This window comes from Pinus tabuliformis, chromosome 8 (assembly GCF_031772625.1).
Source record: "Pinus tabuliformis cultivar Carrire ecotype Pingquan chromosome 8, CPIR1, whole genome shotgun sequence".
NCBI classification, from domain to species: Eukaryota; Viridiplantae; Streptophyta; class Pinopsida; order Pinales; family Pinaceae; genus Pinus; species Pinus tabuliformis.
Window position 1 is genome coordinate 327,228,544 of NC_142294.1, and position 1,153,433 is coordinate 328,381,976.

Consider the following 1,153,433-nt stretch of genomic DNA (forward strand, 5'->3'; position numbering starts at 1 on the left):
TAATATGCAAATTATAAATGTTTATTGATATATTTGTAAAATTAATCAAATTTATAATTATTTTATATATAGTCTCTATATAATGTTGGCGATTTTTAAGGTAAAATAATTTTATATTCTAAAATTTGGGCGAATCGTCTTTTATAAAATTGGAAATTGGCGAGTCTTTTTTGTGGAAAAATCATGGAAAATTAGCCCACTGGGCGAACATTAGCCCCTAAAATTTTCCATGACCACAATCCATATCCCAATGTTCCTCTGAGATAACGCAATACATGCTTGCCTGCCTTCTAGAAGAGCTTGGTTGGCTTAACCATAGCTTGTGAAAGTTGGTTAACAGCATATCATATATCGAATCGTGTATTGACCAGATACATAAGCAACCCCACCAACTGTCGATAAACAGTGGCATCCACCACTTCCGCCGAAGTAGCATCCTCCTTCCTCCAACCTCCAGGAAGAGGAGTATCAATAGGCTTGTAGCCATGCATGTTGAACTTCTCCAGTATCTCCCCAACATACTTACCCTGAGAAACAAATAGTCCATCACTGCACTGCCAAATTTCCAATCCCAGGAAATAATGAAGGAGGCCCAAGTCCTTCATCTAAAACTCCTTAGCAAGATCATCCTTTCATGAAAGTATCAATAGCTCATCACCTGTTAGAAACAAATAATCCACATAAAGTACAATGATAAGGACCTTACCCTCCACCACAATTTGGTATAGGTTAGGATCTGCCTCACTCTTGGAGAATCCAAGTCTGGTGAAATAACTGTCTATCTGTGTGTACCAAGCACGTGGTGCTTGTTTCAATCCATATAGCGCTCTCTTGAGCCTGCACACATGCGAATCGCTGCTAAAGATCTCAAAACCTTCGAGTTGTTCTATGTACACCTCCTCCTCAATGAATCCGTTGAGGAATGCAATCTTCACATCCATCTGATGAATGTGCCATCCAATCTGTGCTAAGAGAGCAAGAATCATCCGTATGGAAGAATACCTTGCGACAGGTGCAAAGGTCTCCTCATAATCGATACCCTCTATCTGTGAAAAGCCTTGGACAAGAAATCTTGCCTTGTACTTCTCCACACTCCCGTCAGCTGCCTGCTTAACTTTGTAGATCCATCTCGAACCCACCACTGATTTCCCTTCCAGTCGTGGGACAATCTCCCATGCACTGTTTCTGATGATCGAATCATACTCTTCCACCATGGCATCTACCCATGCGGGATCCTCCACAACTTCCTTGAAAGAGGATGGCTTAGTCACAATACATTTGCTCACAAGAGCCATCTATCCAGTGTACCGATTGGATGACTGTCTCTGTCTACGTTGAGCTGTAGGTGGTCCTACAACCTTCTCTGCATCTTGAGCCAGTCGCTCAGCTTCTGTTAAGCGCTTTCGCCCTATGATCGTTGGCTCTGCATGAGTGGTCTCTTCCACTTCATGAACTTTGTCCTATGGCTGATCCACATCCTGAAGCTCATCCTTAGGAACTAATAGCTCCTCATCTGCATGCAAGTGTGGCTCCCTCTCAAGCGAACACTTCATGGCTTTCTCCTCCTGAAATTTTATATCTCGTCGCACAATAGTCTTGCCACTGTCTGGAAAATACACACGATAGTTGTGGGGCGTATCAGTGTACCCCACAAATATCCCAACCTCTGTGGTCGGCTCCAGCTTCTTCTTGGCATCCTTCGTCACATGCATGTAAACGTTAGCACCAAAAATCCTCAAATGAGAAAGATCAGGCTTCTTACCAGAATAAGCCTCCTCGGGTGTACTCATGCCAAGTATCCTGTGAGGACAACGATTCTGCACGTATACTGTAGTATTGCATGCTTCTGCCCACAAGTGAAGGGATAGGCCCTGATCATGCAACATTGCCCGTGCAGCACCCACGACCGTTCTGTTCTTCCGCTCAGCAACCACATTCTGCTGTGGGTTATGGGTAGCTATGAGCTCTCTTCGAATCCCTTCTGCATTGCATAAATACTTGAACTTGCCAGAGATGTATTCATCACCATTGTCGCTCCTAAGAGCCTTCACCTTCTTCCTTGACTCCTTCTCGACCAGTGCTTTGAACTCACAGGACTTAGAGTATGTCTCGCTCTTCTTCTGCATGAAGAAGATCCAGCACTTTCAAGAGAAATCATCAACAAAGATCACATAATACTTGTGTTTTGCTGTCGAAGGTACTGAGAAAGGTCCACACACGTCTGTGTGAATTCTCTCAAGGATCGTCGTGGCACAACTATCCTTCTCGTGAAAGTTGGCTTTCACAAACTTTCCCAAAGTACACCCCTTGCACTGATCTGACTATGCAAGAGTGCCTTTAGGAAGCCCAGTAGTGATCTGCTGCAGTATCTTCAAGGCTCCATGGTGAAGGTGAGCCAATCTCCTATGCCACAGCTCGCCATCATCCTGGCTCACCAATCCTTCTGCCTTGCATGCCATTGCTACACAGCCATCTACATGCAACTGATAAAGGTTCCTTACTGGAACCCCTATCTTCTGGGTTTCTCCAGTTGTCTTACTGCGCATGAAAGCCTTTCCCTCGCTGAAAACAACATCATATCCCTTGTCTTCTAACATCGCCACAGAGATAAGATTCTTCTTCAATCCTGGAACATGCATCACTTCCTTCAATACGAAGGGTTTACCAGACTCCCTCTCAAAGGAAATGGTACCGATATCGGTCGCACTGTATCTACCATCATCGCCCATCTCGATGTGCACTCCAAGATCTTTCTCCTTTAGATCAGAAAACAAATCTTGATCTCTTGTCATGTGAAAAGATGCACCACTGTCCAAGAACCACACCGATCCCATCACACTTGAAACCAAGCATGCGATCAATGAAAAATCAAGTTCAAACTGCGAGGCTAAGGCCTCTCTCGCTGTAGATCCAGCAACTTGCTTGTTCTTCTTCTTCTACGAAAAATTTGTGGCATAGTGTCTGCGCTGGTGACAGTGGAAGCACTTCACCTTGGACATGTCTTGCTTCTTTCCTTTTGCACCGAAATGAGAAGCTTTCTTGTTCTTCCCCTTCTTTTCTTTGGCAGCAAAAGTGCAATTTTCTTCATCAGGTCCCTTTGATGAAGATCCATCCCTGTGATTTTCTGCCGGATCTCCTCCTGCACAAGATCTGACCAAAGTCTCTCCCATCCTGGCAATTTTTCCCGACCATTGACAAAGTCCTGATAGGAATGCCAACTCTTCGGAAGACCAAGGAGAGCTAAGCTCACCAAGTCCTCATGTTATAGACATTTTTGGGCACTGCAAACCCAATCATAAATGTCCATAAACCAAGGACTCTTAAGTCCCTAAAAGTGTTGTTCCAACCTCTAAAAGAACAAGGTAAATTGATTACATCTTCTCCCAGAAGTTCTCCATGAAAAACTACTCAGAACTGGTCAAAACTGGACCATCTCACCTGCTCCATGGTCAAAGTGCACTGCATCCCATCTAAATACACACGGGAGGTGCGATGCATACTAAAAAGCCCTTCTATGGGGTGCGATGGGCGAGAGTGGACAAATGGCAGGGTCAATCTGCAAGGTGGAGGATCATGGAATCTTCCAGAAACTTCTCCTGTGACACTTGCCTCTCTGCATTCGCCCAGGAATGAGTAAGAGATCATCAATCTCCAAGTGGAATCAAGAAATATCCGAGAGAGGACACTAATCAAATCTCAAAAGCTGACTCACCCCCCTTGCAAACATCTATATATGGATCCCTCATCCTAGAGATCTAGAGGCTGGAATTTTGTATCTTGTAAGGAAGTGCTGCTGGTTTCTTGGTGTAACATCATAGTGTTGGGTGATCTAAGCTTTTCATGAGGTGAAGAAGGGCTTTCTTGCTGAGAGGATGATGATGGGTCAGAACAATTGGTTGTAATCCTCTTTGCTATTCTTGATTATTATAAGGCTATTCAAGTTTTCCTCCACATTCTCGTATGATTGATGATATATGAATTTGTGTGGTCAATATATATCTGGTCCTATATTGTTTATGATAGTAGATCTATGTTCTTGGATAGTGTTATTCTACTTTTATTCTACAGATGCTCTTTGAAGTTGGGTAGACAAGGAAGCGAGTGGAAAAGATCTATCAGAAGGGAGAGGAATCAAGCAAGGAACCAAGCGCAAGACAGAGGTTGGTCTCCTTCTTTCCCCTCTTATCTACTTCTCATAAAGGAAAACGAAAGTGGTTTTAGTTTGTTTGTTTCTAAGGTAGCTACCAGCCTTAGTGGGACTAGCAGCTCTGCATAGACACTAGATTTCCCGATAACAAAATGGCAACTCCGATGGGGAGCGAATAGATTGTTCGTTTGTCTATATTTTTTTACTTTATAAACTTACAGATGGAGCCTGAAGTCAAGCCAGCTAGCCTTCGAACTTCATTTCCTATGCAAGTGCAAAGTAGATCAATGTTGCTTCAGTCTATCTTCGGGTTTTGTTTATGAACTAAACAATCGATTTACAAGCTCTCTAATTTCCCTTGTGGCGGCTCTAGTAACCTCCTTAGATCTACCCCTGTGATTTATTTACTGATTACCACTTGCTTGGCCTAAATCCTTGAACTGAGCTGCAAATTGTGACTTGGAACCCAGTTGAAGTCTCGTCCCTGGACCATCGCACTGTCTCTTCTTTGGAATCTAGATGCATCACACTTCCCGTGTGTAGTAGGTGCGCTGCATCTCACTTTCCCTGTGTTACAGGTGCACTGATCAGACAAGGCCTCTTCTGCTATTAGATTTTGGTTTCTGTGTTCACTATTTTCAGCTCTATTCAGGAGTTTTGATGTCTGTAGTTAGTATACCTCTGTTGAAACCCCCTTCCTTGCCATTATTCCACTTCTATTGTGCAATGAACTGTAATTTTTTTTATGTATTGTGATCCATTTTCAGTTCTCTTTACAAATAAGTAACGTAATTGAACTATAGTTTCTTGATTTGAAAGTGTCGCAAGTGTCATTTTCAGCCATAGAAGAGAATTCGATTTTTCTTGATAGTCGATTACACTGTTACTCATGTATTTGATTTGAATTAGTAGTTTTTCAAGTGTCGAAAGCAAGTTTTCAATTCCAAATCGCAAAAGTGTCGTCATTGTCTTCATTTTGTCTTGAAAAGAAACTTGTTAGTAATGTCGCTTTGAAAAATAATTCAGATTTGCGCTTAGCTTTATTTTTATCATTCACACATTAAGAAGGCTGAAAACAAATACATGCATTTGCATTTGTATTTAGACTGTTTGTTGGTTTGATTTAGGATAGTGCATATAGTGTGTGCTCTCTGCTCTATGTTGAAAGAATATCGTCTCTCTTTCCTTGGTAGCTAGGATTTTCATTGCAAAAAAGAAGATTAAACGATTGTTTATCATCTTAGATTGCATTTTAGGAATTGTATATCTACGTCATGCGGTGAACCTGCAAGGCAAATTTCTTAAGCAAGATCAATTGTAAAATAAATTTAATGAATCTAAAAGTGCTTTGGAACCTAACCCACAACATTTAGAAGTCTAGGCTGGAGACGTATTCCAGCATTGTAAAGCCTGGTAACTGTTGTTTTCATTGCTCGTTGGGTGATTCCTCCACTTTGAGACAATAAGTGCCAGTACGGACTTGTGCTCCCACGTACCGTCGAGTATATATTGGGAGACCACAATAGGCTTTATCCTTTATCCATAGGAAGTCGTGTCTGCCACCCTATCGATTGCAATGCACTGAACACAACATTCGGGAAGATTGACTGTCGTATCGTAAAAAGTATTCTGTAGTTTTGCGATTGGTTTGGTAATCCCTCTGTCTAGATTTCCAGAGCAGTGTCTTTCGTTCCTTTTCAGACTCCTTAAAGGAAAAGGTCCATCTGAGCACTTGTCATTTCAGGCTCATTAAAAATCGAAGGCGACCAGAGTCATCTTTTGTTTTTTCTCAACTCTTAAAAATTGAAAAAACAAGTTGTGTTAAAGCGTCTAAAATTTATTTTAATCAGAATAAACATCACCTTTCCTACGTTGGTCTTAGGTTGAGAAAAATGGAGTCCACCAACCAAGGATTTCCCCTTGGAGGAAATCCTAGTCCTTTCTCCTCTTGGGAAGATGTTGGAGCACCCCACATGGCCACATTTTCGCTTCCAGGATTGAAAATCGGCTTGCCCGTATGGCTCTTCTCGACCTCCGTCGTTTAGAACACCGTGATTCCTGAACAATCAAGTCAACAAATAAACGATGCCAAAGTTACCCCCCAAACTTCTACTTCGTCCAGTTCTCCCTCTCCTCCTTCCTCTTCACTTAATAAAGCTAGTAAAGCCAAAAATCAAGTAACTGAGAAGAAGAAGGAGAAGAAGAAGAAAGAGAAGAAGAAGAAAGAGAAGAAGAAGAAGGAGCCAAAGGCGAAAAGTGGTGACTAGGCATTGTCTAGTGAAAATCCACACACTGCACCGTCCAGGCCTAAATCGCCATGTGTCATTTGCAAACGAGACCACTATCATCGAGATTGTCCTTGCATCCCTCGGATCTTAAGGGACTGGTCTACTCGTTTGCACAATCCAGTGTCATCAACCTCTGATGATCATGTTGAAAATACACTGTCAACTAGTGAAAGTGAAGTACCTGGAAAAAAAGGAAAATGTAAATGTCCTTGTAAACTGTGTGAAGACGATCACGCCGTCCACCGTTGTCCCTTCTTAGACGAGGCTAAAAGTGTTTTGGATGACCGTCCTGTTTCACCATTACGACTTCCTCCTGGATATAAGAAACTCTTGCCGAGTCCGTCACTAGTTGAAAATTCGGTTGACACGCCATTGTGGTCGGCCGAAGCGTCTATCATTGAAGATAAACCATATGAATCCACACCAGATGAAATTCAAAAGGTCGTGGCGGCAGTTGACCCAGTCTTGCCTTCAGAGGATCCATCTTCAGATGATATAGTCACCGGAGAGAACAAGAATGACACCGTCCAAATTCTCTTCGTAAGCACAGACTCCGATGAACATGGGGGCAGTCTACCCATTCCTTTACCACAGGAAGGATGTTAGTTAGAGTCATATCCAGCCGTCTATTCGGTCCCACCTCCAAGAAACCTAGTTGTTTCCTTCGATTGGAATCTACTAGGCAGACCCCGCTTACCGGCTAGTGTACCATTTTGAATCATTGCTCAAATATATAGAATGGTCATGGCCGGTACCATCACAGATGAAGGGGATTCTATGAGTATCCTTTCCTCAATGGCTTGGAAAGTGCTTGGTTCGCCATCGCTTTTGCCTGAAATGAGAAATCTAACAGGCTTTGACAAAGGAACCAGTCGACCGTTAGGGATCCTTCCCAGTGTGCCAATAACATTGAGAAAGAAAACCGTTCACATGAACGTAATGGTAGTCCAAGGACCCCTGGATTATAATCTACTCCTTGGGCGTGACTATATTTATTGCATGGGAGTCATTGTCTCCTCACTCTTTAGAGTAATGTGTTTTCCGCATGAAGGAAGAGTGGTCAAGCTCGTAGACCAGCTTTCATTCCCCAGTTGACACATCGCAAATAGTCAAATACCATCCCTGAATGGTCTTTTCATGCAAGGAATGTCTCATCAATCCCTAGTCTGTCCTCTTGATGAGCGCGAGTGATTCATGAGGACATGACTGAAACCAAGGGGGCATGCACCCTGGTCAGTTTCGGCAGGAAAACCTTGGGCATAGAGTAGGTTTCCACGAAGGATATATGACTGGTTGACACACCCGTCCATTTGGGAAATGGGGTTAGACCGGAATAATATACCTCTACTAAAAGGTAGGCCTTTCCCGATAAAACAAATGTTTTTTCTACAAATTGAGGGGTAACCTAGAAACTCTACTTCACTATACCTGGGGGCATGCAAACCTTTTGGCATGCAAGTGAAGAGCGACCATTTTTTTTTTAAATTTGTAGGTTATCTAACCCTTTAAACTCGTAGGATTGGTCATTTCCTAACTTCCATAACTAAAGGATGCGGGGCAAAGCTTTAAAACAATGCCATTTTTAAATGAGACATCCTTATCATACGACTGGATCGAGCGGTTTTAACGCAGAATTCAAGCTCGTTAAAAAATAAACATAAGCAATGAGCAAATGTTCCCCCAAAGTTTAAGCTCATTAAAAAATGAACCATTTTCCGGTAAATAACCATCGTGAATGTATTATCATCAGCCTTTGAAGGCTTGGTCATGTTCTCATCATCACCTCCACTCTGTATTGGCCAATCATTCACCTCCATTTGATTGTTGACCCTTTTTGAGGAACAGCTGCAAAGAGTGATCCTGTTAGCCATCCTTGTGACACTGCCATGATTGGAAAATTCCAAACCTTACCTGGAATCAGTTACTACCCGAATTTATCACTCGTTCCTCGAAAAACAAGCCTCCTTTAAGCTATTTTCATCTGACTCGTAAAATATGAAAATATTGCCGAGCAATTGGCCTCTCCAGCTTGTTAAAGTGACCGGAAGTGTTATCCCTCCTTTAGATTTTAATCTTTTTGGACTTGAGGGATTATTACACAAAAATATCAAGCACTTGTTTTGTTCGGCTCGTTAAAAGTACCAAAAATTCATCCCTTTTGTATTGTCTTATACTTTTTCGGACTCAAGGGATTATATGACGAAAAAGGATTATTGGAGTTTTCTTTACGTCCCTTTTTCGGACTCTCTAAAATTTAAAAGTACCAAGTTATCTTTGTCGTTAAAATCGTTAAAACTCAATAGCGTCAAACTTGTCCATACAGACAAGAACAAGTTTCAATATCGCTAGGCTCATTAAAACATAGCGATGGGTTTGCCCGAAGGGAAAATTATAGAACAAGCATATGTTATCCTCCTCAAGCTTGAAAAAAATAAAGAGGTACTGCTTAGCAAAGACTGGGGAAAAATTGGGAAGAAAACTTTAAGAAACTTTATTGGTAGCAAGTCACTCTTGAACATGACACTTTCACTCCGCATCCGAGTCGGGTTGGGTTGTTCCGTTCACTGGTTATATCACCATGGGTCCATCACACCATCCATATTTGGGGTTAATTCTACCAATCCATCATGTCAGTGTCGCTGATATGTTCAAGAGAAGTCGCTCAGAGATTTCACCTGTGTCTCATCCACTGCAATACATTTACAATCCATCCTTTCATGACCGCCACGCTGAACGTTATATCATCAGATCGTTTTCACCTCCATTAAAATCATTTGCTCCGTTCCGTGTCATTGATGTGGGGTTCACTAAGGCTCTCCTATGATGGATCGCTTCTTGTCAACATCAGCTCATTATCCAGGAAGTCGATCTAGGAACAACCCTTTCAGTACTTTGAAGCTTGCATGCCTCAATGGCAAGTTTATCACTTCCGGAAACAGGTTTACATCAATGGCCTTCGACCGAAAGATTTTGCATGGTGTTCGAAACCAAGTCCCTTATTCACACCATGTGAATAGTGCTATAGTACCTTCAGGGTCATCATCATCATCGATGATTCCTCTTGCGCCTGTTAAGAGCTTACATCATTGGCTGGTAATCAGGCGATGTCTTTCCATGTTCGACTCCAGAACATCTCTCACATGGATCGACTTGTACTTCGAGTGAAGATCAAACGAGATTGAAGACCCCGGATCTAGTTTCATCCATCCGGGCTACGATATATATTCAGGAAAATAAAGACATCAAATGTACATCATTACTGCACAGATAATCATCCAATCCAAAGGATGATGGCTCTACTAGAATCATCAGTCTGCACTTAGACGATTGTCTGTCTTATGTACATGAAAATGAATTTATAAAGCTGAGCATGGGAATGCCGGCCTCAGCTAGATCATGAAAATACTATGAAGATAATGTATTGTATTGTATCTTATTACAGATCACCTTCCAGCTCGAAAAAACTTCAGATCCTCATGATAAAGCATGTCACCCGATCAACAGATTAATGACCTCATGCTTTAGGGGGCAATTGTTATAGACATTTTTGGGTACTGCAACCCAAATCATAAATGTCCATAAACCAAGGAATCTTAAGTCCCTAAAAGTGTTGTTCCAACCTCTAAAAGAACAAGGTCAACTGATTACATCTTCTCCCAGAAGTTCTCCATGAAAAACTAGTCAGAACTGGTCAAAACTGGACCATCTCACCTGCCCCATGGTAAAAGTGCGCTGCATCCCACCTAAATACACACAGGAGGTGCGATGCATGCTGAAAAGCCCTTCTATGTGGTGTGATGGGTGAGAGTGGACAAATGGCAGGGTCAATCTGCAAGGTGGAGGATCATGGAATCTTCCAGAAACTTCTCCTGTGACACTTGCCTCTCTGCATTCGCCCAGGGATGAGTAAGAGATCATCAATCTGCAAGTGGAATCAAGAACTATCAAAGAGAGGACACTAATAAATTCTCAAAATCTGACTCACCCCCCTTGCAAACATCTATATATGGATCCCTCATCCTAGAGATCCGGAGGCTGGAATTTTGTATCTCGTAAGGAAGTGCTGCTGGTTTCTTGGTGTAACATCATAGTGTTGGGTGATCTAAGCTTTTCATGAGGTAAAGAAGGGCTTTCTTGCTGAGAGGACAATGCTGGGTCAGAACAAATGGTTGTAATCCTCTTTGCTATTCTTGATTATTAATAAATCTATTCAATTTTTCTTCCACATTTTTGTATGATTGATGATATATGCATTTGTGTGGTCAATATATATCTGGTCCTATATTGTTTATGATAGTAGATCTATGTTCTTGGATAGTGTTATGCTGCTTTGATTCTACAGGTGCTCTTTGAAGCTGGGTAGACAAGGAAGTGAGTGGAAAAGATCTATTAGAAGGGAGAGGAATCAAGCAAGGAACCAAGCGCAAGACAGAGGTTGGTCTCCTTCTTTCCCCTCTTATCTACTTCTCATAAAGGAAAACAAAAGTGGTTTTAGTTTGTTTGTTTCTAAGGTAGCTACCAGCCTTAGTGGGACTAGCACCTCTGCATAGACACTAGATTTCCCGATAACACCTCATCACGATAGTTACCCCCACACTTCCTAGCTCATCCCTACACTGAGTGAACTTCGTGAGATACTTGGGCATACTGTCTCCCTTCTCGCACTTAATGTTTCTGAGTTTATCTTTGTCTGCCAACTTCCTCTGATCGCTCTTGCTTTGGAATAGATCTGTCAATGTTTTCCACATCAAGTATGGAGAAGCCTTTCCATGCAAGCTGGAGACAATGTGATCCTTCACGCCCTCCAACAGAATCCTTCGACACTTTGTTGTCTTCTTTTGCCAAGCATCAACTTGCGTAGTATCAGTAGGCTTTGGGACCTCAACCTCTATGAAATCCTTCAGCCCATTATCATCTAACACCGCCTCCATCCTGTCCTTCCATGCAATATAGTTTGAGCTACCCTTAAGAGCATACTCCAATCGCAATCCGTTGAAAGACATTGCCACATTGATACCAATAAAACACTGCTGCAAATTCGAATTCCACCAGCTCAAAATTCAACCGCCTCTGATCTAAAATTCGTGAGAACAAATTATTTCTTGTATAGAGATTGACTGTATGGGCTTTTACCGGATATCTCACCTTCCAAAGGAAGGATGAATCCAGAGGCTACCTGGCCCGATTACAGATTCTGCCTGAAGAAATAAAATGTAAACACTTTCTAAATAGTAGATATGATGATCAACAACTCTGATACCATGTAGAAGTTTTGAATAATTAATCACTTATTCACAAATATTATCCCGATTATACACTATTGCGGAATACATGCACAATACATAATCTCCTCTACGTTGATCATCAATTTAGCAGCATTAAAATCAATGAAACATCAATCGCATGCACACATTAACACAGTATGTAACCTGGGGAAAGAATACAGCTGAAAACCCCACACTATCTATATATTATAATGATAGAGAACATGTAACAATACATATTACAATACTCCTCACAAGTACTCAGTACTATCTCCACCTGGTACACACAAACTAGCTCAGATCTGAAGCCTCAAATATCCTCCATTGTTTGCCTACCTCCACTGCGCAATCCTGCAAGAGAATCAATCACTCTGTGAAATCGAATTCCTTTGGTTATACTACGCAAGGCTCATGGGAAATCTCCATCCATGCATGTGCAAATCTCATGCACAACTATAGTCACAACTGATAGCAATCTCAACCTCTAACACCTGTCTCCACTGAACTGTACATGCATTGAGTTAACTGATGTATTCTTTAGTTGCTTTATGAGTTAATAATTAGTGAATTAATTAATAATTAATTCACACAACTCATCACTAGAGTATTCTTTAGTTAGACTAAAATACAACTAGTTCAACCAAGTCAAACTGAACACAACTCCATCAACTCCATAATCAACTCCACCAAACTCAACCACATGAGTTCTAATTGAAGTCCTGCATGCAATAGCTCAACTGACCCATAAGAAAAGCATATTTCCTTCTGACAGCTGCATGTGCCACATATGTAGCTCAAACTGAAGTGCTCCAAGAGGATAAGATAATGTTTATAGTCCAAATATTATTATGAGACAATAATATTCGACTGTTCTATTTTTAACTTGGCAGTCTAAAAATAGAAACCGCCCATATGTCTAAAGATAGAAGTCCATCTATTTTTAACAACATGACCAATCATCCACAAATAGCTTCCTGCAACTCATAGGCCATGATCCATATGTCTAAAAGTAGACATAGTCTAAAAATAGACTTTGCGCCAAAAATAGCCTGCGAGCCCACTTAGTGAAGGCGACTTCTTTCCACTAAGCTACATCATCTTGTTGCATTCTCAACAAATGGAATTCCTATTCCTGAGTCTCTAGAAGGCAAGTATGGTTAGATATTTTAAGGCACTTGTGTCCTCTATAATGGTTCCCAAAACTTAACACTTCAGAATGTCTTAGAACATACTAGTGATGAAAGTAGTACTTGAACAAGAATGAAAATATGTTGCTATTTAAAACAAGTAAATAATGTGTTGTTATCTAAAACCAGTAAGTAATGAACTACTGATCATGAAACTATCATCTCTGTTGCTGTCTAAATACAGAAAAATGATTTAAGCTACTGCACTCAAAGAAATTAAAAATTGCAAGGAAAGTAAAACTAAAATCAAATTACACATTCATAATTCGATCCCTCGCCAGTAGTCCAGCTATGGATTTCGGAGGTAATCATCAATGTCATGAGCAATCTGATATCTAATTGCAGAAAAGTAAAACTAAAATCAAATTACACGTTCATAATTTGATCTCTCGCCAGTAGTCTAGCTATGGCTTTTGGAGGTAATCGACAATGATATGAGCAATTTAATATCTAATTGTAGAAAAGTAAAACTAAAATCAAATTACACTCTCAGAATTTGATCCCTCGCCAGTAGTCCAGCTATGGCTTTCAAAGGTATCCGACAATGATATGAGCAATTTAATATCTAATTGCAGAAAAGTAAAACTAAAATCAAATTACACATTCAGAATTCGATCCCTCGCCTGTAGTCAAAATATGGCTTTCGAAGGTAACCGACAATGATATGAGCAATTTAATATCTAAGCTAACTAATCAAGCAAGGAAGCAAAACTGAAATAAAAAAAAACAGAACTGGAATTAAAAACTAGGAAAAGCAAAGTGAGCAGAGAATTAATCCCATGTCATTAGTCATTGTGACAATTATATGCAGATGCCCAGGCTGCCTACTTTATCCTAAAACATACATGCACTGATCAATGTGTTACACAAAAATATCATCACCATGATTATTTGCAGTCAGTATGGGTCTATCATCACTTGTACTATCCTCCTAAGAAACTCTCAAACCTCAGCTCTTCAAGTCAAGCTTTGGAAATGAGAGAAAGACATTAAAAATCAATGTAACTTTGGTTTTGCACTTTCTCTCACTCTCACCCGCGGTCCCGCACCTTCTGTTTACAAAAACTACGGACCTGCCCGCTCTGTCCCTAACGGTGTAGGTGCGTACCCCTGTGAAAGTCAAAAGGCGCAATTTTTATCTTAAAAAACTCACTTTGGGTTAATTCTAGAGGTTTCTAGAAGGAATTTTGACGTGGATTGTTTGCTCTGAGGTGGTTCATGCATCCCAAAAGAGGAGCTAATCCCTTGATGAGAGGAGCTATCCCTTTGAAGGAGGACCTAGTAACCTCCCTTCATTGCATTATAAATACAGGCATTGGGCTAGTTGCTAGGGAGGTTAGAAGCTGAACATTTTTAAGGGTAAATGCTGGTGAAATCAAGACTTCCTAGTTGAGCTTAAGAGGAGAGATCACATACCTTTTTGGCTTCATTGGGGAGTGAGTGAAACTTGTAAAAGTAGAGGAGACTTCTTGCTGGACCCTGGGAGGAGCTTGTACAGCATCAAGGCAAAGGTTGTAAAGTTCTTCTTCTTTTGAATTAATACAATCAAACTCATTTTTCTCAACAAGTATCTCATGTTATTTGTTTCATGGACTCCTTGACTTTCATGTTAAATATGTTTTATGCAATTGGCTTTTCAGGTGCTATTTAATTTGTTTGTTTGCCTTGTTTGTGTTTGCAGATTCGCGACAAAGGAGCTCATTTGGATCGAAGGAGCGAGGGCATCCACAAGCTTGCATTGGACCTAAGGTAGGCCCTAAAAGCACTTGTTTGCCATTGTTTACTAAAGCATATTTAGAGAAAGATAGTGTCTGGTTGGTTTGGTTGTCATTAGGTCTTCTTTAGATTCTAGGAAGGTCTATCTTGTCCAGAAGATCAACTTATTCCGTGTGACACAATGGCGACCATGCTGGGGAGCTTGATTGTTTTCCTTGTTTTTACTTTGACCTGAGAAACTGTGTTATTGTTTCTGTTTTTGGCTTGTTGTGTGTAAAATTGGGTAGAGTTTGTAGATCCAGGGTTATTTTTTGTTTTTCATAGCTTTGGGAGAGGACCGCACCCTAGCCGTTTGACACAGTGTGTACCTACCCACAGCTTGGCTTTTAGCACAGAGCGGGACCGCACCTATGTCAACTGTGGGCCTGCGGACCCTGTCAAAATTTTGAAAAACCTAAGATTTCCTCTGTTAGTCAGCTTAGTTTTTGTTTATAAATTGTTATCCACTGCCCAGACCTGCATATAACTTGTCAGAAGCTTTCCTTAGGTTGATTTCGTTAGTGTTAGGGTTTTAGGTGAAATTCCTAGAAGTTTTGCTTGTTGGGTTTGTTTTTCATTTTGGTTGTGTAGTGGCTCTGAGCTTAGAAGCTATAGGGACTTCAGATCACCTTAGTGTCTACTAGCCTTCTTATGAGTCTGACCATTTATGAAATCTCCCCTTGTTGAGGAATCCGCTTCGAGTTTTCTCTTTACAAAACTTCGAAAATCTTGTGTTTGAAAGTTTGGATTTTCATTTTAAAAAAGAAAACAAAATTGGTTGTTCTTGACTGATTTGTGATTCTGCATAAATTAGTCCTTAGCTTACATATAGCTAAGTAAAACATCCTTAAAAAAGACTTTTAGTAGGCTTTGACTTCAAATAGGTTTTTATAATTTATAGATCTCAAAGTGTCCTCAGTATTCTCAACCAGTTATGAGTCAGTACCCTCAACCCGGTTATGGTCCTCAGTATTCTCAACCAGTTATGCGTTAGTACCCCGGAATGAATATATTGTGGGATCCATTGAAAACTCAACAGATGTTGCAGCCAAATGTATAGTTGTCATCTCAAACTGGACAACCCTTAGTTTCTGGTACACCCCAGCAACCAGTCCAGTCTAACATTCAAACTTTTGTACCTTTGGTAGTTTCTCAGCCTGGGCCTAGTACGCCTCGTACTCCGCCCCAAACGACTGCTACAACTGCCACAACATCCATTCAATCTACCCCACCTACTTCTGGAGTATAGATAGCTCCGATTTCTACTGTTCCTGTATCTACTCCTCAGACATCTTTACCACCGTCTGGATCTATAATTCAAACTTCGGTTCAGATGCCTGTAGGGCAACTTAGTTTAAGTACGGTTTTCACAAGTCAACCACAATTTACTTATCAACCGTACCAGGGACAGTACCAATTCGGTCCTGCTGTGCAGCAACCAGTCTATCAGTATCAACCATATCCTGGGTACACTTACCAACAACCTCAACAACCCCAGTACAGTCCAGTTAATCCTGGTTTTCCGGGAGGATACAATATCCTGAACGCAATTCCTATTCCTAGTTATCCTAGATATCCTCCTCCTGGGGCTGGTCTCATGACCTAGAGTTTTAGGGATCCTAATCGGCAGTTACCGTTTATCGCAACTTTGGACTTACCTGACTTGTCACGCCTAATGAACGATCCCATTAATTATCTTCCGTTTTGGCCGCCAATGCCGAATAAGTTGCCCAGTGACATTCCCAAGTTCGAAGGTAAATCAAGAGAAGACCCATCGAACCATGTGATGACTTACCACCTCTGGTGTGCGTCTAACTCCATTTCAGATGATTCAATCCGTCTTAGACTTTTCCTGCGCACTCTAATTGGTCTCGCAGCCAAGTGGTACATTGAGTTACTGTGAGGCACTTTTTATAATTTTAGTCAGTTAGCTACCTCGTTTTTAACTCATTTTCAGTTGCCAGTCCGATATGACAATGGCACGGAATTGTTAACTTCATTAAAACAATCGACGTCTACTTATATTTCAGATCATATTCATGAGTGGAGACGTCGACGACGTTTAGTGAAGGTATTTATTCCGGATCAGACCTTGGCTGAGTGGTTTGTAAAATATTTGTTCCCAAAGATCACTGAAGATGTAGCTAAAGCTGGAGTTGTTACGAGGAACAAGTAATTGCTCAGGCACAGTACCTTGACTTGGTCTATACTTAGTCAGGTATGTTACACGAAAAAATACCCGATCTTCCCAAGCAAAATCAAATCGCTGCAGCTCCTTCAGGATCTCATGCCGCCGATGGTATGATTGGTACGGTTAACACTAAAAGTAAGAAGAAATCTTCCAAGAATTCTTCTCCTATCATAACCTTGCTTGATTCCCCAACAGGAGATTCTTCTGCAGAGATATCCGCCGATATTCATGTTGTAGAGTCATCTATAGCCAAATCAAAATCTGTTGGGAAGAAGAAAGGAAAGAAGAAGAATAAAACGGACAAAAATTCAAAGGAGAAACCTGAAAAATCAAAATGCAATGATGAAAAGTGCAAACCTCGTTATCCTTGTCTCATTTGTGACGATGAACATTTTATAAGAGACTTCCCTCATCATGCAGAGGTTGCGAAGATTGTCAAGGGTTCCCAAACTCCTGCTGTTTTGAAGGATCCTTTTCCGGCTCAAGACAGTAAGATGATAGGTTCGTCCTCGAGTGCAAATGAAGAACCCATACTGATGATGTCCCATGTTAGGATTGCGACTCGATCGCAAGATTATGGTAGTAAAAGTCCTGTTGATGGTAAAGAAGCAGAATCTTCTCATTCTAATCCATCAACCTCAGCTCCCGGTTTCGATCCACTACAGATCGAGAAACCTAATCCAGACTTGGTAATCAAACCGCCCGCCAAGGGTATACTTTGAAAGTCCGCTTTCAATCCACATGCGAGAGTGGCTCAGAATTATAACATTGTTGAGGATTTAGCTGTTTCACCCTCAGCAATGTCGGCTTTGGAAGTGCTGCAATCATGTCCAGCACAACGTAAATTACTTTTGTCGGCTATAGGAGCTGTTGATGTTTAGGACTCAAACCTAATAATTTTCAATCTAGAAAATAGTACACCGCATTTGCCTCATCAAATGGCTTTCCAGATTCCAGTGATAGTAAAAAACAGGCCTATTCATCGGACTGTAATTGATGAGGGAGCCTCAACATGTATTACGTCGATACAGTGTTGGAGATCGCTTGGTTCTCCTTCACTAAATCAATCCCCGACGATTCTAAAGGCCTTTGATGGCCGTGTGTTTCATCCTTTTGGCATTCTGCAGGATTTTCCTATAGGGGTTGAAGGAAAAACCGTTAGTTTAAATGTGGAGGTGGTTGATGCCCCTCTAGATTACAACCTTCTCTTGGGTCGAAGTTGGTCTTACGCTATGACAGCGGTCGTTTCATCGATATTTCGAGTAATAAAGTTCCCACATAATGGAAAGATCGTAACAATAGACCAGCTGGCTTACTTTTCATCTGACCCAGCCTCTTATGAGAGTATTCAGCATGTCGGTAAAACGACTATCCCATATAAGGACATTGGAGTAGGACTAGTTAAAGATGTCGGTTTACTAGGAAATTTTCCTTTTCCTCTGATCAACGCATCGTCTTCATTTGCAACCATTCATATTATTACATCAGACACCATTGTTTATGATGATCCTTGGATCGTTCCTTCTGAATCTGAGATAGACTCATTTGGTAATGCCATGCCTTTGAGTCCATATGAAATTGCTTATGAAGTCGTGCAGTCATTTTCCGACCCATCTTCAACCAAAAATGACTTCATGAATGTGGTCCGTGAGGAATCACTTTTCACATCAAACTCGGATTTAATCATGTTTTCTGAACTTTTTCACTCTGACGAGAAAATTCGTGAAATCCTATGTGTAGATGATTTACCATGGGAAGATCTCCATCACAGATCTTTGTTTTTACCTGAGAATGATTGTTTTGAAAATGGTTTCTCATCAATTTTTACAACTGAATATGTCAAGGAACCTCAGAATCCAATGAAACATCCCGATTCAGAGTTAAATTTGGGAAACATCTCTCGAACTATTCCTATTGACATTTCGGTTAAGCCGGAATTGTTGAGAACATTCATATAGGTGCCTCGTGTACAGATGACGAAATTCAACTATATAAGGCCCTATTTCAAGAATTCCATGACGTGTTTGCCTGGTCCTATGAGGAAATGCCAGGAATTGATCCCGCAATTGTTGTTCATGAGATCAAGACTTACCTGGATGCTAAACCCGTCCGGCAGCGTTTGCGTCAGATTCACCCACGAAAAGTTGCTGCAATTAAAGCAGAAGTTGAAAAATTATTGAAAGCAGGTTTCATTTATCCGATCCCGTTAACAGATTGGGTATCGAATATTGTTCTGGTTAACAAAAAGCAGGGAACAATAAGAATATGCATCGATTATAGGGACATTAATCGAGCCTGTCCAAAGGACAATTACCCAACTCCCTATATTGATCAAATTATTGATGATTGTGCCAGCAGCGAAATATTCTCCTTTATGGACGGTTTTTCCGGATACAATCAAATCAATATTCTACCTGCCGATCAACTAAAAACGGCTTTCATTTGTCCATGGGGGACATTTGCTTATTGCAAATTACCTTTTGGGCTCAAGAATGCCGGAGCAACTTTTCAAAGGGCGATGTCTTATGCGTTTCATGACATCAAGCACATTGTGCAACCGTATCTCGATGACTTGCCCACTCATTCATTACATCGAGCTGATCACCTCGTCCATTTACGAGCAATCTTTATGAGGTGTAGGCATTATCGATTCGGTTGAACCCACACAAATGTGTCTTCTATATAGAAAGGGGTTGATTGCTGGGGTTTGTAGTTTCGAAAGCCGGCATTCGTGTCGATCCCTTGAAGGTCGAAGCTATCATCAAATTGCCTCCTCCTTCGAGTCTTCGCCAACTCCAAAGTTTGCAAGGGAAAGCAAACTTTTTACGACGATTCATTCCTAACTATGCCGAGGTTACAAAGGGTTTTACCCAGTTTTTGAAGCAAAATACTCCATTCTATTGGGATGAGATAGCTCAGAAATCTTTTGATGCACTCAAACACACATTGACCCATGCACCGTTGTTGCATCCTCCCAACTACAACCAGGATTACTTCTTGTATCTCGCTGCCTCTCATTCCACCATTGGAATGGTCTTAGTTCAGGAAGATGAATTTGGAACTGAACATGTGATATATTACCTTAGTCGAACTTTAAATCCAACTGAGCTAAAATACTCACATGTGGAGAAATTGGCATTGGCAGCTGTTCAAGCTGTCCAACGTTTTCATCACTACATTTTACTACGTAAAACTACAGTAATTTCAGATTGCAACCCGATGATCTATATTTTGACCAAGAAATTTCTAGGGGGCAAGTACTCTAAATGGATTGTTATCTTGCAGGAGTTCGACTTGGAATTCGAGAAATCCAAGTCTAGGAAATCTTTAGTTTTTGCGGAGTTAATGTGTGACTTCCCGCGTGCTGACATGGAAACTATGGCGAAGGAGCCCATTGTAGACGAATCCTTGTTTCTAATCAGCACTTTAGATCCGTGGTATGGGGATATCATCGTTTATCTCCAGACCCAATCCTTTCGGCCAGAAATTTCAAGGTCAGAACGTCGAAAAATTCGATTCCAGTCCCAACAATTTAGGATTATTGGAGATACTCTTTATCGCCGTGGGGCGGACTCTATTTTTCGACGTTGCTTAACTCACGAGGAAGCTGAAAGGGTTCTAAATGACTATCACTTTGGAGCGTGTGGTGGTCATATGTTTGGGTTTGCCACAGCCCAAAAGATATTGTGTGCTGGCTACTTCTGGCCGTCTTTATTTAAAGATTGTATTACGGCGGTCCGAAAATGCCACAACTGCCAAATTTTTGATCGAAAGATGCACGCTCCACCTGCTCCTCTCCACCCTATAATTGCCGTTGGTCCTTTTGCCAAATGGGGTATCGATTTTATTACATGTAACCCTCACTTGGCCGAGGGGAATGCGTATATCATCCTTGCGGTAGATTATTTTACTAAGTGGGCCGAGGTGATGCCTACATTTGAGGCAGACGACAAGACAGCTACAATTTTCATGTTCAATCATATAATTGCTAGGTTTGGTGTCCCACACGTGATAATCACTGATCATGGGCGTCATTTTCGAAACTTTATGATGACCGAACTTACAGGCCAGCTTGGTTTACGTCACGATAGTTCAACCCCTTATTATCCACAAGCAAGTGGTCTGGTTGAATCCATCAACAAAGTTTTAGTTATCATGATCCGACGAATCATTGGGATTCATCGGTCGAATTGGCACAACATGTTATTTTCAGCGCTTTAGGCGTACTGAACTTCAGTAGAAACATCAACAGGGTTCACTCCTTTCCAACTAGTCTATGGTTTGGAAGCTGTGTTACCCATTGAATGCGAAATCCCGTCACTGCAAATGGCCATCGAGTTAGTTCCAGCCACTTCTGAAGAGGAAAAGTGTTTGTTATACTTGGATCAATTAGATGAGAATTGACGCGATGCTGCATTGGCGATCAAGACTCACGCAAAACACATGAAAGCTCAGTATGATCGAAATGTGACCCCTTGAAATTTTTCGGAAGGAGATCTAGTCTTAGTTTATGATCAAGCTAATGATAAATTAGGCGCTGGAAAATTCGTTCCTATGTGGCATGGTCCCTATGTTGTCAAGCGAAAGCTAGCCAAAGGGGCCTATGAATTGGTAGACTTTGACGGGGACTCTTTGGGTAAACCCAGAAATGGTCTTTGCTTGAAGAGGTATTATGCTTAAAGAATGGGTATGGAGATTTTTTAGTTAGGATAGTTTTTCTTTCTAGCTGGTGTGTTTTAGTTTAAACAGTGTGCTTAGCTTAGAGAGTGTTTTTTCGTCGTTATTCCTGCTTATCTTGGTTTTACTCTTGATATTGTAGATGTCGATGCCTCTCCAAACATACATTGGTTTCGCTGATGGTGCTTGTCGTAATACATGGAACATCTCTTCCGCAGCTTGGGTTATCTATTCACCCTCTGACGAGTTAGTATCTATGCATGGGGTAAGCCTTGGTCAAACAACAAACAACATTGCCGAGTATAGTGCAATGATTGAGTTATTATCTGAATCTATTTCATTTGGGATTCGGAGTTTGATAGTGAGGTTAGATTCTGAACTCGTTGTATTACAGCAATAGAGTGTATGCCATTAGAAATCCAGTGTTATTAAGATTATTTTTGTGAGTGCATCTCTTGGAACGTGAATTTGATTATATTGAATACAACATATTCCAAGATTTTTAAATACATTAGCAGATGCAATTGCTTCTCAAATGTTAAATAGACAATTTCACTAATCATACATGTAAATTTAAAACCATTTCAAAACATGATTTACAAGATAAGCCGGTAATAGTGATATATATATATATATATATATATATATATATATATATATATATAGGAGTGTGTCAAAAAATACATCGTCCTCGATCATAGGTTGAAAAACACCTTGTGATCGGCAAAAATGATAAGTACAAAAAACAAAAATGTCACATGTGCCCACAATAGGCGATCATCCTATCACTGGTGATGATCTCTATAAGAAACCACTGCACGGGCCACCTTGCAAAGGAACCTCCTAAAAGGTCCCAAGACCCCAATCACATAGCGCTGAAGTCGACGAGGAATGTCATCTATAGTGGTCTCGGGAATATCTCCTATCAAGCGCTCGAGATGACCCTCCACCTCGGCCAAAACCTCTACTGATTCATCCTATGGGGCTGCCGCGGGGGCAACTGGTTGCTTCCTCTTGTAAGGCCCGAGAGCGGCTGGTCGCTGTGGACCCACATCTGCATTTCAAAATTTTGCTATCAGTTTTGATACGATGGAAAAATAACAAAAAAAATTAAAATAGGAAAAATGTTGAAAAGGATTTTACCTAACTCATCCCACTGCTCTCTTGGTGGAAGATCCATGTCTGGGTCACCACGAAAATCTATCCCAGCGTAAGGGAAGTCCTGAATAGAAAAGACCTAGTTTTCCAGCCATTGGAAATACTCAGGTTTGAATCGAGCAACCTTTGTCCTCTCGTCCGGGTGACGGGCCATAACTGCGACCCATCGCATCAGTTTGGGCTCTTGAGGAAGCCAAACTCCAACAGTAAGGTGCTGCGGGATCAACATAGGAACCCTCTCCAAGCCAAAACTCACAACCAAAGCCCCATAACCAAAGGTCTTTAGTCGTCCGCTCTTGGCCCTGGTCAGTTGGCCTTTCACATTGGCCAACACAGCATCACACCAGTTGAAGATGGTGCCTCAAAAGCAATCAACTGCCATACGCATCTGGGATCCGGTGGCAATATGTAATGTGGCAGCTCCGCAAAGTCTGGTGATAGTAAATGCAATCACCATGAGTTCAAGACAGGATATGGTCTTTATGTCTATCCCTTTGTCTCTAGCCTGGCTGTTGCAATACTCTAGCCGGAGGCTATTGACAGACTGGCCACCTGCCCTAGCCCCAAAAGGAGTCAAGTCTTCGCCTCTCTTAGCCAAACCAGTCAAGAAATATATGTCCGCCAGCTCAATTTCGAGCTGGTGGCCGCCAATGAAGAAGCACTGGTCCTGTATGCTCCATCTGTCAACCATCCACTGTAAGAAATCCACTTGAGCCCTCATGCCAGGAATGGCCCAGAATTTGTACAAGCTGCATGCCCTCAAAGCATAAAGTGAAAGCTGATGATTCCATGCGGCGGCATCCACGTCCTCATGCTCTCGTTTATGCCAATCTAGCATGATGTACTCTCTGCATCAAGTATAAGGATAAATTAAATTGCTAGAAATTATTTTGATTGGTCCATTTTTGAGAATTTTTGGGTTAAAAACCCTTGCGACGGGGACCGCACCCTCCGGGTTAGACACAGTGTGTGGGACCGCACTTTGTCTACATGGAAGGTGCGGACCCCGAGCTTTTTCCCAATGGAGAAAAAGTCGGTGTCTGCAAGCCAGCAGTGGTAAACCTGCGGGCCCCCGCGCGCGGGTTTTATGCCTAAAAACCCTCCCAAAAAATGAAATAAATGACTAAAACAAAAAATGAAACGGTTAAAAATGAAGAGTAGGATGATGTGGATTACCTGGAGAAGACGGTGTTCGATTCCGACGGTTGGATTTTCTGCAATCTTCACGGGAAGTTTTCTGAGCAAAAGCACTATTTTCTCACCCAAACTCAAACGGTAAAAATGAATTGACAAAGGCCCTTTTTATAAGTTTTTTGAGTAAATAAATTGCAAATTTTTTTATGTTTCACTTTGAAAAGGTATTTTTGCGACATTTTTATCTATTTCAAACAGGTATGAGTAATGTTTATGTTTTTGTGCAGAATAACGGATTATTCAGGAAAAATCTATCATTTTCGACGAAAAACATTTAGAGTTACCTTTAAGCTCTTTTTTGACTCCTAAAAACATGAAAAGGTCGCCGAGTGTTTCTTTTAAACTCGTTAAAATGGAATTAAAAGACGGTCCACTTACAGCTCTTTTCCGACCGTAAAAACATGAAAAGATTGCCGGATTTTTGTCGTTTTAAATTTGATATCGGTTATAAAACAATGTGTCGTTGGTCGCTCTTTTACTTTTTCGGATCAAGGGCACTAATGACGAAAAGTACTCCTTGGTCGTAAAAGATCAAGCGGTTCTCTCAAGTGTTATTTTATACTTTTTCGGGCTTGGGAGACACAAATTTACGAAAAAGGTCAACCCTGGATTCTTCTTAAGTTTTTTCAGACTCTCTAAAATTGAAAAACACCGAGTTTCTCCTATACTGGACTCGTTAAAATTTCACAGTAAAGGACCTATTCAATTACAAACAGGAACGAACCACTCCTTCTTAGGGTTCGAATTTAAACTAAGTTGGACTCATCCGAAGGATGAGCTTATAATCAAGCAAATGTTATCCTCCTCAAGCTTGTCAAAAATAAAGAGGTACTTGCCAGAAATGGTGGGGGAAAGAGAGAGAAATGAGTCTGTTTGTCATACTTTGTAACCACTCTTGAACACGACACTTTTATTCACCTGGGTTGGGAAATCCTTTGCCTAACAGTTGATCAAACCACATTGAAAGTCTTCAGCCGGTTTCTGGGTATTAACTTTGGGTCAATTGTCACCAAACCATCTATTGTGTCGTTATGTGTTCAAGAGGTCACTGCCAATAAGCCATTCATCTGCAAAATATCTATCATCCATCTTGACCATCCCTGAGTCAGTCCTTGCAACTAAATTTCTTCAACTTGATCTATGATTTCATGTTGTGGGCTTGCCTATGACGGATCGCTTTGTATCGACATCAGCTCATTATCTAGAAATATGATCTAGAAATCGTCAGTACCTTACGATCTGCATGCCTCAATGGCAGGTTTCTTGCCTTTGACGACAGTTTACATCATTGACTTTCGATTAAAGGATTCCGTGACATGTTCGACATCAACACATTTATTCGCATCTCATGGATTGTACTGGGTACTTTGAGAGCCATTGACATCACTAGTGGTTTCTCTCACACTTGTTACAGTTTACATCATTGACTGGTAATCAAGTGGTTTCTACCATGTTCTACATCAACACATTCATTCGCATGGATAGAATCATACTATTTTGGGAAGTAGAAATGAAGACCCTGGATCTAGTTTCCACAATCCAGGTTTCGAGGAATTTTGTATTCATTATATAATGGACTATTCATTATAGAATGGACTATTCATAAACAGATGGTTGCGTCCATACTGTGTCCACCTGGGTCTATACTTGTGATTTTTTACAAGATCATTCCTATATCAGAGCAATAGTTATTTTTTCTAGTCAGTTTTGATCTGATTATGCGAATGCCTACCTCAGCGATGATATGATCTCATATATATATCTTGCATTGAATGTTTTTACAGGTTCCAACCAGGCTCTCCACAAGATGATCCTCGAAATGATAAAGTACTTCACTCTTCCTAAATGATCAATGAAATCCTCATCTACTACAGACTTCGCACTTTAGGGGCGATCTGTTACACAAAAATATCGTCACCATGATTATTTGTAGTTAGTATGGGTCTATCATCACTTGTACTATCCTCCTAAGAAAGTCTCAGACCTCAGCTCTTCAAGTCAAGCTTTGGAAATGAGAGAAAGACATTAAAAATCAATGTAACTCTGGTTCCACACTTTCTCTCACTCTCACCTGCGGTCCCACACCTTCTGTTTACAAAAATTGTGGACCTGCCCGCTCTGTCCCTAACAATGTAGGTGCAGACCCCTGTGAAAGTCAAAAGGCGCAAGTTTTATCTTAAAAAACTCACTTTGGGTTAATTCTAGAGGTTTCTAGAAGGAATTTTGACGTGGATTGTTCGCTCTGAGGTGGTTCATGCATCCCAAAAGAGAAGGAGCTAATCCCTTGATGAGAAGAGCTATCCCTTTGAAGGAGGGATTTATCCCTTTGAAGGAGGACCTAGTAACCTCCCTCCATTGCATTACAAATACAGGCATTGGGCTGGTTGCTATGGAGGTTAGAAGTTGAACATTTTTAAGGGTAAATGCTGGTGAAATCAAGACTTCCTAGTTGAGCTTAAGAGGAGAGATCACATACCTTTTTGGCTTCATTGGGGAGTGAGTGAAACTTGTCAAAGTAGAGGAGACTTCTTGCTGGACCCTGGGAGGAGCTTGTACAGCGTCAAGGCAAAGGTTGTAAAGTTCTTCTTCTTTTGAATTAATACAATCAAACTCATTTTTCTCAAAAAGTATCTCATGTTATTTGTTTCATGGACTCCTTGACTTTCATGTTAAATATGTTTTATGCAATTGGATTTTCAGGTTCTATTTAATTTGTTTGTCTTGTTTGTGTTTGCAGATTCACGACAAAGGAGCTCATTTGGATCGAAGGAGCGAGGGCATCCACAAGTTTGTGTTGGACCTAAGGTAGGCCCTAAAAACACTTGTTTTCCATTGTTTATTAAAGCATATTTAGAGAAAGATAGTGTCTGGTTGGTTTGGTCGTCATTAGGTCTTCTTTAGATTCTAGGAAGGTCTATCTTGTCTGCAAGATCGACTTATTCCGTGTGACGCAATGTTATACAAAGTTGTAAAATCATGAACAGAAGTGGAATGTTAATACCATGACAATTGAAATATACATAGGTGGAATACAAGGATAATTTTAGGGGCGAATGTTCACCCTTTGGCGGAATTAAGGGGTTCTAAATTTTTAGTGGGCGAATATTTTGTATCATAGTACATTTTTACAAATCACCTCAAATAGCCCACCTTATTTTAAGGGAGAGGGTAAAAACGGTAAATTTAGCCCTTGAAATTAGGACTTACAACCTTCCATTCGCCCATTTTCAAGAATAGGTTTTATTTAAGTGAATCCATTCGCCCATTTTCAAGAATAGGTTTTATTTAAGTGAATCCTATGGGCCAAATACCATATTTATAAAAGAGGTATGGTAAATTAATAAAAACATAAATAAATGAGAGGTATGGTAAATAAATAAAACATTTTTTATATTTACTCCATTAGTCACCTTATATACATGTAAGGGTGTAAACAAATAAAAATATAAGTAAAGTGGAGGTATGGTAAATAAATAAAACGTCTTTTTATACTTACTCAGAAGGTATGGTAAATCAATAAAAATATAAATAAACTAGACGTATCGTAAATAAATAAAACCTATTTTTATATTTAGTCCATAACCCTCGTTCTATTTATGAAGGCTCAAGAAGGAGGTTTTATTTAAGTGAATCCTATGGGCCAAATACCATATTTGTAAAAGAGGTATGGTAAATTAATAAAAGTACAAATAAACGAGAGGTATGGTAAACAAATAAAACATTTTTTTATATTTACTCCATAAGTCACCTTATATTTATGAACACTCAAAAAATGGGTTATATTTAGGTGAAACCTATGGCCAAAATACTATGGGACAAATACCATGGACTAGATTGTTATTAATACCATGCAAAAAACCATTATTAACCCTAATATTAGAATTAATAAAAATAAAAATGGCACATGGTATTGACCCATGGTATTCACCAGAATGGCACATGGTATTGACCCATGGTATTCACCTGGAATGTAGCCTATTTAAATGGGGGAATTAAACTAACATGTAGCCTATGCTAAGATTCACTAGGACTTTACAAAGTTTTATTATTTAGTGAAAGACTCGCCAAGATCTTACAAGATTTTATAATTGAGTAAAATATTCGCCATGCCTGGTGAGAGATTCGCCAAAAAATTATATATACATATTATATTATTGATCAAATCGCCTTCCATTTTTCCTATATACCATGGAGATTAGCCCATTTATTATATTTATAAATTTAGGGGGGTTAAAATTTTCCCTGGTGGAATATATGCAAATGGAAATAAGAAAACAATGCAGGAAACTTTACAACAACAAGAGAAACAAAACCTCAGCGTATAGGGGCCCTCTGCGCAGCCTCGATCAACAGACTATCAATCCAAGATTATGTTCATGTGCTCATATCGAAACATAGTCTTCTCATATATTTCATAACACGGTTACAACAATAAAACTAGTGTCACGACACAGTGGGCTTGAACAACAAAAATTACATTCACAAAGACTAAGCCTATGCGTTATATAAACGCATTATTTATAACAAAGTTTACATAACTGTTTTCTTGTAGAACTACGTGAACAGGGGACACGTAAAAGACAGTGTCCACGGATTTAGCATACTAGTTGTTGAAAATATTAAATCTATTAACTTGTGGCTACTAGATTCTCGTCATGGGTCAGTCTACAGGTGACAAAAGACCCCACAGAGTTAGGAATGGCCACGCATCCTTTAGAATCCTTCACGTGCTGGAAAACAGAGTCTGGCTACCATAGGACTCTTACGTAGGACCACCGTTTGACCATCGTTGACCACAACTTCCCTTGTTGAATTCGGCCGAACCAATACGACCTAATCCATGTCTAGGTTATTTCTAACTTGCCCATGTGGCTTGTTTTGCCTGGTGACACCTACAACATAGAGTTTAACAAAAACAACTGCGGAAAGTTGAATCAGTTGTGGAAAGTGACCGGATTCCGCAGCGAATGAGAAAAATCTAGTTCAAACACCAAACACAAAACATAGTTATAAAACCATGTTAAATGCTCTTTTAGAATCAATATGCAATGATTTTGATAGCTTAGGAGGTCCAGGTGAGTGGAAAAAGTTCTAGGAAAGTGTGTAGGAGAGGTGTAATTTCAAAGCTCTACATACCCCCACTGTGAAGGTGTTGCATGTCCCCATGCAACCAAAACTTTGATCATCCTCCTTCAGTTCATGTGTTCTGAGACCTCTGCCAATACATCCAGTCTTCTTTTCTTCTTCCTTGGGACCACTACCATCCTTGGTTTCCTCATTAGACACGTAAACTTGAGGTTGATGAGAGCCCTGTTCAACCTTTTTCTCTTTAATTTTATATTTTTATTTTTGTTGGGTATACAACCAAAGTCCCATATTGACTATAAGTGGGGAGGGTCATGGGTATATAAGGATGGAAAAATATCTCCATTAGTATGAGGCCTTTTGGGGTAAAGCCCAAAAACAAATCCATGAGGGCTTAGGCCCAAAGTGGACAATATCATACCATTGTGGAGATATGTGGTGTCTAGAGAATCCTTACAAGTGGTATCGGAGCCAAGTTCTAAGTTAGCCAAGTGGATGAATCCTCGGAATGCCGAACGAAGGTGGTGGGCCCCGGTAATACAGGCGGTGTGCTCCGGATTCTTCATGGACGTGTCCTGGTCCCAACACGGTGAAGAGGAGTTGACCTGGGATAAAGCAAGCTCTCGAGGAAGGTGGTGCTTCCATGTAAGGCGTGTGCTTCCAATGCATTGGAGCAGAGAATCCTGGTTGGTAGAGAGTGGACGGATGGATAATCATTCGAGGGGAGGATTGTTGGGTATACGACCAAAGTCCCACATTGACTATAAGTGGGGAGGATCATGGGTATATAAGGATGGAAAAATATCTCCATTAGTATGAGGCCTTTTGGGGTAAAGCCCAAAAACAAATCCATGAGGGCTTAGGCCCAAAGTGGACAATATCATACCATTGTGGAGATATGTGGTGTCCAGATAATCCTTACAATTTTTCCATAGCCTAAGATGCAACACGGTGTTGTCATGAATGATCTTATCTAGCCTGCTTTGTTCCTTCAATGTTTCATTTTCATTTTTAATGTGTCTATTTAAGACCTCTAGCTCAAAAAATTCTTGTTTCAGTGATTGGATTTGAGCTTCTTGAGCTATACTAGGCTGGGCAGATGAAGTGCCTAGATCTCTGGCTGTTTTCCCCAAGGACTCTATGTAATCATACATTTCTTGCTGGTTCGGGTCTAACTCAGGTGTGGTCTTTCTTGGGCTGACCCCAAAATCCTGTTGAGAAGGGCTGATTTCAAAACCTGGCCAAGAAGGACTCATGTCAAAATCTGGCTAAGAGATAGGAGTATGACGGGGACCAAGGCCAGGAGGGATTGCTGAAGGCTGCTCTGGTGTTTCCCCTCCTAAATCAATAAAGTGGGGTCCTTTAGTTTGTATTTTTCTCAACTTCCCCTTAGGTCTAGAACTTCTCCTTAAGTTTTGTGGGCTGGTGTCCTCTTTCTTCCCACTCTATTTTTCTTTTCGTTTTTTCTTTGCTACAGCTGACTGTTCCTGAAGGTAAACTAGTCTTTTAGACAATACTTGATGGTCTTCCTTTGAGGAATTTTTTGGGGATTGATGCACAACCTCAATACTTATTTTCCCTTTTGATTTTCTTGGCTTCTTACCCTCAGGCATTTCCTTCCTTCTTTCAGATAGTCTTTTCTCTCTACTAGTTTCTTCAACTATGTTAGTAGGAGTACCTTGAATTTTATCACTTGTTCTCTTTCTTCTGATTCTCCTTGATGTGCTACTTTCAGGGGTTTCTTGTGGATCTTTAAATAAATTTCTGACCAAAAACTGCTCCCATGTGTCCTTCTTTTCTTTTAATTGTTTTTCTATCAAGATTTTCACAAGGCTGTGGTGATACAAGTGGGGTTCTACGTCCCCCAGATTCTTTTGGGCTTTGGTAGACATTTTCTTCAGGCTATTTAGCAAGAAATGGGGAAAATTAAGAGTTTGGTTCTCTACAAAATTCATCAGCAACTGGGTGTGATACATGTACATTGACCTGAATCGTCCCTCACAGGTAATGAATTTCTGGATTATTAATAGTAAACTATCCCATTTTTCTTGTAAAGTAGAGACAAGGATTCCTTTATTAAAGATTCTTACATCCATACCTCGATTTCGTAGGATAACCCTCCATGCTCTTTCATCAAAGCTCTTATTTTTGAACCACCATTCTCCCTCCTATGGAAGTTCAGTTGCAGCTACTATGGATGCCTCCGTGACTGTAAATTTAAGGTCTCCAATCTCTGCTTCTATGCCATCAAAGGACCTTGCAAAAGTATTCGTAACTTCCTTGTTGTAGCCTTTGAATTTTTGAATAAATTGTAACCATCAGGCCTTTCTTAGTATGCATTTTACTTGCGGATACCCTTCCATAAATTTGGGCCCTTCCGGTTCTACTCTCAACAAAGGAGCCATTCTTTTCTCCTGTCTTAAACACGTCTACGTGGGTATTGGATGAACGGAAGTGAGACGGCTGGGTTAGCGTGAAATGTACATGATTTATGGAGAAAAACCAGTGACTATAGATGGAAAACAGAGAACAGGTAGCGGGAGTGAGTTTATGCAATGGAGTAGAGGCTTATGTGAACAGGGTAGGAATACAAACGCGACTTGAATAGGATAGTAGGGGAGTAAAATGAGCCCAGTGGAGTTTTAAACTGAAGTAGACGTAAACATGCTCAAGAAATGGCTACGGAATTTGTGCAGCGGAGAAAAGCCGTATCAAATCAACCACGTCCCATAATTACAGGTGGAGTGTCAAAGTATAGACGAACATGAGTTAAAACTGGAGGCTTGATCATGAGGCCGTTTAAAAATAAATGCAAGAATTGTGGAGGAATCATATAGAGTTCAAGGAACAGTTATGGAGCTATCAACACCAATCATTGCATATAATGGAGCCGTGGTTTCAAAACTACGTAAAATGTGCTTTTAAATGTTATTTGAAATAAATCTTACCCATACCTTGGAATTTTTGCCACTTTTCGTCCATTAACCTTTGATCAGCTACTCCTTGTTGATGCTTTTAGGTGCCTCATATCTTCAAAATAGGTCCTTGGTCATACCTGCATTTGATTTTTATGATCATTTAACTAACATCTGAACTGTCAGTTTTGAAAAACAGAGTGATGGTTGCGGAAACTGCTTCTGGCTGCGGAAACTGGGTTCAGATGCGGAAACTGACACAACAATCATATGACTAAATGGAGATGGATAAATGATGACTGGCTGAATGAAAATGGACATGAAAAAAAAAAAACTTTTATTGGTGGAATGAAATGAAATGGATGAAATGGAGTGGAATGAAATGAAGTGGAGTGTCACAAAACTGTGAAATGAGAGAGAATTTTTTTTTGGAAAATATAGGGCGTCAGGAGTTCCTGATTTTCGCCCTGTATTTTTTGTATAAGACTGCCAATCAATGATTGGTTTTCAGGCTTATACATTTTTTTTTTCTTTTTTATAGAAACAAGAAGGAACAAAGGCTAGGCTGGTGGAGAAGAAGGACTCTCCTTCACCAGCCTTATTGCAAAATTATCCTGAAAGATTTTGACAAATTCCTCTTTTGAGAGTGGCTTATGATAGATCTTTAATCTATGGCCATTCACAATAATAGGAGTTTGATGTTCATCAATAGTTTTGATTCTTACCACTCCATTGCTAAAGATTTTGTCAATCTCATATGGCCCAAGCCAATGAGTCTGAAATTTTCCTTTAAAATCTTTAAACATGGAATCAAATAGCAATGCCCAATCTCCTTCTTGAAACTTTTTCTCCTTGATGTATTTGTCATGCCACTTAGCTCTTTGATATTGAACTAGATTAGTTCTTAGGATTGTCTCTTGTCTGATCTCATCTGGCTCATTCAACTGCTCCATTCTGTGCTTTTGGGATTTTGCTAGATCCATTCCCAACTGAACTGCCATCTTAAAAGTTTTGACTTGGAACTCAATGGGGAGCAGACTTCTTTCCCATAAACAAGTTCATAGGGAGAATTCCCTGTTGTATTCCTCCAAGTAGTTCTGTAGGCCCACAAAGCTTCAGGAAGCCTTTCTGTCCAATCTCTTCTGTGTAGATGAACAGTTTTGGTGATGATGGCTTCAATAACTTTATTTGTAGACTCCACTTGGCCATTTGCTTATGGATGGTAAGGAGTAGATTTTTTGTGCTTAATTTTGTATTCTTCCATCAGCTTCTCCACCATGTTGGATGTGAATTGACTTCCCTGATCTATCACAATTTCTCTTGGAACAGCAAAGTGAGTAAAAATATCCTCATAAAGAAAACTAACAACTGAATTTTCAGTAGTAGAAACTAATGCTTTGGCTTCTACCCATTTAGTGACATAATCAATACACACCAATATATAATTTCTTTGTTTAGATGGTGGATTAATAGGTCCAATGAAATCTAAAGCCCATTTTTCAAAGGGTTCAATGAGTACCTGTGGCTGCAATGGCATTTCATTTGAAAGGGTAGGTTTCCCTACTCTTTGGCAGCTGACACACCTTTTTACATATTGTTTTGCATCTTTGAAGAGGGATGGCCAAAAATATCCTAAAGAGAGGATTTTATAGGCTGTCCTTTTGTCAGCAAAGTTTCCACCACATGGTTCATCATGACATTCTTTGAGCATATCAGGCATTTAATCTTCCCTAACACATCTTCTGACCACAAGATTTGGCCCTGTTTTAAACAATTCGTTAGAAATCCATGAATATTTTGAACTCTCCTGAATAATATTTATTCTTTCACTAGGAAATAAATGTGGAGGTAGTTTCCCTGTAACCAAATAGTTAGCTATATCTGCATACCAAGGAGTCTTAGTAGTTACTGCAAATAAATATTCATCAGGAAACTTATCCTCTACAGGAGAATCCTCTTTAGTATTCTGAATCCTAGACAAGAAATCAGCTACTGTATTTTGTTTCCCTGGTCTATCCAACATAGTACTATTGAATTCCTGTAAAAGTAGCAACCATCTTGTAACTCTACCATTAGTAACAGGTTTTTTCATTAGATATCTAATCGCAGAATGATTAGTATGAATAAAAGTTTCATAACTTGTTATATAGTGTATAAACTTATTGATTGCATGAACAATAGCTAAGAACTCTTTTTCAGTTATAGTATAGTTCAACTCAGTGGGAGTCAAATTTTTACTAGTATAGTAAATGGCATGAGGAACTAAATCTTTTTGGCCCAACACATCTCCTAGAGTTGTATCTGAAGCATCTGTAGAAATATGGAAAGGGAGTTTCCAATTTGGTCCTCTCAAGATAGGCGCTTCAAATATTCTTGTTTTCAAAGTTTCAAATGCTGATTGAAAATCAGGATCCCATTTGAATTCATAGTATTTTGTAAGCAGTTTGAAGAGTGGAGATGCTATTTTAGTGAAGTTTTCTATAAATCTTCTATAGTATCCAGTAAATCCTAGAAAACTTCTAACATCTTTTTGACAATTTGGAATAGGCAATTTGGAGATGACTTCAACTTTAATCCCATCCCCTGAAATATGATGTCCTAAAAAAATACCTTCAGTAAACATCGTAAAGCATTTTTCATAGCTTAATGAAAGGTTTGTCTCTTTACATATTATAAGGACTTTTTCCAAATTTTCTAATTCCTCTTCAAACGAATTACCATAAACTGTAAAATCATCCATATAAACCTCTACACAATCATGGATTAGATCAGAAAAGATTCCTAGTACTGATCTTTGGAATGTTGCAGGTGCATTACATAATCCAAAAGGAAGCACTCGATAAGCAAAAGTTCCCCATGGACAGGTAAATGTGGTCTTGTCCTGATCCTCAGGTGCTACGTGAATTTGATTATAACCACTAAAACCATCCAGAAATGAAAAGTACCTTTTGCCTGCTAATGTATCTAATACTTGATTGATAAAGGGAAAAGGAAAGTGATCCTTCAAGGTTGCTTTGTTCAATTCGCTGTAATCAATGCATACCCTCCATTTACCATTATTTTTGGGTACTATAACTAAAGGAGAAACCCATCGGCTATCCAAAATTAGATAAATGAAGTTTACATTGAGTAGTTTTTGGAGCTCTTCTTTCACTATCTCCCTAAGATTTGGATTCATCCTTCTCTGAGGTTGTCTGATTGGTCTACTATTTTCCTCAATATAGATATGATGGATGCAAGTCTTAGGGTCAATACCTCTCATATCAGTATACTCCCATGAAAATGCAGTAGAATGTTTTTGCAAGATTTTGGTTAGCTCTCCCTGTTGTGAATTTTCCAAGTTTTTTTTGATATTCAATACTTGGAAAAATCTCAATGGTAGAGCTACCAAACTCTTCCATAGAGTAAAGAGACATTTGTCTTGATGATAAATACTTAATGTCAGAATCTAACTGAAATTATGTGTGGCCATATTCTGAAGATGTTTCAAAATTTTCTAATGCGTTCAGAGTTTGACTATCTTCACTCATTTCAGAAATGTTAAAGACAAGTTGTATAGTGTCCTCATCATCGACCCATTCATTGTCTCCTACTTCTGTAATCACTTTTGCTGGAGGATAAAAATTGAATTTCTTTGTCGAACTACCATCAGAAATGTACATATCCCCAGATCTACAACTAACGAAAGCATCAGTTGTGGCTAGCCAAGGTCTTCCTAAGATGAGTGGATGCCCTCCTAAATTACTCTTGGGAGTCAAAATCATGAAGTCTACTGGATATTCCCAAGAATCTAAGGAGACTGAAATATCTTCTAATACACCATCTGGTTTGATTATTGATCTATCTGCAAGTTGCAGTAAGGTAGGTGTAAAAAGAAGATTAGGAAGTTTCAGCTGTTCCATAGTCTGTCTACTCATAATGTTGATAGCAGTGCCTAATTCAATCAAAGTATTTGGAATTTCTATCCCATTTATATGTGTCTTGACAATTGGACTACCTGGATCTACATATTTCTACATGGTAATTTTTCCCATCATGATATCTGCAATTTTTCCTACCAGGTGATTCGTCTTGTATCTCTTTGTTTCCTTCCTGGTCTTTTGAGACTCAACTCCTTTATTGTTTTTGCTAGAATAGGAATCTCTCTAATGGCTTGTAGCAAGGAAATCTTGATAAATATATTCTTTAATTCATCTAGAAAATCATAGTCAGGCAACAAGATTTGTTTTTCCACTCCTTTGTCAATTTGTAATCTTTCAGGGAAAGGAGGTGTGGATGAAGATGTAGGTTGCTAACCTACAGGATTTGTGGGGGTTGAATCTTTTTCTTTTTCCTTTTGAATGGTTGGGTTTTGAAGAGATGCTTCTTCAGAACCTTTATTGGCTTTAAGAGAATCCTCCTTAGAGGTATCTTGCTCTTGAACATCTATAGAAGGTTTTTCTAAAACCCTACTAGACCTGAGTTGTACATCGTTGAGAGGAACAATCATATGGGTAGGAAATTGTTGTCCTTCTACCATGTAAGCATTATGAGGATTTTTGTTATTGGGGTTTGGCAATGGCTGGGCTGGTAGTTGATTTGTCTTTTGTTGAAATGGAAGCAAGAGTTGAGAATTTGGATTTTGTTGAGAAGGTTGTTGTTGTGGAAATGGTAATGAAAGTTGTGGGTTTTGATTTGGAATTTGTGGATTTTGTTGATTTTGAAAAGATGGAGGATATTGATAAAATTGAGCAAATCTCCCATAAGGATTTTGCATCCCTTGTGCCCATGATTGTTATGGATTTTGAGATTGGGGCCAAGGTTGTTGCCAAGAATTCCAATTTGATGGGAGCTGAAAATTCATAGGATTGTTAAATCCTTGATTTTGTGGCCCCTGCCATGGTCTTCTTGAAACAAAACAAAGGGATTCTATTGAATTTGGATCTTCCTGAAAGACATCTTTGAGCCCAGGAATTGAAGGACAATCCTTGGTCTCATGGATTTCTGAGAAAATCACACATGTCTCTACAACTTTTGCATCCAAGGGACATTCCCTTAAAGCATGTTTCTTTCTACATTTTGGACAAAAGATGGCTTCGGCTTCGGCTTCTGCTTTCTTCTTGTTTTGTATTTTAAGGGTGTCTAGTTGTTCACTAAGGCTCCCTAGAATATCAGTTTTGAATTCGTCAAGCATATTGTCAATCTCTACCCTACTTACTGATCCAGTTGCAGATTTGTTTGCTCTAATAAGAGAAGGATCTCTAGGCCCTTTTCTAGTTTTAGATTTTCCCCTTGAGAGATGGACACATAGTTTTGCTATGTCATGAAGTGGAAGTTGAGAAATATCTCCCTTCCCCATCATGTTTAAAATATCTATCCATTCATCTCTAATGGCTTTCAATAGAAGGGATTTCAAGGTTTCCTCATCTAAATTGCTCATTTTTTCTCTCTTTAAGTTGTATTGAAACCTTTCAAGTAAATCCTCCAAGTTTTCATCTTCTTTTTGCATCATCTTGAATACCTCATCCTTATGATTGGTGGGCGTACAATAATCCAAGTGTCTATCCAAAAATGTTTGTTTCATATCATTCAAATTCTAATAGATTGAGTGACTAATCCCATGAACCATTTCAAAGCTGCTCCTTCCAATGTTGAAGGAAACAATTTGAGTTTTTGAGAGTCTTCCATATAGTCATAGGTTTGGCACAAGACTTCAAACTCAAATAGAAATGTTTCAGGATCCTCACTTTGCAACCCATAAAAGTTTGGGAGGACAGATGGTGAAATATTTTTCATTGTTGTATGGGTCTCCTCATCGGCTATAGGAAATCCAAATGAGTTATCTCCATCCCCATTTCCCCCATTGTTACCTCTACCTCCTCCATTATTTCCTCCTCCTCTACCTCTACCTCTACCTCCTCCTCCAAATCCGTTTACTACTTCCTCTATCATGATAGTTTCCTCAGAGTTCTCAGAGTCCTTTGGTTCTTCTATTAATGGCGAACGAGGAGGAATTTCTCCCTCTTCTTCTTCAGGTGATTCTACTTCTTTGATTACAATATGTTCCCCTGTAGAAGTGAAAAAAGGTTCTTTCCCTAGGTCAAATTTGATGGATAGTATGGGAGCGTCTCCTAATTCAGTTGCTGCCCCTTGAATTCCAGGAATCCTAAGGCTGGGAGTGTGAGTTGGAGATGACATAGGTGTATCTTGTCTATGCCTTGAAGTAGTTGGAGTTGTAAAAATCGAACTTTTGGCCCTAGCTATAAACCTTCCCCTAGAATCTCTTGCTCTATGCATGTCATTTTTTTTTATCAAAGTCGGGCTAATAATTCTCTTTCTGATCTTCTAGGTCACACTAGGTGCAAGAATAGAGCATAATCAAGAAATTATTAAACTAAAAACTCTCTTTTCTAATCCTCCAGATCACATTAGGTGCAAGAAGAGAGCATACTTCAAGAAGTTATCAATTTTCCCCCTTTTTTTAAGAGATTGGCTACCTAGTTACACTTCCCCACCAACGATGCCAAAATGTTTTGTCAATTTAGTGTGTCCTAAATTTCTACATTAATTATCAATCCGGTAGTCATAGACTGATGAAGTGTGGTGCACTATATGTGCAAGATAGCCTCTTTCTTATGTTTTTGCCATTTTTTAGTTTTTATTTTGTTCTGGGGGTTTTTATAATGTGAATGGAATTCCTATTCTTGAGTCTCTAGAAGGCAAGTATGGTTATAGATTTTAAGGCGTTTGTTTCCTCTATAATGGTTCCCAAAACTCAACACTTCAGAATGTCTTAGAACATACTAGTGATGAAAGTAGTACTTGAACAAGAATGAAAATGTGCTGCTATTTAAAACAAGTAAATAATGTGTTATCTAAAACAAGTAAATAATGAAATACTGATCATGAAACTATCATCTCTGTTGCTGTCTAAATACAGAAAAATGATTTAAGCTACTGCACTCAAAGAAATTAAAAATTGCAAGGAAAGTAAAACTAAAATCAAATTACACATTCATAATTCGATCCCTCGCCAGTAGTCTAGCTATGGCTTTCGGAGGTAATCATCAATGTCATGAGAAATCTGATATCTATTTGCAGAAAAGTAAAACTAAAATAAAATTACACATTCATAATTCAATCCGTCTCCAATAGTCCAGCTACGGCTTTTAGAGGTAAACGACAATGATATGAGAAATTTAATATCTAATTGCAGAAGAGTAAAACTAAAATCAAATTACACACTCAAAATTCGATCCCTTGCCAGTAGTCTAGCTATGGCTTTCGAAGGTAACCGACAATGATATGAGCAATTTAATATCTAATTGCAGAAAAGTAAAACTAAAATAAAATTACACATTCAGAATTCGATCCCTCGCTAGTAGTCCAGCTATGGCTTTCGGAGGTAACCGACAATGATATGAGCAATTTAATATCTAAGCTAACTAATCAAGCAAGGAAGCAAAACTGAAATCAACAAAACATAACTCGAATTAAAAACTAGGAAAAGCAAAGTGAACAGAGAATTAATCCCATGTCATTAGTCATTGTGACAATTATATGTAGATTCCCGGGCTACCTACTCTATCCTGAAACATACATGCACTGATCAGTGTTATACACAGCTGTAAAATCATGAACAAAAGTGGAATGTTTTTTTTTTCTAAGTTAAGACTAAGCTAAGTACCCACGGGGGATTTGAACCGGTGACCTATCGCAAGGAGTGCTTTAACAATGCACCCATTCACCGTCAATCCAAAGCCCCGTGGGCATAACAAAAGTGGAATGTTAATACCATGACAATTGAAATATACATAGGTGGAATATATGCAAATGGAAATAAGAAAACAATGCAGGAAACTTTACAGCAATAATAGAAACAAAACCTCAGCGTACAGGGGCCCTTTGCACAGCCTCGGTCAACAGACTATCAATCCAAGATTATGTTCATGTACTCATATAGAAACAGAGTCTTCTCATATATTTCATAACACAGCTACAGCAATAAAACTAATGTCACGGCACAGTGGGCTTGAACAGCAAAAATTACATTCACAAAGACTAAGCCTATCCGTTATAGAAACGTGTTATTTATAACAAAGTTTACATAATTGTTTTCTTGTAGAACTACGTGAACAGGGGACACGTAAAAGATAATGTCCACAGATTTAGCGTACTGGTTGTCGAAAATATTAAATCTATCAACTTGTGGCTGTTAGATTCTTGTCATGGGTCAGTCTACAGGTGGCAACAGACCCCAGAATGTAAGGAACAGCCACGCATCCTTCAGAATCCTTCACGTGCTGGAAAACAGAGGCTGGCTACCGTAGGACTCTTACATAGGACCACCGTTTGACCACCATTGACCACAACTTCCCTTGATGAATTCAGCTGAACCAATAGGACCTGATCCATGTCCAGGTTATTTCTAACTTGCCCATGTGGCTTGTTTTGCCTGGTGACACCTGTAACATAGAGTTTAACAAAAACAACTGCGGAAAGTTGAATCAGCTGTGGAAAGTGACTAGATTTCACAGCTAATGAGAAAAATCTGGTTCAAACAACAAACACAAAACATAGTTAGAAAACCACGTTAAATGCTCTTTTAGAATCAATATGAAATGATTTTGATAGCTTAGGAGGTCCAGGTGAGTGGAAAAACTTCTAGGAAAGTGTGTAGAAGAGGTGTAGTTTCAAGGCTCTACAATCGTGACATGTGTATTTTTTATGTTGTACTCTATGTACTTATATTTGTTGTGTTTTACACTAGGTATACAAGTATGTGTTGTGTTATACACCGGGTGTAGGTGTATCTGTTGTGTTGTACACCAGGTGTAGGTGTATGTGTTGTGTTGTACACTGGGTATAGGTGTATGTGTTGTGTTGTATACCGAGTTAAAGTGTATGTATTGTGTGGTCCACCATGTGTGGACGTATACATGCGATATACACTATGTGTTTGTGCATGTGTTTGAAGAAAAGGCATTGGGTGCTTGTTGGCTGTGGAAATTGATCTGGTGTGCGTACAAAAAGGAAAATGAACAAAGGTAGAAGAAAATAACCATTTAAAGGATAAGCATAAGTATTTTATTTCATTTTTTAATTATGCATGTGATTTATGACTCTTATGTATCATGGTTACATGTGATTTATGATTATGATTTATGATGGTTGTGTTTTCAGCTAACCGGACGTGATATGTTTATACATGATGACTTGATCAAGAGCTAATTTGATTTTCAAGTGAAAAGAGTAAATAGAATTGCAAGTATACCTTATTGACGAGCTACCAATGAGGTATGATTTGAGTTCATTTCAATTTATTTTGAATCTAATGGAAATTACATGCTTGGTACATGGAAGCATGGAAAATTCCTAGTTTGGGTGGTTGGAATTGGCTTCCAAAGAAGTAGTGGCAATGGAAAAAGTATTTGGAATAGGCAATAGTGTGTCAGTAAAGAACTTCAAGAGCAGGGCCATTGTGGAACACTAGTACCCAATAATGTCCATTGATTTCCATGAGCATGCTATGACTGGTATGATGGTTATAAGGCAGGAATATGCCTTGGTTTTTGTACCTTTCGATGTGAGGAAACCTTGCCAAGGGATGGATCGCTTGGGAAAGGGGATGATGGGTAACTTGGAAGGTGAGTGAATACACAGAAGGGGGTGACCAGATTCTTTGAGGGATTGTGTAGTAAATAAGGGAAGGTCGGGGAATGAATTCATTTTAGTCATTACCATTGCCAGATGGAATAAGAAGCACATTGGGAATGTGCCTTGAAACAATGAGCTGGTAATTGTTCACTGAGGACATAGGTAATGCAAGGATCAAAACATTGGACATTGGATGTAGGTTTGACTTTGGAATTGGATTATACACTTCTTGGGAAGGAGGTGAATATTGGTACTACTTTTGAGGGTGGAGGTGTGACCCTCTGGATTCACTTGTTGACTGATGTGGGCATCGTATCCTTTTATTTGTTGATTAGAGAAAATACATATACATATATACATATACATATATACATATATACATATATACATACATATATATATATATATATATATATATATATATATATATATATATATATATATATATATATATATATATATATATATATATATATATATAGAGAGAGAGAGAGAGAGAGAGAGAGAGAGAGAGAGAGAGAGAGAGATACATATTTACATCTATATGTATATATGTATATTTGTATATGTATATTTGTATATGTATATATGTTATATATGTATATATTATTGTAGATATTGTATCGAGATGGATTTATAAATATCCAAAGACAGTACGATTATTTGTTGGTTGAAGCAAATGTGCATATTTTTATGAGGTTTTTATTGTAAATACCGCAATGAGTTGTGTTATAAAGCTTTAGTAAAAGGTATGATTGTCATGTTTGCAGCAAGATGTCATTGTAAATACTGCAATGAGCTGGGTTATAAAGCTCCATGGGAAATATGTTTTTATTTTTCAATAGTTTGTTGGTCATAGGTGTCATAGAACACTGAGGACGGTGTTCCACTAAGGGGGAGGGGTTTGTAACAACCTCAAGTTAAAATTTCATGTAATAAAGTTAATAAAGGAAAAATAAGACCAAGGTCATGGGACACATATTCCAAGCTAAATGTTGGTCAAAAAATCCTAGTGGGTGTTAATTTTGGTTTATTATGGTTAAGAAAATTAGAAAAGGCATTGGAAAAGGAAAAAATGAATTTATTTATGAAAATAAAAGAAAATAGGAGAAAATGAAGGTGAAAGGTCACAAAATTGCATCAGAGTAAAATTGAAGGAAAATGAAGAAAATAGAGGCATCAATGATAAAAAGGCTTCTGAGAATTAGTTCACAGGCTTTTGTCTGTTGAGATTTTTTATTTTTGGGTTAGAGATCTCTCTCTATTCTCTTTCTCACATATTCTTGCACACTTAATAGATTCTTGGAGCACTCTAGCATTGGAGAAAAGAAGACAAAGGAAAGAAAAGAAAGCAAAGGAAAGCAAAGATCAAGCAAGGAAGAGTTGGATCAAGCGACTACAATGGTATTACTTGCAGATATCAAGTTTCATGTGTGATCTCCTTGCTTGTTTTGGCATGCATGGTACATTCATGTGTGTATTTGGTTCTCTTGTTTTCATTGGCATGCATGGTACATTCATGTGTGTATTTGGTTCTCTTGATATCATTGGCATGGGATTTACCAGGTGTGATAATGGTTTCATCTTTTCCATGCCATTTCCAGATAGCCAAGGTGTGATGGGGTTCTTTTATTTGGTTTAGATTTGGATTTATGGATGATTTTGCAACCGAGTGAGGTGCTCTTAGGAAAACTCCCAAGGGCATAGGAATCCCCTGATCGGTAATGGTGGGAATATGGTAAAGCCTTAGGGTGGATATGGAAAAATTCCTCAAGGTATTGGTGAATAGATCCAGAGGTATCTAAGCATGTTTAGGGCCTAGTGGTCCCTTGACTGGTTTTGGAGGGAATGCAGTAAAGCCTGGTAGTGTATGTTTTTTGTTTGGGCCTAGTAATCCCTTGAAGGGTAATGGTAGAATTGTAGTAAAGTATGGCTATGTAGGTGTTTGTTTCGAGCCTAAGAGTCCTTTGATTAGTAATGGAATGATTGTGATAAAGCCTGAGGAAGCCTAGTTTTTTTATTGTGAGTCCCACATTCATGCCTGGAATATGGCACATGGGTGATTGGCTAAAAGAAATATGTGGTTCAGCCCAATCTATGGTCGATTGGTACATGGAAGTCCCTAACTTGGTTGGATTTTTCATATGTTAATAAGGTCTCTTTTCCTCTTGTATTTCATGAGTACTTGTACTTGTTATTATGTGGCTTTCATGGCTATTCTATTATGGTCTTTATTATGGTTATATGCTAGTTATAAGCATGGTTCCATAACAGGTTCTAGATATGGGTCTTGATATGTTCTGATTAGTTGATGAATGGTTAACGAATGCATTAGATAACAAATTTTATTGCAGCTATTGTGAGAGGGAATTAGACCTTCTTGATGATTCTCAGATAAGTATCAGAAATCTATGTTCAAATATGCATTCATGACCTATAGATTACATGTTCGTTATGTGTTTGACGAAATGATTGTAATGCTTAGTCCTAGTTAGGTCAAGTCCTTGATTAAATTTTGTGTTAAAGGATTTCTCCTAGTGTCATTTATTGTTTTGGAAAGTCTCATCAAGTTATGGGAAGTTATCTAGAGTCTAGCCCTAAAAATGAGCCGCAAATATCATGGTTGCAGTCTCAAAACCATGAAATTGGGACTGCGGTCACTACCTTGCAGGCTTATGCATGTGACTGGAGGCCGATAGTTGCATGGATGTAGGCTTATGCATGTGATTGGCATCCTAGGTCAGTGAAAAAGTACTCTAGCTCAGAGTTTGGGCACCTGGAGTGGTTAGCTCCTAGGGCCTTGTAGCTCCTAAGGAAGGTCAATAATTTTTTTTGTCTGTTGATTCCACTTCCTTAACTGTACTTAGGAGGTTGAGTCATTTCATAGTAGCCCTCAGATAATGTTGCCTTGATAGGTCGATGAAAGTGGGTAAACGTGGGAGGGGTGGTTACAATTTGTCTTTGTATGCTCGTGAATGTGTGTAGGTGACAAGGTTCAGGTGACATAGTAGGATATTTGGGTGAGGAGTTAGGTCTTCAACTACCAAATCAAGTTTGCAATATGAACTAACTTGCAAGGATAGCTAGATTCGTTCCCCACTTTTTCTCTTCTCTTCATGAAAGGAATTGTATAAAATTAAATCTTAGGGACAATAGTCTCTTTTCCATAGAGTGAAATCTAGGTAAAAAAAGAGAGTTAGAGAGAAGGAGAAAGGGATGGGGATAGAGAGAAGGATGGAGGGGCATAGAGAGGGAAGAAGAGAAAGACATAAAGAAATGGCGGGGGGGGAGAGAGAGAGAGAAGGGGAAGGATAGAGATGGGGTTTGGAAGGAGGAGCTAGAGGGGGAGAGAGTGAGGTGGAGATAGAGAGTGAAAGAGAAGAAGAGAGGGAGGGAGGGATGGAGAGAGGGGGAAGAGAGAGGAAGACTAATAGGGGAAGGTGAAGAAGATTGAGAGAGAGGAGGAGAAGTTAGAAAGAAAGATAGAGAATGATGAAAATAGGAAGAGAGGAAATAGATAAGGAGATAATGACAGAGAAGGGGGTGAAGGGAATAGATGGAGTGAGAGAGAGAGGAAGAGGGAGGGAGAGAGACACAAGTAGATATGGAGAGAGAGAGGGGGGGGAATATAGAGGGAAGAAGATAGAGTAATAGAGAGAGAAAGGGAAATAGACAGTGAGGGAGTGAGGGAGATAGATATAGAGATGGAGGGGATATAGTGTGAGAAAGTAGGAAGAAGAGAGAGATAGAGAGAGTGAGGAAGAGAGAAAGTGAAAATGAGAGAGGGAGGGAGATAGATATGGAGATAAAAGGTGGAGAGAGAGAGAGAGAGAGAATTATTGGGGGAAGAGAGAGAGGTAGAGAGACACACAAAGGGAGAGAGATAGAGATAGAGATGATGGTGGGAAAGAGAGTGGGAAGGAGTGATGATAGAGAAGGGGTAATTGTAATTTCATAAATGCATGCATACATTACATAACATGTTTGCAGTATTGCCATGGTTTATCAAATGTGAAGAGGTGAGATAGGAGGGTTGGTAGGGAATTTAAGGCTTTAGACATTGGTTTAAATAATATGAGTGTGTTCTTGAGAAAAAATGCACACTCTTGGGAACACTTGTGCATTCAAGAGAACATGTGTGAAGTTTACCTACTAGTATTCTTCCCCACATGTATGTCAGTCAGCTAGCATCTAATAGAAATATAGTGAAAAAGGACAAAATAATAATGATTATGCTAAGACTTAGTATGCATTTTTGTATGTTTTTTCACTTGTGTTATTGGAAATAAAGTTTCTGTCTTATTATGTAGCTAGAAGACAAATTTTATGTAACTAGAAAGGAATTTTTGTGATTTGAGGGAAAATATTTTCTTATTGAGGAATTAGAATTTTTCTTTTGTCTTGTAATGTAATTTGAAGGATTTTTTTTAACTTGTTGTGATATTGGAAGACAATTATTGTCCTTTTTGTAATATTGGAAGACAATCTTTGTCTTCTTGTGTAATTGGAGGAATTTTTTTGTATTAGAAGACAATTTAAATCTTTGTTTATGATTGGAATACAACTTTTTTCTCCCTATCATTACAATCCATTTAAACATATGATCCAAATGTAAAAATGAATGCAAAAACTTACATATATAATCATAAACACATAGATGCAATAGAAAAGCACTTCATTTCATTAATTGAAAAATAATTAACTATGCTTACAAACAAAATGGAAATAAGATAGCTTTGGTGATGGTAGCTTGTCTCAGAGAAGAGATGTGGTGGCTACATTCCTCTGAACTGAGTTACAATGAGGCTCAAGGGCATTTTTATTATTGAAAAATAAGGGAAAACCCTAAAAAAGCAAAATCCTAACCCGAGGAGATGTAACACTAAGAATTTATGGGCTCTGTTGTGGTTAGTTGGGCAATCGACTTCCTAGGGTCATAACTTGGTCACATTATCTCTATTTTACACGTACGATACCTTGTTAGAAAGATCTCTATGAGAAATACAGTTTCCGATGTGATTTCCATAGAATTCATGAGAGTAATTTTTCCAAAAAAAAGCGTCCTTTAGGGCCTCAAAACAACTTCAGAAGTTCAGCACCCAAAAAATTGCAAAAAATAGTAAATTGTGCTACAATTAAGGAAACATATGAAACTGACTGGGGGGTCTAGGTGTAATAGGCGGGTGGCCACCAATATCCACTTGGATCATTCCTCCCCCTTTAGGAAGTAATAGTCCCCATTGCATGCAGAGATTGCATGAGGTGAGGAAATTTTTGTTGAACCTAGTCCCCAGTGAACCACTTTCCCTAGTGACGGAGTTAGCCTACTTTGACAACTTGATATAGTTGTATCCTCTATTTTCGAGTGTTCCTGATCTGTGTGTCCATAATTTGATCAGTTATGGCCTATTCCATGCAGTCCAGGTTGAGCTCTATTGGTGTGAGTTGTTCTGCAATGTCAGATGTGTCCAACAATGGTGCAAAGTATGGCCAAAGGTGATCTACATTGAACATTGGGTGAAAACCAAGGAACGGTAGGATTTTTTGCTCGAAGGCATTGTCACCAACAACCTTGCTGATAGTGTATGGCCCATATCAAAGTGGGTGAATCTTGCGGAGGGGTCCAGCAAGGCCCTCTTTCTGCAAATGAAGCCAAACTTTGTCGCCCACCTGGAACTTATCCGACACTCGATGTTGATCATGGCGTTGCTTGTAATTATCATTGTACCTATCCAATATATCATGGACCTATTGGCGGATGTGTTGAATGCGTTCAATGAAGCTTTTAGCCCTTTCAGCTTCAGACTGCATGTTAGCCAAATCTACCTGAGTGGCTACTAATGGTATGGCCACATCAATGGGTCATAATGGATGAAATCCCAACCCTACCTGAAAGGGGATGTGGGATTTTGAGTTGTGGATATCTCTTTTGTAGTTGTGTTGGACATAGGGGAGGCTTTCATCCCATCTGCGTGGATGCTTCAAGTTGTACATGCATAGAATGTGTACGATAATCCTCTTTACAAGCTTTGTTTGTCCATCATTTTGGGGATGGAAATTCAGGGACTTAGTGAGTTTTCTATCCATCGTTGACTAGAGACTTGACCAAAATGCACTCATGAATCTGTTGTCCCAATCTGAGATAATGAGCTATGGGATCCAAAAGTGTACCCAAACTCGCTCAAAGAAGAGCTTAGAAGTGGACTCTGCTATGATACTCTTCTTGCAGGCCACCATGATGTCCATCTTATAGAATCTGTCGACGACAACAAAAATGAAATCATTTCCGTGATTAGTAGAAGGAAGGCCTGACATATAATCCATGGAGATAGATTCCTAAGGCTGACTAGGAGTAGGTAGAGGAGTATACAAGCCTTACTTATTGATGGTTGGTTTGGCAATTTCTTAGGCGATGCAAGGTCTAATATGCTTCCCAACATCTTGAAGAATTTTCGGCCAATTAAAATACTTCTTCAATACCACCACTGTTTTCTCTACTCTGAAATGTACATCGACCCCACTGTAGTGTGCCTACCAAATCATATTGGCACACTCACTTGAAGGAAGACATATGTGTCCTAAGTGGCATAATAATGCATCTTGAAGGTGAAAATTTGGATCTTTCTTCCCTTCCAGGAGTGTCTGGTATATGTTGTCGAATTCTAGATCACTCTTGTTAAGATATGGCCACCCTTATGTCTCGTGCGCACAGGAGTCGATCAAAGTGATTATCGCCATGACCGATGGTCGGATGAGGCAATAAACAACATTATTGGTGCTACCCATCTTATACTTAATTCTCAAATGGAACTCTTGCAGATAGGTGGACCATTTCTGATGGCGATCATTCTGCAACTTCTCTTGTGTCTGTATGAACTATAAAGGTTGGTGTTCTATGTGGATGACCGTTTCCTTCCCCAAAATGTAATGCTCCCATTGCTGAAAAAATTGCACATTGGAATACATTTCTTTTTCGTAAGTAGGGTACTTCTGGTCTATGTCTAAAAGTGTCTCACTATGGTAAGCCACTTGATGCCCATGTTGAGTAAGAACTGTACTAATAGCATAGTCAGAGGCATCTGTCTCAATATCAAATGGTTGTCGAAGGTTTGGTAATGTGAGCACTGCTATAGAATAAAGGCAATTCTTCAACTTGAAGAATGCTCGTTTTCGGGTTTCCGACCAAAATAAATTTGCTTTCACTCCAACCTTGGTGACCTGACATAAAGGAAAAGTGATATTAGATAACCCCAACACGAACCTACAGTAGAAATTGGAAGGACCCAAAAAGTTACGGAGCTCTGTTAAAGTGGTTGGGGCTGGCCAATCCCGACTTGGATCATGGATGGGTCCACATGTACACCCCGCTCATCAATGATGTACCACAGATATTTTGAACCTGGATCAGGCCAAAGGTGCATTTCTCCAAGTTAGCACATAGCTTGTGTTGTCGAAGGGTTTAAAGGACCTGTCAAATATGGTGGAGGTGCTCTTCCCAAATTTGGCTAAAGATCAAGATGTGATCTAAATACACCACCATGAATGCATTGGTGATGGAATGCAAGATGTCTTCCATCAGTCTCATGAAGGTTGCAAGGGCGTTCGTTAATCCGAATGGCATGACCAACCATTTGAAAAGGCCTTCCTTGGATTTGAAGGTAGTCTTCCACACATCAGAGGGTTCGATAGGCACCTAGTGATAACCTGACTTCAAGTCAATCTTGTTAAAATATTTATCCTCATTGAGTTGGTCTAGAAGGTCATTAATCCGCGGGATTGGGTACCTATTCTAGATAATGATCTTGTTCAGCCTCCATATCCCATCCTTCTTCTATACCAATACAATCGGGATCCCACATGGTGATGAGCTTGAACTGATGTGTCTTTTCTACAATAGTTCTTGAATCTACCTCTTTATCTCATCATTCTCCAGAACAAAGCGTTGATAGACAGTCAATTGGGTTGCGGAATGCCTGGGGTTATATCGATGGAGTTCTTGACCTGATAGTGTAGAGGTACCCCTGTGGGTGAGGAAAAACGGTCCCTGTACTCCTCCACGACCTTGTCCATATTGTGCTACTGTGCAGAGGAGCCCTGCATGGAAGGCATGGCCACAACCTTCTTCTTTCCTTGGGGGTGAATCATAAGGAAAAATAATTTCCTCGTTTGGGAAATGATCTTACTGCATTGCTTTGTAGTGAACAAAGAGATGGTGGTAGGAGGGGCTACCTTTGGTATCCTGTATAACTTATTAGCAAAAGTAATAATTACAGAGTGAGGTCTAGACACATGTACAACATATCGCTTCCACACGTATGGTTGTCCTAACCATTTTCCTGTGTCCTTCTTCATCTTCGTGGTGTTTTTCTATGCTTGCGGCTTTTCTGGCTTGTCCTGGGTAGCCCCACCTTGGCTTGGTCCCTTATTCTGTGGTTTAGGGGTGCCTTTTCCTCTATTTGGATTCGTAGATCCAAAGTCCTGCTTCTTCTATTCAAAATTCTGCTCAATCTTTACAGCGTACTGATATGTCGTTCCAAGCGAGGAAATGTCCAGGAACTCCATCTCATCCTAGATCTACCTTTGTAGATAGTCGCGGTACTTGAGCACCAAATTCCGCTCAGTATCCTTGATACCCAGCTTCGTGCGAAGGGTATGGAAAGTATTTGTGAACTCCGGCACATCTTGCTCCCTTCAGTGTCGTAGCATGGTCCATTTTATGTGTTTATATTCATAGCTCTTGATAGGGTAATAATGTTCCTTGATGGCATCTCAAAAATAATTCCAAGTGGGTGTAGCTGAAAAAAACGAGGGTTCACTATTGTCCTTTTGTTCACAGTAGGTTTCCCACTAGTCCTTGATGTGTGGGGTGGCTTTGAGAAGTGCAAACGTAATCTTTTCCTGATTGGAAAGTTCATGAGTTGAAATATATCCTTTCAATATATTTAACCATTTATCTACAACGTCTACATCTATCAAGCCTTTGAATATGGGAATATTGAAATTAACTTGTACCTTAAAAGGAGTGGCGCCTCCAGAGTGGATGTTGGATGAAGATGCATCGCCTGTGGGTAGTCATCGAAGGAGCTGGGCAAAGTTATCCATCACCCCGTCCCTCTGTCGCTCAAGGGCTTCCTCGAGCAACATTTTGAAAGGATCTCCTACCCCCTCATATTTATTTTCTTCCTCCATGGGAGGTCATTGGGTTTTGTGAGGCTTATCCTACAATGGCTCAACCATATCAAGCCCTAGGTCCTTATACCCTGATCTCATTGGGGACATGCAAAGGAAAACATAGAAAGAGAAGACCACTATGATACCACTGATACGAACTTAAAAATGAATGCAACAACTTACAAATATAATCATAAACACATAGATGCAACAAAAAAACACTTCATTTCATTAATAGAAAAATATTGAACTATGCTTACAAACAGAATGGAAATAAGACAACTCGAACGATGGTAACTTATCTCTTATAAGAGATGTGGCAGCTACATGCCTATGAACTGAGTCACAATGAGGCTCAATGGCCTTTTTGTTATTGAACAATAAGGTAAAACCCTAAACAACCAAAACTCTAACCTGAGGAGATGTAGCACCAAGAGTTTATGGGCCTCGTTGGGGTTAGTTGGGCAGCCAACTTCCTGGAGTCGTAACTTGGTCATATTATCTCTACTTGATGCCTATGATACCTCATTGGAAATATATCTCTGAGCACTACAACTAATTATGAAATTTCTATGGCAATATCTAGAGAAATTTTGCCAAAAAAATTGTTGTTTAGGGCCTCAAAACAGATCCGGAAGTTCAAGACCCGAAAAATTGCCAAAAATAGTAAACTGTGCTACAATTAAGGAAACATATGAAACTGACTGGTGGGTCTAGGTGGAATAGGCAGTTGACCACTAATATCCACCTAGAGCAACATGGGAGCCATTTTAGTTAGAAAAAAAGTCATCAAGTAAAAAAAACCCCTTGGAAAGATCATTAAAGTAAGGGGAAATGTTAGGGTAGGTATAGAAAAATGTAGACTTTTAGAAAAGGAAAATCCGACTTATAGCACAATAGATGGAGCTCTAATGAATATTCCATTTGAATGAATTATTGTAGATACTTAGATGATGATGGATTTTCTTGGAGCTAACTACAGTGTGGATGAAATTAGAGAGGTCATTGCTGCACAACTTCTTAATGAATAAGTTCCTATGGTGCAACCTCATGTTCAAAATTACTGCACATCTTAGAAACTACCCCTGATCATGTTTAGCCCTCTTCAAAGAATGTAAGTAAACAATAGAGAGGTGAATATTTTTAGAATATAGGTCCATCACCCATACCTAGTTTAGACACTATGTGATGAAGAACTCCAAAATTCCTTTAGGTGGATGAAATTGGTTTATTATAACTTGAAGGTAAGAACCTAACCTCACCATTCACTACCAGTCTTATAAAACTATCAAATAATACTTTGAATCAAAGTCTAATGTACCCAAATGAAAATTAAATTTGTCTTTGTTAAAATATAGATTTTAACTTTTCTTTTTCTATGTGGGTCATGGTCCCTAAAGATCAGTGACTACTATGTCCATAGAATATTTGTACCAGGAATATCCACCCAAAGGGATCACTTCCTGACAACTCAATGATGGAGCCTACCCACAAGAGTGTTGATAGAATTGAATTGGTTACATCTCAATAACAAATGTACTATAACAATGGGGACTAGACCAATTGAACTAATCCTCATGATATAGGAGTTTAACTATTGTTAGAAGAATTATATGCATTAAAACATTGAAAAATATAGGAAAAAGTAATCATATTGTTAAAAACATTGTGGATGATTTTAAAAAAATTGGCAAGATAATTCTATCAATGATCATAGTGTACCATGTCGTGTCTTGTCACAATAAATTATTAACAAGATCACAAGAAAGCATTGTTTTCTAAAACAAGCATACCATATCATTCAAAGCAATTTCAAAACCCTTTGAAAGTATTCTATTAGAAAATATAACAATAACACAGGTGGCCAAACATATTTTTAGGCATTTACTAGTAGGTTACCTCATTTTGATATGACATTAATTAAAGCAATTAAGGGACTAGTGCAAAATTTGTTGAATGAGAACACTAGACCTTCTTTTAACAAAAACATACGTAAAAAAAATTAAGAATGGTTTCTAGGGATTGTGAATTCCACATTAAAGATTTCCATGAATGACATAGAAGAATTTTATTAGAGATTCAGGAAGGAAAATTATACTATTAACTTGAGCTAATGATAATTCGAGAAATACAATCCTTGGTATGTTAAACACAACTTGTAGCACATGTTGTTGTTGAACCACATTGAATACTCTTAGTATTATGAAACATATATAGATATATATATATATATATATATATATATATCATAACACCCTTATCTGTGAATGCTCGTTTAATTATAGATGACATTATATAGATACTAAACTACAAAACCAACTAGAAACCCTAGAGGTAGAAAAGAAATAACTTGGCCTCTATGGAATCTATGCTCAATTTTAGGGAACATTCCCCTCTATACATAATGCTTTTCTATGAGAAGTATCCATGGTTTCAATTTAGGGATTTTTTTAGAGGAAACCACATAAGATGACCTCTCCATCAAGTTTTCTGGAAAACTACTATGAGTGCAACATTGAGGATAAAAACATGTCGTGTGAGTTGTATGACCACAATATACTATTGCACCATGATCATGAGTAAAAACCCAACCATTTTTTGGGTGATGTTCAATTTAGAGCTTTTACCTTTTCTTCTTAATAATAATTTTGAATGGAAAAATTCCCTACTTTTCACTTAGAAGAATTAAGATTGTAGCCCCAAGGTCAAAGGTGAATTTCATTAGCTAAGAGTTATCCTCCAATATAATTATCAATCAACCAAATATCCTTGATGTGGAAAATTCACAACCTTTACAAGATGGGAAGCCATTGACCAATGCACTACAAAAATAGAATTTTTGAAGATAGAAGCCTTCGAAGGAGACTTCAATGATGGGAGCGAGATATAAAAGATATGAGGAGAAGGGATGCAAATAATATTATGAACATCCAAATATCCCTCTAGAGGGTCAATAGGTATGTTCAATGTGTAAGGAGATGTGGGAATAAGTGGATGAGACTTAGGTTCCATTTTCCCTTGATTTGGCTTCCTTCACCATAGTACCAAAGTGATTATAGTATAGAAGCTAGAAGGGGGGCTATTTGGCAGCAAGGGATTCGGTCCAAAATAGCGTTATAAATGACATATGACCATGGTTAAGATGGTTGAAATATGATTAACCTCCATGTGTAGCACCCATATTGAGATTCATATTTCGATTGATTTCTTGATTGCATGAGGACATGCAACAATTTAATCTAGGGGGAGATCGTCGATGCCTAAATTGCTATGTTTTCCACCCTTTTGACAAATTTACTTGATCGTCATATTATCATAAATCCTACATTTATATATAGTGACATAATTTTCCCCAAGGTATGTTTTCCCATGAATTATGTCACTTTAAGTAACTATACTAGTAAGTTTTGGAATAACTAGACTTTTTGTGCTTGCTAATGAAAGGATTTGTGTGATTCTGCTCTAGATAAGCTACTATAGGTATTATTTCAGGTGTTGATATTTCTACAAGATCCATAAAATGTGTTTTCATAGTTTCTATAACACCCTTAGTGGTACGTCATTTTAACACACACTAGAGAATTGTTGTAACACATCCTAACATGCTACAATCAATGCAACACCTCTTAGCATTTGCAGCAACATCTATGTTATAGTCATTGTAACACTTGTTAGTACAACACCCATTTCTATAACATCTATTCCTATTATTCTAACACATCTCTCTAATGCTATAACACCTACAACTACTACTATTTTTACATTGTTGTTGCATATTTGTCATCATTGATTTTCTATACTATTACACCACATATATGTTACATTTGGAATTGATGACCTATCAATTGGATGATGATTGGTTTGGAAAATGCCAATACCATTAAGATGGGATAGCTCAATTACAACATTAACCAAGACCACTCCACCACTATTTTCTCAGCCTTTTGACTAGCCTGTGCATACGAAGTTATCCATTGTCATTATTGTCTATCTTTGATTAGTTATTGTAGTAAGAATAATGAAACCAAAGAATAATATATTCTCATGGCTATCCTCAACTCCCTATGCTAAGATAGGACATTGAAGGAATTGCATAAAGAATTCACTCAATTCAAGCAAAGACGGGAATATTATCAATATAATTTTAATACTCTATTTATGATTAATAAATAAGGCTCTACTTTTGTTCATGTGCACTTTGTTCCCATGAATGAATGTTGATTTAATTTTGATTTGCTACTATAAATTTCACTAAGCACATTGCCTAAGGATGTAGGGTCGCTTACTTAGCCATGCACTACTGTAGTATAGCTTAGATTATTATATTTTTTTATTTCAACTAAGTTTCCAATGTGTATGTGTGGATATTCAATTATTCATTTCTTTTTGCAATCATGTAATTATCTATTTGTTACAACAATTCAATTCATGATCTTAATTCCAGTTTATGGTATGTTTTGATTGCATTTATATTTATTGGTGTGATTCTCTAAGTTTACAATAGCTTGAATGCAATTAATGATCATTTGTATGTAGAATTGAAATTCATTCATAGGGTTGAGGGTAGGAATATGTTTGTGAATCAAATCACCAATTAGTTTTTAGTTTCATGCAGTTTCCATTTGTAGTAGCAATTTAGTTTCTACAAACTAGTTAGTCTTTACAGTTCGTGTTTTACCAACTAGTGGTTACAATAGAGAGGCTTATTATGCCAACTAGGTTAGATTATATTTTTTTTTTCCTTTTTAAATACAGTTGGGGGTTACAACAAAGCGGTTTCTTATGAAAACTATATCAGATTAGTTTTTCTTTCCTATGATTCCTATTTTTTCCAACTGGGGGTTACAAGAAAGAGGCTTCTTATGCTAGTTAGACGAGTTTATCTATCATAGTTAGAATAGTTTAGTGTTGTGGCTTTATGAAAAGGATATTAAAACCCCTACATTGTAGTTAATCTCTCCTACTAAAAATTCCTCACTGGAATAATAGTGAATATATTTCCTTGGCATATATAATGCATGATAGTACACAAGTTCCACATCATATCTAGTTGAAAATTAAATGAATGGTCTTCTACCACAGGGGATTCATTGGGGGAGAAATACCATACTGTGTGCATTCATATTGGGGGATATATATTGAGGAAAAAATGACATAATATATTACACATATAATACGGGGTAAAGGGTTTTTATATTGAAAGGTATAAAAAATGGAGCTCAAAGTTAATGAAAAAATATAAAGGGGTATAAAAAATGTTAATGAAAAAATGGATATCTAGTGAAAGTAGGGGTTTTCTAAAATTGGAAGGTGCATTGGGTTCATATTGGTAGAGGGTTAAATAATGTGATTTTTAGAAGTATTTTCCAATATGTAGCCAAATTAAGGGTATTGTTTAGTATGCCATGAACACACGTGATATGTTAGAGGTTCATTGAGTGAAACCCCTACGTCTTCTAGTTATCTTTTTGATCAATTGTAAAGGTAATTAAATGACTTGTCATTTTTTTTTCTTCCATATCCAGATATTGCTATAATATAGCTTAAATTAGTATTTGTATTTCAGATAAATTTCCTTTTTGTATATGTGGACATTTCATTATTCATTTCATTTTACATTTGCTTAATTAACTTCTTATTACAATAATTTTGATTCATGATCTTATTTCTTGTTTATGGTTTAGTTTGATTACATTTATATTTATTGAAATAATTATGTTATTTTCTAAGTTTATAACATTTGATTAATGATTAAGCATATGTAGAGTTCCAATTTTTCACAAGGTTAAGGTTTGGAATACACTTGTGAATAGAATCACCAAATACCTTTCTCAATTTGGGTAGAGGGGAGAAATTGTGAATGTAACTTTAATATTATACTTTTGATTAATATAGAAGGCCCAGAAGACCCTATTTCTATTCCTGTGTAGTTTGTTTCCATGAATGAATGACTGTTAATTTAATTTGAATCTACCATTGTAACTTTTACCATGTACTTTTCCTAAGTAGGGCTACCTCTTTAGCCAAGTACTATTGTAGTATATATTAGATTAGTATCTATTCATTTGAATTAAGTTTCCTATTTGTATGTATGGATATTTCGTTATTCATTTCTTTCTTCAATAGTGTAATTAACTTCTTGTTATGGGAATTTCGATTCATGCTCTTATTTCCGGTATATGGCATGATTGGATTACATGTATATTTATTGGCACAATGTGTTAGTCTTATTTTACAACTACGCTAATGTGATTAGGTTATTTGTATACAAATTATCAATTTATTCATAGGATGGAGGATTGGACTATACTTATGAATACAATCATAATTGGCTTATACTTTTATGCAAATTCCATTTCCAACAACAATGCGTGTTAGTTATTTTCTGCAAACTAATTATTCTTTATATTTCTTATTTAAGCAATTGGGGTTAAAATAGAAAGACTTCCTGTGCCAACTACGTTAGATTATATTTCTTTTTCGTATTTCATCTAGTTCATCGTTCTTTTTCCTATTTCATCTAGTTCATGGTTGCAACAAAGTTGTTTCCTATTTCAACTAGATTAAATTAGTTTTCCTTTCTTTCATTTCTTGCTGTGTCTAACTAGGGTTTATAAAAAGGAGGCTTCCTAGGCTAGTTAGAATATTTAGAATAATTTAGTGCGTTAAATCTACGAAAAGTATCCTAAAATCCTCGCCTTATACTAAATCTCTTTTCCTACAACTTCATCACTAGAACCATAGTTAATACATTTCACTAGCATATATAATATATGGAAATTTACAAATATGGAAATTTACAAATTCCACATAAGCCCCTTGTTGTCAATTAAATTAATGGTATTTTAGTTGTATTTCTAAGCAATTGGAAAGGTAATTAAAGGACCCATAATTTTTGGACCTCTTTTTAGATAGGTATTGTTGTGGTATTATTTAGATTTATTTTTTTTATATTTAAGCTAAGTTCCTTATGTGTATGTGTGCATATTTCATTATTCATTTCTTTCTGTAATAGTTTAATTAATTTCTGATTACAAAAAATTTGATGCATGCTCTTATTTTTTATTTATTGTATAATTTGATTACATCAATATTTACTAGAACTATTTTGTTATTCTCTGAGTTTACAATATCTTGAATGTGATTAATGATTAACCATATGTAAAGTTGTGATTTATTCAAAGAGTTGAGGTTTGGAATACACTTGTGAATAGAATCACCAATTATCGTTTACTTTCATTGAATTTCCATTCCCAATAGTTGTGTGTGTTATTTCTTTCTTGCAAACTAGTTAGTTGTTACATTTCCTATTTTCCTAGCTAGGGGTTACAACAAAGATGCTTCCTATGCTAGGTGGGTTACATTAGATTTTTTTCCATTTTTATTATCTATTTTGGGGTTACAACAAAGATGCTTCTTGTTCCAATTTGATTAGATTAGTTTCTCTTTCTTGCAATTCCTTCTTTGTCCAACCTGGGTTACAACAAAGAAGATTCCTCTGCTGGATGGACTAGTTAGTTTATCATAGTTAGAATAGTCTAGTGTGGTGAATCTTCCAAAAGTGTTTTAGAACCCATGTCTATATTCAATCTCTCTCACTACAACTTCATCACTAGAACAATAGTCAATAGATTTCCTTGGCATAGATAGTGCATGATAATTTTCAAGTTCCACATGAACCCTTGGTAAACAATTAAATGCACAATATTCTAGTTTTTTTTAAGCATTTGGAAATGCAATTAAATGATCCATAAGTAACCATGAGATATTTTATAGTGTACACAAATATATTTAATTGTATTGCAATATTAATGTCCATGGTATTGTGGATACTCTTTGAATTTACTGACATTATGATTTCTTTTCCTTTTAGGCTTCCTTTCACCCTTTAGTTATTTGGTTTCCTTTTTATTTTATGTAATTCCCATATTTTTGTGGATGTTACCTGTATTCCTTAAATGAGATGGAGTATATTATACTATAGGTAGTTAGACATATTCTCTATGAAATAATTTCCTTTGTTTGATCTGCTTCACAAGTTTGATTTTGTAAGTGCTTAAGGCCAATGACACCTTTGGTGAGTTTTCATCTTCATTAGTGTATGTCATGTCTTCTTCAGTAGAAACCTCCACTTCCTTACCATCTATAATTTTGTAGTGATATTTATGTTTGATTGCACATTTATAGCTATTGGCCCACTTTTTACTGCATCTATAGCAATTAATTTCTCTCCTTTTCATTTCCTCTTTGGAGTTGTTATTAGATGAGTCAAATTCTTTTTTAGCTTGATATCTATAAGATTTTTGGGCCATACATTTCTGTCCAAGTGTCCATTTGCCTCTATATAATCTATAATAATTTTCTTTTTATTGTGATGAGACATAAGTAAAAATGATATTTAAATCTTTTCTCTATAGTTATTGTTCTTCATATTGCATCTTCTATAGTTGTAATATCATGTAGTTGTAGTTCATTCTTGGTGTGGAGTTTAAATCTTCTGATTTAAGATTTAACTAAACATCTTGATGAACATCTAGATACTCTTGTAGGTAGTTCTTCCCATTCACATATAAAATCATACACATTTTCCTTTTGTTTCAGCTAGGTGAATTTTGTGAAAAGTTTTTTTTCTTTGATACTTTGAAATCATTAAAAAATTTCATCTTTGAATTTATTCCAATTTATGAATATCATTAATTTTTCCACCACATGCCATAGTTATATACATGTCCCTATATCCCTCCACGTGCTTAGGAAGCTTAATAAAGCCTAAAATCCCCATTTGAAGAGTCATGATACTTCTTAGTCATGAACTTTTGATATTATTATTTATGTGCATTTAGTTTTATTGTTATTAATTTTATTAATTATTTTTTACATAATATTATTCTTTACATAATTGTTTTGTTTCAAATAGAAACCCATATACATTACCATTGCATTTATCTCTAAATAATCAAATGGAAGATATATAAAAACAAATAAATAAAGTTATGATTGGACTTAAATGGATAAATAGTATATTTAATCTCACTGAATTCCATTCCCATAGCATTTTTATAAAAAAGGAGAATACCCCAATAGGAACTAATCTTCCTATTTGAATTAAAACAAAAACGGAAAAGCTCTTTTATGAATAGAAGATGGGTGAATTTCTCCCGTTTGCTAATTGTTATACATTATGCAATTCTCTTCCTTTGAGCATAATCCAAAGCATTGCTAATACCTTTTTCCACGAGAAAGAAAGGGTAGAGGGAGAGAGGACAACATTGTCTCAACTCTTTAGAAGAATTAAAAAATCTAAAGATAACAATATTAATTGAAAATGAAATGGAGATATAAGTTATACATGCCATATTTTATTAGAACGTAGGGAGAAAAAATCAATACGAATTAATGGTAGTTTTAGACCTATCAAGTTTTGATAATAATGGTCGGTTATATCATTTCTAATATTGATAGAATAAATTCATTCTTGTGTTGTTCCAATTGCTTCATCGATTTACTTGCTTCTTAAGAATTCAAATTATTCTCATGAAATGCAACGGAAGAACAATGACTTGACTCTTACTTTCAATAGCTTAGAGATGATCTTGTAGAGATAATTACACAAAGAAATGTACCTAAATCCTTTAAAGATATCATGTTAATACAACTTGGGGATCAACAAAATAAATGTTGTATTATCGTTAATAGGGACCTTCCCCGACCTTTGAATTCTTCAACCACATGAAGTAAATTCTCTCCCAACTAGTCAAATAAATCAAGATAGAATTTGTTTATCCACTTGGACCTATACTATTATGCTTTTTAAAACTGGACAACAAATATAATCATCCTTCCTTCATGAGAAACATACACTACCACATGTAGGGGGGTTTTAAGACAATATTTAAGACAATATTTGAGTCAATTGTCTTAACTTAAGACAAAAAGAAACTCAAATATTTTCTTAAATATTGTCTCTAAGCGGGTGTCTCAAAATATAATGTCTCAAAAATTTGTCTCTATAAAGACAATATAGAACACATATTATTATTGTCTGTATAAAGACAATTTGATTTGTCTCTCTAGAGACAATTTCATTTGTGTCTCTTTAGAGACAATTACATTTTTGTCTTTTTAGAGACAATTCCATAATTCAAACTATTGTCTCTCTAGAGACAATATAAAAAATTATTTAAAAAAAATAAATGTCCATAATTCAAACTATTGTCTCTCTAGAGACAATATAAAAAATTATTTAAAAATAAATAAATGTCCATAATTCAAACTATTGTCTCTCTAGAGACAATATAAAAAATTATTTAAAAAAAATAAATAAAATCATTTTGAATGTCTGCTGGCCCGTATCGTTCTCACCTGGAACAGATTCGTAAGATAATAAGCAGGAATCTTCCACACAATACATCCATTGGGACCATATGACCTGCATCATGAACCTGGTGCAGCAAAATAGAAGATTCTGTAAGGAAGAAATTATCTACTTGTACAATGAAATCAAAGATGACCATCGAGTGCCTTTTACGTTGAGAAAACTGAGTGGTCCATAATTGGTTATTAAACCTGCTTCCTTATCATCTACAAGGAAGGATTTTGTAGGTGCCTTCCTGAAATTCTCACTTCCAGACCAATCCATGGAATTCACCCATGTTGAATTGCCTGAAAAACACATAATTTGAACAATTAACTTTTTAATTTTGAAGATTAGACTGACAAGCCTGAAAAACAGAACTAAAAATAAGTTAATAACAAACTTAACACCTAAATCATAAAGTCATTGTCCAAAACAAAAACAATATGTTATATGTATACAGTATCATTACCTAACCAATTGCAAATGAGATCATATTCTCCTGCATAAACTAGCAACTTAACAACATCCTCCAAGAGTGTTGGAATGCCAACTTCCATATTCCACATCCAGTCAGTAAGCATAGCTTCATAAACGAAGGGGCTACAGGAGACAAATTTTTGGCTTCCAACCCCCAGGGCGTCCCTAACAGAACCCTGGTTTAAGTAATTCTCCATATTTGAAAAATCATAGCACAGGCCACCATTACACTCCTTCCAAACATCATAGTACTGCAAAATATTATAAAACAAAATAATGAAAACTAATATCGTAAGATATATAAAACAACGATGACAAACTACATTTTAAGATACAAAATGCTCATAAAATAAACATAATGTATGGCTATCCAGTATTTAGAATTTAAGTTTTACATTGATATTCCCAGCTAATGCCATAATGGAATTGAAAATTGAGGTGCACACCAACTATGATGCAAAGCATGTGACAGTCCCTTTGGTACCTGGCAAGTTATCACACCGGCTATAATCAGAACCTACATTAAGAACCTTCGATAAAGGATCCAGCATAAGATCAGCCGTAACCAGTTACTTAAAACACTTCACAAATGGTAACTAAGGATCATAAAGAAAACAACATTTAGCTATCAAGCTTCTCGCAATTTAAAACATAGTAACAAGATTTCAATATGAACACATACAAATCTAGTTCAGAAACAAAGTATACATCTCATAAATATGAAAATATGCATTTTGTTCCAAATTTTAATAGGATTTCAGCCCCATGAAAAATATTCCTTGAAATTTGATGACTAGTTTATATTTATAGGTGTATTTTTCTGAGATTTTGGGCTGTTTTTTATGGATTAAAGGTCTACAAGTATCAAATACATGAGATATATTATCAAAAACGATAAAAAGTGGACCATACTGCAAAATGTTTGTAAAAACACACAATAAACAAGAATGAACTAACTAGAGGAGGGAAAAGCATCACCTATGCACAATATTTTGAGATCCACACAAGCCTTCACTACTGTTATCGAAAACGCTTGAACAAACAACTTAAAAAATACATTGAATATTTCAAAAACCACATCAAAAAACAAGCCTTCCATAGCAGATAAGTGTTCAAAGCCCTTAACACAAATTTTATGGATTGTACTTTGTCATTATGTATTGAAGGAAACACAGCTCAACCAAGAAGAATGCTAGATTTTCCATTTGAATAATAGATAGTACGACTTGTCAGTACAACACGGTATTATTAGGAATACAATAAAGAAAAGTAATTTAAAACATGAATGCTAGATTTTATGAGGCATTTTCGAAAGTAGATTTGATCAATGCCACACAGGCTACTTTCAACAATATAAAAAGTGGTGCCATTCAAAACTTTACCACTTTGTTGGAATCAGCTGCCTTTAGAAACCTGAGGAGGAATACGTATGGCCGAGTGGGAACTGTAAGCTTGAAGTTCAGTTGCTTTAATATCGTAGACTCCTGCGAAGAGTTATTATCAATTGATCAGTTAATATGAATGTTTGGAGACTATGTTGCAATCAATGACAAAGAATTATCAGTTAGAGCTAATTACCATGGCCACTATCTGTTCTGACGTGCATTCATTTGGGAAGATGTGGATGAAGTCATTGACCTGTGGCCAAGTATAAACCAACTCTTATCAATATTGTGTTACCTATTATAATATAATTTTTGTGTTGATTCCAGCATAAAGCGTAATCTTCTGTAGGAGTAGATATTGCTGGTGTATGTACTTTTATACAGCCAAGAAAGTGTTCTTTTAATTAGATATATACACATCCTTTCTTACATATGTCAGCAAGTCATCCTACCTGTGGAGGACAGACTTCTTCATATTTGCTAGCTATAAAAATTGCAGCGATAGCAAGTAATGGCAAACCCTTCCTTGCAATACGCTGAATAGAAAGGTATCTGCCAATGATGTTCACAGTGAGATACAACGTCTCTGCCATTAATTACAATTCCAGATGCACCTGAAAATTTTAATATTTTGATGTCGGGCCTAAGAGATAGACCATATAAATCTCTTTTAGATCTAAGTTTGACAGTAAATGGAAGTTGGAACTAGCATAGGAACAAAGTTGTACCTCCACCAACCAATCAATCACGACTGCCCTCATCTTTGCGTTGATTTTACCCTAGTTTCTCATATAATTTGGAGGTACACAACTCACGTCCTGGGCATACATGAATGCCAAATTTTAGTTAAGGAAAATAAAACTTTACCTTCATCCTAACAAGAAACTGCAATCATTGACAGAGAAACATACCTCAATTGTCTTGTAGAATTTGTATATATCTTCAACGTATTCAACAACTGCCAATTGGTTTTCAATGTTTCAATCATCAATGCTAGGAAGCACCTGATGGGAATCCCTGAATGCATCCAGAAATACATTCATCAAGATTATTAATAATTTTCAGCCGACTTACATCATAAATAAACACAACACTAACTTGAGGCTATCAAGATAACTAATCATTTTCATCCAACTTACAACATGACTAAAGACAAAGCTATCTTAAGGCTATAAAACTTGCTAGTAATTTGGAGTGGACATGGATACACTTTGGTTTGTGTATATTTGTTGAACACGAACAAGAAAAGTATAGGAGAGTGACACAGACCTCACTTTGAGATGTTAGCATTGCAGTCTTTGGTTTGTGTATATTTGTTGAACAAGAACAAGAAAAGTTTGAGTGACACAGACCTCACTTTGAGATGTTAGCATTGCAGTCAATGATGGTGCAGTGTGTTTCCTGGCTTTCAGTTGGCTAGGTCTTTCTAATCCCCCTTCTTGTGCACTTGATTCGATGTTATCACTAATACAAATGACAACGTCATTGCTGGTGGTGCAACTGTCACCATTGGGTAAGTTGGAAAGGCATAAAAAAGCAACATAGCCATGACATGGATCTGAATACTTCTCATGAACATATCTCAGCTCATTTCTTACTGCACTTAAGTGGAAGTCAACCATGAAGTTTGCACATTCCCTAGAACAAGTAAATCAAATGTTATTCCTTAACAACATACAGGGTTAACTAAATGTGCACACATCCCAGACAGTTTGATGTGCACATTTGTCAATCTTTCCCATATGTAGAATTAGATACAATTTTAGACAGGTTTCCAGTAAATTAGTGCTGTAGTAGGTCCACTAGGTTTTGGATATATAATCTACAGATTGCGTAATTCATGGAAATTCCTAAGATATTTAGGAGTAAGTACCCTTTGGAAGGTTAAACTCATTAAAATCATGGTGCCTTGAGAACTAGAAGACTTACTTGAGATCTTCTTTTGAGTAGCCTGTGTGAAGAGCAAGTGTTTTACTCCAACATGGATCCTTCTTCAAAGTGCATTGAGCAGTGTAGGCAACAGCAACAGTAAGGATTGATGGACTTTATTTGATCATTTTGTAATGAAGCAAACACAACTCAACCAAGTAAAATGCTAGATTTTCTATCTGAGCCATGCGATAATACATTTAATTTTTAACATTAAAGGAGAGGATTATTAGGAAATACAATGAAGAAAAGACATTTAAACCAAAACCTCAATTTTCCAGAAGCATTTTGAAAGTCAATTTGATCAATACATCAGAATATTATTCTGACAATACAAAAGAAATAGTGGAGTTCATCACTTTACCACTTTGTTAGGACCATCTGCCTTGAGAAACCTAACAAGGAATACATATGGAGTGGGAACGGTAAGATTGAATTCCAATCGATTTAATATTGTATGCTCATGCAAAGTATCATTATCAATGTATCACTCACACTGAATCTTTAAAATCTATTGTAATTAAATGAAACAGAAAGATATCACCTAGAGATAATTACCATGGCTACTATCATTTTGGATGTGTATTGGTATCCCGAGATGCAGATCAATTCATTGACCTGTAACCAAATATGAATTGATTTTTCTTATGTCAATATTCAACAGCCAACCAGGTATTCTATCAATTAGATATATGCAAAAGGTTTCCTTACAGTCACGCTTATGGATGTCAGTAAGTCATCCTACCTGAGGAGTGCAGGCATCTTGAAATTTGCAAGCTATAAACATTGCAGGGATACCCACTAATTGTAATTCCCACTTCCTAGCAATATAAATAGAAAGGTATCTATCCATAATGTTTACAGTGAGATACAATGCTTCTGGCATTAGTTCACATTTTTGATGCACCTGCAAAATTTAATATTTCGAGGTAAAGCCTAGGAAATTGCCCACATAAAGTTCTTCTAGATCCAACATTGGAAGCAAACAAAGTTAGGATAGGAACTAATTTGTACCTGTATCAACCAATTAATCAGGGTTGCCCTCATTGTCTCATTGATTTCATCCTACCTTTTCATATAATCCAGAGGTACACGGCTCATGTTCTGGACATACGCGACAGCCAATGATAAAGATTTACCTTCACATTCACACAAATCTCCAATCATTGATAGAGAAACATACCTCAATCTTCTGATAGGACTTGTATATGTCTCCAACATATTCCGTAGCTTCCAATTGGTTTGCGAGGTCTCCATCATCAATGCTAGGGAGAACCCTTGAGCGTCCTGAAATACCCCCATCAAAATTATTAATCATTTTTATCCAAACTACATAATAGATAAACTGAAATCAATCTTACAGCTATAAAACCTCTTAGTAATTGGGTGTGGATGTGGGTACCTTTGGCTGATATATATTTGGATTTGAGCCAGTACATAAAACAAGAAAAGTATCAGAAAACTAATAAACTTAATCAATAAGGTAGACCTCACTTCGAGCTATTAGCACCGCAGTCTGTGACTGTGCTATGGGTTTCATTACTTTGAGTTGGCTAGATGTTTGTAATCCCCCATCTTGTGCACTTGAGTCTACGCTATCACCGATAGAAACTACATTATCCTTCTTTCTAGCAGTGTCATTCTCAGCCTTCCTTCTGACAATCCGCCTCTGTTTGTTTCCCCGGACTGCCTTTGCCTCTGCTTTGGCTCCTGCCTTAACAACAATATCATCTACTTGGAATTGCTGGAATCAAAATGGGAAAATTAAAGAGTGAGATTCCATGCTTGGGCTCACAAAAAATAGAGAACATAATGAGTCCTGTGAAATGAAAACAAAGAGCAACAAATTAAACATGCCCAGAAAAACAGAATACTAGGCAGGAAGATCGAAAAAGCAGGTGGCTGAACACAGAGGTTTTGCCTAGTTGCTAGTTCAATTCCCCAGGAGATTGTCCTTTATAAATGGTAGACCCAGTTCTTTACAAAAAAACAATAATTCAGCTTGCTTAATTGAATCTGATTAAACTTACCTGAGTGTTGGGATTGGCTCCCTTGTTGGCATTGACAACCAAGTTTACTCTAGACCTCCTGAAACAGTAGTCAATCCAATAGTGTAGGACTTGACATTAGAAGTAGAGGCCACCAAATAGAAAGAAACAAAAACCCAGCAGCATATTGATTCAATTTATACATCTAAAGGATAATAAATAACATAAAACAACATACTCCATCACCACATCTTTGTTGATATTGCATTTGGGGTTTCGAGCTCCCACCACATTGCTAATGTCTCCTAACACCTTCCTATTATTGTTGCCTTGCTGTGCTTTTTGATTGGGTGCAACCATTGCAAGGTCTGCCATTTTGCGCGCACATGATTTCATGGAAAAACAAACTAAAAAATCAGTTTAAAATGCAGTTTTTCTATGGTTCTTCAGAACATGGGCTTCAACCCTTCATATTCTCTGCATCTAGGCTTGGATTAGCCAGGCAGATATTTCCTATATCAATTACTGACAGCCAAAAACATTAGAAGCAGACCCATCCAACTCTCCGAGTCTCCACCACTTACAAGAGGACAAAATTTGGAGAAGGTGCTGCAGGAAAAAGAAGCGGACAAAAATAAAGCTAGGGGATCTCAATCTTTGCTAGCAAAATATGGCAACACCTTGGGTTCATAGGAAAATGCATAGGTATGTACTATGTTTTTCCAGTGTATTTTAATTTGCAAGCAATTTGTTAAGGAGTTCAAAAGCCTGTGCATTATTAAGCGCAGGAAATCAAGAATGAAAGCTAGTTGAACCCATCATCCCAACCCTAACCCAAGGATAGGATGAAGAGTGGAATACAAAAATGTTGTATTGGGTTGTACGAATATAGCCACAACACTCCCTCTTTTCTTTTAATACATTATTATAAAAAAAAATATTGTAATCAAATCTGCAATAAAATAGAACCATTGTTTATGGTTACAAACCTGGATCCTAAGAAAAGCTGCACTAGGATCGACCCAAAGTCAGATCCATAGGATTTCTACTTTATGTAAAGACATCTTAGCATGACAAACTGATAAAGATGTTGTTAACCTGCAATAGTAATCATCTAGAATTTGGAATTGGCAAAACCCTATTAGAAGATGCTTATAGGCAAGATTCATGAAATGTGCATCTATTCTGTTTCTGATTCTTTCCTTCACGTGATAGTATGATATTCTACTGTGTATTGACTTGATCACTGCTACTGTTTTCAGCGGAGTACTCTCAGCTGATTATATCAGTTATGAATGAGCTACTCATGGTCCCAAGATCTTTGTGATCATCAACTTATTATCATGTACAAAGCTAGGGATTGCCAGCAAATTCTACATCCTCATCAAAAAGGAAATGAATATGGATTAAGAGCTCATGTAGAAACTCCTTTATGCCAACAGACATTTTTCTCATTAATATATGTCAGCATCTTAGGCTGAAGAGGAAACTTCTCGTATACTTTTCATTTCTGATATGCTATTCCAAGTTCTAGTCAAAGTACTTTCATATTATAGTTTCCATATAATTTCAACACGAAAATGTCAATCTTCCAAAATGACCAACAACTTCTTGATTTTCAATTGTAGATCTTATTAGACACTTCGTGGATATATTTGAATCTAGTGTAGGAACAACCAGAAAATAATTTCAGGCAAACTAAGAGGGATACTCCAAAAAATCATCAGTCAAGCATGAGCTAGTCGTGAAGGAAAATAACAGACAAATATACAAAGACAAGGAAGAAACTTGCTTACATTATTTCCAACAAGAAAAAAATACACCACTAAACAAAAATTACTTTAATAATTGCATTCCCCATGTTGGTGAGAGCTGCAGAAAAATATTTAAATAAAGAGTACAACAGGAAGCGTAGTGTGAGATTTGCATACAAAAATTTTGCCAAAATATGAGATACCATTTTGTATTGATGTTTTATTAAACGAAGCACAACACTGTGAAAAGAATTATTTATCAATGCCATACATCCCAGATGAGGGCGTAACTATTTCTTTGTTTATTTTGGTTTATGTGCATTATTTCCCATGTCACATGATGACAGTAATCAGAAACATGTTATGCAACTACGCAACATGATGAATATTGATCCATTCAAAATATTTTTAAGGTCTACCAAGAAAAAATAATGAATTTCTGAAAACAAGGATAGAACCTTGTAAGAATCATCGCCTTTGGACAAAAGTTATATTTTAAATACATGGAATCTAACTAAAGTTCCACATCTGAAAATTGGAATTACAGATGGATATGCGGCAATGATAGCTTCTTTGTAAGGTAAGAAAAATGCAAGATGATTAGGGTGAAGAAGAGGATACTCACACACTGGCATCATCCCTACCAAGAAGTTTAACAGGGGTTCCTGATCTGGGAGACATCAAGTGAGTTGTAGATAGCTCCTCTACACCCAGAATCCTTCCAGGCCACCAACACCCATTTCTCCTTCTCACCCACACAATGGTACCAATGACTGTATCAATTTTGGGTGTGATAGTAGGTGCTGCTACACTTGATTCTCCCATGATTGTCTAAAAACCAGGAATCCAACCTAGCTTAGATGCCCAGTACCAACCGTCTCATTGCCATCTCCTTTTATCCCTCAACCCACCCGGTTAACCTGCAAATCAAACCTAGATATATCAACAATCACCTCACACCCATGAATTCAAATAAGCCCAAATCCCATGTCTATAAATAAGATTATGCAAAGAGTAATAAAGGGCTAGTAAGACACAACTAACACACTTTGAAATCCCAAAAAGGCCATGTCAGTAGAATGAAAATAGATATGCTGCAAGTCATCATTTGGGTGTGTACTTTATGCTTGAATGCTTCTGGAGACCGTTTTAGTAGAAGGATATGATGGGTTTGGGTGACAGGGGCTTCAAATAATTAGCTTTCTTAGTTGTTATTGTCCTGGAAACCTGCCCCCTTAAATACCCGCTTCACCACTTTCGGATCTGTGCTCATCTAGGTGGCCCAAAGAAAAATGAGTTTTGTTTTTTCTAGTAAAGGGGATTCAAGAAGAACCAAACTTGTAGACAGAATAAAAAAGAATAAATACTTAAGCTAGTAATAGGGACAAATAAATTACCTTTACACCTTAAGCTATTAAACCTTGCGCAAGTACAATAGATGTGGTAGTTCTAACACTTGCTAAATCATTTGTCTTTGCTGCAACCTATCTTACCAAATTGGCCCTAATATTTTCAATTGGGTCCTCTAATTCAACCTGTCAGAAGCAAGGCGCAACATTGAAAAGCATTAACTAGACTGGATTAACTAAACAAGAAATAAAAATTTTACTTGACTCATCAACATCTGGCACACGGTATTTTTTTCAACTGTTCAAAGTGTCATTCATTACTCTACTATGTCTACTGCACCAAACTTCCTCTTCTTTCCAATGTTACCCAATGAGGCAAAGTGGCAACTGTTGTCATACTACCTATAGCATATGCAATCTTCCCTTATTCAGAATAGAGAATTACAATATCTTCATATTAGCTATCTCACAAACATGAATTCCATCTAGATTTAATTCATATTAGCTATCCAATTGGCCATATAGATTTAATTCACCACTGTTGTGCATAAACAATACTTCATATGTGAGCACCATATATTGAAGGATCTGTTAGGACATACAAGTTTTTTCTTGAGCCCTCACTGATTTGATAGTTTTTCTAGAGTGAGCGTTGCCTTTTGATTTGGTAGTACCTTTAGTTTGGATACTTTGGGCATTCACATGGAAACTTAGGAGCCTAGGTTGTGTTCCTAGATGCCCCAACATGCTTCTTGAACCCTTTGAATTCACCCAGCTTCACGAAAAATGTTTAAGGCAAATCTGCCCAAATTGACAAAACTGTTTTTAATACTTTTTTCCATAAAAGACTAACTTTGGGAGCAATTTTGTTGGGTCCCTATAATACTAGTGATTACCCCATTACTATTGTAGTTATACCCCTTATTAATATTCTTGTGCCCCTATTGCCCCCATATTGTTATTATTGTGCCCCATAGAATCCCTCTATTGTTATTTTTGTGGCTTTATATTATTATTGTTAGGTCGAATGGATTATATTATGACTCCTTAGACTCCTATATAGAAAGGAGGTTTTGTCATTTGAATAATCCAAGAATTGTTCATTTATGTAATGTAAAGGAGGTTTCCCCCTCGAAGAGGCTTAATTCTAAGGCGTTGATCTATCTTTTCTATCTTCTCTTCAGTTGGTTTCATAACATTTGGAATCAGAGCTTTGGATTCTAGGGTTTCACTGCTCCAAACAGGTCATCATGGAATTTTTGCTATAACTTTTTTTCTGTGACGTTTTAGAAGTTGCAAAAAAAACCCATTTGAGAATAAATCATGTTGAACCGTGGCTCCAAATTTCAGAGCTCTTCGCATGATATTTGTGGAGATATGATCTGAGGAAGTTGGTCTTTTTGCAGACTCTTGAATTATATTCAAAACAGGTGACCTGGGGAAAATCGTCATAACTTTCTCTCGGGGGATCGGATTGAAATTTCATAAGAAGGTACAGAAAGAGGATGGATTTTAGTTTCTTATGTGCATGTTTCAGATCCAAAGGTCGAAACAGTGACACGTGGCACGTCGTACAAGTTTGCTCTACTGAACTAGTCTATAAGAAAGTCACTGTGGGAGATTTCACATAACGCTTCCTTGGAGAATCCAATTTGGGTCAGAATTGTGGAATTGGAAAGATGACATAGAGGGCTACTACAGCTCACAAATTTAGAACTAGATGATTGGAAAGTACAGAGATACATCAGAGGCAATATCGAGCTCCTACAAATTGAAAAAAGGTGTGTAGATTTTCTTAAATTTTTGCTTAAGCTTGGTTTGAAAATTTATTTTGAAGGAATTCAAAGGGAATAATAGAGCATTATTATTGGTAACTGATGCCTCGAGGAAATAAAATACAAACACCTAGTAAGGAACCTGAAAGCTCTAGCATGATTCATGAAGAAGAGGAAGAAATGCAACATGATATATCAAAATTACAAGACCAAGTGCAACAACTGTCCCTTGCACAAAAAGGAACAGAATCTAAGAAGGATGGTTTAAAGAAAGATGTAGAAGCTAAGATAGATGGTTTAAAGAAAGGTGTAGAAGCTAAGATGGACTGTTTAAAGAAAGGCGTAGAAGCTAAGATGATTGACGTGGAAGCTAAGATGGATGATTTGAAGATAGATTTGAAGACAGACATGGACGAATTGAAGATAAATATGAATAAGTTACTACAAGAAATGGTCCCTAAGGGTGAAAGGATACTAAAGGAAACTCATGATGAGAACAAAAGAAATGTTAATCATGATTCCATAGACGCTAATGTTGGATCGAAGACTCACCATATTCCAAAAATTGATATGAGGAAGTTTGATGGCAAGGATCCTGCCACATGGATATTACAGATGGAGCAATTCTTTGATCTCAATAATGTGCAAAACACACAAAAGGTACGTATGGCAACATTATATTTGGAACCAAATCAGTTTGTATGGTATCAATGGCTTTGCTCTCTTAAACCATTTATCACTTGGGCAATTTTTACGGAAGAATTGATAGCACATTATGAGGATAGAAAAAGCAACACTTTTTTTAGCCAATTGATAAGTCTCAAACAAAAGGGTTCAATAATGGAGCACATTGAGGAGTTCCAAAAATTGAACATAAGGGTAAAAGATATTCCAGAGGAGCATAGGATTGATGTGTCATAGGGTCTTTAAAGGATAATATCCAACATGATGTTCACCTTTGGGAACCTGATTCATTAGAGAAGGCATTCAGGTTAGCAAGAAAAATGGAAAGCAAAATTATGGCAACCAGGAAGCATACCACTCACAACTATAAAGACAGAAGTGTTGTTGTCCCTAGTCTTCCACAACCTATAAGGTTGACACCACAACAATTGGAAGAAAAAAGAGCAAAAGGGCTTTGTTACAGTTGTGATAGCAAATACACTAAAGGTCATAAGTGTGTTGAGAAGAAATTATTCTACATAGATTGTGAAGAGGAAGAAGAAAAGGAGCAAGAAAGGTCAAAAGAAGAGGATATACTCCAGGAACAAAGCCTAGATGAAGAACAAATAAATCCAACCATATCTTGTAATGCATTGGTGGGAATTACCACTCCTAAAACCATCAAGATAGAAGGACAAATCAAAAAGAAAAAGGTAATAGTGTTGATTGATTCAGGAAGCACCCACAATTTTATTCATTGTAAGGTAGCAAAAGAATTGAATTGCTTCCTATATCCAGCACCAGAGTGTCAAGTGATGATTGCAAATGGAGGAACAATAAATTGCTCTGGAAAGTGCCATAATATCAAGCTATCCATGGGAGAATATGTATTGACTAGCCCAATGCTTTCCATTCCAATGGGAGGTGATGATGTTGTACTAGGAGTCCAATGGCTACAATCCCTGGGTACAATAGCTTTTAATTTTCAAGAACTTTTCATCAAATTTTCTACGGAAGGAAAGGAAGTTGAATTAAGGGGTATTGTAGGGAAACTAAGAAAGATAATCAGCTCTAATAGTATGACAAAGCTTCTAAAAAAGGACCAAAGAGGTGTAATTGCACAATTATTCTCGCTAGATGTGTCCACATCGGAATCATCTATTTCTCCAGATCTCCAAAAAGTCCTGGACAATCATTCCAAGGTATTTGAGACTCCTAAAGGTCTCCCACCTATGCGTGATCATGATCATGCTATTCATCTGATTCCAGGAAGTGTTCCTCCAAACATCAGGCCGTACAGATATCCCTATGTCCAAAAGAGTGAAATTGAATGTATGGTTGCAGAAATGCTAGAGGCTGGTATAATTCAACCGAGTCAAAGTTCTTTCTCTGCTCCAGTAGTATTGGTGCACAAGAAGGATGGGTCATGGGACATGTGTCTGGATTATAGGGAGCTCAACAAGCTCACTATTAAAGATAAGTTCCCCATTCGTGTCATTGATGAATTACTGGATGAATTGCATGGATCAATTTACTTCACCAAGTTGGATCTTCATTCAGGATATCATCAAATCAGAATGAAGACTGAAGACATTCCAAAAACAGCATTTAGAACTCATGAGGGTCATTATGAATTTTTGGTCATGCCTTTTGGCCTTACCAATGCACCTTCAACATTTCAAGGTTTGATGAATTCAATTTTCAAACCATTCCTTAGAAAATTTGTGTTAGTATTTTTTGATGATATACTAATCTACAGAAAGTCTTGGAAGGATCATGTTGAACATGTTGACAAGGTGCTACAACTATTGGAGGAGAAACAATTATATGCAAAAAGATCCAAATGTTTCTTTGGAGTCCAGGAGGTGGAATAGTTGGGTCATATTGTATCTCATGAAGGAGTTAAGGTAGACCCTAGCAAAATTAAAGCCATTAAGGAATGGAAAATCCCCACATCCATAAAGCATCTGCGAGGATTTCTCGGGTTGACAGGGTATTATCGCAAGTTTGTTAAGAATTATGGGAGAATAGCAGCACCTCTAACAACATTATTGAAGAAAGATGCATTTTCATGGATTCTGGAAGCAACAAAGGCCTTTGAACATCTTAAAGAGGCAATGTGCCAAGCACCGGTCTTAGCTACACCGGACTTCACAAAAACCTTTATTGTGGAATGTGATGCTTCAGGAAATGGAATTGGTGTTGTTCTAATGCAAGATGAAAGACCCATTGCTTTTGAAAGTCGTCCAATCAAGGGAAAGTTTTTAAGCAAAGCTATTTATGAGAAGGAAATGTTGGCAATACTCCATGCACTTAAGAAATGGCGACCCTACCTAATGGGAAGACACTTCAAGGTAAAAACGGATCATGATAGCCTTAAATACTTTTTACAACAAAGATTATCCTCTGAAGAGCAACAAAAGTGGGTCAAAAAGATGTTGGGTTATGACTTTGAAATCATCTACAAAAAAGGGAAGCAAAATGTGGTGGCAGATGCACTCTCAAGAAAGGATGAGGATGTGGAAGCATTGTTGTGCGCCATTTCTATTATCCAACCAGATTGGATAAATGAAGCAAGTGAGGAATGGAAGAATGATGAAGAAGTGTGGGCACTTATTCGAAAGTTACAACAAGATTCCAGTATGTCTGGTACATTAACCGGCAAAATGATTTGTTATGGTACAAAGATCGCTTATACCTCTGTAAGAATTCCCAGCTAAAACAAAAGATTCTTATGGAATTGCACACTTCTCCCTTAGGAGGGCACTCAGGATTTTTAAAAACTTACCACAGGGTTAAGAAGGAATTTTTTTGGGATGGCCTTAAATCAGATATTCAAAAGTTTGTGGCTGAATGTTTGGTTTGCCAACAAAATAAAGTTGAAACAATTAAGACACCGGGTCTATTACAACCTTTATCCATTCCAAGCCAACGTTGGGAGGAGGTTTCAATGGATTTTATCACAGGTTTACCCAAGTCTGAGGGAAAGAGTGTCATCATGGTGGTAGTTGACAGACTTACCAAGTATGCACACTTTTGTGCATTATCACATCCATTTAAAGCCAGTACAGTTTCTACTGCATTTATGGAAACAATTCAAAAGCTACATGGAAACCCAAAGATTATTGTAAGTGACAGAGATCCCATTTTCACTGGAAATTTTTGGACATAATTATTTTCTTGTCTTGGTACTCAGTTAGCTCATAGCTCATCTTATCATCCTCAATCTAATGGGAAAACTGAGAATAGTAAACAAATGTTTGGAAGGATATCTTCGTTGCTTTGTATCTGATAAACAGACACAATGGGTCAAATGGTTGCCTCTAGCTGAATGGTGGTATAACACTTCCTTCCATACAACAAAAAAAATGACCCCATTTATGGCACTTTATGGGTATCAACCACCATCCATCACATCATATTTAAGAGAAAATTCTAAGGTTAAGGAAGTGGAACATCACATCAAACATCAACAACAAGTCCTCCAACTCTTAAAGGATAACCTCGTGTTGGCACATAATAGAATGAAACAACAGGAAGATCAACATCGCAGTGAAATAAGTTTTGATGTAGGTGATTGGGTATTCCTATGGCTACAACCATATAAGCAAATGTCCCTCAAGCAAGCTAAGAAGGATAATAAATTATCACCAAACTATTATGGTCCGTACAAGGTGTTGCAAAATATTGGTACTATGGCATACAAATTGGAGCTTCCTGTAGCTTCTCGATTGCACCCAGTTTTCCATGTTTCATGTTTAAAGAAGGTTATAGGCGACAAGCTCCCAGTTCAAACAATATTGCCAGAACTTGACGAGGAAGGAAAAATTATATTGGAACCGGAAGCAGTCACAAAAAAAAGAACTCGACAGCTATAAAATCATTCAATTTCAGAGTATCTTATCAAGTGGAAGAACTTATCCGCTGAAGATTCCACATGGGAGGATGCGAATTTTATGCAGAAGTATCCAGAACTACTCAAGCGTTGAGGACAACACTTTTTTGAAGGAGAGGGGCATGTTGGCTCCCTATAATACTAGTGATTACCCCATTACTATTGTAGTTATACCCCTTATTAATATTGTTGTGCCCCTATTGCCCCCATATTGTTATTAATGTGCCCCATAGAATCCCTCTATTGTTATATTTGTGGCTTTATATTATTATTGTTAGGTCGGATAGGATTATACTATGACTCCTTAGACTCCTATATATAGAAAGGAGGTTTTGTCATTTGAATCATCCAATAATTGTTCATTTATGTAATGTAAATGAGGTTTCCCCCTCGAAGAGGATGAATTCTAAGGCATTGATCTATCTTTTATATCTTCTCTTGAGCTGGTTTCATAACATTTGGAATCAGATCTTTGGATTCTATGGTTTTGCTGCTCCAAACAAGTCATTGTGGCATTTTCGCTATAATTTTTTCTATGACGTTTTAGAAGTCGCAAAAAAAACCCATTTGAGAAGAAATCGCACTGAACCTTGGGTCCGAATTTCAGAGCTTTTCGCTTGATATTTGCGGAGATATGATCTACGGAGGAATATAATCTCATTCCAGAAAAGTTTGCGGTTACTATTAATGATGAACGCCCATAAACATCTCGTAAGAATCATTATGAAAAATTACTCACCATCCTTGAGACTTATGTTCTATATGATTTGAACAGTGGAGACTACCAACAAATGAGTGATTTTTTGTCTCCTTTTGTTGCATTAATAGGTGATGACAATGAAGCATTTTTGTTCTCTATCTACTCTATACACATGGCATGTGATGATTTTAGATTGAATGAGGTGGCAGAGTATTCTAAGGCAGGGATCAACCAATTTGGGGCTACTGTAGATATTCAAGAAGTAAATTTGATTATTTCAGAGGTAAATGGAAAAGTAGTCAAATAATAAGAGATTAATAATAACTGGAAGAGGTTTTGAAAGAAAGGAAACAACAATTAAAAATCAGATCCAAATTTAGTGGCATCAATCTGGTTCTTTAAGGCATGAAATCAACAGTTCCTGATTTCAAGAGCATTTGAGATTGCATAAAGTCTAGTGGTTCCTACATACTATGGTAATCACACTAGTGGTGACTACTGTATACAACCATAATTGCACTAGCGGTGCCTATTGTATACTATTTTGTTTGAAGTTTGTATTTAGGTCAAAAAGCATTACAACTGGCCCAAAAATGTCAGGGACTGGGTGGGGTAAAAAAGACCCGTAGGTCAGTTAAACAACTGACCACGAACAAAAGTTCAATTACTTGACAACAAATGAATTCCATTTGGCTGACTTGCCGCACCAAGGGGTGCTCTTTCATCAAAATCAACCAAAATTTGCACATAATATTGGCCCTAACAACTAATTCGCACCTCCAAGAGAAGTGAATCCTCGGGGTAGCCTAGCATGGGAACATCATCATCCTTAAACCACAATCCCATTGGCATGTCTCAACTAGTGCTATCATGAGCACCTACATCATCCCTACCGATAAACAAATGAGATCAACAACAAAAAGAGGTTCCAGCAAAAATAAAATAAACCCTATTTTCTCTTTCTTCCTAGTTCCATATTTCCCTTCACTACCACTGAGCCTCCATTTCCTTGATTTCAATGTAAAAGCCAAATGCAACTGAATTATTGTTTCATGGTCTAAAATGCAACGAAAATGTGACCGAATTATTGTTTCATGGTCTACGTAGTTAATCTTTCCATCATATTTTTTGAATATATATATATATATATATATATATATATATATATATATATATATATATATATATATATATATATATATATTAAAACATCCCCATCCTTTGAAAAGAAAAACAAGAATGTGGACACTCAAAACCGAGAACAAATTGAAAGTTGATGTTACTGCAATTCAAGAGCATGTCCACAACATGGAATTATTAATAGTAAACTACTTGTGTTGAATTTAACCTAAATTCATTGAAGGTAATAATTTTGGAGTGTGATTTAAGTGGGAAGTCAAAAGGAGTAACCCATCTAGCTCAGTAGTTAAAGCCCAAGGTTCCTAATCTTGTAGTCGTGGGTTCGAACCCTACGTTTGGCATGTTGTGTTCATTTAATTCATATTTTGAAATGAAATATTTCTGTCTCTGGATTTCTTATTCTCTGAGCTCCTGTTTGTTAGAACCGTCGAGATTTATTATTCTCAAGCCCCTATTTTGGAAAAATACTAAACAACCATTGCTAAGTTTAACAGACAACAATCATCTCGCGTAGTGGGTTCAAACCCCACCCTAGGCGGGTGTTGTTGTCTATCAATCAATTTCCACTTTGGGAAAAATTCAAACAAAGCATCGTAGGGTGTGGATTCAAATCCCATGGTATGCGGGTGTTCATTGATCATTTAGATTTATCCTCATCCAAGATCCCTGATTCGAACCCTAGGTAGGCGGGTGTTGTTAACTATCAAGCTTCTGTTTTGGCAAAATACAAAACGAGCACAAAACAAACATCAGCTAAAGCCAAATCAAAGGCGTTCATAATGCTCTACAGGATATAAACATTATTCTCCAAAATTACCACCAAAACCATAAACCCTCACTAAAAAACCTAGAGCTTGTAAAATTACATTCACAATCAGCTGGACAAAATCATATCAATCGTGAAAAGAAATAACTTTCACAATACAAGCATAAATTCTTTAAAATTTCTTCTTTGAACAACTTCTAGCAACATTATTTTTTTTCAGAACGAAAAAGCATAATTGTATTATATTGAGGCAATATAAAGAGAAACAGATAGTACATCCAAGAGCTTTTGAAAGTTGTAGCAAAGACAGGGAAAAAACCTGGATACCCTATGCATATTGGGAAGCAGTAGGGACTAACACACCAAATACCAAATACAGGATTTACTTGAACAAAATGCCTAGGATATAAAACAGATTGGCAAAGAAGGTCACCGATTTATACACCAAACCTATACAGGGACATATATCAAAATGATAAAAAAAACAGAGCACACCTGTAAATTTTCAGAGCATTAAAACCCAGGGAAGGAGAAATAGAATCAAGCTCCAACAAGGAAGTGGAGGATAATTTTGATTCAAAGAATTCTTACCTTGAACTGAGGTAATGGGATTCGATCCCTCTGAAGTCTGCGCGCTATTGGAGTGTGGTAATGGGATTCGATCCCTTTGAAGTCTGCTCATTATTGGAGTGTGTGGAATGCTCCGGAAGAAAGAGATTTGTTCTTGAAACTGAAAAGGTAGGGTAGGATGGGAGGCGTAAGACCCCCTTGGCGGAATGTGGCTCTATCTAGAACCTACGCTAAGACTTACGCTAATGTAATTACGCAAGTCTTTAACCATAAAATTCATTGATATTAGGTTAAGTGTGTTCTCATCAGTATGAGTGTCTTTTACATTTATTGCTTCTTTACACCTTGAGTACTATTATTTCTGATATTTTTTTTGTTTGTTTTTCTGGTTGTTGGAGGAGTTTGGTAATACAAATTTTTTAATTTTAAGTTAATAAAAGTTTTATATTAATGAAAAAATGAGTTTATTATAAATATTTCATTTATAATGCTAGTAACATTATAAATTTAAAATATTTTTTCTCAAATTTCAAAGTGAATGGTAAAAATACATAGTCTTAAGGGTCAACCTAGTTAGTTGAGTTCCATTGTTAAAAAATATTTTCTATTTAAAGGTCACTTGTTTAATTATCTTGACGTTATTGGAGTAAGACTTCATGGTCGAGCTTATAGGTTGTGATCCTTTCAAGTAGATTTGCCTGGTACAAATCGATACATATTTTTTATGTTTTATAATGTTGATAATATAATTGTGTTGGAGTGGAAGAAAATGAATAATTTTCCATGTTCTCTTGATGGTTTCAGTGAACTCGTGGTTTTTCTACAAACGAAAAATGGATCATGGATTCAAATTCAGCTGCCACAGTTAACCCTGAGATTAGATCAGCTAAATCAATAAATCGAGTTGTCACAGCTAGCCATGAGACAAAGGATCGATACATCAACTCAATTAATCAAAGTATCAATTGCATTAGGGATTCAGGGCACTAAACTAGGATTTTTGATAATAGATCCTACCTTCTTTTACCAACTCGATACCGCTAGTGGTTTTTCCGACTCGAGAAGGAATTGAAAACTTAGATTTGGAGTAAATTTTATTAAATCTCAATACCATTTATGTGGGTAGTTTAGTATTGAGCATATTTTGTTTTGTTCAAAGCGAAATTCGACGATTTTTACAGATGAACGAGGGATTGTTCTTTTAGGGCTTCATCAAGGTTCATGCGTTATTTTCATTGAGGATATTTAATGAGTTGCCTCATCCCAAAATGGAAAACAAATCAATAGTAAATGTTAAAAATGGCAAGGAAATCTCATATTTTGTGGAAACAAATCATTTGGGCCAAGTCAAAATTGCCTTAGCAAACACAACAGGGAAGTGGATTTGGGTAACTGCAAAACAATACCAGGGCATTTTAAAGTGGAGACTTCCCACTTTAGATGGGAACAAGGAAGAAGAAAAAATTCCTAGAGAAACTAGTAGACATATAATAAAAGTAAACAAAATCTTTGAAATGCAAAATTCATCCATGGAACAATGCCTCCCTGAAGATAACATCAAACAACTTCGAAAAAGTAGAGGAATGATTTTGAAGAGAAATGTCTCCCATCCTCCATGATGGCACAAGTGTTGAAGATATAGTTGATGGTTTGATATTGAAGTCAAAATCCTTCCTGAACCCTTGAGCCAAAGAGGTCTCTCCTCTAGTATCTCTAAAAATATCCTATGAAGAGTCATAACATTGAGCTTAGAAAGTATGACCCACCATGATCATATTAATAAATTACAACCACTAAAATAATGTGATAATGTATTCAGAATTTCCTTGCAAAAAAAATTAACTTCTTGTTTGCCCCTTTTTTGTAGTGAAAGTAGATTTCTTGATTGTCTCCATCATATTATGCCCCAACACTAGCTAACCAACATGAAAACCCATTCACAATAAATTTCATCGACAATGATGTCAAAATGTGCAAATGAATTTTTTAGTTACCCCTTGTTGTGCATATCTCTTGCCAAAGAAGAGGAGTCTAATCTACTCTTCCTTGGCAAAGAACAATTGCCATTGTCCTTTCCGCCTGCCAGAATGAACCTCGCAACCTTTAGCATCTTCATGACATCCAAACATACAACTAAATCCACTTCCTATGATAACATTGCATTGGATAACTCGTCGTCATTCCACCATTTTGATCAACTATCAAAGCCTAGAGACCCTTGACCCTTGCAAAAAAACCTTTGCAAAGTCCTCTCCATTCACATATGATTTGGAACGTTGCAAAAAAGTACTACTAGTGTATAATCTTCTCCCTCATGTGGTTCATTGAACTCATAACATCCTTTCAAGTGGTGAGATAAACAACCATTAGTGTGTTCACGATTTAGAATACCCTTTTCTTTCTATTACTAAATAGTCAATACTGCTTCATGCCTAGTTTAGTATATATCCCCTAGTTTTACCAAATACTTATTTTAATACCTCCAAAACCTATAACCCTCTACCCAAAATCCCCACCCTTTACAACAACATTGCTTCATGAAAGGGATTTTACATTGCTTCATAATTTTTCCTTTGTATATGAGAAAGAAACTAAATGTTACTTCTCCCTTATCCAAGATAATGCTCTTGATTACAAATTGAACAATGTATCATGATATTTCCTTTCTCTCTTTGTGTGAACTTGCTCAATTAGCGTCTAAATACCTTGTGAGATAAAATCCAATGCATGTATTGTATTTGGTATTGTGTCAATTATTCATTTTTAATGTCTTAATAATGTGTTAATTGCCTTCCAATGCATGGTCAGTCTCGAATTAAAATTTTGACATGGAAAATCCCAATTTTGCAATTTTGGGAATGAAAGGCACATTGCAGGAACAATGTGTATCCATCTTGGTGGATAGTGGGGCAACCCAAAATTTTATTGATGCACAATTGGTGGAGTGTAGAGGCATTCATAGATTTATATATATCCTGAACAACATGGGCGATAGAGGATGCCCATGCTTCACCTTAGTTGTCTTCTTGATTGTTGGTTCAATATGTTGAGGATATGGTTGATGTCTTGATATTGAAGTCAAAATCCTTCCTTAACCCTTTAGCCAAAGAGGTGTCTCCTAAAGTATCTTCAATAATATCCTATGAAGAGTCATAAAATTTAACTTGGAATCATGGCCCACCATAATCATCTAATAATTAATTGAAATAGAACTAAACCCCAATTTAGGGATTGGGTGGACCATATGGTGGGACTATTCTAGTGGGAACCCTAAATAAATGACTTGAAAACCCCTTGAATTTCTACCTTGTTGTCATTCATGTCCCAAATTTCTTGTTGGCTACACAAGTCCTAGAAAACATGCCAAGGAAGATGAGAGGGAGTTGACAAGGACATTAGGTTGTCCTATAACATCATAAAGTGCATCCACATGGATGAACATGGAATGGGAATTAAGGTCATAAAGTAGACTAGGGTGTTAGAGAAATAGGGTGTATCAAAATATTTTTTGAGTGTCCCAAAGGGAAATATACAATTCTTATCTCCTCTAAAATACAATATACATTTATTGTGGTGATAGTAACCACAAGATTCTTAGAACTAGTGGTATAATGCTTGGTCATGAATGAATATGCAGAAAAGAAATCTAAAGCTTTCGACTCACTAGAATAAAATAGATCATGGGGCCAAATCAAAATTTCAAGGGACATGTCAAGGATCTCTAGTAAAATGGGGTTAGCGGCCAAAGACTACCTTCCAAATAATTTAAGGAGAGTAGGGAATATTTAGAGGAGGCCAACTCAAGAAACCATAAGCAAGAAAAGGGGGAAGCTATCTAACAAATATGGTTAGAGTAGGCATAAAAATCCCCATCCTTGAACGAAATGGTGGTTTACATAGGGCTCGTGAGAGAATATGGGATGGAGGGTAGATTGGCATGGTCAGAAAATGAGAGAAGGGTTTTATCTACTAAAGGAATATGGGATGGAGGTTATGTCTAAGTTCAGGGAGGCTTTTAGATTTTTTTACAAGGATGCAGGTGGATGTATCACAACAAAGGAGCTTGGGATAGCAATGCATTCTTTGGGTCGAAACCCCAATGTATATTGGAAGTTGTCCAATGTTTTATATTCAATATTCTAGTCCTTAATACAATAAACCATAAAAGAGTAGTTCTAATCTGCCTGTAAATGCAACATATTAAATACACCATTCCAAATTGATTTTACTAAGGAGAATCAAAGAAATAGATGAGTATGGTCATCCATCGCCCCCATACAGAGTAAAAAACAACCAGGCCCACTCTGTCCTTTACGACACAAATTGTCCCATGCCAAGATGAAGCCAGAAAGATATATTTACTGATATTCTTAGGCAGAGCAAAAATATGAAGCCAATATACAAAGATGCTCTGAAGGACTGCTCGAACTAGAGTCAACTTTCCTCCTAGGGAGAGCCACCTGTGTACCCATGATAAAAGTATACATTGGATTTTCTCTATAAGTCAGCTCCAATCCTTAATTCCATAAAAATTAGGTTGGAGTATAAATCTAACATATTTAAAATCTGCATCCAGTGCAATGGAGATAACACCAAAAATATGATAAATCTCCAGTATCAATGCACCATCTGGGTAAGAAGAAATCATATGAGATTTAATATTATTCATAAGGAGTCTAGAGACTGATCAAAAGAGGTCAATCTACCAAATAGTAACACATCATCGACAAAAATCAAAGGAGTAACTATGACTTGTCTACCTACACACTTGCAGCCAAAATTACATTTAATCCATCTACCCCCACACCTCCAACCAAGATTACCGCCCTTGTGAATTTTGTGACTAATTCTTCCAAAATCCAATCTTTTATCCTCAACGTCTTCTTCTTGTAAAAGTTGTCATAGATAATTTCCTTGCACCATCCTTGTAGAAATTATGGTGTAGAGTTGCAACTACTCATGAAGTTTTAATCAAAATCATAGGACACAAACCTACTCTAATGCTCTCTGGAAGCTAATTCACAATTTAGAACAAAAATTTCATACATGCAATAAGAAATAACACACATGCACACAAAATTTTTCCTAGGGAAAACAATATACTAAAGCCCCAATGTATGCTTGCATTAATATGATCAATAAAAATGTATTGCAATTTATTTGCTCAACTGAGCACAACCTACAAGTGAATGACCTGTCTCTCTGCTCACTGAGAAGCTCTAACCTACTTAGTAAATTTCTACCTCTGCTTGAGCCCATATTTCCTTGTGCAATTCCTTGAGAAATTAAGCCCCTGTTATTTAGGAATTTTTACAAAATGGATTGCGAAATTCCAAAGGTTGATCATCTAACTGCATGCAACACATGTACACTCAAGGCTAGTCTACAGTTGATGATACACTGCCTTGGAATCTCCACCATAGCTGGGGAACTAGAATTCTCCATGCATTAGATATTTTAGGTTGATTGATCAGTTAACTAGATGATCACTGAGTTTGACTGAAGTCCCACTGCACAATTGGCCTTCCACTAGTTCCTCAAGTAGTTGGAACTAGTTTAACTGAAAACAACTTGAGTATCTAACTTTAATTGCTACAAATTTGAAATCATACATGCTTAACTGAACTCTAACTCCTCCAACTCAAATTTACTGAGTAAACTAGGTGACACAAGCCATGTCACACAAGTTAACTGCATCCAAGCTGTCTGTTGATGTGGAAATTCAAATTTTCTCAATTTAATCAAGGAAAAATCAAATTGAGAATTTCTTGCTACATTTTTCAAGACTCCCTCTCTACAAGAAAGGGATTATCAACCACCCCTATCCTACACCTACGAAATTTGAACTTCCCTCTTGACAAATCTTTTTTCAAAATGTCAACATGTTACTCCTTTATTAGAATGGAGTGTAGCAACATCATCTACCTCTAGACACAGTCTCGTAAATGGTGATATTGGATATCTATATTCTTGGATCGATAGTGAAATATAGGATTCTCAGAGAGATTGATGCAACTCTGATTATCACAATTGGATCCATCATCTAATCAAATAGTCCAAAAAGTATCTTTCTCATCCATATCGCCTCACATGTTTCTTGACTTGCAGCCATGTATTATGTTTCTGTCTAGCTGAGCACCACAGATCTTTGCTTCCTATCGTATCAAGAAACAACTACGGACCCAACACTAAAAATTACACTTGACGTACTCTTTTTTTCTAATGGACTTTGTGTCCAATCTGCATCCGTGAAGCCACACAACTTCACTCCCTTTGCTCGTTTGTACCATAGTCCAAACTAGGTAGTGCCTGTGAGGTACTGTAAAACATGCTTAGTTCCCTTCCAAAATAGTTTGGTTTACCTAACCATAGCTTGGCTTAGCTCATTGACTGCACATCACATATCTGGTCATGTTTTCACAAGATACATGAGTGGACCCACTAGCTATCGATAAATGGTAGCATCCACTTCACCTGAAGTGGCATCCTCCTTCCTCTAGTTATTCATTAGAGGTGTTTCCATGGGTTTACAACTCTCCATGTAGAATCTTTGCAGTATCTCATTTTCATACTTGCCTTGAGAGACAAATAATTCCCTGTCAGCTTGTCATACTTCCAACCTGATAAATTAGTGCATGAGACCCGTGTCCTTCATTTCAAATTCCCTTGCAAGGTCCTCCTTGTAAGATATGGTTAATGGCTCATCACTAGTTAAAATAAAATTATCAACATATAAGACAATAATAAGAAATTTACCTTCTATCCATATGTGATGAGGTTTACATCTGCTTCACTTATGGTGAAGCCCAAACTAGTGAGATAACTATTGATCTTGGTGTACCAAGCACGAGGTGCTTGCTTGAGATCATACAGTGCTCACTTGAGTTTGCACACATGAGACTCTTGATAAAATGTCTCAAAACCTTTTTGTTACTCTATGTACACCTCCTCCTTAATAACCCCATTCAGAAATGTTGTTTTTACACCCATATGGTGGATATTCCACCCCATATACGTAGCCAGACCAAGAATTGATTTAATGGATGAGTACCTTACTACAAGAGAAAATGTCTCCTGATAGTCAATTCCCTCAACTTGAGAGTACCCCTTGGCCACAAATCTGGCCTTATACTTGTTGTGGGGAAAAATGCCTATGCAGGACGATCCTATCCACCTAAGGTGTGACAGCGCCTTAGCAACAAACGAATACAGCTATTATGATTTCTTCCTTTATGAAATGTGAAAGAGGAGAGATTGGCAGACTTGCCTTTGTCTTCCGGTTGTCCCTCGATCTAGATCCCCTTCTCTTTGTGTGTCCACAGCTACTTGTCTCCTCGCTTGCTCAAGAGAACCGCTACTTGAATCCCACGAGGTCACAAGAGAACAGCTACCTGTGACAAGAGAACAGCTACTTGCGACAAGAGAAGAACACAATGCAAAGGCAAATATATATATTCATAAATGATTCAGGATTAGAAGTAAATCAAATACACTAATGCAATCATACAAAATACACCAGCATATAGGAAAGAATCAAGATAGCTTTATTGATAAGTAACAGGGTTTAGGAAGAGATACAACCCATAGGGCTCCAATCCAGCATCTCCTTCCCAGCAGAATGGAATTCCTTCTTCAACTCCCTTCAAAGCATTAAGCACCCAATGTTTCCAGTCACAAACCAACAACAATTCTTTGCAATCAAAAAATTCCAGCCTCTAGATCCCATGGAGGAGAGATCCATATATAGATGTTTGGAGAGAGGATGAGTCAGCTTGAGATCTAACTAGTGTCCTCTCCCTCTCTCAGTTCTTGAGTCCACTTGGAGGTTCTTGCTTCCACATGGAGATTTGGAACCTCTTACTCATCACCAGTCGAATTCCTTGATGCAAGTGTCATTTTGGAAGCTTCCTGGGCATTGACACCTTGAGGAATGACTCTGCCACATGTCCAAACTCGCTCAGCGCAGGTAGCTAGTGTTGGAGTTGACATTCAATGCAGGTAGCTAGTGTAGCAGTTGACATTCAGCGCAGATGCTCAGTGGAGCAGTTGACATGATCCAGAATTGGCTTGTTTTTGAGTGTTTTCAGGTGGAGAACTTCTGTGAATTGCTGTGGTTAGTTGTCCTTGTTCCTCTAGGGGTAGGAACAACATGTTTAGGGACTTTGGATCCCTTAGATTATGGACATTTCATGCTCAATGCTGTAAGGCACAAAAATGTCTATAACAGTTGCCCCCTAAAGTATGAGGCCGTTTATCGGGTGAAATGCTTTATCCAGGAGGGTCCGAAGTTCATCCATCTGCCGGGAGGAGACCTGTAATAAAATACAATACAATACAATACATTATGATTCATACTGCTTTCATGATCTAGCTGAGGCAGGCATTCCCATGCTTAGCTTTATAAATTCATTTTTGTACATAGAACAGACGATCGTCTGGTGGTAGACTGATAATTTTGGCGAAATTATCATCCTTTGAGTAGGATGATCATCTGCTGCAATGATGTACATGTCAAATGTCTTTATTTTTCTTGAATATATATCGCAGCCCGGATGGATGAAACTAGATCCGGGGTCTTCAAACTCGTTCGATCTTCACTCTAAAGTACAAGTCGATCCATGTGAGAATTGTGCTGAAGTCGAACATGGAAAGACATCGGTTGATTACCGGTCAATGATGTAAACCGTTAACAAGCGCGAGAGGAATCCCCGATAATGATAATGACCCTCAAGGTACTGCAGTACAATTCACGTGGTGTGAATAAAGGACTTGGCGTCGAACACCACGCAAAATCTTCTGGTCGAAGGTCATTGATGTATACCTGTCGCCGGAAGTGAGAAACTTGCCATTGAGGCATGCAAGCTTCAAAGTACTGAAGGGGGTTGTTCCTAGATCAACTTCTTGGATAATGAGCTGATGTCGACAAGAAGTGATCCGTCACAGGAGGGCCTTAATGAATCCCACATCAGTGACACGGAACGGAGCTAATGATTTTAATGGAGGTGAAAACGATCTGTGACATATGATTCAGGGTGGCGGTCATGGATGTATGAAGGATAATGTATGGCAGTGGATGGGACCCAGTTGACTCTTTCTGAATGACTTCTCTTGAACATATGGCGACACTGATATGATGGATCGGTAGCATTACCCCAAATATGGATGGTATGGTGAGACCATGGTGATGTGACCAGTGAATGAAACAACCCAACCCGACTGTGGTATGGAGGAAAAGTGTCATGTTCAAGAGCGACCTGCTACCATCAAAGTTTTCTTGATTTTTCCCAGTCATTACTGACCAGTACCTCTTTATTTTTGTCAAGCTTGAGGAGGATAACATATGCTTGTTCTATAACCTGCCCTTCGGGCAAGCCCATCGCTATGTTTTAACGAGCCTAGCGATAGGGAAACTCGTTCTCGTCTAAAGAAAAGTTTGTCGCTATTTAACAATTTTAACGAGTCTAACGACAAGGATAACTCGGTCCTTTTCATTTTTAGAGAGTCTGAAAAGGTACATAAGGTTAACTCCAAAATTCCTTTTTCGTCATCTAATCCCTTAAGTCTGAAAAAGTATAAAACAATACAGAAGGGATGAGTTTTCGATATCTTTAACGAGCCGAAAAAAACAAGCGCTCGATCTTTTTGTGCAATAATCCCTCAGGTCCAAAAAGATTAAAATCTAGAGGAGGGATAGCACTTCCGGTCCTTTAACGAGCTGGAAGGCCAAGACTCGGCAATCTTTTCATATTTTACGAGTCAATTGAAAAGAGCTTAAAGAAGACTCGTCTTTTGAGGAACGAGTGATAAACAGGGGTAGCAACTGATTCCAGGTACAGGTTGGAATTTTCCAATCACGGCAGTGTCACAAGGATGGCTAGGTGAAATCACTCTTCACAGCTATTCCTCAAAATGGGTAAACAATCATATGGGGGTGAACGATCGGCCAAATGAAAAGTGGAGGTGGCAGGTGCAAACACGACCAAGGTTTTTATGGCTGATAAATTTACGATCACTGTGGTTATTTACCGGGATAGGTTCATTTTTTAGATAAAAATGAGCTTAAACACTGGAGGAAACTCTGCTCACTGCTTATATTTATTTTTTAACGAGCATGAAGACCGCGTTAAAACTGCTCGGATCTTGCGTTTATTTTTTAACGAGCATGAACTTTATGCTAAAACTGCTCAAATCTTGCGTTTATTTTTTAATGAGCATGAACTTTATGCTAAAACTGCTCGATAAGTTTGCATGCCCCCAGCATAATAACTCAAATCGAGGTGCATGCCCCCCAAGCTTCATTGCATTCAACTTTACCTTTGAGATTTGTAAAGGGGATTGTTTCATTTTTTATTGAGGTTGACACAGTAAAAGAACTATCCTCATGACTCCTTGTTTCATTTTTTAACGAGGTTGACATGAGATAAGAACCGTCCTCGGAATCTAAATCCATTAGATGTAGAAGGTTTCATATTTCACTATGGCCACTTCCGCCAGATTATTTGGAGGCGGTAGGGAAAAAGTACCCATTAAAGCAGGGTCTTTTAGGAGACCTACTCCGATATCTTGAAGCAAATGGTTGCTTCCATGGATCACGGGAATGCTTCCTGTAACTTTTGAACCATTAGGGAGGAAGTTCTGTTGGTCGATGACCGTAATCCCTCCTTCAAACGAGAATGCGATCTTCCTAAAATAATTCGACACAACAGCTGCCATGGCATAGATCCATGGTCTTCCCAGTAGGATGTTGTAGTCAAGATTCCCATCGATGACTTCAACATCTATTTCTACTGTTTTTCCTCCCAGTTCAACCTTCAAGTTATTAAGGATACCGTATGGGGTATAAGTCCTTCCGTCGAAAGCTTTTAATATTGTCGAAGATTGCGACAAGGTTGGAGATCCTAAAGTTTTCCAGCAACTCATCGACATAATACATGTAGATGCCCCCTCATCAATAATTGTTCGATGAACAGTTTTGTTGAGGGCTTTCACTTGAATAAGGAAAGCTAGTTGAGCTGGTAACTGAGGATCGTATCCTTTGTGATCAAAGGATACAAGATTGGAATCCTTAGGATCAACCCCACCAATAGCCGATAACAAACCCTGCCTTTGGGATGGGCAATTTTGTAGTACCTCAAGAGTCGACATAGCGGATGGCGATTGGGCCAAATCTTCCACTATGTTATAATGCTGCGTCGCCCTGGCACGAGGATTAAATGTCGACTTGTGTACTACTCCCTTTGGCGGTTTTATTGTTAATTCAGGAATGATGGGCGGTACAACTTCTGACGAAGTTGTTGTCGAACTACTTGGTTGATCTTTACCTTTGTCGTTCGACAGCTGCGGATTCCCGTAATCTTTGTTCCTTGTCGAAATCAAAGCATCATTCTGCTGTTTTGAAACCGACAACATAAGCACTTGTGACGGGGAAGCATTTCCACTATCAACCAGATTTTGACCTGGGTTGGGAAATGGATCAGTTAACACAGCTGAGGTTTGTGAACTTTTAATGAACCTCTTCAACTCAGCTTTGAATGGACAATTCTTTGTCCAGTGATCCTCTTCGTCACATATTTGACATGGATAATTTTGTTTCCCTTCTAATCCTGAATCATTTATGAATATGTATATTTGCCTTTACCTTTGTCTTCCGGTTGTCCCTCGATCTAGATCCCCTTCTCTTTGTGTGTCCACAGCTACTTGTCTCCTCGCTTGCTCAAGAGAACAGCTACTTGAATCCCACGAGGTCACAAGAGAATAGCTACCTGTGACAAGAGAACAGCTACTTGCGACAAGAGAAGAACACAATGCAAAGAAAAATATACATATTCATAAATGATTCAGGATTAGAAGTAAATCAAATACACTAATGCAATCATACAAAATACACCAGCATATAGGAAAGAATCAAGATAGCTTTATTGATAAGTAACAGGGTTTAGGAAGAGATACAACCCATAGGGCTCCAATCCAGCATCTCCTTCCCAACAGAATGGAATTCCTTCTTCAGCTCCCTTCAAAGCATTAAGCACCCAATGTTTCCAGTCACAAACCAACAACAATTCTTTGCAATCACAAAATTACAGCCTCTAGATCCCATGGAGGAGATATCCATATATAGATGTTTGGAGAGAGGATGAGTCAGCTTGAGATCTGACTAGTGTCCTCTCCCTCTCTCAGTTCTTGAGTCCACTTGGAGATTTGGAACCTCTTACTCATCACCAGTCGAATTCCTTGATGCAAGTGTCATTTTGGAAGCTTCCTGGGAATTGACACCTTGAGGAATGACTCTGCCACATGTCCAAACTCGCTCAGCGCAGGTAGCTAGTGTTGGATTTGACATGCAACGCAGGTAGCCAGTGTAGCAGTTGACATTCAGCGCATATGCTCAGTGGAGCAGTTGACATGATCTAGAATTGGCTTGTTTTTGAGTGTTTTCAGGTGGAGAACTTCTGTGAATTGTTGTGGTTAGTTGGCCTTGTTCCTCTAGGGGTAGGAACAACATGTTTAGGGACTTTGGATCCCTTAGATTATGGACATTTCATGCTCAATGTTGTAAGGCACAAAAATGTCTATAACAATACTTCCCTATGCTTCCGTTTGTTGTCTGCTTCACCTTGAAGATCCATATCAAACCCACTATTGATTTATATGATGTTCTTGGGACCTTTTCCCGAACACAGTTCTTTGCAATGGATTCATATTCCTCCAACATTTCATCAACCCATACAGGTTGCTCTATTTCTTCCTCAAAATAGGATTGCTCAATCTCTATAAGCTCAGTCATAAGAGCCATGTAGCCAGTGTACCTCTCAGGTGACCTCCTTTGCTTACGCAAATTTGAAGGATATCCCACATTCTCCCTCGCATCCTGCACAAGTATATCAACTTCCTTGGTTGTTTATCTACCTTCTCTGGAGATTTTGCTTTAGTGAATGTCTCCACTTCTGCTCCACAATTTGTGGTTGCTCTACAACTTCCTGAGGTTCCTCTTTTTGAGCTAAAATCTCATCTTTTGGTGTGTATTTAAATCTCCCTCTCAAGAGAGCACCACATAGATTTCTCCTCATCAAAATTTACATCCATTCACACAACTATCATTATGAGTGATAGAAAGTACACATGTTAGTTGTGGGGAGTTTTTGTGTAACCCACAAATACCCTGAATTATGCGGTCAACTAAATCTTATTCCTTGAGTCTTTGGATACATGACAGTAAGCAGAGCCTCCAAAAATCTTGAAGTGCGACATATCCAAATTTCTTCCTTAGAAAGCCTCCTCCGGTGTAATCATGCCAAGAATCTGATGAGAACTTCAGTTATACAAACACACTGTTGTATTGCATGCCTCAACCCACAAATGCAAAGGTAGGTTTTGGTTATGCAACATCGCCCTCGTTGCTCCAAAATGCTATGGATATTTCTTTCAACCACTCCATTTTGATGTGGGTTGTGGGGTGTTGTCAACTCTCGTCGAATGCCTTCTTTCACACATAAATTTTTAAATTCATTCAACACATACTCACCTCCATTATTGCTCCAAAGAGCCTTCACCTTCTTGTTGGTTTCTTTCTCAAACAGTGCCTTGAATTCTATGAACTTGGAGAATGTCCCATCTTTCTTCCGCATGAAGAGATCCAACACTTATGTGAGAAGTCATCAATAAAAAGGACAAAATATTTGTGTCAGGCAGTGGAGGCTATAAAGAAAGGTCCATAGACATCAAAGTGGATCCTTTCTTGGACTGCATGCGCTTTGTTGTCCCGATCATGAAATTCGGATTTTATGTACTTCCCCAAGGTACATCCTTTGCATACATCCTGTTGCTCAAGTGCTCCTTTAGGGAGGCTAGTGGATATTTGTTGTATACTATTCGAGGTGCCATGATGCAAATGGCCAAGGCTTATGTGCTAAAGTTCACCTACATCATGGCCCTACACTTTATCTTCCTTAGTTTTTAATGCAACATAATCTTCCACATCTAACTTATATAGATTCTTCACACAAACCTCGATCTTCTTCACCTGTCTCATGGCTATGTGTAATAGAAATGTTTTTCCTTTGTTGAAGATCACGTCATAACCACGGTCTTCTAAAACTGCAATAGAGATGAGATTTTTCTTTAGGCCTAGAAAAAACATGACATCCTTGAGCCTAAGAGGGGAGCCTGACTCCCTCTGAAAGGTGACTATACCAATACTGGTCATGATGTACCTTCCGTCATCCCTAGATTGATGTGCATCTTGAGATATTTCTCCTCCAAGTCACTGAAAATGTCTCTACACCCTGTCATGTGGAACAATGCACCTAAGTCCTAGTACCACACGCTCCCCATCACTATTTTGGACATGCATGCGATAAGGGTAAAGTCAAGGTCAAACTATAAATCCAAGAATTCACCCACTGCTCCTCCTAAGGTCTTCTTGATTGCCTTTTTCTGTGGGCACTTCGTGGCATAATACCCATATTCATGACAATGGAAGCATTTAATTTTTGACAAATCTTTCTTCTTTCTCCCTTGGTTGGATTTTGGTTTGGTTTGAGATTTATTCCCCTTTTCCCTTCTTTCCCTTTTCAACCAATGCAAAGTTTTCTTCATCCTTGCCCTTGGATGGGGTCCCATCTCCAGTATTCTGCCTTATTTCCTCTTGTACCAAATCATACCATAAGTGTTCCCAATTCGGTAGTTTCTCCCTCTCGTTCACTTAATCTTGATAGTTATGCCAAATCTTGGGAAGGCCCAGGAGGGATATTCTTACCAAGTCATCCTTTGAAAGAGTAACACCAAATCCTGCAAGCTCATCACGAACTTGTGTGAAACTCCTCAGATATTGCAGGATAAATCCATTCTTCTACATCTTGATATTTCAAAGTTTATCCTTGAGCACCAACTTTTTGTGGTCACTACCATTCTAGAATAGATTTGTGAGTGCCCACCACATTCCATAAGGATTTTCTTTCCCATGGAGATTGCTGACAATGTGGTCTCATACTCCCTCCAATATTATTATCCACACCTTGGCTACAACTTTCTTCCACTGAGCAAGGTTTTGGGCATAAGATTCTATTGGTTTTGTAACATCTCTCTTGATGTATTCTAGCAATCCATTTTCATCGAATACCTCCTCCATGTGATCCTTCCAGTCAATGAAATTAGAGTTGCCTTCCAAGGCATACTCTAGCCTTAGCCCATTGAAGGTCATATTTTTAGTTCTTAAGAGATCTTGCTACACTGAATTGTAAATTCGAACCTCCTGAGAAACAAATTCGAAATTCCTGCTCTAATGTGAATCCTGCTATGATACGATGTAGAAATTATGGTGTAGATTTGCAGCTAATTGCATCCAAGTTGTCTACTAATGTGGAAATTCAAATTTTCTCAATTTAATCAAGGAAAAATCAAATTGAGAATTTCTTGCTGCATTTTTTAACAATCCTTTAGGTGAATCTAATCCATGTTGCCAATCTAGCACAACAATGTGCTAATAACAACAACCAACTGATATAAGTAGCGTTCAAAATAAATAAAACAGTAAAAAAAAACATATTAAAACACAATCGATGGAGACCCCGAAAAGTACTCCAACTATGTTACCATCTATTAACGTTCTTTGAAAGTGCCTCCATCACTCCTCTCATGACACACACCTCTGTTTTCGGCCTCCATTGCCCTAAATATCATTATTTTTTGTCAACCTCCATCACTCTACTTCCCAAAGAAACCATCAATAGCGTAAAGATGAACCCCTAATCCTTTACCTTTTTTACTAATGCGACGTCATATTGAAAATTTTAAGACAAAAAGATTATTTTGTCTTAAAAAATTGTCTTAAAATTCCCCTCCATGTAGTAGTGCATCCATGTGAATCCAAATAATTTACACACAAATATATAATGTTTATCATTTTTATATTAAGTAGGAGTGCATATAACCAAAACAACACCAACTACATACACCTTTGAGCCATAATACATCAACAAAGGTTCTCTAAATGAACTAGTAGTGCATCCATGTGAATCCAAATAATTTACACACAAATATATAATGTTTATCATTTTTATATTAAGTAGGAGTGCATATAACCAAAACAACACCAACTACATACACCTTTGAGGACAACCCATTCTCATAAATATTTCCCCTTGAAGAAAAGCAAACCTCCCTTTGCATGACAAGCGATAACTCCCATGCCCAAAGATGACACATTCTATGTAAATATAAAAGCATGAACGACTCTTAAGATCGAAAAGGGGAGCTTGAGATCATAAACTTACCAATAAGTGACTAAGAAAAAACCGATCACAATATCCATAGTAGGTTTTGATATTTAAGTGCAGGCCAAAATTTGGAGGGTGTTGCAGTTGCTACAATAGAGCCTTCACCTTCTTGCTAGCTTCTTTTTTAACCAGTGCCTTGAATTATACGAACTTGGATAATGTGTCATCTTTCTTCCACATGAAGAAGATACAACACTTTCGTCAGAAGTTATCAATAAAAATGACAAAATATTTGTATATGGCAGTGGAGGTTGTCGAGAAAGGTCCATAGACATGATAGTGGATCCTTTCTAGGACTACATGTGCTTTTTTGTCAAGATCATGGAATGTGGATTTTATGTACTTTCGCAATGTACATCCTTTTCATACTGTTGGGTTGTGTTATATTCTTTCCACGACTAGCCCACGTAGTTAACCGGGGGGTTAGAGGGAGGGAGGAGCCCGCCTTCGTTGCACCGATTGTTTAGCGGGGGGGGGGGGGGCTCACAGGGGGTTTGAGGCGTACCTGTAACCCCACTTTATGGGGTCTAGGGTAGCGCCCCGAAAAATTTTGGTTTTGGACCCTATGTTAGGATGAGCGGACCCACCTATGGTTTTGTGCATGATTTTCGCACATGTTTTTGGACGTGATGGTTTTTGGTCCATGGTATTAGACGCGATGGTTTTCGGTCCATGGTATTGGATGCTTTGGCATGTAGAAATATGTATTATAACATTGAAAGGAACATAATGAAAAATCAAGCTGGTAGTCCCAGTTTCGAGATCCAGGGGAAAAGATCTGTGTGTATGTGTTTTATGTGTTATGCTCTCGCATTGTTTATTTTCTGTGTTTTAGAATTTGTATGCAGGTAATTTTTGTATGGGATTAAAACCTACACACACATCCTACTACTTAAGTGCTCCTTTAGGGAGGCTAGTGGTTATTTGTTGTATAATATTAGAGGTGCCATGATGCAAATGGCCAAGTATTTTGTGCCAAAGTTCATCGACATCGCGACCTGCACTTTCTCTGCCTTAGTGCTTAATGCAGCATAGTCTTCCACATCTAGATTATATAGGTTCTTCACACGAACCCTGATCTGCTTCACCTGTCCCGTGGCTATGTGTCTTAGGAATGCTTTTCCTTTGATTAATATCACTTCACAACCATGGTCTTCCAAAATTGCAACAAAGATGAGATTTTCCTTTAGGCGTAGAACAAATATGACATCCTTGAGCCTAATGCAGGAGCATTAGACACTCTTAATCAAACAAGGAATCCAAATCGGAGCAAGGAGGACGACGTGGACCATTGAAGTAAACATGGGACATTTCTACTAAAATAAATCTAGTTTGATAGAATGGATAAAGTCTCTAGAATACTTATTTAATGTAATTTTCCATATGTATGTATGCATGTAGAGAGAATTAGGGACAATTGAGTGATTCATGGAGAGGATTTGATTGAACCCTTTCAGTGATCCGATCTAATATGTTTATAAATGATGAACTTGCATGTTCAATGGGAAAGAGTGAGAACAAAGTACATTTGTGAGAACAAAGTGATCAAAATGCAGTTGAATGGGAATTTTCTCCCAAGGCTGAAATGCCTTAGATCTGTAATCATATCGTGTATAATATAAAGTGTGTTCAGTGTTGATATTGTGTGGATTTCAGTGTGTGTATATGTAATAATGCCTTTTCGTGTTATCTGCATATATATGCGATGATGGATTAATTCCTGTGTTACGAGATTGTTGATCGACCATCGATCACTATAAAGATCGATGGCGATCCATTGATTAACAAAAATATTGTTATATATGGTGTGTCGTGTGTAGACAGAGTCGGTGGCAGAACTGTGTTTTAAGCGCAAAATCCATCAAATGGAAAACGAATGAGAGAATGCACATGATCCATTGGATCTCAGAGATCAACGGTCCAGATCAAAATATAGAGGAACCTGAAGGAACCATCAGAACCGTCTGATGGAACAGATCGACGGTCATCACACGGTGGAAGAGCACATAAGTTATTTCGTGAAAAAAAGTGGTTTCGAAATAGTGGAAGTAGTATTTTGGGTGAGCGAAAGGTGGTAAGTGATATTGAAGAGTGAGAACCCGATTCCACTTAGTGATTGACACATAGTAGCAAGGAGGAGAGAGGAAACCGCTTTATTGGGCAGTTAATCCTCATGCTATTTGTCCACTTGAAATCGATGTGGACCTTCGGATCCACTAAGTGCATATCGACAATGGAGGATTGATGCGCCAGTTTGAATATTTAGAGTGAATGTTGACCATTGGATCTGGGAAAGTAATGGACGACAAAGATCGGTGAATGGAGAGCGCAGCGGGACGCCGATGGACCAGATGTGGGGACCCGACAATTTATGAACGCGGGTTCATTCTTTTTGAAGTTTGGCCATGCTTTCGACTGTGTGTTTTCCCGTGTATTCCTGTGTATTTCCAATAAAGTGTTGTGGTCCCGATTTATAAAGAAAAATCGACTAAGTCGTATGGTCCTGGTTTTTAAAGGCTAAGGCCACGAATAATTCTTCTGATAATTTTGTGGGCCAAAACCCACAGGTCTCAGGGTTGAATATTGATATGAAAGGGGTTGTTTCCTTACCCCAAAATCATTTTTCATCATTTGGAGACAGTTTTTGGAGACAGTGGGTTCCGGCTGAGGGAAGGACACTGGAGGAAACCACTACGCATTTTTGAATGGTAAGGGAGGTTGGGATTTTTGTGCATTGCACGGTTCGAACAAGCAACAGAAAAGCTTGAGGGTTACATATGTGAAGTATGTAGTTCAGGAAAGTTGGATGAGGCTAGGTTGCTAAGGAAACTCTGAAATTTAGCTAAGTGTGGGATCAGTGGAACTTATGCGAATAGTGATAAAACTTCACTACGATCACACACTTGAAAACTTATCGATACAACATAGACCATCCAAAACATATAACACATACTTCACTTAATGCAACAACCTTTGTGGCAGCTTACGGCAAGCCGATTATAGACTTCGGGAGGATAAAGGTGACACTTGTGTAAGAGTGTGTGAAATGAGTGTTAAACATGTATCATTCTCATAAATATTTCCCCTTGAAGCAAAACAAACCTCCCTTTGCATGAAAAGCGATTATCCCCATGCCCAAAGATGACACATTCTATGTAAAGATAAAAGCATAAACGACTCTTAAGATTCGAAAGGAGAGCTTGAGATCATCAACTTACCAATAAGTGACTAAGGAACGATTGATCACAATATCCATAGTAGGCTTTGAAATTTAAGTGCAAGCCAAAATTTTGGAGGGTGTTGCAGCCTCTACAACAGAGCCTTCACCTTCTTGCTAGCTTCGTTTTCAACTAGTGTCTTGAATTCTACGAACTCAGAGAATGTCTCATCTTTATTCCACGTGAAGAAGATCCAACACTTCCGTGAGAAGTCATCAATAAAAGTGACACAATATTTGTGTCTGACAGTGTAGGTTGTCAAGAAAGGTCCATAAACATCATAGTGGATCCTTTCTAGGACTGCATGTGCTTTGTTGTCCTGATCATGTAATGTGGACTTTATGTACTTTTGTAATGTACATCCTTTGCATATATCCTATTGCTTAAGTGCTCCTTTAGTGAGGCGAGTGGTTATTTGTTTTATAATATTCGAGGTACCATGATACAAATGACCAAGTATTTTGTGCCAAAGTTCATCGACATCGCGACCTTCACTTTCTCCACCTTAGTGCTTAATGTAGCACATTCTTCCACATCTAGCTTATACAGGTTATTCACATGAACCCCGATTTGCTTCACCTGCCCCGTGGCTATGTGTCTCAGGAATGCTTTTCCTTTGTTGAATATCACTTCACAACCATGGTAAACCAACCACTCAGTGAATGCTAGTAGACAGACCCCTAATCCTTTACCTTTTCCTTTTTTTAGTATCGCTTCATATTGAAATTTTGAAGACAAAATATTTCTTTTCTCTTAAAAAATTGTCTTAAAGTCCCCCTCCGTGTAGTAGTGCCAAATGCAACAATAGACAAGTTGTCTCTAATCTTATAAGCATATATGAAAGGGACAGAAGAGGAATTGATGTCCGAGAAATCTTGTCAGTAAAACTTGTTGCGTTCTTCTTAGTTGACTACCCCCACAAAACAAAGAGCCCAACAAATCGTTGTATTTATATAAGATAATGCGAATGGTAAGTAAAATAACAACCTTGGTATTGGCACAAGACAATAGCTGTCTACAAGCTGGTCGACTTAGGGCGCACTGTCACAATCAATTTTTCAGTTGTAATTAGATAATATCATCTTAAATTGATATGTTTGTGTCTTAATTGTTAATTGTATTAAACATAGGTTTTTTTTCTAAGTAGTACTGATCTATTAATATAATACAAAAAAAGTTACAGAGAAACCTGATCTCAGAGATGTTAAGCATCAGTCATCATCACAAAATGCAACTGTTGGTATTGGACTACCCCAACAGAGGGGAAACCAGTCCAAGAAGCTTTGAAGACTGCCCTTGTTATGGGGGAAACCAGCCATTGAACCAGAATAACTATTTCAAAGTAGACCTTGGTTTTCCAAAATGAACAAAGAGGAATGCAATCCTGAACCAAAAAGATAGGGACATAACCAAGTAACAGTATGCCATTTCCACCTAGCAGAGAGTCAACCAGAGAATTCAAGATACTTGGTGTGAAGACAGAACACATCCAGACCACAAAACCACGAATCATAGAAACATATCTGCCTGGAAGTCGGACACCTTTGCGAGAGACCAAAAACCAAAAAAAGTGAGACGAATCCACTTGGGAGCTGGAGACCTTTGCATGAGGCCACATGTTAGGCTGGTGGTTACTCCAGAGCTGGCTCTTCCTAAATCTGGTAGGCAAACTGATATCAATCGTCATCCTCTTCAGACGCGCTGCGACCTTGAACAGTTGGAGAATCTACAGTGCCTTTAGCATCCATCTGTCACTTACCAGCGTCCCCAGCTTTATCTTTGTCATGCAGAGCCTTACTGCTTTCACCTTGCTGCTTGTTGCTGATCCCATCACTACCTGTCTCTTCCCTGTTCTGCTTATTCCCATGACTGGACAGAGTAGCTTGCGTCGCAGACTCTTCCTTGAAAGAAATTGTGATGGTAGCAGTGATTGTAGGCCTATTTAGTGAATTGCAGAAATGAAATTGTGTGCTGTGAGGGCCAAAAAGAGGAGGGAGTGTGAGATCCACAGTGTGGACAACATTGTCCCTCCAACCTCTCCCACTTCTGGTATTCGAGTAGCTATGAGTGTGGTTAATGAGTGAGTTGGTAAATTCAGTAGTTGAGTCCGGGGAGTCAGAGGTGGAACTGGTAGAAGCTCACGAGCGGTTAAAACCTCCATGTGAACCTCCACGCCTACTGCGCATGCGGTGCTTGAGGCGAGCCATAACTAAATTGACAGCGGAAGAATTGGAATGAAGGCGACGATGAGTGGGAGCAGGGGTGGGCGAACCACAATCAAGAAGACAATGACAGGAATGCGAAAAATGAAAACCATTACCAAAATTTTGACAAGGGAGAATTAGGCAGCGACTGCCTGTAGTAGTTCTGAAACACGGTTCAACTGCTTGCGGAGGACAAACGCCATGGAGAAGGGGAGGAGTAACAAAACGGTTTGCAGGGGACATGGTGTTGAAGGAGGTGAGCTCGTCACAGCTTTCGGAGTCAATAAATGTCACCTGCAAGGTGTTTTTAATCCATCTACGGTGAGCTCTCAGGATGAAGCACTTAGCCAGATGGCTTCCCAACCCGCCAGCGATCCGTCTTGTCATTTAAATGCCGTTGTTGACACCCGCATCTGGGTGCGTTTCCTCTACATTTTCCCTTTCCTTTTTCACTAGATCATTGAAATCCTACAATTGATGAGTATTTGCTATAGTGCTAAGAGCTCCTATATGAAGAGTCTTACCACTTTCAACGCCAATGTTTGCTAGGAGGTCTGCTACTTTGTTACCATTTCAACGAGTGTTCCTAATGGTAACTGCTCTATGAATGAGTAGCCACTGTTCAATATGTTCCAGCCTTTACGCCAATCTCCAACTGCTACCCACTTTATGTGCTGGAGTTCCCTGTAAGATCTGGTTGATCATGTTAATTAAGATCTGAGAGTCCCCTTCAATTATGAGTGGGAAGACTCTATTGTTCTGAGCCAGAAGAAGTCCTTACCAAATTCCTTCTAATTCGGCTGAGTTGTTTGTATCCCAACCTATTGACCCCATGAATGTTTGGAGAACATTGCCCTTCTGATTTCTAAATATTCCCCCAAATCCTACTTTACCTGGATTTCCCTTTGATGCTCCATCAAAGTTGAGCAGTACCATGTGTTGTGGGTGTGGAGTCCATTTGTCAGGTGTATCTCTAGGGGGAGGGATTTTCCTTAGGTGTACCTGCTCATGGTTTCACTGAAGGTTTCAGTTCAGCCATATATTTTGGTCCTGTGGTGTGGATGGGAAATCATCATCAAGCCACGTTTGGAGCATCAAGGTTTCTCATATGTTTTGACATATATTGATCCATAGAACTTCTATGGGAGAGGAATGGTCTTTGAAGATGCGGCTATTTCTCTCTTTCCAGATTGTCCACATGAGGAAACCTGGTATTAGCTTCCATAAGGCGTTTAAGATTTTGCTTTTATAAGGGTGAGGTGCCCAAGAACGAATAGTGCTGGTTAAATCCTCCTTATTTCGTCCATCTCTTTGACATCTGAAGCTAACCTTCTCCCAAAGTCAGGTTGCTAACAGACATGAGTTTAGGAGATGTTCCTTAGTTTCTTCTGCCTGTTTACAATTTGGGCAGATGGAAGGTCTGTGAAAACTCTGTTTCCTTAGATTATCCCAAGTAAGGATTCTATTTTGGTACAACAACCAGAGAAAGGTGGAGATTTTTGGCCAAATTGGTGGTTCCCAAACTTTGTGCCAGAGGCTATCCTTGATAGTATGGTCCCTTAGTATTATATGATATGCTTCCCAGGAAGTGAAGGTACCTCTCGTTTCATAACCCCATCTGATGATGTCTTTCTTATCTGATTAGCGAATTTTCCTGTTTGAGAGTTCCGTATCCAAGCTATCTTTGATGGATTGTGTGAAGAATGAGGTTCTAGCATAAATACTACCTATAACCTTTGTTGTGAACTTCCTCCCAAAGTTGATTTACTTTGATCGTCGGTTGCTCTACCCAATCCTGAAGCTGGTGGGGCATGAGTAGGTCCTTCAATTTTGGTCTTTGCTGCCAGGAGTCCTCCCAAAACCTCGCATTATCTCCATTCCTGATTTCCCAAAAACTGTGTTGTTGGATTACATCTTTATGTTTTTTAGCAGCATTCCAAATTAGAGAGCTTGTGCCAACTTCTTTGAGCCAAATTAAATCAGCCACTGGCCTATTATGAGCATACTTAGCTGTCCAGAGGATTGCCTAAGGAGTATATGGTTTCGAGAGCCATCTCCACCAGATGCACGCTCCCATGACCTCGTTGTTGTGCTGAGGATCCTGTAATCCAGTGCCTCCAGAGGATTTTAGGTGACAAACTGTTTCCCACTTTACCAGAGCCCATTTTTTTTTTTGTTTCGTATTCCCCCATAAAAAATCCCATTGAAGATTTTTGATTGCTTTAAGAACCCATTTGGGTGCTGCCAGGACCGTGAAGAGGTAGAGTGGCATAGATTATAGCACTGCCTTGATTAGAACTAGGCGACCCACCATATTGAGAGTTGCGAAGGTCCATGAAGAGATATGGGCTTCCATTTTTTCTAGGAGAATTTTCTAGGATGAGTGCTTTAAGGAAGAGGCTGTCATTGGAGCTCCCAGGTATTTAGAGGGCAGAGATGCAATCGAGAAGCCCAAAATTCTGGCTATGGAGGCTTGAGTGATGGGAGGTGTGTGAAAGAAGAAGACTTGAGATTTTGATTTGTTAATGCAGGCACTAGAGGCATCTGAAAAGTCAGATAAAATTGATTTCAGCTTACGGGCTTCCTGGACTGAAGGATGACCAAATAACATATTTTCATCCACAAATTGCTGGTGGGTGAAAGGAGGGGTATTCTGGAAAGAAAGGCCACATAATTGTTGGTTTTGAAAGGCATCTTTGATGTAACGTCCAAGACCTTCTGCCATAATAACAAATAGAAAGGGTGACAGAGGGTCCCCTTATCGGATACCTCTGGACGGGTGGAAGGGGGTGGAGGGGGTCCTGTTGACAAGAATTGAGAAAAAGGTAGAAGTGATAGGACTCATAATCCATCTTACCCAAGGGGGGGTAAAGCCAAAGGCTAGCAGTATTTTTTGAATATATTTCCAGCTTAAAGTATCGAAAGCTTTTGAGAGGTTGATTTTAGGAGCATACCTGCCTTTTTGGTTTGCTTTAGGGAGTGAATGATTTCATGAGTGAGAATTATGCCATCGGTGATCTGCCTTCCTTCCATGTAACTTGATTGCTCCGGTGATATAAGAAGAGGAAGCAGGGGCTTGAGGCGTGTGGCGATCACTTTGGAGACAATTTTATACAATACATTGCATAGTGCAATAGGTCGGAATTTGTCCGGAGTCTGGCTGTTCTCCTCCTTAGGGATGAGGGCGATGAAGGTGGCATTCAAGGATGGAAGCATCCATTTGTTAACTCTGGACTCCTCGACTACTTGCCAAACTTCCTCCTTGATTAGATCCCAGAAGTTGTGAAAGAAGTCCGAAGTGACGCCGTTTGGTTTGGGTGCTTTCCCAACTTTGAGCTGTCGCATAGTTGTCTCCACTTCCTGTAAAGAAATAGGCCTGAGAAGTATTTGACTGTGTTCCTCAATTACGATCTTAGGAATAATCTTGAGGATCTTCTCTATAGCTGGCAGCCGATCAGTCTCTGTTTCCTGATGCAGCCTCTAAAAGTGGGTGAGGAGTTCCTGTTCTATATCTTCATGCTTCTCTAGATGTTCCCCTTGTCGATTTTGGAGGAGAGTAATGTTGTTATGCATTCTCCATTGGATAGTGGTATGGTGGAATAACTTTGTATTGCGTTCACCCTCTTTAAGCCATCGGATCCTCGATTTTTGTCTCCAAAGAATTTCTGCCTATCTTGCTCTTTCTGAGATCTGCATTTGTAGTTGACATTCCTATTCTGCTATGGTTTCAGATCTGCCTTCAGCTATGATTCTGTGCTGTAATTTTTGCATCTCTTGTTCAAGATCATTTTACGCCTGAAAGATATTGCCGAAGGTAAAGCGATTCCACTGTTTTATTTTTTCCTTGATATGTTTTAGCTTTTGTTGGAGCTTGTACATTTTTGCGCCTTCTGGTGGTGTGAAATTTCTCCATGTCTCTGTTATCAGGTTATGAAAATTGGGGTGATTCAGCCAAAAGGCTTCAAAGCGAAATGACCTGCGAACATTGTTTCCCGGTCTTTGCCAGTGAAGCATAATAGGCCAATGGTCCGAGCCACAGAGTGGCAATATAGAGGCCAAGAGATCCCCGCCAAGATGTATTGCATTATCAGAGATCAGGAATCTATCTAACCGAGATGCAATTTGGTGGGCATCTGCATGCTTGTTGTTCCAAGTATAAACGCCATTATTGAATTCCATATCTATAAGCCTGTTGTTATGAATGTAGTTTTTGAAGTGCGTGCTTTCACAATCTAGCTTGATCCGTCCTCCTCTTTTTTCCTCCAATCTTGTAATCATGTTGAAGTCTCCTCCTGTGATCCAAAGTGGGTGGGATCTTTCTGAGTTGATTTGAGTTAGGGTGTTCAATGTGTCTACTTTGTTTGTTGCCTCCTGGGGGAAGTAGACATTAGTTAAGTGTCCATGAACATTTGTCCCTGTTAAATGAAACGTGGCCTGAATAAAGTGCTTACTGTCATGTATGTTGGTAAGTGTTATAGCTCTATCATCCCAAACGATGGCTAGCCCTCCTAAGGCTCCCATGGCTTCCACCGCCACTTCTTTGCTTCCTGGCCATGCTTTGGCAAGGATCAGATCCAACATTGTGGAATTACACTTGGTCTCCTGCAAGAAGAGAATTTGAGGCTTTTCCTGTTGTAGCATGTTCCTTATTAATCATCCCTTCCCTGGGCTGTTGAGCCCTCTGATGTTCCATGAGATGAGCTTCATGATTCACTATTGGGAAGGGGATTGTCTATAATTCTTATTCTTAGAGTTTGATCCTACCTAACTTACATTGAGATATATCACCACCTTCCTGGAAAAAAATGCATATGCCATATCTAAATGTTGGTATTTTTGTATTCAAATGCTCCACCTTATTGTGATATCAGAGATACTATTTTATTTCTTCAAAGATTCACTTAGCTCTCTCGAGACACTCATAACTTATGAGTAACAAGTATACTTAACTACCTTCTTAGAGATTAACATACACCAAGTTGCTTGCCTCTTACATCCAATCCTCCAACACTACTAGGAAGAGGCCCCATGGCTAACTTCAAAGGTTACATAAACAAAATTTCAAAAGCTTAAATTACTCCCTTAACATCATGATCATTACACTTTTCTTTATGGCCTTAAATGTTAGAAATGCATCTCTTAAGAAACATAAATACCTATTTCTTTTCAAGCCTCATTATCATTACAAATATGTTACCTACTAATATACGCCTAATGATTTTTTCTTCATATTTCTTCTTTAAATTATTTTTTTCTTTATTTCTAGTGTATTTTAATATTCACATTCTCATCTCCATATATTCATTCTTAATAGTTTTTTTAATATTCACATTCTCATCTCTATATATTCATTCTTAATACTTTTTCAAACCAACAGTAGTTCTTATAAATATTAAATATAAAAGTGGTCGTTGTATTAAATATAAAGTTTTGTCTTAAAATATTTTTGTCTCAAAATGCTTTTGTTTTAAATATAAAGTTTTGTCTTAAAATAATTTTGTCTTAAACTGTTTTTGTCTTAAAATAATTTTGTCTTAAATATAAAGTTTTGTCTTTAAATTTTTGTCTCAAACTACTTTTGTCTTAAATATAAAGTTTTGTCTCAAAATATTTTCGTCTTAAATTATTTTTGTCTTAAATATAAAGTTTTGTCTTAAAATATTTTTGTCTCAAACTATTTTTGTCTTAAAATATTTTTGTCTTAAACTATTTTTGTCTTAAATATAACGTTTTGTCTTAAAATATTTTTGTCTCAACCTATTTTTGTCTTAAAGTTTATATTTAAGACAAATCAATTGATATTAATTTTTAATATAAAATAACTAAAATAAAAAAATGATTTTTTGAGACAAAAGATTTTTTTTGAGACAAGAGATTTTTTTTGTCTCAAAAGTGCCCTTAGTGTAGTAGTGATAAACATCCTCTCATTATCCTCTTCATTTAGTAGCCAAGAAAATAGTTTAATGACCCTCACTATATGGTCAATGTTTGCATTAGGTTCTTCCTCAAACATGCCTTTCAAATGTTGTATTCCTAGATTTGCCAACTCTCTAAAAACTGTCACTTTATTACTTATAGTGTTGGTCATCTCCCACATAACATCGTAGGGGCTTCACTAGGTGTTCATATAGGGGTATATATATTTAAGAAAAAATGGCATAACACATTGAGATTATAATAGGAGTAAATGGTTTTTATATTGGTAAGTATAAAAAATGGAGCTCAAAGTTAATGAAAAAATATAAAAGGGTATAAAGAATGTTAATGAAAAAATGGATACTTTTATGAAAGTAGATGTTTTTAAATTAGAAAGGTGTATTAGGGTTAAATAATGTGATTTTTAGAGGGATTTCCCTATATATAATGAAATTAAAGATATTATTTAATATACCACAAAACACAAAATATAAATGAAACCTAATATTTAACATTAATATTTTTATTATGAGTAAAAAAAATAAAAATAATCAACTCTTATTAATATTTTTATTATGAGTAAAAAAAATAAAAATAATCAACTCTTCATCAGCAAATTAATAATATCAAGTTTTACATCTGTATTTCAAAAATATCGCTAGGTTGCAAGTTTTAGTAAAATAAACCTATAATATTATATAATATATAAACCCTATTGGTTATTATTTAAAACCATTTAATTATTCATTACAACAATACTATATATTTTTTTATTATACACTGTATATAATATTATAATTAATTAATTTTTTTTAATCACTTATGTTACATCAAAATTAAGCCATCATTAAAAAGGTGAATTGGCTGTAGCGTAAAATTGGTATCTCTTATTTTTGGATGGTAGGTTCGGAAGTATGACTAGATTGTGCATTTTTGAAAATGAACCGCTAATTAATGATGTTTATGGAATTTTTCAAATAAAAGAATATGAATATAATATATTATATATTTATCTGAAAGGAGATAGGTGATTTATTTTAATATTATTAAAAAATATTAAATTTAGTAATTTTTTTTTAATTTAATTTTAATTCTATCAAAAATATAATTTTACTTTATTGATATAAAAGTTTTATTATGGAATTTTATTTAGCAAGTTTGTCAAGATATAGTGTGTTATGTTGCAGTTTGTCTTAAAAGTATTTTTATTTGGCTAAGAGCTAGTTTTTTTAGGTTTCGCTAAGGGCTCTTTTTAGTGGGACAAGGATATAGGATAAAGACCCAAAACCTATAGGCATCTTGTAGGAGTAAAAGATGACATCTTTTAAGAGTGAAATCTGGCCCCCTTAAAAACCACCAATAAATCATTCTAGGTGGTGTGGTTTTCCTTGATGTGAGTAAACAAGTCCCATGTTTAAATCTATGTGATTAAGACCACACTCTCCAGTTAAAAGTTATAGTGATGACTCTCAAAATTAACCTAGTGTCAAGATAACTTAAATAAATTCATTGTTATATAGATATAATACCAACCCATACCAATTTCTTTAAAAATAAAACAATAATAATAATAAAATGTTTAATTTATTTCTTAAATTAATTATCATTAAAACTTTAGCCACCACTTAACTATAAAAATGAAATATTATATTATAAAAAAAATCAGATTCAAAACCCTAACTTTATCAATAAATAGCATGCTCAAAGGCATATGCTTCATCTAGTAATTATAACTTTTAAATTATAAATACAACTTAAAATATTCACCAAAAACTTTGAAATTTAGCTTTCGAATCTAAGATAGTATCACTCTCATGTTACAAAGTCTCTATGATACAAACTATCATAATGATGAAAACTTCACAATAATATGGATATTGGGACCAGGTTACCATTTATAATTAAAGTACACCTTCATTTATCCCGTACAGATCATGGTGGTTGGTGTTTATATATGTTTGCCTCACGACACCAGGGATACCTTTTTGATAAATAATGCAATGGTTAAAATGTACTGAGGTGGGTACAACCACGTGATGTGAAAATGATCTGTGAGGTGTACCAATTGTAGCACCATTTTTTTGGCGAGCGTAGGATTCTTCTTTCTCCTTTATATATATCTCTGCAGTCTCTACTGATTGGATTCTTGGGGCCATAAAATATGTAAAACAGAGATAGTGCACTGTACTCATTTGATTCTTCCAGAATTAAAAAATTCAAACCAAAAAGGTTTACAGGATGAAATTCTTACACTGTCCAGTCATCCACATGGAAGAAAATCTAATCAGAAGACCAAAAAAATCTAGCCCTCAGATGGCAAATTTTTTATTAATCAGAAGACAAAACGTTGCTCCGGAATTTGAACAGGTGTGCTACACCCTGAGACGCTGAAAACAGTTGGTTTTAACTACTAAAGAGGTCATTTACCGTAGAGTTTAATGGTGGGTTAATTTTTTTGATTAGTTTTATTAGTACAATTACATTTAAAATATTAATGTAATTGATATAGCCAAAAGGTTTATAAATATAACAAAAAAATTATTGCAACAAAAAAAGATTGTAACAAAGAAAAATGGTTTATCAATGCACATTTCTCTAATTAACCATATATAGAATTACATATCTTATTGTAAAAGGGACCATTTTGCTAAATAAAATTTGTTTATATATAAATGAATGTTATAAATAATAATGAGAAACTTACAAAGGAGGAACTTATTAGAATTGGAATAATCTTAAATCCCTAAAAACTGGTGGGCATGAGGCATTTGGCACCAATTTAATTTTTTAAATATATTAACAGTAGTGGACCATTTTGCTAAATAAAATTCTTATATATAAATTAATGATATAAATAATAATGATAAACTTATCATGGAGGAACTTATTAGAATTGGAATAACCTCAAATACCTAATATAATTTTTCAAATTTATTAACATTCAAAGCAACCTAATAGTGGATCACACTATAGCCTTTGATAAACATTAAGACTAAGCATATGCTGATTTTTCAAATTTATTAACATTCAAAGCAACCTAACAAACAATGGATCACACTATAGCCTTTGATAAACATTAAGACTAAGCATATGCTGAGTATGTTTCTTTGAGAATCAATCTAGGCTGTGAATTAAAAAAATAAAATAAAAGTCAATAGATCTTCATGCACCTTAAGTTGAAATAAGAAGCCTTGGGTAAAAAATTAGATTAAGAATTGAGAAAATTATAATTAAAATTGTTTTTAAATTTTTATATTTAATTTTTTTTTATAAAGTGAAAAAACTGATCATAATTTAGTTATTAAATCATGGGTATAGTTCTAACCAGTGCTTTATATTAATGCAAGCTGACTCATCATATTTATTAAAAAAAAACCAACATAGTAAAATTACTTACTAACGGTAAATAAGAAGAAGATAGTGTTTGACTTCTTAAAACTATGAATAATAAAGTAGGGTTTCACTTATTAGGGATATCTTAGATGATTGTTGAATGATTCTTAGTGTCACTGATCAGAAATGCCTATAGATCACTCTTAACCCCACATAACATAAATAGTTTCAAGGCATACTTGTATCACATTCAAAACTATATATTGGTTCTTGAATAAAGTTGATAACCAGTGGACGTTTACGTCATCAGTATGTAAATGTTGCGCATAAAAGTGTATCGTGACATATGCGTTCCATTAAATTTAAGTTTTGTGCAGTGCAATTAAACAACGACTGAATGACCCACTTGCACGGAGAAAAGTTTCTCGTAGATTGTACTTCTAAAATGCGGAAGGGGACAACTCACAGGGCCCAAATGTTGGGCAGCATCTTAGTTTTCAAGACATAATGCCATGCATGTCTGATTGGTTTTCTGCCAGTACCAGAGTCGCCTTTTCAATTAAAAACATCAAGAATCAATATGGTCCATGCTGTCATGAATACTTTCTTGTCAACTATTCAATCGATTGCCTGGATAATGCGTTTCAGTTATTCAAAATCCCAATCAATACTCCACTGAATCCTATTGTGCCCATTTCATGCATAATCATGACTATATTCATGCTCATTCAGTAGTACAGTCCGTATTAATTACGGAAAGTATACAAAATAAATGACCTAATATTTTTTACTGATGGTAAAATATTTCCATTATAAATACTTCTGTTGAGGTGTGGGCGAGGTAGAGCTTGTTGCCTGGTCTTGACTGTTGAGCAGGCGTTGCCTATCAGGTGATCCAGTGGACGATTGCAGCTGAGAAAGGTATGAAGTAATTCAATAGCTTTGTTATCTTCTTACAATTTTGGTGATCAAAAACTCTTATATTACTGAATCAAGTTAGGTGTTTACATTAGTTTACTCGGACTTCTGTTACATTTTGCAATAGGTTACTTCGCATTTTGTTAAGGTACTTCTGGGGTATTTTGTTTAGATATTTCTTGGCATAAGTATAAGTTTACCTTATATTATTTTTGTAATAGATATAAATTTATTTAGCATTTTGTTAAAGCACTTCTTGCAATAGATCACAAATGCGCAAAGTTTACACTTTTGTTTCAATTGGATCCATTGATGTGAATCGTTGTGAATCGTTCAGAACTCTGAAGAGATGTTGTGAATCGTTTAGAACTCTGAAGAGATTTTGAGACTAGGAAATGTTTTGATCGTTACTGTTTAACACTGTAAATCAGATCCAAGCAGGAGATTCTCTGTCATGGCAGCGGAGCACTTAACTGGAGGTGGGGAAATCTTCTGCACGGTTAACATGGCAGCAGAAGGTCGAACCAAACCAGTTCCAACAATATTATCGTTTGCAATCCATGGTGAAAAAGATGAAATAGTAGGACCAAGTAAGATGTAGGTTTTGCATCTGCATCAAATGGTCAAGACTCAAGAGTTCCTCCAATTATCACTTCTTCTGCATGCCTGTAGACATGCTTTTCCTATGACTTAAGAGTTCCTCCCATTATCACTTCTTCTGCATGCCTGTAGACATGCTTTTCCTATTTTCAAACTTCGAATACCTAGAAAAGCAAAGCCCTGGAGATGTTGTTATTGAATAGATATACATCAATAACCGAAGAGGCCATGAGTCTCTTTTGGAAAATATATTAGATTTCATGAAGTTGTTGATATGCCATTACCCAGAAAGTGGCAGTGTTCAAATCATTTACAGAACCATAACCAAAAGCTTGGCAGTCTGCTCATTTCCAGTAACGGAATAGAGTGTTCAAATAATTTATATTTATAGTAACTTTTAATTTTAGTGAAATTGTTATTGAGTATATAATTTAGAAATTTTGTAAAAAATATAGTTTATATAAATTTCACATAAACAATTTTCTTTTTTTTCAAATTTCACACTAGATTTATCAAAATATATAAAATTAATTTATTTAAACTGCACTGTTACAAAAGTTGTTTTTTAATTTTATATTCATAATACAAATGATATCGATGAATAACTCCTAACAATCTGAACAAAGGCTCCTTCCTGAAACGTTCAATGGTGACAGATTATCTATGATTGTGCAGTTTGGAAGTTTCTCAGTAGATTTCAGTTATTGAGATTTTATTAAAAACTGCTATACAAACATTTTAACAATAAATTACCTTCAGCGAGGTACCTTTCAGTGAACAGCTTGTAGAGGAAAGGACTCTGTGAACAGCTTGTAGAGGAAAATCACTCTGCAAGTTCACCATCTGGACAAGTTTGTCCTCTGAAACTCTATGCCCATAAAATTTCCGAGGATAGAAAAACTATTTACGATCTTTATGTTTCAAATAATCAAGCCCTTGGCTTTAAGGTGAACAAACTTAAACATACATTGCTTTTTATAAATTTTTCCAATTACTTATCATACTAAAAATGGTCTTGCAAAGCTGAATGAAAGTTTACCATACCATACCATAACATATAAATATTTAAATTTAAGATGCAGTCGGTGTGGATCTCTTAATGTGGATGAACACAATTTTTGGGGGCACTAGTTATGCTGGAAGAGATATAAATTTGTGGTTTAAATAACATTATGCAAGTTTTAATAGGAAGGGAATTAATATGTATTTATTTATTTAAATCAACTTTTAAGAAAATAAAAAATGGAAATAATGGATTTTAAGAGTAAAATAAAAAATGAAAATAATGGATTTTGAAAATGACCAACATTATGTAGTGAATATTTCTTTACATAAAAAGATATGAACAAAGAAGTGAATCACATGGAAAATGAAAGGGCAATCTTTCTTGAAGGTGTATTCTTTTTAAAATATATTAGGGAACACATATATCTCTTTTCCATTTTTAAAATAAGCATTTGATTGCACATGTCAACTCCCATCCATGTAGAGTGCATTCTAGTTATTTGATATTTCACAAAGGGAAGAGAGAAATCTTAGATAATATTGCAATTGCTAGTGTATTCATTTTTCAACTTGGTCATTCATGGGCCTAAAAGGAAAAAATCATATCCAATGGTTGTAAGTGTTGCTATCTATGAGGTGAAATGGGCAATTTAAAGAAATGTTTTTATTAGTGTGATAATGATATAGAGGTAAGTATTATCTTGACCACCTCATTAATTATGGAAATGGAAAAAATGGAAAATAACCATATCTTAGAGAAATTAGGAGGAAAATAAAGTTAAAGACTATAATACAATGGAGATAAGGATACCCCTCCTTGAGCTATGTGTAACTTGTTACTTCTATGATGATGACTATTGTAATGTCTAGCTTCCTTGGATTCCCTCTTAGACCTAGTAAACTACATCTCTACACACATCAACCTCCCTCTGTTCTTGGCCTACCTAGATTGGTAAGATTCTATTATTGTTGCCTAGTCTTAAGACTCAACTAGCCCTCTTGAGGCAATAGAAGATATCCTATCAACCCAAGTAGATACTTTCCCATTCTCGACCATAGATTATGTTGTTAATCTATGATTTGATGTACTATTTTCTATTATTTTAGTTTATTAGAGTTTATAGCCACATATTTTTAAGCATGCTTATTTGGTTGGTTTATTTTAAGGCTTGAGGTGATGCTTTCCTATTGACAATGACAATTGATGGCCTAATTTTGAGATGCATGAATGTTGAACAAATATGTAGTGTCTCATTTGTGTTGACTAGTTTGACATATTGAATTTATTATTTGAAGGTATTTTGTTTTTAAAATGACCTAGTTTATTAAAATGTGTTATGATGATGAAACTCAAACTCTTTAACTATTGTGATTGCGTTTAATTGACATAATGGTAATTTTGAATAATCTTTTTTAAAGTATTTATGTGAATATGTTGACGGTGCTGGTATCCATCAACCAAGGGGATCTCCCTGATATGAAGTCCCAATCAGACCTCACACCATTTGGTGTAGGAGTCCCATTTGGTATAAAGGCCCAATTGCCAAATCTTCAAACATATGCTTTGGCTCTAGCTGTCAGCATAGGAGAGTGATGCAATGATATCTTCGAAAAATAAGGTGAGTGTGACTGGTGCAGCACAATTGTGTCTAAGTTCTCTTAATGCAAAAGGGGAGGAGAAAGTGAGCCTCTAAGTGAGAGGTAATAGTACCACCCAGAAAGAGACACACATGAACTAGAAAATGCCTGTCCAACATCCAGTAGAGTAGTCCACAATGAACACGACAATTGTTAAAACCAATGAACAAGAGAAGATCCATCTACCATCCAACGGAATAGTCCACAACAGATGTGATGGTCATTATAACCGATAAGAAAGGAAAGGTCTGTCTAGTATCCTATGGAATATTCCACAAGGATGAGACAATAGTGACAACCATTACAACACATTCCTAACAAGATAAGCACTAAAATAACCGAAATAGTTAAATTATCTTAGCACATGTGAAAGAAAACATGAAATACAAGTGTTCACAGAATAGTCTTACAAACATCCATAAGTAATGCATGAAAATGTGTTGGCTTCAAAGGCTTCTGTAATTAAGCAAAAGTTCCAAGACACATATTTACATTGTACATCAGTAGCCCTAGTAGTGGGACACTGGAGCCACTCCTTGTCCCCAAATAACTAACTGATCTCTATAATGCTTCATGGGAGGAGCCAAGGTGAAAACTTCATTTCTCATACAATGAGGGCGTATATATAACCAAGGGTGATGCTTTCCCTTGTGACTCTTTGACTACCCTCAATACTTTTCAACTCCCTATGACTTTTAAAATTACATGACTCTACATATTCTTGTGTGTCTATTGGACTTTCACTTTACAATACATTTGATAAATAATATACATGGCGCATAGTAGTGATGTGGCATATGAAAAATCATGAAACGACTTGACATGACCCTGCTAACATGGACTGGCTTGATGATGTTGTAATTTCAAGTCGTTGTTGTTGTTGAGAGATAGATGTGTTCTTGGATATGCTTTCCTTTCTCCTCCACATAGCTTGATAGTGTGGGGTCTTCAATGATCTTCGATCTTGGCAAGTGGTTGCACACTTGTGTTCCTTAGCTTTCTCTTCCTAGGTTCATTTGTTCATTTGGCTACAAGTGAGTCTCTAGGCATGCCTCCCTCTTTTTCGTCTTCTTCATCTCGCCATGGCTTGATGGTGTACTTGTTCCTGTAATTCACTCATGATTAGACGACATCAATCCGAAAACTCGCTAGTCTAATAAGATGCATTACTATCCATAAACTGTGTCTAGGACAAGTGACAAGTTAGGGCCTAGTAACTGTGCATTGTGCAGTTCCATGTGATAGGGAGAGGGTTTGATCATTGAGACTATGCAGAGTGTAGCTCAATCTTGACTGAGGAACTTTTCAGTATAGTCCCCACTAGGCAAAAAAATTGTGTAGTGGCCACTGGGAGTCAGAATTTCTCAGTTGAAGCCAGCAGTGGCTACTATGAGATGAGGCAATGACGGGTCAGTTCTGTGCAGTTTTCAAAGGAAAGGAGGATTAGGGAGTACAGAGGCCCGGAGGACAAATCTGCACAGTTCTTAAGGGCAATGAACTTCAGTTGAGGGAGGACACTGGGAGACACCTTGCGCAGTTATAGAGGTCAAGGAAGGATGGGTACTCTGCACATTTTGGGGTTCTAGTAGGCTAGGGGAAAAGCTTGAGGACTACATTGTGAAGTGTGTAGTCCAAATCAGGCTGGGAGGAAATGATGCGCAATTCTGGGGGTTAAGGAAGGATGTTGAACTCTAGGTTTGTGCTGTGAAATTTCCCTAGAGGATAGTGATTGCATATTGTGCAATTCTAGGAAGCAAGGTCACAACACTGAGGGTCTAGTGCAACTGAGTTGCCTGGTCAGGGAGACTTTTTGGAAAAATGGCTGTGTGTGGGAGGAAGATAGACTTGTGATGAACTTGAACATGTGATCACACACTTAGCATACTTTGATGAAATGACAACACAGACCACCAAAGCAACAAGAAAGAATTTACCTCTGTGTGGTTGTCTCATAACAAGAAGTGACAAGTGTGACACTTGTGATAGAATTCAGGATGCTTGTGACGAAACTTATGAGACAATGTTTGAGACTTTGTGCATGAGTGTGATGGATGTTTACATGGTTAGGACAACTCGTATACACAGATGTCAACCCTCGAAACCACTAGAAAAGACTCACAAACATGACATAACAACCGAACATGCCAAAATACGACAGTTGATCCAACAAGCGAAAGGGAGAAAAATACTTAGAGGAAACACATGGAATGACTTTGAGTGTTTGCAACCATACATGTCATTGAAGACATAATGATATGACAATGATAAGTTGTCTTTCATCCTACGCTAAGAGGTGCATTTAAACTTTATGAAAGATGAGATTTATTTTTCATACCTACCCTCCGAAGGGTTGTGAATCAGATGGAGTCAGCATATGGTCTCGATCTTCTATCATACCTTAGGTTCCCTGGTCTTCTTATATGATAATTATATTTTCTCCTCAGCTCCTTAGGTATCATCTAGCATGTCCTCCTTCTTCATCTCCTTCTTAATCATCTTTACATAACGTAGTAGAATTCATGTATCTGTAATCCACTCATGACAAGATGACATCAGTCTGATAAACCTATAGTCTAAGATGTTGCATGATAATCTACTATCTATGTTAGAACTGGTATAAGTTCAGGGGGGAGAAGGTTTAGTGACTAGATTGGATTGAGGGATAAGATTGTACACTACCCACTAAGGGAAAAAATTGTGCAGTGCCTATGGAGGGACATAATTGCGTAGTTCAAGAAGGAAATGGTTGCTGCAGGATGAGGCCTTAGAGGACAAATCTATGTAGTTTTCATAGGTAAGGGGGACTAGGAAGCAGAGAGTCCTGGGGGATAAATATGCACAGTTCTTGAGGGAAGTTAGTTTCGACTGAGGGAAGGTCACTAGAGGTAGCCTCTGCACAATTTTGGATGCTAAGGGATGTTGGGATTTTTGTGCATTGTGTAGTTCCAATAGTTAAGAAAAAATTTTGAGGGTTGCAGATGCAAAGTGCATAGTTTAGGAAGGTTGGATGAGGCTAGGTTGCTAGGAATCCTCCAGAATTTGGCTAAGTGTGGTATCAATGGAACTGATGTGAATGGCAATAGAAATTGACTATGACCACACACTTGGACACTTAGTGATACAACATAGATCATCCAAAACCTACGAAAAAATACTTCACTTAATGCAACCACCTTTGTGGCAGCTTACGACAAGTGCAACTTCGACGATAGGATTTGTGAGGATAATGACGACACTTGTGTAATAGTGTGTGAAACTTTGGAAATGAGTGCGAAACATGTATACATGATGATAACAAGTCATTTTCACATAGATTGCCTCCTGAAGAAAACAAAAACTTACCTTTGCCTGACAAGAGATAACTCCCATGCCTGAAGATGATACTTGCTATATAAAGATAAAAGCGTGAATGACTCTTGAGAGTGAAGAAGAGAGATTGAAATCATCAACTTACCAATAAGTGACTAAGGAATGAATGATCATAAGATCCAATGTAGGCTCCAAAATTTGTGTGTAGGCCAAAATTTTGGAGGGTGTTGCAATTGCTACAATACTAGGTGACACACTAGTAGAATCCAACTTCTCTATTTTGGTTAAATCCTTCCTTGTAGGGCCTTGGTTCATCAGGGAGTATTGATTCACTGTGTAGATTACCTTGGCCTTCTCATTTACCCCACGAAAATCCATGGTATCCTCTCTGTTTTCTCAGTCGAACACTACATAACATTCAACACAATCATAATGTTTCGAGTTGGGAAGGGTAGTGTAGCTCGCGAGCTTAAGATTTCGAGAGTATAAGTTTTCATCTCTAGTTTTTATCCACTATTAGCAGTCCTGGACAATACCCTAATGGAATCACATAGGAACACAAAGATTTATCTGCTCCTAGCGAGCATGGATAGTACCATGACGAAGTTGCTTGCTTCACCTCTCTACATAGGAAGCCTTTCTCTTCTTTTGCCTTTACTTAATTTTTAAAGAGAATTGTGCATTGGAACTTATTTATTTTGGGGCAGAAGAGGGATCCCTTCTTATTGAGAGAAAAGAGATTGTTCCTTCAAAGAAGCATATAAAGACCTTTGATTTAGGTTTCCTGATTTAGAATTTTCCCCTTCTTTGTTTATACTAGTTGGATAAGCTTTAGAATACCAAAGTAGAAAAACTAGTTAGAGGCATCAGGTTTCCATACTAGACATGGGTTCACGGTTGGACCAAAACTATCCTTATGGACAGATTGTATTTTCTGTCAGAACTTCTTCAACCAAAAGATGTAACCAACACAAGGAAGGTGAACAGATGGCTAGCCAAATGCTAAAGTGTCACAAGACTCTTTATAGTTCAGTCACACACACACTAAGAAGCCAAACAACTCTAGGCACAACACTTATTTGTATAATGAAAAAAAAAAAGGAAAAAATAAACAAGGAAGAAAGAAAGACAAAAAGAAAGAAAACACATAACCAGGAAACAAAACCAAAAGACAAGATAAAAAAATGGCTAAAGAAAACATGGTGTAGAACCAAAATAAGAAAACAAGGACAGACTACAAGGAATGAGTGCAAAATGGGTGCAAGAGAGGGAAAGCTAGGATGCAGCTAATCCTACTCCTAACCTAACAGCTAAAAGGGTCGAGTCACGTGTAATGAAATTTCTAGTGAAGCTAGCATAATTGTTCCTGACCTGCATCCACAAAGATACGAACAATTAAAATGGATATAAAGCACTGTGCAATGGAAAATATAAAAACTTGAATAACTTGCACAAGAAAAGGAAGGTCTTGCCTGTGGGAAGAAATGTGTGTCACAACCAATACTTTCATCCAATCCACATGCTTACATTTTTGATGAATACCATTTTTCAACAAACCTCAAAAGCCTCTTGCGGATGTGTCTTCATCTACACTGAGCTCCTGAGAAAGTGCGAGGAAAGATTGAAACTTGTTGTTTGCTACAGATCTTGCCAAGGAGTATTGTTCCAACCATTCAACAATTAGATCGTAATATTCATGATGGCCCCCTTGAAAACCCCGAAATCTTGAAAAAGGTGAATTTTTAAATAGAGAAATAGGATCACGATGGGAATCTTGTGAGGGAAAATAGATCTGATCATACTGAGTAGTCATGCCAAGAAAGTGAGGACCTACCATACTCATCAACGAAGGCTAAGGTGCCTCGCCTTTGTGACAAAAATATGAATAGATAATTGTTGAACAATGAAGATTAATCGGGTGTGAAAAAAACTGTCATTGGATGTGCTGATGGGAAAATGATAAGTTGAATGCCAATCATTAAGGACATAATAATGATCAGATGAGATAATTGAAGCATCAGATTCTTAGTTTGCGATCAACAATGAAAAATCAATTCGAATAGTCTTGCGAATGCTCTGAACAATTGAACCAAGTTCCCTACGAGCCAAATATGATAGACCATCTTCCTACAAGTGGTGACAAATTGTACAAGCATTGTAGTCATCAAAAGAGTTTAAAGAGGATTCTAGCACCGTGAATGCATTAGACCGGTTGGGAAATGGTGAATGAATAAGGACTTGATTTGTGTTATAGCTTGTGTGTTCATTATCACTAAAGATGATTTCTGGTGTGATAAGAGGACTAAGGAGTTAACTATTAAGGGATAAATTTGATAAGTATGATTCCTTCGGGAAAAAATAGTCCTTGAGATAATCAACTTCGCAATTCCATGACTCTATGAGAGATGCACATAACCAACCTAAGTTTGATGTGAGAGATTTTCTTGAAGACGAATGAACTGTAACAAATTCTTGAATTTGATAATAAGTAAAATCTTGAAAATTTGAAAGGTCACACCCGGAATACCAAACATATTTTACACGGGAATTCACATTGAGTGAAACCATGCAGATAGATGGATTTTGCAAGAGAAACCAAATCTGGTTTACTTTGGGGGGCTTACTAGAGTTGCGAGATGCTGACATAACCATCAATGGAAGTTGAAGTGCCTTGACTCCCTGGTAGGTCTTGAACTTCCCAAGATTGTAGAATCACATTTTGAAGCTTGAACCAGATCGTGCATGGCTTGAGGAGAACTTCTATTGCTAGTTTCAATAAGACCACTTCTCATTGGATAGAAGCCATTTATGTCAGAACTTTTACCATATTTTTCAATTTGAACACCTAGATTGCTCAATTAGAGAGGTTCTTCTGATCACAAATTCAAAGATAAATGAATTACTGAGATCTCATGAGCAAATTGATTTGAAGAGTTGTCTTCATGCAAGATAAGAGATGATGAGGGATGGGAAGGGTACTCTACGATTTGACCATTTTCAATTTCATCATGGACAACCTCACCACCTTGTGTCACGTGAGAGGATAACTCATCGGATGAAGAAATCAAAGAGCATGGAGTATCTCTGTTGCAAGAAAATACGTTGCAAATGGTAGGACACAAGGGATAGTGAGGTGAAGGGGAAGTTTTGATATGAATATCTACCTTGATCGAAACAAATTCTAGATGTAAATCAAAACCTTCATGAGAAGACGAAAGATCATAAGATGTTCTTGGGCATTCATCACGGCATACGGAAATATAGTTATCATCATTGGAATGATCACTGCCCAAGGCTAGGTGTTGATTGAAAGAATTTCTTGTATTGGATTTTCCACCGAGATTAGCAGATTGAGAATCATTCAAGAATGGAAACTCATTGTTTTGACATGGAAGATTCTAAAACAGAAAGGAAATATTGGAAGTATCTTCACCTTGTTGCACCTCTACTTGGGTATTGTGACTACTTTGTACCTGATCATAATTTGGGCCAACAACTTGAGGATCAAGAGAAAGTCAAGAACTAGCTGGTGAAGTAGATTGACCAAGCGAGTCATGGTAAAAAGAGTCGAGATATGTAGATGATAGAATACAACTGAAATCTCGATTAGCTTTGAGACCAGAGTTGTGAAAGGTGACATCATATTGCAGAATGGAGGAGTGAGTCTTCAACATAGGCTTCATGAGCCATTCTAGAATTTCCTCCATTGAAGCGAAAGAAGAATGAGAAGATGGACTAGAGAGTTGATTCACAAATTTCCCAATTTTACAATCACTGCAAGGAGGCACCCTCATCGAGACCAGAAAAGGAGGAGGACTATTGAGAAATGGCAACAAGAAATGCCAATTTAATTTGTCCTTGAATTAAACTATGAATTAAAATATAATTCTTTTCTCATAGCAATTTGAAAATAATTAATTAAGTTTAATTAAATTAATTAATTTAGGAAATTCGAATTGGAAGTCTTTTAGAAGACATGTATATGTTCTCCCTAACTTATAGAAATTCAGGATGAGTTATGAATGAGTTGTAATTAGTTAACTCAGTTTATTGAGTTAAGTCCAGTTAAATTAATTCCAATCAGTTTCAGGAACTAATAGTGAGTAAAAAGTCAGTTGGGACACTAGTGGCCTAATTAGTGCTACTCTAGTTAACTGAAGATTCCACCATCATAAACTCATGCACGTTGATTCTGAGAAAGACCCAGTTGAGACTGGAGTGCAGGTATGATGTACTATTTGTTTTAGATTTTCCCGAGTTGCATTGATAGTGCATGTAATCAGGAACTGATCCTGGAGGGATTGCGCTATTTTTAGAGGCTTTTTTTCCCTTTAAATAGAAGCTATTCTCCATAGGAATTAAACATTGGAATAGAGACTTGGAGAGCTTGTGAATTGGCTAAGATTTGGCCTTGAGCTTGCTTATGAGTTGGAGATTGAATTTGCTAAGTTTCGGGATTGTTCTAGAGAGAACAAGCATTGTAATTTCATCTTGATTTTTCAGGATTAATACAAAACAGATAATGGGGTTTTGAGCTGTGGATTTCCCTGGATATTTATTGTGTTATGTGCCTTTGAGTCTCTTCCTCTATTGATTATTGTTTGCTCGATGTTTATGGGCTTCCGTTGTAAAGAGTAGAAGTAGATTCTTGTCTCTTGTTTTAGTAGATTACATGAGATGTGAATCTACAGATGTTTCTACAAGGAAAAAGACAAAAAGGGGTGGTATGTCCCTCATCTAAAATTTGAGGTGTTTCATGATTCACAAGAGTTGGAGAAGAAGGAAAATCAGGAGGTTTAGGCTCACTGTATGAAGAGACATGAACCAAACATGCAAACTCTTACTTCAAGAAATACTAGTTCAAATGTTTTTCAAGAATTTCACAACAGAGGTGAAGGAACCAATTAGAAAAATCATCAACTAATTCATTAGACTACATTCTTAAATGATTCATTCTTCCACAAGCATCTCGGTAGTTATACTTATCAAAGGCTTTATGAAGTTTCCTGGAAATTTGATCAAACAAATGGACAGAAGCAATGGGTAATGTATGACACCATTGACTAACATGACCTTCAAATGTGAGGGTGAGTAATCTAGCCATGACATATTTGGAACATATTCTGTGATAAATATAAAGATGGAAAAATTGAAATAGATGTTCGTGAAAGATTGATCTGCCCTCACCATTGAACTTAAACATGGGTAGGTTATGAATAACTTATGCAAGGATGGTGAAATTAAACTCTTTATAAAAACATCCCAAGATTATGATTTGGGGAAGAGCCGTTTAAATAAGAGATTCAAACCAGACTCAACATGCATAGCCTATTTTCTGACCCTCCTTCTAGCGCCATTTTGTTGATAATGCCAAAATCTGTCAACCAAGGAGATCTCCCCGATCTGACGTCCCAATCAGACCTCACACCATTTGGTGTAAGAGTCCCATATAGTATAAAGGCCTAGTTTCCAAATCCTCAAAGATATGCCTTGGCTCTAGCTGTCAGCACAGGGGAGTGATGCAATGGTCTCTTTGAAAACAAAGGTGAGTGTGGAGCGCAATTGTGTGTAGGTTCTCTTACTACAAAAGGGGAGGAGAACAGTGAGCCTCTAAGTGAGAGGTAATAGTACCACCCAAGAAGAGACACACATGAACTGAAAATTCCTATCCAACATCCAATGGAATAGTCCACGACGGACGCGATAGTCATTAAAACCAATGAACAAGAGAAGATCCATCTATCATCCAGCGGAATAGTCCACAACGGATGTGATGGTCGTTATAACCGATAACAAAGGAAATGTTTGTCTAATATCCCGTTGGAATAGTCCACAGGGATCAGACAGCAGTGACAGCCATTACAGCGCATTCCCAACAAGAGAAGCACTAAAATAACCAAAATAGTTCAACTATTTTAGTACATGTGAAAGAAAACATGAAATACAAACGTTCGCAAAATAGTCTTAAGAACATCCTTAAGTCATGCATGAAAACGTGTTGGCCTGAAAATGCTTCTGTAATTAAGCAAAAGTTCCAAGACACATATTTACATTTTATATCACTAGCCCTAGTAGTGGGACATTGGAGCCACTCCTTGCTCCTCAAAGAACTAACTGATCTCTCTAATTCTTTACAGGAGGAGCCAAGGTGAAAAGTTTGTTTCTTATACAATGAGAGTGTATATATAACAAAGGGGTCCTTGTGACTCTTTTACCACCCTCATGATTGTTCGACATCTTATGACTCTTCAAATTACATGACTCTTCATATCCTTATGTGTCCATTGGACTTTCACTTTACAATACATTTGATTCAAAATATACATGGCAACCAGTAATGATGTGGCATATGAAAACTCATGACACGACTTGACATGGCTTTGTTGACATGGATTGGCTTAATGATGTGGCAATGTCAAGTCGTTGTTGTTGCTGAGTGATAGTTGTGTTCTTGGATATGATTTTTTTTCTCCTTCACATAACTTGATAGTGCAGGGTCTTCAATGATCTTCAGTATTGGGAATTGGTTGCACACTTGTGTTCCTTTGCTTTCTCTTGGTAGGTTCACTTGTCTGTTCGGCACAAGTGAGTCTCTAGGCATGCCTCCCTCTTGTTCTCCTTCTTCATCATCTCACCATGGCTTGATAGTTTACTTGTTCTTGTAATTCATTCATGATGGGACGACATCAATCCGAAAACTCCCTAGTATAAGATGATGCATTACTATCCATGAACTGAGCCCAGGACAAGTGATGGGCTGGGAGATAGGGACCAGTAATTGTGCATTGTGCAGTTCTAGGTGATATGGAGAGGGCTTGATCACTGAGACTCCACAAAGTGCAGCTCATGCTTGACTGAGGATATTTTCATCCCAGTCCCCACTGGGGAGAAAAGTTGCACAGTGGCCACTGGGAGTTAGAATTGCTAGTTCAAGCTAGTAGTGGCTGATGCGGAATGAGTCCATGAGGTCTTAGTTCTACGCCATTTTCAAAGGCAAGGAGGACTGGGTAGAAAAGAGGCCTGGAGGACAAACCTGCATAATTCTTGAGGGTAGTGAGACCTGGTTGAGGGAGGACACTGGGAGACACCTTTGCGCAGTTATGGAGGCCAAGGAAAGCTAGGTTCTCAATGTGTTTTAGGGTTCCAGTAGGAAAGGGGAAAATATTAAGGAATGACAGAGTGAAGTGTGTAGTTCAAGTCAGACTGGGAGGAACTGTTGCGCAATTTTGGGGGTCAAGGAAGGCTGTTGAGCTCTAGAATTGCACATTGCAACTTCCCTAGAGGACAGTGACTACACACAACATAGTTACAAGAAGCAAGGTCACAACACTGAGGGCTAAGACTGCGCAATGCGCAGTTTAGTCAGGGTCCAGTGCAACTAAGTTTCATAGTCGGGGAGAGTTTTTGGAAAAATGGCTAAGTTAGGGAGGAAGATAGATTCGTGATGAACTTGAACTTGTGATCACCCACTTAACATAATTCAACGACATGACAACATAGACCACCGGAGCAACAAGAAACTATTTACCTCTATGTGACTATCTCATAACAAGAAGCGACAAGTGTGACACTTGAGATATACTTTAGGATGACTATGATGACACTTGTGCGATAGTGTTCAAGACTTTGTTCATGAGTGTGACAAATGTTTACATGGTTAGGAAAACTCTTATACATATAGGTTGACCTTTGAAACCACTAGAAAAGACTTGCAAACATGACATAATAGTCAAACATGCCAAAGGATGACAGTTGATCCAACAAGCAAAAGGGAGCAAACCACTTGGGGGAAACACATGGAATGACTTTGAGTGTTTTCAACCGTACATGTCATTCAAGACATAATGATCTGCCAATGATAAGTTGTCATTCATCCTACGCTAAGAGGTGTATTTCAACTTCATGAAAGTTGTCCTTTGTTTTTCATACCTACCCTCTGAAGGGTTGTGAATCAGATGGAATCGTCATGCAGTCCCGATATTCTATCATACCTTGTGTTCCTTGGTCTTCTTATCTGATAATTGTCTTTTCTCCTCAGCTCCTTAAGTATCATCTAGCATGTCACACTCATGACATGATGACATTAGTCTAATAAACCCCTAGTCTAAGATGTTGCATGATAATCTACTGACTAAGCCAAAATTGGTATAAGGTTAGAGGGGAGAAGGCTCAATGACTGGGTTGGACTGAGGGATAAGTATGCATAGTTCCCACTGAGGGAAAAATATGCATAGTGCCTATTGAGGGAAAAAATTGTGTAGTTCAAGTAGGAGGTGGCTGCTGCGGAATGAGGCGCTGGAGGAAAAGTCTGTGAAGTTTTCAAAGGCAAGGGGGATTAGGCAACAAAGAGGCTGGGGGGAAAAATATGCGCAATTCTTGTGGGTAGTGAGCTTTGACTGAGAGAAGGTCACTGGAGGTAGCCTCTGTATAGTTTTGGATGCCCAGGGATGTTGGTATTTCTACGCATTGCACAGTTGTAGCAGGCAATGAAAAAGCTTGAGGGTTATAGATGCGAAGTGCACAGTTTAGGAAGGCTGGATGAGGCTAGGTTGCTAGGAATCCTCTAGAATTTGGATAAGTGTGGGATTAGTGGAACTGATGTGAATGGTGATAGAACATGACTGTGACCACACACTTGGACACTCAGTGATATAAAAAATATCATCCAGAACCTATGAAACATACTTCGCTTAATGCAACCACCTTTGTGGAAGCTTACAACAAGTGCAGCTTCGACGATACAATTTGTGAGGATAATGAAGACACTTGTGTAATAGTGTGTGAAACTTTGGAAATGAGTGCAAAACATGTATATATGATGAGAACAACTCATTTTCACAAATATTTCCCCTTGAAGCAAACAAAAACTTCCCTTTGCCTGACAAGCGATAGCTCCTATGACTAAAGATGACACTTTCTATATAAGGATAAAAGTGTGAATGACTCTTGAGATCAAAGAAGGGAGCTTGAAATCTTCAACTTACCAATAAGTGACTAAGGAAAGACTGATCCTAGGATCCATAGTAGGGTCCCAAATTTGAGTGTAGGCCAAAATTGTGGAGGGTATTGCAGCCGCTACAACACTTGGCGACACACTGGTAGAATCCAGCTTCTATGTTTTGGTTAAATCTTTCCGTACAGGGATTTGGTTCTTTAGGGAGTATTGATTCATCATGAAGATTACCTTGGCCTTCTCACTTATGCCACAAACAACCATGGTCTCCTCTATGTCTTCTTGGTTGAACACAACATAACATTCAACATAATCACAATTTTTCGAGTTGGGAAGGGTAGTGTGGCTCGTGAGCTTAATATTTTCAGAGTATAATTTTTCATCTCTGGTATTGCTCCACTACTCGTAGGACTAGATAGTACCTTGACGGAGTCACGCAAGAGCACAAACATTGTTCTGCTACCAGCGAGCCTCGACAATACCCCAATGGAGTTTCTTGTTTCACCTCTCTACGTAGGAAGCCTTTTTCTTCTTTCGCCTTTATTTTTTTTTTTAAGAGAACTGTGCATTGGCACTTATTTATTTTGGGATGGAAGAGGGATCCCAACCTATTGATAGAATGAGAGGTTTGTCCTTCAGAGAATCATATAAATACCTTTGATCTATGTTTGATCGTTTAGATTTTTCCCCTTCTCTGTTTCTACTAGTTGGATAAGCTTGAGAACACCAAAGCACAAAAACCGGGTATAGGCATGAGGTTTTCAGAATAGACATGGGTTCATGGTTTGACAAAAGCTCTCCTTATGGATGGATCGTATTTTCCATCGGAATCTCATTGGCCAAAAGATGTAACCAACACAAGAAAGGTAGACAGATGGCTAGCCAAATGTTGAAGTGTCACAAGAATCTTTATAGTTCGGCCACACACATACTAAGAAGCCAAACAGGTCTAGGCACAACACTTATTCACATAATGAAAACAAAAGGAAAAACTCAACAAGGAAGAAAGCAAGACAAAAGTAAAGAAAAAATAGAACGAGGAAACAAAACCAGAAGACAAGAGAACAAAATGTCTAAAAAAAACATGGTGTAGAACCAGAATAAGAAAACAAGGATAGACTATAAGAAACAAATTTAGAATGGGTGCAAGAGAAGGAAAGCTAGGATGTAGCTAATCCTACTCCTAACCTAATAGCTAAAAGGGTTGGGTCACGTGTAATGAAATTTCCACTGAAGCCATCATAATTGTTCCTAACCCCCATCGATAGAGATATGAACAATTACAATAGATATAAAGCATTGTGAAATGGAAAAGATAAAAACTTGAATAACTTGAACAATAAAAGGAAGGTCTTGCCTATGGGCAGAAATGTGTGTCACAACTAATACTTTTATCCAATCCAAATGCTTACCTATTCGATGAATAACATTTTTCAAAAAATATCGGAAGCCTCTTGCCGATGTGTTTTCATCTACACTGAGGTCCTAAGAAAGCACCAAGAAATATTGAAACTTTTTGTTTGATACATAGCTTGCCGAGGAAGATTGTTCCAACCATTCAGTGATTGGATCATAAAATTCATGATGGCCCCTTCGAAATCCCCGAAATCTTGAAAAAGGTGAATTTTTGAATAGAGAAATAGATGACAATGGGAATCTTGTGAGGGAAAATAGATATGATCGTACTCAACAGTCGTGCCAAGATAGTGAGGACCTACCATAATCATCAGTGAAGGCTAAAGTGCCTCGCCTGCTTAACCTAAATCTGAATAGAGAGTTGTTGAACAATGAAGATCATGGGGTGTGAAACAACTGTCATTGAATGTGTTGATGGGAAAATGATAAGTTGAATGACAATCTTCAAGGATAGAAAAACGATCACATGAGTTGATTGAAGCATTATATTCCCAGTTTGTGATCAATAGAGAAAAACCAATTCGAGTAGTCTCGTAAATTCTTTGAAAAATCAAACCAAGTTCCCTACGAGACAAATATGATAGACCACCTTCATGGAATTGGTGACAAATTGTACAAGCATCATAGTCATCAAAAGAATTTAAAAAGGATGCTAGCATCACTAATGCATGAGATCGGTTGGGACATGGTGAACAAATAAGGACTTCATTTGTGTGATAGCTTGTGCATTCATTATTGTTGAGCGATGGAAATGGTATGCATTTGCCATTTATTTCTTTATCTTTTCCTTTGGATCATAACTCATTTACATTCTAAAATGGTAATATGGTAAAGAATTATGATAGAATTAAGGAAATTTGTGATTAATACAAAATAACTAATTATTGTATTTTTCTATACAGAAAGTGAAGGGAATAGAAAATCACTATTCAGAAGGTAAAGACAAAAGCAAGGCAATTGCTGTTCCTCCATTAGGAAATTGTGTCCAAACAAGGAGAACGAGACTGGAGTGCGCAGCTCGGGAAATGATCCGGATCTTGGGAGGAGGCCCCCAAGATCTAAAAGATTGAAATTGGATCTTGGGGGGAGAGACCCCCAAGATCTGAAAACTTGAAATGGATCTTGGGGGAAAGGACCCCAAGATCTGAAAACTTGAAATGGATCTTGGGGGAAAGGCCCCAAGATCTAGAAGATTGAAATGGATCTTGGGAGGAGAGACCCCCAAGATCTAAAAACTTGCATTGCCAGAAGAAAAATAGGAGAATGCCCAATAAACAAAACCACAAAGAAACTTTTTTATTAAAACCGATAATAACTGTAAAGGCTACATTGTGGCGGACAATCTGTCCTTTTACAAAATGTGACTTGTTACTTATAGTATTTTTCAGTTACAATACCATGGGTTAATTCCATGGGTGAATGAATACCATGGGTGGATTTTACAATACCACGGGCAGATGCCATTTACAATACCATGGGTAAATTCCATGGGTGAATGAATACCATGGGTGGATTTTACAATACCATAGGTGGATGCCATTTACAATACCATGGGTAAATTCCATGGGTCGATGAATAGTATGGGTGGATGAGTACCATGGGTTGATGCCATTTTCCATTCGGATCATTCCTCCCTCCTTAAGAAGCAATGGTCCCCATTGCGTAAAGTTCCCTCCTACAAAGCCTTTGTTGAATATGAAGATCCACTGAAGATAAGGGTTTTACGTGGTTAACCCAAAACCCTTATGAAGATCCGAGGATAGAGATACCCTGTAATGCTTGTGACCAACTGTGATTCTGACAGTGTGTGGCCTAGCAAATGGACTTCGATGAACTGTGGGTTTGTGGATGACCCATAACCATGAAGAACGAAGATCCAAGGATAGAGATACCCTGTAATGCTTGTGACCAACTGTGATACTAACAGTGTACGGCCTAGCAAATGGACTTCGATGAAGTGTGGGTTTGTGGATGACCCACAACCGTGATGTTGGTTGCTGATGAAGTAGCAGGTGCCTACATAGCCTGGGGTGGGAGGGCACATCTCCAAATAACCCAAGTTGATTGCTGCTATGTTGAAGCTGATGAATGTGAAGCAGGTGCCTACTAAAGTGGGGTGGGAGGGCACGTCTCCAAATAACCCACTCCGAATGCTGCTCCAGAATTAAAACTGGCATAACTCAGTCGATATAACTCAGAATAATTATTATAACCTGTTTTTGGAAGCAGAAGGACCATTTTGCATCTTCCCATGTGATGGAAATCCTTATCTGGACACTCTGAGATCTCAGATTCGCGCTGCAACAGTTCCGCCGTCACAAAAATTCTGATAAAATAGCTGATTTTAAATCAGCGATATCTCTCACATCCGGACTCCGATTTGGCCCATTTTTTTTTTGAAATCAGGTGTTTTGTCACAAGGATTCCAGATCTACAATTAGATCTTACAGATCTGGCACCAGGATGTCCAGATCTGCGCCGAAAATTCGCTGGCCCTAAAAATTCTCTACAACCCCACTGATTTTTTGATCAGCGATATCTCCTTCATCCGGACTCCGATTCAACCGATTTTTTTTTTGAAATCGGCTATTTTTTCACAAGGAATACAGATCTGCAATTAGATTTTGCAGATCTTGAACCAAAACGTACATATCTGATCTGCAAATTCGCCGCCCAAAAAAATATTCCTGCAAAAAAATGAAAAAAGAAAATTTCTTCCTGCTTGACCCAAGAAAATGCTCTGTGGAGGTTGTAGCACATGCCTGAAGTTTGTTGAATATTGCTGCAAAATTTGAAACTGAAATATGCATCAAACCCTCATTCTCATGGAATCATAACCTGCTCTGATACCACTGATCCGGATCTTGGGAGGAGGCCCCCAAGATCTAAAAGATTGAAATTGGATCTTGGGGGGAGAGACCCCCAAGATCTGAAAACTTGAAATGGATCTTGGGGGAAAGGACCCCAAGATCTGAAAACTTGAAATGGATCTTGGGGGAAAGGCCCCAAGATCTAGAAGATTGAAATGGATCTTGGGAGGAGAGACCCCCAAGATCTAAAAACTTGCATTGCCAGAAGAAAAATAGGAGAATGCCCAATAAACAAAACCACAAAGAAACTTTTTTATTAAAACCGATAATAACTGTAAAGGCTACATTGTGGCGGACAATCTGTCCTTTTACAAAATGTGACTTGTTACTTATAGTATTTTTCAGTTACAATACCATGGGTTAATTCCATGGGTGAATGAATACCATGGGTGGATTTTACAATACCACGAGCAGATGCCATTTACAATACCATGGGTAAATTCCATGGGTGAATGAATACCATGGGTGGATTTTACAATACCATAGGTGGATGCCATTTACAATACCATGGGTAAATTCCATGGGTCGATGAATAATATGGGTGGATGAGTACCATGGGTTGATGCCATTTTCCATTCGGATCAGGAAAAGACAGAGAAAACAAAGTGTCTGCGCAAGAGGACAAGAAGACAACTGAAGATGGAAGATTAAAAGTTATCTATAAACTTGATGTATCCACCTGCCCATTATAAATGGGGCAGCGATTGTAAGACAAAAGGAGGACTGATTTTTCAAAATTACTATTGTAATTTCAACTTTGATCATCGACTCTCTTTGAGGAGCGATAGCTATAACTATGCCATATATGATTAATATATAACTCAGTTGTTGTTCCATTATCTGATCCTAGAGTAAACACAGTAGTGCTTCCCTGGTGGCTAAGGGCCCAGCCCTGGTGGATCCACTTGCTTCTTGTATCACTATTTTACAATTACAGTCGTGTGTGGTTTGATTTCCTTTGCATTTCCTTAATTTGCTTTATTCGGTAATCTTCTGTTTCTGAACATCTCGCTGAATTACTCTGTTACATCAAGATCGTAATTAGACTGCGTTGATAACACGATTGTTATTCATAACTCAATGTCGTGCTGTTCCTTTTGAAACAATATTGCGTTGTCTAGTCTAGATTCTGTTGTTCACTCACAACTGCAACTGTTGTTCATTTAATTGATGTTCAATTTTAATCACAATTGTCATTCCTTTATACCTACGATTAATGTTCACTCTGCCAGAATAAGATTACTGATTCTATTACTTTATAGTCGTTATGTGTTTACACTTAATGAGATTTGTTGTTCCTTTATTATCTGAAGATTGTTGTTTAGTTCATTTCAGTTAAAGATTGTTGTTCAGTTCATTTAGGTAAAGAGTGTTGTTCGATTCATTTATGTAGATTAAGATTTGTTGTTCAATCTTCTCAATAGACTTAGTTACTGTTCCTTTTCTGCAAGGATTTGCTTTCACCTTTTAATTGATAGTGCAGCAAGTGTGTTTTAGTAAGCATTTCCAATCGAATTGTTATTATTTGCTTTAGTGTGGATTGAAAGATCTACAACTGTAAAGAACATTGACTATCGTTGTCTAAGTTCTCAGATTGGAGGTCCTGTTTATGATTGATTTCATTTATATCAGTTGACAGAGGAAAGAGTTATCACTACTGCATCCTTGACTAATAAATTGCTATAGTTTTATGAATGAATGATTTAAGTTTCAGAGCATTAAGGTTTCTTTTAATTACAAGTAGATTCTATTTCCAGCATCCATTTACTCTTGTATTTAGCACTATACTACAAACTAGAAAACATTACTCTTGAATCAAGTGACTGCCTCAGACTGAGTACACTCTTGAGATAAAAAATCGTACCTGGATTGATAATTAATGTAGGGTAAATAGGGGTTAAAAAGACACCTTTTATCACTCAACATTTTGGCACCGTTGCCGGGGAGAGTGTAGCCATTTGTTTTAAGAAGAGTAGTGTGCATTTGATAAGTACATGCTAGGAGAGAATTGGGTATTAAAAATGAAAGGTAAGAACTGGCATACGAAGCATGTAACAGCTCTACTCCCCCGCCTTCTTTCTTGCAGATTTGTTGATTACATTGGGTAGAAATAAGTATTTGAGTTGTGTGCATGACTAAGTAGAAAAAGCTTGAAAAGAATCCAAAACCACTACCCAAACCTGATAAAGCTAAGGGACCGGTGACCCTTGGCCGATCAACCTTTATAGATGATATCATTAAAAAAACATAATCTCAGCCATCAGTAGGTCCTAGAAAGGTTGCTTCTAAACAACCTACTAACTCCCTTCGGGCCATAGAATCACCATCTATAGCCTTTGCTGAGGTGCACAGCCAAATAGAAGAGCAAGATTTTCAAGAAATTGAGAATTCTAGCTGAAAATATTTACAAGAAGTGAACCTTAGTAATATATGCGAAGGAGGAGGAGAAACAGGGGAAACAAAAGAACCAAGATCTCCTCTTGGAATAGTTCAGCCACTAAGCAGCCCAGATAAGGGAAGTGTTGTCAAAATCATCCAGAACAAAGTTGAAGAACCTGAAGAGCCAAGATCCCCCCAGATATTAGTTCAACAAGGAACTCTCATCATCCCAAACCAAGGAAGTGCTGTTAAGACCATTCCTACTCCTTCTAGTCAGCCTAGGAATAACTCCCTAGAAATCCCAGAAGGATATTGGCACATATTTGATCAAATGGCCTAGAATCAGCAAACACCTCAGACCTCCACACTGCAATATCCCATTGTGGACACTGCAGTAAATGCACCTATGAAAACCATATTGCTACAGCATATCCCTACATTCCATGGCCTAACATTGGAAGACCCAGATGCATTTTTGTTTGAATTCAATGTATTATGTCAAGGGTATGACTATACCACCGATCCCCAAAAGCTAAAACTATTTCCCTCCACATTAAAAGAATCAGCTTTACGATGGTTTATGGGATTAGGTGGAGGTGTTATAAATGACTAGGATCAGATGAAAGGTGCTTTTCTAAAGAAATATCAGGATTATTGTAGGTCTAGAGAATTACAGGACGAAATATTTCAGATGGTAGCCAGACCTAATGAGACACAAGAAGAGTATGTTGAACATTTTCAATATAATCTTCAAAGACCTCCTTATGCATCATTACCCTTACCTGACAATGTGTTAAAAAATACATTAATTAAAGGAATGAAGGAACAATGGGTTGAAACACGAAATATTATGGGAAAAGGTGACATCTATCAAGAAAATTTTGTTGACATTATTGATTTGTGTATTAGGAGTTAAAGAGGCAGTACAAGGCTAAAACCAGCGGAACGTGACATGCCCACAAGGGACAACAAGATCTCTGGTGGAGGAGTAACCCATGCAGAAATTGGTAATTTACTGGAGGATTTCAAAACTGATATATTGGGGACTCTGACAACGTAGCTCAATATTATGCAAGCTAAACAAAAACAAGTAGAAGTAGAGCAAAACCTAGCAATATTTTGCCCTAGATGCAGAAAGAAACATACCCATAAAGAGTGCCCACTGGATGCAGTTCAAGTCTGCGCTATTTGTACAAAAGATTACTCCAAAGAGAACTGCCCCTCACTCCCGGGTTTGAAAGTAGTTTACAAAGAAGCGGAAGAAGAATTAGAACCAGTGTACCTACTCAATCAGCATCGTCAATGGCAGCCACGACAACCAAGTATGCCCTCCGATCCATCTTCTTCTTTCCAACCTCTGCAATATCATGCTCAACAATATAATACAGTGTGGCAAAATCAGCCACCCTTCCCAAGCTGGTCACAACAACCATTTTCTTCATCACCATGGCCAAATCAAACAAGCCAAACTAATTGGCCAAACTTTCCCTACTCTCCACCATGTTGGCAAAACAATGCATATCCAACACAATGGTCCCCTTGCACTTTGCAGAGTCAAGCCTGGTAGTCAAACTGGCAAAGACTGATGAATCAGCCAGCTGGAACCATTGCCCTCCCTCAACCCACACTACCAGTGCCATATAAACTACAACAAAATCCCCAGTCCAGCTTAAGACCGCAACTTCCAGCCCAACCCAACCCGAACCCTAATAATAGACCGGTTCAATCTATTCAAATAATCGAAACACCAGAACTTGAAACCGATGTAAGGGAGTGCAACGACCTTCAATTAAGGTCTGGGCGTGTAATAGAAACTGAGGGAGATAAAAATGCACAAGTTGAAAATCCGTTACCTGTAGAACAACTACTACAAGAAAAGGATGTGGTTAGACAACAAGCTGACAACTAGGAAACCACATCTTCTCCCCCATTCCCAGAATGACTAATCATAGCACACCCAATAGAACATCCTGACTTCGATCTTCTGGGAGAACTAAGAAAATTCTGTATAAAGATTCCACTCCTCTAGGCTATCCAAGAAATCCCGATCTATGAAAAAACCATCAAAGAGCTATGTATAAAAAAGCCAAAGAGGAGAATAACATCTAATCCAACCATCCAAGTAGTCGACACCCTATCTGATCTACTATCAAGAAGAGAAGCACCTATCAAATATGAAGACCTAGGAAATCCTATAATGATGGTGAAAATTAATGGACAAACCTTTTCAAATGCCCTAGTTGATTTAGGGGCTGCAATTAATATTTTAACAACCACCACTTGTCAAAAACTTGACATTGCATTAGTAGAACCAACTACCACCCTATTGGAACTGGCTGACTGATCGGTAGTCAGGCCAAAAGGTACACTACACGATGTCATGGTATTTGTAGATTCCTGGGAATACCCTATCGACTTTTTGATAATCAACCCCAAAAACCGACTCTATGGACACCCTTTAATCTTAGGTAGACCTTGGCTAGCGACTGCTGATGTTTACATTGGTTGTCGGCAAGGCAGTATGACTATAACTAGAGGGAGTAATATCAAGAATCTAGCTCTATACCCTCCAGCACAGCCAAGTTTAACAATAATGAAAACTAACAAACAACCTGTATCATATCTCACAGAAAACATTAGGTCCCCATTAACCATAGAAGATGCCCTCGATTTTAAAGACCAAACAGAGGATGACATTATTAACAGCTTCATTAACCAATCCGAATCTAGATCCCATGTAGAATGTCACATGATAGAGGCAACATTTGACAATGAACTAGAAGAAGATCCCCTCAAAGACACTTAGGATCAATCAATACCCACTACCTCTGTTTAAAACAACAAAACTATAGAGATTGAGTGAGGAAAAACCTTGAACATTAACAAAAACCTAACTCTTGAACAAGAAGAAAAGTTGGTCCAACTACTGAGAAAATACAAGGAAGCTTTTTCCTGGGATTATCCAGACATGAAGGGAATTGATCCCCAGCTGTGTACGCACCACATTTATACAGAAAAGGATGCTAGACCTATTCGCCAACCCCAACGGAGACTTAACCCTCACCTGAAAGATATTGTGAAAGCTGAGTTACAAAAAATTTTAGATGTAAACTTTATTTATCCAATCTCCAATAGCAAGTGGGTCTCTCCACTAGTAGTGGTGCCAAAGAAGAATGGAAAATGGAGGATTTGTGTAGACTACAGAGAATTGAACAAAGCAACTCAAAAATATCACTTTCCCCTTCCGTTCATTAATTAGGTATTAAATTCATTAGCAGGAAAGAAATTATTTTCTTTCTTAGATGTCTTTTGTGGGTAAAATCAGATTCAAATTGCCCCTGAAGACCAGGATAAAACTACTTTTACCTGTCCTTAGGGAACATTTTCCTACAGAGTCCTACCCTTTGGCCTATGCAATGTGCCTGCCACATTTCAGAGGGCCATCCTCAACATCTTTTTAGATTTAATAAATAAAGGGCTCGAAGTTTATATGGATGATTTCACACCATATGGAGATGATTTTGAGCCAGCACTAGAAACATTGGAAAAGGTGCTGCAACGATGTATTGCCACTAGTCTCTACTTGAGCCATGAAAAGTGCCATATGATGATGACCGAGGGACTCATCCTCGGTCATTATATTTTAGCAGCCAGAATACAGGTAGATCTGGCAAAAATTCAAATAATTTTTTTAATACCTACTCCTACCACACAGACAGAGGTACGCATTTTTCTAGGATTTTCTGGTTATTATAAGAGATTCATAGAGCATTTTTCTCAAATAGCTTCACCTCTATACGCACTGACAGGGAATGTTGATTTTATTTGGATAGATAAATGCGACCATGCTTTTAAGGATCTGAAAAATCTTGTGTCAACGGCCCCAGTGCTCAGAGGCCCAAATTGGGATCTGCCATTTCAAATTTCATCTGATGCTTCAAACACAGCTATTGGAGTAGTCCTTGGACAGGAAGAAGATAAAAAGCCATATGCAATTTATTATATTAGCAAGAATTTATCTCCTGCTGAACTAAACTATACTGTAACTGAAAAAGAGTTTTTAGCTATAATACATGCTGTAAATAAATCTAGGCATTACATCACTGGATATCATGTTGTTTCATATACAGATCACTCTGCCATAAAATACTTAGCATATAAACCTGTTACAAATGGTAGAGTAATAATATGGTTGATTTTATTGCAGGAATTTGAAATCACAATAAAAGATCAACCTGGGAAAGAGAATCTTGTAGCTGATTTTCTCTCACGAATGCTGAAGCCAGTGGACGCAGTAGCAGTCAAAGATCAATTCCCAGATGAACATTTGTTTGTTGTTACTGTCAAGACACCCTGCTATGCTAATGCTGCAAATTATTTAGCCGTAGGTAAATTACCAAAGCATCTAACCCCCAATGAATGAAAACATATTGTGCAACGAAGTATCCAATTTTCTTGGATTGGGGGCTACTTATTTCATACAGGGGCAGATATGCACATCAGAAGATGTGTCCGCGAAGACAAAATATTTAACATTCTGAAAGCTTGTCATGATGGACCATGTGGCAGATATTTCGCAGATTGTAGGACTGGTGAAAAGGTTTTGCAAATAGGCTATTACTGGCCCACAATCTTTAAAGATGCTAAGAAATTTGTTCAAGCCTGTGACAGTTGCCAAAGAGCAGGATGCCCTGGACAGTCCGACGAAATGCCTTTAAACCCACAGTTAGTAATCGAACCATTTGAGCATTGGGTGCTCAATTTTTTTGGTCCGATCAACTCATCATCAAATCAGAAAACATATATTCTAGTAGCAACAGAGTATGTTACTAAATGGGTTGAAGCAGAGGCACTTCCAAGAGCTACAGAGGATTTTGCAAGACATTTCCTTTTCCAAATATTTCTGCAATATGGCTTCCCGAGGGACATAATCATGGATGGAGGACCACAGTTTGGAGGTAATAAATTTTTTATTAAAAAATTATCACATTTAGCACAAAATTACCACTTCGTATCACCCATAGGCAAATGGCCAAGTAGAGAGCACGAATAAGGTGATAGAGGCAATATTTACAAAAATAGTTGCATCACACAGAAGTGACTGGGCTTCAAGATTTCCCGAAGCCTTGTGGGCATACCAAACAACGTGGAGAAATACCATTGGCCATTCACCATATCAGCTAGTATTTGGAAAAGAACCCATCTTTCCAATATAGTTCGAAATACAAATATTAAGAACAACATAGGAGATCGGTCTAAATTTAAATGAGGCCCAGACTAACAGATTACAGCAAATTAATGAGCTAGATGAAATCAGGCTCTCGGATCTTCAACACAATGCATTAATTCAACAACAGAGAGAAAAATCTCACGATGCCCTGATCAAAACAAAAATCTTCCACGAAGGAGATTGGACACTCCTTTATGATTCTAGGTTTCAGGATTTTCTGGGAAAACCCCAAAATCGATGGCTTGGACCATATGAAATACAGAAAGTGCATGAAAATGGCACCATTACTTTAACTACTATTGATGGATCTGGACATGCCTTTAAAGCAAATGGTCACCGAGTGCGACCGTACCATAAACCGCTTACTCAAGAATCATTTTACCAATAGCTACAGGAAGATTCTGATATACAAATTCTTGCTGAGGAAAATAATCCTTCCTCGGCATTGGTTCACTAAATAATCCCATTGTTCTCAAACTTTGTACATAAGTTTTTCTTTTCTTCTTGTATAAACTACTTTCTATACAGACTTTTACATTTCTGCATTTTTTGTTTTTTGTTGTTCATTTCCAAAGGAACAACATTTCTGCATCTTTATTATTCCTTTATGAAGGAACAACACTTCCGCATTTTTGTTGTTCCTTTCCGAAGAAACAACGCTTTCACATTTTTGTTGTTCCTTTCCGAAGAAACAACGCTTTCACATTTTTGTTGTTCCTTTTCAAAGGAAGCACTTTCGCATTTTTGCTGTTCCTTTCCAAAGGAACAACATTTCTGCATTTCTGTTGTTCCTTTCTAAAGGAACAACACTCCTGCATTTCTGCTGTTCCTTTTTGAAGGAACAATACTTCCGCATTTTTGTTGTTCCTTTTCGAAGGAACAACACTTTCACATTTTTGCTATTCCTTTTCGAAGGAACAACATTTCCGCATTTCTGTTGTTCCTTTCCAAAGGAACAACACTCTTGCATTTTTGTTGTTCCTTTCCAAAGGAACAACACTTCCACATTTTTGTTGTTCCTTTCCGAAGGAACAACATTTCCACATTTTTGTTGTTCCTTTCCGAAGGAACAACATTTCCGCATTTTTGTTGTTCCTTTCTGAAGGAATAACACTTTCACATTTTTGTTGTTTCTTTCCGAAGGGACAACACTTTCGCATTTTGTTGTTCCTTTTCAAGGAACAACGTTTCCACTAGATTGCATTTTTGTTGTTCCTCTTAAAGGAACAACACTTCCGCCTGATTGTTTTGCTGTTTCTTTTAAAGGAACAACCCTCCTTTGCATTTTTCTTTCTGGTGTTCTTTCCGAAGGAACAACAGTTTCGATTTCGAAGGATCCGTATTTTATTTCGCGCTTGCTTTATTTTCTATTCCGTTTAAGGAATAGCTGCTGTCCCTCTTAAGGAACAATAGTTTCGAGTGTATTTTTTTTCTTTTGTTTGTTGTTCCTCTTAAAGGAACCACAGTTTTGTGTGCAGATATTTTTTTTTGTTGTCCCTCTTAAGGAACAACAGTTGTTCCATCTAAGGAACAACACTTTTTGAGTGCATTTTTTTTGTGTGTGTGTTTCTTAAAGAACATCATTTAGAGGATTTTTGTGAATGATGGTTCACTGTTCATGATCCCTTTAAGGCACAAGCATACATTCATGCAAGAACACAAAAACTAGAGGATACTGAAATCAGCAAACCAAAGAAAAATCATTATCTTTAGATAAATTGCTTTGTATCGATAAGAAAAAGAGGAAAGGACACAACTATTTATATCACTTTGCTGTCTTTATTTTCACTAAAACTAATTTGATTGATTATTTTTATCATGTTGGTTCTTCCTTAATCTTCATAATTCTCTTTGATCATTATTATTGAATAAGAATAAGGGCATATTTTTCCTCTATTGATATTTTCAGACTTCTTCCACCATCCCTACTCTTAAGGAGTGTTGAGCCATCCTCTGTATATAAATAGGAAAGTGCTATATAAAAGAAAAAAAAAAAAAAAAAGAGAAAAATATATATCTATATGATTACTAACATGATTTGTCAGATGAAGGATAGGGGGTCTCATCAAGAGCCAGCCTACCATGATCATAAGGAAGTAGTGAAGTGGCATTCCCACTATGGCCACCACACTAGGGATATGATCCAAGAAGCATATCAGAAAAATAAAAAAGTCCTTGGAACAGGAGGTCTCATCACAAGCCAGCCTTCCCACCTTTCACTTCTTCCTGGTGAATGGCATTGTGATTCATCTGGTTACCAAGCCAGCACAGTGGCCTCCATTCTGACATCACACAGCACTTTCCTAGGCATATATAAAGGATTATGGTTCCAAGGGTGAAACAAACAACTTTGTCAAGGTTATGAACACCTGTGGGCAACAGAGCTTTGCTGATGGTATTGAAGTCATACTTTTCATACACCAATAGTTATCATAAACCATTTTCTTATATCTTTATCTTGATTTCAAATGAGATTATGTTATATAACCCTTTCGAACATCTTACACATGAAATTTCAGTTATAAATCAATCATAATGGTTAAAGTGGATAATGACCGCATAAGCATTTTTACTTACGTCAGCTGTCCTCTCCCCTATTTTTTGCATCATTTCATAGCATTTCTATATCTATTTGCAATTTTCATCATAAGCCTCAATTTTAGTAATTCACTACTTTTGCAATCATGCCATGAATATATACATCGTTCCTTTTTTTCTGTACAGTTGTCATCCAGTAACCCGCTCATCCATTTGCCGATCGAGGATGACCTATAACATTTTAGGGGGGTGTGGGCGATCTCCAAAATACACTGGTAGACATGTCAATTCCTTATTTGGAGGTACTACGACTCCATCAGATCTCGGAAATAGCAATTTTAACGATCTTGACATTTTCCAAAATGCACAGCTTGCTATTCCATTGTCATTTCTGTGTTTGTTTTTTCTCTATAAAAATTAACAGTGTGCTAAGCTTGAACAAAATGGGAGGCAGAGAAATATGTAGTGAACCACAAGTGCTGATAATTTCTGACGTTGCACGAGAAATTCTGGAAAGAGCAGGATGGATCAATTACCTTACATGGCTACAACAGTCCCATGAAAATGTGGCCATTGAATTTCTACAAAATTTGTAGGAAGATTATTCCATGGTGAGGGGAAGGCGAATAACGGTAATAGAGGCGGTAATTTCCGAAATATCTAGACTACTAGCAGTCAGACCAGTATGGACCAAGAAAAAATTAAGACTTTGAGATGCCATAGCCATCTTTCGAGACGAAGGACAAAACCTTACCATCAAAGGAAAAGGAGTCCTGCCTACACCCCTGGGAGAACCATGGGCAGAATTAGCCAGAATAGTGCAAAACTACATCACATGCGATGGGAGAAAGGATGTGGTAAGACCACGCCTAAATTTATTAGCAATATTAAGACAGAAATGTGTTGTAAATTTGCCTGCATATTTAATTTCTTTATTGCATGATGCCATTTGGAGTGTAAGGAAATCACGTCATACAAAAATGGTAGTATGTCATCATGGTTTAATTCGATTAATAGTCAATCATAGTCTTACTAAGCAGTATTCTAGTTGGGAAGAAATGGTATTTTCAATAGATGGGGGATTGGCCTTACCAGCCTCGAAAAGAAAAAGAACCACCAGCACATCAACTAGACTGCAGAAACGCAGACAGTCCCTTAGATCGAGGAAAAGCAGGGGAATGTTTGGAAATCTCCAAGATAACAGTAGCCAACCCTTAGAAATACTGGACTCCAAGGATGAGCAACCCCCACAACTTGGAGGGGAAAATGTGGAAGAAGAATGGGAAGAAGAATTGGAAGAAGAATTGGAGGAAGAAATGGAGTGCTCTGGTGCAAGTCCACTACAAAGTCCATTGCAAGAAGATGAATTGGCCCAAATTTTGGCCAATATGGGTGAGTATATTCAACCACAGAGCCCGCTCAACCTCAATATTGAGGTAGCACAATCACAGGAACACTCTTCTCACAGTGAGAGTGCATCTGAGGAGATGAATGATGAGGAAGAAGAAGAAAGGCAATCACCGAAACAATCTGCTCACAGCAAGAGTGCATTTGAGGAGATGAATAATGAAGAAGAAGTAGAAGCAGAAGCCACCCGAGAAATAGCAGATCAAACTAGGGTTACCTCCCTTGAGAAACCTAATCAGGAGGACGAGAACACTGAAGAAGTGTTCCAAATAGAAAATATGGAAATAAGCCAGGGCAAGGGTACAATCCCTGAAGAACAAAGCCCAGGTCCAAGAAAAGTGTTCCTTCGAAGAAGAAGACGAATGAAATCAAGATGATGTGAAAGGAACAACAAAGGCTACTGAATGTAATAAAACAACTCAAATAGCAGATAAGGGCCCTAAAAATGGGGAAAATCTCAAAAAGAACCACAGCCACCCGAATGAAACCCCATAAAATAAAGGCCACGGGGACTCAAACGGAGCCCATATCCACTCAGGAGAGTAAGGAACATCATGCGGCTGTTACAGATGTAGTGGCCCAAACAGAAGATACACTAGTCTGTAATAAGGATGTCCAAACAGAGGCACTATCCTCTAGCATCACGACTGACCAGACAAAAGGGACACAGACTGTAGGAACCAGATGTCACAATAAGAAGATCCAGGTAGATCTTTAGCCCAAAAGTGTTTCGATGAACAATGATCCTAGGATAGTGAAACTCCAAGAGGATCTAGCACAGGCTCAGTAGACAATAGGAAAACTCACAGAAGAGACCGTTCCTTTGGAGAAATACCAAAAGTTACAGCAAAAATTTAAGAACATCAATGCATCAGAGAGTGAGGCCTTTGATAAATGTCAGAAGGCAGAGGAAAAAGTTGAAAAGGTAACAAATAAGCTAAACTCAGTCATAAGCTGAATGGATACCCTCTGTTCTCTATATACTGATGTTCTAGCCTATAGGGCACCTACCAAAAATTATGCTTTGTTTTTGTTAGAAAGGTATTTATAGTTAAAAATTAACGTTGTCAAGGCAGGGGTACCTATGGAGTTAAAAACTATTGATGATTTCATAAACTGCTGTAAACATTATGGAGTGAAATTCCAGTGATTGCTATGTGAATTTTATTTGCATAATTTTGTGTTGGAGGAGGAAATGGAAAAGAATCCCAATCCTTTTGTGGGTGATATCCAGTTTTAAGCATTCATTTCATTTGTTGTTAACCAGTTAAAATGGATCAAGGCCCATAACACCTTTCAGAGACAATAAAACGGGTTAGACCTTTGGGTAAGGGGTGAACCGGAAAACCCATTACAGCTGCGGGATAAGCATAGAAGCTTAATGAGAAAGAAGAGTGTGATCAAGACATTGAGACCCATTCATAAAGCAGTTGTCCAGCAAGGGGTAGAATACTTCCTATCCATCAAAGACCCTACCATAGCAGTAGCTAAACTCTGATGGAAGACTTCCAATCGAAATATCCAAGACAAAGAACCCTTCAATTATAAAAATTTTGAATTAGTTGTTGATCGCCTGGTTACCTATAGTAACCTCATCTTGAGAGAAGGTCCACTTTGGCTAGGTTGTATATTTTGTATATTCACACCACGTGAATTGTGCTGCAGTACCTTGAGGGTCATCATCATTATCGGTGATTCCTCTCGCGCTTGTTAACAGTTTACATTATTGACTGGTAATCAAGCGATGTCTTTCCATGTTCGACTTCAAGAAATTCTCACATGGATCGACTTGTACTAGAGTGAAGATTGGACAAGTTTGAAGACCCTGGATCTAGTTTCATCCATCCGGGCTGCGATATATATTCAGGAGATAAAAACATAGACATGTGCAGCAGATGATCATCCTACTGAAAGGATGATAATTGAAAGCAGAGAATTATCAGTCTATTATCAGATGATCGTCTGTTTATGTACAGCAAATGTATTTATAAAGCTGAGCATGGGAAATGCCCGCATTAGCTAGATCATGAAAAGAAAGTATGAAAAGATAATGTATTGTATTGTATTTTGTTACAGGTCACCTCCCGACGATTGAATGAACTTCGGATCCTCCTAATAAAGCATTTCACCCGATAAACGACCTCATACTTTAGGGGGCAACTGTTATAGACATTTTTGTGCCTTACAGCATAGAGCATGAAATGTCAATAATCTAAGGGATCCAAAGTCCCTAAACATGTTGTTCTTACCCTTAGAGGAACAAGGTCAGCAAACCACAACACTGCAAATCAGTTCTCCACTGAAAAACACTCAAAAACAGGTCAATTTTGGATCAAAGCAGCTGCTCCACTAGGCATCTGCGCTGCATAGCAGGTACAACAAAGGCTACCTGCGTTGCATAGCAAGTAGGACAAAGGCTACCTGCGCTGGGCGTACTTGGACATGTGGAGGAATCTTTTTCTCAAAGTGCCAGTGCCCAGGAAGCTTCCAAAAAGGCACTTGATCATAAGATTCGCCTAATGATGAGTTAAGAGCTTCTAAAACTCCAAGTGGAAGGCAGAAACTCTGAGTGAAGGACTGAAGAACAACTGGAGTTGAAGAGGACAACAAGTCACACATCAAGCTGACTTATCTTCACTCCAAAACTCTATATAAGGATCTCATCCCATGGGATCTGGAGGCCGGAATTTAGTGCAAAGAATTGCTGTTGGTTTACAGTTGTGAGTATTGGGTGATTGCTTGAGGGAGGTGAAGAAGAGATTTCTCTCCGTCGGGAAGGTGATGCTGGATTGGACCTCTCATGGTTGTATCACCGCCTGAACCTTACTTCCATATATTAATAAAGCATTTGAGGTTCTTCTATTCGCATGCGTTTCAATGATGTGTTGTCTTACTTGCGTATTTGATTTATGCTAATCCTTAAATCGATTATGAATGCATGCTGCTTGTAGTTTCCTTTCTTTGTCTTGTTTGCAGGATCTCGTGTAGCTGGGCCCGTGAAAAGACTTGGATCTGGGAGCAAGCGGCAAACAAAGGAGATTGGATCGACCATTTGCGCAAGACATTGGTAAGTGGATCTCTTCCTTCTATCTCTTGCATGTCATAAAGAAGAAACTTTAGATAGCTTTGCTTTCAGCTGTTGCTAAGGAACTGTCACCCTTAGAGTGGGTTAGGGTCATTCCGAGTTGGATACTTTCCCCCACAACAGACTGGCGACTCCGCTGGGGATCGTGTCTTGTTGGTAGCTTGTGTTTATTGCTATTCATTTCTTAAACAAAGGGAGTACCGAATCGAACTGCATTCGAGTCCTTCGAATGCAAAGTAGAGGGCAGCTACTCTAGCCCAGTGCTGGGCATGTTTATGATTTGAAGAGCTGATCCACAAGGACTCTTTTTAGCTCTTTGTGATAGTGTTCATCTTCCTTTAATCATCCTCTAGTGTATACTTGACTGACAGCCTCTGATTTGGCCAAAAACCATTGATTTTTGAGCAAACTGTGAGACGGAATATGAGAGAGACGAGAGTTGTCTCATCAGTGCAGCTGCAACAAAGGCTACCTGCACTGCAACGCAGGTCCCGAAGGGGCTACCTGCGCTGCATCTCAGATTGACAGTGCAGCACCTGCGCTAATCCAGTTTTTCCTTGTGCAGCTGGGATTTCCCACTGTCTGTTGCTCAGTTTTCAGTATTGTTTTTTGCAGCCTGTTGTCAACCTGTATACCCAACTGAAACCACTTCTCTTTGCCTTCATTCCGCCTCTGTTGTATGAAGAAACCGTGATTGTTCTTATTGTATTTCTTGCTGTCATTCACAGTTTCCCGTAGCGAAAGTGAACTAGTCTTGCTATGACCTCTTGGATCTAGACCTGTGAGAAAGTGTCGTTGTGATTCTAAGAGCTAGTTTATTGCTGTTCATAGCTACTTGAGCATTTGCTTTCGTTATATGGTTCGAATTTCAGTATTTCTTGTGTTGAAACGAGTGAATCTTAAGGCATTCTTTTGATTATTGGACAAACACTTGTTGCTTTCGCTTGAAATTGAATTCGAAATTATACAACAGCTTTCTTTTTGTAATACATCAACATTAAGGAAGAAGAAAAGAAATACTTGCATTGTGCATGTGCATTTTGACAGTTTGCATGTCGATTTAGGAAAAGTGCATCAGTGAGTGCTCTATGATCTGTTTGAAAAGATGATGTCTTTCTTTTCCTTCAGTAGTTAAGGTTTTCATAAGTTGAAAGAATTGAAAAAGCTTGCTTATCATTCTTAGACTGCATTTAGGAGTTGTATCATACATCACGTGGTGATCCGTAAAGGCAAACTGCTAAGCAAGATCAACCTAAAAAGAACTGAATTTATCTAACAACGCTTTGAAACATAACGAAACACAGTAGAGGTCTAGGTAGAGACGTGAACCGGCGTCGTTAAACATATTGACTGTTGATCTCTACGAAGGTGGGTGATTCCTCCTGAGGGACGATAGCACTACTATGGACTTGTGCCCCCACATACCGTCGCATATATTGGGGGACCCCTATAGGAACAAAGCCTTTATCCATAGGAAGCCGTGTCGGCCGCCCTACTGATCGCGATGCAGTGAACACAGCATTCACGAAGATCGACCACTCGTACCGTAAAACGTATTCTGTGGTTTCGCGAAAGGTTTGGCACACCCTTGCCTAGAACTCCAGAGTAGTTTCTTTTGGCCTTTTTCAAACTCTATAACTGAAAAAGTCCATCCGAGCATTTGTCACTTCGGGCTCATTAATACATCGAAGGAGACTAGAGTCATCTTTAGCTTTTTCTCGACTCTTAAAACATGAAAAAGCAAGTTGTGTCTTAAAAGCATCTAAAATTAATTCAATTCGAAAACACATTTTACCATGTGCGTTGTTGGTTGATCAAGTAATCCGCAATCGTGGAAGAAAGTCAATCGATGAACCGTCGTTCGCGGAGGAATACGAGACAAACGTCTTTGTCCCCGGAATAAAAAACAACCCGGGCAAAGCGACCTCGTTCAACTGGTTCCAAATCTCCTGTCAAAGTTAGAACAAGTGTTCCGACGACATCTGAGGTTCCGGTTACTCCAAACATTTCTGGAAACCCTGCCCCTATTAAAGAAGTTCAACAGCCCCAGAAGGACAGTAACACTGATCCTAGTCTGAGAGAAAATACTTGTGTTACTGAATCAGTTCCATCAATGGTCGGTTCAGAGAGTCTTGCTACTCAAACAACTGTCACTGTCGAAACAACCCCTTCTTCGGCACCAGAAATATTCTACGGACCTGACGGTCTTCCTCTTCCACCCGGTCTGATCGCAATAGAAGAAATTGTAGAAGATCCGCAAGCAACTACTCCAACACATTTTGGAGTAGGGATCACTCCACTTCCTACTGCATCGGAAGCTAGCCTATCACCCAGAGAAGTTCCTGAAGAATCACTAGGCAATCTTCTGGATAGACTAAAAATGTCTGAACAACCGTCGACATCTAGGACTGTGCCAAGTGACACAGCGACAGCAGAACTCCCTACAGTCATTCCCACAATGTTCGCCGGCATACCATCTGTCCCTAACTCTCAACAGCTGGAGGGGGTCCCTTCGGGGGCCATGACGACAGTATGGTCTGTTCCTGTTTGTTCTCCCAGAATAATACCCGGTAACTCCTATGTTGGAACTCAACAAATTGATCCTTTCGGGAATCAGTTTGGGCAATCCGGTCCTCGAGGTGTAATAAATCCTCTCGGTTCCGAACCACCACCGTATGGGGGGCAATATGCTTTTTCATTACCCCCTCCGGGAGGTTACCCATACGGGAGCTCACAACCATACTCAGGTTATACTGGAATAACTACAAGTGGTTGGATACCTATGCTACCCCAGCAACCAAGAGTTGTGTATTCTATGCAACAACAGATGCCTGTGACGAACATCCCGACGACACCAGCAATTGTGACTGTGTCGCAAGTTCAAACAATACCTGTTGCATGTCAACCTCAGTTTTCTCAGGTTGTAATGCAACAACCCTTTGACCCTGCAACTCAACCACAATCGCCAACTGGCGGGGCAACACAAGCACAAGCGGGTACCCTTACCCCTAATCTTGGCCCAGTGGTAAGCATAGCACAACAACCAATGGCGTCACAACCATGGTTAGTGCAGTATCAACAACCGCAGTTCCAGCAAGTGTACCAAGGTACCGAGCAGCAGATTTTTGCGAACAATGGACAACCATACTTACAGTACGATCAAAACCAACCACTATATAGTGGAGTAGTCCATCAACCATATCAATCATATCAGCAACAATTACATTATGCTGGTATGCAAAGGCCAACTGCTTAGGCAATTCCGTCATACCCTGGGTACGCTTCACCTAACTTGAGTCAGCAGCTGCCATTCGTGGCAACTCTGGAGTTACCCGATCTACATCGGTTGACAAACGATCCTATCGCCTACGCCCCTTGGTGGCCCATGATTCCTCACAAACTTCCATCGGACATTCCTAAATTCAATGGAAATCCAGGTGAAGACCCGTCGAATCACGTCATGACCTTTCATCTGTGGTGTTCATCGAACACCCTGAACGATGATTCGATAAGACTTCGCCTCTTCCAGAGGACATTGACAGGTCCAGCGGCTAAATGGTATATAGAATTGCCGAGAGCCTCTTTCGACAATTTTAGCTCCTTAGCCACGACTTTCTTAACCCATTTTCAATTACCAATCAGGTATGAAACAGGAGCCGAAATACTGACCAACTTCAAACAGACGACAGCTACTCACATATCTGATCATATACATGAGTGGCGTCGTCGACGTAGGATGGTGAAAACATACGTTCCTGATCAGCTATTAGCCGAATGGTTTATAAAGTCATTACTTCCAGCTATAACGGAAGATGTGGCCAAGGGGGGAGTCGTAACCGAGGAGCAAGTCATTGCTCGTGCTCAATATTTAGACTTAGTATATACTCAGTCTAGCACGCTCTACGACAAAATACCTGATGCCCCCAGACCTGAATTTTCAATTCCTCCCCCTCCTAAATCGAATATTGACTCTCATGCCGGAGATGGCGTGATTGGCACTGCAAGCGCGAAGTCGAAAAAGGCTTCACCTCAGAAAGCCCGTAAGACTTCAGATCGAAATGCCCATGAAGAGATTCTTGCTTCGGAAGTAAATTCCATATCAGCAGATAAAGGCAAAGAAACCAATCAACCAGGAAGCAAGAAGAAGCAAAACAAAGGGAAGAAGAAGCAACAGGATGATCCGTCACCTGAAAAAACTTCTTCGAACTCTCATGAGAAAGGGAAAAAGAAATGGTCCTGTTTGATATGTGACGAAGATCACAAGACAACAGAATGTCCATACAAAGCTGAGCTCAAGAGATTCTTTAAGAGTCCAAAGAACCCAGCTGTATTGACTGATCCTTTTCCCAAACCAGGTCAAAATATGGTTGATAGTGGAAATGCTTCCCCGTCACAAGTGCTAATGTTATCGATCTCCAAGCAGCAGAATGATGCTTTGATTTCGACAAGGAGCAAAGATTACGGGAATCCGCAACTGTCAAATGAAAAAGGTAAAGATCAACCTAGTAGTTCAACAACGACTTCGTCAGAAGTTGTCCCACCCATAATGCCAGAATTAACGATAAAACCACCTAAGGGTGTAGTACACAAGTCGACGTTTAATCCTCGTGCCAGAGCGGCGCAGCATTATAACATAGTAGAAGATTTGGCTCAATCGCCATCCGCTATGTCGACTCTAGAAGTACTACAAAATTGTCCATCCCAAAGGCAGGCATTGTTATCGGCAATAGGGGGGGTTGATCCTAAGGATTCCAATCTTGTGTCCTTTGATCACAAAGGGTATGACCCTTAGTTACCAGCTCAACTAGCTTTCCTTATTCAAGTGAAGGCCCTAAACAAAACTGTTCACAGAACAATTATTGATGAGGGGGCATCGACATGTATTATGTCAATGAGCTGCTGGAAAACGTTAGGGTCACCAACCTTGTCGAGATCTTCGACAACACTAAAGGCTTTCGACGGTAGGAAATATACCCCTTACGGTATCCTAAGTAACTTGAAAGTTGAACTAGGTGGAAAAGCAATAGAGATTGATGTTGAAGTCATAGATGGAAATCTAGATTACAACATCCTACTGGGAAGACCATGGATCTATGCCATGGCAGCTGTAGTGTCGACTTATTTTAGGAAGATCGCATTCCCATTTGAAGGAGGGATTACGGTCGTCGACCAACAGAACTTCCTCCTTAATGGTTCACAAGTTACGGGAAGCATTCCCATGATCCATGAAAGCGACCATTCAATTCAAGATATAGGAGTAGGCCTGTTGAAAGACCCCACAATGATGGGGACTTTCTCGCTACCAAATCATATGTACATAGGAAATGTACCATTGGTGGCCACCTGCAACATGATATCTTCCACGAAGGTCGCAAAAGACAAAGTCATCATGGATCGGGCAATGCTGTTACACCCGAGCCCAATCGAAATATTGTAGCAATCAATGTTTCAGGCATGGGAGGCGAGCCCAAATCAATGCTCGTCAAGCGTTTGGGTAGATAGGTCAGGAGAATGTGGTACCCCTTTGGATCCTTGGTCACGAGTGCATGCAAGTGACGAAGGAATCTTGCAATCAATGTGGATTGAGGGGGCACCATGGGATGATAACCACCATCGTTCCCTTCCAAAGGAAGATACTCAAGGCGACCTATATCACCCTTCAGTATTTGAATTCCTAACAAATACTGTAAATACGGTGGATTTCGAGAGAAACCTATCCAATATAGAAGAGACTATAGCCATAAATATCTTGACCAAAACAGACATTGTAGAGAATATTTATGTCGGCAAAGGTTGTTCCCCTTCAGAACAAGAAATATATAAAGCTCTTTTCCGCGAATTTAGAGATGTCTTTGCTTGGTCGTATGATGAAATGCCAGGCATTGACTCGAGTATCGTTGAACATGAAATTAAGATGTATCCTGATGTCAAACCAGTAAGACAACGGCTTCGGCAGGTACACCCCAAGAAGGCCGCTGCCATTAAAGCAGAAGTTGAGAAGCTTCTCCATGCTGGTTTCATCTACCCGGTTCCTCTAACCGATTGGGTATCGAATATTGTCCCTGTTATGAAAAAACAAGGAACAATACGAGTGTGCGTCGATTATAGGGATGTAAATCAAGCCTGTCCAAAGGACAACTACCCTACACCCTTCATCGACCAGATAATTGATGAATGCGCCGGATGTGAAATCTTTTCGTTTATGGACGGATTTTCCGGGTATAATCAAATTAATATCCGCCCACAGGACCAGTCAAAGACTGCATTTATTTGTCCGTGGGGCACATTCGCTTATCGAAAATTACCCTTTGGTTTAAAGAACGCAGGGGCGACGTTTCAGAGAGCAATGAATTATGCTTTCCACGACATCAAGAACATCGTTCAACCTTATCTCGACGATCTTCCGGCTCATTCGTAAAAGCGGACTGATCATCCGCATCATTTAAGAGCAATATTTCTACGTTGTCGACACTACAAGATAAGACTCAATCCACACAAATGTGTGTTTTGCGTCGGTTCTGGTCGTTTACTTGGCTTTATAGTCTCCAAGGATGGGATTCGTCTCGACCCTTGCAAGGTGCAGGCAATCATTAATTTTCCTCCACCTTCAAACTTGCTTCAGATTCAGAAACTCCAAGGGAAAGCAAACTTTCTGAGGAGGTTCATTCCAAATTACGCAGAACTTGCTAAAGGTTATACCCGTCTCCTGAAAAAGGATGTACCTTTCGTCTGGGACCAGGTTGCACAAGCTTCCTTTGATGCTTTGAAACAAGCGCTAGTCAAAGCATCATTAATGTACGCCCCAGACTATCTAAGGGATTTTAACCTGTATCTGGCTGCAACAGATATGACCATTGCAATGGTTTTAGTTCAAGAAGTCGACGGAATTGAACACCCTATATATTATTTAAGTAAAAACTTAAATGATACGGAAAGTAAATATTCTCATGTTGAAAAGCTGGCATTAGCAGCTGTTCAAGCGATTCAAAGATTTCGACATTATGTCCTCTTTAGGAAGACCACTGTATTGTCAGATTGCAACCCCATGACTTATATACTGTCGCGACAGTTGCTTGGGGGCAAATATTCAAAGTGGATAGCTATCCTTCAAGAGTTTGATCTGGAATTTTTGAAATCCAAATCAAAGAAAGCTTTAGTTTTCGCAGAATTATTATGCGATCTCCCATCATCATTCAACGATGAAACATCCAAAGAATCGATCGTGGACGAAAGTTTGTTTCTGATATCAGCAAGTGATGAGTGGTATGGAGATATAATAGTTTATCTCCAAACCCAAAAGTTTCGGCCAGACACCTCTCACTCAGAACAAAAACGCATTCGATACCAAGCAAAAGACTACATGATCGTCGGTGATACGCTTTACCGTCGCGGTGTCGATATGGTCCTGAGAAGGTGTCTAACCCATGAGGAGGCCGAAAAAGCCCTGAATGAATGTCATTCAGGCGCCTGTGGGGGGCATCAATCTAGATATGCTACAGCACAAAGAATCTTACGAGCAGGATACTTCTGGCCAACCATGTTCAAAGATTGCATAACCGCAGTTAGAAGTTGCCATGCATGTCAGATTTTTGATAGCAAAACAAGAAAACCCCCCGCTCCTTTACAGCCAATAATAGCTGTGGGGCCTTTCGCCAAGTGGGGCATCGATTTCATGCAATGTAACCCCACCTCGACCGGGGGGCATGGGTATATTATAGTCGCAGTTGACTATTTTACCAAATGGGCTGAGGCGATGCCTACATTGGATAACACTGGTGAAACAGCAACCCTATTCTTTTTTAATCATGTGGTCGCTAGATTCGGCGTGCCACAGGCCATAGTAACAGATCATGGATCGCATTTTCGCAATCACATGATGGTTGAGTTAACTGCCAAACTAGGATTGTCTCACGACAGCTCTACTCCATACTATCCGCAAGCTAACGGACAAGTTGAAGCGATCAACAAAGTCCTGAAGCGCATGTTGCAAAGGATGGTGGGGTTTCACAAAAGAAGATGGCATTTGATCCTGTACTCGGCCTTGTGGGCCTATCAAACATCGGTAAGGAATGCCACTGGGTTCACACCGTTTCAACTGGTGTATGGCCTGGAAGCAATCCTACCAATCCAGTTCGAAATTTCGTCCCTTAAACTCGCAATTGATCTCCTCCCCGGAACCTCAGAAGAAGAAGCTCATTTCTTGGAGTTAATCCAGTTGGATGAAACCCGTCGTGATGCTGCCTTGGCCAACGAAGCCCATAAGAAACAAGTCAAAGCGCAGTTCGACAAAAATGTCAAACCCCGTATCTTCTCGGAAGGTGATTTGGTCTTGCTTTATGACCAAGAATCCGATAAATTGGGAGCTGGGAAATTCAAGTCCTTATGGATGGGCCCTTATATTGTTAAAATGGTGTTAGCAAAAGGTGCCTACAAGTTGGTAGATTATGACGGAATTACACTGGCGCAACCCCGCAACGGGTTGTACCTTAAGCGTTACTATGCCTAATAGTAACCTGTATGCTTTTGTTACATTTTTGTTTTCGCTAAAGCGTTTGTTCCGGTTTAAGTAATCCGCTTTTTACACTTATTGCAGATGTCAAATCCATTGGAACCATGGGTTGGATATGCTGACGGAGCGAGTCGTAGTTCGAGGAACCTATCCTCAGCAGCATGGGCCATTTTTAACCCAAGCGGCGAGTTAATGAGTTTCAGGGGGGTATGTATTGGTCAATCAACAAATAATATCGCTGAGTATAGCGCGTTGATAGAGCTCCTCTCTGATGCCATCACACATGGCATACGCCGGCTAGTCGTCAGGCTAGACTCACAGCTCGTGGTACTACAGCTCAATGGTACCTACTCTGTCCGAAATCCAGCTATTTATCGCAAGTTCCTAAGAGTTAAAATCTTGGAAAGACAGTTTGATTTTATCCAATATCAACACATTTCCAGAAACTTAAACACATTGACCGACTCATTAGCAAACTATGTGTTAGATAGACATTTGCAAAATTGATAAAAAGAGAAGCATCATCGATGTTTCATACATGGATCACATAAAAACTGGAATAAACCCCGAAAATCAAAAATATATATGACTGTTTACGGTTTACATATAATGTTCTGTAACCAAGACAAAATCGGTCATACGACCCCAAAACTCAAAAATGGCTGGGGGGCACCCTAGCCTAGTGATGCTCATGATAACATGCCACGGCCTGTGCGATCATGCGCAGAAGACGAGACCATCGTCTAGGAACACCAGCAGTATGTCACTGCAATCGCAGAGGCAACTCGTCAATCCGTACATCCGGAATCCCAAGGGTAAGACCCTCGACCTGTTCCTGCACAGCAGCAAGAGTCTCGGCCAAGTCAAGGTCACGGAGAATAGCCCTCCCTGGAGCCTCCCCTGCTGGGGCAGCGGCCGGAACTCCCGGACGAACTGCTGGACGGACGGGACCAACATCTGCATGCACACATGAGTTTGATTAGAGTCTTGATAGAGTAAAGCACAAGGACATTATAAATAAATAAAAACAGTAAACAGTGATAAGGTCAAAATATTTACCAAGATCACCCCACTGCTCGCCATCCGGTAGTACCAAATCCGGATCACCTCGGAAATCCATGCCAATATATGGATACTCGGAAAAAGCCATATCCTGCCGCTCGAACCACCTAAAGAAGGCATCAGTAAAAGTAATCTTAGATTGACCTGCATGTCTAGCCATGTGGTCAACCCACCTCTGCATGCGTGGCTCAGTGGGAGATGGCAAGTCGAGGACAATGTACTGAGGTTGCATCAAGGGTATCTTCTCCAAAGCGAAGGCAGTCAAAACTGAACCAAAGCCAAAATTCTTCAGTCTCCTGTCCTTTACTTTGGTCAACTAGTTTTTCATCTGAACCAGTACTGCATCACACCAGTTAAAAACTTTCGGCTGAAGACACTCCAGGGCGTGCTGCACATATGACCTGTTGGCAACATGAGGGGATGCACTACCGGCCATCTGAAAAATCGTGTATGGAATAGACCTGAGAGACCTATCAGTAACATCACAGATGGAAATCTTGCCGTCTCTGCTCGGCTGGGATCCCTCCCTGCAATACTGACGGATATAATCTTTCACGGAATTACTCCCTCGGGCTGAACCGGACAAGGAAATGGGGGCACCCCGCCTTGACAACCCAGTCAAGAAGTAAATGTCCACTATGGTCAAAGGGATGGACTTGCCCCTAATCTGGAACACTTGGTTAACAGGATCCCAAGCATCAAGCAGGTACTGCAGTAAACGTATCTGTGCCCTCATGCTAGATATGCAGAAGAATTTTAGCAAGCCACAGTTCCGCAACGCACTCACGGTAACAGGATCATGGAGGGCAATCATGTCCTCCTCTTCATGCTCTCGTTCTCGCCACGTAAGAGTCATTCTGCTCCAATAAACTCTGCAAAACAAACAAGAGGAGGAGTAAGATCCCTGACTCAGTGAAGAAAATGGCAAAAATCTCATAAAAAATTGTGCAACCAAGATGTTTTCTGCGCCCAACGCAGGTAGGGAAGGGTCTCACCTGCGTTGGGAGACAAACTACCTTTGGAAATGAGCACCGCCAACGCAGGTTTCGATATAGGGTACCTGCGCTGATGGAAGAGCGCCCTAAGGAAACCCCAGGGGCTCATGGGGGCAGGAAAACAAGCATAAAACTGAGAAATAAGACCATGAAAAGATAGAGCTAGGGTTTAGCTCCTACCTGGTGGAAACGGCGCTGAAAATCGTCCACAGAATCTCCCGAAATCAGCTGGTGAAAAATCAAGAGGAAGAGGCACCTCCAAAGCTCCAACAAACCAAATGCACATGAAATGGTAAAATGAGAGGTAAAAACATCTTTTAAATTGCTTTTTACGTAATTCAAAGTAAAATATTAATATTTTTACTTCATGTTATCCATTTCTAACAAGTTTGTTGCAGCAAATTGATGAAAACAATACTATCTCTGGAAAAGAAAAACTAGTCATGGTAAAATATGAATTTGACCTTATCAAACGAGCAGTTTTGGCAAAGTTCATGCTCGTTAAAAAATAAACGCAAGATCCGAGCAGTTTTAATGCGGAAATTCATGCTCGTTAAAAAATAAACATAAGCTTGTGAGCAGGCTTCCCCCCAGAGTTCAAGCTCATTCAGAAAAATGAACCGGTAAATAACCATTTGAGACCGTAAATTCATCAGCCATAAAAGCCTTGGTCGTGTTTGTGCACCGTCACCTCCATTTTTCATTTGGCCGATCATTCACATCCACTTGATTGTTTACCTATTTTGAGGAACAGCTGCGAAGAGTGATCCCACTTAGCCATCCTTGTAATACTGCCGTGATTGGAAAATTCCAACCTGTACCTGGAATCTGCTGCTATCCCTGTTTATCACTCGTTCCTCAAAATACGAGTCTTCTTTGAGCTATTTTCACTGACTCGTAAAAAATGAAAAGTTTGCCGAGTTTTCGCCTTCCAGCTCGTTAAAAGGACCGGAAGAGCTATCCCTCCTCTAGATTTTAATCTTTTTGGACCTGAGGGATTATTGCACAAAAAGATCGAGCGCTTGTCTAGTTCGGCTCGATAAAGATATCGAACATTCATCCCTTCTATATTGTTTTATATTTTTTCAGACTTAAGGGATTAGATGACGAAAAAGGACCCCTGGAGTCTACTTTATGTACCCTTTTCAGACTCTCTAAAAATGAAAAGGACCGAGTTGTCTTTGTCGCTGGGCTCGTTAAAAATATTAGATAGCGACAAACTTGTCTTTAGACGAGAACGAGTTTCCCTATCGCTAGGCTCATTAAAACATAGCGATGGGCTTGCCCGAAGGGCAGGTTATAGAACAAGCATATGTTATCCTCCTCAAGCTTGACAAAAATAAAGAGGTATTGGTTAGAAATGACTGGGGAAAAATTGGGAAGAACCTCAAAGCTTAATGGTAGCAAGTCGCTCTTGAACATGACACTTTTGCCTCCGTAAATATCGGGTTGGGTTATTATCATTCACCGGTCCCTTCACCATGGTCTCGCCATACCATCCATACATGGGGTAATGCTACCGATCCATCACATCAGTGTCGTTATATGTTCAAGAGATGTCATTCAGAAAGTGTCAACCGGGTCCCATCCACTACCGTACATCATCTTTCATCCTTCCATGACCGCCACCCTGAATCATATTTCACAGATCGTTTTCACCATCATCACTAGCTCCGTTCCGTGTCACTGATGTGGGATTCATTAAGGCCCTCCTTTGACGGATCACTTCTTGTCGACATCAGCTCATTATCCAAGAAGTTGATCTAGGAACACCCCCTCAGTACTTTGAAGCTTGCATGCCTCAATGGCAAGTTTCTCACTCCCAGCGATATGTATACATTAATGACCTTTGACCAGGAGACTTTGCGTGGTGTTCGACGTCAGATCCTATATTCACACCACGTGAATTGTGCTGCAGTACCTTGAGGGTCATCATCATTATCAGTGATTCCTCTCGCGCTTGTTAACAGTTTACATTATTGACTGGTAATCAAGCGATGTCTTTCCATGTTCGACTTCAAGAAATTCTCACATGGATCGACTTGTACTAGAGTGAAGATCGGACAAGTTTGAAGACCCCGGATCTAGTTTCATCCATCCGGGCTGCGATATATATTCAGGAGATAAAAACATAGACATGTGCAGCAGATGATCATCCTACTGAAAGGATGATAATTGAAAGCAGAGAATTATCAGTCTATTATCAGACGATCGTCTGTTTATGTACAGCAAATGTATTTATAAAGCTGAGCATGGGAAATGCCCGCATCAGCTAGATCATGAAAAGAAAGTATGAAAAGATAATGTATTGTATTGTATTTTGTTACAGGTCACCTCCCGACGATTGAATGAACTTCGGATCCTCCTAATAAAGCATTTCACCCGATAAACGACCTCATACTTTAGGGGGCAACTGTTATAGACATTTTTGTGCCTTACAGCATAGAGCATGAAATGTCAATAATCTAAGGGATCCAAAGTCCCTAAACATGTTGTTCTTACCCTTAGAGGAACAAGGTCAGCAAACCACAGCACTGCAAATCAGTTCTCCACTGAAAAACACTCAAAAACAGGTCAATTTTGGATCAAAGCAGCTGCTCCACTAGGCATCTGCACTGCATAGCAGGTACAACAAAGGCTACCTGCGTTGCATAGCAAGTAGGACAAAGGCTACCTGCGCTGGGCGTACTTGGACATGTGGAGGAATCTTTTTCTCAAAGTGCCAGTGCCCAGGAAGCTTCCAAAAAGGCACTTGATCATAAGATTCGCCTAATGATGAGTTAAGAGCTTCTAAAACTCCAAATGGAAGGCAGAAACTCTGAGTGAAGGACTGAAGAACAACTAGAGTTGAAGAGGACAACAAGTCACACATCAAGCTGACTTATCTTCACTCCAAAACTCTATATAAGGATCTCATCCCATGAGATCTGGAGGCCGGAATTTAGTGCAAAGAATTGCTGTTGGTTTACAGTTGTGAGTATTGGGTGATTGCTTGAGGGAGGTGAAGAAGAGATTTCTCTCCGTCGGGAAGGTGATGCTGGATTGGACCTCTCATGGTTGTATCACCGCCTGAACCTTACTTCCATATATTAATAAAGCATTTGAGGTTCTTCTATTCGCATGCGTTTCAATGATGTGTTGTCTTACTTGCGTATTTGATTTATGCTAATCCTTAAATCGATTATGAATGCATGCTGCTTGTAGTTTCCTTTCTTTGTCTTGTTTGCAGGATCTCGTGTAGCTGGGCCCGTGAAAATACTTGGATCTGGGAGCAAGCGGCAAACAAAGGAGATTGGATCGACCATTTGCGCAAGACATCGGTAAGTGGATCTCTTCCTTCTATCTCTTGCATGTCATAAAGAAGAAACTTTAGATAGCTTTTCTTTCAGCTGTTGCTAAGGAACTGTCACCCTTAGAGTGGGTTAGGGTCATTCCGAGTTGGATACTTTCCCCCACAACACATATAGATAGATTTTTTGAGAGAAACTAGATCTGGTTTAGTTTGGAGGGATTACCAGAGTCGTGATATCTTGACATAACCTTTAATGGAAGTTGAATTTCCTCGACTCCCTAAAAATTCCCATAACTTCCTAGGATTGTAGAATCTCATTTTGAAGATCGAACCAGATCATGCATGGATTAAGGATAGCTACTATATTTTTATTCACTACGACCACTTCTCATTGGATAATGACCATCTCTGTCACAAATTTTACCATATTTTTCAATTTCGACGCCTAGATTGCTCAATTGGAGAGGCTCTTACGATCGAAAATTAAAATACAAATTAATTGATGAGATCTCATGACCAATCTAATTTGAAGGGTTGTCTTCATGAAGGATAAGAGATGACGAGGGATGGGAAGGGTACTCTATGATTTGATTGTTTTCAATTTCATCATGGACAACCTCACTAACTTGTGTCAATTGAGGGGATAACTCATCAAATGAAGAAACTGAAGAGAATGGAGTATCTATGTCACAAGAATATGTGTTGTAAATGGTAGGACACAAGGGATAGTGAGGTGAAGAGGAAGTTTCGATATGAACATCTTCTTTGACAGAACCAAATTCTAGATCTAAATCAAAATATTCATGAAAAATCGAAAGATCATATGATGTGCTTGGGAATTCGTCACGACATATGGAAATAGAGTTATAATCATTGGAATGATCACTTCCTAAGGCTGGGTGTTGATTGAAAGAATTGATTATGTTGTATTTTCCACCATGATTAGTAGATTGAGAATTATTCAAGAATGGAAACTCATTATTTTGACATGGAAGATTCTGAAATAGAGAGGAAATATTGGAAGCATTTTCACCTTGCTTCTCCTCTACCTGGGCACTGTGACTGCTTTGTACCTATTCGCAATCTAGGCCAGTAGATTGAGAATCAAGGGAATGTGAAGAACTAGCTGGTGAAGCAGTTTGATCAAGCGGGTCATGGTACAAAGAATAAGGATATGTAGATGATAGAATACAACAAAAATCTAGATTAGATTTGAGACAAGAGTTGTGAATGGTGACATCATCTTGCAGAATGGAGGAGTGAGTCTTCACCATAGGCTTCATGATCCATTTTGGAATTTCCTCCATTGAAGCGGAAGAAGAATGAGAAGATGGTCTAGATATTTGATATGCAGGTTTCCTAATTTTACAATCACCGCAAGGAGGCACCCTCATTGGGACTTGTAGGTGCCTCATGATTCATTAGTGTTGGAGAAGAAGGAAAATAAGGAGGTTCAGGCTCCTCATATGAAGAGAAAAGAACCAAACGTGCAAACTATTGCTTCAAGAAATACAATTTCAAATGATTTTAAAGAATTTCACAACAGAGGTGAATAAACTAATAAAAAAAAGCCTCAATGGATTCTTCCACAAAAATCTTGGTAGTTATAGTTATCGAAGGCTTTATGAAGCTTCTTGGCAAGGTGGTCGAATGAATGGATAGAAGCAATGGGTAATGTATGACACCATTGACTAACATGACATTCGAATGTGAGGATGAGTAATCTATCCATGACATATTTGGAACATATTATGTGAGAAATACAAAGATGGACAACTTGAAACAAATGTTCGTGATAAGTTGATTCACCCTCACCATCCAACTTAAACTCAGACATGTTATGAATTACTTCCACAGGGATGGTAAGACTAATCTTTTTAGAAAAACATCCTAGGATTATGATTTGTGGAAGGGCCATTTCAAATAAGACATTCAAACCAGACTTAACGGGCACATCCTGTCATCTTGCCCTCCTTTTAGTGCATTTTTTTTGACGGTGTTGGAATCCTTCAACCAAGGGGATCTCCCAGATATGAAGTCCCAATCAAACTTCACACCATTTGGTGTAGGAGTCCTATCCGTTATAAAGGCCCAATTTCCAAATCCTTAAATATCTGCCATGGATCTAGCTGTCAGCACAGGGAAGTGATGCAATGGTATCTTTGAAAATCAAGGTGATTATGCCTGGTGAGTGTGCAGTGCAACTGTGTGTGGGTTATCTTACTACAAAAGGGGACAAGAAAGTGAGCCTCTAAGTGAAAGGTAATAGTACAACCTAGGAATAGACACACATGAACCAAAAAATATTTGTCCAACATCTAGCACAATCATCCACAACAGACCCAACAGTTGTTTAAACCAATGAACAAGAGAAGATCTATATACCATATAGCGGAATAGTACACAATGGATGTGATGGTCATTATAACTGATAAGCAAGGAAAGGTCTATCTAGTATCCCGTGGAATATTCCACAAGGATGAGATAGTAGTGACAACCATTACAGCACATTAGAAACACGATAAGCATTAAAATAATCGAAATAGTAAAACTATATTATTACATCTGAAAGCAAGCATGAAATACAAACATTCACATAATAGTATTAGAAGAATCCATAAGTCATGCATGCAAACATGCTAGCCTAAGAGGCTTCTGTGATTAAGAAAAATTTCTAAGACACATATTTACATTGTACATCACTAGCCCTAGTACTGGGACATTAGAGCCACTTGCTCATCAAAGAACTAACTGATCTCTCTAATGCTTTATAGGAGTAGCCAAGGTGAAAATTATGTTGCTCATAGAATGAGAAGGTATATATAACCAAGGGTGATGCTTCCCTTATGACTCTTTGAATACCCTCATGACTGTTAAACTTCATATGACTTTTCAACTTACATGAATCTTCATATTCTTGTTTGTCCATTGGAATTTCACTTTACAATACATTTGATTCATAATATACATGGCCCACAGTAGTGATGTGGCATATGAAAACTCATGACATGACTTGACATGACCCTGCTGGCATGGAATAACTTGATAATGTGGCAATGTCAAACCACTATTGTTGTTGAGTGATAGATGTGTTCTTGGATATACTTTCTTTTCTCCTCCACATAGCATAATAATGTGGGGTGTTCAATGATCTTTGGTCTTGGAAAGTGGTTTCACACTTTGGTTCCTTCACTTTCTCTTGGTAGGTTCACTTGTTCGTTCGTCTACAAGTGCGTCTCTAGGCATGGCTCCCTCATTATTCTCTTTATTCATTATCTCATGATGGATTGACATTATACTGTTCCTATAATTCACCCATGACATGAAGACATTAATCTGAAAACACCCTAGTATAAGATGATGCATTACTATCCATGAACTGAGCCCAAGACAAGTGACGAGCTGGGAGAGAGGGCCCAGTAACTATGCATTGTGCAGTTCCAGGTGATAGGGATAGAGCTTGATCATTGAGACTGTGTAGAGCGTAGCTCAGGCTTGACTGAGGAAATTTTTAGCACAGTCCCCACTAGGGAGAAAATTTGCACATTGGCCATTGGGATTCAAAATTGTGTAGTTCAAGCCAACAATGACTGATGTGGGATGAGTCCATGAGGGGAAAGTTTTGTGTAGTTTTCAAAGGAAAGGAGGACCTGGTAGCAGAGATGTCTGGAAGAAAAATACCCAGAGTTCTTGAGGGAAGTGAGCTTCGACTGAGGGAGGAAACTAGGAGATTCCTCTGCACATTTCTGGAGGCTAAGGGAGGATGGGTTCTTTGTACATTATGAGGTTCCAATAGGCAAAGGGAAAATATTGAAGACTATAAGTGAAAAGTGTGTAGTTCAAGTCAGACTGGGAGGAACTGTTGATAATTTATGGGGGTCAAGGAAGGCTGCTGAGATATGGAATTGCGCAATGCAACTCCCCTAGAGGATAGTGACTACGCACTATGCAGTTCCAGGAAGCAAGGTAACAACACTAAGGGCTGAGACTGTACAATGTGCAGTTAAGTCATGGTTCGGTGCAACTGAGTTTCTCCGTCGGGGAGATTTTTTGGAAAAATGGCTAAGTGTGGGAGGAAGATAGACTTGTGATGAACTTGAACCTGTGATCACACACTTGGAATAATTTGACGACACGATAAAATAGACCACTGGAGCAACAAGAAAGAATTTCCCTCTATGTGACTATCTCATAACAAGAAGCGACAAGTCCAGCACTTGAGATAGACTTTAGGACAACCATGACGACTCTTGTACGACAGTGTTCAATACTTTGTGCATGAGTGCGATGGATGTTTACATGGTTAGGACAACTCATATGCATAAAGGTCAACCTTAGAAACCAACAGAAAATACTCGTAAACATGACATAACTGTCGAACATTCAAAAAAATGATACTTGATCCAACAAGCAAAAGGGAGCGAAATACTTAACGGAAACACATGGAATGAATTTGAGTGTTTTCAACCATACATGTCATTGAAGACATAATGATATGACAAGGATAAGTTGTCTTTCATCCTACTCTAAGAGGTGTATTTCAACTTCATGAAAGATGTAATTTGTTTTTCACACCTACCCACTGAAGGGTTTTGAATCAGATGGAGTCGTCATGCGGTCCCAGTATTCTATCATACCCTGGGTTCCTTGGTCTTCTTATCTAATAAATATCTTTTCTCCTCATCTCCTTAACTATCATATAGCATGTCCTCCTTCTTCATCTCCTTCTTAATCATCTTACATTAGCCTAGTAAAATTCATGTACCTGTAATCCACTAATGACAAGATGACATCAGTCTGATAAACCCCTAGTCTAATATGTTGGATGATAATCTATTGATTGAGGTAGAACTAGTATAAGGTCAGGGGGGAGAAGGCTCATTGACTAGATTGGACTGAGGGATAAGACTGTACAGTGCCCAATAAGGGAAAAATTTGTGTAGTGCTTACTGAGGGACATAATTGAGCAGTTCAAGTAGGTAGTGGCTATTGTGGGATGAGGCTCTAGAGGATAAGTTTTCCCAATTTTCAAAGGCAAGAGGGAATAGACAACAGAGAGGTCTGGGGGACAAATTTGTGCATTTCTTGAGGGTAGTGAGCTTTGGCTGAGGGAAGGTTACTAGAGGTATCCTCTACATAGCTTTTCATGTGAAGGTAAGGTGGTCTTTCCACGTATTGCACAGTTCCAACAGGCAAGGAAAAAGCTTGAGGGTTGCAGATGCGGAGTGTGCAGTTTAGGAAGGCAGGGTGCAGTTAGGTTGCTAGGAATCCTCCAGAATTTTGCTAAGTGTGGGATTAGTGGAAACAATGTTAACAATGATAGAAATTGACTGCGACCACAGACTTGGACACTTAGTGATATAACATAGATCATCTAGAACCTATGGAAACATACTTTGCTTAATGCAACAACCTTTGTGTTAGCTGACGACAAGTGCAACTCCAATGATAGGATTTCTGAGGATAATGATGAAACTTGTGTAATAGTGCATGAAAATTTGGAAATGAGTGCGAAACATGTCTATATGATGTGAACAACTCATTTTCGCAAATATTTCCCCTTGAAGCAAACCAAAAATTCCCTTTTCCTGACAAGCGATAACTCCCATGCTTGAAGATGACACTTGTTATATAAAGATAAAAGAGTGAACAAATATTAAGATCAAAGAAGGGAGCTTGAAATCATAAACTTACCAATAAGTGACTAAGGAACCACTGATGACAGGATCCAAAATAGGCTCCAAAATTTCAGTGTAGGCCAAAATTTTGGAGGGTGTTGCAACTAATGCAACACTTGGTGACACACTCGTAGAATCCAGGTTCTTTGCTTTTGTTAAATCCTTCCATTCAAGGCCTTGGTTCTTCATGGACACGTAGAATATTGAAAATATATATATACATGTAACCAATTATGTAACTTATGATTATTTGTTCCCCACACAGAACACATATATAACATTGTAAGTATAAAGAGAAAGGGGATTATATTCTAGAGTTTTGACAAAATAGATTCTAGAATTTGTGAAGTCTCTCAAGCCTTGATTTGAATTGGATAATTATATTTCTTATCATCCATTTCAATGCTTTCAAAGCCAAAAAATTTGAGGAATTATCTCATAGGATCATTTTTACTAGCAAGACCTAGTTTGGAAAATTTCATCTTGAAACCTTCTGGGAGCATTTTGTGGCATCAAATGATGATTGTTTGGGATACAAATTTACTTCTTTAGCATTGTACTTTTATTTTTTTACTATTTTACACATATAGAACTTTCCAACGGTGAAAGAATCACATCTTAGAGTCTACATGCAAAATCCATGCCACTTGGAATTTGACCTCTCTATTTTGGCCATGGTAATTCGAGAGGATGCCACATCAGTCCCCATTATTCATGGAAATGGGATAGCCATGTGATCATGATTAATAAGACTCTATAAGATTCCATTTTGTAACCCTATTTAATATTTTAGGGATTCAAACCTAAATACTAGTAGGATATCAGTTTGTATTATAATTAGGCCACCAGGAGAAAATGGGGTTCAATTTTTTCTTAGTGCATTTTTCTCCATAGATGAGTAGAGTAGTAGGGAGGGACAAGAAGTGAGCTCATAGAGAGGATTTGTTCATTGTAATATCCCACAAGCCGCAAGCCTCACTTCTTTGTATTTACATCCATTTTATATTCATAGAAAGAGAATAGAGCATCCTCACCTTCTAGTTGGGTTTTCTCCTAAATGGGTTTCCCAAGTTATATATTGTGTCAAGTCATGGTTTGAGAGTTCTTATTTCATTATTCTATATTTTCTACATAGTTATAATTTGCCTACATATGCAATAAAAATTAATTTATAAATCTAGAAATCTCAAGAGAAATAATCCATCATAATGTAAATTTTTATATTTTAAGTATAATTTATCATATTTGTTGTGACAAATTATCTAGTGGAATATCCATGACTCTTTATGGATCACATTGGTATTAGACCAGGTTCATTTGGGAATATTGTGGAGATTTGTGAGGAATATAGATTAGTTAAGCCAAAGTTCATAAAACCATAGTCATGACTAATGAATCCGTGAATAAACGTCTTAATCCTGCAGAAGAGAGGTGTTTGCCACTAGAAGCAAAATTTGCAGATATACGTTGTATTGTGAATCTCGTTATGGTGGCCCTGACTAATAAGCTTGGGATATTCCAAGAAGTTGGGGGTTCTAACGTAGAGGTACAATAAGAGGGGAGATTGGGAGATTAGGAAGAAACAAAGTATGAGTAAAAGAAAAGACCTAAAAAAGATCAACCTAGTTTGAGTGTTGTGAACCATTCATAGTCCCTATTCAAAATGGAAGTGAAGGTTGATATCAAGCTCTACTAAGGTGAAATTAAAACTCTCAAGCTAAATCAATAGTGATAGTAATTAGAATTTTATTTAAGTTTTCATCATCTAAAGGAAGAACGTAAGGTTTCATTTGCACAACTCAAATTAGAGGGCCATGCCATGGCCTGGGGGGAAGCCACACAAAGTCCTTGAGGTTGGAAGGATATTCTCCAGTGAATAAGTCGGAGGAATTTAAAATCATAAAGTCATAATTTTACCTTATCATGCATGTACTGGATCAGTGGATCTGATGGCACTACTTCATGCAGAAACATGGGCATACTATATAGGAGTATACAAAAGAGTTTAGAAAGACGGCCATAATACTGGGTATCTCCACAAAAAACCTAAATGTAATCCTTAAGTAAATGAGGATTCTACACAACCATATACAAAGGAAAGTGATGCTATTTACGACCATATTGGTGGATGAGGTTTGTGTACAAGTACAATACCATGAGAACATAGGCTATAAGAAGGGGAAATCATGTGGATTGAAGCAGAAGGAGCACCATGACACTTCTAAGGATGGGAAGTGTTATCGGGAAATCTAGTGTCTATGCAGAGCTGCTAGTCCCACTAAGGCTGGTAGCTACCTTAGAAACAACCAAACTAAAACCACTTTAGTTTTCCTTTATGAGAAATAGATAAGAGGGGAATAAAGGAGACCAACCTCTGTCTTGCGCTTCGTTCCTTGCTTGATTCCTCTCCCTTCTGATAGATCTTTGCCACTAGCTTCCTTGTCTACCCAACTTCAAAGAGCACCTGTAGAATCAAAGCATCATAACACTATCCAAGAACATAGATCTATTATCATAAACAATAGAGGACCAGATATATATTGACCACACAAATGCATATATCATCAATCATACAAGAATGTGGAGGAAAACTTGAATAGCTTTATTGATAATCAAGAATAGCAAAGAGGATTACAACCAATTGTTCTAACCCAGCATTATCCTCTGAGCAAGAAAGCCCTTCTTCACCTCATGAAAAGCTTAGATCACCCAACACTATGATGTTGCACCAAGAAACTAGCAGCACTTCCTTACAAGATACAAAATTCCAACCTCTGGATCTCTGGGATGAGGGATCCATATATAGATGTTTGCAAGGGGGGTGAGTCAGCTTTTGAAATTTGATTAGTGTCCTCTCTCTGATAGTTCTTGTTTCCACTTGGAGGTTGTTGATCTCTTACTCATCCCTGGGCGAATGCAGAGAGGCAAGTGTCACAGGAGAAGTTTCTGGAAGATTCCATGATCCTCCACCTTGTAGATTGACCCTGCCATTTGTCCACTCTCGCCCATCGCACCCCATAGAAGGGATTTTCAAGATGCATCACACCACCTGTGTGTATTTAGGTGGGATGCAGCACACTTTGACCATGGAGCAGGTGAGATGGTCCAGCTTTGACCACTTCTGAGAAATTTTTCATGGAGAACTTTTGGGAGAATATGTAATCAGTTGACCTTGTTCTTTTAGAGGTTGGAACAACACTTTTAGGGACTTAAGAGCCCTTGGTTTATGGACATTTATGATTGGGGTTGCAGTGCCCAAAAATGTCTATAACAGTTGCCCCATAAAGCATGAGGTCGTTAATCTGTTTTGATGTCGGGTGAAATGCTTTATCATGAGGATCTGAAGTTTTTTCGAGCTGGAAGGCGACCTGTAATAAGATACAATACAATACATTATCTTCATAATATTTTCATGATCTAGCTGAGGTGGGCATTCCCATGCTCAGCTTTATAAGTTCATTTTCATGTACATAAGATAGACAATCGTCTGAGTGTACACTGATGATTCTGGTAGAGCCATCATCCCTTAGGTTGGATGATTATCTGTGTAGTAATGATGTACATTTGATGTCTTTATTTTCCTTAATATATATCATAGCTCGGATGGATGAAACTAGATCCGGGGTCTTCAATCTCGTTCAATCTTCACTCGAAGTACAAGTCAATCCATGTGAGAGATGTTCTGGAGTCGAACATGGAAAGACATCGCCTGATTACCAGCGAATGATATAAGCTGTTAACAGGCACGAGAGGAATCACCGATAATGATGATGATCCTCAAGGTACTATAGTACAATTCACGTGGTGTGAATAAGGGATTTGGCATCGAACACCACGCAAAATCTTTCGGTCGAAGGCCATTGATGTAAACCTGTCGCCAGAAGTGAGAAACTTAACATTGAGGCATGCAAGCTTCAAAGTACTGAAAGGGTTGTTCCTAGATCGACCTCTTGGATAATGAGATGATGTCGACAAGAAGCGACCCGTCATAGGAGGGCCTTAGTGAATCCCACATCAATGACATGGAACGGAGCAAATGATTTTAATGGAGGTGAAAATGATCTGGTGATATAAGGTTCAGGGTGGCAGTCATGAAAGAATGGAGCGCAAATGTATTGGAGTGGGTGAGACACAAGTGAATTCTCTGAGCGACTTCTCTTGAACATATCGGTGACACTGACATGATGGATATGTAGCATTAACCCCAAATATGGATGGTGTGACAGAACCATGGTGATGTGACCAGTGAATGGAACAACCCAACCCGACTTGGATGCGGAGTGAAAGTGTCATGTTCAAGAGCGACTTGCTACCAGTAAAGTTTCTTCATGTTTTCTTCCCAATTTTTCCCCAGTAATTGCTGACCAGTACCTCTTTATTTTTGTCAAGCTTGAGGAGGATAACATATGCTTGTTCTATAATTTTCCCTTCAAGCAAACCCATCGCTATGTTTTAACGATCCTAGTGATAGTGAAACTCGTTCTTGTCTGTATGGAAAAGTTTGTCACTATTCGGTTTTAACGAGTTTAACGAAAAAGATAACTCGGTCCTTTTCAATTTTAGATATTCTGAAAAAGGGACGTAAAGAAAACTCCAATAATCCTTTTTTGTCATATAATCCCTTGAGTCCGAAAAGGTATAAAACAATACAAAAGGGATGAATTTTCGGTACTTTTAACGAGCCGAACAAAACAAGCGCTCGATCTTTTTGTGTAATGATCCCTCAAGTCCAAAAAGATTAAAATCTAAAGGAGGGATAGCGCTTTCAGTCCCTTTAAGGAGCTGGAGAGGCCAATGGCTCGGCAATCTTTTCATATTTTACAAGTCAGTTGAAAAGAGCTTAAATGAGACTCGTTTTTTTAGGAATGAGTGATAAATTCGGGTAGCAGCTGATTCTAGGTAAGGTTTGGAATTTTCCAATCACGGCAATGTCACAAGGATGGCTAACAGGATCACTCTTCGCAGCTGTTCCTCAAAAAGGGTAAACAATCAAATGGGGGTGAATGATCGGCCAATACAGAGTGGAGGTGATGATGAGAACACGACCAAGGCTTCAAAGGATGATTATAATACATTCACGATGGTTATTTACTAGGAATTGGTTCATTTTTTAATGAGCTTGAACTCTGGGGGAACATTTGCTCATTGCTTATGTTTATTTTTTAACGAGCTTGAATTCCACATTAAAACTGCTCGATATAATGGTCATTGATTGTCTTGATTTTACGATTGACAAATTTGTTCTTTCAAAGGTTGTACTGCCTGCTCAAATGCTTCATCAAACTAGTTAGAAACGAACAATATATGTTTGAAAAATGAGTTAAAACACTAATATTTTACTTGAATTACGTGAAAAGTAATTTAAAAGTGCTTTTTACCTCTCATTTTACCATTTCATTTGAACTTTGGTTTGTTGGAGCTTTGGAGGTGCTTTCCCCCTTGATTTTCACCAGCTGATTCTGGGAGATTCTATGGACAATTCTCGGTGCCGTATGGACTAGGTAGGAGCTAAACCTGAGCTCTTTAATTTCATCCTTTCCTTTTTGAATTCTGAGCATGTTTTCTAGTTTTTCTGAGCCTCTGGGGTTTGAAAAACTCGCCCTGGCTCCATCGCACCTCTTCTACATCGAAAGGTGCGATGCATGCTAGCTTGGCCATTGGCCAGTCAGCATGCATCCCACCTAGAACACTGTTGGGGGTGCGATGGGCACAAAGAGGGCAATTTATGCACAGTTTTTCATGGAAATTTTTGCCTGTTTTTCACCAAATCAGGATCTTGACTCTTCTCTTGTTTGTTTCAGAGATTCATTGGAGCAAAATTCCTGTTACATGGTGAGAACGTGAGCATGAAGAAGAGGACATGCTTGCTTTACATGATCCGATTACGGTAAATGCACTGCAGAACTGTGGCCTGTTCAAGTTTTTCCGCATCTCTTGCATGAGGCAACAAATCAACCTGTTGCAATATTTTCTCGATGCATGGGATCCTACCACCCAAGAGTTATAGATTAGGGGCAAGTCCATCCCCTTTACTGTCGTGGACATCTATTTTTTGACCAGCTTATCGAGGCAGGCTGCCCCTATCTCATTATTAGGTTCGGCCCGTGGGGGTGAATCTATGAGAGATTATATTCACAGGTATTGCAGAGAGGGATCTCAGTCGAGTAAGGACGAAAAGATAATTATCCGAGATGTCACTGACAGGTCCCTGAGGACCATTCTATTCACTTTTGCTAGACTGGCTGGTAGTGCGGCACTTCACGTGGCCAACAGGTCTTATATGCAGTATGCCTTGGAATGCCTTGAACCAAAGGTGTTCAACTGGTGTGATGCAGTACTCTCTATGATGAAAGAACAACTGACCAAGGTGAAAAATGGAAGATTGAAGAACTTTGGATATGGTTCTATCTTGACAGCTTTCGCCTTGGAAAAGATCCTGCTGATGCAGCCGCAGTATGTTTCACTTGGTTTACCTCCACCGACTGAGCCACAGATGCAGAGATGGGTCGACCTTATGGCTAGACATGCTGGTCAGTCACAGATTTCCTTTTCTGATACTTTTTTCGAGTGGTTCAACAGTTAGGAGATGGTTTTTTCTGAGTATCCATATGCTGGTATGGTTTTCTGGGGTGATCCAGATTTGGTACTGCCTACTGGCAAGCAGTGGGGTGTCATCGGAAAATTCTCTGACCATATCTCTGTTTATCGTTTCTTTTATAATGTTATTGTGCTTTCTTCTATTAGGACTAATCAAAACTCATGTTCTCATGTAGATTTTGGTCCAGTTCGGCCAGTAGTATGCCTGAGAGTGCCAGCTGCCGCCCCAGCAGGAGAGGCTATGGGAAGGACTATCGTTCGCGACCTTGATGTGGCCGAGACTCTTTCAGCATTGCAGGATCATGTCGAAGGCCTCACTCTTGGTATTCTGGATGTGAGGACTGACGAGCTGCCTCTAAGGTTGCATCGACATACTACTGGCATGCCGAGTCGATGGACTAGGCTTTTACGCATGATTGCACAGGCGGTGACTTGTTATCACCAGCATCATTAGACTAGGGTGACCCCTAGCGTTTTGAGTTTTGGGACATTTGACCAATTTTCTCTTGGTTACAAAACATTATGTGTAAAACATAAACAGTTATATATACTTTTGATTTTCAGAGTTTTATTTTGGTTAAGTTGCATGATCCTGATGCAAATACTGATGAAATGCTTCTTTTTATAAATGTTGCAAATGTCTATCTAGCACATAATTTTCCAATGAGTCTGTTAATGTGTTTAAGTTCTTGGAAATATGCTGATATTGAATAAAATCAGATTTGTTTCCAAAATCTTGACCCTTAGGAGCATGCGATAGATAGCTGGATTTCGAACGGAGTAGATACCAGTGAGTTGTAGTATGACGAGCTGTGAGTCTAGCCTGACAACAAGTCGGCTGATGCCATGTGTGATGGCATCAGAGAAAAGTTCTATCAACGTGTTATATTCAATGATGTTATTTGTTGACCAACCAATACATACCCCTCTGAAACTTACTAACTCACCGCTTGGATCAAAAATGGCCTAGGCCGCAGAAGATAGATTCCGCGAACTACGACTCGCTCCGTCGGCATATCCAAAAAAAGATTCCAATAGGTTCGACATATGCGACAAATGTAAAAAGTGGATTACTTGGCCAAAACAATTACTCTTAGCAAAAACAAAAATGTAATAAAAGCATATGGGTTACCACACTGAATCATGCGTAGTAACGCTTAAGGTACAACCCGTTACGGGGTTGCGCCAGTGGAATCCCGTCATAATGCATTAACTCGTAGGCTCCTTTTGCTAATACTCGCTTAACAATATAGGGGCCCATCCATAAAGACTTGAACTTACCTGCTCCCAATTTATCAGATTCCTGGTCATAAAGTAAGACCAAGTCACCTTCTAAGAAGACACGGGGTTTGACATTCTTGTCGAACTGCGCCTTGACTCGTTTCTTATGGGCTTCGTTAGCCAAAGCAACATCACAACGGGTTTCATCCAATTGGATTAGTTCCAAGAAACGAGCCTCCTCTTCTGAAGTTCCAGGGAGAAGGTCGACTGTGAGTTTGAGGGACGAGATTTCACACTGAACTGGTAAGATTGCTTCTAGGCCATACACCAGTTGAAAAGGTGTAAACCCAGTTGCATTTCTTACTGATGTTCGGTATGCCCACAAGGCTGAGTACAGGATCAGGTGCCAACGCCTTTTGTGGAATCAAATCATCCTTTGCAGCATTTGCTTTAGGACTTTGTTGATTGCTTCAACTTGTCCATTGGCCTGCGGGTAATATGGAGTAGAGCTATCATGGGACAACCCTAATTTGGCAGCCAATTCGACCATCATGTGATTGCGAAAATACGATCCATGATCTGTGACTATAGCCTGTGGAACGCCGAATCTGGTGACTACATGATTGAAAAAGAAAAGGGCAGTTGTTTCACCAGTGTTATCTAATGTAGGCATCGCCTCAGCCCATTTGGTAAAATAGTCTACAGTGACTATGATATACCCATGCCCCCTGGTCGAGGTGGGGTTACATGTCATGAAATCAATGCCCCATTTGGCGAATGGCCCAATAGCAAATATCGATTGCATAGGTGTGGGTGGTTTTCTGGTTTTGCTATCGAAAATTTGACATGCATGGGAACTTTTGACTGCGGTTATGCAATCTTTGAACATTGTTGGCCAGAAGTATCCTGCTCATAAAAAAATTTGCGCCGTAGCGTAACCAGATTGATCCCCCCCACACGTGCTTGAATGGCAGTCGTTCAGGGCTTTTCAGCCTCCTCATGGGTGAGACACTTCCTCAGAACTGTATCGGCACCACGACGGTAAAGTGTATCACCGATGATCATGTAGTCTTTTTATTGGTATCGAATACGTTTTTGTTCCGAGCGAGAGGTATTAGACCTATATTTTTGGGTTTGGAGATAGATGATTATATCTCCATACCACGGATTGCTTGAAGATATCAGAAATAAATATTCATCCACGAATTGCTTGAGATATTTATGGCTATAGTCTCTTCAATATTGGACAAGTTTCGCTCGGAATCCACCGTGTTTACAATATTTGATAGGAAATAAAAAACTGAAGGATGATGAAGGTCATCAGGAGTATCTTCTTGACAATCTGGAAGATGGGAACTATGGTGGTAATCTTCCCATGGCGCCCCTTCAATTATCATTGATTGAACAATTCCATCAGTGTGATGCACTTGCGACCAAGGGTCTAAAGGGGTGTCATATTCCTTAGACCTATCTATCCAAATGCTTGATGAGTGTTTATTTGGGTTTGCCTTCCATGCCAAAAACATTGATTGCTACAATATTTCTATTTGGCTTGGAGGTAATACCTGCAGATGATCCAAACTAATATCGTTTTTTGAGATCTTTTGAATAGAAGATATCATATTGCAGGCTCCTACCGTCGCCAACTTCGCCAAATTGATTGGAGGCGGGAGGGCAAAAGTTCCCATTAATATAGGGTCTTTTAGTAGGCCTACTCCGATATTTTTAAGTGAATGGGGGCTTCCATGGATCATTGGAATGCTTCCCGTAACTTGGGAACTATTGGGGAGAAATGTTTGTTGGTCGACGATTTTAATTCCTCCTTGAAAAGGAAATGCAATCTTCCTAAAGTAGGTCAACACAACCGTAGCCATAGCATATATCCATGGTCTTCCCAGTAGGATGTTGTAATCGAGGTTTCCGTTGATTACTTCGACATCTATTTCTACTGTTTTCCCCCCTAGTTCAACTTGCAAGTTACTTAGAATACCATATGGGGTATATGTTCGTCCGTCAAATGCTTTTAATGTCATTGAAGATCGTGACAAGGTTGGAGATCCTAAAGTTTTCCAGCAACTCATCGACATAATACATGTAGATGCCCCATCATCAATAATTGTTCGATGAACAGTTTTGTTGAGGACTTTCACCTGAATGAGGAAAGCTAGTTGAGTTGGTAACTGAGGATCATATCCTTTGTGATTAAAGGACACAAGATTAGAATCCTTTGGGTCTATCCCACCTATAGCTGATAATAAAGCCTGCTTTTGGGATGGGCAATTTTGCAGTACCTCAAGTGTCGCCATAGCAGATGGCTATTGGGCCAGATCTTCCACTATGTTATAATGCTATGCTGCTCTGGCACGAGGATTAATTGTCGACTTGTGTACTACTCCCTTTGGCAGTTTTATTGTTAGCTCTGGAATGATGGGCGGTGCAACTTCTGTGTTGTTCGATAGCTGTGGATTCCCGTAATCTTTATTCCTTGTCGATATCAAAGCATCATTTTGCTGTTTCGAAACCGACAACATCAGCACTTGGGATGGGGAAGCATTTTCATTGGCAACTAGATTTGTCCCTGGATTTGGAAACAGATCAGTCAATATCATCGAGGTTTTTGAATTCTTGAAGAATTTTCTAAGCTCAGCTTTATATGGAAAATCTCTTGTCCAATGATCCTCATCACATATTAAGCATGGACTTTTTGGTTTCCTATCTCCAGGAGGGTTTGCAGAAGAATTTCCAGGTGATGATTCCTCCTGTTTCTTCTTCTTCCCTTTGTTTTTCTTCTTGCCTCCTGGTTGCTTGGTTTCTTTGCGTTTATTAGTCGAGACGACATTTACTTCCAAGGCGAGAATTTCTTCTTTTGCATTTTGACTGGAAATCTTACGGGCCTTTTTAGATGTAGCCTTTGTCGATTTTGTGTCTGTCGTACCAATCATGCCATTGCCAGCATGAGAGTCATTGTTCGATTTAGGAGGAGGAGGGACGAAAAATTCCGGTCTGGGAGCATCAGGGATTTTATCGTAGAGCATGCCAAACTGAGTATAAATCAAGTCTAAATATTGCGCACGAGCAATAACTTGCTCTTCAGTGACGACTCCTCCTTTTGCCATATCTTCTGTAATGGAAGGTAATAATGACTTAATAAACCATTCAGCTAAAAGCTGATTAGGAACATATGTTTTTACCATTCTACGACGACGTCGCCATTCATGAATATGATCGGATATGTGAGTGGCCGTTGTTTGCTTGAAATTGGTAAGAAGTTCTGTTCCCGTTTCGTACCTTATCGGTAACTGAAAATGGGTTAAAAAGGTTGTGGCTAGGGCACTGAAGTTGTCAAACGAAGCTCTGGGTAACTCGATATACCACTTTGCTACCGGACTAGTTAACGTCCTCTGAAAAAGGCGAAGCCTAATCGAATCATCGTTTAGGGTGTTTGATGAACACCACAGATGAAATGTCATCACATGATTCAATAGGTCTTCACTTGGATTTCCATTAAATTTAGGAATATCTGACGGAAGTTTATGCGGAATTGCTGGCCACCAAGGGGTGTAAGCAATTGGATCGTTTGTTAGCCGATTTATATCTGGTAACTCTAAAGTTGCCACAAAGGGTAACTGTTGATTCAGGTTTGGTGAAGCATACCCAGGATAGGATGGAATGGCCTAAGCAGTTGGTCTTTGCATACCAGCACAATGCATTTGATGCTGGTAACTTTGGTAAGGTTGATGGGCATAACCATTGTAGAATGGTTGACTTTGACCGTTTTGAATATACGGCTGCCCATTATTTGCAAATATTTGTTTCTCAGATCCTTGGTATACTTGTTGGAATTGCGGTTGTTGGTATTGCACCAGCCATGGTTGCGAAGCCATGTTCTGTTGTCCAATACTGACCATTTGACCAAGATGAGGGTTAATTGTACCCATTTGGGCCTGTGTCATTCCAAGTTGGCGATTGTGGTTGAGTCGCAGGGACAAGAGGCTGTTGCATTACAACCTGAGAAACCTAAGGTTCGCATACAATAGGCAACGCTTGTACTTGCGACACCGTCACAATAGCTGGCGTAGTTGGTATATTTGACATAGGTAAACATTGTTGCATCGAATATACAACTCTTGGTTGTTGAGGTAGTATTGGTACCCAACCGCTAGATGTAATTCCTAAATTTTGTTGTGAACTCTCGTATGGTTGTCCTCCCAGAGGAGACAATGAAAGGGCATATTGCCCCCCATATGGTGGTAATCCGGTACTCAAAGGAATTATTTTTCCTTGAGAACCGGACTGCCCAAATTGACACCCTGAAGGATCAATTCACTGAGACCCAACATAAGAGTTCCAGGACACTATTCCGGATGAACAAACAGGAACGGACCGTATCATCGAAATAGACCCTGAGTGGGCCGCTTCTAGCGATTGAGAGCTAGTTGGGATAGATGGTATGCCGACGAACATTGTTGGAGTGACAGCAGGAAGTTTTGCCGTCACTGTGTCGGATGACACAGTCCTAGATGTCGACGATTGTTCAGACATTTCTAGTCTATCCGAAAGATTGCCTAGCGATTCTACAAGAGCTTCCGATGACGGTAGACTAATTTCTGATGAAGAAGGATATAGAGTGATCCCGACTCCAAATTGCGATGGAGTACTAGATGGAGGATCCTCCAAAATCTTTTCTATAGTAATCAGACCAGGTGGAAGAGGTAGACCATCAGGTCCGTAAAATATTTCTAGTGCTGAAGAAGGTATAGAATCTGCAGCAACAGATGTTTGGGGAATAACACCTTCTGAAGCAACTATAGATGGAGTTGGTTCAGTAGTACAAGTGTTTACCCTCACACTAGGATCAGTTCTACTATCCTTTGGTGGCTGCTGAACTTCTTCTGTAAAGGCAGGGATACCACAAATGTTTGGGGTAACCGGAGTCTCCAAAGGTGCTGGAACACTTGTTCTAACTTTACCAGGGGATTTGGAATTAGTTAAACGAGTTCGCTTTGTCCGTAACAGCTTCGATTTTGGAGACAAAGACGGTTGACTCATAAGCCTCTATGAACAACGGGGTTTCAATTGACTTTCTTCCACGATTGCGGATTACTTGATAAACTAAAAATCAAGGGGAAATATGTTTCCGAATTAAATAAATTTTAGACGCTTTGACACAACTTGTTTTTTCAATTTTTAAGAGTCGAGAAAAAACAAAAGATGACTCTAGTCGCCTTCAATTTTTAATGAGCCTGAAGTGACAAGTGCTCAGATGGACCTTTTCCTTTAAGGAGTCTGAAAAGGAACGAAAGAGACTGCTCTGAAAATCTAGACAGAGGGATTACCAAACCAATCGCAAAACTGCAGAATACTTTTTACGGTATGGCAGTCAATCTTCCCGAATGTTGTGTTTAGTGCATTGCGATCGATAGGGCGGCAGACACGGCTTCCTATGGATAAAGGATAAAGCCTATTGTGGTCTCCCAATATATACTCGACGGTACGTGGGAGCACAAGTCCGTACTGGCACTTATCATCTCAAAGTGGAGGAATCACCCAACCAACAATGAAAACAATAGTTACCAGGCTTTACGACGCCGGAATACGTCTCTAGCCTAGACTTCTAAATGTTGTGCGTTAGGTTCCAAAGTGTTTTTAGATTCATTAAATTTATTTTACAATTGATCTTGCTTAAGAAATTTGCCTTTTAGGTTCACCGCGTGATGTAGATGTACAATTCCTAAAATGCAATCTAAGATGATAAACAATCGTTTAATCTTCTTTTTGCAATGAAAATCCTAGCTACTAAGGAAAGAGAGATGTTATTCTTTCAACATAGAGCAGAGAGCACACACTATATGCACTGTCCTAAATCAAACCAACAAACAGTCTAAATGAAAATGCACATGCATGTATTTGTTTTCAGCCTTCTTAATGTGTGAATGATAAAAAGAAAGCTAAGCGCAAATCTAAATTATTTTTCAAAGCGACATTACTAGCATGTTTCTTTTCAAGACAAAATGAGGACAATGATGACACTTTGCGATTTCGAATTGAAAACTTGCTTTCGACAATTGAAAAACTACTAATTCAAATCAAATACAAGAGTAACAGTGTAATCGACTATCAAGAACAATCAGATTCTCTTCTATGACTAAAAATGACACGTGTGACACTTTCAAAACTAGAAATGACAGTACAATTATGCTACTTCTTTGTAAAAGAGAACTGAAAATGGCTCAAAATACATACAAAACATTTATAGTCCTTTGCACAATGGAGGTGGAATAATGGCAAGGAAGGGGGTTTCAACAGAGGTGTGCTGACTACAGGTAGCAAAACTCCTAAATAGAGCTGAAAAGAGTGAACACAGAAACCAAAATTTAAGAGAAGAAAAGGCCTTGTCTGATCAGCGCACCTATAACACAGGGAAAAAGAGATGCAACACATCTACTACACTCGGGAAGTGCGATGCATCCAGAATCCACAAAAGAGATAGTGCGATGAACTAGGGACGAGAGTTTAACTAGGTTCTGAGTCACAGTTTGCAGCTCAGTTCAGGGATTTAGGTCGAGCAAGTGGTAATCAGTAAATCAATCACAGGGGTAGATCTAAGGAGGTTACTAGAGCCACCACAAACGGTAATTAGAGAGCTTTTAAATCAATTGTTTAGTTCATAAACAAAACTCAGAGATAGACTAAAGCAGCATTGATCTGCTTTGCACTTGCATAGCAAATGCAGTTCGAAGGCTAGCTGGCTTGACTTCAGGCTCCGTCTGTAAGTTTATAAAGCAAAAAAATGTAGACAAACAAACAATCTATTCGTTCCCCAGTGGAGTCGCCATTTTGTTATTGGGAAATCTAGTGTCTATGCAGAGCTACTAGTCCCACTAAGGCTGGTAGCTACCTTAGAAACAAACAAACTAAAACCACTTTCATTTTCCTTTATGAGAAATAGATAAGAGGGGAATAAAGGAGACCAACCTCTGTCTTGCGCTTGGTTCCTTGCTTGATTCCTCTCCCTTCTGATAGATCTTTGCCACTAGCTTCCTTGTCTACCCAGCTTCAAAGAGCACCTGTAGAATCAAAGCAGCATAACACTATCCAAGAACATAGATCTATTATCATAAACAATACAGGACCAGATATATATTGACCACACAAATGCATATATCATCAATCATACAAGAATGTGGAGGAAAACTTAAATAGCTTTATTGATAATCAAGAATAGCAAAGAGGATTACAACCAATTGTTCTGAACCAGCATCATCCTCTCAGCAAGGAAGCCCTTCTTCACCTCATGAAAAGCTTAGATCACCCAACACTATGATGTTGCACCAAGAAACCAGCAGCACTTCCTTACAGGATACAAAATTCCAGCCTTTGGATCTATGGGATGAGGGATCCATATATAGATGTTTGTAAGGGGGGTGAGTCACCTTTTGAAATTTGATTAGTGTCCTCTCTCTGATAGTTCTTGTTTCCACTTGGAGATTGATGATCTCTTACTCATCCCTGGGTGAATGCAGAGAGGCAAGTGTCACAGGAGAAGTTTCTGGAAGATTCCATGATCCTCCACCTTGTAGATTGACCCTGCCATTTGTCCACTCTCGCCCATCGCACCCCATAGAAGGGCTTTTCAAGATGCATCGCACCTCCCGTGTGTATTTAGGTGGGATGCAGTGCACTTTGACCATGGTGCAGGTGAGATGGTCCAGCTTTGACTAGTTCTGAGCAGTTTTTCATGGAGAACTTCTGGGAGAAGATGTAATCAGTTGACCTTGTTCTTTTAGAGGTTGGAACAACACTTTTAGGGACTTAAGAGCCCTTGGTTTATGGACATTTATGATTGGGGTTGCAGTGCCATAAAATGTCTATAACAGGAAGAAGAAGTGCAAAGGAGGAAAGATAAAAATATCATAACCATAGCACACCATTGCAAGGATCCCAACCACCATTGCAACTAGTCTAATATTGATGGTCATATATAGGATAAGTGTTGGAAGTTTCATCTAGAGCTTAACCCAAAGAAGAAGAAGAAAGATAACAATAAGAAGAATCTTTTAATACACTAAAATAATTGACTTGAATCTACTCTACTCATCAACGGAAACAATTAAACGATCACAAAATCAAGAAGCATATAAGAGAAATAATTTAATCAACACATAACACAATGATTTCCTAGGGAAAGCCACAACTAAAAAGCCATGCTATTTGTATATTGTATTAGTCAGAAAATATGAGAAGATTATTGTTGGATTGAGGGGTCTTGACCCAGGTTCAGAGTTAGCTATTCCAACCAACAAAACCCTAACTTTTGGCCATTTCTGAAGCAACCCACATAACATAGGCTACAGTCTCATTCATAGTAGTATTGGGGGATGAAAGAACCAAGTTTCTACATCCAAAGGTCAGTGTGATGGGTTCCTGTGACTTCTAGGGCTTCTTTCAGTTTCCATGAACCCTAACCTTTAAAATATAAATAATTATAGTAACTTGTAGAAACATAATCTAAACCTTCACGGGCTACTTTAAACATTGATAAAAGTAAGTAAATAAGCATATATGCTACATTTTTGCATCGATTAAGCATTACTTCATATAAATTTAGAATAACAGAGTAAAAATAAAGAATTGCATAAGTAATTATAGATGCACAGGTACGGAATTATGACTCAAAATAGTCTTTATTAGATGTATTCTTCCTGTTACAGACTCTTATTTCTTGCTCACATAGCTGCAGGGCCCATGCACTCAGCTTGCAGACTTACCAAGGTCTTCGTGCACTCAACAACAAGAGCCTTCCCCTTCACTTAAGTATAGGAAACACACTTTCCTTCCTTAGATTACTTTCCCATACATTGATCTTCAATTCTTGACTGACCTCCTAGACTCACTATGACTCCTTTATATATCATTATCTTTTACAATACCATGGTCCACAGACCATGGATGGGTCACAAAAATCCCTATCTTCTGACAAACTAAGGGACTAAAGCCCCTTTTGACTCCTATGACCTTTGTGCTCTGCTACCTCAAAACACAGAGACTTTACAAGTATACAAAAATTATTTACAAAATTTACACCAGGGAACCCTGTCCCAACTAGCCCTCAACACAATTTGGTGACTCATCCTCGAGTCACTCTACTAGTGACACCTTGATCTTCTTCTGTAGCTCACTAAAATTGATCCTCAAAACCTATAGGTCTGTTGTTCCCTATGTGGTAGCTTGCTGCACTTCTTTGACCAACTTTTCAGTAGTTAGGCCTTTGACTACAAGGCCCATGGTCCTTTGAGTCTACTGAATGCCCTTGAGCTTGATCTACATTTACAGAGTCAACTGACTTGCCTCATCTGTCCATGATTGCATTCTTGAAGAAATTATCACTTGTGACGTTGCTTGTCAATCTCATTTTGGATCAGCCTACCTTCTTGTAGTCTAGCGAACCTTTTCACTGGTTCTAAGGTCCTTGCTGTTGATTTGATCTTGTCAAACTGGCATTATTTTTCCCTAATGTCTGCACTAATCTTTTATAGGGTTGGATCATCCTGCAGTGAGCTCCATAACTCCATGGCCACCTCAGACAACTCAGTGCAGCCCTTGACTGCATCTTCCAAGTTTGCCATGGCTACACTGATAGCAGCTCTTTGCTGCTCTCTAACTTCTGGAGGAGTCATGGGCAGAATTTTAAGCTGTAATTCTGATATCTATAGTTCCGGCTCAAACTAGACTCGGTCGATTAGGTTGGAGGCTTTGTTAATTTTGAAGACGTTTTGACTAGTTTTAACCAACCATAGGACGGGAAAGGAAAAATGGTAGCAATGGCTATGTGGTGGAACGAGCAGTTGCAGGTGAGTGATGGCAAAGTGGCAGCAGAAGGCAAAGGTAGCCGAGGAGACGGGAAGGTGCAGAAGCAGCCAAGGGAGTAAGCAGTTGAGCGAGAACTAGCAGTTCAGGCAGCTGAGAAGGATATAAAAAGGGGAAGAATAGAAATGAAGAGGTTGTTGTTGAACCTGCCAAATGCATGAGGACTTGGTTGTCGAGGAGATACGCAGATGCAAAGGCTGAAGTAGGAAGAACTGGGAGCCAAAGAACTAGGTTATGGAGCTGGTCTGACCCGAGCCACCAAGTCGAGTATTCTATATACTGTTTATGGCGAGATGCCGAGTTATGATGTACTCTATCTTGTTGATTTAATGTAATCAGAGTTGATGGTTGTCGAGACTTATAATGTATTGTGTATCATGTTCTGTGGGATTATTAAAATTTTAAATAGTCTACTTGGTGCATGAAGATGGTGATTACTATATTGATACTAGAATGTTGTTAGTTCTGTGTTATTCATGATGGATCCAAGTGTATGAGTTTAGGGTATTGATATCTCTGTTTCATGTATTATGGACGCATATGTGTATGATTGCCTATGCTCGATTGTTATTCTCTCGACCCCATGCTAAACCCTTCTCCTCTTTAGTCATGGCACGCTTCAGGTGAGACTCCTTTCCCTTCAGGGTGAGGTGAAAGTTCCAGTGTTGTCTTAGACTATAGCAAACCACTGTTGTCCTCTGTGCCTGAACCCGAGGTCTTTCCCCTGATGATTCTCCTGAGCCAACAAATGGTTCCATTGTCTGGACCTGAAGTTATGAGAATTGGTTCAAAATATGGTGTCGAGGGTGTTTAAAAGAGAGATCGGAAGCTGGTGGAACCACAAAGTACACCAATTTGTGGTAGAAAGAGATATCCACAAGAATCAACGAATCGGCAAGGTGTGTGCAGAGATTTTATACGTTGATAGCTCAAACGACCAATATGAAAATTTCTGGTTCAAATTCCGTGAATACCTGTACAATTGGCTGAGTGAACTGAAGAGGCAAAGTCCAGTGAGCAGATTGGTGACAACCCACCATAGTTGGACCTCGTTTAACACTGCATTACTACAACAGTTGGATAATGAGCAGATGAGAGCAGTTGATTTCTGGGTGAGGACTACGATGGAGGGATAGATGGTCGAGTTTTCTGCAGAAAGCTATCAGTCCTACTCAAAGGCAGAGGAGCTGTTCAACTCTAGGCTGAGGGGGGAATTGATAGGAGAAGTTCCAAAGTGGAATAAGATGTTTTTGGTAGAAGAGAGACTGCTATCTTTACCCACTGCTAGAATGGAAGCGTAAAACCCTAGTATAGGGGGAAGGAAGTAAAGGGGAAAATTCTGCCAAAAAGGGATAGGGATGCTGTGAGGGGATGAATGTAGAAGGATTGAAGAGAGCTAGGGATGTTAGATCATAGAAGAGGTCACTTCTAGAGGACAAGTGGCAGGCAAGAGCAGCTCAGGCCCTAGGAGAAGGAAGGAGAGAGTCCCGCCAAATAGGAGTGGTGAGGAGAAAACATCGGGTTGGGATGGAGGGAAAGGATGATGCTAGACAACCTAGACGCAAGAAAAAGGGATGTTGGAATCGAGAAGAGGAGGAAGGAAATTCCCTACAGGTTTTGAAAATACGATCGCAACAAGAAATAGGGGGAGGATCGCCTCAAAATGTTGCGGATTAGGAATTGCAACAAGGAGCAGATGGGGGATCCTCCCTGAAGGTTGTGAAAGAAGGGCCACAAAACTAGCACCCACGTTTCCATGAAGATGGTGACAATGTGGGCAATGGGATGGGGAGGTTATTCGATGAAGAATAAGCATCCACCAAGGTTCAGCAGCCCCAACCCCGAAATGTGAGTGGTGTTTTCCCTGACCTTCCCCTGGTACCTTATCATAAACCAGAAGAATTCATCCTTAACTTAGCCAAAGTGGTGCGAGTATACAATGCATGGGAGAAATAAAGAACCAGTCTCAAGATTGGAAGTAATACAAGAACTAGTTATAGCAGTAACTTGGGACTACAAGGATCCCTACAACCGAGAACCAAAGGTTTTGTGCTATTAGATAATACTCAGAGTAGTATGGCAGGATCATTTACTAGATACCCGAAGTTTGCAGGAAAGGGGAACGAGGATGTGGAGCAACACGGGTACCTTCGTGAAGCAATTTAGAGGGCCTGTCAAACTCCAGATAGTGTTCAAATGGTGGAATTCCAGACCACGCTAAGAGAACGGGCTCTATGCTGGTTCATAAAGTGGACAGAATAGAACTAGAACCCAACCATAGATGATATTAAGAGGGAATTTGTGTAGGAATTCAAGGTACCACAAATAGATCAGCAAGGGTTATCAGAGTTGTGGGAAATTAAGCAGAGGGAGGGTGAGACTGCTTGGGAGCTCATGCAAAGGTTTAAGGATGTCATTGCCAAGTTAAGTTACACCCTAGACCCGAAACACCAGTGGGATTGGTTCATCAAGGCACTCTTGCCCCTGACCAGGACATCGTTGACACAATAGAAGATAGGAACCATGCAAGATTCATTAGAGCAAGCATCCCAGATAGAAGCAATGGTAGGGTATCCCCATGAATACGGGGGAGGAATGAGTCTGCAAGATCCAGCAATCTTGGGCTTGCAAAGCTAGATCGTGAATCTTAATGAGAAGTTGAGAGACCTCTAGCCCATACGACCATCCAGGCCCAACGTTTGGTGCACCCATTGCCTGGTGGAAGGGCATGTTGCGACGGAGTGCCTGTGACTATGTGGTCTTAACCAAACGGGGGAGTGGTGGGATCCTCTAGAACCACTCCCACCACAGGAGTTGTGGCAATTAGAGTGCAATGACCCTTCCCAAGAAGGAATAACATATTTTTCTACGAGATCTGTAGGACATATGGACATCTGCCGCAGATGTGTCTAGTTCTGCAAAAGTACTCCAATGTCCCCAATAACAACTACTACGAGTCCTCCACATCGACCACTCGTCACACTGATCAGTGCCAAGCGCTGGATGCTCTGGCAGAAAGGCTGGATAGATCGACGTTTAGGGTTAATGAAGCGAGTCGAGGGGGGTGAGGAGGAACTGGACGCAGAGGAAGAATGGGGGGTAGGGGACTCTTAAGATGTTACGATTGCGATCAGGAAGGACATGTCACAAGGAAATTCCCACTCCTAAGAAGACCATGGTGTTCGCAATGTAGAGTTAACACCCATGCAATGGAGGACTACCCAGAGCTCATTGCAAAATGGGAAGAGAGAACCAGACATCGAGGGGCCAACCTGGTGAATGCTGAGCCTCAGACCGATGAGGGTTTCCCCACGACAAATATTAATATAGTCACCTAAGGAGGGAAGAAGACGGGGGAAGATCGATACGCCGAGGAACCCTCCATGATCGTTAAAGCGGCATCACCATGAAAGGCATATCAGCCTGAGCGCCAAAAGCAGTATTATCAAGAAGTAGCCAAATTGTTCGAGGGAATGATTGAAGATAGGGACACCCGAAGACCACAAGTCTATGGGCCCGTTCCTGCCTAGCCCATTGGGGAATGGTTTAAATTGTTCTTAAAAATTGTTGAAGATGAGGCCATGCTAAAGGAACTGCAAAAAAGCTTAAAGGTTGTGGTATCTGCAGAACGAGAGGACATGTGACAACCATGTCAAGCCTGGTCAGAGAAAGCCTCGAGGAGAGTAAAGAAAAACAAGAAAATAAGTGGGAAGGAGTTCTGAATCAATGTGCAGGTGGCAAGATTCCAGATAAGGGACACCATGCTAGATCTAGGGTTAGATGTAAACATCCTACCCTGGAATACCTGGGAGGCAATGGGGAAGCCGTAGCTAAAGCATTCACCAATTCAATTGAGAATGGAAAATTAGTATTGTATATTGCTTATCGAGAGATTGGAGAATGTACAGGTTGATGTGGCAGAAGTGAAAACGCACACGGAGTTCAAAGTAATAGACATTATGGGGGATAAAGACTTGTATCCAGCACTCTTGGGGATTGACTAGGCATATGAGAACTATGCTATCATAGATTTGAAGAAGGAACTAATGATCTTTGAAGCAGAAGGACTAAGGGTGATTCAACTGTTGGACCCTTACCAAGGACCCAGGTTTACAGAGCTAATGGAAGATAGGGAGGAACCAGGGATGTTAGATTAGTTGTATACACTCACGATAAGAAATAGAGAGGACTACATAAATCCCATAGCCAGAGGATTAGTTAGCTGAAGGAGCATCCAAAGTTCAAAAGCTGGTTTAGAAGCGGCATGGGATGCATGGCAGTAGGGCGGGTATGAATTGACAACCCAGTGATGTGCAATGATAGGTCAAGTAACCTGGGGAGACATAGGAAAGGGCAACAACTCGAAGTACTATGGCCTTGAACCGATAGATCGGTTCCTAGATAGGATGGACCAGGATGTACCGAAAAACCAGAGAATTCCCTTACTAGATATTGCACTCATGGAAGCATTGGTAAGGTGGTGGAAAGCACACTGCCAAGTACTAAAATACTTGAAGGATTCCAAACGAGAAATGAGGGAGAGGTTCAGTGAGAAAGAAGATCGGCCACTAGACGAAAAAGAATACATGGGCAAATCAAGTCCTAAGGAGCATATCAAAGAGTGCATGACCAATTTGGAAATTCGGGAGCTGCCAAAGGACCTATGGGTGCATGCTTTTATACACACCCTCAGCTCCATCCCCCAGGCTTGGTACATCCAGGAAGAACTACGATGAAAAATGACTTCATGGGATGCCTTGAAAGCATAGTTCATCGGCGATTTTTCATTCAAAAGTAGTGAAGCACAAATGACGGAAGAACTTCGAGCGGTGAAAGGGCTTTGTTCACCCAGAGATGCTAGTTGAAGGGGAGCGTGAAGAAAACCTTTTGCAATGCTTGTATGATATGGAATTTCCAGGATTTGTGACCTATGACAAAATCGATGTAGAACCAGAAGAAGATGGATTAGAAGGGCTTAAACACCTAGCCTTTGAAGAAACAGAGGGAGAAAGGGGGATTCAGGAGAATCCCTCGATGAAAGGTGCCCATCTCCTACCAGTGAAGCTAAGAAAATAGAATGTGGGGACGGAAGATAGGCCCAAGATAGCATCAACGGGATACTACTGGGATGAACATACCACTAAAGAAATCTTTGACTTATTACAGGAATACCAGGAAACAATGTAAACTTTGAAACGAGAACTATAAAATCAAAACGGGAACTTTGGCCAAAAAACCCTGAAAAAACATCAAAAATAGTGCTAAAAAAGAAAAGTATGTATACTAGAATGATGGTTTTTTTTTTAGGGTCAATTTTGAACATGTTTTAAAAATGGTAGTGAAAACGAAATTTTCGTGCAAAAAACACCGTAAAAACGAAAAGTGTTGATACTGGAATGATGGTTTTTTTTTAGGGTCAATTTTCAATAGTTTTAAAAAATGCTAGTAAAACTGAATTTTTATGTGCAAAAAAACAGTTATTTATGAGGAAAAAAACACACTAATGTTTTTGGTAGAATAACATTTTTCTTTCCTAAGTATAACTTCAACATGTTTCAGTAATGACCATAAAAATAAAATAATTGGATTTGAAATACATTAAAATTCTATTACCCCGAAATCACCCTGACACCCCCACAGGGCCATTGGGCCGTTGGTGTAATGCCCACGAGTTGCGGTTCATTTGGCGGTGGGCTCGCGACAGGTGAGCGGGTAACGAGCTGGGCCAACTGGTGAGTTGGGCATGCTTGGAATAGTGCGGCAAGTCAGAGGAAATGTGAAATCGACTAAGTGTTATGATGTGCAATGGTGGTGAGTTTATTTGGTAGGGCGGTCCTGGGTGTGGGCACCCCCACCATGGCTGAAACGCTTAAGTATGGGTTGGCTTAGCCATGGATGAATCCCCTACTTTGGGTGGCCATCGTATAAGTACACAAGGGGAAGTTGGAGAAAGGCACAATCAACGATCATGGAGTTCTAAGTATTCTAGGAGCAAAGGTGTGAGCTAGAAGTTTGGAGGTTGAAACGTAGGGCGAGGTGCAGGCGGCATCGTAGGCCGAAGCACTTAGCCTCAGAACTGGGTCAAGCTAAATGAGGTCGTACAATGGCATGTGAGGGCATTGGCGGGTGAGCTGAATGATGTCATATGAGGGCGTCGGTGGGCAAGTTAAACGAGTTGTCATGTGAAGTCATTCGGAGGGCAGATTGAATGGGTTATCGTTCAAGCAGTCAAGGTGATGAGTTGAACAAAGAGTCATTCGAGAAGTGAGCTGAACGAAGAGTCATTTGGGTGGCGAGCTGAATGAGGGTTTGAGTGGGCAAGCTGAATGGAGATTCATTCGGGCAGTCAGTTGAATGAGAGCATTTCGGCGGGCAGTCAAACGAAGGTGTGTTCGGGTGAGCGGTCGAACAAAGGTGCATTAGGGCAAAAGGTTGAATGAGGGAATTCGGGCGGTCGGTTGGATGAGACGAATGGGTGGTCACGGTGACTCGCATGGATGAGTTGGGCGCCCATGCAAACATGAATGGTGGAGGGCGAGTCGGTCGGGTAAGGTGACATGGGTTGGCAATGCGACAAGTTGAACAGTGGTTCATTCAACGAGTTGGAATGTCACGACGGTGGGTGCGTGTGGTGGGAATAATGAGCTAGGTTGCCGATGAAACGTGAACAACAGAGTCGTGCGGTGAATCGTGCGATGGGTGAAATGAAGGAGAGCGGATGAACGAAGCATCAGGTAGACGAGTTGTAGGTGTGTGCTGGGTGTGTGACATGACCTGGCAGGGCTGCACGACAGCTGAACAATGGGGTGCCGATTATGAACGAAGTGTTGGTGACGTTGCATGGTGGTGCAAGACAAACCGCAAAAATTTGCAGGTTGATGTAAATTTGTAAAAATTGAAAGATTGTCATTATTATTCGGGCATACTCTATTTGCAGGGAGTTGCCCCTCCTGATTTAATATCTATTGTGCACTCATGGTTAGTGGTAATGTGTATGTGCTTTAATGTGAAAATTTATGTTGTGTTAAAAGAAAGATTATGCTTGGCTTGTTGAAAAATAAACTAAGTATAGGAGTAGGCATATTCCATAACCACAAGTATTGTTAAAAAGAAAGTGGTTGGTGGTGCCGCACCCCCGATCGTGTGGTTGGAAGAGTACCGCCAGGGTAGGGCCGTGACAGGTGGTATCAGAGCTCTGTATTATGTGGGCTTTGGTGATTCATATTGAAGAAGTTGATCCCACTATCACTGCGTGGTAGGTGGTATCAAAGGCCTGATTCAGAGAACAAGTTGAAGCACAACTTCACTGCATGACAATTGATTCAGAGGTCGATACATGACGAAGAAGAACTTGATAGGTGATTCAGGTTTGCAGGTGATTTCAGTTGAAGATTAAGGTTGAAGGTCAATGACTGTTGAAGGTAAAGAAAGTAATGATACCTTCCGAATAGATGAATATGGTGGAAGAGGCATTTCAAAAGCTAAAGAATATGAGAGATTGCTGGAAAGAAGAAACACATAAATGTTATGAAGTTGTTGTACAAAGGTGGGAACCTTTGATGCATATTGGGAGCAACATAGCAGATTTGTGGGAAGACTTGAATGATCTTCATGTGGGAACTGATGAGCTCAAGGAACTTGATGAAGGGATCCAATAGGGTGAACTTAGACTCCAAGAACTCATGGATGAAAGAGTTCGGTTGAGTGAGAAAAGCACCATGGCAGAAGTAGAAGTCAAGCAGCTTGAGGATGGGATAAAAAGGGACTTTCTTGGTAGAAATATCGTTGTGATAGAGCAGGATGAGCATTATTACACTGGTAGACTTAGGGACTACCACCGAGACAATCAGACGGATGTCCAGAGGCTTAGTTCGCTACGAATGGAAGGAGTCAATGGGTACTTGATTGGTGCGCTGAAGCAAGAAACAATGGAGGATAAGCTTGAAGGTGTTCAGGCAGAACCAGGATCGGGTTGCTTAGAAGAGCCAAGCAAGGAGGTGAAATACCTTAAGAAGGAAGTCAGGTCAAAGCATAGTTCAATAGACTCTTATGAGGTTGAGTTGTTGAAGAAGGTTGCTAAAGTAAGACGCAAGATCAAGCCAAAAGAGGATGGTGATGCCTTGAAGTTGAGTTTTGTGCAGGTGACCGTATGTGGCAAGAGATTTGCAGCTTTGGTGGACATGCGAGCTACTCATAGTTTCCTGAGTAGGAAAGCAGCAAAGTCTTTTGGGAAGAAAGCTAAAATGGGGAGAGAGTGGAGTGCTTTCAAAGATAAAAAACTCTACCATGAAAGTTGTGACTGGTGTGATGGAGAACACTCAGGTGAGAGTGGGCTCTTGGTTTGGAAGGGTTGACTTGAGGATCGTGGACATGGATGATCATTCTATGGTGTCAGGGCAATATTTTCTGAAGCTTGCACAAGGCATACTAAAGATGGACCGGGATATTCTCTTGATCATAGCTAAAGGGAGAACCTTGTTGGTTCTGATGAATAGAAGAAGTTGCTTGGGGTATAGACCAAGGATGGCTTCTATGACGTTGTATCCCAAAGATCTGAATGTGAAGCATGTGGATGAGGAGTAGAGAGGACTTGGGAGTATGACTCAAACATCAAAGGAAGATAAGTTATTAGACTTCGTTGCAAGAGCACGAGGAACAGATGGAGGTGGAAAATAAATTTCACATATCTTGAAACACTTGGTAGGAGCATCTTCTACCAAATATCTTCACGATGGAGTTGCAGATGAAGGAAGTTCAAATAATTATTTAGTGGTAGTGATTGGGGAAGATTATGTAGGTAGAGATCTGGCTAGCATAGTGGAGTTTTGCAGATATGCCATGGGAATTTATGACTTTCCGTTGATGAAAGACAAGCTTGAGAAGCTTGGGTGTACATGTGAATAGGTTGAGGCTATGCATAGATACTTGAGAATGCAACATCAATCTGATACATGGGTGGATGAGAGTCAAGGAGGAAACTTCCTAGCCATCCTTTCTCTATAGACAACCTTGGAGAAAGGTTGGTCCAATGACCTTGGTTAGTAAGGACCGCACCACCTTGACAAGGGGCCTTGAAAAAGGCTTCTTTATATTGACAGGTGAATGATGCAGGAATGAATGTGACTCCGTAGTAGCACATTGGTATTACCATCATGGACAACATGTTGCAGATGGGATGGACATACCATGGACCTGAGCATGGCTTATATTGGGTAGATTTTGATCAAGTTTGAGATTGTGATAGAATGCTGAAGAAACAACCAATGGTGGCATGGATAAGGTACATTCTCATGGGTTGAGCATTACGGTTGGATTAGCTACCCAACTAGTTCGATGACATGGGGGCATGTAGTGCACTGGGTTTGTGTCAGATAGATGTCTTGGTTTCGACTGAGATGTTGTGTTGGCTGGAGTATTATGCAGAAGTTCACATGATGAAATGACACATGGTGGAGATGGTCGTATTACATATGTTGCAGGGATGTTTGCAATATATGGACTGATTGAAGTCATGGATTAAAACGGAGTTCCTGATTATGGAGACATAGACTGATGGTTTATGTGACAGTGGCTGTTTGAAAGTCTTAGGGAGAGATGGATGCTGGGATTGAGAATTGTCGAGGTCGACAATGACTTTGAGTGGGGGAGGATGTAACGCCCACTAGTTGCAGTTCATTTGGTGGTGGGTGATGAGCCCCAGAAATGGGTAACTATATGGGCTCATTTTGCCTATTATTTTGATTTAATCCACCATTCTCCATAGTTTTATGCATGCTTTTGAATATATTTATGTTAATTGAGTGAATGGGAATAGTCACTTTACCACAAAGTCTAATACGTGCTTATTGCATATTTTTGGACGTTTTTGGACCAAGATCAGGCATTTATGAGCAGATTGGCAGCCAAATTCGAAGAAACAAGGCTGAGGATTTCTAGGAGGGGTGCCTCCTATAGTAAATGAACCCTTCCTCGAGTTCTCCACCATCAGCTCGGAGTTCAACAACCCACCAAAGATGATTTCAAGGGGCAGCTGAGCAAGTCTAGTGAAGTGGCTGATTAACTGCAGTTTTGGGCAGCCAATCTCCTCAAGTTAAGGAGGACTGTTGGGAGTCCTTGTTTGTATAATTCGGAAGGCTTCAATCCTTAGTAGGTTAGCCATTTGATAGTCTATTTTCGCACTTTAATGCAGCCCTGTATCAACACATTTGTGAGCTTCTTCTTGCAGACAGTTTGTGATGTAACTATTATTTTTTTGATCAATGAAGATGAATCTAGCTTTGAACCAGCTCTAAGCTTTCTTAGGAGGCTATAGCTCTTGGGGTTGGGCCCAATCCAAGTGCCCAGTACCTCCTTTGTGTACTTTTATGTGTTTTTACTGCATTCATAGAATAATTTCTGTTATATAGGTTAAATCTTGCTTTGTTACTTAGGTTGTTTTTTATGATTAAGATAGTTTTTCTTGCTTCAGGTTGATTTGATAGTTCGATAATAGAAAAGGTCCAAAAAAAGGCTACCAAGCAATCCTTGATCTCTTTTCTCCCTCCTTGGGACCATGAATTGAGACCAAGGCACACTTGCTGCCACAAAACACTATTTTTGCCTTCCAATGCAATTGTTAGTGTTAGATTTTGAGTTGGAAAAGTTGATATCAGTTGTGTTTTCATGCTTAGATCTATTCTTACTTAGTTTCCATATCTTTCTTGCATGATTTCCTATCTATAAACTTCTGTTCATCATGTTTCTAGTTTCTAGGTCAGAATTAGGGCAAAATAGATAAATCTCTCTTTTTCTTTTAGTCTTTGCTTGGATAATTTTTGGAAAGAAATGTGCAGAACACCTGTAAGACACTCCAGCCTATCCTTTCTCCATCATATAACCTGCTCCAGTCCCTCGCTCAAGGTCTCCTTCACTCATTCGCCATACTTTCCCATCTTGCCCTAATTTCTACATTTTTGTGCAACATTGCTTTCTTCATCCTTGAACAAATCCAACCATCTTCATCACTCCTGAGCTTCATTTACCAGGTCTTAGACCCCTTAACATCCTTATCCATCCTTCATTTCCACTTTCCCACCATTTTTCCACCATCAACCCTCTAAAAACCACTTTCGGCCTGTTCCTGTAGAACTTCCTGTAGAATTTCCTGTAGATCCCCTGCAGCCTCCTGTAGAAGTTCACGCGAGCGATTTTTCGAGATCTAAGCATGGTGGAAATCTCCAGAAGGGTGCTAGGGACCCCTTAGGTCCTCTCCACACCTTCCCAACCTCCTGCAAATGCCCACTCCATTTCCTTTCACTAATAAACCTATGCACAGTAAAAAATAGTTAAAAAACATGCATAATAATTCTGCATAAAACTGCTCAAAAATACAAAAAGATGATTTTTCCAGATTTACCTTCAGAAGTAGCTAAAACACATGCATATTACCTTTTTAATAGTTAATGGCATCCATTTCAGTATCTTACATATCTTTTCTTGCACAAGTAGGGTTAATCGGTAAAACTAGGGTTTACTAGGGTTTGCATTTCCTTTCATCTTTCATCTTATTTCTGCAAGTAGACTAGCCTCTTTTGAGTTAGCTTTCATCCATCACAATTAAAAGCTTCTTGTAAGAACTCATATAAGTTTCCTTAAGCTCCTAGCAAACTTGTGCCCACTGATCAAGTGACAGCCTGTAGTAAGAGCTAGTACTTGTGCATATAGCACCGTCGCTTCCAAGTTTGTTACGAACTACCGGGTTGATAAAGGTAAAGTAGGGAGTCCCAGGAGTTGCAGTATCATTGCTGCAATACTGGAGCTCACCATATTTTTGGTAATGTTGCCAGGGAAGTGTCAGGGTATTTTGTGATTACTGCTTTTCTTTTATTTTCTACTGCAACCTTCCGCTAAGTAGTTTATTTCAGCAAGAGTAAAGTAGTTGTTTCATTTCAATTCTGCAATTTCAATTCTACAAAAGTAGATTAGACCATTTCTTGCTTTCATTTCAATTCCACAATTTCATTTCAGTAAGCATAGATTAACATTTCCATCTTTCATTTCAATTCTACAATTTCATTTCAGCAAGCGTAGATTAGCATCTCCTACTTTCATTTCAATTCCGCAATTTCATTTTAGCAAGCGTACATTAGCATTTCCTTCTTTCATTTCAATTCTGCAATTTCATTTTAGCAAAATAGATTAGTCCTTTCCTACTTTCATTTTAATTCTTCAATTTCATTTCAGCAAGATAGATTTCAGTTAGTTGCAATTTTTAATTCAATCTATTTCAGTTTTTGCAGGTACAAGCAGAAAAAAGAAACAAAAATCACCCAGAAAAGATATTTCCTTTCATGCCTCGTAGGAACAGAGACAATTCAGGAAAATTCCTACCCAACACCCCCACCACATCACTGAATCACCCTTCCCTCTTCTTTGGTGGCAATGATCCAGAAGAACCTATAGGTGAACCTCCAGAGATATATGAAGATCCTATAACAGAAGAAGAGAAAGAAACCATTCCTCTTGAGACCATGGCTAAAAACAAAAATGATATAGGAAATGGGGAGAGAGTAGAAGGTGCCTTTCCCATCCGAGAGACCAATGGGGACACAAAAATGAGAAACATAAGTCCCTCAGCCTTACCTCACTTCCATGGATTGACTACTGAAGACCCTGATACCTTCTTGTTTGAGTTTGTTGTCCTTTGTTGAACTTATGACTATGAAGAAGACGAGAAAAAGTTGAAACTCTTTCCTTCTACCCTCAACGATGCAACACTATGCTGGTTCATGGGGCTACCTGGAAACAGTATCACAACTTGGGCTCAGATGCAACAAGCCTTTAGCAATAAATACTAGGACTACTGTAGGTCAAAAGATACAAAGGAAGAAATCTTTCATATGACCATGGGGAGTGATGAATATTTAGAAGACTATGAAGAGAGGTTTCAACTCAGTTATAAAAGGGTCAGGTGCACACTTGACCTCAAATCTCTGAAGTTGGTTTTGCTAAGAGGAGTCCCTGAAGAACTTCTAGATACCCTCCATTTGCTAGCCGGGGGAGACATCTACCAGCTACTTTATGATGACATAAAGACTATGTTTAGAAACCATTCTAGGGTAGCTAGAAAGAGAGGTAGGGGAAGTCAACTCTTAGCCAGTACCCCCTTATCTAGTTCATTCCTTAAAAATGAGTTTGTAAATCAGATGGAAGATTTCAAAAGCGAGTTGAGACAGACTATTGCCATGCAAATGGATACCTTGTGAATCCAAAATAAGCAAGAGGAAGCTGAGAGGGCTTTGGCCATATTTTTTCCCAGGTGCACCAGGAAGCATCCTAGGAACGAATGTCCATTGCACTCTGTAGAAGTGTGTTTTGTCTATGAAGAAGACCATCCTACAAATCAGTGCCCTTCCTTGCCCGGATTTAAAGCTATGTACCAAGGGGCTGAAGGAGCCACTGAACCACTCTACTTCATGAACCAAAGGAGGCCACATGGACCCAGACTTTACCAGCAGGGAATGTAAGGGACATCCCAAACTTATTACAACCCTAATCAAGCCACTTCCATGCCTTCTTGGGGTCCCCCTGCTCATCCTTCCTGGTCCACACCCCTCCTTGGTTGTATCCTCCTCAATACCATACTCAACCAGCTACTCACTTGTTTCATTATCACGCTCAGCCACAACCTCAGTGGAATGCACCTCATGAGGGGTGGAGGCCCCAATACAACTCTCCTCCCACTCTTTTTCCTCCACCACCTACTCAACCATAACCATTACCTCCTGCTCCTCCAAGACAATCCCAGATACCTACTCAACCGAACCTGAATCCTAATAACAAATAGGCGCAGCAGGTATATATTGGAGAGACAACATGCCCTACCTATGCTGTGGAGATTTAGGAGATCAACCTACAATCTGGGAAGGTCCTACCAGATAGCCAACCTCCTCCTAAGGAGGATGAGGAAGAAAAATAGGAAAGTGAACCCAAAGCCATTCCACCCTTTCCTAAGAGACTAACTGGAACCATGCAACCAAACCCAGAAGAAACTAAACTTTTGGGATAACTTAAACAGTTGTGTGTGAAAAGACCACTTCTCCAGGCCATAAAATATATACCAATCTACAACAAGTTGATCAAAGATAGGTGTTTCAGGCACCTAGGCAGGCGCAAGAGAGATGCCCCAACTATCAATGTCATAGGACAACTGTCTGACCTGATGTTGGGACAGGTAATATGTCTAAAATATTTAGACCCTTGGAAGTCCTGTAGTCGATGTCCACATCAATGGCACCAAAATCCCCCACACTTTGATTGATCTAGGGGCTGTCATTAATGTAATGACCAAAGACACTATGCTCAAACTCAACCTTCAGAGTTCCCTAAGAAAGACCTCAACCATACTGCAGTTGGCAGACCGCTCCACTGTGACTCCTGAGGGGATTGTGGACGATGTCATGGTCTCCATTGATTCCTGGGAGTACCCTGTTGACTTCTTGGTCCTTCATCCAAAGGAAAAATTCAATGGTTATGCCCTCATCTTGGGAAGGCCTTGGTTAGCTACTGTAGATGCTTACATCAGTTGTCAAGCTGGGAGCATGACCATTAAGAATGGGCATATGTCCAAACAGCTAGTCCTATATCCTCCTGCCCAACCTCTACTAGAACATGACTCACCTCTATGGTTGGAGGAGGAAGATGAGGATGAAGTCTACTCCACACCATTGTGCACAGTGGAAGTCACCAGGGGAGATCCTCAACCGAGGATGATCTGATTGAAAAGTTGATTCAAAATCCACCCCCAGTGTGCTGCCATTAGAAGAGTTGGTGGAAGAAACCCAAGCTAGTGCTTTAGTTGATCTCTGTGTGGCTGATCCGACCTCCCTCCGAGTTAAGAATGTGGAATTTGGCCCTGAAAGAACCTTCAAGATCAAATCATCCCTATCCACCTCTCAAGAGAAAGAGCTATGTATCTTATTGAATATCCATTTAGATGCTTTTGCTTGGAGCTATAAGGAGATGAAAGGAGTCCACCCTTCAGTTTGTACCCATCACATTTACAGTAAAGAGGATTGTAAACTAGTCAGGCAACCTGAAAGGAGGATGAATCTAGCCCTTAAGGACATTATTAAAGAAGAACTACAAAAGTTGTTGGATGCAGGATTCATCTACACCATCTCTAAAAGTGAGTGGGTTTCTCCTTTGGTGCTTGTGCCCAAGAAAAATAGGAAGTGGAGAATTTTTGCAGATTATCAAGAACTAAACAAAGCCACCAAGAAGGACTATTTCCCTTTGCCTTTCATAGATGAAGTGTTAGATGGCCTGGCAGGGAAGAAGTTCTTTTCCTTCCTAGATGGGTTTAGCTTGTATAATCAACTCCAAATCAGCCCAGAAGACCAATATAAGACTACTTTCACTTGTCCATGGGGTACCTTTGCCTACTAGGTCCTTCCCTTTGCGTTGTGCAATGCTCCTGCTACTATCCAGAGAGCAGTATTGAGTATATTCGCTGAGCTGGTCCATGATTCAGTGGAGATCTATATGGATGACTTTACCCCTTATGGTTCTAACTTCCAAGAATCTCTGACTAACCTGAGGAATGTTTTAACCAAGTGTATTGAAATGAACCTATCCCTCAATCTTGATAAATGTGAATTCCTAATGACTGAAGGGACCATGCTAGGTCATACAATTTCTCAGCAAGGTTTACAGGTGGATCCCAACAAGATTGCTATCATCCAAAGGGTCCCGCCTCCTCAAAATGTAAGAGATGTTCAGAGTTTTCTAGGCTTATCAGGATATTATAGAAGATTCATTAAAGATTTCAGTAAGCTAGCCTCCCCATTGTTTGGTCTTTTTGGAAAAGATGTTGAGTTCATATGGACTGACAACTATCAAGAGGCTCTGGATGCTTTGAAAGGTAAGCTGATAACTGCCCCAATTTTGAGAGGTCTAAACTGAGCCCTACCTTTCCACATTCACACAGATGCCTCGAACAAAGCCATGGGATCAACCTTAGGGCAAGTTGAAGAGAAGCTACCATATGCCATACATTTTGTCAATAAAAACCTGTCCAAGGTAGAGTTAAACTATACTGTAACCGAGAAAGAGCTCCTGGCTGTAGTCCATTCCCTAAACAAGTTTAGACACTACATCACTGGCTATCAAACATTTGTGCATACTGATCATGCTGCAATTAGGTATTTGATGAATAAACCTGATGTAAATGCTCGTATCATTAGATGGTTACTTTTATTGCAGCAATTTGATTTGACCATTGTTGATAAGCTAGGTAAGGAAAATGTTGTTGTTGATTTTCTGTCTAGACTAGATTTTCCTGCAGGTGAAGAAGGGATGGTGGATGATAAAATGCCAGATGGACACCTGTTTGATATTTCGGTACTCTCTCCATGGTTTGCTGATATAGGAAATTATTTGGTTTCAGTAGAGTTTCTGCCATACCTGTCCTCAAAAGAGAAGAGCAAGATAGTGAGGAAAAATGCGCCATTCACTTGGATTGGGGGCAATCTTTTTAAACTTGGTCCAGATCAAATTTTGAGGTGGTGTGTCAAGGAAGAGGAAGGTTTTTACATCCTCCTAACCTGTCATGGTGGGCCTTGTGGGGACCACTTTGCAGCAAAGAGAACTACCTTGAATATTCTGTAGGTAGGGTACTATTGGCCCACTCTTCATCAAGATGTTAGAAGATACATCAACCAATGTGATAGATGTCAAAGTATGGGGAAACCTACTCCAAAGGATGAGATGTTCTTGCAGCCTCAGGTGACTTTTAAGCCATTTGTGAAGTGGGGCATGGAATTTGTGGGTCCTATCAACCCTCCTTCAAAATAGAAGTCCTACATCATAGTGTCCACAGATTACCTGACAAAGTGGGTGGAAACAAAGGTGATCAAAGTAGCAACAGAAGAAAAAGTAGCTGAGTTTTTGATGGAAAATATCTTCTAAAAGTTTGGCTACCCAAGAGAATTAGTCACAGATCAAGGAAGTCAGTTTACCTCTAACTTGATTGAAGACCTGCTCACTCATCACAAGATTAAGCACAGAACTTCCACCCCTTATCATCCACAAGCAAATGGACAAGTGGAAGTTACTAACAGAGCTTTGGAAGGGATTTTAACTAAGGTAGTGAGAAGAAGAAAAAAATATTGGGCAGATCGCTTGGTTGAGGCCACCTGGGCCTATAACACTACTTGGAAAACTACAACAGGTTTCACACCCTATGAACTGGTCTACGGGAAGAAGGTTTTGCTGTCCATAGAATTTGAATATAACACATTGAGGTTGGTAGCTCAGCTGGACGTAGATCTCATCCATGCACAACAGGAAAGATTACCTCAGTTGAATGGATTAGATGAACAGAGAATGCAGCCCCTTCTCCCCTCAGAGGTACTCTAACTTCAAAGAAATATATGGCATGACCGGCACCTCAAAGAAAAGCAATTTCAGCCAGGAGATTGGGCACTACTATATGATTCAATATACAAGGATTTCAAGGGCAAGCTAAGGACAAGATGACTGGGACCATATACAGTGGAAACATGCAATGAAAATGGTTCAATCCTTATTTGGACCATTGATGAAGAAGCCATCCCCATGCTTATCAATGGGCATAGATTGAAATTCTATAGGAAGCCCCTTTCCAAGCAGGAGTTCATTAAGACTCTTGGTAAATCAATATTGGTAGTGGAGCAAGTCCCTATCTCCACTCCACCTACACCATGAGCAAAAAAAAAAAAAATAGAAAAAACACAGAAAAAAAAGTAAAAAAATAAAAGATCCTTGGGTGAAAACCTTTTGGAGGTGCCCAGGGCAGACAGTGAGGATGAAAACCTCCTGGAGGTGCCCCAACTGTCTTAGACTAAAAAAAAAAAGAAAAAAGAAAAATAAAAAGAAGAAAAAAATAAACCTAATTTCTGTTGAATAAATTGCAGGCTGCAGGAAGGTCATTGCAGGTTTTAGGAGGATCACACAAGACAAAGATAGAGGATATGACCAGCCTGCATGCATCCCTCACAATCCATTCCTCCATTACCATTACCCTTTCCCAAGAACTGGTCTCATTTTGTCCAAAATTTCACATCCTATAGGAAGCTCTGTATCTTCTACAGGAGGATCCTGTAAAAAGTACAAGAAAGCCAAAATCGATCTCAGAAGATGGCCCGAGGGTTTGAAATCTGTATGAGAGGCCTATGAACCTCCCTGCCTCCATCCATCACCCTATGTCACTTTTTCCATCTCTGTACACCTTCATTACACTTGTTTTTAATTCCCTGCACAGTCACACAAAAATTCTGTTTCCTTCATACTTCAAACACAAACAAAAAATTTAATGACAAATCAAAGCAGTAACCTTTTTCACTCAACATACCTGATACCCTCCATCTATGAATCCTTGTCAACCGAGACCCTCATCAGCAATTGTAGCCCTACTCATTTTAGCTTGAATTTCAGAAGGATAAGAAGCTACAGGAAATCCTATAGGATTCCTGTAGCAGCTGATCCCTCTGAAACACATACTCCAGATACAGGGTGAGCAAAGTATGGCACATGAAACATGCATGGAGCTCTGTTTGAACATGTGAACATCAGCAAAAGCCAAGGTTGAGCATGCAGAGCACAAGCAACAACAACAATGAAGAAATGGGTTCCAAAATCCGAAATATGCATAACACGGCCGTGACTGAGCAGGTACGTGCCTAAACCTATTCCTTAATGACATGAATTATATTTCAAGGCTCTGTGACTATGGGAATGGTTTGGATTGAATGGAATTGGTGGCCAGTTAACTGGCCACCCTTGTTCAGTTACACATCCTCGTGGAATTCAAATGAGCCCCGTCAAATTCAAAACTGCTGATCAGATACGCAGCCAACACGTGTGGTATGTCCATTCAGGAAGAAATATTCGGGACTGGTAGTGGTGGCGGTGGATAACGGGAGTAAGGGAGGTGATGGTGGTCAGACAGCATGTAGAAAAATTATGACCATGACGTAGGATCAACGGTCCGGTCCGGCCACCTCATCTCCTCACCACGAATCATGCCAGCAGGTTAAAAGACAGCTCAGTTGAAACATTCACCACCCTTTGTTCATTTTGCATTCACGACATTCTCAACTAGAGTACGCACCTACCACTTCCAGAGTAGCTAACCAGTCGTCCTCCACCAGTTCTCTGCCTGTTTTTTAAAAATATCCCACCTATCGGGCTCTACAAGAGCACAGTTTCATTCTACAGGAGCCGGGTGATTTCTACAGGAAGGCTTCTACAGGAAAGGAAGAGAACAGCTCTGCAAAAAGAAAACCCAGGATTTTCATCGAAATTCAAGCTCATAACGAGGTAAGCTCAGGAAAACTTCTCTATGCATGATTTGTCTGAGTAAGGTGGTGAATTAAACATGGCATTAGATTGGAAAAAGAGAGTGAAACTCTGCCTGCACATTGAAAAAAGTGAAAGTTTTCCTGCATATTTCCCTAAGTCTACACAATTTCTTTTTCTCTCTGCATCCGAAATCTCCTCATCCTTGTTCAAATTCTCCTGTAAGAAAGATACATGCAGTAGTAAAGGCTAGCCTCTGTGTGTGTGAAAAAAACTGAATTTGAATATCTATCCACTTGCTGAGAAAAGAACCTGTGCCCTTATCCTCTGTTCTGTAGAAAAAAAAATTCTTTTCAAAAACAGAAAGTCATATTTAGGGTGATAGTAGTTTAAAATAGGGGAATTATTGACATTTGATGTTGTAAGGATCACACAGGAAATTCCTTCTTGGTTTAAAAAAAAAAACCGAATTCAACTATCCTCTGTTTCAGTGATTGACTATTTTTTTTTCACCTGAGCATTTTGTTTTTTGGTTAAAACACAAAAAGAAGCACTCAACACCATGCCAGGAGGATTAATAAGAAAAGAACCTTTAAACTCTAGCAAATTGTATGAGCACCCTGAGGTGGTTGACCTTTTCACCAGGGCAAACTCGATATCCTTCTTTGACATAATTCAGGGTTATGATGAGGAGGTAACTGAAGAGTTTTTGATGTCCCTAAGACCACATTCGAAGACACATGCCACAGTTAGTTTTAGGGGTTTGACCCTAGAACTTACACTTGATTCCATCAGTAGAATTACCAGTGTCCCATTGGGGCTTCCTTAGAGTAAAGAGGAGAAATCATTAGGACAAGTTCCTGAGAAGACATTTTTTCTGCCTGTTTAGTCAATTTAGTTGTTGTCTAAATTGCTATCATAAATTGTCAACCAGGGGCTCGTAAGCTGATGAAGTGAAGGTGTACTATATGTACTTAAGCAACCTCTTAGATATTTTTGTTGTTTGGGGGTGTTGTTTGTGGTCAATCTATCTTCCTAAGATGGAATGGAGGTTTTATAAACAGATGAGTGATAGTGTGTGTAAGGTGATTTCTAAATGAGTGAGTGTGTGTTGCTGGTGGTTTCTAACTACCTTCTAAGATTTGCAAAAAGAAAAGAGATTGAAAGAAATAACTTGAAATGAACTGAAAGCAAAGAACCACTTTCTAATGGCACTAGTCACTACTCATGCTGCTGCAAATAAAAAGGTAAGAAAAACCACTTTAAAGACCAATGATAATGTTCATCTCTTCCTAACACTCTGCTTCCAACATATAGTACTATGTAAAACACGATTAAGAAGTAGTTAGAGATAAGTCTAAAAAGTGATAAAGCTCTAAATCACAAATTATAACACCACTGTGCCTTTCTCCAGCATTCTGCGTCCAACATACATTGTTATGTGTAACAAGTGAAGAAAGAGTTAGTGATATAAGCCAAAACTACTCAAAGCAAGCTGTAAGTTATTAGTATTCTAATCTCTTAAAGATGAACAACTTATGATAAGGAGACCATCAATATGTTAGCATACAGCTTGAGAAACTAAACTAGAAATTAAGCTAGAAAAACAGAGTAAAGGCAGCAACTATGAATATGACAACTGAAAATACCATCAGAGATAAAGCAAATACAACAAAGACACACAATCCCGGGCTAATACCTGCAGAAAACAATCCTGATCAGTCAAAGTAAATGCTGGAAATGAAATGACAGCGAAAGTAAATCAAAACTGTACATGTTTTAAAGAAAAGGAAAATTGCTGAATTCGAAAGAAGGAAATGGCAAGAACATGAAGATAAAGTTACTGTACAAAGGCTGTTATGAATGGGGGCCCTCCATCCACAAAACCCAAGGAAAGATCAGCTACTTGAAGTCAAAACAGCACAGTCTTCTATTAACTCATATGCAGAAATTACAGTAAAAAGTGCTGAAACAGCAGCTTCAAAACAGAGTTTCTGGATACGCTAAAATTGCAGCAATTACATAAACAAAATAACTAAAGACTAATCCTTAAGCGTACGCAGACGCTGGATTTATAGGCGTATGAACAACTGCCTACTGCGTAAAACATGAAACGAGAAATTAACTAACAGTCATGCTGATTAAATGGTTCAGCAACACGTAAACAGGTCCGTGTGCGTTCTGGAGGGTACGGTCGTCATGGAGGTTGAATCCAAGGTTGGATCCTGTCTCCCATAACCTGCGTAGCGTGGAGGAATCGCCATCTGGAGTGACGTGAACTTTCAGCTTACGCAACACCGTTTGAGCTGGCTCTGTTGACCGAAGTTTGATCCACGTTGACCGGAGGTGTACGTGGCGTTGCTGACTGAACCAATAGCATAGGAACCTTTAACACCTTCATTCCCACGTGCCCATGTGATTCGTTTTGCAAAATGACACGTGGAACATAGAGATCAATGAAAAGGCTGCGGAATGACCAGATAGCTGCGGAATTGCTGAATGGCTGCGGAATTGCCAGACAGCTGCGGAATCTCTGTGCATATGTCAAAAATCTAGAAAAACAGTCAAACATTAGCAAAGTTAACCAATCATGCTTAAAGACATCAAATGTAATGATCTGGGTAGGTTTATGAGGAAAATAGGGAAAAAGAGAGGGATAAATGAGGAAAAGCTGTAGGTAATGATGGATAGTTAGGTGCAAGTTAGAGGCTCTACATACCCCCACTACGAGGGTGTTGCATGTCCTCATGCAACCAAAACATTGTTTAATCTACCTGCTGAGATGCCTCTGCTAAGACATCTAGTCTTCTCCTCTTCCTCTGTGTAGCCACATTGACTCTTGGTTTCCTCACCAAGCATCTGAATTTTAGATTGACCAAAGCTTCGCTTAGCTTCCTGCATTTCTTCTTTAACTTTCTATTTTTCCTTTGCCAAAGGCCTAGATGAAGCATGGTATTATCATGGATCATCTTGTCTACCTTAGCTTGCTCCTTCAATTTTTCATTCTCTTGTATGATGTGGCGATTTAAAACTTCAAGCTCAAAATTTTCCTGTTTGAGTGAGTGAATTTGCTGCTCAAGAGGTAGAACAGTGCTTGGACCAACAGCAGCTTGTTCTAACGTCTCCAGGTAATTATAAACCTTCTGCTGATCTGGGTCAATCTCTGGTGACTTCTTTGGACTAGGCTCATGCTCAAATTCAGGTTCATGCTCAACATGACTTTCCTCACGTGGAGGACTAGTCTCATCATGCTCAATATGTGGAGGAATTTTTTCAAAGTCAAGTCTTGTAGCAACCTTTTCAGGTGTGCTCAAGTCAATGATGAGTGACTTTTTATCCTTTGTGGCCCCCATTTTGCCTTGTAGCCTGCTGCTCCTTCTCACGGTGGTGATGCTCTGTTTTTCCTTTTGTTGCTTTTGCTTTTGTTTTTGCATCTTCTTGGAAAGGGCAGCCTCATGAAGTTGGGCCAATCTATGTGCTAATGGCTGAGTGTCCTCTTCAGTGGAATTTTCAGGAGTAAGGTAGGTTTCTTGGGCTATAGCTTTTCCTTTATCTTTCTTTTGTCTCTTCCTACTCTCCTTTTTCTTTTGAGCAGCCTCTTGGACAATTTCTTGCAGGGTTTCTGTAATGATTTCTTGGGCTGTTTGGTCAATGTCTACAATAGGCTCAGGGTCATTTTCTTCTTCAGAATGATGTGCAGCAATTTCTTCTTCAACAAGGTCTTGGACAACAGTTTCTGGGGTAATTTCCTCTGTTCTTTTCCTTCTACTCTTTTTAGGCACTTGAGGTGAACCACCAGAGGCTTCCCCTATCTCTTGGAAATGATTTCTTACAAGAAATCTTTCCCATGTGTCTCTTTTTGCTTTCAATTGTTCTTCAACTAGTATCTTGACAAGCCCATGATGGTACAAATGTGGCTCAATGTTTCTTGGGTTTCTTTGGACTATTGAGCACATTTTTCTAAGGCTTGAGAGTAAAACGTATGGAAGGTTAATGTCATGCTCTCCTAAGAAATGCATCATAACTTTGGCATGATATACATACAAAACTCCAAATCTTCCTTCACATGTAAAGAATTTCTGTATTAACAGAAGCAAAGTTGTCCATTCTTCTTTGACAAGACTAACAGGGATTCCCTTTGTAAAAATGCTAGTGTCCATACCTGGATTTTTCAGAATTTGCTTCCATTGCTGGTCTTGTACTGATCGGTTTTTGAACCATCTCTCCCCAGTTTGTGGTAGTGAAGTGGCCTGTGCCAAACTGCTTTCGGTGACTGTAAATTTCAGATCTCCTATCTCCACTTGGTTGTCTTTGTCTCTGAAAGAACGTGCAAAAGCCTTCGTGACCTCTCTATGATAACCCTTGAATTTTTGGATGCACTGGAGCCAATTTGCCTTCTGCAAAGCGTCTTTGACTTGGGGATATCCTTCCAGAAATTTAGAGCCCTCTGGCTCTGCCCTCAAAAGTTTACCCATCAGCTCTCTCACAGCTCTGTTTTAATTCTTTGGAAAAAGGGTTATACGGCTTCAATAGTGGCTTCAACACAATAGATTTACGGCTTCAACACAACAGCCGTAATGCACTCACAACAGTGGTCAAAGTTTAGCAGAGGGGAAAACAGAGTATGGTTACGGTGGCAGAGTAGTGAATAAGGCAGAGCAGTGGAAAACAAGGGAAATGCGGAAGTGAATCAACAGCGTGAATGAGATTATGCGTAGGAGGGTTATGAATAATGGGAAGAAACGGTTAAGTCCCTTAGACATCGGTCATGAGTGTACATTTGGCTGCGGAATCATAACGCAGAGAGCCGTAGTACAATTGTCTATGTCACTCAGGTACAGGAATTTAAATGGAAGAGCAGCCGTGCTTGAGTTTTAAAAATCGTGATGAATAGGGACTATCAAGGTTGAGGGATACGTGGATTTCCGGTCGAGTAATGGAAAGGACTGGTAATCATTACATTAAATGGCTGAAAACACAATCCGTAAACCATGCAAAATGTTATAACCGTAAGTTTAGAAATTAGCTCATACCTCATGTATCCGCGCTTTGATTCCTTTTGCTCATCTGTGCTAACCTTTCATTGCTTATTGCTGCTACATGACCTTTTTTTCAATTTTTGCTGATGACTTTTGGACTGCAGATTCCTTCCTAAACAGACTGTGTTTTTTTTTTTTTTTTACAGGTGCAGAAAGTGTATCGGCTGCGGAATTGTGATGTTGGCTGCGGAATTGCTCCTCAGCTGCGGAAACTGCAGTGATACCCTTCTATCTGCACAAAACAACTTTAGCTGTGTGAAATAAATCTGACAATGACTTTATTGGTGAGATGGAATGTAATGGATGGATGGATGGAAAGAAATGAGGTGGAGTGAGAATGATTGGATGAATGAAATGGTGAATGAAATGGATGAAATAATGAAATGAGATGGAACAAGGAAAAGAGGGATTTTTTTTCTTGGAAAATGTGAGGTGTCAGGTGTCCCTGATTTTCACCTCAGATTTTCTGCATAGGACTGCCAAACAGAGACTGGTTTTCAGGCTTATACTTTTTTTTTTTTTTTTTTTTTTTTTTTTGTCTTTTTTTTTTTTTTTCTTTCAAAAACCAAAGATTAGGCTGATGGAGGAGAAGAATCCTTCTCCACCAACCTGATTGCAGAATCTTCTTTAAACAGCTTGACAAATTCCTCTTTTGAGAGTGGCTTTTGGTAGATCTTCAAGCGATGGCCATTCACAATAAGAGGAGTATGAAATTCATCAATAGTTTTCACTCGAATTGCTCCATTACTAAAGACTTCATCAACCTCATATGGCCCAAGCCAATGAGTTTGAAATTTTCCTTTGAAGTCTTTAAACTTTGAATCAAACAATAGAGCCCAATCTCCTTTCTGAAACTTTCTTTCTTTGATGTGACGATCATGCCATTTAGTTCTTTGGTGCTGAACTAGATCGGTCCTTAGAATTGCATCTTGTCTTATTTCATCTAGCTCATTAAGCTGGTCCATTCTGTGTTTTTGGGCTTCCGAGAGGCTCATCCCCAATTGGACTGCCATCTTGAAGGTCTTGATTTGGAACTCAATGGGGAGCAGGACTTCCTTCCCATAAACAAGTTCATAGGGAGAATGTCCTGTTGTGTTCCTCCATGTAGTTCTATAGGCCCATAAGGCTTCAGGAAGCCTTTCCGCCCAATCTCTTCTATGAAGATGAACAGTCTTGGTGATAATGCCTTCAAGAAATTTATTGGTAGATTCCACTTAGCCATTTGATTGCGAATGGTATGGAGTAGATGTTCTGTGCTTGATCTTATATTCCTCCATCAGCTTCTCCATCAATTTATATGTAAATTGGCTTCCCTGATCTGTCACAATTTCCCTTGGGACACCAAAACGAGTGAAAATATCCTCAAAAAGAAATTGAACAACTGAATTTTCAGTGGCAGAAGGCAAAGCTTTGGCTTCTACCCACTTAGTAACATAATCAGTGCAAACCAGTATATACTTCTTTTGCTTTGATGGTGGATTAATTGGTCCAACGAAATCTAGAGCCCATTTCTCAAAGGGTTCGATGCATACATGAGGCTGTAGTGGCATTTCATTTGAAGGAGTTGGTCTCCCAACTCTTTGGCAGCTGTCACACCTTCTAACATACTGCTTTGCATCTTTAAAGAGAGAAGGCCAATAATATCCTAGAGAAAGGATTTTATAGGCTGTCCTCTTATCAGCAAAGTGCCCGCCGCATGGTTCATCATGACATGCCTTAAGGATGTCAGGCATTTCATCTTCCCGAACACATCTTCTGATTATACAATCTGGCCCTGTTTTGAACAATTCATTAGAAATCCAAGAATAATGTGAACTCTCCTGAATGATTTTCCTTTTCTCATTAGGAAATAAGTGTAGAGGTAGCTTCCCTGTAACTAGATAATTAGCCATATCCGCATACCAAGGAGTCTTGGTAGTTACTGCAAACAAGTATTCATCTGGAAACTTATCTTCTACTGGAGAATCTTCATTAGTGTTTTGGATTCTAGACAAGAAATCAGCTACTGTGTTTTGTTTTCCAGGTCTATCTAACACAGTAATGTTGAATTCTTGTAAAAGTAAAAGCCATCTTGTAACTCTGCCATTAGTAACAGGTTTGTTCATTAAATATCTTATGGCAGAGTGATCAGTGTGGACAAAGGTTTCATAGCCGGTTATGTAGTGTCTAAACTTGTTAATCGCATGTACTACAGCTAAGAACTCTTTTTCTGTAACAGTATAATTTAACTCAGTGGGAGTCAAATTTTTACTGGTGTAATAAATGGCATAAGGGATCAAATCCTTTTGTCCCAAAACAGCTCCTAGAGCTGTATCTGAAGCATCAGTAGAAATGTGGAAAGGGAGTTTCCAATTTGGCCCTCTTAAGATGGGTGCTTCAGATATTCTAGTCTTTAAAGCTTCAAAGGCAGACTGACACTCAGGATCCCATTTAAACTCATAGTCTTTGGTAAGCAATTTGAAAAGAGGAGATGCTATCTTAGTGAAGTTTTCAATAAACCTTCTGTAATATCCAGTAAACCCAAGAAAACTTCTAACATCTTTCTAGCAATTTGGAACAGGTAACTTAGAGATGACTTCAACTTTGGATCTATCAACCTTAATCCCATCTCCTGAAATATGATGTCCTAAAACAATCCCTTCAGTAAACATCATAAAACACTTTTCATGACTTAAAGAAAGATTTGTTTCCTTACATCTTATCAGTACTTTTTCCAAATTTTCCAAAGCTTCTTCAAATGTATTACCATAAACTGTGAAATCATCCATGTAGACCTCTACACAATCATGAATTAGATCTGAAAAGATTCCTAGTACAGCCCTTTGGAAAGTAGCAGGTGCATTGCATAATCCAAAAGGGAGTACTCGGTAGGCAAAAGTTCCCCATGGACAGGTGAATGTGGTCTTATCTTGATCTTTAGGTGCTACCTGAATTTGATTATACCCACTAAAACCATCCAAGAATGAGAAATACTTTTTACCTGCTAAAGTGTCTAGTACCTGATCAATAAAAGGTAGAGGGAAATGATCCTTTAAGGTTGCCTTATTCAATTCTCGATAATCAATGCAAACTCTCCATTTACCATTCTTTTTGGGTACTATAACCAAGGGAGAAACCCATTGGCTATCTGAAATGGGGTAAATGAAGTTTACCTTGAGTAATTTCTGGAGTTCTTCTTTCACGATTTCCCTAAGGTTTGGATTCATCCTTCTCTGTGGTTGCCTAATAGGTCTGCTGTTTTCTTCAATATAGATGTGATGAATACAAGTCTTAGGATCGATTCCTTTCATGTCAGTGTATTCCCATGCAAATGCAGTGGAATGTTTTTGCAAAAGTTTGGTTAATTCTTCTTGTTGTGGTCTTTCCAAGTTTCTGTTAATGTTCAATGTTTTTCTTGGAAGGATTTCAACTGTAGAACTACCAAACTCTTCCATTGAGAAGAGAGACATCTGTCTAGAGGAGAGATATTCAATGTCTACATCTAACTGAAACTGTGTAGAGTCATATTCTAAAGGTATTTCAAAATTTTCTAATGTATTTAGAATTTGACTGTCTTCACTGATCTCAGAGATGGTTAGAACAGGTTGTATAGTATCCTCATCATCGACCCACTCATCTTCTCCTATTTCTGTTATTGCCTTTGCTGGAGGATACAATTTGAATTTCTTGGTGGAATTACCATCTGATATATACATGTCCCCAGACCTACAACTGATAAAAGCATCAGTTGTTGCTAGCCAAGGTCTTCCTAAGATAAGAGGATGTCCTCCTAGATTGTTCTTGGGAGTTAAAATCATAAAATCAACTGGATATTCCCAAGACTCTAGGGAGACTGGAATGTCTTCCAATACACCATCAGGTTTAATGATTGATCGATCTGCAAGTTGCAGTAAAGTAGGTGTAAAGAGAAGGTTAGGAAGTTTTAACTAATCCATGGTCTGTCTACTCATGATGTTGATAGCGGCTCCTAAGTCAATCAAAGTATTTGGGATTTCAACCCCATTAATATGAGTTTTGACAATAGGGCTACCGGGATCCACATACTTCTGCATGGTAATCTTACCCATCATAATGTCTGCAATTTTTCCAACTAGATGTATCCTTTTGGTATCTCTGGTTCTCTTTCCTGTTTTCTTTAAACTCAACTCCTTTATTGTCTTTGCTAGAATGGGAATTTCCTTAATGGCTTGTAACAAGGGAATCTTGATACAGACATTCTTCAATTCATCTAGAAAACTATAGTCAGGCAGCCAAATTTGCTTTTCTACTCCTTTGTCAATTTGTAATCTTTCAGGAAAAGGAGGTGTAGCTAAAGATGTAGGTTGCTCAACTATGGGAGTTGTGGGGGTTGATTCTTTTTCTTTTTCTTTTTGGATATTTTGGTTTTGAAGTGATGCTTCAGAACCCTTATTGACTTTAAGAGATTCTTCCTCAGAAATGCTTGGTTGTTGAACACTTGTAGAAGGTTGATCTAGGATTCTACCTGATCTGAGTTGTACTTCATTGAGAGGAACAACCATATAGGTAGGGAATGGTTGACCTTCCATCATGTAAGCATTTTGAGGGTTCCTATTATTTGGATTTGGTAATGGCTGAGAGGGAAGTTGATTTGACTTCTGCTGGGATTGAAGCAAGAGTTGAGAATTTTGATTTTGTGGAGGAGGTTGTTGTTGTTGACGGTATGGCAATGATAGTTGTTGCCCTTGATTTGGAAGTTGTGGAGCTTGCTGATTCTGAAAAGATGGAGGATATTGATAGAATTGAGCAAGTCTCCCATAAGGATTTTGCATGCTTTGCATCCATGCTTGAAAAGAATTTTGAGGTTGAGGCCAAGGTTGTTGCCAAGGATTCCAATTTGGTTGGGATTGAAAATTCATAGAGTTGTTAAACCCTTGATTCTGTTGCCCTTGCCAAGGTCTCCTTGCAACAAAACAGAGAGATTCAAGTGTATTTGGATCCTCTTGAAAGACTGCTTTGAGGCCAGGAATTGAAGGACAATCCTTGGTCTCATGAGTTTCTGAGCAAATTACGCATGTTTCTACAACGTGTGCATCCAAGGGACATTCCCTTAAAGCATGTTTCTTTCTACATTTCGGGCAAAAAATGGCCAAAGCCTCAGCTTCTGCTTTTTGTTTATTGTGAATCTTAAGGGTATCTAATTGTTCACTAAGACTCCCTAAGATGTCAGTTTTGAATTCATCAAGCATATTGCCGATTTCAGCCCTACTTACTGATCCTGTTGCAGATTTATTTGCTCTAAGGAGAGAAGGATCTCTAGGCCCTTTTTGAGTTTTTGATTTGCCCCTTGAGAGATGGATACATAATTCTGCTATATCATTGAGTGAAAGTTGAGATATATCCCCTTTCCCCATCATATTCAAGATATCTATCCATTCATCCCTAATGGCTTTTAATAGGAGGGCTTTTAAGGTCTCTTCATCCAAGTTACTCATTTTTGCTCGTTTCAGGTTATATTGAAATCTTTCAAGTAAATCTTCTAAGCTTTCATCTTCTCTCTGTATCATTTTAAATACCTCGTCCTTGTGATTAGTAGGCATACAATAGTCCAAATACCTATCCAAAAATGTTTGTTTCATTTCATCCCAAGACCTAATGGATTGAGTGAGTAACCCCATGAACCATTTCAAAGCTTGATCTTTCAGTGTTGAAGGGAACAGTTTGAGTTTCTGAGAGTCATCCAGATAGTCATAAGTTTGACACACAACTTCAAACTCAAATAAAAATGTTTCAGGGTCCTCAGTTCTTAACCCATGGAAATTTGGGAGGACAGATGGCGATATGTTTTTCATAGTGGCTCGGGAAATCTCATTAGCAATGGGAAACCCAAATGAGTTATCCCCATCTCTATTTCCTCCTCCAAGGGGACCTCTACCTCCTCCATTATTGTTGTTGTTATTTCCTCCTCCTCCTCTACCTCTACCTCTACCACCTCCTTTTTCCTCTGCCATGATGGTTCCCCTAGGGATTTCAAAATCTTCTGGTTCCTCTACAAAGGGTAAATGAGAAGAGATTTCTCCTTCTTCTTCAGGTGATTCTACTTCCTCAATTACAATTGGTCTTTCTGTAGGAGAAAGAGAAGAGTCTCTTCCTGGTTCAAATTCAATAGAAGGTGTGGGAGAGTCAATTCTTGGCTCTTGAATTCCAGGAATTCTAGGACTAGGAGTGTTGGTTGGAGATAAGGGAGGTGTCTCTTGTCTATCCCTTGAAGCAGATGGACTTGTAAAAATTGAACTTCGAGCTCTAGCTAAAAACCTTCCCCTAGAATCTCTAGCTCTATGCATGTCATTTTTTTTTATTATTTTTCTTCAAGTCAGGTTAATAGTTCTTTTTCTGATCTTCCAGGTCACTCTAGGTGCAAGAAGAGAGCATACTCAAGAAACTACTAAATCAATAACTTTCTCTTTTCTGATCCTCCAGATCACTTTGAAGTGCAAGAGGAGAGCATACTTTGATAGGTTATCAACTTCTTTCCTTGAAATTTTATGTTTTTTTTTTTTAAGAATATGGCTACTTAATTTCACTTCCCCGGCAACGGCGCCAAAATGTTTAGTCAATTTAGTTGTTGTCTAAATTGCTATCATAAATTGTCAACCAGGGGCTCGTAAGCTGATGAAGTGAAGGTGTACTATATGTACTTAAGCAACCTCTTAGATCTTTTTGTCGTTTGGGGGTGTTGTTTGTGGTCAATCTATCTTCCTAAGATGGAATGGAGGTTTTATAAACAGATGAGTGATAGTGTGTGTAAGGTGATTTCTAAATGAGTGAGTGTGTGTTGCTGGTGGTTTCTAACTACCTTCTAAGCTTTGCAAAAAGAAAAGAGATTGAAAGAAATAACTTGAAATGAACCGAAAGCAAAGAACCACTTTCTAATGGCACTAGTCACTACTCATGCTGCTGCAAATAAAAAGGTAAGAAAAACCACTTTAAAGACCAATGATAATGTTCATCTCTTCCTAACACTCTGCTTCCAACATATAGTACTATGTAAAACACGATTAAAAAGTAGTTAGAGATAAGTCTAAAAAGTGATAAAGCTCTAAATCACAAATTATAACACCACTGTGCCTTTCTCCAGCATTCTGCGTCCAACATACATTGTTATGTGTAACAAGTGAAGAAAGAGTTAGTGATATAAGCCAAAACTACTCAAAGCAAGCTGTAATTTATTAGTATTCTGATCTCTTAAAGATGAACAACTTATGATAAGGAGACCATCAATATGTTAGCATACAACTTGAAAAACTAAACTAGAGATTAAGCTAGAAAAACAGAGTAAAGGCAGCAACTATGAATATGACAATTGAAAATACCATCAGAGATAAAGCAAATACAACAAAGACACACAATCCCGGGCTAATACCTGCAGAAAACAATCCTGATCAGTCAAAGTAAATGCTGGAAATGAAATGACAGCGAAAGTAAATCAAAACTGTACATGTTTTAAAGAAAAGGAAAATTGCTGAATTCGAAAGAAGGAAATGGCAAGAACATGAAGATAAAGTTACTGTACAAAGGCTGTTATGAATGGGGGCCCTCCATCCACAAAACCCAAGGAAAGATCAGCTACTTGAAGTCAAAACAGCACAGTCTTCTATTAACTCATATGCAGAAATTACAGTAAAAAGTGCTGAAACAGCAGCTTCAAAACAGAGTTTCTGGATACGCTAAAATTGCAGCAATTACATAAAAAAAATAACTAAAGACTAATCCTTAAGCGTACGCAGACGCTAGATTTATAGGCGTATGAAAAACTTCCTACTGCGTAAAACATGAAACGAGAAATTAACTAACAGTCATGCTGATTAAATGGTTCAGCAACACGTAAACAGGTCCGTGTGCGTTCTGGAGGGTACGGTCGTCATGGAGGTTGAATCCAAGGTTGGATCCTGTCTCCCATAACCTGCGTAGCGTGGAGGAATCACCATCTGGAGTGACGTGACCTTTCAGCTTACGCAACACCGTTTGAGCTGGCTCTGTTGACCGAAGTTTGATCCACGTTGACCGGAGGTGTACGTGGCATTGCTGACTGAACCAATAGCATAGGAACCTTTAACACCTTCATTCCCACGTGCCCATGTGATTCGTTTTGCAAAATGACACGTGGAACATAGAGATCAATGAAAAGGCTGCGGAATGACCAGATAGCTGCGGAATTGCTGAATGGCTGCGGAATTGCCAGACAGCTGCGGAATCTCTGTGCATATGTTAAAAATCTAGAAAAACAGTCAAACATTAGCAAAGTTAACCAATCATGCTTAAAGACATCAAATGTAATGATCTGGGTAGGTTTATGAGGAAAATAGGGCAAAAGAGAGGGATAAATGAGGAAAAGCTGTAGGTAATGATGGATAGTTAGGTGCAAGTTAGAGGCTCTACACTGCCTGAGGAGCATCCTGTAGAAGATAAAAATGAGGTCAGAAGGACAAGCTTGCCTTCTCTCTGGAGTGACGTCAATTACCAAATAATGAAGTATATCACATGCAAAGGGAGGTTTAGAATCATTTATGGATATCATTTCAGGTTATTACATGAATTGAGGTATCGGATGGACTTGCCTCCAGCTAGAAAACTGAGCATCCCATATTTCCTCCTTCTGTCTTTAATTGAATGTGGTACAAAGCTAAATGCAACGATCCTAGATTAGTTGGCCCACCATGGGCTCATCAAACTGTTGGTGGAATATGATTTACACACCTATACTATCCCCATAGCTTGGGAAATCTTCAAAAATATGTCCAAGGATGATAACATCAGAACTTTGGCTGAGAACATCAGCCCATCCAATAGTGATTAGGGGGAGAAAACTGGAGAAATTGAGAAGAACAATGATGAGGGAGCACAAGACATTCAAGTAGAGGGAAAAATAGAGGAAGAATAGAAGGAAAAAGAGGAATTTGACAAGACTGCTGAGCCTAAGACAGAAAAGGAGACAACAGAAAAAACACAGAAGGGAAAAGGGACAAAGATTGGAAAGAAAAAGGCCAAGAAAGCCCAAAATAAGATTGCCACAGCCAAGGCAGGCACGCAACAAGAGAAAGAAAAGACACACCCTGAGATATCAGTGACACAAGCAGAAATAGTAAGCATAGAGATTTCTACAGGAAGTGAAGGAAAAGAACAGCAGAAAGAAAAATCCCATGAAATGTTGGCAAGGGAAGTAGTAGTTGTGCTTCCTGCATTAAGCACACCTACAAAACAAAAAGAAAAAAGAAAAAGGAAAACCTCCATGTACTTTAAAGCTAGAAAAAGCACAAGGATCAAAGTGTGAAAACCCCAGCCACCATCAAAGGAACCAATTGTCATTGAGGACACACCCACTAAAACGAAGGAAGAGTATCCTTCCAGGATATCTATCACCTATGAAAGAGGAAGCCCAAAAACCTCCACATGGAAAGAGAGAATTAAGTTGATGGACTCAAAGGCAGTTCTACAGGAAGCTGAAACATCTCTACAGGAAACTCTAGCCAAGTTAAAAGAGACTGATAAATTGGGGGAGAAGGAAACCAAATAGTCATAGGGGGAGAGCAAGGCCAAAGAAATACGTAAACCAACCCCTCAGCCTAATTTGGGCTCATATTACAATCTGTTAGAAGGTGGGAAAATCATCCCATAGAAATTTGTTGTACCTTTATTCTTAAAATTAGAAAAAGAGAGGGTGAGAACCCACACATGGATGCAAATCGCCAAATCTAGAGGAGTTGAGGACAAGCTAAAGGAATTAAGAGGGGAGGTGGCCATGGTGAGGCATATAGAAAGTAGTAAAAGAGCCCAACTATAGGATGAGAATGAACTATTGAAAAAGTAGTTGCAGCTACAAGAAGTTCATAAGGGAGATCGGCTGTTCATTTTGGGAGGACAGTAGCAGCAAGAAGGTCCTCTAATAGACAAGGAAACAACCGAGAAACAACAAAAAGAGGGAGAGCTACATGATGATGTTGAGATACTAACAAAACTTCTACAAGAAAAGGAGTCTCAGGTAGCAAAAGAAATATAGGTTTTAAAACAGCAGTTGCAAGAAAAATAAGCCCAAATGGCCTGCATGGCCAGCTGGGCAATAGAGGCATTACAATGTAGGCAACCTACTAAATCCTATGCCTTATATCTTAAAGACCAATGGCTGCAATTTCAAATTAACACATTGGCCCAAAGGGGCACCATCCCATTCCAGAATTACAATCAATTTATACATTTGTGTGACAGTAGCTTAGCTGAAGACAAGGCCATTTAGCAGAATTCTATTTACACAACTTGACACTTCCTAACATGAATCTATGGGACCCAAACACTGTATTAGGAGATCTGCAACTCATGGCCATGGCTTCTTGGTTAAGCCATGAAGAAAAGAGGCCAGTAGAGATTCAGATGATTATGACCAGGGAACTAAGTGAGCCACTCATGATAAGGGAAGAACTAGAAGATCCTCAAACTCTTATATATTCCCATCGACACCTTGCAGATAACCCTCACATTGCACCTGAGTATGTTGAAAGGAAAGCTTAGGCCATTGCTCACTTTGAAGATATGGAAAGACTGTTTGGTGATAATTGCATTGATGCTTGCACAAGGAGATGGAACACATTGTCCCATAGTCTGAAAATAAGAGAGTACCACTCCCAAACCAAAATGAGGGAGGCTATGAGAAGAGTACCCCTATACAAAAAATCAATTCAAAACTTGAAAGCCAATTGGATTGGCCTTAAGTTCAGCCCTCCACTACTATTAGGGCTGTTAGAAGGGGAAAAGGAAGAAGAGGAGCAAAGACAATGGGAGGAAGTAGACAAAAAGGCAGGCTTTCATGACCAAGAAGAGGACATCACCTCAGAGGTCTGGGATGTCAGAGAGGCAGTCAAAGCAATCAAGGATGATGAACTAGATTAGTTGCTCAGAGGATGAGCAACACATTCAACAGGGGGATGATGATGAGCCCCAGAAATGGGTAACTATATGGGCTCATTTTGCCTATTATTCTCATTTAATCCACCATTCTCCATAGTTTTATGCATGCTTTTGAATATATTTATGTTAATTGAGTGAATGGGAATAGTCACTTTACCACAAAGTCTAATATGTGCTTATTGCAAATTTTTGGACATTTTTGGACCAAGATAAGGCATTTATGAGCAGATTGGTAGCCAAATTCAAAGAATCAAGGCTGAGGATTTATAGGAGGGGTGTCTCCTACAGTAAGTGACCCCTTCCTCGAGTTCTCCACCATCAGCTCGGAGTTCAACAACCCGCCAAAGATGATTTCAAGGGGCAGCCGAGTAGGTCTAGTGAAGTGGTTGATTAACTGCAGTTTTTTGTAGCCAAGCTCCTAAAGTTAAGGAGGACTGTTGGGAGTCCTCGTTTGCATAAGTAGGAAGGCTTCAAGACTTAGTAGGTTAGCCATTTGATAGTCTATTTTTGCACTTTAGTGCAACCCTATATCAGCACATTTTCGAGCTTCTTCTTGCAGACAGTTTGTGATTTAACTATTATTTTTTTAATCAATGAAGATGAATCTAGCTTTGAACCAGCTCTGAGCTTTCTTAGGAGGTTGTAGCTCTTGGGGTTGGGCCCAACCCAAGTGCCCAGTATCTCGTTTGTGTACTTTTATGTGCTTTTACTACATTCATAGAATAATTTCTGTTATATAGGTTAAATCTTGCTTTGTTACTTAGGTTGTTTTTGATGATTAAGATAGTTGTTCTTGCTTCAGGTTGATTTGATAGTTTGATAATAGAAAAGATCCACAAAAATGCTACCAAGAAATCCTTGATCTCCTTTCTCCCTCCTTGGGACCATGAATTGAGACCAAGGCACACTTATGTTAAAATTGGCAACCAAGGAAAAACTTCATGTGGGTCATCTTATTCATGGCTAATAATATTTTTATTAGATTCCTCTCATCGAGAGGTGTAGGATTGATATAAAGATCATCCAATTCCAATAAGTATTCATGGAGATATGAATTTATTTTGATTATAGAATTATTATCAAGCCGACCTACAACTCATGTAGGCTCAGAAGCCCAACAGTCGCATCTATTTGTGGAGCGATAAAAAGGTGTCTTTTGAACTCCTAATTACCTTCACATTAATTATCAACCCAGGGATGACTTTTTATTTCAAGAGTGTACTCAGTCTGAGGCGTCTATTTACTCAAGAGTAATGTGTTGCAGTATAGTGCTCAAAATCCAAAAGTAAATGAAAGCTGGAAATAAAATCTACTTACAGCAAAGCACTTTAAGACTTAAATCATGCATTCGGAAAAATAAGCAATGTATCAGTCAAGGGTCCAGTAACAATAAATCATCCCTTTGGAAACTGATGTAACCAAAAGTAATCAAGGAACAGATCATTAATCTGGGGACTAGACAGCAAATGCCAATGCCCACTATAGTTTCAGATCGTTCTTCACACCAAAGCAAAGATAATGCAAATAACAGGAAATGGAACGGCAGATAAGAAATGAAACAACAATTAAGAAATGGAATAGCAAGAAACTGAAATGTTCTTAAACTAAATCATTCACTCAAACAACCATCAATTGAGGATACAGTGGCAATAACTCATTCCTCTAGAGATTGATGCAATTGAAATCAAACTAGAACAAGACAATCAATCTGGGAACGAGGAAGCAATAACCAATGTTCTCTACAGTTGACAGTCCTTCTTTAAAGCAAATAAAAGGAAATAGAAAAAACTAAAGCTGCCATTGAAAGTAAACTAGGAAAACTCCTTAAACGCAAACTCTTGCAATTCATCAACCAAACTAAACAGCGAAGTAAATGGACAGCAAACTTATAATTAAAGGAATTAAACAACAAATCATATTTAATAAATCTGAACAACAAAATCTAATTAGTGGAATCGAATAAACAACAATCTGGAATGAACAGCGAAGATTTACATTTGAAACGAACAACATAACAATATAAGTTGAAAAGGATAATAATCTCTGTTATGATGGAAAAGAACAGCCACACGATTCAATCTCAACTTGTGCAATAAAATAATTCCATAAAATATTCTAACAGCACACTATAAAAACATGAAACTGTAAAATAATGCAATTCAAAAGAATAGGAAATAAATCAAATCATCACACAGCAGCAAAAGATATGATACACAGCAGCAACGTACTCCACCAGAGGCTAGGCCATTAGCTGCCAGCGGATGCTGCTGGGCTGCTTCAGATGAAAATAATGAACAACAACTCTCAAATCAGGTATTAATCATTAAATGGTAAAATCATTATAACAGCAGCAGCTTTGAGACTTACAGCCTGAAACAATCCTTTCTTCCTCCTATCCTATCATGAATTCTTAATTCTAAATCTCTAATTCTAAATCCTCAATTCCATCATTTTTCCATCATTCCAATCATCCCCCCGAAATCATCCCCATCTCTGATCTCATTTGATCAACAAGAACAAGGCGAATTTGGCTTTGCAGCTGAGATTTGGAGGACGGCCGCAACAATAAACCTGAGAAAATTGTGCTCAAAGAACCCTGCGTTTCTCTTAGTACAAGCCGAATTTGGGCAAACCATTCTTTGTTAAAATTAATTGGGTCCGTTCTGGACAAAACCCATGTTCCGGATTTTCCAGATTTGGCTTCATTTGCTGATAATCTCAATCGCAAAGCTGTCATTTCTTATTCCAGCGCATTTCTGAGTTGGCACTTTTAATGATCAAATCTTCAATCTGGAAATTATCTTGGAGGCTAAAAATGGTGAATAATGTTACAACTGATTTATTAAAACTATCATTGATAAAATCATGCATAATCATCAATTTATTAGAAATAAAGGAGAATAAATAATATTCATTCATAGAAGCATAAATCATCATAAAATGGATTTATATAATAAATTATAATAAATGACATGATGAAGAATAGTAGAAATGGGTGGAATAAGTGTTAAAAAGTGATAATAATAATGGCATATTACGGCCCAACATACCCCCACACTCAATATGTTGCACGTCCTCATGCAACGAAAACTAAATATATTGCATGTCCTCATGCAACCCAAAGACAAAAACCCATGTGTTAACCAAGCAATAAAAAAAATATGTTCATCTCAGCTCATGAAATGGATAGAACAAATGAATTCTTTCTTAATTAATGAATATTCACTTTTAGTAATCTTGATGAAGGCATAGCAATTTTTACATTGACATTCAACTATATGTATATATGAAGTTACAACAAAATATGATATAAGTAACAACAAACTTCATTAACCATTTTCTCAAAAACTACAAACTAGCTTTTGTTGAAATTTGGCAAGTAAATTTATAATATATGAATTCCTTTACGATCCAAAAAATCAGACTGTTTTGATGCACGGATCATGAGTTTTAAACAAAATGGCTATAGGTGAGAGTGCATGATTTCTGAAATTTTATGAACCAATTTATCTTGAAATTGTCTATGTTTTTATAAATGATACGTCTGTGTTTTCCAAAAATCACAAGAATTGAGTTCATAGCTTTAAAAATATTATGGAAATCAATTTCTACACTGAAATTGTATGCCTTAAATGAGAAAGAAAATAGAAAACATCCATCATGCGTAGCAATTCAAACATCCATCATGCGTAGCAATTCCTCCCCCTCTTTGAAAAAATAGCATGCCCTCATGCGATGCTAGAAAACAAATAGAGGTGGTTGCTACTATCTGTTGAAGTCTATGCTTGGTGTAAAACAACATGGAATAAGGGAGGTGTTGAGATTGAGTAAGAATAGCAATGGATGATAAAGAATATGAATGACATGGTTATAAGGAAGAAATGAATGAAAGCAACACTCCCCCAAACTGAAAGATGATATGTCGCTGAAAAATGGGAAGTGCTACAGATGTGGAATGAAGGATGATAAATAATGCTCAAAATGGATTTCATTAAATTCTCCTAAATTCGTAATAAATCAGAAAATTATGCGATTTTACCTCAAGTTTTACCTCCAAAAATGTGGAATGACATATATGGACTGACGTTTGTTGAAGCTGATGTAGGCAGAGTTGGTGCTGAAGGTGATGCAAAAGGTGGAATCCAGGTAAGCACATCATGTCTGAAGAATTGTTCACGTTCGCGAGCCTCTTCTGTTAAGTGCAATAGTGTGGTCATGCTATGAATAGAATTATGCCCATACTTGTTGTTTTCCTGTAAACAAAGCATTATTTTGCATACAATGTTCTTGAATCCATAGTGTTAGTTTTGAATAGAAATAGATAAGATGCATGAAAAAATGTTAATCAAAAAAACTTTTGTCAAATCAACAAGTTATGGCAGAGTGCAATAATCATATCACATGCTACCCATAATGCATACATTCCCCCCTCCAATTGAAAAATGGATTCCGTGACCATGAAGCCTATGAAAGGTGTTATGCTCACGGCAAGGCAAGGGAATGAACAATACAGCAGTAGAGTACACATATCAATGATAGGACGACAAGAGTTATGGTTATAATGAGAGCAGAGTGTGTAAAGATAGTTATGAATAAGAGATAGGACGCTTTGGATTGATGATAAGTTATGAAAAAGATAAAAAGAACAACAATATGCCAAAAAGATGCTTTACTGATAATATGCTAGCTGAAAATGATGCGATTGATCTAAAAACAATTTCTCATGCATAAAGGTTCAAAACAGGGAAAATTAAGGAAATAACTTCTCTGATAAAAAGAAAAAATAAGAAAATGGTATTATAGTAATAATTGACGATAAGATATAACTTCAATACCTTAAGCAGAGCCTCTGCTGCCAGTAGGCGTCCATAGCCTCGGCAGGGTTTCTTTTTAACCCATATGAGCCAGAATCCTCAATTTATAACTAGAGAGTTTCAGTGCTGTTCTACAGAAGAGATCAATGTGCTGGCATGGTAACCAGATAACCACACTGCCATTCACTAGGATGTAGCAAAAGTGATCAGGCTGGCTCGTGATGAGACCTCCTGTTCCATGGATAATTTGGCTATCCAATGGATCATAACCCTGGTGTGGTGGCCATAATGGGAATGTCACTTTGTTACAGCCTTATGAACATGGTAGGCTGGCTCATAATGAGACCCCCTATCCTCCATCTGTGAACACAATTTTGTTATTATTACACATTTTTATGATAAAAAGAGGGAGGCTCAGTACTCCTTAAGAGCAGGGATGGTGGAAGAAGTTGAACATGTCAATAGAAAAAAAAAATATACCCATAATCTCCTTTATTACAGACAGAGAAGATTATAACCAGGAAGGGTGGAACCAACATGGTATTAAAATGATCAATCAACATCATGTTCAATAGAAAACAATGCAGTAAAGTAGTATATAAATAATTGTGTCCCTTTGAAAATAATCTATCATCAAGAAGTTGTCCTGTTAAAGATCATAACGTGAATGATATTAACTCGGTTCAAAAGAATCCATAATTCTTGTCCTCATAAAAGTAGTGTACTTCATGCCATGAAAGGTGTTATAGACATTTTTGTGCCTTGCAGCTCCAAGCATGAAATGTCCATAAATCAAGGGCTCATAAGTCACTAAAAGTGTTGTTCCAACCCCTAAAGGAACAAGGTCAACAGATTACAGCTTCTCCCAGAAGTTCTCCACCAGAAACTGCTCAGAATAAGTCAAAACAGGATCATTTCAGCCGCTCCACTGGCTAGCTGCGTTGCATAGCACCTAAACACACTAGCTAGGTGCGTTGCAATGCACCTAAATGCACTATCAAGGTGCGTTGAGCGGGAAATGACAAATGGCAGTGTCATTCCGCGAGGTGGAGAGACAATGGAAGCTTCTAGAATCTTCTCCTATGACACTTGCCTCACTGAATTCGACCAAGGATGAGTAAGAGGCCTTCAGTCTCCAAGTGGAAGCAAGAACTGACAGAGAGAAGCCACTAATCAAATCACAAGCTGACTCATCCTCCTTGCATACATCTATATATGGATCCCTCATCCCAGAGATCCAGAGGCTGGAATTTTGCACATTGTAAGGAATTTTTGTTGGTTTTGAGATAGAGATCAGAGTATTGGGTGATTTATGCTTTGTTGGAGGTGAAGAGGGGCTTCTTTGCTGGGAGGTTGATGCTGGGTCAGGAATCATCGGTTGTAACTCCTCCTGGATCTTCTTGTTATATCAATAAAACTATTTGAGTTTTTCGTCCATTCTTGTGTATCATTGATGCTTGTTACATTTGTATGGTTAGCTTAAATTTGATCCTAAGCTGTTTATGAATATAGATCCATGTCTTTGTATAGTTTTCTTCTTCTGTGATCTTACAGGTACTTGGTGAAGCTGGGAAAGTAAGGGAGCAGGTAGCTGGAAGCTATCAAAGAAGAGAGGGATTGGATCAAAGGATTAGCGCAAGACACAGGTTGGTTCTTTCTATCCCCCTCTATCTTTAATTCATAAAGGAAATACAAAAGTAGTTTTCTCTGTTTGTTTCTAAGGCAGCTGTCACACATTAGTGGGATAGAGCAGTTCTAAATAGACACTTTTCCCAGTAACAAAATGGCGACTCCACTGGGGACGATTGTCTAATTAGTTTGTTTGTGTATCTTTTTGTTGTTTGTTTCATAAACTTATAAGTAGCATTCGAACTGCATTTGCCACAACAAATGCAAAGTAGACATTTGCTGCTTCAATCAATTCACTGGATCTGTGTATGATTTGAACAGCTGATTCACAAATGATCTGATTGCCCTTTGTGATAGCTCTTAGACCCTCCTTAGATCTACCCCCTGATTGTGCATTACTGATTGCTTTTACTCGGCCAAAAACCAAAGACTAAACTGTAAACTGTGACCCAGAACCTGGATAGAATTCTCGTTTCTGGCCTAGCGCAGGCACTGTGAAGAGATCCTGCATTTCAACGCACTTCCCGAAAGGGAAACCTGTGCTAAAATGCAGTTTCTCTGTGTAACAGGTGCGCTGATCAGCCTAGCCTTGTGCAGCTGAGGTTCTTGTGCTTCATTCTTTCCAGTTTTGTCTCTGATTTTTTGCAGCCTGTGATCAGTATATGACTGTTTCAAACCCATTTTCCTTACTGATATTCCGCCTCATTTGTACAAAAGAACTGTAGATGTTTTTGTGTGTTTGTTGAGTCATTTACAGTTTTCCATTGCAAAAGTATAATAATCGTACTGTCGTCCTTTGATTTAGATCTGTCGCAAGTGTTGATTTCGATCATAGGAGAAAGTTTATTTGTTGTTGATAGTCGGTTATGCTTTTACTATTGCCTTTGGTTTGAATTTGTGACTTTCTAGTGTCAAAACGAGTATTTATTTCAAAATCATAAAGTGTCGTAATCATCTCTACCTTTTGATTTCGAAAAGAAGCTTGTTTGTGTTTGTCGCTTGAAAGAAAATTCAGATTTATACATCAACTTTCTTTTTAGCATCAATACTAAGAAAGTGAAAAACAAATATATGCACATTTGCATTTGCATATTAACAGTCTGTTTGGCTTGATTTAGGAAAGTGCATTTACAGTGTGCTCTTTGCTCTTTGTGAAAAGATTGTGTCTTTCTTTTCCCCTAGTAGCTAGGATTTTCATTACTGAAAAGAGATAAAGGTTTGTTTATCATATTTAGATTGCATTTTAGGAATTACATCTACATCTCGTGGTGAACCCAAAAGGCAAACTTCATAAGAAAGATCAAATTAAAATAAATTCAATGAATCTAACAACGCTTTTGAACTTAACGCACAACATTTAAAGGTCTAGGCTAGAGACGTATTCCGGCGTCGTAAAGCCTGATAACTGTTGTCTTCACTGATGGTTGGGTGATTCCTCCACTTTGAGACAATAAGTGCCAGTATGGACTTGTGCTCCCACGTACCATGGAGTATATTTTGGGAGACCCCTATAGGCTTAAATCCTTTATCCATAGGAAGCCGTGTCGGCTGCCCTATCGATCGCAATGCACTGAACACAGCATTCAAGAAGATTGACTGCTGTACCGTAAAAAGTATTCTGCAGTTTTGCGAATGGTTTGGTACTCCCTCTACCTAGATCTCCAGAGCAGTCCCTTTCGTTCCTTTTCAGACTCTTTAACGGAAAAGGTCCATCTGAGCACCTGTCACTTCAGGCTCATTAAAAATCGAAGGAGACTAGAGTCATCTTTTGTTTTTTCTCGACTCTTAAAAACTGAAAAAACAAGTTGTGTCAAAGCGTCTAAAAATTTATTTTAAACGGAATATTCATTACCCCTTTCCTACGTTGATCTTGGGTTGAGAAAATGGAGTCTACCAACCAAGGAATTCCCCTTGGACGAAATCCTAGTCCCTTCTCCTCTTGGCGAGATGTTGGTGCACCCCATATGGCCACATTATCGCTTCCAGGACTGACAATTGGTTTTCCTGTATGGCTCTTCTCAACCTCTGTCGTTTAGAACACCACTATTCCTGAACAATCGAATCAGCAACTAACCGAGTCCAGAGTTGCCCACCAACCTTCTACTTCCTCTAATTCTTCCTCTCCTCCTTCATCTTCGCTTGATGGGGCTGGTAAAGCCAAAAGTCAAGTTCCTAAAGAGAAGAAGGAAAAGAAGAAGAAAGAGAAGAAGAAGAAGGAGCCAAAGGCGAATGGGGGAAAACGAGTGTCGTCTAACGAAAATCCACACACTGCACCGACCAGGCCTAAATCGCCATGTGTCATTTGCAAAGGAGACCACTTTCACAGAGATTGTCCTTGCATCCCTCGGATATTAAGGGACTGGTCTCCTAGATTGCACAACCCGGTGTCGTCAACCTCTGGTAATCATGTTGAAAGCACACCGTCGACTAGTGAAAGTGAAGTCCCAGGACAAAAAGGAAAATATAGATTTCCTTGTAAACTATGCGAAGGCGATCATGCCGTCCACCGTTGTCCCTTCTTAGACAAAGCTAAAAGAGTTTTGGATGATCGTCCGGTTTCACTGTTACGACTTCCTCCTGGATATAAAAAACTCTTGCCGAGTCCGTCAATAGTTGAAAATCTGGCTAGCCCGCTCAGGTGGTCAGCTGAAGCACCTATCATTGAAGATAAACCATCTGGATCCATACCAGACGAAAGTCAAAAGGTCGAGGCGGCAGTTGACCCGGTCTTGCCTTCAGAGGTTTCATCTTCAGATGATACACTCACTGAGGAGAACAAGGATGACACCGTCCAAATTCTCTTCATAAGCACAGACTCCAATGAACATGGGGGCAATTTACCCGTTCCTTTACCGCAGGAAGGAAGTTCGTCAGAGTCATACCCGGCCGTCTATTCGGTCCCACCTCCAAGCAACCTAGTTGTCTCCTTCGACTGGAATCAACTAGGCAGACCCCGTTTACCAGCAAGCATACCATTCCGAATTATCGTTCAAATTTATAGAATGGTTATGGCTGGTACCATCGTAGATGAGGGGGCTTCTGTGAGTATCCTTTCCTCAACTGCTTGGAAAGCACTTGGTTCGCCATCGCTTTTGCCTGAGATGAGAAATCTGACGGGCTTTGATAAAGGAACCAGTCGACCTTTAGGGATCCTTCCCGATGTGCCCATAACATTGAGAGGGAAAATCGTTCACCTTAACGTAATGGTAGTTCAAGGACCCCTAGATTACAATCTACTCCTTGGACGAGACTATATTTATTGCATGGGAGCCATTGTCTCCTCACTCTTTAGAGTAATGTGTTTTCCGCACGAAGGAAGAGTGGTCAAGCTCGTTGACCAGCTTTCATTTCCCGGATCATATAAATCAAATAGTCATATACCATCCTTGAATGGTCTTTTCACGCAAGAAATGTCTCAATCTCCAGTCCAACCTCCTGATGAGTGCGAGTAATTCGGAGGGATATGACTGAAACCCAGGGGGCATGCATCCTGGTCTGCGTCAGCAGGAAAACTTCGGATATAGAGTAGGTTTTCGCGGGAGAATATGCCTAGTCTGTACCCCCATCCATGAGTGGAAGAGGGGGTTATTCTAGTACAGGATTCTCTTGTCAAAGTTATGAGAGTTGACAAGCACCGCCACTCACCTTTGTTTATCTCGGTAGACATTGCCGAAGAAGTGTTTTGTTTGCGCCGTGAATAGAACAATCTTTGGGTAACCTGTAAGAGGTAGGCCTCTCTCGGTAAAACAAATGTTTTAGCGGAGTGAAGTAGAGGTAACCTTGAAAATCTACTTTATACCTGGGGGCATGCAAACCTTTTGGAGTGCAAGCGAAGAGCGACTATTTATTTTTAAATTTTTTAGGACTTATAACCCTTTAAACCCATAGGATTGGTCGTTTCCTAACTTGCATAAAGAAAGGATGTGGGGCAAAACTCTAAAAATTTTCATTTTATATGAGACATTCTTATCATACGACTGGATTAATTGAGCAGTGTTTACCGCGAGGTTCAAGCTCGTTAAAAAATAAACCTGGACCGAGCAAATGTTTCCACCCGCGTTTAAGCTCGTTAAAAAATGAACTATTCCTCGGTAAATAACCACCGTGAATGTAGTACTTCAGCCATTAAAGCCTTGGTCGTGTTTGCACCGTCACCTCCACTTTTACATTGGCCGGTCATTCACCTCCATTTGATTGTTTACCCATTTTGAGGAACAGCTGCGAAGAGTGATTTCACTAGCCATCCTCGTGACACTGCCGTGATTAGAAAATTCCAAACCTTACCTGGAATTAGCTGCTACCCTCAAAAGACGAGTCTCCTTTAAGCTCTTTTCAACTGACTCGTAAAATATGAAAAGGTTGCCGAGCCATTGGCCTCTCCAGCTCGTTAAAGGGACAGGAAGTGCTATCCCTCCTCTAGATTTTAATCTTTTTGGACCTGAGGGATTATTACACAAAAAGATCGAGCACTTGTTTTGTTCGGCTCGTTAAAACTATCGAAAATTCATCCCTTCTGTATTGTTTTATACTTTTTCGGACTTAAGGGATTAGATGATGAAAAAGGAATTTTGGAGTTACCTTTACGTACCTTTTCAAACTCTCTAAAAATGAAAAGGACCGAGTTATCTTTGTCGTTAAACTCGTTAAAAAGATTAATAGCGACAAACTTGTCTTTAGACGAGAACGAGTTTCACTATCGCTAGGCTCGTTAAAACATAGCGATGGGTTTGCCCGAAGGGAAAATTATAGAACAAGCATATGTTATCCTCCTCAAGCTTGACAAAAATAAAGAGGTACTGGTCAGCAATGACTGGGGAAAAATTGGGAAGAAAACTCAGAGAATCTTTATTGGTAGCAAGTCGCTCTTGAACATGACACTTCCACTCCATGTCCGAGTCGGGTTGGGTTGTTTCATTCACCGGTCACATCGCCATGGTCACGCCATACCATCCACATTTGGGGTTAATGCTACCAATCCATCACATAAGTGTCGCCGACATGTTCAAGAGAAGTCATCCAGAGAAGTCACCTGTGTCCCACCCACTACCATACATTATACTCCATACTTTCATGACTGCCACCCTAAACCGTATATCATCAGATCATTTTTACCTCCATCAAAATCATTTGCTCCATTCCGTATCATTGATGTGGGATTCATTAAGGCCCTCCTTTGACGGATCACTTCTTGTTGACATCAGCTCATCATCCAAGAAGTTGATCTAGGAACACCCCATTCAGTACTTTGAAGCTTGCATGCCTTAATGGCAAGTTTCTCACTTCCGGTGACAGGTTTACATCAATGGCCTTCGACCGAAAGATTTTGCGTGGTGTTCGATGCCAAGTCCTTTATTCACACCACGTGAATTGTACTGTAGTACCTTGAGGGTCATTATCATTATCGGTGATTCCTCTCGCGCTAGTTAACAGTTTACATCATTGACTGGTAATCAAGCGATGTCTTTCCATGTTCGACTTCAGAACATTTCTCACATGGATCGACTTGTACTTCGAGTGAAGATCAGACGAGATTGAAGACCCCGGATCTAGTTTCATCCATCCGGGCTGCGATATATATTCAGGGAAATAAAAACATTGAAATGTACAGCATTGCAGCACAGATAATCATCCTACCAAAAGGATGATGGCTCTATCAGAATCATTAGTCTACAGTCAGACGATTGTATGTCCTATGTACATGAAAATGAATTTATAAAGCTGAGCATGGGAATGCCCGCCTCAGCTAGATCATGAAAAACAGTATGAAGATAATGTATTGTATTGTATCTTATTACAGGTCTCCTCCCAGCATTGAAAGAACTTCGGATCCTCATAATAAAGCATTTCACCCGATTAACGGCCTCATACTTTAGGGGGCAACTGTTATAGACATTTTTGTGCCTTGCAACTCTAAGCATGAAATGTCCATAAACCAAGGGCTCCTAAGTCCCTAAAAGTGTTGTTCCAACCCCTAAAGGAACAAGGTCAACAGATTACAGCTTCTCCCAGAATTTCTCCACCAGAAACTGCTCAGAATAAGTCAAAACAGGATCATTTCAGTTGCTCCACTGGTTAGCTGCGTTGCATAGCACCTAAACACACTAGCTAGGTGCGTTGCAACGCACCTAAATGCACTATCAGGGTGCGTTGAGTGGGAAATGACAAATGGCAGTGTCATTCCGCGAGGTGGAGAGACAATGGAAGCTTCCAGAATCTTCTCCTATGACACTTGCCTCACTGAATTCGACCAAGGATGAGTAAGAGGCCTTCAGTCTCCAAGTGGAAGCAAGAACTGACAGAGAGAAGCCACTAATCAAATCACAAGCTGACTCATCCTCCTTGCATACATCTATATATGGATCCCTCATCCCAGAGATCCAGAGGCTGGAATTTTGCACATTGTAAGGAATTGTTGTTGGTTTTGAGATAGAGATCAGAGTATTGGGTGATTTATGCTTTGTTGGAGGTGAAGAGGGGCTTCTTTGCTGGGAGGTTGATGCTGGGTCAGGAATCATCGGTTGTAACTCCTCCTGGATCTTCTTGTTATATCAATAAAACTATTTGAGTTTTTCCTCCATTCTTGTGTATCATTGATGCTTGTTACATTTGTATGGTTAGCTTAAATCTGATCCTAAGCTGTTTATGAATATAGATCCATGTCTTTGTATAGTTTTCTTCTTCTGTGATCTTACAGGTACTTGGTGAAGCTGGGCAAGTAAGGGAGCAGGTAGCTGGAAGCTGTCAAAGAAGAGAGGAATTGGATCAAAGGATTAGCGTAAGACACAGGTCGGTTCTTTCTATCCCCCTCTATCTTTAATTCATAAAGGAAATACAAAAGTAGTTTTCTCTGTTTGTTTCTAAGGCCGCTGTCACACCTTAGTGGGATAGAGCAGTTCTAGATAGACACTTTTCCCGGTAACAAAAGGGAATCAATAAAATGTGGTTGAGATGAACTAATAATAATTCCACAAGAGGAAGGAAGGGTTGCTCTCGAAAATACTCCCAAAGTGTTGCTCTTTTGAAGGAACAGCAAAAACACTCAAAAAGTGGTGTTCCATGTAGGGAACAACAAAGGAAATGCAGACAAAAAAGAAAAAATACACACAAAAAAGTGTGAAAATGCAAATGTCATTCCTTTGGAAAAAGGAACAGCAAAAACACTCAAAAAAGTGTTGTTCCTTATAGGGACAACAAAGGAAATGCACACCAAAAAGCAAAAATACACACAAAAAAGTGTAAGAATGCAAATGTCGTTCCTTTGGAGAAAGGAACAGCAAAAACTAAAAGTGTCGTTCCTTTAGAAAAGTAATAGCAAAAACGCAAGTACCGTTCCTTTGGAAAAGGAACAGCAAAAATGAAAAGTGTCGTTTCTTTGGAAAAGGAACAACAAAAACGAAAAGTGTCGTTCCTTTGGAAAAGGAACAACAAAAACGCAAGTGCCATTCCTTTGGAAAAGGAACAGCAAAAACGCAAGTGCCGTTCCTTTGGGAAAGGAACAACAAAATGAAAAGTGCCGTTCCTTTGGAAAAGGAACAGCAAAAACGCAAGTGCTATTCCTTTGGAAAAGGAACAACAAAAATGAAAAGTGTCGTTCCTTTGGAAAAGGAACAGCAAAAACGCAAGTGCCATTCCTTTGGAAAAGGAACAGCAAAAATGAAAAGTGCAGAAGTGTTGTTCCATTCGAAAAGGAACAACAAAACGTGAAAGTGCAGAAGTGTTGTTCCATTCGGAAAGGAACAACAAAACATGAAAGTGCAGAAGTGTTGTTCCATTCGAAAAGGAACAACAAAACATGAAAGTGCGGAAGTGATGTTCCATTCAGAAAGGAACAGCAAAACATGAAAGTGCAGAAGTGTTGTTCCATTCAGAAAGGAACAACAAAATGGACAATCATAAGCAAACATGCAAAAGAACAAATTAGCTGTTCACGGCATTGATGCTGAGGATGAGTTACACTTTGAATGAAGCAATACCTAAAACAAAAAATATAAGAGAAATTAGAAAAGAAACAACATTTTATTTAAAAACAATATGTAAATTAAGTTACAATAGCTATGATATTATGTAAAAAAAAAATGATCTTTTTGAAAAATGTTTTGGCAGCAGTGACAAGACATGAATCTTCAAATAGAAATCAATTCTTCATTTCTTCTATTATGAATCCATTGGGTAATGACTTGGATGAAATTCCTTTGTTTTATTAAAATTTCTTTCAAAAATCATTCGTCCATAAATTGACCTTCTTTATTTTCCCATGACCTGCAAAAAATGAGTGTCTACCTGCAATAAAACATCAAATCATGGAGAAAGAGAGGTGATTGGGCTCCCCTAATCCAAGAATTATGCAAAAAACTAACAAGTAGTTACTCTATATAACAAATCCACAGAGAAAATAACAAAGTAAAATTTATTTGTCACCTGCGGGAGAGCAGTGGTCGACCATACTAACCAGCGGTGTTTTAATCACAACTTCTTTGTTTTTCGTCCAAATTGAGTGATTCCAAAGTGAAATGAGAGCTAATTCAAAGGCGTATCTCCAATAGAAATAGGTTTTAAAAATTCAATGATATGATATGTCAATTTTAGTTAGAACAACCTGCATAACAGAGTCATTTTCGATTACCCAGCTCAGACCAACAGTTAATGTTTTAAGCATAGGTTTTTTGTTTGATGTCGGATTCGAATGATTTAAATTGGAAATGAAAGTATATTCATTTATTTATCTCCAATAGAAACAGGTTTTGAAGACAAGAAGAATTGATAGGTCAAATACTTTAAGGAACAGCTGGAAAGACAAAGTTTTAAGAGTGCTGATTTACGATAGACAGTCAGTATTTTGATCATAACTTCCCCATACGATATCAAAAATGAGTGATTCTGATTGCATTGTAAACTAGATTCATAGGGGAATCTACCATAGTAACAGGTTTTAAAAATTCAAACATTTATGCCTCCAAAAACTGACTATCCCAACTCTGTTCCTGAGCTGCCCACTAGACACCCTGTCAATGTTTTGTTTCTAACTTTTTCGTTTCAAATCCAAATTGAGTGGTTCAAATTGGGTTAGAAAGTAGACATCAAGGGCTACCTAGGGTAGAAACATGTTTTAAAAATATTCCCTTTTGGTCCCTCAAAACATGACTGTCCCGACTGTTTTTGCAGAAATTCCATCAAGCCCACAAGCCAAAAAATATGATATTCAAGCATTTTTTCAAATTGATGATAAAAGTGAATATGAGTTTTTGTAGAGCTATTATTTCCATTATAATTATCACCAATGTTGATTTGCATAGCATGTTGCAACAAAAAACACTAGTTTTACATGGAAAAACAAAATGCATTTATTTATTCCCTTATTTATTTTATTTTCTACACTAACCTATTTTGATTTAAAAAATGAATATGACTACGTATATGAGTACTTCTAGTGGAGCCATTTTCAAAATAAAGCTTCATGTATACACACACCCAAATTTGAAAAATGCATATTAATGAAAATTAGGGTATGAGAAGCCAACTTCCCTTGAGAAAATGATATCAAAAATTGTTGAAGCATAGAGTGATGTTGCAAACAAATGATGGAGTGAAACCAATCTTCAATGTATCCATTACTTTCTTGATTTCTCATATCCATCAGATCATGAAGTTCTTGAGCTTTTGAAATAGCTTGTTGATACATACTATAAGAAACCTCATTTTCTTCCATAACTTCTACAATTTTTGAATTTGAAACATTCTGAATCTCATTATAAGTTTTCTCTAATGGCGCATGTGAGATAGAATGGGTGGGAAGGGTTGGTAAATTTGGCAGTTCAACTTTGTAAGCATGTTGTACTGGTTTATTATGGTGAGGGTGTGGAATTAGTTGAGCAGGAAAATGTGTAAGGAATGGAGCTTTGTGATGATGTGGTTGATTGGGTTGAGTGGATGAATTTGGTATGCAAGCAGGATGTTGTGGAAGAGCTGGTGAAAAATATGGAGAATATGTTTGTGCTACAAGATGAGGGAGAGTAGTCATGCCATCATAAGATGAACCATGCCCAACTTGTAAACAAGATTGGTGGTTATATTGAAATTGACATGGCTGCCCTAACACATTAGTATTCCATAATGGATTATGCAAGTAAGAGAATGAAGAGGAAGTGTTTTGAACCATACCTGTAGGCCATGATTTCCATGGTTTTGACTTTGTTGCATCTTCCTCATCTCTTTGATATGCTACTTCCATCCTAGATAAGGAAGAACAACTATCTATGGACTGCTCCTTTCGGTCATGAGTGGAAAACACTTCATCAAATTCTTGATTTTTCCGAACCTGCAAAGCATCCAATTTTGAACTTAGAGAGCTAATAAAATCAACTTTAAAATTTTCAAATAAAGTATTGATTTCAGCTCTTATGTCTCCTATTCTTGTAGCAGATTTGGAAAAGAAAGAAAAAACATCTCTAGAATTCTTACCAGCCTTGGAGATTCCTCTTGAATACCTTATGCACAATTCACAAACATCATCATATGATAACTCAAAAACATCACATTTTCCTATCAGATTTAAGAGTTCTAAAAATTTATCTTTGATTCCTTTAAGAAGAAGTGTTTTTAAGATCTCTTTTTCCAAATGCTTATGCTTTGATTTTTGAAGGTTATAATGAAATCGATCTACATAATCCTCCAAACTTTCATCTTCCCCTTGTATCATACCGAAAATATCTTCATTGGATTTGCAATAGTCTTGGTACTTCTTCAAGAATATGTTCTTCATGTCCTCCCATGTTTGGATGTAGTTCCCACCTAGGCTCATGAACCATTGGAGAGCTGCTCCTTTTAGAGTAAGAGGAAACACTTTCAATCTTTGATCATTAGTACAATAATCATATCCTCTACAAAGTATTTCGAACTCAAATAAGAATGTATTTGGATCTTCATTTGTCAAGCCATGAAAATTTGGTAGAGACAATGGGGGAATTATGTGCATTTGTGTCACTCTCCTAAATCTTTGATAGGAAATTCAAAAGTAAAAATGTGATCCATTTCTTACCATAATAGAAGATGTTCTTCATGTGTTTCTTCGAGCCCCCTTCTTCAAATGTTCCTGTCAATCGGTTAGTGAAATGGGTGGTGCTTACATCACCACTTGAGAGAAATCATGAGATTTGTTTTTCAAAATTTCTATTTTTTCTTTTAATTCATTCACACAAAAATTCAAACATCTATTTCTACCCAACAAAGCAACAGCTAATCTGTTAGGAAAGCGGATAGTGGAGCAGGGCTTTTACATGCTCCGCACGCAGGTTCTTACCTTCCATTTTTAAAATCCAACTCTTCCCTAGCAGGCACTCATCAGATTCACACTACTCTTTAGAAATGGCTACACTCTCCCCGGCAACGGCGCCAAAATGTGGAGCGATAAAAAGGTGTCTTTTGAACTCCTAATAACCTTCACATTAATTATCAACCCAGGGACGACTTTTTATTTCAAGAGTGTACTCAATCTGAGGCGGCTATTTACTCAAGAGTAATGTTTTGCAGTATAGTTCTCAAAATCCAAAAGTAAATGAAAGTTGGAAATAAAATCTACTTACAACAAAGCACTTTAAGACTTAAATCATGCATTCGGAAAAATAAGCAATGTATCAGTCAAGGGTCCAGTAATAATAACTCATCCTTTTGGAAACTGATGTAACCGAAAGTAATCAAGGAACAGATCATTAATCTGGGGACTAGACAGCAAATGCCAATGCCCACTACAGTTTCAGATTGTTCTTCACACCAAAGCAAAGATAATGCAAATAACAGGAAATGGAACGGCAGATAAGAAATGAAACAACAATTAAGAAATGGAATAGCAAGAAACTGAAATGTTCTTAAACTAAATCATTCACTCAAACAACCATCAATTGAGGATACAGTGGCAATAACTCATTCCTCTAGAGATTGATGCAATTGAAATCAAACTAGAAAAAGACAATCAATCTGGGAACGAGGAAGCAATAACCAATGTTCTCTACAGTTGACAGTCTTTCTTTAAAGCAAATAAAAGGAAATAGAAATTAAACTAAAGCTGCCATTGAAAGTAAACTAGGAAAACTCCTTAAAAGCAAACTCTTGCAATTAATCAACCAAACTAAACAACGAAGTAAATGGACAGCAAACTTATAATTAAAGGAATTAAACAACGAATCATATTTAATAAATCTGAACAGCAAACTCTAATTAGTGGAATCGAATAACCAACAATCTGGAATGAACAGCGAAGCTTTACATTTGAAATGAACAACATAACAATATAAGTTGAAAAGGATAATAATCTCTGTTATGATGGAAAAGAACAGCCACGCGATTAAATCTCAACTTGTGCAATAAAATAATTCCATAAAATATTCTAACAGCACACTATAAAAACATGAAACTGTAAAATAATGCAATTCAAAAGAATAGGAAATAAATCAAACCATCACACAGCAGCAAAAGATATGATACACAGCAGCAGCGTACTCCACCAGAGGCTGGGCCCTTAGCCGGCAGCGGATGCTGCTGGGCTACCTCAGATGAAAAGAATGAACAACAACTCCCAAATCAAGTATTAATCATTAAATGGTAAAATCATTACAACGGCAGCAGCTTTGAGACTTACAGCCTGAAACAATCCTTTCTTCCTCCTATCCTATCATGAATTCTTAATTCTAAATCTCTAATTCTAAATCCTCAATTCCATCATTTTTCCATCATTCCAATCATCCCCCCAAAATCATCCCCATCTCTGATCTCATTTGATCAACAAGAACAAGGCGAATTTGGCTTTGCCGTTGAGATTTGGAGGAAGATCGCAAAAACAAATCTGAGAAAATCGTGCTCAAAGAACCCTGTGTTTCTCTCAGTACAAGCCGAATTTTGGCAAACCGTTCTTTACCAAAGTTAATTGGGTCCGTTCTGAACAAAACCCATGTTCCATATTTTCCAGATTCGGCTTCATTTGCTCATAATCTCAACCGCAAAACTGTCACTTCTTATTCCAGCGCATTTCTAAGTTGGCACTTTTAATGATCAAATCTTCAATCTGGAAATTATCTTGGAGGCTAAAAATGGTGAATAATGTTACAACTAATTTATTAAAACTATCATTGATAAAATCATGGATAATCATCAGTTTATTAGAAATAAAAAAGAATAAATAATATTCATTCATAGAAGCATAAATCATCATAAAATGGATTTATATAATAAATTATAATAAATGACATGATGAAGAATAGTAGAAATGGGTGGAATAAGTGTTCAAAAGTGATAATAATAATGGCATATTAACGGCCCAACACTATTCACCCACCAACGTTGTGTATAAATATAAGAGGACTTTTCCTCATTTGGACTCACTCATCTCATCACATCTCTCTCTCTCTACTGCGCAGATATGAGTCTCTTCTCTACTCCGCTGAAATGGGTCTCTCTCTCTCACACATCTGAAGCCGGAAGCTATTGAATTTGAAGCTGCAACTGCAGAAGTAAATATTGACTTGTGTGGCCTAGAAGATCTCCTCTTTGGAACTGCACTGTAGGTTCATCTGAACCTCCTTTGAAAGCCGCAACTTTTGGTGGTGGAATGAAGTCAATCCGACGAACGGTTTGCAAGATATCAACTGCCCTAGTTTGAAGCTGGAAACTGCTGAAACTGAAGCTGCAACTGCAGAAGTAAAGATTGACTTGCGTGGCCTAGAATATCTCCTCTTTGGAACTACGCTGTAGGTTCATCTGAACCTCCTTTAAAAGCCACAACTTTTGGTGGTGGAATGAAGTCAATCCGACGAACGGTTTGCAAGATATCGACTGCCCTAGTTTGAAGCCGGAAACTACTGAAACTGAAGATGCAACTGCAGAAGTAAAGATTAACTTGCGTGGCCTAGAAGAGCTCCTCTTTCGAACTTTCCTGTAGGTTCATCTGAACCTCCTTTGAAAGCCGCAACTTTTGGTGGTGGAATGAAGTCAATCCGACGAACGATTTGCAAGATATCGACTACCCTAGTTTGAAGCCGGAAACTGCTGAAACTGAAGCTGCAACTGCAGAAGTAAAGATTGACTTGATTGGCCTAGAAGATCTCCTCATCTGAACTGTGCTGTAGGTTCATATGAACCTCCTCTGGAAGCCAAAACTTTTGGTGGTGGAATGAAGTCAATCCGACTATCGGTTTGTGAGATATGGTCTGCCCTAGTTTGATAATGAAGCCGCTAATGCTGATGCTACTGATCTAGGGTTTGCTACTGCTGATATGAATCAGATTTATTGTACTATTTCTCTCTGCTGAATTATTGAAGATAAAAGAAGATTTGATCAAAGGGTTTCCCCACACATTGTGGGGTTTGTCCCTGGCTAGCCGCCACATCTTGTGTCTCTTGTCTTGGCTTGTTTTCTGTCGATCGTTTAATGTTCTATCTGCACTTTACTTTATGTACATGTGATTGCTAATCAGTGGAATATAATAAGAAAAAGAAGTAAACTGTTATAAGCATAGAACATACCATAACTTAACATGGTATCGGAGCTGAGGTGAAGACAAAGCCCGAGCAAGAGCAATCATTGAAGAGAAGATTGGCAAGGCTATCCTAAAAGAACTATGGGGTCCTCAACACTCTTTCCTGCCGAAGACAAGCTCTGTGAGAAAGCTGACTATCACGGATGAAAGATGTCTATCGATCTAACCCTTGAAGATCAAGGAGTGCTGGACCATGTAAGAGGCAATATTGTTGAGCCTTCATCAAATGCATCTGTTGCTGCCTGGAACAAATGGAAAAATGGTGAAGTCAAAACAAAGAAGATCATCTGGGACTCTATCGACAAGCGCTTGGTGGCCTACATCTCTGATCTAGACACCTCCAAGGAAATCTTCGACAGACTGGTGAGTTTATTTAAAGTTAATGATGCAAATCAAGTTTTGTTTTTTAGAAATAAGCTGAGGGAAATCAAGAAGGGTAAAGATGAAAGTATGCAGGCATGCTTCTTAAGAATCACCGAGATCAAGAACGATCTCCTATCTATTGGGGAAACTATTACTGACAGAGAAATGGCACTCACAACTCTTGAAGGATTACCATCTGAATGGTATGTGTTCAGGACTACTCTTCTGAACTATAATGTAATTCCTAGTTTCAAGGAATTAATGGCTAGATGCATTCAAGAAGAAACAAGGGAAGAAGTGTAAGAAATGCCCATGCCTAAAGGTCCTCCTGCTGCCTTTTCTTTTCATGCAAAGAAGAGAAATAATTCCGGGACTAAATCAAAAGGAAAGGCTGGACCTAAGGCTAGAAGAAAATGACGATGTTACATTTGCAATAAAGCAAGTCATTATGCAAGGGAGTGCCCTGATAGAAAGGACTCACTCTAGGACGATGATCAAAATCCCTCTGATGGAATTCAAAGGAATGACAAATTCAATAGCAAAGGTAAGAGGAGAGCTGGGAATCAAGGAAGAGGACAAGCATTCAAGAAGGCCAGAAATTCCAGGATGTATTAAATACACCTCACCTCAAAAAGAACCTAGTGTCCATCTCGGGAACGGAAGACAAAGGATACAAGGTAACCTTCAGCGATGGCAAGGTATGTATATGGAAAAATAATGTTAAAGATGCCTTTACTCTTGGGTTTAGTGTTGATTCATTATATCAGGTCAATGGAAGTCTGCTAGGTGTCATGTCTTATGACACATCTCTTCAATCCGAACTTTGGCATCGGAGGTTTGCCCACCTTGATTATAAAGCTATACTCGGTGTAAGACAAATGGTGATAGGGATGCCCGAATTCTGAATAGAGAATGACGGTGTATGTCCAGGATGTGCTGAAGGAAAGCTCAAAAGGGGACCATTCCCCTCGAGCCAAAGCAAGACCTCTGATATATTACAATTGGTTCACTCAGGCATACCTGAGGTTGGCATTAAGAGGGAGACTACTACACCACATACTCCTGAGCAGAATGGTGTGGTGGGAAGGAAGAACCGCACGATGATGGAAGCCGTCTGGGCCATGCTACATGATCAAAGACTTTTGATGTTTCTATGGGCTGAAACTACAATCACCATCATATATGTACAAAATTGATGCCCTCATCAAGCATTGGGTTCCAAGACTCTTGAAGAAAAATTCACCGGTAAGAAACCTGATGTTTCTCATTTTAAAATTTTTGGAAGCCCTGTATACTTTCATGTGCCGAAAGAGAAAAGAAATAAATTGGGAGCATCTGGAAAGAAGGGAATTTTTGTGGGCTATGGTGAAAATACTAAAGGTTATAGAATCTATGTAGCTGGTCAAAGGGAAGTCATAATTAGTCATGATGTCACCTTTGACGAAGATATGGCTCTCAGCAAGGTGATCAATCTTCCGACTTTGAGGAGCTCTCAAGAAGCCGACACCAGGGAACCGAAAGAAAAGGATGATGAATCAATGCCTGATGCAGAAGAACCCATGGATCCAATTGATCCTCCTCCATATGAGCCTTCCTCTTCTAGGAAGAGGCCTTCATGGCTTAAGGGGTTACTTGATGATGCTGAAGGACATGCTGCACCCTGACAAACCTTCCGTCAAAGTAAGAAACTTAATAGGTATCAAGGATACCTGACCATCATGAGCATGATCATACAAAATGAGCCTTCGTCATTCTCAGATGCCGTCAAGCATCAAGTATGGAAGGATGCTATGACCAAAGAATATGAGTCTATCATAAAGAATGATGTTTGAGAAGTAGTTCCCAAACCCTAGGAAAAGACTGTTGTTACTTCCAAATGGCTTTACAAGATAAAGCATGCAGCAGATGGAAGCACAGAAAAGTATAAGGCTCGTTTTGTTGCTCGAGGTTTCTCCCAAAAGGAAGGTATAGACTATGATGAGATATTTGCACCTGTTGCCAGATATACGACCATCCGCTCGATGATAGCCCTTGCCGCTTCACAAGGATGGAACCTACATCAGATGGATGTCAAGACTTCGTTCTTGCATGGCTCGATCAAAGAAGAGGTCTACGTGGAGCAACCCGAAGGATTTGAGATTTATGATCGAAAATCTCATGTATGCAGGTTGAAGAAAGCTCTCTATGGGCTGAAGCAAGCACCCCGAGCATGGTATGAGAGTATCGATAGCTACTTGATGAAGCTGGGATTCACTAGGAGTGAAGCCGATCCTAACCTTTACTTTAAGGTTGAAGATGACAAGCCTCTCATACTAGTGTTGTATGTGGATGACCTCTTTCTAACAAGTGCAGACCCTCTCATTCACAAATGTAAGAGGGAGCTGGCCTCTGAATTTGAAATGAAAGACCTAGGACTGATGCACTACTTCCTAGGACTTGAAGTATGGCAGAAGCCAAGGGAAATTTTCCTATCTCAAGGGAAATATGTGGTAAAGATATTGGAAAGATTTGGTATGATGGACTGCAAGCCTGTGACTACCTCGAGGATCTTAACTTTTAGAAGTTATATGGTAGTGATGTCGGACCAGACTTGGGAAATTCCTCTGAGTTTCAAAAACTCATTCGCATTGATGTTCTTGGTGAACCTCCGTCCGAAAATATGTTTTGCAGTTAGCATTGTGAGCTCATATTTGGTTGAGCCTCACTGGATTGATGACAGGAATCTTCTGAGATGTCTTCAGGACACAATCTCTCATGGATTAAGATACACTGCCGGAGATGTTAGACTACTTGGATATACTGATGTTGATTGGGAAGGCAGTGTGGTGGACCGTAAGAGCACTTTCAGGTGCTGTTTCACCTTGGGATCTGCTTCGATGTCCTGGATGAGTAGGAAGCAGAAGTCGGTGGCTTTGAGCACTGCCGAAGCAGGATATATTATTGCTAGCATAACCTCGTGTGAGGTAGTCTGGTTGCGAAAGCTCTTCAGAGAGCTGTTTGGATTTACATTGGATACCACTGTGATTCTCTATAACAACCAGAGGTGGGATTCGATTATTGAGGAAGCCCGTATTCATCGATTGCTCCAGCAGATAGACATCATCTTGGATATGGTAAGTTGATGAGCAAGGAGGCTCCATCGCATTAAGATGATGTATAGGTTGATACACCTTGTCAAAACCCCGAGGAAAGATCTAATCTGTGATTTTCCCAAACGACTTGGAGTCGGTAAGAAACCCTTGTACAAGGGTCCTACATGTTGCATACATTGAGCTCTGGGAGCTCTGAGGGCTTGCGGTTATTACTGGAGCAACATACGACCACAGGGTGACTCACCCTCCCCTGGTGGTGCACTGGAACAAGATGATTCTCTCTCTTGTGGGACAAGATGATTCGCTCTCCTGTGGAACAGGATGATTCGCTCTCCTGTGTAGCAGGATGATTAGTTCTCCAGTGAGGCTTGGATTGATGTGTTCTCCATGGCAATTGTAGCAAGATTGATGTGTTCTCCTGTGAGGCCTGGATTGATGTGTTCTCCATGGCAATTGTAGCAGGATTGATGTGTTCTCCTGTGAGGCCTGGATTGATGTGTTCTCCATGGCAATTGTAGTAGGATTGATGTGTTCTCCTGTGAGGACAGGATTGATTAGTTCTCCTGTCGAGGCATCCTACCCATGCAGTCTGGGACTCATGGGAAGTACCTCTCATCTGATCAATGAGAAGGGAAATGAAGTTAGGGACCATAGTAGTACCGATGGATGCATCGTTGTAACTACCGTACTCCCTACGCTAGGATGACCTCCATTGATCTGGGATCAATGATATTGGTCTGGGACCAGTGGTAGGAGTTGTACCATACTATGACGCTGACTTTGGGTCGGTTGGGACTGGTCTGGGATCAGTGGTACATACTCTGAGACTGACTTTGAGTCAGTGGAGGATGATATTGGTCTGGGACCATTGGAGTTGTACTCACTATGACGCTGACTTTGGGTTGGTTGAGATTGGTCTGGGACCAGTGGTACATACTCTGAGACTGACTTTGAGTCATTATGATACATCCTCAATCATTTCTTCTTCTTCATAATTCAGACAAAAGCAGAGTAGAACAGAACAATGCAAGAGCAGAGCAGAACAAAACAAAACAGTACAGATCAGTGCAGGGCAGAACAAGACAAAGCAGAACAGGCAAAATAGAGCAAAGCAGGGCAAGGGTCAGGCTGTACAAGGCAGTGCATTTGATGGATGAATAGTAACAACCGATAGACAGATTGCAGATGAAGTTCTCCATGGTTGAGAGGGAGTGTTAAAATTGAAAACCAGGGCAAAACTTCATGTGGGTCATCTTATTCATGGCTAATAATATTTTTATTAGATTCCTCTCATCGAGAGGTGTAGGATTGATATAAAGATCAGCCAATTCCAATAAGTATTCATGGAGATATGAATTTATTTTGATTATGGAATTATTATCAAGCCAACCTACAACTCATGTAGGCTCAGAAGCCCAACAGTCGCATCTATTCACCCACCAACGTTGTGTATAAATATAAGAGTACTTTTCCTCATTTGGACTCACTCATCTCATCACATCTCTCTCTCTCTACTGCGTAGATATGAGTCTCTTCTCTACTGCGCTGAAATGGGTCTCTCTCTCTCACACATGTGAAGCCGGAAGCTATAGAATTTGAAGCTGCAACTGCAGAAGTAAAGATTGACTTGCGTGGCCTAGAAGATCTCCTCTTTGGAACTGCACTGTAGGTTCATCTGAACCTCCTTTGAAAGCCGCAACTTTTGGTGGTGGAATGAAGTCAATCCGACGAACGGTTTGCAAGATATCGATTGCCCTAGTTTGAAGCCGGAAACTGCTGAAACTGAAGCTGCAACTGCAGAAGTAAAGATTGAATTGCGTGGCCTAGAAGATATCCTCTTTGGAACTGTGCTATAGGTTCATCTGAACCTCCTTTTAAAGCTGCAACTTTTGGTGGTGGAATGAAGTCAATCTGACGAACAGTTTGCAAGATATCGACTGCCCTAGTTTGAAGCCGGAAACTGCTGAAACTGAAGCTGCAACTGCAGAAGTAAAGATTGACTTGCGTGGCCTAGAATATATCCTCTTTGGAACTGTGCTATAGGTTCATCTGAACCTCCTTTGAAAGCCGCAACTTTTGGTGGTGGAATGAAGTCAATCCGACGAACGGTTTGCAAGATATCGACTGCCCTAGTTTGAAGCCGGAAACTGCTGAAACTGAAGCTGCAACTACAGAAGTAAAGATTGACTTGCGTGGCCTAGAAGATCTCCTCATCTGAACTGTGTTGTAGGTTCATCTGAACCTCCTCTGGAAGCCGAAACTTTTGGTGATGGAATGAAGTCAATCCGACTGTCGGTTTGTGAGATATGGTCTACCCTAGTTTGATAATGAAGCCGCTAATGCTGATGCTACTGATCTAGGGTTTGCTACTGCTGATATGAATCAGATTTATTGTACTATTTCTCTCTGCTGAATTATTGAAGATAAAAGAAGATTTGATCAAAGGGTTTCCCCACACATTGTGGGGTTTGTCCCTGGCTAGCCGCCACATCTTGTGTCTCTTGTCTTCGCTTGTTTTCTGTCGATCGTTTAATGTTCTATCTGCACTTTACTTTATGTACATGTGATTGCTAATCGGTGGAATATAATAAGGAAAAGAAGTAAACTGTTATAAGCATAGAACATACCATAACTTAAACATGGTATCGGAGCTGAGGTGAAGACAAAGCCCGAGCAAGAGCAATCATTGAAGAGAAGATTGGCAAGGTTATCCCAAAAGAACTATGGGGTCCTCAACACTCTTTCACGCCGAAGACAAGCTCCATGAGAAAGATGACTATCACGGATGAAAGATGTCTATCAATCTAACCCTTGAAGATCAAGGAGTGCTGGAACATGTAAGAGGCAATATTGTTGAGCCTTCATCAAATGCATCTACTGCTGCCTGGAACAAATGGAAAAATGGAGAAGTCAAAACAAAGAAGATCATCCGGGACTCTATCGACAAGCGCTTGGTGGCCTACATCTCTGATCTAGACACCTCCAAGGAAATCTTCGACAGACTGGTGAGCTTATTTAAATTTAATGATGCAAATCAAGTTTTGTTTTTTAGAAATAAGCTGAGGGAAATCAAGAAGGGTAAAGATGAAAGTATGCAACCATGCTTCTTAAGTATCACCGACATCAAGAACGATCTCCTATCTATTGGGGAAACTATTACTGAAAGAGAAATGGCACTCACAACTCTTGAAGGATTACCATCTGAATGGTATGTGTTCAGGACTACTCTTCTGAACTATAATGTAATTCCTAGTTTCGAGGAATTAATGGCTAGATGCATTCAAGAAGAAACAAGGGAAGAAGTGTAAGAAATGCCCATGCCTAAAGGTCCTCCTGCTACCTTTTCTTTTCATGCAAAGAAAAGAAATAATTCCGGGACTAAATAAAAAGGAAAGGTTGGACCTAAGGCTAGAAGAAAATGACGATGTTACATTTGCGATAAAGCAAGTCACTATGCAAGGGAGTGCCCTGATAGAAAGGACTCACTCTAGGACGATGATCAAAATCCCTCTGATGGCAATCAAAGGAATGAAAAATTCAACAGCAAAGGTAAGAGGAGAGCTGGGAATCAAGGAAGAGGACAAGCATTCAAGAAGGCCAGAAATTCCAGGATGTATTAAATACACCTGACCTCAAAAAGAACCTAGTGTTCATCTCGGGAATGGAAGACAAAGGCTACAAGGTAACCTTCAGTGATGGCAAGGTATGTATATGGAAAAATAATGTTAAAGATGCCTTTACTCTTGGGTTTAGTGTTGATTCATTATATCAGGTCGATGGAAGTCTGCTAGGTGTCATGTCTTATGACACATCTCTTCAGTTCGAACTTTGGCATCGGAGGTTTGCCCACCTTCATTATAAAGCTATACTCGGTGTAAGACAAATGGTGATAGGGATGCCCGAATTCTGAATAGAGAATGAAGGTGTATGTCTAGGATGTGCTGAAGGAAAGCTCAAAAGGGGACCATTCCCCTCGAGCCAAAGCAAGACCTCTGATATATTACAATTGGTTCACTCAAGCATACTTGAGGTTGGCATTAAGAGGGAGACTACTACACCACATACTCCTGAGCAGAATGGTGTGGTGGGAAGGAAGAACTGCACGATTATGGAAGCTGTCTGGGCCATGCTACATGATCAAAGACTTCTGATGTTTCTATGGGCTGAAACTACAATCACCGTCGTATGTGTACAAAATTGATGCCCTCATCAAGCATTGGGTTCCAAGACTCCTGAAGAAAAATTCACCGGTAAGAAACCTGATGTTTCTCATTTTAAAATTTTTGGAAGCCCTGTATACTTTCATGTGCCAAAAGAGAAAAGAAATAAATTGGGAGCATCTGGAAAGAAGGGAATTTTCGTGGGCTATGGTGAAAATACTAAAGGTTATAGAATCGATGTAGCCGGTCAAAGGGAAGTCATAATTAGTCATGATGTCACCTTTGACGAAGATATGGCTCTCAGCAAGGTGATCAATCTTCCGACTTTGAGGAGCTCTCAAGAAGCTGACACCAGGGAACCGAAAGAAAAGGATGATGAATCAATGCCTGATGTAGAAGAACCCATGGATCCGATTGATCCTCCTCCATATGAGCCTTCCTCTTCTAGGAAGAGGCCTTCATGGCTTAAGGGGTTACTTGATGATGCTGAAGGACATGTTGCACCTTGAGGAACCTTCCGTCAAAGTAAGAAACTTAGTAGGTATCAAGGATACCTGACCATCATGAGCACGATCATACAAAATGAGCCTGCGTCATTCTCAGATGCTGTCAAGCATCAAGTATGGAAGGATGCTATGACCAAAGAATATGAGTCTATCATAAAGAATTATGTTTGAGAAGTAGTTCCCAAACCCTAGGACAAGACTGTTGTTACTTCCAAATGGCTTTACAAGATAAAGCATGCAGCAGATGGAAGCACGGAAAAGTATAAGGCTCGTTTTGTTGCTCGAGGTTTCTCGAAAAAGGAAGGTATAGACTATGATGAGATATTTGCACTTGTTGCCAGATATACGACCATCCGCTCAATGATAGCCCTTGCCACTTCAGAAGGATGGAACCTACATCAGATGGATGTCAAGACTTCGTTCTTGCATGGCTCGATCAAAGAAGAGGTCTACGTGGAGCAACCCGAAGGATTTGAGATTTATGATCGAAAATCTCATGTATGCAGGTTGAAGAAAGCTCTCTATGGGCTGAAGCAAGCACCCCGAGCATGGTATGAGAGGATCGATAGCTACTTGATGAAGTTGGGATTCACTAGGAGTGAAGCCGATCCTAACCTTTACTTTAAGGTTGAAGATGACAAGCCTATCATACTAGTGTTGTATGTGGATGACCTCTTTCTAACAGGTGTAGACCCTCTCATTCACAAATGTAAGAGGGAGCTGGCCTCTGAATTTGAAATGAAAGACCTAGGACTGATGCACTACTTCCTAGGACTTGAAGTATGGCAGAAGCCAAGGGAAATTTTCCTATCTCAAGGGAAATATGTGGTAAAGATATTGGAAAGATTTGGTATGATGGACTGCAAGCCTATGACTACCTCGAGGATCTTAACTTTTAGAAGTTATATGGTAGTGATGTCGGACCAGACTTGGGAAATGCCTCTGAGTTTCAAAAACTCATTCGCATTGATGTTCTTGGTGAACCTCCGTCCGAAGATATGTTTTGCAGTTAGCATTGTGAGCTCATATTTGGTTGAGCCTCACTGGATTGATGCCAGGAATCTTCTGAGATGTCTTCAGAATACAATCTCTCATGGATTAAGATACACTGCCGGAGATGTGAGACTACTTGGATATACTGATTGGGCAGGCAGTGTGGTGGACCGTAAGAGCACTTTCAGGTGCTGTTTCACCTTCGGATCTTCTTCGATATCCTGGATGAGCAGGAAGCAGAAGTCGGTGGCTTTGAGCACTGCCGAAGCAGGATATATCGTTGCTAGCATAACCTCGTGTGAGGTAGTCTGGTTGCGAAAGCTCTTCAGAGAGCTGTTTGGATTTACATTGGATACCACTGTGATTCTCTATAACAACCATAGGTGGGATTCGATTATTGAGGAATCCCGTATTCGTCGATTGCTCCAGCAGATAGACATCATCTTGGATATGGTAAGTTGATGAGCAAGGAGGCTCCATCGCATTAAGATGATGTACAGGTTGATACACCTTGTCAAAGCCCCGAGGAAAGATCTAATCTGTGATTTTCCCAAATGACTTGGAGTCGGTAAGAGACCCTTGTACAAGGGTCCTACATGTTGCATACATTGAGCTCTGGGAGCTCTGAGGGCTTGCGGTTATTACTGGAGCAACATACGACCACAGGGTGACTCACCCTCCCCTGGTGGTGCACTGGAACAAGATGATTCTCTCTCTTGTGGGACAAGATGATTCGCTCTCTTATGGAACAGGATGATTCACTCTCCTGTGTAGCAGGATGATTATTTCTCCTGTGAGGGCTGGATTGATGTGTTCTCCATGGCGATTGTAGCAGGATTGATGTGTTCTCCTGTGAGGCCTGGATTGATGTGTTCTCCATGGCGGCCTGGATTGATGTGTTCTCCATGGCAATTGTAGCAGGATTGATGAGTTCTCTTGTGAGGCCTGGATTGATGTGTTCTCCATGGAAATTGTAGCAGGATTGATGTGTTCTTCTGTGAGGACAGGATTGATTAGTTCTCCTGTCGAGGCATCCTACCCATGCAGTCTGGGACTCATGGGAAGTACCTAGAAGTACCTCTCATCTGATCAATGAGCAGGGAAATGAAGTTAGGGACCATAGTAGTACCGATGGACACATCGTTATAACTACCGTACTCCCTACGCTAGGATGACCTCCATTGATCTGGGATCAATGATATTGGTTTGGGACTAGTGGTAGGAGTTGTACCATACTATGACGCTGACTTCAGGTCGGTTGAGACTGGTCTGGGATCAGTGGTACATACTCTGAGACTGACTTTGAGTCAGTGGAGGATGATATTGGTCTGGGACCATTGGAGTTGTACTCACTATGACGCTGACTTTGGGTTGGTTGAGATTGGTCTGGGACCAATGGTACATACTCTGAGACTGACTTTGAGTCAGTATGATACATCCTCGATCATTTCTTCTTCTTCATAATTCAGACAAAAGCAGAGTAGAACAGAACAATGCAAGAGCAGAGCAGAACAAAACAAAACAGTACAGATCAGTGCAGGGCAGAACAAGACAAAGCAGAATAGGCAAAATAGAGCAGAGCAGGGCAAGGGTCACACTGTACAAGGTAGTGCATTTGATGGATGAATAGTAACGACCGATAGACAGATTGCAGATGAAGTTCTCCATGGTTGACAGGGAGGGTTAAAATTGGCAACCAGGGCAAAACTTCATGTGGGTCATATTATTCATGGCTAATAATATTTTTATTAGATTCCTCTCATCGAGAGGTGTAGGATTGATATAAAGATCATCCAATTCCGATAAGTATTCATGGAGATATGAATTTATTTTCATTATGGAATTATTATCAAGCCGACCTACAACTCATGTAGGCTCAGAAGCCCAACAGTTGCATCTATTCACCCACCAACGTTGTGTATAAATATAAGAGGACTTTTCCTCATTTGAACTCACTCATCTCATCACATCTCTCTCTCTCTACTGCGCAGATATGGGTCTCTTCTCTACTGCACTGAAAAGGGTCTCTCTCTCTCACACATGTGAAGCCGGAAGCTATTGAATTTGAAGCTGCAGCTGCAGAAGTAAAGATTGAATTACGTGGCCTAGAAGATCTCCTCTTTGTAACTGCACTATAGGTTCATCTGAAACTCCTTTGAAAGCCGCAACTTTTGGTGGTGGAATGAAGTCAATCCGATGAACGGTTTGCAAGATATCGACTGCCCTAGTTTGAAGCCGGAAACTGCTGAAACTGAAGCTGCAACTGCAGAAGTAAAGATTGACTTGCGTGGCCTAGAAGATCTCCTCTTTGGAACTGTGCTGTAGTTTCATCTGAACCTCCTTTGAAAGCCGCAACTTTTGGTGGTGGAATGAAGTCAATCTGACAAACGGTTTGCAAGATATCGACTGCCCTAGTTTGAAGCCGGAAACTGCTGAAACTGAAGCTGCAACTGCAGAAGTAAAGATTGACTTGTGTGGCCTAGAAGATATCCTCTTTGGAACTGTGTTGTAGGTTCATCTGAACCTCCTTTGAAAGCCGCAACTTTTGGTGTTGGAATGAAGTCAATCCGACGAACGGTTTGCAAGATATCGACTGCCCTAGTTTGAAGCCGGAAACTGCTGAAACTGAAGCTGCAACTGCAGAAGTAAAGATTTACTTGCGTGGCATAGATGATCTCCTCATCTGAACTACGCTGTAGGTTCATCTGAACCTCCTCTGGAAGCCAAAACTTTTGGTGGTGGAATGAAGTCAATCCGATTGTCGGTTTGTGAGATATGGTCTGCCCTAGTTTGATAATGAAGCCGCTAATGCTGATGCTACTGCTCTAGGGTTTGCTACTGCTGATATGAATCAGATTTATTGTACTATTTCTCTCTACTGAATTATTGAAGATAAAAGAAGATTTGATCAAAGGGTTTCCCCACACATTGTGGGGTTTGTCCCTGGCTAGCCGCCACATCTTATGTCTCTTGTCTTGGCTTGTTTTCTGTCGATCGTTTAATGTTCTATCTGCACTTTACTTTATGTACATGTGATTGCTAATCGGTGGAATATAATAAGAAAAAGAAGTAAATTGTTATAAGCATAGAACATACCATAACTTAACAACTTACTACCACAAAAACATTGTTTTTTCCTTCCAATGCAATTGCTAGTGTTAGATTTTGAGTTGGAAAAGTTGATATCAGTTGTGTTTTCATGCTTAGATCTATTCTTACTTAGTTTCCATAGCTTTCTTGCATGATTTCCTGTCTATAAACTTATGTTCATCATGTTTCTGGTTTCTAGGTCAGAATTAGGTCAAAATAGATAAATCTCTGTTTTTTTTAGTCTTTGCTTGGATGAATTTTGGAAAGAAATGTGCAGAACGCCTGTAAGACACTCTACCGTATCCTTCCTCCATCATACAACCTGCTCCAGTCCCTTGCTCAAGGTCTCCTTCACTCATTCGCATACTTTCCCATCTTGCCCTAATTTCTACATTTTTGTGCAACATTGTTTTCTTCATCCTTGAACAAATCCAACCATCTTCATCACTCTTGAGCTTCATTTACCAGGTCCTAGACCCCTTAACATCCTTATCCATCATTCATTTCCACTTTCCCACCATTTTTCCACCATCAACCCTCTAAAAACCACTTTCCTTCTGTTCCTCTAGAACTTCCTGTAGAATTTCTTGTAGATCCCCTGCAGCCTCCTGTAGAAGTTCACGCGAATGATTTTTCAAGATCTGAGTGCAGTGGAAATCTTCAGAATGGTGCTAGGGACCCCTTAGGTCCTCTCCACACATTCCCAACCTCCTGCAAATTCCCACTCCATTTCCTTTCACTAATAAACCTCTACACAGTAAAAAATAGTTAAAACGCATGCATAATAATTCTGCATAAAATTGCTCAAAAATACAAAAAGATGATTTTTCCAGATTTACCTTTAGAAGTAGCTTAAACACATGCATATTACCTTTTCAATAGTCAATGGCATCGATTTCAGTAGCTTACCTCTCTTTTCTTGCACAAGTAGGGTTAGTCGGTAAAACTAGGGTTTACTAGGGTTTATGTTTCCTTTTAGCTTTCATTTTCTTTCTGCAAGTAGACTAGCCTCTCTTGAGTTAGCTTTCGTCCATCACAATTAAAAGCTTCTTCTAAGAACTAATAGAAGTTGGCTTAAGCTGCTAGCAAACTTGTGCCAGCTAATCAAGTGACAGCCTACAGTAAGAGCTAGTACTTGTGCATAGAGCACCATTGCTTGCAATTTTGTTACAAACTACTGGGTTGATAAATGTAAAGTAGGGAGTCCCAGGAGTTGCAACATCATTGTTGCAATACTAGAGCTCACTAGTGGGTGTGTGATGGGCGAGCGGGTGATGAGTTGGGGCAACCAGTGAGTTGGGTGCACTTGGAGCGATGCGATGAGTCAGAGGAAATGCGAAATTGACTAAGTGTTATGATGTGCGATTGTGGTGAGTTTATATGGTGGGGCAGTCCCGGGTGTGGGTGCCCCCACCATGGCCGATGGTGAAACATGGCTGAAACGCTTAAGTATGGGTCAGCTTAGCCATGGGCGAAGCCTCTAACTTGGGTGGCCATCATATAAGTACAAGAGGGGAAGTTGGAGAAAGGCAAAATCAACGATCATGGAGTTCTAAGTATTCTAGGAGCAGAGGTGTGAGATAGAAGTTTGGAGTCTGAAACGTAGGGCGAGGTGCAGGTGGAATCATAGGCTGAAGCACTTAAACACAAAACTAGGTCAAGCTGAATGGAGTCATCCGAGTGCGTGCGAGGGCGTCAGTAGGTGAGCTGAACGATGTCGTGCAAGGGTGTCAGCTGGTAGGTTAAACGCGTTTTTGAGTGAAGTCGTTCAGAGGGCAGACTGAACGGGTTATCGTTTAGGTGGTCAGGGAAACGAGTTGAACGAAGAGTCATTTAGGTGGCAAGTTGAACAAAGAGTCATTTAGGTGGCAAGCTAAACAGAGGTTCGGTTGGGCAAGCTGAACAGAGATTCGTTTGGGCGGTCATTTGAACGAGAGAATTCGGGTGGGTGGTCAAACGAAGGTGCGTTCGAGTGAGCGGTCGAATGAAGGTGCGTTCAGGCGAGTGGTTGAATGAGGACGTACGGGAATTTGGTTGGACAATCATTCGGTGGATGAGACAAACAAGCGGTTGCGGTGACTCGGGTGGATGAGTCAGGCACCCATGCAAACGTGAATGGTGAAGGGTGATTTGGTCGAGCAAGGCGACATGGGTTGGTAGCGCGACAAGTTGAATGGTGGTTCATTCAACGAGTTGGAACGTCGTGATGGTGGGCACATGTGGTTGAATGGTGAGTTGGGGTGTTGATGAAACATGAATGACGGAGTTGTGCGGTGAATCGTACGATGGGTGAAATGAAGGAGTGCAGACGAACAAAGCATCGGGAAGATGAGCTGCGGGTGTGTGCCAGGTGGGCAACATGACCTGGCAGGGTTGCACGACAACTAAACAATGGGGTGCTGATTCTGAACGAAGTGTTGGTGAGGCTGCATGGTGGTGCAAGTCGAACTGTGAAAATTTGCAGGTTGATGTAAATTTGTAAAAATTGAAAGATTGTCATTATTATTCGAGCAGACTCTATTTGTAGGGAGTTGCCCCTCCCGAGTTAATATCCACTGTGAACTCATGGTTAATGATAATGTGTATGTGTTTTAATGTGTAAGTTTCCACTGTGTTAAAAGAAACATTATACTTGGCTCGTTGAAAAATAAACTAAGTATAGGAGTAGGAGTAGCCCACAATCACAAGTATTATTAAAACGAAAGTAGTTGGTGGCACTGCACCCCCGATCGTGCGATTGAATGAGTACCACTAGGGTCAGGGCGTTACAACCGAGGTGGGGAGGAGGCTGTCCATATCCCCCACCCCACCTTGGTGGCCCAGTGGCCCACGAGGGTGGCAGGGTGATTTCGAGAATTGCCCCTCCATCCCCGCGGGCCATTGGGCCGCCAGGGTGGGTTGATCGCCCCGCCACCCCCGTGGGCTATTGGCCCGCCAGGGTGGGGCAATCGCCTCGCCACCCCCGTAGTCCGTTGGGCCACCAGGGTGGGGCAGAGGGCTACCCGCAACCCTACGCCCCACCCCAGCGGCCCAACAGCCTGCGGTTTTGGCAGGTGGCGTGGTGATTCCTTGAATCACCTCACTAACCCCACGAGCCTTTGGGCTGCCAGGGTGGGACAGGGACTATTCGCAGTCCCCCACCCCACCTCGGCTGCCTAACGGCCCGTGTGGGTGGTGGGATGACTCGCGGAATCACCCTACCAACCCCGTAGGTCATTGGGCCACCGGGGTGGTGCTAGGTCTATCCACAGCCCTCCGCCCCACCCTAGCTGCCCAACTACCCGTGGGCGTGGCAGGGCTGTTGGGACATAGGGGTGGGGTGGTGGGCTATAGACAGCCTCTGCCCCACCCTTGCAGCCCAACGGCCCGCGGGGGTGGTGGGGTTGTTGGGTCGCCGAGGTGGGGCAGATGGTTGCAGATAACCTTCGCCCAACCCTGGCAGCCCAATGGCTTGTGAGGATGGGGCAGAGGACTATAGACAACCTCCGCCCCACCCTGGTGGCCCAACGGCCCGCAGGGTGCCGAGGCGATTCTGGGAATTACCTTGCCACCCCTGCGGGTTGTTGTTCCATCGAGGTGGGGCGGAGGGATGTGGACAACCTTTGCCCCACCCCTACGGCACAACGACCCATGGGGGTGGTGGGGTGATTCTGGGAATAACCCCACCACCTCTGCAGGCCTTTGGACTACTAGGATGGGGCAGAGGGCTGTGGAGAGCCTTCGCCCCACCCCGGTGGCCTAATGGCCCGCAAGGGTGGCGGGGCGATTCTGGGAATCAACGTACCACCCCCGAGGGCCATTGGTCCACTAGCGTGGGGCAGAGGGCTGCGGACAGCCTCCACCCAACCCAGGCAGCCCAACGCCCCAAGACGGTGCCGGGATGAATCCAAGAATCACCCCACCACCCCCACGTTGGGGTGGGGTAGAGGGATGAAAACAGCCTTCACCAATCCCCGATGGCCCAAAAGCCCATGGACGTGGTGGGGCATTTCTTGGAATCACCTCGCCATCGCCGCAGACCGTTGGGTCGCCGAGGTGGGGTGGAGGGGTGTGGACAGCCTCTGCTCCACACCTGTGGCCCAACAACCTAATAGGGTGGTGAGGTGATTCCTGGAATCACCCTGCCACCCCCGTGGGCTGTTCGGACATTACAGCCCTCCACCCCACCCCAGCGGCCCAACGGCCCACGGGAGTGGTGGTATGATTCTGAGAATCACCCCGCACCACGCTCGCAGGCTTTTGGGCCGCCGAGGTGGGGTGGAGGGCTGCAGACAACCTCCGCTCCACCCTAGCTGCCCAACTACCCGCGGGCGTGGCAGGGCTGTTGGGACATAGGGGTGGGGTGGTGGGCTATAGACAGCCTCTGCCCCACCCTTGCAGCCCAACGGCCTGCGGGGGTGGTGGGGCTGTTGGGTCACCGGGGTGGGGCAGATGGTTGCAGATAACCTTCGCCCAACCCTGGCAGCCCAATGGTTTGTGAGGATGGGGTGGAGGACTATAGACAACCTCCGCCCCACCCCGGTGGCCCAACGGCCCGCAGGGTGGCGAGGCGATTCTGGGAATTACCTTGCCACCCCTGCGGGTTGTTGTTCCATCGAGGTGGGGCGGAGGGATGTGGACAACCTTTGCCCCACCCCTACGGCACAACGACCCATGGGGGTGGTGGGGTGATTTTGGGAATAACCCCACCACCTCTGCAGGCCTTTGGACTACTAGGATGGGGCAGAGGGCTGTGGAGAGCCTTCGCCCCACCCCGGTGGCCTAATGGCCCGCAAGGGTGGCGGGGCGATTCTGGGAATCAACCTACCACCCCCGAGGGCCATTGGTCCACTAGCGTGGGGCAGAGGGCTACGGACACCCTCCACCCAACCCAGGCAGCCCAACGCCCCAAGACGGTGCCGGGATGAATCCAAGAATCACCCCACCACCCCCACATTGGGGTGGGGTAGAGGGATGAAAACAGCCTTCACCACACCCCGATGGCCCAAAAGCCCATGGATGTGGTGGGGCATTTCTTGGAATCACCTCGCCATCGCCACAGACCGTTGGGTCGCCGAGGTGGGGTGGAGGGATGTGGACAGCCTCTGCTCCACCCCTGTGGCCCAACAACCTAATAGGGTGGCGAGGTGATTCCTGGAATCACCCTGCCACCCCCGTGGGCTGTTCAGACATTACAGCCCTCCACCCCACCCCAGCGGCCCAACGGCCCACGGGAGTGGTGGTATGATTCTGAGAATCACCCCGCACCACCCTCGCAGGCTTTTGGGCCGCCGAGGTGGGGTGGAGGGCTATAGACAACCTCCGCCCCACCCTAGCTGCCCAACTACCCGCTGGCGTGGCAGGGCTGTTGGGACATAGGGGTGAGGTGGTGGGCTATAGACAGCCTCTGCCCCACCCTTGCAGCCCAACAGCCCGCGGGGGTGGTGGGGCTGTTGGGTCGCCGGGGTGGGGCAGATGGTTGCAGATAACCTTCGCCCAACCCTGGCAGCCCAATGGCTTGTGAGGATGGGGCGGAGGACTATAGACAACCTCCGCCCCACCCCGGTGGCCCAACGGCCCGCAGGGTGGCGAGGCGATTCCGAGAATTACCTTTCCACCCCTGCGGGTTGTTGTTCCATCGAGGTGGGGCGGAGGGATGTGGACAACCTTTGCCCCACCCCTACGGCACAACGACCCATGGGGGTGGTGGGGTGATTCTGGGAATAACCCCACCACCTCTGCAGGCCTTTGGACTACTAGGATGGGGCAGAGGGCTGTGGAGAGCCTTCGCCCCACCCCGGTGGCCTAATGGCCCGCAAGGGTGGTGGGGCGATTCTGGGAATCAACCTACCACCCCCGAGGGCCATTGGTCCACTAGCGTGGGGCAGAGGGCTGCGGACAGCCTCCACCCAACCCAGGCAGCCCAACGCCCCAAGACGGTGCCGGGATGAATCCAAGAATCACCCCACCACCCCCACGTTGGGGTGGGGTAGAGGGATGAAAACAGCCTTCACCACACCACGATGGCCCAAAAGCCCATGGACGTGGTGGGGCATTTCTTGGAATCACCTCGCCATCGCCGCAGATCGTTGGGTCACTGAGGTGGGGTGGAGGGATGTGGACAGCCTCTGCTCCACCCCTGTGGCCCAACAACCTAATAGGGTGGCGAGGTGATTCCTGGAATCACCCTACCACCCCCGTGGGCTGTTCGGACATTACAGCCCTCCACCCCACCCCAGCGGCCCAACGGCCCACGGGAGTGGTGGTATGATTCTGAGAATCACCCCGCACCACCCTCGCAGGCTTTTGGGCCGCCAAGGTGGGGTGGAGGGCTGCAGACAACCTCCGCCCCACCCTAGCTGCCCAACTACCCGCGGGCGTGGCAGGGCTGTTGGGACATAGGGGTGGGATGGTGGGCTATAGACAGCCTCTGCCCCACCCTTGCAGCCCAACGGCCCATGGGGGTGGTGGGGCTGTTGGGTCGCCGGGGTGGGGCAGATGGTTGCAGATAACCTTCGCCCAACCCTGGCAGCCCAATGGCTTGTGAGGATGGGGCGGAGGACTATAGACAACCTCCGCCCCACCCCGGTGGCCCAACGGCCCGCAGGGTGCTGAGGCGATTCCGGGAATTACCTTGCCACCCCTGCGGGTTGTTGTTCCATCGAGGTGGGGTGGAGGGATGTGGACAACCTTTGCCCCACCCCTACGGCACAACGACCCATGGGGGTGGTGGGGTGATTCTGGGAATAACCCCACCACCTCTGCAGGCCTTTGGACTACTAGGATGGGGCAGAGGGCTGTGGAGAGCCTTCGCCCCACCCCGGTGGCCTAATGGCCCGCAAGGGTGGCGGGGCGATTCTGGGAATCAACCTACCACCCCCGAGGGCCATTGGTCCACTAGCGTGGGGTGGAGGGCTGCGGACAGCCTCCACCCAACCCAGGCAGCCCAACGCCCCAAGACGGTGCCGGGATGAATCCAAGAATCACCCCACCACCCCCACGTTGGGGTGGGGTAGAGGGATGAAAACAGCCTTCACCACACCCCGATGGCCCAAAAGCCCATGGACGTGGTGGGGCATTTCTTGGAATCACCTCGCCATCGCCGCAGACTGTTGGGTCGCCGAGGTGGGGTGGAGGGATGTGGACAGCCTCTGCTCCACCCCTGTGGCCCAACAACCTAATAGGGTGGCGAGGTGATTCCTGGAATCACCCCGCCACCCCTATGGGCTGTTCGGACATTACAGCCCTCCACCCCACCCCAGCGGCCCAACGGCCCACGGGAGTGGTGGTATGATTCTGAGAATCACCCCGCACCACCCTCGCAGGCTTTTGGGCCGCCGAGGTGGGGTGGAGGGCTGCAGACAACCTCCGCCACACCCCGATAGCCCAACGGCCTGCGGGGGTGGCGGGGTAATTCCCAGGAATCACCCCGCCACCCTTGCAAGCCATTGTGTCGTCGAGGTGGGGCGGAGAGCTGCGAACAACCTCTTCCCTACCCCAGTGTCCCAATGGCCTGTGGGGGTGGTGGGGTGATTCTGGGAATCACCCCGTCACCCTCCTGAGCCATTGAGCCACTGGTGTGGAGCAGAGCACTGTCGACAACCTGTACCCCACAGCGACAGCCCAACGGCTTGCAGGGGTGGTGTGGCGATTCCAGGAATCACCCCGCCACCCACGCAGGCCGTCTGGCTGCTGGTGTGGGGTGGAGGGCTGTCCGCAGCCCTCCGCCCCACACCAGTAGCCCAACGGCCTATGGGGGTGCAGGGCGAGGTGTTTCCTGAAATCACCTCGCCACCCCCGCAAACTGTTGGGATGCCTAAGTGGGGCAGAGGATTTCTGCGGCCCTCCGCCCCACCTCGACGACCCAACGACTTGCGGGGTTGGTGGGGTGATTCCGGGAATCACCTCGCCCTCCGTCCCACCTTGGTGGCCGAACGGTCCGCAGTGGTGGTGGGGTGATTCCCTAGAATCACCCTGCCACCCCTGCGGGCCTTTGGGCCACTAGGGTGGGATGGAGGGCGAGCAATTCAGGGAATCAACCCGCCACCCCCATAAGCCATTGGGCCATCAGGGTGGGGTAGAGGGCAGCAGACAGTCTACGCCCCACCCGAGCAGCCTAACGGCTCGTGGGGGTGGCGGTGTGATTCCAGGAATCACCCCGCCACTCTCGCTGGCTGTTGGGCCGCCAAGGTGGGGTGGAGGGCGGGGTGAATCCTAGAATCATCATGCCACCCGCATAGGTTGGTGTGCCATCGGGTTAGGGCGGAGGATTTCCATAGCCCTTTGCCCCAGCCCGGTGGCCCAACGGCCAGCACGGGTGGCAGAGCGATTCCACAAATCACCTTGCCACCCCTGCTGGCCATTGGGCCACCGGGGTGGGGCGGAGGGATGTAGAACTCGGTGGCCCAACGACCTGCGGGGGTGGCGGGGTGATTCCTGGAATCATTCCGCCACCCCTCTGGGTCGTTGGGCTGTCAGGGTGGGGCGGAGGTCTAGGGATAGCCTCTGCCCCACCTTGGCGGCCCAACAGCCCGCGGGGGTGGCGAGACGATTAGGGGAATCAACCCATCACCCCCACAGGCCATTGTGCCACCGGGGTGGGGCAGAGGGCTACATAAAGTCTCCGCCCCACCCCGACGGCCCAACGACCCGCGGGGGTGGCGGGGTGATTTCGGGAGTCACCCCGCCACCCCCACTGGCCGTTGGGTCGCCAGGGTGGGGCAGAGGGATACGGATAGCCTTTGTCCCACCCTGATAGCCCAACACACCACGGGGGCGGCAGGACAACTCCAGATCATCCTGTCACCCCCAAGCACCATTGGGCTGGCGGGGTGGGGCGAAGGGCTGCAAATAGCCTCTGCCCCACCCTGATGGCCCAACGGCCCGCGGGGGTGGTTGGGTGATTCTTGTAGGCCTTCGTCCCACCCTGGTGGCCTAATGGCCTGCAGGGGTGGCGGTGTAATTCTGGGAATCACCCCGCCACATCCGCGGGCTGTTGGGCCACCAGGGTGTGGTGGAGGGCTGTCCACAGCCCTCCCCCAGCGTCCCAATGGCCCGTGGGGGTGGCAGGGTGATTCCCAAAATGACCATGCCACCCCCGTGGGCCAATTGGCCGCCCAGGCCCACAGGCCATTGGGCCTCCTAGGTGGGCCGGAGGTTGTTTGCAGCCCTCCATCGCACCCCAGCAGCCAAATGGCCCCCAAAGGTGGTGGGGTGATTCCCAAAATTACCCTGCCACCCCCACGGGCCTTGGGCCACCGGGGTTATCGTTATTGTCAAGCTTCAACGGGAAAACAAATTCAAGGATGCAACTTACATGGTAAGACGTTTAAAATTTATATTTGATTAATGTTAAAAAAATCATTTATGTACAAGTTAATTGAACTTTTACTATTTCATGTTACAGGCAAAAGTCAAATCTTCTTAACTGTGAAGATCAACTATTTATAAATGATTGTGAGTTCATCCATATTGATAGTTGGGCAAAAGATGATATCTATATGTCTATGATTTTTAGTCGGGTAGATGGAAAGAGTCATATCCAAATACTGACTTATGATACTATTGTGAGAAAACTAACATATGAAGACGAAGAAGCAAAAGGAGAGATAGTTAACATTTATCAAAAACCACAGTTATTGATTAACTATCTTATAGACATATGTTCAAATGAGGGAGATTGGGTTCTGGATTTATTTTCTGGCTCAGGTAAGTTTTGTTATATGGAATTGAATTTCAATATGTTATTTCTTAATTTATATGTCATTGTACTAATTTACTTCATTATTTCTTTTGTGCTTGATAATTAGGTACAACACTAACATGTTGCCTTCGAAAAGGAAGAAATTTCATTGCCATTGAAAAAGATCTAATACAATGCAATTTTATTCAGCAAAGAACTAATACTCTTGAATTTCTTCCAGATGCAATGCAAGAAATTGGGTTGAAGAAATGGGACCTTAGTGAATCACGTGTGGCAAAAAAGGCAAAGGAACCCCAACCACCATTACATGGAATGATTGGAAACGCATACATTGGGAGATTCAGAGACATCAAAGATCCATTAGAAGAGGAAAATGAGCAAAATGAAGTAGAAAATATTGTGGAAGAAGACAACGATGAATCTTTAGAGGATGAAGAGTTTGGATTGCGTGACATTGTTGATTAAATTTAAGTTATGCTTAGAAATCAAGCTCATTTTTTGTAACTATTAATTAGTTATACTTGTAATGTTTTGACTTTCAAATTTTATGAGAAGAATAAGCACTCAATTAACGTTGTTATGCATTAAATATTTGTATTATGTGATTTTCACATTAATTTTTATGATAATCATTATTTTTTGAAAACATTTGTGATTATTATTATTTTTTTGACATGAAATTCATAAAAAAAACTAATTTTAACCATTTTTAGTTCAAATTTTCCTTTAAAAATTGTGATTTTGACATGTCATTTCTAGCAAAAAATTACAAAAAATTATTAAAACGTGTAGTTTTTTAGTTATATTTATGTTAGAAATGGTTATTTTTATGTCAATTGTTAAAAATTATTGTTTTTTACAGACAATTATTTCATGTGGATTGAAAAATTAATTAACGATGTATAAATATTTAGAATATTGAAAATTCAAAACATCGACCTTCTTCTTTAAATATGCAAAACAATAAAAACCTCAGTACAAAAAGAAAAAAATAAAATAAAAACAAGAAAATATGAAGAAGAAGACCAATTCAAAAATTATTAAATTTAGAAAATAATTATTTACATTTCATACATTAGAAAATTTAAAGTCAAAAAAAGGTCTTTTAAAAAAAGGGTCTGATGTAGAATTACCACTTTTTTAAATCAGCATGAAAATCACTACCATTCTAAAACACAATGTACATAAAGAAATTTAAAGTGCCAAAAACTATGCTCTAAGAAAAACATGTGTGTTTTACATCACCCCTTTTTAGAATCGGGTCACTTTTTTGCTATCTCTATGAAACGGGTAACAGTATCAGTTCCCGTTTCAAAGTTTACATTGTTAGGACTTATTCCCAACTTTGGTAGAAAAACTCAAAGGGATAAAAGGTAACTCTGGAGAGATGAAACTTGTTCTGAAAATAGGTGTCAGACCAATAAAACACAGACCATACGGACTGAACCCAAGGGTCAAAGAGAAAGTTAAAATGGAGATTGAAAAAATGTTGGATGCATGAATCATATTTTTGGTCGATGAAGCTGATTGGATAAGCCTTATAGTTATTCAGAACAAGAAATATGCGACTGAGATTAGAGTATGCGTTTACTACAGAAGCCTAAACAATGCATGCATGCATGACCCATTTCCCATGCCTTTCAGTGACAAAGTCCTAGACAATGTTGCGAGGAATGAGGTATACTCGTTCACAGATGGCTTCTCAGGCTACCACTTGGTCCAAAAATATGAAGAATATGAAAAGAAAACAACTTTCATGATGGAGTGGGGTTCGTACACATACAATGTAATGCCATTCGGGTTAAAGAATGAGCTAACAATCTTTTCAAGGATTTTAATAACCGCATTCTGAGATTACATTCATAAGTTCTTAGAAGTCTACATGATTGACTGGATAGTATACAACCTACTGAGGAAGCATACCAGTCTATTGAGAGTAATGTTTGAAAGATGCAGACAGTTAAAGATCTCTTTAAATTTAAAAAAATGCATTTTCGTAGTTCCCTTTGGAATGCTGTTGGGCCATATTGTTTGCAAGGATGGAGTTTGCGTGGACCCTGCCAAAATATCAACAATCGTCCACATGGAACCACCCCACAACGTAAAGCAACTAAGAGCAACTCTAGGCCATACAGGGTACTACAAAAGGTTCATTAGAAACTACACAACCATAACAGCCCCAATGGAGAAACTGCTAAGGAAGATGGAGGAATTCATCTGGACAACTGATTGTCAAGTAGCACTAAACAAACTGAAGGAAAGGTTAGTAAGTGCCCCCATATTGGTGTACATTGACTGGACACAAATGTTCCATGTACATATCGACACGTCTGGAATAGCACTAGGAGTAGTCCTAGCACAACCAGGTGAGAAGATGGACCATCCAGTATACTATGCAAGTAGAAAGAACTTCATGGCAGAAATAAACTACACAACAATAGAACAAGAAGCTCTAGCAATGGTCTACTCTCTCCAAAAGTTCAGGCACTACTTGCTAGGTACGCCATTCAATTTTTTCACAGACCATTCTACACTGAAGTACCTAGTAAACAAGTCAGTACTAGAAGGAAGAATATGCAAGTGGCTGTTACTTTTTCAAGAATTCACATTTGAGGTGGTTGTTAAGTGAGGGAGATTGAATGTAGACCCAAATCACCTATCTCACCTGGAAACAGGGGAAAATGACGGGTCAATAGATGATTGGTTACCCAATGCCGATCTGTTCAGGATAGAAGCCATACCCAATTACCTAGAGGAAATTGCTACTCTACTAACAATAGGCAGTTTCTCATAGGATTACATAGCAACGCAGGAGAGGCACTTAGTGGTCAGAGCTGCCGATTACCAGCTCATAGTAGGACACCTTTACAAAATGGGCTTGGACCAAATACTCAGACAATGTGCCCTACATCACGAAAGAGAAGCTATCCTATAGGAGTGCCACACAGGGGTCACAGGAGGTCATATAGGGGGCAAGGCTACCACAAGGAATATACTACACACAGGATTGTGGTGGCCCACTATACATAAGGATTCGAAGACGTTTGCTGAGAATTGTGATGTCTGTCAAAGAATTTGTAAGCCATCCCAACATGATAAGCTACCACTACACCCGGTCCATATGGCGCAGATATTCGATAAGTGGGCAGTATATTTCATTGGACCAATCTCCCCACTAGCAAGAAACTCCTGAGCTCGATACATCATCACAACAACAGAATACCTAACAAGATGGGTAGAGGTTGCACTAGTAAAAGACTACATAGCAGAAACAATGGCAAGGTTCACTTTGAAAATATCATCTAAAAGTTTGGGTGCCTGAGGAGGCTCGCAAGTGACTAGGGCACACATTTTTTGAATGAAACAATTGAAGTTCTATTAAAAACCTTTATGGTACAACATCACAAGAGTAGTCCTTATCATCCACAGGAAAATGGTGCAGTAGAGGCATTTAACAAGATACTCAAAAGAGGGCTATCAAAAATCATATCGGCCAACCGCGATGACTGGGATGAAAGAGTTCCAGTAACTCTCTGGGCATATCAGAAACCCTCCACAAACAAACACCATTCTAGCTCATCTATGGCAAAGAGGTGGTGGTTCCAGCAGAGTTCATACTTCCCAGCATGTTGATTTTGCAAGCTACATGAATGACCGAGAGTAGTCTATATAGAACATACTGAGCCAGCTGATGGAACTCAATGAAACCTGGTTCCTGGTGGAGTTCCATCAATCTGTCAAGCAATGAAGATAGAAGGCTTGGCATGATAGACACATCAAGAAGAAATCATTTGAAGTCAGTGACTAAGTGCTCCTCTATGACAACAAGTTCCTCAAGTTCCCAAGAAAACTACAAATGCACTGGTTAGCACTATTCATCATTACACAAATAAAAGAATCAGGTGCAGTAAGACTTGTGCAACTGGATGGAGTTCTACTATAGGGATGGGTGAATGGCGCACGCTTAAAACCCTTCCACAAGTTAAAAAAAAGTGAGTTTTTTTCGAATAATAAGGTTGCGGCCAATTTGGGATACCGCAACCCATTTGTGGTCGTGGGGGGGTTAGTGTTAGTGGCCATAGAATGTCAGATCGTAGTGGTAGGCCTAGTCAGCAGGGATAGTAGCCATGTGTGTCAAACCCCATCAGCAAAATACACGTAGGTCCGCACCTTTTTCAGAATTGATGACCACACAAGTACCCATCCCATCCACTGTACCTGTAGGTAATTCCCAATTAGGTAATCAATAAGAAAACTATCAAGATAGGGTCACAAAATCTTTCCCTTTAAGCATAGAATTAGTTCATAAATAAGCCCATCATAGCAGAATAAATTTGCCATGCAACCCACTCTTTACCTTCCTAACCCACATGATAGTTGGCATGTAACAACTGGCCAATGATGGAAAAATATGGCTAGAATACATGGAAAGGTCACCGGAGTAATTAGTTGATTAGAGCCTCGTTAGTTAGGGGACACTATGTCAAAATTGGCTACATAAATCTCAGGAGAATGCAGAGACCTATACGGGAAGTATGACCTGTCAAATCTCATCGATAATGACTTCACAAATGGATTCCAATTTCCAACAATGAAGAGGGAAGTATACGTGGAGGATTTTCATAGGGAGAATGGCCCCAAGAACTCTAGAATTAGAGAGGACTTCAAAGGGATACAAAGGTCTATGCTGTTCAAACTGCAAATTCTGCCTATATTGAACACCTAATTGGCTGCCATGCAATGCACCAAGCTATTAGCGAGCAGGATGCATTGAGGTTTGCTATGGTTCGACAGAGAATACCCTATTCATGTCGAATATATCTATCAATTGATTGGGTTGGTAGAAATGAGGAATGCAGTCAGCACAACATTCTAGGTTGGGGCCAAGCAGGGGAAGAAATAAACAGAAGACAACATCTACACCCGTTACGGAATAGAGCGAGGGAGAAAGGGCGTGAAGCTGGACAAGATCAACAAAGATAACATCTGGTTCACCTGCTACCTTATTGTAGGCAAGAAAATGAGGCACTTCACGAGAAACAAGTGCACCCTAGACACTGTTTCAATAGCAAAACATTGTTGCCAGGGAGAGATACTCAACTGGTCAGCTTTCATGCTCAACGAACTTTTTGAAGCATGTGAGGATGTCTACTGGTGGAGCACTAGCTTTGTGTTTGGGTACTTGGTAATGGTGTTGGCAATGTGGAAGTGGAGACCACCACCAGAGAGGTAGATTGCAACCATTACTGAAGACCAGCCAGATGCGCTCAGGTACGAACTGTGGAAGGCATCGAGGGATCCCAACACAAAAGAGATCAACGAAAGAGCCTTCAAAAGCTGGTATGCACAGATGATGGACACCATTCAATCCACGGAGAGAATACCTAGGACTCTCCTAGATGAGTTCTTAGGCAAGCTCTGGTTCGGTGCTTCACACGCACACACTTATCTCAGACCACGGTGTGTCAACCCCACCACATTCAAATTAAGGCCATTGAGGTTTAGTCGGACAGAGGAGGACTTACGCAGAGAAGTGGAGTCTTGGATGGGAGTGGCCTGTGAAGTGAGAGAAGGGAAGCCTAGGTACTTGTTCAGAGCTCTGATGCCACAGAACCAAGAGGGATTGGGGGCAGAAAGCAGTAGGAAGAGGGTGGCAGATGAATTACTCCAACCGATGTTGCTCCAAATAGAAGAGAAAATGTTCGAAGTAAGAAGGACAATCACAAGTTTTGACCCAGGTGAGGGTGACTATCCCAAGCATTTTCAAGGTTCAACCATGTTGTTCCACATTGTAACGCCACCTCTCTCAATGGAACCTCCCGCGGGCATAGCCCAAGCTCCCTCCCCGATGTTGGTACCCAAGCCGAAAAAGAAGCGAGTTATCCGCACCCCCAAGTCAAAAAGTTAGCTACCAAAAGGCCGAAAGTTAACCCCCCAGCTCCAGTCGTCGACCTCACTGTTGAGGTCAAAAACCCAATTTCGGCAATGGCCATAGTCGAGGAGATCCCCACCACCACATCCACTACAATACATCTGTCATGGGAGTCATCCATGCAAACCGCTTCCACTTATGCAACTATGTTCGAGATCCTCCTGTTCAGCCACCAGCAGACTTCTGCAGAAGCAGAGGTTCAATCGACTAGTCGGAAAGAAGGTGCCACCTCGACCACAGGGATGCCACCCACCGAGAGTACAACACCGATGCTTGAATTGGACCCACCAACTGGGAGACGCTTGGATACCAGTTGGCAAGGAGAAAGGACTAACTTGTACATACTCGCTCTCCTTATAAATATCATAGTCCCCCCAAACCCTAGCATCACTCCAACCACATCATAGTCCACTCAGCCACCCCAGCAACTGTCCCAACAAGAACATTCACCCACCTCCCACTCTGATAAGTGCATTGCAAGAGACCTACCCATATAGCAACAATTCCCGGAACCAGACACAATGTAGCCTGATACACTCCATCATAGGTCATCAGCCCAGCTATTCTCTTTTATCCAACAAGCAACCCACAAAGCCGAGAGCCTTCATGAGGACTTTGCCAAGGAACATGAGCAACAGCAAATACAATTGCTCGCAGTGACGGAAGAACGAGATCGCCCACAGGAAGAAAGTACAGGATTGCAGGCCCAGGTGAATCAGCATACCCAACGGTTCCAATCCATATGGCCAACCATCACTGAAGCCAAAACAAAAGCACTTGAGGACATGTCCACCTGCACATTGATCAACTACTGCGATCATATATAGATGGCGTGCATGTGCCTAGCAGCCAAAAATGTAGAAATGAAGTGGAAGCTAGAGATTGTTAGGTCTGCATTGCCCAATCCTATAGAAATCTATGCGCGGTCAATTGAAAGCAAGGTCAGAGAGCTAGAGATGTAGAAAGAAGCCTTAGCCGAAGCCCTCACCGACGGATATGCCTTAATGGGCAAGGTCCATGATTGTTCAGGGAGTTTAGCTCTGAAAAATCACCAGGTCTACCCTTTAAGAGAATAAATTCAATCCCTATTTTCCATCACAAGGGTGTGCATAGACCTTTCTCAGCTCTAGCAAATAAGTGAACAAATCATTATACTCCAGGCTTAGGTTGATGCAATTGAGGTGGAATTGGTGAGGATGAAAAGAATAATCTAAGACCTACAACCCTCGGTCTAGATTCAGGTCCTGTTGTTGAAGGAGGCATGCGACTTAAGTATCAATAATGGGATGACCTGTAGAGCCAATGTCCGACAACCTTAACGTCACAATCAGCAGAGGCATTCACACAAAGCACCGATGCAATCCTCACCAACTGGGACCTAGAAATTTAGCGATACAATAGGTTCAGGCAGAAAACAACAACAACAGCCCCAAAGTTGGAGCCTTCATTTGGAACAAAGGAGCCACAAGGTCAAGAAAGGGCCACAGAAACAAATGCCACGCCACAAGCTAGGATTGAGGTGGAAGAGATGCCTACTCCACAAGAAAGTATCGCAGCAACAAAGGTGCTGGCACAACAGATAGTGGAGACAGTGCCGGTAGCAAAACAAAGACCACCCATAGAACACATGGAAGCAACAACAAAGCTGCCAAAGGTCAAAATGACTTGACTTGGGGACGAGTCAAGAAATTGTGGTCAGGGCCTATTGGAGCCTTCGCTAATTTTGAAGAAGTTTTGACCAGGTTTGACCAACCATAGGGCGGGAAAGGGCAAATGGAAACAATGGTTGGGTGGTGGAACGAGTAGTTGCAGGGGAGTGATGGCAAAGTGGTAGCAGAAGGCAAAGGCAACCGAGGAGACGGGAAGGCATAGAAGCAGCCAAGCGAGAACTGACAGTTCAGGTAGCCAGGAAGGATATAAAAATGGGAAGAACAGAAAGGAAGAGGTTGTTGTTGAACCCACCAGATGCAAGAGGACTTTACTGTCGAGGAAATACACAGATGCAGAGGCCGAAGTAGGAAGAGCTGGGAACCGACGAATTGGGTTGAAGATCCGGTCTGACCCGAGCCACCTGTTATCACTCAAATTTTCCTTGAAGTTGTTGGCAAGAGGAAAGGGGTCCAAGGTAACCACAAACCAACTTTTAGGTACAAAATCTAGCCAATCTGTACCCAGAGAGGGCTCTCTTTTTAAGTTTTAGCTTTTTTTGAAAGATATTAGGCTAGTTATGAAAGTTTAGGGGTTTTGATTGTGTTTGGTGGTGGAATTCAATAGCAGAGGGGTAGGACTAAGTAGTTTAGGCCATTGGGCTAATGGAGTCAAAGAAGATGGCTTAACTGGATTTGGTTTCTTAACAAGGGATGGTTTCACAGGGCAAGGTAGTTAAACAGGGAACAAATAGAGACTTAAAAAAGATGGAATGGATTCAAAAGAGATGAAGGGCAATTAAGAATCCTTCAACATATTTTAAAAGAGGGAACTTGGATGATTACCAATAAAGAGCAATTAAGAATTATTTACCAAATAATCAAAATGAATAAACTAGGAAACAGGAGCATTTAAGAATTCATTGTTTATGCTAGTTTAGAGGAAAACATTAAGAACAAAACGATTGAAAATAGATTGCACTCAAGCACTTTCTAAATTATTATTATTCATTTATCATTCAGATATGAAACACAGTTGATATAATAAACAAGAAAACTTTAAAACATGAGATATAGAATACTTATTGATCCGGTGTCTAACTCATGAATCCTGTGAAAAGTCCTTTGCATCAATTCTTCATCCAACTAGCCATACAAAAAATTTTCCAATAGCACTTTATTCCAAAATAATCAGTTTTACAGCAATGTCTAAGAATCCATCCTCAATATTCCAATTGATGGAGTATTTATAAAAAAACTTTACAAAAAAATCTCATAATAATGTGAGATATATTCTAGGATGACTATGAATAAGTTACAAGAAAAATAGAGATAGATGGTCTCGTAGATAGAAGAAAAGGAAAAATGATGTTGTGCTATTCCTATTCTTGTGAGTGTGCTGGAGGTAGGCCCTATGATTTGGCTTGTTTCTGTCTTCTTGGTAATTCTGTGCTGGCTGCCCTATTTTCACTGATACTCTCTAACCTGTTTGATCTCTGTTTATCCTTTTTACCATTACTTACTGTAGTAAATAATCAAAATTTACATTTTACCAAGGATAATTTACAAAATTTCTAACATTTCCTCCCACCATTGTGGTTCTAGTATTCTAGTTCTTTGAAGCTTTATCAGGGTCTCATAAGTTTCGGTGTACCTGAAAAAGGTAGGCTGAATTGGAAACAAGTCCTTTATCTCATGCTCGACATATAATAAGTTCTCTAGACTGTCATAGAGAACTCTTCCTGTAGGCAATGCTTTTGATGTTGGTGCACTTGTTGATGGCCCTGCTTGGTTGTTTGCATATTGATTCAATTTCTCCACATAGTCTATATGCCTCATTAGTTTATCATTAATAACTAAAGGACTAGGCAACCCCTTACTCCGCAAAATATCAAATTTCTTCATAAAAGCATTGATTTCTTCCTGCATGTCATGGCATCTTCTTTCTAAATTTTGCATTAGAGTCCTTTTAGTTAAAACCCTTTTGACTTCTAGAATTATCCCTGTTCTGTCTTGAATGCCTAGTTCTTCAAGCTGGTACTTATTCTTGGTATTCAAAAACTGTATGAGCCTGGTGGCTTCCTCAGGCATATTTCCTAACGCTGCCCTTGTCTTTTGAACCTCTTCTCAAGCTACCTTTACTAAATCAATTTGCTCAAAAATTATTTGGATTGATGGCCAAACATCATTTATTGACTGAGCGATATTGGCCCAAAGAATTTTCCTAATTTCTGTCAAAGGTTTTTCAAATGTGAGATTCTTTTCTAATGATTTCACTCTCTATTCTAATCCTTTAATTTCCCTTGTCCTTTCTACAACATTTATCTTTGAGAGATCATACCTTGCTCCAAGGTAGCATATTATTCTTTTACCTTTTGCAACTCTGTAACTTGGAGCTTCAATTCCTCCATTGATTTTACTAATTCATCTGGGCTAAGACCTATAATTCCTGCTTGTGTTGTACCTGCTGTTGTTGTTGCTGTTACTATCTTTGCTATGACTGCTGGAACCTTAGGTGCTAGAGCTATTCCAAGGGTGGAAGGGACTGCAGTGGAAACTACTGGAATCACATTAGGAGGCTGAGAGGTCGACTCTCCCTACTTATCCTTCAGTGATTTCTCCAATTCTTGTTCAGTTTCCTTTAGTTGCTCATTAAGTTTCAGGACTAAGTCCATCAGATCTTCTTCAGTTCTTTGTTGTATCACCTTAGCTATTTGTGGATGTCTTGAAGGTGGAAATTTCAGTTGCTTTCTCCAAGTAGCAATGTCTTCATCCTTCTTTTTGATTAAGGCTTCTGCAGCCTTCACATCTTTGGGATCATGACCCAACCCAATGATCAATTCTTCTAATGTTTTGATCCTATTGTCTTTAGCCTGTGAAGAGGCTTTCTCCAGCTATAGTTGGGCAGTTGTGTTATTCAAAGAATTTTCCAGCCTTTGGGCCATCATGGCCTTACCAGTCAAGGTGGAATAAATCATTTCTCATGTTTTTTTTGTGCAATTCAATTTGATCCAAAGGATGAATATCCTTTGCCATGACCTCAAAATTAGTTCTAAGATAGTTTGCTGCTGATTGAGGCTGTTGCACTTTAGGTTTGAAATAACTCATTATCATCTTACCTTCCTTGATGTCATAGGCTGACATCAATCTATTTTGATTAGTAGGAGCCATTTTCAAATTTTGATTATAAAATTGAATCCTCAATGGATCATTTCTGGCTTTTATTTCCATAAATGTCTTCTTGATATCTGAAGTGTCCTTTCCTGGTGGTCTGAAAGATGATACCTCTGCACTTTTCTGCCTTTCTAGCTCCTATCTCTATGAGCTAGTAGATGTTCCACCTACTGGGAATGTTTGATGACTATCTTTTCCTTCTTTCCTTTGACTATCAGTAGTCTCTTCAAGAAATTCTTCCTCTGAAAGAGGATTTAACCTTTGTCTTTTTGCACCAGGCTGCACTGAGGGTCCACTGGCAGGGGTAGCTAATTCCCTGTCTCTTTTCCTATTCCTTTCCTCATTCAGAGGAGTCTGCAAAATTGGAGGTTCTCCCACATTGCCCTGAGTTGGGGGAGTTTGCATTTGGGCTTGTTCCTTGGAAATTTCTAGCTGTTTTGACATTGTAGATTACTCAGTGGCCTATGTGCTAGTCTCTATTTCTTTTCTCTTGGAGGTCTCTATGGCTGGTGTATTAGTTTGTTGTGAGTGCATTTCTGAGGTTCCAGTTGCTGAGGAACTTATTCCTGATACTGATCTTTGAGAACTACCATGTACCTGCCCAAAAGAATCTAAGTCAAGAGTCTTTTCAAGATCTCTCATTACATTTTCAATATTAACCTATTCAGTGTCAGCAGCTACTAAGGTCCCCTCTCTCCGTTCATCCATATTGGAAAACTGTTCAATTTTTGGGATCCTATGATGCATATAAGCAGACAACCTATTCTTCATTATTCTATCACAGATAAAGCCTTGAGGGTCATATGGGGTCCAACCAAAACTATTTATATAATCTAAGGTAGTCTTCTAGAATTCTTTCTGCTGCTTCTCCTACTTCTCTATTGTTGCAGACAAAAGGGCCTATTTGATGTTTGATCCTTAGCTGTGCTTTCTTTTTGGCTTTAGTAAAATGGATCAAATCTGCATTACATATTTGCCTATAGTATTCCAATGCAAATAGTTGCATTGGAACATACTTTGGTAACTTGAAGGTGGCAAGCTCACAACCATATATTCTGAATTCTATGAAGTTCTGGTATAGATACCAGTCTCCCAATTTGTACTGCTTGGAAAATTGAAGGGTCTTTTTAATATCATCATTGATCCTAGGAGGGGAAACCCCTATCAACAAGGTGGTTGCTAGGTGAACAAATAGGTCAATGAATTCATTGTAGGAGTAAGGGGTTTCAAAGGAGTCATGGAATACTGCAGACCAGAAGATTATAGAACTTGGATTTCCTCTGGTGTCAAGTTTCAAGATAGGGAATGGGAAATTGTCTGACTGATAAAAGAGCATAAGATGGTATATAAAGGAGGAGTACTTGAAAACTTTTTCATTTTCCAGTCTCATGAACTGGTCATGAATCTTGTCAACAATGTAGGAGGCAAAGTCATATTTGATAGTAGGGGGTTGTCCAGGAGTAAAAATTGACAATAGTACTAGCGTTAACTCATCAACAAATTGACTAGTATTGAAACCAATTGTTGATGATATCATGTCAATTATGAGTTGTCCCATAGCTGTGAAGAAAGTTTGCATGTAAGGAGGTGGGCCATCAGGCTGATGCTTTGGTGACATGAAGATTTGACAGAGGTGAGTGAGTTCCTCTTGGGATAATTTAACTGATTTCTCAAGTAAATCTCCCATGGAAAGGGGAGTCAGGGCTTGACTGGGATGAAAATGTAACATTTCATTAATTGACTTAGCAGTGATTGGAAAAATGATTGTTTGGCTCAGGGACATGACTGCTCAACGATTAGGGTCATAAGTGGCATGACAATGATGAATTATTTCTGGGAAAATATGGACTGAGGGTAGAAAATACATAGGAAGGTTGGATTGCCACAGTCTTATGATATCAGAACCATTTAGGTAGTTATCTCTACTTTGGAAAAAGAATTTTAGGTGATTTTTGTCAGTGATGAGGTCATTTATCTAGAAGTCCTTATCTGCCAAAGGCAGATAGTCTAAATCTTTGTGGGGAGCATTTAAGGGTGTAACACTTAGGGCCATAGGGGTTTCCATGTCTGGTTCTTGTGTATTCAAATGGAAACTGTGATTTTCTATAACAATGGGCAAAACAGAGGTTCTGGGAACTTATATAATGAAGGCAAAGACTGAATTGCAATGAATTTGGGCTCTTTCTGTTGAATTATAGTAGAAAATGAGAACTTGAAGGGTTTTATTGGGAATTTGGATAAATACCTGTGTTCGGTGGATGAATAGTGAAATAACAGGTGCTGGTAGTGGCTAACAAGTTTTGGGCCGCATTGACTACAAGTTTTTTAGCAAGTTGGCGATTGAAAATCTCAGACAGTTGACCTCGACGTTCTTTGCATGGGAGCACAGGTTTACGGTAAAAAACAACGAAAATGACATTCGTTTGTTTTATTAACAAAGTCATAGGTTGGCGGGGGTTTTTGGTTTTCAAGCGGATGACGTCGGTAGGGAATGAAGTGATGTTTTGTCATATGTGGGAAGGCGGTAAGAGGTTTCATATCACACCACTTTTGGGTATGGGTAGTAACTAGCCAAGAGTGAGCGATTCCACAGGATGTGTGATGCGTGGCAGAGGTACGGGGAGAAAACTGCTTAGTGATCACGCGCTAATGCACGGTCACAAAGGGGTGCGTTATATTCTTTGAGGCTGTCAGATCTAGAGGACCTGATCGGACGGTCAATGGGGAGGTGATGTGGCGGAAGGTTAGAGGAGGGCGGGCCCAATATAAATTAAAGTATTTAATCGTATCGAGGGTCATGCGATTGGTTATTAGAGTTATTAATTTGTCCAAATGACATAATTAATCCTCATTAAATGGTGGTAGAGTTGGGCTCCTAATTAACTTAGATTATTTAATTAATCCCATTTTATTGTTTGATTTACGATTATATTTAACCATCAGGGCGGGATATGTAATTTTTCAGGATTTTGTATAATAATGTAATACGGGCGTGAGTAATTTTATAAGAGATTTATATAAAATAAGTTATAAATTAATATGGTAATGTAATGAAAAAGCGCTAAGTAAAAAACATTAGAATTGTGTATTTAACTTAGGCTTGAATGGAAAAAGGGTTTTTATGGGGTATTGTGTAATTTTCCTAAGTAAAATAGGATTTTACTTAGGAAAAGACTTATGAAAGTAAATGAATGATTTATGGATGGTTTTAAGTGCTTAGGATTTTAAATTATTGGGCCAAGGGTCTGGTCCCTCCAGAAGTCAGAGAAATGCTCTGAGCCCCTCTAATTTTAGCAAATGCCTTAGTACTTAGGGGGAATTAGTGAAAATTTAGGGAAAAATGAGAAGGGGAGTTAATTATTTGACCTTGCCTTGCTTGAAATGCTTCCAATGTAATGTCTGCCTTGCACTTGTGATGAAAGTAAAAATTAACACATTTAGAGTCATTATCCATCACATGTAATTCTGCAACATCATCTACCTACCCTACCTACTTTAACCTAACATTTTTTTCTTCTTTATTTGGGTGCACTTAAACTGGAAAACCCTTATCACACTTTCTTTTTTTTACATGTAGATATCTATTTATGTCTAACCTTATTACATCCAAGGGCTCACATTAAATTGTTGAGCTCCTTTTATTCACTCTACCTATCTACTTATCTTCCAAGTTTAAATAGTTTGGTCAAATTTTATTCTCTATCTCTAAAACATAAAATTCAAATATGAACTAGCCAAGCTTAAACTGTTTGACTGTTCATCAATTGTGGCTTAAATTAACAAGCTGCACATAATTGTTTATTGCATAAGAGTACAAAGTAGTGGCATTTAGACTTGCACACTTTCCTTGGTCTTTCTTTTGGTGGGGTTCATTTTCTTTCACTTTTTTGACCATCTTATTCTTTTCACCCTTTGATTTTTCTTTTAGGGTATACTCTCTTTACAATTTTTTTTTTTTGATTTTTTGAAAATATGGAAAACCTTTGCAACAAGGAAAGGTATGAACATATTCATAGCCCATCAAGTCAATCATGACATATGACACCTATTGGTATAGGATCATAACACCACCGGGCCAGGTATTCTATGTACTGTTTATGGCGAGATGTCGAGTTATGCTGTACTTTGTTCTACTGATTTAATGTAATCAGAGTTGATGGTTGTCGAGACTTATAATGTATTATGTATCATGTTCTGTGGGATTATTAAAATTTTAAATAGTCTACTTGGTGCATGAAGACGATGATTGTTAGATTGATACTAGAATGTTGTTAGTTCTGTGTTATTCATGATGGATCCAAGTGTATGAGTTTAGGGTATCGATATCTCTTTTTCATGTATTATGGACACATATGTGTATGATTGCCTGTGCCCGATTATTATTCTCTCAACCTCATGCTGAACCCTTCTACCCTTTGGTCGCAGCGCGCTTCAAGTGAGATTCCTTGCCCTTCAGGGTGAGGTGAAAATGACAGTGTTGTCCTAGACTACAATGGACCACTCTTGGTCTCCATGCCTGAACCCGAGGTCTTTTCCTTGATGATTCTCTAGAGCCAACAAATTTCATCCTTGGACTCCTTCACTACAACAGCCAATTTCTGAACCTTTTCCACTGAGGCCACTTTTGCTGGGATCTAGAGCTTTGGAAGCTCACTGTAGGCCTATGCAAGCGCGACTTCCAACTGTTGACTCCGTGCTATGATTTCCTCTTTTTATTTAAGCGTGTATGCTTTCTCCTAAAAAATATACTGATTGTTTGTCTTGACTTCATTGATTATCAGCAGTGCGCGTTGCTCCTGAACCCTCAATTCATGAGACACCCCTTGGTGTAGTTCATGCAAGGTTTGGATGAGGAGTGCTGTAAGATTTAAGCTTAGGTTCTTCATCTATATCAGTTGAGCCCTTTCTTCTTCTTTCCTGGTGTGCATAGATGATTCTGGTAGTAGAATGGTGCATATTTCTAAGGTCATATTTGTGTCCAGAACTGATCCACTCACTTGACTTAGGCTTTCTTGATTCCTGTTTGCCTTTCCCACGCTCACTTGTATCTTACCTATTTGGACCTGCAACTCATGCAACTTTTGTTGAAACTTTCTCAATGCCTTCTAGTATTGTTCTTCAGAGTGGCCCCAAAGATCTATTGTCATGTCACGGACCACATCTCCTATCTCATCTAAGTCCCCTTTAGTGAGGACCAAAGGAGTGTCATGTGCTAATCGGTCAGAATTTTATTTCTTGCATGGCCTAGTTAAGGTATGATTCTTCCTTGTCCTGACCATGAAGGGGGATTCTAACTTTGCACCCCCTTCATCTTGTTCCTTTGTTTCTTCCTCGTCCGGCGTCTTTTCTTTTTCTAATTCCTCAACGTCAATTGTGGTTTGTGACATTGTTTTCTCCTGTGCTACTTTGGCTGCCTCTCCTTTCTCTCATGCAACAACTTCCTTCTTCTGTGCAACTTTTTCCCGAGAAGAAGCCTTTTATGCTTCCTTTTTCTTCTCTACTTTCATCATCTGCGTAGTTGACCATTCAGCGGCCTTACTGGTACCTACACCAGCATCTAAAGGGGTGAACCAATCACTTGGCCACTTGCTGATGACCCATGTTATATCCTCCTAATCCACCAAGTAAGGCAACTTGTGCCATACCCTCATGGCATCCTTCTTTGTGTGAATATGTAGATTGTGGAAATATGCTTTAAAATCAGCTATGGTTTCATACTGCATGTGCAATGTGGGTGATAGCCTTGACCTTTGGCTGATCACCATCCTCAGTTCCATCTTAAAAAGAACCCAAAAATATATTTTCCTATGTGATGCGTGTGCGGTCCTCGGTGGCCTAGAGTGAAGCAAACTTCACTAACTCCAGGAGGTATAAGTCTTGTAGAGGAAACTTATTGTCCTTAGGTATCCTTTAAGCCACCATTGTTATCAGTAGCAACAACTGGGCATAATGGAATGCCTTTCCCTCATCCTGGGCCTACCTGCAATTCTCCAGAAATTCCTTGCATAAATATTGAGCCCAGTTATACTGGACTCCTTTAGTGCACTACGTAACCAAAGAGATCACTGGTGCTAGTACTTCATCTATGTGAGACTTATGCATTATCTTTCCTTCTAATATCTGCGTGGAAAAATGTATTGTGAGATCTATGATAGAGCAGATGGAGTATTCCCACGACTTCTTTACCAGACCGAACTCACTCTTCATTTGGACAGCGAGATTCTTTTCCTACATTTTTCCTCCAAACGCCTTTGTAGGGTCCACTCCTTCGAATGGCAACAGTGCAATCTGGTGGATCAACATATCAGTTATGGGGATTGGTTCTCCTAGCTAGAGACACCCATCATGGACTAGTGTGAGCAACTAGCACACATAAATGGTGTTTATGTTGGTACGACTGAAGTGCAGCACCCATAGGATATTGAGGAGAACCCGCGGCCCAACACCAACTACCCATTTCATCGGCTCCAACCGTATGACCTTTGATTCTTCATAATATACCTTGGACATGTATTTTGTCGGCACCAATTGAGGGAACTTCTCATGATCCCCTAAGTCCCAATCCTCCATATTTAGGGTCGGTATGGGGGCTAGCAACGCACCCTCAAACAAGAATTTCTCTGGAAATAGTGGCATGAACACCATGAACTTCGCGTTGTTCAAATATTTTGGTACTTTAGCCATGGCCTTTCGAGGCGGAATATATTTCGGCAATCGAGTCATCGGCTCACCCTCCTCAGCATCAATTTATTCTATGCCTCCACGGAGTTCTTCTTCATCCAAATCCATTGACTCTGTCGACTATTGTGACTGATCCATCTTCCCCTTCTGTTAGATTTTGTAGGGTTTTTCCTTGGAAATTATTGCACTGGCACTACTGAGGCTTCTTCTGCTTCGTAGACATGGATGGTTTAGGCCTAGGCGACCTAAGCACAGTAGTAGGAAATCCCGTAGATATAGATGTGGTTGGAATTGCTTCTAATACAGTTGGCTCCATATTTGGGTAGTTTGCAGTCATTCTATCTAGAAAAATCTTACATAAAAGTTCAAGCACATTGGTCAACCACAGTCGTGAAAAGTGTTCCTCCCAATTTAGATCAGACATACAATGTAGTTCTCTGTACAAATCTAGGTGAAAAATGTTAAGGCAAACTCTTAGGAAATAATGTTTTTGAATGTGGATCAACATTCTGTATTTATAGACGAATTTGAATTCAAATCCAACTATTCCCTCCAATTCTTGGTCATTAATTCATCTTTGGCGGCAGATTTCCAAATATATGCTCCATAAATGTGTTTTCCCTACTTCTTTCAACGGAAATTTCACCATCCAATCATCTACAGTGCTTCCAATGGTCACTTTTTGGCCACGATGTGTGGGGCCAACCCACCTAGTGCTCCTTCGGTGTAACTCTCTTCGACACCATCCTTCGATTTGTCACACAACCCCTCCACTTTTCCTATCTTAATTTTGGGAAGTGTAGTTTAAAGTCTCGTACCTCCTTGCAGCTTCCTGGAGTACTAAGACTATCCTGCAATCATATATTCATTACGCAAGGGTGGGATCACCCTTGTACAACTTCAAGTGACTTCCATTGACCTTTCCAAGAAATAATTCACCATTCAACTTCGCGAGCTAAACTACACCACCATCTGTAATTTCCTTAACAACATAGGGTCCTAGCTAATGCATTTGAAAATTTCCAAGGAATTTTGTAAACTTACTGACATATAGCAATACCAAATCTTCATTCTTGAAGGTGTGTTGTTTTATATGGTGATCATGCCATGCCTTTTCACGGTCCTTATACACCTACTGATGAAATCCTGCCAAGAAGCAGTCCTCTTCCAGTTCTATGATCTGCACGAGTCTCTCCTCCATATTATCGCGATTGGCAATGTCTGTAACTAATGCAATATGAAAACTAGGCACAATATATTCCATGGTAATTACAACCTCCTTCCCATACAACATTCTAAATGGGGTTTGTCCGATTAATTTCTTACAAGTAATCCTATATGCCCAAAGGACTGTTGTTATGCACACATCCTAGTCATTCTATTTTGTGTTGCAAATCTTTGTCAAGGTGCTCTCTAGAATTTTATTGAAGGCTTCCACCATGCCATTCGCTTGTGGGTGATAAGGCATACTCTTCTGATGATATACTTGGAATTCCTCAAGCAACACATCAATTGTTTCATTTAAGAAGTGTGTACCCCTATCACTCACTAAAATTTTAGGGCAGCAAAATCGAGACAAGATGTATTCAAAGATAAACTTTGCTACTGTAGCCATGCTACAGTCTTTCACAAGATGTTTCTCCACCCACTTGGTCAAGTATTCAGTCACGGTGATAATGTATCTAGCCCCTGTCTTCCTCCCTTGTGGTTGTATTGGACCCACAAAGTTTATTGCCCATTTGTCAAACACCTGCAACGTCACTTGCAGAATTAGGGGAAATTCATCTCTTCTCGAGGGTCTCCCTGTTCTTTAACAAACATTGCATGCCCTGTAATAGGTCTTAGAGTCCTTATGCATAATACACCACTAAAGTCCTGTGCGCAGGATTTTCTGTGCAGTCGCTCTCCATGCGTAGTGTCCTCCCGCTATTCCTCCATGTGCTTCTGCCAAAATTCTTGGTCGTTTATACTTCGAGACATATCTGCGCAATATTTAATTAGAGCCCATTTTGTATAAATCTTCGGTAACCACAGAAAAAACAATTGCCCACACTACTATTTATTTCTTCTGTTGCATTGAATATCTTTTTGGGGTTGTACCTGTAGACAAAAATTGAATTATATCTATGAAGTTATCATTTGCAAAGTGAACAATGAAGAGCTACGCATCACACAAACCTTCCTCTAAACTTGTAGGCTCATCACCAGTTTCAATCCACGAGAGGTGATCAAGACCAACATTCAGGCGTCCTGGCTTCACAATTACCTGAAAATCGTATTCCTGGAACAACAACAACCACTTGCTAACTTCGCCCCCAACATAGGATTGTTGACCAAATATTTCAACAAAAAATGGTCCGTATACATCTTGAAATGCACTCCTAATAGATAGTGCCAAAATTTATATAGCACGTATACCATCACTAGTCCTTCGCGCTCTATGGTCGAGTAGTTCTTTTCTAACTTTGACAACTTCCTACTTGCAAATGCTATAGGGTGGTCAATATCTCCTTCGCCTAGCTAGGTCTGTACCATACCTAGTGCAATACAAGACACATCTACATGAACATGAATCTCCTTCTTCAACTTCGGGAATACTAAAATGGGTGTGGTAACCATTTTCTCCTTCAAAACATCAAAACATTTCTGACAATCCTTGTCCCAACAAAATGTCACATCCTTTTTCAACAGTACTTCCATCAGCGTAGTTATTTACACATATGCCTTGATGAACTTCCTATAATATCCGTGTTATTGTGTTTTCTTCTCGAATGTGTACAAAAAGAAATCACTTTAGGATGTGGATGAAAAACAACCCTAACAATGAAAATGGTTGCTCAACATTGTAAATCTGCAACAAATGATAGAAACAAAACCTACTAAAGCCCTAATCTATGCCACAATCATAGTTAAACAACAAAATGAAATAGTAAAATAAGCGCAAGAAACTCCAATAATCCAGTGGAAACTAGATATATAAATAATATATTTTATTAAACAACACTCATGAAGGGAACAAATAATGTTACCAGTCCCCGTCTATGGGATGGGTTCTTGGCTATCGTGAAATGTCTTCAACTTTTGTAGAGTCTCTCTCCTCTATAATGTGTAAAACCCAACAAATAAAATGTTTGAACTTAATGAGAACTAAAATTAAAAATAAAATGGTGTGCGATAGTGATAATAATCAGAGCTGCAACAGTGAGTGCAATAATGAAAATGATCAAAAGTGAAGAATGAATAGAAAACCCTTCTATTTATAACAAAATATTAGGTTATCCTCGAATAATGAGAAATAATAAAATATTATTAACCCCATTCTAGAATTAACCATTTGGAATATTTTATTACATTTGTTTAGAGGGGAAAAGTATCTAAACTTTTATGTAGAAATAATAAATAAATAAATGATTTATTTATCATCTCAAGAAATATGGTCGAGGAATAATAAACAAATGATGATTTATTTAATTATTCCTAGACAAAAATAAGATAATTAATGATTTATCTATTTATTTCTCATAATTGGGTCAAATGTGACAAGAAATATTAATTAAACAATTGTTTAATTAATTATTCCCAGAAGATAATTAAATAAATAGTGATTTATTTAATTATTCTTCATGGGTTTAATTATAAATAACTTAACAAATGTGGTTTATTAAGTAATTTTTCATAGTGAAAGCAATTTTACTATGTAAAATTGGCCCTACATGGTGTACTTCAATCCATCTAGTACATTATGGCTAGATGATCAATTTTTTGTGATAACAATCTGGTATGGCCCAACGTTGCGTGCAGCTGCTTAGTGTTCTTTGGGGCTCCAAATTGACGATGACTGCAATCTTGGCAGGGTTTACCATCATTCGCCACTTGAAAACCACATGACCCAAGAGTATCCAATACGGTATAGAAAATATACACTTCTTCAGGTTAGGGGTGATCTGATGTGTCCAATAGGTATTGAGCATGAGGCGCATACTAGTAACATGTCACTTTACTAATCCGAACACTATCTAGTCATCAAAGTAGACCTCCAAAAATTTGTGGATAAATTCCTTGAAGGCCGAAATTACTACGCGCGAAATGATTGGGCACATTCTTGAGTCCAAAAGGTATTACTGTGTATTGAAAACAATCCCACTTAGTTGTGAAGGTGGTCTTTCTCTGATCCTCTGACATGATATTGATTTGATGGTACCCTGGGAATTCATCTATGAACGAGTAGGCTTCCTCCCCTCCAACATTCTCCAGTACCCGTTTGTAAATGACATAGGGAATGGATCATGGATGCATGCATCATTAAACTTACTCAAGTCTACGCATATCAGAAATTCATCATGCTGCTTCTTTTCCTGAACCACCAAGGGACTCACCCAGTATGACTCCTCCACAGGTTAAATGATCCCAACTTCCAACATCTTATCCAACTCCTTGTGCACCTTTTCTTTATATTTGGGATTTAATTGGTAGGGGTGCTACTTTACTGACTTCACATCTGGCTTTAAAGTAATCTTCATGATGCCCAGATCCCCTACTATCCCTTTTAGATTAGAGAACTTGGTGGGAAACAAGTCCTCATATTCACACAACAGCTTTGCGACTTTATCAACTGTATCTTCATCCCAATAGTTGTCTATCTTCGTAAAATTCGGTTGTTCTTTTGATCCAATATTCACTTGCTTGGTCTTTAAAGACTCTGATATATAGGGGATCTTCGCCTTAGGTCCCTTGACTTCGTACTATCCTTCAGACTCGGGGATGTTGATATTTCTGGGATCTTCTTCACCTTCCTTTGCAAACACATTATAACATTCGAGCACATGGTGCAACTTCGTACTCCAATCTAGCTATACCCACGCAACTGGTTCTTCAAGCATCTTGAATATCACAGTTTTGATCATCTACAGTGCTTCATATATACACTGAAACCCATCTTCAAAGCTGAAATTCAATAGAAAGATTTCCTTCAGGATATCCCATTTGGTCATCCCATGTCATAGCTCAGTTTCCAAATACCAGTTCATTGGGATGGTTTCCAAAGTATGACAAAATATGTGAACCCACTCTAGCTGTGGTTCTTCTCCCCAGGCCTTCATCCATCACGCCAAATGCTTGCGTGAATCATCCTTCCCTGTGTATTTCCCTACCAAGCAGGTATTGGTGTACCCAAACCTCAACTTCATCATTCTTCAGTACTCCTTCCAATCAGCAAAGTTGTCCTTATGCGTACCCCACCAACGTGCAGGCATAGCTTGCAGCACAATATCTAGAGCTTGGAACTAATGTTCCTTCGGTACATCCATTTCAAACTTATCCAAAAACAAGTTAAGATCTTATAAACCATCATTGTTGGAAAATACTGAGAAGGGGGGGTGAATCAGTATTCCTTAGCAATTAGCACTTTTAAATCTTTTCAGAGATTAATTAATCTTCAATTATCATTAATGTTTATGCAGTAACAATAGTGAATAAAAGAACACAGGAGGCACAAAAATTTTAGGTGGAAAACCCCTTACGGGTCAAAAACCACCGAATGATTTTCCAATAATTCTTTAATCTTCAACTACAATTGAAAATAAAGCTCCAACTTCCTAGAATCTAGAAAAACATTCTTCTCCAGCTCCCACTGGATGGACACTCCAATGCCCGAGATTCTTCAATAGTCAACTAAACGGATGCCCCAACAACCAATGAGCTGCAACTCACCCTAGCACCACCCTACCACCATAAATTTTTCACAGGCTTGAACCTATTGGTGACTTCATGCACTAGCCTAGCACTGCCCTACCACCCTATAAAAGAATAAAATAAGAATGGACTCCTGTACCAGGGAAAATGGTCCACTTTACAATGATATAGAATGATGTAGAAGAAGAAGATGCATTAGACCATAACCCCAACTATGACACAAACACCTAATGATGATCCTAGAGCTCTCAACATTGCCCCTTCAACTCTTGGTAGATAGACACTTGTATAACTTTTACAAATATGCTTTTACAATGACTCTGTACAATGATACTTTTACAATGTCTGTATGTAGTGCTTCCCACATGAAGACTTCACGTGGTGAACTTCTTGCTATTTTTTTGCACCTTGATTGCTGATCTTGTCATACTACCCTTTCTCATTCTTAAAAACATTAGATTATGCACTGAGTCTTCTCTTGATGAATATATAATACCTGCAAAAAAGTCTTCAAGGAAATACCCATGACATGATAATAGAAAAACTTACCTCATCCTACAGAGCATATGTTAGTGCTAAACAGAAACAACAAATTAGAATACAAAGAACCTAATGCAATTAAGATATGAACATGGATATATAGTAGATACTTACCTGTAGCTTACCTCTACTGCATCATTTTGCTGCACCTCATTCTTTGCTACCCTAGAAAGTCTCGTCCTTTGCACCCCATTGACAACACTTGGTCTAGTTTTTCTTGCCTTCTAGGAGCACGATATTTAATATGATGTATATCTACGATTTTAGATCCCCAACATGTGATCTTCAATCATGTATAAGAACTCTAATTCGTCTTTCCAATGCCACAGGTCTGATCCGATTTGGACTCTTCAAGGCAATGTTATGCCCAATCTCTCACAATGACCTAATTATGGACTAGTTCAGTAGGGTGAACTTGTACGATGTGCCACATGCCACTATTTCCTCCTTTGGCTCTGAAATTGATACACAGAAAGCTAAATTTGCATGATCAACCACTTTTACAGAATTCCAATCCTCTTCTGAGAGAGAGAGCTATGACAATTTTCCCAAGGTCACTTCTTTGAGAGGAAATTCGGCAACCTGCAAAAACCCTAACTTCCACAGATCATATCTCCGAAAATATAGTGAACCAAGATTTGTAATTTAGTCACAACGTTCATCAGGATTGTGAATCAAATGGGTTTTAATTTCAAAATCTAAGACTTCGCAGGAGTGAAGTTATAGCGAAAATTCGACGATCACTACATTTGGAGGATATATGAGATTTCTTTTTATAGAGTTGAGAGGGGCTTCTATAGAGAGTGTTAGAGGGAGTTTAGGAGCTTAAAAAATTATTAATTAATGACTATTAAATGACCAAAACCAATTATGAGTGCCTTGCCACAGCCCCATAGGGTTTTAGCCCACTAATTGGGGTTACTAACTTCAAACATGAATATCTCTAAAATCGTGATGAATTACTTGGCCTGCCATATATCAACAGAAACATCTCGACGAGTAGAATATATCTAGAAGATCCTTGACTCAAAATAGAGTAGGTTTTCAAGTCAAAATTCCCTTGAAAGATCAGGGTAGCCCCTGGCGCTGCTTGGGTTGACATCAATGACAACCTCATATCATCTTTAGATCAACAATATCCCCCTTTGGCATTGATGGCAACACAAGTAATACCCCTGCAATCAGGGCACCTCTTCCTACTACCTTCTCTCCCCCTTTGACATCAATGGGAAAGGGTAACTACCCCTGACACACAACCATCCTGTGGACCTGTACATACTTCCACTCCCCCTTTATTTTATGAATAAGAAAAATCTAATGAGAACTTGGGAGAATCCCAAGCTTCTGGCAAAGATATTCGAATGCTTCATGAGGTAAAGGTTTAGTGAATATATCAATGATCTATTCTTTTTTACCAACATATTCAAGTTTGATATTCTTTTCAGTGACTTGTTCTCTAATCAAATGATATTTTGTGCTTTTTTTTTTGAATGCATGATAGGATTCTTGGAGATGCAAATGGCACTGGTATTATCACAGAAGATGGGAATAGGATCACTGAATTGTACTTGAAGATCTCGCAAATTTTGTTTCATCCAAAGGACTTGAGTACAACAAGCTGTCACTGCAATGTATTCTGCTCCCACTATAGATAACGAGATTGAGGATTGCTTTTTTCTCAACCATGATATGAGACAAACACCTAGATAGAATGCTACTCCTACCCAATCTACATCTGTAAAGGCTTAAATAATGAGATTTTTGCCCTTGGAATACCACAAGCCATATTCTGTTGTGCCCTTTAGATATTGAAGAATTATTTTGATGGTAATAATATGTGATTCTTTTGGTGCTGATTGGAATCTTTATACTTGTCCAACTGCTTGCATAACATCTGGTTGAGAGGTTGTTACATATAGAAGACTTCCAATCATAGATATGTTCAACCTCTGATCCACATCCTTAAATGAGTCGTCTATGCTCAATTTGCAATCTGTTACCATCAGAGTAAGGATGGGTTTGCAATGTTCCATTCTGAATTTCTTGAGCATTTCCTTGATGTGCTTGGCATGACATGTAAATATTCCTTTCTCTTGCTGAGATATTTGAAGCCCTAAGAAGTACGTCAACTCACCAAGTAAAGACATCTCTAACTCACTTGGCATCCTTGTAGCAAAGTTCTTACTTAGTCAATCATCATTGCTACCAAAGATTATATCATCCACATATACCTCAACGATTTTTAAATTATCCTTATCTATTTGTATGTAAAGATTGCTATCAATAGTACCTTTCTTGAACCCTTGTTGACGTAGATATCCGTCAAGATGAGCATACCATGCTCTGGGAGCCTACTTGAGACCATACAAAGCCTTCTTTAACCTGAAAGCATAGTCTTCTTTTTCTGATAGTAGAAAACCTTCAGGTTTTTCGATGTAAACTTATTCTTCTAATTCTCCATTCAGAAATGCTGACTTAACATCCATTTGGCAGACTTTTTTTTTTCTTGAACATGTATAGGCGAGAAACATCCGGATGGCTTCCATTCTGGAAACTGGTGAAAATGTTTCGTCGAAATCAATTCCTTCCAATTGTTCATATCCTTTGCAGACTAATCTTGTCTTTTTCCTGGTCACCTGTAATACTTCAACTGTTTTGCTCCCCCTAAACCTTTAATGAAACTACCATCTTGTTCAAACTACCTTCATGTCAATCGTAGACTTGTGCCATATGCTGCTGCATAGACTCCTCTTGTACAAACATTAAGGAGTCAACAAGCCAAATTTTTCAAAATAGTGAGTCACCTAACGAGCCATCTTGACTTGAGTCATTATGTGAAGCAACTGCTAATTGCTCATGACCTTTTGCTTTTACAAATCCTGAAAGCATAACTACTGAAACCTGTTATTTGCTTTGTCTTCTTGTACATGTTTCCTTTTCTAGACCTTTTTATTCCTGCAATCTCGAGCCATGTGCCCATAGTTATGACACTTGAAGCATTCAATTTTGTCCATAGGTGATTCCATCTGATATCTACAACCACGAGCGTTATTTCCATAGTTATGGCATTTGAAACATTCAATATTTGGCCCATCTAGAACGTATTCTCTTCTGACAAAATGATCGTGAAACCTGTCTCGTGATCCTGCAAACTTGCTTCCAGGGTTTTGAAGATAATGATTGTACTTGTAAAAACTTCACAATCCCTAGCCATATGTCCATAGTTAGCACATAAAAAGAAATAACCATTAAATAAGCGAACATACCTGGAAGATTTTTTGTTCTTCTTTGGAGGCGGTGTTGTAGTTCCTTGTGGTCCTGTGTTCTTGATTGTTTTGGTCTTGCTCTTTGAAGTTGCAACATTCTTCTTTGGCTTTTCACTTTGATCAACTTCCTTCTTAGAATCATCCTACGAAGCTGTGGAGCTTGTACCTTCATCAACTGGAGCTTTACCCTCTTTAATTGCCTTCATTTTCACTTCTTTATCTGTCTTATCTTGTAAGTATTCTTTTTTCGATCCTTTGAGCTTGTTGATCCCATCATGAGTTGCATCAAGTTCTTCTTTCTTTTGAGAAAGATCTTCTTGAAACCATCTTTTCAAGATCTTCCTTCTTTTTTCTGCCTCCTCAACCTGTAGCTTGAGAAGAGTGGTCAGCTCTACTTCTTTGTTGAGAACGTGTATCTGTTCCTTCTGCTTCTCATTTTCAATCCTGACCCTACTTATTTCTATTGAAGATGTTTCTAATTCCTTTTTCTTTTGGTCAACGAAGGATATGTATTTTTGATCAGATTTCTTCCTTTCAATTTCTGCTTCCTGCATGTGTTGTGTGATCCTGCTAATCTCTACAAATGTTGTGTCGAGTTCTTGTTTCTTCTATTGTACTTCTCTCTTGAGGTCTCGCATCACTGTATTATTGATTTCTTCCAACTTCTTTTGAAGTGACTCTTCAATACATTTGTGTTCTTCAACTTGAATTTTGAGACCTTGAACTTGTTCTTCAAGAGTATTGGAACAGATCTTCTCAGCCTTGAGCTCTTTTATAAGCTTGATTGCCTCCTTAGAAAATTCTTCTATGGTCAACCCTTCTTCATCATACTCAAAAGGATCCGAGTTTTCAATAACATATTGACCTGATTTCTTTCTTGAATAGAGATTATGAAGCTTTTCCCAAAGAGCTTTAGCTGTTGAAAATTGACCAACTTTTCTTTTCATATAATTTGGCAAAACATTCAAAATTACATTCATGACATTTGAATTGTACATTTTAGCTTTGTCGGTAGATGTGTCTCCAGAAACAATTGATTCCCATACTCCATGTGTCTACAAAGATACTTCCATCCTGGATTCCCATATCCAGTAATTATCTACATGAAAGCCAGGGGTTAGTACACAATACTCACTTTCTTGAGATTTTGATGTACTTGTACCTTCCTTTGAAATCCTTGTAACCCGCTTCTTTAACATCCCCATCTCTATGCTCTAAAAACTGACTTCCAATGGTTAAGTTGTTACTGAAGGAACCAAGCTCTGATTCCAATTGTTGGAAAATACTTGGGGGTGGGTGAATCAGTATTCCTTAGCAATTAGCACTTTTAAATATTTTTAGAGCATTAGTTAATCTTCAATTATTATTAACACTTATGCAATAATAATAGTAAATAAAAGAACCCAGGAGGCATAAATGTTTTAGGTAGAAAACCCCCTCGAGGTAAAAAACCACCGAACTCTTTTCTAATAAATTTTATAATTTTCAGCCCCAACTGAAATGAAAACAACAACTTCCTAGAATTCTATAAAATCATTCTTCTCTAGCTCCCACTGGATGGACGCTCCAATGCCCTAGATTCTTTAGTAGTCAACTGAATGGATGCCTCAACACCCAATGAGCTACAACTCACCCTAGAACCACCCTACAACCCTACCACCCTGAAGTTTTCATAGGCTTGAACCTGTTGGTGACTTCATGCACCAGCCTAGCACCACCCTACCACCCTATAGAAGAATAAAAGAAGAATGGACTCCTATACCAGGGAAAATGGTCCACTTTACAATGATATAGAATGATGTAGAAGAAGAAGACACAGTAGACCATAACCCCAACTATGACACAACCACCTAATGATGATCCTAGACCTCCCAACATTGCCTCTTCAACTCTTGGTAGATAGATACTTGTACAACTTTTACAATGATGCTTTTACAATGACTCTGTACAATGATACTTTTACAATGATTGTATGCAGTGCTTCCCACTTGAAGACTTCATGTGGTGAACTTCTTGTTGTTGTTCTGTACCTTGATTGCTGCTCTTGTCATGCTACTCTTTCATATTCTTCAGAACATTAGACTATGCATTGAGTATTCTCTTGATGAATATATAATACCTGCAACAAGTCTTCAATGTTCATATTTGATAGATCTCCTGGAATTGTATTGGTTGCTAGGGTATGTGCAACATTCTACAACTTTATGACCAAATTTTCCACATGAAAAACAATAGCCATGAAAAATACGTTGGTACCTGGATGGAAATCTTTGTTGGGGAATTGTCTTCCAAGGAAGTTCTTGTGAATCTTGTTCACTGAAGTCTACATGCTTGTCAGATCTCATACGTTCATTGTATTTTGTTATAAAAGGTCCTACTTCTTCTTCTTTGTAACCAAGGCCCGTTTTGTCATTGTAAGATCATTGATTTTTGATGAGCTCTTCCAACGCCCTTGAGCTGTTGGCATAGTTTTGGATAGGTTTTCCCTTCTTCACTTCCTTACGAAGCGAGACTACTTTGGCTTCTAATGCTTCCCTTTCTCGATTTCTTTCTTCCAACTTATTTTGAAGTGACTATTCAATACATTTGTGTTCTTCAACTTCAATTTTGAGACCTTGACCTTGTTCTTCAAGAGTATTGGAATGGATCTTCTCAGCCTTGAGCTCTTTTATAAGCTTGAGTGCCTCAGAAAATTCTTCTATGCTTAACCCTTCTTCTTCATTGTTTGATACCTCTTGTTTCTTGTGCTTGGCCATACTGCATCTATAAAGGCTTGAATAATGAGATTGTTTCCCTTGGGATAACACAAGCCATATTCTCGTATGCCCTTTAGATATCGAAGAATTCTTTTAACGACAATAGTATGTGATTCTTTTGGTGCTGCTTGGAATATTGCTACTTATCCAATTGCTTGCATAACATCTGGTCGGGAGGCTGTTACATATAGAAGAATACCAATCATAGATCTGGACAACCTCTGATCAACATCCTTAGATGAGTCGTCTATGGTCAAATTGAAACATGTTACCATTAGACTAAGGATGAGCTTGCAATCTTCCATTATGAATTTCTTGAGCATTTCCTTGACGTACTTGGCTTGACATATAAATATTTCTTTCTCTCGCTGAGATATTTGAAGCCTAAGAAGTATGTCAACTCACCAAGTAAAGACATCTCGAACTCACTTTGCATATTTGTAGCAAAGTTCTTACTTAGTCGATCATCATTGCTACCAAAGATTATATCATCCACATATACCTCAACGATTGTTAAATTATCCTTATCTATTTGTACGTAAAGATTTCTATCAACAGTACCTTTCTTGAACCCTTGTTGACATAGATATCTCTCACAATGAGCATACCATGCTCTAGGAGCCTACTTGAGACCATACAGAGCCTTCTTTAACCGCAAACAAAGTATTCTTTTCTGATAGTAGAAAACCTTCAGGTTGTTCAATGTAAACTTATTCTTCTAATTCTCCATTTATAAATGATGACTTAACATCCATTTGGTAGACTTCTATTTTTCTTGAACATGCATAGGTGAGAAACATCCAGATCGCTTCCATTTTGGAAACTGGTGTGAATTTTTCATCAAAATCAATTCCTTCCAATTGTGCATAGCCTTTGCAAACCAATCTTGTTTTGTTTCTAGTAACTTGTCCATCTTCATTCAATTTGTTCCTTAACACCCATTTAGTTCCAATGACATTTTTATCGTTTGGTTGTGGAACTAATTCCCAGGTGTTATTCTTCTCGATTTGATCCAATTCTTCATTCATATTTGCTACCCAATGTTCATTCTAGCTGGCTTCCTCAAAACTACTAGGCTCAAAGGTTTCTAGAAAAACATTGTGAGCTTGTTGTGATGAATGAAGTTATCGACCTTTTCTTGTTCCAATTCCTTCATTTATGTCACCAATGATTTGATTTGATGGATGGTTCTTTTGAATCCATTCTTTTGTTCTCTTTGGAGGAGATTCTTCTTGTTGTTCCTGTATATCTTGATGACCATTATTTACTTCTTCCTGGTTGATAGTTGATTCTTGTTCTAGAATTTTCTCTGTACCTTTTTCAGCCTCTATCTCAAGTTTCAAAGATTCTAGATCCTCATCTTTATTCGTTAGAAGACTATCTTCATCAAAAGTAACATTTATGCTCTCCACTATCTGTTTTCATATTATATTATAGCATTTATAGGTCTTTATTTTGTGTGGGTAACCAACAAAGATACCTTCATTAACACGCGATTCAAACTTACCCAAATTTTGATCTTCTCTTTTGATATAACATTTTCTTCCGAAGATTTTGAAATATTTTACATTAGCCAGTTTTCCTTTCCATAATTCATATGGGTTCTTATTGCAATTATTTATGAGAAGACTTTTGTTGATAATGAAGATTGTCATATCAATTGCTTGAACCTAGAATTTTTCATCCAATTTTGAGTCCTTCAGCATTGTTCTACCCATTTCCTGTATGGTTCTGTTATTTGTTTCAACAACTCCATTTTGTTGAGGTGTTCATGCTATTGAAAATTGTATTTTTATTCCATTTTTGTCACAGTATTGCTGAAATAACTTGGAAGTGAATTCTCTGCCATTATCTGGTCTTAGACACTTTATTTTTAAATTAGTTTCATTTTAGATCAACTCCTTGTAGATCTTAAAGCACTCAAATGCTTCAGATTTTTTCTTTAGGAAATTGACAGCAGTCATCCTGGTATAGTCATCTATCATTAACATGAAATATAATTCTCCATGTAAGCCTTTTGTTCCCATAGGACTACATAGATCAGTATGTATCAATTCCAATGGATGTGATGCAAAGTGTTATTTTGTTTTAAATCCGCATTTTGTCTACTTGTCGTGTCGACAGGCCTCACATAGTGTGTTGGAAGGTTTGAGATTTTTGGCATTTCTCATACTTCTTCCTTTTTGCTTATCCTGGCAAGATTGTCAAAGTTTATGTGACCCATTCGTTTGTGCCATAACCATCTTTCATCTTATTTAGATAGTGGACATGCTTTAGTTGCTTCATCCAAAACATATATGTCATTTGGAGCTCGACTTGCTATAGCCATAATTTTACCATACCCACCTTTCTTGATTTCACATTTTTTGGAGTTGAATACAATTGTGTGTCCTTGATCACACATTTTCCCAACACTGAGGAGATTGTGATTCATGTTTTCAACCAATAGAACATTCTTGGCTAGAGAATCTTTGCTTCTGAGACTGACGATACCTGATCCTATAACATTTTAAGATCCATCATTTCCAAAGGACATGGTTCCATCCTTCTTCTCTTTCAAATATACAAATTTCTTTCTATATCCAGTCATATGCGTTGAGCAACTACTGTCAACATACCACACATCTTTGTTGTTTTGAGCCTTGAGAGCAAGAGCACAATTATCAGTGTTCTTCTTCTTCCATGTTCATTCATTCTGTGGCTTTCAAGATTCTTTTGGAGGATTTTCAAGTCTGCAGTCTCTGGCTATGTGTCTAAAGTTTCAACATTTGTAACATTCAATATTACTTCTTAAATGTTCAAATCTATTGATGTTTCGTTGAGCCCTAGGAGGTTCATATTTGACAGAAATCCTAGAATTGTATTGGTTCCTAGGGTACATGCGACATTCTACAACTTTATGACCAAATTTTCCAGATGAATAACAATAGCCATGAAAAATATGTTGGTACTTGGATGGAAATCTTCGTCGAGAAATTGTTTACCAAGGCTGTGCTTGCAAATCTTGTTCAATGAAGTCTACATGCCTATAAGATCTCATAGGTTCATTGTATTTTTTTGTAGAAGGTCCTTCTTCTTTGTAATCGAGGCCAGTTCTACCATTGTAAGATCGTTGATTGTTGATGAATTATTCCAACACCCTTGAGCTGTTGGCATAGTTTTGGACAGTTTTTCCCTTCTTCACTTCCTTACACAATGAGACTACTTCAACTTCTAATGCTTCCCTTCCTCGATTGATTCTTCCATCTTCTTTTGAAGTGACCCTTCAATACATTTGTGTTCTTCAACTTCAATTTTGAGACCTTGAACTTGTTCTTCAAGAGCATTGGAACGGATCTTCTCAGCCTTGAGCTCTTTTATAAGCTTTATTTCCTCCTTAGAAAGTTCTTCTATGGTCAACCATTCTTCTTCATTGTTTGATACCTCTTTTTTATTGTGCTTGGCCATAAACAATACTCTCTCATTTGCTTCTTCTTCACTGTCACTGTCTTCATCGGATGATAAGCTATCTTATTTAGAGAGAAAGTTCCTTTTGAATCCTTTCTTCTTGCCTTGCTTGTTGAATTCCTTAAAGCCTTTCTTTCCTTTTGAGTTTCCTTCACTTCTATTCGGAAATTTTTTTGTGAAATGCCCAACCTCACCACAGCTGAAAGATATCAATGGAAGTTTACCTTTGAATTTTCCCTTACTAATTTTTATTTTTCTAGTGAATTAGCATGTTATCCATCTAAAAAACCTTCTTCATCATCTTCCTTTTCTTCACAGTTGCAGGTGGAGGTGGAGGTCTTTTCCTTTGAAGGTTGTTTGTCCTTATTGGTTTTCTTAGATGAAGTGAACACAATTTCTAGATGTGAAGTACTCTCTTATTCATCAAGTGTCATTTCATATGCTATGAGAACTCCATATAATTCCTCCTTGCTGAGTTTGTCCAAATTTGCACAGTATTCTAAGACCGATACCTTTGGGTTGAATCTTCCTGGTAATGTTCTAAGAATCTTTCATATAATAGTCTTCTCATCAACAAGCTCTACCAATCCTTCTAGAGTGTTGGTTATTTCATCAACGTGTTGGAAGTATGCAGCAATGTTGTCATCTTCTTTCATTCTGAGTTGCTCAAATTTTGCTCTGTAGATTTGAAGCTTTTCTTCTTTGACATTTGAGTCACCTGCATATATATTCTCAAGCTTGTCCCATACATCTTTGGTGGTTTTACAACCCAACACCTTATGATAAGAAGATTCAATAAGTCCACTGATAATAATATTCTTTGCTTTTGCATCATTTACCAAATTCTTCTTATCTTGTTCATCCACGGTTGGTGTAAATCCATTTTGAACAGTGTCCCATACTTCGTAACCTTGTGCCAAGAGATATACCTCCATTCTTCCTTTCCAAAGTGCATAATTATTTTCATTGAATAGAGGTACACCATTCTTGGTATGCTCCATGATCTCCTTCCAGTTGTTAGACTACTATTGAAGGAACCAAACTCTGATACCAATTGTTGGAAAATACTGAGAGGGGGGGGGGTGAATTAATATTCCTTAGGAATTAGCACTTTTAAATCTTTTCAAAGAATTAGTTAATCTTCAATTATCATTAATGTTTATGCAGTAACAATAGTGAATAAAATAACATAGGAGGCACAAAAATTTTAGGTGAAAAACCCCCTCCGGGTCAAAAACCACTGAACGCTTTTCTAATAATTCTTTAATCTCCAACTCCAAATGAAAAGAAATCTCCAAATTCCTAGAATCTAGAAAAGAATTCTTCTCCAGCACCCACTGGATCGATGCTCCAACGTTGAGATTCTTCAATAGTCAACTAAATGGATGCCCCAACACCCAATGAGCTACAACTCACCCTAGCACCACCCTACCACCCTGAAGTTTTCACAGGCTTGAACCTGTGGGTGACTTCATGCACCAGCCTAGCACCAACCTACTGCCTTATAGAAGAATAGAAGAAGAATGGACTCCCGTACTAGGGAAAATGGTCCACTTTACAATGATGTAGAATGATGTAGAAGAAGAAGACACACTAGACCATAACCCCAACTATGACACAGCCAACTAATGATGATCCTAAACATCCCGACACTACCTCTTCAACTCTTGGAAAATAGACACTTGTACAAATTTTACAAAGATGCTTTTACAATGACTCTGTACAATGATACTTTTACAATGTTTGTATGCAGTGTTGCCCACTTGAAGACTTCATGTGGTGAAATTCTTGCATTTTTTCTGCACCTTGATTGCTGCTCTTGTCATGCTGCCCTTTCTTATTTTTCAGAAAATTAGATTATGCATTGTTTCTTCTCTTGAGGAATATATAATACCTGCAAAAAAGTCTTCAAGGAAATACCCATGATATGATAATAGCAAAACTTACCTCATCCTATAGAGCATATGTCAGTGCTAAACAAAAACAACAAATTAGAATACAAAGAACCTAATGCAATTAAGATATGAACATGCATATACAAAATATACGTACCTATATCTTACCTCTGCTGCATCATTTTGCTGCACCTTTCTCCTTGCTGCCCTAGAAAGTCTGGTCCTTTGCACCCCTTGACAAAACTTGATCTAGTTTTTCTTGCCTTATAGGAGCACGATATTTAATTTGATGTATATCTGTGATTTCAGATCCCCAACATGTGATATTAGGTCTTGTAGAATCCCTTTGATGCTTCTTTCCAATGCCACAGGTCTGACCCAATTTGGACTCTTCAAGACAATGTTATGCCCAATCTCTCACAATGACCTAATTATGGACTAGTTCATTAGAGCGAACTCGTACAACGTGCCACATGTCATTGTTTCCTCCTTCAGATCCAAAATTGATACAAATAAAACTAAAGTCCGTGCAATATCTTCCACTTTTTACATAATTCCAATCCTCTTCTCAAAGACAGAGTAATGACAATTTTCCCAAGGTCACTTCTTTGAGATGAAATTTGGAAGCTTGCGAAATCCCTAACTTCCACAGATCATATCTCCGAAAATATAGTGAACCAAGATCTAAAATTAAGTCACAACGTTCATCATTATTGTGGATCAAATGGGTTTTAATTTCACAATCTAAACCTTCGCAAAAATGAATTTATAGCGAAAATTCCACGATCACTACATTTGGAGGATATATGAGATTTCTTTTTTTAGAGTTGAGAGGGGCTTCTATAGAGAATGTTGGAAGGATTTTAGGAGCTTAAAAAATTATTAATTAATGACTCTTCAATGACCAAAACCAATTATGAGTGCCATGCCACAACCCCATGGGGTTTTAGCCCACTAAGTGGGGTTACTAACTTCAAACATGAATATCTCTAAAACCGTGAAGAATTACATGGCATGCCATATATCAACGTAAACATCTCGACGAGTATAATCTATCTAGAAGATCCTTGACTCAAAATAGAGTAAGTTTTCAAGTCAAAATTCCTTTCCAAGATCAGGGTAGCCTGTGGTGCTTCTTGGTTTGACATCAAAGACAACCTCAGATCATCTTTAGATAAAAAATCATAATAAGGTAAATTCCGTACCTCTGTGGATATGCATCGAAGTGAATTTGTAATCATGTTACAGCGCAGCGATGATACTTCATGTAGTCAGTTCTGCCAATGCTCAAGCTCCTCATCAGAATCTGACATGTAAGAACTATCCCTTTCTCACATGATTTGTCCATCCATAGTAGGGTTGATCTAATCTTCATCACGCGTAGTGATCTTATATATTTGATCTAGGTTGTCTTCTTCTTCATAATTGCAGACTGGTTCAGTATATGATGCACCCTCAGTTGGATCTAGTGGAACAATAACCCTGAGATCCTTACTTTCGAATGTCATTTTGTGCTTTTTGATATTGATGACCGTGTCCATGTCGAAGGCCCAATCAATGTCGAGTAGTGTAGGGTACGAGTTACTATCATCAACTATCCCAATTACTTCAAAATTAGCTAGGGCGATTTCTCCTTCAATATCTACTGTTACCCCATATAGGTGCCCCATAGGAATGATCTTTTGTTGATTTTCCATCCGTTACTAGATAGGAGACCACTGCAGTGTAGGTATCCCCATTCTCACCCAAGTTTGCATTGGAAAAACGTTCACATCAGATCCTAGATTAAGAATTACCTGATCCATTTCATACTCTCCAATTTGTGCAGTCAGTCTAATCTCGCAAGCGGTTCGCTTCTTGCTTTTGCTTACTTTGCATACTGCACGTTGTTCTGGCAGAGGTTTAATTTTACCCATACAATTATCAATTATTTCCTCTAGCCCTTCCATTGCCTTCCTATCCCTTAGAAGCTTCATACAAGTCTTCAAAAATGTTGCTCACAATGAAGGGTCTACGTCCTGTGCATTATTGTTTCCTCTGGATTTTACCTAACTTACGGATGTAGAGGCTTCCATGAAGCTATTCTTAGCCTCCTTAAAAGTTTCCTTTACTTTTCTTAGATCGAACCCCACTTCTTTTTCAATAGCCTTGCGTACCAAGCCATCAACTTCTGGTTGCTTTCCCTTGTCTTCTCAAGTGGCGATAACACTTCATGTAATGATATTAACACTAGGCTCATCCTCGCGAGGTTCTGACATCATCATTTGGATGGTTTTTGTAGGTTGTTGGGTCCGAGTCTTCATTTCTTGCATCTTTGCTATAAGTATCGGGAAATATTCTATGACATGGTCAAACCTCCTCTAATACTGATAGGAAGGGAATCTCATATTTTGGCAGTCACACATGAAATGACCTACTTCTCTACAATCGTAACAGATGATCTGACCACGACCCCTTCCAGCTCCTCCTCCTTGCCCTCTTCCCTGACCTTGAAATCCTCAACTCACCACAGTTGTGCTTTGATCTTGAGGCTGATTTTCTGCCTGCATTCTATATGTAGGGGTCCTTTCGATCATCAATTCGTGCTCCGACAGTTGTGCTCATCATGTTCTACTGATTTGCAGAATGTGAAAAACAACTGTTGCGGGGTCTGGAAATTTTTGTGCAGAAGATGACAGTTATCCATTGCCTGTTTCCCAGAAATTTGACAAATAACACACCATAATGCACTCCCTCACTCGGCCTAATAGTTTTTTCTGGCTTCAGGGGGAAAAGGCCTCCCTGTATAACATAATTTTGGTAGACCAGGAAATAGTCCTTATCATGACCATGGCCCTTGCATTTCAAGCACCAGACTTCTATGCACACCTCTGGATGGACTTCCTTTCCTTTCTTGAGAATTTGCAACTCCATGTGTAAGTTAGCCAACTGTGATTGAATTTTTTGCACCCCTAGATTTGTATCCTACTTTGGTGAATCCTCCAACCTCATGACATCTCCAGGGCTTTAACTTGCATTCTTATTTTTTGTTGAGACAGTGAGAATCTTAGATGAGGAAATAGTGAAGCAATGTACCAGTCTCTGTGTTTATCATCCTTGATCTTCATATTAGCCTGCTGAATCATACACTTCAATGTTTGATCAAAGTCCCGCACGGACTCATTTACCCTCTGCTAGATCTCTTTAAACTTAGTCACTAACTGGGCTTGTGATTTAGGCTTCTTAAACTCATTATTCAACGCTTTTTGTGTTCCTAGCATAGTCGCATTAGTTTTACCCAAACAAAATTTGATATACCAGCTCAGCGCTATGTCATGTAGTGCCGTAACCAACTGCACTTTCTTCATGTCATTGTTCGTAATTTTTTGCGCCTTCCATACAACATCTGCGACAAACCAAAATTGTTCAAGGTCTTTAATCCCTAGACCCTTAAACACATGAATCTTCATCACATTCTCCATGTTGAATGATGGAGGTGGAAGTCCCGGCAACGAAACCATTTTTTAGCTTGAGGGATCTTGACCCAGGTTTAGAGTTAGTTGCACCAACCAACAAAACCCTAACTGCTAGCCCTTTCGGAAACAACCCGCGTAGTGCAGGTTGCAGTCTCACCTGAAGCAGTATTGGGGGATGACAGAACTAGGTTTCTACATCCAGAGGTCAGTGCAATGGGTTCATGTGGCTTCTAGGGCTTCTTTCAGTCTTCGTGAACCCTAACCCTTAAAATATAAATAGTTGCAGTAACTCACAAAAACATAATTTAACATTCGTGCACTACTTTAAACATTCATAATAGTAAGTAAATAAGAATATCTGCTACTTTTTCACATAGATTAAGTATTACTTCATATAAATTCATAATAACAGAGCGAATATACAGAAATTGCATAAGTAATTATAAATGCACAGGTACACAATTATGGCTCAAAATAGTCTTTATTATATGTATTCTTTTGGCTACATACTCTTATTTTATACGCACACATCTATAGGGGCCCGTGCACTCAGCCTGCAGACTTACCAAGGTCTCCACGCACTCAGCAATAGGAGCCTTCCCCTACGCCTAAGTATAGGAAACAAATTTTCATGCCTTAGCTTACTTTCCCATACAATTATCTTCAATTCTTGACTGACCTCCTAGACTTGCTATGACTCCCTTATATATCGTTCTCTTTTAAAATACCATGGTCCACGGACCATGGGCGGATCACAAAAATCCCTATATTCTAAAAAACTAAGGGACTAAAGCCCCTTTTGACTCCTATGACCTTCATGCTCTGCTCCCTCAAAATGCAAAGACCTTACAAGTATACACAAATTAATTACAAAATTTACCCCAGGGGACCTTGTCCCAACAATTACAATGATTTTCTCAAGCGCGAGAAATGTCTGCACTATCTCTATCTATCTCACTACTTCCTAGACAAGCCTTGTATAATACATAACCAATTTTATGATTTATCAATTTCCTATTTCCTTGCGTTGTTCCTCAAGGAATTTTTCCCTTCCTATAGGCATTACTCCCTACTTAATTGGGAAATTCCCCAATTCTAAATTGCACAATCCTCATAGGCCTTCCTCTCACTGCATGCACAATCTGTATAATTCATATGATTATACATTGATAGTACATTGTCCCTGAACTCCAATCTCCACTTAGCCTTTCTCTAATCTGATATGCATAAGTTAATTATGAGTGAATCTTCAATTTATTGGTTGATCACTATAGGCATCACTACACTGCACTTCATACAACACCACATTGTACTTCAGGAAGGACCACATTGCACTTCAGGCAACACCACAATATACTTTAGGAAACACCACACTACACTTTAGGCAACACCACATTGTACTTTAGGCAACACCCCACTGGACTACAAATAGCACCACACTACTAGACCTCCCACTAGTTCCTCCATCAGTTGGAACTAGTTTAACTAACGTTAACTTAGTTAGACTGAATTAATTAATTACAACTCAAAATAAACTCAACCAGAGATCCTAATTATAGGAGACACTCTACATGACTCTAGTTAGACCCTCAACTCAAATTAACTGATCTAACTAAGTTAAATGATCTCAGTTAACTAATACAAGTTGTCATGAGATGTGGAATTACAATTTTATTCCTAATTTAATTCAATGACAAAATTAAATTCGGATATTATTGATGTTATTTTTAACATTTCTTGTTTCTATTTCAATACTCACTCCCAACAAGAAAAGGATTAACATCTATCCCAATCAAGTACTTTTGGAATGTTCTATATGCAACTTTTTTCATTATTGTTGTTGCTACTACAACATCAGAAACCAAAAAAGTAGCCAAACAAAATAAATTGTATCAACTGTGTCTACAATCTACTAGGAAAAAATGCGTTGCTGCTGACTCTACTACTGAGGCTCCTGCTTTACCGTCAACGCTTCTCTACACTCCTCAATATGTCACTGACACTAATCCTCTTTCTACTGAAAAACGTGGGCTCCCCATAGCAAGGTAATAATCCATGAGATAAAAAAACACCTCAATGGATCCTCCCCAAATTTTTTCACTCTTGGGATTATTGCTTCACATTGCCCCGCCTCTCACTTGGAGGTATGGCTACATGTGCTCCCTCTTCCCACTTGGCTCAAAAGTACCCCCTACTATAGGTCTCTACTTGAGTGTATTTCTCCACTTGACCTCCTCTCTACTTCTCCAATTGTGGCTGCTCAACAACTTGCTAAGACTACTTTTGAGGCTACATATTGAGAGGTATTTCATGCTCCCTCTCAACCTCTAAGTCTCTAATCTTTTCCTTTCTACTCAAGGCTTTGCATGCATCATGTAGCTCAAGTGGATACATGTTCTTAACTTGCATACCGATCTGTTTCACATGTCCTGTGGTGATGTGTCTAAGGAAAACCTTTCCTTTGCTAGATATCACATCATAGCCACATTCTTCCAATATCATGATGAAAACAAGATTCTTCTTTAGTATTGGAAAACATATAACATATGTGAGTCTGAGATGGGAGCCAAAATCTGTCTAAAAGATAATTGTCCCAATATCCGTCACGATATACCTCCCATCATCTCCAAACTCTATGTTCTGCTTGAGGTCTTTCTCTTCCAAGTCAGTGAAGAGATCTCTATTCTCCGTCATATGGAATGAGGCACCACTGTTGAGATACCACATGATTCCCATTACTACACTTGCCTTGCATGCAATGAGAGTAAAATCAATTTTGAATTTTGAATCTAGAGATTCATCTTCTGCTACTATTGCAGACTCCTTGTTACTTGCGTTCTTCTATGAACATTTCATGGCATAGTGTCCCAGCTTGTGACAGTGAAACAATTAATATTTGAAATGTACTTCTTCTTACCACCCTGACTGGAATCTAATTTGTAATGGGATGAATTACCCTTCCCTTTCCTTTCCTTTCTAGCTAAGGAATAATTCTCCTCCTCATCATGCTTGGATGAGGATCCATCTCTAGTGTTTCATCTAATTTCTTCTTGCACCAAGTCAGACTACAAATTCTCCCACTCTGGCAGCTTCTCCCTCCCATTAATTGAATCTTGATAGTTGTTCTAGCTCTTGGGAAGGTCTAGAAGTTCCAGGATTTCCATATCATCTTAACTGACTGTAGCATTGACACTTCCAATCTCATCTTGACATTGGGTGAACTTGGTCAAGTACTTCAGTATTGTGTCGCCCTTCTCCATCTTGATTTTTCTGAGCTTGTCTTTCAGTTCCATATTCATGTGGTCATTGTTGTTTTGAAACATGAATGTTAAGGCCTTCCACATTACATATGGAGTCTCCTTACCATGAAGGTTTGAGATAATATGATGTTTAACTCCTTCTAGGATAATCCTTCTCACCTTTTCCACACATTTCCCCACTCTACCAGAATAATCCTTATCACCTTTGCTGGAGTCTTAGGAATATCTTTGTCTATGAATTCCTTAAGCTGATTGTCTTCCTACACTGTGTCCATCATTTCCTTCCAACAAATATAGTTCGAAATACCCTCAAGGGAATATTCGAGCCTCAATACGTAGAATGACATCCTACTGGCTCTAAAGTATGATACTAAAAATTTGATTTCACCTGCAAAAGACAAACTCCTATTCTCCTCTTATATTATGATTTCATCTATCGTACCATGTAGAAATTCCTTTTAGATTCAAATTGCTAATTGTAATATGCTAAAACAATAGACTTGAATCTACTCTACTCATCAACAAAAACAATTAAATGATTGTGAAATCACGAAGCATATAAGAGAAAGAATTCAATCAACACATAACACAATGATTTCCTAGGGAAATCCACACCTAAAAGCCCCTTCTATCTGTATATTGCATTAGTCAGAAGATATGATAATATTACAATACTTTTCTCAATCCCAAGAAACCTCTGCACTATCTCTATCTATCTCACTACTTCCTAGACAAGATGACGAGCCTCTAAATTAGACAGAAATTAAGGTCCAAGCCTCTAAATTAAACATAAATTAAGACCCATCTAACCATCCTTCAGCATATTAGACCTCCCTTTTTTCATTAAATAATGTATTTTTTAACTTTAATATGTTCATTAGGAAGGTTTATGAATAATTTCATATTTGCGCCTAATGTTATTTATTTTTGTGGAATATTATGAGAATATTAGGAAGATTATGAAGATTTGGAGGAGGAGATAATTTAGGAACTTGCTCCCTACTGTAGCAGGATAAATATTAAACAATAAATCAACAAGATATTATGGAATTATGGCATAGATTGTGGAATTTCAATGGTTGAGAAAATATAGGAATGTGTTCCCTGCCATTTAATGCAGATTCCTAGTATTGGGAACCAAATCCACTAATCAAGGTATTTTGGTGCGGAAAGCTTCCTCCCTTCATGGGGAATGATTCCTAATCATTTTATATAACTACCAAGTATAATTTTCCTCTAGGGGTGGATTTTTATTAGTCTTCTTGTAGAGAGAACTCTTATTTTTGCAATTCCATTGCATTTTTCTTGCAAGGATGTAATTATATTGATGAGAATAATGAAGATTGGTGTCATGTTCAGCTTCTAAATCTTGTGGAATCTGAGTTTCCTTGGGATTGACCATCCCAGGAGCCTCAAGGACCTTTTGTATCATTTGTTTTTATTCTTTTCACTTCTTATCCACATGCATCTCTTGTTCTTGTTTCTTTCTATTTCTACATTTATCATTAATGATTTCTTGTTGTAGGATTGGGTTAAATGGTTAATGTAAGTTCTTTTGTAGGGTCACAAGCATCATTTCATCCTTATAAAAGATTTGGAATATCATAGTAATCATTGAGCTGCTTGGATTAATTTGCTTATGCCCAAATCTAGATTTCTGGAACTCCTTTGTGGAAAATAGCAGCAAATTTCTGCTATTTTGTAGAGCATGCTAACAAGCTTCAATCAAGTTGATTCCACTTGCATTAGATCAAAAAATAAATCTAGTTAGTAAAAAATTTTACCACATTTAATTTTCACTTAATTAGGTTAGACATTTGATATATTTACTAGATCACTAGTTCTCGAGTTTCTGGATTTTAGACTAGTAATTTTCCGTTATTTAATAAATCTTTCCCATGTATAGATGAATTTGTGGATAAATGCATACAATAATTTTTTGTGTTGCAGGAGCTTCTATATTGCAGGTAGATCTCATCTCTTTCATTTCATCCAAGGCTGATCCACCTATGATTGCCAAAAGTCATTGAGGCCTCAATTTGAATTCTTATTTTATAAGGAAAAATTGCCATTTCCATTGAGCAAATCCAACCATCTTAAAGATTTTTCTTGAGTTCTAAGTAGTTCCTACCACTTCCATGCCTTATTCCCTCCTTATTCACCTTTTCCAAGCTCCATTCCACCTTCTATACCACTTCCTAATCTTTTGGCCTGTTCCTATAGTAAAACAGGGGATCCTGTAGGAGAACTAGTACATCCTGTCGACATCTTGTAGGAACACCTGTAGTAGCCTATTTTGAGCACGAATTGAGAAAAATCATCATTTAGAATAGGATTAGGCCCCTACATGACCTCCAAGCCATCAAAACCATTGTACCCCTCTTCCTCCACACCCGTCTCCCATGCCAAAAAACAAGGAAAGATTAGCATTTACATTTATAAAATGAAAAGATAAAGAAAAATAGTTCTTTTTATTTCTTAATTAGCACATGCATGTAGTAGTTAATAATTCCCAGATCAGATTCCATGCTCAGTTAGTTTAAATCATCACATGTGATAAATAGGGTTGAGTTAGATTTCTTTTACGTTTAGTTCATGATCTTTATGCAATTAGAATATGTTTCTTTCCTTGTACTTTATTTCTTGCAATAGGTTAGGGTTTCTATTTCGAGTAGTTCATTTTCTGAAATTAGTTTAGGATTTGATTTTAGTACATGCACTCTATTACATCATGACAGCAAAGGAAGGACACATTGTATGCTGCACATATAGTTCTGATACCTCTTAATATTGTATGAACCCTGGGTTGATAACTAAATTCGGTAGCCTTGGGAGTTGCAACATTCTTGCTGCAATACCGAGGCTCATCACTTTTTGGCGCAGTTGTTGGGGAGGTGTCAAAGTATGCATTGTTTTCTTCCCTAGTTGATTCATTTCTTTTTACTTTTTCAAAAATAAAAATAAAAAATTCATTAGGCATATTTCATTTCAAAAAGAGAAAAGTGCATTGCATTAGTGTTTTCATTCAATCATAAAAACAAAAAAATCTCCAACACCAACCCACCCACCCATTTGATCACATGGTGCAGTGAGCGCAACATCACCATTCACTTTTGTAGGTAGAAGAAGAAGATGACAAAGAATGTAGAAGAAATGGATGGATATGATGATAATAAGGAAGATGCTCTCGGATTTCCCATTCAAGATACTGATGGTAGTGTGCACATGAAGAATATCCCTCCATTTTTTCTCCCAAAATTTCATGGTGTAAGGTCAAAGGATCCAGAAACCTTTCTTTTTGAATTATAAATTGTTTGTAGATCTTATGGTTACTTATTAGAAACTCAAAAAATGAGATTGTTTTTGGAAACATTGAAGGATAGAGCTCTTAAATGGTTCATGAGTTTAGGGACTAATTCAATAACAACATGGAATGACATGGAAAATATATTTCTATAAAAATATAAAGATCATGATCTTATAAAAGAAATATTTAGAATGAATCAAAGAGAAGATGAGAGTCTAGAGGATCTAATAGAGAGGTTCATGTATAATGTTAAGAGGGCAAAACTAAATCATTTAGGATCTGACACACTAAAAACCCTCTTACTTAGAACAATCAGGGATGAGCGGATTGATCTCCTTGATCTCATGAGTGGAGGTGTTGTATACCAACTATCATTTGAAGAAACTTGTGTAACATGCAAACACATGTCAAGAGGAAGGGCAAGAGTAAGTAAATCAACATTAAGATCAGTAAGTCAAGCTAAACCTGGAAATTGTATTGATAACTTTAAAACATAAATTCTTAGCAATCTAGGTGAACAAGTAGAAATGTTAAGAATTCAAAATGAGAAAAAATAAGATGTTGATATTTGCGTCATCCATGCAAAATCCCATGATGTTAAATATTTCCCCTCATTACCAAAGTTGAAGGAATTGTACAAAGAGGACAATGGAGCAAGTCAATTTCCAATGTAGCTATGTTATGTAGCTCCAAGAGGACCATAGCAGCCTATTCAACCTAGTATGATGAAAGAACCTAATTCATAATTTCAAGCTTATGCACATCAATCTCAAAGTAATTGGAACACACCCTTTCCTTGGTAACATTGTCCATATCAACCCCAAAACCAATCTTGGCAACAAGGTTGGCAAGGAACTTATCAGAGCCATCCATAATATCCTCAATATTTTCCTCAAAATCCTCCATACCCAACTCCATGTTATCCCTACCATTCACCTCCACCACAACCACAACCCTGACCACATCCATTTCAAATATCCATTCCCACTCAACTACCTATACTACCATTTCCAAACCCACACAATGAAGTAGCTCAGCCCACTTACAATGTTGAGGTACAACACTTCCAAATATCTCCTTTCGATCTCAATGGTATTCATCTCAGGTCAAGAAGAATATTAAAAAAAAGAGATTCTCTTGATGCCATTAAAGAACAACATGTAGAAAAAGAAGATTCAAAAGAGAAGATCAAATAATCATGGGTTGCACTTGATGAAGAGAAGACAAAAAAATCAGAGATTGAGAAAGCTCCCTCATGGTTACCATCAAATCCTCCATGTGTTCAAGAGAACAATCAACAAAAAGAGGAATATTTGAAGGTCATGGAAGAAGAAGACATCCAAGATGATCCAAATCAGCAAGTGGACCAAGGGCATCACAACTATATTGAAATATGGTTCTAGACAGTCATTAAGTTGCAACAACACTCTCTTCTTCAATTGTGCTTGATCCTTTCAAAGTCAAATCATTTGGTCTCTAAAATCTAGGTACATGTCAAATCATATATTGAAAGCCTACACATCAGTTTATCTGTCATATTGATGTGCACATGGCTCCATTGGAAGTATTCTTATACTTGAAAGTAATTTTTTTTTTCAAGTAGGGTAGGGCAGAAAAAAAAATAAAAAAAAAATTGAAAAATAAGAGAGAAAAAATAAAATATAAGGTGAAAACCTCCTTTGAGGTGCCTCATATTAGCTCATTAATTGAAAACCTCCATGAGGTGGTCAATGGGTTGGGAAAAAGATAAAAAAGTGAGAAAGAGAAAAGATCCTAGGTGAAAACCTCATTTGAGGCGCCTAGGTAGACCTAGTAGTTGAAAACCTCATTGAGGCGGCTAGTAGGCCTAGAAGAAAAAAAGAGAAAAAATTAAAAAATATGTGCTCCGTGTATCTCTTTGATGAATGTAGGTGCCCTCCAACATCTGCAAGAAACAAAATCAAGTTGGCACCAACAAAAGAAAAGAATAGGTCAAACCTAGTCAAAAGAAGTCAAATTTTGACTTTCTCCTCCTTTGCTCAAATGCTCCAACATGACCAAGGTCATGCAAATCCATCACCCTCATCTATTTCCCATCCACTCATTATTTCAAAGCTTCTACCACTCATTTTCCTTGCTATCCTAAAAAACTACAGGAATGCTTTATTTTACTACAGGAAAAAGAAATACATAGAGTAGAAAACTAATTTTACCATATCTTTCAAACCATGCATCCATTTTCCAATTTGTTTAAGGGGGAGATGCATATGGATGATGGTAACATGCTTAAGCAATTTCAACAAATTACAGTGCACAGGTTTTGAGAAATCAGCTTCCATCACCTACAATCACGTTTGAATTTTCTCGATATCTGTGCATCCTTCTAAAATATGTTTCATGGGGAGATGCATATGGATGATGGTAACATGCCCAAGAAATTTCAGAAAATTCCATTACAAGGTTTCCACAAAATCAGTCTCCATCACCTTCATCCATTCTTAGTTTTTCTCGAGATTCGTGCATCCATTGGCCAAGATTTTTTTATGGGGAGGTGCATAATGATGATGGAAACATGCTTAGAAAATTTTAGGTCAATCTATTCTACCATTTGGGAGATATAGACAAAATAAGTCTGCTACAAGAGGTTGTCCTGAATTACTACAGGATCTTTACATGAAGGCCGAGAAGAAGCTACAAGAGGCAATATGATGGAGAAATGGGCCAAAAGGCCAGGTATTCTTTAGGGAAGGTTGATATAGGTCCCCCAACACTTGCACATCAACAAGAACACAACCCATCAACAAAATGAGATCAACAAAAAATAAAAAGGCAATGAAGAAGATGTACTTAAGTCATTAGCAACACATCAACATCAACTCAACAGGAGCATGCATGTATCTCCAACAACCATCAGGTAGGTATAGGTATGCAATATTTTTGACCTCTTCTCTTGATCATATTATAGTTAGAAATTCATTGTCAATACATGAGAGATGAGGTTTTATAAGCTAAGGATGGGTCAGCAGTATTGGCCACCTTCAACTAGTTAATTTCAGCTCACTCATTCACTCATGCAATGTGGAAAAGTCAAATTATGAAGGGTGATGATTTCAAGGAATGGGGACAACAGTTAAAAGAATAAATTTTTTCAAAGACCAAGTCACCACAACACTCCAAGCCCTCCATACACTTGATATTCACTATCTATCCATCATTCATCCATCTCATTTCATAATTTCAAGAACAAACCCTACACTCCGTCTCACCCTAAAAATTTCTTGAAAAAAACAAACAGAGCATTCTCTCCTTTTTCACAAACCTACACTACTCCCTTTGAGTCGTAGTATCATCCTCCAAACCCTATAAATCATTTCTCATCACTCCCATACAGTTAAAAGACTCTGAAAGAGAAGGAATGGCTACTACAGGAAGACAGAATGTTGCTACAAGAAGGAAGAAAGGAACAAATGGTGCTAAAACCAAAAAAAAAAGGTAGTTCCTAAGAGATACCTAATCAAAATAGAAAAATCCAAGGCCATTAGGCAATCATCTAGGCCACAAAAGAAAATAAGAAGACAAGCTAATGGTCTCAAGAAACAATGATTTTTCTATGCACAAATATATGTTTGGGCTTGTCCGTGCAGAACTTATGCATTCCTAAAGGTGAGATTGTAGTTGATCATAGAGGCTCACACTTCCAAGCTTGTATGGCACTTTAGTGTAGTAAAGATAGTGGTCAACTTGTATAGGTATGTGTATTTTCCCAAGATGTAATAACACGTAAATAGGTTCATAAGATGATGCATGATTTGTTATACCAACAAGCCTAATAATTGGAAACACGGTCTATATCATCCCTTACCTATACCAATGCATTCCCAGGAAATCATTTCCATGGACTTTGTGGGGGGCTTACCAATAATTAGGAAGGGATATGACTACCTATTCATGGTAGTTGACATTTTTAGCAAGATGTGTGTTTTTATGTCATGTACAAAAACCATGAATGGGAAAGAAACAACAAAATTGTCTTTGGATAGCCCTAGGTGCACATTGGGATACCAAGGAGCATTGTTTCATATAGGTACATGATGTTTCTCAGTGCAATTTGAACTACATTGTGGGAAACGATGGGCATGAAGCTGGAGAGGTCTAAAAAATTCCATCTGCAGAGAGATGGGAAGACAAAAGTAGTCAACAAAAAATTGGTGCAACTTTTGAGGGGTTACAATGACAAGCATCTGAAGACTGGGGATGAAATTTGGTATATATACAATACTCTTATAACAAAGAAGTCCACATTTCTACTAGTAATTTCCCATTTGAAACTTGTTTTAGATAATTTCCACCTTCACCTTTGGATATTGCATAGGGGTGACAAGGAGTAGTAAGGGATGTTCCTACAGGGGATGCCTCAAGGGCTGAAAAATTTATTGAGAATATTAGGCAAATACATATACAAATATAAGATACATTGTAGAAGTCACTAAAAATATATAAGGTTAGGAATGATCAACAAAAAATAAAGAAGTCATCCAAGGTGGGAGCCAAAGGATAGTTGCAGTTGAACAAGCAGAGGCTACAAGGTCTTGGTAAGAAAATAAAGACTCTATCATACGGTCCCTTTGAGATATTTGAAATGGTGGGAGATAACATCCATAGACTCATTATACCCCGTTACACGTGCCTAATTACTTAGTGGTGGATGTGGAAAATTTGAAACTCTATGAGTCTTCCATGTTAGACCAAGAAGAGCAATAGGTCCTATCTTCTATGGAGGATTTAACATCATATGCTCATGTATATTTGACAAAAGATACAAATTTTTAGAAGAAATAAAAGACAAGTACAACATGACCTTTGGTAAATTGGGTTGAAAGGACAACTTCTAGGAAAGGCTAAATGGTAAATCAAAGTTAGGAAAAATTTCCTCACCTCATTTAGTAGAATATTTTGGCAGCCAAAATCCTCTCAAAATGGGGAGGTGTGATCTGTATTGGATCATTATATTATCTTTCATCCATCTTGATTCTTTTAGAGTGGAAAAAGTGGATGAATTAGCTCATAGGACCATTTTTACTAGTGGGGTGTAGTTTGGCAAACTAGGGTTTGAAACCTTCTTGGAGTATTTTTTTAAGGCATCAAATGATGATTTTTTGGGGGTAAAAATTTGTTTCTCTAGAAATATACTTTGTTTTCTATTCTACACATATAGATATTTCCAATGGTTCAAGAATCTCCTCAATCAAACTCTGTATGCAAAAGTTATGCCACTCATAAGTTGATCTTCCTATTTTGGCCACCATAATTCGAGAGGATGCCATGCCATCCCCCATTATTCTTGGAAATGGGGCTATCCATGTGATCATGATGAAGAAAAATCTATAATGATTTATTGTGTAACCTTGGTTAAGAGTTGAAGGATTCAAACATAACCACTAGTGTGCTTTTCCAAGTTCATTTTGTTCCATAAATGAGAAACGAACCCAAGAGGGATAGGGAGAGAGATCATAGAGAGGATTTGTGCATTACAGTAGCTCATGGGTCACATGACTTACTTATTTGTACTCAGAGCCATTTTATATTCAAATAAAGGGAGTAGAGCAGCCTCACCTTCTATCTTGTTTTTCTCCCAAAAGGGTTTCCCAGGTTATATCTTGTCTCAAATCATGGTTCATGAGTTTTTTATTTTGTTGTTCTCCATTTTATGCATAATTATAATTTACATGCATATGTGATAAACAATCATTTATAAATACAAAATCTAAAGAGAAATAAACTCTCATATTGTATATTTCATATTTTTAAGTATAATTTATCATATTTGTTGCAATGAATTATCTAGTGGAATATCCAGGATAGTTTACGATCAAGTATATAATAAACCAATATAACTAAAAGTGTTCTATTGTGTAAATACACTAGTATTATGACGAATTAACGAAATATCTCTAGATTTTTACAATTTTTTGTCTTATATGTGATGCTCTTAATGAATATTTTGGTGTATGAATAAATCATGAACACATTTCTTCCATGTCTATTTCTTCATATGTCATGCTTGACCTCATTCTAAAGGTTCCATAATTCATGTATGTGTCTCGAGTGAGTTATATTGTTGGGACTTTGAAGATTATGATGTTCATATGATGATGAGGTCATGACCATGGAAATCACCGAGGGAGGAGATTTAGGATTGAATTTTAGCAGAAGAAGATGAATTCACTGATTTGGAGTCTAAGAATTTAAATATTGACCTTAAAAAGTGGAAGTAAAAGTATATTTTCACTAACATTTACAAGATTTTATTTATATAATCCTCTTGTCTACTTCAATACTAGATAAAGTGGGAGGTTTCTCTTAATTTTTTGTGAAGGCTTCCATAATCGATATTAGGGAATCAAGAAATGGTTGTAAGGTTAAAGAACCTCAATAAAAAGTGGATTAGAGCCATATACTTTTGGTTTAGTAAAGTTAAAGAAGGTTAGCTTTTTCAAAATTTCTATGGATTGCAATGAATATTTCAATAGTGTTAAAAGGAAATTTGAATCTACTCTCTAAGTTAACTTATTGGTTAGCATTACAATTTATATTAAGATGTTGTTGAGGAAAATGGATTAATGAAGATAGAACTTGGAAAAATGGAATAGAAAACCTTGTGTAAATGGAAAAAAGGGGGAAATGATTAGGTAGGGTTAGTAGGAAATAGTAAAAATTGATCTAGAGGAGTAGTGATGGAGAAGGAAAGAGAGATTTGTGAGAAGTGATGAGATTATGGAGAATATTAGGAAAGAAAAGGGGGGGTGAATAATGATAGGAGGGAAATATATAATCAAGGCAAGAAATGAAAGTAGTAAAGTGAGGTGAGATAGACTATGAAAGCCATGATTGTAAGTAGCATAGGTGATGCCATGTAGGAAGTAGGTGTATAATAAATGGCACAATTAGAGGGGAAAGGTAATTTAAAAGACATATTGAAAGAAAGAGACCTTTAAACAAGAATAAGGGATGTATTATAAATGATGGAAACATAGGTGTGGAATCCCAATGGATGTTAAGAGAGTGGATTGAGTCTGATGAGGTGGAAGAAGAGGAAAGTGGAGAAGTACCAAAAGTAGAAAAGGAAAAGATCATAAGTTAGACTATGAGACCATGGTAATAGTTCGAAGGATTGCATAGTTAAGATTAAAAATCTCTTTTTGATTCAACGATACAAGATATCAAGGACAACAAAGTAACCCCTTCCTAGAAACAACTCCCTTGTGAATTTTAGAAACTTAAATTTTTTAGTAACTAGAATACAATAGAGTAGGAGTTTAAAATTTAGGTCAGTTAGAGGTTATAAGGTTTGAGGAGATAGGTTAGAGTTCCAGGAAAAAATATATTAACACATCAATACAAGTTGATATTCCAATGAAACCATGGGACAAGAAGGTTGCATTGGGGAAGAAAATAGTAACTAATGCATAACTATTTTTCCCCTCATTTATTCAAATGATCATCCCTATAACCCTAACATTAATATTAATTTTAATTATTTCATTTAAAACAATTATATTTCCCCTTTCTCATTAACACTAGAATTACGGTTAATATTAATAATTACATTACAATATTGAATATTAGTGTTGATGGTGTTCGAAAATGACAACATACAGGGGGTCTCCTAGATATGAAGTCCCAACTACCTCACATTGTTTGAAGTAGGAGCCCTATTTGAGAAATGTCAGGATATTCCGATACATAGGAAATAGTTAAGTATAACTTGGTCTAGTGTATAGTTAGGTAAAGTGTGTTTCTTTACTATGTACTTTTTGTAACTTACAATTCGATGGTCACGATATGTTTTAGATATGAAGTGATCTAATGGTTCATTCTCTCCTCAGTATTACTGACACTTGATCCTTGGCTTAACACCTGATTGGACCACGATCTCTATTTAAAGAGCATGGAGGGTCATTTGTAAGGTGACCATTCATGAGAGAATCTTATGTAAATTTTCCTTCTTTTAAATTAATAAATCGTTTGAAGTGGTTGCGATGACTTAGACCATGGATTGTTTCCCTCTTTGAGTGTTTTGACCACGTCAAGAATATTGGTGTACTAATTTGTGATCTTTTTGTGAGCAGTGTCCTTTGGTGTCTTATGATCTATCTTAAAGATTTTCCTTGGTTCCCATAAACAACATAAGAGAGTACACATATACTTTCGAGATAAGAAAGTAAGTTAGCCTTGTGAAGTACTCAATTTCAATGTGTATAAATGTTCTTTCATGGACAAAAAAGAGAAAGTGAGTCTTTAGAAGAAAATTAATAGTACTATCCTAATAAATACACACACATATATATAAAGGAATCATTAGTTATCTTTCAAAATAATTCACAAAGAAACAATGATTATGAAAACAAGAGACACACAATTCAAATTTATATACCAAACCAACGAAATAGTTCATTTTCCTTAGTATGTACAAACACAAACATAAACCAAAAAAAATGAAAGAAAAATCTTACAACACTCATGATATATCCATGAAAGTGCGTTGGCTCTAAGAGCTTCAAATCATTAAGTGAAAGTTCTAAGATACAAAATTAAAATGATACATCACTAGCTCCAATGGTGAAACACTAAGCCACTACTTTCTCCCCAAAAGGATTATATTCTCTCTTATGCATAGCTTGAGAAGCCAAGGTGAAAAGTCCTTTGATTGATCTATGAGGGTTTATTTATAAAAAATGAGGTGACTCTTCACCTCCCATGTGACTCTTAACCTCCATTATGACTCTTGAGCTCCCATGTGACTTTTTAGTTCTTACATGAAGCTTGGACTTCCTAGTGACTCTACACATTCCATTTGTGACCCTTGGGCTTCCACACATTTTACATTTTCCAATTTTAGAAATTACCTAATTAATTTCCATCAATAATTTGGAAAAAATACATGAGATAAGACAACACTCTCATATTGGCACTTTGAAGAGTTACAATTTGGTGACTGTGACAAGGAATTCATTATAGTGTATCGATTCCAAGCTATTTTTATTGCTATGACTTATTTTCCTTAACAATAGAACTTCCTTGTAATTCATCTTCTCCCTCTATAAGGGTTTGATTAGAGTCTTCCATGTATTTTCAGTCTTCATCCATCTATCATGATTCATAGTTCCTTTATCTCCTTGTTTGATGGTCCATTTTTGTCTCACCTCCACAAGTGTCATCTCGCAACTTCTCCTTGATGACCTTCTTGAGAATCATCTTTCCATGTTAGGATGATAGCACCTACACCTAAAGTTCACTCATGAAAAGACAATATCAGTCCCAAAATCACCTAGTCTACCTTTTTTTCCCATGAAAAATGTTAAATGTGATGGGAGAGTGCACAAGGGATGAAAGAGATGCCTTCTTAGGCACAATGTGTAGGATTAGGAGGTAAGGAGTGAAATAATAGGCACTATAAGTGTGCAATGCGTAGTCAAGGCAAGGGAGGAGGAGGCATGCTTGTGCACATTCCACATGTTCTATAGGTAGAGAAAGTATGATTTCTCATTATGACTATCCAGTGTAGTGCTTGAGGAGAAGGGTCTAGGTGTTGCATAGTTTAGCACTGCAAGTATTGAAATATGACCTTGCTACTCATTGAAAGTGCACAGTGCACAATGAAGGAAAGGATGGTCATGGAATTTTGTAGTGGGAAAGTGTAGGAGACAAGGGTGGAAAAATCGGGCACTATGACTGTGCAATTCATAGTGGATGAAAAAGAGGCTCAATGGATTACACAATTGAGCACTGAAAGGGTCCAAAAATGGCCCTCCCTTCCACTAAGAATGCACAATGTGCAATTCAAGATAGGGTTAGTCAAATCTTTCCTAGTGACAAAATGTAAGAAACAATTTTGAGTGATTATTCTCTCAAGTTGTCTAATGCATAGTGAAGGAGGTTATTCTCTAAATGGGAACAATGTGCAAGTCTAGGAGGTAATGGTCTCATCACTAAGGATTAGGAATTTGTAGTGTGCTCATCACTTGGCTAGAAGATGAATGTGCTCATGATTTTCAAAAGAGGTGAGGATAGAGAAGACATCCAAAATTGACTAAGTGTGTGATCAATGACACAAGAGATTAAGAGCGTACAACAAGTCTTAAACATGATCAAACACACATACACAACCATGCACATTGTAAGAAGATACATAATTCCCAAAACCAACAAGCATATAATGAAATTATAGTAAACAGACACTTATCTCTAAGTGTGACACCTAAGATATACCTTTACAATGCAAGTGTTGACTACAAACCAAAAGGTGCATTATGCCATGAGAAAAAGTCTATCACATTTTCTAATAGCAAATACGATCTGTTAGTGTCAGCCTTTGAAGCCTTCCATCAGTGATCAAATATGCTCTTACAAAGTGGTCTCATGGTGTCAAAGTCAAATTTTGTCGTTTCAATGTGTCTTCAAGTGAAATTTGGTCACTAGTTATTAGGTCTAGGTTTTGTTTTCACTCCTTTCAAAGTTTTCGAAGTGTCGTTCCATGTCACCATTCCACTAAGTGTACCATCATTTAGAGAGTTGTCATCATCAAATCAGGTTCCAATGGGTCATTTTACACCTTGTTCGTGCTTTAGTTGTACTTGGGTAAGGCCCACTTTCCTCTCCTAGGGTATTGAAGGTAATTTCTCTTGGATGGTCAAATGATCAACAACACTTGTAACCTGATGCTCATACACCTTCCCCTATCCTTAATGTACCTTCTTAAACACTTCCCATCACTGATATCCGTCAAATTCATCATTTTCCAACAAACCCTAGTTTATTGCTACAATTTGAAAATTTTCTAGGCTAGGCCTGTGTTTTGACCTTTTGGACCCCTTCCCCTCACTAAATATTTGAAATTCCACTTTTCCCTAATTCCAAACATCCATCCCTACTTCCCAAAATTTTCTCAAGAATTTAGAAGCCCCTCATCCCATTCATTTCCCTTCATTTCTACAAATCCCCTATTCCACATATCATGATAGGTTTTCTTAAAACTATGTTTTTGTCCATCATTGACCCAAGAAGAAAAACCTCTTTCAGTTTTTACACAGGTTTCATGGTTTGGGAGAAATGTCGAAAACATCATTGGCCTCAGGAGGATTGATGCACCTCTGGAGTGACCTTGGAAAAATCAATATTTCTCCTAGACTGGTTGGCCAAATGACTTGGTTGATGAGTAAAATGGTAGCTAGACACAAAGAAATTTCCAATGAGCTATCATGAGCTCAATTTGGAGTTGAGGAAGACATTCAAAAGTTGACTGCAGCAACACTCTACATTCAGGTAGCCTCATTCTGTAAATTTTGACCAGTCTTGGGAGATTTGACTTTTGATATGGCAAATGAACTCCAAATTGAAATATTCAAGATGTTCTAGAAAGTAGACTCAACTAGCTTTCCAAGAGCTATCACATGCCCAATTTTTACATCAAGAAGGTAGTCAAAACGCGCCTTGAAGTAGGCACTGCGCATAGGAACAGTGGCGCTGCGCATTAGGAGGTTGCTGCTATGCATCAGAGGAGCGCTACGCTTCAGGAAGTTTTCTCCGATGTAAATTTACATTGACGTTGCGCATCAGGAAGGCACTATGCATTGGCTAGTAATGCCTGAAAACCCTCAAACTTCACCTCTAATCACTCTCATTGCTGCATTTCTCCTCCAAGGCAAGTAAGTAACCTCTCCTTTGATCTCACATAGGTTTTTTATGCTTTGATGGTGGTTTTAGCATCCTAAAATTCAAAACCCTAGTTGCTTCTACTTGATTTCTCATCTTTTCAAGCTCCTGTCACTTGTCTTCATTTTCCCATAATTATTTGCCCTAAATTCACTTTTAAATCCCATCTCAGTTAACCCATATCCCCTTACCCTACTTCCCTATAAAATTTAATCCCTTCCCATCAAACCGTAGCTCCTTTTAAACCCACCTACCCTCTCATTTCATCTCACCACTGTTTTCCCTCTTATAAAATCTTTTCATACTCATCTTATCCTTATATTCCTTCTTATAAAATCTCTTTATACTCATCTTTTACATAACTGTCCATCATTCATTAAATCATCCCAAAAAGATAAAAATGGAGTGAGACAATGAGTTTGAATATGAAGAAGACACCCTAATGATCGAGAGATATGACTTTAAAGGGTAAATATCCATCTTGAGGGCCTTCTGAAGAAAGAAAATAAAGACAACAAGATGCTAAGGCATATAGCAAATCATTATTTGACCCGAAATCGAGTTTGCAACAAGAGGATCAAGCACCTTAAGGCAAGATTAAGAAGGGCCTTAAAAGGAAAAAAGAGGGATGAAAAGCTAAAAATTTTGGCTGATGTGACTTTAGCCTGACTAAGTAAACCATGATGCAGCTTTGAGCCTAAATTGCGAAAATTTTGAAATAATTTTGTCATTTTCCAATTTTTGAATTAGACAACACAGGGAATTTCGGCTGATGCACAGCACCGGTTTGAATTGGTGCTTCCTATTTACAAATGGCTTGTATATTTGGATTTAGCATCAAAAAATAAGAAAACCCAGAAAGTTTCATCAACTTTGGAGAAGTTCCTGGCCAGAAAAAGGGCAAAAAACACTCAAAAAATGCCCTCTCTATCACTTTTTGGACCCAAATGAAGCAGTCTTGGGAGAATTTATTTTTGAAGCGGAAAATCAACTCCAAATCATAGAATTCAAAGTGTTCCAAAAACTAGACAGGAAAATCTTTCCAAAAAGCTATCGTGGGCCTGATTTGGATGAGCAGAAGGACTCCAAAAGCAGCCTTGAAGTGGTGTTGAGCATCAGGCTCAAGGCGCTGTGCATCAGGCAAATTTTTGCCATTTTTGCATAAAAACTTAGATTTTCGCCCAGTTTGGCTAGCAGTTGAATTTTTCTCTTCTTCTTAGTAAATTTGTAATGGCTAATGATGAAATATGATGTGAATATGATGAAAAATGACTTGAGGGGGTAGATACACCAGTTAGAGGTGGTTTGAGGTTGAATGAATCAATTTCCATAGTTTTAGAGGCAAGCTGTTCCACTGCCTATTTTCTAGTTCCTAGTTTAGATGTTGTTGAAACAGCTTCTCGAATCATGGATTTGAACCCTGATGGATAGCTTAGATGGTTTTGAGGTCTATATGATGTGTTTTCTTAGTCATTTGTAAAGGTTGGACTCTTGTGGATGCATTGAGCTTTATTGTAAATCACTTCTGCAGTTTGGCAAGGAAATGAACCAGGGTTTTGCAGCATTTTGTGGGATTCTTGTGGTAATGTGTCTTGGCATTGTTTCTTCCTTTGTTATTTAGTTTCTCTTATGTGTATATGTGCCAGCATCTATTTCTTTCTTCATAACTAAATGAATCAAGATAAATAGGTGGAATCCATTGATATTCAGTGCTCTGCCTTGAGGATACATTTAGTTTTTAATGTTTTCTATTGTTTGAAGAGGACTCATGAAATTTTCATGCCCTCTCCAACTCCTCACTGGTCTTAGACTTACCATCACACCCAATTCACAGTGCCAAAATACCTACCTACCTCGCCCCGTAGAATCTCCTGCAAATCTGAGTTGATTTCTCAGACCCAAATCTGCCTTCTTCATTTGATCTAGCTACCAACCATAAAAATCAAACAAAATCCTCTGACCTAATATACCTAGCCTAAAATTAGCATTTCTTTTCAGTCATCTCAAGCCCTAGTTTCCATATTCTAATTGAGATCGACAAGGAGAAAGGCCTCTCCCAACTTCGTAGGGCTAGCTACCAGGTTAAGCATGGTTTGATGTTACCCTAGACCTGCCTTCCTTCAGCCTGAGGTAGATTTAGGCACTAACATAGTGGCGACCATACTGGGGAACGTAGTTTTGTGTTCCTCAGCAAAATGTAATCAAGTTCATATCTGATTGTTGATGGTGAACAACGATCAGACACAGTAAGGATGAAATCATTCACCTGGCAACTCTAAATTAGTTTCAAGATCAGATCCAAGGACTCCACTGGAGGATGAACCTGACCAGCAGAAACATGAAAGGACAATATGGAAAGATCAAGTATTCAAGTTGGAATTTCATCCAAGACATTTTGTTCTTTGTTATAAATTATTTCTTCTCTTTTCCTGAGAATGTCAAGAAGGCTTTGCAAAGTATATTGTATTTGAGAAAAGATCCTCAACCTGCATTTGATTCCTTCCCTTTGAAGATTGTGAATACCAAAGATTTGCATGCCTTTGAGCTTGATCAAGACCCTTTTTCTAAAGCTTGTGATGACCGTCTTCAAATTGATGAGCCTTAAGAGACCAAGACTGATTCTACACCTTTTGTACATACTCCTATACCATGTAAAATTCCATATCGATACAAGCCTTTGATTTTACCTCCTATATCCCATGATTTCCCTAAAAATCATGACCTATATCTACCAAGATTTGATGGTGATGTGACAACATCACTGCTGAGAGACTTGTATTGAATTTTGAGTCCTTTCTTGACCTTTTTGAAGTTGATGAAGAAGATGTTAGTATTAGGCTTTTTGCTCTTTCTTTGCAAGGCAAACTCAAGAGTTGGTTCAAAACCCTGCCTGATGCAAGCATCTCAGATTTCCAGCAGTTCATCAAAGATTTCGTCAATAGGTGGGTGGTCAGACAGAACCCTTTCTTGATTATAGAAGAGTATAACTAGTTGAAAAGATTGCCAGGGGAGAAAGTACAACAATTTTCTACCAAGTTTAACCAAGTCTATTTTTCGGTGCCAGTTAATATAAGACCTCCTCCTGGATCCGCTCTCTTTCACTACCCGGAAGCCTTTGATCTGGAAATTGATTTTCAGCTGAGGGAAAGGAATCTTGCAATACTTGAAGAGATGCAGAATAGTGTAGTAGATGTAGAGGCTAATCTACTAATCAGAAGGGCAAAGTTGAAGGAAGAAGAGTTGAAGAACATAGATCTAGAGGAATCGACATCTTTAGAGGTAAAGCTCGACATTTTGGTAAGTGCAGTGGAAGAGATGATTCAAAATATCACCACAAGGAATGAGTATAATGTTCAAGACAATGGCTCGCTGATTGAACAAGAACAAGAGGTTGATCCAAAACATTTTCTTTCTTATCCCAGCTGTCATAGATCTGATAGTGATTGTTTTATAGACCATCTTGGAGAAGAGATATCTGTTGATATGACATGTAAGCTTGATGATGTGTTTTATACTGATGATTTGCCTTAGTTTGATCAGTATGATGATGATTATGGACTCTTGTGGACGCATTGAGCTTTATTGTAAATCACTTCTGCAGTTTGGCAAGGAAATGAACCAGGCTTTTGCAGCATTTTGTGGGATTCTTGTGGTAATGTGTCTTGGCATTGTTTCTTCCTTTGTTATTTAGTTTCTCTTATGTGTATATGTGCCAGCATCTATTTTTTTCTTCATAACTAAAGGAATGAAGATAAATAGGTGGAATCCATTGATATTCAGTGCTCTGCCTTGAGGATACATTTAGTTTTTAATGTTTTCTGTTGTTTGAAGAGGACTCATGAAATTTTCATGCCCTCTCCAACTCCTCACTAGTCTTAGACTTACCATCAAACCCAATTCATAGTGCCAAAATACCTACCTACCTTGCCCCACAGAATCTCCTGCAAATCTGAGTTGATTTCCCAGACCCAAATCTACTTTCTTCATTTGATCTAGCTACCAACCATAAAAATCAAACAAAATCATCTAACCTAATATACCTAGCCTAAAATCAACATTTATTTTTAGTCATATCAAGCCCTAGTTTCCATATTCTAATTGAGATCGACAAGGAGAAAGCCCTCTCCCAACTTGGTAGGGCTAGCTAGTAGGTTAAGCATGGTTTGATGTTATCCTAGAACTGCCTTCCTTCAACCTGAGGTAGATTTAGGCACTAACATAGTGGCGACCATACTGGGGAATGTAGTTTTGTGTTCCTCAGTGAAATGTAATCAAGTTCAGATCTGATTGTTGATGGTAAACAATGATCAAACACAACAAGGTTGAAATCATTCACCTGGCGACTCTAAATTAGTTTTGAGATCAGATCCAATGACTCCACTGGAGGATGAACTTGACCAGTAGAAACATGAAAGGACAATATGGAAAGATCAGGTATTCAAGTTGGAATTTCATCCAAGACATTTTGTTCTTTATTATAAATTATTTCTTCTCTTTTCCTAAGAATGTCAAGAAGGCTTTGCAAAGTATATTGTATTTGAGAAAAGATCCTCAGCCTGCATTTGATTCCTTCCCTTTGAATATTGTGAATACCAAATATTTGCATGCCTTTGAGCTTGATCAAGACCCTTTTATAAAAGTAATGATTGTTTTATAGACCATCTTGGAGAAGAGAGATCTATTGATATGACATGTATGCTTGATGATGTGTTATATACTGATGATTTGCCCCAGTTTGATCAGTATGGTGATGATTATGTTCTCCAAATAGAAGCTAGTCTTGTAGACAAATCAACAGCTAGCTTGTGGAAGGAGGAATCTCACTTTCGGCAACTTGAGTACAGGGACCAACTGATGCATATCAGCTATGGAAGTGAGGAGCAAAGTGCAGCAAATTTTGAGGTAAGTGAAGGATCTTTGCCTTTTGTTTTGCTTCATTTCAGTTCATCAGAGACAACTTTCATGCAATCAGAAATCAACTGTCGACAAGTCTTGATCTGAACCATCTAGAGGGCAATGAAATCCTTGTTCAAGACTTTTCATATCCAGAGTTGCAGCCTCCAAATGCCTTTGATTGTCAAGTTGCAAATGAAGACTTGGAAGCTGGACCATATGATCAAATGATGATAGATGATTCCATACCATTCTATTTTAAATCATTTCAGTTTTGAAGGGAAATTTGCATAGTATATCTTCAAATGAGCAGCCTATAGAAAATCATGCCATCTCATTGGAACCAATCGAAAATGAGTTGCAACAGTGTTTTCAAGTTTTCCATGATTTAATAGGTGATGTGTTGGATGATGTCTGCAGTCAAAGTCCTTCTCCACTAGCTAACTACGAGATTGAAACAAGTATTCATACAAACTTGAATAGGAGTCTTGTCACAAAACTCAGATGAAAGTATGCATTCATGGTACGAGCAGAAGAAAAGTAATCCATTGGATGAGCTAAGTCTTAGTGCACATGAATTTCAAGATCCTTATGCAGTATTTTTGGAGTCAGATAGAGAATCCATATTATTCAATGGATCTGTTTACAATTTTTCATGCGAGTTTCCTTTCAGTAGTTCTCTCTTGTTGTTCATAAGAAAGTGCTTGTGGGGAATTCAAACAACAGCTAGAATGCTTACTTGGTTGCATTGGTTGTTTCATTTCACATGATCAGGTGATGAATGGAATAGTTAGAGTAGGTTTTATTGAATAAGCTCCATTTTGAGCATATTTTCTAGTTTTTCAGTTGTGTTTTAGTATTGAGTCAGTTTCAAGTCAGTTTGTGTCTTTGAGTTATCAGTTTTCAGTCATCCATTTCAGTTTGTGTTTTTGACTCCTTGCCCAATGGATAAGGCTACTTGGTCTACAGTGTTCTTGGCACCTCCAAGGAGCTACCATCCCCAATGGAGCCAATGTTAGTGTTAGCCTTTGAAGCCTTCCATCAGTGATCAAATATGCTCTTACAAAGTGGTCTTAGGGTGTCAAAGTCAAATTTTGTCGTTTCAGTGTCTTCAAGCAAAACTTGGTCACTAGCTATTAGGTCTAGGTTTTGTTTTCACTCCTTTTAAATTTTTCTAAGTGTCGGTCCATGTCACCATTCAACTGAGTTTACCATCATTCAGAGAGTTTTCATCATCAAGTGAGGTTCCAATGGGTCATTTTACACCTTGTTCGTGCTTCAATTGTACTTGGGTAAGGCCCATTTCCCTCTCCTAGGGTTTTGAAGGTAATTTCTCTTGGATGGTAAAATTTTCAACAAAACTTGTAACCTGATTCTCATACACCTTCCCCTATCCTTAATGTACCTTCTTAAACACTTCCCATCACTGACATCCCTCAAATTCATCATTTTCCCACAACCCTAATTTATTGCTACAATTTGACAATTTTCTAGGCTAGGCCCGTGTTTTGAACTTTTGGACCACTTACCCTCACTCAATCTTTGAAATTCCACTTTTCCCTGCTTCCTAACGTCCCTTCCTACTTCCCAAAATTTTCTCAAGAATTTAGAAGCCCCTCATCCCCTTCATTTCCCTTCATTTCTACAAATCCCCTGTTCCACATATCAGGATAGGTTTTCTTAAAAGTATGTTTCTGAGCAAGAAAAGATGAATTTGGCAAAAGTGACAGAGCTTTCTATCCAACATTGACCCAATATCAAAAACCTCTTTCAGTTTTTACACAGGTTTCATGGTTTAGGAGAAATGTCAAAAACATCATTGGCCTCAGGAGGATTGATGCACCTCTGGAGTGACCTTGGGAAAATCAAGATTTCTCCTAGCCTTGTTGGAAAAATGAGTTTTTGGATGAGTAAAATGGTAAGTAGACATAAAGAGCTTTCCAATGAGCTATCATGAGCTCAATTTGGAGTTGAGAAAGACCTTCAGAAGTTGACTGCAATAGCACTCTGCATTCAGGCAGCCTCATTATGCACATTTTGACGAGCCTTGGGAGATGTGACTTTTGATAGGGAAAATGAACTCCAAATTGAAAAATATTTTCTAGAAAGTATTATCGACAAGCTTTCCAATGAGATATCACACACCAAATTTTGACATTTGGAAGGTAGTGAAAACTCGCCTCGAAGTTGGCACTGTGCATAGGAATAGTTGCACTGCGCATCAAGAGGTTGGTGTTGCGCATCAGAGGAGCGCTACGCATCAGGCAGTTTTCTCCAGCGTAAATTTACACTAGTGCTGCGCATCAAGCAGGCATTTCACATTGGCCAGTAATGCCTCAAAACCCTCAAACTTCACCTCTAATCACTCTCATTGCTGCATTTCGCGTCCAAAGCAAGTAAGTAACCTCTCTTTTGATCTCACATAGGTTTTCTATGCTTTGATGGTGGTTTTAGCATCCTAAAATTCAAAACCCTAGTTGCTTTTACTTGATTTCTCATATTTTCAAGCTCTTGTCACTTGCCTTCATTTTCCCATAATTATTTTCCTTAAATTCACTTTTAAATACCATCTCAATAAACCCATATCCCTTCACCCTACTTCCCTATAAAAATTAATCCCTTCACCAAACCCTAAACCCCTTCCCATCAAACCCTAGCTCCTTGTAAACCCACCTACCCTCTCTTTTCATCTCACCACTATTTTCCCTCTTATAAAATCTTTTCATACTCATCTTGTCCTAACATTCCTTCTTATAAAAGTTCTTCATACTCATCTTTTACATAACTATCCATCATTCATTAAATCATCCCAAAATGACAAAAATGGAGCGAGACGGTGAGTTTGAATATGAAGAAGACACCCTAATGATCGAGAGATATGGCTTGAAAGGGTAAATATCCACCTTGAGGGCCTTATGAAGAAAAAAAATAAAGACAACAAGATGCTAAGGCATATGGCACATCATTATTTGACCCGGAATCGAGTTTGCAACAAGAGGATCAAGCACCTTAAGGCAAGACTAAGGAGAGCCTTAAAAGGAAAAAAGAAGGATGAAAAGCTAAAAATTTTGGCTGATGTGACTTTAGTCCAACTAAGTAACCCATGATTCATCTTTGAGCCAAAATTGGGCAAATTTTGAAATAATTTTGTCATTTTCCAATTTTTGAATTAGATAACACAGGAAATTCCAGCTGATGCATAGCACCATTGACGCTGCTCATTGAATTGGTGCATCCTCTTGACAAATGGCTTGTAGATTTGGATCCAACATCAAAAAATAATGAAACCAAAAAGTTTCATCAATTTTGGAGGAGATCTTGGCCATCAAAAGGGCAAAAAACACTCAAAAAATGCCCTCTCTGCCACTTTTTGGACCCACAGGAAGCAGTCTTGGGAGAATTGATTTTTGAAGTGGAAAATCAACTCCAAATTAGAAAATTAAAAGTGTTCCAGAAACTAGATAGGTAGAGATTTCTGAAAAGATATCTTGGGCCTGATTTGGATGAGTGGAAGGCCTCCAAAAGCAACCTTGAAGTGGCACTGCGCATATGGCAAATTTTTACCAATTTTGCATAAAAACTCAGAATTTCACCTAGTTTGACTAGCAGTTGACCTTTTCTCGTCTTCTTAGTAAATTTGAAATGGTTAATGATGTAATATGATGTAAATATGATGAAAAATGACTTGAGGGGGTAGATACATCAGTTAGAGGTGGTTTGAGGCTGAATGAATCAGTTTCCATAGTTTTAGAGGCAAGCTGTTCCACTGCCTATTTTCTAGTTCCTAGTTTAGATGTTGTTGAAACAGTTCCTTGACTCATGGATTCGACCCTTGATGGATAGCTCAGATGGTTTTGAGGTCTATATGATGTGTTTTCTTAGTCATTTGTAAAGGTTGGACTCTTGTGGATGCATTGAGCTTTATTGTAAATCACTTCTGCAGTTTGGCAAGGAAAAGAACCAGGGTTTTGCATCATTTTGTGGGATTCTTGTGGTAATGTGTCTTGGCATTATTTCTTCGTTCGTTATTTATTTTCTCTTATGTGTATATGTGCCAGCGTCTATCTCTTTCTTCATATCTAAATGAATGAAGATAAATAGGTGGAATCCATTGATATTCAGTGCTCTGCCTTAAGGATACATTTAGTTTTTAATGTTTTTTGTTGTTTGAAGAGGACTCATGAACTTTGCATGCCCTCTCCAACTCCTCACTGGTCTTAGACTTACCATCACACCCAATTCACAGTGCCAAAATACCTACCTACTTCGCCCCACAGAATCTCCTACAAATCTGAGTTGATTTCCCAGACCCAAAGACAGCTTCTTCATTTGATCCAACTACCAACCATAAAAATCAAACAAAATCCTCTGACCTAATATACCTAGCCTAAAATCAACATTTATTTTCAATCATCTCAAGCCCTAGTTTCCATATTCTAATTGAGATCGACAAGGAGAGAGACCTCTCCCAACTTGGTAGGGCTAGCTAGCAGGTTAAGCGTGGTTTGATGTTACCCTAGACCTTCCTTCCTTCAGCCTGAGGTAGATTTAGGCACTAACAGGATCAACTAATGCAAGAGAGTGCATTTGAGCTACCCCTTAAAACTGTGTTAGAACTATCTTTAAAAAAAATGACACCTCAAGATTCTTTAGAAGGGAAATTGAATGATTAGAAAAACTTAGAGAACAAGCATGGAACAACTTCAACACGATCAATGGGAGGCACCAAAATTTGAATGTAGGAAAAATTTGGAGGGTGTTGTAGTAGCAGCAAGACTTGGAAATTCGTTGGAGGAGCCCCAAATTCTTTGTTTAGGTATAGCTCTATGCACAAGGTCTATCCCTTTTGGAAGTATTGATTCACCATGTGGATTGCCTCAGCTTCACTACTTATCATGGTTCTAGATATATTATCCCCTATTCCCATTCTCAGCTTAGACACATTCACAAGGATTTCCATCTTTGAATTGTTTCGATTAGGGAGATCACGAGTTTAGGATTATCAAAGTTTTAGTTCCATGTTTGGTGTTTCCTTGTTGCCAGCAGGCTTGTTAAGTACCCCAGTAGTGTCACTTCAAGGAAAAAAAAAACATTGCTTCACTGCCATTGAGCTTGTTCAGTACCCAAAACAGTTACTTGATTTACCTCTCTACGTAGGAAGTCTTTCTCTTATTTCACCCATCATTTTGTTTTTGTTATCCTCACTGGATTTTTATCGGAATTTATATTGCAAGGGTTGAAGAGGGATAGCAAATTATTTTATAAAAAAGAGAGCTTATTCCTTGTTTGCAAAGACTCCTATATATAACTCTGAAATTGATGTGCTCCTTTTTAGTTTTCTCCTTTCCCTTCTCTACTCGATTATATTAACAAGAGAAAACACCATTTAATTAGAATGCCAAGTTATGGAATGAATATCCTAAAATAGATATGGGAATTGTAGTTTAAAACCTTTTGTTCAATATGAATCATATTTTCCATTCAAACATAACTGGCCTTATAGATATTATACTCAAGCAAAGAAGACAGACCAAAATTTATCCAAGAATTGTTGGATGTCAGAATGCCATTTAAAAATTTCACCACATTTATTAGAACCAAAGAAGACACTTCCACACAAGGTCTTGTTTATGTACACTAACTGGAAGAAAGCTAAGAAAGAAAAGACAAGATGTGACATAAAAGAAAGAAACAACAAAAAATAAAGAAGAAAATAAATACATAGATAGGTAGAAACATAGCCCAAGGCTACTATTAAAAGTAATGTATCTAATCTTGACCATTAATGGGAAGAGGGTCAATACTACCATCCAAGGATTGGAGATGGTAAGCATGATGGCCAATCTTTTCATGAAAGATGAGGGGTATGATCCACATGGATTGAAACTTGGTGTGTTTTCCTTTCTCGTCAGGGGCCATGCCCCATTCAAGGTTGTTGAAAAATGCAGCAAGAAATTCTCAATTTGACTTTTCCTTGATTAAATTGAGAAAATTTGAATTTCCACATCAACATTAAACTTGGATGATGTTAACTTGTGTGACATGGATTGTGTCACCCAGTTTACATAGTGAATTCGAGTTGGATGAGATAGAGTTCAATTCAGTAAGTGTGATTGATAATTTGTAGCAATCAAGGTTAGTTATCTCAGGTTGTTTTCAATTAAAGTAGTTCCAAATTTTGGAGGAACTAGTGGAAGGTCATCTAAGAAGTGGGACTTCAGTCAAACTCATTGATCATCTAGTTAACTGATAAATCAACCCAATATAGCTATTGCATGCATAGAATTTGAGTTACCCAGTTGAGGTGGAGATTCCAATGTAGTGTAACATCAGTTTTATATTAGTCTTGAGTTTATAGGTGTTACATGGAGTTAGAGGACAACCTAAAGGAATTGCACAATCAATTTGAGGAATTTCATAAATAATAGGGGTCTAATTTCTCAAGGAAAAATGCAAGGAAATAGGAGTTCAAGCAGAGGCAAAATTTGACCAACTCTAGGTTAGAGACTTTCAATGAACAAAGAGATAGGTTATGCACTTTCAAGGTGTGCTCAGTTGAGAAAAAAAATTGTAATACATATCTATTTTGCTGATTTAATGCAAGCATGCATTAGGGTTTTTAGCAGTTTTCTTTCCCCAGGAAAAATACTTGTTACATGTGTGATATTTCTTATTGCATGTCTAAATTTTTTGTTCTAGACTGTGAATTAATGTACACAGACCAACAGAGTAGGTTTGTGTCTTGTGATTTTGATTAAAACTTCATGAGAATTTGAAAATCTACATCGTAATTTATACATGGTATTAGAGGAGGATTCACACTAGATAAGAAATTTTGAAGTTGTTTCTTAGGAGGATTAAATTTGGAGTTCAATACAACATGGTATCTTTAGAACTAAGAAGATGGAATTCAATGGACTAAGGCTAGAGTGTGCCTTTGAAGGCACCTCTAATCTTGTTGTAGTATTGGATGAAAATGGATTGCTAGAATACATCAAGACAAGAATTGAAAAACCACAAGCATATGATGCCCAAAACCTTTCTTATTGGAAGAAATATGTAGCCAAGGCGAGAAGAACAATCTTGGAGGGAGTATGAGATCACATTGTCTCAAATCTTGATGGAAAATAAACTTTGTTCGTAATGTGGAAATAACTGACAATTTTTTTTGAGAATAATAGTGACCAAAGGAAGTTGGTGCTCAAGGATAAACTCCGAAGTATCAAGATGCAGAAGAATGAAACAATTCCCTAGTATCTGAGAAAGTTTACCCATTGTCGTTGTTGTAACATGCATTTTTGTTGCTTGTAGTATTCATTTTTCATACAAGAACTTGAAAATATTTCAAAAATAGATAAAAGTAAGAGGAAGGAGTAAAAATGGTATATCGGGTATGTTTTCTTTGTAAAGGAACAAGTAAAAATAAAAGAATCAGCCTCAGTATAGCCAAGGATTAAGCCAATGGTTATATGGATGTATACGTATATATGTATAGATATATATATATATATATATATATATATTTCGCAAAGCATAAATATATCAGATTTACAAAGGAAACAAGTGTTAAAGTTAAAGGCCCGGACCTGAAATATATATATTATGCTTTATAAAGTTCTCTGGGTCCACTGCACCGTAGAACTATGAATGTTGGGTACCGCCGATTGTGATTTGAAATAGGTGGACCCGAAACATATATATGTTATGTTTTATAAGCCCCGGCGGGTCCGAGATATCGCATAACACTTAATATATATGTATATGGCTATGCCGATTGAAATTTGAGATTGCGGGCCCAACCCGAAATATATATATTATATTTAAAAGCCCAACGGGTCAGCAGAGCAATGGGTGTTAGTTCAATCGCGATTGCGATTTGCGATAAAGTTTCTCGACCCGATAGTCTATACATTATGTTTCATAAGTCCGATGCGTCCGTTATATCGCAGTTTTTTTAAGGATTGCGTCAATACAACATTTGATAGCACCAATTTCGATTTATAATGGGAAGTTAATAGAGTGCTGAACAGGTGGATCTGGTATATTTATTAAATTGGGTTAATTCCTTTCAGTTCCGCTTTGCATGTTTTGTGTCGATTTTGTTGTGTAAACGAAAAAATCAGTGTTAAAGCCAAATTTGAAGAAAAAGGCAATTGGTCGAATTTCTTGGTGTTTTGGCCAATCAAAATGCCTAATACATACATAAGTCCAGATTTAAGCATGGCTAACACAGCTTATCATGACTAAAATGGACTAATCATTATATAAGCACATACAGAATAACCCAATAGCCGATTAACAAAGCAATCCAATAGTTAATGTCATCTTCGAAGTTCAATTATTTTCTTTTTATTTCATGTTCTTTGAGGTGTCTTTTAACCTCTGTAAATTCTATAATAGTTTTTAATTCAGATAGTTAGGGAAACAATTTAGTAGTTTGACAATTTCAGAGATCAACAATTGTTTCACAAATGTATAAAAGGAGGAAAATTTACAGAGAAATGGTTCGTTGTTCGAATTTTGGAGAACCCAAAGACTAGGCCATTGTATTCCTGATATCATTGTTAATTAATGAAAGAATTAGAAGTTTCCATGAATTGTTGGGTATAATTTTGTAACCTTCTCTGTCATGTGTCATGTTATGTTTTCTTCTTTCAAGCATAGTAATGAAGCTGCAGGTCTTTATTTTCTTATGTAGATAAAGTTAAACTTCCTTAAAAGAGTGCTCCTATCCTTGAAATTTCCACCTTATTTTCTAAGTTATAGATAATAATTTCTGTGAAAGACCAGCATATTATCTTTAACTTCTCCCAGAGTCATAGATAGTAGTTCTTATGTTAAGCAGCATATTGTCTATGATTCAGTTCTAATTTCCACAGTTCCTCTAAGTGATTAATAATAGTTGTTGTGAAAGATCAGCATATTATCTTTAACTTTTCCTTCAAGCTTTCTTCATTCATCATTTATATCTAGAAATGAATGGCATTCTGAGATGTTCTGGTCATACATGTAGTAAGGGTTAAAGCCAAGTGTCCAGGTCCTTCATTTAAAGACACAACATATATATCTAACTAAAAAATAAGTGATAGTAAATAATATTTATTAATGTCTTAAGCACAATTTCCCTACAACCAGGAAATTGGTTTCTTAAGGTACAACATTAATTGGCATCATTGCTGGGGAGAAGAAAAGAGCACTTTTCCTTGGGTTTTTAAGATTTTCCTCTGGTTTTTCAGTGAGGAGGAAATACTTGGCTGTTTTGAATAAAAGCAATAAAAGGCAACTCCATTGTAATAAAAACCACAGACTGCAAAGCAATAGAATAAGAACACTTTTTCTTAAATTCATTAAGTTTGAAGCTGATTCTTGAGAGTGACAAGTTTCAGTAGTTGGTTGTACATTCACACCTGTGATTTTCACTTACAATATTGATTGGCGACTCCACTGTACTTTGAAGTTTTCTTTTCTAGGTTTTAATGGCTCTCCCTGCATTCTTAGTCCATAAATTTGATCCATTTGATTTTACTGGGATCACTGGCTATCCTCATGATATGCCTGCATTTTATATCCAGAATGAGTATCTTCCAAAATTTAGTAGAAAGGAATATGAAGATCCAGCTCGGCATCTCCAAGAGTTTCATGAATGTATGGAGAAGCATGGCATCATTCATGAAGATGTGAAGATGAAGTTGTTTCTATTTTCTTTGGACCAAGAAGCTAGGGCTTGGTTCAGGTCTTTGCCTCATTTAAGCATTTCATCTTTGAAATATTTCCATGTAGTATTCAATTCTTCTTGTAGAGTTTATTATCCACACAAGTTTCTTTTTGAAAATTGTTGTGAATATTATGATTTTAAAGAAACTTTAAAAGCTCAAGATAATCCTGTTGAGGAAATTGATGATATTGTTGATAATATATCAAAAATTCAGAGAGATTATAGCCAGAATAACTATGAGCAAGTCTCTAAAAGCAAGGAACTATCATTTTCTCAAAATGACGCAGAGAAGTTTATAAAGCATTCTTCTTCAATAATCTCCCAAGCAAACAATTGGTTGACTATGTGTTATCAGGAAAACTAGTGTCCATTCAGAGCTGCTAGTCCCACTAAGATGGGTAGCTATCTTAGAAACAAAAAAGCTAAATTCCCTCGTGTTTTCCTTTATGAGAGATAGATGAGAGAGAAGCCGAGAGTACCAACCTCAGTCTTTCGCTAGTATCCTTGCTCGTTTCCTCTCTCCCTTGATAGAGCTTTCGACACTCCTTTCTCACTTGTCCCACTTCAAACAACACCTGTAGAGTCAAGGTAGAAAAATACCATCAAAGCACAGAGATCTATAACCATAAATAATGTAGGATCAGATGTACATTAACCATATAAATGCATATACAAATACAAGATTCAGAGATATACAAGCATATGGAGGAAAACTCAAATAGCTTTATTGATAGAAGTAGTAGAATAGAGGATTACAACTAGGCTATCTGATCCAGCATCATCCTTCCAGCATGAAAGCCCTCTTCAGCTCATACAAAGCAATATCACCCAACAATGTATTCCAAGAGAAACCAATAGCACTTCCTTGCAAATTACAAAATTCCAGCCTTTGGATCTTTAGGATGAGGGATCCATATATAGATGTTTACAGGAGAGTGAGTCAGCTTCTGGGATTTTGATTAGTGTCATTTCAATGATAGTTCTTGGTTCCACTTGGATATTTCAGATCTCTTACTCATCCCTGGGTGAATTCAGAGAGGCAAGTGTCATATGAGCAGTTTATAGAAGATTCTTTGGGTTTCCACCTAGAAAACCGCTTCTGCCATTTGTCTGCTCTCACTCATCGCACCCTACAGAAGGGAGTTCCAGTATGCCTCACACTCCCTGTGTGTAATAGGTGAGATGCATCACATCCTATGCATGGAGCAGTCTGTATGGTCCAGTTTTGACCAGTTATGAGTAGTTTTTCATGGAGAACTTCTGGGAGATGATGTAATCAGCTGACCTTGTTCCTTTAGGGTATGAAACAACACTTTTATGGGTTTAGAAGCCCTTGGTTTATGGACATATGTGATTGGGGTTGCAGTGCCCAAATATTTCTATAACAGTTGCCCCCTAAAGCATGAGGTCGTAAATATTTTGATGTTGGGTGAAATGCTTTATAATGAGGATCTGAGGTTTTTCGAATTGGAAGGTGATTTGTAATAAGATACTATACAATACATTATCTTCATAATAGTTTCTTGATCTAGTTGAGGTGGGCATTCCCATGCTCAGCTTTATAAATTCATTTTCATGTACATAAGACAAAGAATCGTCTGTGTGGCAGACTGATGATTCTGGTAGAGCCATCATCCTTTAGTTTGGATGATTATCTGTGCAGCTGTGATGTACATTTGATGTCTTTATTTTCTTAAATGTATCACAACCCGGATGGATGAAACTAGATCTGGGGTCTTCAAACTCGTTCAATATTCGCCTGAAGTACAAGTTGATCCATGTGAAAATATGTTCTGATGTTGAACATGGAAAGACATCGCCTGATTACCAGCCAATGATGTAAGTTGTTAACAGGTGCGAGAGGAATCACTGATAATGATGATGACGCTCAAGGTACTACAGTACAATTCACGTGGTTTGAATACATGAGTTCATGTCAAACACCATGTAAAATCTTTCGGTCGAAGGCCATTGATGTAAACCTATCACCGGAAGTGAGAAACTTGCCATTGAGGCCTGCAAGCTTCAAAGTACTGAAAGGGCTGTCCCTAAGTCAACTTCTTGGATAATGAGCTGATGTTGACAAGAAGTGACCCGTCATAGGAGGGCCTTAATGAATCCCACACCTACGACACGGAATGGAGCAAATTATTTTGTGGAGGTGAAAATGATCTGATGATATAAGGTTCAGGGTGGCAGTCATGAAAAATGGAGAGTGAAGGTATTGCGTGGATGAGACGTTAGCTAGGTTGGTGAATTTTCTTAGCGACTTCTCTTGAACATACCGGCAACATTGAAATGGATTGGTAGCATTAACACCAAGGTGGATGGTACGATGGACCAATGGTGATATGACCGGTGAATGGAATAACCCAACTCGACTCAATCATGGTGATGGAGTGAAAGTGTCATGTTCAAGAGTGACCTGCTACCAATGAAGCTATTCAAGTTTTCTTCCCTCTTTCCCCAGTAATTGCTGACCAGTACCTCTTTATTTTTGTCAAGCTTGAGGAGGATAACATATGCTTGTTCTATAATTTTCCCTTCAAGCAAACCTGTTGCTATGTTTTAACGAGCCTAGCGATAGTGAAACTCGCTCTTGTCTGCATGGACAAGTTTGTCACTATTGTTTTAACGAGTTTAACGACAAAGATAACTCAATCCTTTTCAATTTTAGAGAGTCTAAAAAGGGATGAAAAGGAAACTCCAGTGATCCTTTTTCGTAATGTAATCCCTTAAGTCCGAAAAAGTATAAAATAATATGAAATGGATGACTTTTCCGATAGTTTTAACGAGAAAAACAAGACAAGTGCTCGATATTTTTGTGTAATAATCCCTCTGGTCCAAAAAAGATTAAAATCTAGAGGAGGGATGGTGCTTCTGATTACTTTAATGAGCTAGAGAGGCCAATTGCTCAGCAATCTTTTCATATTTTATGAGTCAGATGAAAAGAGCTTAAAGGAGACTTGTTTTTTGAGGAACGAGTGATGTTTTTGGATAGAAACAAGTTCTAGGTAAGGTTTCGAACTTTTCAATCACGAAATTGTAAAGAAGGTGGCTAATAGAATCACTCGTCGCAGCTATTCCTCAAAAGGGTAAACAATCAAATGGAAGCGTATGATCGACTAAAAAAGAGTGGAGGTGATGGTAAGAACACGACCAAGGTTCAAAAGATGATAATTATGTGATCGCAAAGATTATTTACTGAAGGTGGGGTTCATTTTTTAATGAGCTTAAACTCTATGAGAACACTTTCTCATCGCTAGGTTTATTTTTTAACGAGCTTGAACTTCGCGTAAAACTGCTCATAGCTAGGTTTATTTTTTAACGAGATTGAACTTTGCTTAAAACTGCTCGTGCCAGTCGTATACTAAGGATGTGTCTCATTAAACGGTTCATTTTTTAGGGAGTTTGCCCCATTGAAACTTTGCTCCAGAGCCTTTTGTTATGCAAGCTAGGAAACCAACCTATGAGTTTAAAGGGTTAAGAGCCTACAAACTAAGAAAATAAATGGCCGCTTTTCACTTGCATGAAAAAAGGTTTGCATGCCCCCAGGTATAATGAAATAGAGCTTCCAAGTCACCATACGGAAGTTCTCGCATTAGTAAGATTGTTTCATCTGCATTTGCAGACAAAACACTTCCTTGGCTCTATCCATTGAAATGGACGAAGGTGATTCAAGTTCCAATAACCTAACCTTTGATGGGGGAATCCTTTTCCAGTCTAATCCATTTTTATAAATGGACAGGATAGTTAGACTAGTCATATTCTTACATGGAAACCTACCTTATATCTGGGGTTTTCCTACTGAAACAGACCAGGGCGCATGCCTCCTAGGTTTCAGTCAAAATCACCGAATCACTCATGATCATCAGGTGGATGGACTGGAGAGTGATGAGACATTCCTTATGCAAAAAGACCAATTAGGGATGGCATTTGACTAATAGTTTTGTTTGAACCAGGGAATGAAAGCTGGTCAACTAGGTGGACCACTCTACCTTCATGTGGAAAATACATCACTCAGAAGAGTGAGGAAACGATAGCTCCCATGCTATAAATGTAGTCATGCCCAAGGAGTAGATTGTAATCTAGAGGTCCTTGGACTACCATCACGTTTAGATGAACGGTTTTCCTTCTCAAAGTTATAGGCAAATTTGGAAGGATCCCTAACGATCGACTGGTTCCTTTGTTGAAGCCTGTCAGATTTCGAATCTCAGGCAGAAGCGATGGCGAACCAAGTGCTTTCCAAGCAGTTGAGGAAAGGATACTCACAGAAGCCCCTTCATCTATAATAGTACCAACCATGATCATTCTGTAAGCTTGTACTATGATTCAGAATGGTATATTAGATGGTAGGCTGGGTCTACCTAGTAGATTCCAATCGAAGGAAACGACTAGATTGCTTGTAGGTGGAATTGAATAAATAGCCAAATAAATATCTGATGAACTTCCTTCCTGCGGTAAAGGAATGGGTAGATTTCCCCCTCATCGGAGCCTGTGTTTACGAAGAGAATTTGAATGGTGTCATTCTCATTCTCTTTGGTGACAGTATCATCTAAAGGTTGACCCTCTGAAGACAAGATTGGGTTGCCTGCCATCTTGATCTGTTGACTTTGGTCCAGTGTGGAATCAGAGGGTTTATCTTCAATGATAGGTGCTTCGACCAACAACAACAGTGTGTTAGTCGGATTTTCAAATAACGATGGACTCGGCAAGAGTTTCTTGTATCCAGGAGGAAGTTGCTACGGTGATGCATGATGGTTATCCAAGACTCTTTTAGCTTTGTCTAGGAAGGGACAACGGTGGAGGGCATCATCGCCTTCACACAGTCTACAAGGAAATTTAGATCTTCCTTTTTTTCCATTAACCTCGTTTTCACTAGTTGACGGTGTGCTCTCAACATGATCGTCAGCGGTTGAAGACACCGGATTGTGCAAGTGAGGAGACCAGTCCCTCAAGATCCATGGGATGTAGGGAAAATCTCGATGATAGTGGTCTCCCTTGCAAATGACACATGGAGATTTAGGTTGGATGGTGCAGTGTGTGGATTTTTGCCAGATGATGCACGGTTTTCCCCTTTTGTTGTTGGATTCTTCTTCTTCTTCTCCTTCCATTTCTTCTTCTTCTCAGTTACTTGGTTTTTAGCGTTACTAGTTTCACCAAGCGAAGAGGAAGAAGGAGAGGGAGAAACAAATGAAGTAGAAGGTGGGGGAGTAACTTCATCTGGTTGTTGATTGGATTGTTGAGGAATCACAGTGTTTTGAATGACAGAGGTCGAGAAAAGCCATACTGGCAGGCCAATTGTGAGTCTTGGGAGGGACAATGTAGCCATGTGTGGAGCACCAACATCCCCCCAAGAGGAGAAGGGACTAGGATTCCCCCAAGGGGAAATCCTTGATTAGTAGACTCCATTTTCTCAACCTAAGACCAACGAGGGAACAATGACATTATTCCGATTAAAATAAATTTTATGATGCTTTGACACAACTTGCTTTTTCAATTTTTAAGAGTCGAGAAAAAGCTGAGGATGACTCTAGTCGCCTTCGATTTTTAATGAACCTGAAGTGACAAGTGCTCAAATGGACCTTTTCTTTTAGGGAGTCTGAAAAGGAACAAAAGTGACTACTCTGGAAATCTAGACAGAGGGATTACCAAACCAATCACAAAACTGCAGAATACTTTTTATGGTACGGCAGTCAATTTTCCCGAATGCTGTGTTCAGTGCATTGCAATCGATAGGGTAGAAGACACGAATTCCTAAGGATAAAGGATGTAGCCTATTGTGGTCTCCCAATATATACTCGATGGTACATGGGAGCACAAGTCCATATTGGCACTTTTCATCTCAAAGAGGAGGAATCACCCAACCTACGATGAAAGTGATAGTTACTAAGCTTTATGATGCCGGAATACGTCTCTAGCCTAGACTTCTAGATGTTATGAGTTAGGTTCCAAAGCGTTTTTATGTTCATTGAAGTTTATTTTACAGTTGATCTTTCTTAAGAAGTTTTCCTTTAAGGTTCATCACGTGATGTAGATATACAATTCCTAAATATGCAATCTAAGATGATAAACAGTCGTTTACTTTCTTTTTTCAATGAAAATCCTAGCCACTAAGGAAAGAGAAATGAAATTCTTTCAACATAGAGCAGAGAGCACACACTAGATGCACTTTTCCTAAATCAACTTCAGCATGCAATCTTAATGCAAATGCAAATGCACATGCATGTATTGTTTTTCAGTTTCCTTAATGTGAGAATGACAAAAAGAAAACTAAGTATAGATCTGAACTATCTTCTTTCAAAGCGACAGTACTAACAATTTTCTTTTCAAAAAACAAAAGTAAAGCCAAGATGACACTTTGCGATTTCGAATTTAAAATTTCTTTCAACACTTGAAATACTAATGATTCAAATCAAATACAATGGAAAAAGTGTAATCGACTATCTAAAAGAGGAATGCTTTGTGACACTCTTTTTCTTGACTGAAAATGACACTTGCGACACTTTCAAATCAAAGGACGACAGTTCGATTAAGCTATTATTTGTGAAGGAGAACTATAAATGATGAAAAATACATAAAAAAACATTCACAATTCCTTCTTATGGAGGGTGAATAATGCAAAGGAAGATGGTTTCAATAGAGATATACTGATCATAGACAACAAAAATACTAAATAAAGCTGAAGACAATGAAGAAAAAACCAAAATCTGGAAGCAGAAATAGTCTCATTCAATCATCACACCTGTAACACAGGGAAACAGGGATGCATCTCACCTGCAACACACGGGATGTGCGATGCATCCAGGCTACCAAGAAGAGACAGTGTGATGGTCTAGGGACGAGACTATGCTTGGTTTTCACTCACAGTTTGTAGCTAAGTTCAGGGATTTAGGCTGAGTTGATGATTTTCAGTAAACACAAAATATAGGGGCTAATCTAATGAGGTTATTTGAGCTACCACCAGGGCACTTAGGATGTTTGCAAGCTAGATGTTCAGTTCATAAACCAACTCAGAGATTGACTGAAGCAACATTGATCTACTTTGCAATTGCATAGCAAAATCAGTTCGAAGGCTAGCTCGCTTAACTTTAGGCTCCTCCTGTAGTTCATAAAGCAAACAACAGTAACAAAACAAACAAACTATTCGCTCCCCAGTAGAGTTTCCATTTTGTTATCAAGAAAACTAGTGTCCATTTAGAGCTACTAGTCCCACTAAGACGGGTGGTTATCTTAGAAACAAACAAACTAAAGTCACTCGTGTTTTCCTTTATGAGAGATAGATGAGAGAGAAGCAGAGAGTACCAACCTCAGTCTTTCGCTAGTCTCCTTTCTCATTTCCTCTCTCCCTTGATAGAGCTTTCGCTACTCCTTTCTCACTTGTCCTGCTTCAAAGAAAACCTGTAGAGTGAAGGCAGAAAAATACCATCAAAGCATAGAGATCTATAACCATAAATAATGTAGGATTAGATGTACATTAACCATATAAATGCATATACAAATACAAGATTCAGAGATATACAAGCATATGGAGGAAAACTCAAATAGCTTTATTGATAGAAGTAGTAGAAGAGAGTATTACAACCAAGCTGTCTGATCCAGCATCATCCTCCCAGCATGAAAGCCCTCTTCACCTCATACAAAGCAAGATCACCCAACAATGTCTTCAAAGAGAAACCAATAACACTTCCTTGCAAATTACCAAATTCCAACCTTTGGATCTCTAGGATGAGGGATCCATATATAGATGTTTACAGGAGAGTGAGTCAGCTTTTGGGATTTTGATTAGTGTCATTTCACTGATAATTCTTGGTTCCACTTGGAGATTTCAGATCTCTTACTCATCCTTAGGCGAATTCAGAGAGGCAAGTGTCATATGAGCAATTTATAGAAGATTCTCTGGGTTTCCACCTAGCAAACTGCTTCTACCATTTGTCTACTCTCGCTCATCACACCCTACAGAAGGGATTTCCAGTATGCATCGCACCCCCCATGTGTAATAGGTGAGATGCATCGCACCCTATGCATGGAGCAGTCTGTATGGTCTAGTTTTGACCAGTTTTGAGTAGTTTTTCATGGAGAACTTCTGGGAGATGATGTAATCAGCTGACCTTATTCCTTTAGGGTATGAAACAACACTTTTAGGGGTTTAGAAGCCCTTGGTTTATGGACATATGTGATTGGGGTTGCAGTGCCCAAATATGTCTATAACACTATGTTCCAAGCAGATCGAGCATCATTTTCTCAAAATGATATGGAGAAGTTTATAAAACATTTCTCTCCAATGATATCCTAAACAGAGAATTGGTTGAACCTGTTTCAAGCAAATCAAGAGAGTATTCAGATGGAGGAAAGTTCAAGCATGCATAAAGAATTTTTGCTCGGCAGTCAAGAAGAGGAAGAAATATAGAAGTTGCAAATAAATCCCTAGAGTTCCTATTTTGTTAAATTTGATGATCCTCCTATCTATAATGAAAGTGGTTTAAATGGGGAATAGGATGAAGCTCTTCAAGTTCATCAGTTAGTTGTTGAACCTATAGGAAGAAACTAGCAAGTGGAATATGTTGGACAACAATATATTGAGCCATCTATCATAGCAAAAGAGGCTATTTCATGTAAAAAGGAAGCTGATAAAGAGGTTGTAAACCATTGCATTGAAGAACACAATGATGCCCATGGATCAGAGGTAAACAATCTATTTGAAGTTGATCGTATGTCATATATTGATGTGAAAAAATTTCTTTTTCTTCCTAAGGCTATAATTACAAATTATGTTCAATCAAAGCTTAGAAATGAAAAGTGGAGATATGAAAGTGACATAGATCATTTTCTTAAAGATGTTGTTGATTGTTCTATTGAACATATTATCCCAACAGAAGGTTTAATCGAGCAGGAACCTTCATACATAGAGAATTTCTTTTTTGGAGCTGATTAGGATCATAATTTTTCTTATACTTTTGAAGATCCTATGGCAGATTACATGGAAGAATTTATCAACAGTCTACAAATATCATTTTGTGGATACGCTTCTAATTTTTGCTGTAAGCTGCCTTTATGCATAATTTATTTTTCATTCAGGATGAATTGTATTTTAAAAATTCACTAGCAGAATGGTTCAAGATTATGCACTCAAATGGTAATATGGTATCATTGGAAGATTGACTTCCCCTGATTAGGTCAGTCATGTACATATGTAGGGACTTGTACATAAATAAGCTCAGGTGTTGAGCATTTGGTTTCCAGTTGCAGTTATTCAGTTTAATCATTGGTTGATGAATAAGGGTGACTTTCCTAGTTGGAAACTGGTTTGCAGAGGTGTTAGACTTCAAGACTGTCAGGTTTCAATTGTCAGATTTTAGGGTTTTCACAGTTTTCGACTTCATGCCCAACTAAGGTTACTGATCTATGATTCTCAATATTTTGTTATCAAAGCACAAGCATCTTATCATTGTAGATATTGGTGTGGGTTAACTGTACAAATTTTCACACAGTTAAGCTTGGCAAAGCAATATATGACTACATGCCCAATGGATAAGCACTAATCTATGGTTCTTAGTGCTTCTGTGGCAAAATAACTATCCCCAGGTGGAGCCAGATGTTGTAACATGCATTTTTGTTGCTTGTAGTATTCATTTTTCATACAAGAACTTGAAAATATTTCAAAAATAGATAAAAGCAAGAGGAAGGAGTAATAATGGTATATTGGGTATGTTTTCTTTGTAAAGGAACAAGTAAAAATAAAAGAATCGGCCCCAGTATAGCCAAGGATTAAGCCAATGGTTATATGGATGTATAAGTCTATATATCTATATATATATATATATATATATATATATATATATATATATCTATATATATATATATATATATATATATATATATATATATATATATATATATATATATATATATATATATATATATATATATATATATATATATATCACAAAGTATAAATATATTGGATTTACAAAGGAAACAAGTGTTAAAGTTAAAGGCCCGGACCTGAAATATATATATTATGCTTTATAAAGTTTGCCGGGTCCGCTGCATTATAGAACTATGAACGTTGGGTACCACCAATTGCGATATGTGATGGCCAGACCCGAAACATATATATAACATTGCAAAGTTCTGGTAGGTCTGCAATATAACAGAGCACCTTATATATATACAGGTTGGATTCCGCCGATTGCGATTTGCGATTGGTGGACCCGAAACAAATATATGTTATGTTTTATAAGCCCTGATGGGTCCACGATATCGCATAACACTTACTATATATGTATATGGCTATGCCGATTACCATTTGAGATTGCGGGCTGGACCCGAAATATATATATTAGATTTAAAATCCCGACAAGTCTATGGAGCAATGGGTGTTAGTTCAATTGCCGATTGCGATTTGCGATAAAGTTTCCAGACGCGATAGTCTATACATTATGTTTTATAACTCTGGCACGTCCCTTATATCGTGGTTTTGTTAAGGATTGGGTCAACACAACGTTTTATAGTGCCGATTGCAATTTATAATGGGCAGTCAACGAAGTGTTGAACATGTGAATTCGATAGATTTATTAAATTGGGTTAATTCCTTTCAATTCCACTTTGCATGTTTTGCATCGATTTTGCTATGTAAATGAAAAAATCAGTGTTAAAGCCAAATTTGAAGAAAAAGGTAGTTGGTCGAATTTCTTAGTGTTTTGGCCAATCAAAACGCCTAATACATACATTAATCTATATTTAAGCATGGCTAACATATTTTATCATGAATAAAATGGATTAATCATTATTTAAGCATTTACAAAAGAACCCAGCGACCGATTAACAGAACAAGCCAGCAGTTAATTTCATTTTCAAAGTTCAGTTATTTTCGTATTATTTCATACTCTTTGAGGTGTCTTTTAACCTCTGTAAATTCTATAATAGTTTTTAATTCAGATAGTTAGGGAAACAATGTAGTAGGTTGACAGTTCTAGAGATCAACAACTATTTCACAAATGTATAAAAGGAGGACAATTTACAGAGAAATGGTTGGTTGTTCGAATTTTGGAGAACCCGGAGACTAGGCCACTGTATTCCTGATATCATCGTTGGTTAATTAAAGAATCAAAAGTTTCCATGAGTTGTTGGGTATAATTCTGTGACCTTCTCTGTCATGTGTCACATTATGTTTTCTTCTTTCAAGAATAGTAATGAAGCTGCGGGTCTTTATTTTATTATGTAGATAAAGTTAAACTTCCTTAAAAGAATGCTCCTATCCTTGAAATTTCCACCTTCTTTTCTGAGTTATAGATTATAGTTTCTATGAAAGACCAGCATATTATATTTAACTTCTCCTAGAGTCACATATAGTTGTTTCTATGTTAAGCAACATTGTGTCTATGATTCAGTTCTCATTTCCATAATTCCTCTAAGTGACAGATAATGTTTTATGTGAAAGATCAACATATTATCTTTAACTTTTCCTTCAAGCTTTATTCATTCATCATTTATATCTAGCAACAAATGCCATTCTGAGATGTTCTAGTCATACATGTACTAAGGGTTAAAGACCAAGTCTCCAGGTCCTTCATTTAAAGACACAACATATATATCTAAGTTACAAATAAGTGACAGTAAATAATATTTATTAATGTCTTAAGCACAATTTCCCTACAGCTAGGAAATTGGTTTCTTAAGGTACAACAGTCATGATGAGCTTGGCAGGGTCAGTGTTACTACCTCTGAAGAAGACTCGATAACCCTATCCCTTCTGGGTGTTCCCAAGAGATAGCATAAATATCAAGATTCGGTGAATGGCAGCGAGAAAATGACGAATTGGTAATTCTTATGGTCCGATTTGGTACAGGAGGAAATAAGGTGGAATACAAGAGATAAGAATTCATCTAAGGGCGAGGATGAAGAAAAAATTTATTTTGCTAGAATGGCAAAGAAGAGAAAAGGGAAGAAATCTCAATGCAAACCTGAATCCACTCAAGGGTGCAAGAAGAAAGATTTGTCCAAAATTAAATGCTTCCATTGTCATGAATTCGAGCACTATTTGATGAAGTTTTAACACAAGAAGGAAAGAAAGAAGACCTGAGGAGGAGTGGTAGGTGAAGCCTTGGCTTCACAGTTCGAGATTTACTTTACCCTCATCGCATGCAGGACCAACACTATGATGGGGAGCATCTGGTACTTGGGATCAGGTACATTGTTCCACATGACAGGGTGTAAATATTTTTTCAGTGACCTAGAAGAAAAATATTTATAGATGCACATTAAGGTGGGGGATGAAAAACGTTATAACACAACTGGGATTGGTACAGTCACCCTTCAGAGGGATTCAAGCTTCCCCATAGGCTTAAGGATGTCATGTTCGTTTTGGTCCTAAAGAAAAATCTCATCTTTGTTGCAGTTTTGGAAGGCCATGGTTATGATGTGATCTTTAGAAAAGGAAAGTCATTCCTAAGACACATATACATGGGACACATGAAGAATATTAAGGTTCTTGTGAATAACCTGTATAAGCTATGCTTGGAAGACTGTGTTGCATTCAGCACAAATGAGGAAGGTGCAGAGCCGCGATGTCTATGAACTTTGGCAAATAATACTTGACCATTTTCATCATGGGGCCTTAAATATCATGCAAGGGATAACCACAGGCCTCCCAAAATGAGCACTTGAATAATAAGATGCATGAAAAGGATGTACTTTTGGGAAGTACACAAAATCCACATTCCATGATTGGGACAACAAAGCGCATGTAATCCTTGAAAGGAACCATTCTGATGTCTATGGACCTTTCTCAACACCCTCCATTACCAGACACAAATATTTTGTTATTTTTAATGATGAATTCTCACAGAAGTGCTGGATCTTCTTCATTCGGAAGAAAGATGAGACATTCTCCAAGTTCGTAGAATTCAAGGAGTTGGTTGAAAAAGAAGCTGATAAGAAGGTGAAGGCTCTCATGAGTGATAATGGAGGTGAGTACATGTCGAATGGATTTAAAAAATAAATTGGAAAAGAAGGCATTCGATGCGAGTTGACAACACTCCACAAACCACAACAGAATGGGGTGGCTGAGAGAAAGAACCATAGCATTATGGGAGTAGCGAGGGTGATGTTTCATGACCAAGGACTACTTATGCATTTGTGAGCTGAAGCATGCAACACAATAGTTTATTTGCAGAACCAAATTCCTCATTGGATTCTTGGCATGATTACATTGGAGGAGGCATTATCTAGGAAGAAGTCGGATATGTCACACTTTAGGATTTTTGGAGACTTTATTTACTACCATGTCTCCAAAGAATCAAGGAAGAAGCTAGAGTCTACAACAAAATTGGGGGTATTTTTGGGTTACACAGAATATCCCCACAACTATCGTGTGTACTTTCCATCCCTAAGAATGATATTTGTGTGAAGGAATGTAAAATTTGATGAGGAGAAAGCCATGTTATTCTCTCTTGATAGGGATATTCAGATTCCACCAGAGGAGGAGCATTTAGCTCTAGAGGAAGAGCTTTTAGCTCCAAAGAAGGAACCTCAAGAAGTTGTGGATAAACCACAAATTGAGGATAAGAGAGTGAAGGAAGCCATTCAAGAAGAACCATCCAGAGAAGGTAGAAAGAGGACCAAGGAAGCTAAGAGACTTGTACAAGATGCGAGGGAGAATGTGGTGCTCCTTCAAATCAGTGCAAGTAGAGAAGGTTACCAGATCGATACACTGGCTACATGGATCTAATGACTAAGCTTGTAGAGACTAATCCATCCTCTTTTGAGAAATAAGTAGAGAAACCCTTATGGGTTGAGGTAATGGTAGAGGAATACGGATCCACTGTAAAGAAAAATGTTTGGGAAGTGGTCTTAAGAAAAAAAAAAAAATCAGTAGTGGGTTCATGTTGGATCTTCATGGTAAAGAAGGCAACAGGCAGAAGCATAGAGAAGTACAAGACCATATTTGTGGCCAAGTGGTACTCTCAAGTTGAAGGGATTGATTATGAGAAGACCTTCTCTCCTTTAGCAATGTACTCATTTGTTGGGAAAGGGGCCCCTACAATCAATTTTGGGGCAAAAGCCCAAGTTTTGGGGCAGAAAGCCCAAGTTCTTATTATGAAAAGTGTAAAGTCTTCGTCAGTTGCGGTTGCACAGTGCGTACATGGTAAAGTTCCATAAAGGGTTTTACCCTTCTATTATGTAAGTTGTGTTGACTTGTATGTATAAAAAGGAGAGTCTTAAATAATCTAAGGCATGGATAGATAGTAATGAAGAATGGAGATGTAATGGGTCATTAGAAGTAAGAGCGAAGAAGTCTTAGAGTAGAATAGAGGCTCTACAGCTGTGTGCACAGAAGCCTAGAGTAGAGTCTGCAGCTGAGTGCATGGACACCTTCAGCTGAGTGCACGGGGAAGTCTCAAGTCTATAAGAAGAATATAAGAATTAATAAAGATATTATTCTGGAAATATCTGTGTTTTGTCTATTTTCTCCTGTTATGAATGAATTCACTATTATGCTATGATGATTGATGGGTTTATGATTTAATACTCTATTGATGCGTGATTCTGCATGGTTTACATTATTATATGAACACAAGTACTAATATCTATTTACGCGAAGAATATCTTAATGCATGTTAAAGATATCATATACTTAGGTTGATTTGGGTAAATACAGAACTAAGGGTAATTACAGAGGCGTGTAAGTAGTTAATTCACTTTTTCAGGGTCCACAAAAGACGGCTGTGGACCTTTGCGAAGGTCTAGAATTTGATTAAAAGAAGTATATCGATAAGACCTTAAGGGCTTTTTGATTTGCGCGAAGGTAGAGTTAGGGCATAAAACAAAATTACACTAATCTCTGGGTGCAGAAACCTGGTTCAAGCATCCCCCCATACTGCTTTAGGTGAGACTTCAGTGTGCACTATGTGGGTTGATGCCAAAAAGGCCAGTGGTGTAGGGATTTGTTTGGCAAACTTAACTTTGAACCTGGGTCAGGACCCACTAAGCCAACAAATGGTTTTGTTGTTCGGACTAGGATATGCATAAAGATATGTGTGATGTCGCATAACTAGAATCCAACAAAGAAATAAATTGAGGAGTGGCTAGATAGAAAGATCCACGAATTCACGGCGTAAGAAAACCACAATCCACGATTGACGAAAGAACAGTCGTTGGACAGGTATCTGTACACAGAGATACACGAAATTTTCTTTTGTTCCTTCCTGACCGAGTTATACAAGTGGATCGCTAAATTAGTGAATGGATAGGGAAGGTGGAGGCTTGACAGTCCAATAGTGTAGACCCTAGAGTTAGTGTGGAGATTGAAAGCCTCTGAAGATAAGATCATGCATGCCGTCAATCATTGAATTGATCATGTCATCAGAGGGTTTATGAAAAAGTTCACGATCAATACATCGGTCAGCTACAACGAAGTAGATCGACACTTCTTCAAGGAACCGCGGGGTAAGTTTTTAAGATCTTTGAATACTTGGATTAAAATGCTCTTGTGTTAAAAGCGGGTTATGAAATTACCTTGATTTTTGGAGCTATGCAAAGTGGAAAGTTATTCAGGGATAGAGGGAGAATAGGCCTTGAATATAGCCCGCTGATTGAGCCTCGTCTACGTGATGAGGAAGGAGTAGCACATGCTTCACTGTAGAGCATTGTTGAGTTAATAAGGCAAGGTTCCTGCGAATACCCCATCTGCCCACACCACCTCCATCTTCACCTCCTCATCATACACATTTTCCCACACTGCCACCACCTCTGCCACTGTTCAATATGGTGAATGTAGTGAAGTTGGCTATTTTCAAGGGCTTGGGGGATGAGGACCCGAACTAGTTTTGGTTCATCATGAAGGCCATATCGATAGCCCAGAAAATTACAGATGATCAAATGAAGAAAGCAACATTGGTTACTGCCTTACAGGATCACGTGCTGATGTGGTACATTATGTATTGCACTGATAACCTAACAGTTGCATTGGCAGACATTCAGACTATGCTAAATAAGGAATTTAGTAGACCCAAGTATGAAGCGCAATCAATCGTTGGATTCAAGGAAATCATGATGAAGCTGGGTGAGACACCCTGGGGGCTGGATCAAAGACTGAAATGAAAGATCCACGAAGTTAACATGAATCTTATGAATGGGAAACACAGCGAATGGTTCATGGCTTCGCTCTTGCCTCATTTAAGGGTTGCTTTATCACAGCAAAAGATTGGGACCTAGGCGAAAGCCTTGGAGATTGTGATGAGACTGCATGATACACCAATTCAAGATGCTTCTTTGGGAGTTCAGTAGATTCATGCGGAGTTGCAGAATCTTTGCCTAGAATTCCAAAGTCTAAAGAAGGATAGAGAGGCTCGGCCAAAGGTGTGTGAAGAAGTTTGGTGTCTGAAATGTAAGATCCAGGGACATGATAAAGATCACTACCCTGTCTTCATGAATTATGTTGCAGGAGGAGGGCTGATGTCTCTGAGGCCGGAAGCTCAAGCAGGGCCAAGTACAGGGCTCGCGCTGTGGTGTGCTATATGTCAGGTAGCTGGAAAACATGTGACATATAATTGTCACTTGCTACAGAAATTTGTACAAACACCGCAACAACTCTTCTGTAACTTCTGTAAATCGGTGAGTCACAATGAGCACAACTATCGTAATTATGAGTTAATGATGGAGAGAATTCCCAAGTATCAGATGTAGATAGAGACTCAACCTCTGGATCAAGGCATTTGGGGAGTGTGAGGAGGATATTAGGGGCATGGACGAGGCCGAGGCAGAGGAGGACCTGCGAGAGGTCAGGGACAAGTTATTTGCTAAAATTTTGGAGGGCCATGACACTACGCATGGGAGTGTCTGAACCCAACATGCCTGACATGCCAATATTGGACTCATTTTGACCACATGAAAAAAGATTTCCCTATGTTAATAACTAAGATGCTGGAAAAAGGGATGCAACCTTGGCAGCCTACCTAGAACCTGCAGATGATGAGGTCTGAACCCCACGAAGAAGATCCTAATGCGAATATTGTGCTACGTAGTGGAATGATGACTAGAGAGGATAAGGGAAAGTAGCCTGAAGAAAGTGAATCGGTCTGCAAAGCTCCAGAAAAGGAGGTTGTCTTTGATTTAGAGCGCGTGAAGGAAACCTTCATGGGAGCAAAGAAAAACTTCGTTAAGGCTTCTACGTCAGGAAGTTAGGATAAGTAGTCTGAAGAAATGGCCCCATCCATGCTTACTACCTTTTTGGAGACCTGCATGAAGCTGCTACATGATAGCAAGGCCGTGAAAGGATTGTAGGAGTTGATAAATAAATGTGCTGGTAAAGAAAATGCTACTAAGGGACTGTGCGTGGTCAGGAAAATTGGTAAGCATAAGGCAAGAACAGGGCATGAGATGAGGCTCACCACGCAAATAGGCAAATATGAAATGGACCAAGTTATTTTGGATCTTGGGTTAGATGTGAATGTTTTTCCTAAACAAACATGGGAGAGAATGGGGAGACCTGCACTGCAGTGGTCTCTGATTCAATTGAGGATGATGAATCTACCAAAGATTATCCCCATGGGAAGATTGAAGGGAGTGACAATAGATATTGAAGGTGTGAGCACGTTGTCTAATTTCGAAGTGATAGAGATTGTCAATGACAACAATCCCTACCCTGCGCTCCTTGGGATCGACTGGGCTATTGACATAAAAGGGATGATCAATTTGAGGAAGCAGACAATGTCGTTCAAGAGGAAATCACTTCATGTAGTAGTACCTTTGGACCCTGCAGAAGGACTGCGTTATACTGAACCAGTCCGCGATTATGAAAGTGATGATGATTTGGACCATATTTACAAAATAACAGTGCAAGACAAAGATTGGGTGAATCTGAAAGTAGATGGATGCATTGCATGGTACCGTGAAAGTTCCTCCACATTGGATTCAGATGAAGAGTTGGAACACTGGTAGAATAGGTTGCACGAAGTACCTACGTTGCGCTGTAACATGATGACTAAATCACTGCATTGTGTATCGTTGGAGGTAAGGAGTTTACCTTATTATGATGGTCTAATTGACGTAGATAATTTTTTGGATGCATTTGAAAGGGAAGTGCCTGAGAAGCATCACTTCCAAGCACTAGATTTGGTGTTGTGCGCTACGCTTGTAAGATGGTGGGGTACGCATAAAGATAATTTTGATGGATGGCACAAATACAGAAGGATGATGAGGGTGTGGTTTGGTCGACTAAAAGTGTGAATAATAGAGAAATACGATGGGATGAGTGATCCATGTGATCACTTAGCAAAATGGACTGATTCTTATGGAACAGAGCCGTAACCGGAGTGGGTGCATTTGTTCTATCACACTTTGGACGTACTACCAATGAATTGATACTTGGAAACAAAGCTCTACGATGGCACGAATGAATGGGATATTTTAAGATAGGGATTCATGATGAGATTCAGCTTTAAGGATGGATTCGAGTGCATCAATGAAGCATTGTAGGAGGTCAAGGCATTGATCTTTAGAATCCCATAGGATCCCTTGGATTTGCTTCAACCAGATTGGACCACCCAGTTGCACCATGTGCTGGAGTGCTACAATGTGACTATTGAAGAAGAAGAGGAGGATCGAAGGAACATTAAAATCCTAGAGGCAAAAGGTCACAACGAAGTTGAGGGACCACAGATAGAAAATCCAAATATCACCGCACTGCTGAAAACTAGACAAGTGAACATTGGAACAGAGTCGGAGCCGAAGTTTACACAAATAGGGGAATAATGGGATGATGCTACGGTGGATAAGGTTGTTGATTGTCTCTGCGAGTACCAGGATTTGTTCCCTAAAATTTTTTCAGACTTGAAGGGGATAATAGGTGATTTAGGAGTGATGAAAATAATGTTGAAACCAGACGTGAAGCTTGATAAGCAGAGGCCATATCGCCTTAATCCTAAGTACAAGGAAAAGGTCCACTTGGAGTTGGACAAAATGTTGGCAATGGATATTATTGAACCAACGAAGGAGTTTAATTGGGTAAGTCCTGTGGTTAGGAAATGAAGCAGAAGGATGAGATAAGGATTTTCATAGATCTCAGGAAGCTCAACGATGCTTGTGTTCATGATCCTTTCCCAACTCCATTCACAGATGAAGTGTTGGATAATGCTGGCAGGTAGGAGACCTATTCATTCACTAATGGGTTCTCTGGATACCTTCAAATAAATATCATGTCGAAAGACAGGAGTAGGACTACCACAAGGTATCATGTGCATTAAATAGAGTTTGTATGCCAAAGTTATGACCCCAGGAAGTTGATGTAGCAATTTACCTCAACGGGGCCCATAGTTTTAGCGCTTCATCTCCTAGGGTTAGGTTTTTGGATGTTTAGGGTGTTCCATTGTTTCTCATTAATAAATAGGCCTTCAAGCCTCATTGTAACATAGTTCAAAGGCATGTAGCTAACACATCTCTTCTCAGAGATAAGCTACCATCACCTGAGCTAGTTTCTTTCCATTCTCTATGTAAGCATATTTCAGTTATTTGATATTAATGAAATCAAGTTTTATTTCTACTGCATCTTTGTGTTTTTTTCTATATATGTATTTTATTGTGTTCCTACATAAGTCTATATCAAAAATCCACTATCAATCTAGGAAAACCTCCATGCCAATGACAGATCGTGACCAATAAACTACATGCATATGCCATGCATGCCAAAACTAGTGAGCAGAACATACATGCAACTTTGTACTTGCAAGAAAAACCCACTATAGTTGTTGATCCCGATGTCCTCTTGCACTTTACTTGATCTGGATTTAAAAATGAATGCAACAAATTATAGAGATAACCATAAACACAGAGATGCAGCAAAAATAATACTTCATTTCATTAATGTAAAATACTAAAATATGCTTACAAACAGAAATGGAAATAAACCATATAGGGCAATGGTAACTTATCTATGAGAGGGATGTGGTGGCTACATGCCTCTGAACTGCCTTACAATGAGGCTCATGGGCCTTTTTATTATTGAACAATTAGAGCAAACCCTAAACAACCAAAACCCTAACCCGAGGAGATGTAACACCAAGAGTTTATGGGCCCCATTTGGGTGAGTTGGACAACCAATTTCCCGGGGTCGCGACTTGGTCATATTAGCTCCGTTGGACATGCATGATAACCTGCTGGAAAGATCTCTCTGAGGACTAAACTAAAAAAAGATGAATTTAAACAACAAATCGTCGGTGGTAGATTTCCAAAAAAACATTGTTTAGGGCCTCAAAATGGCTCCTGAAGTTTAGGACCCGAAAAAATGCTAAAAATAGTAAATTGTGCTACAATTAAGGAAACTGAAAAACTGAAAGAAGCAATGGTGGGGGTCCAAGTGGAATTGGTGGGTGGCCACCAATATCCACCTCGATCATTCCTCCTCCCTTAGGAAGTAATGGTCCCCATTGCGTTGAGTTCCTCCATGAGATGAGGAAACTTCTACTGAACCTGGTCCCTCGTGAGCCACTTGCCCTGGTTAAGGAGTTGGCATGCTTTGACAACTCGATACAGTTGGATATTCTACTGGCGAGTGTGCTTGATATGTGTGTCCATGATCCAATCAGTTGCATCTTGTTCCATGCAATCTGGATTTAACTCTGTGGGTGCGAGCTGTTCTGCAATGTCGGATGTGTCTAGTAATGGTGGAAAGTATGGCCCAAGGTAGTCCACATTGAACATTGGGTGTAGACCAAGGAATGGGGGAATACTAAGCTCAAATTCATTGTTTCCCACAACCTTGGTAATGGTTTAAGGACCATATCGAAGTGGTCTGAGTTTCCGATAGGCTCCGGTAAGGCATTCCTTTTGCAAATGCAACCAGACTTTGTCACCCACCTGAAACTTGTGTGGCACCCGATGTTGATCATGTCATTGCTTGTACTTGGCATTTGATTTCTCTAGAATGTCATGGACCTACTGGCGAATATGTTGGATGTGCTCAATGAAGCTATTTGCCTTATCTGTTTTGGATTGGACATGAGCCGAATCTACGCGAGTAGCTGCAAATGGCATGGCCACATCAATGGGACATAGTGGCTGGAATCCCAAGCCCACTTGAAAAGGGTTGTGACCATTCAAACTATGGAGAGCCCAGTTGTAGCTGTACTGAACATAGGGGAGGCTCTTGTCCCATGTGTGTGGATGCTTTGAGTTGTACATACACAGAATGTGTACGATCATCCTATTGACAACCTCTGTCTGGTCATCAGTTTGAGGATGGAAGGTTGTGGACTTAGTGAGTTTGGTGTCCAGCATTGACCAGAGACTGGAGCAAAATGTACTGAGGAACTTTTTGTCCCGATCTAAGATGATAGACTACAGGATCCCAAAGTGTACCCACACTCATTCAAATAAGAGTTTAGCAATGGCTTCCGCTATGATATTCTTCTTGCAGGCCACCATAATGGCCATCTTTGAGAACCTGTCGACGAACACAAAAAAATAGACGTTTCCATGCTTAGTGGAAGGAAGGCTTGATATGTAATCCATGGAGATGGATTCCCAGGGTCGACTAGGGGTAGGCAGCAGGGTATAGAGGCCTTGCTTCTTGATGGTTAGTTTGCAATGGCGTAGGCAGTGTATGATCTGATGTACTTCCCAACATCCTGTCGAAGATTCAGCCAATAGAAATACTTCTGCAACACTGCCACCATTTTATTGACCACAAAATTCCCAGCAGCTCGACTGTAGTGTGCTTCCCAAATCATCTTGGCATGCTTGATTGAAGGAACACAAAGGTAACCTAGGTGGCATAATAGGGCATATTGGAGGTGAAAATCTGGAGCATGCTAACCCTCCAAGAGTGTCTAGTATGTATGGCCAAATTATGGGTTGCTTTTGTAGAGAAGTGGCCAATCAGAAGTCTCGTGCTCACAAGAGTTGAGCACGGTGGTTAAAACCGTGATTACTGGTCGATTGAGGCAATATGCAACATTATTGGTGCTGCCCTTCTTATACTTGATATTCAAATGGAACTGTTGCAGGTATGTGGACCACTTTTGATGGCGATCATTTTGCAATTTCCCTTGGGTCTATATGAACTACAGGGGTCGATGGTCTGTGTGGATGACTGTTTCCTTCCCCAAAATGTAATGCTTCCATTGTCGGTAGACCTGCACAATGGAATACATGTCCTTGTCATAAGTGGGATACTTTCGGACTATGTCTGAAAGTGTCTCACTGTGATATGCCACTGGATGCCCATGTTGAGTAAGGACTGCCCCAATAGCATAGTCAGAGGCATCTGTCTTGACCTCAAATGGTTGTTGCAAGTCTGCTAATGCGAGCACTAGTGTCGAGTAGAGGTGATATTTCAACTCTTTGAATGCCTTCTATTGAGATTCATACCAAAAGAATTTTTCTATTACTCCTCCCTTGGTGACTTGACTTAAGGGCCAAGTGATATGAGAAAATCTCAACACAAACCTGCGGTAGAAGTTTAGCAAGACCCTGAAAGCTGTGAAGCTTTGTTAGAGTGGTTGGAGATGGCCAATCCCGAATGACTTGGATCTTGGATGGATCCACATGCACCCCCTCTTCATCAATAATGTATCCTAGATACTGAACCTGGGTCATGCCAAAAGTGCATTTCTCCAAATTGGCACATAACTTGTGTTTCCGTAGTGTTTGGAGAACTTGTCAGATGTGGGGGAGGTGCTCTTCCCAACTCTGGCTGAAGATAAGGATGTCATCCATGTATACCACTACAAATGAGTTGGTGAATGGCCGCAAGATGTCATCATTAGCCTCATGAAGGTTGCAGGAGCATTCGTCAATCTGAAAGACATAACCAACCATTCAAAAAGGCCCTCCTTGGCTTTGAAGGCAGTCCTCCATAGATCAAAGAGTTCAATTGGTAGTTGGTGATATCATGACTTCAAATCGATCATGCTGAAATATTTTTCCCCCTTCAGTTGGTCCAAGGGGTCATCAATCCATGGGATCAGGTACCTATTATGGACAGTGATCTTATTTAGTGCCCAATAGTCAATACATAGTCTCCAAGTCCCATCCCTCTTCTGTACTAACACGATCAGCCTCCCACAGGGTGATGAACTTGGACAGATGTGACCTTTCTGCAGCAGCTCCTGAATCTACCTCTTGATTTCATCGTTCTCCAGAACGAAGCATCGATAGATTGGTCCATTGGGCAGCGGTGCACATGGGGTTAGATTGATGGAGTGCTTGACCTGGCAATGTAGAGGAACCCCTATGGGGGAGGTGAAGATGTCCTCATACTCCTCCACTACCTTGTCCATCTGTAGATTTAGTGTGGAGCGGCCCTATCTGGAGGTCGGGGCCACTGTCTTCTTCTTTCCTTGAGGGTGTATCATCAGGAAAACAAATTTCCCAGTTTTGAAAATGAGCTTACTGCATTGTTTTGTAGTAACCAAAGAGATGGCAGTAGGCGGTGCTACCGTTGGTCTCCTGTACAACTTATTTCCAAAGTAACAATAACAGCATGGGGCCTTGATTCACACACAGCATGTCACTTCCACAAGTATGGTTGTCCTAATAATACATCACAAACTTCAAGGGGAGCAATGTCACACAATACCTCATCTGTGAAGGGCTTGATGTTGTATGGAAGGCGACACTGTTGGCTCACGCGAAGATCTTGTCCTTGGTGAAGCCACCCGATGGTGTACGATTGTGGATGTGCTGTGGTTGGTAATCCCAGCCGCTTCACGACCTCTATCGGAATGAGGTTCTTTTGGCTCCCGCTGTCGACAATGAACTGTAGTAGGGATCCCCTTACCCACATCTGGGAGTGGAAGAGACGCTCCTCCTTCTTTAGATCTTCGGGTTCCTCCTTCTGAATCTTCATGGTGGCAACAGTGGCATTGGGCACCACATCAATAATCTGCTTCTCTTTGTCATTCCCCTTGTTGGATTCTGACTCAGAGTCGGAACATGCATATGATTCTGAAACCTTTAGCTCAGTCACCAGTGACTTCTTGGCCTGACACTCACTTGTGTTGTGAGTGGAGCTCTTATGGAACTCACACCACTTTTCCATGTCCTTTTTCGGCTTCGCGACATTGTTCTTTGCTTACAGCTTTGGAGGGTTGTCTTGGGCTACCCCGCCTTGGCTTTGTCCTTTGTTCTACGGTTTGGGGGAACCTTTCCCTTGATTTAGATTCATAGATCCAAAGTCTCACTTCTTTTGTTTAAACTTTTTCTCGACCTTGATGGCATATCGGTATGCCATGCCAAGCGAGGAGATGTTAAGGAATTCTATTTCTTCTTGGATGTACTTTTGCAAGCAGCTGTAGTATTTGAGTACCAAATGATGCTCTGAATCCTTGATACCCAACTTTGTGCTAATGGTATGGAAAATATTGGTAAACTTCGGCACATCTTGGTCCCTTCCCTGCCACAACGTGGTCCACTTTATGTATTGATCCTCATAGCTTCCAACAGGGTAGTATTGCTCCTTGATTGCATCACAGAATGAATTCCAAGTGGGTGGAGTTGAAAATAGTGAGCATGTACTTTAATCCTTTTTCTCGCAATAGGTTTCCCACCAGTCCTTGACGGGGGGGGCTTCTTTAAGAAGAGCAAAAATAATCTTTTCCTGACTGGAAAAATCATGAACAGAAAAATAACCCTCTAGCAGATTTAACCATTTATCGACGACATCCGCATCTATCTCACCCTCGAATATGGGGATTTCAAAATTAACTTGTACCTTAAATGGTGTGGCATTTCTAGAGTAGTTGTTGGAAGCCGATATGTTGCCCTTGGGTAGTCGTTGAAGGAACTGGGAAAAGTTGTCCATCACTGCATTCCTTTGTCACTCGAGGGCTTCTTCGAGCAAGATTTTGATAAGATCTCCTACCCCCTCATCTTTCTTTTCATCCGCCATGGGAGGCTGTCGGGATTTGCAAGGCTGGTCTTACAAAGGTTCAAGCCCTAACTCCTTATATCCCAACCTCATTGGGGACATGCAAAGAAAAACAGAGAAGAAAAGTAGACCGCTCTGATACCACTGATCCAGATTTAAACAGGAGCACAACAAATTACAAAGATAACCATAAACACAGAGATGCAAAGGAAATAATACTTCATTTCATTAATGTAAAATACTAAAATATGCTTACAAACAGAAATGGAAATAAACCAGCTAGGGCGATGGTAGCTTATCTCTGAGATGAGATGTGGCAGCTACATGCCTCTGAACTACCATACAATGAGGCTCAAGGGCCTTTTTATTATTAAACAATAAGAGAAAACCATAAACAACCAAAACCCTAACCTGAGGAGATGTAACACCAAGAGTTTATGGGCCCCATTGGGGTGAGTTGGATAGCCAACTTCCCGGGGTCGCGACTTGGTAATATTATCTCCATTTGACATGCATGATAACCCACTGGAAAGATCTCTCCTTGGACTATGATGGAAAATATGATTTTAGATAAAAAATCGTTGGCGGTAGATATCCCAAAAAATGTTGTTTAGGGCCTCAAAATGGCTCTGGAAGTTTAGGACCCAAAAAACTGCTAAAAATAGTAAACTATGCTATAATTAGGGAAACTGTAAAATTAAAAGAAGCAATGGTGGGGTTCCAAGTGGAATTGGTGGGTGGCCACCAATATCCACTTGGACCATTACTGCTCTTCCTTTTCCTTCTTTCTCCAAAACTCCAAGTATGCCACACTCCTCCAAGAGTGCTCCAAGAAAACTCTAAGTGACCAAGAGTTTGCGAGAGAGAGAATAGAGAAAGAGCTCCAAAACTAAACTGACAAAAGTCTGTGAACTAATCCTCATAAGCCTTTTTATTAATGAGGCCTCTATTTAATCATTTTCCATTATTTACCTTCATTTTCCTCCTCACATGCAACCTGTGACCTTTCACCTCCCTTTTCTCCTAATTTCCATTATTTTCATAAATAAATCTTCCAAAATGCCATTTTTCCTTTCCAAAGCCTTCGCCATTGCCTTTGCTAATTTCCTTAGCCATTAATTAATCACAAGTGATCCCAATAAATATGTTTTTCTCAACATTCAGCTTGGTGTTGTATCTCTGAGATGATAATGGTCAGCTATCATGCTAGGGCATCTGCGATAATTGTTTTGGGGGTTTTGTTATAATTTGGAGGCCCAATGTAGGAGAAAGATTTAAAACAATGAGTCTTAAACTTTTGAATAATATTAATATCTAAATAGAGGGCTACTATTAAACTTCAAATAATCATTTTAGCTTATACGATGGTGGTGAGAAGAAATAGAGAAATGATATAATTATCACAGTCTTCGAATTGAAAATTAAATAATCATAAGTATGAAAACCTTTAAACTATGTTCAGAAGTTTTAACAGAATATGCTTAAACTTACAAAAGATGTTGATGATTTATTGATTTAGAGGGAATTAATTAAACAAGCAGTTCATTAATTCATTCTCTTTATAGATTATCACTTCATATGCTTATAGGAATAGATTGAAACCCAATTATTCCTACCTAGTTATCTCTGTAAGACATAAGAATATGAAGAAAAAAATAATAAATAATACTTGAAAAAATTACAGGAAACACAAAACTGTGTAAATCAAAATTTAGAATCCTTTTCTTTTATATTAATGATCCAAAAAATTCAAGTACATTTGAGGCTTGAAAATGCTTCTTCAAGGGTGCAACCCTTGATAACTCATGAAGATAGTTATTTATACAACAGTGGAATAGAGAAAATATCCTACACTGTTTTTACAAAAACAGATTATTACAAAATAAAAAATAAAAAATGTTAGTTGATCTGGAACTCTTTCGGTGCTGAGGTGTTAATGACTATCGCCGGAAAAATTGAAAACTGTTGAATCTAGCTGACTGTTCCTCCAAAAACTGAATGTTGTTAGATCACCCTTCAGTCAAGTAAATCTGTCAACTCTTCCCAGCATTTCTTTTCTGGGATAAATATCTTAATTACTCTTTTATAGATTTAATCCATATCTGTATATTTATTAAAGGTGGGTTTTATTAAAAAATGTGTTTGATTTCATTCGAAATAAAGAAAGTATCCCTGAGTGTATTTACTATAAGTGCTGGTGTTGTTGAACCTTTGATGTTTGAAACTGAAGTTGCATGTTTGCCCACCTCTATCATCTTCTGAACATAATCCTCAATTGGCATCAATTTGTCATTTATCACAAGCATAGAGGGTAAACCTTTGCTAGTCAAAGGTTCTATCCTGTTGAAAAACCTCTGAACTATGGTATTGACATTGCTGCACTTTCCCTGTAGCTTAAGGATGAGGTTTTTCTTGGTGATGATCTTCTTTACCTCCAATATAGTTGTTGTTATATCACTTATGCCTAATTCCTCAAGCTCATAGTTGTCTTTGGAATTTAGGAACTTGATTATATTAGAGGCAATTTCTGGCATATCCTCAAGTTGTTTGGTAATGGTTTCAACTGCTTCCTGGGCTTTCTCTAAGAGATCTTTCTGATCAAACACTATCTTGATATAGGGCCAAATATCCTTGATTGATTCTATAATTTCTTCCCACATAATTTCTTTTTCTAAACCCAATTTTTTTCCAATGAAAGATTCCTTGAGTTCCCTTTGTAGTACTTCAATTTGACCTTTGACTCTGTTCAACTTAGCTACATGTGAACTGTCTGCTACTGACTTCATAAGCCGTAACTCCTTGAGTTCATCCTTCAGTTTATTAATTTCTCTTGTATGGATAGACAGGTTCTGAACAGCTTCAACAAGCTATTCAGCTCCTTCTGTTGCACCTATAGTTGATGTTTTAGCTAAAGTGGAAACTTTGGTGGTGGAAATTGCTGTAAGGGGGACTATATCCATTGGAGTTTGAGCCTTGTTAACAACTTCCTCTTTTTCCTTGACCAGTTTCTCGATCATCTCCTCCATTTGTTTGATCTACAGATTGTGTTCTATGATGAGCTTCATCATGTCAAACTTATGAGTTTCTGTCTCCTCAATTTCTTTGGCCATTGGGTCCTCCAAAGCTGGAAATTTCAGCTGCTTCCTTAATGCTGTAACTTCAACATTTTTTTTCTTTATAAGCTCTTCTGTAGCGTTTATGTTTGAGGGATCATATCCCATCTTCAGCACTAGATTCTCCAAGGATTGAACCTTCGTATGCTTCGCTAATGAGGAGAATTTCTCCAACTTAAGTTGTGATTGACTGTTGGCCAAGGTAACCTGCATTTTTGGCAAACCATGGCAGTGTTTTTCAAGGTGGAAGAAATCATCTACCCAGTTTGTTTTTGCATCTCAATTTTATCAATTGGATGCACATCCTTCACATTGAACTCAAAAGAGGTATGATTTTGATATTGAGCAGCAGTCCTAGGTTGTGGAACCTAAGCCTGAAGATAAGACAACTGCATTTTACCCTTGTCAAAGTCAAAGATTGAAAGAAGTCTAGCTTGAGAACTGGAGGAATGTTTCCAGAACTATGTGTAGTTGTTCACTTCAACTCTTCATTCTTCTTTTTTATCTCACTGAAAACATGAAAGATGTATTCCTCCTTGTCCTTCTGAGTGCTCCCACTAGTCTGGGTTACCTCCTGTTCCTGAGAAGTAGTGGAATGAGTTGGGGACTGTGTAGACTATGCACCCGACTATGTATGGATCATAGTCTCTCCAAGTCCAACAAATGTGGTTTTCATAGACTCATGTGTTGCACCTACAATCACAAATATTCTAGGTATCTTCTTTCTATGCACAATCCTAAAACCCTGGCTTGATGCTTCAGTTGTAGGGGATGACTATTCTTCCCTCCCTCTCTTGGTTGTATTTTCTTGTGCAAGTGGATTTTACACATTTGATGTAGAAATTGCTTGCTCTACAACCTCTTTGAGAGTGTTCTCTGCCCATTCCAACTGATCTTAATATTGTTCTATCTCAGGCTTGGATGTGTGATGATATGCTATAAAATTTTTCTCCACCCCGAGCCTCGAAACTACTCCCATTGGGTCATAAGACCAAGTGAAGTTGAGACCAAACTTCATCTACTTTAGTAATTTGTTTGCTTCCTCTCCTGCTTCCCTGGTGTTAGATATGAATGGACCAACTTGGGCTTTCAACTTGAATTGTGATTTTTTCTTTACAGCCACAAAGTGCACTTCATCCATTTAACCTCTGCCTTATATATTCCAGTGCAAAGATTTTGATAGGCAAGTACTTGGGTAGTTTGTAGGGTGGAAGCTCACAACCATAAACCCTGATCTCTGTATAGTTTTGGTAGCAATACCAATCCCCTATTACAGATTGATCAACCAAACGAAATATTTTGACAATCTCCTCACTAATCCTTGGTACTGGAGTGCTGCTCATAAGACTAATAGATGGATGAATAAAAAGTTCTATGAACTATTTATATCTAAATTCTTCTTTGTCCTTCATCCCCATTGAAGCATAGAATATCATTGATTTTTGATTTCCTTCCTCATATAGCTTCTATAAAGAAAATGGGAATTTGTCTCCCTAAAAATATATAAAAAGGGAAAAAAGTATTGAAGCATACTTGAATACTTCTTCAGTATTAAACTTGAAAAATTGCTCATGTATTGCTTCAACTAGGAATTGACTGAAATCATAAATGAAAGTGGGTTTAGAATCAGCAGAAAATATAGACAAGAAACCAAGGATGGCTTCATTAACATTTTGATCAGAGTTGTAACCAAGCAAATAGGACAAAATAGAGGTGATTTTCTTGGTTCTATAAGGGAAAATGGATGAATCATAAGGAGGGTTTCTCTTAGGCAGAGGACTATCAATAGCTAGAAAGATTTCAAGGGTCTGGGATATTTTAGTAAAGTCTGTTTTTTTATAGGCTTCTATCAGGTTTTCATGGGAAAAAGGATGGGTTGGTGTAGTAGCAGGGGCCTACAACATTTTTTCAATGGAATCAGAATTGATTAAGCAAAGGATTTCTCTTGTGGGTGAAATAATTGCTTTCTGACTGGGATCATAAGATTCATGGAATTTCCTCACAAATTCAGGTTCTTTGTGTATATGAGGAAAAATGTAGTGAGGGAGTTAGGAGTCCCAGAGCCCTATCTCATATGTGTGGAGTACCAAAAAGGTATGCTTTTGATGATCATTTCAATAGCTTTTTAGTAGAATTTGTAAACCTTTTTGCATCATGAATCTGGAAAACAATAAAGAATTATAACAAAACATGTGAATTATATGCAAGACTTAATCACTGATAATTGTTATTCTTCTGTGCAGGAAAGGGTGAAAACGAAGAGTTTCCATTCCGAAGGAAAAGATAAAGACGAGATAACTGTTGTCCCTTTGAAGGGAAACCGAATGCAAACAAGGCTAAGCAGATCAGAGCAAATCGGCCCGGAAAAGGAGGAGAAGACACCAGCTCGGCGGAGAAGAAAAGAAAAGATTAAGGATTGATAGTTTGGCGAATCCCTCAGGATCTTTGATCCTGAGGGATCGCTGCTTTATTTATCTTGTTACTTAGACATCTCCGCCGTCACCTTTATATAAAGGGACAGCACTGTTAACTAAAAGGGAGAGATATATACTTTTATGTAATTTTCTGTAAAATATCAACTTTGATCATCGAGTCTCGTTAAGAACTGGTTCATTGTACTTTTGTCTTATGTGTTAATACAAACTTGGTGATTCCCGCATCTCTGCATCTGGATTAACTCAAAGTGGTGTACCCTTGAGGCTAAGGGCCTGACCCCGGAGGACACTTGCTTCTATACCACTACAATTTGATTTTTGCGTGGTTTGCTTACTGTTGTTATCTGGTAATTTGATATGCTTTATGAATCACCATTACATGCTCTGTTAAGATTAATCCATTAAGGTTTTTACAGATAGAATTGTGTATTGACTCTGCATTATATTACTGATCCTTTCAGAGTTGATTGAATGATTATTAGTCTTGGCCGAATATTATTACCGTCTCGTTACAGAGCTCTTGTACTGAACATTTACGTCATAGATTCATTCGAAGTTGTATTCAGAAATAATGCTGTTAAATTAAGATTGATCAGATTACTATTCCAGCGTGTTACATGTGTATGATCTATTGGTGCTGTTCCATAATTTATCAATAGTTAGTGTTGTTCCATTAGTGAGATCTGCTTGATTTGCCTTACGAGTGAGAGATTGATATTTGATTGTGAAGAGTGCATTTGGATTAATAGATTAAGTTTGGTTATGACTCACGAGACTTAGTTGTTCGATTGCTGTTCCATTTTATTATTGCTGTTCCATTCCAGATTTGCTGTTCAATTCCTTATTTGTTGTTCCATTTTGCTATTTGCCGTTCCATTTACTTGCATTTGTTATTTTGGTGTAAGAGACGATCCAAGGCTGTAGTGAGCCTCGGCATTCACTGCCATGCTCCCAGACCCATGATCCATGCTCTAATTTCCTTTCCATCAGTTTCCAAAGGGACGGGCTATTGCTGTCGAACCCTTGACTGGTAAGTTACCTGGTTTTCTGAATTTGTGATTTTCCTTGCTTTTATTTCCTTTCCGTCAGTTTCCAAAGGGATGAGTTATTGCCACCGAACCCTTGACTGATCAGTTGCCTAGTTTTAAGAGTGTGTGCTTTAGTCATTTGAAGTAACTTAGTTATAGGCAAGCATCTGTTTACTCTTGTGTTTTTGTAGAACGTTGTACTACTAGCATTACTCTGACAAATAGCCTCGGATTGAGTCACTCTTTGTAATAACCAAATGCTCCCAGATTGACATATTAATGTGAGATAATTAGAGGTGAAAGAGACCCTTTTTACAGCTCCACATTTTGGTGCTGTTGCCGGGGAAAGAGTGTAGCCATTTGTTTTTTTCAAAGTAGTGTACGAACCTGCTAGGGAAGAGTTGGATTTTAAAAACGGAAGGTAAGAACCTGTGTGCGGAGCATGTAAAAGCCCTTCTCCACTGTCCGCTTTCCTAACATATTTGTTTTTGCTTTGTTTGAATAGTAGTTTATTTGAGTGCATGACTAAGCAGAAAAAACCAGAAAAGAATATCAAACCTCCATCCAAACCCGAAAAAGCTAAGGGGCCGGTGACCCTTGGCCGAACGACCTTCATAGATGAAATCTATAAGAAAACAAAATCTCAGCCATCAGTAGGCCCTAGGAAAATCATTTCTAAACAGCCCACTAGTTCCCTTCAGGTCACAGGATCACCATCTGTAGCCTTTGTTGAGGTGCATAGTCAAACTGAAGAGCAGGACTTTCAAGAAATTGAAAATTCTACTCCAGAACTATTGCAGGAAGGGAATTTCAGCAACTTTTGTGAAGGAGAAGGAGAAACAGGGGAAACTGAGGAACCGAAATCTCCTATTGAAACAAATCAGCCATTAAATAGCCCAGATAAGGGGAGTGTTGCAAAAATCATCAATGGAGGAATCCAATCTCCTTAGACACCAGGTATTCTCATTATCCCAGATAAAGGAAGTGCTATTAAAACTACCCTTGTCAAAACCGTTCCTTCTCAACCTAGGAATACCCTCCTAGATATCCCAGAAGGTTATTGGCATATATTCAATCCTATGGCTCAGAATTAGCCAAATGCTCAAACCTCTACATTACAATATCCTATAGTGGATTCTGCAGCAAATGCGCCCATGAAAGCTATTCCTCTTCAGCATATCCCTACCTTTCACGGTCTCACATCAGAAGATCTGGATGCATTTTTATTCGAATTCGATGTGTTATGCAGGGGATATGATTACACCACCGATCCCCAGAAATTGAAACTATTTCCCTCTACATTAAAAGGGGCTGCTTTAAGATGGTTCATGGGACTAGGTGGTGGGGTTATCAACAATTGGGATCAAATGAAAGAATCCTTCCTAAAGAAATATCAGGATTATTGTAGGTCCAGAGAATTAAAAGACGAAATATTTCAAATGACAGCCAAACCGAATGAGACATTAGAGGAATATGTGGAACGCTTTCAGTACAATCTACAAAGATCCCCTTATGCATCACTACCTTTACCTGATAATGTATTAAAAACTGCATTGATAAGGGGTATGAAGGAACAATGGATAGAAACATTAAACATCATGGGAAAAGGGGATATTTATCAAGAGAATTTTGCTGACATCATTGACTTATGTATCAGGAGTTCGAGAGGCAGCACAAGAATAAAACCGGCAGAATATGATCGGTTTGCAAGAGATAACAAAGTATCAACAGAAGGAGTAACACGTGTAGAAATTGGAAATTTATTAGAAAATTTTAAAACTGATATTCTGGGGACACTAACTACACAACTTGATATTGTGCAGGCTAGACAGAAGCAGATGGAGGCAGAACAGAATTTGGCGATCTTCTGTCCCCGATGCAGGAAAAAACATAGCCACAAAGAATGTCCATTGGATACAGTTCAAACATGCGCCATCTGTACAAAAGATCACCTTACAGAGAGCTACCCCTCACTTCCTGGATTGAAAGTGGTATATAAGGAAGCAGAAGAAGAACCAGAATCGGTGTACTTGATCAACCAGTGTCGCCAGTGGCAGCCGAGACAATCTGGTACGTTTCCAGACCCAACCTCTTCTTTTTAGCCTCCACAGTATAATGCTCAACAATATGGTATGTGGAAAAATCAATCTCAACCCCCATTTTTTAACTGGTCACCACAATCGTTTCCTTCTTCAAACCCATGGCTGAATCAGACAAGCCAATCTGGTTGGCCGAATTTTCCTTACACTCCACCATATTGGCAAAATGGCCCATATCCTCCACAATGGACTCCCCCTACTTCATAAAGTTCACCCTGGCAAACAAACTGGCAAAGACCGATGCACCAGCCAGCAGGAACTATTCCGCTCCCTCAACCTACTATGCCAGCCTTACAACAAAATCCCCAGTCTAATCTAAGACCGCAACTCCCAGCTCAACCCAATCCCAATCCAAATAAAAGACCGGTCCAATTTCTCCAAATCACCGAATCACCAGAAATAGGACCCGACCTGAGGGAGTGCAATGATCTTCAGTTAAGATCTGGACGTATAATTGGAACTGAGGGAGATAAAACAGTTCATATTGAAGATCAGTTACCTAGAGAACAACAGTCACAACAAGAGGATGTAAACAAGCAGCAGACTTATAATCAAGCAACCACATCCTCTCCTCCATTCCCAGAACGATTAGTCATACCTCGACCCATACAATATCCCGACTTTGACATTCTGGGAGAATTACAAAATCTGTACATAAAAATCCCATTCCTCCAAGCCATTCAAGACATTCCTATATATGCAAAAAACTATCAAATAATTGTGCATGAAGAAACCGAGGAGGAATATAACAACTAATCCAAGGGTCCAAGTAGTCGGTACTTCATCTGATTTACTATCTGGGAAAGAAACACCTATTAAATATGAAGACCCAGGAAATCCAATTGTAACTGTTCAAATTTATGGTCAGACTCTGTCTAATGCCTTAGTTGATCTAGGAGCTGCAATTAATATTTTAACAACCGCTACTTGCCAAAATCTTGGCATTACATCTGTAGAACCCACTTCTACTCTGTTAGAATTAGCTGACCGATCTGTGGTGAGACTAGAGGGTACTCTACATGATGTCATGGTCTCTGTAGACTTCTGGGAATATCCAATTGATTTCCTGATAATCAATCCAAAAACCCAACTTGATGGACACCTGCTAATTCTAGGTAGACCTTGGCTCGCCACTGCCGATGCTTACATTGGCTGTCGGCAGGGAAATATGACTAACCAGATGACTGAATATCAAAAATTTAGTTTTATATCCTCCACCGCAGCCAAGTGTCACAGTAATAAAAAATAATAAACACCCTGTATCATACCTTAATGATAATATTAGATCTCCATTGACTATACAAGAGGCACTTGATTTTAAAGATCAAATAGAAGATGATGCCATTAATAATTTTATCATTCAAACTGAATCTAGATCCCACGCACAGTGTCACATGATAGAAGCAGCATTTGATAATGAATTAGAAGAAGATCCTCTGAAAGATACACATGACCAGACGATACCCGTTACCTCTGTTACAAATAGTAAAATTGTGGAAATTGAACCGGGAAAAACTTTAAACATTAATGCCAACCTCACACCTGAACAAGAAATGAAACTCATCCATCTGTTAACAAAATATCAAGAAGCATTTGCATGGGATTCCCTGATATGAAAGGAATTGATCCCCAATTATGTACACACCACATTTATATAGAAAAAGATGCCAGACCTGTTTGTCAGCCGCAAAGAAGACTTAATCCTCATCTAGAGGATGTGGTAAAAGCCGAACTTCAGAAACTTTTAGATGTCAATTTTATCTATCCTATTTCTGATAGTAAATGGGTCTCTCTGCTTGTGGTGGTACCAAAAAAGAATGGAAAATGGAGAATTTGTGTAGATTACAGGGAACTAAATAAAGCAACACAAAAAGATCATTTTCCTCTCCCATTCATAGACCAAGTATCAGATACTTTAGCAGGAAAGAAATTCTTTTCTTTCCTGGATGGCTTCAGTGGATACAATCAGATTCAGATTGCCCCTGAAGACCAGGACAAAACTACTTTTACTTGTCCTTGGGGAACATTTTCCTATCGAGTTCTACCCTTTGGCCTATGTAATGCTCCTGCCACATTCCAAAGGGCTATCCTTAGCATTTTTTCAGATTTAATAAATGATGGACTTGAAGTATATATGGATGATTTTACACCATATGGAGATGATTTTGATCCAGCACTAGACACCCTAGAAAAAGTCCTACAGCGCTGCATTGCTACCAGGCTTTGCTTAAGCCACGAAAAATGCTACATGATGATGACCGAAGGACTTATCCTAGGACACTATGTTTCAGCAGCTGGCATTTAGGTAGACCCGGCCAAAATTCAAATACTTTTGCTTATTCCCACTCCTACTACTCAAACAGAGGTACGCAACTTTCTTGGATTTTCTGGTTATTATAGACGATTTATAGAACATTATTCGCACATTGCTGCACCTTTATATGCACTAACTGGTAATGTTGATTTTCTTTGGACAGAAAAATGTGACCGTGCTTTCGAGGATCTAAAGAAGCTCGTATCTACAGCCCCAGTCCTTCGAGGACCAAACTGGGATTTACCATTCCAGATATCATCTGATGCCTCAGATACAGCCATTGGCGCAGTCCTTGGGCAGGAAGAGGATAAAAAACCATATGCCATCTATTACATCAGCAAAAATTTATCCCCTGCTGAATTAAATTACACTGTTACTGAAAAATAATTCCTAGCTGTGATACATGCTGTCAATAAGTTTAGACATTATATTACAGGCTATCCTGTTATTTTATATACAGATCATTCTGCCATCAAATATTTAGCAAATAAGCTTGTCACAAATGCTAGAGTAACTAGATGGTTGATTTTATTGCAGGAATTCGACATCACAATCAAGGACCGACCTGGAAAAGAAAACCCTGTAGCCGATTTTCTCTCAAGAATACCAAAGCCAATCGATGCAGTAGCAGTTGAAGATCAATTTCCAGATGAGCACCTGTTTGCTGTTGCTGTTCAAACACCCTGGTATGTTGATGTTTCCAATTACCTTGCAGTAGGTAAGCTACCAAAACACTTAACCCCTAATGAGCACAAGCAGATTGCTCAGAAGAGTACTCGATTTTCGTGGATTGGGGGCTACTTGTTTCACACAGGGGCAGACATGCATATTAGGAGATGTGTTCGAGAAGATGAAATCTTTGACATCCTAAAAGCCTGTCATGATGGACCGTGTGGTGGACACTTCGCTGAGCGTAGAACTGGACATAAAGTATTCCAGACAGGATACTACTGGCCCACGATCTTCAAAGATGCAAAGAAATTTGTCCAAGCCTGTGACAACTGCCAGCAAGCAGGATGACCTGGTCAAGCCAACGAGATGCCTCTGAAGCCACAATTAGTCGTTGAACCATTCGAGCAATGGGCTCTTGATTTCGTTGGCCCCATCAACCCATCATCAAATCAGAAAACATATATCTTGGTGGCAACAGAATATGTCACCAAATGGGTTGAGGTAGAAGCATTGCCAAGAGCCACAGAGGACTCTGTAATACAGTTCCTGTTCCATCTATTTGTACGTTATGGCCTTCCAAGGGAAATAATTACAGATGGAGGACCACAATTTGTTGGAAATAAATTAGCTGCAACACTCAACAATTATCACGTCCAACATAAAATTACTACTCCATATCACCCACAAGCGAATGGGCAGGTAGAAAGCAGCAATAAGATAATAGAATCAATCCTAACGAAAACCATTGCGTCACATAGGCGTGATTGGGCTGCTAGACTACCTGAGGCACTGTGGGCTTACAGAACAACATGGAGAAGCACCACTGGTTACTCACCTTATCAATTAGTGTTTGGAAAACAACCTATTTTTCCCATAGAATTTGAAATCCAAACCTTACGAACCGCACAGGAAGTTGGCCTAGATCTAACCGAGGCACAAATCAATCGACTACAACAGATCAATGAATTGGACGAAATTAGGCTCTCTGCACTACAAAATACAGCACTAATTCAACAGCAGCGGGCTAAATGGCATGATGCACTCATCAAAAACAAAGTCTTCCACGAGGGAGACTGGGCTCTGTTATACGACTCTCGATTTCAAGACTTCCCTGGGAAACTCCAGACTCGTTGGTTGGGACCATATGAAATCCAGAAGGTGCATGACAATGGGACCATCGCGTTAATCACCATTGACGGTTCTGGATACACCTTCAAAGTGAACGACCACCGAGTTTGTCTCTATCGCAAACCACTTACTCGGGAGTCCTTCTGCCAGCAGCTACGTCGAGACACTGATATGGAGATTTTAGGAGAGGAAGAGAAATCTTCCTCACCTGTAATTCATTAAGGAATTCATCCTTTTCTTTACAGTCTGTACATAAGCTTTTTTTTTCAAGACATTCTTGTATATATGTTTGTACTCAATGTTTTTTTTGCTTTCTCAAAATTTTAATTTTTTCCGTTCCGTCTCTAAAAGAACGACATTTGCGTGTTTTTTTGTTCCTTTTCAAAAGGAACAACATTCTGGATTTTCTGTTGTTCCTTTTCAAAAGGAGCAACATTCTTGATTTTCTTGAAATAAAAAAAATCAAGAATGTTGTTCCTTTTCAAAAGGAACAACACTTTCGATTTTTGCTGTTCCTTTTTCAAAGGAACAACATCTTTGATTTTCTGTTGTTTCGTTTCCAAAGGAACAACATCTTTGATTTTCTGCACTTTCGATTTTTGCTGTTCCTTTTTCAAAGGAACAACATCTTTGATTTTCTGTTGTTCCTTTTCCAAAGGAACAACATCTTTGATTTTCTGTTGTTCCTTTTCCAAAGGAACAGCATCTTTGATTTCTGCTGTTCCTTTTCAAAAGGAACAACACTTTCGATTTTTGTTGTTCCTTTTCCAAAGGAACAACATCTTTGATTTTCTGCTGTTCCTTTTCCAAAAGGAACGGCTTTGCTTGTTCTGCTGTTCCTTTTCTAAAGGAACAACATTTTGGATTTTTGCTGTTCCTTTTTCAAAAGGAACGGCGCTGCGGTGTGTTTGTTGTCCCTTTTCTAAAGGCACAACATATTTTGATTTCTGCTGTTCCTTTTCCAAAGGAACGGCATTTTTGCCTCTTTTGTTGTTCCTTTTCTAAAGGAACAACACTTTTGATTGCTGTTGTTCCTTTTTCAAAGGAACAACATTTTTGGTTGCTGCTGTTCCTTTTTCAAAGGAACGACATTTTGAGTGTTTTTCATAGCATTTTTTTTATTATTTTTGCTGTTCCTTTTTTAAAAAGGAACGACATTTGCATTTGCATTCTTCGTCTTTTTCCAAGAGGAACACCACTAGCATACTTTTGCTCTCCTTGTGAAACAGCTTACTCCTTTTGCTAATCTCAATAAGAGGATGCTTCTTGCCCATATTCTTTCAAGTCTTTAAAATACAACTATGCACTTATGCAATGAATATAAAATCACAACATACCGAAATCCGCAAATCATAAATCGCTATATTTATAAGGCTCTGCATTAGTAAGAGGACAAAAGGAAGGATATACTTATTTCTTATCTTTTGTTGTCATTGTTTTACTAATTTTTCTCTGATTGGTTATCTTTATCATGTTGATCCCTTTAACTCTCTTTGATTATTATTTAGGAATAAGAGCAAAGGGCTTATATCTTCCTATTGAGATGATAAGACTTCTTCCACCATTCCTACTCTTAAGGAGTGTTGAACCACCCTTTGTGTATAAATAAGGAAAAGACTCTATGAAAAAGAAAAATGTGCGTGAACATGATTTATGAGATGTCAAATGCAGGATAGGGGGTCTCATCAAGAGCCAGCCTACCATGATCATGAGGATGAAAGTGAAGTGGCATTCCCACTATGGCCACCACACCAGGGATATGGTCCAAAAGGTATATCAAAAAAATCGAACCTTGGAACAGGAGGTCTCATCACGAGCCGGCCTGCCCACGTTTCACTCCTTCCTCGTGAATGGCATTATGGTTAACTGGTCATCAAGCCAGCATAATGGTCTACATTTTGACATAACAACATTCCTAAGTATACACAAAGGATCATGGTTCCAGGGGTGAAAAAAACAACTCTGCCAAGGTTATGGACACCTGTCGGCAGCAGAGCACTGTTAATGGTATTGAAGTCACATTAGTTATTCCAATGGGTAAGATACTAATACTCTTTTGTTTCTTATATCCTAAGGAACTAATCATATATTATTTCCCGATTTATACATCGCATGAACATTTATTACCACCAAAAATGGCAAAGGAAGTGACAATGACCACTTGAGCTTTGGCAAGTATGACAGACGTCCTATTCCCCAGCCTCATATCATATCACAGCAGCCTCTTACGTAGTATGCGATCAACTCTCCACCTCGATTTCAATAATCCGTTGTCTTTCTAAACATGGCATAATTTCATACGTTGTTCCTTTATGACTTGGTTGCAGATCGGGTGTTGCTCCTTTATTTGACGGCTGGGACAGCCTATCACATTGCGGGGGGGAGGTTAACCTCATTATTCCCTGAACTACGTGTCAGCTCACTATTCGGGAAAGATAGCGTACGATGGTATGGCATGGCTTAACGGCATGACATTTCTATTTTTACGCAAGTTGTTGTTCATAATCCATTTTTGTTGCATACTCTGTGTTTTTTTCCAAAGCTTGCGATTAGCACCCTCTCTGTGTTTCAAACAGCACAAGCAGTTGCTGTTCCATTGAGGATCTATAGTGAAACCATGGGAGGAAGGGCAATTAGAAGCGAACATCAGAAGTTGACAGTCTCTGCTGTTGCCCGGGAGATCCTGGAAAGAGCAGGGTGGCTAAATTATCTCAGTCACCTGCAGGAGTCTAATGAAACAGTAGCGATGGAATTTTTGCAAAACCTGTAGGAGAACCACTCCACAGTAAGGGGGAGGCGGATAGCGGTCACCGATGATATAATTGCAGAAGTCTCGGGACTACCAGCCACCGGACCAGTATGGACACTAAAGAAGGAAAGATTACAGAAGATCATGGAAATTTTCCAGGACGAAGGCTAGAGCTTGACAATCAAGGGGAAGGGAGTTCTGCCAGCAACCCTTGGAGAACCTTGGATTGAATTAGCAAATACAGTTCAGAGTTACATTACTTGCGAGGGGAGGAAAGACGTGGTAAGGCTACCACATCTTAAACTCTTAGCTGTTTTAAAGCAAAAATGCTCTGTAAATCTACCTGCACTTCTGAATTCATTACTGCATGATGTTGCACGAAGCCTAAGAAAGGCACAGCATGTAGAGTCAGTCGTCAGTCACCATGGACTAATTCGATTAGTAGTTAGTCATAGTCTTACCCAGCAGCAAAGCAGCTGGGATGAACTGATTGCAATGATTGAGGGGGGAGTGACAGCACCATCCCCAAAACGTAAACATTCTATAAGCACACCAGAACATCCGGAAAAATGCAGAGAATTGGTAAAACAAAAACATGTTGCTAGTGCATCTAAACCACCAGAAATCGGCAAAGTGTAAGCATGCCACCGATACACCCGAACAGCCAGAAAGGCCCAGAAAATCATCCCGGTTAGCTCGAATAAGAGGAAGGCTAGAAAAGCTTCAGGAAAGCACCAGCCAGCCAGTGGTAATTGAGGACAAGTAACCCTCACAACTAGAAGTAGAGATAGAACAGTCTGAAAAGGAGGCTGAGCAATCTGAAGAGAGGGCCGAGCAATCTGAAGAAGAAAATGAGGAAGCAGCTGAGCATTCAGAAACAGAAACAGAAGTTGAGCATTCCGAGATAGAAGCTGAGCAATCTAAGCAGGAGGAGGAAATGGGACAGTAGGAAGGTAGCCCACCACAAGACCCAGTGGGAGAAGACGAATTGGCCGCAATTTTGGCCAATATGGGTGAGTATGGCCAACCTTCCAGCCCAACAGACCTCCACGACAAACCCCAAGAAGAAAATGCATCTGAAAAATCGCATGCAGTAGAGGCAGAAGAAGGAAAGCTACCTGTTCATGATGAAGCAGAGATAAGAGATACTGAACGGGAACAATCTGTTCCCAAGTCACCAGAGGAAATTCTAGAGGGAGTAGGAGCAGAAAAAGCAGTTGTCCAGGAAGAGACAGAACCAGCTAAGGTTCCTACCCCAGAACAGCCAGACAAGAAAAGCAAGGAAGCACCCCAGGAGAAAGATCTCAGACCGCAGTAGACAGCCTGCTGTCCCTTCTAATGAAACGATGGAAATTAAGAAATTGCGAAAGGAACGACAAAAATTATTGAATACATTAGCCCAGCTCCGACAGCAAATTAGAATTCTGAAAGCAAACCAGAAGGTAAGGAAGACCACAGGGAAGAAAAAGAGGGCCATTGCAATAAAATCCCGCAAGGCAAAAAGGCGAAGGACCAATGATCGCACTGCTGCTCCAAACCCTGCTGAAGAACAAACTGTTGTTCCAAATGATGTTGAGGAACAGACTGCTGTTCCATTTGAAAAGGAACAGCAGCAAGCTGATATTCATGTTAAAAAATAAAAGGAGAACAAGGAAATCCAGACAGAGGCACCACCCTCAGGGGTAATAAGGGTTCTGAACTCCAAACAGCGTAATAAGAAAGTTCAGCTAAAACTCTCGACCTCCACTGACCTATGGAAAAGAGATCCGAAGACAAGAACCTTGCATAAGATGATGAAGCAAGCCCAGCAAGAAGCTGAACAACTTAGAGAGCAAACGGTCCCCCATGAGAAATATGAAGAGTTACAATAGCAACTAAGGAACGTCAATCAATCCAAAAGCTAGGCCTTTGAAGGGTGGCGAAAGGAACAAGAGAAAGCTGCAAAGGTAACCCGTAGGCTAGATACTGTTATCAAGAAGATGGATACCTTGTGTTCTTTATACAATGACGTTTTAGCATGTAGGGCCCCTGCCAAAAACTATGCTTTGCTTTTACTAGAACGATATTTACAATTAAAAATAAAAGCTGTTAAAGCAGGCGCCCCTATACAAATCAACACTGTCAATGACTTTATAGACTGTTGTAAACATTATGGGGTGAAGGTCCAGAGATTGCTGTGTGAATTTTATTTGCATAACCTCGTGCTAGATCAGGAGACTGAATTAAACCCTGGTCCTTTTGTTGGGGACATTCAGTTGCAAGCATTCATCTCATTCAGGGTTAATCAGATTAAATGGCTCAAAGCCTATAACACTTTCCAGAGGCAGGAAAATGGCCTAGACTTATGGGTAAGGGCTGAACCTAGGGACCCAGTGCGGTTATGGAAAGCACATAGAAACCTTATGAGAACTCCGTGTATCATTGAAACGTTAGGACCTATGCATGAGGCACTCATTTGACAAAGTTTAGAGTATTTTCTTTCCATCAAAGACCTCGCCATTGATGCAGCCAAATTTCGGTACCGAATCTCTAATCCAAACATCCAGCTCAGGGAACTGTTTAAGTATGAGAATTTTGAATTAGCTGCCAACCGTTTGAACCTCTATGGCGAGAGCATTTTGAAAGCAGGGCCATCCTGGTTAGGATATAGATTTTTCAGTCCAATTATTTGGCACCCTGCACTTGGATATCAAGCCCTGTATGAGATGCCTGAGGGTCAAACAGGTCAGTTCTTTGACTATCTAGTCACTCATCATGGCTGTAGGCCTCCGCATGAGATTCCTTCTCTAGCCTATTCTCTCACTGCCTTGCATGTCAACTACAATGTTTTCATGAGGGCATGAAACAGGGTAAGCAGGGGGGTGTGTGGAGTACCAAAAAGGTATGCTTTTGATGATCATTTCAATACCTTTTCAGTAGAATTTGTAAACCTTTTTGCATCATGAATCTAGAAAATAATAAAGAATTAAAACAAAACATGTGAATTATATGCAAGACTTAATCACTGATAATTGTTATTCTTCTGTGCAGGAAAGGGTGAAAATGAAGAGTTGTCGTTCCGAAGGAAAAGATAAAGACGAGATAACTGTTTTCCCTTTGAAGGGAAACCGAATGCAAACAAGGCTAAGCAGATCAGAGCAAATTGGCCCGGAAAAGGAGGAGAAGACACCAGCTCAGCGAAGAAGAAAAGAAAAGATTAAGGATTGATAGTTTGGCGAATCCCTCGGGATCTTTGATCTTGAGGGATCGCTGCTTTATTTATCTTGTTACTTAGACATCTCCGTCGTCACCTTTATATAAAGGGAAAACACTGTTAACTAAAAGGGAGAGATATATACTTTTATGTAATTTTCTGTAAAAGATCAACTTTGATCATCGAGTCTCGTTAAGAACTGGTTCCTTGTACTTTTGTCTTATGTGTTAATACAAACTTGGTGATTCCCGCATCTCTGCATCTGGATTAACTCAAAGCGGTGTACCCTTGAGGCTAAGGGCCCGGCCCCGAAGGACACTTGCTTCTGTACCACTACAATTTGATTTCTGTGTGGTTTGCTTATTGTTGTTATTTGGTAATCTGATATGCTTTATGAATCGCCATTACATGCTCTGTTAAGATTAATCCATTAAGGTTTTTACAGATAGAATTGTGTATTGACTCTGCATTATATTACTGATCCTTTCAGAGTTGATTGAATGATTATTAGTCTTGGCTAAATATTATTACTGTCTCGTTACAGAGCTCTTGTACTGAACATTTACGTCATAGATTCATTCGAAGTTGTATTCAGAAATAATTCTGTTAAATTAAGATTGATCAGATTACTATTCCAGCATGTTACGTGTGTATGATCTATTGGTGCTGTTCCATAATTTATCAATAGTTAGTGTTGTTCGATTAGTGAGATCTGCTTGATTTGCCTTACGAGTGAGAGATTGATATTTGATTCTGAAGAGTGCATTTGGGTTAATAGATTAAGTTTGGTTATGACTCGCGAGACTTAGTTGTTCAATTGCTGTTCCATTTTATTATTGTTGTTCCATTCCAGATTTGTTGTTTAATTCCTTATTTGCTGTTCCATTTTGCTATTTTCCGTTCCATTTACTTGCATTTGTTATTTTGGTGTGAGAGGCGATCCAAGGCTGTAGTGAGCCTCGTCATTCACTGCCTCACTCCCAAACCCGTGATCCATGCTCTAATTTCCTTTCCATCAGTTTCCAAAGGGATGGGCGATTGCTGCCGAACCCTTGACTGGTAAGTTACCTGGTTTTCTGAATGTGTGATTTTCCTTGCTTTTATTTCCTTTTCGTCAATTTCCAAAGGGATGAGTTATTTCCACCGAAACCTTGACTGATCAGTTGCCTAGTTTTAAGAGTGTGTGCTTTAGTCATTTGAAGTAACTTAGTTATAGGCAAGCATCCGTTTACTCTTGTATTTTTGTAGAACGCTGTACTACTAGCATTACTCTGACAAATAGCCTCGAATTGAGTCACTCTTTGTAATAACCAAACGCTCCCGGATTGACATATTAATGTGAGATAATTAGAGGTGAAAGAGAGCCTTTTTACAGCTCCACAATATGTGTTGTCAATTAGTTGATCTTCCATCTAGCAATTGATTTCATATAAATAAAATTGAGAAGAAGTCTCAATGATTTTACAATCTCTGTCAACTAATGGGGTATGATGGAAGTCGACCTGTGGATGAATCAGAGGATTTGGGACTCCTGCAAGTTCTTTTCCCTTGGGGGAACTTTTTCAAACAAATTATAGACTGAAGATGACAAAAATAGGCCTGAAATATAGTGATTATAGTCAAAACAATATCACTATAAAATGAGCAAGAATAATTGCTTAATGTCGGACAGTGGTCGAACTGTGGCGAAGAAACCTACAATGATCATCTTTGGTTACATAAATGCATTGTGTAACCGTTTTCATGAATTAACAGGGTTTATAATGGATATATTAGAGTGGGGGTGGCAATGAATATTTGAATTTTGCATTAATAACCTAATGGGATTAATTAATGAGTCTTTGAATCGTAAATTCATGGGAGAGGCATTGAATGGATAACGGATAAGCAACAGTTGATTAGATGGTAGGCATGAGGTGGAGCATGGGATGGAGCGTGACTTGGAGCAGTGGTAAACGGTCACTTGATATACCACGTTTAGGGGTAAGGTGAGGTGGTAAGTAGTTTTGGGATTTTAAGTCCCAAAGCACTAAAAAGTAGAAAAGGTTGTTTATGTCGGTGGTATTGGAAACTGGCCATTTTGGACCCCCCCGACCGATAAAATTTAGACAGTGAATGAGGGCCAAGGAGGTGTAGGAATTTACAGGGTAACTTCCTCAGAAATAATACCAAAGGACACCGCTCACAACCAGATCACAGATCAATACACCAGTATTTTTGATGTGGTTAAAACCCTCAAAGTGCAAGGAGGGAAACAGTCCACGGCCTGTCCCAACGTGGGTACTACAGGCAATTTATTAATCAAAGAATGAAAATTTACATAAGCTTCTCTCATGCACGGATTACCCGAACAATGACCCTCCATGCGATTTAAATAGAACTCATGGACCAATCGGGTGTCAAGCCACGGATCAAGTGTCGGTAATACCAAGGTGAGAGTGAACCGTCGGATCACTACATATCGTGACCATCAGATTGTAAGTTACAAAATGTACAACGATAAAGAAACACACTTTACCTAACTCTGACCTAACTCTATACTAGACCAAGTTGAACTTAACTATATCCTATGTGTCGGAATATCCTAACATCCCCCCTTAAGAACAACTTGGGATAGGATTGAAGGATTTACAAATATGACACAATAGGAGAAGGAAGGAGGCACTAGAGCCTACCCCCCCTTAGTGACAACTTCCTGAACTCCAAGCATATATCGAAGTTTAGTGAACTTCGCCTCTATGAGAGCCTTTGTGAAGATGTCTGCAACCTGATCATCTGTTGGACAATATTGCACTTCAAGAACATGGTCATGAATGAGCTTTCTGATGAAGTGCATGTGTAGTTCAATGTGTTTGCTGCGCTGATGCTGGACTGGATCTTTGCATAGCTGAATGGCACTTTGATTATCACACCAAAGTGTGGTTGGATGCTGCTGCTCAAAGCCAAACTCTGATAGGATCTGACGAAGCCACAAGGCTTCCTTACTAGCTTCCACGACACCACGATACTCTGCTTCTGCTGACGAAAGAGAAATGGCAGCCTGTTTCTTACAAGCCCATGTAATAGGTCCTGAACCAAGAGTGAAGACATAACCGGTAGTAGACTTCCGATCATCAGGGTCACCAGCCCAATCAGAATCAGTGAAACCAACTAACAGAGGAGCTGCTTTGGCACTGTAATGAATCCCAAACTGTACTGTACCTCGAACATAACGAAGTATTCTTTTAGCTGCCTTCCAATGACTTTCACGGGGGTTTTGCATAAAACGAGCAACAAGGCCAACAACAAAGGAAAGATCAGGACGAGTATGGGTTAAATACAAGAGTTTTCCGACAAGTTGACGGTATAAGGTAGCATCAACTTTAGGAGAAGTACAAGAGACTGAAAGTTTGACTCCAGACTGAAAGGGAGAAGGGGCTGGCTTACAGTCTTCCATGTGAAAATGACGAAGAATATCAGAAGCATACTTGGACTGGGAAAGGAAAATACCCTCCTAGGATTGCAAGACTTGAAGACCGAGAAAATAGTGTAAGTGTCCTAAGTCTGTCATTTCAAATTTCTTTTTAAGGCTAGACTTCACATGGTTTATAAGGTTGGGATCACTACCAGTAAGAATAAGATCATCAACATAAAGAACAAGGATGATAAGAGAGTTGCCCACTTTCTTGGTGTAGACAGTATTGTCAGAATGACACCTAGAAAAGCCAGATTCTAAAAGAAAGCTATCCATTTTGGCATACCAAGCCCGAGGAGCTTTCTTGAGGCCATAAAGGGATTTCTTAAGTCGAAAAACAAGGCTGGAGTCTGTTTGTATGAAGCCAATGGGTTGTTCCATATAGATTTCTTCCTGCAAGTCCCCATGCAAGAAGGCAGATTTAACATCCATCTGATGGACTTCCCATTTTAAAGAGGCAGCAAGGGAAAGAACAAGGCGGATAGAGTTCATTTTGGCAACAGGGGAGAAGGTTTCAGTGTAGTCAATGCCTTCAACCTGTGAAAAACCCTTAGCAACGAGACGAGCTTTATGTTTATCAACTTTCCCATCTGGTCCATACTTGGTTCTGTAAACCCATTTACATCTAACACGTTCGCGTCCCTTTGGTAGAGGAACAAGATCCCATGTATCATTTGTCATCAATGAATGATATTCTTCATTCATAGCTGCTTCCCAATGTGGATGGCCTGAAGCTTCTGCAAAAGTGTCAGGATCATGATTTACTGGAGCTTGAGCCAGTAAAGAAGAGGCTCTTTCAAACTGAGAACGTGTACGTCGCTGATCTGTAGGATCACCGACAAGATCACTTGCTGCATCCCGAGTAGCATGGACCCATATTGGAAGTTGAGGATCCTGAGAAGGTGGGGGAGGAATATCATCCTCGCTTTCATCATCTGAAGAAGAAATGTTTTCAAAAGTAGAAGAGATAGGAAGAGGTGGCACATCCGCCGGACTAGGCTCGCAGGCCGATTTATTTTCATCAAATTTTACATCTCTTCTAATGATAACATTTTTGGACGTAAATGGAATAAGTCTATAACCTTTTACATCTTCAGAATATCCAACAAAAGTACATTTCTCACTCTTAGGTTCTAAAGCTTTATGCTTTTCATCTGGAATATGGGCCCATGCTTCACTTCCAAACACACGAAAGTGACTTACATCTGGTTTAATGGAACTCCAAGCTTCTTCTGGAGTGATGTTCTCTAGAACCTTAGTAGGAGTGCGATTGATTATATAATTTGCACAATTAATGGCTTCGGCCCAAAAATTAAGACTGAGTCCTTTAGATTGCAGCATACAATTAGCCATTTCCTTTAAGGTGCGATTTTTCCTTTCAGCTACACCATTTTGTTGTGGAGTGTATGGAACAGTATGTTGCATTTGAATTCCATTTTCGGTGCAAAAGTTGATGAATGTGTTTTTAACATATTCTCCACCATTATCAGTTCTTAGCTTAAGAATTTGATGTCCAGATTTTTTTTCAACAAAGGCTTTGAAGGCCAAAAAAGTGTTAAATACTTTGCTCTTGAGTTTTAATAAGTATACCCAAGTGCGTCTGGAGAAATCATCAATGAAAGTTAAGAAGTACTTGCAGCCAGAGAATGAAGCAACAGGAAGAGGACCACATAAATCACTGTGCACAAGTTGAAAAGGGGCTGAGGCGTGCCAAAAGGCACGTTTGTCAAAACTGTCCCGATGATGTTTTCCGAGTACACATCCGGAACAAACAACATCTCTGCAAGATACCATAGGAAGACCTGTCACAATATTTTCGTTACATAGATGCTGAAGGGAGCGATAGTTTAAGTGACCAAATCGCTCATGCCAAAGTTTGCTCACTTCATCATTATGAGCAACAAATACTGAGGGAAGATTTGATGACCCAAAGTTGTGAAACTTATACAACCTTTTGGAATCATCAGCAAGACCAGTAGCTAGAATCTGTTTAGGATCTTTTAGATCCTTGATTACAACATCATGAGGTGAAAATTCAACAATTTTACCTTCACCTGAATGAGTTATCTGATAGACAGATAGAAGGTTGCAGGATAAGGTTGGAACACATAATACATCATTAAACTGACCATTGTCTACATGAATAGTTCCAGTCCCTACAACATTAAGAGATTATCATCACCAATATATATATTTTTGGTGTTACAATCATTTAAAGAAGAAAACATGGCTTGGTTTTTGGCCATGTGATAAGAGGCTCCAGAATCAATGAGCCACTCATGAGAATGAGAAGAAGAAGAAGATACATTTAATGCATAACGAGACTGAGATGATTGACAACGACATGCAGAAAGTGCCATTCCGGAAGTTGAAGTTGAAGTAGGCTCCACATGGATGTTATGTTTCTTCATTGCGGCTTCCAAGGCTTCCATCTTCTTAAAGCATTTAGATTCTAAGTGGCCATCTCGATTACAAAAGTTACAATGTCTATCAGTCTTCTTCCATTTTTTTTTATTGGTCTTATCATTTTGCTGAAATGATCTTTCATTTTGAGGCTGAGATGGTTTAGGACCATTCTTTTGAGGATATGACTTCTTAGGATTCTTTGAATTTGGTTGCTGCTGGGCGGCTAACGCTTTCGCGGAAGAGTTTCCAAGATTAAGAAGACCAAGGTGTAAGAGTTTTTCTTGTTCTCTTATTAAGGAATCACAAAAGGAGTCAAAGGAAGGGGCCTTGTAGTCTTTTCCTTGACAAATGAAAGCTTCCCTTGTAGAATGGAAAGTGGAAACAAATACAAAGTAGGCTGGTCCCAACTTAGTAAGGATGGAATAAATAAGGTTACCATCTTCTTTCTTAACTTTAACACCTTCCAAGAGATATCTAAGGGTCTTAAATTTGGACAAGAAATCTTCAATGCAAGAAAAATTATTAGGATCCAAAGTAAGCAACTCATTTTCAAGTTGATGGGCTCTAATTTCATTTTTAATCCCAAAAACTTTAGCGATTTTTTCTAATGCTTCATGAGGAGTCTCAAGTTCTGCAATGTGGAATCTAAGATCAGGAGAAATAGACATCCCTATCAAACCACGTGCTTGATCTTGTCTATTTTCTCATTTTGCAGCCTTGTCTTCATCTTTTGGTTTCTTCTCTTGGTCTGTGGCTATTCTGAAGAGACCTTTACTTCTAAGTAAATCTTCCATGTAGGCTACCCATTGGAAGTAGTTAGTGCTGTCAAGAATGACTTGGCATGGACTTTCCATTTTAAAAAAACCTGAAGCTGAAGATGCTGAAAGTAAGTGTTCCAATGGATAGATCTCGAAAAAATAGGCGGTTTTAAAAAAAACGGCTCTGAAAAAGGCTTCCGGATGAAGAAGTTATGGCTTTTTGAAAAAAAATTGTTGACGTTGCCGGCAAAGTGCGCGAAAGTGCGAGAATGAAAAAAAATCTGCCCCCACAAAATGGGGACTTGAACCCAAGACCTCTACTCTCTTAAAATAGCTTTGAACCAATTGATCTATACAAAAAATTTGAGAGAGAGAGAGAGAGAGAGAGAGAGAGAGAGGGGGGGGGGCCTTGGTTTGCGTGCTTGCCTTGAGAAAGCTCTTTTTCCCTACAAAACACAAAACACAAAACCCAACACGAATATGCAAAGAAAAACGAACCTTGCGGCTCGAAGTTAGCTTTAGCAAAAAAACTAGAAATTAAAAAAAAAATCTCAAAGTTAGCTTTAGCCGAAAAACTAAATATTTTTCTCAATGTTTCTGATTTTCCGAGATCACACTAAGGTGCAGGGAAAAGAGCATACGCATGAGAAAAATCCTTCCTTTCTGTTTCTGATTTGCCCAGATTGCATAGAGTCGCGGGGGAAAGAGCATACACAGAAATGAAAGGTATAGATCTGGTTAAAAAAAGGGCTAAATAAACTGAGACCGAAATAAGCAGAGAGAAAATAACAGTAAACTGCAAAAAACACTGTATACCTCCCGATCTGAAAAATGACGCAGCTAGGGCTACCGGAAAACTTTTCGTGTGAAACGAAAGGGGTTCCTCACTGGAACAGATGCTCCGAATGCAACAGAGCAGTCCTCTCGGCCCGAAAGAAGTCAGAAACAACAGATCTAGGAAACGACAGCCGCATGCAGTTCTACCGGCTTCAGATTTGGATCACCAACGGACGCGGCCCTCAAATAGCTCTGATACCATGTAGGAATTTACAGGGTAAGTTCCTCAGAAAGAATACCAAAGGACACCGCTCACAACCAGATCACAGATCAATACACCAGTATTTTTGATGTGGTTAAAACCCTCAAAGTGCAAGGAGGGAAACAGTCCACGGCTGTTACACTAAAAAATGTCACCTTGACTACTTACAGTTAGTATGGCTCAAATCAACAGTCATGATACCCTCTTAGGCAAGTCTCATGCCTCTGTTATCCATCTCAAACTCAAAGAAGAGAGAAAGTCTTGTAAAAACTATGTTTATCTCTGGGGTCGCAGGTTCTCTCTAGCCTTACCTGCGGGGACGCTGACCATGTTCACAAAATCTGCGCCCATGGACGCTCTGTATGTTAAGGGACAGGTGCGTCCCTCTGTAAAAGGCAAAATGCGCGAGTTTTATCTTTAAAAAGTTACCTGTGGTTACTTCTAGAACATTCTAGAGGTCGGTTTGATGAAATGGATGCGCCTCTAGTTGGTTCATGTATCTCTATTAAGGGGGAACTTATCCCATCAATAAGGGAGCTATCCCACCCAAAGAGGGGGATGATCCCATTGATAGTGGACCTGAATAACCTCTTTACAGCACTATAAATAAAGACATTGAGCCAGAGGGAGAAAGAGGTTGGAGCTATACATTTTCTTTGGGTAAATGCTGCAGGATTTAGGTCTTCCATTAGAGCCTTTGTGAGGAGAGATTGTCTTTACTTGATTCTACTTGGAAGAGGGTGAGCTTTGTCAAAGTAGAGGAAAACCCTTGATGGACCCTGGGAGGAACTTGCACAACACCAAGGCCAGGTTGTAAGAGTTTCTTTGTTTTGTTATTTAATACAAACTGGTTTATTTTTCTCAATAGCTTGTGTTAATGAGTTATTTCATGTGTTCCTTGGTCTGCATGTTGAATATATGTTTTATTATATGAAATGCAAGTGCTTGGTAATTGTTTGATTGTTTGTGGTTGCAGGAATTGACTTGAAGGAGGAGCTCATCCGGATCGTCAAGAACGGACTTCAACAACAGCGTTTTGGAATAAGGTAAGCCTAAACACTTGTAGTTTTCATGTTGTAAAAGGTGTATTTAGAGAAAGATCACTCCATTTTGTCTTGTTTGTCGCTAGAGAGTTTAGACTCCTAGGGAGGTCAGCTGTGTCTGCACAAACGACTTTTTCCGCCATGACAAATTGGCGACTCCGCTGGGGAATCCATTAATGAGAAAGTCTTTTCCTTTGTGTGAACTTTGCTCTGAGAAAATCATTTTTATTTTCTGGTTTTTAACTGTGAGAATTAGTATTTGGGTGGCTTAGCTTTAGATTTAGTTAGATTTGGTTTTTCTTAACTTTTCCAGAAGGACGCACCCTCTGAGTACTGCACAGTGCGTCTTTGGACGCGCTGTTGCCATTTGCACAGAGCGGGCCCGCGCCTGTTCTAACGGGTTGCCTGCGTCTTCCTGTAAAAATTTAGGAAAACTCCATTTTTGCTTTAATTGCTTTTAGATTTTGTTTTTTCTTAGTGTTTTCTGCCCAGATCCTTTAGTACCCTGTCAAAAATTTTCACCTGAACTTGTTTCATTAGCATTCCTGCTTTTAGCTTTCATCAATTGGGTGTTTTGAGTCTCTTTTTTGAGAAATTCTTAATTTGATTTCCTTTGGTCATTACTTGGAGGTTTCTCTCAGTCTTTTCACAATTTTGCATCTTTTTGCTTTTGTTTTTGCAAAAAAATTTCCCCCTCATTCGCTGGGGGGGGCTAAATTGTGTATGAGTGTTAATCGCCTTTGAGTGTTTTTATGTTTTGGTCTTTGGAACTCTCACCCAATTTTCTCGACTTTCACTTGATTGGTTCTTAGATTACATTAGAATCATCTTGTGTTTGAGAATTCTCTTGCATAGATCACATTTGCATAATTAGAGTTCTCAGTTTCAGAATATGAATGAAAAATGTGCATAGATTACATTTGCATACTTTTCATGTGAATTGTGCATAGATTACAATTGCATAGTTTACATTCTGAAAAATCAATCGTAGATTTAGATCAGCTTTCTTTGATTTGAATTTACACAAAAATAAAAATAAAAATTGGTTTGGAATTGATTTGCATTAGTTTTTCGTGATGAAATTAGTGCATTAGAGAATTTGTTAAATTTTCTCTTAATGATCAATTTTTTGCATTGTTGGAAGTGAATGGAAACTCTCTCCTTACTCAAGTTAGGATTCATCGAATTGAAAGGATTGCATTATCATATTCGATTGCATTCAGTTGAGTCGGGTCATAACACCATTGGTTTCATCTCCATTTACCCATTTGAGTAATAACAGCCTTAATAACACAGCGCTTAATTAAAATTCATCTAGTAATTTTTACATTTCTAGGGCTCTGAAACACCAACATAGCTTAGGCTAGGGTCTTGGAGTAGGTGAGTACTTAACTCTCCAAGACTACAAAACCAAACAGATAGTTTATCTTGAGTAGAATAAATCCAATTGTTTCAATTGCACTCTGGGAAAGCTCCTCTTAAAGGAGAAGCACGAGCTCGTGTCCGAACCAGTGAGGGGATCATTCCCCCCTCGTTGGGAACGACGCCAGACAGTACGTATTACAAACGGTAAACCTCGGATTAACCATTGTCGAGGAGCCAGGGGTCACTTATCGGTAAACCTTGGATTGTTGTCAAGGAGCCGGTAAGGGGATTGAGCTTGCTACTCTGCCCTTGCGTGCTGTCGGAGTTTAGACTGTTCCCCCAGGTGTATTTGTTATTGTTGGTGACCTTAGTGACCATAATCTTTAGGGTTCTACCGAGGTGACGGTGGAGGGAAGGTCCCACTGTACCTGGAGCAGACGTCGGTTATACTCACTTGGATTTTCCGGGGGGTTCACTTCACTTCGAGACGGTTAAAGTGGAGGAACTTGTGCCGGTCTATTCATTAAGCAGGTTGCCGGGGTAACTGTTCCACCCGCCATTTCTGTACTGAATTCTGTGAGGTTGGGCTTCATCACCAACTAGTGTTTTCGGTCCGGAGAGCTTACTGTTTGTGTGTGGTTTGACTCCTAGATTTGATAGCGCGTGTTAATTTGTTTGTTTTTACTTTTAGAGACCATAGATGTGAATTGTGAATTTTAGTTGTTAAGTGTGAATTGTGAATTGTTAATTTTAGTTTTAAATTGGTTAATAAAATTCACTGAAGTTGAATATAATGGCAAATGTTCCGGAATTTATCAACCTAGGAACCCCTCCTAATGAGAATCCTAGTACTTTTCCTTACTTTGGAAATGTTGGTCCTCCTTATATGGCTACTTTTTCATTACCTGGATTTACAATAGGTTTACCGATATGGTTGTTTTCAACTTCGTTGGCCCAAAGTACTCCAATTGTTCCACCTCAACCGGATGCTTCACCTTCACAGATTTCACCATCTCAACATAACCAACTTTCTGTTGACCCTTTACCTTCTTCGCCTAATTTTTCTTCCTCCATTTCTTCCTCTTCGCCTGGTAAAAGTCTTGATGCTAGTAACCAGGAGGTTAAGAAGAAGAAGAAAGGGAAGAAGAAGAAGAAGAAGAAGAAGCAAGATAACAAAGAAGTCAACCAACCGACCATGGCTGTAAGTGTTAGTTGTGTTGAGGAAAATTCCGACATGCACCGTAAACCCAAATACCCTTGCAGGCTTTGTAAGGGTGACCACTTCCTTGTCAATTGTCCTGGTATTCCAAAGGTCTTGGAAGTATGGTCAGAAAAATCTCATCAACTTTCCATTGATCCATCAACCAGTGATAGTCAGGTTCCTGGGAAAAAGGGTAAAGTTAGGTTTCCTTGTAAGTTATGCAAAGGGAGTCATCAAACTCACATTTGCCCTCACATGGATGAAGCCTCAACATTGTTGGAAAACCTTACTGTTCCACAGTAAGAATTTCCAACTGATTACCGTAAACTTTCTCCCAACCTACCGTCAACTGACGGAGTGATTGATCTAAATTCAAGTACAGTCGATCACACTCTCCCATTGGAGAGTGAAACTCATGTCACTCAGGTTGATGATCCATTAGTTGATCAAGTGGTCGATTCAATTTCACATTCGGTCGATCACACTCTCCTTTTCGAGAGTAAATTTCATACCGCTGATGTTCTTCTTGTTACATCGGATTCTTCTATGTCGGGGGGCATTTCACCTGTTTCTACAGAACCCCCTCCAAACACTGAGGTCTTTTCCTTTGATTGGAATAAACTGACAGAACCTCGTCTTCCTTCCTCCATCCCTTTCCAAATCATTGTCAAGGCTGGTGGTAGGGACATACATCGTACTCAGGTAGATGAAGGTGCTTCTGTTAGTATTTTATCCTCAGCTGTTTGGAAAGCTTTGGGTTCCCCTCAGCTTGCGCCTATTACGCAGAATCTGAAAGCTTTTAACAGAACCATTAGTGAACCTTTAGGGATCCTTCCTAAGTTTTCTATTACCTTGGAAGGTAAAACTGTCTGTATTGATCTTATGGTAGTTCGAGGTCCCTTGGATTTCAATTTACTCCTTGGGCGGACTATGTTTATGCAATGAAAGCTGTCGTATCGACACTCTTTCGCGTGATGTCTTTCCCTCACGATGGCAGTATTGTGACTGTAGACCAGCTTTCGTTCCCTAGTCTTGTTTCAACTACCAATAATATGACACCCCTAAATGTTCCTGATTCTAAAGTGGTATCTACCCTGCCACGGGTTAATTATGTGGCAACTGGTCCCATGTTTTCAGTTACCAATGTAAGTGAGCCTCTCACTGTTGATTTAGATCCGGTAATTGACATGGAAAACTCTATGGGATTACTTGAACACGATGTTCTTATCCCTTTTGAGTCCCTTGACATGTGTTCCTTCCCAAGAAGTATTCTTCCTTCGGATGAAGACCTCTTGGAAGCCATGATCAAGGTGTGTCCATTGACATGTCTTTCCTCCAGTTGGAAGCCATGATCAATGGTACGAGGAAAGTTCCTTTTACTGTGTCGACCTCGTTAAAAAATGAATCAGTGAGTACGAGGATAGTTTGTTCCTCTCTCAACCTCGTTAAAAAATGAAATTGGATGTCATGAGGACAGTTCTTTTACTGAGTCAACCTCATTAAAAAATGAATCAGCTAGTTTTTAGGTCATATAGATAGTTAGAAATTAGGATGTAATGAGGAAAGTTCCTTTTACTGTGTCAACCTCGTTAAAAAATGAATCAGTGTGTACGAGGAAAGTTCCTTTTACTGACTCAACCTCGTTAAAAAATGAATTAGGTATGAGGATAGTTCCTGTTACTGAGTCAACCTCGTTAAAAAATGAATCAGGTGTGAGGATAGTTTTTTCCTGTATCAACCTCGTTAAAAAATGAAACAGGCTAGAGCGAGGATAGTTTCTTCTAGTCTCAACCTCATTAAAAAATGAAATAGGAGGGTATGAGGAAAGTTCCTTTTACTGTGTCAACCTCATTAAAAAATGAATCAGTGAGTGCGAGGATAGTTTCTTCTAGTATCAACCTCGTTAAAAAATGAAACTGGAAGTCATGAGCATAGTTCCTTGTCTTGTGTCAAGCTCATTAAAAAATGAAACAAGGAGTTACGAGGATAGTTTTTTCCTGTATCAACCTCGTTAAAAAATGAAATAGGCTAGCATGAGGACAGTTCTTTTACTGAGTCAACCTCATTAAAAAATGAATCAGGTAGATTTTAGGATATATAGGTAGATTGTAGTAAGTAGGGTTTTGAGGATAGTTCTTGTTACTGAGTCAACCTCGTTAAAAAATGAATCAGATATGAGGACAGTTCCTGTTACTGAGTCAACCTCGTTAAAAAATGAATCAGGTATGAGGATAGTTCTTTTCTTGTGTCAACCTCCTTAAAAATGAAACAACTCCCTTTTCAAGTTAAATATTGAAAGTAAACCTTCATTTCATCCAGCCGGTTGAATGCAATGAAGCCTGGGGGGCATGTACCTCGCTTTACATCATTATGCTGGGGGCATGCGAACTTTTTGAGCATAGTTCCTTGTCTTGTGTCAAGCTCGTTTAAAAATGAAACAAGGGTAGGTTAAGTAGGTAGATTGTAGAGTGTAGTCATGAGCATAGTTCCTTGTCTTGTGTCAAGCTCGTTAAAAAATGAATCAAGGTTTTTAGAGCATAGTTCCTTGTCTTGTGTCAAGCTCGTTAAAAAATGAATCAAGGTTTTTAGAGTAGAGTTTTTGTTAGGTAGATTGTAGAGTAGTTATGAGCATAGTTCCTTATCTTGTGTCAAGCTCGTTGAAAAAATGAAACAAGGGTTTTGAGGATAGTTCGTTTCCTGTGTCAACCTCACTAAAAAATGAAACAACTCCCACAAGTCTTTCCAAGATCTTGAAAGTAAAGCTTCATTCCATCCACCTCATTGAATGCAATGAAGCTTGGGGGGCATGCACCTTGATTTGCGTCATTATGCTGGGGGCATGTGAACTTATAACAAGCATAGTTTTTCGTTTCAAGCTTGCGTAAACATGAAACCGAATCCGAGCATAGTTCTTTTCCTGTGTCAAGCTCGTTAAAAAATGAAACAAATCCTCCTCTACTTGAGTCGAGAGATTGACTAGATCTCATAAATGTTGTATATTTAGGTTAGTTATTTCGGTTTTGCATAGTTTTCTTATAGTTTTAGGTCGAGTCTTTCAAATGATCTCATAACTCAACCTTCATTTCATCCAAATGAAGCTGGGGGGCATGCGCTCTAGCAGTTACGCTTAGGGGGCATCAAGCATAGTTTTTATCTGTTTCAAGCTTGTGAAAAAATGAAACTACTATGAAGCATAGTTTTACTCTGTTTCAAGCTTTTGTAAAAATGAAACCTAGTTCGAGTCAATTTCAGTTATTTTCAAGACTCGTTAAACTCATGAAAATCTCGAGATTATTTTTCCATCTTTCATTCTCGTAAAACAAATGAAAATGCCGAGTTCTTTCCGTCTTTTCCTGCTCGTAAATTAAATTGAAAGTCGGCCATATGAGTACATTTTTATCATTTTTTCGAACTCATTAAAACTTACGAAAAAGTGAAAACCATGAGTACATTTTTATCCCTTTTTCGAACTCATTAAAATTTACAAAAAAGTGAAACCTTGGAGTTCTCTTTTAAGCCCTTTTTAGACTCTCAAAATATGAAAAGATTGCTGAGCGTTTCTTTTACACTTGTTAAAACGGAATTAAAAGACAGTCCCCTTATAGCTCTTTTCTGACCGTAAAATCAGGAAAAGATTGCCGGGTTTTTGTCGTTTCAAACTCGATAAGGAAATAAAACGACGTGTCCTTGATCGCTTTTTACTTTTCAGGTCAGTGGCACTAATTATGAAAGTACTCCTTGGTCGCAAGATCAAGCGGTTCCCCCAGGTATTATTTTATACTTTTTCGGGCTTGAGGGACACAAATCTACGAAAAAGTTCAACTTGGAGTCTTCTTAAGTTTTTCAGACTCTCTAAAATTGAAAAACGCCGAGTTTCTCCTATACTGGGCTCGTTAAACTTTTACAGTAAAGGACCTGTTCAATTACAAACAGGAACGAACCACTCCTTCCTAGGGTTCGAATTTAAACTAGGTTGGACTTGTCCGAAGGATGAGCTTATAATCAAGCATATGTTATCCTCCTCAAGCTTGTTAAAAATAAAGAGGTACTTGCCAGAAATGGTGGGGGAAAAGAGAGAAGAATGAACCTGTTTGTTACCTTTTGTCTCAAAAGAAACTTTATTACCACTCTTGAACACAACACTTTTCATTCACCTGGGTTGGGAAATCTTTTACCTCACAGTTGACCAAACCACCTTGAAAGTCTTTAACTGGGTTCTGGGGATTAACTTTGAGTTATTCGTCACCAAGCCATCTGTTGTGTCGTTATGTGTTCAAGAGGTCTGCAAGAAAAACTTTCATCTGCAAAATACTTGTCATCCATTTGACCATCCCTGAGTCAGTCTTTACAGCAACATTTCTTCAACTTGAACAATGATTTCGTGTTGCGGGCTTGCCTGCAATGGGTCGCTTTCTATCGACATCGACACATTATCTAGAAAGATGACTCAGGAATCGACAGTACCTTGAAGTCTGCATGCATCAATGGCAGGTTTCTCGCCTTTGACGTCAGTTTACATCATTGACTTTCGATCAAAGGATTCCGTGAAGTGTTCGACATCAAAACATCTATTCACATTTCACGGGTTGTGCTTGGTACTTTGAGAACCATTGACATTACTGGTGGTCTCTCTCACGCTTGTTAACAGTTTACATCATCGACTGGTAATCAAGTGGTTTCTAACATGTTCGACATCAAATCATTTAATCACATGGCTAGAATCGTACCAATTCGGGAAGTAGAAGTGAAGACCCTGGATCTAGTTTCTACCATCCAGGCTGCGAGGAGTTTTGTATTCATTATCTATGTAGACTAATCATAAACAGATGGTTGCGTCCATACTGTGTCTACAAAAGTCTATAAAAATGATGTACTGCAAGATCATTCCTGTATCAGAGTAGTTAGTCCATTAGTTAAAGTTTTGAATCTGAGAATGGGAATGCCTACCTCAGTGATGATATAATCTTATACATGTATTTTGTGTTGAAAATTGCAGGTTCCAACCAGGTCATCCACAAGATAATCCTTGAAATGATAAAGCGCTTCACCCTTCCTAGAATTACAAAACCTTAATCTATTCCAGGCTTCGCACTTTAGGGGGCAATCTGTTACACTAAAAAATGTCACCTTGACTACTTACAGTTAGTATGGCTCAAATCAACAGTCATGCTACCCTCTTAGGCAAAGTCTTATGCCTCTGTTATCCATCTCAAACTCAAAGAAGAGAGAAAGTCTTGTCAAAAATATGTTTATCTCTGGGGTCGCAGGTTCTCTCTAGCCTTACCTGCGGGGACGCGGACCATGTTCACAAAAGGTGCGTCCTTGGACGCTCTGTATGTTAAGGGACAGGTGCGTCCTTCTGTAAAAGGCAAAATGTGCGAGTTTCATCTTAAAAAGTTACTTGTGGTTACTTCTAGAACTTTCTAGAGGTCGGTTTGATGATTTGGATGCGCCTCCAGTTGGTTCATGTATCTCTATTAAGGGGGAACTTATCCCATCAATAAGGGAGCTATCCCACCCAAAGAGGGGGATTATCCCATTGATGGTGGACCTAAATAACCTCTTTACAGCACTATAAATAAAGACATTGAGCCAGAGGGAGGAGAGGAGGTGGAAGCTATACATTTTCTTTGGGTAAATGCTGCAGGAATTAGGACTCCCATTTAGAACCTTGTGAGGAGAGATTGTCTTTGCTTGATTCTACTTGGAAGTGGGTGAGCTTTGTCAAAGTAGAGGAAAACCCTTGATGGAACCTGGGAGGAACTTGCACAACACCAAGGCCAGGTTGTAAGAGTTTCTTTGTTTCGTTATTAATACAAACTGGTTTATTTTTCTCAATAGCTTGTGTTAATGAGTTATTTCATGTGTTCCTTGGTCTGCATGTTGAATATATGTTTTATTATATGAAATGCAAGTGCTTGGTAATTGTTTGATTGTTTGTGGTTGCAGGAATTGACTTGAAGGAGGAGCTCATCCGGATCGGCAAGGACGGACTACAACAACCGCGTTTTGGAATAAGGTAAGCCTAAACACTTGTAGTTTTCATGTTTTAAAAGGTATATTTAGAGAAAGATCACTCCATTTTGTCTTGTTTGTCGCTAGAGAGTTTAGACTCCTAGGGAGGTCAGTTGTGTCCGCACAAACGACTTTTTCCGCTACGACAAATTGATCGCTTTTTACTTTTCAGGTCAGTGGCACTAATTATGAAAGTACTCCTTGGTCGCAAGATCAAGCGGTTCCCCCAGGTATTATTTTATACTTTTTCGGGCTTGAGGGACACAAATCTACGAAAAAGTTCAACTTGGAGTCTTCTTAAGTTTTTCAGACTCTCTAAAATTGAAAAACGCCGAGTTTCTCCTATACTGGGCTCGTTAAACTTTTACAGTAAAGGACCTGTTCAATTACAAACAGGAACGAACCACTCCTTCCTAGGGTTCGAATTTAAACTAGGTTGGACTTGTCCGAAGGATGAGCTTATAATCAAGCATATGTTATCCTCCTCATGCTTGTTAAAAATAAAGAGGTACTTGCCAGAAATGGTGGGGGAAAAGAGAGAAGAATGAACCTGTTTGTTACCTTTTGTCTCAAAAGAAACTTTATTACCACTCTTGAACACGACACTTTTCATTCACCTGGGTTGGGAAATCTTTTACCTCACAGTTGACCAAACCACTTTGAAAGTCTTTAACCGGGTTCCGGGGATTAACTTTGAGTTATTCGTCACCAAGCCTTCTGTTGTGTCGTTATGTGTTCAAGAGGTCTGCAAGAAAAACTTTCATCTGCAAAATACTTGTCATCCATTTGACCATCCCTGAGTCAGTCCTTACAGCAACATTTCTTCAACTTGAACAATGATTTCGTGTTGTGGGCTTGCCTGCAACGGGTCGCTTTCTATCGACATCGACACATTATCTAGAAAGATGACTTAGGAATCGACAGTACCTTGAAGTCTGCATGCATCAATGGCAGGTTTCTCGCCTTTGACGTCAGTTTACATCATTGACTTTCGATCAAAGGATTCCGTGAAGTGTTCGACATCAAAACATCTATTCACATTTCATGGGTTGTGCTTGGTACTTTGAGAACCATTGACATTACTGGTGGTCTCTCTCACGCTTGTTAACAGTTTACATCATCGACTGGTAATCAAGTGGTTTCTAACATGTTCGACATCAAATCATTTAATCACATGGCTAGAATCGTACCAATTCGGGAAGTAGAAGTGAAGACCCTGGATCTAGTTTCTACCATCCAGGCTGCGAGGAGTTTTGTATTCATTATCTATGTAGACTAATCATAAACAGATGGCTGCGTCCATACTGTGTCTACAAAAGTCTATAAAAATGATGTACTGCAAGATCATTCCTGTATCAGAATAGTTAGTCCATTAGTTAAAGTTTTGAATCTGAGTATGGGAATGCCTACCTCAGTGATGATATAATCTTATCCATGTATTTTGTGTTGAAAATTGCAGGTTCCAACCAGGCCATCCACAAGACAATCCTTGAAATGATAAAGCGCTTCACCCTTCCTAGAATTACAAAACCCTACTCTATTCCAGGCTTCGCACTTTAGGGGGCAATCTGTTACACTAAAAAATGTCACCTTGACTACTTACAGTTAGTATGGCTCAAATCAACAGTCATGCTACCCTCTTAGGCAAGTCTCATGCCTCTGTTATCCATCTCAAACTCAAAGAAGAGAGAAAGTCTTGTAAAAACTATGTTTATCTCTGGGGTCGCAGGTTCTCTCTAGCCTTACCTGCGGGGACGCTGACCATGTTCACAAAATCTGCGCCCATGGACGCTCTGTATGTTAAGGGATAGGTGCGTCCCTCTGTAAAAGGAAAAATGCGCGAGTTTTATCTTTAAAAAGTTACTTGTGGTTACTTCTAGAACATTCTAGAGGTCGGTTTGATGAAATGGATGCGCCTCCAGTTGGTTCGTGTATCTCTATTAAGGGGGAACTTATCCCATCAATAAGGGAGCTATCCCACCCAAAGAGGGGGATGATCCCATTGATAGTGGACCTGAATAACCTCTTTACAGCACTATAAATAAAGACATTGAGCCAGAGGGAGAAAGAGGTTGGAGCTATACATTTTCTTTGGGTAAATGCTGCAGGATTTAGGTCTTCCATTAGAGCCTTTGTGAGGAGAGATTGTCTTTACTTGATTCTACTTGGAAGAGGGTGAGCTTTGTCAAAGTAGAGGAAAACCCTTGATGGACCCTGGGAGGAACTTGCACAACACCAAGGCCAGGTTGTAAGAGTTTCTTTGTTTCGTTATTTAGTACAAACTGGTTTATTTTTCTCAATAGCTTGTGTTAATGAGTTATTTCATGTGTTCCTTGGTCTGCATGTTGAATATATGTTTTATTATATGAAATGCAAGTGCTTGGTAATTGTTTGATTGTTTGTGGTTGCAGGAATTGACTTGAAGGAGGAGCTCATCCGGATCGTCAAGAACGGACTTCAACAACAGCGTTTTGGAATAAGGTAAGCCTAAACACTTGTAGTTTTCATGTTGTAAAAGGTGTATTTAGAGAAAGATCACTCCATTTTGTCTTGTTTGTCGCTAGAGAGTTTAGACTCCTAGGGAGGTCAGCTGTGTCCGCACAAACGACTTTTTCTGCCATGACAACGGCCTGTCCCAACGTGGGTACTACAGGCAATTTATTAATCAAAGAATGAAAATTTACATAAGCTTCTCTCATGCACGGATTACCCGAACAATGACCCTCCATGCGCTTTAAAAAGAACTCATGGACCAATCGGGTGTCAAGCCACGGATCAAGTGTCGGTAATATCGAGGTGAGAGTGAACCGTCGGATCACTACATATTGTGACCGTCGGATTGTAAGTTACAAAATGTACAACGGTAAAGAAACACACTTTACCTAACTCTGACCTAACTCTATACTAGACCAAGTTGAACTTAACTATATCCTATGTGTCGGAATATCCTAACAGGAGGGATGTGGGCCATCATATCTTGGGTCATGAATTTGAGGGCGGATGTGACAACTGTGGGTTATAGTGAATAATTGGATGAATGGAAATATTTATGGAATAACATTACAACTTTAAAACTTTAGGTTAATTAAAACCCATCATTGAATGTATATTTTTCCAATGTTGCAGCTTAGGATAAAAACGTTTGATCCTCAAATTACATTTCACATGTCTACCTACCATTTTACTCTTAACATTTTTCATTTATCTGTCCGAGTGCATTTAAGCTAGCAACTCAATATTTCCTTTTTATGACTAATTTACCTCTATCCCTTATTTCCTCCATTGGCTCAGTTTAAACTGTTGGGCCAATTTTATTTGCTACCTATTAACAAAAACTTAATACAAATTCAATCATGATTAAATTGTATAACTGGATTGTATAAACTAGTGTGGCATTTAGACTTGCAACACTTTCAAAGTTTTTTTTGTTTTGTTTTTCTTTCTAACCTAATATTTTATTTTTCCCTTCATTTTTTAGAGCATCTATTCTAACATTTCATTTGATATGGACATATTTATCAAAATATTTCCTAACATTTTTTATTTAATATTCTTTTTGTCTATATCCTAGTTGAACATTTTTTGAAATAATCTTCATTTTTTGACTAATTGATTCTAAATTACCAAAACCAGAAAATGTTACAACATTGGCTCCAACTGGGGGCTGCTTTCTCCTATAAAATGCAGAGGACCTGTAGATGCATGTGCCTTCCTAATCTAGGTGGCTCCAGACACATGCAGAAGTCCAAGAGGACTCAGGAAGGGTAAAAAATCAAAGTGTTTGGATTGTGCTCAAATTAGGTTCATGTTGAAGATCTCGTTGTTGTGATCGTGATGGTGCCTCCTTAAGCTTTCCCAGTGACCCAAGTCAACCCTGAAATTTTACTGCTCCTAACTTTCGCATACGGACTCGGTGTGACGAACAGTTTGCACCAACCCTGCAAACTGTAAGATATATATATATATATATATATATATATATATATATATATATATATATATATATATATATATATATATATATATATCCTTGGGGTGGCGGGCCACCAACCCTGCCACCCCCCCAACAACCATATATATTTAAAAATTAACCCCTCCACACAATATATATATATATATATATATATATGCGTTAGTTATTACGGGGCCGGTGGGGATTGAACCCACCCGGCCCACGTGGGTTGGGCCCCAATGAGTGGTCCCATGTATCGACCTCCCAACTTAAATGTGTTGGTCAATACAACAACCAACCCAAAAAAAATTAACGCACATAATAAAGCAAAACACGCCATTTTTTATATAACTATTGTGTATTTTTGGAGGGGTCGAGATTTGATCCCCCGACCTCCCATGTCTGATTCTCCACCCTAACCATTGAGCCACGAGGGCCAACCTTGTTATCTCTGCCCAATGAATTTTATATAAACCTTCGTTCATTTGCATGGAGAGGATGGAGGCAGAATGTGGCACGTAAATCAAGACAATCTATTTTTAATTATTTTTTGCAGGTGGAACCATTATCCTAGAGAAACACATGCGGAACTATGATTGAGCCCAAAATCCTCAGGAGGGCGAAATTTTCCTAGTGTACAAATTGGACAAGCTTTATGTCTATCCTACACCTCTCAGCGACACAAACCTGATGGCGCATTTAGAATTTTGATCTGAGCAGCAGATCTTCAGATGACCTGGAGAAGGGAATCTTTGAGGAATATAGGGGGAATCTAAGAGATTCCTTAAGCCCTAGATTTTCACTTTTCCAGAATTCAGAAATTTGAAAGTCAATTTTACCCTATTCGATGCCACAAATCTGATGGTGCATTCAGATTTTCCATTTTCTCATTTCATTTTTGGCCACTTTTCAAAGTGGAGTGTAGGTGTTAGTATTCAACGTGCAAGTAGTCATTCCATAAGATTCGATGCCACGAGATTGATGGTATGGCCGTCTTTAGCAGTTTGACATCACTTTTTCTAGATGGCCCTAGGATGTGAGGTATATGTAGTGTGTTCATGTACTTCTTTTTGTTATGAGATGCATTGTGCTGCATAGATCCCTATTTGATGTTTGATGTGGGATCTTGTTTTCTTACTTGTTTCATGATTCCTGCTTGATGTGACGTGGAATCATCTATGGGATGTACTTGTTGTCATGATTCATCATGTTTTGTTTGAGATCCCTTTGTCATCATGTTGACAGGATACTCATGCGTCACCATGTATGTTTGCATTGAGATCCCTTTGATGCTATGTTGGCGGGATGCTCATCATGCATGAGTTTAGGTCATACTGATAGGAGTCCTTTTTGAATGAGAGTTCCTGTAGTGGAACATCTCTTGGAGCCACTCCTATGTGAGGGAATTTTCCTTGTATGATAGCGAAATCACCACCTATGTACATCATCACTATTGACAACACTTAATGCAGTGGCCTACACCATCTTGACACCGGGGCCCGGAGACGTAGTCCCTCCTGGACGAACTCCGTTATCAACGTCTTGTTATTTTATGTTGCTAATGATTGTCATGTTCCTTCTTCTTTACAACATGCATATGTATTCATTTATGCTCTTTTAAATGCAGTTCTAATCACATCATGAAGTAAAATATCTTGGTTAAATCCAGTAGTTGAGTCAACTCGGATCACTTCTCCTCGGGCTATGGAGTCTTTGCTGTAAAAAATCACACTGATAGCTTGAAAAGTAAAATAAACCATATTTTTACAATGGTAGTAATGAAATCTGTTGGATACCTATACCAATAGGTTTCATATTTCATGATGGGCAAGGGAAAGTCCAAATATGCTCTGCTTTGATATCACAAAGATCCCATATTTCCTAGAGAACAAGAGGTGTGTAAAGTGTTTCAAATGTTGATGACCTTATTTCAATTTTGATGGATGACCCAACAGTTTAACCTGGATCATGCCATGTTTCAATTTTGAGTTATAGAATAGAGAAAGAAGTCTGTGCAAACAGCTGAATCTTGGCAGACAACTAGTTTAGGTAGAGAAGAAAAGGCTCCCAACAGCCTAATCTGGGACCTTGGAAGAGATAAGGGTAGAAGTAGATAGAGAAAGCAAAAGAAAAAGCCAAAGAAAAGAAAAGGCAAGTAAGGGTCTGCAAGTCCAAGTGCACCCTCCAAGAAGAAATAAAAATGCTAGGTAAGTAGCTAGGTAGGTAGTTGGGGTTGCAGAAAGGTTATCCCCATCATTGCAAGAACGGTGATGGTGGGCATCAAAGCAAAAGATTACAGCAGGAAGCATGACTAATTTCCCTCACTCCCCTCCAATTTCATTTCTAACATTCCCCCATCAGCTTAGATTCATGGAAAAGACTAAGGTTTCATGGTGGTTCTTAATCTTTAAGAAGCCACATTTCTTGTCTAAAAGATCTTTTCATTTTGATCTACTCTTAAAACCAAGTTTGTTTCACATAAACTTAATGGTTTCCCCCTCCACTTACCCCCTACTCCATGCTAACACTAACCCTATTATATAAATCCCTTATATCACCTTTTTCCCTAATATTACTAACACCAAGGTGTATAAATCCCAAAATCTTATAAATACCCACCCCCTTGGCATTATAGCCAATAAAGTCTCGAGTCGGGGATCAAATGACACCAGGTCATGTTGATGAACCTATGCCAACTACCACTTCCCCTTCATGAGCTAATTCCTCCATTTTAACCCCTTTTGCACATAAAAAACCCCTAAAAAGCCTAAAGTCCCACCTTCACCCACTTCAAAGAGCAAAAATCATGAAAAACCCACTTTCTGCTATATAACGAAGGTTAGCGCATACAAATTGTTTTTTTGAAATACATTGGAAATTCGTGCAAAACATGTTTATATGCCTCCGCCCGATTCCGTATACACTGCCCATGTCACCTCCCCGATGACCGTTAGATCAGGCCCTCCAGATCCGACGGCCCTGAATGCGTCGGAGTCCTTCCGACGTCCGACAGTTATGTGTACTATCCCCCTGTCACGTCAGTCATCCGACCACCGTCTGATTAACCTCTGCAGATCTAACGGCCACCATGACGTCGGAGCTCATCCGTTGCCCGAAACTTATCTCCCGACGTCCGTATTTTGAGTACGTCACTCCGCTGCCACGCGCCCTCACCACAATGCGTCGGAGGTACAACTGCAAATACCGCCCCCGTACCGGAAGCGGTGCGATACGAAACCACTGCCGGTTTCCGGTTTCCTCATCCCGCTCGCTTACGTCCTCGCCGCGTCAGCAACATGTCAGCGCTCCGTCACCCAGGTACGCTGTCTCGTCATTCCCTTGCCCTGCCATTGGTCCACCTGTCCTGCCATCTCACTGCCCCTGTGGACCAACCAGACCCCGCCACGTCACCCGATGACGTCAGCATGACGTCATCCGACCTTGACCCCACCAATGACGTCATGCTGACGTCAGCACGGATTCGCGCCAAAAGCACCAAAAGGTCTATTTTAGCCAAAAATTCGTGTTTTTTTTGCCATTTTTGTGCGTTCGTCGTCGTTTTATTCTGCATGCAAAACTACGTCTAAACCTGCACCGGCCGCGGAAAAGTGTTTCCTGACCACCAGAACGTCCATTTCTTCAGCGCCAACAAGCTCTGACCGGTCCAAATTTACAGGTATTCCTCATTTGAGCTCTGAAACTCCATTTTCGCTGCATTTCGCATGTCAATGAGTAACAGACCTTAAGACTCCAAATTCATCGTTAAATGCCACCAAATTGACATTTAAACTGAACCAGAGCCATCACTAAGCTTCTGTTGAACCAATTGTCGGTAATTCGAAAGAAAAATTGTCACTGGTTCGCGCAATCGTGAACCCGTCACCGGCAGGAGATAAATACACCACAAAAGGGCATCCTCTGAACATTTCCGCCACCCACCTAATCACACAGAGGCAGTATTTCAACTGCTGCAGCCTTACTTCCACCTTTCACTTACAAAACCAACATTCTCTGCAAAGAAACCTTGTTGGTGTTACTCTGCATAGTAACTCAGTCCTTGAGCAAGCAGAAATCCTAAAGAAGAGCCATGGACCCCCCTGTAGCTCCTATAGCCCTCAATGTGGCTCCCCTGAATGTCCGTAATAGAACATTGGACACCAGAGCATTAGCAGACTTGGACTACAAGATATCAGAGGAGATGTTGAGCAGAAGCAGGTTCCATTTGCAAATCCTAAATGAAATAAAGATCAAACATGAGAGGGGGACAGACATCCTGGGAATTTGGGATTCATTCCTCCCAATATTCAAGCTTCCTCAGGTTAATCAATTCCCTGAGCTTGTACACTTAGTTGCTGACCACTATGATGCATCCCAGAGGGCAGTGCTGGACTCTTTAGGCTCAATTTTGTTCCTCATTACCCCTGAAGCCATCAGGGAGATGTTGCAGTTCCAGACAGATCAAAAGTTGGTCCCTCTGTCATTAGCTGATTTAATAGTACAGGGAGCCAGAACCACAGAGGCCCAAATTACTAAGATCAACCAGCTGTTCATCAAGGCTGACACTCTACAAATTCCTCCTATCAACTGTGTTTACCTCAACCAATTGGGCCTAGACCTGGTTGACATGATCAGTCCCATCCTGGGATATGATTCAATAGAACATGTGGATGAAACAGTTATACAAATGATGCTTATGTTTTCCCCAGGAAAGAAGCCAATCCACTATGATTATGCCACATACATATCAAATAAGATGCATGATCAATTGATGAATTTATCAAGAGAAAGGGTATTTAGATACACCTCGTACCTATATCATCTGCTCCTATACTTCCAGCATGATAAGTTCTCCTTCCCAAAGAAGAGAAAAGATGCACAGGGCAATCTAAGATCAGTAGTGTATTGGACATCCGTTTTTCACATAGTAAGCTGCTCTCCATACACCTACTGCGAGTTTATTGATCTTTTCATCCATCCAGCCTTGACTCTACTGTTGGGTTCACCTCCTCCTAGATTGACAGACGAAATGCAAAGACTCCTGCATTTATCAAAAGCATACAGTATTGGGGATTGGTATTTCTACCAACACCACACCGTTATCAGACTATATGGGTGTGAGTTGCCCCCATTTAAACTACCTAAATTTGTGCCTATGAGGCTACTTGCCTTGGAATACTTCAGGCAGTTTGGTTATGTGGATATGCTCCACTTTTCAGGAAAAGGTAAGAAGGCACAGTTAAAAGTCAGAAATCAACTTGGCCATTTCCTTCTCAATGAAAGGGATGAAGGGTGGAGAGAGGCAGATAGAATGCTTGCGGGCTTTGGTCTCAAATACAGCTTCATATGGAAACCCTATGACCCCAACAACTTCATTACAATGAGGAGGCTCAAATACAAATTATCTGCCTATGGTCATTATAGCCTTCCTCACTTAGAAAAATATGCCAACCAAAGCAAGTGGAGAAGAGGAACTTTAGAAGAAAATGTGACCCAAGAAGAGCTTAATCAAAGAGCTCTAAGAAACCTTAAGAAGTTGGCTGACCTTGAGTTTTATTCACAGGTCCCTTCACTGCCAGGCACACAAATTGGAGCAGCAGCGTCTTTTTCAACTGCCCAACATCAAGCTACAAGAACTGGTGAAAACATCTCAGAAAAGGGCAAAGGCAAAGAGATGGAGCAGGAACAGCAACAAAAACAACAGCAGCAAGCAGAAGGGCTGCAGCAAGGGCAGCAAGAAGAACCAGAACAGCAAGAGCAACAACATCAAGAAGAAAAAAGGCAGGAGCATTCTGCCCAGCAAAAGGAAACAGTGGAGACTCCTCAGACCACTGAAAAAACGGGGCCTACAAGACAAGACACTACTTTTGATGCCTCGGTCCTCCAAACCCCTCAAAAGGAGGATACATTTGTCTTTAGAAAAAGAGACAGAGAGACTCCCCTGACATCCTCTATAGACCAGGGAGAGAAAAGGCAGAGACTCAATGATTTTCCAGAGGAGGATATAGCAATAAGAGAGGCATTGGGCATGGGCCCACCCAGCAGAGAAACTTCAGCAAGTTCCTTCCAGCAGGAACAAGACAGGACCATGGGAGGGGAGGTCAGCTCCTCCAGCCAGCAGAAAGAGGGACAAGTAAGCATCAAGCAGCAGTTTATAGACATCAAGAGGAGGAGTGACCCTATCAAGGTACAATTTTACAATCACCTGCTAAACATGGCTCCTTCCAATCAGCAGAGACTTATGTCTGCTTTTGATGTAAGTGAAGGCAAATTGACAATGAGTCACTTTATGCCTATGGCACTCCAGCCACAATCCACTACTGACTACCTTAGGACCAACCTAGAGGTACTTGCCAAAGACATACACCCTATGGACAAAATTGAGCTGCATAAGCAAACTCGAGAAATGGTGTATGCTTCATTGGCCGACAAGACTTTGGATAATTACAAACTAACCAGCAGTCTGAATGCCACAGCTTCCCAGCTAGAACTGGAGAGGGCCTCTTCTCAGGCCAAAGACAACAGGATAAGAGCCCTAGAGGAAATCATTGTAGAAATTGGGCACAATCCCAATGACATCAAAGGGATACAAGAGATCCTGAAACTTAGAGATGCTGACATGGCTGCACTAAGAAAGAAGATCAAAATTCCAGCCACTATCCATCCACAGACTGATGAGGTAGCAAAGCAAAGGTATGAGCAGGATTCTACTGCCCTACTAGTTTCCATTTATAAAGAGCTTGTGAAGGCACAAGAAAAATTGGGGCAATATGAAGCTACACAAGCACCTCTACAAGCATCATCAAAACAAGCACAAGAAGGGCAGACATCTCAGCCCCCTCCTCAAGTCATCAATCTTGAGGAGACTGTTCCTACTACTGTGCCTCCAACTCAGCAGGCTGAACAAACAGCCACATCTACTTCAGCAGCACCCATCAGCACAGATCAGAGCCTAGATATGCAGAAGCTAAAGAATGAAATACAAATTTTGGAAGCCCAGATGACAGAGCTGAATGAAACTAAGGAAAAGCTGGCCAAGGTAAATGAAAGGCATGATAAGACAAAGAGAGAAGTGGGAGAAAAGGCCAAGGAAATCAAAGCTCTTAAAGACAGGATCAAGGAGCTTGAGAATGAGCTCAAGCTAGATAAAATCATATCTGAGATCAGAGCAATGATATGGTCCAATATTGGTAAATCCATCAACAACCAATGACCATATATCGAGACAATCCATGAGCAACTAGAGCTCATCCCAAAGGCACAGAAGGAAATCCGAACATCAAGGGCCTTATTGGGAAATATGCCTGAAGTAGCTACAAGAATGATCAATGTGCTCAATCACAAAACAAGTTCTCAGTTGGCCACCATGGGAATTGCAAATAGAACTGAGACTATTCAAATGATCAAGAGGGTTCTTACTCTTAGAAGTCTAGTGCAGACATTGGACAGGAGAACCCAGGATATGCAGACAGAGGTAAATAAGTTCATGGAGAAGTTTCAGGTGTTGCAGAGTAGAGGACTCCCTAGCTTACTGAACAGCGGAGGGAAATTATTCACCCATGAAAAGTATGCTAAAAGAGTAAATGTTTTTGCCTCAGCACAGGTCAATGAGAAGGCCAGCACTCCAGAAGACACAGGGCCTATTACAGGACAGATTTTCTATAGTAAGATAGAAAATCTACTTTTTATAATGAATGAAATTAATCACTTGTTTGATGTAGCCCCAACTTTTTTCAAATACACAGAAGCTGAAGAGACAATGGAGGCCATCCTCAGGCACCAGCTCCCTACACAGGAATGGTGGACAGATGCAATTCAGAGAATTTTGTAAACAGTAAGTCATTCACCAACTTCTGTTTTTTCTACAAATTATGATGAAAAGAACAGTCAACAAAGTCAGCAGGCATCATAAAATCAAAGCTGAGCCAACTCAGCGGATGTAGCGGCCAACAAAGCAGAAAAGGGAACCACAGCTGGCAAACCCGAGAATGCACTGCGCAGCCAAAAGTAAATGCGTATCTCCAGAATTAAAACAGAGTAATGCAACCGACTCAGTGACACTCAAAAGTCAAAACAATGCTCTGACAGACATAAAGGGCATTTACGCTGCATTTATGATTGTAATAACTCCTTGCCTACTTTCTGAACATTACTGAAGATATTTTTCTCTCTCAGATGACTCAATGCCTGAGATATTTTGTATACACCTTTCTATAAAATCCCCTTCGCATGAGATAGCAAGGGTTGTTGTGAATTTCTCCTGAAGAGTCTCTTATGTTGTAATTGTTTTCTGAAAGTCAATAAAGGAAAGCAATGGAATTTCATGGATGCTTGATGTGTTGAAGATGTTCTGTTCCTGTTCATGACTGCTGGATCCCTGCGTATCTTACCATGCAATAAGTCTCTGTAACTTTCTCCATGTTTAGTTTGTTTTGTTATAAATCCATATACGCTATCTGATTTCCGATATTAAGCAACAGAGAAAAAGAATAACTCCCAGGATTTGCTCACTGAGCACCCTGAGTTCAGTCTGTGTTGTTTATAAATGTTTTCTTCAGGTGTAATCTATATAAAGTGTGATTCTTAAGCTGCTGCACTTTCAGAATACATCTTTCATATTGGCCACTGACACAGGAATTCATACTTTGCTCCTGTGCTCTGCGTTCATTTTCATTTCACCAACATAACAGAAAATTCTTAACAGATTTCTGCTGGTTGACACATATCATCACTCAAGTTTAAATTTGTCTGTTAAATACACAACAGGCCTTGCAGTTAGAACAGTACTCAACATATAAGATCATCTCACAGCATCTAGACTCCATTGCCCAATGGAAACTCACCATCAAAGTATTACATCATAAGACCTGAAAGAGATCCCTCAACCAAAACATAAACAAAACCTAAGCATCATAGCTAGCCTAAAACACCATCATAACAGAGACAAATCATAAAGAGAGAGCCCTCTCTGGTTGCAGTTAGGCTAGGAACTGTAACCCAAAGATTGGTTAGTGGTTACCCCGGCCGTATTCCCTTGGGAGTCATAGGGAACAACCTGGGTGTTAACATAATTGGCGACTCCACTGGGGACTTCTTAGGATTTTTCAATTACTATCTGTTTTCCAAAGTTACCATCAAACCTGAAATCAGCCAAGAGGCCTTAGAACTGTTTCTGCATCACATTAACAACTTTAGGGAGGAGCTTGTTTGGGAAATCTTCGTCTTAGCTTTGAGAATATATAGCCATTCCAAAATCTTCATCCAGTCCTTGCAGATATAAAAACTTCCTACAAAATCCCAAAACAGGTTGGAAGCTGGCTCCTAAGAAAAATCCTCGGCATACTAGGGCAAATCCTGACCCTAAACCACCCATCATTGTTGATAATCCAAATACCATCCAAAGAAACACCCGGAGACAGCAAAAGCAGGAAGAGCCTGCTGATGCAAATATAAGTTCGGATCATCCCAGCCTCATTCCCACTCCTTGCAAAGTTCTTTTCCGGTCCACCCCTGGTTCCCCTAGTTCACCATCAACATCGCAAAGTCCTCCTCTCACATCTGCATCCACTGCACATACTCCTTTGACCAGTCTCCCACTAGCTACTCATCCCATTAACCCTGTTATACCACTGATCCCTGCTATCCCATTTGTTCCTATTAACCCTCTAAACCTCATAAATATGGCTAACAGGTATGCACCTCTGCAGATACCAGCTAATGCTGCGGCCTTACCTCAAGATTATCAAAGTAAAATCTCATATTTTGACTCAAATGGCTCTCTAACAGCTATCCAGCATGCCAAGAAGATGCAAGACCACTTTGAGACCTATGAAATAGATGATGACACTGTCAGAATGAGAATTTTTGTTCAAAGTTTAACTGGGGATGTTAGAACTTGGTTCAGATCCCTCAATGCAAACTCCATTACAACACCAGATCAGCTTTACGAAGCTTTTACTGAGAGATGGGAGAAGAAGAAAGATCCTCTCCACGTACTTGGTGAATATGACACTATTAAGAGAGGTCCCCAGGAGACAGTTTTGGAATATTGTGCTAGGTTTAACAATGTATATAATGCTATTCCACAGAACTTAAGGCCTCCTCCTGATTTAGCCCTGTATAAATTCCCTGATGGTTTTGACCCTGATATGGCCTATCAGTTGAAGGAAAGAGATCCTCCAACCCTTGAAGAAGCTCAAAGGGTTGCTGTCACAGTGGAAGCTAACCTAATTGCTAAAAGAAACAGGGCAAAATTGGAGAAAAGGACTGCCTTTAAAGAAGAACCTTCGGGCTTTGATCAAAAGCTGGATGCAATACTAAATAGCATGAAGAGATTGGGTGAAAGAGTGGAATCAGTTGAAAGAAAGTCATCATGGGAAGCACCACAAAACAACCCTCCTAGAAATCCGAATTTTAGGAGAACCCAAAACCAAAACATTGGTAGAACAAGTGCTGACCAAGACATTAGACCCCCTTTCCAAGAAAATTATGCAGAAACTTCAACATCAACTGAACCTAATGAAGACCCTGAGATTAATCTAATGGGTCTAGATGGTAAAAGCCAGGTTTTCTTAACACAAGAGGACCATGAGGATGATGAAATCAAAATATTCCAAACTAAATCAGGAGAATCCTTTGATTTTAAACAAGGATATGATAGTGCTGTCTATGAAGTTCACAAACAATACAAGCTAAGGAGTAGGACTGTAAATGTAAATCAGCCTGAAAAGATAAAAGATAAACAGCAGTCTAAAGGAACCATAGTCACAGAACCTAATGACAAAACAAACTTGCCTACAGAAGAAGTGGTGGTTGAAGAGGTCACCACACTTTTGTCACCACTACAACGGCCTATGGCAACCTCGTCCTCTCACCCTGACTTAGATATCACCCCTCCAGACATGAGCAAAAGGGGCAGGTCTCAAAGTCAAGATGAAAACCAACAAGAAGATGTAATGAGCAAAGAAAGGGCTGCTATCCATAACTCCAAAACCCAAGCTGATAAACCTTTTGACCTAGGCACAGAGATTGGCAAGCTAAAGATAGCAATTCCCCTCTCAGAGCTAGCCAAGCATGACATCTATAAGCAACAGATCAAGAAATCTCTTCAATTCACTAATAGCAAAGATGATGTAAATGTGCTAGATGACACTCCGGAATTACTGTTTGGCCCAGAGGTAGATGGAAAAACAATGGTCACAGGGATATTACCTTTTTATGTCAGCTTGCATGTTCATGATAAAATACTGCATAATGCAATGTTCGACTCAGGCGCCTCTCACAACCTTATGCCAAAAGCAGTCATGGAAAGATTGAACTTGGATATAACAAGACCATACAAAGACCTGTTTTCCTTTGATTCTAGCCAAGTCAAATGTTTAGGCCTAATAAAAGATTTATGTGTATCCCTGGTTCAATACCCTAATAAAACCATTCTAATGGATGTTGTAGTCGCTGATATCCCACCTAAATATGGGATGCTGTTATCAAGATCATGGGGAGCCAAACTCCAAGGCTCCCTGCAATTAGATATGTCATATGCCACCATCTCTGTCTTTGGACAACCAAAAAGACTTTACAGGGAGACACTCATGAAGTACATGGTCAGTAGTGAAGAAAAGCCTCAAAATTTTCCAATATATGCTGTCCATTCAGACATAGACTCCTTCATTCTCTTCAATGACAGTGCAAGCCTCTCAAACAATGATATTGGAACTAAGAAACTCTTGCAAGAACAAAACATTAATCAAGCAAGTAGCACCCATAAAACATCAATCAGTCCAACAATAGACATTATCCCTCCTCTAGTTGTCAAAGATTGTCAAACAAGTGATGAAACTGTCCTAGAAAACAAGCGGGAAAAGAAACCCCAACTCCTGCTTACATGGCCATCTCATGAACAGATTTTTAAACCTCCTTTTCAACAAGATATCCTGTGGGTCCTAGAATTTGATGGCTCAGTTAACAAGTTAGGGGCAGGAGCTGGAGTTTGGATACATAACAAAGGGAAAGACCATGCAGAAGGCAGGGCTTATAGATTAAATTTTAGATGCACTAATAACATGGCAGAATATGAAGCTCTGTTACTAGGTCTCAAACTAGCAAAGTCATTACAAGCTCCTAGGCTTTCCATCATGGGAGATTCTGATCTAGTAATTCAACAAGTGAAAGGAAGTTTTGTCACCAATGACAAAAGGTTGAGATCTTACAGGTCTGCTGTAATTGAAATATTGGAGACTTTCTCTGAGTTCTTTATCACAAAAATTTCAAGGGGCCACAATCTCCACGCACACAGTTTGGCAACATTTGCCAGCACCTTCAAATTCCCACTAGAACCCAGTAACTGCTTCACAGCCGAGGTCAGATACAGACCCTCTATTCCAAACAATATCAAAGAATGGCAAGTATTTGAGAATGATATGCAAATAAACAATTTTCTAACCTCACAACAAGAGTTTGCAGGATTAAATATTGACACTGAATCAGCAAATCAATCACAAATACTTGATGAAGCAAGTCAATCACAAATACAGTTCCAACAGATTGCTCAGCCAATATCACCTAGAACAGCAAAACAATTACTGAATCCAACCATTTTCAATAATCAAAACATTCAGCAAATTCACCAAATTGACTGTGAAGAGGTGAGCAACGCTGAAACTGAAATCATACAACTCAAAGACAACTTCCTTCCAGCAGGCCTTACCCCACTAGAGGACATTTTTTATTCAAATGACATCCCCAGGAAACCAAAGATGCAGCCATTAGATGCAGCAGTTGAAGAATGCAACATTGGTACTATTGACAAGCCTAAAATAATAAAGCTATCTGCTTCTTTGCCCCCTGATCAAAAACCCAAATACATTGACCTCTTTAAAGAGTTTCAAGATGTTTTTGCATGGGGTTATGAGGACCTAAAGTCCTATGATACCTCTGTCATCCAGCATACCATTCCCCTCAAGCCTAATCAAAAACCATTCAAACAGAAATTGAGAAGGATCAATCCTGTACTCCTTCCTTCCATTGAAAAGGAATTGCAAAAAATGTTCAAAGCTGGCATCATAGCACCAATCAGATTCTCTGAATGGATTTCCAACTTAGTCCCTACAAGGAAAAAGACTGGTGAGATTAGACTTTGTGTAGACTTAAGGAATCTGAATCAAGTATCACTCAAAGATAACTACCCTTTACCCAAAATGGATCACATTCTCCAAAGAGTGGTGGGGGCTTCAAGAATGTCATTGCTTGATGGATTCTCAGGCTTTAATCAAATCCTAGTACACCCTGATGATCAAGACAAAACTGCATTTACAACCCCATGGGGAACTTTCAAGTATGTAAAAATGCCCTTTGGATTGAAAAACGCAGGGGCAACTTTTCAAAGAGCAATGGACATTGCTTTTGCAAAAGAGATTCATGACTTCCTAGTCATTTACTTAGATGATCTTACACCCTTTTCAAAATCCGACCAAGAACATCTGAAACATTTGAGACAGATTTTCCTAACATGCAGGAAATATGGTATTTCTTTAAATCCCAAGAAATCATTATTTGGCTTGGAAGAAGGGAAACTCTTAGGGCACATTATTTCAAAAGATGGCATAAGAATTGATCCAGATAGGATACAAGCTATCCTACAAATGCCTCACCCAAGGAATGTCAAAGAGTTGCAAGGATTCTTAGGAAAAATTAACTTTTTAAGAAGGTTTATCCCGAATTTAGCAGAACTAATCAGATTATTGAACAACATGTTAAAAAAGGATTCGAAAGTAAAATGGACAGTTGAAGCCAAGCAAGCCTTTGAAGGTATAAAATTGGCCTTGACTCAAACCCCAGTGTTAACCAATCCTCAGTTTGACAGAGACTTTATCATTTTCTCTTTTGCCTCCCAGCATACTATTGCTGCTGTTTTATTACAGAAAGATGACCAAGGGAATGAGAAGCCTATTGCCTTCTTCAGCAGAACTCTTAGAGATGCCCCTCTAAAGTATCAAATTATGGAGAAACAAGCCTATGCTTTGGTCAAAGCTATCAAAGACTTTAGGATTTACATCCTTTACTCCCACGTTGTGGCTTATGTACCAAGTCCTATTGTCAAAGACATTCTCACCCAAGAAAACTTAGAGGGCAGAAGAGGAAAATGGATTGCCAACATACTAGAATTTGACATCGAAATAAAACCTACAAAGCTAATAAAAGGGCAAGGCTTGGCCAAATTAATGACAGAATCAAATTTCCAGGCCCTAGATATCAATCAGCTGGACAGTGAAACAGAGCTGGCGACTCCAAAGATCAATGTAGCCTTTGAACGATCTCCTTGGTACTCTGATATCTGTTATGTGTTACAAAACCTGTGTGCTCCCCCAGGACTGTCCAGAACTAAGTGTAGGTTCCTAAAAATGAAAACATCTAGATTTTGTGTGATGGACGGAAATTTACTTTGGAAAAACCATGAAGGGATATTGCTGCACTGTCTAATGGAGAATGAAACTAACAATATCATGCAAGACTTCCATGCAGGAGACTGTGGTGGACATTTGTACTAGAAGTCCACTGTGGACAAGATACTGAGGGCTGGTTATTACTGGCCCACCATGTTCTCTGATGTGAAGAAATTCACAGCCTCATGCCACAAATGCCAACTCTTTGAGGGAAAAAGACAGTTGCTGCCACTTCCCTTAAGACCCATTGCAACAGAGAGACCTTTCCAACAATGGGGCTTGGATTTCATTGGGGAAATTCATCCCTCATCTTCAGGCCAACACAGATGGATTTTAACAGCAACAGACTACTTCACCAAGTGGATTGAAGCTGCCCCATGCAGACAAGCAAATGACTCAGTAATCATTCAGTTTTTGGAAAACAATATACTGGCTAGATTTGGCTGTCCAGACAAGATAATAACAGACAATGCTGCTGCCTTCAGATCCAAGAAAATGGTAAACTTCTGCCATAAATTTCACATTACTTTGGGCCATTCTACTGCTTACTATCCTCAAGGAAATGGCCTTGCTGAATCATCAAACAAAAGTTTAATCAATATCATAAAGAAGGTGCTGGAAGAGAACAAAAAGAACTGGCACAAGAAATTAGTCAATGCTTTATGGGCAGACAGACTAACAACAAAAAGATCAATTGGGACCAGCCCATATGAGTTAGTCTATGGATTAGAAGCCAAATTTCCTTCATCACTAGGAGTGCCGGTTATGAAGCTTCTGCAAGAGAGTCAAGCAGAGCCCAATGATATGCAAAGGAGGATCAATCAGATAATCTGTTTACAGCAAACTAGAGAACAAGTTTTCAGCAGAGTGCAGATATTACAAGAAAAATTGAAAAAGGCCTTTGATAGAAGAACCAAAGCAGAAGATTTCAATGTGGGGGACAAAGTCTTAAAGTGGGATGCAAGAAGAGAAGAGAAAGGAAAACATGGAAAATTTGATTCTTTATGGAGAGGACCATTTACTGTCCAAGCAGTACAAGGTAACAACACTTACTTCCTTGAAAGTCTGACTGAAACTGACTTGGATGAAGGTCCTGTCAATGGCAGGATGCTAAAGCACTACTTTGACTATTCTTTATGAGTGGAATCTAAGGATTCCTTGTATATATGCAGATGTACATATTGTTTTCTGTTTAGATTGTAAAATACAGTTTTCTAAGTGATTCATCAACCAGCAAAAGGCAAATAGAATCAGAAGTCTTCCAAGAAAGAAGCACACAATTTTGACACATCAAAGCAGCAAATTTCAAGATTGATATGGGCAGTCAAAGAGCAAGGCAATCTGACCTGCTGTTCTTGGTCTTTCAAAGGAAAAACCATCCCCATGTGGAGCCACTGTTGGATACCTATACCAATAGGTTTCATATTTCATGATGGGCAAGGGAAAGTCCAAATATGCTCTGCTTTGATATCACAAAGATCCCATATTTCCTAGAGAACAAGAGGTGTGTAAAGTGTTTCAAATGTTGATGACCTTATTTCAATTTTGATGGATGACCCAACAGTTTAACCTGGATCATGCCATGTTTCAATTTTGAGTTATAGAATAGAGAAAGAAGTCTGTCCAAACAGCTGAATCTTGGCAGACAACTAGTTTAGGTAGAGAAGAAAAGGCTCCCAACAGCCTAATCTGGGACCTTGGAAGAGATAAGGGTAGAAGTAGATAGAGAAAGCAAAAGAAAAAGCCAAAGAAAAGAAAAGGCAAGTAAGGGTCTGCAAGTCCAAGTGCACCCTCCAAGAAGAAATAAAAATGCTAGGTAAGTAGCTGGGTAGGTAGTTGGGGTTGCAGAAAGGTTATCCCCATCATTGCGAGAACGGTGATGGTGGGCATCAAAGCAAAAGATTACAGCAGGAAGCATGACTAATTTCCCTCACTCCCCTCCAATTTCATTTCTAACATTCCCCCATCAGCTTAGATTCATGGAAAAGACTAAGGTTTCATGGTGGTTCTTAATCTTTAAGAAGCCACATTTCTTGTCTAAAAGATCTTTTCATTTTGATCTACTCTTAAAACCAAGTTTGTTTCACATAAACTTAATGGTTTCCCCCTCCACTTACCCCCTACTCCATGCTAACACTAACCCTATTATATAAATCCCTTATATCACCTTTTTCCCTAATATTACTAACACCAAGGTGTATAAATCCCAAAATCTTATAAATACCCACCCCCTTGGCATTATAGCCAATAAAGTCTCGAGTCAGGGATCAAATGACACCAGGTCATGTTGATGAACCTATGCCAACTACCCCTTCCCCTTCATGAGCTAATTCCTCTATTTTAACCCCTTTTGCACATAAAAAACCCCTAAAAAGCCTAAATTCCCACCTTCACCCGCTTCAAAGAGCAAAAATCATGAAAAACCCACTTTCTGCTATATAACGAAGGTTAGCGCATACAAATTGTTTTTTTGAAATACATTGGAAATTCGTGCAAAACATGTTTATATGCCTCCGCCCGATTCCGTATACACTGCCCATGTCACCTCCCCGATGACCGTTAGATCAGGCCCTCCAGATCCGACGGCCCTGAATGCGTCGGAGTCCTTCCGACGTCCGACAGTTATGTGTACTATCCCCCTGTCACGTCAGTCATCCGACCACCGTCTGATTAACCTCTGCAAATCTAACGGTCACCATGACGTCGGAGCTCATCCGTTGCCCGAAACTTATCTCCCGACGTCCGTATTTTGAGTACGTCACTCCGCTGCCACGCGCACTCACCACAATGCATCGGAGGTACAACTGCAAATACCGCCCCCGTACCGGAAGCGGTGCGATACGAAACCACTGCCGGTTTCCGGTTTCCTCATCCCGCTCGCTTACGTCCTCGCCGCGTCAGCAACATGTCAGCTCTCCGTCACCCAGGTACGCTGTCTCGTCATTCCCTTGCCCTGCCATTGGTCCACCTGTCCTGCCATCTCACTGCCCCTGTGGACCAACCAGACCCCGCCACGTCACCTGATGACGTCAGCATGACGTCATCCGACCTTGACCCCACCAATGACGTCATGCTGACGTCAGCACGGATTCGCGCCAAAAGCACCAAAAGGTTTATTTTAGCCAAAAATTCGTGTTTTTTTTACCATTTTTGTGCGTTCGTCGTCGTTTTATTCTGCATGCAAAACTACGTCTAAACCTGCACCGGCCGCGGAAAAGTGCTTCCTGACCACCAGAACGTCCATTTCTTCAGCGCCAACAAGCTCTGACCGGTCCAAATTTACAGGTATTCCTCATTTGAGCTCTGAAACTCCATTTTCGCTGCATTTCGCATGTCAATGAGTAACAGACCTTAAGACTCCAAATTCATCGTTAAATGCCACCAAATTGACATTTAAACTGAACCAGAGCCATCACTAAGCTTCTGTTGAACCAATTGTCGGTAATTCGAAAGAAAAATTGTCACTGGTTCGCGCAATCGTGAACCCGTCACCGGCAGGAGATAAATACACCACAAAAGGGCATCCTCTGAACATTTCCGCCACCCACCTAATCACACAGAGGTAGTATTTCAACTGCTGCAGCCTTACTTCCACCTTTCACTTACAAAACCAACATTCTCTGCAAAGAAACCTTGTTGGTGTTACTCTGCATAGTAACTCAGTCCTTGAGCAAGCAGAAATCCTAAAGAAGAGCCATGGACCCCCCTGTAGCTCCTATAGCCCTCAATGTGGCTCCCCTGAATGTCCCTAATAGAACATTGGACACCAGAGCATTAGCAGACTTGGACTACAAGATATCAGAGGAGATGTTGAGCAGAAGCAGGTTCCATTTGCAAATCCTAAATGAAATAAAGATCAAACATGAGAGGGGGACAGACATCCTGGGAATTTGGGATTCATTCCTCCCAATATTCAAGCTTCCTCAGGTTAATCAATTCCCTGAGCTTGTACACTTAGTTGCTGACCACTATGATGCATCCCAGAGGGCAGTGTTGGACTCTTCAGGCTCAATTCTGTTCCTCATTACCCCTGAAGCCATCAGGGAGATGTTGCAGTTCCAGACAGATCAAAAGTTGGTCCCTCTGTCATTAGCTGATTTAATAGTACAGGGAGCCAGAACCACAGAGGCCCAAATTACTAAGATCAACCAGCTGTTCATCAAGGCTGACACTCTACAAATTCCTCCTATCAACTGTGTTTACCTCAACCAATTGGGCCTAGACCTGGTTGACATGATCAGTCCCATCCTGGGATATGATTCAATAGAACATGTGGATGAAACAGTTATACAAATGATGCTTATGTTTTCCCCAGGAAAGAAGCCAATCCACTATGATTATGCCACATACATATCAAATAAGATGCATGATCAATTGATGAATTTATCAAGAGAAAGGGTATTTAGATACACCTCGTACCTATATCATCTGCTCCTATACTTCCAGCATGATAAGTTCTCCTTCCCAAAGAAGAGAAAAGATGCACAGGGCAATCTGAGATCAGTAGTGTATTGGACATCCGTTTTTCACATAGTAAGCTGCTCTCCATACACCTACTGCGAGTTTATTGATCTTTTCATCCATCCAGCCTTGACTCTACTGTTGGGTTCACCTCCTCCCAGATTGACAGACGAAATGCAAAGACTCCTGCATTTATCAAAAGCATACAGTATTGGGGATTGGTATTTCTACCAACACCACACCGTTATCAGACTATATGGGTGTGAGTTGCCCCCATTTAAACTACCTAAATTTGTGCCTATGAGGCTACTTGCCTTGGAATACTTCAGGCAGTTTGGTTATGTGGATATGCTCCACTTTTCAGGAAAAGGTAAGAAGGCACAGTTAAAAGTCAGAAATCAACTTGGCCATTTCCTTCTCAATGAAAGGGATGAAGGGTGGAGAGAGGCAGATAGAATGCTTGCGGGCTTTGGTCTCAAATACAGCTTCATATGGAAACCCTATGACCCCAACAACTTCATTACAATGAGGAGGCTCAAATACAAATTATCTGCCTATGGTCATTATAGCCTTCCTCACTTAGAAAAATATGCCAACCAAAGCAAGTGGAGAAGAGGAACTTTAGAAGAAAATGTGACCCAAGAAGAGCTTAATCAAAGAGCTCTAAGAAACCTTAAGAAGTTGGCTGACCTTGAGTTTTATTCACAGGTCCCTTCACTGCCAGGCACACAAATTGGAGCAGCAGCGTCTTCTTCAACTGCCCAACATCAAGCTACAAGAACTGGTGAAAACATCTCAGAAAAGGGCAAAGGCAAAGAGATGGAGCAGGAACAGCAACAAAAACAACAGCAGCAAGCAGAAGGGCTACAGCAAGGGCAGCAAGAAGAACCAGAACAGCAAGAGCAACAACATCAAGAAGAACAAAGGCAGGAGCAGTCTGCCCAGCAAAAGGAAACAGTGGAGACTCCTCAGACCACTGAAAAAACGGGGCCTACAAGACAAGACACTACCTTTGATGCCTCGGTCCTCCAAACCCCTCAAAAGGAGGATACATTTGTCTTTAGAAAAAGAGACAGAGAGACTCCCCTGACATCCTCTATAGACCAGGGAGAGAAAAGGCAGAGACTCAATGATTTTCCAGAGGAGGATATAGCAATAAGAGAGGCATTGGGCATGGGCCCACCCAGCAGAGAAACTTCAGCAAGTTCCTTCCAGCAGGAACAAGACAGGACCATGGGAGGGGAGGTCAGCTCCTCCAGCCAGTAGAAAGAGGGACAAGTAAGCATCAAGCAGCAGTTTATAGACATCAAGAGGAGGAGTGACCCTATCAAGGTACAATTGTACAATCACCTGCTAAACATGGCTCCTTCCAATCAGCAGAGACTTATGTCTGCTTTTGATGTAAGTGAAGGCAAATTGACAATGAGTCACTTTATGCCTACGGCACTCCAGCCACAATCCACTGCTGACTACCTTAGGACCAACCTAGAGGTACTTGCCAAAGACATACACCCTATGGACAAAATTGAGCTGCATAAGCAAACTGGAGAAATGGTGTATGCTTCATTGGCCGACAAGACTTTGGATAATTACAAACTAACCAGCAGTCTGAATGCCACAGCTTCCCAGCTAGAACTGGAGAGGGCCTCTTCTCAGGCCAAAGACAACAGGATAAGAGCCCTGGAGGAAATCATTGTAGAAATTGGGAACAATCCCAATGACATCAAAGGGATACAAGAGATCCTGAAACTTAGAGATGCTGACATGGCTGCACTAAGAAAGAAGATCAAAATTCCAGCCACTATCCATCCATAGACTGATGAGGTAGCAAAGCAAAGGTATGAGCAGGATTCTACTGCCCTACTAGTTTCCATTTATAAAGAGCTTGTGAAGGCACAAGAAAAATTGGGGCAATATGAAGCTACACAAGCACCTCTACAAGCATCATCAAAACAAGCACAAGAAGGGTAGACATCTCAGCCCCCTCCTCAAGTCATCAATCTTGAGGAGACTGTTCCTACTACTGTGCCTCCACCTCAGCAGGCTGAACAAACAGCCACATCTACTTCAGCAGCACCCATCAGCACAGATCAGAGCCTAGATATGCAGAAGCTAAAGAATGAAATACAAATTTTGGAAGCCCAGATGACAGAGCTGAATGAAACTAAGGAAAAGCTAGCCAAGGTAAATGAAAGGCATGATAAGACAAAGAGAGAAGTGGGAGAAAAGGCCAAGGAAATCAAAGCTCTTAAAGATAGGATCAAGGAGCTTGAGAATGAGCTCAAGCTAGATAAAATCATATCTGAGATCAGAGCAATGATATGGTCCAATATTGGTAAATCCATCAACAACCAATGGCCATATATCGAGACAATCCATGAGCAACTAGAGCTCATCCCAAAGGCACAGAAGGAAATCCGAACATCAAGGGCCTTATTGGGAAATATGCCTGAAGTAGCTACAAGAATGATCAATGTGCTCAATCACAAAACAAGTTCTCAGTTGGCCACCATGGGAATTGCAAATAGAACTGAGACTATTCAAATGATCAAGAGGGTTCTTACTCTTAGAAGTCTAGTGCAGACATTGGACAGGAGAACCCAGGATATGCAGACAGAGGTAAATAAGTTCATGGAGAAGTTTCAGGTGTTGCAGAGTAGAGGACTCCCTAGCTTACTGAACAGCGGAGGGAAATTATTCACCCATGAACAGTATGCTAAAAGAGTAAATGTTTTTTCCTCAGCACAGGTCAATGAGAAGGCCAGCACTCCAGAAGACACAGGGCCTATTACAGGACATATTTTCTATAGTAAGATAGAAAATCTACTTTTTATAATGAATGAAATTAATCACTTGTTTGATGTAGCCCCAACTTTTTTCAAATACACAGAAGCTGAAGAGACAATGGAGGCCATCCTCAGGCACCAGCTCCCTACATAGGAATGGTGGACAGATGCAATTCAGAGAATTTTGTAAACAGTAAGTCATTCACCAACTTCTGTTTTTTCTACAAATTATGATGAAAAGAACAGTCAACAAAGTCAGCAGGCATCATAAAATCAAAGCTGAGCCAACTCAGCAGATGTAGCGGCCAACAAAGCAGAAAAGGGAACCACAGCTGGCAAACCCGAGAATGCACTGCGCAACCAAAAGTAAATGCGTATCTCCAGAATTAAAACAGAGTAATGCAACCGACTCAGTGACACTCAAAAGTCAAAACAATGCTCTGACAGACATAAAGGGCATTTACGCTGCATTTATCATTGTAATAACTCCTTGCCTACTTTCTGAACATTACTAAAGATATTTTTCTCTCTCAGATGACTCAATGCCTGAGATATTTTGTATACACCTTTCTATAAAATCCCCTTCGCATGAGATAGCAAGGGTTGTTGTGAATTTCTCCTGAAGAGTCTCTTATGCTGTAAATTGTTTTCTGAAAGTCAATAAAGGAAAGCAATGGAATTTCATGGATGCTTGATGTGTTGAAGATGTTCTGTTCCTGTTCATGACTGCTGGATCCCTGCGTATCTTACCATGCAATAAGTCTCTGTAACTTTCTCCATGTTTAGTTTGTTTTGTTATAAATCCATATACGCTATCTGATTTCCGATATTAAGCAATAGAGAAAAAGAATAACTCCCAGGATTTGCTCACTGAGCACCCTGAGTTCAGTCTGTGTTGTTTATAAATGTTTTCTTCAGGTGTAATCTATATAAAGTGTGATTCTTAAGCTGCTGCACTTTCAGAATACATCTTTCATATTGGCCACTGACACAGGAATTCATACTTTGCTCCTGTGCTCTGCGTTCATTTTCATTTCACCAACATAACAGAAAATTCTTAACAGATTTCTGCTGGTTGACACATATCATCACTCAAGTTTAAATTTTTCTGTTAAATACACAACAGGCCTTGCAGTTAGAACAGTACTCAACATATAAGATTATCTCACAGCATCTAGACTCCATTGCCCAATGGAAACTCACCATCAAAGTATTACATCATAAGACCTGAAAGAGATCCCTCAACCAAAACATAAACAAAACCTAAGCATCATAGCTAGCCTAAAACACCATCATAACAGAGACAAATCATAAAGAGAGAGCCCTCTCTGGCTGCAGTTAGGCTAGGAACTGTAACCCAAAGATTGGTTAGTGGTTACCCCGGCCGTATTCCCTTGGGAGTCATAGGGAACAACCTGGGTGTTAACAAAATCTACTTCAACTTCTTAGTACTGAATGTAATGTTTGAGAAACCTTCCATTAATAGGGTAAGTGGAATACAACCCCTCAAGATTTTGTAGCACAAAAGTATTGTTTCCCTTCACTTCAGCAATTGCTAAAGGTCCAAACCATAGGTTGTCAAACTTTCTATGTTTTCCCTTATCTTCTCTTCTGGAATCCCATCTTAGAACTAGATCACCTTCCTTGAAGTCCCTTTCCTTGGCTCTTCTGTCAAACTGGCTCTTCATATTGCTCTGATATTTTTTCAATTTGTATTGAACTTCATCTCTGATTTCATTTAGTTCAATAATCTGATTTATTCCCCTTGAAAAGTCATCAGTTTCATCAGTTGAATCCTGCAAGAATTTTAGAGCATGGAAGGCTAAGTTGGTAGGGAATATTGCATCTTTCCCATAGACTAACTGAAAGGGAGATTTTCCAGTAGATCTTTTTGGAGTAATCCTGTTTTCCCACACTACATAAATTAGGTGAGAATCCCAACTCTTTTTATGATCTACTAAAGTATTTTTGATTACCTTCCACATACTTTTATTTTAGGATTCTGCAAGGCCATTACCTCGAGGGTAATATCGATTTGAATGATGTAGTAGAATTTGATATTTATGGAAAAACTCAATCATCTTGATACTAGAAAATGTTGTTGCATTATCAATAACAATTTGAGTTGGGAAACCAAATCTAGATAAGATGTTTTCTTCAATGAATTTTATTACTACTAAATCAATAGCATTTCTTACTAGGATTGCTTCGACCCATTTAGTGAAGTAGTCTATTGTAGTGAGGATCCATCTATGTTGATTACTTGAAGTAGGATGAATCTCTCCAATAAAATCTAATCCCCATTCAACAAAAGGTGTTGAAACTATAGTTGGGATCAGAGGAAGAGCTGCTAATTACTTCTTACTAGCAAACATTTGACAGGGAAAACAACTTTTGAAATTTTCTCCTACCTATAAGAATAGTGTGGGCCAATAAAATCCTACCCTTAAAATCTTATATGTTGTTTCTCTCCAAGGATAATTTCCTCCACAAAATCCTTTGTGAAACTGGTCAATGATTCCTTCAGTCTTTGATTCGGTTAAACACAATAGAAAAATATTAAGTGGGTCTTTCTAGTATATATTTGCATTTATGATACAATACTTGACTGCTTTTAATTTGAGAGTTTTACACTAACTTGTGGAGAATAATGCTAGACATTAAAAATGGATTAATAAATTTACAATGTCATGATATCAATTTGATAACATAAATTTATCATCAATTTGTATGGGGCTGATCTGATATGAAGGTAAAGGTTCTTGTGGATTATTTTCTTCAGGGTGAAGGGAAGGTTCTTATGGATTCTCCCCTTCTGCAAGAACAAAAGGTTCTTATGTATTCTTCTTATCTGAATTTTGAGAAGGTTCTTATGGATTCTTCTCATTCAAATTTTGGGAAGGTTCTTGTGGATTCTTCCTTTGTATATCCAAACCAGGATTGATTCTGAGCACTTTTGTTGGCTTGAGGGGGCCTGACCTAGGTTCAGAGTTGATCAGCCAAAAAAATCCCTAAACTACTAGCCCTTTCGACATCAACTCGCGGAGCGCGGACTGAAGTCTCACCCAAAGCAGTATGGGAGGATGCTAGAACCAAGTTTATACACCCTTGAGATGTCTAAGGTGCCGATTTAGTCCAACTATGTCTACCTTCGTGTAGGTCACTTCGTACACAATCCTTACCTTCAATAACTTTGCGATCTATTATAATCGCCTTTTGCGTAGCCCTAACTAGGGGCTGAGATGGTTTCACGCTACTATGGCAGCATCTTGCTCTATTTCCCCAAATTACACCGCGTATCTTACTTATCTTCTTAAAGATCTTAGTTAACTTTGTGTAAACAGATATTCTACCTTGCATTCACTTATTCAACACATTCATACATATTCGTGCATCATATAAGCCTTAAAAGTGCAATGTATATTCAATGTAACATATGCATAAAACAAGAAATAAATATGCATAATGGATATGAAACTTCTCTTTATTAATGATCCAACTGTTATAGGCTCGACTCGCCCTGCACACTCAGCTACAGGGGTCCGCGCACTCAGCTGTGGACTACTAGGCCTCTGTGCACTCAGCTGCAGAGCCTTCTCCTACTCAACGACCCAAAACTAGACTTTACACATCGTATATCACTCAACTCTTCATCCTTATCATTATTCTTCCATTTTCTCTTGATTACATAGAGCCTCATTCTATTTATATAATCCCATGGTCCACGGACCATGGGTAGATCTCTACAACCGACATTACATTACAAAATTGAGGGCGGACAACCCTATGACTCTTTTACAAACTACACACTCCACGCCCAAAAAATGTGGAGTATTTACATCGGGATTAGAACATTTGACCAAAATCTAGGCTCTAAGCTCCAAAACTCCCCTTGGGGAATCCCACACCCAACAGGCCCCCAACAGGCCCCCAACACAAACATCATGACTCGCCCTCGAGTCACTCTGTCGGTGCAGAGATCTTTGCACGAAGACATCCCAACTCTGCCTGGATCACTACAAGATCGGTAGCGCACTGAGCAGCTACCTGCTGCACTTCCTAGATGTGTTGTTCAGAGACCACTGTAGCTAAACTGATTTCCTAAACCTGCTCCCTTGTTCCTTGCATTTGTGAGAGCTTTGCTTCAATATAGGCGGTAATGATGTATGCCTCATCAATCCATGACTGTAAGCACGCCTTCAAAACTATTTCCTTATGTTGAGTAGCATCCACCTGCTCCTTGAGTGCTTTCACCTGCTGCATCTGCGTGAGTCTCTATGTAAGGGCAACCATCTACGCGGTCCCTTTTACTTCATCATATTTCTGCTATAGCCTGCGCGCCTCTATTTCTAGTCACTGTATGTTCGAGTCCTCCTGCAGAGTGGTGAGAACCTTGAACGACTCCTTGAACATATTTGTGCAGCCTTTCACTACATTGGTGACCTCTATTATTGTTGTTGTAATCATGCTGGCATGTTGTACCTTAACCTCTAACAGAGTTGAAGGCTGCGCCTTCAATTGTAGCTCGACTATTTGAAGGTTCAGCTCCAACTAAACCTTAGCCATCTCTTCCTTTGCCTCACGTACCCCTGCTGCTAGTTTTCAGATGCACACCTCTGCTTGTTCCTCTTCTTGGATGGCCAACTCCAGGACCATCTGGTAGGCTTCCTTGACCACCTACACTAGTTGTCAGTTCTGTGCCACTACCTCATCACACTACAGGCTCAACTGTTCAATGTTGATGCGTTTCTCACTCATGACCTATAGCGTGTGACCCTCCCTAGCTCGTAGTTCTGCAGTAACTCCATCCTGCAAAACGTAGAGCAGCTCCCAAGGGAGCACAACCATATTTGTCCCAATCCCCTTCAGCCCACTGACCATAGGCATGTCGGCCTCATTTTTTGTAATGAGTGCTCCTTCTGGCAGCACTATAGTGTTGGTCATTCTGGTGCGCAACATTTCCTCAGCTGCGGACATCTCTACTATGAGGCTAGTTGACAGAGTGCCATCCTGTGGAGTGCGCACCTGCAACTCCTATATCTATGCCCAGAGGGCCCCCAACACCATCTGGTTTTCCTCTGCAAACTACTGGAGGGCCTCCGCGGTGACGTCCCTCACCATCTCCCCAATGTCATGTAGATCCCCCTTAGTGACGGTGATTAGGTTGAAAGAAGTTTTCGAAGCCTTCGAATTCTGCAGTGGCCTTACCTACTCTCTTGGGCACTGTCGTTTCATCTGTGTGCATGCTGTCTATGGGTTCGCGCCACCTTGTTCTGTATATTTTTCTTGTTCAGGCGAAGGTGAATTCTAGCCTTTGCGCTCCTCCTCTGCTGCCTTTTGCTGTTGTTCTGCCACTTTCGCAGCATTACACGCCTCCTGGGCCTTGGCTACTATTGCTTCATTCCTTCGCCTCTTTACCAACTACACCACCCACAGTTTTGCCTCATCATTTTTCCTTTGCACGACAAACTTCTCTTCTTCCACCACGAAGCTGGTTGGAGCGTGCCACTCCGGTGGTCATGACTCAAGGACGGAAAATATGACATCATTCGTCGCTAGATAAGGGAGCTCGTGCCAAGTCTTCGCGGGGTCTTTCCTCACTATGGTGGAAATCTGCCTTAAACTCCGCGAAGCTCTGCAAATTGTTACAGACCGTCAGTGATAACTACAGCTTAGGATTAATCCCCATTCTAATATGAACACCCATAATATCTTACTGTCCCTGATTCTCTGCATATCTCTAGTTGCCCACAGTAAAGCGTACTTTTCTTCCTCCGGAAGGTCCTACACAATTGTCGGGAACTGGCCATCCTCAGGCAATTCCTAGCACGATGGACAACAACAACCATGCATAATGAAAAGTATTCCCATACTCCTATGCCTTATGGAAGTTCTCAAGGAACTCTCTGCACCATTAGTCTACCTAGTTAAAATGGACCCCTTCTACGCGTTGGGCAGAAAGTGTAACCACCGGTGTGGGCATCGCATGTGCGTGACACTTCCGCATAACCTTTCCAACCAATATTTGCATCACGACTTTGACCGCAACATTGTTGATGCTGGAAATTGCATATCCTCTCTTCTTCTTCTCCAACTTGAATTTCTTCTTCATGGCCTCCGTGATGCCCAAATCATGACTTTTACCCTCTAAGATGTTTGCTGGGTCCTCCCTTTTGCAAGGGATCTGGGTAATTCTGTAAATTAAGTGGTTCGTGATGGGGATGGGCTCCTCGAGCCACAAGAACCCATCATGCACCTGGCAGAGTAGCTACCTGATGACGACAATAGTCACTGGGGCATGATGGTAATGTGGAACCCAAAGCAGGTTTAATAGTCTAGCCTTTTCTACACCTCTCAGCCACTTACATGGCTCCAACTCTATAACTCCCATTAGCGTGTCTTTCTTCTGGTGCATGAGCTATGCAGTTGCCATATGTGGGACCTTCTCATGGTCTGCGAGATCCCAATCTTCAAATTTTAGCATAGGCACTCGTCCCAAGTGTGCTCCATAAAAAATTATGTTGTCAGGTAGCAGTGGAGTCTGTAGAGAGATTTTTCTCTCGTCAAGATCTTTGGGCACCCTTGATTTTCCCTTCCGCGAAGGAATATATGCAGGTAGCCTAGTCAGAGGGTCTGCACCCTGGGTTTCTACCTCCATCTCTATGTCCTCATCCTCCTCTACTAGGATTTCTTCAAAGTCTTCCTCCTCATAGACTTCCAAATTGATAGCCTTCCACTTTTCTTCCATGGTGAGCCTAGTCCTTAATGGATTCCTAGGGGACACATGCATTGGTACCATAGGCTGCTTGTCTTTCTTGGGTCTTGGTGTGCACAAAGATTAGGGATTTTTGTGACTATCTCGGCACTTTTTGGGGCTTCTTTTACCATCATGGCTTGCATGGCCTCTTTAGCGGTCATTACTCCGGTATCCATGGCTTCCTCAGGCATGGCCATAGTACTATTCCACAATTCTCTCAATGGTTCAGGTAAGTTCTCAAACAATGAATTCGCCTTCAAGAGATCGAACAAATCTAGGTTCATGAATGTCTAGGCGAGCAACAACTCAGTTCTCAAATTGGCAAGTGTTGTTTGCTGGGGAACCCCTTGTAATTTATAGCACCTTTTGAATTTGAATTCAACCATTCCCCCCACATTCGGTCCATTAAAGCTCACTTGGCGGTAGATTTTCAAGAATCTAGCCCATAAAGTTTGCCTTAAATGCTTGCCACCCGCTCCATTTGATCTCAAACCAAGCATCACATCATGAATAGTGACTGCAATGGTCACTTTCCAGCTAACCCGCGCAGCAGGGTAGCTACCCTCGTGTTGTCATGGACCCTGTGACACTTCGATACTATGCACAGACTTCACATCACGTAGCTCCTCGACAGAGTAATTTATAGTCCTGCACCTCCTTTTAGCTACCTGGAGCACTAAGACTGTGCTTCTGTCGGCTAGTCAGATGGTTGGGGCACCTCTGTACGCTTTCAAATGACTGCCATTGAATTTTCCTAGGAAGAGTTCTCCATTTAACTTTACCAACTGCACTGCGCCACCATCTGTGATCTCCTTAATAACATATTGTCCCAGCCAATGCATTCTGAGCTTCCCTGGGAATTTATTGAACTTACTATCATACAATAACACCAAATCCTTCGCCTTGAAGGTGTGCAACTTAATATGTCGATCGTGCTAAGCCTTTTAGCACTACTTTTGGACTTGCTGGTGAAATCCAGCCAAAAATCGTTCTTCTTTGAGCTCCTCCAACTGTGCGAGCCTCTCCTCCAGGGCTCCACAATCCGTCATACCTGTAAGCGCCGCTACGTGCAGACTAGACATGATGTATTCCATAGGCATTACAGCTTCCACTCCATAGACAAGTCTAAAAGGTGTCTGTCTCATCAGGTTCTTGCATGTCGTCCTATAAGCCCATAATACTGGAGGTACACGTAGGTCCCAATCACTTCACTACACATTTCATACCTTGTTTAGCGCGTTGCATACCTTGTTGATGCTTCTGCATGGATAACCTTTTGTGTGATTGTTCTCCCTACGTAATGTCTCCCTAACATTAAGAGCCATTTTATCATTCCCCCCCCCAGCACATGCTTATTGATCATACCTTTCAGCGCGGAGTTCATGTGCATCCACATAGGTTGTTTTACATATGCCTGCGTCCACCTAGCTAGACTTGCATGTGGATCATCCCATCCATTTTATTTTTTTGTCAATCACACCCTATGCTTCTCAAATCATGTGCACATCATTCTCCTACGTTCACGCCAGTCGTCAAAGCTACCTTTGTGCGTACCCCACCACATCGTTGGCTTAGCGCACAATACCCAATCCAAGGCCTAGAAGCGTTGCTTTTCTGACACCTCCCTTTCAAATTTATTCAAGAAGGTGTCTACCTTACTTAGACCATCATAAGTAGACAGGTCTCTTACTTCTGTCGATATGCCATGCAGTGACCTTGTCATCATATTACAATTCAGTGTAGTTACCTCATATAACTTATTCTACCATCGCTCCATTTCCTCATTCAAATCTGAAGTACAGGAGCTTTCACACTCCCACGCAATCTGCCCATCTGTGGTGGGGTTCACCTAGTCCTCATTTTGCGCTGTTATATTATAGATGCAGTCCAAATCATCATAACGTTCATAGTCACACACCGGCTCTGTATAACGCAATCCTTCAGCAAGGTCCAAGGGTATAATTACACGTAGTGACTTCTTTTCAAAAATCATTTTTCGCTTTTTTAGATTAATCACCCTGTTCATCTCAGTGGCCCAATCAATTCCTAAGAGTGCAGGGTAGGGATTGCTGTCATCACCAATCTCTATCACTTCAAATTCTTCTAGCTTGCTCGCTCCCTAAATGTCCACGGTTATTCCTTGCAATCACCCCATGGGTATTATTTTCTATTGGTTTTCCATTCGCAGTTGAATAGGAGACCATTACAGCGTAGGTCTCCCTAATCGCTCCCATGTCTGCTTCGACAGAACATTTGCATTTGATCCTAAATCTAGGATAACTTGATCCATCTCATATTCTTCGATCTGCACGGTTAGTCTCACTTCTCTTCTCGTTCTTCTCTTGTGTTTTCTGATCTTCCTGACTACACGCGGTTCTCCTGGCGCGGTCCTAGTGTATTTGTTAATGAGTTCCTGAAACCATTTTTCAGCTTTATTGTCGCTCACTAACTTCATACATGTTTCCAAGAAAGTTGTGAGAATGGATGGGTCCATCTCCAGCTTCAGTCTATCTTTGCTTCCTGAAGTGGAGGCATCAACGAAGCTCTTCTTAGCTTCCATGAAGGTTTCCCGAGTGTGCTCTGAATCAAACTCCGCTTCTTCCACTTAAGCTTTGTGAACCCAAGTACTATCTTCTGGTTGTTTTCCTTTATCATCTCCCATCGTGATTCCACTTTAGAGCACAATGCTTACATTCGGATCTTCCTCACGTGGCTCATATCTCATCATCTACAGGTTCTGAGTCAGGGGAGGCGGTAGCGCTCCTTTGTTGCATATCCTAGTTATCAGTGTAGGAAAATCCTCTATCTCATAATAAAACAAGTTGCAATACAAACATGATGGGTGTGTTGGACTTGTGCAATGACGGGCATAATGTCCTGGTCCTCTGCAATTATAGCATATCAACTGTCCGTGCCCTCTTCCAGGTCCTCGTCCACACCCCTGAAATCGAGTTCACGCCATTCCTGCATTCTAGTTAAGGGGCCACATTTTGGCCTGAACTCTGTAGGTGGGAGTTCTATCCATGATTAGCTCATAGCTTCTACAAGTGTGCTCATCGTGTCCCACTTACCTACAAAATTTGCAGAACAATTGTTGTGAATTTTTTTGTAACAAGTGACAATTGTCTATGGCATGTCTTCTAGTTATTTGACAAATTTCACAACACAAAGCAGGTGCCGTGCTAGGTCCTGCTTGTGCTTCCAGCCTTAATGACATCGGTCCTCCTCCCACAAGGTAATTTGCAAAAACTGGGCAGTGGTCCTTATCATGACCCTGACCCTTGCATTTTACACACCACACCTCTTCGCGCACATCTTGTTGAGCTGTCCTGTCCTGTTTTAGTCTCTACATCTCAAGGCATAAATTCTTTAGCTGTGCGTGGATCTATTGAACTCTTAAGTCAGGATCCTACTCATGCAGCCTCATCGTGATCTCTAAGGCCTCTTCCTGAGTCGTTAATTTCTACTACGATATCACACTTCTCAGATGTGGCGTTAGCAACGCTACAAATCATTCACGATGTTATCCACCCGTTAGATTCATATTAGCTTCACGAATTGTACATTTTAGCCTTTGATCCAACTCCCAATGAGCCTCACCTGGTAGCATCGTAATCTCTTTGAATCCAATGATCGACTGTGCTTTAGACTTTGGCCTGATAAATTCTTTGTTTAGCGCTTCTTGAGTATCTATGATTCCCACATTTGGATTATCATTAGAGTGCTTAATATACCAGGTCAGCACGTGGTCCTGCAGGGTGCTAACCAGTGTCACTTTCTTTATATTGTCATTTGTAACTCCTTGCGCTTCCCATACAGCCCTTACCACAAACCAAAATTGGTTCAGATTCTCATTTCCCAAACCCTTGAACACAGGCAACTTCATTGTGCTTGCCATATTGAATCGCAGTGGTGGCAGAGGTCGTACGGGTGAAGATGGAGGTGATGGTGGTGAAGCTAGTGGTGGTGTGGGTGGGGGTGGTATTTGTGGAATTCTTTTCCTTATCATATGGATTGCACTTCGCGGCGAGACCTTCACGAGCTCTTCCTTGTCCCCTTGCGGAGGTGAAATCAAGGGGCTAGTTTCGGGTCCCTTATTTCCTTTGTTATTGTAAGCTTTTCCACTTCGCGTAGCCCCGAACAGCAAGGTAATTGCATAATCCTCTTTTTTCACAATAGCATTTTAATCCAAGTATTCAAAGACTTTACGTACTTACCTCACGGTCCTTTGAGAAAGCATCGCTATGCCTCTCTATAGCTGATTGAGGTGTCGACCGCGAACTCAATAATGAATCCTCCTATAACCTGATCGAGCCAATGATCAACAATGTCTGCGATCTTATCCTCTGATGCTTCCAACCATTGCATTAACTCTAGGGTACACACAATAGGATTTTTGAGTTTCCACCTTCCTTGGTTATCTTCTAGCTTCATGATCCACTCGTACAGCTCAGTAGGGAAAGACGCAAAGACGATTTCATGGATCTCTATGTACAGGTAGTAGTCTAACCACACTTCTTTTGATAGTCGCGGGTTCCTATTCTCCTACGCCGCGAATTCGTGAATTCTTCTATCCAACCAGCCTTCAATTTCCTTCTTAGTTGGATTCTAATGATACGACATCAGACATATCTATGCAGATTCCGGTCCCAGAAACAGAACCATTTGTTGGGTTGAGGGGGCCTGACCCAGGTTCAGATTTAATTAGCCAAACAAATCCGTACACTACTTTCCCTTTCGGCATCAGCTTGCAGAGCACGGATTGAAGTCCCACCTAAAGCAGTATGGGGCGATGTTAGAACCAAGTTTCTACACCCTTGAGATGTCTGAGGTGCCAATTTAGTCAAACTATGCCTACCTTTGCGTAGGTCACTTCGCACACAGTCCTAACCTTCAATACCTTCACAATCTTTAGCGTAACCCTAACCAAGGGCTGAGATGCTTTCGCGCTACTATGGCAACGTCTTGTGCTATTTCCCGAACTTACACTGCGTATCTTACTTATCTTTTTAAAGATCTTAGTTAACTTTGTGTAAACAAATATTCTACCTTGCATTCACTTATTCAACACATTCATACATATTTGCGCATCATATAAGCCTTAAAAGTGCAATGTATAATCAATGTAACACATGCATAAAACAAGAAATAAATATGCATAATGGATATGAAACTTCTCTTTAATAATGATCCAACTATTATATACTTGACTTTCCCTACGCACTCAGCTGCAGGGGTCTACACACTCAGCTGTAGACTACTAGGCCTCTACGCACTTAGCTGCAGAGCCTTCTCCTACTCTACGACCCAAAACTAGACTTTACACTTCAGATATCACTCAACTCTTCATCCTTATCATTATTCTTTCATTTTCTCTTGATTACTTAGAGCCTCGCTCTATTTATACAATCCCATGGTCCGCGGACCATGGGTAGATCTCTATAGCCGACATTACATTACAAAATTGAGGGTGGACAACCCTATGACTCTTTTAAAAACTACGCACTCTGCACCCACAAAATGTGGAGTCTTTACATCGGGGTTACAACTTTTGACCAAAATCTGGGCTCTAAGCCCTAAAAATTCCCTTGGGGGATCCCATGCCCAACAACTTTACAGTTGGATTTAGCTAGAAGCTTAGCTAATCCTTGACCCTTTACTAGCTTTATGGTTTTTATAGTCAGATCAAACTCCAGAATTTGAGTGATCCATCTACCTCTCTTCCCATCCGATTCAGGTTAGGTTAAAACAATCTTCACAACACTGTTAGGAACATAAGCAGTAATGGGTGAATGTAGGACATACATTCTGAATTATTTCACAGCTTGAATAAGGGCATAAGCTTACTTCTCAATTATGTCATACTTAAGCTCGACATCTCTCATAACCTTATCGAAAAAGGCTATGGGTTGGTCATGGGAATCTTCATTCTTTTGTAATAAAACAACAACAAGAGTTGTTTCTGAGGCAAAGGAAAAGATACTGAATGGTTTGGTATAATCAAGGCTAGCCAAGGTTGGAGCTTCAGAGATAGCCTTCTTGATCTGATCAAATGCATATCTTGAAGAGACAGTCTATTTTACTTCATGTTCCTTTCGGATCATATCAGTTATGTCTTTTACAATTTCAACATAATTAGGGATGAATCTCCTTAAAAAATTAATCTTGCCTAGAAAAGCTTGAATCTCCTTCTTATTTCTAGGTAGAAACAGTGTTTTAATGGCATATACAAGTTTGGGATCAATCACCACTCCTTCCTTTGAGATTATGTGGCCCAACAATTTTCCTTATTTGATAGCAAACAAAGACTTTTTTGGATTCAGTGATATCCTGAATTTCCTACACCTGTCAAAAACCTTCCTCAAATGCTCAAGATGTTTCTAATCAAAATTAGAAAAATTAGTTTTGTCATCAAGATAAATGACTACAAATGTTTTTACCTGACCCACAAAATCTATTTCCATAGCTCTCTGAAATGTTGCTCTAGCATTAGATAAGCCAAAGGGCATTCTAGAGTACATAAATGTACCCCAGGGTGTAGTAAAGGTTGTCTTCTCTCTGTCTACTGGATCAACATTTACCTGATTATAACCTGAAAAACCATCAAGCATAGAAAGTCTTTGTGCTCCTGAAACCATTTGAAGTAACTGATCCATTTTGGGTAAAGGATAGTTATCTTTTAGTGATGCTTTGTTCAAATTTCTAAAATCCACACATAGTCTGATTTCTCCATTCTTCTTTCTAACAGGAACTAAATTAGCAACCCAATTAGAATACCTAAGAGGGAGAATGATCTGGGCATCTAGCATTTTCTTAATTTCCTTTTCTACAGTTGGTAGAAGAGCAGGATTAATCCTCCTAAGTTTCTATTGATAAGGTTTTGCTTCTGGTTTTAAAGGAATCTTATGTTGTATTAATGAAGTGTCATAAGTCTTTAGATCAACATAAGTCCATGCAAAAACATCTTTGTAATTTTTAAGTAACTTAAGGTATTGAGTTTTGATTTCAGGATCTAGAGATGCATAGATTTTGATGTTTTATCATTTTTTCCAATGTTAATTTCCTCTATGTCATATGGTGAAGAAATTGACTGTGGGTTTCTAAGGAAATCATTTTTATCAAACAACTTCTCTAAAGGAATTAGACCTTTAGGAATTGAAATTGTTATATAATTGAATGATATCATGTTCAACAAATTTTGAAGTAAAATTTGAATTATCATTTTCATTTATGTTCTCTTTTGCTTTTGTTCTATCTTCATCGATTTGTAGAACTGAAAATTCATCTATAACCTGCAGAAAAGATTTTATTTGTTCATCATCTTCAAATATCTGCCAGTATTTGAGATTGTCTGGGATGGGTGGTATATATTTGACTTGTATTTGATAGAGTACATTAGTCTGATCAGGAATATTAAATGAACTAGCAGAAACAGCTAAGGAATCTGCATGAATATTCCGATCTCTTGGAATATAAGTCAAATTAAAAGCATTAAGGAAATTATCAAATGAATCCCAAACTTCATTTCGGTAAGACCTAAGACTAGGATGTTTGGTCTGGAAAATATTTCTTACTTGTTTGACAATAAGTTCTGAGTCAGTGAAAACACTTAAGTTTTGAACCTTTAAGATTTTGGCTAATTGCATTCATAAAAGGAAAGCTTCATATTCAACCACATTATTTTTAACTTCAAAGTAGAGTTTGCATGATTGGGTAATATCTTCTTATTTCTTTTGTGAGATTAAAACTACCCTAGCTCCTGCTCCATCTTTTGTACAAGAACCATCAAAGAATAGTTTCCATACATCAGTTTGATTTGGTACAAGACTTTCAACTACATCTTCAATTTTTTACTTGAGTTGCATGTGTTTGGTTTGAAGAGAGTTCAAAACAACCAAAATCTTGATCAATTGCATAAATGGGATGGTTCCTTGTTTGGTTTGTTTTGCAAACAGTGTGCAAAAATCTCACCTCTCTATATAACCTTAGTTGCTCTCCCCCATTAACAGGAATAGTGGCATAAGACATGTCCATCTGAAGAGTTCCCCCTAATTTGGCACAACAAGACCTAGAAAGGAGAATTCCAAATTTTGGAGGGATATCTGTGTCAACTATATCAAGCACCACACTTTTCACTAGAATTTGGGCAAGGGTGACTTCTAAATCCTTAATCAATCCTAAGCAAGGCACCCTTTTGGAATCAAAAGTGTACAAATCATGATAGGATCTAGTTATGTCAAGTTTTAAATGGTCCATGATGGTTTTTGGCATGAGGTTATGTGATGCTCCAGAATCAAGCATACAATTGTATAACATGGAATCTTTTGTCTTAGGAGTTACATAGAATGGAGGCACTATTTCATCGATCATATCTGAACTAGGACCCAAGACAACTATTGGTTTTTCGTCTTGAAGACTAATGATGTCACTTTCAGCATCAACCGAGGTGTTTTGTATCCATTTGGAGACTTGCTTTTTATACCCAGGGTTTCTGGAAAGTTATGAAATTAGAATTGGGTTTTAACTCTTTCTAACTCCTTTTCAACATTAAATGTAGTCAAAACATTCTTTTCATTTTGATTAGTATCAGTTGATTCATTTAATGGTTGAACAATAGTTGTTTGAGTTTCAACAACTTTGGTACGGGGTTCAATTATTGGAGGTTCCTTAGGAGGTTTTCCAGGGCCAGGTCTAGGCCTAAGATGATATCTTTTGTTCAACTCTGCAATTAGGAATTCAGAGAAGGCATGGTATTTGGAAACCTGTGAGGATTCTTGATCTTCTTGAACCTGTTTTTGTTGTGAGAGGGGAATAATAGCAATTTGATCAGGAGAAGTTTCCACATTATTAATGTCTTCAGTGATATTCATAGTATTGTCATCAGGTTGCTGATCATCTATCAGTAAAGGAGTTGGAACCTATTGATCATTACTAGGTCTCTGAAGAATTTGTAATTGTGGATTTCTTTTATACTGACCTTGATTTTGATTTTGGGGCTTAGTATCCATTTGTTGCACTATCCTAGGTTGAGTCTCAATCTTCGAAATCCTATTGGACATATTTCTAAGAAGTGAAGTTATTTCATCTATCTTATAATCTTCATTTTTAGTTTTAGAGGAAGTAGAGGCCTCTTGACTAGTTTTAAGTTTTCTCTGTGTCTTTTCCTCTTTAGTCTTTAAAGTGGCTAAGAAAACTCTATTTGCTTCTACCTATATAGCATTAGTTTGTATATATTCAAGGGTTGTTGAAGTTATTTCTCTTAACATACCAGAAAAATCATCTTCAAAAGCTTTTGAAAATCTTGATTTGGCTGCTGCTACAGGGGGCTTACAATCAACAGGCATCTTATGGTAAAGTTTGTTGAACCTTTTGATAAAATCAGAGACAGGTTCACCATACTTTCTTTTAAGTTCATCAAACTCATTTAAAAAGTAAAGCGAATCTTTCTTCACTCGCCATTGATTCTTAAATATATTTTTTAGTTCTTCCCAGTTTCTAATGGAATTTGGATGTAACTTCCTAAACCAAGTTCTTACATTTCCTTCAAGAGACTAAACAAAAAACCTCATGTAAACATTCTCTTGTTCTATGTTCATGTTGTCCGCAAAGTCTAGGAATGCCCTAAGATGGTCTTCAGCTGAAGGACCAGTTTCTCCATTATACCTAGGGAGATGTTTCAAATATCCATTAGGGAAAGCATCAAGGACTTGTGGTAAAACTAAAGCTGCATATCTTTCCTATATGTTGTTGGGAAAAGTATCCAATACGGAATGACCCTATCCCACTCTAAGGGTGATAGTACCTTAGCAACAATCGAAGCAAAGCTATCTAAGATTTCTTCTTTATGAAAGTAAAATAGGGGAGAAAGAGATCCACTAACTGATGTCTTTCGCTAATGGTTGATCCAATCTTCTCTCCTTGCTGCTTGCTCCCAGCTCCTTGCTCTTTCACTGGCCCAGCTACACCAAGATCCTGCAAAATGGCAAGAGAGGGAAACTACAAGAAGCATACATTCATAATTGATTCAAGGATTAGAATAAATCAAATACACAAGTATAACAATACATCATTGAGACACATGCATATAGAAGAACCTCAAATGCTTTATTAATGGAAGAAGTAAAGTTCAGGAAGTGATACAACCATAAGAGGCCCAATCCAGCATCACCTTCCCAGCAGAAAGAAATCTCCTCTTCACCTCCTTCAAAGCAAATCACCCAATAGTTCTAAACTCAAACCAACAGCACTTCCTTACATTCACAAGATTCCAGCCTCCCTAGACCTCATGAGAGAGATCTATATATAGGAGTTTTGGAGAAAGGATGAGTCAGCTTGAGGCTGGCATGAAGCTGACTAGTGTCCTCTCTCACTTCAGTTATTCTTCAGTTCTTGAGTCCACTTGGAGGTTCCTGCTTCCACTTGGAGATCTAGAACCTCTTACTCATCACCAGTCGAATATCTTGATCCAAGTGTCATTTTGGAAGCTTCCTGGGCATTGACACCTTGAGGAATGACTGTGCCACATGGCCAAACTCGCCCAACGCAGGTAGCCTTCTTTGCAGTTGACATTCAACATAGGTAGATAGTGGAGCAGTTGACATTCAGCGCAGATGCTCAGTGGAGCAGTTGACATGATCCAGAATTGCCTTGTTTTTGAGTGTTTTCAGGTGGAGAACTTTTATTCAGTGCTGTGGTTTGCTGACCTTGTTCCTCTAGGGGTAGGAACAACATGTTTAGGGACTTTGGATCCCTTAGATTATGGACATTTCATGCTTCATGCTGTAAGGCACAAAAACGTCTATAATAGTTGCCCCCTAAAGTATGAGGTCGTTTATCGGGTGAAATGCTTTATCAGGAGGATCCAAAGTTCATTCAATCGCTGAGAGGTGACCTGTAATAAAATACAATACAATACATTATTTTTCATTCTGCTTTCATGATCTAGCTGAGGCGGGCATTCCCATGCTCAGCTTTATAAATTCATTTTGGTACATAGAATAGACGATTGTCTGATGATAGACTGATAATCCTCTGCTGAAATTATCATCCTTTGAGTAGGATGTTCATCTGCTGCAATGATGTACATGTCAAATGTCTTTATATTTCCTGAATATATATCGCAGCCCGGATGGATGAAACTAGATCCGGGGTCTTCAAACTCGTTCGATCTTCACTCTAAGTACAAGTCGATCCATGTGAGAATTGCGCTGAAGTCGAACATGGAAAGACATCGCTTGATTACCGGTCAATGATGTAAACCGTTAACAATCGCGAGAGGAATCATCGATAACGATAGTGACCCTCAAGGTACTGCAGTACAATTCACGTGGTGTGAATATAGGACTTGGCGTTGAACACCACGCAAAATCTCCTGGTCAAAGGTCATTGATGTATACCTGTCGCCGGAAGTGAGAAACTTGCCATTGAGGCATGCAAGCTTCAAAGTACTGAGGGGGTTGTTCCTAGATCAACTTCTTGGATAATGAGTTGAAGTCGACAAGAAGAGATCTGTCAAAGGAGGGCCTTAATGAATCCCACATCAGTGACACGGAATGGAGCTAATGATTTTAATGGAGGTGAAAACAATCTGTGACATATGATTCAGGGTGGCGGTCATGAATGGATGAAGGATAATGTATGGCAGTGGATGGGACACGGTTGACTCTTTCTGAACAACATCTCTTGAACATATAACGACACTGATGCGATGGATCGGTAGCATTACCCCAAATGTGGATGGTTTGGCGAGACCATGGTGATGAGACCGGTGAATGAAACAACCCAACCCGATGTGATACGGAGGAAAAGTGTCATGTTCAAGAGCGACTTGCTACCATTAAGGCTTTGAGGTTCTCCCAATTTTTCCCCAGTCATTTCTGACCAGTACCTCTTTATTTTTGTCAAGCTTGAGGAGGATAACATATGCTTGTTCTATAACCTGCCCTTCGGGCAAGCCCATCGCTATGTTTTAACGAGCCTAGCGATAGGGAAACTCGTTCTCGTCTAAAGACAAGCTTGTCGTTATTTAATCATTTTAACGAGTCTAACGACAAGGAAAACTCGGTCCTTTTCATTTTTAGAGAGTCTGAAAAGGTACAGAAAGTTAACTCCAAAATTCCTTTTTCGTCATCTAATCCCTTAAGTCCGAAAAAGTATAAAAAAATACAGAAGGGATGAGTTTTCGATAACTTTAACGAGCTGAATAAAACAAGCGCTCGACCCTTTTGTGCAATAATCCTTCAGGTCCAAAAAGATTAAAATCTAGAGGAGGGATAGCTCTTCCGGTCCTTTTAACGAGCTGGAAGGCCAAAACTCGGCAATCTTTTCATATTTTACGAGTCAGATGAAAAGAGCTTAAAGAAGACTCGTCTTTTGAGGAATGAGTGATAAACAGGGATAGCAACTGATTCCAGGTACAGGTTGGAATTTTCCAATCACGGCAGTGTCACAAGGATGGCTAGGTGAAATCACTCTTCGCAGTTGTTCCTCAAAATAGGTAAACAATCATATGGAGGTGAACGATCGGCCAAATGACGGTGGAGGTGGCAGGTGCAAACACGACCAAGGCTTTTATGGCTGATAAATTTATGATCACAGCGGTTATTTACCAGGATAGGTTCATTTTTTATTTAAAAATGAGCTTAAACTCCGGAGGAAACATTGCTCACTGCTTTTATTTATTTTTTAACGAGCATGAAGACCGCGTTAAAACTGCTCGGATCTTACGTTTATTTTTTAACGAGCATGAACTTTGTGCTAAAACTGCTCAATTACCAGTCATAAGATAAGAAATGTCCCCTATGAGATCTCTATTTTTTAAGGAGTTTCATCTCACTAAGCTTTACTCCATATCCTTTCTTTATGCAAGTTCGGAAACGACTAATCCAAAAAACAGATAAATAACCGCTCTTTGCTTGTACTCCAAAAGGTTTGCATGCCCCCAGGTATAAAGTACAATTTCAAGGCTGCCCCTACTTATCCATCAAAACATTTGTTTTAAAGGGTGAGGCTTACCTCTTTCAGGTTACCCAAAGATTGTTCTGTTAATCTTTCAAACTGAACACTTCCTCGGCAATGTCTACCGAAATAGACAAGGGTGAATGACCTTTGTCAAACATGTAACTTTGACAAAAGAATCCTATTCCAGAACAACCCCTCTTCCATCCACGGACGGGGTACGGACTAGTCATATTCTCCCGCGGAAATTCTACCTTATACCCAAGGTTTTCTTTGCCTGAAGCAGACCAGGATGCATGCCCCCTGGGTTCCAGTCCCATCTTTCCGAATCACTCGCACTCATCGGGAAGGAGGACTGGGGGTGGAGACATTTCTTGATTGAATAGACCATTCAGGGTTGGTATGTGACTATTTGCGATGCGTGATCCCAGAAATGAAAGTTGGTCTACGAGCTTGACCATTCTTCCTTCGTGTGGAAAACACATTACTCTAAAGAGTGAGGAGACTATTGCTCCCATGCAATATATATAGTCTCGTCCAAGGAGTAGGTTATAATCCAAGGGTCCTTGAATGACCATCACGTTCATTTGAACGGTCTTCCTTTTCAATGTAACAGGCACATTGGGGAGGATCCCTAATGGTCGACTGGTTCCTTTATCGAAACCCGAGAGATTTCTTATCTCAGGCAAAAGCACCGGGGAACCCAGTGCTTTCCAAGCAATAGAGGAAAGGATACTCACAGATGCCCCTTCATCAATGATAGTGCCAGCCATTACCATTCTGTATATTTGGACTATGATTCTGAATGGTATACTGGCTGGCAACCGGGGTCTGCCTAGTTGGTTCCAATCAAAGGACACAACCAGGTTGCTTGGTGGTGGGACCGAATACACGGCCGGATATGACCCTGACGATGTTCCTTCCTGCGATAAAGGAATGGGCACATTGCCCTGATGCTCGTCAGAGTCTGTGTTGATGAAAATAATTTGGATGGTGTCATCCTTATTCTCTTCAGTGAGGGTGTCATTTGAAGATGAATCTTCAGTGACGGTGTCATTTGACGATGAAACTTCTGAAGGAAGAACCGGGTCAACTGCCGTTTCGACCTTTGGACTTTCGTCCGGTCTGGATTCAGTAGGTTCATTTTCAATGACTGACGCTTCAGCTGACCACTTGAGTGGGCCAACTGTATTCTCAACCAACGAAGGACTTGGCACGAGTTTTTTGTATCCAGGAGGAAGTCTCAACGGTGAAACCGGACAATCTTCCAAAACTCTCTTCGCTTCGTCTAAGAAGGGACAACGGTGGATGGCGTGATCGCCTTCACACAGTCTACAGGGGGATCTTGCTCCCCCTCTTTGTCTTGAACCTTCACTTTTGCTGGTTGACGGTAAGCATTCAACATGGCTATCAGAGGTTGATGCTCCCGAATTGTGCAAACAAGGGGACCAGTCCCTTAGTATCCGGGGAATACAGGGACAATCTCTATGGAAGTGGTCTCCTCTACATATGACACATGGCGATTTAGGCCCGGTCTGTGCTGTGTGTGGATTTTTGTCAGATGTCTTTTGCTTGCCCCCAGTCGCCTTAGGCTCCTTCTTCTTCTTCTCTCTCTTCTTCTTCTCCTTCTTCTCCATGGGAGCTTGGCTTTTGCCGGCTCTACCTTGCGAAGATGAAGGATTGGATGAAGAGTTATAGGAAGTAGAAGGCTGGTGGGCAGCTCTAGACTGATCTAACTGTTGACTCGACTGTTCAGGAACCATGGTGTTCTGAACTACATTGGTTGAGAATAACCAAATTGGCAGGCCAATTGTCAGTCCTGGAAGCGACAATGTGGCCATGTGGGGCGCACCAACTTCTCCCCAAGAGGAGAAAGGACTAGGATTTCCATCATGGGGAATTCCTTGGTTGGGGCGTTCCATGTTCTCAACCAACAGATCAACGTAGGAATAGGAGGTGATTATGTTCCGTTTAAAATAAATTTTATAACGACGCTTTAGACACAACTTGCTTTTTCACTTTTTAAGAGTCGAGAAAAAGCTAAAGATGACTCTAGTCTCCTTTGATGTTTTAATGAGCCCGAAGTGACAAATGCTTGGATGGAATTTTTCAGTTATAGAGTTTGAAAAAGGCCAAAAGAAACTGCTCTGGAGATCTAGGCAGAGGGTGTGCCAAACTTTTCGCAAAACCACAGAATACGTTTTACGGTACGAGTGGTTGATCTTCGTGAATGCTGTGTTCACTGCATTGCAATCAGTAGGGCAGCCGACACGGTTTCCTATGGATAAAGGCTTTGTTCCTATAGGGGTCTCCTAATATATACGCGACGGTACGTGGGAGCACAAGTCCGTATTGATACTTATCGCTTCACCGTGGAGGAATCACCCAACCACTCAACGCTAAGATATCACGTTTAACGACGCCGGAACACGTCTCTAGCGTAGACCTCTATGTGTTTGCGTTATGTTTCAATGCGTTGTTATGTAAATTCAATTCATTTTAAGTTGATCTTGTTTAGCAGTTTGCCTTTATGGATCACCACGAGATGTATAATACAACTTCCTAAATGCAACCTAAGATGATAAGCAAGCTTTTCAATCTTTCAACTTTGAAAATCTTAACTACTGAGGGAAAAGAAAGACATCATCTTTTCACACAGATCATAGAGCACACACTAATGCACTTTTTCCTAAATCAACATGCAAACTTATCAAATGCAAAATGCACAATGCAGGTATTTATTTTCTCTTTCTTAATGTTGACGTACTACAAAAAGAAAGCTGTTGTATAACTTTGAATTCAATTTCAAGTGAAAGCAAACAAGCTTTTGTCCAAAACCAAAAGACACCTTAAGATTTACTTGTTTCAACACTAGAAATGCATAAATTCAAACCATATGACGAAAGCAAAAGCTCAACCAGCTATGAACAGCAAACAAACTAACTCTTAAGATCAGAACGACACTTGTCACAGGTCTAGATCTAAGAGGCCACTGCAAGACTAGTTCACTTTCGTTATGGGAAACTGCAAATGATGTAAGAAATACACAAAGAACAAATACAGTTCCTTTATACAACCGAGGCAGAATAGTGACAAGGAAAGGTAGTTTCAGATAGGTACATTGACTGATAACAGGCTGCAAAAACAAGGATGAAAACAGGGCAATAAACAGCAGGGAACCCCAGTTGCACAAGGCAAAACTGGTTCAGCGCAGGTAGTACACTGTCAGTTTGACATTCAGCACAGGTAGCCCCTTCGGGACCTACGATGAAATGCAGACTGCCTTCACAGTGCCTGCAATGAAGAGAGAAACTCTCGTTTCTCTTGGTTTCTGGGTTACAGATTGCTCAAAAATTCACAGTTTTTGGCCAAATCAAAGCTATCAATCAAGTACACACTAAAGGGTAATTAGGAGGATGAAAAGCTATCACTAAGAGCTATTCAGAGTCCTTGTGGATCAGCTCTTCAAATCATAAACATGCCCAGAAACTGAGCTAGAGTAGCTGCCCTCTACTTTGCATTTGAAAGATCCAAATGCAGTTCGATTCGGTACTCCCTGTGTTTAGGAAATGAATAGCAAAAACACAAACAACCAACAAGATACGATCCCCAGCGGAGTCACCAATTTGTTGTTGGGAAAAGTATCCAATACAGAATGACCCTATCCCACTCTAAGGGTGATAGTACCTCAGCAACAATCGAAGCAAAGCTATCTAAGATTTCTTCTTTATGAAAGTAAAATAGGGGAGAAAGAGATCCACTAACCGATGTCTTTCGCTAATGGTTGATCCAATCTTCTCTCCTTGCTGCTTGCTCCCAGCTCCTTGCTCTTTCACTGGCCCAGCTACACCAAGATCCTGCAAAATGGCAAGAGAGGGAAACTACAAGAAGCATACATTCATAATTGATTCAAGGATTAGAATAAATCAAATACACAAGTATAACAATACATCATTGAGACACATGCATATAGAAGAACCTCAAATGCTTTATTAATGGAAGAAGTAAAGTTCAAGAAGTGATACAACCATAAGAGGCCCAATCCAGCATCACCTTCCCAGCAGAAAGAAATCTCCTCTTCACCTCCTTCAAAGCAAATCACCCAATAGTTCTAAACTCAAACCAACAGCACTTCCTTACATTCACAAGATTCCAGCCTCCCTAAACCTCATGAGAGAGATCTATATATAGGAGTTTTGGAGAAAGGATGAGTCAACTTGAGGCTGTCATGAAGCTGACTAGTGTCCTCTCTCACTTCAGTTATTCTTCAGTTCTTGAGTCCACTTGGAGGTTCTTGCTTCCACTTGGAGATCTAGAACCTCTTACTCATCACCAGTCGAATTCCTTGATCCAAGTGTCATTTTGGAAGCTTCTTGGGCATTGACACCTTGAGGAATGACTGTGCCACATGTCCAAACTCGCCCAGTGCAGGTAGCCTTCTTTGCAGTTGACATTCAACGCAGGTAGACAGTGGAGCAGTTGACATTCAGCGCAGATGCTCAGTGGAGCAGTTGACATGATCCAGAATTGCCTTGTTTTTGAGTGTTTTCAGGTGGAGAACTTTTATTCAGTGTTGTGGTTTGCTGACCTTGTTCCTCTAGGGGTAGGAACAACATGTTTAGGGACTTTGGATCCCTTAGATTATGGACATTTCATGCTTCATGCTGTAAGGCACAAAAATGTCTATAACACTATACAATGGGTTGGAATGCCATAGTAGAAGATGATATATGAGATGTTTGCGAGGATGATGATAAAGAAGAGGAAGATGGTGAAAGAGGAGGTGAACTACTATGTGGGGGTGAATTGGGAGGAGATAAAGAAGGTGGAGACTTCCTGAATGATTTTAGTGGAGTTTTAATTACCAGCTTGTGGACCTGAGATTGAATATCCTCTTTTGTTTCAAAAAGTAGATTTGAATATATAGAAAAGGTACCTTTAGGTTGTCTAGAGGTAGAAGATTCAGCTTGTTTATAAGTGGAATGAAATGAATAAGTGGTGAGGGAAATGAAGTCTATAGGTGTGTATTCAGGTAAGTGAACACCCAGGCTAGACTTAGATTTTGGAGATCCTGGTGGAGGTGGGGGTTCTAGATGAGATTCAAGTGAATGAATAAGGAAAGTTGACTTGAAATCAATTCCCCTATCTAACAGTTCAACAACCCTAGGTGATAAATGAGTGTTATCTAGATCAGATGGAATGTTACTATAGGGATCAAAATGTACAGTATTGTCAAACTGAAATGCTGAAGTGGAAGAAGATGGTTGATGTCTTCTTTTAGAACTGGTCCTTTTCATAAATTTCTCTAGATATGACAGAGGATTAACTTTGTCAGACTTGGAATGGGATCTTTTGTGCTTAAAAGGTGCCAGTTTGGCATAGTGGAGTCGCCAGGTGAAGGATTTTGACCTATCTAAACCTTTGGTCACCTTAAAGGAATAGGATTAATATCGTTGTCCTAGGGAAAACTTAATTAAATTAGAGTCCCTGACAATGACGCCAGATTGATGTTGTATCTCTGAGATGATAATGGTCAGCTATCATGTCAGGGCATCTAAGATAATTGTTTTGGGGGTTTTGTTTTAATTTGGAGGACCAATGTAGGAGACATATTTAAAACAGTGAGCCTTAAACTTTTGAATAATATCAATATCTAAATAGAGGGTTGTTATTAAAATTCACACAGTGATTTTAGCTTATAAGGTGGTGGTGAGTAGAAATAGAGAAATGATATGATTATCATAGTCTTCAGATTGAGGATTAAATAGGCATAAGTATGAAAACCTTTAAACTATGTTTAGAAGGTTTAACAGAATATGCTTAAGGTTACAAAAGATGTTGATGATTTATTGATTAGAGGGAATTAATTAAACAAACAGTTCATTAATTCATTCTCTTTACAGATTATCACTTCAGAAGCTTATAGGAATAGATTGAAACTCAATTATTCCTACCTAGTTATCTCTATAAGACATAATAATATGAAGAAAAACATAATAAATAATTATGGAAAAACTTTCAGGAAACAAAAAACTGTGTAAATCAGAATTCAAAATCCCTTACTTTTATATTAATGATCCAAAAAAGTCAAGTACATTTGAGGCTTCAAAATGCTTCTTCAAGGGTGAAACCCTTGATAACTCATAAAGAGAGTTATTTATACAACAGTGGAACTGAGAAAATATCCTAAACTGTTTTTACAAAAATAGATTATTACAAAATCAAAAATAAAAAATGCTAGTTGATCTGGCACTATTTTGGTGTTGAGGTGTTGATGACTGTCACTGGAAAAATTGAAAACTATTGAAGCTAACTAACCATTCCTCCAAAAACTGAATGCTGTTAGATCACCCTTCAGTCAATTAAATCCGTCAACTCTTCCTAGAGTTTCTTTTCTCGGAAATATATCTTAATTACTCTTCTATAGATTTCATCCATCTCTGTATATTTAGTAAAAGTGGGTTTTACTAAAAATATGAGTCTGATTTCATTCAAAATAAAGAAAGTATCCCTGAGTGTATTTAGTATAAGTGTTGGTGTTGTTGAACCTCTGATGTTTGAAACTAGAGCTGCATGTTTTCCCACCTCTATCAGCTTCTGAACATAATCCTCAATTCGCATCAATTTGTCATTAATCACAAGCATAGAGGGTAAACCCTTGCTGGTCAAGGGTTCTATCCTACTAGAAAACCTCTGAACTATGGTATTGACATTGTTGTAATTTTCCAGTAGCTGAAGGATGAGGTTTTTCTTGGTGATTATCTTCTTTACCTCCAATATACTTTTTGTTCTATCACTTATGCCTAATTCCTGAAGCTCATAGTTGTCTTTGGAATTTAGGAACTTGATTATATCAGAGGCAATTACTAGCATATCCTCAAGTTGTTTGGTAATGGTTTCAACTGCTTCATGGGATTTCTCTAAGAGATATTTTTTATCAAACACTATATTGATATAGGCCCAAATATCCTTGATTGATTCTATAATATTTTCCCACAGAATTTCCTTTGCTAAACCCAATTTGTTTCCAATGAAAGATTCCTTGAGTTCCCTTTGTAGTACTTCAATCTAGCCTTTGATTCTGTTCAACTCAGCTGCATGTTAACTATCTGCTACTGACTTCATAAGACGTAACTCCTTGAGTTCAATATTCAGCTTATTAATTTCTCCTGTTTGGATCGATAGGTTCTAAATAGCTTCAGCAAGCTGTTCAGATCCTTCTGCTGCACCTGTAGTTGATGTTGTAGCTGAAGTGGAAACTTTGGTGGTGAGAATTGTTGTAAGGGGGACTATATCCATTGGATTTTGAGCCTTGTTAACAACTTCCTCTTCTTCCTTGACCATTTTCTGTATCTTCTCGTCCATTTGTTTGATTTGCAGATTTTTTTCTATGATGAGATTCATCATGTCAGACTTATGAGTTTCTATCTCCTCAATTTCTTTGGCCATTGGGTCCTTAGAAGTTGGCAATTTCCGCTATTTCTTTAATGCTGCAACTTCAACATTCTTTTTCTGAATAAGCTCTTCTGTAGTGTTTATGCTTGAGGGATCATATCCCATATTCAACACTAGATTCTTCAAGTATTGAATCTTAGTATCCTTTGCTAATGAGGAGACTTTCTCCAACTTAAGCTGTGACTGAGTGTTGGCCAAGGTAACCTACATTTTTGACAAAGTCATGGCAGTGTTTGTCAAGGTGGAAGCAATCATCTACCCAGTTTGTTTGTGCATCTCAATTTGGTCAATTGGATGCATATCATTCACATTGAACTCAAAAGCAGTATGCTTTTGATTTTGAGAAGCAACCCTAGGCTGTGGAACCTGAGCCTGCAGATAAGCAAACTGCATTTTACCCTTCTCAGAGTCAAAGACTGAAAGAAGTATAGCCTGAGAATAGGAGGAATGTTTCTAGAACTGTGTGTAGGTGTTCAAATTCAACTCTTCATTCTTCTTTTTGATCTCACTGAAAACATGAAAGATGTCTTCCTCCTTGTCCTTCTGAGTGCTCCAACTAGTCTGGGTTACCTGTTGTTCCTAAGAAGTAGTGGAATGAGTTGGGGACTGTGCACCCGACTATTTATGGAGCATAGTCTCTCCAAGTCCATCAAATGTGGTTTTAAGAGACTCATGTGTTGCACCTACAATCACAGAGATTCTAGGTCTCTTCTTTTTGTGCACAATCCTAAAACCCAAGCTTGATGCTTCAGTTGTAGGGGATGATTTTTCTTCCCTCCCTCGCTTGGTTGTCTTTTCTTGTGCAAGTGGAGTTTTCATGTTTGTTGTGGGGAAAAGTATCCGATGCGGATGACCCTATCCCTACTCTAAAGGTGACAGTCTTTAGCAACAACTGAAAGTAAAGCTTTGATATTTTCCTTTATGAAAGTACAGAGAGAAGGAAGAAGAGATTAACCAACCTGGTGTCTTTCGCTTAGTCGATCCTTATCCTCTCTCTTTGTCCCTTGTTCCCAGCTCCTTGCTCTCTTTGCCGGTCCAGCTACACACAGATCCTGCACAAACAAGAGAGGAAACTACAAGATACAAGTACTCATAACTGATGCATGGATTAGAGTGAATCAAATATACATGTAAATACAACACATCAATGCAATACAAGTATATAGGAGAACATGCAAAACTTTATCGATAGAAGTAACAGGGTTCTGAGAAGGTTACAACCAATGATGGCTCCAATCCAGCAGCACCTCCCCAGCAGCAAGAACTCTCCTCTTCACCTCTAGTAAAACAATCACCCAATAGCTCTAACTGTAAACCAACAGCACCTCCTTGCTTTACACAAAATTCTAGCCTCCTTAGACCTCATAGAAGAGCTCTATATATAGGAGAGAAGAAGAGAGGATGAGTCAGCTTGAGGCTGGCATAGAGCTGACTAGTGTCCTCTCCCTCTTCAGTTAATCTTCAGTTCTTGAGTCCACTTGGAGATCCTTGCTTACACATGGTGATCAAGTACCTCTTACTCATCACAGGGCGAATCTCATGAACCAAGTGTCAGTTTGGAAGCTTCCTGGGCAGTTGACACCTTGCAGAATGACTGTGCCACTTGGCCAATCTCGCCCAGCGCAGGTAGCCTTCATTAGATTTGACTTCCAGCGCAGGTACAAGGAGGAGCAGTTGCATTCCAGCGTAGATGCTCAGTGGAGCAGCTGACATGATCCAGAATTAGCCTGTTTTGAAGTGTTTTCAGGTGGAGAACTGATTGGAAGTGCTGTTGTTTGATGACCTTGTTCTTTTAGGGGTAAGAACAACATGTTTAGGGACTGAGGATCCCTGTAATTATTGACATTTCATGCTCCATGTCGCGAGGCACAAAAATGTCTATAACAGTTGCCCCCTAAAGTATGAGGCCGTTTATCGGGTGAAATGCTTTATCTAGAGGGTCCGAAGTTCATTCCAGTGCTGAGGAGGCGCCCTGTAATACAATACAATACAATACATTATTTTTCATTCTTTTTTCATGATCTAGCTGAGGCGGGCATTCCCATGCTCAGCTTTTATAAATACATTTTGGTACATATGACAGACGATCGTCTGAAGGTAGACTGATAATTTTCTGCTGAAATTATCATCCTTTGAATAGGATGATCATCTGTTGCAATGATGTACATGACAAATGCTTTTATATTTCCTGAATATATATCGCAGCCCGGATGGATGAAACTAGATCCGGGGTCTTCAAACTCGTTCGATCTTCACTCTAAGTACAAGTCGATCCATGTGAGAATTGCGCTGAAGTCGAACATGGAAAGACATCGCTTGATTACCGGTCAATAATGAAAACCGTTAACAAGCGCGAGAGGAATCACCAATAATGACGATGACCCTCAAGGTACTGCAGTACAATTCACGTGGCGTGAATAAAGGACTTGGCGTCGAACGCCACGCAAAATCTTCTGGTCGAAGGTCATTGATGTATACCTGTCGCCGGAAGTGAGAAACTTGCCATTGAGGCATGCAAGCTTCAAAGTACTGATGGGGGTTGTTCCTAGATCAACTTCTTGGATAATGAGCTGAAGTCGACAAGAAGCGATCCGTCAAAGGAGGGCCTTAATGAATCCCACATCAATGACACGGAACGGAGCTAATGATTTTAGTGGAGGTGAAAACAAACTGTGACATATGATTCAGGGTGGCGATCATGAATGGATGAAGGATAATGTATGGCAGTGGATGGGACACGGTTGACACTTTCAGAATGACCCCTCTTGAACATATAACGACACTGATGTGATGGATCGGTAGCATTACCCCAAATGTGGATGGTTTGGCGAGGACCATGGTGATGAGACCGGTGAATGAAACAACCCAACCAGATGTGGTATGGAGGAAAAGTGTCATGTTCAAGAGTGACTTGCTACCATTAAGCTTTGATGTTCTCCCAATTTTTCCCCAGTCATTTCTGACCAGTACCTCTTTATTTTTGTCAAGCTTGAGGAGGATAACATATGCTTGTTCTATAACCTGCCCTTCGGGCAAGCCCATCGCTATGATTTAACGAGCTTAGCGATAGGGAAACTCGTTCTCGTCTAAAGACAAGTTTGTCGCTATTTAATCATTTTAACGAGTCTAACGACAAGGAAAACTCGGTCCTTTTCATTTTTAGAGAGTCTGAAAAGATACAGAAAGTCAACTCCATGATTCCTTTTTCGTCAGCAAATCCCTTAAGTCCGAAAAAGTATAAAACAATACAGAAGGGATGGCTGTTCGGTACTTTTAACGAGCCGAACAAGACAAGCACTCGATCCTTTTGTGCAATAATCCCTCAGGTCCAAAAAGATTAAAATTTAGAGGAGGGATAGCGTTCTGGTCATTTAACGAGCTGGAATGCCAAAACTCGGCAAACTTTTAATATTTTACGAGTCAGTGAAAAGAGCTGAAAGAAGACTCGTCTTTTGAGGAACGAGTGATAAACAGGGATAGCTACAGATTCCAGGTACAGGTTGGAATTTTCCAATCACGGCAGTGTTACGAGGATGGCTAGGTGGAATCACTCTTCGCAGCTGTTTCTCAAAAGAGGTAAACACACAAATGGAAGTGAATGATCGGCCAAATGAACGGTGGAGGTGATGGATGACAACACGATCAAGGCTCCAATGGCTGATGAATTTGCGATCTCAAAAGGTTATTTACCGGTTCATTTTTTCATGAGCTTGAACTCTGGGGGAAACTTTTGCTCACACTTTTCTATTTTTTAACGAGCATAGATTCAGTCATAAAACTGCTCGAATTTTGCGTTTATTTTTTAACGAGCATGAACTATATGCTAAAACTGCTCGATTCTGCATGCCCCCAGCATCATAATAACGCATGTCAAAGGAGGGTGCCCCCCAAGCTTCATTGCATTCAACTTGGTGATTGGAATGAAGGTTTACCTTTGAATTTTGAAAAGGGGATTTGTTTCATTTTTTAATGAGGTTGACATAGTAAAAGAACTATCCTCATGGTTTTTCATTTTTTAACGAGGTTGACCTGAGATAGGAACTATCCTCGATCTTTCAGATCCGCTAGAAACAGAAGGTCTCATATTCCATTGTGGTCATTTCCGCCAAATTATTTGAAGGCGGCAATGCCGAAGTACCTATTAAAGTAGGGTCTTTTAGGAAAATGACTCCAATATTTTGGAGAGAGTGATTCCTTCCCTGGATCATAGGAATGCTTCCCGTAGTAAATGGTGGCACAACTTTTGTCGAAGTTGTCGTCGAACTGCTTGGTTGATCATTTCCTTTACTGTTCGACGACTGCGGATTCCTGCAGTTTTTGCACTTTGTCGAAATCAAAGCATCATTTTGCTGTTCAGAGGTCGACACCATTAGTACCTGGCACCGGGAAGTATCTCCACTATCAACCAGATTTTGACTTGGATTGGGAAACGGATCAGTCAATACAGCCGGGGTTTGTGAATTCTTTAAGAATCTTTTAAACTCGGCTTTATATGGACAATTTGCTGTCCAATGATCCTCATCGCATATATGACATGGACTCGTTGGTTTCCCTTTCCTAGGAGGGCTTGAAGAAGTTTTTTGAGGAGATGACTCACCCTGTTTCTTCTTCTTCCCTTCGTTTTGTTTCTTCTTGCTTCCTGGTTGATTGGAGTTTTTGCCTTTATCCGTAGATACAGCATTTACCTCCGAAGCAAGAATCTCTTGATTTGCTTTTTGATTCGAAGTCTTACGGGCTTTCTTATTTGAATCCCTTGTCGACTTAGCGTTTGCAGTTCCAATCACGCCATCGCCGGCATGAGAGTCACTATTCGATCCGGGAGGAGGAGGGATTGAAAATTCCGGTCTGGGGGCGTCAGGTATCTTATCATAGAGCGTGCCCGACTGAGTATATACTAAGTCCAAATATTGAGCACGAGCAATAACCTGCTCCTCTGTTACGATGCCTCCCTTGGCTACATCTTCTGTTATAGCAGGAAGAAGCGACTTTATAAACCACTCAGCTAATAGCTGATCTGGAACATAGGTCTTTACCATTCTGCGACGACGACGCCACTCATGTATATGATCTGATATATGTGTGGCCGTTGTCTGCTTGAAATTGGTCAAGATCTCTGTTCCAGTTTCGTACCTTATAGGTAACTGAAAGTGTGTTAAGAAAGTCGTGGCTAGGGAGCTAAAATTGTCGAAAGAGGCTCTAGGTAATTCAATATACCATTTAGCCGCCGAACCAATCAATGTCCTTTGGAAAAGGCGAAGCCTTATCGAATCATCATTCAAGGTATTCGACGAACACCACAGATGGAATGTCATCACATGATTCGACGGATCTTCGCCAGGATTTCCATTGAATTTAGGAATGTCCGAAGGAAGTTTGTGAGGAATCGCTGGCCACCAATGGGCATAGGCGATTGGATCGTTCGTCAATCGATGTAAGTCTGGTAATTCTAAGGTCGTCACGAATGGCAACTGCTGATTCAGGTTTGGCGAGGCGTACCCAGGATACGATGGAATTGCCTGAGCAGTAGGCCTTTGTACACCAGCATAATGCAACTGATGTTGATATGACTGATATGGTTGGTGGGCTTGGCCACTGTAAAGTGGTTGGTTTAACCCATTCTGAATATAGGGTTGCCCACTATTTGCAAAGATCTGTTGCTCAGATCCCTGGTACACCTGTTGAAACTGAGGTTGTTGGTATTGCACCATCCATGGTTGTGAAGCCATGTTTTGTTGTGCGACACTAACCGACGGACCAAGATGCGGGGTTATAGTTCCCGTTTGTATCTGTGTTGTCCCGGCAGTTGGCGATTGTGGTTGTGTTGCAGGGTCCATAGGCTGTTGCATTACAACTTGAGGTTGACATACAACAGGCATCGATTGAACTTGCGACACGGTTACAATTGCTGGCGTCGTCGGGATACTAGACATAGGTACACACTGTTGCATGGAATATACAACTCTTGGTTGTTGGGGTAACATAGGTACCCAACCACTCGTCGTTACTTCAGTCAAACCTGAATGTTGTTGAAAACTGCCGTATGGGTATCCCCCCGGAAGGGGAAGCGAAAGGGCATATTGCCCCCCATACGGTAACAATCCGGAGCTCAAGGGTATAGATGGCCTTTGAGGACTGGATGGCCCAAACTGATTCCCAAAGGGATCAATTTGTCTAGTTTCAACATAAGAATTACCGGGTATTATACCGGAAGAACAAACTGGAACAGACCAAGTTGTCATAATAGTCCCTGGGTGGACTCCTTCTAGCTTATGAGAGCTAGTCGGGACAGCTGGTATGCCGGCAAACATCGTTGGATTGGCAGCAGGAGCTTCTGTTGTCGCTGTGTCATTTGGCACAGTTCTAAATGTCGACGGTTGTTCAGACATTTTAAGTCTATCCAATAAACTGCCTATCGATTCTACAGGAACTTCCTGTGGCGATGGACAAACTTCTGATGCAGAAGGAAAAAGAGTGGTACCTACTCCAAAATGAGTTGGAGTATTTGCTTGCTGGTCCTCTACGATTTCCTCTATTGCAATCAGACCAGGAGGAAGAGGAAGACCGTCAGGTCCGTAAAAGATTTCTGGTGCCGAAGAAGGGGTTGCTTCGACAGCGACAGTTGTTTGACCAACAAGACTCTGTGGACCGGTTTCAGATGGAACTGGTTCAGTTATGCAAGTACTTGTCTTCAGACTAGGATCAGTACAACTGTCCCTCTGTTGCTGTTGAACTTCTTCAATAGAGGCAGGGATTCCAGAAATATTGGGAGTGACCAGAATCTCAGATGTTGTTGGAACTTCCGTTCTAACTTTAAAAGGAGATTTTGACCTGGTCCAGCGAGTTCGCTTTGTCCGTACTACTCTCGGTTCCGGAGACAAAGGTGGTTGACTCGCAAGCCTCCCTGAACGACGGGGTTTTAATTGACTTTCCTCCACGGTTGCGGATTACTTGATCAACTAAAATACAAAAAGGGGAATTATGTTTCCGTATTGAATGAATTTTATTAGACGCTTTTAGACACAACTTTGCTTTTTCATGTTTTAAGAGTCGAGAAAAAGCTAAAGATGACTCTAGTCGCCTTCGATGTATTAACGAGCCCGAAGTGACAAATGCTCGGTTGGACCTTTTCAGTTATAGAGTTTGAAAAGGGCCAAAAGAAACTGCTCTGGAGATCTAGGTAGAGGGTGTGCCAAACCTTTCGCAAAACCACAGAATACGTTTTACGGTACGGGTGGTCGATCTTCGTGAATGCTGTGTTCACTGCATCGCGATCAGTAGGGCAGCCGACACGGTTTCCTAAGGATAAAGGATAAAAGCCTATAGGGGTCTCCCAATATACGCGACGGTACGCGGGAGCTCAAGTCCGTGTTAGTGCCACCGACTCTCAGGAGGAATCACCCACCTTCGTAGAGATCGACAGTCACTACGTTTAACGACGTCGGAACACGTCTCTACCTAGACCTCTATTGTGAGCGTTATGTTACAATGCATTTTTAGATTCATTCAATATATTTTAAGTTGATCTTGTTTATCAGTTTGTCTTTCAGGATCACCACGAGATGTATTGGTACAAATTCCTAAATGCAGCTAAAATGATAAGCAAGCTTTCACAATCTTTTTAGCTTTGAAAATCCTAACTACTGAGGGGAGAGAAAAACAATATCTTTCCACACAGAGCACAAAGCACAAACTAATGCACTTTCTCCTAGATCAGACACACAAACTTATCAAAAATGCAAATGCAAGATGCATGTATTTCTTTTCTTTTCCTTTAATGTTGATGTAGACAAAAGGAAAACTGTTGTATGACTTTCGAATTCAATTTGAAGCGTAAACAAACAAGCTTTGTCTAAAATGAAAAGACACCTTACAGGTACTTGTTTCAACACTAAAAATATATGAATTCAAACCATAGTATGAAAAACAAACAAACTCAAATAGCCATGAACAGTAATAAAACTAGCTCTTAAGATCACAAAGACACTTTTACAGTTCAGGATCTAAGAGGCCACAGCTATACTGGTTCGCTTTTCACAATGGGAAACTGTAACTGAAGCAAGAAATACTGAAAGAACATTCACAGTTTCATCACACAACTGAGGCAGAATAATGTCAAGGAAAAGTGGTTTACAGCAAGTACAATGACCAGCAAGCAATCAGCAAAAAATCAGTGAAAACAGGGCCAAGACACAATGGGAAAACTGAGCAAGACAAAGGCTAACTGGACCAGCGCAGGCTCTGGTCTGTCAGTTTGACTCTCAGCGTAGTTCCTGAAGGGAGTACCTGCGCTGTAATGCAGACTGCCTATGGACAGCCTGCTCTGGGACACGAGAGTTACGTCTACAAAGTTTTCCGGGTCATAAAAAGCTCAAAAATGCACTGTTTTTGCTGAAATAAAAAGCTATAGGTCAAGTACAGGCTAAGGGATGATCAAGAGGATGAAGATCTATCACAAAGAGTAAAGATTCTTTTGTAGATTAGCTCTTTAAATCTTGAATTTGCTCAGCAAATGAGCAAGAGTAACAGTCCCTCTACTTCGCTTTTGATATAGTCAAAAGCTTTTCGATTTGGTACTCTTTTCTTCAAGAAATGAATAGCAAAATACTACAAACACCAACAAGATACTAGGCTCCCCAGCGGAGTCGCCAGTTTGTTGTGGGGAAAAGTATCCGACGCGGATGACCCTATCCCTACTCTAAAGGTGACAGTCTTTAGCAACAACTGAAAGTAAAGCTTTGATATTTTCCTTTATGAAAGTACAGAGAGAAGGAAGAAGAGATTAACCAACCTGGTGTCTTTCGCTTAGTCGATCCTTATCCTCTCTCTTTGTCCCTTGTTCCCAGCTCCTTGCTCTCTTTGCCGGTCCAGCTACACACAGATCCTGCACAAACAAGAGAGGAAACTACAAGATACAAGTACTCATAACTGATGCATGGATTAGAGTGAATCAAATATACATGTAAATACAACACATCAATGCAATACAAGTATATAGGAGAACATGCAAAACTTTATTGATAGAAGTAACAGAGTTCTGAGAAGGTTACAACCAATGATGGCTCCAATCCAGCAGCACCTCCCCAGCAGCAAGAACTCTCCTCTTCACCTCTAGTAAAACAATCACCCAATAGCTCTAACTGTAAACCAACAGCACCTCCTTGCTTTACACAAAATTCCAGCCTCCTTAGACCTCATAGAAGAGCTCTATATATAGGAGAGAAGAAGAGAGGATGAGTCAGCTTGAGGCTGGCATAGAGCTGACTAGTGTCCTCTCCCTCTTCAGTTAATCTTCAGTTCTTGAGTCCACTTGGAGATCCTTGCTTACACATGGTGATCAAGTACCTCTTACTCATCACAGGGCGAATCTCATGAACCAAGTGTCAGTTTGGAAGCTTCCTGGGCAGTTGACACCTTGCAGAATGACTGTGCCACTTGGCCAATCTCGCCCAGCGCAGGTAGCCTTTATTAGATTTGACTTCCAGCGCAGGTACAAGGAGGAGCAGTTACATTCCAGTGCAGATGCTCAGTGGAGCAGTTGACATGATCCAGAATTAGCTTGTTTTGAAGTGTTTTCAGGTGGAGAACTGATTGGAAGTGCTGTTGTTTGATGACCTTGTTCTTTTAGGGGTAAGAACAACATGTTTAGGGACTGAGGATCCCTGTAATTATTGACATTTCATGCTCCATGTCGCGAGGCACAAAAATGTCTATAACAATGTTTTATGTAGAAACTGCCTACTCTATAGCTTCTTGGAGAGTGTTCTCTGCCCACTCCAACTGATTTTTATATTGTTCTATCTCAGGCATGGCTGTGTGATGATATGCTGTAAATTTGTTCTCCACCATGAGCTTGGAAACTACTCCCATTGGGTCATAAGACCAAGTGAAGTTGAGACCAAGCTTCATCTCCTTTAGTAATTTGTCTACTTCCTCTCCTGTTTCCTTGGTGTTACAGATGAATGGACCAACTTGGGCTTTCATCTTGAACTGTGATTTTTTCTTTGCAACCACAAAGTGTACTTCCTTTGCCTTTAACCTTTGCCTTATATATTCTAGTGAAAAGATTCCGATAGGCAGGTACTTGGGCAGTTTGTGGCGTGGAAGCTCACAACCATAAACCTTGATCTCTATATAGTTCTGGTAGCAATACCAATCCCGTAATGCATCTTGATCAACCAACTATAATATTTTGACAATCTCCTCACTGATCCTTGGTACTGGAGTGCTGCTCATAAGGCTGATGTCTGGATGAATAAACTGTTCTATGAACTATTTATATGTAAATTCTTATTTCTCCTTCATCCCCATTGAAGTCCAAAATATCATTGATTGTTGATTTCCTTCCTCATCTAGCTTCTGTAAAGAAAATGGGAATTTGTCTCCCTGAAAATATATAAAAAGGTAAACAAGTATTGAAGCATACTTGAATACTTCTTCAGTATTAAACTTGACAAATTGCTCATGTATTTCTTCAGCTAGGAATTGATTGAAATCATAAATGACAGTGGGTTTAGAATCAGTAGAAAAGATAGACAAGAAACCAAGGATGGCTTTGTTAACATTTTGATCAGAGTTGTAACCAAGAAAATAGGACAAAATAGAGGTGATTTGCTTGGTTCTATCAAGGAAAATAGATGAATCATAAGGAGGTCTTCTTTTAGGTAGAGGACTATCAATAGCTAGAAAGAGTTCAAGGGTCTGGGATCTTTTAGTGAAGTCTAGTTTTTGATAGGATTCTATCAGGTTTTCATGGGAAAAAGGATGGGTTGGTGTAGTAGCAGTGGCTTGTAGCATTTTTTCAATGGAATCAGAATTGATTAAGCAAAGGATTTCTCCTCTGGGTGAAATAATTTCTCTCTGACTAGGATCATAAAATTCATGGAATTTCCTCAAAAATTCAAGGGCTCTGTGTATTTGAGGAAAAATATAGTGAGGGAGTTGGGAGTCCCAGAGCCCTATCTCATTTGTCTGGTCAATTAGTTGATCTTCCATCCAGTAATAGATTTCATATAAGTCAAATTGAGAAGAAGTCTCAATGATTTTACAATCTCTGTTGACTAATGGGGTATGATGGAAGTTGGCCTATGGATGAATCAAAGGATTTGGGACTCTTGCAAGTTCTTTTCCCTTGGGAGGCATTTTGTCAAATAAATTGCAGACTGAAGATGACAGAAATAGGCCTGAAACAGAGTTATTACAGTCAAAACAATATAACTATTGATCCAGATTTAAACAGGAATGCAACAAATTACAGAGATAACCATAAACACAGAAATGCAACAGAAACAATTCTTAATTTCATTAATGTAAAATACTGAAATATGCTTACAAACAGTAATGGAAATAAACCAGCTAGGGCGATGGTAGCTTATCTCTGAGAAGAGATGTGGCAGCTACATGCCTCTCAATTGTGTTACAATGAGGCTCGAAGGCCTATTTATTGTTGAGAAATATTGGAAAAACCTTTACATCCCAAAACCTAACCCTAGAAGATGAAATTCCAAATTGTGGGCCCCGTTTGGGTAAATTGGTACATCAATTTCCCGAGGTTGTAACTCTGGCATACGATCTCCATTTGATGCGTACAATAGCTCATTAGAAATATCTATCCGAGCACTACAACTTTGGGAAGGGAAACATCAGTCCATGGACCCATTTTGCCCTTAGATTTCCAAAAAAACGTCATTTAGGGCCTCAAAACGGCTCCGGAAGTTCAGGACCTGAAAAATTGCTAAAAATAGTAAATTGTGCTACAATTTAGGAAACTAAAAAACTAAAAGAGATAGTTGTGGGGGTCCAAATGGGTTAGGTAGGTGGCCACCAACATCCACTTGGATCATTCCCCCTCCCTTAGGAAGCAATGGTCCCCATTGCGTTGAGTTCCTCCATCTGCTGAACTTGCTCCCTGGTGAGCTATTCTGCAATCTCAGATGTGTCCAGTAATGGTGGGAAGCATGGTCGAGGGTAGTACACATTGAATACTTGGTGTAGGCGAAGGAATGGAGAAATGTTGTGCTCCAAAGAATTATTTCCCACATCCTTAGTAATGGTGTAAGGACCATGTCGGTGTGGTCAGAGCTTCTGATGGGCTCTTGTAAGGCGTTCTTTCTGCAAATGCAACCAGACTTTGTTGCCCACCTGAAGCTTGTGTGGTAACCCTGTGGGTGAGGAGAAGTTGTTCCTGTGTTCTGTCATGACCATATTCCTTTGCTGTTGCTACTGCATGGAGGAACCCTTCGCGGGAGTCATGGATGTGGTGATGATCTTCCCTTTACTTTGGGAGTGAACTAGACAAAAAATAAATTTCCTAGTCTGTGAGATGAGCTTGCTACCTTTCTTAGTAGCGATTAAAGAGGTGGTGGTAGGTGGGCTACCTCTGGTATCCTGTATAATGAATCACCCAAAGAAATGATGACAGCGCGAGGCCTTGCCTCATACACAACACATTGCCTCCATACATATGGCTGGCCTAATAGCACATCACAAACATCCAGAGGTGTAACATCATACAATACCTCGTCTATGAAGGGCTTGATGCTGTAGGGAAGGCAGCACTACTGGCGAACTTTGAGAACTCGTCCTTCATGAAGCCACCTGATACTATATGGCTGTGGGTGTGGTGTAGTTGGTAGACCCAACCACTTCATGGCCTCTGCTGAAATAAGGTTCTTTTGGCTCCCACTGTCGATAATGAACTGCAGTGGGGATCACTTTACCCACATCTAGGAGTGGAAGAGATGCTCCTCCTCCTTTGGATCTTCGAGTTCCTCTTTCTGGATCTTTGTGGTGGCAACGGTGGTGTTGGGCTCCGCATCAACGATCTTCTTTCCTTTGCCATTCCCCTTTTTAGGTTCCGGCTCAGGGTCGAAACATGCATCTGATTCAGAAGCCTTCAACTTGGCCCCCAGCGACTGCTTGGTCCAACAATCACTTGTGTTATGAGTGGGACTCTTGTGGAACTCACACCACTTTCCTGTGTCCTTCTTCAGCTTCGTGGTGTTGTTCTTTTCTTGCAGCTTCGACGGGTTATCTTGGGCCACCCCGTCTTGGCTTTGTCCTTTGGGCTTCGGATTTGTAGATCCAAAGTCTTGCTTCTTCTATTTGAACTTTTGCTCGATTTTGACATCGTATCGGTACGTCGTGCTGAGCGAGGAGATGTTCAGGAACTCCATCTCTTCCTAGAAGTATCTGTGTAGGCAGCCATAGTATTTGAGTACCAAATGCACCTCAGAGTCCTTGATACCCAACTGTGTGTGAAGGGTATGAAAAATGTTTGTGAACTCCGGCACATCTTGGTCCCGCCCCTGCCACAGTGTGGTCCATCTGATGTATTTGTCCTCATAGCTTTTGGCAGGGTAGTACTGCTCCTTGACGACATCTTGGAATGAATCCCAAGTGGGTGCGGCTGAAAATAGTGAGCCCATATTTTCATCCTTCTACTCACAGTAGGTTTCCCACCAGTCCTTGACGTGGGGGCTGCTTTGAGAAGAGCAAAAATAATCTTTTCCCGAATTGAAAAATCATGAACAGAAAAATAACCCTCTAGCACATTTAACCATTTATCTATGGCATTTGCATCTATTTTACCCTCGAATATGGGGATTTCAAAATTAACTTGTACCTTAAATGGTGTGGTGTTTCCAGGGTAGCTGTTGGAAGCCGATGCGTCACCTCTGGGTAGCCGTTGAAGAATCTGGGCAAAGTTTTCCATCATCGCATTTCATTATTGCTCAAGGGCTTCTTCAAGCAAGATTTTGATAGGATCTCCTGCCCCTTCGTCTTTCTTTTCATTCGCCATGGGAGGCCATCGAGATTTGCAAGGCTAGTCTTGCAAAGGTTCGACCAGTTCAAGCCCTAACTCCTTATATCCCAACCTCATTGGGGACATGCAAAGAAAAACAAAGAAAAAGTAGACCGCTCTGATACCACTGATCCAAATTTAAACAGGAATGCAACAAATTATAGAGATAACCATAAACACAGATATGCAATAGGAATAATTCTTCATTTCGTTAATGTAAAATAATGAAATATGCATACAAACAGTAATGGAAATAAACCAGCTAGGGTGATGGTAGCTTATCTCTAAGAAGAGATGTGGTGGCTACATTCCTCTCAACTGTGTTACAATGAGGCTCGAAGGCCTATTTATTGTTTAGAAATAATGGAAAACCCTTCACATCCCAAAACCTAACCCTAGAAGATGAAATGCCAAATTGTGAGCCCCATTTGGTTAAATTGGTACATCAATTTCCCGGGATCGTAACTTTGGCATACGATATCCATTTGACGCATACTATAGCTCGTTAGAAAGATCTATCTGAGCAATACAACTTTTGGGAGGGGAACATCAGTCCATGGACCCATGTTGCACCTAGATTTCCCAAAAAATGTCGTTTAGGGCCTCAAAATGGCTCGAGAAGTTCAGGGCCTGAAAAACTGCTAAAAATAGTAAACTGTGGTACAATTTAGGAAACTGAAAAACTAAAAGAGACAGTTGTGGGGGTCCAAATGGGATAGGTGGGTGGCCACCAACATCCACCTGGATCAACTATAAAATGAGCAAGGGGACCTGAATGTTAGTTTCTTGAACAGGAAAAATAATTGCTTAATGTCGGACAGTGGTCGAGTTGTGGCGAAGAAACCTCCAATGATTAGCTTTGGTTACAGAAATGGACTATGTAACCATTTTCATGAATTAACATGGTTTATAATGGAAAAATTAGAGTGGGGGTGGCAATGAACATTTGAATTTTGCATTAATAACCCAACGGGATTAATTAACAGGTCTTTGAATCATAAATTTGTGGGAGCGACATTGAATGAATAATGGATAGGCAGCAGTTGATTGGATGGTAGGCATGAGGTGGAGCATGACGTGGAGCATGACATGGAGCGGCGGTAAATGGTCACTTGATATACCACGTTCAAGGGTAAGGTTAGGCGGTAAGTAGTTTTAGGATTTTAAGTCCCAAAACATTAAAAAGCTGAAAAGGCTGTTTATGTCGGTGGTATTAGAAACTACCCATTTCAGACCTCTCCCCCCCCCCACCCCCTGCCGATAAAGTTCGGATGGTGAATGAGGGATGAGGAGGGATGTGGGCCATCAGATCTTGGGTGTGCATGCAGGATGAAAGGTGAGGTGGGGGTATTTAACACATAAGAGGAAGTGATGGTAGGGTCATGACTTTGAGGGCAGATGTGACAGCTGCGGGTTATAGTGAATAAATGGATGAATGGAAATATTTATGGAATAACATTGCAACTTTTAAAACTTTAGGTTAATTAAAACCCATCATTGAATGTATGTTTTTCTAATGTTACAGCTTAGGACAAAAACATTTGATGCTCAAATTACATTTCACATGTCTACCTACCCTTTTACTCGTAACATTTTTCATTTATCTATCCAAGAACATTTAAGCTAGCAACTCAATATTTCCTTTTTATGACTAATCTACCTCTATCCCTTATTTCCTCCATTGGCTCAGTTTAAACTATTGAGCCAATTGTATTTGCTACCTATTGCTACATGTTAGCCTCGCTAGCAAAAGGCCCAAAATTGGATCCATATATGCTCTTAAAGTTTCCAAATTTGCTTAAAATCATCCCATGTGATCCATATATGCTCTTGAAATCTTCAGAATTTTCTTAAAATCATCCAAGGGTCAAAATTGGTGCAAGAGGAGAGCCCTTGGAAGGGTGGAAATACACTATCGAGAGGCAAAAATGCTTGAAAAACCATGAAAAACCAAAATCGCAGGCTTTAAAATGTGAAAGAATACCAGTCGTTAGATCTGGCCGATCAACGACCCAGATATAAGCAACTAATCACAATCGATCGAGAAGAGAGGATGATTTAAGTATGGGTGCAAGACCCGCCGATCAGCAATCTCCGAGGATCGGATTGGCGGGTTGCATCGGCAGAAATCGACGTAGGCCCAAGGGAACTTGTGATGGCAATCACTGAGCACTAACCATAGACCTCTAGCTCGGGAGATATGCAATTGTGATTATATCACATTGTTATATCACATTGGCACTATACCATCGGGAAGGCCTATGCACAGGCATATGTGTGACCCGATAGCCGAACTCGATGGCATTATAAATGATTTTTCATAAAATTTCAGGTTCGCGCCAAAGCCATTTTTAATGCATTTTAATGTATTTCATTATATAATGAAATACAACGAGAAATAGGACAATGTCTATTGCGATGAATCCCATACCCGAAAGGGCCCGGGAAGGGAAATACATAAAATTTAAAGTCTGCAAAAGCCATTTTTCAATGAATTTCATTTATTTTCGTGTTTAACAAAATACAAAGGAAACAGGCCAAATGCGACTTGTGATGGTGACAAGGATGGACTCAATGGGTTTCAAAATAGGAATATATATATCTTCAAGTCTACCAAAGCCCATTTTCATGCATTTTTCAGTATTTTTCGCGTATTTCATAATACGAGGAAAATACACAGCAACATGCTTTTTTGAAACTTGCTATGGCAACAAGGGTGGACCAGATAGATATATATATCCCATTTTTGAGGACTTTTGAAGTCCGAAAAGGACACAAAGGGGTGGGATTTCTCAATATTCTTTTGTTTTGTATTTAAAACAGAAACAGTATGGCAGCGTTGTTCTGTACTTATAGAAAGCATGAATTGCTAACAATTGAAAGGGAAACAACACGCACGGCTCATGCCAAACTGACAAACCAGGCATGGAGCAGCACAACGCATCAATAGCCCAGCGCAGCTCATCAAAACAAAAATTATGGGGCATCTCTGGCACAAGAGAGCTCCTAGATAGTGCATCAGATTAGCTGAAGGTGGTTATTCCTCTGTTAGAAGGAGAAAACCTCTGAGCCATGCTTGCCTTCAGGGAATCAAACAGTTAAGGGATAGAGTGGATAGATTAAGACTCCGAGCCTTTTAGAGAGCTCAGGAGCATTGTAAAAGGCTATAAATATCTAAAAGTAAGATGTAATAAGTGTTCGACTTCTGGAGATTGTTCCTCCTCTGTTCCTTCAAGCTTCTCATCTTCATTCTAGAAATATAAGCTTCTTTTGCTATTATATGTTCAATGTCCATTCTCTTTGTTGTTCTATGCTTGCATTTGAATAGGTTATTTAGGTTTTCTGCTGTGTCTAATGCCAGATAACTGTCATCTTACCTCTGCATTGATAAAGTAGATTTGCAAGTCTCATTTACTTCTTGTAGCTGGCCATTCATATGTGTTTATGTTTGCAATCTTCTGGTACAGTTAGTATTCTCCATCTATACATTGAATTTATAAATTATTGAGCATTAGTGGTCTAAAGCCTTGTATTGGTGAAAGTGTTCATGCATGTCTTGAGTGAGAATGGAGCTGAAATGGTTATCTGACTTGATCCAAACCATCATCCATTCCAATAGTTCTGAGAACAATATTGAAGATTATATGTTACCAAGCATCTCCAAGCTGCAACCTAGGAGAGTTTCCTAGAGTGATAACATAATTCGCGTTGTTGCCAGGGAGAGGAAACTGAAGCTCAACTTCCCTGGGAAATGACATAGATCCAACTTTGATGACAAAAAAATTCTGGGCAAATTTTTGGTTGTAATCATCTATCTGGCGACTCTACTGGAGGCCGAACCTCTTGGAGACTCCACTTCATAGTTCTGGCTCAGTTTGTGAGGCATACTTGGAGAAATCCTTAGAAGCTACAAGCTGACCTAGTACCTGACCCTTAAAAAATCATCAAAGAGAGAAAGGTATTGTAGAGAGGAGCATCAGGTTTAGGTAAACCTAAACAATCTCCTATATCTCTTCAATAATGGCCTGTAATAGAACAAATACATGTTGAGAGTATAGAATCTAATACTAATAGTGAAGAAAAACTCTCAGAGATTCATAAATCTCCTTGTTCTTTAGGTTCTCCTTTTGTTGTAAGCCCAAAGGAAACCTCACCTCCTATCCATCATACTCCTTTAGTCTTATCAATCACTCCTCAGCCCTCTATCATTCAGACTGCCAGTACTCTTTTAGCCACCATAGCTATGGCAGGTCCACAAGCACCTACCAAAATGGAAAGAATCATAGCTGCTAGGTATGGACCTCTAATACTGTCCACTCCTTTAAATGCCATGCCTACTAGAGAATATTAGAAATATAGGCCTAAGTTCACTGGGACTGAAGGTGTTACTGCTGAAGAACATCTTGAGTCATTCTATAGCTATGCTAATAATCTGGACATTAGTGAAGATGATGTGTGGATGAGAGTCTTTGTCCAAAGCCTAGATGGAGAGGCTAGAAAATGGTTCAGAGAACTAACCCCAAGATCTATCGCAGATATTGAAGCTTTAGATGATTCATTATTAAATCATTAGGGGGATAAGAAGGATCTCCTCTACTACCACATTGAGTTTGGGAAATTAAAGAGGGAAAATGGTGAGTTGCTGTCTGATTTTAATAAGAGGTTTAACCGTATGTACAATAAGATACTAGCTGAAGTAAAACCCACTACTACCTCTACTAAGCTCACCTATGCCAGTGGTTTTGATTCTAACTTTTGCCTACTATTGAGAGAGAGGCGATGTGCTACTTTGGCTGACATGCAGGATGTAGCCTTGGAAGTGGAATCAAACATCATGGCTGCAGAGAAGCTCAAGGGAAATGTTGATAGAAGAAGATAGAGGGGTGAGCCTTCATCATCTTCAGATCCCAAGATCGATAAAATGGCCAAGATGATAGAGTCATTAGCCTCTGAAATCTCCAAATTGAAGGTTGAGTAGCACCCGGTGAAAGGAAGAGTGCCTAATACCTTTGCTCCTAGAAATCCAAGTCCAAATCCATATAGAAGAACTAATGAGCAGCTGTAGATTTTGCAAAGAAAAAAAGATGCCAATGAAGACCAAAGGGTGAAGGCTTCTTTTCAAAATGCAGTCATGGAAGAAGAGCAGTGTGAAGAAGATGATGAGATCCATTGTCTGGAAGACAAAGGCAATGCTTCCTTTTTTACTACAGCTACCTATGAAAATTCATTATTCAATGACCAGATCAGCCAAGAATGGGATGGTGAAGCTATTCTATAAACTGTAGATCAGCAAAGATATAATTTGAGGTCAAAGATAAATAATGCCAAGGACACTCCTATTCAAAGAGCTATTTTCCCTGCAGTACAACAAGCTAATAAGCAAAAACAACCAGTAGTTGATCCCATCATCCTCAATGCTCTAGCTCATGAGGTAAGAGGCCTTGACAAGTCTCCTTCTCCTTTCAGTTTTCAATCAGAAATTCAGAAGCTAAGAATACCTATGCCTCTAATTGAACTAGTGAAGAATGAGTCCTTCAAAAGATCCATCCTCAAGGCCCTTGAGCCTAAAGCCATCCAAGCCTCCACTGACTATGTAGATCTGCAAGATGACAAGCCATCTGTTATTCTCAGCCCAATGATTGAAAATTGTGAAGACAACTCCCCATCATTATATGTCTCTCTGACTATTCATGAAAAAATCCTTCACAACTGCCTTTTGGACATTGGAGCCAACCATAATCTAATGCCCAAGGTTGTCATTGATTATTTGGGTTTGGACATCACCAAGCCTTATCATGATCTGTTTTCTTTTGACTCTAGAAAAGTGAAATGCCTGGGGTTAATCAAGGACCTAGCCATCACTTTGTCTCAACTGCCTATGAAAAGCATGATGATGGATATTGTCGTACCAGATGTGCCCCCAAGTTTGGCATGTTACTTTCCAGAGGTTGGATCAAGAGATTAGGTGGATCATTACAAAATGATCTATCTTATGCTACTGTCCCAGTTTTCAGAGGTGAGAGCAAGAGATTATACAAAGAGGCACAGTTGGCTTATATCATCAGCGATGAGGAGAACTCTACTAATCATCCCATCTATGTTGTTAACACTTATTTTGGAGCATGTACTCTTGATATTAAAGAATCCCAGTTGGCCTCCATGCAACTTAAAAAACCAATTTGCCAAATCTCTAAGGAAGAAGGCCCACAGATTTGGGACATGTTCTTTGGCGGAGCTTGCTCTAAGGAAGTTGTTGGGGTAGGTGTAGTCCTTGTTTCCCCCACATAGAAATGCATTCATTTATCCTTCAAATTAACCTTTTAGGTCACAAATAACGTAGCAGAATATGAAGCTTTGATTTTGGGCTTAAGCACTGCTAAAGAAATGGGTATCAAAGGTTTGAAAGTGTTTGGAGATGCAGACCTCATCATTCAGCAGGTCAATAAAGTGTTCCAATAAAAGCATCCAAGGATAAACGCATACAGAGATGAGGTATGGAGGCTCAAGGATTCTTTTAATAATTTCAGCATTTCTTGTATTTCGAGAATGGAGAACCAGCTTGTCGACTCCCTTGCTATGGTTGCTAGCATGTTTATTCCTCCTTTGCCTCCTAAATTGACATATGAAGTTCAGGTAAAACATAGATCATATCTACCTAACAATGTCAAATATTGGAGATTTTTTGAAGATGATGAGGAAATTAACAGGTTTTTACAAGTCGTTGAGGAATTTGCTGATACGCATATCGACCAAGGAAATGAAACCATGGAAGAATGTGGCCAGTCCAAGCTAAAACATGAGGTCGCCCGAGGAAGCATCGTCTAGCTACCTAGTAATCATATACCAAAAGGATTGGTGCCTCTAGAGAAATTGTTTGACCATAATGATGTGCCTTATAAGCTTGCCAAAACAGAAAATGAGTCTCCTATCTGTAAACACAAAATAGGGAGCCCAGCCCATCCGAAATGCATCAATCTGTCCACTCATTTATCTTCTACCCAGAATTATGAGTATTGCACCCTTATGAAGTAATTCGCTGATATTTTTGCCTGGGAATACAGTGATCTTAAAACCTATGATACAAACATCATTCAGCACAAGATTCCACTGGAAAAGAAGACTACCCCTTTTAAGTACACATTAAGACCTATCAGCCCTCTCTTATTGCCTTTGATTGAGAAAGAGATCAAGAAGTTTTTGGATGCAAAAATTATAATTCCCCTAAGGTGTTCAAAATGGATAGCTAATTTTGTGGTAGTGAGAAAGAAAAATGGAGAAATCAGGCTTTGTGTTGACTTTATAAATCTGAACAAGTGCTCTAAAAAAGATAACTACCCCCTCCCTAAGATGGAACACTTGCTGCAAAGAGTTGTAGGGGCCAGAGTCATGTCTTTCTTAGATGTATTTTTAGGTTACAATCAGGTTGTTGTACATCCAGAAGATCAAGAAAAGATCTCCTTCACTACTCCTTGGGGCATTTTCATGTACTCCAAGATGCCTTTCGGACTGATGAATGCTAGGGCTACTTTTCAGAGGACCATGGACATAGCCTTCATGGGAGAGAAGGAAAATTTCGTCCTTATTTATCTTGATAACATAATAGTATTCTCCAGCAGCCACAAAGACCATTTACAACATTTGAAGAAGTTCTTCCTAAAGTGTAGACAGTTTGGAATTTTAGTGAACCCATAGAAGTCATAGTTTGCTCTAGAAGAAGGCAAACTTCTAGGACATATTGTTTCTGCTAAAGGTGTCAATATTGATCCAACAAGGGTTCAAGCCATTCAGATATTGTCCATCCCAAGGTCAAAAAGGGACATTCAATTCTTCCTGGGTAAGATTAACTTTTTAAGGAGGTTCATTCCAAACTTTGTAGAGCTTATAAAGCACATCACTTCCATGCTGAAGAAAGGATCAAAAATAAAATGGATAGATGCTTCAGGAAGCTGTTTTGAAGCCATCAAGCAAGCCATCATGGAAGATCCCACTCTAATCAGCCCAGATTACACTAAGGAGTTTTATGTCTTCTCTTTTGCCTCTTATGATACACTTGCAGTAGTTTTGTTGTAGAAAAATGATGAAGGTATAGAGCACCTCGTGGCCTTTTCAACAAAACTTTAAGGGATGCTGAACTAAGGTATGACCTTCTTGAAAAACATGCTTATGCTCTCATAAAATCTTTAAAGGCATTCAGAATTTATATTCTGCATTCCAAAGAAGTTGCATATGTACCTTCAGCCTCAGTAAAAGATGTCTTAACTCAGCCAAATATTGATGCAAAGAGAGCTAAATGGATTGCAAAATTCATAGAGTTTAACATAGAGGTGAAGCCCACTAAGCTTGTCAAAGGAAATTGCAGCTTTTTCGAGATAAATTGCATGGGTCTAAATTTAGATGATGAACAGACAGAGGGAGCATCAGAAGAAAAAAATCCAAATCAATCTCTAGCTGAAAATCTAGCCACCTGTGAATGGTATTCCAACATAGTTCATTTCTTGCAAAAGCTAGAAGTCCCTCCAGGGCTTAGCTCAAGTCAAGCCCAGGCCATTAAACTTATATTAGCCAAATTCTGCATTAATAAAAATCTTCTTTATTGGAAAGACCCATCAGGAATACTCTTAAGATGTCTAGATAAAGAACAATCTGTGGAAGTCATACATCAGTTCCATTCTAGCATTTGTGGAGGTCATCATTATTGGAACACAACCCACAAAATCTTGAGGGCTGGATATTATTGGCCTACTCTGTTCTCTGATGTGTTTTCTTTTGTGAAAGCTTGTGACAAGTGTCAGAGGTTTGTAGGAAGACAACAGCTAAAATCTCTGTCGTTGAAGCCAGTACATGTCAATGGTCCCTTTCAGTAGTGGGGCTTGGACTTTGTAGGTGAGATCAACCCACATTCTAGTGGCCAACACAAATGGATCTTAGTAGCCACTAATTATTTCACCAAGTGGATTGAGGCTATACCCACTAAGAATTCCAATCATCAAGTTGTCATAAAGTTCTTGAATGAGAATATTTTCACTAGATTTGGTTGCCCAACCAAACTATTCACTGATAATGTAGCATATTTCAAGGCAAAAGAATTGGTGGACATGACTGAATCCATGGGCGTTCAAGTTGTTATCACTATAAAAAAATAATTGGATAACTTGTATGGTTTCAAAGTTGTAAATCAGTCTTGGTCAAGTCATTTATATTGTTTTGTTTAAGGAGTCTAAAACATAGGGTAGAGTCGGTCAACAATCTTGTTTTAACTATCATTAGTCCCACATTGGTTCATAGGTGTCATGTGTTAAGATTGTTTTAAAGTTGGCATGTGCTACGAAATCAACTAGGAGTTTTCGTAGCACAAACTCATAAAAATACACTATGTGCGCTACGAAAACAGGGATTCGTAACTAGGAGATTTCGTAGTGCAAAATGCAGAATTTGCACTAGCTACACTATGAAATTAGGGATTCATGCCAGATATTGTCTGGCTATCTTTTCCATCAAAATCCATTAATGTTTCATCACCATGTGTTAGTCCTTGAACCATTCCTATCACATGCAGCCATTCATTCTCATCATTAGATTCATTAGATGTCTTGTACACATTCTTTTGAATTTCAAAAAAGGTAAGGTGAGGTGCGTTAGTCTTGGCTTTTCCCATGTTCCTTTCATGCATAAGAAGAAAATTGGAAAGCTTAAGGATGACACTCATTAGAACTTTTTGAAAGCTCAAGTGAGGCAGTTCTCAGTTTCAAATTCAAGCGAGGCAGTGTTCAAACCAATACAGTGCAAGTTTATCTTCAAGTTTCTTTGCAGGAATTTCATAGACATGTCTGAAGAAAGGGAAAATCACAGATCAAGCCAGTGTCTTAGAGCTGAGCCTAAAGGTTTAGATGTGCTCATGAGAAGCAAAGAGGTTGAACATGCATTCAAGCAAGTGGGCTGTTGGAGATTCTGCGAAAAACATCGAGGTGGTCATGTTCAAGTAACCAAAGATTTTGCTTTTAATTTCACTGGTTTGAATTCAAGAGTTGGAGTGCTAGAAATTCAAATTTCTCATGAGGTCATATCTGTAGTCATTGAGATACCAAGGGGCCGGGAAATATGGTTCAAGAACTTTAAATTCGAAATGGCACCCTGCCAGGAATTTTTGAAGCCAGAATTCATAGGCTCGGACTTAACCAAATCAGTGCCCAGAAGCTATGTAAAGGATTCATATGCCAACTTGCTGACATGCATCCAAAGATATTTTACCTGTGAGGGAAGATATCATAAGGTGTACTCTTACCATTTTAAGCTCCTCTTACATTTCACTGGAAAGATATCTCTTGATTTACCTTTTTATCTGTTTCGTAGCTTAGGAAAAATGTCTGATAAGGTTCAATTGAAGAAAGAAGCTTGTGAAACCTCCTTATTCCATCATGGGTTGATCAAGTTGATTGTTTTACATGAGCTTCAAAATATTGGAAGAGAATGGTCTGCTTTCTTGTTTATGACAGGCTTTAACAAGACTTATCCCTAAGGCTAAGGAGATTTCTTTACCAACAGTAAGTCATTAGAAGGAAACAACAGCAATAAGATTTGTGAAATTGAAAGCTAGAAAGAAGATGAAGGAGCCTATGACACCACTAGTAGTTCAAGGCACACCCCAACAATCATAGAGAAAGAAGGTTCAGATCAATGAGGTGGCACAAGAGTAGTCTATTGATAAAACTGTCCAAAGAAGAGTAACAAGAAGTCAATTAGCTAAGGAAAAGGGGAAGACTGTGATTGTTGATGAAAGCCCAGCTTCAAAGGGAAGTTTGAATGATCTCCTCTAGGCCATCGACATAGAAGAGACTCCTCTGGTCCAAGCAGAGCTACTTGAAGCCAACAAGAACAAAACCAAAAGAGTTAAATCTTCCAAAAAGCTTCAATTTGATGACCAGGTCTCAGAGTTTGTGTTCAAGCCAAGAAGAACTGTGACAAGGCATTTAAGAATGATACAAGAGGCATAGCTAGAAGCAAGTGAGATAGGGGAGGTAGCAGAATTACATAAAGAACCTGTGGTTCTACCAGAAACATCATCATAACAACACAAAGATGACAGAGGTAAGACAATTATCACTCATAAGGAAGAATGTAGCTTCGAGGAGGTTAAGAAGAAATTGAAGCTTGCCAATCTTGAGATTGCCAAACTTAGAAAAAAAGAAAGGAAACATGCAGTTAAGGAAGCCAATTTCAACAGAATGGAGGCTTTGTGGGAAGATAAAAAAGCTTCAATACTTGAAGTAGTTAGCTGTCATGCTCAATATTTCACTTGGATGGTCCTTGCAATAAAAGAGGCAAGATATATCAGAAGGGTCAATGAAAAATTAAGAACTAGTATCCGAATGATGAAAAGATAGATTGAAGATTTGAAGATTCAACTAAATGAACCATAAGAACAGCCTCAACATAAATGAACCAGACAGTAAGTGAAGCAGTTTTGAGACAATTTTGATGTGAAGTTTACTTTTTGAAGATTGAAGGTCATTTTGGATAGATAATGTCAAATTATTTAGCTCATAGCATGTGGATAAGACATCAAAAAATCCCAAAACAATGACAAAAAACTGTATTCTTGAATCACACAGCAGTTTTGTAGCGTGCTATGAAACTGCTAAAAATGACATATAATGCACAACAATTTCGTAGTGCACTACGAAACTCTTGAAGCTACTAGTTTTGTTTTTTTGAATCAATTTTGAAATGTAAAGGGGGAACCATTATGAAATAATGTTGTTGCAGAAGATATAAAAGGGCCACCTCAGAAGTTTTGAATACTAGGCAAAGGAAAATTCAAAGAATGGGAGGCATTTAATTACTCTAAACTCTGCGCTACGAAAATAGCAGTCATTTCGTAGCTCAGACAATTGTCATGCTTCAACTAGCATCTAAGGGGTTTTGTCTTAGCACGAGTATATGAGCAAGACCTTTGGTCTAATTCAAGGCATCATATGTTATTAAAAGGGATAAAATGGTTAGCAGAATTCGAGGAACCACTTTGGAGACCAAAGCAGAAAAAACAGGGGCAGTTTTCCTAGTTTCCAGGGATAGTTAAAGGAAAAACAATCAAAGGCCAACATGAAGTTTAAAGTCATCACTCAAGCCAAATCAAAGAACAAGTTTCTTTTCATAACTAAGGTTGTTGCCAGCATAGATAAGGAGTTACACTCCTAGTCAAATTAGGTCTCTAAGACTATCAGTTTACAGTCAGTTGTAATTAATAGTTTGTTTAAAGTCCAATAGGTGTCAGGTCTAGAGAAATTTGAATTCCCCTGCTATTGGAGGAAGGAATTCAAGCTTGTAAGGAAACTCTATATATGACAAGAGTTGTAATGCACCAAGGGTTGGAAATTTTAAGAGAAAACACTCATATTGTGTCATTGTAGAAGATTATGTTTTTATAAATACATACTTTGGCTTTACTTCTTAGGATTCAGAAAGAGTTCAGTGGTGACTTGTTTTATGTTTGTCCTCATTTCCTTATTTGTAGTGGTATGAATGTATGATACTTAGAACTCATTGGAAATTCTCTAACTTCCTTCATGCATTTGTAGACTGTGTTTCCTACATCTTTCTATGTGTTATTGAACTTTTAATGCCCTGACTTCCATGTTTAGCTAATATTGTTGTCATACTAAGCATTTTTTGACTCCATAAGCCCAATGGATGTTTATTGACTATGTTTCAACCATTTACAATCCTTCATTTGTTTCATAGAGTTAGCCATCTAATCCATAATTTATCAAAATCTTTAACCTAGTGAGAGAGCCCTCTCAGGTTGAGGAGGCTAAGCCTCAACCAAAAGTTGGTTTGAAACAGTTACTCAAGGTCTACCTGATCAGCAGCTTGTCAGGATTAGGTTTTGTGATAATACAAGTGGTGCATTTACCTCATATTATCCTCAAGGCAATGGCCTGGCAGAATCATCTAACAAGAGTCTGGTAAGGGTAATCAAAAAACTGTTAGAGGACAACAAAAAGAGCCGGGATTCCAAGTTGAAGTTTGCACTATGGGATGACAGAGTTACCATCAAAAAGTCCATAGTGAATTCTCCATTTAAACTAGTTTATGGCACTGATGTTGTTTTCCCTATCCAGCTTATTCTCCCTATGGATAAATTCTTTCAAGAAGAACAAGATGAAGAGAATGACATGGTAAGAAGAATGATTAACTTGGTTGAACTACAACAAATCAGAGAGTAGCTGGTTGATAAGTCAAAGGAACATCAGAATAAAATCAAAGAAACCTTTGGCAGGAATGAAAAAGTGGACAATTTCCAAGTTGGTGATTGGGTACTTAAATGGGATGCATTTAAGGAAAAGAAAGGTAATCATGGCAAGTTTGACTCCTTATGGACAGGTCCATTTGTCATCACTCAAATTCAGCAAAACAATACATTCATTCTGCATAGTCTGGAAGGAGGAGATACTTTTGGTAGCCCAGTAAATGGGTGGTTCTTGAAACTTTATTTCGTTTAAGGCTTTAAAGCCTTGTCATTGTAAATATGTTTTTCCAGTTTTTATTTCATTACAAAATAGACTCCATGCCCAATGGAACAATAGAAGGAAGATTTGATTTTTGTTTTACAGGAAAGGCATTGATCCATGATTCTTGAAACCTCACAAGGAGGATTTCATCCCCAGAAGGAGCCAGTGTTATCCTCGCTAGAAAAAGGCCCAAAATTGGATCCATATATGCTCTTAAAGTTTCCAAATTTTCTTAAAATCATCCAAGGGTCAAAATTGACGCAAGAGGAGAGCCCTTAGAAGGGTGTAAATACACTATCGAGAGGCGAAAATGCTTGAAAAACCATGAAAAACCAAAATCATAGGCTTTAAATAGTGAAATAATACCAGTCATTAGATCTAGCCAATCAACGGCCTAAGTCTAAGTGGCTAATCGTAATCGGTTGAGAAGAGAGTATGATTTAAGTATGGGTGCAAGACCCGCTGATTAGCAATCTCTAATGATTGGATCGGTGGGTCGCATCAGCTAAAATTAGCACAGGCCCAAAGGAAATTGCGATGGTGATCATTGATCGCTATCGGGGATTACTATGAGCGCTAACCACAGACCTCTGGCTCGGGCGATATGCAATTGTGATTGGATTGCATTGCTATATCACATCGGCACCATACCATGGGTGGGGCCTATGCACATGCATATGTGCGACCTAATGGCCAGACCTGACGGCATTATAAATGATTTTTCATAAAATTTCAGGTCCGTGCCAAAGCCATTTTTAATGCATTTTAATGTATTTCGTTATATAACGAAATACAACAGGAAACAGGGTAGCGCTGATTGGATGAAGCCCAAGCCCAAAAGGGTCCGGGAAGGGAAATACATAAAATTTGAAGTCCATAAAAGCCATTTTTCAATGAATTTCATGTATTTTCATGTTTAACAAAATACAAAGGGAATGGGCCAAATGCGACTTGCGATGGCAACAAGGACGGACCCGATGGGTTTCGAAATAGGAATATATATATCTTCAAGTCCGCCAAAGCCCATTTTCATGCATTTTTCAGTGTTTTTCACGTATTTCATAATACAAGGAAAATACACAGGAGCAAGCTTTTTTGCAACTTGTGATGGCAACAAGGGAAAACCCGATAGATATATGTCCCATTTTTGAGGACTTTCGAAGTCCGAAAAGGACACAGAGGGGTGCTCAATATTCCTGGGTTTTCTGTTTAAAATAGAAACAGTATGGCAGCATTATTCTGTACTTACAGAAAGCATGCATTGCTAACAATTGAAAGGGCCATAGCACACACAACTCATCCCAAACCTACAAAGTAGGAATGGAGCAGCACAACGCATCAATAGCCCAACACAACTCATTAAAACAAACATTATGGGGCATCTCTAGCATGAGAGAGCTCCCAGACAATGCATCAGATTACCTGAAGGTGGTTATTCCTCTGTCAGAAGGAGAAAACCTCTGAGCCATGCTTGCCTTCATGGAATAAAAAAGTTAAGGGATAGAGTGGATAGGTTAAGACTCTGAGCCTTCTAGAGAGCTCAGGAGCATTGTAAAAGGCTATAAATATATGAAAGTAAGATGTAATAAGGGTTCAACTTCTAGAGATTGTTCCTCCTCTGTTCCTTCAAGATTCTCATCTTCATTCTAGAAATATAAGCTTCTTTTGCTATTATATGTTCAATGTCCATTCTCTTTGTTGTTCTATGCTTGCACTTGAATAGGTTATTCAGGTTTTCTGCTGTGTCTAATGCCAGATAACTGTCATCTTATCTCTACATTGATAAATTAGATTTGCAAGTCTCATTTACTTCCTGTAGCTGGCCATTCATATGTGTTTATGTATGCAATCTGCTGGTACAGTCAGTATTCTCCATCTATCCATTGAATTTATAAATTATTGAGCATTAGTGGTCTAAAGCCTTGTATTGGTGAGAGTGTTCATGCATGTCTTGAGTGAGAATAGAGCTGAAATGGTTATCTGACTTGATCCAAACCATCATCCATTCCAATAGTTCTAAGAACAATATTGAAGATTATATGTTACCAGGCATCTCTGAGCTGCAACTTAAGAGATTTTCTTGGAGTGATAACACTACCTATTAACAACAATTTAATACAAATCCAATCATGATTAAACTGTATAATTGGAATGTACAAACTAGTGTGGCATTTAGACTTGCAACACTTTCAGAGTTTATTGTTTTTCTTTTCTTTCTAACCTAACATTTTATTTTTGCCTTCATTTTTTAGAGCATCTATTCTAACAATTTATTTGATATGGACATATTTATCAAAATATTTCCTAACATTTTTTAATTCAATATTCTTTTTTTCCATATCCTAGCTTAACATTTTTTGAAATAATTTTCATTTTTTGACTAATTGATTCTAACTTACCAAAACCAAAAAATTCTACAACACTTGGAACAGTGTCCCATCAACTGTGGTTATTATTTTTCCTTTATTAACTTTTATTACATGGGTTTTTACCAGGTTTGTTACAACCTACCAGAGTATCCAAACAGGATTTCCATTGAGACACTAGCGCTACTAGCATGTGAGAATGGCCATGCATTTGTCGCATTGTCATTTCTGTATGCGGGGATTGATTGGAGACAGTGTCCTAACATCCTCTTCATACTGAATGAGCCTCTAGATGATAGAGGTAATATTAGTGTTTTCTTTAAATTAATCTAGTTTCATTTTACTGTTTTAATTAATTAGAATAGAATTTATTTTGGTACGTTTTTTAAATTGTTTTATTAAGTTTTTTAATGAAATTGTCTAATTATTATTGTGTAGTATATATTTTGTAGACATCAGTGCATTCAATGGGGATATGCCTCCTCCACCACCAGATGGAGGAGATGAGGAGATGGATGAGGACTAATAGGGTGAGGCACATCCTTAAGGGGGCATGGGTGTCTGGGGTTGTAGGGTTGGTCTACAATTTTGGATGGACTACTATGACAGATTGGCTAGAGTTTTGATTGAAGAGGGATTCCACCCTACGAGGGCTCGAGATATCAATGTCAATCCCAAGTTTGTGGATCTTTACAGGGAATGTTTGTGCGAGATGATGTCTCTTATGCATCATATCGTTAGAGCTAGTAGTGTACTAGCATCGATGAGGGATCCAAGGCATTCAATGACAGATACGTTAGATGAGGGTGGTGATGATGATAATGATGAGGGTGGTGATCATGATCATGATGATGAGAGTGGTGATTATGATGATGATGATGAGGGTGGTGATCATGATGCTTATAGTAGCACTACCCCATCAGATCATGGTCGTCAGTCGCATGATCATTATATGCTAGAGATATAGGACGTGCCTTATGTTTCTCCTAAAAGAGAAGACCAAGCACCTCCTCCTCCACCTCAGATTTCAAAAAAATACGTTGAGGCAGTAGTTGACCATCCATCATCTTCTACTTGTAACACCCTCCTCCCACATCTACCCAAGCAACCAGCTAGTAGGGGTAAACATGCAATGAGAGGTCACTATGATATGATTCAACCTCCTAAGTCATGTTAAGGAAGTAGAACCAACATAAACACACCATACAAATATTCAACATGAGCATTAGGAACCTTAGGGACCAATCCAACCTTTCTTCCAACCAGCCCTTAGGTCCCACTAAGATTTTGGACCACTTCACCTTTGGATGCCCTCATGCTTTGGATATGCCAAGGTCCAGCGACATTTAGGCACTCCCATAGGCCTGCAAGCCAGCACATAGGGAATTTTTTTCATAGTGCTATGCCAACATCCATGGGACTTGAGCGACTTTTTCAGGCCCAATGCCCAGGTCACTGCTCATAATGGAATGACATCTTCAGAATAGTAAGGTAATAAGGAAATGACAGTGCAAAAGAAATTACTTGAATAAGACCTTGACTGGATCCCTACTAGCCATGAGAGGAGTTTTGTCAAACATATCATGAATATGTAATCGACAGGCGTAAATAACATATATGAGCATAGGGGTTTCATACTTAGCTTAGAATTGCTAAGAGACATTGATGCATCAACACATTGACTGCCATTTCATCCATTAGGCTACAGATACATTGATCATTCATTTACAAGTAAAAACATGATGAGAGCCATACATAGCTACTATCATAAAACACATATATAACAAAAATAATAGCAGCATAAATACCAATGAACTCATAGCCATATAAACCACATACAATCCAATATAATACTCATAGAAATACAAGAATAAATAACCTCATATTGATGAAGAAAAATCCGAACGCAGGATGGGACTTCCACGTTCCACTTGACCATAGGATGGGTGAGCCAAATCTCTCTTTTTCCATTCACCCTTGTGCCATATTCCAATCTTGAATGTGGGATCTCATAGAACACATCAATCCAAAACCATTTAGGGCTTCTAGAGGCCATCCGCATCAACCCATCAAATAGTGATTCCACCTGACGGTCGGACATCACAAAACCATCATCAGATCCGTCTCTATCCAAGCCTTCCAAGGCTCTAGATCATTTGTGCCAACCAAGGCCCTAGGAATAGTAACTCAACCCATAGTTATTGTTAGGATCCAGAGCGTTTGTCTAGCCAAGGCTCTAGGATTAGTAACTCAACCCACCAAGGGCTCCAAAGTGTTTGTACAACAAAGGTTACGGGACTAGTAACTCAAACCAAGTTGTTACACAGCCCCAGATCATTTTTCCAACCAAGGCTCCATGAACTAGTAACTCAACCCAAGATAAGGAAACAAGAGAACCAACAAAAAAAACAAGGAAATAAACCCACAATCTCCATGGCTATCTAGGAAATGGCAAGGTTAGGAAATCCACTATCAATCCAGGGAATCCTCCATGCCAGTGATAGATCATGACCGATAATCCACATGCATGCCAAAACTATTGAGGAAAACATACATGCAACTCAGTACATGCAAGAAAATCCCACTGTAGTTGTTGATCCTGATATCCTCTTGTGCTTTCCTACTCTTCCTTTGCCTTCTTGCTCCAAAAATCCAAGTATGCCACACCCTCCATGAGTGCTCCAAGAAAGTTCTAAATATCCAAGAGTATGAGAGAGAGAGACAGAGAATAATGAGAGAGCTCCAAAACTTAATCGAAAAAAGGTTACCAACCGATTCTCAAAAGCATTTTAATGAATGAAGCCTATATTTTCTTCAATTCCTATTATTTTACTTCATTTTCCTCCTCACATGCAACCTGTGACCTTTCATGTCCCTTTTATCCTAATTTCCATTATTTTCTTAAATAAATGTGCCAAAATGACATTTTTCCTTTTCAAAGCCTTAGCCATTTCCTTTTCCAATTTTCTTAGCCATTAAACAATCATAAGTGATCCCCATCACTAGGATTTGGCACAAAATTGAGCTTGAAATAAGTGTCCCATCAACCAAGGTTATTATTTTTCTGTTATTAACTTTTATTACATGAAATTTTCACCAGGGCTGTTATAGAACCCTCCCCCTTGGGGGAACACCATTCTTGGAGTTCAACAATATCTATAACCACAAAACTATTGTAAGAAAAATATACTAACAATGGAGCTTTATAACTTAGCTCATTGTATTATTTACAATGATCAACCTGGTGAGAAGAAAATCAACATGAAAACATAAAAAACATAACATCATAATGACATGACACCCATACTACTTATTGGAGCTTTATAACATAGCTCATGGTGGTATTTACATCCATATACATATGTATATCAAAATCACCAAACATATACCAAAACATATACCAAGACATATACCCAAAACACCATACCAAAACACCATGCCAAAACATCTTTGCCTCAACCATGAAACAAGGAAGGATACATAGACTGAATATGATCCACCATCTCCCATGTAGCTTCATCGGGCCCAAATTTCTTCCATTGCACCTTAACTTTCTTGATTGATTAGTTCCATAGGATGAGCACTTTTTTTTGCAATATACACTGAGGCTCTGGCTAGAATTCTCCATCTAGTTCCACCTGCAATATAGGTCAGTCAATCACACGATCAACATATTTAACATACTTCTTAAGCAATGACACATGGAAAACGTCATGTAGTTTCACTATTGGAGGCAGTGCAAGTCGATAGGCTACTGGCCCAATCTTCTCAATAATGTTGAAGGGTCCACAAAGCCGTGGTGTCAGCTTGGCACATGATCCAATCTGTAAGGATATCTTCTTTGGTTTGATGTGCAAGTACACCTATTCCCCAACCTACAACTCCTTGAAAAACCTATTCTGATCTACATAAATCTTCTACCTATCATGTGTTGCCTTTAGATTCTTCTTAATTACCTACATTTCCTATTCCATGTCTGCCAACATATCTTGTCCAATCAACACCTTGTTAACTGGATCACTCCAACTGACATGAGTATTATAATTTCACCCATACAATGCCTCAAATGGACGCATCCTCAAAGATTCCTAATACCCATTGTTGTAAGCGAACTCTACCAGTGGAAGGTACTCTTCCCACTTCCACTGATAATGCATCACATACATCCTCAATATGTCCTCCAATATCCCGTTGACCCTCTTTGTCTGTCCATCTGTCTCCAGATGATAAGTTGTATTGAAGGCCAACTCTGTGCCCAAAGTTGTAAATAAATCCTTCCAAAACTTGGAAGTTAACTTTGAATCCTTGTCTGAAACAATTGTCTTTAGAACACCATGCAATATTACCACATATCTGATGGATACTTATGCTACATCGCTAGCTGATCATGTAGACTTCACTGGGATGATGTGCACAACCTTTGTCAACCTGTCCACAACAACCATGATGGAATCATGCTATCTCATTTTCCTCGACAACCCTGTGATGAAGTCCATGGAAATGACCTCCCATTTCCCTTCTCGAATCACAATCGGCTATAGCAGTCCTCCTGTATGTTTACACTCTACCTTCACACGTTGACAATCAAAGCACCTATACTCAAAATCTACTACATCCCTCTTGAGGTTCGTCCAATAATAAAATCTCTTCACTGCGGTCGTCGCCTTCTGATAACCTGGGTAACCTGAATATGGTTTCACATGAAACTCTCTTAAGATAAGCTTCTTGAGCTCACTACTATCAAACACATATATCTTTTCATTGAATCTGACCACTCTATCTGTTGTATGGAAATAGTCTACATCATGTGTACCTACACCTCTACCTATACCTGTACATGTACTATCACCATTACTACCACCTATACCTGTACCTATACTCTACTGCAACCTGTGCATAATTTCCATATATTTAACATCCTGTTGACCTACTTGCAAGATCCTATCCTGTAAGTCTATCCCATAGGAGCTCATAGTTGCTAAGTAATTTACCCATATCTGCTTGCCAAGAGCATCTTCTATTCTCTTCACTATACCTTTGATGTACCTATTCTCAAAATTGAATTCACTGATCGTAACCAACCACCAAGCCTGACTACCATTCAAATTCAGTTGGTCAAATAGGTACTGCAAACCACTATGATCACTCCTCAATGTAAACCTCATGCCCAGAAGATCATGTCTCCACATATTCAAGGCACGTATAATCGCTGCCAATTCAAGATCATGCGTGGGATAGTTCTACTTGTGCTCATTTAGTTTCCATGACTCATAGCATACCACCTATCCATCCTACATAAATACTCCACCAAGTCTCTTCATGCAAGAATCTATGCATACCACAAACTCTTTGTCTGGATTTTCAATCTTTAGCACTAGTGCATGTGTCAACAATTGCTTAAGCTGCTCAAAACTAGCCTCACATTCCTTCATCCATTAAAACTTCTTACCTTTCTTTTGCAATGACGTGATAGGATAAATAATCTGTGAGAAGTTCCTGATGAATCTCCTATAATAGCCTGCCAACCACATAAAATATCTCACCTCATCCACATTCTTAGGAGCTACCCACTCCATGATGGCCCCTATCTTTTATGGATCTACTGCAATGCCCTCCTTGGAGACAACATGCCCAAAGTAGTCTACCTTAGTCTGAAAGGAAATAGACTTGCTGAGCTTAGCATACAACTAATGCTCTCTCAACAACCTCAATAGTGCTGCTAAATGCTCGGCATGCTCTTCCTCATTTTTAGAATATACCAATATGTCATCAATTAACACAATAAAAATATTATCCAAATACATATTCAACACACTATTCATCAAGCACATAAATGTAGTTGGAGCATTAGTTAAACTGAATGGAACAACGACAAACTCATAATGCCCATACCTGGTGCAAAAGGTTGTCTTGTAAATGTCCTCCTCTTTGATGTGCACCTGGTGATATTTGATCTCAGATTAATCTTTGAGGGCACTACTTCTCCCTTCAACTGATCTAACAAGTCATAAATCCTCAGTAACGGATACCTATTCTTGATGGTCATTTTGTTCAACTTCCTATAGTCAATGCATAATATAAGTATACCATCTTTCTTCTTTACAAACAATACCGGTGCACCCCATGGTGATACACTTGGCCTAATGTATCCTTTGTCCAACATTTCCTTTAACTGCAACTTTAACTCAACCAACTCAAGTGTGCTCATCCTGTAAGGTGCTTTTGATGTTGGAGCTGTCCCTAGCACTAACTCAATAGAAAATTATACTTCCATGTGAGGCATAAACTCTATAATGTCCTCAGGAAATACATCCTTGAACTGTTGTAAGACTGGATACCTACTCAACACATTTGCATCCTCAACTTCCTTATGCTTGTCTCTAGAAATGTGCACTGCGAATAACACACACCATTTCTTGCAGTTGCGCTTTTCTTGCATAGTTGTTACCATCCTAACTAATGTGGCTTTATTATTTCCCTACAAGACTCTTGGTTCCCCATAGTCATCCACACACTCAAATTCTTTGTCATAAAAATCTACCTTGGTTTGGTGAAGATACAACCAATCCATGCCCACAACCATACTGCATGATCCCAATAGTAATACATTCAACTGTGTCGCGGTAGGCATACAATTCAAATCAAATGCACAAGCTCTTATCCAATGGTGAACTCGCTTCTTTGCACCTGTAGCCAACTTCACTAACCAAGATTATGCATGCAATTCCTTACTCAAACCACAAGACTAACATAGCTATAATTAGATCCTGGGTCAATCAAAATAGAAAAAAACTTAATCACAAAGCTTACCATCCATCTCAATGATAGATACCTGATGGTCTGCCTATTTATTATCCAATGCTACATAAATACGAGGAATGCTCTAACCAACATCCCCAATAGTCTGTGCGTCCTAAGAACTATATATCTGAGGCCTACCACCCTAACTTTGTGGACAATCTCACTGGCGATGATCTTCTAGACAAGTCCAACACTTTATAGGCTTCCAACCTACACCCTTATTATGATCCTCAAATCAATGTCCCTGTCCTCTATTTGATGCATTGAACTTATTAGATGGTGAAACATTCTATTTATTATCTGTACCCTGAGGTCTTGCTCATTTCTTGTCCTATTTTCCTTTGCTCCTTGCATTTCCTTTCCAATTTGGCTTAGTCTCAGATCTATGCTTCGATTGTTCATAGAAATGCCTTAGCTTTCAAATAGACTCCTCCAATGATCTAGGATCATCGAAATCAATCCTGTCTTTAAATGTGACTGATAATCCAGTAATGAACTTATTAACCTTAGCCTTCTCCTCCATGAGATAAGGAACATGCCTTAGTAACTCCAAGAACCTGCTAGTATACTCCTCATCTGTCATCAATCCCATCTTTAGCTCATAGAATTATTTTGCTTTGTCATCAAAGTATCTCTCTGATAAATACTTCTTCTTGAATAACCTCTCAAAATCACTCCAAATCAAGTATTCCTCATGAATAAATCTGATATTCTTCACGTATTACCACCAAATGTTTGCTTTACCTTTGAGGTTGAATGTAGCTACTTTGGCTTTCATGTTCTCTGAATAATCATGCAACCTGAAGAACTTCCTCATGCCAGAAACCATGCCTCTCAATCTTGAGGTTTTTTCATCTCTCCATCAAATGCAGGTGCCCTTTCTTTCTTAAACTCATCCGTAAATTATCCCCTATCAATCCTCTTGTCATGATGATAACAATGACAATCATAGTGCCCATCTGAATCAAAACTAGAATAATACTTATATCTATCCCTTCTCCTTTTTAGAGTGTCCAAGAGTTTTCCATCTCTAACTGTGTCATCTCTATATGATCTGTGAGCAGCATGTGGCCTACTATCATATGCCCCATTAGTTCTATTCTCATGCTCATAGCTGATCCAACGTGGTCCCTCTCGCTATAAGTTTGAAAAACTATGAAGTATCACTGCATTTACCTCTAATTGTTTCTCCTGTGTATGATTATGTCATTATCTACCATGTAACTCCTTATTTCTTCCTTTAAGCTTATGAGTGTATCTAGAAAATCGGAAGAGTTCCCAACACCATACTTCTCTTCTGATTCATAAGGAGTATACCATCTTGCTAGCCATTTGATATTTCTTCATCAAGGTATATCATGTTAGTGAAATCGAATCACAATAAACCAACGTACCTTAGTATAGATCGGGGAGGATATCTTGTCTACAAGATAAACAAATAAGCATGATACATGTATAACATAATCATGACAACATATAGAAACATAATACATAAGCATATAAACATGCAACCATCATTCTAGCTAGGGTACAGTCATCAATGCATGACCTTATCAACAACTCATACCATGACCTCATGCATGACAACAACCACTACATCATTGTACACTTGACCACATGCAAATATGAACATGCATAAGCAATGCGTAACCAACTATACACATGCATAAACACTTGTAATCAAGAATAAATGCATAATACTTGTAACCAAACCTACAAGAATGATACATGTAACCAAGCATACAAGAATTCAACCAAACATACAAGAATGTAACTAAGCATAGAAGAATGATACATGTAAGTGATATATAACATGTAACTAGACATACACTCATGAAAATGCATCCCACAATAACAACATCAACTTCCACATGGTGACATTACTGCAACCATGATCAACATTATGCAATTCAACAATCACATGGAATGCAAGTGTAAGAGAAACACATGCAACTGACATGCATGCATTACCAACACACATCCCATCTAGTCTGAAGGGTGAACCATGTGCTAATACCACTCTATAACACCCTGCTCCCACATTTACCCAAGCAATCGTCCAACCGGGGTAAACATGTGATGAGAGCCCACTATGATATGATTCGACCTCATAAGTCACGTTAAGGAAGTGGAACTGATAGAAACACAATACAAACATTCAACATCAGCATTGGGACCCTCAAGAACCAATCCAACCTTTTTTCCAACCAGTGCCTGGATCCCACAGAGCTTTTGGACCACTTGACCTTTGGACACTCTCATGTTATGGGCATGCCAACGTCTAAGGATCTCTGGATGCTCTCACAAGCTTGCAAGCTAGCATCTAGGGACTTTTTTACACAATGTGTACTAGCGTCCCTAGGATTTGAGCCACTTTTTTAGGCCCAGATCCCAGGTCATTTCCCAAAATGGAATGACATCTTCAGAACAATAAGATAACAGAGAAATGATAGTGCAAAAGCAGTTACTTTAATAAGACCTTAACTAGACCCTTACTAGACATGACAGGCATTTCATCAAACATATGACAAATATGTAATCTACAAGTGTTAATAACAGATCTGAGAAAAGGGGTCTCATACTTAGCTTATAATCACTAAGAGACTTTGATGCCTCAACAAATTGACTACGATTTCATCCATTATGTCATAGATACATTGATCATTCATTTACATGTAAAAACATGATGAGGGCCATACATAGCTATTTTCATAAAACACATATATAACCAACATAATAACAGTAGAAATACCAATGAAATAACATCCATATAAACCACATATAATATAGTATAACACTCGTAGAAACACAAGGATAAATAACCTCATATTGATGAAGAAAATCCATACCCGAGATGTGACTTCCACGTTCGACTTGACCATAGAATGGTTGAGCCAAATATCTCTTCAACCATTCACCCCATGCCATATTCCAAGCATGAATGTTGGATCTCATAGAAAACATCAATCCAAAACCATCTAAGGCTTCCATAGGCTATCCACCTCAATCCATTAAACAATGATTCCACCTCACAGTCGGACATCAAAAAACCATCATCAGATTGGTCTCTATCCAAGACTTCTAGGGCTCCCATGATAAAAAAATTCAACAAAAATTATATCCTAATACTCATATACCTTCCCTTACCCTTCATAGACCTTCTTAAACACTTCCCATCACTTATATCCCTCAAATTCACCATTTTCCCACAAACTCTAGCCTATTGTTACAATTTGACATTATTTTTAGGCTAGGCCTGTGTTTTTCACTTTTGGACTCCTTACCCTATCTCAATATTTGAAATTCCACTTGCCCTTGTTTCCTAACATCCCTCCCTACCTCCCAAAATTTTCCTAAGAATTTAGAATTGCCCATTCCGTTCATTTCCCTTCATTTCTACAAATTCACTATTTTCCATTTACTAAACCATAATTTCCTCTCCCACTAAGCTAGGGTTTTCTATGGAATCAGAGATATTTGAGCATAGGTGGCATAAGGGATATCAGTAGGTATGAGGTCATTTCATATCATTAACATCCTGTCTCAATCATTTGTCAAGAAGTCATTCCAAGGGACAAGTCATTCGCCACACATAAGGGCCCGTTTTTCTTCAAACTGTATTTCTGACCAAGTAAAAATGAATTTGACAAACATGTGAGAGTTTTTTGTCCATAATATAACATGGAAGAAAAACCTCCTTCAGGTTTTACACAAGTTTCATGGTTTTGGATAAATGTCAAAAATACAAGTGCCACATGAGAGTTGTTGCGCTTCTAGAGCGACCTTGGAAAAATCATGTTTTCTCCTAGCTGGAGTGTCGAAATGACTTGCTTAATCATTCAAATGACAACTAGACTAGAACAGATTTCCAATGAACTATCATGAGTGCCATTGGGATTTTAGGAAGACCTCCAAAGGTTTCCTGCAACAACACTTTGCATTTTTTCAGCCTCATTCTGCATTTTTTGACCAATTTTGGGAGATTGCATTTTTGACAAGTGAAATGAGATCCAAATTGACAACTAAGGGTAGACATGGAAAGTATACTCGACAGGATTTCCAGCAAGCTATCCCAAGCCTAATTTGGACACAGGGAAAGCCTCCAAAAGTGGCCTGCAAAGAGTGTTGCACATAGGCTTCTGGCGCTGCACATAGGACAATGTTAGCAGTAAATTGGCTCCTAAGAGCATCCAATGGCCACAAGATGACCACCATTGGATTCCTAATGATGTATAAATTCTCTCTATCCATTTCCTAACCTTTTGGAGCAAACCTGGTCAGCCAAAAGGTCAAAAAACACCTAAAAATTCATGTGTCTGCCCCTGTTTTGATCATGGTGCTGTGCATAGAAGAAGTCTTGGGAGAGTAAGTGTTTGAGTGCACAAATAAACTGTACATGGAAAAATAAAGGTAGATTTGGAAAGCAAACAGGACAGGCTTTCTAATGAGCTACCATGAGCTCAATTTGGACACCACAAAGGCCTCCACATTGGCCCTGCAAAAAGTGTTGCACATAGCCTTCTGGCGCTGCACATAGGACAATTTTCTGCTAAATTTTTACTTTATTGTGCCATGACTGTAATTTTTGGGTTTTTTTCTCATGGATGATGTTTTTACTAATGTAAATGGTGACTAGGCATGTAAATAATATGAATATTAGTTATTGGAGGGGAGATTCATTGGATCAAAAGTTTTCTTGAAGTCAAATGAATCAGTTCCCTCCCACTTAGAGGGAAGTTGTTAGGGTTGCCTAGATTCCAATTTCTTGTTTAACTTTTGATGGATTAGTTCCTCATCTTAGGGATTCGACCCCTGAGGATGGGAGGAGGTTGAATTGAGGTCTATATATTCTTTTTATTTCTCACTGTAAAGGGTTGGACTCAATTGGATGCCTATGCTTTGAGTAGACATCATTTTGTATCAGTGTTCATCAAGAGATTAATGAAAAGTTGCAGCTATTTCTCTGGGTTCCATGTGGTATGATGTTTAGTTCAATTTTCTCTATTGTGATCATATGTTAAATTTTTTTTCTACTTCATCAATCATTTCATTTCTTTTAAGTGGATGTTTTCATGTTGATAGGCAGAACCCACAATATTTATGGTCTATTTTGGGAAAATATTCACAGTCTATGTTTTCTTTAGTTTAGGAAGAATCCATGTTGCTTACATGCTCTTTCTAGCTCCTCACCTATCTTGAATCACCTCACCCTTCAAGTCCTAGAGTTCTAATCCTTGTGCCTACCTTACCCCATCGAACACCCTACAATTTTGACCTAACTTCCTTGCCCTAACTGTTTGGTTCCTCCTGATCCAGAAAAACCCTTCAAAATCACATCAAACCTTGTGCTACTATACGTAGCCTAATATCATTTTCTTGATCCAATCATCTTGGCTGAGATCCTTATGGAGAGAGCCCTCTCCTAGCCTCATTGGGCTAGCTACTTGGCTAAGCTTGGCTTGTGGTTACCCTGGCATTTCCTTCCTTCAGCTTGAGGTTCAATCCAGGTGATAACATAGTGGCGACCATACTGGGGAAAGAGGTGACATATCTTCTTCAGGAAAGATCATCAAAGTTCAAATCTGATTGCTGATGGTGAACAAAGGTCAGATGCATGTGAAGGTTGAAAACATTCTCCTGGCGACTCTAGTGTCAAAAAATTCCAAGGTTCAGAATTTTTATGGCAACTCCACTCTTCAAGAACCAGTAGCCTGAAGAATTTCTTTGTGAATTCATTGTTATCAAAATGGATTCATTTGCTCGAAGGTATGCTCCCATGAGCCGAGATGAAATTCCAGGTTTCCCAAATAAAATTCCTAAGGTAGATTGGCAAAGGAATTTTCCTATGTTTAAAGATGATGATAGGGATGATGTTGCTTTACATTTGGTTATATTTCACATGTATACTCGCAAGTTCAAGGTTGATTTTCCTGAAAACTGCTTGATGAAGGTATTCATGGCCACTCTAGAAGGTGAAGCTTGATCTTGGTATGAAAGTTTTCCGCCTGCTTGTATTTATTGTTTAAAGGATTTTCATACCATGTTCTTTGAAAGGTATAAAGGATCTTGTCCATCCTTAATATTAGTTCAGAACTATTGTAAACCTGTTTATATTGAAAATATTGAGAAAGTTTATGAAGATGATGACTTCATGGATGATGAGATCATGGAAGCCCTATATAAAATTCATTTTAGCAGCATAAAGAGAGCTTAGAGGATACTTATCAAGATGCTCAAGAAAGTTTGCAGTAGTTTCAAGATCATAGTACAATTGAAAATGATGGAAGACAAGGTCTTATTTCAGATATGCTCATAGCAGAAGACAGTATGCAGGAAAATAAAGTTCCAGTTTCAGGTTGTGATAAATTCAAGATGGCTATTTCAGATCTAGATTCAAATCATGATGATGAAGAGTACCTTGTTCTGAATCCAATGGATGAGAGCTCTATTGTTGAGATCATCTGGAATGAAGAAAACAAAGTTATTGACCCAAGTGTTCTCATTTCATTAGAACAAAGCCTTCATGAGGAGGTAATCCAGTCCTTTTATGAAAAACAAGATGAGATCTTTGTTCAAGTAAGTGAAAAATATTCTTTGGATAACTCAGTGGTAAATGATAGAAGTGTTAGTTTTGAGTTTCAAGACCTATCTGAAGTTTTCCCTCGTATGACTGATGAGTGCGATAAGAAACATGACAATCTGGTTGCCATGTCATATGAAGATGATCAACAATGTATTCAAATTGCAGAAGACCAGGGAATTGAGGACTATCATTCAGATTTTTCTTCTCATATTTCATGTTTTGAATTGTTATTTCAAGAAGACATCTGCTCACCTATTTGTTCAAAAAATTTCGAAGACTACGAACACACTCTTGCTGAGGTACATTATGAAGAGAGATCAGATTCAAGAGAAAAAGGTACCTTATTTCTTCTAGATCAGCGAGAGGTAATTTTTCATGTTTTTCAAGATCCAGTAGCAAGTTTATTGTAGTCAATAGTGAAGGTAATTATTGTAGTATTCAGTGATGATGGAGATCATTGTCAGCTCTATTTTTGGCTATCAAATTGTAAATATTTATTGTTGTCCAGAAAATCTGATTGGGAGAATCAATCAAGGAGGCATTTGCTTGATTGGTTACACTGGCATTTTGATATCGCCTGATTGTACATATGTATTTAGCAAGAATTTGGTTGTCATCAGGATTTGAGGCCCTCATGTCTCGGTGATTTTCTGCCATCAATAATTTTAGTAACATTTTTATTTTAGTAAGTATTGAGTCAAGTTGTTATGTTGAGTTTTAGCAACTAGTAAGTTTTCTTTAGTTTTTGACCGTATTGGCCCACATGGTTAGGCACTTGGTCTATGGTGTTCTTGACACCTCCAAGGAGTTTCCATCCCCAATAAGACCAATGTTAGTGTCAGTAACTATAGCCTTCCACCAGTGATTAAAAATTCTCTTACGAAGTGGTCTTACGGTGTCAAAGTCAAATTGTTTTCATTTCAGTGATTCTTTAAGTAAGAATTTGGTCACTGGGTATTAGGTCTAGGATTGTTTTCACTCCTTCCAAAGTTTTCAAAGTACTGGTCCATGTCACCCCTTAGATGAGTGTACCATCATTCAAATATTTGTCATCATTATTATAGGTTCCAAACTATAATTTGTAAGTGAGTGGGTCATCTTATACCTTGTTGCCTCGGTTGTGCTTTTAAGGTTCATTTCCCTCTCCTAGGGTTTTGAGGGGACTTTTCTTGGTTCCATGAATCCAATGATAAAAATATCAACAAAAATTATATCCTAATTCTCATATACCTTCCCCTACCATTCATAGACTTTCTTAAACACTTTCCATCACTTATATCCCTCAAATTCACCATTTCCCCACAAACCCTAGCCTATTGTTACAATTCGGCATTTTTTTTAGGCTAGGCCTATGTTTTTCCCTTTTAGACTCCTTACCCTCACTCAATATTTTAAATTACACTTCCCCATATTTCCTAACATCCCTCCCTACCTCCCAAAATCTTCCTAAGAATTTAGAATTCCCTATCCCCTTCATTTCCCTTCATTTCTACAAATCCTTGTTTTCCCTTCACTAAACCATAATTTCCTCTCCCACTGAGCTAGTGTTTGCTATAGAATTAGAGATATATGAGCAAAAGAGAAATAATGGATATCATTAGGTATGAAGCCATTTCATATCTTCAACATCATGTCTCCATTATTTTTCAAGAAGTCATTCCAAGGGACAAGTCATTCGCCAGACATAAGGGCTGGTTTTTCTTCAAACTATGTTTCTAATCAAGAGAAAATGCATTTGACAAAAGTTAGAGAGGTTTTTGTCCATAATAGAAGAAATAATAAAAACCACCTTCAGTTTTTACACAGGTTTCATGGTTTTGGATAATTGGCAAAAATACAGGTGCCACAAGAGAGTTGTTGCACTTCTGGAGTGACCTTGGGAAATTCAAGTTTTCGCCTAGTTGGAGTGTCCAAATGACTTGCTGGATATGTCAAATGACAACTAGACTGGAATATATTTCCAGTGAACTATAATAATCTCAATTTTGATTTTATGAAGACCTCCAAAAGTTACCTGCAACAACACTCTGCATTTTTTCACCCTCATTCTACAGTTTTTTTACCTGTTTTGGGAGATTGCAATTTTGACAGGTGAAATGAGATCCAAATTTAAAAATAAATGTATAGATGGAAAGTAGACTCAACAAGATTTCCAAAGAGCTATCCCAAGCCTAATTGGGACACTGGGAAAGCCTCCAAAAGTGCCCTGCAAAACGTGTTGCATATATCCTTCTGGCGCTGCACATAGGACAATTTTAGCAGTAAATTGGCTCTATGCGCAGCAACACTTGCATTGTGCTTTTCCTAGGAGCATACAATGGCAAAAATAAGACCACCATTGGATTCCTAATGATGTAATCATGCTCCCTGTGCATTTTCTAAGCTTTTGGAGCAAAACTGGTCAGCCAAAAGGTCAAAAAACACCTAAAAAATCATGTTTCTGCCCCTGTTTTGACCATGGCACTGTGCATAGAAGCAGTCTTGGGAGAATCAGTTTTTGAGGGGTAAAATAAACTCCAAATAGAAAACTAAAGGAATATTTGGAAATTAGATAGGACATGCTTTCCAATGAGCTATCATGAGCTCAATTTGGACACAGGAAGGCCTCCAAATTGGCCCTGCAAAAAGTGTTGCGCATAGCCTTCTAGCACTGCGCATAGGACAATTTTCTGCTAAATTTTCACTTTACTGTGCCATGACTATAATTTTTGGGTTTTCTCTCATGGATGATGTTTTTACTAATGTAAATGGTGACTAGGCATGTAAATAAGATGAATATTAGTTACTAGAGGGGAGATTCATTGGATCAAAAGTTCTCTTGAAGTCAAATGAATCAGTTCCCTCCCTTTTAGAGGTAAGTTGTTAGGGTTTCCTAGATTCCAGTTTCTTGTTCAACTTTTGATGGATTAGTTCCTCATCTTAGGGATTTGACCCCTGAGGATGGGAGGAGGTTGAATTTAGGTCTATATCTTCTTTTTCTTTCTCATTGTAAAGGGTTGGACTCAGTTGGACGCTTATGCTTTGAGTAGACATCATTTTGTATCAGTTTTTAGTAGGAGATTAATGAAAAGTTGCAGCTATTTCTTTGGGATCCATGTGGTATGATGTTTAGTTCAGTTTTATCTATTGTGATCATATGTTAAAATGTTTTTGTACTTCATCAATCATTTCATTGCTTTTAACTAGATGTTTTCAAGTTGATAGGCAGAACCCATAATATTTATGCTCTGTTTTGGGAAAATATTCATAGTCTATGTTTTCTTTAGTTTAGGAAGAATCCATGTCGCTTACATTCTCTTTCTAGCTCCTCACCTATCTTGAATCACATCACCCATCAAACCCTAGAGTGTTGAGCGTTGTGCCTACCTTGCCCCATTGAACACCCTATAATTTTGACCTAATTTCCTTGCCCTAACTATTTGGCTCCTCCTGATCCAACAAAACCCTTCAAAATCACATCAAACCTTGTGCTACTATACCTAGCCTAATATTATTTTCTCGATCCAATCATCTTAGCTGAGATCCTTATGGAGAGAGCCCTCTCCTGGCTTAGTAGGGCTAGCTACTTGGCTAAGCGTGGTTTGTGGTTACGCTGGGATTTCCTTCCTTAAGCCTGAGGTTCAATCCAAGTGATAACATAGTGGTGACCATACTGGGGAAAGAGGTGACATATCTTCTCTAGGAAAGATCATCAAAGTTAAGATCTGATTGCTGATGGTGAACAATGGTCAGATGCATGCGAAGGCTGAAAACATTCACCTGGCGACTCCAGTATCGAAAAATCCTAAGGTTCAGAATTTTTATGGCAACTCCACTCTTCAAGAACCAATAGCCTGAAGAATTTCTTAGTGAATTCATTGTTATAAAAATGGATTTGTTTGCTCAAAGGTATGCTCCCATGAGCGGATATCACATTCCAGGTTTCCCAAATAAAATTCCTAAGGTAGATTCGCAAACGAATTTGCCTATGTTTAAATATGATGATAGGAATGATGTTGCTTTACATCAGGTTAGATTTCACATGCATACTCGCAGTTGAAGGTTTATTTTCCTGAAGACTGCTTGATGAAGATATTCATGGCCACTCTAGAAGGTGAAGCCCAATCTTGGTATGAAAGTTTTCCTCCTGCTTGTATTTACTGTTTAAAGGATTTTCATACCATGTTCTTTGAAAGGTATAAAGAATCTTGTCCATCCTTAATATTAGTTTAGAATTGTTGCAAACATGTTTATAGTCTTATTGGAAATCTTGAGAAAGTTTATGAAGATGATGACTTCATGGATGACGAGATCATGGAAGCCCTGTATGAAAATCCATTTCAGCAGCATAAAGAGAGCTTAGAGGATACTTATCAAGATGCTTAGGAAAATTTGCAGCGGGTTTAAGATCTTAGTAAAATTGAAAATGATGGAAGACAAGGTCTTATTTCAGATCTACTCATAGTAGAAGACAATATGCAAGAAAATCAAGTTCCAATTTGAGATTGTGATAAAGTCAAGATGGCTATCTCAGATCTAGATTCATATTGTGATGATGAAGAGTACCTTGTTCTGAATTCCATGGAGGAGTGCTCTGTTGTTGAGATCATATGGAATGAAGAAAACAAAGTTGTTGACCCAAGTTTTCTCATTTCATTAGAACAAAGCCTTCACGAGGAGGTAATCTAGTCCTTTTATGAAAAACAAGATGAGATCTTTGTTCAAGTAAGTGAAAAATCTTCTTTGGATAACTCAGTGGTAAATGATAGAAGTGTTAGTTTTGAGTTTGAAGACCTATCTGAAGTTTTACCTCGTATGACTGATGAGTGCAATAAGAAACATGACAATCTGGTTGCCATGTCATATGAAGATGATCAACAGTTTATTCATATTGCAGAAGAGCAGGGAATTGAGGACTGTCATTCAGATTTTTCTTCTCATATTTCATGTTTTGAATTGTTATTTCAAGAAGACATCTCCTTACCTATTTGCTTAGAAATTTTGGAAGACTACGAACACACTCTTGCTGAGGTACATTATGAAGAGAGATCAAATTCAAGAGAAAAAGGTACCTTGTTTCTTCTAGATTAGCGAGAGGTAATTTTTCATGTTTTTCAAGATCTGGTAGCAAGTTTACTGCAGTCAGCAGTGAAGGTCATTATTGTAGTATTCAGAGATGATGGAGATCATTGTCAACTCTATTTTTGGCTATAAAATTGTAAATATTTATTGTTGTCCTGAAAATCTGACCGGGAGAATCAATCAAGGAGGCATTTTCTTGATTGGTTACACTGGAATTTTGATATCACTTGATTGTACCTATGTACTTAGAAAAGAAGTGTTTATCATCATGATTTGAAGCCCTCATGTCTTGATGATTTGCTGCCATCAATAAGTTTAGTAACATTTTTATTTTAGTAAATATTGAGTCAAGTTGTTATGTTGAGTTTCAACAATTAGTAAGTTTTCTTTACTTTTTGACTGTATTGGCCCACATGGTTAGACACTTGGTCTACAGTGTTCTTGACACATCCACAGAGCTTCCATCCCCAATAAGGCCAATGTTAGTGTCATACTTGTAGCCTTCCACCAGTGATCAAACATGCTTTTACAAAGTTGTCTTAGGGTGTCAAAGTCAATTTTTTTTCATTTCAGTGAGTTTTCAAATAAAAAATTTGGTCACTAGGTATTAGGTCTAGGACTGTTTTCACTCCTTCCAAAGTTTTCCAAGTACTAGTCCATGTCACCCCTCAGATGAGTGTACCATCATTCAAAAATTTGTCATCATTATTACAGGTTCCAGACTATAATTTGTAAGTGAGTGGGTCATCTTATACCTTGTTGCCTCAGTTGTGCTTTTAAGGTTCATTTCCCTCTCCTAGGGTTTTGAGCGCAATTTTCTTGGTTCCATGAATCCCATGATAAATAATTCAACAAAACTTATATCCTAATACTCATATACCTTTCCCTACCCTTCATAGACCTTCTTAAATACTTCCCATCACTTATATCACTCAAATTCACCATTTTCCCACAAACTCTAGCCTATTGTGACAATTTGACATTATTTTTAGGCTAGGCCTGTGTTTTTCCCTTTTGGACTCCTTACCCTCACTCAATATTTGAAATTCCACTTTCTCATATTTTCTAACATCCCTCTCTACCTCCCAAAATTTTCCTAATAATTTAGAATCCCCCATTCCCTTCATTTCCCTTCATTTCTACAAATTCCCTATTTTCCCTTCACTAAACCATAATTTCCTCTCCCACTGAGCTAGGGTTTTCTATGGAATCAGAGATATCTGAGCAGAGGAGGCATAAGGGATATCGGTAGGTATGAGTTCATTTCATATCATCAACATCATGTCTCCATCATTTGTCAAGAAGTCATTCCAAGGGACAAGTCATTCACTATACATAAGGGTCAGTTTTTCTTCAAACTATGTTTCTAACCAAGAAAAAATGAATTTGACAAATGTGAGAGAGGTTTTTGTCCATAATAGAACATGGAATAAAAACGTCCTTCAAGTTTTATACAAGTTTCATGGTTCTGGATAAATCTCAAAAATACAGGTGTCACGGGAGAGTTGTTGCGCTTCTAGAGCGACCTTGGGAAAATCACATTTTTTCCTAGCTGGAGTGTCCAAATGACTTGCTTGATAATTGAAATGACAACTAGACTGGAATAGATCTCCAATGAAATATCATGACTACCATTGGGAGTTTAGGAAGACCTCCAAAGGTTGCATGCAACAAAACTCTGCATTTTTTCACCCTCATTCTGCATTTTTTGACCAATTTTGGGAGATTGCATTTTTGACAATTGAAATAAGATCCATTTTAACAATTAAAGGTAGATATGCAAAGTAGACTTGACAGGCTTTCCAACAAGCTATCCTAAGCCTAATTTGGACACTGGGAATCCCTCCAAAAGTGGCCTGAAAAAAGTGTTGCGCATAGCCTTCTGGCACTGTGCATAGGACAATGTTAGCAGTAAATTGGCTCCTAGCACAATTTTCTGCTAAATTTTCACTTTACTATGCCATGATTGTAATTTTTGGGTTTTCTCTCATGGATGATGTTTTTACTTATGTAAATGGTGACTAGGCATGTAAATAAGATGAATATAAGTTACTGGAGGGGAGATTCATTGGATCAAAAGTTCTCTTGAAGTCAAATGAATCAGTTCCCTCCCTTTTAGAGGCAAGTTGTTAGGGTTGCCTAGATTCCAATTTCTTGTTCAGCTTTTGATTGATTAGTTCCTCATCTTAGGGATTCAACACTTGAGGAGGGGAGGAGGTTGAATTGAGGTCTATATCATCTTTTTCTTTCTCATTATAAAGGGTTTGACTTAGTTGGATGCTTATGCTTTAAGTAGACATAATTTTGTATCAGTTTTCAATAGGAGATTAATGAAAAGTTGCAACTATTTCTTTGGGATCCATGTGGCATGATGTTTAGTTTATTTTTCTCTATTGTGATAATATGTTAAAATGTTTTTGTACTTCATCAATCATTTCATTTCTTTTAAGTGGATGTTTTCAAGTTGATAGGTAGAACCCATAATATTTATGCTTTGTTTTGGGAAAATATTCATAGTCTATGTTTTCTTCAGTTTAGGAAGAATCCATGTTGCTTACATGCTCTTTCTAGCTCCTCATCTGTCTTGAATCACCTCACCCATCAAACCCTAGAGTGCTGAGCCTTGTGCCTACCTTGCCCCATCGAACACCCTGCAATTTTGACCTAATTTCCTTGCCCTAACTGTTTGGCTCCTCCTGATCTAGCAAAACCCTTCAAAATCAAATCAAACCTTGTGCTACTATACCTAGCATAATATCATTTTCTTGATCCAGTCATCTTGGCTAAGATCCTTACAGAGAGAGCCCTCTCCTGGCTTAGTAGGGCTAGCTACTTGGTTAAGCATGGTTTGTGGTTTGCCTTGCATTGCCTGCCTTTAGCCCGAGGTTCAATCTAGGTGATAACACTATCCACCTTGACAACTATCATGTCCTTCTTACCAAATTTTTTGGAACATCAAGATACCTGATGCCCCAATCATGTCTCAAATCTACAACTCTTCTTGAAGCCTTGAGAAGCTTTAGGATCTCGTGAGATTTATTCTAAATTTTCACCAGGGGAGCCACCACCTCATGCAAGAGAATAATATCATTATATAGCTACCTCATGGTGTCTTCCATTAGTTTCAATTATTTAGATATGGCCACCTGTAGCTCTGTCATGCTAATACTGGAAAAAGAAAACCATTGATTCTCTGTTGTAAGGTGATCAAACCACTACTTTCCAGCAACTAGCTATTTTCTCAAATGTGCATTCTCATTGAAGAGATAGTTTGTATTATCTTGAGATGATGTCACAAAAGCCACATTTGTTGCCATGATTTCTCTGCAATTTCTCTTGGTGTTTGATGTTATCACCTTTTCCATGGATATGGAGACTAGATAAGCAAGATCATTGGGAAGGCACCTTCTCCTTTTTTGTACAATCATTTTCTTCATTTGTTTGAAGGTAAGACTGGATACATCCATGACCCTATCATCGGCTGGAGGAAAATATCCCATTTCACTAAATGGGAGATGGCCATTAGTGATAGGAGGTTATGGCTACATGTCAGGTTCATCTTTAATTGGTTTAATGGCATCTCCTCTTCTTGAAATTTTTCTTCCAATTAAAGGACCATTTGTTCTTCCTCACTTATTTGCGTGGATTCTTCCTCATGTGTGTTATTCATTTATTCTTCTTATAACTGCTTATGTAGTTCCTCTTCTACTTCTTTTCTCATTTCCCCTTTTACATTTTTCTTTAACAATTCGTCTTGATTCTTCTTTTATTCTCTTTCTTTCTTTAAGCACTATTCTTCTCATTTACACTCTTTTTCTAGTTTCTTCTTTGTTTCTATCATTCTCTTCTTCTCCTCCTTTTGTTTCCTCTAATGTTCTTCCTCAATGTAGCATTTTCTCATGGGATTAGTCTTAAAATTTCTACTTCTCTCTGCCACTGGATCATATTTTAACTTCTTTCTTGGTGATATAGTGTCCACTCGAGTAGTTTCTTCCAATGGAATCTCCTCCATATGAACATTGGGTACCTGTGAAACATGGGAGTGACCTACCTTATCTCCTGGTCGATTATTTCTAAGTGAATTGTACTATTTATTAATCCTCTCATCTTCTGAAATGGTCATTGATACATGTGACCAAGTATACTATATCTTGTCACAATTTTTCTTGCAAATTTTTTTGGGATCATATCTATAAAAAATCCCAGTTCTAAAGTGAAGATGCTTGAGTTCTTTAATTTTAGCATCAACCACCTTGATGCTCTTAAGGGGTTTTTTCATCATATGGAGCTATGTAGACAATCCATTGTTCAATTGGTAGGTTAACTCTTTCAAAACCACCGTATTACTCACATATCTAAGAATAATATGAGGGGTTGTGTGACATCCATTACAAATGATGTATGTTCCCTGTGGTGAAGCAAACCAATACACAATATCATAAAGTCCCTCCTTCACTTGGCACATCATGCAAGAAGGATTTGTATCAAATATCATTGTGTACAACATTGCAAAGAAATTCTTAACTAGTTTTTGATATACTCCTTGAAAATTGGCTTCTGATGTTAGTCTGCAATGGAAGTAGACATGTAACTTCTCTTGTGGGGTCCAGTTCCATTTCATCCCAGTGAATGCATAACGAGTACAAATACCATGCAATAGATATGAAAACATATAAAAATTTGGTGCTTACTTAGTTTGTAGAGTTGTTTTGGCCTATTGTACATTACAATGCAATTCATGTGAGAGGATATCTTCCCAGTTGAAAACTTTGCCTCTCAAGACCACTAGGCTAAGCAAAAAAATCCAATTCTCCTAAAATAATTTTGCATTCTGTCATCCATATAATATGAAGCAAATTACTATGATATACTAGTAGACCTTTCTCAATGATTTGGTTTGATATAATGCACTTGGTCTCTAGAATAATCTTTCAAGGTCTTGGCACTAGGATTTGATGACTTCCTTAGTATTGAGATTTTCCTAGGTTTCATAAAAATGAGTGTTGGCATAATCGTTAGGCATTACCATCTCGTAATAAGAATGCATGTCATGCAGATTGTAAGTGGAAATCTCCTTCCTGATTTCACTACATAGGACCAAATTTATGTTATCCATGTGCAACAAGATTCATTCGATGGCTTCTACACAAGGCATCAATGGGAATCTCCATGAAACTCTATGTATTCTAGACCTCTTCACGTTTATATAAAACTCTCTGCCTTCCAAATATTATGGGAATTTATTTTCCATGAAAGTATCTTTTATGTCCTTCCATGAGACCTCCAAATATTTTTCTATGAAAAACTATATGTCTAAAATAATAGGAATTGTTGTCTTGATAATTTCCTCTACTTCCTTAGTACTAGATTTTGAGGTTTCTTTTGAGATAGATCAATGGGTGGTAGGAGGAATTGTCTTGGAGATGATGAAAGAGTGATATATGTTGTATCACTAAATCCTTCAAATGGAAATTCACTCATGCCAAACAGAAATTAGTTTCAAGAATTTCCCTAAATTTCACATGGAAAATATTCAAAATATAGTGATTGAGGGCAAAATCGGGCAAGTTTCGAGAAAAATCCTATCAAAGGTGAGACAAGGTGGCTTAACTAGCCACTGGAATTGAGCACTGTTCCATGGAAAAGAAGAAGGCGCATGTCAAGACAATGTTGAAAAAATGAGGTCTGACTAAGACTTTAGGATGTATTATGCACTCATGGAGAGAGAGAGAGAGAGACTTCTTGGGTGCAGGGTGTAGGCATGAGACATGAAAGGGGGCAAATGTTGCTCGACAGTGCATTGTGCACTCTAAAAGAGATAGTAAGCATGCAGGGCCCACTAATAGTGAACAAGGATGCTTGACTGTTGCTTTCTAGTGTGCTATGTGCTCTTGAGAGGAGTTACTTTCTTGGTGGGTGCAATTTATAGACACAGAGGATCCTTGTTTTCCAAAAGTGCACTCTAAAAGGGACTTCTTCTACTAGGCACAATTTTTTGTGGACAAAGGGTCCTTGATTTCTAGAAGTGAGCTCTTCTCAAAGGGTCCTTGATTTCCATAAGTGAGCTCTTCTCAAAGATGGAATTAAAAAATCTATGTAAAGACCTAAAAAAATTGAAGAGAAAATTAACAATGGAAGAGAAGGGATTTAATGTGAAGAGTTAGATGAAACATCACTTGTGAGAGCAATAGGACACTTGTAAGAGGAGGATGAAAACACCACTTAATAAGTAAAAATGGATTGAAGCACCACCAAGGAAAACATAAGTTCCACTAAAAACAACAAAATAAATCAAGAATGCCATTGTGCAAAACTTACCAAGAATTCATGCACTTGTGATTAAGATTTAAGTAAAACTCCTTGTGATGAGAGGATATACTCAACCCAAAATGAAGAGTGATTGTGAGAATGAATGATTAGCTAGGAATGTTTGTAAATGAAATCTACATGTAGGACTTCCAATTGTCAAATGATGAGTGAGTTAGTTACAATAATTGGATAAGGCCCCTATTTTATAGGAATGCGCTCACCATGCAAATAAGGAGGGTGCATGAAAAAGAAACAAGAAGGTGCAACCTTTGTTGTTAAGGAGTGTGTTGGAGTTAAAGACTGCAAGGGCACAATCACTGATAATAAGGAGTGCACTCCCCTCTTGGATAGAGAGTGTAGTCAATTGAGTGAAGGAAGCACACTCCACTAAGAGTTTGAAGTGCACTTATGCTTGGTAGGGCACAATTTCCTCGAACAATGGCTTTTGTGATTGTTAAATTTAGAAAGTGCACTTTCTCTTTGAGAAAATAATGCACTTTATTTCTTTTGTGTGGTGTGCAATTCATGTGAAGAAAGATAATGACTAATTCAAAGAAAATCTAATGCTTTTCCTATCTTTATAAATATGACTTAAGGGATTTTAATATAAGAAGATGACACGTAGGAAAATTTAATCCATGACGAAAAATCACTCTTAGGAATGTTGCAAGGATCATCAATTCTTACGAAAACACGAAAAAACAAAATAAAACACAAGATGACTTAAAAGACAGTTAATGTAGGCTCCAAATTTGACTAAGGAAAAAAACTTGGAGGGTCGTTGTCGTAGTGACAACAATCACATAAATAATAATTTTTGGATAATTCAAATGACAATGCCTCCTTGGTATATATAAGAGTCTGAAGGGTAAAAATATAATTAGGACCTACATAAAAATAATAATTTAAGGGCACAACAATAACAATAGTGGGCTTCTATGGGGCACAACAATAACGAAATGGGTGCTACACTAGTATTATATGGACCTAACATTGAACCAAGGCAAGTGCATTGGCTTGTGGCTAACCATGTGTTGAGGTAATTGCATGTTATAGTTGGATATGGTTCAAATATGTCTTAGGTGGTGAAGTTGGACTATAGGGACATATCAATTTAGATTAGGCTAGGAGCGTAAAGGACATAATTAACACCTCAAATTGTTGCTTTAGCTTGGAATCAACCATGATATCTTGGTTTAGTAGGAGGCAGACTTGTTTCTCACTTAGTACAAAAGAGGAAGAGTATATTGTAGTCAATGTCACAAGTCAAGAAGTAGTGTGGCTTTTGAATCTACTTGCAAGGATATTTGTTTAGGAAAATATCATATTTCACTTCATTTAAGACATGGTGCAGAAGGCAACAATTAAGCTCTACTACATATCCACAAATGAGCAGATTGCAGACATTCTCACCAAGCCTTTATCTAGAGTGAAGTTTGTACACTTCAGAGACAAGCTTGACATGGTTTAGAATGTTTCCCTCATTGAGAGAGAGTGTTTATATTTATGCAAGATAGGGAATATTTTTTTTTGAGAATCCATGTTGATTTGGTTGGCTCCTGCCAATTTTACTGGGAGAGATTGATACATTCACTTGAGGAACCATGTTGATTGTTGGAAATACTGATAGGGGGGGTGAATCAGTATTTGTTTCTAATTTGTTCCTCTTTTTCACCAAAACATTTATATATGGAACACATAATTAGATAGATGGAATAAATGCTTTTATTAACACAAACAGTGCAATGAAATAGATACAATATATAATCGGTGGCAATCAGTTACCAAGCACCAGCTTGGAATTTAGTGAGGCTCCAACCTCCAGAGCGCCAAATCTATTTTGCCAAGGAAATAGTTCTGCACCTAGGAGCACCAACTCCCAAGGATTCTAATCCTTTTAGTTCTAAGGCTCCAACCCCATGGGCTCCAACCCTAACCTGGTATAAACTATTTTGTTGTAGTTCTCTGCTCCCAACCCTGTTGAGTTTCTGCTTCACTCCTACTTTCCTGCTTCTCCTACCTCTCTTGCCTCTGCCTGAACTTTGGACTCCTCTCACTCTGATTATACGCACACCCCATTCCTTGTTTTTCCTATTTTTATGTATTCTTGATGCCTCTGATTGTTCGTTTACGCTTTCCAGTAGCTCTTCGGCTTCCTCAACGCTTACTTTAGCTTCCTCTGCACTTGCTTGCCTCTTCGGCTTCCCGAGTCGCTTTGGCTTCCTCTGCACTAGCTTGTTCTTCGGTTTCCCAGCTCTTCATGTCAGTTTGGCTTCCTCTGTCTCTTCGAGTTCACCAACACTCCAGGGACACGTAAATTCATAAGAGAGGACCGAAATACACAAAGCAAAACATGTTGCGTATTAAAACTCTAACAATGCTCCTTTTACAATAATAATAGCATACACAGGAATTTATTGTTTATGGAGAGATTTCATTAGAGAGATATTACCAACAAGGAGGCCGCCACATGCCATGTCACCATCGAAATCGCAATAGGTATCGTTCAGGCCTACTGAACTATTGTAACCGTTATTTATGCATTTTGGCGTTCAACCCCAGGTAATGCATTTTTTGAAATACACAGGAATATACGAGAAAGCCTGACCAAAACTCTAAAGGGTAGACTTCAAAAACATTATACCCACATCTATAACTGCATCAGGTCTGTTCCTCCATAACGTTATCACAATCGACAATCGCGGCTTCCGGAGGTCCTTTATTCATTGAGCCCATGACATCGTCGATGGTCGATGGCTAATTCTTCTGTGGATGTGATATGATAATAAGCCAAATTGTAATGTTGCATCGGGTCCGCAACATATATCGCAATATATATATATATATATATATATATATATATATATATATATATATATATATATATCACAATTCGCTTGTTTTAACGTGGTGAGGCTTAAGGCCCGCATATATGAAATGCACTTAAAACCATGCTTCGACACCCTTGGTGGACTTCACTTGTTTATACACCTGAACATATATGTTTCGTTGGGTTCACACACATATATCGTTGTTGGGGATTTTGGGTAGTAGTGCCTGCGATAGTGTATATTGCATATATGTATATGTTTGCGCCTTCGATAGTGTATATAGCATATATACATGTTTTCCGCCTCCTTTAACTCTTTCGCCTCCTATAACTCTTCCGATAGTCCTTATTTGGGTTCCATTGCTCCCGATACTCCTGATATGCCTTCGATAGCTCTTTTTTTCTCCTCCGATGGCTCTATTTGCTCCTCCAATAGCTTTGTTTTCTCCTCTCTATTTTGCTTCTCTGATAGCTCTGTTTGCTCCTCTGATGGCTCTGTTTTCTCCTCTCTATTTTTCTCCTTCGATAGCTCTGTTTGCTCCCTCTGGCTCCTCGAATATTGCCATATTGACATCAATGACAATCTATGTCAACAATCTCCTCCTTTGTCATTGATGGCAATATTCTTCTTCTCTTCCTCCTTGACATCAATGGTAAAGGAATGCATACGCACTCCCCCTATTGAATTGCTCCCCTTGTAGAATTGCTCCCCCTGTCCTGCACCATCTTTATGAATGAACTTGACTGATTCTAAAGAGATAACCCCCATCTTTTGACGAAGATGTTCAAATGCTTCTCGAGGAAGAGGTTTTGTGAAAATATCAGCTATCTGCTCCTTAGTATTGATATATTCCAAGATGATGTTTTGTTCAACTACTTGTTCATGAAGGAAATGATACTTGATTGGTATATGTTTGGTCTTTGAGTGCATCACTAGATTTTTGCTGAGACTAATAGCACTTGTGTTATCACAATAGATGGTAATTGGTTGATCTGTACCTATGTTGACATCTTTTAGAGCTTCCTTCATCCATAGTATTTGAGTAAAATAGTCTGTTGCAGCTGTATACTCGGCTTCGGCTGTGGATAATGATATAGATGTCTGTTTTTTGCCAAGCCAAGATACTAAACAGTCTCCCTAGAAGAATGCATTTCCACTAGTACTTTTTCGATCACCTACACTTCCGGCCCAATCAGCGTCGGTGTATGCAGTAACAGTTAGTGCTAAGCTCTTAGGGTACCAAAGACTGAAATCAGGAGTTCCTTTCAGATATCAGAGAATTCTTTTGATAGATAACAAATGGGAATGTTTAGGAGCAGATAGAAATCTTCCCACCATTCCTACTCCTGCATTATGTCGGGTCTCGTAGAAATTAAGTACAGAAGGGATCCAATTATTGACTTGTAATGAGTTGCATCTACTAGAGGGGAGTCATCATTTTTGCTCAATTTGCAGTTTGTGGTCATAGGTGTGCTCATGGGTGCACAGTCTTCCATTCCATATCTTTTAAGCATGTCTTTAAGATATTTGGCTTGAGATATAAACAATATTGCTCTGGTTTGAGATGCTTGTAGCCTAAGGAAGTGAGATAACTCTCCTATCATCGACATCTCGAACTCTTTTGACATTTTTTGAGAAAATTCATGGCTCATCTCATCATTATTGCTAGCAAAAAATCAGATCATCAACATAAACTAGTGTGACTAGTAACATACCTTCATCCATCTTTATGTAGAAATCACTTCCTGCCACTCCCTTCTTGAAGCCTTGTTGTTGTAGGTAGCGATCCAGTCTTGCATACCAAGCTCTAGGAGCTTGTTTCAACCCATATAACGCCTTTCTCAACTTACAAACTAAGTCTTTTTCTTCTGTTAGATCAAACCCTTCTGGTTGCTCCATGTAGACTTCTTCCTTGAGTTCCCCATTCAGAAACGCTGATTTTACGTCCATTTCATAGATTTTGAATCCTTTTGAGCAATCAAATGCCAAGAACATCCTGATAGCTTCCATACGAGCTACTGGTGCAAATGTTTCTTCAAAGTCAATTCCTTCAATTTGTGAATAGCCTTTGCAAACAAGCCTTGTCTTGTTTCTAATGATTTGTCCATCTTCATTCATTTTGTTTTTGAATACCCACTTGGTTCCTATAATGTTTTTGTCCTTTGGATGAGGTACCAAATCCCATGTCTCATTCTTCTCAATTTGGGACATTTCTTCTTCCATGGCCTTTACCCAATGAGGATCCTTACTTGCTTCAGTATATGTTTCTGGTTCTATCATGGATAGAAGAGCAATATTGTTTTCCTTTGGTGTATTTATCATCCTTCTTTGGCTTCGCATCCCTTCATCTCTATTGCCAATAATCTACTCTTTTGGATGATATTTCTGGAGAAACTTCATCTTTGAAGGGGTATGAGGTGGTTCTTTTTCCTCTTCTTCTTCTTCCTGATCTATTTCTTCTTTTTCTGGTTCTTCTTCTTCAATGAAAGGATCAACTTTGTGTTCTTGAATTTCTTCTTCTGGAAGGTCTTCATCAATCTTTACATCAATGCTTTCCACTATTTTCCTTAGTTGATTATTGTAGCACTTGTAGGCTTTGCTCTGTGTACTGTATCCAAGGAAGATCCCTTCATTGACCCGAGAATCAAACTTTACTGGTGAGCCATCATTGATTTTTATGAAGCACTTGCTTCCAAAGATCTTGAAGTACTTTACTAAAGCAAGTCTTCCTTTCCATAGTTCACAAGGAGTTTTTTCACTATTGGTCTTAATTGAGTTCGATTCAAGGTATAGACAGCTGTCTTGACTACTTCTCTCCAGAATTTTGGCTGCAAATCTGCTGCTAATAGCATTATTCTTGCCATTTCTTGAACTGTTTAGTTTCTTCTTTCAACTACCCCATTCTGCTAGGGTGTTCTAGCAGCAAATAATTCTCTTTTAATTCCATGTATTTTACAAAATTCATTAAATTCTTTTTATGTGAATTCTCCCCCTCTATCTATTCTGAGGCACTTAATATTTGAGTCCTTTTCATTTTCTACAAGAGCTTTAAGATTATTAAAACACTCAAATGCTTTAGATTTATATTTTATAAAATATATCCACATCATTATAGTATAGTCATCAACAAATAAAACAAAGTACCTTTCTCCTTGGAGTGCCTGATTTCTAGTTGGTCCACATAAATCAGCATGAATGATCTCCAAAGGCTTTGATGTAGAGAACTCCTTGGCCTTGTTGCATGTTCTGGTTTTCTTTCCATGTTGACATGGACCACATATTCCTTGATTTGGTTTGAATAGCTTTGGGATGTCTCGTATAGCTTTAATCTTGCTAATGTTGATCAAGTTCTGGAAGCTTGTATGTCGAAGTCACTTGTGCCATAGCCAAATTTCCTCTGTTTGACTTAAGTAGCATTTATCTTCTTGAATCTTGTTTAGAATGTAAATGTTGTCTATAGTTCTAACCCCTTTTTCCACAAGTTCCCCTGAGGAAGAGTTCCTTATTTCACAGTCTTTGGTGCTAAAGACAACATTATGTCCTTGATTACAGATCTGGCTAACACTTAGGAGGTTATGTTTGAGCCTGTTTACTAGGAGAGCATTTTGGGATTTTCCTTTTCCATTGATAAGAGTAACAATTCCATTTCCAGCAATTTTGGTAGATCCACTTTCAAAGGATACATTTCCTTCCTTTTCGCTCAATGAGACAAACTTCTTTTTGTCCCGTGTCATGTGTCTGGAGCACCCACTATCCACAAACCAATGATTTTCATTATTTTGAGCATATAGAGCCATGCCACATTTATCCATATTGGGATTCTCACTACTTGCTTCTCCTCTTTTGAGTGGGCAATTTTGTTCATAGTGTCCATTATTGTAGCATAATGAGCAAATTAGATCAAATTTGGTCATGGGATCAAACGAATTGAAGGTTTTTATTTGTCCCTGCCTTTTGGGGCCATATGGTTTGATTATTTGACCCTTTAGCTTTGGTGTTTCACTATTGCGAGCCATGAAATTTCTAGCTTGATGACCAAAGTTTTTACAATGAAAGAAATGTCCAAGAAACATAGTTTTGTACCTGTTGTAGTAGCCATGGTTTGAGTCAACTTCCTTCCTTAGAATTACTCCCACTTCATTCTTTGGATTTGAGATGGGCCTTTGATGGAATACTGGTTTGTATCTGTTGTAATATCCATGATTCAAATCCACATTCTTCTTTGGAGTTATTCTCTCTTCATTCTTTGGATATGGGATGCACCTTTGATGACATACTTTTTCTTCTTTTGGGTTGATGGAAATTGCATCGGCATAGCTTTTCACACTATTCTTAGTGCTTGATGATTCTCCTTTAAAACCTATTCCAGACTTGTCATGTTGAGCATTTTGACTTTTTATGATAGTCTCAAGTATTTGAGAGCTTTTCCAACCCTTTTTAACTTGCTCCAATTCCTTCCTCAGAGATACTATTTTGGCTTCACAGTATTTGCAAGTCTCTTCTTTTTCTTTTAGCTTTGTTTCCAAGAGATCTTATCTTCGTCTTGTTTCCTCATTTTATACCTTGAGAGAAATGATTTTATTTTGTAATTTCTCATTTTCTTCAATGGAACTTATTGACAGTTCATCTACATTTCCTTCTAGCCCCGAGTCATCATCATTTGTGAATGCCATGAATAATGTTTCTTGGCGTTCATCATGGTCACTTTCCTTATTTGATTTCCTTTTGATGACTACAAATTCATCCTCATCAGAATCATCTTGCTTAGAGAAGAAGTTCTTCTTATTGATCCCTTTCTTTTTGTATACCATTCTTTTAGAATTTGCTTCATCATCACTATCATGTTTATGAGGACATTTTGTAGCATATTGACCTATTTTTCCACATTTGAAACAAATAAGAGGGTACTTACCTTTTATCTTAGATCCTTTCTTTAGCTTTCGTACAAATTGAGCCAATTCAGATTCCACATCAGAGTCATCACTACAACCATTCCTTTCTTTCCCCTTCTTTGATTTTGAAGCCTTGAATGCTACATCTTTGGAGCTTGGGCCACCTTTTCTCATCTCATAGGTAGTGAGGATTCCATGGAGTTCATCCATATTAAGAGTATCTAGATAATTTGTTTCTTCTATGGTGCTTATTTTGGAGTGAAATCTATATGGAAGAGATCTTAAGACCTTTTGAACAATGGTAATTTCTTCAATCTTTTCGTCCAATCCTTTAAGGGAGTTGATCGCTTCAGTTACTCAGAGAAAGTATGATGCAATATCTTCTTCATCTTCCATTTTCAGACTTTCAAGTTACCTTCTATGAGTTTGAAGCTTTGCCTTCTTGACTTTCGAGTCCCCATCGTATAAGCCAATTAGCTTATCCCACATTTCTTTGGCAGAGTTACAATTCATGACTTTTGTAAACTCGGATTCAATGATTCCACTAGTGACAGATTTCAAGGCTTTTTCATTTGCAATGTAGGATTTCCTCTTGTCTTAATCTGTTGGAAGAGTGGGAGGAATTGGGTACTCATTTAGAACGAAATTCTAGACTTCTGGTCCAAGGGACATTAAGTAGTAGGTCATTCTCTTTTTCCAGAAACCAAAATCAGTGCCATCAAACAGAGGAGGTTTTCCTGACGCTTCGTGATTTCTCATCATGACTATGAATCCTTCTTCAAGTTGTTAGGCTAATATGAAGAAACTCGCTCTGATACCAATTGTTGGAAATACTGAGAGGGGGGTGAATCAATATTTCTTTTTAATTTGTTCCTTTTTTTACCAAAACATTTATATATCGAACATAGAAATAGATAGTTGGAATAAATTCTTTTATTAACACAAACAATGCAATGAAACAGATACAATATATAAATGGTTGCAATCAGTTGCCAAGCACCAACTTGGACTTTAGTGAGGCTCCAACCTCCAGAGCACCAACTCTAGTTTTCCAAGGCAATATTTCTGCACTTAGGAGCACCAACTCCCAAGGATTCCAATCCTTTCAGTTGTGAGGCTCCAACTCTATGGGCTCCAACCTTAACCTGGTATAAACTGTTTTGTTGTAGTTCTCTGCTCCCAAGCTTGCTGAACTTCTACTTCACTACTTTTCTCCTACTTCTCCAACCTCTCTTGCCTTTGCCTGAACTTCGACTTCCTCTCACTTTGATTATACATACACGCACACCCCGTTCCTTGTTTTTCCTATTTTTATGTATTCTTGATGCCTCTAACTATTTGTTTACACTTTCCACTGGCTCTTCAGCTTCCTCAACACTTGCTTCAGCTTCCTCTGCGTTTGCTTGCCACTTCGGCTTCCCGAGTCGCTTTGGCTTCCTCTGCGCTGGCTTGTTCTTTTTTTTCTCGGTTCTTCATGTCACTTTGGCTTCCTCTATCTCTTCGAGTTCGCCAACACTCCAGGGAAACGTAAATTCATAAGAGAGGACCAAAATACACAGAGCAAAACATGTTGCATATTAAAACTCTAACAATGCTTCTTTTACAATAATAATAGCATACACAAGGCTTTATTTTTTACGGAGAGATTTCATCAGAGAGATAGTACCAACAAGGAGGCCCCCACATGCCATGTCACCATCACAATTGCAATCAGCATCGTTCAAGCCTACTAAACTATCAAAACCATTATTTATGCATTTTGGCCTTCAAAAACCCGAGGCAATACATTTTTTGAAATACACAAGAATATATGAAAAAACCTAACCAAAACTCTAAAGGGTGGACTTCAAAAACATTATATCCACATCTATAACTGCATCAGGTTCATTCCTCCGTAACGTTATCATAATCAGCAATCACGGCTTCCAGAGGTCCTTTATACGTCGAGCCCATGACATCGCCGATGGCCGACGACCGATTCTTCTGTGGATGCGATATGATAATAAGCCAAATTGTAATGTTGCATCGGGTCCACAACATATATCACAATTGGCACTTTCAGGGGTGACACCCCTTTGTATTATTGTGATGGGCAGATGCGATATAACATTAAACCATTGCATAATTTTGCAGCGGGTCCGCAACATATTGCAGTTGTGTGATATATATATATATATATATATATATATATATATATATATATATATATATATATATATATATATATATTGCAATTCACATGTTTTAACGTGGCGAGGCTTAAGGGCCGCATATATGAAATACACTTAAAACCATGCTTTGACGCCCTTGGTGAACTTCACTTGTTTGTACACCCGAACATATATGTTTCATCGGGTCCACACATATATATCGCTGTCGGGGGTTTCAAGTAGTAGTGCCTCCGACAGTGTATATTGCATATATGTATATGTTTTTGCCTTTGATAGTGTATATAGCATATATATGTATGTTTGTGACTCTTATTAGTGTATATAACATATATGTATATGTTTGCACCTTCGATAGTGTATATAGCATATATACATTTTTTCCACCTCCTTTAACTCTTCCACCTCCTATAACTCTTCCAATAGTCCTTTGGGTTACATTGCTCTTGATACTCCTGATATGCCTCTGATAGCTCTATTTTGCTCCTCCAATGGCTTTATTTTCTCCACTGATAGCTTTGTTTGCTCCTCTCTGTTTTGCTTCTCTGATAGCTCTGTTTGCTCCTCAAATGGCTCTATTTGCTCCTCTCTTTTTTGCTCTCCGATGGCTCCGTTTGATCCTTTTTGTTTTTCTCATTTGATAGCTCTGTTTGCTCCCTCTATCTCCTCGAATATTTCCATATTGACATCAATGACAATCTATGTCAATAGATTTTTCTTGGTCATGATGATAGGACCAGGGGTGAATGGCTTAGGGTAACTGCGACATAGGGTATACTTTCTCCTAATAAGTCATGCTAATTTGGTTAGATCATGCTAATTTGACCAAGGGAGATTCATGCATTCACTTGGGAAGCCATGTCGATTTGGCTAGAGTTGAATGGACCATGGTCAAACCCTCTCCTAAGAAGCCAAGTTGATTTCAATGGGTCATGTTGATTTGACTAGGGGAGATGGCTACATTTACCTGAGAAGCCATGTTTATTTTGTCGGGCCATGTTAATTTGGCTAGGTGTTATAGACATTTTTGGGCACTGCAACCCCAATCATAAATGTCAATAAACCAAGGGCTCTTAAGTCCCTAAAAGTTTTGTTTCGACCCCTAAAAGATCAAGGTCAACTGATTACATATTCTCCCAGAAGTTCTCCATGAAAAACTACTCAGAACTAGTCAAAACTGGACCATTTCACTTGCTCCATAGGCAAAGTGCATTGCATCCCACCTAAATACACAGTAGGTGCGATGCATGTCAAAAGGCCCTTCTATGGGGTGCGATGGGCGAGAAGGGACAAATGGCAGGGTTAATCTACAAGGTGGAGGAGCATGGAATCTTCCAGAAACTTCTCCTGTGACACTTGCCTCTCTGAATTCGACCAGGGATGAGTAAGAGATCATCAATCTCCAAGTGGAATCAAGAACTATCAGAGGGAAGACATTAATCAAATCTCAAAAGCTGACTCACCTCCCTTGCAGGCATCTATATATGGATCCCTCATCCCAGAGATCCAGAGGCTGGAATTTTTTATCTTGTAAGGAAGTGCTACTGGTTTCTTGGTGCAATATCATAGTGTTGGGTGATCTAAGCTTTTCATGAGGTGAAGAAGGGCTTACTTGCTGAGAGGATGATGCTGGGTCAGAACAATTGGTTGTAATTCTCTTGGCTCTTTCTTGATTATCAATAAAGCTATTCAAGTTTTCCTCCATACACTTGTGTGATTGATGGTTTATGCATTTGTGTGGTTAATATACATCTGATCCTATATTGCTTATGATAATAGATCAATGTTCTCGTATAGTGTTATGCTGCTTTGATTCTACAGGTAATCCGTGAAGCTGGGTACACAAGAAAGCAAGTGGCAAAGGTCTATTAGAAGAGAGAGGAATCGAGCAAGGAACCAAGCGCAAGACAGAGGTTGGTCTCCTTTATTCTTCTCTCATCTATCTCTCATAAAGGAAAACAAAAGTAGTTTTAGTTTGTTTGTTTCTAAGGTAGCTACCAGCCTTAGTGGGATTAGCAGCTCTGCATAGGCACTATTCCCGGTAACAAAATGGCGACTCCGCTGGGGAGCAAGTAGATTGTTTGTTCATCTACATTTTTTTACTTTATAAACTTACAAACAGAGCCTGAAGTCAAGCCAGCTAGCCTTCGAACTGGATTTTCTATGCAAGTGCAAAGTAGATCAACGTTGCTTCATTCAATCTCCGGGTTTTGTTTATGAATTAAACAATTGATTTACAAGCTCTCTAATTGCCCTTGTGGTGGCTCTAGTAACCTCCTTAGATCTACCCCTGTGATTGATTTACTGATAACCACTTGCTCGGCCAAAATCCCTGAACTGAACTGTAAACTATGACCCGGAACCTAATCAAAGTCTCGTAACTGGTCCAGTGCACTGTTTGTTCTGTGAACTTCAAATGCAGCGCACTTCCTGAGTGTAGTAGGTTCGTTGTATTTCAGTTTCACTGTGTTACAGGTGCGCTGATCAGACAAGGCCTTGTTCCTAAATTTTGGTTTCTGTGTTCACTCTTTTCAGATCTATTCAGGAGTTTTGCTGCCTGTAGTCAGTACACCTCTGTTTGAAACCCCTTTCCTTGCTGTTATTCTGCCTCCATTGTGCAAAGAACTGTAAATGTTTTTATGTATTTTTTGAGTCATTTTCAGTTCTCCTTTACAAAGAAGTAGCGTAATTGTACTGTCGTTTCTTGATTTGAAAGTGTCGCAAGTGTCGTTTTCAGTCATAGAAGAGAATCTGATTGTTCTTGATAGTCGATTACACTGTTACTATTGTATTTGATCTAAATTAGTAGTTTTTCTAGTGTCAAAAGAAAGTTTTCAATTCCAAATCGCAAAGTGTTGTCATTTTCCTCATTTTGTTTTGAAAAGAAACTTGTTAGTAATTGTCACTTTGAAAAATAATTCAGATTTGCGCATTAGCTTTCTTATTATCATTCACACATTAAGAAGGCTGAAAACAAATACATGCATGTGCATTTGCATTTAGACTGTTTGTCGGTTTGATTTAGGACAGTGCATATAGTGTGTTCTCTTTGCTCTTTGTTGAAATAATGCCATCTCTCTTTCCTTAGTAGCTAGGATTTTCATTGCAGAAAGAAGATTAAACAACTATTTATCATCTTAGATTGCATTTTAGGAATTGTACATCTACGTCACGTGGTGAACCTGAAAGGCAAATTTCTTAAGCAAGATCAACTATAAAATAAATTTAATGAATCTAAAAACGCTTTGGAACCTAACGCACAACATCTAGAAGTCTAGGCTAGAGACGTATTCAGGCGTCGTAAAGCCTGGTAACTGTTGTTTTCAATGTTGGTTGGGTGATTCCTCCACTTTGAGATGATAAGTGCCAGTACGGACTTGTGCTCCCACGTACCATCGAGTATATTTTGGGATACCACAATAGACTTAATCCTTTATCCATAGGAAGCCGTGTCTACCACCCTATCGATTGCAATGCACTGAACACAGCATTCGGGAAGATTGACTGCCGTACCATAAAAATTATTTTGCAGTTTTGCGATTGGTTTGGTAATCCCTCTGTCTAGATTTCCAGAGCAATCCCTTTCGTTCCTTTTCAGACTCCTTAACGGAAAAGGTCCATTTGAGCACTTGTCACTTCAGGCTCATTAAAAATCGAAGGCGACTAGAGTCATCTTTTGTTTTTTCTCGACTCTTAAAAATTGAAAAAACAAGTTGTGTCAAAGCGTCTAAAATTTATTTTAAATGGAATAATTATCACCTTTCCTACGTTGGTCTTAGGTTGAGGAAAATGGAGTCCACCAACCAAGGAGTTCCCCTTGGAGGAAATCCTAGTCCCTTCTCCTCTTGGGAAGATGTTGGTGCACCCCATATGGCTACATTGTCACTTCCAGGATTGGCAATTGGCTTGCCCGTATGGCTCTTCTCACCCTCCCTCGTTCAGAACACAACGATTCATGAACAATCAAGTCAGCAACTAAACGATACCAGAGTTACCCCCCAACCCTCTACTTCGTCCAATTCTTCCTCTCCTCCTTCCTCTTCGCTTGATGAAGCTCGTAAAGCCAAAAAACAAGTACCTGAGAAGAAGAAGGAAAAGAAGAAGAAAGATAAGAAGAAGAAGGAGCCAAAGGCGAAAAGGGGCAACCAAGCATCGTCTAGCAAAAATCCACACACTGCACCGACTAGGCCTAAATCGCCATGTGTCATTTGCAAAGGAGACCACTATCATCGAGATTGTCCTTGCATCCCTCGGATCTTAAGGGACTGGTCTCCTCGTTTGCACAATCCGGTGTCGTCAACCTCTGATGATCATGTTGAAAATACACCGTCAACTAGTGAAAGTGAAGCCCCTGGACAAAAAGGAAAACATAAATTTCCTTGTAAACTGTGTGAAGGCGATCACGCCATCCACCGTTGTCCCTTCTTAGATGAGGCTAAAAGAGTTTTGGACGACCGTCTGGTTTCACCGTTACAGCTTCCTCCTGGATATAAGAAACTCTTGCCGAGTCCGTCACTAGTTGAAAATCTGGCTGACACGGCCTTGTGGTCGACTGAAGCATCTATCATTGAAGAAAAACCATTTGAATCCATACCAGATGGAAGTCAAAAGGTCGAGGTGGTAGTTGACCCGGTCTTGCCTTCAGAGGATCCATCTTCAGATGATACAATCACCAAAGAGAACAAGAATGACACCGTTCAAATTCTCTTCGTAAACACAGACTCCAATGAACATGGGGGCAGTCTACCCATTCCTTTACCGCAGGAAGGAAGTCAGAGTCATATCCGACTGTCTATTCAGTCCCACCTCCAAGCAACCTAGTTGTTTCCTTTGACTGGAATCTACTAGGCAGACCCCGTTTACCGGCTAGTGTACCATTCTGAATCATTGCTCAAGTATATAGAATGGTCATGGCTAGTACCATCATAGATGAAGGGGCTTCTGTGAGTATCATTTCCTCAACTGCTTGGAAAGCGCTTGGTTCGCCATCGCTTTTGCCTGAGATGAGAAATCTAACAGGCTTTGACAAAGGAACCAGTCGACCGTTAGGGATCCTTCCCAATGTGCCCATAACATTGAGAGGGAAAACCGTTCACATGAACGTAATGGTAGTCCAAGGACCCCTGGATTATAATCTACTCCTTGGACGAGACTATATTTATTGCATGGGAGCCATTGTCTCATCACTCTTTAGAGTAATGTGTTTTCCGCACGAAGGAAGAGTGGTCAAGCTCGTAGACCAGCTTTCATTCCCCGGTTCACGCATAGAAAATAGTCATATACCATCCCTGAATGGTCTTTTCACACAAGGAATGTCTCATCAATCCCTAGTCCATCCTCCTGATGAGCGCGAGTGATTCGGAGGATATGACTGAAACCCAGGGGGCATGCACCCTGGTCTACTTCGGCAGGAAAACTTCAAGTATAGGGTAGGTTTCCGCGAGGGATATATGACTAGTCTGACACACCCGTCCATTTTGGAAAATGGGATTAGACTAGAATAAGATTCCCTCATCAAATTTATGTGAGTGGAGGCGTCTGCGCCACTCGCCTTTGTCTATTTCGGTAGACATCGACGAAGAAGCGTTTTGTTTGTAACACAGATAGAACAATCTTAGGTAACCTGAAAGAGGTAGGCCTTTCCTGATAAAACAAATGTTTTGTCTGCAAATTCAGGGGTAACCTCAAAACTCTATTTCACTATACCTGGGGGCATGCAAACCTTTTGGCATGCAAGCGAATAGCGACCATTTATTTTTTAAATTTGTAGGTCCTCTAACCTTTTAAACTCGTAGGATTGGTCGTTTCCTAACTTGCATAAACAAAGGATGTGGGGCAAAGCTTTGAAAAAATGCCATTTTTAGATGAGACATTCTTATTTTATGACTGGCTCAAGCAGTTTTAACGTGGACTTCAATCTCGTTAAAAAATAAACATAAGCAATGAGCAAGTGTTTCCCCCAGCGTTTAAGCTCATTTTAAAATAAAAAATGAACCAATTTCCGGTAAATAACCATCGTGAATGTAGTACTTCAGCCTTTGAAGCCTTGGTCGTGTTCTCATCATCACCTCCACTCTGTATTGGCCGATCATTCACCTCCACTTGATTGTTTACCCCTTTTGAGGAACAGCTACGAAGAGTGATCCTGTTAGCCATCCTTGTAACACTGCCGTGATTGGAAAATTCCAAACCTTACCTGGAATCAGCTGCTACCCGAATTTATCACTCGTTCCTCAAAGACGAGTCTCCTTTAAGCTCTTTTCAACTCACTCATAAAATATGAAAATATTGCCAAGCTATTGGCCTCTCTAGCTCGTTAAAGTGACCAGAAGTGCTATCCCTCCTTTAGATTTTAATCTTTTTGGACCTGAGGGATTATTACACAAAAATATTGAGTGCTTGTTTTGTTCGGCTCGTTAAAAGTACCGATGATTCATCCCTTCTGTATTATTTTATACTTTTTTGGACTTAAGGGATTAGATGACGAAAAAGGATTTTTGGAGTTTCCTTTACGTCCCTTTTCAGACTCTCTAAAATTGAAAAGGACCGAGTTATCTTTTTTGTTAAACTCGTTAAAACCTAATAGCGACAAAGTTGTCCATAACAGACAAGAACGAGTTTCACTATTGCTAGGTTCGTTAAAGCATAGCGATGGGTTTGCCCGAAGGGAAAATTATAGAACAAGCATATGTTATCCTCCTCAAGCTTGACAAAAATAAAGAGGTACTGGTCAACAATGACTGGTGTTATAGACATTTTTGTGCCTTACAGATCTAAGCATGAAATGTCCATAAACCAAGGGATCCTAAGTCCCTAAAAGTGTTGTTTCAACCCCTAGATGAATAAGGTCAACAAATTATAGCTTCTCCCAGAAGTTCTCCACCAGAAACTGCTCAGAATCAGTCAAATCAGGATCATTTCAGCTGCTCCACTAGCTAGCTGCGTTGCATAGTACCCAAGTACACTAGCTAGGTGCATTACAACGCACCTAAATGCACTACCAGGGTGCGTTGAGCGGGAAATGACAAATGGCAGTGTCATTCCACGAGGTGGACAGATAATGGAAGCTTCCAGAATCTTCCCCAATGACACTTGCCTCACTGAGTTCGACCAAGGATGAGTAAGAGGATCTCAGTCTCCAAGTGGAAGCAAGAACTGACAGAGAGAAGCCACTAGTCAAATCATAAGCTGACTCATCCTCTTTGCATACATCTATATATGGATCCCTCATCCCAGAGATCCAGAGGCTGGAATTTTGGACATTGCAGAGAATTGTTGTTGGTTTTGAGATAGATATCAGAGTATTGGGTGATTTATGCTTTGTTGGAGGTGAAGAGGGGATTCCTTTGTTGGGAGGTTGATGCTAGATCAGGAATCATCGGTTGTAACTCCTCCTGGATCTTCTTGTTATATCAATAAAACTATTTGAGTTTCTCCTACATGCTTGTGTTTCATTGATGTTTGTTACATTTTTATGTTTAGCTTAAATTTGATCCTAAGCTATTTATGAATATAAATCCATGTCTTTGTGTAGTTTTCTTCTTCTGTGATCTTACAGGAACTTGGTGAAGCTGGGCAAGTAAGGGAGCAGGTAGCTGGAAGCTGTCAAAGAGGAGAGAGATTGGATCAAAGGACTAGCGCAAGACACAGGTTGGTTCATCCTATTCCTCTTCGTTTATAGTTCATAAAGAAGAATATGAAAGTAGTTTTCCTTGTTTGTTTCTAAGGCCACTGTCACACCTTAGTGGGATAGGGTCATTCTAAGTAGACACTTTTCCTGTTAACAAAATGGCGACTCCACTGCTATCTCATGCTAGAGATGCGAAAGAACCTCAGCAAGCCACAATTCTGCAACGCGTTCACTGTAACTGGATCATGTAGGGCAATCATGTCCTCTTATTCATGTTCTCGTTCTCGCCATGTAAGGGTCATCTTGCTCCGAGATCTCTGGAAAAACAAACAAGAGAGGAGTTAGATCCTGATTTTGATGAGAAACAGGCAAAAATTCCATCAAAAACTGTGCAACAAATTCCCTTTCTGCGCCCAACGCACCTGCAGCAGTGTTCCAACTGCATTGAATGTCAAACTGCCTTCATACAGGCCAGCATTCAGCGCAGGTTTCGATGTACTAAGGGTGCGTTGATGGCAGAACGAATCCCTCAAACCCTAGGGGCTTAGAAAAGTAGGGAATGAAGCACAAAATGCAAAAAGGAAACCATGAAATGAAAGAGCTCGGGTTTAGCTCCTACCTGGTCCAGACGGCGCCGAGAATCGTCCATAGAATCTCCCGAAATCAGCTGATGAAAATCGTGGGGGAAAAGCACCTCCAAAGCTCCAACAAACCAAGTTCAAATGAAATGGTAAAATGAGAGATAAAAAACACTTTTTGATTGCTTTTACATAGTTCAAAGTAAAATATTAGCGTTTTAATCTCATTTTCAAGAAAATATTGTTCATTTCTGACTGGTTTGATGAAGTAGTTGAAAAATACAGTACTATCTTTGGAAGGACAAAGCTATTTAAGGTAAAAAATAAAAAACAAGACCATCTAATCGAGTAGTTTTAGCACATAGTTAAAGCTCGTTAAAAAATAAACATAAGACATGAGCAAATGTTTCCACCCACGTTTAAGCTCATTAAAAAATGAACTATTCCCCGGTAAATAACCACCGTGAATGAAGCATTTCAGCCATTAAAGCCTTGGTCGGGTTTGCACCGTCACCTCCACTTTTCATTGGCCGATCATTCACCTCCATTTGATTATTTACCCATTTTGAGGAACAGCTGCGAAGAGTGATTTCACTAGCCATCCTTGTGACACTGCCGTGATTGGAAAATTCCAACCCTTACCTGGAATTAGCTGCTACCCATTTTATCACTCGTTCCTCAAAAGATGAGTCTTCTTTAAGCTCTTTTCAACTGACTCGTAAAATATGAAAATATTGCCGAGTTTTGGCCTTCCAGCTCGTTAAAGCGACCGGAAGCGCTATCCCTCCTCTAGATTTTAATCTTTTTGGACCTGAGGGATTATTGCACAAAAAGATCGAGCTCTTGTTTTGTTCGGCTCGTTAAAACTATCGAAAATTCATCCCTTCTGTATTGTTTTATACTTTTTCGGACTTAAGGGATTAGATGACGAAAAAGGAATTTCGAAGTTACCTTTACGTACCTTTTCGGTCTCTCTAAAAATGAAAAGGACCGAGTTATCTTTGTCGTTAAACTCGTTAAAAAGATTAATAGCGACAAACTTGTCTTTAGACGAGAACGAGTTTCACTATCGCTAGGCTCGTTAAAACATAGTGATGGGTTTTCCCGAAGGGCAAATTATAGAACAAGCATATGTTATCCTCCTCAAGCTTGAAAAAAATAAAGAGGTACTGGTCAGCAATGACTGGGGAAAAATTGGGAAGAAACTCAAAGAATCTTTATTGGTAGCAAGTCGCTCTTGAACATGACACTTCCACTCTGTGCCTGAGTCGGGTTGGGTTGTTTCAGTCACCGGTCACATCACCATGGTCACGCCATACCATCCACATTTGGGGTAAATGCTACCAATCCATCACATAAGTGTCACCGACATGTTCAAGAGAAGTCATCCAGAGAAGTCACCCGTGTCCCATCCACTACCATACATTATACTTCATTCTTTCATGACCGCCATCCTGAACCATATATCATCAGATCGTTTTCACCTCCATCAAAATCATTTGCTCTGTTCCGTGTCATTGATGTGGGATTCATCAAGGCCCTCCTTTGATGGATCGCTTCTTGTAGACATCAGCTCATTATCCAAGAAGTTGATCTAGGAATACCCCATTCAGTACTTTGAAGTTTGCATGCCTCAATGGCAAGTTTCTCACTTCCGGTGACAGGTATACATCAATGACCTTCGACCGAAAGATTTTGTGTGGTGTTCGACGCCAAGTCCTTTATTCACACCACGTAAATTGTACTGCAGTACCTTGAGGGTCATCATCATTATCGGTGATTCCTCTTGTGCTTGTTAACAATTTACATCATTGACTGGTAATCAAGCGATGTCTTTCCATGTTCGACTTCAGAACATTTCTCACATGGATCGACTTGTACTTCGAGTGAAGATCAGACGAGATTGAAGACCCCAGATCTAGTTTCATCCATCCGGGCTGCGATATATATTCAGGAAAATAAAGACATTGAAATGTACAACATTGCAGCACATATAATCATCCTACCAAAAGGATGATGGCTCTATCAGAATCATCAGTCTACCATCAGACGATTGTCTGTCCTATGTACATGAAAATGAATTTATAAAGTTGAGCATGGGAATGCCCGCCTCAGCTAGATCATGAAAATAGTATGAAGATAATGTATTGTATTGTATCTTATTACAGGTCTCCTCCCAGCATTGAAAGAACTTCGGATCCTCCTAATAAAGCATTTCACCCGATAAACGGCCTCATACTTTAGGGGGAAACTGTTATAGACATTTTTGTGCCTTACAACTCTAAGCATGAAATGTCCATAAACCAAGGGATCCTGAGTCCCTAAAAGTTTTGTTCCGACCCCTAGAGGAACAAGGTCAACAAATTACAGCTTCTCCCAGAAGTTCTCCACCAGAAACTGCTCAGAATCAGTCAAATCAGGATCATTTCAGCTGCTCCACTAGCTAGCCGCGTTGCATAGCACCCAAGTACACTAGCTAGGTGCATTGCAACGCACCTAAATGCACTACCAGGGTGCGTTGAGCGGGAAATGACAAATGGCAGTGTCATTCCGCGAGGTGGACAGACAATGGAAGCTTCCAGAATCTTCCCCAATGACACTTGACTCACTGAGTTCGACCAAGGATGAGTAAGAGGCTCTGAGTCTCCAAGTGGAAGCAAGAACTGACAGAGAGAAGCCACTACTCAGATCATAAGCTGACTCATCCTCTTTTCATACATCTATATATGGATCCCTCATCCCAGAGATCCAGAGGCTGGAATTTTGGACATTGCAGAGAATTGCTGTTGGTTTTGAGATAGAAATCAGAGTATTGGGTGATTTATGCTTTGTTGGAGGTGAAGAGGGGATTCCTTTATTGGGAGGTTGATGCTGGATCAGGAATCATCGGTTGTAACTCCTCTTGGATCTTCTTGTTATATCAATAAAACTATTTGAGTTTCTCCTACGTGCTTGTGTTTCATTGATGTTTGTTACGTTTGTATGTTTAGCTTAAATCTGATCCTAAGCTATTTATGAATATAAATCCATGTCTTTGTGTAGTTTTCCTCTTCTGTGATCTTACAGGAACTTGGTGAAGCTAGGCAAGTAAGGGAGCAGGTAGCTGGAAGCTGTCAAAGAGGAGAGAGATTGGATCAAAGGACTAGCGCAAGACACAGGTTGGTTCATCCTATTCCTCTTTGTTTATAGTTCATAAAGAATACAAAAGTAGTTTTCCTTGTTTGTTTCTAAGGCCACTGTCACACCTTAGTGGGATAGGGTCGTTCTGAGTAGACACTTTTCCTGTTAACAACTGGGGAAAAATTGGGAAGAAAACTTGAAGAAACTTTGTTGGTAGCAAGTCGCTCTTGAACATGACACTTTCACTCCGCATCCAAGTCGGGTTGGGTTGTTCCATTCATTGGTCACATCACCATGGTTCCATCACACCATCCACATTTGGGGTTAATGCTACCGATCCACCATGTCAGTGTCGCCGATATGTTCAAGAGAAGTCGCTCAGAGAATTCACCTGTGTCTCACCCAGTGCAATACATTTACGCTCCATTCTTTCATGACCACCACCCTGAACCTTATATCACCAGATCGTTTTCACCTCCATTAAAATCATTTGCTCTGTTCCATGTCATTGATGTGGGATTCACTAAGGCCCTCCTCTGACAGATCACTTCTTGTTGACATCAGCTCATTATCCAAGAAGTCGATCTAGGAACAACCCTTTCAGTACTTTGAAGCTTGCATGCCTCAATGGCAAGTTTCTCACTTCCGGCGACAGGTTTACATCAATGGCCTTCAACCGAAAGATTTTGCGTGGTGTTCGACGCCAAGTCCTTTATTCACACCACGTAAATTGTACTATAGTACCTTGAGGGTCATCATCATTGTCGGTGATTCCTCTCGCGCTTGTTAACGGCTTACATCATTGGCTGGTAATCAGGCAATGTCTTTCCATGTTCGACTCCAGAACATCTCTCACATGGATCGACTTGTACTTTGAGTGAAGATCGAATGAGATTGAAGACCCCAGATCTAGTTTCATCCATCTGGGCTGCGATATATATTCAGGAAAATAAAGACATCAAATGTACATCATTGCTGCACAGATAATCATCCAATCAAAGGGATGATGGCTTTACCAGAATCATCAGTCTACACTCAGACGATTGTCTGTCTCATGTATATGAAAATGAATTTATAAAGCTGAGCATGGGAATTCCCACCTCAACTAGATCATGAAAATATTATGAAGATAATGTATTGTATTGTATCTTATTACAGGTCTCCTTCCAGCTTGAAAGAACTTCAGATCCTCATGATAAAGCATTTCACCTGACATCGACAAATTAACGACCTCATGCTTTACGGGGCAACTGTTATAGACATTTTTGGGCATTGCAACCCCAATCATAAATGTCAATAAACCAAGGGCTCTTAAGTCCCTAAAAGTGTTGTTCTGACCCCTAAAAGAACAAGGTCAACTGATTACATCTTCTCCCAGAAGTTCTCCATGAAAAACTACTCAGAACTGGTCAAAACTGGACAATTTCACCTGCTCCATAGGCAAAGTGCGTTGCATCCCACCTGAGTACACACAGTAGGTGCGATGCATGTCAAAAAGCCCTTCTATGGGGTGCGATGGGCGAGAAGGGACGAATGGCAGGGTCAATCCGCAAGGTGGAGGAGCATGGAATCTTCCAGAAACTTCTCCCGTGACACTTGCCTCTCTGAATTCGACCAGGGATGAGTAAGAGATCATCAATCTCCAATTGGAATCAAGAACTATCAGACGGAAGACACTAATCAAATCTCAAAAGCTGACTCACCTCCCTTGCAGACATCTATATATGGATCCCTCATCCCAGAGATCTAGAGGCTGGAATTTTGTATCTTATAAGGAAGTGCTGCTGGTTTCTTGGTGCAATATCATAGTGTTGGGTGATCTAAGCTCTTCATGAGGTGAAGAAGGGCTTACTTGCTGAGAGGATGATGTTGGGTCAGAACAATTGGTTGTAATTCTCTTGGCTCTTTCTTGATTATCAATAAAGCTATTCAAGTTTTCCTCCATACACTTGTGTGATTGATTTTTTATGCATTTGTGTGGTTAATATACATCTGATCCTATATTGCTTATGATAATAGATCAATGTTCTCGTATAGTGTTATGCTACTTTGATTCTACAGGTACTCCGTGAAGCTGGGTACATAAGAAAGCAAGTGGCAAAGGACTATCAGAAGAGAGAGGAATCGAGCAAGGAACCAAGTGCAAGACAGAGGTTGGTCTCCTTTATTCTTCTCTCATCTATCTCTCATAAAGGAAAACGAAAGTAGTTTTAGTTTGTTTGTTTCTAAGGTAGCTACCAGCCTTAGTGGGATTAGCAACTCTTCATAGACACTATTCCCGGTAACACTAGGGGTAAATGAACCACGATACTCACATTGCCTACTCTAGGATAGAGTGATCTATATTTATAGATGTGCATTGAGGACTAACATTTTCTACTCCAGGATGGAGTGATCTATTTATGTAGACATGCATGTGAGGTGACACTACATAAACATAACAAGTTGATGAACTTTTCTTGTGGAGGAGAAATTTCAGCTAAGGGGAAATATATTTTTTAGCTAAGGAGAATACCTCCCTCTCTAAGAGGGAGTGTTGATTTTTTTTAACGTTATAAGGTTTCCCATATGGCCTAGAAAAATCAAATAAATTTATTTTTGAGGTCTCTAAGTTGGACTAGTTCATGAAAGGGTGTGTCACTTGGGTAATTTTAACCCATTCAACAAGTATAAATAGATGATGTGACATATCATTTTTCTCCACCATGTAAGAGAAAATTAATTCTCTCTCTTAATCTTTTTTAATCTCTGTTAGACAACCACATGTGCGGAGAAAGAGGTTGAGTTTGACTTATGTTGACCAAGACAATTTGACTTATGGCTGACCAAGTTTGTACCTACAGTTTAACTAAGCTACTTGACCAAGTTTGAACATAGGAATGTTGCAGTTTGATCGTAGTAAGGTTGAATTTTGAATGCATGAGTTGACGCAGGGTTGAATTTATCATATGGACAAATTTAAGTAGGCTAAAAGTTTAACCTGATTTAAACTTTTTGGATGGTTTGACCAACATTAAGTAACTACTTATTTTTACCATGTTGGATTGGTATTTTGAATTAGATATTGGCATGGATTTCTAGAGAAATAGTTGATTTGTAAACCTTCCTGAATAATAATTTTTCCTAAAGAAAAGTTGTCTAGTTTTCGCCCAAGGTTATGTTTCCCAAGGTAAAATTATTGTCTCTATTTTATGTCGCTTTATTTTAATGACCTTTACTATTTCCACTATATTTACTGTTGATATTTTCTAAATTTTAATTTCTCAATTATATCAATGGGATAATAATACTATGTAAAAATCATTAGTAAGTAATTATATGGTATAAAATAGCATTCTACTATGAATCTTGTAGAAATTCAACAATATCTTTTATATTTTTTTATCCAAAGTCATAATAAAACTATAAGTTCTAGACTCATACATAATATGATGCTTCCACAAGTGTGGTTGGCCCAAGAAACATTACAAAATTCAAGGGGAGAAACATCACACAATACCTCATCCTTGAATGTCATGATGTTATTGGGTAAACAATACTATTGGTTGACACAAATATTTTTCCCTTGTTGCAACCACTTCATGGTGTATGTGTGCGGGTGTGGTTTTTTAGGTAGGTGCAATCACTTAAAACCCTCTCTAGAGATGAGGTTATTTTGAATCCTATTGAAAATGAAACAAATTTGAGGACCCTTCATCCACATTTGTGAGTTAAAGAGGCAGTCATCTTCCTCTAGATATTCAGGCTCATTTTGTTGGACCATGGTCGTGCCAATGATGGAACCAAATTCTACATCAGTGATCTATTTTCCCTTGTCTAGGTTTGATTCAAACTCATAACCTTTGTTTGACTTTGAATATTTTATCTTGGCCATTAATGACTACCTTGTGTGACATTCATTGGTGTTATGAGTGGGGTTCTTGTGGAACTCACTCCTTTCCCTTGTCTTTCTTCGTCTTCCTATTACCATTCTTTGTTTATAGCTTCAATGGGTTGTCCTAGAGTGGTATTCCCTAGATATTTCCTTTGTTGTATGATTTGGGGATGCCCTTTCCATACTTATACTCCAAAGGATTCATAAATCCAAAGTCTTTCTTCTTTTATTTAAAATTTTGCTCAATTTTTATAACATATTGGTATTGTCCACTAAGCGAGGAGATGTCTAAGGAATCCATTTATGTTTGAATGTATCTATGTAGAAAACCATGGTACTTGAGCATCATATGTTGCTGAGAGTCTTTGAAACCTAGCTTGGTGCAAATTGTATGAAGTATATTTGGGAAATTTGGCAATGCTTGGTCCCTTTCCTATCATAGTGTGGTTTGTCTCATGTACTGGTCTTTGTAGCTTCCAACAGGGTAACATTTTTACTTAACAACATCACTAAAAGAGCCCTATGTGGGTGTTATGAAACCAGCTCAAGAAAAGATAGATCAACGCCTTAGAATTCAGTCTCTTCGAGGGGGCAACCTCTACATTACATAAATGAACAATCCTTGGATGACACAAATGAAAATACCTCCTTTCTATATATAGGAGTCTAAGGGGTCATAACATAATCATAGCCGACATAACAATAATAATGTAAGGGCACAATAATAACAATAGTGGGCTTCTATGTGGCACAATAGTAACAATATGGGCACTACATGGGTACATCAATATAATAAGTGGGTTGTACTAATAACAATAAGGGCTTACACTAGTAGTATAGGGGCCTAACATGCCCCTCTCCTTCAAAAAGCGTTGTCCTCAATGCTTGAGTAGTTCTTGATGCTTCTGTATAAAATTCTTGTCCTCCCATGTGGAATCTTCAGCGGGTAAGTTCTTCCACTTGATGAGATACTTTGAAATTGATCGATTTCGTAGCTGTCGGGTTCTTGTTTCTGTGACTACTCCAGGTTCCAATATGATTTTTCCTTCCTCTTCAATTTCTGGCAATATTGTTTGAATTGGGATCTTTTGCAACTTTTGAATAAGTGGCCATACTTCTTCGTCCTTCTTCCATTCATCCCTTGCTTCTTTTATCCAATCTGGTTGGATAATAGAAATAGCACAAAACAATGCTTCCACATGCTCATCCTTGAAGAGTCTTCCCATTTAGTAAGGTCGCCATTTTTTAAGTGCATGTAGTATTGCCAACATTTCCTTCTCATAAATATCTTGCTTGAGATGTAGCAGTAAAAATACCCAATCACCTACATCAAAACATTTTTCACTACGATGTTGATATATCTGTTGTTTCGTTTGATTTTGCACCGAAGTGGCATTATCCTTTAAAATTTGGAGAACTTGTTGTTGATGCTCGATGTGATATTTCTTTGCTTGAACCTTTTTCTTCGTGATATGTACTTCTATCTCTAGAGTTTGAGGAGTGGTAATTTCTTCCAATCCTTTACAAGATATGGTTGGATTCATTTCTTGATGCTCCATGTGATTTTTCACTTCTTAAACATTTTTCTTCTTGATATATCCTTCTATTTTGATAGTTTGAGTGGTAATTTCAACCAATGAATTATAAGATATGGTTGGATTCATTTCTTCTTTATCGATGTGATCTTTCACTTCTTGCACCTTTTTCTTCTTGATATCTCCTTCTATCTTGAGAGTTTGAGGAATGGTAATTCTTGCCAATGCTTTGCAAGATATGGTCTGATTCATTTCTTCTTTCTCCAGGGTGGGGTCCTGGTGTATATCATCTTCTTTTGATGTTTCTTGATCCTTTTCTTCCTCCTCTTCATATTCTATGTAAAATAATTTCTTCTCAGCACACTTATGACCTTTAGTGCATTTGCTATCACAATTGTAACAAAGCCCTTTTTCTCTTTTTTCTTCCAATTGTTGTGGTGTAACCCTTGTAGGTTGTGAAAGGGTGGGAGAAACAACACTTCCATCTTTATAGTTGTGAGGGGTATGCTTCTTGGTTTCCATAATTTTGCTTTCCACAATGTCACAAAGCCCTTTTACTCTTTCCAATTGTTGTGGTGTTTCTCTAAAGAATGTGTTTCTCTTTGTATCCTCATAATGTGCTATCATTTCCTCCATGAAAATTGACCATGTAACAAGTTGTTTATGAGAACAAAGCCCTTCATACCATAAAAATTGATCCGGTTCTAAATATGAAGATGCAATACATACCTTTTGTAATAGTGGTACACCATGTATATCAAAATATTGCTCTATCTGAAGTATCCAATTTACCGGATCCTTGCCATCAAACTTCCTCATCTTGCTTTTTCTTGATTTTAGGAGCTCGATCTTGAAACAACTGTAACTTTGTACTTTCGGATCTTTAAGTTCTAAAATTGTGATCTGTAGTATCCTTCTGTGTCCTCTTTCCAATGCCACCAGTCTGATCCAAATTTGATTCTCCAAGAAAGAGTTATGCACAATCTCCCAAGATGACATGATTATAGACCTTTCCAAAAGAGCGAACTTTTATGAAGCACCACATGTCACTATTTCAACCTTTGGTTCTAAAAAATATATACAAGAAACTATAGTCCATCCTATTTTTGTACCTTCTTACGAAATTTCAATCCAATGCCCAGAGAGAAAGTTATGACGATTTTCCCCAGGTCACCTGTTTGAAATGTAATTCAGGAGTCTGCAAAAAAGACCAACTTCCTCAAGTCATATCTCCACAAATATAGTGCGAAAAGCTCTAAAATTTGGACCTAAGATTCAGCATGATTTCTTCTAAAATGGGTTTTTTTTAGCTTCTGAAATGTCGCAGAAAAAACATTATAGCGACAATTCTACGATGACCTATTTGGAGCAGCAAAACCCTAGAATCCAAAGCTCTGATCCCAAATGTTATGAAACTAGCTCAAGAAAAGATAGAAAAGATAGATCAACGCCTTAGAATTCAGTCTCTTCGAGGGGGAAACCTCCTTTACATTACATAAATGAACAATTCTTGGATGATACAAATGAAAAGACTTCCTTTATCTATATAGGAGTCTAAGGGGTCATAACATAATCAGAGCCGACATAACAATAATAATGTAAGGACAAAATAATAACAATAGTGGGCTTCTATGTGGCACAATAGTAACAATATGGGCACTACATGGGTACATCAATATAATAAGTGGGTTGTACTAATAACAATAAGGGGTTACACTAGTAGTATAGGGGCCTAACAGTGGGTGTGTTGAAAATAGTGTGGATTCCTCCATATCCCTTTTTTAATATTAATTTTCCCACCAATCCTTGACATAGGGGGTGGCATTAAAGAGTGCAAAGGCAATATTTTCTCTATCAGAAAAATTATGGATTTAAAAATACCCTTCTAGCCAATTTAACCATTTTTATAGATCATTTGCATGTATCTGCCCTTCAAATATAGGAATATCAAAATTGACTTATACCTTAAGGGGTGTGGTGCCTCTAAAGTGGCCACTTGATGAAGATGCATCACCTATTGGAATTTGTCAAAGGAATTGGGAAAAATTATCCATCATCTTGTTCCTTTATCACTTGAAGGCTTCTTTAAGAAAAAATTTGATAGGATATCCTACTCATTTCTCTTTCTTTTATTTTGCCATGGTAGTTTGATTCCCAACTCCTTGATCACTGGGCCAAGATGAATCACCATGCCATGGACCTTTGACAGCTTGTCTAACTTTAAAATGTTTTTTCTCCTCAATCCTTGGGAGTGAGATTGAGTGCCATATACCATTGGGAATTTCTTTGAGAAAAATATCCAAGTAAATTCTATGAACACTCTTTTGATCATCATAAAATTCATAACATGTTCAGTATTATATACATCCTTTCAAATCAATGACATTAGTTGGCATCAATGACAACACATAAACCAAAAATTATCATAGAACATTTTCTAAACGTGCTCAATAGGAACAAGTGTTTGTTTTAGTTTTGTCATTTCCATGTTATCTTACTGATTTGAATAGATGGATCAATTCTAGGCAGTGACCTGGGCTCTAAGCCTAAAAGGGTAGCTTAACTCCCAGAGTCACTAGCACATTATAGGAAATTATGGTCCACAGTCACTGGCAGGTAGGCCTGTGAGAGCGACTTTAGGTTGCTAGTTGATCCCTTTCCCATAGCATGAGAACAACTATGGCCTAAGAGACCTAAAACATCAGTGGGACCTAGGGACACACTGTCTGAGTGGCTGGCTTATCTTTTGAGGGTTCTGTTGATGATGTTGGATGTTTGTACGGTGTATTTCCATTAGTTCTACTTCCTTAATGTGACTTAGGAGGTCGATTCATATCATAGTGGCCTCTCGTCAGATGTTTACCCTGGTTGGTCGGGTTCTTGGGTAGATGTGGGAGGAGGGTGGTACAGAGTGGTATCAGAGCATCGTTCACCCCTTAGACTGGATGGGCTATGTGTTGGTCATGCATGCATGTTAGTTGCATGTGTGTCTCTCACACTTACATTCCATATGTTTGTTTCATTTGCATGATGTTGATCATTTTGCAGTGATGTCATCATGTGGAGCTTAGTGTGCTTTTGTTGGATGCATCGTTGTAAGTGTATGATTGGTTATATGTTCTATATATCTCTTACATGTATCATTTGGTATGCTTGGTTACATCTTGTATGATTATTTACATTCTTGTATGATTTGGTCATGTGTATTGTTCTTGTGTGCTGGGTTACATGATGCTACATGTTGTTACGAGTGTTTTTCATGTATGCTTGAGTATATGCGTTATGTGTGGGTGTGATCTGTACTTGTGCTTGAGTGCTATCCGCATGTAGGCTTGTGTATTGTCTACATTGTGGTTGTGCATGGTCCACATACAATGGTACGGTTTATGTCATCACCCATGCAGGTAGGGTATGTATAGTTATGTATTGTTATGTATTGCTTATGCATATTCATGTTTTCATGTGGTCAAGTGTACTGTGATGTAGTGGATGTTGTTATGCATGAGGTTTTAGTGTGCCTTATTTTTAATATCATGCATTAATGACTGGACCCTAGATATAATGATGGCTCATGGTTATATACTTATGTACTACTTTCATATATTGATATGATTATGTTATACATGTATCATGCTAAGTTGTTGATCTTGCAGACAAGGTATCCTCCCCGATCTATACTAAGGTATGTTGGTTTACTGTGATTTGGTTTAGCTGACATGATATAGCTTGTAGGAAGAAAAATCAAATGGATAGCAAGATGGTTGACTACAAAGACTCTTGATGAATCTGAATAGCAGTATGGTGTTGGGAACTCTTCCAACTTGGAAATGACAATGAGAAGCTTAAAGGAAGACATAAAGAGTTGTAAAGTAGATAATGATAGAATCATATAGTCATAGGAAAAGTTAGCAGAGGTAAATGTAGTCATACTTCAGATCTTCTCATATTTACAATGACAGGGGCTACTTAAGATAAGTCATGAGAAGGAGGACAAAACTAATGGGGCATATGGAAATAGATATCATGGCATTCACTGATCAGATAGATATGACACAACCTAAGATGGCAGATTGTTGGACACTCTAGAGAGGAGAGGGGATAGACACATGTATGATTCTAGTTTTGATTCAAATAAGCACTATGATTGTCATAATTATCATCCTTACAGGAGGAGTGATAGGGGATACTTGCCAGATGAGTTTAAGAAAGCAAAGCTGCTTACTATTGAGGGAGAGGTAAAGATATCACATGATGAAGAGGCTTGGTTACTCGGTATGAAGAAGTTATTCAGGTTGCATGACTACTCAGAGAACATGAAAGATAGAGTGGCTACTTTTAGTCTTGAAGGTAAAGAAGACATATGGTGGGAAGATGTGAAGATTGTCAGGGACATAAATGAGGAAGATTTGACTTGGAGTGAAGTTGAGCAGCTATTCAAGAAGAAGTATCTGCCTGCGAGATACTTTGATGACAGGGAAAAATAATTCTATGAGCTAAAGATGGGTTCTATGACAGATGATGAGTACACTATTGAGGTATGTGCCTTACGTCAAGGAGGAGAAGGCTAAGATTCAGAGGTTCATTAGTGGTTTATCAATTGAATTCAAGGACAAGATTGAGTTCGATGCACCTAGATCTTTGGAGGAGGAAATTCGGAAGCTAAAGCATTGTTGTGAACAATCGAAGCACTAAAATGAGACTAATATAGATTGGAGAGGTAATGGTAAGAAAAAGGGAAAATGAGACAAGAAGTGAGCAAGACCACATGACACATGTAACAAGGAAAATACTGCACCACCTAAGTGGTTCAATGAATTAGAGAAAGGGCAGGGACATCAGCCTAAGGAGGAGAGTAAGGAGCTTGTACGGTGTTGGACCTGTGTAGGGGACCATCATAGGAAATATTTTCCACAATTTCAGAGTGGTAGACCCAATACATACAATGCGCAGGAGGCAAAAACTATTGGGGATGTCAATCATAGTATTCTGTGTATCTATGCAACAATGGACAATTGACAAGCAGAACACCAGAAATCTATCATTGATATGGACAATAATCTTTGTGATCAAGTTATTTATGTTTTGATTTACCCTAGATCTAATTATAGATATGTTAGTCCTGACTTGGTGGATAAGTGTGGCTTGAGTAAGGAATTGCGTGAAAAATCTTGGTTAGTGCAGTTGGCTACATGTACAAAGAGGTGACTTCATCATTCGGTAAGAGATTGTGCATTTGTTTGAATGGTATGCCTACCACAACACATTTGAATGTATTACCATTGGGTTCATATAATATGTTATTTGGAATGGATTGGTTGTATCTATATATAACCAAGGTAGACTACTATGATAAATATATCGAGTGTGTTGATGACAATGGAGAACCAAGAATATTACAAGTTAAGAAGAAAGCCACACCAGTTAGGATGGTGACAACTATGCAAGCAAAGCGTAGCCACAGGAAGGGGTGCAAGCTATTTGCAGTACAAATTTTTAGTGATAAGGGTGAGGAGGCTGAGGATGCATATGTGTTGAACAGGTATCTAGTTTTGTAGCAATTTCAGGATATATTTCATGAGGTCATTACATAGTTTCCACCACACAGAGAGGTAGAATTATCTATTGAGTTAGTGACAAGGGCAGCTCTAGTACCTAAAGCACCTTACAAGATGAGCACACCTGAGTTGGTTTAGTTAAAATTGAATTTGAAGGAAATGTTGAACAAGGGATACATTAGGAAAAATGTATCACTGTGGGGCACATCGATCTTGTTTATAAGGAAGAAATATGGTACTCTTAGATTATGCATTGACTATAGGTAGTTGAACAAAGTGACCATCAAGAATAGGTATCCATTGCTGAGGATTGATGACTTGTTCAATCAGCTGAAGGGAGTAGTAGTGTTCTCAAAGATTGACTTGAGATCTAGATATCATCAGGTATGCATCAAGGAATAAGACATTTACAAGACTACGTTCAAGACCAGGTCGACATTATGAGTTTTTTGTAGTTCCATTTGGCTTAACTAATGCTCCAACTACATACATGTTCATGATGAATAATGTATTGCATCCATATTTGGATAAGTTTGCTATTGTGTTCATTGATGATATTATGGTATATTCTAAAAATGAAAAAGAGCATGCCGAGGATTTAGCAGTAGTGTTGAAATTGTTAAGAGAGCATCAGTTGTATGCTAAGCTTAGAAAGTGCAATTTCTTTTAGACTTAGGTACACTACTTGGGGCATGTTGTCTCCAAGGAGGGCATTGCAGTAGATCTAGAAAAGATAAGAGGAACCATGGAGTGGGTACATCCTATGAATGTGGATGAGGTAGATCTTTCATGGGTTTGGCAGGCTACTACCAGAGGTTCATTAGGAACTTCCCAGAGATTTCTTATCCTACCACATCTTTGCAAAGAAAAGGTAAGAAATTTGAATGGAAAAAGGAGTCTGAGGCTAGTTTTGAGTAGCTCAAGCAATCATTGACACATGCACCAGTATTAAATATTGTAGATCTAGATAGAGAGTTTGTTGTGTGTACATATGCGTGCAAGAGAGGACTTGGTGGAGTCTTTATGAAAGATAGACAAGTAGTATTCTCTGAGTCGCGAAAACTAAATGAGTAAGAGAAGAACTATCCTCTGCATGATATCGAGTCAGCAGTGGTTATACATGCATTCAAGATGTGGAGACACTATCTTCTGGGCAGGAGGTTCACATTGATGAGTGGTCACAGTGGTTTGCAGTATCTATTTGACCCACCAAATGTTAATAGTAGGCAAGCCTGGTGGTATTACATGATCAATGGGTTCGACCTTGAAAGAAAATACATCAAAGGTAAAGAGAACGGAGTGGAAAATTCTCTTAGTAGGTGGGTGTAGGTAAATCACTTAACAACTATGAGCTCTTATGGGATAGATTTTCAAGATAGGATCTTGTGGTAGGACAATAGGATGTCAAATATATGGAGATTGTGCATAGGTTGTAGCAGAGTATAGGTATAGGCATAGGTACAGGTACAGGAGTTGGCTTGAGGGGGTTTGGACCCAGATTCAAAGTTAGTTGCAGTAACCAACAAAACGCTACCCTATTGGCCTTTCAGTAACAATCCACGTAGTGCATGCTACACTCTCACTCGAGGCAGTATTGGGGATGCTAGAATGAGGTTTCTGCATCCAAATCACAATGTGATGTGTTTCTGTTACTCTTAGGGCTTTATTGTGACCTTCGTGAATCCTAACCCTTGAAACCTAGAAATTACATTAACTAACAGATAACTGATGCAAACTCTGCGCCTATTGTTCTAAACATTCACAGTAACATGTAAACAAATAGATCTACTCCTTTAGCGCACCTATTTTAAAGTTATTTTCATGGTAAATTGCATAAACGGATCAATAATACAATAAATTCAGAAATACACAATAATATGGAGATAATGCTCCAAAACAACATTTATTATGCTTAGATCTTCAATTACAAACTCTTCCATGCACTCAGTTGCAGACTTACCAAGGTATCTCCCCACATAGCTTCATGAACCTTCCCCTTTGCCTAAGTATAAAAAATAGACTTCTACCTCTTACTTCGATCATTCACACCTTGATTGATTCTTTTATGATTCTCTACGACTCCTTTTTATAGCATTCTCTATTACAATACCATGGTCTGAGAACCATGGGCGGCTCACAAAACAACTTAACTCTTAATAAACTAAGCGGCTTTGACCTTTCTAAAGACCCTTTGACTCCTGTAGACCTACGTGCTTTTCTCCTCAAAATGTTGAGACTTTACAATAATAACAAAAATTTTACAAAGTTTACCCCAAGGGACCCTGTCCCAACAAGCCCCAAACATAAAGCTGTGACTCATCCCAAGTCACTCTACTGGTGTTGCCTCGATATTTACCTGAAGACCACTGAATTTTGTCTTCAATGCTTGAAGATCTATTGTTCCCTACACAATTGCTTGACGAACCTCTTTAACTAGTTTCTGGTAGTTGGACCTTCAACTACAAGGCCCATGGTTCTCTATGTTTGTTGCATAGCCTTTAGCTTGCTCTGCATTGCCTGTGTCAAATGGCTTGTTTCATCAGCCCAGGGTGGCGTCCTTGAGGATATGATGGATGCCTTCCGATGCAGCTCATCAATCTCGGTCTAGATGAAATTCCCCTTTTGCAGTCAGGTGAACCTTTGCACTGGTGCTAAGGTTCATTTTATTTCCCTGATCTTGTCGAACTACCTTTTCTTTTCCTATATGTCTATTTCAATCTTCTGCAAGTGTGGATCCTCCTGTAGTGAGGTCCACATCTCCATGGTCTGCTCAAACAATTGGCTGCAATCCTTGACTGCAGCTTCTAGAGTAGTCATTTTCTCCTTAATAGGAACCTCACGTTGCTCTCTGACCTCTAGAGAAGTGGTTGGCTATAACTTAAGTTGAAGCTTAGATATTTGCAACTACAGCTCAATTCAGACCTTGCTAATTTCCTCCTTTGATTCTTTCATCGTGACAGTAGTGTCTTTCTATTTCGAGGCAATCGGAAAAATATATGCATAACAATACCAACAACTAACACTAGTTCTATATGATTGTGTTCTATACTATCAAGCTCATTCAACAAGAAATAAAATGTAAGGCTTGAATAATAAAAATAAAAATAAAAATAAGAAAGTAAATGATAGGAAAAACAATTATGCTAATCACACAACTTGAATCATTGCTAAATTAAATCACACATTGCTTAATTGGAAATTTAATCTATTGCACTCAACATAATTCAAAAGTTAAGCTAGAAAAACAAATCAAATGAAATCTAGAAGTTGCGGGAAATAACAAATCTGGAAAATGCAGAAAACAACAAATTACTTGATTAAAATGGAAATTTACTTTAAAGAACAATGATTGAATATAAAAGAAACAAGCACACAATAAAACTATTGTAGATGTTCAAGGCAACACTTCATCCAAGGTAGTGGGCCCAACTGCCCAAGACTTAGTTCCGCCTTGAGAAATAACTCCGATCAGATTACAGATAATAGATGAACTCAATGGATAACTTGATTAAAACATATAAGAGAAATAATTACAGCATAATGAAGCTCTTAGCTTTGCCTCAAATTTAACAATTGTTCATCTCCCATCTCTCATCTCTTATCTCTTCTTCTACATCCTATCTCCTAATTATCTCCAAATTATGCCCCCTAATTATCCTCCTTCTTCTTTGATCTCTATTTTCATTTAAATACATAGAGAGCAAAGGGAAGTTACAATAATATTGATTACAAAATGATTTCCATTACAAATTTGGATTATATAGAACAAATTGTTCAGCAAGACCATATCTAAAAGATCTTTCCATCAACACTCAACAGGAACAAGTCGAATTTGGTATTGCAATTGGAAGAATTTGGAAAACAACCGCAACAACAAATCTAAGAAAATTGTCTTCGAAGAACCTTCCATTTCTCTTAATACAGACTGAATTTTAGAAAAAATCTCAACATAAAACTAATTTGGTCCGTTATGGACAAAACCCATGTTCCAGATTTTCTAGATTCTCCTTCATTTGCGCGAAACATCCAATGTAAAACTGTCACTTCTTATTCTAGCGAATTTCTGAGTTGGAATATTTGATTATCAGCTGGAAATCAAACTTGCAATCTGGAAAAGGTCTTGGAGGCTAAAATCGTGAGTAATGTTACAAAAAAATCATGAATAAACCATCATTTGTAAAATCATGCATAATAATAATCAATTTATTAAAAATAAGGGAGAATAAATAATATTCATCCATGAGAGCATAAATAATTATAAAATGAAATTATATAATAATTTATGATAAATGATGTGATGAAGAATGGTAGAAATGGGTGAAATAGACTTTAAAAAGTGATAATAATAATGACAAATTAGTGGCCCAACATACCCCCAAAATGAATATGTTGCATGTCCTCATACAACCCAAAGCCTCTGTATTAACCAAGCTATAATACAAAAATGTTCATCCCAACTCATGAAATTGATGGAACAAATGACTTCTTCCTCAAATAATGAATATTCAATTTTAGCAATGTTGATGAAGGCATAATAATTTTCATATTGACTTTCAACTATATATATATATGAAGTTGCAACAAATATGAGATAAGTAATGAAAAACTTCATTAACCATTTTCTCAAAAACTACAAACCAGATTTTGCTGAAATTTTGCAAGTAGATTTCTACTATATTAATGCTTTTCTAATCCTATTGTGGCCACAACCACCACCCTATTAAAACATGCTTTCGATGAAAATTTGAATGGGTCCCCTAGAAGTTTGATCTTTCACTTCTCCAAATGATCTGTTTTTACCTCAGGGATTTTAACTCTGAGCCGAGGCAAATCTTGAGTTCTTAATGGTCAAGACCCCCCTTGAATAAATCTCTACTGCATGATTCATTCATAACCCAGTCTAGCCCTTCATTCATATCCTTCATTGGGACTCTCTCAATCCTCATAAATCTTCATGGTGCCCTATTCCCACACATATAACCACCCGCCACTCTTTACTATGGATGCATATGGACTCAACCCTCAAAACCTTCCAACACGTCCTTATTTCTATATCAATGCTTTGATAATAGAAATAATATACAACATGCATAACTTACCCTTTCTGCATATCGTAATCAACACTGATACACAACACGCACCATGATACACCGGACCCGTCGGCATTATTAACCATAACACATATTTATTTTGGGTCTAGACCTCATCGTATATCAGAATCGGTGGAGTCCAAGGCCTATACTTAAGATGCACCGCGATCTATTGAACCCACTGGGATCATTAACCACAACATATATATTTTCAGGTCCACTTCCACCAATCGCAAGTCGCAATAGGTAGAGCCCGGGGCTTATACATATGGCGCACTACGATATACTAGACTGGCCGGGACTATTAAACGTGGCATATATATTTTCCAGGTGTGGCCTATCCCTAATCACAATTGGCAATCGCTGAAAGTGGCGCCCATGCAATAGTCAAAGGGGTGATGAGCAGACTCGGCAATAATTATACACCCAGGTGGATAATATTTGAAGTCTGGCCTTATGGTCCAGTCATGGGTTTTCCCATGCTTTCCTGTGTATTCGATAAAATGTTGTGGTTCGGGTTTTCAAAGGAAAATCCCATATGGCAGACCCACCAGAACTTTTAACTACAACAAATATATATATTTCGGGTCCGGCCTATCGCAAATTGCAATCAACAAAGCCCAAGGCTTAAAAATAAGGCACGATGCGATTAGCGGACCCGACGATGATTATAGATCCAGGGGTATATTATTTGAAGTTTGGCCTTATGGTTCGATCGCGGGTTTTCTTGTGTATTCCCATGTATTTTGATAAAATGTTGTGGCCCAAGTTTTCAAAGAAAAATCCCGTAGAGTGAAGGGTTGGCTTTTGAAGCATTGTCAAAGAAATCCTTGAGTAAAAATGAATATTGTGGGCAATGAGAATACGTGTCACAACAGGTTCGATGGTTTGATAATTATAGTTGCTTTGCGTTGCAAGATTAAATAGAAACTATGGTTGAATGCAAGGTTTGTTTATGAGCATGTTTGTCATATTTCTCATAATCATAACTAATATCAATTATTTCTATAGGTGAGTTCAAGTGGACCCTGTAGCAGATAAAGGCGATTTATATCAAGATGACACCTCTGCACCACCGGTGTCGATATTGAAAAGACATATTCTACAGAAAGGGATATGAACCACCATAGTGCATAATAGAGGCACACACCATGCCAAGAGGAAGCACAACGCTGATACATCAAGATGTTATTACCTCCAAACACACCTTCAATCATGCCATATGTGGGATGATGAGTGTAGTGTCTTCAGTTTCCTTCAGGAAATGATAGGGAATAACATCCGCTCAATACAAGTGTGAAGGGATGACATGCAGTCATCCTCTTTTAATCAACGTCTATTCATTTCCATAGGAAAGGAAGCGCTCCATTAGATATGCCCTCTACGTGTCAGCGGTTACACCGACTGTTCTAAGATTGTATATTCTAATTTGTATATTGGAAAGAGAAGGGAGGTGAAAAGTTAAGGGAAGACTGAGGGTCAGTTCCTTTTGCATAAATATTACCTTCGGAGATGAAGGGAGGAATTTTTTTGGGCAGAACAACTTTTGTTTTATTGTGTTAATAAAGAAGACTGTTTGGTCAAGAAAGAGCCCTTTTCAGATTATGTTCATTCTCTTTCATGTGTTTTGAATAAGGGTGTTGTTGCTAGAATACATATAAATTTGTTTTGTTTTGTGCATATTGATAATGATACAGCTTATGATTAGCCTTGGTTATTTGAATATAATTCTTTATCATAGTTAACTCACGAGTAGTCCCTGATTTGAAACTATGTTAAACTTCAGTTGCAAGTTTATTTTTAGGAATAGGAATGTGCATTCCTATGTGAGCAATTAGATTGCAATTAAGCTTTAATACAACCTTATTCATCTGTGAACTCAGTAATTCATTCATTTGGACTTGGAATCTATGCATGATGTTTAATGTTTTTTGTTATGCTCCTGCAAGATAGATTAGAGTAGTTAGAATTAGCATAGATAGGATTTCATACATATAGGTTAGCTATTTCTTTTGTTGATTTAACTGAAGTCTTCTTTCAAGAAGCAATCTTTCAACACCTATAATAGTTTACGGGATCCTTTAAAACCCGTTGGAACTAGCCACTCTAAATGAAAGAAGATCTAATTTGGGCTTGCGATCAGGTTAGTTCCCCTTTGTGGCATAGTGAAGATTCGTCGTGTCAACAAATTGACACTAGAAGGAGGGCCTAAACTGCCGTCCACAACTTTTTATGATTTCATCTATAAATGTCGCTCATGGATTCAAAAATATTAATGCATGGATCGTAAAGGTTGAAAAGATCCTTCCTCCCATTTGGAAAAGCCTCATTTCGAAGAAATAGAGATCCCTCTAAGTCTCATGTTTGGGTCACCCAAGGAAGAGAGACTATGGGAATACCTTGTCACTCAGGAACAACTAGCAGAGTACTTACTCATGCTTATGTTCGTTCCCTATCATAGCTCCCTATCATTCAGTCTTTACCTTCGACAACTAAAAGAAAGCCAAGGATATATCACATAAATGAAGAGACATCTGCAACCCCTTCTCTTGAAGACATTGTGCTAGAGTCTTTGTAAAGTATCGAGACTCCTTGGGAAGAAATTCTTGAGGATCCCCCTTCTAAAGGTAATTCCTGGCCTCATTTGGAAAATCCTAGTGAAGAAAACCCAGGGGAAACCTTTAACTCGGACCTCCATATCCATAATATGGCTAACGTTCCACCTCCAGGTGGGAATCCACCTCTACCGCCTCCTCCGGGTGGGACTCAACCCCCGCCTCCTCTGGGTGGGAATCAACCCCCACCTCATCCAGGAGCACTCCCTCCCTGGCTTGCACAGGATGCCATAGCGGTACCTGGGTAGCAACATGCCTTACCCAAGAACGCAGAAAGAGTATTGCCTAAATTCGACCCTGAGCGGGGAGACACTACTGATAACCATATTCACTCTTTCTTCCTAGCCGTGCGCATGTTGGGGGTAGCCGATGAGGATGTAGTATGTCGCTTGTTCCCTTTTACTCTGATTGGTATGGCTTCCACATGGTACTTTAGCTTGAGAATAGGATTGATCACCTCATGGGGTTCCTTTCAACAAGCTTTCTTAGACAAATTTGGCGATGACAAAACACCTGCAGCCTTAGTTTTAGAACTATCTCGTTTAAAAATGGAAGCCAAAGAAAAGGTAAAGGATTTTAACATCTGGTTCAACACTTTGTTCAATAGAATCCTGGCTAATGCTAGACCTACTGATGAGGTGCTCATGGAATTCTACATCACTGCTCTCCCTGTCCCTACTACGATGTGGGTCAAGAGAAGTAATGCACAAACCTTACAAGGTGCTATCGATGAAGCAATAAAAGTCAAGAATGAAATGATCAGTCTCACAACATGTCATCATACAACCAAAGGAAAGAAAGCCTCTCAGTCATCCAAGAAGAATAATGGGAGTGATAACAAAGTGGCTAAGGGCAAAGAAAGGGACACCACAGATGTGGAAGGTTTGCATCGGATCATTAAGAAATTGACAAACATAGTCATCGATATGAAAAGGAACTCTGGAGAGAGTGCGAATGGGAATAGAGGAGATTATAACAATAGAAAATATTTCAAACCTTTCTATCATAAGAAGACAGAAGGTGGTCAAGGTAATCTTGCATTCCCTGCCCCACCCAATGAAGGGAATTTAAACATGGAAGAGTTGGCTCTTATCAGATCGCTCCTTAACAATGAAGAACCTATAGTGGAGCTAGAGCCAGAACAAGAAAATGAGGAAGAATACCAAGTAGAAGAGCCCTTGGATGAAGAATCTCAAATCAATGTACTGTGGGATTTATATACAAATGAGAATGATGATGACGAAGGAGATAGTACGGCAGAAATCCACACTAATGAAATCCACACACGAAGTAAAGGGCCACTTGCGGGCGTGATGAAGCCTGTAGACTAGATGAAGAAATATGTTCACCCTTTGAAGGCATCTTCTCCCAAAATTCCTATTGATAAGGGTAGACATAGTGGTGAGTCCAAGAATACTCTAGTTGCAAACTATCTAGAGAAAGAGAATGCATATCCAACTGCAATGAAGGTGACTCAAAATGGTAAACTCCCACCTAAGAACATTAAAACCGATATGTTTACTCTGCCCTACCCTGTCTATAAAATTGATTACAATATTGTGGATGATTTGTCGGCCGGATAAATTGTTCTTGCAGACAAGACCAATCTCCCTAATATCAGCTGATATCTAGCGACAAGCAGAACAAGCAAATCTACATTTCTCTAAATATATTGCAATTTATAAATAAAAACCAAGAGGTGTTTTAGACCCTACCATAAGTCCAATGCTAGTTTGTGGTAGCCACCCTTCGACCGTCCGAACAAGTTTCCTTTTAAGAACCTGCAAACACAAACAAGCACACATCAAATAACACCTGCATAGCCAATATAATAAATCATATTCATCATGGTGATCAAGGAATCCATGAAATAAACTATAAAAGACAACTTATTGAGAAAAATAAACTTGATTGTATTAACTTTGAACAAAGAAGAACTTTACAACCTTGGTGCCTTGATGTTGTACAAGCTCCTCCTAGGATCCAAGCAAGAATCTCCTCTACTTTGACAAGCCTCACGCACTTCCCAATGAGATCAAAAGGTATGTAATCTCTCCTCTCAAGCTCAATTAGGAAGTCTAAATTCCAACATCATTTACCTTAAAAAATATTCAGCTTTCAACCTCCTTAGTAACCAGCCCAATGCCTCATTTTATAGCGCAGAGGAAGGAAGTTACAGGTCCACCTATGAAGGGATAGAGTCCTCCTTCAAAGGGACAAGCTCCTCACATCAAGGGGCTAGCTCCTTTAGGTATGGGATGCATGCACCTTAAAGGAGCGAACTTACCACCTCAAGATTCCCTCTAGAAGCTTCCAAAAATAACCCAAAGTGAGTTTTTAAGAATGTACTTGCACCTTTTTGACTTTTACAGGGGTCCGAACCCATTACACAGAAACAGAGCGGTCAGTTATGCAGGGGACATGACCAGTGGGTGCGGGACCACAGGTAATGCTAAAAGAAAATGCGGAACCAGAGTTTTAGAGATTTTTAAGGGCTTTCTCTCATTTTTCAAGGCTTGACATGAAGAGCTGAGGTTTAAGACTTGCAAAGGAGGAAAGTATGAGTGGTGATAGACTCACACCGATTGCAAAATGTCATGGTGACAATATTTTGTGCAACAGATTGCCCCCTAAAGTGCGAAGTCTGTAATAGATGAGAATAGTATTTGTCATCTAAGAAGAGTGAAGTAATTTATCATTTCAAGGATCATCCTGTGGACAGCCTGGTTGGAACCTATAAAAACATTCAATACAATATATATATATATATATATATATATATATATATATATATATATGTGTGTGTGTGTGTGTGTGTGTGTGTGTGAACATATCATCGCTGAGGTAGGCCTTTCCATACTTAGATCAAAACTGACTAGAAAACTAACTAAACTACTTTGATGCAAGAATGATTTTGTAATACATCACAAGTATAGACATATGTAGACACAGTATGGGCGCAGCCATCTGTTTATGAATAGTCCACTGTATAATGAATAACAAAATTCCTCACAGCCTGGATGGTGGAAATTAGATCCAGGGTCTTGATTTCTGCTTCCCGAACTAGTAAGATTCTATCCATCTGAATGAATGTGTTGAAGTCGAACATGGTAGAAACCACTTGATTACCAGTCAATGATGTAAATTGTTGACAAGTGTGAGAGAAACCACCAGTAATGTCAATGGATCTCAAAGTACTCAGTACAATCCATGAAATGTGAATAGATGAGCTAATGTCGAACATGTCATAGAATCCTTTGATCGAAGGTCAATGATGCAACCTGTCGTCGAAGGCGAGAAACATGCCATTCAGGCATGCAGATTCCAAGGTACTAACGATTTCTAGATCATCTTTCTAGATAATGAGCTAAAGTCGATAGAAAGCGATCTGTCGTAGGCAAGCCCACAACACGAAATCATAGATCAAGTTTGAAGAAATATTGCAAGGACTGACTCAGGGATGGTCAAGATGGATGACAGATATTTTGTAGATGAATGGTTTATTTGCACTGACCTCCTAAACACATAACAAAACTGCAGATGGTTTGGTGACAATTGACCCAAAGCTAATACCCAGAAACTAGCTGAAGACTTTCAATACGATTTGATTAACTGTTAGGCAAAGGATTTCCCAACCTAGGTGAACAAAAAGTGTCGTGTTCAAGAGTGATTGAATGCTTTTTTGAGACACAAAGTATAACAAACAGGTTCAATTTTCTCTCTTTTCCCCCACCATTTCTGGCAAGTACCTCTTTATTTTTGACAAGCTTGAGGAGGATAACATTTCCTTGATTATAATCTCATCCTTCGGATGAGTCCAACTTAGTGTAAAATTCGAACCCTAAGAAGGAGTGGTTTGTTCCTGTTTGAAATTGAACAGGTCCTTTACTGTTAAATTTTAATGAGTCCAGTATAGGAGAAACTCGGCATTTTTCAATTTTAGGGAGTCAGAGGAAAAACTTAAGAAAACTCCATGGTTGTCCTTTCTCGTAAATATGTGTCTCTCAAGCCCGAAAAAGTATAAAATAATACTTGAAAGAACCGCTTGACCATTACGATCAAGGAGTACTTTTCATAATTAGTGTCTTTGATCCGAAAAAGTAAAAAAGTGATCAATGACACATCATTTTATAACCAATATCGAACTTGAAATGACAAAAGCCCAGCAATCTTTTCATGTTTATACGGTCAGAAAAGAGCTGTAAGTTGACCATCCTTTTAATTTCGTTTTAACGAGCTTAAAAAGAAAAACTTGGCAATGTTTTCATATTTTATGAGTCAGAAAGAGCTTAAAGAGGACTCCAATGTTTTTTGTTGAAAATGATCAATTTTCCCTGAAAAATCTGATATTCTGCACAAAAACTCAAACATTATTCATACCTGTTTAAAATAAATAAAAATGCATTGAAAAGTTACCTTTTTAAATTGAAAAATAAGCAAATTAAAAATTCATTTATTCAAAAAAGCTTATAAAAAGGGCTTTTGTAAATTCATTTTTATCGTTTAACTTCAGAGTGAGAAAAGAGAGCTTTTGGGTAAGAAACTTCATGTGAAGATTGTGGAAAATCTGTCTGTTGGAAATGAAAACCGTCACCTCCAGGTAATCCACATCACTTTAATCTTGCATTTCAACCGTTTGATTTTTGTTTTTAGGCTTTCATCTTGATTTTTTAGAGAAAAATTAGTTGAAAAGACCGCTCGCGGGGGTCCGCAGGCGCAACATGGGAAACCTACGGACCCTAACTTTTTCCTACAAAGGAAAGAACTAGGGGCCCGCACCTGCTGCTTGGGTAGAGTACGGATCTATGCACTGTCCCTAACTAGTGGGTGTGGATCCCGCGAAATAGGTTTTAAAACTGCAAATTTTTCTATTTCCACCCAAAAATTTTGAACTAAAATGTTCTAATCCGTCCTTTTTTACAATGTAGGATATACACAATGCTCATTTGGCAGGAACAGGAGCATGAAGATGTGGACCTTGCTGCAATTAATCATCAACCCTCAATAGATGCATTGAGAACATGTGGGCTATTTAAATTCCGGGCCATACCTGGCATGAGGGCCCAAGTAGACTTTTTGCAGTGGCTGGTGGACAGATGGAATATACAGGACTAGTGTTTCATTATTGGTGGCCACCGCCTCGAAATGGAGCTAGAGGAAATTTCCTTCTTGACTGGTTTGCCCAAGAGAGGTGAACGATTATCTTTATTCGGGACCAGGCCAGGTGGCCAGTTTGTCGATAGTCTCCGACTAAAGTTTTGTAATGACCAAACAAAGGACAAAGGGATTGATAGAAAAACCATCTCCCGTCCTGAACATAAAGTGATTGCATTTACTGTTACCAGACTCTGCGGAGACACCATCAAAATCTACCAATTCATAGGCCCCTTTCGCTAGCTTTCTCTTAACAACATAAGGACTATGCCACACAGGTACAAATTTCCAGTGCCTAGCTTATCGTTTGCTTGATCGTATAGTAAGACTAGGTCTCCTTCCAAAAAATTACGAGGTGTAACATTTTGATCGTACTGAGCTTTAATTCGTTTTGCATGAGTTTCGATTGCTAATGCAGCATCACATCGATTCTCATCTAGCTGAGCTAAGTACAACAAACGTTTCTCCTCTTCGGAAGTGGCTGGTAGTAACTCTATGGCTATTTGCAATGACGAAATTTTGCATTCAATGGGTAACACAACTTTCAAATCATAAACCAGTTGAAAAGGAGTGAAACCAAATGATGTTTTTACTGAGGTTCGATACACCCAAAGCGCTGAAAATAACATGTTATGCCAATTCGACCTATGAATACCAATGATTCATCAGATCATAATGACTAGAACTTTGTTGATTGCTTCAACCAGACCATTAGCCTATGGGTAATATGGAGTAGAACTATCGTGACGCAGGCCAAGTTGATCTGTTATTTTAGTCATCACGATGTTTCGAAAATGACTCCCATGATCATTAATAATCGCTTGTGGAACACCGAATCTAGTAATTATATGATTGAAAATGAAAATTGCAGTAGTTTTGCCGTTTGCCGAAAATGTAGGCATCGCCTCGGTCCACTTGGTAAAATAATCTACCGCAAGGATGATATACGCATACCCCCCGGCCGAGCGAGGGTTACATGTAATAAAGTCAATACCCCACTTTGCAAAAGGGCCAACGACAATTATAGGGTGGAGAGGAGAAGGTGGAGCACGCATCTTTCGATAAAAAATTTGACAATTGTGGCATTTTCAGACTGCATTGATACAATCTTTAAATAAAGACGGCCAGAAATAACCAGCACGCAATATCTTTTGGGTTGTGGCATACCTAGACATATGACCACCACATGCTCCAGAGTGACAGTCATTTAGAACCTTTTCAGCTTCCTCATGAGTTAAGCAACGTCGGAAAATAGAATCTGCCCCATGAAGATAGAGTGTATTTCCAATAATTTTGTATTGTTGGGATTGGAATCGTATTTTCGATCATTGAGATCGTGAAATTTCAGGCCAAAAAGATTGGGTTTGGAGATAAACAATGATATCTCCATACCATGGATCAAGAGTGTTGATAAGAAACAAGGATTCATCTGCAATGGGCTCTTCCGCCACAGTTTCAGTATCAGCACGCAGGAAGTCACACATCAGTTCCGTAAATACCAAAGATTTCTTTGACTTGGATTTTTCAAATTCCAATTCAAATTCCTACAAGATAACAATCCATTTGGAATACTTGCCCCCTAGCAATTCTTTGGTTAAAATATAGATCATAGGGTTATAGTTAGAAATTATGGTAGTTTTGCGTAGTAAGATGTAATGACAAAATCTTTAGACAGCTTGAACAGCTGCCAAGGCCAATTTCTCCACATGTGAATGTTTAAGCTCAGTCGGATTCAAAGTTCGACTAAGATAGTAAATCACATGTTCATTATTGAATCCATCTTCCTGAACTAAAACCATCTCGATGGTGGAATGAGAAGCGGCGAGGCATAAGAAGTAATCCTGGTTGTAGTTGGGAGGATGCAATAATGGTGCATGGGTCAATGCGTGTTTAAGTGCATCAAAAGATTTGTCAGCTATCTCATCCCAAAAGAATGGAGTATTATGTTTCAACAACCTGGTAAAACCCTTTGTTATCTTGGTGTAGTTAGGAATGAATCGACGTAAAAAGTTTGCTTTCCCTTGCAAACTTTGAGTTGGCGAAGAGTCAAAGGAGGAGGCAATTTGACAATAGCTTCAACCTTCGAGGGATCGACACGAATGCCGGCTTTTTAAACAACGAATCCCAATAAACAACCCGTTTCTATACTGAAAACACATTTGTGTGGATTCAACCTAATTCGATAATGCCTAGATCTCATAAATATTACTCATAAATGAGTGAGATGATCGGCTCTACATAATGAATGGGCAGCTAAATCATCGAGATAAGGTTGCACAATGTGCTTGATGTCATGAAATGCATAAGACATAGCTCTTTGAAAAGTTGCTCCAGCGTTCTTTAATCCAAAAGGTAATTTGCAATAAGAAAACGTCCCCCATGGACAAATGAAAGCTGCTTTTGGTTGATCAGCAGGGAGTATGTTAATTTGATTGTAACCAGAAAAACCATCCATAAAGGAGAAAATTTCACTACCGGCACAATCATCAATGATTTGATCGATATAGGGAGTTGGGTAATTGTCTTTGGGACAAGCTCGATTAATATCCCTATAATCGATACATATTCTTATCGTTCCTTGCTTTTTGTTAACAGGAAAAATATTCGATACCCAATCCGTTAAGGGAATTAGATAAATGAAACCTACTTTAAGTAATTTCTCAACTTCTACTTTAATAGTAGCAACTTTTTGTGAATTTATCTAACACAAATGTTGCCGGATAGGTTTAGCATCCGGGTAAGTTTCAATTTCATGAACAAAAATCGTTGGATCGATTCTTAGCATCTCTTCATATGACCAGGAAAACATGTCACGGAATTCTTGAAATAGGGCTTTATAAGTTTGGAGTTCATTTTCCGTACAGGAAGCACCTATATGAATGTTTTCAACAATTCTAGGTTTAACTGAAATGTCAATAGGAACCGTTCGAGAAATATTTCCCAAATTTAATTCAGAATCAGGATTTTGCAATGGATTCTATGGCTCTTTGGCATAATCAGTAGTAAAAATAGATGAAAAATCATTCTCAAAATGTTCAATCTCAGGTAAGAGCGAAGATCGATGATGAAGATCTTCCCATGGTAAATCATCAATAGACAAAATTTCACGAATCTGCTCATCCGTATGAACAAGCTTGGAAAAAGTTGTTGAATCTGAGGCTAACATTGGAAGTGATTCTCCATGGACCACATTCATTAGATCAATTTCAGTTGAAGAAGGATCGGAAAATGACTGTACAACCTGATATGCAACTTCATAGGGACTCAAAGGCATCGCATCACCAAATGAATCCACCTCAGATTCGGAAGGTATGATCCAAGGATCATCGAAAACAATAGTGTTTGATGAAATCATATGAATGGTTGCAGTAGAAGGCGATACGTTAGGAGAAGGAAAGGAAAAAGTTCCTAGTAAACCAGAATCTTTAACTAATCCTACCCCAACATCCTTATAAGGGATAGTTGTTTTATCGACATGTTGGATACTTTCAGAAGAGGCTGGGTTGGATGAAAAATAAGTTAGCTGGTCTATGGTTATGATATTTCCATTATGAGGAAACTTTATAAGCTGAAAGACCGATGAAACAAGAGTAGTCATAGTGTAAGACTAGCTGCGACCCAAAAGAAGGTTGTAATCTAGAGGGGCATCAACCACTTCCACATCTAGATTAACATTTTCACCTTCAACCCCTATAGGTAAATCCTATAGAATGCCAAAAGGATGGAACCCACGACTGTCAAAAGCCTTTAGAATCGTCGGGGATTGATTGAGTGTAGGAGAACCAAGCGATCTCCAACACTGGTTCAACATAATACATGTAGAAGCTCCCTCATCAATTACAATCCTAAAGCAAGGTCTGTTTTTGACCAACACTGGAATCTGGAAAGCCATTTGATGAGGTAGACAAGGTGTACTATTTTCTAAATCGAATATTATAAGGTTCAAGTCCTAAATATCAATAGCTCCTATAGCTGACAATAGCAATTTACGCTATGTTGGGCATGATTGCAGCACCTCCAAAGCCGACATTGCTGAAGGGGAAATAGCTAAGTCTTAAACAATGTTATAATTTTGAGGAGCTCTCACATGCGGATTGAAAGCTGACTTCCGAAGTATACCTTTAGCAGACGGTTTGATTACTAAGTCTGGATTAGGTATCTCAATCTATAGTGGATCAGAACCAGAAGGAGTTGAAGTTGATGATTTTGAATTAGAAGATTCTGCTTCCTTACCACCAACAGGACTTTTACTACCATAATCTTGTGATTGCATCGCAATCCTAACATGAGACATCATCATTATGGGTTCTTCTGAGGCATTTGAGGAAGAACCACTCATCTTACCATCTTGACTAGGAAAAGGATCCTTCAAGACATCAAGCGTTTGAGAACCTTTGACAATTTTTGCAACCTCACCGTGTTGAGTGTGTTGAAAAAGACGTAAGCGAATTGAATCATCTATAATGGAATTAGATGCACACCAGAGGTGATAAGTCATCACATGGTTTGATGGGTCCTCTCCTGATTTACCTTCAAACTTTGGGATATCGCCAGGCAACTTATTTGGCATTGGAGGCCAAAACGGAAGATAATTAATTGGATCATTCGTAAGGCGTGACAAATCAGGTAAGTCCAAAGTTGCAATAAATGGTAATTGATGGTTAGGGTCTCAAAAACCTTGGGTCATAAGACCAGCCCCAGGAGGAGGATATCTAGGATAACTTGGAATTGGAATTGCATTTGGGATATTATATCCTCCTGGAAAACTAGGATTAACCAGATTGTACTGGGGTTGTTGAGGTTGCTGATAAGTATATGCAGGTTACAGTTGATACTGGTAAACTGGGCTTTGAATAGTAGGAACGAATTGGTACTGTCCCTAGTACGGTTGATAAGTGAACTGCGATTGACTTGTGACAACCGTACTTGGACCAGGTTGTCTTGTAGGCATCTGAACCGAAGTCTGAATTATGGGTCCGGACTGAGGTAAAGATGCTTGAGGAGTTGATGCAGGAACAGTAGAAATTGGGGCTGTCGATACTCTAGAAGTAGGTGAGGTAGATTGCATAGAAGCTGCAGTAGTTTGAGGCAGAGTTCGAGGTGAACTAGGCCCAAACTAATGAGTTACACCAGATGCAGAAGTTTGAATAGTAGGCTGGACAGGTTGCTGGATTGAACCAGAAACCAAAGGTTGTCCAGATTGAGATGACAACTGCACATTAGGTTGCAAAATCTATTGAGATTGAGATGGATCCCACACCATATTCATTCTGAGGTATGGACCCATAGAAGGTTGAGCATATTGAGGACCATAACCGGGTTGAGCATAGGGCTGATAATTCAAAGGTACATTTCCAGCTCCTTGAACAAATGATTGACCTGAAGGTGGTGGGATACCTTGGGTTGGGTACTGACCTTGAGGTTGATAACCTTGAGGCACATACTGAGACTGGGGTTGACCTTGAGGTATATATTAATACTGGGGTTGACCTTGAGGTATGCACTGAGTCTGGGGTTGACCTTGAGGAATGTATTGTCCCGAAGGTATGTACTGTCCTTGAGGTTTCCCCCCAGGCGGTAACTGACTACCTTGAGGTTTCCCCCCAGGTGATAACTGAGCACCTTGAGGTTTCCTCCCAGGCGGTAACTGACTACCTTGAGGTTATGGATTTGGAATAGTACCAGACATCATAAGAATTTCTTCTACACTCAACAGTTTAGTTCCATTACTACCAAGTGATAGCCCATGTCCAATGGGTTGAGGAGATGCTCCTAAAAAAGTACCAGTGATTGACTGATAACCAGAAGGAACAGAAGGACCGCCATATAAAAATGTTTCCGGTGATTGGGAAAACATGGATGACTGTTTCGACATATTCAAAGGAGGATAATAACCTCTAGGTGTTGGATGACAATGAATTCGAGGTGGTAAAAAAATAAGACCTGGATTTTCTAAAAGGTTGGTCAATGAGAGGTACCAAGCGTACCTCCTAGGTGGACTGTAAAAAATTGATTCACGCTCCCTAAGTTCTAAAGTTGGTTGATTTTCAGGGATAGTTATACCTTCTTCTGGACTAACAAGTTCTTTAATAGAAATAAGTCCTAAAGGAAGATTTTGGGTAATGATCCTTCCTATCTTGGGTGAACCAGGACCACTGGAAGTTGGAGAAGCAAATCCTGAGGATGGAGTAGCAGCAGGTTCAGTTTCAGGCTCAGAAATTTCAAGTTCTTTAGCTAATTCACTAGTAGAAGAAATACTACCAGTAACTTCGGAAAATGAAATTGGTTCGGAAATATATTCTATTGCTTGAACTTGATAATCAAGATGAACAACTAAAGAATATTCTCTTTCTTCCGGTGACCCAACTCTACTGTCACTAGGAGTTACAAGAGATCTTAGCCCTTCAAGCTGGCTTGGTGAATACTCGGAAAGTTGCCCCCGAAGTCTACGGGATTGTCTCTGTAATTCAGCCACGATTAAATATTTTAATTACTTCACACACAAACAAAGAAAAATCTCAATAAAACCACCTAAAGTCTCTAAAGAACCAAACAATTTGAATCACATGCCTAAAAAATCTAGGAGTTCAAACCACACACAAAGAGTAACTTTCCGTACCAAAAACACTAGTTGGTGATGAAATCCAACGTCACAAAATTCAATAGAGAAAGGGCGGTTGGAACAGTTACCCCGACAACTTGCTTAATGAAATAGACTGGCACAAGTTTCTCCACAAAACCATCTCGAGTGAAGAGAACCCCCCAGAGAGTCCAAGTGAGTCTAGTCGATGTCTGATCCAGGTACAGTGGGATCTTCCCTCCACTGTCACCTTAGGAAAGAATCCTATAGATTATGGTCACTATTGTTACCAACAGAAACAAATATACATGGGGGAACAGTCTACGATCCGATACACACGCAAGGACATAGTAACAAAGCTCAATCCCCTTGAAGGCTCCTTGACATAATCCAAGGTTTACCAACAAGTGACCCCAGGCTCCTCGACAATGGTTAATCTGAGGTTTACCGTTTTTAATACATGTATATCTACTATCGTTCCCAATGAGGAAGGATTGATTACCCCACTGGTTCAGATATGATCTCGTGCTTGACTCCTTTAAGAGGAGCTTCCCAGAGCATAGATGTAACAATTGGAATTTATCTCCTACCACAAGATATAGCTACTTGTTTTTTTTAACTATCTTGGAGAGTTAATTACTCCCTACTCCAAGATACTAGCCTAAGCTATGTTGGTGATAAGAGCCCTAGAAATAAAAAGATTGCTAGATCAATTTTACTTTAAGCGTTATTTTTATAGGTTGTTTCTTAAGTCAAAAGGTATGGAGATGAAACTTTATGGTGTGAAGACTCGACTCCAAAACACTAAAAATGCACCTAAGATGATAAACAATTCTTTTTCTTCAATGAATTTCTAGCTAAAGAAAGAGTTGAGAATGCAATTCTTTGAAAATCAAATCTTTTCTTCAACATATAAATGAAAAGAAAAACTTTTTTGTCTTTTTCAATAAACTCAAAATGAGACTACTAATTATGCTCACGAAAAAAATACTTTTGTTTTTCAAAACTCAAAAACTACAGAAAACAATTTCTTTCAAAAGAGATTCTAAAATTTCTAGAAAACACTCAAAACTATAAAAAACTATGCTTGAGATCTAAAAATTTATAAAAACCTAATTGAAGTAAAATCTTAAAAAATTTATTTTCGAGGAAGTTTTACTTAGTTATTCAGCAAACTAAGTACTAATTCGTTTAGAATAACAAATTAATCAAAAAATACCTAGCTATGTTTTCTTTTTTAAAAATGAAATTCAAAAATTTCCAACAAGTTCATTCAAAGCTTTGCAAAGAGAAAACGAGATCTATTTCTCACCAAGGGAAGATTTCACAAATCGGTTAGACTCATCAAGAAGACCAAAAAGACTAGGGTAATCTGAGGTTTCTTAGGCTTCTAATCTCTGAGTTACTACAAAGACCAAGTGAAAATCAAACTAGGCACGCAAAACTTCTAGAAAATCACCTAAAACCAAAATGCCAATGGAACTAACTTACAAGAAGTTTCTGACAGGACACATGGAGATCTGGGCAGAGGCTAAAAAATGTAAACAAATCCTAAGCTTAGTTGGATTAAAATATTTTAGGTTTTTAAAAAATTTGACAGGGTCCGCAAGCCTCCGGTATAACCAGATGCGGTACCGCTCTGTGTAGTAAAGCAACAGTGCGGGGATGTCTGCACTGTGTTACAAACAGAACGTGCTGTCCTCTTTCAAAAACGTGAAAAAAACAAAAAAAAATTCAGAATATAAAAACCTACCCAATCCCACACACATGAAGCAAAAACTAGAAACAGAGAAAAAGTTTCTCAAGTCAAAGTAAAAGTAAAGGCAAAAACCAAAATCCAAGTCCCCAGCAGAGTCACCATTTTGTCGGCTGGATAAATCATTCTTGCAGAGAAGACCGATCTCCCTAGTATCAATTGATATCTAGCGACAAGAAAAACAAGCAAATCTACCTTTCTCCAAATATATTGCGATTTATAAATAAAAACCAAGAGGTGTTTTAGACCCTACCTTAAGTCCAATGCTAGTTTGTGGTAGCCACCCTTCGACCGTCAAAACAAGTTTCCTTTTAAGAACCTGCAAACAAAAACAAGTACACATCAAATAACACCTGCATAGCCAATATAATAAATCATATTCATCATGGTGATCAAGGAATCCATGAAATAAACTATAAAAGACAGCTTATTGAGAAAAATAAACTTGATTGTATTAACTTTGAACAAAGAATAACTTTACAACCTTGGTGCCTTGATGTTGTACAAGCTCCTCCCAGGGTCCAAGCAAGAATCTCCTCTACTTTGACAAGCCTCACAATCTTCCCAATGAGATAAAAAGGTACGTAATCTCTCCTCTCAAGCTCAATTAGGAAGTCTAAATTCCAATAGCATTTACCCTAAAAAATATTCAGCTTTCAACCTCCTTAGTAACCAGCCCAATGCCTCATTTTATAGTGCAGAGGAAGGAAGTTACAGGTCCACCTTCAAAGGGATAAGCTCCTCACATCAAGCAGTTAGCTCCTTTAGGTATGGGATGCATGCACCTTAAAGGAGCGAACTTGCCACATCAAGATTCCCTCTAGAAGCTTCAAGAAATAACCCAAAGTGAGTTTTTAAGAATGTACTTGTGCCTTTTTTACTTTTACAGGGGTCCGCACCCATTACATAGAAACAGAGCGGTTAGATACACAGGGGACATGACCAGTGGGTGCGAGACCACAGGCAATGCTAAGAGAAAGTGTGGAACCATAGTTTTAGAGATTTTTAAGGGCTTTCTCTCATTTTTCAAGGCTTGACATGAAGAGCTGACGTTTAAGACTTGCAAAGGAGGAATGTATGAGTAGTGATAGACTCACACCGATTGCAGAATGTCATGGTGACAATATTTTGTGCAACATGATCTTAAGAAATCTCGAGCTAATATCACATACTTCGATTTGTTAAAGTTAACGCAACAAAGAGATTTTTTGTTGAACACTATGAATGAATGGAATTGCAAATATCCCACCATTTCGGGCAGCCAAACCAAGAAGTCGACATCCGGACCTCTCACTACCTCCTGTATAGCCCAAACACCATCAATTATGGAAGCCACTCTGTCAAAAATGAATTGAACCCCTCAAGATGTCAGTGCGGCCATGATAGGAAGGAAATAAAAATCCATGACTCCACCTTTCCTTATCACATTTGAAATATTCAACATGAATGTACACAATTGCTTGGTAGATTCCGGTGCCTCATCCACTATTATGCCCTAGCTATTGCTAAAAGACTTCATGCGATACCCGAGAAAAATAGAACTTGAATTATGCAATTGGACAGAACGAATGTGAAAGTAATTGGTGAATTGAGAGATGTGTTGATTTAGATGGCTACCAAACCACAATACTTGAAAGTCATTGACATAGTGGTAGTCGACATACCCGAGACTTATGGAATACTGTTTAGTAGGGACTGGTCAACAAAACTAAATGGATATTTCTCAACTAATTGGTCCCATCTCTTGCTGCCTCAGAAGTGGAAGGGTGATATGATGAGATTTGATCGAGAAAGATACATGAAGTATGTGGTGACGGAACCCCAATGAACCTGTAATGTTTACTAACTCTATCCTTGGGAATTATAGTTTCAATGTCTGTGCCACTGAAACCTATTTTGGAGAATTCCATGTAGACACAATTAAAGAAAATACAATAAACACACAGTTGGAAGGCCTCCCCCGTAGTCCAACTGATGATCCACCCTGTAATATAGTAGATGATAGAACTAATTTCGTAGAAAGTAGTTCAATTGATGTAACATTAGACTCTATATTTTGGACACTCTATTTTGATGGCTCTAACTGCCTTGAAGGTGCAAGTGCTGGGAGCATTCTCATTGACCCGCAAGGGAACCAACATCTAATGGCTAGCCGGTTGGAGTTCACATGCACCAACAACATGACAGAATACGAAGGCTTGCTGCAAGGCCTGAAAAAAGCCATTGATATGAAGGTAAAAAATCTTAAAGTTTTTGGTGACTCACAGATAATTGTGGACCAGGTAAGGAAAAGGATACACTGCAATTCGCCACACCTGGTAAGATACCAACATGAGGTATGGAGCTTAATTGATAGTTTTGATTCTTTTAATATCACATACATACCTCGAGGGAAAAACCAAGATGTCGATCTGATGGTTGGTATGGCTGCAAAACTTTTTCCTGATTTTAGAGTAAAGAAGAATAAATATTATGTTGAATTGTTTTTCACACCATCCGTGCCCGATAACATCTCAAATTGGCAGGTGTTCAAAGATGATGAGAAAATCCTTGAGTTCTTGCATTGCGAGAAGACATTCAACAATGCAGTCATTGATGAAAAAGAGCATGACAGGCTTATGAATGAGAGGGAAGATGAGGAAATAGATCAGTCCAATATAATTCCCAAGTTATTTGTCAAGATGGAGCACTTGTATGACCTGCATGATAAATTCAAGAAGCCGACTAACTGCAAAACGCATAGCTCATCCATGATGAATCGGTCAACCTTGGAACCAAAGAAGACCCAAAAAATGTCAATTTGGTCTTGGGGTGTTCTCCAAAAGAAAATGCTACATTTGTTAAGTTGTTTAAAGAGTACAAGGACATATTTGCATGGACATATGGCAACTTAAGAACCTTTGATACCAGTGTTATGTAGCATGTAATTACTTTGGAAAAGGAGGCTAAGCCCTACCAACAAAAGATTCGTAAGATGCATCCAAGCCTAGAACCGTTGGTTAAGAGAGAATTAAACAAAATGCTAGATGCTAAAATCATTTTTCTGGTCAAACACACCCACTAGGTAGCCAATCTCATGCTAGTAATAAAGATAAATGGAGACATCATATTATGTATCGATTTCAGAAACATGAACAAAGCATCGCAGAAAGATAACTATCCCATCCCTTATATGGAACACATTCTTCAATGGGTTTTTGGGTCTGAAATGTTTTCCCTATTAGATGGGTTTTCAAGATATAATCAAGTTTTGGTATCTAATGGGGATTAGCTTAAGACAAACTTCAACACTAAATGGGGCACCTAAACATATTGTAAAATTCCTTTTGGACTTATTAATGCGGGTGCCACATTCCAGAGAGCTATGGACATAGTATTCCAAGGATTGATTACTAGATCAGTAGTAGTGTACATGGATGACATTACTGTGTATTTGTATCACAAAAGGAATCATATCTATCACCTGAAACAAATTTTCAAAAGATGCTGAAGGTATGGATTATCGTTGAATCCCAAGAAGAGTGTTTTCACAGTTACATAAGGGAAACTACTAGGTCACGTCCTCTCTAAAGAAGGGACTGTTATTGATCCTGAAAGAATAGAGACCATCATGAGAATACAACCCCCCTGCAAATAAAGGGGCAATGTAATCTTTCTTTGGGAAGATTAATTTCGTTAAGAAATTTGTCTCATGTTTCGCAGAAATAGTGTGCCCCATGCAGCTAATGATGAAGAAAGATGTTGTGTATAAGGGGAGTGATGAAGCCAAGAAATCATTTTAGTGAATTGAAGAGGCCATCACAGAAGCCCCTGCATTGGTTAGTCCTGATTTTGACAAGGAATTCCTCTTGTACACTTTCACTTCTAATGTTTCATATGCCGCAATCCTCACCCAAAAAAATGACGATGGCAATGAAGTCCCTATTTCTTATATGAGGTCTAATCTCCAGGGAGCATAACTGAACTACCCAGACGTGGAGAACCAAGGCTTTGTGGCTTTTAAAGCCATAAAACATTTCTACCCTTATTTATTACAGGCCAGGACTAAAGTGATCATTCCCCATCCTGCTGTAAGAGCCCTCTTCATGTAGAAAGAAATGGGTGAACATAGAGGGAATTAGATAACTGCCCTTCAAGAATACGACCTCAAGATTAAGCCGATGAAGATAGTTCGAGGGCAAGGATTGTGTGAGAACGTGGTAGAAGCCTTGGCAGATAAATAAGGGGCGTCCAAAGAACCAGAAGTGCAGAGCCTATAGAATGCACAAGTGGAATTCAGGTAGGAGCCCTTATGGATTAATGAGGCACTGATGTGTGAGCGCGAAACATCGGAAGTCCCTTTGGACCCTGAGTCATGGTATTATGACATACACTTTTATTTGACATGGGGATCATGTCCTAAGAACATGCATGCATCATGAAGGAGAGTGCTCAGATTGAAATCTAATCAGTATCACTTGGAAAATGACACATTATATAGAAAAATTATGATGGAGTTTGGCTGAGGTGTTTGGAAAGGGATGATGTTGATCATGTGTTGAAAGAAATGCACGACGGCCCAACAGGTGGTCACTATGGAGGCAAGACCACTGCTCACAAAATATTAAGAGCTAGATATTGTTGGCCCACAATGTTCAGAGACTCGCATACCTATGCTCAGAAATGCAAGGTACGTCAAACTGCCACAGGACGAGAAAGAAAGCCAGCCATCCCCCTCAGGCTCGTTATGGTTCATCACCCATTCTAGAAATGGGGCCTAGATGTCATAGGTGAGATCACTCTGAACTCCTCACAACAGCATAAGTATATACTTACGGTGACTGACTACTTCACCAAATGGACCGAAGCCATCCCGCTTCGAAAGGTAAATGAAGATAAGGTAATATCATTTATTGAGAAATGTATTATCAACAGGTTTGGCATTCCTGACACTCTCATATATGACAATGCTTCTTACTTTTCATCACTGAAATTGACTGAATTTGCTATCGATAAATAAATTCACATAAGGTATGCATCAAACTATTACCGCCAAGGAAATGGAGTTGTAGAGTCCTCAAACAAAAACCTCATCCACATAATCCGTAAATCTGTCACCGATAACTAGAGGAACTGGCACAACACTCTAAAAAATGCCCTCTGGGCTGATAGGGTCACCCCAAAAGTGGCATTAGGAAACTCCCCATACTTCCTCATCTACGGATAGGAAGCCATATTTCCTCCTAACGTTACCCTTCCCTCTTTACAGCTCTCCCAAGCTTCGAGAGGGACCCCTTCAGCCTTACTTCAAAAAAGGATCAACCAACTGGTGAGGTTGGAGGAATTTAGAGATAAAGCCATAAATAAATTTAGAAATCACCAAATGATTGTAAAGAGATGGTTTGATCATCATCTGATAGTAGATAAAGATTACCAAGTTCGAGAGCTAGTCTTAAAATGGGACAAGCTGAGTGAGCCAAAGGGTAAGCACACGAAATTCCAAAACTTATGGTTGTGCCCATTCTAAGTTGAAGAAAAAATCAGTTAGGGAACTTACAAATTGAAAAATTGATAGGGAGAAACTGAAAAACTCCCTGTTAATGGCCAACATCTTAAGAGATACTTCCAGTAGCCACCACATGTTGGTTATCTCCTGAGTAGGTTAGGATTCATTTTATTTTTTTGTTAGCGTAGTTACATTTTCATCCTATCCTTTCATGTTTTATGCAAAGTTCATTTTCCTTTTGAATTTTAGTCCTTTTTAACCAATTGATTTCGGTCCATCAGTCTCATTTTGACCTTTATAACTCTCTTCAGATTTCCCTAATTCCTCACCTTCAACTTTCCTCCCTCAGTAACCTGTTGATAAGTCTGCCAATCCTAAATTCATCGTTACCTTGCAAATCAAGAAAACTTTCAATGAGCCTATGAGAACTGGAAAATCAATGGTGAAATTCAAATCAGAGCCACTCATTGGCATCTGTTGGGAAATAGGCAGGATCTGTTGATAATATAGATACGGAAGCATGTAGGGGCATCTTTATAAAATGAAAAATGTGTAACCACAGCTGGACTGGTATGGCGGAATGGTGCATTTAAAAAAAATCCCATCCAGACCTAGCCTATACTTGTCTATAAGGTTTACAGTCATTCTCCATTGGTCCCATCCACCACACTAAGTTTTCCAATACTTGTCATCTACAAGTAAACCTCCTTTCGTGGGCTGAGATCACTATCATATATCCTGTGGCAAATCCAATTGTGCTGTAGTCCTTGTGCCTGAAACTAGAAGGACTTATTTAAAAGAAAATGAAATGTCGAGTCCTTGTGCCAATCAGGAAGGACAGGTTGTTTGGGAAGAAGGTTGGAGTAGGGACTGTTGCTGGGCTCAGAGTATTGGTTGACACAACAAGCCCAACCTTGCTTAAGCGGTTTAAAAATATAGCATGATCCATGACTGTGCCTCATTCAATCATATGAAAATATAGCACTGGAATTCTTATATAAATTGTAGATAAACATATCTACATCAAGTTTGATGAGCGATAAAGAGTTGAAGTACACACCTAAACAGGTATTGAAAGACTGGTGATGGCCCCGAAAGGATTTTGAAAGTAGAAAATAGGTAAAGGAAGGTCAATAAATCCCATAATATGACCATTGGATAATTCCTATCAAAACCCTATTAGTAAGTAGAAGTTATTTGTCTTTATCCTGCCTGAAGCAATTAATGTTGAAGTGGAACCCGTGCTTGTCCATATACACAGTTTGCATTTCAAGTTTATCTTAACACCCTGATGTTCTATTGATCCAAGGTTTATTTGGAAATAGAGATAACTAGTTCGCCCAACACTTCACCATTTGTTGTGGCCACAACCACCACCCTATTGAAACATTCTTTGGTGGCAAATTTGAATGGGTCCCCTAGAAGTTTGATCTTTCACTTCTCTGAATGATATGTTTTTATCTCAGGGATTTTAACTCTGAGCCGAGTCAAATCTTCAATTCTTAATGGTCAAGACCCCCCTTGAATAAATCTTTGCTGCATGATTCATTCATAACCCAGTCTAGCCCTTCATTCATATCCTTCATCGGGACTTTTTCAATCCTCATAAACCTTCATGGTGCCCTATGCCCACACATATAACCACCCGCCACTCTTTACTATGGATGCATATGGAATCAACCCTCAAAACCTCCCATCGTGTCCTTATTTCTATTTCAATGATTTGATAATAGAAATAATATACAACATGCATAACTTACCCTTTTCGCTTATCACAATAAACACTGATACACAACGCGCACCACAATACATCGGACCCACTAGCATTATTAACCATAACACAAATTTATTTCAGGTTCAGAGCCCATCGCATATCACAATTGGCGGAGTCCAAGGCCCATACTTAAGATGCACCACAATCTACCAGACCCACCGGGATCATTAACCACAATATATATATTTTTGGGTCAGCTTCCCCCAATTGCAAGTCGCAATCGGCAGAGCTTGGGGCTTACACATAAGGCGCACTACGATATACCAAACCTGCCAGGACTATTAAACATGGCATATATATTTTTCGGGTCCAACCTATCACTAATTGCAATCAGCAGTCGATGAAAGTGGAGCCCATGCAATATGCAAGGGGCGATGAGTGGACCCAGAAATAATTATATGCCTAGGTGCATAATACTTGAAGTCCGACATTATGGTTCGACCGCAGGTTTTCCTGTGTTTTCCTATGTAGTCGATAAAATGTTGTGGTCCGGGTTTTCAAAGGAAAATACCATATGGCGGACCCGCCGGAACTTTTAACTACAACACATATATATTTTGGGTCTAGCCTATTGCAAATTGCAATTGGTAGAGCCCAAGGCTTAAACATAAGGCACGATGTGATTAATGGACCCAACGATGATTATAGATCCGGGGGTATATTATTTGAAGTCCGACCTTATGGTTTAGCTACGGGTTTTCCCATGTATTCCCTTGTATTTCAATAAAATGTTATGGTCTAGGTTTTCAAAGGAAAATCCCGTAGAGTGAAGGGTCAGCTTTTGAAGCATTGTCAAAGCAATCCTTGAGTAAAAATGAATATTGTGGGCAATGAGAATACATGTCATAGCAGGTTTGATGGTTTGATAATTATAGTTTCTCTCCGTTGCAAGATTAAATTGAAATTGTGGCTGAATGCAAGGTTTTTTTGTGAGCATGTTTGTCATATTTCTCATAATCATAGCTAATATGAATTATTTCTACAGGCAAGTTCAAGTGGACCCGGTAGCAGATAAAGGAAATTTATATCAAGATGACACCTCTGCACCATCGGTGTCGATATTGCAAAGACATATTCTGCAGAAAGGGATATGAACTGCCATAGTGCATAATGGAGGCACACGCCATGTCAAGAGGAAGCACAACGTTGATACATCACGATGTTATTACCTCCAAATGCACCTTCAATCATGTTAGATGAGGGATGATGAGCGTAGTGTCTTTAGTTTCCTTTAGGAAATGATAGGGAATAACGTTCGCTCAATACAGGTGAAAATGGATGGCACACAGTCATCCTCTTTTAATCCACATCTATTCATTTCCATAGGAAAGGAAGCACTCCAATAGATATGCCCTCTACGTGTCAGCGGTTACACCGCCTGTTCTATGATTGTATATTTTGATTTCTATATTGAAAAGAGAAGGGAGGTGAAAAGTTAAGGGAAGAACGAGGGTCAGTTCCTTCTGCATAAATATTACCTCCGAAGATGAAGGGAGGACGTTTTTTGGGCAGAAAATATTTTGTTTTATTGTGTTAATAAAGAAGACTGTTTGGTCGAGAAAAAGAAATTTTTAGATTATGTTCCTCCTCTTTCATGTGTTTTGAATCAGGGTGTTGTTGCTGGCATAAATATAAATGTGTTTTCTTTTGTGCATATTGATAATGATACAACTCATGATTAGCCTTGGTTATTTGAATGTAATTCTTTATCATAGTTAACTCATGAACAGTCCCTAATTTGAAACTATGTTAAACATTATTTACAAGTTTATTTGTAGGAAGATGAATGTGCATTCCTGTGTGAGCAATTAGATTGCAATTAAGCTTTAATACAACCTTGTTCATCCATGAACTCAGTAATTGATTAGTTTGGACTTGGAATATATGCATGATGTTTAATCTATTTTGTTATGCTCCTACAGGATAGATTAGAGTAGTTAGGATTAGCATAGATAGGATTTGATACATATAGGTTAGTTGTTTCTTTTGTTGATTTAATTGAAGTCTTCCTTCAAGAAACAATCTTTCAAGACCTATAATAGTTTACAAGACCCTTTAAAACCTGTTGGAACTAGCTACTCCAAATTAAACAAGATCTAATTGGGGCCTATGATCGGGTTAATTTCCCTGTGTGGCATAGCGAAGATTCGTTGTGTCAACAAATCCAAAAATCAGATCGTTTTGATGCATGGATCATGAGATATAAGTACAATGATTGTAGGGGACAGTGCATGATTTCTGAAATTTTACAAACATATTTAACTTGAAATTTTCTGGGTTTATGTATTTTAATCATATCTCTTTGCTGTCCAAAAATCACAAGAATTATGTTCATAGTTTTAAAGATATACGCAAATCAATTTCTGCACTATATAAAAATGAAATTGTATGCCTTAAATGAGAAAGAAAGTAGAAAACATCCATCATGCGTATCAATTCCTCCCCCAAACTAGAGAATTAACATGCCCTCAAGCGATACTAGAAAACAAATTGAGGTGGTTGCTACAATCGTTGTTGAAATCTATGCTTGGTGTAAAACAACATGGAATAAGGAAGGTTTTGAGAATGCATACGGATATTGACAATCATAAAGAGTATTAATGGAATGGTCATAATAAATAAATTAATGAAAGTAACACTCCCCCAAACTAAAAGATTCTATGTCTTTGAAAAATGGGAAGCGGTAAAGATGTGGAATGAATGATGATAAATAATGCTCAATGGATTTTCATGAAATTATCCTAAAATTTTAATAAATTAGAAACTTATGCTATTTTACGTCAAGTTTTACCTCCAAAAAAATGTGGAATGACATTTATGGAATGATATTTTTTGAAGCTGATGTAGGCTGAGCTAATGCTAAAAGTGATGAAAAAGATGGAAGCCATGCAAGCACATATAGTCTGAACAATTGTTCACGTTCACGAGTTTCTCGAGCCTTTTCTGTTAGTTGCAATAGTGTGGGCTCATTGCAAATAGAGTTTCCCCCCATACTTGTTGTTCTCCTATAAATAATTCACTATTCTGCATGCAATTTTCTTGAATCCATAGTTTTAGTTTTGAACAACAATGGATAAGTCACATGCAAAAATTTCATTCAAAAAAAACCTTTTGTATAAATGCAATAATAATATCTTGTCAAATCAGCAAGTTATGACAGAGTTTTGTAATTATTATGCATTCTATCCCATAATGCATACCCTCCCCCCTCAAATTAGAAAAGGGTGTCCATGACCATAAAGCATAGGAAAAGGGAAAGGACGTTGAGGATTCATAAATGCAGGAAATAAATCAAATAAAAGCAGCGTAAAATATGACAAAGGCATTCAAAGCATTACACATGAAAATATTTGAAATGCCCGTAAAATAAAACAAAGATTTATACCATGATGTAAATAGATATTTACCTTAGGTGGAAAAGTGGCAAACGCATGACCGACGATAAATATTAATGACTATCGGTAAAGTGATTGGACAACAGTGATACAATGTATATAAGATATAGGTTACCATGCATGTTGGTTATTAGAAATGTTGTTCAAATGGTAAATTTTCCTTTACAAATTAATCCATAGGTGGTAGTAGGATAAAGAGTATTAGGAGTGTAACATAATACTTCAATACCACAAGCAGAGCCACTGCTGCCAGCTGGTGTTCATAGCCTCGACAGGGTTGTTTTTTAACCCCACAAATGAGCCAGATTCCTCCTTTTAGAATTTAGATGATTCTTTTTCCTTTCTATAAAGAGACCACTATGTTGGCATGGTAACCAAATAATCATACTGCCATTCACCAAGATATAACAAAGTAATCAGGCTGGCTCATGATGAGACCCCCTGTCCTTCTGATGGTTTTAATTATCAAAAAGGTCATTACCTTGGTGTGGTGGCCATAATGGAATGTCACCTGTTACATCCTTATGATCATGGTAGGTTGGTTTGTTGCATTTTCATATGTCTATATTTTCATATTTTCACAGTTTGATGCTTTTATTGTAAAAAGAGGGATGCTCATTTACTCCTTAAGAGTCAGGGATGGCATAAGAAGTAAAAAATTCCATTGAAAGTTATACTTTTACCCCCATATCATCATATCAAAGGGATTTATCCATTTGAAAGTGTAAAAGATAAACTAGAATGGTATTAGAATAATAAATTGTTTTATGATGTGTCCAAAGGGAAGATATACAACTAGTCATTATAGAGATGCACCATGTCAGCTTTTGAATAGAGATGACCATCAAAAGGTTTCATAGGTAAAAATGGTATTAACATTACTGTTTTTTTGTATCTTAGGCATAAGTCCAACCAGATGGTTTTTACTCAAAACATAGAAGAGAAAGAAAAATGGAAAAAAGAATGACCAATAATGAAATAGAAAAAAGAAATCACAATTATTCATTCTACCAATTTAAACAACAAACATACAAAAAACAAAATCGGGGATGTTCAATTGATTGAATAGCAATCATTCAATCCATTGAACAACACAGTGTTGTTCAATTGATTGAACAATAAAATCATAGAAATGCAAAAGTGTTGTTTAATTGATTGAACAACAATCATTCAATTGATTGAACAGCAAAATTGAAAAAAATGCAAAGGTGTTGTTCAATTGATTGAACATCAATCGTTTAATCGATTGAAAAAAAAAATCAGAAAAAACACAAAAGTGTTGTTCAATTGATTGAACAAAAATCGTTCAATCAATTGAACAACAAAATCGAAAAAAACGTAAAAAGTTTTGGTCAATTGATTGAACAACGATCGTTCAATCGATTGGACAGAAAAATTAAAAAAAACACAAAAAAGTTGTTTAATTGATTGAACAACAATCGTTCAATCGATTCAATAGCAAAATCGAAAAAAACACAAAAAGTGTTGTTCAATTGATTGAACAGCAAAATCATAAAAACGTGAAAGTGATGTTCAATTGATTGAATAACAATCATTCAATCGATTGAATAGCAAAAATAGAAAAATGCAAAAAGTATTGTTCACAGGATTGAACAGTAAAATCGTAAAAAACACAAAAGTGCTGTTCAATTGATTGAACAACAATCGTTCAATCGGTTGAACAACAAAATCATAAAAACACGAATGTGTTGTTCAATTGATTAAACAACAATCATTCAAATGATTGAACAACAAACACAAAAAAAATGTTGTTCAATTGATTGAAAAACAATCATTCAATCGATTGAACAACAGACATGCAAAAAGTGTTGTTTAATTGATTGAACAACAACCATTTAATCGATTGACCAGCACACACCCACACAAAAATAAGTGTTCAATTAATTGAACATCAATCGTTCAATTGATTAAACAAGAAAATTGAAAAAAACACAAAAGTGTTGTTCAATTGATTGAACAACAATCGTTCAATCGATTGAACAATAAAATAAAAAAATGCAGAAGTGTTGTTCAATTGATTGAACATCAATCGTTCAATCAATTTAACAACAAAATAAAAAAATGCAAAAGTATTGTTCAATTGATTGAACAACAATTGTTCAACCTATTGAACAGCAAAATAAGAAAACACAAAAGTGTTGTTCAATTGATTGAACATCAATCGTTCAATCGATTGAACAAAAAACGCAAAAAGTGTTGTTCAATTGATTCAACAGCAATCGTTCAATCGATTGAACAACAACACACACACAAAAATAAGTGTTGTTCAATTGACTGAATAACAAGACACATACAAAAATAAGTGTTTTTCAACTAATTGAACAACAACTGTTTAATTGATTGAACAACACATACTAAACACACCCAAAGACGAATCAAATTTGTTCGTTCTACCAAACAACAGTTGTTCATTTGCCAATGGAACAAAAAATACAAATTTGAAGGAAGCAACAACTGAAACACAAAAACATAAGAGAAATTAGAAAAGAAACAACACTTTATTTAAAAACAGTAAATAAATAAATAAATAAAGTTATAACAGCTATGATGTTGTTTCCTAAGGGAATATCAATCTTTCAATGGAATTAAATGATCCCTTGGAAAAATGTTTTGGCAGCATTGACATGAATCTTCAAATGGAAATCAATTCTCCATTTCTTCTGTTATGAATCTATTAAGTAACGAATTCGATGAAATTCCCTTGTTTCATTAACATTTCTTTCAAGAATCACTCATTCATAAATTGACTTCTTTTATTCTCCTACCTGCAATAAAGGATGAAATTGTGGAAGAATAAAGGTGATCGGGCTATCGTAATCCAAGACATATGGAAAAAAAACAAGTAGTTACTCTGTAAAACGAATCCACAGAAATATAAACTAAGAAAAAATTATTTGTCACTTGCGGGAGAGCAGTGGTTGACCATACTAACCAACAGTGTTTTAATCATAACTCCTTTGTTTTTCATCCGATTTGAGTGATTCCAAAGCCAAATGAGAGCTACTTCAAAGATATATCACCAATAGAAACATGTTTTAAAAATTCCATGATATGATATGTCAATTTTACTTGGAACAACCTGCATAATAGAGTCATTTTCAATTTCCAAACTTAGACCAACAGTTGATATTTTAAGCATAATATTTTCATTCGATAATGGATTCAAATGATTAAAATTGGAGATTAAATTAGATTAATTTATTTATCTCCAATATAAATAGGTTTTGAATACAATAATTATTGATGGGTGAAATAGTCAATGAACAGCTAGGAAAACATAGTTTTAAAAGTGCAGATTTATGATAGACGGTCAGTATTTTGGTCATTAATTTCTCATATGATATCAAAATTGAGTGATTCAAATTTCCTTGTAAAATATATTGATAGGGTAATATACCATAGAAACCTGTTTTAAAAATATAGTCATTTAGGCCTCCAAAAACCAACTGTCCCAACTCTGTTCCTGAGTTGCCTACTAGACACCCTATCAATGTTTCGGTCATAACTTATTCATTTCAAATCCAAAAGGGGTGATAAAATTGGGTTGGAAAGTAGAAATGAAGGGCTACTTAGGATAGAAACATGTTTTCAAAATATTCTCTTTTGGTTCGTTAAAATATGATTGTACAGACTTTGTTTTCAGAACTTTCATCAAGCTCGCAAGCCAAAAAAATATGATATTCAAGCAATTTTTCCATATTGGTGATAAAAATGAATATGAATGTTTGTAGAACTATTATTTTCAACACAATACACCTACATACACAAATAAATTAAAAAATTATCACTGATGCTGATTTCCACAGCATGTTGCAATAAAAACAAATATTTTTACATTAAAAAAAAATTGTATTTACTTATGTCCTTATTTATTTTATTTTCTACGCTAAGCTACTATGATTTGAAAAATGAATATACTTACGTATAACAGTACTTCCAGTGGAGCCATTTTCGAAATAAGGACTCAATTATTACATACCCAAATTTGAAAAATGCATATTAATAAATAGTAGGATATGGGAAGCCAACTTCCCTCGAAAAGATGGTGTAAAAAATTGTTGAAGTATGGAGTGATGCTGCAAAAAAAAATTATGGAGTGAAACCAATCTTCAATATATCCTTTAATTTGTTGATTTCCGATAGCCGTCATATCATGAAGTTGTTGAGTTTTAAAATAGCTTCTTGATGCAGACTAGAAGAAACTTCGTTTTCTTCCATAACTTCTACAATTTTTGGATTTGAAACATTCCCAATCTCAGCATAAGTTTTTTGCAATGGTGCATGTGAGATAGAATGGGTCGGAAGGGTAGGTAAATTTTGCAGTTCAACATTGTAAGCATGTTGTACTTTTTTATTATGGTGAGGGTGTGGAATGAGTTGAGCAAGAAATTGTGTAGGGCATGGAACATTTTGATGTTGTAGTTGATTGGGTTGTGTGGATGGTTTTGATAGACAAACAAGATGTTGTTGAAAATATGAAAAAGAATATGGATGATGTGTTTGTGCTACAAGATGTGGGAGAGTATCCATGTAATCATAATATGAACCATGCCAAACTTGTAAACAAGATTGGTGGGGGTTATATTGAGACTAACATGGTTGCCCTAACACAGGAGTATTCCATAATGGATAATGCAAGTAAGAAAACAAAGAGTAAGTGTTTTGAACAGTACATGTAGGCCATGGTTTCCATATTTTTTACCTTGTTGCAGCTTCCCCATCCCTTTGATATCCTACTTCCATCCTAGATAAGGAAGAGTGACTATCTATGGGATGCTCCTTTCAGTAATGAGGGAAATACACTTCATCAAATTTTTCTTGATTTTTCATAGCCTACAAAACATGAAATTGTGAATTTAGAGAGCTAATAAAGCCAATTTTAAAATGTTTGAATAAATCATCGATTTTGTCAGGCTAAGTAGTAACTCCACAAAATTCAATTCATTTATTTCATTTAGGTTGGTGTTTATTATACACATGAGGGAGAGGCTATTCATTTCATCTCCCGGTGACTATTCATATTCTCCATTATTTATTTACATCAATTTCAGTTATTCACCCAATCCTGATGATTAGGTGTCAACATTCCCCCCTTAATCTGAAGGGATGTTCGTGAGTCCAAGCATCATTTTGAATCTTTCAAGCTTTTCTCTTCCAAGCGCTTTGGTGAAGATGTCTACAATTTTCTTATTCATGGAACAATGGCAGAGATGGATTGTTTTGTCCTCAACATGATATTGAATTAGATGATATTTAGTATTGATGTGCTTTGTTCGATCATGGAACTTTGGGTTCTTGGCCAACTTTATTGCAGAGGTATTGTCAATCATGAGTGGAGTTTATTGTACTTGTTTTATCTGCAAATCTTCAAGAATTTTCCTGAGCCACATAATTTCTTTTGTTGCCTCAGTTGCTGCCACGTATTCTGCTTCTGTTGTGGAATCTGCTGGAACTGATTGTTTGCGTGATCTCTAGGAGGTAGCTCCTGATCCAAGACTCATATCATATCCTAAAGTAGATATCCCAGTTTCTTTGTCTCCATTGAAGTCTGAATCATAGTATCTAATCAAGCTAAAGTCGTCCACCTGTGTATACTTGATTCCAAAGTCTTGAGTTCCCTTCAAGTACCTTAGAACTCCTTCTGTAGCAGACCAATGTCCCTCACAAGGCTTTTGCATAAACCTGGAGAGGATTCCAACAACAAACGAAATGTTTTTTCTGGTAGTAGTTAGGGAGTTGAGACTTCCTACAAGCTGTCTATACTTTGTTGCATCCTCAATTTAATTTCCTTCAATAGATGTGAGCTTTAAGTTTTGTTCCATTGGAGTAGTAAGAGGATTACATTCTGTCATGCAAAACCTGTTCAATAGATCTCCAATGTACTTCTTTTGAGAAAGAAATATGGACTTCAGATGTTAAGTTACTTCAATACCAAGATAGTAATGAACATAGCCCAAATCAGTCATTTCAAAAATTTTCCCCAATTCCTTCTTTATGGATGCAATGTACCTTTCAATGTTCCCTGTCATCAAAATATCATCTACATATACCACAAGATATAAAACTGTTTTGCCAACTTTCTTGACAAATAAAGTTGCATCATCAAGATCATAATGTTTGAAATTAAGTTTCAGAAGATGCTCAGTTAGTTTTTCATACCAGGATCGCGGTGCTTGTTTGAGGCCTGTTGAAGCCCCGAAAATCGGGTCTACAACAAGGGGGATACCCGCCCGGTCTAGACCTTGGTTAGCAGCTCCTTTTCCGTTTGGTATAGCGGGTCCGACTGGGGATATGGACCAGTTTCCCAATTTGTGTGTGTGTGAGAAAAATCTGATATCTCTATTTCTAATAGTTTCTAAATGGAATACTTCTAATTTAATTCTAATCTAATAATAAGGAAACTATATTCTAATAACAGGAATATGTAAATCTACACTAACCTAGGGTGTGATTTTTCTTCTATGCGATCTAAAATGATTTCGAACAACAGCTGGTAATAAAGATCATTTAGCCGTTATGAGAAAAGAATTCAGTACAGATGAACCACTTCGTATAAAAAGTTAGACGAAACAATTGTGCAAAACATATCGCATAATGAGCTATTCATACACTAAGCATAAATAAATAGCTATCACCATACAAAAGTGCCAAATGATAACTCAGGCATTCATACATTAATATATAAATAACTGAACTGGAAATCACTCTAACACAAGGCAGAAATAGTTAAGAGATAGAAATACCATTTATAACTAGTCCTACTCATGAGCTTCAAGTGATCACGATTTATCTCTCCTTGATCAAATATCTACTAAGAGTACAAAAGTGCAACATCAGTAGCAGATATCAAATGCAAACATTAATAAATCCTATTCCATTCATTCATCAAAACCTCCTTAGAGGGTACAGAAGTGCATGTTCTGGGGATAAGTTTTTGATAAATTTCAGGACCCCTCTCTAAATGCATGAGAGGGGTTTAAATACTACTAAACTAATTCTAAAAATAAATTATTACAAAAATATAGGATGCGGTTTAAATGACCGTCCTCTTTTCAGGAAAATAAAACAAAATTAAAGCTAAAATTAAATCTAATATTAAACTATTTCTGTATTTGGTCCTTGAAATCACACGCATGCAGCATCTGTTTGAGCAGAGTCGGCTGACTGACTTCCGCTTTTAGCTGAGCCGAGAAAACAGAATCGACAAGCGCCAGTGCCATCTTTTCAGCCGAATTGATGATACACTTAACAATCATCCACTGGCTATGTGGCTTTACCAAGTAAGCCCAGTAATAACCCCAGTTCAACCTGGTTAACCCTTGAATTGCTTTTGCCTTTTCTTGAGCTCTCTGTTTCCAATCTGCACGTAGTTTTACTTTCTTGTGATTTTTGGAACTTGTAGGTGGCTGGGCAACTAGAAGCTTTCCCTTTTTAGAAATTTTTCTCAGCGATGCGCATCGGAAACTGCCTCTATTTCTTGATCCGGGTTTCCTTAATGCGTTTTTCACCTTTTGTGCTTTTTCCTTCTAACCGCTATAAAGTTCAAAATTTGTAAAACTAATACTTCTGTGAAATATTGACTTTGAGTCTCAAACTGTTTGTTTCTGATTTCTGCGTTGTCCAGTATCCATTTGACCATGTCCGGGTATGGGAGGATTTTTGGCCTTGCTGTTATCCAGTATAAGAATGAGCAGGCTAGTTTTGAAAGGGATGTTTCTGAAGAACCATTTGAACCCGCAGTAGCAACTACTTCCATTCCTCTGGGATTTTCCTCTTCGAGCAGATTATACATGCCTTCCCACGTAACTATTCCTGCGTCTCTGTTACAGGCCATGTCTGTATATAAGGCCACCATTTCCTTTTCTTTTGAGCATCTGTTTGAGCAGAGTCGGCTGGCTGACTTCCGCTTTTAGTTGAGCTGAGAAAACATAATCGACAAGTGCTGGCGCCATCTTTTCGGCCGAATTGATGATACACTTAACAATCATCCACTGGCTATGTGGCTTTACCAAGTAAGCCCAGTAATAATCCCAGTTCAACCTGGTTAACCCTTGAATTTCTTTTGCCTTTTCTTGAGCTCTTTGTTTCCAATCTGCATGTAGTTTTACTTTCTTGTGATTTTCGGGACTTGTAGGTGGTTGGGCAACTAGCAGCTTTCCCTTTTTAGAAATTTTTCTCAGCGATGCACATCGGAAACTGCCTCTATTTCTTGATCTGGGTTTCCTTGATGCGTTTTTCACCTTTTGCGCTTTTTCCTTCTAACAGCTATAAAGTTCAAAATTTGTAAAACTAATACTTCTGTGAACTCTTGACTTTGAGTCTTAAACTGTTTGTTTCTGATATTTGTGCTGTCCAGTATCCATTTGACCATGTCCGGGTATGGGAGGATTTTTGGCCTTGCTGCTATCCAGTATAAGAATGGGCAGGCTAGTTCTAAAAGGGATGTTTCTGAAGAACCATTTGAACCCGCAGTAGCAACTACTTCCATTCCTCTGGGATTTTCCTCTTCGAGCAGATTATACATGCCTTCCCACGTAGCTATTCCTGCGTCTCTGTTATAGGCCGTGACTGTATATAAGGGCACCATTTCCTTTTCTTTTGAGCTCGGGGCTTTGCCTTTCTTTCCCATTTCAACCTGTATAATGCTTTGTATCAACCTCTGTTGTTCGTTCCTGTAATTCACAAGTGAAGCGAAAATGAATGACAAGGAAGGGTGATGTGAAAAGTTTTAAATGCCACAGACATATCAAGCATACCACCTTATGTGAAATGATTCTTTCAATAAGCACGCACCCATAATCCATAATAACTGGCAACTACCTCATTTATTAGCATTAAAGTGCATAACCAGGTGTCAGCTTAAGGAAAATACTTTTCTTGAATAACGCGCCTGAAAGATCTGCGATGAAGTGATTTTGCGATTTGCTTCCCAACATCGCAGATCGAAATATCCCAAAATCGCAAAATCGTAATATCACAATATCGCAAAATCGATCGCTCGTGACATCGCATTATATTATTATCACCGCATCGTGAAATCACAATATCGAAATATCGCAAATCGCAGAAATGTTATGTACGACAATATTTGTTAACCTTTTTTCTGCGATATGCGATCTTGCGATCGACGTCATCGCATATCGGGAAATTGAAGTGTTTCAATGAGAGTTGTGCTGAATGCGATGCGATATTTGTTTTTTATCGCATATCGCGATCTCGCAAATGTTGGAATTGTGTTTGTAAGGTGGCATCCCACTATCTTATGCGATGCGATATTTCCTAAGGAAAGATTTTATCTTACCTTATCATAAAACTTAGCTTTTTTGGATTTTCCAAGAGGGTTTCCTAAGCTTATGATGGTAATTTTATTTTAAAAAGGAATTTTAAGCACTATTTTAAATTCTTAGATTTTTAACTAAGTGTCCCCTCTTATTTAGTATTAGGAATAACACTCAATAAGAAGGGGGGTTGTTGCTAGCCACAACAATTGGCGATTCACTTGGAAGAACCAGTTATCTCTGCTACTTTTTGAATTTTCAAAACTTCCAAAACAGAAAATTTTCCAGAAAGTTAAACTTTATTATAGAAAGATAAAGTACGTTATATTCTAACCTGTCAATGACATTTTGTTTCAACTATTTTCAACTTTGATTATTTGGTGCCTCAAGCTATTCCTTTTATTTACATCAATCATTACTTGGTTTGTAAAGATAAAACAAAGCCTTCTCTGTAAACCAGTTTTAAATATGCTCATTTGTCGTAGGTAGAGCCTCTGCTGCCAGCAGGCATTTATAGCCTCAACAACGTTACTTGTTACCCAACAATGATCCTGTATCCTACTTAAAGAAACCCACAATTCTCAAAGAAGAATCCATATCCGCACTTTCTACTTTCATTTTCTTTTGTTTTCTTGAAGAGCAATGTCTTGGTTTGATGGCCAATTTATGACACAGTCATTCATTGATTTATAACTTTGCTGAACAAGCTGGCTTGTGATGAGACCCCTTGCCTTTTGATTTCAACAATCTTAAGTCTTTGCCCTGTTGTGGTATGCAGTATTGGAAAAGTCAGCAAGTTATAATATCTGTGATTATGATAAGCCGGCTCATGATGAGACCTCTCACTCTTTAAGATAAAGTGTATCCTTGGATTGTTCCTCTGAAAGTGGTGATTTCTTTAGTAGGGAGGAAGTCATTGTTTCCTTAAGATAGCTCTGGATGACAATAGTAGAGTTTTTTGGAAATAGTTGTTCTAGAGAGAATCTTTATTTTGTTATTGATACTTTTCGTTGCACTGATATAAAACAATTTCTCACCAAAGGTTGTTTTCATCAAATTTTAAGAAGTTGAAACTAGCATCATATCTAGGCTAGAGTCTTTAACTATATCTTTCAATAATAAAGAGCAATTTTCCAAAAGATTTGCTATTTATACAAGCGAAAGATCAAAATTTTAAAGAGAATTGGTGTCTCTTTCATGAATGCCTATCGTAACCATTCACAACTGGTTTTATTATGAAAAGAAAAACAACTATTCTACAAAAATAGAAGACTGATCTTCTATGGAAAATATTTCTTGAGAATTTGACCATTAACAGGTAAAGAATCTCTCTTCCCTGCTAAATCTTGTAACATGAAGGTCGATGGAGCTATAATTTCTACAATTTGAAATGGACCAAGCCACATTCTTTGAAATTTTGTATGTTTTCCCTTTTCTTCATGAGCCTTGTCCCATTTTAAAACTAAATCTCCTATCTGAAAATCTTTTCTGGATACCATATTGGAATCAAAAGAGGCTTTCACCAATGCTTGATGATGAGCGTGAGTAATCTTAGCCCTTTCTCGTTGTTCTTCTAATTTAATTAATTCCAGCTACCTAAGTTGTAAAGAAGAAGTTGGTACTTCATCACTGTACTGAACTAAGGCTAAAGAGGGAATTACCAGATGCATTGGAAGAATCACTTCCTTCCCATAAACTAAATTAAAGGGAGAAGTGCCGATAGAGGCTTTCTGCGTTATTCGGTCTACCCATAAAGCATATATTAAAGACTTATGCCAATTTTTATGATTTTGGTCAATGGTTCACTTGATGATTCTAATTAAGTTCTTATTTGTGGATTCAGCTAACCCATTCCCTCGTGGATAATAATTGGCCGAGTATTTAAGTTTGAAACCTCTTTTGAGTGCAAACTCAGTCATTGCATTACCAGAAAAGTATGAAGCATTATCAAACATTAAAGCAGAAGGAAATCCAAACCTGGTGATTATGAACTGATCTATGAATTCAATGATATTTTCAGCATTAGCCGTCTTGAGTGGAACTGATTCTACCCATTTAGTAAAGTAATCTGTCACTGTGAGGATGTATCTATGCTGTTTAGAAGAGTGAGGAACGATCTCACCTATTATGTCTAATCCCCACTGATCGAAAGTCTATTCGATGGTAACTGGTTGCAATGGCAAGGATGGTTTCTTTTGTCTTCTGGTAGCAGTTTGACAGACTTTACATTTTCTTATGTAGTTATGTGCATCTTTGAATAATGTGGGCCAATAATAGCTTGCGCGTAAGATCTTATGAGCAGTTGCATCTCTAGTGTAGTGTCCACCTGCTGGCCCATCATGGAGTTCCTACAAAACTTTTTCAGCTTAAGGTTTCTCAAGACATCTAAGTAGAACAGAATCATAATTTATTCTGAAAAGAACGTCATTTACAAGTTGATATTGTTTGGATTTTATCCTCAGGTCTCTTTTCTTGGTGTGATCAAGGTTTGGAGGAGCATATCCATTCTTTAAATAATAAATAATATCAACATATAATGACTTAGCATCGTTTAGGCTTACCTCGTATACTTGTACCTCTTTAGATGGATTTTTGGGCATTAGCGATGCTCCTGCCAACAATTCGCAAAAGCCTTGACCTTTTACAATGTTTGCTAGTTTGATTTCTACGTCGTATTCTTGTAAGGCAATAACCCAATTTGCCCTTTTCTCACCCACATCCTTATGTACTAAAAGACTTCTTACCGCTGGAAATGGTACTATTATCTTGGTATGTGTCTTGAGTAAGAAAGGTCTGAAATATTTAATTGCTTTAAAAACAACATAGGTTTGTTTCTCCACATCTGAATAATTCAGTTCAGCACCTTGTAAATTGGAACTAAAAAAAGAAATTGGGGCTTCCACCTTCTCTTGATTTGCTTGAGTGAGTATCGCAGCATATGATCTATCTGAGGTGAAGGTATACAAAATAAAAGGATCGGAAAAATTTGGAGTTGCTAATGATGGAGCATTAATAATGGCTTGTTTGATCAGATTGAAAGCCTCATGTTCATCTTGGCCCCATTTAAAGTTTGTGTTCTTTTTAATCATGGCTTGTAGAGGAGACACGATTCTAAAAAAATATGGAACGAATATCTTTACAAAGTTGATCTGGCCAAGGAAAGATTGCATGGCTTTCTTGTTGTGAGGTAAGGGAAGTGCGGAAATTTCTTTGATTCTGTCAGGATCAATGTGAATTCTAGATTTTGACACTATGAATCCTAGAAGCTTTCCTTCACTTAATGCAAAAAAGAATTTTTTCGGGTTAAGTGAAATTCCATACCTTAAACAATGTTGGAAGATTTGTTTTAAATCCCTGAGGTGGTTGTTTCGTTTCTTGGAATAAACAGTAATATCATCCATATAGATTACCACTGACTTATTAACTAACCCTTTGAATGCAATGTCCATGGCTCTTTGAAATGTGGCACCCGCATTAATCAAACCAAATGGCATCTTTTGATATGCATACATGCCCCATTTAGTTCTGAATGTAGTTTTTAACTAATCGTTGGGATGTACCAGCACTTGGTTGTATCCTGAGAATCCATCCAAGAATGACATTAGTTCTGAGCCTGCAACTGCCTGCAATATTTGTTCCATAGGAGGTAAAGGAAAATTATCCTTTTGGCAGGCCTTGTTAAGGTTTCGAAAGTCAAAGCAGATTCTGATATCCCCATTTTTCTTTCTAACAGGTACCATATTGGAGACCCATTTAGAATGTCTAATAGGAAAGATTATCTTGGCTTTCAATAACTTGTTGAGTTCAGTTTTAATCTGATTTTCTAAATTTGGATGTATCTTTCTCAACTTCTGTTGGACAGGTTTTTCATTATCAATCATTGGGATAGTATGTTGGATGATGGAGGTGTCGTATGTTTTGAGTTCATCATAATTCCAAGCAAAGACACTTTTGTATTGTTTCAAGAGACGAATATATGCTAATTTCTCTTCAGGGGCTAGGCCAAGGCCTAGGTTGATGTTCTGTGGTTTGGCATCAGTTCCTAGATTTACTAATTCATAATTCAAAGTTGAACTTTGGAGTTTTGAATTAGTATATCTTTTAAATCGATCTTTCAAATCGTAAAGGTCCTCTAATTTGACTATTGATTTAGGTATAGCATTGTTAGTACTATCCTGTTGCAATTGTTGGTCATGCTGGTCTTCATCAATTATTTGATTGGTGTAGGATCCCTCAGATGTGAGAAAGATCACGATATCAGGATCATCATTGAAAATTCTCCAATTGGTGATGTTATTAGGGATAGATGGTCTAAAAATTAACTCAATTGAAAATCGGTTAGGGCTAAAATATTCTGAAGGAATGATCTTGGAAGCTACATTGGCTAAGAGGTTTGCGCTAGCATTCTGGAGTCTGGGAATTGACAAGATATTAAATGTTAAAAAATGTTCAGTTATATCTTGAACTAAAGATTGGTAATGCTTTACATGACCTGATAAACAGTGTATAGTATTGCGTACCTGTTTGATTATTATTTCAGAATCTCTGAAAACTTTTAGGTATTTGACGCCTAATCCGATTGCCTTGTACAAGCCTTGGACTAGAGCTTCGTATTCTGCAATGTTGTTGGTGCACTCGAATTTGAGTCTACAAGTTAACATGGTTTTATCTCCCTCTGGGTTTACTAACACACATCCTGCTCCTGCTCCTTCGTTAGACTTAGAACCATCAAAAAATAATTTCCAAAACAAAGATTTATTTACAGGACTATCTATAAAATTAATGCATTTAGAACCATCTATTTTAGAAAAATTTTCTACTTGAGACAAAACAAAATTTTCTAAGTAAGGTGAAGTATGATCATTAAAATTTCCTAAGAAAGAATCTACTGAATAATTGCCAATGATGTTAGAATTATATGCTACTGGTTCATTTTCTCCCTCGAGTTCTGTCACTATGTATTTCTGATGTCTTTCACGTTCAACTTTTATTTGGTTTGGTTTACCATTATAATGTAGCTACATATGTGACTAGTCAGTTGCAAAGTATCCATGAAGTTTTTCTGACCAATCTCTGCTAAGAATTAAGCCATAAAATTCAGGAATATCAGCAACTAAAATGTCGATAACTTGACATACCTTTGGATTGGATGATAGCCTTATGGTAACCTGATTTAACTCACCAATCACTTCAACTTGTGATCGATCTAGCTGAACTATGCACACAGCGGATTTCTGTGGTTGAACATTCAATTTTGCACAAATTGATCTCGGAAAAATATTTGATGAGGCTCCAGAATCCACTAAACAATTATGCACATTTTTATTGAAGATTTCATAAGTAAGGAGAAATGGGGGAGTATGCGATCTCGATCTTCCTCCAATTAATGCGATATCATTTGGATCAACTTTATTTATCGTATTAGTTGGAGGTATTCCCATATCATGGGAAGCTTGAGAGATTACAGCAGCTGGTAAAGGTGCAACTGGCACAACATGTAATTCTTTCAAAAGTACTTTCTGCTGGTGTTTTAACTTGCTCAATTCAAAAAGAGTAATGTTGGCCCTAGTCTTTTTCATGTCTTCAACAATGTTATACTCCATTTCATCCGAAACGATTAGCATTTTAGATGGAGTAGATGTGTCTGTTTGGACTGGGCTGGTTTGAGTCGCTTTAGGTGATGTTTTCTTGGCTGCAACTTTATCCTTAGTCATTGAGCTTGCGCTCTTTGGCTTAGGCATAGGCTGAGGAGGATCAAGTTGATTTCTGCTACGAGTAATAACCGGGAATACCTCTTGATCTTCCTCATTTGGGAGGATGAAATCCCACATACCTTGTAATTCTACAACTTCTTCTTCATCGGTATGCTCTTCAGTAGCATTTTCCTCTTCTTCTTCTTCTGATTCAGCATTTGAAATAGCATTAGGGGGTTTGGAATCAGTTGAAGGATTTCTTTTAAAAGGCCATATGGCTTTTTAGAAGAAGTTTCTACTACCTGTTTCTTGATGTCGACCATTTCATTAGATATGGTCTTCAAAACTTTTTGTAATCCTTCTAAATCGAATGGATCTTTTGGTTGTTTTTTCTTGGGATCTTCTTTGAAAGAGACCTTCTTATATTTTTGTTCTTCAATCACATTTTTCTTTTCTAAGGCCGTAATACGTTTCTCTAGTGCTATTGCTTCTTTCATATTTTCAACTAAAGTTGTTTTGTTAGCCCTATCAACAAAGAGTGCTAAGTTTGATGGTAAAGCAGTGATATACCATTCACATCGCACTTCTTCACTAGGCTGAGAAGCAGTAGGTATTTTGTTTAGGATTTTATTGAAACGTAAATTGAAATCTTTGATAGGTTCTCCTAACTTAGCTCTAAGATTAGACAAGTCATTGATCAGTGTCGCTGTAGACCTGTCATCACCAAACTTGATCAAAAATTGTTCTTGGAAGATGTCCCAACTAGTAATAGATACATATGGTAATGAGAAATACCATGATCCGGCTGTTCCTTGCAAAGTATAAGGAAAAAGTCGAGAAACAACATCCTCATTGGTAACTCCATTGAGATTTATGGACAACATAAAGTTATTTATATGTTCTTCTGCTAGTATGCCTGCCTCAGGGTTAAAATTAGGCAACCATTTTTTAGGATGGGCTGGTATCTGACTTAAGGGTGCAGGCATTAAGACTGCCCCTGGGATATTCCATGGAGATTGGTCCATTTCTGAACTACTAACAGAGGAAAGTGCAGAAGATGATCCTTGCGGTTGAGAAGATGAGGATATTATAACTCCATATGTTTGAGAAGGAGTTGAGGAAGTTGCAATAGGCTAATGGACGATGATCTAAAGTGGAGGAGTGGATGGTTGACTTCGCGGTGAAGAGTTTGAGATGGATGATGATGATGAAAGAGTCTCACTATCAGATCCTTTAGGAGACTTCCTTGCTCTCTTCCTAGAAGGTAGAGGTAATTCGGTTGGCTGAACACCAAACATTTCGCTCTTTAATCTGGTGAGAGGATGAGCAGGGTTGTATTGCGAACTCACGCTGCCTTGAGATTTATCATATTTCTGAGGACATATAGAAAATCGCTGAAGTTTATGAATCAAAGATTCAACTTCAGGAGGTTCAATAGTAGATTGTTTTGAAATGTCAGGGTTTGTAGCAGCGGCTGTTGATCCAGCGACTTCTAACTCTGGATTTAAGGTCTCTGAATGCAATGGAGAAGTCAGAGGAGATGGTGAGGACAATTCACTCTCAGAATGGTTTTTAGATTTCGATTTGCTTGCCATTCATAGTTCGGGCCCTCCTTCTAGCACCAAATATGTTGAAGCCCCGAAAATCGGGTCTACAACAAGGGGGATACCCACCCGGTTCGGACCTTGGTTAGCAGCTCCTTTTCCGTTTGGTATAGCGGGTCCGACTAGGGATATGGGATCAGTTTCCCAATTTGTGTGTGTGTGAGAAAAATCTGATATTTCTGTTTCTAATAGTTTCTAAATGGAATACTTCTAATTTAATTCTAATCTAATAATAAGGAAACTGGATTCTAATAACAGGAATATGTAAATCTACACTAACCCGGGGTGCGATTTTTCTTCTATGCGATATAAAATGATTTCAAACAACAAATGGTAATAAAGATCATTCAGCCGTTATGAGAAAAGAATTCAGTACAGATGAACCACTTCGTATAAAAAGTTAGACGAAACAATTGTGCAAAACATATCGCATAATGAGCTATTCATACACTAAGCATAAATAAATAGCTATCACCGTACAAAAGTGCCAAATGATAACTTAGGCATTCATACATTAATATATAAATAACTGAACTGGAAATCACTCTAACACAAGGCAGAAATAGTTAAGAGATAGAAATACGATTTATAACTAGTCCTACTCATGAGCTTCAAGTGATCATGATTTATCTCTGCTTGATCAAATATCTACTAAGAGTACAAAAGTGCAACATCAGTAGCAGATATCAAATGCAAACATTAATAAATCTTGTTCCATTCATTCATCAAAACCTCCTCAGAGGGTACAAAAGTGCATGTTCTGGGGATAAGTTTTTGATAAATTTCAGGACCTCTCTCTAAATGCATGAGAGGGGTTTAAATACTACTAAACTATTTCTAAAAATAAATTATTACAAAAATATAGGATGCAGTTTAAATGACCGTCCTCTTTTCAGGAAAATAAAACAAAATTAAAGCTAAAATTAAATCTAATATTAAACTATTTTTGTATTTGGTCCTTGAAATCACACGCATGCAACATCTGTTTGAGCAGAGTCGGTTGGCTGACTTCCGCTTTTAGCTGAGCTGAGAAAACAGAATCGACAAGCGTTGGCACCATCTTTTTGGCCGAATTGATGATACACGTAACAGTCATCCATTGGCTATGTGTCTTTACCAAGTAAGCCCAGTAATAATCCCAGTTCAACCTGGTTAACCCTTGAATTTCTTTTGCCTTTTCTTGAGCTCTCTGTTTCCAATCTGCCTGTAGTTTTACTTTCTTGCGATTTTTGGTACTTGCAGGTGGCTGGGAAACTAGCAGCTTTCCTTTTTTAGAAATTTTTCTCAGCGATGCAAATTGGAAACTGCCTATGTTTCTCGAACTGAGTTTCCTTGATGCGTTTTTCTCCTTTTGCTCTTTTTCCTTCCAAAAGCTATAAAGTTCAAAATTTGTAAAACTAATACTTCTGTGAACTCTTGACTTTGAGTCTTAAACTGTTTGTTTCTGATTTTTGCGCTGTCTAGTATCCATTTGACCTCGTCTAGGTATGGGAGGATTTTTGGCCTTGCTACTATCTAGTGTAAGAATGAGCAGGCTAGTTCTGAAAGGGATGTTTTTGAATAACCATTTGAACCCGCAGTAGCAACTACTTCCATTACTCTGGGATTTTCCTCTTCGAGCAGATTATACATGCCTTACCACGTAGCTATTCCCGCATCTCTGTTACAGGCCATGTCTGTATATAAGGGCGCCATTTCCTTTTCTTCTGAGCTCAGGGTTTTGCCTTTCTTTCCCATTTCAACCTGTATAATGCTTTGTATCGACCTCTGTTGTCCGTTCCTGTAATTCACAAGTGAAGCAAAAATGAATGACAAGGAAGGGTGATGGGAAAAGTTTTAAATGCCGCAGACATATCAGGCATACCACCTTACGTGAAATGATTCTTTCGATAAGCACGCACCCATAATCCATAATAACGGGCAACTACCTCATTTATTAGCATTAAAGTGAATAACTAGGTGTCAGCTTAAGGAAAATACTTTTCTTGAATAATGCACCCGAAAGATCTGCGATGAAGCGATTTTGTGATTTGCTTCGCAACATCGCAGATCGCAATATCGCAAAATCACAAAAACGCAATATCGCAATATCGCAAAATCGATCACTCGTGACATTGCATTATAGTATTATCACCGCATCGCGAAATCGCAATATCGCAATATCGCAAATCGCAGAAATGTTATGTATGACAATCTTTGTTAACCTATTTTCTGCGATATGCGATCTTGCGATCGGCATCATCGCATATTGGCAAATTGAAGTGTTTCAATGAGAGTTGTGCTGAATGCGATGCGATATTTGTTTTTTATCGCATATCACGATCTCACAAATGTTGGAATTGTGTTTGTAAGGTGGCATCTTGCTATCTTATGCGATGTGATATTTCCTAAGGAAAGATTTTATCTTACCTTATCATAAAACTTAGATTTTTTGGATTTTCCAAGAGGGTTTCCTAAGCTTATGATGGTAATTTTATTTTAAAAAGGAAATTTAAGCACTATTTTAAATTCTTAGATTTTTAACTAAGGGTCCCCTCTTATTTAGTATTAGGAATAACACTCAATAAGAAGGGGGGGTTGTTTCTGGCCACAACAAGGCCATACAAGGATTTCCCAAGTTTGCATACTTTATGTTCATGTCCTTTTGCAGCAAATCCTTTAGGCTGAGACATAAAAAAATTCTCTTTTAGATATCCATTCAAGAAAACAGTTTTTACATACATTTGATGGACTTTCCAACCATTTTGAGCTGCTAGGGAAAAGAGTGTCTAGAGGGTAGCCCATTTTTCCATGGGGTCAAAAGTTTCCTCATAATCGACCCCTTCTTTCTATGCAAAACCTTTTGCCACAAGCCTAGATTTGTGCTTGTCAAGTGAGCCATTAGATTTATACTTGTTCTTGTAGACCTTCTTGTAGCCAATTGGTTTGGTTTCTAATGGAGGATCAACCAGCTTCCAAGTGTCGTTTTTTATGAGGGCATCATACTCCTTTTGCATTGCTTCTTTCCATTCATCATGTGAAGCAACTTCTTTGAAGAAAGTTGGCTCAAAATCTATAGACAAATTCAATTCAGAATCATAAGAAACATCCATATCAACAGGTGAATTAGAGTCATCTACATCACCACCATTTTACCGGAATTAATTTCTAGTTCCTATCTTTCCAACCTCATCAGGATGAACACTTTCAAGTGTCTTTGTCAACCACTTTGGGGGACCTTTCTCAGATGGTCCAGGCTTCTCCGATGATTGAGTTGGGAATGAATCAAGGTTGAGTCTCCCAATTCTATCAATCACATCACTTAAAGCATCATCCGTTGTTGGAGTTTCATGTAGGGGAGATTGTTCTTCAAAAGAATATTCCACATGTTTATCTAGTATAGGAATACCCCCTTCAAGATGTGGAATCTAATTATCAAATTCTTGAAATGATTTTTCATTTGCGAATCTATCAAAGCGATCAAGTTTCCACTCAACAACATTGTCAGTTTTGGATGATTCAAGAAAAATTACATTTCTGGATACAACAAACTTTTTATTGACTTCATCATAGAGACGGTATGCTTTGGAGGTGTTTGAATACCCCTAGAAGATACACTTACGACTTGTAGCACCAAGTTTGTTTCTATGTACCTTTGGTATCAAGGCATAAAAAGTGGAACGAAAGACCCTGAGATGCTTTACCGAAGGAACATGTCCATACCACATTTCATATGGAGTCTTGTTTCTAATAGCATTATATGGAAATCTATTCTTTATATATGCAGCACATATAACAACATCAACCCAAAACATTATCTTTACATTTTTGAAGAAGAGCATGGATCGTACCATATTTAAGATTGTCCTATTCATTCTTTCAGCTACACCATTCTGTTGGGGATTATAAGGCACAGTTGTTTGATGTTTGATCCCATGTTGGTGAAGATAGTTTTCAAATTCATTTGATGTGTATTCTTTTCCATTATCAGTGCGAATAGACCCAATATGAGATTGTGCATCATTTTCAATCCATTTATGAAAGTTCTTAAATGTTTGAAAAGCATCAGATTTGTTCTTCAATAAATCAACCCAAAACATTCTGGTGTAGTCATCAATAAATTCCATCATATATTTTTTTCCATTTGCAGAAGGAACATGCATTGGACCACATAAATCTGAATGAATGAGTTCAATTTTTCTATGTGCTCTTGAATGTAAATCATGAAAATACTGTTTGCTATGCTTTCCTAGAATGCAAACATCACATTGCTTAAGTTTCCTAGGAATTGTAGGCAAACCAGCAACACCATTTTTCTTCAACAAGTGGAGGTTGTCATGGTTCAAATGTCCAAATCTAGCATGCCATAATAAACTTGATGGTAGTGTACCTTCTTCATAATGAGAATTGTATGAGAAATGTTGTGCACGAGCAAAGGTTCCTTGCATCTTGAGAAGCCTTTCTTCTTCTATTCCCCTCATGACAAGTGAGTGGTCAAATGCTTTTCTTACCTCAAGCTTGCCATTAAACATATGAACGGAGTGACCTTGCTGGTAGATGTGGACCAAGGACAACAAGTTTCTCTTGAGCTGTAGGAGATATAGAACATGATGCAAAAGAAAGTCTAGAAGACTAGGCTGTTTAAGCCTGATTATACCAAGCCCTAATGGCTTGATTTTTGATTGGTCTGCAAAGTATACTGCTCCATCAACATTGTTAGTAAATTATTCAAAAAAATCTTTTCTATGAGTCATGTGGCAGGTTTCCCCTGAATTAAGCAACCAATCATTTTTCCAAGAAGCAAGTGAAGTATTAAATAAATCTTCATTTACTCCAATATTACACTGTGCCACAACATAGTGAGCGGATTCAGGTGCTTTACCTTTGTCTGTATCATCAATTTTACCTTTCTGTTGGTTTCTTTGCTACTCAATTTTGTCCCATGGTAACTTGCATGTAGAGGCATCATGTGATCCATTTCTTTTGCAGCGTATGCAGTGCAAATCTGCTTTTTCTCCTTGAGAGTGTCTACCCCCCCTACCTCTGAAATATCTTCCTCTTCCTCTTCAACCACCTCTTCCTCTTGAAGAATCTTGAGCAGGATGCTTTTCTTTATGAGCAAGGCACACAGCCTCTTTAGAAGATTTAGGGGTTGTCTTCTTTCCAAAAGCTTTCTCTCTTTTAGCAAATTTTTTCATAAGGGAGTCAAAGGTAATGTCTTTAAGATTTCCATTTGCTTGCAATGACTCAAGATAATTGGAGTAAGTAGGATAAAGTGCCTTGAGAAAAGTGATAAGAGGAATATCCAAATCAATTTTAGTGGCTTGGATATCATGCATTATAGACTTTACTTCAGATGCAAGAGCAAGAGGATCATTATTTTGCAGTTCAAGAGTGAAGAGTTTAATCATGAGTTGAACAACTTCAAGTGCAGAATGTGAGTCATAGAGTTCTTTCAGCTTTTGTAAGGCTTCGAAAGCAGTTGAAAATGGCGTAATATGGCGACTCACCTCTTCACTTACAGATGCTGCGATTAATGCATAGGCTTTGTTGTTCTTGTTTTCCCAAATGGCGAGCTCTTTGTCTAATGTAGGTTGTTCTGGCTATTTGTCTCTGTCTCCAATGCACACTCATTTCCATAACTCATTGAAAATGAGGGTGTGTTTAATCATCCAGGACCACTCATGATAGTTCTCTTTGCTAGTGAGAAATATTCCCACAATGGATAAGATTGAATGCATACTATAACAAAATGTTCTGCTGCAAAATTTTACTTTTAATGGGAAAAAATATAATTCTAATATGACTAGACAACAAATTCAACACCAAGACTGTAATACACCAAGACTATGTATTGAGGTGGCGTAAATACAATAGACTTCAATATATATGGGCAACGTTCAAGAAATCAATCAGTGAGTCTGAAACGCACATACAATTTTTTTTTCTTAAAAACATTGAACCATATCATAGCCTCATTCCTCGTTCCTTCAGATGCAAGAGCAAGTATTTTTTTGATCTTCTCCTATATTTTATTTCATGCTTCTTCTGAATCTCGTAAAGTTCAACACCAGTAGCATCCATGCGCTGCACATATATCCATTTAGTTTTTGAAAATATATACCTCTCGATATAATGTATCCGCCAAAGATGAACGTCAACAATAGCGCGAATACACCCACGGAGTTTGCAACTATAAGATTCCGTGCCAGAGCAGCTATGAAGCGAAAGAGTCCCAAACCTGTTTGATGGAGGACATACAATACAAACTGTCAAAAAAACCTATTTGGATTCGGGGCAAAATTAACGGTATAGTATGTAAGAGCTACCCACACCGCAGATTCTATTAATGAAGGAAGGAACTTCAGATATCCATATTGGAAGCGAGTATGTCCATCCGTGAATGTTTTCTTGCACAGTTATTAAAAAAAATGCAGGATTTGATCACAGGTTCACCAGAGGGGTTCATTCAATGCAGAGTAGTTGTGGATTAATATCACATGGGTAACTGAAAAAAAAAAACAAAGGGTGGAATGGTTATGCGTTAGACAATGGCAACGACTACACCAGATAATGATTATGCATTAGATAGTGGCAATGACTATAGAGTGGTAGCGATTGTGGAGGGGACATAGAGTGTAGTAGACAGACTACAAGAAATAGGTAGAAGGGAGTTACAACTAATTTTGGGAGCTAGCTCTAATACCATGTCAGGCCAGGTAGTAACTCCACAAAATTCAATTCATTTATTTCATTTAGGTTGGTGTTTATTATATACATGAGGGAGAGGCTATTCATTTCATATACCAGTGACTATTCATATTCTCCATTATTTATTTACATCAATTTCAGTTATTCACACAATCCTGATGATTAGGTGTCAACAGATTTCAACTCCTATGTCTCATGTTCTTGGAATAGAAAGACGAAACTTCTCTAGAATTCTTACTAACCTTAGAGATTCCTCTTGAATACCTTATGCATAATTCAAAAACATCATCATATGATAACTGAAAAACATCATCTGTTCCCATTAGATTTAAGAGTTCTAAAAATTCATCTTTGATTCTATTGAGTAGGATTGTTTTTAAGATCTCTTTTTCCAAATACTTATGCTTTGATTTTTGAAGGTTGTATTGAAATCGCTCTACATAGTCCTCCAAGCTTTCATCCTCCCCTTGTATCATATTGAAAATATCTTCATCGACCTTGTAATAGACTTGGTACTTCTTCAAGAATACATTCTTCATGTCTTCCCATGTTTGAATGCAGTTCCCACCAAGGCTCATAAACCATCGGAGAGTTGATCCTTTTAGAGTAAGAGGAAACACTTTCAACCTTTGATCATTAGTACAATAATCATATCCTATACAAAGTATTTCAAACTCAAATAAGAATATGTCTAGATATTCATTTTCCAAACCATGAAAATTTGGTAGAGCAGATGGGGGAATTATGTGCATTTGTGTCACTCCTCCTAGATCTTTGACAAGAAATTCAAAAATTGCAATGTGAGCCATTTATTACCATAATAGAAGATGTTCTTCATGTGTTTCTTTGAGGCTCCTCCATCAAATGTTCCTGGTAATTGGTTAGTGGAATGGGTGGTGCTTACATCACCACTTCAGTGGAATCATGAGATTTTTTTTTCAAAATTCTACCTCTAAAATTCCTACTTCTATTAGTGCATGTTATATGACCTAAGCTCGACAACTGAGGGTAGATCCATCATTAGTTCCCTAGGATACACATGTATGTTCTTACCTCCCATCTTCAATATCCATCTCTCATGAAGTTAGGTATGTATCTACAACCAGATATTAGTGTGGTAGTGAAATTTTACTATCTCCCTGACAACGACGCTAAAATGTTGGGGAAAATTAATTGTTTAATAAATAAATAAAACAACTAATCACCTAGACATTGATTATCAACCCGACGAGCATCTTTTTATTTCAAGGCAATCAGAAAAATATATACATAACAATACCAACGGCTAACACTAGTTCTATATGACTGTGTTCTATACTATCAAGCTCATTCAACAAGAAATGAAATGTAAGACTTGAATAATAAAACTAAAATTAAAAAGAAGAAAGTAAATGACAAGAAAAACAATTATGCTAATCACACAAATTGAATCATTGCTAAATTAAATCACACATTTCTTAATTGGAAATTTAATCTGTTGCACTCAACAAAATTCAAATGTTAATCTAGAGAAACAAATTAAATGAAACCTAGAAGTTGCAGGAAATAACAAATCTAGGAAATGCAGCAAACAACAAACTACTTGATTAAAATGGAAATTTACTTTAAATAACAACGATTGAAATTCAAAGAAACAAGCACAAAACTAAACCACTGTAGATGTTCAAGGAAACACCTCGTCCACGGTAGTGGGCCCAACTACCCAAGTCTTAGTTCCGCCTTGATAAATAACTCAAACCAGATTACAAATAACAAATGTAGAACTCAATGGATAACTTCTTTGATTAAAACATATGAGGGAGATAATTACAGCATAATGAAGCTCTTAGCTTTGCCTCAAATTTAAAAATCGTTCATCTCCCATCTCTCATCTCTCATCTCTTCTTCTACATCCTATCTCCTCATTCTCTCCCAATTATCCCCCCCCAATTATCATCCTTCCTCTTTGATCTCTGTTTTCATTTAAATACACAGAGAGCAAAGAGAAGTTACAACAAAGTTGATTACAAAACGATTTCCATTGCAAATTTGGATTGTAAAAAACAAATTGATCAACAAGATCATATCTGAAAGATCTTTCCATAAACATTCAGTAGGAACAAGTCGAATTTGGTCTTGCAATTGGAAAAATTTAGAAAACGGTCGCAACAGGAAATCTGAGAAACTTATCTTCGAAGAACCTTCCATTTCTCTTAATACATATCGAATTTTGCAAAACTACTCAATAAAAAACTAACTCGGTCTGTTCTCGACAAAACCCATGTTTCAAATTTTCTAGATTCTCCTTCATTTGTCCGAAACGTCCAATGAAAAACTATCACTTCTTATTCCATCGAATTTCTGAGTTGGAATATTTGATTATGAGCTTGAAATCAAATTTGTAATCTAGAAAAGATATTGGATGCTAAAATCATGATTGATGTTACAAAAAATTCATTAATAAACCATCATTGGTAAAATAATTCATAATAATCATTAGTTTATTAAAAATAAAGGAGAAGAAATAATATTTATCCATGAGAGCATTAATAATTATAAAATGGAATTATATGATAATCTATAATAAATGATGTGATAAAGAATGGTAAAAATGGATGAAATAGATGTTAAAAAGTTATAATAATAATGAAAAATTAGTGGCCCAAAAACAACTAACTTCTAGATCTTATCTGGGGAGGTCACTTATGCTGGGATCTTGAGCTCAGGAAGCTCATTACAGACCCGCACTATTTCTGCTTCCAACTGCTGACTATGCACAATGTCTTCTTCCCGTTCCTTGAGCGTCTACACCTTTCCCTCAAACATCTATTGGTTATTGGTCTTTACTTCACTGATAACCAATAATTCTCATTGTTCCCAAACCCTTAGCTCATCTAATACTCCTTGATGCATCTCATGCAGTGTCTAAATAGGGAGCACCGCAAGGTTCAAAATCAAATCCTTCAGATGCAATACACGTGCCCTATCTTCTGAAGTCTCAATGTGTAGTGATCCTTATTATAATTGTATTGCATGGAGTTCTATGTTGATCTATGTTTCTAAGGTTGACCCGGTCGCTTGCTTCAGGCTTACTTGTCCAACGCTCGCTTGAATAAGACCTTTCTGGACCTATAATTCCCTCATGCCTTGCTGCACCTTGTCTAGCATTTGATGGTACTGGCCCTCAATGTGGTTCCAAATAGTCTCTATTCCATTGTATTCCACATCACCGATCTCATCTAGGTCCCCCTCTATGAGGACTAGTGGTGTTTCACTCACAGACTTATGGGACTTCTGCTTCTTGCGAGGTCTCGTAGAACTCTGCTTCTACCTCTTTCTAACAATGAAGGGGGATTCCAATTCTGCACCCACTTTCGCTTCATCCTCTGTCTCTACCTCTATATTGGTTTGCTCCTTTTTAGATTCGTTGAGGTCAATAATGGGTTGCGACATGGTGGCAGATTTCTCCTTTGGCACTTACATCTCTTTGGTAGAGACCTTTTTTTTTGTGCTTCTCTCTCCTTTGTAGAAGCCCCTTTCTGCTGCGTAGCCTTTTCTTTTACATAATCCTTTTGTGCTTCCTTCTCCTTATTTTTTGTTGCTGCTATTGTGGTTGTAGTTTTCTCCGCTTCACCTTTGGCTGCATTACTACATCTGATGGGGTGAGCTAGTCGCTCAGCCATTTACTGATGACCCCCAAAATATCATCTTCGGAAACCAAGTATGGAAACTTGTGCCATGTTCTCGTGGCATATTTATTTGTGCAGATAGACAGATTATGAAAATATTCCTTGAAATCAACAACGTTAGCATATTATGCATGCAAGCTTGGTGATAACCATGGCCATTAGTTAATCACCATCCTCAACTCAGATTCAAACATGACCCAAAGTATCTTCATCTCCATAACGTGATTAGACTCCTTGGTCACCCACAATGAGGCGAATTTCATGGCCTCACATAGTTCTGGATCATGCTACAGGAACCGGCTCTCCTTGGGCATCCTCCATGCTACTAGAGTGATCAACAAAAGTAGCCATGCATAGTGGAACACCTTGCCGTCATCCTGGGCTTCACGGAAATCTTCCAAAAACTCATGACATAAATACTTATCCCAATTATATTGGACTCCCTTAGCACACTACATAGCTAGATATACTACTAGCGTCGACACTTCATCAACATAACACTTCCTCATGATCTTCCCAGCCAATATTTGTGCAGCAAACTATACAACTCCATCTAATATGGAGTTAATCGCATAATCACATGATTTCTTCACCAACCCGAAGTTTCTCTTCATCTAGTTTGCCAACCTATTCTCCTCTGATTTCCCTACGAAAGCATCTGCAGGGTCTACTCCTTGATACAACAACAATGTTATTTGGTGAATCATCATATCAGTGATTGGAATGGGCCCTCCCAACCAAAGGCACCCATCATGAACCAACGTCAATAATTGACACACACAAATAGTGTTAATGGTGCTGTAGCTAAAATGTGGCACCCATAACATGTTGAGTAGCCCTGCGCACTCAACTCTAGCCGCCCACTTCATTGGTTCGAGCCGTGTAACATTCAACTCCTCATAGTATACTTTCTTTAGGTATTTTATCTATTCCAACTGTGAGAACTTCACGTGATCACCCAGGTCCCATTCCTCCATTTTCAAAAGCAGTATTCTAGCAAGCAGATTTCCCTCAAAAGGTATGTTCTCCAGTAGCAATGGTGTAGAGACCTAGAATTTCTCCAAATCTAGGTCCTTATTAACCTTGGTTGTGGATTTCCTAGGCGGTATATAAGGTAGCAATGGAGTAGTCAACACAGCTTCATCTGCATCAATTTCTTCAATCCCCATAGTTAGGACTTCCTCATCTAAGTCCAAGGGTTCCGTCAACTGCTTGGTTCTATCCATCTTACCCTTTTGTTTGATATCTGTTGGATTTTTACTCAGCGATTTCCGCACCGGTGCCTATTGGGGTTTCTTTTTCTTCTTTTCTCCTGTCGTGGAGGAAGATGGTTTAGGCCTCAGCAACCTAGGCGCTATGGTAGGCATGGGTTCAATCAGATTGGGTCAGGTTTTAGTCATTCTCTCGAAGAATATTTTGTGCTTCCACTTAGGTAAATTCCCAAATCCTTGCAGTGAATATTCTCTCAAATTTCTTCCCAATCCCCTCCAGACATGCAGCAATTATCTTGGTACAAATAAAAGCAAAAAACCTCAAGGAAATTTCTCAGGAAGAAAAGTGTTCAAATGTGGAACGGGATGCTATACTTATAGCCCAATTTGATTTCATATCCATCCATTCCCTCTAGATCTATGTCATTAATGCACTTTTGGTAGTAAATTTCCAAATATATGCTCCTTAAATGCTCTCCCCCACTCCCTTCAACAGAAAAATCACCATTCAATCATCTACAGTGCTTCCAATAGTTACTTTTTGGCCATGATGCATGGGACCCACCATTTTAGCACAAACCCTTCATCACAGCTCTCCTTTGCGTCTTCCTTCCATTCATCGCGTGGCCCCTTTGCTTCGCCAAACTGTCCTTTTGGTAGTGTAGTTTATAGTCCCAGACTTTCTTGCAACTTCCTAGAGTACTAAGACTATCCCGCATCCATATAGTCATTGGGCAGGGGTGGGATAACCCCTGTATAAATTTAATGGGCTCCCATTGATCTTTCCTGGAAAAAATTGCTCGTTCAGCTTTGCGAGCTGAAATGCACCTCCATCCATAATCTATTTGACAATGTATGTCCCTAGCAAATGCATCTATAAATTTCCCAAAAATTTTGTGAACTTACTATCATACAGTAGAACTAAATCTCCAATTTTAAACGTGCATTCTTTAATTTAGTGATCATGCCATGCCCTTTCACGAGCCTTCTGCACCTGCTGATGAAAACCATCCAAGAAGTGATCTTAATCCAATTCAACTATCTGTATGAGGCATTCTTCCATGGTATTCCGATCAGCCATCTCTTTAACTGTAGAAATTCGCAAACTTGGCATGATGTACTCCATCAGAATTACGACTTCTTATTCATAAACAAGTCTAAACAGTGTTTGTCCAGTCAAATTTTTACATGTATTTCTATATTCCCATAGAACAACTAGTATGTGCACATCCCAACCATTCCAATTTGCATTAAAAATCTTCATTTAGGAATTCTCCAATATTTTTTAAAGGATTTCATTGTTTCATTTGCTTGAGGATGATACAATGTGCTTTTCTAATGATACATATGAAATTATTCAAGAAAAGAAGCAATGGTTTTGTTCAATAAGTGTGAACCCCTATCATTGATCAACATTTTAGGGAAACCAAACCAAGACAAAATGTATTAAAAAATAAACTTCGTAGTTGTAGCCGTGCTACAGTCATTCACGGACTGTGCCTTAGCCCACCTGGTCAAGTATTCAATCGTTGTAACGATGTATCTAACTCCTGTCTTCTTTCCTAGTGGCTAAATTGATCCCACGAAGTCTATTGCCCACTTATCGAAGGCCTATAATGACACTTGCAAGTTCAGAGGCAACTCATCCCTTCGCGATGGCCTCCTCGTTATGTGACAGACATCACAAGCCCAATAATATTCCTTGGAATCCTTGTGCATAGTTGGCCACCATAGTCCTACTGGTAGGATCTTCTGTGCAGTTTCTATTCCTGTATAATGTCCTCCAACAACTCCTCCATGTGCTTCAGTGAGGATACTTTGTCGTTCATAATCTGGGACATACCTATGGATTACTTCATCCAATCCCATTTTATATAAGTGCCCAACAATGACATATAAATTTGTAGCCCTGACCACCAATTCTTTATTTTGTTGCATTGTATACCCTTCAGGCACTACATTCATAGTCAAGAACTGGATTATGTCTGCAAAGTGTTCATCTATGATGTGCATAGTAAACAGTTGCGCATCAGTAAATCATTCATCTAGATTTGTAGGCTTGTCGCCATTCTCAATCTGCAAAAGGTGATCCGGTCTAGCACTTAATTTCACTGGCTTCACAACTACCTCAAAGTCATATTCTTGAAAGAGTAGAAACCATCTACAAGTTCCCCTCCATAACACAGGCTTGTTGACCAAGTACTTCAAAGTGGAATGGTATGTGTACATTTTGAAGTGTGCACCTAAAAAATAATGCATGAACTTTTGGAGCACATACACCATCTCCAATCCTTTGTGCTCTGTGGTTGAATAATTATTTTTTGCCTTAGATAACTTCATGCTGAGAAATGCTATTAGATGGTCAATATTTCCTGTGCCTAGTTGGGTTAGCACAACTCCTAATGCTCTGCAAGATGCATCTACATGTACATGGAATTCCTTCTTCCAGCTGGGGGACACTAGAATATGAATTGTGACCTTTTCTTTCCTTTAATACATCCAAACTCTTATGGCAATCATCATCCCAGCAAAATGTCGTATCCTTCTTCAGTAATCTCTCCATGGGTGCAATGATTTGCACATATGCTTTGATGAACTTCCTATAATATCTTGTATGGCCCAATGTCGCGTGTAACTATTTGACATTCCTCGGAGGCTCCAAATTGATAATTACTGCAATTTTGGTAGGGTCTACCATCAACCCCTGCTTACAAACAACATGGCCCAAGAGTATCCCATATGGTACGCAAAATATGCACTTCTTCATATTAAGGGATATCTAATACTTTTGACAAGTATATAGCATGAGGCGAAGACTGGAAACATGCTTCTTTACTAACCCAAACACTGTCCAATCATCAAATTAAACCTCCAAAAACTTATGAATAAATTCTTTGAAAGTTGTGACTACCACCCTAGAAAATATTGGAGGGTCATTCTTAAGTCCAAAGGGCATAACTGTATACTGAAAACAGCCCCATTCTGTAGCGAAGGTAGTATTACTCTGATCCTCCAGTGTGATTTTGATCTAATGATACCCTAAGAACCCATCAATAAACGAATAGGCTTCCTGACCTCCAACATTCTCCAATACTTCATATGTGAATGGCATAGGGAATGGATCATGGACACAAGAATCATTCAACTTTCTTAAATCTATGCAGATCCAAATTTTTCCCTTTGTCTTCTTTTCTTGAACCACCATAGGACTAACCCAGTTTGATTCTTCTACAAGCTCAATAATTCTTGTTGCAAGAATCTTATCTAATTCTTCATGCACTTTTTCCTTGTACTTAGGATTCAACTGGTATGGTCGCTACTTCACTAGCTTTGCATTTGGCTTTAGAGTGATCTTCATGACACCCAGATCACCTACTATTCCCTTTAGATCAGAGAAATTTGTGGGAAACAAGTCCTAATACTCCGCAATAACTCCACGACTTTGTCCACTATGTCCTCATCCCAGTAATCACCTATATTTTCAAACTTTGGTTGTGCTTTTGACCTAATGTTCATCTACTTAGTTTTCAAGGGCTTTGAGATGTCAGGGAATTCCTCCATATGCCCTGTGAATTCGATATTTTCTTCTAACTGAAGAATATTGATGTTCCTAGGATCTTCCTCACCTTCCTTTGTGGTCACATTGTAACAGTCTAGAGCATGGTGTATCTGCATACTCCAATCTGGTTGCACCCACATGACAGGTTCTTTAGGCATTCTAAATATTGCAGCTTTGATCTCCTATAACACTTTGTTAATACACTTAAATCCATCCTCAAAATTGAAAGTTAACAGAAAAATTTCCTTAAGAACATCCCACTCTGCGATTTCATGTCACAGCTCTATTTCTAGATACCAGTTCATTGGAATAGTATCCAGAGTGTGGTAGAATATGTGAACCCATTCTGGTTGTGTTTCTTCTCCCCATGCTTTCATCCATCAAGCCATATGCTCACGCAAATCATCCTTTCCTGTATATTTCTCTGCAATGCAAGTATTGGCATACCCAAACTGCAACTTCATCATCCGTCGATATTCCTTCCAGTCTGCAAAGTTGTTCTTATGTGTACCCCACCATCTAGCAGGCGTAGCTCTCAGTGTGATGTCTAATGTCTAGAACCGATGTTCCTCCGGTACATCCCTTTCAAATTTATCCAAAAATAAATTTACATCTTCTAAACCATCATAATACGATAAGTTGTGTACCTTGATGGGTATACATCAGAGTGACTTAGTAATCCTATTGCATCGCAGGGTCGATACCTCATGCAATGTGTTCTGCCAGTGCTCAAGCTCCTCATCCAAATCTAAATTGTAGGAATTGTCCTTCTACCAATTAATTTGACCATATTCCATAGGGTTGATCCAATCCTCATCCCGCATAGTAAGCTTATATATTTTCCTATATCTTCCTTCTCATAATAATCTCAAACTGTTTTAATATATTGCGCACCCTCAACTGGATCCAATGGAACAATAACCCTTAGTTCCTTCTTCTAAAATGGCATGTTGTGCTAATTTAGGCTAATGACCACGTTCATATCAAATTCCCAATCAATTCCAAGCAATGTTGGGTATGGATTCCTGTCATCCACTATTTCGATTACTTCAAAATTGGCTATGGCGCACGTCACTTCAATATCAACAATTACTCCATGTACGCACCCCATAGGAATAATCTTTTGCTGGTTTGCCATTCATAGCTAGATTGGAGACCACTATAGCACTGGTTTTCCCATTCTTTCCTAGGTTTGTTTCAGCAAAACATTTGCATCAAATCCTAAATCAAGGATTACCTGGTCCATTTCAAATTCTCCAATCTAGGCAGCCAATCTCATCTCGCGATCAATCCTTTTCTTACCCTTGTCTAGTTTGTGTACTACACGCTATTTAGGTAGTGGATTACCCTTGCCAACATAGTTATCTATCAACTCTTGCAGTCCCTCTACTACCTTTTTATCCATTAGGAGCTTCATGTAGGTCTGTAAGAAAGATGTTAATAATTAAGGATATCTTTCCTATGTAGCATTGACTTCCTCAGGCTTCTCAGTGCGTGTACTCTGAGCCTTGGATGTAGAAGCTTCGGCATCTTCAAAGCTCCTCTTTGCCTCCATAAATGTTTCCTTTTCCTTATTCAAATCGAATCCAACATCTTTGTTAGCAACCTTAAGTACCGATACATTTTCCTCTAGCTTTTTCCCTTTATCATCCCCAATAGCTATACCACTCCACATAACAATATTAACACTGGGCCCATATTTGCATGGTTCTGATCTCATCATATGGATGTTATGAGTAGGCTATTGGGTCTAGGTCTTCTTTTCTGCAATTTTTTCAATGAGCATGGGACAATATTCTATGACATGATCAAACTATTGACAATATTGACATGAGGGGTGTGTTGGATTCTGACAATCCCATGCAAGGTGACCTAGTTTTCGACAATTGTAACAAATGATATGTCATCTACCTCTTCCATCTCCTCCCCCTCGTCCTCTTCCTCATCCCTGGAATCCTTCGCATGCTGCAGTTGCACCTTGATCCTACTGAGGAAATGCCTCCTTCTATACTCTATACGTTGGGGTTTTGTCCATCATTAGTTCATAACTTCGACTATTGTGCTCACCATCACCTACAGACTTATAAAAATTGCAAAACAGTTGCTCAAGAGTCTGAACAAACTTCTGTAACAAATGACAATTGTTCGTCGTATGTTTTCCTAAGATTTGGCAGATAGCGCACCATGGCACTACACCCATGCTCATCCCAACGGTACTTTCTAGCTTCAGGGGGACAAGACCTCCCCCAACTAGATAATTCTAATATACTGGGAAATGAACCTTGTCATGACCATGGCCTTTGCATTTTAAAAACCATACTTCCGCACAGGTCTCATTCTGTACTTCTTTTCCCTTTTTGAGACTCTGTCACTCCATATGCGAGCTAGCTAACTATGACTAAATCTGTTGCACTCCCAAATTCGTATCCTCGATATGCAAGGTCTCTAACTTCATAGCGATCTCCAATGCCTCAGCCCGCGTTCCAATCTTCTACTGGGAAAATGGAAATCTCAAATGAGGTAATAGCAAAGCAATATACCAATCCTTTTGTTGTTCATCCATGATCTGCAGATTAGCCTGTTGTAGCAAACATTTCAATCTTTGATCAAAATCCCATGCAAATTCATTTACCCTCTACTTGATTTATTTGACCTCTATTACAGACTAGTTTTGTGACTTAGGCTTCTTGAATTCACTATTCAATGTGTATTTCATATATTTCAATGTCGCAGTGATGCGGGAGCATCTCATGTTTAATTTTTATGTAATTATTTAATTAAAGAATCTATGATTTTCTAGAATTAGTGAGTCATTATAGAATTAACTAGGAGATAGGGAAGTTAGGATAGAGTCATAAAGTTGGGAGGATTGCTCTCAACTTCCTCCAAATATCTGGAGGAAGTTTCTCTAGAAGAGATATGGGAGACTTCTCTCCTCTAAATAAATAGCCATGTAATTGTTTGTAATGCTCATGTTTTGAAGTTATTTGATTATTGGTCAAGTGTATGGTGTTTTTAATTAATTGTGTGCTGCACCACCCAGCTGGATGAGTCATACTATACTTAATATACCAACTCAGCACCCTATCTTGCAATGTTTTGACTAGCTGCGCTTTCTTTATATCACCATCTATTATCTACTGTGACTTCCACACAACATCTGCCACAAACCAAAATTGTTCAGGGTCTTATATTCCGAGACCCTTGAATATAAGCATCTTCATGACATTTGCCATACTAAATAGTGGAGTTGGAGGTGGAGGTGGAGGTGTAGGCGTAGGTGTGTGAGGTGGGGGGTGATGGTGGAGGTGGAGTGGATGGATGTGGTATTCTGGAAATACCCTAATTTATAGTCTGTGGTGCACCTTGAGGTGTCATCAAACTACTACTTTCTTTGTCACTATCAGACGCTCCCAAAAAAAGTATTGTACTCAGCACCTGAATCTAGATATTTTCTAAATGATTTCCCACTATGCGTATCTCCCATCAAGTCTCATCTAAACATCAATTCAATGGCATAACCTGTTTCTCATATAATAACATTTTAATCAAAGATTTTAGGGACTCCATATACTTAACTCTTGGTCCTTTGAAAAATCGATGTTCACCTTCGCTATAATTGACATATGTGTCAATCGTGAGCTCAGTAATTAATCCACCCAAAATACTGTCATTTCAATAATCGTCAGCCATCGCAATCTTATTCTTTGAACCTTCCATGCACCTCACTAACTCTGGAGTCCACATAATAGGGTTATCCAATTTCCAAGTACCATGACCATCCACCAATTTAGACAACTATTTATACAATTCACACGGAAAAGAGAAGAATAAAATTTCATGTTCTTTTGTATATAGGTATATATTCAACCACTCTTGCTTCGATAGGTGTAGATTCCTATTTTCCTGGGCTGCAAAATTGTGCAATGTCCTATATATCCACTTTTTGAACTCCTTCTTAGTTGGTATCCACTTATGCCACATCACACACTCATCAAAAATATCCCCGGTCCTCGCAACAGAACCATTTTTTGGCTTGAGGGTGCTTGGACCCAAGTTCAGAGTTAGCTACACTAACCAAAAAAACCCTACACTACTAGTTCTTTCGGCAACAACCCATGTAGGGGAGGATGTAGTCTCACCTGAGGTAGTATTTAGGGATGCCAGAACCTGATTTCTCCATCCAAAGGACCATGTGATGTGTTTCTTTTACTCTTAGGTATTTATTCTGAACTTTGTGAATCCTAACCCTTGAAACCTAAAAATTACAATAACTAATAGATAACAGATGCAAACTAGTCGCCGATTGTTCTAAAAATTCACAACAACATGTAAACAAATAGATCTATTCCTTTCACACACCTATTAGGTACTTTTCATGGTAAATTTCATAAACAGGTCAATAATACAGTAAATTCAGAAATATGTAATAGTATGCAGATAATGCTCCAAAAAAACCTTTATTATTCTTAGATATTGAATTGCAGTCTCTTCCAACCCCATGCACACAGCTGTAGGGGCCCACACACTCAGTTGTGAACTTACGAAGGTCTTCGCGCACATGGCTGCAAGAGCCTTCCCATTTTCCCAAGTACAGAAAACAGACTTCTACCTCTTACTTAGATCATTCACACATCGATTGATTATTTTATGACTCTCTATGACTTCTTTTTATAGAATTCTCTATTACAATACCATGGTCTACAAACCATGGGCAGGTAACAAAACAACTTAACTCTTAACAAACTAAGGGGCTTTGATCTTTCTAAAGCCCCTTTGAATCCTATTGACCTGCACGCTCTGCTCCTCAAAATGCGGAGACTTTACAATAATAACTAAACTTTTACAAAATTTACCCCATGGGACCTTGTCCCAACAACAGGTGGTAGTACATGTACAAGTGATGGTATAGGTGTAGGTATAGGTCCAGATAGTGGTACAGGTACAGGTGCAAGTGCACAGGATTTGGACCATTGTCTTGCAATAGATGGATTGGTAATGTTCCGAGAAAAGATATATGTGCCGGATGATAGTGACCTCAAAAAGGTGATCTTGAGAGAGTTTCATGCAAAGCCATATTTTGGTCGCCCAGGTTACTAGAAGACACTAACAAAATTGAATAGATCTTACTATTGGCCAAAATTGAAGAGGGATGTAGCAGAGTTTGTGGCTAGATGTTTCGACTGTCAACAAGTTAAAGAAAAATCTCAACATCCAGGTGGATTGCTACAACCAATTGTGATTTGATAATGGAAATGGGAGGTCATTTCCATGGGCTTCATCACAGGGTTGCCAAAGATAGTGACACAACATGATTTGTTCATGGTCATTGTGGACATGTTAACAAAGGTTGTATACTTCATTTCAGTGGCGTCTATATTCTCAGCTAGTGATGTCGCACAAGTTTTCATCAGAGATGTAATTAGACTACATGGTGTCCCGAGAATATTGTGTCAGACAGGGATGTGGAGTTCACTTCAAAATTTTAGAAGGATTTATTTGCAGGTTTGGGTGCAGAATTGGACTTTAGCATAGTTTATCATCTGAAAATAGATGGACATATAGAGAGGGTCAACAGGATATTAGAGGATATGTTGAGGATGTATGTGATGCATCAACAGCAAAAGTGGTAAGAGTATCTCCTCTTATTAGAGTTCACATATAACAATGGTTATCAGGAATATTTGAGGATGAATCCTTTTGAGGTATTGTATGGGTGAAGTTGTAACACTCCCATCAGTTGGAGTGATCTGTGTTGGTAGGCTAATTGCTTCATTTTTAACCCCTTTCCTACTTCAAATTCATAACCCTAGACCTCTGTTTTAACCTCACATCCTCATTATTCCTACACTAGATTTATATTTCATATTTAAGGGTGACAAATGAACTTAATTAATTATTTTTATAGATTTTATACCTTTAATATTCTTTGCAACTAATATCTTCTTTCCTAAAGTATTTGGTAAGCAACATGTTAATCACTTCTTTAGCATGGTTGAGTGCAGGTAGGATTCCTGCAACGTTGGCGAATCCTAAACTTCCATGACATCTCACTACCTAATGCAGACATCTCGCTCAGAATCAGTCATCTCGGGTTGGGCTCAGAGTGGAGATAAGTTAGGGCTATGATAAAGATCAGGTCACAAGCTGAATTCTTAAGTTTACTGTTTTGTTACAGCTGAAAGGCTTAGAACGTAACGTTGTTGTTATTTTGTTACAACCGAAAGGCTTAGAACATAACACTAAATGTAATTTTGTTACAACCGTAGGCTTAAAGTGATGTATATAATGTAGGATTCATATAGGAAATGGACGAGAAATATCAATGATACTATAACTATGGTATTTTTTAATTTTGTTTGTATCACCCTCGTTCTTGGTTGGATTCAATTTCATCGTGTACATTTGTTGATTATGAAATTTAATATAAAGGGACTGTGCCATGTTATTTCAATCTTGTGTTTTAATTCTGTGTTGATGCATTTTTGAGAGATGGTTTTCCATGTTTCTTAAACATGGAAACGAGATGGCTGGCTAGGGCCTAGCCAACCCAGCTCATTCTCCCTTGCATTCTTCTTTCTCATTAAAGGTGTGTTGATTTCGTTTTAATGCAAGGCGTGAATTAAGTAGATACTTCTATTCTTTCACAAAGTTTAGATTTGATTTCATTTATAGCCATTGTGTGATGGACTTGTGGTGTGCATGCTTAACTAAGTTTGATTTTACCTTTTTGTAGTTTTTTATTTTCGAAGCTTAGTATTATTTCTGCCTAGAATGTGAAAGCACATTATTCTTGCACTAGTGCATTTACAGTTCCACAATTTGATTTCTTTGGTTCATTACAGTGAAGTATTTCGTTCTTTTTTGTCATAAGGATCTTAATTCATTTCTGCAAGTGAGTGTTCATCTTTTAGAAGTATTCTTGATATTATGGATTAAATATGCTTCGGTAATTAAGGAATGAATGTTGTTATAACACATTAATCTGTACCTACCAGGGAAAATTTTAGGGGCTAATATTCGCCCACGGGCTAATTTTCTATACTTTTTCCAAAAAAGAGATTCGTTAATTTCCATTTTTTGTAGAAATGATTTGCCCATATTTTATAGAATGAAATTATGTTACCCTAAAAATCACCAAAAGATTATATATAGGCTATACAAAAATATTATAAGTTTGAATATTTTTACAAAAATATCTCCAAACATTTTATAGATTTCATATTATGGACTAGTGGGATTTGCCAAGGTTTCTAAACTTTAAGATAAATTACCATCCTTAAAATTTTCCCTGGTACCTACACTTTACACTTTTAAGGAAAGGATCGAACTTCACATCTACTTATTCAAAATGAACCTTTCTGAATTAAAAAGATTAAAAAGGCAGATCAGATTTATGTGAATAACTATTACAGGGATAAATCTTGCTGTCACAATTAGATGATTTCTTTAGTTGCATGAAGGAGTTCCTCGATTGAAGAAAAGTGTGCTTTGACTTTTGAAGTTAAGTTGGGTTTTCAAAGTTCTGTTCACCTTTGAAAATTATTTCTTAAGTTTACACACTCTTTATTCTTTTATGAAAGAAATTTGAAAACTTGGTGTAGGAATCTCTGTTCCAGTACAGGAATCAATATCCTAATACAGGAACAGAGTGCTCTAGTCCTAAGACTTAGAGCCCATACATGAGAACAAAAATATTTAGTACAAGTGTAGAATATAGTTCCAGCATATAAAATTTGTTCCGGTACTGGTGCAAGAATATTGCAGGAGTACATGAATAACAACTCAGTACGGGGAGAAAGATCTATAAAGAAGTCAGATATCTTCATGGGTGCAATTATTAATCTGACTTACAACTATACTGAATATAGAGATAGATTTCCATTTCAATTAATCAAGATTGCTTACAAGAGTTTGAAAGTGCCTTTTATTTATTTCTTTGCAAAAGTACTTTCTTTCTTATTCCAGCACTAGAATTTCTTTGGTGTAAATTTGCGAGTGATATTTTCTTTTCAATTCTACAAGATTGTAATTAAGGAATTAAGAATAGAGTTTGGAAAAGTTCATACCATTTCTGGCATTTTCTGTGCTTCACCTCGAAGTTTACAAAACCCTCGCGTTGACAATTAACTATTGAAGGAGTCTGCCTAACCACAATTCCTGCATCCAACATTTTGGAGCCATTTCCAATGAGACAATTTGAAAATGGTAAGAACTTTTTGTTTTCTGCAATAGGGGTAAGTCTGCTATTATTTTTTCTGCAGTATGCTTCTATTGTTTTAAGGATTTTACGAGTGTTGTTTTTTTATTCTTTGTAGCAATTGACAAATTATTTTCTTTACATGATTTGAATTTTGTCTTTTTGGGTTTGATTTTTAAAATGAACATGTAAGAAAGGTAGGGGTTTGAATCCAATAAGTTCGGATGAAACACTAAAAAATCTGAAAACTCTTCTTATATTGGACCTTATTTTGTAGGTAGAAAGTCTAAGCAGACCCAGACTCATCACTCCAGAATGGTCCACTTGGATTCTGGAAACAATGATTCAGGTGTGACACAACCCAAGAAGGGGAAGAAGGAGGCTAACAATGATCAGAAAGTCTAATTCAACAATATTCAACCTTCATCTTCTAGAAACGGTTCAATTTGAGGCACAACAATGGATGATCATGAAGACCATGCAAAGGGGACTGGCGAGAATTAGGTAAATGAAGAGTAGTCCACTTTTGGATTTCCAATAGTGAATTCTGAAGCGAATGTGCAAAACAAGAATATTTCACCCTCATCTCTTCCACATTTTCATGGTATGGTGCATAAAGACCCAAATTTATTCCTTTTTGAGTTTGATATACTATGTAGGAGTTATGATTATTCTTCAGATGTCCAAAAATTAAAATTGTTTCGTGCAACTCTCAAGGATTCAACCTTGCACTGGATCATGGGACTAGGAGGAAACACTATAAGCTCATGCGAGAAAATGAAGACAGTGTTTTTGAATAAATATCAGGAATATTGTAAAACTAGAGAAATGCAGGATGAGATCTTCACCATTGTACAAGGTGATGATGAGACTTTGGAGGACTACTTAGAGATATCTTTATATATACTCCAAAGGTCCAAACACAAATTTGATTTAAGTACCATTTAGACCTTGTTCCTACAAGGTCTTACTATGGATTCTAGACATAATTTGAATTTTTTAGGACAAGGAGATATTGCTTAATTTTTTTTTTAATAAATTTGTGACTTGTGCAGGAAGTTCTCATGAAATCAATCTATATCCACTAGAGGAGGTCGAAGTAGAACTACCAAACTAGGATCTACAGATGCTATGATTGTTAGCTTGGAGAATAAAATGGAAAATATGAAAATTGAAATAATGAATACTGTTAGCAAACAAATAGATTCTTTGAAATTTCAACAAAAACTAGAAAAAGAACAAGAGTCATTGTCTATTTTTTGTCCCAAATGTAGGAAAAAGAATCCTTTAAGAGAGTGTCATGTTGATATAAAGAGTTTTAATAAATGTGTGATCTGTGCAGAGAACCAAGCCATCGAGGAATGCCCCTCTATACCTGGATTGAAAGCTTTATTTGAAGGAGATAATTCTAAATCTGAGCCATTACATGCCATGGGAGCGCGATGGAACTGGCCATAGGTAAGTGCAGGTATGGTTCCTGAACCAATTTTTTATGGTTATAATGCACCTCCATATTCTTATCAAAATAATAATAATCACTCTCAACATTGGCAAAACGGAAATCATTTCCACCATGGACAATCCTCTCAACCTTGGCAACAAGGATGGAGAGGGCCAAACAATTCATATCATTCCTACCCTGCTCAGATGCCATCATATCCTCCTTCATATGCACCACACCATATCTCACAACCATATTTTCCCTCTCTACCTCAGCAGAGTCAATCAATGCCACCATTTCCTTTGCCACCACCATTTAGACCACCTCAAATACTTGCTCAACCAATACCGAATCCTAGTAATAAGGTAGTACAATTGATTCACTCGGTTGGATCATACCCTTCTCCTACCTATTGAACCTTTCCAGTTGGGATAAATGAGCTTCAATTGAGATCGGGAAGGGTAGTTAAACTAGAAAAAAAAAAACAACCAATGGTGATCATTGAGGAGAAAAATGAGGAGGCAACTCTTGATCATTCAAAAAGCAATGTCACCATTCATCCCATTCTTGTACCTCTAGATTCACCGTCTTCTTCAAACCAGCCTCCCTATCAAGAGAGGTTGCCTATGGATAAGAGTGACCTGAGCCCACTCTGACTTTAGAGTTAAGGAATCTTTGCATAAAGGTTCCTTTACTTCAGGCTATTATATAAATTCCCATCTGCAAAGATCATTAGGGAGTTATGTCTTAAAATTCCAAGGAGGAAGAGAGTAGAAACTTAGACCATTTAGTTTGTTGGTAGAGAAGCTGAGTTAATGACATGATGTGTATCAATGGAGAAATATACAAATCCTAGAAACCCAGTTGTTTTTGTCCAGATAGGTGATATCCTTGTCTCTAATGTCTTAATAGACCTGGGGGTGGCCATCAATGTTATGACCAAGCAAACCATGGAACAACTTGGGTTGGACCATATTCGTCCTACACTCACCTTGCTTGAACTTGCAAACAGATCTAAAATCAAGCCCAATGGAGTATTAGATGATGTGGTTGTCTCTATAGATTCGTGGGAATACCCCATGGATTTCATTGTGCTTCAGAGAAATAATCCAGTGGGAGGACATCCTTTGATTCTGGGATGACCATGGCTTGCCACAGTCATTGCTTATATTGGATTTCGCTCCAGTGATATGTACATTTCACATGGAGACTCTAGGAAAAAGGTAACCTTATATCTGCCTGCTAGGTCTATTCGGGAACTCAAGGACACTTTATGGTTAGATTATGATAGCAATGATGAGGAGACCCAATATGTTTCTTTGATTGATCATCATACTGAGTCTACTTAGGAGGGTGAATTACGACATTTCTTGGACAATTTAGACATTATGCCTAACTTTGACACACTTCATTAGATCTTTAGTTTGAATTTTCAAGAAAATTCTGATTCTCAACCTTCCTCATCCCATACTGTAGCATCATATTCCTATACTCTTGAGCCTGAGACCAATCTTATTGAAATTAGTCCAGGAAAATATCTACACATTAGCTCAGACCTGGATTCATCTCAGCAAGAGCAGCTTGTTACCTTGTTGCGAGATCACCTGGATGCATTTGCTTCAAGTTACGAAGACATGAAAGTCATTCCTCTTGAGACTTGTACTCATCATATATATATTCAATAGGGAGCCCGACCTTTTCGACAATCCCAGAGATGAATGAATATCATGCTAAGGAATATTGTTAAAGAGGAATTACAAAAACTCTTAAATGCTAATTTCATCTATCCCATTTCTGAAAGTCAGTGGGTCTCTCCATTAGTGATAGTCCTTAAGAAAGATGGGATATGGCATATTTTCATTGATTACGAAGAATTAAAAAAAGTCACTCTCAAGGATTAATTTCCCCTTCCTTTCATCAATCAGGTGCTAGATACCCTTGCAGTGTTGGCTTGTTGGGGCCTGACCCAAGTTCAGAAGTGATTTAACCAAACAAATCCCGAAACTACCGGCCCTTTCGGCAACAATCCATGGTGCACAGACTGAGGTCTCACCCAAGGTAGTATGGGAGGGTGTTGGAACCAGGTTTCCACACCTTAGGGATGTCTTGATGAAATCTAGGAAGTTTGCAAACTGAACCTGCACACTTGCGCTGCTCCGAGCATTCGTTTGTCCTTCACAACATGTGCAACTGCTTCCGCGCAGCTTTGTAAAGAGCGCGAAGAGGTGTTGTCTAGATCCTTTATCCTTACTGTGCTATTATTATAGATCTTAACTTAATTGTGCGGGCCCAATATTCTCATTAATCACTCAACATTCACAACAAGTGCGCGCAATCATAAAAATGTAAAGAGATGCATAAATATAACAGAAGCATAGACACACAATATTTCGGAATCAACTTATCTTTTATTAATTCTCTGTCCAAGTGCAATCCCAACTCCACCCTGCGCACTTAGCTGCAGGGGTCCGCGCACTTAGTTGCGGACTCTACTAGGCCTCTACGCACTCAGTTGCAGAGCCTCTCCCTATCACTACGACCCAGTACCTTCAGATCTACTTCTAACTTCTAACCATGCCTTCGCATCTGTCTATTACTTATCAAAAACTAAGACTTACTTTACACTTAGAGCATTGCTCTATTTATACAATCCCATGGTCCGTAGACCATGGGTAGGCCAACACACTTTACATTGAATTACATTATCTTAGGGCAGAGAACCCTAGACTCTTGCGTGCCACGCCCACATTTCACCGGGTCTTTGCATTACACTTGACCAAAATTCGGACTTCAAGCCCCAAAAGCATGATATGGGGGGGGATCCGCTGTCCAACAGGCCCCCAACACAATTATCGTGACTCGTCTTGAGTCACTCTGCTGGTGCGGCGTTCTTTGCACGAAGTCCATCCAACTATGCTTGTGCTGTGCAAAGATCCGCAACGCACTGCTCTGCCATCCACTGGATCTGCTCTGCTCACTTGGCTGAATTCTCATTGGCAGGGTCAAATCCCTATCTCAGGTCATGCATCAATTTCATTTGTGTGAGTTTTCCTTGATGTCGGCCATGACGTGGAAGGCCTCATCAATCCAAGGCTGGACGCATGCTTTAAGTACTGCCTCTTTTTGGCATGCTGCGTCCACTTGCTCCTTCAATGCCTTTGCTTGTTGTAGCCTCGCGAGCCACTGAGTTAGGATTATTGTTTTTGTCATCCTGTGCACACTATCATATTGCATTTGAAGCTCCTGCACCTCTGTTTCCAACCGCTGTATGGTGGGGTCCTCCTGTAAGGTTGCGATGACCCCAAAGGATTCTTCCAACAAGGTGGTGCAGCTCTGCACTTCCTATTCAATTTCTTCCAAGCCTTTTCAGATATCGCTAGCACACTGTTCTTTAACTTCTTAGGGCGTGGAGGGTTGCACCTTTAATCGTAGTTCAACAATTTGTAGGTTAAGATCTAGTTGGATCCTTGTATCTTCCTCCTTTGCTTCATGGAATCCACTGGCCAATTTGTGGATTTGCATTCCTATGGGTAGATCTGTCACAATTTCCAGTTCTAGGATGTGGCGACATGCTTCCTATATGATCTGCTCCAACTACTGTTTTTGTGCAACCACTTCATCACGTTGTAGGCTAAGCTGTTCGATGTTGATTCAATGTTCACTTAGCATTTGCACTGTGTGTCCCTCCCTAGTGTAGAGTTTTGTGATCGCTTTGTCTTGGAGCTGGTATAAACTATCCTGCATAAGGGCAGCCAAGTTTAGGCCGAGTCCCTTAATCCTTCCTACCGCAGCTCTATCTTCCATGTTGTCCACTGTGAGTGATCCTTCTGGCAGCGTGATGATGTTAGTCATTTTGGCCCGCAATAGCTGTCTGTTACTGATGTTCTCGCAGCAATATAGGTGACTATCGTTCCTTCTTGTGGGGGCCACACTTGAAGTCCTTGGAGTTGTGCCCTGAGGGCCCCCAACACATTCTGCTGCTCTACCATTTCTTCCTGGAGCACTTCGCTGGTGACCTCGTGAACTGTGTCACCGATGTCATATAGATCACTGTTATAGACATTTTTGTGCCTTGCAGCACCAAGCATGAAATGTCCATAAACCAAGGGCTCCTAAGTCCCTAAAAGTGTTGTTCCAACCCCTAAAGGAACAAGGTCAACAAATTACAGCTTCTCCCAGAAGTTCTCCACCAGAAACTACTCAGAATCAGTCAAATCAGGATCATTTCAGCTGCTCCACTGGCTAGCTGCGTTGCATAGCACCTGAATGCACTAGCTAGGTGCGTTGCAACACACCTAAATGCACTACCAGGGTGCGTTGAGCGGGAAATGACAAATGGCAGTGCCATTCCGCAAGGTGGAAAGACAATGGAAGCTTCCAGAATCTTCTCCAATGACACTTGCCTCACTGAGTTCGACCAAGGATGAGTAAGAGGCTCTCAGTCTCCAAGTGGAAGCAAGAACTGACAGAGAGAAGACACTAGTCAAATCATAAGCTGACTCATCCCCCTTGCATACATCTATATATGGATCCCTCATCCCAGAGATCCAGAGGCTGGAATTTTGTACATTGCAAAGAATTGTTGTTGGTTTTGAGACAGATATCAGAGTATTGGGTGATTTATGCTTTGTTGGAGGTGAAGAGGGGCTTCTTTGCTGGGAGGTTGATGCTGGATCAGGAATCATCAGTTGTAACTCCTCTTGGATCTTCTTGTTATATCAATAAAACTATTTGAGTTTCTCCTACATGCTTGTGTATCATTGATGCTTGTTACATTTGTATGTTTAGCTTAAATATGATCCTAAGCTGTTTATGAATATAGATCCATGTGTTTGCGTAGTTTTCTTCTTCTGTGATCTTACATGAACTTGGTGAAGCTGGGCAAGTAAGGAAGAAGGTAGCTGGAAGCTGTCAAAGAAGAGAGGGATTGGATCAAAGGATTAGCGCAAGACATAGGTCGGTGCTTTCTATCCCCCTCTATCTTTAATTCATAAAGGAAATACAAAATTAGTTTTCTCTGTTTGTTTCTAAGGTAACTGTCACACCTTAGTGGGATAGAGTCGTTCTAAATAGACACTTTTCCTGGTAACAAAATGGCGGCTCCACTGGGGACGATTGTCTAATTGGTTTGTTTGTGTATCTTTTATTGTTTGTTTCATAAACTTATAAGTAGCATTCAAACTGCATTTGCCATAACAAATGCAAAGTAGACATCTGCTACTTCAATCCATTCACTGGATCTATTTATGATTTGGACAGCTGATTCACAAATGATCTGATTTCCCTTTGTGATAGCTCTTAGACCCTCCTTAGATCTACCCCCTGATTGTGCATTACTGATTTCTTTTACTCGGCCAAAAACCAAAGACTAAACTGCAAACCGTGACCCAGAACCCAGATAGAATTCTCGTTTCTACCCCAGCGCAGGTAATGTGAAGAGTTCCTGCATTTCAGTGCAGTTCCCGAGAGGGCAACCTGCGCTGCAATCCAGTTTCTCTGTGTTACAGGTGAGCTGATCAGACTAGCCCTGTGCAGCTGAGGTTCTTGTGCTTCATTCTTTCCAGTTTTGTCTCTGATTTTTGCAGCCTGTGATCAGTGTATGTGTTTGTTTAAAAACCCCTTTTCTTTGCTATAATTCTGCCTCCTTTGTACAAAATAATTGTAGATGTTTTTGTGTGTTTGTTGCGTCATTTACAATTTTCCATTGCAAAAGTAGAATAGTCGTACTGTCATCCTTTGATTTAGATCTGTCGCAAGTGTCGATTTCGAACATAGGAGAAAGTTTGATTGCTGTTGATAGTTGACTATACTTTTACTTTTGCCTTTGGTTTGAATTTATGTTTTTCTAGTGTCAAAAACGAGTATTTATTTCAAAATCATAAAGCGTCATAATCGTCTTTATCTTTTTATTTCGAAAAGAAGCTTGTTTGTGTTTGTCGCTTGAAAGCAAATTCAGATTTGTACATCAACTTTCTTTTTAGCATCAATATTAAGAAAGTCGAAAACAAATACATGCACATGTTCATTTGCATATTGAAGGTCTATTTGGCTTGATTTAGGAAAGTGCATTTACAGTGTGCTCTTTGCTCTTTGTGAAAAGATTGTGTCTTTCTTTTCCCCTAGTAGCTAGGATTTTCATTGCTGAAAAGAGATAAAAGTTTGCTTATCATATTTAGATTGCATTTTAGGAATTACATCTACATCTTGTGGTGAACCCAAAAGGCAAACTTCATAAGAAAGATCAACTTAAAATAAATTCAATGAATCTAACAATGCTTTGGAACTTAACGCACAACATTTAGAGGTCTAGGCTAGAGACGTATTCCGGCGTCGTAAAGCCTGGTAACTGTTGGCCTCACTGATGGTTGGGTGATTCCTCCCCTTTGAGACGATAAGTGCCAGTACGTACTTGTGCTCCCACGTACCGTCGAGTATATATTGGGAGACCCCTATAGGCTTAAAACCTTTATCCATAAGAAGCCGTGTTTGCCGCCCTATCGATCGTAATGCACTGAACACAACATTCGGGAAGATTGACTACCGTACCATAAAAAGTATTCTGCAGTTTTGCGATTGGTTTGTTACTCCCTCTACCTAGATCTCCAGAGCAGTCCCTTTCGTTCCTTTTCAGACTCCTTAACGGAAAAGGTCCATCTGAGCACTTGTCACTTCAGGCTCATTAAAAATCGAAGGAGACTAGAGTCATCTTTTGTTTTTTCTCGACTCTTTAAAATTGAAAAAACAGGTTGTGTCAAAGCGTCTAAAAATTTATTTTAAACAGAATATTCATTACCCCTTTCCTACGTTGATCTTGGGTTGAGAAAATGGAGTCTACCAACCAAGGAATTCCCCTTGGTGGAAATCCTAGTCCCTTCTCCTCTTGGGGAGATGTTGGTGCACCCCATATGGCCACATTGTCACTTCCAGGACTGACAATTGGTTTGCCTGTATGGCTCTTCTCAACCTCTGTCGTTCAGAACACCACTATTCCTGAACAATCGAATCAGCAATTAGACGAGTCCAGAGTTGCCCACCAACCTTCTACTTCATCTAATTCTTCCTCTCTTCCTTCCTCTTCGCTTGATGGGGTTGGTAAAGCCAAAAGTCAGGTTCCTAAGGAGAAGAAGGAAAATAAGAAGAAAGAAAAGAAGAAGAAGGAGCCAAAGGCGAATGGGGGAAAACAAGTGTCGTTTAACGAAAATCCACACACTGCACCGACCAGGCCTAAATCGCCATGTGTCATTTGCAAAGGAGACCACTTTCACAGAGATTGTCCCTGCATCCCCTAGATACTGAGGGACTGGTCTCGTCGTTTGCACAACCCGGTGTCGTCAACCTCTGATGATCATGTTGAAAGCACACCGTCAACTAGCGAAAATGAAACCCCAGGATAAAAAGGGAAAGCTAGATTTCCCTGTAAACTGTGCGAAGGCAATCATGCCATCCACCGTTGTCCCTTCCTAGATGAAGCTAAAAGAGTTTTGGATGATCGTCCGGTTTCACCGTTACGACTTCCTCCTGGATATAAAAAACTCTTGCCGAGTCCGTCACTAGTTGAGAATCCAGCTGGCCCGCTTAGGTGGTCGGCTGAAGCGCCTATCATTGAAGATAAACCATCTGGATCCATACCAGATGAAATTCAAAAGGTCAAGGCGGCAGTTGACCCGGTCTTGCCTTCAGAGGTTTCATCTTCAGATGATACACTCACTGAGGAGAACAAAGATGACACCGTCCAAATTCTCTTCATAAGCACAGACTCCAATGAACATGGGGGAAATATACTCATTCCTTTACCGCAGGGAGGAAGTTCATTAGAGTCGTACCCGGCCGTCTATTCGGTCCCACCTCCAAGCAACCTAGTTGTCTCCTTTGACTGGAATCAACTAGGCAGACCCCGTTTACCAGCTAGCATACCATTCTGAATTATCGTCCAAATATATAGAATGGTTATGGCTGATACCATCATAGATGAGGGGGCTTCAATGAGTATCCTTTCCTCAACTGCTTGGAAAGCGCTTGGTTCGCCATCGCTTTTGCCTGAGATGAGAAATCTGACAGGCTTTGATAAAGGAACCAGTTGACCTTTAGGGATCCTTCCCATTGTGCCCATAACATTGAGAGGGAAAACTGTTCACCTGAATGTAATGGTAGTTCAAGGACCCCTAGATTATAATCTACTCCTTGGACGAGAGTATATTTATTGCATGGGAGCGATTGTCTCCTCACTCTTTAGAGTAATGTGTTTTCCGCACGAAGGAAGAGTGGTCAAGCTCGTGGACCAGCTTTCGTTTCCCGAATCACGCATAGCAAATAGTCATATACCATCCCTAAATGGTCTTTTCACGCAAGAAATGTCTCAATCTCCAGTCCGTCCTCCCGATGAGCGCGAGTGATTCGGAGGGATATGACTGAAACCCAGGGGGCATGCATCCTGGTCTCATTTGGCAGGAAAACTCCGGGTATAGGGTAGGTTTCCGCGGGAGAATATGCCTAGTCTGTACCCCCGTCCGTGAGTGGAAGAGGGGGTTATTCTAGTACAAGATTCTCTTGTCAAAGTTATGTAAGTTGGCGAGCACCGCCACTCACCTTTGTTTATCTCGGTAGACATCGCCGAAGAAGTGTTTTGTTTGCGCTACGAATAGAACAATCTTTGGGTAACCTGTAAGAGGTTTACCCTTCCTGATAAAACGAATGTTTTGTCAGCTCGAATAGAGGGTGACCTTGAAACTCTGTTTTATACCTAGGGGCATGCAAGCCTTTTGGAGTGCGAGCGAAGAGCGACTATTTATTTTTTTAAATTTTTAGGACCTCTAACCCTTTAAACTCGTAGGATTGGTCGTCTCCTAACTTGCATAAAGAAAGGATGTGGGGCGAAACTCTGAAAGTTGCCATGTTTATATGAGACATTCTTGTCATACGACTGGATTAATCGAGTAGTGTTTACCGCAAGGTTCAAGCTCGTTAAAAAATAAACCCGCACCGAGCAAATGTTTCCACCCATGTTTAAGCTCGTTAAAAAATGAACTATTCCCCGGTAAATAACCACCGTGAATGTAGTACTTCAGCCATTAAAGCCTTGGTCGTGTTTGCACCGTCACCTCCACTTTTCCATTGGCCGATCATTCACCTCCATTTGATTGTTTACCCATTTTGAGGAACAGCTGCGAAGAGTGATTTCACTAGCCATCCTTGTGACACTGCCGTGATTTGAAAATTCCAAACCTTACCTGGAATCGGCTGCTACCCATTTTATCACTCGTTCCTCAAAAGACGAGTCTCCTTTAAGCTCTTTTCAACTAACTCGTAAAATATGAAAAGATTGCCGAGTCCTTGGCCTTCCAGCTCGTTAAAGGGACAGGAAGTGCTATCCCTCCTCTAGATTTTAATCTTTTTGGACCTGAGGGATTATTGCACAAAAAGATCGAGCGCTTGTTTTGTTCGGCTCGTTAAAACTATCGAAAATTCATCCCTTCTGTATTGTTTTATACTTTTTCGGACTTAAGGGATTAGATGATGAAAAATGAATTTTGGAGTTACCTTTACGTACCTTTTCAAATTCTCTAAAAATGAAAAGGACCGAGTTATATTTGTCGTTAAACTCGTTAAAAATATTAATAGCGACAAACTTGTCTTTGGACGAGAACGAGTTTCACTATCGCTAGGCTCGTTAAAACATAGCGATGGGTTTGCCCGAAGGAAAAATTATAGAACAAGCATACGTTATCCTCCTCAAGCTTGACAAAAATAAAGAGGTACTGGTCACCAATGACTGGGGAAAAAATTGGGAAGAAAACTCAAAGAATCTTTATTGGTAGCAAGTCGCTCTTGAACATGACACTTCCACTCTGTGTCCGAGTCGGGTTGGGTTGTTTCATTCACCGGTCACATCACCATGGTCACACCATACCATCCACATTTGTGGTTAATGCTACCAATCCATCACATAAGTGTCGCCGACATGTTCAAGAGAAGTCATCCAGAGAAGTCACCTGTGTCCCATCCACTACCATACATTATACTCCATTCTTTCATGACTGCCATCCTGAACCATATATCATCAGATTGTTTTCACCTCCATCAAAATCATTTGCTCCGTTCCGTGTCATTGATGTGGGATTCATTAAGGCCCTCCTTTGATGGATTGCTTCTTGTTGACATCAACTCATTATCCAAGAAGTTGGTCTAGGAACACCCCATTCAGTACTTTGAAGCTTGCATGCCTCAATGGCAAGTTTCTCACTTCCGGCGACAGGTTTACATCAATGGCCTTCGACCGAAAGATTTTGCGTGGTGTTCGACGCCAAGTCCTTTATTCACACCACGTGAATTGTACTGTAGTACCTTGAGGGTCATTATCATTATCGGTGATTCCTCTCGCGCTTGTTAACAGTTTACATCATTGACTGGTAATCAAGCGATGTCTTTCCATGTTCGACTTCAGAACATTTCTCACATGGATCGACTTGTACTTTGAGTGAAGATCGGACGAGATTGAAGACCTCGGATCTAGTTTCATCCATCCGGGCTGCGATATATATTCAAGAAAATAAAGACATTAAATGTACAACATTGCAGCACAGCTAATCATCCTACCAAAAGGATGATGGCTCTATCAGAATCATCAGTCTACTCTCAAACGATTGTCTGTCCTATGTACATGAAAATGAATTTATAAAGCTGAGCATGGGAATGCCCGCCTCAGCTAAATCATGAAAAATAGTATGAAGATAATGTATTGTATTTTATCTTATTACAGGTCTCCTCCCAGCATTGAAAGAACTTCGGATCCTCATAATAAAGCATTTCACCCGATTAACGACCTCATACTTTAGGGGGCAACTGTTATAGACATTTTTGTGCCTTGCAGCACCAAGCATGAAATGTCCATAAACCAAGGGCTCCTAAGTCCCTAAAAGTGTTGTTCCAACCCCTAAAGGAACAAGGTCAACAAATTACAGCTTCTCCCAGAAGTTCTCCACCAGAAACTGCTCAGAATCAGTCAAATCAGGATCATTTCAACTACTCCACTGGCTAGCTGCGTTGCATAGCACCTGAATGCACTAGCTAGGTGCGTTGAAATGCACCTAAATGCACTATCAGGGTGCGTTGAGCGGGAAATGACAAATGGCAGTGGCATTCCGTGAGGTGGAAAGACAATGGAAGCTTCCAGAATCTTCTCCAATGACACTTGCCTCACCGAGTTCGACCAAGGATGAGTAAGAGGCTCTCAGTCTCCAAGTGGAAGCAAGAACTGACAGAGAGAAGACACTAGTCAAATCATAAGCTGACTCATCCTCCTTACATACATCTATATATGGATCCCTCATCCCAGAGATCCAGAGGCTGGAATTTTGTACATTGCAAAGAATTGCTGTTGGTTTTGAGATAGATATCGGAGTATTGGGTGATTTATGCTTTGTTGGAGGTGAAGAGGGGCTTCTTTGCTGGGAGGTTGATGCTGGATCAGGAATCATCGGGTGTAACTCCTCCTGGATCTTCTTGTTATATCAATAAAACTATTTGAGTTTCTCCTACATGCTTGTGTATCATTGATGCTTGTTACATTTGTATGTTTAGCTTAAATCTGATCCTAAGCTGTTTGTGAATATAGATCCATGTCTTTGCGTAGTTTTCTTCTTCTGTGATCTTACAGGAACTTGGTGAAGCTGGGAAAGTAAGGAAGTAGGTAGCTGGAAGCTGTCAAAGAAGAGAGGGATTGGATCAAAGGATTAGTGCAAGACACAGGTCGGTGCTTTCTATCCCCCTCTATCTTTAATTCATAAAGGAAATACAAAAGTAGTTTTCTCTGTTTGTTTCTAAGGTAATTGTCACACCTTAGTGGGATAGAGTCGTTCTAAATAGACACTTTTCCCAGTAACAATCACCCTCTGCCAGTGTAATAGGCTCCCCATCTAGTTTGGATGCCTTGGCCTTCTTCGGTGGCCCTATTCATTCCGTACCGCACGGCAGTTTCAGTTGTGTTGATGTCATGATCAAGCCTGTGCCTTCCACTATGTCATCTATCCCTTGTCTTGTGGTTAGATCCGAGGCTCTTCCCTCCTGCATCATGGTTACCCCAGTTGTCGGTGTTATTTCTGCTTTGTTTGTGGCCTTGGTTTTCTCTGTAGTGGCTTTAGCCGCCTCGCGGGAAGCCCTTACCTCCTCGACGAACTGCTCGTTCCACTTCTGTTGTGCGAGCAGCTTGGCGACATCCTTCTGTCTTTATATCGCTACCTCATCGCACACTGCCAGATGCGGCGTGCACCACTTGGGTGGCCATGAGTCGAGCACCGTGAACATTGCGTCATCAATCGCAATGAAGGGGAGTTTGGTCCATTTTTGCTCTGGATCCTTCTGTGCCTTGATATACACATTGTGCATATCTACCTTAAAGTCTGCAAAACTCCACAGACTGTCATATAATGTGGGGGATAGGTGTGGCCATTTGTTGATCCGCATTCATACACTCACCTCCATGGGTATCCAGAAGATCTTAGTCTCACGGATCTGTTGGCATCCCTTGTCGCCCATAGTGATGCATACTTCACTGCCTTTGGCAAGTCTTGATCAAGAGGAGGAAACTAACTGTCCTATTGCAATTCCCCTATGAACAACAAGATGGATAAGGGAAACCATGCATAGTGGAAGGTATTACCCTGCTCCTAGGCCTTCTTGCAGTTCATCAGGAACTCCTCATAGAGGAACTGCACCCAGTTGAACTGTACCCCCTCGGTGCATTGCTCAACTAGCGTGATGACTGTTGCTGGTATCTCATTGCCACGACATTTTCTCATCACTTTTCCTGCCAGCAGCTGGGTGGCTACATGTATCCCTTTTTTTTGAATTCTAGTAATGACATAACCCCTTTGCTTCTTCTCCAACTTGTATTTCTTCTTCATGGCCTCTGCAAGTGCCAAGTCTCTACTTTGGCCAGCTATTTCCGCGGGGTCCCTTCCCGTACAGGGAAGTCAAGAAATCTTATGAATAAGCTCTGCTGTGATAGGAATTGTCTCCTCCATCCACAAGTATCCATCATGCACTAGGAAAAGCAGTTGTCTGATGATGAATATCATGATTGGTGCCCGGTGATAATGTGGAATCCATAGTAGGTGGAGTAGCCTGGCCTCCTCCACACCGTGCAACCATTTCGGCGGCTTTAGCACTATAACTGACCCCTCCTTGCTCTGTTTCATGAGTTGGCTGGTTTCCAAATGTGGGAAATTTTCACTATCTGCGAGGTCCCAATCTTCAAATTACATCGTGTGCATGTGGCCCAGAACCAATCCTTCAAACAGAATTCCATCTGGGAGAAACGGGTTTTGGAGTGCGCTCTTCACGGCATCCAAATCTTTTGGTACTTTCACTCTCCCTTGTCGCGAGGGGGCATACTTGGGAAGTTTTTCTTTAGCGCGTACTGGCTGAGTGTCTTCCTCCATTTCTTCATCCACCTCAATTTCTTCTACAAATGCTTGGATATCCTCCTCTTTGTCATTTGTCTCAAGATTAAAATTTTTTCCCTTGTCTTCCATAGACAGTTTACCAAACCTCGGATTTCACGGGGAGATGCGGACTGGTCCCGCTGCCTGTAGATTCGTTTTAGGCCTCAGCGTTTGGGGTGATTTTGGAATTTCTAGTCCCACTTGTAGCGAAGGGCTCTAGTTGGCTTCTTCAGCAGTACTTTCGACAAAACCCACACCTCTCCTAGTAGTTGTCATCTTGTTTGAGCTATCTATAGTTGTCTACAACTTTGGAGGCTCAAACACCACTCAGCGCTCAACACTGTGGGCTCTCTTTAATAGCTCAAATATCAAACAAACAAGTGTTGTCTCGTGGCCTACCTTGGTAGTTTTATAGTGCCTAGTGAATTTGAATTTGACCATTCCCCCCATTTCTGAGTCATTAATGCATTCTTGGAAGTAGATCATCCCAAATCTATTTCTGACTTCATGTCTTAATTTCCCGCCATCTGCTCCTCGTTGCCTTAACTTGGACATATTGTCATGAATAGTGACACCAATGGTCACCTCCCAGCCTACTCATGTGGCAGTGCAGCCCTCTACAAGCGGCCACGACCCCTATGACATATCGATCCTATGCGCAACCTCTATCTCGCACAAAGCCCATATAGACTCTTTTATAGTCCCACGCTCTCTTCCAACTGCTTAGAGAACTGAGACTGTGCTTCCTACAGATAGTCAAGTGGTTGCACCACTAATGTGAGGCTTTAATTTACCTACCAACATTGTCTGCGGGCACCCCTCAATTACCCTTGTGTCTTCTAGTGTGTCGCATTCTTCCTTGTATGGTGTGCTCCCCTGTTTACTTTTTTTAGTAAGGTGCAGTCACAGCCATGGTAGAAGCATCTCAAATTCTTCTAATGTAGTAGTATGGCTAGCTATACCTTGTCCCATCATGTTGAGTTTCTCAGTGCAGCATGCTTGCACAACTTTGGTTTCCAGTTTGTTGATTTCTCCGTCCAATATCATGCTTGTCTTTCTTCTTCATACCCAATCTTCTTTGCGTTTGCAAAGTTTCAAGTTCCCTGACCGAATGGCTTCCTATGACTACATAATTCATTTAGCCGGTGTGGAGTACCAAGGAAGTTATGTTTCAATGGTCATTTTGGTATCTTTTCATCAGAACTCAAAAGCCTTTTGCATGAGAAATCTAGATAATGATAAGAATTTATAATGAAACACGAGAGATTAATGAAAAGCACTGATAGTCATCATTTCTATGTGCAGGAGGGAGGAAATACAGGAGTTAGCCATTCCAAAAGTAAAGACAAGGATGAGCTAACTGCTGTCCCTTTGACGGAAGACTGGAAGCGAACCAGATCACAACGAATCAACCCAAGAAAGGACGCGGAGATACCAGCACGGAACAGGAAAAGAAAGAAGTAACGCAGTAATAATGATTATGCGAATCCCTCAGGATCTGAGATCCTAAGGGATCGCTATTTTACCTATTTTTGTACCTAGATATCTCCGCCATCTTCCCTATAAAAGGGGTAGCACTGATGGCTTCAGGGAGGATCTTTGAGGAGTGTAATTTCTTTTAAGGAAGATCAGGACTATGATCTTTATGTCCGGTTGAAGACTTGAGTTCCTGTAATTTTATTGCATGCTTTAATACAGATTTGTTCACCCTTTTATCTTTGAGCCTGGATCTATCTTAAGCGGTGTACCCCTGGAGGCTAAGGGCCTGACCCTGGAGGACACTTGCTCTTGTATTATTATGCGTGGTTTCCGTGTGGTGGGTTCATAGACATACTCTGGTAATCTGTTGTGTTTTGAGAATACTCTATTACATGCTCTGTTGTGATTAAGTCATTTTGTGTTCTTGAACTTTATATCGATGCTATGTTATTTTACCAATTCTTCAAGCATTGATTAATCCCTACAGGACACTGTTACTTCATTACAGAATTCTTTATGATTGTGTCTCGCATTATAACAAGTCACCTGGAAAGATCTGTTTTACATGGGTATCGAATGTGACTATTCTTTATTATGAGATACAGTCGTATGTGTTTCAACAGAAGCAGATTAAGTATGGTGTGTTTCTAAGGTTCTATAGTATTGTTCCATCATATGAGATTGAGGGATTGGTGTTTTGATTGGCATGGTTAAATAGAGTTTCCGCTTGAAGAACTCAGTTATTACTTATTTCGATTCTATTCTTGAACTTTTGTTCCATTTACCTGTTGTTCCATTTATTTGCTGTTCCATTTATTTGCTGTTCCATTTATTTGCTACTCCATTTCAATTTGTTGTTCCATTTCCAGATTGATAATTTGCTATTTCTTGAGGACGGACTTAGGCTGTAGAGGACCCCAGCATCTGCTACTTGGTACCCAGACCTCTGATCTGCTCCCGTCAGCTATGAAAGGGATGTGTTATTGCTACCAAGCCCTTGGCTGACGTGCTGTTCCATTTCATTATCATTTCTTTTATCTATTGTTTCATTTCTAATCATTAAGAACGATCCTAGGCTGTAGCGAGCCGAGCATCTGCTATTTGGCTCCCAGACCTCTGATCTATTCTCATCAGTTATGAAAAGGATGGGTTACTGCTACCGAACCTTTGGCTGATGCAATACTTGGTGTGACTTAGTCCTTTCAAGTAGTGAAGTTATAGACTTGCATTAGTTTACTTTCGTAGTTGCAAATAGCTGTACTACAAGCATTACTTTGGCAAATGCTAGCCTCAGACTGAGACACCCTTTGAAATAACCAGACGATCCCGGATTGACATATTAATGTGAGGTAACTAGAGGTGAAAGAGACCCTTTTTATAGCTCTACATTTTGGCGCCGTTGCCGGGGAAGGAGTATAGCCATTTGTCTTTTGCAGAGTATTGTACGGACCTGCTAGGGAAGAATTGGGTTTTGAAAACGGAAGGTAAGAACCTACCTACAGAGCATGTAAAATCCCTGCTCCTTTGCCCGCTTTCCTGCAGATTTGCTGTTATCTGCTTAAAATTTAGTAGTTAAATTTGAGTGCATGACTAAGTAGAAAAAGCTAGAGAGAAATCCCAAACCGTTAGCGAAACCAGAAAAAACTAAGGGACCGGTGACCCTTGGTTGATCGACATACATAGACGAAATCTATAAGAAAGCTGAATCTCAGCCTTCAGTAGGACCCAGGAAAGTTACTTCCAAACAACCTACTAGTTCCCTTCAGGTCTCAGGCTCACCATCTGAAGCCTTTGCTGAGGTGCATAGTCAGACTGACAAACAGGACTTTCAAGAAATTAAAAATTCTATTCCAGAACGACTGTAGGAAGGGAATCTAAGCAATCTTTGTGAAGGAGAGGGAGAAACAGGGGAAACTGGGGAGCCAAGATCTCCTCCTAGGATAATTCAGCCATTAAATAGCCCAGACAAAGGGAGTGCGGTAAAAATTATTATTAAAGACACCCTATTTCCTCAGACAAAAATTCTAGATAGAGGAAGTGCTATTAAAACTGTTCCTGTTGAAAATATTCCTCCTCAACCTAGGAATACCCTCTTAAATCTTCCGGAAGGTTATTGGCATATATTTGACTCAATGGCTCAAAATCAGCCAAACACCCAAACCTCTACATTACAATACCCCATAGTGGATTCCGCAGCAAATGCTCGTATGAAAGCAATCCCCCTTCAACACATTCCTACATTTCATGGACTGACATCAGAGGACCTCGATGCATTCTTATTTGAATTTGATGTGCTATGCAGGGGATATGATTACACCATTGACCCCCATAAATTAAAATTGTTCCCCTCCACTTTGAAAGGGGCAACTTTAAGATGGTTTACGGGTTTAGGTGGTGGAGTTATAAATAACTGGGAACAAATGAAAGAATCTTTCTTAAAGAAATATTAAGATTACTGTAGGTCTAGAGAACTGAAAGATGAAATATTTCAGATGGTAGCTAGACCAAATGAAACATTAGAAGAATACGTGGAACGTTTCCAGTATAATCTGCAAAGATCCCCTTATGCATCGTTGCCCTTGCCTGATAACGTGTTGAAAACAGCATTAATAAGGGGCATGAAAGAACAATGGATTGAAACATTAAACATTATGGGGAAAGGGGATATATATCAGGAAAGTTTTGCTGACATAATTGATTTATGTATCAGGAGTTCGAGAGGCAGTACACGAATCAAACCAGCAGAACATGATCGATTTACACGGGAAAATAAAATTTCATCAGAAGGAGTAACACGAGTGGAAATTGGGAATTTACTTGAAAATTTTAAAACTGATATACTAGGAACACTGACTACACAATTGGTTGTTTTGCAGGCTAAGCAGAAACAAATGGAGGCAGAACAGAATTTAGCAATTTTTTGCCCCAGATGCAGGAAAAAGCATAGCCATAAGGAATGCCCACTAAATACATTTCAGACATGCACCATTTGCACAAGGGATCACTCTACAGAAAATTGTCCCTCATTACCTGGACTGAAAGCGGTATATGAGGAAGCGGAAGAAGAACCAGAAGCAGTGTATCTACTTAACCAGCGTCGTCAGTGGCAGCCGCGACAAAATGGTATGTTTTCAGACCCAACTTCTTCTTTTCAGTATCCGCAATACAATGCTCAACAGTATAATACATGGCAAAGTCAGTTTCAACCCCCATTCCCAAATTGGTCATCACAGTCATACCCTTCTGCAAACCCATGGCTAAATCAGACAAGCCAATATTGTTGGTCGAATCCTCCTTATCCCCCACCATACTGGCAAAACAACCCTTATCCACCGCAATGGACTCCCCCCACTTCACAAAGTTCAAGCTGGCAGAATAATTGGCAGAGACCAACACAACAGCCAGTAGGAAATATTCCTTTCCCTCAACCTACACTACCAGCTTTACAGCAAAACCCCCAATCTAATCTCAGACCCCAACTCCATGCCCAGCCCAATCCCAATCCAAATAACAGACCGGTTCAAGCACTCCAAATTCTAGAAACACCAGAAGAAGGACCCGATCTGAGGGAGTGCAATGATCTGCAGTTAAGATCTGGGCGTCTCATTCAAACAGAGGGAAACAAAACAGTTCACATTGAAGATCAGTTACCTAGAGAACAACTGTCATAAGAAGAGGATGAAAACAAGCAACAAACTCAGAATCAAGTAACTACATCCTCTCCCCCGTTCCCAGAACGTTTAGTCATACCTCGACCCATACAGCAACCTAATTTTGACATTCTAGGAGAATTACAAAATTTGTACATAAAAATCTCGTTCCTTCAGGCCATTCAGGACATCCAAATATACGCTAAAACTATTAAGGAACTGTGTATAAAAATACTAAGAAGGAATGTAATAGATAATCCAAGAGTTCAAGTAGTCGGCACCTTATCTAACCTATTATCAGGAAAGGAAACACCTATTAAGTATGAAGACCCAGGAAACCCAATAGTAACTGTTCAAATTTATGGCCAAACCTTAACCAATGCCTTAGTTGATCTTGGAGTTGCAATCAATATATTGACCACCTCCACTTGCCAAAAGTTAGGAATTACAGCTGCAGAACCTACTTCAACTTTGCTGGAATTGGCTGATCGATCTGTGGTTAGGCTAGAAGGCATATTGCATGATGTTATGGTCTCAGTTGATTCCTGGGAATACCCAACTGATTTCCTGATAATAAATCCTAAAACCCGACTAGATGGACATCCATTAATCTTAGGAAGGCCTTGGCTCGCTACCACTAATGCCTTCATTGGTTGTCCACAAGGAAACATGATCATAACTAAGGAGGAAGATATTAAGAACTTAGTACTATATCCCCCAGCGCAACCAAGCATCACAATAGTCAAAACTACTAGGCACCCTGTATCATATCTTACTGACAACATTAGATCTCCATTAACTATACAAGAAGCGCTAGAGTTCAAAAATAAAACAGAAGATGATGCCACTAGTAATTTTATTAGTCAAATTGAACTCACATCTCGTACCCAGTGTCATATGATAAAAGCAACATTTGATAACGAAGTAGAGGAGGAACCTCTGAAAGATGTGCATGACCATACAATCCCTGTCACGTCAGTTGCACATAGTAAAATAGTGGAAATCGAACCTGGGAAGACCTTAAATATTAACGCCAACCTTACACCGAAACAAGAAACAAAACTCATCCATGTTTTAACAAAATATAAAAATGCATTTGCATGGGATTACCCCGATATGAAAGGAATTGATCCTCAATTGTGTACACACCACATCTACATAGAGAATGATGTAAAACCTGTCAGACAACCTCAAAGAAGATTAAATCCTCATCTAAAAGAAGTAGTAAAAGCTGAGCTCCAAAAACTTTTAGATGTTAACTTTATCTACCCTATCTCTGATAGTAAGTGGGTCTCCCCGCTTGTGGTGGTACCGAAAAAGAATGGGAAGTGGAGAATCTGCATGGACTATAGAGAACTAAATAAGGCAACGCAGAAAGATCACTTTCCTCTCCCATTCATCGATCAAGTATTGGACACTTTGGCAGGCAAGAAATTCTTTTCTTTTCTAGATGGCTTCAGTGGGTATAACCAAATACAGATTGCCCCTGAAGATCAAGATAAAACTACTTTTACTTGTCCTTGGGGAACATTTGCCTACCGAGTTTTACCTTTTGGTTTATGTAATGCCCCTGCCACATTCCAAAGGGCTATTCTTAGCATATTTGCAGATCTAATAAATGAAGTATTGGAAGTATATATGGATGATTTCACTCCATACGGAGAAGAGTTTGATCCAGCACTGGAAACACTAGAAAAAGTCCTACAACGCTGTATAGCTACCAGGTTTTGTCTAAGCCATGAAAAATGCTACATGATGATGATAGAAGGACTTATTCTAGGGCACTATATTTCAGCAACCGACATACAGGTAGACCCAACCAAAATCCAAATACTTTTGCTTATTCCTACTCCTACTACTCAAACAGAGGTACGTAGTTTACTTGGATTCTCTGGTTATTACAGAAGATTAATAGAACATTATTCATGTATTGCTGCACCATTGTATGCACTAACTGGTAATATTGATTTCCTTTGGATAAAGAAAGGTGAACGTGATTTCAATGACCTGAAAAAGCTTGTATCTATAGCCCCAGTCCTTCACAGACCAAACTGGGATTTGCCATTTCAGATATCATCCGATGCCTCAGGTACAGCCATTGGAGTGGTCCTTGGTCAGGAGGAGGATAGAAAACCATATGCCATTTATTACATCAGCAAAAATCTATCCCCTGCTGAATTAAATTATACTGTAACTGAAAAGGAATTTCTAGCTGTTATACATGCTATCAATAAATTCAGACATTACATCACCGGATATCCCGTTATCTTGTACACAGATCATTCTGCTATAAAGTATCTAGCAAATAAACCTGTCACAAATGGCAGAATAACCAGATGGCTGATTTTATTGCAGGAGTTTGACATTACAATCAAGGATCGACCTGGCAAAGAGAACCCGGTAGCTGATTTCCTCTCAAGAATGCCCAAACCAGTCGATGCAGTAGCAGTTGAAGATCAGTTTCCAGATGAGCATCTCTTTGCTGTTGCTGTTCAAACACCCTGGTATGCTGATGTCGCCAATTACCTAGCAGTAGGTAAGTTACCAAAACATCTAACCCCTAATGAGAGAAAACAGATTGTCCAGTGAAGTACCATATTTTCCTGGATTGGAGGCTATCTGTTTCACACAGGGGCAGACATGCAAATCAGGAGGTGCGTTCGACAAGATGAAATCTTTGATATATTGAAAGCATGCCATGACCAACCATGTGGTGGACATTTTGCTGATCGCAGGACTACACATAAAGTATTACACACAGGGTATTATTGGCCCACAATTTTTAAAGACGCAAAGAAATTTGTCCAAGCATGTGATAGTTGCCAGAGGGCGGGACGCCCTAGTCACTAAGATGAAATGCCCTTGAAACCACAGCTAGTTATCGAACCATTTGAGCGATGGACCCTTGATTTCGTGGGGCCAATCAACCCACCATCAAACCAGAAAACATACATTCTAGTGGCAACAGAATATGTCACTAAATGGGTTGAAGCGGAAGACTTGCCCAGGGCTACAGAAGAATCTGTTATATAGTTCCTGCTCCATCTATTTGTACGCTATGGCCTCCCTAGAGAGATAATCACAGATGGAGGGCCACAATTTGCTGGAAACAGAATAGTGGCAACACTCAACCATTATCATGTTCAGCATAAAATGACCACCCCATATCACCCACAGGCAAATGGGCAAGTAGAAAGTAGCAACAAGATAATAGAAACAATTCTAACCAAAACAGTTGCATCACATAGACGCGATTCGGCTGCCAGACTACCAGAAGCACTGTGGGCTTATAAAACAACATGGAGAAGCACCACTGGCCACTCACCTTACCAACTTATGTTTGGAAAACAGCCTATCTTTCCTATAGAATTTGAAATCCAGACATTACGAATAGCACAAGAAGTAGGGTTAGACTTAATCGAGGCGCAAACTAATCGATTGCAATAGATTAATGAGCTGGATGAAATTAGACTCTCTGCACTTCAACATACTGCCCTGATACAGCAGCAAAGAGCTAAGTGGCATGATGCTCTCATCAAAAATAGAGTCTTCCATGAAGGAGACTGGGCTCTTTTATATGACTCTAGATTTCAGGACTTCCCCAGGAAACTCCAGACTCGTTGGTTGGGACCATGTGAAATTCAGAAAGTACATGAGAATGTACCCTCACACTAATTACTATTGATGGTTCTGGGTATACCTTTAAGGCAAACGGCCATCGAGTCCATCTCTATCGCAAACCACTCAGTAGGGAGTCCTTTTGCCAGCAATTACGCCAAGATTCAGATATGGAGATCTTAAGGGAGGAAGACAAGTCTCCTCCACCTGTAACTCGCTAAGAAGTTTATTTTTCTTTACAATTTGTATATAATTCGTTGAATTATTTTTGTACATATTTTTTTACAGCATGTTGTGATTTTTGCTGTTCCTTTTTCAAAAGGAACAACACTTGTGATTTTTGCTGTTCCTTTTTCAAAAGGAACAACACTTGTGATTTTTGTTGTTCCTTTTTCAAAAGGAACAACACTTGTGATTTTTGTTGTTCCTTTTTCAAAAGGAACAACACTTGTGATTTTTGCTATTCCTTTTTCAAACGGAACAGCACTTGTGATTTTTGTCTTGTGATTTTCGCTATTCCTTTTCCAAAAGGAACAACACTTGTGATTTTTGCTGTTCCTTTTTCAAAAGGAACATCACTTGTGATTTTTGTTGTTCCTTTTCCAAAAGGAACAACACTTGTGATTTTTGCTGTTCCTTTTTCAAAAGGAACATCACTTGTGATTTTTGCTGTTCCTTTTTCAAAAGGAACAGCACTTGTGATTTTTGTTGTTCCTTTTTCAAAAGGAACAACACTTGTGATTTTTGCTGTTCCTTTTTCAAAAGGGACAACATTTCTGATTTTTGTTGTTCCTTTTCTAAAAATGAACAGCACTTGAGTGTTTTTACTGTTCCTTTCTCAAAAAGAACAGCATTTGTGTGTTTTTGCTGTCTCTGAAAGAAACAGCACGGGTTGATTTCTGCCGGTATTTTTCCAAAGGAACGACATTTGTTTGATTGAACGGCACCATTGATTTCCACTGCTTCTTTTTTCTAAACGAACAACCATTGTTGTATCTTTCTTAAAACTACACTATAGCTTGCAGAGTGCTAATGGTCTTTAGAATACAACTATCTACTTATGTGATGGAAACAAAAGCACAGTATAGGGAAATCGGTAAATCATAAATCGCTATCCTTATAAGCAACTGCCCTGAATTAATGAAAGGATGTAGGGAAAAGATATGCTTACTTATCACCTTTTGTTGCCATTGTTCTACTAACTCTGTTTTGGTTGGTAATCTTTATCATGCTAATTTTTTATCTATTTTAATTATCATTCGCCAATAAGATCAAAGAGTTTATATCTTCTTATTGGGATTTTAAGACTTCTTCCACCATTCCTACTCTTAAGGAGTGTGGAACCACCCTTTGTGTATAAACATGAAAGGTTCTCTATTAAAACCAAAGAGAAAAAAGAAGAAGCAAGCAAAGCAGTTTTGTCAAATTGCAGGATAGGGAGTCTCATTACGAGCTGGCCTACCATGATCATCAGGATGGAAGCGAAGTGGCATTCCCATTAGGGCCACCACACCCGGTAAATGGTCCAAAAGGTATATCAAAATGAATAAATAACCCTTGGAACAGGAGGTCTCACCACGAGCCGGCCTGCCCACTATTCGCTCCTTCCTCATGAATGGCACTATGACTAACTGGTTACCAAGCCTGCATAGTGGCCTACAGTTTTGACATCACATAACACTTCCTCGCATACACAAAGGACTATGGTTCCCGGGGTGAAATAAACAACTCTGCCAAGGTTATGGACACCTGTCAGCAGCAGAGCTCTGTTAATGGTATTGAAGTTGTAACCTTTATACCAATGGGTAAGGAAATTATAACCTTTGCATCTTATAACGTGATAATTTAATTATCCAGCCATATACCGCATGACTATTAATTACCGCCAATCATTACGGAGCTAGTGACAGTGACCGCATGGGGCTCGCTAATTATGGCAAATGTCTACTCCCGAGCTTCCATCAACTCACCGCAGTCACTTACGTATTAAAAGCGATTTAACTTTTCACCTCGATTCCAGTAATACGTTGTTTTTGCGGACATGGCATATTTTCATAAGTTGCTCCATAAAGGCCTCACGGATGAAGCAGCCACTGCTCCTTATTTGACGGCTGGGACAGCCTATCATATTGCGTGGGGGGGAGTAACCTCATTATTCCCCAGAATACGTGTCAGCCCGTTATTCGAGAAGATCTTGTACTCGAGCACAGCACGGCTCAATGGTATGATCATTTTCCATTTTTGTTTCTTCTGCATGAATCGTTGTTCGAAGTTATTTCCATTGCATACGTCGTTGTATTTAAAATTGAACGAGAAACCCGCAACCAGCTTCTCTGCGTCTTAACGACCAGCTGTTGTTCCTTTGAGAATTTGCAAGTGAAGCCATGGGTGGAAGGTTAGTCCGCAGAGAACCTCAGACATTAACTGCTTCAGCTGCAGCCCGAAGAATTCTAAGGAAAGCAGGATGGTTGACCTACCTCAACCACCTAAAGGAACCTAATGAAACTGTGGCGAAGGAATTTTTACAAAACCTGTGGGAAGAAAATTCCACAATCAGAGGAAAACGAATAGAGGTCACGGATGATATAATAGCAAAAGTCACAGGACTACCGGCCACAGGGCCTGTGTGGACAATGAAGAAGGAAAGGCTGCAGAAGATTGTGGAAATCTTTCAAGACGAGGGCCAGAGCTTAATAGTTCAAGGAAAAGGGGTGCTACCAGCAACGCTAGGAGAGCCATGGGTGGAATTGGTGAAAATTGTCCAGAGCTATATTACTTGCGAGGGCAGAAAAGACGTGGTAAGACCACGACATCTAAAACTCCTAGCTGTCTTAAAACAAAAATGTTCTGTGAATTTACCTGCATTGCTTAATTCGCTATTGCATGATGTGGCACGAAGCATGAGAAAGGCACAACACAAAGAATCTGTGGTTAGCCACCACGGATTAATTCGTTTGATAGTAAACCATAGTCTTACCCAGTAGCAGAGCAGCTAGAAAGAATTAATTGATATCATTAATAAAGGGACGGCCACATCTGGACGCCCAGAAAAACGAAAACAAATTGATAGCACACCCCAACACCCAGAGAAGCGAAAGAAGGATGCTTGCACAGAAGTGCAAGCTAAAAAACAAGCCGAGAAACAAGCAGAAAAGCAACTTGAGAAACAACCCGACTTTGGTACATCTGAGCAGCCACCAAAACGTAGATCGGCACGGCTTGCAGGGTTACAAGCAGAGCTGAAGAAACCCCGGGCTAGCACGAGCCAAGCAATAGAAATTATAGATGAGCAATCGGCAGAGACAGATACAGAAGAAGAAAGTAAGAAGGTCGCAGAACAATCCACGGGGACATAGGCGGAAGAAGAAAATAACAGAGAAACAGAGCAGTTCGCCGAGGCAGAAACAAAAGAGGAAGACGAAGAACAGTCAGCGGAAACGGAAACAGAAGAGGAAGACAAAGGACAGTCAGCGGAAACAGAAACAGGAGAAGAACAGGATGAAGAAGGATAAGGAGAAGAGAAAGAAGAAGTTGAACGGACCGAGCAGGAGGAAGAAATAGAACAGCAGGGAAGAAGCCCAGTACAAAACCCGATGGGGGAATATGAATTGGCCAATATTCTGGCCAATATGGGCGAATATGGCCAGCCCCTGAGTCCATCCAACCTCCAGGCCGAAGAAGAAACCCATGAAAAAGATGCACCCAAGGAAGTGCATACGGAAGAAGCAGAAATAGAAATTTCACCCGTCCATGATGAGAAGGAAACAGAAAATATCAGGCAGGAGGCACCAGAGGAGAATCCGGAGGAAATAAGGGCAGAGGAAGAATTGGCCCAAGAAACAACAGAGCCAAGAGAGGTTCTTACCCCGGATCAGCCACCTCAAGAAGAAAATCCGGAAATTAGTCACACTCCAACCCACGGCAAACAGTCAGCTATTCTTTCTGAGAAGTTGATGAAAATAAGGGAATTGCAAAAGGAAAAAGGGACACTGTTAAACGTGATAGTCAGGCTTCGCCAGCAGATTAGGCTTCTGAAAGCAAGACAAAGGGGGGTAGGGACCTCAACAAGAAAAAATTCAGCCACACCAATAAGACCCCATAAGAATAAAAGGCAAAGAACCGGGAGCCGTTCCACTACTCAAAACCCTGACAGAAGCCAAACTGCTGTCCCTAATGAAGCAGAAAGACAAACTGCTGTCTCTAATGAAGCAGAAAGACAAAATGTTATTCCAATTAAAACAGAAGGACAGACTACTATTCCATTTGAAAAGGAACAACAGTGGGCTGGAGTTCGTGTTAAAATTGAAAAAGATAATAAGGAGGTTCAAACGGAGGCACCACCTACGCGAGTAATAAGGGTTATGAATTCAAAGCAGCATAATAAGAAACTCCAAGTAAAGCTCCCAGCCTCCATAGATGCATGGAGAAAGGACCCAAAAACAAGAACCCTCCACCATCAATTGAAGCAGGCTCATCAAGAAGCAGAAAAGCTCAGGGAACAAATGGTCCCCCGTGAAAAATATGAGGAATTACAGCAGTAGTTAAGGAACGTCAACCTGTCGGAAATCCAAGCCTTCGAGGAATGGAGAAAGGAGCAAGAGGAAGTCACCAAGGTAACCCATAGATTAGATGTAGTTATTAAACAAATGGATACCTTGTGTGCTCTGTACAATGATGCCCTAGCATGTAGAGCTCCTGCCAAAAATTATGCGCTGTTTCTAATGGAAAGATACTTACAATTGAAAATTAAAGCCGTTAGGGAAGGTGCTCCCATAGAAATTAACACTATAGATGATTTTATAAACTACTGTAAGCATTATGGGGTAAAGGTACAAAGGTTATTGTGTGAATTTTACCTGCATAACCTTGTACTAGAACAAGAGACCGAGTTGAACCCTGGCCCTTTTGTCGGGGATATTCAATTACAAGCATTCATTTCATTTGCAGTTAATTAGATTAAATGGCTCAAAGCCTACAATGCATTTCAGAGACAAGAAAATGGATTAGACCTATGGGTAAGAGCTGAGCCTAGAGACCCGGAACAGTTATGGAAAAGCCATAGAAATCTCATGAAGGCTCCAGGCGTGATTGAAGCATTAGGACCCATGCATGAAGCAATCATTCGGCAAGGGTTTCAATTCTTTTCTTCTATTAAAGACCCTGCCATTGAAGCAGCTAAATTTCGATATCGGGTATCTAATCCAAATATTCAGCTCCGAGAGCTATTTAAGTATGAAAATTTTAAGCTTGCTGCTAACCAATTCCCCCTCTATGGTGAAATTTTTTTGAGGGCAGGGCCATCCTGGTTAGGATATAGGTTTCGGAGCCCAGTCATTTGGCATCCTGCACCCGGATACCAAGCCCTGTATGAAATGCCCGAGGGACAGACAAGCCATTTCTTTGATCATCTAGTTTCGCATCATGGGTGTAGGCCCCCACACGAAATTCCATCTCCAGCCTACTCCCTCACTGCTTTGCATGTCAACTACAATGTTTTCATGAGGCCATGAAAAAAGGTAAGCTGGGGGGTGTGTGGAGTACCAAGGAAGGTATGTTTCAATGGTCATTTTGGTATCTTTTCATCAGAACTCAAAAGCCTTTTGCATGAGAAATCTAGATAATGATAAGAATTTATAATGAAACATGAGAGATTAATGAAAAGCACTGATAGACGTCATTTCTATGTGTAGGAGGGAGGAAATACGGGAGGTAGCCATTCCAAAAGTAAAGACAAGGATGAGCTAACTACTGTCCCTTTGACGGAAGACCGGAAACGAACCAGATCACAATGAATCAACCCAAGAAAGGACGCGAAGATACCAGCACGGAACAGGAAAAGAAAGAAGTAACACAGTATTAATGATTATGCGAATCCCTCAGGATCTGAGATCCTGAGGGATCGCTATTTTACCTATTTTCTGTACCTAGATATCTCCGCCATCTTCCCTATAAAAGGGGTAGCACTAATGGCTTTAGGGAGGATCTTTGAGGAGTGTAATTTCTTTTAAGGAAGATCAGGACTATGATCTTTATGTCCGGTTGAAGACTTGAGTTCCTGTAATTTTATTGCATGCTTTAATACAGACTTGTTCACCCTTTTATCTTTGAGCCTGGATCTATCTTAAGCGGTGTACCCCTGGAGGCTAAGGGCTTGGCCCTAGAGGACACTTGCTCTTGTTTTATTATGCGTGGTTTCTATGTGGTGTGTTCATAGACATACTCTGGTAATCTGTTGTGTTTTGAGAATACTCTATTACATGCTCTGTTGTGATTAAGTCATTTCGTGTTCTTGAACTTTATATCGATGCTATGTTATTTTACCAATTCTTCAAGCATTGATTAATCCCTACAGGACACTGTTACTTCATTACAGAATTCTTTATGATTGTGTCTCGCATTATAAAAAGTCACCTGGAAAGATCTGTTTTACATGGGTATCGAATGTGACTATTCTTTATTATGAGATACAGTCGTATGTGTTTCAACAGAAGCAGATTAAGTATGGTGTGTTTCTAAGGTTCTATAGTATTGTTCCATCATATGAGATTGAGGGATTGGTGTTTTGATTGGCATGGTTAAATAGAGTTGCCGCTTGAAGAACTCAGTTATTACTTATTTCGATTCTATTCTTGAACTTCTGTTCCATTTACCTGCTGTTCCATTTATTTGTTGTTCCATTTATTTGCTGTTCCATTTATTTGTTGTTCCATTTATTTGCTGCTCCATTTCAATTTGTTGTTCCATTTCCAGATTGATAATTTGTTGTTTCTTGAGGACGGACTTAGGATGTAGAGGACCCCAGCATCTGCTACTTGGTCCCCAGACCTCTGATCTGCTCCCGTCAGCTATGAAAGGGATGTGTTATTGCTACCAATCCCTTGGCTGACGTGCTGTTCCATTTCATTATCATTTCTTTTATCTGCTGTTTCATTTCTAATCATTAAGAACGATCCTAGGCTGTAGCGAGCCCAACATCTACTATTTGGCTCCCAGACCTCTGATCTATTCTCATCAGTTATGAAAAGGATTGGTTACTGCTACCGAACCTTTGGCTGATGCAATACTTGGTGTGATTTAGTCCTTTGAAGTAGTGAAGTTATAGACTTGCATTAGTTTAATTTCGTAGTTGCAAATAGCTGTACTACAAGCATTACTCTGGCAAATGCTAGCCTCAGACTGAGACACCCTTTGAAATAACCAGACGATCCCAGATTGACATATTAATGTGAGGTAACTAGAGGTGAAAGAGACCCTTTTTATAGCTCTACACCCGGGTCCTCACATACTGTCCCAACTATGGGAGCTATTGTATGGGGATTCTTCTCTTCTTTTATGGTTTCACCTCTTCTTGTCAGTGTTGGGGTCATTTTCGTGCTCAGGTTTTTTCTCATGGCCTCATAGGCCCATTTAACCACTAGCACACACAGGTCTCAATCAGTTCATCTCTCCTGGTGAACTATGTTCATGATTCTGCATAGCTTTTTGAGTGCTCTGACATGGACTATTTGTGGGGTACGTTTCTTTTCCTGCTGTTGCATCTGGTTCAGATTTTTGATCCTTAGTCTGGGGTGTGCTTGTGTGGGCTGCACAGCACACCACTGCACCCATCGACATAGGTGGGCGCACAAGCTGCTTCGCCCTCGATGTCATTCTCTCATTCAATGTTGGGGGATTCCAAACCACAAGCTCATTTGCCTTCTACATTCGCACTAGTTTACAATGGTCTCCTGATGTGTACTCCACCATCGTGAGGGTGTTATATGCAGTGCCCATTCCAGCGTACCATACCGGTGTTGTTCTGGTATTGCACTTTCAAATTTGTCTAGGAATTCATCCACCGTTGTTACTCCATCATATGTTGGCAGTTCCCTTACCTCTGTCATTAAGCAACGTAGTGATCTAATCATCATGTTGCAATTCAGCGTTGTCACTTCGTGCACCCAGTTTTGCCAGCATTCTACTTCTTCATCTGAATCCAAAGTATAAGAGCTATCGCGCTCCCATGAGATTCTCCCATCTGCAGTCGGGTTCACCTGCTCCTGGTCTTGTGCAGTTATCTGGTAAACACAATCCCACTCATCGTCGTGCATAGGTTTGGTGTAGTGTGCTCCTTCGGCTGGGTCTAGCAGAACTACTACGCATCGGGACTTTTTCTCGAATATCATCTTCTGCTTCTTCAGGTTGATGACTCCATTCATATTAGTGGCACAATCTATTCCTAGCAATGTGGGATAAGGATTGATGTCATTGACAATCTCTATTACTTCAAAGCCTGTCTGTGTGCTCGCTCTTTCGAGATCAACTATTACCCCTTGCAACCTCCCCATGTGCAAAATCTTTTGTTGGTTTGCCATTTGTAATTGAATAGGGGACCTATTGTAACGTGGGCCTTCCCATATGTTCGCATGTCTGCCTTGGTAATACATTCGTGTCTGAACACAAGTCTAGGATTACCTGATCCATTTCATACTTGCCAATCTGCATTGTCAATCTCATTTCCCTCCTGGTGGGCAATGCATGCTTTCCTAGTTTCTGGACTACACGCGGTTCCCCTGACCCTGCGCACTTGGTGATCAATTCCTATAGTCTATTAACTACCTTATTGTCATGCAGCAGTTTCATCCATGTCTCCAAAAAGGTAATAAGCATAGAAAGATCCATCCTTGGCTTTGGTTGATCCTCACTACCTAAAGTGGAGGCCTCCGCGAAGCTCTTTTTAGCTTCCATGAACGTCTCCTTTGCACATTCTAAGTCAAACTTAGGTTCCTTTGTAGGAGCCTTGTGAACCCATGTATCTTCCTCGGGCTACTTCCCCTTATCCTCCCCTGTGGTCACACCGCTTCTGAGCAACATGTTCACATTTGGGTCTTCTTTGCGCGGTTCAGACCTCATCATTTGGATATTCTGAGTCAAAGAAGGTTGGAGTACCCCTTTCTCGTGCATTTGTGCGATCAATGTAGGGAAATCTATCATTTAATGATCAAACTGAGCACATTATGAACATGCTATTCTCATCTAGTTGGTACAATCACGGGCGTAGTGCCCTGGTCCTCCGCAATTGTAACAAATTAGCTATCTGCGGCCCTTTCCTGGCCCCATTCCTCCTCGTCCTCGACCTCACCCCTGAAATCCTGCATGCGCCATCCATGCCACTGGGTCGAGGGCTCACATTTCTGTCTACATCTAATATGCTTGGGTCCAATCCATCATTAGCTCATAGCTACAACAAGTACACTCATCATGGCCTACTAATTTGCAAAAATTACAAAACAACTGCTGGGGGGTCTGTGTATACTTCTGCAACAAATGACAATTATCCGTAGTGTATTTTCCTCCTATCTAACAAATCGCACACCATAACGTGGGTGTCACACTTGGCCCTGCCTTTGCCACCGATCTCAATGGCATTGGCCCCCCTCCTGCCAAGTAGTTAGTGAATACTAGACGGTGGTCCTTGTCATGGCCTTGGCCTTTGCATTTTATGCACCACACTTCCTTGCGCACCTCTGTCCGTGGTGCCCTATCTTGCTTCAAGCTCTACATTTCCAGGTAGAGATTCGGTAGTTGCACGTGGATTTGTTGAACTCCTAGCCCTAGATCCTGTATCGATGTCTCATGTAAACTCATTGACATTTACAACGCTTCGGCCTGGGTAGAAATTTTCTGTTGTGATAGCGTTGTCCTTAGGTGCAGTGTTAGAGATGCCACAAACCATGCGCAATGTCATCCATCTGTGAGAATCATCTTAGCCTTGAGGATCATACTCTTCAGTAGTTGATCCAGATCTAGGGGGTCTCACCTGGAAGCATTGTGATCTCTTTAAACCCGATGATTAACTATGTCTCTGATTTCTCCCGGCTAAATTCTCTATTCAATGCATTCTGGATATCTGCTATCCCTGCATTTGGGTGGTCATTAGAGTGCTTGATATACCATGTCAACGCATGATCATGTAGCGTGCTCACCGATGTAGCCTTCTTAATGTTGTCGTCCATGACTCCTTGTGCTTCCCACACTGCTCTTACCATGAACCAGAACTGGTCTGGATCCTCATTCCCTACTCCTTTGAATACAGGTAGCTTGATCGTGCTCGCCATGCCAAACTGTAGGTTTCTTGGAGGCGGAGTGGGTGGAGATGGAGGTGAAGGAGGTGAAGCGAGTGGTGGCATGGGTGGAGGTGGTAACTGTAGAATGCGCTACCTTATCAAACTGATTACACTTCTCAGAGAGACCTGAGCGAGCTCTTCCTCGCTCTCTTGAAAAGGTGAAATTAAGGGACTATTTCCTAATTCCCCACTACCTTTGTAGATCTTTCTACTCTGCATCATTCCAAACATTAATATATTCACATAATCTAATTTTCACATAGCAACATCTTAATCCAAGTGTTCAAAGATTTAATGTACTTACCTCGCAGCCCCTTGAAAAAATGTCATTTTGCTTTGTTGTAGCTCACGCTTGTGTCTACCATGAACTCAGTGATAAATCCCCCTATTATCCAGTCGAGCCAATGGTCCACAGCTCATGCAATATTATCTTCTAATGCCTCTAGTTTGGGCACTAATTCCAGAGTCTAGACTATTGGTTGGTCGAGCTTACACCTTCCGTGGTTATCGGTTAACCTCGCGATCTACTCATACAGTTTAGAAGGAAAGGACATGAAGAAGATCTCGTGGATTTCCAAATACACATAGCAATCCAGCCACCTTTTCTTGGATACCTACGGAGTTCTATTTTCCTGTCTCACGAACTCGTGAATCTTCTTGTCCAACCACTCTTCAATTTCCTTCTTTGTTGGGTTCTAGTGGCACAACATCAGACATCCCTTAGGTAGATCCCAGTCCCAGCAATGGAACCATTTGTTGGCTTGTTGGGGCCTGACCCAGGTTCAGAAGTAATTTATCCAAACAAATCTCGAAACTACCGGCCCTTTCGGCAACAGTACGCAGTGTGTGGACTGAGGTATCACCCAAGGTAGTATGGGAGGGTGCTGGAACCATGTTTACACACCCTAGGGATGTCTTGATGAAATCTAGGAAGTTTTCAAACTGAACCTGCATGCTTGCGCTGCTCTTTGAAACCGTCTATCCTTCGCAATTTGTGCAACTGCTTCTCCACAGCTTTGTAAAGAGCACGAAGAGGTGTTTTCTAGATCCTTTATCCTTACTGTGCTAATATTATAGATCTTAACTTAATTGTGCAAGCCCAATATTCTCATTAATAATTCAACATTCACAACAAGTGCGCATAATCATAAAACTGTAAAGAGATTCATAAATATAATAGAACCATAGACACACAATATTTCAGAATCAACTTATCTTTTATTAATTCTCTGTCAAAGTACAATCCAAAGTCCGCCCTGCAAACTCAGCTACAGGGGTCCGCGCACTCAGCTGCGGACTCTACTAGGCCTCTGTGCACTCAGCTGCAGAGCCTGTCCCTATCACTATGACCCAATACATTCAGATCTACTTCTAACTTCTAAGCACGCCTTCGCATCTGTGTATTACTTGTCAAAAACTAAGGCTCACTTTACACTTAGAGCCTCACTCTATTTATACAATCCCATGGTCCGTGGACCATGGGTAGGCCAACACATTTTACATTCAATTACATTATCTTAGGGTGGACAACCCTAGACTCTTGCACTCCGCGCATGCATTTCGCAGGGTATTTACATTACACTCACCAAAATTCGGGCTTCAAGCCACAAAAACCTACTATGGGGGGGATCCGCTGCCCAACAGCCGATAAAAGGTACTTTTCATTTTTATGTGGCTTTAGTGGGTATAACCAAATCTAGATCGCACCCTCAGATCAAGACAAAACTACCTTTACATGCCTTGGTGTACATTTTCTTATAGAGTGCTTCCTTTCGGGTTGTGTAATACACCTGCCACCTTTCAGAGGGTTGTGCTAGCTATTTTTGTTGATCTTGAATGTGTTGAGATTTATATGGATGATTTTTCTATGTTTGGTAACTCATTTCATGAAGCTCTTAAAAATATAGAAAAATTGGCTTTGCGTTGCCAAGAGGCTCATCTTGCTTTGAGTGATAAAAAATGTAGATTAATTACAAAGCAGGAGTGGTTCTTGATCATTTGATTTCTAACAAAGGTATCTAGGTAGACCCCGCTAAAGTTGAAGTTATTTTTCGTCTTCCTGCACCCAAAACACAAAGGGAAGTGAGAGGCTTCCTGGGACATGCTGGTTATTATCGGAGAGTCATTGATATTTTTCCAAGATTTCTACACCACTTTTTCGATTATTAGCTAAGGATAGTGAATTATCCTGGTCCACAGCTTGCTAACAGTCGTTTGAGACATTGAAGGAAAATTATTACAGGCACCAGTTTTGAGAGGACCAAACTGGTGCCTACCATTTCACATTTCCTTCGATGCCTCAGACACTGACATTTGCGCAGCTTTAGGACAAGAGAAGAATAAACAATCCTATGCTATTTATTACATGAGTAAAAAATTGTCACTTGCCAAATTTAACTATACAGTGGTTGAGAAAGAATTTTTAGCCATTATTTTTTATTTTAATAAATTCAGACATTACATTACAGGATATGAATTTTATGTGAAAACTGATAATTCTTCTATAAAATATTTAATGAATAAACCTTCAAGTAGCGGTAGAGTGACTAGGTGATTACTTTTATTACAATTATTGATTGACGAGGAAAGTCTAATGTTGTAGCTGATTATCTTTCTATATTAAATAATATTGCTGAAGTAATTTCTGTTGATGATGATTTCCCTGACGAACATCTTTTTTCTATACCAGCAAAATCCCCATGGTTTTCTGACATAGCTAACTATTTAGTCACCAGAAAAACACCACCTCACTTATCTGCTCGTGAAAATTGGAATATCATTCAGAAAAGTGCTTTGTATTCTTGGATACAGGGATACCTATTTTACACTGGACCAAATATTGTTATTTGTAGATGTGTGAGAGAGGAAGACATGTTTGATATATTAAAATCTACCCATGATGAACCTTGTGGTGGCCACTTCGCTGATAAATGAACTGCATATAAAATTTTACGCATTGGCTATTTTTGGCCTTCTTTGTTTAGGGATGTCAAGCAATATGTTACGCATTGTGATAGAATATGTGATACGCTAAAGAAAAATACAAGAATCTACTCTACTATTTAGAAAAAACCAAAATTGATCGATGAAAACAATAAGCAGAAAGGAAAGAATATCAATGCACATAACACAATAATTTTCTGGGGAAAGAAACTGCTCAAAACCTCGACTATTTATCTTGCATTAACTAGAAGGTATGAAAACAAAATACAATGCTTTTTCAACCAGAACAATTCCTACACAAGTACAATCTCTCTCTTTGCTTCACAAACCATCTCAAGCCAATGCTAAGCCAATTTTGATGCCTGCCAAGCCCCTACTTCCTTGCACAATTCTTGAGAGAATTAACCCATATTTAATTGGTAAATTCTCCACCCATTATTGCACATTCCATCCATAGGCCCTCAACTGATTACATGCACTATCTATACAACTCAGAAAATCATACAACTAATAGTACATTATCCCTGAACTCTAATCTCAACTAGGTATTTCTATAAACTGACATGCATTAGTTATTTATGAGTGAATATTTAGTTAATTGGTGTGGTACTAAGGATGCACTAGTGCACTTCCCCACTACTAGACTCCTACTAGTTCCCCCAACTGTTTGAACTAGTTTAATTGACTATAGCTCAGATAGACTAAGTTATCTAATTACAACTCAAAAGAACTCAACCTAGGGCCCTAAAATTTAGGGATCATCCTACATGAATCTAGATAGGCTTCCAACACGAATTCCTAAGTCAATTAAGTCAATTTAACTTCATTAACTATTACAAGTTTCTATGAGAATAGAATTACAATTTAATTCAAGGATAAATTAAATTATAATTTCTAGATGTTATTTTTAACATTTCTTGTTGATATTTTCAACACTCCCTCTCAACAAGAAAGGAATTCAACTCTATCCTAATCCAGTACCTTTGGAATTTTTTGCATGAAACACTTATCTCTAGTGTTGTTTCCATTGAAACATCTGAAACTGAAAAAGCATCCAACCTAAATCAGTATGATGCATCTGTCATTAGAGTCCCTAACTGCTACTAGCTCCTACACTATCTACTAAAAATTTTGTGCTTATGTTGCCTTTTCACTATGCCACCTACACTGCTTCCAACTCTACTATGCACTCCCCAATATCTAAACCCTGCTAATCTCTCCCTTTGTCACTCTGACATCTAATTGCATCAACCACCACTGATCCATCCTACTATTATGTACTATGGGCTCCCATAGCAAGGTAATTATCCATGAGACAAAACATCTCAATGGACCCTACCCAATTTTTTCACTCTTGGGACTATTAGTTCACATCACCCCACCTCTCACCTGGAGGTATGGCTGCATGTGCTCCCTTTGTCTAGTTGGATCATAATCCCCCCTACTAGAGGTCTTTGATTGAGTGGATGCATCCACTTGGTCTCCTCTTTGCTTCTTTAATTGTGGTGGCGACATAACTTTCTGAGGCTACTTTTGAGGCTTCTTCTGGGGTTGTATGTTGAGAGGTAATTCACTCTCCCTCTCAAGCACCAAGTCTTTAACCTTTTCCTTTCTTTGCGAGGCTTTTCTTGCATCTTGTACCTCAAGTGCATACAAGTTCTTGACTTGCACACCAATTTGTTTCACCTGTCCCATGGCGATGTGTCTAAGGATAACCTTTCCCTTACTAAAAATCACATCATAGCCACAATCTTCGAATACCATGACAGAAACGATATTCTTCTTTAGTCCTAGAAGATACATCACATTTGTGACTCTGAGAGGGGAGCTAGACTCCCTCTGAAAGGTATCTATACTGATACCAGTCGCGAAATACCTCCCATCATCTCCAAACTCTATGTTTTGCTTGAGGTATTTCTCCGCAAAGTCATTGAAGAGATATCTATTCCCCTTCATATGGAACGAGGCAACACTATCGAGATACTACATACTTCCCATTATAGTGATGGCCATGCATGAAATGAGACTGAAATAAAGTTTGAATTATGAACCTATAGCTTCACCTATTGCTGCAACTGTAGGATCCTTCTTGATTTCTTTCTTCTATGGGAAGTTCATGGCAAATTGCCCCTACTCATGACAGTGAAAACACTTCACTTTTGACAAGTCCTTCTTCTTTCCACCCTCCTCACCTTGGAATTATTTCCCTTGGATTTTGTTTCTTTGTTGGATAATGCAAAGTCCTCTTCCACTTATTTGAAAGAGGTCCCATCTTTGGTGTTCCACTGAAGCTATTCTTGTACCAAATCCAACCACATCTACTCCCAAACTGATAGCTTCTCCCTCCCATTAACAGAGTCTTGGTAACTATTCTATCTCTTGGGAAGTCCTAGAAGTGCTAGACTCACTAGATTGTCTTTAGCAATAGTAATCCCGACACTTCCAATTTCATCTTGAGAATGGGTGAACTTGGTCAAGTACTTTGGAATTGTGTCACCCTTCTCCATCTTGATCTTTCTGAGTTTTTCCTTTAGTGCCTATTGTCACTGTTATTTTTAAACAGATCTATCAATGCCTTCCGGATTTCATATGGAGTGTCTGTTACAGGGAAAAGTGTCTATGCAGAACTGCTAATCCCACTAAGGCATGGTAGCTACCTTAGAAATAAACAAAGTAAAACTACTTTCGTTTTCCTTTATGTAAGATAGATGGGAGAAGAATAAAGGAGACCAACCTCTGTCTTGCGCTTGGTTTCTTGCTCGATTCCTTTCTCTTCTGATAGTCCTTTGCTACTTGCTTCCTTGTATACCCAGCTTTACAGAGTACCTATAGAATCAAAGAAACATAACACTATACGAGAACATGGATCTATTATCATAAACAATCTAGGATCAGATGTAAATTGACCATACAAATGCACAAAACATAGATTACACAAGAGTATGGAGGAAAACTTGAATAGCTTTATTGATAATCAAGAAAGAGCCAAGAGAGTTACAACCAGTTGTTCTGACCCAGCATCATCCTCTCAGCAAGTAAACCCTTCTTCACCTCATGCAAAGCTTAGATCACCCAACACTATGATGTTGCCTCAAGAAACCAACAACAATTCCTTACAAGATGCAAAATTCCAGCCTCTGGATCTCTAGGATGAGGGATCCATATATAGATGTCTGCAAGGGAGATGAGTTAGCTTGTGATTTGATTAGTGTCTTCCCTTTGATAGTTCTTGCTTCCACTTGGAGATTGATGATCTCTTACTCATCCTTGGTCGAATTCAGAGAGGCAAGTGTCACAGGAGAAGTTTCTAGAAGATTCCATGCTTCTCCACCTCGCGGATTGACACTGCCATTTGTCTCTTCTCACCCATCTCAGCCCATAGAAGGGCTTTTTGAAATGCAATGCACCCACTGAGTGTACTTAGGTGAGATGCAACACACTTTGCTTATGGAGCAGGTGAAATGATCCTGTTTTGACCAGTTCTGAGTAGTTTTTCATGGAGAACTTCTAGGAGAAACTGTAATCAGTTGACCTTGTTCCTTTAGGGGTTGGAACAACATTTTTAGGGACTTAGGAGCCCTTGGCTTATGGAAATTTTATGCTTGGGGTTGCAGTGCCCAAAAATTTCTATAACAGTTGCCCCTAAAGCATGAGGTCGTTAATCTTTTTCGATGTCGGGTGAAATGCTTTATCATGAGGATCCGAAGTTCTTTCAAGCTAGGAGGAGACCTATAATAAGATACAATACAATACATTATCTTCATAATATTTTCATGATCTAGCTGAGGCGGGCATTCCCATGCTCAGCTTTATAAATTCATTTTCATGTACATAGGACAGATAATCGTCTGAGTGTAGACTGATGATTCTGGAGGAGCCATCATCCCATAGATTGGATGATTATCTGTGCAGCAATGATGTACATTTGATGTCTTTATTTTCCTGAATATATATCGCAGCCCGGATGGATGAAACTAGATCCAGGGTCTTCAATCTCATTTGATCTTCACTCAAAGTACAAGTCGATCCATGTGAGAGATGTTCTGGAGTCGAACATGGAAAGACATCGCCTGATTACCAGCCAATGATGTAAGCTGTTAACAAGCATGAGAGGAATCACTGATAGTGATAATGATCCTCAAGGTACTACAGTACAATTCACGTGGTGTGAATAAGGGACTTGGCGTCGAACACCACGCAAAAGCTTTCGATCGAAGTCCATTGATGTAAACCTGTCGCCGGAAGTGAGAAACTTGCCATTGAGGCATGCAAAACTTGCCATTGAGGCATGCAAGCTTCAAAATACTGAAAGGGGTGTCCCTAGATCGACTTCTTGGATAATGAGCTGATGTCGACAAGAAGCGATTCGTCATAGGAGGGCCTTAATGAATCCCACATCAATTACACAGAATAGAGCAAATGATTTTAATGGAGGTGAAAACGATCTAGTGATATAAGGTTCAGGGTGGCAGTCATGAAAGAATGGAGCGTAAATGTGTTGCAGCGGGTGAGACACAGGTGAATTCTCTGAGTGACTTCTCTTAAACATATCGGTGACACTGACATGATGGATTGGTAGCATTAACCCCAAATGTGGATGGTGTGATGTGACCATGGTGATGTGACCGGTGAATGAAACAACCCAACTCAACTTGGATGCGGAGTGAAAGTGTCATGTTCAAGAGCGACTTGCTACCAACAAAGTTTCTTCAAGTTTTCTTCCCAATTTTTCCCTAGTCATTGCTGACCAGTACCTCTTTATTTTTTTCAAGCTTGAGGAGGATAACATATGCTTGTTCTATAATTTTCCCTTCAGGCAAACCCATCGCTATGTTTTAATGAGCCTAGCGATAGTGAAACTCGTTCTTGTCTGCTATGGACAAGTTTGTCGCTATTAGGTTTTAACGATTTTAACGACAAAGATAACTCGGTCCTTTTCAATTTTAGAGAGTCTAAAAAGGGACGTAAAGGAAACTCCAAAAATCCTTTTTCGTCATCTAATCCCTTTAGTCCAAAAAAGTATAAAACAATACATAAGGGATGAATTTTTGATACTTTTAACAAGCCGAATAAAACAAGCGCTCAATCTTTTTGTGTAATAATCCCTCAGGTCCAAAAAGATTAAAATCTAAAGGAGGGATAGCACTTCTGGTCCTTTTAACGAGCTGGAGAGGCCAATGGCTCGGCAATATTTTCATATTTTACGAGTCAGTTGAAAAGAGCTTAAAGGAGACTCGTCTTTGAGGAACGAGTGATAAAATTGGGTAGCATCTGATTCCAGGTAAGGTTTGGAATTTTTCAATCACGGCAGTGTTACAAGGATGGCTAATAGGATCACTCTTCGTAGCTGTTCCTCAAAAGGGGTAAACAATCAAATGGAGGTGATGATGAGAACACGACCAAGGCTTAAAAGGCTGAAGTACTACATTCACGATGGTTATTTACCAGGAATTGGTTCATTTTTTATTGAGCTTAAACACTGGGGGAAACATTTGCTCATTTCTTATGTTTATTTTTTAACGAGCATGAAGTCTGCATTAAAACTGCTCGATTAATCTAGTCGTATAATAAGAATGTCTCATATATGAAAATGACAATTTTTAAAGTTTTGCCCCACATCCTTTCTTTATGCAAGTTAGGAAACGACCAATCCTACGAGTTTAAAGGGTTAGAGGACCTACAAATTTAAAAAAATAAATGGTCGCTCTTCACTTGCACGCCAAAAGGTTTGCATGCCCCCAGGTATAAAATAGAGTTTCAAGGTTACCTCTCAATATACCGACAAAACATTTGTTTTATCGGGAGAGGTTTACCTCTTTTAGGTTACCAAAGATTGTTTTATCTGCAGTGCAAACAAAACACTTCTTCGGCGATGCCTACCGAAATAGACAAAGGCAAGCGGCGCAGACGCCTCTACCCACATAAATTTGACAAGGGAATCTTATTCCAGTCCAACCCCCTTTTCCAACCACGGACGGGAGTGTCAGACTAGTCATATATCCCTCACGGAAACCTATCTTATACCTGAAGTTTTCCTGCTGAAGCAGACCAGGGTGCATGCCCCTTGGTTTTTAGTCATGTTCCTTGAATCACTCGCGCTCATCAGGTGGACGGACTGGGGATTGAGACATTCCTTGTGTGAAAAGACCATTTAGGGATGGTATATGACTATTTGCTATGCATGAACTGGGGAATGAAAGCTATTCTACGAGCTTGACCACTCTTCCTTCGTGTGGAAAAAACATTACTCTAAAGAGTGATGAGAAAATGGCTCCCATGCAATAAATGGAGTCTCGTCCAAGGAGTATATTATAATCCAGGGGTCCTTGGACTACCATTACGTTCATATGAACGGTTTTTCCTCTCAATGTTATGGGATCATTGGGAAGGATCCCTAATGGTCAACTGGTTCCTTTGTTAAAGCCTGTTAGATTTCTCATCTCAGGAAAAAGCGATGGCGAACCAAGCGCTTTCCAAGCGGTCGAGGAAAGGATACTCATAGAAGCCCCTTCATCTATGATGGTACCGGCCATAACCATTCTATATACTTGAGCAATGATTCGGAATGGTACACTAGCCGGTAAACGGGGTCTGCCTAGCTGATTCCAGTTGAAGGAAAAAACTAGGTTGCTTGGAGGTGGGACCGAATAGATGACCGGGTATGACTCTGACGAACTTCCTTCCTGTGGTAAAGGAATGGGTAAATTTCCCCCATGTTCATCGGAGTCTATGTTTACGAAAAGAATTTGGACGGTGTCATCCTTGTTCTCTTCGGTGATTGTATCATCTGAAGATGGAACCCCTGAAGGAAAGACTGGGTCAACTGCCGCCTCGACTTTTTGACTTTCGTCTGGTATGGGTTCAGATGGTTTATCTTCAATGATAGATGCTTCGTCTGACCACCTGGGCGGGTCAGCCGGATTTTCAACTAGTGACGGACTAGGAAGAGTTTCTTATATCCAGGAGGAAGTCGTAACGGTGAAACCGGATGATCATCCAAAACTCTTTTAGCCTCATCTAAGAAGGGACAATGGTCGATGGCGTGATCGCCTTCACACAGTTTACAAGGAAATTTGCACTTTCCTTTTTGTCCAAGGACTTCACTTTCACTAGTCGACGGTGTGCTTTCAACATGATCATCAGAGGTTAACGACACCGGGTTGTGAAAACGAGGAGACCAGTCCCTTAGGATCCGAGGGATGCAGGGACAATCTCTATGATAGTGGTCTCCTTTGCAAATGACACATGGTGAGTTAGGCTTGGTCGGTGCAGTGTGCGGATTTTCGTTAGACGACGCTTGGTTGCCCCTTTTCGCCTTTGGCTCCTTCTTCTTCTTCTCTTTCTTCTTCTTTTCCTTCTTCTTCTCAGGTACTTGATTTTTGGCTTTACCAGCTTCATCAAGTGAACAGGAAGGAGGAGAGGAAGACTTGGACAAAGTAGAGGGTTGGGAGGTAACTCTGGAATTTTCTAGTTGCTGACTCGATTGTTCAGGAATTGCGGTGTTCTGAACGACAGAAGTTGAGAAAAGCCATATGGGCAGGCCGATTGTCAATCTTGGAAGTGACAGTGTGGCCATGTGGGGTGCACCAACATCTCCCCAAGAGGAGAAGGGACTATGATTTCCTCCAAGGGAAACTCCTTGGTTGGTGGACTCCATTCTCTCAACCTAAGACCAACGTAGGAAAGGTGACGATTATTCCATTTAAAATAAATTTTAGACGCTTTGACACAACTTGTTTTTTCAATTTTAAAGAGTCAAGAAAAAACAAAAGATGACTCTAGTCGCCTTCGATTTTTAATGAGCCTGAAGTGACAAGTGCTCAGATGGACCTTTTCTGTTAAGGAGTCTAAAAAGGAATGAAAGGGACTGCTCTAGAAATCTAGGCAGAGGGATTACCAAACCAATCGCAAAACTACAGAATACTTTTTACGGTACGGCAGTCAATCTTCCCGAATGTTGTGTTCAGTGCATTGCGATCGATAGGGTGGCAGACACGGCTTCCTATAGATAAAGGATTAAGCCTATTGTGGTCTCCCAAAATATACTTGATGGTACGTGGGATCACAAGTCCGTACTGGCACTTATCATCTCAAAGTGGAGGAATCACCCAACCAACAGTGAGAACAACAGTTACCAGGCTTTACGACGTTGGAATACGTCTCTAGCCTAGACTTCTAGATGTTGTGCGTTAGGTTCCAAAGCTTTGTTAGATTCATTAAATTTATTTTATAGTTGATCTTGCTTAAGAAATTTGCCTTTCAGGTTCACCACGTGATGTAGATGTACAATTCCTAAAATGCAATCTAATATGATAAACAGTCTTTTTATCTTCTTTGTGCAATGAAAATCCTAGCTACTAAGGAAAGAGAGACAGTATTCTTTCAACAAAGAGAAAAGAGCACACACTATATGCACTGTCCTAAATCAAACCAATCAAACAGTCTAAATGCAAATGCACATGCATGTATTTGTTTTCAGCCTTCTTAATATGTGAATGATAAAAGAAAGCTAATGCGAAAATCTGAATTATTTTCAAAGCGACAATTACTAACACGTTTCTTTTCAAAATAAAAAATGAAGATAATGACAACACTTTACTATTTGGAAATGAAAACTTGCTTTCGACACTAGAAAAACTACTAATTCAGATCAAATACAATAGTAACAGGGTAATCGACTATCACGAGCAATTAGACTCTCTTCTATGACTGAAAACGACACTTGCGACACTTTCAAATCAAGAAACGATAGTACAATTACGTTACTTTTTTGCAAAGGAGAACTGAAAATGACTCAACAAATAAAAAAAAACATTTACAGTCCTTTGCACAATGGAGGCGGAATAACAGCAAGGAAAGGGGTTTCAAACAGAGGTGTACTGACTACAGGTAGCAAAATTCTTGAATAGATATGAAAAGAGTGAACAGAAACCAAAATTGAGGAACAATGCCTAGTCTGATCAGCGCACCTGTAACACAGTGAATTTGAAATGCAGTGCACCTACTACACTCGGGAAGTGCGCTGAATTTGAGATTCACAGAATAGACAGTGTGCTGGACCATAAACGAGACTTTGCTTGGGTTCCAGGTCAAAGTTTGCAGTTTAGTTCAGGGATTTTGGCCGAGCAAGTGGTAATCAGTAAATCAACAACAGGGGTAGATCTAAGGAGGTTACTAGAGCTACCACAAGGGCAATTAGAGAGTTTGTAAATCAGTTTTTTAATTCATAAACAAAACCTGGAGATTGACTGAAGTGGCATTTATATACTTTTCATTTGCATAGAAAATGCAGTTCGAAAGCTACCTGGCTCAACTTTAGGCTCCGTCTGTAAGTTTATAAAGTAAACAAATGTAGATAGACAAACAACCTAGTTGTTCCCCCGCGGAGTCACCATTTTGTTACAGGGAAAAGTGTCTATGCAGAACTGCTAATCCCACTAAGGCATGGTAGCTACCTTAGAAACAAACAAAGTAAAACTACTTTCGTTTTCCTTTATGAGAGACAGATGGGAGAAGAATAAAGGAGACCAACCTCTATCTTGCGCTTGGTTCCTTGCTCTATTCCTCTCTCTTCTGATAGTCCTTTGCTACTTGCTTCCTTGTATACCCAGATTTACAGAGTACCTGTAGAATCAAAGAAACATAAAACTATATGAGAACATGGATCTATTATCATAAACAATCTAGGATCAGATGTAAATTGACCATACAAATGCACAAAACATAGATTACACAAGAGTATGGAAGAAAACTTGAATAGCTCTATTGATAATCAAGAAAGAGCCAAGAGAGTTACAACCAGTTGTTCTCACCCAGCATCATCCTCTCAGCAAGTAAACCCTTCTTCACCTCATGCAAAGCTTATATCACCCAACACTATGATGTTGCCTCAAGAAACCAACAACAATTCCTTACAAGATGCAAAATTCCAGCCTCCGGATCTCTGGGATGAGGGATCCATATATAGATGTCTGCAAGGGAGATGATTCAGCCTGTGATTTGATTAGTGTCTTCCCTCTAATAGTTCTTACTTCCACTTGGAGATTGATGATCTCTTACTCATCCTTGGTCGAATTCAGAGAGGCAAGTGTCACAGGAGAAGTTTCTAGAAGATTCCATGCTTCTCCACCTCACGGATTGACACTGCCATTTGTCTCTTCTCGCCCATCGCACCCCATAGAAGGGATTTTTGAAATGCAACACACCCACTGAGTGTACTTAGGTGAGATGCAACGCACTTTGCCTATGGAGTAGGTGAAATGATCCTGTTTTGACCGGTTCTGAGTAGTTTTTCATGGAGAACTTCTGGGAGAAGCTGTAATCAGTTGACCTTGTTCCTTTAGGGGTTGGAACAACATTTTTAGGGACTTAGGAGCCCTTGGTTTATGGACATTTTATGCTTGGGGTTGCAGTGCCCAAAAATTTCTATAACAGTGTCCATACCATGGGGACTCAAGACAATGTGATCTCGAACTCCTTCCAGGATAATCCCTCTCGCTTTTTCCACACACTTTCTCCATTCAACCAAATATTTAGCATGAGATTCTGGAGGCTTATGAATGTCAAGATCTATGAATTCCTTTAGGCAATTATCGTCCAACACTACTTCCATCTTGTCCTTCCAAGCTATGTAATTCGAGTTGCCCTCCAGGGCATACTCAATTCACAAACCATATAATGACATATTGCTGCTCGGAAGTATGAACTTGCATATTCGATTTTCACCTACACAACAAACTCGAATTCTCCTCTTCTATACTATCTTCAGCTCTGATACCATGTTGATTTTTACTGTAGATTGAAAAACTTATGTGATATGCTAAAATACAAGACAATAATCTACTCCACTCTTCAGAAAAAGCCAAAATTAATCTATGAAAACAATAAGCAGAAAAGGAAGAATATCAATCCCACATAACACAATATTTTTCTAGGGAAAGAAACTGCTCAAAACCCTAACTATATATATTGCATTGACCAGAAGATGTGAGAAGAAAGTACAATGTTTGTTCAACTCAAACAATTCTTGCACAAGTATAATCTATCTCTCTGCTTCACAAACCAACTCAAGCCAATACATAGGCAATTCTACTGCCTGCCAAGTCCCTACTTCCTTGTGAAATTCGTAAGAGAATTAGGCCATATTTAATTGGGAAATTCTCTACCCATGACTATGAAATCCATCCATAGGCCCTCAATTGCTTGCATGGACTATTTGTACAAGTCAAAAAATTATACAACTGATAGTACATTGTCCCTAAACTCTAATCTCGACTAGGTCTTCCTCTAAACTGACATGCATGAGTTATTTATGTGTGAATCTTTAGTTAACTAGTGTGGTACTGAGGATGCACTGGTGCACTTCCCCACTACTACACTCCTACTAGTTCCTCCAACTGTTTGAACTGGTTTAACTGACTATAACTCAGTTAGAATGAGTTATCTCATTATAACTCAAAAGAACTCAACCTAGGCCCCTAAAATTTAGGGATCACTCTACATGACTCTATATAGACATCCAACTTGAATTTCCTGTAGGAATTTACAGGGTAAGTTCCTCAGAAAGAATACCAAAAAGGACACCGCTCACAACCAGATCACAGATCAATACACCAGTATTTTTGACGTGGTTAAAACCCTCAAAGAGGGAAACAATCCACGACCTGTCCCAACGTGGGTACTACAGGCAATTTATTAATCAAAGAATGAAAATTTACATAAGCTTCTCTCATGCACGGATTACCCGAACAATGACCCTCCATGCGCTTTAAATAGAACTCATGGACCAATCGGGTGTCAAGCCACAGATCAAGTGTCGGTAATACCGAGGTGAGAGTGAACCGTCGGATCACTACATATAGTGACCGTTAGATTGTAAGTTACAAAATGTACAATGGTAAAGAAACACACTTTACCTAACTCTATACTAGACCAAGTTGAACTTAACTATTTCCTATGTGTCGGAATATCCTAACATCCCCCCTTAAGAACAACTTGGGATAGGATTGAAGGATTTACAAATATGACACAATAGGAGAAGGAAGGAGGCACTAGAGCCTATCCCCCCTTAGTGACAACTTCCTGAACTCCAAGCATATATCGAAGTTTAGTAAACTTCGCCTCTGTGAGAGCCTTTGTGAAGATGTCTGCAACCTGATCATCTGTTGAACAATATTGCACTTCAAGAACATGGTCATGAATGAGCTTTCTGATGAAGTGCATGTGTAGTTCAATGTGTTTACTGCGCTGATGCTGGACTGGATCTTTGCATAGCTGAATGGAACTTTGATTATCACACCAAAGTGTGGTTGGATGCTGCTGCTCAAAGCCAAACTCTGATAGGATCTGACGAAGCCATAAGGCTTCCTTACTAGCTTCCACGGCACCACGATACTCTGCTTCTGCTGACGAAAGAGAAATGGCAGCCTGTTTCTTGCAAGCCCATGTAATAGGTCCTGAACCAAGAGTGAAGACATAACCAGCAGTAGACTTCCGATCATCAGGGTCACCAGCCCAATTAGAATCAGTGAAACCAACTAACAGAGGAGCTGCTTTGGCACTGTAATGAATCCCAAACTGTACTGTACCTCGAACATAACGAAGTATTCTTTTAGCTGCTTTCCAATGAATTTCACGGGGTTTTGTATAAAACGAGCAACAAGGCCAACAGCAAAGGAAAGATCAGGACGAGTATGGGTTAAATACAAGAGTTTTCCTACAAGTTGACGGTATAAGGTAGCATCAACTTCAGGAGAAGTACAAGAGACTGAAAGTTTGACTCCAGACTGAAAGGGAGAAGGGGCTGGCTTACAGTCTTCCATGTGAAAATGACGAAGAATATCACAAGCATACTTGGACTAGGAAAGGAAAATACCCTCCTTGGATTGCAAGACTTGAAGACCGAGAAAATAGTGTAAGTGTCCTAAGTCTGTCATTTCAAATTTCTTTTTAAGGCTGGACTTCACATGGTTTATAAGGTTGGGATCACTACCAGTAAGAATAAGATCATCAACATAAAGAACAAGGATGATAAGAGAGTTGCCCACTTTCTTGGTGTAGACAGTATTGTCAGAATGACACCTAGAAAAGCCAGATTCTAAAAGAAAGCTATCCATTTTGGCATACCAAGGCCGAGGAGCTTGCTTGAGGCCATAAAGGGATTTCTTAAGTCGACAAACAAGGCTGGAGTCTGTTTGTATGAAGCCAATGGGTTGTTCCATATAGATTTCTTCCTACAAGTCCCCATGCAAGAAGGCAGATTTAACATCCATCTGATGGACTTCCCATTTTAAAGAGGCAGCAAGGGAAAGAACAAGGCGGATAGAGTTCATTTTGGCAACAGGGGAGAAGGTTTCAGTGTAGTCAATGCCTTCAACCTGTGAAAAGACCTTAGCAATGAGACGAGCTTTATGTTTATCAACTTTCCCATCTGGTCCATACTTGGTTCTGTAAACCCATTTACATCTAACAAGTTTGCGTCCCTTTGGTAGAGGAACAAGATCCCATGTATCATTTGTCATCAATGAATGATATTCTTCATTCATAGCTGCTTCCCAATGTGGATGGCCTGAAGCTTCTGCAAAAGTGTCAGGATCATGATTTACTGGAGCTTGAGCCAGTAAAGAAGAGGCTCTTTCAAACTGAGAACGTGTACGTCGCTGATCTGTAGGATCACCGGCAAGATCACCTGCTGCATCCCGAGTAGCACGGACCCATCTTGGATGTTGAGGATCCTGAGAAGGTGGGGGAGGATTATCATCCTCGCTTTCATCATCTGAAGAAGAAATGTTTTCAAAAGTAGAAGAGATAGGAAGAGGTGGCGCATCCGCCGGACTAGGCTCGCAGGCCGATTTATTTTCATCAAATTTTACATCTCTTCTAATGATAACATTTTTGGACTTAAATGGAATAAGTCTATAACCTTTTACATCTTCAGAATATCCAACAAAAGTACATTTCTCACTCTTAGGTTCTAAAGCTTTATGCTTTTCATCTGGAATATGGGCCCATGCTTCACTTCCAAACACACGAAAGTGACTTACATCTGGTTTAATGGAACTCCAAGCTTCTTCTGGAGTGATATTCTCTAGAAACTTAGTAGGAGTGCGATTGATTATATAATTTGCACAATTAATTGCTTCGGCCCAAAAACTAAGACTGAGTCCTTTAGATCGCAGCATACAATTAGCCATTTCCTTTAAGGTGCGATTTTTCCTTTCAGCTACACCATTTTGTTGTGGAGTGTATGGAACAGTATGTTGCATTTGAATTCCATTATCGGTGCAAAAGTTGATGAATGTGTTTTTAACATATTCTCCACCATTATCAGTTCTTAGCTTAAGAATTTGATGTCCAAATTGTTTTTCAACAAAGGCTTTGAAGGCCAAAAATGTGTTAAATACTTCGCTCTTGAGTTTTAAGAAGTATACCCAAGTGCGTCTGGAGAAATCATCAATGAAAGTTAAGAAGTACTTGCAGCCAGAGAATGAAGCAACAGGAAGAGGACCACATAAATCACTATGCACAAGCTGTAAAGGGGCTGAGGCGTGCCAAGAGGCACGTTTGTCAAAACTGTCCCGATGATGTTTTCCGAGTACACATCCGGAACAAACACCATCTCTGCAAGATACCATAGGAAGACCTGTCACCATATTTTCTTTACATAGATGCTGAAGGGAGCGATAGTTTAAGTGACCAAATCGCTCATGCCAAAGTTTGCTCACTTCATCATTATGAGCAACAAATACTGAGGGAAGATTTGATGACCCAAAGTTGTGAAACTTATACAACCTTGTGGAATCATCAGCAAGACCAGTAGCTAGAATCTGTTTAGGATCTTTTAGATCCTTGATTACAACATCATGAGGTGAAAATTCAACAATTTTACCTTCACCTGAATGAGTTATCTGATAGACAGATAGAAGGTTTCAGGATAAGGTTGGAACACATAATACATCATTAAACTAACCATTGTCTAGATGAACAGTTCCAGTCCCTACAACATTAAGAGATCTATCATCACCAACATATATATTTTTGGTGTTACAATCATTTAAAGAAGAAAACATGGCTTGGTTTTTGGCCATGTGATAAGAGGCTCCAGAATCAATGAGCCACTCATGAGAATGAGAAGAAGAAGAAGATACATTTAATGCATAACCAGACTGAGATGATTGACAATGACATGCAGAAAGTGCCATTCCGGAAGTTGAAGTTGAAGTAGGCTCCACATGGATGTTATGTTTCTTCATTGCAGCTTCCAAGGCTTCCATCTTCTTAAAGCATTTAGATTCTAAGTGGCCATCTCGATTACAAAAGTTACAATGTCTATCAGTCTTCTTCCATTTGTTTTTATTGGTCTTATCATTTTGCTGAAATGATCTTTCATTTTGAGGCTGAGTTGGTTTAGGACCATTCTTTTGAGGATATGACTTCTTAGGATTCTTTGAATTTGGTTGCTGCTGGGCGGCTAACGCTTTCGTGGAAGAGTTTCCAAGATTAAGAAGACCAAGGTGTAAGAGTTTTTCTTGTTCTCTTATTAAGGAATCACAAAAGGAGTCAAAGGAAGGGGCCTTGTAGTCTTTTCCTTGACAAATGAAAGCTTCCCTTGTAGAATGGAAAGTGGAAACAAATACAGAGTAGGCTAGTCCCAACTTAGTAAGGATGGAATAAATAAGGTTACCATCTTCTTTCTTAACTTTAACACCTTCCAAGAGATATCTAAGGGTCTTGAATTTGGACAAGAAATCTTCAATGCAAGAAAAATTATTAGGATCCAAAGTAAGCAACTCATTTTCAAGTTGATGGGCTCTAATTTCATTTTTAATCCCAAAAACTTTAGCGAGTTTTTCTAATGCTTCATGAGGAGTCTCAAGTTCTGCAATGTGGAATCTAAGATCAGGAGAAATAGACATCCCTATCAAACCACGTGCTTGATCTTGTCTATTTTCCCATTTTGCGGCCTTGTCTTCATCTTTTGGTTTCTTCTCTTGGTCTGTGGCTATTCTGAAGAGACCTTTACTTCTAAGTAAATCTTCCATGTAGTCTACCCATTGGAAGTAGTTAGTGCTGTCAAGAATGACTTGGCATGGACTTTCCATTTTTTTTTTTAAAAAACTGAAGCTGAAGATGCTGAAAGTAAGTGTTCCAATGGATAGATCTCGAAAAAATAGGCGGTTTAAAAAAAAACGGCTCTGAAAAAGGCTTCCGGATGAAGAAGTTATGGCTTTTTGAAAAAAAAATTGTTGACATTGCCGGCAAAGTGCGCGAATGTGCGGGAATGAAAAAATCCGCCCCCACAAAATGGAGACTTGAACCCAAGACCTCTACTCTCTTAAAATAGCTTTGAACCAATTGATCTATACAAAAAAATTGAGAGAGAGAGAGAGAGAGAGGGGGGGGCCTTGGTTTGCGTGCTTGCCTTGAGAAAGCTCTTTTTCCCTACAAAACACAAAACACAAAACACAAAACCCAACACGAATATGAAAAGAAAAATGAACCTTGTGGCTCGAAGATAGCTTTAGCCAAAAAACTAGAAATTTTAAAAAAAATCTCAAGGTTAGCTTTCGCCGAAAAACTAAATATTTTTCTCAATGTTTCTGATTTTCCGAGATCACACTAAGGTGCAGGGAAAAGAGCATACGCATGAGAAAAATCCTTCCTTTTTGTTTCTGATTTGCCCAGATCACACAGAGTCGCAGGGCAAAGAGCATACGTAGAAATGAAAGGTATAGATCCGGTTAAAAAAAAGGGCTAAATAAACCGAAACCGAAATAAGCAGAGAGAAAATAACAGTAAACTGCAAAAAACACTGTATACCTCCCGATCTGAGAAATGATGCAGCTAGGGCTACCAGAAACCTTTTCGCGTGAAACGAAAGGGGTTCCTCACTGGAACAGATGCTCCGAACGCAACACAGCAGTCCTCTCGGCCCGAAAGCAGTCAGAAACAACAGATCTAGGAAACGACAGCCGCATGCAGTTCTACCGGCTTCAGATTTGGATCACCAATGGACGCGGCCCTCAAATAGCTCTGATACCATGTAGGAATTTACAGGGTAAGTTCCTCAGAAAGAATACCAAAAAGGACACTGCTCACAACCAGATCACAGATCAATACACCAGTATTTTTGACGTGGTTAAAACCCTCAAAGAGGGAAACAGTCCACGGCCTGTCCCAACGTGGGTACTACAGGCAATTTATTAATCAAAGAATGAAAATTTACATAAGCTTCTCTCATGCACGGATTACCCGAACAATGACCCTCCATGCGCTTTAAATAGAACTCATGGACCAATCGGGTGTCAAGCCACGGATCAAGTGTCGGTAATACCGAGGTGAGAGTGAAACGTCGGATCACTACATTTCGTGACCATCGGATTGTAAGTTACAAAATGTACAACGGTAAAGAAACACACTTTACCTAACTCTATACCTAACTCTATACTAGACCAAGTTGAACTTAACTATTTCCTATGTGTCGGAATATCCTAACATTTCCTAATTCAATTAAGTTAATTTAAGTTAATTAACTATTACAAGTTGCTATGAGAATATAATTACAATTTAATTCAAGTACATATTAAATTGGAATTTCTAAATGTTATTTTTAACATTTCTTATTTCTATTTTCAACAGAGATGAATGGACATATTGATAGCACAAGTTATTGTCAAGTTTGGGTCCCATGTAAATATTCTCTTTAGAGAAACCTCGATAAAGCTTGGAAGGCCGACCCCTTAAAGGATTACCAACAATATAAAATTATAAACTTATATATTCTTAGATCCCATCAACACTCTAAAGCATGTTAAATATTTAATCATGGGCATCCCCATATTTGCTGATTTTGAAGTTATGAATCTAGTTGAAGGAATACTAGCTTATCCAACTTTGGTCAGATTCCCATGGGGTCGAAACATGAAATCTACTATTTCATTTGAGATAGAATGAATAAAGATAAAGGAAAATAATATAAATATTATAATTCTTCTAGATCCCCAAGAAGGAAAACCATGGATCCAAGCATTAGATGATGATGTAGAAAAAAAATTGTTTATATCAAGTCATGCAAGAAGATAAAGCCAATGTGGAGCCCAATGTAACAGGAGAGATTCTTGTAGTCTCCCCATTTTCCAATGGACTAAAAATCAAACAATAAGCTTTATTAATGGTAGATTTGAAATTATGAATCAAAGGATGAGTGTTGGAAAAAAAATGTAGTACCATTTAGGAAAAACTAACCATGCTTCATAGTGCCAATTGTGCATGAAATAAAAGTAAGAAAATATCTTACACTACTTCAAACCAACTTGAAAAATAATATGGTACCCCATTTATATTTAAATAACACATTTTCGATTGAAATCACATTGATGAAATGCATAAATCAATATGTGAGCCAAGGAAAATTACATAGTCTCATCTGGACTTTTGTTGGACAAACAGTAAGATGTTGGGATACACATGCCCCCTCAACTTCAAACATGACAACTACTACTACATATTTTATTAAACATTTTGGGAAAAATAAATTATCGTTATTGACTAAAATTTGTGAGTTTAAGCCATGAGATGACATTGTAGCCCATATTCATCAATGTGAAGTAGAATGGAAAATATTTGGCTGCAGAGATAAGAGATTTTAGACACAAATGTTTCCTGATAATCTTGATGAATTTTCAAATAATTAGTATAAAATTGGATAATATTAAGGGGAAATGCTCTAATGGAATGGATTAGTGTATATTTTTACAAAATATTTTGAATTTAATCCTACTAAAAAAGGACTAGTCAAAGTTGTTAGAATAATGATCATGCTAAGAAGAGGGGGGTTCAATCAATGTACCAACCAATTATACCAAATTAAATAATTTTACAATTTGATCATAACTAAAAACATAATAGAGTATCAATATACATTATCATCACATTGACACATGTAAACATCAAATGTATGTGGAAACCCTTGCCGTAGAAAACCAAAAATATTTGTGTTTTCTTTAATATTTGATTACATCAATTTGTAGGCACCAACCCCCAAAATAAATTTGCAAGCACCAACCCCTAAAAATATTTTTAGGAGCTAACCTACCAAATGTAGCAACACCCAAAATATATTTGTAGGCACCAACATGTTGTAGGTTGCAACTTAATTGAGGAACTAACATTGAAAATATGCAAGCACTGACTTGTAGTAAGATCCAACCTGATTGAAGCACTAACCTCGATGGAGGCACCCACCTCCTTCTCTAAGCTATTGTGTACCAATTTTCACAATCTTTCAGAGTGGATCCACAAGCTCAACACAAAACACTTATTCCAAATCTGATCATATCAATACAACTTGAGCTAGTTCTTCAAACATTGATAGTAGCCCATCTTTCATTTCTTATATCAACACTCAACCTACTCATAAGGCCCAAAACATTTGGAAAGTAATAGAGGAAATACAACTTCGTTTCCTTCAAAACGTTTCCCCATAATTTTCCATTTCCCATTTTTCAAAAATCATGTTTCCCTCAATTAACCCATAAAACATTATAAAGTTAATTATTCTTCAAATTTCACCTTTCTAGTCCACTACCTACAAAATGAACTTTTTGAGTGTGATTTTTACAAAACACACTTATTCGGTCTGTCCAAGGGTTTGATAGAATGAATTTATGAAGGAAAAAATAAATTCTATGAAACCCCACTGTTGAGGGAATTAATTGCTCAATAAAAACAACTAATCAACTAAAAATTAATTATCAACCTAGGAAGCATCTTTTTATTTCAAGATAATCGAAAAAAATATATGCAAAAAATCACTAGAGGATAATACTGGTTCTATATGATTGTGTTCTAAACTATCAAGCTCATTTAACTCATTCTTCAAGAAATAAAATGTGAAACTTAAATGAATAAAGTGTAGAAGGTAAATGACAATAATGGAAACTATACTATACTCATGATAGAATTTTGAAAGTAAATCTAATTCTAGATTGAAACTACAATCATAATGCAACTGAGAGGAAATGATAATCACAATATAAAAGAAGCAACACTCAAATGGAAATCATAAATCAAAGGAAACAACAATCACAACAGGAAGTAAACAACAATCAAAATTATATCATGAAGGAAGAAACAATCATAAATACAATAAGAGAGTAGAAAACTAAATAATAAAAGGAATGACAGACCAAGTAATGTACATGAACAAAAATCTAAATGTAATTGCAAATAGGAATGGTAACTAAGAAACTATAATAGATCTACATACATTGCAACAACAGTTATTTGTGCTTAGAGGAGGGGCCCATTCCTCCTTAAACATGATGCTGGATGAGGCTCATGAACTACAAATCAACTCAATACTTCATAGATTCAATGCAAAATATTTCCAATATTAATTAATAAAAAATTATATGATATAAATCACTAATTCTTAAAAATATTCCCTTTCATTCTCCACCCCTGCATATTGATGAATTGCTTCATTTGAATACACATGGAAATCACAACCAACTCTCTAAAAACTAATATTTCTAATCTATGAGTAGATTAAAAAATTACTTTATTAAAACTTTAGTTTATCTACAATAGATCAATAAATAATATCAGATCCAAAGGATCTCTCCATCAATTATCAACTAAAACTAGGGTGAATTTGATTGTGCATTTGGGAAAAATTGTCAACCGACTACAATAGTAAATCTGGTAAAATCACCTTTAAAGTACCACTTCTATATCTCAAACTAGAGCAATGTTGGAAAAATACTTGTGGGAAAACTAATTTGGGCCATTCTTCACAAAACCAATGTCGTGGAATTTTGAGATTCATCCTCATTTGATTGTAAAATCCAACAAAACATTGTCATTTTTTATCCAGTGAATTTCTGAGTTCGAATGGTTGACCATGAGTTGAGCTTGTATTTGTGATCTAGATGAGAACATGGATATTGAAACTAGATTGTTGTTACAAAACATCTTTTGTTAAACCATCATTGGAAAAATCATGCATAATAACCTTTAATATATTAAAAATAAATGAAGATGAAAATTACTTAACCACAAGAGCGTAAATAAGTATGATATGGCGTTATGTGAAAAATTATGATAAATGGAATGGTATAAATGGATTAAATAGGAGTGAAGAAACGATAATAATAATGAAAAATTAGTGGCCAAACATCTCCCCATATTGAACATTTTGCATGTCTTCATGCAACCCAATGCCTTTGTACCAAACAAACTATAATGAAATTATCAAAACACTTTATCTGACTCATTATATTGATGAAACATAAAACTTCTTCCCCAAAAGCCTCTACAAAATAATGGTTATTCTATTCTAGAAATGTTCGCGAAGTTATAACAATTTGCACAAATATTTATATGGAGTTGCAGCAAAATATTATATAAGTAGAAACAAACTTCATTAACCATTTTCTCAAAATCTACAAACTAGGTTTTGTTGAAAATTTTCAATCATATTTATACTATATTAATGTTTGTCCACTCCAAAAATTAGAGCCATCTGATGCACGAATCCTAGGATATAATAAAAATGGTTGTAAGTGATGATGTTTAATTTCTCAAAAATTATAAATCATTTTTCCCAAAACTTTCCAAGTTTGTTCCTATTACCTTAATGCTTCTCCAAACCAAAAAACAAAGTAATATTAGGCACCGATCTCAAGATATCAATAAAATTATTGTTGGTGATAGTGCTTGATTGTTGGAATTTTACAAACTGGTTTATATTGAAATTTTGTGGGTTAGTTCATTTTAACGATGCCTTCTTATTGTCTCAAAATTACAAGAATCTAGTTAATGTTTTTAAAGATATACATGAATCGATTTCTACAATGTATAAAAATGAAATTGTATGCTTTAAATTGGAAGAAAGGAGAAAACAACCATCATGCATAGAAAATCCTCACCCAAAATAGAGAATTAGCAAGCCCTCATGATACACTAGAAAACAAATTGAGGTTGTTGCTACAATCATTACTTGGTGTATGACAACACGTAGTTGTGAAGAAATTACTCGTGTAGTAGTTGCATATTTTCATCTTGTGCAACAACAACAATACATTAATTCCAAGTGTTTCTTCTTATGCAAAAAAAATACTTCTTGTGGAGCAATGATTTAACCATTTTAGTCCTTTAGTAGGGTTGTGGAAGATGATGCCATAGGTAGGATGATGTCATAGGTCACATTGAATAAGGGAGGTTTTAAGAATGAATAAGGATAGTGATTGATGATAAAGAATATTAATGCCATGTTTATGATACATACATCAATGAAAATACCCATCCCCAAACTAGAAGTTGTTATGTGTTTGAAAGATGGGAAGTAGTAAAGAAGTGGATATAATGGCTTGAAAATATGAGTGAATAATGCTTAGTGGTTTTTCATTACATTCTCCTTAAATTTTAATAAATGAACATCTAATTTTATTTACATCAAGTTTTACCTCCATGAAAACATGGAATGGCATGGCTGGACTGGTATTTGTTGAAATTGATGTAGGTTGAACTAATGCAAAAAGTGATGCTAAAGGTGGGAGCCATGAAAGCTAAAAGAAAGCAACCTTAGAGTGTAGTAGTGCTTCCTTCCCTCAAATTGATTAGGTTCTCTATCATCAATATTTCTATAACACATCTCATGAGAAACCTTAATCAGTAATCCATCATCTCAATACCACATTATATAGAAAAGTAACATAACCATGTTTTGAATGCCATGAGATAAATAATGGATGAAAGAGGATACAAAATAGGGGAAAATTGATGGTGAAAAGATGTATTACTTGGAACCGTCATCTTTTGTTGTTAAGAGCACACAAATGGTGACACATGGGATGAATTAGTTATCTTAGTATTTGTCTCTCAAAGTATTATCGATATCCAAGTGTATAAGTTAAGCCTTATTATAGGATCAAAGTAAATCAATTATACCAAGGGTCCTACTTCCATGAAAACCTCTTTATTTTCTAAAAGATAAAACTCAAAAGCACAAGACCTCAACGAAATTAAAGTCATTCTCTTAAAGCCAATATATAAGGTTTATTATTCCTAACTTTAATTTAATGATTATTGTTTCAGAATATAGGCTAGGGCCTTCACTTGAAGCGATTTATATGTGTGCAAATGTGTGTTATGCATCGCCCTTACCCAACACAATCTTGTAGCCAATATGCCTGCTTAATACCTCAATGGGTTTACCTTAGTACCATACAATAATTGGCTTGCTGCTAGCAAGCTTCTTCAATACCCAGATGAGTTTACTTGCACTTCTTGAGACTTCCTTGTATTATTATTTTTGTTTCTTCATGAAGAAGTTTTATACATATTCCACTCAAAAGATTTAAAATAGTGCATATTTCTCATTGCAAATTTTTAGAGTGTATGAAAGTCAGGTCATATGAGAGTGTTTTATGTTTACTAGGCACATAACCCATTATTCAAGTGGAAAAGAAAGTCAGGAATCTCCTCTAGATTTGAGAGGGAGTCAAAGCGTCTACTTGAATAGGAGAAAGGATATTTTCCCCAATCGAAAGGGAATAGGGGTAGCCTCTCTAGATGAGAGGGAGTGATGTTGGACATCACATGTGCATTCTCTTCTTCATGTGTCATGCACTTAACTAAGAGTAAAAACTGTAAGTCTAAGTGAAGGCCTTGGAGAGGGAATAGTGGAAGATTGGAGAAGCATCTATGGTTTCCTTGAGGATCAAGCATCCATGAAAGGAAATGGACCGACACTTTTTGAGTATAGGATAGGTGTCCAAGGTAAGAGTGGTCAAAGAGGACCACTATTCTTTGAGGATTTAGGTTAGGAAATCCAAGATAAGAATAGTCCTAAAAGGACATACCTTGTGAAAATTAAGATGGGGTATGTGACTTGTAGAGGTAGTGAAATATTACACGTAAATCCTCCTAGCATAATTCTCTGGAATGATGATGATCTTGTCTAATTAGGCCTCATAGATAGTTGGTTAAAATGTTGATTCTTAGAGAAGGCTTACAAATCTAACTCTTTTTATTAGAATATTTCAGTTTGAAAATATCATTGTACCAAGTGTACAATTATAAATGTCTCCCTAGTTAAGAGGGAGTATTGAAGAATGTAACTAGTTTCGGTCTTCATAATTTGTACAATTATGTAATTTTATGTAAAAATCAAAAGAAAAAAATATATATTATTTCTTTCTATATAAGCATGTTCTTCATGCTTATATGTCTTTGAGTCAAATAATTAAAGTCCTAGTTTTGACCTATTGTAAAAGAAAATGAAAAACAAAAACTTTAATTGTAACTTTTGGGACATAAAACCCTCTAGATTCCAAGTCAATCTACATGTTATGTCAACTTTCCCCAATGGACATGTCTATTCGCACCCCTCTGAATTATTTAAATAGAGGGTGGATGGAGATCATTTGGATGCACACACTTGGATAGTTTTTTGTCTAAGATATCGTAGAGAAGATGTAAGAGATCAAGAAGGTCGAATTTTGGAAGAAGATATGCCTTGGCACATTTATTGTTGATGGTTTCTTACTGTTAAATCTATTAGAAGAAAGGAAGTTTTTTTCTTTTCATCTAGAGGCTGAATTTATGGGGTTATGGGTCTTGGATTTATCATTTGATCTGATTCTATAAGAAGATATTTTTGTGGGTTTTCCCCTTGGAGGGGTTTTCCCTAGCTTGGAACCTATATCTTGTGTTCTATTGTCTTCTATGATCTTCATGTTTTGTGGTAATTACTTGATGAAGAAAGAAAACATAAAAAAAAAAAATTATGATGACATACTCACAAGTAATTATCATGTAATGAAAATTTGTTAATAAGATTAAAACCTTCTGATTTCCAACACAAATTAACTTAAGACTTCATAGATTTAATCCAAAAAAATTGCTATTATTTATCAATCAAAATTTATAAGATAAACATAATTTATTCTTAAAAGTATTCCATTTCATTCTCCACCCCTATATTGTGATGAATTTCTTCATTTAAATACACAGAGAAATCACAACCAACTCTCCCAAAACAAATCTTCCAATCTATGAGTAGATTACAAAATGATTTTATTACAAATTTAGATTGTCTACAATAGATCAATAAACAAGTAAAGGTATGAATAATCTCTCCATCATCAATCAACTAAAAGTAGGTTTAATTTGATTGTACATTTGGGGTAATATTTTCAATGCATTGCAACAATAAGTCTGGTTAAATCACCTTCATAGAACCAATCATATCTCTTAAAGGAGAGAAACTTTTGGAAAAATACTTGCAAGAAAACTAAATTGGGCCATTCTAGACAAAATTCATGTCACAAAGTTTTGAGATTCATCCTCATTTTCTTGTAAACTGACACTTTTTATCCAATGAATTTATGAGTTGGAATGTTTGATCATGAGCTAGGGTTTTCATTTGTGATCCAAATGAGAACTTGGAGATTGAAACCATGGGTGTTGTTATAACAAATATCTTCATAAACCGTCATTGGCAGAATTATGGATAATAATCTTTAATATATTAAAATAAAGGGAAATGAACATTACTTAACCATAAGAGCATAAATAAGAATGACATGGAATTATATGAGAAATTATGATAAATGGAATGATAAAAGATCAAATGAAATGGATGAAATAAATGTCAAGAAATGGTAATGATAATGAAAAATTAGTGGCCAAACACCCAACAAGTTCAAACCTGTAACCTCTCCTAAACCAAGAAGAGTTAATACCAATTTGGATAATGTGTTACATGTTCATGTCAAGCATCAAAAATATATTTATGATTTAGTGGCAGGGAAATGGCATGATGGTAAATTTAAAATGATACACCTTTTGGCTTAACCATACATGGTATTTATATTAGAGAAGATTTAAATGTACAATTGGAAACAATACAACTTTGTGCCTCACCATATAACATAGATAAAATCACCTTCATGCCTCACCATATAACATAGAGGAAATCACCTTCAAGCCTCACCGTATAACAGGGAACTAACACCTAAGCATATAATCTAGAACCAACACCTCACCATATAACATGAAGCTAATGCCTTTGGGCCCCAACATATAATAGAGATCCAATTTATTTTGGACCTCAACATATAACATAGAGCAAATTCCTTTAGGCCTCAACATATAATATTGAGCCAATGCCTTCGCACCTTAATATATAACAAATAGTTGATACATTTGGAATTCATAGATCCATTTCTTTTAGGCCTCAACATATAACACATAGCTAATACATTTGAGCTTCACAAAGTTAATTCCTTCAAGCTTCGCCATATAACATAGACCCAATGCCTTCAGGCCTAACCATATAACACAAAGTTGATACATCTTTAGGCATGACCATATAACATAGAGCCAATATGGATTTGGGCACAACCATATACCACATAACTAATATACCTTTAGACATGATCATAGATCAAATACACCTTCAAGCATGACCATATACCACACAACCAATATGCCTTTGGGAACTACCATATAACATAGAGCCAATATTCCTTTAAGCATGATTGTATACCATATAGCCAATATGCCTTTGGGCATGACCATATACCATATAACTAATACTTCTTCAATATTGATAACATAGTTAATATGTCTTCGAGCACAATCACAGAGTCAATATGTTAGCCATGATCACATAGTCTATACACCTTCAGGCATGACCATATACCACAAAGATAATATGCTTTGAGTTCACTATAAACCAAACAACCTTTAGGCCTCACCGAAAGAATGATATACGTTCAAGTCTCTCTCTTCCAATGTAGACCAATACTAATCAATTGATGAATGAACATTCCCTTTTGATCACACAATTTTCACACACACACACACACACAAATGTGTGTGTGTGTGTGTGGATGTTCACGGGTTTGGTTGAATCTAACATGAATTTTGAGCTTGGGTTGATGCAATTTTGAATTATTGCATCGTGTAGAAACTTCCATGTGATGACACTATGTGAGCTAGTCTTAGGGGTCCATAATCAAACCTGTGATGATGTCAGCATGATGTCACTAATAAGATGTGGCACTTTATGAGTTGTTATAGACATTTTTGTGCCTTACAGCATTGAGCATGAAATGTCCATAAACTAAGGGATCCAAAGTCCCTAAACATGTTGTTCCTACCCCTAGAGGAACAAGGCTAACTAACCACAACAATTCACAGAAGTTCTCCACCTGAAACCACTCAAAAACAAGTCAATTCAGGATCATGTCAACTACTCCACTGAGCATCTGCGCTAAATGTCAACTGCTACACTGGCTACCTGCGTTGAATGTCAACTCCAACACTAGCTACCTACGCTGAGCGAGTTTGGACATGTGGCAGAGTCATTCCTCAAGGTGTCAATGCTCAGGAAGCTTCCAAAATGACACTTGCCTCAGGGAATTCGACTGGTGATGAGTAAGAGGTTCCAAATCTCCAAGTGGAAGCAAGAACCTCCAAGTGGACTCAAGAACTAAGAGAGGGAGAGGACACTAGTCAGATCTCAAGCTGACTCATCCTCTCTCCAAAATAGCTATATAGAGATCTCTCCTCAATGAGATCTAGAGGCTGGAATTTTGTTATTGCAAAGAATTGCTGTTGGTTTGGGACTGGAAACATTGGGTGTTTAATGCTTTGAAGGGAGCTGAAGAAGGAATTCCATTCTGCTGGGAAGGAGATGCTGGATTGGAGCCCTCTGGGTTGTATCTCTTCCTGAACCTTGTTATCAATCAATAAAGCTATCTTGGTTTTCTCCTATATACTGGTGTATTTGTATGATTGAATTAGTGTATTTGATTTACTTCTAATCCTGAATCATTTATGAATATGAATATTTGCCTTTGTGTTGTGTTCTTCTCTTGTCGCAAGTAGTTGTTCTCTTGTCACAGGTAGCTGTTCTCTTGTGATCTCGTGGGAATCAAGTAGCTGTTCTCTTGAGCAAGCGAGGAGGCAAGTAGCTGTGAACACCCAAAGAGAAGAGGATCTAGATCGAGGGACAAATGGAAGACAACGGTAAGTCTATCGATCTCCCCTCTTTCACATTTCATAAAGGAAGAAACCAGTGTAGCTGTATTCATTTGTTGCTAAGGCACTGTCACACCTTAGGTGGATAGGATCGTCCTGCATAGGCATTTTTCCCCACAACAAATTGGCCACTCCACTGGGGATAATTTGCTTATTCATTTCATTTGTGTTTCTGTCATTTGTTTACTTCATAGACTTGACAGCAACTATCGAACTGCATCTTTCCCGGATGCAAAGTAGAAAGTTGCTGCTTTGATCCAATTGCTGGACTTGTCTATGATCTGAACAATGGATCCACAAATGATTTGATGATCCTTGTGATAGTCTTTAGTACCCTCTCAAAGAATCCCTCTATTTATACCTTGATTTTGTTTCTGATTTGGCCTGAAACAGTTGATTTTTGATCATTTTGTGACCCAGAACCCAGGGGAAACGAGAGTTTCTCCTTCAGCGCAACTGCTGTGAAGGCAGTCTGCATTTCAACGCAGGTCCCGTGAGGGCTACCTGCGCTGAATGTCAACTCCACAGTGTTGGACTTGCGCTGAACCAGTTTAGCCTTGTGCAGCTGGGGTTCTCTGCTGTCTGTTGCTCTGTTTAGATCTCTGTTTTTTGTAGCCTTTAACCAGCATAGGTACCAGTCTGATAACTTCTTTTCTTTGCTTAGATTCCGCCTCCTTTTGTACAAAAATACTGTGAATGTTTTTATGTGTTTGTGGCGTCATTTACAGTTTTCCTTTGCATAAGTAAAGTAGTCATCCTGTAGCCTTTGATTCAGATCTGATTGATTGTGATCTTAGAAGAGAGTTCATTGGCTGGTTTCAGATTGATTATAAGTTTACTTTTTCTTATTGCTTTGAATTTGTCTCTTTTGAAGTGTCAAAACAAGTCTTTATTTCGAAAATCGTTAAGTGTTGTAATCTCTTCTATCTTCTCTGATTTCGAAAAAGTGAACTTGTTTGTATTGATCATTTTAAAAGCAAATTCAAAGTTGTACAAAAAGCTTTCTTTGTAGGCATTAATACTAAGAAAGTGGAAAACAAACACTTGCATTGTGCATTTTTCATTTGATAGTTTGCATGTTGGATTTGGGAAAAGTGCATTAGAGTGTGCTGATTGCTCTTTGAGAAAAGATAGTATTTTTTCTTTTCCCTTAGTAGCTAGGATTTTCAAAGTTGAAAAGATAATAAAGCTTGCTTATCATCTTTAGACTGCATTTAGGAATTTGTATCATACATCTTGTGGTGAACCTTGAAAAGAAAACTTTAAAAAGATCAACCTAAAATAAACTGAATGAACCTAACAATGCTTTGTAACATAATGCACAACATAGAGGTCTAGGCTAGAGACGTGTTCCGGCGTCGTTAAGCCTAGTGACTGCCGATCTCGTGGAAGGTGGGTGATTCCTCCTGAGGGACGATAGCGCTAGTACGGATTGTGCTCCCACGTACCGTCGTGTATATATTGGGAGACCCCTATAGGCATATATCTTTTATCCTTAGGAAGCCGTGTCGGCCGCCCTACTGATCACAATGCAGTGAACACAGCATTCACGAAGATCGACCGCCCGTACCCTAAAAAGTATTCTGCGGTTTTGCGAAAAGTTTGGCACACCCTCTGCCTAGAACTCTAGAGCAGTTTCTTTTCGCCTTTTTCAGACTCTATAACAGAAAAAGTCCATCCGAGCATTTGTCACTTCGGGCTCGTTAAAACATTGAAGGAGACTAGAGTCATCTTTAGCTTTTTCTCGACTCTTTAAAAGTGAAAAAGCAAGTTGTGTCTAAAGCGTCTAATAAAATTCATTCAATTCGGAAACACCAATTTCCCCTTTTTTGTATTTTGGTTGATCGAGTAATCCGCAATCGTGGAAGAAAGTCAATTGAAACCCCGTCGTTCGCGGAGGCTTACGAGTCAACCGTCTTTGTCTCTGAAATCGAAAACATTACGGACAAAGCGAACTCGTTTAACCGGTTCGAAATCTCCTATCAAAGTTAGAACAAGTGTTCCAACTACATCTGAGATTCCGGTTACTCCAAACATTTCTGGAAACCTTGCCTCTATAGAAGAAGTTCAACAGCCACAGAGGGACAGTAATACTGATCCTAGTCTGGGGGCAAATACTTGCGTTACTGAACCAGTTACATCTGTAACCGGTTTAGAGAGTCTTGCTCCCCAAACAACTATCGCTGTCGATTCAACCCTTTCTTCGGCACCGGAAATATTTTACGGACCAGACGGTCTTCCTCTTCCACCAGGTTTGATTGCGATAGAGGAAATTGTAGAGGATCCGCAAGCAAGTACTCCAACCCATTTTGGAGTCTGGGTCACTCTATTTCCTTCATTAGAAGTTAATCCACCACAAGTGGAAGTTCCTGTAGAATCGCTAGGCAATCTATTGGATAGACTTAAAATGTCTGAACAACCGTCAACATCTAGGACTGTGTCAAATGACACAGCGACAACAGAAGCACCTTCCGTCACTCCGACAATGTTTGCCGGCATACCATCTGTCCCGACTAGCTCACAACCGCTAGAAGGAGTCCACCAAGGGACTATTTCGACAGTGTGGTATGTTCCAGTTTGTTCACCCGGAATAATATCCGTCAACTCTTATGTTGAGACTCACCAGATTGATCCTTTTGGAGGTCAGTTTGGGCAATCCAGTCCCCAAGGACAATCAATCCCCTTGAGTTCCGGATTGCTACCGTATGGGGGGCAGTATGCCCTTTCATTACCCCCTCCGGGAGGGTATCCATACGGGAGTTCACAGCAGTATTCAGGTTATACTGGAATTACATCAAGTGGTTGGGTACCTATGCTACCTCAACAACCAAGGGTCGTATATTCTATGCAACAGTGTGTACCTATGACGAACATCCCAACCACACCAGCTATTGTAACAGTGTCACAAGTTCAAGCGATGCCTGTTGCATGTCAACCTCAGATTTCTCAGGTTGTAATGCAACAGCCCCTTGACCATGGGTCACAACCACAATCACCAACTGGTGGGGCGACACAGGTCCAAACGGGTATAATTACCCCACACCTTGGTCCAACGGTTAGCATAGCGCAACAGAACATGGCTTCACAACCGTGGCTGGTGCAATACCAACAATCACAATTCCAGCAAGTGTACCAAGGTTCTGAGCAGCAGATCTTTGCGAACAGTGGACAACCGTATATTCAAAACGGTCAAAACCAACCGCTTTATAGTGGTCAAGTCCACCAACCGTATCAGTCATACCAACATCAATTACATTATGCTTGTATGCAAAGGCCTACCGCTCAGGCCATTCCTTCGTATCCTGGGTACGCCTCACCTAACCTGAATCAACAGTTACCATTCGTGGCAACTTTAGAGTTACCCGATTTACACCGGTTAACCAACGATCCAATTGCTTACGCCCCTTGGTGGCCAGCGATTCCTCACAAACTTCCATCCGACATTCCTAAATTCAATGGAAATCCAGGTGAAGACCCATCGAATCACGTGATGACTTTTCATCTGTGGTGTTCATCGAACACCCTAAATGATGATTCGATAAGGCTTCGCCTTTTCCAGAGGACGTTAACGGGTCCAGCGGCAAAATGGTATATTGAATTACCTAGAGCCTCGTTCGACAATTTTAGCTCCCTAGCCACGACTTTCTTAACCCATTTTCAATTACCGATAAGGTATGAAACGGGAACCGAAATCTTGACCAACTTCAAGCAAACGACAGCCACACATATATCTGATCATATACATGAGTGGCGTCGTCGACGTAGGATGGTGAAAACATACGTTCCCGATCAGCTGTTAGCTGAATGGTTTATAAAGTCTTTACTTCCTGCTATAACGGAAGATGTGGCAAAGGGGGGAGTCGTAACAGAGGAGCAAGTTATTGCTCGTGCACAATATCTAGACTTAGTATATACTCAGTCTGGCACGCTCTACGACAAAATACCTGACGCCCCTAGACCGGAATTTTCAATTCCTCCTCCTCCTAAATCGAATAGTGACTCTCATGCCGGCGATGGCGTGATTGGCATGGCAAACGCGAAATTGACAAAGGCTTCATCTAAGAAAGCCCGTAAGAATTCGGATCAAAATGCAAAAGATGAAATTCTTGCTTCGGAAGTAAATGCCGTATCAGCAGATAAAGGCAAAGAAACCAATCAACCAGGAAGCAAGAAGAAACAAAACAAAGGGAAGAAGAAGAAACAGGGTGAGTCATCTCCTGGAAAAACTTCTTCAAACCCTCCTGGGAAAGGGAAACAAAATTTTCCATGTCAAATATGTGACGAGGAGGATCACTGGACAAAGAATTGTCCATACAAAGCTGAGTTGAAGAGGTTCTTTAAAAGTTCGCAAACCTCAGATGTGTTGATTGATCCATTTCCCAACCCAGGTCAAAATCTGGTTGATAGTGGAAATGCTTCCCCATCGCAAGTGCTTATGTTGTCGGTTTCAAAACAGCAGAATGATGCTTTGATTTCGACAAGGAACAAAGATTACGGGAATCCGCAGCTGTCGAACGACAAAGGTAAAGATTAACCAAGTAGTTCGACAACAACTTCGACAGAAGTTGTACCACCCATCATTCCTGAATTAACAATAAAACCGCCAAAGGGAGTAGTACACAAGTCGACATTTAATCCTCGCGCCAGAGCGGCGCAGCATTATAACATAGTGGAAGATTTGGCCCAATCGCCATCCGCTATGTCGACTCTTGAGGTACTACAAAATTGCCCATCCCAAAGGCAGGCTTTGTTATCGGCTATTGGTGGGGTTGATCCTAAGGATTCCAATCTTGTATCCTGTTATCACTGAAAACGCTGTTGTCAAAATTTTTTAGTCTAGCTTAAAGTCAGGGTGTTTTCGCAGCGCCTGAATTCTGTTTAGCAGTTTCGCAGCGCCAGGATTCTTTTTAGCAGTTTCGTAGCACTACCTGTTTGAGTGGTTTCGTAGCGTGCTACGAAACTGGGGATTTGTTTGAGTTTTCAGTGGAGGCCTGAATCATAGCATGTCTATTGTACACTGACTGCAACTGCTGTGGATGAGGTTGATGTGCTTAAAGGTCTAATGATGACTAAAGGATATAACTCTGGTGTTGTTGCATATGATACTCTGATCTGTGGATTTTGCAAAATGGCCAGAGCAATCTGAAGAGCTATTAGGGTTGATTGTCGATTCTCTCAAGGCATTTGATGGTGTAGTTCCTCACGGTGGCCAAAGAGCATCGCACGGTAACATTCCTTCATACCAGCTACATAAACAACATAGGAGTCAAGTTGTTGTTTCAAATCTTTGGAATTGAGAAATATGGGAATGGATGTCGGTGATTTTTCCTACATAATCATAGTTGGAGTATGCGTAAGGGAAAAGAAGGTTCCTTCTGCTGCCAAGAAGTACATCCTGGATTGGCTGAGGGAATTTGGTGAATTTGAGATCATAATATTTGGAGACATCATCATTCTTGAAGAAACAATGATGAAGTGGTCAATTTGTGATTGTTTTTTATTAAACCAGCTACCCTTTTGAAAAAGTTGAAGCTTATGTTACTCTTTGAAAGCCTTTCCTTCTGAATGAGCTTAGATCTTAAACATCCTCTCCATGATAGTCGAAAGGTATATGAGCGCCTTCAAAATTTTGGCACTCCCACTCCAAGTATGCACTTGTAAACAGGGATTACCTCTATCAAGAATTGGACTATTTTGTGGAGCAAGGGATTTTTGTTCAAGTCAATGGTGACTTCAAATCTGCTATTAATCTGTGATTTGTACTTCTACAAGAGGAAATCTGGTTTACAAATTCAAGGCCTTACTTCACCAAAGGAGAACTTGCTTCTAATATGAGGATAGTTCCAAAATTCTGAACAAATCCGAAGCTGACCTCTCTACAGATTTAATTTGTTGTCCAAATAATGATCCACGTGTTCTTCGTCCTCTTTAGCTTTAGGTTCCTTCAAATCCAAGTTTTGTGCCTTTGCTTTACTAAATTATCCTTAGTAGAGTGCCTTAAAAAATTTACCACACGATCGAGGCAAAATATCATCTCAGGTGCAAGGATGATGTGTTATCGCAGGTTTGAAGCTGATGTAGGTTTGCACAGAAAAAGAGGGACTATGAAAAAGAACCAATTTCAGATCTTCACTTTTGTTCTATCTTTTCTATATTTCCTTGCGTCTGTTCTGTTTCAAAACCGAGCTTATTATCTTGACCGAAAGTTCTGAGCTGAAATGGACACCCTCAGTTGTATATATATATTTGTTAGAGTCTATGAAGAGACACGTCTCTTGGTCCCGTGGCAAATTCATGGAATAGCTTGATGTATGGGCGCAAGTGTTTGATGAAAGAGACGTAGCTCATTATCATCGTGGCCTAGCTTCACAAGAACTCTTTTTCTACGCAAACAGGTGGCAGGGGTGATCAATAGTCACTGTTGTTATAATGAGGCATCTGGCAGTTCTGTTTCCAGGAATTCGTTCACTTGAAATAAAGACTCTCATTGGAAATATATACGCTATATATCTATTTGAAGCTACGCAACAAGCTGTGATATGAACCGGTGAATGAAGCTGTGATATCTATTATAATAGCTTGATATATGGGTAAAAACTTGCTGATGAATCAATATATAAATAAGAGTTTCAGTATGAGGATAGATTGTTCACGTTGCAAATATGGGATAACGCTGGCCAGGAAGGTTTTCAGAGCTTGGGTGCTGCCTTCTACCGTGGTACCGATTGCTAAAATTCTTAGTTTATAATGCTAATGTGCTAAAATCATTTGATAACAAATCATTTGCAGTCGTCAAGGAGCTGGTGCGAGAAATAAAAATTTCACATTGGGGAAATGTCCAGATAACTAAAAATTATCATCTGTTTCATGGTGGCGCTCGAATCAAAGGTGGCTTTGCAAAGATTGAATACCAAGCAAGACCTAATGCTAGAGGTTCATCATCTTTTAAGAGTTTCGTGGCAAGACTGCTACCTCGAGCACATTCGGTTTATTACCAAGATGAAATTGGGAATGTTTCTTCCTCACTTTTGAATGCTGACTTCAGAAAAACAGAACTGGAAATTGAACCTCGATATCCTATGTTTGAAGGCTGGCAAGCCACTTGTACAATAGGCTAAGGCTTATCCTTACAGGATTTTCTCTTCCAAGCAGCTGATGGCAGGGGTTATCTTAATATTGCTTTTGCATCTTCATTCAGTGTTGTGGTCATTGATAAATTTATTGTGAAGGTTGCACTGCCAGAAGGATCTAAAGATCTTTATGCTTCTATTCCATTTTCTGTTCCCTTTTCTACAGATTGACATTATAATATCTATGCACCTCGTTGTCTAGAGAACTCGAGTGCAGGAGCAAGACCTAAAGAATAACATTATTGGTTTTCTTACGAACTTATCGGTCTCTGGAGCAGCAGTGGCTGTTTTTCTTTAAAATAATGATGATAATGGATTAATGACTATGCTCAGATGCGCAAGGTTTATGACAAGCAAAAAAGCTGTGTTGTTGGCGGACATGACAGACATAAATGGATTTGTTGCAGCTGGTGTAGTTCCATTTCCTTTTAAGTTTGCAGATGTAGTGACTACTACTACACACAAGTCACTCCGTGGTCATCATGCTGCAATAATATTTTATGGAAAGGGTATCAAAGAAATCAACAAGCAGGGGAAAGAGGTTAAGTATGACTATGAGGAAAGGATTAACACAGCTGTGTTCCTTGGTCTTCAAGGTGGTCTTCACAATCATACCATAACTGGCTTAGCTGCTGCTTTTAAATAAGTAACTCCCTCAGAGTATAAGGCATATCAAGGGCAGGTTCTCAGTAATTGTGCTCATTTTTGTTAAGTGTTTAAGTGAAAGAGGTTATGGACTTGTTTATAAGATTCATTCCAGAGGCAACGGCCTATTTCACAAGTTTGGCAATACCACAAGTTCAGCATGCAATTCAAGTTGTTGGTAAAGTAAGAGGGATGGAGTGACCTCTTGATGTGTTACAAGTTTCAGTGGATGCAACTGTTGGAAAAAGTGCAGCCATAAGCACAGTGTTAGCAGAAACCAGTGAAGAAGACTGTGTTTTCTAAATCACACAGCAGTTTCGTAGTGCGCTACGAAACTGCTGTAGGTGATGATTTTAAAGCGCAGAACTGTTAGTGTGATACTGTGAGCGGGAGTTGTGGAAGAGAGATATCTGTTTATCAATACCATCTACAGTACATACAAAAACATGGTAGTATTTCATACCTGGGGTTGTTAAAAGATCTGGGAACATATTGCTACAATTTAGGAGAATGTTGGGAGACAGAAGCCGTGAAAACAGAGCACCTTCTTTAATTAATTAATGAAGCCATCTACGTGGCTGGAATCCAAGGCCAACTCATTTAGTGTACTTTCCTTCAGTCATCTCAACTCAAGCAGCAAAAGGACATGTGTCAAGAGCCATAAAAGTATCAAGCATACGAGGAGAAAGGAATTAATGTTTTAGTTTGATTAGGATTGTGTGCAATTACATTTCAGCACTTTGTAATAAATGCATTAATTAAATAGCATGTAGGAATAGTTAATAGCCACCTTCGAGGCTCCCCTCATGCTGGAGGAGGAAGCTCGAGGTGGTTTAGTTTGCTTGCCTATATATGGATCAATGTAGGATGTAAAAAGGGTTGGACTTTTTATACAAAACAGAGTTTTTTGAGTCTATGGAAAGACTGTTACAGTAATAGAAAAACAGGTTGTTTCTTCTCAAGATTCTCAATGAATCACTTTGTTCAAATGTGATGATGGTTTAGTTTCTTAATGTTCTTTTTACAGCCTTGTTATAGCACAATCCCTCAGAATTCATATTATATGCTCTGACTTCCTGTGTGCTTGGCAAGCTGTGGGTTTTGGTGAAGCATGTTTGAACATCACTCAGAATTCATTTGTAATGCTCTGACTTCCTGTATGTTTAGCAAGCTTTGGTTTAGGTAAAATGTGTTTGAACATCTGATGATGCAAAGAGCCTTGACTTCCATGAGATGACTGTGATTTTGTTTATTAAATGTGAGAGACTCCATAGCCCAATGAAGACCAATTTGGTGTGTGTCCAACCAGCTTTATTTTCATAAGTGTGTGAAGAGTTAGCCCTCTGTTGTTGTGATTAATTCTCTATCAAAAGCTTGTGAGAGAGCCCTCTCTGATTAGGAAGGCTAATTCCTAGTCTAAAGTATGGTCTGAAACAGTTACATGAAACCTTGCTTGGTTGCAGCCCCTAGTACTGGTTTTGTGATAACATTTTGGTGCGTCTGCCGGGAGCTTAAGATTGAATTTCTGAAGGTAGCAGGAGTTCAAATGATTTTCAAGGCTACAAAACTACCTTGGCGACTCCATTGTTGAAGAATTCAAGGTTTATATATTCATGGTGATTCCACTGGAGTTATGAAAGACCCAGAAGCTGACATTCTTTGTTCAAGGTATGCATGCATAGATTTCTCAGGAATTCATGGTTTTCCAAACCATTTTCCCAAGGATGAATATTTTCTAAGGAATGGTCCCAAATACAACGGAGAAGATTTGAGTTTAACCTTGGATCATATTTCAGATTTCTGTCATTTTGCTGAGCTTCTTAGAGTTAAACATGAGGATGTTTGCATAAGGTTATTTTATGATTCACTCCAAGGGAAATGCAAACAGTGGGTTGAATGCTTGCCTGCCAAGTTCATTAAGTCATTGCCAGACTTTTGGCTTATGTTCTTGGAGGAATGGATAGATAGGTCAGAGGTGGAAGTAAACTCTCCTTCAGTTGAAGGTTTTAAACAGTGGAATGATGATCATAATAAAGAAGAAACAAATGAATCTTTTTCTTTGTCCCTGTCCTCATATCTGAAATCTTTTGACTGCAAGTCAGAGGATAAGATGAAATTTTTTGATGAATTTGCCAAAGACATTGAGAAAGAAATTGAAGGTTTAGAAGGACAAATTCAGGCATACAATTTTCATGATCATGATCATTATTCCCAGAAATTTTTTATGACTGAACGCAAGGAGACTATGCTGGTTCCCCTCTCTTTTACGATTGAGGAACTGAACACTGTGGTTGAAGATCAGTTGGCACAGCAGGAAAGTGTCGTGGAAGGACAAGCTGATCATGTGTTCTGGGATCCTGTAGCTGATTATATGGAAGAGTTTTACTCTCCAGTGTTTCAGTTTACCTATGAAGATCGGAGAGTACTTCAGTGGCAGCGGTCTTTACACTATCACATTAGTTCTGAAATCCGATACAGTCAGAGAAAATTTCAGTGGCAGCGGTCATTACACTGTCATATTGGTTCTGAACTCCGGGACAGGCAAAGAAATCAAATGTCAGATAAAGTAAATGATTGGCTGCATTGGAAGTTTCATATTGATTGAGCTGAGGAAAGTTTGAATTGTTAGGGTAGGTAGGTAAGTTGCAAATAAGCTCAAGGTTGGCTGAGCATTTATTTTTCAGTAGCAGTAGTTTTTTTTTCTCCTACAGTCATGCTTGTCAAGCAAATTTCTGTTTGTCAAAATAGATAAGGCACTCGAGCTGCATGTTCTTAGTGCACCACAGGGGCACACTATCCCAAGTGGAGCCACTGTTATCACTGAAAATGCTGTTGTCAAAATTTTTTAGTCTAGCTTAAAGTCAGGGTGTTTTCGCAGCGCCTGAATTCTGTTTAGCAGTTTCGCAGCGCCAGGATTCTTTTTAGCAGTTTCGCAGCACTACCTGTTTGAGTGGTTTCGTAGCGTGCTACGAAACTGGGGATTTGTTTGAGTTTTCAGTGGAGGCCTGAATCATAGCATGTCTATTGTACACTGACTGCAACTGTTGTGGATGAGGTTGATGTGCTTAAAGGTCTAATGATGACTAAAGGATATAACTCTGGTGTTGTTGCATATGATACTCTGATCTGTGGATTTTGCAAAATGGCCAGAGCAATCTGAAGAGCTATTAGGGTTGATTGTCGATTCTCTCAAGGAATTTGATGGTGTAGTTCCTCACGGTGGCCAAAGAGCATCGCACGGTAACATTCCTTCATACCAGCTACATAAACAACATAGGAGTCAAGTTGTTGTTTCAAATCTTTGGAATTGAGAAATATGGGAATGGATGTCGGTGATTTTTCCTCCATAATCATAGTTGGAGTATGCGTAAGGGAAAAGAAGGTTCCTTCTGCTGCCAAGAAGTACATCCTGGATTGGCTGAGGGAATTTGGTGAATTTGAGATCATAATATTTGGAGACATCATCATTCTTGAAGAAACAACGATGAAGTGGTCAATTTGTGATTGTTTTTTATTAAACCAGCTACCCTTTTGAAAAAGTTGAAGCTTATGTTACTCTTTGAAAGCCTTTCCTTCTGAATGAGCTTAGATCTTAAACATCCTCTCCATGATAGTCGAAAGGTATATGAGCGCCTTCAAAATTTTGGCACTCCCACTCCAAGTATGCACTTGTAAACAGGGATTACCTCTATCAAGAATTGGACTATTTTGTGGAGCAAGGGATTTTTGTTCAAGTCAATGGTGACTTCAAATCTGCTATTAATCTGTGATCTGTACTTCTACAAGAGGAAATCTGGTTTACAAATTCAAGGCCTTACTTCACCAAAGGAGAACTTGCTTCTAATATGAGGATAGTTCCAAAATTCTGAACAAATCCGAAGCTGACCTCTCTACAGATTTAATTTGTTGTCCAAATAATGATCCACGTGTTCTTCGTCCTCTTTAGCTTTAGGTTCCTTCAAATCCAAGTTTTGTGCCTTTGCTTTACTAAATTATCCTTAGTAGAGTGCCTTAAAAAATTTACCACAGGATCGAGGCAAAATATCATCTCAGGTGCAAGGATGATGTGTTATCGCAGGTTTGAAGCTGATGTAGGTTTGCACAGAAAAAGAGGGACTATGAAAAAGAACCAATTTCAGATCTTCACTTTTGTTCTATCTTTTCTATATTTCCTTGCGTCTGTTCTGTTTCAAAACCGAGCTTATTATCTTGACCGAAAGTTCTGAGCTGAAATGGACACCCTCAGTTGTATATATATATTTGTTAGAGTCTATGAAGAGACACGTCTCTTGGTCCCGTGGCAAATTCATGGAATAGCTTGATGTATGGGCGCAAGTGTTTGATGAAAGAGACGTAGCTCATTATCATCGTGGCCTAGCTTCACAAGAACTCTTTTTCTACGCAAACAGGTGGCAGGGGTGATCAATAGTCACTGTTGTTATAATGAGGCATCTGGCAGTTCTGTTTCCAGGAATTCGTTCACTTGAAATAAAGACTCTCATTGGAAATATATACGCTATATATCTATTTGAAGCTACGCAACAAGCTGTGATATGAACCGGTGAATGAAGCTGTGATATCTATTATAATAGCTTGATATATGGGCGCAAGTGTTTGAAGTCACTTCAGGTAGAGTATTTGCTGCTTGGAAGAGATCACAAGGTTGAATACGAGTTGCAAATGAATCGCCTAACAAGACAGTTCCAAGGGCGCAGAGGATTTTTCGAGCATGAGCATGTATCAGAGCAGAAAAAGATGCTCGTCGATCGAGATTTGCAAGGGGTGATCAATAGATGAATCAGTTTAGATCTTTTCGACTCCTTCTTCATTTAACATAAGCTTGAGCTCATCATGTCAGCTCGTAGAAGAACTCTGTTAAAGGCTGTCATCCTTGGCAATAGTGCGGTGGGTAAAAACTTGCTGATGAATCAATATATAAATAAGAGTTTCAGTATGAGGATAGATTGTTCACGTTGCAAATATGGGATAACGCTGGCCAGGAAGGTTTTCAGAGCTTGGGTGCTGCCTTCTACCGTGGTACCGATTGCTAAAATTCTTAGTTTATAATGCTAATGTGCTAAAATCATTTGATAACAAATCATTTGCAGTCGTCAAGGAGCTGGTGCGAGAAATAAAAATTTCACATTGGGGAAATGTCCAGATAACTAAAAATTATCATCTGTTTCATGGTGGCGCTCGAATCAAAGGTGGCTTTGCAAAGATTGAATACCAAGCAAGACCTAATGCTAGAGGTTCATCATCTTTTAAGAGTTTCGTGGCAAGACTGCTACCTCGAGCACATTCGGTTTATTACCAAGATGAAATTGGGAATGTTTCTTCCTCACTTTTGAATGCTGAATTCAGAAAAACAGAACTGGAAATTGAACCTCGATATCCTATGTTTGAAGGCTGGCAAGCCACTTGTACAATAGGCTAAGGCTTATCCTTACAGGATTTTCTCTTCCAAGCAGCTGATGGCAGGGGTTATCTTAATATTGCTTTTGCATCTTCATTCAGTGTTGTGGTCATTGATAAATTTATTGTGAAGGTTGCACTGCCAGAAGGATCTAAAGATCTTTATGCTTCTGTTCCCTTTTCTGTTCCCTTTTCTACAGATTGACATTATAATATCTATGCACCTCGTTGTCTAGAGAACTCGAGTGTAGGAGCAAGACCTAAAGAATAACATTATTGGTTTTCTTACCAACTTATCGGTCTCTGGAGCAGCAGTGGCTGTTTTTCTTTAAAATAATGATGATAATGGATCAATGACTATGCTCGGATGCGCAAGGTTTATGACAAGCAAAAAAGCTGTGTTGTTGGCGGACATGACAGACATAAATGGATTTGTTGCAGCTGGTGTAGTTCCATTTCCTTTTAAGTTTGCAGATGTAGTGACTACTACTACACACAAGTCACTCCGTGGTCATCATGCTGCAATAATATTTTATGGAAAGGGTATCAAAGAAATCAACAAGCAGGGGCAAGAGGTTAAGTATGACTATGAGGAAAGGATTAACACAGCTGTGTTCCTTGGTCTTCAAGGTGGTCTTCACAATCATACCATAACTGGCTTAGCTGCTGCTTTTAAATAAGTAACTCCCTCAGAGTATAAGGCATATCAAGGGCAGGTTCTCAGTAATTGTGCTCATTTTTGTTAAGTGTTTAAGTGAAAGCGGTTATGGACTTGTTTATAAGATTCATTCCAGAGGCAACGGCCTATTTCACAAGTTTGGCAATACCACAAGTTCAGCATGCAATTCAAGTTGTTGGTAAAGTAAGAGGGATGGAGTGACCTCTTGATGTGTTACAAGTTTCAGTGGATGCAACTGTTGGAAAAAGTGCAGCCATAAGCACAGTGTTAGCAGAAACCAGTGAAGAAGACTGTGTTTTCTAAATCACACAGCAGTTTCGTAGTGCGCTACGAAACTGCTGTAGGTGATGATTTTAAAGCGCAGAACTGTTAGTGTGATACTGTGAGCGGGAGTTGTGGAAGAGAGATATCTGTTTATCAATACCATCTACAGTACATACAAAAACATGGTAGTATTTCATACCTGGGGTTGTTAAAAGATCTGGGAACATATTGCTACAATTTAGGAGAATGTTGGGAGACAGAAGCCGTGAAAACAGAGCACCTTCTTTAATTAATTAATGAAGCCATCTACGTGACTGGAATCCAAGGCCAACTCATTTAGTGTACTTTCCTTCAGTCATCTCAACTCAAGCAGCAAAAGGACATGTGTCAAGAGCCAGAAAAGTATCAAGCATACGAGGAGAAAGGAATTAATGTTTTAGTTTGATTAGGATTGTGTGCAATTACATTTCAGCACTTTGTAATAAATGCATTAATTAAATAGCATGTAGGAATAGTTAATAGCCACCTTCGAGGCTCCCCTCATGCTGGAGGAGGAAGCTCGAGGTGGTTTAGTTTGCTTGCCTATATATGGATCAATGTAGGATGTAAAAAGGGTTGGACTTTTTATACAAAACAGAGTTTTTTGAGTCTATGGAAAGACTGTTATAGTAATAGAAAAACAGGTTGTTTCTTCTCAAGATTCTCAATGAATCACTTTGTTCAAATGTGATGATGGTTTAGTTTCTTAATGTTCTTTTTACAGCCTTGTTATAGCACAATCCCTCAGAATTCATATTATATGCTCTGACTTCCTGTGTGCTTGGCAAGCTGTGGGTTTTGGTGAAGCATGTTTGAACATCACTCAGAATTCATTTGTAATGCTCTGACTTCCTGTATGTTTAGCAAGCTTTGGTTTAGGTAAAATGTGTTTGAACATCTGATGATGCAAAGAGCCTTGACTTCCATGAGATGACTGTGATTTTGTTTATTAAATGTGAGAGACTCCATAGCCCAATGAAGACCAATTTGGTGTGTGTCCAACCAGCTTTATTTTCATAAGTGTGTGAAGAGTTAGCCCTCTGTTGTTGTGATTAATTCTCTATCAAAAGCCTGTGAGAGAGCCCTCTCTGATTAGGAAGGCTAATTCCTAGTCTAAAGTATGGTCTGAAACAGTTACATGAAACCTTGCTTGGTTGCAGCCCCTAGTACTGGTTTTGTGATAACATATCCTTTGACCACAAAGGATATGATCCTCAGTTACCAGCTCAACTTGATGAGGGGGGCATCTACATGTATCATGTCGATGAGTTGCTAGAAAACTCTCGGATCTCCAACCTTGTCGCGATCTTCGACGACATTAAAAGCTTTCGACGAAAGGACTTATACCCCGTACGGTATCCTTAATAACTTGAAGGTTGAACTGGGAGGAAAAACAGTAGAAATAGATGTTGAAGCCATCGATGGGAATCTTGACTACAACATCCTACTGGGAAGACCATGGATCTATGCCATGGCAGCTGTTGTGTCGACTTATTTTAGGAAGATCGCATTCCCGTTTGAAGGAGGGATTACGATCGTCGACCAACAAAACTTCCTCCCTAATGGTTCACAAGTTACAGGAAGCATTCCCATGATCCATGAGAGCAACCATTTGTTTCAAGATATCGGAGTAGGCCTACTGAAAGACCCCACAATGATGGGAACTTTCGCACTTCCACCTCCTATATACATAGGAAATATAGCATTAGTAGCAACCTACAACATGATATCTTCCACGAAGGTCGCAAAAGACGATGTCGACATGGATCATGCAATGGTTTTGCCCCCAAGCCCTATAGAAATATTGTAGCAATCAATGTTTCGGGCATGGGAGGCGAACCCAAATCAACGCTCGTCAAGCGTTTGGGTAGATAGGTCTAGAGAATATGGTACCCCATTAGATCCTTGGTCGAAAGTACATGGGAATGACGAAGGAATTCTACAATCAATGTTGATTGAGGGGGCACCATGGAATGATTGCCATCATCGTTCCCTTCTTCAGGAATATGGAGAAGATACTCAACATGACCTTTATCACCCTTCAGTTTTTGAATTCCTATCAAATACTGTAAATACTGTGGATTCAGAGCGAAACTTATCCAATATTGAAGAGACTATAGCCATAAATATCTCGACTAAAACAAATGTTGTAGAGAATATTTATGTCGGCAAAGGTTGTTCCCCTTCAGAACTGGAAATATATAACGCTCTTTTTCACGAATTCAGAGATGTCTTTGCTTGGTCATATGATGAAATGCCAGGCATTGACTCGAGTATCGTTGAACATGAAATTAAAATGTATCCTGATGTCAAACCAGTAAGACAACGGCTTCGGCAGGTGCACCCCAAGAAAGCCACTGCCATTAAGGCGGAAGTTGAAAAGCTTCTCCATGCTGGTTTCATCTACCCGGTTCCTCTAACCGATTGGGTATCGAATATTGTCCCTATTATGAAGAAGCAAGGGACGATTAGAGTGTGTGTCGACTATAGGGATGTAAATCAAGCTTGTCCGAAGGACAACTACCCTACACCCTTCATTGACCAGATAATTAATGAATGCACCGGATGTGAAACCTTTTCATTTATGGATGGATTCTCCGGGTATAATCAAATAAATATCCGCCCACAGGACCAGTCAAAGACTGCATTTATTTGTCCGTGGGGCACATTCGCTTATCGAAAATTACCCTTTGGTTTAAAGAACGCAGGGGCGACGTTTCAGAGGGCAATGAATTATGCCTTCCATGACATCAAGAACATTGTTCAACCATATCTCGACGACCTTCCGGCTCATTCGCGAAAGCGGACAGATCATCCGCATCATTTAAGAGCGATATTTCTACGTTGCCGACACTACAAGATAAGACTCAATCCACACAAATGTGTGTTTTGCGTCGGTTCTGGTCGTTTACTTGGCTTTGTAGTCTCCAAGGATGGGATTCGTCTCGACCCTTGCAAGGTTCAGGCAATCATTAATTTGCCTCCACCTTCAAATTTGCTTCAGATTCAGAAACTCCAAGGGAAAGCAAACTTTCTGAGGAGGTTCATTCCAAATTACGCAGAACTTGCTAAAGGTTATACTTGTCTTTTGAAAAAGGATGTACCTTTTGTTTGGGATCAGGTGGCGCAAGCTTCCTTTGATGCTCTGAAAGATTCTCTAGTAAAAGCATCATTAATGTATGCCCCAGACTATCAAAGAGATTTTAACTTGTATCTGGCTGCAGCAGATACAACCATTGCGATGGTTTTAGTTCAAGAAGTCGATGGAATTGAACACCCTATATATTATTTAAGTAAAAACTTAAATGATACAGAAAGTAAATATTCTTATGTTGAAAAACTAGCGCTTGCAGCTGTTCAAGCGATTCAAAGGTTTCGACATTATGTCCTCTTTCGGAAAACTACCATTTTATCAGATTGCAACCCCATGACTTATATATTGTCGCGACAGTTGCTGGGGGGAAAATATTCAAAATGGATAGCGATCCTTCAAGAGTTTGATCTGGAATTTGTAAAATCCAAATCAAAGAAATCCCTAGTTTTCGCAGAATTATTGTGCGATCTCCCATCGTCGTCCAACAATGAAACATCCGAAGAATCAATCGTGGACGAGAATTTGTTTCTGATATCTACAAGCAATGAGTGGTATGGAGATATCATAATTTATCTCCAAACCCAAAAGTTCAGGCCTAACACCTCTCACTCTGAACAGAAACGTATACGATACCAAGCTAAAGACTACATGATCGTCGGTGATACGCTTTACCGTCGTGGTATCGATACAGTTCTGAGGAGATGCCTTACCCATGAGGAGGCCAAAAAAGCCCTGAATGAGTGTCATTCAGGCGCATGTCGGGGGCATCAATCTGGATATGCAACAGCACAAAAAATCTTACGAGCAGGATACTTCTGGCCAACCATGTTCAAAGATTGCATAATCGCAGTCAGAAGTTGCCATGCTTGTCAAATTTTTGATAGCAAAACTAGAAGACCACCCGCACCATTGCAGCCAATAGTTGTTGTTGGGCCTTTCACCAAATGGGGCATCGATTTCATGCAATGTAACCCCACCTCGACCGGGGGGCATGGGTATATTATAGTCGTTGTTGACTATTTTACCAAATGGGCCGAGGCGATGCCTACATTGGATAACACTGGTGAAACAACTGCCCTTTTCTTTTTTAATCATGTAGTCGCCAGGTTCGGCGTACCACAGGCTATAGTTACAGATCATGGATCGCATTTTCGCAATCACATGATGGTTGAACTAGCTGCCAAGCTGGGGCTATCTCACGACAGCTCTACCCCATATTATCTACAAGCCAACGGACAAGTTGAAGCAATCAACAAAGTCCTGAAGCGTATGTTGCAAAGGATGATCGGGGTTCATAAAAGAAGGTGGCACCTAATCCTGTACTCAGCCTTGTGGGCTTACTGAACATCGGTAAAGAACGCAACCGGGTTCACACCTTTCCAGCTGGTGTATGGCCTGGAAGCAGTCTTGCCAATCGAGTGCGAAATTTCGTCGCTTAAACTCGCAATTGATCTCCTCCCCGGAACTTCGGAAGAAGAGGCTCGTTTCTTGGAATTAATCCAATTGGATGAAACCCGTCGTGACGTCTCTTTGGCTAACGAAACCCATAAGAAACGAGTCAAGGCGCAGTTCGACAAAAATGTCAAACCCCGTGTCTTCTCAGAAGGTGATTTGGTCTTGCTTTATGACCAAGAATCCGATAAATTGGGAGCAGGTAAATTTAATTCCTTATGGATGGGCCCCTATATTGTTAAAAGGGTGTTAGCAAAAGGAGCCTACGAGTTAATGGATTATGACGGAATTCCACTGGCGCAACCCCGCAATGGGTTGTACCTCAAGCGTTACTATGCTTAAATAGTAACCTGTATGCTTTTATTGTATTTTGTTTTCGCTAAAGTGTTTGTTTTGGTCGAGTGATCCACCTTTTTACATTTATTGTAGATGTCGAACCTTCTGGAGACATGTGTTGGATATGCCGACGGAGCGAGTCGTAGTTCGTGGAACCTATCTTCCGCAGCCTGGGCCATTTTTGATCCAAGCGGCGAGTTAGTGAGTTTCAGAGGTGTGTGTATTGGGCAATCAACGAATAACATCGCTGAGTATAGCGCATTGATAGAACTCCTCTCTGATGCCATCGCCCATGGTATACGCCGACTAATCGTCAGGCTAGACTCACAACTCGTGATACTACAACTCAATGGTATATATTCTGTCCGTAATCCAGCTATTTATCGTATGTTTCTAAGGGTTAAGATTTTGGAAAGACAGTTTGATTCAATTCAATACCAACATATTTCCAGGAACTTAAACACATTAACCGACTCATTAGCGAACTATGTGTTAGATAGACATTTGCGACATTTATAAAAAGAGACACATCATCAATGATTGTACATATGGATCATATAACTAATCCAGAATAAAACTCGAAAATCAAAATATATATAAGCTGTTTATCGTTCATACATAATGTTCTGTAACCAAGACAAAATCGGTCATGTGACCCAAAACTCAAAAATGCTAGGGGGCACCCTAGTCTAGTGATGCTCACGATAGCACGTCACGGCCTGTGCAATCATGCGCAAGAGACGAGTCCATCGTCTAGGCACGCCAGTAGTATGCCGCTGCAACTGTAAAGGTAACTCATCAATCCTCACATCGGGAATGCCGAGAGTAAGGCTCTCAACCTGCTCTTGCACAGCTGTAAGGGTCTCGGCTACATCAAGGTCGCGGAGAATAACTCTCCGAGCAGTCTCCCCTGCTGGGGCAGCAACTGGCACTCTCGGGCGAACTGCTGGACGAACAGGACCAACATCTGCATACACACAAGAGTTTGATTAAAAGTCTTGATAGAATAAAGCACAACAACATTATGAATAAAAGCAGTAAGCAGTGATATGGTCAGAGGTTTTACCAATAACGCCCCACTGTTCGCCATCCGGTCACACCAAATCCGGATCACCTCAGAAATCCATACCCACATATGGATACTCGGAATAGATCATCTCCTGGCGCTCGAACCACCTGAAGAAGGTATCAGTAAAAGTAATCTGAGGTTGACCAGCATGCCTAGACATGTGATCGACCCATCTCTGCATGCGTGGCTCGGTCGGAGAAGGCAAGTCGAGTGCAATATACTGAGGCTGCATCAGTGGTATTTTCTCCAAGGCGAAGGCAGTCAAAATAGAACCAAATCCAAAGTTCTTCAGCTTCCCGTCCTTTACCTTGGTCAATTGACTTTTCATCTAAACAAGTACTGCATCACACCAGTTGAATACTTTCGGTTGGAGACACTCCAAGGCATGCTGAACATAAGACCTGTTGGCAACATGTAGAGATGCGCTACCGGCCATCCTACCAATAGTATACAGAATGGACCTGAGAGACCTGTCAGTAATCTCATGGATAACAACCTTGCCGTCTCTGCTCGGCTGGGAACCTTCCCTGCAATACTGGCGGACATAATCTCTCACGGAGTCATTCCCCCGGGCCGAACCTGACAAAGAAATGGGAGCACCCCGCCTTGACAACCCAGTCAAGAAGTAAATGTCCACTATGGTCAAGGGGATGGATTTTCCCCTAATCTGGAATACTTGGTTAATAGGATCCCAAGCATCAAGCATATACTGCAGTAAAGAGATCTGTGCTCTCATACTAGAGATACGGAAGAACTTCAGCAGGCCACAGTTCCGCAGCGCGTTCACTGTGACAGGGTCATGGAGGGCAATCATGTCCTCCTCTTCATGTTCTCGTTCTCGCCATGTAAGGGACATTTTGCTCAAAGATCCCTGCAAAACAAACAAGAGAAGGAGTAAGTTCCTAGATTTGATGAGAAACTGGCGAAATTTCATCAAACACTGTGCCACAAAATCAGTTTTCTAGTCCCAACGCAGGTAGACAGTGTTACACCTGCGTTGAAGGTCAAGCTGCCTCAAGACAGCTTGACATTCAGCGCAGTTTTCGAGTGGACAACCTGCGTTGATGACAGGGCGCCCTGGAAAAACCCCAAGGGCTCAGAAAGACTGGGAAACAGGCACAGAATGGAAAAATGAAACCATGAAAAGAAAGAGCTAGGGTTTAGCTCCTACCTGGTCCAGACGGCGCCGAGAATCATCCACAGAATCTCCCGAAATCAGCTGGTGAAAATCAAGGGGGAAGAGGCACCTCCAAAGCTCCAACAAACCAAGTTCAAATGAAATGGTAAAATGAGAGGTAAAAACACTTTTTGATGCTTTTTACGTAGTTTAAAGCGAAATATTAGGGTTATATTCTCATTTCCATGCAAATGTTATTCATTTCTAACTAAGTTTGATGCAGCAATTGAAAATGCAGTACTATCCTTGAAAAGAGAAAAGCTAGTTATGGTAAAAAATCAAAATTTGACTATATAACCGAGCAGTTTTAACGCAGAATTTATGCTCGTTAAAAAATAGAAAAGCGATACCGAGCAGTTTTAACGCGGAATTTATGCTCGTTAAAAAATAGAAAAGCGATACCGAGCAGTTTTAACGTGGAATTTATGCTCGTTAAAAAATAGAAAAGCGATATCGAGCAGTTTTAACGCGGAATTTATGCTCGTTAAAAAATAGAAAAGCGATTGTGAGCAATGTTTCCTCCAGTGTTTAAGCTCATTTTTAACTAAAAAATGAACCTACCCGGTAAATAACCACCGTGAATGTAATATCATCAGCCATAAAAGCCTTGGTCGTGTTTGCACCTGCCACCTCCACTTTTCATTTGGCCGATCGCTCACCTCCATATGATTGTTTACCCATTTTGAGGAACAGCTGCGAAGAGTGATTTCACCTAGCCATCCTTGTGACACTGCCGTGATTGGAAAATTCCAACCTGTACCTGGAATCAGTTGCTATCCCTGTTTATCACTCGTTCCTCAAAAGACGAGTCTTCTTTAAGCTGTTTTCAATTGACTCATAAAATATGAAAAGATTGCCGAGTTTTGGCCTTCCAGCTCGTTAAAGGACAGGAAGAGCTATCCCTCCTCTAGATTTTAATTTTTTTGGACCTGAGGGATTATTACACAAAAAGATCGAGCGCTTGTTTTGTTCGGCTCATTAAAACTATCGAAAACTCATCCCTTCTGTATTGTTTTATACTTTTTCGGACTTAAGGGATTAGATGACGAAAAAGGAATTTTGGAGTTAACTTTATGTACCTTTTCAGACTCTCTAAAAATGAAAAGGACCGAGTTATCCTTGTCGTTAGACTCGTTAAAATTATTAAATAGCAACAAACTTGTCTTTAGACGAGAACGAGTTTCACTATCGCTAGGCTTGTTAAAACATAGCGATGGGCTTGCCCGAAGGGCAGGTTATAGAACAAGCATATGTTATCCTCCTCAAGCTTGACAAAAATAAAGAGGTACTGGTCAGCAATGACTGGGGAAAAATTGGGAGAAAATTGAGAAAACTTTGATGGTAGCAGGTCGCTCTTGAACATGACACTTTTCCTCCGTACCACAATCGGGTTGGGTTGTCTCATTCACCAGTCACATCACCATGGTCTCGCCATACCATCCATATTTGGGGTAATGCTACCAATCCATCGCATCAGTGTCGCCATATGTTCAAGAGAAGTCATTCAGAAAGAGTAAACCGGGTCCCATCCACTGCCATACATTATCCTTCATCCATTCATGACCGCCACCCTGAATCATATGTCACAGATCGTTTTCACCTCCATTAAAATCATTAGCTCCGTTCCCTGTCACTGATGTGGGATTCATCAAGGCCCTCCTTTGACGGATCGCTTCTTGTCGACATCAGCTCATTATCCAAGAAGTTGATCTAGGAACAACCCCTTCAGTACTTTGAAGCTTGCATGCCTCAATGGCAAGTTTCTCACTTCCGGCGACAGGTATACATCAATGACCTTCGACCAGAAGATTTTGCGTGGTGTTCGACGCCAAGTCCTTTATTCACACCACGTGAATTGTACTGCAGTACCTTGAGGGTCATTATCATTATCGGTGATTCCTCTCGTGCTTGTTAACGGTTTACATCATTGACCGGTAATCAAGTGATGTCTTTCCATGTTCGACTTCAGCGCAATTCTCACATGGATCGACTTGTACTTAGAGTGAAGATCGAACGAGTTTGAAGACCCCGGATCTAGTTTCATCCATCCGGGCTGCGATATATATTCAGGAAAGATAAAGACATTTGACATGTACATCATTGTAGTAGATGATCATCCTACTCAAAGGATGATAATTTCGCCAAAATTATTAGTCTACCATCAGACGATCGTCTGTTCTATGTACAAAAATGAATTTATAAAGCTGAGCATGGGAATGCCCACCTCAGCTAGATCATGAAAGCAGTATTAATCATAATGTATTGTATTGTATCTTATTACAGGTCTCCTCCCAGCAAATGGATGAACTTCGGACCCTCCTGGATAAAGCATTTCACCCGATAAACGGCCTCATACTTTAGGGGGCAACTGTTATAGACATTTTTGTGCCTTACAGCATTGAGCATGAAATGTCCATAAACTAAGGGATCCAAAGTCCCTAAACATGTTGTTCCTACCCCTAGAGGAACAAGGCTAACTAACCACAGCAATTCACAGAAGTTCTCCACCTGAAACCACTCAAAAACAAGTCAATTCAGGATCATGTCAACTACTCCACTGAGCATCTGCACTGAATGTCAACTGCTACACTGGCTACCTGCGTTGAATGTCAACTCCAACACTAGCTACCTGCGTTGAGCGAGTTTGGACATGTGGCAGAGTCATTCCTCAAGGTGTCAATGCTCAGGAAGCTTCCAAAATGACACTTGCCTCAGGGAATTCGACTGGTGATGAGTAAGAGGTTCCAAATCTCCAAGTGGAAGCAAGAACCTCCAAGTGGACTCAAGAACTGAGAGAGGGAGAGGACACTAGTCAGATCTCAAGCTGACTCATCCTCTCTCCAAAATAACTATATATAGATCTCTCCTCCATGAGATCTAGAGGCTGGAATTTTGTTATTGCAAAGAATTGTTGTTGGTTTGGGACTGGAAACATTGGTTGTTTAATGCTTTGAAGGGAGTTGAAGAAGGAATTCCATTCTGCTGGGAAGGAGATGCTGGATTGGAGCCCTCTGGGTTGTATCTCTTCCTGAACCTTGTTATCAATCAATAAAGCTATCTTGGTTTTCTCCTATATACTGGTGTATTTGTATGATTGCATTAGTGTATTTGATTTACTTCTAATCCTGAATCATTTATGAATATGAATATTTGCCTTTGTGTTGTGTTCTTCTCTTGTCGCAAGTAGCTGTTCTCTTGAGCAAGCGAGGAGGCAAGTAGTTGTGAACACCCAAAGAGAAGAGGATCTAGATCGAGGGACAAACGGAAGACAACGATAAGTCTATCGATCTCCCCTCTTTCACATTTCATAAAGGAAGAAACCAGTGTAGCTGTATTCGTTTGTTGCTAAGGCACTGTCACACCTTAGGTGGATAGGATCGTCCTGCATAGGCATTTTTCCCCACAACATGAGTGGTGCTATGCGTCACCTAAAATTTCCCCTATGAGGTAGCCAAAATTACTAAATTAGCATGCCACTTGGCACTTCATCATGCTACAATTCCATCATCATAATATAATGTCATGTATGTCCATGCCATCATTATGATATCACATTATGTACATCCACATCATTTTCTTGACCCAATCTCTTGTTGCCACATGTCACTATGTTTCCACTTGACTAATCCAATCTAGCCACTTGTGCTTCCATGTCAGAGTGCTACATCATTAGTCACCTATGTCGATGGGGTCCACTTGGCATTTATATACATGTTCCATGTGTCATGATTTGATTGGTATAGTGTGGTAGAGGTTGCCTAATGTAGGAAGGGGTGGGGGTGCAACCTCTATTAAACTATGTGCAAGCTAGTGTACCATCCACCATTCATAAAATTTAAGATGGCTAGATACATCTAGAGATGCATGATATTTGCAAGTCCACAGAAAATCTTCCTTTAATTGCTCACAATGATGTGGATTCAATTTGAAGATGCATGGCATTTAAGAAATTTGGTGTCTTTAATAATAAATTTAGTGTTTTCCCCCTTTTTGCTAATATCACCTTCAAATTGGCTTATGTTCTCATTCCCAAGGAGTTTGACCAAGTATGATATACTATTGGAATGGTCTCAAACAGGACTATCTAACCATACCATCCATAGTTTCATTTTAACATCATGAATTCAACGAAAAACTCAATAATATTCAATCAACTTTATCAATATTTATTTGATATTTCAAGGAATCAAACTAAAATTATACTCAACATTCTCCTTTCTTTTACACCCCCTTTGACATCAATGGAACCTAGGTCCAACAAAAGAAACTTATTAAATTAAGAATTTGCTCCAAATGAAACTCTTCAACAAAAATTAGAAAAAGGAGAAATAGAAATTGACTACCTATCGACTTTGACATGTAATCATATATCATGCCAATAATCAATCAAAAGAGAAGCTGCTTGACTTGACATGGTAAATATTAAACTTTTGCTTCGAATCTTTTATTGGAAAAAGAATCATGTAGAAAATAAAAAATATATAGAACGGTATTTAAAATATCTAAAGAATAGGAATATAGACCTGATAAATTGGATTTTCATCCTACATATTAGGTTGTGAAGGTTGGATACCATAGAATCGATGAGTTGAAGGATCTTGAATGGATGGATGATGAACTAAAAATCAAAGTAGACATCTCTAATGATGGCCACCAAAAGTGATCAGACTAGGCAATTACTAGTTGGACAAACATACCATAGAATTTATCGACCTCATTAAGGAAAATTAAGATGTATTTGCAAGAGATTATAAATACTTGAAAGGTCTTTTAGAAGAAGTGGAGGAGATGAAAATCAACCCCATTAAAAAAGGCAAGTTGATCAAGAAATGACCTTATAAATTGGCCAATAGGTACAAACCCATCACGTAGAAAGAAATAGAATGGATGATAGCTACTAGAATCATAAAGTTAGAATCAACAAGTAAAATATTCATGCAATCAAAGAAGCATGACCCAAAGAAATTAAGATTTTTTGTTGATTTTTGTGATCTGAATAAATTAACAGTTATAGATCCATTTCCAAAATCCTTTGTAGGTGAAATTATAAATGAAAGTGTAGGATATGAATGTTAATCATTCACAAATGGGTTCTCAGGGTATAATCAGGTACCCATTGCAAAAGAGGATCAAGAAAAAAAACTTTTCTCTCAAAGTTTGGTTCTATTACAACTAGATTCATGTCATTCGGATTGATAAAAGCTCCGAACTTTTTCTCCATAATTTTTGTAAAATCATTCCAAGAATATAAGCAATGATTTTAATCCATTGCACATGGTCTATTGAAAGAGCATAAATAGTCTATTCATCAAACAGATATCATATATATATATATATATATATATATATATATATATATATATATATATATATATATATATATATATATATATATATATATATATATATATATATATATATATATATATATATATATATATATAATGGTTGTATATTTCGATGAATAGAATATTTATTCCCTTTAAGGAGATCATGTGAAATGGCTTAGATTCATGTTAGAAAAGCATAGATAGATTCATCAATCTCTCAATATTAAAAAGTGTCTATTTGTGACACTAATTGAAATATTTATAGGGCATGTGGTATGTAATGAAGGAATAAGGAAAGATGAGGTATTAAGGAAAAATGTTAAATATATATGAAGAAAAGAGTTCAATGAATCATTGGAATTATTAAAAAAGGAATTAGTAGAGGCTCCAATTTTGAAATTTCCTGATTGGTCCAAAAAGTTTCATGCACACATCGATGCATCTAATGTAGCAATCAGAGTAGTTTTAGCATAACCTAACACTGATATAGTCAATCATCCAAAGGAATATGCTAATGCTAGCCTAAAACTAAATAAGGTAGAAATAAACTATTTGAAAATAAAGCACACAATATTGGCCATGATCTTTTCCTTGCAAAAGTTCCACCAATATTTTTTGGCCAAAACATTTACATTTTTCACCAATTACTAAGCCATGAAATACCATGTTAATAATCCTATACATTACGAGAATCTATTGATAGTTGCTATTATCTCAAGAATTTAAATTTGTAACAATACTATGACTAGGGAAATAACATGTTATGCAAAACCACTTGTCTAGCCTTGACACCAAATTAGAATCGACAAATATCGATAATTGTCTACTTGATGTAGATTTCTTTTGCTTTGAATCCACCCTTACAAAATTTCCAAAAATAATTCATTTTTGACATATAGAAAAATCACTCGAAGGGTTATTTGAGAAAACGTAGAAAGTATTAGCAATCAAAGCAGCTTGTTTCACAGTAATCAATGGACAGTTATACAAATTGTGAGTAGATGGGGTAGTTCGTTGATGCACTTTAGAATACAAGAAGAGGTATAATTAATGAATCCCAAAAAGGGTTGGCAAAAAGACACATTCAAAGGGATATGACAATGTAAAATATCCTTCAGGAAATATTATGGTGGCCAACATTATTTCAAGATTGTTAAACATAAGTTCATAAATGTGACATACATCAATGAACAGATTGACCACTCTGACCACTCTGAAGGAAGAAATTCCACTACAACCAATTATCCCTACTCTTCTCTTTGTGATTTTGGCCGTCAACTTTGTCAAACAAATTCCTAAAAGAGCCAAGAAGATTGGTGCCAGATATATAATTACCACAGTTGAATATCAAACAAAGTGGGTAAAGGTGGAACTAATTTCGTCTTGTACTAAGGAAGTCACAACTAAATTAATATATCAAAACATTGTGACTATATTTGGATGCCCCTTAACTCCTAGAAGTGATCAAGGAACACATTTTGTTGATGTAATTAAAATTTTGATGCAGAAATTCATGATTGAACATAAATAGACAACAATATATAACCCATAAGAAAATTATGTTGATGGAAAAGTACTAGTCGTTTTACGAGCATATAGAACTACCTCTAAATGAATGACTAGGAATACACCATTGAAACCGGTATATGGCCAGGAAGCCATAATTATACAACATTTCTCGACAAACGAAACAAGGGTGTCAACTATTTTAAAATATGACATCGACAAATATGAGAAAAATGTCTCTACCACCTAGTCAAAGGTCCTAAAAATGTTATATCATGCATTATTCTATGATAGTCGAGTCAAAGGGAAGTTTGTTTGTTGTCTTGATAGGCCCATTTATTCAAGAATACACATGACCCTCAAGAGAAGTCTAGCTAAGGACACTTCAAGGGAATTTATTTGAATCTTTGTTAATGACACCCATTTAAAAAAGTATAAAGCATAACAACATTGATATGACCATTGATGAAAACCTCATTGAGGCACTAGTTGGTATGGGTTATGTTTAAGGCAACTACATGGTAGTTGAGCATCACAATGTTTGTATAATAATATAAACCTAATTTATTAAAATGAAGTTTAATATTGAGTTAAAAAATAAAGATTTTTTTATTAAAGTAGGAATAATAATAGAATATTTTAGTAAATAAGACCCAGTTGAAATAATGTTAGAGGTACAAGTTACCATCATGGACGAAGTTGAACATTTGCGAAGTCTGCTAGACAAGAAATTATAGCAAAATTAAAAGGAATGGAGAAAAAACACCTCCATAAAAGTAAAAAAGAGCATTGACAAAGAAACTGCAAATATTATGAAATAGATAGTTTCTTTGACTTCACTAGATGACATGACCAAAATTCCCAAGTTGACTATATAAGTGGAGTTGATAAACTTTCCTAGTATAACAATCACACAAAAGTATAAAAAATTTAAAATATGATAAAATTTTTGGTTTTGGTGACTTGGCCAATTCAATAAAGCACTTAACCATCATGATAACAAACCCACATGCTCTACACTAGCTAAAATTAAATGTTGGTGCTTTAATAAGCTAATGGGATGAGAAAATTTGGACTTGTTAAATCAATTTAATGTTACATATTTTTCAAAATTCTTATTAAATCCATGGAATTTACCATTTATACCCATGTACATTCCTACATTCAAGCACTAAACTATTAGAACTTTTCGAGTTGTCGAAATTATTAAACCCTACACTCTCTAATTTTGACTTGCTAGATTGCATAAGAGGGAAAGAATTTGAGGAAGAATTTAAAATGGCAATATGAAGAGCATAGATACAGGTTAAGATGTTGGTAGAATGAAGGAAAAAAGTAAGAATTGATAAATCCACTATTGCAGAGATTGATGGTTTCCTCAACAACATTAGATAGGACAAGTTTGAATAGAACTCCTAAGACAAACATTGGGTTGTATTCCAAAAATGGTCCCTGGTTGACAAGAAGTGGCATGTAGAGGTGAAGCATCTATATACCATAGGATTTTGATACTAATGGGGTGTCCCATTGTTTCATAATTTCAAGGAATGAAGGAGAAATCTATGGAGTGTATTGTTAGTTGATTCCATGATGGAGTATGTTGGTGTTCTAGTGTGAATGCTATGATTCAACCCTTTACCACATTAATATGTCAATCCGGGGCTCTTTATTATTGCAAGGGTATCATGCACTATATATGCAGTGGAAAATTCATAATCCAACAATTGATTAGGAGTTCAATTAATTAATGAATCATGCAATCTGAAACAATAAATAAATTGTAGCAGTAAATGGAAATGACATCAATAACTAATTTGTAACAACATTGGAAATGACAGAAATAATTAATCTGTAATAGAAAGCTAATTCATATCATTCACATCAAACCTTTACAGCAAAAAGAAGAAATACATTAATTAAAAGGAAATTAAGCACACATTACTTCAGCAGCAGCTGATCAGGAGAGCGGGCCCAACTCCCTGATCAGAGATGTGGTAGAAATGATCGAAGGAAACATAATCAGAATATTAATATTGCATTAATAAAAATGAAAGTATAGAAGTCTCATGTTACATTATCAAATAAAAACCTTCAATATCTGATCTGCTCCCCTTCTATCATTCTCCTTGATTTTTGTCTTTTAAATATACAAATAGCAAAGGGAAATTTCCAACAAGATTGATTACAAAATGATTTCCCCATTCAATTTAGATTGATTAGAAAATATCAATAAGCAAGATGAGATCTGAAGATCTTTCCATCATGATTCGTTTGGAACAAGTCGAATTTGGTCATTGCAATTGGGGCAATTTGGAAAACGGCCACAAAAGAAAATCTACGAATATATCCTTCGAAGAACTTTACTTTTCTCCCAATCCAAACCAAATTTCCAAAAACTTCTCAATGTGAAATTGACTTGCTCCATTCTAAACAAAACCATGTCTCGAATTTTTAAAATTCTTCTTCGTTTGCCCGAAATGTCCAATGCAAAACTGTCACATTTTATTCCAGCGAAATTCTAAGTTGAAATATTTGATTATGCGTTGAATATCAGATTTGCGATTTGCAAGAGATCTTGGAGGCCAAAATCATGAGTGATGTTATAAAAAATTTATCTATAAACCATTAATAGCAATATCACTCATAATAATCATCAATTTATCAAAAATAAAGGAGAACAAATATTACTTATCCACAAGAGCATAAATAATTATGAAATGGAACTATATAATAAATATAAATAATGTGATAAAAGAATAGTAGAAATGGATGAAATGTATGTTAAGAAGTGATAATAATAATGAAAAATTAGGAACCCAACATCTTCCCCAAACTGAACATGTTGCATGTCCTCATGCAACCAAATTCCTTTGTATTAACCAAGAAGGGGAAATAGTGGTTGAAAAATATGAATGAATAATGCTTAGTGGTTTTTTTTTCATGACATTCTCCTAAAATTTTAATAAATTAAAACTTATGCTATTTTACCTCAAGTTTTACCTCCATAAAAATGTGGAATGGCATGTATGGATTGATATTTGTTGAAGCTAATGTATGCTTAGTTGATGTTGAAAGTGATGTGGAAGGTGGAAGCCATGCAAGCTAAAAGAAAGTAATCAGAAAGTGTAGCAAGATTTCCTTCCCCCAAACTCATTAGTTTCCCTGTCATCAAGATTTCTATAACACCTCTCATGAGTATCCTCAATCAATAATTCATCAGGATTCAAAATCAGAACTAGGCCTCTTTATCCTACCCCAAAATAATAGTAGTGTTGTTAAGCTAGGATTAAATAGAGATTGATTGGGTAAAGAAACTATCTTTGGTTAAAAATATGAAACTTGTAGAATAAAGGAATGATAGATTATATCATACAAAATATCAAATTTCAAATATCCTAAAAGTTTCACCCCTAACATCTAAGTTAAATATTTATAACTAAATAATAGATATAAACCATAACCACCATTATCTAAGAACTGATTAAATATTACCCCATGAACCATGAGTGCTAGCAAACCTTATATATGCAATAGTGGGCTTTATCAGTAGTTAGTTTTAAGAAAACGAGGTAACCAAGTAGATCATAGTATTGAATTGAATTTTATACCATAGACATGGCTATTGCTGCTAGCAGGTGCCCATATCCTTGACAGGGATGCCTTTTTAACCCATTGAGATGCCAGTGTCCCATCTATTAGAAATAAGTACATAGTTACAAAAGAATTTCAATTTACTTAGATGTCTACTGAAGATCATTGTTCTAGCTTGGTAACCAGTTAATAACAATGCCATTCACGGGAGATAACAAAAGTGAACAATTCGGCTCATGATGAGACCTCTTATCGTTTAGTTTTATGACCGAAGGCCATTACCCTAGCTTGGTGACCAGTAGTGGTAATTTCACTCTATTAGGACCTATGATCATGGTAGGTCAGCGCACAATGAGATCTCATATCCTCCAGTTGACTATTTATGTTTAAAATTCAACTATGGTTATTGTTAATCAATAAAATATTACTTAATAGATGGGGTGGCAGGCCAGCTCCTTAAGAGCTAGGGATGGCGTAAAAATTTTTGTAGTAACTATTTTCAAGTTGGGTAATTTTTCTTCTAAAAAACTAATAACCTTCAAATGGTTGTTGATAAATATATTTGGTTTTTTTAAGATTGGGGTTGAGGAATAGTTCATTAGAGAGTGATGAAAATATTTAAGTACAATTTTGTGGTCATCATCATAAATTTTACAAGATCATGGGATCGACAAATTAAGAAAGTTGAAAGTTGGCATGACGAAATCATCTTTGCATAATTATTCCTTAAATATACGATTATGTTTATATATAAACAAAGATAAATTGGCTACCCAATCATTATGTCAAAGAGGACGTAAACACTTAAAAGTATTTCTTGATTCACCAAGTTAGTGTCATCATGCATGATTCAAGTTCCAATGTGCGTGGATAAGTGGGCATTATGGATTGTTATGGATTATGGTGGTAATAATCATGAGATGTATGAGTTGATGTGATATTTAATAACAATGATGACATGACATCATTGCTATTAAATACGATACATTTTCTATTAAATGCAACACCTCCCCCTCTCCCCCAAACTGAGGTATGACCGTCCTCGGTCATGGTTGGTCATGTCATAAGTGAAACATGAATCAAATACACAGATTCAATTAGGGACGTACCTGGAGACTTACCTTGGCAAAGTATCAACATGGGTGGAGTAACAACACCAGGTTCTTAGAAAAAATTTCACCACGAAGTAGCAACATCGGCAGAGTAACAAAATCCAAGGAGTAACAATATCCGACACTTAGAAAATTTTCGGGAGTAACAGCAGTGGCAGAGTAATAGCACCCAAGGAGTAATAGCATCCAAGGAGTAACAACATTTGACACATAGAAAATTTTCGGGAGTAACAGCAGTGGAAGAGTAACAACACCCAAGGAGTAACAAAATCCAACGAGTAACAACATCCGATACTTAGAAAATTTTCGGGAGTAGTAGCAATGACGGAGTAACATCACCCAACGAGTAACAGCATCCAAGGAGTAACAACATGTGACACTCAGAAAATTTTCCAGAGTAACAATAGCGGTAGAGTAATAGCACCCAAGGAGTAGCAACGTCCAAGGAGTAACAACATCTGATACTTAGAAAATTTTTAGGAGTAAGAGCAGCGATAGAGTAACACCACCCAAGGAGTAATAGCATCCAAGGAGTAACAACATCCAATACTTAGAAAATTTTCAGCAGTAAGAGCATCGAAGGAGTAATAACACCCAATGGATCTGAGGAAACCATATACTGATAAGACTCATGAACAAATGGATAAATATGGAGCAACATCATGAAAGTTGAGAACTCCCTTTTATTTTGATGAAGGAACAAAATTTGTGACTTTGAACACCTGAAACATAAACACATAAGAGGAATCAAAAAAGAAACAACAAATTTATTGAAAAACAATAAATAAATAAATAACTTAAGTTGCAATGGTTATGATTTTGACTGCAACAATGTTGTTTCCTAAGGGAATATCAATCTGTTTTCAGAAACAACAATATGTCAATGGTAAATGAGTGGAAAAATGTTTTGGCAGAAATGACTTGGATCTTCAAATGGAAATCAATTATCCATTTCTCTTGTTATGAATCCATTAGGTAATGAAAAATTCTTCATGTTGTTGATGAGAAATAATGGGAATAATTTTGTAACAAACTCTTATGATCAAAATTTTCTTTTCATGGCACCTATAAAGACTCAAAATTATCTGATATTAGATTTCTTTATAGATGCTTGGATAAAAATCTATTATTTCATTATCATTTCCTTCAAGAATCATTTAAAAAAAAAAAAATTGACCTCCTTTATTCTCCTAGGACTTGCAAAAAACGATCATCTACCTACAATAAACACGTAATCATGGAAGAAGAGAGGTGGGGCTCTCTAAATCTAATAAGTATGAAAAAAATAACAAGTATTTACTCTGTAAAACAAATCCATGGAAAAAAAATAACAAAGTAAAGTTAATTTATTACCTGCGGGAGAGAGGTGGCCAACCATACTAATCAACAGTATTTTAATCATAACTTCTTTGTTTTTCGTCTGATTTGAGCGATTCCAAAGAAAAATGAAAGTGCATTGATAGGGATATTTCCAATTGAAACAAGTTTTAAAAATTCCATGATATGACATGTCAAATTTACTTAGAAGAACCTGCATAACAGAGTCATTTTCGATTTCCCAACTTAGACCAACATTTGATATTTTAAGCATAACTTTTTCATTTGATGACATATTGAACTGATTCAAATTGGAGATTAAATTAGATTCATGTAAGTATATCCAATAGATTTAATTTTTGAAAGAATGAATAATTGATGGGTCAAACATATGACAGAACAGTCAGAAAAATATAGTTTTAAAGGTGTTGATTTATGATAGATAATTAGTATTTTGGTCATAACTTTCTCATATAATATCAAAATCAAGTGATTCAAATTGCATTGTAAACTAGATTAATAGGGTAATATACCATAGAAATAGGTTTCAAAAATCTAGTCATTTAGGCCTCCAAAAACTGACTGTCCCAACTCTGTTCCTGAGCTGCCTACTAGACATACTGTCAATGTTTTGGTCATAACATTTTCATTTCAAATCCAAATTGAGTGATTCAAATTGGATTAAAAAGTATAAATAAAGGGATACTTAGGATAGAAACAAGTTTTGAAAATATTCCCATTTGGTCCCTCAAAACATGACTGTACCAATTGTGATTTCAGTGGTTTTATCAAGCCCACATGCCATAAGATATGATAATCAAGCAATTTTTTTCGAAATGATGATGAGTGTTTGTAGAAATATGATTTTCAATATAATACATCTACATACACAATTAAATTCAAATATTTACCACTGATATTGATATACTCAACAAGTTGCAGCAAACACAACTCTTTCTACATATAAAGAAATTTATTTATTTATGTACTTATTTATTCTATTTCCTACTCTACCTTGAAAAATAAAGTATACTTACATATAAGAGTACTGCCAATGGAACCATTTTCTAAGTAAGGCCTCAAGTGTGAACATACCCGAATTTCAGAAATGCATGTCAATAAATACTAGGGTATGAGAGACCAACTTCCCCATTAAGGATTGTGCCAAGAATTGTTGAAGTAGGGAGTGATGTTGCAAGCAAACAATATAGTGAAACCAGTCTTCAATATAGTCTTGTTTTCCCATAGTTGTCATATCGTGAAGTTCTTCGACTACTTTCCAAATTATGTTGATGATTTCTTCCTTGACTTCCACCTGTGAGTTTTGAGGGCCTTCCTCTGCCCCTTTTGTTTGGATCTATGTTCATGCAACTAAAACATTTAAAAGTCACATGGCTCAGGACCAGTAGCAGGTGAAAAAAATATTCTTTTCTCCCTAGGATGAGAGGATGATTCAAAAAAAAAAGGAAACAATAAACCAACAAAAGAAAACTAAAGCTCAGGACCTCAAGCAGGGTGAGAAAACTCTTTCCCTCCCTAGGATGAGAGAGTGGATCTTTCAAAATCAAAACAGAAAAAACTACAGGAAAATTATAAACTCAGGATTTAGAGCAGGGTGAAAGACTCTTTCCCTCCCCAGGACGAGAGAGTGGCCCCTATAAAATAAAAAAGAGTGAGAAAAAGAAGAAGAAAAACAACATGAAACAAAAATAAATAAAAAATGACTAGGCTTGGGACCTGGAGCAATGTGGAAAACCCTTTCTCTCCCTAGGATGAGAGATCGATTCCAAGATCAATGCCAATTATGTTCTTGCACCTTGATAGCCTCCCCGACAACGGCGCCAAAATGTTGGTGTCCGAGTGTGAATGCTATGATTCAACCCTTTACCACATTAATATGTCAATCTAAGGTCATTTATTATTTCAAGGATATCATGCACTATATATGCATGGGAAAATTCATAATCCCGCAATTGATCAGGAGTTTAATTAATTAATGAAACATGCAATTTGAAATAATAAATAAATTGTAGCAGAAAATGGAAATGACAACAATAACTAATCTGTAACAGTAATGGAAATAAATAAAATAATTAATATGTAACAACAAGCTGATTCATAGCATTCACATCAAACCATTACAACGAAAAGAAGAAATACATTAATTAAAAGGAAATTAAGCACACATTACTTCAACAGTAGCTGATCAGGAGAGCGGGTCCAACTCCCTGATCAGAGTTGTGGTAGAAAGGACTGAAGGCTAGATAATCAGAATATCAATATTGCATTAATAAAAATGAAAATACTGAAGTCTCACGTTACATTCTCAAAGAAATATCTGATCTGCTTCACTTCTATTGTTTTCCTTGATTGGTGTCTTTTAAATATACAAACAACAAAGGGAAATTTCCAACAAGATTGATTACAAAATGATTTCCCCATTTAATCTAGATTGATTACAAAATATCAATAAGTAATATGAGATCTGAGAGATCTTTCCATCATGATTCAGCCAGAACAAGTCGAATTTGGTCATTGCAATTGGGGCAATTTGGAAAATGGCCACAACAGAAAATCTACAAATATATCCTTCGAAGAACCTTGATTTTCTCCCAATCCAAACCGAGTTTTTGACAAATGTTCGTTTAGAAATTTATTTGATATGTTCTAAACAAAACCCATGTCTCAGATTTTTAAAATTCTTCTTTGTTTGCCCGAAATGTCCAATGCAAAACTATCACATTTTATTCCAGCGAAATTTTGCGTTGGAATATTTGATTATGCATTGAAGATCAAATTTGGAATTTGCAAGAGATCTTGGAGGCTAAAATCATGAGTGATGTTATAGAAAATTTATCTATAAACCATTATTAGCAATATAGCTCATAATAATGATCAATTTATTAAAAGTAAAGGAGAACAAATATTACTTATCCACAAGAGCATAAATAATTATGAAATGGAATTATATAATAAATTGTGGTAAATATTGTGATAAAAGAATAGTAGAAATGGATGAAATGGATGTTAAGAAGTGATAATAATAATGAAAAATTGGGAACCCAACTGAGTGTTCTAGTTAGAAATCTCTCTACCCATCAGGCTACAATCCATAAAATTACTGATTTACCACACAAGGGTGATAAAATCCCCATAATGATAAACTCTAATGGATGGCTAAGGGATTCCACTGGAGGAACAACAAATAAGAATTCTAAATGACTAATCATCAGATAAGCCACCAACCCACAAATTAACTGGGTTTGTATCATAGTTTCTATGTTCCTTACTCTAATAGGTTAGACATTAGACATCCAATTAAACATGTTGGAAGCTATTTTTCATATTATCATCACAATAAAACAATATAATTTATCCAATCATGGTGCAAACATTATGAAGACAAGCTACAAGGAATGCCAAAACTCTAATAAGGCAATCTACTTCTCATCTCTATTGATTTGAATAGCTATGCCAGGGAACACTCTAGTTGGAAAGACTACTTTTAGAAGAAAAAATAAAGTATACCTACAATGAAGAATTTTAGGTTGTTTTCCCATTACTAGTCGAGCATGATAGAGGTCTTAACCCTAGAGGGAATTTTTCACAAGTAGCTCATTAATTTGAAAAATTCCACTTAGAGGTGGAGAGTTCCATAGTAGGTCCATCAAGCCTTACCAAATTAGTAACATATCTAGCTCAATTTGAATGTGACTAGAGTTTTTGTATGTCAATTTCAATGATGTCTAGCCCAAGGATCCCTACTACTAGTTGTCAAGACTGGAGATATTTAATGAATTGATTCAATAAACAAATACAATCTTCCCTACTCTAGAGGAATTCCTTCATAACTTAACTAATACAATCCTCCCATTGAATGATGAAAGTTAAGAAGAAGAAAGAGGCACTAAATTATATGCAATGTTATTCAAAGTTGACTTGTCAATGCTTGTATAGCCAACCAAAAGGAAGCCAACAAGGAGGGTGATAGAAACTACAAGTGAATAATCATAGTCATTAGGGTTACATTATTAAGAGGTATTGTAGGATATTACACTATATGACTCCAAACTAGATATAAAAATTGATACTATATCTAAATATGTGCTTAAAGAGACAATTGATTTCCATCCCACAACATTCGAAACACTCAATTTAGCTGACCTAACCAATGAATCATACAATGATATCTAGATCATTAAAGAGGTGCCATGAAAATACCACCAAAGACAAACCAAAGAAATGAATGAATGCTCAACCTATACTAATTACAACAACATAGAATACATAAAAGGCATCAAACAAATAATAATTTTATATTCTTTAAGAAGTTTTGAAATAAGAAAATTTTAGATGGAAGCAGTTAAGGAAGGTGATCATTAAAATACAGTAGAAAAAGGATAGGGAAGAGGTAGTATGGATTGAGTGCATGCCCTCATCCATGCAGAAATTATAGTTGGTCTATGAAAACCAATTAGAAGACTAATTGGATGCTATGAAATAGTTAATTAATAAACTTATTGAAGATAACCTATAGATAAGAGATTATGTTGTGCAACTCTAGAAATAGAACCAAACACAAAAAAAGGAAGAATTTTCTTCCATATTAGAGCAAGAATTTACTTCATTTAAAACAATAAAGAATTAATTGGAAGAGACCATGGATAGGGAATTACTCTTAATTCTATCCATAATAATTGGCCAACCTATTTTTTGACCACATGCAATAGATTGAGGATCCAAAAAATTACTTATTAAGGACCTTTAAATAGAAAACAATGCATTTTTTAGCCTCAAGCAATATCAACACTTGAAAATAAAATAATACGAGAGAAGAAGATGGAGGCAAAGTTGATACAAGAAGAATAGAATTTATTGGGGTAAGGAAAGGAAGTGTAAATATAATCTTTCATTGTTGTGGAATACTTACATAATATTAACATTAATATACAATGGCTAGAGCTATAGGGTATGCCTGACATACCAATCTTTCAAGAAATTTCATTATCTGAAAAATTGAAATATTTAGTAGAAACGAAGGCTTTGGAAGTGCAAGAATAATACTCAATTCGGGACTACTTGACATTTGATTCGCATATTTATAGGCTTTCCCCATTTATACATTAGAAAACATTCAAAGATAGCCTATCACCAACACCTTCACCTCAACCACCTCCTCCAAGATTGAAGTGGGAAGTTTTTGCTCCTACAATGTTGGAATGTGGCCCTTCCTTGCAGTCAACATAACGAGCCACTCTAAGGATAGAAGTTGAAGGGTCAAATTGATGGGTTGGAGAAATATTAAAAAGGGAAATCAAAATTTTGTATCTAAACATGTCACTAATGAAGGGGGATGAAGCTTAGTAAATAGAGTCAATCAACCAGCCAACACTAGTCACTTTACTAGCACAAGCCAATCGAACACTAACATAGTCTAACTGAACCACACAACACCAAATATAGTCTTATACTTATTATACGCTTTCATCTTCCTATTCTAAGTTCTTTTTGTAAATGTAACAAATCAAAATCTCCCCTTATTTGGGATGAAGAACACATTGAGAATGGGAGGGATGATGGAGGGGCTAGTTGACTTAGTTAATTAGCCTCATCAATTCAACATATACAACATGGTTTTGATCTATATTTTAAGTTGATTAACTCCATGGAAAATCAAATGGATGAGTGAGTTAGTTAGTATAATTGTTGTAACAGTCTAAAGGTAGTATGAATATGTATGTACTTGACACTATGATGTTGTTGTTGCTTGCTGATATATATAATACAAAGGTTCTTTTGTGGATATCCATTACTTTTGTAACATATTTAACCCTTTGCTCATGATGTAAATTTCTATACAAGGTTTATTTGTGTAAATATTGTCAGTAACTAATGCATGATATTCTATATATTACAACATTATATGAGAATGAAAAGAAATTCTTCCAATCTAAAGTGTCCAATTCTTGATCAATAAATGGAAAAAAAATGATGTTTTGTTGTTTCCTTATTTAGTTCTCTATAGTATACACATATTATCCATTTTCCACCACTTTTTTAGTGATATAATTAAAGGAGAAACTTGTTGGATTCATACATATGGTAAATGATGTTATCGTCTAAGAGTTTTTTCAATTCGTGTTTAACTATATCTTTTAGAACTGGGTTCATTCTACATTGTGGTTGTCTCAATGTCTTTTAGTCATCGTTTATGTAGATGTGATGCATACATAATCTAGGGTGTAATCCCTTGAGATCCATATTATCCCATGTGAAGGTTACACTTTTCTCTTGAAGAAGCTTGATAAATTGTTGTTTTTTATGTTCATATATGTGTGAGTTAATATGTAAGGTTTTTTGGGGTATATTTTCTATGGGGATAGTGGCATTTTTGGTGTTAGTGGTTAGTGTTGGAAATAATACTGAGAGGGGTGGTGAATCAGTATTATCAAATCAATAATTTAATTTTCAAAACTGATTTGTATACGCTACTTCAACTCAGTGAACCAACATGTATATGCAATTGTACTTAACGCAACCAGCTTATATGTAGAGATCTTTTGCTTTACCCAAATTATCATGTATTGAACTTTAATCAGTATATCAGGAATTCATTAGAAAGTGCAGTAAAAAAAGATTAAAGCATCACACATAAGCAACACACATGAACACCAAGATATAAAGTGGAAACCAAATGTGGGTGAAAACCACCTGCTGCTGTCATCTTTGTCTTCTTTTAATGATAAGAAAATTTTGTTTACAATTTTTGTACTAGTGCAGTCTTATACCAGTACACAAGCTTCGACCTGCAGAATCCTACTACCTTCTCTTGTTCTCCAGCTTCTACTGGAAGGGAGCTACAATCCCGTAGCTCTTGTACTATCCATTATGTTTTCTTAGTACATAGGTGACAACCTATAGAAGGCTACGCCCTTCTCTTTTTCTTCCAGGGACAACCTTTCATAAATTTTTAGACTGGATCCATCAACAAAATCATAAGTGTAATTCAATCATCAAATATATCTGCATCAACCAATCACCTTTTGAACCAACCAAAACCAAATCAATCAATCACTTTGACAACCCATCAATTTGATCATTCAGAATAGTGTCACCAGAATACAGTAACCAGAACCTAGAACTCTACAATAGTAAACAACAACAACTAAAACATATTTTATAAGGTATACGCTACTTTCATGTGCCAAACCTGCGTGTATACGTGCTTTCCTTAAAGCTAACTAGCATATACATCTGCAAATATTAATTCATAACTCTGCAGCTATACCAGACTTCAATTATACCCAGATCATATCATTTACAGAATAATATATGTGTCAATATTTGGATATAGAATATTCATGAGAAAAAACACATAATGATAGTTCATTTTACGCCTTAAGATCCCGATCCATCATTAGATCTTATCCTCCATCAACCGCTAAGGTTCCCCCTTGTTTCAGATCCAGCAATGCACCATAACCCATTAACCTGCATACTAGAGCTCACACTTCATCAGATATTCAGTGCGTGTGTATCTTGGCCTAATGATCTTCTCCTCCTTTTTAAGTTTTAGGCCTTTCTCAATACCATGGACCAAAACCACTTAGGACCAATACCTTGGATAAAATACCTAGTGTCAATACCTCGGACAAAATACCATGGACCAATACCATGTATCAAAATACCATGGACCAAATACTTCAGACCAAAACTTAGTTTTCCAAGGTATACGCGCTTTTCTTTCTGTGAAAGTGCGTGTGCACGTTATACACTTCTTTTGTTCTATTAACCTGCATGTATATGCGGCTTGGTCAATGGCGAACCTGTGTATACCTCTCTTTCTTCATTCTGTGAAGACTGATATGTAATCTTTTTTTGTTTGCCTACTATACTCTGATTTCTTGAAGCTACCCTGCATTGCATTCTATCACATCTGATATCTCTTCTGTAGATTCATCTAGTTACCATATACAAGTGAGTTGTTTTGCTACAAGTGGGTTGCCGTCAAGTACAATACATACATCATAATGCCAACAATCTCCCCCTTTGTACTTGATGGCAATGAGAACCACACCAAGTCACTCTCCCCATTTGACATCAAGGGCAAAGGGTCATGCTCCCCCTGAGTGCATGCTGAATTCTCTGATATGCTGAAGTGTGTTGATTGAGCTCCCATGATCGAGTCCATGCTCCACCTGAGCAAAAGAAAAGTCTGCAAAAAGATGTTCTAAGAGAAGAACATAACTCTATACATGCATCACAAAAGACCTTCCTATCACCAATGACTTATACATACATCCATCTCCCAACCAAGTGGGGATATACCAATTGTTTATACATGTCAAAACAAAAACATTACATCATCCATCCCATGCATAGTGAGGTTAAAAATTAGGTTTTTTCATGATTTTTACATTAAAAGATGTACAAGACATATACAATAGAAACCAAATATCTTAAACAACACCATGATAGTCATCAGCAAATATCATATGATTTTCACTATCAACAGAATCTGCCAATCAGCATCCAGACCAATAACCTATTTTATCCATCACTAGTTCCATAACTATCATCAACCATGTGCTCCCCCTGAACCCGTTCCACTTGTTCTGATCATTGCATATGTTAGTAAGATATATCAAAGCATAATCATCAATCAGATATACATCAAGTTATCAACAACCTTATGAGGACCAATATTTTTCTACTTGTTATCAGGAGAGTGTTTCTAGGAAAACTAGTATTCCTAAAGAATGCTAGCCCTCTAGGTTTGGTAGCTATGCTAGAAACAATAGTTTAAAGCAATTCAACGATTTCTTCTATGTGTAACAAATAAGAGAAATATAATGGAACCAACCTGGAACTTCCACTTGATCCCTTGTTTGATCTATCTCCCCTTTGATAGAACCCGCAACTACTCCCCGTACATAACACGCTTGGAGAGTACCTGCACAAGTATAGCAACAAAGAACCATCAAAGCATTGTGATCTATTACAACATAAACATTACAGAATCAGATATATAATGAACAAATGATAGCATTCACAAATGATAACATTCATGATTGCACAATCATATGGAAGAAAACTTGAAGAACTTTATTAATAGAAGGGAGAATTACAACCCAGCTGTTTGATCCAGCATCATCCTCCCAGCTTTGATCCCTCTTCACCTCATGAAATAGCAAGATCACTCCAACAATACAATGCTCTTTCCTCAATTACAAACTATCAGCACTTACTTGCGATTCACAACATTCCAGCCTCTAGATCTCCTAGATGAGGGATCCATTTATAGATGTGTGTAAGGGTGTGAGTCATCCATGGGGTTTGATTAGTGTCATTCCACTTGTTACAATTGGTTCCACAAGAGAAGGTATAATTGAAGGTTTAAGATCCCTTATTCATCCTTGGGAAAATTTAGAGAGGCAAGTGGCACAGGAGAAGTTTCTAGAAGATTGCATGAGCATCCACTTAGCAATCTATCCTAGACATTTGTCCATCCTCACAGATCGCACCCTATAGAAGGCCTAAACAGTATGTATCGTACCCTAGCAGTGGAGTAGTCAGTATGCATTGCGCTTTGCCAGGGGAGCAGTCAGTATGGTTCAATTTAGGCAATTTTTGGATGGTTTCTCAAATGGAACTTTTGGGGAATGATGTATTCAAATGACTATGTTCTTCTTAGGGCATGAAACAACTCTTTTAGGGGTTGAATGAACCCTAATACATTGACATATAAGTTTGGGGTTGATGTGCCCAAATATTTCTATAACAGTTGCCCCCTAAAGCATGAGGTCGTAAATATTCATGTTGGCTGAAATGCTTTATCATGAGGATCCGAGGTTTTGAACTGGAAGGTGACCTGCATAAGTTACAATACAATATGTCATCATAATATAGTTTCTTGATCTAGCTAAGGGAGGCATTCCCATGCTCAGCTTTATAAATTTCATTTCATGTACATAGATTAGATAGTCGTCTGCAGATACAGACTGGCGATTCTTCAGATATAGAATCATTATCCATGGTTAGGATGACCATCTATGCTAAGCCTTTGTACATTTGATGTTTTTATATCTCTGAATATATCACAGCCTAGATGGATGAAACTAGATCTGGGGTCTTCAAAATTTTTCAATCTTCGCTCGATGTACAAGTCAATCCATGTGAAAAGATGTTCTGGATTCGAACAGGGAAAGACATCGCCTGATTACCAGCCAATGATGTAAGTTGTTAACAGACGTGAGAGGAATCACTGATAATGATAATGACCCTCAAGGTACTATAGTACAATTCACGTGGTGTAAATATATGATCCGATGTCGAACACCACGCAAAATATTTCGGTCGAAGGCCATTGATATCAACCTGTTGCCAGAAGTGGGAAACTTGCCATTGATGTATGCAAGCTTTAAAGCACTAAAAGGGTTTTTTCTAAGTCAACTTCTTGGATAATGAGCTGATGTCGACAAGAAGAGACTCGTCATAGGAGGGCCTTGATGCATCCCACATCTACGACATGAATTGAAGCAAATGATTCCTGGAGGTGAAAAATGAACAGATGACACAAGGTTCAGGAACGACGGTCATGAAAAATGAAGGTTGGAGGTATTGCAGTGGATGAGACATTAATTGGATTGTGATTTCTCAATTGAATGACTTCTCTTGAACATGTCAGGGACACTGAGATGAATTGGTAGTGTTAACCCCAAAAGATGGATGGTATGAAAGACTAATGGTGAGATGACCGGTGAATGGAATAACCCAACCTAACTCAATAATGGTGATGAAGTGAAAGTGTCATGTTTAAGAGAGACCTGCTACCATAAATTCTTCAAGTTTTTCCCCCTTTTTCCCCAGTCATTTCTGACCAGTACCTCTTTATTTTTGTCAAGCTTGAGGAGGATAACATATGCCTGTTATATAATTTTCCCTTTGGGCAAACCTATCGCTATTTGATGTTTAACAAGTCTAGCAACAATGAGACTCGGTCTTGTCTAGAATGGACAAGTTTGTCGCTATTGTTTTAACGAGTTTAATGACAAGGATAATTTGGTCCTTTTCATGTTTTGAGAGTTTGAAAAGGAACAGAAAGAAAACTGCATAAGTTATTTTTAATGAAGTAATCCCTCAGGTCCGAAAAAGGATAAAACAATACACGAGGGACGACATTTCCAATCACTTTAATGAGCTGAAAAAACCAAGCACTCGACAATATCTTCATATTTAACAAGTCTGAAAAGGGTTTAAAGAAGACTTGATTTCTTTCTCGTAAAATAATCCCTCGGGTCCAAAAAAGGATAAAATAATACAAAAGGGATGACTTTTCCAATCAGTTTAACAAGCTGAAAGCGACAAGCACTCAACAATCTTTTCATATTTAACAAGTCTAAAAAGCGTTTAAAGAGGACTCTATATTGAGGAGGAGTGGTGTCTCGGGTAGCAACTGGTTCCGGTGATGTTGGAACTTCTCAAAACATGTTGAATTCTATGAAGAGGCTGGCTAATAAGATCACTCATTGCAATTGTTCCTCAAAAAGGGTAAAACAACCAAGTGAGAGCATATGATCGGCTAAAGGGATGGTGGTGATGGGGTGTACACAGCCAAGGCTCAAAAGGCTGATAGAATGGCAATCACAAAGGTTAATTATTGAGAATGGGTTGATTTTTATACAAGCTTGAACCATGGGGGAGCTATGATTGGATTCAGTTTCATGTTTTCACAAGCTCGAAATGAAAAAACTATGCTTGGAGTTAATTTCAGTTTTACACAAGCTCAAAATGACAAAACTATGCTTGAAGTCAATTTCATTTTTACACAAGCTCGAAACAAAAAAACTATGCTTGACATTAGTTTCATTTTTACACAAGCTTGAAATGACAAAACTATGCTTGGAAAATGGTTTGCATGCCCCCAACATGATCAAAAGGAGAGTCTCCTATAACCAGATGAAAAATCACTGCGGTGAAGCAGGATGGTTATCCAACACCTTTTTGGTTTCATCCAGAATAGACAAAAGTGAATGGCGTGATAGACTTGGTTTCATCCTGAATAGACAAAGGTGAATGGTGTGATAGACCAATCACATAACCTATAGGGAAACTTATCTTTACCATTAGGTGCATGCCCCCCAAGCTTCATTACATTCACTAGACTACTCATGGCTATCATATGGATGGAATGAAGGTTCAAGTGATACCATTGATGTAAATGGACTATTTAGGGATGATGATTGACTTGGAGCTAAGCTTGGACCAGGGAATGAAAGCTGGTCAATGGTGACAATCTTGCCTTCATGCGAGAAACACATCACTCAGAAGAGTGTTGAAACAATAGCTTCCATGTTATAAACATAGTCACACCCAAGAAGTAAATTGTAATCTAACAGTCTTGGGACTACCATCACATTTAGATAAACGAGTTTCCTTCCCAAAGTAATAGGTAACTTAGGAAGGATCCCTAACAGTCAACTGGTTCCTTTTTTAGAGCCTAAAATATTTTATGTAATAGGTATAAGCAGTGGCGAACCAAGCGCTTTCCAAGCAGTTGAGGAAAGGATACTCATTGATGCACCTTCATCTATAATAGTGCCAGACATGATCATTTTACAAACTTGTACTATGATCTCGAAAGGTACATAAGAAGGAAGGCAGGATCTTGCTAGTCGATCCCAATCAAAGGAAGTGACTAGACTACTTGGAGGGTGTACCGAAGAAACGGGAGAATTACCTCCTTGAGTTACGAGAACTGGAGGATTTTCCTCCTGTCTTGAAGGTATAGGTGGATTGCCCCCAAGCTCATTATAATCCAATGTAACAAAAAGAACTTGAACGATATCATTTTCACTCTCTTCGGGAATGGTACGATTAGCTGAAGGTGAAATTAGGTCAACTGTTATCTCGACTTGTTGACTTTGGTCGGGTATAGACTCATAAGGTTCACTTTCAGAGAGGGTGGTTTCGACTGATGGTTTATTTAAGTTAGTCAATTTTTCAACTAGTGAGGGACTTAGGGGGAGTTTCCTATAACCAGATGGAAGTCGCTACGGTGAAGCAGAACGGTTATCCAACACCCTTTTGGCTTCATCCAAAAAAGGACAAAGGTAAAGGGAATGATTACCTTCACATAACCTACATGGAATCCTAACATTTCCCTTTTTTCCATGAACTTTACTATCACTAGTTGATGGTGTGTTACCAACATGATCTCCAAAGGTTGATGACATGGGATGGTGTGAACGGGAAGACCATTCTTTCAAGATCCAAGGAAAGCAAGGACAATCTCAATGAAAATGGTCTCCCGCACAAATTATGCACAGATATTTAGCTTTGGGAAGTTTAATGGATAGATTTTCATTAGATGATGCATTCAAAGCAATGGTTGCTTGGTTGCCCCCTTGCTGAATTGGCTTCTTCTTCTTCTCCTTCCCTTTCTTCTTCTTCTTAGCCACTTGGTTACTAGTATCACTACTTTCACCAAGCGAAGAGGAAGAAGGGGAGGGAGAAACAAACGAGGAAGAAGGCAAAGGGTCAATTTTAGGTTCAATTGGAGGTATACTCAATTGTGGAGAAATCACGGCATTTTTCACCATAGAAGTTGAGAACAACCATACTGGCAGGCCAATGGTAAGTCCCGGAAGGGACAATGTAGCCATATAAGGAGCACCAATATTTCCCCAAGAAGGAAAAGGACTAGGATTCCCCTCAAAATGGATTCCTTGATCAATGAACTCCAGATTCATCACCATATGTCTCAACCTAAGCTAAACTTAGGAACATGTATGTTATTTCGAATTCAATTAATTTTAATGATGCTTGGACACAACTTTTCGTTTTCAGTTTTTAAGAGTCGAGAAAAAGCTAAAGATGACTCTAGTCTCCTTCAATTTTTAATGAGCCTAGAAGGACAAGTGCTCAGATGGACCTTTTCTTTTAAAGAGTCAAAAAGGAATGAAAGTCACCACTCTAGAATATCTAGACAGAGGGATTACCAAATCAATCGCAAAACTGCAATATACAACTTGGTGATAAATTAAAAAGAAATTACCAAGGACTTATTTACGGCACTCAGTCTTCCCGAATGATGTGTTCAGTGCATTGCGATGAATAAGGCAGCAGACTCAGTTTCCTATGGATAAAGGATTTAAGCCTATTGTGGTCTCCCAATATATATGCGACGGTACAGGGAGCAAAAGTTCATGCTAGCACTTGTCATATCAAGGAGGAGGAATCACCCAACCTTCAATGAAAACGATAGCCACTAGTTTTAACGATGCTGGAACACGTCACTAGCCTAGACCTCTAGATATGTTGCATTAAGTTCCAATGCGTTGTTAGGTTCATTGAAGTTCATTTTAAAGTTTATATTGTTTAGAGTTTGCCTTTCAATGGTTCACCCCGTGATGATGAGCTGAAATTTCTAAGATGCAATCTGCAATGATAAACAATTGTTGTTTATTTGAACAAAGAAAATCCTAGCTACTAGGGAAAGAAGATAACAATGCTTTCAAACAAAGAGCAAAGAGCACACACTAGTGCATTTCCCTAAATCTTCTTTTCGCACACAAATAAAAAAATATGCTAAATGCAAATGCATGTATTTGTTTTCGTTCTCCTTAATGTGAAAAATTCCAAAAGGGAAAACTAAATGCTGCAAAGATCTGAAATATTTCACTCAAAATGACATCTTCGAAAAAAATTTCTTCAAAAGAGAAAGGAAGACTCCACGAAACTTTTCAATTTTGAATAAAAATTCTTTCGACACTTCGAATATAAACAAATCAAATCAAATGCATGAAGAAAAAGTTCAATCGATTATCAAGGGAAGGAAGAATTCACGACACTTCTCTTTTCGACACAAAATGACAATTATGACACTTTTTGTACCAAAGCGACAAATCAATTTAAACAACTTTTCGACAAAGGATTGTAAATGAAAAACAAATACACAAAAAACATTCACTAATCCTAATGTAATTGAGGCTGATATAAGTGATACAAATAAGCTTCAGTAAAGAGGCACTGTTCATATGCAGCAAAACAACCAAACAACACTGAAAACAAGGTCAAAACCCTCAATTTCTAGAATGGAAAAAGAGTTCAGTCAATCATCACACCTAGGCTTCACAGAATATGAGATGCATCACACTTACTAAACTCAAGAGGTTCTATCCATACTGAGTCATAGTGGGAGATAGTGCAATGGTCCAGGGAGCGCAACTGAAATGTGTTTTGGCTCAAATGTGGAGCTGTTTTCAATGAGTTAAGGTGAGTTTTTATGAAAAATAAATAGAAAAGCATGATGGAGTGTCTTGAGAGGTTACTCAGCTACCAAAAGGGCATCTAGATGTGCTTGCAAGTTAGATGTTCAATTCATAACTAAACCAGAGATTGACTGAAGCAGAATTCATCTACTATGCAATTGCAAAGCAAGAGTAGTTCGAAGGCTACCTGGCTGACTTCAGGCTCCGTCTATAGTTTATCAAATTTTAAAATAAAACAAACAAACATATAATCATTCCCCAGTGGAGCCACCAATTTGTTTCTAGGAAAACTAGTATTCCTAAAGAATGCTAGCCCTCTAGGATTGGCAGCTACCTTAGAAACAACAGTTTAAAGCAATTCAACGATTTCTTCTATGTGTAACAGATAAGAGAAAGATAATGGAACCAACCTGTAACTTCCACCTGATCCCTTTTTTGATCTCTCTCCCCTTTGATAGAACCCACAACTCCTCCCCATACTTAACACACTTGGAGAGTACCTGCACAAGTACAGCAACAAAGAACTATCAAAGCATCGTGATCTATTACAACATAAACATTACAAAATCAGATATATAATGAACAAATGATAGCATTCACAAAGGATAACATTCACAATTGCACAATCATATGGAAGAAAACTTGAAGAACTTTATTAATAAAAGGGAGAATTACAACCCAGTTGTCTGATCTAGCATCATCCTCCTAGCTTCAAATTCTCTTCACCTCATGAAATAGCAATATCACTCCAACAATACAATGCTCTTTCCTCAATTACAAACTATCGGTACTTACTTGCGATTCACAACATTCCAGCCTCTGGATCTCTTAGATGAGGGATCAATTCATAGATGTATGTAAGGGTGTGAGTCATCCATGGGGTTTGATTAGTGTCATTCCACTTGTTACAATTGGTTCCACAAGAGAAGGGATAACTGAAGGTTTAAGATCCCTTATTCATCCTTGGGTGAATTCAGATAGGCAAGTGGCATAGGAGAAGTTTCTAGAAGATTGCATGAGCATCCACTTAGCAAATTGTCCTAGACATTTGTCCATCCTCGTCCATCACACCCTATAGAAGGCCTAAACGGTATGCATCGCACCCTGGCAGTGGAGTAGTCAGTATGCATCGCACTTTTCCAGTGGAGCAGTCAATATGGTTCAATTTAAGCAATTTTTGGATGGTTTCTCAAATGAAACTTTTGGGGAATGATGTATTCAGATAACTATGTTCTTTTTAGGGCATGAAACAACTCTTTTAGGGGTTGAATGAACCCTAATATATCGACATATAAGTTTGGGGTTGATGTGCCCAAATATGCCTATAACATAGAGTAAAACCATCATCAAACAAAGCAGATAATTGACAGAACCATAACAGACCCCTTTTTCCTGAGTCTGGCCCACTGCTTTCCTTCAAACCACCATATGCGTGACTGTGCCCACATAAAATCGTATATGTATCTGACTACGCATTATGAAACTTGTGTATAACCACCTTTCTCTAAAGAAAAAGGATTTAATAGTAGGATGATGCTGTTATGAAACCAGCTCAAGAAAAGATAGAAAAGATAGATCAATGCCTTAGAATTCAGCCTCTTCGAGGGGGCAACCTCCTTTACATTACATAAATGAACAATTCTTGGATGATACAAATGACAAAACCTCATTTCTATATATAGAAGTCTAAGGAGTCACAATATAACCCAGCCGACCTAACAATAATAATATAAAGCCACAAAAATAACAATAGAGGGATTCTATGGGGCACAGAAAATTTGATGAAAAGTTCTTGAAAATTAAAAGGTATTGTACCCAAGGATTGTAGCCATTGGACTCCTAGTACAACATCAGCACCTCCCATTGGAATGGAAAGCATTGGGCTAGTCAATACATATTCTCCCATGGATAGCTTGATATTATGGCACCTTCCAGAGCAATTTATTGTTCATCCATTTTCAATCATCACTTGACACTCTGGCGCTGGATATAGGAAGCAATTCAATTCTTTTTCTACCCTACAATGAATAAAATTGTGGGTGCTTCCTGAATCAATCAACACTATTACCTTTTTCTTCTTGATTTGTCCTTCTATCTTGATGGTTTGAGGAGTGGTAATTCCCGCCAATGCATTTCAAGATATGGTCGGATTTATTTGTTCTTCATCTAGGCTTTGTTCCTGGAGTATATCTTCTTCTTTTGACCTTTCTTGCTCCTTTTCTTCTTCCTCTTCACAATCTATGTAGAATAATTTCTTCTCAGCACACTTATGACCTTTATTGTATTTGCTATCACAACTATAAAAAATCCCTTTTGCTCTTTTTTCTTCCAATTGTTGTGGTGTCAACCTTATAGGTTGTGGAAGACTAGGGGCAACAACACTTCCGTCTTTATAGTTGTGAATGGTATGCTTCCTGGTTGCCATAATTTTGCTTTCCATTTTTCTTGCTAACCTGAATGCCTTCTCTAATGAATCAAGTTCCCAAAGGCGAACATCATGTTGGATATTATCCTTTAAAGACCCTATGAACACATCAATCCTATGCTCCTCTGGAATATCTTTTACCCTTATGTTCAATTTTTGGAACTCCTCAATGTGCTCCATTACTGAACCCTTTTGTTTGAGACTTATCAATTGGCTAAAAAAAGTGTTGCTTTTTGTATCTTCATAATGTGCTATCAATTCTTCCGTAAAAATTTCCCAAGTGATAAATTTTTTACGAGAGCAAAGCCATTGATACCATACAAACTGATTTGGTTCCAAATATACAGTTGCCATACGTACCTTTTGTGTGTTTTGCACATTATTGAGATCGAAGAACTGCTCCATCTATAATATCCATGTGGCGGGATCCTTGCCATCAAACTTCGTCATATAGATGTTTGGAGTATGGTGGGTCTTCGATCCAGCATTAGCATCTATGGAATCATGATTAACATTAATTTTGTTCACATCATGAGTTTCCTTTACAACCTTTTCACCATTAGTAAGTATATCTTGTAGAAAATTTGTCAAATCTGTCTTCAAATCTGCCATGTCTGTCTTCAAAACTGTCCTCAAATCTGTCTTCAAATCATCCATCTTAGCTTCCATGCCCTTTATCTTAGATTCCACGCCATTTATCTTAGATTCCACGCCATTTATCTTAGCTTCTGTTAGCTTTTGTGAGCGTGACATTTGTTGCACTTTTTATTGTAATTTCGATATATCATGTAGCATTTCTTCCTCTTCTTCATGAGTCATGCTCGAGCTTTCAGGTTCCTTACTAGGTGTTTGCATTTTCTTTTTTCACTTTATAGAAGCCTGATATTGAATCTGATGTATCTCTATAATTTCGGATCATCCAGTTCTGAAATTGCGACCTGTAGTAGCCTTCTGCGTCCTCTTTCCAGTGCCACAAGTCTGACCCCAATTGGATTCTCCAAGGAAGAGTTATGTGAAATCTCCCACAGTGACTTGCTTTTAGACTAGTTCAGTAGAGCTAACTTGTACGACATGCCACGAGTCACTGTTTCAACCTTTAAATCTGAAACACACATACAAGAAACTACAATCCGTCCTCTTTCTGTACCTTCTTACGAAATTTTAATCTGATCCCCAGAGAGAAGGCTATGACGATTTTCCCCAAGTCACCTGTTTTGAATGTAATTCAGGAGTCTGCAAAAAGACCAACTTCCTTAGATCATATCTCCGCAACTATCGCGCAAAAATCTCTGAAATTCGGACCCAAGGTTCAGCGTGATTTCTTCTCAAATGGGTTTCTTTTGCCACTTTTGAAACGGCATAGAAAAAACGTTATAGCGAAAATGCCACGATGACCTGATTGGAGCAGTGAAACCCTAGAATCCAAAGCTCTGATACCAAATGTTATGAAACCAGCTCAAGAAAAGATAGAAAAGATAGATCAACGCCTTAGAATTCAGCCTCTTCGAGGGGGAAACCTCCTTTACATTACATAAATGAACAATTCTTGGATGATACAAATGACAAAACCTCCTTTCTATATATAGGAGTCTAGGGAGTCACAATATAATCCAGTCGACCTAACAATAATAATATAAAGCCACAAAAATAACAATAGAGGGATTCTATGGGGCACAGAAATAACAACATGGGGGTAATAGGGGCACAACAATATAAATAAGAGGTATAACTACAATAGTAATGGGGTAATCACTAGTATTATAGGGACCCAACAGATGCAACAACTACTCCCAACTTTTGCCTAAGATATTCAAATGTCTCTTAGGGCAGTGGTTTAGTGAATATACCAGCAACCTATTCTTTGGAGGGAACATACTCCAATTTGACTTTTTGTTCAAGTACTTTTTCACGTAGAAAATGATATTTGATGGGTATGTGCTTGGTCTTGGAGTGCATGACTAGATTCTTTGAAATACTGATGGCACTTGTATTATCACATAGAATGGAGATGGGTGGAGTACATGTGGTCTGAATCTCTTGCAAGGTTTGCATCATCCAAGGTAGTTGTGTGTAGCAAGATGCAACAGCCACGTATTCTGCTTCAACTATAAATAGTGCAACTAAACTTTGTTTCTTGTTAAACCAAGACACTAACCTGGAACCCATATAGAATGCACCACCACTAGTGCTTTTTCTATCATCAACACTTCCTACCCAATCTGCATCTATATATGCATGAAGCGTAAGAACTGTATCTCTAGGATACCATAAACCAAAGTTTTGTGTTCCTTGAATATATTTGAAAATCCTTTTGACTGCCTGAAGGTGTGATTCCTTTCGATTTGCTTTGAATCTTCCAACTATTGCCACTACATGCATGATGTCTAGTAGGGTACCTATTAGATAAATCAGACTGCCAATCATGGATCTGTAAGTTGGTTGATGTACTGTTGTTGATTCATCATTTGAGCTAAGACTACATATTGTTACCATTGGGGTACATACTGGTTTAGAATCTTCCATGTTGTACTTTTTCAGGATCTATTTGAGATATTTGGTTTGTGAGAGAAAAATACCATCTTTATTTTGTTGAACTTGTAGACCAAGAAAATAGGTAAGCTCACCAAGCAAGGACATTTCAAATTCTTGCTGCATTACTGAGGCAAAATTCTACTCATGGATTCTTCATTGCTACCAAAAATGATATCATCAACATACACAAAAATTATTAGCAATTTATCAATGTCCATCTTTGTGTATATATTGCTATCTGCCGACTCCTTTGAGAAACCCTGTTGGTGGAGATATTTGTCAAGACGATAATACCAGGCCCTGAGAGCCTATTTCATACCATAGAGATCCTTTCTGAGTTTGCATAAAAGTTTTGCATCATTTCCAAGAATGAATCCTTCTAGTTTTTCAATATAGACTTCTTCTTCTAAGTCTCCATTAAGAAAGGCAGATTTTACATCTATTTGGTATACTTTGAATTTTTGAAAACTAGAAAGAGCAAGAAACATTCTTATGGCTTCAAGTCTAGCAATAGGTGCAAAAGTTTCTTCAAAATCTATACCTTCTTGTTGAGCATATCCTTTGCAAACAAGTCTGGCCTTGTTTCTGATAACTTCTCCATTTTCATTTAGCTTTTTTTTGAATATCCATTTGGTTCCTATGATATTCTTATCATGAGGTCTAGGAACCAATTCCCAAGTATTATTCTTTTCAATCTATTCAAGTTTTTCATTCATGGCCTTGACCCAACATTCATCTCTACATGCTTCATTTACATTTTGAGGTTCTGTGGAAGATAGTAATGCGTTCTTCTTGTCTACACACCTGCCCCTTTTTCCCCTAAAATTTGAGTTTCTGGATGATTTTTCTGAACATACCTGGACAGAGTCTTTTCTTCTATCGTTATCTCTTCTTTTGGTGCTTCATTGGTTTCTTCTTCAGAATCAATGTGATTTGATGTGGGAAAATGATCCTCATCTTCTTCATTGTCATAATCTTCAGTTTTTATCTGTTTTGGATTTTTGCATGCTTCATCAACCACAACATCAATACTTTCAATAATTTTCCCAAGTCTTTTATTATAACATTTATATCCTTTACTTCGGGAAGAGTAGCCAAGAAGAATACCTTCATCTTCTCTGGGTTCAAACTTACCAAGTTTTTCATCAGTCCTTTTGATGTAACATTTTCTTCCCAAAACTTTGAAGTATTTTATAGTAGGAGTTTTACCATACCAAATTTCATGTGGAGTTTGAGTGCTATTTACCGAAACATTTTCTTGGTTGAGAATAGTGACGGCGGTGAATGCAGCTTCACCCCAGAAGGTTGAAGGAGTTCTAGATTCATCTAGCATCGCATAAGCCATTTGTTGAATAATTATGTTCATCCTTTCTACCACTCCATTTTGCTGAGGAGTCCTTGTGGTGGAGAACTACCTTTTTATTCCATGTTGTTCACAAAATTCAAAGAATTCATTTGAGGTAAATTCCCCTCCTTGATCAGATCTGAGGCATTTCATTTTGCGATCTGATTCATTTTCAACCAAATATTTGAAGGCTTTGAACTTTTCAAATGCTTCATCTTTATGCTTTAGAAGACCTATCCAAAACATTCTGGAAAAATCATCAATGAACAATAAAAATTATTCTTCTCCACAAGGTGACTTTTTCCTTGATAGTCCACATAAATCAGTATAAACAAGTTCAAGAGGCTTACTAGCGGACCCTTCCTTTTTGATGAAGTGAGATCTGGTTTGCTTACCGAATTGACATGATTTTCATATAGTATTTTTAGGAATGTTGATATCTGGAAGATCATGAACAGCCTAGAATCTGTATGCTTTTCTTATTTGAGAAAAGCTTAGATGTCCCAATCTTCTGTGCCATAGCCAGTTTTCATCATTTTTGCTTAGATAGCACTGTTGTTGTCCTCCCTTGAGTATGTATAGGTTTTTTGGATTTTTGGTACCTTTGATCATTATTTCTCCTATATCAAGCTCACGAACAACACATCCATTAGATCGAAACACTACTTCATTTCCTTGATCACACATTTGACTCACACTCAACAGGTTATGCTTTAAACCATCAACATACATAACATTCCCAGCTTTAACTTTTTCTTTCAAGAAAATAGAGCCTTTACCTTTTATAACAGCAGGAGTGTCATTTCCAAATGACACACTATTTTCCTTTTCTAAGGCATTATATGAGTGTAGTTTTTCTTTGTCACCCGTCATGTGTTTTGAGAATCTACTGTCAATGTACCACTTGTTTTCTTGTCCTTATGCATACAAGGCTATACCATATCTTTCTGTTTGTGGTTCTTTCTTTCTCCATATTTTGGGATTTAAGGGAGTTTTCTCCTTTTGAGATATTTGCCAAAATTTACTCCTGCATTCAGATTCTTCATGGCCAAAGTTGTTGCAGATTGAACCTTCTACTTCATTTTCAAGAAGAGAAAAGTTATTATACGAACTTTTCTTGATCCCTGTCACATTCCTTTGATTTCATGCTTCTCTAGTCACGATGGTTTTGTAGGCAACACATTAAGAAGCTTTGTGTCCAAAATTATGACATGAGAAACATTGACCATTAAAGAAGTTCCTACAATTATCGAATCTACTGACCTGGTGATTGTAGTTTCTATTGATATTCATCTTTGAAACAAATTGAGTATGATTTACCTGAGGTTGGTTGTGGCTTCTGTTCATCCTTGAAGTAAATTAAGCCTGATTTACCTGGTGATCTGCTTTATGCCTTTGCTGATGATTGTCAAACTATTCACTCCTCTTTCTTGAATCAAGATAGCTTTTAGTGGAGGTTGACGGCTTCTATGATTGGGATGCTTCTTCAGTATATCCAAGACCTGTCTTTATCAGAGGAGAACGCTGCACTTTGATAATTTCATTTAAGGTTTCTAATCCTTTATCAAATCTAAGATTGAGAGCTTTTGTTTTCTCAAGATCCTTTCTTAGACCCTGTTATGAAACCAGCTCAAGAAAAGATAGAAAAGAAAGATCAACGCCTTAGGATTCAGCCTCTTCGAGGGGGCAACCTCCTTTACATTACATAAATGAACAATTCTTCGATGATACAAATGACAAAACCTCCTTTCTATATATAGGAGTCTAAGGAGTCACAATATAATCCAGCCGACCTAACAATAATAATATAAAGCCACAAAAATAACAATAGAGGGATTCTATGGGGCACAGAAATAACAATATGGGGGTAATAGGGGCACAACAATATAAATAAGGGGTATAACTACAATAGTAATGGGGTAATCACTAGTATTACAGGGACCCAACATGCCCCTCTCCTTCAAAAAAGTGTTGTCCTCAACGCTTGAGCAGTTCTGGATACTTCTGCATAAAATTCTCATCCTCCCATGTGGAATCTTCAGCAGATAAGTTCTTCCACTTGATAAGATACTCTGAAATTGATCGATTTTGTAGCTGTCGAGTTCTTGTTTCTGTGACTGCTTCCGGTTCCAATATAATTTTTCCTTCCTCATCAAGTTCTGGCAATATTGTGTGAACTGGGAGCTTGTCGCCTATAACCTTCTTTAAACATGAAACATGGAAAATTGGGTGCAATCGAGAAGCTGCAGGAAGCTCCAATTTGTATGCCATAGTACCAATCTTTTCCAACACCTTGTACAGACCATAATACTTTGGTGATAATTTATTATCCTTCTTAGCTTGCTTTAGGGACATTTTCTTATATGGTTGTAGTCGTAGGAATACCCAATCACCTACATCAAAACTTCTTTCACTGCGATGTTGATCTGCCTGTTGTTTCATTCTATTTTGTGCCAACACGAGGTTATCCTTTAAGAGTTGGAGGACTTGTTGTTGATGTTTGATGTGATGTTCCACTGCCTGAACCTTAGAATTTTCTCTTAAATATGATGTGATTGATGGTGGTTGGTACCCATAAAGTGCCATAAATGGGGTCATTTTTGTTGCTGTATGGAAGGAAGTGTTATACCACCATTCAGCCAGAGGCAACCATTTGACCCATTGTGTTTGTTTATCAGATACAAAGCAACGAAGATATCCTTCCAAACATTTGTTTACTATCTCAAGTTGCCCATCAGATTGAGGATGATAAGATGAGCTATGAGCTAACTGAGTACCAAGACAAGAAAATAATTATGTCCAAAAATTTCCAGTGAAAATGGGATCTCTGTCACTTACAATAATCTTTGGGTTTCCATGTAGCTTTTAAACTGTTTCCATAAATGCAGTAGAAACTGTACTGGCTTTAAATGGATGTGATAATGCACAAAAGTGTGCATACTTGGTAATTCTGTCAACTACCACCATGATGACACTCTTTCCCTCAGACTTGGGTAAACCTATTATAAAATCCATTGAAACCTCCTCCCAACGTTGGCTTGGAATGGATAAAGGTTGTAATAGACCCGGTGTCTTAATTGTTTCAACTTTATTTTGTTGGCAAACCAAACATTCCGCCACAAACCTTTTGAATATCTGATTTAAGGCCATCCCAAAAAAATTCCTTCTTAACCCTGTGGTAAGTTTTTAAAAATCCCGAGTGCCCTCCTAAGGGAGAAGTGTGCAATTCCATCAGAATCTTTTGTTTTAGCTGGGAATTCTTACAGAGGTATAAGCGATCTTTGTACCATAACGAATCATTTTGCCAGCTAAATGTATCAGAAGTACTGGAATCTTGTTGTATCTTTTGAATAAGTGCCCACACTTCTTCGTCATTCTTCCATTCCTCCTTTGCTTCGTTTATCCAATCTGGTTGGATAATAGAAATGGCACACAACAGTGCTTCCATATCCTTTGTTATGAAACCAGCTCACAAAAAGATAGAAAAGAGAGATCCACGCCTTAGAATTCAGCCTCTTCGAGGGGGCAACCTCCTTTACATTACATAAATGAACAATTCTTCGATGATACAAATGACAAAACCTCCTTTCTATATATAGGAGTCTAAGGAGTCACAATATAATCCAGCCGACCTAACAATAATAATATAAAGCCACACAAATAACAATAGGGGGATTCTATGGGGCACAGAAATAACAATATGGGGGGTAATAGGGGCACAAAAACATAAATAAGGGGTATAACTACAATAATAATGGGGTAATCACTAGTATTATAGGGACCCAACATGCCCCTCTCCTTCAAAAAAGTGTTTTCCTCAACGCTTGAGTAGTTCTGGATACTTCTGCATAAAATTCTCATCCTCCCATGTGGAATCTTCAGCGGATAAGTTCTTCCACTTGATAAGATACTCTGAAATTGATCGATTTCGTAGCTGTCGAGTTCTTGTTTCTATGACTGCTTTCGGTTCCAATATAATTTTTCCTTCCTCATCAATTTCTGGCAATATTGTTTGAATTGGGAGCTTGTCACCTATAACCTTCTTTAAACATGAAACATGGAAAACTAGGTGCAATCGAGAAGCTGCAGGAAGCTCCAATTTGTATGCCATAGTACCAATCTTTTGCAACACCTTGTACGGACCATAATACTTTGGTGATAATTTATTATCCTTCTTAGCTTGCTTTAGGGACATTTGCTTATATGGTTGTAGCCGTAGGAATACCCAATCACCTACATCAAAACTTCTTTCACTGCGATGTTGATCTGCCTGTTGTTTCATTCTATTTTGTGCCAACACGAGGTTATCCTTTAAGAGTTGGAGGACTTGTTGTTGATGTTCGATGTGATGTTCCACTGCCTGAACCTTAGAATTTTCTCTTAAATATGATGTGATGGATGGTGGTTGATACCCATAAAGTGCCATAAATGGGGTCATTTTTGTTGCTGTATGGAAGGAAGTGTTATACCACCATTCAGCCAGAGGCAACCATTTGACCCATTGTGTCTGTTTATCAGATACAAAGCAACGAAGATATCCTTCCAAACATTTGTTTACTATCTCAGTTTGCCCATCAGATTGAGGATGATAAGATGAGCTATGAGCTAACTGAGTACCAAGACAAGAAAATAATTCTGTCCAAAAATTTCCAGTGAAAATGGGATCTCTGTCACTTACAATAATCTTTGGGTTTCCATGTAGCTTTTGAACTGTTTCCATAAATGCAGTAGAAACTGTACTGGCTTTAAATGGATGTGATAATGCACAAAAGTGTGCATACTTGGTAAGTCTGTCAACTACCACCATGATGACACTCTTTCCCTCAGACTTGGGTAAACCTGTGATAAAATCCATTGAAACCTCCTCCCAACGTTGGCTTGGAATGGATAAAGGTTGTAATAGACCCGGTGTCTTAATTGTTTCAACTTTATTTTGCTGGCAAACCAAACATTCCGCCACAAACTTTTGAATATCTGATTTAAGGCCATCCCAAAAAAATTCCTTCTTAACCCTGTGGTAAGTTTTTAAAAATCCTGAGTGCCCTCCTAAGGGAGAAGTGTGCAATTCCATAAGAATCTTTTGTTTTAGCTGGGAATTCTTACAGAGGTATAAGCGATCTTTGTACCATAACGAATCATTTTTCCAGCTAAATGTATCAGAAGTACTGGAATCTTGTTGTAGCTTTCGAATAAGTGCCCACACTTCTTCGTCATTCTTCCATTCCTCCCTTGCTTCGTTTATCCAATCTGGTTGGATAATAGAAATGGCACACAACAATGCTTCCACATCCTCATCCTTTCTTGAGAGTGCATCTGCCACCACATTTTGCTTCCCTTTTTTGTAGATGATTTCAAAGTCATAACCCAACATCTTTGTGACCCACTTTTGTTGCTCTTCAGAGGATAATCTTTGTTCTAAAAAGTATTTAAGGCTATCATGATCCGTTTTTACCTTGAAGTGTCTTCCCATTAGGTAGGGTCGCCATTTCTTAAGTGCATGGAGTATTGCCAACATTTCCTTCTCATAAATAGCTTTGCTTAAAAACTTTCCCTTGATTGGACGACTTTCAAAAGCAATGGGTCTTTCATCTTGCATTAGAACAGCACCAATTCCATTTCCTGAAGCATCACATTCCACAATAAAGGTTTTTGTGAAGTCCGGTGTAGCTAAGACCGGTGCTTGGCACATTGCCTCTTTAAGATGTTCAAAGGCCTTTGTTGCTTCCGGAGTCCATGAAAATGAATCTTTCTTCAATAATGTTGTTAGAGGTGCTGCTATTCTCCCATAATTCTTAACAAACTTGCGATAATACCCTGTCAACCCAAGAAATCCTCGCAGATGCTTTATGGATGTGGGGATTTTCCATTCCTTAATGGCTTTAATTTTGCTAGGGTCTACCTTAACTCCTTCATGAGATACAATATGACCCAAATATTCCACCTCCTGGACTCCAAAGAAACATTTGGATCTTTTTGCATATAATTGTTTCTCCTCCAATAGTTGTAGCACCCTGTCAACATGTTCAACATGATCCTTCCAAGACTTGCTGTAGATTAGTATATCATCAAAAAATACTAACACAAATTTTCTAAGGAATGGTTTGAAAATTGAATTCATCAAACCTTGAAATGTTGAAGGTGCATTGGTAAGGCCAAAAGGCATGACCAAAAATTCATAATGACCCTCATGAGTTCTAAATGCCGTTTTTGGAATGTCTTCAATCTTCATTCTGATTTGATGATATCCCGAACGAAGATCCAACTTGGTGAAGTAAATTGATCCATGCAATTCATCCAGTAATTCATCAATAACAGGAATGGGGAACTTATCTTTAATAGTGAGCTTGTTGAGCTCCCTATAATCTGGACACATGCGCCATGATCCATCCTTCTTGTGCACCAATACTACTGGAGCTGAGAAAGAACTTTGACTCGGTTGAATTATACCAGCCTCTAGCATTTCTGCAACCATACGTTCAATTTCACTTTTTTGGACATAGGGATATCTGTACGGCCTGATGTTTGGAGGAACACTTCCTGGAATCAGATGAATAGCATGATCATGATCACGCATAGGTGGGAGACCTTTGGGAGTCTCAAATACCTTGGAATGATTGTCCAAGACTTTTTGGAGATCTGGAGAAATAGATGATTCCAATGTGGAAACATCTAGCGAACATAATTGTGCAATTACACCTCTTTGCTCCTTTTTTAGAAGCTTTGTCATACCATTAGAGCTGATTATCTTTCCTGGTTTCCCTGCAATACCCCTTAATTCAACTTCCTTTCCTTCCAAGAAAATTTGATGAAAAGTTCTTGAAAATTAAAAGCTATTGTACCCAAGGATTGTAGCCATTGGACTCCTAGTACAACATCAGCACCTCCCATTGGAATGGAAAGCATTGGGCTAGTCAATACATATTCTCCCATGGATAGCTTGATATTATGGCACTTTCCAGAGCAATTTATTGTTCCTCCATTTGCAATCATCACTTGACACTCTGGTGCTGGATATAGGAAGCAATTCAATTCTTTTGCTACCCTACAATGAATAAAATTGTGGGTGCTTCCTGAATCAATCAACACTATTACCTTTTTCTTCTTGATTTGTCCTTCTATCTTGATGGTTTGAGGAGTGGTAATTCCCGCCAATGCATTACAAGATATGGTCGGATTTATTTGTTCTTCATCTAGGCTTTGTTCCTGGAATATATCCTCTTCTTTTGACCTTTCTTGCTCCTTTTCTTCTTCCTCTTCACAATCTATGTAGAATAATTTCTTCTCAGCACACTTATGACCTTTTGTGTATTTGCTATCACAATTGTAACAAAGCCCTTTTGCTCTTTTTTCTTCCAATTGTTGTGGTGTCAACCTTGTAGGTTGTGGAAGACTATGGGCAACAACACTTCCGTCTTTATAGTTGTGAATGGTATGCTTCCTAGTTGCCATAATTTTGCTTTCCATTTTTCTTGCTAACCTGAATGCCTTCTCTAATGAATCAGGTTCCCAAAGGCGCACATCATGTTGGATATTATCCTTTAAAGACCCTATGAACACATCAATCCTATGCTCCTCTGGAATATCTTTTACCCTTATGTTCAATTTTTGGAACTCCTCAATGTGCTCCATTATTGAACCCTTTTGTTTGAGACTTATCAATTGGCTAAAAAAAGTGTTGCTTTTTGTATCCTCATAATGTGCTATCAATTCTTCCGTAAAAATTGCCCAAGTGATAAATTGTTTACGAGAACAAAGCCATTGATACCATACAAACTGATTTGGTTCCAAATATAAAGTTGCCATACGTACCTTTTGTGTGTTTTGCACATTATTGAGATCGAAGAATTGCTCCATCTGTAATATCCATGTGGCGGGATCCTTGCCATCAAACTTCCTCATATCGATTTTTGGAACATGGTGAGTCTTCGATCCAACATTAGAGTCTATGGAATCATGATTAACATTTCTTTTGTTCTCATCATGAGTTTCCTTTACTACCTTTTCACCATTAGTGACCCTTTCTTGTAGCAAGTTCTTCAATTCTTCCATGTCTTTCTTCAAATCTATCTTCAAATTTACCATCGAATCCTCCACCTTAGCTTCATGCCCTTTATCTTAGATTCCACGCCATTTATCTTAGATTCCACACCATTTATCTTAGATTCCATGCCACTTATCTTAGATTCCACACCATTTATCTTAGATTCCACGCCACTTATCTTAGCTTCTGTTAGCTTTTGTGAGCGTGACATTTGTTGCACTTGTTCTTGTAATTTTGATATATCATGTAGCATTTCTTCCTCTTCTTCATGAGTCATGCTAGAGCTTTCAGGTTCCTTACTAGGTGTTTGCATTTTCTTTCCTCGGGGCATCAGTTACCGATAATAATGCTTTACTATGCCCTTTGAATTCCGTTAAACCAAGCTTACATAAAAATTTAAAAAAAACTACACACCTTTTTTCACTTTATAGAAGCCTGATATTGAATCTGATGTATCTCTGTAATTTTAAATCATCCAGTTCTGAAATTGCTACCTGTAGTAGCCTTCTGTGTCCTCTTTCCAATGCCACAAGTCTGAGCCAAATTGGATTCTCCAAGGAAGAGTTATGTGAAATCTCCCACAGTGACTTGCTTTTAGACTGGTTCAGTAGAGCGAAATTGTACGACATGCCACGAGTCACTGTTTCAACCTTTGAATCTGAAACACACATACAAGAAACTACAGTCCGTCCTCTTTTTGCACCTTTTTACGAAATTTCAATCCGATCCTCAGAGAGAGAGTTATGACGATTTTCCCCAGGTCACCTGTTTTGAATGTAATTCAGGAGTCTGCAAAAAGGCCAACTTCCTCAGATCATATCTCCGAAAATATCATGCGAAAAGCTCTGAAATTTGGACCCAAGGTTCAGCGCCAATTCTTCTCAAATGGGTTTTTTTGAGACTTCTGAAACATCACAGAAAAAAATTTATAGCGAAAATTCCACGATGACCTGTTTGGAGCAGCGAAACCCTAGAATCCAAAGCTCTGATACCAAATGTTATGAAACCAGCTCACAAAAAGATAGAAAAGAGAGATCCACGCCTTAGAATTCAGCCTCTTCGAGGGGGCAACCTCCTTTACATTACATAAATGAACAATTCTTGGATGATACAAATGACAAAACCTCCTTTCTATATATAGGAGTCTAAGGAGTCACAATATAATCCAGCCGACCTAACAATAATAATATAAAGCCACACAAATAACAATAGGGGGATTCTATGGGGCACAAAAATAACAATATGGGGGGTAATAGGGGCACAACAATATAAATAAGGGGTATAACTACAATAGTAATGGGGTAATCACTAGTATTATAGGGACCCAACATCCTTATCCTTTCTTGAGAGTGCATCTGCCACCACATTTTGCTTCCCTTTTTTGTAGATGATTTCAAAGTCATAACCCAACATCTTTGTGACCCACTTTTGTTGCTCTTCAGAGGATAATCTTTGTTCTAAAATGTATTTAAGGCTATCATGATCCATTTTTACCTTGAAGTGTCTTCCCATTAGGTAGGGTCACCATTTCTTAAGTGCATGGAGTATTGCCAACATTTCCTTCTCATAAATAGCTTTGCTTAAAAACTTTCCCTTGATTGGACGACATTCAAAAGCAATGGGTCTTTCATCTTGCATTAGAACAGCACCAAGTCCATTTCCTGAAGCATCACATTCCACAATAAAGGTTTTTGTGAATTCCGGTGTAGCTAAGACTGGTGCTTGGCACATTGCCTCTTTAAGATGTTTAAAGGCCTTTGTTGCTTCCGGAGTCCATGAAAATGAATCTTTCTTCAATAATGTTCTTAGAGGTGCTTCTGTTCTCCCATAATTCTTAATGAACTTGCGATAATACCCTGTCAACCCAAGAAATCCTCGCAGATGCTTTATGGATGTGGGAATTTTCCATTCCTTAATGGCTTTAATTTTGCTAGGGTCTACCTTAACTCCTTCATGAGATACAATATGACCCAAATATTCCACCTCCTGGACTCCAAAGAAACATTTGGATCTTTTTGCATATAATTGTTTCTCCTCCAATAGTTGTAGCACCTTGTCAACATGTTCAACATGATCCTTCCAAGACTTGCTGTAGATTAGTATATCATCAAAAAATACTAACACAAATTTTCTAAGGAATGGTTTGAAAATTGAATTCATCAAACCTTGAAATGTTGAAGGTGCATTGGTAAGGCCAAAAGGCATGACCAAAAATTCATAATGACCCTCATGAGTTCTAAATGCCGTTTTCGGAATGTCTTCAATCTTCATTCTGATTTGATGATATCCCGAACGAAGATCCAACTTGGTGAAGTAAATTGATCCATGCAATTCATCCAGTAATTCATCAATGACAGGAATGGGGAACTTATCTTTAATAGTGAGCTTGTTGAGCTCCCTATAATCTGGACACATGTGCCATGATCCATCCTTCTTGTGCACCAATACTACTGGGGCTGAGAAAGAACTTTGACTCGGTTGAATTATACCAACCTCTAGCATTTCTGCAACCATACGTTCAATTTCACTTTTTTGGACATATGGATATCTGTACGGCCTGATGTTTGGAGAAACACTTCCTGGAATCAGATGAATAGCATGATCATGATCACGCATAGGTGGGAGACCTTTGGGAGTCTCAAATACCTTGGAATGATTGTCCAGGGTTTTTTGGAGATCTGGAGAAATAGATGATTCCAATGTGGAAGCATCTAGCGAACATAATTGTGAAATTACACCTCTTTGCTCCTTTTTTAGAAGCTTTGTCATGCCATTAGAGTTGATTATCTTTCCTGGTTTCCCTGCAATACCCCTTAATTCAACTTCCTTTCCTTCCACAGAAAATTTCATGAAAAGTTCTTGAAAATTAAAAGCTATTGTACCTAAGGATTGTAGCCATTGGACTCCTAGTACAACATCAGCACCTCCCATTGGAATGGAAAGCATTGGGCTATTCAATACATATTCTCCCATGGATAGCTTGATATTATGGCACTTTCCAGAACAATTTATTATTCCTCCATTTGCAACCATCACTTGACACTCTGGTGCTGGATATAGGAAGCAATTCAATTCTTTTGCTACCCTACAATGAATAAAATTGTGGGTGCTTCCTGAATCAATCAACACTATTACCTTTTTCTTCTTGATTTATCCTTCTATCTTGATGGTTTGAGGAGTGGTAATTCCTGCCAATGCATTACAAGATATGGTCGGATTTATTTGTTCTTCATCTAGGCTTTGTTCCTGGAATATATCCTCTTCTTTTTGACCTTTCTTGCTCCTTTTCTTCTTCCTCTTCACAATCTATGTAGAATAATTTCTTCTCAGCACACTTATGACCTTTTGTGTATTTGCTATCACAATTGTAACAAAGCCCTTTTGCTCTTTTTTCTTCCAATTGTTGTGGTGTCAACCTTGCAAGTTGTGGAAGACTATGGGCAACAACACTTCCGTCTTTATAGTTGTGAATGGTATGCTTCCTAGTTGCCATAATTTTGCTTTCCATTTTTCTTGCTAACCTGAATGCCTTCTCTAATGAATCAGGTTCCCAAAGGCGCACATCATGTTGGATATTATCCTTTAAAGACCTTATGAACACGTCAATCCTATGCTCCTCTGGATTATCTTTTACCCTTATGTTCAATTTCTGGAACTCCTCAATGTGCTCCATTATTGAACCCTTTTGTTTGAGACTTATCAATTGGCTAAAAAAAGTGTTGCTTTTTGTATCCTCATAATGTGCTATCAATTCTTCCGTAAAAATTGCCCAAGTGATAAACTGTTTACGAGAACAAAGCCATTGATACCATACAAACTGATTTGGTTCCAAATATAAAGTTGCCATACGTACCTTTTGTGTGTTTTGCACATTATTGAGATCGAAGAATTGCTCCATCTGTAATATCCATGTGGCGGGATCCTTGCCATCAAACTTCCTCATATCGATTTTTGGAACATGGTGAGTCTTCGATCCAACATTAGAGTCTATGGAATCATGACTAACATTTATTTTGTTCTCATCATGAGTTTCCTTTAGTACTCTTTCACCCTTAGTGACCATTTCTTGTAGCAACTTATTCATATTTATCTTCAATTCTTCCATCTTATCATCCATGCCATCAATTTTAGCATCCATGCCATTCACCTTAGCTTCCATGCCATCCATCTTAGCTTCTATGACTTTCTTTAAATAGTCCATCTTAGCTTCTACACGTTTCTTTAAACCATCCATCTTAGCTTCTACATCTTTCTTTAAACCATCCATCTTAGATTTTGTTCCTTTTTGTGCAAGGGACAGTTGTTGCACTTGGTCTTGTAATTTTGATATATCATGTTGCATTTCTTCCTCTTCTTCATGATTCATGCTAGAGCTTTCAGGTTCCTTACTAGGTGTTTGCATTTTCTTTCCTCGGAACATCAGTTACCGATAATAATGCTCTACTATGCCCTTTGAATTCCTTCAAAATAAATTTTCAAACCAAGCTTAAGCAAAAATTTAAAAAATCTACACACCTTTTTTCACTTTGTAGGAGCTTGATATTGCCTCTGATGTATCTCTGTACTTTCCAATCATCTAGTTCTGAAATTGTGACCTATAGTAGCTCTCTGTGTCCTCTTTCCAATGCCACCAGTCTGATCCAAATTGGATTCTCCAAGAAAGCGTTATGCACAATCTCCCAAGATGACCTGATTATAGACCTTTCCAGAAGAGTGAACTTGTATGAAGTGCCACGTGTACAATTTTTGACCTTTGGTTCTGAAAAAGATATATAAGAAACTAAAGTCCGTCCTATTTCTGTACCTTCTTACGAAATTTCAATCCGATCCCTAGAGAGAAAGTTATGACGATTTTCCCTAGGTCACCTGTTTTGAATGTAATTCAGGAGTCTGTAAAAAGACCAACTTCCTCAGATCATATCTCCGCAAATATCGCGCGAAAAGATCTGAAATTTGGACCCAAGGTTCAGCGCGATTTCTTCTCAAATAGGTTTTTTTTGCGACTTCTGAAATGTCACAGAAAAAAGTTATAGCGAAAATGCCACGATGACCTGTTTGGAGCAGCGAAACCCTAGAATCCAAACCTCTGATACCAAATGTTATGAAACCAGCTCAAGAAAAGATAGAAAAGAAAGATCAACGCCTTAGGATTCAGCCTCTTCGAGGGGGAAACCTCCTTTACATTACATAAATGAACAATTCTTCGATGATACAAATGAAAAAACCTCCTTTCTATATATAGGAGTCTAAGGAGTCACAATATAATCCAGCCGACCTAACAATAATAATATATAGCCACAAAAATAACAATAGAGGGATTCTATGGGGCACAGAAATAACAATATGGGGGTAATAGGGGCACAAAAATATAAATAAGGGGTATAATTACAATAGTAATGGGGTAATCACTTGTATTATAGGGACCCAACAGACCCACAATTTCGCATTCTAGTTTTTCATTATGTTTTTCTCTTTCATCAATTTGGTATGTCAAGGTATCTCTAACCATATTATTTTCTTATAAACAGATTTTGAGTTTAGAGATTTCTTCATAAAGGTCATCTTCATCTAAAGAATCCAAAAAATTATCATCTTTATAATACATCATATGTCTATAGTCATTACTATTTTCATCTTCATCATTATTTGATAAACCATCACTATCTTCATGAGTATAGTAGCTCTTTTTACTTACACTTTTTGCATATTCCTTCCCTTTATCATATTTATCTTTATAAGGACATTTGGTAGCATAATGACCGACTCTACCACAGGAAAAACATTTGAAAGGTAGTTTACCTATGAATCTTCCAGAACCCCATTTAAGCTTCTTGACAAAGTTTGCTTCCTCTTCTTCTTGTGAAATATGTCCTCATTCATTGAGTTCTTCTTCTCCTTTTGCTGGAGCTTTAAATGCGACTTCTCTCATATCTGATGGACCTCATTTTCTCATCTCAAAGGCAATTAAGATTCCGTGAAGCTGTGTCATAGTAATAGTCTGTAGATCTCGCTTTTCTTCTATAGCAAAAACTTTTGATTCAAATTTAGCAGACAAGGATCTTAAAACTTTTTCAAATAAGGTAACTTCCTTTATCTCTTCACCCAGATTCTTCATGCAATTAACAATCTCATTTATACGTAAGAAGTAACTAGCTATACTTTCATCATTATGCATCTTGAGAGTTTCATATTGAATTCTAAGAGTTTGCAGTTTAACACATTTTACCTGATAGTCTCCTTCGTAGCTTAGAACGATTGTGTCCCATATTTCCTTGGCTGATTTGAGCTGCATAACTTTGACAAACTTTGATTGTGACAGACTTCCCAATAGTGTATTGAAAGCCTTGGCATTGGTTTCATATAGCTTTTTACCTACCGTATCTATAGGAATTGTTGATGGAAATGTATATCCTCCTTCCACGATTTCCAAGACATCTGTTCCAAGTGATTGAAGGTAGGTTGTGGTTCTTACCTTCCAATAAACAAAGTTGCTCCCATCAAAGATTGGTGGTCTGATGGATCCCCCGCTTTCTTGATTACTCATGATGATGGATCTTCCTTCAATCGATCAAGCTTCTTCTAAAGGACCTGCTCTAATACCAATTGTTGGAAATAATACTAAGAGGGGGGGTGAATCAGTACTATCAGATCAATAATTTAATTTTCAAAACTGATTTGTATACACTACTTTAGCTCAATGAACCAACGTGTATATGCAATTGTACTTAATGCAACCAGCGTATATGCAGAGATATTTTGATTTACCCAAATTATCATGTATTGAACTTTAATCATTATATTAGGAATTCATTAGACATTACAGTAAAAATAGATTAAATCATCACACATAAGAAACACACATGAACACCAAGATATAAGGTGGAGACCTAATGTGGGTGAAAACCACCTACTACTGTCGTCTTTGTATTCTTTTAATGATAATAAAATTTTATTTAAAATTTTTGTACTGGCGCAGTCTTATACCAGTACGCAGGCTTCTACCTGCAGAAGGCTACAAACTTCTCTCATTCTCCAGCTTCTACTGGAAGGGAGCTACAACCCCCTAGCTCTTGTACTAGCCATTATGTTTGCTTAGTACGTAGGCGCCGACCTACATAAGGCTATGAACTTCACTTTTTCTTCCAGGGACCATGTTTCCTAAATTTTCAGACTGGATCTATCAACAACATCATAAATGTAATTCAATCATCAAATATATCTGCATCAACCAATCACCTTTTCAACCAACCACAACCAAATCAATCAATCACCTTGACAACCCATCAATCTAATCATTAAGAATACAGTAACCAGAACCTAGAACTCTGCAACAGCAAACAACAACAACTAAAACATATTTTATAAGGTATATGCTATTGTCATGTGTCGAACCTGCGTGTATACGCGCTTTCCTCAAATCCAACTAGTGTATACATCTACAAATATTAATTCATAACTCTGCAGCTATAATAGACTTCAGTTATACCTAGATCATATCATTTATAGAATAATATATGTGTTAGTATTCAGATCTAGAATATTCATGAGAAAAAAAACATAATGATAGTTTATTTTACGCCTTAAGATCTCGATCCATCATTAGATCTTATCCTCCATCAACCGCTAAGGTTCCTCCTTGGTTCAGATCCATCAATGCAACATAACCCAATAACCTGCATACTAGATCTCAATCTTCATCAGATATTCAATGCTTGTGTATCTTGGCATAATGATCTTCTCCTCCTTTTATATTTTTAGGCCTTTCTCAATACCATGGACCAATACCATGGATCAAAATACCATGGACCAAATACTTCGGACCAAAAAATATTTTTCCAAGGTATACACGCTTTTCTTTCTATGAAAGTGTGTGTGTACGTTATATGCTTCTTTTGTTCTGTTAACCTGCGTGTATACGCGGCTTGTTCAATGGCGAACCTATGTATACCTCTCTTTATTCATTATGTGAAGACTGATCTATAATTCTTTGTTGTTTGCCTGCTATACTCTAATTCCTTGAAGCTGCCCTACATTGCATTTTGTCACATCTGATATCTCTTTTTTACATTCATCCAGTTACCATATACAAGTGAGTTGTTCTACTACAAGTGGGTTGCCATCAAGTACAACACATACATCATAATGCCAACCGTTAGAACCTCAGAAGGTGACTCTTGAGTAATGTTTTCTATGTTAGTATTCATTATGAAATTTAAGAGTTGGGTGTTGGTATTAGAAGATATCCTAGGGTTACTATGGAATGATTAATTATGTCTTCTTCCGTTTCATCTTTAAGGTAGAGTGTTGAGTCTATAGTGAGAATTGGTTGAATTATTTCTTCATCTGCTTCTTCATCCTTTACCCATGTAAGGTTTTCATGATATTTGATTCATTTGGAAGAGGGGTATAATTTAAGGATTATTATGGATTTACCATAAGAGACTGTCATACTTATTTACCTATATGTAATATAAGAACCATGTATGGGTAATCATGATCTTCCTAGGATAAGTGGATGCACTGCCAAAGTAGGTCTTGGTTGTAGGATCATAAAATTGGCTAGATATTACTAGGAATGAATATAAATGCTAAAATATTGTATTACCCCCTTTAGATTTATCATATATTGATCTACAAGTTGCAATAGTGTGGTGTTTTGTCTTAAATTGGTTAATACTAGTTTTTCCATGGTTTCCTTTGTCATTATATTTATGGTATCACCTAACTTTATCAAGGATTTTGGTCAGAATTCTTTGTTAATATTTATATATAAAACTTAGTTTCTAGGATAATTGTACTTAGTCATTAGGAATTTTCCTAACATTAAGTCTACTAAATATCCCACAACATGAATGGTTCAATGAATTTTTGGTTTTATACTAGGATTTTTAGTACATATATTCTTGATAAATTTACAATAGGACAAGGCATATTTTATTTCTTGAAGTAGAGGGATTATTATGGAGAAATTATGTAGTTCCCCTAGTATGTAAGAATCAATGTAAATTATATATTTCTCTAAATCCAGTCTTTTTGGGAATGGGGGTCTAGATTCTGAAGCTTGTGGTTAAGGTGAATTTTTAGGAGGGATAGGTTTTCAAGGTGGGATTTAAGGAGCTTTACATGGAGAAGTAGTAGGTATGTTTTCCTAAGACTATCAACTATTATGGTTTTTTGTGGGCTCATTGAATTTCTCTTCATCTTATTCAACAATGATTAGAGAAGATTTATTGTCTATCATTCTTCCATATCTCAATTAGATGACATGAAATTCAACAAAAGATATAGAATATGAAGGATATTCATGCCACTTAGTAGGTTAAGCATGTTGAAAATGTTTATTATTAGGGTCAGGAGTGGATTGTGTTAGCATTTGTGGTCTAAGAGGAGAAAAAATAATTCTTGGTGGTAGCTTTGGTTATTGAGGAAATTGGGGAAAATGTGGATTTCCTCAGGAAGGTTGTTGCTGAAGTGAAAGGATTTTTTGGTTTCCTTAGTGGTTTATGTTTGAATTATGAGACCATTAATAACCAGAGGTTGGCTGAGGTGGTTTTTTGTTCCATGGAATTGGAGGATACGAAGGTTGATATGGAGAATAATGTTAAATATATTTCCTAGACCAATATTCAATGGAAAATCAAGACAGGCTTTGAGTCATACCTAGTGGTCCTGATTTCTAAGGCCATTTTTAGGTGATGAAAAAATGTTTCTCTATTTTTTCTTAGAGACATGCTCCCTTAGCTATGGTACTTTAATTTTATGGGAGGATGATTGTCAATAGAGTTTTCTTTCTTAAAAATTATGCAAAACGTGATGTTATTGAGTAGAAATTCCTTTAGAAAATGGTTCTATCTTCACTTTAAGAAAAATATTAATAATGATTTGTTGACTTTTTCCTACTTTTGATGACTCCATAATGTGTTAGTTTGCATTTCCAAGTAACAAAGGATATCTATCTTAAAAATTTTCAATAGGTTTCCTATTTTTTCTTGGGAGGATTCTCCGATATTTGATTTATTAGTTTTGGTGAGGATATCTCTCAATCCCTTTCCTTGCTTAGAAACGTGTTTTGAGTACCTTCAACACAATCTATAGATGCCATAATATTTTTCTTGAGTGATATATCCCCCTCCCATGATATTTAAAAGTTATACACATTTATTTTTCATACCTTTGGGCAATATGGTCTATAGATTATTATTTTATAACTTGATTTTAGATATTTAAAGATTTTACTAAAATATTTCTTCTTGTATATATCTCCCCTTATAATATTGTTTATGGGCCTAAATTTACTTCCAATAGTAAGGGGATGTCCTCATTGCAAAATCCCAACAAGAATTTACTTTATTGGGGGTAGGAGTCCCATCAGGCATGTGGGCACAACTTCAACCATATTACTTTAAGATTTTATTTGGAGGGAAACAACATAAAGCTTTAAAAAATTAACAAAGCTTCTAATAAACACAAGATATAGTAGCTTTATAGAATACTATGCATATAAGATGCTAAAAACATAACAACAATCAAATAATGTGACATGAATCTTAAACAAGAATGTTAGCATACTTCAATTAAGACATGTGTATATATAGGAGAGATTTTTTATCAATAAAAAATTAGTTCTTAGTCAGAAACAACCACACAACAACCATGAAATCATGAAGAACATACAATCCTTGTGTAATATGTGCCTAAATCAACAAAATAGTTTGTTAACTTAACACATGAAAGCGAAAACACATACCATTGAATCTCCAAGAGTTTAGTCTCAAAATTCTTAACAACACATATACATAACTTCTTGCCTTGGCTCAAAGATCTTGTCAAAATAAAGTTGAAATATCAATAACACCATCACGTGGGTTATCCATGAAATCCCATAGTGGAAATGTTGACCTACCACTTGAATCCTCAAAAGAATCTATAAGCTTTCACACCAAAGTCCCCTTTCATCTATCGATTACGGTACATTTATAAAAGCGAGGTGACTTTTCACCTACCATGACCTTTCACCCTCTTATACTTCCACATGATTTTCTAATATAAATTTTATTTCACTTTTAATAAAATACAAATTATAACAAATTTTGAGAAAAAAAAATCCTCATTGAACCAAATGTATGATGGCCAGGTCAAGATCTTCCATCTGTAGATCTTTTACTAGAGATGATTTCCATGCTTTTGTATTCAAAAATGATTAATGGAACCTTATGTTTTATCTCATTATTATACCTTGTTCCTTCTTATAGTGTTCTTCTTCCTCCTTTTTCCATGCTTATTTTTATTTCCTATTCTTTGTAGCCTCTGACCTTTTCTTCTTCATAACTGCTTTTGTTTTTCTTTGTTTTTCTTGTTTCTTTAGATTTTATTCTTCTTATTTGTTTTTTCTTATCTCTTCCTCCTTCTTTTTCCTAGCTTCTTCCTTTTCCTGCATTTTTCTAGATTCCTTGTTAGCCTTTTTTTTTATTTAGATTTTCTTTTTTGGATTTTTGTTCTTGTTTTCTTTTAAGACTAGTCTTTTTTGTAGGTTTTAACCCCATACAAAAATTACCTACATACAAATTCAAAAAATAGAAAATAAATAATGGCGAGAGCATAAAACATAAAACAGATATACATAGAGATTTTCCCTTAGATCCCAAAACTAGGACTACCAGATTTATTTATTTTTATATTGCTTTCAATGATACAATACATATATATACATGTTGAAGCATCCATAAACCCCAATCTATTAAACCTCGGTTAGAACATAACCGTAGTTCCCTTGACCGAATCTACAAAATACCATGGACAAAAAACCATCATGGCTAAAACCATGTGCAAAATCCATGCAAAAAACCATAGGTAGGTCCACCCACCTAATATAGGGTCCAAAAACTTTCCTGGGGTGCTGCCCCTGAACCTATGCAGGGGGCTACCATCCCCCCTACATACCCCCCAACAAGGGGGTCAACCTCCCCCCCTTTGAACCCCCAGCTGCACCCCACGTAATGTATGGGGAGCATTTCTACCACCCCGCATGAGGGGTAGCCCTAGAAATAATATAACGCACACCTAAAAATCTCCCACTTGTTGTTTTCTTTCGACAGGGGGGCACATGAGAGCTTAGTCATTGGTCCAACCCTGCAATGCCCATTGTTTCTCTACACTAAGAGAACTTCTCAGTGCTCACAAACTTTGTCAATGCAACTGCAGTGTTCTTCAAAGTGTCCACATTTACCAGCAACACCATTTTATCCTCAACCATATCCCTGTTATGGGAATAATACACCCTAGGGTATGGGTTGAGCACCCCAACATAGCAGAGGGAATACACCAACAAGAAGCCGACAAACATGCATCCTTAATACTTAAACTATTGAAGTAGGAAGAAGAAGTATTACCGAAAGGTCCTACATTTGAGGTCATTTCCATAAGGTCCAAACCCTTTGCTTCCTCCGATGCCTTAAAACCTACAAATCATTGAAGAAAAGCATATACAACAACAGTAATTGAAAGCATGATAATGATATAAGTGTTAGGTCATATACAAATATAATTATAAAACATGAAATCATACATTAGTTAGATTAAAACATGGATTGAAAGCATTAATATCTAATCATCAGGAACAAGACATGGCTTCTTTATTGATGAAAACAAAAGAATGTGGAAGAATACAACCTCATCTTTCTTTGGCTCGAAGAAAAACCTTCCTTTGGATCTATCCAGCCCAAGCCTTAACAATCCTCTTTCAAATGCATATGTCATATAAAGGAGATGGAATTCACAATGAGGAAATAGGGGTTTCCTATAATTGGGAGTGCAGGAGGCATAGGGATAAATCAGACTTGATTAGGGACAAGTTGGATATAATATCAATATCCTCTCTCTCCCCTTAGGCCTTCCCCATGAGGTATATTTATATGACATCAAAACATTTTTTTAGTTGGGAAACAGTTAGGCCACGGGCTCCTATAGGTAGGCTTTCGGTGTAACCCGTAAACCTCACCCAAAAATAGGGATTTTATATTTTTTTCATATTTTAAATCATATACGTAGGTTTGGTATAGCCGAACCTACGTGTACACGTGACTTTTATAGGGCAAAGTCGCGTATGGAATTTAAAATAACATTTTAATATTTGGACCCAGTTTGAAGGGAGAGGGCTACCCAAGGCCATGACTCGGAGCATCAAGTATACAAAGAAGGGAAATGATACTAAAATATATGCCCCCTAATATATGAGGTCAGAAGGGGCACATGATGGCTAAAATGTATTAAGTGTATAGAAAGAATCGTGCGAGGACTTGGGAGGAGATCACCAGATTCCAACTTGCCAAACCAATGGAAGAGATCACAAAGAAGTCTCATGTCTGAGGCGGGCATACCCATGATCAGATATAGTAAAGCATGTCCTCAAATCAAGTGTAGAGTGAATTGAACATGTGTACAAGTACAAAAGACATTGAGAAATACAATGGATCATCTGATCACAGTCGCAAAAGTACATATCAAGGCCATATCACAATATCACATATACAATAATTGATCAATGATGTTGAACTAGATATATTATCACTAAAGTCACATAACTGATCCTCAAAAGTACCAAGTCAAAAAATGGAATAATGGTACTACATTCAACTTAGATGCCAACATATAGGATGTTGTTGTGATGAACTACAACATATAAGGTGGATAGTGTCACTAGCAGTAAACTGGAGGGATTGACATGTGAACCATGAAATGATGATGTAACCCAAGGTCTTCACTGACTGCCATGGTACATTTCTAAACTATGGGAATAAATGAGATGAAGTTGATCATGTGAGAAATCATTTGATTACCAGTCATTGATGTATATCATTAACACACATGAGACAACTCATTGATAACGATGATGGGAGTCAAGGTACCCCAGTACAATATAACAAGTGAGAATAAATGAGTTGAAGTCAAACACTTGAGAGAATCTATCAATCAGGAAACATTGATGTATTCTCACTGTAGATAGCAAAGGATTCTACCATTAATGACTACAAACCCTAAGGTACTGAAAAAGGGACTCTAGATGTTATTCCTAGAGAAATGAGTCGGATTCGATGGGAAAAGATATTTCTAGAAGGAAGGCATTAAGGCATCCTACATCAATCTAGCACGAGTGTAATCCGCGGGCCAATAATGTGGAAGGAATTGGATGAAGAAAGATGAAGTAACCAAACCAATGGACGTTTCAAGCACACACAATATGTGACTAGCATACGATAGAAACCCTCTGAATTGACCAATAATGAAATCTGACACAAATGCGAGGAATCCACCAATAGGGTCAAATGGAAACCAAGGTACTACACAAATCCCAATGTGTGATAATGAAATCTAACATCAAATACAAGGGAAACCACTCAGTCAAAGACCCATAATATTGATCGATGTTGAGCATAAGGTCACCTATCAATGATGGAAATACGGCCAGGGCATGACTCTAGGCATACTCTAAGAGAAATATGTCGAAGTCAATAAGAGAAAAACTTCCAACAAGAATTCAATGGATACCTTCTCGAACCAGCACGAGAAAATGACCAAATAGATAATGTGATACTGAACATAACTCTGACAAACCAAGTATGGCCGACTAAATATGAGTCAAGAGACATCACAGAAAGGCCGACTCAGGTTTACTTCCCCTGAAAAAAATCACAACTCAATTGTGACTATATGGCAACATATAATAACATTGTATAAGTTTGTCATGCAGGAGGCATAAAAAAACTCTCCATATGATTGGAAGAGATAACCAACCAGAGGAGTACTAACTCAATAACAAGGTTATGGCTCTCCTAAGTCAAACTAAAGCCCATCCCGATGGAGGAAAGACTTGTTTTAAGTGCTTTGTTCAAGGGTGACACAACTAACTCTTGCTGCCAACAATGATGGAAGTAAAGTCTCGTTCCTGCTCTTTTTTTGGAATATATTATTTTTTTGTCTTTTTCATATTTGGAAAGCCTGAAAAAGAATAAAAGAATGCCTATGGTATAGTGGAAAGAACAAGTGTCCAAATACATATGCGTTAGTTCCTAGGAGGGGAACATTCCTATGCTCAATGCAAGGTGACGAAACTGGTCAATGACACTCAAAGGAATGTTCTTTCCATGGGAAAAAGGTGTCAAGTTGTAGAGGCTAAGTGATTGAAAGGTTGATTTTGCAAAAATACATGGTCAAAAAGTGGCGTTTACATGAGTCCAAGAGAAGTCAGCTTAAAGCCAAAGGGTACAAAAAGTAAACATGAAATGCAACAATACAAATCAACATGTGGGAGCCTCTAGTGTATGAAGCCAGAAAGAAAACAAAGAAGAAGGAGAATGAAGCTTCATCACAAAAGTCATGGAGGGACTAAAGAGGACTCCCGAGCCTACTCAATCTTTGTAGCATGAGAAACATATGTCAATGAGGATCTAACTAGGAAGCCCATGTAAAGGAAAGCTCTACCATCATGTCATGATTTTATAAGTCGATGAGTGAAAATGGTTTTAATAATCATAACACAATGGGGTCGATCCTAAAGGAACATATCATAGTATGGAGGCTAGAATGCATAATGCAACAAAAAGTGGTTTTCCCTAAACTATTTGCCAGTGATGAAGAATGATACCTACCATGATGGGTCAGTGGTCATGGAATCGAAGCGGTAGAAAAAATATCAAAGTCTTCATTTTAACCTGAAAGACAACCTATCCTAGAACTCAAGGCCAAAAGGTCATAAAGTTTATAAAATTATTAGAAATAAAAGATAAACTTTTTGAAAGTGGGTTTTTAAATTTTTTTCAAATTACAAGTTATAAATAGACCTTTTGGCCCAACAAACCTCATTTGTGTTTTGAAAATTGAGAGGAGGAGCTCTGGAGAAAAAAAACCAACAACCATAATCCACCGTATTTCTTGGCATGAACAGTTACCAAACATTTAGGTATTCCTAAAGTTTGATCCTTTAATGAATTTATGTGCATTTCAAACAATTTTTTAATATTTTTACCTTAAAGAATTCGTTTTTAGATATTTTCTTTGTGCGTACGCGGGTTGGGAATATCGAAGTCGCATATGAGTAAGACTTATACGTGATTGTGTATGAACTGAACCCTCGTGTGCACAGTGAAAAATTTCAAAATATAAACTCTAATGGATGAAAATGCTTGAATTACAGGATGACTATCACATGGAAAGAAAGAGAGCATAGTGTAGTAGACAATGAAGTAATGAATGACCCACTGTCACTGGATGCATTGAGAGGGTGTGGATTGCTAAAAATTTTCAAAATGCCTAATATGAAAACCAACATAGGGTTGTTGGAGATGCTTGTGAATTACCAAAATCTAGAAGAGAATTCTTTTATGATTGATCAAGTGCCCTTGAAAAATGAAGTAGAAGATATCTACTTCATCATTGGACTTTCCCGAAGAGGGGATCCAATTAGCTTGCAAGGGAAGGCTCAAGGCAGTCTTAGCGTAGATGATTATATTCGCATATATTTACCCAGAAATAATGAGAAGGTAGGGACACATATCCCAATAGACAATGTGGAGAGTCTACCCCTCAGAATTCTCCTTTCTACTATTGTGAGGGTAGCAGATTTGGATTCATTGCACCAGGTATCACGTGTTACAATGAGCCTAGTAGTGGATTGCCTCACCATAGTCTTTGATTGGTAAATAACCCTTCTGATCAATATGAAGAAGCAACTCACTTCTGTCAAAACGAGTAATGCCAAACATTTTGGGTATGGTACCATCCATTTCACTTTTCTCTTTGAGAGGTTACCAGATCTTCGACCCAAATCCTCTCTAACTTCATCATCCCAAGAGATCCATGTATAGGTAGATGGGATGATTTGATTAAGAGACTAGGGGGTGGTGAGGTAGCTAGAACAACTTTTGATGATAATTTTTTCCTTTGGTGGGAAAAACAAGTCATTTCTATTGATGACTACCCCTATCCAGGTATGGACATCAGATGGGATCCAAATCTAGTGCTTCCACTAGATGTTGCATGGGTTGCCATAGGTAAAAATATTTTTAAGTTTTTAAAGTTATTTGGTTTTTTTGGATTCAAAAAATTATGAATTGAAATTATTTTTTATGAGAAAAATATTCTTACAGAATTATTTGATCATGATACAGATGTGGGACCAGTAAGATCTGAGGGTCTACCCAGGCATAGGCATTGTGGAAGAGACATGGATAGTGCCACAACATAGAATGAAATACTCCTCCATACTGTATAGAGGAACTTGGAGAGGCTAACTCACCAGGTACCTATGGCAGTGATAGAGGATCTACTAGAGGCTATGTAGAGACACATGGTAGGAGTACCACGAGATTGGGTGTGACTCTTTTTACAGGTGGCTAATGCCATCGTCTTCTTCCAAGATGCACATCTTAGGATAGACCCGTAGATTTATATTAGAGATGTCCAGATTTTGATAGGCATGATTGGGGTTAAGCTCTAATTTTGTAGGACATTTTTGTCCCGATTTTGTATAACATTTTGAACAAAAACATCTATCTATATACAAACCGTTTCATAATGTGATGATCATATATATAGATGATGTTCAATTAATTTTTATTTTCTTGTGATGAATGATTAATATGCCAATCTAATGCTTGATTAGATATGGAATCAACAGATGAATTTTCTAATTGTGTAATATAAATAAATGTGATAAAATTAAATGATCTATGTAATAAACACACTATCAGAAATTGGTGATATAAATAAAGATCTCTCACATGATAGATGTTGTTTAATTGAGAAATCACCAGTTGTGAATCCAAGTATACTACTAATGAATCAATACTAAGAGACATTGCTTAAGATAGTAGGTTAACCACAGCAGTATATTCAGCAAAATTATTTGAAGCAGGGTCAATACATATGCCTCTTGAAACCAACAACTGACTGGATGGATAGTAAAATACCCAAGCCGCAGAAGCCAAATTTCGGGTATGTCGACTAGCACCATCAGTGAACCCTAGATATACCAAATCATTCATTGATACCTACCAAAGGAGATCAAAATATCGATATCACTATGAAACCTATAGATAGATATGCAGAAATATATATACAATATATACAACCAAGCAAATTCTGGACAGAAACCTAGGAATAATAATTTTTAAGATAGAGCCCATTTATAGGCTCTGACAACCCGTTTATGTCAAAATCAACCAATTCATAAGCTCCCCTTTTTAAGACCTTTTTAACAATAAAAGGACCGAACCACATGGGTTTAAACTTACCTACCCCCAAAGCATCTTTTTCTTAGTCATAGAATAGGATAAGGTCACCTTCAGAGAAAACCCTAGGATGCACAACCTTATCATATTGGATTTTCACTCTTTTTTTATGAGCTTCATTTATTATGGTAGCATCTCGACGGTGCTCATCGAGATGTTCCAAATGAGCGAGGCGTTCCTCAAGACTAGAAGTGTCTGAAAGAATTTCTACAGCTAATTTAAGAGAAAGAATTTCACATTCCACATGGAATATCGATTCCAAACCATAAACTAGTTGTAAAGGAGTGAAACCTGTAGCGGTCTTAACCGACATTTGGTACGCCCAAAGTGCATGATATAACATGATATTCGAATTAGATTGAGCCTTATTAATTTTCCTTTGCAAGATAACTTTCAGGGATCTATTCACAACTTCCACCTGACCATTGGCCTGTGGATAGTAAGGAGATGAATACTCCTCCTGAAAACCCAACTTGAGAGCCAATTCAACCATCATCTTGTTCTGGAAATGACTGCCATGGTAAGTGACAATCTCCCTTGGAATATCGAAATGAGAAATGACTTGGTTGAAAGAAACAGGGTTGTTGTTTCACCATCATTCACTACATTAGGCACAGCTTTAGCCCACTTGGTAAAGTAGTCCATTGCTACATTAATATACTTATGACCCTTTTTTGCAGGCAAGATACAAGTTGTAAAATCAATTCACCACTTCGTGAATGGACCAATGATAATAATGGGAAAAAGCAAAGTTGGATGAGCACACATTTTCTGAGTATAAACATGACAAGGATGGCATTGTTTGACTGCTTCAGCACAATCTTTGAAAATTGAAGGCCAAAAATAACCTGCACGCAATTCTGTTTGGGTTGTAGCAAGCCCAGTTAGATGATCACCACAAGCTCCATTGTGTCAATCATTTAGCATTGATACAGTTGCTTCTAAGGTTAAGTAGTGTCTAAGGATTGAATCAACCCCGCGACGATATAAAGTGTCACCGATAATAACATAACTTTTCTCTAAGTGACACAATTTTATTCTCTCATCCTTTGAAAAAGAGGGGAAACTTCAAAGTTTGAAGATATATAATAATATCTCCATACCAAGGATCTTGTGAAGAAATAAGAAAAATATGTTCATCAGGGAATGATTCCTCATAAAATATTTCTTCTTCATAAGGAAACTCTAAGATTAATTCTACAAAGACTAATGATTTCTTAGATTTGGCTGACAAGAACTCCAGATCAGACTCTTGTAAAATAAAAATTCATCTATTATATTTTCCCCCAATCACTCGCCTATTGAGAACAAACTTAAATGGATTCACAACTGCCAAGACAAAGGTTTTCCTAAGCAGAATATAGTCTCTAAGTCACTCGACAACATGAAAAACTACCAAAGCTAATTTCTCTATAGGATAATATTGTAGCTTGGGACCTACTATGCCTCGGCTTAGATAATAAATCACACGCTTGCGAAGAGCATTGTCTCCATGAACCAGAACCATAGCAATAGTCAATTCTGCCATAGTGAGATATAAGATAAAACCCTTGCTATAATCGGGTGGACTCAGTAATGGAGTAGAGGCCAATGATTTTTTCAAAGCATCGAATGCTAAGTGAGATTGTCCCATAGAAATGGAACTCCTTTCTTTAGAAATCACATAAATCCCTTTGTAATCTCAACATAATTGACAATAAATCTCCTTAGGAAATTTTCTTTTCCTTGGAGACTTTGAAGTTGATGGATGGTTGACATGGGAGGCAATTGAAGTATTGCCTCAGCCTTGAAAGCATCTACATGGATCCCTTCAGCAGATACAATGAATCCTAATAATTGACTGGATGTGACAGTGAAAACACATTTATTTGGATTCAACCAGATTTTGTAAAAACGACATCACTCAAAAACTAATCGAAGATGATGAGGATGATAAATTCTCTTTTGAGAATGAGAAATTAGGTCACAAATAAGCTTCGATGATATGTTTGATATCATGGAAAGTGTAGGATAGGGCCCACTGAAAAGTAGCTCTAACATTTTTAAGGCCAAAAGGCATCTTTTTATATGCAAAAGTACCCCAAGGGAAACTAAAAGTTGTCTTATGTTGATCTATAGGATGGATAGTAATCTGATTATAACCTGAGAAATCATCCATGAAGGAGAAAATCCCATTTCCCACACATTCATTGATAATATAATCAATAAATGGTGTGGGTAAATTATCTTTAGGAAAAACCTTATTTAAATCCCTAAAGTATATGCATACATGGATCATTCCTTGTTTCTTGTCAACCGAGACTTGATTTGAGACCTACTCAGTTAATGGAACGGAGTATATAAAACCCGCCTTGAGGAGCTTCTCAACCTCGGCTTTGATAATTGTCACTTTCCTAGGGTTTATGGGCTGAAGCTTTTGTGTATATGCTTCGCATTCATGTAAGTCTTGATCTCATGTTGAACTATTGACAGATCAATTCCAAGAATTTCCTCATAAGACCAAGCAAACACATCACATAATTCTTTAAAAAGATCAGTATAGATTTGAATTTCTTCAGGGGAGAATTCGCTGATGATGAAAACATTCTCTATTATATTGGGATTCTTGGAGATGTTCACTAGAATAGTTTCCGAAATAATAGAAATGTTACCTTCGGAAAAAATCTGTGCTAGAGCCAAAGGGTTTAAAATTGTGTGAACATCACCAATCAACGAAGGACTAGACAAACTTGATTCTACTTCATGCAAGTCTGGGAGAAAATATGACCGATGATGCAAATCATCCCATGGTCTATCTATACCCATCATTGCTTCTAGGATTTCTTCCTCAAATGGTAAAACAATATCAAGGAATTCCATAGAAGAAGTAGAGTCAAGAATCCAAACCGGAGCCACATATCCATCCAATTCCTTTGGTGAAAAAGGAGTAGGATTGGAATCTGCAGTGTTGATAATAAATTGATAAGAAATTTTAGTTGTAGACATAGGATATGCCATACCACCGACATTCCCTGCTTCTAATGTAGTGGTAGAAGAGGGTGAGGGCAAAGGATCCAAAAATAATGAGTTCTAAAAAACTCTCTTCGAGAAGGGGTCTTGGATGATGAAATTGAATTTATTCGAGCAATATGAGAAGGAAGATCAAAAGTGCCCATCAATGAGGAATAAATTCCAACTCCTAAATTCTCAATAGGTTGCTTGGGATTATTCACCAAGGGAATGGAGGAACAAAGGATGCATTGGATTCTTTCTGAGAATACTCCATCTGATCAAGGGTAACAATTCTCCATTCATGGGGAAAGAAAATGATGCGAAATAATGATGATATAATGGCATCCATTTCATAAATACAATTTTGCCCCAATAGAAGATTATAATCCAAATTTGCCTCAACTATTTCCACATATATATTGACCATCTTTCCCCCAACATAGATGGGAAAGGCTGGAACAATTCCATGCAGCCTATGAGAATGACCATCAAATGCAGTCAAGAGAGTAGGTTAAAGAACAACTTGAGGAGATCCGATAGCTTTCCAACATGCGATAGACATGACACGTGGAAGCTCCCTCATCAAGTACAGTTTGAAATATATTGATCTTTCGATATGTAGATTTGATTTGAAAATCCATGTGATGAGGTAGTCTCTTCTTAATATTTGACATGTCAAATGTAACAATAAGTGAGTAGTGCACTCCTCTAGTGAAAACGTGAGTAGTGCCTTTGATGTCTGACATGACTGGAGTACCTCTAACGCAGACATTGCAGAAGGGCTTTGGGCCAGATCTTCAACAATGGATTAGTTCTAGGCAGCCCTGGCATTAGGGTTAATTATTGAACATTTTACAGAGCCTTTCAGCATTCGAGGTATAGACTCAATCGTGGGCCTCCCAATATGGAGTGGCTCTAAAACATCAGGAGTGGCTTTAGGCTTAGAGGATTCCAGTTCTCCATAATCATGTGATTATGTAGCAACATCAACATGAGTACTCATTAGATATACATTTGATGGATTTTTCCCTTCTTGGTTCCCCCTGTGGGGTTTCCAGTACTAGCATTCGCACCAGCAAACATTTGCTACTCTTGGGGAAAAGGGTTGGTTAGAGCTACCTGGGAGCTAGAATAACCCTATTGTACTAAAAAACACTGAGCGTCCTGAATCTTAGGGAAAATATGAGTTAAATGGTCTCAATTGGACAATTTGGAAGAGAACTTAAGTTTCTTTTTAGACTACCTTTTACCCTCCCCTGTATTATTACTGGGTTTTCTTGCATTACCCTTCCCATCCTTATCTTTTTTCTTACCTCGTCCCTTCTTCTTCCCATCGGATTGTTGATTTCTTTTGGGGTTAGAATGTTGGAAACATTAATAGCTGAAGGTTGGGAAGGCATAGACACTAACGATTATGCTTGAATTGAAGAAGTAGATTCTAAAGACAACTATTGCAATTGACTTAGCAGGTTATCCGTACTACTATCGATCGATCCAAAAATTCTATTGGTGTGAGGACCTAGCTTCTGTTTAGCTAAATCAATCTTGCATAGAGGAGCATTAGGAAAAATATTCTCAAGAATCCCATACTGAGAATATATAAGTGCTAATTTCTAGGCTCTAAAGATAGTCTGTTCTTTGGTGAACACTTCGGAGAGAAATACATCCTTAGAAATTTCTGCCTTTAAAGATTTCAAAAACCATTTGAGAAGGAATTCATTAGGAATATAGGCTTTGATGATCCTCTTTCTCTTCCGCCATTCCTGAATATGGTTTGAAATGTGAGTCATCATATCTTGTTAGAAATTAGCCAATAGCTTAGTTCCAGCATCATACAGAATGGGCAACCGGAAATGGTTCAAAAAAATTGTAGCCAACTCACAAAGAAGCAAAGGTACCCCCATGAAGGTCTATATACTATTTAGCAACATTTCCAATTGAGGTGCGTTGAAACAATATCAACTTGATTAAATCATCAATTAGGGAGTTATATGAACACCATAAACGAAATTTTGTTATATGGTCAGTCGGATCCTCCACATACTTTCATTTGAATTTTGGAATATTCAATGGAGGTTTGGTAGGAACCGAAGGCCATGTCGGATTATATCAGACAGGATCATTCACCAATTTTGATAGATCTAGAAAATTTAGGGTTGCTAGGAATGGTAAGAGAGGAGGAGCTTACGAATTATACCCACTATGAAATGGATTCCCAACATTCTGAAAATAATATCTTGGGTTTGTAGATGTTGGGCACAAGATTGCCCAAGGAACCTTTTGGGGCTTAGAGCCCAGATTTTGGTCAAACGTTGTCTAACTCCGATGTGAAAACTTCGCATTTTAAGGGCGTATAGCACGTAGCTTGTAAATGAGTCATAGGGTTGTCTGCCCTTAATTTTTTAATGTAATGTCAGCTGTAGAGATCTACCCATGGTCCGTAGACCATGGGATTGTATAAATAGAGCGAGGCTCTAACTAGTTAAGTAATCGATCAATCATTCAATTGATGACCATGGAATAAAAGCCTAGTAGAGTATCTAAATTGTAAGGTCTAGTTTGGGTCGGAGTGCATAGAGGCCTAGTAGTCCGCAGCTGAATGCGTGGACCCCTGCAGCTGAGTGCATAGGGCGAGTTGAGTCTGTAATAGTTGGAGCATTAATAAAGAGAAGTTTTATATCATTCATGTGTATTTATTTCATGTTTTCTAGATTTAATGTATTGGGTATGAATTGCATTTCTATTGTTTATACGATGCGCGAACATATTTGATTGTGTTAATTAAGTGAATATGAGATAAAGTATCTGTTTATGCAAATTTAACTAAGATCTTTAAGAAGATAAGTAAGATCTGCTGTGTAATTTGAGAAAATATCACAAGACGCTACCATAGCAGCATAAAAGCACCTCAACCCTGGCATAGGGCTGTGTGAAAGGCAATTATAATAGATCATGAAGGTCTCGTGGGTCAGCACAGTGCGTGAAGCGACCTACGTGAAGGTAGGCACAATTGGACTAAATTGACACCTTAGAAATCTCAAGGGTGTGGAAACTTGGTTCTAGCATCCCTCCATACTACTTCGGGTGAGACTTCAATCCACTCTCTGTGGGTTGATGCTGAAAGGGCCAGTAGTGTAGGCATTTTTTTGGCTAATTAACTCCGAACCTAGGTTAGGCTCCATCAATCTGGGACCAAAATTTTCATAGAGATGTCTGGTGTCGTATCATTGGAATCCAACTAAGAAGGAAGTTGAAGGCTAGTTGGGCAGAAGAATTCACGAGTCCACAGAACAGGAGAACAGGAACTCGTGATTGTCAAAAGAAGAGTGGTTAGACTGCTACCTATACATAGAGATCCACGAAATATTCTTTGTGTCTTTCCCTATTGAGTTGTATGAGTGGATCGCGCAGCTAGCAGATAGCCAAGGAAGGTGGAAACTCGACAATCCTATTGTGTGGACCCCAGAGTTAGTACGAAGGTTGGATGCATCGGAGGATAAGATCATGTGCTCCGTTGATCATTGACTTGATCAAATTATAGGATGATTCATTAATGAGTTCGTGGTTGACACCTCAGTGAGTTATTGTGAGGCAGAGTGATGCTTTCTCAAGGGACCGCCAGGTAAGTATGTAAAGTCTTTGAATACTTGGATTAAAATGCTATTTTGTGAAAAGAGGGTTAAGCAGGTACCTTGATGTTTGAGGCTATGCAAAGTGGAAAAACTTACAGGAACGAAGGAAATAAGGGACCAGAAACTAGACCCTTAATTTCACCTCCATGAGGGGACGAGGAAGAGTTCACAAAGGTCTAATCACGAAGCACGATCCATATGATAAGGAAAAGAATTCTGTAAATACCACCCCCACCCACACCGCTACCATCTTCACCACCATCACCTCCTTCTTCACCCGTACTACCTCTGCCACCACTGTGATTCAATATGGAAAGCAGAGTGAAGTTGCATGTGTTCAAGGGATTGTGAAATGAGGATCTAGACCAATTCTGGTTTGTGGTAAGGGCTATATGGGAAGTGCAAGGAGTTATAAATGACAATATAAATAAAGTGAGACTGGTTAGCGCCCTACAGGACTGCGCGCTGACCTGGTATATTAAGCACTCCAATGATAATCCAAATGCGGGAATCGCAGATATCTAAGTAGTGCTACACAGAGAATTTAGCAGGCCAAAGTCTGAAGCATAGTCAATCATTGGATTAAAATAGATCATGATGCTACCAAGTGAGACTCCTTGGGAGTTGGATCAGAGAATGAAATACACAATTCGTGTAGCCTTTAACCAGCATAGGTACCAGTCTGATAACTACCTGCGCTGAATGTCAACTCCACAGTGTTGGACTTGCGTTGAACCAGTTTAGCCTTGTGCAGCTGGGGTTCTCTGCTGTCTGTTGCCCTGTTTAGATATCTGTTTTTTGTAGCCTTTAACCAGCATAGGTACCAGTCTGATAACTACTTTTCTTTGCTTAGATTCCGCCTCCTTTTGTACAAAAATACTGTGAATGTTTTTATGTGTTTGTGGCGTCATTTACAGTTTTCCTTTGCATGAGTAAAGTAGTCATCCTGTAGCCTTTGATTCAGATCTGATTGATTGTGATCTTAGAAGAGAGTTCATTCGTTGTTTGCAGATTGATTATAGGTTTACTTTTGCTTATTGGTTTGAATTTGTCTCTTTTGAAGTGTCAAAACAAGTCTTTATTTCGAAAATCGTTGAGTAGTGTAATCTCTTCTATCTTCTCTGATTTCAAAAAAGTGAACTTGTTTGTATTGATCATTTTAAAAGCAAATTCAAAGTTGTGCAAAAAGCTTTCTTTGTAGGCATTTATACTAAGAAAGTGGAAAACAAACACCTGCATTGTGCATTTTTCATTTGATAGTTTGCATGTTGGATTTAGGGAAAGTGCATTAGAGTGTGATGATTGCTCTTTGAGAAAAGATAGTGTTTTTCTTTTCCCTTAGTAGCTAGGATTTTCAAAGTTGAATAATAAAGATTGCTTATCATCTTAGACTGCATTTAGGAATTTGTATCATACATCTCGTGGTGAACCTTGAAAGGCAAACTTTAAAAAGATCAACCTAAAATAAACTGAATGAACCTAACAACGCTTTGTAACATAACGCACAACATAGAGGTCTAGGCTAGAGACGTGTTCCGGCGTCATTAAGCCTAGTGACTGTCGATCTCGTGGAAGGTGGGTGATTCCTCCTGAGGGACGATAGCGCTAGTACGGATTGTGCTCCCATGTACCGTCGCGTATATATTGGGAGACCCCTATAGGCATATATCTTTTATCCTTAGGAAGCCATGTTGGCTGCCCTACTGATTGCAATGCAGTGAACACAGTATTCACGAAGATCGACCGCCCGTACCCTAAAAAGTATTCTGCGGTTTTGTGAAAAGTTTGGCACACCCTCTGCCTAGAACTCCAGAGCAGTTTCTTTTGGCCTTTTTCAGACTCTATAACAGAAAAAGTCCATCCGAGCATTTGTCACTTCGGGCTCGTTAAAACATCGAAAGAGACTAGAGTCATCTTTAGCTTTTTCTCGACTCTTTAAAAGTGAAAAAGCAAGTTGTGTCTAAAGCGTCTAATAAAATTCATTCAATTTGGAAACACCAATTTCCCCTTTTTTGTATTTTGGTTGATCGAGTAATCCGCAATCGTGGAAGAAAGTCAATTGAAACCCCATCATTCGCGGAGGCTTACGAGTCAACCGTCTTTGTCTCCGGAATCAAAAACAATACGGACAAAGCGAACTCGTTTAACCGGTTCGAAATCTCCTATCAAAGTTAGAACAAGTGTTCCAACTACATCTGAGATTCCGGTTACTCCAAACATTTTTGGAAACCCTGCCTCTATAGAAGAAGTTCAACAGCCACAGAGGGACAGTAATACTAATCCTAGTCTGGGGGCAAATACTTGCGTTACTGAACCAGTTACATTTGTAACCGGTTTAGAGAGTCTTGCTCCCCAAACAACTGTCACTGTCGATTCAACCCCTTCCCCGGCTCCGGAAATATTTTACGGACCAGATGGTCTTCCTCTTCCACCAGGTTTGATTGTGATAGAGGAGATTGTAGAGGATCCGCAAGCAAGTAGTCCAACCCATTTTGGAGTCGGGGTCACTCTATTTCCTTCATCAGAAGTTAATCCACCACAAGTGGAAGTTCCTGTAGAATCGCTAGGCAATCTATTGGATAGACTTAAAATGTCTAAACAACCGTCAACATCTAGGACTGTGTCAAATGACACAGCGATAGCAGAAGCACCTGCCGTCACTCCGACAATGTTTGCCGGCATACCATCTGTCCCGACTAGCTCACAACCGCTAGAAGGAGTCCACCAAGGGACTATTTCGACGGTGTGGTCTGTTCCAGTTTGTTCACCCAGAATAATATCCGGCAACTCTTATGTTGAGACTTGCCAGATTGATCCTTTTGGAGGTCAGTTTGGGCAATCCAGTCCCCAAGGACAATCAATCCCCTTGAGTTCCGGATTGCTACCGTATGGGGGGCAGTATGCCCTTTCATTACCCCCTCCGAGAGGGTATCCATACGGGAGTTCACAGCAATATTCAGGTTATACTGGAATTACATCAAGTGGTTGGGTACCTATGCTACCTCAACAACCAAGGGTCATATATTCTATGCAACAGTGTGTACCTATGACGAACATCCCAACCACACTGGCTATTGTAACAATGTCACAAGTTCAAGCGATGCCTGTTGCATGTCAACCTCAGATTTCTCAGGTTGTAATGCAACAGCCCCTTGACCATGGGTCACAACCACAATCGCCAACTGGTGGGGCAACACAGGTCCAAACAGGTACAATTACCCCACACCTTGGTCCAACGGTTAGCATAGCGCAACAGAACATGGCTTCACAACCATGGCTGGTGCAATACCAACAACCACAATTCCAGCAAGTGTACCAAGGTTCTGAGCAGCAGATCTTTGCGAACAGTGGACAACCGTATATTCAAAACGATCAAAACCAACCGCTTTATAGTGGTTAAGTCCACCAACCGTATCAGTCATACCAACATCAATTACATTATGCTGGTATGCAAAGGCCTACCGCTCAGGCGATTCCATCGTATCCTGGGTACGCCTCACCTAACCTGAATCAACAGTTACCATTCGTGGCAACTTTAGAGTTACCCGATTTACACCGGTTAACCAACGATCTGATTGCTTACGCCCCTTGGTGGCCAGCGATTCCTCACAAACTTCCATCCGACATTCCTAAATTCAATGGAAATCTAGGTGAAGACCCATCGAATCATGTGATGACTTTTCATCTGTGGTGTTCATCGAACACCCTAAATGATGATTCGATAAGGCTTCGCCTTTTCCAGAGTACGTTAACGGGTCCAGCGGCAAAATGGTATATTGAATTACCTAGAGCCTCGTTCGACAATTTTAGCTCCCTAGCCACGACTTTCTTAACCCATTTTCAATTACCGATAAGGTATGAAACGGGAACCGAAATCTTGACCAACTTCAAGCAGACGACAGCCACACATATATCCGATCATATACATGAGTGGCGTCGTCGACGTAGGATGGTGAAAACATACGTTCCCGATCAGCTGTTAGCTGAATGGTTTATAAAGTCTTTACTTCCTGCTATAACGGAAGATGTGGCAAAGGGGGGAGTCGTAACAGAGGAGCAAGTTATTGCTCGTGCACAATATCTAGACTTAGTATATACTCAGTCTGGCACGCTCTACGACAAAATACCTGACGCCCCTAGACCGGAATTTTCAATTCCTCCTCCTCCTAAATCGAATAGTGACTCTCATGCCGGCGATGGCGTGATTGGCACGGAAAACGCGAAATCGACAAAGGCTTCGTCTAAGAAAGCCCGTAAGAATTCGGATCAAAATGCAAAAGATGAAATTCTTGCTTCGGAAGTAAATGTCGTATCAGCAGATAAAGGCAAAGAAACCAATCAACCAGGAAGTAAGAAGAAACAAAACAAAGGGAAGAAGAAGAAACAGGGTGAGTCATCTCCTGGAAAAACTTCTTCAAACCCTCCTGGGAAAGGGAAACAAATTTTCCATGTCAAATATGTGACGAGGAGGATCATTGGACAAAGAATTGTCCATACAAAGCTGAGTTGAAGAGGTTCTTTAAAAGTTCGCAAACCTCAGATGTGTTGACTGATCCATTTCCCAACCCAGGTCAAAATCTGGTTGATAGTGGAAATGCTTCCCCGTCGCAAGTGCTTATGTTGTCGGTTTCAAAACAGCAGAATGATGCTTTGATTTCGACAAGGAACAAAGATTACGGGAATCCGCAGCTGTCGAACAACAAAGGTAAAGATCAACCAAGTAGTTCGACAACAACTTCGACAGAAGTTGTACCGCCCATCATTCCTGAATTAACAATAAAACCGCCAAAGGGAGTAGTACACAAGTCGGCATTTAATCCTTGCGCCAGAGCGGCACAGCATTATAACATAGTGGAAGATTTGGCCCAATCGCCATCCGCTATGTCGACTCTTGAGGTACTACAAAATTGCCCATCCCAAAGGCAGGCTTTGTTATCGGCTATTGGTGGGGTTGATCCTAAGGACTCCAATCTTGTATCCTTTGACCACAAAGGATATGATCCTCAGTTACCAGCTCAACTAGCTTTCCTTATTCAAGTGAAAGCCCTCAACAAAACTGTTCACCGAACAATTATTGATGAGGGGGAATCTACATGTATCATGTCGATGAGTTGCTGGAAAACTCTCGGATCTCCAACCTTGTCGCGATCTCGACGACATTAAAAGCATTCGACGGAAGGACTTATACCCCGTACGGTATCCTTAATAACTTGAAGGTTGAACTGGGAGGAAAAACAGTAGAAATAGATGTTGAAGTCATCGATGGGAATCTTGACTACAACATCCTACTGGGAAGACCATGGATCTATGCCATGGCAGCTGTTGTGTCGACTTATTTTAGGAAGATCGCATTCCCGTTTGAAGGAGGGATTACGATCGTCGACCAACAAAACTTCCTCCCTAATGGTTCACAAGTTACAGGAAGCATTCCCATGATCCATGAGAGCAACCATTCGTTTCAAGATATCAGAGTAGGCCTACTGAAAGACCCCACAATGATGGGAACTTTCGCGCTTCCACCTCCTATATACATAGGAAATATAGCATTAGTAGCAACCTGCAACATGATATCTTCCACGAAGGTCGCAAAAGACGATGTCGACATGGATCATGCAATGGTTTTGCCCCCAAGCCCTATAGAAATATTGTAGCAATCAATGTTTCGGGCATGGGAGGCGAACCCAAATCAACGCTCGTCAAGCGTTTGGGTAGATAGGTCTAGAGAATATGGTACCCCATTAGATCCTTGGTCGAAAGTACATGGGACTGACGAAGGAATTCTACAATCAATGTTGACTGAGGGGGCACCATGGAATGATTGCCACCATCGTTCCCTTCTTCAGGAATATGGAGAAGATACTCAACATGACCTTTATCACCCTTCAGTTTTTGAATTCCTATCAAATACTGTAAATACTGTGGATTCAGAGCGAAACTTATCCAATATTGAAGAGACTATAGCCATAAATATCTCGACTAAAACAAATGTTGTAGAGAATATTTATGTCGGCAAAGGTTGTTCCCCTTCAGAACTCGAAATATATAACGCTCTTTTTCGCGAATTCAGAGATGTCTTTGCTTGGTCATATGATGAAATGCCGACATTGACTCGAGTATCGTTGAACATGAAATTAAAATGTATCCTGATGTCAAACCAGTAAGACAACGGCTTCGGCAGGTGCACCCCAAGAAAGCCGCAGCCATTAAGGCGGAAGTTGAAAAGCTTCTCCATGCTGGTTTCATCTACCCGGTTCCTCTAACCGATTGGGTATTGAATATTGTCCCTATTATGAAGAAGCAAGGGACGATTAGAGTGTGTGTCGACTATAGGGATGTAAATCAAGCTTGTCCGAAGGACAACTACCCTACACCCTTCATTGACCAGATAATTGATGAATGCACCGGATGTGAAATCTTTTCATTTATGCATGGATTCTCTGGGTATAATCAAATAAATATCCACCCACAGGACCAGTCAAAGACTGCATTTATTTTTCCGTGGGGCACATTCGCTTATCGAAAATTACCCTTTGGTTTAAAGAACGAAGGGGCAATGTTTCATAGGGCAATGAATTATGCCTTCCATGACATCAAGAACATTGTTCAACCATATCTCGACGACCTTTCGGCTCATTCGCGAAAGCGGACAGATCATCCGCAACATTTAAGAGCGATATTTCTACGTTGCCGACACCACAAGATAAGACTCAATCCACACAAATGTGTGTTTTGCGTCGGTTCTGGTCGTTTACTTGGCTTTGTAGTCTCCAAGGATGGGATTCGTCTCGACCCTTGCAAGGTTCAGGCAATCATTAATTTGCCTCCACCTTCAAATTTGCTTCAAATTCAGAAACTCCAAGGGAAAGCAAACTTTCTGAGGAGGTTCATTCCAAATTACGCAGAACTTGCTAAAGGTTATACTTGTCGTTTGAAAAAGGATGTACCTTTTGTTTGGGATCAGGTGGCGCAAGCTTCCTTTGATGCTCTGAAAGATTCTCTAGTAAAAGCATCATTAATGTATGCCCCAGACTATCAAAGAGATTTTAACCTGTATCTGGCTGCATCAGATACAACCATTGCAATGGTTTTAGTTCAAGAAGTCGATGGAATTGAACACCCTATATATTATTTAAGTAAAAACTTAAATGATACAGAAAGTAAATATTCTTATGTTGAAAAACTAGCGCTTGCAGCTGTTCAAGCGATTCAAAGGTTTCGACATTATGTCCTCTTTCGGAAAACTACCATTTTATCAGATTGCAACCCCATGACTTATATACTGTCGCGACAGTTGCTGGGGGGAAAATATTCAAAATGGATAGCGATCCTTCAAGAGTTTGATCTGGAATTTGTAAAATCCAAATCAAAGAAAGCCCTAGTTTTCACAGAATTATTGTGCGATCTCCCATCGTCGTCCAACGATGAAACATCCGAAGAATTAATCATGGACAAGAATTTGTTTCTGATATCTACAAGCGATGAGTGGTATGGAGATATCATAATTTATCTCCAAACCCAAAATTTTAGGCCTAACACCTCTCACTCTGAACAGAAACGTATACGATACCAAGCTAAAGACTACATGATCGTCGGTGATACGCTTTACCGTCGTGGTATCGATACAGTTCTGAGGAGGTGCCTTACCCATGAGGAGGCCGAAAAAGCCCTGAATGAGTGTCATTCAGGCACATGTGGGGGGCATCAATCTGGATATGCAACAGCACAAAAAATCTTATGAGCAGGATACTTCTGGCCAACCATGTTCAAAGATTACATAATCGCAGTCAGAAGTTGCCATGCTTGTCAAATTTTTGATAGCAAAACCAGAAGACCACCCGTACCATTGCAGCCAATAGTTGTTGTTGGGCCTTTCGCCAAATGGGGCATCGATTTCATGCAATGTAACCCCACCTCGACCGGGGGGCATGGGTATATTATAGTCGCCGTTGACTATTTTACCAAATGGGCCGAGGCGATGCCTACATTGGATAACACTGGTGAAACAGCTGCCCTTTTCTTTTTTAATCATGTAGTCGCCAGGTTCGGCATACGACATGCTATAGTTACAGATCATGGATCGCATTTTCACAATCACATGATGGTCGAATTAGCTGCCAAGCTAGGGCTATCTCACGGCAGCTCTACCCAGTATTATCCGCAAGCCAACGGACAAGTTGAAGCAATCAACAAGGTCATGAAGCGTATGTTGCAAAGGATGATCGGGTTCATAAAAGAAGGTGGCACCTAATCCTGTACTCAGCCTTGTGGGCTTACCGAACATCGGTAAAGAACGCGACCGGGTTCACACCTTTCCAACTGGTGTATGGCCTGGAAGCAGTCTTGCCAATCCAGTGCGAAATTTCGTCGCTTAAACTCACAATTGATCTCCTCCCTGGAACTTCGGAAGAAGAGGCTCGTTTCTTGGAATTAATCCAATTGGATGAAACCCGTCGTGATGCTGCTTTGGCTAACGAAGCCCATAAGAAACGAGTCAAGGCGCAGTTCGACAAAAATGTCAAACCCCGTGTCTTCTCAGAAGGTGACTTGGTCTTGCTTTATGACAAAGAATACGATAAGTTGGGAGCAGGTATATTTAATTCCTTATGGATGGGCCCATATATTGTTAAATGAGTGTTAGCAAAAGGAGCCTACGAGTTAATGGATTATGACGAAATTCCACTGGCGCAACCCCGTAATGGGTTGTACCTTAAGTGTTACTATGCTTAAATAGTAACCTGTATGCTTTTGTTGTATTTTGTTTTCGCTAAAGTGTTTGTTTTGGTCGAGTAATCCACCTTTTTACATTTATTGCAGATGTCAAACCTTCTGGAGACATGTGTTGGATATGCCGACGGAGCAAGTCATAGTTCGCGGAACCTATCCTCCGCAGCCTGGGCCATTTTTGATCCAAGCGGTGAGTTAGTAAGTTTCAGAGGTGTGTGTATTGGGCAATCAACGAATAACATCGCTGAGCATAGCGCATTGATAGAACTACTCTCTGATGCCATCACCCGTGGCATACACCGACTAATCGTCAGGCTAGACTCACAACTCGTAATACTACAACTTAATGGTATATATTTTGTTCGCAATCCAGCTATTTATCGCATGTTCCTAAGGGTTAAGATTTTGGAAAGACAAATTGATTCAATTCAATACCAGCATATTTCTAGAAACTTAAACACATTAACCGACTCATTAGCAAACTATGTGTTAGATAGACATTTGCGACATTTATAAAAAGAGACACATCATCAATGATTGTACGTATGGATCATATAACTCAACTAGAATAAAACTCGAAAATCAAAATACATATAAGTTGTTTATCGTTCATACATAATGTTCTGTAACCAAGACAAAATCAGTCATATGACCCAAAAACTCAAAAGTGCTAGGGGGCACCCTAGTCTAGTGATGCTCATGATAGCACGTCACGGCCTGTGCAATCATGCGCAAGAGACGAGTCCATCGTCTAGGCACGCCAGTAGTATGCCGCTGCAACTGTAAAGGTAACTCATCAATCCTCACATCGGGAATGCCGAGAGTAAGGCTCTCAACCTGCTCCTGCACAGTTGTAAGGGTCTCGGCTACGTCAAGGTCGCGGAGAATAACTCTCCCAGCAGTCTCCCCTGCTGGGGCAGCAACTGGCGCTCTCGGGCAAACTGCTGGACGAACAGGACCAACATCTGCATGCACACATGAGTTTGATTAAAGTCTTGATAGAATAAAGCACAAGGGCATTATAAATAAGAACAGTAAACAGTAATATGGTCGATGATTTTACATACAGCGCCCCACTGTTCGCCATCCGGCAGTACCAAGTCCGGATCACCTCGGAAATCCATACCAACATATGGATACTCAGAATAGACCATCTCCTGGTGCTCGAACCACCTGAAGAAGGTATGAGTGAAAGTAATCTGAGGTTGACCAGCATGCCTAGACATGTGATCGACCCATCTCTGCATGCGTGGCTCGGTCGGAGAAGGCAAGTCGAGTGCAATATACTGAGGCTGCATCAGTGGTATTTTCTCCAAGGCAAAGGCAGTCAAAATAGAACCAAATCCAAAGTTCTTCAGCTTCCCGTCCTTTACCTTGGTCAATTGACTTTTCATCTGAACAAGTACTGCATCACACCAGTTGAATACTTTCGGTTGGAGACACTCCAAGGCGTGCTGAACATAAGACCTGTTGGCAACATGTAGAGATGCGCTACCGGCCATCCTACCAATAGTATACAGAATGGACCTGAGAGACCTGTCAGTAATCTCACGGATAACAACCTTGCCGTCTCTGCTCGGCTGGGAACCTTCCCTGCAATACTGGCGGACATAATCTCTCACGGAGTCATTCCCCCGGGCCGAACCTGACAAAGAAATGGGGGCACCCCGCCTTGACAACCCAGTCAAGAAGTAAATGTCTACGATGGTCAAGGGGATGGATTTTCCCCTAATCTGGAATACTTGGTTGATGGGATCCCAAGCATCAAGCATATACTGCAGTAAAGAGATCTGTGCTCTCATGCTAGAGATACGAAAAAACTTCAGCAGGCCACAGTTCCGCAGCACGTTCACCGTGACAGGATCATGAAGAGCAATCATATCTTCTTCTTCATGTTCTCGTTCTCACCATGTAAGGGAAATTTTTCTCAAAGATCCCTGCAAAACAAACAAGAGAAAGAGTAAGCTCCTGGATTTGATGAGAAACTAGCAAAATTTCATCAAAAATTGTGTAATAGAACTGTTTTTTTGTGATCAACGCAAGTGACAAGTGTCCTACCTACGTTGAAGGTCAAACTGCCTTAAGGCAGCTTGACATTCAACGCAGGTTTCAAATGGACTGCCTGCGCTGATGGAAGAGCGCCCTGGCAAAACCCCAGGTGCTCAGAAAGACAAGGAAACAGGCACAGAATGGAAAAATGAAACCATGAGAAGAAAGAGCTAGGGTTTAACTCCTACCTAGTCCAGACGGCGCCGAGAATCGTCCACAGAATCTCCCGAAATCAGCTGGTGAAAATCAAGGGGGAAGAGGCACCTCCAAAAGCTCCAAAAAACCAAGTTCAAATGAAATGGTAAAATGAGAGGTAAAAACACTTTTTAAATGCTTTTTACGTAGCTCAAATCGAAATATTAGGGTTATATTCTCATTTCCATGCAAATGTTATTCATTTCTGACTAAGTTTGATGCAACAATTGAAGATGCAGTACTATCCTTGAAAAGAGAAAAGCTAGTTATGGTAAAAAATCAAAATTTGACTATATAATCGAGCAGTTTTAACGCGGAATTTATGCTCGTTAAAAAATAGAAAAGCGATACCGAGCAATTTTAACGTGGAATTTATGCTCGTTAAAAAATAGAAAAGCGATATCGAGCAGTTTTAACGCGGAATTTATGCTCGTTAAAAAATAGAAAAGCGATTGTGAGCAATGTTTCCTCCAGTGTTTAAGCTCATTTTTAACTAAAAAATGAACCTACCCGGTAAATAACCACCGTGAATGTAATATCATCAGCCATAAAAGCCTTGGTCGTGTTTGCACCTGCCACCTCCACTTTTCATTTGGCCGATCTTTCACCTCCATATGATTGTTTACCCATTTTGAGGAACAACTGCGAAGAGTGATTTCACCTAGCCATCCTTGTGACACTGCCGTGATTGGAAAATTCCAACCTGTACCTGGAATCAGTTGCTATCCCTGTTTATCACTCGTTCCTCAAAAGACGAGTCTTCTTTAAGCTCTTTTCAATTGACTCGTAAAATATGAAAAGATTGCCGAGTTTTGGCCTTCCAGCTCGTTAAAGGACAGGAAGAGCTATCCCTCCTCTAGATTTTAATTTTTTTGGACTTGAGGGATTATTACACAAAAAGATCGAGCGCTTGTTTTGTTCGGCTCGTTAAAACTATCGAAAACTCATCCCTTCTGTATTGTTTTATACTTTTTTGGACTTAAGGGATTAGATGACGAAAAAGGAATTTTGGAGTTAACTTTATGTACCTTTTCAGACTCTCTAAAAATGAAAAGGACCGAGTTATCCTTGTCGTTAGAATCGTTAAAATTATTAAATAGCGACAAACTTGTCTTTAGACAAGAACGAGTTTCACCATCGCTAGGCTCGTTAAAACATAGTGATGGGCTTGCCCGAAGGGCGGGTTATAGAACAAGCATATGTTATCCTCCTCAAGCTTGACAAAAATAAAGAGGTACTGGTCAGCAATGACTGGGGAAAAATTGGGAGAAAATCGAGAAAACTTTGATGGTAGCAGGTCGCTCTTGAACATGACACTTTTCCTCCGTACCACAATCGGGTTGGGTTGTCTCATTCACTGGTCACATCACCATGGTCTCGCCATACCATCCATATTTTGGGTAATGCTACCAATCCATTGCATCAGCGTCGCCATATGTTCAATAGAAGTCGTTCAGAAAGAGTCAACCGGGTCCCATCCACTGCCATACATTATCCTTCATCCATTCATGACCGCCACCCTGAATCATATGTCACAGATCGTTTTCACCTCCATTAAAATCATTAGCTCCGTTCCGTGTCACTGATGTGGGATTCATCAAGGCCCTCCTTTGACGGATCGCCTCTTGTCGACATCATCTCATTATCCAAGAAGTTGATCTAGGAACAACCCCTCCAGTACTTTGAAGCTTGCATGCCTCAATGGCAAGTTTCTCACTTCCGGCGACATGTATACATCAATGACCTTCGACCAGAAGATTTTGCGTGGTGTTCGACGCCAAGTCCTTTATTCACACCACGTGAATTGTACTACAGTACCTTGAGGGTCATTATCATTATCGGTGATTCCTCTCGCACTTGTTAACGGTTTACATCATTGACCGGTAATCAAGCGATGTCTTTCCATGTTCGACTTCAGTGCAATTCTCACATGGATCGACTTGTACTTAGAGTGAAGATCAAACGAGTTTGAAGACCCCGGATCTAGTTTCATCCATCCGGGCTGCGATATATATATTCAGGAAAGATAAAGATATTTGACATGTACATCATTGCAGCAGATGATCATCCTACTCAAAGGATGATAATTTCAAAATTATCAGTCTACCATCAGACGATCGTCTGTTCTATGTACAAAAATGAATTTATAAAGCTGAGCATGGGAATGCCCGCCTCAGCTAGATCATGAAAGCAGTATGAATCATAATGTATTGTATTGTATCTTATTACAGGTCTCCTCCCAGCAGATGGATGAACTTCGGACCCTCCTGGATAAAGCATTTCACCCGATAAACGGCCTCATACTTTAGGGGGCAACTGTTATAGACATTTTTGTGCCTTACAACATTGAGCATGAAATGTCCATAATCTAAGGGATCCAAAGTCCCTAAACATGTTGTTCCTACCCCTAGAGGAACAAGGCAAACCAACCACAGCAATTCACAGAAGTTCTCCACCTGAAACCACTCAAAAACAAGTCAATTCAGGATCATGTCAACTGCTCCACTGAGCATCTGCGCTGAATGTCAACTGCTACACTGGCTACCTGCATTGAATGTCAACTCCAACACTAGCTACCTGTGCTGAGCGAGTTTGGACAAGTGGCAGGCTCATTCCTCAAGGTGTCAATGCCCAGGAAGCTTCCAAAATGACACTTGCCTCAGGGAATTCGACTGGTGATGAGTAAGAGGTTCCAAATCTCCAAGTGGAAGCAAGAACCTCCAAGTGGACTCAAGAACTGAGAGAGGGAGAGGACACTAGTCAGATCTCAAGCTGACTCATCCTCTCTCCAAAATAAGTATATATAGATCTCTCCTCCATGAGATCTAGAGGCTGGAATTTTGTTATTGCAAAGAATTGCTGTTGGTTTGGGACTGGAAACATTGGGTGTTTAATGCTTTGAAGGGAGTTGAAGAAGGAATTCCATTCTGCTGGGAAGGAGGTGCTGGATTGGAGCCCTCTGGGTTGTATCTCTTCCTGAACCTTGTTATCAATCAATAAAGTTATCTTGGTTTTCTCCTATATATTGGTGTATTTGTATGATTGCATTAGTGTATTTGATTTACTTCTAATCCTAAATTATTTATGAATATGAATATTTGCCTTTGTGTTGTGTTCTTCTCTTGTCGCAAGTAGCTGTTCTCTTGTCACAGGTAGCTGTTCTCTTGTGATATCGTGGGAATCAAGTAGTTGTTCTCTTGAGCAAGCGACGAGGCAAGTAGCTGTGAACACCCAAAGAGAAGAGGATCTAGATCGAGGGACAAACGGAAGACAACGGTAAGTCTATCGATCTCCCCTCTTTCACATTTCATAAAGGAAGAAACCCGTGTAGCTGTATTCGTTTGTTGCTAAGGCACTGTCACACCTTAGGTGGATAGGATCGTCCTGCATAGGCATTTTTCCCCACAACAACGAGGAAGATCTAAATGTAAATATTATGCTCCAAAGTGGAATTGCGATGGGAGATGACAAAGGAAAACAACTAGAGGATAGTACTTCGGTTCATAAAGCTCTGGTGAAGGAAGCAAAGTTTGATTTGGATTGCACCTAGGAAACCTTCATGGAAGCTAAGAAGAGATTTAGTGAGGCCTCCACTTCAGGACGCAAAGATAAATCGGAGCCAGAGATGGACGTATCTATGCTCACAACATTCTTAAAGACATGTATGAAGCTACTATGCGACAGTAAGGTGGTAAAAGGGCTACATGAACTCATTAACAGATGCACTGGGACCGCGCCAGGAGAACCACACCTAGTCAGGAAGATCGAAAAACATAAGACAAGAATGGGAAGAGAGATGAGTCTAACTGCACAGATCGGAGAATATGAGATGGATCAAGTTATCCTGGATTTAGGACCGAATGCGAATGTTTTTCCGAAGAAGACATGTGAGTGAATGGGGAGACCAACACTGCAGTGGTCTCCTATTCAACTGCAAATGGAGAAACAATAGAAAATAATACCCATGGGGTGATTGCAGGGCATAACCGTGGACACTGAAGGAGTGAGTGCGCTAGCAGACTTTAAAGTGATAGAGACTATTCATGATAGCAATCCCTACCCCATGCTCTTAGGAACTGATTGGGCCACTAACATGAATGGGGTGATTAATCTAAAGAAGCGCAAGATCATTTTTCACTACACGTAGTTATACCCTTGGACCATGCTGAAGGATCACGCTATATAGAGCTGGCGCATGACTATGAAAGTGATGATGATTTGGACTGCATCTATAGGATAACACCATGAAACCAGGACTGGGTGAATCCCACCACAGATGGGAAGCTTGCATGGGAGCACGAAAGCTCATGTACTTCGGATTTAGATGAAGAAACAAAATGATGGAAGAATTGGTTACATGAGGTAACTACACTGAATTGTAATATGATGACAAGGTTGATGTGTTGTGTATCAACAAAAGTAAGAGACCTACCTACTTATGATGGCCTCAGTGAGGTAGATACCTTCTTGAATAAATTTGAGAGGGAGGTGCCAGAAAAGCAATGCTTCCAGGCCTTGGATTAGGTACTGCGTGCTACGCTCGTGAGGTGGTGGGGTACGCACAAAGGGAGCGTTGAATACTGGCGTGAGTGTAGGGGAATGATGTGCTTATGATTTTGGAAGCCTAGGGTGCAACTGATAGATAAGTACAATGGGTAGGATGATCCATGCACACATCTACCAAATGGACGCAGGCCTCTGGGGAAAATCCACAGCCTGAGTGGGTACACCTGTTCTATCATACCTTGGATGTTATACCAATGAACTGGTATATAGAAACAGAGCTCCACCATGGGATAGGTGAATTGGATTTTCTATGTGAAGGGTTTGTGATGACCTTCAGTTTTGAGGATGAGTGGGACAATACTGATGAAGTACTACAAGAGGTAAAAGTAGTCATTTTTAGGATACCACAAGAGCCGGTAGAATTGATTCAACCTAAATGGGATACTCAGCTGAGTTGTATGCTGGAATTTTATAATGTAGCTACTGAAGAAGAAGACGAAGATCCATAGAAAATGAACATCCCAGAGAGAGAAGGCCACCGCAAGGTTTAGGTACCACATATTGAGAACCCTGACATAACCACGCTGATGAAGACTAAGCAGGTGAATATTGGTACAAAGGAAGAACCTAAAATTATGAAGGTTGGAGACTATTGGGATGGATCGATTGTGGATAAGGCTTTTGAATTACTCCACGAATATCAAGACCTATTCCCGACCAAGTTTACGGATTTGAGGGGAATAATTAGAGATTTAGGGGTAATGAATATCACATTAAAACCTAACGTGAATCCAGTTAAGAAGAGGTTTTATCACTTAAATCCAAAATACAAGGAGAAGGTCTATGCAGATCTAGACAAGATGCTTGCAGCAAGCATCATTATGCCTGTGGAGGAATCCGATTGGGTAAGACTGATGGTAGTACAAGAGAAGAAATAGTTGGAAGAAATAAGAATATGCATCGATCTCAGAAAGTTGGACGACACATGTGTACATGATCCACTCCCAACTCCGTTCACAGATGAGGTGTTGGACAACTTAGGCGGTCAGGAACCATATTCTTTCACTGATGGGTTCTCAGGGTACCACTAGATCAAAATCACGTCGGAGGATAGGAGCAAGACAACCTTCGGGACTAAGTGGGGTTGCTTTCAATATACTGTCATGCCATTTGGATTGAAAAATTCCCCTGCTATCTATTCACGCGTAGTTGTTGCGACATTCAGGGAATATATTCATAAGTTCTTGGAGGTCTATTTCAATGACTATATTGTATTTGGGCTGGTTAGGTGCCATGTAGCAAACCTATCAATACATGCCGAAAATACCAAATCGTGCTCAACCTCAAGAAATGTACGTTTCTTGTTCCTTTTGGGAACATGTTGGGGCATGTGTTTTGCAGACTAGGATTGGTGGTAGACCCTATGAAAATTGTCATGATTCTCAATTTGGAAGCATCACGGAGTTCAAAATAGCTACACACTACTCTAGGGCATATGGGGTACTACAGGAAGTTCATCAAAATCTATGCTCAGATCACCGCACTGATGGAAAAGCTGTTGAAAAAGGATGTCACATTCTGCTGGAATGATGACAGTAAGAAAAGCCTCGATGTATTGAAAGAAAAGATGGTTACTCTGCTGATTCTGGTATTTCCAAACTAGAAGAAAGAGTTTCATGTCTGTGTTGACACATCAAGTATAGCGTTGGGGATAATACTAACAAAGGAAGGTGGAGAAGGCTTGGATCACCCTATCACGTTCACAAGTCATATATTATCTAAAGCATAAAATAATTATTCCACCACTAAACGTGAGTGACTAGCTATAGTGTATTCACTCTAAAAGTATCGGCACTACTTGCTAGGGGGACACTTCAAGATGTATACAGATCATTCCGCGCTAAAATACTTGGTAAATAAATCTATATTGGGGCGGCACATATGCAGATCGCTTTTATTGCTCCAAGAATATGATTTTGAAGTTGTTGTGAAGCTTGGATGATTGAACATGGGACCAGATCACCTATTGCACATTGAGATAGGAGAGGAACCTAGTAGCATGGAGGAAGGATTACCCGACACATAGCTCTTTGCTATGCAAAAGAAGAAACTAGTAGTGCACGTGGAAGATTTCTTTGTCATTACGGGGCATCTATACAAAATGGGGAATGATGAGATACTGCGAAGGTATGTAACTGAATTTGAATGAAGAAATATCCTCGTGGAAGCTCATGGGGGCGCTACAGGAGGACATTATGCAGGGAGAGCGAACCTAGAGAAGATTCTCCGCACATGGTTGTTGTGGCCGATCCTTCATCGGGATTCAAAAGCACATTGGAAGGCCTATGATGTATGTCAAAGAATAGGTAAACCATCACAGAGGGACGAGATGCCTTTGAATCCAAAAATGACGCGACAACCCTTTGAAAAGTGGGAAATCGACTTTGTAGGACCTATCAAACCTCAAGGAAAGATAGGTACGAGGTATATTATCACTATGATAGAGTACTTGACTTGTTAGGAAGAAGCGTAGTCAGTAAAGGATTGCACGGCCACAATGGCTGCGAAGTTTCTGTTTGAACATGTATTGACGTGATTCGGATGTCTGAAGATCTTGATGAGTGATCGTGGTACACATTTACTAAACGAGATGTTCAGCGCACTGACAGAAGAGTTTCAGGTGTATCATCCAAACAGCACACTGTGTCACCCACAAGCTAATGGGACAGTAGAAGCATTTAAAAAAGTATTGGAGACTATGATAACCAAGGTATGGAATGCACATCAAAGTGGTTGGGACCTGCACGTACCCACAGTATTATGGGCTTATAGGACAACATGCAAGAAATTGACTGGATAGACACCTTTTTGACTTGTCTATGGAGTAGAAACTGTAATTCCTATGAAGTACATCGTTCTTAGTCTGCGCATAGTGGCGCTCATAGGTATGTAGGACCATGGAGCCCTAGAGGAAAGGTTCACGTAGTTGGAGGAGCTCGAAGAAGAATGATTTTTGGCTGGATTCCACCAGTAGGTCCAAAAGTAGCACGAAAAGTCTTGGCACGATCAACATATTAAGTTATTCACCTTTAAGGTGAATGATTTGGTGTTGCTATATGATAGTAAGTTTGATCAATTCCCAGGGAAGCTCAGAATGCATTGGTTGGGACCATATGTTATTAAGGAGATCACAGATGGTGGAATAGTGTAGTTAGTAAAGTTAAATGGAGAACTTTTCCCAGGAAAAGTCAATGGCAATTGTTTGAAGGCATACACAGGTGGCCGGACCATCTAACTAGCCATAGGAAGCATAGTCTTAGCACTCCAGGCAGCTGAAAGGAGGCACGGGACTATAAAATACTCTGCCTGGGAGCTGAATGATATCAGGACTATGCGCAGTAGCAAAGTGTCACGGGGTCCGCGACAGCGTGAGGGTAGTTGTGCCGCCACGCGGGTTGGCTGGAAAGTGACCATTATAGTCACTATTCACAATGTGATGCTTGGCTATAGACCAAATGGAGTGGATGGCAGGCATTTAAGGTGAACTTTATGGACCAGATTCTTGAAAAAATACCGTCATGTGAGCATTAATGGACCGAATGTGGGGGGAATGGTCGAATTAAAATTCGAAAGCCACTATAAATTGCAAAGGGGTATCCAGCAAACAACCCTTGGCCATTTGAGAATTCAGCTATTGCGTGCCCAGAGATTCATGACCCATATTTGTTTGATCTTTTGAAGTCAAAGTCATTGTTCAAGAACTTACCCGAGGCATTGACAGAATTATGGAATAACAGTATCGGCACTACTTGCTAGGGGGACACTTCAAGATGTATACAGACCATTCCACACTAAAATACTTGGTCAATAAACCTGTATTCGGGGGGCACATATGCAGATCGCTTTTATTGTTCCAAGAATATGATTTTGAAGTTGTTGTGAAGCTTGGATGATTGAACATGGGACCAGATCACCTATCACACATTGAGATAGGAGAGGAACCTAGTAGCATGGAGGAAGGATTACCTAACACGCAGCTCTTTTCTATGCAGAAGAAGAAAATAGTGGTGCGCGTGGAAGATTTCTTTGTCATTATGGGGCATCTATACGAAATGGGGAATGATGAGATACTATGAAGGTATGTACCTGAATTTGAATGAAGAAATGTCCTCGCGGACGCTCATGGGGGTGCTACAGGAGGACATTATGTAGGGAGAGCGACCGTGCAGAAGATTCTCCGCACATGGTTGTGGTGGCCGACCCTTCATCAGGATTCAAAAGCACATTGGAAGGCCTGTGATGTATGTCAAAGAATAGGTAAACCATCACAGAGGGACGAGATGCCTTTGAATCCAAAAATGACGCGGAAACCCTTTGAAAAGTGGGCAATCGACTTTGTAGGACCTATCAAACCTCAAGGAAAGACAGGTACGAGGTATATTATCACTATGACAGAGTACCTGACTTGTAGGAAGAAGTGTAGTCAGTAAAGGATTGCACGGCCACGATGGCCGTGAAGTTTCTGTTTGAACATGTATTAACGTGATTCGGATGTCTGAAGATCCTGATTAGTGATCATGGTACACATTTACTAAACGAGATGTTCAGTGCACTGACAGAAGAGTTTCAGGTGTATCATCCAAAAAGCACACCGTATCACCCAAAAGCTAATGGGACAGTAGAAGCATTTAACAAAGTACTAGAGACTACGATGACCATGGTATGCAATGCACATCGAAGTGATTCAGACCTGCACATACCCACAATATTATGGGCTTATAGGACGACATGCAAGAAATTGATGGGATAGACACCCTTTCAGCTTGTCTATGGAGTAGAAACTATAATGCCTATGGAGGACATCGTTCTTAGTCTACGCATAGCGGCGCTCACAGGTATGGAGGACCGTAGAGCCCTAGAGGAAAGGCTCACATAGTTGGAGGAGCTCGAAGAAGAACGATTTTTGGTTGGATTGCACCAGTAGGTCCAAAAGTAGCGTGAAATGGCTTGGCACGATCGACATATTAAGTTGCACACCTTTAAGGTGAATGGTTTTCTATTGCTATATGATAGTAAGTTTGATCAATTCCAATGGAAGCTCAGAATGCATTGGTTGGGACCATATATTATTAAGGAGATCATAGATGGTGGAATAGTGCAGTTGGTAAAGTTAAATGGAGAACTTTTCCCAGGAAAAGTCAATGGTAATCGTTTGAAGGCATACGCAGGTGGCCCGACCATCTAACTAGCCATAGGAAGCAATCCCTACCCCATGCTCTTAGGAACTGATTGGGCCACTAGCATGAACGGATGATTAATCTAAAGAAGCGCAAGATGATTTTTCACTACACGTAGTTATACCCTTGGACCATGCTGAAGGATCACGCTATATAGAGCCGGTGCATGACTATGAAAGTGATGATGATTTGGACTGCATCTATAAGATAACACCATGAAACCAGGACTGGGTGAATCCCACCGCAGATGGGAAGCTTGCATGGGAGCACGAAAGCTCATGTACTTCGGATTTAGATGAAGAAACAAAGGGATGGAAGAATCGGTTACATGAGGTAACTACACTGAATTGTAATATGATGACAAGGTCGATGTGTTGTGTATCAACAGAAGTAAGAGACCTACCTACTTATGATGGCCTCAGTGAGGTAGATACCTTCTAGAATAAATTTTAGAGGGAGGTGCCAGAAAGGCAATGCTTCCAGCCCTTGGATTAGGTACTACGTGCTATGCTCGTGAGGTGGTGGGGTACGCACAAAGGGAGCGTTGAAGACTAGCGTGAGTGTAGGGGAATGATGTACTTATGATTTTGGAAGCCTAGGGTGCAACTGACAGATAAGTACAATGGGTAGGATGATCCGCGCACACATCTAGCCAAATGGACGCAGGCCTATGGGGAAAAGCCACAGCCTGAGTGGGTACACCTGTTCTATCATACCTTGGATGTTATACCAATGAACTGGTATATAGAAACAGAGCTCCACCACGGGATAGGTGAATTGGATTTTCTATGTGAAGGGTTTGTGATGACCTTCAATTTTGAGGATGAGTGGGAAAATACTGATGAAGCGCTACAAGAGGTAAAATTAGTCATTTTTAGGATACCACAGGAGCCGGTAGAATTGATTCAACCTAAATGGGCTACTCAGCTGAGTTGTATGCTGGAATTTTATAATGTAGCTACTGAAGAAGAAGACGAAGATCCACAAAAAATGAACATCCCAGAGATAGAATGCCACCGCAAGGTTTAGGGACCACATAATGAGAACCCTGACATAACTGCATTGATGAAGACTAAGCAGGTGAATATTGGTACAAAGGAAGAACCTAAAATTGTGAAGGTTGGAGACTATTGGGATGGATCGATTGTGGATAAGGCTTTTGAATTACTCCACGAATATCAAGGCCTATTCCCGACCAAGTTTACGGATTTGAGGGGAATAATTAGAGATTTAGGGGTAATGAATATCACATTAAAACCTAACGTGAATCCAGCTAAGAAGAGGTTTTATCACTTAAATCCAAAATACAAGGAGAAGGTCTACACAGATCTAGACAAGATGCTTGCAGCAGGCATCATTGTGCCTGTGGAGGAATCTGATTGGGTAAGACTGATGGTAGTACAAGAGAAGAAGCACTTGGAAGAAATAAGAATATGCATCGATCTCAGAAAGTTGGACGATGCATGTGTACATGATCCATTCCCAACTCCGTTCATAGATGAGGTGTTGGACAACTTAGGTGGTCAGGAACCATATTCTTTCACTGATGGGTTCTCAGGGTACCACCAGATCAAAATCACGTCGGAGGATAGGAGCAACACAACCTTCGGGACTAAGTGGGGTTGCTTTCAATATACTGTCATGACATTTGGATTGAAAAATGCCCCTGCTATCTATTCACGCGTAGTTGTTGTGACATTCAGGGAATATATTCATAAGTTCTTGGAGGTCTATTTCAATGACTATATTGTATTTGGGCTGGTTAGGTGCCATGTAGCAAACCTACGCTTGATGTTTAATACATGCCGAAAATACCAAATCGTGCTCAACCTCAAGAAATGTACGTTTCTTGTTCCTTTTGGGAACATGTTGGGGCATGTGGTTTGCAGACTAGGATTGGTGGTAGACCCTATGAAAATTGTCATGATTCTCAATTTGGAAGCATCACGGAGTTCGAAATAGCTAGACGCTACTCTAGGGCACATGGGGTACTACAGGAAGTTCATCAAAAGCTATGCTCAGATCACTGCACTGATGGAAAAGCTGTTGAAAAAGGATGTCACATTTTGCTGGAACGATGACTGAAAGAAAAGCCTCGATGTATTGAAAGAAAAGATGGTTACTCCGCTGATTCTGGTCTTTCCAAACTGGAAGAAAGAGTTTCATGTCTGTGTTGACCCATCAAGTATAGCATTGGGGATAATACTAATAGAGGAAGGTGGAGAAGGCTTGGATCACCCTATCACGTTCACAAGTCGTAGATTATCTAAAGCATAAAATAATTATTCCACCACTGAACGTGAGTGACTAGCTATAGTGTATGCACTCTAGAAGTATCGACACTACTTGCTAGGGGGACACTTCAAGATGTATACAGATCATTCCGCGCTAAAATACTTGGTAAATAAATATATATTGGGGCGGCACATATGCAGATCGCTTTTATTTCTCCAAGAATATGATTGTGAAGTTGTTGTGAAGCTTGGATGATTGAACACGGGACCAGATCACCTATTGCGCATTGAGATAGGAGAGGAACCTAGTAGCATGGAGGAAGGATTACACGACACATAGCTCTTTGCTATGCAAAAGAAGAAACTAGTAGTGCACGTGGAAGACTTCTTTGTCATTACCGGAGATCTATACAAAATGGGGAATGATGAGATACTGCGAAGGTATGTACCTGAATTTGAATGAAGAAATATCCTCGCGGACGCTCATGGGGGTGCTATAGGAGGACATTATGCACGGAGAGTGACCCTAGAGAATATTCTCCGCACATGGTTGTGGTGGCCGATCCTTCATTAGGATTCAAAAGCACATTGGAAGGCCTATGATGTATGTCAAAGAATAGGTAAACCATCCCAGAGGGACAAGATGCCTTTGAATCCACAAATGACGTGACAACCCTTTGAAAAGTGGGCAATCGACTTTGTAGGACCTATCAAACCTCAAGGAAAGACAAGTACAAGGTATATTATCGCTATGACAGAGTACTTGACTTGTTAGGAAGAAGCATAGTCAGTAAAGGATTGCACAGCCACAATGGCCGCAAAGTTTCTGTTTGAACATGTATTGCCGTGATTCGGATGTCTGAAGATCTTGATGAGTGATCTTGGTACACATTTACTAAATGAGATGTTCAGAACACTGACAGAAGAGTTTCAGGTGTATCATCCAAAAAGCACACTGTGTCACCCACAAGCTAATGGGACAGTAGAATCATTTAACAAAGTATTGGAGACTACGATGACCAAGGTATGCAATGCACATCAAAGTGGTTGGGACCTACACGCACCCATAATATTATGGGCTTATAGGACAACATGCAAGAAATTGATTGGATAGACACATTTTTGACTTGTCTATGGAGTAGAAACTGTAATGCCTATGAAGTACATTGTTCTTAGTCTGTGCATAGCAATGCTCATAGGTATGGAGGACCATGGAGCCCTAGAGGAAAGGTTCACGTAGTTGGAGGAGCTCGAAGAAGAATGATTTTTGGCTGGATTCCACTAGTAGGTCCAAAAGTAGCACGAAAATGCTTGGCACGATCGACATATTAAGTTGTTCACCTTTAAGGTGAATGATTTGGTGTTGCTATATGATAGTAAGTTTGATCAATTCCCAGGGAAGCTCAGAATGCATTGGTTGGGACCATATGTTATTAAGGAGATCACAGATGGTGGAATAGTGCAGTTGGTAAAGTTAAATGGAGAACTTTTCCCAGGAAAAGTCATTGACAATCATTTGAAGGCATACACAGGTGGCCCGACCATCTAACTAGCCATAGGAAGCATAGTCTTAGCACTCCAGGCAGCTGAAAGGAGGCACGGGACTATAAAATACTCTGCCTGGGAGCTGCACGATATCAGGACTACGCACAGTAGCGAAGTGTCACGGGGTCCGCGACAGCGTGAGGGTAGTTTTGCCGCCGCGTGGGTTGGCTGGAAAGTGACCATTATAGTCACTATTCACAATGTGATGCTTGGATGGAGACCAAATGGAGTGGATGGCAGGCATTTAAGGTGAACTTTATGGACCAGATTCTTGAAAAAATACCGCCAAGTGAGCATTAATGGACCGAATGTGGGGGGAATGGTCGAATTCGAATTCAAAAGCCACTATAAATTGCAAAGGGGTATCCAGCAAACAACCCTTGGCCATTTGAGAATTCAGATATTGCGTGCCCAGAGATTCATGACCCATATTTGTTTGATCTTTTGAAGTCAAAGTCATTGTTCAAGAACTTACCCAAGGAATTGACAGAATTATGGAATAACAGTATCGGCACGACACTTCAAGATGTATACAGATCATTCCACGCTAAAATACTTGGTCAATAAATCTGTATTGGGGGGGCACATATGCAGATCGCTTTTATTGTTCCAAGAATATGATTTTGAAGTTGTTGTGAAGCTTGGATGATTGAACATGGGACCAGATCACTTATCACGCATTGAGATAGGAGAGGAACCTAGTAGCATGGAGGAAGGATTACTCGACACGCAGCTCTTTGCTATGCAGAAGAAGAAACTAGTGGTGCACGTGGAAGATTTCTTTGTTATTATGGGGCATCTATACAAAATGGGGAATGATGAGATACTACGAAGGCATGTACTTGAATTTGAATGAAGAAATATCCTCGCGGACGCTCATGGGGGTGCTACAGGAGGACATTATGTAGGGAGAGCGACCGTGCAGAAGATTCTCCGCACATGGTTGTGGTGGCCGACCCTTCATCAGGATTCAAAAGCACATTGGAAGGCCTGTGATGTATGTGAAAGAATAGGTAAACCATCATATAGGGACGAGATGCCTTTGAATCGAAAAATGATGCGGAAACCCTTTGAAAAGTGGGCAATCGAGTTTGTAGGACCTATCAAACCTCAAGGAAAGACAGGTACGAGGTATATTATCACTATGACAGAGTACCTGACTTGTTGGGAAGAAGTGTAGTCAGTAAAGGATTGCACGGCCACCACGGCTGCGAAGTTTCTGTTTGAACATGTATTGACGTGATTCAGATGTCTGAAGATCTTGATGAGTGATCGTGGTACACATTTACTAAACGAGATGTTCAGTGCACTGACAGAAGAGTTTCAGGTGTATCATCCAAAAAGCACACCGTATCACCCAGAAGCTAATGGGACGGTAGAAGCATTTAACAAAGCACTGGAGACTACGATGACCATGGTATGCAATGCACATCAAAGTGATTGAGACCTGCACGTACCCACAATATTATGGGCTTATAGGACGACATGCAAGAAAGTGATGGGATAGACAGCTTTTCGGCTTGTCTATGGAGTAGAAACTATAATGCCTATGGAGTACATCATTCTTAGTCTGTGCATAGTGGCGCTCATAGGTATGGAGGACCAGAGAGCCCTAGAGGAAAGGCTCACATAGTTGGAGGAGCTCGAAGAAGAACGATTTTTGGTTGGATTCCACCAGTAGGTCCAAAAGTAGCGCGAAAAGGCTTGGCACGATCGACATATTAAGTTGCACACCTTTAAGGTGAATGATTTGTTGTTGCTATATGATAGAATATTTGATCAATTCCCACGGAAACTCAGAATGCATTGGTTGGGACCATATGTTATTAAGGAGATCATAGATGGTGGAATAGTGCAGTTGGTAAAGTTAAATGGAGAACTTTTCCCAGGAAAAGTCAATGGTAATCGTTTGAAGGCATACGCAGGTGGCCCGACCATCTAACTAGCCATAGGAAGCACAGTCTTAGCACTCCACGCAACTGAAAGGAGGCACGGGACTATAAAATACTATGCCTGAGAGCTGCAGGATATCAGGACTACGCGCAGTAGCAAAGTGTCAGAAGGTCCACGACAGCGCGAGGGTAGTTGTGCTGCTACGCAGGTTGGCTGGAAAGTGACCATTATAGTCATTGTTCATGATGTGATGCTTGGATGGAGACCAAATGGAGTGGATGGAAGGCATTTAAGGTGAACGTTATGGACCAGATTCTTGAAAATCTACCGCCAAGTGAGCATTGATGGACCGAATGTGGGGGGAATGGTCAAATTCGAATTCAAAAGCCACTATAAATTCCAAAGGGCTATACAGAAAACAACCCTTGATAATTTGAGAATTTAGCTATTGCGTGTCGAGAGATTCATGACCCATATTTGTTTGATCTTTTGAAGTTGAAGTCGTTGTTCGAGAACTTACCCAAGGCATTGATAGAATTATGGAATAACAGTATGGTAGTGCCTGAGGAAGCCATGGATACCAGAGAAATGACCGCTGAGGAGGCCACGTAGGCCATAATGGTAGGAGAAGCCCTAGAAAGTGTTAGGATAGTTGAAGAAATCCCTAAATTGCCATGCACGCCGAGACCCAAGAAATACAAGCAGAATATGGTACCAGTGCGCGAGTTCCCTAGAAACCCATTGAGAACTAGGCTTATTATGGAAGAAAAGGGGGAGGCTATCAACTTGGATGTCAATGAGGAGGAGGAAGACATTGAATAAATACTGGTAGAGGAGGATGATATAGAGATGGAGGTGGAAACCCAGGGTGCAGACCCTCTGACCAGGCTGCCCACGTATGTTCCTCCACAGAAGGGGAAGAAAGGGTGCCCAAGGACCTAGATGAGAGAAAATGCTCTTTGCAAACTCTGTTGCTCCCTGACAACATCATTTTTTATGGAGCGCACATGGGGTGAATGCCTGTGCTGAAATTTGAAGATTGGGATCTCGTAGACCTAATGCACCAGAAGAAAAAAACATTGCCCGGGGTCATTGAGTTGGAGCCGTGCTAGTGGCTGAGAGGTGTAGAAAAGGCAGGACTATTAAACCTGCTATGGGTGCCGCATTACCATTGCGGCCCAATGACTATATTTATCTTCAGGTAGCTGCTCTGCCTAGTGCATGATGGGTACTTGTGGCTAGAGGAGCCCATGCCCATCATGGACCACTTAATCCACAAAAGTACCCAGCTCCCTTGCAAAGGGGAGGATCTAGTGAATATCTTGGAGGGTAAGAGTGATGATTTGGCCATCGCGGAGGCCATGAAGAAGAAGTTGAAGATGGAGAAGAAGAAGAGAGGTTACGCGATTTCTAGCATTAACAATGGTGCAGTCAAAGTTGCGACGCAGATATCGGCTGAAAAGGTTATGCGGAAGTGTCGCACAAATGAGGTTACACTTTCCGCGTAATGCGCATAAGGGGTCCAGTTTAACTAGGTAGAGTACTTGTGCAGAGAGTTCCTAGAGAACTATCACGAGGCACAGGAGCAGGGGAATACTTTCCACTATGCATGGCTTTTGCTATCCATAGTTATGGTGGCATGGGAATTTCTCGACGATAGCTAGTTCCCAAAAATTGCAGAGGATCTTCTAGAAGCAAAAAAGCATTCTTCACTGTGGGCAACTAGAGATGCACAAAGAATCAGGGACAACAAGATATTCTGGGTGTTCATGGAAATGAACATTAGAATGGGGATTAATCATAATCCGTGGTTATCGCCCATTATCTACAATAGTCTACAGAGCTTCATGGAGTTCAAAGCAGACTTACACCACATGTACATCAGGGCATGCAAGGACCCCGCAAAGACATGGCACAAGCTACCTTCCCTGGTGACAGACGATGTCATATTCATTGTGCTTGAGTCGTGGCCATTGGAGTGGTGTGCTCCAACCAGCTTCACGGTGGAGGCAGAGAAGTCTACTACATAGAGGAAAAAGGACGAGGAAAAATTGTGGATGATGTAGTTAGTAGAGAAGCATCAGAACGAAGCAGCAGTAGCAAAGGCTCAGGCGGTGTAGGACACTACGAAGGCAATAGAAGAGTGGCAGAAGATAGCAGAGAAGGAGTACGAAGGCCAGAAGTCACCTTCGCCTGAACAGGAAATAGATCTAGAGGAAGGTGGCGCAGACCTACAGACAACATCCACACAGTTGAAATGATAATGCCTAAGAGAGCAGGTGGGGCTGCGGAAGAATTCGAAGGCCTCAAAGACTTCTTTCGACCCGATCACCCTCACTGAGGGGGATCTACATGACATTGGGGAGATGGTGAGGGATGTCACCATGGAGGCCCTCCAGCAGTTTGCAGAGGAACACCAGATGGTGTTGGGGACTCTCCGAGCATAGATACAAGAGTTTCAGGTGCGCACTCCACAGGCTAGTACTGTGTCAACCAACCTCGCACTAAGCATGGCCGCGACTGAAGAGATGTTGTGCACTCGAATGAGCAACACTATAGTTCTACCAAATGGAGCATTCGTGACAAAAAATGAGGCAAACAGGCCTATGGTTAGCAGGCTGAAGGGAATTGGGCTAAACATGGTTGCGCTCCCTCGGGAGGTGCTCTATGTTTTGCACGACGGAGTTACTGTAGAACTGTGAGCCAGGGAGGGTCGCGCGCTCTAGGTCATGAGCGAGCAGCACATCAACATTGAACAGTTGAACCTATAGCATGATGAGGTAGTGGCACAGAACTGACAACTTGTGCAAGTGGTCAAGGAAGCCTGCCAGATGGTCTTGGAGTTGGCCATTCAAGCATAGGAGCCAGCAGAGGTGCGCTTCCGAAAACTAGCAGCAGAGGTGCGCAAGGTGAAGTAAGAGATGGTCAAGGTTCAGCTAGTGCTGAACCTTTAGATATCTGAGCTACAATTGAAGGTGCAACCTTCAACACCACTAAAGGTCAAGGAATAGCATGCTAGCGCGATTACAACAGCTATAGTGGAGCCCAACAATGCAGTGAAAGACTACACCAAGTTGTTCGAGGAGTCGTTTGAGGTTCTCACTACTCTGCAGGAGGACCTGAAAATATAGTGCCTAGAAATAGAGGTGCAATAGATACAAAAGAAGTAAAATGAAGTAAAAGGGACCACGCAAACGGTTTCCCTTACACAAAGGCTCGCACAGATGCAACAGGAGAAAGCGCTCGAGGAGTAGGTGGATGTTGCTCGACATAAGGAAACAATTTTGAAGGCATGCTTACAACCATGGATTAATGAGGCATACTTCATTACAGCCTCTATTGAAGCAAAAATCACATAGATGCAAGGGACACAGGAATAGGTTCAGGGAAGCAGTTCAGTTATAGTAGTTTTTGAATAGCATGTCTAGGAACTGCTACAGGCAACCCCTTAGTGCGTTGCCAATCTTGTAGTAGTCCTAGCAGAGTTGGGAGGTCTTCATGTGAAGGTCTTCGCACCAATAGAGTGACTCAAGGGCAATTCACGATGTTTGTGTTGGGGGCCTATTGGGCACAGGATCCCCCAAGGAAATTTTTGGGGCTTAGAGCCCATATTTTGGTCAAAAGTTGTATAACTCTGATGTAAAGACTCCACATTTTGTGGGCATGGAGCACATAGCTTTTAAATGAGTCATAGGATTGTTCACCCTTAATTTTGTAATTTATTGTTGGCTGTAGAGATCTACCGTGTCAATAGAGTGAGGCTCTAAGTAGTTAAGTAATCAATCAATCAATCAATCAATCAATGATCATTGAATAAAAGCATAGTGGAGTATCTGAAGTGTAAGGTCTAGTTTGGGTAGTAGAGTAGGAGAAGGTTTTGCATTTGAGTGCGCAGAGGCCTAATAGTTTGCAACTAAGTGCATGGACCCCTGCAGCTGAGTGTGTAGGGCGAGTCAAGTCTGTAACAATTGGAGAATTAATAAAGAGAAGTTTTATATCATTCATATGTATTTATTTCATGTTTTCTGCATCAAATGTACTAGGTATGAATTGCATTTCTATTGTTTATACGATCTGCGAACATATGTGATTGTGTTAGTTAAGTGAATGTGAGATAAAGTATCTGTTTACATGAAGTTAACTAAGATCTTTAAGAAGATAAGTAATATCTGTGATGTAATTTGGGGAAATAGCGCAGGACACTGCCATGGCAGTGCGAAAGAACCTCAGCCTCAGGTTAGGGCCATGTGAAAGGTAATTATAACATATCGCGAAGCTCTAGCAGGTCAGCACAGTGCGCGAAGTGACCTGCATGAAGGTAGGCACAGTTGGACTAAATTGACACCTCAGACATCTCAACTGTGTGGAAACTTGGTTCCAGCATCCGCCCATACTGCTTCGGGTGCGACTTCAGTCCGCACTCCATGGGATGATTCTGAAAGGGCCAATAGTGTAGGGATTTGTTTGGATAATTAACTCCGAACCTAGGTCAAGCCCCATCAAGCCAATAGTAGAGGCACCGGGTTGACAAGTATTGCTCATAAAAGAAACTGAACCATAAGGAAAACATTGTGGTCCAGAGAAATTCAGAGTTTGACCAACTCCTGCCATAAAGTTTCCATAACTAAGAATATTTCCCCCAAGCAAAGTATTAAAAGGAGAGGACAACCCTTGATAAGAGTTACATGCATTAGTGAAGGGAGAAAAATCATGAAAGGAACTTATAGAGGAGTAAGGAATGTTCCCCTGTTGACCAAATGAAAAATGATTCCCGGTTCCTAAAACACTAAAAGTAGGGTTAGTCCACCCTTGAAAAGGATTATAACTTTGACCTTGAGTAGAAAAAGGAAGAGACCCTAAAGAATGATTAAAATTAGGAATGTGACAACTTCCAAAAGGAAAACCCTTAAAGGAGGCCGAACCACTAGCCATAGATGTCATGGCTATGGAAACATCGGATGTTATGGATAGAGGAACCAAAGGAATTGCACTAGAAGGCATCCAAAAGGGGAATAAACCAGTGTGGGAAGAAAAATCTTGGCTGTCCCCACTCAAAGATGGAATGGAAGTAGAGCCAAATATTGTAGTACTAGGAGTGATAGTAGATATAGCAATAGTATCTCCTCCTTGAACTAAAAGAGGAGTATGCTCACTAGTAGCACTCATATCCAAATTTGTGCTTCCAGCAGTGGCCATCGAAGGAAGAGGATGATAAAAACCAAGGCTTGCCGGCCTGTAAGTCAAGGTCCCAACATAAAAAAGAACGTCTGGATAATTAGGAGGAAGAGGCGAAGAAGGAGTCATGGGTGACTCAGGAATCTCTTCAACCTCAACTTTTTCTTTCGCCTGGAAGAGGACCCTAGAAAGAACAGGGGCATCCCTATCCAAATAATGACTTGTACTAGGTCTACCATATGAAAATATAGCCTAATGCAGAGGATCAATTTCTGATGCATTCGCTGCTATTGATTGGAAATCACCAACAAAATTGATCCTACACCTTCTAGAAGAAGGTTCAGCACTCATAGGTGAGAGCCCACGAAGCCTCCTAGACCGAAGAACTGGTCGATCAATCACTTTTAATTATTATGAGAACTTGTAAATACTCAAAAAAATATAAAGCTATGGAAATATAGGAGCAAAGATCACTCACTGAAATGTCCCTAAACATATAATCAATCAAGCTATTTTAAGGTATTTCCGCTCTGGGTGATTAGGACTGGACACCAAAATACAAGAAAGTGATATAAAGGACCTTCTGAAGATATTTTTTGATAATGACGGCCCAAGCCTACCAGTGAAGCTAACAAAAATAATTACATTGACCTCCAATCAAAATCATTTTCCGATGAAAGTACCCAAGTTTCGTAAGGGTACCCTCCAGAAGTACTAATGAGAGTGATACAATGCCTGTCTTAGGTATTGTGAGTTTTCCCCCCTGCAATCACCTATGTGGTCCCTAAGAAAGGCAACTATCGTCACCAGTTCATATCGGCAGCCAGATAGACTAGTCTTTGGTCGAGATCCAACAAGTCGTGGAGGGGGTATCTCTCTTTCCTACCTTCACTCGCCCTTGTGCTTAACTCCCAGAAGAGGAGCTTTCTCGTTCAACTTCATGATACTAGATTTCACTATTTTAATCAAATTCTACGTTTTAAATTTAGAGTGGCCTTGGAGAGTTAACTCTCCACTTGCCTATTCCAAGGCCCTAATATGACCTAGACTAGTCGATGTTACTAATGACAAATCAAAAAATTCTAGTTCATTTTAAATTAGGCGCTTTCTTTTAATGGCTTTTCTTAGGTCATGGGTAAAATGGAAATAAAACTCTATGATGTTATGGATGCAAAAGAAATCAATAGAAAACCTAGCTATATGCACATGAAACTTTTTTTTCTTTCGATGAAAAGATATTTCTACAAGGTTCTACAAACAAACTATGAAAGAAAAAATGTCTTTTTCTTTTCTCAAAAAACATGCTCACACATTCAAAATCTACAAAAAATGACTATAAATGCTTAGTACAGTGCAACTATCCTAATGAAAACTAAATGTTTAATTCAATATTTAAAATACTACTCTAAAAGCAAGCAAATGTGTTCCTTAAAATGATCAAGAGGCAAAAATTGACAAGAGGAAGAACATATTTAGTTACAAAGTCTTCCCAAAATCAAGGGAATTCAACCTAATGAAAAGAGTTGACACTTGTTTAATGAGACCAAAAAACAAAACTAAAAAGAAAAAATAAAGGCAACAAAACAATGTTTTTATCTTTTTCTTTTTAGCAACAAAATAATGTTTTTATCTTTTTCATTTTAAGGACACAAAATAGTTTTCGAGAAAGGAAAAACTACTAAAGGCTTTAAAATCAAATTCAAGCATACATAACCTCAAACTTCACAAGCCACATATATCACTAGCATGATAAGACTTTGAGTGACCAGAGGCTACAAACTCAAATGAAATGATCTGAAGAGAAACGTACAAACTCTAGAAAGAAAGAAAGAATTCAAGAAGACCAAGAAAACTTTGCAAGATTTCAAGAAAAACTTTCTCAAGAACAAAGAAAAAAAACCAAGAACACCAACTCTTAAGAAAGCAAGGCAAAATTATGCAAAGGTTGGGTTATAAATGAATTGAAACCAATTCTCTGTTCCAAAGGCTTAGAACAACCAAGAACTTCACTGAGAAGCCTTGAACCCAAAAAAATAAACCAACACCTTACCAAAAAGAAAACCCTAGGTTGACTAGGTCTTTTTGTAAAGACAGAGAAGAAACTGATAATCGGCTAGAAATAGGACTTTCCAAGGCAACCAATGACTAAACAGAAGCAAGAAACATCAGGAAAAACCCATTACTAGACTCAACATTTGAAAAATACAAATAAAACCAGGCATACATGACTATTCAATGACAAACCCGTGTGTATACGTGAACGATCTCAAGGAAACATGCGTATACGTGTGTTTCTTTGGGAAAAAAAGTGTATATACGCAACTGTATAAACTAAAGTTCACATATATAAAAGCTAGTAAGGAAAAAAAATAGGTCTGATCCAAAAGATCAGAATGTTTGCCCAAGTTATAGACAATTCAAAGGTACTGGAAAGATAGGAAACCAAACAATAAAGCGTAGATAAAGCAAGAAAACAACCCAAACTAGTAAATACTAGAAGTGTTCACCAGTGGAGTTGCCAATTTTGTTACGGGAATAATACACCCTAGGGTATGGGTTGAGCACCCCAACAGAGCAGACAACATACACCAACGAGAAGCAGAAAAACAAGGAGCCTTAATACTTACACTATTGAATTAGGAAGAAGAAGTATTACCTGCAGGTCCTACATTTGAGGTCATTCCCATAGGGTCCAAACCCTATGCTTCCTCCAATGCCTTAAAACCTGCAACTCATTCAAGAAAAGCATATACAACAATAGTAATTGAAATCATGTTCATGATATAAGTGTTAGATCATATAAGCATATAAGTATAAAACATGAAATCATACATTAGTTATATTAAAACATGAATTAAAGCATTAAGATATAATCATGAGGAACAAGACATGGCTTCTTTATTGATGACAACAAAAGAATGTGGAATAATATAGCATGATCCTTCTCTAGATCCAAGTGAAACCTTCCTCCAGATCCGTCCATCCCAAGCCTCAACAATCCTCTTTCAAATGCATACACATGGATGCCATATAAAGGAGATGGACATCACAATGAGGAAACAGGGGTTTCCTATAGCTGGGAGTGCAGGAGGCACAAGGATAAATCAGACTTGATCAAGGACAAGTTGGATATAATATCAATATCCTCTCTCTCTCTCCTTAGGCCTTCCCCATGAGGTGTATTTATATGACCTCAAAATTGTCTTTTCAGTTGGAAAACAGTTAGGCCACGAGCTCCTATAGGTAGGCTTTTCGTGTAACCCGTAAACCCTGCCAAAAAAATAGGGATTTTATATTTTTTCCATATTTTAAATCATATACATGGGTTGGGTACAACTGAACCTATGTGTGCACATGATTTCTACAAGGTAGAGTCATGTATGGAATTTATAATAACATTTCTTAATATTTGGACCAATTCTGAAGGGAAAGGGCTGCCCAAGGCCATGACTCAGAGCATCAAGTATACAAAGATGGTAAATGATGCTACAACAATCCCTCACAAAGTGATAATGAACATCAATGTGCTTTGTCTTTGAAAGATAAGCAGGGTTCTTTGCCAAGAAAAGTGCACTTTGGTCATCACAGTCTATACTTATAGCTCACTATACTAACCCCATACTTGAACACAATTTCTACAACCAAACTGCTTCCTTGCTTGCATCAGTGGCTACCATGTATTCTGCCTTTGTAGTTGAAAGTGCCACTACAGACTCTCTTACTCATCCAACTAACTGCACCTCCAAATAGGTTAAACACATACCCACTTGTAGATATTCTCTAATCGAAATTTCCAGCCCAGTTTGCATCAACAAATCCATGGATGTCCAAAAATATGTCTAATCCTTGTCTTCCATGGTAGCACAAACCATAATCACTAGTTCCATGGAAATACCTGAAAATTGTCTTCATTGTTGTCAAATTCCCCTTCGATGGTTTTGAAGTGAAACTTGCGACCAAGGAGTACTTTCATGATTAGTGCCACTGACCTGAAAAGTAAAAAGCGATCAAGGACACGTCGTTTTATTTCCGTATCGAGTTTGAAACGACAAAAACCCGGCAATCTTTTCCTGTTTTTTACGGTCAGAAAAGAGCTATAAGGGGACCGTCTTCTAATTCCGTTTTAACGAGTGTAAAAGAAACGCTCGGCAATCTTTTCATATTTTAGGAGTCAGAAAAGAGCTTAAAAGATGACTCTGATGTTTTGGTTCGTGAAAAATGATAATTTACCCTAAAGTCCCTTTGTCCTGCACAAAAACAACACATTACTCATACCTGTTTAAGATGGGCAAAAATACATTGAAAAACATCTTTCCATGGTGAAAAATAAACAAACTTAGCATTCATTCATCCAAAAAACCTATAAAAAGACTTTTTACCATGTCATTTTACCATTTTACTGTTGAGGTTGAGAAAAGGGCTTTTGACAAGAAAACTTCATGTGGACATTGCAGAGAATCCAACCGTCAGAATCGAGCGCCGTCTCTTTCAGGTATTCCACAACATCCTCCTCTTCAATTTCATCCATTTAAAATTCATTTTTAGGTTTTAGTTTGATTTTTTAGGGGGTTTAGGGTTTTAGGATATGTTTCTCGGGGTACGCAAGTGCCCCGTGGGCGACCTGCGTACCCCGACCTTTTTTGTATATAAGAAAAAGGTCGGGGTACGCAGCCCACCTTCAGACCAGCTGCGTACCGCCACTCTGTGTTCTGAACGCGGGGTGCGTACCCCATGAAACACGCATTTTGAAACCCCAAACTCCAAATTCAACCAATCAAATTTCTTCTAATGAATTCTAACTATTGTTTTTTGGTGTGTAGGGCATTCACCATGCTAGATTGGAGAGAAAGAGAACACGAGGACGTTGATTTGGCCGTAATTGGTCATCAACCTTCTATTGATGCGTTAAAAGCATGCGGTTTGTACAAATACTGGGCCATACCTGGCATGAGGGGCCAGGTGCCATTCCTTGAGTGGCTGGTTGAAAGGTGGAACATTCAGGATCAATGATTCTACATTGGAGAGAACCAGCTCGAGATAGAGGCCTCCGACATATACTTTCTCTCTGGCTTGCCAAATAGGGGCGAGCAACTGACTCTGTCCGGGACTAGGCCGGGTGGCCAATCCCTTGCTAGCCTCCGGCTAGAGTGGTGCAACAATCAGAACCAGGAGAAAGGGATAGAAATCAAGTACATATCCCTGCCCGAACTTATGGTGATAGCCTTTACTGTTACCAGACTCTGCGGCGCAGCCGCCTTACACATTGCCACCGGGCCCCAAATGCGGATGGCGATAGATTGCTACCGAGGCACCATTTTCAACTGGTGTGATGCTGTGTTGGCCAATATGAAGGGCCAACTAACCAGGGCAAAGAATGGACAACTGAAGACTTTTGGATATGGGCCTTTAGTTGTGAGCTTTACCTTAGAGAGAGTTCCAATGCTGATCCCCCAGCATCTTACTGTTCCAGTTGGGGCTCCTCGGGAGCCTAAGTTGACGAGATGGGTTGCGGTAATGGCCCGTCATCCTGATGAGGGCGCGACAGTTGTTCGATTTCCTGATGGTTACTTTCACTGGCTAGAGAGCCAGGTCTTTGCTATTCAGCATTTTCCTTATGCCGGAATGGATTTTCGGAATGATCCGGACATGGTTCTTCCACAGGGAGAACAGTGGGACGACAGAGGTATTTCATTCTTCACAAGTTTTTAAATTATGTATTTTTTTTGTTTTTATATATATCGCCTCAAAACTGACAGCACAAATTTTCAAAATGCAGATGTAGGTCCACGGCGTCCGGCCAACCTCCGGGCTTTTGAGAGGAGAGTACCAGCTGTACTAGCACCAGCCCCACAGGATGCGGCCACAGAGACCTTAGCCGAGCTGGAACAGGATCTAGAGCGTCTGACGGCAGGTATACTAGAGACCACCATAGATGACATTCCCATTCGACTTCAGCGCTATGTGGTCACAGTCCCAGGACCTTTTAGGAGGTTCCTATGTAGGGTAGCGTGGGCAGTGGTCTCGTATAGAGAGCACCACCAGTGATTGGCTAGTCACTTTTGTAGACACATATGACATTTTTGGTTTTTTGTACTTATCATTTTGCCGATCATAAGGTGTTTTTCAACCTATGATCGAAGACGATGTATATTTTTGACACACTTCTATCTATATATATATATATATCATTATTACCGGCTTATCTTGTTTTAACATATGTGATGAAATGTTTTTTAAATTTACTTGCATGATTATCGCAAATATCTGTCCAACATTCGAGAAGCAATTACATCTGCTAATGTATTTAAAGACCTTGGAATATGCTGATATTCAATGTAATCAAATTCACGTTCCAAGAGGCGCACTCTCAAAAACAACCTTAATAACACAGGATTTCTAATGGCATATACTCTATTAAGCTGTAATACAACGAGTTCAGAATCTAACCTAACTATCAAATGTCGAATTCCAAATGAAATGGATTCAGACAATAATTCAACCACTGCACTGTATTCTGCAATGTTGTTCGTCGTTTGACCGAGGCTCACCCCATGCATAGAAACTAACTCGTCAGAGGGCGAATAGATAACCCAAGCTGTGGAAGAGATATTCCGTGTACTACGACAAGCACCATCGGCAAATCCAATGTACGTTTGGAGAGGCGTCGACATCTGCAATATCAAGAGTAAAACAAAGCCAGAATAACGACGAAAAACACACTTTCTAAGCTAAGCACACTATCTAAACTAACAAACATACTAGCTAGAAAGAAAACCTAACCTAACTAAAGATTCTCCATACCCATCATTTAAGCATAATACCTCTTTAGGTAAAGTCCATTTCTGGGTTTACCCAAAGAGTCCCCATCAAAATCTACCAGCTCATAGGCCCCTTTTGCTAGCTTTCACTTTACAATGTAGGGTCCATGCCACATAGGAACGAATTTTCCAGCACCTAGCTTATCGTTAGCTTGATCATATAATAGCACTAGGTCTCCCTCCGAAAAACTTCGAGGGGTCACATTTCTATCATACTGAGCTTTCATTCGCTTGGCGTGAGTCTCGATTGCCAATGCAGCGTCACGTCGAGTCTCATCTAATTGAGCTAAGTATAATAAATGTTTCTCCTCTTCGAAAGTAGCTGGGAGTAATTCGACAGCCATTTGAAGTGATGGGATTTCGTATTCAATGGGTAACACAGCTTCCAAACCATAAACTAGCTGGAAAGGAGTGAACCCTGTTGAAGTTTTCACTGAAGTTCGGTATGCCCATAGCGCTGAAAATAACATGTTGTGCCAATTTGACCGATGAATACCAATGATTCGTCGAATCATGATAACCAGAACTTTGTTGATAGACTCAACCAAACCGTTGGCTTGCGGATAATAAGGAGTAGAGCTATCGTGGCGTAAACCAAGCTGGCTTGTAAGCTCAGTCATCATGATGTTTCGAAAATGGCTCCCATGGTCAGTGATGATTGCTTGCGGGACACCAAACCTAGTTATAATGTGATTGAATACGAAAACTGCAGCTGTTTTGCTGCTTGCGCCGAATGTAGGCATCGCCTCGGCCCATTTAGTAAAATAATCAACTGCGAGGATGATATACGCATGCCCCCCGGCCGAGTGAGGGTTACAAGTAATAAAATCGATACCCCATTTGGCGAAAGGACCAACGGCAATTATAGGATGGAGAGGAGCAAGTGGTGCGCGCATCTTGCGATCAAACACTTGACAGTTGTGGCACTTTCGGACCGCAATGATACAATCTTTAAACATGGACGGCCGGAAATAGCCAGCGCGCAACACCTTCTGAGCTGTGGCATACCCAGACATATGACCGCCACATGCTACAGAGTGACAATCATTCAAAACCCTCTCAGCCTCTTCGTGAGTTAAACAATGTCGAAAAACTAAGTCTGCCCCCCGGCGATAAAGTGTATCTCCAATAATTCTGTATTGCTGGGATTGAAACCGAATTTTTCGACGTTCCGACTTTGAAGCTTCAGGCCGAAAGGTTTGGGTTTGGAGATAGATGATTATATCCCCATACCACGGATCTAAAGTACTGATAAGAAACAAAGATTCGTCCGCAATGGACTCTTCTGCCACAGTTTCTGTGTCAGCATGCGGGAAATCACACATCAATTCCGCAAAAACTAAGGATTTCTTAGACTTGGACTTCTCGAACTCCAAGTCGAACTCTTGCAGGATAACGATCCACTTAGAGTACTTGCCCCCTAGCAGTTGTTTTGTCAAAATATAAATCATAGGGTTGCAATCCGAAATAACTGTAGTTTTACGGAGAAGAATGTAGTGACAAAAACGTTGGACAGCTTGAACGGCTGCCAGGGCCAATTTCTCCACATGTGAATATTTTAGCTCAGTGGGGTTTAACGTCCTACTAAGATAATATATCACATGTTCCGTTCCGAATTCATTTTCTTGGACTAACACCATTCCAATAGTGGAATGCGAAGCTGCGAGGTATAATAAGTAGTCCTGGTTGTAGTTGGGAGGATGCAACAACGGTGCATGGGTCAACGCGTGCTTAAGTGCATCAAAAGATTGTTGGGCAATCTCGTCCCAAAAGAATTGAGCGTTCTGTTTCAACAACCGTGTAAAACCCTTAGTGACCTCGGCGTAGTTTGGAATGAATCGGCGTAAAAAGTTTGCTTTCCCTTGCAAACTTTGGAGTTGGCGCAAACTCGAAGGAGGAGGCAATTTGATGATAGCTTCGACCTTCGAGGGATCGACGCGAATGCCGGCTTTTGAAACAACAAATCCCAGCAATCGACCCGTTTCTATACAGAAGACACACTTGTAGGGATTCAACCGAATACGATAATGCCTACACCTCATGAAGATTGCTCGTAAGTGGACAAGGTGATCAGTTCGATGTAAAGAATGAGCAGGCAAATCATCGAGGTATGGTTGCACAATGTGCTTGATGTCATGAAATGCATAAGACATCGCCCGTTGAAAAGTGGCTCCGGCATTCTTAAGCCCAAAAGATAATTTGCAGTAAGCAAATGTCCCCCATGGACAAATGAATGCCGTTTTTGGTTGATCGGTAGGTAGAATATTGATTTGATTATAGCCCGAAAAACCATCCATAAAGGAAAACATTTCACTTCCGGCACAATCATCAATGATTTGATCGATATAAGGCATAGGATAGTTGTCTTTTGGACAAGCTCAATTTATATCCCTATAGTCGATACATATTCTTATTGTTCCTTGTTTCTTGTTAACCAGAACAATATTCGATACCCAATCCGTTAACGGGATTGGATAAATGAAACCTGCTTTCAACAGCTTCTCGACTTCTGCTTTAATCGCAACCGCTTTTCTAGGGTGAATCTGACGCAACCGTTGCCGGACGGGTTTAGCGTCTGGGTAGGTCTTTATTTCATGAACAACAATGGCAGGATCGATTCCTGGCATTTCCTCATAAGACCAGGCAAACACATCGTGGAATTCTTGGAATAGGGCCTTGTAAGTTTGAATTTCATCTTCTGTACATGAGGCACCTATATGAATGTTCTCTTCAATTCTGGGCTTCACTGAAATGTCAATGGGAATAGTGCGAGAAATATTCCCTAAATTCAACTCTGAATCAGAATGTTTTGTTGGATTCTGAGCGTCTTTGACATATTCAGCGGTAAAAATAGATGAAAAATCGTTTTCAAAAGCATCATCCTCAGGTAAAAACGAAGATCTATGATGGAGATCTTCCCATGGTAGATCGTCTACACTTAGGATTTCGCGAAGTTGCTCGTTAGATGACACGACTTCATGAAACGCTATCCGTTCTGAGGTTGATGTGAAAAGTGATTCCTCACTGACCACATTCATTTGGTCGATTTGGGTTGAACGCGAATCGGTAAAAGACATGACGGCTTCATAAGCAGTTTCATATGGACTCAAAGGCATAGCATCACCGAATGAGTCTATCTCAAATTCAGGTGGGACAATCCAAGGATCGTCGTAAAGAATGGTGTCTGATGTAATCATATGAATTGATGCAAATGAAGGGTCTGTGTTGATTGGAGGGAAAGGAAAAGTTCCCAGTAAACCGGAATCTTTAACTAAACCTACGCCAACGTCCCTGTAAGGGATTGTCGTCTTACCGACATGCTGGATACTTTCTGAGGAGGCTGGGTCGGATGAAAAGTATGTCAGCTGATCAATTGTCACGATCTTGCCGTTATGTGGAAACTTTATTACTCTGAAGACCGATGAAACAACCGCTGTCATAGCATATGACCAACTTCGACCCAAAAGAAGGTTGTAGTCTAGAGGGGCATCAACCACCTCCACATCCAGACTAACTGTTTTACCTTCTACCCCTATAGGCAATTCCTGTAGAATACCAAACGGACGGAACCCACGGCCATCAAAGGCCTTAAGGATGGTCGGGGATTGGTTTAGCGAAGGAGAACCAAGCGATCTCCAACACTGAATCGACATAATACACGTGGAAGCTCCCTCATCAATTACAGTCCGATGAATAGGCCTGTTTTTGACTATCACTGGAATCTGGAAAGCCATTTGATGGGGAAGGCGCGGTGTACTATTTTCTAGATCGAAGATTATCAGATTCGGGTCCTGAACATCAACAGCTCCGATAGCCGACAAAAGTAATTTTCGTTGTGCTGGGCATGATTGCAGCACTTCTAAAGCCGACATTGTTGAGGGTGAAACAGCTAATTCCTCAACAATGTTGTAATTCTGGGCCGCTCTCGCATGTGGATTGAAAGCAGACCTTCGAAGAACACCCTTGTCGGGCGGTTTGATTACTAAGTCCGGGTTAGGTTTTTCGATCTGTAGTGGATCGGAACTAGGAGCTGAGGTTGATGGATTAGAATGAGAAGATTCTGCTTCCTTACCATCAACAGGATTCTTACTACCATAATCTTGCGACCGAGTCGCAATGACATCATCAAAATGGGTTCTTCACTGGTAGTCGAGGAAGAACCTATCATCTTACTCTCCTGCTTTGGAAATGGATCTTTCAACACAACAGGAGTGGGAGAACCTTTGACTATTTTTACAACCTCGGCCCGATGAGGGCAATCTCTTGTAAAATGATCCTCTTCACAAATAAGACAAGGATATCGAGGTTTGCGCTTTGCGTCATTGGTTTCCGACTTTTCTGTTTTCTCCTTCGGAGCCTTGTCTGCTTTAGCCTTCTTCTTTCCTTTCTTCTTTCCCCTGTTTTTTTATTTGGCTGTAGATGACTCTACAGCGTGAATATCGGCGGAAAGTTCAGGAGAAGACTCTCCTGTCGGGGAATCAGGCAAGGTGATTATAGGAGTAGTAGAATTCGTGGAAGATTTCTTCTTGCTCTTTGTGTTCACCGTGCCAATCATACCATCAGCGGCATGAGATCTCGAAGGAGCAGCAGCGATTTGATTCGATTTTGGAAGATCTGGGATCTTCTCGTGTAACGTACCCAACTGAGTATAAACTAAGTCAAGGTACTGTGCCCGAGCAATGACTTGCTCCTCAGTAACTACTCCGGCCTTAGCTACATCTTCAGTAATCTTTGGCAATAATGATTTAACAAACCATTCAGCTAAGATTTGGTCCGGAATAAAAACTTTCACTAACCTTCTTCGACGTCTCCACTCATGAATGTGATCAGAAATATACGTGGACGTCGATTGTTTTAGTGAAGTTAACAAGTCCGTGCCGTTATCGTATCTGACCGGCAACTGAAAGTGAGTTAAGAACGAGGTAGCTAACTGGCTAAAATTGTAAAAAGAGGCCCGTGGTAACTCAATGTACCACTTGGCCGCGAGACCAATGAGTGTACGCTGGAAAAGACGTAAGTGGATCGAATCATCCGAGATAGAATTTGAAGCACACCAGAGGTGGTAAGTCATCACGTGATTGGACGGATCCTCTCCAGACTTACCTTCGAACTTGGGTATATCACTGGGCAACTTATTTGGCATTGGCGGCCAGAACGGAAGATATTGAATTGGATTGTTCGTTAGGCGCGTCAAGTCTGGTAAATCCAAAGTTGCGATAAACGGTAATTGCTGGTTAGGATCTCTAAAACTCTGGGTCACAAGACCAGTCCTAGGAGGAGGATATCCAGGATAACTAGGAATAGGAATCGCATTAGGGATATTATATCCTCCTGGAAAACCAGGATTAACCGGACCGTACTGGGGTTGTTGAGGTTGTTGATAAGTGTACCCAGGATACAGTTGATACTGGTAAACCGGCTGCTGGACAGCTTGCCCATATTGGTACTGTCCCTGGTACGGTTGATGAACAAATTGTGGTTGAGTAGTGACAACCGTACTTATACCAAGCTGACCTACAGGCATCTGAACCATAGTTTGAATCGTAGATCCAGATAAGGGTAAAGATGTCTGAGGAGTAGTTACAGAGACAGTAGAAACAGGAGCTGTCGATACTCCAGAAGTAAGTGCGGCAGATGTTGCGGTAGTTGCAGCAGCCGTTTGAGATGGAGTACTAGGTGCAATTGGCAGCTGAGTAACTACCGAAGTTACAGAAGTTTGAACATTTGACTGGACAGGTTGCGGTTTCTGGGGTGGACCAGAAACTACGGGTTGTCCAGCTTGAGGTAACAATTGTATACTTGGCTGCAGCACCTGTTGACCTTGTGATGGATCCCACACTATCATTCCAGGGTATTGACCCGTAACAGGTTGAGGATACTGAGATCCATAACCGGATTGAGGATAGGATTGATAACTGAAAGGTACAGTTCCCATACCTTGAACATATGACTGACCTTGAGGTGGTTGATAACCTTGACTCAAGTATTGACCTTGAGGTTGATAACCTTGGGGTAAATACTGATACTGGGGTTGACCTTGACCTTGAGGTTGATACCCTTGAGGTTGATACCCTTGAGGTAAATATTGATACTAAGGTTGACCCTGGGGTACATATTGAGGCTGGGGTTGACCTTGAGGCATGTATTGTTCCATAGGTACATACTGACCTTGAGGCTGCCCCCCAGACACAATTTGTGTACCTTGAGGTTGCCCCCCAGGCGTTAATTGAGGCTGCCCCCCAGACAGTAATTGACCACCTTGAGGTTGAGAAATGGGAACTGAACCTGACATCATGTAAATGTCTCCTACACCCAACGGCTTATTACCATTGTTTCCAGCTAATAACCCATGATCAATGGGTTGAGGAGATGCCCCCGCAAAGATACCAGAAAGTGACTGATACCTAGTGGGAACAGAAGGACCGTCGTGTAAGAAAGATTCAGGAGACTGAGTGAACACGGACGACTGACCAGACATATTTACAGGAGTATAAATACCTCCAGGTGGAAAAGGAGTACGAGGTGGAGAAAAACCTACCCCTAAGTTGTCTAAATAATTGGTTAACGAGAGGTACCAAGTAGTACTTCTAGGAGGACTGTAAAAGATAGATTCACGCTCCCTTAGATCAATAGTAGGTCGAACTTCAAGGTTAGAGACGCCTATTTCTTCCTCTGGAGCAAGTTCTTCAATAGCAATCAAACCAGTAGGAAGATTTTCGGTGATAACTCGTTCTACTCTTGGTGAATCTGGAACACTAGAAGTTGGAGTAACAGGTTCAGATATTTCAGGTTCTTCGCCTATATCACTAGTAGATTAAAAGCTACCAGCAAGCTCGGAAACTGTAACAGCTTCGGGATTATAACCTGTCTCTAGACTTTGGTAATCTGGATGGACTACCAAGGAAGACTCTCCTTCTTCAGGTGAACCTACTCTACTGCCACTAGGATGAGTTACAAGGACCTTCAATCCTTCGTACTGACCCGGGACGTCTTCAGGAGGTCCACCCCGTGATCTACAGAGTTTCCTCAACAAATCAGTTCCGGTAACAATCTCAGGTGACTTGCCCCGAAGTCTACGGGACTGTCTCGGTAATTCTGCCACAGCTAAAAACTTTTAACTACTACACACGAAAACAAAGTGAAATCTCAAATCAAACCACCTAAAGTCTCTAAAGAACCAAACAAATTTGAATCATATGCCTAAAGAATCTAGGGCGTCAAACCAAACACAAACAGTAGCCTTCCAGACCGAAAACGCTAGTTGGAGATGAAACCCAACATCGCTGGATTCAGTACAGAAGTGGCGGGTGGAACAATTACCCCGGCAACCTGCTTAATGAATAGACCGGCACAAGTTCCTCCACTTTAACCGTCTCGAGTGAAGTGAACCCCCCGGAAAATCCAAGTGAGTCTATCCGACGTCTGCCCCAGGTACAGTGGGATATTCCCTCCACTGTCACCTCGGTAGAATCCTAAAGATAATGGTCACTAAGGTTACCAATCGCAACAAATGCACCTGGGGGAACAGTCTACACTCCGACAGCACGCAAGGGCAGAGTATCAAGCTCAATCCCCTTGCCGGTTCCTTGACAATAATCCAAGGTTTACCGACAAGTGACCCCTGGCTCCTCGACAATGGTTAATCCGAGGTTTACCATTTGTAATACGTGCATGTCTAGCGTCGTTCCCAACGAGGGAGGATTGATCCCCTCACTGGTTCGGACACGAGCTCGTGCTTCTCCTTTAAGAGGAGCTTTCCCAGAGTACAAATGAGACAATTGGATTTATTCTATCACAAGATAAGCTACTTGTTTGGTTTTATTGTCTTGGAGAGTTAATTACTCTCCTACTCCAAGACACTAGCCTGATCTAAATTGGTGTTTCAGAGCCCTAGTAAATAAAATTTACTAAGTTGATTTTACTTTAAGCGTTAATTTTATGGTTTTTCTTAAAGACAAAAGGTAGCGGAAATGAAACCAATGGTGTGTAGACTCGACTCACAACCACTACAAAGATGCACCTAAGATGATTTATGCTACTTTTCTCTTTCAATGAAACTCCTAACTAAGAGAGTTGGAAAATGCAAATTTTATAGAAAACAACTTTCTTAGTAAAGAGAATCAAAGAAACAATTCTCTTTATCTTTCCAAGCATACAAACATGACCACTCCTTACGTGCATGAAAAATTCTTTTTCTTTCAAAATACTCCAAAGCTACTTGAAACAAAACTTTTCAAAGGAGACGATTTTGTATTTTTTCTTATTTAATAAAGCATATAAATCTATTTTAACAAAAATCAATCTCAAAATCTATAAAAGCTATGAAAAATTGACTTACAAGCAAATCAAAAAGAAATTTACTCTATGGAAAACCTAACGAGGCAAAAGCCTACAAGGATGATTCTAGGTTGTTTTACTTGACCCTAATCAAGCCAAGGACCAGCTAATGCAGAATCAAAAAACCAGTCAAAACAAAACTCAAATCTTTTTGTTCTTTTTGTAAAATGGAATTCAATACTCAATCAACAAGCACTTCGAAATTCGCCAAAGAGAAAACTCAAAGGTAAGTTTCTCTCACAGGTAGACTTTATGACAGGTCCGACTCCTAAGAAGGCTGACAAAACTAGAGAGATCTAAGGCTTGACAACTTCTACCGCCAAAGTCACTACATGACCTACTCAAAAATCAAACCCTAGGGCTTAAACTTCTATGAAATCCACTAAAACACTCAATGCTATCGAAACAAGTTCAGGTGAAGATCTTTGACAGGAGACTAATGGATCTGGGCAGTAAAAACTAAGAAAAAGCAAAATCTAAGAGGAAAAATGTAAAAAATGGGAATTTCTTAATTTTTAGCAGGGTACGCAGGCAACCTGTTAATACAGGTGCGGGCCCGCTCTGTGCACACAGCAACAGTGCGTACAGGTACGCACTGTGCAATACTCAGAGGGTGCGTACTACTGGAAAAACCAAGAAAAACTAAGTTCAATCTAACCCTAAGCTAGCCCACCCAAATACAAAGTCATAGAGCCAAAAACCAGAAAATAAATGACTTTTCTCAGATCAAAGTTGCATACAAAGGAAAAAACTTTCACATCAATGGAGTCCCCAGTGGAGTCGCCATTTTGTCAGGCGGAAAGAGTCGATAGTGTGGACACAACCAACCTCCATAGGAGCCTAAGACTCTCTAGTGACAAACAAGACAAACAAGAGCAATCCTTCTCTAAACATGCATTTACTATACGAGAAATCAAGTGTTTAGATCCTACCTGTAGTCCAACACTGTTGTAGCAGTCCAGCCTCGCTGATCCGGATGAGCTCCTCCTTCACTTCGAAACCTGCATTCACTAACAATCAAACGATTAAATAGCACTTGATGATCTCATAAAATAAATCATATTTAACATATAGACCAAGGAGTACATGAAACAACTCATAAATAACAAGTTATTGAGAAGAATGGACTCATTTGCATTAATAGGAAACAAAAGGAACAATTACAACCTGAGCCTTGGTCTTGTGCAAGTCCCTCCTAGGGTCCATCAAGAGTTCTCCTTTACTTTGACAAAGCTCACCCACTTCCAAATAGAACAAGAAAAGATGGTAATCTCTCCTCACAAGCTTCTAAATGGGAGTCCTAATTCCAACAGCATCTACCCTTAGAAATGTTTAGCTTTCAACCTCTCCTCCTTCTGGCCCAATGCCTGTATTTATAGTGCTCTATAGGAAGTTATTCAGGTCCACCATCAATGGGATAAGTCCCTCTTTGGATGGGATAGCTCCCTTATTGATGGGATAAGTTCCTCTTTGGTAGGGATACATGAACCATCTGGAGGCGGTTCATACATGTCAAACATACTTCTAGAAGCCTCTAGAAATGACTACAAGTAACTTTTTTGAAGTGAAACTTGCGCCTTTTGACCTTTACGGGGGTACACACCTGCTCCTTTACATACAGAGCGTACAAGTACGCAGTTTTTGTGAACATTAGGTGTGTATACGCAGGTAAGGTCGAGAGAATCTGCGTACCCAGAGATAAACACATTTACTAAGACTTTCTCTCTTTTTGGAGTTTGACATGGAGAGTAGAGGCATAAGACTTGCCCAGGAGGATAGCATGACTATTGATAGAGCCATACTAACTGTAAATAGCCATGGTGACATTTTTTAGTGTAACAATACCTACTCAATACTCCCACTGCATGTGCAATGTATGGTCTAGTATGGACCATTTCATACATCAAGCTACCGTTTGGACTTGTATATGGAACACGAGACATGTCTTCTTCCTCTTCTTGTTGTCTTGGGACACTATTTAGTAGATAACTTTACACCTACAGCAATAGGAACCTTCACCGGTTTACTCTCTTGCATATTAAACCTTTTCATTATTGTATCGATATACTTCCTTTGGTTTAACCAAATCTTCCTCTTTGCCCGATCCCATTTGATTTCCATGCCCAAAATACAATTTTCAGCACCAATATATTTCATGTCTAATTTGGAGCACAATTGGGTCTTCAAATCCTAGATAATTTATTTTTCATTTCCAACCAGCAACACATCATCCACATACAAGATCAGATAAATAACACAGTCCCCAATTAATTTAAAACACACATAGTAGTTTGCTTTGCTTATAGTGAAGCCAAGTCCCTGTATAAATGTATCAAATTTCTAATACCACATCCTTGGAGACTGTTTTAACTCATACAAAGACTTTTTTAACTTACATACCAGTTCTTTCTTACCCTTCACAGTAAATCCTTCAGGTTTCTTCATGTAGATCTCTTCTTCCAAATCCTCGTGAAGAAATTTTTTCTTCACATCCATCTATTCTATCTCAAAATCAAAAGCAGCAGTAATATATAAAAGTAATCTAATATAAGCTACCTTGGCAACAGGAGAAAAATATCACCAAAATCAATTCCCTTAACATGGGAACAAGATTTGGTACCAACCAAGATTTGTGTTTCTCCACCTTTCCTTCTGCATTCATCTTCTTCTTAAATACCCATTTTCTACCAATGGATTTCCTTCTAGCAGACAACTCCACTAGCTCCCAAGCCTCATTTTTGTGAAAATATGTCATTTCATCAACCATGGCCTCATAGTTCTAGGATCATCATCAGTAATATATAAAGAAAAAGTTGAACAGAAAGCATATAGACTATACCTTTCTGACCACCTTCTTTCTTGAACTGATCTCCTCACAGCTGGAGTTTGTGGCTCTTCATCTTCTGATTCCTCTTCTGTTGTACATTTTGATTCTTCCTCCTTTATCTCAAACTCTATCTTCTCAGGTTCCTTTCGTAGGTCTTCATGTTTAATAACATCTTTCACCTCTCTAAACACCACATCTCGGTTGTACAAAACCTTCCTTGTTTCAGGGTTCCAAAGCTTATAACCTTTTAAACCATCCTTATACCTAATAAAGATGCACCTTTCAGATTTACTATCTAACTTTGTTTTTTCTCCTTCGGAACATATACATATGCATCACATCCAAATACCCTCAGGTGTGAAAGAGAATGTTTCGTACCATTCCATACCTCTTCTGGAGTCTTATCCTCCAATGTTGATGAAGGTGATCTATTGACCAAGTAATATGTAATCTCCACAACCTATGCCAAAAATTCATGTCCTAACCCAACACCACTAAGCATGCTTCTTTCATTTTCCATCAACATCCTGTTCATTCTTTCTGCAACTCCATTTTTCTGAGTTGTGTATGGAGTAGTCTTCTTCCATGCTATACTGCACTTCAACTCTTCAAATTCCCTCTTACAAAACTCTCCACCATTATCTTTCCTCAACACCTTTATTTTCTTCTCTGTCTTGTTTCCCACCAGAACCTTAAATTCTTTAAACTTGTTAAGGACTTTAGATTTCTTCTTGAGGAAGTATATCCATGTATTCCTTGAGAAGTCATCTATAAATGATACATAGTACATGACTTACCCAATAATGGAATCAACACGGGTCCAAACACATCACTATGCACAAGCTCTAATATTTGTTTTTCCCTCTTAGCACCAGAGGGGAAACTCACACGATTATGCTTACCATATACATAATTTTCACAGAAATCAAAATGTAGAGAGAAATTAGACATACCTTCTATGATACCATTACCATGAAGTATTTGAAGGCCCTTCTCTCCAATATGTCCAAGCCTTTGATGCCATAGCATGGTCTTTTCTCTAGAGACCACTAGATTTTCTGCTCCAATTTCAAGAACCATAGAACTATTGCACCCATCAATAACAGTGCTACTCTGAAGCTTCTACAAAGTTCCAATACGAACTCCTCGCATCAATACTAGTGATATCATAAAGCTTGTATAGAGTTCCAATCTGAACTTCTCACATCAATACTAGTGTTCCTCGAGCCATCTTGCAGGTATATTTCTCGAACACTGTTTTTACACCTACATCATCCAACTTGCTTACAAAAATCAGATTTCTGGCCAATGCAAGAATATGTAGAACACCTGAAAGTGTTCTAATTCTTCAACCTTGCAACTTCAACTTCAATTTTTTGCGACCAGCCTTCCTGTCATCCCCTAATAAGACATCACTGCCATCATATTTCTCAAACTTGCAGGACCACTCTCTATAGGGAGTGAAGTGAAAGGAGGCACTTGATTTAATTAACGATGCCTCATGCTCTACATGTGTACTTAAATAAGAAGCCAAGTACACATCCCCACCTTCATATAACGTGGTTTTCGCCCCTACAAAAGGAGCATCATCAGATCCCTTTCCTTTCTCAGGAGCTTTAGATTTATAGTCCCTTTTGAAGTTCCCTTCCTTTCCACATTTCTAGCACACATTTAGAGGTTTTCTTGGAGATTTACATCTCCCTAAAGATTTAGATCTCCCACTCAAGGACTTTTTTTTTTTTTTTTTTTTTTTTTTTCTGTTTTGGGTTCGTCCTCATATAGACATGGCATCACCATTTTGGCCCTCCATATTTTTTCATCTCATCTTCTCCAACAGCAAGGATAAGACTATTTCATCAAACTGCAAGGCAGTTGCATTTCTACCTATTGCAACAACCAGACTATCCCATGAATCTGGTAGAGAACACAACAAATTGATGCATTTATCTTCATCTAAAATTCTAATATTGACATATAATAACTGGATTACCATATGATTAAAGGCGTTCAGATGCTTATCACCAAGTCTCCATGTTTTATCCTTAGGTTATACAATTTTTTCTGTAGTAACAATTTATTCACGAGAGACTTAGATTGGTACAAAGTCCATAATTTTTCGCACAAAGCCTTCACGAAAGCTTCCCCTAATACATTCAACAATATTGAATCTAAGACACACAATTGTATTGTGCTCATTGCCTTTTGATCCAAATTTTCCCAGTCTTTAGTTGACATTGTTGTTGGTTTAGTACCCGGATCTACCACGATCCACTGATCTTTATCCACTAGCAGATCCTCCATCTTGAGTTTCCACAACTCAAAACTATGACCATTAAATTTAATGTTCTCTATCTTTCCACTCCTCCTCATCTTCTTAATTGATCCCGCAAATCTCCCACTGAACAAGGTCTACCACAGGCCTGAGCAAAACCCCTTAGCAGCAAAGACATCCCCTTGAAGTCGAAACTGATCTGTTACCAAATGTAGGTTTTAACCTTGTACATAAATTACATGCATACAAATTCTAAAAAATAGAAAACAAACAATGGCGAGATCATAAAACATAAAATAGATATACAGAGAGATTTTCCCTGGATCCCAAAATTGGGAATACTAGATTGATTTTTCATTATATTCATTTCAATTTTACTATACATATATATATACATACCGAAGAATCCATAAACTTCAATCCATTAGCCCTGGATTAGAACATAATGATAGTTCCCTTGACTAGATCTACAAAATACCATGGACAGAAAACCATCATGCCCAAAACCATGAGAAAAATCCATGCAAAAAACCATAGGTAGGTCCGCCCACCTAATATAGGGTCCAAAAAGATTTTCCAAGGGCACTACCCTAGACCCCTTGTAGAGGGGCTAACGCCCCCCTACATACACCCCAATAGGGAGGGCACCCAACCCCCCCGCTGTGCCTGGCACAACATGTAGGGGAGGCTACCACCCCCCAACATGAGGGGTATTCGTGGAAAGAATATAAAACACATACCCAACATTTTCTCTCTTCCAAACTCATTCTCTCTTGTGTGTCCTACTTTGAATGTTCTTCTTCATTTTAATGATAGGGATTATCAGTTTCAAGGGATGATTCCAATTCCTTGGTAGCATCGTAAAAGTTCTTTACCATTTCTTCTTATTTATAGATTTATGAAACTTATGTATAACTACATTTAATTTCCTTGTAATGTTCCATGGCTATACCTCTTGGATAATATCTATGGAAAATCAACTCACCAAATCTGGAATTTGTAATTCTTTAGCTTCAATTTTAACATCTTTGCAACTCTTAATTCAGAATAGGCCTTGATACAGAAATGGAATATAGGCCATGGGGCTTTCTTGTACTTGACTAATGTCTTGGATAAACTTGCAGTGGGTGATACACCACCTCCTACAACACTACTTTTTCAATGATGAATGTTAAGAACACATGGGGAGGTTTTTAGGCACCAAAACCATGACATAGGTAGCATCCATAGGAGTAAACCAATCTACAGTGTCTTGTAAAGAAGATCTATCTCTATCAGACATACATGGGGGCTCTATACCAAAATGTATATGGTATATGGGTGAGATGAAGCACTCAAATATATTCTTATACATTACCATATACCTTGTATTCCATAAAATTTTGTAATATATATGTACAGGATAATGAGCCTCAATATTGCAACAAGAATGTTGGAACTCCCAAGGATACCAAATTTAATTATCAACCCATGTTTCGTACAAACATAAGAGGTATCAACACTATATGTGTAACATATAATGTGTCCTTCCGTCATTGTCATGATGTAATGGGGTGAATTTAATGAAATAAAATCCTAAACTAATTGTATAAATGAAAATTTTACTTTGAAAATAAATTAATCTTAGGCAAGAACAACAATTTGTAATTGGAATCTTAAGATCATGAATTCAAATAAATAGGCCTAATATACATTGTAAAAAGGAATGTCGTAATTGGTGTTTATTCTTCCTCAATCATGGATTTAGAGCCTAGGGGACATGATTGAACCCTACGGGAGAAAAAACAATATTTTTTAGCAAATATGGGCAAGTATATACGTGCTAAAAGAGTGCTACAGGAAGTCATAGGTGCTGCTATAGGAAATTACAGGCTGTTACAAGAAGTTACGAGATTTGCTACAGGAAGATATAATTCACCGAATGACCAAGAAAATCAAAACCAAATTGGATGGGATTTTTTTTTATTGAATAGGATGTCTTAGGTCTCCATTCCAAGTGGAATCACTCAAAAATACTCCTATTAACAAAAGCTAAAAATATACCAGATCATTACTAGTCTAAAAGCTAGAAATTCAAGAACTAATGAGCTAGTTAATCTATAAAATGCCTAACCTAATGAAGTAAAAATGAAATTGGGTAAATATTGTTATTAAATTGAATTTTTTTATAACCTAATGCAAGTGGAATCAACTCAATTTAATCTCATTAGTATGTTATAAAAAATAGCAGAAAATTACTATTATTTTCCACAAGGGATTCCAAAAATTTAAATTTAGGAATAAGAAAACTAATCCAAGTAGCTCAATGATTACTGTGACCTTCCAACATTGTTCCAAGGATGAAATAATTCTTGAAATAATAAAAAATAACTTACTTCAAGCATTTAACCCAATCCTACAATAAGAAATCATCATGTTATGAAACCATCTCATAAAAAGATAGAAAAGAGAGATAAACGCTTTAGAATTCAGCCTTTTCGAGGGGACAACCTCCTTTACATTACACAAATGAAAAATTCCTGGATGATACAAATGAAAAAACATCCTTTCTATATATATAAGAGTCTAAGGGGTCACGATATAATCAAAAACGACCTAACAATAATAATATAAGGGCACAACAATAACAATAATGGGCTTCTATGGGGCATAATATTAACAATATGGGGACAATAGGGCATAACAATAACAATAAGGGCTATAATTAAAATAGTAATGGGGGAATAACTGATATTATAGGGACCTAACATTCCCCTCTCCTTCAAAAAAGTGTTGTCCTCAACGCTTGAGTAGTTATGGATGCTTCTGTATAAAATTCTCATCCTCCCATGTGAAATTTTCAACGGGTAATTTCTTCCACTTGACAAGATACTCCAAAATTGATCGATTTCCTAGCTATCAAGTTCTTTTTTTTGTGGTCGCTTCAGGTTCCAATATGATTTTTCCTTCCTTGTCAATTTCTGGCAATATTGTTTGAATCGAGAGCTTGTCACCAATAACCTTCTTTAAGCATGAAAGATGGAAAACTAGGTGCACTTGGGAAGCTGCAGGAAGCTCCAATTTATATGCCATAGTACCAATCTTTTACGACACCTTGTATGGACCATAATACTTTGGTGATAATTTATTATCCTTCTTAGCTTGCTTGAGGGACATTTGTTTATATGGTTGTAGCAATAGGAATTCCCAGTCATCTACATCAAAACTTCTTTCGATGTGATGTTGATCTGCATGTTGTTTCATTCTATTCCACACCAATGTGAGGTTATCCTTTAAGAGTTGGAGAACTTGTTGTTCATGCTTAATGTGATGTTCCACTGCTTGAACCTTAGAATTTTCTCTTAAATATGATGTGATAGATGGTGGATGATATCCATAAAGTGTCATAAATGGGGTCATTTTTGTTGCAGTATGGATGGAAGTGTTATACCACCGTTCAACCAGAGGAAACCATTTGGCCCACTTGTGTTTGTTTATCAGATACAAAGCAATGAACACATCCTTCCAGACACTCGCTTACTATCTCAGTTTTCCCATCATATTGAGGATGATAAGATGAGCTATGAGCTAACTGAGTATCGAGATAAGAAAATAATTCTGTCCAAAAATTTCCAGTGAAAATGGGATCTCTGTCACTTACAATAATATTTGGGTTTCCATGTAGCTTTTGAATTGTTTCCATAAATGTAGTAGAAATTGTACTGGCTTTAAATGGATGTGATAATGCACAAAAGTGTGCATACTTGGTAAGTCTGTCAACTACCACCATGATGACACTCTTTCCTTTAGACTTGGATAAACCTGTGATAAAATCGTCTGAAACCTCCTCCCAACATTGACTGGGAATGGATAAAGGTTGTAATAGACCTGAGGTCTTAATTGTTTCAACTTTATTTTGATGGCAAACCAAACATTTTGCCACAAACTTTTGAATATCAAATTTAAGGCCCTCCCAAAAAAACTCCTTAGCTCTGTGGTAAGTTTTTAAAAATCTTGAGTGCCCTCATAAGGGAGAGGTGTGCAATTCCATAAGAATCTTTTGTTTGAGTTGGGAATTTATACATAGGTATAAGTGATCTTTGTATCATAACGAATCATTTTTCCAGCTAAATGTATCAGATGTACTAGAATATTCTTGTAATTTTTGAATGAGTCCCCATACTTATTCATCATTCTTCCATTCATCCCTTGCTTCGTTTATCCAATCTAGTTGGATAATAGAAATGGCACAAAGAAATGCTTCCACATCCTCATCATTTTTTGAGAGTGCATCTGCCACAATATTTTGCTTCCCTCTTTTGTATATGATTTCAAAGTCATAACCCAACATCTTTGTGACCCATCTTTTTTTCTCTTCTAAAGATAATCTTTGTTATAAAAGGTATTTAATACTATGGTGATCCATTTTTACCTTGAAGTGTCTTCCCATTAACTAGGGTCACCATTTCTTAAGTGCATGTAGTATTGCCAACATTTCCTTCTCATAAATAGCTTTTTGTAAATACTTTCCTTTGATTGGATGACTTTCGAAAGCAAAGAGTCTTTCATCTTGCATTAAAACATCACCAATTCCATTTCTTGAGGCTTCACATTCCACAATAAAGGTTTTTGTGAAGTTTGGCGTAGCTAAGACTGATGCTTGGCACATTGCCTCTTTAATATGTTCAAAGACCTTCGTTGCTTCTGGAGTCCATAAAAATGCATCTTTATTAAATAATTTTGTTAGAGGTGCTACTATTCTCCCATAATTCTCAACAAAATTGTGATAATACCCTGTCAACCGAGAAATCCTCGCAGATGCTTTATGGATGTGGGGATTTTCCATTCCTTAATGGCTTTAATTTTGCTAGGGTCTACCTTAACACCTTCATGAGATACAATATGACCCAGATGTTCCACCTCTTGTACACCAAAGAAACATTTGGAGATTTTTGCATAGAATTGTTTCTCCTCCAATAGTTTTAGCACCCTGTTAAGATGTTGAACATGATCCTTCCAAGACTTGCTATAGATTAGTATATCATCAAAGAATACTAACATAAATTTTCTAAGGAAGGGTTTGAAAATGGAAATCATCAAACCTTGAAATGTAAAAGGTGCATTGGTAAGGCCAAAAGGAATGACCAAAAATTCATAATGACCCTCATGAGTTCTAAATGTTGTTTTTGGAATGTCTTTAGTCTTCATTCTAATTTGATGATATCCTGAACGAATATCCAACTTGGTGAAGTAAATTTATCCATGCAATCAAGGATAATTTTAGGGGCGAATGTTCGCCCTTTGGCGAAATTAAGGGGTTTTAAATTTTTAGTGGGCGAATATTTTGTATCATAGTACATTTTTACAAATCACCTCAAATAGCCCACCTTATTTTAAGGGAGAGGGTAAAAAAGGTAAATTTAGCCCTTGAAATTAGGAGTTACAACCTTCCATTCGCCCATTTTCAAGAATAGGTTTATTTTAAGTGAATCCATTCGCCCATTTTCAAGAATAGGTTTTATTTAAGTGAATCCTATGGGCCAAATACCATATTTATAAAAGAGGTATGGTAAATTAATAAAAATATAAATAAATGAGAGGTATGGTAAATAAAAAAAACATTTTTTATATTTACTCCATAAGTCACTTGGTGTAAACAAATAAAAATATAAGTAAAGTGGAGGTATGGTAAATAAATAAAACGTCTTTTTATACTTACTCAAAAGGTATGGTAAATAAATAAAAATATAAATAAACTAGACGTATGGTAAATAAATAAAACCTCTTTTTATATTTAGTCCATAACCCTCGTTCTATTTATGAAGGCTCCAAAAAGAGGTTTTATTTAAGTGAATCCTATGGGCCAAATACCATAATTGTAACAGAGGTATAGTAAATTAATAAAAATATAAATAAACAAGAGGTATGGTAAACAAATAAATTTTTTATATATATTTACTCCGTAAGTTTCCTTATATTTACGAACACTCAAAAAATGGCTTATATTTAGGTGAAACCTATGGGTAAAATACTATGGGACAAATACCATGGACTAGATTGTTTTTAATACCATGCAAAAAACCATTATTAACCCTAATATTAGAATTAATAAAAACAAAAATGGCACATGGTATTGACCCATGGTATTCACCAAAATGGCACATGGTATTGACCCATGGTATTCACCTGGAATGTAGCCTATTTAAATGGGGGAATTAATTAAACTAGCATAGATCCATCTCTGGATCTACTAACCCCGGAGAGGTATCAAATATCGTGATATGCAAACTAGCATAGAGTGAAAAAATATTTGATCCTCTTGGGGCTTGGTCAAGAGTAAAAATGGATGTTGTAATTTAATGTAGGTTAAACATTTTAGCTTGGTTAAAATAAAAAATAAAATAAAAATCAACTATTAATTTTTATAAATTACTAATAGTAATTTTTAAGCTCCAGGTTTATGATAACCCATGGTATTGACCCATGGTAATACCATGGTATTCATGTAAGCATATACTATTTAAAGGGGAAATTCTATCGTCTTAGATCCATACAAAGTTTTATTATTTAGTGAAAGACTTGCCAAGATCTTACAAGATTTTATAATTGAGTAAAATATTCGCCATGCCTGGTGAGAGATTCGCCAAAAAATTATATATACATATTATATTATTGATAAAATCGTCTTCCATTTTTCCTATATACCATGGAGATTCGCCCATTTATTATATTTATAAATTTAGGGGGGGTTCTTAAAATTTTCCCTGCATGCAATTCATCTAATAATTCATCAATGACGAGAATGGGAAATTTATCCTTAATAGTGAGCTTGTTAAGGTCCCTATAACTTGGACACATGTGCCATGAACCATCCTTCTTGTGCACCAATACTACTGGAGTAGATAAAGAACTTTGACTAGGTTGAATTATACACACCTCTAGCATTTCTGCAACCATACGTTCAATTTCACTCTTTTGTGCATATGGATATCTGTAAGGCCTGATGTTTGGAGGAACAATTCCTGAAATTAAATGAATAACATGATCATGAGCATGAATAGGTGGGAGACCTTTGGGAGTCTCAAATACATTGGAATGATTGTCCAAGGATTTTTGGAGATTTGGAGAAATATATGATTTTGATGTGGGAACCTCTAGCAAACATAATTGTGCAATTATGCCTCGTTGTTATTTCTTCAGAAGATTTGTCATTTCATTAGAGCTAATTATCTTTCCTGGTTTCCTTATGATACCTCTTAATTCAACTTCCTTTCCTTCTGGAGAAAATTTCATGAAAAGTTCTTGAAAATTAAAAGCTATCATACCCAACGATTGTAGCCATTGGACTCCTAGTACAACATCAACACCACCCATTGGAATGGAAAGAATTGGGCTATTCAATACATATTCTCCCATGGATAGTTTGAGATTATGGTAGTTTCTAGAGAAATTTATGGTTCCTCTACTTGCAACCATCACTTGACACTCTGGTCTTGGATATAGGAAGCAATTCAATTCCTTGTCTATTTTTTAAAGAATAAAATTATGGGTACTGCCCGAATCAATCAATACTATTACCTTTTTCTTCATTATATGTCCTTCCTATTGGTAGTTTAAGGAGTGGTAATTCTGGCCAATGCATTACAAGATATGGTTGGATTCATTTCTTGTTTCTCTAGGGTTTGTTCCTGGTGTATATCCTCTTCTTTTGACATTTCTTGTTCCTTTTCTTCCTCCTCTTCATAATCTATGTAAAATAATTTCTTCTCAGCACACTTATGACCTTTAGTGTATTTTATATCACAAATGTAACAAAGCCCTTTTGCTTTTTCTTCTTCCAATTCTTGGGGTGTCAACCTTGTAGGTTGTGGAAGGCTAGGGGAAACAACACTTCCATCCTTATAGTTGTGAGTGTGTTGGGCATGGAACCCCCCCACGACATGTTTTGGGACTTAAAGCCCAAGTTTTGAGTTGTTGTTGTTGTAAAAACTCCACGAATTGTGGGCGCGAAGCGTGAATTGTATGCTAGAGTCATAGGGTTGTTCGCCCTAAGTTTTGAATGTAGTGTTGGCCTACCCATGGTCGTGGACCATGGGATTGTATAAATAGAGAGAGACTCTATGTTGTAAAGTAACTAATGAACGAAAAAAGGAATGGAATTTGATATATAGAATAAGATAGCAAGCATAGAGTAAGATTCTAAGTATCTTGGGTGGTAGTAGTAGGAAGAGGCTCTGCAGCTAAGTGCGTAGAGGCCTAGTAGAGTCTGTAGCTGAGTGCGCAGGGCAGAGTTGTTATCGGGAAATCTAGTGTCTATGCAGAGCTGCTAGTCCCACTAAGGCGGGTAGCTACCTTAGAAACAAACAAACTAAAACCACTTTCATTTTCCTTTAAGAAAAATAGATAAGAGGGGAATAAAGGAGACCAACCTCTGTCATGTGCTTGGTTCCTTGCTTGATTCCTCTCCCTTCTGATAGATATTTTCCACTCGCTTCCTCATCTTCCCAGCTTCAAAGAGCACATGTAGAATCAAAGCAGCATAACACTATCCAAGAACATAGATCTATTATCATAAACAATATAGGACCAGATATATATTGACCACACAAATGCATATATCATCAATCATACAAGAATGTGGAGGAAAAATTGAATAGCTTTATTAATAATCAAGAATAGAAAACAGGATTACAACCAATTGTTCTGACCCAGCATCATCCTCTTAGCAAGAAAGCCCTTCTTCACCTCATGAAAAGCTTAGATCACCCAACACTATGATGTTGCACCAAGAAACCAGCAGCACTTCCTTACAAGATACAAAATTCCAGCCCTTGGATCTCTGGGATGAGGGATCCATATATAGATGCTTGCAAGGGGGGTGAGTCAACTTTTGATATTTGATTAGTGTCCTCTCTCTGATAGTTCTTGATTCCACTTGGAGATTGATGATCTCTTACTTATCCCTGGGTGAATGTATAGAGGCAAGTGTCACAGGAGAAGTTTCTGGAATATTCCATGATCCTCCACCTTGCAGATTGACCCTACCATTTGTCCACTCTCGCCCATCGCACCCCATAGAAGGGCTTTTTAGTATGCATCGCACCTCTCGTGTGTATTTAGGTGGGATGCATCGAACTTTGACCATGGAGCAGGTGAGATGGTCCAGTTTTGACTAGTTCTGAGTAGTTTTTCATGGAGAACTTCTGGGAGAAGATGTAATTAGTTGACCTTGTTCTTTTAGAGGTTGTAACAACACTTTTAGGGACTTAAGAGCCCTTGGTTTAAGGAAATTTATGATTGGAGTTGCAGTGCCCAAAAATGTCTATAACAGTTGCCCCCTAAAGCATGAGGTCATTAATCTGTTGATTTCGGGTGAAATGATTTATCATGAGGATCTGAAGTTTTTTCAAGCTAGAAGGCGACCTGTAATAAGATACAATACAATAAATTATCTTCATAATATTTTCATGATCTAGCTGAGGCGGGCATTCCCATGCTCAGCTTTATAAATTCATTTTCATGTACATAAGACAAACAATCGTCTGAGTGTAGACTGATGATTTTGGTAGAGCCATCATTCCTTGGATTGGATGATTGTCTGTGCAGTAATGATGTACATTTGATGTATTTATTTTCCTGAATATATATCGCAGCCCAGATGGATGAAACTAGATCCGGGGTCTTCAATCTCATTCGATCTTCACTCAAAGTACAAATCGATCCATGTGAGAGATGTTCTGGAGTCAAACATGGAAAGGCATCGCCTGATTACGAGCCAATGATGTAAGCTGTTAACAGGTGCGAGAGGAATCACCGATAATGATGATGACCCTCAAGGTACTACAGTACAACTTATGTGGTGTGAATAAGGGACTTGGCATCGAACACCACGCAAAATCTTTCAGTTGAAGGCCATTGATGTAAACCTGTCGTCGGAAGTGAGAAACTTGCCATTTAGGCATGCAAGTTCCAAAGTACTGAAAGGGTTGTTCCTAGATCGATTTCTTGGATAATGAGCTGATGTCGACAAGAAGTGATCCATCATAGGAGGACCTTAGTGAATCCCACATCAATGACACAGAATGGAGCAAATGATTTTAATGGAGGTGAAAATGATCTGATGATATAAGGTTCAGGATGGCGATCATGAAAGAATGGAGCATAAATGTATTGCAGTGGGTGAGACACAGGTGAATTCTCTGAGCGACTTCTCTTGAACATATCGGCGACACTGACATGATGGATTGGTAGTATTAACCCCAAATATGGATGGTGTGATGGACCCATGGTGATATGACCAGTGAACGGAACAACCCAACCCGATTCAGATGCTGAGTGAAAGTGTCATGTTCAAGAGCGACTTGCTACCAATAAAGTTTCTTCAAGTTTTCTTCCCAATTTTTCCCCAGTCATTGCTGACCAGTATCTCTTTATTTTTGTCAAGCTTGAGGAGGATAACATATGCTTGTTCTATAATTTTCCCTTAGGGAAAACCCATCGCTATGTTTTAACGAGCCTAGCGATAGTGAAACTCGTTCTTGTCTGTATGGACAAGTTTGTCGCTATTCGGTTTTAACGAGTTTAACGACAAGGATAACTCGGTCCTTTTCAATTTTAGAGAGTCTGAAAAAGGGACGTAAAGAAAACTCCAATAATCCTTTTTCGTCATATAATCCCTTGAGTTCGAAAAAGTATAAAACAATACAAAAGGGATGAATTTTCGGTACTTTTAACGAGATGAACAAAACAAGCGCTCGATCTTTTTGTGTAATAATCCCTCAAGTCCAAAAAGATTAAAATCTAAAGAAGGGATAACACTTCCGGTCACTTTAACGAGCTGGAGAGGCCAATCGCTCGGCAATCTTTTCATATTTTACGAGTCAGTTGAAAAGAGCTTAAAGGAGACTCGTTCTTTGAGGAATGAGTGATAAATTTGGGTAGCAGCTAATTCCAGGTAAGGTTTGGAATTTTCCGATCACGGCAGTGTCACAAGGATGGCTAACAGGATCACTCTTCGTAGTTGTTCCTCAAAAAGGGTAAACAATCAAATGGAGGTGAATGATCGGCCAATACAGAGTGGAGGTGATGACGAGAACACGACCAAGGCTTCAAAGGCTGATGATAATACATTCACGATGGTTATTTACTGGAAATTGGTTCATTTTTTACTGAGCTTAAACTCTGGGGGAACATTTGCTCATTGCTTATGTTTATTTTTTAACGAGCTTGAATTCCGTGTTAAAACTGCTTGATATAATGGTCATTGATTATTTTGGTTTTACTATTGACAACTTTGTTCCTTCAAAGGTTGTACTACCTGCTCAATTGCTTCATCAAACTAGTTAGAAACGAACAATACATGTTTGAAAAATGAGTTAAAACACTAATATTTTACTTGAATTATGTGAGAAGTAATTTAAAAGTGCTTTTTACCTCTCATTTTACCATTTCATTTGAACTTTGGTTTGTTGGAGCTTTGGAGGTGCTTTCCCCCTTGATTTTCACTAGCTGATTCCAGGAGATTCTGTGGACGATTCTCGGCACCGTCTGGACCAGGTAGGAGCTAAACCTGAGCTCTTTAATTTCGTCCTTTCCTTTTTGAATTCTGAGCATGCTTTCAGGTTTTTCTGAGCCTCTGGGGTTTGAAAAACTCGCCCTGGCTCCATTGCACCTCTTCTACATCGAAAGGTGTGATGCATGCTGGCTTGGCCATTGGCCAGTCAGCATGCATCCCACCTAGAACACTGTTGGGGGTGCGATGGGCGCAAAGAGGGCAATTTATGCACAGTTTTTCATGGAAATTTTTTGCCTGTTTTTCACCAAATTAGGATATTGACTCTTCTCTTGTTTGTTTCAGAGATTCATTGGAGAAAAATGCTTGTTACATGGCAAGAACGTGAGCATGAAGAAGAGGACATGCTTGCTTTACATGATCCGGTTACGGTAAATGCACTGCGGAACTGTGGCTTGTTCAAGTTTTTCCGCATCTCTTGCATGAGGCAACAAATCAACTTGTTGCAATATTTTCTCGATACATGGGATCCTACCACCCAGGTGTTCTAGATTAGGGGCAAGTCCATCCCCTTGACTATCGTGGACATCTATTTTCTGACCAGCTTATCGAGGCGGGGTGCCCCTATCTCATTATCAGGTTCGGCCCGTGGGGGTGAATATGTGAGAGATTACATTCGCAGGTATTGCAGAGAGGGATCTCAGCCGAGTAAGGACGACAAGATCAATATCCGAGATGTCATTGACAGGTCCCTGAGGACCATTCTGTTCACTTTTGCTAGACTGGCTAGTAGTGCGGCACTTCACGTGGCCAACAGGTCTTATATGTAGTATGCCTTGGAATGCCTTGAACCAAAGGTGTTCAACTGGTGTGATGCAGTACTCTCTGTGATGAAAGAACAACTGACCAAGGTGAAAAATGGAAGATTGAAGAACTTTGGATATGGTTCTATCTTGACAGCTTTCTCCTTGGAAAAGATCCCACTGATGCAGCCGCAGTATGTTTCACTTGGTTTACCTCCACTCACTGAGCCACGGATGTAGAGATGGGTTGACCTTATGGCTAGACATGATGGTCAGTCCCAGGTTTCCTTTTCTGATACCTTTTTCGAGTGGTTCAACTGTCAGGAGATGGTTTTTTTCAAGTATCCATATGCTGGTATGGATTTCCGGGGTGATCCGGATTTGGTACTGTCGGTTGGCGAGCAGTGGGGTGTCATCGGTAAATTTTCTGGCCATATATTTGTTTATCGTTTCTCTTTATAATGTTCTTGTGCTTTCTTCTTTCAGGACTAATCAAAACTCATGTGCTCATGAAGATCTTGGACCAGTTCGACCAGTAGTATGCCTGAGAGCACCAGCTGCAGCTCCAGTAGGAGAGGGTTTGGGAAGGGCTATCCTTCGTCACCTTGATGTGGTCGAGACTCTTTCAGCATTGCAGGATCAGGTTGAAGGCCTCACTCTTGGTATTCCAGACATGAGGACCGACAAGCTACCCCTGAGGTTGCAGCGACATACTACCGGCGTGTCGAGTCGGTGAACTAGGCTTTTACGCATGATTGCACAGGCGGTGACTTGTTATCACTAGGATCATTAGACTAGGGTGCCCCCTCGCGTTTTTAGTTTTGGGTCATTTGACCAATTTTGTCTTGGTTATAGAAAATTATGTGTAAACCATAAACAGTTATATATATATATATATATATATATATATATATATATATATATATATATATATATATATATATATATATATATATATATATATATATATATATATATATATATATATATATATATATATATATATATATATATATATATATATATATTATTTTCAGAGCTTTATTTTGGTTAAGTTACATGATCCTGATGCAAATACTGATGAAATGCTTCTTTTTATATATGTTGCAAATGTCTATATAACACATAATTTTCTAATGAATCTGTTAATGTGTTTAAGTTTATGGAAATATACTGATATTGAATAAAAGCAAATTGCCTTTCCAAAATCTTGACCCTTAGGAACATGCGATAGATAGCTGGATTTCGAACGGAGTAGATACCAGTGAGTTGTAGTATGACGAGCTGTGAGTCTAACCTGACGACAAGTCAGCTTATGCCATGTGTGATGGCATCAGAGAGAAGTTCTATCAACGTGCTATATTCAGTGATGTTATTTGTTGACCGAAAAATACATACCCCTCTGAAACTTACTAACTCGCCGCTTGGATAAAAAATGGTCCAGGCCGCAGAAGATAGGTTCCACGAACTACGACTCGCTCCGTCGGCATATCCAACAAAAGATTCCAATAGGTCCGACATCTGTGACAAATGTAAAAAGCAGATTACTTGACCAAAACAATTACTCTTAACGAAAACAAAAATGTAACAAAAGCATATGGGTTACCACACTGAATCACACGTAGTAACGCTTAAGGTGTTAGCTACCTATACCAATAGGTTTGATATTTCATGATTGGCTAGGAAAGGTCCAATATGCTCAGCTTTGATGATTCAAAGATCACATATTCCCAAGAGAATCCAATCTGTGCTTATAGCTTGATATGATCTCAAATTTTGATGAATGGTCCAACAGTCTAATCTGGACCATGTCATGTTTTAAATTTTTCAGTTATAGAATAGAGAAAGGAGTCTGTCCAAACTGTTTAATCTTGGCAGACAAGTAGTCTTAGGTAGAGAAAAAAGGCTCCCAACAGCTTAATCTGGGACCTTGGAGGAAATAAGGGCAGAAGTAGATAGAAAAACAAGAGAAAAAGCCAAAGAAAAGAAAAGGCAAGTAAGGGTCTGCAAGTCCAAGTGCACCCTCCAAGAAGAAACAAAAAATGCTAGGCAAGTAGTTGGGTAAGTGGTTGGGGTTGCAGAAAGGGTATCCTTACCATTGCAGGTGTGTTGACTTTGTTTACCAACGCAGAGTTAATGAATTAAAAAGGGGTTCTTCTTCATCAAGTTGCAGCAAGAAAAGGAGCATGTCTAACCTCCCTTTTCCCTTTTCATGTCATTTACTAACATTCCCTCATCACTTGAGATTCATGGAAGAAATTATGGTTTCATGGTGGTTCTTAATCTTTTTAGAAGCCACATTTCATGTCTAAATTCTTTTCATTTTGATCTACTCCCTAAACTAAGTAAGTTTCAAATAAACTTAGTGTTTTCTCCCTTCATTCACTCGCCTCCTCCATATTAACCCTAACTCTACTATGTAAATCCCTTATATTACCTTTCCCCTAATATTATTAACACTATGGTGTATAAACCCCAAATTTTGTATAAATATCCCTCCCCTTGGCATTATAGCCATATGTTCTCTAAAAAAGGGATCAAATGACACCTGGTCATGTTGATGAACCTAACCTGAACCCTCCTCCCCCTTTCTGAATCCATTTTTAACCCATTGCACCCCATTTGCAAACATGAACCTTGTAAAAATCTTACTTTACCCTTACCCGCTCTAAATTGCCAAATAATACAAAAAACCCATTTTTTGTGATTAACCAAAGTTTCGGCGCGTATTTTTTTTGTCGAAATATATTGAAAAACCTTACTAAACACCATACCCCGATGATCCTCCGCCTAAGCGCGCATTCCGAAAATAAATATTAAATAATGCCGCGCCTTTGCCGTATCCACCGATCATGTCATCGACCTCGACAGCCGTCCGATCGGAGCTTGAACATCCAACGGCTCTTATCACATCGGAGTGGCTCCGACGTCCACTGTTTACCTGCCATATCTGCCGATCACATCACTGCCCCGACAGCCGTTGGATCGGGCCCTCCAGATCAGACGGTCATCGTTGATATCGGAGCGGGTCTCACATCCGACGGATATCTTCCGATGTCCGTAAAAGGGTTACGTCACTCGGCAGCCACGCGTCCCCGCCACAGCTCGTCGGAGGTACGTCTGACAGATTCCCCCCCGTACCATGAGCGGTGCGATATGAAACCGCTGGCTGTTTCCGGTTTCGGTTATTCCGCCTATACTACGTCACCTCCACATCATCCCACGTCACTGCCACCATACCGTCACGTCAACCGTTGCGCCCGACCGTCTGCCGATCTGTCCTGCCACTTCACCATCCCCGTGGACCAATCAGAGCCCGCCACCTCACCTATGACGTCAGCCGGCCCTGACCCCACCTATGACATCATGCTGACGTCAGCAGAAAAACGCGCCAAAAGTCCAAAAACCAATATAATAGCCAAATGTCGCGTTTTTCTCACTTTTTTACAAAAACGCCCGTTGCTCCTGCATGCGATTTTTACGACCAAAAGTCTACCAACCTGCAGAACCTGACCAGGAGACCAGCGGCGCACCATTTCCACAGTCATCCACGACCATTACTTAATCTTTACCAGGTATTCTCCACTGTAAATCCTTCACGTACCTTCTTTGTCTGTTATTTCCCTCAAAAGAGCTTATAACAGAAAAAACTCTTGAATTCACCGGCAGAAATCCTTGCACCTGGCTCCTTTACAGTTGTGAACTCGAACAACACTAGCCGAGCCTTGTTTGCCTGCATTTTCATTGAAAAATCAAGCTCTGTTCGTGCAATCGCGGCAGACTCATTCAAACTGAATTTAACTACTGAGAGAGACAGAGTGAGGCCAAACATTTGTCCTATTTTGCACTGCAAATAGTATTTCAATTGCTATTTACTAGAACTACTCCCTGTTCCTGATAAATTCACCTCCCTGGTAAAGAGACATTCCTCTGCACTATCCTGCTCAATTAAAACCACTTTGCACTCAATTCAAAATCCTCTTTTGCAATGGAGACACCTGTAGTACTAAATGTTCAGCCTCTGAATGCCCCTCAAAGGAACTTGGAATGGCAAGCCTTGGCAGATATGGATTACCAGATTACAGAAGAAATGTTTATGAGCAGCAAATTCCACATTCATCTGTTGAATGAGTTGAAAGCCAAGCATGAAAATGGGACAGATATATTGGGCATATGGGATTCTTTCCTCCCTATTTTTAAGCTCCCTCAGGTCAACCAGTTCCCTGAACTAATCCACCTCTGTGCTGAATATTATGATGCTTCTCAAAGGGCTGTTGTTGACCCGTCTGGCTCAGTACTTTTCTATGTTACCCCTCAAGCCATCAGAGACATGCTTTGCTTCAACACTCAGAAGAAGTTGGTCCCTTTGTCACTAGTGAACCTGATAAAACAAGGGGCTAAACTGACAGATGCTCAAATTATCAAACTTAATCAATTATACATTAACTCTGACATTGTGATGCACCCTCCAATTGGTCATGTATATCTCAATCGGCTGGGCAGAGACCTTGCAGATATGATTAGTCCCATCTTGGGATATAATTCAATTGAGCATATTGATCCAACTGTGCTGGTAATGATGTTTATGTTTGCTCCTGGCAAGTCACCAATCTGCTATGACTATGCCACCTACATATCAGACAAGATTCATGAGCAATTGATGAATTTGGCAAGAGAAAGGGTATTCAGATATACCTCCTACATCTATCATTTGATCTTATACCATCAACATGAAAAATTTCATTTTTCTATCAAAAGGGTGGATGCCCAGGGCAATCCTAGATCAGTGGTCTATTGGTCCTCTGTCTTCCACACTACACCTGATTCTCCATACACTTACTGTGAATTTATTGATCAGTTCATCCATCCAGCTATGACAATGCTAATGAGCTCGCCTCCTCCAAGACTCACTGATGACATGCAGAGAATTCTTCAGCTGTCTAAATCTTACAGCATTGGGGATTGGTACTTCTACCAACACCACACCGTCATCAGGATATATGGGTGTGATTTGCCTCCATTCAGATTACCTAAGTATGTGCCTATGAGGCTATTTGCCCTAGATTACTTTAGGCAATTTGGCCGGGTTGATGTGCTTCACTTTTCAGGAAAAGGCAAAAAAGCACAGTTGAAGGTGAAAAGCCAACTTGGCCATTTTATCTATAACGAGAGGGAGCAAGGATGGAAGGAAGCAGATAGAATGCTTGAGTCCCTTGGCCTTCAAACCAGTTTCCCATGGACACCCTATGACCCTAATCATTTTATAACAATGAGGAGGCTCAAATATAAGTTGTCTGCCTATGATCATCATAGTATCCCTCACATTGAAAAATATGCTAACCAAGACAAATGGAGGAGAGGGACCTTAGAAGAGCCTGTATCACAAGAAGAGCTAAATCAGAGGGCAGTAATACAGAGACTTACAGAGAGTTACAGAGACTTATTGTATCTTGTAATACATAGGAATCCAGCAGTTTTCAACAGACACTAGAACGCATTCAACACTTTAGAAATCCGAGAAATTCCATCACTTTCTTTATTAAACTTCTGAAAGGATTACAGTATAAGAACTTCTTCAGGAGAAATCAACAACAACCCTTGCAATCTCATGCGAAGGGGACTTTATAGGAATGCTTACACAAAATATCTCAGGCATTGAGTCATCTGAGAGAGAAAATATCTTCATAACTTCGTACAGAAAGTAGAAAAGAAGTTATTGCAGCTTTGAATGCAACATAACTGCTCTTTATGTCTGTCAGAGGATACTTTGACCTTTGGGGGTCACTGAGTCGGTTGCAACGCTTTGCTTTAATGCTGATAAATATGCCTTTATTTTTGCTGCGCTGTATTTTCTCGGGCTTGCCACCTGTGACTGTGCTTGCTGCTGTGGTGACCGAGCAGCTTTGCTGAGTTGGCCCAGCTCTAATCTTCAATGCATGTTGATTTTGTTGAACCGTGCTTTACATAATAATTTTATATTTTATAAACAAAAATTTGGTGAATGCCTCACTGTTTATAAAATTTTCAGTATTGCATTTGTCCACCAGTCCTGTGTAGGGAGTTGATGCCTGAGAATTGCATCCATTGTCTCCTCTGCTTCTGTATATTTATAAAAATTTGGGGCCACATCAAACAAGTGCGTGATTTCATTCATTATAAAAAATAGATTTTCTATCTTACTATAGAAAATTTGTCCTGTAATAGGCCCTGTATCATCTGAAGTGCTGGCCTTCTCATTGATCTGGGTTGAAGCAAAAACGTTCACTCTTTTGGCATACTGTTCATGGGTGAATAGTTTCCCTCCGCTGTTCAGTAAGCTAGGGAGTCCTCTGCTTTGTAATATCTGAAATCTCTCCATGAACCTATTCACCTCAGTTTGCATATCCTGGGTTCTTCTTTCCAATGTCTGCACCAGATTTCTCAGAGTAAGAACCCTCCTGATCATTTGGATAGTCTCAGTTCTGTTTGTAATTCCCATGGTAGCTAACTGAGAACTTGTTTTATGGTTAAGTACGTTGATCATTCTGGTGGCCACTTCAGGCATATTGCTCAATAAAGCTCTTGATCTGTGAACCTCCTTCTATGCCTTTGGGATGAGCTCTAATTGCTCATGGATTGTCTCAATATATTGCCATTGATTGGTAATTGATTGGCCAATATTGGACCATAGCATTGCTCTAATTTCAGCTACAATTTTGTCTAGTTTGAGCTCATTTTCCAGCTCTTTGATCTTGTCTTTAAGGGCTTTGATTTCCCTGCCCTTTTCTGCCACTTCTCTCTTTGATTTATCATGTCTTTCATTGACTTTGGCTAATTTTTCCCTGGTCTCATTCAACTCGGTCATTTGAGCTTCCAGGATCTGAATTTCATTCTTCAGCTTTTGCATATCCAGGCTTTGGGCCTGCTCTGTGGTTGTCGGTGCTGCTGAAGTAGATGTTGCTGTTTGTTCAGTCTGTTGAGGAGGAGGAGCAGTGATAGGAGCAGTTTCCTCAAGATTGATGAGCTGAGGAGGAGGCTGAGAGGTTTGACCCTCTTCTCTTGGTTTCAATGCTGCTTGCAGGGCCGCTTGTGTAGCCTCAGATTCTTCCAATTTCTCTTGTGCTTGAACAAGCTGTTTATAAATGGAAATCAACAAGGCTGTGGTGTCCTGCTCATGCCTTTGTTGGGCTACCTCATCTGTCTGAGGGTGAATGGTAGCTGGGAGTTTGATTTTCTTCCTCAAGGCAGCCATGTCAGCATCCCTCAACTTCAAGATTTCATGTATTCCTTTAATATCTTTGGGATCATGCCCAATTTCAATGATTATGTCTTCCAAGGACCTTATTCTGTTGTCCTTCGCCTGGGACGATGCCCTCTCCAATTCCAGCTGAGAGGCTGTAGCATTAAGGCTGCTCTCTAGTTTGTAATTTTCTTTTGTTTTGTCTGCCAAGGCAGCATACACCATCTCACCAGTCTGTTTGTGCAGTTCAATTTTATCCATTGGGTGTATGTCTTTGGCCAGGACCTCCAGGTCGGTCCTGAGGTAATCTGAGGTAGATTGGGGATGCAGTGCTGTGGGCAAAAAATGGCTCATAGTCAATTTTCCTTCTTGCACATCAAATGCAGACATCAATCTTTGTTGGTTGGTGGGAGCCATTTTCAATAAATGGTTGTACAGCTGTATCTTGATAGGGTCACTCCTCCTTTTGATGTCTATAAATTGCTGCTTGATGCTCTTTTCTCCTTCTCTTTGCTGGCTGGAGGAGCTGACCTCCCCTCCCATAGTCCTGTCCTGTTCCTGCTGGAAGGAACTGGCTGAAGCTTCTCTGCTGGGTGGGCCCATGCCCAATGCTTGTCTTATTGCTATGTCATCCTCCGAAAAGTCATTCAATCTTTGTCTTTTCTCTTCCTGGTTGATAGATGAAGTCAGAGGAGTTTCTCTGTCCCTTTTTCTGCTTAAGTCCTCCTTCTGTGGAGTTTGGAGGACCGAGGCGTCAATGGTGACTTCTGGCCTAGGAGGCACTATGTTCTGAGCCTGTTGCTCAGTGGAAGTTGGAGTATCAACTACTCTTTCCTGCTGTAAGGGCTGTTGTCTGTCATGTTGCCCTTTTTCCTGCTGCAATTCTTGTTGCTGTTGTTGCTCTGCCTGCTGCTGCCTTTCTTTATCTGCCTGCTCTTGAGTCACTGGAGGTGGCTGCTCCTTGCCATGGAGTGATTGTTCTATCTCAATTTCCTTTTCTTTGCCTTTGCCAGATGCACTTTCAGTGGCCTTAGTAGTTTGCTGTTTGGCAGTTGAGGAGGATGCAGCTGCTCCCACTTGTGTGCTTGGAAGTGTGAATACCTGTGAACAAATTTCAAGGTCAGCCATCTTCCGTGTTGTTAATGAATGTTTTTTCTTCAGCTGTAATCTTGATAAGTGTAATTCTTAATTGCTGCACTTTCAGAATATATTCTTCACAGTGGCCTTTGTCTCAGGAATTCAAGTTCGCTCCTGTGCAACGTGTTTCACTTTCACCTCACCGGCTTAATAGAGAATTCTTAATTGCTTTCTGTTAGCTGACATGCTTTACCATTCAAGTTAACGTTGTTTGTCTGAGATACACAATAGGCCCTGCAGTTCGAACACCACCAATCCTGCATTTCCAAGCATTTCACAACTCCAGACTCCATTGCCCAATGATATATTACTCTCTAAACACTACATCTTAAGCCCTGAAAGAAATCCTTCAACCAAAACATCAAACAAAACCTGAGCATAATACCTAGCCTAAAACACCATCATAACAGAGACAAATCATAAAGAGAGAGCCCTCTCTGATTACAGTTTGGCTAGAAACTGTGATCCAAAGATTGGTTAGTGGTTACCCCGGCCGTATTCCCTTGGGAGTCATAGGGAACAACCTGGGTGTTAACATAATTGGCGACTCCACTGGGGAGCTGCTTGAGATTTTCAGTTACTATATATCTTCCATAGCTACTATCAAGCCTGAAATCAGTCAAGAGGCCTTTAATCTGTTTCTGTATTACATTAACAGTTTTAAGGGAAGAGCTTTTTAGGGAATCTTCATCTTAGTTTTGAAATATATATAGCCATTCCAGAATCTTCATTCAGTCTTTACAGATATAAAAAACTTCCTATAAAAATCCTAAAAAACAGTTAGAAGCTGGCTCCTAAGAAAAATCCACGGCACACTAGGGCAAATCCTAACCCTAATCCACCAATCACTGTTGATAATCCAAATATCATCCCTAGAAACATTAGGAGGCCACAAAGGCAGGAGCAGCCTGCTGATTTGATTTCAGAGTCAGATCATCCCAGCCTCATCCCTACTCCATGCAAGGTCCTTTTCAGGTCTACCCCTAGTGCCCCTAGTTCACCATCCACATCTCAAACTCCTCCTCTCACATCCTCATCCACTGTTCATATCCCCTTGACCAACACTCTAGGTTCACCCTTACCTGTCACCCCTATGATACCCACTGTTCCTATTATCCCAGCTGCCCCTGTTAATCCTCTAAATCCTGTAAATATGGCTAACAGGTATGCACCTCTGCAGATACCAGCTAATGCTGCAGCTCTACCCCAAGACTACCAAACCAAAATCTCGTATTTTGACTCCAATGGCCCTCTGACAGTTGTCCAGCATGCGAAGAAGATGCAAGACCATTTTGAGACCTATGAAATAGATGATGACAGTGTCAGAATGAGGATGTTTGTTCAAAGCCTAACTGGGGATGTAAGAACTTGGTTTAGATCCCTGAATGCAAACTCTATTACAACTCATGATGAACTGTATCAAGCGTTTACTAGTAGATGGGAAAAGAAGAAATATCCTCTGCACATACTTGGGGAATATGACACTATCAAAAGAGGTCCCCAAGAGACTTGTTTGGAATATTGTGCAAGATTTAACAATGTATATAACGCGATTCCACAAAATTTAAGACCACCTCCTGATCTAGCTTTGTACAAATTCCCTTATGGTTTTGACCCTGACATGGCCTATCAGTTGAAAGAAAGAGATCCTCAATCCCTAGCAGAGGCCCAAAGGGTTGCTGTCACAGTGGAAGCCAACCTGATTGCCAAAAGAAATAGGGCAAGGTTGGAAAAGAGGACTGCTTTCAAAGAAGAACCCACTGCCTTTGATCAAAAGCTAGATGCAATACTCAATGGAATGAAAAGATTGGGTGATAGAGTGGAATCGGTTGAGAGAAAATCATCATGGGAAGCGCCACAAAACAACCCTCCTAGGAATCCAAATTTTAGGAGAGCTCAAAACCCGAATGTTGGCAAGGCCAGTGCTGACCAAGACATAAGACCCCCTTTCCAAGAAAATTATGCAGAAACTTCCACATCAACAGAGCCCAATGAAGATCCTGAGATTAATTTAATGGGTCTAGATGGTGAAAGTCAAGTTTTCTTAACACAAGAAGATCATGAGGATGATGAAATCAAACTGTTCCAAACTAAATCAGGTGAATCCTTTGATTTCAAACAAGGCTATGACACTGCTGTTTATGAAGTCCATAAACAATACAAGCTGAGGAGCAGAACTGTGAATGTAAACCAGCCTGAAAAAATAAAGGATAATCAGCACCCTGAAAGAATTATAGTCACAGCACCTAATGACAAAACAAAGTTACCTGCAGAAGAAGTAATTGTTGAGGAGATCACTGAACCACTCTCCTCAAAACACCAGCCTATGGTTACTCCCCCTTCTCATCCTTATCCAACTATTCCTCCTCAAAAGATGAGTAAAAAGGATAAGTCCCAAAGTCAAGATAAAAATCAAGAAGAAGATTTAATGAACAAGGAAAGGATAGTTATCTATAACCCCAAGACCCAATCTGAAAAATCCTTTGACCTAGAGACTGAAATGGGTAAATTAAAGATAGCTGTTCCTCTCTTGGAACTAGCCAAGCATGACATCTATAAGCTACAGATCAAGAAATCCCTTCAACTCACTAACAGCAAAGATGATGTCAATGTGTTGGATGACACTCCAGAATTATTGTTTGGCCCAGAAGTGGATGGAAAAACAATAGTCACAGGGGTACTACCTTTTTATGTCAGTCTACATATTCATGACAAAATACTACACAATGCAATGTTTGATTCAGGTGCTTCTCACAACCTCATGCCAAAAGCAGTCATGGAAAGATTGAATTTGGACATAACAAGACCATACAAAGACCTGTTTTCTTTTGACTCCAGCCAAGTCAAGTGTCTAGGTCTCATAAAAGACTTATGTGTGTCCCTGGTTCAATACCCAAACAAGACAATCCTGATGGATGTGGTAGTTGCTGATATCCCACCTAAGTATGGGATGCTGTTATCAAGATCATGGGGAGCTAAGCTCCAAGGTTCCCTACAATTAGACATGTCATATGCCACCATCTCTGTTTTTGGGCAACCAAAAAGACTGTACAGAGAAACACTAATGAAATACATGGTCAGCAGTGAGGAAAAGCCTCAAAACTTTCCCATATATGCTATCCATTCAGACATAGACTCATACATTCTTTTCAATGACACCATTACTCCCTCAAGAAGTGAGGTTGAGACCAAGATATTCATACAAGACGAAGACTCAAATGAAAGCATTACCACCCATGAAACAACAGTCAATCAAACACTAGATGTTGCTGCTGCCCTGGTTGTCAAGAATAGCCAATCAAACGATGAGACTGTCCTAGAAGACAAGCCAGAGAAAAAACCACAACTGCTACTCACATTGCCAGCCCATGAGCAGATCATAAAGTCTCCTTCCCAACAGGATATTCTATGGTTCCTTGAATTTGATGGCTCAGTCAACAAGTTAGGGGCAGGAGCTGGAGTTTGGGTACACAATAGAGAAAATAGCCATGCAGAGGGCAGAGCTTATAGATTGAATTTCAGGTGTACTAACAACATGGCAGAATATGAAGCTCTTTTACTAGGCCTCAAGCTAGTAAAATTCTTACAAGCTGCCAGGGTTTCAATCATGGGTGATTCAGATTTAGTTATTCAACAAGTGAAAGGAAACTTTGTCACCAATTAACAAAGACTAAGGACTTATAGGGCTGCTGTTGCTGAGGTACTAAACTTTTTCTCTGAATTCCAAATCACTAAGATTCCTAGAGCGCACAATCTGCATGCTCACAGTTTAGCCACCTTTGCAAGTACCTGCAAGCTGCCTTTTGAGCCCCATCATTGTTTTACAGCTGAGGTAAAACACAGACCCTCCATTCCAAACAATGTTAATGATTGGCAAGTATTTGAGGATGACAAGCAAATAAACCATTTTCTAACTCTACAGCAAGAATTTGCAGGATTAAATATTGACATGGAGACAGCAAGTCAATCACAAATACTTGAAAAAGCAAGTCCATCACAAATACAGTTTCAACAGACTACTCACCCAATATCACCCAGAACAGCAAAACAAATGCTAAATCCAACTATTTTCAACAAGGACAACATTCAGCAAATTCAATCAATCAATTGTGAGGAGGTGGCCAATGCTGAAACTGAAATCATAGAGCTGAAAGACAATTTTCTACCAACAGGCCTAACTCCCCTAGAGGACATCTTTGATTCAAATGATATTCCCAGAAAACCAAAAATGCAGCCCCTGAACGCAACCATTGAAGAATGTAACATAGGTACAATTGACAAACCCAAAATAATTAAATTGTCTGCTTCTTTACCTCCTGATCAAAAGCCAAAATAGATTGACCTTTTTAAAGAGTTCCAGGATGTCTTTGCATGGAGTTATGAGGACCTAAAGTCCTATGATACCTCTGTTATCCAGCATACAATCCCTCTCAAACCTGATCAAAAGCCCTTTAAACAAAAATTGAGGAGAATCAATCCTATGCTTCTCCCAGCAATGGAACAAGAGGTACAGAAAATGTTTAAGGCAGGCATCATAGCACCAATCAGATTCTCTGAATGGATCTCCAACTTAGTCCCTACAAGGAAGAAGACTGGTGAAATTAGGCTGTGTGTGGACCTGAGGAATCTGAACCAAGTATCCCTCAAAGACAACTATCCCTTACCCAAAATGGATCACATTCTCCAAAGAGTGGTGGGGGCCTCAAGGATCTCATTACTGGATGGATTCTCAGGCTTCAATCAAATCCTGGTGCACCCTGATGATCAAGACAAAACAACATTCACTACCCCATGGGGAACTTTCAAATATGTAAAGATGCCTTTTGGATTGAAAAATGCAGGGGCAACTTTTCAAAGAGCAATGGACATTGCTTTTTCCAAAGAGATTCATGACTTTTTAGTCATTTACTTAGATGATCTCACACCTTTTTCAAAATCTGACCAAGAACATCTCAAACATTTGAGACAGATTTTCCTAAAATGCAGAAAATATGGAATTTCCTTAAATCCCAAAAAGTCTCTATTTGGTTTGGAAGAAGGTAAACTGTTAGGACACATCATCTCAAAGGATGGCATAAGAATTGACCCAGATAGGATACAGGCTATCCTACAAATGCCCCACCCAAGGAATGTCAAAGAGTTACAAGGATTCTTGGGAAAAATCAATTTCTTAAGAAGGTTTATCCCAAACTTGGCAGAACTAATCAGATTGTTAAATAACATGCTGAAAAAGGATTCAAAAGTGAAGTGTACTGTTGAAGCCAACCAAGCCTTTGATGGTATAAAATTGGCCCTTACCCAAACCCCAGTCTTGACCAATCCTCAGTTTGACAGAGAGTTTATCATTTTCTCCTTTGCCTCCCAGCATACTATTGCTGCTGTTTTATTACAAAAAGATGACCAAGGTAATGAGAAGCCTATTGCTTTCTTTAGCAGAGCTCTTAGGGATGCACCTTTAAAGTATCAAATCATGGAAAAGCAAGCTTATGCTTTAGTCAAAGCAATTAAAGACTTTAGGATTTACATCCTTTATTCCCATGTTATAGCATATGTGCCAAGTCCTATTGTCAAAGACATTCTCACCCAAGAAAATTTAGAAGGCAGAAGAGGAAAATGGATTGACAGCATTTTGGAATTTGACATTGAGATAAAACCTACAAAACTAATAAAAGGGCAAGGCTTGGCCAAATTAATGACAGATACAAATTTTCAAGCCTTAGACATCAATCAGCTGGACAGTGAACCGGAGCTGGCGACTCCAAAGATCAATGTAGCCTTTGAACAATCTCCTTGGTACTCTGATATCTGTTATGTCTTACAAAACCTGTGTGCTCCCCCAGGACTGTCCAAAACTAAGTGCAGGTTCTTAAAAATGAAAACATCAAGATTTTGTGTGATGGATGGCAATTTGCTTTGGAAAAACCATGAAGGTATATTGCTGCACTGTTTAATTGAAAATGAAATTAACAATATCATGCAAGAGTTTCATGCAGGAGACTGTGGTGGACATTTGTACTGGAAGTCCACTGTGGATAAAATACTAAGGGCTGGTTATTACTGGCCCACCATGTTCTCTGATGTCAAGAAATTCATCACATCATGTCATAAATGCCAAGTGTTTGAGGGAAAGAGGCAATTGCTGCCACTTCCTTTAAGGCCTATTGCAACAGAGAGACCTTTTCAACAATGGGGCTTGGATTTCATTGGGGAAATTCATCCCTCATCTTCAGGACAACACAGATGGATTTTAACAGCAACAGACTATTTCACTAAGTGGATTGAAGCTGCCCCATGTAGACAAGCAAATGATTCAATAATCATTCAGTTCTTGGAGAACAACATACTGGCTAGATTTGGCTGTCCTGACAAAATAATAACAGACAATGCTGCTGCTTTCAGATCCAAGAAAATGGTGAACTTTTGCCATAAATTTCATATTACCTTAGGCCATTCTACTGCATACTATCCCCAAGGAAATGGCCTTGCTGAATCATCAAACAAAAGCCTGGTGAACATCATAAAGAAGGTGTTGGAAGAAAATAAAAAGAATTGGCATAAGAAACTAGTCAATGCCTTATGGGCAGATAGACTAACAACCAAAAGATCAATTGGGACCAGCCCATATGAGTTGGTTTATGGACTAGAAGCCAAATTTCCCTCATCACTAGGAGTGCCTGTTATGAAACTTCTTCAAGAAAGCCAAGCTGAACCAAATGATATGCAAAGAAGGATTAATCAAATCATATGTCTGCAGCAAACCAGAGATCAAGTTTTCAGCAGAGTTCAGGTATTACAAGAAAAACTAAAGAAGGCCTTTGACAGAAGAACCAAAGCAGAAGATTTTAATGTGGGAGACAAAGTCCTCAAGTGGGATGCAAGAAGAGAAGACAAAGGAAAACATGGAAAATTTGATTCCTTATGGAGAGGACCATTTGCTGTCCAAGCAGTGCAAGGTAACAACACTTACTTCCTAAAAAGTCTTAGTGAAACTGACTTGGATGAAGGTCCTGTGAATGGCAGGATGCTGAAGCACTATTTTGACTATTTCCCATGAGTGCAGCCTGAGGTTCCCTTGTATATATGCAGATGTATATATTATTTTTTGTTTAGATTGTAAAAATGCAGTTTTTTCAAGTTTATTGACTGCCAGCGAAAGGTAAATAGAATTAGAGCTCTACCAAGAAGAAAAGCACACAATTTGGGCACTTCAAAGCAGCAAACTACAAGATGGACAAGAGCAATCAAGGAGCAAGGCAATCTGACCTGCTGTTCTTGGTCTTTCAAATGAAACACCATCCCCATGTGGAGCCACTGTTAGCTACCTATACCAATAGGTTTGATATTTCATGATTGGCTAGGAAAGGTCCAATATGCTCTGCTTTGATGATTCAAAGATCACATATTCCCAAGAGAATCCAATCTGTGCTTATAGCTTGATATGATCTCAAATTTTGATGAATGGTCCAACAGTCTAATCTGGACCATGTCATGTTTTAAATTTTTCAGTTATAGAATAGAGAAAGGAGTCTGTCCAAACTATTTAATCTTGGCAGACAAGTAGTCTTAGGTAGAGAAAAAAGGCTCCCAACAGCTTAATCTGGGACCTTAGAGGAAATAAGGGCAGAAGTAGATAGAAAAACAAGAGAAAAAGCCAAAGAAAAGAAAAGGCAAGTAAGGGTCTGCAAGTCCAAGTGCACCCTCCAAGAAGAAACAAAAAATGCTAGGCAAGTAGTTGGGTAAGTGGTTGGGGTTGTAGAAAGGGTATCCTTACCATTGCAGGTGTGTTGACTTTGTTTACCAACGCAGAGTTAATGAATTAAAAAGGGGTTCTTCTTCATCAAGTTGCAGCAAGCAAAGGAGCATGTCTAACCTCCCTTTTCCCTTTTCATGTCATTTACTAACATTCCCTCATCAGTTGAGATTCATGGAAGAATTATGGTTTCATGGTGGTTCTTAATCTTTTTAGAAGCCACATTTCTTGTCTAAATTCTTTTCATTTTGATCTACTCCCTAAACTAAGTAAGTTTCAAATAAACTTAGTGTTTTCTCCCTTCATTCACTCCCCTCCTCCATATTAACCCTAACTCTACTATGTAAATCCCTTATATTACCTTTCCCCTAATATTATTAACACTATGGTGTATAAACCCCAAATCTTGTATAAATATCCCTCCCCTTGGCATTATAGCCATAAGTTCTCTAAAAAAGGGATCAAATGACACCTGGTCATGTTGATGAACCTAACCCGAACCCTCCTCCCCCTTTCTGAATCCATTTTTAACCCATTGCACCCCATTTGCAAACATGAACCTTGTAAAAATCTTACTTTACCCTTACCCACTCTAAATTGCCAAATAATACAAAAAACCCATTTTTTGTGATTAACCAAAGTTTCGGCGCGTATTTGTTTTGTCGAAATATATTGAAAAACCTTACTAAACACCATACCCCGATGATCCTCCGCCTAAGCGCGCATTCCGAAAATAAATATTAAATAATGCCGCGCCTTTGCTGTATCCACCGATCATGTCATCGACCTCGACAGCCGTCCGATCGGAGCTTGAACATCCAACGGCTCTTATCACATCGGAGCGGGTCCGATGTCCACTATTTACCCGCCATATCTACCGATCACATCACTGCCCCGACAGCCGTTGGATCGGGCCCTCCAGATCAGACGGTCATCGTTGATATCGGAGCGGGTCTCACATCCGACGGATATCTTCCGATGACCGTAAAAGGGTTACGTCACTCGGCAGCCACGCGTCCCCGCCACAGCTCGTCGGAGGTACGTCTGACAGATTCCCCCCCGTACCATGAGCGGTGCGATATGAAACCGCTGGTTGTTTCTGGTTTCGGTTATACCGCCTATACTACGTCACCTCCACATCATCCCACGTCACTGCCACCATACCGTCACGTCAACCGTTGCGCCCGACTGTCTGCCGATCTGTCCTGCCACTTCACCATCCCCGTGGACCAATCAGAGCCCGCCACCTCACCTATGACGTCAGCCGGCCCTGACCCCACCTATGACATCATGCTGACGTCAGTAGAAAAACGCGCCAAAAGTCCAAAAACCAATATAATAGCCAAATGTCGCGTTTTTCTCACTTTTTTACAAAAACGCCCGTTGCTCCTGCATGCGATTTTTACGACCAAAAGTCTACCAACCTGCAGAACCCGACGAGGAGACCAGCGGCGCACCATTTCCACAGTCATCCGCGACCATTGCTTACTCTTTACCAGGTATTCTCCACTGTAAATCCTTCACGTACCTGCTTTGTCTATTATTTCCCTCAAAAGAGCTTATAACAGAAAAAACTCTTGAATTCACCGGCAGAAATCCTTGCACCTGGCTCCTTTACAGTTGTGAACTCGAACAACACTAGCCGAGCCTTGTTTGCCTGCATTTTCATTGAAAAATCAAGCTCTGTTCGTGCAATCGCGGCAGACTCATTCAAACTGAATTTAACTACTGAGAGAGACAGAGTGAGGTCAAACATTTGTCCTATTTTTCACTGCAAATAGTATTTCAATTGCTATTTACTAGAACCACTCCCTGTTCCTGATAAATTCACCTCCCTGGTAAAGAGACATTCCTCTGCACTGTCCTGCTCAATTAAAACCACTTTGCACTCAATTCAAAATCCTCTTTTGCAATGGAGACACCTGTAGTACTAAATGTTCAGCCTCTGAATGCCCCTCAAAGGAACTTGGAATGGCAAGCCTTGGCAGATATGGATTACCAGATTATAGAAGAAATGTTTATGAGCAGCAAATTCCACATTCATCTATTGAATGAGTTGAAAGCCAAGCATGAAAATGGGACAGATATATTGGGCATATGGGATTCTTTCCTCCCTATTTTTAAGCTCCCTCAGGTCAACCAGTTCCCTGAACTAATCCACCTCTGTGCTGAATATTATGATGCTTCTCAAAGGGCTGTTGTTGACCCGTCTGGCTCAGTACTTTTCTATGTTACCCCTCAAGCCATCAGAGACATGCTTTGCTTCAACACTCAGAAGAAGTTGGTCCCTTTGTCACTAGTGAACCTGATAAAACAAGGGGCTAAACTGACAGATGCTCAAATTATCAAACTTAATCAATTATACATTAACTCTGACATTGTGATGTACCCTCCAATTGGTCATGTATATCTCAATGGGCTGGGCAGAGACCTTGCAGATATGATTAGTCCCATCTTGGGATATAATTCAATTGAGCATATTGATCCAACTGTGCTGGTAATGATGTTTATGTTTGCTCCTGGCAAGTCACCAATCTGCTATGACTATGCCACCTACATATCAGACAAGATTCATGAGCAATTGATGAATTTGGCGAGAGAAAGGGTATTCAGATATACCTCCTACATCTATCATTTGATCTTATACCATCAACATGAAAAATTTCATTTTTCTATCAAAAGGGTGGATGCCCAGGGCAATCCTAGATCAGTGGTCTATTGGTCCTCTGTCTTCCACACTACACCTGATTCTCCATACACTTACTGTGAATTTATTGATCAGTTCATCCATCCAGCTATGACAATGCTAATGAGCTCGCCTCCTCCAAGACTCACTGATGACATGCAGAGAATTCTTCAGCTGTCTAAATCTTACAGCATTGGGGATTGGTACTTCTACCAACACCACACCGTCATCAGGATATATGGGTGTGATTTGCCTCCATTCAGATTACCTAAGTATGTGCCTATGAGGCTATTTGCCCTAGAGTACTTTAGGAAATTTGGCCGGGTTGATGTGCTTCACTTTTCAGGAAAAGGCAAAAAAGCACAGTTGAAGGTGAAAAGCCAACTTGGCCATTTTATCTATAACGAGAGGGAGCAAGGATGGAAGGAAGCAGATAGAATGCTTGAGTCCCTTGGCCTTCAAACCAGTTTCCCATGGACACCCTATGACCCTAATCATTTTATAACAATGAGGAGGCTCAAATATAAGTTGTCTGCCTATGATCATCATAGTATCCCTCACATTGAAAAATATGCTAACCAAGACAAATGGAGGAGAGGGACCTTAGAAGAGCCTGTATCACAAGAAGAGCTAAATCAGAGGGCAGTAAGGAATCTAAGGAAGATGGCTGACCTTGAACTTTGTTCACAGGTATTCACACTTCCAAGCACACAAGTGGGAGCAGCTGCATCCTCCTCAACTGCCAAACAGCAAACTACTAAGGCCACTGAAAGTGCATCTGGCAAAGTCAAAGAAAAGGAAATGGAGACAGAACAATCACTCCATGTCAAGGAGCAGCCACCTCCAGTGACTCAAGAGCAGGCAGATAAAGAAAGGCAGCAGCAGGCAGAGCAACAATAGCAACAAGAATTGCAGCAAGAAAAAGGGAAACATGACAGAAAGCAGCCCTTACAACAGGAAAGAGTAGTTGATACTCCAACTTCCACTGAGGAACAGGCTCAGAACATAGTGCCTCCTAGGCCAGAAGTCACCATTGACGCCTCGGTCCTCCAAACTCCACAGAAGGAGGACTTAAGCAGAAAAAGGGACAGAGAAACTCCTCTGACTTCATCTATCAACCAGGAAGAGAAAATACAAAGATTGAATGACTTTTCGGAGGATGACATAGCAATAAGACAAGCATTGGGCATGGGCCCACCCAGCAGGGAAGCTTCAGCCAGTTCCTTCCAGCAGGAACAGGACAGGACTATGGGAGGGGAGGTCAGCTCCTCCAGCCAGCAAAGAGAAGGAGAAAAGAGCATCAAGCAGCAATTTATAGACATCAAAAGGAGGAGTGACCCTATCAAGATACAGTTGTACAACCATTTATTGAAAATGGCTCCCACCAACCAACAAAGATTGATGTCTGCATTTGATGTGCAAGAAGGCAAATTGACTATGAGCCATTTTTTGCCCACAAAACTGCATCCCCAATCTACCTCAGATTACCTCAGGACCAACCTGGAGGTCCTGGCCAAAGACATACACCCAATGGATAAAATTGAACTGCACAAACAGACTGGTGAGATGGTGTATGCTGCCTTGGCAGACAAAACATTAGAAAATTACAAACTAGAGAGCAGCCTTAATGCTACAGCCTCTCAGCTGGAATTGGAGAGGGCATCGTCCCAGGCGAAGGACAACAGAATAAGGTCCTTAGAAGACATAATCATTCAAATTCGGCATGATCCCAAAGATATTAAAGGAATACAGGAAATCTTGAAGTTGAGGGATGCTGACATGGCTGCCTTGAGGAAGAAAATAAAACTCCCAGCTACCATTCACCCTCAGACAGATGAGGTAGCCCAACAAAGGCATGAGCAGGACACCACAGCCTTGTTGATTGCCATTTATAAACAGCTTGTTCAAGCACAAGAGAAATTGGGAGAATCTGAGGCTACATAAGCGGCCCTGCAAGCAGCATTGAAACAAAGAGAAGAGGTTCAAACCTCTCAGCCTCCTCCTCAGATCATCAATCTTGAGGAAACTGCTCCTATCACTGCTCCTCCTCCTCAACAGACTGAACAAACAACAACATCTACTTCAGCAGCACCGACAACCACAGAGCAGGCCCAAAGCCTGGATATGCAAAAGCTGAAGAATGAAATTCAGATCCTGGAAGCTCAAATGACCGAGTTGAATGAGACCAGGGAAAAATTAGCCAAAGTCAATGACAGACATGATAAATCAAAGAGAGAAGTGGCAGAAAAGGGCAGGGAAATCAAAGCCCTTAAAGACAAGATCAAAGAGCTGGAAAATGAGCTCAAACTAGACAAAATTGTAGCTGAAATTAGAGCAATGCTATGGTCCAATATTGGCCAATCAATTACCAATCAATGGCAATATATTGAGACAATCCATGAGCAATTAGAGCTCATCCCAAAGGCACAAAAGGAGGTTCACAGATCAAGAGCTTTATTGAGCAATATGCCTGAAGTGGCCACCAAAATGATCAACGTACTTAACCATAAAACAAGTTCTCAGTTAGCTACCATGGGAATTACAAATAGAACTGAGACTATCCAAATGATCAGGAGGGTTCTTACTCTGAGAAATCTGGTGCAGACATTGGAAAGAAGAACCCAGGATATGCAAACTGAGGTGAACAGGTTCATGGAGAGATTTCAGATATTACAAAGCAGAGGACTCCCTAGCTTACTGAACAGCGGAGGGAAACTATTCACCCATGAACAGTATGCCAAAAGAGTGAACGTTTTTGCTTCAACCCAGATCAATGAGAAGGCTAGCACTTCAGATGATACAGGGCCTATTACAGGACAGATTTTCTATAGTAAGATAGAAAATCTATTTTTTATAATGAATGAAATCACGCACTTGTTTGATGTGGCCCCAAATTTTTATAAATATACAGAAGCAGAGGAGACAATGGATGCAATTCTCAGGCATCAACTCCCTACACAGGACTGGTGGACAAATGCAATACAGAAAATTTTATAAACAGTGAGGCATTCACCAAATTTTGTTTATAAAATATAAATTGTTATGTAAAGCACGGTTCAACAAAATCAGCATGCATTGAAGATTAGAGCTGGGCCAACTCAGCAAAGCTGCTCGGTCACCACAGCAGCAAGCACAGTCACAGGTGGCAAGCCCGAGAAAATACAGCGCAGCAAAAATAAAGGCATATTTATCAGCATTAAAGCAAAGCGTTGCAACCGACTCAGTGACCCCCAAAGGTCAAAATATCCTCTGACAGACATAAAGAGCAGTTATGTTGCATTCAAAGCTGCAATAACTTCTTTTCTACTTTCTGTACAAATTTATGAAGATATTTTCTCTCTCAGATGACTCAATGCCTGAGATATTTTGTGTAAGCATTCCTATAAAGTCCCCTTCGCATGAGATTGCAAGGGTTGTTGTTGATTTCTCCTGAAGAATTTCTTATACTGTAATCCTTTCAGAAGTTTAATAAAGAAAGTGATGGAATTTCTCGGATTTCTGAAGTGTTTAATGCATTTTGGTGTCTGTTGAAAACTGCTGGATTCCTGTGTATTACAAGATACAATAAGTCTCTGTAACTCTCTCTGTTATGTTTTTGATTTGTTAAAATCCATATATGTTTTCTAATTCTGAATATTTAGCAACAAGGAAAAAGACTAACTTCCAGGATTTATTCAAGAAATACCCTGGGTTCAATCCGTGTTGTTAATGAATGTTTTTTCTTCAGCTGTAATCTTGATAAGTGTAATTCTTAATTGCTGCACTTTCAGAATATATTCTTCACAGTGGCCTTTGTCTCAGGAATTCAAGTTCGCTCCTGTGCAACGTGTTTCACTTTCACCTCACCGGCTTAATAGAGAATTCTTAATTGCTTTCTGTTAGCTGACATGCTTTACCATTCAAGTTAACGTTGTTTATCTGAGATACACAATAGGCCCTACAGTTCGAACACCACCAACCCTGCATTTCCAAGCATTTCACAACTCCAGACTCCATTGCCCAATGATATATTACTCTCTAAACACTACATCTTAAGCCCCGAAAGAAATCCTTCAACCAAAACATCAAACAAAACCTAAGCATAATACCTAGCCTAAAACACCATCATAACAGAGACAAATCATAAAGAGAGAGCCCTCTCTGATTACAGTTTGGCTAGAAACTATGATCCAAAGATTGGTTAGTGGTTACCCCGGCCGTATTCCCTTGGGAGTCATAGGGAACAACCTGGGTGTTAACATAAGGTACAACCCATTACGGGGTTGCGCCAGTGGAATCCTGTCATAATCCATTAACTCGTAGGCTCCTTTTGCTAACACTCGCTTAACAATATAGGGGCCCATCCATAAAGACTTGAACTTACTTGCTCCCAATTTATCAGATTCCTGGTCATAAAGTAAGACCAAGTCACCTTCTGAGAAGACACGGGGTTTGACATTATTGTCGAACTGTACCTTGAATCGTTTCTTATGGGCTTCGTTAGCCAAAGCAGCATCACGACGGGTTTCATCCAATTGGATTAGTTCCAAGAAACGAGCCTCCTCTTCTGAAGTTCCGGGGAGAAGGTCGACTATGAGTTTGAGGAACGAGATTTCACACTGAACTGGTAAGATTGCTTCTAGACCATACACCAGTTGAAAAGGTGTAAACCCAGTTGCATTTCTTACCGATTTTCGGTATGCCCACAAGGCTGAGTACAAGATTAGGTGCCAACTCCTTTTGTGGACTCCAATCATCCTTTGCAGCATCCGCTTCAGGACTTTGTTGATTGCTTCAACTTGTCCATTGGCCTGCGGGTAATATGGAGTAGCGCTGTCGTGGGACAACCCTAATTTGGCAGCCAATTCGACCATCATGTGATTGCGAAAATGCGATCCATGATCTATGACTATAGTCTGTGGAACGCCGAATTTGGCAACTACATGATTGAAGAAGAAAAGGGTAGTTGTTTCACTAGTGTTATCTAATGTAGGCATTGCCTCGGCCGATTTTGTAAAATAGTCTACTGCGACTATGATATACCCATGCCCCCCAGTCGAGGTGGGGTTACATGTCATGAAATCAATGCCCCATTTGGTGAATGGCCCAATAGAACCTATCGGTTGCAGAGGTGCGGGTGGTTTTCTGGTTTTGCTATCGAAAATTTGACATGCATGGCAACTTCTAACTGCGGTTATGTAATCTTTGAACATTGTTAGCCAGAAGTATCTTGCTCGTAATTTTTTTTTTGCACTGTAGCGCAACCAGATTGATGCCCCCCACACGCGCCTGAATGGCAATCATTCAGGACTTTTTCGGCCTCCTCGTGGGTGAGGCACCTCCTCAGAACTGTATCGACACCACGACGGTAAAGTGTATCACCGACGATCATGTAGTCTTTTGATTGGTATCGAATACATTTTTGTTCCGAGCGAGAGGTATTAGACCTATATTTTTGGGTTTGGAGATAGATGATTATATCTCCATACCATGGATTGCTTGAAGATATCAGAAACAAAGATTCATCCACGATGGTTTCTTCGGATGTTTCATCGTTGGACGACGATGGGAGATCGCATAGTAATTCCACGAAAACCAGGGATTTCTTTGATTTGGATTTTACAAATTCCAGATCAAACTCTTGAAGAATTGCTATCCATTTTGAATATTTTCCCCCCAGCAACTGTCGCGACAATATATAAGTCATGGGGTTGCAATCTGATAAAATGGTAGTTTTTCGAAAGAGGACATAGTGTTGAAACCGTTGTATCGCTTGAACAGCTGCGAGAGCTAGCTTTTCAACATAGGAATACTTGCTTTCTGTATCGTTTAAGTTTCTACTCAAATAATATATAGGATGTTCAATTCCGTTGTCTTCTTGAACTAAAACCATTGCGATGGTTGTACTCGCTGCAACCAGATACAGGTTAAAGTCTTTTTGATAATCAGGAGCGTACATTAATGATGCTTTCATTAGGGATTCTTTTAAAGCATCAAAGGAAGCTTGCGCGACCTGATCCCAGACGAAGGGTACTTCTTTTTTCAATAGACGTGTATAACCTTTAGCAAGTTCAGCATAATTTGGAATGAACCTCCTCAAAAAGTTTGCTTTCCCTTGAAGTTTCTGAGTCTGAAGCAAACTTGAAGGTGGAGGCAAATTTATGATTGCCTGAACCTTACATGGATCAAGACGAATCCCGTCCTTTGAGAATACAAAGCCAAGAAAACGACCAGAACTGACACATAACACACATTTGTGTGGATTGAGTCGTATCTTGTAGTGTCGGCAACGTAGAAATGTCGCTCTCAAATGCTGCGGATGATCGGTTCGCTTTCGCGAATGAGCCGGAAGGTCGTCGAGATATGGTTGAACGATGTTTTTGATGTCATGGAAGGCATAATTCATTACCCTCTAAAATGTTTCCCCTGCGTTCTTTAAACCAAAAGGTAATTTGAGATATGCGAATGTGCTCCACGGACAAATAAATGCAGTCTTTGACTGGTCCTGTGGGCGGATATTTATTTGATTATACCCGGAGAATCCATCCATAAATGAAAAGATTTCACATCCAGCGCATTCATCAATTATCTGGTCAATAAAGGGTGTAGGGCAGTTGTCTTTCGAACAAGCTTGATTTACATCCCTATAATCAATGCACACTCTAATTGTTCCTTGTTTTTTCATTACAGGAACAATGTTCGATGCCCAATCGGTTAGAGGAACCGGGTAAATAAAACCAGCATGGAGAAGTTTTTCGACTACTGCCTTGATGGCAGCGGCTTTCTTGGGGTGCACCTGGCATAGCCGTTGTCGTACTGGTTTGACATATGGATACATCTTTATTTCATGTTCAACTATACTCGAGTTAATGCCTGGCATTTCATCATATGACCAAGCAAATACATCTCTGAATTCACGAAAAAGAGCGTTATATATTTCCAGTTCTGAAGGAGAACAACATTTACCAACATAAATATTCTCTACAACATCTGTTTTGGTCGATATATTTATGGCAATAGTCTCTTCAATATCGGACAAGTTTCACTCAGAATCCACTGTGTTTACAATATTTGATAGGAAATCAAAAATTGAAGGATGATGAAGGTCATCAGGAGTATCTTCTTGACAATCCAGAAGATGGGAATGATGGTGGTAATCTTCCCATGGCGCCCCTTCAATTATCATTGACTGAACAATTCCTTCGTCGGTGTGATGCACTCGCGACCAAGGATCTAAAGGGGTGTCATATTCCTTAGACCTATCTATCCAAACACTTGATGAGCATTGATTTGGGTTTGCCTCCCATTGTTATAGACATTTTTGTGCCTTACAGAATTGAGCATAAAATGTCCATAATCTAAGGGATCCAAAGTCCCTAAACATGTTGTTCCTACCCCTAGAGGAACAAGGCTAACAAACCACAGCAATTCACAGAAGTTCTCCACCAGAAACTGCTCAAAAACAAGTCAATTCAGGATCATTTTAGTGGCTACACTAGCTGTTTGCGCTGAATGTCAAAGCCAACACTGGCTACCTGCGTTGAATGTCAACTGGAACACTCGCTACCTGTGCCGAACAAGAGTGGACATGTGGCAGGCTCATTTCTCAAGGTGTCAAAACCCAGGAAGCTTCCAAAATGACACTTGCCTCAGGGAATTCGACTGGTGATGAGTAAGAGGTTCCAAATCTCCAAGTGGAAGCAAGAACCTCCAAGTGGACTCAAGAACTGACAGAGGGAGAGGACACTAGTCAGATCTCAAGCTGACTCATCCTCTCTCCAAACATCTATATATGGATCTCTCCTCCATGAGATCTAGGGGCTGGAATTTTGTTATTGCAAAGAATTGCTGTTGGTTTGAGACTGGAATCATTGGGTGCTTAATGCTTTGAAAGGGGTGAAGATAGGAATTCCATTTGCTGGGAAGGAGATGCTGGATTGGAGCCCTCTGGGTTGTATCTCTTCCTGAACCTTGTTATTCATCAATAAAGCTATCTTGGTTTCTCCTATATTCTGATGTATTCTTGATGTATGATTGCATTAGTGTATTTGGTTTATTTCTAATCCTAAACTAGTTATGAATGTGAATATCTATCTTTGTGTAGTGTTCTTCTCTTGTCGCAAGTAGCTGTTTTCTTGTCGCAAGTAGCTGTTCTCTTGTGATCTTGCAGGAAGTTGAAGCTGGATAAGCAAGAAGGCAAGTAACTGTGAACTCCCAAAGAGAAGAGAGACCGGATCGAGGGACGAACGGAAGACACCGGTAAGTCTATTGATCTCTCTTCTTTCACATTTCATAAAGGAAGAAACCATAATAGCTGTACTCGTTTGTTGCTAAGGCATTGTCACACCTTAGGTGGATAGGATCGTCCTGCATAGGCATTTTTCCCCACAAAAAATTGGCGACTCCGATGGGGAGATTTGTTTAGTCATTTTATTTGTGTTTCTATCATTGTTTGCATCATAGACTTGACAGCAACAATCGAACTGCATCTTTCCCGGATGCAAAGTAGAAAGTTGCTGCTTTGATCCAATTGCTGGACTTGTCTATGATCTGAACAATGGACTCACAAATGATTTGATGATCCTTGTGATAGATCTTAGTAGCCCTTCAAAGCATCCCTTTGATTACACCTTGCTTGTTGCTTTTATTTGGCCTGAAACAGTTGATTAAATAGCAATCTGTGACCCAGAACCTGAGGGAAACGAGAGTTTCTCCTTCAGCGCAGACCCAGTGAAGGGATTCTACATTTCAAAGCAGTTCTCGTGAAGGCTACCTGCGCTGAATGTCAAAACCCCTGTGTTGAGGTTGCGCTGAACCAGTTTTGCCTTGTGCAGCTGGGGTTCTCTGCTCTGTTTTGCCTTGTTTTGATCTCTGATTTTTGCAGCCTGTAACCAGCATAGGTACCAGTCTGATAACTCCTTTTCTCTGCTTAGATTCCGCCTCCTTTTGTACAAAAAGACTGTGAGTGTTTTTATGTGTTTGTGGCGTCATTTACAGTTTTCCTTTGCATGAGTGGAATAGTCATCCTGTAGCCCTTGATTCAGATCTGTTGATTGTGATCTTAGAAGAGAGTTCATTGGTTGTTTACAGATTGATTATACATTTACTCTTGCTTATTGGTTTGAATTTGTCTCTTTTAAGTGTCAAAACAAGTATTCATTTCGAAAATCGTTAAGTGTTGTAATCTCTTCTACCCTCTCTGATTTCGAAAAAGTAAACTTGATTGTATTGATCATTTAAAAGCAAATTCAAAGTTGTACAAAAAGCTTTCTTTGTAGGCATCAATACTAAGAAGGCGGAAAACAAACACTTGCATTGTGCATTTGCATTTGATAGTTTGCATGTTGGATTTAGGAAAAGTGCATTAGAGTGTGCTAATTGCTCTTTGAGAAAAGATGGTGTCTTTCTTTTCCCTTAGTAGCTAGGATTTTCAAAGTTGAAAAGATATAAAGCTTGCTTATCATCTTTAGACTGCATTTAGGAATTTGTATCATACATCTCGTGGTGAACCTTGAAAGGCAAAACTTTAAAAAGATCAACCTAAAATAAATTGAATGAACTTAACAACGCTTTGCAACATAATGCACAACATAGAGGTCTAGGCTAGAGACGTGTTCCGGCGTCGTTAAGCCTGGTGACTATCGATCTCGTGGATGGTGGGTGATTCCTCCTGAGGGACGATAGCGTCAGTACGGATTGTGCTCCCACGTACCGTCGCGTATATATTGGGAGACCCCTATAGGCATAAAACCTTTATCCTTAGGAAGCCGTGTCGGCCGCCCTACTGATCGCAATGCACTGAACACAGCATTCAGGAAGATCGACCGCCCGTACCCTAAAAAGTATTATGCGGTTTTGCAAAAAGTTTTGCACACCCTCTGCCTAGAACTCCAGAGCAGTTCCTTTTGGCCTTTTTCAGACTCTATAACGGAAAAAGTCCATCCGAGCAATTGTCACTTCGGGCTCGTTAAAACATCGAAGGAGACTAGAGTCATCTTTAGCTTTTTCTCGACTCTTTAAAATTGAAAAAGCAAGTTGTGTCTAAAGCGTCGTTAAAATTTATTTTAAACGGAACAATCACCCTTTAATTCCTGCGTTGATCTTTAGGTTGAAAAAATGGAGCACACCAACCAAGGAATTCCCCTTGGTGGAAATCCTAGTCCCTTCTCCTCTTGGGGAGATGTTGGTGCGCCCACATGGCCACATTGTCGCTTCCAGGACTGACAATTGGCCTGCCAGTCTAGCTCTTTTCAACCAATGTCGTTCAGAACACCACCATTCCTGAACAGTCGAGTCAACAGTTGGACCAGACCAGAGTTGCCAACCAGCCTTCTACTTCATCTAAATCTTCCTCTCCTCCTTCCTCTTTGCTTGACGGAACTGGTAAAACCAAAAACCAAGTTCCTAAGGAGAAGAAGGAAAATAAGAAGAAAGAGAAGAAGAAGAAGGAGCCGAAGGTGACTGGGGGCAAACAAGTGTCGTCCGACAAAAATCCACACACAACACCGACCAGGCCTAAATCGCCATGTGTCATATGCAAGGGAGAACACTTCCACAGAGATTGTCCCTGTATCCCTCGGATACTAAGGGACTGGTCTCCCCATTTGCACAATTCGGTAGCATCAACCTCTGATAGACATGTTGACTGCTCACCGTCGACTAGTGAAAGTGAAGTCCTAGGACAAAGAGGGAAATCTAGATTTCCCTGCAAACTGTGTGAAGGCGATCACGCCATCCACCGTTGTCCCTTATTAGACGAGGCTAAAAGAGTTCTGGAAGATCGCCCGATTTTACATGCGCAACTTCCTCCTGGATATCAAAAACTCCTGCCAAGTCCTTCACTAGTTGAGAACCCGGCTGGCCCACCCAGGTGGTCAGCCGAAGCACCTATCATTGAAGATGAACCGTCTGGATCCATGCCTGATGAAAGTCAAAAGGTTGAGACGGCAGTTGACCCGGTTTTGCCTTCAGAGGCTCTATCTTCGAATGATACCATCACAGAGGAGAATAAAGACGACACCGTCCAAATTCTCTTCATCAACACTGACTCTGATGAACAAGGGGGCAATACCCCCATTCCTTTATCGCAGGAAGGAAGTTTGTCAGAGCAATATCCGGCCGTCTATTCGGTCCCACCACCAAGCAACCTGGTTGTGTCCTTTGATTGGAACCAACTAGGCAGACCCCGGTTGCTAGCAAGCATACCATTCAGAATTATCATTCAAATATACAGAATGGTGATGGCTGGCACTATCATTGATGAGGGGGAATCTGTGAGTATCCTTTCCTCTATTGCTTGGAAAGCGCTTGGTTCGCCTGCGCTTTTACCTGAAATGAGAAATCTATCAGGTTTTGATAAAGGAACCAGTCGACCTTTAGGGATCCTCCCCAATGTGCCCATAACATTGAAAGGGAAGACCGTTCAAATGAACGTGATGGTCGTTCAAGGACCCTTGGATTATAACCTACTCCTTGGACGAGACTATATATATTGCATGGGAGCTATAGTCTCCTCACTCTTTAGAGTAATGTGTTTTCCGCATGAAGGAAGAGTGGTCAAGCTCGTGGACCAACTTTCATTTCCCGGATCACGCATCGCAAATAGTCAGATACCATCCCTAAATGGTCTATTCACACAAGAAGTGTCTCAACCCACGGTCCGTCCTCCTGATGAGCGCGAGTAATCTGGGAGGATATGACTGGAACCCAGGGGGCATGCGTCCTGGTCTGCTTCGGCACGAAAGCTTTGGGTATAGGGTAGGTTTCCGCGGGAGAATATGACTAGTCCGTACCCCATCCATGATTGGAAGAGGGGTTGTTCTAGAATAAGATTCTTTTGTCAAAGTTATGTGAGTTGGTGGGCATTGTCACTCACCTTTGTTTATTTCGGTAGACATCGCCGAAGAAGTGTTTTATTTGTAGCCGCGAACGAGACAATCTTTGGGTAACCTGAAAGAGGTAAGCCTCTCTCTTTAAAATGATTGTTTTGAAGGAAAAGAAGTAGAGGTAACCTCGAAATCGTACTTTATACCTGGGGGCATGCAAACCATTTTGGAGTGCAAGCAAAGAGCGGTTATTTATCTGTTTTTTGGGTTAGCCGTTTCCTAACTTGCATAAAGAAAGGGTGCGGGGCAAATCTTTGTGAGATGAAGCTCCATAAAAAATAGAATCTCAATGAGACACTCTTATCATATGACTGGGTATTCGAGCAGTTTTAGCATAAATTTCATGCTCGTTAAAAAATAAACGCAAGATTCGAGCAGTTTTAGCATAAAGTTCATGCTCGTTAAAAAATAAACGCAAGATCCGAGCAGTTTTAGCACATAGTTCATGCTCGTTAAAAAATAAACATAAGTTTGAGCAAATGTTTCCACCCGCGTTTAAGCTCGTTAAAAAATGAACTATCCCGGTAAATAACCACTATGAATGTAATATCATCAGCCATTAAAGCCTTGGTCGTGTTTGCACCGTCACCTCCACTTTTCCATTGGTCGATCGTTCACCTCCATATGATTGTTTACCCATTTTGTGGAACAGCTGCGAAGAGTGATTTCACCTAGCCATCCTTGTGACACTGCCGTGATTGGAAAATTCCAACCTGTACCTGGAATCAGCTGCTAACCCTGTTTATCACTCGTTCCTCAAAAGACGAGTCTTCTTTAAGCTCTTTTCAACTGACTCGTAAAATATGAAAAGATTGCCGAGTCCTTGGCCTTCCAGCTCGTTAAAGGGACAGGAAGAGCTATCTCTCCTCTAGATTTTAATCTTTTTGGACCTGAGGGATTATTGCACAAAAAGATCGAGCGCTTGTTTTGTTCAGCTCGTTAAAACTATCGAAAACTCATCCCTTCTGTATTGTTTTATACTTTTTTGGACTTAAGGGATTAGATGACGAAAAAGGACTTTTGGAGTTAACTTTATGTACCTTTTCAGACTCTCTAAAAATGAAAAGGACCGAGTTATCCTTGTCGTTAGACTCGTTAAAATCATTAAATAGTGACAAACTTGTCTTTACACGAGAACGAGTTTCACTATCGCTAGGCTCGTTAAAACATAGCGATGGGCTTGCCCGAAGGGCAGGTTATAGAACAAGCATATGTTATCCTCCTCAAGCTTGACAAAAATAAAGAGGTACTGGTCAGCAATGACTGGGGAAAAATTGGGAGAAACTAAAGAAAACTTTGATGGTAGCAAGTCGCTCTTGAACATGACACTTTTCCTCCGTACCGCAATCGGGTTGGGTTGTTTCATTCACCGGTCACATCCATGGTCTCGCCATACCATCCATATTTGGGGTAATGCTACCAATCCATCGCATTAGTGTCGCCATATGTTCAAGAGAAGTCGTTCAGAAAAAGTCAACCGTGTCCCATCCACTGCCATACATTATCCTTCATCCTTTCATGACCGCCACCCTGAATCATATGTCACAGATCGTTTTCACCTCCATTAAAATCATTAACTCCATTCCGTGTCACTGATGTGGGATTCATTAAGGCCCTCCTTTGACGGATCGCTTCTTGTCGACATCAGCTCATTATCCAAGAAGTTGATCTAGGAACAACCCTTTAGTACTTTGAAGCTTGCATGCCACAATGGCAAGTTTCTCACTTCCGGCGACAGGTATACATCAATGACCTTCGACCGAAAGATTTTGCGTGGTGTTCGACGCCAAGTCCTTTATTCACACCATGTGAATTGTACTGTAGTACCTTGAGGGTCATTATCATTATCGGTGATTCCTCTCGCGCTTGTTAACGGTTTACATCATTGACCGGTAATCAAGCGATGTCTTTCCATGTTCGACTTCAGAACATTTCTCACATGGATCGACTTGTACTTAGAGTGAAGATCGAACGAGTTTGAAGACCCCGGATCTAGTTTCATCCATCCGGGCTACGATATATATTCAGGAAAGATAAAGACATTGACATGTACATCATTGCAGCAGATAATCATCCTACTCAAAGGATGATAATTTCATCAAAATTATCAGTCTACCATCAGACGATTGTCTGTTCTATGTACAGAAAAATGAATTTATAAAGCTGAGCATGGGAATGCCCGCCTCAGCTACATCATGAAAGCAGTATGAAAAATAATGTATTGTATTGTATTGTATTACAGGTCTCCTCTCAGCATTGGATGAACTTCGGATCCCCCTGATAAAGCATTTCACCTGATAAACAGCCTCATACTTTAGGGGGCAACTGTTATAGACATTTTTGTGCCTTACAGCATTGAGCATGAAATGTCCATAATCTAAGGGATCCAAAGTCCCTAAACATGTTGTTCCTACCCCTAGAGGAACAAGGCTAACAAACCACAGCAATTCACAGAAGTTCTCCAACAAAAACTGCTCAAAAACAAGTCAATTCAGGATCATTTCAGTGGCTACACTAGCTGTTTGCGCTGAATGTCAAAGCCAACATTGGCTACCTGCGTTGAATGTCAACTGGAACACTGGCTACCTACGCTGAACGAGAGTGGACATGTGGCAGGCTCATTTCTCAAGGTGTCAAAACCTAGGAAGCTTCCAAAATGACACTTGCCTTAGGGAATTCAACTGGTGATGAGTAAGAGGTTCCAAATCTTCAAGTGGAAGCAAGAACCTCCAAGTGGACTCAAGAAATGACAAAGGGAGAGGACACTAGTCAGATCTCAAGCTGACTCATCCTCTCTCCAAACGTCTGTATATGGATCTCTCCTCCATGAGATCTAAGGGCTGGAATTTTGTTATTGCAAAGAATTGCTATTGGTTTGAGACTGGAATCATTGGGTGCTTAATGCTTTGAAAGGGGTGAAGATAGGAATTCCATTTGCTGGGAAGGAGATGCTAGATTGGAGCCCTCTGGGTTGTATCTCTTCCTGAACCTTGTTATTCATCAATAAAGCTATCTTGGTTTCTCCTATATTCTGATGTATTCTTGATGTATGATTGCATTAGTGTATTTGGTTTATTTCTAATCCTAAACTAGTTATGAATGTGAATATCTATCTTTGTGTAGTGTTCTTCTCTTGTCGCAAGTAGCTGTTTTCTTGTCGCAAGTAGCTGTTCTCTTGTGATCTTGCAGGAAGTTGAAGCTAGATAAGCAAGAAGGCAAGTAGCTGTGAACTCCCAAAGAGAAGAGAGACCGGATCGAGGGACGAATGGAAGACACCGGTAAGTCTATTGATCTCTCTTCTTTCACATTTCATAAAGGAAGAAACCATAATAGTTGTACTCGTTTGTTGCTAAGGCACTGTCACACCTTAGGTGGATAGGATCGTCCTGCATAGGCATTTTTCCCCACAACACCCATGCCAAAAACGTTGATTGCTACAATATTTCTATTTGGCTTGGAGGCAATACCTGTAGATGATCCATATTAATATCGTTTTCTGAGATCTTTTGAATGGAAGATATCATATTGCAGGTTCCTACTGTTGCCACTTCCGCCAGATTGATTGGAGGCGGGAGGGAAAAAGTCCCCATTAATATAGGGTCTTTTAGTAGGCCTACTCCGATATTTTGGAGTGAATGGGTGCTTCCATGGATCATCGGAATGCTTCCCGTAACTTGGGAACTATTGGGGAGAAATGTTTGTTGGTCGACGATTGTAATTCCTCCTTGAAAAGGAAATGCAATCTTCCTAAAGTACGTTGACACAATCGCAGCCATAGCATATATCCATGGTCTTCCCAGTAGGATGTTGTAATCGAGGTTTCCGTCGATTACTTCGACATCTATTTCTATTGTTTTCCCCCCTAGTTCAACTTGCAAGTTACTTAGAATACCATATGGGGTATATGTTCGTCCATCAAATGCTTTTAATGTCGTCGAAGATCGTGACAAGGTTGGAGATCCTAAAGTTTTCCAGCAACTCATCGACATAATACATGTAGATGCCCCCTCATCAATAATTGTTCGATGAACAGTTTTGTTGAGGGCTTTCACCTGAATGAGGAAAGCTAGTTGAGCTGGTAACTGAGGATCATATCCTTTGTGATTAAAGGACACAATATTAGAATCCTTTGGGTCTATCCCACCTATAGCTGATAATAAAGCCTGCTTTTGGGATGGAAAATTTTGTAGTACTTCAAGTGTCGACATAGTAGATGGCGATTGGGCCAAATCTTCCACTATATTATAATGATGTGCTGCTCTGGCACGAGGATTAAATGTCGACTTGTGTACTACTCCCTTTGGCAGTTTTATTGTTAGCACTGGAATGATGGGTGGCGCAACTTCTGTCGAAGTTGTTGTCGAACTACTAGGCTGATCTTTATCCTTGTCATTCGACAGTTGTGGATTCCCGTAATCTTTATTCCTTGTTGATATCAAAGCATCATTTTGCTATTTCGAAACCGATAACGTCAGCACTTGGGACAGGGAAGCATTTTCACTAGCAACCAGATTTGTTCCTAGATTTAGAAACGGATCAGTCAATACCGCCGAGGTTTTTGAATTCTTGAAGAATTTTCTAAGCTCAGCTTTATATGGACAATCTCTTGTCCAATGATCCTCATCACATATTAGACATGGACGACTTGGTTTCTTATCTCCAGAAGGGTTTGCGGAAGATTTTTCAGGTGATGATTCCTCCTGTTTCTTCTTCTTCCCTTTGTTTTTCTTCTTGCCTCCTGGTTGCTTGGTTTCTTTGCCTTTATCAGTCGAGACAACATTTACTTCTGAGGCGAGAAGTTCTTCTTTTTCATTTTGACTGGAAATATTATGGGCCTTTTTAGATGTAGCCTTTGTTGATTTTGTGTCTGTCGTACCAATCACGCCATCGCCGGCATGAGAGTCATTTTTCGGTTTAGGAGGAGGAGGGATGGAAAATTCCGGTCTGGGAGTGTCAGGGATTTTATCGTAGAGCGTGCCAGACTGAGTATAAATCAAGTCTAAATATTGCACACGAGCAATAACTTGCTCTTCAGTGATGACTCCTCCTTTTGCCACATCTTCTGTAATGGAAGGTAATAATGAATTAATAAACCATTCATATAAAAGCTTATCAGGAACATATGTTTTTACCATTCTACGACAACGTCGCCACTCATGAATATGATCGGATATGTGAGTGGTTGTTGTTTGCTTGAAATTGGTAAGAAGTTCTGTTCCCATTTTGTACCTTATCAGTAACTGAAAATGGGTTAAAAAGGTTGTGGCTAGGGCACTGAAGTTGTCAAACGAAGCTCTGGGTAACTCGATATACCATTTTGTTGCTGGACCAGTTAACGTCCTCTGAAAAAGGCAAAGCCTAATTGAATCATCATTTAGGGTGTTTGATGAACACCACAGATGAAATGTCATCACATGATTCGACGGGTCTTCACCCGGATTACCATTAAATTTAGGAATATCTAATGGAAGTTTATGCAGAATCGCTGGCCACCAAGGGGCGTAAGCAATTGGATTGTTCGTTAGATGATTTAGATCTGGTAACTCTAAAGTTGCCACGAAGGGTAACTATTGATTCAGGTTTGGTGAAGCGTACCCAGGATAGGATGGAATGGCCTGAGCAGTTTGTCTTTGCATACCAGCATAATGCATTTGATGCTGGTAACTTTGGTAAGGTTGATGGGCATAACCATTCTAGAATGGTTGATTTTGACCGTTTTGAATATACGGCTACCCATTATTTGCAAAGATTTGTTGCTCAGATCCTTGGTATACTTTTTGGAATTGCGGTTGTTGGTATTGCACCACCCACAGTTGTGAAGCCATGTGCTATTGTCCAATATTGGCCATTTGACCAAGATGAGGGGTAATTGTACCCGTTCGGGCCTGTGTCATTCCACTAGTTAGCGATTGTGGTTGAGTCGCAGGGACAAGAGGCTGTTGCATTACAACCTAAGAAACCTGAGGTTGGCATACAATAGGCAACGCTTGTACTTGCGACACTGTCACAATAGACGGCGTAGTTGGTATATTTGGCATAGGTAAACATTGTTGCATCGAATATACAACTCTTGGTTGTTGAGGCAGTATTGGCACCCAACCGCTAGATGTAATTCCAACATAACCTGAATTTTGTTGTGAACTCTCGTATGGTTGTCCTCCCGGAGGAGACAATGAAAGGGTATATTGCCCCCTATACAGCAGTAATCCAGTACTCAAAGGAATTGTTTGTCCTTGAGGACCGGACTACCAAAATTGACACCCTGAAGGATCAATTTGCTGAGACTCAACATAAGAGTTCCCGGATACTATTCCGGATGAACAAACAGGAACAGACCATACTGTCGAAATAGCCCCTGAGTGGGCCCCTTCTAGTGATTGAGAGCTAGTTGGGACAGATGGTATGCTGGCGAACATTGTTGGAGTGACAACAGGAAGTTCTGCCGTTGCTGTGTCGGATGACACAGTCCTAGATGTCGACGGTTGTTCAGACATTTCTAGTCTATCCAAAAGATTGCCTAGCAATTCTACAGGAGCTTCCGATGATGGTAGACTAATTTCTGATGAAGAAGGATATAGAGTGATCCCGACTCAAAATCACGATGGAGTACTAGATGGAGGATCCTCCACAATCTCTTCTATAGCAATCAGACCAGGTGGAAGAGGTAGACCGTCAAGCCCGTAAAATATTTCTGGTGCCGAAGAAGGTATAGAATCTGCAGCAACAGATGTTTGGGGAATAAAACCTTCTGAATCAGTTGTAGATGGAGCTGGTTCAGTAATACAAGTGTTTACCTTCACACTAGGATCAGTTCTACTATCCTTTGGTGGCTGCTAAACTTCTTCCATAAAGGCAGGGACACCAGAAATGTTTGGAGTAACCGGAGTCTCTGAAGGTGTTGGAACACTTGTTCTAACTTTACCAGGGGATCTAGAACTGGTTAAACGAGTTCTCTTTGTCGGTAATAGTTTCGATTCTGGAGACAAAGATAGTTGACTCGTAAGCCCCCGCCAACGATGGGGTTTCAATTGAATTTCTTCCACGATTGCAGATTACTCGATCAAATAAAAATAAAGGGGAAATATGTTTCCGAATTAAATGAATTTTAGACGCTTTGACACAACTTGTTTTTTCAATTTTTAAGAGTAAAAAAAAAACAAAAGATGACTCTAGTCGCCTTCGATTTTTAATGAGCTTATAGTGACAAGTGCTCAGATGGGCCTTTTCCTTTAAGGAGTCTAAAAAGGAACGAAAGAGACTTCTCTGGAAATCTAGACAGAGAGATTACCAAACCAATCGCAAAACTGTAGAATACTTTTTACGGTACGGCAGTCAATCTTCCCGAATGCTGTGTTCAGTGCATTGCGATCGATAGGGCGGCAGACACGGCTTCCTATGGATAAAGGATAAAGCCTATTGTGGTCTCCCAATATATACTCGATGGTACGTGGGAGCACAAGTCCGTACTGGTACTTATCATCTCAAGGTGGAGGAATCACCCAGCCATCAATGAAAACAACAGTTACCAGGCTTTACGACGCCGGAATACGTCTCTAGCCTAGACTTCTAAATGTTGTGCATTAGGTTCCAAAGCATTTTTAGATTCATTAAATTTATTTTACGGTTGATCTTGCTTAAGAAATTTGCCTTTCAGGTTCACCATGTGATGTAGATGTACAATTCCTAAAATTCAATCTAAGATGATAAACAATCGTTTAATCTTCTTTTTGTAATGAAAATCCTAGCTACTAAGGAAAGAGAGATGATATTCTTTCAACATAGAGTAGAGAGCACACACTATATGCACTATCCTAAATCAAACCAACAAACAGTCTAAATGAAAATGCACATGCATGTATTTATTTTCAGCCTTCTTAATGTTTGAATGATAAAAATAAAGCTAAGCGCAAATCTGAATTATTTTTCAAAGCGACATTACTAACAAGTTTCTTTTCAAGACAAAATGAAGGCAATGACGACACTTTGCGATTTAGAATTGAAAACTTGCTTTCGACACTTGAAAAACTATTAATTCAAATCAAATACAAGAGTAACAGTGTAATTGACTATCAAGAACAATCAGATTCTCTTTTATGACTGAAAATGACACTTGAGACACTTTCAAATCAAGAAACGACAGCTCAATTACGCTACTTCTTTGTAAAGAGAACTGAAAATGGCTCAAAATACATAAAAAAATTTACAGTTATTTGCACAATGGAGGCGGAATAATGGCAAGGAAGGGGGTTTCAACAGAGGTGTACTGACTACAGACAACAAAACTCCTGAATAGAGCTGAAAAGAGTGAACACAGAAACCAAAATCTAAGAGCAGAAGAGGCCTTGTCTGATCAGCGCACTTGTAACACAGGGAAAAAGAGATGAAGCGCACCTACTACAATCAGGAAGTGCGATGCATCCAGAATCCAAAGAAGAGACAGTGCGATGGTTTAGGGACGAGACTTCAACTGGGTTCCAGGTCACAGTTTGCAGCTCAGTTCAGGGATTTAGGCCGAGCAAGTGGTAATCAGTAAATCAATCACAGGGGTAGATCTAAGGAGGTTACTAGAGCCAACATAAGGGCGATTAGGGAGCTTGTAAATCGATTGTTCAGTTCATAAACAAAACCCATAGATAGACTGAAGCAGCATTGATCTACTTTGGACTTGCATAGCAAATGCAGTTCGAAGGCTAGCTGGCTTGACTTCAGGCTCCGTCTATAAGTTTATAAAGTAAACAAATGTAGATAAACAAACAATCTATTCGGTCCCCAGCGGAGTCACCATTTTGTTATCGGGAAATCTAGTGTCTATGAAGAGCTGCTAGTCCCACTAAGGCTAGTAGCTACCTTAGAAACAAACAAACTAAAACCACTTTCGTTTTCCTTTATGAAAAATAGATAAGAGGGGAATAAAGGAGACCAACCTCTGTCTTGCGCTTGGTTCCTTGCTTCATTCCTCTCCCTTCTGATAGATATTTGCCACTCACTTCCTCATCTTCCCAGCTTCAAAGAGCACCTGTAGAATCAAAGCGGCATAACACTATCCAAGAACATAGATCTATTATCATAAACAATATAGGACCAGATATATATTGACCACACAAATGCATATATCATCAATCATACAAGAATGTGGAGGAAAACTTGAATAACTTTATTAATAATCAAGAATATCAAAGAGGATTACAACCAATTGTTCTGACCCAGCATCATCATCTCAACAAGAAAGCCCTTCTTCACCTCATGAAAAGCTTAGATCACCCAACACTATGATGATGCACCAAGAAACCAGCAGCACTTCCTTACAAGATACAAAATTCTAGCCCTTGGATCTCTGGGATGAGGGATCCATATATAGATTCTTAAAAGGGGGGTGAGTCATCTTTTGAGATTTGATTAATGTCCTCTCTCTAATAGTTCTTGATTCCATTTGGAGATTGATGATCTCTTACTCATCCCTGGGCGAATGCATAGAGGTAAGTGTCATAGGAGAAGTTTCTGGAAGATTCCATGATCCTCCACCTTGCAGATTGACCCTGCCATTTGTCCACTCTCGCCCATTGCACCCCATAGAACGGCTTTTCTGTATGCATCGCACCTCCCGTGTGTATTTAGGTGGGATGCAGCACACTTTGACCATGGAGCAGGTGAGATGGTCCAGTTTTGACCAGTTCTTAGTAGTTTTTCATGGAGAACTTCTGGGAGAAGATGTAATCAGTAGACCTTGTTCTTTTAGAGGTTGGAACAACACTTTTAGGGACTTAAGAGCCTTTGGTTTATGGACATTTATGATTGGGGTTGCAGTGCCCAAAAATGTCTATAATAGGAGTCGAGACTGTAACCGAGGAGGGAGAATAATAAAGAGAAGTTTTATATGAATTTTGTGTATCTGTTCTTATGTTATTGCATGTTTGATATCAATTTCAATTATATTATTTATTTACTGTGCACCTTTGTATGAATGATGAATATTCTTAAGTATAACTGAAAGCATACAGATAAGCTAGGTTAATCAACTAATATTGGGTTACTAATAAAGGCCTTAGATAATAACAGTTTTCGGCCTCCAAGTAGGGCTGCATGAAGACAACATCCCAGGCTGTGAGGTACTAATAAGTGCGCATAGTGACGTGCACACAGGGTCAAACCATAGACCACTTGGAACCCATCAGACATCTCCAAGGTGCAGAAACCTTGTTCTAGAACCCTCCCATACTACTTTTGGTGATACCTCAATCCATGCTCCGTGGACTATTGCCAAAAGGGCCAGTAGTACTGGGACTTGTTTGGATAAATCATCTCTAAACATGGGTCAGGCCCCAACAAGCCCACAAATGGTTCTGTTGCTGGGACCGAGATTTGCATAAGAGATGTCTGATGTTGTGTTACTGGAATCCAACGAAGAAAGAAATTTAAGGGTGGTTAGACAGAAAGATTCACGAGTTCACGGCATAGGAAAATAGGAATCCATGAGTATCAAAGGAACAGTGGTTGGAGCGCTACTTATATACGAAAATCCACGAAATTTTCTTTGCATCCTTTCCCTCTGAGTTGTAAGAGTGAATCGTGAAGCTAGCAAATAGTTAGGGAAGGTGTAGGCTCGACAAACTGATTGTGTGGACTCTGGAATTAGTGTGCAGAGTAGAAGCATCAAGAGATAAGATCACATTCGCTCTGGACCATTAGCCCGATTGAATTATAGGGAGGTTTACCAACAAGTTCATGGTAGACACAACAGTCAGCTATAGCGAGGTAGAAGGACACTTCCTCAAAGGACCGCGAGGTAAGTACATTAAATCTTTGAACACTTGGATTAAGATGTTATTGTGTGAAAAGCAGGTTATGCGAATAAATTGATGTTTGAGGCTACGCGAATTGGGAGGATCTATAGAAATGAAGGTAGTGCAGAGATAGAAAATAACCCCTTGATTTCGCCTCGGTGAGAAAGCGAGGAAGAGCTCACGAAAGTTTCTCCGATAAGCATGGTCAGTCTGATAATCCAACAAATTCCACGCCTACCACCACCACCTACACCGCCACTAGTCTCACCATCTTCACCTCCATCTCTACCCACACGACTTCTGCCACCACCATAGTTTAATATGGCATGCGTGATAAAATTACCGGTATTCAGGGGAGTAGGGAATGAAGATCGAATCCAATTTTGGTTCATGGTAAGGGTCATATGGGAAGAAAAAGGAGTCGTGGATGACAATATAAAGAAGGAAACATTGGTGAGTGCATTGTAGGATTGTGCACTGACATGGTACATTAAGCATTATAATGACCATCTGAACATAAAGATCGCAGATATCCAGGCCGTACTGAACATACAATTTAGTAGGCCAAAGTCGGAGACACAGTCGATTATCAAGTTTAAGCAGATCGTGATTGTTCTAGGCGATACCCCATGGGATCTGTATCAGAGACTGAAGAGTATGATTCATGAAGCCAACATGACCTTGACAGATGGGTAGCACCGCACATGGTTTGTAGCATCCCTAACACCGCATCTAAGGATGGTGCTGTCGCTGTTGTTGGGAAAAGTATCCAATACGGAATGACCCTATCCCACTCTAAGGGTGATAGTACCTCAGCAACAATCGAAGCAAAGCTATCTAAGATTTCTTCTTTATGAAAGTAAAATAGGGGAGAAAGAGATCCACTAACCGATGTCTTTCGCTAATGGTTGATCCAATCTTCTCTCCTTGCTGCTTGCTCCCAGCTCCTTGCTCTTTCACTGGCCCAGCTACACCAAGATCCTGCAAAATGGCAAGAGAGGGAAACTACAAGAAGCATACATTCATAATTGATTCAAGGATTAGAATAAATCAAATACACAAGTATAACAATACATCATTGAGACACATGCATATAGAAGAACCTCAAATGCTTTATTAATGGAAGAAGTAAAGTTCAGGAAGTGATACAACCATAAGAGGCCCAATCCAGCATCACCTTCCCAGCAGAAAGAAATCTCCTCTTCACCTCCTTCAAAGCAAATCACCCAATAGTTCTAAACTCAAACCAACAACACTTCCTTACATTCACAAGATTCCCGCCTCCCTAGACCTCATGAGAGAGATCTATATATAGGAGTTTTGGAGAAAGGATGAGTCAGCTTAAGGCTGGCATGAAGCTGACTAATGTCCTCTCTCACTTCAGTTATTCTTTAGTTCTTGAGTCCACTTGGAGGTTCTTGCTTCCACTTGGAGATCTAGAACCTCTTACTCATCACCAGTCGAATTCCTTGATCCAAGTGTCATTTTGGAAGCTTTCTGGGCATTGACACCTTGAGGAATGACTGTGCCACATGTCCCAACTCGCCCAGCGCAGGTAGCCTTCTTTGCAGTTGACATTCAGCGCAGGTAGACAGTGGAGCAGTTGACATTCAGCGCAGATGCTCAGTGGAGCAGTTGACATGATCCAGAATTGCCTTGTTTTTGAGTGTTTTCAGGTGGAGAACTTTTATTCAGTGCTGTGGTTTGCTGACCTTGTTCCTCTAGGGGTAGGAACAACATGTTTAGGGACTTTGGATCCCTTAGATTATGGACATTTCATGCTTCATGCTGTAAGGCACAAAAATGTCTATAACAGTTGCCCCCTAAAGTATGAGGTCGTTTATCGGGTGAAATGCTTTATCAGGAGGATCCGAAGTTCATTCAATCGTTGAGAGGTGACCTGTAATAAAATACAATACAATACATTATTTTTCATTCTGATTTCATGATCTAGCTGAGGCGGGCATTCCCATGCTCAGATTTATAAATACATTTTTCCGTACATAGAACAGACAATCGTCTGATGGTAGACTGATAATTCTCTGCTGAAATTATCATCCTTTGAGTAGGATGATCATCTGCTGCAATGATGTACATGTCAAATGTCTTTATATTTCCTGAATATATATCGCAGCCCGGATGGATGAAACTAGATCCGGGGTCTTCAAACTCGTTCGATCTTCACTCTAAGTACAAGTCGATCCATGTGAGAATTGCGTTGAAGTCGAACATGGAAAGACATCGCTTGATTACCAGTCAATGATGTAAACCGTTAACAAGCGCGAGAGTAATCACCGATAATGATAATGACCCTCAAGGTACTGCAGTACAATTCACGTGGTGTGAATAAAGGACTTGGCATCGAACACCACGCAAAATCTTCTGGTCGAAGGTCATTTATGTATACCTGTCGCCGGAAGTGAGAAACTTGCCATTGAGGCATGCAAGCTTCAAAGTACTGAGGGGGTTGTTCCTAGATCAACTTCTTGGACAATGAGTTGAAGTCGACAAGAAGTGATCCGTCAAAGGAGGGCCTTAATGAATCCCACATCAGTGACACGGAACGGAGCTAATGATTTTAATGGAGGTGAAAACAATCTGTGACATATGATTCAGGGTGGCGGTCATGAATGGATGAAGGATAATGTATGGCAGTGGATGGGACACGGTTGACTCTTTCTGAACAACATCTCTTGAACATATAATGACACTGATGCGATGGATCAGTAGCATTACCCAAAATGTGGATGGTTTGACGAGACCATGGTGATGAGACCGGTGAATGAAACAACCCAACCCAATGTGATACGGAGGAAAAGTGTCATGTTCAAGAGCGACTTGCTACCATTAAAGCTTTGAGGTTCTCCCAATTTTTCCCCAGTCATTTCTGACCAGTACCTCTTTATTTTTGTCAAGCTTGAGGAGGATAACATATGCTTGTTCTATAACCTGCCCTTCGGGCAAGCCCATCGCTATGTTTTAACGAGCCTAGCGATAGGGAAACTCGTTCTCGTCTAAAGACAAGTTTGTCGCTATTTGATCATTTTAACGAGTCTAACGACAAGGAAAACTTGGTCCTTTTCATTTTTAGAGAGTCTGAAAAGGTACAGAAAGTTAACTCCAAAATTCCTTTTTCGTCATCTAATCCCTTAAGTCCGAAAAACTATAAAACCATACAGAAGGGATGAGTTTTCGATAACTTTAACGAGCCGAATAAAACAAGCGCTCGACCTTTTTGTGTAATAATCCCTCAGGTCCAAAAAGATTAAAATCTAGAGGAGGGATAGCTCTTCCGGTCCTTTTAACGAGCTGGAAGGCCAAAACTCGGCAATCTTTTCATATTTTACGAGTCAGTTGAAAAGAGCTCAAATAAGACTCGTCTTTTGAGGAACGAGTTATAAACAGGGATAGCAGCAGATTCCAGGTACAGGTTGGAATTTTCCAATCACGGCAGTGTCACAAGGATGGCTAGGTGAAATCACTCTTCGCAGCTGTTCCTCAAAATGGGTAAACAATCATATGGAGGTGAACGATCGGCCAAATGACGGTGGAGGTGGTAGGTGCAAGCACGACCAAGGCTTTTTATGGCTGATAAATTTACGATCACAGAGGTTATTTACCGGGATAGGTTCATTTTTTATTTAAAAATGAGCTTAAACTCTGGTGGAAACATTGCTCACTGCTTTTATTTATTTTTTTAACGAGGATGAAGACCGCGTTAAAACTACTCGGATCTTGCGTTTATTTTTTAACGAGCATGAACTTTATGCTAAAACTGCTCGATTACCAGTCATAAGATAAGAAATGTCCCCTGTGAGATCTCTATTTTTTAAGGAGTTTCATCTCACTAAGCTTTACTCCATATCCTTTCTTTATGCAAGTTCGGAAACGACTAATCCAAAAAACAGATAAATAACCGCTCTTTGCTTGCACTCCAAAAGGTTTGCATGCCCCCAGGTATAAAGTACAATTTCAAGGCTACCCCTACTTATCCATCAAAACATTTGTTTTAAAGGGTGAGGCTTACCTCTTTCAGGTTACCCAAAGATTGTTCTATTAATCTTTCAAACTGAACACTTCCTCGGCAATGTCTACGAAAATAGACAAGGGTGAATGACCTTTGTCAAACACGTAACTTTGACAAAAGAATCCTATTCCAGAACAACCCCTCTTCCATCCACGGACGGGGTACGGACTAGTCATATTCTCCCTCGGAAATTCTACCTTACACCCAAGGTTTTCTCTGCTCGAAGCAGACCAGGATGCATGCCCCCTGGGTTCCAGTCCCATCTTTCCGAATCACTCGCACTCATCGGGAAGGAGGACTGGGGGTGGACACATTTCTTGATTGAATAGACCATTCAGGGTTGGTATGTGACTATTTGCGATGCGTGATCCCGGAAATGAAAGTTGGTCTACGAGCTTGACCATTCTTCCTTCGTGTGGAAAACATATTACTCTAAAGAGTGAGGAGACTATTGCTCCCATGCAATATATATAGTCTCGTCCAAGGAGTAGGTTATAATCCAAGGGTCCTTGAACGACCATCACGTTCATTTGAACGGTCTTCCTTTTCAATGTAACAGGCACATTGGGGAGGATCCCTAATGGTCGACTGGTTCCTTTATCGAAACCCAAGAGATTTCTTATCTCAGGCAAAAGCGCCGGGGAACCCAGTGCTTTCCAAGCAACAGAGGAAAGGATACTCACAGATGCCCCTTCATCAACGATAGTGCCAGCCATTACCATTCTGTATATTTGGACTATGATTTTGAATGGTATACTGGCTGGCAACCGAGGTCTGCCTAGTTGGTTCCAATCAAAGGACACAACCAGGTTGCTTGGTGGTGGGACCGAATACACGGCCGGATATGACCCTGACGATGTTCCTTCCTGCGATAAAGGAATGGCGCATTGCCCTGATGCTCGTCAGAGTCTGTGTTGATGAAAAGAATTTGGATGGTGTCATCCTTATTCTCTTCAGTGAGGGTGTCATTTGAAGATGAATCTTCAGTGACGGTGTCATTTGACGATGAAACTTCTGAAGGAAGAACCGGGTCAACTGCCGTTTCGACCTTTGGACTTTCGTCCGGTCTGGATTCAGTAGGTTCATTTTCAATGACTGACGCTTCAGCTGACCACTTGAGCGGGCCAACTGTATTCTCAACCAACGAAGGACTTGGCACGAGTTTTTTGTATCCAGGAGGAAGTCTCAACGGTGAAACCGGACGATCTTCCAAAACTCTCTTCGCTTCGTCTAAGAAGGGACAACGGTGGATGGCGTGATCGCCTTCACACGGTCTGCAGGGGGATCTTGCTCCCCCTCTTTGTCTTGAACCTTCACTTTCGCTGGTTGACGGTAAGCATTCAACATGGCTATCAGAGGTTGATGCTCCCGAATTGTGCAAACGAGGGGACCAGTCCCTTAGTATCCGGGGAATACAGGGACAATCTCTATGGAAGTGGTCTCCTCTACATATGACACATGGCAATTTAGGCCCGGTCTGTGCTGTGTGTGGATTTTTGTCAGATGTCTTTTGCTTGCCCCCAGTCGCCTTAGGCTCCTTCTTCTTCTTCTCTCTCTTCTTCTTCTCCTTCTTCTCCATGGGAGCTTGGCTTTTGCCGGCTCTACCTTGCGAAGATGAAGGATTGGATGAAGAGTTATAGGAAGTAGAAGGCTGGTGGGCAGCTCTAGACTGATCTAACTGTTGACTCGACTGTTTAGGAACCATGGTGTTCTGAACTACATTGGTTGAGAATAACCAAATTGGCAGGCCAATTGTCAGTCCTGGAAGCGACAATGTGGCCATGTGGGGCGCACCAACTTCTCCCCAAGAGGAGAAAGGACTAGGATTTCCATCATGGGGAATTCCTTGGTTGGGGCGTTCCATGTTCTCAACCTACAGATCAACGTAGGAATAGGAGGTGATTATGTTCCGTTTAAAATAAATTTTATAACGACGCTTTAGACACAACTTGCTTTTTCACTTTTTAAGAGTCGAGAAAAAGCTAAAGATGACTCTAGTCTCCTTCGATGTTTTAACGAGCCCGAAGTGACAAATGCTCGAATGGACTTTTTCAGTTATAGAGTTTGAAAAAGGCCAAAAGAAACTACTCTGGAGATCTAGGCAGAGGGTGTTCCAAACCTTTCGCAAAACCACAGAATACATTTTACGGTACGGGTGGTCGATCTTCGTGAATGCTGTGTTCACTGCATTGCGATCAGTAGGGCGGCCGACACGGCTTCCTATGGATAAAGGCTTTGTTCCTATAGGGGTCTCCCAATATATACGCGACGGTACGTGGGAGCACAAGTCCGTATTGATACTTATCGCTTCACCGTGGAGGAATCACCCAACCACTCAACGCTAAGATATCACGTTTAACGACGCCGAAACACGTCTCTAGCTTAGACCTCTATGTGTTTGCGTTATGTTTCAAAGCGTTGTTATGTAAATTCAATTCATTTTAAGTTGATCTTGTTTAGCAGTTTGCCTTTATGGATCACCACGAGATGTATAATACAACTTTCTAAATGCAGTCTAAGATGATAAGCAAGCTTTTCAATCTTTCAACTTTGAAAATCCTAACTACTGAGGGAAAAGAAAGACATCATCTTTTCACACAGATCATAGAGCACACACTAATGCACTTTTTCCTAAATCAACATGCAAACTTATCAAATGCAAAATGCACAATGCAGGTATTTCTTTTCTCTTTCTTAATGTTGATGTACTACAAAAAGAAAGTTGTTGTATAAATTTGAATTCAATTTCAAGTGAAAGAAAACAAGCTTTTGTCCAAAATCAAAAGACACCTTAAGATTTACTTGTTTCGACACTAGAAATACATAAATTCAAACCATATGACGAAAGAAAAAGCTCAATCAGCTATGAACAGCAAACAAACTAACTCTTAAGATCAAAACGACACTTATCACAGGTCTAGATCTAAGAGGCCACAGCAAGACTAGTTCACTTTCGTTATGGGAAACTGCAAATGATATAAGAAATACACAAAGAACAAACACAGTTTCTTTATACAACCGAGGCAGAATAGTGGCAAAGAACAGTGGTTTCAGATAGGTACATTGACTGATAGCAGGCTGCAAAAACAGGGATAAAAACAGGGCAACAAACAGCAGGGAACCCCAGTTGCACAAGGCAAAACTGGTTCAGCGCAGGTAGTACACTGTCAGTTTGACATTCAGCGCAGGTAGCCCCTTCGGGACCTATGATGAAATGCAGACTACCTTCACAGTGCCTGCAATGAAGAGAGAAACTCTCGTTTCTCTTGGTTTCCGGGTTACAGATTGCTCAAAAATTCACAGTTTTTGGCCAAATCAAAGCTATCAATCAAGTACACACTAAAGGGTAATTAGGAGGATGAAAATTTATCACTAAGAGCTGTTCAGAGTCCTTGTGGACCAGCTCTTCAAATCATAAACATGCCCAGAAACTGAGCTAGAGTAGCTGCCCTCTACTTTGCATTTGAAAGATCCAAATGCAGTTTGATTCGGTACTCCCTGTGTTTAGGAAATGAATAGCAAAAACACAAACAACCAACAAGATACGATCCCCAGTGGAGTCGCCAATTTGTTGTTGGGAAAAGTATCCAATACGGAATGACCCTATCCCACTCTAAGGGTGATAGTACCTCAGCAACAATCGAAGCAAAGCTATCTAAGATTTCTTCTTTATGAAAGTAAAATAGGGGAGAAAGAGATCCACTAACCGATGTCTTTCGCTAATGGTTGATCCAATCTTCTCTCCTTGCTGCTTGCTCCCAGCTCCTTGCTCTTTCACTGGCCCAGCTACACCAAGATCCTACAAAATGGCAAGAGAGGGAAACTACAAGAAGCATACATTCATAATTGATTCAAGGATTAGAATAAATCAAATACACAAGTATAATAATACATCATTGAGACACATGCATATAGAAGAACCTCAAATGCTTTATTAATGGAAGAAGTAAAGTTCAGGAAGTGATACAACCATAAGAGGCCCAATCCAGCATCACCTTCCCAGCAGAAAGAAATCTCCTCTTCACCTCCTTCAAAGCAAATCACCCAATAGTTCTAAACTCAAACCAACAACACTTCCTTACATTCACAAGATTCCCGCCTCCCTAGACCTCATGAGAGAGATCTATATATAGGAGTTTTGGAGAAAGGATGAGTCAGCTTGAGGCTGGCATGAAGCTGACTAGTGTCCTCTCTCACTTCAGTTATTCTTCAGTTCTTGAGTCCACTTGGAGGTTCTTGCTTCCACTTGGAGATCTAGAACCTCTTACTCATCACCAGTCGAATTCCTTGATCCAAGTGTCATTTTGGAAGCTTCCTGGGCATTGACACCTTGAGGAATGACTGTGCCACATGTCCCAACTCGCCCAACGTAGGTAGCCTTCTTTGCAGTTGACATTCAGTGCAGGTAGACAGTGGAGCAGTTAACATTCAGCGCAGATGCTCAGTGGAGCAGTTGACATGATCCAGAATTGCCTTGTTTTTGAGTGTTTTCAGGTGGAGAACTTTTATTCAGTGCTGTGGTTTGCTGACCTTGTTCCTCTAGGGGTAGGAACAACATGTTTTGAGACTTTGGATCCTTTAGATTATGGACATTTCATGCTTCATGCTGTAAGGCACAAAAATGTCTATAACAGTCGCAACAAAAGTTATCGACCCAGGCCGAAGCTTAGGAGATTGCAATGAGACTACACAAGACCCCAATACTAATCCTGGCCTGGGAGTCCAAAAAATCTACACACAACTGCAAACTTTGTGTATGGAAATGTAGAGTTTGAAAGAGGACAGGACAACTCAGCCAGAGGCGCGTGAGGAGCTATGGTGCATAAAATGTAAAGGCTAGGGGCATGACGAGGACCATTGTCCAGTCTTCAAGAATTACTTAGCGAGAGGAGGGATGATGCCATTAAGACTAGAGGCACAAGCAGGACTGAGCGTGGCACTTGCATTATGGTTCACGATTTGTTAGATAGGAGGAAAAAACACTACGGATAATTGTCATCTATTGTAGAAGTATACACAGACATCCCAACAATTGTTCTATAATTTTTGCAGGTCAGTAGGACATGATGAGCACACCTGTAGAGGTTATGAGCTAATGATGGATTAGACTCCTACCTATAGAGTGCAGATTGAAATGCAAACCATCAACCCAAATACCAGAATGGCACACGCTGGATTTTAGGGGCGTGGATGAGGTCGAGGTGGAATGGGACCAAGAAGGGGTCGCAGCCAACTAATTTGTTACAACTGTGGAGGGCTAGGGCACTATGCTCGTGATTGTGCGAATCTGACGAGATCATCATGTTTATAATGTACTCAATTTGATCATGAGATAGAGGACTTCCCTACACTGATAGCGAGGCTGTGTGATAAAGGGATACTCCAGCCTCCCCCGACTTAGAATTTGCAAATGATGAGGTATGAGCCACGTGAAGAGGACCCGAATGTAAACATAGTGCTCAGAAGTGGTATCACGATAGGAGATGACAAAGGTAAGTAGCCTGAAGAAAGTGAGTGGGTTCGCAAGGCTCCTACAAAGGAACTGGAATTTGATTTGGAGCGCGTGAAGGAGACATTCATGGAAGCTAAGAAGAGCTTCATAGAGGCCTCCACTTCAGGTAGTAAGGATCAACTTCACATAGGCCTCCACTTCAGGTAGGCTTCCTTGTTGCCATAATTTTTCTTTCCATTTTTCTTGCCAACCTCAATTCCTCCTCGAATGAGTCAGGTTCCCAAAGGAAACCCTATTGTGGGATGTTATCCTTTAAAGTCCCTATGAAAACATCAACCCTATGCTCCTCTGGAATATCTTTTACCCTTATATTCAATTTTTGGAAGTCCTCAATGTGCTCCATCATTGAACCCTTTTGTTTGAGGTTCATCAATTGGCTAAAAAAATGTTTCTTTTTGTATCCTCATAATGTGCTATCAGTTCTTCTGTAAAAAGTGCCCAAGTGACAATTTTTTTACGAGAGCAAAGCCATTAATACCATACAAACTAATTTGGTTCCAAATATAATGTTTCAATGTGTACCTTTTGTGTGTTTTGCACATTATGGAGATAAAAAAATTATTCCATCTGTATTATCCATGTTACTAGATCCTTGCCATAAAACTTCCTCATATTCATCTTTAGAACATGGTGGGTCTTCAATCCAACATTAGAGTCTATGAAATCATGATTAACATTTCTTTTGTTCTCATCATGAGTTTCCTTTACTACTCTTTCACCGTTAGTAAGCATTTCTTGTAGCAACGTATTCAAATCTATCTCCAAATATTCCATCTTAGTGTTTATGCCATTCATCTTAGCTTCCATTCCATCCTTATTAACTTGCACACCCTTCATATTAGCTTCCACGCCATTTATCTTTTCTTCGGTTACCTTTTGTGAGAGTGAAATTTGTTGCACTTGGTCTCATAATTTTGATATCTCATGTTGCATTTCTTCCTCTTCTTCATGACTCATGCTAGAGATTTCAGGTTGTTTACTAGGTTTTTCCATTTTCTTTCTTCGGGACATCAATTAATGATAATTATGATTCACTATGCCCTTCGAACTTTAACCTAATTTTTCAACCCAAACTTATGGAAAATTTTAAAAAGACTACACATCTTTTTTCACTTTGTAGAAGCTCAATAAGGAATCTGTTGTATCTCTATAATTACGGATCTCCAAGGTCTAAAATTGCTTCTTGCGGTATCCCTCTAAGTTGTCTTTCCAATGACACCAGTCTGATAAAAAGTGAATTATCAAAGAAATATTTATGCCCAATCTCCCACGATGACCGGATTATATAATTTTTCAGTAGAGAGAACTTGTATGACATGCCACGTGTCACTGTTTTGACCTTCAGATCTAAAAATAATACACAGAAAACTAAAGTCTTGCCTCTTTCTGTCACATCTTATGAAGTTTCAATTTGATGCTTAGAGAGAAATTTATGACAATTTTCCTAAGGTCACCTGTTTAGATTGTAAATCGGGAGTCTGCAAAAACCCTAACTTCCTTAGATCATATCTCCAAAAATATAGCGAGAAAAAAATCTAAAATTTTGACCCAAGGTTTAGAATGATTTTGGTTCAAATGGTTTTTTTTTATCTTCTGAAACATTGCAGAAAAAAGTTATAGGAAAAATTCAACGATGACCTGTTTGGAGTAGTGAAACCCTAGAATCCAAAGCTCTGATACCAAATGTTATGAAACCAGCTCACAAAAAGATAGAAAATAGAGATAAACGCCTTAGAATTTAACGTCTTTGAGGGGGCAACCTACTATACATTACACAAATGAATAATTCTTGGATGATACAAATGACAAGACCTCCTTTCTATATATAGGAGTCTAAGGGGTCAAAATATAATCAAAGCCGACCTAACAATAATAATATAAGGGCACAACAATAACAATAGTGGGCTTCTATGGAGCACAATAATATCAATATGGGGACAATAGGGACACACCAATAACAATCAGGGATACAATGACAATAGTAATGGGGGAATCACTAGTATTATAGTGACCTAGCACATCAATACTAAATGTAGAAATAGAAAAAACAAGAATAAGAGATGCATGTGAATAAGAAGTGAAAAGAAGAAAAGTACATTATACAAAAGTTCTATGAGGTTCCTGGGATTTCCAAGCCTAAGGAAACTCAGATTCCTATGAAGGAGACCAAGATTTAGAAGCTGGAAATGGTACCAAACTTCATTATTTCCATAAATGCAATTATATCCCTGCAAGAAATGAAAGTGGAGGTGCAAAAATACAAGTTTTCTCCACAAGAGGACTAAGAAAAACCAACCCCTAGAGGGAAATTCGAATTGGTACTTATAAAAAATGATGAGGAAGAATTCTCCTTGAAAGAGGAAGCTTTCCCATCCAAATTCCCTCAAATAGTGGATCTGGTTCCCAACACTAGGAATCTGCATTAAATGACAGGGAACACATTTTGAGATTTTCTCAATTACTGGAGCTCTAGAATTTATCAATGATTTCATAATATCTTGTTGATTTATTATCCAATATTGATCCTCCTGTAGTAGGGAGAAAGCCCCTATATTATCTCCTCCTCCAAATCTTCATAATCTGTCCAATATTCTCACAATATTCTTTAAAAATAAATAATATTAGGCACAAATATGCAATTATCCATAAACCTTCCTGACAAACATATTAAAGTTAAAAATATGTCATCTAATGAAAAAAGAGAGGTTTAATGTGCTGAAGGATGGTTAGACGAACCTTAATTTATGTCTAATTTCCAGACCCATCATATCCCCCTATTGAAAGTGTTGCTCACCCTCTGAGAAACTTAGTGACCTAATTGTGCCTCATTCCTGGCCCTGGTGGCCTCTCTCTTGTACATTACTCAGTCCTTTCTCTTAAGAATCTTGGATATAAGTTCTGCAAGGACAAGCACAAAAATGTATTTGTTCATTTCATGATTGTTTAATAGTCTTTCAAGCACAAAAACATCACTTTCCTCTTTGTAAGTTAACTCTATTGGCTTGTAGATCCATTTCATTCACATCCTCTCCCTTGAAACCTTCATTCCATTTTCACTCATTTTTCCGAAATTGTATGTGCATAGAAAAATCATAGTGTTTCTATATACCATTAGCCTGCCTTTTCCTGTTATGCAAGATGGGTTTTTGAATATTTTTCGGTTTGGAAAGGTCTTCCGCATCCTTTTCCAATCTCTTTCTTCCTTTTTCCACCATTTGGACACCTCTGAAACCCTCAAAATGCCCTCAGATGTGATCTTGTAGCAACACAGAGCATCCTATAGTATACCTATAACACACCACAAAATCTATCAGATATTGACCAAAATTTCACCTCATGCTTATTTTTTGCCTCTCACCTTTCTATAACATCTTCTAGGCCTTGGAAAAAAAACTAGAAAAATATTAGAGATCTCTTGGAAAGCCTCTTTTCATCACTATGGTTTGAATTCTAGCTTCATGGTGAATGCCTTCTTACCTTTACTGCATTACTATTCTCTTTTGTGGCCTGGATGATTTCATAATGGGTTTTAGATTTCTCTGTTTTGATTACATCTCTCTTAGGCACTGTTATTTTGGTTTTTACAATAGTTTGTTGCTTTCTTCCTTCTTCCTCATTGAGTTTTTCTTTTGGCTAATTTCCCTCTTCTCCATATTCTTCTACTTCTTCATTAGCTTCTTCTTCTCCTTATTCTTGGTTGTGGGGTTTCTATGGTTAGATCCACCCCCCATAGCCTTCAATACAACTTTCCAAAGTTGGCAAGGCAATTGTCTATTTCTACTAGAAGTTTTAGATATTCCTGTGTAATAATGGTTTTATGAAAAAGACAAAAAGAACAAATTTCCCATATTTCCTATAGGAAGGATGATTTCATGTTCACTCAAAAATAATTGCAATTCCCCATCTTATCAGGCTCAATTAAAAGGAAACATCGATATTTCAATTTTTTTTGTTTTGTAAACATTTATCAAAAGTTTCCCATAGGCTGTACTACTGAAAAAATGAAATTTTTTGCAGGCTTCTTATTCACATATGGCAAGGAGAAATATGTATTTACCCTTTATTTGGGTGTTTTCCTTCAAATCTTGGGGTTTGGGAGTGAAATTCCTCAAAATTGGGGTCTTTTGCAACAACTTTTGCCTTCTTATAGCATCTATGTTTTTCCTGTAGCACATAGTTTGTCATTCCTGTAGCAGCCTTGTTTCTCATCTAGAATATATGCCTCATCCTATAGAACCTGCAAATCAACTATGTATCTCTTCTGCAGCACCCTAGGAAGCCCCTGGTATCATCTAGATCGACCCTCGATTCCTCAATGAGCCTCTCTAACTATTGTGGGAATGAGCATTGATACAACTGAAGTTGAACCTTATTCTTTTATTTCTTCTCTTTCTGGTAAGGGTTCAAAGTGCTTCACTGACTTTCCCTTTGCATAATTTTCCTCTTTTAACTATTTTCCCCACTCTTGATAATCATCACCCTTCCTAATTTGTATTTTCCACATTGAATGAGTGAGGGAGTTAGCTTAAATTAACTAGTTGAGGGTGGCTAAGACTGTTGACCTATCCTTAGCTTATAGAACCTCATCTCTCATGCATTGACAACAAATTTATAGTTATAATATGCTCAAGAGAAGAGGTGAAAAATATTGCATACCTGTACCTACCTGATGTCAAGCTGATGTAGATATATTCACGTTGTTGTGGGGCTTCATATCATGATGGGTTGAAGGAGAGGCATGCATGCTACTGCTGAGATGCTCATGGTGTGAGTGTTGTAGTTGATGATTGACTTGATGCCTGCATGAGGCTGTTGGAACATTGATGAAGCTTCCTTTGGTGGTTCTAAATTGGCTAGTGATGATCCTTTAGGGGTTGCATGCCACTTCTAAAAAAAGGTAATGGCTGATATTTTTTCTTCTTGAGGTGTCATCTTCTTATGTCTTTTTCTCCATGCATTGTCTTTGCTCTAAAATTTTTCTCTTGAAATTTTCTTGGCTAATTGAAGTTGTCACTATAGGTATTTTTGATGGTGGCTCAAGATGTTGCTATTTAAGATGATCATTGATCCTGCAGTAGCCCTACAGAAGTTTTGTGGCTGCCCAAGATAGAGGAGATGACCCCTCAATGCTTCATGTTAGTCAATTATTCATTTGGGTGCTTCAAAGTGGTTTTTATTGTGGTTCTATAGTGCTTGTGCAGACTGCTACAAGATTGTGTGTCTTCCTATAGAAGTCAAATAAACCCTCCTAGGATCATTATTTCCCTCAGATATTACCTTTAAAAATATTGATAATTCATGAGTAATATTTTGACAAGGATCAAAGGCCTTTTTTTGTGGTGGAAGGGATGGAAGAATGGGTGAAAATGAAGATTTTTCAAGGACATGGACTGATCCAGGTCTAGGTGTGAAGAAGGACCCTTCCAAGACCTTTTACTTTCGTGATGTGTTAAAATTTCTTTTAGAAGAACATTAATGAATACATCTGTATGTTGTAAAGAAGAGGAACATAACAATCATCAGCACATGAAAACATAAGTCATTGATAACGAAGTTCGTCCAGGAGGGACTACATCTCTGGGCCCCGGTGTCAAGATGGTGTAGGTCGTTGCATTAAGTGCTATCAATAAAGATTATGTACACAGAGATGATGTCTCGATCATACAAGGAAGAATGCCCTCATGCAGGAGTGGCTCTCAACGATGTTCCACAACTAGAACTCTCAATCAAAAGACTCCTATTAGTATGACACAAAAACAAGCATGGTGCGCATCCCACCAACATGGCACAAAAGTGATGTCAAAGAAAAACACATGCATGATGACAACAAGATTATCCCAACAACATACAAAAAGGGATCTCAAAGCATAACATGATAATTTATGACAGAAAGTGCATCACATAAAAGATTTCACATAACATGAAGCAAGGAATCATGACAACATGTAATAAAGAAGATCTTGCATCAACATCAACCAAGGATCTGTACAACATAATGCAGAAATAAGAAGTACATGAACACATCATATACCTCGCAACCAAGGGCCATCTGAAGAAGTGGATGTCTCACTGTTGAAGCTGCTCGTACCATTGCTCTCAAGGCATCGATCTCACGAAGATGGCTACTCGCACATGAATGTGGATATCTGCACTGGCACATAGAAAAGTGACGAGAAGAAGAAATGAGAGAATAAGAAATCTAAAGCCACCATCAGATTTGTGGCGTCGAGTAGTGCTGAATCAACTGTCCAAAATCCAAATTCTGAGAAGTTGAGAATTCTGGGCTCAAGGAATCTTCTAGATTCCCTCAAGATTCCTTAAAGATTAGGTTCCATGGATGGATTGTAAATCTGCAACTCAGAGAGTGAATCTAATCTCGCCATTGTGATCCCTGTGGAAAACCATGAAAAACAAGTATAAACTTGACTATATTCTGAAATGTCAAAATTTTATCTCCTTGGGAAATTTTCATGGCTCATGGTTCCATGTGCATTTTGGAAATGACTAGAAAATGTAGACCTCTAATGGAGAGACGAATATCACCATTGTTTTCATGGCGATGAGAGGTGTAAAAACCATATAAAACTTATCAAACTCTGACAAGGTGAAAATTTTGCCCTCTTGCAAAATTCATGGTTCTTGCATTAAAAAATTAATTAATCTACTACCTTGAATTTTGTGCCTGCATTCTCCCTCGAAATCCATGCCTACAGCCTCTCTCTTCCTCAAACTATGTGTAGAGGTGAAAATCCGATTTTATAAAGAAACTCATCGGTGGATTTCCCAACGTAAGTAGTTGGTGCAATGGCAAAAGGGGGCATATGGTTACAGAGAGGTTAGGGGATCAAATCCCGCCTCTTCCATATATAAACCTTTTAAACCATAAAATATTTGAAATAGGGCTGTCAGTCCCCTTAAACCTCACAATATACCTTATCGGCACATTTTAATGCATATATCGCACGCATAAATCACAATCGATGCTTAACATGGAGTGTTGGCACATATATCGGCCCGATTTCCGTGACTTTGCCGATATCCATATCAGCGATTGCTCTTATCAACGGTTGGCATGGCGGATGTATCTGTGCCCTTATTGGGGGTTACACCAACATACTTATCAGCGATATTACAAATTGGCGATCAACACGGCGATATGTGCAACATATAATGTATAAAGGGTCAGGGCGATATATATGTGTGTGTGTGTGTGTTGCTGTAGTTGTGGAGGGTTCAATGGAGGTTATGACCACCGACCCCAGTATATATATGTATGTATGTATATATATATATATATATATATATATATATATCTATATATATATATATATATATATATATATATATATATATATAGATATATATATATGGTTGCGATTTTAAAGGGTTCAGCAGGGTTTGTTGCCTTCGATCCCGAAACCATGTGTTGTATTGTTTTATATAGTTATTTTTAATAACTAAAACATATTTTTTTATATGGTTATTCATTAACCAAAAATGATTTTGTCTCTTATACCAATTTTAGGAGAAAAATGAGAAAACACCAAGTGTCAATAGCTGATGGGCTGCCATGTGGGTCCCATCTGCTTACTGGGATGCCATGTGGCATGTTGTGAGCCCCACTTTTCCCTTGTCATGTCAAACTTTGAAGAGCTCTATCTTTCACATATGAGATTGGTTTGATGACCCGTTTGCACCACCAAAATCAGGACGATGAGGTCTTCGATCTGGTCCTAGTTTGAGCACAATCCAAACACTTTGATTTTTGAGCCATCTTTGTCCTGTGTGTCTCTCTCGAGCCTCCTGGATCATGGATGAAAATGAGAGTGGAGAAGAGGTCAAGTGGTGTGGAAAATGAATGATGAGGCTATAGTGGACCTATCTCAAACTTCCCTAAAGAAAACATAACCTTTTGACCCCTTTCTCCAATTGGATTGCCTCTTGTAGCTTCCTCTCGGCCATCCTGTAGCAATTCAGAACTTCTTATAGCATTTCAGAACAGCTTCCTGAAGCAAACTTGTTTTGTCCATATCTAGCAAATGGTATACTAGATTGACTTGAAATTTGTTGAGCATGTTGCCATCATCCCTATGCATCTACTGATTAAAAATATTGGCCAATCGATGCACGAATCTCAAGAAACTTTTAAAAATGGTTGTAGGTGATTTAGGTCAATTTATTGAAAAGTGTGCACCAAAATTTTCTGAAATTTCTTAGGCATGTTACCATCATCCATATGCATATCCACATGAAATAGTTCAAAAAATGGATGCACGGTTTTCAAGATATGATAAAAGAATTTTTTTGCTATGTGTATTTTGACTTCCTGTAGCAAAACATAGCCTTCCTATAGGATTTTAGGACATCAAGGAAAATGAATGGAAAAAACTTTGGAATTATGGGTGGATGGTGGAAAGAGATGAGGGTGATGGATTGGCATGGACTTGGTCCTTCTACAACATCTGAAAAAAGGGGGAGAAAGTCTATGTTTGACTTCCTTTGACTAGAATTTTGACCAACCTTTTTTCTGGTGCCTGTTTGGTCAATTTAGTGAGGTCTAAATTGCTACTTTAAAATGTCAACCCGGGGTTCGTAAACTGACGAAGTGAAGTGTACTATATGTACTAGATAACCATTTCCTTAGTCTTTTGTCGTTTTTAGTTTTTTAAGTTTGTTTTTGGATTTATCTTTCCCTAATGTGAGATGATGAAAAGGTGATAAAGCAAGTGAAATATGGATGATTATGGTGATCTCTAAGTGGTTTTTCAAAACTTAAAAGAAAGAAAGCTTTATAATAACTGCAATGAAATCAATTCTTAAAATGAAATAAAGACATCAAACAATGAACTAATGACATCGGCCCAGTATCTTTGCTGCTGAATGAGAATGAAAGTGAAATCTACACTAAATTCAAATAAAAGTAAGAACAACTAATCCACACTATTTCAACTCTTCAACTGAATCTTCCTTGTGAAAAGATATCATGAAATGTTAAGCAATGTGAAATCTAAAAGAAGTTAAACTGCATAAAAGAAACTAATCACACTACTTTAACTCTCTTGACCTTTTTCCTTTCAGCTTAATTCACCCTGTGAGAAACAATCATGAACAAGTCAAGCAATGTGAGATCTAAAGCAAACTAAATCAAGCTATAATGAGTGATATTCTGGTTCCTAATAAAGTTATTTGATTATAGAAAGAAACCGTTAACAGATGAATAGCATGATATCTAAGAGTAGAAAATAAATGTACAACTTAAGGAAATGACAGTACTGGAAATCAAACTTCAGAAAACAAGAGTCAGCGACAAAGACAAGATGATCTCGTATGCCAATAGTTATAAAAATAAAAGATGAAAAATTGCCCCGGGCTGCCTAAGAAAACCTGCAGAAAACACTGATCAGTTGTAACCATAAAAGAGCAGCAATGAAAATGTAAATCAATAGAAATCAAAAAGCTTTGTTATGTACAGCTAATATACATGATGAAATAAAACGCAGCATTTAAATGACAACTGTACAGCTAATATACATGAACAGGAAAAAGTAATGCAAGAGTTAAAGGACAACTTTACAAGGCTTTAGTGAGCAGGGGCCCTCTACCACTTCAGCCGATTCAATGAACAGCTACAAGCTTAAGTTTAAACTAGTCTTCTCATATATTAAACAGCAACGTAAAAGTGCAGTGGGGAAATACAACAACTTCGAATTACATTACAAGAGATTAACTTTTACAGCGTTCATGGACGCGTTATTTATAATGAAAGAAAGCTAAACAAATTAACTAAATCTACGCTATTAACCATGCTACCAGAGACACGTAAATCCTCTTCATCCCGGATCTAGGTAACTGTCATCATGTTTATTAAATCTGAGAGGTATGGCTGTTGGATTCACGCTACCAGGATGTCTTCGTGGCTAAGGACTATGCCACGTAGCTTCACGTGCTCAAAAACAGAGCTACGCAGAGCCGTGCCACCGCTGAACACTTCCGTTGACTATCCTTTGCCCCTTGTTTGACCGCGGGCTTTTATGGGCATGCTGGATGATCTGGAGGGACACGTTCCATGTCCTTGACTCCTATAGCTTGACCATGTGGCTCGTTTCTTCAGAGGACACCTGTAGCATGGTGTTTGACAAAACGGCTGCGGAATCCTGTGCTAGCTGCAGAAACCTGGGTTGGCTGCAGAAACCTATGTTGGCTGCGGAAACTGAGAAGCTTCCGCAGCTGTCTGAACAAAATTCTAAACCAAACAACAGTCATCAGCGTAGTTAGAAAACCATGTCAAAAGCTCTTTTTTAAACTAAAATACAATGATTTAATCAATTTGGTGGATGAAATGAGTGGAAAAAGAAGGCTGAGAGGGTGTATAGGAAGGTGCAGGTTCGAGGCTCAACATACCCCCACTGTGAAGGTGTTGCATGTCCTCATGCAACCAAAACTTAGTTATTTTCCTTTAATCCATATGCTCTAAGGCTTCTGCAAGAACATCTAGCCCTCTTCTCTTTCTCTTTGATGCTAAAATGGTCCTTGGTTTCCTGACTAGACATTTGAACTTAAGATTAATCAATGCCTTGCTCAACTTTTTACACTTTTTCTTCAGCTTCATGTTCTTCTTTTGCCACAGTCCTAAATGGAGCATAGTGTTATCATGGACAATCTTGTCTACCTTACTCTGCTCTTTGAGTGCTTCGTTTTCCTGTTTGATGTGCCTATTTAGGACTTCCAATTCAAACACTTCCTGTTTTAAAGACTGTACTTGTGCATCAAGTGGCAAGGTGGTGCTTGGTCCTGCAACTGATTGTTACAAGGACTCTAGGTAGTTATATACCTCTTGCTGATTAGGATCTATTTCAGGTGTCTTTCCCAGCCTGAACTCAAATTTTGGTAAAGGAGGAAGACTGTCCTCTCTTTCTGGCCCAAAAGGGCTTTCATCACGTGGAGGACTTGACTCAATGTCTGGCTGAGCTGGAGCTTTTTCAGGTGTTTCTTCACCTAAATCAATAAAGTGTGATTGTTTTTCTTGGGTTACACTCTTCTTTCCTTTTAGCCTACTGCTCCTCCTCACATGTGGACTAGTGCTCTTTTCCTGTGCACTCTGTTTTCCTTTTTGTTTCTTTGTTATTGTAGCAGCTTTAAGATGTACTAATATTTCTGCCAAAGTTTGAGAATCTTCCTCTATGGATGGTTCAGGGGATGGATAGGTTTCTTGAATGGTTATTTTGCCTTTGTCCTTCTTCTATTTCTTGTTTTTAGCTCCCTCTTCTTCTTCTTTCTGAATAGTTTCCTAAATGTCTATTGTAGGAGAGTCTTGGGCTGTAATATTCTTTTCTTTCCTCCTACTTCTCTTTGGAATTTTTGCGGAACTGCTTCCAGAGGCTTCAGTCAGTTCTTGGAAGTGGTTTCTTGTCACAAACTTTTCCCAAGTATCCTTAGTGTTTTTCAACTAATCTTCAATAAGGATTTTTATGAACCCGTGATGGTAAAGATGGGGTTCAATATTGCCTACGTGTTTTTGAACAGTAGAGCTCATTTTCTTCAAGATTGATAACAAAAAATAAGGCAAATTAAGGGCATAACCTTCCATAAAATTCATCATTAGCCTGGCATGATACATGTACATGGAACCAAAACGACCCTCGCACATGATAAATTTCTGGATAAGTAATAACAGAGTGGACCATTCTTCTTTTATTGTATGCATAGGGATTCCTTTTGTAAATACAGAGGTATCCATACCTGGGTTTTGGAGCATGATTCTCCATCCTTGATCGTCCACACTTCTGTTTTTGAACCACCTTTCACCTTCTTGTGGAAGACTTGTTGCAGCTGCTATTGTGGCCTCGGTCACTGTAAATTTTAAGTCTCCTATCTCCACTGTGTGTCCATTAAAGGACCGTGCAAAGGCTTTAGTCACTTCTTTGTTATAGCCCCTGAATTTTTGAATGAATCTCGGCCACCTTGCTTTCTTCAATGACTCCTTCGTTGGAGGATAACCCTCCAGGTATTTTGGTCCTTCCGGTTTAGCTCTTAGTAGTTTTCCCATTCTCGGCTTTAAATTCCGACTGAAAATTCTACTGCGTATGAAGGTTCAGGAAAAAAATGGGCTGATTACGGGATTCTTAGGGTAACTGGAGTGGCCGTAATCGAAGTTCAGGATGGATGTGGTGACTGTAGCTAGGGTTTGGAGCAAGCTGTAATGGATGCAGCGGAAATGGAGAACAGGGAATGGTATGAGTACCGAGGGAGTAAAGGGTAAGCAACAGTAACGAGTTCAACATCGAATGCATGCGGGAGTGAAGTGATAAATGGGCAGAATAATAGCTGAGTCCTTTTGGATCGGATGACTTGCACACACGTCTCAGCAGACGGCTGCGGAAATTATGGTGAAGGAGAGCCGTAGTACAGTAGGTCACGTCTCAAAAGTACGGCCAATAAATGGGAGAGCAATCCATCTCGAGTTTAAATTTAGAATGATCATGGGGCCGTTAGAAATGAATAAGGTGTGTGGAATGACGTTGTAAAAGAGGAGTGGTATGGGGCTTGCCGTATCAAATCATTGCATTTAGTGGAACCTGCCATGGTTTAATAACTATGCATAATAATGACATTGAATTGTTATTTGGTAGAGATTTTTTATCATACCTTTGGAAGTTTATCATTTCTTGATTAAGGCTTCTGACCCATTGTTGTTCCTTGATCTTGAAGATGCCCCATGTCTTTGCTACACTTGGTGATGATGACACTAACCTTTGACTGTGATTTTTTTGAAAACAGAGTGATGCCGGCTGTAAAGATAGAGTGATGCTGGCTGCGGAAATCGTTTCTGGCTGCGGAAAATGGTTCTGGCTGCGGAAACGGTTTCCAGCTGCGGAAACTAAGACAACACCCCTTTAACTGCACAAAGATAGTTAGAAAAGAACTAACTAAATAAAATAGTCCTGAGAGGGACTTTTATTGATGGAATGAAATGAAATGAGTGGAATGAGATGGAAATGAAGTGGAGTGAAGATGGAGATGAAAATGAGATGGATGAAATGAAATGGCAAATGAGGTGGAGTGAAGATGGAAAGAGAGAGAGATTTGTTTTTTGGAAAATATAGAGTGTCAGGTGCCCCTGATTTTCACTCTACATTTTCTGATGGAGGAGAAGGATTCCTCTCCACCAGCCTCATTGCAGAATTTTCTTGAAACATTTTGACAAATTCCTCCATTGAGAGTGGCTTATGATAAATTTTCAATTGGTGGCCATTCACAATGAGAGGAGTTTGAAACTCATCAATGGTCTTGACTCGAACTGCTCCATTGCTAAAGACTTCGTCAATCTCATATGGTCCAAGCCAATGAGTCTGAAATTTTCCTTTGAAGTCTTTAAACTTGGAATCAAACAGTAACGCCCAATCTCCCTTTTGAAACTTTTTCTCTTTGATATATCTATCATGCCACTTAGTTCTTTGGTGCTGAAATAGATCAGTCCTTAAAATTGCATCTTGTCTTATTTCATCTAGCTCATTCAGCTACTCCATTCTGTGCTTTTGGGCTTCTGATAGATTCATCCCCAACTGAACTGCCACCTTGAAAGTCTTGACTTGAATCTCAATGGGGAGCAGGAATTCTTTCCCATAAACAAGTTCATAGGGAGAATGTCCTATTGTATTCCTCCATGTAGTTCTATAGGCCCATAAGGCTTCAAGAAGCCTTTCTGCCCAATCTCTTCTATGTAGATGAACAGTTTTGGTGATGATGTTCTCAAGGACTTTGTTTGTAGACTCCACTTGGCCATTTTCTTGCAGATGGTATGGAGTAGATTTTCTATGCTTGATTTTGTATTCTTCCATCAGCTTCTCCATCAAATTAGATGTGAATTGACTTCCCTGATCTGTTACAATTTCTCTTGGGACACCAAAACGAGTAAAAATATCCTCAAAAAGAAATTGAACAACTGAATTTTCAGTGGCAGAAGGCAATGCCTTGGCTTCTATCCATTTAGCAACATAATCAGTGCAAACCAATATATACTTCTTTTGTTTAGATGGCGGATTAATAGGTCCAATGAAATATAAAGCCCATTTTTCAAAGGGTTCGATGAGTACCTGTGGCTGTAATGGCATTTCATTTGAAAGAGTTGGTCTCCCAACTCTTTGGCAGCTGTCACACCTCCTGACATATTGTTTTGCATCTTTGAAGAGAGAAGGCCAATAATATCCTAAGGGAAGGATTTTATAAGCTGTCCTCTTGTCAGCGAAGTGCCCACCGCATGGCTCATCATGACATGCCTTGAGGATGTCAGGAATTTCATCTTCCCGAACACATCTTCTGATCACACAGTCTAGCCCTGTTTTGAACAATTCATTAGAAATCCATGAATAACTCGAACTCTCCTGAATAATTCTTCTCCTTTCATTAGGAAATAAATGTGGAGGTAGTTTCCCTGTAACCAAATAATTAGCAATATCTGCATACCAAGGAGTTTTAGTAGTTACTGCAAACAAATATTCATATGGAAACTTATCCTCTACAGGAGAATCTTCGTTAGTATTTTGGATTCTAGACAAGAAATCAGCTGCTGTATTTTGTTTCCCTGGTCTATCTAACACAGTAAGATTGAATTCTTGTAAAAGTAAAAGCCATCTTGTAACTCTGCCATTAGTAATAGGTTTGTTCATGAGATATCTAATTGCAGAATGATCAGTATGGACAAAAGTTTCATAGCCTGTTATATAATGTCTAAATTTATTGATTGCATGAACAACAACTAAGAACTCTTTCTCAGTCACAGTATAATTTAACTCAGTGGAAGTCAAATTTTTATTGGTGTAGTAAATGGCATAAGGAACTAAATCCTTTTGACCCAACACAGCTCCTAGAGCTGTATCTGAAGCATCTGTAGAAATATGGAAAGGAAGTTTCCAATTTGGCCCTCTCAAAATGGGTGCTTCAGATATTCTTGTTTTCAAAGTTTCAAATGCAGATTGACAATCAGGATCCCACTTGAATTCACAGTCTTTTGTAAGTAATTTGAAGAGTGGAGATGTTATTTTAGTGAAGTTTTCAATAAATATTCTATAATATCCAATAAATCCAAGAAAACTTCTAACATCTTTTTGACAATTGGGAATAGGCAACTTGGAGATGACTTCAACTTTTGATCTATCAACTTTAATCCCATCTCCTGAAATATGATGTCCTAAAACAATCCCTTCAGTAAACATCATAAAGCATTTCTCATGACTTAATGAAAGGTTTGTTTCTTTACATCTTATAAGGACTTTTTCCAAATTCCCTAATGCCTCTTCAAATGAATTACCATAAACTGTAAAATCATCCATATAAACCTCTACACAATCATGAATTAGATCAGAAAAGATTCCTAGTACTGCCCTTTGAAATGTTGCGGGTGCATTGCATAATCCAAAAGGAAGTACTCGGTAAGCAAAAGTTCCCCATGAACAAGTAAATGTGGTCTTGTCCTGATCTTCAGGTGCTACCTGAATCTGATTGTAACCACTAAAACCATCCAAAAATGAGAAATACTTCTTGCCTGCTAAACTATCTAATACATGATCAATAAAGGGTAAAGGAAAGTGATCCTTCAAAGTTTCTTTGTTTAATTCTCTGTAATCAATGAAAACCCTCCATTTACCATTCTTTTTAGGTACTATAACCAAAGGAGAAACCCACCGGCTATCTGAAATGGGGTAAATGAAGTTTACATTAAGTAACTTTTGGAGCTCTTCTTTCACTATCTCCCTAAGGTTTGGATTCATCCTTCTTTGAGGTTGTCTAATTGGTCTACTGTTTTCCTCAATGTAGATGTGATGAATGCAAGTCTTAGGGTCAATACCTTTCATATCGGTATACTCCCATGCAAATGCAGTAGAATGTTTTTGCAAGATTTTGGTTAGCTCTTCCTGTTGTGATTTTCCAAGTTTTTGTTGATATTCAATGTTTTTCCTGGAAAAATCTCAATGGCAGAACTACCAAACTCTTCCATAGCGAAAAGAGACATTTGTCTAGATGATAGACACTCAATGTCAGAATCCAACTGAAATTGTGTGTGGTCATATTCTGAAGATGGTTCAAAGTTTTCTAATGTGTTCATAATTTGACTATCTTCACTGATCTCAGAAATGGTAAAGACAGGTTGTATAGTATCTTCATCATCAACCCACTCATTATCTCCTATTTCTGTAATTGCTTTTGCTGGAGGATACAGATTGAACTTCTTTGTCGAATTACCATCAGAAATATACATATCCCCAGACCTACAACTGATGAAAGCATCAGTTGTCGCTAGCCAAGGTCTTCCTAAAATAAGAAGATGTCCTCCTAGATTACTCTTGGGAGTTAAAATCATGAAATCGACTGGATATTCCCAAGAGTCTAAGGAGACTGGAATGTCTTCTAATACACCATCTGGTTTGATAATTGATCGATCTGCAAGTTGCAGTAAAGTAGGTGTAAAAAGAAGATTAGGAAGTTTTAGTTGTTCCATAGTCTGTCTACTCATGATGTTGATAGTAGCCCCTAAATCAATCAAAGTATTTGGTATTTCTACCCCATTGATATGTGTTTTGACAATTGGACTCCCGGGATCTACATATTTCTGCATAGTAATTTTTCCCATCATGATATCTGCAATTTTCCCTACCAGGTGGATTCTTCTTGTATCTCTTGGTTTCCTTCCTGGTCTTTTAAGACTCAACTCCTTTATTGTTTTTGCTAGAATAGGAATCTCTTTAATGGCTTGTAACAAGGGAATCTTGATACAGACATTCTTCAATTCATCTAGAAAATTATAGTCAGGCAACCAAATTTGTTTTTCCACTCCTTTGTCAATTTGTAATCTTTCAGGAAAAGGAGGTGTGGATAAAGATGCAGGTTGCTCAACTATGGGAGTTGTGGGGGTTAACTCTTTTTCTTCTTCTTTTTGAGTGTTTGGGTTTTGAAGAGATGCTTCAGAACCCTTATTGGCTTCAAGAGAATCTTCCTCAAAAATGCTTTGCTTTTGAGCATTTATAGAAGGCTTATCTAGGACTCTACCTGATCTGAGTGTACATTATTGAGAGGAACAATCATATAGGCAAGAAATTGTTGACCTTCCATCATGTAAGCATTTTGAGGGTTTTTGTTACTGGGGTTTGGCAATGGCTGAGAAGGAAGTTGATTTGACTTTTGTTGGAATGGAAGCAAGAGTTGAGAATTTGGATTATGTTGAGAAGGTTGTTGTTGTTGTGGAAATGGCAATGATAGTTGTGGATTTTGATTTGGAAGTTGTGGAGCTTGTTGGTTTTGAAAAGATGGGGGATATTGATAAAATTGAGCAAATCTCCCATAAGGATTTTGCATACCTTGTACCCATGATTGAAAAGGATTTTGAGGTTGGGACCAAGGTTGTTGCCAAGGATTCCAATTTGGTGGGGGTTGAAAGTTCATAGAGTTGCTAAACCCTTGATTTTGTTGCCCCTGCCAAGGTCTCCTTGCAACAAAACAGAGAGATTCGATTGTATTTGGATCTTCCTGAAAGACAGCTTTCAGCCTAGGAATTGAAGGACAATCCTTGGTCTCATGATTCTCTGAACAAATTACACATGTTTCTACAACTTTTGCATCCAAGGAACATTCCCTTAGAGCATGTTTCTTCCTACACTTTGAGCAAAAGATGGCCAAAGCCTCAGCTTCTGCTTTCTGCTTATTGTGAATCTTAAGGGTGTCTAGTTGCTCACTAAGACTCCCTAAGATGTCAGTTTTGAATTCATCAAGCATGTTGCCAATCTCAACCCTACTTACTGATCTAGTTGCAGATTTGTTTTCTCTGGTGAGAGAAGGATCTCTAGGCCCTTTTTGAGTTTTAGATTTCCCCCTTGAGAGATGGACACATAGCTCTGCTATATCATGAAGTGGAAGTTGAGATATGTCTCCTTTTCCCATCATGTTCAAAATATCTATCCATTCATCTCTAATGGATTTTAATAGAAGGGCTTTCAAGGTCTCTTCATCTAAGTTACTCATTTTTTCTCTTTTCAGGTTGTATTGAAATCTTTCATGTAAATCCTCCAAGTTTTCATCTTCTCTTTGCACCATTTTGAATACCTCATCCTTGTGATTGCTGGGCATACAATAGTCCAGGTACCTATCCAAAAATGTTTGTTTCATATCATTCCAAGTCCTAATGGATTGAGTGAGTAATCCCATGAACCATTTCAAGGCTTCTCCTTTCAATGTTGAAGGAAACAGTTTGAGTTTTTGAGAGTCTTCCAGATAATCATAAGTTCGACACACGACTTCAAACTCAAATAGAAATGTTTCAGGGTCTTCATTCCTTAACCCATGGAAGTTTGGGAGGACAGATGGTGAGATGTTTTTCATTGTGGCTCGGGAGTCCTCATCGACTATAGGAAATCCGAATGAGTTATCTCCTTCCCTATTTCCCCCAATGTTACCTCTACTTCCTCCATTGTTTCCTCCTCCTCCTCTACCTCTACCTCTACCAAATCCTATTGCTCCTTCCTCTGTCATGGTAGTTTCCCTAGAGACTTCAGAGTCTTCTGGTTCTTCTACTAAGGGTGAACGGGAAGGAATTTATCCCTCTTCTTCTTCAGATGACTCTACTTCTTCAATTACAATTCGTCTCTCTGTAGAAGGAAGGAAAGGATCTCTTTCTAATTCAGATTCGATGGAAGGTGTGGGAGAGTCGACTCATGCCTCTTGCATTCTAGGAATCCTAGGGCTAGGAGTGTAAGTTGGAGATGATGGAGGTGTCTCTTGTCTATTCCTTGAAGTGGATGGACTTGTAAAAATCGAACTCTTGGCTCTAGCTAAAAACCTTCCCCTAGAATCTCTTGCTCTATGCATGTCATTTTTTTTTATTTTTCTTCAAGTCGGGCTAATAATTCTCTTTCTGATCTTCCAGGTCACTCTAGGTGCAAGAAGAGAGCATACTCAAGAAACTATTAAACCAATAACTTTCTCTTTTCTGATCCTCCAGATCACACTAAGTGCAAGAGGAGAGCATACTTTGAGAGGTTATCAATTTTCCTTCCTTGAAATTTTCTTGTATTTTTTTTAGAAATTAGCTACCTAATTTCACTTCCCCGGCAACGACGCCAAAATGTTTGGTCAATTTAGTGAGGTCTAAATTGCTACTTTAAAATGTCAACCCGGGGTTCGTAAACTGATGAAGTGAAGTGTACTATATGTACTAGATAACCATTTCCTTAGTCTTTTGTCGTTTTTAGTTTTTTAAGTTTGTTTTTGGATTTATCTTTCCCTAATGTGAGATGATGAAAAGGTGATAAAGCAAGTGAAATATGGATGATTATGGTGATCTCTAAGTGGTTTTTCAAAACTTAAAAGAAAGAAAGCTTTAAAATAACTGCAATGAAATCAATTCTTAAAAAAAAATAAAGACATCAAACAATGAACTAATGACATCGGCCCAATATCTTTGTTGCTGAATGAGAATGAAAGTGAAATCTACACTAAATTCAAATAAAAGTAAGAACAACTAATCCACACTATTTCAACTCTTCAACTCAATCTTCCTTGTGAAAAGATATCATGAAATGTTAAGCAATGTGAAATCTAAAAGAAGTTAAACTGCATAAAAGAAACTAATCACACTACTTTAACTCTCTTGACCTTTTGCCTTTCAGCTTAATTCACCCTGTGAGAAACAATCATGAACAAGTCAAGCAATGTGAGATCTAAAGCAAACTAAATCAAGCTATAATGAGTGATATTCTGGTTACTAATAAAGTTATTTGATTATAGAAAGAAACCGTTAACAGATGAATAACATGATATCTAAGAGCAGAAAATAAATGTACAACTTAAGGAAATGACAATACTGGAAATCAAACTTCAAAAAACAAGAGTCAGCGACAAAGACAAGATGATCTCGTATTCCAATAGTTATAAAAAGAAAAGATGAAAAATTGCCCCGGGCTGCCTAAGAAAACCTGCAGAAAACACTGATCAGTTGTAACCATAAAAGAGCAGCAATGAAAATGTAAATCAACAGAAATCAAAAAGCTTTGTTATGTACAGCTAATATACATGATGAAATAAAACGCAACATTTAAATGACAACTATACAAGGCTTTAGTGAGCAGGGGCCCTCTACCACTTCAACCGATTCAACGAACAGCTACAAGCTTAAATTTAAACCAGTCTTCTCATATATTAAACAGCAACGTAAAAGTGCAGTGGGGAAATACAAAAACTTCGAATTACATTAAAAGAGATTAACTTTTACAGTGTTCATGGACGCGTCATTTATAAGGAAAGAAAGCTAAACAAATTAACTAAATCTACGCTATTAACCACGCTGCCAGAGACACGTAAATCCTCTTCAGCCCGGATCTAGGTAACTGTCATCATGTTTATTAAATCTGAGAGGTATGGCTGTTGGATTCATGCTACCAGGATGTCTTCGTGGCTAAGGACTGTGCCACGTAGCTTCACATGCTCAAAAATAGAGCTACGCAGAGCCGTGCCACCGCTGGACACTTCTGTTGACTATCCTTTGCCCCTTGTTTTACCGCGGGCTTTTATGGACGTGCTGGATGATCTGGAGGGACACGTTCCATGTCCTTGACTCCTGTAACTTGCCCATGTGGCTCGTTTCTTTAGAGGACACCTGTAGCATGGTATTTGACAAAACGGCTGCGGAATCCTGCGCTGGCTGCAGAAACCTGGGTCGGTTGCGGAAACCTGTGTCGGCTGCGGAAACTGAGAAGCTTCCTCAGCTGTCTGAACAAAATTCTAAACCAAACAATAGTCGTCAGCGTAGTTAGAAAACCATGTCGAAAGATCTTTTTTAAACTAAAATACAATGCTTTAATCAACTTGGTGGATGAAATGAGTGGAAAAAGAAGGCTGAGAGGGTGTATAGGAAGGTGCAGGTTCGAGGCTCAACAGTGCCAACTTGTTTTTGTTGCTTGCAGAGGTTGGAGAGCATCTGCATTCATCAGAGAGATACATCGAGCAAGGGATTTTTCTTTTTTCATTTTTTTTCCTTTTAGGCCTACTAGCTGCTTCAATGAGGTTTTCAACTAGTAGGTCTACCTAGGTGCCCCAAAGGAGGTTTTCACCCAGGAACTTTTTTCTTCTCTTTTTTTTGTCTTTTTCCAACCCATTGACTACCACATGGAGGTTTTCAATCAATGAGCTAATTTCAAGCGCCTCAAAGGAAGTTTTCACTAGAGATTTTATTTTTTCCTCTTATTTTTTACTTTTTTTCTATCCTACTCTACTTGAAAAAAAGCAAAATTTCTTTCAAGTATAGGAATACTTCCAATGGATCCATGTGCACATCAAGATGATAGATAAACTGATGTGTAGGCTTGAAATATATGCTTTGACATGTACCTAAATTTCAAAGACCAAATGCTTTGATTTTGATGATATCAAGCACAGTTGAAGAAGAATGTGTTGTTGCAACTTAATGATTGTCTGGAACCATATTTCAATATAGTTGTGATGCCCCTAGTCCACTTGTTGATTTGGATCATTTTGGATGTCTTCTTCTTCCATGAAATTCATATCTTCTCCTTTTTGCTAATTATTCTCTTGAACACATGGAGGATATAATGGTGAACATGATGTAACTTCCTCAATCTCTGATTCTGATGTCTTCTCGCTATGAACTACAACCCACGATTCTTTGGTCTTCTCATTTGATTTTTATTTTTTTTTATGAATGTTGTCCTTCAACGGCATCAAGATAATCTATTTTTGCAATACCTTTCCTGATCTAAGATGAATACCATTTAGATCAAGAGGATATGTTTGGAATTGTTTTTTCTCAGCATTGTAAGTGGTCTAAGCTACTTCTTTGTGTGGGTTTGGAAATGGCGGTACATGTAGTTGAGTGGGAGTGGATGTTTGAGATGGATGTGGTAAGAGAATAATTAGCAAAAAGAAGAAGATATGAATTTCATGTAAGAAGAAGACATCCAAGATTATCCAAATCAACAAGTGGACTAGGGGCATCACAACTATATTGAAATATGGTTCCAGACAATCATTAAGTTGCAACAACACATTCTTCTTGAACTGTGCTTGATATCATCAAAATCAAAGCATTTGGTCTTTGAAATTTAGGTACATGTCGAAGCATATATTTCAAGCCTACACATCAGTTTATCTATCATCTTGATGTGCACATGGATCCATTGGAAGTATTCCTATACTTGAAAGAAATTTTTCTTTTTTTCAAGTAGAGTAGGATAGAAAATAATACTGAGAGGGCGGGGGGGGGGTGTGAATCAATATTATCAAATTATTTTTCAATTTATACAAACATTTGTAGATCTGACTAATGAAACTTGCGTATACCTTCGATACTTATAATTTAATTTATTTTTCAGATGTTGATCATTAATCTAAGTTTCAGAACCATATAGCAGTAAACAGGAACACGAAAAATAGAGCAGATAGTCACACCAAAGAACACAAGATATAATGTGGAAACCCAATGTGGGTGAAAACCACCTGCTGCAATATGTCTCTATCTTCTTTCAATTAGAAACTTATTTTTACAATGATTCTGTACTGGTGTAGTCTTATACCAGCATGCAGGCTTCAACCTGCAGAAGGCTACAACCTTCTCTTTTCTTCCAGGGACCACGTTTCATAAATTTTCAGACTGGATCCATGAATATCAATCAAACATCAAATAGATCTGCAATCAACCAACTTCCTTGTACAAATACTGAATCAATAACTTCTCAGCACACAGCAACCACACACCAATTCAGAACCATGAACACTGCAGTAATAGGAAAAACAGCTAAAACATATTTCAATAAAAGTCCGCAACTTCACCAATAGAAACCTGCGAGTATCAGCACCTCCGTTGTGTCGAGCCTGCAAGTCTCTGCACCTGCGCCATGTCTAGCCTGCGGATCTCCGCACCTGCGCTGTGTCTAGCCTACGGTTCTCTACACCTGCACTGTGTCTAGCTTGCAGATCTTCGCACCTGCGCCATGTCTAGATTGCGTTCTTCGCACTTGCGTCGTGTCTAGCCTGCGGTTCTCCGCACCCGCGCTGTGTCTAGCTTGCGGATCTCCGCACCTGTGCTGTGTCAGACCTGTGGGTATAGATAATTTATCAGACTTCAAGTATACCCCAGACTATCTGATTTACAGATCTGATCATGCATCAAAGAGATCTCGACCCATCAATAGATCTGTCTTGTAATGCTTAGGTTTCTCCTTGATTCAGGTCCAGCTATAACTCCCCAAACGATCACCAGTATTTCAAAACTTGCTCTTCTTTAAGATATTCAACACATGAGTGCCCAGACAAATGATCTTCTTTCCTTTTTATAGACTAGACCTTACTCAAACCATGGTCCAAAACCATAGAGATCCAATACTAGGGACCCAAAACTTGGGTTCAATACTTTAGAAGAAAAACCATAGACCAAAACCATAGGATCAAAAATGTCGGACTAAATACCATGGACCAACCATAAGATTTCCCATGTGCACGTGTTTTTCTCTGCATGAAAGTGCGTGTACTTTACGACCGCACTTTTTGTTCGGTACACCTGCGAATATGTCTGCACCTTTTGTTCGGCGCACCTGTGGAACCTGTCGATGTCCGTAGCTTTGTGAACAGGAACCTGCGGGTATCTCATTTTCTACTATTTTGAGAGCCTGAACTTGTGATCTGCTATTTGAGTGAGTTGCCATCAAGGACAACACTTATGTCATCGAGCCAAACCTGTGCCAAACCTGTGTCATAATGCCAACAATCTCCCCCTTTGGACTTGATGGCAACCCAAAGTCACTCAAGGTCTTTCTCCCCCTTTGACATCAAGGGCAAAGGGTTATGCTCCCCCTGAATACATGCTGAAATTTCTGCTCTGCTGTGCTGTCCAAGCTCCCCCTGACATATAGACAAGATCTGCAAGAAGATGTTCAAAAAGAAATCTGACTTTATACATCATAACTGAGCTTCCTATCACCAAAGACTCATACATACAACTCCCAACCAAGTGGGGATACATGATATAATAAGCACATCACATTATCCATCCCAAGCATAGTGGGGCAATAAAGATAGGCCATTAAAGAGATATAAGACATAGAGACAAAACATCAGCAGCATCTGTCAAACATTATTCAGATCAGAATCCATGATCTCCTTTTGCACTTGCTCCTCTTGAAATCAAAACAACTGAAGAATTGAACCAAGATCTTCTATGATAATGCCAACAATGCATTATTAGAAAAATATATCCTCCCCCTAAACCTATGCCAGATGGTCTCTCATACCACATAAACCAGCGTATGTACGCGTATACCCGATATGAAACTTGCGTACAACAATCTCTGAACCAGACAAGATTCAACAGCAAGATGACACATCAACTACCCCCAGCTTTTGTCTGAGGTATTCAAAGGTCTCCCTGGGCAGTGGTTTGGTGAGGATATCAGCAACCTGTTCCTTAGAGGGAACATACTCCAATTTGACCTTTTGTTCAAGCACTTGTTCTCGGAGAAAATGATACTTGATTGGTATGTGCTTCATCTTTGAATGCATGACAGGATTCTTTGAAATACTGATTGCACTTGTATTATCACAAAAAACGGAGATAGGTGGAGTACAAGTGATTTGAAGATCTTGCAATGTTTGCATCATCCAAAGGAGTTGTGTGCAGCAAGATGCAACAGTTACATATTCTGCTTCAGCTGTAGATAATGCAATAGAACTTTGTTTCTTGCTGAACCAAGATACTAATCTAGGACCCACGAAGAATGCACCACCACTAGTGCTTTTCCTGTCATCCATGCTTCCTGCCCAATCCAAATCTGTGTATGCATGAAGTGTGAGATCTATACCTCTAGGATACCATAATCCATAGTTTTGAGTTCCTTGAAGATACTTAAAAATTCTCTTAACTGCCTGAAGATGAGTTTCCTTTGGATTTGCCTAAAACCTTCCAACTATTCCCACTGCATGCATAATGTCTGGTTGGGTACCTGTTAGATAGAGCAGACTCCCAATCATGGGTCTATAGGTTGGTTGATGTACTACTACCAATTCATCATTTGCGTTGAGGTTGCATCTTGTCACCATAGTGGTAGATACTGGTTTCGAATCCTCCATCCCATATTTCTTCAAGATCTGCTTGAGATATTTGGTTTGTGATAGAAAAATGCCATCTTTGTTTTGTTGGAATTGTAAACCAAGAAAATATGTGAGCTCACCAAGCATGGACATTTCAAACTCTTTCTGCATCACCAAGGCAAAATTTTGACTCATGTCTTCTTCATTGCTACCAAAGATGATATCATCAACATACACAACAAGTATCAACAACTTATCATTGTCAATTTTTATATACAGATTGCTATCAGTTGATCCTTTTATAAAACCTTGTTGATGGAGGTACTTATCCAACCGATAATACCACGCCCTTGGTGCCTATTTAAGGCCATAGAGAGCCTTTTTGAGCCTACATACAAGTTTTGGATCATTTCCAAGAATAAACCCATCTGGTTGTTCAATATATACTTCTTCATTTAAGTCTCCATTCAGAAAGGCAGATTTTACGTCCATCTGAAATACTTTGAACTTCTGAAAGCTAGAGAGAGCAAGGAACATTCTTATAGCCTCAAGTCTGGCAACTGGAGCAAAAGTTTCTTCAAAGTCAATGCCTTCTTGTTGTGCATATCCTTTATAAACAAGTCTTGCCTTATTTCTAACCACATCCCCATTTTCATTCAGCTTATTTTTGAAAATCCATTTTGTCCCTATGACATTCTTATCTTTTGGTCTAGGAACCAACTCCCAAGTGTTATTCTTTTCAATCTGCTCGAGTTCTTCCTCCATGGCCTTGACCCAACATTCATCTTTGCAAGCCTCTCTTACATTTTGCGGTTCAGTGGAGGAGAGCAATGCTAGATAGCTTGAAGCTTCTGAAATGGTTCTTCTTGTTTGCACACCTGCCTCTTTCTGCCCCAAAATTTGAGATTTTGGATGATTCTTCTGAACATATCTGGATGGAGTCTTTTCTTCTATCCTTATCTGTTCTTCTAGTGCCTCATGGGTTTCTTCTTTGTCATGAATCTGATTTGATGTTGATGGATAGTTTTCTTCGAAATATTCAGATTTTACCTACCTAGGAGTGTTTCCTTCTTCATCAACCACTACATCAATGCTTTCAACAATTTTACCAAGTCTTTTGTTGTAACATTTGTAAGCTTTGCTGTGGGGAGAGTAGCCAAGTAGAATGCCTTCATCTGCTCTAGGTTCAAATTTGCCAAGATTTTCATCAGTCCTTTTAATGTAGCATTTTCTTCCAAAAATTTTGAAGTATTTTACCATGGGAGTCTTACCGTACCAAAGTTCATGAGGAGTCTGAGTGTTGTTTACCCGAACATTTGTCTTGTTGAGTATAGTAACAGCAGAAAATGTGGCTTCACCCCAGAAGGTTGCGGGAGTTCCAAACTCATCAAGCATAGCACGGGCCATTTGTTGAACCATTCTGTTCATCCTTTCTAGTACTCCATTTTGCTGAGGAGTCCTTGCAGTAGAGAATTCCCTTCTTATTCCATGTTCTTCACAAAAGTCAAAAAATTCATCTGAGGTAAATTCCCCTCCTCGATTATATCTGAGGCATTTGATTCTGCGATCAGGTTCGTTCTCAACCAAAGCTTTGAATGACTTGAACTTTTCGAAAGCTTCATATTTATACTTCATGAGTCTTGTCCAACACATCCTTGAAAAATCATCAATGAACAATATGAAATAATCTTCTCCTCAAGGTGTCCTCTTCCTAGTTGGACCACATATATCAGTGTGGACAAGTTCAAGTGGCCTGCTAGCTGATCCTTCCTTCTCAGCGAAATTAGTTCTGGTTTGCTTACCAAATTGACATGATTTGCATATTATATTGTCTAGAATTCTGATGTTAGGAAGATCACGAACTACCTGATATTTTCATGATTTCCTGATCTGAGAGAAGCTAAGATGCCCAAGTCTACTATGCCATAGCCAGTGTTCATCATTCTTGCTTAAGTAGCATTGTTGATGTTCTCCCTTGAGTACGTATAAGTTATTTGGAGTTCTTATGCCTCTGATCATTGTTTTTCCTGTATCAAGCTCATGAACAATACATCCATTTGATCAAACTATTACCTCAGTTCCTTGATCATACATCTGACTAACACTCAATAGATTATGCTTTAAGCCATCAACATACATAACATTGCCAACCCTGACCTTTTCTTTCAAACGAACAGAGCCTTTACCTTTTATGAATGCAGGGGTGTTGTTATAGGAATTTTTTGGCACTACAACCCCAATCATAAATGTCCATAAACCAAGGGCTCTTAAGTCCCTAAAAGTGTTGTTCCAACCCCTAAAAGAACAAGGTCAGCTGATTACATCATCTCCCAGAAGTTCTCCATGAAAAACTACTCAGAACTGGTCAAAATTGGACCATCTCACCTGCGCCATGGTCAAAGTGCGCTGCATCCCACCTAAATGCACACGGGATGTGCGATGCATACTGAAAAGCCCTTCTATGTGGTGTGATGGGCGAGAGTGGACAAATGGCAGGGTCAATTTGCAAGGTGGAGGATCATGGAATCTTCCAGAAACTTCTCCTGTGACACTTGCCTCTCTGCATTCACCTAGGGATGAGTAAGAGATCATCAATCTCCAAGTGGAATCAAGAACTATCAGAGAGAGGACACTAATCAAATCTCAAAAGCTGACTCACCCCCCTTGCAAACATCTATATATGGATCTCTCATCCCAGAGATCCAAAGGCTGGAATTTTGTATCTTGTAATGAAGTGCTGCTAGTTTCTTGGTGCAACATCATAGTGTTGGGTGATCTAAGCTTTTCATGAGGTGAAGAAGGGCTTTCTTGCTAAGAGGATGACGCTGGGTCAGAACAATTGGTTGTAATATTCTTTGCTATTCTTGATTATTAATAAAGCTATTCAAGTTTTCCTCCACATTCTTTTATGATTGATGATATATGCATTTGTGTGGTCAATATATATTTTGTCCTATATTGTTTATGATAGTAGATCTCTGTTCTTGGATAGTGTTATGCTGCTTTGATTCCACAGGTGCTCTTTGAAGCTGGGTAGACGAGGAAGCGAGTGGCAAATATCTATCAGAAGGGAGAGGAATCAAGCAAGGAACCAAGCGCAAGACAGAGGTTGGTATCCTTTATTCCCCTCTTATCTACTTCTCATAAAGGAAAACGAAAGTGGTTTTAGTTTGTTTGTTTCTAAGGTAGCTACCAGCCTTAGTGGGACTAGCAGCTCTGCATAGACACTAGATTTCCCGATAACAAAATGGTGACTCCACTGGGGAGTGAATAGATTGTTTGTTTGTCTATATTTGTTTGCTTTATAAACTTACAGATAGAGCCTGAAGTCAAGCCAACTAGCCTTTGAACTGCATTTTCTATGCAAGTGCAAAGTAGATAAATGTTGCTTCAGTCTATCTCTGGGTTTTGTTTATAAACTCAACAATCAATTTAAAAGCTCTCTAATTTCCCTTGTGGTGGGTCTAGTAACCTCCTTAGATCTACCCCTATGATTTATTTACTGATTACCACTTGCTCGGCCAAAATCCCTGAACTGTGCTACAAACTGTGATCAAGAACTGGATCAAAAGTCTCGCACTGTACCATCGGACCCTCTCTTCAAGGATATCAGTATGCGTCACACATCCCATGTGTTGTAGGTGGGATGCATACTGGAATCCCTGTGTAACAGGTGTGCTGATCAAAAAGGGCTAATTTTGCCTCTAGACTTTGGTTTTTTCACTCTTTTCATCTCTATTCAGGAGTTTTGTTGTCTATAGTCAGTATACCTCTGTTGGAAACCCCCTTCCTTGCCATTATTCCGCCTCCATTGTGCAAAGAACTGTAAATGTTTTTATGTGTTGTGAGCCATTTTCAATTCTCTTTTACAAAGAAGTAGCATAATTGAAATATCGTTTCTTGATCTGGAAGTGTCGCAAGTGTCGTTTTTAGTCATAGAAGAGAATCCGATTGTTCTTGATAGTCGATTACACTGTTACTCTTGTATTTGATTTGGATTAGTAGTTTTTCAAGTGTCGAAAGCAAGTTTTCAATTCCAAATAACAAAGTGTCATCATTGTCTTCATTTTGTCTTGAAAAGAAACTTGTTAGTAATGTCACTTTGAAAGATAATTCAGATTTTCACTTAGCTTTCTTTCTATCATTCACACATTAAGAAGGCTGAAAACAAATACATGCATGTGCATTTGCATTTAGAATATTTGTTGGTTTGATTTAGGATAGTGCATATAGTGTGTGCTCTCTGCTCTATGTTGAAAGAATATCGTCTCTCTTTCCTTAGTAGCTAGGATTTTCATTGCAAAAAGAAGATTAAATGATTGTTTATCATCTTAGATTGCATTTTAGGAATTGTATATCTACATCACACGGTGAACTTGAAAGGCAAATTTCTTAAGCAAGATCAACTGTAAAATAAATTTAATGAATCTAAAAATGCTTTGGAACCTAACGCACAACATTTAGAAGTCTAGGCTAGAGACGTATTTCGGCGTCGTAAAGCCTGGTAACTGTTGTTTTCATTACTGGTTGGGTGATTCCTCCACTTTGAGATGATAAGTGCGAGTACGGACTTCTACTCCCACGTACTGTCGAGTATATATTGGGAGACCACAATAAGCTTTATCATTTATCCATAGGAAGCCGTGTCTGCTGCCCTATCGATCACAATGCACTGAACACAACATTCGGGAAGATTGACTGCCATACCGTAAAAAGTATTCTGCAGTTTTGTGATTGGTTTGGTAATCCCTCTATCTAGATTTCTAGAGTAGTCTCTTTCGTTCCTTTTCAGACTCCTTAAAGGAAAAGGTCCATCTGAGCACTTGTCACTTCAAGCTCATTAAAAATCGAAGGTGACTAGAGTCATCTTTTGTTTTTTCTCGACTCTTAAAAATTGAGAAAACAAGTTGTGTCAAAGCATCTAAAATTCATTTAATTCGAAAACATATTTCCCCTTGATTTTTAGTTGATCAAGTAATCCACAATCATGGAAGAAAGTCAATTGAAACCCTGTCGTTCGTGGAGGCTTACGAGTCAACCGTCTTTGTCTCCAGAATCAAAACTATTATGGACGAAGCGAACTCATTTAACCGGTTCCAAATCCCCTGGTAAAGTTAGAACAAGTGTTCCAACACCATCGGAGACTCCGGTTACTCCAAACATTTCTAGTATCCTTGCCTTTACAGAAGAAGTTCCGCAGCCACCAAGGGATAGTAGAGCTGATCCTAGTGTGAAGGTAAACACTTGTATTACTGAACCAGCTTCATCTACAGCTGATTCTGAAGGTGTTATTCCCCAAACATCTGTCACTGCAGATTCTATACCTTCTTCGGCACCAGAAATATTTTACGGACCTGATGGTCTACCTCTTCCACCTGGTCTGATTGCTATAGAAGGGATTGTGGAGGATCCTCCATCTAGTACTCCATCACAATTTGGAGTCGGGATCACCCTATATCCTTCTTCATCAGAAATTAGTCTACCGTTAGCAGAAGCTCCTGTAGAATCGCTAAGAAATCTTTTGGATAGACTAGAAATGTCTGAACAACCGTCGACATCTAGGACTGTGTCATTCGACACAACAATGGCGGAACTTCCTGCTATTACTCCAACAATGTTCGCCAGCATACCATCTGTCCCAACTAGCTCTCAATCGCTAGATGGGGCCCACTCAGGGGCTATTTCGACAGTATGGTCCATTCCCGTTTGTTCATCCGGAATAATATCCTGGAACTCTTATGTTGAGACTCAGCAAATTGATCCTTTACAGTGTCAATTTGGGCAGTCCAGTCATCAAGGACAAACCATTCCTTTGAGTACCGGATTACCGCCGTATGGGGGGCAATATACCCTTTCTTTTTCTCCTCCGAGAGGACAATCATACGAGAGTTCGCAACAAAATTCAGGTTATGCTAGAATTACATCTAGCGGTTGGGTGCCAATACTGCCTCAACAACCAACAGTTGTATACTCGATGCAACAATGTTTACCTATGTCAAATATACCAACTACGACGGCTATTGTGACGGTGTCACAAGTAAAAGTGTTGCCTATTGTATGCCAACCTCAGGTTTCTCAGGTTGTAATGCAACAACCTCTTATCCCTACGACTCAACCACAATCGCTAACTAGTGGAATGACACAGGCCCAAATGGGTACAATTATCCCTCATCTTGGTCAAACAGCCAGTATTGGACAACATCACATGGCTTCACAACCATTGCTGGTGCAATATCAACAACCATAATTCCAACAAGTTTACCAAGGATCTGAGCAACAAATCTTTGCAAATAATGGGCAGCCGTATATTCAAAACGGTCAAAATCAACCATTCTACAATGGTTATGCCCATCAACCTTATCAAAGTTACCAGCATCAAATGCATTATGCTGGTATGCAAAGACCAACTGCCCAGGAAATTCCATCTTATCCTGGGTATGCTTCGCCAAACCTGAATCAACAGTTACCTTCGTGGCAACTTTAGAGTTACCGGATCTAAATAGGCTAACGAACGATCCAATTGCTTACGCCCCTTGGTGGCCAGCAATTCCGCATAAACTTCCTTCAGATATTCCTAAATTTAATGGGAATCCGGGTGAAGATCCATCGAATCATGTGATGACATTTCATCTGTGGTGTTCATCAAACACCCTAAATGATGATTTGATTAGGCTTCGCCTTTTTCAGAGAATGTTAACTGGTCCGGCAGCAAAATGGTATATCGAATTACCTAGAGCTTTGTTTGATAACTTCAGTACCCTAGCCACAACCTTTTTAACCCATTTTCAGTTACCCATAAGGTACGAAACGGGAATAGAACTTCTTACCAATTTCAAACAAACGACGGCCACTCACATATCTGATCATATTCATGAGTGGCAACGTCACCGTAGAATGGTAAAAATGTATGTTCCTAATCAGCTTTTAGCTGAATGGTTTATTAAGTCATTGTTACCTTCCATTACAGAAGATGTGGCAAAGGGGGGAGTCGTCACTGAAGAGCAAGTTATTTCTCGTGCGCAATATTTAGACTTGATTTATACTCAGTCTGGCACGTTCTACGATAAAATCCCTGATGCTCCCAGGCTGGAATTTTCCGTTCCTCCTCCTCCTAAATCAAACAGTGACTCTCATGCCAACGATGGTGTGATTGGTACGACAGACATGAAATCAACAAAGGATACATCTAAAAAGGCCCATAAGATTTCTAGTCAAAATTCAAAATAAGAACTTCTCGCCTCAGAAGTAAATGGCGTCTCAACTGAAAAAGGCAAAGAAACCAAGCAACGAGGAGGCAAGAAGAAAAAAAAAGGGAAGAAGAAGAAACAGGAGGAATCATCACCTGAAAAATCTTCTGTAAACCCTTCTGGAGATAAGAAACCAAATCGTCCATGTTTTATATATGATGGGGATGATTGGACAAGAGAGTGTCCATATAAAGCTGAGCTTAGAAAATTCTTCAAGAATTCGAAAACCTCGACGGTATTAACTGATTCGTTTCCAAATCCAGGAACAAATCTGGTTGGCAGTGATAATGCTTCCCTATCCCAAGTGCTGATGTTGTCAGTTTCGAAACAACAAAATGATGCTTTGATAATGACAAGGAATAAAGATTACGGGAATCCATAGCTGTCGAACAACAAGGATAAAGATCAACCTAGTAGTTCGACAACAACTTCGACAGAAGTTGCACTGCCCATCATTCTAGAGCTGACAATAAAACCACCAAAGGGAGTAGTACACAAGTCGACATTTAATCCACGTGCCAGAGCAGCACAACATTATAATATAGTGGAAGATCTGGCCCAATCGCCATCTGCTATGTTGACACTTGAGGTACTACAAAATTTCCCCTCCCAAAAGCAGGCTTTATTATCAGCAATAGGTGGGATTGATCCAAAGGATTCTAATCTTGTGTCCTTTAATCACAAAGGATATGATCCTCAGTTACCAGCTCAACTAGCTTTCCTCATTCAAGTGAAAGTCCTCAACAAAACTGTTCATCGAACAATTATTGATGAGGGGGCATCTACCTGTATTATGTCGATGAGTTGCTGGAAAACTTTAGGATCTCCAAGCTTGTCAGGATCTTCGACGACATTAAAAGAATTTGATGGATGAACATATACCCCATATGGGATTTTAAGTAACTTGCAAGTTGAACTGGGGGGGAAAACAGTTGAAATAGATGTTGAAGTAATCGATGGAAACCTCGATTACAACATCCTACTGGGAAGGCCCTGGATATATGCTATGGCTGCGGTTGTGTCGACCTACTTTAGGAAGATCACATTTCCCTTTCAGGGAGGAACTACAATCATTGACCAACAAACATTTCTCCCGAATAGTTCCCAAGTTACGGGAAGCATTCCGATGATCCATGGAAGCCCCCATTCACTTCAAAATAACAGAGTAGGCCTACTAAAAGACCCTATATTAATGGGGACTTTTGCCCTCCTGCCTCCAATCAATCTGGCGGAAGTGGAAAACGTAGGAACCTGCAATATGATATCTTCTATTCAAAAGATCTCAGAAAATGATATTAACATGGATCATCTGCAGGTATTGCCTCCAAGCCCAATAGAAATATTGTAGCAATCAATGTTTTTGGCATGGGAGGCAGACTTGAATCAACGCTCATCAAGCGTTTGGATAGATAGGTCTAAGGAATATGGCACCCCTTTAGATCCTTGGTCGCAAGTGCATTAAACCGACGAAGGAATTGTTGAGTCAATGATAATTGATGGGGTGCCATGGGAAAATTACCACCACCGTTCCTATCTTCTAGATTGTCAAGAAGATACTCCTGATGACCTTCATCATCCTTCAGTTTTTGATTTCCTATCAAATACTCTAAACACGGTGGATTACGAGTGAAACTTGTCCAATATTGAAGAGACTATCACCATAAATATCTCGACCAAAACAAATGTTGTAGAGAATATTTATGTTGGAAAATGTTGTTCTCCTTCAGAACTGGAAATATATAACACTTTTTTTCGCGAATTCAGAGATGTCTTTGCTTGGTCGTATGATGAAATTCTAGGCATTGACTTGAGTATAGTTGAACACGAAATAAAGATGTATCCAGATGTCAAACCAGTACGACAACGGCTACGGCAGGTGCACCCCAAGAAAGCCGTTGCCATCAAGGCATAAGTTGAAAAACTTCTCCATGCTGGATTTATTTACCCGGTTCCTCTAACCGATTGGGTATCGAACATTGTTTTGGTAATGAAAAAACAAGGAACAATTAGAGTGTGCATCGATTATAGGGATGTAAATCAAGCTTGTCCAAAAGACAACTACCCTACACCCTTTATTGACCAGATAATTGATCAATGCGCCGAATGTGAAATCTTTTCATTTATGGATGGATTCTCCGGGTATAATCAAATAAATATCCACCCATAGGACCAGTCAAAGATTGCATTTATTTTTCCGCGGGGCACATTTGCATATCACAAGTTACCCTTTTGTTTAAAGAACGTAGGGGCAACATTTCAGAGGGCAATGAATTATGCCTTCCATGACATCAAAAACATCGTTCAACCATATCTCGACGATCTTCCAGCTCATTCGCGAAAGCGGACCGATCATCTGCAGCACTTAAGAGCAATATTTCTACGTTGTCGACACTACAAGGTATGACTCAATCCACACAAATGTGTGTTCTGTGTTAGCTTTGGTCATTTACTTGGCTTTGTAGTCTCAAAGGACGGGATTTGTCTCGACCCATGTAAGGTTCAAGCAATCATAAATTTCCCTACACATTCAAATTTGCTTCAGATTCAGAAACTCCAAGGGAAAGCAAACTTTCTGAGGAGGTTCATTCCAAATCACACCGAACTTGCTAAAGGTTATATGCGTCTATTGAGAAAAGAAGTACCCTTCATCTGGGATCAAGTCGTGCAAGCTTCCTTTGATGCTTTAAAGGAATCCCTAATGAAAGCATCATTAATATATGCTCCTGATTATCAAAAAGACTTTAACCTGTATCTTGCTATAGTAGATACAACCATCGCAATGGTTTTAGTACAAGAAGACAATGGAATTGAACCTCCTATATATTATTTGAGTAGAAACTTAAATGATACAGAAAGAAAATATTCCTATGTTGAAAATTTGGCTCTCGCAGCTATTCAAGTGAAACAGAGATTTCGACACTATGTCCTCTTTCGAAAAACTACCATTTTATCATATTGCAACCCCATGACTTATATATTGTCACAACAGTTGCTGCAGGGCAAATATTCAAAATGGATAGCAATTCTTCAAGAGTTTGATCTGGAATTTGTAAAATCCAAATCGAAGAAATCCCTGGTATTCATAGAATTACTATGCAATCTCCGATCGTCATCCCACGATGAAACATCCGAAGAAACCATCGTGGATGAATCTTTGTTTTTGATATCTTCAAGCAATCCGTGGTATGGAGATATAATCATCTATCTCCAAACCCAAAAATATAGGTCTAATACCTCTCGCTCGGAACAAAAACGTATTCGATACCAATCAAAAGACTACATGATCGTCGGTGATACACTTTACCATCGTGGTGTCAATACAGTTTTGAGGAGGTGCCTCACCCATGACGAGGCCGAAAAAGCCCTGAATGATTTCCATTCAGGCGCATGTGGGGGGCATCAATCTGGTTACACTACAGCGCAAAATTTTTTACGAGCAGGATACTTCTGGTCAACAATGTTCAAAGATTGCATAACCGCAGTCATAAGTTTCCATGCATGTCAAATTTTCGATAGCAAAACCAGAAGACCACCCGCACCCCTACAGCCAATAGTTGTTGTTGGGCCGTTCGCCAAATGGGGCATAGATTTTATGACATGTAACCCCACCTCGACCGGGGGGCATGGGTATATCATAGTCGCGGTAGACTATTTTACCAAATGGGCCGAGGCGATGCCTACATTAAACAACACCGACGAAACAACTGCCCTTTTCTTTTTCAATCATGTAGTCGCCAGATTCAGCGTTCCACAGGCCATAGTAACAGATCATGGATCGCATTTTTGCAATCACATGATGGTTGAATTGGCTGCCAAATTGGGGTTGTCCCACGACAGTTGTACTCCATATTACCTGCAAGCCAACGGACAAGTTGAAGCAATCAACAAAGTCCTGAAGTGGATGCTGCAAAGGATGATTGGAGTCCACAAAAGGAGTTGGCACCTAATCATGTACTAAGCCTTGTGGGCATACCAAACATCGGTAAGGAATGCAACCGGGTTTACACCCTTTCAAGTGGTGTATGGCCTAGAAGCAATCTTACCAGTTTAGTGTGAGATCTCCTCCCTGAAACTCGCATTCGACCTTCTCCCCGGAACTTCAGAAGAGGAGGCTCGTTTCTTGGAACTAATCCAATTGGATCAAACCCATCGTGATGCCGCTTTGGCTAACGAAGCCCATAAGAAACGAGTCAAGGCGCAGTTCGACAAAAATGTCAAACCCCGTGTCTTCTCAGAAGGTGACTTGGTCTTACTTTACGACCAAGAATCCGATAAACTGGAAGCAGGAAAATTCAAGTCTTTGTGGATGGGCCCCTATATTGTTAAACATGTATTAGCAAAAGAGGCCTACGAGTTAGTGGATTATGACGGGATTCCACTAGCGCAACCCCGTAACGGGTTGTACCTTAAGTGTTACTACGCATGATTCAGTGTAGTAACCCCTATGCTTTTGTTACATTTTTGTTTTCGCTAAGGGTAATTTTTTGGTCAAGTAATCCACTTTTTACATTTGTCACAGATGTCGAACCTATTGGAATCTTTTGTTGGATATGCTGACGGAGCGAGTCGTAGTTCGCGGAACCTATCTTCTACAGCCTGGGCCATTTTTGATCCAAGCGGCGAGTTAGTAAGTTTCAGAGGGGTATGTATTGGTCGGTCAAAAAATAATATCGCTGAATATAGTGCATTGATATAACTCCTCTCTGATGCCATCACACATGGCATACGCCAACTTGTCGTCAGGCTAGACTCACAACTTGTCATACTACAACTCACTAGTATCTACTCCGTCCGAAATCCAACTATCTATCGCATGTTCTTGAGGGTCAAGATTTTGGAAAGGCAATTTGATTTTATTCAATATCAGCATATTTCTAGAAACTTGAACACATTAACAGATTCATTGGAAAATTATGTGTTAGATAGACATTTGCAACATTTATAAAAAGAAGCATTTCATCAGTATTTGCATCAGGATCATGTAACTTAACCAAAATAAAGCTCCGAAAATCAAAAATATATATATAACTGTTTATGGTTTACACATAATGTTCTGTAACCAAGACAAAAATTGGTCAGATGACCCAAAACTCAAAACGCTAGGGGGCACCCTAGTCTAATGATGCTGGTGATAACAAGTCACCGCCTGTGCAATCATGCGTAAAAGCCTAGTCCATCGACTCGGCATGCCAATAGTATGTCGCTGCAACCTCAGAGGCAGCTCGTCAGTCCTCATGTCCAGAATACCAAGAGTGAGGCCTTCAACCTGATCCTGCAATGCTGAAAGAGTCTCAGCCACATCAAGGTCGCGAAGGATAGCCCTTCCCACAGCCTCTCCTGCTGGAGCGGCAGCTGGCACTCTTAGGCATACTACTAGCCGAACTGGTCCAACATCTGCATGAGAACATGAGTTTTGATTAGTCCTGATAGAAGAAAGCACAAGAATATTATAAAAGAAATGATAAACAGAGATATGGTCAGAGATTTACTGATGACACCCCACTGCTCGCCAGCCGGCAGTACCAAATCCGGATCACCTTGGAAATCCATACCAGCATATGGATACTCAGAAAAAACCATCTCCTGATAGTTGAACCACTCAAAGAAGGTATCAGAAAAGGAAACCTAGGACTGACTGGCATGTCTAGCCATAAGGTCGACCCATCTTTGCATCTGTGGCTCAGTCGGTGGAGGTAAACCAAGTGAAACATACTGCGGCTGCATCAGCGGGATCTTTTCCAAGGCAAAAGCGGTCAAAATAGAACCATATCCAAAGTTCTTCAGTCCTCCATTTTTCACCTTGGTGAGTTGTTCTTTCATCACAGAGAGTACTGCATCACACTAGTTGAACACCTTTGGTTCAAGGCATTCTAAGGCATACTGCATATAAGACCTATTGGCCACATGAAGAGCCGCACTACCAGCCAGTCTAGCAAAAGTGAATAGAATAGTCCTCAAGGACCTGTCAGTGACATCTCGGATATTGATCTTGCCATCCTTACTCGGCTGAGATCCCTCTCTGTAATACCTGTGAATGTAATCTCTCACGGATTCACCCCCACGGGCCGAACCTGATAATGAGATAGGGGCACCCCGCCTCAATAAGCCGGTCAAAAAATAGATGTCCACGACAGTCAAGGGGATGGACTTGCCCCTAATCTGGAACACCTGGGTGGTAGGATCCCATGCATCGAGAAAATATTGCAACAAGTTGATTTGTTGCCTCATGCTAGAGATGCGGAAAAACTTGAATAGGCCACAGTTCCGCAGTGCATTTACCGTAACCGGATCATGTAAAGCAAGCATGTCCTCTTCTTCATGCTCATGTTCTCACCATGTAACAGGCATTTTGCTCCAATGAATCTCTGAAAACAAACAAGAGGAGAGTCAGGATCCTGATTTGGTGAAAAACAGGAAAAAATTTCCATGAAAAACTGTGCACAAATTTCCCTCCTTGCGCCCATCGCACCCCCAGCAGTGTTTTGGGTGGGATGCATGCTGACTGGCCAATGGCCAAGCCAGCATGCATCGCACCTTTCGATATAGAAGAGGTGTGATGGAGCCAGGGCGAGTTTTTCAAACCCCAGAGGCTCAGAAAAACCAGAAAACATGCTCAGAATTCAAAAAGGAAAGAATGAAACTGAAGAGCTCAAGTTTAGCTCCTACCTGGTCTAGACGATGCCAAGAATCGTCCACAGAATCTCCCGGAATCAGCTGGTGAAAATCAAGGGGGAAAACACCTCCAAAGCTCCAACAAACCAAAGTTCAAATGAAATGGTAAAATGAGAGGTAAAAACCACTTTTAAATTACTTTTCACGTAATTCAAGTAAAATATTAGTGTTTTGACTCATTTTTCAAACATATATTGTTCGTTTCTAACTAGTTTGATGAAGCAATTGAGCAGGCAGTACAACCTTTGAAGGAACAAAAGTTGTCAATGGTAAAATCAAGATAATCAATGACCATTATATCGAGCAGTTTTAACGCAGAATTCAAGCTCGTTAAAAAATAAACATAAGAAATGAGCAAACGTTCCCCCAAAGTTTAAGCTCATTAAAAAATGAACCAATTTCCGGTAAATAACCATCGTGAATGCATTATCATCAGCCTTTGAAGCCTTGGTCGTGTTCTCATCATCACCTCCACTCCGTATTGGCTGATTATTCACCTTCATTTGATTGTTTACCCTTTTTGAGGAACAGTTGCGAAGAGTGATCCTGTTAGCCATCCTTGTGACACTGTCGTGATTGGAAAATTCCAAACCTTACCTGGAATTAGCTGCTACCCGAATTTATCACTCGTTCCTCGAAAAACGAGTCTCCTTTAAGCTCTTTTCATCTGACTCGTAAAATATGAAAAGATTGCCGAGAAATTGGCCTCTCCAGCTCGTTAAAGTGACCGGAAGTGCTATCCCTCCTTTAGATTTTAATCTTTTTGGACCTGAGGGATTATTACACAAAAGGATCGAGCACTTGTTTTGTTCGGCTCGTTAAAATTACCAAAAATTCATCCCTTTTGTATTATTTTATACTTTTTCGGACTCAAGGGATTATATGACGAAAAAGGATTATTAGAGTTTTCTTTACGTCCATTTTTCAGACTCTCTAAAATTGAAAAGGACCGAGTTATCTTTGTCGTTAAACTCGTTAAAACCGAATAGTGACAAACTTGTCCATACAGACAAGAACGAGTTTTACTATCGCTAGGATCGTTGAAACATAGCGATGGGTTTGCCCGAAGGGAAAATTATAGAACAAGCATATGTTATCCTCCTCAAGCTTGACAAAAATAAAGAGGTATTGGTTACCAATGACTGGGGAAAAATTGGGAAGAAAACTTGAAGAAACTTTATTGGTAGCAAGTCGCTCTTGAACATGACACTTTCACTCCGCATCCGAGTTGGGTTGGGTTGTTCCGTTCACTGGTCATCTCACCATTGGTCCATCACACCATCCATATTTGGGGTTAACGCTACCAATCCATCATGTCAGTGTCACCGATATGTTCAAGTGAAGTCACTCAGAGAATTCACCTGTGTCTCATCCACTGCAATACATTTACTCTCCATTCTTTCATGACTGCCACCCTGAACCTTATGTCATCAAATCGTTTTCATCTCCATTAAAATAATTTGCTCCGTTCCATGTCATTGATGTGGGATTTACTAAGGCCCTCCTATGATGGATCGCTTCTTGTCGACATCAACTCATTATCCAGGAAGTCGATCTAGGAACAACCCTTTCAGTACTTTGAAGCTTGCATGCCTCAATGGCAAGTTTCTCACTTCCGGCGACAGGTTTACATCAATGGCCTTCGACCGAAAGATTTTTCGTGGTGTTCGATGCCAAGTCCCTTATTCACACCACGTGAATTATACTGTAGTACCTTGAGGGTCATCATCATTATCGGTGATTCCTCTCGCGCCTGTTAACAGCTTACATCATTGGCTGGTAATCAGGCGATGTCTTTCCATGTTCGACTCCAGAACATCTCTCACATGGATCGACTTGTACTTTGAGTGAAGATCGAATGAGATTGAAGACCCTGGATCTAGTTTCATCCATCCGGGCTACGATATATATATTCAGGAAAATAAAGACATCAAATGTACATCATTGCTGCACAGATAATCATCCAATACAAGGGATGATGGCTCTACCAGAATCATCAGTCTGCACACAGATGATTGTCTATCTTATGTACATGAAAATGAATTTATAAAGCTAAGCATGGGAATGCCCACCTCAGCTAGATCATGAAAATGTTATGAAGATAATGTGTTGTATTGTATCTTATTACAGGTCGCCTTCCAGCTCGAAAAAACTTCAGATCCTCATGATAAATCATTTCACCCGACATCAAAAGATTAACGACCTCATGCTTTAGGGGGTAACTGTTATAGACATTTTTGGGCACTGCAACCCCAATCATCAATGTCCATAAACCAATGGCTCTTAAGTCCCTAAAAGTGTTGTTCCAACCCCTAAAAGAACAAGGTCAGCTGATTACATCATCTCCCAGAAGTTCTCCATGAAAAACTACTCAGAACTGGTCAAAATTGGACCATCTCACCTGCTCCATGGTAAAAGTGCGCTGCATCCCACCTAAATGCACACGGGAGGTGCGATGCATACTGAAAAGCCCTTCTATGGGGTGCGATGGGTGAGAGTGGACAAATGGCAGGGTCAATCTGCAAGGTGGAGGATCATGGAATCTTCCAGAAACTTCTCCTGTGACACTTGCCTCTCTGCATTCGCCAGGGATGAGTAAGAGATCATCAATCTCCAAGTGGAATCAAGAACTATCAGAGAGAGGACACTAATCAAATCTCAAAATCTGACTCACCCCCCTTGCAAACATCTATATATGGATCTCTCATCCCAGAGATCCAGAGGCTGGAATTTTGTATCTTGTAAGGAAGTACTGTTGGTTTCTTGGTGCAACATCATAGTGTTGGGTGATCTAAGCTTTTCATGAGGTGAAGAAGGGATTCCTTGCTAAGAGGATGACACTGGGTCAGAACAATTGGTTGTAATCCTCTTTGCTATTCTTGATTATTAATAAAGCTATTCAAGTTTTCCTCCACATTCTTGTATGATTGATGATATATGCATTTGTGTGGTCAATATATATCTGGTCCTATATTGTTTATGATAGTAGATCTCTGTTCTTGGATAGTTTTATGCTGCTTTGATTCCACAGGTGCTCTTTGAAGCTGGGTAGACGAGGAAGCGAGTGGCAAAGATCTATCAGAAGGGAGAGGAATCAAGCAAGGAACCAAGCGTAAGACAGAGGTTGGTCTCCTTTATTCCCCTCTTATCTACTTCTCATAAAGGAAAACGAAAGTGGTTTTAGTTTGTTTGTTTCTAAGGTAGCTACCAGCCTTACTGGGACTAGCAGCTCTGCATAGACACTAGATTTCCCGATAACAGGTGTCATTTCCAAATAAGACCTTCTTCTCCTTTTCTAAGGCACTATATGGCTGAAGTTTTTCTTTATTACCTGTCATATGTTTCGAGCATCCACTGTCGATGTACCATTGATTTTCCTGTCCTTCCACATATAAGGTTATCTCGCATCTTTCGGGTTGCGTTTCTTTCTTTCTCCATGTTTTAGAACTCAATGCAGCTTGCTCCTTCTAAGTTGTTTGCCGAAACCTACTTCTGCATTAAAAATCTTCATGACCGAAGTTGTTATAGATAGAACATTCTATTTCATTTTCAAGAGCAGAGAAGTTATTGTAGGTTCTTTTCATGATTCCTATCATACTCCTTTGTTTTTGAGCTTCCCTAGTCATCATGGTCTTGTAGGCAACACATTGAGCGGCTTTATGACCAAAGTTATGACAAGAGAAACATTGGTCATTGAATAAATTCCTACGACTATCAAATCTACTAGCCATATGATTGTAGTTTCCATCCATTCTTGAGCTAACTTGAGAATTATTTACCTGTGGTCAGTTGAGGCTTCTGTTCATCCCTGAAGTAGATTTCCCCCGATATACTTGATAATATTTGATCATTCTTGAAGCATATTGTCCCTGATTTACCTGGTGATCTGCATTATGCTTTTGCTGTCGATTGTCGACTTGTTCATTTCTCCTTACTGCATCAAGATAACTTTTGGAGGTGGATGTCTTCTGCGCTTGAGATGATTCTTCGGAATATCCGAGACCAGTCTTGATTAGAGGAGAATGCTGCACTTTGATAATCTCTTCTAGAGTTTCAGATCCTTAAGCAAATCTGAGATTAAGAGCTTTTGTTTTCACAATTTCTTTTCTGAGTCCCACAATTTCACATTCTAACTCTTCATTGTGTTTATCTTTTTCAGTAGGTTGGAATGTTAGAGTATCTATAATCATATTCTTTTCCTCTAAACAAACTTTAATTTTAGAAATTTCTTCATAAAGACCTTCTTCATTTATAGCATCCAAGAAATCATCATCTTCAAAAGCCATCAAAAGTCTATCATCATTACCTTGTTCATCTTCATCACTATTTGACAATCCATCACTATCTTCATGCATGTAATAGCTCTTCTTATTTACATTCTGTTTTCTGTTCCATCTAACAGGTTCCTTTCCTTTGTCTAGTTTATCTTTATGGGGACATTTTGTAGCATAATGACTGACTCTTCCACAAGCAAAGCATTTGAAACGCAGCTTACCTCTGAATCTTCCAGTTCCCTGTTGAAGTTTCTTGACAAAATTTGATTCTTCCTCTTCTTCTGACATATGTCCTGACTCATAGTAATCTCCTTTTCCTGAAGCCTTGAAAGCAGCTTCTCTCCTATCTAATGGTCCTCCTTTTCTCATTTCGTAAGCAGTTAGAATTCCATGTAGTTGTGACATGGTAAGGCTTTTTAGATTCTGCTTTTCTTCTATGGCAGAAACTTTTGAATCAAACTTAGAAGACAAAGATCTTAGAACCTTTTCAACCAAAACAACTTCTTTTATTTCTTCACCCAAGTTTTTCATACAATTTATGATCTCATCTATTCGTAGGAAATAGCTAGCCACACTTTCATCATTATGCACTCTGAGACTTTCATATTGAATTCTAAGATTTTGTAAATTTGCTTGTTTTACCTATTCATCTCCTTCATAGCTCAAAACGATCTTGTCCCATATTTCTTTTGTGCTTTTGAGCTGCATAACCTTGACGAATTCTGATTGAGATAGACTTCCTAATAGAGTATTGATAGCTTTTCCATTTGTTTCATACTGCTTCTTACCAGCTGCATCTGAAGGATTTGCTGATGAAAATGTGTATCATGTTTCCACAATATCCCTAACTTCTGTACCAAGAGATTGAAGATAGGCAGTAATTCTTACCTTCCAATAGACGAAGTTGCTCCCATCAAAAATCAGTGGCCTGATAGATGCTTATTTTTCGTAGTTGCTCATGATGATAGATCTTCCTTCAAGCTATCAAGATTTTCCTAAAGGACCTGCTCTGATACCAATTGTTGAAAATAATACTAAGAGGGGGGGTGGGGGGGTGAATCAGTATTATCAAATTCTTTTTCAATTTGTACAAACATTTGTAGATCTGACTAATGAAACTTGCGTATACCTTCCAGACTTATAATTTAATTTATTTTTCAGATGTTGATCATTAATCTAAGTGTTATAACCATATAGCAGTAAACAAGAACAAGAAAAATAGAGTAGATAGTCACACCAAAGAACACAAGATATAAGGTGGAAACCCAATGTGGGTGAAAACCACCTGCTGCAATATGTCTCTATCTTCTTTCAATTAGAAACTTCTTTTTACAATGATTCTGTACTACTGCAGTGTTATACCAGCACACAAGCTTCAACCTGTAGAAGGCTACAACCTTCTCTTTTCTTCCAGGGACCACGTTTCATAAATTTTCAGACTGGATCCATGAATATCAATCAAACATTAAATAGATCTGCAATCAACCAACTTCCTTGTACACATACTGAATCAATAACTTCTCAGCACACAGCAACCAGACACTAATTCAGAACCCTGAACACTACAATAATAGACAAAACAATTAAAACATATTTCAAGAAAAGTCTGCAACTTCACCAATAGAAACCTACGGGTATAAGCACCTCCACTATGTCGATCTTGCGAGTCTCCGCACCTACGCCGTGTCTAGCCTGCGGATCTCCGCACCTGCGTCGTGTCTAGCCTGCAGTTCTCTACACCTGCACCGTGTCTAGCCTGCGGATCTCCGCACTTGCGCCGTGTCTAGCCTATGGTTCTCCGCACCTGTGCCGTGTCTAGCCTGCAGTTCTCTGCACCCGCGATGTGTCTAGCCTGTGGTTCTCCACACCTACGCTGTGTCAGACCTGCGGGTATAGATAATTTATCAGACTTCAAATATACCCTAGACTATCAGATTTACAGATCTAATCATGCGTCAAAGAGATCTCGACCCATCAATAGATCCATCTTGTAATGCTTAGGTTTCTCCTAGATTTAGGTCCAGATATAACTCCCCAACCAATCACCAGTATTTCAGATCTTGCTCTTCTTTAATATATTCAACACATGAGTGCCTAGCCAAATGTTCTCCTTTCCTTTTTATAGACTAGGCCTTACTCAAACCATGGTCCAAAAACATAGAGATCTAATACTAGGGACCCAAAACCTGGGTTCAATACTTTAGAAGCAAAACCATAGACCAAAACCATAGGATCAAAAATGTCAGACTAAATACCATGGACCAACCATAAGATTTCCCACGTGTGTGCATTTTTCTCTCCATGAAAGTGCGTGTACTTTACGACTGCACTTTTTTTCAGTACACCTACAAATATGTCCACACCTTTTGTTCGGTGCACCTGCGGAACCTGCCAATGTCCACAGCTTTGTGAACAGGAACCTGCGGGTATCTCATTTTCTACTATTTTGAGAGCCTGAGCTTGTGATATGTTATTTGAGTGAGTTGCCATTAAGGACAACACTTATCTCATCGAGCCAAACCTGTGCCAAACCTGTGTCATAATGCCAACAAAGCACAGTTGAAGAAGAATGTGTTGTTGCAACTTAATGATTGTCTGAACCATATTTCAATATAGTTGTGATGCCCCTAGTCCACTTGTTGATTTGGATCATCTTGGATGTCTTCTTCTTACATGAAATTCATATCTTCTTCTTTTTGCTAATCATTCTCTTGAACACATGGAGGATATAATGTTGAACATGATGTAACTTCCTCAATCTCTGATTCTGATGTCTTCTCGCTATGAACTACAACCCACGATTCTTTGGTCTTCTCATTTGAATTTTTTTTTATGAATGTTGTCCTTCAACGGCATCAAGATAATCTATTTTTGCAATAACTTTCTTGATCCAAGATGAATACCATTTAGATCAAGAGGATATGTTTGGAAGTGTTTTTTCTCAGCATTGTAAGTGGTCTGAGCTACTTCTTTGTGTGGGTTTGGAAATCGTGGTACATGTAGTTGAGTGGGAGTGGATGTTTGAGATGGATGTGGTTGAAGTTGTGGTTCTGGTGGAGGTGGGTGGTAGGGATAACATCAAGTTTGGTATGGATGGTATTGAGGATATTTTGGATTTCTCCCCTAATTTCCTTGCCAACCTTGTTTCCAATATTGGTTTTTCGGTTGAGAAGGCCAAGGTTTCGAAGGAAAGGGTGTGTTCCAATTACTTTGAGATGGATGTGCATAACCTTGAAGTTGTGAATTAGGCTCTTACATCATATCGGGTTGACTAGTTTGTCATTGTCCTCTTGAAGCTACATAACATAGCTTCTTTGGTAATTGACTTTCTCCAGTCCTCTTGGTAAAATTCCTTCAACCTTGGTAATGATGGGCAATATTTAACAACATGTGATTCTGCATGGACAACACAAATATAAGCGTCTTTTTTTTCCTCATCTTGTATTCTTAGTATTTCTACTTGTTTGCTTAGATTTCTAAGAATTTTTTGTTTTAAAGTCATCAAACAAATCCCCAAGTTTAGCTTGACTTACTGATATTGATGCTAATTTAATTACTCTTGAACTTCCTCTCGATATGTGTTTGCATGTTTCACAAATTTCTTCAAATGATAATTGGTATACATCATCTCTACTCATGAGATCAAGGAGATCAATCCAATCATCCCTAATTGTTCTAAGTAAGAGGGTTTTTAGTGTGTCAGATCCTAAATGATGTATTTTTTCCCTCTTAACATCATACATGAACCTCTCTATTAGATCCTCAAGGCTCTCATCTTATATTTGATTCATTCTAAATATTTATTCTTCAAGATCATGATATTTTTATTATCCTAGAAACATATTTTGCATATCATTCCATGATCTTATTCAATTAGTCCCTAAACTCATGAACCATTTATGATCTCTATCCTTCAATGTTGTTGTAAACAAACTCAACTTTTGAGTGTTTACTAAGTAACCATAAGATGTACAAAGGATTTCAAATTCAAAGAGAAAGGTTTCTTGATCCTCCGACCTTAAATCATGAAAGGTTGGAAGAAAAGATGGAGGGATGTTCTTCATGTACACACTAACATCAATACCTTGAATGGGAAATCTAAGAGGATCTTCCTCATTGTCATCATCTCAATCCATTTCTCCTACCTTCTTTGTCACTTCTTCTTCTTATACATACAAAAATGAATGGCGACATGCCTCTTACTGCACCACATGATCAAATGGGGGGCTTGGTATTGGAGAAGTGTTTTTTTTTTTAATAAGAATGCTAATGCAATGCAATTTTCTGTTTTTGAAATGAAATATGCCTAATGCAATTTTTTATTTTTGCATAAAGTAAAAAAAAATGAATCAACTAGGGAAGAAGACAATGCATATTTTCACACCTCCCTGAAAATGGTGCCAAAATATGATGAGCCTCAGTATTGCAACAAGAATGTTGGAACTCCCAAGGCTACTAACTTTAATTATCAACCCAAGGTTCGTATAATATTACGAGGTATCAGAACTATATGTGCAACATACAATGCATCCATCCTTCGTTGTCATGATGTAATGAAGTGAATGTAATGAAATAAAGTCCTAAGCTAATTGCATAAATGGAAATGTTACTTTAAAAAAAATTAATCCTAGGCAAGAACAACAATTTGTAATTGAAATCCTAAGAGCATGAATTCAAATAAATAGGCCTAATTTACATTGTAAAAACGAATTTCCTAATTGGTGTTTTTTCTTCCTCAATCATGGATTTAGAGCCTAGGGGTCATGATTCAACCCTAAAGGACAAAAAAAAAAATTTTTGAGAAAATTTTGGCAAGTATATACATGCTAGAAGAGTGTTAGAGGAAGTTACAGGTGCTGCTATAGGAAGTTATAGGCTACCACATGAAGTTACGGGATTTTCTACAAGAAGATATAATTCACCAAATGACCAAGAAAATCAAATACAAATTGGATGGGAAAAATGTATTTATTGAATAATATGTCTTAGGTCTCCATTATAAGTGGAATCACTAAAAAATACACTTGTTAACACATGCTAAAAAATAACACAAAATTACTAGTCTAAAATCTAGAAATTCGAGAACTAGTGAGCTAGTTAATCTATCAAATGCCTGACCTAATCAAGTGAAAATAAAATGAGGTAATTTTTTTTATTAACTTGAATTTTTTTATGATCTAATGAAAGTGGAATCAACTCATTTGAAGCTCATTGGCATGTTCTTAAAAATAGCAGAAAATTACTACTATTTGCCACAAGGGCTTCCAGAAATGTAGATTTGGGAATAAGCAAACTAATCCAAGTAGCTCAATGATTACTGTGACCTTCGATAGTTGTTACAAGGCTGAAATCATGCATGTGATCCTAAAAAGGAACTTCCTTCAACCATTTAAACCAATCTTACAATAAGAAATCATCAATACTAAATGTAGAAATAGAAAAAAACAAGAACAAGAGATGTCTCTCAATAAGAAGTGAAAATAAGAAAAGTAATTATTGAAAAGAAGAAAAGTAAATTATACAAAATGGCTCTAAGGATCCTAGGATGTCCAAGCCGAAGGAAAATCAAAGTCCTATGAAGGATACCAAGATTTAGAAGCTGAAAATGGTACCAAACTTCATTATTTCCATCAATGCAATTACATCCCTGCAAGAAATGAAAGTGGAGCTGCAAAAATACAAGTTTTCTCCACAAGAGGAGTAAGAAAAACCAACCCCTAGAAGAAAATTCAAATTTGTACTTATAAAAAATAATGAGGAAGCATTCTCCTTGGAAGGAGGAAGCTTTCCCCTCCAAAACACCTCAAATAGTGGATTTGATTCCCAACACTTGGAATCTGCATTAAATGATAGGGAACACATTCCTGGATTTTCATGATCACTGGAGCTCAAGAATTTTTCAATGATTTCATGATATCTTATTGATTTATTATCCAATCTTGATCCTCTTGTAGTAGGTAGCAAGTCCCTATATTATCTCCTCCTCTAAATCTTTATAATATGCCCAATATTCTCACAATATTCTTTAAAAATAAATAATATTAAGCACAAATATGCAATTATCCATAAACCTTCCTAATGAACATATTAAAGTTAAAAATATGTCATCTAACATAAAAAGAGAGGTTTAATGTGCTAAAGGATGTTCAGATGGGAATTAATTTATGTCTAATTTGGAGGACCATCACAGACATGTCTTAATCAGTGCTCCATAACCTAGACCCTCAAATTTACATCTTTCACACAAGGCATCTAACAAGTATGATTCCATATAGAAATCTATTGATGGTGTTGGACCCACTAATATTTAGGGCATCACCCAAGTATGAAGTCCCAACTAGACCTCACACCATTTGGTGTGGGATTCCCATCCGGTATGATGGCCCAGTTGCCATTGTCTTAAGGATTTGCCTCAACTCTTGCTTGTCAGCACAGGAGAGTGGTCTGCTTTGTCTTCAAGAACTGATGTTCGCATGCCTGGTGAATGCTAGTGTACTTGTGTCAATGGCTCTTTCACTATAGAGGGAGAGGGTGGGAGTGAGTCCCAGGATGGTTGGGATGAAGTCCCAACTCAGCTAGGAACACACAACACAACACGACGTGCACAATTTCCGGAGGAGAAGTCCAAACGAATGCGGCCGTCATAAGACACAAGGTAAGATAACACGTACAACACTCAATGGATGAGTCCACATGAGTGTAACGGTTGTTACAACAAGTTTTATGTGAAAGGTTTGTCTGTTGTCCGGGGGGTAGCCACCATGGGCGAGACAATGTTAACAACATATACAACACATTTTGATTAACATATAATGTATTACAAGAAGTGAAAAAGTTCAAGTGTTCAACACAAGTTAAAGCAACATGCATCACAAGTGTTCAAGATTAGTCTTAAAACAGTTACGATACATGTGAGAAAACGTGTTGGCCTGTTAGCGGGCTTCTGAATTAAGCAAAAGTTCCAAGACACATCATTACACCATACATCACTAACCATGAGTGTGGGGCATTGGAGCCACTACTTGCTCCTTAAAGAAAATATTACAGAATCTCTTGGCTATGTGGGAGGATATGAGGTGAAAAAGTCCTTTGCATGTACAAATGAGGGGGTATTTATAGCCAAGGGTGAAACTGACCCTTGTGGTTGTTCAACTACACTCGTGAATGTTTGACTTCCATGACTTTTCGACTTTACATGACTCTTTGTACAACAAGTGGGTCTCTTGGACTTCCACATTACATTACATTGATTTGAAAACATGGCCCATAATGGAGATGTGGACAACATGACTCATGACATGACTTGACATGACAGTGCTGGTACATTCGTGCTGCTGCTAGAGTGCATGTCGAGTTGTAGTGTTGCTGGGTGATGCATGTCTTCATGCTATATCACAACTTCACCTCTGCATGGAAAAGTGCACAAAGTATTCGATGGTCATTGGTTCACTTGATGTTGCTTTGGCGTGATGCTCGTTGCTTGAATGTTGGAAGGCTTGACAAGGTCATATGTTCGTGAAAGGTGCATGTTCATCCATTCATCTGTCTGTGAGCACATCTTGCATGTTTCCTCGTCCGTCTGTCTGCGAACACATCTTTGCATAATCATTTGTTTGCAAGCACATCTCTTTGAATGCATCGTTCGTTCATCCATTGGTGAACCTATCCTTGTACATGTGCTCCCTTCATTTATCCTGTTTGTCATCGTGCCATGTTTGTTGCTGTACCTATACTTGCAGTCACTCAAGGTAGAAAGGTTGCAAGGTCAGATGATGGCTCCAGGAATTTCTGATGAAAACTATGCAAGGGTCATTGTGTGATGAAGATGGGAAATCGAAGTCGACAATGACTATTCGCGAGGTCTCGCTCGGCTGGAAGGCAAAACTGTGCAAATTTTGGGAGGGGAAATCCTAGTTGCAAGAAGGCAAGGTAGACAGAATCTGTGCATTTTCAAGAAGGAGTAGGTGACAAGGGCTTGACAGCAAAATTCATGCAATTTTCTGGAGGAACAGGTTCGGTTGCATGGGGGATCAATAGGTAGAAATTGCGTAGATTTTTGGAGGAACTAGCCGAGTGATCTAGGTGGATATTGGTGGCCACCTGCCAAGTCCACCTGGACCCCCACCATTGTCTTTCTCAGCATTTTCAGTTTCCTTCATTGTAGCACAACTTAATATTTTTAGCAGTTTTTCGGGTCCTGAACTTCCGGAGCCGTTTTGAGGCCCTAAACGACGTTTCTTGGGGAATCCGGGGGCAACATGGGTCCATAGAATGGATCGATGTTGCCTGTTCCAACAATGATAGTGCTCGGATAGATCTTTCTAATGAGCTATTGTACGCGTCAAACGGAGATCATGTGCCAAAGTTATGACCCCGGGAAGTTGATGTACCAACTTACCCCCAAACGGGGCCCATAGTTTGGCGTTTCATCTCCTAGGGTTAGGTTTTGGAATGTTAAGGGTTTTCCATTATTTCTCAACAATAAATAGGCCTTCGAGCCTCATTGTAACACGGTTCAAAGGCATGTACCCATCACATCTCTTCTCAGAGATAAGCTACCATCGCCCTAGCTGGTTTATTTCCATTTCTGGTTGTAAGCATATTTTAGTATTTTCCATTAATGAAATGAAATATTATTTCTGCTGCATCTTTGTGTATATGGTTATCTCTGTAATTTGTTGCATTCATGTTTAAATCCGGATCAGTGGTATTAGAGCGGTTTGCTTTTTTCTCTGTTTTTCTTTGCATGTCCCCAACAAGGTCGGGATATAAGGAGTTAGGGCTTGAACTGGTTGAACCTTTGCAAGACCAGCCTCGCAAATTCCGACGGCCTCCCATGGCAGACGAGAAGAAATACGAGGGGGCAGGAGATCCCATCAAAATCTTGCTCGAAGAAGCCCTCGAGCGACAACGGAACGCGATGATGGACAGCTTTGCTCAGATCCTTCAGCGGCTACCCAGAAGCAACGCATCTACTTCCAGCAGCTACTCTGGAAACGCCACACCCTTTAAGGTACAAGTTAATTTTGAAATCCCCATATTCGAGGGTCAGATAGATGCAGATGCCGTAGATAAATGGTTAAATCTGCTAGAGGATTATTTTTCTGTTCATGAATTTTCGAGTCGGGAAAAGATTGTTTTTGCTCTCCTAAAAGCAGCCCCCCACGTCAAGGACTGGTGGGAAACCTACTGCGAGCAGAAGGATGAAGGTACTGTCTCACTATTTTCAGCCGCACCCACCTGGGATTCATTCCATGATGCCATCAAGGAGCAGTACTACCCTGTCGGGAGCTATGAGGATGAATACATAAAGTGGACCACGCTGCGGCAGGGAAGGGACCAAGACGTGCCGGAGTTCACCAATCTTTTCCATACCCTTCGCACAAAGTTGGGTATCAAGGATTCGAAGTAACATTTGATACTCAAATACCGTGGCTGCCTGCACAAGTACATCCAGGAAGAAATACAATTCCTAAACATCCCCTCGCTCAGCGCAGCATACCGGTATGCTATCAAGGTCGAGCAGAAGTTTAAACAAAAGAAGCGAGACTTTGGATCTGTGAATCCAAAGTAGGGGAAAGGTGCCCCTAAACCACAGAACAAAGGACAAAGCCAAGGCGGGACAGTCCAAGACAACCAGCCGAAGCTGCAAGCAAAGAACAGCGCTGCAAAGCCGAGAAAGGACACTGGAAAATGGTGCGAGTTCCATAAGAGCTCCACTCACAACACAAGTGAGTGTCGGGCCAAGCAGTCACTGGTGGCTGAGCTAAAGGTTTCAGAATCAGATGCATGTTCCGACTCTGAGTCAGAACCTAATAAGGGGTATGAAAAAGGGAAGCAGATCATTGATGTGGACCCTAGCGCCACTGTTGCTACCGCAAAGATCCAGAAAAATGAACCCGAAGATCCAGAGGAGGAGGAGCGTCTCTTCCACTCCCAGATGTGGGTAAAGGGCTCCCCGATACAGTTCATTGTTGGTAGCGGGAGTCAAAAGAACCTCATTTCGGCAGAGGTCGTCAAGCGGTTGGTCTTACCGACCACAGCACATCCACAACCATACACCATTGGGTGGCTTCACCAAGGACGAGATCTTCACGTGAGCCAGCAGTGTCGCCTTCCATACAACATCAGCCCTTCACGGATGAGGTATTGTGTGACATTGCTCCCCTTGAAGTTTGTGATGTATTACTAGGACAACCATACTTGTGGAAGCGACATGCTGTGTATGAATCAAGGCCCCGTGTTGTTATTATTGCCTTGGGAAATAAGTTGTTCAGGATACTAGAGGTAGCACCACCTACCGCCCTCTCTTTGATTACTGCAAAACAATGCAGTAAGATCATTTCCAAAACCAGGAAATTTGTTTTCCTGATGATACGCCCTCAAGGAAAGAAGAAGACAGTGGCCGCGGCTTCCAAACGGGGCCCCTCTGCACGACAACTACAGATGGAAAAGATTGTGGAGGAGTACGAGGACATCTTCACCTCCCCGGCAGGGGTTCCTCTGCACTGTCAAGTCAAGCACTCCATCGATCTGACCCCAGGTGCGCCGCTACCCAATGGACCAATTTATCGGCGCTCCGTTCCGGAGAACGATGAAATCAAGAGGCAGATTCAGGAGCTCCTGCAGAAAGGTCACATCCATCCGAGTTCATCGCCCTGTGGGAGCCCGATCGTGTTGGTACAGAAGAAGGATGGGACGTGGAGACTCTGTATTGACTATCGGGCGCTAAACAAGATCACTGTCCGTAATAGGTACCCGATCCCGCGGATTGATGACCTCCTAGACCAACTAAAGGGGGCGAAATATTTAAGCAAGATTGACCTGAAGTCGGGATATCACCAGGTACCAATCGAACCCTCCGATGTGTGGAAGACTGCCTTCAAATCCAAGGAGGGCCTCTTCGAATGGTTGGTCATGCCTTTCGGATTGACGAATGCTCCTGCAACCTTTATGAGGCTAATGGATGACATCTTGCGGCCATTCACCAACTCCTTTGTAGTAGTATACTTAGATGACATTCTGATCTTCAGCGAGAGTTGGGAAGAGCACCTCCACCACATCCGACAGGTTCTCCAAACACTGTGACAACACAAGCTATGTGCCAATTTGGAGAAATGCACTTTTGGCATGACCCAGGTTCAGTATCTGGGATACGTCATTGATGAACAGGGGGTGCATGTCGATCCAGCCAAGATCCAAGTCATTCGGGATTGGCCCTCTCCAACCACTCTAACAGAGCTCCGCAGCTTTCTAGGTCTTGCCAACTTCTACCGCAGGTTTGTGTTGGGGTTTTCTCATATTTCTTGGCCCTTTAGTCAAGTCACCAAGGGCGGGGCGAAAGCAAAATTCTTTTGGTCGGAATCTCAACAGAAGGCATTCAGGGAGTTGAAGGATTGCCTCTGCACGGCACCAGTGCTCGCGTTACCAGATTTACAACAACCATTTGAGGTCGAGATAGATGCCTCTGACTATGCTATTGGGGCATTCCTTACTCAACATGGACATCCAGTGGCATATCACAGTGAAACACTTTCAGAAACAGTCTGGAAGTACCCCACTTATGATAAAGAGATGTATTCCATTGTACAGGCCTGCCGACAATGGAAGCATTACATATTGGGGAAGGAAACGATCATCCACACAGACCATCGACCTCTGCAGTTCATACAGACCCAAGGGAAATTGCAGAATGATCGCCATCAGAAGTGGTCTACATACCTGCAACAGTTTCACTTGAATATCAAGTATAAAAAGGGCAGCACCAATAATGTTGCATATTGCCTCAGTCGACCACCGATCATGGCGCTAACCACCGTGCTCAACTCTTGTGGGCACGAGACTTCTGATTGGCCACTTCTATACAAAAGCGACCCAAAATTCGGCCACACATACCACACACTCTTGGAGGGTCGGCAAGTTGCAGATTTTCACCTCCAGGATGCCCTATTATGCCACCTCGGTCACCTTTGTGTTCCTTCAAGCGAGCGTGACAAGATGATTTGGGAAGCACACTACAGTCGGGCTGTTGGGCATTTCGGGGTCGAGAAAATAGTGGCAGTACTGCAAAATTATTTCTATTGGCCGAATCTTCGACAGGATGTTGGGAAGTACATCCGATCATGTACTGCCTGTGCCATTGCCAAACCGGTCATTAAGAAGCACGACCTCTATACCCCGTTGCCTACCCCTAGTCGACCTTGGGAATCCATCTCCATGGATTACATGTCAGGCCTTCCTTCCACTAAGCATGGAAATGACTGTGTTTTTGTGGTCGTCGAGAGGTTCTCGAAGATGGCCATTATGGTGGCCTGCAAGAAGAATATCACAGCAGAAGCCACTGCTAAACTCTTCTTTGAATGAGTGTGGGTGCACTTTGGGATCCCACAGTCTATCATCTCAGATTGGGACAGTCGATTTCTTAGCACATTTTGGTCCAGTCTCCGGTCAATGCTGGACACCAAACTCACGAAGTCCACAGCCTTCCATCCTCAAACTGATGGCCAGACAGAGGTTCTCAATAGGATGATTGTGCACATTCTGCGCATGTATAACTCAAAGCATCCACGCACATGGGACAAGAGCCTCCCCTATGTTCAGCACAGCTACAACCGAGCTCTTCACAGCTCCACTGGCCATAGCCCTTTTCAGGTGGGTTTGGGATTCCAGCCACTATGCCCCATTGATGTGGCCATGCCACTTGCAGCTACTCACATGAATTCAGCTCATGTCTAGTCCGAAACAGATAAGGCCACTGGCTTCATTGAGCGCATCCAACATATTCGCCAGCAGGTCCATGACATTCTTGAGAAATCAAATGCCAAGTACAAGCAGCGACATGATCAACATCGGGTGCCACACAAGTTTCAGGTGGGCGACAAAGTCTGGTTGCATTTGCAAAAGGAACGCCTTACTGGAGCCTATCAGAAATTGAGACCACTCCGATATGGTCCTTACACCATTACTAAGGCTATGGGAGACAATGCATTTGAGCTCAGCATTCCCCCAATCCTTGGCCTGCACCCAGTGTTCAATGTGGACCACCTTCGGCCATACTTTCCACCATTACTAGACACATCCGACATTGCAGAACAACTCAAACCCACAGAATTAAATCCAGATTGCATGGAACAAGCTGCAACTGATCAGATCATGGACACACAGATCAAGAACACTCACCAACAGAATATCCAACTGTATCGAGTTGTCAAAGCAGGCCAACTCCTTCAGCAGGGCAAGTGGCTCACCAGGGAACAAGTTCAGCAGAAGTTTCCTCATCTCATGGAGGAACTCAACGCAATGGGGACCATTGCTTCCTAAGGGGCAGGAATGATCCAGGTGGATATTGGTGGCCACCTGCCAAGTCCACTTGGACCCCCACCATTGTGTTTCTCAACATTTTCAGTTTCCTTCATTGTAGCACAACTTACTATTTTTAGCAGTTTTTCGGGTCCTGAACTTCTGGAGCCGTTTTGAGGCCCTAAACGACGTTTTTTGGGGAATCCGGGGGCAACATGGGTCCATGGGATGGACCGATGTTTCCCATTCCAACAATGATAGTGCTCGGATAGATCTTTCTAATGAGCTATTGTACGCGTCAAACGGAGATCATGTGCCAAAGTTACGACCCCGGGAAGTTGATGTACCAACTTACCCCCAAACGGGGCCCATAGTTTGGCGTTTCATCTCCTAGGGTTAGGTTTTGGAATGTTAAAGGTTTTCCATTGCTTCTCAACAATAAATAGGCCTTCGAGCCTCATTGTAACACATTTCAGAGGCATGTAACCATCACATCTCTTCTCAGAGATAAGCTACCATCGCCCTAGCTGGTTTATTTCCATTTCTGATTGTAAGCATATTTCAGTATTTTCCATTAATGAAATGAAGTATTATTTCCGTTGCATCTTTGTGTATATGGTTATCTCTGTAATTTGTTGCGTTCCTGTTTAAATCTGGATCACCGGGAGCCTGGAAACAGAAACTATGCCATTTCTAGAGGGAACTAGCAGTTGGCTGACAGGTCACTGGTAGCAGAAATTGTGAAATTCCCAAGGGGAACTAGAAGTCAGCTGTGGGGAGTTTGGTAGTAGAAACTGTGCAATTCCTAGAGGGAACTGACAATCTGCTACTGGGAGTTGCTGGTGAAAGAAACTACATTGAGGCTGGGAGGTCAGCCTACTGATCATCTCTATGCAATTTCTAAGCTGAGAAAACTCCTGGGAAGCAAAGGGCCTGCTTAGGAGAACTACACAATTTCCTGGATAAGCAGTCGGTCGACTATCGAGAGGACTGACTAGAAAAACTGCGCAATTTTCTGAGGGAGACAGGGACAGGCACTAGGTGTCTGTCCGACCTATCTGCACAATTTCTTCAGTTAGCATAATGGGCAAGGTTAGCAGCCTCTATGCAACTTTTGAGGGGAGTCAGTCTCGGGGTGGCTGCCAGGTCCAACTCTCTGGGTGGCCAGCATGAAGGTTGATTGAATTGCTTGCAGGCAGCGCAGCTTGAAAAGACTTTCTTGGTGCTTCTACGCTATTTTGGGTGACAGTCGATCGAGTCGATGGCATGGTGATGGTTCCATTATTAGACGGAAGTCCGGTCGTCTGAACTGAGGAAATTAACTAAGTATGTGAACGAGTGAAAGATGAAAATGTGATCTTACAAACACACACCAACATGACTTGACAACACAATGACTCAAACCAACCAGACACACATGTTCGACATGACTAACTAATGGTGTAAGTAACAAATGCAACACTCATGATTGATCATTGATCAATAGTGATGACGCCTGTGCAACAATGGATGTGACTCCATGTGTGAGCATGACAAATGCTTTCATAGGGAACAGAACAGGTACACACGAAGCGAAGACTTTGAGCATAACTAGAACAACGGTTGCAAGCATGACTTTGACATTAACATGCAAAACTTGGTGATATAAACAAGCAAGGAAAATAATAAGACTCACACAATCTCGCTGAGTGAACCCGAGGGTGTGTAGTCATCAAGTCAACCTCTCAAGGAAGGCTTTGAAATTGGGTGCAGGCCAAAATTTTGTACGTTGGTTTTAGTCGCTACAACAAAATCTAACTCCTCCCTTTCTAATGCATTCTTTTCCATTTTGAAATTAGTCTTTATAGAGGATGTGGAGATATTTTCCCAATTAAAGTTAGCTCCCTTGGTGTCATAGGCATGGATCAAGTGGACCAAACTGTTCGAAAAGGACTCTACATCCATTTTATTATATAGTTTTCATAACATGTCTTTCAACATTTGATATTATTTTTTAAGCAACTTAGTATTAAAAACTCCATCTGATTTCTACTTGAATTTTCTTGGTTCTCGTTGACGATGCTGGAAATCTGTTAACCAAGGTGATCTCCTCGATATGAAGTCCCAACTAAACCTCACACTATTTGGTGTAGGAGTCCCATATGGTATAAAGGCTCAGTTTCCATATACTTAGATATCTTCCTTGGCACTAGCTATCAACACATGATAGTGTTACATTGGTATCTTCAAACAATAAGGTAAGTGTGCCTGGTGAGTGTGTAATGTAACTGTGTCAAGGTTCTCTTACTACAAAAGGGGGGGGGGGGGGGGGGGGAAGTGAGTCTCTAAGTGAGAGGTAATAGTACCACCTAGGAAGAGACACATATGAACCCGAAATGGTCTATCCAACATCCATCATAATAGTCCACAATGGAAACGATAGTCATTAAAACCAAAGTACAAGGGGAGACATGTACACCATCCAGTAGAGTAGTCCACATGGATGTGATGGTCGTTATAAATAGTGAACAAGAAAGGTCTATCTAATATCCCATGGATTAGTACCCAAGGATAGGACACCAGTGATAACTAATCCAACACATTCTGTTGCCTTGTGTGGGCCTGACCCAGGTTCAGAGGTGATTTATCCAAGCAATCTCGGTACTGCTGGCCCTTTTGGTAATAGTCCATGGAGCGCAGACTAAGGTCTCACCCAAAGTAGTATGGGAGGGTGCTAGAACCAGGTTTCTGCACCCTGGGGATGTCTGATGGGCTTCTGGAGGTCCACGGTTTGACCCTACACGCACGTCACTACGCGCACTTGTTATTCCTTTGCAACCTATGATGTTGTATCTACGCAGCCCTACTCGGGGTACAACCTGTATAATACACAAGTTCATTGCTATTTAATCTGTTATTACTCGATCACTTAACCTGTTTATGTAAGACTAATGATTATTACAGCATATTCATCAATTATATCAGTGTGCGCGATAAATAAAATAGTATAAACATAAAGAAGGCAATGCAAAGCAGATACACAGAAATAGGAATCAACTTCTCTTTATTAATCTTCAATCTAGATTAGAGACTCGACACTGCCCTGCACACTCAATTGCAGGTGTTCGTTCACTCAGCTGCAGACTCTACTAGGCCTCTGCACACTCAGTTGCAGAGCCTCTTCCTACTACTACGACCCAATACACTTAGACTCCTACTCTAAGCTCGAACCTTTCGTATTCTTGTCTCTAATTCACTATCTTTACACTTAAAGCCTCACTCTATTTATACACTCCTATGGTTCGCGGATCATGGGTAGGCCGACATGACTTTACATCATATTACATTACTTTAGGGCAGACAGCCCTATGTCTTAACGTATACTTCGCGCTCCGCGTCCGCAATTCGCGGAGTCTTGCAAAACTTTGACCAAAACTTGGGCTTTGAGCCCCAAAACATGTCATAGGGGGATTCCATGCCCAACAGGCCACCAATACAATCATCGTGACTCATCCCGAGTCACTCTACTGGTCTGGTGACCTTAGCATGGAGCCCTTCCAATTGGTCCTGTACTGCTCGGAGGTCCACTGGGCACTATTCTGAGGTTTGTTGGACCTTCTACATTCTTGCTTCTGAATCAGCTGTGTCTAAATCGTGTCCTTACCTTGGTATCGGCATCTGATGGATGTGTGTATAGTCTCGTGCCCTTGTCTAGCTCCTCAGTTTGCGAAGATTATGCTTCGGCCGGTTAGTTAGAGAGCCGACCCACCCATGTAGGGTTTCAAGCGACTGTCGTTTACTCTGCCTGGGAAGGGTTCTCCATTTAGTTTGACCAGCTGGATCGCGCCTCCATATGTGACCTCCTTTACCACATATGGTCCTAGCCAGTGCATTTTGAATTTTCCCGAAAATTGTTCAAACTTACTGTCATAAGGTAGTACTAGGTCATTTACCTTGAAGGTGCGCAACTTGATATGGTGATCGTGTCAGGCCTTTTCACACTATTTTTGTACTTGCTAATGAAATCTAGCTAGAAACCGTTCTTCTGCGAGTTCTTATAATTGTGTGAGCCTTTCTTCTAGAGCTTCGCAGTCCATCATGCTTGTGAGCACTGCTATTTGTAGACTAGGTACGATGTATTCCATCAGCATGACAGTTTCCATACCATAGACCAACCCGAAGGGTGTCTGTCCTGTCAATTTCTTGCACGTTGTCATGTACACCCATAACACAGTAGGTACGTGCAGGTCCCAGTTGTTCCATTGCATGTTACATACTTTGGTCAATGCAGCCTCTAGTATTTTATTGAATGCCTCTACTTTCCATTGGCCTGTGGGTGGTATGGTGTACTTTTCTGGTGATACTCCTGGAACTCTTCTGTGAGCGCACTGATGGTTTCATTCAGGAAATGCGTTCTGCGATCACTCATTAAGATTTTTGGATAGACAAATTGTGTCAACACATTTTCAAACAAAAACTTCACAGTTGTAGCAGCCTTGCAGCCCTTGACTGATTGCGCTTCCACCCATCATGTCAGCTACTCCATCACGGTGATGATGTAGCACACACTTGTCTTTCCTTGAGGTTTTATCGGGCCCACAAAGTCGATTGCCAATTTCTCAAATGGCTGTAGTGTCATTTCGGGATTTAGTGGCATCTCGTCCCTTCGTGATGGTTTCGTGTCCTTTGACATATATCAAAAGCCCTACAGTGCGCTTTCGAATCCTGATGTAGGGTTAGCAACCATAACCCTACTTTAAGAATTTTCTATGTGGTCACACGTCCTACATAGTGTCCTCCTACAGCACTCCCATGTGCTTCTGCGAGGATCTGACCTCGTTCAAATTCAGGTACGTGTCTTCACAATATCTCATCGTTGCCCATCTTGTAGAGGTGCCCCATGATGACAGAAAAATCTGCAGCGTGCACCACCAATTCCTTCTTCTATTGGATTGAGCACTCCTTCAACACAGTCCCTCTTGTTAGAAAATGGATTATATCTTCGAAGTGTCCATCCGCGATGCTTACTGCAAAGAGATGTGCATCAAGTAGTCCCTCCTCCAAATTTGTTGGTTCCTCACCCATCTCAATTTGTGACAAGTGGTCTGGTCCTACGTTTAAGTGTCCCGGCCTGACTAAGACCTCAAAATCATATTCTTGATACAGTAAAATACATATGCATATTCGCCCCCCCCAACACAGGTTTGTTCACCAGGTATTCCAACTCAGAATGGTCAGTATACATCTTGAAATGTCCTCCAAGTAAATAGTGTCGGTACGTTTGGAGCATGTACACCATTGCCAACCCCTCACGCTCAGTGGTAGAGTAGTTCTTTTCTTCTTTGGATAATATTTGACTCGCAAATGCAATCAGGTGATATACACCCTTTGCACCTTCTTATGTGAGTACGGATCCCAATGCGATACACAATGCATCAACATGTACATGAAATTCCATGTCCCATTTCAGGAAGATCAGGATTGGAGAGGAGGCTAGTTTTCCCTTCAGGACATCCAAGCTCTTCATGCAATCATCATTCCCGCAATATGTAACATCTTTTTTCGATATCTTTTCCATCAGCACGGTTATTTGGGCATAACATTTGATGAAATTCCTATAGTATCCAGTGTGTCCCAAGGTAGCACACAGTTGTTTAACACTTCAAGCTGCTTCTAAATTGAGGATAACAGCAATCTTTGAAGGGTCCATCATCAGTCGTTGTTTGCAGACCACATGTCCCAGTAGGTTTCCAAAGGGAACGAGGAATGTGCACTTCTTAAGGTTCAGCAAAATCTGGTGTCAGCAGCAAGTATCCAGCATCAAGCATAAGCTCACTACATGATGCTTAACTAATCCAAAGATACTCCAGTCATCCAAATAGACCTCCAAAAACTTGTGGATGTATTCTTTGAATGTGGCTACCACGATGCGCAAAAATATAGCTAGTGCATTCTTCAGTCCAAACGGCATCACGATATATTGAAAGCAGCTCCATTCTATTGAGAAGGTTGTCTTGCTCCTATCTTTTGGAGCAATCTTGATCTGATGATACCCTAAGAACCTATCCATGAACGAGTATGCTTCCTGACTACCAACATTCTCTAGTACTTTATCTATGAATGGTGTTGGGAATGGATTGTGTACATAGGCGTCATTCAACTTCCTGAGGTCTACGCATATTCTTATTTCACCCTTTTGTTTTTTCTCCTGTACTACCATAGGACTCACCCAGTTGGATTCTTCCACTGGTTCAATAATTTCGGCTGTGAGCATTTTGTCTAATTCTTCACGGACCTTTTCTTTATACTTTGGATTCAAGTGGTAAGGACACTTCTTAACTAGCTTTGCATCGAGTTTCAGGGTGATCTTCGTCATCCCTAAATCTCCAACGATCCCTTTTAAGTCTGTAATTTTGGTTAGGAACAAGTCTTGGTATTCACAAAGTAACTCAGTGACCTTATCGACCATGGCATCATCCCAATAGTCCCCAAGCGTTGTGTACTTCAGCTCTAGCTTCGTTCCAATGTTGACCTACTTTGTCTTTAGTGGTGTGGTGATGTTGGGGTCTTCAAGTGATGGTCCTCAAATCTCACAAGAGCCTTCCATTTCTGAAATGTTAATGTACTGTGGGTCCTCGTCATCCTCTTCAACATTTACGTTATAACACTCCAGTGCGCCGCTTAACTGTGTCGCCCACTTTGGCTGAAGTACTCCCATTGGCACCTATGGTATTTTGAAGATAGCGGCCTTTACTACTTGTAGTGCATCATCAATAGTATTCGACCAATGATCTTCAAATGTGAACGTTAACAAAAATCCCTCATGTAAGACATCCCATTCGCCCATACCATGGAGGAGCTTTATCTCACTATACCAATTCATGGGTATGACATCCAGGGTATGGTAGAATAAATGTACCCATTCAGGCTGTGGCTCTTCCCCACAGACCTTGGTCCATTTCGTGAGGTGCGTGCGTGGATCATCTCATCCATCATATTTGTCTACTAGTCATATTTGTGGTTTTCCAAAACTTAGGCGCATCATCTTTCTGCATCCACACCGGTCCTCAAAATTTCCTTGATGTGTACCCCAACATCGTGCAGGTGTTGCGTGAAATGCCCACTTCAGTGCATCGAACCACTATTGTTCTGGTACTATGCTTTCAAATTTTCTCAGAAATTCATCCACCCCTGACAATCCATCATATGTCAGTAGCTCCCTTGCCTCTATTGTCACGCAATGCAGTGATCTAACCATCATGTTGCAATTAAGTGTTGTTACTTCATGCAGCCGATTCGCCATCTCTCTACTTCTTCGTCTGAATCTGAAGTGCAAGAGCTTTCGCACTCCCATGAAATTCTCCCATCTGAAGTAGGATTCACCCAATCTTGTTTTCGCGCAATTATCTTGTAAATATAATTGAGATCGTCATCACTATCATTGTCGCGCACTGGTTCAGTGTATCGCACTCCTTCGGTTGGATCCAACAGTACCACTAGGCGTAGTGACTTTTTCTCAAAGATCATTTTGCACTTCTTTAGATTTATGACTTTGTTCATGTCGATGGCCCAGTCTATTCCTAGTAGCATGGGATAGGGATTACTATCATCGAAAATCTCTATCACTTCAAAATCTGCCTGCACACTTGCACCTTCAATATCGACTGTTACCCCTTGTAATCTTCCCATGGGAAAACTCTTTTGTTTGTTAGCCATTCGTAAATAAATAGGGGACCATTGTAGCGTGGGTTTGCCCATGCATTCCCATGTTTTATTTGGTAGTACATTTGGGTCTAAACCTAGATATAGGATTATTTGATCCATTTCATATTCGTCGATTTGCGTAGTCAGCCTCATTTCCCTTCCTATGCGCAATGCATGCTTTCCAAGTTTTCGGACCACTCGTAGTTCTCCTGACCCCACGCTCCTAGTTATAAGTTCTTGTAGTCCTTTAATTGCCTTGTTGTCACGCAATAGTTTCATGCATGTCTCCAAAAAGGTAGTGAGAATTGAAGGATCCATCCCTGGTTCTAGTTGATCCTTATTACCTGAAGTGGAGGCCTCCGTGAAGCTCTTCTTAGCTTCCATGAATGTCTCCTTCACGTGTTCTAAATCAAACTCGGGTTCCTTTGTAGGAACCTTGTGAACCCATGCACTTTCTTCTGGCTACTTCCCTTTATCATCTCCCATGGTCATACCACCTCTGAGCATCATGTTTACTTTCAGGTCTTCTTCGCACGGCTCAGACCTCATCATTTGTAAATTCTAAGTTGGAGGGGGTTGGAGTACCCCTTTTTCCCGCATCCTTGCGATCATTGAAGGGCAGTATTCTACCTCATGATCAAAATGAGTATAATAGAAACATGATATCCTTATCAGGCTGGTGCAATCGCGGGCATAGTGCCTTGGCCCTCCGCAATTATAAAAAATTAGTTGTCCATGACTCCTTCCTGGTTCCATTCCGCCTCGACCTCGACTGCGCCCCTGTAACCCAGCTTGCGCCATCCTTGTATTTGGGTCGAGGGCCCGTGTTTTGGTCTGCAAACTGTAGGCAATGTCTGGTCCATCATTAGTTCATAGCTTTGGCAAGTGTGTTCGTCATGGCCTACTGACCTACAGAAATTACAAAACAATTACTGGGACATCTGCGTATACTTTTGCAATAGATGACAATTATTCGTTGTGTGTTTTCGTCCTATCTGGAAAATCGCACACCATAATGCAGACATCGTGTTCGGCCCTGCTTGTGCCTCCAGTCTTAGCAGCATCTGCACTCCTCCTACCAAGTAGTTTGTGAATACTGGACAATGGTCCTTGTCGTGCCCTTGGCCTTTGCATTTTATGCACCATACTTCCTCGCACACCTCTAACCGAGGTGTCTTGTCCTGTTTCAAACTTTGCATTTCCAGACACAAATTCTGCAATTGCGCGTCGATTTGTTTGACTCCCAACCCAGGGTCTTGTATAAGGGTCTCATGCAATTTCATTGCCATCTCCAACGCTTCAGCCTAGGTGGAAAATTTTTGCTGTGACAATGCCATCCTTATGTGTGGAGTAAGTGAGGCCACAAACCATGCATGATGTTGTGCATCTATTAACGTCATATTGGCTTCGCGGATCGTACTCTTTAACCTTTGGTCTAGATCCCAGTGGGTCTTACCTGGGAGCATCACGATCTCCTTAAACATGATGATTAATTGCATTTTTGATTTTGGCCTGCTAAATTCCCTGTTCAGCGCGGCTTGGATCTCTGTAATTCCTGCATTTGGGTGGTTATTAGAATGCTTCATATACCACGTTAATGCATGATCCTGTAGCGCACTCACCAGCGTAGCCCTTTTAATATTGTCATCCATGATGCTTTGTGGTTCCCATACTGATATTACCACAAACCAGAATTGGTCCAGATCTTCATTCGCTACTCCTCTAAACACTGGTAGTTTGATTGCACTCACCATACTGAACTGTGCTGGTGGTGGAGGTGGGGTGGGTGGAGATGGAGGTGGGGAGGGTGAGACGGGTGGTGGCGTGGGTTGAGGTGGTAAATATATAATGTGTTGCCTTCTCAAACTAACCATGCTTCTTGGGGAAACTTTCACGAGCTCTTCATCGCTTTCCCGCGAGGGTGAAATTAAGGGACTACTTTCCAACTCTTCCTGCTTCATGTAGTCTCAAACATTAATTTATTCACAGAACTCGCTTTTCACACAATAGAATCTTAATCCAAGTGTTCAAAGATTTAATATAATTACCTCGTGGCCCCTTGAGAAAACCTCACTCCGCCTCACTATAGCTGACGGTCATGTCTACCGTGAACTCAGTGATAAATCCTCCTATTATTCGGTCGAGCCAATGGTCCACATCTCAACTATCTTATCTCTTGATGCTTCTAGTTTGCGCACTAATTCTGGAGTCCACACTATTGGTTTGTCGGGCCTACACCTTCCCTGGTTATCTACTAACTTCGCGATCCACTCATACAGCTCAGAAGGAAAGGATGCAAAGAAAATTTCTTGTATTTATGTATACAAGTAGTGCTCTAACCATTGTTCCTTAAATACTAGCGGGTCTCTGTTCTCCTGTGCCGTGAACTCGTGAATCTTCTTTTCCAACCTCTCTTCAATTTCTTTCTTCGTAGGATTCTAGTGGCACAACATCAGACATCCTTTATGCAGATCCCGGTCCCGAAAATAGAATCATTTGTTGGCTTATGTGGGCTTGACCCCAGTTTAGAGGTGATTTAGCCAAGCAAATCCCGGTACTACTAGCCCTTTCGGCAACAGTCGCGGAGCATGGACTGAGGTCTCACCTGAAGTAGTATGGGAGGGTGCTAGAACTAGGTTTCCGCAGCCTGGAGATGTCTGATGGGATTTTGGAGGTTCGCAGTTTGACCCTACGTGCATGTCACTATGTGCACCTTTTATTCCTTCGCAACCTGTGATGCTGTATCCACACAGCCCCACTTGGGGCGCAACCCATATAATACCCAAGTTCCTTGCTATTCAATCTGTTATTACTCGATCACTTAACTTATTTATGTAAGACTAATGGTTATTGTAGTGCATTCATCAATTATATCAGTGCACGCGATAAATAAAATAGTGTAAATGTAAAGAAGGAAATGCACAACAGTTACACAGAAATAGGAATAAACTTCTCTTTATTTATCTTCAATCTAGATTACAAACTCGAAACCACCCTACGCACTCAGCTGCAGGGGTCTGCGCACTCAGCTGCGGACTCTACTAGGCCTTTGTGCACTCAGCTGCAGAGTCTCTTCCTACTATTACAACCTAATACACTTAGACTCCTACTCTAAGCTCAAACCATTCGTATTCTTGTCTCTAATTCGCTATATTTACACTTAGAGACTCACTCTATTTATACACTCCCATGGTCTGTGGATCATGGGTAGGCCGACATGACTTTACACTATATTACATTACTTTAGGGCAGACAACCCCATGACTTAACCTATACTTCGCGCTCCGCGCCCGCAATTCATGGAGTATTACAAAACCTTTGACCAAAACTTGGGCTTTGAGCCCCAAAACATGTTGTGGGGGGATTCCATGCCCAACACATTCCCAACATTGTTAGTACTAAAAAAACTGAAGAAGTTCAACTATCTTAGTACAGGGGAAAAAAACATGCATTACAAATGTCGAAAGAATAGTCTTACAAACATCTACAAAACATGCATGAAAATGTGTTGGCCTTAACAAGCTTCTGTATTAAGAAAATGTTCCAAGACACATATGTACACCATACATCATTATTCCTAGTAGTGGGACATTGGAGCCACTACTTCCTCCTTAAAGAACTGACTGAAAAATCTTTATTCTTCATGGGAGGAGCCAAGGTGAAAAGTCCTTGTTCATATAATGGGAGGGGTATATATAGCCAAGGGTGATGCTTTCCCCTTGTGACTCTTGGAGTACCCTCATGACCATTCAACTTCCTATGGATTTTCAACTGAAATAACTCTTCATATTCATTGTGTTTCCATTGGAATTTCACTTTACATTACATTCGATTACAATAGATATGGCCCATAGTAGTGATGTCACCTCAACAACTCATGACACAACTTGACATGACACTGCTAACATGGAGTGGCTGGATGTGGTGGCAATGTCAAGCTATTGTTGCTGTTGAGTGATGGATGTGTTCTTGGATGTGCTTTGTGTTCACCTCTACATGGCTTGATGTTGAATGGTCCTTAATGGTCTTCATCTTGTAAGATGGTTACATGCATGTGTTACTTTCGCTTGATCTTCTTTCATCCATCCAACTACAAGTAAGTCTTATAGCATGTTCGCTCCTTCTTCATCTCATTCATTATCTTGCCATGATCTATCAGTGTACTTGTTCCTACAATTTACTCATGACGGGATGACATCAAATCAAAAACCTACTAGTTTAAGATGATGCATTATTTTCCATAGATGGGGCCTAGGATAGATGAGAGGCTAGGAAGAGAACCCAGTAACTACATACTATGCAGTTCCAAGTGACAGGGAGGGGGACTGGTCAGTATTACTGCGTAGAGTGCAACTGAGGCCTGGATGAGGAACTTTGGGGCAAAATCTTCACTGTAGGGGACAACTGCGCAAAGGCCACTGGGAGGCAAGATTGCACAGTTGAGGTTACTAGTGGCAGCTATAAGGTGGGACCCTGAGAGGCACCTCTACGTAGACTTATGAGGGAAGACAAGACAGGGCAGCAAAGGGACTAGAGAGGACATTTTTGCGCAGCTTCTAGGAGAGGTGAGTCTCAGATGAGGGACATCACTAGGAGGACATCTCTGTGTAGTTTATAGGAGAAGTGCAAGCTCATATATCTATGCATTGTGGGGTTCCTACATGCAGGGAGGAGGCTTAATGGTTGATCTTGCGAAGTGCACAGTTCAGGTTAGGCTGTTGGCTTAGTGGGACTTGACCCAGGTTCAAAGGTGATTTAGCCAAGAAAATCACAGTACTACTGGCCCTTTTGGAACCAGTCCATGGAGTGCAGACTAAAGTCTCACCCAAAGTAGTATGGAAGGGTGCTAGAACTAGGTTTATGTGCCCTTGGGATGTCTGATGGGCTTCTGGAGGTCCGCAGTCTAACATGTCGCTCCGCACACTTGCGATCCCTTCGCAACCTATGGTGTAGCTTCCGCGCAGCCCTACTTGGGGTGTGACCCATATAATACCCAAGTTACTCACTAATTAATTGATTACTTAAATTTTGTGTGTAATATTTATGTTTATTATAGCATATTCAGCAATCATATCAGTGCACGTGATACATAAACGAATATAAACATAAAGAAGATAATGCACAACAATTACACAGAATTAGGAATCAACTTCTCTTTATTTAATCTTTGATCTTGCTTATAAACTTGACACTACCCTACGCACTCAGCTGTAAGGGTCCGCGCTCTCAGCTATGGACTCTACTAGGCCTCTACGCACTCAGCTGCAAAGCCTCTTCCTACTACTACAACCCAAGACACTTAGAATTCTACTCTAAGCTTCAACCATTCCTTCACTACTCATTCTTTTATTAACTATCTTTACAATATAGAGCCTCGCTCTATTTATACAATCCCATGGTCCGCGGACCATGGGTAGGCCGACTCTACACTAATTTACAATACAATGTTTAGGGTGAACAACCCTATGACTCTGTTGTACACTTCGTTCTCCGTGCCTGCAATTCACAGAGTTTTACACCATCCTTGACCAAAACTTGGGCATTGAGCCCCGAAACCTACTGTGGGGGCATTCCATGCCCAACAGACCCCTAACACAATCACCATGACTCGTCTCAAGTCACTTTGCTAATACGGCGATCTTGGCATGGAGCCCTTCCAATTGTTCCTGTACTGCCCAGGGGTCCGCGACGTACTGTTCTATTGTTTGCTAGACCTGCTCCACTCTTTCGGCTGAAGTCTCGTTGTCAGGGGCAAATCCTTGTCTTAAGGTATGCATTGCCTTCATCTGTGTGAGCTTTCATTCGATATCTATAGTGATGAGGAAGGCCTCATCAATCCAACGTTGGACACGGTCTTTAAGGACTGCCTTTTTTTGCCACGCGACGTCCACCTATTCCTTCAACGCCTTTGCCTATTGTAGCTTTGCAAGTCACTGGGTCAGGACAATTGTCTGTGTTGTTTCATGCATATTGTCATACTGCACTTGAAGCTCCTGCACCTCTATTTCCAGACGCTCTACGTTGGGGTCCTCCTGTAATGAAGTGAGGACCGTGAAGGATTCTTCAAACATAGTGGTGCAGTTATGTACTACCTGTACTGTTTCCTCCAGCCCTTTTTTAATAGCGCCAGTGCACTGTTCCCTAACTTTTGGGGGCGTAGAGGACTACACCTTTAATCGCATCTTGGCAATCTAAAGGTTGAGGTCCAGCTATGCCCTCATTGCTTCCTCCTTTGCCTTGTGGAATCCACTAGCTAATTGGTGGATTTACACTCCAACTGGTAGGTTTGTCGCAATTTCTAGCTCTAGAACACAGCGACATGCTTCCTCTACTATTTTCTCCAGTTTCTGATTTTGCGCAAGCACTTCATCGCGCTATAGACTAAGCTGCTCAATGTTGATTCTCTATTCACTAAGCATTTGTACTACGTGTCCTTCCCTAGCATGGAGTTCTGTTGTCGCTTCATCCTGCAGCTGATATAATGTATCCCATGGAAGGGCAGCCAAGTTTAGGCCAAGTCCCTTGATCTTGCCCACTATAGCTCTATCGTCCTCACTTTTTGTTGTTAGCGCTCCTTTAGGAAGCACTATGGTGTTGGCCATTTTTGCACGCAGAATTTGCTTTGCTACTGATGTACCTGTGGTGCCGTAGGCACCTACTGTTCCTTCCTATGGGGGCTGAACCAAAAGTTCCTACAGTTGTGCCCTGAGGGCCACTAACACATTTTGTTTCTCTATCATAGCTTCCTAGAGTGCTTCCCTGGTGGCCTTGCAAATTGTTTCGCCGATGTCGTAGAGGTTACCCTCTATCAATGTAATTGGTTCACTATCTAGTTTGGAAGCCTTGGTCTTCTTTCATGGGCCTGCTCTTTCCGTACCGCATGACCATTTTAGTTATGTAGATGTTGTGCTTGGGTCCATGCCTTTTGATGTGTCCTCTGCACCTTGTGTTGTGGTCAAGTTTGGGCCTCCTTCCTCCTACATCATGGTGGCCCTTGTTGCCTATGCTACTACTACTTTTTTAGCGGCCTTGGCCTGCTCTACGGCTACCTTCACTGACTCATGGGCAGCTCTTACCTTTATGGCCAACTATTTGTTGTGCTTCTGTTGGGCCAAGTGGTTGATTCACAGTTTGGTGGCATCCTTTTGCTTTTGTGCCACTGTTCTATCATGCTCCACCATATCTAAGGTGTGCCACTCGGGAGGCCATGAGTCGAGCATGGAGAAGATGGCATCATCAATTGCGATGAAAGGAATCTTGGTCTAGTTTTGCATCGGATCCTTATGTGCCTTGATATACACATTGTGCATATCTGCCTTGAAGTCTGCAAAGCTTCACATACTACTATACACTGTAGGGGATAGGTGCAGCCTATTTTTAATCCACATCTGGATGCTCGCCTCCATGAGCACCCAGAAGATCTTAGTCTCGCGGATCCGCTTGGTGTCCTTCGTAGTCCATAGTGACGCATATTTTCCAGCCTCTAGCAAGTCCTGTTCAATATAAGGGAACTGACTGTCCTCAGGCAGTTCCCCTATCACCAATAAAATAGACAAGAGCAATCATGCGTAGTGGAAGGTCTTGCCCTCTTCTTCCATGGAAAGTTTACCAAACCATAGATTTCGCGGGGACAGGCGGACTGGTCCCGCTGCCTGTTTATCCTTCTTGGGCCTCGGTGTCCGAGGTGATTTCGAAATTTCTGGTGCATCCCCCACCTACACCGTAGGGCTCTGCATGGCTTCCTCAGTGGTACTCTCTACAAAACCCACACCTCTCCTGGTAGTTGTCATCTTGTTCGAACTATTTGTGGTTGTTCGCGAACTTGGGGGCTCAAATATCGCTTGGTGCTCAACACTCTGTGCTCTTGGTAATAGCTCAAATCTCAAACGAAAAAGTGTTGTCTCGTGGCTGGCCTTGGGAGTTTCATAGCATCTTTTAAATTTTAATTTGACCGCTCCTCCCACTTCTGAGTCATTAATACATTCTTGGCAGTAGATCGTCCCAAATCTAACTCTTAATTCATGTCTTAATTGCCCGCCGCTCACTCCCCTTTTTATTAACTTCGACATCTTGTCATGAATAGTGACACCAACATTTACTTCCCAACCTACCTACATGGCAATGCAACCCACTATGCATGGGCATGAACCTTGTGCCATGTTGATTCTACGTGCACCTCCCTCATCGCGCAGTTCCCAAACAGACTCTTTTAGAGTCCCGCGCTCTCTTTCAACTGTCTAGAGTGCTGAGACTGTGCTTTCTACGGCTAGTCAAGTGGTCCCACCATCTATGCGAGACTTCAATTCACCTTCCAATATAGTCCGTGGACACTCCTCAATTGCCCTCACGACAACTGGTGCGCATGTTCTACCTTATGTGGTGCGCTCCCCTTGTTACTGTGTTTGGTAAGATGCGATCTCAGCCATGGTAGCAGAGTCATAAATTTGTGGCAACAATCTTCTAATGTAGTGGTATGACCATCTGTATCTTGCCTTGTCATCCTTGGTTTATCAACGAGACATGCTTTCGTGACCTCGTTTTCCAGTATTTTGATCTCAGCGTCCATCAACATGCTTTTCTTCCTCAATCGTACCCGATCTTCTTCGAGTTCACAAAGTCTAAGGTTCCCTCGTTGAATGGCTTTTTGAATCCTTATATCGTCATCCTCACATAGCTATGTGATCCCTTCGTCCTGGTATTCATGCACTATCATAACTACGAGAGCTGTTACATGTTGATTCCTTTTGGTATTCCCTTCAGAAATATCAATTTCTACTCTGTTTCATACCTTGGGAATCATCTCCTTGCTCAAGTTTTTACACATGGTCCTATAGGCCCATCGAACCATTGGCACGTGCAGGTACCAATTATTTCATCTTATCTGGTGAACCTTGTTTAGTAGTCTATGCACCCTATGGAATGCCTCATCATGGAGAGGTAACGCGCGTCGCCCTTCCTGCTGCTATTGTTTGTTTTGATTCTCTAGGGTGGAGGTGGTGTGCACTTGTGCGGACTGTACAACATATGTCTGTACCCATTGGGAAAGGTGGGCACACAAGTTGTTCTACCCCAGCTGACTTGCTTTAGTTCGAAGCTGGGGTTTTCCAAAACATAGGCATATCATCCTTCTGCATCAACACCAGTCTTCAAAAGTTCCTTGATGCGTACCCCACCATTGTGTGGGCATTGCACGTAGTGCCCACTTCAGCGCATTGAACTGTTGCTGCTCTAGTACTGCATTTTCAAATTTACTTAGAAATTCATCCACATCTATCAATCCATCATATGTCAGTAGCTCCCTTGCCTCTGTTGTTACACAATGCAATGATCTGATCATCATGTTACAGTTCAGTGTTGTTACTTCATGCAGCCGATTCTTCCATCACTCTATCTCTTCATCTGAATCTGAAGTGCAGGAGCTTTCACGGTCCCACAAAATCCTTCCAACTACAATTGGATTCACCCAATCCTCTCATTGTAGATATAGTCGAGATCGTCATCACTATCATCGTCGCACACTGGTTCAGTGTATCACTCTCCTTCGGTTGGGTCCAGTGGTACTACTACGCGTAGTGGCTTTTTCTCAAAGTTCATTCTGCGCTTCTTCAAATTTATGACTTCATTCATATCAGTAGCCCAATCTATTCTTAGTAGCATGGATAGGGATTGCTTTCATCGATAACCTCTATCACTTCAAAATCCGCCTGCGTGCTTGCGCCTTCAATATCGACTGTTACCCCTTGCAATCTTCCCATGGGAAAAATCTTCTGTTTGTTCGCCATTTGTAACTGACTAAGGGACCATTGCAACGTGGGTCTGCCCATGCATTCCCATGTTTGCTTTGGTAGTTCATTCACGTCCGAACCTGGATCTAGGATTACCTGATCCATTTCATACTCACCTATTTGCGCAATCAACCTCATCTCCCTTCTTGTGCGCAGTGCATGCTTTCCCAGTTTTCAGACCATGCATTGTTCTCCTGACCCAGCACACCTAGTGATAAGTTCTTGTAGTCCTTTGACTTCCTTACTATCGTACAGCAGTTTCATGCATGTCTCCATAAAAGTATTGAGCATTGAAGGATCCATCCCTAGTTCTAGTTGATCCTTACTACTTGAAGTGGAGGCCTCCGTGAAGCTCTTCTTAGCTGCCATGAATGTCTCCTTCATGCGTTCTAAATCAAACTCGGGTTCCTTTGTAGGAGCCTTGCAAACCCACGCATTGTCTTCTGGCTGCTTCCCTTTATCATCTCCTGTGGCCATACCGCTCTTGAGCATCATGTTTACATTTGGGTCATCTTCATGCGGTTCAGACGTCATCATTTATAAAGTCTGGGTCGGAGGTGTTGTGGGGAAAAATGCCTATGCAGGACGATCCTATCCACCTAAGGTGTGACAGTGCCTTAGCAACAAACGAATACAGCTACACTGGTTTCTTCCTTTATGAAATGTGAAAGAAGAGAGATCAATAGACTTACCGGTGTCTTCCGTTTGTCCCTCGATCCAATCTCCCTTCTCTTTGGGTGTTCACAGCTACTTGCCTTCTTGCTTATCCAGCTACAACTTCCTGCAAGATCACAAGAGAACAGCTACTTGCGACAAGAGAACAGCTACTTAAGACAAGAGAAGAACACTACACAAAGACAGATGTTCACATTCATAACTAGTTTAGGATTAGAAATAAACCAAATACACTAATACATTTATACATCAAAATACATCAGCATATAGGAGAAACCAAGATAGCTTTATTGATGAATAAAAAAGTTCAGGAAGAGATACAACCCAGAGGGTTCCAATCCAGCATCTCCTTTCCAGCAAATGGAATTCCTATCTTCAGCCCCTTCAAAGCATTAAGCACCCAATGATTCCAGTCTCAAACCAACAGCAATTCTTTGCAATAACAAAATTCCAGCCTCTAGATCTCATGGAGGAGAGATCCATATATAGATGTTTGGAGAGAGGATGAGTCAGCTTGAGATCTGACTTGTGTCCTCTCCCTCTGTCAGTTCTTGAGTCCACTTGGAGGTTCTTGCTTCCACTTGGAGATTTGGAACCTCTTACTCATCACCAGTCGAATTCCCTGAGGCAAGTGTCATTTTGGAAGCTTCCTGGGTTCTGACACCTTGAGGAATGAGTATGCCACTTGTCCAATCTCGCTCAGCGCAGGTAGCCAGTGTTGGAGTTGACATTCATCGCAGGTAGCCAGTGGAGCCATTGACATTCAGCGCAGATGGTCAGTGGAGCAGTTGACATGATCCTGAATTGACTTGTTTTTGAGCAGTTTCAGGTGGAGAACTTTTGTGAACTGCTGTGGTTTGTTAGCCTTGTTCCTCTAGGGGTAGGAACAACATGTTTAGGGACTTTGGATCCCTTAGATTATGGACATTTCATGCTCAATGCTGTAAGGAACAAAAATGTCTATAACAGTTGCGCCCTAAAGTATGAGGCTGTTTATCGGGCGAAATGCTTTATCAGGGGGATCTGAAGTTCATCCAATGCTGGGAGGGAGACCTGTAATACAATACAATACAATACATTATTTTTCATACTGCTTTCATGATCTAGCTGAGGCGGGCATTCCCATGCTCAACTTTATAAATACATTTTTCTGTACATAGAACAGACAATCGTCTGATGATAGACTGATAATTTTGATGAAATTATCATCCTTTGAGTAGGATGATTATCTGCTGCAATGATGTACATGTCAATGTCTTTATCTTTCCTGAATATATATCACAGCCCGGATGGATGAAACTAGATCCAAGGTCTTCAAACTCGTTCAATCTTCACTCTAAGTACAAGTCGATCCATGTGAGAATTGTTCTGAAGTCGAACATGGAAAGACATCACTTGATTACCGGTCAATGATGTAAACCGTTAACAAGCGCGAGAGGAATCACCGATAATGATAATGACCCTCAAGGTACTGCAGTACAATTTACGTGGTGTGAATAAAGGACTTGGCGTCGAACACCACGCAAAATCTTCTGGCCGAAGGTCATTGATGTATACTTGTCGCCGAAAGTGAGAAACTTGCCATTGTGGCATGCAAGCTTCAAAGTACTGAAGGGGTTGTTCCTAGTTCAACTTCTTGGCTAATGAGCTGACGTCGACAAGAAGCGATCCGTCACAGGAGGGCCTTAATGAATCCCACATCAGTGACATGGAACGGAGCTAATGATTTTAATGGAGGTGAAAACGATCTGTGACATATGATTCAGGGTGGCGGTCATGAATGGATGAAGGATAATGTATGGCAGTGGATGGGACACGGTTGACTCTTTCTGAACAACTTCTCTTGAACATATGACGACACTGATTCGATGGATCGGTAGCATTACCCCAAATATGGATGGTATGGCGAGACCATGGATGTGACCGGTGAATGAAACAACCCAACCTGATTGTGGTACGGAGGAAAAGTGTCATGTTCAAGAGCGACTTGCTACCATCAAAGTTTTCTTTAGTTTCTCCCAATTTTTCCCCAGTCATTGCTGACCAGTACCTCTTTATTTTTGTCAAGCTTGAGGAGGATAACATATGCTTGTTCTATAACCTGCCCTTCGGGCAAGCCCATCGCTATGTTTTAACGAGCCTAGCAATAGTGAAACTCGTTCTCGTCTAAAGACAAGTTTGTCGCTATTTAATGATTTTAACGAGTCTAACGACAAGGATAACTCGGTTCTTTTCATTTTTAGAGAGTCTGAAAAGATACATAAAGTTAACTCCAAAAGTCCTTTTTCGTCATCTAATCCCTTAAGTCCGAAAAAGTATAAAACAATACAGAAGGGATGAGTTTTCGATAGTTTTAACGAGCCGAATAAAACAAGTGCTCGATCTTTTTGTGCAATAATCCCTCAGGTCCAAAAAGATTAAAATCTAGAGGAGGGATAGCTCTTCCGGTCGCTTTAACAAGCTGGAAGGCCAAAACTCGGCAATCTTTTCATATTTTACGAGTCAGTTGAAAAGAGCTTAAAGAAGACTCGTCTTTTGAGGAACGAGTGATAAACAGGGATAACCGCTGATTCCAGGTACAGGTTGGAATTTTCCAATCACGGCAGTGTCACAAGGATGGCTAGGGGAAATCACTCTTCGCAGCTGTTCCTCAAAATGGGTAAACAATCATATGGAGGTGAACGATCGGCCAAATGAAAAGTGGAGGTGACAGGTGCAAACGCGACCAAGGCTTTAATGGCTGATAAGGTTACATTCACAGTGGTTATTTACCGGGTAGGTTCATTTTTTATTTTAAAATGAGCTTAAACACTGGAGGAAACTCTTGCTCATTGCTTATGTTTATTTTTTAACGAGCATGAAGTCCGCGTTAAAACTGCTCGGATCTTGCATTTACTTTTTTAACGAGCATGAACTTTATGCTAAAACTGCTCGAATACCCAGTCATATGATAAGAGTGTCTCATCAAGATTCTATTTTTTATGGAGCTTCATATCACTAAGCTTTGCTCCGGATCCTTTCTTTATGCAAGTTTGGAAACGACTAATCCTACGAGTTTAAAGGGTTAGAGGTCCCAAAAATTTAAAAAATAAATAGTCGCCCCTTGCTTGCACTCCAAAAGGTTTGCATGCCCCCAGGCATAAAGCAGAGTTTCAAGGTTACCTCTACTTCACTTCCGCCAAAACATTTGTTTTAACGAGAGAGGCTTACCTCTTTCAGGTTACCCAAAGATTGTCTTGTTAGTAGTTTAAACAAAACACTTCCTCGGCAATATCTACCAAAATAGACAAAGGTGGGTGAAAAATAGTTTATTTCACTCACATAACTTTGACAAAAGAATCTTATTCTAGAACAACCCTCTTCCTAGACGGACGGGGTACGGACTAGTCATATTCTCCCGCGGAAACCTACCCTATACCCAAAGTTTTCCTGCCGAAGCAGACCAGGATGCATGCCCCCTGGGTTCCAGTCATATCCTCCCGGATTACTCGCGCTCATCAGGAGGACGGACCATGGGTTGAGACACTTCTTGCGTGAATAGACCATTTAGGGATGGTACATGACTATTTGCGATGCGTGATCCGGGAAATGAAAGTTGGTCCATGAGCTTGACCACTCTTCCTTTGTGCGGAAAACACATTACTCTAAAGAGTGAGGAGACGATGGCACCCATGCAATATATATAGTCTCGTCCAAGGAGTAGGTTATAATCCAAGGGTCCTTGAACGACCATCACGTTCATTTGAACGGTCTTCCCTTTCAATGTTATGGGCACATTGGGGAGGATCCCTAAAGGTCGACTAGTTCCTTTATCAAAGCCTGATAGATTTCTCATTTCAGGCAAAAGCGCAGGCGAACCAAGAGCTTTCCAAGCAATAGAGGAAAGGATACTCACAGATGCCCCCTCATCAATGATAGTGCCATCCATTACCATTCTGTATATTTGAACGATAATTCTGAACGGTATACTGGCTGGCAACCAGGGTCTGCCTAGTTGGTTCCAGTCGAACGAGACAACTAGGTTGCTTGGTGGTGGGACCGAGTAGACGGCCGGATATCGCTCTGATGAACTTCCTTCCTGCGATAAAGGAATGGTGGCATTGCCCCCTTGTTCATCAGAGTCAGTGCTGATGAAGAGAATTTGGACGGTGTCGTCTTTATTCTCCTCTGTGATGGTATCATTCGAAGATAGAGCCTCTGAAGGCAAAACCGGGTCAACTGCCGTATCAACCTTTTGACTTTCGTCAGGCATGGATCCAGATGGTTCATCTTCAATGATAGGTGCTTCGGCTGACCACCTGGGTGGGTCAGCCGGGTTCTCAACTAGCGGAGGACTTGGTAGGAGTCTTTGATATCCAGGAGGAAGTTGCGCTCGTAAAATCGGGCGATCTTCCAGAACTCTTTTTGCCTCGTCTAAGAAGGGACAACAGTGGATGGCATGATTGCCTTCACACAGTCTACAGGGAAATTTAGCTTTCCCTCTCTGTCCTGGGGCTTCACTCCCACTAGTTGACGGTGAGAAATCAACATGGCTATCAGAGTTTGATGTTACCGAATTGTGCAAACGGGGAGACCAGTCCCTTAGTATTCGAGGGATACAGGGACAATCTCTATGGAAGTGGTCTCCCTTGCATATGACACATGGCGATTTAGGCCTGGTCAGTGCTGTGTGTGGATTTTTGTCAGACGACTCTCGTTTGCCCCCAGTCGCCTTTGGCTCCTTCTTCTTCTCCTTTTTCTCCTTAGGAGCCTGGTTTTTGGTTTTACCAGTTCCGTCAAGCGAAGAGGAAGGAGGAGAGGAGGATGAAGTAGAAGGCTGGTGGGCGACTCTGGTCTGGTCTGACTGTTGACTCGACTGTTCAGGAATGGTGACGTTCTGAATGACATTGGTTGAAAAGAGCCAGACTGGCAGGCCAATTGTCAGTCCTGGAAGTGACAATGTGGCCATGTGGGGCGCACCAACATCTCCCCAAGAGGAGAAGGGACTAGGATTTCCACCAAGGGGAATTCCTTGGTTGGTGTGCTCCATCTTTCAACCTAAAGATCAACGTAGGAATTAAAGGGTGATTGTTCCGTTTAAAATAAATTTTAACGACGCTTTAGAAACAACTTGCTTTTTCAGTTTTAAAGAGTCGAGAAAAAGCTAAAGATGACTCTAGTCTCCTTCAATGTTTTAACGAGCCCGAAGTGACAAATGCTCGGATGGACTTTTTCCGTTATAGAGTCTGAAAAAGGCCAAAAGGAACTGCTCTGGAGTTCTAGGCAGAGGGTGTGCCAAACTTTTCGCAAAACCGCAGAATACTTTTTAAGGTACGGGCGGTCGATCTTCGTGAATGCTGTGTTCACTGCATTGCGATCAGTAGGGCGGCCGACACGGCTTCCTAAGGATAAAGGATATATGCCTATAGGGGTCTCCTAATATATACGCGACGGTACGTAAGAGCACAATCCGTACTAGCGCTATCGTCCCTCAGGAGGAATCACCCACCTTCCACGAGATCGACAGTCACTAGGCTTAACGACGCCGGAACATGTCTCTAGCCTAGACCTCTATGTTGTGCGTTATGTTACAAAGCGTTGTTAGGTTCATTCAGTTTATTTTAGGTTGATCTGTTTAAAGTTTGCCTTTCAAGGTTCACCACAAGATGTATGATACAAATTCCTAAATGCAGTCTAAAGATGATAAGCAAGCTTTATATCTTTTCAACTTTGAAAATCCTAGCTACTGAGGGAAAATAAAGACACCATCTTTTCTCAAAGAGCAATCAGCACACTCTAATGCACTTTTCCTAAATCCAACATGCAAACTATCAAATGCAAAATGCACAATGCAGGTGTTTGTTTTCCGCTTTCTTAGTATTGATGCCTACAAAGAAAGCTTTTTGTACGAATTTGAATTTGCTTTTAAATGATCAATACAAACAAGTTCACTTTCTCGAAATCAGAGAAGATAGAAGAGATTACAACACTTAACGATTTTCGAAATAAAGACTTGTTTTGACACTTAAAAGAGACAAATTCAAACCAATAAGCAAAAGTAAATGTATAATCAATCTGCAAACAGCCAATGAACTCTCTTCTAAGATCACAATCAATCAGATCTGAATCAAAGGCTACAGGATGACTACTTTACTCATGTAAAGGAAAACTGTAAATGACGCCACAAACACATAAAAACACTCATAGTCTTTTTGTACAAAAGGAGGCAGAATCTAAGCAAAGAAAAGGAGTTATCTGACTGGTACCTATGCTGGTTAAAGGCTGCAAAAAACAGAGATCAAAACAGGGCAACAGAGAGCAGAGAACCCCAGCTGCACAAGTCCAAATTGGTTCAGCGCAACCTCAACACTGAGGATTTGACATTCAGCTGAGGTAGCCTTCACGAGACCTGCGTTGAAATGCAGACTGCCTTCACAGCAGTTGCGCTGAAGGAGAAACTCTCGTTTCTCCTGGGTTCTGGGTCACAAATTGCTCAAAAATCAACAGTTTCAGGCCAAATCAGAAACACAAGCAAGGTATAATCAAAGGGATGCTTTGAAAACTACTAAGATCCATCACAAGGATCATCAAATCATTTGTGAATCCATTGTTCAGATCATAGACAAGTCCAACAACTGGATCAAAGCAGCAACTTTCTACTTTGCATCCGGGAAAGATGCAGTTCGATTGTTGCTGTCAAGTCTATGAAGTAAACAAAGGATGGAAGCACAAATAAAATGACTAAACAAATCTTCCCCAGTGGAGTCGCCAATTTGTTGTGGGGAAAAATGCCTATGCATGACGATCCTATCCACCTAAGGTGTGACAGTGCCTTAGCAACAAACGAATACAACTACACTGGTTTCTTCCTTTATGAAATGTGAAAGAAGAGAGATCAATAGACTTACCGGTGTCTTCTGTTTGTCCCTCGATCCAATCTCCCTTCTCTTTGGGTGTTCACAGCTACTTGCCTTCTTGCTTATCCAGCTACAACTTCCTGCAAGATCACAAGAGAACAACTACTTGCGACAAGAGAACAGCTACTTAAGACAAGAGAAGAACACTACACAAAGACAGATGTTCACATTCATAACTAGTTTAGGATTAGAAATAAACCAAATACACTAATACATTTATACATCAAAATACATCAGCATATAGGAGAAACCAAGATAGCTTTATTGATGAATAACAAAGTTAAGGAAGAGATACAACCCAGAGGGTTCCAATCCAGCATCTCCTTTCCAGCAAATGGAATTCCTATCTTCAGCCCCTTCAAAGCATTAAGCACCCAATGATTCCAGTCTCAAACCAACAGCAATTCTTTGCAATAACAAAATTCCAGCCTCTAGATCTCATGGAGGAGAGATCCATATATAGATGTTTGGAGAGAGGATGAGTCAGATTGAGATCTGACTAGTGTCCTCTCCCTCTGTTAGTTCTTGAGTCCACTTGGAGGTTCTTGCTTCCACTTGGAGATTTGGAACCTCTTACTCATCACCAGTCGAATTCCCTGAGGCAAGTGTCATTTTGGAAGCTTCACGGGTTCTGACACCTTGAGGAATGAGTCTGCCACTTGTCCAATCTCGCTCAACGCAGGTAGCCAGTGTTGGAGTTGACATTCAGCGCAGGTAGCCAGTGGAGCCATTGACATTCAGTGGAGATGGTCAGTGGAGCAGTTGACATGATCCTGAATTGACTTGTTTTTGAGCAGTTTCAGGTGGAGAACTTTTGTGAATTGCTGTGGTTTGTTAGCCTTGTTCCTCTAGGGGTAGGAACAACATGTTTAGGGACTTTGGATCCCTTAGATTATGGACATTTCATGCTCAATGCTGTAAGGCACAAAAATGTCTATAACAGGAGGGGGCTAGAGTACCCCCTTTTTATACATCTTTGCTATCAACGAAGGGAAATCTTCTACCTCATGCTCAAACTGATTACAGTACCAACATGATATCCTAGTCAAATTCGTACAATCGTGGGCATAATTCCCTCGCCCTTCACAATTGTAACAAATTATCTGGCCACGACCCCTTCCTGGTCCCATTCCACCTTGACCCTGACCACGCCCCTAAAACCCAGCATGCACCATCCTTGCATTTGGGTAGAGGGCTCGCATTTTGACCTGCACCCTGTAGGTAGGAGTTTGATCCATCATTAGTTCATAGCTTTCGCAGGTGCATTCGTCATTGCCTACCATCCTGCAGAAATTACAAAACAATTGTTGGGATGTCTGCATATACTTCTGCAACATATGACAATTATTTGTGGTGTGTTTTCCTCCTATATGGCAGATCACACACCATAATGCAAACGTCATGCCCAGCCCCACATGTGCCTCTAGTCTTAATGGAATTGGCCCTCCCCCTGCCAAGAAGTTCACGAACACTAGAAAATGGTCCTTGTCATGCCCTTGGACTTTTCATTTTATGCACCATACTTCCTCACGCACCTCCAGCCGAGATTTCCTCCTATTTTTAACTTTTCATCTCCAAACACAGATTCTATAGTTGCACATGGATTTTTTGGACTCCCAACCCAGGGTCTTGTATAGGGATCTCATGCAATCTCATTGCCATCTCCAATGCTTCGACCTAGGTAGAGATTTTTTGTTGTGATAGTGTCATCCTTAAGTGTGGTGTAAGTGAGGCCACCAACCATGCATGATGTTGTGCATCTGTTAATGTCATATTGGCTTCATGAATCATACTCTTCAGCCTTTGGTCCAGATCCTAGGCGGTCTCACCCAAGAGCATCACGATCTCCTTAAACCCGATGATTGATTGTGTCTCTAATTTTGGCCTGCTAAATTCTGTGTTCAGTGTGGTCTGGATCTCTGCAATTCTTATGTTCAGGTGGTCAGTAGAATTCTTGATATACCACATTAATGCGTGATCCTGCAGTGCGCTCACCAGCATAACCTTTTTAATATTATCATCCACGATGCCCTATGCTTCCCATACTGCCCTTACTACGAACTAGATTTGGTCCGGATCTTCATTCCCTACTCCTCTGAATACTGGTAGTTTGATCGCGCTCGCCATACTGAACTATGGAGGTGGCAGAGGTGGAGTGGGTGGAGATGGAGGTGAGGGGGGTGAAGTGGGTGGTGGTGTGGGTGGAGGTGGTAAATGTGGAATTCGCTACCTTATCAAACTAACCGCGCTTCTCAGAGAAACCTTCGCAAGCTCATCCTCGCTCTCCCGCGAGGGTGAAATTAAGGGACTATTTTCTAATTCTTCACTACTTCTGCTTCTGTAGATCTTTCCACTTTGCGTAGTCCCAAACATTAATTTATTCGCATAACCCATTTTTCACACAATAGCATCTTAATCCAAGTGTTGAAAGATTTAATATACTTACCTCACAGTCCCTTGAGAAAATGTCACTCGACCTCAAAATAGCTAACAGTCGTGTCTCCTACAAAATCAATGATAAATCCTCGTATTATTCAGTTGAGCCAGTGGTCCACATCTCGCGTTATCTTCTCTTCTAAGGCTTCTAGTCTGCACACTAGTTTTGAAGTCCACACTATTGGTTTTTCGAGCTTGCACCTTCCCTGGATGTCTGCTAACTTTGCAATCCAATCATACAATTCATATGGAAAAGATGCAAAGAAAATTTCATGGATTTCAGTGTACAAGTATCGATCCAACCACTATTCCTTAGATACTTGCAGATCTATATTTTACTGCACCACGAACTCATGAATCTTCTTGTCCAACCACTCTTCAATTTCTTTCTTTTTAGGGTTCCAGTGGCACGACATCAAACATACTTTATGCAGATCCCAGTCTCAACAATGGAACCATTTGTTTGCTTAGCGGGGTCTGACCCAGGTTTAGAGGTGATTTAGCTAAGCAAATCCTGGTACTACTAGCCCTTTTGGCAATAGTCCATGGAGCGTAGACTAAGGTCTCACCCAAAGTAGTATGGGAGGGTGCTAGAACTAGGTTTTCGCACCCTTGGGATTTTTGATGGGCTTTTGGAGGTCCACAGTCTAACCTGTCGCTGCACGCACTTGCAATCCCTTCGCGACCTACAGTGCAGCTTGCACACAGCCCTACTTGGGGCGCAACATGTATAATACCCAAGTTACTCGCTAATTAACCAATTACTTAACTTGTGTGTAATATTAATGGTTATTACAACATATTTAGCAATCATATCAGTGTGCGCGATACATAAACAAATAAAGAAGATAATGAACAACAATTACACAGAATTAGGAATTAATTTCTCTTTATTTAATCTTTGATCCTACTTACAAACTCGACACCACCCTGCGCACTAACTTGTAGGGGTCCACGTACTCAACTGCAGACTCTACTAAGCCTCTGTGCACTCAGCTGTAGAGCCTCTTCCTACTACTACAACCCAAGACACTTAGAATTCAAATCTAAGCTTGAACCATTCCTTCGCTACTCATTCTTTTATTAACTATCTTTACAACTTAGAGCCTCACTCTATTTATACAATCCCATGGTCTGCGGCCCATGGGTAGGCCGACTTTACACTAGTTTACAATACAATGTTTAGGGCAGACAACCCTATGACTCAATTGTACACTTCATGCCCTGCGCTAGCAATTTTCAGAGTTTTACACCATCTTTGACCAAAAATTTGGCTTTGAGCCCCAAAACCCGTTGTGGGTGGATTCCATGCCCAACACAAGCTTTGAGGCAGTTTCTGTGCAACTATGGGAACGAAGGTAGATTTCTCACTTCTAGGATTATGTAATGCAACTGTCCTTGGGGACAGCCTCAAGAATTGCACAATTTCAAGTAGTAGAGCAGCATCACTAAGGATTGAAACTACGCAATGCAGCTCAGTCAGGGTCCGGTGAAGTGGAGTTCTTCAGTCATAAGGGTTTTTAGGAAAATGGCCAAGTGTGGGAGGAAAGTGAACTTGTGAGGATTTGACATTGTGATCACACACTTAACATACTTTGATAACATGGAAACATAAACCACCGGGACAACAACGCAAAGCATTACCCTCTTTGATATTGTCTAGAGTTAAAAGCTACAAGTGCAATACTTGAAAAAGACCTTTGGATGACTGTGACGATACTTGTGTGATAGTGCTTAAAAGTTTATGTATGAGTGCGTTAGGTGTTTACATGGCTAGGAAAACTTGTACACACAAAGACCAACATTCAAGGTCACCAGAGTAGTTCACAAACATGACATAAAAAATAAACATGTAAAAATACGACACTTGATCCAACAAGCGAAAGGGAGAAAGACATGTAGAGGAAAAACATTGAATGACTTTCAGTGCTTGCAACCATGTATGTTATTGAAAATAGAATGATATGAAAATGATAAGAATTCCTTCAAGCTACACTAAGAGGTGTATTTCAAAATATGTGCTTTATTTTACATACCTACCCTCCAAAGGGTTATGCATCAGCTGGAGTCTTCATGCGGTCTCGATCTTCCACCATACGTTGGGCTCCTCGGTCTAGTTATATTTCTCCTTAACTCCTTGAGAGTCATCAGTATTTCATCCTTCTTCATGGCCTCTAAGAGACACAATTGCACAGTTTCAGTAGGCATTGACTGTTGCGAGATGAGCCCCTGGGAGGACACATTTGCGTAGTTTTAGGATCACAACTGAGGGACAAAAATGCATATTTTCTGGAGACAGTGGGTTTTAGCTAAGGGAAGGACATTGGAGGAAACCACTACATATTTTTGAATGTTAAGGAAGGCTGGTATTTCTGCGCATTATGCAGTTCCAGCAGGCAAGGGAAAATCTTTAGGGTTGCAAATGCGAAGTGCGTAGTTTAGGAAAGCTGGATGAGGCTAGGTTGCTAAGGAAACTCCAAAATTTGGCTAATTGTGGTATCAATGGAACTAATGTGAATAGTGATAGAACTTGACTATGATCAAACACTTGAACACTTAGTGATACAACATAGACAATCTAAAACGTATAACACATACTTTTCTTAATGAAACAACAACCTTTCTGGTAGCTTATGAAAAGTGCAGCTCCGGTGATAGACTTTAAGAGGATAAATGTGACACTTGTGCAAGAGTGCATGAAATTAGTATGAAACGTGTCTATGTGGTGAGGAAAACCCATTCTCACAAGAATTTCCCCTTGAAGCAAGACAAACTTGCCTTTGGATGGCAGGTGATAATCCTCATGCCCAAAGATGAATGTACTATATAAATATAAAAGCATGAATGACTTTTAATACATAAGAGGGGAGATTGAGATCATTAGCTTACCAATAAGTGACTAAGGAAAAATCAGTCACAGGATCCATAGTAGGCTCCGAAATTTGAGTATAGGGCGAAATTTTGGAGGGTGTTGCAGCGGCTACAACACTTAGTGACACACTAATTGAAGTCCAACTTCTCTGTCTTGGTTCGTTTTAGTGCAAGATCTTGGTCCGGCAGGGAGTATTGATTCATCATGTAGATTACTTTGGATTCTCTAGTTACCCCATGGGCATACATGGTCCCCTTTGTAACATCTCAGTTGAACACAACATAAGATTCTACCAAATCACAGTGTTTTGAATTGGGAAGGGTGTTTTAGCTTGCGAGCTTAAGATTCTCAAAGTATAGATTTTCATCTTGGGTGTTTCTCCATTGCCAATAGGCCTAGATAGTACCCTAACAAAGTCACATAGGAACACAAGCATTGCTCCACTGCTAGTGAGCCTGGACAGTACCCCGATGGAGTTTCTTGCTTCACCTCTCTATGAAGGAAGTCTTTCTCTTCTTTTGCCTTTGTTATTTTTGAAACAGAATTGTGCATAGGCACTTATTTATTTTTGGGGCAAAAGAGGGATCCCTGATTATTGAGAGAAGGAGAGGTTGTTCCTTTAGAGAAGCATATAAAGACCTCTGATTTAGATTTTCTCATTTGGATTTTTCTATTCTCCATTTCTACTAGTTGGATAAGCTTGAAAACACGGAAGCATAAAATTTGATATAGGCATGAGGTTCCCAGACTAGACATGGGTTCATGGTTGGACCAAAAGTCTCCTTACAGATAGATCGTATTTTCCATCAATACTTCATCAGCCAAAAGTTACAACCAAACATAAAGAAGATGGACACAAGACTAGCCAAGGGTTGCAATGTCACAAGACTCTTTGAACTTCAGCCACATACACATTTAGAAGACAGGACACAGTAAGGCAAAAAACTTATTCGCATAATGGAAACAATAGGAAAATCCGACAAGGAAGAAAACAAAGAAAAAGAAAGAAGATACAAAACCAGGAAACAAAATCAAAAGGCAAGAGAACAAAATGACCAAAGAAAACAGGATGTAAAACCAAAATAAGAAAACCAGGACGCACTACGAGTGCAAGATGAGTGCATGGAAAGGAAAACTAAGATGCAAGTAATCCTACTCATATCCTAACAACTAGATGGTCAGGGTTACGCATAATGAAATTTCTAATGAAGCCACTATGATTTTTCCTGACCTGCATCCACAAAGATATAAACGATTAATGAAGATAAAAGATGATGTGCAAAAGAAGATACAAAATCTTGAAAAACTTGCACATGGGAAGGAAGGTCTTGATTGTGGGGAAAGAGACGTGTCACAACCACTACTTTTACCCAATCCACATGCTTACCTCTTCAATGAATATCGTTATTCAAAAAACCTCAGAAGCCTCTTGTGAGTGTGTGCTCACCAACACCAAACTTCTCAGCAAGCGCAAGGAAGGATTGAAACTTGCTGCCTGCAACAGAGTTTTCCAAGTAAGAATGTTCCAACCCGTTGAGCATTTGGATCATAAAATTCATGATGGTTGTTTTTAAAGCCTCGTGATCTTTGAAAAGATGAATTTTTGATTCGAGAAGTAGTATCACGATGGGGATTGTGTAAAGAAAAATAGATCTGATCATCCTCAGTGGTCATGTCAAGACGGTGAGGATCTTCCATAACCATTAGCGAAGGCTGAAGTGCCTCACCTTCTTAACGAAAATCTGAAGAGAGAGATGTTAAACAATGAAGATGACAGAGTGTAAAACAACTTTCATTAGATGTGCTGATGAGAAAATTCCAAGCCAAATGAGAGTCGCCCAAGATAGAGGATTGATCAGATGAGCTATTTGAGACGTTAGATTCCCAGTTTGCAATGAACAAAGAAAAATCCATTTAAACAATATTGTGAACACTCTGAATAATAGAACCATGTTCATTGTGAGCTACTTATGATAGACCACCTCCTTACAATTGGTGATCAATTGCGCAAGAATCATATTCATCACAAGAATTTAAAAAGGATGCTAGCGTCGTGAATGCGTGAAACTAGTTGAGGCATGGTGAATGGAGAGGAACCTAATTCGTGTGATAGCTTGTGTGTTCATCATCGCATAGGGAGATTTTTGGTGTGATGAGCAGAAATATTTGCAGTACAAGGCTTGCAAGAAGACCGGGGAGCTTACCATGAAGGGGGATATTCGATAAGTATTATTGCAGGCAAAGATGATCTTTGAGATGATCAACTTCACAATTCTATGACTTCGTGAGAGATGGGCATTCTCAACTTGAGTTTGACATGAAATATTTGCGTGAATATGGATGCGTTGTAACAAATTCGTGAATTCAGTCATAAGTGAAAATTTGGAAATTTGAAAGATCACACCCGAAATACCAAACATTATTTACATGGGAATCCACATCTACTCAAAACATGTAAATAAACAGATTGTGTGGGAGAAACCAGATCTGATTTGCTTTAGGGGGCTTACCAGAGTTGCAAAACCTTGGAAAAACCATCAACAAACTTTGAAGTGCCTTGATTCCCTGGCACGTCCTGGAAATTTCCAAAATTTTAGAATCACATTTTGAAGCTTGAACCAGATCCATGGCTTGAGGGTGGATTTTGTGTTTGATTTCAAAAATACTCTCCAGATGGTAACCATCTCTGTCATAGGTTTCACCATATTTTCCATCTTCAACAACAATCAGATTGCTCAATTGAAGAGACTCGTCTCATGGTACATCCAAACATAAATGAATTGGTGAGCTCGCATGAGCAAGCTAATTTGAAGAATTGTCTTCATGCAACATAAGAGATGATGAGGGGTGGGAAGAATCCTGTGTGATTTGGCTATTTTCAATTTTATCATGAACAACCTCACCATCTTGTGTCAATCGAGGAGATAACTCATCGTATGGAGAAACAAAAGAGCATGGAGTATCTCCACTGCATGTAGATGCGTTGCGAATGGTAGTACACAAGGGAAAGTGAGGTGAAGAGGAAGTTTCGATATGGATGTCTTCTTTCACTGGAGCACATTCTAGATATGAATTGGAATTTTCATGAGAAACTAGATTATCACATGATGTGCTTAGGTGTTCTTCATGACATATGGGCATGGAGTTATCATCATTGCAATGACTACCTCCCAAGGCTGGGGGTTGATCGAAATAATTGATTGTACAACATGTTCCACAGAGATTAGTAGATTGGAATCATTTAAGAATGGAATCTCAATGCTTTGATGTAGATAATTTTGAAACAGAGAGGTAAGATTGATAATATCCTCACCTTTCTACTCCTCTTCCTGTGTAATGTGAATGCCTTTCACCTTATCGCAATTTGATCCAGCAACTTGAGAATCAAGAGAATACAAACAATTGGTTGGTGAAGTAGATTGATCAAGTGAGTCATGGTACAAGGGTTCATGGCTTGTAGATGATAGAGGATGGCAGAGATGAAAATCTGATTCGAGACTTGAGTTATGAGCATTGACATCCTCTTTGGGAATGAGGGAGTGAGTCTTCATTTTAGGCTTCTGGAGCCATTCTAGAATTTCCTCCATTGAAGCAGGAGATGAATGAGAAGATGAATTGGGGACTTGATGTGCATATTTATTAGTTTCATAATCACTACAAGGGGGAACCCACATCGGGACCAGAAAAAGGAGGAAAAGTAATAAATGGGTTAGTGGGCTCCTCCTCTGCAATATGAGGTACCTCATGATCCGCAAGAGTTGGGGAAGAAGGGAAATTAGGAGGTTCACCATATTTGGAGACATGAACCAAGCTTCTAAACTCTTGTCTCAAGAAATCTAAGTTGAAAAGTCTTTTAGGAATTTAGCAATAGAGGTGAAGGAACCAATCAGAAAAGTCCTCAACTAATTCATTAGGCTCCATTCTTAAACGACATATTTTTTCATAGACATCTCGGTGGCTATACTTATTGAGAGATTTAACCATCATCTCGGCAAGTTTACTAAATGCACTGATAAAAGGAATGGGTAAAGTATGACACCAACATTTAGCATGACCCTCAAATGTGAGGGTGAGTAATATAGCCCAGAAATCTTTAGACTTTATTTGCCGATGATGGCAAAGAGTCGTAACTTGAGGCAGTTGTACATGAAAAGATGGTTCACCCTCACCATTGAACTTCAACTCGAACAAGTCATGAATACATTCCGCAAGGATGGTACATCTAGGTTTTTTAGAAAAACATCCCGGGATTATGATTTCAGGGAGATCCATTTTAAATAAGATATTCAAACCAGATTCTATTAGAATTTTCTATAGATTCACAAGCTCATGTAATTTACTAAAGCACGGGAAAAGAATATACTTCTAGTTTCAACTAGCAGAAGCCAATAAATCGATGAAAACAACATGATCAAGAAAAAGACAAATCAATGCACATCACACAATAAGTTTTCCTGGGGAAAGCCACTACTCAAAACCATGCCTATATGTATTGCATTAATCAGAAATATGAGTGAAGATGCGAATCTTGTTCTCACTAGAACAATTCTGCTTAAGTGTTCTCAACTCTCTTCCTCACAAGCCCTCTATTAACCAACACTTAGCCAATTTCCACTGCCTGCCAAGCCCCTATTTCCTTGCAAAATTCCTAGGATGAATAACCCATATTTAAAGGGAATTCATGCTTCGAAAACTGCACAATCCAAGCATATGTCCTTCTCTGATTGCATGCACGATATTTACAACTCAGTAAATCATACAACTGATAGTACACTATCCCTGCACTCTAGTCTCAACTGGGTAACACTTGTGGATGCACTGGTGCACCAACTGACTATTAGTCCTCTATTAGTTCCACAAAAAATTAGAACTAATTTAACAGACCATAATTCAGTAAACTGAGTTAATCTAATTACAACTCAAATAAACTCATCCTGGACCCCTGAAATTTAGGGAGAACATATACATGAATACATAAAGACTTCCAAATTGAAATTCCTAAGATAATTAAGTTAATTAAACTTAATTAACTATTTACAAGTTGCTTTGAGAATAGAATTCGATTTTAATTTACAATTTAATTCAAGTACAAATTAAACTGGAATTTCTAGATGTTATTTAACATTTATTTTTTCTATTTTCAACACTCCCTCTCAACAATAAAGGAATTCAACTCTGTCTTGATCCTGAACCTATGGAATGTTCTGTATGCAACAGTTCTCTCTAGTGTTGTTGCTACAACAACTCCAGAGACAAAAAAACATCCAACTTGAATCAATATGATGCATCTTTCATCAATGTCTTTGATTGCTATTGCATATGTCGACTAAAAACTCGGTGCTTCTGTTGACTCTACCTTTCTGCACTATTTTCAACCCTTCTCTACACTCTTTAGTGTCTAACTGCTCTAGCGTCTATCGCTAAGATCTCTGACTAAATCAATCGCCACTGATTCCTGCCACTACTATGTACTTTGGGCTCTCGTAGCAAGGTATGATCCATGAGATAAAACCTCTCAATGGAACCTACCCAATTTCATCCCTCTTGGGACTATCACTTCACATCGCCCGACCGCACACCTGGAGGTATGTCTGCATGTGCTCCATCTACCCACCTGGCTTGAAATTTCCCCCTACTTGAGGTCTCTACATGCGTGATGCTTCTACTTGGTCTCCTCTCTGCTTCTCCAATTATGGTTGCTTCACAATTGTTTGAGACTGCTCCTGAGGTTTCTTCTTCTCTACTTGATTGGATCTCTCCACTCGATCTCCTCTCTACTTCTCCAGTTATGGCTACTCCACAATTGTTTGAGACTGCTTCTAAGGCTTCTTCTGGGGATGCATGGTGAGAGGTAATACACTCCCCCACTCAACCACCAAGTCTCTAACCTTTTCCTTGCTCCTCAAGGATTTGGATGGATCTTGTACCTCAAGAGCATATAGCTTCTTGGCTCACACACCAATCTGTTTCATTTGTCCCGTCGTCATGAAATTTTCTGAAAATAGAGTTGATTTTAAATTGGCAATATCTCCGACATCCGAACTCCTATTCAAATGAATGTTTTTTGGATTTGGGTATTTTTTCCCAAGGAATCCATATATGTTTTTTTTTTTAATTTGCAACAAAAAGTTTCAGATCTTCTCTGCAAACCCATTGCCCATAAAATTCCTGCTCCTCAATATGCCCACTAGAAGCCTTTTAAATCCATTAAGATTCTTTCACATAGGGTCTTCTTGATTTTCCCTAAACTAGAGCTCCATCAATATGCAAGGACAAATTCAAATTATTCTCTTCTATACTATCTTAAGCTCTGATACGTTGTAGATTTTCCTATAGATTCATAACTCATGTAATTTACTAAAGCACAGGACAAGAATCTACTTCTACTTTCAACTAGCAGAAGCCAATAGATCAATGAAAACAACATGAATAAGAAGAAGAAAAATCAATGGCACATAGCAAAATAAATTTTCCTAGGGAAAGCCACTGCTCTAAACCGTTTCTATCTGTATTGCATTAATAAAAAATATGAGTTAAGATACAAATCATGTTCTCACTAGAACAATTCCGCACAAGCATGCTCAACTCTCTACCTCACAAGCCCATTATTATCAAACACTTAGCCAAATTCCACTACCTTCCAAGCCCCTATTTCCTTGTGAAATTCCTAGGATGAATAGCCTATATCTAAAGGAAATTCATGCTTCCAAAAATTCCCAATCCAACCATAAGTCCTTCTCTGATTGCATGCATGATATTTACAACTTAGTAAATCATAAAACTGGTAGTGCACTATGCCTAAACCCTAATCTCAACTGGGTGTTTCTTTGAACTCACATGCATGAGTTTCTCATGAGGGAATCTTGAGTTAACTAGAGTAACACTTGTGGATGCACCAGTGCACCAAATGATTGTTAGTCCTCTATTAGTTCCAAAAATAGTTAGAACTAATTTAACTAACCATAACTCAGTAAACTGAGTTAATATAATTACAATTCAAATAAACTAATCGTGGACCTCTGAAATTTAGGGAGAACATATACATGACTACAGAAATACTTCCAACTCGAAATTCCTAAGCTAATTAAGTTAATTAAATTTAATTAACTATTTACAAGTTTCCATGAGAATAGAATTCGATTTTAATTCACAATTTAACTCAAGGAAAAATTAAACTGGAATTTCTAAATTTTATTTTTAACATTACTTGTTGCTATTTTCAACACTCTATGGGCAGATCTTATCATCTGGCCCTCATTCTAGTGCCATTTTGTTGACGGTGCTAGAAAAATGTCAACCAAGGGGATCTCCCCAATATGAAGTCCCAACTAGGCCTCACACAGTTTGGTGTAGGGGTCCCATGTGGTATAAAAGTCTGGTTTCCATATACATAGAGATTTTCCTTGGCTCTAGCTATAAGTACATGAGAGTGTTATGCTGGTATCTTCAAACATCAAGGTAAATGTGCTTGGTGAGTTTGTAATGTAACTATGTCAAGGTTCTCTTACAACAAAATGGGGGAGAAATGTGAGCCTCTAAGTGAGAGGTAATAGTACCACCTAAGAAGAGACACACGTGAACTGGGAATGGTTTGTCCAGGATCAAACAGAATAGTCCACAACAGACGCACTAGTCATTAGAACCAAAGTACAAGGGGAGATACATACACCATATAGCAAAGTGTTCCACATGGATGTGACAATCACTATAACCAGTGAACAAGAAAGGTATGTATAATATCCCGTAGAGTAGTCCACAAGGATAAGACAAAAATGATAACCAATACATCGCATTCCCAACAACATAAGTACTAAAACAACTGAAGTAGTTCAACTCTCTTAGTATAGGTGAAACAAACATGTATTACAAATTTTGAAAGAATAGTCTTATAAACATCTACAAAACATGCATGAAAATGTGTGGGCCCTAAGAAGATTTTGTATTAAGAAAAAGTTCCAAGACACATTTGTACACCATACATCACTAGTCCCACTAGTGGGACATTGGAGCCACTGCTTGTTCCTTAAAGAACTGACTGAAAAATCCCTATGCTTCATGGAAGGAGCTAAGGTGAAAAGCCCTTGCTCATACAATGGGAGGGATATATATAGCCAAGGGTGATTCTTTCCCCTTGTCACTCTTGGACTACCCTCATGACCGTTCAACTTCCTATGACTTTTCAACTCACATGACTCTTCATATTCATTGTTTGTCTATTGGACTTTCACTTTACATTACATTCGGTTACAACATATATGGACCATAGTAGTGATCAAACTCATGAAAATACTTGAATTGACACTACTGACATGGACTGGTTGGCTACGATGGCAATGTCAAGATGTTCTTGTTGTTGTTGAGTGATGGATGTGTTCTTGGATGTTCTTTGTCTTCATCTTTGCATGGTTTGATCCTGCAGGGTATTCAATGGTCCTAGTCTTGTAAGATGGTTACATGCATGTGTTCCTTTCACTTGAGCTTCTTTCATCCATCCAACTGCAAGTAAGTCTTCTAACATTTTCTCTCCTTCTTCATCCCATTTATCATCTTACCATGATCTATTAGTGTACCTGTTCCTACAATTTACTCATGACAGGATGACATCAAATCCAAAACCTCCTATTTTAAGAAGATGCATTATTTTCCATGGACCGGGCCTAGGAAGAGGGCCCAATAATTATTCACTGTGAAGTTCCAGGTGATAGGGAGGGAGACTAGTCACTAATATTGCGTAGAGCATAACTCAGTCTTGGATGAGGAACTCTGGGGTACATTCTTCACTATTGGGGAAAACTACATAGAGGCCACTGGGAGATAGAATTGCGTAGTTGAGGTCACTAGTGGCAGCTACAAGGTGGGACCTTGAGGGGCACCGTTGGATAGTTTTTGAGGGAGGACAAGATAGGGCAGTAGAGGGACCAGAGAGGACAGCTATGTGCAGTTTCTTGGAGCAGTGAGTCCTAGCTAAGGGAGGTCACTGGGAGGACACCTCTGTGCAGTTTCTAAGAATAGTGAAGGTTCATATCTCTACACATTTTGGGGTTCCTGCAGGCAGGGAAGAAGCTTGATGGCTGATCTTGCGAAGTGTGCATTTCAGATCGGGCTATGAGGCAGTTTCTGCTCAATTATGGGAAGGAAGGAAGAATGCTCACCTATGGGATTGCACAATGAAACTTTCCTGGGGGACAACCTCAAGCATTGTGCAGTTCCAGGTAGCAGAGTAGTATCACTAACGGTTGAGACTGTGCAGTGTATCTCAGTTAGGGTCCAATGAAGTGGAGTTGTTGAGTCGGAAGGATTTTTAGGAAAATGGCTAAGTGTGTGAGGAAATTGAACTTGTGAGGACTCGACATTGTATAGTTAGCATACTTTGACAACGTGACAACATAGACCACCAAGACAAAAATACAAAGCATTGCCCTCTATGATACTGTCTAGAGTTAAAAGCTACAAATGTGACACTTGGGATAGACCTTTGGACGACCATGACAACACTTTTTCTATAGTTCTTACAACTTTGTGTATGAGTGTGATAGGTTTTTACATATTTAGGAAAACTAGTATACACAAAGACCAACTTTCAAGGTCACCATAATGGTTCGCAAACATGACATAACAACCAAACATGTCAAAAGATGACAATCGATCCAATAAGCGAAAGGGAGCAAGACACATAGAGGATAAACATGGAATGACTTTCAATGGTTGCAACCATGCATGTTCATGAAGATAGAATGATATGAAAATGATAAGCAGTCCTTCAAGCTATACTAAGAGGTGTATTTCAAAATATGTGCTTATTTTTCCATACCTACCCTCTAAAGGATTATGCATCAAATGGAGTCTTCATGTTGTCCCAATCTTCCATCATCCCTTGGGTTGCTCAGTCTGCTTATCTTTCTCCTCACCTCATTGAGAGTCATCTAGCATGTCATCCATCTTCATGGCCCCTCAAAGAGACAATTGTGTTACTTCAGTGGGTAGTGACTGTTACGGGATGTGGCCTTGGGAGGACACATTTGTGTAGTTTCAGGATGCAAGGCAGACTAGGCAGCTAAGGGACAAAATTGTGCAGTTTCTAGAGACTGTGGGTTCTGGTTGAGGGAATGAAATTGGAGGAAACCATTGCATAGTTTTGAATGCTAATGGAGGTTGGGATTTCTTCACATTGCATAGTTCCAACAGGAAAGAAAAAATCTTGAGAATTGTAGATGCAAAGTGCACAGTTTAGGAAAGGTGGATGAGGTTAGGTTGCTAAGGAAACTCCAGAGTTTGGCTAAGTGTGGGATCAGTGGAATTGATGTGAATAGTGATATAACTTGGCTACGATCACACACTTGAATAGTTAGTGATACAACATAGACCATCCATAACATATAACGCATACTTCACTTAATGGAACAACCTTTGTGGCAACTTATGACAAGTGAGGATAATGACACATGTGCAAGAGTGCGTGAAATGAGTGTGAAATATGTCTATGTGGTGAGGACAACCCATTCTCACAAGGATTCCCCCTTGAAGAAAGACAAACTTTCCTTTGCATGACAGACAATAATCCTCATGCCCAAAGATAACACATACTATATAAAGATAAAAGATTGAACGACTCTTAAGATCGAAGAGGGGAGCCTTAGATCATCAGCTTACCAATAAGTGACTGAGGAACGATCAAACAAAGGATCCACAATAGGCTCTGAAATTTGCGTACAGAACAAAATTTTCGAGGGTGTTGTAGCCGTTACAACAATTCCTAACACCAAGACCTCAAAATTGCCTTCATTGGTTTATCAAATCTAGATAACCATATCGTATTGAAGGTTTCATGATGTTTTTCCAACTTATAGTACTCTATTATGTTAGTCGTTGTGAATGCCACTAATAGTTCTCCTTGATAACTTATGATTATGGATTCATCTTCATCAACGTGCTGAAGGATCCATTCCACGATTTCTATGCAAGGGAAAACTGGAGGATGTGTTGGAACTTTATGCAACCAGGATTTCTTCACATTGATATAGACTTGGAAATATTCTTAATATTCTAGTATGTCTTTCATGGTGAAATTTGTATATATGTCATGCCAAGTCATCACCATTTTTTTTTCAATGTAGTAGGTTGTAACTACATATATAGGTAGTTTGCGAGGACTCTCTACAACTACTATGATACCACTTTCCACTTTCATATACCTTTTATGGATCCTCACCTAGTAGGTGGAGCCCTTTCGCTAGAGGAAGACGATATGTTGAAACTCTCTAAGTCAACTATACCTGAAATCTAAAATATATTGATGATAATAGAAAATGTTATGCAAATTTCAATATTGCCTATTGTTTTAGTTAAAGTCACAAAACTGCAATATTACACTATAATGGCTTCAGTCTCAATCCAAGAGATCAAGTTGGTTGCAAATCACAGATCACAGTTTCTAATAATAATGTAGTTCACTGTATTATGTGATAGAAACTCATAGTGAGTAGGGATAATGCACATTGCTTGGTCACAATTTGCAAAAGTAACAAATGGATAAGGTAAAAGAAATCTCCAATTGCATATTGGCAAGGCAATGAGGATGACAAACTCAATTATAAATTGAGATAGTGACATGCAATAAAGAGATTGTCGATCAAGAGTGTAAAACATCAAAAATCAATTTTGATAAAAGGGATCAATGTATGAGGTAGGTGTCATTTATGTTGACGATGCAATAAAGTCAGAAGAGGCTAACAAAAAAGTTTTAAATCCTTGGGGCTTTCCTAAATGGGAAAGGCTCAAAGTTTTTAGCCTATGGGAGTGAATGAGGCCAATATCATTTACAAGGCAATGGGGAGAATCTAGGATGGTGAGCATGAGTCATAGGAGATTCTTAAAGAATTTGCATGTAGAAAAGGATAAGGGTTCAAGTTTTTGGACTGAAAGGTTAGAAAATGTGAGAAATTGAGGATTTTTATGGTTTTAGGGTAATAGGATACACATATGGTTAGGGGTAGGCAAAGCGGTAGGAAACATAAATTATGAGACACTAATAGACAAAATCGTAAAAACACAGTGAAAGGGGGTGTTACATATCTGTTTTGAGTATCAACCACATTTGCAGAAGGTAGAGGGAGAGACGGCCTGAACATATAGAAACTAGAGAAAACAATAAATGAGGGGAAAGACCCCTTTATATAATTCTAATAACACATGTGATATAGGATGATGTGGTACAATGAGTCAGGGCTACCATGGGAGGATTTGTGACTAAAATAGTTGGTGTGCTGAATGCAAATTTGTAGATATGAATATGATAGAGGGTGGACTAAGTTGTGGATTGCATATTACATTGATAATGGGCATCTAAGGTTCCACAAAAATTTATTATCATGACTTGTGATTTGTGATTAGGGATTTTGTTGTTTAAGTCTTGGTTCCATAATTGAAAACGGGAGTTTGATGCAACTTAAGACAATAGTTTTTTGGAAATCACCAAGGTGATGAATTAGAAGTATGGAAAGGATTTAGAAGAGTCATTAAAAGATGCATCTTGATAATTTTCAAATCGGGGACTCCAAATTTTCAAAGTGTTGAAATTTGGGTTTATTGTAGATGCTAAAATAAGTAGTCATTTTGTAGAAATTGCAATTTCATATCATTCCACATACCAATTGTCTGTCTTCCTAATCCCGTGAGCCAATGTGATGGTGTTCCGTTAATAGTAGTAGGAAATAATTTCAGTTTCTAAGCATATTAAATGTAATCATATTTTTTAGATGATATATCAAACTCAAATAACAAGGTGTTTATATCTTAATTGAATAACCCACGGAAGTTCAAAAGGGAAGTGAGGGGATGTTATTCATCAAGGCTTCTGATCCAAAATGGATTCATTTCTACCTCCAGATCAAAAGTCTTGAAATGTAGGTGAAAGTAGGCTCAAGTCAAAGTCCTCATTTATATGAAACTAATGGTGCAAACATCGTGTAAATTCGAGTTTGGATGAAGAAATTAGAGCCAATTAAATATTTAGCTCAAAAAGTCAATGCCTACATCAGTAGGACATGTGGCAACCTGAGAATGAGTCATAGGTTCTGGATGATGTCAGCAGACAAGGAATGGCATATGTGTGATTGGTTCACACCACAGTTGTTGGATCATCCAACCAAAGGAGATCAACGCATATCATGTCGAGACATGCAAGCAGGTTATCTTTGAAAATGGACGTGATGAGTTTAGTCAAAAGAAGTTAAACTTCTTTGAGTTTCAGTAGAGAAGCGGTAAATGGTTTCTCGCGTGCCTCAAAGGTTGGAAATGGTTTTTTAGAAATCTACATGATTCCACTCAGTGGTTGACACGTAGCATCCCAAAATAACTTTTCTCTCATGCTTTCAGAGAATTAACCGACATGCTAGTTGGAGCACGAGATTGTGTGACAGTCGTCGGATCAAGCAGGACAGGTCAATAGTGTAGATCATCCAGATTAGTTGACGAGTGGGACGCTTGGTATCGGGATTTGTACTAGGGAAAATGCCGAACAATCGGAGTCAACTCCACTCCCACCGGTACTTGGTTTATCCTTTGTTTTTAGTGTAATCGTGTCATTCCGTGTTTATTGCAGTTTGTAGCTATACATGGTATATTAATGCCATATCACAAAAAGAGTGGACAGAGACTTGAGAGTGTAGTTTTTAACCATGTCAGGGGGTTTGGAGGTCATGGTGCCCAAGTACGGTCGAGTGTATACTCGTTTTGACTCGAAAACTTGAGCTGAACACAGTGGTGAGATGTATTTTCATGTCTGAGACTCTGTTTCTAAGCTCATGCCTATAACAACAATTTGAAGACATAATATAGAGGTCAACACTAGAAGTGAATGGACCAGGAGACATAGCCAGAAAGTCTGGTGAACTCCTTTATTAAATTTGGTTGTGTTGATGTGTTTTGAATGTGTTTTATAATTGTTTAAGAATTTATGTTATTCACAATATTTTCAATCCATTGCATAAAGTAACATAGTAAACTTCACACATAGTCTATAATACCTTTTCCATTAATGGATCAAGTGGTATCAGAGAAGTAAGTTTTTTAAAGGTTTGACAAGTTTGTGTGGAGATTTGAATGCTTACTAGGTTGAGGCTCGGACTTGGTGAAGGTGAACTTGTTGAGGTGAATCCAGAGATTGGAAGGGTCTTTTCACAAAGAAGGGTGGAAAATGAAACTCCACTTGGGTCAAAATACTAATTCTTGGATAGTTTCATGACGATACGTGTAATGGTGGAAGAGATGTATAACAAGTCTAAAAAGGGAAAAGGTGAAGGTACTTCATCACCTAAACTAGACAAAGGAGCAGAGGAATCTTTTCTCTTTGTACCTCCAGCTAAAGAAGATAAAGGAAAAGGAGAAAAGCCTCCTCCACCATCTCCTCCATCATCACCATCATCGTGATAATCATTGTCTTCTTCTCATAAAACTAGTTCTTCTAAGAAGAAGAAAAAGAAAGCCTCTTTGATCAAATTAGATGTAAAATTTGATTTGCCAATTTATGATGGAGAACTTAATTTTGAAAAGCTTGATAATTGGATAAGGAAAATTGATGTATATTGCAGGGTGCAGAAAGTTGATTCGGAAGGGAAGACGATCCAGCTTTCTAGCCTTCAACTCAGAGGAACCGCACTTGTATGGTGGGAAAGAAAGATACAAGCAGATCTCCAAAAACATGGTAAAATCATTTCAACTTGGAATGAATTTGCTTCTGCCATTAAGAAGAAATTATCCTTTGGCTTATATGCAACAAGAAATGATGAGTTGGCAAACACTATGGCAATTAAAAGGTCAAAGTGTTCAGAGTTTTACTCAGGAATTTTGTAAGAGAGCTTTAACATTAGGGATATAATTGGACTCACTAGAGACATTGTTAAAATACATAGGTGGTATTCATAGTTATTTGAGGCATATTATACTTGTGTTTAATCCAACTAGATTAGATGATGTATCAATTCAAGCAACTCATCTAGAAGCTAGAGGTAAAAATGTAACCCCAGATGTTCGAAAATCATCCAAACCTATTGAAAGTAAGAATAAAGGCAAGAAGAAACTGAAATGGAAGGAGAGGAAAACAAACACTGTGAAGAAGGATAAACCTTCATGCACTCATTGTAAGAAGGAAGGACACGATGAGGCACACTATTGGTCCTTGCATCTAGAATTGAAGCCTACGAAGTTTGGGAGTAAAGAGCGAAAGAATGTTGTTGTTGTTCAAAAGGACTTGGGATCAGACTTAGGTGACGAGACAACGATTATAGCTACAGGTATAAAAGGTAAAGATTCTAAAGAATCTACAAGTAATTCTTCACAATCTGTTGATAATGATAATGATGAGAGGAAAAGGAATGATCTATTTCATATTAGAGTCATTTCCAAGCATACTAAAATTGATACTTTATTTGATAGTGGGTCACAAGTTAGTTTGATTTCTGAAGCAATTGTAAAGAAGTTGGGTCTAGAAAAGAAAACTCATAAAAAGCCATATCCATTAGGTTGGGTGTGCGATAGAACTAAGCTACAAGTTACGAAACAATGCAAACGTCATTTTTCTATTGGGTCAAAGTTTGTAGATGAGGTTGAGTTAGACATAGTCCCATTGGACATATGTGGAATTGTATTAGGAAGTCCATACTTGTACGATAGAAAGGTTATCTTCTATCGAACTAAAAATAAGTATCAACTCACTAAGGATGGAATTGAATATATTGTAAGGGCTCATAAACTCAAAGATAACTTCTCTCTCATAAATTCAGGATAGATGAAAAGAATTGTAAATTCAAGTAAACAATTTTTACTTATGATTGTAAAAGCAAAGGATATTGATAAATCTGATGCATTCCAAGGCTGTAATCCTAAACAAAAAGTAGATCTAGTTAAAGTTGTTTCTGATTATGATTTCAAGAGCCTAAAGGGCTTCCACCCAAGTGAGAGATAGAACATGAGATTTATTTGCAGGAAGATGCTCCACTATCTAACATTGGAATGTATAGGTTATCAGCTCTAGAGAATACAGAGATAAAGAAGCAGGTACAGGAATTGCTCGATCAAGGGTTTATTCAACCAAGCACATCACTATGTGGATCACTTATTATGTTAGTGTGAAAGAAATATGGTTCTTGGAGAATGTGCATTGATTTTAGAGCATTAAATAAAAGTGCAATAAAGAATTGTTATCCTCTTCCTCGTATTGATGATTTGTTAGATCAATTAAAATATGCAGTTTACTTCTCTAAATTGGACTTGTGAAGCAACTACCATCAGATCAGAGTTGTAAAACAGGATGTATGGAAGACTTCTTTCAAAACGAAGCAAGGACTCTATGAATGGATGGTTATGCCTTTTGGCTTAACTAATGCTCCAGCTATGTTTATGCGAGTCATGAATGATGTATTTAGACTATTTATTGATGATTTTGTAATAGTCTATTTAGATGATATTCTTGTTTTTAGTAGAACATGGGATGAACACGTAAAGCATGTAAAGCAGATTTTAGATGTATTGAAAAGAGAAAATCTATATGTAAAACTGTCAAAATGTGAATTTGGAAAAACATCTTTGAATTATTTGGGTTATATTGTAGGGGGTGTTGAATTGAAGATATATCCCTCTAAGGTCGAAGTTATTGTAAATTGGCCTAAGCCCAATACTGCTACAGAAGTTAGAAGTTTCTTAGGGGTAGCGCAATATTGGAGAAAGTTTATTGCTAACTTTTCTTTGATTTCAGCTCCTTTACATGCTTTGACAAGTGCGAAACATGTGTTTCAGTGAGGAGGCAAATAGTAGAAAGCCTTTGGCACATTGAAAGAAAGGATTAGTACAACACCAATACTAGCATTGCCAGATCTTCAGAATCCATTTGAGATTGAGACAGATCCAAGTGACTATGCCATGGGGGCAGTGTTGATGTAGCACATGAAGCCTATATGCTTTCATTCTGAGACATTTACATCAGCAGTAGTTAACTATCCTACATATGATAAAGAATTGTATGCATTAGTTCAGAGTGTTAAGAAGTGGAAACATTACATAATGGGTAAAGAAACGATCATACATACAGATCATCAACCACTTCAATATTTACACTCACAAACTAAACTGCAACAATCAAGACATTGCAGGTGGATGGGTTTTCTACAACAATTTCATCTTGTTATCAGATATAAGAAGGGCATACATAATAAGGTTGTAGACATGTTATCAAGGCTAGTTATAAATGCATCCACAATACTTAAGCATAATTCAGTAATTCAGGAAAGTTACATTGAACAATATGCTCAAGACACAGATTTTAAGGATGTATATGCAACTTTAAGTCATGGCAAGCAGGTAGAAGAATTAGATTATTATATAAAGGACAAAATCTTATATCATTTGGGAAAGTTATGCATTCCACAAACTGAAAGAGTTAATATAATTCGAGAAGCACATACTTCTCTCATATCAGGTCATTTTGGTGTAAGTAAAACAGTTACACAATTACTAAGATTCTACTATTGGCCACGAATGAATGAGACAATTTCTAGATATATTAAAGGATGCACTATGTGTGCTACAAGAAAGCCAAGTAATAGAAAATTAGGCTTGTATACTCCACTTCCAATTCCTTCTCATCCTTGGGAAAGTGTTTCCATGGATTTTGTTGGGGGATTTCCAAAGTCTAGAAAGGGTCATGATTATTTGTATGTAGTTGTGGATAGGTTCAATAAGATGTGTATTTGACACCATGTAATAAATAGGTCACAGCTGAACAAACTGAAAAGTTGTTATTTCAAAATGTATGGGTTCATTTTGGTTACCCACTTCTAATGTATCTGAATGAGATCCTTGATTTGTTGGGAAATTTTGGTCAATTCTATGGGAGTTAATGGACATAAGGTTAAAGAAGAGCACAACATTTCATCCACAAAAAGATGGTCAAACAGAAGTGGTCAACAAGACAATGATACAATTGCTTCGAAGATATTGCAGCAAGAATCCAAAACTTTAGGATGAGCATTTGTGTTATGTGCAACATGCTTACAACCATGCAAAACATTCTTCTACTCAAAGATATCCTTTTGAGACTTGTCTTGGTTTTATACCAAAGTCTCCCTTGGATTTTGTCTTTGGTAAAGACATAGCAGTTGATGGACACAGTGATGTGGACAAAGCAACCAAGTTCATTGAAAAAATCCAAGAAATTCACTAGGAAATACAGGAATAACTAGAAAAGAGCCAAGCAAACTATAAGGCACGACATGACAAGCATTGAGTTGAGCATAGTTGTTAGGCCCCTATAATACTAGTGATTCCCCCATTACTATTGTCATTGTATCCCTTTTTTTTATTATTGTGCCCCTATTGTCCCCATATTGTTATTAGTATGCCCCATATAAACCCACTATTGTTGTTTTTTTTTGCCCTTATGTTATCACTGTTATGTTGGCTCGATTATATTGTGACCACTTAGACTCCTATATATAGAAGGGAGGTTTAGTCATTTGTATGATCCAAGAATTGTTCATTTGTGTAATGTAAAGGAGGTTCCCCCCTCGAAGAGGCTAAATTCTAAGGCATTGATCTATCTTTTCTATCTTTTTGTGAGTTGGTTTCCTAACATTTGGTATCAGAGCTTTGGATTCTAGGGTTTCGCTGCTCCAAACAGGTCATCGTGGCATTTCCGCTATAACTTTTTTCTACGAATTTTCAGAAGCTACAAAAAAAACCCATTTGATTAGAACTCATTCTGAACTTCGGGTCTGAATTTCAGAGCTTGTCTTGCTATATTTACGGAGATATGATCTGAGGAAGTTAGGGTTTTTGCAGACTCCCGAATTACATTCCAAATAGGTGACCTAGGAAAAATAGACATAACTTTTGTTTTGGGCATTAGATTGAAATTTTGTAAAACATTTCAGAAAGAGGATAGCCTTTAGTTTTTTGTGTATCAGTTTTAGTTACTAAGGTCGAAACAGTGACACGTGGCATGTCATACAAGTTCTCTCTACTTAACTAGTCTATAATCAGGTCACTGTGGGAAATTTGGCATAACTCTTCCTTGGAGAATACAATATTGATCAGACTTGTGGGGTTATAAAGAGGACTCAAAGGGCTACCACAAGATGATATTTCCGATATTCAAGATCCGTAGTTATAGAGATACAATAGATTCAATATCGAGCTCTTACAAAGTGAAAAAAGGTGTGTAGTTTTTTTTTTTTATAAGATTGGTTTGAAAAATTAGTTTGAAGGAATTCAAAGGGAATAGTGAAGAATTATTAGAATTCATTAATGACACGCAGAAAAAAAATGGAAACACCTAGTAAGCAACCTGAAAGCTCTAGAATGACTCCTGAAGAAGAGGAGGAAATGCAACATGATATATCAAAATTACATGACCAAGTACAACAAATTTCACTCTCATTAAAGGTAAATGAAGCCAAGATGAATGGCGTGGAAGCTAATATGAATGGCATGAAAGCTAAGATGGATGGCTTGGAAGCTAATATGGATTTCATGGAAGCTAATATGAATGGCATGGACGCTAAGATGAATAGCATGGATGATAAGATGGAAGAATTGAAGATAAATTTGAATAAGTTGCTACAAGAAATGGTCACTAATGGTGAAATGGTAGTAAAAGAAACTCATGGTGAGAACCAAATAAATGTTAATCATGATTTCATAGACTCTAATGTTGGATTGAAGACCCACCATGTTCCAAAAATCGATATGAGGAAGTTTGATGGCAAGGATCCCAGAACATGGATACTACAAATGGAGCAATTTTTTGATCTCCATAGTGTGCAAAACACACAAAAGGTACGTATTGCAACTTTATATTAGGAACAAAATCAGTTTGTATGGTATCGATGGATTTGCTCTTGTAAACAAATTATCACTTGGGAAATTTTTACAGAAGAAATGATAGCACATTATGAGGATACAAAAAGCAACACCTTTTTTAGCCAATTGATAAATCTCAAACAAAAGGGTTCAATGATGGAGCACATTGAGGACTTCCAAAAACTGAACATAAGGGTAAGAGATATTCTAGAGGAACATAAGATTGATGTGTTCATAGGGACTTTAAAGGATTATATCCAACATGAGGTTCGCCTTTGGGAACCTGATTCATTGGAGAAGGCATTCAGGTTAGCAAGAAAAATTGAAGGCAATATTATGGAAACTAGGAAGGCTGCCTACCACTCACAACTATAAAGATGGAAGTGTTGTTTCCCCTAGCCTTCCACAACCTACAAGGTTGACACCACAACAATTGGAAGAAAAAAGAGCAAAAGGGTTTTGTTACAGTTGTGATAGCAATTACACTAAAAGTCATAAGTGTGGTGAGAAGAAATTATTCTACATAGATTGTGAAGAGGATGAAGCGAACAAAGTTCCTTCTACAGATTAATTACTCCAGAAAGACTTGGAATGTCAAGATATCCATTTAGGATATAAATATTATATATGACAATGAATAAGAATGAATGATAATGATTTACAAATGATAACGAGAGGCTTGCTTATATACCAAGCAAGTGTTTCTTCATGAAGAGTCATGTCTCATTTAGACATGCCTCTTCAACCTAATTACTACTTAACTAATAATTAATTATCATTATTATCATTTACATTATATTTATATTATTTATATATTTTATTTGTTACATTGCCTTCTTCCTCAAAAAGCTTTGTCCTCAAAGCTTGTTGATGACAAAAGGCTTGATCTCTTTTTTGGCTTCGAACGTCTTTCTATCTTGGAACAGTCATCTTCGTCGATACAAGCCAATATGATCTCTTTAGTGACAAACAGAATTGTCGCACTGAGAAGGGATCAGACCATCCTAGATTAATCTTCTGCATAATATTCTGATCACTGGAATTTTGTAACGACTTGTCAGCATAAGATGGAATTGATGTTACGTCATTATTCTCTGAAACATTAATTTGTTGTCTATGGTTTGAATGGTCTTGATGTTGATTTGTCTATTCTCATGATTCGGATGCCGATATAAAGTTTTTAGATTTTCTTTTGGTGAAGATGTTGTTGAATTGGTTATGGAACATTTACTTGGGATGTCCATTGTCTAAACTGCAACATCTACTGGTGTTGTTTCTTCAATTGACTTATCTTCTTGAGTTGTCATATTCACTAGATTGGTATTCATTCCCTTATTTTCAACTTGAACAATTGTGACTAGAGATTTCGATACTTCTTCTTGAGTGACTTGTTCGAACTTATCTTTTAATGCTTTCTTATCTTCCTTAAGTTTCTTAGTTTGATTGAGCAGACTTTGATTATGGTTTCTCAGACATAAAAGTTCTTTGGTTTTTGATTCATCAACCTTATTTTCAGTGTCTTGAATTTTAAGCTTTTCATCTTTTAGATCTCTGATTTGTTCTAATAAATTTTTATTAAGGTTCTTTAAACGTAAATTTTCGTCTTCTTGTTCTGATAAATGCTGCTTGAGTTCTTTCTTTGAGACTTTAGTCTTCTTCACTTGTACCAATAACTTTTCGACATGGTCCTCGAGATGAGAAATTTCTTCATCATTTTCCATTATTTCTTTGTAATGCATATCCACAAGTCCAACATATTGTTGCTTAAGTATTGTGATTTCTTGTTTTACATCTCTTTGGAATTGTTTTTGTTCATTTCTTAGAGATTCCATTTTTTTCACTTCTTTTATCTCTTTTTTTTTTTCAACAATTTATTTATTTCTATTTTTTTATGATATATTCTCTCTCCTTTTATTTATTTATTTCTATTTTTTTTATATGATATATTCTCTCTCCTCTTTTTTATTTTTTATTTTATAATTTGTCTCTTCTTCTTTTTTTTTTACTCTCTTTTTATAAAAAATTTATATAAATTTTTTTTTTAATATATATAATTATAAACTATATATCTTATATAATTTTAATTTATATATATTATAAAATTATAATTAAATAAAATTTATATATACTTTTTGAGACCCGCTTTTCCTTTTATATTTAACTATATAAGGCTTATATAATATCCCTATTTATAATTATAATAATATTTCCTTTTGTCAGAAAATTTGGATGAGACGTGATTCTTGTTACCGTCACAATCTTTAGATTTGAATGATTAAAATTATTTAGATCACACCATTTTTCTCTAATGTTATCAAAATATCTTTTACTTTTAAAATACCATGGGCAATTACCATGGGTTGTTTCTAAAACCTCGGTTAATGTTCTCCACGTAAAATGTAAAACTTACCACTGGTTTGTAAAACCACGGGCTTCTCCACGTAAAAAGTCTTAAATATACTTGAAAAGATTTCTGCTTATATTTATTATGCACTTTTTATCAATAATGTAAAACCTTATCTCTCTCTCTCTCTCTATATATATATATATATTTCACTTTTTTTTGTTTGTTCAGAATATATTATTTCCTTTCCTCCTTTTTTTTATATACCCTTCTTCTTTATTCTTCATTACTATTTTTTTTTTAAATAATAGAAAATGGCCAAAGACCTAAAAAATGGAGAATCTCCAAATGTGAAGCGAAACACTTCAATTATGACAGCAACAAGGTTGATGATAAGTTGATAGCCAAATGCTTGGTGATCATCCAAACGTGTCTCTAATACCAAATGAAGCGAACAAAGTTCCTTCTACAGATTAATTACTCCAGAAAGACTTAGAATGTCAAGATATCCATTTAGGATATAAATATTATATATGAAAATGAATAATAATGAATGATAATGATTTACAAATGAGAACGAGAGGCTTGCTTATATACCAAGCAAGTGTCTCTTCATGAAGAGTCATGTCTCATTTAGACATGCCTCTTCAACCTAATTACTACTTAACTAATAATTAATTATGATTATTATCATTTACATTATACTTATATTATTTATATATTTTATTCGTTACAGAGGAGGAAGAAAAGGAACATGAAATGTCAAAAGAAGAGGATATACTCCAGGAACAAACCGAAGATAAATAAGAAATGAATCCAGCCATATAATATAATTCATTGGCTGGAATTACCACTCCTCAAACTATCAAGATAGAAGGACATATAAAGAAGAAAAAGGTAATAGTGTTGATTGATTGAGGAAGTACCCATAATTTTATTCATTGTATGATAGAAAAGGAATTGAATTTCTTCCTATATCCAGCACCAGAGTGTCAAGTGATGGTTGCAAGTGGAGGAACCATAAATTGCTCTAGAAAGTGCCATAATATCAAGCTATCCATGGGATAATATGTATTGAATAGACCAATGCTTTCCATTCCAATGGGTGGTGTTGATGTTGTACTAGGAGTCCAATGGCTACAATCCTTGGGTACAATAGCTTTTAATTTTCAAGAACTTTTCATGAAATTTTGTGCGGAAGGAAAGGAAAATTAATTAAGGGGTATTACAGGGAAACCAGGAAAGATAATCAGCTATAACTGTATGACAAAGCTTCTAAAGAGGGAACAACGAGGTGTAATTGCACAATTATGTTCACTAGAGGTTCCCACATTGAAATCATCTATTTATCAAGATCTCCAAAAAGTCTTGGACAATCATTCCAAGATATTTGAGACTCCTAAAGGTCTCCCACCTATTCGTGATCATGATCATGCTATTCATTTGATTCTAGGAAGTGTTCCTCCAAACATCAGGCCATATAGATATCCCTATGCCCAAAAGAGTGAAATTGAACGTATGGTTGCAGAAATGATAGAGCCTGGTATAATTCAACCTAGTCAAAGTTATTTCTCTGCTTTAGTAGTATTGGTGCATAAGAAGGATGGATCATGGCACATGTGTCCAGATTATAGGGAGCTCAACAAGCTCGCTATTAAAGATAAATTTCCCATTCCTGTCATTGATCAATTATTGGATGAATTGCATGGATCAATTTACTTCACCAAGTTGGATCTTTGTTCAAGATATCATCAAATCAGAATGAAGACTGAAGACATTCCAAAAACAGCATTTAGAACTCGTGAGAGTCATTATGAATTTTTGGTCATGCCTTTTGGCCTTACCAATGCAACTTCTACATTTCAAGGTTTGATGAATTCCATTTTCAAAAAATTCCTTAGAAATTTTGTATTAGTATTTTTTGATGATATATTCATCTACAGCAAGTCTTGGAAGGATCATGTTGAACATGTTCACAGGGTGCTCAAACTATTGGAGGAGAAACAATTATATGCAAGAAACTCCAAATGTTTCTTTGGAGTACAAGAGGTGGAATATCTGGGTCATATTGTATCTCATGAAGGTGTTAAGGTAGACCCTATCAAAATTAAACCCATTAAGGAATGGAAAATCCCCAAATACATAAAGCATCTGCAAGGATTTCTCGAGTTGACAGGATATTATCGCAAGTTTGTTAAGAATTATGGGAGAATAGCAGCACCTTTAACAACATTATTGAAGAAAGATGCATTTTCATGGACTCCAGAAGCAACAAAGGCCTTTGAAAATCTTAAAGAAGAAATGTGCCAAGCACCGGTCTTAGCTACGCCGGACTTCCCAAAAACTTTTATTGTGGACTGTGATGCTTCAGGAAATGGAATTGGTGCTATGTTAATGCAAGATGAAAGACCCATTGCTTTTGAAAGTCATCCAATCAAGGGAAAGTATTTACACAAAGCTATTTATGAGAAGGAAATGTTGGTAATACTACATGCACTTAAGAAATGGAAACCCTACCTAATGGGAAGACACTTCAAGGTAAAAATGGATCATGATAGTCTTAAATACTTTTAGAACAAAGTTTATCCTCTGAAGAGCAACAAAACTAGGTCACAAATATGTTGGGTTATGACTTTGAAATCATCTACAAAAAAGGGAAGAAAAATGTTGTGGTAGATGCACTCTCAAGAAAGGATGACGATGTGGAAGCATTGTTGTGTGCCATTTCTATTATCCAACCAGATTGGATAAACAAAGTAAGGGAGGAATGGAAGAATGACGAAGAAGTGCGAGCACTCATTCGAAAGTTACAACAAGATCCCAATACATCTGTTACATTTAGCTGGAAAAATGATTCGTTATGGTGCAAATATTTCTTATACATATGTAAGAATTCCCAACTCAAACAAAAGATTCTTATGGAATTGCACACTTCTCCCTTATGAGGGAACTCAATATTTTTAAAAACTTACCACAGGGTTAAGAAGGATTTTTTTTGGGATGGCCTTAAATCGGATATTCAAAAGTTTATGGCAAAATGTTTGGTTTGCCAACAAAATAAAGTTGAAACAATTAAGACCCCAGGTCTATTACAACCTTTATCCATTCCAATCCAATGTTGGGAATAGGTTTCAATGGATTTTGTCACAAGTTTACCCAAGTCCGAAGGAAAGAGTGTCATCATGGTGGTAGTTGATAGACTTACCAAGTATGCACACTTTTGTGCATTATCACATCTATTTAGAGCCAATACAGTTTCTACTACATTTATGGGAACAATTCAAAAGCTACATGGAAACCCAAAGATTATTGTAAGCGATAGAGATCCCATTTTCACTAGAAATTTTTGGACATAATTATTTTCTTGTCTCGGTACTCAGTCAGCTCATAGCTCATCTTATCATCCTCAATCTGATGGGCAAACTGAGATAGTAAGCAAATGTTTGGAAGGATATATGCGTTGCTTTGTATCTGATAAACAAACATAATGGGTCAAATGGTTGCCTCTGGTTGAATGGTGGTATAACACTTCCTTCCATATTGCAGCAAAAATGACCCCATTTATGGCACTTTATGGATATCATCCACCATCCATCACATCATATTTAAGAGAAAATTATAAGGTTCAACCAGTGGAACATCACATCGAGCATCAACAACAAGTTCTCCAACTCTTAAAGGATAGCCTCATGTTGGTGTAGAATAGAATGAAACAACAGGCAGATCAACATCTCAACAAAATAAGTTTTGATGTAGGTGACTCGGTATTCCTATGGCTACAGCCATATAAACAAATGTCCCTCAAGTAAGGTAAGAAGGATAATAAATTATCACCAAAGTATTATGGTCTGTACATGGTGTTGTAAAAGATTGGTACTATGGCATACAAATTGGAGCTTCCTGCAGCTTTCCGAGTGCACCTAGTTTTCCATGTTTCATGTCTAAAGAAGGTTATACGTGACAAGCTCCCAGTTCAAACAATATTTCCAGAACTTGATGAGGAAGGAAAAATCATATTGGAACTGGAAGCAATCACAGAAACAAGAACTCAAAAACTACGAAATCGCTCAATTTCGGAGTATCTCATCAAGTGGAAGAACTTATCCACTAAAGATTCCACATGGGAGGATGAGAATTTTATACAAAAGCATCTAGAACTACTCAAGCGTTGAGGACAATGCTTTCTGAAAGGAGAGGGGTATGTTAGGTCCATATAATACTAGTGATTCCCCCATTACTATTGTCATTGTATCCCTTATTGTTATTATTGTGTCCCTATTGTCCCCATATGGTTATTAATATGCCCCATAGAAACCCACTATTGTTATTTTTGTGCCCTTATGTTATTACTGTTATGTAGGCTTGATTATATTGTGACCCCTTAGACTCCTATATATAGAAGGGAGGTTTAGCCATTTGGATGATCCAAGAATTGTTCATTTGTAATGTAAAGGAGGTTACCCTTTCGAAGAGGCTGAATTCTAGGGCGTTGATCTATCTTTTCTATCTTTTTGTGAGCAGGGTTCCTAGTGATAGTTTTCAAGTTAGTGATCAAGTTTGGTTGTATATCAGCAAAGAAAGATTACAAGGGGAAGGTAAAAAGTTGAAACTAATTAGATATGGTCCTTTCAAAATACTCGATAAAATTGGTGAAAATGATTTTCGCCTAGATCTACTAGCCTACATGCAAATCTACTCTATCATAAATGTTGAAAACTTGTGATTATATGAACCTTCATTGATTGAAGATCCCGAAGAGCAAGGTCAGCTACCTTCCATTGAAGATCTATTTCCCGAGTATCTTAATGAGTTATAGGAGGACACAGTTCTTGATAGGAGGATAAGAACTTTGCGAAGGGGAAATGTTGAGTATCTTCGAGTTGGCCTCAAAGGTACAAATCCAAGTAAAGCATGATGGATAGAGATTGGAAAAGTGAAGGAACTTTATCCTCACTTACTCGATAGCTAAAACCAACTTTTGGTGGACCAAAAGCTTCCAGTGGGGAGGAGTGATCCAAAATGGATTCATTTCTACCTCCAGATCAAAAGTATTCAAATGCAGGTGAAAGTAGGCTCAAGTCAAAGAGCTCGTTAATATGAAACTAATGGTGCAAACAGTTTGTAAATCCGAGTGCGGATGAAGAAATTAGAGCTAATGAAAGATTTAGGTCAAAAAGTCAATTCTTATGTCAGTAGGACATGTGGCAAGCCAGGAATGATTCACATGTTCTGGATGATTTCAGTAGAGAAGGAATGGCATATGTGCAATTGGTTCACACCACAGTCGTTGGATCATCCGATCAAAGGAGATTGATGCATATCACGTCGAGACATGCAAGCAGGTTATCTTTGAAAATGGATGCGATGAGGTTAGTCAAAAGAAGTTAAACTTATTTGAGTTTCGCAGAGAAGTGGTAAACGGTTTCTCGCGCGCCTCAAAGGCTAGAAATAGTTTTTCATAAATATACGCGATTGCACTCAATGGTCGACACGTAGCATGCCGAAACAACTTTTCTCGCGTGCTTTCGGAGAATTAAGCAACGTGCTAGTTGGAGCCCGAGATTGCGTGACAGCCGTCAGATCAAGCGGGATAGATCAACAGTGTAGATCATCTGGATTAGTTGACGTGCGAGACACGATAACTGTTGGATCACTTGGTATCAGGATCTGCACTAGGGAAAAGGCCAGACAGTCAGGGTCAACTCCATACCCATTGGTCCTTTGGTTTATCCTTTTTTTTTTAGTGTAATCGTATTATTCTGTGTTTATTACATTTTGTAACTATGCATGGTATATTAATTCCATATCACAAAAATAGTGGACAGAGAGTTGAGAGTGTAGTTTTTAACTTTGCCAGAGGGTCTCACGGGTCATGGTGGTCAAGTACGGTCGAGTGTATACTCTTTTTGACTCGAAAACTTGAGTTGAACACAGTGCTGAGATCCATTTTCGTTTTTGAGACTCTATTTCTGAGCTCACACCTATAACAACAATTTGAAGACATAATAGAGAGGTCAACACTAGAAGTGAAAAGACCAGGAGATATAGCCAGGAAGTCTAGTGAACTCCTTTATTAAATTTGGTTGTGTTGATTTGTTTTGAATGTGTTTTCTAATTTTTTAAGCATTTATGTTATTCGCAATCTTTTCGATCCGTTGCATAAAGTAGCATAGGAAACTTCACACATAGTCTATAATACCTTTTTCATTAACGGATCAACTTCACTCTCTATATCTTTGATGAGAAATTTGAAGGTAATGTTGGAAGCTACTTCTTCTTCTTATTCCATAGTGTCTTCTATGAAATATGGTCTTCCTTAAACATTATATTCTTCAATATTTATAGAAATTACTTGTTCAATTGGTAGAATGTCCTAAGAATTTCCTTCAAAATGAATTTTCTCACAAACTAATACTTTGGTCTCTCCTTGTCCTTCAAATAGTGGAATGTATTCGAATTCTACTTTTGAAATGGAAGGAGAGGGTGTGACATATTTTCTTCTCCATAGTTCTCGAAATCTTTTTGTTGGTGATCCTCCTCATCGATAGGATCCTTTGTTATTCTTATGTATGGCTCTTACTACACTAGATAATTTGGAGTTCTTTCCCTTATTCATGCATGCTACAATCTTGACATAGTGAAATTATGGGCTCACAACAGAATTTTCAAAGGTGAATGTGCAAGTTCTTATCTTTAGTTTTACCATTCCTTATTCCCTATGTAAGAATAAATCCCATTTTATGGTTTGAAATGCAAAGTATTATAAGTGGAAATTGAATATGTTTGTTAATTAACCTCCTTTCAATAATCCCATAAGCTAATGCTAAAAAAATAGTGTTTTATTTACTAGTGTGCCTTTAATAGCCTCCCTAACAATGATGCCAAAATGCTAGAACAAATTAATTTATTATAATTTTCTTTGACATTAATTTTCAAGTAGGCTAAGTCTTCTTATTTCAAGGGTATTGTGCACTATTTTTGTAGGCCACAGGTTCTTATGAAATAGAGATTTTACTTTTTTTTTAACATATTTAACTATGAAATAGATGCTTGCGATGAAAGATGGGGAATTAAATCTATAAGTAGCTCGTCATATGAACTAAAATTAAATTCTACAATCTAAGCATAAATTAAGATTAACCAAAGTCAATTTCTTATAATATTATTGCACACATAAACCTAAAATAATGATGTAAGTCACCAGATCAAATCTATATATAGCATTTTATTGCAAAGGCTAAAAGAGGAAAGTGACTAACTACTTAAAATTACTAGAACAGAGAAAAAAAGAATACTTACCAAAAACAAAAAACAATTTTCTTCGATATGAATAAAAAGAGCTAGGAAATTGCTTAGTAGTAATCTACAACAATAAAGGATAAACTATAAGTAAGCTTAATCAATCATTTTTTTTTATATGTTAAACAATGAAACTAGTTTTATAGAATTTCATTAATAAATAATATCAAATAGAACGAATTATCACAAATTTAATGGAAAAACTATCTGGTATTCTTGTTACTCTTAACACATTGAAATTTAATAGCAATAGCAATCACGAGTGATCTAAAATAGTGATAATAACATTAGAATTACCAAAAACGAATCCGAATTCAAATAGTTATTCTATCAAACTGTAATGATACATGTTCTTAGAGTGGGCCCTCTAGAAATAAGGTTTTGTTTAGTAAAAAATTAGCAGCAAATGAAAAACCCTTAGCTATGCATTAATGCAAATCCTCATGAAACATCAACTACTCTATATTATTTCCACGTGTTACAATTTGCGATAATGATAAAATTAGTTTCTTTTGTTTTAGCAGAGAGCCAATTTATGCAATTAACAAGAGTTCCAAAATTAAATAAGCGCAGTGTCTTCGAATCATAGAATCGAACATTTTATGTGGCAATTAATTTTTATTTCCTTTTCCGCCAAAATGGGGTGCAAAATTATGCCCTTTTGTCTTGAGATAGTTCACTTGATTTTAGGAACCAGTTGTCATCATTTCATTATTTTGTCGTTAAAGCTTTTCACAATTTCTGCTGCCAAAATTATTTTGTAGATTCTATAGTAGATGCTAGATTTGTAAATTTTGCATCAATTCCTTGAAGTGCAATTTTACAATCGCTCAGGGAAAAGGTCGAAAGGAACACAATTATCCTATTCATTCATACTAATGACCACCACAATGCAAAAAATAAAATTCAGAATTAGCTAGTATCAAACTTCACTAATCCTCTAAAAAAGGGTAGACTTTTGGTTGAAGGATTTGTTATGGAATTTGCAGTTGACACCTTAGTCAGCTATAGCGAAGATTCTTCAAGGGACGTGAGGTAAGAATTTAAGGTCATTGAATACTTGGATTAAAATGATATTATGTGAAAAGCAAGTAATTCCATTACCTTGATGTTTAGAGCTACACTAAGCGGAAGATTCTTTAGAAATCGTGAAAGTTCAGGACCAGAGTATAGCCCACTAATTGGACCTCCTTCGAGTGACGATGAAGAGGCGGTACAAACTATGCTGGGAAGTGTTATTCAGATAATAACTCAGGGTATTCCTAGAGCACATCATCCATCCACTCCACCTCCACCTTCACCTCCACCGCATACACCTTCGCCCACACCTCCACCTCCACCACCACCACCACCATTCAACATGGCAAATGAAATGAAGATCTCGATCTTCAAGGGCATAGGAAGCGAAGATCTAGAGCAATTCTAGTTTGTTGCGAATGTTGTATGGAAAGAGTAGAAATCACGGATGATAATATAAAGAAGATGCAATGGGTTTCCACCTTGCAGGATTGTACGCTAACCTGGTACATTAAGTATTATGCTGACAATCCTCATGCATCACCAGCAAAAACTCATACGACTTTGAAAAAAGAGTTTAGTAAGCGTAAATATGACTCACAGTCGATGATTGAATTTAAATAGATCATGATGAAGGTTGAGGAGATGCCTTGGGACTCTTATTAGAGGTTGAAGTGATAGATAAAATAGGCTAACATGTAGATCTCAGATAGTCAGCATCGCGCCTGGTTTATCATGTCACTTTTGCGCCATTTGAGAATTTCTCTGTGACAGCAAAAGATAGAAACACATGCAATAGCCTTGGAGATCACGATGAGGCTACATGCATCACCTATTCAGGATACGAACCTAGGGGTATGGTAGATCCACTCCCAGTTAGCAAGCCTATACCAAGAATTACAGAATTTGAAGAATGACAAGGAGACTAAGCCAGACATGCGCACAAAAGTTTTTTGTTTGAACTGCAAGCGCCACGGGCACGATAAAGATCATTGTCCCATGTATGTGAATTATATTACGGTGGGGGGGGGAATCCCCCTGAAGCCAGAAGCCTCAGTAGGGCCAAGAATGGGGGCTACGCTATGGTGTGCTATTTTTCAAGTTACTGGGAAACATGCAACAGATAACTGCCACTTTCTTCAGAAGTTCATTCAGACACCTCAACAGTTTCTTTGTAATTTTTGTAAATCTGTGAGCCATGATGAGTTCCAATGTCAAAGCTATGAGTTGATGATGGAAAGAACCCCTACTTACCATATGCAAGTAGAGGCTTGGCCTATAGATCAATGGGCCAAAGGAGCACGCAAAGGTTTTTAGGGATGATGACAAGGCCGAGGAGGAGGACCTGTTAGAGGTCGCGGTTATATTATTAGCTACAACTCTGGACAGCCAGGGCACTTTGTGCAAGATTGGTCGAATCCTACACACCCTTCGTGTCAATACTATAGATAGTTTGACAATGCCATAGAATAATTTTTGGTATTAGTAGCTAAAATGCAGGAGAAGAAACCGTAGCCCCAAGAGCCTATGCGTAATTTATAAATGATGAGGGCTGAACCTTGTGAGGAGGATTAGATCATCAATATTGTACTAAGAAGTGATATGACGACTGACGCCGATAAGGGTATGCAACCTGAGGAATACAGATGGGTACGCAAAGATCCAGAGAAGGAATCCGGATTTGATCTTAATGATGCTAAGGAAACATTCATGGAAGCCAAAAAGAGCTTTGCTAAGGCCTCCACCTCAGGAAGCCAGGACAAGATGCAAGAAACTAGTGCACCATCAGAAGTTGAGCCATCTATACTCACTACCTTTTTGGAGACCTGCATAAAGTTTTTGCGCAACACAAAGGCTGTGGAAGGATTACAAGACCTAATAAACAAGTGTGCCAATAAGGAAAAGACTTCTTCGGAGGAGCGCACAGTCAAAAAAATTGGTAAGCATAAGGCATGCACATGGCGAGAGATGCGGTTAATGACACAGATAGGTGACTATGAGATGAACCAGGTCATTTTGGATTTAGGGTCTGATGTGAATGTCCTACCAAAAAAAACATGGGAAAGGATGGGGAGGTCTATGTTGCAATGGTCTCCAATTCGGCGCAGAATGGCGAATCAGTAGAAAATCATCCCCATGGGACTCTTATATGGAGTAACGGTTGATGTTGATGGTGTGAGTGCAGTAGGGGACTTTGAAGTTATAGAAATTTTTGATGACAACAATCCCTACCCTGCGTTCTTGGGAATTGACTGGGCTATTGATATGAATGGGGCCATTATGCTGAAGAAGAGGACAATGTTGTTTGAAAGAAAATCACTTAGGGTTATAATGCCACTAGTGTTATAGACATATTTGGGCACTGCAACCCCAATCTTATATGTCAATAAACTAGGGTTCTTCTAACCCCTAAAAGAGTTGTTTCATACCCTAAAAGATCATGGTCAACTGATTACATCATTCCCCAAATGTTCCCCCTGAAAAACCATCCAGAAGTGGCCTAAACTAGACCATACTGAAAGCTCCACTATCAGGGTGTGAGGCATATTGATTTCTACACTAGCCATGTGTGATGCATATTGAAGAGGCCTTCTGTGGGGTGCGATGAGCAAGAATGGACAAATGTCCGAGACAATTTACTAAGTGGATGCTCATGGAATCTTCTAGAAACTTCTCCTGTGACACTTGCCTCTCTGAATTCGCCCAGGGATGAATAAGAGATCCAAGAAATCTCCAAGTGGAACCAAAAACAACAAGTGTGATGACACTAATCAAAAACCCAGAGATGACTCACACCCTTGCATACATCTATAAATGGATCCCTCATCTGAGAGATCTGGAGGCTAGAATATTGTGTATTGCAAGTAAGTGTTGATAGTTTGTATTTGAGAAAGAGCATTGTCTTGTTGGGTGATCTTGCTATTTCATGAGGTGAAGAGGGCTTTGATCTTGGGAGGATGATGCTGGATCAGACAACTAGGTTGTAATTCTCCCTTGTATTTAATAAAGTTCTTCAAGTTTTCTTCCATATAACTGTGCAATTGTGAATGTTATAATTTGTGAATTCCATTGTATGTTCATTATATTTCTGATTCTGTAATGATTATGATATAATAGATCAAGATGATTTGACGGTTCTTTGTTACTGTGTTTCTACAGGTACTCTCCAAGTGGGATAAGTACAGAGAGGAGTTGCAAGCTCTGTCAAGGGGGAGAGATATCAAGCAAGGAGTTAAGAAGAAGATCTAGGTTGGTTCCTTTGTCTTTCTCTTATCCATTATACATAGAAGAAATCATGAATTTATTTAAACTGTTGTTTTTAGGGTAGCTGGCAAACCTAGAGGGCTAGTCGATCGAAAAGACACCAGTTTTCCCAGAAACAATTGGATCCTGTAGAAGGGGTGCGCTATACTGAACCAATCCGTGATTATGTAGAAAGTAGTGATGAGCTCGAACAAATTTACAAGATAAGTGTGTGAGATCAGGACTGGATCAATCCAATGACATATGGATGGATTGCATGGGATCAGGAGAGCTCCTACACTTTTGATTCAGATGAGGAATTAGAACATTGGCAGAATTGCTTACGTGAAGTTTCTACATTGTGTTGCAATATGATGACGAAGTCGTTGCGTTGTGTTTCATCGGAGGTAAGAATGTTACCTTATTATGATGGTTTGCGTGATGTAGATATGTTTTTAGATGAATTTGAGTGTGAAGTCCCTGAGGACCACCAATTTCAAGCCTTGGAGTTGGTGTTGTGTGCTACGCCCGCACAATGGTGGGGTATGCATAAGGATAGTTTTACTATATAGCAAGATTACAGAAGAATGAGGAAGCTCTGATTTGGGCATGCTAATACCAGAATGCCGGAGAAGTACACTAGAAGGGATGATCTGTGTGATCACCTAGCAAAATAGACTAAGGCGTGGGGAATAGAACCGCAACCAGAGTGGGTACATATCTTTTGTCATACCTTGGATACGATTCCCATGAACTGATACCCCGAAACAGAGCTCTTGCATGACAATGGAGAATGGGATGTATTCAAGGGGGGATTCTTATTGACTTTCAACTTCAAGGATGGATTTCCAAGCATCGATGAAGCGCTTCAAGAAATTAAAGTATTTATTTTTATAACACCGAAGGAACTTATGGAATGGACCCAACCAGATTGGAGCACACAATTGTGCCATGCATTGGAATGACATAATGTGACCGCTGAAGAGGAGGAAGAAGACCCAAGGAATATCAATATTTTAGAGACAGAAGGGCATCGTGAATTCAAAGGCCCACAACTAGTGAACCCAAACATATCCACACCTTAGAAAATGAAGCAAGTAAACATTGGCATTGAAGAATAACCGAAGTTCGCAAAGATTGGAGACTATTAGGATGACGCTACAATAGATAAAGTTGTTGAATTACTTCCCAAATGACAGGATCTCTTCCCCACTAAGTTTTCAAATTTAAATGGCATAATTGGTGATTTTGGCATTATGAAGATCACATTGAAGCTGGGTGCGAAGCTTGTTAAATAGAGGCCTTATCGCCTTAATCCTAAGTATAAGGAGAAGGTTCGCCAAGAGCTAGATAAAATGTTGGAAGCAGGCATTATAGAACCTGTTGAAGAGTTTGATTGGGTGGGCCCAACGGTGGTCCAAGAGAAGAATCAAAAGGGTGAAATAATGATTTGCATTGATCTGCGAAATCTTAATGATGCATGTGTTCATGATCCATTTCCTACGCCGTTTACAGATGGTGTTAGACAATGTCAGAGGGCAGGAGGTCTATTCCTTCATTGATGGATTTTTCGGGTATCATCAAATTAATATTTCCCCAGAGGATAGAAGAAGAAACACCTTCACGACAGAGTGGGGTTTCTTTCAATACACTGTTATGCCATTTGGATTGAAGAACGCACCTCAAATATTTTCCTGTGTAGTCATAGCGATGTTCAAAGAATTCATTCATAAGTCCCTGGAAGTGTACTTTGATGATTGGACGATGTTTGGCTTAGTGAAGTGCCATGTAGCAAGTCTGCGCCTTATGTTGGATACATGTCGAAGGTACCAGATAGCACTAAATTTGAAAAAATGTATATTTTGTGTCCCTTTTTGATCTTGCTAGGTCATGTTGTGTGCAAACAAGGATTGATGGTCGACCCTGCAAATATTGCGGTGATTGTGAACTTGGAGGCCCGTAGGAATGTCAAGCAGTTGCGCGTGACACTGGGACACATAGGATACTATAGAAAATTCATCAAATATTATGCTCAAATTACTGCACCCATGGAAAAATTGCTAAAGAAGGATGCAACATTCTGTTGGGATGAAGAATGTTAGCACAACTTAGATGTGTTGAAAGAAAAGATGGTAACTGCACCAATCTTGGTATTTCCCAATTGGAAAAAGGAGTTTCATGTACATGTGGATGCTTCTTGCATTACGTTGGGTGCAGTACTCACATAAGCAGGCGAAGGAGAACTACACCATCCTATATCCTTCGCAAGCAAAAAGTTATCAAAGGTCGAGAAAAATTATTCAACTATTGAGCGTGAAGGGTTTGCCAAGGTCTATGTGCTACAAAAATTTAGGCATTATCTATTGGGAGGACATTTCAAGATGTATACAGATCATTCTTCCTTAAAATACCTGGTCAACAAGCTTGTGTTGGGGGGAAATATTTGCAGATGGTTGTTATTATTTCAGGAGTATGACTTTGAAGTCATTGTGAAGCTAGGAGGTTTAATGATGGACCTAACCATCTGTCGCGAATTGAAACAGGCGAGGAACCCAGTAATTTGGAGGAAGGGTTGCCCAATGCGCACTTCTTTGCGGTATGTGTAGCTGATAACGATTTTCATGATATTATTCACCTCTTAACTACAAGGATGGTGCCTGAAGGATATACAAGTCAGCAGAAGAAAGAATTAGGAGTACGCGCAACCAATTTTTTGGCCATTGCGGGAAATTTGTACAAGATGGGTGCAGATGAGATAATGCGGAGATATGTGTCGAAATTTGAGTGTGATAGTATCCACACTGAGGCTCGTGGCTGAGCTGCGGGAGGCCATTATAAAGGAAAAATAACTGCGCAGAAGATTTTGCATGCGGGTTTATGGTGGCCAACTTTGCACAAGGATTCTAAAGCATATTGTAAGGTGTGCGATGCATGTCAAACAACTGGAAAACCATAGTGAACATATGAGCTACTACTACATCCTCAGGTATCTTTAGGGAATTTGAGAAGTGGGAAATTGATTTTATTGGACCAATTCATCCCCCTAGGAAAAAAATGGGCACACGCTACATTATCACTGCGACGGAATATTTAACCAGATGGGTGGAAGAAAAACTAGTAAAGGATTGTACATGGGCTACAACAACAAAATTATTGTTTGAACATGTCTTAAAAAGGTTTGGATGCCCGAAGTTATTGATGAATGACAGGGATACGCACTTTCAAAATGAAACAATTAGCGCGTTGATAGAGGAATTCTAGGTCTACCATCAGAAGAGTACACCATATCACTCACAAGAAAATGGGATAGTCAAAGCTTTTAACAAAATTTTGGAGAACATGCTGACAAAGATCTGTAACGTGTAGTGGAATGATTTGGATTTGTGTGTACCTTCGGTGATATGTGCCTATAGGACAACATGTAAGAAGCTAACATGAAAAACGTTGTTCATAATAGTCTATGGGGTCGAAGTAGTAATGCCTATGGAATACATTGTGCCAAGTCTTCGCATAATAGCCTTGACAGACATGGTGGATTGTAAGGCCTTGGAAGAATGGCTTGCACAGCTCATGGAGCTAGAGGAGGATAGATTTTTGGTAGGATTCCACCAACAAGTATAGAAGGAATGCGAAAAATGTTAAAATTGGAAACTAGGGCCAAACTCCATATGGGTCACCTTATTTATGGAAGCTGATACTTTTATTGGATCCCTCTCATCAAGAGGTGTAGGATTGATCTAAAGATCATCCGATTCAGATAAGTATTCATGGAGTTATGAATTTATTTCTGTTATAAGACAAACTGTCAAGTCAGCCAGCAACTTGTGTAATCTCAGAAGCCCAATAATCATATGTACTCATCATCTACGTTTTAGTATAAATAGGTGAGGACTTGAAGTCATTTGAGAAACAAATTCTTCATGTGATCTCCTCCTCTCCACGTCTTGGGTTTTTGGTGAAGGAGAGACAGAAAAGAATACATTGGGCTAAGTGTATGATGCCCTAGACATAGTTTAGATATGGCCTAGCCACAGTTTTGATATGCCCTAGCCGTAGTTCAGATGTACCCTAGCTGCAATCAAGGGAAGGCTCCAATACACTGTCACATGATGCCTGAAACTGCTGTCAAGTGATGCCCTAATACACTGTCCAAGAAGCCCTTATACATAGTCAAAGATGGAGGCCCTTATATGTTGTCCAGGAGGCCCTTATACATTGTCCAAGAGGCTCTTATACGCTATCAAGGAGGAGCCTTAATATGTTGCCTGTAGAAGCCTAAACATAGTCCTATCACATAGTCAATAGATACCTATTCATGCAGCAAAGGAGACCTGTTCACGCAGTCAAAGGAGACCTGTTCTTGCAGGCAGACGAGATCTCGTATGGCATGATAAAGCCCATGCAACTCTGTAGTCTCAGCATGATAAATGAGAACACAACATATAGATGCAAGGATCTCAGATAGAGGTATATTCTTAGCATACCTGTAGGTGCTATATCTCGGTTGATATAACAGAGAGGATCTTGGATAAGATCGCATGAAGTCTGGACAATCTCGGCATAAGAAGGAGCAGTCTTGACATCAAGATCTCGATGGCACTCCTGTAGCAAAATAGTCATTGGAAAACAATGATAGATCTACTCTCTCAGCTCGATGAAGAGAATGTCATACACTGTCTCTTCCATATATATATTACAGTCTTGCCATGACCTAATAATGAAACAAGGGTCTGATGGAGAGATCCTCGGCATACATATAGAAGAAGACTATATCATCACAGATCATGATCATAGTCTTGGAAGAAATTAGTGCAGCAAGTGATCCTAGTGATACTATGGTAAAGGCCTCTATGTTGTAGTAGTGATGAAGATCTATGTTGCAGCTGTGATGAAGATCTATGTTGCTGCAATAATGAATATCATGGTATTGTAGCAGCGATAAAAATGTAGCATGATGGGCATGATAGTAAAGGGCAGTATGATGATGAATGAGATCATGTGCATGTTAGTAAAGGGCAGCATGATGATGAATGAGATCATGTGCATGTTAGTAAAGGGTAGCATGATGATAAATGAGATCATGGGCATGTTAGTAAGCGGCAGCATGATGATAGGAGTAGATGGGAGTAGCTTAGTGACTAAGTGCACTATAACAACATGAGTACAAGCTGAAACACTAAGTTAGGTGAAGTTGTCACCTTGGAGAATCAGTTGAACCAGAATGTCTTCAACTGATCTCATGTATCATCATGACAGGAGATGATCCATGCTAATATCTAGATAAGTTAAAGTGTTGACTTCTATTGTATATGTACTATCTCTCTCTGTGCTGAATTATTGAAGAACATAAAAGAAGAATTGATCAAGGGTTTCCCCACATTGGGGTTTGTCCCTGGCTGGTGCCACATCTTGTGTACTCTTGTCTTGGCTTGTCTTCTACGATTTATATTTATGTTCTATCTGCAGCTTACTTTAATGCTGATGTGATTGCTAATCTGGATGAAAATTGAAATAAATTTCTCTAGCATAGTGTTAGAGTCAGTCTAGTTATCCCTCTGTCAGAGATCAAATCTCTTTTCTGCATTTCATGTTTAGGTGTCCCATCATTTTCGATTAGTTGCATTGCGTTAGGCATGCCATAACTCTGACGGAATGGTTTGTGTTACTCATCCTCCTCATGCTTGGCAATGCTGGTTCAGGTCTATTCATAAAAACAAGTCTTCAAAGGTCATGTGCAGTTCTGTTTCAAATTTCTGGGTCATAACAATGGTTCTTGATCATTAGGTCTTGGGTTGAGTCAGACTTTTTTTGCAAAGTCTAAGAAGACCAGCAGGCTAGAGGGATGTCCTTGATAGGTGGTTACTTCAATAATTTTCATCATTATACAGATAAATTAAGACTTCTCTTCAAAACTCTGTTTTGAAGATAAGTCGTCATCTCATTTTTGTAAAAATCTTCAAAAATTTCAGTTCTTGAATCGTCCAAGCGCAGCCTTGGTCTCCTTTGCCAAGTCATATCACAGCTATCCCTGCAAAGAATTGCAAAGAAAATCATTATTTCAACCAAATTTAAGGAGGAAACCAAAAGGGTTAGAAGTCTATTAATCCTGAAAAAGTGTCAATGACAAAACATTACAAAATGGGTCATGGACCAAGCAAAAATCAAAAGGGAGTCTTTATAAAGATATTTCATGACATTTTCAACTCATTTTTCATGCCAAGAGTGAAGAACATCATTCGAAAGCGAAATTGTGAGTTTGTGAGGAAGTTGGAGCGGTTTCAGGAGTGCGCGACGCATTGGACTAGGCGCGTGGCGCATTAGTGGCGCGCGGTGCATCAGGCATAAAACCGCAGTGTAAAAATACATGCGCGCGACGCATTAGAGGCACGCGGTGTGTTGGGCAGGTGCGCGACACATCAGTGGAGTGCAGCGCATTGAGCAAGTTTTCATAGTGTAAAAATACACTGGCGCGGCGCATCAAAGGCGCGCGGCGCATTGGGCAGGCACACAGCGCATACAGCCAACAAGCCTAAAAACTTCAAAATTTTGCTCCAAAATTGCCCAATATGCTTGGATCATCATTTGTACAAGTAGGTAGGGCCTCCATCTTTGTTTTTTTTTTATCCAAGTTTGGTGCTTACTTCATGGTGTTTGATGAATGGTGATGGTTTAAGAAATCAAACCCTACTTCTTCATAATTTCCAAAGCAACAGTGCTAGGGTTATGATTGACAGTTTTGCTACCAAGTTTATCATTCCTCCATCACTCCATTATTCCATTTGTCCATTCATTTCCTTATTCCCTAAGTTCTCCCACCCCCTAAATTCACATGCCCTAATCCTATACCCACTGTCCCTATGTACCACAACCCCTTCCTACTTGGCATATTTTGATAATTGAAACAAAAGGCACCAAATTCTCATTACACTTGGCAATTCGAGATAAAGGTACCAATTTCTCATTTTCATCGAGCTGAACATATCATTGGCATAGACTTGTAACACCATGGAGACGGACACCGACACATCATACAACTGAGACAATGATTCTACCACAGAACTGCATGTACCAGAAGGGCACTAAAATGTTGAAAAAGGGAGGATATACTTCAAATCTTGGCCGAAGCTTCTTTGGCTAAACATGGCACTTGATGAGGTGCCTTCAGCCCAAATTTCAAGGAATTTGGAGAAAATTTTGTCAATTTTAAATTTTTGGCTTGCAAATCAGGTTTTTCAGCTCAACGCGTAGCGCGCCGCGCGTGACCCATAAGATTGGGAGGTCCAAATCACAAATGGTTTGCATTTCTGGATTTTTCATGATGAAATATACATGCTCAGCTATTGCCAATGCATTTCATCACAGTTTTGGTTCCCAAAAGGTCAAAAAACATGCAAAAAATGACCTCACTGCCCCTTTTTGGACACACAGGAAGCAGTCTTGGGAGAATGAATTTTTGGAGGGGCAAATGGACACCAAATTGGGCAATTCTACTTGGGTTAGAAAGTAGACATCTAGACCTTTCCAACAAGCTATCGTGAGCTCAATTTGGATGCCGGGAAGTGCCCCAAAAGCAGGTGAAAAGGCGCACGGCGCATAGGGCTCAGGCGTGCGGTGCATCAGGGTTTTTTTTGGCACAATTTTCATCTTCAGCTCAAGAAATGCAACCAGTTTGACCAGTTTTGATGTGTGATGTAATTATTGATTTCTCTTGTTGTAATTGATTGAACATGATGTAATTTTAGCAAATCTTTACTTGTTCTAGAGGATTCATTCACTAAAAGGTGAAAATTAAATGAATGAATTAGTTTCCTAGCATATAGGGGTAAGTTGTTTGGCTACCTAGATTTCAGTTCCTTGTTTAGAATTAGTTCAAACAGCTCCTAGAATGATGAGCTCGACCCCTAGAGGCAAGGAAAGGGGGTTAGGATGGTCTATATGATGTAATTTCTCAATCATTTTCAGAGGTTGGAGAGGTTGGACTCTTGGGGAAAAGGTTTTGAGACTCTATTGTACATTTTACTTCAGCATTTTGGCAAAGGAAAGACCAGGGTTTTGCAGCACTGTTTGGAATTCATGTGGCTTTATGTCTTGATGGTGTGATTCTTTTAGTACTTGTAAGTTTTTTATGTGTATCATTTTCCTTCTCTCATCTTCTGCAATTGAACAAATGAAGTGTTAAGGTAGAATTCATAATCTGTAATGCTCTGCCTTTAAGTTTGTTTGGTCTCATATGTTTTCATCTGTTTAAGGAGAACTCTTGAGGTTTTCTTGCTCTCCTTAGCTCCTCACCTATCTGATCTATTCACCTCATTGCTTTTAAGGCATCAAAACAATTTTCTACCTTGCTCCAATCAGACCTCTGCAGAAACTGTGTCTCATCCCGGCACCCAAAATTACTTTTCCCTTTGATTCAACAAAAACCCCAAAAACTCACCTTTAAACTTCTGCACTTAATACCTAGCCTAAAATCAGTTACCATTTTAAAGTCATCTCGCACCCTATTGCTCATTTTCTCGAGATTGACTGGAGAGAGCCCTCTCCTGTCCTCGTAGGGCTAGCTACGAGGCTGAGCGTGGTTTGATGTGGCCTCGAGTTTTGCCTTCCTCAGCCCGGGGAAAATTCGAGCGTTAACATAGTGGCGACCATACTGGGGAAGAACATGGTTTGCTTGTTGATGTCATTTGTTTTATAAGCTACAGAAGGATCCTGAAGTTATGCCAGGTAGCCTTCGAAACGCTTTTTCTTTGCATTAGCGGAAGTAGATAAATGCTGCTTCAGTCAATCTCCGGTCTAGCTTGTAATCGTGACATCTAACTTGTTAATTGCCCCAGTACATGTATCACGTTCAGATCTGATTGTTGATGGTGGACAACGATCAGACACTGGCAAGGCTAAAATCATTCACCTGGCGACTCTAAATTAGTTTTGAGATCAAATCCAAAGACTCCACTGGAGGATGATCCTGACCAGTAGAAACATGAAGGAACAATATGGACAGATCAGGTATTCAAGTGGGAATTGCATCCAAGACATTTTGTTCTTTGTTCTAAATTATTTCTTCTCTTTTCTTGAGAATGTAAAGAAGGCTTTGCAAAGTATATTGTATTTGAGAAGAGATCCTCAGCCTGTAGTTGATTCTTTCCCTTTGAGGATTGTAAGTACCAAAGATTTGCATGCCTTTGAGCTTGATCAGGATCCCTTTTCCGAATTTTGTGATGACCATCTTCAAATTGATGAATCTCAAGAGACCAAGACTAATTCTATACCTTCTGTACATACCCCTACACCTTGTAAAATTCTAGATCAGTATAAACCTCTTGTTTTACCGTCTGTTCTCCATGCTTTCCCCAAAAACTATGATCTATACTTGTCGAGGTTCGATGGTGAAAGTAAGAATGTCAACGTTGAGCAACATGTGCAGAATTTTGAGTCCTTTCTTGACCTTTTTGACGTTGATGCAGAAGATGTGAGTATAAGGATTTTTGCTCTTTCTTTGCAAGCTAAAGTGAAGAGTTGGTTCAAAACCCTGCCTGATACAAGCATCGCAGATTTCCAGCAATTCGTCAAAGCTTTTCTCGACAGGTGGATGATCGGGCAGAACCTTTTCTTGATTGTAGAAGAGTATAACCAGCTGAAAAGACTACCAGGGGAGACAGTAGAATAGTTTTCGTCCAGATTTAATCAAGTTTATTATTCAATTCCAGTTGAGATAAGGCTTACTCCTAGATCTGCTCTCTTGCACTATCTAGGTGCCTTTGATCCAAAATGGAGTTTCAGCTGAGAGAAAGGAATATTGCAACACTTCACGAGATGCAGAACAGTACAGTAAATGTAGAGGCGCATCTGCTGATCCGACGGGTGAGGTTGAAGGAAGAAGAGATGAAAAACATAGATCCGGAGGAATCGACATCTCTAGAGGTGAAGCTTGACATTTTGGTAAGTGCAGTGGAAAAGATGATGGATAAGATCAACGCAAGGAATGATTATGATGTTTAAGCCCATGGCTTGTTTATTGAAGAAGAACAAATGGCCGCTCCAAAACATTTTGTTTCTTATCCTAGTTGTCATAGATCTGATAATGATTGTTTTGTAGATCACCTTGGTGAAGAAAGAACTGTTGATATGACATGTATGCTTGATGATGTCTTTTATACTGATGATTTTCCTTAGTTTGATCAGTATGATGATGATTATGTTCTCCAAACAAAAGTTACTATTGCAGACGAACCAGCAGCTAGTTTGTGGGAGGAAGAAGTTCACTTACAGCAGCTCGAGTACAATGATCAAATGATGCATAGCAGCTATGACATTGACGAGGAAAGTGCAGCAAAGTTTGAACTAAGTGAAGGATCTTTACCTTTTTTCTTTGATTCATGTCAGTTCACCAGAGCCAATTTCCATGCAATCAGAAATCAGCTATCAACAAGTCTTGATTTGGACCATCTTGAGAGCAATGAAAACCTTGTTCAAGACTTTTCATATTCAGATTTCTAGCCCCCGAATGCCATTGATTGTCAAGTTGCAGATGAAGATATGGAAGCTGGCACATATGATCAAATGATACAAGAAGATTTCATACCATTTTGTTTTGAATCATTTCAGATTTTGAAGGGAAAATTGCATAGTAAATCTTCAAATGAACAGCCTATCTCAGTGTTAATGTTGAGGATGAGACAGATAACAAAATTCTTGAGCAGCCTATAGCATCAGATTTGCAGCCACCAAATGAAATTGAAGGGCAGATTACAGATGAAGCTGTGGAAGACGAAATACATGATTTGATGATGTAGGAAGATTCTATACCCTATTGTTTCGAAGCATTTCAGTTTATAAGGCAGAATCTTCATAAAATCTCTCAAGAAAAAGATGAACAGCTAGAAGGATGTCATACATTTTCAATGGATACATTACAACAATCTTTTCAAGTTTTTCATGATCCAATAGCTGATGTTTTGGATGAGGTTTGCAGTCAAAGTCTTTCTCCATTGACTATATGTGAGCTTGAAACGTGTATTGATACAAACTTGATCCAGCAGCCGATTTCTTTGTCATTTTCAGCAGATGTCTCGTCACAAGGCTTAGATCAAAGTTTGCATTCATGGTATGAGGAAAAGAGAAGTAATCCATTGGATGAGCTAAGTTCCAGTGTGCTTGAATTTCAAGATCCTTATGCAGTGTTTTTGGAGGCGGATAGAGCATCCATATCATTCAACGGATCTGTTTCTAAGTTGTCATGGGAGTTGCCTTTCAGTAGTTCTCTCTTGTTGTTCATAAGTAAGAACTTGTGGAGAATTCGAACAACAGACGGGATACTTACTTGGTTGCATTGGTTGTTTCATTTCACTTGATCAAGTGATGAATGAAACTGTTAGAGTAGGTTTTGATGAATAAGCTCAACCTTGAGCATCATTTACAGTTTGTCGGTTGTGTTTAAGTATTGAGTCAGTTTTTAGTTGAGTGAGAGTCAATTTGTGTCGTCGAGTCATCAGTTTTCAGTCACGCATTTTAGTTTGAGTTTTTGACTCCATTGCCCAATGGACGAAGGCACTGTCTGCTCTCCCAAAGATCTGTTGTTCTTGGCATCTCCAAGGAGCTACCATCCCCATTGGAGCCAATGTTAGAGTCGGTCTAGTTATCCCTCCGTCAGAGATCAAAGCTCTTTTTGCATTTCATGTTTAGGTGTCCCATCAGTTTCGATTAGTTGCATTTCGTTAGGCATGCCATAACTCTGACGGAATGGTTTGTGTTACTCATTCCCCTCGTGCTTGGCACTGCTGGTTCAGGTCTATTCATAAAAACAAGTCTTCAAAGATCATGTACAGTTCTGTTTCAAATTTCTGGGTCATAACAATGGTTCTTGGTCATTAGGTCTTGGGTTGAGTCAGTCTTGTTTTGCAAAGTCTAAGAAGACCAGCAGGCCAGAGGGATGTCCTCGATAGGTGGTTACTTCAATAATTTTCATCATTATACAGATAAATTAGGACTTCTCTTCAAAACTCTGTTTTGAAGATAAGTCGTCATCTCATTTTTGTAAAAATCTTCAAAAATTTCAGTTCTTGAATCGTCCAAGCGCAGCCTTGGTCTCCTTTTCCAAATCATATCACAACTATCCCTGCAAAGAATTGCAAAGAAAATCATTATTTCAACCAAATTTAAGGAGGAAACCAAAAGGTCAATGACAAAACATTACAAAATGGGTCATGGACCAAGCAAAAATCAAAAGGGAGTCTTTATAAAGATATTTCATGACATTTTCAACCCATTTTGCATGCCAAGAGTGAAGAACATCATTCCAAAGCGAAATTGTGAGTTTGTGAGGAAGTTGGAGTAGTTTTAGGAGTGCGCGATGCATTGGACTAGGCGCGCGGCGCATCAGGGGCGCGTGGCGCATCAGGCATAAAACTGCAGTGTAAAAATACACGCGTGTGGTGCATCAGAGGCGCACGGCACGTTGGGCAGGCGCGCGACACATCATCGGCGCGGGGCGCATTGAGCAAGTTTTCATAGTGTAAAAATACATTGGCGTGGCGCATCAGAGGCGTGCGGCGCGTTGGGCAGGCACGCGGCGCATACAGCCAACAAACCCAAAAACTTCAAAATTTTGCTCCAAAATTGCCCAATATGCTTGGATCATCATTTCTACAAGTAGATAGGGCCTCCATCTCTGTTTTTTTTTTATCCAAGTTTGGTGCTTACTTCATGGTGTTTGATGAATGGTGATGGTTTAAGAAATCAAACCCTACTTCTTCATAATTTCCAAAGCAACAGTGCTAGGGTTATGATTGACAGTTTTGCTACCAAGTTTATCATTCCTCCACCACTCCCTTATGTTATAGACATTTTTGTGCCTCGCGTCAAGGAGCATGGAATGTCAATAATTACAGGGATCCTTAGTCCCTAAATATGTTGTTCTTACCCCTAAAAGAACAAGGTCATCAAACAACAGCACTTCCAATCAGTTCTCCACCTGAAAACACTTCAAAACAGGCTTATTTTGGATCATGTCAGCTGCTTAACTGAGTATCTGCGCTGTATTGCAACTGTCCCACTCTGTACCTGCGCTGGAAGTCAAAAACAATGAAGGCTACCTGCGCTGGGCGAGATTGGCCAAGTGGCACAGTCATCCTGCAAGGTGTCAATTGCCCAGGAAGCTTCCAAAATGACACTTGGTTCATGAGATTCGCCCTGTGATGAGTAAGAGGTACTTGATCACCATGTGTAAGCAAGGATCTCCAAGTGGACACACGAACTGAAGATTAACTGAAGATGGAGAGGACACTAGTCAGCTATATGCCAGCCTCCAGCTGACTCATCCTTTCCTCTTCCCTCCTATATATAGAGCTCTTCTATGAGGTCTAGGGAGGCTGGAATTTTGTATAAGCAAGGAGGTGCTGTTGGTATACCGCCAGGATTATTGGGTGATTGTTTTACTAGAGGTGAAGAGGAGAGTTCTTGCTGCCGAGGAAGTGCTGCTGGATTGGATCCAACATCATTGGTTGTAACTTCCTCTGGAACCCTGTTACTTTCTATCAATAAAGTTTGCATGTTCTCCTATATACTTGTTTTACATAGATGCTTTGTGTTTACATGTATATTTGATGCACCCTAATCCATGCTTCAGTTATGAGTACATGTATCTTGTAGTTCGCTCTCTTGTTTTGTGTAGGATCTGTATGTAGCTGGATCGGCTAGGAGAGCAAAGAGCTGGGAGCAGGATACAAAGAGAGAAGGACAAGGATCGACTAAGCGCAAGACACCAGGTTGGTTGACCTTCTTACTATTCTCTCTGTACTTTCATAAAGTGGAACATGAAAACTTTATCATTCAGTTGTTGCTAAATACTGTCACCTTTAGAAGGGTTAGTGTCATCCGCATCGAATACTTTTCCCCACAACAAACTGGCGACTCCGCTGGGGAGCCTAGTATCTTGTTGTTGTTTGTAGTATTTTGCTATTCATTTCTTGAAGAAAAGAGTACCAAATCGAAAAGCTTTTGACTATATCAAAAGCGAAGTAGAGGGACTGCTACTCTTGCTCCTTTGCTGAGCAAATTCAAGATTTAAAGAGCTAATCTACAGATGAATCTTTACTCTTTGTGATAGATCTTTATCCTCTTGATCATCCCTTAGCCTGTACTTGACCTATAGCTTTTTATTTCAGCAAATACAGTGCATTTTTGAGCTTTTTATGACCCGGAATTCTTAGCAGACGTAACTCTCGTAAGTCAGTGCAGGCTGTCCACAGGCAGTCTGCATTACAGCGCAGGTGCTCCCTTCGGGGACTGCGCTGAGAGTGAGATTGGCAGACTAGAACCTGCGCTGGTCCAGTTAGCCCTTGTCTTGCTCAGTCTTCCTATTGTGTCTTGGCCCTGTTTGCACTTGTTTTTGGCTGATTGCTTGCTGGTCATTGTATTTGTTGTAGACCACTTCTCCTTGACTTTATTCCGCCTCAGTTGTGTGATGAAACTGTGAATGTTCTTTCAGTATTTCTTACTTCAGTTACAGTTTCCCATTGTGAAAAGCGAACCAGTATAGCTGTGACCTCTTAGATCCTGAACTGTAAAAGTGTCTTTGTGATCTTATGAGCTAGTTTTATTACTGTTCATGGCTGTTTGAGTTTGTTTGCTTTTCACTTTTATGGTTTGAATCTATACTTTTCCTGTGTTTAAACAAGTCTATCATAAGGTGTCTTTTTGATTGTGGACAAACTTGTTTATTTCTACTTGAAAGTTGATTCAAAAATCATACAACAGTTTCCTTTTGTTAGCATCAACATTAAGGATAACGAAAAGAAATACATGCATTGTGCATTTTGCATTTGACTGTGTGCTTGACGATTTAGGAAAATGTGCATTTTAGTGTGTGTTCTTTGATCTGTGGAAAAAGTTGTGTCTTTCTTTTCCCTCAAGTAGATTAAGGTTTTCAAAAGTTGAAAGATTGAAAAGATTTGCTTCTCATTCTTAGATTGCATATAGGAAGTTGTATATATACATCTCGTGGCGAACCTGAAAGGCAAACTGTTAAGAAAGATCAACATTAAAATAAACTCAATTTACATAACAACGCTTTGGAATTTAACGCAAACATCTAGAGGTCTAGGTAGAGACGTGTTCCGGCGTCGTTAAACATAGTGACTGTCGATCTCTACGAAGGTGGGTGATTCCTCCTGAGAGTCGGTGGCACTAACACGGACTTGAGCTCCCGCGTACCGTCGCGTATATTGGGAGACCCATATAGGCTTTTATCCTTTATCCTTAGGAAACCGTGTCGGCCGCCCTACTGATCGCGATGCAGTGAACACAGCATTCACGAAGATCGACCACCCGTACCGTAAAACGTATTCTGTGGTTTCGCGAAAGGTTTGGCACACCCTCTGCCTAGATCTCCAGAGCAGTTTCTTTTGGCCCTTTTCAAACTCTATAACTGAAAAGGTCCAACCGAGCATTTGTCACTTCGGGCTCGTTAATACATCGAAGGCGACTAGAGTCATCTTTAGCTTTTTCTCGACTCTTAAAACATGAAAAAGCAAGTTTGTGTCTAAAAGCGTCGTAAATAAAATTTATTTTAAAGCGGAACATAATCACCTGTTATTCCCACGTTGATCTTTCAGTTGAAAAGTATGGAGCCTACCAACCAAGGAAGTAACCTTGGCAGAAATCCAAATCCCTTCTCCTCTTGGGGAGATGTTGGTGCGCCTCATATGGCTACATTGTCGCTTCCAGGATTGACAATCGGCCTCCCTGTATGGCTCTTTTCAACTAATGTAGTCCAGATCGCCACTAATCCTGAGCATTCGAATCAACAGTCAGAACAATCTAGAACTACCCACCAGCCTTCCACTTCTTGTGATACTTCCTCTGATCCTTCATCTTCGCAAGGTAGAGCTGGCAAAAGTCAGCCTCCCAAGGAGAAGAAGGAAAAGAAGAAGAGAGAAAAGAAGCAGAAGGAGCCTCTGGCGAAGGCGACTGGGGGCAAGCAGAAGAAAGCTGACAAAAACCCACACACTGCACCGACCGGGCCTAAAACGCCATGTGTCATTTGCAAAGGGATCCACTTCCATCGTGATTGTCCTTGTATTCCCCGGATACTAAGGGACTGGTCCCCAAGGTTGCACAATCCGGTAGCATCAACCTCTGGTTGTCAAGTTGATTGCATTCCGTCAACTAGCGAGAGTGAAGGACGAAGAAGGGGACCAAGATCACCCTGTCTATTGTGTGAAGGTCATCATGCCATCCACAAATGTCCATTCTTAGATGAGGCCAAGAGAGTTTTGGAAGATCGCCCGGTGTCACCGGTGCAACTTCCTCCTGGATACCGAAAAGTCGCGCCTAATCCCTCGATAGTTGAAAATCCAGTTGAACCACTCAGGTGGTCAGCTGAAGTGTCGGTCATTGAGAATGAACCTACCGAATCTAGACCAGACGAAAGTCTAAAGGTCGATACGGCAGTCGGCCCGGTTCTTCCTTCAGAGGTTCTATCGTCCAATGACCCCGTCATTGAAGACCCGTCTTCAAATGACACCGTCGCCGAAGAGTCATCTTCATGCGACACCCTCACTGATGAGAACAAGGATGACACCATCCAGGTTCTTTTCATCAGCACCGACTCAGATGAGCATCAGGGCAATGCGCCCATTCCTTTATCGCAGGAAGGAACATCATCAGAGTCGTATCCGGCCGTATATTCGGTCCCACCACCAAGCAACCTGGTTGTATCCTTTGATTGGAATCAACCAGGCAGACCCCGGTTACCAGCCAGTGTTCCATTCAGAATCATTGTCCAGATCTATAGAATGATTATGGCTGGTACTATCATTGATGAAGGAGCGTCTGTGAGTATCCTTTCCTCTGTTGCTTGGAAAGCACTGGGTTCCCCAGCGCTTTTACCTGAGTTGAGAAATCTCTCAGGTTTTGATAAAGGAACCAGTCGACCATTAGGGATCCTCCCCGATGTACCTGTTACATTGAAAGGGTAGACCGTCAGGATGAACGTGTTGGTAGTTCAAGGACCCTTGGATTATAACCTACTCCTTGGACGCGACTATATTTATTGCATGGGAGCGATAGTCTCCTCACTCTTTAGAGTAATGTGTTTTCCGCACGAAGGAAGGGTGGTCAAGCTCGTAGACCAACTTTCATTTCCGGGATATCGCATCGCAAATAGTCAAATACCAATCCTAAATGGTCTGTTCACTCAAGATTCGCATCTGCCCCCAGTCCTCCTTCCCGATGAGCGCGAGTAATTCGGAAAGAAAGACTAGGACCCAGGGGGCATGCACCCTGGTCTGCTTCGGGCAGAAGAAACTCCAGGTATAAGGAAGAATTTCCGCAGAAGAACATGACTAGTCCGTACCCCGTCCGAAGGAAGTGGGGTTGTTCTGGAATAATGATCTTTTGTTAAAGTTATGTGTTTGGGAATCATTCACCTTTGTCTAAAAAAGTGGGCAATGCCCAAGTAGGAATTCCCTTATTGTAACAAGTAGTCACCATCTTTAAATTCAAGCCTCGCCCATCGAAACATATGTTTTGAAGGATAAGCAGGGGCAGTCAACTAAGAAGGAGACCGTATTGTTGTAACAGAGGGTAACCATCTTTGGACAACCCAATGATAGACACCGCCGAAGAAAGAGATGGATTTGCAGCAGCGAATAGAACCACTCTTCGGATAATAAGAAAGAGGCAAGCCTCCCTCAATAATACCAATGTTTTATCTTTGAGTAGTGTTCTTCTATTGTCACAAATAGCTGTTTGTTCAAAGTGGGCCGACAGGAAGTCTGAGTACTGCGTAAGACCCCTTAAAATAACGAGAAGACAAGTATCGTTAACATTAGATTAGCAAGATGACAAATAAGTAAGAACACCCAAAGAAAAACAGAAGTAGGGGAGAGGAGGGGCAGCCTCGAAATTCTATCCTATACCTGGGGGCATGCAAACTTTTTGGAGTGCAAGCTAGGGGCGGTTATTTATCTGGTTTTAAGATTAGCCGTTTCCGAACTTGCATGAAAGAAATCCTGTGGGGCAGAAGTAAAATTTGCCAAAAGTGAGCACAGCTGTGGTAAGGCATAAGCTCTATAAAAATTGGTCCTTACGAGAGGCGTTCTTCAAATGACTGGTATATCAAGCAGTTTTAGCATATAGTTCATGCTCGTTAAAAAATAAACGCAAATCCGAGCAGTTTTAGGCCTGAATTTAAGCTCGTTAAAAAATAGAAAAGTGTGAGCAAAAGTTTCCCCCAGAGTTCAAGCTCATGGAAAAAATGAACCGGTAAATGACCTTTTGAGATAGTAAATTCATCAGCCATAAGAACCTTGATCGTGTTTTCATCCATCACCTCCACTGTTCATTTGGTCGATCATTCACTTCCATTTGTGTGTTTACCTCTTTTGAGAAACAGCTGCGAAGAGTGATTTCACCTAGCCATCCTTGTGACACTGCCGTGATTGGAAAATTCCAACCTGTACCTGGAATCTGTAGCTATCCCTGTTTATCACTCGTTCCTCAAAAGATGAGTCTTCTTTCAGCTCTTTTCACTGACTCGTAAAATATGAAAAGTTTGCCGAGTTTTGGCCTTCCAGCTCGTTAAATGACCGGAACGCTATCCCTCCTCTAAATTTTAATCTTTTTGGACCTGAGGGATTATTGCACAAAAGGATCGAGCGCTTGTCTTGTTCGGCTCGTTAAAAGTACCGAACAGCCATCCCTTCTGTATTGTTTTATACTTTTTCGGACTTAAGGGATTTGCTGACGAAAAAGGAATTATGGAGTTAACTTTCTGTACCTTTTTAGACTCTCTAAAAATGAAAAGGACCGAGTTTTCTTTGTCGTTAGACTCGTTAAAATGATTAAATAGCGACAAACTTGTCTTTAGACGAGAACGAGTTTCCCTATCGCTAGGCTCGTTAAATCATAGCGATGGGCTTGCCCGAAGGGCAGGTTATAGAACAAGCATATGTTATCCTCCTCAAGCTTGACAAAAATAAAGAGGTACTGGTCAGAAATGACTGGGGAAAAATTGGGAGAACATCAAAGTTTAAAGGTAGCAAGTCACTCTTGGACATGACACTTTTCCTCCGTACCTTATCGGGTTGGGTTGTTTCATTCACCGGTCTCATCACCATGGTCCTCGCCACACCATCCACATTTGGGGTAATGCTACCGATCCATCGCATCAGTGTCGTTATATGTTCAAGAGGGGTCATTCTGGAAGTGTCAACCGTGTCCCATCCACTACCATACATTATCCTTCATCCATTCATGATCGCCACCCTGAATCATATTTCACAGTTTGTTCTCACCTCCACTAAAGTCATTAGCTCCGTTCCGTGTCATTGATGTGGGATTCATTAAGGCCCTCCTTTGACGGATCGCTTCTTGTCGACTTCAGCTCATTATCCAAGAAGTTGATCTAGGAACACCCCCATCAGTACTTTGAAGCTTGCATGCCTCAATGGCAAGTTTCTCACTTCCGGCGACAGGTATACATCAATGACCTTCGACCAGAAGATTTTGCGTGGCGTTCGACGCCAAGTCCTTTTTCACGCCACGTGAATTGTACTGCAGTACCTTGAGGGTCATCGTCATTATTGGTGATCCCTCTCGCGCTTGTTAACGGTTTTCATTATTGACCGGTAATCAAGCGATGTCTTTCCATGTTCGACTTCAGCGCAATTCTCACATGGATCGACTTGTACTTAGAGTGAAGATCGAACGAGTTTGAAGACCCCGGATCTAGTTTCATCCATCTGGGCTGCGATATATATTCAGGAAATATAAAAACATTTGCCATGTACATCATTGCAGCAGATGATCATCCTATTCAAAGGATGATAGTTTCAGCAGAAAATTATCAGTCTATCTTCAGACGATCGTCTGTCATATGTACCAAAATGTATTTATAGAAAGCTGAGCATGGGAATGCCCGCCTCAGCTAGATCATGAGAATAATGATGAATGAAAAATAATGTATTGTATTGTATTGTATTACAGGGCACTCTCCTCAGCACTGGAACGAACTTCGGATCCTCTAGCTAAAGCATTTCACCCGATAAACGACCTCATACTTTAGGGGGCAACTGTTATAGACATTTTTGTGCCTCGCGTCAAGGAGCATGGAATGTCAATAATTACAGGGATCCTCAGTCCCTAAATATGTTGTTCTTACCCCTAAAAGAACAAGGTCATCAAACAACAGCACTTCCAATCAGTTCTCCACCTGAAAACACTTCAAAACAGGCTTATTTTGGATCATGTCAGCTGCTTAACTGAGCATCTGCGCTGTATTGCAACTGTCCCACTCTGTACCTGCGCTGGAAGTCAAAAACAATGAAGGCTACCTGCGCTGGGCGAGATTGGCCAAGTGGCACAGTCATCCTGCAAGGTGTCAATTGCCCAGGAAGCTTCCAAAATGACACTTGGTTCATGAGATTCGCCCTGTGATGAGTAAGAGGTACTTGATCACCATGTGTAAGCAAGGATCTCCAAGTGGACACACGAACTGAAGATTAACTGAAGATGGAGAGGACACTAGTCAGCTATATGCCAGCCTCCAGCTGACTCATCCTTTCCTCTTCCCTCCTATATATAGAGCTCTTCTATGAGGTCTAGGGAGGCTGGAATTTTGTATAAGCAAGGAGGTGTTGTTGGTATACCGCCAGGATTATTGGGTGATTGTTTTACTAGAGGTGAAGAGGAGAGTTCTTGCTGCCGAGGAAGTGCTGCTGGATTGGATCCAACATCATTGGTTGTAACTTCCTCTGGAACCCTGTTACTTTCTATCAATAAAGTTTGCATGTTCTCCTATATACTTGTTTTACATAGATTCTTTGTGTTTACATGTATATTTGATGCACCCTAATCCATGCTTCAGTTATGAGTACATGTATCTTGTAGTTCGCTCTCTTGTTTTGTGCAGGATCTGTATGTAGCTGGATCGGCTAGGAGAGCAAAGAGCTGGGAGCAGGATACAAAGAGAGAAGGACAAGGATCGACTAAGCGCAAGACACCAGGTTGGTTGACCTTCTTACTATTCTCTCTGTACTTTCATAAAGTGGAACATGAAAACTTTATCATTCAGTTGTTGCTAAAGACTGTCACCTTTAGAAGGGTTAGTGTCATCCGCATCGGATACTTTTCCCCACAACACCTTATTCCATTTTTCCATTCATTTCCTTATTCCCTAAGTTCTCCCACCCCCTAAATTCACATGCCCTAATCCTATACCCATTGTCCCTATGTACCACAGCCCCTTCCTACTTGGCATATTTTGATAATTGAAACAAAAGGCACCAAATTCTCATTTCATACACTTGGAAATTAGAGATAAAGGTACCAATTTCTCATTTTCAACGAGCTGAACATATCATTGGCATAGACTGGTAACACCATGGAGACGGACACTGACACATCATACAACCGAGAGAGTGATTCTACCACAGAATTGCATGTACTAGAAGGGCACTAAAATGTCGAAAAAGGGAGGATAGACTTCGAATCTTGGCCGAAGCTTATTTGGCTAAACATGGCACTTGATGAGGCGCCTTCAGCCCAAATTTCAAGGATTTTGGAGAAAATTTTGTCAATTTTAAATTTTTGGCTTGCAAAACAGGTTTTTCAGATCAACGCGTAGTGCGCCGCATGTGACCCATAAGATTGGGAGGTCCAAATCACAAATGGTTTGCATTTTTGGATTTTTCATGATGAAATATACATGCTCAGCTATTTCCAAGGCATTTCATCAAGTTTTGGGTCCCCAAAAGGTCAAAAAACATGCAAAAAAATGACCTCACTGCCCCTTTTTGGACACACAGGAAGCAGTCTTGGGAGAATGAATTTTTGGAGGGGCAAATGCACACCAAATTGGAAAATTCTACTTGGGTTGGAAAGTAGACATCCAGACCTTTCCAACGATCTATTTTGATCTCAATTTAGATGTCGGGAAGTGCCCCAAAAGCGGGTGGAAAGGCGCGTGGTGCATAGGGCTCAGGCGCGCGCATCAAGGTTTTTTTTGGCACAATTTTCATCTTCAGCTCAGGAAATGCAACCAATTTGACTAGTTTTGATGTGTGATGTAATTATTGATTTCTCTTTATGTAATTGATTGAACATGATGTAATTTTAGCACATTTTTACTTGTTCTGGAGGATTCATTCACTAAAAGGTGAAAATTAAATGAATGAACCAGTTTCCTAGCATATAGGGGTAAGTTGTTTGACTACCTAGATTTCAGTTCCTTGTTTAGAATTAGTTCAAACAGCTCCTAGAATGATGAGCTCGACCCCTAGAGGAAAGGAAAGGGGGTTAGGATGGTCTATATGATGTAATTTCTCAATCATTTTCAGAGGTTGGAGAGGTTGGACTCTTGGGGAAAAGGTTTTGAGACTCTATTGTACATTTTACTTCAGCATTTTGGCAAAGGAAAGACCAGGGTTTTGCAGCACTGTTTGGAATTCATGTGGCTTTATGTCTTGATGGTGTGCTTCTTTCAGTACTTTTAAGTTTTTTATTTGTATCATTTTCATTCTCTGATCTTCTGCAATTGAACAAATGAAGTGTTAAGGTAGAATTCATAATCTGTAATGCTCTGCCTTTAAGTTTGTTTGATCTCCTAAGTTTTCATCTGTTTAAGGAGAACTCTTGAGGTTTTCTTGCTCTCCTTAGCTCCTCACCTGTCTGATCTATTCACCTCATTGCTTTTAAGGCATCAAAACAATTTCCTACCTTGCTCCAATCAGACCTCTGCAGAAACTGTGTCTCATCCCTGCACCCAAAATTGTTTTTCCCTTTGATTCAACAAAAACCCCAAAAACTCACGTTTAAACTTTTGCACTTAATACCTAGCCTAAAATCAGTTACCGTTTTAAAGTCATCTCGCACCTTATTGCTCATTTTCTCGAGATTGACTGGAGAGAGACCTCTCCTGTCCTCGTAGGGCTAGCTACGAGGCTGAGCGTGGTTTGATGTGGCCTCGAGTTTTGCCTTCCTCAGCGTGGGGCAAATTCGAGCGTTAACACATAGAACATACCTAAAATTAACATGGTATCACAGCAGAGGTGAAGACAATTGTTATATACATATTTGGGCACTGCAACCCCAATCACATATGTCCATAAACAAAGGGCTTCAAAACCCCTAAAATTGTTCTTTCATACCCTAAAGGAACAAGGTCAGTTGACTACATCATTTCCCAGAAGTTCTCCTGGAAAAACTACTCAAAACTAGTCAAAACTGGACCATACAGACTGCTCCATGCTAAGGGTGTGATGCATCTCACCTGTTACACATGGGGGGTGTGATGCATATTGGAAATCCCTTCTGTAGGGTGTGATGAGCAAGAGTAGACAAATGGCAGAAGCAGTTTGCTAGGTGGAAACTCAAAGAATCTTCTAGAAACTGCTCATATGACACTTGCCTCTCTGAATTCACCCAGGGATGAGTAAGAGATCATGAAATCTCCAAGTGGAACCAAGAACTATTAGTGAAATGACACTAATCAAAAATCCTAACAACTGACTCACTCTCCTACAAACATCTATATATGGATCCCTCATCCCAGAGATCTGGAGGCTTGAATTTTGTAATTTGCAAGGAAGTGTTGTTGGTTTCTCTTTGAAGACATTGTTGGGTGATATTGCTTTGTATGAGGTGAAGAGGGCTTTCATGCTGGGAGGGTGATGCTAGATCAGACAGCTTGGTTGTAATCCTCTCTTCTACTACTTCTCTCAATAAAGCTATTTGAGTTTTCCTCCATATGCTTTTATATATCTGAATCTTGTATTTATATATGCATTTATATGGTTAATGTATATATGATCCTACGTTGTTTATGGTTATAGATCTCTATGCTTTGATGGTATTTTGCTGCTTTGACTCTATAGGTGTTATTTGAAGCGGGACAAGTGAGAAAGGAGTGGTGAAAGCTCTATCAAGGGAGAGAGGAAACGAGCAAGGAGACTAGCGAAAGACTGAGGTTGGTACTCTCTGCTTCTCTCTCATCTATCTCTCATAAAGGAAAACACAAGTAACTTTAGTTGGTTTGTTTCTAAGATAACTGCCCATCTTAGTGGTAATAACAACTCTGAATGGACACTAGTTTTCCCGATAACAAAATGGTGACTCCACTGGGGAGCGAAAAGTTTGTTTCTTTTGTTACTATTGTTTGCTTTATAAACCATAAACGGAGCCTGAAGTTAAGCCAACTAGCCTTCAAACTGCTTTTGCTATGCAACTGCAAAGTAGATCAACGCTGCTTCAGTCAATCTTCGGGTTGGTTTATGAAATGAGCATCTAGCTTGCAAACATCCTAAGTGCCCTAGTGGTATCTCAAATAACCTCATTAGATCAGCCCCTATACTTTTTGTCTACTGACAATCATTAGCTTAGGCTAAATCCCTGAACTTAGCTGCAAATTGTGAGTGAAAACCAAGCTCAGTCTCGTCCCTAGACCATCGCACTGTCTGTCATTGGCAATCTGGATGCATCATACCTCCCGTGTGTTGTAGGTGAGATGCATCCCTGTTTCCCTATGTTACAGGTGCAATGATTGAATGAGATTGTTTCTGCCTCCAGATTTTGGTTTTTTCTTCATTGTCTTCAGCTTTATTCAATAGTTTTGTTATCTATGATCAGTATATCACTATTGAAACCATCTTCCTTTGCATTATTCAGCCTCCATCAGAAGGAATTGTGAATGTTTTTTTAAGTATTCTTCATAATTTACAGTTCTCCTTTGCAAATAGTAGCTTAATCGAACTGTCATATTTTTATTTGAAAGTGTCGCAAGTGTCATTTTTAGTCAAGAAAAAGAGTGTCATTAAACATTCCTATTTCAGATAGTCGATTACGCTTTTGCCATTGTATATGATTTGAATTAATAGTATTTCAAGTGTCGTAAATAGTTTTAAATTCGAAATCACAAAGTGTCATCTTGGTCTTCCTTTCGTTTTTGAATTCGAAAATGCAAAGTGTCATCTTAGTCTTCTTTTCATTTTTTGAATTCAAAATCGCAAAGTGTCATCTTAGCCTTCCTTTCGTTTTTTGAAGATAAAATTGCTAGTATTGTCACTTTGAAAGAGGATAGTTCAAATCTATACTTAGTTTTCTTTTGTCATTCTCACATTAAGGAAACTGAAAAAGAATACATGCATGTGCATTTGCATTTAGACTGCATGCTGAAATTGATTTAGGAAAAGTGCATCTAGTGTGTGCTCTCTACTCTATGTTGAAAGAATTTCATCTCTCTTTCCTTAGTAGCTAGGATTTTCATTACAAAAAGAAAGTAAATGATTGTTTGTCATCTTAGATTGCATATTTAGGAATTGTATATCTACATCATGCAGTGAACCTTAAAGGAAAACTTCTTAAGAAATATAAACTATAAAATAAATCTCAATGAACATAAAAACGCTTTGGAACCTAACGCAAAACATTTAGAAGTCTAAGCTAGAGACGTATTCTAGCGTAAGCCTAGTAACTATCGCTTTCATCGTAGGTTGGGTGATTCCTCCTCTTTGAGATGACAAGTGCTAGTATGGACTTGTGCTCCCATGTACCGTCGAGTATATATTGGGAGACCATAATAGGATACATCCTTTATCCTTAGGAAGCCATGTCTGCCACCCTATCGATTGTAATCCACTGAACACAGCATTTGGGAAGATTGACTGCCGTACCATAAAAAGTATTCTGCAGTTTTTTGATTGGTTTGGTAATCCCTCTATCTAGATTTCCAAAGTAGTCACTTTCGTTCCTTTTCAAACTCCTTAAAAGAAAAGGTCCATCTTAGCACTTGTCACTTTAGGCTCATTAAAAATCGAAGGTGACTAGAGTCATCTTTAGCTTTTTTTCGACTCTTAAAAATTGGAAAAACAAGTTGTGTCAAAGTGTCATAAAATTCATTTAATTTGAAATAACATTTTCCCCTCTTTATTTTGAGTTGATCAAGTAATCCACAATCGTGGAAGAAATTCAATCAAAACCCCATCATTCATGGATATTAATGAGTCAATTATCTTTGACTCCAGAAACAAAACCATTCCAAGCAAAGCAATCTCGTTTAACTGGGTGAAAGTCTCCGGGTTTATTTGAAACTTGTGTTTCAACATCCTTAGAGACTCCAGTTACTCCAACTATTTATGGTATCCCTGCCTCTATAGAAGAAGTTCCACAGTTACAAGAGGACACTAGAACTGATGCTAGTGTAACGGTAAACACATCTATTTTTGAACCAGCTCCATCTACGACTGATTCGGAAGGTGTCACCCCTCCAACATCTATCGTTGTAGAGTGTGTACCTTCTTCGGCACCAGAAATATTTTACAGACCTGACGGTCTGCCTCTTCCACCTGGATTGATCACAATAGAAGAGATTGTGGAGGATCTTCCATCCAGTACCCCATTACATTTTAGAACTGGGATCCACCTATATCCTTCTAATTCAGAAGTTTGACACCCTTCATTGCAAGTTCCTGTAGAATCGCTAGGAAGTATTTTGGATATACTCAAAATGTCTGAACAACCATCAACATCTAGGCCTGTTCCATCTGATACAACAGCAACAGAACCTCCTGCCACTACTCTGACAATGTTCACCGGTATACCATCTATCCCCACTAGCTCTCAACCGCTAGATGAAGTCCACCCAAGGATTGTTTCGACAGTATGGTCTGTTCCCATTTGTTCGTCCAGAATAATAATCTGGAATTTCTTATGTTGAGTCTCAACAAATTGATCCTTCACAATAGTATCAATTTGGGCAGTCCAGTCTACAAAGGCCAATTTTCCTTTTGAACACTGGATTTCCGCCATATGGGGGGCAGTATGCCCTTTCATTGTTCCCTCCAGGAGAAAAACTATATGAGAGTTCACAATAAAATTCAGGTCAAGCTGGAATTGCATCTAGAGGTTGGGTGCCAATACTGCCTCAACAGCCAAGAATTGTATATTCAATGCAACCAAATCTACCTGTGTCGAATATTCCCACTACACCGGCTATTATGATAGTGTTGAAAGTAAAAGCACTGCCTATTGTATGTCAACCTCAATTCTCTCAAGTCATAATAAAATAGCCTCTTGTCTCCACGACATAACTACAATCACCAATTAGTGGCTCCTTAACTGAAGAGACTCAGGCTCAAACGGGTACTATCACCCCTCATCTTGGTCAAACATCCAGTATTGGACAAAAACAAACGGATTCACAACCATGGCTGGTGCAGTATCAACAAACGCAATTCCAACAAGCTTACCGAGGACCTAAGAAACAAAGCTTTGTGGGTAATGGGCAGTCGTATATTCAAAATGATCACCGTCTATCATATCATAATGGTTACGCCCATCAACCTTCTCAAAGTTATCAACATCAAATACATTATGCTGGTATGCAAAGATCCACTGCTCAAGCGATCCCACCTTATCCTGGGTATGCTTCGCCAAACCTGAATCAACATTTTCCTTTTGTCGCAACGTTGGAATTACCAGATTTGAATCGGCTAACAAATGATCCAATTGCTTATGCCCCTTGGTGGCCGGCGATTCCTCATAAACTTCCATCAGATATTCCTAAATTCAATGGAAAACTCGATGAAGATCCGTTGAATCATGTCATGACCTTTCATCTATGGTGTTCATCCAACACTCTCAATGATGATTCGATTAGGCTTCACCTTTTTCAGCGAACATTAACTGGTCCAGTAGAAAAATGGTACATCGATTTCCTAGAGCTTCATTCGATAACTTCATCACCCTTGCCACTGCCTTTTTAACCCATTTTCAATTACCAATAAGGTACGAAACAGGAACAGAGCTTCTTACCAATTTTAAGCAAACGACAGCCACTCACATATCTGATCATATTCATGAGTGGCGACGTCATCGTCGAATGGTAAAAACATATGTTCCTGATCAGTTGCTAGCTGAATGGTTTATTAAGTCATTGTTACCTTCAATTACAGAAGATGTGGCTAAGGGGGGAGTTGTCACTGAAGAGCAAGTCATTGCTCATGCACAATATCTAGACTTGATATATACTTAGTCTGGCACGCTCTATCACAAAATTCCTGATGCTCCTAGACCCGAGTTTTCTGTTCCTCCTCCTAAATCAAGCAAAGAATCTCATGCGGGCAATGGTGTGATAGGTACAACCAGCACGAAAACCACAAAGGCTACATCTAAGAAATCTCGTATAGTTTCTACTCAAAAATCAAATGAAGAACTTCTTGCCTCAGAGGTTAATGCCATGTCGGCTCACAAAGGCAAAGAACTAAAGAAACCAGGTGGAAAGAAGAAAGGGAAAAGAAAAAATAATAAACAAGATGATTCATCTCCTAAAAAATCTTCTGCAAACAAAAATGGGAAAATGAAACTTAATCAGCCATGTCTCATATGCGATGTGGACCATTGGACGAGAGATTGTCCATATAAAACTGAGGTTAAAATGTTCTTTAAAAGTTCAAAAACCTCAGTGGCATTGACTGATCCATTTCCAAACCCAGAAATCAATCTGGTTGCTAGCGACAATGCTTCCCCATCCCAAGTACTTATGTTGTCCATTTCAAAATAGCAAAATGATGCTTTGATATCGACAAGGAATAAAGATTACAGGAATCCACAACTGGTGAATAACAAGGCTGCAAATCAACCTAGTAGTTCGACAGCAACTTCAACCGAAGTTATGCCACCCATCATTCCTAAGCTAATGAAAAAGATGCCAAAGGGATTAGTACACAAATCAACATTTAATCCTCGTGCCTGAGCAGCACAGAATTATAATATAGTAGAGGATCTAGCCCAATCGCCGTCTGTTATGTCGACACTTGAAGTACTGCAAAATTGTCCCTCCCAAAAGAAATCTCTATTATCAACAATAGGTGGGATTGACCCAGCGGATTCCAATCTTTTGGCCTTTAATCATAAAGGATATGAACCTCAGTTACCAACACAACTTGCTTTCCTCATCCAAGTGAAAACCCTCAACAAAATTGTTTATCGAACGATTATTGATGAGGGGGCATCTACCTGCATTATGTCAATGAGTTGCTGGAAAGCTTTAGGCTCACCACGCTTGTCAAGATCATCAACGACATTAAAATCATTCGATGGATGAACATACACCCCGTATAGGATTTTAAGTAACTTACAAGTTGAACTGGGGGGAAAAATAGTAGAAATTGATGTCGAAGTTATTGATGGAAACCTCAATTACAATATCCTACTAGGGAGGCCCTAGATTTATGCTATGGCTACTGTTGTATCAACTTACTTTAGAAATATTGCATTTCCCTTTCAAGGAGGAATTACAATCATTGATCAACAAACCTTTCTCCCCAACAGTTCACAAGTTACGGGAAGCATTCCAATGATCCATGGAAGCTCTCATTTGCTTCAAAATGTTGGAGTAGGCCTACTGAAAGACCCTGCCTTGATGGGTACTTTTGCCCTACCACCTCCAAGTAATCTGGAAAAAGTGGCCACTATAGAAACCTGCAATATGATATCTTCCATTCAGAATATTTTCGAACATTTTATTGGCATGGATCATCAACAAGTATTGCCTCCAAGCCCAATAGAAATTTTGTAGCAATCAATTTTCTTAGCCTGAGCAGCAAAACCAAATCAATTCTCATCGAGTGTTTGGGTAGACAGGTCAAAATAATATGGCACCTCTTCAGATCCTTGGTCACATGTACATTCTACAGATGAAGGAATTTTTTAGTCGATGATGATAGAATAGGCACCATGGAAAGATTACCATCGTCGTTCCCATCTTCTGGATTACAATGAAGATTATTCCAGTGACCTTAATCATCCTTCAATATTTGATTTTCTATCAAATACTGTAAATACGGTGGATTCTGAGCAAAATCTATCTAATATTGAAGAAACTATTTCCATAAATATCTCGACCAAACCTGATGTTATAGAGAATATTCATGTCGGCAAATCTTGTTCTTCCTTAGAACTAGAAATATATTACGCTCTCTTTCGCAAATTCAGAGATGTCTTTGCATGGTCATATGAAGAAATTCCAGGCATTGACTCGAGCATAGTTGAACACGAAATTAAGATGTATCCAAATGTCAAACCGGTACGACAACGACTTCAGTAGGTGCACCCGAAGAAAGTCGCTGCCATCAAGGCAGAAATTGAAAAAATTTTACATGCTAGTTTCATTTACCTAGTTCCTCTAACTGATTGGGTATTGAATATTGTTCCTGTGATGAAAAAGCAAGGAATGATTAGAGTGTACATTGACTATAGGGATGTAAATCAAGCTTGTCCAGAGGACAACTACACTACACGCTTCATTGACCAGATAATTGATGAATGCGCCAGATGCGAAATCTTTTCATTTATGGATGGATTTTTCGAGTATAATCAAATAAATATCCGCCCACAAGACTAGTCGAAGACTGCATTTATATGTCCGTGGGGCACATTCATGTATCGCAAATTACCTTTCGGTTTAAAGAACGCAGGGGCAACCTTTTAGAGGGCTATGAATTATGTCTTCCATGACATCAAGAACATCGTTCAACCATATCTCAACGATCTTCCAACTCATTCGCAAAAACAGACTGATTATCCACAACATTTGAGAGCTATATTTCTATGTTGCTGACACTACAAGATACGACTCAATCCACACAAGTGTGCGTTTTGTGTCCGTTCTGGTCGTTTACTTGGCTTCATGGTTTCTAAGGACGGAATTCAACTTGACCCATGTAAGGTTCAGGCAATCATCGATATGCCTCCACCTTCAAATTTGTTTCAGATTCAGAAACTACAAGGGAAAGAAAACTTTTTAAGGATGTTCATTCCAAATTACGCAGAACTTAGTAAAGGTTATACGTGTCTTTTGAAAAAAGAAGTACCCTTCAACAGGGATCAGGTTGCGCAAGCTTCCTTTGATGCTCTAAAGGAATCCCTAATAAAAGAATCATTAATGTACGCTGTTGATTATCAAAAAGACTTTAACTTGTATCTAGTTGCAACAGATACAACCATCACAATGGTTTTAGTTCAAGAAGAAAATGGAATTGAACATCCTATCTATTATTTAAGCGGAAACTTAAATGATATAGAAAGAAAGTACTCCTATGTTGAAAAGCTAGCTCTTGTCGCTGTTCAAGTAGTACAGAGATTTCGAGACTATATCCTCTTTCACAAAACTACCATTTTGTCAGATTGCAACCCTATGACTTACATTCTATCACGTAAGTTACTTGGGGGAAAATATTCCAAATGGACAGCTATTTTGCAAGAGTTTGATCTAGAATTCATAAAATCCAAATCAAAGAAATCTCTGATTTTCATGGAGTTACTATGCGACTTCCCATCGCCGTCCAATGATTCAACATCCAAAACAACAATCATGGATGAATCTTTGTTTTTGATATCATAAAGCGATCTGTGGTACGGAGATATAATCATCTATCTCCAAACCCAAACATACAGGTCTAATACCTCTTGTTCAGAGCAATGACATACTAGATACCAAGAAAAACACTACATGATTGTCAGTGATATGCTTTATCATCGCGGTATCGATACAGTTCTACGAAGGTGCCTCACCCATGAGGAGGCCGAAAAGGTATTGAATGATTGTCATTCAGGTGCATGTGGGGGGCATCAATTTGGTTATGATACGGCACAAAAGATTTTACGAGCAGGTTACTTCTGGCCAAAAATGTTGAAAGATTGCATAACCGTAGACAGAAGTTTCTATTCTTATCAAATCTTCGACCGCAAAACCAGAATACCACCCGCACCTCTACATCTAGTAGTTTTTGTTGGGCCATTCACCAAATGGGGCATAGATTTCATGACATGTAACCCCACCTCGGCCTGGCGGCATGGGTATATCATAGTCGCAATTGACTATTTTACAAAATGGGCCGAGGCGATGCCTACATTAAACAACAATGGCGAAATGGTTGCTCTTTTCTTTTTCAATCATGTAGTCTCTAGGCTCGGTGTTCCACAAGCTATAGTAAGAGATCATGGATCGGATTTCTGCAATCACATGATGGTCAAATTGGCTACCAAATTAGGATTGTCCCATGACAGTTCTACTCCATATTATCCGCAGGCTAACAGACAAGTTGAGGCCATTAACAAAGTCATGAAGCGCATGCTGCAAAGGATGATTGGAGTCCACAAACGGAGTTGACATCTAATCTTGTACTCAGCATTGTGGGCATACATAGCCTTGGTAATAAATGCGATTGGGTTTACACCCTTTCAATTGGTGTATGGCCTAGAAGCTATATTACCAATTCAGTGTGAGATTTCATCTCTCAAGCTCACAGTCGACCTTCTCCCCGAAACTTCAGAGGAAGAGGCTCATTTCTTGGAACTAATCCAATTGGATGAAACTCGTCGTGACGCCACCTTGGCTAACGAAGCTCATAAGAAATGAGTTAAGGCATAGTTTGACAAAAATGTCAAACCCCGTGTCTTCTCAGAAGGTGACCTCGTCTTACTTTATGATCAGGAATCTGATAAATTGGGAGAAGGTAAGTTCCAATCTTTCTGTATGGGTCCCTATATTGTTAAAGAAGTATTAGCAAAAGGGGCCTAGGAGCTAGTAGATTACGATGGAATTCCACTGGTGCAACCCCGAAACGGGTTGTACCTTAAGCGTTACTATGCTTGACTAAGTGTAGTAGTCTCTTTACATGCTTTTGTTAGATTTTTATTTTCGTCAAGAGTGATCGTTTTGGTTAGGTAATCCACTTTTACATTTGTTGCAGATGTCAAACCTATTGGAATCATTTGTTGGATATGCCAACAGAGCTAGTCGTAGTACGCAGAACCTGTCTTCTACAGCCTAGGCCATTTTTGATCCATGCGTTGAGTTAGTGAGTTTCAGAGAGGTATGTATTGGTCGGTCAACGAACAACATTGATGAGTATAGCGCATTGATATAACTTCTCTCTAATGCCATCACACGTGGCATAGACTAACTTATTGTCAGGCTAGACTCACAACTTGTCATCCTGCAGCTTACTTGCATCTATTCTGTTCGGAATCCAATTATCTATCGTATGTTCCTAAGGGCCAGGATTTTGGAAAGGTAGTTTGGTTCTATTCAATATCAACACATTTCCAGAAACTTAAACACATTAACTGATTCACTAGAAAATTATGTGTTAGATAGATATTTTCAACATTTATAAAAGAAAGCATTTCAATCAACATTTGCATCAGGATCATATAACTTAACCAAAATAAAGCTCTGAAAATAAAAAATATATATAATTTTTTATAGTTTGTCAAAATGTTCTATGTCCAAGACAAAATCAGTCACATGACCCAAAAACTCAAAAATGCAGGTAAGCACCCTAGACTAATGGTGTTGGTGATAACAAGTCACCGCCTGTGCGATCATACATAAGAGCCTAGTCCATCGGCTTGGCATGCCAATAGTATGGCACTATAATCTCAAAGGTAGCTCATCGGTCCTCACATCATAAATACTAAGGGTGAGACCCTTGATCTGATCCTACAATACTGCGAGGGTCTCGGCTATGTCCAGATCATGAAGGACAACCCTCCCTATAGCCTCTCTTGCTAGAACGGCAGCTGCTACCTTCGGGTGCACTGTTGGTTGCACTAGTCCAATATCTAGACAAATATATGGGTAGTCTTGATAAAATTTAAAAGACACAAGAACATTATAAAAATGATAAACAAAGATATGGTCATATCTTTTACCTATAACACCCCACTGCTCACCAACCGGCAGCACGAAATCTGGGTCACCCCGAAAATCCATCCTAGCATACGGATACTCGGCAAAGACCATCTACTGATGGTTGAACCACTCAAAGAAAGCATCAAAGAATGAAATTTGCGATTGACCAGCATGCCTAGCCATAATATAAACCCATCTCTGCATCTGTGGTTCTGTCGGCACTGGCACTCTGAGTGAAATGTACTGTGGCTGCATTAGTGGGATCTTCTCCAAGGTGAAAGTAGTCAGAATAGAATCATAACCAAAGTTCTTAGATCTTTTGTTCTTCACCTTGGTAAGTTGTTCTTTTATAATCAGAAGTACTGCATCACACCAATTGAATACCTTTGGTTCAAGGCATTCCAGAGCATACTGCATATAGGAGCTATTGGCCAAATGAAGAGCCGCACTACTAGCCAATCTAGAAAAGTTCAATAAGATAGTCCTCAAGGACCAGTCAGTGACATCTCGAATATTGATATTACCATCCCTGCTTAGCTGAGATCCATCTCTACAGAATCGACGAATATAATCCCTCACGGATTCACCCCCACGAGCGGATCCTGATAGTGAGAGAGGGGCACCATGCCTCAATAAACTGGTCAAGAAGTAGATATCCTCAACTGTCAAAGGGATGGATTTACCTCGAATCTAGAACACTTGGTTGGTAGGATCCCATGCATCAAGAAAGTATTGCAACAAATTGATTTGTTGCCTCATGTTGGATATGCGAAGAATTTGAGCAAGCCACAGTTCCGCAATGCAGTTGTCGTACCCAGATCATGTAAAGAAACCATGTCCTCTTCTTCATGCTCGCGTTCATGCCATGTAACAACCATATTGATCCAATGAATCTTTGAAAAATGAACAAGAGAAGAATTAGGATCTTGATTCAGGCAAAAATAGGCAAATTTTCCATGAAAAAACAGTGCGTAACCTTTCCTTTTTGTGCCCATCGCACCCCAGCTATGTACTAGGTGGGATTCATCCTAACTGGCTAATGGCCAGTTCAGTATGCATCGCACCTTTCGATGTATACTAGGTGCAATGGGCAGAGAACGAATCATTCAAACCCTAAAGGCCCAGAAGAACAGGAAAACATGCGTAGAATCAGAAAAGGAAAGAATGCAATTGAAGAGCTCAGGGTTAGCTCCTACCTGGTCTAGATGACGCTGAAAATATTCCACAGAATCTCCCGGAATCAGTTGGTGAAAATCGAGGGGGAAAACACCTCCAGAGCTCCAAAAACCTCAAATTTGAATGAAATGGTAAAAATGAGAGGTAAAAACTACTTTTATGTTACTATTCATGTAGTTCAAGTAAAATATTATTATTTAACTCATTTTTCAAGCATGTATTTACATTTCTAATCAATTTGATGGAGTAATTGAACAGGTGGTATGACTGTCAAAATAACATAGTGTTAATGGTGAAATCAACATCTATGACTATTGGCACGAGCAGTTTTACGCGAAGTTCAAGCTCGTTAAAAAATAAAACTAGCAATGAGCAAATGTTCCCCTGGAGTTTAAGCTCATCAAAAAATGAATCCACCTTCGGTAAATAACCATTGCGATCACATAATTATCAACTTTTCAACCTTGGTCATATTCTTACCATCACCTCCACTCTTTTTTAGCCGATCATATGCCTCCACTTGATTGTTTACCCTTTTGAGGAACAACTGCGATGAGTGATTCTATTAGCCACCTTCTTTACACTGCCATGATTACAAAGTTCCAAACATTACCTGGAACCAGTTGCTATCCAAAAACATCACTCGTTCCTCAAAAAATGAGTCTCCTTTAAGTTCTTTTCATTTGACTCGTAAAATATGAAAAGATTGTTGAGCAATTGGCCTCTCCAACTCGTTAAAGTAATAGGAAGTGCCATCCCTCCTCTAGATTTCAATCTTTTTGGACCTGAGGGATTATTACACAAAAAGATCGAGCGCTTGTCTTGTTCGACTCGTTAAAACTATCAAAAATTCATCCCTTTTGTATTATTTTATACTTTTTCAGACTTAAGGGATTATATTACGAAAAGGGACTACTGGAGTTGCCTTCACGTCTCTTTTTAGACTCTCTAAAATTGAAAAGGACTGAGTTGTCTTTGTTGTTAAACTCGTTAAAAAAATAGCAACAAACTTGTCCATGTAGACAAGAGTGAGTTTCACTGTCGCTAGGCTCATTAAAACATAGCGACAGGTTTTCCCAAAGGGAAAATTATAGAACAAGCATATGTTATCCTCCTCAAGCTTGACAAAAGTAAAGAGGTACTAGTCAGCAAAGACTAGGGAAAAAGGGAAGAAAACTTGAATAACTTCATTGGTAGTAGGTCACTCTTGAACATGACACTTTCACTCCATCACCATGATTTAGTCGTGTTGGGTTATTCCATTCACCAGCCATATCACCATTGGTCCACCGTATCATCCATTTTGGGGTTAATGCTACCAATCCATTTCAGAGTCATCGATATGTTCAAGAGAAGTCACTTAGAGAATTCACCAACCTAGCTAATGCCTCATCCGTTGCAATACCTTCACTCTCCATTTTTCTTGACCGCCACCCGAAACCTTGTATCATCATATTGTTTTCACCTCCACAAAATCATTTGCTCCATTCCATGTCGTAGATGTGGGACTCATTAAGGCCCTCCTACGATGGGTCACTTCTTGTTGACATGAGCTCATTATCCGAGAAGTTGACTTAGGAACAACCCTTTCAGTACTTTGAAGCGTGCATGCCTCAATGGCAAGTTTCTCACTTCCGGCGATAGGTTTACATCAATGGCCTTCGACCGAAAGATTTTGCATGGTGTTCGACATCAACTCATGTATTCACACCACGTGAATTGTACTGCAGTACCTTGAGGGTCATCATCATTATTAGTGATTCCTCTTGCGCCTGTTAACAACTTACATCATTGGCTGGTAATCAGGAGATGTCTTTCCATGTTCGACATCAAAATATGTTTTCACATGGATCAACTTGTACTTCGGGCGAAGATTGAAAGAGTTTGAAGACCCCGGATCTAGTTTCATCCATCTGAGCTGCGATATATATTTAGGAAAATAAAAACATCAAATGTACGTCATAGTTGCACAGATAATCATCCAAATTAAGGGATGATGGCTCTACCAAAATCATCAGTCTACCACACAGACGATTGTCTATCTTATGTACATGAAAATGAATTTATAAAGCTAAGCATGGGAATGCCCGCCTCTACTAGATCATGAAAATATTATGAAGATAATGTATTGTATTATATCTTATTACAAGTCACCTTCCAGTTTGAAAAACCTTGGATCCTCATTATAAAGCATTTCACCCGACATCAGAAGATTTAAAACCTCATGCTTTAGGGGGCAGCTGTTATAGACATATTTGGGCACTGCAACCCTAGTCACATATGTCCATAAACCAAGGGATTCTAAACCCCTAAAAGTGTTGTTTCGTACCCTAAAGGAACAAGGTCAGCTGATTACACCATTTCCCAGAAGTTCTCCCTGAAAAACTACTCAAAACTAGTCACAATTGGACCATACAGACTACTCCATGCTAATGGTGTGATGCATACTGGAAAGCCCTTCTGTAGGGTGTGATGAGCGAGAGCAGACAAATGGCAGAAGCAGTTTTCTAGGTGGAAACTCAAAGAATCTTCTAGAAACTGCTCATATGACACTTGCCTCTCTGAATTCGCCTAGGGAAGAGTAAGAGATCATGAAATCTCCAAGTAGAACCAAGAACTATCAGTGAAATGACACTAATAAAAATCCCAAAAGCTAACTCACTCTCCTATAAACATCTATATATGGATCCCTCATCCCAGAGATCCAGAGGATGGAATTTTGTAATTTGCAAGGAAGTGTTGTTGGTTTCTCTTTGAAGACATTGTTGGGTGATCTTGCTTTGTATGAGGTGAAGAGGGCTTTCATGCTGGGAGGATGATGCTGGATCAGAAAACTTGGTTGTAATCCTCTCTTCTACTACTTCTATCAATAAAGCTATTTGAGATTTCCTCCATATGCTTGTATGTCTCCAAATCTTGTATTTGTATATGCATTTATATGGTTAATGTATATCTGATCCTACAATTTTATGGTTATAGATCTCTATGCTTTGATGGTATTTTGTTGCTTTGACTCTACAGGTGTTCTTTGAAGCGGGACAAGTGAAAAAGGAGTGGCGAAAGCTCTATCAAGGGAGAGAGGAAACGAGCAAGGAGACTAGCGAAAGACTGAGGTTGGTACTCTTTTCTTCTCTCTCATCTATCTCTCATAAAGGAAAACACAAGTAACTTTAGCTTGTTTGTTTCTAAGATAGCTACCTGTCTTAGTGGGACTAGTAGCTCTAAATGGACACTAGTTTTCCTGATAACAACAATGCCCAAGGAAGAGTGAAAGAGCAATCACCAAAGATAGTTGGGATAGGACAAAAGGATTAATGGGTTCCACATCTCTCTTCTAAGTTCACCAAGGATGAAGTCAAAGAAGAGCATATTATCATAATGTCATAGCGGAAGTTTTCGATGGCCTCCCTAAATATCACTTCATTGGGAAGTTTGGATCTAAGGGTGGAAGGAAAGGCAAATGCCTTGGTTACAATAAGTTCGACCATTATGCGAGGGAGTTTCTGAATGGCAGAGACACATCTCTTAATGAAGATAACAATCATTCCAGGGACATATTCAATGATCAAAGGAATGACAGTTAATAAAGGTCATCAATAAAATGGTCGACTCTTCAAAGAAAGCAAGGAACCCCAGTGCCTTAAGGCACTTCATTGGATAGATGGGTGCACTCTCTAATTTGGTAGAGATTAAAACAATCATGGGATTATACTTGGAGCCGATGCTGCCTATTATGGAAAGGGTGTAGGGAATATTACCCCTCAATTGAATGAGGGTAACTTGATTCATTTACAGAGTCTCTTTTATGTACCTGATTGCACGAAGAACCTGGTGTCCATTTCAACAATGGAAGTCAAAGGTTACAGGGTGGAACTCATCGATGGAAAGGTAGTTGTTTGAAAATGGAATTTTCAAATATGTTTTTGAGTTTAGGATTGTATCAAGTTGTAGGAAGTCCACTAGGGACCATGTCTATTGATACATAGCACCAAAGGTCTTTGAATCAGATGATGATAGGGATGCTTGAATTCAAAAGGAGCATGAAAGTACATGTCTGAGATGTACTGAAGGAAAATATTACAAGGGGACTATTCCCCTCATGTAGTAGGTCCTCAGGTTTCGAACAACTTGAGGAGTTTGAGATTCATGATCAGGAATCTCATGTATATGGGTGGAAGAAAGCCCTCTATGGCTTGAAGCAAAAATCCCTGGGCATGGTATTTTAGGATTGATAGCTGTCAGATGGAGCTAAAATTCACTAGGAGTGAAACCAATCCAAAACATTACCCGAAGGTTGTGGATGATAGACCTCTCATACTGGCACCTTATGAGGATGACCTATTTCTGATAGGTGTAGACCCTCTCATTTGCAGAAGTAAGAGGGAGTTGGATTCTGAATATGGAATGATAAACGTCAAGCCTGTGACTACCTTGAGGATATTAACTTTGAAGAAGTTATATGGTAGTGATGTCGAACCAAATTTGGGAAATGCCTCAAAGTTTCATAAACTCATTCGTGTTGATGTTCTTGGTGAACTTCCGTTTGGACATATGTTTTGCAGCTAGCATGGTGAGCTCATATTTGGTTGGGACTCACTGGATTGGTGCCAAGAATCCTCTAAGATATGTTTGGGGCACAATCTCCCATGGGTTGAGATACACAGCTAGAAATATGAAACTGCATAATTATTCAAATGCTGACTAGGTAGGCAGTGTGAAGGAACATTAGAGCACTTCTCAGTGTTGGTTCTCTTTGGATTCTACTTTGATATCATGGACAAGCAAGAAGCAAAATTCGAGACCGAATACATAGCTTTGAGTATGATCTCGTATGAAGTTGACTGGTTGAGGAAGCTCTTCAGTGAGTTGTTTGTACACATGATGAATACCATTGTGATTCTCTGTGACAACCAGAGGTGGGATTCGATTATTGAGGAATCCCGTATTCGATGATTGATCCAGCAGATAGACATCAGATACTACGTTATCTAGGATATGGTAAGTCAATGAGCATGGAAGCTCCAGATGATGTACAGGTCACTACACTTTGTCTAAGCCCCAAGGGAAAGGTCAAATCTGTGACTTTCCTTAACAACTTGGAGTTGTTGAGAGACCTTCTTATAAGGGTCCTACATGTTGCATGCATTGATCTCTGGGAGCTTTGGGGGGCTTGGGATACTTACTGGAGCAACATATGACAACAAGGTGATTCACCCTCCCCTGGTGGTGCGCTATGAATAGGATGATTAGTTCTCTTGTGGGCCAAGATGATTCATTCTCCATGGTGACTATGGAACAGGATGATTAGTTCTCCTATGGGCCTAGATGATGTGTTCTCCATGGCGATTGTGGATAGGATGATTCATTCTCCTGTGGACAGGATGATTCACTCTCCTGTGGATAGGATGATTCACTCTCCTGTGGACAAGATGATTCGCTCTCTTGTGGGACAAGATGATTCACTCTCCTGTGGATAGGATGATTTGCTCTCCTATGGATAGGATGATTCTCTCTCCTGTGGACAAGATGATTCTCTCTCTTGTGGGATAGTATGATTCACTCTCCTATTGATAGGATGATTCACTCTCCTATGGACAAGATGATTTTCTCTCTTGTGGGACAGGATGATTCGCTCTCCTGTGGACAGGATGATTAGTTATCCTGTCAAGGCATCTTACCCATGTAGTCTGGGACTCATGGGAAGTACCTCTCATCTGATCAATGAGAAGGGAAATGAGGATAGGGACCATAGTAGTACCGATGGATGCATCGTTGTATCTACCATACTCCCTATGCTAGGATGACCTTCACTGATCTGGGATAAATGATACTGGTCTAGGACTAGTGAGAGTGGTACTCACTATGACACTGACTTCGGGTCGATAGAGGACTAGTCTGGGACCAGTGGTACACACTTTGAGACTGACTTTAGGTTAGTGGAGAATGGTATGATACATTCTCAATCAATTCTTCTTCTTCATGGTTGAGTAGAGCTAGAAGAGTTGAGCAGTGCTGAGTAGAGCTAACAGAGCTGAGCAGAGTTGAGCAGAGCTAGCAGAGCTAAGCAGAGATGAGCAAAGCTGAGTAGAGATGAGCAGAGCTGAGTAGAGCTGGGCAAGGTAGAGCAGAGAAGTGCAGGGCACTAATGGCAGAGATAGTACAGTCAGACATATGGATTAGTGGATGGAGTTCTCCCTAGTTGAGAGGGAGTGTTAAAATTGGTAACTAGGGCCAAAATCCATGTGGGTCATCTTATTTATGGTAGCTGATATTTTTATTGGATTCCTCTCATCGAGAGGTGTAGGATTGATCTAAATATCATCTGATTCCGATAAGCATTCATGGAGTTATGAATTTATTTGTGTTATAAGACAAATTGTCAAGTCGGCCAACAACTTGTGTAGGCTTAGAAACCCAATAATCATGTCTATTCATCATCTATGTTTTAGTATAAATAGGTGAGGGCTTGAAGTCATTTAAGAAACACATTCTTCATGTGATCTCCTCCTCTCCATGCCTTTGGTTTTTGGTGAAGGAGAGACACAAAAGAATATATTGTGCTAAGTGTATGATGCCCTAGCCGCAGTTTAGATATTCCCTAGCCGCAGTTCAGATGTACCCTAGCTGCAGTCAAGGGAAGGCTCCAATACATTGTCACATGATGCCCTAAACTACTGTCAAGTGATGCCCTAATACACTCTCCAAGAAGCCCTTATACGCAGTCAAATATCAAGGCCCTAATCCTTATACACAGTAAAAAATGGAGGCCCTAATACACTTATACACAGTCAAAGATGGAGGCTATAATACGTTGTCCAAGAGGCCCTTATACGTTGTCAAGGAGGAGCCCTAATATGCTACCTATAGAGGCATAAACACAGTATTATCACGTAGTCAATAGAGACTTGTTCATGCACCAAAGGAGACATGTTCACGCAGTCAAAGGAGACCCGTTCATGCAGGTAGATGAGATCTAGTATGACATGATAAAGCCCATGCATCTTTGTAGTCTCAGCATGATAAATGAGGACACAACATATAGATGCAAGGATCTCGGATAGAGGTATATTCTCAGCATACCTATAGGTGCTAGATCTCGATTGGTATAGCAGAGAGGATCTTGGATGGCATGAAGTGTGGACAATCTCGGCATAACAAGGAGCAGTCTTGACATCAAGATCTCGATGGCACTACTGTAGCAGACTAGTCATTGGAAAACAATGATAGATATACTCTCTCAGCTTGATATAGATAATGTTATATGTTGTCTCTTCCATATATATACTACAGTATTTCCATGACCCGATAATGAAACAAGGGTCCGATGGTGAGATCCTCAGCATACACATAGAAGAAGACTATATCATCACAAATCATGATCATAGTCTCCGAGGAACTTAGTGTAGCAAGTGATCCTAGTGATACTACGATAAAGGCCTCTATGTTGCAGTAGTGATGAAGATCTATTTTGCAGTTGTGATGAAGATCTATGTTGCTATAGTAATGAAGTTCATGGTATTGCAGTAGCGATAAAAATGCATCATGATGGGCATGATATTAAAGGGCAGTATGATGATGAATGAGATCATGTGCATGTTAGTAAGGGGCAGCATGATGATGAATGAGATCATGTGCATGTTAGTAAAGGGCAGCATGATGATAAATGAGATCATGGGCATGTTAGTAAGGGGTAGCATGATGATAGGAGCAGATGGGAGCAGCTCAGTGACTAAGTGCAACACAACAACATGAGTACAATCTGCAACACTAAGTTAGGTGAAGTTGTCACCTTGGAGAATCAGTTGAAGCAGAATGTATTCAACTAATCTCATGTATCATCATGACAGGAGATGATCCATGCCCATATCTAGATAAGTCAAAGTATTGACTTTTTTTGTATATGTACTATCTCTCTCTCTACTGAATTATTGAAGAACATAAAAGAAGAATTGATCAAGGGTTTCCCCACGTTGGGGTTTGTCCCTAGCTGGCTTTTCTTCTACGATTTATATTTATGTTCTATCTGCAGTTTACTTTAATGTTGATGTGATTGCTAATTTGGATGAAAATTGAAATAAATTGCTCTAGCATAGAACATACCTAAAATTAACAAAAACGCATGGCATGATCACCATATTAAGCTTCACACATTCAAGGTAAATGATCTTATGTTGTTATATGATAGTAAGTTCACTAAAGTTTTGGGTAAATTTCAAATGCATTGGTTAGGACCATATATTGTCAAGGAAATTATGGATGGTGACACAGTTGAACTCGTGAAGCTAAATGGGGAGCCCTTTCTAGGAAAAGTGAATGGAAGTAGGTTGAAGATATATATGGGGGATCATGCACAATGATTATATGGTAGTAGGACAGTCTTAGTGCTCTAGGCAGTTGTAAGGGAGCGCAATACTATAAACTACACTACCCTATTTGGAGGACCAAGTGGTGAGCAAGTTATGCAAATATTGACGAGGATGCACCAAATGAAGCTGCACTCAGGTCATTGTGCAAGAGGAAAATGTACAGTGCAACCCAACAAGAAAATTACTGTTGGAGTTACCATTCAAATGGGATGGCCAGAAAGTTGTTAACAAGAGCGGGGAGGCAGCAATTAAGGCAAAAATATTTGAAGGTATGCCACCAAATCAACATTTATTATCAGAATTTGGGGGGAACGATTAGATTTGAATTCAAATCCCCTATAAATTGAGCATACTATTCCAGCAGAGAACAGTTTTCATTCTAAGAATTGCTGGAGCTATTCACTGTGTGACACATATGAGCTGAGTGTTCTAGGAAGAATTTTTGTTGCTCACAAACTGTTCTCCAGTAGCCCAAGATTTATTTATGGAAATAATGATTGCCACTAACCTTGTCAAAGCCCTAAGTTCAGAAGGAGTTGTATCTGACACGCCAGGTCCTGAAGAATCTAGTATGGAGACTACGCCTAATGTGCCTATGGCACTGAGGTCACCTAGGACAAAAAAAATAGTGACAAAAGAAAAGAAGCCCACCATGGAAGAAAAGCAACCAACCATGAATGAAAAACAAAAGAAGTCAGTGTCAGTGTGAATTTCACTGAGAAAGCATACAGAGACACAGTTGAAGCAGAAAAAGGACAAGAAACTAGAAAAAGTAGTGGACCTAGAAGAGGAAGAATTCCAGGGTATCGAGGATGTGAATGTAGAAGGGGTGGAGCCTATGATGAGGTTGTCAAAGTATATCCCTCCACAGAATGAAAAAACTAAGGTAACGAAGGATCCTAATTCAAATAAATTTCCATTTTCAACACCTTTGTTGCCTAAACAAGTCGTGTTCTAAGGTCCTAGGCTAGCATGCAATCTGTTGCTTAAAATGGAATATTGGGACCTCGCGGGCCATACAAAGTTTCCGCACTTGGCGACCCACAAGTATATGCAGAAAATTTACTATGATGACAAAGGGGCTACAATCTTGGAGCCCATCAAGTGGGTCTGCGATGTTGAGTAGTCAGGGTTTCTTAATCTGCTATTAGTGCAGCATTATCACCGCTCCCCCATCAACACAATTTCCGTGCGCCAGCTCCTCACGTTGGTGCATGATGGGTGCCTATGGCTAGGTGAGCCTATCCCCATCATAGACATGTTGATCCAAAAGATCACAAAGTTACCTTACAAATGGGCGAACCCTATGAAAATGTTTGGAGGAAAAACTAGAGAAAAAAAGTTGGCAAATAAGATGAAGAAGGAATTTGGTCTGATAAAAAAGTCACGAGGATATTCTATCATGTCCATCTCAGATCCAACAGTACAGTTGGATGCCAAGATTCTAGCAAGAAAATTAATGAGAAAATGTCGCATAGATGAAGTTCTGGTGCTGATCATATCGCTCGCATCCGAGTGCGCAAAGGGGGTACAATACAACTAAGCCAAGTATCTATGTTAGGATTTCCTCACAAACTGTCGAGAGGCACAGGAGGAGAGTAGGTAGTTCCATTATGATTGTGATCAGGGATAAATATTTTAGCTAAAAAATGAAAGTGATCAGAATTGCTATAGACATGAATGAATGGATAGAGTTCGTCGCTAGGATTCCAAAGCCGCAAACGATTCAAAAAGCTGACATCATATGCAAAAATTAGAGCTTCTGAAAGTTTGGTCAAATTAAAAAAGTCAAAGTCAAAGTTTGACTATAATTGACTGGATGCCCAATCAGTATGCAAAGAATATTCTCTAGTTTCAGCCAATGACACTGTGACAAGTGTCATCTTCAGATTCTCCAAATGGTTTGTGAAGAGATAATTTTTCCAATGACTTCCAAGGAATGAATAATTGTGGAATTTGGGTTTTATTTATTTATTTAATTAAATATATATATGATATTTTATATATTTTATTAAATCCCCAACGTATATACAAATCCACATTTCAATTTAACCAAAGTCTGAAGTGCGAAGGCACAAATTAAATATAAAATGGGTCTTACATTTCAATTTAACCAAATTCGGAAGTGTGAAGGTATAAATTAAATATAGAATGGGTCTTACATTTTAATTTAACCAAAGTCTGAAGTGCAAAGGCACAAATTAAATATAAATGGGTCCTTAATGTTTTAATTGTTAAGAAAAAATGAAGAGCATTGGGGGAGGGAATGGAACCCACAACCTCCCCTGCATAACTACCATGCTTTACCAACAACCTACAACTAAATTCATTGAAATGATGGTGCGCGACATTATATTTAATGCAACACAGATGCCAATGGTGGGGTGGTGGGAGCTAGCCCTGCAGGCCAGCCCCCACCCCATATAACCTCCATCATGCAACCATGGGTCAGTGCCAAGTATAAGCGCGATTAATGCACCATTACTCTAGGTTTACCATTAATTAACCCGATTTTAATGTGGCAGCAGTTTTGGAAGCCCGCCAAATTAAGTGGAAATTACTAGTTTTGGCGGAGTTAACTAGAGCCTCTCCAAATTTAGGAGAGGTTTTGTAGGGAAAAATGGTTTTTCCATAACTAAGGAAATTCTCAACCAAATCTAAAAAATGAATAGTCATTTTTGGCTAATTTTCATGCTAGTAACTCAAGGGAGAAGGTTGTAGAGGTAGAAGAGGTTACCTACAAGTTTTTTTGGTCACTTGAATATTTTTGAAGCCTAGGGCTACCAGGTGTTGGAGGCCATTCCCAGAGCAGTTGGTAACCCAGTTGAGTAAACAAAGAGTCATTTCTAGTAGATTCGAATTTTTAAAACTCATTGGAACATGTTCCAAGAGAATTGGATGAATGTAACAGAAATTTGAGAACTATTGAAGCTAATACAAAGGCCCACACTATGAAGCTGGACCAAGGAGATGTAGCCCGGGAGGGGTGAACTCTTTCAACAAAAAATTGTGTATTGAGCTTTGTTATTTTTGATTTATGTGTTTTTATATGTTTTTTTTCATCCATTTAAATTCATTCTTTTAAGTTCATGAAAAACACTAAATTTCACCAAGTTAGATGAATTGAAAAACACATGCTCATGAATCAATTTCAGATCAAGTTGGTATCATAGCACAAGTTTGCTTGCTTGATTTTCTTGAAGGGTTTAATAGTCGCGATTGTTGTTATGATTACAAGGTTGAAGTTGTAGAGAGGACAAGGGAAGCTATGGATAACTGGTCCTGAGATTAGGAAAAGAAGGAAGAAGGCCAAGAAAGAACCATCCTCACCTAAAGGACCACTCTAGGCAGCACTTGAATGACCTCAAGTTCCATCTCCATCAGCTGAGATAGAAGAGGCACATATTTCACAAGAGGCTTAAGTGATTGAAGAGGTACAATCAATTCAAATTTCTGAGCCTGAATCCATATCCATTATGTTTGGAGAAAGAGAGCATGAAGGTCCCTCTTCAGAAGAGGAAGAATTCAAGAAAGATTTCTACACTTTGACTGAGATGGTTAAAGTTCTCTATGAAGAGAGGAACACCAGAATGGTTGGAGAGAGTTCTAAACCTCCACATGGAGAAGGCAGCTTAGAGGACAAAAAAGTTGAGAAGAAGGATTCCAAAGGTAATGGTGGAAAGCCACCTCCATCTCCACTATCCTCATCCTCATCATCTTCATTAACATCTTCATCTTCTACTACCATCACTGCCCATACTCATTCCAAAATCCCAAAAAGAAAGACTTTGTTGCTTAAGTTAGACATCAAGTTTGAACTTCCCATGTATAACGAAGAGGTTAATGCAGAAAAGTTGGATAATTGGATTCAATAGTTGGAGGTATACTATAGAATTCAGAACCTTCAAGAAGACAACATAAAGATCCAGTTGGCTTCACTAAGGCTAGAAGGAGTTGCACTAGTTTGGTGGGAAGCAAAGGCTCAAGAGGAGATGTGAATCCATGGTAAGATATCCATTTCTTGGGTTGAATTTGTTAAAGTAATTAAAAGACAGTTTATCCTTTAGCCTATATGAGAAAAGCCATTATGAGTTGGTAGAACTTTAGGCAGCTAAAAGTCCAAACTCTCCAAGAATACACTTAGGAGATTAGGAAGAAAGCTTTATTGTTGGGAGTAAACTTGAATTCACAACAACACTCTTGAAATATATTGGAGGTTTACATTCCTATTTGCATCATACTATCCTTATGTTTAACCCAAGCAACTTAGATGAAGTATGTGTGCAAGCCATGCATCTTGAGGAAAGGGGAAAACAAAACTTAGAAGAGAAATATGAAAGCTAGGGTAAGGGAAAAGAGATGGGAGGAAAATGGAAGGGAAAGAAGAATGCAAGTATCAAAAAAGAGAAGGAAAAACTCACATGAAAAAACTATTCAAAGACTGGCCATGATGAAGACCATATTTGGCAACTTCATCTAGAATTAAAACTAGATAGATTGAAAGCCAGAGAGAAGGGAAAAATTGTTTCTATAGCTGAAAAGGACTTAGGGTCAGTTTCAGGAGATGAGACAAAAATTACAGCTATGGGTTTGAAAGGTCAACATGTTGAAAGTACTAGTTCCTCAAATTGTCACAACAACACTCCAAATGAAGAGAAAAGGGAAGAGTTGTTCACTGTCAGAGTAATCTCAAATCATACCAAGATTGATGCACTCTTTGATGGTGGATCACAAGAAAACCTGATTTCAGAAGACTTAGTTAAAGAGATTAAACTTGAAACTGTACCACATCATAAAACATATCCTTTGGGCTGGATAATTAAGGATGCAAATTTATAGGTTTCAAGGAAATGCATTTTTAGATTTGCTATTACTGCAAACTTTGTTGATGAAGTTGAGTTAGATGTGGTTCCACTTGGAATTTCTGAAATTATCTTGGAAAGTCCGTACTTGTATGACAGGAAAGCTGTGTTTCATTGCGATGAGCACAAATATCATTTGCTTAAAGATGGGATGAAGTATATTGTGAGAGCTCATTGCAAGAAACTTAACTCTATAGTTAATGCAGGGTGAATGAGTAGGCTAGTGAATGCAAGTTAGAACTTGACATTGTTGATGATAAAACAAAGAGATGTTTTGAATCATACTTTTCATAAATATGCTTATATTTGTAATGAGTTGTTTCGTAATGATAACAGGTTGTCTTTGAAAGAAGGTGAAAAACATTTGTAGCAACCAACATTGGTGTTGAGTGGTGTTGAAAACATGGTGCCAATGCAAGAAGTTGCAAAGGTCAAGGAGAAGAGGACAAAGAATCTTGGCAAATAAGGCATGCATTTCACAAATGTTCATTGCTAGTTTCCAAAAGGCACATTACAATGGCGAAGAAACATGGGCAAGAGTCGACTCAAGTATAAGGCAAAAGCAGCTAAAAATCACCATAGAGACAAAGTGAAAGGTGAGAAAGATTCCAAGTTGCCTTTGATTGTTGACCAAGGTAGGAACAAGATCTTTTCTACAAAATTAGATTGTTGTTCTGCAAATTCAGAAATATTGCAGCATGACGATGTCAAATATAGAAATAGACGATCGTCGGAATCAAGAAAAAAATGACTTTTTATGAAAATCTCCAAATGATTAAATTAGGAAAATTTCAATGGATAAAGACTAGAAGGATGAGGGAACAATCCCCTCAACAACATAATCATTGATCAAGAGAGCTTTTGGGGTCCAAAAGGCTTCTAGGGGGGAGGAATGATCAGGGATCAATATTTTAGCTAAAAAATGAAATTTCTCAGAATTGTTTCAGACATGAATGAATGGATAGAGTTCGTTGCCAGGATTCCAACATCGTGAATGATTCAAAATACCAACATTTTATGAAAACTTTAGAGCTTCTGAATGTTTGGTCAAATAAAAAAGGTCAAAGTCAAAGTTTGACTATGGTTCACTGGATGCCCAACCAGCATGCAGAGAATATTCTCTAGTTTCATCCAGTGACACTGTGACAAGTGTCATCTTCAGATTCGCCAGATGGTTTGTGAAGAGGTGATTTTTCCAATGACTTCCAAGAAATGAATAATTGCAGAATTTGATTTTTATTTATTTATTTAATTAAATATTATTATATATAATTTTTATGTTATATTATATAACTTTTAAATTATATATTATAATATAATTAATATATATATATATATATATATATATATATATATATATATATATATATATATATATATATATATATATATATATATCTTATTTTAATTAAACATTAATTAAATCCCCAATGCAACAAAAATCCACATTTCAGTTTAAACAAAGTTCGAAGTGCGAAGGCACAAATTAAATATAAAATGGGCCTTTAATGTTTTAATTGTTAAAATAATGTGAAGAGTGGAGGGAGGGGGAATTGAACCCATGACCTCCCCTGCATAACTACCACACTTTACCAACAATCTATGACCATATTCGTTGAAAGGTTGCCATGTGGCATTATATTTAATGCATCACAAATGCCGACAGCAGGGTGGTGGGAGCCAGCCCTATGGGCCAGCCCCCACCCCCTATGACCTCCACCACATGACTATGGGATAGTGCTAAGTATAAGTGTGATTAGTGAACCATTAATCCAGGTTTAGAATTAATTAACCCAAGTTTAATATGGAGGAAGTTTTGAAGGCCTGCCATATTAGGAGGAAACTACAAGTTTTGGTGGACTTAACTGGAGTCTCTCCAAATTTAGCGGAGGTTTTGTAGGAAAAATTGGTTTTGCCATAACTGAGGTAATTCTCAGCCAAATTTCTAAAATGAATGGTCATTTTCTGCTAATTGGCATGGTAGGAACTCATGGGAGCATGGTGCAAAGGCAGAAGAGATCATCTACATGTGTTTCTCGTCACTTGAATAGTTTTGAAACCTAGGGCCACCAGGTGTTGGAGGCCATTCCCAGAGCAGCTGGTAAGCAAACTGAGTAAACAAATAGTCATTTTTGATATATTTGAATGTTTTAAACTCATTGGAATAGGTTCCAAGAGAATTGGATGCATGTAACAACAATTTGAGAACTATTAAAGCTAATACAAAGGCCCACACTATGAAGCTGGACCAAGGATATGTAGCCCAGGAGGGGTGAACTCCTTCAACAAAAAAATGTGTATTGAGATCTGTTATTTTTGCTTGCTGTGTTTTTATATGTTGTTGTTCATCCATTTAAATTCATGCTTTTAAGTTCATGCAAAACACTAAATTTCACCAAGTTAGATGAATTGACAATCACATGCTCATGGATAAACTCTTCATGGATAAGAAAACCAAAGCAAAGAAAATTTTATATCTGTAAATGATACTAGAACAATATTAACTACCAATCAATTTTAGATCATTTTTATTTTGAGGAAGAACCTGTGAACAGTTTTGAAACCAACGTTTTGGACTAGCTTAGTGAGTCCATCATCAGGGCAATGAGATTTGTTTTGAGAAGAGAGAGTGTGAAAAATACTGAGCTTATTAATAGTTATTTGAAAAGCATTGCTGTTGTCTTCATTAGTAGTCGGCTTATAAGTGGTAAATTAATTAATACTTATTAAATTTATTAAATTTATTTATTTACATAGGTATTTATTATATTTATTATTATATATTTATTTAGTTATAATTTTTTTATATAATTGGTTATTTATATGTATCTAATTTATTATTTGAATTTCAAATAAAGTACATTTATTATCTATTTATTAATGTTTTTATTATTTTTATTATATTATTATTTATTGATTTATTTTTATTTATTTATTATAAATAAATAAAAATAATTTATTAAATACCTATTTGTTTAGATAGGTATATATTTTTTTCCCGTAAGGAAAAAGTCGTAATTTTATTCATATTGATAAAATTACATTTTGTAGATGCTTGAAGCATATGCATATGGCTGTTCCTGTAATGACAAGCAGCAAACAGAAATAAAACACAAAAGGGCAAAAATTGTTCCTGTAAAGACAGGAATACAACAGAAATGATAGATAAAGTTGTGTCTACAGGCCTATATTTTCCTTCCTTTTTTCTTCTCTACTTTGTGCCAGACTCCAGCGTTAGGAGTGGGGACAATTAAGGCAAGATGGTTTTCCTCTGTGAACACTGATTGTTCTTTATCCGAGTCAGATCCTTCGGGGCTGTGTGCTCTTTTGGCTCCGCTTATTTCCAGCTGTAGTTCTTGCTGCCGTTCCAAGTTGTTTGGCTCCAATTTCGGTTCTTCGTTGTTTTCCTCCATCGCTTTTTCCTGGCTTCCTTGTAAATTTGTGGGATCCGTGTTCAGTGCTTCCTCCTCCAGTGGTTCGGTGTGCTTCCAACTTTTTGGTTTTTTCTGTTGTTTCTTGTTTCCTTTAGGCTCCTTACTAGACAGTGGACATGCATATTGAAGGTGCCCTGTATGCAAGCAACTGCGACATCTGAATGCCGTGTTCTCATAATCAAGTTGTTGTGTCCATAGTGAATTATTAAAATTTAAAGTGATGTGATCTGGAAGTCCTTGACTTAGATCCACCTCTACACATATTCTGGCGTATGTGAAGATTCCCCGGTTGGCTCTGTCCTCATCTATTTTAAGATGTTTTCCTAAGGAATTCCCAATGGCTGTTAATGCTTTCTGATGCCAGAAATGCAGTGGGAGGTTATGTAGCCTTACCCAAACTGGCATTGTTGATACTACCATGGTATTAGCATCAAAGTCTGAGAACCAGGGGTGATAAAGAGACCAGCATTGCCCCAAAACCGAGGCCCCTGATTGATGATGTTGTCTCGTTCCATTTCTGTGTTGAATCTGACTATGAAGAAACCCTTAGGGCATAGATATATTTCACATTTGGATGTCCATGAAGTAAAAACCCATTGATGCAGTGCATCAGCTTTGGGCCAATAACCATTAAATCTGCATATAACAGCATTGTGAATTAAATCTGTGTACAGATCTGTTACCTCCGGCAACGATACAGTAAGCATGGGTGATTCTGGCCTCTGTTCCACGATGTAGGGCCCTGGAATCTCTGTTGTGGGTGCTGGTCTGTGTTGCAGTGGTTCCTTCCCTTTGACTGCATCACGGAAAGAGCCTGTATTTTTTTAGCTAGTTCCCTTGCATCCGCCTCGGAGTCTCAGGTTGAGGATGATGGTTGAATCCTTAACAACTCCATAGTGCTGGAGAGTGTGTTGATCCTGCATGCAGAGTCCTGAAAATATAAGATTTTGGTGTGTTGTTGGAGTGCCCAGTTTTATCTGGATCTGCTTTTTTAATTCCAGAACATCCATCCCTTCCTTGAATTGTACGCAGTAGTGTTTGCCTTCTACCGATCTGATAAATATTTGTTTCCGATCTGTCGGATCTGCCTTAACCAAGCCCTGATTTGTCTGTTTGTTTTCCGGATCTGGCGGATCGATGGTGGTTTTGGGGTTTGTATCCCTGCCTTCCATGTTAATGGGCTTTCTTTCTTTTTCCGGATGCATCCGTAGTGGTTCCAGTGGCAGCCATAATGGATCTGGTGCACCCGCGGTCATTATCGGCCAGATCGCTGCTTCCTTGCCCTTATGCACGGTTAATAGCTCAATATCGAGTTGATTTTGTGTCTTTGTTAGCGGATCTGGGCGATGATGGTTTGTAGCGTCCATGCCATGCCCTGTTGTATGGGAAGCAAACGGCAGACGGCGTGAGAACCCCTGGTGCAGGTAAAGGGGGCTCGTCCGTGACCTGGAGAATGAAGGATCTGCCGCCGAGGACCGATCTGCCGTAGAAGGAAGCCAGATCCATGGTGATGTAATCGATTCTGTTGATCTAAACCTCGATTTCGAGTAGGTACTCCTTGCATTCGCTGCCCCTTCGGTGGTATGCACTGAGTCGGCGCCGCTGAGGAATGCGTTAGCTCTGGCCATCCTGATCTCACCGAACCACAGAGCCAAAGCCGGTATCCGGATGGAAGAAACCTGGGCTGCTTCATTTTGTTCGGCCCATAATAGCACAGCCGCTTTCGGGCAAAACAGTTCTCCTTCGTGTCGCGGATCTATCGGTTGCTGCTTGGATTCTTTGGTCTGCCATTTGGACGCGGGCGTCAGGCTTTCATCGCGATCTGCAGAGGCTGGAAGCAGGCCCTTCGAGCCCAGGAAGCGTGAGTTTCTGGAGCGGCCTGAAAACGCCATTCGTAACCCTTGTTCCGATTCCAAATCCCTATTTTCTACAAGTGTGTTTAGATAGGTATATTATTATTTATTTATTAGAATAAAATAAATTAATAAATACCTAGTTAATTAGAAAGGTGTTTATTATATTTAATAAAAATTGTTATTGCTTATTTATTTGTTTATAATTTTATTATATTATTATTATTATATATATATATATATATATATATATATATATATATATATATATATATATATATAAGTTATTATTTTTAATAAGTACCTACTTATTTAGATAGGTATTTTATTATGTATTTATTATAATGAAATAAATTAATAAATACCTATTTATTTAGATAGGTATTTATTATATTTATTAAAAATTGTTATTGTTTATTTATTTGTTTATATATATATATATATATATAACTTATTATTTTAATAAGAACCTATTTGTTTACATTGGTATTTATTATATTTATTCTATATTATTATTATTTATTTACTTAGTTATAATTTTATTATATTATTGTTTATTTATATATATAATTTATTATTTAAATTTCAAATAAAATAAATTTATTATTTATTTAATATTATTATTATTATTATTATTAACATTAACTTATTATTCAATATTTATTATGAAAAACAAATTAATAAATACCTATTTGTTTAGATAGGTATTTATTATATTTATTAAGTATTATAATTGTTTATTTATTTGGTTATAATTTTATTATATTATATATATATATATATATATATATATATATATATATATATATATATATATATATATATATATAGATAGATTGATTTAGATTTGAAATAAAATAAATCATCTATTATTATTATTATTATTATAATATATTCAGTTATTATTATCATTATTGCTTTTTTATTTTATTTAATAGGGGTTTCCAGGAGTCACTTAACTTTAGTCTGTCGTCTCTATTCATATTATTGACGGAATTTTTGATTTCAATTGCTCCTTTAACTTTTCTTTTTAAATAATGGTCTTCTTTATGGATTAATTTTGCTTGTTCCATGCAAATATAATGTGAGGAGGAACAAGCATGCTCAGCTAGCCCAGATTTTTCTGACCTATTTCTAGAGATATCACTAATATGCTCTTTTAGCCTAATGCCAAAGGATCTTCCTGTTTCACATGTATATACGGTTAGAGAATTATATATTATGGAGCAATGGAACACATAAAATATTGCAGAAATATAAACACAGAAAACGCACAAAACAAGAGAGACACAGATATACGTGGTTTACCCAGTTTGGGCTACGGCCACCCCGAACAGCCAGTCCTTCCTTTCTATTATCCAGCAAAATGAAGAGACACAACCTACAGCAAATCCGTTGTAATATCCTCTGTTTTCTCTCACAGTCTCACCTCTTTGTTTCTCGCTCACAGAATACACATCTATCACACAGCCTCAAATACAATACCCTCATACAAAGAGAGGGGTTGCCTTCTAGGGCAAAAAACCCTAAACTAAACATAAGTTCTACCGTCAGATCATCCGCCTAATGAACGGCCCAGATTGACTAGAAATTACTATACTTTTACAAGGCAATTTTACAGCTGTTTTTAGCTTCGGGGGCGCTGCCCCCGAAACCCCCCGCCACGGGGGGGGCTCCCAAAGGTCGCAGCCGCCCCCCCCTGGACCCCCCCTGCAGTGAATATTTTACGGGCGGCGTTGCCGCCCCCATTTCGAACTGGGGTCCTATGTGGCGATACCTTTGAATATAGAAGATAATCAGGCTCCACACCGAACATATACTTTGCCACACAAACAAGGAATTGAGTATACACCTTTGTGATTCTTTGGGTCAATATGGTCCTTGGCAGAATCTAGCATGTTTTTTATGGTGTTAGGGGGTGTGAAGGCAACCATAATGTTATGCTTGGTGAGAATTCTAGCGAATTTGTCAGTGGTTCCTTTAATATAGGGTAAGGAGATTCTAGGGTTTTCCAGAGTCTTCGTTTTTTTGGGGGTTGGTTGAGGATTCTTTGAATATTTTTTGGATAATGTTTTTCTGATAGCCATTGTTGATGAAGACCTTGCAGAGATGGTTAAGTTCTTCTTCTAAATGATCAAGGTCAGAGATTCTTGAAGCTCTGGTAGCTAGGTTTTTTATGACTCCTACCTTTTGCTTCGGATGGTGGTGGGAATTGGAGTGAAGATATTTGTCGGTGTGAGTTTGTTTTCTGAAGACCTGGTGGCTTAGTTTGCCATTTTTCTTGGTAAGTAGCACATCTAGGAAGGGGAGCTGGTTATCTTTTTCAATCTCAATAGTGAATTTTATGTGTTCTGAGAGGCTGTTTAAGTGGGATAAGAATTCATTAAGCTTTTCTAAGCCATGTCTCCATTTGGCGAAAATATCATCTACATATCTTTTCCATTCATCAGGCGTAAAGGGGAAAGATTTAAGGGCCATTTGTTCAAAATGTTCCATGTATAAATTGGCAATCAGAGGAGATAAAGGAGAACCCATGGCAACTCCATGAGTTTGCTCATAGATTTTACCTTTGAAGCTTCAGATCAGCCTGGATGTTGTTGTTGATTGTTCTAGTTGCCTGTAGGTTACCATAGGATAGTCGGTTTCATCCACACAAAGAAGAATTACCTGAGGCAATGTGGTTTGCCTCGTTGTGGGCCACAAAAGATCTTGAGCATGTTAAAGAAACTAATATCTTTTAGGTTTTTATGGATATGGACATCCACATGGTGCTTAATCAACGACCAAGGTTGTCTCCCACCTTGTTTTCGCAACTATCAACCTATGCAGAATTCAAAGCTGATTTTCATAGGGTCTCGATCAAAGTACGCAAAGACCCTAAGCAAAACTGGCACCTGCTTCCTTATATGGTGACATATATAGATATCCAAGAAGTTGTGGGGCTTTGGCCTCAAGAATGGTGCACGCCTACAAAGTTATATGTAGGAACAAGAACATGTGCAGAAAGCTCTGTTGTGTAGAAGCGGAAGGAAGCCACTCATAAATCTGCGTGCACATTGGCCGAGCAAAAGAAGAAGGAGGTTGCTAAGGCATCTACAAAAAAGGCCCATATGGAGGACGAGTGTGTTTCCAAAGCGCAAGAAGAAAGAGAACAGAAGGATGATTACGAGAGTGAGAAGTCTGCTTCTCACCACACTGACGAGAAAGAGTTGTTAGAGTAGGAAGGAGGTGGCGGTGAGGAGAAAAGCACACCTTTCATCCTGAAGAGGCATGTATAGGTGTAGAAAGGTGGATAGAAAAAGAGTAACAAGTCTAAAAAATAGATGCATATTGATCCCATGGTGCTGACAGATGGCGATCTGGATGAGATCGGCGACAAGATTCAGGAAACAATGACAAAGGTGTTATAACAATACATGATGAAGCTAGGGAGCATCCAGAAGGATCTGCGCAAGCTACAGATCTAGGCAAACAAAATTCAGGTGGATGTCAGGAATGTGAGTGGCACGTAGGCAAGCCTGACATAGGGATGGAGTGAAGTCTCAAAGATTGAATGGCCTCTGGATCTCAGAGTCTTTCCTTTACCAGAAGGGTTAGTCTGTGTGGAATCAGATGAGGATCGCATAGTGCTCAACACAGTGAAGAATATGGCATTGAACCTTGCCACACTGCCACTTCAGACCCTTCATGAGTTGCATCAGGGAGTCTCTAATGAATTTAAAATCAAATAGCAGCCATCACTCACTATCGCCATTGAGTTTAGAGTCAACAATGAGTAGCTCTTCACAGAAAGGACTTAGCCACTGAAGGAACAAGAGGAATTGTGGACACAACGTGAGAATTTGGTCACAATATTTGAGCAAGCTCGCAAGTCCATCCCTAAGCTAGATATACCAGAAGAGGTAGAGGCTTCAGCTAAAGTGAGGAAATTGGTTGCCACAGTATGTGCATCAAAGGAAAAGGTCATTAAGGTGAATTTCGAGCTTTAGATGCAAATAATGGAGCTGCAGTTGAAGTTGCAACTGACCACACCACTGAAGGTTTAGGAGCAAAGAGAAATGGCTATCAAAGAATCCATGGCTCACCTAGATGTCACAGTTCAAGGTTGAGACCATCTTTTCACTCAGGCAATGGGCCTATGGAATACACTGCAGGGGTATCCTACACTGCAACAGTTAAACATAGAAATCAATGGAGTGCAACGTCAGTATGATGATATTAGTACAATAATGTGGACGTTGGCACCAGTCCAACGCTTCATGTGCTTACAAGAAGGCAAGGAAAATTGACACAGATCTAGGAATTGTAGAAGAAGTAGTCCTTGCTCAGAACCTGGCTTGAGCCTTCGACGGAGGAAGCTTGCCAAATTTCACAGAAAATTCATTAGAATATGAAGGTTGTGCTGCAGACACAAAGGACCACACAACTGGAAGTAGAGGGGCCAACCATAGAGAAACTGGTCCAGGAGGTGCAACAAGCAACATAACAGAGTACTGTAGAGCTACAAGCATTGGCCAAGGGATTCAACGAACTCCGCCAGAAAGTGGAATAACCAGCTAAGTCACTTGAGTGCGAGTCATGATATTTGTGTTGGGGGCTTGTTGAGATGGTGTCACCACGGGTTGAATTGAATTAATCAGTAATTTTTTGTAACAAATTTTGTAAAAGATGTAAAGTCTCCACAAAATGTGGATAGAGAGCGTGAAGTTAGATAGAGTCAAACGGGCCTTATGCCCTTGTTTTTGGTTGGCTTTTGGATTCTCCTATGGTTCATGGACCATGGTATTGTATGAAGAAAAAGTATAAATAGTTGAGTCTTAGCGCATCTTAGAAAGAAGTTTTTGGAATAAGTTTTGATAAGGAATTGGGTACAGAAAATAGTTTTTGTTGTCTGGACTAAGAGCTAAGGTAGGAAGGCTCTTCTTCCTGTGCTTAGGTAGAGAAGTTAAAGACTCTTGTAGCTGAGTATGTAAAGGTGTGGGTAGAGTCCGCAGCTAAGTGCGTCGACCCCTATATCTATGTGTCAAGGTAGAGAGTCTGTAATCGGTGAATTGAAGATTAATAAAGAAGATATTTTGCAAAATGATTATGTATTTCCATTACATCTATTTATATTATATGTTTCTGATGAATGTTATGTTTTATGGAATAATGATTAAATGCTACACGACTTTATTGAATCTGTCTTAATAACGTATGAAATGAATGCTTAGCCACTTATGCAAAGTTACAGGCTATTCTTATTATGTTTTCCAACAAATTAAGTAGATCTGTGCGAAATCGATCTAGGGTTACTTGTTGATGTGCAAAAGTAGATAAATCAATTGTTTTAGATTTGCAATTGCTAATCACAGGCCTTCATGAAGGTCTGGAAACCGGTTAACCTAGTTGCAGTAGAAGATCCCTAGGAGATTATCGATATGCGCGGAAGAAAATCTGAGGTACTGAAAGACATCACATCTATTTCTGGATGTATAAACTTGGTTCTTATATCCCCCAAGATTGCTTCGGGTGAGATTGCAGCTTGCATTATGTGGGTTATTTCTAGAAGGGCCAACAATGTAGGCTTTTATTGATTGGCGCAACTATGAACCTGGGTCAGGACCCCCTAAGCCAACACTCTCTATCATGATGTTAAAGCTAGGTGGGAACCATCTGTCTCTAGATTGTGAACTTTGACCTTACCCTACTCTGAATATAGATCTAGCTGAGGGAATAGGCATAAATAGACTAGGAAATCTAGAAGGAGATAATGAAACAATTGACAACATTCACCAAACTAACAATGTAGGTGTACTAAGTGTAGGGATTAATGATATAAATATTGCACCTTAAAAATGATAAGAAACCAATAATTATAGTCCCTTTCAAGGGGGAAACACCCTTTTAGAAGAATATAATGCATAAGACACTATTTAATGATCCTAAGACTAGGTATATATATATATATATATATATTGTAGACAAAGAGTATAATTATAATAAAATGGGACCATTAAAAGTTCTAGACTACATAACAATATAACAATAAAAATATAATCACTCAATACCTAGTGCTTAATAAGGGTTTTTAGGTTAACATGTCGCTTATATAGGGATTAACATTACCCTCTTCTTCAAACTAGTGTTGTCCTCAACACTTGATTAACTACTAGTGATTTTGCATGAATAACCCATCATCCCATGCCTCTTCTTCCATTGGTAGGTACTTTTGTTTGATGAGGTACTCCAAACTTGTTGGATTACTTGACTACTTAATCCTTATTTCAAGGAATGTTTGTACATCTAACATGTTTTTACCTTCTTCATTTATCTTTGTTACACTTCTAGGTTGCAAATGAATAACATAATCATGATCTCAAGCAAGTGGAAGACCCTTAGGCATTGCTCCAAATATCTTGGATTTATTGTTGATAAATTTGTGGTTATTCCCTAACATAGATGATATTGACATTTGAACATTTAGTGAATACAATCATGAACTACACCATGGTGCCCCTTTTTGAGTAGTTTTTTCATTCCATTAGAGCTTATCACTTTAGAGGGTTTCTCTTGGATACCTCTAAGCTTAATTTATTTTCCTTTTGAGGTAAATATTATGAAGAGATCTTGAAAATTAAAGGTCATTGTTCCCAATGATTGTAACCATTGGACCCCTAATACAACATCAACACCAGCCATTTGTATTTCAATCATTGGACTATCCAATAAATACTCACCCATGTTTAACTTAATACTATGAGACTTCCCTAAACAATTTATAGTAATCTACAATCATTATTGGAAGCTCTGGTGTTATATATATAAAAAATTGAGAAGTTTCACTAATTTGTAATTGATAAAGTTAAGGGTGCTACCAAAATCAATCAAAACTATTACGTTTTTATTTTTGATATGTCCTTCTATCTTGAGGGTTGTGAAGTATTAATATTGGCCAATGTATGAGCTGATATTTTAGGAGAAATCTCTTTTAGCTTTATATCTTATGATGATTCCAATTCTTAATCTTCTTCCTATTTAGAGTCTATGTAGAATAGTTTCTTCTCACCACATGTATGCCCCTCACTATACTTGATGTCACAGTTGAAATGTATTCATTTTTCTCTTCTTTCATGCATTGGTGAGGTGTCAAACTCTTTGGTGGAGTGAGGTTAGGAAAGGGAGCATGATGTTCTCTATAGTTATTGGTGACCAGTTTTCTAGTAGCCATATTGTTTCTTTCAACTTTTATTTCTAGATTTAAATAATGCTATAGGGATTTAGGTTCAAAGAGACACACCTAATGTTGGAAGCTTCCTTTAATGTTCCTAAAAAGAGTTCTAACAAATTATTCTTTGGAATGTTGTTTCCCCTAAGACTCACCTTTTGGAATATTAAATGTGCTCCATAATTGGACCTTTTTTCATAAGATTTCCCAATTGGCTAAAGAATTTATTGCTCTTAGTTTCTCTATCATTTCATATCAATTCCTCTATAAAAATGGACCAAGATATAACGTAATCATTTTTCCTTCCACAAAGGAATTGATATCATACATGTTGGTCTTGTTCGAAAAGCATGGATGCAATATTTAAATTTTGTAAGAATGTCTTGTTCCTCAAATTATCCCAACGACAAGAATAATGTCAAGGAATTCAATGGATATCAAATGATCCTCCTGCTTTTAGTTAACGGAATAGCCTTCCTTAACCATAGAGGGTATTCACTACTTGAAATTTATGAATTGATTAAATTATAAAATATAAGCTAAATTATAGATATTTGGAATTTAGAAAGAAAATAAATGGAAAGGCTAAAAATGCATGAATCTTTATTAATAAAACTTACGACATCGATAACTAAATTAGGGTCTTAATTTATGTATCCGAATCCATTAATGTGAACAATAAAACAAGAACATAAGAAACATAATTGAGTAATATAAAGTTAAATGGAAAATGAATGAAATAAATAAAAGAAAAATAGAAGCATTTTTGTAGATATATATGTTCAACTAATTTAATAATACAAAATCATGTGATATCATGTATCTATATAATTTCAGACCAGGAGAAAAAAAATTAAAAAATATTAATTCAAATTCCTCTGGATAGTATATATCAAAGAAGTCTTATATTTAGCATTATTCATTGAAGTAGCTTAATTATTTGAACATTTCAAATCATCAATCCTTCGTTCATACACATACACATGAAATAAAGCACTAACAATCACAGATATATAAAGAGAAATATCACACTATCCTGACGAAAATAGGCATCAATAACATATGAATAATACCTTTAAAAATATCCATAAAAATAAAAATATCCATAATGAATATGAATAAAACCAGGTTTCCTTTTAAACCATTTGAAAAGTGATTACTTTCATAACTATTTTCTAATTAAAAACGTGATTACTCTCATATCTATTTTCTAATTAAAAAATCAGATTACATGAGCTTTTAAATTATCATTTATCTTCATGATGTTCCTTTCTTTTTTGTATATTTTCTTTTCATTTTTGTTTTTCCCTTCATTTAAGTGTGGCCTTTAGAGTTATATGTAGTTTGGACGCTTCTCTTTCTAGGCCACGGAAGACTACATAAGCTTCTTCTTTTTCTACCTTTGCAACTTCTTCTATCACAGAATATAGTGGTATGACAAACTCAACAAATTTCATGGTTTAGATAATATCTTCAAATTGATGAATTTATCCCAATCAATTGGAAGGATTAATTACTTCCTTAAGTAAGCCACACCAAGTTCATATTAAAGTTGATAAGTAGTATTGTGCAATTAGTGAATCATTTTATCTAATAAAGATAACACATTGAAATCCATACATAAAGAATCTATTAATAATTGTTTAGAAAAATATGCTTCACTAGTTCTTGGAATATATTCTTGATCCTCTTGAGATTTTTTAAGTGATGCTTGAAACTATTCGTTAGAAACAAGGTTGCGATGTACCTAAATACTTGCTGATTAACATTTCTTTAAACTAAATATTTGAATCGTTTGATAAATCGCCTTAAAGTCAATCAATGAGCTTACCATGGATTTTTAATGTGCTACTTAATTTTATCACAAAATTTTATTAGTGTTTAAATTACCTGAAAATCTTGACTTATAATTATCAAGAAATATTGGTATATACCTATATTTGTGAAATTGTAATTTTATTTACAGATCTAAATTTTATTATTGCTTTTATTCAATTCCCAACTTGTCTTCTCTAATTTAATTTTGGATAGGATATGGTCTCCTTCCATTTATTCCAAATTAAATATCCATATTCTAAGGTGTCTTCTCAAAATCGACTTGGGAGAAGATATGGTGTTCTCCAATTAATTTCCAAATTAAATATTCATATCTTATCCCCAAAATGTCTTCTCAAATCTACTTGAACAAGATATGGTAAGAAAATTCAAGGATACTAAATGAAAGGATGAGGGGGTAGTCATGACATTAATGATAGGTGGTTGAGGTGGATGGGAGGAAGAGACATAAAAGGGGAAGGATGATGAGAGGAGAGGGGGGAGATCCTTGGTCTTGATTTTGTTTTGGAGGATTGTGTTTTGGGGAAGGAATGTGGAGAAAGAGAAGGGAGAGAACAAACTTGGATCTGGAGAGTGGACACACTACATTTGGTTGGACTTGGGCTCGGAGGGCTAGGGAACCTGTGGAGGTTCCCTAGGCTAGGAATTACTTCCTAGTTGGCTGGGAGGCAAATATAGTCAGGTAGTCAAGAGGAGCATCCCAACAAAGCCAGGATCTCAAGAGAATTTCAACTAATCTATTGCAATAGGTATTCCTTCATTTATTGATTACTTATGTAAATGGTTGCAATGAAATTCTTACTTATTTAATTTGTAGTAAATAAATTTTAATGGTATATTATCATCAAAAAAATGTTTAGATATAAATAAGTTATTTCCCATCTTATTGTTTCTAAAATTAGAGAAATTAAGTTTTTTTGTTTGTTAGAAGACCCTAGGAGGGAGCTTCACATATGGCATCAGAGCCTAGGTTCAAAATATAGACCTTGGAGCCTACCTACTAGAAGGAAAAAAAATATTGCAAACAAATATAATTATATTAGAAATCAAATTAAATTGAATTATTAAATGACATTGACCATAAATTTAAATGAAAAAAAAATGACTACTAAAACGATTTGAGAACTTTTATGTCAAATAGAAGTAAATCTAGGATCCATTAAAATATCACATACTAGAAGGATAAAAGAGATTGTGCCACCTGGACTTGAACAACAATGGTGCTGCCTGGACTTGAACCGGAGACCTCACTCCAACAAAGCAATGGTGTTGGCCAGACTTGCACCGTAGACCTTCACTCCAACAAAGCAATAAGCGCTAATAGGGTTTGAGTGTTGACAAAAGCCAATAGGGATACAATCATTTCTATGGGAATGTATGTTCAACTTCCACTGGAAAAGGAATTTGTGTACTATCCGTCTCAGCAAAGGCCGATATCAAGGGCTTCATTGTTGGAAAACTCAGGGTCACACCTTCTTGAATGAGGATTCCCAGGAGCTTGTAAGCTTTGTCTGCTCTACTCTCACTGCAAAACCCTTCAATCAGTGAATCATATATTCCAAGATCAGCCTTATATCCACATTTCACCATCTCCTTCAAAATATTGTAAGCGAACCCAACTCTCTTATTCAAGGCATAGAGAGCGATAAGCGAACCATATGCAGCCGATCGATCAAAACCCCGTTTGCCTTCATCTCTTTATAAAGAATAAATGCCTTCTCAGCCTCATTCCCTTTACAGAAACTAGTGATCAATGTTGTATATGACATAACGTCGGGCTTCACTCTATCCCTTGACATTTCCCCCCAAATCTTCCAAGCACCATCCAAATTTCCTACTGCAACAAGCGACCAGATCATGCCAGTGTATGCAAATACATCAGGCTTACAGAGTTGAGCTCTCATCTCACCCAAAATCCCAAAAAAAAAAAACCTCATCCATCCTGCCTTTCCTACAAAAACCTAGTCTGCAGCCTTATACTGATTGCAACGGTTCAGACAATAAGCAAGAGCATTGTACGCAAAATAATTGTTCCTAAACTCTTTTTGTCTACCCGCCCAATGGAAGAACTTTGAAGCCAATTGGGCACTGGTCTGTACCTTCAAAACCTCAGTAACGACATTGGGTGTCACCCTGTGCAATTTTTGAGGTCTGCAATAATTTCCGGCCCCCACCTTTTGTGTTTATTGAAGCTTTCGTAAACGTAGCGGGCTATGGCAGACAACCGATGACCTTCATTGAATTTCTTCTAATCAGGGTTTCATATACCCTGAGGTTTCGCATTGAAGGATTCAGGGTCCCAGAGCTCTGTTTTGAAGGGTTTCAGTTCCGGTTTCTTGCGCTGGAGATCGGCCCGTGGTAAATAAGCCTCCTGTAATGGTGGGGCGATTCTCAGATGGACTTCTGTGACCATGGTAAATGTAGATTTTTCTTGCTTCTCGCCTGGAGTTAGTGTCTAATCTTGAGGGCTCTGAGCAGAAATTTTGTCTGAAGAAGAGGAGGATACAGTGGATGGGAGGTTCGATCCCCAGACCAATGGGTACACAGTAAGGAGAGTCGGAAATGGACAAAAATGCATTTGGCTGTGCTCTGTGTAAAATGGAACGACATTTTACTCGTCCATGAGACATTAGGGGCATCCTACCTGTGTGCTTTGTTATGCATTTTTCACTGTCAAACTTCATTTATATACAATGAGAGAGCCCTTGTTTCTCATCATTGCTCCACTGTGTTGAAGCGGACTTGGAAATAGAATTGTTATTTGGTTCCAACCAGCTTAACGCAAAACTCTTTTCTTTACGTTCAAGTGGTGTAGCATTTACCCAACCACCTGTTAGATGACCAAGCTTTTGTAGTGACAATGCCTTCAAGTATATTGCCTCAAGCAATAGGTTGGCTGCATGTAGTGAAACTGATTGTGATAGTTCTTGCCGTGATCGACCTCGTTTAGAGTGAGATTTTTCTGAAATAGACGACCGTAAGTGTTGTTTTACAACATGTAATTCAATTCCCTCGAATACTTGCAAGGCAGCCTCAATGTTTCCTCTTTGATACTCTAATCTTCCTAATAGAGCTCTAGCCTCCTCATAATTTAGAGATAATGCCTCACAGAGTGAAGACTCGGCTTCTTCAATGTTTCCTTCATCAAGTTTCGTTTCAACCTCAGTTGTTTTAGCAGAGAGTCCATTGGCAGAGACCTCTTTGAAAGCCATCACATCTTTGGAGAGACCACCTTCCTCTACCCCAACTTGTTCCCTTGAACAGGTACACAACATTTTGCACAACACACTTTTGAGCCGAGGCATCCACCAGGTCAAATTGGTTGTACATAGAATGAAGAACTTTCTAAAGATTTCCATCTAGAAAGAACGAAAAAGGAATTAAAGATTACCACCTGCTGAGCGAGAATGAAAGGTCTTTTCCCCCAACTTATTGAACTGAAATGAAATTCATACCAGCATGAGACTTCAAAAGAAATTCTAAGAAATCTGTAAATAATGCTTCATAAAAGTGAGCATTAACGTGAGGAAGATTTCAGTTTTAACCACCTCAGTTGACCTAGCTCCTTGAATAATTGAAACTAGGATCAACTATTTCTAGATATCCTCATGCCTATACGTTGTACAATGATTTCCCTATCTTGAATATTATACATATTGACAGCGCTATTACTCTACGCTTGTCAAGCTTTTGTACAAACAAGGCAGCATTGTAATGGCTTATTTGGTTGTGTGTCATGTATGACTCTTGGTCAAGATGCATGAATCCTACCTAAAAATCATTTGTTTTAATTCCAGGTTTTACACCTTTCTGGAATCTTGCGATTTTGGCTTTCCAAATATCACTTGATTTTAAATCTCTTATTTTGCCTGTCCAACTCGATATCCAAAGGTGCAATGCTGCAAGTTGTAATGTTAGAGGCCTTGAATGAAATAAGCAAAGTTATTAGAAGCAACCTCACAACCTCTTGGAAACATAAGGAAACTTATGCAAGCAGAATTTCTTTAATTTGTGGCGCAAAATGGCCCTAAATTAAGTAAATTCATACTGTGAACTTGGTCGAATTTATTAAAATTCTGGCTTATTTTAAGTGAACCGGTTTGACAGAATCCCATTGGAAGCAACAAGTGTGTAGAAAATTATCTCCATTAGCAATGTCTGGGACATAATAAGTTAAATTAAGATTCTTCAATCCTCTAGGAATATACTTAAACTATATAGTTTAGTCAGAGTAAGTTTATTTTATACAGGTTAGAGACCTTAGGAAAACATATGCCACATTTGTATGTGACTTCCAATCACATGTCCATTAATCAGAATGAAATGATCTACAGTAGGATATTTTAGACTTTGTCTATGTAATTTGCTTTAATTATGGAAGTTGATTAAAAGTAGTCTAGGTAGTTCTACTCGAAATGTAGCGAAGCAAAAAACAAAAAAAAAACAAAAACTGCATGCCACAAATAGCACAATTGCATAGGTCCATGTACCATTATGCACTTGAGAATGAAGGTGTCATCATTATTGAAACCAACATGACTATCACTCAAACATGACATTTTTGAGTTGCCCTAATCATTATGAAATTCATCGCTCATGTTATTGATTGAGGTGTATGTTCCTTCCCATCCATGTCTTCCATGCATCGAGAAGTTGAATCTATCTCCATTGGGAGTGTAATTCAAATGCACTACTAGCCAAACTTCTCCAAATGATCCATGGTCAAATCCTCTTTTCAAAAAATACTATGCATAGACATAACCCTTTCAAGGAAATCTTGGGACCCATCATAGGAATTTATTATATCCTTCTGAGGTGTCAAGAAAACATAGTTGTTGTAGTCATCAAGATTCTCTATAAGATGATAATGGTTGAAAGAGTTCTGCCTTCCTTGGATCAACATTCTAGGAATATTAGCTAAAACCTTATGCTTTTTCTTCTTGGTCATCTGGTAGTAACTGGCAACATCTGCACCTAAATCATCCACATTTTCTTCTTTGTCAATGTCAAAATTTGAGTTCCTTTGTAGAGAAGATCCCCTCTGGGAGTAGGACCGAGCAGAATGAGTAGTGGAATCCAAAGCCAATACAATTGCTGCCAGATTGTCCATGCTTCCTCTATCAAAAGAAACATTCACCATAGCCAGAGCTAACGCATGTACATTGGCTGGTAAATGCTCCGTTGAATGATTATTTTTTCATTGTGCCTCTAGAAGCAGATTGCAAATATCTTGTGTATTCATCTTCTCAAAGATTCCATCTGATGCAACAACAAGGTAACTATCATTGCTTGATAAACGTTGTCGATCTGTGACCTCTGGTTCAGAAATCACCCCATACTTTTTAAATGATACATCTCCAATAGCTCTAGAAATGGATAGCTCACCATTAACCCTTGGCAGATCTCTCCACTTCAAAATAGAGCCACCAGCAGCTTCAATGTGTGTTCTCTCTTCATCTCTATCTGGGCAGCGATCTTGGCCTAATTCCTTCACATAGAGAAATGATTGAGAATTGCTGGAATTCTCTTGTCTGAAAAGTTTTTGCAAACTTCAAACTAATGGGAGTCATTTGGTTACTTTGTTGCCAACAAATGATTAGTTTGACTCCCCTTCCTTCTTGCAAACTTCCAAACAATGTAGGAAATAATGTCCTCCTCTAACATCATTTTCAGTAATAGATGCATCCTCAAAACAAGGCTTATATCTAGTCAATAACATACTTCTTTGCCCCATTCTAGACGGCTGCATTGCCTTCAACTCTTGTTCACAACCTCGAAAACCCCTATGCACGATACTGGTGAGAGACGGCCACTCAAACTCTCATTAACTCCTTAAATCCTCAAAAGTCCCTAACCCTAGAATCATGAGATGGAATTGTTTAATGTTTTGCATGAAAATATACGTTAACCAACTATCTCTCCATTATACATGTTCCTTACATGGAATTTCCCTTGTAAACCCATAGGTGTAAATTAGTGTGCCTCACCCAAGGGGAGTCAAACTAATCATTTGTTGGCAACAAAGTAACCAAATGACTAACAACATTGGCAACTATCAATTGAGCTAGCCCCTTCAATGTTAGAACATATATAAAAAAAAGAGCCACTTCATGAGTTCCATAAGTCACACTTGATGAAGGATTTATATATAAAAAGATATAAAGCTTTGTGAATGGCATTCATCTCCCTAGCCTTTTGGCATCATGTTATTACATTAGTTGCTTTATTAGTCTAATCCATATCATTTTTTTCTACAATATTGAATAAAGAGTTATTCCTTTTTAAATCAAGGTTGAGTGCTAGATGGTGTTTGTTAACCCTAACCAAGCATGTTGCACATGGAGTATTGATCTTTTTTTTGCATATCTTGTTACCAAATGCACTTATATAAGTGACTATCAATTAACATCTTCTTTATACTAATATTGCAATTGTAGGATTATTTGATGGAGCTTAATGATTTTATTGAGGGAATTCATGGTTTGTGCTTACATTCTCCTTGACACTTACCTCATGACATTGTTGATCACCTCTAGTGAGTGTTGAGGTGTCTTAAGGAAAGTTTCTCTTATGTGCACTTACCTAGTGTCATTGTCCTCGAAATCACATAACCATGGGGCTTTGTTACTATGATTTATTATTGATATCCCATGTTAGGTAATGCACATTATGTCCTTGGTTGGCATCATCATTTATTGTTTGGAGGCTTGTGTCTAGCACATATGGTGTTTGAAATGTGATTGAGGGCCTTGCATAACATTGCTCAAACATTTGATTTACCCTTAGCATATTTGTAATGAGGGATATCTATCAACTAAGATTTTCCTTAAGTATTGTTGGTTAATTATTGCTCCTTGACATAGTGAATTTGTTGTTGGGCATGTTTGCATGTGTTCCTATGGTTTCACTTGGATTGTTGTTTCATGATTTTGATTGGTGAACCTTGAAGTAGTACACCCACCCTTTGTTGCATAATCGATGTCCCTTTTGGTGGTTGTCTTGATGACATGGAAAAGTGGTTGTGGTTTTTTAGAAGAATGCCAATGGATATTTATAGTTTGGCTATGATGTGGCATGTTGTGAGTAGTTATTTTCTTGATAGAGGAAATCACTCCCTTTATTTGGCATCTTCTCATGCATTTGGAGGCATCCAAACCTTGCTTGGGTGGTCTTGTACATTGACACCCATGGTTTTGGTCACTTGGAATGTTATTTTCACATTTTATCATATGGTTTCTCTTGGTTTGGGAAGATCCTTTATTACGATATAGGAGAGTGTCCTAGCCTCATTACACAGCCTCTTAGGGTGAACTATTTATCATATTCCTTGGACGAGAGGTGTTGGTACATGTGCATTTAACCACTTCAGCACATTGATTGAGGATGCCCCACTTCTTTGAGGAGGTTATAACAACTTTATGGACAATTATGGCACATGCCTCTATGGAATTACTATTTATGGCCAATTTGGTTGATCCTGGGAGATAATTCACTAATTACCTTGGCATATTCTTTGAACTCACTCCACTTGTAAAGATGCTCATGACCATTATTTGCATATATATATATATATATATATATATATATATATATATATCTTGGATTACTCTTGAAGGATGAGTTTCTCTCTTCTTGGATAAACAACCTTAACATATTCTATTTTGGCCATGTATTTGGTATCTCTAGGTGGCTAACTACCTTGTCTAAGGGACTGCTCCCATTTTGGCTTGAGTATTTATAGGTGAAGTTATCTAGCTACATGGGTTACCCACAAAGTTCAATTTTATAGGGACTCTCACTTTAAATATATATTTTGGACAAGTTTGCGGTTAGTGTTGGGGACTTAGTTAAACGATAGCACTACATATTGTCTATAAATAAATGGAAAGACTAAAAGAGAAAATCAAGTTATAGAAGATATGCTTATAATGTATGTCATGGATAATTAGACTCAGTGGGAAGAGTACTTACCATTGGTAGAGTTTTCCTATAATAACAATTACCACAATTCAATTAGGATGCCTCCTTATCAAGCTCTATATGGGAGGCCATGCAGGACACCATTGAGTCGACAAAAATATGGAAGACACAATAATAGTTAGGATAGGATTGTTTCAAGAAATGGAGGAATAGGTAAGATAGATTCAACGAAGTTTAAAGGAAGCACAAGATAGGAAAAAGAGTTATGTTGATGCATATAGTACCAATCGAAGTTTTAAAGTGGGGGACTGAGTTTTTTTTATTTTTTATTTTTTTGTTATTCGTAACACTATTCAATTTGAGAAATGTGTGAATTTACCACATCGATTTATAATACCTTCTAGAATCAAAGAGAAAATTGAATCAGTTTCCTATTGTCTTGTACTACCACCCCACTTACATAAAACGCATGATGTTTTTATGTATCTATCCTATAACATTATGTTTCTTATGAATCCCACAAACTCAATTGGAGGCAATTATAGGCCTCAGATGTGCGAACCATAATGGTTAAACAAATATGCATATTATACCATAGGGTTCGATAGCTCAGGCATCTCTTGTTGGACCAAGTTAAGATACAATGGTACAAGTATAACCCAAGATCTTCTACCTAGGAGGATGCATAGATGTTGGCTTTGTGGGCCCTAACCCAGGTTTAGCGTTAGTTAACCAAAAATATCCCTACACTACTGGCCTTTCGACATCAACCTGTGGATCTCAAATGGAAATCTCACCCGAAGCAATATGGGGGGATGCTAGAACCAAGTTTCTGCACCCTGAGATGGTCGTGATGTTGGTTTATTCCCTCTTCCCCTACTTTCGCGCAGGTTGCTAAGCCTTAGGGTCCTGTCAGTCTACCCTTTATTCTGCCCTTTAGTACCTCTGCAAAGGTGTATGATTGACCTTCATGCAGCACTAACCTGTGGTCTAGGTACTTTTGCGTAGCTATAACAATGTATTGTATAGGTTCCCAAATTATCTCAAGTGTTGTACTTATCTTACTAATCAATCGCAGTTAGTGCTATGTAAACTGATATCCTTATTTGCGTTCAATTAACTAAAAATATCACATATATTCATGCATCAAATAAACATTGTAAATTAAACCCAAACCACAATATAATCAAATGCTTTAACAGGAACTAATTACACGATAATTGTAGAATACTTCTCTTTATTGATATCTTTAAGTTTAATACAGACTCTATCCACCCTGTGCACACAACTGTAGGGGTCCGCGCACTCAGCTACAGACTTCCACCCTAGGCCTCTACATGCTCAGCTGCAAAGCCTCTACCTATGCTAAGACCCAAGAACACTTAGACTTCTCTACTTTACTTCACTCCTTTCTTCCTTACTTCCCTACTTAGAGCTTACTTAGCTTCTTTTTATACAATCCCAAGGTCCGTGGACCATGGGTGGATCTTTATAGATGACTTTACACTTTACAAAATAAGTGTGGACAACCCTTTGTGACTCTTGAGACCTTCGTGCTCCGCGACCACAAAATGCGGAGACTTTACAAATTTATTACAAAATTATCCCAAAACATGGGCTTTTAGCACCAAAATTGATCTTCAGGGAACCTGTTCCCAATAGGCTCCCAACAAAAACTTGGTGCGAAGACCTCCCAGCTTGACCTATATGACTGCCACTTCAACGGTGCAATGCATGTCGACCTGCTTCACTTCTTCAACCAATTGCTCTGTCGTCGGTCTTGAATTGTCAGCCTAAAGCTTTTGCTGAGTCGCTTGCAGATTAACAAGCTTGCCTTCAATGGATGTCGTTACCAAATAAGATTCATCAAATTGGGGCTTTAAGCATGCCTTCATCACTGCCTCTTTGTGATGCGCTACATCTACCTATTCCTTCAATGTTTTATACTCCTACAACTTCACCAGTCTCTGTGTGAGAGCGACGGTGTGTGCTGTACCTTTTACTTTGTCATAGAGTTGTTGCATTTTTCGTGCTTTTGTCTCCCACCGATGTACATTAGGATCCTCCTACAGACTCATCAAGACCTTGAATGAATGTTCAAACAGTCGTGTGCAGTCTTCTACTTCACTGTCTACCACCACTATCGCATCTATTACAGCGATTTCGCACTACTCCTTCACTTCCGGTAGAGTTGAAGGCTGGGCCTTCAGCTGCAAATCTGCAATCTATAAGTTCAGCTCCAGCTGAACCTTAGCGAACTCTATGTGAGCATCCATCCCTGTAGCAAGATTATGAATGTGCACCTCTACTGGTTCTCCCTCAGGAATGGCCAACTTCGGGACCATTCAGCATGCTTCCTCCATGACCTGAACTATGTGCTTGTTTCAGTTGGTTACATCAGTCACGGTGGCAATGATAGAGTCTCGTTGATCACTCCATTCTGCAGTAGGTGGAGTGCCTCGCTAGGAATCGCTTCCAAGTTCGGCCCTACTCCCTTGAGGGCATTGACAGCGGGCCTATCAGCTTCGTTTTCTATGGTCAATGCTCAATCTGGAAACATTATCACTCAAGAGTCCTTCACACGTAGCATCTCAGCAGCTTCTGAAGTACCGATGGTGAGGTTGGTGGACGCCATTCTAGCCTGTGATGCGTGGATCTGTAGCTCATGTAGACGCATCTAGATGGCCCCCAAAAGTTGTTGTTGTTGCTGCTCTAATTGTTGCAGTACCTCCGCGGTGACATGCCGCACCGTGTCTCCAATGTCATTCAAATCTCCCTATGTTAGGGTGATTGGGTCCAATGACGTCTTATTGGCCTTGGATTTCTTCCATGGCCCCACTTTTTCTTGTTCTCTTGGACATTTTATGGAGTACAACATTGTCTATGGGTCCGCTCCATTTTGCTCTATTTTCTTGCCTATTTATTCCTCTGTTTTGGGAGAAGGCAACCTTGCACCTTTGTCAGAACCGCGCTCTGTTCCACATGTTTTCTTTTCCACCTATTGTGTGGCATCACTCTCTGCCTGGGCCTTCACAGCAGCCTCCTTCTTCCTCTTCTCGGCCAGTTGTGCCATCTTGAGCTTGGCCTCCTCTCTTTTGCACTGTGCGGTGGACTTTCTCGACCCCACCGCCGAGTTTGAGGTAGTGCGCCACTTTGGCGGCTAGTGATCAAGAACTACGTCAATCACATTATCCATTGCCAAGTAAGGCAAATCATGCACTTTTGCTCAGGGTCCTTCTATGCCCTGATCGATATGTGCTGAAATTCTATCTTGAACTCCACGTACTCCTACATTTTGGCAAACACAATAGGTGACAATCATGGTTTGTGATTGATAGCCATGTGTATATTAATTTCCATCAAGATCCAGAAGATCTTCTATCCTTGATGCACTGAGCATCCTTGGTCACCCACAATGAAGCATACTTCGATTCTTCTAGCAGGTCAGGTAGGACCGAGGGGAATTGACTGTCTTTCAGTAGCTCCTAGGCTACCATCATAATGGACAGCAAGAGCCACGTATAGTGGAAGGTCTTGTTGAGCTCCTACGCCTTGCGACAGTTCGCAAGGAACTCACCACAGAGATAGTGTGCCCAATTAAACTAGACTCCTTCGATGCATTGGGCTGCTAGAGCGACGACTGGTGCCGACACTTCATCTGGTGACACTTCCTCATAACGTTTCCTACCAAAATCTGTGGCCAGATTGACTATAGGATTACAGATACTCAAGATGGCATAGCCTCACGGCTTCTTCACAAGCTTGAATTTCTCCATCGTTTCCTCTGCAAGGGCCCATTCACCAGCTTTTCCACCAAACATCATGGCCATATTTTACCCTGTATAGGGAAGCTGTATGATCCTATGGATCAACCTATCGGTGATGGGTATCAGCTCCTCCAACCACAAACATCTGTTGTGCACCAAGCATAACAGCTGCTTGGTGACCAATATTGTAGTGGGTGTACGATTGTAGTGCGGCACCCATAGCAGGTTGAGAAGACCTACCTTGTATACTCCCCTGAGCCACTTTTGCAGTTCCCATGCAGTCATCCAGGTGGTTGTGTGAACAACACGGTGCATTAGTTGTTCTGTTGCCAAGTGTGAGAACTTCTCAGTATCAGCTAGGTCCGAATCTTCCAGTTTCAATAGTGGAACCTTCCCCAAGTGTGATCCTTCAAAGACAATCTTGTTTGACAGTAGAGGTATGTGCAAGGTGACCTTGCTTTCGTTGATGTCCTTCGGTACCTTGGTCTTGCGTTTGCGTGGAGGGATGTATACGGGCAACTTAGTGATAGGGTCAGAACCCTCAACTTCACTGTCCTCCACTTCCATCCCCAAATCCTCATCATCCATCAGGATGTCCTCGATTTCCTCCTCCTCTGACTCCAAGTTAATAGTTTTACCCTTTTCCTATGTGGCTAGCTTGTCCTTCGGTGGGATTCTTCTAGGCGATGTGTGCACTGGTATCACAGCCTGCTTTCCATTCTTGTCCTTCGCACTCTCCTTAGTTAGGTCAGGCTTCGGTCTAGGTGTCTGTGGTGACTTGGGGACTTCAGCTAGTACCTCTATAACCCCTAGAGTAGCTTCCTCTGCCTCCATAACGACCTCTGGCATAGCCCCTTTGGCTGTCACTGCTTCAGCGTCCATAGCTTTGGAACCTGGGATAAAATCACGGATGAAATTGCATTTTGACTCTGGAAGTTGATCAAACACTGGGTAGTAAAGCAATTCTTCAAAAAATGTGTGGACCATGCACATATGAGAGCTCACCAACTCAATGTTCAAAATGCCAAGTGTTTTTGGTCGGGCCTCCACCTATAATTTATAGGCCATTTTGAATTCAAACCAGAACGTTCCTCCCACATTCAGTTCATTAATGCCAGATTGGCAGCAGATTTCCAAGGATCTTACCCATAAATTTTGTCTTAAATGCTAGCTACCCACTCTATTTGGTCGTATTATTATCGTCAAATCATGAACAATGACTTTAATAGTCATTTTCTAGCTGACCTGCGCAATTTCTCCCTAGGTAGCACAACTCACTCAGCCCTATCACGAACCCTATGACATCTCGTTCCGCACAATCCTCCAATCACGTAGTTCCCCAACTCAAGCAGTGAAGTTTATAGTCTCGTGCCTCCTTTTAGCTACCTAGAGCACTAAGATTATGCTACCTTCATATAGTCACCTAGCCGGATCACCAGTGTATGGCTTCAATTGGTTTCCATTCACCTTTCCTGGGAAGGGATCTCCATTCCATTTAACCAATTGAACTACTCCACCATTGGTAATCTCCTTAATGACATAGGGCCCTAGCCAGTTCATTCTAAATTTCCTTGGAAATTTATCAAACTTGTTGTCATATAACAAAACTAGATCATTTACCTTAAAGGTGCACAACATAGCGTGTCGACCATGCCATGCTTTTTCGTGTTGCTTTTGGACTTGTTGGTGAAATCCAGCCAGAAATCTTTCTCCATCAAGCTAAGAAAGTTGTGTGAGCCTCTCTTCCAGGGCTCCACAATCTATCATACCCATGAATGCCGCTATGCGCAAACTAGGCACAACGTATTCCATGGGCATCACTGCTTCAACACCATATACAAGCCTAAAGTGTGTCTGTCCAGTCAACTTTTTGCATGTCGTCCAATAGGCCCATAGTATGGCGGGTATGCACAGGTCCCAATCACTTCATTGAGCATTGCAAACCTTGGTCAGCGTGTTCTCCAGTACCTTATTGAATGCTTACACTATCCCATTAGCCTGTGGGTGACAAGGCATGTTTTTTTGGTGATATACCTGAAATTCCTCTTTTTGCGCGCTGATCATTTCATTAAGAAAGTTTGTACCACAATCACTCATCAAAATATTTGGACACCCAAATCGTGTCAGTACATACTCAAAGAGAAACTTCATAGTAGTCATGCCTATGCAGTCCTTCATAGGCTGTGCCTCGCCCCATCGAGTCAAATACTCAGTCGTAATGTATCGTGCTCTCGTCTTCTTCCCTTGGGGCTGAATGGGTCCCACAAAATCTATCGCCCATTTCTCGAAAGGTTGTAATGTCATCTATGGGTTTAGAGGTAGCTCATCTCTCCACGATGGCTTTCCATTCCTTTGACACACATTACACACCTTGTAGTAAGCTTCTAAATCCTGATGAAGGGTTGGCCACCACAACCTTGCACGTAGAATCTTCTATGTGGTCGCCTTGCCTGCATAACTCCCTCCTTCAGTGCCCCCATGAGTGTCCGCGAGGATACTGCTCCTTTCAAACTCCAGTACATATTGTTGTAATACTTCATCAGACCCCATTTTGTAAAAATGTCTGGCAATGATAGAAAATTCTTCCGCGTGCACCACTAACTCCTTTTTTTGCTGGGTGGTGTAGCCTTTTGGGGCAGTTCCTATTGTTAGGAAGTGTATGATGTCTTCAAAGTGACCATCCGCGACACGCACTGCAAATAGTAGCATATTAGGTAATCCCTACTCCAAATTAGTGGGCTCTTCCCTCATTACGATGCGCAACAAATGGTCTGGTCCTGCGTTTAATCGTCCAGGCTTCATAATAACTTCAAAATCATACTCTTGGAACAATAACAACCACCTACAAATTCCCCCCCCAATGCAGGCTTATTGACCAGGTATTTCAACGTAGAATGATCCGTATACATCTTAAAATGTCCACCCAGCAAATAGTGTCTAAACTTCTGGAGCATGTATACCATGGCTAATCCTTTGTGCTCAATGGTGGAATAGTTCTTCTCAACCTTGCATAACCTCTTGCTTGTGAATGCTATAGGATGTTCCAATTCTCCTCTGTCGTCTTGTGTTAGTACTGCTCCCAGTGCTATACATGATGCATCTACATGTACATGAAACTCCTTCTTCCAATCTGGGAAGACTAAAATCGTCGCGGTGACCATTTTTCCTTTCAATACATCCAAGCTTTTCTGATAGTCCTTGTTCCAACAGAATGTGACATCCTTTTTCAACAACTTCTCCATAGGCACGGTAATCTGGGCATAGCCCTTAATAAACTTCCTGTAGTACCTAGTATGTCCCAAGGTTACGTGCAGCTGTTTCACACTCCTTGATTCCCCCAAGTTAATTATCACTAAAATCTTCATGGGATCTACCATCAGTCCCTATCTACAAACCACCTGACCTAGCAGAGTCCCAAAAGGAACACAAAATAGACATTTCTTCAAATTGAGCGCAATCTCGTACCTTTGACAAGTATCTATAATTAAGCGCAAACTTTCCACATGGCATTTTACCAACCCAAACGCAGTCCAATAATCAAAGTACACCTCCAGAAACTTATGAATGAAGTCTTTGAATGCAGCAATGACTACGTGCAAAAAAATTGCGGGTGCATTCTTTAATTCGAAAGACATTATGGTGTACTGAAAACATCCCCATTCAGTCGTGAAGGTCATCTTGCTTCTATCTTCAAATGCAATTTTGATCTGATGGTACCCAGAAAACCCATTAGTGAAGGAGTGTACTTCCTAGCCACCTACATTATCGAATACCTCATCAGTGAATGGAGTCAGGAAAGGATCATGCAGACAAGTGTCATTCAACTCCCTGAGATCTACACATATCCTTATTTCATCCTTTTGCTTCTTTTCCTATACCACCATTGAGCTTACCCAATTAGATTCTTCTATGGGCTCAATGATGCCTGCCACAAGCATCTTATCTAACTCTAAGCGAACCTTATCCTTATACTTCAGATTGAGACAGTAAGTTCTTTGCTTAAAGGACTTCGTGTCAGGTTTTAACGTGATCTTCATAACGCCCAGGTCTCCTATTATCCCCTTTAACTCTGTAAACTTGGTAGGAAACAAATATTGATATTCGCAGAGTAATTTGTAAAACTTGTCTACAGTTGTTTCATCCCAGTAATCTCCAATGTTCATGAATTTGGGCTCCGCCTCCATACCAATATTTAGCTGTTTAGTCTTCAATGGTGTGGTTATATCAGGATTCTCAATCAACGGTTCCCCTACCTCTCAATGACCCTCGATTTTAGGAATATTAATCTTTCATGGGTACTCATCTTCTTCTATAGCATTCACGTTATAGCATAACAATGCGTGGCTCAGCTGAGTAGTCCAATTAGGTTGAATCAGATCTAAAGGATCCTGTAGTATCCTAAAGATTGCTACTTTAACTTCTTGTAGCCCTTCGTCAATATAGTCAAACCAATCTTCAAAGCTGAACGTCATTATGAATCCTTCATGCAAAATATCCCATTCACCTATGCCATGGTGGAGCTCTGTCTCCAGGTACCAGTTCATCGGGATGTCATCCAGGGTGTGACAAAACAAGTGCACCCATTCAGGTTGGGGCTTCGCTCCATAAGCCTTAGCCCATTTAGCCAAGTGTGCACATGGATCATCCTTCCTATCATACTTGTCTGTCACTTGTACTTTCGGCTTCCCAAATCATGTTCTCATCAGCCTCTTACACTTGTGCCAATCATCAAAACTACCCTTTTGCATATCCCACCATCTCACAAGCATAGCACACAGTGCCGAGTCCAAATCCTAGAATCACTACTTCTCTACTACTTCCCTCTTAAATGCATCCAAAAACACATCCACATCATTCAAGCCATCATAAGTGGGCAGATTTCTTACCTCTGATGAGACACAATGTAGCAACCAGGTCATCATGTTACAGCTCAGCGTGGTTACTTCATGTAGTCGCTTTTGTCAATGCTTTAATTCTTCGTTCGAGTCTAAGCTGCAGGAACTCTCATGATCCTATGTAACTCGTCCATCCACTATCAGATTCACCCAATCTTAGTCTCCTGTTGTTATCTTATATATGAAGTCCAAATAATCATCTCTTTTGTAATTGTGAACTGGTTTAGTATAGCGCAATCCTTCAGCAGGGTCTAGGGGTACTATTACACGAAGCGATTTCTTTTCAAATATCATCATTATCTTCTTTAGGTTGATTACCTTGTTCATGTCAGTAGCCCAATCAATGCCAAGGAGTGCAGGGTAGGGGTTGTTGTCATCCACAAGTTCTATTACTTCAAAATCATCCAATGCACCCATGCCTTCAATATCTATAGTTACTTGTTACAAGCGTCCCATGGGGATGATCTTCTGCTGATTTTCCATCCTTAACTGAATTGGGGACCACTACAGTGTGGGTCTCCCCATCCACTCCCAAATCTACTTCGGCAAAACATTCGCTTTTGACCCAAGATCTAGAATAATTTGATCCATTTCATATTCTCCTATCTGCACGGTCATTCTCATCTCACGTCCTGTCCTTGCTTTATGCTTACCAATCTTCAGTACCACGTGCGGTTCACCCAGAGTGTTTTTGGTGCATCTATTTATAAGTTCTTGTAACCCATTCATAACCTTTCTATCATGTAGCAACTTCATGCAGGTCTCTAGAAAGGTCGTAAGCATAGAAGGGTCCATTTCCTGAATAGGCTTATCCCGACTCCCTAAGGTAGAGGCCTCTGCGAAGCTCTTCTTTGCTTCCATGAACGTTTCACGTGCATGCTCCAAATCAAATTTAGCCTCCTTCTCTGGAGCTTTGCGAACCCATGCGATGTCTTAAGGTTTTTTCCCCTTATCATCGCCCATTTGAATTCCACTTCAGAGCACTATATTCACATTCAGATCCTCTTTGTGAGGCTCAAACCTCATCATCTGCAGGTTCTGAGTCGGTTGTGGTGGTAGCACCCCTTTGTTGTGTATCCTCGCTATTAGTGTAGGACAGTCCTCCATCTCATGATCAAACGGAGCACAATATTTGCACGAGGACGCGTTGGGTTAATGCTTTCACGAGCAGTGTCCTAGTCCTCCATAATTGTAACAAATCAGTTGTCCCCAACCTCTACCAGTTCCTCCTCTAACTCGGCCTTGTCCATGCCCTTGAAAGCCTATTCATGCCATCCCAGTGCTCTGGTTAGGAAGACGCGTTTCTTCCTTAACTCTATAGGTGGGTGTTCTATCCATCATCAATTCATAACTTCGACAGTTGCGCTCATCATTCCCTACTGACCTGTAGAAGTTGTAGAATAGTTGCTGCGGTGTTTGTAAAAAATTCTACAGCAAATGAAAATTATCAGTCATATGTTTCCCTGCTACCTAACATATAGTGCACCACAATGCAGGCCCCATGCTCGGTCCTGATTGGGCTTCTGGCCTCAAAGGCATCGGTCCTCCTCCTGCAATATAGTTCGCAAATACTAGGATGTGGTCTTTGTCATGCCCCTAACCTTTACATTTCAAGCACCATATCTCTTCGCACGCCTCCGATTGAACTATTCTGTCCTACTTCAAAATTTACATTTCAAGGCAAATATTTTGCAACTGTGCATGGATCTGCTAAACCCCCAGATTCAGATCTTGCATTGGTGTTTCATGCAGTCTTATTGCAATATCCAAGGCCTCTGCATGAGTCATAATGTTTTGTTGTCACAGTGCAACCCTTAGGTGAGGCAGGAGCAAAGCCACGAACCACTTGTGGTGTTGTCCATCTATTAAGTTCATATTAGCTTTGTGGATTTTACACTTCAATCTCTGATCCAATTCCCAAGGTGTCTCACCTAGTTTCATCACAATTTCCTTGAACCCCATAACCAACTACGCCTCAGATTTAGGCCTATTGAACTCTTTATTTAGCGCAATTTGGATCTCTCCAAACCTGGCGTTTGGGTTATCAGTAGACTACTTGATGTACAAAGTTAGCGTGCAATCCTACAAAGCACTAACCAACGTTGCCTTCTTCATGTGATCATCTCTGATGCCTTGAGCTTCCCATACAATTTTTACGACGAACCAGAACTGGTCCAGGTCCTCACTTCCCAAGCCCTTAAACAAAGGCAGCTTCATTGAATTCACCATGTTAAACTAGTGTGGAGGTGGTGGTGGTGTGGGCGAAGCTACAGGTGGCGATGGTGGTGAAGGTGGAGGTGGTGTGGGTGGAGGTGATAGTCGCAGGAACCCTTTTTTTATCAACTGAACTGCACATCATGGAGAATCCTACGCTACTCCCTCTTCGTCACTTAAAGGAGGTGAAATTAGTGGGCTATATTTAGGATCTTTTCTTTCTTTGTTCCTATAAGCCTTTCCACTTCACGTAGCCCCGAAAATCATGGTAGTTGCATAACCCATTTTTTGCATAATAACATCTTAATCCAAGTATTTAAAGACTTCAAGTACTTACCTCACAGATCTTTGAAAAGACGTCACTCCGCCTCACTGTAACTGACTGAGGTATCGATCGTGAATTCTGTCATAACCCCCCCATGATACAATCAATCCAATGATCAATAGCGTGGGATATCTTATCCTCAGAGGCTTCCAATCTCCGTACTAACTCTGGGGTCCAAATAATAGGACCGTCAAGCCTCCACCTTCCTTGGCTATCTGCTGGCTTCATGATCCACTCGTATAACTCAGCTAGAAAGGAACAGAAAATGATATTGTGAATTTCTTGTTATGGGGTCTTCCCGAGACCTTTGACAGACTGTAAGATTATCTGTAGAAGCTACCAAGTTATACACATGTTCATCTTTCAAGTATCAGTTAACCAAGTATGGAAAGAGTGTTTACCTCAAATCTCCTTATAGATTTGTTTGGAGATCTCAATGCAGCCAAAGCCGACTCCAAGACAATTCCTGCACAAAGGAAAGGAAAACACGATCACATGACACAATCTAGAAAACTAATATAAGAATGCACAATGAAAATATATTTGTATACAACTTAAACTACTCAACTCAACAAGTATCGAAATGAACAACTCAATGAACAATGTTATCGACACTATGGAGTAGGGAACACAACTACAGTTGTGTATTTATAATGGAAGAGTGATTACAGCCATCTGTTGTATCAACCTTCCCTTGCCCCTTCTTCCTCTCTCTCTCTCTCTCTTTCAGGTCACTTCTTCAAGTGTATCACAGTTCACAATAGCTTAGTGGGCTATCCCTTCAAATGCTCTAACCCTTTTCACAATAACCCTCACCTTGCTTATATAGCAATCGAATTAAGGTTGCCAAGCTCCTCCTAGAGTTCATTAGGGAAAAATCAATGAACTTGCCTCGCTTTTTAGCACTTTCTCATTTGCCTTCTTTTCTCAGATTGGAAATTCTCTAAATATCTTGCTTTTAGATGTTTCCTTGCTTTTCTTGAGCAAATCTAGGGATAAATATCTAGATATTTGTGATGGAATTCGTTGGTTTATCCCTTTGAACATCTCTTAGTTTCACTAACGCTCCCCCTGCTCTAACAACTTGAGTTAGTAGGGTGACTAATGCTCCTCTATGCTTGGTAACAAGCTTTATAAAGTAGGTAAGCAGTGAAAAACCAACGTTAGTGCGGATTCAAGGCCTGCAATTGTGGTCTTTGCTTTAGTCATGTTGTCTTTCACCTTTGAGTTAATGAGGAGGTCATTTTGTTGTATAATAGATGCCCCCTAAAGTATGAGATCAGAGGCAGATACGATGGCTAAAATACTTTAGTAAAACTATAATTTTCTGTCAAAATTTTAGAGAGGGAAGCTTTGGGTGGCAAAGGAAAACCCGATACAACAACATACATATATATAAATTGCTAAAATCATGTCCTAAGTTGGGCATTCCCATGCTCAGTAGCTATGTCAGAGTAATTTCCTCTTCTGAGATATAACAACACTAGTCGATGATAAGCACATAGTAGATCCAGTGTCATAATAAATCATCCTGAAATAGCTATCTCCAAAGAACAATATCTATAGCTTGGGAGAGGAAACAAGGTTGACTGATGCAAGCCTCTACCCAAGGTCTTGATTTTCGCTTCACTGAACAGCATAGATCGATACATGTGAAAATATGTGTTAATGTCAAACATGCATGAAATCATATGATTACCAGTCAATAATGGAGACTGTTAACAGATGCGAGGAAGGCCACCGATAATGGTGATGGTCTACAAGATGAACAACGCAAACTAGTGAGTGTGAAAGATTTCTTTGTTGTTGAACACTTGAAGAATCGCTTAACTAGGAGCCAATAATGAAAACCCATGATCAAACACAAGGTAACTTGCTACTAATGTCTGCAAGTACCAAGGCACTCAATGTGTTTCTGGGTTATCTTCCTAGATAGAGTGTTGAAGTCGATAGGAAGAAACCTGTCAAAAGGTAGGCAATGATGTGTCCTACATCAGTCGACACGAAACTAGACAAGAATGAGTTTGTTTTTTGAGAAATATTTTGAGCATTTGGGTCTAAACAACAGATGGAATGATGAAAGGATATGTATGATTGTTTCATAGAGGAAACAAATGGGAACCCTTGAACAATAGAAGGCACGACAACAGTTTTAACCAGACAGCACTAGACTCATGAACACTATAGAGTGCTAGGATACGGAGATGCAATTACATCAGGGTATATAGGATAAAACTCATAGGTTGGTAGGGTTCATATTAAGAGGCCATCAAAATGAAGGTTTATCTGAGGGAGTGCCATGTTAAAGGGAATTATTGCTGCCAAACCACGCTTTCAAATACGGAATACAACTGTGTTACCTACTTTCCCCATCTGATTATTTAATGAGTCCAGATGGGTAAACTCATCGATCCTTTCATTTTTAAAGAGTCTAAAAAGGATCGCAAAAATAATGACTCTTTGCCCTATCTAATTAGTTTAATGAGTCCAGACAGGCAAACTCATTGATTTTTTCATGTTTTAAGAGTCTGAAAGGTATTGTAAAAAGAACAACTCTATATCTTGTCTCTGTAATTTAAAGAGTCCAGACTAGACAACTCAGTGGTCTTTTCATATTTAGAGAGTCTGAAAAGTTCATAAAGAGAGACTCCATGGTGGTTCCTTTGTCATAGTTGTTAACCAGGTGCGACAAAAGGTTAATAGTATACCCGGATCAGTTACTTTTATATCTTTTAATCTTTTGAATCCGGATAAAGAGAAACCTATTTTAAATAGATGTCAACCTCATTTTGTTACGAGTACGAGGCGATGGACTAAACTCGTTTTTCATCATGAATTTTTAATGAGTCACGCAACAACAAACTCAATACCTTCATCAAAATTTTTAATGAGTTATATGAAGAAAACTCAGGGTATCTTTTTCAGTTTAATGAGCGAGAAAAAGAGGGAAAAGAAAAACTCATCCCTTCTTCATTGTTTTACGAGCTCAAAGGAGTGGAAAACTCGGGGATTTTTCGATTTAAGAGTGAGAAATTGTCCCAAAAAAGAAAGTTCTCTTTCTTTTTCCGTATATTTTTAATGAGCCCAATAACAAAAACTCAGGATTTTTTAGTTTTAATGAGCAAGAAAACTACCTAAAAGAATTCTCGGGTCATATTTATCGAGTTTAACGAGCCAAAAGACATAGCTCGGGATTTTTTAAATTTAAAGAGCAAGAAAAAAGTGCTTAAAAAGAATGCTCCTTTGGTCTTTTTTAGTTTATGAGCTGGAAAAAGATCAAAAAGGAGTTGCTCAGAGCATCATTGCATGTATTTAACGAGTGTAATGATGAAAACTTGGAGATGTTTATATTTTTTAGAGAGTAATAAAATATCACAAAAAGTGCTCTGACCATCGTCATATAGATTTAACGAGTGCAACGATGAAAACTCAGAGATGTTTATATTTTTTAAAGAACAATAAAATATCCCTAAAAGTTCTGTAACCATCATCGTACAGATTTAACGAGCGCAACGATGAAAATTCGAATATTTTTATATTTTTTAAAGAGCAATAAAATATCCCTAAAAGTGCTCTATTGAGAATTGCATGTAGCTTTTACTTCTTTTCATTCCTAAAAGTACTTTCATCAAAAGCGGTAAAAAGTATAAAAAAGTAGCAATTCCTATTGTCAAGGTTCATGCATGATAAAAAATCATGAAGAATGGACTACTTCATCTTTAATGATTTTTCAAAAAATCATGTCTCTCAAATTTATATAAGGAGATACTTTGAGCTTTCACATGCATCATTTTCACTATTTTGAAGTTTTTTAGAGCTTGTTGGAGCTAAAGAGGAGCAGATTTTCTGTGGATCATTGCAGGAGATTCGGGCAACCATTCGACGTGCCGTCAGTCCCAGGTGAGAGCTAAGACCTTGCTCTATGCCTTACTAAGCCTTTCGTAGCAACTTTATGGGTGGAATTTTGCAGATCTGAGGTTCCCTAAAGCCTTATTTGTGCACTAATGCCCTCTAGATGGCCAGTAGGGAGCGTTAAACACTCTGTACAAGCCACTGGAGGGCGTTAATCCTCCCAATGTAGCATTGGGGGTAGCATTAGGGCCGTAGGGCATAGTTAAAACCCTCATGCATGGATTCCTTAAGTGTTTTTCCCCATTTAAACTATTTTTAGGGTTATTTTGTGTAGGTTTCAGGCTGGAACGACTCACCTATGGAGAGAACGGGCCCATGACAATGAGGAATTGCTGATGCGAAATGATCTAGCATGCATACTTGTATTGTGCCGCTGTGTTTTATTGAAGTATACAAAGCTAGAGTTAATGAAAGGATAGGAGGATTTACTGAGATGGATCATCCAATGCTGGGATGAACATGAGCAAGTGTTCAGGTTTGGAGATTAGCTGTTGACGATTGACCGAGATGACATTTACTTTTTGAATGGTTTGTCATGCCGTGGAGCACAAGAAAACCTTACCAGTGGTAGGCCAGATCCACGATCTACCTGAGAGTTAGTACAGACCTACTACATCCCTGAGAGTGGACTAGTCAGCAACAGAGTCCCCATAGAGAGGATTCAATGTCGGTCTATGAGGGTAGTTTTATGGTTGATTGTGCAGTTGGCGGGGTCAAAAAGTCCCCACGTAGCGACAAAGGCCCAACAATTGCTTGTATTTGACTGTGTCCAGCCAAAGATGTTCAATTGGTGTGAAGCAGTGCTTCGCCAGTTGAAGGCAGAATTAATAGCATGCAAGACCCGTACCCAACATAGTTTTGGGTACGGTACTATCATAGTCTCATTTTTCCTTGAGAGGGTACCTGTCATGCGCCCACGGGTGAGCTTAGGTCCCTTTGATCCAAGGGAGCCAATGTAGGGTCACTAGTTATCACTCGATCCTCGCACAGGAGGAGGACCAATCCAACACTCTTTTGACGAAGACTTCTTCCAGTGGCTTTGTAGCCAAATTGTGATTGTTGATGACTATGCCTATAAAGGCATGGACTTTACAGGCGACCCAGACTTGATGCTACCACCTGGGACCAATTAGAGTCCTTAAGGTGAGAATAATTTTGATAGTACTTAAGTATTTTTGCACTTTTGAATGTAGATGTAATGTTTTTTAAAGGTGAAATAAGAACTAACATGAAACTTTTATGCTTAACACAGATGTGGCACCAGTATGACCTGTAGGAAAACCTCACTATGTGCAACAAGGCGGTCTACTACTTGCTGGAGGGGGTGTTGTGGGGAAAAGTATCTGATGCGGATGACACTAACCCTTTCTAAAGGTGACAGACTTTAGCAACAACTGAATGACAAAGTTTTCATGTTCATCTTTAAAAAAGCACAGAGAGAATAGAAAGAGGATCAACCAACCTGGTGTCTTGCGCTTAGTCGATCCTTGTCCTTCTCGCTTTGTATCCCGTTCCCAGCTTTTTACTCTCCAAACCGATCCAGCTACACACAGAATCTGCACAACAAAAGGGAGCAAACTACGAGATACAAGCAATCATAATTGAAGCATGGATTAGGTTGCATCAAATATACATGTAAACACAAAAGCATCTATGTAAAACAAGTATATAGAAGAACATGCAAACTTTATTGATAGAAAGTAACAGGGTTCCAGAGGAAGTTACAACCAATGATGTTGGCCCCAATCCAGCAGCACCTCCTCGGCAGCAAGAACTCTCTTCTTCACCTCTAGTAAAACAATCACCCAATAATCCTGGCAGTATACCAACAGCACCTCCTTGCTTATACAAAATTCCAGCCTCCCTAGACCTCATAGAAGAGCTCTATATATAGGAGAGAAGAGGAAAGGATGAGTCAGCTGGAGGCTGGCATATAGCTGACTAGTGTCCTCTCCATCTTCAGTTAATCTTTAGTTCCTGTGTCCACTTGGAGATCCTTGCTTACACATGGTGATCAAGTACCTCTTACTCATCACAGGGCGAATCTCATGACCCAAGTGTCAGTTTGGAAGCTTCCTGGGCAATTGACACCTTGCAGGATGACTGTGCCACTTGGCCAATCTCGCCCAGCGCAGGTAGCCTTCATTGTTTTTGACTTCCAGCGCAGGTACAGAGTGGGACAGTCGCAATACAGCGCAGAAGCTCAGTTAAGCAGCTGACATGATCCAAAATAAGCCTGTTCTGAAGTGTTTTCAGGTGGAGAACTGATTGGAAGTGCTGTTGATTGATGACCTTGTTCTTTTAGGGGTAAGAACAACATGTTTAGGGACTGAGGATCCCTGTAATTATCGACATTTCCTGCTCCTTGACGCGAGGCACAAAAATGTCTATAACAGGGGGTGATGCCGAATGTCTCTGCAAGGATTTGAGGAACCTAGAGGGTTTAACTTTGGGTGTCCCCCCCCTTCCTATGAGGGAGAGTCCCGCTCATATGCAGCAGCACACCATGGGTGTCACTGAGCGGTTTTTGGTTCCTCTTCGGAGGGTAGCTAGAGCTGTTTTAGATTTTCTAGAGAAATAGGCTCTTTTTAGCAGGTGTTTCTGGCATAGCCATATGAGTGCTTGTAGCTGGGCTTTGAGCCATTTTGTACTTAAATCATCCAAGTTTTGGAATATTTTGATGTAAAAAACTAGATTTCGATCTATATATATATACAAATATTTTTGGTATTTTGGTGGTGTAAATGTGATTTTAAATGTTTTTGTAACAAATTTTTAACTTTAGCAAATGTTTTTACTTCTCATGCATGCTGCTATAAAGAATGAGACAAATGCCAATCCAATACATAGTTAGTTAACAAATCAGTGACTGTATTTAATTCTCGAGGAACATGTTCATATATGATTATTTCAAATCTACATTCCAAGAGTCGCACCCTTAGATAGTTACGTAACAAGGCTGGATTATGAACGTGATAATGGTTTGTCAATTGCATAACGACTAGCTGGGAGCCTAACCTGACCACCAGATTTGAGATGCCCCTTGATGACGCTTCCATGAGAAGCGAAACAACGGACATGTACTCGGCAATATTGTTGGTGGCGGTACCAAGAAAGATCCCCTCAGAGCAAAATAGTTCCAACTCAGGTGTGTAGATGACCTAAGCAGCTGATGCAATGTGCTATGTGTGATGACTGGCACCATTCGCATGTCCTACGTATGCTAAGGGGAATGATGACATCCGCATTGCCAGAAGAATGCATGGGACAAGTACTCCACTAAATAACAAAGCAATCCAATCACATCAAAAAGGGTGAGAAAAACTTATGAATACATAAAATTACAAAGAACATGCCCAGTGCAATACTAGGCACAATACGTTTTCAGATAAAGCCCATATTTGGGCTCCTTGAGTGGGATTCCTTCTCGGTCCTGCAGTTCATATTCCCCCTTGGGGAGGACTTTCGTTACGACATAGGGACCTAGACAAATGGGTCGAAGCATGCATGCCTCCAAGAGGTTATCTTTTGGATGATAGAGCGATATGAAGTCACCCTCTTGGAAAGAACAAAACCTAACCTCTTTCACAAATTGGGATTGTACCTGCTCCTTGTGAGCTTTGAGTGCCAAATCAGCATCTTGACGGGTTTTATCCAGCTGTTTAAGGTATAGCTGGCATTCTTATTTGGCAGTAGGGTTGGGCATGGGTTCAATGGCTATTTCTAAGGAAGGGATCGGCCACCCATTTTGTTTTGCTTCGTCGTAAAGTTGGATCTCATGCGCAACAAATGATGGATTAAAGTTGGGCGTTTCATCGTGAGACCAAACGAATTCATCATGGAATTCCTCATGTAGGCAGGTGGAGCTTGCAATTTCCTTAGGACTGCAATTTACTTGCATCTAGGTGTTTTCCATGATGCATGTCATGACTGAAATATCTATGGGTAATGACTTGGAATTGTCGCCCATGTTTCCTTCCACATCCAAAGTTTGGATGATTGCGTATGGTGAGGAAACAATTTCTGGTAAGTTAGAGGACATGAATTGAAGAGGCATCATGTCCAAATCATATATCGGGACATGATGGTGCCAATCCTCCCAATGTTGCTCTCCAAAACTCATAATTTCTTGAATGGCTTCATCCATAGGTATGAGTTGATTGAATGGATCTAAAGGAGGAGCGGTTATGGGAAGGGCGGCGGTATCGTCGATGATAGAAAACATGATCGGAGATGTGGATGCAGATTGAATGCCTTGGTAGGCTGATTCAGCTGGTGACAGTGGCATCTGGTCTCCGAATGTGTCAAGGTCTGAAGGAGCGATTATGATCCAGGGATCGGTTAGTTCATGAGGAATTGATGAAAGCTTGTTGACCGATTGTGAAACCCGGGGTGGCTGAAGAGGAGAACAACCCATAAGGGAAGAAGCCTTCAGTAGACCGGTACCTCTACTGACATAACTGTCAGTTCCACCTCCTACTAGGGGTACAGAGCCACTTGGTAATGGTGAATAATCGGGGGTGCAAAAAGACAACTAATCCACCGTAACGACCTTTCCATCCAATGGAAATAGGTGTGGAGTACTAAAAAGGTATGTTTTTAGTGATCATTTCAGTGGCTTTTCATTGGGACTTGTGAACCTTTTACATCATGAATGTGGAAAACAATAGAGAATTATGATAAAATATGTGGAATTAGTATGCAAGACTTAACCGCTAATATTTGTCATTCTCCTGTGCAGGAAAGGGTAAAAACGAGGAGCTGCTGTTCCAAAGAAAAAGATAAGAACAGGGTAACTGCTCTCCCTTTGACGAAGGACCGAGTGCAAACGAGGCTAAGCAGGTTGAAGCAAACCGGTCCGGAAAAGGAGGAGAAGGCACCAGCTCGGCGGAGGAGAAAAGAAGTGATTAAGGGTTAACAGTTTGGTGAATCCCTCAGGATCTTCAATCCTGAGGGATCGCTACTTTATTTATCTTGTTACTTAGACATCTCCGCCGTCACCCTTATATAAAGGGACGACACTGTTAGCTTTGGGGATGATGCTTTTATGTAACTTTTTGTTAAAGATTGAACTTTGATCATCGAGTCTCGTTGAACTTGGCTCATTGTACTTTCTGTTTCATGCATTAATATAAACTTGGTGATTATCTTATCTCTGCATCTAGATTAACCTAAAGCGGTGTACCCTTGAGGCTAAGGGCCCGGCCCTGGAGGACACTTGCTTTTGTATCACTACGATTTGATTTCTGCGTGGTTTGCTTATCGTCATTAGTTGGTAATCTGATATGCTTTATAAGTTACACCATATGCTCTGTTAAGATTCGTTCATTAAGGTTCTTTATATTGACTCTGCATTATATCATCAATACTTTCAGAGTTGATTCAATATTATTAGACTTAATTGAACATTGTTATCATTTTGTTACGGAGCTTTTATGTTGTGTATTTGTGTTAAGGAAATTATCTGAAAGATGTGTTCTTTATGATTCAGGATTCATGCTATTCCATTTTGAAACACAGTTGTAATTCCTGTTGATAAATCAGATTACTTTTCAAGGGTGTTGTGTGCGTATGATTTCCAAATGCTGTTCCATAATTAGTAATTAATGCTGTTCCATTAGTTGGTTGCGTGATTTGCTTGGAGAATGAAAGATTGGAGTTTTGATTACAATGAGTGCATTTGAGTTGATAGGATAAAGTTTGATTATTGCTCGCGAGGTTTAGTTATACGATTGTTGTTCCATTTTAAGCATTGTTGTTCCATTCTAGATTTGTTGTTCAATTTCCTATTTGTCGTTCCATTTTTATCTGCTGTTTCATTTACTCGCATTTGGTGTGAGAGACGATCTGTGGTTGTAGTGAGCCTCAGCATTGACTGCCTTACTCCCAGACCCGTGGTCCATGCTCTAATTTCCTTTCCATCAGTTTCCAAAGGGATGGGCTATTGCTGTCGAACCCTTGACTAATAAAGTTGCCTAGCTTTAAGAGCGTGTGCTTTAGTCATTTGAAGTAACTTAGTCATAGACAAGCATCAGTTTACTCTTGTATTTTCGTAGAACACTGTACTACTAGAATTACTCTGACAAATAGCCTCATATTGAGTCACTCTTTGAAATAACCAAACGCTCCCGGATTGACATATTAATGTGAGGTAATTAGAGGTGAAAGAGACCCTTTTTATAGCTCTACATTTTGGCACCGTTGCCGGGGAAAGAGTGGAGCCATTTGTCTTTTTTCAGAGTAGTGTACGAACCTGCTAGGGAAGAGTTGGATCTTAAAAACGGAAGGTAAGAACCTGCGTGCAGAGCATGTAAAAGCCCTGCTCCACTGTCCGCTTTCCTAACAGATTTGCTCTTGCTTTGTTTGAATAGAATTTAGTAGTTCATTTGAGTGCATGACTAAGAAGAAAAAACCAGAAAAGAATATTAAGTTTCCATCCAAACCCAAAAAATCTAAGGGGCCGATGACCCTTGGCCGAACAACTTTCATAGACAAAATCTATAAGAAAACAGAATCTCAGCCATCAGTAGGTCCCAGGAAAATCATTTCTAAACAACCTACTAGTTCCCTTCAGGCCACATGATCACCATTTGTAGCCTTTGCTGAGGTGCATAGTCAAACTGAAGAGTAGGACTTTCAGGAAATTGAAAATTCTACTCCAGAACTATTGCAGGAAGGGAATTTCAGCAACTTTTGTGAAGGAGAAGGAGAAACAGGGGAAACCGAGGAACCAAAATCTCCCATTGGAATAGATCAGCCATTAAACATCTCAGATAAGGGGAGCACTGTGAAAATGATTGTTGAAGGAGTCCAATCTCCTCAGACATCAGGTATTCCTCTTATCCCAGATAAAGGAAGTGCCATAAAAACTATCCCTACTAAAATCGTTCCCTCTCAACCTAGGAATACCCTCCTAGATATCCCAGAAGGTTATTGGCATATATTTGATCCTATGGCTCAGAACCAGCCAAATACTCAAACCTCTACATTACAATATCCTATAGTAGATTCTGTAGCAAATCCGCCCATGAAAGCTATCCCTCTTCAACATATCCCTACATTTCACGGTCTCATATCAGAAGATCCGGATGCATTTTTATTCGAATTTGATGTGTTGTGTAGGGGATATGATTACACCACCGATCCCCAGAAATTAAAATTATTCCCCTCTACATTAAAGCAGGTAGCTTTAAGATGGTTTATGGGACTAGGTGGTGGGGTCATCAACAATTGGGATCAAATGAAAGAATCCTTCTTAAAAAAATACCAGGATTATTATAGGTCTAGAGAATTGAAAGACGAAATATTCCAAATGACAGCCAAACCAAACGAAACATTAGAAGAATATGTGGAACATTTTCAATACAATTTACAAAGATCGCCTTATGCATCACTACCTTTACTTGATAATGTGTTAAAAATTTGCATTGATAAGGGGCATGGAGGAATAGTGGATTGAAACATTAAATATCATGGGAAAAGGGGATATTTATCAAGAGAATTTTGCTGACATTATTGATTTATGTATCAGGAGTTCGAGAGGCAGCACAAGAATAAAACCGATAGAATATGATCGGTTTGCAAGAGACAATAAAATATCAACAGAAGGAGTAACGCGTGTGGAGATTGGAAATTTATTAGAAAATTTTAAAATTGATATTCTAGGGACACTAACTACACAACTTGATATTATGCAGGACAAACAGAAGCAGATGGAGGTAGAACAGAATTTGGCAATCATCTGCCCCCGATACAGAAAAAAAAATAGTCACAAGGAGTGTCCACTGGATATAGTCCAAACATGTGCCATCTGTACAAACGATCATCTTACGGAAAGCTGCCCCTCACTTCCTGGATTAAAAGCAGTATACAAGGAAGCAGAGGAAGAACCAAAATCGGTGTACTTGATCAACCAGCGCCGCCAGTGGTAGCCAAGCCAATCTGGTATGTTTTCAGACCCAACCTCTTCTTTTCAGCCTCCACAATATAATGCTCAACAATATAATATGTGGAAAAATCAACCCCAACCCCCATTTTCGAACTGGTCACCACCATCGTTTCCTTCTTCAAACCCGTGGTTGAATCAGCCAAGCCAATCTGGTTGGCCGAATTTCCCTTATACTTCACCATATTAGCAAAATAGCCCATATCCTCCGCAATGGATTCCCCCTACTTCACAAAGTTCACCCTGGCGGACAAACTGGCAAAGCCCGATGCAACAGCCAGTAGGAACTATTCCACTCCCTCAACCTACTCTGCCAGCTCTACAACAAAATCCCCAGTCTAATCTGAGACCGCAACTCCCAGCCCAACCCAACCCCAACCCAAATAACAGACCGGTCCAATCTCTCCAGATCATAGAATCACCAGAAATAGGACCTGACCTACGGGAGTGTAATGATCTTCAATTACGATCTGGACGTATCATTGAAAATGAGGGAGATAAAATAGTTCATATTGAAGATCAGTTAGTAGGAGAACATCAGTTGCAACAAGAGGATGTAAATAAGTAGCAGACTCATAATCAAGCAACTACATCCTCTCCCCTGTTCCCAGAACGATTAGTCATACCTTGACTTTTACAGTATCCTGACTTTGACATTTTCGGACAATTACAAAATTTGTATATAAAAATCTCGTTCCTCCAAGCCATTCAAGATATTCCTATATACGCAAAAACTATTAAAGAATTGTGCATAAAGAAACCAAGGAGGAATATAACAACTAATCCAAGAGTCCAAGTAGTCGGTACTTTATCTGATCTATTATCTGGGAAAGAAACACCCATTAAATATGAAGACCCAGGAAATCCAATTGTAACTGTTCAAATTTACGGTCAGACCTTGTCTAATGCCTTAGTTGATCTAGGAGCTGCAATCAATATTTTAACAACCACCACCTGTCAAAAACCCGGCATTACATCTGTAGAACCTACATCTACTTTGTTAGAATTGGCCAACCGATCTATGGTTAGACCAGAAGGTGCTCTACACGATGTCATGGTCTCTGTAGATTCCTGGGAATATCCAACCGATTTCCTGATAATTAATCCAAAAACCCGACTTGATGGACACCCGCTAATCCTAGGTAGGCCTTGGCTTGCCACCGCCGATGCTTACATTGGTTGCCGGTAAGGAAATATGGCCATAACTAAAGGACCTGATGTCAAGAATTTGGTCCTATACCCTCCAGCGCAGCCAAGTCTCACAATAATTAAAACTAACAAGTATCTTGTATCATACCTTACTGATAACATTAGATCTCCATTGACTATACAAGAGGCACTTGATTTTAAAGATCAAACAGAAGATGATGCCATTAACAACTTCATTAGTCAAACTGAATCCGGATCCTGTATGCAATGTCACATGATAGAAGCAGCATTTGATAATGAATTAGAAGAAGATCCTCTGAAAGACACACATGATCAAACAATACCTGTTACTTATGTCGCCAATAGTAAAATTGTGGAAATTGTATCGGGAAAAACTTTAAATATCAATGCCAACCTCACATCTGAACAAGAAACTAAGCTCATCCATCTGTTAAGAAAATATCAACAAGCATTTGCATGGGATTACCCTGATATGAAAGGAATCGACCCACAATTCTGTACACACCACATTTATATAGAAAAAGATGCTAGACATGTCTGTCAACCACAAAGAAGACTTAATCCTCATTTAAAGGATGTGGTGAAAGCGGAACTTTAGAAACTTTTAGATGTCAATTTTATTTATCCTATTTATGACAGTAAATGGGTCTCTTCGCTTGTGGTGGTACCAAAAAAGAATGGGAAATGGAGAATTTGTGTGGATTACAGGGAACTTAATAAAGCAACACAAAAATACCACTTTCCTCTCCCATTCATAGACCAAGTGCTAGATACTTTGGCAGGAAAAAAATTATTTTCCTTCCTGGATGGCTTCAGTGGATACAATCAGATTCAGATTGCCCCTGAAGACTAGGACAAAACAACTTTCACTTGTCCTTGGGGAACATTTGCCTACCAAGTTCTACCTTTTGGCCTATGTAATGCTCCCGCCACATTCCAAAGGGATATCCTTATCATTTTTGCAGATTTAATAAATGATGGACTTGAAGTATATATGGATGACTTTACACCCTATGGAGATGATTTTGATCCAGCACTAAATACCCTAGAAAAAGTCCTACAACGCTGCATAGCTACCAGGCTTTGCTTAAGTCACGAAAAATGTTACACGATGATGACTGAAGGACTTATTCTAGGACATTATGTTTCAGCAGCTGGCATTCAGGTAGACCCGGCCAAAATCCAAATACTTTTGCTTATTCCCACTCCTACTACTCAAACAGAGGTATGCAGCTTTCTTGGATTTTCTGGATATTATAAATGATTTATAGAACATTATTCACACATTGCTGCACCTTTATATGCATTAACTGGTAACGTTGATTTTCTTTGGACATAAAAATGTGAATGTGCTTTCAAGGATTTAAAGAACCTTGTATCCACAGCCCCAGTCCTTCGAGGACCAAACTGGGACTTGCCATTTCAGATATTAGCTGATGCCTCAGATACAGCCATTGGCGCAGTCCTTGGGCAGGAAGAGGATAAAAAACCATACGCTATCTATTACATCAGCAAAAATTTATCCCCTACTGAATTAAATTACACTGTTACTGAAAAAGAATTCCTAGCTACAATACATGCTGTCAATAAATTTAGACATTATATCACAGGCTATCCTGTTATCTTATATACGGATCATTCCGCCATAAAATATTTAGCAAATAAGCTTGTCACAAATGCCAGAATAACTAGATGGTTGATCTTATTGCAGGAATTCGATATCACAATCAAGGACCGGCCCGACAAAGAGAATCCTGTAGCCGATTTTCTCTCGAGAATGCCAAATCCAATTGATGCAGAAGTAGTTGAAGATCAATTTCTGGATGAACATCTGTTTGTTGTTGCCGTTTGAACACCCTGGTATGCTGATGTTTCCAATTACCTTGCAGTAGGTAAACTACCAAAACACTTAACCCCTAATGAACGAAAACAGATTTTTCAGAAGAGTACTCGATTCTCCTGGATTGGGGGCTATTTGTTTCACACAGCGGCAGACATGCATATCAAGATAAGTGTTCGAGAATATGAAATCTTTGACATCCTAAAAGCCTGTCACGACAGACCATGTGGGGGACACTTCGCTGAGTGTAGAACTGGACACAAAGTATTACAGACAGGATATTATTGGCCCACGATTTTCAGAGATGCAAAGAAATTTGTCCAAGCCTGTGACAGCTGCCAGCGAGCAAGACGTCCTGGTCAAGCTGACGAGATGCCTCTCAAACCACAATTAGTCATCGAACCATTTGAGCGATGGGCTCTTGATTTCGTTGGACCCATCAACCCCTCATGAAATCAGAGAACATATATCTTGGTGGCAACAGAATATATCACCAAGTGGGTTGAAGCAGAAGCATTTCCAAGAGCCACAGAAGACTCTGTCATATAGTTCCTGTTCCATCTATTTGTACGTTATTGCCTTCCAAGGGAAATAATTACAGACGTAGGACCACAATTTGCTGGCAATAGATTAGTTGCAACACTTAATAATTATCATGTCCAGCACAAAATCACTACTCCATATCACCCACAGGCGAATGGACAGGTAGAAAGCAGCAATAAGGTAATAGAATCAATCATAACGAAAACCATTGCGTCACATAGGTGTGATTGGGCTGCTCGACTACCTGAAGCACTCTGGGCCTATAGAACAACATGGAGAAGCACCACTAGTTACTCACCTTATCAATTAGTGTTTGGAAAACAACCCATTTTTCCTATAGAATTTGAAATCCAAACATTAAGAACAGCACAGGAAGTTGGCCTAGATCTAACCAAGGCACAGATTAATCGACTACAGCAGATTAATGAATTGGACGAAATTAGGCTTTATGCACTACAAAATACAGCATTGATTCAACAACAGTGAGCTAAATGGCATGATGCCCTCATCAAAAACAAAGTCTTCCACGAGGGAGACTGGGCTCTGTTATATGACTCTCGGTTTCAGGACTTCCTTGGGAAACTCCAGACTCGTTGGTTGGGACCATACGAAATCCAGAAGGTACATGACAATGGGACCATCACTTTAATCACCATTGATGGTTCTGGATATACCTTCAAAGTGAATGGCCACCGAGTTCGTCTCTATCGTAAACCACTCACTCGGGAATCCTTCTGCCAACAGCTACGCAGAGACACTGATATGGAGATTTTAGGAGAGGAAGAGAAGTCTTCCTCACCTGTAATTCATTAAGGAATTCATTTCTTTTCACAATTTGTACATAATTTCTTTTCTTCAAACTCGTTTGTGTACATATGTTTGAACTAAATGTGTTCTTTTGCTCAAAGATTTCAATTTTTGCCGTTCCTGAAACGAATGGCATTTGTGTGTTTCTGCTGTTCCTTTCCAAAAGGAACAACATTTTTGATTTCTCGATTTTTCTGCTATTCCTTTTCAAAAGGAACAACACTTTTGATTTTTCTGCTGTTCCTTTTCAAAAGGAACAACACTTTTGATTTTTCTGCTATTCCCTTTCAAAAGGAACATCACTTTTGATTTTTCCGCTATTCCTTTTCAAAAGGAACAACACTTTTGATTTTTCTGTTGTTACTTTTCAAAAGGAACAACATTTTTTGATTTTTCTGTTGTTCCTTTTCAAAAGGAACAACACACTTGATTTTTTTGCTATTCCTTTTTCAAAGGAACGACGTTTGCTTGTTTTGTTGTTCCTTTTCTAAAAGGAACATCATTTTGATTTTTGCTGATCCTTTTTCAAAAGGAACGTCATTTTGAGTGTGTTGTTGTACTGTTTTTCAAAAGAGATAACATTTTTTTATTTTCTGCTGTTCCTTTTTCAAAAGGAACGACACTGGTGTGTTCTGCTGTTCCTTTTTCAAAAGGAACAACATTGGTGTGTGTTGTGGAGGTAAATCCTCTCTGCGGACAGAGACAATCCCTACTAGCCCAGACCGGGTCTAGCAACAATCAAACAATGCTATCACGCAAGTTCCTAATTGCAAATTAAAAGTGGATGATGAGAACCTAATGGTTGCAGCCATCCAGTGAATGAGTCATGTAATGATCATAATAAGCCACAAATCGTAACCTGGATTCCAAGAAACAAAACCCAGGGTCTTGCGCTCCATCTCGACCCGAACAGAGTACAAGTTCAAGCATGTGAATACATGAGTTGGAGTCGAACATGCATGAACATCGTCTAATTACCAGTCAATGATGAAAACTGTTAATAGATGCGAGAGGTACCACCAATAATGACAATGGCCCTCAAGGTACTATAGGTACAATCCACGGCATGTGAGTCAATGAGCTGGCATCGAACACCTGTAGAATCATTCGATCAAAGGCCAATGATGAAAACCTCTCGTCGAACATGAAGAACCTGCCATTGAGGCATGCAGGCTCCAAGGCACCAGAAGGGAGTCTCTAGATCAGCTTCCTGGATAATGAGCTGAAGTCGACAGGAAGTGACCTTGATCAAAGGTGGGCCATAGTGTTTCCCACATCATTGACACGAGACAGAGGAAGAATGTTGTGGTGAATCAGAATTATGTGAGGTATCAGAGGGAGGTTGTAATTCTGCAGAGGTCAACTTCTCTTGAACATATCGGCAGCATGACAGTGGACTTGGCAGTATTTGACATCAAATGAGAAGAGGTCATGGTGACAAGGCAATGAGCAGATGAGAGGTCAAATAGGATAACCCAAACCCACGGAGGCTAGTGTAAAACAAGATGAGATGTCCCCACCCAGACATGAATGCAGATAAGTGCCATGTTCAAGAGCGACATACTACCAATGCAACAATAATTATGGGTCCGTTTTCCCCACCATTTCTGGCGAGTAACCTGATTATTTTTTTATGACAAGCTTGACGGGGATCGCATATGCTTGTAAGGTGTCATTACGACAGAATCTGATGTCATTAAGTTTTAACGAGCCTGACAAGGGAAGAACTCGGCGTCTTTTCCTGTTTAGAGAGTCAGAAAAGACAGCAGAAAAGAAAACTCCAGGGGTGTCCTTTTTCGTAAAGTTGTGTCTCTCGAGCCCGAAAAAGTATAAAACAATGCTCGAAAGAACCGCCTGACCATTACGATCGAGGAGTACTTTTCATGTTTAGTGACTTTGACCTGAAAAAGTAGAAAAGCGACCGAAATCACGTCGTTTCATAACCATTAACGAGCCTGAAATGACAAGGACCCGACAATATTTTCGTTTTTACACGGTCGGAAAAGAGTTTAAAGACGACCACCCCTTATTTACTGTTACGCAGTAATTTGTCACTGTCACCCTGTCAGTCTCCCTAATGTCTCATGGAACCAAATGCACCATGCTCATGCTCTCTAAATTGGCCAAATGACCCACTTTTCCAAAGTTTACTGCATCAGCGCGTCTGTTATTAAAATAACCGCGCTGACGGGCGGCTTATCGTGTTACTGGTGCGTTGCAGCACGGAAGCACACGGGTTTCCCGCGCTGGTCGAATTTTGTGCGCCAGCGCAGCCTATGAAAGCATCAAGCCGCGCTGACACAGCCTTCATTGTTATTGTGATGCGCTGTCAGCGCGTCAGTTCAGTGTTGCACCCGCGCTGATCCAGTTTGGGCGAATTTATTCCAACAGCCAGCCTTCCAGATGGTTCCAGGTCTGGTTGTTAGCCTTGTGAGTGTCGCCCTCCTTTCTATGGCATGTCTGTTCATCATTTGGAACCACCTTCCTTGAGGATAAGCTTGTCCTCCCACCATTCATGGAGACTCCTTCTCTACTTAAACCTCCACCATTACCATGAGCAGCTAGTTGGAATAGTTTGGATAGTGTGGAATTCATAGTGTTTGGATTGCTGCTGTTAGTAGGTAGTTGGTGTGACAAGTGTGTGGTTTTGGTAGAGGAAGCTCAAGGAAGGTTGTGAGTATTGCTCGTGTGAGAGAGAGCTTTTGTGTTGGGAGAATCTACCTCCAAGGGTGAATGCTTAAGAGACTTGCTGGCTAGACCCTCAAGAGAAGGACTCAGCGTCAGAACATTGGTTGTACCTTTCTCTGTTATTGATTTAATAATAGATGACTACTGTTATGGTTCCATTCTCATTTGTCGTTGCAATGGTTAATGTGAATTACATCCTTTCTGACTGATGTATAATTGCTTTTATTAGATTTCACGCTTGTGTTTGTCTGTCTCTTCGTGTGTGCAGGTGTCTATTCACGGAGATCGTGGAAGATCGTGACCGGCCAGAGCGAGGGAGCGAGAGCGGCATCTCTTCATCAAACAATAGCGTTGGAATCCAAGTAGGTGTTCTTTGCCTCTTGTTTAATTGCAATTAGGAACTTGCACAGTAGCATTGATTGATTGTTGCTAGACCCATTCTGGGCTAGTAGGGATCGCCTCTATCCGTAGAGGGGATTTACCTCTCCAACAATTTGGCGACTCCACTGGGGAGCTGGCCTTTTGTCTCTTTTGTCCATCTTTGTGTTTGAATTTGATTGTTCTCTCTTTTTGAAATTGGGGATCAGTTCTCCGCTTTTAGCCCTCCTGGTTCAATCTGGGAAGTGTCTTAATTGTTTAAAGAGTTCTGGCCTTGGTTTGGGAGTTTTTGGCTTGATTTTGCCTCTTTTTTTACCTCAGCGCTGTTTATGTCAAAACAGTTGCGCTGACAGCGCATAGCTATTTCTTTAAACCTGTTGTCATCGCGCTTGTACGTAAAATAGTCGTGACGGTTCTGAAATCGAACCAGCGCGCTTAAGTCGTGTCCTTCCGCGCTGACAGCGCCAAGTTGCTACGCGTGACCTCTTGTCAGCACACAGTTGCTGAGCGCTACCTGCGCTGATCCTGTAAAATTGAATTTGTTTCAATTTTTCCTCCTGAGCCTGTCGGTTTGACTGTCTCCAGCTTCTCCTACTTGGTTTATGACTTGATATTTATTGTTTGAACTGTTACACACTTGCTCGCAAAATCTTTTTCGACAAATTTTGTTTTTGTGTCTCGTGACCTAGTGCCGTCCTCCAGTTTCCACTGGATTGACCTTGTTTTGTCCGCTTGTTCACTTGTTCGCAAAAGTTTGTTGCTGCTTGCCTTTGCTACTGCGGAAACCTTCCTTTTTTTGCCTTCTTTGCTTGTTTAGTTGAGGTGATTGTTGTTGGACCAATCCTTTGATTGTTTCCCTACCCAGGCACAGATCGCAGTTGCTAGGGTTCAATCGGCTCTTTTCACGCTTGTTGTGCTTTTCATTGAGTGATTTTAATTCTTTTTGCTCAGTGTTGCTATCTCTCAAAATTCGTTTTAAAGTGCATTAGTGCCATTGAAAGAGAAATCAAGCTAGCATCTTTTGCATTCAATAGTTAATGAAAGGAAGAGCATCTCTGATTTGTGTTCTCAAAAGGAAAAATTTCATTTCTTTGTCATTAGCTGCATTAGATTGTTTGATTGATTGAGTTCATTTTGTTTGATTGAAAGCTCTTAACCTTCTCATAGTTAGAATTCATCGAACAAAATGGTATTCTTTGGCATGTAGTTTGCATCTAGGTAATTGTGAGAGATCATACGATAAGGCCTGAAACCGAAACTTAACTCAAGATCAACCTTAAAATAAACCGAATAAATCTAAAAACGCATTGGAACTTAACGCTCATATTGTAGAGGTCTAGGCTAGAGACGTGCTCCGGCGTCGTTAAACCTAGTCATTGTTGTTTCACATTACGGTTGGGTGATTCCTCCTCTTGTGACTCGATAGTGGTCTAGCACGGATTTGAGCTCCCACGTACCGTCGCGTATATAGGGGAGACCCCACTAGGTTATCGACCTTGATCCATAGGAAGCCGAGTCTGCCGCCCTGCGAGCCGTAATGCATCGAACACAGCATTCGAGAAGATTGACTGCAGTACGGAAAGTCCTTGGTTCTCATACGATTGCCAAGGTGTATAAGCAGTTTTACGGATTTCTTGGTAAACCCTTTGCCTAGAGTCTCCAGAGCAGTCACTTTTGATCCTTTTCGGACTCCCTAAATGAAAAGGTGCCAGTGAGCTTCTTGTCACTTTGTGCTCATTAAACATTCGAAGGAGACTAGAGTCATCTTTTCGTCCTTTTCTCGACTCTTGAAACATGAAAAGGTCAAGTTCAGTTCCTGTGTCTTAAAAATTTATTCGGCCACGATAACATCACCTGGTTATATCTTGTGTGCGTTAGCTCGAGTAGGTTTATTTTTGTTTGCCATGGCAACTTTTCCAGGGTTCACCAACCCAAGTTCCCCTCTTGACGGGAATCCTGGTCATTTCCCTCCTCTCGGGAATGTTGGTGCTCCTTATATGGCAACGTTATCCCTTCCGGGGTTAACTTTCGGGTTGCCTGTTTGGTTGTTTTCAACCTATTTGGTCCATGCCGTGTAGGTTGTTAGTCCATCAGTCCCTCCACCTGAACAACATCATGTTGATCCTAAGGTGGACCTCTCCCCTTCGACGCCTACTTCTACATCTTCCTCTTGTACTTCGCCTGGTGAAAGTCTCGATTCGGATAACCAGGTGGCTAAGAAGAAGAAGAAGACCAAGAAGAAGAAGGCTCCCAAGGGAGAGGCTAGAAGTACATCTCTTACTTCGAGTACACCTGAAGTTGGGCCACCTTCTGCTCCTCCGCGGAAGGTTAAGTTTCCTTGTCGATTATGCAAGGAGGACCACCTTCTTCGCGATTGTCCTGGCATTCCCAGGGTACTAGAATTATGGTCTCATGATCTGGCCCACCCCTCATCGTCCTCTGAAGCTCACGGCGATGCTACCTTATTAGTTGGGAATAGTAAGGGAAAAGGGAAGATTCGAGTCCCTTGTAGACTTTGTGAAGGCAATCATCCCCTTCACCTTTGTCCACTCATGGATAAAGCCTCTAGTGTCTTGGAAAGTCTCCCAGCTCCCTCCCCCCAACTTCCCATTGGATATCAACGTCTTTCTGCAGCCGCAGATCCTCCGCCTCCTGACCATGAGATTGGTTCACATTCTTCTCTTGTCCAGGCCCCTCTTCCCGAACCCAGCTCTGCCCAACCTGTTCCGGACCAACCATTGGTCGGAAAGAGTGTCGACTCGAGTCCACCACTCGCTCACTCTGTTTCGGAAGAGAATAATGCTCATGTTCTTCTCGTCTCTTCAGATTCTCCTGAGTCCCGAAATGACTCTCCTAACCCAGCTGCTCCCGAAGGTCCTCCTTCGGTTCCTTTAGCACATGGGGGAAATCATATGATTCCCCCACCAAGTAGTCTGGTCGCTTCCTTTGATTGGAATCGCCTGATCATCGGTCGCCTTCCATCCCATATGCCTTTCCAGATCACAGTACATGCCTGTGCTAAGGCAGTACCTGGCACTGTTTTGGATGAAGGGGCGTCTGTCAGTCTTATGCCGTACACTACTTGGCAAGCCTTAGGTTCCCCGCAGCTGGGGCCAGTCACTCAGAATCTATTGGCCTTCGACGGAGGAGCCTGTCCATCTCTAGGAGTTCTCCCGAAGTTCCCTATTACTTTGGGAGGAAAAACCGTCTATATAGACGTCTTGGTTACCCAAGGTGTTTTAGACTTTAGTCTTCTCCTTGGTCGCAACTATGTTTACGCCATGGGGGCCCTCATTTCTTCACTTTTCCGTGTGGTTTGCTTTCCACACGATGGAAGAATTGTGACTATCGATCAATTGTCGTTCGTTAGTCCCCCAATGCCTCCTGCGCAGTTTTCGTCCCCTCCTAGTTTTTATCCACCAACTGTATCTGCCCCACCGCAGATCAACTACGTGGCCACCTACCCCATGCCTATATCCAGTGATGACACCGTCGTGCATAGTGTCCTGGGGGCATTGGGCCCTGACTTCCAAGATGTTTCCCTTCCACCGGGAGTGACACTCTTGGAAGCACCGACTTCCTGTTCATTATGATGCAGTTCGGTTGGAGCATAGTTCTTTTCCTATGTCAAGCTCCTTAAAAAATGAAACTGGGACTAGTCGGAGCACAGTTCGTTTCCCTATGCCAAGCTCCTTAAAAAATGAAACTAGGTTGGGTGGAGCATAGTTCCTGATCTTGTGTCAAGCTCGTTAAAAAATGAAACAAGGGTTATGAGGATAGTTCTTTTACTGTGTCAACCTCATTAAAAAAATGAAACACCTCCCTTTCAAAATCGAGTCTTTTGATTAAGATCTCGTAAAATACAAGTCGAGTCTTTCATCGATCTCGAGAGTGAACCTTCATTCCATCCACTTTGTTGAATGCAATGAAACTTGGGGGGCATGTACCTCGATTTGCGTTATTATGCTGGGGGCATGTGAACTTATAACAAGCATAGTTTTTCATTTCAAGCTTGTGTAAACATGAAACCGAGTCCAAGCAAAGTTCTCCACGGTTCAAGCTTGTGTAAAAATGAACCCATACCCATTTTACATCTCGTGATTGCTATCTTTATCTGCTAAACTCTGCTAGATGAGCCTTGGTTGTTTCATTCCATTGCTACCATCTCTTTGGCCGATCATATGCTCTCACTTGGTTGTTTATCCTTTCCTGAGGAACCGCAGCGATGAGTGGTTTTATTAGCCTGCCTCTTGACCATTACATGTTTTGAGCAGTTCCACCATTGCCGGAACCAGTTGCTACCTTTTATACCACTCATTCCTCTAGGACGAGTCGCCTTTAAGCTCTTTTCTGACTCGTAAAATATGAAAAGATTGCCGAGTATTTTTCCCTTTTTGACTCGTTAAAGAGAATAAAAATGGAGGTCTGCTTTCAGCTCTTTTCTGACCGTTTAAAGACGAAAAGATTGCCAAGTCCCCCTCTCGTCTCGTTAAAAGGAACGAGAGGCGGTCGTCTTTAAAGCTCTTTTTTCGACCGTTTAAACTAAAAAGATTGTCGGGTGTTTGTCGTTTCGCACTCTTTATTGGCTCCAAAACGACATACTTCTGACCACTTTTTTACTTTTTCGGGTCGAAGTTACTATTCACGAAAAATACTCCTCGATCGTAATGGTCAGGCGGTTCTTTCGAGCATTTTTTTATACTTTTTCGGGCTCGAGAGACACAACTTTACGAAAAAGGACCCCCCTCGAGTTTCCTTTTCCATTGTCTTTTCAGACTCTCTAAACAGGAAAAGACGCTGAGCTCCTCCTTTGTGAGGCTCGTTAAAACTTAATGACATCGGACATTGTCGAAATGACACCTCTTCAAGCATATGCTATCCCCGTCAAGCTTGTCATCCAAAAATAACCGAGGTACCTGCCAGAAATGGTGGGGAAAATGAAACTGTAATAATGGTCGTGTCGGCAGTATGCCGCTCTTGAACATGGCACTCCTCTGCATTCGTGTCTGGGTGGGGATTTCTCATCTTGCTTTACACTTGCCTCCATGGGTTTGGGTTATCCTATCTGACCTATCATCTGCTCATTGCCTTGTCACCATGACCTCTGCTCATTTGATGTCAGATACTGCCAAACTCCGCTATTGTGCCTCCGATATGTTCAAGAGAAGTTGACCTCTGCAAGATTACCACCTCCCTCTGATGTCTCACACAAAATCTTTTATCCTTCTCTGTCTCGTGTCGATGATGTGGGAAACATCATGGCCCACCTTCGATCAAGGTTACTTCCTGTCGACTTCAGCTCCTTATCCAGGAAGGTGACCTAGAGACTCCCTTCAGGTGCCTTAGAGCCTGCATGCCTCAATGGCAGGTTCTTCGTGTTCGACGTGGGGTTTTCATCATTGGCCTCCGATCGGATGATTTTGCGGGTGTTCGACGCCAGCTCATTGATTCACACGCCGCAGATTGTACCTATAAGTACCTTGAGGACCATTGTCATTACTGGTGGTACCTCTCGCGTCTGTTAACGGTTTTCATCATTGACCGGTAATCAGACGATGTTCATGCATGTTCGACTTCAACTCATGTATTCACATGCTTGAACTTGTACTTTGTTTGGGTTGGGATGGAGCGCAAGACCCTGGTTTTTGTCTGTTCTGAACCAGGCTGCGATTTTGTGGATTGTTATTGCATGACTCATTGATGGATGGCTACGCCCATACCTGCGTCTTTGGGATGGCTGCGACCATACCCTCTTATCTTTATGGTCTCTTCAGCTGGGTGGCTGCGTCCATACCACAGGCCTTTTTCGTATGTCTTTTGGATGACTGCGCCCATGCCTAGACTACATGTGATCGAGATATCGGTTGTACATTCATGCAGGTCCTTCCTGGTGGTGTTCCAGTTCAGCAGTTTTGTAAAGCATTTCACCCCTCCCACTCTCTCGGGTCTCATGCTTTAGGGGGCATCTGTTACGCAGTAATTTGTCACTGTCACCCTGTCAGTCTCCCTAATGTCTCATGGAACCAAATGCACCATGCTCATGCTCTCTAAACTAGCCAAATGACCCAATTTTCCAAAGTTTACTGCATCAGCGCATCTATTATTAAAATAACCGCGCTGACGGGCGGCTTATCGTGTTACTGGTGCGCTGCAGCGCGGAAGCACACGGGTTTCCCGCGCTGGTCGAATTTTGTGCGCCAGCGTAGCCTATGAAAGCATCAAGCCGCGCTGACACAGCCTTCATTGTTATTGTGATGCGCTGTCAGTGCGTCAGTTCAGTGTTTGTCTGTCTCTTCGTGTGTGCAGGTGTCTATTCACGGAGATCGTGGAAGATCGTGACCGACCAGAGCGAGGGAGTGAGAGCGGCATCTCTTCATCAAACAATAGTGTTGGAATCCAAGTAGGTGTTCTTTGCCTCTTGTTTAATTGCAATTAGGAACTTGCACAGTAGCATTGATTGATTGTTGCTAGACCCATTCTGGGCTAGTAGGGATCGCCTCTATCCGTAGAGGGGATTTACCTCTCCAACATTTACGTTTAGCGAGTCAAGAGGAATAACTTGGCAATATTTTCGTCTTTAAACGGTCAGAAAAGAGCTGAAAACAGACCTCCATTTTTATTCTCTTTAACGAGTCAAAAACGGAAAAATACTCGGCAATCTTTTCATTTTTTACGAGTCAGAAAAGAGCTTAAAAGGAGACTCGTCCTGGAGGAACGAGTGGTATAAAGGGTAGCAACTGGCTCCGACAATGGTGGAACTACTCAAAACATGTAATGGTCAAGAGGCTGGCTAATAAAACCACTCATCGTTGCGGTTCCTCAGGAAAGGATAAACAACCAAGTGAAAGCATATGATTAGCCAAAGAGATGGTAGCAATGGAATGAAACAACCAAGGCTCATCTAACTGAATTTAGTGAAATAACGACAATCACGAGATGTAAAATGGGTATGGGTTCATTTTTACACGAGCTTGAACCATGGAGAACTCTGCTTGGATTCGGTTTCATGTTTACACAAGCTTGAAATGAAAAACTATGCTTGTTATCAGTTCGCATGCCCCCAGCATAATAATGCAAATCGAGGTACATGCCCCCCAAGCTTCATTGCATTCAACAAAGTGGATGGAATTAAGGTTCACTCTCGAGATCTATGAAAGAATCGACTTGTATTTTACGAGATCTTAATCAAAGACTCGATTTCGAAAAGGAGGAGTTGTTTCATTTTTTAATGAGGTTGACGTAGGAAAAGAACTATCCTCGTAATGCTTTGTTTCGTTTTTTAACGAGGTCGTTACAAGATCAAAACTATCCTCGGGACACAATATTGAACCAGGAAGGACTCTGCTTGTTGGAAATGCGCATGCCCCCAGTGCAATGGCGTAGGATGAGGTACATGCCCCCCAAGCTTCATTTCATTCAACAAAGTGGATGGAATGAAGCTTCACGAGATCTTAATTGAAAGACACGATTGGAAAGGGGGAATTGTTTCATTTTTTAATGAGCTTGACATAAGATCAAGAACTATGCTTGGGACTCTTTGTTTCATTTTTTAAGGAGCTTGACACAAGACAAGGAACTGTGCTCCGACACTTTGTTTCATTTTTTAACGAGCTTGACACAAGACAAGGAACTGTGCTCCGACCAAACCTAGTTTCTTTTTTAAGGAGCTTGACACCAGAAAGGAACTATGCTCCAACGAAACCTAGTTTCATTTTTTAAGGAGCTTGACACCGGAAAGGAACTATGCTCCAACCAAACCTAGTTTCATTTTTTAAGGAGCTTGACACTGGAAAAGAACTATGCTCCACCCGAACTTCATCATAATGAATAGAAAGTCGGGGCTTCCAAGGTTGCCACTGCTGGTGGAAGGGAAACATCTTGGAAGTCAGGGCCCAATGCCCCCAGGACACTATGCACGATGGAGGCATCACTGGATCCAGGCATGGGATAGGTGGCCACGTAGTTGATCTGTGGTGGGGTAGATGCAACTGGTGGATGAAAACTAGGAGGAGACAACAACGGCACAGGAGGCATTGGGGGCCTAACGAATGACACTTGATCGATAGTCACAATTCTTCCATTATGTGGAAAGCAAACCACACGGAAAAGCGAAGAAACGAGGGCTCCCATGGCGCAAACATAGTCGCGACCAAGGAGAAGACTAAAGTCTAAAACACCTTGGGTAACCAAAATGTCTATATAGACGGTTTTGCCTCCCAAAGTAATAGGGAACTTCGAGAGAACTCCTAGAGATGGACAGGCTCCTCCGTCGAAGGCCAACAGATTCTGAGTGACTGGCCCAAGCTGCGGGGAAGCTAAAGCTTTCCAAGTAGTGTACGACATAAGACTGATAGAAGCCCCTTCATCCAAAACAGTGCCAGGTACTGCCTTAGCACAGGAATTACTATTATCTGGAAAGGCATATAGGATGGAAGGTGACTGGCGATCAGGCGATTCCAATCAAAGGAAGCGACCAGACTACTTGGTGGGGGAATCGTATGATTGCCCCCATGTGCTAAAGGAACCGAAGGAGAACCTTCGGGAGTGGCTGGGTTAGGAGAGTCATTTCGAGACTCAGGAGGATCTGAAGAGACGAGAAGAACATGGGCGTGATTATCTTCTGAAACAGAGCGAGCGAGCGGCGGACTCGAGTCGACACTCCTTCCGACCAATGGTTGGTCTGGAACAGGCTGGGGACGCTCGGGTTTGGGAAGAGGGGCCTGGACGAGAGAAGAATTTGAAGCAATCTCTTTGTCAGCAGGGGGATGATCTGCAGCTGCAGAGAGACGTCGATATCCAACAGGTAGTTGGGGTGAAGGAGTTGTAAGACTTTCCAAGACAACGGAGGCTTTATCCATGAGTGGACAGAGGTGAAGGGGATGATTGCCTTCACAAAGTCTAAAGGGGATTCGAATCCTCCCTCTTCCCTTACCATTCCCGATTGATAAGGTTGCATCGCCGTGAGCTTCAGAGGATGATGAGGGGTGGGCCGGATCGCGAGACCATACTTCTAGTACCTTGGGAATGCCAGGACAATCGCGAAGAAGATGGTCCTCCTTGCATAATCGACAAGGAAACTTGACCTTCCACGGAGGAGCGGAAGGGGTTCCGACTTCAGGTGTACTCGAGGGGGTAGCTGCACTTGTAACCTCTCCCTTAGGAGCCTTCTTCTTCTTCGTCTTCTTCTTCTTCTTCTTGGCCACCTGGTTACTCGAATCTAGACTTTCACCAGGTGAAGTAGAAGATGAGGACGTAGAAGTGGGCGTAGAAGGGGAGAGATCCACCGTAGAATCAACATGATGTTGTTCAGGTGGAGGAATGTATTGACTAGACGGTGAGACGGCAGAGACCAAAGAGGTTGAGACCAACCAAACCGGCAACACAACAGTTAACCCTGGGAGGGACAATGTTGCCATATAAGGAGCACCAACATTTCCAAAAGGAGCGAAATGACCAGGGTTCCCGTCAGAGGGGATCCCTGGGTTGGTGAACCCCAGAAAAGTTGCCATCGAGAACGAAAAGAAGCCTACTCAAGCTAGCGCAAACAAGATCTAACTACGTAATGTTAATCGCGGCCAAATAAATTTTAAGACACAAGGACACAACTTGACCTTTTCATGTTTTAAGAGTCGAGAAAAGGACAAAAAGATGACTCTAGTCTCCTTCGAATGTTTAGTGAGACCGAAGTGGCAAATGCTCAGATGAGCCTTTTCATTTAAGGAGTATGAATAGGATCAAAAGTGACTACTCTGGAGAACTAGGCAAAATGGTTTACTAAACAAATCCGTAAAACTGCATATACACATTGGCAGTCATATGAAAACCAAGGACTTCCCGTACGGCAGTCAATCTTCCCGAATGCTATGTTTGGTGTGTTACGGCTTGTAAGGCGGCAGACACGGCTTCCTGTGGATAAAGGATGATAACCTAGTGGGGTCTCCCCATATACTCGACGGTACGTGTGAGCTCAAGTCCGTGCTAGACCACTTGTTGCGTCACGGAAGGAGGAATCACCCAACCTTAAGTGAAACAAAAGTGACTAGGTTTAACGACGCCGGAGGACGTCTCTAGCCTAAACCTCTAGATGTTTGCATTAAGTTCCAATGCGTTATTAAGTTTATTCAGTTCATTTTACGGTTGATCTTTGATTAGGTTTCAGTTTCCAGGTCCTACCGTATGTAATCTCTCACAATTCCCTAAATGCAATCTATATGCCAAAAAGTATCATTTCGTTTGATGAACACTAACTACGATAGAGTTGAGAATTTTTCAATCAAACAAAATGACCATAAACAATCAAGAACCACTATAATGCAGCTAATGGAAATAAATGAAACTTTTCATTGAAGTCACTAATCAATGAAAAACTCTAGTTTCCATTAACTAATTCAACGCAAAAGAGACTATTCGTTCCCTTTTCAATGGCAAAGTGCACTAAACAAATTTTGAGAGATAATAGCACCGAGTAAAAGAGACAAAATTCACCCAATGAGAACACAATCAAGTCCCCAAAATACCAAGTCAGTCCTTCAAAACAAAGAAAAACACCAAAGACTTCAATGAGCCATGTGATCTAGGCCCAAAACGAAGCCGAGCGGAATCCAAGTGAAAAAGAAGTAAATCACTCGAATAACGCAATAAAATACTTAACAACCGCTGAACAAGTGCAAGAGAGTAACCAAAAAGTCGACTGGAATGATAGAAGACCAAAAATTCGACACGCAAATCCACTAGATGTCCTAGGGCTAAAACGTGAAATTGATAGAAAATGGCAAACACCCAAAGTATGCAAATGTAATCTATGCACACTTTTCGTTCATATCCTGAAAATGAGAATTCTAATTGTGCAAGTGTGATCTATGCAAGAGAATTCTCAAGCACAAGATGATTGTAATCTAAGAATCAATCAAGTGCGAATCAAGAAAAACGGGTGAGAGTTCCAAAGATCATAAAATAAAAACACTCAAAGGCGATTAACACTCAAACACTCAAAGGCGATTAACACTCAAACACAATTTTGGTTTTGCTTTTGCAAAAACAAAAGCAAAAAGATGCAAAATTTTGAAAAGACTGAGACAAACCTCCAAGTAATGATCAAAGGAAATCAAATTAAGAATTTCTCAAAAAAGAGACTCAAAACCAGTCAAACAAGACTATGACACACTCCAGTAATTGAAAAAGATGTGACAAGATACAAATCCAAGCTCAGAAGGCTTGCAAACAAGCAAACTGGAAAAGTTGACAGGCCTGGCGTGACTGTCAGGCTGTAACTTGCGCTTTTAAGGGATTGGCGCGGGTTTTCTTTGAGCAACATGCACCAACTGGCGCGACTGTCAGGAAAAATGGCACGCTAATCAAGCTTGCTAGGTCAAAAATAAAAACAAGCAGTCCAAGGCTTGGTTAACAGTATCTAGGCAGACCATGAAGCAAGAGACAGCAAGAAATCCACCCAGAAAGCTATCTAAGCAATCCAAACAAGAGAAAACCAAAGAGGCAAGACAAACTCCAAGTTGTTTAGTCCGCAAACCAAACCGGAGATTGACTGAAGTGGCTTTGATCTACTTCGCTAATGCAAAGCAATAGCGTTTTGAAGGCTATCTGGCCATGCTTCAGGCTCCGTCTAAAGTTTACAAATCAAACAACAAGCTAAGTCCCCAGCGGAGTCACCAAATTGTTGTGGAGGTAAATCCTCTCTGCGGACAGAGACGATCCCTACTATCTTAGACCGGGTCTAGCAACAATCAAACAATGCTATCACGCAAGTTCCTAATTGCAAATTAAAAGTGGATGATGATAACCTACTTGGATTCCAACGCTAATATTCGTAGAAAAGACGTCGCTCTCGTTCCTTTGCCTTGGCCGGTCATGATCCCCACGATCTCCGTGATTGGACACCTACACATGCAAAGAACAACACGAATACAAGCATAAAATCCAATAGATGCAATTATATATCAGTCAGAAAAGATATAACTCAACATCAATCGTTACAAAGGACAATGAGAGTGGAACCATAATGATAGTCATCTATTATTGATAAACAACAAAGAAGAATACAACCATAGTTCTGACGTCAAATCCTCCTTTGGCTGGGTAGTCAGCTACACAAGTCTTGCAAAGCTTGTTGGGATGGGAAACAAGCCTCTCTCTATTTCGTGACAAGAATCTCCTCACTTAGATTTGGCCTTATGGGTGCAAAGAAGGCTCTTGCAGCTTCAAACTCTTGAACTCCTGGAATTCTCTATCACTATGCTGGAACTAGCTTGCTCAAGGCATAGAGACAAGCTTTTATAGATAGAGAGGAAAGAGATAGGATCAACCACATTATTCATGGGATTGGCTTTATCACTTAGAAACTTCCATGAAAGGTGGCAAACCACTTCCCTTCTATGGAGATTCGAAGCCAAACCATCCTAGCTCAACATAGATTCAGTTGGTGAATGGGTTAAGGAGAACCTTCGGAAGCTTGTTTGTTAAAAACTTTACTCAATTCGGTTGGCGCGAGTGCGACTCTGAGACAGAGCACCAATGGTGTGCCCTCTTTAGAGGATTTCCCCCATTGGCACGGGCAGTACACTGTGGACCCGCGCTAATGCAAAAAGAGCTGTTTTCATGGGTATTCTACAGGAGATGTCTTCAGGGCATATGAAGCTCATACTTAGAGGAATATGATGCAAGTGGTTTCAGGTCATGTCACTTCTCACAAGTCCCAGAATGAGTCCTCCAGTGTGCGGGAGAGGGGTAACAGGGACGGTGACAAACGGTGACAAATTGTTGTGTAACAGTGTGTTCTGTTGTTCCTTTTTCAAAAGGAACGACATTTGCACTTTTGAGACCTATGCTCCTTTATTGTTCTTCTCTCAAAAAGGAACACTTCTAGCATACTTTTTCTCTCTTTGTGAAACAGCTTATCCCTTTTGTTGATCCAAGTTTGAGGATGCTTCTTGCCCCTGTTCTTTCAAATTCTTTTAGAGACAGCTATGCACTTATGCAATGAATACAAAATCACAACATACTGAAATCAGGAAATTATAAATCGCTATCTTTATAAGGCTATGTATTGGTAAGAGGATAGAAGGAAGGACATACTTATCTTTTGTTGTCATTGTCTTACTAATTTTGCCCTGATTGGTTATCTTTATCATGCCATTTTTTTAATTCCCTTTGATTTTTGTTTAGGAATAAGAGCAAAGGGTTTATATCCTCCTATTGAGATGATAAGACTTCTTCCACCATTCCTACTCTTAAGGAGTGTTGAACCACCCTTTGTGTATATATAAGGAAAAGTGATTTATGAAAAAAGAAAGTAAAAAAACAAATGAATTATAAATTGTCAAATGCAGGATAGGGGGTCTCATTAAGAGCCAACCTACCATGATCATGAGGATGGAAGTGAAGTGGCATTCCCACTATGGCCACCACACCAGGGATATGGTCCAAAAGGTATATCAAATAAATAAACCTTGGAACAGGAGGTCTCATCATGAGCCGGCTTGCCCACTCTTCACCCCCTCCTCGTGAATGGCATTATGGCTAACTGGTTACCAAGCCAGCATAATGGCCTACACTTTGACATTACATTCCTTAATATGCACATAAAGGATCATGGTTCCAGGGGTGAAATAAACAACTCTGCCAAGGTTATGGACACCCATCGGCAGCAGAGCTCTGTTAATGGTATCGAAGTTACATTGCTTACACCAATAGGTAGGATACTAATACTCTTTTGTTTATTATATCCTAGGCACTAATCATACATTATTTCCCGACTTATATATTGCATGAACATTTATTATACCAATCATGGCAAAGGAGGTGACAATGACCACTTGAGATTTGGAAAGTACGACAGACGTCCTATCCCTCGGCCTTGCATCATATCGCAGCAGCCTCTTACGTAATACGCGATCCAACTTTACGCCTCGATTTCGGTAATCCGTTGTTTTTGTAAACATGGCATATTTTCATACGTTGTTCCTTTATGACTTGGTTACAGATCGGGTGACGCTCCTTTCTTTGATGGCTGGGGCAGCCTATCGCATTGAGGGGGGGGAGGTTAACCTCATTATTCCTCGGGTTATGTGTCAGCTCACTATTCGGGAAAGATAGTGTACCAGGAAATGGCACGGTTTAACGGCATGATATTTCTATTTTTTTCTACACAAGTTGTTGTTCATAAGTCATTTCTGTTGCATACTCTGTTTTTTTTTTCAAATCCGACGATTACTACCCTCTCTGTGTTTCAAACAGCACAAGCAGTTGCTGTTCCATTGAGAATCCACAGTGAAACCATGGGAGGCAGGGCAATTCGAAGCGAACCACAGGAGTTGACAGTCTTTGCTGCTGCTCGGGAGATCCTGGAAAGAGCAGGATGGCTGACTTATCTCAGTCGCCTGCAGGAGTCCAATGAAACAGTGGCGATGGAATTTCTGCAGAACCTGAAGGAGGATCACTCCATAGTGAGGGGGAAACGGATAGCGGTCACTGACGGTATAATCGCAGAAGTCTCGGGACTACCAGCCACCGGACCTATATGGACACTGAAGAAGGAAAGACTACAGAAGATCATGGAAATTTTCTAGGACGAAGGCCAGAGCTTGACGATTAAGGGGAAGGGAGTTCTGCTGGCAACGCTAGGAGAACCCTCGGCAAAATTAGCAAGAACAGTGAAAAGCTACATCACCTGCGAGGGGAGAAAAGATGTGGTAAGGCCACGACATCTTAAACTCTTAGCTGTTCTAAAGCAGAAATGCTCTGTAAATCTTCCTGCACTTTTGAATCCTTTACTTCATGACGTCGCACGAAGCCTGAAAAAGGCACAACATGTAGAGTCAGTTGTCAGCCACCATGGATTAATCCGACTAATAGTTAGTCATAGCCTCACCCAGCAACAAAGCAGATGGGAATAATTAATTGGAATAATTGAGGGGAGAGTGACAACACCTTCCCCAAAACGTAAACATACTACAAGCACACCAGAACGTCCAGAAAAACGCAGAGAATTAGGAAAACAAAAACATACTACGAGCACATCCGAATGACCAGAAACACACCAGGAATCAACAAAGCGTAAGCATGACACTGATACACCAGAATAGCCAGAGATACACAGAAAATAAGTCTGGTTAGCCCGGATAAGAGGAAGGCTGGAAAAACTCCAGGAAAGCACCAGCCAGCCAGTGGTAATTGAGGACGAGCAACCCTCATGGCCAGAAGTAGAAGAAGAACAAGTCGAAGGAGAAAAGGAAGGAGAGGCCGAGGAAGCTGAGCAATCCGAAGAGGAAAATGAAGAAGCAACCGAGCATTCGGGAACAGAAGCTGAGCCTCCTGAGACAGAAGCTGAGCCTCCTGAAATAGAAGCTGAGCATCCTGAAATGGAAGCTGAGCATTCTGAGGCAGAAGCTGGACAATCCAAGTAGGAGGAGGAAATGGGACAGCAGGTAGGTAGCCCACCACAGGACCCAGTGGGAGAAGATGAATGGCCGCAATCTTGGCCAATATGGGTGAGTATGGCCAACCTTCCACTCCATCATACGTCTGCGACAAACCCCAGGAAGAAGATATACCTGAAAAACCACATGCAGAAGGGGCAGAAGAAGGAAATCTGCCTGTTCATGATGAAAAGGAGATAGGAGACACTAAATGGGAACAATCTGTTCCCACGGCACCAGAGGAAATTCCAGAGGAAGTAGGGATAGAAAATGAAGCCACGGAACCAGTTAGGGTTCCTACCCCGGAATAGCCAGCACAAAATAGTGAAGAAGCACCCTAGGAGAAAGATCGAGGGACTAGTCACGGTCCAGAATGCAGCAGAAAGCCTGCTGTTACTTCTAATAAAACATTGGAAATTAGAGAATTACGAAAGGAACAATGGAGGTTATTGAGCATAATAGCCTAGCTCCACCAGCAGATCAGGATCTTGAAAGTGAGGCAGAGGATAAGGAAGACCGCCAGGAAGAAAAAGATGACCACTGCAGTAAGAATCCGTAGGATAAAAAGGTGGAGGACCAAAAATCGCCCTGCTGATCAAAACCATACTGAAGATCCAACTACTATTCCAAATGAAGCTGAAGGTGCAGCTGCTGTTCCAAATGACGGTGAGGGACAGACTGCTGTTCCATTTGAAAAGGAATAGTTGCAAGCTGATATTCATGTTAAAAAAGAAATGGACAACAAGGAAATTCAAACAGAGGCACCACCCTCAGGGGTGATAAGGGTTCTGAGCTCGAAACAACACAATAAGAAAGTTCAGGTAAAACTCCCGGCCTCCACTGATGCATGGAAAAGAGATCCAAAGACGAGGACCTTGCGCAAGGGATTGAAACAGGCTTAGCAAGAAATGGAAAGGCTTAGAGAGTAAACAGTCCCTTGCGAGAAGTATGAAGAACTACAACAACAACTAAGGAACGTCAACCAATCCGAAAGCCAGGCCTTTGAAGGGTGGCAAAAGGAACAAGAGAAAGTTGCAAAGGTAACCTGTAGGCTAGATACTGTTATCAAATAGATGGATACCTTGTGTTCTTTATACAATGACGTTTTAGCATGTAGGGCCCCTACCAAAGACTATGCTCTGTTTTTATTGGAACGGTACTTACAATTAAAAATAAAAGCTATTAAAGCAGGCACCCCGATACAAATTAACACTATCAATGACTTTATAGATTGTTGTAAACATTATGGGGTGAAGGTCCAGAGATTGCTATGTGAATTTTATCTGCATAACCTTGTGCTAGATCAGGAGACTGAGTTGAACCCTGGCCCTTTTGTTGGGGACATTCAATTGCAAGCATTCATCTCATTCGGGGTTAATCAGATCAAATGGCTCAAAGCCTATAACACTTTCCAGAGGCAGGAAAATGGCCTAGACTTGTGGGTAAGGGCTGAGCCTAGGGACCCAGTACGGTTATGGAAAGCACATAGAAACCTTATGAGAACTCCAGGTGTCATCGAAACATTAGGACCCATGCACGAGGCACTCATTTGACAAAGTTTAGAATATTTTCTTTCTATCAAAGACCTCGCTATTGATGCAGCCAAATTCTGGTACCGAATCTCTAATCCAAACATCCAGCTCAGGGAGCCATTTAAGTATGAGAATTTTCAATTAGCTACCAACCGTTTGAACCTCCATGGCGAAAGCATTTTGAGGGCAGGGCCATCCTGGTTAGGATATAGATTTCGTAGTCCAATTATCTGGAACCCTGCACCCGGATATCAAGCCTTATATGAGATGCCTGAGGGTCAAACAGGCGAGTTCTTTGACTACCTAGTCACTCACCATGGCTGTAGGCCTCCGCATGAGATTCCTTCTCCAACCTATTCTCTCACTGCTTTGCATGTCAACTATAATGTTTTCATGAGGGCATGAAACAGGGTAAGCAGGGGGGTGTGTGGAGTACTAAAAAGGTATGTTTTTAATGATCATTTCAATGGCTTTTTAGTGGGACTTGTGAATCTTTTACATCATGAATGTGGAAAACAATAGAGAATTATGATAAAATATGTGGAATTAGTATGCAAGACTTAACCGCTGATATTTGTCATTCTCTTGTGTAGGAAAGGTTAAAAACGAGGAGATGCTGTTCCAAAGAAAAAGACAAGAACAGGGTAACTGATGTCCCTTTGACGAAGGACTGAGTGCAAATGAGGCTAAGCAAGTTGAAGCAAACCAGTCCGGAAAAGGAGGAGAAGGCACCAGCTCGGTGGAGGAGAAAAGAAGTGATTAAGGGATAACAATTTGGCGAATCCCTCAGGATCGAAGATCCTGAGGGATCACTACGTTATTTATCTTGTTACTTAGACATCTCCGCCGTCACCCTTATATAAAGGGATGGCACTGTTAGCTTTGGGGATGATGCTTTTATGTAACTTTTTGTTAAAGATTGAACTTTGATCATCGAGTCTCGTTAAACTTGGCTCATTGTACTTTCTGTTTCATGCATTAATATAAACTTGGTTATTACCTTATCTCTGTGTCTGGATTAACCTAAAGAAGTGTACCCTTGAGGTTAAGGGCCCGGCCCCAGAGGACACTTGCTTCTGTATCAGTACGATTTGATTTTTGCGTGGTTTGCTTATCGTCATTAGTTGGTAATATGATATGCTTTATAAGTTACACCATATGCTCTGTTAAGATTCGTTCATTAAGGTTCTTTATATTGACTCTGCATTATATCATCAATACTTTCCAAGTTGATTCAATATTATTAGACTTAATTGAACATTGTTATCATTTTGTTACGGAGCTTTTATGCTGTGTATTTTTGTTAAGGAAATTATCTGAAAGATGTGTTCTTTATGATTCAAGATTCATGCTGTTCCATTTTGAAACACAGTTGTAATTCCTGTTGATAAATTAGATTACTTTTGAAGGGTGTTGTGTGCGTATGATTTCCAAATGTTGTTCCACAATTAGTAATTAATGTTGTTCCATTAGTTGGTTACGTGATTTTCTTGGAGAATGAAAGATTGGATTTTTGATTACAATGAGTGCGTTTGAGTTGACAGGATAAAGTTTGATTATTGCTCGCAAGGTTTAGTTATATGATTGTTGTTCCATTTTAAGCATTGTTGTTCCATTCTAGATTTGCTGTTCAATTTCCTATTTGCAGTTCCATTTTTATCTATTGTTTCATTTACTTGCATTTGGTGTGAGAGACGATCTGTGGCTGTAGTGAGCCTCGGCATTTACTGCCTCGCTCCTAGACCCATGGTCCATGCTCTAATTTCCGTTCCATCAATTTCCAAAGGGATGGGCTATTGTTGTCGAACCCTTGGCTAATAAAGTTGCCTAGCTTTAAGAGCGTGTGCTTTAGTCATTTGAAGTAACTTAGTCATAGAAAAGCATCAGTTTACTCTTGTATTTTCGTAGAACACTGTACTACTAGCATTACTCTGACAAATAGCCTCAGATTGAGTCACTCTTTGAAATAACCAAACTCTCCCGGATTGACATATTAATGTGAGGTAATTAGAGGTGAAAGAGACCCTTTTTATAGCTCTACAATAGGATGATATGAAAGACAGTGGATATGACAACCGTCATGGCATATGTCCAACTATGACCCAACAACAGATTATAGTCAAGTTTCTTGTCGACGACTTCTACGTCCACCATTATTATTTTCCCATACAATGTGATGGGAAAACTGGCTAGGTATCCTTTTGGGATAAAGTTGTGGCCATCGTAAGCTTTAAGGGAGCTTGATGGTAGGGATAGGGTTGGGGAACCCAGGGTGAGCCAACATGAAGCTAACATGATGTAGGTTGAAGCACCTTCGTCGATGAAAGTACTGTGTATACCTTTACCTTTCGAAGTGATATGCACTTCAAATGCAAGCTAGTGGGAAAGGGGAGGTTTACACTTGTCCATGTCGAAAATAGAAAGCATGGAATCTGTAGGGTCAATACCTCCGATAGTCGAAAGCAAAGCTTTCTGCTAGCTGGGGCATGTTTGTAATATTTCGAGTGACAACATAGGCAATGGCGCTTGCGCCAAATCTTCTATGATATTGTAGTGTTGGGTGTCACATGCAGATGTATTGTCCATTGTGCGTCGAATTTCTCCCTTGGGGGGGTCGAATTACAAAGTCCTCATCTGGCCTTTTGATATGCAAATTGTTGGGTAGTGATGGGTTTTGACCTGAGGATGGTTCTGCTGCCGGAGCGACAGGAGCTCCATAAGATTTGGCTATTGTGGCGAGTTCTACCGTTTCAAATTTGTAAATGGTAGAAGATACTTCACTAACTGAAGGATGTTGCGAACCATCGTTGCCCCCTTGCGGGGGCTGCGGCTGGTTGGCAATGAGATTTTGCTGTTGTTGAGTAGGAAAAGGATTTCTAAGGACAACAGGTGCCTTACCAGAATCCCTTTTAGCAAGGTAGTCTGTGCATTCCTGAAGCGGCGGACAATGCCAAGTCGTGTGGTCTTCAGCACAGAGTTTTCATGGATATCTGGTGCCTTTATCCTTTTCCTCATCAGTAGGCACAACGGCCTTCTATTTTGGGTTGGGCTGCTTGGATGACTACTCTTCAGAAGGAGTGGTCTTGTTCTTATTCTTCTTGTTTTTGCCACCATATTTTTGTGTAGACTACACAGAGTTTATTGTAATGGCAAGAAGAGCAGTCGCTTTAGTAGAGGGGTCCACTGCCAGCTTGGAAATGGAACCACTGAGTTGTTTTATGGTGACCTCAGAGGTTGCGCCAAAAATCTCGTCAGCGTGCACTCTAGGGTGCTGATTGGTGGAAGCATTAGGGTTACTAGGAGCATGGGGGATTATTTCATAAAGAGTGCCAAACTATGAATAAATCAAATCTAAGTGTTGGGCATGATGTATGGATTGGTCTTCTATGACTGCACCACCTAGAGCAACATCTCTAGCGATGTGTGGGAGTAAGGACTTATAGAACCAGTCCGCTAAGAAAAAATCAGGGATGGGAGCTTTGACTAACCTCCGCATACGTCTCCATTCATGAATATGATTGGAGATGTGGTGGCGGTATCCTGACGAAATGAAGTAAGGAGCTCTGTCCTAGTCTCATAGTAGATAGGTAATTGAAAGTGCTTTAGGAAGTCCATCGCTAAAGCGTCAAAGGTATTTAGTGACGTGTGTGGTAACTCAATATACTATTTTGTAGCATTTCTAGTGAGGGTGCGGGGAAAAATACGTAACCAGACACTATCATCCACCATAGAGTTAGAAACACACCAGAGATGGTAGGTGGTGATATGGGTGCCCGGATCCTCCCCTTGTTTTCCATCGAACTTTGGGATGTCCATTGGTATTTTATGCGGGATCGATGGCCATTGTAAGTTGTGGTAGATGGGGTCATTTGTCAGCTTGTATAAGTCGGGAATATCCAACATTGCCAAAAAAGGCAGAAAGTTAGGTGCCCCCAACTCGGACCATGGTGGTGACGGATGACCTTAGGAGTTCTGTGCTCCTCCCATCATTTGGTTCTCCATATTGTACATGGGTTACATGGTGTAGCAGTTGCTTTACAGTATGGTGTTGTAGAGTGGATTTCCATGAGGATTTTGATACTGGGGTATGAAATTTCCCCCAGTATAGAGTCTGTGAGTAGGGTGCCCCCATGGATTGGTTTGGAACCCCTTGTGAATTCCCGACCAACACAGAACTAACCATTTGGCTTTGATTGACAAAGGGAACACTCATGTCAATTAGCGACTGTCCATGCATGCCTAAGAACGGACGGGGAACTGTGACATTCCCTACCGGCATGTGCATATTTGGAATCCCCCCAGATATCTGAATCTGTGAGTTGGAACTATACATTGGCGGCTAACCGTGTCGTTTATAAACAGGAACTGTGCCCATAGTGTTGTATTGAGTGTTATATGGAGCACTGTATGTGGCACTTGTTGAAGGTATGCATTGTGGCACCATAGGAGTGGAACCTGGCATATGCTGGGTTCCACTTATAGAGGGTGTTATGTGAGTTGTCGTACCTGGGACAAACGAGATAGTGGGATTCCACATTACCGGTGTTGTGATGACTATAGACTGGTAAAGTGGTAGAGGACCAACAATGTCTCTAAAATTCCACAACCCGTGATTCATCGACTGGATAGATGGGAAAGTTCCACCTACTGAAGAAGGAAGTACAGGTACCACGGGAACCATAGTAGGGTCCGATGGATTTGTGAGTGGAGTGTTAAAGTGAGGAAGAAATCCTTTTGCGAAGAAATCCTCCGACAAACTTGAATCGTCGGTCATCCACATGGATCTCGTGTGAGATTTAGGAGACTGATTCCTTGAAGATGAGGAATCTGAGTCAGTGGAACTCGGCAGATCTTCCACAATGAGTGGAAGAAGTCCTAACAATCGTCTGGAGTGATGATGAGGGTTGGATGTAGCAACGGTGACTGTTAAGTTTTATCAAATAAATTTTAATGTGATATTCTTTAAAGTCTCAAAAATGATAGCACTCAGGTACCTAAAAATAAAAAATACAATAAATATATCAATCAGCAAATAGAGGGAAAGTACCTCGTCTAATAAGCACTGATCACTGGAGATGAAACCCAGTATCTCAATGAATAATAGAGAAGGATGGCAAAATGTATGGTTACAGTTACTCTAGAGCTTCGCCTAAACCTCAGATTCAGGGGCCAAGTACTCTCGTGAAGATGAGCACCCTCCCAAAAACTGAAGAAAGAGTAGATCCGTCCATGTTAGGTACTAGGACAGCCCGTCCCAATCACCTTGTGTAAGTACCTAGAAGTTTTGGCCACTAGAGATACCTCAAATCATAGACATTACCAGTGGGGACATAGTCGTAGACAGCATGCTGTGTGGGTAGGAAACCTGAGTCCCTGACTAAGTTCTGAAATCCCTGAAGGGACCCCTAGTACACAGAATGCCCAAAGGATTTGTAAGAGAAGGCGGGCTACTTTCAATTACAGTTCGATGTTGTCTCGTATTTCGCTCCATTGTTAGTGGAGTGGTCCTGGTAATATAAGTGCAAAAAGATCTTTCACTCGTTAATGACACTAGTTTTGGTTTTCAACCTTGGGCAGTTCACTCACATGCTTATCCCAAGATCCTAGCCTAGCTAATGTTGGTTTCCTCAAAAGAGTAATTGATTGATTTTAATGAAAATTTTAACTGCACTTGATTATTTGTCTTTGGTAGGGGTGTTGACATATGAATATGGTGAGACTCTTGACTCAATAAATCATGCAGAACAATGCTCTGAAATAAATAAATAAATAAAATAAATAATAAAATAATAAAATAGTAAAAATAATAAAAAATAATAAAAAATCAAATTTTTATGCAAACAAGTCTTATTCTACATATTGATCTTTTCACATATTCATAGATTCATCTATGCATCTAAAGCCATTCAACACTTGCATAACCAAAAAATTATTTTTCCAATATTTCCTAACGACTACTGAAAACAAAAATGAAGGAGCTTACAACTATTTTGACAGAAGGACGAATACAATTTATCAGTCTTTCTTTAAAAAAAATGTATTTTAAGAGAGAAAAACTAAAACTTTTTCCTAAAAATAAAATTTCAAGACACCAAATTTGCTAACATAATAAAATTGCAGATCTTACTTCAGTCAATGAGAAAAATTTTCCCACCTTTTCGTCCACAGATACTACTGGAGATCATGGAAATGGGAGACTAATGCTCTGTTTCACTGTAAACAGAGAGTTAGTTGGTCCACTAACGCTCCCTGTACACAAGCACAATGATTTACAAAGCTTTGTTTAGCCTGGTAACATGCATTAGTGAGGGAAATTGCTCAAATAGAGGGCCTTTAGGATCAGTTTCTGAGGAGAATGCAAACTAGTATGATGTAACAAGATAGTTGGTGGATCAGAAAAGGATTTGAAGAAGTAGAGAGCTCTTAGAAGAAAGAGAAGAACCGAGAGGAGTCCAGGTAAACTGGGAACTAGATGTATATTCCCCAATGGAGTCACCAATTCTGCTATGGGGTAAAATGCACGGTGTATGGAGAATGAAAACTACCCTCAAAGGTCTTCCTGGGACCTTTGACAGATTGTAAGATTATCTGCAGAAGCTACCAAGTTATACACATGTTCATCTATCAAATATCAGTTAAGCAAGTACGGAAAGAGTGTTTACCTCAAATCTCCTTCTAGATTTGTTTGGAGATCTCAATGCAGCTAAGAAGAACTCCTCCAAAGACAGCTCCAAGACAATTCCTGCAAAAAGGAAAGGCAAACACAATCACAACATACAATCTAGAAAACTAATATAAGAATGTACAATGAACATATATTTGTATACAACTTAAACTACTCAACTCGACAAGTATCAAAATGAACAACTCAATGAACAATGTTACCCACACTATGGAGTAGGGAACACAACTGCAATTCTGTATTTATAATGGAAGAGTGATTACAACCATCCATTGGATCAGCCTTCTGTTGCCCCTTCTTCCTCTCTCTCTCTCTCTTTCAGCTCACTTCTTCAAGTGTATGACATTTCACAATAGCTTAGTGGGCTATCCTTTCAAATGCTCTGACCCTTTTCACAATAATCCTCACCTTGCTTATATAGCTATTGAGTTAGGGTTTCCAAGCTCCTCCTAGAGCTCATTAGGGAAAAATCAATGAACTTGCTTTGCTTTTTAGCTCTTTCCCATTTACCTTCTTCTCTCAGATTGGAAATTCTCTAAATATCTTGCTTTAAGATGTTTCCTTGCCTTTCTTGAGCAAATCTAGGGATAAATATCTAGATATTTGTGAGGGAATTTGTTGGCTTGTCCTTTTGAACATCCCTTAGTTTCACTAACGGCCCCCCTGGTCTAACAACTTGAGTTAGCAGGGTGACTAATGCTCCTCTATGCTTGATAAAAAGCTTTATAAAGTAGGTTACCAATGCAAAACCAGCGTTAGTGTGGATTCAAGGCCTGAAATTATGGTCTTCACTTTAGTCATGCTGTCTTTCACCTCTGAGTTGATGAGGTCATTTTTTTGTATAATATTTCTGTATACAGGTACTTGTCTAACCACTGTTCCTTTGTCAGATGTGGGTTTCTGTTCTCCTGCGCCACAAGTTCGTGGATGTTCCTATCCAACCAGTCTTAGACCTCTTTCTTAGTTGGATTCAAGTGATATGACATCCCACATATCTCATGCAGATTCCGGTCCCGGCAACGGAACCATTTGTTTGCTTTGTGGGCCCTGACCCAGGTTCAGTGTTAGTCAACTAAACAAATCCCTACACTATTGGCACTTTCGGCATTAGCCCACGGAGCACAGACCGAAGTCTCACCCGAAGCAATATGGGGGGATGCTGAAACCAAGTTTCCACACCTTGAGATGGTCGTGATGTTGGTTTAATCCCTTGTAATGTCACTGAGCCTTAGGTTTCTATTAGTCTACCGTTTATTCCACCCTTCAGTACCTCCATGAAGGTGTATGATTGACCTTCGTGTAGCCCTAACTCATGGTCCATTTACTTTCATGCAGCTATAACAATGTATTATGTAGGTTCCTAAATTATCTCAAGTGTTTTACTTATCTTATTAATAAATCACAGTTAGTGCTGTGTAAACTGATATCCTTACTTGCATTCAATTAACAGATAAACACATATATTCGCACATCAAATAAACATTGTAAATTAAAACTAAACCGCAATATAATTAGATGATTTAACAGGAGCTAAATACATAGTAATTGTAGAATACTTCTCTTTATTGATATCTTTCAGTTTAATACAAACTCTATCTACCCTGCTCACATAGCTACAGGGATCTGCGCACTCAGCTGCAGACTTCCACCCTAGGCCTCTCCACACTCAGCTGCAGAGCCTCTACCTACAGTAAGACTTGAGAACACTTAGACTTCTCTACTCTACTTCACTCCTTTCTTCCTTACTTCCCTACTTAGAGCTTACTTAGCTCCTTTTTATACAATCTCATGGTCCGCGGACCATGGGTGGAGCTTTATAGCCAACTTTACACTTTACAAAATAAGGGTGGACAACCCTTTATGACTCTTGACACCTTCGCGCTCCGCGACCACAATATGTGGAGATTTTACAACCTTGTTACAAAATTATACCAAAACATGGGCTTTTAGCCCCAAAACTACTCTTGGGGGAACTTGTTCCCAACAATAGACTATATGTCGTAATTACCCCTCACTTTTGACCATTTATGATGTCCATTTTTAGATAACTACTTATGATAATTCTCTATTTGTAGTTTCATGTTGTTTTATTTATGAATGCTATGTAATATTGATGCATTTTAGTTGGACATATGAAACTACCTATATAAATCATTAGATGGATTAGGTATTGATGATTGAAATGTTTGATGTATGACCTAATTTATGACTTACTTGGTTATCATTTATCTAGTGCATGACTTATCATAGTTATTGTTGTTTCATGTACGACTTAGGTGGATATGATTTATCTAATGAATGACTTAGTGAAATTATGATTTATCTAATGTAAGATTTTTTTCCAATATGAACTATAAAATTGACATGTGGATACTAGACTTAATAACATGATGTTTAAGATCACTTATCTATATATATTTTTTTGTTATATATATATATATATATATATATATGCATGAATGAGAACTAACCTACAGACTAGAAAGAACTATATGATAACCAAGATCTACTCTTCCATTGGGGAAGGTCGAGACATTTAATGAGGAAAGGTGACAAGACTACCTGACTGGATTATTCAATGACAAGTATCCAACCAACACTATAGTGTGGTCCATATTAGGGTGTTGATCCTAGTTGTAAGGAGGGGTGGAGGTATTTCCCACCATGTAACCTCCAAACCTGGAATTGTGGGAGGGAAGAGATGGACACACTCCCTTAGATGTGTGATGACGATTTCCAGTTGCCTACTGGAGAAGTTAGGTCAATATAGTTGACGCTTCCACCATATTGGTTTTATTAGTGGTTAGATTGGTATAGCCGATGCCATAGTATATAGCAGCAGAGGATGGATAGGGTGGGAATGGAAGTAGGTTAGGAAGGATAGGAGGATACAGATTAGTTGGAGACTCTTGATGGTAAGTGGTATCATTGTCTAACCTATTAAATTTTACTACCATAACTCTCTCTCTCTCTCTCTATTTTGTTATGCATTATAGTCAAACTGCTTTCAAACTCCTTGTATCTTTTTCACTCTAACTTCGGGACGAAGTTTTCAGAAGGAGGGGTGTATGTAATTCCCTACTTAATATTATCACAAAATTTTATTAGTTTTTAAATTACCTAAAAATATTGAATTATAATTATCAAGAAATATTGGTATATACCTACATTTGTAAAACTGTAATTTTATTTACTGATAGAAATTTTATTATTGTTATTATTCAATTCCCAACTTGTCTTCTCAAATTTAATTTTCGATAGGATATGGTCTCCTTCCATTTATTCCAAATTAAATATCCATATCCCAAGGTGTCTTCTCAAAATATATTTGGGAGAATATATGGTCTTCTCCAATCAATTTCCAAATTAAATATTCATATCTTATCCTCAAAATCTCTTCTCAAATCTACTTGAACAAGATATGGTAAGAAAAGTCAAGGATACTAAATGAAAGGATTAGGGGGTAGTCATGACATGAATGATAGGTGGTTGAGGTAGATGGGAGGAAGAGACATAAAAGGGGAAGGATGATGAGAGGAGAAGTGAGAGATCCTTGGTCTTGATTTTATTTTGGAGGATTAAGTTTTGGGAAAGAAATGTGGAGGAAGAGAAGGGAGAGAACAAACTTGGATCTGGAGAGTGTTTGGTAAACCTGGACACATTACATCTGGTTGGACTTGGGCTCGGAGGGCTAGGGAACCTGTCGAGGTTTCCTGGGCTAGGAATTACTTCCTAGTTGGCTGGGAGGCAAATCTATTCGGGTACTCAAGAGGAGAATCCCAACAGAGTTAGGAGCTCAGGAGCATCTCAACTAAGATATTGGAAAATGTATTCCTCCATTTATTGATTACTTATGTAAATGGTTGCAATGAAATTCTTACTTATTTAATTTGTGGTAAATAAATTTTAATGGTATATTATCATCAAATAAATGTTTAGATATAAATAAGTTATTTCCCGTATTATTGGTTTAAAATTAGAGAAATTTAATTTTTTTTATTAGAGGACCCTAGGAGGGAGCCTCATAGGATTCAAATTTCACACTGAGTGTCACTGCAAAGGGATGTCCAAAACTATTAGCACTGCAACAAATTGTTTATAATTTTATATGCATCATGATATCAACTATTTATTATTTTCTTGCATTTTCTTGTCTTGATACCCATTTTGACTCTCATTTGAGAAAAAGGCATATATTTCTGTGATAGCATTTTATGTTATAATTTTATATGCATCCTGGTATCAATTTTTTTTTTTTTTTTTTTATGTTCTTTTCTCGATAACCATTTTGAATCTAATTTGAGAAAAGGGCATATATTTCCATGAAAACATTTCCTGTGAGTCAACATGAATGTAATAACAAACATAAATTGTATTTCAGAGATGTAAAATAAAACGAATTTAGATTGTAAGCAGAAAATATTGATTTCATCGAGAAATTTTAGGAATATTGATATTAGCTAGTGAAAGTAGTGAAAAGGGTTGGTGTTGTTGGGCTAGTGTTCATAAATTGTTCATCTTCCCACGTGAAGTTTCTATGATGTCAGGTCACATTTGTTGTATTCAATAATTAAATTTAAACCAACCACTATATTTTTTTTTAGAGTATGAAGAAGAGCATCACCAGGCTGAAATAGAAAGGCAACAAGAGATCATAAATACGAAAGGTAACTAGAGAAAATCTGATTGGGAAGATTCGACCATGTTGTAGGCTGCAACCCATTTGAAATGTAGAACAAAAATAGAAACAATATAAAAAATCATGCATAAAAAATTTACAAAAAATCTAAAAAAATAAAACTAATCAAACAAGATGACACTAAACCAAATACATTCCCCCCATAAACCTAACACCTTCTTTTGAAAGATTGCAAAAAAGCTTTCGTCTGTGAAGCTGCCCCTCGATTACTATTTAATTCCTGGTAGCATCATACAATAGTGTCTGTAATGAATGATCTTTCACCATAAAAATATTATAAAAAACATAGAGTGTGAGGAATATAATGCATCGAACTTGTTGGATCCCTTACTCAACTCTCTCTTGTAGCACTGCACCTGAAGATTCCATCTTATTGGCGAAGTTATGCTCATCGTATCCTGACCTGTACACAAGCCACCATTTGTTGGTTTGGTTTTAATATAAGTAATTTTAACTAGGGAAATCAACGAAAACACTATGAAAGAGATTTACATACCACAAATCCAATCACTAGATTTTCAACTGAAGAAATCTAAAGAAGACATAAGAGAAGTGCATGGTGTGGATTATTGCAAGAAAAGCTGATGTAGGAGCATTCAACTCAGAAGAATCATTGTATCTTAGCAGACATGGGGGGTCTTGTGTTTTAAGGAAGTTGGTTCCTAAGTGTTGAATGAATGTAATTATTAAGCTTTTGAGTGATTTTAATGAGACAAGCTAGAATAGGGATTTATTTAAGTATTGTGAGGCATATTTGTAAATGTTCTCGAATGTAGGAGAACATGAGAGATTTAGGATAGTTTAGAGGTTTGAGAATTAGATGTAAAACTTAGATTAGGAATTAGTTCATGATTTGTGGATTAAAGAGGATCCTTAGAGATAAGGAAGAGATTTTAGGATTTTGTTGAGAAGTTTATGGATCTAAACCAGGAATTGGTTATAGAATCCTTTTGTATAAATGTAAGCCTAAAAGGCATAGCCAGGGGTTAGCTAGTTAGTCAGTCAAGTTCTAGGGTTGATTGTAAGTTTACTGGAAGGTAGTAAAATAGAAGCCATTGATTAGAATATCAGGCCAGAGATAGAGACTCTTATGTAAATACTTGTTTATTAATACAAACAACTTGATTCTAAGTTTATGTGTGTATGGAGTAATTGAGTTATAGTTTGTGTGTGAACTAGAGTAGGTTTCATGTAACAGAGATTGAAAGTGGAGTTCGAGCATACATAGAGAGGAAGAATGATATGGAGGATCATATTGGATCGCTTGAACCCATTCAAAGGATCACAGTCGAGATTCAAGAGTGGATGTTTTAAGAGCATTTAGAGTTAAGCTCAGGATGGATTTGTGTTGCCAAATAACTAAATACTGAAACCATGAAGTAAACCTGAAACCACAGAGAACTTTGAGAAACCATGTAAAGGTAAAAGAAATGAAGTGATAATGAAAAGAAACCATTGGATCCTTGAGATTGACGGATATTAATCTCAGAAGAAAATGGTGAAGGAATAGATCTGGATCGTTAGATTGACAGATCCATTACATTGACGGTGACAACAACTACAAGAAATAGGAGTGTTCAGATGTCTTGATCGTGGTTGAAGCTCTGTACTCACTCCTAGCCATCGATCTCATATTCAACCTTTTAGATCACAATCAACTGTGGGGGGTTCAGGTGCTTTTAAACCATGTGCTAGTTAGAGACCCACAAGTTGTAGATTTGATGACTTCATATATCCAATAGATATCGGGTCATAAAGTGATCAGATGTTAATCTCAAAATTGACCCGAAATTTTCTAGATTAAGGATTTATAATCCTTATCGACTCTGTAAGGGTGGTTAAACGTCGCAGAAGGTTCCATGCAATATCGTTAAGGACTGTCGGATCAAATTTGTTTTGATCTACAATGCAGGGTCACTAAGCAACTCTGTTGATCAAGGAAGACATCAACCGCTGGATTAAAGGTAAGATTAATCTGATAATATTTGTGGTAAAGGAAAACCTGAAAAGTTTATCGATGTGAGTTAAAGTTATTTGAGTTCCAGAAGATGAGTGGAGATCACATGATAGTTGTTGATCCTATGGAGTGAAATCAACAGTGGAGAGTGAACCCGAATAAGGTAAGCATCAGTAAATGTGCAAAGACTAACGAAAGGTGAAAAGGTAAGTTTACGTGTGTTTTATGTGTATTTCTATTATACGAAGGTTAAAATAGAAATAAAGAGGATTAATGGATTTTGGGTTAAATTGGGTCAAACAAGCGGAGGTTAAGAATTAACTAGAAGGTTAATTAAGGATTAAATAAAGTTTAATGAAGGTTGAGTATGAAGGTTTAGTCTATAGAAAGTCAAATGAAACGTTTCCCCATGAGATTAAATGAAGGGGTCTTTAAACATAATTAATAACATCAAACCTTGATTTAGGAAGGTTTTCACCATGGATCAAGTGATTAAGGCTTGGGACTAGTGACATGAAATTGAAAGACGCGATTGGAAAGGGGGAATTGTTTCATTTTTTAACGAGCTTGACATAAGATCAAGAACTATGCTTGGGACTCTTTGTTTCATTTTTTAAGGAGCTTGACATAAGACAAGGAACTGTGCTCTGACACTTTGTTTCATTTTTTAACGAGCTTGACACAAGACAAGGAACTGTGCTCCGACCAAACCTAGTTTCTTTTTTTAAGGAGCTTGACACCAGAAAGGAACTATGCTCCAACGAAACCTAGTTTCATTTTTTAAGGAGCTTGACACTGGAAAGGAACTATGCTCCAACCAAACCTAGTTTCATTTTTTAAGGAGCTTGACACTGGAAAAGAACTATGCTCCACCCGAACTTCATCATAATGAATAGAAAGTCAGGGCTTCCAAGGTTGCCACTGCTGGTGGAAGGGAAACATCTTGGAAGTCAGGGCCCAATGCCCCCAGGACACTATGCACGATGGAGGCATCACTGGATCCAGGCATGGGATAGGTGGCCACGTAGTTGATCTGTGTTGGGGTAGATGCAACTGGTGGATGAAAACTAGGAGGAGACAACAACGACACAGGAGGCATTGGGGGCCTAACGAATGACACTTGATCGATAGTCACAATTCTTCCATTATGTGGAAAGCAAACCACACGGAAAAGCGAAGAAACGAGGGCTCCCATGGCGCAAACATAGTCGCGACCAAGGAGAAGACTAAAGTCTAAAACACCTTGGGTAACCAAAATGTCTATATAGACGGTTTTGCCTCCCAAAGTAATAGGGAACTTTGAGAGAACTCCTAGAGATGGACAGGCTCCTCCGTCGAAGGCCAACAGATTCTGAGTGACTGGCCCAAGCTGCGGGGAAGCTAAAGCTTTCCAAGTAGTGTACGACATAAGACTGATAGAAGCCCCTTCATCCAAAACAGTGCCAGGTACTGCCTTAGCACACGAATTACTATTATCTGGAAAGGCATATAGGATGGAAGGTGACTGGCGATCAGGCGATTCCAATCAAAGGAAGCGACCAGACTACTTGGTGGGGGAATCGTATGATTGCCCCCATGTGCTAAAGGAACCGAAGGAGAACCTTCGGGAGTGGCTGGGTTAGGAGAGTCATTTCGAGACTCAGGAGGATCTGAAGAGACGAGAAGAACATGGGCGTGATTATCTTCTGAAACAGAGCGAGCGAGCGGCGGACTCGAGTCGACACTCCTTCCGACCAATGGTTGGTCTGGAACAGGCTGGGGACGCTCGGGTTTGGGAAGAGGGGCCTGGACGAGAGAAGAATTTGAAGCAATCTCTTTGTCAGCAGGGGGATGATCTGCAGCTGCAGAGAGACGTCGATATCCAACAGGTAGTTGGGGTGAAGGAGTTGTAAGACTTTCCAAGACAACGGAGGCTTTATCCATGAGTGGACAGAGGTGAAGGGGATGATTGCCTTCACAAAGTCTAAAGGGGATTCGAATCCTCCCTCTTCCCTTACCATTCCCGACTGATAAGGTTGCATCGCCGTGAGCTTCAGAGGATGATGAGGGGTGGGCCGGATCGCGAGACCATACTTCTAGTACCTTGGGAATGCCAGGACAATCGCGAAGAAGATGGTCCTCCTTGCATAATCGACAAGGAAACTTGACCTTCCACGGAGGAGCGGAAGGGGTTCCGACTTCAGGTGTACTCGAGGGGGTAGCTGCACTTGTAACCTCTCCCTTAGGAGCCTTCTTCTTCTTCTTCTTGGCCACCTGGTTACTCGAATCTAGACTTTCACCAGGTGAAGTAGAAGATGAGGACGTAGAAGTGGGCGTAGAAGGGGAGAGATCCACCGTAGAATCAACATGATGTTGTTCAGGTGGAGGAATGTATTGACTAGACGGTGAGACGGCAGAGACCAAAGAGGTTGAGACCAACCAAACCGGCAACACAACAGTTAACCCTGGGAGGGACAATGTTGCCATATAAGGAGCACCAACATTTCCAAAAGGAGCGAAATGACCAGGGTTCCCGTCAGAGGGGATCCCTGGGTTGGTGAACCCCAGAAAAGTTGCCATCGAGAACGAAAAGAAGCCTACTCAAGCTAGCGCAAACAAGATCTAACTAGGTAATGTTAATCGCGGCCAAATAAATTTTAAGACACAAGGACACAACTTGACCTTTTCATGTTTTAAGAGTCGAGAAAAGGACAAAAAGATGACTCTAGTCTCCTTCGAATGTTTAGTGAGACCGAAGTGGCAAATGCTCAGATGAGCCTTTTCATTTAAGGAGTATGAATAGGATCAAAAGTGACTACTCTGGAGAACTAGGCAAAATGGTTTACTAAACAAATCCGTAAAACTGCATATACACATTGGCAGTCATATGAAAACCAAGGACTTCCCGTACGGCAGTCAATCTTCCCGAATGCTATGTTTGGTGTGTTACGGCTTGTAAGGCGGCGGACACGGCTTCCTGTGGATAAAGGATGATAACCTAGTGGGGTCTCCCCATATATTCGACGGTACGTGTGAGCTCAAGTCCGTGCTAGACCACTTGTTGCGTCACGGAAGGAGGAATCACCCAACCTTAAGTGAAACAAAAGTGACTAGGTTTAACGACGCCGGAGGACGTCTCTAGCCTAAACCTCTAGATGTTTGCATTAAGTTCCAATGCGTTATTAAGTTTATTCAGTTCATTTTACGGTTTATCTTTGATTAGGTTTCAGTTTCCAGGTCCTACCGTATGTAATCTCTCACAATTCCCTAAATGCAATCTATATGCCAAAAAGTATCATTTCGTTTGATGAACACTAACTACGATAGAGTTGAGAATTTTTCAATCAAACAAAATGACCATAAACAATCAAGAACCACTATAATGCAGCTAATGGAAATAAATGAAACTTTTCATTGAAGTCACTAATCAATGAAAAACTCTAGTTTCCATTAACTAATTCAACGCAAAAGAGACTATTCGTTCCCTTTTCAATGGCAAAGTGCACCAAACAAATTTTGAGAGATAATAGCACCGAGTAAAAGAGACAAAATTCACCCAATGAGAACACAATCAAGTCCCCGAAATACCAAGTCAGTCCTTCAAAACAAAGAAAAACACCAAAGACTTCAATGAGCCATGTGATCTAGGCCCAAAACGAAGCCGAGCGGAATCCAAGTGAAAAAGAAGTAAATCACTCGAATAACGCAATAAAATACTTAACAACCGTTGAACAAGTGCAAGAGAGTAACCAAAAAGTCGACTGGAATGATAGAAGACCAAAAATTCGACACGCAAATCCACTAGATGTCCTAGGGCTAAAACGTGAAATTGATAGAAAATGGCAAACACCCAAAGTATGCAAATGTAATCTATGCACACTTTTCGTTCATATCCTGCAAATGAGAATTCTAATTGTGCAAGTGTGATCTATGCAAGAGAATTCTCAAGCACAAGATGATTGTAATCTAAGAATCAATCAAGTGCGAATCAAGAAAAACGGGTGAGAGTTCCAAAGATCATAAAATAAAAACACTCAAAGGCGATTAACACTCAAACACTCAAAGGCGATTAACACTCAAACACAATTTTGGTTTTGCTTTTGCAAAAACAAAAGCAAAAAGATGCAAAATTGTGAAAAGACTGAGACAAACCTCCAAGTAATGATCAAAGGAAATCAAATTAAGAATTTCTCAAAAAAGAGACTCAAAACCAGTCAAACAAGACTCTGACACACTCCAGTAATTGAAAAAGATGTGACAAGATACAAATCCAAGCTCAGAAGGCTTGCAAACAAGCAAACTGGAAAAGTTGACAGGCCTGGCGCGACTGTCAGGCTGTAACTCGCGCTTTTAAGGGATTGGCGCGGGTTTTCTTTGAGCAACATGCGCCAACTGGCGCGACTGTCAGGAAAAAAGGCACGCTAATCAAGCTTGCTAGGTCAAAAATAAAAACAAGCAGTCCAAGGCTTGGTTAACAGTATCTAGGCAGACCAGGAAGCAAGAGACAGCAAGAAATCCAACCCAGAAAGCTATCTAAGCAATCCAAACAAGAGAAAACCAAAGAGACAAGACAAACTCCAAGTTGTTTAGTCCGCAAACCAAACCGGAGATTGACTGAAGTGGCTTTGATCTACTTCGCTAATGCAAAGCAATAGCGTTTCGAAGGCTATCTGGCCATACTTCAGGCTCCGTCTAAAGTTTACAAATCAAACAACAAGCTAAGTCCCCAGCGGAGTCACCAAATTGTTGTGGAGGTAAATCCTCTCTGCGGACAGAGACGATCCCTACTAGCCCAGACCGGGTCTAGCAACAATCAAACAATGCTATCACGCAAGTTCCTAATTGCAAATTAAAAGTGGATGATGATAACCTACTTGGATTCCAACGCTAATATTCGTAGAAGAGACGTCGCTCTCGTTCCTTTGCCTTGGCCGGTCATGATCCCCACGATCTCCGTGATTGGACACCTACACATGCAAAGAACAACACGAATACAAGCATAAAATCCAATAGATGCAATTATATATCAGTCAGAAAAGATATAACTCAACATCAATCGTTACAAAGGACAATGAGAGTGGAACCATAATGATAGTCATCTATTATTGATAAACAACAAAGAAGAATACAACCATAGTTCTGACGTCAAATCCTCCTTTGGCTGGGTAGTCAGCTACACAAGTCTTGCAAAGCTTGTTGGGATGGGAAACAAGCCTCTCTCTATTTCGTGACAAGAATCTCCTCACTTAGATTTGGCCTTATGGGTGCAAAGAAGGCTCTTGCAGCTTCAAACTCTTGAACTCCTGGAATTCTTTATCACTATGCTGGAACTAGCTTGCTCAAGGCATAGATACAAGCTTTTATAGATAGAGAGGAAAAAGATAGGATCAACCACATTATTCATGGGATTGGCTTTATCACTTAGAAACTTCCATAAAAGGTGGCAAACCACTTCCCTTCTATGGAGATTCGAAGCCAAACCATCCTAGCTCAACATAGATTCAGTTGGTGAATGGGTTAAGGAGAACCTTCGGAAGCTTGTTTGTTAAAAACTTTACTCAATTCGGTTGGCGCGAGTGCGACTCGGAGACAGAGCACGAATGGTGTGCCCTCTTTAGAGGATTTCCCCCATTGGCACGGGCAGTACACTGTGGACCCGCGCTAATGCAAAAAGAGCTGTTTTCATGGGTATTCTACAAGAGATGTCTTCAGGGCATATGAAGCTCATACTCAGAGGAATATGATGCAAGTGGTTTCAGGTCATGTCACTTCTCACAAGTCCCAGAATGAGTCCTCCAGTGTGCGGGAGAGGGGTAACAGGGACGGTGACAAACGGTGACAAATTGTTGTGTAACAGTGTGTTCTGTTGTTCCTTTTTCAAAAGGAACGACATTTGCACTTTTGAGACATATGCTCCTTTATTGTTCTTCTCTCAAAAAGGAACACTTCTAGCATACTTTTTCTCTCTTTGTGAAACAGTTTATCCCTTTTGTTGATCCAAGTTTGAGGATGCTTCTTGCCCCTGTTCTTTCAAATTCTTTTAGAGACAGCTATGCACTTATGCAATGAATACAAAATCACAACTTACTGAAATCAGGGAATTATAAATCGCTATCTTTATAAGGCTATGTATTGGTAAGAGGATAGAAGGAAGGACATACTTATCTTTTGTTGTCATTGTCTTACTAATTTTGCCCTGATTGGTTATCTTTATCATGCCATTCTTTTTAATTCCCTTTGATTTTTGTTTAGGAATAAGAGCAAAGGGTTTATATCCTCCTATTGAGATGATAAGACTTCTTCCACCATTCCTACTCTTAAGGAGTGTTGAACCACCCTTTGTGTATATATAAGGAAAAGTGATTTATGAAAAAAGAAAGTAAAAAAACAAATGAATTATAAATTGTCAAATGCAGGATAGGGGGTCTCATCAAGAGCCAGCCTACCATGATCATGAGGATGGAAGTGAAGTGGCATTCCCACTATGGCCACCACACCAGAGATATGGTCCAAAAGGTATATCAAATAAATAAACCTTGGAACAGGAGGTCTCATCATGAGCCGGATTGCCCACTCTTCACCCCCTCCTCGTGAATGGCATTATGGCTAACTGGTTACCAAGCTAGCATAATGGCCTACACTTTGACATTACATTCCTTAATATGCACATAAAGGATCATGGTTCCAGGGGTGAAATAAACAACTCTGCCAAGGTTATGGACACCCATCGGTAGCAGAGCTCTGTTAATGGTATCGAAGTTACATTGCTTACACCAATAGGTAGGATACTAATACTCTTTTGTTTCTTATATCCTAGGCACTAATCATACATTATTTCCCGACTTATATATTGCATGAACATTTATTACACCAATCATGGCAAAGGAGGTGACAATGACCACTTGAGATTTGGAAAGTACGACAGTCGTCCTATCCCTCGGCCTTGCATCATATCGCAGCAGCCTCTTACGTAATACGCGATCCAACTTTACGCCTCGATTTCGGTAATCCGTTGTTTTTCTAAACATGGCATATTTTCATACGTTGTTCCTTTATGACTTGGTTACAGATCGGGTGCCGCTCCTTTCTTTGATGGCTGGGGCAGCCTATCGCATTGAGGGGGGGGAGGTTAACCTCATTATTCCTCGGGTTATGTGTCAGCTCACTATTCGGGAAAGATAGTGTACCAGGAAATGGCACGGTTTAATGGCATGATATTTCTATTTTTTTCTACACAAGTTGTTGTTCATAAGTCATTTCTGTTGCATACTCTGTGTTTTTTTTCAAATCCGACGATTACTACCCTCTCTGTGTTTCAAACAGCACAAGCAGTTGCTGTTCCATTCAGAATCCACAGTGAAACCATGGGAGGCAGGGCAATTCGAAGCGAACCACAGGAGTTGACAGTCTTTGCTTCTGCTCGGGAGATCCTGGAAAGAGCAGGATGGCTGACTTATCTCAGTCGCCTGCAGGAGTCCAATGAAACAGTGGCGATGGAATTTCTGCAGAACCTGAAGGAGGATCACTCCATAGTGAGGGGGAAACGGATAGCGGTCACTGACGGTATAATCGCAGAAGTCTCGGGACTACCAGCCACCGGACCTATATGGACACTGAAGAAGGAAAGACTACAGAAGATCATGGAAATTTTCTAGGACGAAGGCCAGAGCTTGACGATTAAGGGGAAGGGAGTTCTGCTGGCAACGCTAGGAGAACCCTCGGCAGAATTAGCAAGAACAGTGAAAAGCTACATCACCTGTGAGGGGAGAAAAGATGTGGTAAGGCCACGACATCTTAAACTCTTAGCTGTTCTAAAGCAGAAATGCTCTGTAAATCTTCCTGCACTTTTGAATTCTTTACTTCATGACGTCGCACGAAGCCTGAAAAAGGCACAACATGTAGAGTCAGTTGTCAGCCACCATGGATTAATCCGACTAATAGTTAGTCATAGCCTCACCCAGCAACAAAGCAGATGGGAATAATTAATTGGAATAATTGAGGGGAGAGTGACAACACCTTCCCCAAAACGTAAACATACTACAAGCACACCAGAACGTCCGGAAAAACGTAGAGAATTAGGAAAACAAAAACATACTACGAGCACATCCGAATGACCAGAAACACACCAGGAATCAACAAAGCGTAAGCATGACACTGATACACCAGAATAGCCAGAGAAACACAGAAAATAAGTCCGGTTATCCCGGATAAGAGGAAGGCTGGAAAAACTCCAGGAAAGCACCAGCCAGCCAATGGTAATTGAGGACGAGCAACCCTCATGGCCAGAAGTAGAAGAAGAACAAGTCGAAGGAGAAAAGGAAGGAGAGGCCGAGGAAGCTGAGCAATCCGAAGAGGAAAATGAAGAAGCAACCGAGCATTCGGGAACAGAAGCTGAGCCTCCTGAGACAGAAGCTGAGCCTCCTGAAATAGAAGCTGAGCATCCTGAAATGGAAGCTGAGCATTCTGAGGCAGAAGCTGGACAATCCAAGCAGGAGGAGGAAATGGGACAGCAGGTAGGTAGCCCACCACAGGACCCAGTGGGAGAAGATGAATGGCTGCAATCTTGGCCAATATGGGTGAGTATGGCCAACCTTCCACTCCATCATACCTCTGCGACAAACCCCAGGAAGAAGATATACCCGAAAAACCACATGCAGAAGGGGCAGAAGAAGGAAATCTGCCTGTTCATGATGAAAAGGAGATAGGAGACACTAAATGGGAACAATCTGTTCCCATGGCACCAGAGGAAATTCCAGAGGAAGTAGGGATAGAAAATGAAGCCACGGAACCAGTTAGGGTTCCTACCCTGGAATAGCCAGCACAAAACAGTGAAGAAGCACCCTAGGAGAAAGATCGAGGGACTAGTCACGGTCCAGAATGCAGCAGAAAGCCTGCTGTTACTTCTAATAAAACATTGGAAATTAGAGAATTACGAAAGGAACAATGGAGGTTATTGAGCATAATAGCCTAGCTCCACCAGCAGATCAGGATCCTGAAAGCGAGGCAGAGGATAAGGAAGACCGCCAGGAAGAAAAAGATGACCACTGCAGTAAGAATCCGTAGGATAAAAAGGTGGAGGACCAAAAATCGCCCTGCTGATCAAAACCATACTGAAGATCCAACTACTATTCCAAATGAAGCTGAAGGTGCAGCTGCTGTTCCAAATGACGGTGAGGGACAGACTGCTGTTCCATTTGAAAAGGAATAGTTGCAAGCTGATATTCATGTTAAAAAAGAAATGGACAACAAGGAAATTCAAACAGAGGCACCACCCTCAGGGGTGATAAGGGTTCTGAGCTCAAAACAACACAATAAGAAAGTTCAGGTAAAACTCCCGGCCTCCACTGATGCATGGAAAAGAGATCCAAAGACGAGGACCTTGCGCAAGGGATTGAAACAGGCTTAGCAAGAAATGGAAAGGCTTAGAGAGTAAACAGTCCCTTGCGAGAAGTATGAAGAACTACAACAGCAACTAAGGAACGTCAACCAATCCGAAAGCCAGGCCTTTGAAGGGTGGCAAAAGGAACAAGAGAAAGTTGCAAAGGTAACCTGTAGGCTAGATACTGTTATCAAATAGATGGATACCTTGTGTTCTTTATACAATGACGTTTTAGCATGTAGGGCCCCTACCAAAGACTATGCTCTGTTTTTATTGGAACGATACTTACAATTAAAAATAAAAGCTATTAAAGCAGGCACCCCGATACAAATTAACACTATCAATGACTTTATAGATTGTTGTAAACATTATGGGGTGAAGGTCCAGAGATTGCTATGTGAATTTTATCTGCATAACCTTGTGCTAGATCAGGAGACTGAGTTGAACCCTGGCCCTTTTGTTGGGGACATTCAATTGCAAGCATTCATCTCATTGGGTTAATTAGGTCAAATGGCTCAAAGCCTATAACACTTTCCAGAGGCAGGAAAATGGCCTAGACTTGTGGGTAAGGGCTGAGCCTAGGGACCCAGTACGGTTATGGAAAGCACATAGAAACCTTATGAGAACTCCAGGTGTCATCGAAACATTAGGACCCATGCACGAGGCACTCATTTGACAAAGTTTAGAATATTTTCTTTCTATCAAATACCTCGCTATTGATGCAGCCAAATTCTGGTACCGAATCTCTAATCCAAACATCCAGCTCAGGGAGCCATTTAAGTATGAGAATTTTCAATTAGCTACCAACCGTTTGAACCTCCATGGCGAAAGCATTTTGAGGGCAGGGCCATCCTGGTTAGGATATAGATTTCGTAGTCCAATTATCTGGAACCCTGCACTCGGATATCAAGCCTTATATGAGATGCCTGAGGGTCAAACAGGCGAGTTCTTTGACTACCTAGTCACTCACCATGGCTGTAGGCCTCCGCATGAGATTCCTTCTCCAACCTATTCTCTCACTGCTTTGCATGTCAACTATAATGTTTTCATGAGGGCATGAAACAGGGTAAGCAGGGGGGTGTGTGGAGTACTAAAAAGGTATGTTTTTAATGATCATTTCAATGGCTTTTTAGTGGGACTTGTGAATCTTTTACATCATGAATGTGGAAAACAATAGAGAATTATGATAAAATATGTGGAATTAGTATGCAAGACTTAACCGCTGATATTTGTCATTCTCTTGTGTAGGAAAGGTTAAAAACGAGGAGATGTTGTTCCAAAGAAAAAGACAAGAACAGGGTAACTGATGTCCCTTTGACGAAGGACTGAGTGCAAATGAGGCTAAGCAAGTTGAAGCAAACCAGTCCGGAAAAGGAGGAGAAGGCACCAGCTCGGTGGAGGAGAAAAGAAGTGATTAAGGGATAACAATTTGGCGAATCCCTCAGGATCGAAGATCCTGAGGGATCACTACGTTATTTATCTCGTTACTTAGACATCTCCGCCGTCACCCTTATATAAAGGGATGGCACTGTTAGCTTTGGGGATGATGCTTTTATGTAACTTTTTGTTAAAGATTGAACTTTGATCATCGAGTCTCGTTAAACTTGGCTCATTGTACTTTCTGTTTCATGCATTAATATAAACTTGGTTATTACCTTATCTCTGTGTCTGGATTAACCTAAAGAAGTGTACCCTTGAGGTTAAGGGCCCCGCCCCAGAGGACACTTGCTTCTGTATCACTACGATTTGATTTTTGCGTGGTTTGCTTATCGTCATTAGTTGGTAATATGATATGCTTTATAAGTTACACCATATGCTCTGTTAAGATTCGTTCATTAAGGTTCTTTATATTGACTCTGCATTATATCATCAATACTTTCCAAGTTGATTCAATATTATTAGACTTAATTGAACATTGTTATCATTTTGTTACGGAGCTTTTATGCTGTGTATTTTTGTTAAGGAAATTATCTGAAAGATGTGTTCTTTATGATTCAAGATTCATGCTGTTCCATTTTGAAACACAGTTGTAATTCCTGTTGATAAATTAGATTACTTTTGAAGGGTGTTGTGTGCGTATGATTTCCAAATGTTGTTCCACAATTAGTAATTAATGTTGTTCCATTAGTTGGTTACGTGATTTTCTTGGAGAATGAAAGATTGGATTTTTGATTACAATGAGTGCATTTGAGTTGATAGGATAAAGTTTGATTATTGCTCGCAAGGTTTAGTTATATGATTGTTGTTCCATTTTAAGCATTGTTGTTCCATTCTAGATTTGCTGTTCAATTTCCTATTTGCAGTTCCATTTTTATCTGTTGTTTCATTTACTTGCATTTGTTGTGAGAGACGATCTGTGGCTGTAGTGATCCTCAGCATTTACTGCCTCGCTCCTAGACCCGTGGTCCATGCTCTAATTTCCGTTCCATCAATTTCCAAAGGGATGGGCTATTGTTGTCGAACCCTTGGCTAATAAAGTTGCCTAGCTTTAAGAGCGTGTGCTTTAGTCATTTGAAGTAACTTAGTCATAGAAAAGCATCAGTTTACTCTTGTATTTTCGTAGAACACTGTACTACTAGCATTACTCTGACAAATAGCCTCAGATTGAGTCACTCTTTGAAATAACCAAAATCTCCCGGATTGACATATTAATGTGAGGTAATTAGAGGTGAAAGAGACCCTTTTTATAGCTCTACAATAGGATGATATGAAAGACAGTGGATACGACAACCGTCATGGCATATGTCCAACTATGACCCAACAACAGATTATAGTCAAGTTTCTTGTCCACGACTTCTACGTCCACCATTATTATTTTCCCATACAATGTGATGGGAAAACTGGCTAGGTATCCTTTTGGGATAAAGTTGTGGCCATCGTAAGCTTTAAGGGAGCTTGATGGTAGGGATAGGGTTGGGGAACCCAGGGTGAGCCAACATGAAGCTAACATGATGTAGGTTGAAGCACCTTCGTCGATGAAAGTACTGTGTATACCTTTACCTTTCGAAGTGATATGCACTTCAAATGCAAGCTAGTGGGAAAGGGGAGGTTTACACTTGTCCATGTCGAAAATAGCAAGCATGGAATCTGTAGGGTCAATACCTCCGATAGCCGAAAGCAAAGCTTTCTGCTAGCTGGGGCATGTTTGTAATATTTCGAGTGACAACATAGGCAATGGCGCTTGCGCCAAATCTTCTATGATATTGTAGTGTTGGGTGTCACATGCAGATGTATTGTCCATTGTGCGTCGAATTTCTCCCTTGGGGGGGTCGAATTACAAAGTCCTCATCTGGCCTTTTGATATGCAAATTGTTGGGTAGTGATGGGTTTTGACCTGAGGATGGTTCTGCTGCCGGAGCGACAGGAGCTCCATAAGATTTGGCTCTTGTGGTGAGTTCTACCGTTTCAAATGTGTAAATGGTAGAAGATCCTTCACTAACTGAAGGATGTTGCGAACCATCGTTGCCCCCTTGCGGGGGTTGCGGTTGGTTGGCAATGAGATTTTGCTGTTGTTGAGTAGGAAAAGGATTTCTAAGGACAACAGGTGCCTTACCAGAATCCCTTTTAGCAAGGTAGTCTGTGCATTCCTGAAGCCGCGGACAATGCCAAGTCGTGTGGTCTTCAGCACAGAGTTTGCATGGATATCTGGTGCCTTTATCCTTTTCCTCATCAGTAGGCGCAACGGCCTTCTATTTTGGGTTGGGCTGCTTGGATGACTACTCTTCAGAAGGAGTGGTCTTGTTCTTATTCTTCTTGTTTTTGCCACCATATTTTTGTGTAGACTACACAGAGTTTATTGTAGTGGCAAGAAGAGCAGTCGCTTTAGTAGAGGGGTCCACTGCCAGCTTGGAAATGGAACCACTGAGTTGTTTTATGGTGACCTCAGAGGTTGCACCAAAAATCTCGTCAGCGTGCACTCTAGGGTGCTGATTGGTGGAAGCATTAGGGTTACTAGGAGCATGGGGGATTATTTCATAAAGAGTGCCAAACTATGAATAAATCAAATCGAAGTGTTGGGCATGATGTATGGATTGGTCTTCTATGACTGCACCACCTAGAGCAACATCTCTAGCGATGTGTGGGAGTAAGGACTTATAGAACCAGTCCGTTAAGAAAAAAATCAGGGATGGGAGCTTTGACTAACCTCCGCATACATCTCCATTCATGAATATGATTGGAGATGTGGTGGCGGTATCCTGACGAAATGAAGTAAGGAGCTCTGTCCTAGTCTCATAGTAGATAGGTAATTGAAAGTGCTTTAGGAAGTCCATCGCTAAAGCGTCAAAGGTATTTAGTGACGTGTGTGGTAACTCAATATACTATTTTGTAGCATTTCTAGTGAGGGTGCGGGGAAAAAGACGTAACCAGACACTATCATCCACCATAGAGTTAGAAACACACCAGAGATGGTAGGTGGTGATATGGGTGCCCGGATCCTCCCCTTGTTTTCCATCGAACTTTGGGATGTCCATTGGTATTTTATGCGGGATCGATGGCCATTGTAAGTTGTGGTAGATGGGGTCATTTGTCAGCTTGTATAAGTCGGGAATATCCAACGTTGCCAAAAAAGGCAGAAAGTTAGGTGCCCCCAACTCGGACCATGGTGGTGACGGATGACCTTAGGAGCTCTGTGCTCCTCCCATCATTTGGTTCTCCATATTGTACATGGGTTACATGGTGTAGCAGTTGCTTTACAGTATGGTGTTGTAGAGTGGATTTCCATGAGGATTTTGATACTCGGGTATGAAATTCCCCCCAGTATAGAGTCTGTGAGTAGGGTGCCCCCATGGATTGGTTTGGAACCCCTTGTGAATTCCCGACCAACACAGAACTAACCATTTGGCTTTGATTGACAAAGGGAACACTCATGTCAATTAGCGACTGTCCATGCATGCCTAAGAACGGACGGGGAACTGTGACATTCCCTACCGGCATGTGCATATTTGGAATCCCCCCAGATATCTGAATCTGTGAGTTGGAACTATACATTGGCGGCTAACCGTGTCGTTTATAAACAGGAACTGTGCCCATAGTGTTGTATTGAGTGTTATATGGAGCACTGTATGTGGCACTTGTTGAAGGTATGCATTGTGGCACCATAGGAGTGGAACCTGGCATATGCTGGGTTCCACTTATAGAGGGTGTTATGTGAGTTGTCGTACTTGGGACAAACGAGATAGTGGGATTCCACATTACCGGTGTTGTGATGACTATAGACTGGTAAAGTGGTAGAGGACCAACAATGTCTCTAAAATTCCACAACCCGTGATTCATCGACTGGATAGATGGGAAAGTTCCACCTACTGAAGAAGGAAGTACAGGTACCACGGGAACCATAGTAGGGTCCGATGGATTTGTGAGTGGAGTGTTAAAGTGACGAAGAAATCCTTTTGCGAAGAAATCCTCCGACAAACTTGAATCGTCGGTCATCCACATGGATCTCGTGTGAGATTTAGGAGACTGATTCCTTGAAGATGAGGAATCTGAGTCAGTGGAACTCGGCAGATCTTCCACAATGAGTGGAGGAAGTCCTAACAATCGTCTGGAGTGATGATGAGGGTTGGATGTAGCCACGGTGACTGTTAAGTTTTATCAAATAAATTTTAATGTGATATTCTTTAAAGTCTCAAAAATGATAGCACTCAGGTACCTAAAAATAAAAAATACACTAAATATATCAATCAGCAAATAGAGGGAAAGTACCTCGTCTGATAAGCACTGATCACTGGAGATGAAACCCAGTATCTCAATGAATAATAGAGAAGGATGGCCAAATGTATGGTTACAGTTACTCTAGAGCTTCGCCTAAACCTCAGATTGAGGGGCCAAGTACTCTCGTGAAGATGAGCACCCTCCCAAAAACTGAAGACAGAGTAGATCCGTCCATGTTAGGTACTAGGACAGCCCGTCCCAATCACCTTGTGTAAGTACCTAGAAGTTTTGGCCACTAGAGATACCTCAAATCATAGACATTACCAGTGGGGACATAGTTGTAGACAGCATGCTGTGTGGGTAGGAAACCTGAGTCCCTGACTCAGTTCTGAAATCCCTGAAGGGACCCCTAGTACACAGAATGCCCAAAGGATTTGTAAGAGAAGGCGGGCTACTTTCAATTACAGTTCGATGTTGTCTCGTATTTCGCTCCATTGTTAGTGGAGTGGTCCTGGTAATATAAGTGCAAAAAGATCTTTCACTCGTTAATGACACTAGTTTTGGTTTTCAACCTTGGGCAGTTCACTCACATGCTTATCCCAAGATCCTAGCCTAGCTAATGTTGGTTTCCTCAAAAGAGTAATTGATTGATTTTAATGAAAATTTTAACTGCACTTGATTATTTGTCTTTGGTAGGGGTGTTGACATATGAATATGGTGAGACTCTTGACTCAATAAATCATGCAGAACAATGCTCTGAAATAAATAAATAAATAAAATAAATAATAAAATAATAAAATAGTAAAAATAATAAAAAATAATAAAAAATCAAATTTTTATGCAAACAAGTCTTATTCTACATATTGATCTTTTCACATATTCATAGATTCATCTATGCATCTAAAGCCATTCAACACTTGCATAACCAAAAAATTATTTTTCCAATATTTCCTAACGACTACTGAAAACCAAAATGAAGGAGCTTACAACTATTTTGACAGAAGGACGAATACAATTTATCAGTCTTTCTTTAAAAAAAATGTATTTTAAGAGAGAAAAACTAAAACTTTTTCCTAAAAATAAAATTTCAAGACACCAAATTTGCTAACATAATAAAATTGCAGATCTTACTTCAGTCAATGAGAAAATTTTTCCCACCTTTTCGTCCACAGATACTACTGGAGATCATGGAAATGGGAGACTAATGCTCTGTTTCACTGTAAACAGAGAGTTAGTTGGTCCACTAACGCTCCCTGTACACAAGCACAATGATTTACAAAGCTTTGTTTAGCCTGGTAACATGCATTAGTGAGGGAAATTGCTCAAATAGAGGGCCTTTAGGATCAGTTTCTGAGGAGAATGCAAACTAGTATGATGTAACAAGATAGTTGGTGGATCAGAAAAGGATTTGAAGAAGTAGAGAGCTCTTAGAAGAAAGAGAAGAACCGAGAGGAGTCCAGGTAAACTGGGAACTAGATGTATATTCCCCAATGGAGTCACCAATTCTGCTATGGGGTAAAATGCACGGTGTATGGAGAATGAAAACTACCCTCAAAGGTCTTCCCGGGACCTTTGACATATTGTAAGATTATCTGAAGAAGCTACCAAGTTATACACATGTTCATCTATCAAATATCAGTTAAGCAAGTACGGAAAGAGTGTTTACCTCAAATCTCCTTCTAGATTTGTTTGGAGATCTCAATGCAGCTAAGAAGAACTCCTCCAAAGACAGCTCCAAGTCAATTCCTGCAAAAAGGAAAGGCAAACACAATCACAACATACAATCTAGAAAACTAATATAAGAATGTACAATGAACATATATTTGTATACAACTTAAACTACTCAACTCGACAAGTATCAAAATGAACAACTCAATGAACAATGTTACCCACACTATGGAGTAGGGAACACAACTGCAATTCTGTATTTATAATGGAAGAGTGATTACAACCATCCATTGGATCAGCCTTCTGTTGCCCCTTCTTCCTCTCTCTCTCTCTCTTTCAGCTCACTTCTTCAAGTGTATGACATTTCACAATAGCTTAGTGGGCTATCCTTTCAAATGCTCTGACCCTTTTCACAATAATCCTCACCTTGCTTATATAGCTATTGAGTTAGGGTTTCCAAGCTCCTCCTAGAGCTCATTAGGGAAAAATCAATGAACTTGCTTTGCTTTTTAGCTCTTTCCCATTTACCTTCTTCTCTCAGATTGGAAATTCTCTAAATATCTTGCTTTAAGATGTTTCCTTGCCTTTCTTGAGCAAATCTAGGGATAAATATCTAGATATTTGTGAGGGAATTCCTTGGCTTGTCCTTTTGAACATCCCTTAGTTTCACTAACGGCCCCCCTGGTCTAACAACTTGAGTTAGCAGGGTGACTAATGCTCCTCTATGCTTGATAAAAAGCTTTATAAAGTAGGTTACCAATGCAAAACCAGCGTTAGTGTGGATTCAAGGCCTGAAATTATGGTCTTCACTTTAGTCATGCTGTCTTTCACCTCTGAGTTGATGAGGTCATTTTTTTGTATAATATTTCTGTATACAGGTACTTGTCTAACCACTGTTCCTTTGTCAGATGTGGGTTTCTGTTCTCCTGCGCCACAAGTTCGTGGATGTTCCTATCCAACCAGTCTTAGACCTCTTTCTTAGTTGGATTCAAGTGATATGACATCCCACATATCTCATGCAGATTCCGGTCCCGGCAACGGAACCATTTGTTTGCTTTGTGGGCCCTGACCCAGGTTCAGTGTTAGTCAACTAAACAAATCCCTACACTATTGGCACTTTCGGCATTAGCCCACGGAGCACAGACCGAAGTCTCACCCGAAGCAATATGGGGGGATGCTGAAACCAAGTTTCCACACCTTGAGATGGTCGTGATGTTGGTTTAATCCCTTGTAATGTCACTGAGCCTTAGGTTTCTATTAGTCTACCGTTTATTCCACCCTTCAGTACCTCCATGAAGGTGTATGATTGACCTTCGTGTAGCCCTAACTCATGGTCCATTTACTTTCATGCAGCTATAACAATGTATTATGTAGGTTCCTAAATTATCTCAAGTGTTTTACTTATCTTATTAATAAATCACAGTTAGTGCTGTGTAAACTGATATCCTTACTTGCATTCAATTAACAGATAAACACATATATTCGCACATCAAATAAACATTGTAAATTAAAACTAAACCGCAATATAATTAGATGATTTAACAGGAGCTAAATACATAGTAATTGTAGAATACTTCTCTTTATTGATATCTTTCAGTTTAATACAAACTCTATCTACCCTGCTCACATAGCTACAGGGATCTGCGCACTCAGCTGCAGACTTCCACCCTAGGCCTCTCCACACTCAGCTGCAGAGCCTCTACCTACAGTAAGACTTGAGAACACTTAGACTTCTCTACTCTACTTCACTCCTTTCTTCCTTACTTCCCTACTTAGAGCTTACTTAGCTCCTTTTTATACAATCTCATGGTCCGCGGACCATGGGTGGAGCTTTATAGCCAACTTTACACTTTACAAAATAAGGGTGGACAACCCTTTATGACTCTTGACACCTTCGCGCTCCGCGACCACAATATGTGGAGATTTTACAACCTTGTTACAAAATTATACCAAAACATGGGCTTTTAGCCCCAAAACTACTCTTGGGGGAACTTGTTCCCAACAATAGACTATATGTCGTAATTACCCCTCACTTTTGACCATTTATGATGTCCATTTTTAGATAACTACTTATGATAATTCTCTATTTGTAGTTTCATGTTGTTTTATTTATGAATGCTATGTAATATTGATGCATTTTAGTTGGACATATGAAACTACCTATATAAATCATTAGATGGATTAGGTATTGATGATTGAAATGTTTGATGTATGACCTAATTTATGACTTACTTGGTTATCATTTATCTAGTGCATGACTTATCATAGTTATTGTTGTTTCATGTACGACTTAGGTGGATATGATTTATCTAATGAATGACTTAGTGAAATTATGATTTATCTAATGTAAGATTTTTTTCCAATATGAACTATAAAATTGACATGTGGATACTAGACTTAATAACATGATGTTTAAGATCACTTATCTATATATATATTTTTGTTATATATATATATATATATATATATATATATATATATGCATGAATGAGAACTAACCTACAGACTAGAAAGAACTATATGATAACCAAGATCTACTCTTCCATTGGGGAAGGTCGAGACATTTAATGAGGAAAGGTGACAAGACTACCTGACTGGATTATTCAATGACAAGTATCCAACCAACACTATAGTGTGGTCCATATTAGGGTGTTGATCCTAGTTGTAAGGAGGGGTGGAGGTATTTCCCACCATGTAACCTCCAAACCTGGAATTGTGGGAGGGAAGAGATGGACACACTCCCTTAGATGTGTGATGACGATTTCCAGTTGCCTACTGGAGAAGTTAGGTCAATATAGTTGACGCTTCCACCATATTGGTTTTATTAGTGGTTAGATTGGTATAGCCGATGCCATAGTATATAGCAGCAGAGGATGGATAGGGTGGGAATGGAAGTAGGTTAGGAAGGATAGGAGGATACAGATTAGTTGGAGACTCTTGATGGTAAGTGGTATCATTGTCTAACCTATTAAATTTTACTACCATAACTCTCTCTCTCTCTCTCTATTTTGTTATGCATTATAGTCAAACTGCTTTCAAACTCCTTGTATCTTTTTCACTCTAACTTCGGGACGAAGTTTTCAGAAGGAGGGGTGTATGTAATTCCCTACTTAATATTATCACAAAATTTTATTAGTTTTTAAATTACCTAAAAATATTGAATTATAATTATCAAGAAATATTGGTATATACCTACATTTGTAAAACTGTAATTTTATTTACTGATAGAAATTTTATTATTGTTATTATTCAATTCCCAACTTGTCTTCTCAAATTTAATTTTCGATAGGATATGGTCTCCTTCCATTTATTCCAAATTAAATATCCATATCCCAAGGTGTCTTCTCAAAATATATTTGGGAGAATATATGGTCTTCTCCAATCAATTTCCAAATTAAATATTCATATCTTATCCTCAAAATCTCTTCTCAAATCTACTTGAACAAGATATGGTAAGAAAAGTCAAAGATACTAAATGAAAGGATTAGGGGGTAGTCATGACATGAATGATAGGTGGTTGAGGTAGATGGGAGGAAGAGACATAAAAGGGGAAGGATGATGAGAGGAGAAGTGAGAGATCCTTGGTCTTGATTTTATTTTGGAGGATTAAGTTTTGGGAAAGAAATGTGGAGGAAGAGAAGGGAGAGAACAAACTTGGATCTGGAGAGTGTTTGGTAAACCTGGACACATTACATCTGGTTGGACTTGGGCTCGGAGGGCTAGGGAACCTGTCGAGGTTTCCTGGGCTAGGAATTACTTCCTAGTTGGCTGGGAGGCAAATCTATTCGGGTACTCAAGAGGAGAATCCCAACAGAGTTAGGAGCTCAGGAGCATCTCAACTAAGATATTGGAAAATGTATTCCTCCATTTATTGATTACTTATGTAAATGGTTGCAATGAAATTCTTACTTATTTAATTTGTGGTAAATAAATTTTAATGGTATATTATCATCAAATAAATGTTTAGATATAAATAAGTTATTTCCCGTATTATTGGTTTAAAATTAGAGAAATTTAATTTTTTTTATTAGAGGACCCTAGGAGGGAGCCTCATAGGATTCAAATTTCACACTGAGTGTCACTGCAAAGGGATGTCCAAAACTATTAGCACTGCAACAAATTGTTTATAATTTTATATGCATCCTGATATCAACTATTTATTATTTTCTTGCATTTTCTTGTCTTGATACCCATTTTGACTCTCATTTGAGAAAAAGGCATATATTTCTGTGATAGCATTTTATGTTATAATTTTATATGCATCCTGGTATCAATTTTTTTTTTTTTTTTTTATGTTCTTTTCTCGATAACCATTTTGAATCTAATTTGAGAAAAGGGCATATATTTCCATGAAAACATTTCCTGTGAGTCAACATGAATGTAATAACAAACATAAATTGTATTTCAGAGATGTAAAATAAAACGAATTTAGATTGTAAGCAGAAAATATTGATTTCATCGAGAAATTTTAGGAATATTGATATTAGCTAGTGAAAGTAGTGAAAAGGGTTGGTGTTGTTGGGCTAGTGTTCATAAATTGTTCATCTTCCCACGTGAAGTTTCTATGATGTCAGGTCACATTTGTTGTATTCAATAATTAAATTTAAACCAACCACTATATTTTTTTTTAGAGTATGAAGAAGAGCATCACCAGGCTGAAATAGAAAGGCAACAAGAGATCATAAATACGAAAGGTAACTAGAGAAAATCTGATTGGGAAGATTCGACCATGTTGTAGGCTGCAACCCATTTGAAATGTAGAACAAAAATAGAAACAATATAAAAAATCATGCATAAAAAATTTACAAAAAATCTAAAAAAATAAAACTAATCAAACAAGATGACACTAAACCAAATACATTCCCCCCATAAACCTAACACCTTCTTTTGAAAGATTGCAAAAAAGCTTTCGTCTGTGAAGCTGCCCCTCGATTACTATTTAATTCCTGGTAGCATCATACAATAGTGTCTGTAATGAATGATCTTTCACCATAAAAATATTATAAAAAACATAGAGTGTGAGGAATATAATGCATCGAACTTGTTGGATCCCTTACTCAACTCTCTCTTGTAGCACTGCACCTGAAGATTCCATCTTATTGGCGAAGTTATGCTCATCGTATCCTGACCTGTACACAAGCCACCATTTGTTGGTTTGGTTTTAATATAAGTAATTTTAACTAGGGAAATCAACGAAAACACTATGAAAGAGATTTACCTACCACAAATCCAATCACTAGATTTTCAACTGAAGAAATCTAAAGAAGACATAAGAGAAGTGCATGGTGTGGATTATTGCAAGAAAAGCTGATGTAGGAGCATTCAACTCAGAAGAATCATTGTATCTTAGCAGACATGGGGGGTCTTGTGTTTTAAGGAAGTTGGTTCCTAAGTGTTGAATGAATGTAATTATTAAGCTTTTGAGTGATTTTAATGAGACAAGCTAGAATAGGGATTTATTTAAGTATTGTGAGGCATATTTGTAAATGTTCTCGAATGTAGGAGAACATGAGAGATTTAGGATAGTTGAGAGGTTTGAGAATTAGATGTAAAACTTAGATTAGGAATTAGTTCATGATTTGTGGATTAAAGAGGATCCTTAGAGATAAGGAAGAGATTTTGGGATTTTGTTGAGAAGTTTATGGATCTAAACCAGGAATTGGTTATAGAATCCTTTTGTATAAATGTAAGCCTAAAAGGCATAGCCAGGGGTTAGCTAGTTAGTCAGTCAAGTTCTAGGGTTGATTGTAAGTTTACTGGAAGGTAGTAAAATAGAAGCCATTGATTAGAATATCAGGCCAGAGATAGAGACTCTTATGTAAATACTTGTTTATTAATACAAACAACTTGATTCTAAGTTTATGTGTGTATGGAGTAATTGAGTTATAGTTTGTGTGTGAACTAGAGTAGGTTTCATGTAACAGAGATTGAAAGTGGAGTTCGAGCATACATAGAGAGGAAGAATGATATGGAGGATCATATTGGATCGCTTGAACCCATTCAAAGGATCACAGTCGAGATTCAAGAGTGGATGTTTTAAGAGCATGTAGAGTTAAGCTCAGGAGGGATTTGTGTTGCCAAATAACTAAATACTGAAACCATGAAGTAAACCTGAAACCACAGAGAACTTTGAGAAACCATGTAAAGGTAAAAGAAATGAAGTGATAATGAAAAGAAACCATTGGATCCTTGAGATTGACGGATATTAATCTCAGAAGAAAATGGTGAAGGAATAGATCTGGATCGTTAGATTGACAGATCCATTACATTGACGGTGACAACAACTACAAGAAATAGGAGTGTTCAGATGTCTTGATCGTGGTTGAAGCTCTGTACTCACTCCTAGCCATCGATCTCATATTCAACCTTTTAGATCACAATCAACTGTGGGGGGTTCAGGTGATTTTAAACCATGTGCTAGTTAGAGACCCACAAGTTGTAGATTTGATGACTTCGTATATCCAATAGATATCGGGTCATAAAGTGATCAGATGTTAATCTCAAAATTGACCCGAAATTTTCTAGATTAAGGATTTATAATCCTTATCGACTCTGTAAGGGTGGTTAAACGTCGCAGAAGGTTCCATGCAATATCGTTAAGGACTGTCGGATCAAATTTGTTTTGATCTACAATGCAGGGTCACTAAGCAACTCTGTTGATCAGGGAAGACATCAACCGTTGGATTAAAGGTAAGATTAATCTAATAATATTTGTGGTAAAGGAAAACCTGAAAAGTTTATCGATGTGAGTTAAAGTTATTTGAGTTCCAAAAGATGAGTGGAGATCACATGATAGTTGTTGATCCTATGGAGTGAAATCAACAGTGGAGAGTGAACCCGAATAAGGTAAGCATCAGTAAATGTGCAAAGACTAACGAAAGGTGAAAAGGTAAGTTTACGTGTGTTTTATGTGTATTTCTATTATACGAAGGTTAAAATAGAAATAAAGAGGATTAATGGATTTTGGGTTAAATTGGGTCAAACTAGCGGAGGTTAAGAATTAACCAGAAGGTTAAGTAATAAGGGTTAAGGATTAAATAAAGTTTAATGAAGTTGAGTATGAAGTCTCGATGGAAAGGTTAATGAAGGTTTAGTCTATAGAAAGTCAAATGAAACGTTTCCCCATGAGATTAAATGAAGGGGTCTTTAAACATAATTAATAACATCAAACCTTGATTTAGGAAGGTTTTCACCATGGATCAAGTGATTAAGGCTTGGGACTAGTGACATGAAATTTTATTTGCATACTGTGGGTATTGTCAGCTTAGCCCGGCATCATTTTGGTATCAGAGCAGAATTGTGGTTGAAACATTTGGTATTGGAATAGCACAAAGAAATTCTGTGTGAAGATTTATTTGAAAAGAATTTAGAACAGAGATATGTTTTAAGATGTATATGCAAACAAGAAGTGATCAAATTTTAATATGAAAACCAGTAGACACACAGACATAAAGTATAGCAAAATATTGGGAGAACTTGCAGATGCAAGGAAACAGAGGACAAACCATTCAAAGCGCAGGTGAATCATAGTACAAGATCATACAAAGATCTTGAAGGTGAGATGATATGTTTTGTTTTTATTTTATTTGAAGATTGGAGAGTTGTGGTTTTTATATTGATGCACAGGTAGCATCAAAAGAAGGTGAAAAGGTTGCTACAACCCAGAGCAAGGAGTGCTCAATTGGTTCCAGAGGAAAGAACTAGAGAGATTCTAAAAGACTGAGCTCAAAGGAGAGAAGCTTATATGTAGCAAGAAGGAGACTTGTTACTACAGAGGTATTATTGCAGTTCACAAAAGGAATTCCACAAAGCATATGGGTAGAAGTGCTAAGTAATGAAGGAAGCTGATAAGAATTTTTAAGTGAAAGAGGAGGTGGTCAGAACCAAGTATTTCATTGTGATTGAAATAAAAGAGGACAATTGTGTTCTTAGAAGATGCAGATGAGTTGAAGACTAGAAGGAGCAGAGAGAAGTGCTCAAAAGAGGTTCCAGAGATAGAGAACCAAGGGCTTGCCAAAAGACCAAGTACAGAGGAAAGCTTGGTGAGGTAAGTGGCAGAAGGGAGGACTTCTTGTTGAAAAGGCTTTAATGCAGCTCATAGTGAGTGAGTGAAGAACTCATGAAGATGGAGAAAGAGAAAATGACTACTGATAGTCATAGTAGAGGTTCTGAGGAAAACCACATCAAAAGAAAAGTGAAGAAGGAGGATGCCAAGGCAAATAACAAGAGAATAAGTCAAGAGGAGCTCGACAAGGAAGTTGCAGAGATGAAAGAACAACTCAATGTATTGAGGATGATACTTGAGGAAAACCAAAGACTAGGTTGGGTTTTGAAGAAAAAGGAAGTAAAGTGGCATAAGTTACAGATAAGGTTACAACAAAAGCATGTAAAGTGGCTGATGGAAAAACTTAGAGAAGTTGAGTTGGAAATGGAAGTTTCCATTTGTGAACTAGAGTAGGGTGAAGTTTTGGGTGAAGAAGAAGGATTTATTGATGTTTTTCTGAACTGTTGGACAAATGCAAACTAGCAGGAGAATGTAAAACCTTATATTGTTGAATCTAATAATTTTGATGTGATTACAAGTTTTGCAGAGGATGAGAAATCTTTTGAAGCTGTCAAAAGTATGGAAGAGTATCTTTTAGAAGATAAAAAATTTGAAGTAAAGAATGATGGAGAATGTCTCTTGAATGAGAAAAGAAGTGAATTATTGCATCATAAAGAATTTAGTAATATATTGATGTTTGAAGCTGTGACAACACAGGAAAAGTTTCTTGTCAAGAGAGATGAGGTTCAGTTTGAAGAGTTGATATGTGAAGCAACAATTGGGATGGTTGAACCTTATAATTTTCAAACTGATAATTTGTGTATAAATGCAGGAATCATAAGTAGTGATGAAGTACTTATGAAGTGTCATAGAGAAATTGAGTTGCTAGAGTATTTACTGGGAAATTCCGAGTATGATAGTGTTATTGCAGAGGAAGGAGTTCACTACAGTGGATAAGAGTAGAAAGACATCATTAGAGCATATGACATGGAGGGAAGACTAACTGATAGTCTTGAGAGTATATTAGAGAATTCTTTAAACAGGTTGAATCAGCATACTATTGTGCTAATAGAAGAGGATAAAACAGAGCAGCATACTGAAGTGTTGCCAAAGGAAGAAGAGGCACTGAGGCCTTATGTTTTTTATTTTAATAATTTTTTTGTGAGTGCAGGTTTAGTTGCAGATGATGGAGGAAATTTGGCACAGATGAGAAGCCAAGTAAAGACAGTAGAAGAGGATTCTGTGGAAGATTTTAATCCATGGAACAAAGATGTTCAACTGTTGGAGAGAATGTTGGAAAGTCAGGATTCAATGCAAAAATAGATAATTATGAAAGAGGGTAAGGATGAAGGGAAGGCATAAATAGTAAGAATGAGAGAAAAAGTAAGAATAAGGGTAAGAATTCGAAAACTTCAAAGAGAATACTAGCAGTTTGAAGAGTTAGTGAATAGCAGCAATAACTTGAAACAAAGAGAAAGAGGTAACAATAAGTGGAAAAGTATGGACTAGTCCAAGGATGTGCTGGAAGTGGATATTGAAGAAATATGGCAGTTCATGATGAAACACTCCATATGGAGAAGATTGACAACAACAGGAAGGATGATCAATCAAAACTTGAAACTGATTGACAAGGAGAGGAAAATGAAACAGAAGACAATAGACATACATTAGTAGCAAAGGCGTAGAGCATTCAAACAACTAAAAACTAAAGTTTGAGACCCTGGAGGTTTTCTATCAACATATGAAGACACATGATCAAGAAACCATGAATGTTTTCTACTTTGGGAGTCTGATGTAGGAGCATTTAGCTCAGAAGAATCATTGTATCTTAGTAGACATAGGGGGTTCTTATGTTTTAAGGAATTTGGTTTCTTAAGTGTTGACTTAATGTAATTATTAAGGTTTTGAGTGATTTTAATGGGAGAAGCTAGAATAGGGATTTAATTAAGTATTGTGAGGCATATTTGTAAATTTTCTCGAATGTAGGAGAACATGAGAGATTTAGGATAGTTGAGAGGTTTGATAATTAATTATAAAACTTAGATTAGGAGTTAGTTCATGATTTGTGGATTAAAGAGGATCCTTAGAGATAAGGAAGATATTTTAGGATTTTGTTGAGAAGTTTATGGATCTAAACCAGGAATTGGTTATAGAATTCTTTTGTATAAATGTAAGCCTAAAATGCATAGTAGGGGTTAGCTAGTTAGTCAATCAAATTGAGAGTTAGATAGGGTTGACTGTAAGCCTATGGGCAAGTAGGAAAATAGAGGCCACTAAATAGAATTTTAGGCCACAAAGAGAGACTCTTATGTAAATACATGTTTATTAATACAAAAAACTCGATTTTGAGTTTATGTGTGTATGGAGTAATCGAGTTATAATCTGCGTGTGAACTAGAGTAGGTTCTATGTAACAGAGGTTACTGGTGGAGTTTGAGCATAACACAGAGAGGAAGAATGATGTGGAGGATCATATTGGATTGCTTGAATCCATTCTAAGGATCACAGTTGAGATTCAAGAGTGGCTGTGTTAAGAGGATATGGATTTAAGCTCAGGAGGGAGTTATTGTCGAGCGATAAAAAGGTGTCTTTTTAACTCCTAATTATCTTCACATTAATTGTCAACCCAGGGATGAATTTTTATTCCAAGAGTGTACTCTGTCTGAGGCGCCTATTTACTCAAGAGTAATGTTATGAAAGATGTAGTACATTGCTCAAAATACAAGAGTAAATGAATGCTTGAAATAAAATCTAATTAAGATAGTAAGAAACTCAAATGCTCTATAATTAAATTATTCACTCGAACAACCATGAATCGAGGATACAGTAGCAATAACTCATTCCTCTAGAGATTGATGCAATTGAAAAGGCACTCAAAAGAAAGATCATCAAACTGGGAACTAGATAGCATATGTCAATGTTCACTACAGTCTCAAACCTTTTGCACACCAAAGCAAAGATAATGCGAATAACAAGAAATGGAATAGCAGCTAGGAAATGTAATGACAACTAATTCTTATAAACAACACCACCTTAATCTACAAAAATAAGTGCAGCAAGTGTATCCTATAGAAATCAAATAGCAATCTTCTATCTTGAAGGATGAATCGAATGGCACACAGAAATAGAACAACATTGATTAATGATGAAATATAGAACAACGCTTGAAAGCCAAACAGAAATACACAGCAATGTATCACACAACACACCTTAATGGTAATCTGATCTTGGTAATCCACTTATCAGTCTTAGTTATAAAGAATACGATTGTACTTTATAATGGAACAACAACGTCAATAGATTCAAAAATCGCAAGGAAATATAATCTCTAAGATGAATTCATTAACACCAATGGTCAAGTGTTACAACATAGACATTCCATAATTGGACAGCAACGGTATCCTGTAAAAGCTAGTTATATCAGCACTTAAAGAAACAGCAATGCGTTGCAGAGTTATGATGTCTCTCTCTTAGGAAACGGTATCACTTAACAGATCAAACGTAACAGAGTTGTGATGTAAAATAACAAAACATACCAGATTACCAAATAAAGCTGATAATGAAAACCACGCATGAACTACAAATATAATATACAGCAGCAGCACAATCCACCAGAGGCTGGGCCCTTAGCCGCCAGTGGATGCTGCTGGGCTACTTCATATAAGGTGAATGAACAACAACTCCCAAATCATATATTAATCATTAAATTGTGAAATCATTACAACAACAAAAGCTTGAGAATTACAATGGTAATGCAGCAATCTCCTTCTCCTCCTATTCTATCCTATCATGAATAATCCATCATCATTCTTGAATCTCCAATTCTGAATCCTCAATTCTCCCTCATTTCTCCATTATTTTTCCATCCCCATCTTTGATCTCTATTTTCATTTAAATAGAGAGAGATTATAGAGAGGTTACAACAGAGATTATTACAACATGA